We start from the raw sequence: 1,153,433 nt of genomic DNA on the forward strand, positions 1-1,153,433 counted from the left end.
CAATCCAAATACTGATAGAGTGTGAATGGTTTCATATGAAGATACTCCTTTCTCTCTCTCCGTCTCTCCGCAAGAAAATTTAATGCTCTAAAAAATGGTGTTAGTGGCATGAAATTGACCATGCTTGCTTGGGCTACTGCACTACAGAGCAGACGTCTATCTGCTGGGCTCTGCAAAGACCCTGCAAACACAGAGAATTGAGCCGCAAAAAACAGATCTTTTTAAGCCAGAAACACTCACCCCCTCAAGGAGACACCATGGGGTGGAAAAATAGACGCAATATCTCCCAGATATATGGCTCTCTTTTGGGAGGCCATTGCCGCAGCAACAGCCCAAGATGGTGCCTGAGGCCCTCAGTGAGCCCAAGGCCTCGGATGACTCGCAGGAGGAAGGGGAGCCTCTAGCTTGTCCAGGTCCGGAGGTGATGAACGCTCATCAGTCGGAAAAAGACACAGCACCATCAACAAAAGGAGATATTACGAAGCTCCTCGTAGACCTACGAAAGGTCTGGAAGGAAGACCTCCAAGTTGTCCAAACTGAAATTGGAGTGGTACACCAAAAGGTCAGAGCACTGGAAATGATAGAAACCTCCAGAGAAAAACAATTGCATACTGCAAGAAAGCCTTACTTCTCAAGTACAGGAATTGAACCAGGCGGTGACCACGATTGAAATGTGCCACAGGCTCCAAAATTTAAACCTCAGAGGAATTCCAGAGTCAGTTGGAAGTGGTGAGCTCCTTCAATATATATATATGGCCTCATAACCTCGCTGAGCATTACCAACAGTTTCAACATCCCACAAATCACGACAGCGTTCAGAGTACGCAAATTGGCAACCACGCCGACTGAGGCACCCAGGGACACCATCGCTATAACGTGACATTGTGGTAAGATCTGCGATTATGAACTGCTCCAGGGCTCGGGGAACAATCCAGTATGAGGGCCATGAAGTGGCTATTTATGCAGACCTACAATTTGCCGTCCTGACAGAAAGGAGGAGATTGGCACAATAGCCAGAAGACTACAGGACTGCTCTTTAAAATACCGCTGGGGAAGGAGGGATCCCTGCTAGTGGATAAAGGAGGACAGAGCCTGTCGCTGACATCATTAGGAGATGCAGAGGCCTTTCTGAAGACCCTGGGTCTGCCAACCCACACTCCAGGGGATGTCCCAATCCCATCACAGATTACAAGGGAACATAAGCCTCATAAAATACCAGGGAGCGCTGCCAAAGGCAATCCCTGATCCCAGGCCCATACCTCTGCCCTCACACCTTACATGTGGTCATCCTGATGCTACCCCTGAGAAGCCGAGTACAGCCTTTGATACTATACAGTTAATTAATGTTGTGTTATGTGCCTTGACAAATGCCCATGTTTGACGTTACCACGCTCATGTATACAAAATGTTCCTTTTTTCTTTACAATATAATGAAAAATTCTGTATAATGCAAATACATATTTAATAAAATATAAATTGAAAGAAAAAAAAAAATGTGACCATGCTTGAAATTGTAGGTCACAATGGTTTTAGTGGTCCCATAATAATTTAATAGTAGAGATTTCACTGGTGAAAAAGGTTGTTTTGGTTAGTTTTATTTTAATTAATTTATTTTCACATTTTAGGTCGTCTAAAATGTGAAAATTATAAATGCGAAACAGGACGAAATTTGGAAAACGTTTGAAACCAACCCTAAATTAGGACTTTAAGGTTATAAAAAGGTGTTGAGGTAAAGCGGTCCGAATTAAGAAGGACACTGAAGTGACGCAAAGCATCACAACATGTGCTGTGACAATGCTGGAAGGATTTGGGTAGCCCAGGTAACAAGACAATGATATACAAATGCACAACACCCACAGTTTTCCAAAGATTCCCAGAAGCACCATCGGTAATGTTTAGAAGACAGTTACACAAGACGATTTTAAATAGTTTGATTATTGGAGGAGCAGCTCGTGAGCTGGAAAAGATCACCCTAGTATGAAGCTTGAGTACTAAGTACTTCAACACTTTCCGAGTTAGCATCAATACACAAAAAATGATTATTTTCAGGGCATCTTAGGCTGCTCCAGCAAAGGGAAAACTTGATGACCTGGTAGAACCAGAGACAGAACTCAAGTTTTCTCAAAAAACATATACATTTCTCAAGGATTCCTAGCAGAAACTAAATACAATATTAAACTTTCTTCCGCTCTTACATTTAAGAGATTAAACAGAACAGTGCAAAGAAACAGGGGAAATTACATCAATTGTGTCTTTTACCCAATATCCAAAAAGTGAAAAATCAGCAGAAACATGCAACTAGTTTACATGGTGATTGTTCAAGAATTGTTCTTTACAAAGGTCCTCTCAAGGTCTTCTATCTCGATACCGCAAACTGACTGTTCCGACAAAACATCTTGATAGCACGTGAATGTACATATTATAATTTATTTGAATTTTTGCAAACAATTACCATTATTTAAAGCTGGTGCTTGGAATGCTCCATCCGTTGGCTCTTAAAACTGGTGTAGATTAGGCTGGCTGACTTCCAGTGCATTGCTATGTAGATCTACATGCCCATTTATCGATTAACAGAGTCTTCCATTGTACGGAGACCAAAGGCTATAGCCAACTTGAAAAAAAACGAGGTGAAAGAGTGAATGTACAAGGAGGTGAATAGAATGTATGATTTGGATAAGAGTAGGGTGGCTCAGCTAAGATATTTATGAGCATCTGTTTTGATTTTTAAACCCAACTTTCATTTTCTTTGTTGCAATTCTCTGCTTAGACCATTTGAACATTATGAGAGACTTTCATATTTATACCACACATAAATATATCCTTGAGCATTTTATGTGATACATAAATCAGTATTTATTTTTAAGTAAACGAATGCAGCAAAGGAATATTCTTTTACTATGAATGCGTGCATTCTGGCATTCATCATTAACACATTTTTTTTTTATCCTTGGAATATAGAGCAAGGTTTGTACAGTGAATGTAAAAAATATATAAAGAGAACGGGAGCGAAATGTTAACATTGAAATATTTTTCTATCAAATTCTTCCATAATAAAGATGAAATTTTCATGTGTGGCTAGATTCTAGCAAGTAAAGTAAAAATTCTATATTAATGGTTGTGATACCAATTGCTAATATTATTAGAATATTTTATCACTGAAGCATCCTTTTCAGTATATGATCTGATGTTAGCAGTTCACAGCTCATGGAAATATTAAGATTTAATACTAAGAGATAGACTCTGGTGTCATCTCTGTAGAGCTAGTGCAAAGATTGAGTGTCACTTCTTCCCTTATTGCACATATTTCTGCTCACACGCAAACATAGACTATCACACCTCCACTTCCCACTCCGCATCTATGGGCATCAAAATTGTATCAGTTTTATTCTATTTTTTTCAGGCTATTATAGAGGACAATAGCAGAATATTTTACATTAAAATGTGCAAATAAAGCACAGTGGCTAGGAACATCCTCCAAGTGACAGGGGACCATCGTCATGGTCCCTCTTCTATGATCAGCAGTTCCAAGTTGGCCGCTGTAACTCCACCCCCTTTATCACTTGCCGCATGCTAATTTAAACGTTTTGGGGGCTTTGCTATAAATATAAAATACCACACTATAAAAAGGGTTCCTAGGGCATAGGTCATTGCCCTGTTATGGCTCATGTTTTGATCCCAATAGCGCATTATACATCCTGTGTATTCTGTTCTGTTTCTGACTTTCGCTTTGTTTTTGTTTTGGGGGCTTAATGTCATGACAAGTGACCCAAACACGCAGGCTATAAGCCAAATAGAAAACGTATTACCAGACCTTAGAATGGCCGGGTTTAATGTAAATAGAATAGTCTAGGAATAGCCAAGGTCAAGGAAAACCAGAGATCAGGATAATGATAAGGAATAGCCGAGTCAGGAAACCAGAAAACAGGATAAACGAGAAAATGAGCCGAGTCAAGAAACGAGAACGTAGAATAGTCAATATAACACAAGTCAAGTAAAAATACACAGACAGATAACTATATAGCACTAGAGGGAACAACCAGTGAACCACAATAGGGAACTGAACAAAAGCAAAAGGCGCTCTTTTATAATGGAGCATCTTTTGCTTTAAATCCACGCCCCCAAAACATCAGGGAGCGTGGAATATTTAGAATTCTCTAGACATAACCGCTATGACGTCTGCACACATGTGCCGCGTCATATAAGGGGGTGTGCGTGGAGCGAACGGCATCAGACATGCCATGCCATCGCTGGGAGGAGTCGGCACTCAGAGTTTCACCTTGCTGGTCCGCGGGATTAAGGTAAGGTATCATAACAGTTGGTGGCTGCTGGTTTGTAGATCTCTAGACACGGGAGATGATTGCTAAACTCTTGGGACAGGAATCTAGACGTCTCCTCATCACATATAGGGTTGTGGCATTGGCGTTGTAATTTGCAACAAGGCTAGAGGGATTGGGCAGCCACTAATCCTGTGGGTATTTGGATCATGTGTTTGGACATAAACTGGTCCAATTTTTATTGGGCATGGGGACTTAGAGACTCATAATAATATTACCTCGGTCCCATAAGCCAGGAGTAGAAAGAGGTATAGCAAGGCCATCCAACGGACTCCTTCTCACTACTAAATATCCATTGTACCATCCTTAAAGAATGAAAATCTGCTGTGATTGACTGATTGAGCCAGTTATGGACAGAATGGAGCAACAACAAAGAATGTCTTTCTTTGACAGGTGAAGAGCAGCACTGGAGCAAAGCAGAAGGTAAGATGGACTCAATTTTATTTTGCTTTGTTTTGCAATGCAATTAGATAACCGTATCGTATTGTTGTTGGAAGGGGTTGACCATTTGCATTTAAGGCAAATCCTCTTGAACTCATTGAACATTTACTAGAGACATATATTGTACTTTATTTCTACACATAATAAGAAAAAAAAGCGTTTCTATTTTATTCGCATTGTTTTTTTTTATGTATCTTTTCACGAACAGGATGGTAAAACTGCCACCTAGCACATGGTGGGAATGATACGATTTCTTCTAATAGACAAAATCAATGGTCTTTCCTTTAGCGTTCCTAGACTGAGAAGCTAGAAAATTATCCAGAAAAGACTACGTCAGGTCAAGATCTACTGGGTTTTTCTTTTGATGGCAGTAGATAGCAAAATAATGTGCCATTGGGATAACTCAGCCAATAGTGTCTGCTATCATATGCTGGGTATCGCTTAGCTTTCTGACTTTTATAAATGTAAAAGTAATTCTGTATGTGAACATGCCTGTACCTTGACATGACCTAAAGTGGAACTGTCACATTGAAAAAAGCATTTGAAAGAACCTAAATAAATGTTTTATTAGTATAAAGCAATTTAAAGCAATGTGTGAAATATATATTATTAGTTATGTATTCGAACGATATCTGCAGATAAATGTGGGTTTTTAACATAAAATTTAATATCTTGATATAAAAAAGATTAATGGTATATAAGAACTTCATCAAAACCACCTATATTCTCACTTTATTTATTATCTGTAAGTAGTGTGTGATCACATATTGAAAAGAATGCAAAGGAAAAGGAGCACTTAAAATGGGCAGTCTAAGCACCATCATCACTACAGCATGTAGTAGTGGTTATGGTGCCAAGAGTCCCCTGGCACTATTCCACGATAAGTACTCAAACAGTTTCTGAAACTGTTTAATACTATCTTTGGTTTGCCTATGCACCAGGCATCCATACCCCTTAAGATATATTACTTTTCTCTCTATGGTTGGATGATAATTCAACCATTGATACTGACAATCTTAGCCAATGAATTTTGTCTAATGATTGGCAGAACTGAAGTCACTGAAGTGGAATTAGGCATTTCGAACATTTAACAATATCTGAAGAGAGAACTGGGTAAATGTAAAACCACTCAACGAGGATTTAACTGCCACTAACTAAAGGACTGTCTGTAAGTCCTTTTAGAACCATAATCACTATGGTGCACGTCAAAGAGTGTGTAGAAAGGTACATTGTGGTCTAAACTTCACTCAAATGACTTACTCTACATACACAATAGAAGCCTCAGTAACCTAAAACTAAAAGTCCTTGCTACTAGGATATCATCTTAAAGTAAACCAAAATCAGAGACTGTGCGAATACATTGAAAATAAATAAAAACAGGAAAAACAAGCCATGTGTTTAAAAACAGGTAGCATTATTCCAGCATTAAACATATAAAATAGATATTTCAAGAGAGGAATGGTAAAAACAAAAATAAATATAATACATTTTTGTTAAAAGGCAGCTTCATAAGGTGTTTCTTATGATTAAGTCCTAAGATTTGAACAATTAGAAAATGTGACTGCTGACCCCTTATAATTCACCGTACACTGGAAGAGAACTTATCTTCCCCCATATTCGAAGACCTTCCAGTTCAACCAAAGCCTCTATCTATCTCCAGGCCGCAATGTATTGCAAGGCTGGACTGGCTGTGAGACTATTTTTCCATATTATTAATACACATATACATTAAACTCATCGTGTAATGGTACAAATAGAAAGCACAAAAAAAAACAGAAACATAAAGAAATGTGGTGGAATGTGTTTTATTTAAGATATAAAAAAAATAAACGTGAGATGTTCACATGTAACACTAAAATGTCCTCAAGTGCTAGGAACTCTGAGTGTTTCTTTTCGATTGGTCTTAGCTTTCGGTTTCTCAGGCACAATTCTAACAAGTTTGAAGGCAGGTGGAAGTGTTTGACCCAAGAAAGGTGGCTTTGTTACGTCTTCAACCATGATAACATACTCCCCTTAAAAAAAAAAAAAATAATAATAATATTTAGCAGTATAATACAGGCATAATCATAACATACACAAATATATAGCATGTACTAGGTCTAAACACAAACAGCTCACATCTGCACCATATTTACTAAATGTGATGCAATCTCCGTGGTAACCAATAGAATAACCCATGGCAATTGCACTTCTTTTAGAATTTTTCCCAAGAATTCCGCATTATATGAAACCTCAATACATTTTTATTGATGCAACATTAAATGGACACTCCAAACCCCTGAAGCACTTTGCTTTCTTAAGGGCTTTTTGTTTAGGGCTTTGTTTTACAAAAAGTGCAGAATTCAATACAAATTGGTACTTTTATAAATTAACCTTGTAACGCCCTTTCTGGCTGTCAATCACACAACCGGTCCTGTTACTTCCTGCTTTGTTTAGCTCAGTGGAGCTCAACTCAAGAGGACAGACAATTGTCCAGAGCACCTGCCTTGCAAAGACTTCTCATTGAGCATTGGGAGGCCTCTGATTGGACAGCCACATCATGTCTGGGCTAGGGAAGAAGGGGAGGGCTTGCAAAGGCTGCAGACAAAAGATCTGAAACTCTTGCAAGCTATTTTTAGATATACCCCCCCCCCCCTCCCCCCCCCCAGTGAAAAAATGCAAAGTTGAATGCATACATGTTTTCATTTGGGGTTATATCTGCTAAATAGTAATTTATTTTACTTTACTTTTTTGTATTTAGGCAGTTGAGTGTCCCTTTAAGATTACACAGATTGTTCGTTAAGGTGTACCACACAACACATTTGGCATTGTCTCCACAGTAAACACTTTAAAAAACGTTCTATAGAAGTTCATTAATATTCTGCGCACTGCCCCTTCCACATTGCACTTTTAACGAGCATTAAATTACAATAAATAGGTAAGAAGGGGTTTGACGGTTCCAAACTCTATAATAGCCCTCTCTGCAAGAATAATAGCTAAAAAGAAAACAGATGTCCTTGATATATACGCACAATGCTAATCAAACACCTGTGATCAGAAGACGTGAAAGAACTCTCTCCATTAATGCTAATCAGGAGCAATCACACTATATCAAGAGCAGAACAAACAAGGGTTCCATTATAACCATACGAGAATCCCGTGTACACCCTGAATCTCTAGTGTTTATATTATGATTATTACTAGACAAAATGTTTTCAATTATCTAAATCAATTCACTCGCGCACAATGGGCGCCAAGTTTGCAATGTCTGATACGAGTATTCGTATGCCTACGAGGGAAGGAACTGCAGTTCACAAGGGGAGCTTGTACTTATTTATAGCCCAGGAAACTTATCTGCAAATCCTGTGAAGCTTTAATATTATTCTGCTAATGGCAGATGCAAAGGTGCTTTGTTTCTCGGAGAAATCTCAATGGGAAGTAAGCGCACGGCTTTAAAAAAATAAATAAAAAATAATTAATTACTGATCTAATGCAAATGAACTCTGGCGGAGCGGTAGTAAGACTGTCTGTCTCTGTAGGTCACTGTTAGCGACTCACTGAGCTCCAAGCAGGTAATGTAATCCCGGTTAATGAGCTAGGTGTGAGAATCATCTATTCACATTGATGAGCCGAGCATTCAAATGAATTCTGCAACCACCACTGACAGGCCTTATTATTATTATGTTTTTTTCAGGGAATTACAGAACATAATAGCTACAAAGATTCCAGTAATAAATAACATAATATGCACCATTTCTTGAAATGATACAAATAATGATAATTTCCTCTAATAAAGAAAAACAGATGTTTCCGCTAACTGGGGACATTTATGACAAAAAATGTTTACTGCATGGTTCCATTGAACTATTGCTGCCCCGGAGGATTGAATTTGTTTTAAAAACTGTTCCCAGTTAAATTTGATCCGTTATTTATTTATTTTTCGGCGTGTGATAATATTTATTTTCGAACTGTGTTTTTATTCTTTTTTTTTTTAATGTGTACTTTTTTTTTTGTTTTGTTTTTTTAAATGTTTTATGAATGCCAGACATGTTTATAGCTTTGTGGGCTTCAGTTTCTTGTTTCGATTTCAGAAGGTTAGTAGGCGTTTGTAACTTGATTGGTGGCTGAAGTTAGCCATCACTTAAGTTACACAAAGTAGATAGACAAAGCGCAAAAACACTGGAAGCTAATGCCGATTGTACTTTAGGCAGGCTTCAAGAAAAGACATCCTAAAAATGATATTTATACGATTTAAGAGCTGAACAAAAGTTGGGGGGGAAATCTATGCAGAATTAGAAGAATTTATGATAAAAAAAGATTTTATTTTTTAAGGTTGATATATTTTAGTTTTAATCGTATAGGTACAATACATGAATATAGATGCACCAAGTGTCCTGATTCTGAGGGTGCAGTCCCACTTTGGGATTCTATGTTGTATTTTCACTATCCAGTACCAGAACTGGGCATTTTCTTTAAATATTCCTGAACTAGGGCTGGATTCAGTTAGTTTACTTAAGCTAATGTCCTTTAATTGAATAGCAGTTTCCCATAGAGGTTTATGTAAAATGTTCTATTCAATTACTTAGCGTATCGCAATTATGAGAATCTAGCCCTTAGTGTCAAAGCTATCAGTATGGTAATGAGGTTTGTCAGGTACAATGGTGGAAGTTAAAACTGCAATCTAGGGATACACTTCATGATATTCATACATTCCTTTTTTTATGTGATTATCATTTTGTTGTACATCTATTCCTTCACAGTATGAAAAAAGGGCAGATTTTATTTTTTTTGTAATTGTGTCGGCTGACCAACTTTTCAAGAAGTACGCACTGATATCTATTGATTACACCAGGAAAAAGAATTACAAGTTACTCCAACATTAGTCAACCAAAAATAGAGTATGTCAGGGGTGCAACTAGCCCAAAAGTTGCAAATATCTGTGGATGTGCAACGGTTCAAGAAGAAATTCCACCATAACTACCAGATAACTATCACCATGACTGCTTCTTTTTTTTTTCCCCGCTGTGCACAGAAAATACAAAACATACTCAGAATGCTCCAACAACAGGTGCAAGGGAAACCGGGTACATGACTCGACGTTTTAAAGAATTTAGGGGATTCTGCACATTTTATAACTACTTCTAAAAGCAAAAGTGGTCATGGTGGTTGGAGTACCCCTTTAATCTCCTCAAACATGGTTTATTTGCAGAAAAATTAAATTTTATGGCAAGACAGGAGGCTTCATATTTGCGTTAACCTTCTTTACTGAACCTCCCAGCAGCAAAGAAATAGTTAAACATATAGAGAAAAAAATCAGCCAATCAGGACACATATTAGAACATAACAGTCTGTCAGGCTCCTCCCAAATCCCCTTTCTTTGCTGCTTGCCTCCCGGTTGAGTCTATTCCAATTATAGCTCTCTAATATATATTATTGACCTGCCTTATTTTGTTTTTCCATATTTTTTTTTTTGACTCCTTTAACACCTTAAGGACAGAGCTTCAGAAGCTTGTCTTTCACTTAATGACAACAGCATTTTTTGCATTTTTTGCTGTTTGCGTTCAACTGCAATTTACATTTTACTAATTTATTGCACCGACACATATTATATACAGTTTTTTAAAGGACAGAACGGGCTTTAATTTGATGTAACATATATCTACATAAATGATTATTTATTATAAAAAAATACAGAAAAATGCAAAAATAAAATAAAAATGTGAGGTTTTTTTTACAGTTTTTGCAATAATAATGTGTGCACAATTAGTGCAGGTTAAGGAAAGTAATTAAAAATAAATTCATTTAGTTGTTCTGATTTACAGAATATATAATGTGTCTGGGATTTTAAGTTTTGTTTGGTAGTTACAGGTCACAAAGCACAAGGAGTAAAATAAACTTTAAATGTGGAGCGATTTTAGAATTTGGTATGTTTGTCTTGTAAGCTTAATAGCCATAAAAGAAAACAACATTGCCATACAAAAGTATATATTGATATAAAGTAGACACCACAGGCTATTTACCTAAGGTTGTTTTGAGTAAATTTGTGTTTTTTGGTGGTTTTGGCACACAAACTTATAACAAAGAACTTCTGATGTGTATTTTGTAAAGTTGGTGTGTGCTATTCCTGTACAAAGTTTTATTTTGTGTTCAGTTACATCTGCTGAGTAAAATGACACCCCCATTGTATGTCTTTGGCACTATTTTGTGAAGCTACAGTGCCATATAGGAGACCTGTCCTTTTCAGTATTCACAGTCGAATTTTGAGAGACGGATTTAATGAGCCTATGCTTCCATTTGGGGTATTATAGTAGTTTGACTGTTCAAAAAAAACCCACAAAGGCCTACCATTTGTAAAAAAAAAACCACAATGGCCTACCATTTGTAAAAGTAGACACTCCAGGGTATCTCATAAGGTGCATATTGTGCCTTAACATGCCCCCATTTTTTCACCAATATATGCCAAAGTATGTGGTAAAAAATTATTGTGTGTATTTTTTACATATGGATTGCATTTTTGCTGGGCATTTTGTATATTTCATATGTGCCACTAAATTCAAACCCCCCAAATTATGCTCAGCTAAGTCTTCTGAGTAAAAGGACACCCCCATTGTATGTCTTTGGCACTATTTCGTGAAGCTACAGTGCCATAGAGGAGACCTGTCCTTTTTAGTATTCACAGTAGAATTTTGAGAGACGGATTTAATGAGCCTATGCATCCATTTGGGGTATTATAACAGTTTGACTGTTCAAACAAAAACCCACAAAGGCCTACCATTTGTAAAAGTAGACAGTCCAGGGTATCTCATATGGCGCATATTGTGCCTTAACATGCCCCCATTTTTTCACCAATATATGCCAAAGTATGTGGTAAAAAAAAAAATTGGGGGCATTTTTTTACATACAGATTGCTTTTTTGCTGGGCATTTTGTATATTTCGTATGTGCCACTAAGTTCAAAACCCCCAAATTATGCTCAGCTAAGTCTTCTGAGTAAAAAGACATCCCCAATAAATGTCTTTGGCACTATTTTGTGAAGCTACAGTGCCATATAGGAGACCAAGCCATATCAGTTTTTACCGAACTTTGAATTTTGACGCTGGGCCTATGTGCAATTTCCAAGCATCTTTGCAGGTTTTAAATTTAAACTACCCCACAAAGGCCTACCATTTCGTAAAGTAGACACCCCAGGGTATTTCAAAAGGCATATTTCGAACCTAGCTTGTACCAAGTGTAGTGGTAATAAGTGGGTTTTTTTTTCTGCCTTTTTGACACACAAAGTGAGTTTGCACAGTATATTTTGCAAACCTTATGTGTACTACTACTGTATAATACTTCATATGTTGCTCAGCTATGTCTGCTGAGTACAAAAATACCCCCGTATGTACCTTTGCCAGGTATATGTGGACATCGGAGGGGCACATTTGGGACACAGCCATTCCATTTGTTTTCAAACTTTACATTTTTACGCTGTGCCCATATCCCATTTTAGAGTATTTTACCAGGCTATATAATCCAAATACCCCATAAAGCCATACCATTTCTTAAAGAAGACATGCCAGGGTATTTCAAAAGGCATATTTTGAACCTTAGCGTGGGATCATTTTTCCGCTAGCTTTTACCAGGTGTAGTGGTAATAAGCGTTTTTTCTGCCTTTTTGACACACAAAGTGAGTTTGTACAGTATATTTTGCAAACCTTATGTGTGCTACCACTGTATAATACTTCATATGTTGCTCAGCTATGCGGTCTGAGTACAGCAAAACTTCTCCACAAACACATACTATTTATTGAAGAATACACCTTGGGGTAATTCAGAAGGCATATTTTGAACCTTGGGGTGGGATAATTTTTTATCTAGTTTGTTCCAGGTGTAGTGGTAATGAGAATTTTATTTTTTTAACTTTTTAAAACTTTTTTTACTTTTTAAAACTATGTTTTAAACTTTTGTTTTGCTTGTTAATTTTTTTAAAGTTTCCTAAAGTTTCTTAAAACTTTTTTTTTTACAGATTTAACATTTTTCTAAGCTTTTTTTTTTACCGCTAACCCCTAACTAGCAGTTAAAAAATAAATAAAAGTTAATCGTCAGGGGTTAAATAAAATTAGATTGCAGTATAATACTGTGATCTGTATTTTGATCACTGTAGGCAGTGGTATACTGAATCTGTGGTGAACCCACTACTATTTTACTGGTCATCATGTTGGACCAACCAGAACCTGCAATGTCAGCAGAATTAAAAGCCTGGCTTCAAGCTGCAATTGCAGACTCTATCCCCAAAGCCTTGGCAACGTTTCGTGACCAGACAGCCACTACTGCCACCATCACGCAATTGTCAGACTCTGATGATTACAGGGTCTCTGACCATGACGAAGCCCCACGTAAGCGCCCTTGGAAGGGTAACAGTGCTTCTGCTGGCAAAGGCAAAGCCCCAGCAAAGACAGCTAAATTGTCTCATGCCAAACCCACTTTGACTTCAGAATCAGCCCCCTTAAAGGGTTCAACTTCTGACTGTCACCTTCAAGTGATAGACGAATACAATGCATATCCAGATGAGGATCTCCCAGGCGACCCTTTCTCTTCTGAATTTGTTACGGAGACTTTTCTCCTACCCCAAAACCAGTCCTTTCAGGACACTGATCCTATGTCCACTACTAATTTAGACAATACTAAGGATGATATCCTACTGGATATGATATCCTACTGTCCTCTATTTGACCCACTCTGCATCAGACACCCTCGTTCAGCAGAATGGTCACCCCCTGATCACATTGCCAAATATTGCAGATTATGGCTTTGTAAACCTTTAGAAAAGGAGATTAGAGCCAAATTAAGAGCAGAATATCCACGGCCTATAATCCCTGATAAGGTGGCTCTCACCCCTGAACTTGACCCACTCCTGGTCACTTTTTTAACTAAGATGGGTAAAGATCCCCGCAAAGGAATCGAAGTTGGCTTAAAAGTCACCCAAGACAAGTTGATAGATATAGCAGGCCCGCTTATCCAGATATTTATAATCGCTGACGAGACGCTAGCAGGTGGCAATTTTGACGCACACATTGTGCGTGAATGGGCACAAAGAGCGTTGTGCCTGTTGGGCAACGCCAATGTAGCTATTTCCGTTGAACGGCGTAAAGCCGTATTATATAAAATTGACGCCAAATTGGCAGAATTAGGCACCAAAAAACTTGGTCCAGAGGCTAACGGACTGTTATTTGGGGACAGGTTCATACGGGACCTGAATAAACACGTATCCGTGTTTACCTCCCTCAACAAGGCGCAATGGAACCTTCGCAGGGTGTTCAGACCACAGCTTTTTTCCGGGAGAGCTGGTCGCTACAGGGGCTGAACGACTGGCAGAGCTGCCTTCACAGGCTACATGTCTCAACCAGCAGACTCATGGAATTCGGGCAATACCTGTTTCTACCACAAGCAGTTCTTTCCCTCTAGATGTTCCATCAGAGGACGTGGATATGCTTCCCTCCGGGGCCGCACTGCTTCAGGTAATCGACTTTCCTTATTGCAGGCCGGTTAACCCATTTTTTTCCAACAGAGGTCTCTATTAACTCAGGATCCATGGATCCTTCAAACTGTATCTGGTTTCCATATAGATTTTGCAAACGATCCTCTACAGGAGTCCCCCTCCACCTCTGCACATGTCTCAAGAGGACAATGCGACCTTGGAGGCCACGCTAAACGACCTTGTCGCCAAGGGCGCTATAGAACGTTCTCTGTCCCCTCACAGATTCATAAGCAACATATTTCTGGTCCGAAAACAGTCAGGGGACTTTCGACCAGTTATCAACCTGAAAGACCTTAACAATGTTATTGTTTACCAACATTTCAAAATGGAGGGTATCCACCTCCTTCGAGACCTACTCTGCGAGAGAGACTGGTTCTCCCGTTTGGACTTGACAGATGCTTACCTCACGGTTCCTATAACACCGTCTGATTGCTGTTTCCTACAGTTCAGATGGCATCAAGACTTATGGCAGTTCACATGCCTCCCCTTCGGACTCTGTTCCGCACCAAGCTGATGAAACTGGTCATGGCCTTGCTACGCTCTCAGGGGATTCGCTCCATCATATATCTGGACGATATCCTCCTTATGGCTCAGGACCCAGGCACTCTACGCCTCCATACAGACATGACCACAGCTCTGTTAAAAACTTGGGGTTCGTGATCAATGTCCAAAAATCCATCCTCACCCCGTCTCAGATGGTTCAATTCCTTGGATTCCAAATAGATTCCGTTTTGGCTATCCTACAACTCCCTTCAGTAAAGATCAAGAACATCAAAAAAGACATCAGGAAAATTCTAGCCTCTTCGACTATCCGTCTTCGTGACTTAGCTCGCATAATCGGACTACTCTCCGCCTCGATTCAGGCGATCTTTTCAGCTCCTTTACATTACCGAGCAATGCAAGGTCTGAAGACTCGCTCTTTACATCACTCTGCATCTTACGATCAACAGATCTCCTTGACAGACGAAGTCCGACTCGAACTGAACTGGTGGCTACACCATATGGATGCATGGAACAGGAGAGCGATCTTCGGATCACAACCAGATTACATCTTAGAATCAGATGCCAGTCTTCTGGGATGGGGTGCATCATGCGCAAATCTCTCTACCGGAGGTCCTTGGTCCCCATCAGAACGGGCATTGCACATCAATTGCCTCGAGTTGATTGCAGGTTCCTTTGCGATCCGCAGTTTCGCAAAGGACTCTTACAATTGTTCCCTAGTGCTGAGAATGGACATCTCAGCTGTTCAATACGTGAATCGCTTAGGGTGATCCCGTTCCAAAATGCTCTCAGACCTCACAAAATAATTATACCAATTTTGTCTGGAGCGGAGTATCTACCTGGTTCCGACAACTTAGTCGCAGATTGGTTCTCTCGACACTGGAGAGACTCCAACGACTGGCAATTGGACGCACATGTTTTTTCAGTTGGTTGCCGGATCCGACCTCTCTAGCAGTAGACGCCTTCCTTCAATCTTGGCCAATGACCGGAGCTTATGCCTTCCCTCCGTTCTCCATGATCCTTCACACTCTCCATCATCTCAGGACTCAGGGGACCACAATAACACTGCTGACCCCTTTGTGGCGTACCCAACCGTGGCTCCCCAATCTCTTGGAGATGTTGGTGAATTATCCACTACTGCTACCTGCCACGCACGATCTTCTCAAAGATCCCGCATACAACTTTCACCCTCTCGCGTTGCAGGGTCATCTCCAGCTAGTGGACTGTTTCAGGGGATCCTGGAATGCTGCAGGACTTTCGGAGACTGCTAGAGAACTCTTATGGGACTCATGGGCCCCCGGGACTAGACGCTCTTACCTCTCAGCCTGGCGATTTTGGCATCGCTGGTGCTTGGAAAGGGGTATTGATCACAATTCAGCTTCTTTGATTAACGTTATGAACTTTCTGTCCTCTCTTTTTGATCAAAGTAAATCCTACAGATCCATTAATGTGTTTCGTTCAGCAATTTTCGACAGCTCATAGCCCCATTGATAATACTGCAATAGGTAAACACCCCTCCATCTGTAGACTGTTGCGTGGCATTCGTCTTGCTCGACCTCCTGTCCCAAAATATTCTCATTTTTGGGATGTTGCTCTTGTTTTGTCCTTCCTGGAGACTTGGCCACCCAACGAAGAACTCTCTCTACGACAACGGTCGGCCAAATTAGCTCTTCTTCTCTGCTTAGTTTCTTTTAGAAGAGTGTCTGATATTCAGGCATTTGACTTTCACACTATTGATTTCACACCCCAAGGTGTACGTTTCAACATTTCTCGCCGCACTAAAACGAATTCCTTAACGATTACTTACCCTTATTTTTCTGACAGACCGTCGCTCTGCGTTGCTCATTGTGTCCTAAACTACGTCACCTCTACATCACCTCTACGTATCCCTAGGGGCCCCCTGTTTATCTCATATGTGCGACCACACAAGCCTGGGTCTTGTCCCACGATTGCCCGCTGGATTAAATGGCTTCTCGATTTAGCGGGCATAGATTCCTCTTTTGGAGTTCATTCTGTCAGAGGTACTGCTGCCTCTTCCGCCGTTGTGGCTGGGGCATCCCTTGCAGACATCCTAAAATGCGCTGATTGGTCTAGAGAATCTCCCTTCCGTACCTTTTATTTTCGACAATCGTCCCATGCTTCTCTCTCTTTGGTTTCCACACTTTAAAACAGCAAATATGAAGCCTCCTGTTTTGCCATAAAATTCGGGATTATTCTAGCTTTAGTGACTGAATAATCTAAATTTTATTAAAGACAGGAGGCGAATATTTTCCCACCCTATTGGTATCCCACCCCAGATTTTTTTTCAGGTCACATGTACTCTTAATTTTTTTCTAGGTTTCTTGTGCTCTGGTTAGGTGCTTATTAATCTGCCTGGTTCTGACTATTTTAGATTTTGCAATAATTTATACTCGTAATATCCAGGGGTAGATCTGTGTATGTAGATATCTTGCGGACACCCAGTCCAAGTGACCATGCTTTCACAATCTTTCTCTGTCTTTTAGTGTGAAGTTTCTCTATATGAGCCACGAAGACTACGTTCTATTGGTCTCTAGTATCGGCTGCGTTCTGGTTTACATGGTTGATGGATTACTCAAGTTTACACGGTTGACTACACTTATGATCGGCTGCATCAGAAAGAGGATTTGGGAGGAGCCTGACAGACTGTTATGTTCTTATATGTGTCCTGATTGGTTGATTTTTTTCTCTATATGTTTAACTATTTCTTTGCTGCTGGGAGGTTCAGTAAAGAAGGTTAAAGCAAATATTTGCCTTCTGTCTTTAATAAAATTTAGATTATTTAGTCACTAAAGCTAGAAAAATCCTGAATTAAACTCTGCAACATTTATCCCAAATTAGCCATGTTGGGAATACAGCCAAGTTGGAAAACACTTTGCAAATTTGCTTTCCAATTGACCATGATTCATCTTCTTAGTAAATAAGCCACTGGATGTTTGAACGAGTCGCGCACAATGATGTAATCGCATATTTGATATTTAGAGCACATTCCCCCTACTGTAGAGCAGTATCTTCATTTGAAACATAGAAAAGTATCCATTTAGTGCTGAAATATCTAACAGCTTCTCATCAGATGTTTTGCTTTAATGAACACACTGCGTTGCTTTTTTCTTTCCATGTTGCAAGCAACAGATTGAAAAAATGTTACTGTCCGTGAAAGGATTTATAAATTTGGAATCTAAATGACTTGTACATGCTGTGTAATGGAATGATAGAAATATGGACATCCCTGATTTATCCTACTATTACAAAACCAAAGAACGTGGCTGATCACATTCAGCAGAACAAACCCCTCTTTGTTGGTGGAGAAATACAAGTGAGCGCCAAATTTATCTCACAAATAGAAAACATGTTTTTAGTACGGCAGACATTGGTAAGACGTGAGTTGTCCATATGTTCTACGTAAAACAAAGATTTAAAGTATGTCAAAGCTTGAGCATTATTATATTGTGTGTTATTAATTTAAAAAAAAAAAAAACAGCAGTTATTTATCTAGTTGAAAGAATTTTTCCCTAAATCTAAAGAATGGCCCCATATCAGATTTGAACGCTGTCTGGTTTGTTTTTTTAACTCTTTCTAAGTATCACATGTACTTCATATTTATTGATCGACATTGGACGAATTGATTCTGACCAACCTTTAAACCTTCTGTTAATGCCATTATTAGGCAAGTTCTTTTTGTTTCAAAATAAACAAAACAAAATCCACCTAACATTTAAATGACAAATAAGATGCATAGGTTTCACATAAACATAAGAGAATATATGGCTGTTCAGGAATACCCCAAAATGTAAAAGTATGGAAATGTATGCAATTAACATTTTTTATTTACTTGTGAATAATTTATACAGCTATTGCCAAAGTAAAAAAAAGATCTAGTTGAGCTAGTATATGGCCTTCAATATTCTAGTATTTTAAGCAGAATTCCATAAGAACAGTAGCAGAAATATAATTTTGTCACATAATGGAAAAATAAAAAAAATACCTCGTTCGGGATATTTGTAAGAAAATTGTTTGAGTTTCCTGGAATGCAGCTTTTTAACCCCTTAAGGACCAAACTTATGGAATAAAAGGGAATCATGACGTGTCACACATGTCATGTGTCCTTAAGGGGTTAAAAATGCTTCCAAAGTGCCCAGTTACAATAAGCAGTTACTTCAAACATATAGACAGACAGACAGACAGATGTGTATATATATAGTGTCCTGTTGGAGTTTTTATTGATAGTAAGGAATGCAAAAAAACACATGTACTTGATTGTAAGAATAATAAAACATGCCTTTATTTTAAAAGCCGTTCCAGTTTGCTAATATACATTGAGTCCGCCTTAACCGCCTTCCTTGGCATTGTCACGGACTACACTGTAAGTAACCCTGCCAGGCTCCTAGTATGGTGAATACATGGGAATTGTGTATGATCAGAGCAGAGGGTGTGACCTGTTTCTAAGCAGGATTTGGAATGTTTTGAAATGAAAACTAAAATCAGCAAAGTATTTGAAACATTTATTAAATATATTTAATATTCTTTTCATGTAGAATTTTAAGTTGTTACTCATTAATTTGCTCAAAGGGACACACTTGGTACCAAAACAACGTTAGCGTAATGAAGCAGTTTTGCAGTAGATTTTAAATGACTACTCAAATATCTGTTATTTAGGAGTCAAAGTAAAATAACTTTGTCCATGCAGCCCTAGCCACACCTGCCCTGGCTTTGACTCACACAGCCTCCATGAAAATAAAGGTTTCAGAAGTGTGTTTACTTTAGAAGTTAGAGGGTTAATGCACTTGTGCACTCTAACTAATGCAGACCATTATAATCCTAAGAGACCCATATCACTTGTTTAAATGGCCATAACCTAATGTGCAGCCTTACGAGCCTGCTGTAACGTGGTTTATATTGACAAATAAACTAATATTCTTAACAATATGCATGGCAAAGATTGAAACGGGGTCCTGATAAAGCTTTCTCAGGTGGTCCCTCCAGACCTTTAGCTATCGTTTTATGGCGAAGTATAAAAGATAAAATACTGCATATGTTCTTAATGGTGCTAAACAAGTGACTATACATAATGATATAGCTGGAAGCGCTTTTCCTAAGATGCCTAGCTAATCTGTCTAGTCCCAGGAACTCATTTGTCATCAGAGACTAATGAATACGCTCTTTCTTCCAGTCACTCGATATTCACATTCCCTCATCTATAATCACTCTATCGCTCTATCCAAACATATTTTCATATGTGTCACTTTTCATAGTTTGCATCTTGAATCATAATAATAAATAAAAAGAATAAGACAGCGCTAGATAACTTTTGGCAGCAACCTTAAAAAAAGGGAATCCCTCAAACCCTTTGAAATAAGATAAATAAATACAATAAAAAAAGGCTGCGCACAAATATAAAATCCAATGGTTAAACAAAAAAGGAGAGAAATAGTCCAGCTATTGTGTCCTTACAAGTGTCCTTGGATGTTGAGGTCTTCTACTTGTATAGTGGTATCACTTGATATGAAAGATAAAATGGAACAAGGAACAACCAATGGTGTAGTACGTAAAATTCAGGTATAGGTGTGAAAAGAAATAGTATAAAACTCACATTTACCAGAGCTAATATCCAGCTCTGGAGTGAAGTGCGTACAGCGGTTTAATCCCCGCTTATGGGATATAAGGCAGGTTCCTCTCCGTGAGTGGTTTTCGATTCTCGGAATAAAAAGAAGAAACAGCCAATAGTGCTCACTGTGTGGCAATATGAATAAGAATAATAAAAAATTTGAAAAAGTCCTTGAGTGACGAAACGCGTTATGGATATTTAAATATTGTGTTTTATATATTAAAGTATTATTTGGTCATTTATTTGTGCCAATTATCTTTTTTATAGACACATAATTTCTATTTTACCCTGGCTTTTTATTGTTATTTTTATCTTTTTTTACTGGTTTTATAAAAAACCTTGAATACCCCTGGAAGTTTCCTGTACTCAAAGAAATCCTTAGGTGGGGATCAATCCACCCAAGCTGTCATCAAAGAGCAGTGTGCCTGCTCTTATTTTGTAAGTACAAAAAATTTTTTTATTATTCTTATTCATATTGCCACACAGTGAGCACTATTGGCTGTTTCTTCTTTTTATTCCGAGAATCGAAAACCACTCACGGAGAGGAACCTGCCTTATATCCCATAAGCGGGGATTAAACCGCTGTACGCACTTCACTCCAGAGCTGGATATTAGCTCTGGTAAATGTGAGTTTTATACTATTTCTTTTCACACCTATACCTGAATTTTACGTACTACACCATTGGTTGTTCCTTGTTCCATTTTATCTTTCATATCAAGTGATACCACTATACAAGTAGAAGACCTCAACATCCAAGGACACTTGTAAGGACACAATAGCTGGACTATTTCTCTCCTTTTTTGTTTAACCATTGGATTTTATATTTGTGCGCAGCCTTTTTTTATTGTATTTATTTATCTTGAATCATAATAATACATGCATTTTGAAAGTTGATGACAAATGTCCGCTGCTATACCGAGAACAGTTTTACAAACACAATATAATATTTTCCTTTGGTTTTATATACAACACGCTCTGATTCATATTGTCACAATCACACTACCAGTGCATCTCCTGATCGCTAGTATATGTGCATTATCCCAGCACTTGCAAAAGTCTCTGAGATGTTTGAGAAGGTTTCCAGTTGCACAGAATCTTTTAATTGACCCAATGGACGACTATATATACAAGGTAAGTATACACATGTATTGTATACTGGGATCTTTGCTTTAAGTTTGGCAAATATAATGTTCGATAAAACACTTCATTGACTCTGCTACATTTCTAAGTAGTGAACTCCTCTATACTAAGTGATCCTACCAGTTTCCAGACAGTAGTCTTATAGAAATTAGAAGGAAAAGGCAGTAGGTAATAAAGTTAAAGTTTTGAAGGTCAGATAAAGTCACAAGGCTTAATAGGTCAGGGTTAAAGGGAAACTCCAGTGCCAGGAAAACAATCAGTTTTCCTGGCACTGCAGGTCCCCTCTCCCTCCCACCCCCCAATCCCCGGTTGCTGAAGGGTTGAAAACACCTTCAGTTACTTACCAGAGGCACTAGTAGTAGACAGCCACTAGAGGTGGAGTTAACCCTGCAAGGTAATTATTGCAGTTTATAAAAAAACTTCCATAATTACAGTTGCAGGGTTAGGAGTAGTGGGAGTTGGCACCCAGACCACTCCAATGGGCAGAAGTGGTCTGGGTGCCTGGAGTGTCCCTTTTAGTATTAACCTTTATCTATTTTTTACTTCTGCATATTTCATGCCAAGAAAACACATTTGAGTTATTTTTTGACTATATTAGTCTTTTTTCTGTGGTGAGTACCTACTCTGCTTGTCCTAATTATATGCTAAACCTGTGTTTTGTTATAATATGAAACCCAATGGATCGAGTCTCTGTTGAAACTAATGGTTGTGGTTTTGTGACGACCCATACTAGGGGCCACCTACAGAAAAAAATGGTCCATCTACTTCCCTGAACTATAATATGGACTGCTATCACGCAGGCACCACAGTTTTGATGATTGCTGCTTCTTGTTCCTTACTTACAGAGATAGCATAAAACAATTGAAACCATCCAGGAGACGAAAAAATAATTACCTGGCCTTACGACATTGTTGTCCATCAAATGCTGATCTTTCTTAAACTTCCGTTCTTTGACCATTGGATCAGATCTAAAAAACATTAACATGGGTTACCAGAAGTAATTTAACTAAAACCAGCAAAGACAGAATCAAAGATAGCTGCTCACAAAGCTTCACTTTTAATGTCAACATCATAGGCTATATGTGTATTGGCTAGGTTTATTTCAACCTTTTATTAGAGACAGAATATTCATAATGCATGTTTAAAATTCGTAACAGTTAAGTATTAATAAAGTTTTTATTTTAGTTTAGTATATTTTCTCAGGAAATATATATGTTTTTGTGATCATATTTATATGAGTGTTGTTCTGAAAGTAATGACTGTTTGCTATTTGCTCCACTCCGAAACTATTAAAGCACATGTGATATCTTTACACGACCAGATAGAGTGACTCCTCGGCATGACTGACATAATTTCTGTAATTTTAGGTTTTTAGGTTTAGTACAACCAGGGCTGCCATAAGGGAGTGAAAACCGGGACGGTTTAACGGTATTTACTCGGTCCTTGTGCCGGCTGGGGTCCCCCGCTCGAGTCGCATGCCGTACAGTATTAAGAACATTGCTCGCGTCGTGAGAACGTTCTTAAAGGGGAAATGGGAGCCTAACCTTGTGTTTGGCTCCTATTGGCCTATATCATTCCAGCACCCCCATTCACGCACATTTTGGGGCGAAGGCGTGACGTGGACCAATCAAATAAAACACAGGATTGTTTTAACTTACCTGGCCCTGGATACTGTGCCCTATTGTAGTTTCTGTTCCCAGTATCCTTTAGTGCATTCCTTGTGATATTGTATTGTATTCTGGTATTGACCTTGGCTTTGTTTCCTGACTCTGAGTTTCTCTTTAACCCTTGCCTGTCTTGTTTTCCTATCTGATTTACCATGTACCCGACTTTAATTAGCTCTCATTTTCGCTGTCTCTCCGTTACCCAGACCTAGGCTTGTATTTCAACTACTCTGTACTCTAACTAACGTTTAGTCTGGCAATTCTAAGGCCCGGTAAGACATTTAAATTTGCTTTGTCCGTCCTTGCTATCCTAGACTATGTGTATTAGGGTTATACTCCGTGACAGAAGGTTGTCACAGGCCTGGCGATCCTGGGGTGCCCAGCCGCCACGCCCCACATCCCCAATGTGTACATATATATATAAATAGTGTTCCTGTGACCACCCGGCTGCCTTTATGGTGAAGAGGGGGCCCCAGAAAACATGATCAGCTTCCAGCAGCTCCTCTCTCCCTGACCACGGTTAAGAGGCAGGGATAGGGAAATAAAATTGAGAAATTATTAATAACAATTTTAAATAAATTGTTTCAAATAAAAAAACAACCTTTTCATACTGAATGCATCCCCTAACCTACCCATATACATAAGCACACACAACATCCACTACACAGACAAAATCTGCATCTAATACACACAAACTGCATCCACTACAGACACTGCATCCACTACACAAACACACACTGTATCAACTACATACACACTGCATTCACTACACAAACACACACTACATCCATTACACACACACACACACACACTGCATCCACTACATAAACACACTCTGCATCCACTATACACACAGCACCACTACACAAACACGCACACTGCACTCACTGAGATGAAACAAGATTTGTGAACCTCTTTTACACAGCATTGATGTGATGTCTAAGAAAAAAAACTCTGTTGAGGACAATATTGAGGACAATATTGAGGACATAGTGGAGAACTAATACGTAAAAATCCTTTTTGATATATGATTGTCAGCTTACTAAGGAAATTGTCTTACATGTAATCAAGAGCTTTGTAAATATTGTGTATCACTTGCCTGTGTTTTATGAGTTTGTCTGTTATTTGTTCAACTCCTTAAGAGGAGTGAATTAACAGAAAATGTCATTAATATTTACAAAAGCAAAAAAAAAGACTATAAAAGTACAGTATGCTTTACAACGTCTTGTGTTTGTTTTATTCTCTGCACTATTTATTTGCTTGTAGCTGTTTCAATTATCACAATCAATGCCCTCAGGTTGGTCGTTTGGTGTATTACACAGATTGTTTGCAGAAAAACGTTAAAACACATCTACCTGACAGTTACAAAAAGGGAAAAGAAAATGCAAGAGTAACAGAATTGTATTCCTCACATTTTAGTGTGAATTTGGTTAATTTTTCACATGCTGCTAGTAACTAGCGAGAACATATGGTTTAAACATAAACCCCTACATTTCTATACACATCGACATGGAAATATGTGAAACAATGTTCTTTCCCACAGTTCTCCGGTAAATGATATTCTGGAATTCGTGATAATGTGGAACTGCTTTCACTGGTGGTTGTCTGTTTCAATAACTTCGTGAATTTTGATAGTACTTTACAAAATCTGGATATTTTCCATCATAATAAGGAGTGATGTCTATGTTTGGGCTGTCCTTTATATAACTTACTGAACGTACCCATTCTCTCTTAATCTACAACATCAATGATTGACTTAGTATAATAGTTTGGTATTTATGCACCCTTTGCCCTGACCCCAGTGCTAAATGCCATTATCTCATTTTGCTATGTTTGCCATCATCTTTCATTTCACTTTCCACAATCTCCCTCACTAATCAATTTCATGTCCCCTGTCCCTAATCATCTTCATGTCCTCTTTCTCCAGTCACCAATTCCATGCCCTTCTTCTGAGCCATGAATTAAATATATCCACTCACCTGTAAACAATTGAATTTCCCTTCTACCCAGTCAAAAATATAATGTCTCCTTTCCCCAGCCATTGATTGTATGGATCGTCTCTTCCCCTCTCCATCCATCAACTTCATGTCACATTTCCCCACTTCAAAATTCCATCGACATAGTTTCGATTTTTTTTTTTCAAAAATACATATATTTATAGCTAATACAAAAAGAGAAGTCCTGCGCTTACTCCCTTTACTACTGGGCCGGCAGCAAGGACTACAATACACATCAGCCCCAATATATAGTAAAAACCAAAGAAAAGAAAAAGTTACCTGCGCTCTCTCCCTAATCCCTATGTATATTTAGACAAACGGAGGTCATTTAGTTGCTCCAATGGCCATTGGAGGGAATGCCCGCCTGCCAACGTCACGTCAGACCCCCCTAAGCGGGTCCTAACACTGACCCTTCAGCCTGCTTCCTTGAGCTATATATTTATAGCTGCCTACAATAATTATCATTTAAAGAGGGGAAATCGGTTTCTACTGTGCTCAATAAAACATTTTTGGAGTATTAAGGATGTCCTAAAAAATACTTGCCTAGGGTGCAGCAGAGAAAAAAAAAACCCTAGAAAAGGACAATCATACAGATCAGGCAACAGACAGGGAGTACAGAGAACTAGCCATAAAAACAAGTATTAGTACAGTCCAAAACACGTTAGGCATTACAATTTGATAAGGCTACTATATCATCATCTAATGGGACATTTCAGGTGCGGATGGGCCCACATTACTGGTGAGCTCAAAAGATGTGTTGTATGGAAGAGATAATCATATCTAGTTATCATCAACATAGTTAAGCCTGATTAATATGGCCTTTATTTAGCTTTTTCTTTTTAGTTTTCCATTTTAATAAAGTGTAATATTGTGAATTTAGAATATCTAATTTTATTAAAATAAAATATGCAGATATTAATTTATGAGATCATGATAAAACAAAAAATACAATTTATTATATGGTGTTTTATTGTATTAATCAACCATAAACTAATATGCTTTATGTGATGCTTTATTTTTATTTTTTTAATGAAATGTTATTTTTTTTTGAAACAACAAGTGGTATTATAAAGGTCCAAGACAGATGTCCTACTTAAGATAAAGTGCAGAGACAAATTTTAAAAAGCTTTTTTAACAAGGGGTTTGCACCAATTTACTCTAATGTGCAGTATTATCACTGCAACCACAGACATTTCCCTGGGAAGAGGCCAATAATGAGAAGATATCCAAATATGATGCATGGGTACACACGGGGGGGTATCTCCTGTAGTGCAGATGAAACATCTAAATCCTACATATGATATTTAACCCCTTAAGGACACATGACATGTGTGACATGTCATGATTCCCTTTTATTCCAGAAGTTTGATCCTTAAGGGGTTAAACAATAGTATATATTGTATGCACCTAGCTTCATGACTGGATCCACAAATATCTTCAATTCCAGATTGTTCAGACTCTGTGCACACACTGTCTTCTATCGGGCAGTGCAGGTTAAAGTGCATACACTGACTGACATGCTATGCTTAACGGATTTTGAGACTGAATCTGTTTTATTTACATTTTGGAGCCTTCATAATCTCCCTCTTGGCTGAGTAGGTCTTGGCTTGTGTATCTTATCTAAGGGGAAATAACTTGGCTTTCAAGACTCCACTACATTCTAGACTCTTGCTTCCAATATATCATAGAACAATGATGCACTTGTGGCAGCAAATTGGCAAGGATTATCAGACCATATAAACGATGGATTGGCGTGTCTAGATCCACCCTCAGTTTGAGAAGCATGTTTCAAGACGTCTGTAGACATGGATTGACCGCATACTGGAGATTCAAAGTTTGTTTGGCTCCTCATGCTATATACAACGTTCATTATTTGATACATTTATCAATTCAAGAGTAAAATACAAAATGTACAAATTATGTTTTACACAATCAACATTGAAGATTTGCTCTAAACTTTTTTTTTTGCTCTTAACCCCTTAAGGACACATGACATGTGTGACATGTCATGATTCCCTTTTATTCCAGAAGTTTGGTCCTTAAGGGGTTAATAATGAGTTCCTCATGGACTTCAATCAATGCACACTGGGATTTACTAGAATGGATTGTTCGATGAGAGTGAAATGAAAAGTGGGTTAAAAACAGCCCAACAACATATCAAATGCAATGTACTGCACTAAATGAAAACGGTTTAGCAAGCCCTTATGCCAAGATCTGATATGTTGATATTATTTTCTTACAAACTAAATGCATTATCAAAAAAATAAAAAATAAAAATTTGAGCATTATCAATCCGTGATAATTCTTTTCTACAGGTCGGACATAATTTAAAATTCCACAAAATTTTTTAACTATATTATTACACTTTCACAAAATAATAGCACACATTATTCATGAGCAGAATTTATTTGTGGGACCCCTTGTGCATGACTCATCAAACTCACTATGGGCAACTTTATCTGCTCCCTTATTGACTGTTTGCAATACAATTGTCTTTTTGGTGTACATACGTACATTTTCAGATATGTTACCTGGTTAGACTCCTGACATAATCCGCTGAGGATATTTATCTATATATACCTCTGTTTCAAAGAAATCTCTGTAGTTGTCCAATTTAAGATAGTTGTGTAGTTGTAACCACAATTATCGTTGCTTGCTAACAGTCTCTGGTTTGTTTTGTAACATTTTTACTGCGTAATAAACTCTTATTGAACACAAAACAATACAGTACAATTAAAGCACATATCTGTAGAAAAAATACCAATGTATTATGAACCTATATCATAAAATTTTAAACCAAATAAAAAATTGCAATCCATAATAAACTGAGCTTTCCAATGTATTTACATCATTATTTACATCAGTCCTTTTTGCAAATCTCGTGTTATTACATATATTTGTATTATGAACATTTTCCAAAAAAAAGTATTGTAAAAAAAATGAATTTCATCTTTTTTTTATCCATGTTGTGCTGGGCTAGTATTGTAATTTTAATTTCCACACTATACACTTGTGATGGTTTCCCTTTAACTGGATGATGTCATTTAAAAAATGTAGGTTCTATATTGTTAAAAAATAAACCGAATATTCAAGCGAGTCTTGAATTTGATTTTTAAAGTTTCCCATGGACCTACTTGAACCATCAGCATACCTTAATTGGGTAAACGGTACATCAGTTTGGTTCATAGAAACATAGAAACATAGAATGTGACGGCAGATAAGAACCATTCGGCCCATCTAGTATGCATGCTATACAGAAGTAGTAATTATGGTATCAACATCAGCACTGCAGTTAAAGTAAATGTATTTTTTTTACATAAAAATTATTTTTGATGCTGGAGAGATAGAAGTCATAATGATGCTGATGACATTTATTCAAGTTCGCAGGAGTGGGGGTCCCTTGCACTGGAAAAATACACAAGCAGTACACGTCGACTGATGGAAAAAATACAGGAGGACTAAACAAGAGCTGTGCAAAACACCTCCATGACAAAAAAAGAAACAGTGATGATAAGGTTTGTTGCGGTAGGTGATCTTTTTAAACATTTCTGTTTCCGTTACTTTTTATCTCTCCTAAATGTCTAAGATTTAAACGTGGCAGTGGCATCTATGCTGATCTAACACAGATGTGTAGTATTTTATTTTTACATTTCTAAACATGTGTATTTCATGTTCTATTTAGTGTATGCAAAATAAATTCTGCCAAAACAATTAGAGATGCAAGCATATTTTGCACAAGTTATCACATCAGAATATCACCTGGGGCTGCTTAGAGACCGTTAGAGGCCTTTCTGATCCACATGTGGAAATGTAGCTAAAACATACAAAGAGTGATCCTTCAACCCTTCTCTACCCCAAGTAAAGATTAACATGGGAGCTGTCACTCAAGAAAAGAATGTCCTGCTATAACAGATAATATAGCAGAATACAGTTCTTGTATTTTGTGCTACAGTCATGCCAGATATCGAATTTCAGAATCCCCCCACTTCCTTCTCACTCTTCAAACACATTCTTCTTCTTCTATGCTATCTTGTACCAATAACTCAGATTTGAGCCGCCTGGCAGCCTTAGTTGAAGCCTTAGTTGAAGTGTATCTCTATTCAAAGAGCAGCCCATAGAGAGGGTTGGATTGAATGTTTTAGGCAAGTGATTAGAATACATCCAAGAGATATAAGTCTGTTCCCCCGATAATGAAAACAATATGTGCAAGTTTGACATAATACTACATATGCATTTATACTACTCATACGATCGCTGTGTAATATAAACCAGAAAAAAGAACAGCACTTACATACAGTCATCGAGGTTTGCACCGTGACCATTTCTGACGGATCTCAGGCCAGAGACGGTCACAGTAAATAAAACATGTATGTTTTAGTAGCTCACTGAATCTTTCTGTAGATCTGCTCATTTGAGAGTAATGAAATGTGGCTACAAAAGGACTTACAGGGCACCACACATTTGTATCTTACTATAGATCTACTTATTTGGTAGTAATGAAATGTGGCTACAAAAGAACCTACAGGGCACCACAAATTTCTATATTTACAGATTATCTGGTGATACGACGCAACAAGCAAACCAGGAAATTGATTAATAAAGGAGCCTGTCATGCATCTTGCATGACAACGTATATGTGGATAAATTGAATATTACATACCAAGACATTGTGGCAGAAGAGCTGGCAATTATTTTTATATTTGCCTTTTTCAGACTGACAGTTGAGGCTACTAACTAATTTGCCTTAAATGTAATAAAAAAAAAACCCAAAAAAACCAACAACATTGTTTTGAATAAACAATTTAACTGTGCACACAGCCTCTTAAAAAAAATGTTTAATTTTGAATCAGCTCTTATAGGACAGTGTGTTACTTTTAGAATTTTCTTTATCACCTGCTCTGTTAATTGAACTTTAATCATACACAGACTCTAGCAGACTATAAACAGAGCAACAGAAGATCAGAAATTGTACAATATGGGAACCTAAAAATGTAGTGTCTTTTTTTTTAGAAAGTGTGTAGTGAGGCTACGTGCCAGAATCATGCATTTTAAAGGGAACTAATAGGTAGTTAAGCTTATTTTAAAATGATTCATAGTTCATTTTATTTCCATGCATATGCTATGCCACGCAAAGCTTAGCAAGGAATATAAATCAGTTAACTAATGTAATTGAAGGCACTGCTGGAGAAGATGTGGAACGGGCATATGTTCATATGGCATTTCTCCATTAAATGCCCAAAAGTAGAGGCTTGCACTCAAGGCATCCAGGGCCGTCTTTAACGCGGGGCAAACGGGGCAGCTGCCCCCGGGCCCTGTCCCTGCTGGGGGGCCCAAGACAGCTGCTCCGTTTGCCCCGGCCCGCAAACTATGGGGGCCCATCGGGTGGCCCATGCACTTAGGGCCACCCGGTGGGCCTGTGTCAGCAGGGGCCCGGTCGGGCGCTGTGGCGCTTTAACAGCGCGACCGGGCCCTTGCTTTTCGGCAGCCGTCTGGGAGGAAGTGACCGCCGCGCGTCACTTCCTCCCACAGAAACCGGAACCGCGGAGGAAGGAGGACCAGCTGATCAGAAGGGGGCCAGGCCGGAGGAGAGCGAGAGCTTAACTCCCAGCCACCCCAGCCAGCCCACTGGACCCCAGGGAATCCACCCTCCAGGAAAAGGTAAGAAACTGGAGGGTGGTTATCAAATTTTGCATGAATGTCTGAGTGTGTGTGTGTGTCAGTATATATGTATGTCTATCTGTGTGTATGTGTGTTTCAGTATGTCTGTCTGTGTGTATGTGTGACAGAATGTCTATGTGTGAGTCTGTCAATGTCCGTGTGGTTCTGTATGTCTGTGTTTGTCAATATGTCTGTCAGTGTATGTGTGTTTCAGTATGTCCATCTGTCTGTGTGTATATGTGCCAGTATGTCTGTCAGTGTATCTGTATGTCTGTGTGGTTCAGTATGTATTTGTGTATGTGTGTTTCAGTATGGCTGTCTGTGTCAGTACGTCTGTCAGAATGTGTCTCTGTATCTGTATGTTGTCCATTTGCGTTTGTGTGTGTATCTGTATGTGTCAGTGTTTGTATCTGTATATCTGCAAGTGTCTGAATGTGTGTCAGTGTGTGTGTACCTTTTATCTGCATGTATGTCAGTGTTTGTATCTGTGTGTGTGTCAGTGTCTGTGTCAGTGTCTGTGTGTATCTGTATGTTCTTGTGTGTATCTATATGCGGTCAGTGTGTATCTGCATGTGTGTCAGGTAGTGTATTTGTGTGTATCTATATGTAGTCAGGGGGGCCCAAGTAAATGCTTGCCCAGGGTCCAATCAAAATTAAAGACGGCCCTGAAGGCATCACAGAACAGCGAATAGATGCAACATGGATGTGCAGTGGTGGTAAACTTTCTTATTTTAACTTACCTGTGCTATATTTTAACTCTAGTAATTGCACCAAAAGAGATTACTGGAGTGAAGGAATGATAAACTATCACGTCTCTAGCATAGATGTGAGATTTGACGATTCTGAAAGCTATTTAATAATATCACAAAGATTTTAGAATCTAACAGGGTTATTTACAGAAGTGAGAATTAAAAGTTATTTCAAAGTGGATTTCAAATGCAAGGTCCAAATAGCCAAACTAAAAAAAAAAGGTGCGCTTTCAATTTAGCTACTCTGGTCTAAAATGTGAAATTCACTTTGAATTCTGACTTTAGCAAATAACCCTGAGAGATTTCTGTGACTAAACCTATAATAAACTGAAAAGAAATGACCAAGATATTTATCCAGAGAGATTTTTGGAACCCGCCAACAGGGCTGCCATCAGAAATTTTGGGGGCCCTGACAAAGCACAAGGTCTGGGCCCCCCCCCGACCCCTCCCTCCCGGGCCCGCCCACGCCCTACCTAGTCCGCTGACAATGATGCGGGACTGAATGTGGTGTGTATAGTGGAAGTGACTTAGAATGTGTGTAATGGATGTAGTGTTTGTGTGTATTAGATACTGTTTGTGCAGTGAATGCAGAGTGTGTTAGTGTAGCGGATGCAGTGTGTATAGTGAACGCAGAGTGTGTTTGAGTAGTGGATGTAGTGTGTGTACAGTGATGTAGTGTGTGTTTGTGTAGTGGATGTAGTGTTTGTATGTACTAGATGAAATGTGTTTAGTGGATGCAGTGTGTGTATTAGATGCAGTGTCTGTGTATAGTGAATGCAGAGTGTTTCAATTTGTGGTGGATGTAGTGTGTGTACTGTGAATACAGGATGTTTGTGTAGTCGATGCTGTGTGTACAGTTAATGCAGAGTGTGTGTCAGTATAGTGAATCCAGAGTGTGTGCATAGTTTAGTGAATGCAGAGTGTGTGTTAGTGTGTAATAAATGCAGAGTGTGTGTTAGGGTGTAGTGAATGCAGAGTGTGTCAGTGTAATGAATGTAGTGTGTGTGTAAATTTGTAGTGAATGCAGAGTGTGTGTTAATGTGTAGTGAATGCAGAGAGTGTGTTAGTGTAGTGAATGCAGAGAGTGTGTTAATGTGTAGTGAATGCAGAGAGTGTGTTAATGTGTAGTGAATGCAGAGAATGTGTTAATGTGTAGTGAATGCAGAGAATGTGTTAATGTGTAGTGAATGCAGAGAGTGTGTTAGTGTGTAGCGGATGCAGAGTCTGTGTTAGTGTAGTGAATGCAGAGTGTTAATGTGTAGTGAATGCAGAGAGTGTGTTAGTGTGTAGCGGATGCAGAGTGTGTGTTAGTGTAGTGAATGCAGAGTGTGTTAGTGTAGTGAATGCAGAGTGTGGTAATGTGTAGCGAATGCAGAGTGTGTGTCAGTATAGTGGATGCAGTGAGTGTGTTAGTGTGTAGTGTATGCAGAGTGCATGTTGTATTAGTGAATGCAGTGTGTGTATTGTATTAGTGTATGCACTGTGTGTGTTAGTGTATGCAGTGTGTGTTGTATTAGTGTATGCAGTGTGTGTTGTGTTAGTGTATGCAGTGAGTGCTGTGTTAGTGTATGCAGTGTGTGTGTTGTGTCAGTGTATGCAGTGTGTGTTGTGTCAGTGTATTCAGTGTGTGTGTGTTGTGTTAGTGTATGCGGTGTGTGTTGTGTCAGTGTATGCAGAGTGTGTGTTGTGTCAGTGTATGCAGTGTGTGTGTTGTGTCAGTGTATGCAGAGTGTGTGTTGTGTCAGTGTATGCAGTGTGTGTTGTGTTAGTGTATGCAGTGTGTGTGTTGTGTTAGTGTATGCAGTGTGTGTGTTGTGTCAGTGTATGCAGAGTGTGTGTTGTGTCAGTGTATGCAGAGTGTGTGTTGTGTTAGTGTATGCAGTGTGTGTGTTGTGTCAGTGTATGCAGAGTGTGTGTGTTGTGTCAGTGTATGCAGTGTGTGTTGTGTTAGTGTATGCAGTGTGTGTTTTGTTAGTGTATGCGGTGTGTGTTGTGTCAGTGTATGCAGAGTGTGTGTTGTGTTAGTGTATGCAGTGTGTGTTGTGTCAGTGTATGCAGAGTGTGTGTTGTGTTAGTGTATGCAGTGTGTGTTGTGTTGGTATATGCAGTGTGTGTGTTGTGTCAGTGTATGTAGTGGGTGTGTTGTGTCAGTGTATGTAGTGTCAGTGTATGTAGTGTGTGTGTGTGTTGTGTCAGTGTATGCAGTGGGTGTGTGTGTGTGTCAGTGTATGTAGTGTGTGTGTGTTGTGTCAGTGTATGTAATGTGTGTGTGTGTGTTGTGTCAGTGTATATAGTGTGTGTGTTGTGTCAGTGTATGTAGTGTGTGTGTGTGTGTGTGTTGTGTTAGTGTATATAGTGTGTGTGTTGTGTCAGTGTATGTAGTGTGTGTGTGTGTGTGTGTGTTGTGTCAGTGTATGTAGTGTGTGTGTGTAAATGTCCAATGAGGAGGGGGGCATTTTAACATTATTTAAAAAAATAATAATAATTTAATTAATTAAATTGTTTCTCCCCCCTCCCTGCTTACCTGTGTCTAGGGAGGGGAGAGATTCCATCCCGGGTGGTCCGGTGGCATGGTGGGGCCCCCCCGGCTCCCTGTTACTGCAGAGGGGGCCCAAGCGGCACACAGCCTCTCCTCTTCTCTCCTCCAATAACTCTCGCGAGACCCGCGGAGCGTTGCCATGGCAACCGGGTCTCGCGAGAGTTATTAGCAGGGAGGAGAAGAGAAGAGGCTGTGTGCTGCCTGGGCCCCCTCTGCGGTAACAGGGAGCTGGGGGCCCGCGGCTGCACACGTAGATAGCGATATTCGCTATCTATGTGTGCAGGGAGGGAAAGTGGGGCCCAGGACTGCCAGAGCAGTCCGGGCCCCCCAGGGCCGCCGGGCCCGTGACAACTGTCTCGGTTGTCACCCCCTGATGGCGGCCCTGCCCGCCAATTTGCAAAATGTATGCCACAGTAAAGTTGATTTAAAAAAATCTCAACTCCACTAAGTTTACCAAAGGCATCACAACTTACTGTGATTTTCTTGGTTTGGATAAGTCCCTTATCAGAAAGCTAAATATTACTGATGAAAAAATACAAACAGAATAAGTCAGAAATATAAATAAAAAATCATTGTTATGGTTTGTTCTTGTTTTGACCCTAGCAAGTCCCATCAAGACTTACTCTGCATTCACTCTATAAATGCCAGGATTCATACAGGACTGTATGCATCGGGAATGAGATAAGCTTGGCTGAGAATTATTTGCCATTGTCTCTGCACAAATCTGCCAGTCTGTCTAATCCTACCCACAGAAAAGCATTGAGTATCATTAATTCTCATTCCCAGCTTGTTAACAGCATGTTCCCCAACAAAATGTGATGGTGCTCAGAAGGTAGTTGACACATGAGCTTTTGTTGCTGCAGAGCCTGTTCAAACGTATCGAGATGCAGTGGGGGTTCTGTGCAAAGCACAGATCGTGGGCAAAGTTCTAAAAATTGAATAAATGGAAGAATCAGCATGAACATTCCATTGGTGTCCATGGTGATAGCTCAACCTTTGGCACTATGTCCCAGAATTGCTCTTTTTGCATAACACCTAATGCATCCTCTATCCACACAGACTAGTAGCACATATGCTCCTCCAGCTGCTGATGTGGCTGGCTTGAATGTCGGAAAATGTACATGGGCTATGAATAACTCTCACAGGCACATCACGTTGTTGGATACATACATGTGCTAGACACCGCTTGTCAGCACTCTCACTGTAGTGATTCCACAACAGACTACTCCTGAAACATGGCTCAAAGCATTTCTGTTTCTGGTACCACAGCATAGAAAATGGAAAAACAAACAATTATGGAGAACAGGAAAAGAGCTTGCACTGTGCACCCACTGTGGTACTCACCTGTACACCGGAGTGAGCCAAAGAAGAGAAACCCTTTTATGATGACTTTTGATAAAAAAAAATTTATTAATCCTACACAAACTGTTTGAGTACAGAACGACATGCAAGTATCAGAAAGCCCAGATGATAGGTCTCATCAAAGAGACATGGTTAATATTTCTCTAGTCACAGCAAGCATGGTGTTACATCTGGACTCCAAATAGGGGAAAATCCTAGGAGTTGGTAAATAGGCAAACAAATATGTAAGTGACACATTTTTAAACGGAAAATTTAGCAGCTTTTCCTGTGGATTTGCACATAACTTAACGCAATCACAATCGGATCTCAACAGAGACTGCACTCTTGTTTTACTGTTACTCTGTCTCTCATATTGGGGTATATTCTAAGTCAGTACCTATTATAAATCATCTTTTCTGACTTTCACCAGGAATCGGGAGACACTTTTGAAAGTAATCGCAATCCAAAAATGTCATGGGTCATTGGACTGCTAGCAATTCCACTAACGTAAAGTCCACAGTAGTCGTTATGGTACTTGGTGCGTTCCTTTTAATGTAGGTATAGGGCTCTTTCACCGATCTAATAATGGTCAAAGTGCTGAAAGAAAGTATTGGAATAGTGGGATTTTAAATCATTAAAGCTGGACTGTCGCTATCTGGGGACTTTGCAGAATTCACAATGACCCTTGGGGATAACATCGCTGTTGGGTAGACGGGGGATGCAGGTTAGTTCTACTTACCTGAAGCTGTCCCTTGTCCACATGGCCCTCTTCTTCTGGAGTGTCCTCATCACCATCCAGTGGCCGACGTCACTGCTGAACTCATATGTAGGCATGAAAGTATAGCGATTAAGTCTACAGAGGATCCCGCAAAGCCAATTCCCTGCAGCTGTCACTGAGTATTTCATAGATGAAAGATCTTTATGAAATACTCATTTTTAGGGTGTTGGGTGAGTGACAGTGCCGCTGTCAGCCATTAACATGTCGAGTACGTAATGTCACTACAAACTATGTAAAATTACAAAAAGTAGCTACCTACATAGCACTGAGTGACTATACTAAGATTACAAAAAAAACATGTACTGCAACAACATCACACCTCTCTTTATCAGTAATGACAAGCGTCCATAGCGAAGTCTTGAGTTATCCCATACTTCTTGCATAACGGATCTCTAAACACTGATGGCATCTGTTTCTACAGTGAATCGAGTATACTAAAATCTTAATCACATGCAAAACTCACCAACATGTATAGCTGAGAGTTATTAAAATAATTACCCTCTTTCTGAGGATGAATTAATTCCACTGGTGTAACAAGTGTTGTACACCAGAGTTCAGCAGCATTTAAGAATCACAAAATGTCTAAACAAGAGTTACCTGGTAGTTGGGTAATAATAACAGCTGACATACTAAATGTTATGCATTCTGGATATGTATCTGTCCAGGTTAAAAAAATGTAATATTACGTATAAGGAAATGGCAGGACTCTATATCTAAGTAAGTGAACCACATTGATGTAGTCTATAAGTAGACACGGAAATTGATGTATATTCACTTTATATTTTACCTGCATTGCAGATATATTCTATTCCAAAAAAAAAAAAATTATTACAAAAACAATAAAAACATGCAAAACTGAGAGAAAAAGGGAATATTCCAACAAAGTATAAATCACTTGAGATAGCTGAATAATCTTACAATATTTCAAACAAAACCCAGGCTCAAAGAAACATAAAAAAGAGATTTGTCAAGTGGAAAAGGTGAGAAATACATATGTTTTAAGCACTCAAACTTGTCTTTAATTGTACTTCATAACAAGTACTGCGCCATTCACGATCCAACACAATCACACTTTGCATGCATAATTCTCATGATGAAAAATGAAAGACAAAAGACAAATACAAACGGCTTTATTTTAAATAGAAAAAAGGGCCTCGGATATATCCCAGAAGTCATGTTAAAGATTTAGAAGTCAGAGCTGGGGAGGGGCAATGAAGATAAATAATTTAGCACTAAGAATAACTAAAAACCTGTCAGTCTGCCAGCTTTAAAGGAAATAAAAGGGTTTACAAGAATCCTAAGAGTTTTTTACAGAACCCCCAGGGCTTTGGAAAATAAATCCAGAGCAAGAAAAGAGTTCAAAAGTATTGTGCTCAAGTAGATTCTAAAAGGAGCTGATTAAAATGCGAGAACAATGGAACATACATTAGCAGAAAAGGATGCTGTTCCATCAGGAATTATTTTAAATATGTATCGCTAATTTGCTGGCAACTACTATACAAAGGTGCATCTAAGATTTTCTCTTTGAAAGACAAAGATGCTTTAAACAAAGTCTACTTTATGCTCTTCAGCCTGAAAGCACTTACAGCCAAATTATATATTTATGCACAGATGCTATATGTTCTTACAGCAAGAACATATTTTGCATTATGGATAGCAAGGGTGAGAAAGTATTAATAGTGAATCATTTGAACCTTCCCCCAAAGTAAAATTAGAGATTGAGGGATTTTGGTGGGAGAGGTACTTAGCTCGATGACGGCTGATCATTTGGAACAGTTATTCACTTTGGCATGTAATTAGACATTCAGTTCTGAAGTCAGCAGGCTATTAAAACCACTAATTGTTGCTCATAACGATAAATTAGGAGGGCTGATGAGAGGTGGGTGAGGTGGACAATGGCTAGTCATGCACTTAGAGGAACATCCCAGGCTGGAACCGACCCCATTTGTTTAATAAATTATGTACAGTAAATGTATGCAAAACTATTTAAAATGTGAAATAAAATCAAGGTGGTTCTTCAAGGTGGTGAAGCTTCTACAGACCAGGAAAATGCTCCACCAGTCAGAAGCACCTCCATTTGATCTAAAGGGTCACCATGGAATTCAGCGCACAGCAGCCATTTTAATAACCAGATTTGAGTTGTTTCACAAACAAGGCTGCACACATTGTTCTCCTGAGCCACTGGTCATACATAAAGGCAACCATGACTGCGGGGGCAAAGGGTGGTAGAAACATGTACATGTTGGATAGATTTGGACAGTAAACAAGAAAATCAAGAATCTTCATTAGAAACTGAAGGAGAAAAAGTAGTCTTCTAGTTGCCTTGGAGCAATTAAATGTAATAGATGCACTTTGATATCACTCAGCACTTTTTTTTTCTTCACCTTATAAACCCCATGAAATCAGTAAATGCCACAGCAATGCCAGCAATTTTCCTTTGTGGTGTTTGGTATAAATATCTCCACTAGACACATCAGTCTCCTACTACACAAATAAAGAACAAAGAAAGGATTTGTCTACTTTGTATGTCTTTGAAATTCACCCTGCAACAGATATTTTAATGATAAATCTATATATAGGGGAAACAGATGGAAAAGCCCATACCTTTTTCTTTTGATTTACTCAGAAGATATATTTATACACAATTACATGTTCTACGTACTGCTATTATAACATTTTATTGACCATAAATATTTTTTTAATGCTATAAGATGAGTGAAGTGTATACTAATTTGTCTTAATGATGCAGGTTCCTGCTAGTGGTCGCTCATAGTTCATGGATGGACATATAAAAAATGAATGTAATGTAGCCATGTAGCTTAGATAAGCAGCTAGGTGAAACCTGAGTACTGTTGGAATTTGAAGGAACATCAGAAAAGAGGTGTCCATAAGGTTATATGCAGGACAATATACAGGATATTGAAAGTGCATATTTGTTGGCAGTACCACAGGAAACTATAAATTAATTAAATCCTCTCTGGAAGCCAGATGAATTAAATAAGAAGAACTATGCACAAAGGTGAAATAAGACTCTGTTATTTCAGGTCCATTGATCTTTGGTAATAGTCGGACCAAACTGCAGAAAAAGAGTAGGAAAATGAAGATCCTAAAACACTAAAAACAGTATATTCTAAAAGTAGAATACACAGATTATTGGAAATTCTGCTATCAGTGTACTTTGTCTGGATATGTTAAAGGAGCACCAATGGCAGCCTCTTGGTTAAGTATTGACATAGGTGTATATTTCAGTCCAGCAAAATGTTCTGACTCTTGGTAATAATCTCAAGACAGTTTTGAAAGCAAGCACAATCCAATATTCACAAAACAAAGTTCAAAATAACATGTGTGATTACTTGTTAATCTTGTGTTGTCATTGACGATAGGTGGATATAAAAATTAATATCCTACCAAGGTTGCTTCTTCTGTTCCAGGCATTAGAGGTATTAGACTATTTCATATGGGGTAATAAGAGACACAGGTTGGCAAGAAATATGTTACATAGACATAAAATGGCATAGGATGGTCTTCCAAACGTACTGACATACTACTATTCAGCTCAGCTAGCACAAATGGGCATGTGGCATACTCCACCAGGAAAGAGAAGATGGTTGGATTTGGAACCCTATTTGATGGGGTTGGATCTATCTATGTTCTACATGTGCCATAACCAAAACCCCAGAGGGCCCTGCTCTGCACAACATGCCCGGCCATCATGACTTCTCTCTACATTTAGGACAGGATTAAATGTAAATTCCAATTAACTTCTGTCTCTTCACCAATTACTCCAATCTTTAGGAATAGAGAATTTCCCTCTGGAATGCAACCACATGAGTTTAGGAACTTAGAGGTAGAGGTGATACAGCATTACGGGCACTTATGGAACCAGTCAACAGTAGATAAACATCCCTGAAAGAGAAGGCTCCTTTAAACATCAGGGACTTTTTTTGAAATATTCAGATCAGAGATGTTCCCCTTCAGACAACAACAGTGTGCAGTGCAGCCGAGCAGTCCCCGACCCATTTGAACTTTTATGCCTCCAAGGAAACTATCAGAAGGGTTTAGTGTCTCAGATATATAAGTACATATGCTCTCACTACACAATCTAGGGTCCAATGAGATACTTTGCACAGTGGAAACAAGATCTGGGGGTGAGGTAGGGGTATGGGAGAACAAGTGGGAGGTGGCATCAGCAAGGGTCTAAATGTGCGTTACTGCCCAGGAACAAATGTTTGAGATTATGCTATGTCACGGCACCTGCACAGGTGAATAAGGCATTTCCCTTAGTGGTCCGTACACTGACCACACACACCGCCCATCTCCCTCTCCAATGCGTACGCTCCTCGAGTCTTTTAAAGGCTCCATCTTCTCAGATTTAGCCTTTACTTGATCTCCCGGCGACCGGACCCCTAGCGGTAATGTCACCATCAGGGGTCTTTGCAAATTCTGAAAAGTCCCTAAACAGTGAAAGTGCAGCTTGAAGTAAAGGGAAAAAAAACAAAACAGAGGAATGGTAAACAAGCAGAACAAAATGCGGGTTGAAAAACTCATGGGAGATTTAAAAAAAAAATGAAATAAGTTATCATGGGTTAAAATTCTGTGGCAACTGTGTAGACGCCAGAGGATCAATAACTAACACTTCATACCCCATAACAAATTCAATGAGCTAAAGATGTTATGGGAGTGGGCATGTACCTTTTTTTTTTGTTAAACAAATTTCCTTTTATACATCCATGTTTGTATTTCTGACACTATAGTGTTCCTTTAAATTCAATTTCATACAATTCAGAACCCTACAGAAATATAGCAAATTCTTTACATTAAAATGTTTCAGTCCACTGTGCTCAAAATCAAGAACTGCCATAAGACATGTTTAACAACAGAAATGCAAATCTACACATAGTAACCCATAGATGCATTTAAAGTGCAACACCACAAAAAGAAATCTGCATGACAATTAGAACTATGTTTGATCATTCTCTTTCAGCTTTTAGACTTTATAGTCCTTATGCGCAGATGTGAAAATGTGCTTCATGTTAAGAATGGCATTTGTTCTATGACATGCTAAGTTTATTACTCACTGTGATGGAGGTTCGATTTTATAGATGGGAAATTCAGGGCTGCCCTAGTAAAACTGGTGGAAATGACACCAGTATATTGCACTGTGAGAGCTGATAAAATATAGATCTTGTACTCAAGGTTTCGTCTGTGGGCATCTACGTGCTTTGTATAAATTCATATTTTAGACACGTATTACTTCATAGACATTGAAGTCATAAGTGTATAGGTCTGTAGGTATGGACCATAGTGTATATATACTAAATTAGTAATACATACCATATTTACTAATTAGATTCTAAATATTTCAATTCATATTTTCCTGAAGCATGGACTAACAAGTGTGCGACCCACTGCTGTATTTAACTATCTTGGTAGCATGATATCACGACTTTGATATATTTGTGAACCAGTTACCCCTTTCAGTCTGTATCCAGACTTAGTGAATACATATTCCCTGGTTTTAGTGGCTAAGGTCAAAGGTTTTAAGGGATATGATTTTCAGGAAAGATATCCTTTTTGTTTTTGTGAATGTGACTGTCAGGATCGGGACAGGGATCCAACACGCAGAGTACAAACAGTAGCCAGATACGTATACCGGACCTTAGAATGGCCGGACTAACGTAAGTAGTACAGTAGAGAATAGTCAAAGACAAGCCGAGGTCGAGGGTAACAGAAGACAGGTAAGCGATAGACAAGCCGAATCAAGGGTAACAGAGATAAGCAGAATAGAGCAAACAAGCCGGGTCAAAACCAAAAGGGATAACTAGAAAATACGAGCACTGAGTGACTAGAACAAGCTAGAACCACGACAGGGCAATGAGCTAATGAAAGAAGCACTGTTAAATGCCCTGTTCAGATAAGTAGACACACCTCCGTCGAGTCCTGATTGGTCCTGAACCAATTGAGTGACAGGTCGTTCCGGGTTGACGTCCTGACGTCGACCTCCGGGCGTCATGCTATAAAAGGGAGTCACTCCCGGCTTTGCATGACCGGATGGACCGCGAGGAAGAGGGAAATCAGGCCGTCCGGATGGATGAACGACTAAGTCTCTATCTCTCTCGGAGGTAGAGACCTCAGGTACCCTGACAGTACCCCCCCTCTCAGATACGCCCACCGGGCGGAAGTAACCAGGACGAGAAGGGAAGCGAGAGTGAAATGCCCTGCGGAGACGGGGAGCATGAACATCCTCCTGAGGTACCCAACTTCTCTCCTCAGGACCATATCCTCTCCAATCGACCAGATATTGTACTTTCCCCCGGGAGATTCGAGAATCGACGATGGAATTGACCTCATACTCCTCCTGACCCTCCACCTGAACAGAGCAAGGAGGGGCGATCGTGGAGGAGAATCTGTTACAAACTAGTGGTTTCAGCAACGAAACATGGAATGAGTTAGGAATGCGTAAGGTAGTAGGCAAAGCTAGACGATACGCAACTGGGTTAATTTGAGCCAACACCCTGTAAGGTCCAATATACCGGGGAGCGAACTTCATGGAAGGCACTTTTAACCGAATGTTTCTAATACTCAGCCATACTCTATCGCCTGGAACAAACACCGGTGCTACCCTTCTACGTTTGTCAGCGTGTTTTTTCACCAGCATAAAATTGTGCAGAAGAATTTGTCGAGTCTGGTCCCACAACTTCTTCAAATTGGCAACATGGACATCAACCGACGGTACCCCTTGGGAAGAAGAGTCCGAAGGAAGAATGGAAGGATGAAAGCCATAATTCATGAAGAAGGGGCTAGAATGCGTAGAATCACAAACGAGATTGTTGTGTGCAAACTCCGCCCAAGGAATCAAACCAACCCAATCGTCCTGGTGTTCAGAAACGAAACAACGTAGATATTGTTCAACTTTTTGGTTGGTGTGTTCAGCAGCTCCATTGGACTGAGGATGGTAGGCAGAAGAAAAATTCAATTTGATGCCCAGTTGAGAGCAGAAGGATTTCCAAAAACGGGAAACAAATTGGGAACCTCTGTCCGATACAATTTGGGAAGGTATCCCATGTAAACGGAAGACCTCCTTAGCGAATATCTCTGCTAATTCGGGTGAAGATGGGAGTTTAGGTAAGGGAATGAAGTGAGCCATCTTAGTAAATCTGTCCACCACAGTGAGGATAACAGTCTGCTTTTTAGAGATAGGCAAATCAACAATGAAGTCCATAGCCAAACAGGACCATGGCTTTTCAGGAACCTCTAGAGGGTGCAGAAATCCGCATGGGAGCGAATGAGGTAGCTTAGTCTTGGTACAAACTTCACACGCCCCGATGAATTCTTTAATATCTTTACGTAAATCAGGCCACCAGAAATCTTTAGAGATCAAAGCATACGTCTTGCGAATGCCAGGATGCCCAGCCACCTTGCTGTTATGGAAACAGCGTAACACTTCTAGTTGGAGAGTGGCGGGAACGAAGTGTCGATCCCCAGGAGTCTGTTTGGGCGCAAGATGCTGTAATTTCATGATCTCAGTAAGCAACGGAGAGTGAATACTGAAATTCGTGTTAGCGATGATGTTACCCTTAGGAACTATCGAGGAAAGGACTGGCTCAGTTATAGTGAACGGTTCATATTGACGAGACAAAGCATCGGCTTTAGAGTTCTTAGAACCAGGTCTGTAAGTAAGTACATAATTAAAGTGAGTAAGGAACAAGGACCAACGAGCTTGTCTGGCGGACAGGCGCTTAGCCTCCCCAATATAAGACAAGTTCTTATGATCCGTTAAAATAGTAACAGGGTGTAATGTCCCTTCTAGTAAATGTCTCCACTCCTTTAAAGCCTTAATGACCGCTAACAGTTCCCTATCACCGATGTCATATCTGCTTTCAGGCCCAGATAATTTCTTAGAGAAGAACCCACAAGGGTGTAACGGTTTGTCCACCCCTAACCTTTGAGACAGAACAGCACCAACTCCCGTCTCAGAGGCATCGACCTCGAGTAAGAACGGCAGAGTCGTATCAGGGTGGACTAGAATGGGAGCAGAGGCAAAAAGTTCTTTGAGAGTCTTGAACGCAACAAGAGCCTCCGTAGACCAAGTCTTAGTATTAGCCCCTTGTTTGGTCATATTGGTAATAGGCGAGATGATAGAAGAGTATCCCTTAATGAAGCGCCTATAATAGTTGGAAAAACCAATAAACCTCTGAATAGCCTTGAGTCCTTTAGGCAACGGCCAATCTAAAATAGACTGGAGTTTGTCAGGGTCCATTTTAAAGCCTTCCCCAGAAATCACGTAACCAAGAAAGTCTATCTGCGACTGGTCAAAGCTGCATTTCTCCAATTTACAGTATAGACCATGTTGCAGAAGTTTGTGTAGTACCTTTCTGACTTGTCTATGGTGAGTCTCAATCTCCCTAGAGTGTATCAGTATGTCGTCCAGGTAGACAATAACACAATCATGTTGAAACTCCCTAAGTACCTCATTAATCAAATCCTGAAATACTGCAGGAGCATTGCAAAGTCCAAATGGCATAACTGTGTATTCATAATGGCCATACCGAGTATTGAACGCCGTCATCCACTCGTGTCCATGCTGGATTCTCACCAAATTATATGCCCCTCTGAGATCTAATTTGGTGAAGATTTTGGAGCCCTTAAGACGATCAAACAACTCGGTAATCAATGGGATAGGATAGGCATTTCTGATAGTTATTTTATTCAAACCTCGGTAATCAATACAAGGCCTCAGCGTGCCATCCTTCTTTTTAACGAAGAAAAACCCAGCCCCGGCAGGAGAAGAAGACCTCCTAATGAATCCTTTCTCTAAATTCTCACGGATATATTCCTCTAGAACAGAGTTCTCCTGAACAGATAAAGGATATACATTACCCCTCGGAGGCATAGTACCAGGTAGAAGCTTAATTTTACAATCAAATGGCCTGTGTGGAGGTAATGAATCGGCATTCTTCTTGTCGAATACTGCCTTTAAGTCTTGGTACAGGGGCGGTATCTGTCTCTCAGTGGACTGAGTAGAACTACCTGGTGTATTAATATTGGCCAATGGAGAAACCCTGCGTAAACACTTCTCCTGGCAGCTCAGACCCCACGAGAGTATCTCCCCTAATTCCCAATCGATAATAGGGTTATGTCTCTTCAACCATGGATACCCCAGAACTATGGGAACAGAAGGGGACGAAATGAGCATGAGAGATAAATTCTCCACGTGTAGGATACCAACATTTTAGTTAATGGGTATGGTCTCACGAAAGATAACGGGGTCCAGTAATGGTCTACCATCTATGGCCTCAACGGCCAATGGTGTCTCCCTTAACTGGGATGGGATATTGTGTCTAGTAGCAAAGGCTTGGTCGATAAAATTCTCAGCAGCTCCGGAATCTATCAAGGCCCTTACCACTTCTTTCTCCCAGGTTAAGGAAACTGGTAGCAGAAGCCTGTGATCTTTATAATTAGGAGTAGAGGACAAAATAGAAACACCCAAGGCCTGTCCTCTAGAGAAACTTAGGTGCGAGCGTTTCCCGGCCGGTTAGGACAGTTCAAGAGTAAATGACCTCTGGCTCCACAGTACATACATAACCCTCCTTCCTCCTGTACTGTCTCTCCTCCTCAGAGAGGCGGGTATAGCCTACCTGCATAGGTTCAGGGAGCAATGAGACCGTGGAGTCAGGACTTGGAAATGCGGGAGCTAACCTAAAGGAAGGTCTCCGGTTCCTCTCTCGAGTGTTCTGTCTCTCTCTTAAACGTTCATCTATACGAGAAATGAACGAAATTAAATCCTCTAAATTCTCAGGAAGTTCTCTAGTAGCAACCTCGTCAAGGATTACATCTGATAGCCCATTCAAAAATACGTCCATATACGCCTGCTCATTCCACTTGACCTCTGATGCCAGAGACCTGAACTCTAGTGCATAATCCACAAGTGTTCGGTTCTCCTGTCTCAGGCGTAACAGTAATCTGGCTGCATTAACCTTTCTACCTGGAGGGTCAAAAGTTCTTCTAAAAGCAGCTACAAATGCGTTATAGTTATATACTAACGGGTTATCGTTCTCCCACAGTGGATTGGCCCATCTCAGAGCCTTCTCAGTGAGTAAGGTGATAATAAATCCCACCTTTGCCCTATCCGTAGGATAGGAGCGAGGTTGCAATTCAAAGTGGATACTAATTTGGTTTAAAAAAACACGACACTTCTCAGGAGCACCACCATAACGTACTGGTGGGGTAATGCGAGAAGAAGCACCTACAGTGGCTACCTCTAGGCCTGAACCTACAGGAGAGATAGGAGTAGTACGTAACTCTTCTGGTGGATTATTGGCACGAGATAATAACGCCTGTAGTGCTAGCGCCATCTGATCCATTCTGTGATCCATGGCTTCAAACCTAGGATCAGGAGAACCAAGCTGACTGTTTGTACTTGCAGGATCCATTGGCCCTGTCGTAATGTCAGGATCGGGACAGGGATCCAACACGCAGAGTACAAACAGTAGCCAGATACGTATACCGGACCTTAGAATGGCCGGACTAACGTAAGTAGTACAGTAGAGAATAGTCAAAGACAAGCCGAGGTCAAGGGTAACAGAAGACAGGTAAGCGATAGACAAGCCGAATCAAGGGTAACAGAGATAAGCAGAATAGAGCAAACAAGCCGGGTCAAAACCAAAAGGGATAACTAGAAAATACGAGCACTGAGTGACTAGAACAAGCTAGAACCACGACAGGGCAATGAGCTAATGAAAGAAGCACTGTTAAATGCCCTGTTCAGATAAGTAGACACACCTCCGTCGAGTTCTGATTGGTCCTGAACCAATTGAGTGACAGGTCGTTCCGGGTTGACGTCCTGACGTCGACCTCCGGGCGTCATGCTATAAAAGGGAGTCACTCCCTCGCGGCCGGCTTTGCATGACCGGATGGACCGCGAGGAAGAGGGAAATCAGGCCGTCCGGATGGATGAACGACTAAGTCTCTACCTCTCTCGGAGGTAGAGACCTCAGGTACCCTGACAGTGACCCATGATCTTGCTCCTTTTTATGTTTATATCCATATATAATTTTTCTCTCTTCTCTTGGGACACTTATCTATTTATATATATCTACACCCTTAAAAGTTCACTAGTATATGCTATAATATCATTGCCGGTTTGAATATAATGTTTATAACTTTTTCAACCATACATTTGTACCACTGGTGCAATTCACTGTTTACTATTAGATGCGGCAGCATCACTGCGTCAATACTCTTAGTTTGAATATATTGATTTAACCTCCTCAATCATTTGTTTGTGTTACTGGTGTAGTTTACGGTGTTCGACTTATATATAGATGTTATCCATAATAAGCACACATGTGAAGGGTTAATTTCTCTCCGTCAAGCTTTCTGGTAATTAACGTTTAATTTTCATCCGTTTTTTTAATCTGAACTGGGTATTTAAGTAATTGATTTTCCAGGTATATAAGTTTCAGGTCCCACCCTGAAGCTAGTGTTGAGAAATTTCCATGAGAGAAACGAAACGCGTAGACATACCAGCCATTTCCTGTTTTACTTTTTATTACCGGTGACTGTGCCGTAATCAGCCCCGGTTTTTTGTGAAGATTCCAACTGAGGCTTTTAAGCTCTGCTCACGAGTCTCTAGCGTTAGTCAATATTGCACAGGTGCTGGATACATGGTGAAGGTTGCTAGATCCTATTGGATTGCATTGCTGCCAAAATTGTCTGGATCTATACCTCTAGTGGGGCTCACACCGAGGTTAGGTACTTTTTCCTTAGTGTTTTAAAATCGCTAGGAATTGGTTACTTTCTGTTACAGTCTATAGGGTCTCTATAGACATTCTGAGTTTACAACATTTAGGTGGTTTACCCTTACAATTAAGTGATACATTTAATACTTTCTCGCTGGGTTGCACCATGCTGCGTCTGATCATTGATCCTGTTGCCTTTCCTCAGCTCGAGAGGTTCTATATCTATCACTATCATATTTATATTTTGACCCCTTTTTACGGTTTTCATTCAAAAGGTTTTTTTTGCTGATGCGATAATTATGGTGGGAAAGAGGTGGATTTTTTGTGATTAAAAATAATCATTTTATTTTCAGTTTGATTTTACATGTTATTAAAGGTATACTCTATTTTTATATAGGATTAGATCTTCTGTCTTTTTTATATACCCTTAGATTTGGAGCGCACATACACTATATATTTCTTTATAGTTCATATCCTTTTAAGTCGCTTTCATGTGCATGTAGTTGCCCAGATTATTTGATCTCTTTGGTTACCATTATTCTACTTGTTTACTTGATGGCCTTTAGATTATACAATCGATAAAAATAGATGCAATAGGAAGAGTTTTTAATTTCACACTGGACAGAAATATCTGCATTCAGCATTTAGAAACATGTTCATAAAATAAAATTTACAAATAGAAAATGTATTTTCACTCCAAACAACTAAATCACTTTAACTTACTGAAGTGCTTCATGAGTGAAGAGTGTCTTTGTTTTTCATTTTACAAAAGTGAAAATTGAAAAATGAATTGGCATTTTTATGAATTAACCCTGTTACACCCACCTGGCTGTCAGTCAGACAGAGAGTCCTGTTACTTCCTGGCTTGGTTAGCTCAGTGCAGCTAAACTCAAACGCAGCAATTGCCCAGAGCACCTGCCATACAAAGACTTCTCATTGAGCTGCATTGATAAGTCTGTGATTGGACAGCCACAGAAAGTCTGGGTTTTCTGGGCATTTATTTTGATTTTGGGTAGTGGAGTGCCTCTTTAACTGTGAAATAAAAAACTGCAATGCAAAACTGAGGCAAAAAGGCAAGCTGCAGCTACAATGAGTATTTGCCTAAAATGTGCTATTCAGACTTCATCTTGTTTAAAGATGGAGTAAACTCAGTAGTTACAGATTCTGTCCTACAAGTAGATTAGATTAGATTAACATAGAAACATAGAACATAGATTAGATTAACATAGAAACATAGCAGATAAGAACCATTGGGCCCATCTAGTCTGCCCAATATTTCTAAGTACTCTCATTAGTCCCTTATCTTATATCTAAGATAGCCTTATGCCTATCCCAAGCATGCTTAAACTCCTTCACTGTGTTAACCTCTACTACGTAAGCTGGAAGGCTATTCCATGCGTCCACTACCCTCTCTGTAAAGTAATACTTCCTGATATTATTTTTAAACCTTTGCCCCTCTAATTTAAGACGATGTCCTCTTGTTGTGGTAGTTTTTCTTCTTTTAATTATAGTCTCCTCCACATAATATGTTCTTGGACAGTCCAGTAACCTCTCATTCCCATATAGTTCCATAAAGCTACAGGTGCATTTACTGCTATCTTTTAAAATGTTGGTAAACAAAGAAGTAAAATTTAAGGCAGCTGTATCATTTGTTCTTTCATGTTATCCTTTTTGTTTTGGTATTTTGGGGGGAGTTTTCATAGCAATATTCTCCTTTAAATGGTGAGAATATCAATATAAATCGGTGCGTTCTTCATGTAACAATATCAAAAAGTAATTAACATCCTCTGCTGCTTATTGATCGATGGCTGAGGTCATCCAGAGCCGGCAATCAAGTTAGGCATAATGTAGACTGAAAAAATAAGCAGGTCTTACACAATAGAATTCTATTCTACATAGCATTTGGTAGGGAGCTCCGTATGTTAACATGCTCCCAATTGTCCCTTACTAATAATTCCAAAATGGGTCACATTTTGATAAAGAAAAAAACAGCCAAATGTTGATACATTCTTTTATTTTGCTTTAACATTATAGCTCCAAATTAAAACATGAAAGGAAAAGGTTGCTTGCTTTTACAACATGTAATAGTTTTACTCATTTTATGTTTAAGGGTTTATTCACAAAGTTTTAGTTAACTGGAATCTTAATTACAAAATACAGGCAAAAGTAGACAAGTTTAAAAAAATATATAATCTCCAACTCAGCAAAAGTAAAGTCACAGCTTGTCTATTTTAATCTTTTTTTTTTTTATTCTGTTTTCAATTCACTGCAATTCAGTGTTTGGTAAATAAAACCTTATAATGCACCCCGTGGCAAGCTTTTTACATTTTAGCAAAAACAGAGCCAAAATAAAACTTGCGGAAATACGATTTTGCTTTTATGGCAAATTATTTATAGCTTCTGCTCGTCGAAGTCCAATACCACCCTGAGCTACGCATTATTTTTATGAGTTCCTCATTACAATCGCCATCTGACAGTCATAACTGGTTAGAACACCCGGTGCAGGCCTTACATGGCAATTATAAACGGTTTGTTTTAAAAGCAAGATGGGGGAACCCAAAAGATGTATTTTGGTACATTTGCTAAAGAATCTAAAATCCAACTGAGTACAGAATAAAAAATGCAAAGAAAGAGTAAATATCCTTTTGTTTGATTTCCTTCAGACTCATAATTAAAGGAAGTAATCAATCATACTGAAATCAATTAATGAGTTAATCATTATAGTTTTGGGGAAATTCTAACCTCACAAGTAGATCCATACATTTCAAAATTAATGGATTTTTGAGATAAGTGTTTTTAACATCAAATTGCCGGTTATTATTAGAATATGTCCACTATATTGAGTTTAATGCGGTCTCAGAAGACCATTTTTGCTGGTGGCTTTTGCTATTGTTTAAGGTTAAATCTAATTTTATTTCTCTGTAAGAGGTATCTGTACAGATGCAAATCATACACTGATTTATTGATCCCATGTTGGGAACTGAAGACGATAAGAGGCAGAAAAGAAAAAAGGCCATTACGCAATATTTTACATTGATGCAGTGGTGCCAAAACATTAGTTTGCATTCTGCTATGTTGCACACATAATTAAAAATAAAGAAATAAATGCAGCAATTAAAAGTATGCAAGTGGAAAGTTGGAAATTTAAATTTAAATCTCAGTATTTGTTCTTTACGGCATTTTAATGCAGGATACATCAATACTATATCAGAAAGTGTGGCTTTAGTCTATTGTGGGGATGCTTTAACTGATACAGGATGGCACCAACTGGGATAACGTAAGTGTACAGACCTTTCTGTGTTACGTTTTATCCATAATAAGTATATGTATCACAAAGTGTCTTCACGTATACAATTCAATTAAAATCATCAGGCTGTTTTACCACTGGAAATCATACAAATGAGTTTCCAAACGGGAATGAAGATTAGAATCAGCTGCTCAATGAACTCAAGCTCAGTTAGAGTACCCTATGTGTACCCAATGGAAAACAGACAGGGATGTTTTTCCTTATTTTGGGGGCTTTTACCATTTTCTTTGTCAACTTTGATTTAGTAGCTTCGACCTTAAGTCCTGCTCTATCCATGTGCCTCTCATGATGGTTCTTGATGCCAACTTTGACCTCAAGAACGATAACTAGAGCTGCACATTCTCTTTGTGCTTTGAATGCTTGTTTCTGTATTGGCCACGGAATATCATTCAGTCTCCTTTCACTTTGCTTTGACTGGCTGCTTTATACTATGTAAATATATTTTATTTCATTATTCCCAACATCATGCTATTATTATTCCTGGCCCATCTCACCCAAGAGGCGGCTCTAATGAGACTTGCTACAGTAAAACATATTCTTCAGTTGAGCAAGTGAAAAAAAAAGGCAGACATAGTCTGTAGAGGAAAATAATTCATTTTTCAGTGAATCTTGTCCCCATTCAAAGCAGCACCTCTCATTAGAATTGGCTGGTGAGGGAGGGGTGGAAGAGAAGACACATTCCTTGCGTGTGTCACCACTAACAATCTGTCTTTGGAGGTAGCCCTGACCTACAAAACATAACCGGAAAATTATCCATGCAGTAAAACAGACGGCAGTGAGGAATGAATCAAGGATCACTACCTTGCATTCATTCTCTAGGGGTAATGTCATGTGACTTGGGAGCCTTTACAGCACTGTGACATGACATATTGACACTTGCCTTTTATATAATAGCCTAGGTGTTCCATATGCATGTGGCAGACCTGGAAACAGAACCAGCAGAAATCTATGTAAAAGACTGTTGCCAAATGCAGTAACACAGTCCTATAAATAAAAATAGCTTGGCTCTCTTTTTACATCAACATGAATAATGGTATATTTTTGTGGCACGCTATACGTTATATACTTGTATGCCAATTGATATTTAATTTAAATTAGACTCGGCAGTCAAGAGGTAACATACATATTCTAATCATAAAAAAAGCAAAATTAAAAAAGCATGTATGTCTGAAAGTCTAGAATTAAATTGTGTGGGCTTGGGCAACAGAATAGCATTGTTACAGTGGCAAAGTGGTACATTTTGGCACTGCTTCAATCCTGATTAAACAGAGTGGCAGAAACGTGTACAGCAAACACAAAAACATAAGTAAATTTCGTTGGTTGTTAACATGTTCAAAAGTGCCCTGAGTAGGACATTAGAACACACGCTTTTTATATATTACCTATATACAGAAATGCACACGGTATTGTGTCTTCAATGGATGAAAGGCATACCAGTAGAATAAAGAAAATTAAACGAGAAACAAATACTCTAGGGTGTATATCTATACTTATAATGTCCTATGTACAATAAAGGAGAATATGCACTTAGTGGATTTTTAATATAATTTACAGTTTATTAATCATATCAACTTTTAAACTCACGCTGTGTCTAAAATAATTTGCTCTTGCAAGCTTATGGAATCAGTATATATATATATATATATATATATATATATATATATATATATATATATATATGTATACTGAGCATCAAAGAATACTATAATTATAAAAATGATATGAAAATATAATTGACAATAAACAATACATTTTATGTATGAAAGGAAGGATGTTGCACCATACTGTGCTGTGCCTATCAAGGTTTTAATGTATAATAAGAACCAATTTCTATAATGTTTCCAACTAACTTCATAAGTTCATTTTCTTCCGTTATCAAAAGATAATTATAGTAATTCTTTATTTTTTGCACCTTGAATTTAAACTGTAATAAAATAGGATATTGTAAATAAAAATAAAAATAAATACTCAATGGTTTTTAAATCAGATTTTCTTTGTTTTCCCGACACGGCATTTTCAGATGCAGCACATGTAAGTTTCAGACATCTCATGAAGCTAGAATATTTCAGATTGTTTATAAGACTGAAAAAAAGCAATACAGGACATGACCACAGAAAAATGCAGTGCTTTCAGATTCCGCATTTCTTCTGAATATTTCTCTCGGAATTTATTCACTGAACAGTGAGATATGTGACTTCGAAATCAAGGCATGAACTAAAACCACAATATGGAACTATGAGAAATTACTCTATTTTACATAAATATTGTGGCTCGGCTATCAAGTCACATCAACTGGTCCATCACACGGCTTGCTTCCAGTGTGGTCAGCAAAAATATCCTATGAACTATTGTTATTAGAAAAAGCTAATAGCTATTAAAGGTCACAACTCCAAAAAGGTTCTCAGCATCTCAGACCACCAGCGATCACAGTCTACGCGTTTCGTATGTAGTTAATAATAATAATAAAGTATTTAACCAGGAAAGGTACGTTCCGATTACTCTGGCTTTCAAGTACGTCCTGTGGATACAAGGGTTGAACAGATTCTACTGATGATGCATTAGCCCACTGATCTATCTCACCGTCCTACGTTGCACTTTAACCAGACTTTGTATTGTATTCTCCATGGAGTGATCCTCCGTTCAGTAATCACGAGGCGGGGACTTTATTTTTATTAAGATTTAAATTAAGCTGTGGCAATGTCTGCTGTTATTATTTAACATTTTAAAGCTGCAGGATTGGGGTTTCTTTAACCGCATGCCTATTTATCTTATATAACTACAACAAGGCAAAAGTATAAATAACCAACTTACTAAATGCAATGGATGTGAGGTTCAATGTTTAGTGTAGTGGTTCTGAGATCAGTCCGTAATGTCTAGGAAAAGCTCAGGGTTTAAAAAATGCAGTAAAAAGACAGAATACAAACCCTATTTTTGTTTACTCAACTCCTGAACAAAGTATACATTTTATTGACATATTAACCTTCTTCATAATATACCTGGCATGTCATTTATCATTAAGTGTTAATAATACCTGTATAGGGTTTTGGTTTAGTATTTTTATATAATTCAATGCTTATTGGTAATTTTTGGTATTGGTAATTTTTAAACAAAGAAAGTACAACAATAAACCACTAAGTAAGAAAGAGGGACAATGGTCTAATCTTAGAGAAAGGAAAAACTATGCATAAGTTATGAGCTTACATAACTGAGACCAAATGAGAGTGATAAATACTATCAGAGAGAGGTCAAGGTAAGGGAGGTGTGATAGAGAGGGACAAGCTTCTTTGGATAACTGGTTTCTCTAGAGTAGGAAGAAATAAAAATAAGTCATAAAGATGAACGGCGTGTAAGAGGGCAGTCAGGTCCATCAGACTGTAACTTCACTGGGTGGTAGTAGGTCAAGAACTCACCACCATCAGGCAGTAAAGAGATGGTGGTGAGGGCATTGTCATACAGCACTACCAAGAATGTTGTGTTTCTACAATTTACTGTCGTTGTTACCGTCAAATGGCAACGTACAATTTTCAGCTTTAAAAAAAAAAAAGTAAAAAGTAAAAAAAAAAAAAAGAGAGAGAAAATAAAACCATCTACGTTAGTCTTTAACAACATCTTCATCGTTGTCATTTGTGTACAACCAAGACATATAAGCCTTATGAATAAGTAAAGAACACTTTCCTGGATTCACTTTTCTTGCATTTAGGCTTGTCTAGTTTCCTTTTAAACCTTGTTTCAGATACATCACGAAGAGCACTCACAGACTTTCCAGCCATTTATAACATTAGTTTCCTATACATAAGTGGGAAAATAGTTGATAGAAATACTGTGGAACTGATGTTTAACAACCACATAAAAGTATGTTACGTTTAGCGATCTGTCTGCGGTAATCTTTGGTAATGGGAAGACTGAATTTTTCTTTTCATAAGGGGTTAACCCTTCTTGCAACAAGAGGGATAACATACAAAACACTGCTGGTTCCTCTAGCAACTAATCAGTTAATCCTCTGCTTTGCCCAGATCCCCCTCAGTCTTAAAAACTCCATCCATATGCTGCACTCCATTTTATTATTTCTACATTGCGTCAGAAGGGAAATATTCACACTGAGCCACAGGGATTAAAGACTGAAGCTCCAGAGAAGTCAGATCACATCCGTCATACCCAGCTGTTTTCAATTCCAACTATTCACACCTGCTTTTATTTATTATTCCTTACTTAGACAAGACGGGACTCATTTTTCAAATGTAAATCTTTGATGTAAAGTGGCTCTGGTAATGTGTGATACCTTGACTGATCGCTTTACATATAAATAATATAAACTACAAAACAAGTAAAAGCATTAACAAAAAAAACAAACTATGCTGAATGCTTCTGGGATGAAGTGATCAGAGGAGAATGACAACAAGTTTGTTCTCTACACTATATTATAACACCATCAGTACCTATACACAGTGCAAAGTTTTGTCAGCTGTCTTTAAAAGTCCCTCCAGATCTTCCAAGATATCATCATGATTACTATACTGTTCAATAGATCAATATGTTGTGATTGTGTTAATGTTACAAAAATCATGAGTAGAGGGGATTGTTTAAGAATATGGGGTCCAGATGTTAATAAAGGCTTATAGGTTACAGTATTCAAATGTTCAAAATATTTATCATATATACAAAAAACTGACTTAACTTAAACTGAAACTTTTTAAATATGAATCATATCTTCAAGGAGATCTGTCATCGTTTTTTTTTTTTTTTTAACCATTCTTCCATCTTTTTTATGCGTTCTATGCAAATGTCTACATTGTTTAAAACGACGAGTTTATCCTCCTGCCTACATGTTATATGATTGCTTCTGCTGTATAACTTGGTTGATGGCTCAGTTCAGCCGGCAGTCTGGTTCTAATCGCTGGAATGTAAGCTAAACTGTGATTATGAAGGGAGTAGGGGTATATCAATGGAAATATGATGGAAAGTTTATACAAATAGGATTAAATTGAAAGATTCACTTAAAAAACTATTAATTAAATATTTTAAAGCAGATCTGTCACAATTATTTTTTTTTTACCAATGTATCAGAGACGTATTGTAATTTTTACCTAGCTGAGGAAGCCGATAGAATTTTGGCGAAACGCATCCTGGGGACTTCAGTACTATCACCTTTATGCCCTTTTTTATATATATAATTCTTTTTTTAATGTTTTGAAGTACATTTGTTTTTATATATTCTAATTGGCCATTGGAATTTTGGATGCAAAGTACCTTAATAAAATATTTGGATTTTTTTCTATTGGGCTATTGGTTCCTGCTATATAGGAGTGTAGTCCTTAACTACACAACGTGTTGGTAAAGAGCCTAAAGAGTGGCTCCATACTTGTGAGTATATATATTTTTATTTTCTTATGTAAATACGGATTCCAGACGATATTGCACCATATATATTTTTGTTTGACCTCTAGCCACATCGTGGGGAATTATTTGGATTGAAGAAGGGGAAAGGTCGCCTTTACGGACCTGAGAGCGTTTATCCCTGAGCTTGGCTGAAAGCTCAGTAATATGTGAGTGGTTCCTTATATAGAGTATAACATAATATTGAATTACAGTTTTGCACTATGAGCATTTAATCTCTCTTTCAGAATATTTCCCTTATACCATCAACTCTGTGACTTTTTAGGGAGTGACAACCATTAAGATTTTGGACATTTTTCTACCTGTATGTAGCGCTACACCTTCTGTTATATTCGTGTTTTTTGATTAGTGTATGAGGAAGGATTACACTTGGCGGTACAGCAGCTATTATAAAGTTATTTTTTATAATATTTTGTTTTACTAAGGTTTTGATAGAGCGCCAGTATATATTTCTATATTTACTTATCAATAAATGCACCTCCTCTTTCAAAGCTAAGCAAATTAAATTTGGTAATGCTTTGTTTATATTTATATAACAACCTTAAAACCCAATATATTAGCAAGAAATATAAAATACAAAAATAGATTAAACTGGGAGAAGAAGTATATTATGACAAAAAAACTAAATATTTCTGATACACGTGTATAATATATAATGAACCTGCAATCCAAAATGCAAAGCATCAGGTATTCCGTAGGTCCACTCAGAAGTGGACTGACCTGAGGCCAGGTAAGGGTTCAGTTTTGAGCCAAAATGTTGCCTCTTCTGTCATCATAATAAGTCTCCTACAGCTATACTGACTTCTATATTGACTGGTCCTTCTTAATATCTATAGAGTTGGTTGTTTCTAATGAGAGCCATTATTTGTTACATTTTAAATTTGTATTTTTTAAATCATTTTTGCCATCACTTTAGTTTTATTGTTTTACTGCTAATCACTGTTTAGGATTGGTTGAGTAATATTGAAAACTAATTTTATATCAGCACCTGCAAATCTCCAGTTCCATCTACTGTGAGTGATACCAAGATGATATGATAGTGATCGAACAGGTCTGAGGGTAAAGATGAGGTTTGCAAAAGACACAGAGAGCCACAGTTATGGGGAGCAGAGTTCACGAGAAAGCTGTAAAAACAAATTAACTTTCACATAAGTAGCAGCAGTCTCCTAAGAACTGCCAACAATAAGAACTGCAATTTGTGTGATGATTGTTGAGATCCGAGAGTATTTTAAAGTATGATCGCAAAGATGGTTTGTCTCATGGTCTTGAGGATTCTAGAATATAATTGGATGCAATTAAATTGTAAACTCAGGAACATACATGTTCTGACTTGTGAGGAGCAGGATCAAACCTTTGTAAAAGCAAGATGCCAACGCCCTCTGTGTTCTTTAAGTGTTTTTAAAACCATAATAAGATGGCAGATAAATAATGGCAGTGTCATACTTACCCGTTCCGGAGTTCCCCGATCCAGCAGCGGGCACGTCTATTTGTGCCGACGTCATAATGGCGTCTAAGTCGTGCCGACGTCATAATGGCGCAACTCGAAGTGCCGAAGAATGCCAAATTCAGGTCTTAAGACGCTCAACCATGATGCAGACCAATGGTATTGGTTCCCTGCCTTTATAAGTCAGGGCTTTACAGTAGCAAGTTGCTCTGTTGTGGTTCTTGTATAATCAAGAGTGCACTTTTTATATTTTTGCATTTCTTGTTACTGACTTGTTTATTGTTTCTCCGCTTTCCGTGTTCCTGTCCTTGGCTTGTCTCACTATTTATGCTGTACCCTCAACGTTTGACCTTGGCTTTCATCTTGACTACTCCTTATGTTAAATCCGGTCATTCCAAGGCCCGGTAATATGTTATACCTCTCCTACAGCAGATTAGGATCTGTGTGTTTTGGGTTCTACTACTCTAGTCGTGACAGGTAGGCAAGAAAATACATTTTGGGAAGCATTAACCACCATTATTTCTATACATAAATAAAAATGTTTTGCATATATTTCCTTTTAATACTACTATTGCCTTTCCTAGAATTTCCCAGAACAACTTATTCTTCTTTTAAAATGATACAATGGATGAAAAGTGGTTTCCAAACAGCGTCACCAAATGTGCATTACTAAAGGTATTATACATCAAACATATTGAACCCCTGAATGCTTGTTGAAAAAGTGAGACTGTAATAATCTCTTTAACATTTCATTCCAAGGGACCCATGCAGCGCAAATACACATTTTTAACGTTTCACAGATTTTAAGGACAGTAGTCTGTCCGTGAGAGAATTCCAGTACCAAATTCCTCTTTAAAATGCATTTGTAGACATGTTCTAAAGATTTACGAGAACATGTGCAATATGTTAACTGAGAGTTATTGTCATCATTGATGTACAGGAGCATATCGGCTAAGCACCCTGGGTTTGGACCTATGTCAGCTCATCTGAGGCAAAAAAAATAAAAAGTCTCAAAAATAAAATCTATAAATTTACACTCAGGGCTGGACACAACAAAAATCGTGCCGGTCATTTCAGGGTTTGAGAACTGTGTTTAGGAGGATTATGACTTTAGGGTTAGAGTGATTTGTCTGGTTTAGAATCAAAAGGAGACAGTACATAGTGCAGCCACCCCTTAGCTCCAAACACATCTTAATCTTAAAGCTCATTAACCATAAACAATACTTAACCCTAATCCCAAGTCCTTCTACTACCACCCTAACCTATCCCCTCAAAATAATAATATAATGTTGCGGTCACCGGGCCGCCGAGCCTCACGGCCGTGCCCGACCAACACGACCGCGCCGACAACACGAGCTTACCTGCTCGTCGGCGAGCCGGGAACTGCTCACTCAGTTCTTCCGGGCATCACGCCCGAATCCAACATGGCGCCGACCACGTGGTCGCGTCTATGGATAGCCCCGCCCCCGAGAGTTATACCAACGTGTGCGTGACGTCACGACGTCAACGCACACGCACGTTTTGGGGTCAGAGGTCGCCCTCTGACCAATCATAGCATAGAGAGGGGTATTTAAACCCCTAATTGGGTTAGGGTGAGGCTATGATTGACTCTGGGGCAGCGGAGAATTTCCTAGACAAAGAGTTCTCTGCAAAATATCTCCTGCCCTTAAGACAGAAAGAGAAACCTATAGCAGTCGAGGCCATTGATGGAAGGCCTCTTATCCAGCCTTTCATCACACACGAAACTCGGCCAATCACTGTCTCAGTGGGTATTCTCCACTCTGAAGAGATGACCTTTCAAATCATATCTTCACCTACATGTCCGATAATACTCGGTTTCCCTTGGCTCCTGAAACACAATCCACGTTTGGATTGGGTTGAAGGAGAGATTGTGAGTTGGGGTGAGAGATGCAAAGGTGTTTGCTTTAAGCAAATCCCACAACCAATTGGTACCATTAATGTTCCTATTGCACCTCCCTTGACCACACAGATACCGCCGCAGTATATGGATTTAAAAGAGGTATTTAATAAGGCCCAGTGAGAGGGGTTACCTCCACATAGACCTTATGACTGCACCATAAATTTATTACCTGGGACTATGCCTCCCAAGGGAGGAGTATATGCTTTGTCACCCCAGGAAAATCTTTGTTTGGAAGAATATATAAAGGATGCTCTCAGAAAGGGTCATATCCGAAGGTCCTCCTCACCGGCCGGGGCTGGGTTCTTCTTTGTCTCTAAAAAAGAGGGAGACCTACGCCCCTGTATCGATTATAGGGGTTTGAATAGGATTACCATAAAAAATGCCTACCCTATTCCCCTTATATCAGAGCAGTTTGACAGATTGAAGGGAGCTCGAGTCTTCACTAAGCTCGATCTCCGAAGTGCATACAATCTAGTCAGGATTAAGGATGGTCACGAATGGATGACCGCATTTAACACAAGAATGGGACATTACGAATACCTGGTTATGCCGTTTGGATTATGTAACGCTCCAGCGGTATTCCAGGATTTTATTAACGATGTCCTAAGAGAGTACCTTCACATGTTCGTTCTAGTGTACCTGGACGACATTCTCATCTATTCCCCAGACCTAGAGACACATCACGAACATGTGAGACTTGTACTTAAAACCTTGTTACAGAACGGTCTTTAGTGTAAACTGGAGAAATGCCAGTTTGACCAAACGGAGATACAATTCCTTGGATACGTTATATCTCCGTCTGGTTTCCAGATGGATCCCCGCAAGCTGGAGGCAGTCTTTCAGTGGCCATTGCCCAAGGGCCTTAAAGCTACTCAACGCTTTATAGGTTTTGCGAATTACTACCGCAAATTCATAAAGGGATTTTCTTCCGTGATTTCCCCTATAACCAATTTAACCAAAAAAGGAGCAAATTGTATATCTTGGCCCAAAGAAGCAAAAGAGGCATTTGAACAGTTAAAATCTTTATTTTCCTCAGCACCTGTCCTGACTCATCCTGATCCAACCAAACCATTTATCCTAGAAGTGGATGCGTCAGAGACAGGAGTTGGAGCCATTCTGTCTCAGAGAGAAAGTCCTGATACGCCTTTACATCCCTGTGGATTTTACTCTCGCAAACTCACACCTGCAGAGAAGAATTATGACATAGGGAATAGGGAACTTTTGGCCATTGTACTTGCCCTTAAGGAATGGAGGCATCTCTTGGAAGGTTCCAAAGAGCCACTTTTGTCCTCTCGTCAGGCTAGATGGTCATTGTTCCTCTCCCGATTCAATTTCGTAATTACGTATAGGCCTGGAACTAAAAACACCAAGGCACATGCACTTTCTAGGCAGTTTGAGACAGAAGAAGTTCCTGAACAGGAGATATATCCTATTATACCTCCTGAATGCCTCATTGCCACTACAGTTTCCGAAGTGTCTTCTCCACTCTTCTGTGCCATAATAGCAGACCAAACTCAGGCACCCGTGGGAAAACCTCCGGACAAACTGTATGTGTCACCTCCGTTCAGAAAAAAGGTACTAGATATGTTCCATGACAACCTCACAGCGGGCCATCCTGGAGTCCATAAAACACTCTCTGCTATCTCCAGGAGGTTTTGGTGGCCTGCTCTTAGAAACGATATCAAAGATTATGTTGGGGCATGTCAAATATGTGCCGTTTCTAAAGTTCCTCCTAGATCGCCCCCTGGACTGTTACAACCACTGCCCATACCTAATGCTCCATGGACCCATTTAGCCATGGATTTCATTGTGGATCTACCCAGTTCAAACGGGTTTAATACAGTCCTTATGGTTATCGATAGATTCTCGAAGATGGCACATTTTATCCCACTTAAAAAACTACCATCTGCTCAAGATCTAGTTCAAATATTCTTGAGAGAGATCTTTCGGTTGCACGGTGTACCCAAAAGCATAGTATCTGACAGAGGTACCCAGTTTATTTCTAGGTTTTGGCATTCCTTTTGTAAACAATTGGGCATCGAACTCTCCTTTTCGTCAGCGTATCACCCTCAAACAAATGGAGCAGCAGAGAGGGCGAATCAGTCTTTAGAAGCCTATTTACGTTGCTTTATCAATGCCAATCAGTCTAACTGGTATGAGCTCTTACCCATGGCTGAGTTCGCCAGGAACAACGCCACTCATGAATCTTCTACTCTTTGTAAATCTTTGTAAATCAGGGTTATCTCCCCACTGTTTTCCCTTCTGAATTCTCAGACACGGACATCCCTGCTTTGAACACCCGTTTAGAATCGATTCATGATACTTGGGATTCCGTCCATTCGGCTCTGCAAAAGGCTTCATTACGTGCAAAGGTCCAAGCTGACAAGAAACGGGGTGCTAATCCTGTCTATCTTCCAGGTGACAGGGTGTGGCTCTCCACAAGACATATCAAACTTAGGGTTCCATCCATAAAATGTGCCCCTCGATACATAGGTCCTTTTCGAGTCATCCGACGTATCAATCCAGTGACCTATTCCTTGGCACTTCCGGCTCATATGAGGATTGCGAATACTTTTCATGTGTCTCTACTCAAGCCCCTTACTTGCAATCGATACACCAGGTTTTCCACACCTCCTCCACCCTTGGTAGTGGGATTCCAAGAGGAATACGAAGTTCGTTCTATCATGGACTCCAAAATGTCCAGAGGTGTCTTGTTCTATCTTGTTGACTGGAAAGGTTATGGTCCCGAGGAACGTTGTTGGGTTCCTGCTGACCGGGTTCATGCGCCCTGTCTTGTCCGGTCGTTTCACAACCGCTTTCCTCTTAAGCCGGGTCCTTCCCGCCCGGTGCGCGGTCTTCGAGTGGGGGGTACTGTTGCGGTCACCGGCCCGCCGAGCCTCACGGCCGTGCCCGACCAACACGACCGTGCCGACAACACGAGCTTACCTGCTCGTCGGCGAGCCGGGAACCGCTCACTCAGTTCTTCCGGGCATCACGCCCGAATCCAACATGGCGCCGACCACGTGGTCGCGTCTATGGATAGCCCCGCCCCCGAGAGTTATACCAACGTGTGCGTGACGTCACGACGTCAACGCACACGCACGTTTTGGGGTCAGAGGTTGCCCTCTGACCAATCATAGCATAGAGAGGGGTATTTAAACCCCTAATTCACCCCAGTACTTTGCCCTGTCGTGGTTTCCGTTTCCTGGTTTCCTGAGAGTGCTATTTTCGTGTTTCTGATTTCCTGGTATCCTGATCTTGGCTTTTCCCTGGTTATTCTGATCTCTGGTTTCCCTGACTAGGCTTGTTTAAACGCTATTGAGTATTTTCTGGCTTCCTTGACCTCGGCTTTCCCTTTGACCATTCTCTGTCTCTAGCGTATTAGTCCGGCCATTCTAAGGTCCAGTTTACGCTCTATCCTGTTATTTTCCTTTCCTTATTTATGTATATATACATACATAGTTTCTGCGTGCTGGACCACACTAATAGCCGTGACATATAATCATATGATGTAAACAATGCTCCTATCCTTTAATGGTTCTTTCTAACAACAAAACACAACTTTTGAATTTTACCATGCTATTATTTTGCAAGAATTGTATAAACTCTTTTCTAAAATGTTAAATTATAATTAATGACTTATAATTAGATTAATAATACCAATTTAAACCTATTAGGGTCTATGGCACACTTGAAGCAAAAAGTCAAATAATACTTCTACATTGCTGTAATGCTTACCCATTCTGGAGCTCCCTGATCCAGCAGTGGGTCAGATGCTGCACACTATGAGTGCCTGTCTATTTGTATAAAGTCATGCCGACGTCATAACGGCGCAACTCTAAGTGCCGAATCGATCGGCACGAAAGAACAGACGTACCCAAATTCAAAGGTCCCCCGAATTCAGTTCTTCAGGTGCTAAAAAGAAGTGCTCTGGCTATAAAAAGCCAGGGCTTTCTGTAGCAAGTTGCCCAGCTGTGGTTCTTGATTGCCCAAGAGTGCACTTTATAGTATTTAGGATTTCTTGGTACCGACTTTTTCTTGTTTATTTGCCTCTCCACTCTCTGTGTGTCAGGGTACCTGAAGCCTCTACCTCTAAGAGAGGTAGAGACTTAGAAGTTTATCCGTCCGGACGGCATGTCTCCTCGGTTCCTCGCGGTTCACCCGGTCTTGCAAACGCCGGCCGCGAGGGAGCTACTTCCTTTTATAGCAGGAAGCCCACAGGCCGACGTCATGACGCCAACCCGGAACGCCCTGTCACTCAAATCTGTGGAGACGAATCAGGACTCGCCGGAGGCGTGTCTTCTCTCCCTAACCAGCATACTTAACAGTGGCTATCTCATTTACTCATTGCCCTGTCGTGGTTCTAGTCTGCCTAGTCATACAGTGCTCTGATGTTCTCTTGCCTTTTGGTTCTGACCCGGTTTTGGTATTTACTCTCCTGTCCTTCTGTTATCCTTGACCCGGCTTGTCTCTCGCTTACCTGTCTTCTCGTTCCCTCGACCTCGGCTTGTCTCTGACCATTCTATTGTAGTTTTACGTTAAGTCCGGCCATTCTAAGGACCGGTATACGTATCTGCTACTCTTTGTACTCTGCGTGTTGGATCCCTGACTCGATCCTGACATTACGACAGGGCCATGGATCCTGCAGGTACAAATTGTCAGCTTGGTTCTCCTGATCCTAGGTTTGACGCCATGGATCATAGGATGGATCAGATGGCTCTAGCACTACAGGCGCTACTATCACGTCCTATTAATCCACCTGAGGAGATGCGTAATACGTCTGCTTCTTCTGTGGGTTCAGGACTAGAGGTGGCTAATGTAGGTGCTTCTTCCCGAGTTACCCCACCTGTACGTTATGCTGGTTCTCCTGAGAGGTGTCGGGGGTTTTTGAACCAGATCAGTATCCATTTCGAGCTACAGCCCCGCTCCTACCCTACTGATAGGGCAAAAGTGGGATTTATTATTACCTTACTCATTGAGAAAGCTCTGAGATGGGCTAATCCGTTGTGGGAGAATGATAATCCATTAGTCTATAACTATAATGCCTTTGTAGCTGCTTTTAAAAGAACTTTTGATCCCCCTGGCAGGAGGGTCAATGCAGCCAGATTACTGTTGCGCCTTAGACAAGACAACCAAACACTTGTGGATTACGCACTAGAGTTCAGGTCTTTGGCGGCAGAGGTAAAATGGAATGAACAGGCTTATATAGACGTATTTTTAAATGGATTATCCGATTTAATACTTGATGAGGTAGCGACAAGAGAGCTTCCCGAGAACCTGGAAGACTTAATTTCCTTTATCTCTCGTATTGACGAACGTCTAAGGGAGAGGCAGAATACTCGAGATAGAACCGGTAAATCTTCCTTTAGACTAGCACCATCATGTCAAATTTCTGAAACCCAGACTTCACAGGTTTCAGAACCTATGCAGTTAGGCCTTACTCGTCTGTCAGAGGAGGAGAGACAGTACAGGAGAAGGGAGGGACTATGTATGTATTGTGGAGTCAGAGGTCATGTACGTTTGAGCTGTCCCAGTCGTCCGGGAAACGCTCGCACCTAAGTTTCTCTAGAGGACAGACCTTGGGTGTTTCGATTTTGTCCTCTACTCATAACTACAAAGAACATAGACTCCTATTACCGGTCTCTTTAACTTGGGAGAAGGGAACCTTAGAGACTATGGCATTGATAGATTCCGGCGCTGCTGAGAATTTTATCGACCAAAAGTTTCTCACCAAACACGCTATCCCATCCCAGTTAAGGAAGACACCCTTGGCTGTTGAGGCCATTGATGGTAGACCTTTAGTTGAGCCTGTGATCTTCCGGGAGACCACACCTCTTAACTTAACTACTGGTATTCTACACAAGGAGGAAATATCCCTACTACTCATTTCATCTCCTTCTGTTCCCATAGTCCTGGGATACTCCTGGCTTAAGAGACATAACCCCTTCATAGATTGGAGATCAGGGGAAATAGTTTCGTGGGGTCAGGATTGTCAAGAGAATTGTTTAAAGAAAGTGTCACCTCTCTGTAGTGTCAACGCACTTAATAATGCTACCGACTCTACCAAAGTACAGATACCGTCCTTGTATCAAGATTTAAAGGCAGTATTTGACAAAGGAAAGGCTGATACCTTACCGCCACATAGGCCTTTTGATTGCAAAATTAATTTACTTTCTGGTACTATGCCCCCCAGGGGTCATGTATACCCTTTGTCTACGAATGAGAACTTAGTTCTAGAGGAGTATATTCGTGAAAACCTAGACAAGGGCTTCATTAGAAGATCCTCCTCTCCTGCTGGGGCTGGATTTTTTTTTGTTAAAAAGAAGGATGGTTCTTTAAGACCTTGCATTGACTACCGAGGGCTTAACAAGATAACCATTAGAAACGTATATCCCATTCCCTTGATCACCGAGCTTTTTGATCGATTGAAAAATTCTAAGATTTTCACTAAGTTAGACCTTAGAGGTGCTTATAATTTGGTGAGAATTCACGACGGAGACGAGTGGAAAACTGCATTCAATACTCGATATGGGCACTATGAGTATACTGTAATGCCTTTTGGTCTCTGCAATGCCCCGGCGGTATTTCAGGACCTTATTAATGAGGTTCTTAGGGAGTTTCAAGATGACTGTGTGATTGTATACCTTGATGATATACTTATACATTCCAGGGATATTGAAACTCACCACGGACAAGTCAGAAGGGTTTTACACAAACTTCTTCAGCATGGCTTGTACTGCAAATTAGAGAAATGCAGCTTTGACCAATCCCAAACTACCTTTCTTGGTTACGTGATTTCTGGAGAGGGGTTTGAAATGGATCCGGAGAAGCTCCAATCCATATTAGATTGGCCTTTACCCAAGGGTCTCAAGGCTATCCAGAGATTTATTGGTTTCTCCAATTACTACAGACGTTTTATTAAGGGATACTCCTCTATCATTGCTCCCATCACCAATATGACCAAACAAGGGGCTGATACTAAGAATTGGTCTACTGAAGCACTTCTGGCTTTTAAGACGCTCAAGGAGCTGTTTGCTTCCGCACCAATTTTAGTTCACCCTGATACTACACTACCTTTCCTACTCGAAGTTGACGCTTCTGAGACAGGTATAGGTGCCGTCCTGTCCCAAAGGTTGGGTGTAGATAAACCATTACACCCTTGTGGATACTTTTCCAAAAAATTGTCGGGTACTGAAAGCAGATATGACATTGGTGACAGGGAACTACTAGCGGTTATAATGGCCTTAAAGGAGTGGAGACATTTATTGGAGGGTACTTTGCATCCTGTTACTATTTTGACAGATCATAAAAACTTATCCTATATTGGAGAGGCTAAACGACTATCATCTAGACAGGCGCGTTGGTCCATATTCCTCACTCACTTCAACTACGTACTCACTTATAGGCCAGGTTCTAAGAATTCTAAAGCCGATGCCTTGTCCCGCCAATATGAACCTGCTGCCGTGTCTGAGCCGGTTTTGTCCTCTATAGTACCTAAGTGTAACATTATTGCTAACACTACTCTCAAAGTCCATTCTCCGCTACTTGATCAGATAAGGAGCTTGCAGCATCTGGCACCTAGACTGACTCCGGCTTCCAGACTTTTCGTTCCTCCTGAACTCCAATTGGAGCTCTTACAGTGTCTTCACGAGAGTAAGGTGGCTGGTCATCCGGGGGTTCGCAAGACGTATTCTTTGATCTCCAAGGATTTCTGGTGGCCTTCGTTACGGAAGGATATTAAGGATTTTATCGGAGTTTGTGAGGTCTGTACTAGAACTAAACTACCGCATTCGCTTCCTTGCGGTCTTCTACAACCTCTGGAAATTCCTGACAAACCTTGGTCCTGTGTGGCAATGGACTTTATTGTGGATTTGCCTGTTTCTAAAAGGCACACTGTTATCCTCACCGTAGTCGATAGGTTTACCAAGATGGCACATTTCGTACCTTTGCCTAAACTCCCGACTTCTCCTGAATTGGCGGAGATCTTTGCTAAGGAGATTTTTCGTTTGCATGGGATTCCTTCGGAGATCACTTCTGATAGAGGCTCCCAATTTGTTTCACGTTTTTGGAGATCATTCTGTTCTCAATTAGGCATCAAATTGAATTTTTCGTCCGCCTATCATCCTCAGTCTAACGGAGCTGCCGAGCGTACCAACCAGAAGATTGAGCAATACCTACGTTGTTTTTGTTTCCGAACACCAGGACGATTGGGTCGGTTTGATTCCTTGGGCGGAGTTTGCGCACAACAATCTCGTTTGTGACTCTACGCATTCAAGCCCCTTCTTCATGAACTATGGCTTTCATCCATCTATTCTTCCCTCGGTTTCTCCTTCCCAAGGAGTGCCGTCGGTTGATGTCCATGTGGCCAATTTGAGGAAGTTGTGGGATCAGACTCGACAGATTCTTCTACACAATTCTATGCTGGTTAAGAAACATGCTGGGGGCGGGGCCTGACCGCAGAGCTGTGAAGACGCTTATCTCAGCAGCTCCCGCTAAACTTGGCACCTAAAGCTGAATTTTCACTGCCACACCGGCACACAAACGTGATTATAAGGCCACCACTCAAGAGCTGATATCGGAGCGAGGAGAACGATACCTCTCAAGCGAAAAACCGAGCTACACTCACGGTGAGGCCTACAAGCATGGCAGGCGCAGGGGAGACGGCCGCTCCCCAGCTGCAATACCACGCCGGGTATCTGGCGGCGGGCCCTCGCTTCCCCCCCCCTGGACCGGCGGGGGTCATCCCGGTCCACAAGCTAATGGTAAACACTCACCTCTGGGACACTTATAAGAACCACTCCGACCAAGCGACCCCACGAGGCCCAGCCAAGATGGCTGCCGGCAGTGCCGCGAATCCACCGGCACAGACAGCCGATGAATGGGCAGTGACCTTCCAGGCTAAATTTGAGGCGGTATGCCAGAAATTTTGGGCGAGATTGGGAGAGAGGAACCCATCACCTGCTCTGAAACCAGCTACATTGGCACAGCGACAACACACACCCTCTCACACACGGCTGAAGCACCCGATCATGGCAAACACACCACGGGAGCAATCAACCGGCAACATGACAAAGCGGAGGGAGAGACAGAGGGGCATTAACCGCCCGCAGCAGACAAGCAAAGCCAAAGCAACGGCGTCAACGCCACCTAAGAGGACAGCACCCCGAGACACTGCCTCCATGCACTTGCAGCGCAAACGGAGGATCATCCGCCGTAAACGGATACCTCCACGACCCTCCAACTACCCAAGGCGAGGGAAGAACCAAATAACACAGCAGAGCGCTACTACAGCTAAGCCAGTGAACGAGGCGAACAGCTACCGAGCCAGGGTGCACAGATCAGCCACAACCCTCTGCCTGTCTACTCCATGCGCCAAACAAACGCAGCAGCCCAAAGGATTAATCGGTGAGATGCTGATGCTGACACTTACCTCAAAGGACACTGCCCCAGTCCCTGCCTCGAAGGAATATTGCACACAACACCAACGGATTGGCATTGCAGGCATAGGCTGAACCCAGACAGTAAAGCAGACTTTCCCACACTGTCATACCACAGAGTCGGAGACGGTTCCTGTATCACTAATTGTTAAGTTTACACTGTTAAATGTTTGGAACAATTGCCTCTTAACCTACTTCTTAAACCTGATTTGAGACAGTTACTTTGATCTGCTTTAACTGTAAAAGTTTGCAATATGATGTGGTAGGTGTCCTAAGCTCTCTGCCTATTCTACCTGAACTATCTAGGCATACAAATGTGCCTGGCGTTAAGCTGCCCCCTGGTGGATAACCTTAACAGAGCTTACAGTAACTTCTAAGTTTGACCGTCAACATACAGCTAATTATTTTGTATTACACGTGTATACCTTACACCATTGACGCTTTAGCCCTGTTGAACGACAGTTATCTTGCTACACTTTACTTACCTTCACGCTAATGACATAACCGTTTTAACCAAGCTTGTTATAATTATAAAAATGTGCAGTCTCTCATGCCACTGTTATACCAATGCATATCTTACAAGACGCTGTTGTGGCGTTTGTTGATTCCTTGTACTCACCTGCACTGCAAAAATAAAGAATTTAAAAAAAAAAAAAAATAAAAAAAAAAAAAAAAAAAAAAAAAAAGAAACATGCTGACAAACGTAGAAGGGCGGCTCCGAATTTTGTTCCAGGCGATAGAGTTTGGTTGAGTACTAGGAATATTCGCCTTAAAGTTCCTTCCATGAAATTCGCTCCTCGTTATATTGGTCCCTACAGGATCTTGACTCGAATTAATCCAGTGGCGTATCGTCTAGCTCTCCCAGCCGCTTTACGCATCCCGAACTCCTTTCACGTGTCATTGCTGAAACCTCTAATCTGTAACAAATTCTCCTCCACAATCGCCCCTCCGCGCCCTGTTCAGGTGGAGGGTCAGGAGGAGTATGAGGTTAACTCCATTATTGATTCTCGTGTCTCCCGGGGGAGAGTACAATATTTGGTTAACTGGAAGGGTTATGGTCCTGAGGAGAGGAGTTGGGTACCACAAGAGGATGTTCATGCTCCTCGCCTTCGCAGGGCATTTCACTCCCGCTTTCCATCTCGCCCCGGCTCCTTCCGCCCGGTGGGCGTATCTGAGAGGGGGGGTACTGTCAGGGTACCTGAAGCCTCTACCTCTAAGAGAGGTAGAGACTTAGAAGTTTATCCGTCCGGACGGCATGTCTCCTCGGTTCCTCGCGGTTCACCCGGTCTTGCAAACGCCGGCCGCGAGGGAGCTACTTCCTTTTATAGCAGGAAGCCCACAGGCCGACGTCATGACGCCAACCCGGAACGCCCTGTCACTCAAATCTGTGGAGACGAATCAGGACTCGCCGGAGGCGTGTCTTCTCTCCCTAACCAGCATACTTAACAGTGGCTATCTCATTTACTCATTGCCCTGTCGTGGTTCTAGTCTGCCTAGTCATACAGTGCTCTGATGTTCTCTTGCCTTTTGGTTCTGACCCGGTTTTGGTATTTACTCTCCTGTCCTTCTGTTATCCTTGACCCGGCTTGTCTCTCGCTTACCTGTCTTCTCGTTCCCTCGACCTCGGCTTGTCTCTGACCATTCTATTGTAGTTTTACGTTAAGTCCGGCCATTCTAAGGACCGGTATACGTATCTGCTACTCTTTGTACTCTGCGTGTTGGATCCCTGACCCGATCCTGACACTGTGTTCCTGACTTTGGCTTATTGTTTCTGCATCGGCAATTCAGACCAATGGCATCCGGCTCGGTCCTAAACCCTAACCAGTTGTTTTGTCACTCTTCAGAAATACGAAGCACTTTGGAACTTCAGCAATTCGGTTTGGTTTGGCATTTCGGAAATTTGGCACTTCTGCAATTGAACGAAATTCGTCCGAATATACATTCTGGACTAAATGAATTGCACATGTCTAGTAATCGGTGGTAATTATCTCTTCATCAGATTAGGGTCTGTGATTGTTGGGTTCTTCTATCTAGCCGTGACAATACAGTGTCAAAATCCTAATGTCTCTCACTTGATCAAAGGCAGGAGAGAAGGGCAGAAAAGATTTTTAAAATGACAGAAATCAATGTATTTGTGAAACAGATGAAGCTCAGATAATGAAAGAAAAGGAACCTGTTTTGGACTTTACAAAAACATGAAAGGACACGGAATGTGCGTCATTCCAGCAACAATTTCCACGCTGTTCCTTGATGCCACGCGTCCCTTTACTTTTACACCGATACCCTATTGCATGATTTATAGGAGGCAGCTGCACCTTTCTCATTTGGTGTTACCCAACATGTGCCTGCTGTCACAGAAATGATGCTGATCAATAGTGTTTCATGTTCATTACATATTCATGCTGTTGTTATCTCAAAGTGTGTTGTATATCCTTGTATTGCTTCTATTGGCTCTGATTCGGCACAGTTTTGATTATCCTGATTTCTGGTAACCATAGACCTTAGCTTGTCTTATCGCTCTCTTTCACTGTAGTCTTTGACCTTGGCCTGACTCTGACTTTGATCTCAATTTTTTTTTATTTCTGGGATATTATACATGGTGTTCCGGAAGCTGCAATTAAAATGCGGGAGACTCTTGGAACGTCCGGGAGAGTTAGGATGTCTGCATGTTGGGATTACTGAATCCTGATAGACACTGAATGACTGGGAAGGTAAGTTTTTATATAGGATTGATTCCAATATATATTCATGGAATTCTGCATAATGAGAACCCTACAGAAAAAAGGAATGTTGCAAGGAGCAGCATCTAATGAAAGCAAAGGACTGATGCTGCACATACGTAATGTAATTGATAGGGTGTCATTGAATCTTTACATATTAATTGAAGGTAGTAGAGTATTGGGCAGACGCGCAATTTTCAGCAATGGCAACAAACACAGGGATATATCCGGTGTTGTAATTTACCATGAGTATCACAAACAAGATCAATAATAATTGACACTGGCCAAAACATGCTAGACTCAACAAACATGATTACATAATAAGTCCAGCACAGAGACAGTTACAAGTAGGTTATCAATGCTGCCTAAATCTAGCGGTCATCTTAGGTATATGTAGATAAAAATAGCTGTCAAACGGAGTCTCCGAGTAAAAAATGCATGTAAGGAATTGCATCTCTGTATAACCCCTGGGAGTAAAGAAAAAGAGCAGTAAAATCCTGGGAATAAAGAGGTGAAACCAAGTACAGTTGAAATGTGGAAGAGATGAACTTGGCTGGAAGTAATATAGAGTGACAACTGAGTGCAGGACATGGCAGGTATTGAGTTGTTTTAAGAAAAAAAACTATAAACACTGTAAAATATGCCATATATAAAAAATATAAATTTTGCATAGCATGTATGGTGCTTAGTTTGACGGTCATGGCTAAACTGAATTAAAGATAAGTCTAAAAATAACGAGAGTGAAGGTAGGTCATTTGAGAAATTGCTGAGAATTGCAAATTGTTACCAGGGGTAATTCTATCACCAGATTACTGCATTGCTGGTTTACAGTTGAGCCATAGGGCCAAATACTTAGATGCCAGAGAGCTAAGCACTAATACACAAGGATATATCTATTTCTTTCAGTTTAGAGGCATAGAGATTAGCAAATTTAATATCTGATATAAAACAGTAGTGGCATCAGTCTTAAACACACTCTGAGGTTAAAAAGCCCCAAGAAGAAGAGTAATGCTAATAATATTTTATTAGTTTGCATTAGGATAACCACTCAAAAAATATTGATATTTTAAAGCCTAAATCCTACACTGCAAGGATACATGCTGTTTAGTTAAGTTAACTCTTTTAGTGCCATAATAGAAATCATCATGATATGCTTTGATCTTTTAATATCACATTTTTCTCAGTGTAGTGCAAACTCTGCACTTACGCTGGGAAAACAGGTCTGCTATCTTAACAACACTTTGTAAATTGAGGAAATTGGATAATTAATATTTAAAAATTCTGTCTAATACAAATTCATCAGGGCATACAAATGGGTAGACAAATACGAATAACAGTAAACCAGACAGAAAAGCACCCTTCCAACTTCCATATCAAAAGAACAATTGAAAAACTAAAGCACAAATGTGAAGAACGAGATTCAACAAACAAAAAGAAGTTAACTGCCATCTCAAGCAGATATGGCACATATAAACACTCATAGCAAAACCCTCTTTAGGAAGCCATCTCCGGAAAATGAAGCCAATACTGCGCTTCTGATGGGAATTCATCAACTTCCTCTGGAGAGCAGTTTTTGGACTCACTTGACAGTGATGAAGATACCATGTTTGCAAAAAAAAAGGTAATTTCAGTTTATGATCTACAGTTGGAATTTTAGTTTAATCCATGAGGGTGTGGTGGTATCCAGATGAAGTTGTTAAGGGTATGACATTGTTTCTTTAACAGACAGACATACAGTATACACATGATCTGAAAGGAAAAACACTTTACAAGCCTAAGGAGTCAGATGTTATCATTCACCCAGATTCATTAAGAGGTACAACCATTTGACACCAGTGGCATATTTATTACTAACACTGAATATCCAGGACACTCATCTCTGATGTTTAGTTATGGATAATACAATCAGAATATTATAATATGGTAATGAGAGCACTCACAACTCTGGAAAGGCACGTCACTCCCAATATGTAAATAGTAGAAAGTAAAGACATCCTCGAAGTATGCAATAAAACTCATCACTTTTATTGTAACTCATAGGGTTTTATAAACAACACAACGCAACAAAAACACCACTGTGATGTAGGATAAGCAAATTATTGCATGTCTACGTGTTCCTAGAACTTTTTCAAGACCTATACTTTGCTCACAAGGAAAGTAAAATAGCCCACTGCATCTGACGAAAATTCTACAAACTGTCATTATACAACAAGAAGGGAAAAACATCTCTTCAACGGTTGTAAAGGGCTTTCCATCATGAACTTAAAGGGACACTTCACACACCTAAAGTACTTCAGAGTGTGTCTTCTTTTTTCATTTTACAAAAAGTGCAGATTTTAAAACAAATCTGATTACTTATAAGTTTATCAAACAACTGGTCGTGTTAATTCCTGGTACGGTTAGCTTAGTTGCACTAAACTTAAGAGGTAGCAATTGCCCAGTGCACCTGCCTTGCAAAGACTTCTCATTTAGCTGCATTGGAAAGTCTGTGATTGGACAGCCACAGAAACTTTGGGCCTTGGAACAAGGTGGGAGAGCGTGCATGTATGTTTCGCTTGGGGGTAGTATATCTACTCAACTGTCAAAAAATAAAATATTGGTCGAGCAAGCGAGACGCAGATCGAGAGAGCTCCTCGGTTTAACCGTGTGATAACCATTTAATCTTGAAGCTTGTAGTCATAGGCTTAAACTATATAAAACATACTTGGGCCACCCCTGGACCGAAATTATTGCTCTGAGAGGGTACTTGCCGAGGGTATAGACTTCTGCAACCTACATGTTGATCCTGAGCAGGAGACACGGCCGATCTCCTACCATACCTGTATAGACTGCACCTCGTGTTTCATTTCCCCTCTTCCTGGACAAGAGGGGTTATCCTAGTGCCCGCTGATCTGAGCTACCGTAGTTCTCTGTCCTGTGGAGGATCCCCAAGCATTTTCCGTCTGGTGAAGGGCAAGATGGTCAGTGCACCAGAGCCTGCAACACAAGGCCTGCAACTACACTAGTTATAATTGCAGTAATCTCATATTCCTGTTATCTGTCTAGTTCTTGTTATTTTCTGTCTCTCCTATCCACTCATATTTTGCGATTATTGACTCTATTACTGTCAGATTCTTCACTCTAACATTATTCATGATCATACTGTGTTTTTTTTTTTATTTTAAATTAAAAATATATTACCAATCATCTGTGACATGCTACAACACCTCTGCACATATTGATCATGAACGTTTTTTTTTTGGTAATGTATTTACCTTAATAATAAATTATTGACCAAAAAAGAAAAAAAACTTTTTTTTTTCTCTCATTAAAGTGTATTTTTTAACATATTCTCGGATGTCTCTTTAGAATTAGGATTTGTAAGATAATATATATTTTGGGAAAATTAAACCTCTTTGTTCCTGCTGCCGCCAAGTACATTTTGGATGTCCCTGCAACAAGATCATTGGGAACATATACTTTTTTGGGCTGTTCTGTGCGTTATTATAACTTTTTAACTTTTAGTTATATGTTAAGTTGACATGTAGTCTAGTTTACAGTGTGTGATTTGATTGATATACAGCTCCAACCCATTTGGGTTCTGCAGCTGCCAATTCAACATTGTATTCCCTTATAATATATCTGGTTAGTGAATAAATATTCCTGCTCTTTCAGTTCATTTGCTAACCATTTCACAAATACACTACTTCTTTAACACTGTCATTTCTAGTGAGGTGAGCAATGCATCAATCTACAGATTTACACTAAACATGCTGCATTGCATTAGCTGGTGTGAGTTCAAGGTTCCTGGCACAAATTAACAGCGGCTGGGCTGAATTTCCTGGCTTACAGGAAACATGCTCAATTTATCTGAAGAGCAGTCTGGACCTGACTGTGGTTCAGTGATCTCCCTGTCCTTGTCTCATCATTCTATACATTAGTGCTGCAGAGATTTGCAAATATTACTGCGGCCATATCCCCACCTCCAAAGTAATCATCACATGCCTTGGTTCCATCTGCTTCCTTGAATATCTCTACCCTTTTCTCCTACCTTCTAGTGCCTCATTATGTCTTTCTTGTCCTACTTTATGTCTTTATTGTCCTAGCACTCCCTTTTGTGTCTTCCTACTCATCCTAAATGTTTCCCTCATCTTAAGTATCTTTCCCCAACTTTTACCTCTTTACCCATCTCTTTTAGTTTTTTCTTGCCCTAACACCCCTTTTTTATCCATGATCCACTGCAACTTGAGTGTATCTGTCTCTTAATATGTCACCTCTCAGATACCTTTGTATCTAAACTGTAACTATAATCGCAAGTGTTATAAATGCTCATTGATGTTAGAACATGTAATTACCATATCACCTAACACTTCAACTGGCCAAAGAAGGGTATCTTTGTTTTAAGAAGTATGGGTGCTGGGCCAAGACTATTCTAGAATATTTTTAGGTGACTTCATAACCAAATGTGTTTATTGCTTACACAGTTCTGTGAAACACTCAAATACATCAACGCTGTTTAAACCCTAAAAAAGCAGGATCCTATGAAAGTGGAGAGAAAGAGAGTTGAGTCTCAGAGACCGTTCTCCTAAAGAGAGGAGACATGGGTTGTATACAATTCAACAGAGATGCAATTACAACAATCTTTAAGCAATTATGGGCATGACATATCTTTTTGTTTTCGTTTTCCAGGAGAGAATTCCAGGTATAGGAAGCATTGTACATCCAAAGCCAGAATTAAACATTTGTTATTTATTTCCTACTTGTCACACTTTGCCTGGATGACTAGAAGTTAGTATATGGCACATGAACAATACGTATTTCTTCTATGGCTTTACAGCAATGCTTGTTAACCTTTGGCATTACTTCTCTCCAAGTTTGACTGTGACTGTCTGGCTGTTCACTATGAAAGATGGTGAAGGAGGCAGTAAATCACCACGGCTTGTGAGCTGGTCTGGTATGTATGTGTCTGTCTCAGCCTGGGAGATTGTCTTAGTATCTGACTGTCCGTCTGTCTTTGAGTTGCACTGTCTGTGTGAACCAGTCCTAGCATCAGACTGTCTTTATCACTCAGTGATACTGTTATAGTATCTATTCTAATTTGTTAGACCATGTCTAATATCCGTAAAAAAAAAAAGAGAATTGAGGGCACACCCGGAATATGCATTGCTCAGCAGTGGTGCTGCCGTAGAGACCAAAAAGTATACACAATACAGATTAAGAAACAGCGCACACACAAAAATACCGTTTAACATTTTACAAGGCTACTTAAAATCCCCTATCTCAGCAAGCAAATATGGGGATTCAGTTCCACCATATGGCCATGTTGTGTTAAGTCACCATTACACCACAATATTAGTTAAGTAGTGGTGATTTTAAGTAGCCTTGTCAAATTTAAAAACTGTATTTTTGTGTGTGCGCTGTTCCTTAATCTATATTTTGTCTTTCAAATTCAGACATATATCCATCAATCCATCCAGCCTGAAAAGTTGATTGATTGCTGGGTTCCTGTCGAAGGTGCAATTTATAGCACCGAAACGCATGTCAGAACATTTTTTATTTCTCACATGGGGTAGCATTTAACACTTTCTTCACTTTAGTTGATATTTATGGGGGTTCTGTTTTCTTTGTAATAATGGTGGTATGTTAGATTAAATTTGAGCCAAAGTAACCTAGTCAGAGTACAGCTGATTAAATTCACAATTGTCCTCCTCTGAGACTCAATAGGGTGGTATGGTAGGCTCTTTCGGTGCCGAGGTAATTCAGCCAGACAGTCATAGATAGGGTGCATTAATGTGACTCTCTCTGTAGACTCACTAGACTCTGCCTCTCTCTACAATATAAGGGCGGTAAATAGTAATGGGGAGGCATTTTACCGCTACTGGCAGGATAATGTGTTACTTGTAGCTGTTTTGTTGTTTGTAGATATTTTGGGAGTCTGTGTAGCTTGAGTGCAGTGGCTTATGAGTTGTTTAGCCCTATTACATCCTTCTTTGTAAGACACTTAATACTTAGCTACATTAGTCATAGGAACATATAATGGACCGGTCATTCACTTAATGTTACGGAGATCTGTTTTTATTAACATATCAGTTACTTTAGCTGGTCACTGGCTCTACCTTGCCATCGGTTTATACACATTATTTGTTTGTTTGTTTTTTACATTTTTTGAGCCACTTCTGACCGGGTGTCTGTGAGGAAAAAAAAAACCTTTCCGTTATTCACTTTTGTTTTATGGTGTGTTTGTTTTGATAGTGGGGGTACACTTGACTTTATCATGTGCATACCTTTGTTTTATATGTTCTTTTATATGCATTCATCTTAATGCATTGTTTGGGTGGTAAATTAAAATGGTCATTTGGGGATCTTTTAATTATAGCGGTGTGGCCATCGGCAATTATATACTGGAACATTTTAGATGACACATTTATTGTACGTTAATGACGCATTCCTGTTTGTTTTATGCTGTGAAACTCGGTTATAAAAATAAATTATACAAAGCTCCTTAAAATTAGGGATTTCATATCAGAAAAAGAGAAATAGATTAATTTGATCCCAGAATAGGGATTGTCCTTGTGGCGGACTGCCTGGTACCCCGACTGGGTACCTCCGCCAATCACGCTTCCTAGTATCACCATGTACCATAAGCACCACACCGGACACCATAAGCACTGGAGCCCCCCCTTAGCCGCCGCAGCTTGGCTGGGGTCTCGCTGTCCCTTACCACCCTAGACCAACACCTGGATCCAGCTCCCAGTGGGAAGACCTCTCCTCCAAGAGAGTATCGCAGGTATAGCAGTGATTATAGCAGTAGAGCTGTACCCCCCACACATGAGTCGAGGCTTAATCCTGGGAGTAAGATTGTTTTATGCAGGGCCCCAGACAGCCTTTTATGACAAAGACCATGCAAGGGGTTTTCTACACAAAACAACAGGGTAAACCCTCCCCTGTACCTGACAGACAATTGAGTCAGGAACTGTACAAACTCAATTATCTCCAGGCACAGAAAACACACATTTTACCGACACCCCAAAAGTAGCCCCAAAAACCATGAAAACCCCACAAAAGTCACATCCCCAGATAGCCCCAACCTGGGTGACCAACATATCCAAAAATCACCCAGATTGTTTCAGGGGTTCGGGATTTTCATGGAAGTCTTTTTTTGATTGACCGCACACATGGCTTAAGCCCAAAATAGTTCCATGAAGTCAGTGCTAGCGGTCGGTCAACTTTGGTAACATAAAAAGAAAAGAATTACTCAACATAGTCTATATTTGAACCGTGGAGCTTGTTCCGCTCATCTAGGTGAACGATTCCACCGAAAAGTGTTCTTCTAGGATCTACAGAACCTAACTCAGGCGATGATGGAAGTCCAGCGGTGTTCGGGAGTTTCAGTGTCTGATTTTAGTTCCATGAACTCGACGACCAAACACCGCTGCCTGCGTTCATGCGAACAAGATGGCTGCCACCTTGTGGTCGTTCATACAAATTGCGCCCACCCAGACGAACAATTAGAACACTGAGGTGAGAACCGTTACAAGGTGTTAATAGGGTTTATCAAGCTTCCGGGTGGTCCATGGTTCATGCGTCTGTTCGGTTCCCGAACATTACAGGGACATGACATGACCAAAGTCTTTTAACAGGGTTTTTGCAGGGTACATAGTCTTTGGGTAGGAGGCTAGCCAGCAGCCCCCTCCAGGAACACATGGCAGAGGCATTTCTAGCATAGTTCTCCCTAAATAGAGACACTAAAGTGAGAATTGACAAGAAATGAAAGTGAATCAAAGAAAATTACAAGGTCAAAATACCTGAACTGGAAGCATAGTTGAGTTGGACAAATTTTCAAATTCCGCTATTTTGATCCTACATTTTAAATTCACTTTGATTTCCTGACAATACTTACTTTAGTAATTAACGTTTATTTTGGAATTATTTTGGAATAATATTATAAAAAAACATTAATATGACATAGACGATAATACTCTTTGAAAGAAAAACAACTATTTGTGCCACTTCCAATTCTAATTTCACTGCTGTTTTAACCCCTTAAGGACAGAACTTCAGAAGCTTGTCTTTCACTTAATGACAACGGCATTTTTAGCATTTTTTGCTGTTTGCGTTCAACTGCAATTTGCATTTTACTAATTTATTGCACCGACGCATATTATATACCATTTTTTAAAGGACAGAAAGGGCTTTAATTTGATGTAACATATATATACATAAATGCTTATTAATTATAAAAAAAATACAGAAAAATCCAAAAACAATGAAAACTTTTGAGTTTTTTTTACAATTTTTGCAATAATAATGTGTGCACAATTAGTGCAGGTTAAGGAAAGTAATTAAAAATAAATTCATTTAGTTGTTCTGATTTACAGAATATATGATGTGTCTGGGATTTTAAGTTTTTTTTGGTAGTTACAGGTCACAAAGCACAAGGAGTAAAATAAACTTTTAAAGTGGAGCGATTTTAGAATTTGGTATGTTTGTCTTGTAAGCTTAATAGCCATAAAAGAAAACAAAATTGTCACACAAAAGTATATATTTATATAAAGTAGACACCACAGGCTATTTACCTAAGGTTGTTTTGACACTTTCTAGGTAGCCATTTCACCGCCAACCTCTGCTAAATATTGGAGTAAAATTGTGTTTTTGGGGGTTTTGGCACACAAACTTATAACAAAGAACTTCTCATGTGTATTTTGTAAAGTTGGTGTGTGCTATTCCTGTACAACATTTTATTTTGTATTCAGTTACATCTGCTGAGTAAAATGACACCCCCATTGTATGTCTTTGGCACTATTTTGTGAAGCTACAGTGCCATATAGGAGACCTGTCCTTTTCAGTATTCACAGTCGAATTTTGAGAGACGGATTTAATGAGCCTATGCTTCCATTTGGGGTATTATAGTAGTTTGTCTGTTCAAAAAAAAACCCACAAAGGTCTACCATTTGTAAAAGTAGACACTCCAGGGTATCTCATAAGGTGCATATTGTGCCTTAACATGCCCCCATTATTTCACCAATATATGCCAAAGTATGTGGTAAAAAAAAATGTTGTGCATTTTTTACATACGGATTGCATTTTTGCTGGGCATTTTGTATATTTCATATGTGCCACTAAGTTTATGCTCAAATTATGATCAAATTATGCTCACCTAAGTCTTCTGAGTAAAAAGACCCCCACAATGAATGTGTTTGGCACTATTTTGTGAAGCTACTGTGCCATATAGGAGACCAAGCCATATCAGTTTTTACCGAACTTTGAATTTTGACGCTGGGCCTATGTGCAATTTCCAAGCATCAAACTACCCCACAAAGGCCTACCATTTCTTAAAGTAGACACCCCAGGGTATTTAAAAAGGCATATTTTGAACCTTAGCGTGGGATAATTTTTCCGCTAGCTTGTACCAGGTGTAGTGGTAATAAGCGTTTTTTCTGCCTTTTTTGACACACAAAGTGAGTTTGCACAGTATATTTTGCAAACCTTAGGTGTACTACCACTGTATAATACTTCATATGTTGCTCAGCTATGTCTGCTGTGTACAAAAATACCCCGGTATGTACCTTTGCCAGGTATATGTGGACATCGGAGGGGCACATTTGGGACACAGCCATTCCATTTTTTTCAAACTTTACATTTTTACGCTGTGCCCATGTCCCATTTTAGAGTATTAAACCAGGCTATATAATCCAAATACCCCATAAAGCCATACCATTTCTTAAAGTAGACATCCCAGGGTATCTCAAAAGGCATATTTTGAACCTTAGCGTGGGATCATTTTTCCGCTAGCTTGTACCAGGTGTAGTGGTAATAAGCGTTTTTTCTGCCATTTTGACACACAAAGTGAGTTTGCACAGTATATTTTGCAAACCTTATGTGTGCTACCACTGTATAATACTTCATATGTTGCTCAGCTATGTGGTCTGAGTACAGCAATACCCCCGTATGTACCTTTGTCAGGTATATGTGGATGTTAAAGGGGCACATTTGAGACGCAGCCATTCAGTTTTTTTCTAACTTTGAAGTTTTATACTCTGTCCATGTTCCAATTTGGAGTAGTTTTGATGGTTGGTTATTGAAACTTCCCCACAAACACATACTATTTATTAAAGAATACACCCTGGGGTAATTCAAAAGGCATATTTTGAACCTTGGCGTGGGATAATTTTTTCTCTAGTTTGTTCCAGGTGTAGTGGTAATGAGCGTTTTTAAATTGTATTTTTAAACTTTTTTAAACTTTTTAAAACTATTTTTTAAACTTTTGTTTTGCTTATTAATTTTTTTAGTTTCCTAAACTTTCTTAAAACGTATTTTTTACAGATTTAACATTTTTCTAAGCTTATTTTTTTTACAGTTAACCCCTAACTAGCAGTAAGCAGCACTAACAGTAAATTCCCCATTTTCCCATAACTCCCACCCACCCAAGCTAGCAAAATATTTAATTATACAATATTTAAATGAGTTAATTAAATAAATGTAACCCCTGAGGGTTAAAAAATAAATAAAAGTTAATCGTCAGGGGTTAAAAAAAATTACTGTGATCTGTATTTTGATCACTGTAGGCAGTGATCGACTGGCAGGGAAGGGGTTAATTTTTATCTGGACTGGGTAAAGGTTTTTTTTTTCTACTTAAACGTTATTAAAACTTTTTTTTTCTTATTTTTTTTACTTTTTAAAGTTTATTTTAAAACTTTTTTTTAACGTTAACCCCTAGTTAGCCTAACACTAAATCCCCCAATTCCCCACTAACTTCCACCCTCCCCAGCTAGCTAAATTTATATTTTAAAATATTTAAATTAATTAATAAAATAAATTTAACCCCTGTGGGTTAAAAAAAGAATTAACCCTCAGGGGTTAAAAAAAAAAAAATCAGATCATAGTAAAATGTAATCCCTGCCAATTGATCAATGTAGTCAGTGATCAATTGGCAGGGAAGGGGTTAATTTTTTATTAAAATGGGTAAAGGGGGGTGGGATTTTTATTTAAATTTATTTATTTATTATATTTAACCAACAGGGGGCAGGATCACTGATGATCCGTCTCCCTGCACTTTATTTATTTATTTATTTATTATTGCCATTTATATAGCGCCAACAGATTCCGTAGCGCTTTACAATATTATGAGAGGGGGATTTAACTATAAATAGGACAGTTACAAATAAACTTACAGGAACAATAGGTTCACAGTGAACCCGGAAGTGCAGGGAGGCGAAAGGTGAGTATACACAGCACATGTGCTGGGACAGCCCGATCCGGTGCTCCCGGTCTGCCTCTAATACGGAGGCAGACCGGAGCACCATTAACCCCGCGATCGCCGAGATTGCGGCGATCTGGGGTTAATTTTAACGGGTGACGGACAAGGTCCGTCACTCGTCGTTATGGCAATATATATATACATATATATAATAAAACAGTTCTTGCTCACAGATTCTTGTATTTCTAATACCATTAGCACAAAAGTGAAACACAATATACTGCTATTTCATATCGCACACTTATTTCCCTATCCATTTCTTCCGACGGTGTCATTTGCTTGTGTGTCACACTAATTAACATTTTGGAACTGCTTGAATGCCTATAGAAAAGCTATTAAACAGCAACTAATACACAGATGCCAGTGACTTGAAAACTTTTTTTCCCCCTTGGCATGCCCATTCATTAATGGTTTTTAATGCGACGGCCCTGAAAGGAAGCTTCTACAAGAATCTCTGAAAAGAATGTCTTCTTATTTCTCGAGAAGACCTCAGTCTTAGCCCTATCATTTCATTAGTCAATAGTATAGAAACTTTCTAACTCTGCGCCCTAATCATTACATATTAATTTACCTCCTTTCTTTAAAGTTCTGCATTGTCTTAGCGTTTATTGATTGCCATCCGGTTACTGAAATGTAATCTAAATCTTTCTTTTGTGGCTTTCTAATTTAGATCTCTTTCTGTTTTGTTTTTGTAGTTTTTTTTTTTTTTTTTGTTTTTTTTTTTTTCACTCTGAATGACCCAAGTAATGAATGATATTAAGGAATACATTTCTGAAGGTGGTGAAGTTAGCGTGAGTATCTACTCAAGCGATAAAGCACATCTTTCACAGCTACCAATGTGTTTTCTCCTCTGGAAGTAATTCTTATTTTTACGGGTATCCTTCTTGTAAGGCCATCTTTCAGATTCATTTATATGAATCTAATTGGCCCTATACATTCTAAGAATACTTTAAACTTAGTGACTGCTGCTAAATAATACACTTTAAAATTTGTTAATCCCTCAGCCGTCTAATCATTAAGGTAATTATTGAGCTATTTAGGCCCAGCTGCTCCTGATCAGGATATTTTGTCCTGGACAACATGCAACGCTCCCTAAAAGCACTTTCTGGAACCTGTTTCAATATAATATAATTGCAGTCATGGGATTCTATAAATTTTTAAATACTCTGAAGGGCCCTGTGGCATTAACATTATTAATGCAGGTCTTTGGCTCCTTAGCAAGTGAGTGAAAGACATTTTTGTTTCAGTTTTTTTTTTTTTTTCATGAAATAGCTAGAACCTTGGCTACTTGTAATCATTGATCTGCTAATAAATTAATAATAAAGTTCTCTACTATCCGCTTGGGCATCTCTCTACAATCAGAGCATGTGAAAGCCATGCCCATTTTTTTTTTTTAAATAAATTATATTTGGGAAGACCTCAATTTTATAAATATTTTTGGAATTAGTAAAATTACTAATTGTTTTAAAATATAACCCAAAAAATAAATTTGGGTACTTGACGGCCACAAAATGGTCCATCCTATTCCCATACATAAAGGAAAGTCACACATGATGTCATAAAGTGTTGAATGGCTTGGTAAACAAAATGGCAATTGAATTTTCCCTTGTTCCATGTTCTAAGCTAGAAGTCCGTCAAGGTCAACCGTTCTCATTTTTTGCTGATGATCAAACAAAACCATAATGTTTGTCAGATTGTCACAAACGTAACTAGGCTTCCTAAAATCAAACTCTACAGCCGATCATTCCTTCAGGTCAAACATGGTTTAGAGAAATGTACAAAGTGTGGAGAAGACAACATAACCAAAGCTGTGGGAGGTAGCCACTGTTAGCAAGTAACTGGATCAAAAACACCTTGCAACAAAGGGATGAAATGCAGTGTCATTCCAAACAACTTCAAACAAAACCAGCTGCATTTTAAGCAGCACTGCCCCCTTCCCACTGCTAAATTAGTATTTCATAGAGATACAATCTTTATGAAATACTCATTCTGAATGTGTTGGAATTTCAAATCAGTCAAATGATATCTTGAGACAAAGTAGGAACTATTTTATCTCAGTATATTTCCTACTCCTGACACTTCTAGACCCTGGGCAGAGCTACCGCCGAATAGAAGTAACCATCTCCCAGCCATCACCATTGAGAGCTGCAGAGATATTAGCTGTGTCTATGGAGGATCCTGCAATCTCATGGGATCCTCCATATATCTCAAAGCTGCACTCTCGGGCATGTGCGAGAGCATAGCAATGATGTTGGCAGAAGAGAAGCAGCCAGAAGAAGATGTCAGTGCCCACAAAGACAGGTTTTATTAAGTAATTACCCACCTTTCCATCACCCACAGGCACTGGACTACCAGCAGCGATGTTCCCATAGGGGGGCTTTGAAAATTATGCAAAGTTCCCAGAAGGCGGTAGTGCCGCTTTAAAAGGGGAACAGTCACTTCTCAGCATTCTTAATATGCTACTGTTTGACATAAATGCCTAATTTGCATTGTGTGCCTAGGCTATGCCCTGACTGAATTGGAATGAAAAGAGAGCATAACATAGAAAGGATAACATAAGGTATCAGAGGATTTTCAATGGTTTAATCCAGATGAGTGATAGCACCCCTTTAAGATTATATTAAACTATATAGAAAGTTTTGCCGAGTTTCTTCGTGACAGCGAGACAGAAGGGAGCTGTAGGCTGGTACGGGAATGAGCAATAAGGAACAGTTTTAGAATGTAAGTTGTGGGAAAGAGGAGACAGGGTCAAAATGAAGTATACTGCAAAACAATTTTTTTTTTACAAACCTAAACAAAATTGAGCACCCATAAACTACAGCTTATTATTTAGTCCAAAAGTTGTAAAATACAAAAAAAAAATGTGCTGGTGCCTGGAGGGTCCCTTTAAGCTTTTTTAATCTTAACATACTTCTTAATTAGCAAATTCCAAAATTCTTCAAACATTAGTAGGTTGTAAAATCACATTATAAGTCAAGGAGGAAAGACCAATGGGAAATGAGTTGACATTTGAAAGTGACTTAACTATAACTGTATACATTACATAATCCCAAATTTACGTTTTTATTTCCCCCTCCCCGAAATTTTATATAAGCAGCCACAAAAAAAAAAGTAAAATGTCATAATGTAAAATTCAATACATCCCTTAGCAATAATAAAATGGGTATGGAATTTTTAAAACAAGCCAAACCATCCTGGTAATGACAAGTCATTGCTTTATAACACCAAGAAAATTACCGTATATACTCGAGTATAAGCCGACCCGAATATAAGCCGAGGCCCCTAATTTTACCCCAAAAAACTGGGAAAACTTATTGACTCGAGTATAAGACTAGGGTGGGAAATGCAGCAGCTACTGGTAAATTTCTAAATAAAATTAGATCCTAAAAAAATTATATTAATTGAATATTTATTTACAGTGTGTGTATATAATGAATGCAGTGTGTATATAATGAATGCAGTGTGTGCGTATGAATGCAGTGTGTGCGTATGAATGCAGTGTGTGCGTATGAGTGCAGTGTGTGCGTATGAGTGCAGTGTGTGTGTATGAGTGCAGAGTGTGCGTATGAGTGCAGTGCGTGTGAGTGCAGTGCGTGTGAGTGCAGTGCGTGTGAGTGCAGTGCGTGTATGAGTGCAGTGCGTGTGTATGAGTACAGTGTGTGTGTGTATGAGTGCAGTGTGAGTGCAGTGTGTGTGTATGAGTGCAGTGTGTGTGTGTGTATGAGTGCAGTGTGTGTGTGTATGAGTGCAGTGTATGTGCGTATATATTAATTAATTGTATGTGTGTATATATTAATGAATATTTATTTCCAGTGTGTGTATATAATGAATGCAGTGTGTGTGTGTATGAGTGCAGTGTGTATGAGTGCAGTGTGTATGAGTGCAGTGTGTATGATATGAGTGCAGTGTGTATGATATGAGTGCAGTGTGCATGATGTGCAGTGCAGTGTGTGTATGAGTGCAGTGCAGTGTGTGTATGAGTGCAGTGTGTGTGAGTGCAGTGTGTGTGAGTGCAGTGTGTGTGAGTGCAGTGTGTGTATATGAATGAAGTGTGATGCAGTGTGTGTTTGTGTATGTGTTGGTGGGGTGGGCATTTTGATATATTATTAATTATTGTATTAATTATTATTTTTTATTTTTTTATATTATTATATTTTTTTTATTATTATTTTTAATATTGTATTATTAATTTTTTTTTTCGTCCCCCCTCCCTGCTTGATACATAGCAGGGAGGGGGGCTCCTTCCCTGGTGGTCCAGTGGGATTGGTAGTTCAGTGGGGGGAGAGGGGGGCTGGCAGAGCTGTACTTACCTGTTCTGCAGCTCCTGTCAGCTCTCTCCTCCTCCGCGCGGTCTGTGCAGCTCCCTCTGTCAGCTCCCAGTGTAAGTCTCGCGAGAGCCGCGGCTCTCGCGAGATTTACAGTGGGAGCTGACGAGGTGCTGAAGGGACGTCGCGGAGGAGGAGAGAGCTGACAGGAGCTGCAGGACAGGTAAGTACAGCTCTGCCAGCCCCCCTCTCCCCCCAGTCTGTATTATGGCAATGCAAATTGCCATAATACAGACTCTGACTCGAGTATAAGCCGAGTTGGGTTTTTTCAGCACAAAAAATGTGCTGAAAAACTCGGCTTATACTCGAGTATATACGGTAGTTTTAGAGGAATGTCAGCTGGTTTGTAGCTTCGGCTGGATAAAGGTCTGCATTTATGTCTTGCTAATGAGAATCCACAAAAGCAGTTTAATTGTATTTCTTTCAATATTTGTTATTGGAAAAGCTTGGGTGTGTCTATTGACATTGTGTGTACAAGTCCTGTTATGGCAACTAGGTAATACATAGCATTCCTATGAAAATGTGTAAGCAGTGGAACATTGAATACTCCTATCATACAGATCCCAGAAGATGAGACATCATGACAAGTGATGTACTTACATTGCAACAAGATAGAAAAATAACAGAAAAACACACATTGGAACATGAATGTAAACTGCCTCGTCTCACGCAGCACAGAGCTTTTTGGAATTCTTTTATGCAGTATGGTAAGGTTGGCTTGACTAGAACGTATTGTTAAGGATTGCAATTAACCCATTCAACATGTTATATTAGGATATTTTGGATATTTATTTCATGTACTAGTGGTTTTAATTATAGAGGAATTCATTAAAAAAAGAAAGAATTGATGGATGTTTTTTGTCCATTGTAACCTTGAAAGTCCAATTACGTAGCTTTCACATGGTTGTTATTTCTAGAGTTTATGGGAGCCTCTTTGCACCTGATGGGGGCAGACTTGCCACACAGATAGGGAAGGAGGACATGTAGTATAATGGGGACACTTGATTAACAACGATTACCAATGGCCCCCACACACCAGCATGTAATTCCAGTTTTCCAGTTGGTTGAGTGACACTGGCATGGCCCCGGGTTTGTTCAACTCCCACTATGCCAAGTCTTGAACTTTTAGCCAGAATTAGCCTAAAATGTACATACTACCCCCAAAATGCCATGACCTGCACTAGAGTGTCAGTGTGTGTAAATGCAGAATTATATTTGTTTGCTGTGTGCGTGCGTCTGCGAATACAAAGATATCTATATGTGGAGTGTAAGGGTGTGTAATATTTCAGGAGTGTACATGAATTCACGGGTTCATATGTGTGAAACGTTTTCAGTTGAATGTATGGGTGTATTTGTGTGGAGTGCAATGTGTGTGAATGCAGGAGTGTGTTTGTGTGGAATGTTAGTGAATTTCCATATCACATTTTACCTTCCCACTCCCTATTTCACTTTGCACTTCTTTCCATATGTTGCCATGCCTGTTCCTTTTACCATCTATGTCAACCCACATTTTAACAATGGCAGTAGCATCCAGTGAGTCATTCATTCAAGCCTAAAATAAACAATGACGCCATCTGCTTATGCCTAATGAGTGATTAATGAACAGCACAAATAATTAAAAATTATTTTACAAGTTGTAAGGGGAAATACTTACAATACTGCTAATTGAAAACATTTTTATATGTTGAAGGAACATTTAATGCACTAATTTGTAATTTTACATGAAATACTGGCAAAAGCAATTATATATCGTATCAACTCCAAATATATCCATTTTATTATTTTAAATATTTTGTTTTAACTAAAATAAAAAATGTAAGCCATGCAAAAACCTCATCAATTGCTGATAAAAGAATACACAAATAATGTAATAAAAAAAAAACATACAGTAGGTGGAACACACATCTGATGATTAAACATTGAGCCAAATCTCAGCATATGGCTTTCATGGGTAGTGCAGAGGAACTCTTAATAGGATGTCCCCATCCTTCTTCCAGCTGATACTTGTGTAGCCTTTATGGATTTTGGAGTAATGATGAGATGAGAAATCTTCTCAAATGTAAAAAACTTTATTAGGTAAAATAAAATGAAATAAGCACAATGCACCAGGTGCAATAGAAGAAAGTGCTATATAAATGAAAATAACAATAGAAGTAAAAAGTCCAAATAAGTCCAGATTAGTCCAATATTGGTACAGCCTGATGGCTTAGTAAGTCCGATACTTGTTTCGCCCTATGGTGGGAGCTTCTTCAGTTGGTGTATATTGGGGGAGCCTCCTTGGCGTCTTTTTAAATCATACATTGCGGGCTCTTCCGGGTCGGGCTATGCGTCCTTGCAACGCATCATGCGTTCCAATTCACAAATCATGCACTCCACCCCTGGGTCGTGTGACTTGCGTTGTTGAAGCGCAAAGTCAGCGTCACTAGAACACATGCGCATGACGTGTGCGTTCCACTGGGGTATTTTATTCGTCTGCAGAAATCATGGTGTTAGACTTAGACTTCTATTTATGCAATGGAAATGTATACATTTGATGAGCAGAAATATTAAAAAATATCACTATAACAGAATAGTACAATGTTAATAATAAATGAAAAGCCATCTATGGGGTATGGAACATTTAAAAAAAGTTAGAATTTGTCCATACACTCAGATTTTGAGGTCTGCCATTTCTTTTAATTAGAATTCAAGGACTATATACAGATATGTTCATTTTACTCTGTATCTTAATTCTAAATCAACTTTTATGTGATTTATTTTTTACCCATTTTTTGTTTCCCAATTTATAGTTATCATTTTATATGATGTATATTCTTTTTATACTATGGTTCATTTATGTAGTTTTAATATATTACTCAGGGGGTGCACCAAATATTTGTTTATCTCCCTTTCACAAAAGTGTATTATTATCCACTGAGGGGGGACATTATACAAACATTTTATCTTCTTTTTAAAAATATTCCATTATTCTTTCATTTAGTTTCCCACATCCCACAGTTGTTATTTTTGTCTCTTGTTCCATACCCCAAAGATGGCTTTTCATTTATTATTAACATTGTACTATTCGGTTATAGTAATATTTTTTAATATTTCTGCCCATCAAATGTATACATTTCTATTTCATTTATAGACATAAAGTCTAACACCGTGATTTCTGCGGATGAATAAAATACCCCAGTGGAACGCACACGTCATACGCATGCGTGCCAGTGACGCCGACTTTGCGTTTCAACTACACAAGTCACGCGACCCGGAAGTGGAGAGCATGACGTGTGAATTGGAACGCATGATGCATTCCAAGGGTGAACAGCCTGACCCAGAAGAGCCCGCAATGTATGATATAAAAAGTCGCCAAGGAGGCTCCCCCAATATACACCGACTGAGGAAGCCCCCACCATAGGGCGAGACGCATACCGGACTTACTAAGCCTTCAGGTTGTACCAATATTGGACTAAGCTGGACTTATTTGGACTTTTTACTTCTACTTTTATTTTCATCCATATAGCACTTTCTTCTCTTGCACCTGGTGCATTGTGCTTATTTCATTTTATTTTACCTAATAAAGTCTTTTACATTTGAGAAGATTTCTCATCTCATCATTACTCCAAAATCCAAAGGCTACACAAGTATCAGCTGGAAGAAGGATGGGGACATCCTATTAAGAGTTCCTCTGCACTACCCATGAAAGCCATATGCTGAGATTTGGCTCAATGTTTAATCATCAGATGTGTGTTCCACCTACTGTATGTATTTTTTAGAATTCTTTAGAGTGGTATAAGGGGTCCCCAATCAGGTGCTTTGTAGCCGTTACCGCTAACACACATACCCATTATTGTGTATTTCACTTTTCACAAATGATGTGATGTTCGGCCATGTGCATTATGTCATTCAGAGTTTGAGAGTAATGTAAAGTTTTCATTCACAATTAAAATATTCCAATATAACGTTGACATTGAGATCCTGACTTTCTAACTAGGTGACAGATACATTTATACCTAGAATACAGGGTTATTCTCCAAAGTGAGACCAGTCGGGAATTCCAAATAAATTTAAAGAAACTTTTACATTCAAGGACAAGGTGTCTGAGCTGGAAGTCTAACTGATTTTTTTTCAATATTTTTTATTTTTTTATTTTTTCTAGTTTGGCCTAAAATTTTATTTTCGCTTTGAATTCCCATACTTCTCACTTTATTCGATAACCCTGTGATAATTTTGTGTATAAAAAAAATGAATTTTACAATTGTTATCTTCATTAAGATGTGTTGGGAGCAGAGCCAGTGATAGAAATAGATATAGAGGGATAGATAGACAGACAGATAGATAATACACAGATAGATAGATGGATAGATAATAGATAGACAGACAGACAGACAGACAGACAGACAGATAGACAGATAGATAGATAGATGTAAAATAACAGATTAAATTAGTTATTACTATATAGCTAACTTTTCCTGGAAAAAGTTTTAATAATTTTTTGTAACAAGCAATTTTTGCCTAAATTTTGCAAGTTTTTACAAAGTTTTCAATTTGCTACAGTTACAGTTATGGTCACTGAATGAACCCCTACAACTGACTGCGTCAGCAGGAACCATTGAGTTACAGAGATATTAAGCAGTCTGACAGGTATTCTCTAAAGCGAGAATTCAAAGTGAATTCAAAGTAAATTTCAAATTTAAGGTCAGTATCTCCAAACTGGCTACTTGGCCTTAAATTTGTAATTCGTTTCGAATTCTCACTTTAGTAAACAACCCTGCGTATCTTACAAACGGAAACACAATTTCATAAAGACCCACCAGAGGCTTGAAGAGGCACTGCAAAAATAAATCAATCAGTTACAAGAAACTAGCCAGACTGAGATTAGCCGTTGCACTTTTTCCAGCAGGTTACACATACAGAGTGGAAATCGAAGTACTACTGATGGCAAGACATGTGGGTCATTAAGATTAATTTGCCCTCCATCCACTCAGCTGCCTGCATGCCCTCTGTGGCCCTAAAAGCTGTCAAAGCACGCAATGCCTTTAAAAGTGACATGCCCATCATTGATGTTTATTACAAACTTTCACCAGAGTAGCTATGGAGACTGATGTTTTCGTAAGTCTTACGTCTACATCAGCAGTCTCGTAGGATTACGTATCTCGTAGAATTTTTGCAGCCGGACACATTTTCTTCATCTAAACCAGGCAATTAAGATAGCTAAAGAACAGTAATAAAAGAAAAAAGACGTGAGACATGCCTAAAGATTGCTGTTTTACCTTCATGTCATTGAAAGCCGAGGGTGTGTTTCAGGAAATCAAGTTTACCTCACACAGCTGACTGCATTTAGGCTGACATTTGTCTCAGACACATAGTAAAATCTAGCAATATGCAAAGAATTTTCATCTCCTCAACCCACTGACCTGGAAACCCAGCAGTGTATGAGCTTGTCTTTATCCTATTATTTATTTACTTGGGTTTTAAGCTTGTTCTATGTTGTAGACATCTCTTTTATTGCTCTGTTTAATCCACAGAGCTCTCCGAGAAGGAATCAGTAAAAGTAGCTAGAAGCTTGAGGTTTCGTTCAAAGGTCTTTCATCTCAGGATTTTCTGTTTTGTTCGCTGGGGCTACGAGTTTACAAAATTAAAGTGTAGGAGGAAAGGGCAGAAAGGGTCCAGTTCGCAATAATACATGCGGTTACCTACACAGAAACACTTCAAAACCAGGAGCTAATAATCTCTGTGGTCAATCAGAAAGAATAAGCAGGCGTGAAAGGAGAAATAAGGAAACTGGAAAGATGGAGTAGTCAAATAAAATAAATAAATGGGTAAAGGGTGAATTGCAAACCAAAAATGTACATAGCTGTAAAACAAAATGTATATCTGCTCTGTAAACAGACATATAAAACGAACAAACATTTATAAAAATGCAATTTTACAATCTGCAAGCTAATAATTGTGGGGGACTTAATAATGTTTGGAATCGGTATTAAAAATTACCTAACTGTCTTAAAACCATTTTTTTGTAAAAAAAAAAAAAAAAAAAAGGCGACAGTAGGAAGTTTTTAAAATTTCTTTCCAAACAATCGCTTTACCTGAAAACCATCAATGTGTGATGGATGATGTCATAGGGCTTATCTAACATGATAAATGTAGCTATTTTCATGAAAATACAATGCACCTGTGCTCGTGGAGGCCACTGAAAATCAGTTATGTAATTTATCTCATAGACTCTTCCACTGGGGCCGATATTTAATTTTTGTGCGTATGTGAGAATACATGTTGGTGATGAAAATCTAGAAAACAGCCCTGCTCTGAAGGCAGAGGAATTCTCGGTACATATCTATTTCCACATCTTACACCACTCCAGGCTTAACTTTGCATTGGTGAGGTTTTTTTTTTACAAAATATTAGTTACATAGACTGAAAAGAGACATATGTCCATCAAGTTCAGCCTTTCTCTGTTTTTGCTTTTCATCCAAAAGAAGGCAAAATATACAATTTCAGGCACTGTCCAATTTTGCAACAAACTAGGGGGGAAAATCCAGAATATAAAAAAACAACAATTCTACGCACAAAAGCACACCTGCTTTTAAAAGCCAACACCACTTACAAACACACAGCCCTGCATTCAATCGCAAACACTACACACAAGTACACCACTGCTTTCCAATAGTAACAGTACATACATACAAGGACATAAATCCCTACATACATGCAGGCAGGGTCCATGGGGCCCAAGCATATGCTTGCCCAGGATCCAATCAATAAGAAAGATGGCCCTGCGTCAGGGGACTCTAAACACTTTAACTTTTCCAATTATATAAAGTTCTTATGATGCCTAAAGTGCCTTGATGTCTATAATATGATATATTTTATATACATGCACAGTCAGAGAGTCACATACATAAACAGTTGCATAGATGCATTGACACACAACCAAAAAGTGGAAACCTACATAGACACACAATAACCAACACAGTCACATACATCATATACATACAGTCACATACACACAAACATACATGCAAACAGTCATCTGACAGACACAGTTGCTAACATGCTCATACAATGACATAGACACATACAAACACACACACACACGTTTTTAGTGATTTCCCTCTATAATAATAATCCTTTCCCTGCGTTTATCTTTGTTATCACCAAGGTAGTGACCAGTCACAAATGCTTTCCATTTAGTTTCATCGTCTTGGGTTTGCATGCCAAAATTTGCCTCCGATTTAAAATACAGAATATTCACTGACTTAAGAAAATCAATATCTTTGTTTTAGTTAAGCAGATTAATGGGTACTAATGATAATGCAATGCCTCTTGGTTTCCTTTCCTGAAAATGTAATTATTTTCTGTCTCGCTGGATAATAAATGTGAGAAGACGCCTCATCCTTCATTTGTTGAAAGAGCTAAAAGTTGGCATATTGCTATTTATAAATCATGTCTATCCTCTCTTGAAACAAGGAGTGAAACTGAATTTTTTTCAAATTATATAATAGTTTCTAAAATTAAGGCAATTACTGTTTTCATGGTGGAACGAACTATAACTAACCATAAATCCCTCCATACGTTACTCTTACTTTAGCATCTAATTTTATTTCTCGTCACGGGGAAATTCGGGTGCAATCAAATTGAGCTATTTTCAAATGAATCTCACTGCAACATTGAGACCTAAGTAAAAAAAGCCATAGAGTTCATTCAGCTCTTTTTGGTTATCATTTGGTTGACAGTGAATGGATACATTGAATACACAGAGGAATTATATTAATAAATGCTATGGAATTGTGTTAAATGAAAGTAACTGAATTTGCTTTAACTAATTCAGCATTTAGCGGATAGACCCATTTGTGTTTTTTAAGAATGAAAATATTTTTCTCTGGCATGAAAAGTAAACTCAATGTTCCATTGTTTGATTTAAACACGTCGTAAACCCATAATTGCCAGAATTCAAGGGACTTCTGCTGCAGGGCTGTGGAATTTATGAGTATCCATAGTACTATATACCATTGAGCCAACTGAGAGCAAGGAACAAATTCAGACAACGTGGGTCAAGAATTGGAGCTGGGAGGTTTGCCTTGTGAACTATTCTAAAGTGAACATACTGTATCTGGCTGGCAGTTTTTTTTTTACATGTATTACCATATATAGCCACTGGAGGCATTGCTCTAAAACACATTCCAATAGCTATTTGATACACTTTTCAAGCCTTTTCTAGATACAGCCTGTTAGTGAGCAAGGTCATGTTTTATAAGTAACTGAGGCTATGTTAGAATGTTAGAAATAAATAAAGATGTTATTTTTAAAAAAATATTTAAAAGTTGGTAGCATTCTCCGTCAATTTTGGTTAGTAGTTTTCTATATAACATTATAAATATATTTACTTTGATGAATACAAATAATACATTATTTTTAGTTACATAATCAATGTTTATATATATATATATATATACAGTGGAAAGTCCTTGACTTTCCACTCAAGCTATAGATGTAAATACCAGCCGGGTGCTCAGCCTGAGGCTTTACTGTTGTTTATATATATATATATATATATATATATATTAACCAAATATTTTCACAATGAGAAAATTAAATGAGAAAAATATGCATTGCTCAACATTTCCTCACTCTATAATGTAAATTAATCAATAAACATATACCTTCTATAAGAGGTGATGTCTTTAAGGTGAATTGTCAAAAATTACTGTCAGGGTTATCCACCAATGTATCAATTATCGGGAATTCAAAGTGAATTCACACAGGGTTTTTCACTATTCTCTGAATTGAAGCAAAACAAAATCTGAATGGCAAAATTAAGGCTAAAAATTAAAAAAAAATTAGCTGTTCAGATATTAATTTGCCACTAGTTTGGATATTAATGAACACCCCTCGCCAAAATATCTAAAATGGAAAAGTAAACATATCAACATGCAGACACAGACAAACTCACTGACACAAGCTTATTGATGCACAGCCTCACAGACAGGTAATCTCATTGATATACATACGCTTATTGACACAAAAAAAAAACACAAGCTCACAGATGCACACAAATAGGCTCACTGACAGACAATCTCACTGACACACACAGACAAGCTTATTAGTACACAAACAAATTTAGTACAGACAAACTGTGACACACACAAGCTTACTACAGACAAGCTCACTGTCACACACACTCATGTTCACTGACACCCATATGCTCACTACAGACAAGCAAACACACACATGCTCTCTACAGACAAGCTCCTTGACACACACACTTGCTTCCAACAGACAAGCCCACTGACACACACACACAAGCTCACTCAGGAGCAGACACACATACAAGCTCACTCACAAGCAGACACACACACACACAAGCTCACTCACTAGCAGACACACACATACAAGCTCATTCACTAGCAGCGACACACACACAGGTTCCCTCACTAGCAGACACACACACAAGCTCACTCACTAGCAGCCACACACACATAAGCTCACTCACTAGCAGCCACACACACACAAGCTCCCTTACTAGCAGCCACACACACACACAACTCACTCACTAGCAGCCACACACACAAGTTCACTCACTATCAGGCACACACACACAAAACTCACTCACTAGCAGCCACACACACACACACACACCCAAGTTCACTCACTATCAGGCACACACAAGTTCACTCACTAACAGGCACACACACACACACACACACAATCATTGGCACGGCTGAAACTTACCTGGCACTGGCAGGTGAAGTTGCCATTTTGTGACCTCTTCCTCCCATCAAGGTCAGCAACGAGAACCAGCTGTGCAAAGTCGCCACTAGTGATGTGGCATGGCCTAGTTTTCCTGTCCTCTGTCTCTCCTGGCTTTAACTATCTTGCCATGTGCATCTGCAGAACGCTGTGCGCAGGAGAGCGGGGACATGATGGAACAAACAGAACAGCAGGCTGGTGCTTACTGTATCGCGCAGGAGAGCAGGCTGTATGGGGGGGGAAACAGGCTGTATGGAAGGAAGAAGCGGACATTATCGGAGGAGGAAGCAGACTGTAGATCAGGGCGAGCAGACTCTACGACGTGGGAGCGTGGGAAAATTCCAAAGAACTTTCCCACGCTGTATAAAATGACATAGAGCACTCTGATTGGTGGATTTCAAACCAACCAATCAGAGTGCTGTGACAGGTAAATGTAGAGACTTACTTGTCAGTCTCTTCATTTACCTGTCAGAGCACTCAGATTGGATGGCTTAAACCCACCAATCAGAGTGCTCTGAGCCTAATTGCAGGGCAGGACAAGGCTTTATAAGAGCTCAGTCTGTGCGGAGCCCTCGCCGGGTGAAGATGGATTATTTTTTTATTTTTTTATAATTGCGTCAGTTATTATGGTTTTTTATTTGGCCTTTTTTGGGGCTGAAAAAAATAAGATTTTAGAAGAAAGAAAACATCGAATGGTAAGTTTTTTTTGTTTTTTTACAGGTACTTAGTTAAAGGTCCCCCCCTCATTAGTTTTTAGGGTGAGGGAGGTAGGTAGTGGGATAGTTTTTATTGGGGGGAAGGGGGTGACTAGGGGTTTGGGGACCCCTAGTGACCTGGGGGGGACATTTTTTTTCGGGCCCCCACCCGCCGCTCAGGGGTGGGGGCCGAGGGAAGACCTTAGGTCCCCCCCTTATTAGTATTTAGGGCCCCCACCCACCGCTCAGGAGTGGGGGCTGGACAGAGGACACTAGGTCCCCCCCTTATTACAATTTAGGGCCCCCACCCACCGCTCAGGGGTGGGGGCCAGGGGGAAGGACATTAGGTCCCCCCCCTTATTAGTATTTAGGGCCCCCACCCGCCGCTCAGGGGTGGGGGCCAGGGAGGAGGACATTAGGTCCCTCCCCCTTATTTTACTGTAAGGCCCTCACCCACCGCTTTTTTTTTACAGTGAGCATCCACAGGCTTAACCCAAAGTAAATCTATACCAGGCTGCTCACTGTTTAATAGACATGCCCCTATAATTTACTAATACTAAGTAATCTTTTCTTAGTATTAGTAAATTTAGCTGAAAGACCAATTTAGGTCTTTCAGCCTTTTAGTAGATAGCTCCCTAATACCGTGGGAATTAGGGAGTTATCTACTTATTCATTCCTGTCATTACACTGACTGGCCAAGTAACTTACATTTTATATGAATGTGTGCTACTTGATTGTTGTAAGTGTTGCAAATGCTTACAGCTGAATCCTAGCTATGTTTGTATAATTTTTATTTAAAATTGTTTACAATGTAACATTCTTCTTCTTTCGCTGGGTAAGTATATTAGTACTTAGGCAATACTGTGCTTCGGAACTTCGACACTTCGGAACTTCGGCACTTCAGAACTTCCGCAATTCGGGACCTCGGCAATTCGGCACTTCGGCAATTCGGACATTCGGAAGTACCCGAATGTCCGAATTGTCTGAAATTCGTCAAAATTCATATTCGGACCGAAACGAATTGCACATGTCTAACAGATGATGCCCCTGCAGTTTCAGTGCTAAATTATCTGCCATTTAGGAGCTAAACCACTTTGTTTTTACAGCCCTAGTCACACCTTTGTGCATTGTTATTACTATTTTTATTGTTTATTTTTAATTACCCTTGTTCTTTGATGTATTGTGAGCGTGTCATTTGTTTACATACTGAGTGTGAACACTTTACCTATATCCTTATTGATATTTTAATTGTGAGTATTTATTATATTGCTTCACTACCATAAGGGATATAAGAGATATATCTTTATCGAAGTTTACCATTTATTTATATATAAGCAATAAATATTGAGCCATTATTGACTCAATACTCTGCCAAAAACTCCATCAGTGCTCGTCAGTCCATCTATCCCTCCCAGAGAGATTCTGCATTATGTAATCTCTACATTCCACCAAAAAAGGGAGGAATAAGGATTCCAAGTAAAGTACATAGGAGACAAACATCTGGGGGAATAGGACAGGGTGCATGCAACATATGCTGTCTGCCACAGAATCCTTCAAAACATCTGAAATACAGGTGATTTGTTATAGCAAATAAAACATGTTTATGTTATGTAGTATTATGTAAGCAACGGGTTGCTTACATATGGTATTTAAACAATTTTTTGTTAATTCTACTGTCACACCTATACTAATTCTCAAACATCTTGAAAGGACTGTTGGCACACATGTCTTCAATATTCATGTGATCCTCAACGGCAATGTATAAAGAAAATATTCGAAGAAAAAAATAAATTACTGTTGCTTGTAAATTTTAACCTGAACTACCACCCATTAGTAGGTGTCACTAAATTTGGAGAGTGACATTAATTCCACCACATCCAGTGATTACAGGTGAAACCTGGGTTTGAACTTTTAGCCCCCGTTTGAGATCCAACATGACTACTATAAGGAGCGTTATGTGGTTGACTTAGTGGGGGTTTAGTCCTCTTGTCATGATCTTGAGCAGGTCAGGTAAGAGACTTTGGCCAGTGTTAACATCAGAGGCTTTATTGGTGAGTTTGGACATAATAGAATACAGCAGGATATCTTATAAATGAAAAAATAGAGAGAAGGAAAATAAGAGAAACAAAGGTTTAGGCAAAATGCCCACTCTTGGAAGGATGACTAATAACATATGGAAATAACACCTTGCAATATTAGAGGCAAATTCCAGATTGGTGTTATGCAGTTTGGTGTAAATCTGATTGGCAGGATGAAGAAGAGTAAAAGTGTTGATTAGGCCGGTTTGGAACAGGTTGGTATAAAGCTGGTTGGCAGGATAAAGCAGAGTAGAAGTGTAGGTTAGGGGTTGGTATAAAGCTGGTTAGAGGATAAAGTGTAGGTTAGGCTGGTTTGGAACAGGTTGGTATAAAGCTGGTTAGACAATAGAAACGTAGGTTAGGCTGGTTTGGAACAGGTTGGTATAAAGCTGGTTAGCAGGATAGAAGTGTAGGTTGGGCTGGTTTGGAACAGGTTGGTATAAAGCTGGTTAGAGGATAGAAGTGTAGTTTAGGCTGGTTTGGAACAGGTTGGTATAAAGCCGGTAAGAGGATAGAAGTGTAGGTTAGGCTGGTTTGGAACAGGTTGGTATAAAGCTGGTTAGAGTATAGAAGTGTAGGTTAGGCTGGTTTGGAACAGGTTGCAATAAAGCTGGTTAGAGGATAGAAACGTAGGTCCACAGAAACGTTTACAATTGAAGTCTTTCAGGATGAGCATCAACTTCATTGTCAAGGTCATGTGGTGAGCAGGGTGAAGCCTCATCAAGATCACATTAGATTAGGCAGGTGAGGTTGATGATGATGGTGAGATAGTTCAGTGGGCTAATGCATCATCATTAGAATCTGTTCAACCCTTGGGTCGCAGGTTTAATTCCTGACAGGGTTGACTCAGCCTTTAATCCTTCCGATGTAGATAAAATGAGTAACATTAACCCCTTAAGGACTGAGCCAAATGTACACTTTGTGATCAAAACAAAACGTAAACAAAAACTTGAATTTGCGCTATATGTCTGTTCAGGCGTAATTCGCCTCTTTCATATTCAGAATGCTTGAGGGAGAGGTATTAGCAGTAGAAAGAGGGAAGTGTTCATGCCATTGTACAGAACACTGGTGAGACCTCACTTGGAGTATTGTACGCAGTACTGGAGACCGTATCTTCAGAAGGATATTGATACCTTAGAGAGAGTTCAGAGAAGGGCTACTAAACTGGTTAATGGATTGCAGGATAAAACTTACCAGGAAAGGTTAAAGGATCTTAGCATGTATAGCTTGGAGGAAAGACAAGACAGGGGGGATATGATAGAAACATTTAAATACATAAAGGGAATCAACACAGTAAAGGAGGAGACTATATTTAACCCCTTAAGGACCGAGAACGGTTCAGGACCGTCATCGGCATTTTTGCCTTGCCGACCGGTGACGGTCCTGAACCGTGCTAACGGTCTTAGTTACTTACCCGATCGCCGTCGTTCCCCCGGCAGCGATTGGTGGTGCTCCCGGTGTGGGGAGACTGCCACCAGTCATTTTTTTCATCATATTTATTTATTTATTTTAAATTAAATTACATGAGATTATATAAATAATGGTATGTAAAGAAAGACTTTTTTTGTCCTGAAAAAAACAACATATAATTTGTATAGGAATAGTACATGAGAGAGCGGAAAATTACAGCTAAACACAAACACCACAAAAGTGTAAAAAGAGGCTTGGTCGCAAATGTACTACATCGCAAAAACAGTCCAGTCCTTAAGGGGTTAAAAGAAGAAAAACTACCACAACAAGAGGACATAGTCTTAAATTAGAGGGACAAAGGTTTAAAAATAATATCAGGAAGTATTACTTTACTGAGAGGGTAGTGGATCCATGGAATAGCCTTCCAGCTGAAGTGGTAGAGGTTAACACAGTAAAGGAGTTTAAGCATGTGTGGGATAGGCATAAGGATATCCTAACTATAAGATAAAGCCAGGGACTAATGAAAGTATTTAGAAAATTGGGCAGACTAGATGGGCCGAATGGTTCTTATCTGCCGTCACATTCTATGTTTCTATATAAGGTGAAATCCAAGGTAAGTGGTTAGACAGGCCACTAGTGATGCAGAGCTGGAACTAGTTTTTAAAGAAACAGGGCTAAACGAACATTAACTTAGTTGTCAGGATAGGAACCTGACACCTCTTCTCAATCAATTTCTCCACAGGAAGCTTTTAACAAAAAACATTCTTATACAATGGAGAAACTATTTCTAATTAATATATGATTACTTGCATCATTCAAAAATAATTCTTATTCTTTTTCAGGTTAGTAGGAGATCACCAAGCACCAAAACAGAAATAGCAAATCAGGACACAATAAAGAACTTTTTCTGGGTTGTTTACTAAAGTGAAAAGAGAATTTCAAATTATTTTGATCAAAGTAGCTAAAAACGTAGCTGAGTTATTGTTTGTCTGCTTTGGTCTAACATTTGACATTAATTTTGAATTCCTTACAATTCACATTGAGTGAATATCTCTGTTGGTGTTCCCCATCCCTTAGAGTCTGGTAGAGTACCCCACGTACTAATGATCGTACCTGGGACTTAGGTCCTCTGCATAAGGATTACCATACGAGTGGTTTATACACTTAGATGGAAAACACTGTAATGAATAGAAGATGTGTGTTTACTCTCTCTGCATGACGTATTTCTTTTATATGCCTCATATAAAAAAAAAAGAAATCATGCAAAATGATTGACATGGCTTTCACGGCAGGGGATTGCTCTTATAAGAAACTAATGAATGAGTTAATGTAAAGCTTGCTGTAGGTTGTGAAGATGTCCTGCTCCAGACAGCAGAGAAGATCAATGCACCAGACAGCGACAAGTGCATTAGGTGACCTAATTGTCTGGAACTCCAGCAGATTCTGCTTGTTTGCACAGAACATTGATTATATACTGTACGCTACTTAGGCGTTGAGAAAGGATTTGAGCCAAGGTAAACAATGCTGCCTGCTATGTGCGGAGAATTTGCTTCGATATACAATATAATTAGATATCATGTAAAACTTACAAAATATATACCCGCAGAATTAAGGATTAATAATCTACCTTTAGTATTAAAATGTAATATGCACATCTAAATTTGGACGCTAAAAAATAAAGTTTCACTTGTGGCAATGCACGATTGGATGGCATAAAGGTGTTAAAGGTATTGCATCAAAAATGTATAAAATAGATGATAAATAAGCACTCAAATGTTTTAATCAACATTCAAAGTGTTTGGTTTTTATTGTATCATATTTCAAGAAAATAGGTTTAAAACTAATTATATAAACAGACTTGCAAAAAAAACATTAATCACATTGCATCTCTAATTTTTAAGCACAAACTAATAAAAATTCTTCCCCTTCTCCTTTTCTTTCCCCTTTATTTATTTATTTATGTATTTATTTATGTAGTAAAATGTTCTTTTTATCTTCTCCACTTTTCTTAAAAGGTTAAATGTTAATTATACATAAAATAAAATTATAATGAAACAATTGTATTGTTATTATTGTAAATTATTATTTTTTTTTGCTTTTCTTGTATCTTTGACTTATGTACATCTATATACGTCTTATTTTACTTGTATTCATTATAAAAGTATTGCATATACTGATGTAAACTATAAAACCTTTCCATAAAAAAAAATAGTTAAAAAAAATAAAAAAAATTAAAACTTTTTCAGACATCACAATTTTTGCAAATCGCAGACTTATCATATGCTCGTCATCACATGCTACCTAGGTGCACAGTGCCTTTCAAGATGCACATCTTTCAAAAGTAGAGATTTTTTAAAATACAATAAAAATAAAAACTAAACTACATATATGGCTAAGTGCATCACAACAATAAAATATTTGACACAAAGATGTAGTTGTGGTAAAAATGTTGTTAGTAACCATTGTTAGTTTTTTACTCAGGAGAATGTTGAATACTAATAGAGGCTTGTGTAGATTTCTCAACAGTTACAAGAGCCATTCAATAGACTGTTTGAATGAAAACAGATTGAAATACTTCATTTGGTTCACAGAGTGCACGGCAGTAATGAGATTACCTTGTTTACGGAGTACAGTACAGAATTTACAAGGAATGATCGAAAATATGTTTTTCCAATCCTTTGAATGCTTCTGAAGAGGTGAAAAAAAAAGATGCATTCAAGCAGGTTAACGGTCTAAATCAAACGTCATTGTGTACGTATAACTAGCCAGGGTTAGAATACTAGACATCGTCATAGGTATACCAGCCAAGTTTGGATTAGAGAAATATCCGTAACAGTAACAAAGAAAAAAGGCAAACTTATTAGGGTCAAAACTACAAACACAGATTATTACTAGGAATGTTCTCTTAGAGTAACATAGTCCATGAAAGGGCAATGAGTGCATAGAATAGACTTTATATACTTTCTGACAATTGTCAATCATTACACCAAAATGCCATAGCATGTACAATCATTACAAAAGGAGATTGGCAGGAAGCAGAAGCATTGGAAGATCCGTCCTTCAGTTCCCATTAAATTCCAAGAGGGAGAATTTGAAGGAAGGTAAGAGCATGAAATTACCATAAAAGATTTTTTTGCCATTCTTTCTGACCTAGCGACTATCGTGCCATTGTGGCAATCAACCACTATATAAAACACACTTTGTACTCCTCACAATCAGAGTTATTAATCACAGACAGGTGTGTCTATTGGTATATTGGGCTTAGTGAACTACGCTTATTCCATGGTAGAAAAAAACTTCTTGATGACATGTGGCTATAGATGCGGTTAAAATAAATGACACGTCCAAAAATATTTGTAAGACAATGATGTAGGTCAGCACTGTCCACTGTAAAATAAACAAACATGTATTCCTGACCCTATAGTGTTAAAACTACCATCCAGCCCCCCTGGGCTCCTCATGCCTCCATAAGATTGAAGCTGTAACTCTGCATGCTGTTAGACTCCGAAAAACAAGCAGTCTGTTGACATCATTAGAAGTGGTGGCCTGATCCAATCACAGTGCTTCCCCATAGGATTGGCTGATACTGACAAAGAGGCAGATCAGGGGCAGAGCCAGCATGATTCAAACACAGCCCTGGTCAATCGGCATCTCCTCATAGAGATTAAATAAATCGATGAATCATGAGGAAAGTTCAGTGTCTGCATGCAGAACGTGGAGACACTGAATGTTTGGATGCATCTTAGGCAGCCACGACCCATGAAGGATCTCTAACAGCCATCTGAGGAGTGGCCAGTGACTGAAGTGTCCCTTTAATATTAAATTTTCCCTTTACATTCATTTATCCTCCCAGTTCTCTTAAACGTTTCTCTCTTCATCCTGACACTCTTTTTTTTTTCTTTATCATGCCTCCTATCCGACGATCACTTAATTTTCATTCTCCCATTTACAACAGGGTAATGCAATAAGAGAAGTTTTTAAAAAGGAAAAAAAATAAAAAGAGAAATGGGGAGATGAGAAGCTGTAATGGTGAGATGGGGTATGCAAGTGGTAGGGATTTTGAATCAGTATAGGAGAGATAGAAAGGCTCCTCATCAAGTTGGTACGTCAAAATCTGTCTCTCAACAATATATTATATTAAAATAATTGTTATTGCATTTTTGTTGGTTTGCATGAAAACAAAAAAATGTGAGCTGATTAAAAGGACACTCCATTGTCCAGATAAAAGATAAATAAATTACAAATCATTTAGTGATATATATATATACCAGTCAGTCTGCAGTGACAGCCGACCTTAATATTTGTTCACAAGTGTAGTCGATTGGGGCTTGGCGTTTGGTTGCTTTAGCAACAAGCCGAATTGCATATCGTTAGTAGGAAGGCCACTTAGTTGGTGGGGCGAGCACGCCATTCACAGTGAATAGGTGCGTTTTCTTTTATTTTTTCTATCTATGTATGTGTTCAATCGGTTCTGTTAATGTCCTGATGAAAGATTTCTAAGGAAAACTGAAACGTTGATATTTTATTGTGACAACAAGGAATAAAAGTTAAGGTTTATTTGATTTTCAAAGACTTGGTATTCTCTGATTTTTTTTTTTTGAACACACACACGTGTATTTATACATACATACCGAGATATTTACCTGAAATTCACTACATTACCACGGCGTATTACAATGAAATTACTAAATCACTAGTCCTGCAGCCAACTGAATGCTATAGCAGTATGGTCTAATTTTACTCTCTCTATTTCAGAAAGTGTTGCTCTCTGTCTGTCAAAGGCCTCTCCGACAGTATGACATACATGCAAGAAAGTTGTCATGCTGAGCGCCTTCAGACAAGACACAATGGACGATGCTTTTCTACTAATGCAGAGACAGATTACAGGGGGAATGATTGAGGCAGAAGGTCATCGTGACATTTCCCAGAGCTTTTGAGTTGGAGACCTGAAAGGCTCAGTGATAATGTGTCCCCAGACAACATGATCTTGAGCATAACATTTCAAACTGACTGACACTCTCTAAAAAGCTCACAGGTGTGATATTGTAGCTTGAGAAATCGTAGCTATACATCCCTAGTTAAAGGCAGAAATATAATTATATACCAAATCCCCGGACTTACAAAGGGGCTCAGTCATTACACACAGCAACATCGAACCAACATTCTCTTCCTAACTGGTCTACTGTCACAAACCAGATCAATTAAAAATAATGAGTGCTAATACATGGTCAGTGCAAGTGATGATCAGACACACATTCACCTGCAAATTTATATTAAAAAAATTACAATATTTCAAATGAAAAAAAATAAAAAAAAATCACTTATCACTTCTTGTTTTTATAGTACATTTTTATATCCTGTCCCCTGATCAGCACATGCAGGATGAATTAAGAAAGTGAGAATTGTCAGCAATGTAGTTGAATTGGGAGCATAGCTGACTTGGATCATTTTCCCAGTATTTTGGCCTTAAAGTGACACTATAGTCACCAGAACAACTACAGCTTATTGTACTTTTTTTCCTGGTGAGTAGAATCATTCCCTTCAGGCTTTTTACTATACATATGGTCTTTTCAGAGAAAATGCAGTGTTTACATTGGCCACTCCTCAGATGGCTGCTAGAGGTGCTTGATGGGGCAGTGTTGCACACTGTGCAGTACTGGCATTCAGTGTCTCCACCCTAGGCATGGAGACAGTAAACTTTCCTCATAGGGATGCACTGTTTCAATAGATCTCTATGAGGAGATGCTGATTGGCCAGGGCTGTGTTTGACTTGTGATGGCTCTGCACCTGATCTGCCTCCTTGTCAATCATATGTGAAAGCATTGTGATTGGCTAACATAATCACTTCTGATGATGTCAGCCAAGCAGGCAGAGCAGGGACAGAGGCAGCAGCTGCAGACTTGAATACAAGTAAAATTTTACTATATTTATGGACGCAAGGGGGGGGGAGCAGGGGGCTAGATGGTATTTTTAACACTAAAGGGTCAGGAATACAGGTTTGTGTTCCTGACCCTATAGTGGTCCTTTAAGTTTGAAATTTAGTCTGATTTCACTTTGAAGTCCTGACAGTTCTCACTTATAACCCTAATGGGCTGTCTAAAAAAAGATTTCGGGAAGTGGCATAGTGACAGGAAGTCTAATAAATAGACAAATGACAATAAGTAAAATACAAACTTTGGTTATACAGGCACGGGATTCTTGTCGAAGATTCTGCAACATTTTTCCAATATATGTATAAAGAGAGGAAGAGAAACAGAGACAACGAGATAGAGGACACAAAGTTACACATTAAGAAGATTTAAATTGAATTATTGGCAGCAATAAAGGCTGCTGCCCGAAGTATAACTATCACTAGTCTCGGGTAAGGCTGGAATATTTCAGGGGTGCCGAAAGGTAGATCCCCAGATGTTGTAGAGCTGCAACACCCATGATGCTTTGCATGCATTTAGAATGTTTTTAGAATGACAAAGCACCATGGAAGTTGTAGTTTTAAAAATCTAGGGATCTACCTTTTGGACACTCCTGATGAATGTGAATTTGACCATGCTGGTCAGTGCTTTGCATGGTCTATCCATCAGTATGTATGAATACCCCAAAAAACATAGGGTATCTGGTCATTCTAGTATTATCCCAAAAAGACTAATTTACAATATGGTAATTGAATTGGCTGCCAATCTATTCAGACGCATGACAAAATCATCTAATATCCTTTGCAATGACCGGACGGTAAAATTAGCCAGTAGGCAAAGATGGCGTTTGAAGACATCTTAGCGTAAAATCAGACATTTATATAATTTATGTTGTTGTGGAAGTGGGTAATTTTGCTTTAAAAAAAATCCATTTTAGATTTACTGCATAGTGCTTCTCCTATTTATGTGCTAAATGGATTCTTGTTGCTTAGAGGATTTCAATTATACCAGAGATTCAAATCACTGAAAAAGAAAAGAATATTTATGCTGGTTTTCATAAGAAAGATAAATATGGAATTCAGCTTTTTTATTTCTTTTTCTCTACATTGAAGAACATATACAATCCCATAATAGTTTCCCAATAGAGCTGATAGAGGTAAACAATGAAATACACTTTGAAATTGTTGGAATTTATAAGGCAGTCTTGAAGGAAAGACCAAGAAATAAATGAACTCCTTTGTTTTAATAGCAATAGGAATAAAGCTGACTGGTTGTCAATAACTCAAATGGCAACAACAGATTAAAGGTATTTGTGTGAATATAAATATATGTTGCACAATGTATATAACCTTTTCAAGCAAACCACAGTATTGTAGACTCTTAAAGTTGGCAATGACATATAAAAGATTTTGCTGGTTGAAAATCTTTTCAATTTTGGAACCCCATGCCAACATAAGATGAATATTCAATCAAGACTTTGATGAGATAATACATACGAATTATTCTTTTTACTATTTTTTTGTACAGCAGGTTATGCCATCCCCCTTTCTAATATGTATTAGAGGGAGGGGAGCAGGCAGGGTATTTACTTATTGGGATGAAGGGTGGGGGATAGCCATTTTGGACAACATAACTGTGCGTCCACTGGTCATATTTAGGGGGAAATAAGTGGAATGATGGGCCAGAGAGACGGGGTACCCAATGGCCCTAAGGTTTTTAGTCCTTGAATAGGTGTCCCCTGGTATGGTTAGCCCTAGAGCATCTCTTAAATATGTTATACTTCACTCCACCCTTTAGGATTATTGGAAGGGATACCCAGCTTATATTATTCTAAACAAGACATCACTCAAGGTTTTTGTACCGTTTCATCAACAGTTACAACAGGAATATGGAAAATGCATTTCTGGTAAAGTGCTTACTTTGGAATATTCAGCACATATCATTTCAAAGGTAACACTTTCTTACAGGATTGCTCCAGTGTTATCTTGAAAAATATTGGTTACTATCTAATAATATTTGAAGTGGTGCTCTAAGCACCATAATCACTGCAGATAAATATGGTGTTATAACACTTTGGGCACCTCGTTTTTTTGTTGTTTTTTATAGCAATAATATACTAAGACCTCTGTGGTCAAGTTATCCCAATAATCTTAAACTTCTATTGTTTATGAATATTGTTCACTTTAATTATGGATGAATTGTCCTATATGGTGGCTTCACCAATATAGAGAGGGCCCTGATGCATGGAATTTTAGGGTCTTCCTACAGCGTACGGGTGGCCAAAAGGTATATCCTCAACTGTTGTGCAACTTCCACAGTGCTTTGCCAGCTGTGCATCTTCCATTTGGCAATCCCTGCAAAACTGCATTTTTGTATGGCAAAGGTGTGTGTGTATGAAGTTATGTGTTTTTGTGTAATGTTGGCATTTCAATGCAGTTGTATGTTTGTATGCAGTTTGGGTTTTTGAATGGAGGTGTTGTATTTGAGTGGGATGTAGCCTTATGCTGCCCTCAATGTGTCATAAATGTCACGCATTGCCGGCCTGGAGATGGTAGGTGTGTTTTTAGTGATGGTGTTTGGATGCAGTCCTATGGTTGTGTGTGGTGTTGCCGTTTGATTGCAGTAGCCTATTTGCATGCAGTGTTGGCATTTAGAATGCAGGAGTGTGTTGTTGTGTAGTGTTGGTGTTAAAATACAGGGGTGTGTTTGAGTGGTACTGCTGTTTTATTGCATGGGCGTATCCTACCATTAAATTATGTGACAGACCAGCACAATCCTAGTGATGTATTCTGGTGGAAATCAACGTATGAGTTGCAAAGGTAGCATGCTTTTGCAGGGGCAACATTGCCACCAAATAACTAAACACATACTGACATCACTCTGGCAACTCACTCTCCAACTGGATTTGGCAGGTCAGTCAATAGTTCAAGTCCCTGCCCTGATGTCCCAGTGTTCTTTTGTTTCCCACGTCTAAGGACATCAGAGACGGGTCGAAATACTCTCAGGGTGAGCTACCCACAATTACCTTGGGTAATTTCTGCCCACACAGAGAGCATGGACAACACTTGCAAAGGCTGCCCTCAATGTGTCATTAGTGTCATGCATTGCAAGGCTGGCATGCCCATGCTTGCATACCGTTGGCAGTTGAGAGTGATTTTTCGTTATTTTTATTATACCAACCATGTTCAATTTCCCCTGCTTTCTCTTCATCCAAGACGAGCAATAATGTCTTTTCAAGCCATGAAACAATTGTTCACTGATTCCAAAATGTTAAATGAAAGAATATTAAAAAGAGAACTATATTGAATTAATATTGTTTTTAAAGATGAGAAGGAGTTATTTAAAATGAGACATGACAGTTTCCTTTCTCAGTAAAATGGAAAGGTTTCTGTGGTTTAATAAAACAAAAATGATTTTAAATTAAGTCAACACGTAAGTCATAAAATCGCAGGTTTATTTTTAAATTGAAATGTAGTTATGGCATACAATACTATTACAATGCCACAGTATTGATGGCCAACACGTAATACTGCAGCTGTCATGGAATACATTTTCCACCATGATCAGCCAGCTATTAGCTTATAATACCAACAGTGAAGTAGTTCACACACAAGCAAAATTTAGCCAATAATTCCCCACTTACCATCCTTTTTGCTCCATCACTGAATTTTACCCTACACAAAAACAAAATTCTCATCCAAGTTTCTATTCTGTACTTCAGCATCACTGCAGAGGGACTGTAAATGGTGGCCTCAAGACACACCTCACAGCAATGTTTGTAGTTCAATCTTCATGACTGAATTTTAGCAACCAGGGAGTGTGGAAGAACAGCTCTGTGTACTCTTTATGAAATCTTTGCATCCTAAGATACAGATCCCTTATGTAACTGTACATACTGGGCATATATGCATTGTTTTAATAGTATGGCACTTTTTTTAAGACAATTTAGTCCCAGAAATGCCATTTGTTTAAATGAAAAGAACACGATAATAAAGCTTTAAATTAAATCTATCCATCAGTTCTATGTAGCCCTTGATATAAAAGACTGACAATATGGGTCTAATGTTAATACTATTACAATATAATTTGACATGCTAAGATTTTCAATTTGTTTATTTGATTTTTTTTTATTTATTATATGGTAGGCAAATTTCACATGTATATGGAACTAAAATTTTCATTTACTAAAAATAAATTTTAATGTTTACCCTGGACAGGGATTCCAGAGTGTTGTTCTTAATGTAAAGCATTGATTTGTTCTGGGAAGGACACACTGTTATTTCCCAAAATAGAAGCCGCGAGTAGAAGTCTTGCTTCAGGGTAAGTAAGCAAAACACAGGTAGCATGAGAACCCAGCTGGGCGAAAGAAACACTGATTCACACCTACCTGCTGTCTTCAATCTTTTCTTGTGAGACTGTCATTTTCTCCGTTTTTTCAGCAGATATTTTGCCGCTTAGCTTTTTCCCTCGATTCTGTAACAGAAAAAAGAGAAAATGTTCTATATATATATATATACATAATTTAGCCGTTTTCCATTGCAGGATGCTATCCACAAACAATTCTAAATGAAATAGGTTTTCCTTAGCCACTGGTTGTTCGTTTTTACAAGGCAATCAACATTGTTACTACAGCTCAATTACGTTTTGGCACCTTCGGATTCTGCAAAATGAAAAGGCTTAAGAAGAATTGGGACACTTAATTAACCTTCTGACTCTGAAAAAGAGGTTAAAATACATAAGGCAAGTGGGAATTTTTAATTCAATCGCCAAATATCCTAAGGCTAAAAAAGACAAACAAAAGAGGCAATCACCAGAACATGCATATATTTATAACGTGCTGCCACTTTATGACCATATCAGCAGCACCCTATTAAAACTAATTTGTGCAGTAATAGTTAGACTCCAGGACTAAATGTACCTTTCCTGGTTAAATACTTTGATATTATTCAGGTGAGCACTTCCCCGCCTTATCTTGAAAGAACACTATACTGTAAGGAATGCAAAACGTGTATTCCTGACACTATAGTTTGGAAACTGCCATTTATGTGACTGGCCCTCCTTCTCCCCAGGTTAAAATTTTAAAAAAACCTTAAACCTCCTTGACTGAGATAATGACTGCTCTCAGCCGATTTAATGCTTTCCCACAGGAAAGCATTGGGAGAGTATACTACATGCGCGCCAAAATGCCGCTCTGCGCCAATTAGCATCGCCTAATAGAGATACATTAAAATGCAGAACGTTCAGCGTCTCCATGCAAAGCGTGAAGACGCTGGCTGTCAGGAAGCACCTCTAGTGGCCATCTGAGTGACTGCCACTAGAGGTGTTAGTAGGTAGCAATGAAAACACTAACTTTTCTCTGAAAAGGCAGTGCTTACATTAAAAAGCCTACAGGGGCAGGATATAGACGCAAGAACAAATACATTAAGCTGTAGTAGTTGTGGTGACTATAGTGTCCCTTTAATTGTGTATGGTGAAAGAAGGGCCCAGGTTTAGGGTTTAGAACCATTTCCTGCAGAAGGTAGCTCATGAGTGGTGTCCAAACTTGCTCATTAATGTAGCGTATGTAAAGCAAAATTTCACATTTTAGGCCAGTATAGTAAAATATAGGGAAATGTAGCACTTTGAGAATTTTCCAATTTAGCTATTGTGGTCTAAATTTTGAAATTAACTTTGGAATTCCCAATAAATCAGACTTTAGTGAATAGGTATGTAGACCTGGAAACAATATAATTTTATGAAAATCTAAATGTGTACAGATTAGTCTCCCTTAAAATAAGTTAAATATTAGGTTGTGCTACAATCAGGTTAAATGAACATAGTGGGATTATTTTTTTTTTTTTTTATAACAGAATAATAAAGGTTTAGCATTTTTATTTACCCCTGGGGAGGTTTATTACAGGCTCTAAAAGGTTATTGAAACTTAAAAGCTTGGGGTAATTGCAGAAATAAGGATCAGATAGAATACTTCTCAAACAAATTAATTTTTGTCTTAACTAATCCATGTAGTCTACAAATCTTACAAGACGATATGTTTCTTCTGTGTAAGAGTGTAAGGAATTTAAACTTGTCTGTGTTTTATTAATAAAGTGGTAGTTATGAAGTTTTGAATAGACAAGAGAATGGGCAAACTACTTAGAACCTGTTTGTATCTGCTATCCTTGTGTTTATATCAACCAAAACAGTCACTATATAAAGTGCATTGTAGGCTTATAACCCCGGTGTGCGTAAACAGTAAGCAAATACAACTGCAGTGTTTAGTGTAAAATAGCATTTTTCTAAGAAAAAATGTTTCTCAAAAGAACAGACCTTCAGGATAACAACACCATGTAGGGCTAGAATCCTATTTGTAATATATTACAGCTGAATCGACTGAATAATGGTTTTGGGTAGACGGATCTCTGAACAGTATCCACATATAACCCTGAAGAGTTCTGTAGTCTGTCTGTCTGTGTTTTAATATAATGAAAAAAACATTAGAATCTGTCAATCCACTATTCTTGTCCTTTCCATGATGGATGATCACGGTATTAGTGGCACAGTAACAAGTACGACATAAAGTGCGATGAATGGGGACATTGTCTGCAGAATATTCTGACCTTGGAGCAGATTAGTCACTTTCAAATATTTTTACATAGAGCAATATAGCACAAAACACTCCCTGCATTAACTTAAAATGCCACTTTCAGCTGGAGTCAACCTATTGTTATTTAAAGGGACAGAGTCAAAGTACCAAACACTTTGATTTATTGAGGTAATTTGGGGGCATAGATGCTGCCCCTGCAACCTTGGAAATCAAAACAATGCTGTTTCTGAGAAACACCTCTGTTTAAGCTCCTGCAAGTAGTTATCAGAGAGACAGCCACTAGGGGGCTCTGGAATTAAATAGATTCAGTTACTGAGTCTATTTAATGTCCGGTTTAAACATGCAAAGTATGCTGATGCTAGATGCTACATGGGTCAAATGCTTCTTTATGAGAAGCACTTGCTTGGTTGATTGTAGCAAACCTGCTCAATCAATGAGAAGCATCTGAGTAGACAAAATTCAACCCGACTGATGAAAGCCCCCACCACAGGGCGAAACGCGTATCAGACCTACTAGCCATTAGGCGGTGCCAATATTGGACTAATTGGGACTTATTTGAACTTTTTTCTTTTAACCATCAAATATTTTATTTTATGCACACTGTGCACTTTGTTTATTTTATTTCCTTTAATAAAGCTTTTTTTTATATATAGGGGAGAAGCTTTTCATCTCACCTTTACTCCAGAATCTTTAAAGGCTACACAAAGACCAGCTGGAAGAAGGATGGGGACATCCTATTAAGAGTCCCTATGCACTACCCATGAGAGCCAGATGTTATAATTTGGCTCCATGCTTGTGAGTACTTAATATCCACAATATCGCTACGTTATTTTTAACTGGCAATATTGCATGTTATTTTGTTTATAGAATCATCAGACGTGGGTTCCACCTATTGTATGTATTTTTGAAAATTCATCAGGATTGATGACTTCACTGCAGGATGAAATAGCTGCATTAAGGAATCTGTCTCGGCTCTAGAATAAAGGTACGTTTTAATGTGATGGCCATGGTTTGTTTTGTTTTTCAACTGGAGACACAAATCTAAAATAAAACAGGAACATATCTAACAAAAAAAATGTTTTTTTTTCTAAATTAATGGAAAAAAGAACACTACATTTCAAATTCTTACACTTTGCTCCCAGAAACAAATCACGTACTGCAGAATATTTTTTAGTAAAAGTTGAAATACAGCAGTTTGGGAAGGAAGGACAGAAAGGGTGGATTTATGAAGCAAAGCTAATATTTATTGTTTTTGTATAAACATAAATGATAACTGTAATACAATTAAAGGGGCACTCTAGGACCATCAGCACTACAGCTTTATTATTTATTGCAAATTTGTTTCAGTGACAGATTCATGTTAAATATAATTAAATCCTATACATCAAACATAATGTCTGGGTGCCTGGAGAGATCTTTTAAAATTAAAAACGTATGAATGATACATTTCCCATTATGACCATTAAGATATCTCCCAGCACGCACCTTACCCCATTTCCTAAAAGTCTGCTCATTTAAAATCTTTTTAAATATTTGTAACTTGTAAAACTGGCTCAGGAAATAGGAAACAGCGGGTGGTTTAGAATTATACCAACACGCACAAAGATTTTAATTACAGGTAGTTTGAAATCTATTAATAAAAATAGCATATAAGTAGCTGAACACTTAAAAAAGTTAGGTATACAATCGGATAGTTATTGGGTTGCTACCTAATAACTATCCGATCTTATACCATTCTTTTCTTTGACGTTTTTCTGAGGGAACTTCATACTTCTAGGTTTTTGCTGCCTATCTCGATTATATCTTCTAGTTGGCCACCAAGCGCTGATCCATCCATTGATTATTTTTACTTAAAGGGACACTATAATCACCAGAACAACTACAGCTTATTGAATTTGTTCTGTGAGTAGAATCATTACCTTCAGGCTTTTTGCTGTAAACACGGTCTTTTCAGAGAAAATGCAGTGTTAACATTACAGCCTAGTGATAACTTCACTGGCCACTCCTTAGACGGCTGTTAGAGATCCTTCCTGGGTCATGGCTGCCTAAAATGCATCCAAACATTCAGTATCTCCTCCCTCTGCATGCAGACACTGAACTTTCCTCATAGAGATTCATTGATTCAATTCATCTCTATGAGGAGATGCTGATTGGCCAGGGTTGTGTTTGAATCATGCTGGCTCTGCCCCTGATCTGCCTCTTTTTCAGTCTCGGCCAATCCTATGGGGAAGCATTGTGATTGGATCAGGCTACCACTTCTGATGATGTCAGCAGACTGCTTGTTTTTCTAGAGGGCAAACAGCATGCAGATCTACAGCTTCAGGCTTGAATACAGTACAATTTTGCTATATTTATGGAGGCATGAGGGGCCCAGGGGTGCTAGATGGTGGTTTTAACACTATAGGGTCAGGAATACATGTTAAAAAAGTTAACATAATATTTCGACACGTCGTGCTCTACAATTTATTGCAAAGAGATTTTGTTTTTTTTAAGTGACAGGTCAACCTTTAATATAATCAAAATATAATTATTTTATATAGATAATATAATACCAATACTTGATACATACACATACAATTTATTATATTCCAAAGCCATTATTCTAAGGAAATGTAGAAATTTAGTTAACTAGAATTTTTTTTAAAGAATTTAAAACACAAAGGTGATTCACCACATCAGATCGCTTCTACAGAGCAAGAATACATTGTCATTTAATGGATGGTGAGTATAGAAGCTCAATTGGTTAATGGACTAAGTAACTCGAGTATAATAGGTAAATTTTTTGGCAGAAATATATTCACCTTTTCATCCAGCAGATGGTAATAGCAGGAGTAAGATTATGGCCTCTACTTAATTAGCTTTCTCAATGATTCAATACTTTTTCAGAATGACTTATCTACAAAATTTTCTATAGACTTTAGGGGTGATTTATGTAAATAAATCATTTGGGAGGTTTTTCTAACAGCATTGAATCCTTTAGAAAACATATTAAATTGAGGCCTAAGTTAGGTAGTAGTTACTTCTATTAATCAGATATTGAACCTGGCAAAAGCTCACGGTTGGAAATGTTATTATTTATGTCGTAAACAGTGAGATCTAATGCATTTGTCTTTGCCATTTAGGATTCAATTACAATACGCACTGGTGAGTGATGTACGGCAGCATGGAAAGCATTAGGTTTCAATTCATTTTAACCAGGTTCAACACTAGAATACTGTTAGTTGGACTTTGTTAGTAATTGGACATCTGGATACCATGGTTCTTTTGAAAGTTATTTGTACCTGGTGGAAGTATAGATAACAATTGAACACTGAAGTTGATGCCTCTAACCCTTTTTAAGCATTAGGCCAACAGGAGGTAGAATTTAGAATTTAGTTTAAACAAAAAAGAGCGACATTGAGGGAGTAGATGAAAACATAAAAAAATAAGTGCTAGGGAACATTATGGGTTAGAGAAAAAACAATGGGTCAACAGTAGAAGGAAGACATTCTAGGATATCATCAAGAGAACAACCAGAGCAGGTAAAGATCAAGGGATGTTGCTACCCACGAGGGGAGGATAGAAGCGAGGGAGGAGAAAGAGATCAAGGGACACAGTTGGCAGAAGAGGGAGTATGAAGGGAACACATGTAAGTAGGCATAAGCATAATATATATAATAGTAAAAACCAACATAATTCTGTCATGTAATTGGCAAAATGCATCGTGTCTGTGGACCTACTTAAGCACATTCTGGCAATGTAAGAATAAAGAAGATACCTTTACTATCTAAACTCATCTGCCTGTATGCCCAAGAGCCCATTCCTGATTGTGATTTGATTCCATGGTTGTTGTAGAGAAGAAGAGAATGTGGGTAAGTTCTATATTACATAGATCTGGTGGAGATACAGGAACAGGGACAAACGCAGAAGAGTTAAAACAGAGATAAGTTGATTGAGAGAAAGATCGAAAAGAAAAACTGACAAAGAAAGAGGTGTGAAAGTACTGCGTACAATAATTAGGATGGCTATGGTGGGACACAGAATCTTTTCCTACAGCAGCAAAATTCTTCCACCATTCCTGTAGCCAGGCTATTGCTTTCATAAAGTTAAATATGTCATCCCTTTCAAGTGATTGTGTTTTTGACAGTGTGGAGAATGAGATGAAACACTGGCATTTATAAACTTTTCTAAAGCCGTGGCAATGGTTTTGCAGAGAAGAAGTAGGAAGCCAACTCTTTGATATGCTACAGAATACACAAAAGGCTTGTCTGGAATGCTTAATAGTACTCTACAGTTGTCTAAGTACCACACGTTGGAAACTCAACATAAAGTTAAAGTTAATGTCTGGGTGTTAGCATATTGAAGATATCAATGTTACCCCTTGACATAATCTTGTGATACATTTTTGTTGCACAGTAGACAGTCAGTAGCTACAATGGTAGTAACTATGATCTCAGTTAAAGTTGTATAAGGCTTATGTTAAGAGATAAAAAGCTATTTTGCAAAAAAGGACACAGCTAAACAGACACAGAATTCAATTCATATTGACGTTTTTTCTGTAAGGCGTGGAATTGATTGGCCCTCTGAATATGAAGGGTAGTAAAAATAACTATGGTCAAAGAAAGGAAATGGATAGTGTTATGTATTACTGGACCCTAGAGGGGAATACATTTAACATTAAACCCCTAAGAGGGGAAAGTAACTTGCTACAATTATTTTCAGGGACCAGGAAGTCAAGGGCAGTCAAAAGGCAGATGGTACGGAGATCAGTGTAGCGTGTACTTACCTTGAGCCGCAGAGACCTCCTCCTCAAATGCACTCACCTCCTCCTGCCGCGCGGTGTGACTGATTCACGCAGCCGCGTGGCAGGAAATCTATATATAGAAAGTTAGCATGATGCCCCGCCTGTTCTTAAAGTGACCCCGTCATTATTGTGATCCGAATCTATTTTGGGTCGCAATGATTACGTGGACCTATCAGAACACAGGTAAGCCTCTTTAAGGCTTGTTTTAGCCCTCATTCATTGCCCTATCGTGGTTTCTGTATAGATCCTCGCTTTGTGCTCCTTGTGATTCTCTTTTGATTTTCTGTGTTTGACCTCTGTTCCGTATTGACCTTGGGATTTCTTGTATCCTGACCTGGTTCCGTATTGACCGTGTGATTTCTGGTATCCTGACCTCGGCTTTGTATTGACGTGTGATTTCTGGTATCCTGTCCTTGGCTTCATATTTGACTTTTGACTTTCTGGTATCCTGACACAGCTTTGTCTTGACTTTGTGTATTTCTTTACCTTTGACCTTGATTCTCTCTATATTAATACATTAAGTTTGCCATTCTAAGGCTCAGTAATACATCTTTCGGATCCACTTTTTATGGGTTTCCTCTTTCCTGCGTGTTGGGGTACGACTCCCACAACAATCAGAGAGTCAAATGCAAGTCAAAAGGCAAATGGCACAGAAATGAGGAATAATAAAGTCAAAAAGGAGATCAGAGCTTAAACGGATAAGCAATCCAGAGTCAGAGAAGGAAAATAGTAGTCATGGAGCAGATATTTACTTTTTCGATTTGAAAACAATAGGAGTTGGGGGCGCGAGGCCTGACCGCAATGCTGGAAAGACGCACAGTGCATCGGCTCCTCATCAATTTATTTTTTCAAGCAAATAACCTACCTTGTCACGCCACATTTTGTCCCCAGCTAATGCTAACCAAAGTGTAGAATCTCTTGTGCACTTTTACTTGCAAGGTTCTGCCCTCGACCTGCCTGCAGAGTGCTACAAACGATGGGTGAAACTCGAGGCCTGTGGCGGGGAGTTGGCGGGAGAGCCGGTCGGTCTCCTGTTGCTTAACCTACACGGACCTACTGTGTGAAAAACGTAGGGCCCCGTTTTTCCTCCCCCGTGGGCCGGTGGGGGTTATCCCAGTCCACGCTGGACTCGAGAGCTACAGCCCTGCATGGTGTGGTGATTCTGGTGGACCACACTCTCTAAGATGGCTGCCCTGCATGGTCCCGATAAGCGAAGCATGGTGACGAAACGAGTCGACAGTCCCGAACTGTGGCTTACCTGGAGGCTGTCCTGGCAAGCATGGAGGGAAAAGTGGCAGCTACATCAACTGACAACCTACCCACTGCAACAAGTCAGCAGATAAGTGGAGGGAAGATGGAGTGGTACACTCCGAGCGGTCCTAGAACTACAACCTTATACTCCCTCTGTCACCTTGTGTGTCTGTAACAAGGTCAAACATTCAAGGGTATGTAAACTTTTGATCAGGGCCATTTGGGTGATTTCTCTTATCCTTGTGATTTAAAAAGGAGCCAAACAACTATAATTGTTGTTATAGCCGATAATAAATAGCTTCATGTGATCACTACCCTTCAATAAAATAATCTTTTTTTTTTTTGCATGTTCGGTCAGATTTTCAAAATCAATGCCAGCATTTCAAACGTTTTGCCAGGATGTGCAAACCTTTGAACACAACTGTATTATCTGTCCTCAAGGGGTTAAAGTCAATATTTCTAAAGAGAATCAGCCCACGTTGTTCTCCTAGTGTCTCACCCCAGGAGGCATATTGGGCACTAACTTCACATAAACAAGACAATTATTCCTATTTATAAAATAGGCACATGATGTAGAAAGATTATTGATGGATAAAAATTAGCTTTTGAAAACCATGAACAGAGACGGAGTAACTTTTCACTTCATATCATATATTGTGCTTTTTCTTTTTTCTCTTTTCAATAACGCTGCTCCGACAACTCTGGAAGAGAATATCAGCGCTCTGGTGCAATGTGCTTCACGGCTGTTACATAAAGCAGGAGAAACACTGACTTTCTTTGTACTTCTTCAGTCAATTATCTCTTTTTTGACACCTGCCAACTGCCATGGTGATACGTGTGGTATTTCTTATCTGAATAATTCTTTGTAGGCAACTGGACTAAAAACAAGCGGATTGTAGCACACAAACCTCCATCAATGTAAGGCTTGTTATTTTGGGTGGGGGTGGGTAAGCACAAATACTATCTGATAGGTGGCTGGAAGGGGGAGGAAGGTTCTTATCAATTATTGAAAAACAGATATATTCAGATGTCTAGAAGCTTACATTTTATTTAAAGAGAGAGCTAGACTACAGTTCAAGATCAATGTATCTATAAGATTATCTTAACATACACAAGTATGTGCAAATTATAAACCTTGCTTATTAATATTTTTCAATATCTAGACATTGTATAGTAATTTAGTTATTGGCATTGGTACATTTCCTGGTCATTGACCGTGATTTGAATTGAAACCAATCAGGAAACAGATTTGACTTCATGATTCAAGCAATATTTTTCTTTCTTTCTATAATCATGCCAATATCTCCTATTACCTGCTTTTGCTATGGTACAGGCCTTCTCATACCAGTTAAACACTTAATATGCAAAGCTCATACCTTACATTGGTATTTTGCATTAGAACATCATTTCATTTAACAAGCATTTACATTAAAGCACAAGTATGCAGTTACAGCTATCCTTATCTGGAGTACATCCTTGTACATGCTGGTTTGATATTTGAAGGATGATAAAAACAAACAAACAGTTTCTGCACTTACCTTGTCAGCTTCGCTTTGAGTCAAAAAGGGGAGAATATTATCTGTTGGAGATCCAAACATGATTTCTTTAAAGGCAGCACTGCCCATATCAGTTCTTATATTAGGAGGTGGTAAAGGTTCATCGCTGTCTGTTAAAGAGATTGTGGGTTTTTCTGGGTTAAAAGAACAGAGACAAAGAGATTGTAGTCAATATTTTCTCAAACAACTGCAATGTAACCAAAATCAAATGAAGGCAATCAATGTGTACATGTGCGGGGGAGATACAAATCTTAAAGGAACACTATAGGGTCAGGAACAAACATGTATTCCTGACCCTATAGTGTCAAACCCACCATTTAGGTGGCTTGCCCCCCTCAGCCCTCTTAAAAGGAATTAAACTCACCTTATTTCCAGCGCCCCACTGGTCTGCCGGCACTGGCCCCACCCCCGATCCGCCTCCTTGATGAAATCATCATAATTGACTACTTTTAGTCAATAGCTTTGGATTGGCTAAAATCGGCACGAAGGCGGGATAGGGCAGGAACGGCAGTGCTGCCTACTGTGCAGCACTGCCCTAGAAAGCATGTCCAGTGGCCATCTGAGGAGTGGCCACTTGGAGGTGTCCCTAGGGGCAATGTAGACACTGCCTTTTCTCTGAAAAGGCAGTGTTTGCATGAAAATGCCTGAAGGGGATGATTATACTCACCAGAACAATTACATTAAGCTGTAGTTGTTGTGGTGACTATCGTGTCCCTTTAACTTACTTTAAAAAAAGTTTAGTAATCATTAAAGCAGGGGTGGCTACAATCTAGTCCACTCTAAGGATGCATTGTCAAACTCAGTGGGGAAAGGTGATCTTGCAGAGAGTGTGGTCCAGAGAGGAAGAAAAATCAGTGGAATCTTACATTTTTGAATTTACTAATTTCAGTTTTGCATTGCAATAAAATGAACGAAGAACTGAAGCCCATATGATCATGTGGTTGTTATTGAAGGGGTTTAAAAATGAGAGGCAATTTATTTCATTCATGTCTTGTAGGTATGAATATGTGTCTGTTTATTCTAACATCTTGCCCAAATTGAAGTCTGTTTCATTTGTTTTTGTCAGCTTTCATATTTTACATCCCATTTCTAATTTGCTATTGTTTGAAATGGCTAAACAAATGACTAAATTAATTATTTTCCCATTCCACCAAAAAAATAATTTAATTAAATTATTGAATAGCTATCATTTCTTATTATGGCCTCAATTTTATATTTTTTCTATAAGCGTTTAAGCTATTTTTTTAAGCTATTTTTTTTCATTTATGTCAGTTAACGTCTAGGGGAATTTTTATAGATCAATCATTTGAAAAGTTTATCTAAAACTATTGAATCATTTGAAACGCTTACCCAGAAATATAAAATTGAGTTCTATGTTGAGATGACATTTAATTATTGCTGCAACTTAGAATTTCGTTTTCTCAGGGGTTTCGATTAAGTGAAGGTCAAATATTAAACAGGTCCAGCTATACAGCTCACCATAAAGGGCTGCACATGTTTCTATATGATGCTCAGCACTAGAAGTTCACCAATTACTGAATGGATTTGTTTCAATTTTCTCAAGAACATCCTGAAAGATAATATATAGATTGTGAACAACATAGAAGTTGTTTTTGCATATATCCATCACTTGATCCAATATGGGTAATTAGTAGATCATCAAATGGTATCATAGCTGCTAATTGACTGAGTTGCTACGATTCAATCTTTATGCACTTGGCTATGGATAAAAGTCATCTAGGCAGAATCAGGATTATTAATTAATCTGCATGACGGAAGGATTTTAGCTTTGCTTGTTACAATTGACCCTTTAAGTTAAAATTACAATTATGCAATAGGTTCGTCATCGCAGACATTGTTAGATTACATGACGACTGATTTTTCCTGCAATTTGCAGTTTACGCTTGACAACGGTAAAAGACAGACAGTCTGCATGCAGTATATCATTCTGCTCCATAAAATGCATATAAATATTAATGTGGTGGTTGTGGTGGGGGGTTGTGTACAATGTAACGCAACACAGATTTATTGATGTAATGTTTTGTTGAAAAACTGTTATCTGGAGAAAATTCACCATCAAGAACCAGTTCTTACCATATCTACAAATTGCAAAGCTTGCTATAACTGTCTCAGAATCTCAGTCAGTACCTCTTACCACCAAAGAGCCTTTTGAGACATTTTGCAATTCAGTTGTAAATTTTCTAAATGTTTGTGCTTTTATTAAAACACGGTGTAATTATGTTGGGTTCCCTTATATTCATTACTAAAGTAATTCAAAACTACAAAGAAGAAATACGGGAAGCAAGACGACAATCTCCCACAGCAGAGACATGGGAGATTCAGCACTGACAGAAGTGACAAGTAAATTGGAGAGTGCCGGATTCAAAGAGGGTTATAGATGGAAGAAACGTTAACAATTAAACTGTTGGATGAAAGTAATGTGTGTAGGTAGCTTTAACTGCAAGGTCTTAAAGGGACACTATAGTCACCAGAACAACGACAGCTTAATGTAGTATAATAGCTCCCTTCAGGCATTTTCATGTAAACACTGCCTTTTCAGAGAAAGGGCAGTGTTTACATTGCCCCTAGGGACATCTCCAAGTGGCCACTACTCAGATGGCCACTGGAGGGGCTTCCTGGCTCAGGGCTGCACAGTAAGCAGCCCTGCCATTCAGCGTCCCCACACTCTGCATGGAGACGCTGAATTTTACTCACAGCATCAATGCATCTCTATGAGGAGGTGCTGATTGGCCAAAACAGTGATGGCCCCGCCCCCTTGTTAATTTTAGCCAATCCAATGCGTTCCCTATAGTGATCATTTAATGCTAAATGCAGATAGATTCTCTAGGGTGCTATTACCTGTTCAGGATAGCAAACACATAATAAACATCAACAGTCAACATTCTGACGGAACTTGGATATTTCTAGTTGAGTTATTTTGTTCTTATTTTTGTGTTTTTTTTTTTTTATTTTATACAAAGAGATCTTGGGATACTAGGTGTTGGAATGGAATTTAGTGGCACTCACTCATATAAAAACATGGGAAGTTGGAATGGATACCCTATGTGACAATAAATATCGCGGATCATGGCTGAAGATCATGCAACTCTTGGGATATTCATGTTGCCTTGGGAATTGTATAAATTCCCCTTTAAATGTGAAACGCTGCTGAATAAGCTGTCGCTATATAAATACCAAAAATAATAATAATATCCCCAGCCGTCATATGTGCGATGGCTTCATGCACTCTGGATGTGTGATGATGTCACGCACAAAGCCAGTAAGTGTGCACACAATTATGGCCAATATCCGAGGATCCCTTTTAATTGTAACATTACCTACACATGAGTACTGGGTATAAATAAGTCAGGCCATGTAGAACCAGACTGAGATCCCCTTGAGAAAGGCATCAAGCCGAAATGTTGGGGCTGTGGTGTCCATTCTCTTGGTCAGTGTACCTAGGGTAATGATGGTGGATTTAAGATGTATACTCAGTTTGCTTTGTTTGCACATACATCCATATTGTATATTTGAATATGTCATTGCTTAAAGGATCACTATAGTGTCAGGAAAACAAACTTGTTTTCCTGACACTATATAACCCTTAGGTCCACCCCCACCCCCCACCCTCAGGCTCCCCCTCCCGATGGGCTGAAGAGGTTAAAACCCCTTCAGCCACGTACCTTTATCCAGCACCGGGCTCCCTCGGCGCTGGTGACCTCTTCTCCCCTGCCGCCGTCAGCTCCCGAGTGAAGCTGAATGCGCATGTGCGGCAAGAGCCGCACGCGCATTCAAACAGTCCATAGGAAAGCATTTCTCAATGCTTTCCTATGGACGTTCTGCACGCTGAATGCGATTTTCGCATCCAGCGTCGCAGAAGCGCCTCAAGCGGCTGTCAGGAAGACAGCCACTATAGGCTGCGTTAAACCTGCAATGTAAACATAGCAGTTTCTCTGACACTGCTATGTTTACATCTCAAAGGTAAAAAAAAAAAACTGGCACCCAGACCACTTCATTGCGCTGAAGTGGTCTGGGTGACTATAGTGTCCCTTTAATAAGGCGTTATCACATTTATGTTATGCACTTTCATATTGCTAAACGTTTGCCATAGATGGATTTTTTTGCATAATGACATTGGTGTGCTGTGGTTTGATTTTAATTAAAATGTTGGAGCCGATACTGTTTGTATGTATTGTAAAATACTCACAGCTGAAAATTAAACTTACCATTATATAACTGCACATTATTAAGTTAAAAATCCACTGTTCTCCCTGAAAGGACTTTAATCTGTAATTATGATACATTACGATTAAGTTTTATCACTGCAGTGACATTCTTTTTCTGCATTAGTATTTGCTGCAGAAGCATTTTAATACTTGGGGCAATGAGTAGGAACCAAATTGCATAGACTATAATTGCAATTTCTAAATGCAATCAAAAGTCCAAGGAGATAGAACAATTCATTTTTAGCTAGTGATAAAATGTGTTTAATGGCAGTTTGTTGCATGACTTAAAGTCCGATAGCATTTGTTAGTAAAAAGTCGTGTTGGGATGACTTTGTTAGTTAAAGCAGAACTGTAACTTCTTAGTAAATTGTATTACTTAATAAATCACTGAAAATAATCTATAACGAATATTATAATGATGTGAAAAGTTCACCCCAAGCACAATAAAGAATACAGTCCTATTCATAATATATACAGTATATACATGTTCATAGAAAACTTTTGCCCCTTCAGATATTTGTTCATAAATTTTGTTCATAAATGTTTTCTTGTACCACCTTCGTGACCTTAGAAATATTGGGAATTCAATTTGATTTCAAATGCCTACAAATAGGGGATGTGAATGCTAGTAAAATGTGAGAGAAACGTTTTACTAGAATTTTAGGAACTGATGATGGAAATATTTTTTTTAAAAGTTACTTCTGAGCGAAAAAAAAACAGGTGACTATAACACTTTAAACTTCAAAGCAGAACTTTTAAATGCAAGGATAGCTCCACCCTGTTTGTAACCTTGCCGCACTACTCCTGTGTACCCTATAGCAGGTGTAGGCAACCTTCGGCCCTCCTGATATTGTGGACTACATCTCCCATGATGCTTTGACTTGTGTGGAGTGCCGCAGGATGCTACCCATGCCCTACAGTAAAGTGCTGTGTAATCAGAAACAGGGACAAAATCCTGTTGAAAATGTTTACACTTTGTTTTATGCAATGAGCACATATTTCACCCCGTTACTGAATGAAAATATTATTGCAAGAAGCAAACGTTCAGGCATGTATACACTGATCAGCCACAACATTAAAACCACCTGCCTAACATCGTTTATGCACTTCAGATGTTGTGGACTACATCCCCCATGATGCTTTGCCAGCATGTAGTCCAAAATATCTGGAGTGCCAAATGTTGCCTACTCCTGGTCTATTATATCATATGCCTGTTTATATCCTTATGTGCTGACTTGGTTTTGGTGGATCCCAGTTGAGAGCTAGTCATCATAACGAGAATGAATATTTAGCTAATGATACATTAAGTTCTACTTAACTCAAATAGAAATAAATGCATCATTACCTGTATGTTATCTCAATTAGTCACGAAACGACTATAAGTGGGCTATTATTTTTAATGATTAAGTAATTTGGCCTCTCTTGATATTTTTACAGAGATATTCAGACAATTAAATAATTACTCAACTCACTGGTTTATTGTGACTTTCTATATTTAATCTTTTTTGTGAACTGTTAAGTTTATTAGATTTATTATGTCAGAAAAGAAAAAAAAGAGAGATCTAAAGTTGTATTTTGTCTTTTACAACCGCAATGTGCATCAGTCATTACATAGACTGCCTAGAACACTCTAAAAACCCTACTATTCAGTGTATAAGGATTATTAAAAATATATTTTTTAACTGACTAAAAATTTGGCGCCCGTATTTTTAGTGAGTCGTCATTGCACTCACATTATTTACTGTTGGAGAACTACATTTTCCAGTGTAATGGAGACACCGTTTACACTAGGAAAAGTCTAATGAAGGTACTTTGTAAAATATATTTTAGAATATATAATTTTACACTTGAAAAATGTACCATAAAGTTTATTCCAATGGCATATGTTTCTCAAAGTAGCTTACAGCAGAGATTTCACTGTGTAACCTTTTTTTTTTTTATAAAGGACTCACTCCCAAGGTGACATATTCACTGACATAGGAAGGTAACTCGAGGAAGGTAACTTTTCATCTTGGCACTACCATGTTCTTTTTTGGCTCACGCTCACAACGTTATTCACTGAAATCCAAATTGTAGCAAATTAATTGAGAAACTGAGGTTAAAACAGGCAATCTGCGAATGTAGCTGAAATGCAAAATCTATCCAGATCAGCATTTTTCCCCTAAGTTTTGTCATTTGGATCTCAATTTGCTGCTAGAAAGAGCACGTCTGTTTATTAAGATGGTAGCATATTAGAAGAAAAATGCATGTCTTTATAGGGCTTTGAAGCTGCTAAGATACATGTACTTTTCCTTTAAAGCCTAGGGGTCATCATTCTGCAATCCAATGTGTCGCCTTTCCACTGTGTTTTATACGTACTGTATTTAGTTCTGAAAGAGTGTGTCTCTAGAGAGCTCCCAGAATGCAATGAAAAAATATGCAAATAAGCACATATTGTCAGTTTTCAGATTTCCACACTTCATTTCTAAAGACTCTCATCTTAACCACCTACTGTTTATTTAATATACAGATAGTTACGCCAAAGCGGAGTTTAGGATCTGAATGAACACGTAGCGCTATATATCTGTTTCACTCTCTCTGAGCTCATCAGCATGGCGCTGACTTTGGTTCAATGTGTGATTTTTTTATTTTTTTTTAACAGTACTAAGCTATGCAGTTAAATATCAATAAGTGACACACACTTTCCACTTAATAAATTCTTATTACATATAACACTGTGCAAAATTTACATGACAAAAGAAATTAAAAAAAATAAAATAAGACAGCAAGTCTAAAACATTGTGATGCAAATCTGAAGAAAATGAGTGAACTCACAGCAACTTTGTGTTTAATGAATAGAAGAAAATATCGCTAACAAACAAAAATGAAATACAAAATATTAAAAAGGTTGCAACTATTGCCTTTTCCTGTTTAATAGAAAATGTTGACAGTGAGGGAGCAGCGGGAAATATCGTCTCACTATTTGACTCTTGTAAACATATATAATCTGTGCCTGTTATACTGAAAACAACTTGACATCGTAAGCAAATTACATAAGGTAGCAGGGGTGCTGATATGCAAACAAGTTTCAAAGCTGAATCACACACAGTTATTGCCAGAAGCACACAGAATAAATGCCTTAAAATGTGTTTGGCATCCTATAAAAATATTTTGAAGCCTCCGTCTCAGTATAGCTATCTTAGCTTACTAACAAAATGGAAAAAAAAAAAATATGTAATGAGATAAACTTAAAAATAAATAAAAACAATCAAAAAATCCTCTTTAGTAACTCATAAAACTAGATCCATATGAGTCTGTATAAAATGCTGGTTGTGAAGTCAGTTGGTAGCAGGTTATATAAGCATATCAGTTAAACATACGTATCCGTACCATAGAACAGGGGGGCAAATGCCCCATGTAATATGATGAACTTTTAAAGAAATAAACCACCTCACCATGAGAGATTGGAAATATTTCCAAAGGGAAATTGTGTACAATTGTATATTTGTTTAAGCACAAGCGCAGAGTTAGTCTATTTTTAAATGGTAATGGTAATATAGATGGGAATGTTTTGTACAGATATATACCAGGAGAGATGTTTAAACAAGAGTGAATAATTTAAAACAAAATTATAATCTCTCTTTAAAGTTTTTTGCCCGTCCTCAGTATTCTCTTGTGTGCTGTTTTTTTTTTTTTTTGCTCTTCCTGAGGTAAAAGGGTAATCCAGACTTGGTTCCCTTGCTCAACGTGCCTAGAGGGGTATCAGTAAAAACCTAAATAATGAGGCATAACAAGGCTAAAACGATTGTCTGAAGCTGCTGTATCTCTCATGCAGAGAAAGCGACACGGCACTTTAGACTTGTACTGACCTTTTCGGTGGGATCAGTCTAATACTCAAATGCTTTAGGTTCTCTCTTATTATGATCTAAAACCAGCTTGAGAACTGAGCAGGAACCCACCAAAGGGTTGGCTATTTGAGCTGTTGCCAGTCTTCCCTTGCTTCCTGTTTTTTTGGGTCTTTTTTACCTTCCCAAGGGCAAAAAAGTAATCAAACATTTACCCCTTGTTCACTGTGCCTAGTTGGGTATCAGCTATACCTCATTGACAAGGCCTAACAAGGCTGAAATGATTGTCTGGGGTTGCTGTATCTCTCATGCAGCATGTATTTTGGATATGTAGTGACCTTTTGGGTGGGATAATTCTTATATGCAGATGTTCTCTCTGTAATGGCACAAGATGAACCATTAAAACCTGCTTGAGAACTGAACAGGAACCCACCAAAGGCCAAGCTATTTGAGCTGTTGCCCGTTCTCAGTATTCTCTTGCGTAATGCTTAAAAAGTGCAAAAATATAAATTATCAACATACATTTAAAAAAGCATTGTGCCCATTGACACTATCCCTATCTGTCGTGCAACTCCAACAATGCTTTGACAGCTGGGGCTCTCCCATTTCCCCATGCTAGCAGGGTTATATTTAGCATTGAGCTGTATTTGTGTGTTTGAATGTAAGCATGTTTTTGTATGGAGTATGTTTGTGTGAATGTAGGGGTGTGTTTGTATGTTGTGTTAGAATGCAAGCATGCATTTATGTGTAGTGTTGTTTTTTGAATGTAGGGGTGTGTTTATACATTATTGGTGTTTAACATCAAAATGTATGTGTTTCTATGTAGTGTTGAAGTTTGAATGCAGTAGTGTATTTGTATGTAGTATTGGTGTATCAATGCTGAGATGTATGAACATATAGTGCCACACACACACACTGTGATACACATACACACTGACACACTGAAACACATGCAGATACACATATATACATACTGACACACTTGCAAATATACAGGCACATATACACACACTGACACACATGCAGATACAGATACATAAACTAATAACATACAGATACACACACACACATAAAGATGCACCAACACATACAGATACACAGACACATTTACTGTCAGACATACAAACACACAGACACATACACTGAAAGACATACTGACACACACACATACACTGACAGGCATACTGACACACACAAACACATACACTGACAGACATACTGTCACACACAGATACATACACTGACAGACATACTGACACACACAGATACATACACTGACAGGCATACCGACAAACACAGATACACACGCATACAGATACACTGTCACATATACTGTCAGGCATACTGACACACAGACACATGCACCAGCAGACATACTGACACAGCTGCCCCTTTTGCACCACATTAAAGACAACCCTAACTAGTTATTGTTTAGTAGGACATTTTTACTTATTAATTAAGACATTATTATCATATTAAAGGGTCAGTGATAAAATGCTATCTATATAAAATAATAATAAAACTAGTTTAAAACATTTATGCATAAATTGTGACCTATGCAAACGGCATGTCATTTCTGTAAACACAAACACAACATTAAACTTTGCAGATATAAAAAGTTGGAAACATTAATTGATTTATGATTGTGCTTAGCCATCTCAATAGAGGTACCTTTCAAATTGTCATCAGTACTCAGAAAATCTACACATGGGGAAACAAAAATGGCACATATTGGTTTGCTGTCAAATGTACACCTGCTGTGACAACAAAAGTAAAAACAAATATATTATTTTCTCTCTTATATTTTTAACTTCTATAAATATTTTCTTTTAAGTAAATTGGACTCAAGGCACCATAAAAACCCATATACATGGCACAAGTTATGGTGTAAAGTAGTTTGCTTTTTTTGCTTGTCAGAGTCCGCTATTTCCCAATAGGAAAGCATTGATTCAATTCATGCGCATTAGTGCCCCTCGTCAAAGGGTCAACCCTTTATTTACCACCACGGGCGAGAGGGGCATGAGGGAGGGGGAAGGCAGAGACAGTTAAAGTGCCAGGAATACAGCTTTGTATTGCTGGCACTATAGTATTCTTTTTAAGAATTTATTCACAAATTATGTTAGAAAAGTAAATGGGATGATGGAATGTATCAATAACACAGATTATAAGAATGTAAGATTTTTTTCTTTAATTTTTTAAACTGATGATATACAAACAGATGACACCAAAGGCATCACACCAAGGTGTCTTAACACATCAATAATCACCCATAAAATTATACAATAAACTGTTACACCTGTGTACGCAGGTGAAAATGCAGTAGGTAGCTAATCTAGTGCAGCTATCAATATTTACTTAGGTATGTGTTTTTCCTAGGAATATACTTGCTTTGTATAAAGTGTGATGGTGAGCCCCAAGGAAGGAAGATAAAAGTTTGCATATTTTTTCCTTTTCCATCAGCTAGATTTAGAACGTTATAAACCTCTCATTTTTAGCTAAAGAAAAATACTTGTTTTGTTTGAAAAATTATATATATGTTTAGACAGATTTTCTGAACCTCACAATATAAATGAGATAGCCTACTGCAATTGGTTGTGAGTACATTTCTCTCGAGCAGAACAGGTGTAGTATACACAAAAACAATGCAGTCCATAAACACACTCTGCACAGTAGCAAAAACAAAATAGTGTAAATCCAAGATGCCCTATCCTCTTTCTCTAAATTACTGTAAAATTTGAGGACTCGGTGTTGTGATGATGTTCATGATGTTTTCTGCCAGGAACACTGGCACAACTGCTCCATGTACTACATTTCTACAGCCAGCAAAACCCACACATTTTTCATGCAAAATTAATAAACAGTGTGTGCAAAAACCTCTGAAGTGTTCAAAGTGCATACACTAGAAAAATCCATGGATTTCTCAAAGTTAAAGTGGCTCTATCACCTTCAGTGTCCTTTGCATATTTTTCAATGACCGTGGATGGTGACATCACCATTTGGTGTGTGGTAGCCTGGGGGTGCAGTGCAGACGAGATATACTTACCTGATGCCACCATTTTTCTTCAGCTCCTCTGCAAGGAGATCACGTCATTGCTGTACTCTCGGACAATGCTAAAGATCTGTAGAAGATCCAACGTGACTATAGCAGCCTCCATAGATATTGTCTTGAAAGCAGTGCATTTTTCCCACAACCGTCAAGTAGCCCATACTTTTTGTTATAAGTTATTTTGACTGCATTGGGATTTCAGTAAAATCCCAACATGGTCAATGTGAGAAGTTCATAAATATTTCGAACAATGCATTTCACCTAAAAATAAATATAAAACTTGTGAATGGTTTTTGAGTCCTTTGAACCTTAACACTAAGCTCTATTCCTAATACTCCCTTCTGGTATAAAAAAAAAAAAAAAAAACCCACACAGAATTCAGGCTACCTAGGTACACCTTACAGACCAAAATCAGATCATATATATGACCATACAGATTAACCAGGGAACTGGAGACATTTCCGAACAACACTTCTGACCTAGGAACATGTCTAAGATTAGGCAAACGTGTCTCCAACATATACATTGACTTGGTTGGTAGGAAAAACATCAAACTATTTTATGTTACACAATTAGGGCTTAAACAGGCATAGGCCATTTATAGGAAATATGATTAAACTTGTATATTTGGCTGCAAAAATTGCTATGAAAAGTATGAATTTTTAAAAAAAATCCCTTTATTTGAAGAAATAAGCTTTTGGTATAGACTATGGATAAATATGTTCATTTCGGAGTGTTGTCTTTGTACAACACTGCATTTACTTGTAATCCGTGACAATAAATTAACATGTTGTAGAAAGAATTAAGTTTATGTAGCCTTAGAGAATAGCAATACCAATGTTCAATAAAATTGAGAACAGAATGCTAAACATTCGCAGAAATGCATGATGTGTGCCTTTAGAATAAATTAGAATTTTCATTAAAGTAAGCTTTTTTGTAAGAAATATGAATGTTAAAAAAAAAAAAAAGATAGTTTAAGGTAATTGGCCAGCATTTTTTTTTTTGCGAGAGTAAATCAATGCAGCAGTGATATACCAATTTATCGATGTTACTATTTAGCAAAAACGCAACACCAAAGTAGACGGGGCTCTTGTACGGCAGAATAAATACATCGTCTGGCTTTAATATTTAAATATCTGATTAATTCAGCAGTTTTTAAACTAAGCTAAGCGGCTCATTAGTTAACACACACTTTTCTTGGTGCTGATTATTTGACTTCAAACAAGATGAAGGTCAATTTAAATCTTTTTATCTAAGCGGCTTCTCGTTTTGAAAGTAGTACCATGCAAAACCAAGTCTAGTTTTGGAGTTAGAATCCCTTTAAGAAAATATCAGTGACGCTACCAAAGATTCGTAGCAAATGAATTACCCCTTAAATCCTGTCATGTCTGTTTTAATGAGGAAGATTATGACATGATCAGGAAGAAAATAGGTCGTACTGTTACTATAGGAAGCGAAAGGCAGCGGGATGATAGAATTTATGACAAAGAAAGGCCAGTAAGAGTTCTCAGCAAGCAAAATGTCAATTAATTATCTTTTTACAACCAAGTCAATTATATTGCACTAATCAGCTGTGTAGGACACTGAGGTGCAAGTCGAAAAAAGGCAACCCCAAGGAAGAGGTAAATCTCAATTAGATAAGGAAGCAGTCATACCATAAAACTATAAATGTGATCCTTAATAATGGGGCATAAATAGTTAGTCTGTTTATAACCTAATCTATATTCCGTAATAATTTTTTCCCTCAGAGTTGCCATTTTGTCTCTCCTTAATAAGATATTACGGGTCCTAAGGGTAATTCAGAGCAAGTAATAGATTTTCTCCATTTAAAGGTGACCAGACACACCACATTACTCTTTAAAACCAGACTCAATTAGCCACAAAGTTCCTCTCGTGAAAAGAATTACAGTTTTATAGAAATGTTGAGGTACATTTAGAAGGGTGTAGACATCTCCTATAATTATATGATAATCTCAATTATTGTAGTACATTGGAATTTAGAGGTTATTTTATGGAATGTTAAACATAATGGCTATATATTCACAATTTACTAGAAAGGAGAGGAGTGTAAATGAATGGGAATTGAGCAAAGTCAAAGAAAAATGAAAGTTTAATTCGAGCAGCAAACTAGATGGAAAACAAGATAATTCAGCAAAGAAATTAGACTTTGAAATGCCTCTAGGCTGGAAGTTTAACAGTGTAAAGTCCATCTGCTACAAATTGTGACGTTTTTGAAGATAACGTACCTTTTTCCTCCAAGATCTTTCACTGTGGCATAGCATGGTATACGTAAAAGATTACGCTAAGCACCATGACGACTTCAGTGATTTGATGCCGTCATGTTGCCTACAGCATATCTCCCAACCTCCGAGAAGTGGGATGCTGGTGGGAGAGGGGTATATGGGGTAGGCCAGTACACAATCATGTCACTGTCTACGCCCCAAAGAAAAATAAAAAAAATAGTTACTGTTCACAAACTGTGCTGTTCTGTAGAAAATAGGAAAAAAATGCAATGATCAGTATCATTAATCCCACCAGTGTGGGAGGTTGCGGCAATGTATGCTTGCTCACTCAACTCAGGCACTACTAAGCATGGTCATAGTACGTTACGCACATGTAGAAACTGCATAGGCCAAGGGAAACACTGGTGAAGATTTATTAAAAGTGTCGCAGACGGTTTTAAACTCTTATTTTTTGTTATTGTATCAGCTTTTTTTTTTTTTTTTTTTTTACTGTTCCGCTTCTTAATGTCCTAATGGCGTCCTAACCATCATTTTAGAATGTAAGCCATTTTTTTCAGTGACCCAACTGATTTGTCCATTTTTGTTTTTCAGAAAAGTGTTCTTTTTTTATTTCTCTTTCTTCTGCCACTCTAAATTTGGCTTTTTTTTTTTTCCTCAAGAAAAATGTCAGAATGTAGGCAGAGAAAATTCAACACTTTTTAACTTTTTAGACCATTTTTAGATCTATTTAATAAACACAGATTAGAGACCAAAAAAGGAAACCTTTCAAATCACTCTGCTAAATCTCTCCCACGGCCTTGAGGGTCATATTTTTTAAACAACTTTGTTTGAGACCTTAAAGTGGCTCTGTCACCGTCTGGGATTTTTGCATGTTTTGCAATGAACCCCGACTTTAATTGCTCTGCTTGGTGTCTGATGGCAATGCGTTGCAGGGAAAGGTACATTTTATTAACCTGAACCTGTCCCTTCACCATCTTCAGCTCGTTGGTCCTCTTCAGGTCCTGGCTCTTCATCTGCCAGGGGCACACGTTAGTTAGAGAATACAACACTAGGTCTATGGAGGATAACACAAGACCTCAGGATCTTCCAAAGACAATATATTTTACCCCACCGCCTTCACTAGTGACGATTGTGAGAAATGGCAAAACTTGACAGCAGTAACTCTGCCTTTTGTCAAGTCACACAGTGATGACCTCAAAGACCACATGGGAGCGAAGAAACTCCTCCCATGTGTTGTGGTTAACACTAATTGGAGGTAAGCCAATCAGACTCACCCTGTGTGTATATAAGCTAACATCTCCCTTGCCTCAGTGCCCTGTTGTGGTCTTTGGTTTACCATTGAGCGTTGCACTTGTTATTTTGGATTTCCTGGTTACTGATATTTGGCTTTGTCTCTGGTTATTCCGTCTCTCTGTTTCTTTTGACCTGTGTTTTGACTATCCCTTTTTGCATAACCCGACCATTCTAGGGATCGTTATTGCAATTCTCTCTACTCTGTCCTGTCTGCATGTTAGGGTTCCCTAGTGAACGTTACAGAACCATGTCAGTTGTTTCTTCAGCTTCGTTTTAACTCCCTTCTTTCTTGAGTAACTCACAATTTTCCATTATAGAAAAAGAGAAAAAAGCATAGATCTCTTGGCTTACTCCTCTTGTTATATTTGTAACAAGCAAAGTTTAAAGACATTTTCTTATAGTCTTTATTTGTGCTCCGTCAGAATGGTGGTTTGAAGCTGCAGTCATTAACTGCTGTCAGTAAGTGTACATCGATCTTGAAGATCTTTACCTGCTGGATCTAATGGTCTTTGTGCTGCAATTAAGAAGCATGTGGCTCGAGAAACTAGACATGAAAAATAAAAGGTAAAACGATCAGTTTCATCTTCATGGGTGTTTCTGTGAACATTATGTGGATTTCATTGCATCACACACACAGTTAAAGGAACACTATGGCATTAGGTATACATATCTATATTCCTAACAATATAGAGTCTTATAGTCTCTGTCTCTAGCTTTAAGTAAGTTCTTACCTCCACCCCGAGCAAAAAAAAAAAAGTACTTACTTTATTCCATCCAGTACTAAGGTTCCCTGGGAGTTGCTGACATCTCCTCACCTGTCAATACCACAGAGGGGGGGTTTGCCTCCTCGAGCAGAGCCAATCTAATGTTCCTCTATGAGCATTGAGGAGCTAACGCGCATGCACAGTAAGCATTGCATGGGCATTCAAAACCCTTTGGAAAGAACTGAGTGAATGCTTTCCTTTGGGACTTCCGTGTCACGTGGCTGAGTTTTGCTTGGTACGTGCCATGGAAGCACCTCTAGTGGCTGTTAGACTCTCAGACTCACAGCCACTAGAGAAGGAGTTTATCTTGCAATGAAGACATTGTATTTTCTCAAAAACAAAAATGGGACTGGGATACTGCACTCAAATCACTTTATTTAGATGAAAAGTTTGAGGTTTATTCAGCTGGTAGTGGGTTGAGATTAGTGGGTAAACAGGTTGTGTATCTGAGAACAAATAACATAGTTAATCATGTAAATAAGCTGGTATATATATTGTATCAATGTTTTGTGACTTGCTTTTCAATACACCACATCTTTACGGGTTTACCAAATAAGTTGGAAAAGGAATTTCAACATTTAGACTAAAATAATTTCCAGATTGGCTATGTTAGCCGAAAATAACAATTCCCTTCAGCGTTTTTTTCCATTCTCAGTTTGGTGAATACATCTAACTGTGAATAAAATCTGCACAAATCTGTATGTTTCCCTATAACACACCTAGATTGGAACCAACAGGGCAATGATAAGTATCACCTGCCAAATTAACAAAGTGCATGCACACTTTTAAATAACCTGTTGAGAAAGCACCATATATTCTGAATAGACGACTACTGCTAATATTATTACTCTTTTTCTTGAAGTGTCCTAAACCATGGTATCCTACAGAGCCCCAAAATGAAAGGCAATATTTTACCTGCACACGTGTAATAGAAAATAAGTCTTTAAAATAATTAGCACATGCTCCAGCTGAGTGATTTTTAATTAAAAATCACTTATTGTCATTGCTAATAGTGTTCACCGTTTGTCTCAGAGGATTTATATTTTTTTCCTTCACTGGACAGACAATCTACACAGTATGCAACTACCTGTAAAATATTTAACAATGAAGTTATCTCTGATTTTCCCATGGCGTACGGGTGCAAATCTTACATCATAAAGTGGATGTGTTTCACAGCTATGATAAAGCTTCAAGGTTAACTTACAATGTTTGATAATATTACATTCTGTACCTCTGCATCACTGCAGAGGGACTGTAAATGGTGGTTCCAAATGCCTCCATAAGTCAAACTTCATGGCAGATCTAACAGGTGGTTAGAGAGGAATGATGGAATCTGACACTACAGGGATTATTTGAAGGCTGCTTTGCCTGTTTTGTACACATTCATGCTATTACAGTGCTAAGTCTATAAGAGCATTATGCCCACGTATAAACATCAATTTTAATTTCTGATGACAGTAGCTGTATCCCCCAAAATGACATTAGGTTCATTATAATATACCTAATGTAATACCCAGGAGAGAGCGAGTCTGACTAACACTAGGTCGCTCAAAACTGGAAAATAGGGATTCACTAAAACCTATAGATAAAGAAAGCCGCGAAAACACTCTGCTGTGGTGTGCAGGTACCAGGAGCTGATCTCTGAAGAAGTAGGGCATCCCCCTACGAAACGCGTAAGACACACTGAAAGACACATCGAATTATCAGGACTGAGATCGAGCATACAGAGTGTATACCAGCAGAGGTCCGTATCCACACAGGACCATTGGCGCATTTTCTGAATCGAGCTGTTTGCAGTGCACGTCCCCTGCAGTGAGATTCTTATCGGGACGCACACAAAGAATCACACCGTCCTTACCGGCAGCAGGATCTCAAACGCTAAATCGGCTGAAGCCAATCCACATCAATCCTAGCCGAATCCTGTACATTTATGAGCCTCATAAGACTGGTAATAACCGTATGAACTGTTCCTGATTTATATTTTTTACTTTTTATCAATAAACTGGTTTTTGGAATATACATCCAGTTTGTACCATTGCTTTCTATTTCTAGTGATACATTTCCTGTATTACTTTAGCAAACAGTCTTCTATACTGTATTGCTACATTATATGTATATATTTTTTACCTTGATTGTATCTTTGGAATATACAAAGTATAATATTTGGTGCGAACATCAACTACCCTGCTTTTGATCAGGGATAGAGATATTTGCACTGCACATATCATCTGTTGCACTTTACCATTTACCAATTCTACTTCTATTTATTTTTATTTTTTATTTTTTATTTTCTATTTTATTTTATTTTATGTTTTTATCTGCTGCAATTCGATTCAGCTTTAGTTTTTATCATCATTTTACATTCTTTTACTCCTTCCTTTCTATTATATTTGCAACGTACACCATTTTGGTTCTCTTAAAGGCACAGTACACTTTTTTTATATTTGCACTCTCTATCACATTCAGCCATAATCACAGGTCAGCTCCTGGTACCTGCACACCACAGCAGAGTGTTTTCTCGGCTTTCATTATAATATACATTTTGCCATAGCTATTGAATGCAATGAACGTGTCCTAACAACTCTGCAAGGGATTATCAAATACGAACAATTAAAACGTGTGCATATTTACATAATAGTATTGTTTTTATATTCCTCTGAATATCGGCCTATACATTAAATTGCTGTTTTGCGACTCATTCATGTGCTAGCAATACATCCCATGTCTCAAATTAATGTGACACTATCTGTTTAAACAACAAACGAGAATTATTGCACGGGTTGATATAAAACAAGAATTCCTCTGAGATACTATCGAATCTCACACTTACGCACAAGGAGTGCTGTAAGATAATATTCTACAAAAGTATCTAAAACATTTTCTTTTGCAGAATATTGACTTTTTAGTTTATTAGTATATTAAGTATACTAATACTTTGACATTTGTGTGATGTAACATATGTGATATTTAAAAGGAATTTATTTTGATGCCAAAAGAAAAAAAGGAAACAAAACAAAATAATAGAACAATTTTAAATCACTGAAAAAAAAGATTCCCTACATAGACAGATACCTTTACACCCCCTCTGGGGAAACAAGAATAAAAATCTTTGTTAGGCATGTGCAATCCTGATATCTCGAGAAATTGCTGCATGGGGCTGTGTCTTGTATCCAGAAGCAGCGGGTACAAATTTAAACAGATGTTATGTGGCTAGCTCCCCCGTGAAATGCCATGATTAAAAAACAAACATGTTATGTTCGTTTAATGTGCATCTGGCACCTGGTTTTTAATTGAGAAATCGGATGCAGTTTGGTTTTCAAAAATGTATAACAGATTTATGCCTGACTTCTATTAGCCGTTTCCCATGATGCTTTGAAGATGTTATCGGGCAAAAGTAAAAATTAGATTAGAGGTCTAATAAGACCAGTACCTTAACATCCAGTTTGTATCACCAGTATAAATAGAAACATATATGAATTGAATATATGACTGTCACAGATAGGAAGAAACGCTTATTTGTTAAATATAACAAAATGAATAGTCTACACAGAAAAATATTAAAAAAAATTCACTTGCAGAAGAAACAATAGCTTTAACTGATTTTCATTTTATTCTATTTTAGAATTACAAAATAGTACATATTAAGCTAGATTTATACATAAGAATGCATATCTCCCAATGATCTAGCTCTATTAGAGGGACAGTCTCACTTTGAGACCTAAATCTGTAGGTCTCTCTCATACCCTGCTTTATTTGTTTATAAAATAAAATCTGATATGATTATGAATTGTGTATAACAGGACTGTTTAGCAATAAAACCTAGAATTATGTACATGGGAAAAGTTGGAGCTACTCACTAAACTAGAAATAATGAATAGTTTGAGAGTTGATAAAAAAAAAATTAACATTTTGGGGTTTTAAAGAGATTTTCGTATTCAGGAATCACAAAAGATCATATCATCCAATTTCTCTCTTTACACAAGACTGCTCCTGGCTCTTCTTGAATCGCTAATAATTATACAGTCCATTTCATTCTTTGCCCCTTCCATTCTATACATCAGTGCTCCTCAAACATTTCACACCCAAGGCACACCAAAGCTCTTCCCAGTATTCCGTGGCACGCCACAAGCAGAAATATACAAAACATATAAAAAAGTAATAAAGTTCATACACAGAACAGTATCACTTTGAGCTACTAAACATGCCAAGTCAGCTTTCCCATTAAAAATATACCACAGTCAGTTTGCCTATTAAATGTATGCCAAGCCAGGTGATTAGTAAAAATTACCATTATTTGCCGATAATAAATATAATTGTCAGTTTGCCCAATAGCAAACATCACAGTCAGTTTGCCCATTATTAAATATCCCAGTAAGTAAGCCCACTATTAAATACCATAGTCAGTGTGCCCACTAATAAATATATATCATTAGCTGTGCTCCTTAAGGACACATGACATGTGTGACATGTCATGATTCCCTTTTATTCCAGAAGTTTGGTCCTTAACATATGCCACAGCTAAGGGCCCAACATGCTAACACAATATTCAGTTTCTCCTGTGGGAATAGCACCGTGTACTCCTTACCCATCTTGAACATGCACTCAGAATACTATGTGTTCCTGGTGCCAGGTCTAACAGTTTTATCTCCTTGTGCGGCGGTGACACAACCATCACAGAGCCACAGCACTGCTACCAGGAACCATTCTTCTTGTGCGGGCAGCGGTACATCTAGCACTTCCAGTGGAGGCAGACCTAGCATACTGCTGCGGCACACTGGTTGTGGAGCACTGCTATACGTTATTACCAAATATTATCCATTCAAACATAAAACTACATACACGTAATTTGTGGTGATCTCTCTACCTCTCTTAGACATTGATTTCACACTCCACTTCATGTGAACTTTAAGGTTGTCTGAGCAAGATCCTTTTCCGATGAAAAACCCGGCTCCTGGCATCATCGCATGGCACACGAGGGAACAATGCTGGAAGAGCACCAAGATTACAGCTCCCTCGCTGCTTGGCTACAGATTTCCCCTAGACACTGTATTTGGGCAGAGGAGGAACCTGCCGTCCGTGTAAACAGGCATGTACTCTGCCACAGCACACAGCCGGCAGCCTGCTGGGGGCCCTAAAGTGGCTAGCTGTCCATCTCTTGCATTACCTCCTGTTTTTGGTGTGTGCAACCCCTGGGGTACACATAACCACAAGTTGAGAAACCAGGGTCAAGAAGAATGAAATTACATGAGCCAGTTTCTAGGAATTACAAGTCTGGAGGCCATACAATACCAAGCAACTCATTCACTGACTACTCAGAAGATCTTAGGGGGCTGAACAACCTCATTAAGCAAGACTGTATACAGTTCCAGGACTATGTTCACTCTTAATACGTTGCTAAGCCAAGCAAACACATGGTACTGGTCGGTTCAAGCCGATAGAAGTCCCACCACATATAAATGTACATTCTCTTCTATCAAAATCTCAGAAAAGTGAGGAAGCTGTTGGGTATTTATCAAAATTTTCTGTTTGAAAACATGACCTAACGTACTAAGAATTGTGCTATCACCATGGAAACCAGTGGGATCAGCCATTACATTTCATTGCTAACTCCTCCGGTTTCACATTTCTGCACCACTTTTTGGGGGAGAACACTTTCCTAAATCTCCCCCATAGTACAGCTCAGAATTTTGTAATGCCAGTTACATATTGCACCATTGTTCGATAGGCACATAGTTCTGCCAGGTTTACGGCTTATAACAGCATTTACCAAGTTTAAATGAATGGAACAATCCAAGCACCTTAATTGCCATTGCTCATTGTAGTAGTTATGGTGCCAGGATGGCCCTGGTTCCCCTCATTGTAAGTGGTTAAACCGTTAAGGACTTAGGATGAAAAGGAACTTCTCTCTCTCCCTGTCATTAAGGAGATGTGCCAAGCAAGTCCAGGTATAAAGAAAACATGTTCAATAAAGGATTGACTGCTTACAGTTGGGAGGTACGCCACGGTACTCTTGGCACTATAACCACTATACATCACGGTAGTGGTTATGGTGCTTGCAGTGTTTCTTTAAATAAAATATCATCTAGGCGTTTGTTAGCAATCTTGCAGGCCCAAGTTAATGGAATGAATATTATTCTTTATAAAATGAGGCATTGCTATCTTGGCATCACAGGTACATTTTAAACATACCATACTACTTATACTGAGAACATAAATTAATGCTCACTGTATTAAAGAAAGTTTCTATTCCACACCTCTGTGATATAGAAGCTTTTAGCGTCCCCTCAAGTCTAAAATTTAAAGTGTGATCACACCAATAACACAAGCAGAACACTAGTGTGGAGAGGGTGTAAATACGGCTGAAAGTTTGAACCAGAGAGAGAACAGTAGCAATTATGCCCTTAGGAAATGAAAATGGAGCTAAAGGCACTAACAAGCCTGAGGGATTGTAAAAGGGAAAGATTTGAAATATAGAAATGCGTATCAGCAGTTTAAAATTGGCAATTAAATATGTCTGCAGCTTGGCATGATCCTGTCTGGCTTTGATAATTTATTTATTTTTAAATGTGGTTATATATTTCTGCACACATAAGTACTCACAAGTGTACAAATATAGGACAGTGTCTTTGTTTATTTATTTATGTTAGTAAATCCATAGGGTTTTATTCACTAAACACTGAATTGTAGAGAAAACGTTATTGCACAATACAGGATAAAATGCCCATGCTATTAAATTGCTAAATTGGAGAATTTTACTAAATCCGCTGTTATTACCTAAATTTTACAACTGGATTTGATGCAATTTCATGTTAAATAATTAAACCTCGTGAAAATTTTGGGAATTCATGATTTATGCAAGGCTTTTGATCCCAAAGTTGGTGGCTTGGCACTGGACCACATGATTCAAATTAAAGCAGAATTGCAATGCATTGGTCACATTTAAGATATATATATATAACTTTCCACGTGTCCCGCACTCACTGCTCCCGGTATTGTTAATTCCTCAGTGCAAACTCCGACCATAAGTATATATAGGTTCTTGTTGAAGTGCACTCACAGGACTCAATAATATCTACTTGACACCATTCAAATGTTTATATACTATTCTCTATTTTATGCATGTTATAGTCAAGGTTCTGTTACCACTTTCTGGTTCAATCTTGCTCCAAATTGTGTATTTTTTTGTGTTGTCTGTGGACAAATCTCATAATACTTATCTGTGTAAATAATATCTATATTATTGAGTCCTGTGAGTGCACTTCAACAAAAAAATATATATATAAATATAAAATAAAAATATAAAAATATATATATTTGTTTATTTTATTTTATCTAAATTGCACCATAAGCCTATTCTTTCTGCTACTCCATTCCAGATATATAGCACCTTTTTTAAATTAAATGGATGGCAGTCAGAATGTACTTTTAAGCTATACATGTTGGTGTTGTCATGGCAATGTGCACCTACATGTAGCAACATTCTATCGGGTCCAACTGCCAGAGAGTGGATGAAATGACATGCTGGCATATAAAGACATCATCAAAGTCTGAAACATCGGTTTGCAACTTTTGTTCCTGTGCTAGAATATGGTTTATAATTCTATAGGTCACTTTTTTTCCCCAGGTTAATCTTCATTGACAACTCACAGCCTTCAAGAAGTTTTGCTTTTGGGGTGAATCATTGCCCAGTAGTATTTCTATTCTGTCTATATTGCTACTGTTGGGGACGCAATATTCCCCATTCAAATGCAGATCTTATTTGGAGGATGCTCTGCTGTTGTCTTTTACAGATCAGGAAGGGTCCAGCATGATGACATTGCCCTATCTTAGTTCTCTGTGCTCCAAATAACAGGAGACTGGTTATAAGATTAATATGAATTGTACGAATTGGTTTTAATACCCCTCAAAAATTACACAGGATTGCTCTGCAGAATTCTGATCGGTGTTAGAGGTGCCGTAGGGCAGTTGGCAGGGCCGGACTGGCCCACCGGGATAGCGGGAAATTTCCCGGTGGGCCGCGGCACCTTGGGCTGGGCTGACAGCCCCATTCAGTGATCAGGCTCCTGTGATCCCGGCTGGCCATGTGTGAGCTGTGCGGCCGCACAGGGTCCCATGGAAGCAGGGGGAGCCGGGCAGCCGGCACAGCTCACACATGGCCGGCCGTGATCATTTAAAAAAAATAATAATAAATTTGCGGTGGGAGCGGAGCCTAGTGTGCGGTGGGGGCGGAGCTTAGCGTGCAGCGGGGGTGGGGCTTAGCGTGCGGCGGGGGCCTGGCTGACTGCAGCATGGGAAGCAGGAAGGAGTCCCTGCTTCCCCAACACCCAGCCTCCAGGAGCTCCAAGGGATGTGGAGGTAAGAAGCAGGTCAGTGTGTGTGTGAGACTGTCTGCCTGTGTGTGTGCCTGTGTGACTGTGTGTGTGTGACTGTGTGTGTGTGTGACCGTCTGCCTGTGTGTGTGTGACTGCCTGTGTGTGTGACTGTCTGCATGTGTGTGACTGTCTGCGTGTGACTGTGTGTGACTGTCTGTATGTGACTGTCTGCGTGTGTGTGACTGTCTGCGTGTGACTGTCTGCGTGTGTGTGACTGTCTGCGTGTGTGTGACTGTCTGCCTGTGTGTGTGTGACTGTCTGTGTGTGACTGTCTGTGTGTGACTGTCTGCCTGTCTCTGTATGTGTAGATGTTTGCCTCGGTGTCAGTGACTGTCTGCCTTTGTGTGTGTGCATCTGCTAGTGAGTGAGCGAGCAAGCATCTGTGTGTGTGTGTGCGCGCGCGCGCACATCTGCTAGTGAGGGAGCCTGTTTGTGTGTGCGCGCCTGCTAGTGAGTTTGTGTGTCAGTGAGCTTGTCTGTAGTGAATCTGTGTGTTAGTGAGCTCTTATGTAGGGAGCATGTGTGTGTCAATGGGCTTGTCTGTAGTGAGTGTGTGTGTGTGTGACAGTGAGCTTGCCTGTAGTAAGCTTGTTTGTGTATCAGAGTTTGTCTGTACTCAATTTGTGTGTGTGCCAGTAACCTTGTCTGTGTGTGTCATTGAGATTGTCTGTCAATGAGCCTATTTGTGTGCATCAGTAAGATTGTCTGTGTCTGCATCTGCGTATGCTTTACTGTATAATTTAATTACCCTGAAAGAACTAATATTTTGAATTAGAAGAAGAAATGTATATAAAAAAAAAATATATATATATATATATATATATTGTGACCGAAAGCAAGGAATTGTGCTGGAGGGAATCTATATACCTCCCCAGATTTTGCAAGGTTCCTACTTTGTGTAATTAGCCCCAGGGAAATGTGTAATGTTATAATGAATGTTGCACTTTAAATATGTGTATATTTGGGCCCTGGGGTGGAGTACTTGGAGAGTAGGGTGGGCCAGTGTTCCACTCCACATTTTGGAAGTTGCTTGGAACCTACAGGTGAGAAGTCCAGTTCCAGAGTTTGAATCCTAATATAACTCACCTGAAAAGGATTGCCAATTACCGGTGCTATTAAGTACTCCCCTGCCAAGGAAGGAGGGAGATTGTGTTTGGTTTCTGTGAGTGGAAACAGAGAGCTAAAACCCTGAAACAGTAAGGTTGTTTATGCTTATGTTTATGTTGGGAAATGGACAAGCCATCCAACCCAGTTAGCTGATTATTTTGTTTAGTTAGTGCTCAGAAGAGCAAGGCTTTTGTTTTATATATTTTTGTTACCTTTATACCTTACTGTGCATTTATTTTGGAACCTCAATAAAAGAGCAAGTTAATTTACCTCATCCAGCGTGTGAAGTGTCTCTAAAGCCTGAAAAGACTGTGTAACACCCCAATCCCAGGACAAGGTACCAAGGGAAAGGAGTACTTTTGTCACATATGGTGGAGGATGCGGGCAGCACACGGCAAAGTCTGTAAGTAGGGAGAAAGAGACTGCTAAGAAAATGGAGGATGTCATGAAAGCTTTGCTCCAGTCCACTGCTGTACAGCAAGAGACAAACAGGAGGACTGCAGAGACTAATGCAATACAGCAAGAGAGCATTTCAATACTGCAGCAGCTTGTACTGGCTCAAAAGGAAAATACAGATGCTTTATTCAAGCAAGTTGAAGCAACACAGGCAGCAGCTCATCAATTGCTCAGAGAGGAGCAGCAGCATGCCACATGTGTCATACAGCAGGAGATCCAGAGTCTATCACAAAGGCTAGCCAGGGATGCCACAGAATCACCACAATGTCCAAAGGTGATCAGAGTGAGTCACTACTTGCAAAAGATGGTATCCACAGATGATGTAGAGGCCTACCTGATGGCATTTGAGCGAACCGCTGAGCGAGAAGGTTGGCCGGAAGTGGAATGGGCAAGTCTGCTAGCACCATTTCTTACTGGTGAATCCCAGAAAGCATACTATGATCTGGAACCAGCGGAAGCCAGTGACTACAAGAAGCTGAAAGCAGAAATACTGGCATGCCTGGGGGTGACAACAGCCGTCCGTGCCCAGAGATTTCATTCGTGGACTTACAGCCTGGATAAAGCGATTCGTTCACAGATGTTTGACTTGATACACCTTGCCAGAAAATGGTTGCAGCCAGAGATCAACTCACCCAGCCGCATTGTGGAGCAACTGGTGATGGAAAGATTCCTAAGAGGCTTACCTATTGGACTTCGTCGGTGGGTCAGTCAGAGCAATCCCCAAACAGCAGACCAATTGGTTGAATTGGTTGAACGGTATATAGCAGCGGGAGAACTGCTTCAACCTCCTGGCCAAGAGAGACCCAAGAATCTGAAAACCTACAGCCCCAGCAAATCTGGTAAGACTGTTCCAGGGAAAAGGGGGTCTTTTGATGAGAGAACAGGGTTTTATTACCCAAGAGACATTGTTAAAAGAGAAAAAGACTTTGGGAGGTGGGAAGAGCCTACAAATGAATCAAAAAGTACTAATTATGGTATAAAATGCTTTAAATGCAGAATCTTTGGACATATTGCAAAAGACTGTCCTGAAAATGTTGAACCAATGGAGTGTAATTTTGGTAATAATTGGGAAGGAATTGCACTTTATTCACAGGTTGTATGTTCTGTGGAAAAAAATGGTTATTTGAATAGTCACCCTGGGTGTACCGTGAATGTGGAGGGAAAAAATATACAGGCATTGCTAGATTCAGGGAGTATGGTTACCCTTCTAGACCAATCCTTATTACAGGATACTCATATTGTTAACGCTGGAAAAGTTGATATTGCTTGTGTGCACGGGGATATACATAACTACCCTACTGCAGATATACTTGTTAAAACCCAGTGTGGTACTGTAAACTGCAGAGTGGGGCTGGTACCAAAACTGGCACATGAGATGATTATTGGAAGGGATTTTCCCCATTTTCTAGACCTATGGGCATGTTTTGAAAACCCATCAGGTGAACAGAATGATGAATTTCCTTTTGCAAATACTCTGGCAGATGAGAGAGATCATGATGATGAGCCTAACAATATGCAGCATTCCCCTATAAAAACATTAGTTGGTGAAAACCCAGAACAAACTAATGCGGGACCTTCTAGAAGCTCTGAACCAGATATAGAGTTAGCTGATTTAGAGGTTAGGCCTGGTAACTTCAAAAGTGCACAGTGGTCTGACCCAACATTACTGGTAGCCAGGAATAATATTTCTATAAGGAATGGATCCCCTGTCAATCCAGGGAATTCTCTTACTTACCCTTATTTTGAAGTGGATAATGATCTGTTGTACAGAGTTGAGAAAAAAAGAGTCCGTTATTACAAAGCAGCTGTTAGTACCACAAGCCTATTGGCGCACTGTGTTAAACCTTGCACATAGCCATGTTTTGGGGGGTCACCTAGGGGTTGACAAAACAAGAGAGCGTGTTTTGAGGAGATTTTATTGGCCTGGAGTAATCACAGCTATCAAGAACTACTGTTCGTCATGCCCTGAATGTCAGGTCACTGCGCCCTTTACGGCTTACCGTAGCCCTTTAGTACCCTTGCCTGTTATTGAAGTGCCTTTTGAACGTATTGCTATGGATTTTGTGGGTCCTCTGGTAAAATCCAGTAGGGGGCATCAGTATATATTAGTAGTACTAGACTATGCTACCCGTTACCCTGAGGCAATACCTATGCGCACAACCTCAGCAAAGTCCATTGCTAAAGAGTTAATGATGATGTTTAGCCGGGTTGGGATTCCCAAGGAGATCCTATCAGATCAGGGTACTCCATTCATGTCCAAGGTTACAAAGGAACTCTGCAAGCTCCTTCACATTAGACACCTCAAAACCTCTGTTTATCACCCACAAACCGATGGTTTGGTTGAGCGATTTAATAAAATGTTAAAAGCTATGCTGCGCAAAGTAACTGATAAAGATGGGAAAAACTGGGACTTTCTATTGCCCTATTTAATGTTTGCCATTAGAGAAGTACCCCAAGCTTCTACGGGTTTCTCCCCTTTTGAATTATTATATGGCAGACACCCCAGGGGATTACTTGACATAGCAAAGGAAACTTGGGAACAAGAAGCAAACCCACATCGCAGTGTAATAGAACACATAACTCAGATGCAGGAACGTATTGAAGCCATTATACCAATAGTCAGAGAACACATGCAAAAGGCTCAACAAAATCAGAGCAGAATAGCTATAATAAGAATGCTAGAATTCGAGTATTTCAACCAGGAGACAGAGTATTAGTCCTGGTTCCCACAGTAGAGAACAAATTCCTGGCAACTTGGCATGGGCCATATGAGATTATTGAAAGAGTAGGAGAGGTAAATTATAAAGTAAGGCAACCAGGTAGAAGAAAGGAAGTGCAAATATACCATGTCAATTTGCTAAAACCATGGAAAGAAAGGGAAGTTCTGGTTACTACAGAGGCTTCAACCTTCCCTGATAAGTGTAATATTGACCCGAAGTAAATATATCAGAGACCCTGTCAATACACCAGACAAGGGAAGTTAAGGAGTTTATTAGATTAAATAAAGAGGTATTCTCCCCAGTCCCAGGAAGGACTAGTGTGATTAAACATGACATTTTGACAGAACCAGGAAAAAGGGTCAATCTCAAACCATACAGAATACCCGAGGCTCGCAGAGAAGCTATCAGAGCAGAGGTTAAGAAAATGTTAGATCTTGGAGTCATTGAGGAGTCACAAAGTGACTGGAGCAGTCCAATTGTGCTGGTACCAAAGCCTGATAATACAGTACGGTTTTGTAATGATTATCGCAAACTGAATGCTATTTCTAAGTTTGATGCATACCCCATGCCTAGAGTTGATGAGCTAGTAGAACGACTTGGGAGAGCTCGGTACCTCACTACACTAGATTTAACCAAAGGTTATTGGCAAGTACCACTCACAGAGCGAGCAAAAGAAAAGACCGCATTTTCTACTCCTGATGGCCTATTTCAGTACAGAGTTTTGCGTTTTGGCTTGCATTGTGCCCCTGCCACATTCCAAAGAATGATGGACAGAATACTAAAGCCGCATGTGCGCTATGCAGCTGCATACTTGGATGATGTTGTAGTACACAGTGAGGATTGGGAATCTCACCTTCCAAAAGTACAGGCTGTCCTTAACTCAATACAAAATGCTGGCTTAACTGCTAACCCCAATAAGTGTACAATTGGCCTAGAGGAAGCAAAATATTTGGGCTACTCTATTGGTAGGGGACTAGTGAAACCCCAAGTTGCTAAAATTGAAGCCATACGAAATTGGCCGAGACCACTGACTAAGAAACAGGTGAGAACATTTCTTGGCCTCATTGGCTATTACAGGAGATTTATATCCAATTTTGCTACAATTGGAAGCCCATTAACTGACCTTACTAAAGCTAATGCTCCAGTAGTGGTAAAATGGTCCCCAGAGACTGAACAAGCATTCAGAAAGCTTAAAGAAGCCATTTGTGCCCAACCAGTGTTGGTAACACCTGATTTTTCTAAAGAATTTATTTTACAGACAGATGCCTCTGATGTAGGACTAGGTGCTGTTCTCTCTCAGTAAATTCAGGGTGAGGAGCACCCCATATTATATTTAAGCAGGAAGCTTAATCCCCAAGAAAGAAACTATTCCATTGTTGAGAAGGAGTGTCTGGCTATAAAGTGGGCAGTAGACACACTTAAATACTATCTCTTGGGACGAAAATTCAGACTAGTGACAGACCATGCACCCCTTACTTGGATGAGCCAAAACAGGGAGAAAAATAGTAGAGTAACCCGCTGGTTCCTTAGCTTGCAACCCTATAATTTCTCCATAGAGCATAGGGCTGGGAGTAAACAGGGAAATGCAGATGGTCTTTCGCGGATGCACTCGCTAATGTCCATGGTCGCTCGACCCAATAGGTCTGAGCTGGGGGGGAGGATGTGTGAACGAAAGCAAGGAATTGTGCTGGAGGGAATCTATATACCTCCCCAGATTTTGCAAGGTTCCTACTTTGTGTAATTAGCCCCAGGGAAATGTGTAATGTTATAATGAATGTTGCACTTTAAATATGTGTATATTTGGGCCCTGGGGTGGAGTACTTGGAGAGTAGGGTGGGCCAGTGCTCCACTCCACATTTTGGAAGTTGCTTGGAACCTACAGGTGAGAAGTCCAGTTCCAGAGTTTGAATCCTAATTTAACTCACCTGAAAAGGATTGCCAATTACCGGTGCTATTAAGTACTCCCCTGCCAAGGAAGGAGGGAGATTGTGTTTGGTTTCTGTGAGTGGAAACAGAGAGCTAAAACCCTGAAACAGTAAGGTTGTTTATGCTTATGTTTATGTTGGGAAATGGACAAGCCATCCAACCCAGTTAGCTGATTATTTTGTTTAGTTAGTGCTCAGAAGAGCAAGGCTTTTGTTTTATATATTTTTGTTACCTTTATACCTTACTGTGCATTTATTTTGGAACCTCAATAAAAGAGCAAGTTAATTTACCTCATCCAGCGTGTGAAGTGTCTCTAAAGCCTGAAAAGACTGTGTGTAACACCCCAATCCCAGGACAAGGTACCAAGGGAAAGGAGTACTTTTGTCACAATATATATATATATATATAAAAGCTGTTGTACCTTGCACTCAGGCTTCAAAGTTGTGTGACCGGGTGCATCACCAGGGCTCCAGTATCCAGGCAATTAAAACAGTTGGCTGCACTCTCGGATTTCCTTAAAACGTAACTTTTATTGAAATATTTAAGAGAAGATCAACGTTTCAGTCCCTCTTGTGGACTCTCATCATGATCCTGATGAAAGTCCACAAGAGGGGATGAAACGTTGATCTTCTCTTAAATATTTCAATAAAAGTTACATTTTAAGGAAATCCGAGAGTGTTGCCAACTATTTCAATTGCCTATATATATATATATATATATATATTACACCCTACATAGCACAATGACTTATGGGGCTGGCATCGATTTTTTTTCCCAGGGCTGCTTTGTATCCCCAGTCCGGCCCTGGCAGTTGGATCACTGCTGCATATATATATATATTGGAGTGTCCCACTATTGTTCCTTACTGGATGCCTTGATTTCAGTAGCAGATTGATACAACTACCCAACACACAGAGTGTAACCCAAAATGGAAAACATATTAATTTATTACAGGTCCTTAAAGTAGCTGGGCTATACATAATGGACAGAGAATAGTCAGACACAAGCCAGATTTATGGGAGCAATACATTGGGAGTACAAGAGTAAAAAGTTTATTTGGACAAGAATGGGAACCACAACAGGGCATAGCACAAAACCCAAATAATGTATTTATAGTATGACTTAATACATGTATAGTCACATATCCAAAATGTGAGGGGCTATTGAAAATGACACAAATAAGTGTCAGCTACGTGATAGTTTGCATCATTAATGTGACAGTCATGTCATCTGGATCTCCAGAGGAGGATCCAGAGACAAAAGGAACAGCATGACCTCCCTCCAGAACCCCTGAGGAGACCAAATCAAGACGTACCCAGACACATATGAAGGGGGTGGAATTTCACCCAGCAGACATGTATAATCACATAATAACTTTGGTTGAAATAAGATTAAAATCCATCAAGATCTACCTTAAAACCTATACTTTTCCAATGACGCCACAAAAAGAGGGAAAAAAAATCCTTTGACTCCATAATGGCAATCAGATTTCTCCTTGGATCAACAACCTGTTCACATACATATCAATTATGTCTGTGAATATTCTGTTTAAGCAAAAAAGCATGCAAGCCCTTTGAAAGATTATCTATATAATCTGATAAGACATCCACTTTAGGTAGATCCACATTTTTATTGTTCTTACCTTAAAAAATCCTTTCCTCTACTGTAAGCAAAATGCCTTTCTTCCAGTCTCAATGGGTGACCTCTAGTCTGTTTTATATTCCTGATAATTAACAGGTTAGCACATACCAGGTTGTACTAACCCTGTATGTATCTGTATAGTGCCTACTATTCCCTCTAAAGAAAATAAATGCAGTTTTTCTAGCCGTTCCTCATAACTAATGTTTTCCATCCTCCTTAATAATTTTGTACCTCGCCTCTGCACTTCTTCTAGCTCTGCAATATCCTTCTTTAAAACTGGTGCCCAAAGTTCAAGGTGTGGTCTCACCATTGATTTATAAAGAGACAAAATTGTATTTTAATTATGTGAATCAATATCCTTTTTTTATAAATGAAAGCACCCTACTAGCTTTTCCAAATGCAGATGGGTATTGCTTACTGTTGCCTTGTTTGTTATCTCTAATTATTCCCAAGTCCTTTTGATTTAATGTTACTGTACTAAATTCCCCATACCCAAATACAAAAAAATGGTCTCTAAGCATTTGCTCACTGCAGTTGAATCATTAGTCAACAATGTGCCCCCACAAATTTAAGTCAGCTGGGTTGAGTGGAGGAGATTCATCAAATGGCTGAACAGACTGCGGCCGTAAAAGGTAGACTGAGAAGTGCCTTGAGGATTTGTTTGTCGTTTCCTAGTAATTAGGCAGTCACCTTATGATTTTCTAGTCGTTCGATTTACTAAGCATTGTACTGCTCCACTTGCATTGCTTTGTCTGGGACTGGTGGGGAGGTGGGGTGGAGGCTCCAGGGGGTTGTTATATTACTTCTGTATATATATAAATATATATATATATATATTTATTGGTAGGAACATTCCTTCTTCCACTTTATTTCCTTTCCTAACTTTTTGACTTTACCATTCTACCTTTTTATCCATCACTGTGATTTCAAATGAGGTACATTTCCAAGGGGTTACTGGTGAGCCCTCTGTTTAGTTATTTTGTGCCTTTCTATTGAAAATACATCTACTTGACACCATTCAAATGTTTATATACTATTCTCTATTTTATGCATGTTATAGTCAAGGTTCTGTTACCACTTTCTGGTTCAATCTTGCTCCAAATTGTGTATTTTTTTGTGTTGTCTGTGGACAAATCTCATAATACTTATCTGTGTATCTTCCAAAATTTCAATAAATAAAGATTGTCAAAAAAATAAATAAAAGTAATGTGGTTTCATTTTCTCCTCGTTCTAAAGCAGTTGTGCTTAACCTTTTATTGTCAGGGACTTGTATCATGTACATTGCATTAGCTTGGAGATCCAGTCTTCGCTTGGAAAATTAGCCCGATGAACCATTCCTGAAGAGTAATTAACATTTAAATACATTCTAATAATAATAATTCTACAAAAATATCTTAATTAAACTCTGCACTATATCTAAATATGTCTCCATTGCAATGGGAGAAAGATATGCTGCTGTAGTACTTATTATGAGCAGTTGCCCAAGTCCTGATGAATATGAATATGAGGAGCCTATTTTTGCCAGCCATGACATAGAGTACCAAAAACTTACCCCAACCCAGTAAATAAGAATATGTGCTAAATAAATTAGTAATATCTTACATCGGGCACAAACCAGGTTTACCACATTAAAGTGACAATTTAAACTCGCCATGAAAAATATAGTATTTTGGACTTTTTTTTTGTCCATCTATAAGTTGACATTTAAAAGTTTCCTAAACCATTTTTGATGATATAACATTTTTTTTGCATTTATAAATGATTTAAAAAAAAAATAATAGAATGACAAATCAAAATATTTTTCTTAATTACAAATAAAAAGCTTTGCTGTTTTTAGTTTTTTTTTTTATTTTTTTTTATCATCAGTCTACCTCCTAGTAAATATAATTAAACCAGTGCACTAGACAACACTGTTTATATTTTGTTAATATTTGGTGAAATTAAATATTAACAATTTGATTTTCCAAGGAGTAAACATGTATTGTGTCCCCAATTTGAAGGGTTAAACTGTGGAACCATATCAGTTTATTACTTGAACATCAGAAGGATACATAATTAAATCAACAGCATACAATTTACATTCTATTGTTCTACCATATAAATGATATCCCTGTATTTTGTTTATCATTTTTATTTAAATGGAGCTTCTGCTGCAATACACTCATGAGAGTCGTCTAAAAATAAATTGTACAAAACACAAGTGTGAAATGCTGCAAATCTGTCAATAATATAGCAATTCTGCAATTATCAGCACCTGCATTATGATGCAATGGGTTTAAATTACTGAGGGGTTGTAGCAGAAACCCCACTGACAACAATTAGCATAAAAAATGTTCTACAATTTGAAGCTGTGGGAGGGAATTATCAAAAGGTTAACAGACTAAATATAACCATCGCTTTGACCATAAAATCAATGTGCTTTGTCGCTAAATCTGGGTTCTGTAATTTTCCCAATAATAGGATTATAAAATCTGGAACAATTCCACCATTTGAAGATAGGCTCGTTTTGCATTTTACATTAGACTGATTCAAACTTAACTAAAAATTAAGTACTGAACGTCAACAGAACAGTTTATCTCATCGAAAGACAAGTATATTAACAATTCATTTAAAAAGTTGCATTATTCATTTTGGTCTATGTTTGAAACGATAACTAAATATTTTCTGTTAATTAAATACAATATGTTATCAAACACAGAGGGGTCCTCAAAATTTAAATAATCAAATAAATAAGACAAATTTAAATTTCTACCATTTGTATCATGGTATTATAAAAAAAAAAATGGGAACAAAATAATAATAGTGGAATAATCTATTTGTGTGCCACCAAAGAAGTCAGATAGTTGAGACTGTAATAGTTATCCAATAGTTAAAGGGGCAATCTAAGCACCAAAACTACTAAATTGCATTGCAGTGGTTATGGTGCCAGGAGGCCTAGCACAATCTATTTGTTAAGAGTGAAACATGTTAAATGGTTTGACAGTTACCTTGATACCCAGGACACACTGTCATACTATTTTCACACATATCGCTAATGCAGATGTTCCTACATCTGTGTTAGCAATATGAATTTTGTCTGTCCTTGGACTGAATTCATTGGCTGATAGTGAAAAGGGAACATCCGCCATAGCGGAGCTTAGTGATTCTAGACAAACTATTCAAAGACAGTTTGACTCTTCACAGTGGGACAGTGCCTAAAATTGTATACATAAAAAAGGGGGGAGGGAGGGTACACAGCATGAAAGAAAATAGAGGGGGTGGGTGAGCAATGAAATTCCCAGGGTAGGCTATAGAGTGTGAGACAGGGAAGGAGACAATATACTTAGACAAGTACTCTTTACACAGTGATTACAGGTTCATGCAGAGCAATGGTTAGGAAGAAAATACAGAGCAAAGGACAGAGCAACACAAAGACCCAGAGACAGCACACTGGCCCCGAAGGCACATTTGGCTATTGTTATACTACAACTCTAAGCATGCATAACCATCCGTCATGGTGCGTGGAATCAGGCTAAAACTTCAGGGTTACAGTGACGGAACTAATGCAGTGAGTGCCTTGGTGCAAGAAATAGGTTTGGGCCCCCTCTAGCGCAAGCATGGCCAAACGTTAGATCCTTAAGTGTTGGTCAATTCCCACAATGCTTTGCCAATAGGGATCTGCAATTATCCTATTATCGCAAGGTTTTCATACCTTTTGGGTGCAGGAGAGTGACTTCCATGGAGTCTAGCAGAACTGCTGGGTGAGGCTGATGGGAGTCTGGGGCTGCTTGAAGTCTGCTCATTCCTCTCTGTGCCTCCTCTTTCCATCCCGCACCACACAGCTCCCTCTGATAGCTGGGAGGAAGTGATCTGAACTCCCAGCAACACTTGACAGGAATCAAGTTGCGCTGTTAATGGGTCAGAGTTGCCCATTGAGTGTCCCTAGGTGTTAGGGATACCCAATGGGCTCCAACAGCCTGTGGGCCCTGGTGTATCACGGCATTTAAAATAAATGTATCTGTAATACAATGCCAAGACAGACTCCTCAGAGCAGCCTGATCCGCCAAAGATGAGATCATCAGTCATGATGACCCCTGGTTCAATCTTGTAGGGAAGCATTGAGCACCTACAGTGCATGTAATACAACGATTCTCTATGAGAAGCATCACGCTTGGGTGATTATGTCAAATGCCATGATAAGGCAGAATATGGTATTCCCAGCTGCAGCCATCTTAAGAAAACAAAGATGACAGCACAAAGTTGGAAAAGTAAGTTGCATCAGTCCTGGAGCCAAAAATGATCTTCGGTGAGTCGCACCAAAATTCAACTTGAAAAGTCAAAGTTTTGTCCCTAATTGTCACTGTGTTTCAAGTAACTTACTCATGTTGAAGTAGAAATACACCCTAATACAAATATATAAGGTATAAGCAAACAATACTTATCAATAGTAAGTTGTCAGCCTCCCTCGGATCGCTCCCAGTCAGCAATCCTACTCAACCACAAGATATTTATACACACAAAAGAGAGGGAACTGGCTGGAATCTAAGAATAAAGTAAATACACAGAAAAAAATATACAGTGTAAATCCGTATATAATAGCAGTTTTGCGCTAGTATAGAATGCACTCACAAGATCTTTGTCGATTTAAGCGTATATAAGGTGCTTCCCCCGATTGCGTTGGAGAGAGAGAGATCACTTCTCTGGACACTCTCTACTAAAATGCAGGACTCCGGGTGGAAGGTTGAAAAAAGCGGCTTTTTATTATGTGATGAAAGTAAATAAAAAGCAATAAGCATAAATGGTTGGTCCTACGGTCCTCAGGGACCATAGGATAAAAGCAATAAACGCAGCAAAAAAAGCAGCTTTTTGCTTTTTTTGCTGCATTTATACTTGTATTATTGTGTATACATATGTGTATGTGCCTGTGTGTGTGTGTGTATGTATACCTGTATCAGTGTGTGTATCTGTATCAATGTGTGTATGTGCCAGTTTGTGTATCTGTGTATTAAGGTGTGTATGTGTCATTGTGTGTGTATATATGTGTGTCAGTGTATCTGTCAGTGTGTGTATGTGCCAGTGTGTGTGGGGGTGTGTATCTGCCAGTATGTGTGAGTGTATGTGCCAGTTTGTGTATATCTGTGTCAAGGTGTGTGTATTTTTCAGTATCTGTATTTGTGTGTCAATGTGTGTATCTGTGTGCCACAATGTGCCAGTGTGTGTGTGTGTGTGTGTGTGTATCTGTGTGTCATATACACACACACACACACACACAAATACACACTGAAACACAGATACACACCTGGCACATACAAACACAGATACACACCTTGACACACACAAACATAGATACACACGCCTTGACACACACCGGCACATACAAATACAGATACACACGCCTTGACACACACCGGCACATACAAATACAGATACACACTTTGACACACATATAAAAACACACTGACACATACACACACACACACACACAGATACAAACTGTGTGTCAAGACGTGTGTATCTGTGTGCCACTATGTGCCAGTGTGTATGTATCTGTGTGTCAGATACATACACACACACTGGTACATACAAACACACATACACACACCGGCACATACAAACACAGATACACACTTTGACACACAGATACACACCTTGACACACAGATGCATACACACACACACACAGATACACACTGTGCATCAAGGTGTGTGTATCTGTGTGCCACTATGTGCCTGAGTGTATCTGTGTGTCAGATACATACACACTGACACACAGATACCCACACCTTGACACACAGATACATACATACACACACAGATATACAGTGTGTGAAGGTGTATGTATCTGTGTGTCAAAGTGTGTGTATCTGTGTGTCAGCGTGTATATCTGCGTGCCACTATGTAGCGGTGTCTGTGTGTGTATCTGTGTGTCAGATACATACACACACACACAGATACACACACTGGCACATACAAACACACACCTCGACACACACCGGCACATATAAACACAGATACACACACTTTGACACACAGATACACACACCTTGACACACAGACACAGATACACACACTGGTACATACAAACACACATACACACACACCTTGACACACTGGCACATACAAACACAGATACACACACCTTGACACACAGATACATACATACACACACAGATATACAGTGTGTGAAGGTGTATGTATCTGTGTGTCAAAGTGTGTGTATCTGTGTGTCAGCGTGTATATCTGCGTGCCACTATGTAGCGGTGTCTGTGTGTGTATCTGTGTGTCAGATACATACACACACACACAGATACACACACTGGCACATACAAACACACACCTCGACACACACCGGCACATATAAACACAGATACACACACTTTGACACACAGATACACACACCTTGACACACAGACACAGATATACACACTGGTACATACAAACACACATACACACGCACCTTGACACACTGGCACATACAAACACAGATACACACACACACACATATACACTTTGTGTCAAGGTGTGGGTATTTGTGTGTCAAGGTGTGTGTATCTGTGTGCCACTATGTGCCAGTGTGTGTGTATCTGTGTGTCCGATACATACACACTGACACACAGCTACACACACCTTGACACACAGACACACACCGGCACATACAAAAAAAAGGTTTATGCAACGACGCAACATTTTATTCACACTTTGACACACAGATACATACACACACACAAATGCACAATGTGTGTCAAGGTGTGTGTAACTGTGTGTCAAGGTGTGTGTATCTGTGTGCCACTATGTGCCAGTGTATGTGTGTATCTGTGTGTCAGATACATACACACTGACACACAGACACATACACCTAGACACACAGATACATACATACATACATACACACAGATACATACATACACACACACAGATACACACTGTGTATAAGGTATCAAGAAGGGTTTATCTGTGTGTCAAGGTGTGTGTATCACTATGTGCCAGTGTGTGTGTGTATCTGTGTGTCAGATACATATACACACACACACACACAGATACACACTGACACATAGATACACACACTGGCACATACAAACACAGATACACACACCATGATACACAGACACACACCAGCACATACAAAAAAAAAAGTTTTATGCAACGGCACAACATTTAATTCATTTTTTGGGGTGGGGAGGGTTTCCACGATGTTGATACACTATGTCAAATGGTTCCACGGGAAATAATTGGAAACCCCTGCTTTTAGGAGACTCTCTTTACGTCTTTGTTGTTTTTGTTGTTTTTGGGGGGTTTGCACGTTGCTCTCCTTACTCCATGTCTGATCATGTGTTGTGTTTATTCATCTTTTATTTTGAAGTGTTTCACAAAGCATCTCTTACTCACTCCAGGGACGTAAAGAATGAAATGGTTAAGAAGCACTACAATTGCATTATGGTTTATTTTTTGATACAAGGTCACCTCATTCTAACCTTTTCAAAGTGTGAAATCCTTGCCATCTCCAATCAACTGCTGTAGGTAACAACACCATATATGCTAATCTCAGTTCCTTAGTAAATCAGCATCACAGATGGCATATCAAAATAATTCACTGATATCTATCTCTGTAAAGAAATTCTAGGTTCAGAACTGCCATATGTACAACTATGCATAATGGAATTATAATGAAAACTTGATACTGCAGACGTGTGTGTCAAACATGTGAATAGATTCCTTTACACAACGGATCCATCTCGTCTCCAAAGAAGGATAATGTGTGGTTTATTCACTAAAGAGCAAACTGAATACCAGACTGCAACATTGAGGCAAAAATAGCCTAGCTGGGCCAATCGGTCAGTGGAAGAGCTTTTCTATATCTTCACATTTTCCTACGTTTTTCTATTCAGTTTCCAATTAATTACAATTCACTGTTTAGTGAATGAACCCTTATGTAAGTCCATAATCCACTGAATTGTGAATTAATGCTAAATTGGAAAGTGAAGTTGCAAAATTAACCCTTTGCAGTTCTATGTCAGAATACATCTGACAAAATATTTTACCTCTGACGGTCCAATGTCGGATTTTCCCTGGATAGTACCACCAATCCTCCGTGCCGGATGCAGTGAATGTGCACATTCAAGGCACCCGGCATTGAGAATCATCGGTACTCTCCAGGGAACATCCGACATTGGACTGCAAGAGGTAAAATACTTTGTCGGATATATTCTGACATAGGACCGCAAAGGATTAAGATCAAATCAGTCAGTTAAAAAAAATAAAAAAATTCTACCATATTCCCAGGTTGATTATTTTGTCCAAAATTGATCAATTTCAGTTTACTACAATTCCATGTTCAGTGAATAATCTTCTTTTGTGTACATCATAATGATTGCTATCTATAGAGCACCAACATGTCCCGCAGCGCGATACAGTGGTCAGCATGCCACGATAGTAAAAAAAAAAATCCAATAATACCTTATTCAGATATTGTTTTCTTATGCATAGACTGTGTTTGGACAAAGCCAGAGCCTTATAGACATGCTTTTCTATAAGGTAATTAACAGCAGGGGTATCGAATAACAGTAGAAGCCACTGAAACAGCGTGAAGGTAGAGATCAGCAGCAACTCTGGAACACTACAATCCCTGTCAGTGCTCTTGAGTTGTTTTTTCTTCTTTTTTTTTTTTTTTTTTTATTTACCAGCAGCATTATTGTACTTTTTGACAATGATTTCAATGCTACTGTATGATTCAGTTCTTGATAAGTAGGCGGTACCCCACGTGAGTCAGACACAATGTCTGGCGTGGGGGAGGCATAGCAAATGAGATGCTGTGCGGAGAATACAATTAGAAAAGAAACAGACATGATTAATAATAGACTTGTACAAACGGTGCGCCCCCACTACGATGAGCTGGTAATATTTCATGTGTTGTAGCTACATGCGTTTTAGAATGAGGATGAAAAAACTTGTATGTTGGAAAAATGAATATATGGATTTAAAATGTGCAAGCATTATTTTAGAACATGAACAGATAATCTCTAATATTTAATTATAGTATGACAAAAGTCTGAAATATTCAGTGCTATCTAAAAAAATAATGAAGCACAATGAAAGATAAAAAATACAACATAGAAACACAGTTGATGGATGGATACTAAACAACAACGTTAATAGGCTTGAGGACCAACTTGGTAAATGTAGGCTAAAGTAGCCATATCCAGATCACTATATTTCTCTTGTTGGAGACTACAACCCGATGTTGGCTAAACTAGAATAATTTTCAGCAAAATTGTGATTTCAAAGCAATATTTTACTGATGTTTATAGAAGATAGATAGATAGAAGATTTCTAAGTTTAGCGGTTTGTGACTGCTTAGACTTCTACATTAGCCATTACAGATGCGACCTACGTTGCACCCAACAACTTTTCTTTTTTTTTTTTTTTTTCACTAAACTCAGAATTCTATTGAGTTGCTCCCTAAATGGAAAAAATTGAAGCCAAAATAAGTTATCTGGAAAACTTCTTCAACTGAGCTAGAATCACAGTTCGGCTATTTTTATCCTAAATGTAGCCATTCAGCTATCAATAGGCCAAAGTTTTTAATTTGGTGGATAAACCTCTTTATGTTTTGGGGTATATAATTTAAATTAAAGGCTATATTCTATAGAACTATAGAGTCGTTCAAAATCAGTTATTAATGTTCAAGGGTCGTAGTTCAGTTTGCAATTTACAATTAATTACTTTGTGAATAAACAACATACTATAAACATTATAGGAATTTTGTTTATACCAGATTAATATGGTTATTTATTTTGTAACTTGATACAGTTTTATTCTTGTATGCTGATGAATGCTACATATAACCCAGTTACTAGTTCTTGCATTTAACCACAAATGATTATATAAAAAACAATGATGCATCATGCAGGGTAGCAATGATTTCAGAGCAACCCTGGAACATGCATATTCTATAACACCTGATGATTAAATAGCAGAATGGGTCTCAGTACTATACCCAAAAAATAGACTATTCATCCTGATCCTGTAGCCATCAACTAGTAGTAACCAAGGCCCATGGAAATCAACCAGATACTATTCTTTATGTTGTATTCTACAAAGAGAGGAATCCAGTAAGACATTCAGCAGTGTTGCTAAGGAAATAAAACCCTATGCAGAAAATGTGTGCAGTAAAATCCAATTTTCGGAATTACTTTGCAATTATAGCATGCGATACAGTATGTAGTTAACCTTAAGTTACTGTAATCAAAACAATCTTCTGAGTTTTAATTAAAGTGAAAAGAACTTCAGAATTTGAAAATATGTCTCGTTCAGCCTTAAAACATCAGTTAACATTAAATAGATATTTCTTATATTATATATCTGACGTTTAATGTATGTAGATTGGCAAAAAGGCAGAGACTATTTGCACAACTTCGTTAACTATTCTGAATTCCTTCTGTCCATGATTTTTATTTTTTTACTGACCCGCAAAAACAAATTTGTTAGTATCAGTGCAGACGTTATCATCTAATGAAGAGAGGAACATGTTAACATCTCTGTAGGGAAATAACAGACTGAAAAAGCTCCCCATTTGTGAACGCTTTGTTATATCTTTCAACACTATTATGCACGTTAGCCAACAAAGCAAGTCCCCTGAACTTTTTCCTATCTAAAACCAATAAATACAAAATATCAAAAAAACTAACAAACAAAAAAAAAATGCTTTGATGTTCACAAATCATATTGTTTTACATTTATGTTAAACACCAAAGGCATTATTGTCTAGCAATAAACAGGAGGGCCTGGGTTCTAAAAAATATTATACATTTGTGATGACTCAAAGAACAATATAGCAAGTACTGATCTTTTCCTAATTGCAGTTTTCAGAATTTTTTTATGAAAACCATGCAGAACAAGCAATTCTGCCCAATTGCTGGGATGTAATTCCCAGCAAGGAGCTAGAACACAGGAGCTTAACAGCCTCCTTATGAAAGTGATTCTCAGGATGGTAGTCCAAAGCAATAAATGAATCCATTCACAAAGTACAATCCCTCTAGAGGTTGTGCATTTTATTCTCTGTGCTTGAACAGCTAGCACATGCTCTCCTGTGTTTTTATAAAGCACCAATTTGTCTTTTCATTATCAAGCACCTATTTGTGTTTTCATTATCAAGTATAAACTTGAATTTATATGGAGATGACAAAATAATGAAGATAACACATACACAAAAACTAATTTAATGCTGAAATAGCTAACGCACTATAACAAATGTAGCTGCAAAGATGAGTCATAACAGGTGGATTGCAAGTTTGCATTATGCCTTGGCTATAAGAGAGGACTGAAAATGAACACTGTGTAATTCTTCATAAAAACACGAGGCATGTAACAGAGCTCCAAAGAAGGCCAACAGTCAACGTCAGAAAGGAATGTGCATCACTTACATAACTGGAAAAATAATTTAATGCGTCATAGAGGCAACCTTGGAAATGATGACTGTAAATTCTACTCGTGAACAAATTGTATCGGTAAAAAGGAACATGAGCCATAAGTCAAACAACAAATAAATAAAACTCAAGCGCACTCTTGTGAAAGTCCTTTTCCAAACCAACACAACATTACAGCTGCCTGTACGGGAACTGGGTAGTATAAATAGGTGATTTTAAAATACTTGGCCATAACTACGCCTGCTGGTCATAAATCAGTAGTTTCCTTTAGTCTCTGGGAGAGTCAGAGGTCAAACTGGAAAACCAAGTCCAATACAGACAGGACTCTTCCTGCTAACACTACACATTAACAATCTTCTATTAAATAGTCACGTTCTACTCATGCAAACATTTGTAGTTGTTTTTAGGTCTTAAAAAAAATATATGAACAGAAAATCCAGTGCACTCCATTATCCCCTAAATAGCAACTTCAGTGCTGACAGATTTAGTTAGTTTTTTTTTTTTTAGTTTTTTTTAAAAGAAACACCTAACCCAGGAAAAAATAATGGGGGTTTGGTTACATTATATGATCATACTTGGGGGAAAAACTCCATCTTGAGTTCTCTGCAGTACAAGGTAAATAGAGCTCTGAGATGGGGCACCTGTGACAGGGAGGGGTGCAAAACCAAGGAGTTGGCTAGACTCCCAAATATATATATATCTCATGTACTGCAGAGAACTCCAGATGGAATTTTTATTCCCCAAGTAAGTAGCTTATGAAGCAGACATTAGGCTGTTAAGAGTAGGATCTGCCAAAGATGGGGTACATTGATGTTGTTGCAGGCTTATGCAATGTATGATCATTTAATGCAGGGGAGGGCTGGCAGCCTTAGGCCTGGGGGGCAAAACCAGTCAAGTGGCCCATTGCGCCACCAAATCAGTTCACCATAAATGCCCACCTTTTCCTGGTTTTATAACGGATATTGATGTTATGCTAATCAGTAGCTCTTTGCCATACCCACTCCTTCACGGCTCTGACTTTCAATGTTGTCAGAGCGCAGGCTGAGAATCTCTGAGCCTGTGCTCTGACTCACTAACTGAGCGCCGGAACCACGAGGGAGAGGATATGATCTGACTGCACCTACTGCTGGTGCGCACCAGTGGACCACCAGCGAATCGTTTAAATTAAATATGCTGGTGTACCCAACTTGTGAGCTGTGTTGGCCGCCGGGTGCCTCTGTTGTCATGGCACCCTGCGTGACCGCACAGCTTGCCCACCCCAACGGCTGGCCCTGCTGACACACACTGACGTTACTACTTAGACATCCCTCAATATTAATACAGACATCAGAGTAAACACCAATAAACTGTGGAAACAGAGCTGATCCCCCAAATTTATAAAGGTTTGCTTAGAGGATGTATTGTAAGATTAAATCATGCCTCCTCCTCTCTCTCCCCCATGCGCTGCTCTGTAGGCTGGGAGGAAGTGAAGAGTAATCACAGTCTCCCAGCACAACGCCACCTGTGGCTGCATGGGGAACAGCTGTTTAATGTAATGCTTGCAGGACGGCCAGCTGCCGCAGAACCTCTTTGTTTACGTATCTGCAAAGGGCTCCAGGCACTGCTTGTTGTGAGTGTGAGCCACTGTAAATTAAGGGCAGAGGGCACTTGCACTGCGGTCAAGACGGGTCTGGGCAGGAGGAGAGTGCAGTGCAATCAGTTAACTCCCCTCCTGTGGGTCACCAGTAGACTGGTGCACCTGCCCAGGATCAGAGCCGGTGCAAGGATTTTTGCCGCCCTAGACAAAATATAAATTTGCCGCCCCCCCATGTGACATCACAATGCCCCACCCATATGATCTGCCATATGAACTAACGCCAGTGCTGCACACAGTGTGTGTTTACATTAAAAAGCCTGCAGGGACCAGCTATAGACACCACAACCACTTCATTAAGCTATAGTGTCCCTTTAATGTGAGGTAAATTATAGATTAGTGTCACTAATAATATACTAGATTGCCTACTTACAATTAGATGAGGATGATGATGAGCTGCAGTTTGGCTCCACTGGTCTGGTGTAGAACAGGATCTCTGGAGGCTGTTTGCAACTGTGGTCACAAAATTCAATGTTCTGGGAGAATTAGAAGCAGCTCCATTTTTTGGGGGCCTCTTACACAGCTCAAGGTCTGGGCCCCAGAGCCTGACGGTGAGTATGCCCATAAGGCCCACTCATAAGTCCACTTATATGTTCCACCCACAGATGAGTTCGCTCACAGGGAGTGGAGTGTGTAGGGGATGTGTTATGAGTTATTGTAGAGGATCTAATATGTGTGCTTATGGTATGTAGTTTATAGGGATACCAGTTTGTGCAGGTGATGCAGTGTGTTTGTGTGTAGTGGAAGCAGTGTGTATTTGTGTATAAGGGATGTATTATGTGTTTCTGGTTGTGTGTTAGGGATGCATTGTGTGAATCTGTGTTTGTATGCATAAGGGATGCAAGGTGTGTGTCTGTATGTGTGTGCATTGAGTGTAAGAGATGCATTGTGTTTCTGTGTGTATGTAAGAAAAGCAGTGTGTGTGTGTTTGCATTGTCTGTTTCTGTGTATGTGTGCAAAGGATGCATTGTCTTTGTGTGGGGGTTGCATTGTGTGTGTGTGTAATGGATGCATTGTGTGTTTCTCTGTGTGTAAGGGAAGCATGTTGTGTTTCTGTGTATGTATAGGGATGCATTGTGTGTTTCTGTGTATGTATAGGGATGCATTGTGTGTGTGTGTGCACATAGTGTGCCCTGTCTTGTCCTCTGTCCTATAGAGCTGTCCCTTCTGTCCCTTAGAGCTTCTTAACCCTCCTACTTCTTCTTACTCCCCCTTCTTCTTCTTACCCCCTCTTCTTCTTCTTCTTCTTCTTACACCCCACCTTCTTCTTACCCCCTTCTTCTTCTTACTCCCCCTTCTTCTTCTTACTCCCCCTTCTTCTTCTTACTCCCCCTTCTTCTTACTCCCCCCTCTTATTCTTACTCCCCCTTCTTCTTCTTCTTATCTCCCCTCCTTCTTATTCCCCCTCTCCCTCTTCTTACTCCCCCTCCCCTTCCCCCCTCTTTTTCTTATCTCCCCTCCTTCTTATTCCCCCTCTCCCTCTTCTTACTCCCACTCCCCTTCCCCCCTCTTTTTCTTATCGCCCCTCCTTCTTACTCCCCCCTCTTCTTACTCCCCTTCCCCCTCTTCTTCTTACTCCCCCTCTTCTTCTTACTTCCCCTTCTTCTTCTTACCCCCCTCGTTTTCTTATCTCCCCTCCTTCTTACTCCTCCCTCTTCTTACTCACCCCCTTCTTTTTCTTATCTCCCCTCCTTCTTACTCCCCCCTCCCCCTCTTCTTATTCCCCCTCCCCCTCTTCTTCCCCCCCTTTTTCTTATCTCCCCTCCTTCTTACTGCCCCCTCTTCTTACTCCCCCCTCCCCCTCTCCCTACTCCCCCTCCCTCTCTTCTTACTCCCCCGCCCTCTCTTCTTCTTACTCCCCCCTCCCTCTCTTCTTACCCCCCCTCCCCTCTTACTCCCCCCTCCCTCTCTTCTTACCCCCCTCCCCTCTTACTCCCCCCTCCCTCTCTTTTTACCCCCCTCCCCTCTTACTCCCCCCTCCCCTCTTCTTACTCCCCCCTCCCCTCTTCTTACTTCCCCCTCCCTCTCCTTACTCCCCCCTCCCCTCTTCTTACTCTCCCCCCTCCCCTCCTCTTACTCCCCCCTCCCCTCTTACTCCCCCCTCACTCTCCCCCTCTTCTTACTCTCCCCCTCCCCTCCTCTTACTCTCCACCCTCCCCTCCTCTTACACCCCCTCCCCTCTTACTCCCCCTCACTCTCCCCCTCCCCTCTTATTACTCCCCCCTCCCCTCTTCTTACTCCCCCCTCTTCTTATTCCCCCACCTCCCCTTACTCCCCCATCCCCTCTTCTTACTCCCCCTCCCCTCTTCTTACTCCCCACCTCCCTCTCCACCTCCCCTCTAACTCCCCCTTCCCCTCTTACTCTCCCCCTCCGCTCTTCTTACTCCCCACCCCTTCTTCTTACTCCCCCTCCCCTCTTCTTACTTCCCCTCCCTCTCCTCTTCTTACTCCCCCTCCCTCTTCTTACTTCCCCTCCCTCTCCTTACTCCCCCTCCCTCTTCCCCTCTTCTTACTCTCCCTCTCCTCTTACTCTCCCCCCTCCCCTCCTCTTACTCTCCCCCTCCCCTCCTCTTACTCCCCCTCACTCTCCCCCTCTTCTTACTCTCCCCCCACCCCTCCCCTCTTCTTACTCCCCCACCTCCCCTCTTACTCCCCTACCTCCCCTCTTACACCCCCTCCCCTCTTCTTATTCCCCCCTCCCCTCTTACTCCCCCTCCCCTCTTCTTATTCCCCCCTCCCCTCTTACTCCCCCCACCCCTCTTCTTATTCCCCCCTCCCCTCTTCTTATTCCCCCCTCCCCTCTTCTTATTCCCCCCTCCCCTCTTCTTATTCCCCCCCTCCCCTTTTCTTATTCCCCCCTCTTCTTATTTCCCCCCTCCTCTCTTCTTATTCCCCCCCTCTCCCCTATTCTTATTCCCCCCTCTCCCCTCTTCTTATCCCCCCTCCCCTCTTCTTGTTCCCCCCCTCTCCCCTCTTCTTATTCCCCCCCTCCCCTCTTCTTATTCCCCCCTCTCCCCTCTTCTTATTCCCTCTCTCCCCTCTTCTTATCCCCCCCTCCCCTCTTCTTATCCCCCCCTCCCCTCTTCTTATCCCCCCTCCCCTCTTCTTATCCCCCCTCTCCCCTCTTCTTATCCCCCCTCTCCCCTCTTCTTATCCCCCCTCTCCCCTCTTCTTATCCCCCCTCTCCCCTCTTCTTATCCCCCACTCTCCCCTCTTCTTATCCCCCCTCTCCCCTCTTCTTATCCCCCCCTCTTCTTATTCCCCCCACCCTCTCCCCTCTTCTTATTCCCCCCACCCTCTCCCCTCTTCTTATTCCCCCCACCCTCTTCGTATTCCCCCCCTCCCCTCTTCTTATCCCCCTCCCCTCTTCTTATCCCCCCCTCTCCCCTCTTCTTATCCCCCCTCTCCCCTCTTCTTATGCCCCCCCTCTCCCCTCTTCTTATTCCCCCCTCTCCCCTCTTCTTATTCCCCCTCTCCCCTCTTCTTATCCCCCCTCTCCCCTCTTCTTATCCCCCCTCTCCCCTCTTCTTATCCCCCCTCTCCCCTCTTCTTATTCCCCCTTCTCCCCTCTCCTTATTCCCCCTTCTCCCCTCTTCTTATTCCCCCTTCTCCCCTCTTCTTATCCCCCCTCTCCCCTCTTCCCTCTTCTTATCCCCCCTCTCCCCTCTTCTTATCCCCCCCTCTCCCCTCTTATTCCCCCCACCCTCTCCCCTCTTCTTATTCCCCCCACCCTCTCCCCTCGTCTTATTCCCCCCCCCTCTTCTTATTCCCCCCCTCCCCTCTTCTTATTCCCCCCCTCCCCTCTTCTTATTCCCCCCTCCCCTCTTCTTATTCCCCCCCTCCCCTCTTCTTACCCCCCTCCCCTGTAGCTGGCCGAGCCGGTCTCCAGTCCGCGGTCCCGGCCGGAGTGATGGGAAGGTGCACGCTCAGTGTGCACTTCCTGTCAGTCCGGCCGGTTACAAGAAACAGAAACTCCGCGCGGAACACGAGTTTCTGTTTCCTGTAACCGGACGGACTGACAGGAAGTGCACACTCAGTGTGCACCTTCCCATCACTCCGGCCGGGACCGCGGACCGGAGACCGGCTCGGCCAGCTACAGGGGAGGGGAGAAGCTGCTGCAGCCGTCTGAGCGCTCTTTACAGAGCGCTCAGGCGGCTGCAGCATTTAAAGGGCCGGCCCACCGCGGCCAGTCCTAAAAGAATTTCGGGCGGCCTGGGGGGCAATTGCCTCCCTGCCCCCCGGCCCAGCCCGCCCCTGATTTAATGTAACTAAACTCCATTATTTTTTGCCTGGATTAGGTATTTTTGTAAAAAAAGAAAAAAACAAACTAAAAATCTGTCAGCACTGAAGGGGATAATGGAGTGAGCTGGATTTTCTGTTTTTATTGTATAAAAAGGCTCCCAGCAGCACCCTACTTATGCATATTCAGGTGAGTTCAGCCAGCCCCCTGTTTTCTCATTTAAAAAAAATAAGGACATTGATTTTACTAAGATATTGAGAGTTTGTTTCAAAAGATTGTCTGCAAATATGGTTACATATTTGGTATTATCATTATAATTTTGTTTTGTATAAGAGTATATTTCGGCAGTGCCACACATTTAATAAAAAAAAGCATTCAAGTAATTTATGACAAATTAAGGAATGTGAGAACAGTAGTTGACACGGCCATGCCCTAACATGACAGATTGCCAGGTGTACAATCCATATCAATTATATCATTTATGTGATATATATAGTATCTGTAGAGTTATATGGTGTAAGAAGGTTACTGCAGGTGGTGGGTGGACAAGTTGTATGAGGTGAGACACTGGTAGACTGTTGTATAGAAAGCAGTTAATCAGTTACGTGACATGATTTCCAAAACCAGGGAGTTTTTTTTTTAGGGGATTTTCTTAAAGGTTATGGTGCAATAGCAAATTCTTGTTCTCTTTTTATGTTTCCCCTGTGTCAATGACAATAACAGCTATATTTTCCATAATACAATAAATCTTCATTATAAGAATATCCAATATTCAACTGCTGGAGTCTTTACAGTAAACGTTTGAAACCGGGTTTTCATTTTTCAATGACATTTTGTAAAAAAATTTAGCCCTCAGACTAGGCTTCTGGTAGAGGACCTGAGAATGAGGAATATAAAAAAATACCACCACAGGTGAGAGTGTATATGTAAGATGTAATATGATAAATGCATGTTCCCGGTGTGCCCCTAGTTCCCTTTTTTTCTTTACTATGTAAGTTTGGAGTCCAAACCAGTTTCCTTTTGGGTTGAGCACCATGCCCAGCCCCCCAGCTTCAGATGCCCCTTTGAAGGTGACCACATGAAGGTATATATTTAAGGGGGTTTGGATAGTAATGTCACTTTAATTATAAGTTTTATTTGGTATATAGCAAACATATGATATGCATTGTGAGTATATATATCAGAGCACTATCACTTTAATTGTTTAGTTTTGATACTGCATTTGCTTGTGTTGTTTTTTTTTTTTCATCACATAAAGTTTGCATCAGATATTTACAATGCTCTTACAACAGATTACTTGTGTGTATATTTATTTATATACAGTGACAATGGCTGATGAGAATTTTTTTTGGGCTCATAGAATTCCACAGGGGGCTTGTGATGGCCCAGCATTGTAAGGGTTAAAGAGTAGCGTTTGAGCACTGAACGTTTGAACTGGAAGGGCTTGAGTCTATTCTTCATCCTACGATATCATGTAACCAGCAGTTTAAAGCATATTAAAACTCTGCAGAAAATGCAAAATACTGCCAGTCAACCACCTATTATCCCAGACAGGCTGGCAGATTTATAGGAGAGAGAGAGATCATCAGTAAGTTCCTCTACCCTGCTCATACATTTAGATACGCAGTCACAATGTAAAGAAAAGATTTAGCAACTTTTATAAAAATAAAATGGGTCCAATAAAGGGACATATTTTGTTTTAGGAAAAGTGCTTCAATAAAAGAAAATCTACAAATACAAAGATATCTTAAACTTTGGGGAATTGCTATTAAAAAAAATATGATATAACCTAAATATACGTAAATAAAGACTCTTATTCACATTTTCTTATGCTACAGCTTCCTAAATGGTGCTACTCACAAACCTATTCAACATAAAAAATACATCATTATAAAAGAAAGGAAAGAAAATCAATTCATTATACCAGGTGTTTCCAACCAGTTGCCATCTGGGCTGTCGGGTGGCAAGGGAGGCAAGAAGACGGCAGCTGGGATAGGATGTCATGTCGGCATCATTTCTAGGCGTGCGAGGGACCTGTGCAAAAAGAGCACAGTGATCCCATCACAGCAGTAACCACTGGCCACCAGGGAGAGGCTCCACTCCAGTCCCCACAGAGCAAGGGAGGCTGGGTAGACCTCTTACTTACTAAATGTGTGTGTGACAGTAATTATATGTGTCTTTGATTGCATGTGTGTGGGTCTGTGATTGTGTATGTCTGTGATTATTTGTGTGTGTGTGTATCTCTGTGATTGTATGTGTGTGTGTCTGTGAGTGTCTGTGATTATGTGTATGTCTGTGTGTGTATATCTGTGATTGTGTGTATGGGTCTGTGATTGTATGTGTGTGTGTGTGTGTCTGTGAGTGTGTGTGTGTGTGTGTGTATGTATGTAAATATGTGTATATATGTGATTGTGTGTATGTGTCTGTGATTGTATGTGATTATGTGTGGTTCAGTGGTTGTGATTTTGTATGTCTGTGTTTATGTGTATGTTGTATATTTCTGTGTGTGTGTTTATGACTGATTGTGTGTGTGTATAGGTCTGTGATTGTATGTGTGTATAGGTCTGTGATTATATGTGTATAGGTCTGTGATAACGTGTGTGTGTGTGTATGTGTATCTGTGATTATGTGTATATGTATATACATGTTTATGTGTTTAGTAGATAGCTCCCTAATTTGGTATCCTTAAATATGGCAATCCCACATAAGGATAAAAATTAAAGGAGTTATCTACTAAACAAATGAAATATAAACATTTTAAAAAGGGCTTTTGAAGTTTTATTATATAAATTAATTATAATATATATTTTATGTGCAGCCCAAGACTATTCCTCAATGTGGCCTGGGGAAGCCAAAAGGTTGGACACCCATGCTTTGTACCTACTTTTCTATGCAGTATAGTAAGATACTTTCAAAATTGTGTACAAATGATTTTAGCCGTGAAGAGGTTAATTAACCTTCTGTAGTTGTATCTCTTGTGATTCTCTATAGCAGATTCTGATAGTGGTTCAAAAATGTGACTCTAAGAATCAATATTAACATATGGTCATTGCATGCTCGCACCGAAGGTGTTAGTGAAAAATATATATACATTTTCAATATAATTGGACGGTGCGATTAAAATTTCTACATCACAAATACAAATATGATTGCTTTCAATTTCTTCTAATAATATTTTATTCATAATACACATCTATACTTTGTTACCAGAAGAACGCCCACGAGACATAGACTATTATTCATTCTTCTAGAAGTTCAAGAAATGATATACCTAAGGGGAGATGATTTAGGTATCATAACATTGAGATAGTAAATAAATAAAATGCAATAGAAATTCTCTGAAATCTGTTTTGAAAACAGCACCAGGGTTTTATTTTATTGTCAAGTACAAAAAAGATTTTTGAGAAATGTATTCAAGATTATTGTGCTTTCGACCTAAAGCAGGAATACATGACACAGCCATGCACTAAACATGGCCTGTTTAATAAGAAATGCAGGAACGAAAATCCCAAGGCAGCATCACAGCTAATAATAATGTTAGCCCATTTGGATTACTGATGTCTCCAGTGCAGAATAGATGAAATAGTAAGGGACTTTTTGGAGAGTGAGCAAATTAATACAGAGTGAATCATTTGAATGTGAGGCTACATAATGAGTTCAGAGACTGTACAGAGTCAAATATTTGAAAATATATTCATGTATATTCATTAAACTGGGAGATGCGTGGAATTGACCATAGATCAGCAAGTTGTAGGCCACACCAGCAGAACTGTAAACATTCTCCAAGTAAGGTTTTGATACATTTTTACCATTTTGGCCTTACCGTTATTAGCCCTTTTCAATTTTCCAGTTTTTGTGCATAACACATACATGTTGCATGGGATTATTTGGAAGAGGCTGGTTTTGTAAATGAATCTCTCTCTCTCTCTCTCATATATATATATGTGAAAAGATTCTTGCACTCCAATCCAAAAAATCTTGTTGGTACCTGGTGCTCTGGCAGCAATAGTCATATATCCAAAAAATACTGGCACTCCAGGACTTTTTCAATCTTTATAGTTTTCTTTATTCAATACAGGACATCAACGTTTCAGCTCCTCGTGGAGCTTTCATCAGGATATATATATATATATATACATACATACATATATACATACATATATATATATATATATATATATATTTATTTATTTTTTAATATTCTTCTTTTTTAAATAGATATCAAGGTAATTTGAATATGCTGATTGCTTTTTTAGCTTGTTTTATGCATGTATTTTAAAGGAGCACTATAGAGTCAGGAACCCAAACATGTACTCCTGACTAAAACCACCATCTAGCCCCCCCTCTGGTCCCCATTTGCCTACTAAATATAGTATAGTCATACTTGTATTCAAGTCTGCAGCTGCTGGTTCTGCGCCTGTCTACCTCTGACCTGCCTGCTGTCTGCTGACATCATCAGAAGTGGTGGTCTGAGCCAATCACAGTGCTTCCCCATAGGATTGTCTGAGACTGTCAAGGAGGCAGATATGGGGCAGAGCCAGCATGATTCAAACACAGCCCTGGCCAATTAGCATCTCCTCATAGAGTTTAATTGAATCAATGCATCTCTATGAGGAACATTCAGTGTCTGCATGCAGACGGTGGAGACACTGAATGGCAGCGGCACTGCCCAAGGAATCTCCTCTAGCAGTCATCTAAAGAGTGGCCAGTGGAGTTATCACTAGGCTGTAATGTAAACACTGCATTTTCTCTGAAAAAAAAGAGAGTTTACAGCAAAAAGCCTAAAGACAATGATTCTATTAACCAGAAAAATACAATAAGCTGTAGTTGTTCTGGTGACTATAGTGTCCCTTTAAAATGTGATGTATTTACTCATCCGTCTATCCTGATACTCTCCAAGAACGTGTAGCCACTTTCAATATGTTGATACATTTTGCATATTTTGTGTTGAAAGAAAGTGCAGACCAGTTAACTAAACCATTACTCACCTTCGTAATGATGATCATCTGGCCCATGTAGGCCATCAGTCCCTTGGTCACTGTTAACTGACTGGAGCAACATGCTGGAGGCTTCACTTGCAGAAATGATTTTAAAGGAAGGGTTGTCTTTCTGTTCTTTATTCACTGATGTGCTACTCGATAAAGGATAGTTAATGCACTCATATCCACTGTAAATAAGAAAAATAGGGTTGGTATCATTATTACTATTTTTTATTATTATTTATAAACAAACAAATTCGAGACTAGCAAACAAAATTTGTAACCTGATGAGTTGGACGCACAGGGACAGAGGGGTTGATGGCCCTGCTCACTGAGCTTACATGCTAGAGGGAGTTGGGAATAGTGACCCAAAAGGTAAGGGTTGGGTAGAAAAGTAGGTTGCTAGTATAGTACTCACAAAGGACATAGTGTTTTTTGTTTGTTTGTTTGTTTGTTTGTTTGATTCTTTGTTTGTTTAGGGATTCACTGCACATGGTTCTAAAATACTTTTTTCATCACACTAAATAAACTAAGTACAAATGAAGGACATGCAAACTCCACAATACATACAAGGAGACAAACAAAAATGAAGAATAGATCATTGATTTTTTTTTTCTTGTAATGACCTAAAACCTTGAGCTCACAATTGATAAGAATGCAAGCTGATTTTATACAACTACATCATACAGCTGAGGTCTTAATGTAACTTTCTGTTTGATGAATTGAAATTTTTAAATAAACAGCAAACATGCAATTTCAATCCTTTACGCAACGTTGAGGGTTTTTCATTATTTTACTAATGTCACACATTTTCAGCCTTGACTCAGTTCATGATATAAAACTTACAATGGGGTTTGGAATGTTTTTCCTTCAAATTCTTCTATTACGTCTGAAGAGCTCGTGGTCTGTTTTTTTGTGGGCTGAACGTATTTTATTCCAGCACTGATCTTTAAGACCCGTCCATTTTCATCTGTAAATAAAACAACAAAAGAAAAAAAGAATAGAATTCACAAAAAAATACAATGATTAGAGACGGATATATATCTTAATATGATAAGAGCTGAAGAACACTTTTATAACAAATATGTCAATTGGCATCTGCAGTATGGCTACTCCCACCCCACAAAAAATGTTCTGTGCATACCGTGATATAATACAATCTAGTAGCCATGACTCTTTGTGGAGCCCAAGGCTGTTGCAGCCATTTCTGAATTTACCACACTACAAAAAAGTTTGACACTTCGACACTGCAGATGTTTTGCACTACACCTTCCATGATGCTTTGCCAGCATTATGGGTGTAAGAGCATTATGGGGGATGTAGTCCACAACATCTGGAGTGTCAAAGGTTGCCTATCCCTAATCTAGGGCATTCGCAGTTTCCTCCATAGACCTCCATTTTGTACTTTTGCACATATACTAGTATATACCAGTGAAGCAGGCTCCTGACAGATGAATCTGGTGCCTCTCTGTCATATTTCTTTATGTAAATTGTTTAAAATGTTAAAAAGGGCTATTTTAGGACTATTCATGCCTTTGTTGTACCTGTAACAAAATTGCAATAACTAAATGAATGAAATTAAAAGAATAACACGTTTTGTAAACTGTACATAATATATATAAGGATTTCTCTGAAATGCTACTTTAAAAAATTGGCAATTATGTTCTCTCTCTACTTTAAACATATATATTCATTGATTTACAGCAGGGGTTCCCAAAACCAGACCTCGAGCAACCCCCACCAGTCCAGGATTTAGGGATTACCCTGTAGTGGCTAACGTGTTTTTTTTGTTTCTTTTCTAAAAACACCTTAGACACAACTGGGTAATCCCTAAATCCTGGAGGGTACTTGAGGACTGGGTTGAGAACCACTGATTTACAAGTATTTGTACTTCCCAAGATTTAGACAATTATATGTGACTATCCATAACCAGTGGCGTACATACCGCGGTCGCAGGGGTCACAGCTGCGACCAGGCCCGTCACTCCAGGGGGCCTGGCTGGATCAGTTTTGCACCAGGGCCCCATGGATTGTGTGTATGCCACTGTCCATAACCTTCTACTAATGAAAAAAAAACTGCAATATTGCATACAGTGGCACCATCAATAATACGTACTTCATATAAGTCAGTTTAGCTTAATATTGCAGATTAATTAATATTATTATAATATAATCAAGAAATAGTAAGTCTGCTACTTGAAAATCAAACAATTTCTCAATCTGTAAGTGATTGCTCTTGAAACGCTGTTCAAACCTTCAGTCCCAGTAACTGGTTAAAGCTAAGGCATGTTTCCCACTCACCAATGTAATCATATTTTATATCTGTGTGCTTTAGGCATACATAAGTAAGCTTGAGAATGCAGATAAAAGTAACATTTCATCTACTCTATACATTTGCTGGGTAAATAGCATGCACAATACATTGGTGTAATCTTAATCTTCCTACTGTGAGACTTTTTTCATGATATACATGCACATGAAATTAATATATACACTGAAAAAGATCATTGCCATCTGAGTGAATCATTCACTCCGATGGTTTCCAAGCCCATTAGGTAATATCTATAATAAACTAATTAACCTGTTTTGGTTTTTTTCCCTCTTTGTTACCAAGATAAGCACACCACTACATTAATTCCTTAATTTATTTTTACTATAAAACATTCAACAAACTGACATTTTAAAAGCAAACTCATAAAATAAAATATTTCATATTATCACCTCCTTATTATTTTATAATGCATGCCCATATTTAAATACCTTATTTCAGTGTTTGGATTATCTTTGCACCATGGGGGCAGCCATCTTTAAAGCCACTTTGGTCAGAAATACAAATTATCCAGCTAAAGCCCACATAGATAACTAGGAACCTTCACTCATTCACAAACCCACTAGCAAGTAATGGGTATCTGAAAAAAGCTTACTTAAACCATTTAAACTGAACAATTTAGCAAAATGCAACAAGATACGTTTTAATATGATAATCCAGACAGAATTTCCATCATAAATCTTACACTCTGGAACCAATATTATAATAACCAGGACCCCTCACACCACAGACTAACTTCTTTCAATATTACACCTTTATGTTCCGGTATCTAGAAAAGCAATATCGTAACATAGTGTGCCAGACCTACATATAACACAGCAAACGTAATACTAGTTCACATAATATATCACAATGTTGGAACAGATCAGCAGATTTAAAAATGCAACATTATAGCCAGACCCGAGTGTCCGTCTGTAAAATGTCCATACATACATATAAAAGCTATTATTTTGAGCGAGATTCCTGAAGTGTACTCTAGGAAAACGCCATATTACAGCTTATGCTACCTTTTATCCAATCATGAGAATGGATATCCTCTAGATGTCTATGATCACATACTGCTTACACACAAACAGAAGTGACATAAAAGCCTGTCTGCAGATGTAGTCAGGTTCTCAAGTGGAAAGCCCAAGAGTACTAATTAAGTGGCCCATGAAATTGCTTTATGCATAATGATGGAAGCCAATTTTAACTCTACTAGAATGCATTCCCATGAGTCTGAATTAGGAAGCCAACCTGACCACACACTCACCAATAAGAAGCCATTTATCATGCATTAAGAGTGCTCTACCTTCCATAAGACTCATTTCTTAGAGGTAACATGGTAAAGGAAAGAAGTAATGTCTCCTTCATTTTTTTTCAAATCTTCCAAATTGTATGAACACTTAATTAAAAAGTTTTTTATGTGCCTGCTGTTGTTCTGAAATATAGCTGCTAGAATGTAATCAGCTCCAGCAAAATGTGGCACAACAGACGGAAAGGGAGTCTGGACAGACGGAATGAATCAAATCCCAAGGAAATACAGAAGATGTTACATTTGTGTTCTACAATACAAATTCCGGTCTATGAAGCAGCATATAAAGACTGCAAGGATGGCATCAATAATGCTTAGATTTTGTTTTCAACAAATGCATTTATTTACAAGAACACAATATGAAGATGGGTAGGAGTAAATAGAGTTATCCAGATTTCTTTGCATGCCACTAAAATAGCAAAAGTTAAAAGAATAAGATAAAAAGGTTTCTCCTACTGTCACTCATCTTCTCATGTACTGTTATCTGTCCCTGTACTAAGCATGCTGCTCTATATTAAGGTGTCACACAAGGAACAACCGTGCATTGTCCTACAACAATCATACAAGGGTCGGATCAGTCGGATATGCAAATGGTGTAGGTTCTCTTTGTAATGGCAAAAGTGAGCAAAACATTTTTGAGACCTGACCAGGAACTTACCAATGCAAGCTACTGACTTTCTCTAAGCTTTTACTAGTTCTCCGACTTCTCATATTCTCTGTTTTTGTTGAATGCAATTACTTAGGCTCTTGCTAAGTTAAACAGTAATCTAGACTGGACCCTGTGCTTACTGTGCCTAAAGGGGTATCAGCTACACCTCGCTGACGAGACCCAAAGAGGCAGAAATTATCCTCCAGGGCTGCTGTATCTCTCCTGCAGAAGGACCTCCCCTGCATTATGGTTCCTGGTAGTACTTATGGGTGGGATTGGTCTAAAATGCAAATGTATAGGTTCTCTTTGTAATGGTTCAAGTGACACCTGAGAGGGGACTAACCAAAGGGAGAGCGACTGAGTTTCTCAAAGATTTTGCACATTCTCAGAGTTCTCTTGTGATTTGTTGCTACAATCATACTATGATTTATGTACAATGTTACTCCAAGAACCATGACCACTTCAGAGAATTGAAGTGGTCATGGTATCTTTAGTCTGTATAGGCAGCATTTCACTTTGAAAAACTGCAAATACAGAGGTTACCTCCTTAGCTGCTGGATGTGTAACCAGTATCATAGAAGTGTCATCAACCAGCCCAGAACTACAGTATTGTAAATTCTGTGCGACTTTCGTGGCCCAGAATGTCAGTCATTGGCTGAGAATTGTGAGCTAAAGCTCTCAGCCAATGAATGTTGAATGTCGTGGCTTCTAGCTTCTGCAACTCTGCAAAAGCAAGAAGTGTGTTAGTGGAAAACTAGGGTGCATCAGAGCCCGGTGGGGAACGAGGTAACAAGGCAACTATTGCTAAACGGTTTGACCCAATACCAAGGAACTGGGCCACTGTAGTGGTTATGATGCTTGAAATAACCCTTTAATTATTGTCATTAAGTTAGGCAGCAAACAAACAAATTCCATAATTCCATGTGCGGAGTCAAGAATACAACAAATCTTACTTGGACCTACAGAAATAATCCATATAACTAGCAACAATAATTGGGAAATGCAAAGAACAAGGCACAGATATGGTTATGCAATAGACAAATCCTCTAGATCAAAATATGATAATATGGCTCGAGGTAGTAATCATGGAGTTGGGTTGGATGTTTTGAGTTTTGAGTACATTTTAGAATATGGTAAGGAAGGGAGAACATTGATGATGATGTGACCCAGGAATATACAGGAGTTCGGAAAACAAAATAATATGTGAATCTTGCCTCTATCTTGTATCCCTGTTTCAATACATTATTTGTCAGGGTATTTAACAGACAAATAAAGAATAATAAGATTATTTAAAAAAAAAAAAAAAATACTTTTTAGAAGGGCTGGACCAACAAGACCAAACTGGTACATGAGAATCCACAAAAATTCTATTCTGTCTGAAAAGTTTGTACACACATTACAATACACAGCAGTGACCCTACAGAATGTGACAATAAAATCACTCTTGGGAGCACTTAATCATGCCTGTGAAAGAGGTCAGAGATATATGAAGAAGATGATTTATAGAGAGGTTTGTAAGTCAGAGTAAGGCACTTTAATTTTCGCTGCTAATAAGATGGGAAGCAGGGAGTCTTTAAAATTCTACAAGATTTTGTACTTTTTCGTTTTATCAGGACGATTCAAAGTGGAAAAAAAAGACTCTTCTTCCCTTTTTTCAAATATTTATAACTACAGGAAAAAGTTCAATTCTCTTTTATAATGTTTTACAAATGTGATTTGATCCTAATCGTAAATGCATAAAACTTTTCTTTATTGGATTTAGTATTGTATAAAGTACTTTGTTGTACATGTTATATAAATATCCATAATTTTTAAGGCATTCTGAATATATTTGTATACCAAATGTGTTAGCCACAAACATAACTTTATATGATGAAAGAGCAGAGTCTGCTAAAAAGGCCCAGTTTAGATTTTCCTTTACGCAATATTTCCAAAAGGTGGGACCGCAATTTCTTGTGTAAATGATGTGGATTGCTCACAAAAACCACAGATGCTCTCCATAAATGTTTCCAGGTACTACAAATAATGCAAAAGTTCACTAACAGGGTTACTGACTAGAGTCTGACTGCAAAATCCATACATTGTTTGTAGTATTTGACATGGAAAGTATAATTTAAGATGGTAATCATTTGTATAATTTATTTTTTTGACAGCTATTACTGTAAATGTCCCCCCCTCACTATTAATAAGTTGATGGGAGGTAGGTAAGTAGGGTTCAACTAACTTAAGGAGGGATGGCCAGTGGATTGGGGAACCCAAGCCACTCAGAGATGGGACAATGGCATTGTTTAATTAGTTAGAGCCCATAACCATCATCCATGGGTGTGGGGCTTGGATGGGGAAGTATATAGTATGTATAGAATTTGGATAACCCTGGAATTCCTAAAGTATTGTATGCTTTGCCAGAGTAACATTATGCTAAATATTATTAAACCATTCCAAAACACTTTAATCTAAAGAGTTTTAGTTCATAATTAATGAAAAGTTGTGTCTAAGTAGCACGTTCACTTGAAGTGAAGTGTTCATCTCAAGGAATATCAGAGAAAACACTGTATTCAAATCAAATATGGTGAAAATAAATAAAGTAAAAATACGTGACTTCCATATACGCACTGTAATTTCTCCAGTTTGGGAGTAATTTGGGCGGATTTTTGACTAAATGGAGAATAGTACAGAATTGATAATTGGATTGCAAATATTGGGCCAAAATACTTGGATACAAAATTCTTTTCATGTTAACATGTTAAAATCCTATCTAGAATAGCCAGAAGAAGTGGCAGCTGTATGCACCCCAACTTTCCGACTTACTAACTGAATCCCCAGGGAGCATAGAACAAGTCAACCTAGGAGGCGAACTTAGCCCCACCGAGATAGAGAAAGCTTCTGACTGCTGAGGAGATACCGAGATATGTTCTCACCTGTGCTGGGTACACTACCTTGGTGGTCCATCGGGTTGAGACCCAAGCACATGCACCCCTCCGCAATATCGGATCCCCGACGCAGTCCAAGAAAGTATGTTAAAATAAATTCAGGATATGTTAGAGCTAGGAGTAATAGAACTCTCCCAGAGTCCCTGGGCTTCGCCAATAGTTCTGGTATTGAAACATGATGATACAACTCACTTCTGTATTGACTGCCGCAAATTCAACAACCAAACGGTAACCTACGCCTACCCCATGCCCAGGGTAGACAAATTATTAGACTGAACGGCTGGAGGGAATTATCTGACTACCATAGACCTGAGCAAAAGTTATTGGCAAATCCCCCTCGAGCCCGAAGCCATCCCCAAGTCGGCATTCGTGCAAAGTTATTATTACTTATTCATTTATTACATTGCATATTATCATAGAATTTGGATTTTTGGAAAAGTACAAAGTCCTAACTTGTTTTAAAGGGACCCTCTAGGCACTAGACCCACTAAAGCTTTATGTAGTGTTTCTGGGGCAAAGAGATTGTCCCTGCAGGCTGATCAGTGTAAACGCTGCCTTTTCTAAAGGTGGTGCTTACATTGCTGCCTAAAGTCACTTCTAGTGGCTGTCACTTGGACAACCACTCGTGGAACTTCCTGCTTGTGGTCCTGTTGCAGGACCAACGTTCAGCATCTCCATGCATCATTGCATCTCAATTGGTGTAATAATTGCCGCTCTTGTGCACTATGCTTCTCTATGCGAAAGCATGGAATTGATACCGGAGATCTGCAGTACTAATGATCTCACCCAGCGGACGTGTAGCAAGACCAGTATACAAGGCAAATGTAACTCTTTATTAAACCTAATTAAGAGGGGTCAGTTACCTACATTGTTAGTATAGAACTAACACTAAGAGTACATGTTTGTATTCCTAAAACATGAGTGTTCCTTTACATAAGACAAAGTATTTACAGTATAGGAATTTGATGTAAATATCAATATAACAAAATGCTAAATGGCTAAAATACCAAAATGCTAAAAATTGTTCTGTCCTTCTGAGCGTACTAAACCGGCACCCTGCAGCCTGGAGCCTTAAAGCAGGCTGTGTCCACGGAAATTGATGGTTATTTTGTAATAATTTGTGACTCTTTCTTGAATTAACTGCCTAAGTGGTTAGCAAATCTTCAATCTAGGCAGATAGCTTTTAAATGGGGTTTGGGGACTTTTTTCTTTTTTTTTTATGATGGGAAAATTATATAAAAAGCAAAAAGGACATGAATGCAAGCGTTTAAAAAAAAAAATGAAACTATTTGGCATTTCCTGTTACAGCTAGACGCATGTACTGATAAATGTGAATAATTTTAGTCTCCGAAAGAGGCACAGTTTATCCAAAACCTTTTGACAATTTGAGCTCTGCTAGAGGAATCTGGAAGGATCCTATTTTCTCACAAATGTAAAAAATTCCGCTGGGAATAGCTTAGCTTGCTCTTATCTCCAAACACCAAGCGCGATTTAACATTTACACAAAAATAGCACGGGAACACAAATTTTAGCACTACATCAGATATGTATATTTCAAACACTGTGATCCTATTTATAGATGGCTTCCCGTCAATCAGAAGAAACAGTAGTAAAATGTTGTTTATCTAGTCTTAGAACTGCTCAGAAGTCCTAGTGTAATATTTACACCAGTTGCTAGGGTATAAACAGGTGCGCATATTGCATGAGCCAATATCATATGACTTTAAAACATATATTAGCTTGGCTTTGCATTTCTCTATTTAAAAACAGTATGAGCCTAGAACAAATGATTAATTAATATAAGTGGATAGTTTAAAAGATAAAAGTCATGTCACGTGGACATGTTTTCATACACCAGTTATAAGAAAGTGGTTGGTTTTTTTAGTTGGGATATTCACGAAAAAGGAAATTTGAGGTAAAAATCCCCAAATTGTAAATAGTCTCTCAAAAAGAATCTCTGTTTAGTAAATATACCCACAATAAAAACATGCAAGTAGTTAAGTTTGCATTTTTTTCATTGGGGGTATATCTCAAAAAACAGGAGATCTCTGGTCCTCCTCTACACCAGCTCAGACTTTCTGTGTTTTCTTTTCAAGGCAGGAGCTCTGGTCAATTGCTGTCTGTTGAGTTTAGCTCCACTGAGCTAACCAAATCAGGAAGTAACAGGTCAGTTGTAAATTTATTAAACAGACAACAAGGATGTAAAAAGACACTTACTTGAAGTCTGTGTGAGCTCAAATTATAGGGACTCACAAAAAAGTAATGACAATTAACGATAAACCTGTAAGGGAAGTATGGAGAATTACAAATAAATTATAAATATATCTGTATTTATATCTATCTATCTATAAAAAAAAGGCACATGAGCAGGATGCGAAAAAAGAATGCAACAATATTCTGATTATCTTCTGGAAGAATATATATGCACTGTCAACAGACCCAGACTGGCCATCGGGCACACTGGGCAAATGCCCAGTGGGCTGCAATAGCCATATGCCGAGGCCGGCAGGGGAGATCACAGGATCTCACCGGCCGGTCCATGCAGTGCCCGTTCTATGCGAGCGCCAGCCCTGCAGTAGTCCATGACGGGCCGGTGGGGAGATCAAAGATCTCCCTCACCGGCCCACTTGCCCAGACATGCGGCTGGGGAGGGAAAGAGGACTCAATGGAGCTCTATCTTGCAGCTCCGCTGGGTTCGTCTTGCGAGATCTGTATCATTGCCATGGCAACGCTCCTGATCTTGCAAGAGTGAACTCTAGCCCCACAGGCTAGAGTTAACTCACCACAAGGATCACCAAGGATCGCAGCAGCACGGTCCCCCCTCCCAGGCTAAAGGCAAGAAGGGAGGGGGGATACAATGCCTCACACACACACACATCACCCTCACACACACGGCACGATCACACACACAGCACCCTCACACACACAGCACCCTCACGCACACACACAACTCCCTCTCACACACACACTCACACTCACACATACTGCACCCCTCACACACACACACTGCACCCCTCACATACATACTACACCCCTCACACATACACACAGAATACCCCAACACACACACACACACTATTCCCAAACATATATATATATATATATATATACACACACACACACTACAGCAACCCTCACACAAACACTGCGCCTCTCACACACATACTGCATCCCCATACACTCTGCAGCCCCTAGCCACACATGCATTACATTACGCAACAAACACAACATGACTAAAAGTGACCTTATTACACAATACCACACCACAATCAGCTCACGAAGTTTTTTGCACCTCCCAAGCATGGGGCATCAACATGACCAACACACAGCTCATGGACGCACGTCAATCTGGAAATGGCGACTATAACAGAGAGCACACCAGGGGATGGCAGGTAGGTTGCCCTGCAATGCCATAAAACCCTGAGTCTTCTACAAGACATGTTTACACCATTTCCATCACTACACTCTATCACATTTCTCCTACCCAAGCCTGCTCAGATAGCACAATTCCTTTTATCTGTCATCGGATGTCTCATTCTGGATTCTGAGCAGTTAGACCATGCTCTTGACGCACAGAACCAAGAAATTGAAGCATCCAAGTAAAGATCTCTAATGTGGCAAATATTTGTAGCCCTCTTGAAGCGTATGGAAATGCAAAACTGCACACAAAGAAGGTAATAAACATTTTCACTGACTGCATAATATAAATGCATTCTTACCTTAGCATTTAATCTCTGTTTATAAAAAACCTTGCGATAGTCAAAGAAGAGAATTTTTTTGTTTTGCGTGTTTTTTCTTCTGGCAGCCTTCGTTTTAAATCTTTCTCAAAAGAAGCCTTGACTGAATAAAAATGCTTTTAAGGATGTTAGGTTAAAATTCTTGCTGTGTAGAGAAAATGCCTGTTTTCCAAATGTGACATTAACTTATTCACTACTGGATATCCATTCTGTTATTGCCAGCACATCCATTAGTAGACATGAACATTGTTCTTTTATACCACCAGGCTAAGGTTCAGTACCTAGATACCCACAGGAAGAGGCTTGTTTCTATAGTGTGTCTATTTGTATTTATTTTATTAACTATTAAAACTTCATATGGCAGGTTAATTCTTTAATGGAGTATATCAAAATAAAACAGTTGCAGAGATTTAAAATACATACAGAAAAGCCCACAATAAGTGCAAATAGGCACCTTAGTACATTGATGGCGAACCTTTTTGAGCCCGAGTGCCCAAACCGCAATACATGCCAACTTTTTTCCCTTCAAAGTGCCAACACGGCAATTAAACCTGAATACTGAGGTTTACATTTAGAAAAAACAACTCGTACAGTTGTCCGAACTAATTAACATCTTTTGTTTTAAAAGAAGAACACAACAACAGAGAGTTCAATTATATGAATTATAAATAATGATATGAGTTAAAGGTAAAATTAACCTTATATTTATTAGTATCTCCAGCAAATGCAATACATACATGCATACAATACATACACATAGACTGCTGAATACAGTCACAGACTGCTGAACACATTGACACACCGACTGCTAAATACATACACACACCTACACACACACAGACTGCTGAATACACACACAGACTGCTAAATACACACACAGACTGCTGAATACACACACAGACTGCTGAATACACACACAGACTGCTAAATACACACACAGACTGCTGAATACACACACAGACTGCTAAATACACACACAGACTGCTGAATACATGCACACAGTCCACTGAATACACACACACAGACTGCTGAGTACACACAAACTGCTGAATACATACAGAGTGCTGAATACACACACTGCTGAATACACATACAGACAGACTGCTGAATACACACACACACACAAACACACACAGAATGCAGAGTACACACAGACTACTGAATACATACACACAGTCTGCTGAATACATACATACAAACACACACACAAATTGCTTAATAAACACACACAGTCTACTGAATACACACACACACAGACTGCTGAATGCCTAAAGACTGCTGAATACACACACACACACATTGAGGCGTGCAGTGTCTGTGTGTGTCTGAGGGGTGCTGTGTATGAGGGGGTGCTGTGTCTGAAGGGGGATGGGTGCTGTGTGTGGGGGTGTGTGGTGTGTATGAGGGGGTGCTGTGTGGTGGGTGCTGTGTGGGGGAGGGGTGCTGTGTGTGGGGAGAAGGGGTGCCGTGTGGGAAGGACATGTGGGGGGTGGGTGCTGTGTGGAGGGGAGGAGTGCTGTGTGTGGGGGCTATGGGTGCTGTGTGTGAGGGGGGTGCTGCAGGTAGCAAATGTGTTTTTTTTTTTTTTTTTATAATCCTGTCCTATACATAAAATCTTTATCCCCCCTCCCTTCTTCTTACCTTTGGTGAAGTAGGGGGGGTCATAGCCAGCCCTGGTGGTCCGGTGGTGGAGTGTCTGGTCGCAGCTCTCCTGTCCTCCTGTGCAATGCTGTGTGGAGAGTTGCCATGGGAACGCGCGGCAACATTCCACACAGCCTGCTCGCGGAAGGAGCGATCTGCTTTCCAGATCCCTCCCTATGCCTCCAGGTAATCCCAATAGGAAAGCAGAAAGCCCCTCTCCCCCCCTCCCCGGGTGACCTATGGCCGCGTGCCATAGGTTCGCCATCACTGCCTTAGTAAATACAAAATAAGTTGTGTGTAAGCAAAAAAATAATAAGTGACATATCTCATAATGGATGGCAATATATGCAAATAGAGGGTATCTTTCCACAAGACAGATATGGCACAATGGATAAAATATATAAGAAAAAACGTACACAATAATATAGATCAAGAAAAAACATATAACTATAAAACCAATTGGCCACCCAAATATTATTTTCTAAATAACCATACTGCATAGTGAATTATGTTTCAAAGTGCATTAAAATTGCCCTTATGGGTGGGATCAGTCTGATATGTTTCAGAATAAGTTCTCTCTGTAATGGCACAAGTGAGTAAAAACGAATGTGAGAACTGAGTGGGATTTATCGAAGGGCAAGCTCCGGAGTTTCTCTAAGCTTTTGTCTGTTCTCAGAGTTCTCAGGCTCTTTGTTTTTGTTGCATTAAAAATTGCAACGCAAGATGGGACCGACACATGTTTTTTTTAATGTTAGGACTAGAGTTAAGGGTAGGTGTAGTCTATGGTTCCTTGAGTTCTAGGCAAGTACTGGGAAGACAGGTGTAATGTACTCTCCTGCTATCTGCTGCTAAATAGGGAAAGAGTACCTGGTAAGGGGATGACACTGTCTCTGTCTCCCCAGCAGTTAAAAAAATATATATTCAAACAAAAATTACACTGAAATAAGCATCCTGAAAAAAAGGCACTGGCTATCAATCGATATTTACTATACAAGAAAAACTATACAAAATAAATAATTCGAATAGAAACTACTAAATGGAGTCAGGATAACTCCTCACAAATATGTGGGGAGTCCCTCCTCCATAAACTAGAACCTCTAAACGAATGAAGAATCTGTAAATATGGTATAAGCCTTTGGTATAGACAAAAAATAAAGCGGGATGGGAAGACCGCCCACTTAAAGTGTGCGGACTCCCACTCCACCAAAAGAAGTACCTTTAAAAGTAAAAATTCGTATAGGTGGTATAAACCTTTATTAAAGCCGAATATTAGGATATTAAAATATAAAGAGTCTAACTAGAACAGTAGGTTCTATGTGAAAAACCAAAACCCAAACAAATGTGACATTGTGAATAAACAGAGTGATAATACACCTTTAAAAGTCTGTGTAAAGTAGTCTCAAAGGCCGCTTCCAGTAGTAAGAGGATTTTAATAGCTTTTATAAGTATTCTCAAATTTCAGTCATCTAATAGTTCAGTAGATCGATACCTCCAGAGTATCAAGGTACAAATATTTAGTGGCTGTAGTTTGTAGAGGTTGTAAAAATGTGAACCAAAACTAAGAAATAAACTGAATATGGTCAGACAGACAAATCAACAATAAACAGTGATATACACTGTATCACGTTTGAATTAATACTTAACTTCCAGTAAAACAGAGTCTGTTAGCCACCGCACACTAATTGATACATAGTTGTCCTAATTAGATAGTGTTGCTAAGTGGACTTTATACACAGTTTACAAAGTATAGGTATGAAAGGGTTCACTATGGCGTGGACACGATGTACCCGGCTCTAAACAAAGTAGAGGAGATGATGGTTGGAAAAAAAAAGGGGGGGGGGCTTGCAGGGCCGGACTGGCCCACCGGGATACCGGGAAATTTCCCGGTGGGCCGTCGGCACCTGGGGCCGGGGAGACATGTGGGTGTCCTGCGGCCGCATGGAGAGCTTGGATGGCGGCTGCAGGGGAAGCTCTTCTGGCGGCTGCTGGGGGAGCAGGCTGTTCTGTCTCTGCTCCCCCTCCCTCACGTGCAGCTTAATGAGACCGGGGCCGGAATATGACGTCATATTCTGGCCCCGGTCTATTTCTAGCGCGCGAGGGAGGGGGAGCAGAGACAGAACAGCCTGCTCCCCCAGCGGCCGCCAGAAGAGCTTCCCCTGCGGCCGCCATCCAAGCTCTCCATGCGGCCGCAGGACACCTATCAGTCTGCCCACCCACCCACACAGGTAGCAACAAGTGCCTTGTTCATGCTGTGTGTGTGTGTGTGTGTCATGCTGTGTGTGTGTGTGCGTGTCATGCTGTGTGTGTGTCTGTGTCATGCTGTGTGTGTGTCTGTCTGTCATGCTGTGTGTGTGTCTGTCTGTCTGTGTCATGGTGTGTGTGTCTGTGTCATGGTGTGTGTCTGTGTCATGGTGTGTGTGTGTCTGTCTGTCTGTGTCATGGTGTGTGTGTGTGTGTCTGTCTGTGTCAGGGTGTGTGTCTGTGTCATGGTGTGTGTGTCTGTGTCATGTGTGTGTGTGTGTCTGTGTCACGGTGTGTCTGTATCATGGTGTGTGTCTGTGTCTGTGTCATGGTCTGTGTCATGGTGTGTCTGTCATGGTGTGTGTGTGTCTGTCATGGTGTGTGTGTGTGTGTCAGTCATGGTGTCTGTGTGTGTTTTTAAAAATAGTGTTTTACTCACCTTTTTCTTTTTCCAACGTCGTGCTGGTCTCTGCCTCTATGACTGAGATCATCAAGCTTGATGATCTCAGCCAATCCGCACTGACAGAGGAAGCGCCTCTAGTGACCGTCTGAGTGTCTGTCACTAGAGGTGTCACTAGGAAGCAATGTAAACACTGCCTTTTCTCTGAAAAGTCAGTGTTTACATTCAAAAGCCTGCAGGAACAGGCTATAGACACCAGAACCACTACATTAAGCTGTGTGTGTGTGTGTGTGCGCCTGCTAGTGAGTGAGCTTCCTTGCATGTGTGTGTGTGCCTGCTAGTGAGTGAGCTTGTGTTTTATGTCATTGGCCTTATGTATATTAGTGAAATTGTTTATCTATGAGGCTGTGTATCAATGAGCTTGTGTGTGTCAGTGAGATTGTCTGTGTCTGCATAGGAGTATGCTTACTGTATAATTAAATGTTTTACTCTGAAAGGAACAATATTTTATATTAGAAAAAGCAATATATATATAGATATAGATATAAACTCAATCATCTAGGGTGGCAAGACATAGCCTTACATATTACATGTGACTATATGTGGCGCAATGACTTATGGGGCCGGCATAGATTTTTTTTTCCAGGGCTGCTTTGTATCCCCAGTCCGGCCCTAGGGGCTTGCCTAAAAATGGTGCATTTATGGGCAGTACCGCCAAAACGGGCTGAAGGGATAGAATCGCTACACACAAGTGACTATCCAGCTTGTTGTAAATTGTAGCTGTTATGTAAGCATCAAATGCTTCAAAGTACTAACTGCCAAATTGTTAAATTACAGAAGTTATAGGAGTTTGTTAAATACCAATATCCAGTCACACAGTCGCTGGCTGTCACTAACCCGTTGGTGATTCCAAAAAACCCTATCTCCTGATGCTACTGTAAGGCAGCCTGCCTAGTATACCCCACTTTCACATCAAATAAAACAACCTCTTGCAGACTAACTCTCCCAGAACCTAAAATCAAATGTAGAACATCGGCACCAAAGGCACTTGACGCGCGTTTCTTTGTCAAGAGCTAAGTGTCAAGTGTTCCCATGAGTGTTTAAATGAGGACATAGAGCCCTCCATCCTACCTCCATCGTCCAATCCGATCGTATCAGATGTTAAGTGGGAGTGTCTTTCAATCGACTCACTCTTACTTCTGTCAGAGTCTAACCATTTTACAACCGATAGCGCCCCTGGTCTCCAATACTTCTGTCAGAGTCAAACCATTTTACAACGGATAGCACCCCTGGTCTCCAATACTTCTGTCAGAGTCTAACCATTTTACAACGGATAACGCCCCTGGTCTCCAATGCTTATGTCAGAGTCTAACCATTTTACAACGGATAGCGCCCCCGGTCTCCAATACTTCTGTCAGAGTCAAACCGTTTTACAATGGATAGCACCCCCGGTCTCCAATGCTTCTGTCAGAGTCAAACCATTTTAAAACGGATAACGCCCCTGGTCTTCAATACTTCTGTCAGAGTCAAACCATTTTACAACGGATAGCACCCCTGGTCTCCCTCCAATACGTCTGTCAAAGTCAAACCATTTTACAACGTATACCGTCCCTTGTCTCCAATACTTCTGTCAGAGTCAAACCATTTTAGAACGGATAGCGCCCCTGGTCTCGAATACTTCTGTCAGAGTCAAACCGTTTTAGAACAGATGCCTTCCCTTGTCTCCAAAAACTGCAGTTTAATATCCAGAAGCTCTCTGCCTGAACTAGCCTGGCAGTGCAGGGCTTAGTTAATTGGCTGAGAGTGATCCGTTGACTGTCTCAGCCAATGAGCTAGCTCTGCATGGCAGGGCTTAGCTCAATAGAGCTAATGAAAGCTCATAAGCAGCAGCAAAAGCTGTACCTTCCAAAGGCTCTCCTTGTTTATAGGCTGTGAACAACAACTGATTGCTCTCAGACAATACATCTCTGCCAGGGTTAGCTCAGACTGAGAGCTTCTGGCTCATGGTCCACAGGGAGCAGCAATAAAACATAATGTATTTTTATGCTTAAAAGAAAAAGTGCAACTGAGATAGTAGCCATGTGTGTATGATGTATTATGTGAAGCAGACAATGTATGTATATGTGCGCGTGCGGGCGTGTGTGCGTGCGTATCACCTATTCTATCCTTTTCTATTGAGATTGTTGGCATGGTCTTTGTTTAAAACTGGCACCTCTGCAGAGATACTCCAATTAGTAAATACAAAACCAACACAACTCTTTTGTAATTACAGTTTTCTATCCAGTTCCAACAAGTAAATCAAGGGGAATGTTTCCAGTTTTGGGACACACACATTTAATAAACAGACGTAAAGCTAATCATTGTGTGGTTTGATAAATATACTGCTACATATCCCTGTGAATTTGTTAGCACGTGTATCCCACTTTCCGAGTTGCTTTGAACATTTGAACACCTTCAGGTACGTGTTCCGCCATCCATCAACAGTTAATGTAAAATACAGGATAGGAAATTACACTCGATGCACAAGATATTGTTTTTTTATGTACTGATACAATGCTAATTTGGAATATTCATTCTATCCCTTTGAGAGCTTTCTGTCAGATGTCATAATGTCATTTCAATACGCAGCTTATAGTGTTTGGATTGCAAAAATTCCAATGCGGTGAGGACAATTTGCAGGTGGATAATGCAAATTTATCACATTTATTTGGAGTTTCTCATGGGCCTAATACTGAAAAGCCTAGCGTGCCCTCTGTGGTAATCTACAATTACATGAAATGAATACTTGTGGATGATCCATTCAAAATGGGGAAGAAAATAAATGTTCGAGCGCAGATTGTGAAAATTAACAGCATAGCTTCTTTTAATTGTGTCTATTTTATTAGGAAGATGTGAACTTTTTAACGCGGTGTGAAGAATTTGAAATGCTGATGTCAATTTGAAGATTGTTAAAAGATAACTGAAAAGGCGAGCGTTCATTTTAGTAAAGTTACGGTGTAGGTTTTATATTTTACTGCACTACATTACCGACTAAAAATGTCATAAAGGAATGTAATGCTTGGCTTTTTAAAGCACGGTTTCTGTTCTGCTGCATTGGTAAAGAACAAAAGTACAAAGAGAGATTATGCCTATGCATTCATTTGGTTTTCAATGACACTGTTAAATAAAATAGATCCTTAAGGTCTAATATAGTCCCTGATATAATTAGAACCAATCAAGTTTGCCCTCATTTAATCTGTTCCTGATAAGCCATATAACAGATCGGATTGATTACATCACTGCCGTTAAAGGCGTATGAAAACAAGAAACCTATATTTTACATAAAAATTTATATATAAATGATTCAATTGATTCAATGCTTTCCTATAGCAAGGTCTTAGTACCCGCTCATCGCGGGGAGGGAGCGCGAGAGAGGGGGGAGGCAAAGAGGCAGAGGGAGAGAGAGTTCCAGAATTACAGCTTTGTATTCCTGGCTTATAGTATCCCTTTAAATAAAAAAGTTGGGGAGACATTCTAATGTCCCCCGTGCCTTCCTTTCACTGCTTGTATTTGATCTAACATTACAATCAGCCACGATTAGGAAAAAAACAAACATTTTTTTCCAACAGAATTAAATCAAAGTCATAATTAGAGGGAATGACTTGCTCTGGATCTACAATCATTTTTGTTTTATACAAATTAAAAACTTTATAATTTGCACCTGTTTTTACCAGGATTTGCCAACAGCTAGCTAAGAGCGGCAGAAACCTTATACACATCGTCAATATACTGGTCCTAACTAGCATATTCACTAAAGGTACATGTTGATCAACGCAGGTTGCAATGTGAATCAAAGAGGGACAGGCATAAAGATCTCTTCACTGACACTTGGGAAAACCTACTTTACTGCGCAAAGCCCTTTGTATCTAACACCATGTGTCCAGAAAATAAAAAATACCCACAACCCAACCCTTCAAAATGGAAAATGTATATATAAAATCTTACTTTTAGGAATTTCCCCTTCTTCACTCTGCAGCTGAACATGAAACTCAACAGGTGATCCTTGGACAAATTCCATTATATCCTCACCTAAGATAACCATCTTCTTGGCAACAGCTGAAACACAAATGGACAATGTAATTACATAATGGACATTATAATTACATTTGAAATAGCAATGAACTCAATGTCAACTCTTTCCAGGGTGCCCATATTCCAGCAAACCTCATTTAGTGAATATAACTTTCGCAGGACAAAAAATGGCTTGAAAAAAGCATTTATTACAAATACAACAGATGTGATAATGTCAAGTCAATTAGAGCAGAACTACACCATATGTAGTTTTTGCATTTTTTTTTGGTAAAGATAAAACTCGGATCACACAGATCAAGTGTAAAATAAAAAACAAATTAAATTAAAATATGCCACACAAATAAGAACAATGAAATGTTAATGGGCATCTTTAATATCATGACCTCCTATCTACAGTTCCAAACAGGTCCTGCTGTTCACATGTGGAAGCTTATCTTTTTGCAAATACACACTGGCAGAGATTTATCGAAGTGTCCTATTCTAAAAGTTGCATTGATGACTCATTGATGCCTTATTTTACATATTTGCACCACGTTTTAGAACAGAACACTTAGATAATTCTCCCCCATTGAATTTATAGTGCACGTATGGAGTTGACATCTGATTGGTTAGCTGTATACATATAAAGAAGCCTGAGTGCTATTTTCTCAAATAGTTGAGCTTTTTTGAGGTTGGATAGTAGCACTTTAACAGTGCTGTGAATATGGTTATGTCTTACTATGAAAGCAATAGGGCTCAATTTAAAATTCTGGGTCTTGCTTTCAAATTTTGACATCATGCTGCTCCCACCTATCTATCCTCCCTAATTCACGTCCGGTCTAGGCCCTTACGCTCTGCTGAAGACTTACGTCTATCTTCTGTCCGTACTCCCACCTCTGATGCTCGCCTTCATGACTTCTCGAGGGCTGCACCGTTCCTGTGGAACTCACTTCCCTCCACCGTTAGATGCTCAACCAGTCTCCACTCCTTCAAAAAATCCTTAAGAATCCACTTCTTCATAAAAGCGTATCAATTAAACTGTTAATAGTGCCCGACTGATTCCTTTCCTGCAACTGTCATTAGTCTAATACTATCCTTACCTTTTGTGTCACTTTACCCCACTCCTACTAGCATGTAAGCTCATTGAGCAGGGCCCTCAACCCCACTGTTCCTGAGTGTCCAACTTGTCTGGTTACAACTACATGTCTGTTCGTCAACCCACTGTACAGCGCTGTGGAATTTGTTGGCGCTATACAAATAATAACAACATTATAATAATAATCTCAAAACTTACCTTGTAGAAAAGTAAAATCATAGCTCCTTAAATATTATTGGGATATAAAGTAGGAAGATATTTTTAAAACATTTCTTCTTTAAAATATATAACCCATGAGAAGCAACTACACATGTTATTGCCATTTCGGGGGTATTATAACAAATACTACACCTTCATTTATTTCATTTGATATTACATGTACCAAATACATTATTGTTTTGTAATAATGAGTCCTAGACAATTCAAATATGACTATATTAATCTGGATGGATATTTTTTTTTCATTTCCATCCCTTCACCTCCCCTTTTCTTCCTCTCAGTTTTTTATTTTTCTTAAATACATTGTTATATTATGTTGTTATATTATGTTTTTTTTTTTTTTTTAAATGATTCAATAAAATTATTTGAAAAAAATTGCATAGCTCCCTCTAGCCTAATTTAGCTAATTTTGTTGCCCTCAAGAACACATGCCACCTAGCAGACTGCAGCTGGCTACATACATCAAAAAGGATAGTGTTGGACATTATTTTTAATCGTAATGTAAAATAAGTCCTGCTTATGTTAAGGGCATCATTTCCCATGGGTTACATTGGTCTACTCCTGGCATTGCTGTGAATAACCAAGAATCTGTATATATTTAGGAGTAGGAGTAAACCATCAAGTCTGTGAATTACAGTAAGCAGACATCTGTTTCTTTCCCAGAGAAGATGTCAAATATATTATCCTTCATAGCTATCATACTCAGAGGTACATTTGATGCCACATCTAGCGTTATTATCCAAATGGGTGTCCTTAATAATGGACAGATGAAATATACTGTGCCTCGGTCGATTAGAATTTGAACAAACTGTAGCTCTGAGCTATAAGCAAAGGCATCCATGCAGTCATCAACCTTGCTTTGCATTTTGGATGTCAATCCACCACAACTGTTTAGTGAATAATTTCTAAGGGGCTCTCTTTTGAAGTAGCAATCAGATTCCAAAAGGACCCAAATCTGGCTGTCATCTATTTGCAATTTCTCTGTTGTGTTTTTTTTTCTTTTGTGATTTAGCTATTTTAATGAATTTTTGTTTTTTTTTGTCTTTTGGCTATTGTATTAAAGGTACACTCCAGACACCTAAAGCACTTTAGCTTGCTGAAAAGCTTTATGTGTGAAAAAAGTGCAAATTTCATTAGAAATGTACACTTTAAAAAATTATACTGATTACAGCCCCCCTGGCTTTTTGAACAGGCAACCGGTCCTGTTACTTCCTGGTTTGGTTAGTGTGACGGATTCCCTATTACTGGATTACATACTATTAATTTTAGTTTATTTTGATATCCTGCATAGTTCGGTATACGAACTCACCGAAAACCTGAGACCTATCTATTTTGTATACTGAACAAACCACTGAACAGCCAGACCACCCAGGGCAGGCGTGTGCTGCTCATTGACCCTTTTCACCTTTTTTCGCATCTCAGTGACCGCAATTATACCAACATTCTGTGAGGTCTGCTGGGTGGCCACTGTTCGCATTGCCGAACACGTGGCGGAGGCCATCTTTAGCCGTGAAAACATACAGCGGTATTTGGTCGTCGAGTGCATGGAACACCGCTAGAACTTCCACCTCCATAGAAGTTCGGTAAAATACATGAGAACTGAATGGCCTTATACAAGGTATAAAGACTGATTGTACTCCTGAACCGTTACGTTTGGTACTTTTATTATATTTGTCACTCCCAAAAGAGACCGACCGCACAGACTGATTTCATGGAACTCTTTTGGGGCAATAGCCTTGTGTACGGTCGGTCAAAACTGAGACTTCCATGGAGATCCTGAAACCCTGAAATTGGGGTTTCCATGTGTTTTGGGGATATTTTTAATATGTTGTAAAAATTATGTTTTTCTCTGCCTGTAGTTAAAGGGACACTCTAGGCACCCAGACCACTTCATCTCATTTGAGTGGGCTGGGTGCCTTGACCCTCTACCCTTAACCAAGTTTGTCAAAACACTGTGGTTTTTGCTAAACCGCAGTGTTTTGATTAAATTGAAAATCCCACCTCCAGCTGCCTTCTCTTACCTAGCCGCTAGATGGTGCTTCCGCATCCATAGGAGAGGAAAGGTGAGTTACGACGTGCGACGCCCCCACGCACTGTATGAGGACGTCGCACATCACGTGGGTCTAATGCAGCTTCACAAGGGGATTCAATGAATCTCTGCGTGAAGCGTGCGAGGGGCGGGGTGCTGCATTAGATGCGCATGCGCTCTTGCTTCCCAATGATTCCCAATGAGTATGAGCTCATTGGCGGAGGGAAGGAGAGTGGGTCAGCTGATCGGATGACGCGGAAGGGGGTGTAGACGACGGAGGATGGATGTGTGACGCGGCGCTGGAAATAAGGTAAGAATTATAATATTTATTGAAGTTTATATGTCTTGTAAGGGGGGTTACAGAGGTGCAGGGGATGGGTAGAATTTAGTTTGGGTGGAAAATAAGCTGTATTTTCGGTGAGTACAGTTTCCCTTTAATACAGTTTAGTACAGTGCTCCACTTAATTATCTCCCAGGTACAGAGGAGGGATTAACCTATTTTGTATGGGAGTGTCCTAGACCTGAGAGCCAATGTGATTGTGTATATGTTTTTACTGTAGTCTACTCTCAGGTCCAGAGGGGAGTGCCCCTTGCATGGGGATTGACATAAAAGGCCAGTGAGTCTACCAATAAACCGGTTCCTGCTTACCCTAAACATAGAGTCTAATCTCATGTTTGTAGGCAACCACTTTACCAGCTATATTCACCAGCTCTTATAAGAGCTACAAAGCTATACCGACCTTGGGATTTGGAAAGCATCACTCTGAATAGAGGGAAAGAACATCTCTGGCAGCGAAACCCCTCATCCTCTCGGGATGGTCGCCACAGTTAGCTTAGTTGCACTGAACTCAAAAGGCAGCAATTCCCCAGAGCAACTGCCTTATAAAGACTTCTCATTCAGCTGCATTGCGAAGTCTGGGCAGGGTTAGAAGAGGAGGGCTTGCAAAGGCAGCAGACAAGAGATCTGCAGCCTATCAATATGTGTTTAGATATACCCCCAATGCAAAAAATGCCTAAATTAATGCATGCAAGTTTTCATTTGTAATCTACTAAACCATGATTTTTATTTGTGATATTATGTATTTGGGCAGTTGAGTGTCCATTTAAGCTAGTCAGAAATGTAAATAAACAATGTGAATCAATGTCGTTATGCCATTCAGCTACATTATATAAGTGTCAATTAAAGAACTATCTGCATCATCGCAAAGTTGATCCTGCCCCAACTTTCCATTCTGGAATAAAAAATTGCGTCTCTAAGCCATAACCTCCAAGCTGTCAATCAGAGCTTCATCTAAAATGTGTTTGACGTGCACATGGCAAACGCACAACTTGAACCGAGCACTCTTTCCTCTGCAGATTTAGTAAACAGTGAAGTGGGCTATATGTTATCTCATAGCAGTTGCGGAATACGATGAGTGGAACCGAGTAAAGGATAAACGAAGTATCCCTTAACCCCTTAAGGACACATGACATGTGTGACATGTCATGATTCCCTTTTATTCCAGAAGTTTGGTCCTTAAGGGGTTAAATCTCTGCTTTATTGGGGTTTATTGGGGTTTATGGCAAAACCCAGTTTAATAGATAAAATAAATTAGTTCCAGGCACTCAGGATTTCTGCAGAAATGCAGGTTTATTGTGTCACGACAGTGACCCCTTCACGCAGATGGTAACCCAGAAAGAGACGTATACCGGACCTTAGGGTGGCCGGACTTAACGTCAGAAAATAGTCAAATGAATAGCCAAAGGTCAAGGGAGTACGGAAAACGGAATACACGAGAAATAGCCAAGCTAAAAGTCGGGGAGCCAGAGAGGAGAGTAGTCAGTAAGGAAGCCAAAGGTCAATATACCAGAAAAACAGACAAATTTTATCAAGAGCGCTAGAGGGAATAAACAAGAACCACACTAGGGCGCTGAGGGAAGGACAGGGGCGCCCTTTTATAGTGAGGTGTGTTTAGCTTTAAAGCCACGCCCCCAAAAGGTCCGGGAGCGTGGCCACGTTTGAATTTTCGCAGCAAAATCCTGATGACGTCGGCGCGCATGCGCCGCGTCATAAGAGGGGTTTTGCCGCGAGCGGCTAGCACCCGACAGGCTGTGCCGCCTCCCGTAAGCAGCCAGAGAGACCGCCGCGCTGCACGGGTCCGGCGGAGAAAGGTAAGGTATCGTCACATATTGGAACAAAAAAGTGCAACGTTTTGACATACACAGGGGCCTTTATCAAGCTTAATGAAGGCCTCTGTGTAGGCCGAAACATTTTTTTTTGTAACTTTGATTGTAAGTCTTTCCACTTAAAAAAACTTTTTTTGTTATTTATACTTTTTACTATTTTTTTTTCCAGCTATGACATTTATCTGTCCTGTTCTTCACAACAGTTTGCGATGCATTATTTTATGCTGACAAGAACAAATAAAGGATTGCCAACTTGCTGAGATGTTAGGATACTTCAAGCTTGTCTCAGGACAATTAGAATGCTTGACATCTACTGGTTCCTGTAATTTCCCAGAGTGACTTTGCTGTGATCTAATGATAGAGGAGTCTAATCCAATAAACCACCTTTAGATGGTTGAAGATGCTTGGAATGCACAATATATTCAGAATGCTAGCTAAATCCATTAAATATAAACTGGGCAGTTACCCAGATGTGGCGACGGGCCATCTTGTAAAGTGTCATTTGGGAAATTAGAGTTGTGTTGACAAAGTTGAATCAATATATTTAATATTCTACCACCATGCAAATGATGAATTAAAGGAAGCCCCTAACTGAATACATTTGCCAGAACTAGTGAGGATGAACACTTTCCTGGACTGTTCACAGTTAGCCACTCCAAGCATTAAATGGAACTGGCTTGTATTATTAAATGCGTACAATGTTGTGCGTAAAATGTAAAAAAAAATAAAAAAATTATGCAGTTACTAACATCCCTTTTTTCCAAACATTTCCAATATTGTGTTAAGGGTCTTCATGAACTACAGTTTAGAAGGAAAAGAAAGAGTTGATTCAATATACTGTGTGGTTTTACAGCATTCATAACAAGATTACCAAAACTGGGCATTATTGTGCCTATTGTTCCCTACATTTTCCCATGTTCCATCTGTAGGGCGTATATGATTTCTGTATGTTTGGCACAACATTTTTTGCATCTCATAAATTTTGTGAGTGCTTTAGTTACATAAAGGGAAACATTTGTCATTTTGACTAAACTGGACTAAACTGCTATGAAAAGTGATGTGGAAAAGTGATGTGGAAAAAATGTCAGGGGCACTGTCGTGTACTTTGCACAAAAGAAGAGACCCAGGCCATTCAGGTTCAGGTAGCCTCCTAAAGTTTTTATACCTTGCAAGAAAATAATAGCATTTCCATTAATGTTGAGGTCCCAAAGATCTAGGACTTTACTTGAGAAGATCTTTTTCAGTGGACTCTCAAAGAATGGCTGTGCGTGAAGCAAACACTAACAGGCCCCTAGTATATCAACCAGAGTGTCGGTCCCATTGAGTGATAGCACGCAGTGTGAGGCAACAAAGGAACACGGTGTGAACTAGAGGGGCAAACATGGATCTTGGTCGCCACACCATTAATTTCCCAGGAATGCACAGGGACTACTAAACTCCTAATGGCCCACTGCCCACACATCAAGGAGGCTAATAAGATACCTGCTATGCCTTTGCATGTCATACAATCAGAGAGATATTAAATACAGGTAGAATGAGATATATCGGTTGAAATGAAAATAATGGATAAAGAATACTTATGTCTGATCATAAGAAAATTCATAGTTACACAGTTACATACCTGAAAAGAGACTTTCATCCGTCAAGTTCAGCCTTCCTCACATATGTTTTTGTTGTTGATCCAAAAGAAGGCAAAAAACCTAGTCTGAAGCGCTTCCAACTTTGCAACAAACTAGGAAAAAATTCCTTCTTGACCCCACAATTCATTTTTTATATGAATAGGTTTAAATGTGAATCTAAAGAACCTTGCCAAATAAATTGCCTTTTTGTTCTAACATGTATAAAACAGCCCTTTTTTTGCTTTTTATTTTTAAAACAAAGAAACCAAACATGCTGAAATGTTTCACAATGACATTCTAATCGACTCCTTGTCGCTCTTGGCAAACCAGAAATGAAGACCGAATTTAACCTTTTGATTGCCAAAGACCGGCACGTTGCAAAGCAATGTGCATGGTACATGTCTGGTAGGAAAATGTAGTTAATCACTGGTACGTGGTCAGAGTTTTTTGAGCAATTAATGTAATAAGAATAGGTTTTTAACTATATGTAAAGCTTTCAAGGATTGTTAATTAGTTGATGCAAGCATGATGGGATCCAATAAATTGTTAGAAATAGTTTATGCCGTAGAGCTGGTTGACCATAGATCCTATTTACTGTGTATTCTATCACACACAAGTTAGCATCGAGCAGACCACACATCTGGGACTAAACCCAGCATCACAAACTTTCTACTGTGTAATTGTGGGCCTTCCACCTACATGTATGGACTACAACAATCACATTAAATAAAATACATTATTAATAGATTATCAATGACTTCAGGAAAGATAGCGGGTATTTAAATGGAGCCCACTAAAGCAACCCCTTAGTCACATCATAAAGAACACAGTCTCACGGTAATATACCCCAACACGCAGGAATAGTCCAGATAGTCAAGAGACAAGAAAACAGGATTCGTCTTACCGGACCTTAGAATGGCCGGACTTAGACAAGAACAAGAAAAGACAGAGTCCAGAACAAGCCGAGGTCAAGGGGACAGAGAGACAGCGTAAAGTAGAACAAGCCAGGACTGGTACACAGGAGGACAAACCGGCGGATACACAAGCAAGGATAAAGAGAGAACGGAGTCAGGAACAAAGCACCAAAAAACCAACTGAACGAAACAAGCACTAAAGGGAACTGAACAGAAACCATGATAGGGCAAGGTGCAAAGGAAACAGGTGAGTATAAATACCCTAATGTTCACTTTGATTGGCCCCTGTTATTTCCACGCCCCCAAAACGTGAGTGTATGGGGAACGTGGCATGACAGGGGCCAATGGGAGACTGATTCTAATTTTGTCTCCCACTGTCCCTTTAAGAGCGCGCCCGAGACGCGCGGCGCGCTCTTAGTGTCAGGCGGGACACGTGACCGCTTCTCGCGGTCACTGCCCGCCTTCCTGATCTCGTCGTTGGATGAGCCGCGCGCGGCTCGTGCAGGAGCAGGACCGCGCGCGGCGAGAAGAGAGGACCCTGGCCGGCCCCTGGAGAGGGTAAGTACAGCTACACACAGTAAATATATAAGTTTATATAACATAGATGAAAAGTCCATATAACAATTTTTCCATCTTGACGAACTTGGCCGCAGTGCAAAGTGCAGCCAGGAAAAAAAGACTCTCGAAACCTAAAAGGCAGCTCATATTAAATGTACTTATTTATTTTACACACCTGGCTTTTAAACACAAATAGCAAGAGAAAAATAATATATTATTATTTGGTACAATCAATTTCCTTTACTTTTCTTTAATCCTATACACCCACATCAAATGGTTGGGATTTGCAAAGAGTTGCGACAAAAGCATTACGGTCTTTGAAATAACAGAAAAAAATAAAAAATCTTTCTTTCCCAACACTCCTTTTTTTAATACTGTGCAGTCCCGACTCTAATTCTAATGCTATTGAATGTGCTTTATTTTATTTTTTTTCTTTACTGCCTATTTGAACTGGTGCTGAGATTGCTGCAATTTCTCCAAAGGCCCATGCGAGAAACTAATTGAGAACTCAGAACACTATAGATGCGAGCTCCGACTGCAACCCGTATTAATCTACAGAAAGGATTCAAAAGCATTACACTCCAGTTCTTTAATCTATATAAATATATAATATTGGATATAATAATAATACATTGCATACCGTCAGGATGGCCATTGATCCAGGAGCCATCGTATATTACGCCCGAGCTATGAATCATACATCCTTGACCATTGAATACATCATTTCTCCACTGTCCCTGTAAATGAGAAAAAAAGCACACATTGAATCTACATTAGGATTGCTGTGCTTGTTACTCAATAAAGAGGGGATTACTTCTGTACCAACTCAATAGCAAACTGGGTGGGCCCAGGAAAGCAAAAACTAGTTAGGAATAGGGTGTAACATATTCACTAAGAAGGTGCATTGTGACCCACACAATATTCATAGATTATGCAGTGTGCTCTAAAAAAAGAATTAGAATTAGAATAAAGAAAGGTTTTCTGTAAGACAAATGTTTCCCGTTATAAGCAAATATCTTGGCTGAAAGAAATTGCTGTAATTGGTAACCCATTTTAGTCTGTGTTTTGTTATTAAGCAGCTGCACCCAAATCTTGCATTGAGGAATGCCTTTCAATTTGAATCTCAGACAATGTGCATTTGTACATCTGTCAAGTATTCTACGACAACACAAAACTTTTATTGACACCTGGACATTTTGGGGACATGGACAACGTGGACCCGTTGCCAGGACATTCATGGTACATGCTGCTAAAGATTAGGTCTGCATTAGCCCAAGCTTTCCTTAATTACATTATTAGAGGTAGCCAAAAAAAACAAAACAAAAAAAAAATCCACAAATGAAAGCACCGCAGGCAGAGCGAACACCGAAATGACAGCTGTAAGCAAGTGCTACGTTGAGTATCATTGCTTTGTACAAATAGTCGAGCGTATATTGGTGACATGGGGTAAGAGGAGTCATGTCTCATACACCTGGAATGTCTTATGTTTCCATGACAAAGTAAAAAGCTAATTAATCACAGTTTAGTTCTAATCATTAATCATTTCCCTTCTTTATTTAATTTTTTTAAGAAGCACATTTTCATTTGAGAAAAAACAAAACAAATGGAATTTAACACTGCAAGCAAGAACCGCTGTGCATGACATCATCTAAATTCTAACCATTTTTTTTGCATGGAAAAAGTTCATATGTCAGATCAATCTCGAAAAGTCGCTATCTATGTTTATCGATATTTCGTGACTGGCTAATGCAATATAAAAACTAAAGTGGGATTCATTAAATATGTTTGCAATACAGAGTCCCTTAAAGGAGTTGTTTAGTTTCTCCAAAAAGTTAATGGACAGAATCAGGCGAGGGGAAGAAACATTATGTACATGTGATACAGACTGATCAAGTTAGATTGGTATAATGGATTTTGTGCATATATACAAAAATAAATGGCAAGGTAAAGGTACTGATAGGTAAAGGAAATGAACACCCGATGGCCAATGCAGAACACTGGTCTTTATGTTGGTTATCAATTTTCCCTGCAGATTAAGCTCTTGGGAGTATAGTAGCCATAGGTCTTTCTAAGCTTCAGTCGGGTGACAGGTAGCAAAGGAAGGGATAGGTCAGGAAGACTGGTAACTCTGAATCAATAGACTATGCAAATCCAGAGCACCCAGCAGTCACGCTGTGCGAGAGGAACAATTGATTAACCCACAGAGTCTTATAATCAGAGCTCACACACAGCCGTCACCTTAGACCATCACTGTAGTGTCCAGACAAGGAGTCATGCATGGGTCACTGTTGCATAAAGGAGTCTGACATTGTCCAACATTGTGACAGCTGTCACAGAAGTGAATTAACTATTGGTTGCCTGATCCTGAGAATGTGGAAATACTAAGACACGCTTAAACCATCAGTTGTGTTAAAGAAAAGCCCCATGAATTTTATTTATTTTTTACATTCAGTGTGCATTGTAATATTGCCACCTCACCTCCTCCAATTTTTTTTTATTTTTTTTAAATGTACGTGACACTGTTTCAGAATAACAAGTTTCAGTTACTAAGCTAAAACTCTGGTCTTCGAAAACATAGCACTCAAATTACGTCAATGAAGGAGGTCTATATTTGTAGACATCTTGATGAGCTCACTTTTCACTTCGTGTAATGAACTTTACAGTTTAACAATGCCACTTGTGGAAGGGATTTTACATTCAAACTTGAAAGGGTTGTATGACTCAACCGTGCAACATACTCATTCTCAATTTCTACTCCCAATCCTTGGCAATATGGTCACATTTATGTTTCTTGTCAATAACACTTCGTCATGCTTTTTCATTGACTCTTCCTTTCGTAAATGTATGGCATAACAGGCCTTCAGTATACACACAAATTAAGAAAGTTGTGGTAAAATGAAATGTATAGAAATGGACTTAAAAGCCACAGCAGAGATCAATGTTTAAAATTTAAAACAATTTGTATAAATTGAAAAAACATTCTTGATTCTCTGTAATGCAAGGACCACAATGTTGAAGTTTTTTTTACAGTTCTGTAAGAAAACTAGTTAGTCCGAAGCCTGCAGGGCATCATCTATTGCTGCTCAAAATAAATAAATAAAAATAAAATTAGAATTTTCAAAAACATTTAACTTTTTTTGTTGTTGATTGGTTATATCGCCCCACAAAGCGATATTAAACAACTTCAATTTACAGGGAAATCCACCAATAGGGCTACTGCTAATACAAGTCATAAACCAAGTATCTCAGTGCGGCTTGCTGAAAATCCACATCTATAATTTTTGAAGCCCAATGGCACACATTTTACCAAAGCCACATTGACCACATATATTAAAGGACCTCTATAAGCACCCAGGCCACTTTATCTCAATTAAGTGGTTTGGGTGCAGTGGTCCTGGAGTTTTGCTCCTGCAATGTAAAACAATGCCGGTTTGGAAACACAAAAATATTTACATGGTGGAACTAAACACATCTTTAGTGGCTGTTAAGCTGAGAGCCACTAGATGGTGCTTTGGGGTGAGAGCCGAGACAGACTCGGTTCTTGGCATTCAACATCCTCTCACATTGCATGAGAATGTTGAATGTTTGATAAATGCTTCTCCATGAGAAGCATTTGATTGGAACCTCTCGGCAATTGACACACATGCAAATTAAGTTTGCAATGCTTCTCTATAAGAAACTTTTTTGAGTGGACATACTGGGCATCAAGCCTATGACCAGGCTGCTGTGAAGAAGCTGTTTCGGCACTGGATTACCAGTAAGTAAAAGGTTAATTTATTAGCTTAAAAAGGGAGGCCCTGGACCATAAGTGACCCTTATGTTTGTGGCAAAAAAAAATTGTTATGTGGCACAATGTAGTTTAAAACTCCCAGAATGCCCAATCTAAACACATCTTCCTCACTTTACAAAATGTATAAATTTTCACAAAAACTCAAACATGTGTATTCCAGAACAGAAAGCCTGGAAATGTAGGAGGGGCTAGTCCAGCTATGTATAGGACCTCCCTACTCTCTCCAGCTCATGTCTACACTCCATCTCTCCCCTTTTTAATAATTTATTATACTTCAATAAGCACTCTGATGTCAGGCTTACTGATACGTCAGTTTTGGCACACCACAACCACACTATTATGACTTTTGTCCACGACCACAAATATATATAAAATTAGAGGTGGATAGGTTTCTAGAGCTTGAAATTTAACTATAGTTGTTCTCTGGTATATAAACAGTGAAGGACCCGAGTATCTGTAAGGCACTTGAAAAAGCCTACTCATTAGGTGAAATGTGTTGTGTACTATTTTACTGTTTTTTTTTAATACTATTACCGTATATAAAATATATATATCTAGTTATAATAAAGTTCATACTATATTATAACCTTTGGACCTCCATGATTTCTCTGACGGTGGAGAACACACCACATAATCATTTAAATTGAGCAAAACATTTGTTTACTCTTAAAAAAGTGAGTACATTTCCTCTTGTTTTTATGTTTCTAACACACAGTGTATACTATATTTTACTTTTTTTTTTTATTATTATTCTCACGGTGATAAATTTATCTACCCGTACCAAAGAGAGGATTCTGCACATATATCCAAGAGTGGGGATCATCTGAATACAATAAATGTGAGTGTACACTTATACATACATTTTTACTTTGGCCTCCTAAATTACTACACTATTTTGGCATTTTTGTTTATGTTACATATCTATACTACACTTCTTTGTATCAAGATCTCAGACTCATATCCACAGACAGGGATTGGGGATTGTACCACCAAGCACTACATTTGAAGCAAAGTGATTGCTCCTTACACTGTAAGTGTATCTCAACTTTTTTCTTGATAATGTTCAAAAGTTGTGTAACTAGCTGCTTTGGTGTTAGGGTAGATGAAGGTCTCTATTCATCCATTGTTCCCACATATGTTACATGCAGTCCCTCTCATTTTGGGTTTGCTGTTGTAGTAGCAGTCAAGCAGTTTCAGCTTCTCACTTTGTGTCCAGGAATGGTGTGTTCCAGTAGCTCACTCATCGTCAGATTGCCCTTGTTCCCTAGCATCTGACGGGGACGTTGTTAATCCGGGCGACGGAAAGAGCTTAAAATTTCCCCTTGTCAAATTTGTGCAGACACTAATTGTGACAACACTGCTCCTTTTTTCTCAAGGGAAAATTTTAATACAAAACTCCCCATATGCTCTGCAAATCAGGTAGCAACACAGAAAATAATATTATAGCACAAGGTAGACAAACAAATACAAATATATAAACAGTAACATGTTTGTCACTGTCGGGTATGAGCATCTTTGTGTCACCCACTAATTTTTGGAACAGGCATCAGTGAGAAAGAAAATACTGTATTATTATGCACATAAGGAATGCTATTCAGCATCACACCTGTCTGGTACGATTAACAGTCGTGCCAAACAGCATCCAACAAAACACACAGGAAGGAAAAGACAGAGATGGAATTAGGCTGAGCTTGTGTCTTTATACTTGTACAAAAGCCAGAAGCACAGCACAACGGATACATTTCACATAGGATTTCACGGTAAAAAAAATAAATGTAAAAAAAAAAAATCACAGGTTTTACAAGAACAAATTTCACAGGAAATGTATGTATTCACTGCAAGATGCCAGAAAAATATGTGATTATCTTTACATTTTTACATTTGTCAACACCTGTAAATATGTGCATCTGACAGTTAGTGTGGCTGTGAGCAGCTAAAATGAACTGCTAATGTATGCAGCATGTCCCGTTGCTTATACAGGAGTGAATACAGCAGCATAAATCTATGTGGTTCATAGTTGTGTCCAGACCCTGAATTTCAAGTAGCCCGTGATTAGGTAAACTGACACGGATTTCACTATCGTTGCCCTTCAAATGGGGAACTGGCACTTCTCTGGAAATTACAGCATTGAATAAAACATTGACAAATACCTATAGCTTGTGTTAACATTTTTTCATAAAGTGCTATTTTCGTCAATAAACATTAAAGATGTTGCAATTAAAGGAACACTCCAAACAACTAAAGAACTCGCTGAAGTGCTTTATGTGTGAGGAGTGTCTTTTTTTTTCCATTTTATAAAATGTGCAGATTTCAATAAAAACTGGCACTTTCATAAATTAATCTTGTTACGCCCCCCTGGCTGTCGGACACTCCGTCCTGTTACTTCCTGGTTTGGTTAGATTAGTTGCACTGAACTTAAGTTGCAAAGACTTCTCGTTGAGCTGCATTGGGAAGTCTGTGAATGAACAGCCAAATAAAGTCTGGGCGGGGTTGATGGAAAGGGCTTGTAAAGATTTGTGTATATATACTAAATTGTGTTTGTTTGTTTTTTATATTTGAGCAGTGGGGTGTCCCTTTAACACCAGAATCAAGTTCAGTCATAGCACAGCCAGGGCACAAACTGTGTTGGGGAAGAGATACAAAAATATTGGGGGAGATTTATCATAGTGTTCCAAATGAAACATTCCAAATTACTAAAAGTGCAATCACCATGGAAACTAGTGAGGCCATTAAGGACATTGTATTGGTGACTTCTGCCCTTTTACATTTTTGGATCAGACAGAATACATTCAGAAATCTCCCCCAATGGGTTTCTCTTCCTCCTCTTACTAGGTTCTATGAAAGAAAAGGGTAGAGTTTACAACCACGATTGTCATGGAGCTAACATGGGCTTGGATTTCTACAATTAATTTTATTTTTCACACCTCAAAAAAACAAATTTGTTAAATATAGGGGAATAATTAAACATATTACTATAAATCCTGGAAAGTTACAGTTCCCCTGTAACTGACCTGATCACTAATAGAAGTAGAACAGTTAGGGAATCGCATCTTACGTATATATAAACCTCATTATCCTGCTCTGTGTGTCGGTCACTCAGCAATTTAACAAGGAATCAACTTTCAATATATCCTTCTTCTGCAAGAAAAATTGTTAAATGTAGGAGAGGCTAAAGCTGGTCATTGGATGTTCCACGCACTCCGCAGTCTGTCTGATGCCCAGAAATGAAAAGCATGTCACAGGCCTGTCACATGAGCATCAGGGTATGCAGATCAAAAGTTTGCAATAGCAGAGGCAGGGCTATTACTGCATGCAAAGCAGATGGGGAGATGGAGACTGCAATACCTATACAATTCAGAGAGACCGACACACGGCTACCATACAGCCCATACGCTTTATGCTTAGAGCAGTGCTTCACACATTAAACATTCAAAAAAGAGACAGGACACAGGTGCCATGTAGTAATGCAAGTTCAATAGTGCTAACCAATAATTTAATGGAGAAAAATACAAAATACACAAATATTTTAGGTCACAGCCCCTTATTAGGATACAATGCCCCCCTACCCCACACTCCCCTCTTAGCAGGGCTATTACTACCACCGAAAAACCAGCAGGATAAGGTAGGATGAGTGTCGATGAGATAGTGATATCGGGTGACAAGGTAGAGGAGCTATGAAATGGAAATAAAAAGAGAGAATAAAATAGATGAAGTTAGAAGGGAGAAATTCCTATCAGTGTTAACAGAATGAGACTTCAGACTTTAGGAAGGTATGAGAAGCACGTCAGTTTGGGTCCAATCATTTTAATAGAGTTTAGCCCTTGAACCAAGTCCCTGCTGCACTAGCTTTGGGCTAAAATCTAAGCTCTTTAGCAAATTCACAAAACCAATTTTTTGTACAATTTTCCTGCAGAGAGTCGAGAGTTCACAGCAACAATGAACTATCAGCCAAACCTTTCTATGTCGCTTGATGGATCCCTATATACATTAGTCTTTATTTTCTGTGCAGTTGCTGAGAGTATTTTGCTATTTTCAGAAACCATCTTTACTAGCTTTTACTGGTAATGCACCCTGACTGTGGAATCCTTTTACTGCACATTCTTCATAACATTAACACTCAATATAATGGGGTTCTTGTGAAAGTCTGTAACTACTGAGTGTATTAAATCCATATAGATCATCTCTTGTCTCAGTAAGGGCACAAAAGCATACAGGGGCTTCGATTTAGCAATTGCTTATCTCATGAATCCTTTATTTTCACTTATTTTTTTAGAGTGATCTTATATCAAAGATAGACTAGCAAATACATTTTAAAAACATATACAAAAAAAAGGACGGTATTGTGCATGGCAAGATTAACCCTGTTGTGCACAGTTACTGTACGGTCGGTGACGTGTACAGCTGGTAAAATAGATAGAGAACGAGTTAATCCGAACCTTAGTTTTAGACTGCGGGAGTCAATTAGTCTCATCCAAAGCAGCATTTTCCATAAGGTAATGCAAGCATGTAACTATGGCGCCTTAGAGCTAAGGGTGCTGACATACCCGCAGCCACATCTAAAAGCAAAAAAAAAAAAATTAAGTGATTTTACAGTAAATGGAGCCCGTTCTGAGGATTTGCATGAACTTGCAGAAATAAAACCTGCATCCGTGCATTCTACAGAGCCAAACTGTTATATAACATTGATTCTTATTATTTCATGACGGATACTTATTGCAGTATAGGGAAGAGGGTGACAAACACCTACTCTATAACTAATTACATCCAGCAGCTGTAAGATCACCTTTAAGGGTGTGTGTTGTTATGCTGTTGCCTTGCTTTGATTTGTGCCATTAGGAAACAGACTTTGCTATCTGCTAAGGAAGAAGCATTAATCCAGGGCAAAAGTAACGAAAAGATTAAAAGGTTTTACTCTGAGCACCATAACCACTTCAACGATTTGAAGTGGTCATGGTGTCTAAGGTCTGTAAGTGCTGTGTTTCGTTATGAAATGTTGGATACACAGAGTTTAACCCATTTGCTGCTGGAGGTGTAGATGCCACCTCCGGCAGCTTCATTAACAAGCCCAGAACAAAGCGCTCGGCTGGCGAATGTCAGTTCTGTGCAAAATTGGCAGCATATTTGTGCCAGATGGCCAATGGCGACACTTCTTCCCCCCATGTCGTCCCTATCTTCTCCACTTATGGTAGGAGCCGCACTCAATCCCAGCAGCCACCCTGCGCTCCGGAGCAGGACCAGCAATCCCACAACGACAAGGCAACAAAGAGATTCTCCAGGTACTCAAACTGTTAAAAGCCGCAGGCAGTTTTAATGAAACAAAAAAGAACAGCAAAGTTTCGACCTCCTAAGAGGTCTTTTTCAAGCTAGCTCCTAGGAGGTCAAAACGTTGCTGCTCTATTTGTTTCATTAAAACTGCCTGCGGCTTTTTAACACTTTGAGTGCCTGGAGAATCTCTTTGTTGCCTATCTTCTCCTCAGTCCATTCTCCCTCGCATCAGACAAGGAGATTGAAAAGAGCTAAGTATTCTTAAAAGAACAGCTTACTAGAACCAAAACCAAAGTTTTGTGAAACCAGTTTTTTTGATTGGAGTAACCCTTTAAATAAAGCCACTATGGACCAGGTAGAGTAATGAGGGAACAGATGGGGTGCATGTCATGCCAGATGTCGGATCATACATTGGAGCGTGGGGACAGGCCGGTGCATGGTTTGGTAAGGTACAGAAGACTTTATGGCAAAGAAGTGAAATAGGTGCTTTAATAATGTAGAGAGCATGCACCAATTACCATAGTAATGCATAAATTAGAAATCCTAGATTGCAATGATTGTTGCTTTTGACTTTAATTTGTTTATTAATTAGTTGCTGTTTTATATTCCCATTGTAAACCTTTAAAGTGCTGATGAATATGTTGTTGCTATATAAATGATAAGAAATATGATGAATATATATTTAGTTTGTTAGAAATGTATTTATATTGAAGCCTTCAGTCTAAAGTTTATTTTTCTTGTAACGATGCCCACCCAATGTAATTCACAGTTACACATGTTGCAGAGTTAATTTTTAAAAAGTGTAATTTGTTTTAAAGGGACACTATAGGCACCAAAACAGCTTTAGTGTAATGAAGCCGTTTTGGTGTATAGATCATGCCCCAACAGTCTCACTGCTCAATTCTCTGCCATTTAGGAGTTAAATCAGTTTGTTTATGCAACCCTAGCCACATCTCCCTGCCTGTGACTTACACAGCCTACCTAAACACTTCCTGAAAAATGAACCTGGATAGTCTAGATTCCTTTATTGCAAAGCTAATCTAGAATCCTTATCTCTTGCTCTGTTCAAAGTCTTCTAAAGCCTACAGGAGTCCCCTGCATGTGATAAAAGTTCTGTTCCCAAGCAATATATCAATTGTTTTTCATGCAGATTATGTCAGTCACAGCCAGGAAAGGTGTGCCCAGGGCTGCATGGACAGAAACAAAAGTGATTTAACTCCTAACTGGCAGAGAATGCACAGAATTTATAGGCATCAAAACAACATATAGGTTGTTTTGATGCCTATCGTATCCATTTAATCCAAAGATAATTCAAAATAAATTCCAAATTGTAGATTAAAATAGCCAAACTGAAAGCATAGCTGACCTGGAGGATATTTCATACTTCAGTGAATAATTCTGATTGTTTTCCTGTGATATAATAGATATTGTTTAATGCAACATTTGCCTTATTCTTTGGCTTGTTTTCTGTGTTTTATTATTAACACAATAAGCTTATTTTGTATGCTCCATTCTTGATTCTTTACTCTAACATGTACCTTCAGTTGGGCGAAACATTAAGGTTTCATGAAATTTTGCACAAAAGATTCAATCTGCCAAGATTATATGCGCTAAGCCCAAGCAAGCCAACCAAACACTGCGATATTTGCTCAGTTTATCCCTGGATTCAACACGTGCATCCAATGTTCCCCCTTGAGTTTAGCTGCTGAATCAAGACCCCATTTAACCAACTGGATAAGCATAGTGAATTTACAATGTGTTCACAGCTAAGTTTGCAGGATGGTAGCAGGTTAGTTGATTTAATATAAAGACCATGCAACATCTTACATAGGCCCTGCTACAAAAAAGTTGGCCTCATGTACTCTATGCTGAGCATGTACATCTAAAATATATGCCGCACGCTGCGTGTGCAAAATATTTATAATATTTACAACGCACCCCTAAACCCAACGCTGGACTCGGGACATAGCTGTATCCCCCAGAGATGCATCAGATCTATTCGACGCACGCTGAACGGGCTAGGGCTGGTTGACTGCTGGAGGACCCTCAACCCGTCTGGTAAAGATTACACACATTATTCCGCTCTCCATAACCGTTATGCACGGATCGACTACCTTTTCGTCAAACAAGAAGGCCTTTCTCGCCTATTAAAGGCTACCATTGAACCAGCTACATGGTCGGACCACGGCCCAGTCTGAATAGACTTGGAATCACCTCTGTTCCGACCCTCCACCTGGACCTGGAGGCTGAACGAAGCACTGCTCTTGGACCCGTTGACACGGGAACAGATTGAACAAGATCTGGATCTCTATTTCTGAGAAAATGACCTAGCAGAAACCTTGCCTATCACATTGTGGGAGGCCCACAAGAGCGTAATTCGCGGAACGCTCATACGTATTGCATCTCAGAAGAAGAAAGCGGCAACCCAGGAGATTGCAAAACTCCATAAATCCATCTCGACGCTGGAGCAACAACACAAAAGATCCCACCTCAACGCGATATACGGCAAACTCACGGAGGCCAGAAGAACATTGAGGGACCTCATACTGAAAAAACACCTTCGCTCGTTACAACACTCCAAAGGCTTTTACTATGCCATGCTAACAAAGGAGGTAAACATCTGGCACGCCTCCTGAAGGGCACGGTGCCCCCCACCCAGATACGTAAATTACGTCTTACATCGGGCGCCATCTCCCCGTTCCCACAGGAGATAGCGGAGGAGTTCAAGAACTTCTACCAAACCCTCTATAATCTCCCCACACCCGGAGGGAACAACTGCAACCTGGACAGAGCCACAGCAATGAACGACTATCTACACACTTATGTCACGGAGAAGGTTGACCCGGACTCCGCATCAGCCCTAGACGCACCTATCAGCTCAGAAGAACTGGCAGCGGCCCTCAAGAATACCAAAACTGGAAAAGCATCGGGACCAGATGGCTTCTCTACAGGATACTATAAGAAGTTTGCAGGAAAGCTCCTACCTTGGCTCACAAACGCTCTAAACGCTGTGGCCGACGGTGGAAGATTCGGACCGTAATCCCTGTCCGCGACCATAACCGTACTACTCAAGCCGGGAAAAGACCCAATGAATTGCGGCAGCTATCGCCCAATCTCCCTCATAAACGGCGACACAAAACTATTCACAAAAGTACTTGCAACCAGACTGAAGCCTCTCCTCCCGTCCCTGATCCACGCAGACCAGACGGGCTTCATACCTGGACTTGAGGCGAGGGATAGCACTCTGCGTCTCTTTTCCATCCAACATCAGGCGAGGAAAACAGGAGAGCGCCTTCTACTGCTATCATCTGACGCGGAGAAGGCGTTCGACCAAGTCGACTGGCAGTACATGACATCCACGCTGAGGAAGATGGGGATGGGGCATAAGCTCTTAACTTGGATATCCGCCATATACAGCAACCCGAGGGCAGCGGTGAAGGTCAATGGGGCACGGACAGACGACTTTGAGATTAGAAACGGAACGCGACAGGGGTGTCCACTCTCCTCACTGCTGTTCGCACTGTCTCTTGAACCACTCCTGCAGGCGATCCGCCTGAACCCAGATATTACCCAGGTTATGAGGGACAGGGAACGACCCATAAAGTTGCGGTTTACGCAGATGATTTGCTTTTTTTCATCAAACAACCACGTTTAACTCTGCCAAACCTCCTCGCGGAGTTCAAACGCTTCGGTAACCTGTCCGGGTTCAAGCTAAATCTGACAAAATGTGAAGTCCTGAACCTAACGATGCCCACTGACGAATATATGGCCCTGGACTCACAATTCGAGTTTCGATGGTGTCATGGTAAAATGAAATATTTGGGCATATGGGTGCCTACGGATCCCAGACAACTATATGAGCATAATTTTCAACCTCTACTACAATCAATCACTGCAGACCTGACTAGATGGGCTCTCCCTCACATAACCTGGCACGGGTGCATAGCGGTGCTCAAGATGAATGTGCTCCCTAGAGTCCTATATCTTATGCAAACCATACCCCTCACGCCACCAGCAACATTCTTTTCCTCCCTGAAAACAGCAGTCATACGCTACACGTGGTGAGGCGAACGATCCAGATTGCGGCATGACATACTCTGCCTCCCCAGACCCAACGGGGGACTGGCATTGCCGGATTTTAAAATGATGCAATGCATTCTTGACTGGCAACCCACACAGAAGCAATGGGTATCCTTAGACAAAACAATTAACAAAAAGACACTGGAAAATATGATCTGGGGGGGGAACAGGGCCCGGGAGAACGAGCAGTGGGTGACGGACCGGTGACACAAACATTACGCAGCTGGAAATCACTAAGGGAACGGCCACACATCTCACCAACACCCAGCCCCCTTCTACCGGTGACACACAATAGCAGAATAGGCGGAGGCTTGCCAGCTAGGGCATGGAGCTTCCTGGGCGAAGGAGAATATCTTCCCATACGAAGGGCCCTAGGAGATGGTGGGCTCCGAGATCTGGATGCGTTGCTGGAGGGTAGACTGCGGACCGCACTCACTACACTCCGATACATGCAACTAAAACAATACTATACTACCCTCACGCATAGAGAACGACTAAATAGGGAGCTAACGTGGTTCGAGGAGCTCTGTGAGCAAGGCTCTGGACTGGACCACGCAGTATCCATACTATACCAACATCTAGTCACGAATGACCGCCCGGACAATAACACATTCCGAAGGCAGTGGGAGGAATCGCTCGGTAGAACATTCACACCACAATGGGACAAGGCACTCCTGTGGCAACATAAGAGCTCCATGAGCTCTCACTACCAGGAGGTTAACTATAAATTGATTTCCTCCTGGTATAGAACGCCAACCGTAATACACCAAATCTTCCCAACAACTCCACCAACGTGCTGCCAAACAGAAAGAGGCACACTGCTACACATCTGGTGGGATTGTAGCGACATAGCCCCGTACTGGGAAATTATAAAAAATTAGATATCCCTGGTACCAGTCCCAGACTGGTCTGCGGAACTCGCACTCCTGCATATCTCTCAACAAGCGATATCGAGCTACAAAAAATCGATCATGCGCCATATGCTAAACGCAGCTAAGGCCTCCATACCGGCATACTGGAAACAGACAGAGATCCCGACGAAGGAGGAGTGGGTTAGGCGAGTGGAGGACATTCAGGGTGCGGAGGCGCTCCATGCCTCCCTGACAGGCAGGGAAACCAAACACGTGGAAGTGTGGCAACCCTGGTTTATGTATATCTCTCAATACCCGCGGAAAAGGGGGACCCCAGAGGCGGCGCACGGGCTCCGACTCCCCCTTAGCATGGACCATACACTGCTTCCTCTAGCCCTATCCCCTCTTCTCCTGCACCTACCCCTGCTCCCCTCACACTCATACTCTGAATAGGTAAGACTGAGGAAAATCTGACGTACAGAAGGGAGTACTACCTCCCACCGAAAACGCGCCACATCACATAACTGACGCAACACATGTACAATTCACCCAGCAGAATCCACCCACCACCAGTGGTCACATATCATACACACACAACGCACAGATCGCAAAAAAAAACAGTAGGCAGATGCCTGAAAGCCTTAGAACGCCACCTTTGCCCATTCTAGATATCACTTACATAACTTCCCAAATGAGAGCAACAACCGCTTCCCCATTAGATCGAATAACAGGGAACACATATCAAATTGGTACATAATACATTAACGGGGACGACAAAACGCTAAACACTGGCAGCGCAAGCTCCGAACCCAAAGCATAACTAACGGATAAGGCAGGACCGCAAATTGGGAACGCACACTAGTTTCAGAGATAGATGCCCTGTGCCTCGTGGAGAGGTACAGACTGAGGGACATGGACAAGGTTCGGCTAACAAGCCAAAAGAACCAGGGGATCATATTACAACTTTGAATCTCGACCTAGTCAGTAATCTTAACATGATGTGAATAGTACCCTCAAACTGACGGTATGTTGGAGACCTGCGTGTCCCAAATTGCAAATCTTTTTAACGAATGTATTGATTGTTTGGACAAATTCTCAATAAAAACAGATTTACAAAAAAATAAAAGTTAAAGGGATATTATAGACATTAAAAAAGCTTTAACTTACTGAAGCAATTTTGTTGTATAGATCATACCTCTGCAGTCTCACTGCTTAGTTCTCTGCTATTTAGGTGTTAAATCACTTTTGTTTCTGTTTATACAGCCCTAGCCACACCTCCACTTGCCATGACTTACACAGCCTCAATGAAAATAATGGTTTAATTTTCAAATACATGTTAACTTGCCTTAAACCCCTTCAGGACCAATCTTCTGGAATAAAAGGGAATCGTGACATGTCACACATGTCATGTGTCCTTAAGGGGTTAAAAACGTTTGTTTTTTACCTCCTGCTCTGTAAATTAAATCACACACAGGAAGCTCCTGCAGTGTCTAGAAGCCTATTAACGGAGCAGAAGATAAGAAATTCCAAATTAAACAGACTGTGCAATAAAGGTAGTTTAAACATCAGATGTCTCTTTACAGGAAGTGTTTAGGAAAGATGTGTAAGTCACATGCAGGGAGGTGTGACTAGGGCTGCATAAACAAAGTGATTGACTCTTTAACCCCTTAAGGACAGACGACGGATATATTCCGTCATGATTCCCTTTTATTCCAGAAGTTGTGTGATTAAGGGGTTAATGGCAGATAATTGACCAATGAGACTGTAGGGGCATGATCAATGCACCAAAACTGCTTCACAAAGCTAAAGTTATCCCTTTTACTTCAAATTTAAGGTCACAACAGCTGAACTGAACACAGCCGACTTGCTGATTTTTCTATTCCATTTCAGTAATTGTCAATATAAAACTAATCTCCACATACAAAAATAACATGATTTAATTTTTTTTTTAAATCTAGATTTTAAAAATAGACTTTTGAGTAGAAAATAATCAGTAAAAACAGGGAATAATTGGTTATACGGTCCATCGACAAAAGAACTAATAATGTGTGAGCAGAACAGAACCATTGTTAATTCTATTAATAAACAGTGTGAGCTTAGATCAAATGGCTTTACATCTGATGTTTTATTACTCATATGTCACATCATACAATCGTTCATTATAAAGTCTCAACCACTGCTGCAAACTGATCTCATGCCACTTTAGTTAAACTATTCTATTTTAAGATTTTTAGGCATGTCTGCTCAGTAAGGGATTATGGGAATTCTATAATCATTTATCCGGTCCCTTGTGTTTTAACGAACAGGTATTAGAATAATGTATTACGGACTTACAGGTCCTTCTTTCTTTGGCAGAGAAATTTCCATGTATCTGGAAGGAAATATCTACTGCACCTAATTATGGCCATACCTAAGAATCCTCCGGATCTTACCAGGAGATTACATGCTTTCAACTTCTAGCCGAGAAATAGAAAAGCACAATTTACTTGTTCTTGTAATTTGAAGGGTTACATTGCTGTTTCAGGGACTACAAAATTGCATGATAGGAATTAAAAAAAATAAAGACAACAAGCAGTACGGTGTGTGATTATCAGGTGACTATAAGCAAAACTCATCTTTAACTGCACTCCTGATAAAAATGTGATTTTATTTCACACCATCGCGAGCGCATCTGCTGCTTATCGTCAGGAAGTCACAGAATATCCTAGCAATACATTATAAGCAGAGCACTCCATAGAACGTAACAAAGAAACTATTCATTATATGCAATATTTAATGTGGGAAAGAAAGGAGCAGGAAATAGGGAGAAATAGATACAAAAAAACAATTCCTTTCCTTAAAGAAATAATTAGCAAATTTTTATTTTAACTGCTTTATCAAAAATCTATCAAGTTTAATTACTATAATGAGAAGTCAGGAATTCAAAAAACAACTTAAAGTAAAATTCTAATTTAAGGCCAAAATAGCCAAACTGGAAAAATTCTCCAAGTCAACAATGCGTTCAGTTCGGCTCCTTTGGCCTTAAACAATTATCACTTGATGTGTTTTTACATGACAGGTCTATTACATTCCCAAACTGGGATATAAAGAATTTACTGCACGCACATGTAAAAAAAAAAAAAACGGTTATATTTTTTATATAGGAAGCATTTTTTTTTGGGGGGGGGGGACAATATTCCCCACATTTTGTGGTTTGGATCTAGTTTCCACTGTCCCGGAGGTCTGTGACTCGTGGTTGTCAAAGCAAAGGATATATGTTTACCAATCCACGCAGATTTTGCTACGATTATATTATTAGGATCTATATAATTTATTTATGTAACGTTAACAAATTCCCCAGCCCTAGATTGTATTATTATATATATAATATTATGGATACATTATATAAATAGTAGCAATACTGAGTTTTACAGTAAACTGATATTGTAGGCTCTAAAAGCCCTGCTGTAACTTACAAGCTTGCTGGGTCTATAAATATCTTGCAGTCACATTTTACTGGCCATACGTGTCTCCATGTACACATCTATGGGAGAAAAAAAAAACAAACTACAGGCACCTATACACTAGTAAGAGACATCCAAAGCTTTTATACTGCCAGATATATGTGTGTTGGATTCATCCCTAGGCAGCTGCCTACTCTGTAAGTGATCCAATGAAACAATGAAAAATACATTGCTTCCTGTATATTCATAGGGAAAAATGTACCACTGCCTGCACATGGCATATGCCAACAAGTGAATCTCTTTATGCGGGTTTACTGTCCCACATGGTCTGCTTTGCCTTACCCAGGCTTGCTGCTAACATGGTTATTCTCCAAAGTGACAATTCAAGGTGATATAAATGCAAGGCATAAATAGCCGAACTGGAAACATTCTCTAAGCTGTCTAGGCTTCCAAATTGGCTATTGTGGCCTTAAATTTGAAATTCACTGTGAAATTTCACTTTAGGGTACAACCCTATATTAGTGATTGGTTCAACTGAAGAGTTCACCTCGAAGAAAAAAATGCAGGCGTTATATTTATATCTGTATGTATGTAGGTATAGATTGTAGGTAGCAGATTCAACCCAAATGGTAAAATAAAGGCAAAATTAGCCAATTTAGCTATAGTCACAGTTAGGCATTTTTCCCCTCAGTTTGGAAATATGGATTCAAATTTATTACAATTTATGGTTTAACCCCTTAAGGACCAAACTTCTGGAATAAAAGGGAATCATGACATGTCACACATGTCATGTGTCCTTAAGGGGTTAACGAATAAACCACATAATGTCTATAGTGTTGAGGACATAGACATGGTTAATTTATATAGAATACTATGCTAACTACTGAATACTTAAAGGGACATTATAGTAACCAGGACCACTGCAGCTTAATGTAGTGGTTCTAGTGTTTATAGCCTGTTCCTCTATAGCATTCCTTTTTCAGAGAAAAGGCAGTGCTTACATTGCTGGCTAGTTACACCTCTAGACAGTCACTCAGACAGTCAATAGAGATGCTTCCTGGATCAGTGCTGCACAACGTGCAGCACTGACATTTAGCTTTTGCACGCTTTGCATGGAGGCGCTGAATGTTCCCCAAAGAGATGCAATGATTTAATGCATCTCTAAGAGGAGATGCTGATTGACGCAGCATGGCTGTTTGCCATGCACGTTCAATAGCCTCCCAATGCTTTCGTATGGGAAAGCAATGGATTGGATGAGATCATCAAAACTGATGCTACCAAGGAGGTGGAGCCAGACGGGGGCCAGCCACGGCGAGACCAGCATGGTGTGGGAGAAAAAAAAGTGTGTAAAATCACCTTTACTCTCCGGAGAAAGGGGGACCAGGGACGTAATACTGATTTCCAGCACTATATTGTCAGGAATCCATGTTTGTATTCCTCACACTATAGTGTCCTTCAAGTCCGAGACCTGTGAAAATAAATGAACATATTGTGAAAATGAATTTTGCTAAAGTAAATGCTTGTCACACAAGTGTAGACTGTGGGAACAAGATGGAAAAGAAAACGCTAATCATAAAATGTGCACTGTTATTCCCATTAAACAGTGTTATTTCTATTCCTGTATACTTAAATATGAATATTAAAGACTTTTACGCATGCTCTAGCATTCAAAGTATCTGCTTGAGTACTTAGTATTGTTGGTTGGCAGTGTTGTTGGATATTGTTCCCAGCGAGAAACTGTTCCACCTTTGAGCACATTTCTATTGAAAATGTAACTGTAGTAGTGGTGAACATTTACGGCCCAGCAGGGAGCACAGCTAGCGTCTAACCCATTACAGTTTATTAAAACTATTTATTAGCAAATCATAGACTGCCACCTAGTGGCTTCAAAGTATAAGAATCTGATTTACAAATGCATTTGTTTGTTAGCACCAATCTCAAAAATAAAAAAAACTAAAGAACAGTTTTAAAGGGACAATGCAGGCTGACGTTGACCCATTGTTTTTGAATGCATTAAAATACATGTTACTACATACAGTGACTCAGCCAATCATGATGCTACTTATCCCTTATGGTCACAGCGAGGGTTTCGCAATAGACTCTCCCATAGACCTTATACGGGATAAAGATCTCGAGACTATAGTCAGAGTACTTACTTACACAACATTGAGGTGGATTTGTTGGTGACAACAGAGAGACTGCTTTCCAAGCAGCAACGCTCGTACAATAGCATGCCATTGAAGAAAGCTATCATATTACATTTATTGAGCGTTCCATAGACTTGGTAAAGAGCAGCCAGCTATGTCACAACAGATAAAAACATGATAATGATACTTTCATGCTTTGACTTGTACTATATAGAAACACTTGACTGTTACTATATACACGTATATAAGCAACATATTAATGAGCATATATACAATATAAAAAGGAAATTTGATAAACATTCTGTGTCTAGACACTTCATGGAACACCACGGGAGTGACCCAGGCGGTCTTACTTTCTGTGGAATACAAAAGGTTAATGTTCCATGGAGAAGGGGAGAACTGGCCAAGAGATTAATATATCAAGAAATGCTGTGGATTTTTAATTTAAAATCTCTGGCCCCTCTAGGCTTAAATGTGGACCTAGAACTTGTAAATATTCTGTAACCAATTTCTATATAAGGCACATAGACTTGGAATCTTTTAACTTAAGGCGAGTCATATTTGAATAATTGTCCATAAGGGGGATCCACTATATTCTGAGAAATTATTTCTGGTTCCCATTTTTCCATCTTCAAGACCCCTTCATTTTTTGGATAGAATTAGTAGCGATTTATCACTATACGGAATGTTGTGTTCCCTTCATTTGCATATAGGGAATATCATTATAATAGATATATTTTTTCCTGACCATTATTGTTTTTTAGGGTACAGATATACTGTTTCATTAGGTGTACACTTCCAGAATAGGAATATAGACATTAGATGTCACTATTTCATTTTATTAGATTCAATACACCTTTACCAACAGTATTTCCGGAATTGATACTTTATTATGTTGTTGTTTTCCTCCCTTCATTTTATTTGTGTATGCGCTCTTTTTTTCGATTAATGGATATGAAAGAGGGAAGCCCAATAATTACTATAAGTGTATAAATGTCTAAATGACTTATATCATCTACCTCATGTTTTACAATATACTTTATTCTTTTTGACACTAGTACAATCCTTTGCACTATAATGTTTCTTCCACAATGATTTTAAATGTGGTTTCAATATTTTTTATTAATATGAAGTACGTGTATGTTATATACATTTCTGAATTGTTAAGCAATGACAGGATCCTGTTTATCCTCTACCTTGAATATGTTTAAGACTATTAGTCGATCAGCAGTTGATTATTAGCTGATCAAAAGAAAATGTATTTAAAGATGCTGTTCTTATCCGATACACTATCTTGAAAAAGCCCGGCGTAGAGGGCGAAACGCGTTGAAGTGATATCGGGTGCAGAGGTCTGATGCTCATAGCCGGCTTACAATCGTCCACACACTGATGCTCCCATGCTGCAGGAGAGAACCCACCGTATCAGCGCTGAGATCGGGCGGGAATTTTGAAACTGCTGAGAGCAGCGGACGGTAAACGGCTACACAGCCTCTGATTTTACAAATGTGTATTTCGTGATATATTGGAAACAAATATCACAACTTGCTCAAGTAAGGGTTCCTATTTGGGGGGAAGGGTATCTTGTGATTTATTAAAACGGTTTTACACTATGAAAGTTCTCTTTTGTATCTTTTAAAGGTAAAAGCTACAGTGTATCTCCCATCTCAACACAGGATTAACCCCTTCAAGACTCTCTTATAAGACTATATGGACTCTTAAGCAAGTTTTTATATATATTTTTTTGTGCATAAATCTAAACTACTGTGAGATTTAAGTGTTTCTATCTATTTACTACTAAACTCACAGAGTTTTGTTTGATTTTTTTTGCACATTTTTATAGGTTGCCTCACTGTATAGGCTACCATATATAGCGCTGACATTTTTTATTTTCATATACTAGGGCATGATCATTAAGGAGTTTTGCTTTATGTCTAGCTGCTAATTTTTACACTACAATAATTTTTATTATTTACTATTTGTATCTTGTTTATATTTACTTTTTAAAAGGTGCGCTCTCCTGTATTTTATAAATAACATATTAATGATCATGACTATGATTTTCTACTGTTTTTTTTTTTTTTATTGTCAGCCAAATTATTCACATGGCCAAATGCACCCGATACACTTTGATCCTTTGACTACGATAACATGCGTGGTGTTCTTCCATTGAGTTGGGTTGCTCTTGGGTTATGTATTATTCTGGAAATATTGGAGACATGAAAAGAGAACTGGAACTGCTAAGCCAAGAAAAACAAGTTGGAGAAATTCCTGAGTTCCATAACTTTTCCAAATGCACTATTGTGATACATAGCCAAAAAATGACTAAAATGAAATGAAAAAGTTAGCAAAGCCATGCCTACGCTCTCAGAGCTCAGTGAGCCTAATCTGGTGAATTATGCATTCTAACCCCTTGATTATGAAGCATTGTGCAACCCTGTAGCAGGCTGGATGAATTCTTCGAGAATCGGTTCTTAAAATGTATGGGCATGATAGTCCTGATTTTCACTCCGTACATTGAAAATGTCAATTGATTCTTGAAACTGTAATGTATGATGGTGAAATATCATAAACAATAAATAAATAAAAACAGAGTCTAACAGGGTATGCCTTGAGTTCACATTAGATTTCTGACAATTCACAGTATTCTGAACAGCACTGCATGCCAACTTTACACCTATATCCATCCACACAGACCATCGTGCATACACTCTCACACATATTGAAATGCATTTATTATATTTCGAAAAACAAAATCATTTCAATTTCAGCTTCTGAGCAACTTTGCCTGGATTTTGCAATCTGGGTTTAATATCAACACGAATCACTGTTCAGTGAATAAAGAAATATGAGAGGTTGTGTACCCAGCTATTAATAATTTGTTGTAATTTACAAGTTGACATTCATTATTCAGATCATCACACATTATTGCGGTCATACAATTTAAAAAGTGTCTCTGACATCTTCTGGGGTCTTCAGCTGTTTTCCCAATAGCCCAATGGTGACATCGCCACTTGTTGTACAATGTCCCGTGAGGTACAGGGGAAAGTAAGATTTACTCACCTGAACCTGTCTGGCAGATTTTTAATCTGATGCACTCTCTTCAACAATGGGCACTTCATTTGCCACGAGCTGACGTCAGTGCTGTACGGTACATGAGCGAGAGCACAACACTACTGTCTATGGAGGATCCCGCAAGACCAAGGAAGCCTCCATAGACAACATTTTTTCTCCTCAATTGTCACTTGTGACATCTGCGGTCTTGACAGAGCTTGACAGTGGTAGCTCCACTATTTTACCCAAACTATGTCAAGCGAGAAAAAAAAATACATAAAACAAAGTACAAGTAATGTAAAATAAATTATTAACTCTCCATTATAAAGCTGCTTGTGCCACTGTATTTAACCCTATCAGGACCAGAGTTAGGCAATCCCTTGTAACTGTTTATTTTTTGTCGTGTTATTGGTACGTAATGGGGTTAATATTGTGACGCAGCTACTCCCACATACTTTGTATTGATTTAGTTGCCTTTTACCTGCTGTAAATTTCAATCTAATAATTAAACTCATTTGTCCACTGATAAATCTACTGCTGGTAACAGTTGTATGACTCACGAGCAATTGAAAATTCCTTTTTAATTAATTAAAAATCGCTTTTTAGAAATGATAGCATTGAATAAAGCACCACAATTGGGTTCTCTCTAGGCATGCCCATGGCACACATTGCACATTGTTTCTATTTCTCCAGTAATAGAAAGGGGCAGAGTTTATAGCAATGACTGGCAGGCAATATAGAACAGCTAGATTGTATATTCTGTTCCTGGAATAATATACCAGGAAGTGGGGATTGCCTATGGGCAGTGTACTGCATGAGTGAGGCATTGGGCAGTAATTTCGCAGGCCATTTACTAGCCCAGCATGGTGTGAGTTTGTGCTTTGGCCAATAATTTCAATATTCTCCATGGCTGGAATGGCCCACTGGAATATTTCCTGGGACACTATTGAATCTGGGGCTGACCAAGTCCCAAGACTATAATGACTATGTATGGTGTAATGTATTTGCAAGGGGTTGGGTGGTTAGATGAGACATTAATGTAAACATAGTCATGGCCAACATTGTCACTCGTGTAGACATGCTGCATCATGCTTTGCTGATCTTATTGATATAGGCTGCAGCCATAACTGTTTAAACACAGTCGGCTTCACAGCTTTGTGAATTGGACTACGTACAGTAATTTCCAAGGTACAACTGTGCATGCACAGGGCAAATGTCTAGGCTTTAGAGCAAGGAAAATAAAGATCACCCCTGGTTGTGTATGCTGCGTGCACAAGTCGAAATTGATACTGCAAAACCTTCACCTGGCTTATCACTGCTAAGACTTTGTCAATCATGCAGTCATGCAAAGTTGTTATGGTGCTTAAAGTGACCCTTAACAAAAACAGATTAAAGCCCTTTCAAGACAACGATCTTTGATTCATTTTTAAAGTTTTTCTTAACATAAGATCATGCTCTAATATATAGCTGAGAGGTAATCATGCCAAGCACTCATAACAAAGAAGCAAGTAAGTACGAAAAGAGTGTATAAATTTTACAACACTAATTTACTCTACTCAAACCGATGCTAAGCTACATTTAATAGCGCAGGCATTAATGCATTATTATTATTATGGGATCCCTTTAATTCAGATTTTATACAAACTGTGGAATTTCGAGTTCTCAAGTATTACTAATGGTAGCAAGCTTCCAAACATAAGTGATAAAACCAATTAATACCTTCCTCTGAAAACCAGTAAATCTCTCACTATGGCATAGAATGCTCCATGTGCGGTTTAGCCTGATGACTAATGAAGTATTTTGCAGTTCATTAGCATAACTATATTTTCTACAAACACTGCCGGCTAGTGAATTAAGAGACCTCTCCCGACAAGAGAGTCAGTCGACTGAGATAGAAGAATGATCTCCCTTTAGAGTCATTTGCAAAATCATGGATTCACACTACACTGTTGTGTCTAGCAATGGAATAGCAGCTCACTAATTGAGATATAATGGGGCATAATTGCAACCAATATTAGTACATTACACATTAACATAGTTTGGTGCTGGATTCAAAACTTGAAAATAATAAATGTATTATTCATAAGACCCAGGATACAATTAGCATAATGCTGGATTAGAGAACAAAGCAGGATTTGAACGGATGGAAAGATAATTTTAACACCTTCCATATCCGTGTTATTCAAACCCACTGCTATTGTGACAGTCCAGACATGTCACTGCTCCTGGGAGACCCTCTGCTGTTACTGACAGATACCTGGATTAAAGTTTGCTGTTTTTGAACTCATTGAGCCTCTGTTTGACCATTTTCTTTATGACTGCTAACCCTAAATTAGGCTTAGGTTTAGGGAATTAGTTTAAATATGGAGATTCTTAAAATTTAGGATTACATTTAGGCTTCAAATAAGGCCTAGGCTTACATTTAGTATTACATTTATAGTTAAGGATAAAATGAGATTTGGGTTGAGACGAAATTAATTCCTAGCTCTAAACTTCATCTTAACTCTAAATTTCATAATTCTCTGTGCACTGACCTACGCAGTAACCTTATGTTTACTTACATTGCAGGACCTCAGCAAAAAGGTATCTTCAGCTATTGTGCGTTTGGGGTTCCCCCATGATCAGGTAAAGAAAGATTTGAGTCTAAAGTAGGGATCTGTGAATCTTTACTCATACATGTGAGTCGTTATTAGAGTGATGACATCTACATTACTACTAGTTATCTAGCTTAAGGCAGACTAATAGGAGTTATACAGTAAATGGTTAACTTGCCCAGGTGTAATGATAACGGTGAATAATCTTAATCTAAGAAAGATTTTAAATGTTTTAGTGCAGTAAATGTTGCACCCCAATGCTGAGGCTGAATCACGCTTCTTAAACTGTAATTCTTTATTGGAAAATCCTAAAAATCACAACGGCACACAGAAATCACCATGGATTCACACGTTCCTTTTACAAAAATAAGATTCAATAATACAAGACTTAATAGATAATGAAAGTTCAGCAATGGGTTTTGGGCAGAAACATTAGCTATCAGAAGAACATCTTAAAAAAAAGACCGTGTTATACATCAAAAAAATACTCCAAGCGTAAAAAAACAGTTCACTTCAATGGTTATGTTGCCAAGAGTGCCTTGTTTCTTCCCTTTTGTAAGGAGTCAAACCATTTTAGAGTTTCCAGCTCTCCGTAGGAAGTAGAGGAGGCAGGGAGCGGCACCCAGCGCACCCCAGGTAAGAAGTCATATTGTTCTAACATGCTTTGACTCCTTACCCTGGGTGGGTACGCAAGGGCACTCTTGGCACCATAACCACTACATTGAGTTAGCGGTTACGGTGTTTGGGAATTTGGAGAAAGTTGCAAGGAAATTTGGAAAAAAAAAACTGCCAAAGTAAAAAATGTTGTCAATTCTTTTGTCAATTCTTATTTTTTTTAGTACTGATATATTAGTCTAAATGTAAAATACAAAAACAAATCACAGTTTAGCAAATAGTCTTGCTAGATAATTGTGAATATAGAATCTCAAACCATTCAGTCGTAGTTCTTACTGCTAGCATCTCAGACCTGGGTATCCATTAGTTTGGTTGCATCTATTTTGGTGATCATAAAGAAAAACGTTCTGATCACTGAATCAATACTTTCCTTATGGGGAATTTGAAAACGTTAGACGTCCTCATGCAAAGCCTGAGGATGTCGAATATAATTGTACGAGTTAAACTCTGTTAGGGACCAGGAAGCGCTTCTGGGGGCTGTCTAGAAGACATCCACCAGAGGTTGTCTTAACCCTGCAATGTAAACATTGCAGTTAAGGGGACAGGGACATTTCACCCAGATCACTTTAATGAGATGAAGTGGTCTGGATTCCTTATAGTGTCTCTAGTGTAGCTCCTAGTACCCCGGTTGGGTACCTCCGCCAAGGATCGCTTCCTAGCTGGAACCGGAGAAAACCTCAGCACTTTTCCCCCAATTGCCATGGCTTGACTGGGGTCCTCCTGGTGCCTCTCCATCCTGGAACTGGATAGGGACTTGCTCTATTCCCTCCTAGGGATTGGATGATACACAGTCCTGGGAGCTATAGTCCTTACAAGTACTTTCCCCGCTGAATCCCCGCTTAATTCCATAAGCTGGAATAAGGTGCTGAGTAGTGATTAGCCCTTTCCCCATCCAGTAAGTAGACGACACATAGTTCTGGGAGTACAACTGATTTTAATAAGCCAAACTCTGCCTTTTATGAAAAGAGGGGTCTCCAAACAATGACATACAAGCTCCTTCCAGATATCTCTGGGCCTGGGAGATAATTGAGTTAAAGACCAGTAAGCCAATTATCTCCCAGGAACAGAGAGCCCAACACAAAACATAAAAGTATCCTAAAACATAAAAAAAAACATAATAACCCCACATATCCTACATCCCTCATAGCCCTTATCTGAGGGCTCAAGTTGTCCAAATAGCGCTCAGATCCATGAAGTGTAGGGGAGATGCCACCGTGTCAAAGTTCTGACCAGCCGCACACGTGGTCCTATGCACAAAATAGTTCCAGGGTGTTTAGTGCTTTGGACAGACAACTTTCAGGAGCACCTGCGGCCACAATACAGGGTGCTTTTCCTGGCTCTCAAGGAGCGTTTGTTTTCCTTAGCCTCAGGCACCTTCCCTCCAAAAAGCGATCACCTGGCGGGTCGCAAAGTGATTCCAAACCCCGGACCAAGTTGTTCGCGGCTAAGTACTGCTGAGGTTTGTTCATGCAAATTGCCACCAGGGAGCTAGCATTCGGTTCCATTCGAATGAAGGGAAAGTGCCGAACCAGGGGCACCGAGGGAAAGCTGCTAATGGCGGCTGGGCAGGGTAACTCCCGAACAGAGTCTCCGACCTAGACCATAGTCGGTGGGCAGGAGGCCAGCTTCCACACTCCTCCAGGAGTTCGTGGCAAACGTTTGTGGGAAGGAGAGTTTGTCAAAGTGTCCCCTTAATATTATTGCACTCCTTGCTTACTTGAGATCAGGGCCTCCATTGTTAAAATAAAAAGTTAAAGAAATGAAAATCTTTAAAATGTAACTGTAATCCAGTGCTCCTATAGCAAACACTCAACTAATGATAACATAATCAGAATTGATGATCCCTCACCCAATTCAGTGTTTCTTATACTTACATATTGTAGTCCTATTGCACATGGTCTGCTAATCCCATGCTTCTCATGGAGACACAATAAATGCAATGCTTGTCTATAAGAAACATTATCATTGTCCTGTATTAGCCTTAAGGAGGAACTGCCTTCGGAGGAGTGAAAGATAAGCTTCAAGTTGTCTTAACCTCATGGGAAATACCTTCCACAAACATTTGCAGTACTGAAACTATCCATTGTTTGGGTTCTATACTTCCACAGATGTTTTTAGATTGTGTTTTTCACGATGTACAGCTAGCAATGATTTTGTAAGGAGGTTAGAATTTTCTGATAGAAACATAGCTTGCAATATAACCACTAGAATAAACTATATTGTTTGTAGTGCTTATGTATAGAATGCTGTATGTTACCTCATAAATGGTTCCGTCTGTACAATGCAGAACGCCATGTCCCTGCCGTTTATCCAGCAACCAATCGCCTTCAAAGGTATCTCCATTCCTGTAATGAGGATGGCAACAATTGTACTTTTTTTTCCTTTTTTTGAGAATACAAATAAAATGATTCTAAAAGGGGTTTCATCTGGAGTTTAGTACATAGCCAGCAACCAAAACCATTAATTAAGAAATATTTAAAAAAAACAAACATAATCTGCAGTTGACACTGAGTACTTTTTGTTTCAATGCTAACTGGAAACGATCCTTCGAGCATCATAACTTACCATTAGCATGAATATCTGGAGTGCCAACATTGGCTAACATTTTCGATTACTTCCTGAATCCAGGATATGTTTCAGATTTGCAGGAAAAAAAATTGAATTGAAGTGTATCTTTTTGTCTAATTTTTTTTTTTTTTTTTTTTTTGGAGGGTCTTCTCCAGCCTTGAGTGTCTGTTACAGGGTGTGTTTTATTTATATGGATTGCTTTCTTAACTGTTTTAATACTGGACATCTCACAAGACATTACTTAGTGGGAACATTACCGGACATGAACTATAATCTAGAATTTAGTTATAAAGAGACTAACTTGTAACACAAAAAGTATTGAATTTCTAGTGCTAAGAAAAATGATCATTATGCAAGTTACTACATCATTATTACAATAATGTGCAGCATTTGCCTATAGATAAGTATCATTTGGACCATCTAGTGACCATGATTTCTCAACAAAGATACGTAAGTGAAAGCAGATTTGATCTTTAGCCCAGTCTCAAAACTGTAATCTTTATTGGCATTGTTACTGTCAGATTTCCATTCTTTTGAGGTTAAGGATAGTGTAGAGTTCTGGGTACCACGAAGCAATAAAATGTAAAACTGTAAATTCTGTTGCCACACGGAATTCTAAACAGCAATGGGTATGGTAATATGCAAACAATTGTGATTGCTGAAATAGAACAAAAAACATATGGTAACCATTGAGAGGTGGTGGATTCAGCATAACACTGTTTTACAATCTTTAGGGCAAAAAACTGTGAACATGTTCTGATGATACAGTGTCTCACACAAGCATTCACCCCCTTGGATATTGACACATGTTTACGACTGAAACTTAGCATTAAAGGAACACTATAGGGTCAGGAACACAAACATGTATTCTTGACCCTATAGTGCTAAAAACACCATCTAGTCACCCCCCTCCATCCTTGCCCATGAATATAATAAAATCTTACATTTGTTCCAGTCTGCTGCTGCTGACTCTGCCCCTGATGTGCCTGCTTGGCTGATATCAGAAGTGGTGATCTGAGCCAATCACAATGCTTTCACATAGAAATTTCATCATCATCAACATAATTTGCAAAATATATCGAACATTTTGAATGCAAAAAAATATTTTATTGCAATGCGAATAATCAATTAAGATTAAATAAATAAATGAAATCAGATATTTGTTAATTACATAAATATTTACCCAGTTGCTAGGAAATCCATCTAAATACATTGTGGTGCAAAAAGTGTCTGCAGAAGTAAAATAATTAGGTTTATGTGATCTGAAAATGAATGCCTAAACATGTTTCTGGAAGTCGCCAGAGTTTGTCACAAAGAATAACTGTGACGGTAGTCACCATCACCTGGGGCTTCATGAGGACATTTCATGACTATTCCTATGTTTAACCCCTTAAGGACACATGACATGTGTGACATGTCATGAGTCCCTTTTAGTCCAGAAGTTTGGTCCTTAAGGGGTTAAGTCACCCTGTGTCCATTGTGGGTGCAGGGTGTGTGTGTGTAATGCGGTTGTTTGAGGTTAAATGTTAGTGTTTTCTCCTGTCTTGCTAAAGCTTGCAATCAACTAGGTGAATTTGACTGTGGAGCCTGTACAGCGCCACCTGTTGGTTGCAAGGATCTAGCAACTGCTGTATGCACTACCTGAATAGCAAGGCTTGCATATTTGGGTAGATTTGCATATTGCTAATTCTGCAGGCAGGAGAGATATGTTCTGTTAATCAATGTCTTCCCCATCCCTTTATAAATATGTTATTATGCTATTATAATTCCCTGTATGTTTTCTGACATGTTTTGGTTATTTGTATTTTATTAAGTGTGTCACATCAAGCTTTATGTAGTGAACATATAGGCTAGTCCCAAGTAAAACAAAGCATTGTATGTTAGTTCCATTTGGAATGATGTCCTGTGTGGATTTTTAGGGATCCCAGCCACAGAGTTGCTGTGCCTGTTGGCAGGCTCTATGATCCTTCTAGCCCAGGGATAAATCAAGAGAGCTAGGCCTGAGTGCCGCAAGTGCCTTTGTTAAGGCAATAGAAATCACATTGCAGGCAGAGAGTGATACCTGCCTGGAAGGAGAATTGCAGCGGAATAGGCAGAGGGGACTATACCTGCTTGGAAGGAGAGTTGCAGCGGAATAGGCAGAGGGGACTATACCTGCCTGGAAGGAGAGTTGCAGCCAGGTCGGATGGAAAAGCTTCAGAAGGACCCCACAGTCAAGGCACAGCGACTGGGGAGAGGAGGCAGGGCCGGACTGGGAATAAAAAGCAGCCCTGGAAAAATACATTTATACCAGCCCTATAATGCATCGCGCCAGCATAGTGTGCAGATATGAAAGCGGGGAAAAAAAACAAACCTTAAAACTGAAAACTATCACTCCAACGTGAAAGAAAGCACTTATAGGGCTTCAAAATAAACAAAAAAGCAGAATTGTTGTAAGCAGAAGTGCATTTGCATATAATCAATGTTTCAGTCCAACTACCTTGACATATTGCACAGCAGTAAAAAAAAATGACATTATCGTGTTTATTTTCAAGTAATAAGAGTGTACATTTCACTTTGGCTGACAACTAGATGATCTCAGTCAACACCAATTCGATTCCCATAGGAAAGCATTGGGAGGCTATTGTGCATGTGTAGCAAAACGCTGCGGTTCACCACACCAATCAGCCTTTACTCATCAATGCATCTCTATGGGGAGCATTCAGCATCTCCATGCAGAGCGTGGAGATGCTCATCATAGGTGCTGCAGCACTGGAGGAGCAGCTCTAGTGGCCGTCTGAGTGACTGTCACTAGAGATGTGCCTAGGCAGCAATGTAAACACTACCTTTTCTCTGAAAATTTAGCACTTTCAGTGCTTAGCCTACAGGGACAGGTTATAGATACCAGAACCACTACATTAAACTGTAGTAGTTCTGGTGACTATAGTGTCCCTTTAATACGACGTCTTTCTCTCACCGGCGAGTTACTGGGAAAGCAGGAGACACAAGTGAAGATGCATTTTGTTTGTGTCTTTCTCCCCTAAGCCCCTTTGTCTCTTTCTCCCCTTCCCAAGCTCTTCTGTGAGTCTCTTTCCCAAACCCCAGCACCTCTATGTGTCTCTTTCCCCACAGCTCCTCTGTGTGTCTCATTCTCCCCTTCCCCAGCCCCTCTGTTTGTCTCTTGTTCGTCTTTCTCAGCTCCTCCGTGTGTCTCCTGTTCCCCTTTCCCAGCCACTCTGTCTCTTTCTCCCCACATCCCTCCGTGTCTTTTTTTCCCCCCAGCCTCTCCTTTTTATTTACTCCCCAGCCCCTCCATGTGTCTAATTCCACCCCTTCAAGCCTTACATGTATATCATTACCCCCACCCCTCCATGATGCTCAATCCATACCCACAGCCCTCCATGTGTTTCGATGCCCTCCAGCCTTCCATGTGTCTCATTGCCTCCACCCAACCCTCCATCTGTCTCATTCTACCCTCTCCAGTATTTCATGTCTCATTCCACACCCTCAGCCTTACATGTGTCTCATTAGCCCCCATCTTTCCATGTTTCTCAATCCATCCCCCCAGCTCCCAATGTGTCTCATTACCCCCCAGACCTCCGTGTGTCTTATTAGCTCCCAAGCACCTCCATAGGTCCCTATAGCCCCCTCCTGCCCTCCATGTGTCCCTATAGCCCCCTCCCAGCCCTCCATGTTGTTCATTAGCCCCAACAGTCCTCCATGTGTCTCATTTCCCACCCCAGCCCTGAGTCTCATTAGCCCTCCCATGTGTCTCAGTAGCCCCTCCATATGTCCCTATAGCCCCCTCCCAACTCTTCATGTGTCCCTTTAAGCCCCCCTCCCAGCCTTCCATGTGTCCCTAAAGCACCTCTTTCAGTCATTCATGTGTTCCTATAGCCTCCTAGCCCTTCATGTATCCCTATAGCCCCGCAGCCCCCATGTGTCCCATTAGTCCCCCCCCCCCCAGCTCTCCCTGTACTTTGCTGTAGCGTGGCCAAGCAGGCAGACCATGTTGGAGGAGCTCCTGCTCACTGTACCTGGTCTGACAGGAAGCAGTTCTGTGCTCTCTGTGAGCACTTCCTGTCAGAAGCTCCTCTATTCGCGCTCTGCCTGCACGGCCATGCTACATTCTATGACGGGCATCCCCTCCTGCTGGTTACCATGTAATCGCGCCGTGCGGTCCGCAGGCCGGTGTGCACTAGTAGCCGCGCACCAGTCCCATAATGTGTAGGCCCAACAGGATATTTTCCGGCATCCCAGTGGGCCATTCCGGCCCTGAGAAGAGCGGCAGTTTTCCACATTTCCAGCTAGGAGGTGATCCTGGGTGGAGGTACCCAGCCGGGGTACAGGGAGCTCCAATACAATAACCAAACATCCAGCATAATCAACATCAAGGAGCCATCAAAACAAGTCCTGAATAGAGTTCTGTCGAAGCACCAAATCACAGATGGGTTACAAAAAAATATCAAAATTTTGATCAGCCTCCAGAGCACCAGTAAATCCATTATTTAAAAAATTGAAAGAATAGGGAACAACTTTGACTACAATAAAAAGAAAATACAGACCCATCAAAGTATTTTCATATGCCTTCATGGTATATGCAGAGTTGGTTCAGTTCATTAAAGACAAGACAAAAAATACACAAACAGTGTTGGTCAGCTTCAATTAAATGATAGCTCTGTACCACCGCAATATGTAGTCGTCCAATGACTTTAATATTATTGTAGAGACGTACTGTACACCGCACTCACCAAATAACCCAGGTGCTCTGAAGCCATGGCTGGCCAGGCCTCCCTTCCAAGATATGCTGAATAAATAATGGTTCAGGCACTCTGGGATAACAGAAATAGCAGCTTTGTTGGGGCAAAAACAGCAATGTTTTGACCCTACCGGGTCTTTGTCAAGCTTGATAAAGACCCGGCAGGGTCGAAATGTTGCTGGTTTTGCCCCAGTAAAGCTGCTATTTCTGTTATCCCGGAGTGCCTGAACCGTTATTTTGTTTTTATATTATTGTGGTCCATCAGTATTATTTTTAAGACAACATTAGATAGTTGGACTACATAACAACGCACACTTGCAAAGGCTGTAGTAATGTTGTATCAGTAAGGAGATCAATGAGGCCAATAAAATTTACTACAGCCACTACAATTCTGAATTTAGAGCAAGTGTACATGACCGGAGAAGGGTTAGTCAGTGCACATCCAGATGAACTTTTATATCTTGAATATATAAAATAAAAAGACCAGTATGTCATGTCCAAAAAAGACAGACAGACAGACACACAAGGGCTGTATCAGGAAAGTTATAACATTTTACTTACAGCTAAGAAAATAACAATCAGAGTTATTTATACATTTTAGTTTCTAAAGCCTGTAACATGCATAGTGCAAGTGCTTTAATCCCTTTAAAATTATTATCTTCCTTCTTACAACCTTTGAAATGTTCAATCCTCGTCTCCGTGTAAGCAATGGTTTTTCAGGAATTCTAAAATCATGCTGTTTTGAGGCATAATCAGAAAAATAAATATCTAAAAAGCATTGCTGTAATCACATTTAGAAAGGTCTTTTGCAGCTATAATTCTTTACTGCAAAAATATTACTTTATAAATTGTTAAGAGAAAGGCATTGGTAAGAATTATAGTGGATCTCCATGGCTTGGTCAACAAAACAACTATAAAAATATAAAATGAAATATGGCCAGTGAAGCATAAGTATAATACTGGATCTACAATTTTTCACAGATTTGCACCTCTCTTTAAACATTTTCAAGTGTATTGAAAGTGCCGGGCAAAGATTTATGGCATTTTTTTGATGACACCATTTTTTATTTTTTTCCTGAAATTTTTTTTTTTTTTTTTAGTTTCTTTGTAGTTAAGTTTTATAGTATACATAAATAGTAAGGTCTCAATTTAATTCTATGTGCATTAAGAGTTGATAAATATCAAAGTTCAGCTGATTTTAATGCCAAATAAAGGCAGCCAAATTCGATAAATAGGCCAGCTCCCCAAAATAAAATGCATATGAATGTGCAGTGAAAGCACATTTACATGTCTTTTCTAATGAATAACACATTAGGTAGTAAACAAATAAAATAAAAAAAATAAAAACGTATGGGGGTCAATATGGCTCCCATATTAGTGTAAGGGAGGGATAATGCCTCCTTATGCCCCCACCAGCCATGCCGTGACATTTGAAATTTCTTATTAATAATGTCTACCAAACAGTAAACAGTCAGCGGGTGCTAACTGTAAACAAAAACTAGCAATTCTGCTGCTATTGCTATATATTACTAATAAAATATTAGTGGGTACCTGGCACTGAATATATCCAAGTCTTTAAAGACATAAAACTTTCCTATCAGAGCACTCAGATTGGTTGGCTTACCAATCAGAGTGCATTGACTGAGTTTTTTTTTGTTTTTTTTTGCAGTGCATAAAATCGATACATGCAGGCCTGGGGTGCCCCAAAGGCAGTCCTCAAGCTTTCCTCGCTTAACATGCGGGACAGATGAATGGCATGCCCAATTTTATATTATAAGCAGGCGTAACGATATACATGTATAATGACATACTTGTAGTACAGTGACATGGAAGCTTTGCATAATAGTATTTCAAAAGCAGGCTTAAACTTCCATTGTGTCACAGAGAGAAGAGATTAGATTGCAGGAGTAGATAAACATGCGTGTGTGTAAGCTTGAGTAGGTATGTGTGTGACATGGATATCTGCAATAAGTGATAGATGTTAAATGCGCTTCTGTGGTATTGTGTGGGAGAGGGAGATAGCATAGACACAGCCACAAACATAAATGTGTTAGAAACCCTGGTATGCATAGTCAGTGTCCGTGAGCGTCTGGACAGCGTTCATTAGTGAGCGTGGGGGGAGCCGTCCGCTTGCTGGATAATCACCCCATTCCTTCAGGTGGGAACCGTGTCTGCGGCATTGGAGGTTCACGGTGGTAGGCAGTCAGCCAGAAGTTAACCGGTTGCGCCCTCCAGCTCCGGGCCTGTAGCATGGCCGGTATCTTGTGTCCACGGATTTGGGTACCTCTGGGGGCCAGATCCTTCCCTGTCGGGACAGGCCTGGAGGCCTGTATCTTGGTGTTGCGCCGCCTTCGGCGAGCCGGTCTCCGCCTGTGTGGGTGATGCGCCAGGATTGGTCCCCTGGTGGCCTGCGGCCCAGATGGGCTAGCGTGGTGAGGTGTAGGCTGCTTTATCAAGGCTTTGCCCAAGGGTAGCCCAGGCCCACTCCGGTCGACACCGCCACGTTGATCCCCTTCACTCCAGTTCTCCTGCTTCTGTTGCTGCTCTGCCGCGTGCCGGGCCTTAATTCGTGCCCAGAAGGTTTTGAACAGCTCGTTCAGGCGGGTGGTGAGTGAGTCGCTTGGTTTGGGGTTGTGTTTCGGCGGCCTTTCTCCTCCACATGATTGTGCGTCCGCCATTTTAGCGTGGCGGGCTGCCTGCATACCTGGTGCGTGGTTAGTGCTGTTGTTGGCCTTTAAGGGCCACAGAAGTGTGCTGATCGAGAGTGTGTGGACCGGGATAACCCCCACCGGTCCTGGGGGGGGAAGCAGCTGTGTGCTGCAGGCGTTGCATGTATTTGCGAGCTGGGAGAGCGGCCGCCTTTCCCTTGCCCTGCTTGGCATAGGCCCCAGGCCTCGGCTCGGTCATTCCGGCGGATATGCTGGGCGTCTAAGGGTATCCCCCGGGTCGCCAGTTGCTGCGGAGCAGATTAAGGTGAGTTGGGGTTCAAGATTGGGCAGGTTGCCCCCGATTTCAGCCGGTATTCAGACCAGGGCCCAAGAGCTCATAGCATGTGCGACTGTTCAGCTCCACAGTCAGGCCACGCCCTTTGACTGAGTTTTAAAGCATGGGAAAGCCTTCTTAAAGACTTTTCCCACACTGAAAACTCATTTTACGCTGAGCCCTCACGTGGTGAAGATGGATTACTTTTTTTATGTGTCCAATCTGCCAATCGCCTTTAATACCTACCAGGGTGGGTCAACTCTAGAATACCTCCCTCCTCCATTGCTTTAGGTCCCTCCCCTATAATTTATTAAAGACTGGGCATAAATAGTTGCCCAATTTTTATTTTTATTTTATTACAGTGAGGTGCTCACTGATTATTAGAAATATCCCCACCTAGAGCATGGAAGGGTGGGAGTCATGTTTATCAACAACTTTCAATTGTCATTTAGAAGTCATTTGTCGGTCACTATGTGAACGATAAATGGAATGAAATCCCCTTAGCCCATATTTTCAATGAAAAATATATGTATCAGTTTCAATATTCTAACAGATTATTATTGGCTTCCCATAAGCCTTTTAATGGCATCTATTTAATACAATCAATAAATGCTTTATCGATCATTGATAACCACCCATTACAGAGTAACAGCTCTGATTAGATCGAGGCCTGAGTTTGAATAGATATTGGAATAAAGACTAACACAATAATTCCACATTGTGTAGATGAAGAATATACATTGATATAAGAGAAGTTTATACAATGTCAAAGCAATTCATTGTAACATCACTCTTCAACTATTGTCAGACAATATTTCCATAAGTCCATTCTTTCCACAGTTATGGGACTTTGTAATTCAACAAGTGTTACATGGTATGGTTTAACATCTCTGCAATATAGAATGTCAATGAAAAAAATATTGTAAAAAACGAGGGCGAAAACTAAAAAACGAGTTCAAATTTATCCAAATCCAACAAAAATACACAGTGGGATTGAATGGCTATTTATCTTAAGCCATTTGTTTGCTTTGGAGCAAAGCCCAATAAATGTATAAATCAGGTGGTTGAAATAGGTAGAAGCAACAGGGATAAATGTGTTAAATGGAAGGTATTCCAAAACTTCACGTGAAATTACTTCTATGGGATATCCCTCATCTCAGATAGCCCTGTCACGGTGGTACCATTTTCCTCTAATAGAATGAATCCCACCTGCTGCTCTGTCGGTGCCAATTCCAAACAGTTGAGGAGCCAAGTAAATGAATCATGTGACATGTGGCCAGTTGTGACTGCCAGAAACCCAGCTTGCATTACACTTGGAGTTCTGGAAACCCATTTGGAATGCATGACGTCAGAACATGTGTTTTCATAAGATTACAAACTATACACACTCCGCGTGATGATAGGCCTGTGCTAGACACATGTAGCATTAAATAACATAGCACACAAGGCTGCACAGGTGCAATCCATCTGAACGGCGAGTTTTATATGATACAGTTTACATTTAAAAATGCAAGATACAAGAAAATGTGTCTTTTTCTTAATAACATCCATCCCTGCCTTTTGAGTAAAACAAGGACAAACACACACTGTGAAGACATGTGTTACTAATGGGATGTGTATCTCTGTATCCAGGTACGGGTTTTGCTTCTATTTAATGTGCACATGTTTTGTTTAGACTGTGTTCATAGGAAAAATGATTGTTAATATGGGCTTGGGTACAGTGGCGCGGCATGGTAACAATTTGATTTTAAAATAAAAGCATTGTTCAATATGGAGCTTTTGAAGAATCGGCAACATTTTTTTTAGATTCTGGACAGAATTGCAGAGCAGAGCTTAGAGGAGACAAAATTAACTTTTTTTGGATGCTCTGGAGCCTTTAAATTACCTGGGATAACTAAAAGAGAGTAAGAGACCCACACTGGGTTGTAATGTGAAAATAGCAAAGGTTTATTTTGTAATGGCGTAGGGACTTAAAAGTAATTTGAGAACTCGTGTAGGGGAATTATTGTACGGCAAGATACTAAGTTTTAGTTTGTTCTCAGTGTTTGTTCTCAGAGTTTGTTAGTTTGTTCTCTTACGCTCTGTTTATACCAGTGTGTTATGGTCACTAGGTCCTACAACTGTCATCGTTTTTGGTCTACTGTAGGTCTTCCCAGTGGTAACTGGGAGAACAGGAAAGTGTTGCTCATGAGACTGCACCAGCTTTTGGTGTGGTGATGCCAGGATACTAGAAAAACATAATGATGCTGAAGCTGCTTCTCTGTATTAGCAATGATGTAGCCATTTACTGCATCTCACACAAGCACTTTAAAAAGTGCTCAGCCTACAAATGCTACAGGTTTAAATGCTTCTCTACTCCTTAGATCCAATATTATGTCCTAGACCTGTCCCAACCTTCCTAAGACTTTACCTTAGACTCTTTCTCTTATTCTTTTGTCTGCGTCGTATCATATTTCCTACCCTATTTGTTTATTAGATGTTTGACCCCTGGTCTGTTTCCTCGTACATGATTCTGACCCATGGATTCAACTAGCTCACAAGGCCACAGGAATTCTCTCTAGACTTAATGCATCAGTTTTTTTCTGACACCAGTTTCTAGATCCTTTTTTGTGTTTTTGTTCTGTTTTAGCCTCTGTATATCGCATACTTCCTGGGAGTTTGTTTCCTTCTCCAGATTTTTTTTAATGGAGCGGTTCTATGCAACTTACTTGAAACTCATTTGTCCTTCTCCATTTTTTTTATTTTTGTGAAATCCTCCTCTGTACGTCTGACCATCTTTGTCCACTAGCAAGCCATGTCCTGCAAAAATCCACACAAAAAAAGCATTTTATAGTGCATTAGAACATAAATTGTAGATGCAAGAAGAATACGTTTTTAGTTCCTGCCATAAGGAGGAAAACAAGGAACTGTCACAGACACATATATGACAGGACCTCGTGAAACAGAAGCTACTCCAAGAATAGGTATATTTTGTATTAAACATGTTTAATCTGTTAAAGAAATAGTTAAATGTTCTACTTTTTACATTTTTTATTTATTCTATTTATGAATTTGAGTCTAAGGCAAAGTGAAGGGTTTTTTACAGTAAGAACAATAAGGATGAGGTATTCTCTGCCTGAAGAGGTAGTTTTATCAGAGTCTATACAGACGTTTAAACAGTAATTGGATAAATACTTGCAAAAACATACAGGGATATAAATTTTAATTTGTGGGGTAATAGCTTCATGATCCAAGGAGATAACTGACTGCCATTCTAGGGTCAAGAAATATTGTTTCCTAGTTTGTTGCACAATTGGAACCGCTTCAGATTGGGGTTTTTTGCCTTCTTTTGGATAAAGAGCAAAAATCAAATGTGAGAAATGCTGAACTTGATGGATGCATGTTTCTCTTCAGCTATGTAACTATGTAATGTATTCCCTCTTTAAGGGATACTTCAAGCTCTCTATGTGTTTGTCGGAAAGATAACAACCACTAAGAAAGTTGAGTGGCACAGCTGATAGGTTTAAACGAGATTAGCCTGATGCCAGAAACAGGAAGCACGGAGGGCCTGCAGCCAATCGGCACAGGGGTGCAGGCCAAATGGGTACCAGGCTCACCCCACTCCCCATAATTTGAGGAAGATGGGCAGACTGTGATGGATTCAGAGAGAACTTCTGATGACGCCATCCATTTAGGCTACAACTGTTACTTGAGGATTGCACAGTAAAAATAAATAAAATACATTATAGGAAATACATCTAAAACTGCTGAAAGTACCATCAACAATACAACATACACACTTGTTACAATTTATGGCACGAACTCGAATCAACGTAACTTCCTTCACCATGTGCTATCCAAGATACCGTCACCACAATTGCCCTACTTGATTATGTGTGGAGACCTAAACCATATATTACATCCACAACTAGACACGACAGTATCTCCACAAACACGTAGGCACACATCTCTCACATCCGCATGCAAAGCGCTCACAAAATTACTCATGGAATATGATATATATGACGCTTGGAGAACTGCGCACCCCAATGACCGCGAATATACCTACTTTTCCCCCATGCACAAGACATATTCGAGAATAGACCATGCACTTGTGGCCCGAACACTCCTACCCTCCATCAAGCAATGCTCCATAGGAGATATAATCTGGACGGACCACGCCCCAATAGACATAACATTGATGGACACCTTCTTACACAGAGGAAAAACCCCATGGCGCCTCCCTGACTACTTACTAAACAACCAAGACTTTAAAACGACGTTACAGTCAGAACTCCTTGCATACTTCAATACGAATGACACTTCAGACATTTCACCTGTGACAGTATGGCAAGCACACAAAGCAGTCCTCAGAGGCCTGGCTATAAGTAAAGCAGCGTACATCAAACGGTCAGCGCGTCACGAATATAATGCACTCCTGAAAACATTAAGAGACCAAACAAATTAACAATTGCTTAACCCAACGGAGACAAGACAAAATTCCATAACACATACTACCAAGAAACTCAACGACTATTTATTAACCAAAACAACATCCACACTACAGAGACTACGCACCCAAACATATTGTCAGGATAATAAAGCGAGCAAAGCCTTAGCTTCTCTCTTGAGGCACAAACAAAGCCAATCTAAAATCCCATACCTTAACCTACCAGAGGGCACAAAAGTCTTCGACCCGCAAGACATTAATAACACTATGGCGATGTATTATACGTCGCTGTACAACCTTAAAAATGACTCTACTACGCATCAGCCGACGGTTCAAGAAATTCAATCATTCCTGAAACAATCCACTCTTCCCACGCTGGACACGACTCAGCGAAACGCCTTGCAGGCCGAGATTACACTAGCAGAACTTACAGAAGCCATCAGGGCTCTCCCGTCGGGGAAATCACCAGGCCCTGACGGGTTTACAAATACTTATTATAAAACATACTGCGACATCTTAGGCCCGTACCTACTCAAGACGTTAAATCAAATCATAGACACAAGCACTATGCCACCAGATATGCTCCTGGCCCATATTGCAACCATACCAAAACCAGGCAAGCCCCCAACTATACCACAGAACATGAGACCCATATCCCTGTTAAACACGGACACAAAAATTCTGGCTAAGATATATGCAAACCGAGTATCACAAATGCTCCCTGCTCTAATACATGAGGATCAAGTGGGGTTTGTCAGGGGCAGGCAAGGAGCGGACGGCACGAGAAAATTACTTAATCTCTTGCACGTCGCGAAAAAGGGGAGGAAGCCCAGTGCATTTCTGTCACTGGATGCTGAAAAAGGGTTCGACAGATTGCACTGGGGTTTTCTAGCTGCTGTCCTTGAGAAATTTCACTTCCCTCCGAGGTTCATATCTCTAATAGCAGCACTATACTCTGCTCCGTGCGCCAAAGTAGCAAACAGCGGGTTTCAGTCTATGCAATTCCCAATAACGAATGGAACTAGACACGGCTGCCCTCTATCCCCTCTCCTTTATGTTTTGGCCCTCGAGCCTTTAGCGCAACTAATAAGGAACGACCCACATATACAAGGAATTAAAGTTGGGAAAACCGAACACAAGATCACAATGTTTGCGGACGACATTATGCTAACGTTCACAAATCCACACGAGTCGCTGCTACATGTCACATCCCACCTAACAGCATATAGCGCCTGCTCATATTATAAATTGAACATAACCAAAACAAAAGTAATGCATCTATATTTGCCACCTAAAACACTAGGCACCTTAAAAAACATATATGCCTACCAGTGGGACAATAATAGCCTCACGTTTCTGGGCATAGACTTTCCAACCGATCCCAAACTCCTATTCCAAGCCAATTATGTAGTGATAGCCAAAGAAATAGCACAAAGATTATCTACCTGGAAGGGGAAGTATGTGTCATGGTTAGGCCGCATAGCAGCAATAAAAATGATCCTTCTCCCCAAATTACAATATTTATTCCGTACCCTACCCATCGCACTTCCACCCCCTTATTTGAAAACTATACAAAAAACTTTCAGCGACTATATCTGGAACTATAAACGACCCAGGGTGGCTGACGAAATTCTACATAGGCCGTTTAGAGAGGGTGGGCTAGGAGTACCCAACATAACTAAGTACTACATGGCGTCGCAACTGAGCCCGTTAATCTCAGCACATCACCTGGACACCCAACCAACATGGCTCAGCATCGAAGCTCCGTTCACAGACGGTCATACACTCGCAGAACTTGCACGGCTCCCGCACCATCTCAGACCCACATATAACCACATACTACCTACTACGTCCCTCACTCTCTCTATGTGGGATACATTCCAAAAGCAAACCAAAGAAAAAATCTGCATAACACCAATGACCCCCTTGACTGCACTTGCCCCTCTACTTCCCACCTTCTCCGTGGCCCACTGGACCGCATGTGGGATATCCCAAATCCGACAATTATTAAATGGCCAAAATATATACCCATTCCAGTACCTCCAAACTACATTTGGTCTGTCCAACTCAGCCTTCCTATCTTATCTCCAAATAAGATCTTGGCTCAAGGAGCAAATACCCACAATGGCGGCTGAAATAGATAAAACAACGAGCTCCCATATAACGCCAATTATAGAACTTTGCACTCAACAGCAAAATCCAAAGAAAATAAAATTGCTCTCCTCATTATACTCCCTCCTAACACGACAACACCATACAGGGAAACCCTCCTTTGTCAGGGCATGGGAATCGGACTTCCAAGAGACATTAGACCACACACAATGGTCAGAAATTTTCCTTGCAAATAAAACACTCACCCTGTGCGCCGCACATATAGAACTAACCAGAAAAGTTCTATACCGGTGGTACATGGTGCCCACACGGCTACAGCATATAGATCCCGACAGATCAAGTTTATGCTGGAGATGTAAAGCTGCACCGGGAACTATGTACCACATATGGTGGACATGTCACAAGGTAACACAATTCTGGGATGAAGTGAAGCAATTAATACAAGACTCAACCGGGATAAGATTACCACTTAACCCAAAGATTTACTTACTGCAACTTTTCCCCGATGATATAACGAAAACCACAAAATATCTTTCTTATCACATCATAATTGCAGCTCTCTCCATAATTAGCAAAACCTGGCTATCTGAAAAATCCCCAAACATTAACCTATGTATACAGACACTACAGTCCACCAAGTCATACGAAACCATGGCCAGACTGACTAGGCCCCCTAGACCTTTCTGGAGGGAAGCTTGGAGAATGTGGGAATCAAGGCAACCAAACAGAGGGATGGAAAACGTCTCCCAAAGCACACACACCTCCCCGAGCAACTAAAATATCTCTACTAGAAAACATGCCTCAGACAACATGTATCTCCAATCTCTAACCAAACAAATCTATCCGGGCACACATTATTTCAAAATCACGGCGCATTAAGACGAGGAAACTACCTCCCACCCCCTATCCCAACCACCCTGAGTTACCTTTTTCCCCCCTCCCCCAGTTTATATATGTGTTTAAGCTCATATCTAGCAAAATAAGACGACCTGAGAGATGAAGTATGCTATCACTTGAAGCACCAAAGGGTGCGTCACAGCTGACATATTGGAGCTTATCAAGTGGTAGACAAAATTTAACAGACAAGACAATCCAGAGATGTATTTCACTTATAGCATCCATATGCAGAGAGTTCAACGCTTTATGTTATCTAATGTTATGGCATATCACCAATGTATTGTACAATGAAAGTGTGTAACCTCTTCAATAATGTATATACTGTATGCTTGTTCTAACCACCACTTCTTCTCTTCTGTAACCAACATGCTTATGCTTAATTCTTTGAGATATAAAATCAATAAAAGAAAATTAAATAAAAAAATAAACTGCTGAAAGTGAAGCTAAATTTTTATTTTCCAGTTTATTTAATCATCTATAAACCAATTCTAAAACTAACACTGGCGGTGTTCCCTCGCAGTTAAGTCGTTTGGTGAGAGTTTTCTCTATATGAAAAATAGCATATTTCATAATGCCTAAATTGATATTCCTGAAGAAAATATATATAAAAAAATATTATTAGAAACATGTTTTACTATACTACGCACCTTCTCTTATTCCAAATACAAACTCTCCTTCATATCGTCCCCCATTTTTGTACTGCATCACACCATAACCGTGGATCTCTCCGTTCTGAAACTCCCCAGAATACGTATTTCCTGGGAGACATTAGACACAGCATAATTATTTCAAGTCCATATGTCTATAGCCATCTATAAGCTAAACAGGGTGAAGAAGTGATTATATTATCCATTTCACATTAATGAGGAGGTCTTTAAAAATCCATTTAATCAATAGTGAACCAATTGCTTCTGGGGCAATTACTGAGATAAGGCCTGCGGTGTATATAGTCCGTTTTCGTTCATGCTGTGTGTATGTATAAAACTTTTTCAGCTTCAGATTATAACTACATCCATTTCACCGTCATGAAATAACCATAAAATTAACTAACAAGTGAAAACAAGCCTAACAGATTATCTAATCTCAATGCAGCCGTCATCAATATTCAAGTACCATTCATTGAGGAATGGGTGATTTATTGACTTGAAAATGTAATCTTACATAAACAATATAGTAATTCTTATTCTCAAATGACAGCTCTGCGTTAATTAATTGCCCGTTTTTAGTTAATTTTTTGAGTTAGTAATTTTCGAAGAAGCATGCATTAATTTTTTTAAATTAACTGAATGCATTTGACATGTGAATAAACTTAGTAGAAAGATGCACAAGACCAATCTTTATTATAACAGTTGATTCTTTATGGAAAAAAAATGTAATCAAACAATTATAACAATTAAACATTTTGTATATTAAAGGAACAGTTTAAGCATTAAAATCACATTGGAGAAACAGAACGGTTTATATTTTTCAATGCCCACACCTAGTAGTGACTGGCCTTCAGATAGCCATTAGGGGGTTTTAGACTCAATTGAATTTGTTTACTTCAATCTGTTTGATGTCCAGAATCAGCGCACAAGTTAATGTGATGCTGTACTCTTTGAACATCAAATGCTTCTCTACGAGAGGTTTTGGATTGGCAGATGGCAGCAGATGTTGCACATGTATCCTCAATGCATCTCTATGAGAAATATCTGATTGGACAAAAGTCATCAAGATTGATGACTTAATCAGAGGAGGATCGATCTGCAGTGAGGAGTCTGTCTCGATGTTGAATAAAAGGTATGTTTAATCCCTTTTTATTTTATTTCGTCTTTCCTGTTTGGGCTCTTTATCACTTACTTCTGCATGCATACATCTCCTCTCAACCCCTTTAGTCTTGACTTGGGTGTACTCAAAACAATTACCTTTTTTGACTATTCTGTTAATGTCTCCTCTCTCTTCTATATATTCCTACATTTCTTCTATTCATATTTGCCAGGACCTTCTGTTGATAGTCCCAAGTAAAACAGAAGGTTCTTTTGCAGTAGTTATAGAGTACATGGTTCTTATTTATTTATTTATTTATTTGTTGTGTTTTTCATTTACTCACGCCAAGTTGCAGGACTTCTTAGACTTATAGCCTGTCCTCTGGGTAATACGCTTAACATTTTAATTTATGAACTTAAAGGGACACTATAGTCACCTAAGCAACTTTAGCTTAATGAATCAGTTTTGGTGTATAGAACATGCCCCTGCAGCCTCACTGCTCAATCCTCTGCCATTTAGGAGTTAAATCCCTTTGTTTATGAACCCTAGTCACACCTCCCTGCATGTGACTTGCACAGCCTTCCATAAACACTTCCTGTAAAGAGAGCCCTATTTAGGCTTTCTTTATTGCAAGTTCTGTTTAATTAAGATTTTCTTATCCCCTGCTATGTTAATAGCTTGCTAGACCCTGCAAGAGCCTCCTGTATGTGATTAAAGTTCAATTTAGAGATTGAGATACAATTATTTAAGGTAAATTACATCTGTTTGAAAGTGAAACCAGTTTTTTTTCAATGTAGGCTCTGTCAATCATAGCCAGGGGAGGTGTGGCTAGGGCTGCATAAACAGAAACAAAGTGATTTAACTCCTAAATGACAGTGAATTGAGCAGTGAAATTGCAGGGGCATGATCTATACACTAAAACTGCTTTATTTAGCTAAAGTAATTTAGGTGACTATAGTGTTCCTTTAAGGTTTACTTCTGTTTTTTTTCTCTCTCTCTTTTATTTCTTTCTTCTGATGTTTTACTTGAACTTTGCCTGTGACTTGTTGTTTGTCTTGACTTTGTGATCATGAGCGCACATTACTTGAAATCTGATTTCTGTGACTTCTATGACCTGGGATAAGCTAGAACTCTGCCTGGCTTGACCTTTGCTTGCTATTTGGATCGTGTTCTCGCTCAGGATCCAGGTCCTGTGATTATGGTCAGTTTATTAAGTGCTTATTCCAGCACAGCAGGTCTGCCTCCATATAAGAGGATCAGTGTAACATAATTCGCTTTACAGAGTTAAAAACAGCAGTAGGATATTGATGGAATCAATGTACTCAACTGAAGGTAAATAATATTATCAGGAATTATGAATTATATTAAAGATTTTATTAAAATACATTAAGAACAATGATTTAAAAGAAAAAAAATAAAATCAATAAAAATAAAGACGAAATAGTAATTGATTTACCATGATGTCTACCGTTTAAAGGAATTGAAATGTCTACTCTCTCCCTAGCCATGGGCAAGTTAAAACTAAGCACTGGAGAGCTGACCTGCACTTATGGCTGCAAAGAATGGGCCATTGGATGGGAGAGTAACTAGCAGCAACTTTCTGGGTCCTGGAGGTTTCAGGAGCAGAGCCTCTACCAGTTGTATGGAACACAGAGCAGTTTCTAAAATACTCTAGGTACCATAGCCACTTTATCTCAATGACGTAGTTTTGGTGCTTGGAGTCCATTGGCGTTTCCCACTGTTCAGTGTTATACAGTTCTAATTCGGTATGATGCAGAATGAGATACCCCGGCACCTGTGGCTTCACCACTCACTGGATTTATGGCTAAGACGGGGTGTAACTATGCCTTAGCCATACCAATGCATACCAGTGATGGGTATCGTGCTAGGCTTGGAGGGCTCAGCTGATTCTCTCAGCCTATCATTGATGCCCACCGCTAGTCAGACTAATGAAGATGCATTAGCCCAACCAGTATAGAGGAGCAAGGATGTGGGCACACAGGGACCCTCAATCATTGTTAAAATATTCAAAATGATGCCTAGTATGTCTCTTTAAGCTTGTACTTGATCAGAAAAGCCCCCCTTTGACACATCATGTTGCTGCCTCGAGGAACTGGATGTTAAGGAGGCTCCCTGTCATGAGCAAGTGGACAAATCTTCCAATAAATCTTACAAAATGTTGTAAAAAAATTTTAGCGAATGAATAAAATTATATAGGGAAAGAATAAAGAATGGAAACTTGCATGCAGAGGTAAAGGATTAGAACATTTGTGGAAAGTGAATAATTTAGTGCAATGGTCAAGGGTGTAGGATAATAACAATGGGAGGGCTAGTGACATGAGGGATAAAGCAGGTATGTCATATGGCCAGAGGTAATGATATGTGAAGGAAAGGCAGAAGGAATGTAGAAAAAAGGAACACAGATACCACTACATTTACACAAACACAGAATGGCACTCCATACATATACCACACAAACACAGAATAGCACTCCATACATACACCACACAAACACAGAATGGCACTCCATACAAATACCACTACATTTACACAGACACAGAATGGCACTCCAAACATATACCACACAAACACAGAATGGCAGTCCATTCATATACCACTACATTTACACAGACACAGAATGGCAGTCCATACGTATACCATAAAAACACAGAATGGTGCTCTGTACATATACCATTACATGTACACAAACATGGAATGGTACTTCATGCCACTAAATTTACAAAAAAATACATAATGGCACTCCATACATATACCACTGTATTTACACAAACACTCCATACACATACCACCAGGGCCGGACTGGGAACAAAATTAGGCCCGGGCATTTTTCAATCAGAGCGGCCCCCTAAGAAGGGGGCGGGGCCAGAGAGGGTGTGTTTTGTCATCACTAATGACAAGCACGCCCCCTCTCAAAGTGAGCATGTTAGTTCAATGCGCATAGCCCCCCTGAAGAGCTCTAGCATTAGAAAAAGGCCCTGTATTTGTTCTGCGCAGCGCAAGCAAATTTAATAACATGCTTGCGCTGTGTTTGCTTTTAAATTGTCTCTGGTGTCTCCACAAGTGGGATACCAGAGGACAAAAGGGCCAGGAAAGTGTATGGTGCATATGTTTGGAGCCTGCTTGTGGGATTGCGTGTGTGTAGAGTGTGGTGTGGTATTGTGTAAATAGGTCAATTTAATTTGTGTTTGTGGTGTAATATGTGTGGCTAGGGGCTGTAGAGAGTGTGTGTATAGGGGGCATAGTGTTATAGGGGATGTAGCAAGTGTGTGCATACGGGCTGTAGTGTGTGTGTATAGGTGACGTAGTGTGTGCAGGGGTTGTAGAGAGGGTGTGTTTAGAGAATGTTGTATGTGTTTGCTGACAAGGAATGTAGTGTGTGTGTAGGTGGTGCAGTGTGTGTGTGTAGGAGATCGAGTGTGTAAAGGACCCAGAGTGTGTATAGGAGAGTGTGTGTGTGTGTGTATAGAGGATTAAGAGTGCATATAGGGTAAGGGATCTAGCGTGTATCTGGAGCGTAATGTGTGTAGTGGTGCAGTGTGAGGGGTGCTGTAGTGTGTGTGTGTGTGTATATATATATATATATATATATATATATATATTTGGACGTATTGTATGTGTGAGGGTCGCAGTGTGTGTGTATGTAAGAGGGGTGCTGTGTGTGAGGGTGTTTTTATCTGCCGTCACATTCTAGGTTTCTAATTTTCTTTGTCTGTTAACTCACTGAGGGTTATTATATAGATATATATGTGTGTGTATATATATATATATATGTGTGTGTGTGTGTGTGTGTGTCTGGGTGCTGTGTGTCTCTGAGGGTGCTGTGTGTGCCTGGGTGCTGTGTGCCTGGGGGTGCTGTGTGTGTCTGGGTGCTGTGTGTGTCTGGGTGCTGTGTGTCTCTGAGGGTGCTGTGTGTCTCTGAGGGTGCTGTGTGTCTCTGAGGGTGCTGTGTGTCTCTGGGGGTGCTGTGTGTCTCTGGGGGTGCTGTGTGTCTCTGGGAGTGCTGTGTGTGTCTGGGTGCTGTGTGTGTCTGGGTGCTGTGTGTCTCTGAGGGTGCTGTGTGTCTCTGAGGGTGCTGTGTGTCTCTGGGGGTGCTGTGTGTCTCTGGGGGTGCTGTGTGTCTCTGGGGGTGCTATGTGTCTCTGAGGGTGCTGTGTGTCTCTGGGGGTGCTGTGTGTCTCTGAGGGTGCTGTGTGTCTCTGGGGGTGCTGTGTGTGCCTGGGGGTGCTGTGTGTGTCTGGGTGCTGTGTGTCTGGGTGCTGTGTGTCTGGGTGCTGTGTGTCTCTGAGGGTGCTGTGTGTGCCTGGGGGTGCTGTGTGTGTGCGCCTGGGGGTGCTGTGTGTGTGCGTCTGGGGGTGCTGTGTGTGTGTGTCTGGGGGTGCTGTGTGTGTGTCTGGGGGTGCTGTGTGTGTGTGTGGGGGGGTGATGTGTGTGTGTGTTTGGGGGTGATGTGTGTGTGTGTGTGTGTGTGTGTGAGGGGGCTGTTAGTGTGATTTTTTTTTATTTACATTTAAATATTTTTTTTGTTAATAATTAAAAAAAAAAAAATTATATTCCCCCCTCCCTACCTTTAGCCTGGGAGGGGGGGGGGGGCCGTTGAAGCAGCCATGCTGGAGGTGGGGCAGTTGCTTAATATCCCCCCTCCCTTCTTACATCATGCCTGGGAGGGGGGATTCTTTCCGCAGCTTCCTTCCCTGGTGGTCCAGTGGTGAGAGTGAACTCTAACCTGCAGGCTAGAGTTCACTCTCGCGAGATCTGAGCGTTGCCGCGGTGCTCAGACCTCGCGAGAGGACCCGGCGGAGCTGCTGGATAGAGCTCCGCCGGTCCTCTCTCCTGCTTCCCTCACTCCTCAGCCCCGGGCGGCCGCCTTTAACAGTGCCTCTGGGCCGGTGAGGGATATCTTTGATCTCCCCACCGGCCCATGGAGACACACAGCGGGGCCGGCGCTCGGATAGCGCTGGCCCTGCAGCGGCCGGCCGAGGAGATCCTGTGATCTCCCCTGCCGGCCTCGGCCCCACGGCCATCGCGGCCCACCGGGCATTTGCCCGGTGTGCCCGATGGCCAGTCCGGGCCTGCATACCACTATATTCACACAAATACAGAATGGCACTCCATACATACACCACTACATTTACACAAACACAGAATGGCACTCCATACATATACCACTACATTTACACAAACACAAAATGGCACTCCATTCACATACCACACAAACACAAAATGGCACTCCATACATATACCACTATATTTACACAAACACAGAATGGCACTCCATATATATCCCTGCAGTCACATACACTTATACTTCATAAACACTGACACGCCACACATCCCTGCATTCACACACATTCTAAAACTCTGCATGCATACACATACTGCAATAACACTGGTACCATGTCATAGACACGCTCTAAAAACAAAAAGCTGTTCATGCAAAATTGAAAAAAGGGTTTTACACAATAAAACTATTGTGTCAAACATTTAAACTTACATAAATGTTGTAACAGATTCAAACCTGGAGGAGGTCTTTCTAACACCAAAACACTATAATCCTTACAGATTGCAAGCAGTTTTCCTATCTTGTGAATCACAACCCCAACACTGCCATCTAGTGGTTACGGAAGTTATTACTGAAGCAAATGAAACAAAACAGTCACTCCTGTATTTAATGCTACACGAGTGATTTAATGGTTATTATAAGCATTCTAGACTACAATTCTGAGTCTGAGAGAGAAAATTGTGGTTCTGCTCCGCAAAGTCCACACAAAAAAATACACATGGTTAACAAAATTCTGTTTATTTACAAATACAAAGAAAAAGTAATAAAGAAAAAAATACAAATAAGTAAAACAATCAATACGTGATTAATATCATCAATGCAAGTAGACAGTAGTTACAGTGACATGTAATCAGCCTTGGGGCAGGATGCTGTACACAAAGCAAAGAGACTTACTGATGTATCCGTGATTTTGAAATGCTGACCGTCTATAGATATCCCATGATAAAAATAAATATATAAAAAACACTGTATTTGTTGTGAGTGGCATCAAAGAAGATCGTAAGGTTATAAAATTTGGATTCTACAGATGGGTATATGTGTGGACGGTCCATTAATGGAGATGGAATTTGAAAGATGTTTTATGGAGACCATATCCAATATACCTGTCAACACATTATTTTCCATTTGGACTTATAAAGCGACACATTTTATAATTGACTTTCTGGCATAAAATAAAACAGAACAACTATCAGGAGAATGGATGACTATATAAATCTACAATGTTATTAAAAGGTAATGTTGGGGTTATTGTTAAAGTAGACTCACAGAATTTACATGTGAATCACAATTAAAGCCCAACGTAGTGAAACTTTAATATTTCACTTATTTTTCCAGGTAAATTATTTTGTACTAAAACATGCAATTTAATTATTATTTCTTCAGAAATCTTGGTTTTAGGGATTTAATCCTACAAGTGAATATATATATATATATATATATATATAAAAAAAAAAACAATGTAAATTGCAAAGTTGCAGGAGGAAAAGGCAGTAAATCCAAATTATATGACACCAAACATGATAAGTACATAATAAATAGTAATTTCATAAAAAATATATATTCAGATTTATTTAAATGTTTTAAAGAGGGTTTTTTAAGTCTGGTAAAAACAACAAAAAGCACAAAAATAAATAAAGAAATAGATGGCCACTCGAAATATATTAGACTTAGGGGATTGTAATATTATACAGGGAGCGCAGAATTATTAGGCAAGTTGTATTTTTGAGGATTAATTTTATTATTGAACAACAACCATGTTCTCAATGAACCCAAAAAATGAATTAATATCAAAGCTGAATATTTTTGTAAGTAGTTTTTAGTTTGTTTTTAGTTATAGCTATTTTAGGAGGATATCTGTGTGTGCAGGTGACTATTACTGTGCATAATTATTAGGCAACTTAACAAAAAACAAATATATACCCATTTCAATTATTTATTTTTACCAGTGAAACCAATATAACATCTCAACATTCACAAATACACATTTCTGACATTCAAAAACATAACAAAAACAAATCAGTGACCAATATAGCAACCTTTCTTTGCAAGGACACTCAAAAGCCTGCCATCCATGGATTCTGTCAGTGTTTTGATCTGTTCACCATCAACATTGCGTGCAGCAGCAACCACAGCCTCCCAGACACTGTTCAGAGAGGTGTACTGTTTTCCCTCCTTGTAAATCTCACATTTGATGATGGACCACAGGTTCTCAATGGGGTTCAGATCAGGTGAACAAGGAGGCCATGTCATTAGATTTTCTTCTTTTATACCCTTTCTTGCCAGCCACGCTGTGGAGTACTTGGACGCGTGTGATGGAGCATTGTCCTGCATGAAAATCATGTTTTTCTTGAAGGATGCAGACTTCTTCCTGTACCACTGCTTGAAGAAGGTGTCTTCCAGAAACTGGCAGTAGGACTGGGAGTTGAGCTTGACTCCATTCTCAACCCGAAAAGGCCCCACAAGCTCATCTTTGATGATACCAGCCCAAACCAGTACTCCACCTCCACCTTGCTGGCGTCTGAGTCGGACTGGAGCTCTCTGCCCTTTACCAATCCATCCATCTGGCCCATCAAGGCTCACTCTCATTTCATCAGTCCATAAAACCTTAGAAATATCAGTCTTGAGATATTTCTTGGCCCAGTCTTGACGTTTCAGCTTGTGTGTCTTGTTCAGTGGTGGTCGTCTTTCAGCCTTTCTTACCTTGGCCATGTCTCTGAGTATTGCACACCTTGTGCTTTTGGGCACTCCAGTGATGTTGCAGCTCTGAAATATGGCCAAACTGGTGGCAAGTGGCATCTTGGCAGCTGCACGCTTGACTTTTCTCAGTTCATGGGCAGTTATTTTGCGCCTTGGTTTCTCCACACGCTTCTTGCGACCCTGTTGACTATTTTGAATGAAACGCTTGATTGTTCGATGATCACGCTTCAGAAGCTTTGCAATTTTAAGAGTGCTGCATCACTCTGCAAGATATCTCACTATTTTTGACTTTTCTGAGCCTGTCAAGTCCTTCTTTTGACCCATTTTGCCAAAGGAAAGGAAGTTGCCTAATAATTATGCACACCTGATATAGGGTGTTGATGTCATTAGACCACACCCCTTCTCATTACAGAGATGCACATCACCTAATATGCTTAATTGGTAGTAGGCTTTCGAGCCTATACAGCTTGGAGTAAGACAACATGCATAAAGAGGATGATGTGGTCAAAATACTCATTTGCCTAATAATTCTGCACTCCCTGTATGTGACAGTAGTCATAAATAACCAGCTATACTCATATTCCTCTGTTGTTAATGATAAATACTATGCGGGTTGAAGTTTTCTCTACCACATTACTCTGTACAAAAAAAATGGCTCTACTGCCATTCCAATGGCTCTACTGCCATTTTTTCTCTATAACACTCCAAAAACAGTTAAGATTAAATAAATAACTCAGTGCCTAAGGCCAGGACAGCTCCACCTGCGATGCTACACATTTAGTTTGAACAGGCATTGTCACGTTAGCTATACTTTTACTAGAATGTTAGTTCCATGTGTTTTCCACCTGCAAAGTGGCTCGATATGCATTAACTATGCTTGCTTGAAATGTGAATAGCTATGAAAAAAGACGAAAATAAAGATTGTCTAAAAAAAAAAAAAAAATGCACGGAAGTGGTGGCTTTCAATTTGTGGGGAGACAAATAAAGTCCTCACAGTTTCAGTTCCTGTTTATTTTTTTTTAAATGTATTTGTATATAATTTTTAAAAAATGAGTATTATTATTCTGCACGGCTCAGTGAGAAATTTTAAATAGCACAGCGAGTGATTTTAAATATCACCAGCTGACTGAAAGGATGCATTGAAATTATTTTTTATCAATTACATGATTTAAATTATTGATCAGTGCAAAGTTATACACATGCACTAAAAATAATGCGAGATCATTTGGCAGGTCTTACAAAACACTCTCTGTATCGCTATGTACCCGTTGGCGTCATATAGCCTAAGGCAGACATATATTAATCAAATGAGTGAGATTCTAGACAAGCATTAACCACGAGTAACACAATGCCTGCTGGGCTTCTCCTCGTTCACTGACATACTGTCACTCATGGATAATTCTCTATTTCATATGCAAATTAGTCATTATCATTATATATCATTCATTGGTAGAAAATTGGCATTAAAAGCTCTTGTCTCTTTAACAGAACTTAGTAAATCTTGTACGAAGTTCGAACAAAAGTGATAAATTTGCATACCTCCCAACATCCCAAAACTCCAAATAGGGACACTTTTGTTCAGTTAAAGGGGGCGTCTTTTGGTGTGGTTGGGGGAGAGATCTTAGAATATATTTAGCTTCCTTATTAAGGTTAATTGCATATATATTACATATATATTTTGTCATAATAATTTATTTAAGTAATTTGGATAAGTTATTTAAGTAAGGATGCATTATTTACAAATGCATTTCTAGATACATTTACTGCGGTTCAAGCAACTAACAGATTTAAATGTGTGAACAGAGTGTGTCTTGCGTCTAGGTTTATCCTTCTATTTTTGTTATATTGCTGTGGAGCTATGTGACATATTCACTCATGACTGTAATGTTAACTCCTGCAAAGTTCTTAGATATTCTTACACCCCTCAAATCATTATTGTGGCGCTATGGGATACATGGGATACATTCACACACATTGTATCTTACTGTGACTTCAATCACTGAAGAATCCTGTGACACATTAACACACATATTACATATTATTTTGGTTGTATTGCTGTGGAGCTCTGTGACACATCCACACATCAATGATGTCTTTTAAACTTTATTCTTATGGAGAATTGTTCCCATACACTTCATATTTGTGTGTTTTGTTGCTGTGGTGCCTTGAAGGACAAGTATAAACCACACGTTAATATGAGCAGAGTTGTGAAAAGGTGAATTTGATAATTACTTTTGGCCACCTGATCATAGTTATACCTGGAAACCGGGAGCTTATATGGAGAATCTTTCTACTAGGGCTGAAGGTACCATCACTTACAGAGACATTCACCCAGAAGGCAGACCATTTTGAAAACTTCTCTAAGAGTAGGAATGCTCTTTGTGCAGCACTGGTTGTACATAAATAGAATGTGTAAAGAGTTTAATTTATGAGGACATTTTGTGAGTTAGCAAGTTAAAGGACAGTGGTGTGTTTCATTCACCCTGCTAGGGTACAAAGCTCTTTATAAGCCCATATGAGCTGTATGTGCATTCTAGTGGAGAGTATGTTCTAACACTGGGTGCATACCCATGGCAACAGATTTAGGATTGGATGTTTTCCACTGCTTTGTCTCAACAGGGTAGGGGAACTGATGACCACTAGAGCTTTTCCCACCGGAGCTGATGACTAATGTCATGCTACAGTGTCACCCTCCAAGAAGACATGAATACCCCACACGTGTTTCCATGAAGAAGCAATGCACGTTTTAATGGATCTTAATAAATGACAATGTCTTAAAAATGATCAACCAAAGGCAAAGTTTAGACATGCATGCAAATGGTCATTCTGAAAAAAAATAGCAAAGGCTTACTGTACCCCATGCCATGATCACTATCCAGTGCCTATAGACTGTGCCAGTATGGAATGTCCTGTTTGCCTAGCACTATAAAAAATATATATACCTCTAGTGTCACTAAATGAGTAAAACACTCTATTCTTATAAAAGGATATTTAAATACTTGATTGTTGATAAGGAATTATACCATTGTTGATATTAATACTCACCAGATGACGCCCAGTACTGCAATCCATTCCCAGTCATCTCTCCATCCACAAACTCCCCTTCGTAATAACTTCCATCTTTTAATAGAAACTTTCCACGACCTGGAATAAAAGGCATAGTAATAGATAGAGAGTTTCTGTTAATAATTAAAATTCAAGGCAGTTTCATTATTTCTCCATACAGTACAAGTATCCTAGGGGTGGAAATATATGTAGTTGGCAGATACATGGAGAAAGGAAGCTGCTGCATCTTTTATTAAAGGGACACTATTGTCACCAAAACAACAAGCTTAATAAAGCAGCTTTGGTGTACAGATCATGCCACTGCATTTTCACTGCCTATTGGGAACAGCTGAATTGGTTAAGTTCAATTGAAACAGACACATTTTGACAATTGAACAGTATTCGACTACCTTCGGCTCTTATGAACAAACCCGGCCTTAACTGCTGTATATTGAATTCACCACAGGAAACACTTCACTTTAGACAGGTAAAGGTACACATGCTTGCCAAGTGCCCAATACTATCAAGTTTACAACAGATTCAAAATGATATTTTCCTTACCGTGTTTTTTACCATTTTTCCATTCACCTTCATAGCGGAAAAATGAATTTGCATATACATAGACTCCATACCCTGAAAACGAAAAAAACAACTGTCAAATGTGATATTTTTACACCACACAAAGCTAACTGTAAATTACTTATGGGTTATGCAATATTCCCATTGCATTATATTCCTGCCTATTACGGAACAATCTGATGTATGATGTAAATCAACCATATCCCATGATGCCGCTCACATGTATAGCACCTATAACAGCCTTATATTTTAATAAATGCATGTTCTATTCAGTTGTACGTCTCAGTTTTCTGGGAAAACGAAGTGTTTACATTTCTGCTTTAGGCCACCCCTAGCGACAGTCACACAGATAAGGTCCTGCAGAACGTGAAGACGTGGAATGCGCATCATAGACATGCACTGAGTCAATGCATTTCTATGAGTGGATGCTCATTGCATGCGCAATCCAATCCTTCCCCAATGTTTCCCTATGGGGAAGGATTGGATTGTCGGAGATCTTCAGTATTAATGATCTGAGACAGCGGATGCGGGGTGACCACGGCGAGATCGGTGAGCCAGACATGTAAAGGTCACTAAATCTATTTATTTACTTGGTTCTTGGGAGGCCTGAAAATCCAAATTGTTATAATATCACTTTAGCATTAGGAATCCATGTGTGTATTCCTAACACTAGATTGTTCTTTTAGGTAAACGCAGGCTCTCCGTCCATTTTACAATACAATTTTCAGAGAATTTGAACATGTACATTTGCACAGTTAATGAACAGGCACTAACTATTATTATTATGTTATTATTTATATAGCGCCAACAAATTCCGCAGCGCTTTACAGTGGGTGGACAAACAAACATGTAGTTGTAACCAGACAAGTTGGACACACAGGAACAGAGGGGTTGAGGGCCCTGCTCAATGAGCTTACATGCTAGAGGGAGTGGGGTAAAGTGACACAAAAGGTAAGGATAGTATTAGACTAATGACAGTTGCAAGAGAGGAATCAGTCGGCTCTCTATAATGCAAACAACACATATTACTTTAAATCAGCAATTAAGCTTCTCTCATGTTTTGTATTTTAAGTGCATCTTTAAACTAAGAGTTTTAGTTTCAGTCGGCAAACTGGCATACAGGGTAACACAGGATATTTTGTTTATAAAGAAGTAATGAGATTAAGTGCAAACATTCAAGTCAACGCTGTTAGAATTACCTTCCAAACTTTATTGGCACCAAAATGATTTCTCTGTTTAGCTTTCCTTAGTAAGCTAAATGTTAGAAGGGAATGTCATGTTTGTTAACAACTTTTTACAGGAAAAAAAGAGGAATTGTCAATATTTAGTTTTGTTTCCATCATATAACAAATGTTTGTTTAACAATATTGTTGAATAAATTATTCTAATGCAATAATATACAATGTTTTATGTTATGTGATACTGGTACAACTTGATTTAAATCATGTGGAATATATCACTATGATATGCATGTCCATTGCATGCAATTTAAAGGGACACTATAGTCACCAGAACAACTACAGCTTATGGTATTTCTTCTGGTGAGTATAGTCACTCCCTGCAGGATTTTTCCTGTAAAAACTGTCTTTTTTTCAGAGAAAAGGCAGTGTTTACATTGCATCCTAGGAACACCTCTACTAGCCACTCCTCGGACAGTCACTAGAGTTGCTTCCTGGGTCAGTGCTGCACAGTGTGCATGGAGACACCGAGCTTGCCCCATAGAGATGCATTGATTCAATGCATCTCTACGAGTAGATGCTGATTGACCAGGCTGATGTTTGGCTCCATCTCCATCCCGCCTATTTGGCTGAAATCACTGGTTCTGATTATGTCAGCCAAGGAGGTGGATCGGAGGTGGAGCCAGCATCGGCAAGCACAGGAAATAAGGTGAGTTTTCTTCTTATTTACCTGAGGCAAGTGGGGACCAGGGAGGTTAGCATGTTTTTAAAAACTATAGGGTCAGGAATACACGTTTGTGTTTCTGACTCTATAGAGTTCATTTAACTTGCCCAGGTCATCACCTGGGAGAAGCAAGATACCCAAAGATAGCGAGCCTGGGATTTTCAAGAAGTAGGATACAAGAACTCAGAATGAGGAAACATTGGGTGCAAATATAGAAAACATGTAGATCTTTTACTTCTAATGTTTGGGCAATAACTAAACTTTCATCCACATACCTCAGTTATGTTGACAGTTAGTCATATTCCATGTCTAGGAGAGTGTATAAACAAAGTCAGCTTTGATATGGTTAGATGGAAAGCTGGGCTCAACAAATTTCCTATATACACGTATCATCTTGAAATGTCTGTAAAATCTGGAATTCATATTGTGATTTATTTACTAAATCAGAAACTGTAGAGAATTGAAATGGCAATTGTGCATAGCCAAATTACAGCATAACCATCAATATTTTATAAAATACTGATTCAGCACCACTTTCAAAGTAAACTATCCAGGTTCTGTTGCAGCCAAAGAGCACAGTGAGTTCACTAGTAAAAGCTTGGAGTGCTTTTCGGGGGTTTCAAAATGTGAGAAATCTGGAAGATCAACGTTTACCGTAAACCGAGCTCTTAAGTCCAGCCACAAAGAGAACTGTGGAAATTCTACTTGGACAATTCCGGGAATATAGGAGATAGTGCTTTGCGTCACAAGGGTTCTGAGTTGCCCCATGCTTGGAGTTGCCCATGTATGTTGATTTGTAAAAGTAAACTCTAAAAAGTATCTGAATAGGGAGACAGGGCGAGCCTGAATAGAGACACAAGTTTGCAGATTCTAGTGGGACAAGTAAAACTAAGAACATAGAACACTTGAGGTTTCTGGGCACAGTTTAATCACAGTTTAATACGAAGCTATGCATTAAAAAACTGTGGAATGTGATAGCGCATTATAAATAAAATGAATGATAATGATGGTGAGCTGAGAAACGGAATTGGAAAATCTGGACAAAAATAGTTATGCACAATGTGACTGACACTGTGCAGCGAGTACATCCATACAGATTTAACTTAGGGGCAGCTGAAGAGTAACAGGATGGATAGTTTAGGTTAAATTCTGAGTTTTTGCAGTCATATTTCTGCAATAATAATGACCCCTTTATAAGCCAGACAGGTGTGCAATATGTGTTGTTATCAAGGGGTTACTATGTCTCCGATGATCGGAAGTACACCTATGCAATATCTTGTCATTAAAGCACTCACATTTAATACATTTACAAAAATGAAAATATCACCATTTGGCTATGTATTGCTTAACGTTTGCCAAGAATATGTAAAATTACAGCTTCAACTTTTCACGTAAAATTATATTAGTTCAATATTAAACCGCGGGTAGTTTTTCAAACAAAATGTCAGTTTTACAAGCTGCCAAAATAAAGAATGGCTGTTTGCTTCATGCTGTCTTAAAAGGTTATTTTTTTTGTTTAATGTCAGTGTATCAGATGGCAATTTATTAGAAGTTTGAATGAAGTCAGCCTTGGTAAGCAGGTACATGAAAATCAAAATTTGCAAGGCTCCGTGGAGCTCACTAGACAATATGCTCAGTGAGTCATAAATATTGCTTTTGGATTGTGCTGAAACAATGCTGCAGCTGCTCTGTGAAGTTTAGCTTGGCACAATCTGTTAATGTTAGAATTATTTATTCAAACATTACATCGGTGAGGGTACATGGCTGGGGAATACAGTCACAGTCTTTCTTTGATATTACAAAGAGTATAAATACATTGTCCGCTAGGTAAATTATTTATATGGTGGAAGTGGGTAAAATAACCATCTCTAGTTTACTTTTGATTACTGGGATGTCGTATTGTATTCAGCTCTTTCATGTGTGAGAAGGTAGCTTGAATTCATAATATATATATACATATATATATATATATATAAACATTAAAACAAACTTGAAACATAGGAATTTACTCACAAAACATTGTGGTAGGCCATTATATAGTGCCGTGGAATGTGATGGCGCGTTATCAATAAAATTAAGAAAATAAAATTAATAATTCCGTAATGTTGATGGTGAGGTGAGTAACGGAATTGAAAAATCTAGCTGAACTGGAAAGAAAGTCTCAAAAACATTAGCTGAAGTTTTTTTCTCCAAATCGGCTATTTAGGAATAACAGTCCATTTTTGGGCACAAAACCCCCTGTCCCTCTTTTCTATCTAATGACCATCTTTTTATGGCCACGGTGAAGTCAAGGGTGTAACTGGTCTGAGAAATTTTAGATGCCTTAATAATAAGATCGGTGCGCTCACACGGTGCCCGATGGGAGCTGTGTGGAAGTGCCCAATCGGTGCGGCCATGATGCAGGAGGGAGAGGTTACTTACCTAATCTACAGCGCCTCTCCTTCTGAGCGGCATCTGGTGTAGTGCCGCCCCAAAAACATCAATAGTGATGTAAACATGCGTGCGGTATCACGTTTCGACGCACACACACGTTTTGGGGTGATAGGTCCCATTTTAACCAATGAGCAGGCTTTGGAGGTTATTTAAACCCAAACCTGCTAGTGTCCAGTGCACCGTCATGGTTTCCACTACTTTGGTTATCCGAGAGCGCGTTTGGTATATTGTTATCCTGGTCTTTTATCCTGGCTTGTTCTGACTATCCGTATTTCTGGTATCCCTGACCCTTTTGCTTTGTCTTCTTGTTTATGCTTCTGTCTGTGTCCCTGACTTCGGCTTGTTTCTGACTATTCTTTCTACGTTAAATCCTACCATTCATGGTCCGGCAATACGTTTATCACTTCGGCTTAATTTTGCGTGTTGGGCGACAACTCCATCCTGACACACAGGAAGGCATGAGTGCCAAACTAACTCTATCACACCAAAATTTTTTGATCTTTTTACTTTTGGAGTATTATAAAGACTAGTTTTATTGCTCTTCGGAGATTTTTTTTTAGACCATTTTTCTGTTACTTGGCGCTACCTGATTTTCTTTGCTAAAGTTCTTTTTAGGGATTTAGAGGGTTTCAGGTGTGCCACCTCCTTTATTTATTGTTCGGTTGCTCAGCACTGCTCCAACCTCTCTTGTGTGTGTCTTGCCTGGCCTTTGCCTGTTAATTTTTATAATGAAGGAATGTCTGTCTGTTGCCAGTTCTGTATGCTTCGTTATCTGCCATCTGTTACGCTGCCATGACATAGCGCAGGAAAAATCTGAGAGGTTTCTGTATAGAATGTGCAACTACAAGTGGTTGGCTGCTTACATGAAAATCTCAATTCTACAGTGGTAGTGTATTATTAGATCACCTCTGCAACATGGGCCCAAACCATTGACAATTCTATGATAACTAGTGACTATAATCTTCACTGTTTATTGAATAAACCTATATTTAATTAATGGACAGTTTGAGATACTACCGGTGTATATATGTATACAACCTACTTAGTACCCCTACTTTTACCCTTTGTGTCATTATACCCCATTCCCTCTAGAATGTAAGTTCATTGAGCAGGGCCCTCCACCTCCCTGTTCCTGCACGTCCACTTGTCTGGTTACAATTACATATCCATTAGCCCACCCATTGTACAGCGCTACGGAATCTGATGGCGCTATAAAAATAATAATAATAATAAAATAATTATATATATATATATATATATACACATACACAGTTGTGCTCAAAAGTTTGCATACCTTGTGACATTTTGGCATTGATTTTGGAAATATGACTGATCACGCAAAATAAAATATTTTATTGAAGGATAGTGATCATATGAAGCCATTTATTATAACATAGTTGTTTGGCTCCTTTTAAATCATAACGATAACAGAAATCACCCAAATGGCACTGATCAAAAGTTTACATACCCTTGAATGTTTGGCCTTGTTACAGACACACAAGGTGACACACACAGGTTAAAATAGCAATTAAAGGATAATTTTCCACACCTGTGATTTTTTAATTGCAAATAGTGTCTGTGCATAAATAGTCAATGAGTTTGTTAGCTTTCACATGGATGCACTGAGCAGGTTTGATACTGAACCATGGGGAGCAGAAAAGAATTGTCAAAAGACCTGTGTAACAAGGTAATGGGACTTTATAAAGTGGAAAATTTAGGGATCTCTTGATACCAAGCCAAGGTCAGGTAGACCAAGAAAGATTTCAGCCACAACTGCCAGAAGAATTGTTCGGGATACAAAGAAAAACCCACAGGTAATCTCAGGAGAGATGCAGGCTGCTCTGGAAAAAGACGGTGTGGTTGTTTCAAGGAGCCCAATATGACAATACTTGAACAAAAATGAGCGGCATGGTCGAGTTGCCAGAAAGAAGCCTTTACTGCACCAATGCCACAAAAAAAAAGCCTGGATACAATTTGCCTGACAACACCTTGACAGGTCTCACAGCATCTGGCACACTGTAAGTTGGAGTGATGAGACCAAAATAGAGCTTTATGGTCACAACCATAAGCTCTATGTTTGGAGAGGGGTCAACAAGGCCCATAGTGAAAAGAATACCATCCCCACTGTGAAGCAGGTGGTGGCTCACTTATGTTTTGGGGGGTGGGAGATCTAAAGGCATGGGTAATCTCTGATGGGAAATGCTATCAGATAATACAGGCAGACAATTTGCATTCTTCTGCACGAAGGCTGCGCATGGGACACTCTTGGACTTTCCAGCATGGCAATGACCCTACAAACAAGACCAAGTTGACCTTACAGTGTATACCGCAGAAAAAGGTGAAGCTTCTGGAGTAGCCATCACAGTCTCTTGACCTTCATATCATCGAGCCACTCTGGGGAGGTCTCAAACATGTGGTTTATGTAGGACAACCAAAGACTTAGCATGACCTAGAGGCATTTTGCCTCAAGTTTTGTTTTATGATTGTGCCATTCCCGGCATAGTTGAAAAAAAATTCCAGGGACACTTTGCAACACAGCTATTAATTACTACCTTGAAAATTTACCACACCCACTGCTGCAAAGCTCCACCCAGGATGTCCAACCCACAAAATTAATCTCCGCCTACTTATAGTTCAGATTACAGCATCTACTCAATAAAAAGACAGAATTACAGGGAATTGAGATGGTAATTTTAAACTTGAGGCCAAAGTAGTCCATTCAGCTGCACTATTTCGGCCTAAAGTTTGAAATTCCCATCACAATTCCCTGCAATTCTCTCTTTATTTAGTAGACCTTTTTAACACCAAGTTCCCTCCAAACGTAACATGCATCCTTGGTATGTGATAGATACATGCGAAGCACAGCATCTATATCAGGAAGGTGCATTTCATTACTTTTATGTGACTTGGGTATCAATGGTGACACTGTCAGTACAAGAAGAAACATAGAAAGACCTTGTGCAGATGTGCTTCAGTCAGAGAGTTGTGTCTACACCATAAAACATACATTAGTTCACAAAAATAATTATATTGGGGAGTGAATTTAGTAAAAGAAAAATTGCTAAAAATAGGAAATGAAAGATGTAGAAGGAGAATTTACAGAATGGAATTAAAGAGAGAAATGGGAGCAAAAGGAAACATATGCACATATTCCATTAGCCCCTTTTCATGCCCCCAATTCAACATGTTAAATGTCTCAGATTGAGGCTTCAGTCACCACTCTAGTTCCTGGAATCTGAGGGTATTATCCAAAGAGCAGCACTATACAGGGAGCACAGACTATCCCCAGCTTATTATACACACAGACCTGTATTATACAAAGAGCAGCACTATACAGGGAGCACTGACTGTCTTGGGATATTATACACACAGAGTTGTATTATACAGAGAGCAGCACTATCCCGGGATATTTAACACAAACAGACCTGTATTATACAAGGAGCAGCACTATACAGGGAGCACTGACTGTCCTGGGATATTATACACACAGGGTTGTATTATACAGAGAGCAGCACTATCCTGGGATATTTAACACAAACAGACCTGTATTATACAGATAGCAGCACTATACAGGGAGCACTGAGTGTCCCAGAATATTTAACACAAATAGACCTGTATTATACAGAGATCAGCACTTTACAGGGATCGCTGACTGTCTCAGGATATTATACACACAGACCTGTATTATACACAGAGAGCAACACTATATAGGGAGCACTGACTGTCCCATGATATTTTACACACAGACCTGTATTATACACAGAGCACTGACTTTTCTGGGAAATTATACACACAGACCTGTACTATACAAAGAGCAGTACTACAGGGAGCACTGAATGTTCTGGGTTATTATACACAGAGCCCTGTATTATACCTAGAGCAGCACTTTACAGGGAACACTGACTGTCCCAGGATATTATACACACAGACCTGTACTATACAGGGAGCACTGACTGTCACAGGATATTATACACACAGACATGTATTATACAGAGAGCAGCACTATAGTATTATACAGATAGCTGAGCATATACCCATGTTCCAATCTGTAGACTACAAGTACCTGTCAACAGCAGCTCCTAGACGAGTGTAACAGGGCTGGGAAATGCAGGCTTAAGTGTGCGGCAGCTCTGACAGGTGATTCGGTGGTAAAGCGCACCAGCCCTATAAGTCGAATAACTTTCTTTAAAAAGCCCAGCGTGTTTCTTTGTGGAGATATATAGAAGGCGTATGCCTGAAGTTGTGGGAGGGATTTTAAGCCTATTTAAACCCAGCATACCCCTTACTCACCTGTCTTCGACGATTTCGGAAATTCCCGCCTTCATTTCCGCTTCACAGACCTCTGATGTCAGTCTGCCGCGACGCTTATACACAGCCCGCCAGTTTTCGTGAGTATTTTTCACACGAACGGAAACCATCCGACAGTTTCGTCCAAACTGTAAGTCCTTTCAAATAATCTTCGTCATTAGTATTCGTTTTGCACGCATAAGTCATTCAACGGTATGGTGAGAGTAGACGTGTGGGTCGGTAGTTTGGCAAGAGGGTGTCACTCACATCGCTCAGTTCTAGCGCTGCTTCAAGAGAGGCAGGTGAGTGGAGTGAGGGGATAATGGGAGTGCACTCCCTATGTCAGCGAGTGCGTGAGGGGCATAGGGACACGTCCCTAGGAGTGGACTTTATGATATGACTGTGTCGGTACAGATCGCTATTTGGAAAGTACCTGTTCTCCGCGAGGTTTCTCCTACTCTACCTGTTCTTGGTACGAGCAACGGGGTTTTCCGTTCAAACAGCTCCTTACTAGCAGTCATCGCCGAGGATAGAGTCCAAATACCCACAAAACCGTAAGCCATGACCTACCCGTCGTGCCAGGCTCTGTCCCACGGCGTCATCACGGGTCAGGTCTATACTTTACGTTTCATTCGCATGGTTTCACATGTTTTATTACTTACTATGACTGCTTCGTACAAACCGTTACTTTCACTGCTCGTTTTGCTGAACGGAAATTCCATTTGTTACATTACTGGCTTTCGTTTATACAAACTCCCGGACGTACTCGGCTAATTTTTCGTACACATGGTTCACACGAACACAGCATTTCAGGCATTTTACCGGTTCTCACAAACTCTGCTGGCATTTGCATTCGAAGGGGCACTTATTCATGTATATAACTGCACATACGCTTGACAGGGCACTGTTAAACGGAAATAAGTATCCCCTAATGCACATTTGTACTGTTTTCACTGTTCAATAAGTCAAGCTGTAAGTGAATGGCCAGAGTTCTGTTCTCTGTGCTTCAATTTGGTATTTTAATGTGTGCACCTGTAGATCTTGGCATTAACTGGGCAATTTGATATTGGCTTACTTCGAATTGCTATAAGCATCAATTCATAGCGGTCACCAGAGGTATGATACTACATTACAAATACCAAGGGATAACACTCTGTCCAAATAGGGGAAGATCGTTCAATTTTAAGACAGTGCCGCTGTCAATATTTACTTGTAAGAACATAATATAATTTACTGTATGTTCAGGGAAGCTAATTCCCAGAGTAATAAACCATGATTTAAATAACTGATTACACAGCATCTTCACGTTTGGCTTCTATAAATAATAAAAAAAAAACAAGTTTAATACATACTTTTAACTTAAGCAGTTATACAGCGCTCTTCTAATTTACAGAGTTAATGGCTGTTCACTTACTTCCAAGATGCTCTTACAAATGTGTTTTATTTGTGGTTATATTGTTTTTTGTCCTTTTGGTTTGTTTCATCAGTATGTATGCATTTTAGATAGGGAATGAGTCGCCATGCTCTCAAGGTCCAAATACGTTTGGAAATAATATTGAGCAAGTATGAAAGTTAGATGTCTTAAAAAAAAGTCATTATTATTGGTCTTCCTCAGTATAAACACAGATGCTCTAACTGTTATATACATCTTACATTTATCAGCACACGCTTGTGGAAACACGGCTAGGCATACTTGACAATTATGCTGTGCATTACATTACTAAACCTATTTGAAGATCCTAACATATTCAGCGTTGCATTAAGTCCTATCATTGCCTGGTTACCTTGCCTTATACACCTGCGCAGACAAGCACATATGTTACTAGACAAGTGCATTTAAGTTCACACTGCAGTTCTGATGAACAAGCCTCGGCAAAGGCAAGTATGCGTTTTTAACACTACCATGAACGAGATCCGCATAAAATAAAAAATATATATATATATCTATATATATAAATAAACTCGTATTACATTACTAAACAAGGCCACGATGTGGCACCACGAGCCCCGAGGGCCATACATGCAATCATACGCGCATTCTAAGTTTTACGTCCCGACAAGCTCGCAGGGCACTCCAGTTTCGGTCAGGCTGTACGATCCTAACTCATTACCACCCTCGTTTCGTTTCATGGTATGTCCTCTCTCACTGACTAACCTTCCCTCTTAGTTAGCAACGGCTGGCTGTCAGGTTCCTAGGTGTCCACTAGTTATTATTCCCCCTGGCTTCTTCGCCATAGGTTAGTGGTCCCGCAAGGCCAACACCCATCCTCATACTTGGGGGTACTACGCCCCTCGGGCCACATCATAGTTAGTCGCCTCGCATTGTGGCATAGAGAGGGCCCCACCTGTCACTCCCATTCTATCTTATGTTTAACTGTCACCGAGAGGCCGACACCCCGCCACGTTTCAGTGGCCACGTTATCCCCTCGCACCAACGCATAGATAGAGCCTCTCACGCCGCTTGGCATCTAGCAGGGCCTCACCTGTCACCAACCTAGAGTAATCGTTTCGCTGCATTGCGGCACTAGCTAGTCAGCCAGCACACACTCACTCGCACTCACGCTCGCACTCCTAATAATCTGGGGGGGACAGCACACTTCAGACCCGTCACGCTTCGTCACTATGTTTAGATCCTATAACCATTTTTAGTATTCCTAGCACTTTCTTTCCCGCTTTAGTTTCGGTTGTGAGTTACATACTCTTACAGCTATGAAAACGGTATGTCAGGACTTTCATACTAGGCTAAATCCTGTGCTTTCCATGCGTTATCTCTTACGGGCTGAGGGTTTGCTAGATACTTAGACATAGCGGTTTGAGGATACCGATATATATATATATATATATTACCTCAACCTGTCACTCGCTGGTGATCCTTACATACCACATACTCTACGGGCCCAGGCCAAACTAGTAGAAACCAAGACCAGCGGTTCCCCCAATCAACTTGTTTCTGGCATTTCTTACATATTTTCAGTTTATTACGTATGTTGGGTCTCACGTTGCCTTTCACGTTACACGTTGTATAGGTTAGGCCTTGTATTGGACCATCGTCAGGTCCTCCAGACGCTGATGTACATACAGTGTCCGCTTCCAGACTCGTGTATTACAGATATACTATTTATTACTTCGCAACCTATTGGGGGCATTTACTACATTGACTTCTAATTACCATTTATCAACTCATACTATCACTTAATTATCACGTCGACGTCACTTATACAAGCAATGCAGGATAAACATTAGCAATCTAGTTAGACCGGGTAAACAGAATTCCCACTTGTTTCATATCACACATCAAGGCTCCACTCTGCCCCCATTTCAACCAAAGGAATACCATTCAAACCCTTAACCCACTAATTAGGGACTTGTCTGCACGCTTGACATTCACGAGGTCCTCCATGCGCTTTCAATTCATTCATCACGTGTTTGTCGTTGTACACTTTTCACTTTATTTAAGTTTAAGAAGTCCATCAGGAGTTATTTTTCCGTGATGCTAGATGTTTCGATTTCGGTTGTTACACCTTAAGCATCCTATGATACAAACATTTACGATCTCAAGCCTACCAAGTAACTGCTATGGGGTACTTGCTACACAAACACATATCATCTTTGATTTTAGGCTACAATCAAAGCTCCTTTTCAGGTTCCTCTCTTGTGCAAGCATTTCCCTACGGTGAGTCACGGCTTTGCTTTCTATTCTTCGGTTCGCATCACAACAGTTAGTTTCATCAGGTGCCTGTTACAGTCCTTTTTCGCCGTGGTTCAATGCAGGTAATCACACGTGTGCGGTCAGGTTAACGCTTGTCCGCAAGAGGTTAACGCCCTGCTGCGCGTAGTTGGTACAAGTCCACGTGGCCCCAAATAATAGGTAGGGCCTCTCTCTCAAACACAGGGCTAATGGCACGGCCTCAACTCTTACGGGATGGTCCTCATCTTCGCCTATTGGTACCCATTAGCTAGCAGCTCTACTACACGAGAATTTCAATGGGCATCTGAGTTTTGCATGATTTAAACATATTACGTTTCCTTCCTCCTTACAGCACGCTATAGGAACTAGCTCCAGGTACCGTATTATCTTTCATAAACGCTAACACTGTCGTCTCGAGTCCCCTGCAGTGTCCTCCGCATTAGCCACTCCCGGAGTCCTGAAGTCGGACCTTGCTTCAACGTAACGGTTGAGATAAAAGTACACGCAGTCCAGATTTCCTCTGCAGGTCGAAAAAGGTATCGATCATGCCTGGAGTTAGAGTCTACGCAGGTAAGATTTGTCTACTAATACTAAGCAAACGTACTCTACGGCTTACGTTATGTGTAAGTATTGTATGTGGTTCAAGATCATAATCGCGTTCCGATTATAATGGTTACTCGTACGATTTTTGCCACATCTCTCAAACAGTTCATGCTATACATTCGCTCCTCGTTTATTAGTCTTGGCCTCAATCCAAATTCCTTCTCGGGACATTCATTCCGTATTAGGGCCGCCACAGCAGCCCCAAGTTGTCAAGTTCCAACTCATCTTGTAGAGAAGATGGCACGCTGGAAGTCCTCGACATACAACCGGTACATTCCAAATCCAGAGAAGAAATCAGGCTCGCTTTCTATAATATGTCTACATGATGTTGTTATGATTAATAAGTGTTACATACTTTTTTGGCCCTCTTTTTGCAGGCCTAACCTCGCGTCGGTTTCGGCACACCTCAACCGACTCTTATATGTTATAAACTACACACACTTTAATGTGCGCCCCTTCCATAATCCCGTACACAAATAGAAGGCGTATGCCTGAAGTTGTGGGAGGGATTGTAAGCCTATTTAAATCCAGCATACCCCTTACTCACCTGTCTTCAACGATTTCGGAAATTCCCTCCCACCACACCCTCTTTATATACCATTATATCTGGGTGGGCCCTCTTTTTGCAGGCCTAACCTCGCGTCGGTTTCGGCACACCTCAACCGACTCTTATATGTTATAAACTACACACACTTTAATGTGCGCCCCTTCCATAATCCCGTACACAAATATACATATATGTAAATCTCCATGATGAAAGGCAGCGTGTGCCTCTCTTTGTGGCGATTTATATTTATATATATATCTATAGCTATATATATATATATATACATATATATATATATATATAGAGAGAGAGAGAGATAAACTTGGCACTCACCCTTTCAAAAAATCTTAGCAATATTCTTGCCTGGGTGCAAACCTCAGCGTAGGTATGAATATTCCAATTGGTAATAAGGTGCACTCACAGGACTTTGTCAATAACTTCAAAAAGCCCAGCATGTGCCTTTCTTCGTGGAGATTATATATATATATATATATATATATCTCAAATAAGTTGTGGTGGAGAAAAAAAAGTATGGATGAAACCCCCTTCCACCTGAAATAAGTGGATAGTTAATACAATGTTAAACACAAATACAAACACAAGGCAAGCCATACGACTTGCTTTTACCAGATAAATCTCACTTTAACAGTGCATTCACTACTGCAAGTGATTCTGGGTAGGCGTATGCAAATGAGCTAAACATAGAACCACACACACATACACACATATATATATATATATATATATATATATATATATATATTCCAATTGGTAATAAGGTGCACTCACAGGACTTTGTCAATAACTTGCTTTTATTCTAAGAAGTGAGTTACATGTGAAGAAATATCATAAATCGACGTTTCGACCCCTATAGGGTCTTTTTCAAGATCAATCTTACAGTGTACAGCAATACATATATATAGGTAAATGATAAAAGTCACTTACCTAAACGGTGTGTGAAAAAAATAAAAAAATAAAAAGCTGCCGCTCAATAATCCGAAAACCGGAAGTGGATAGGTGTGCCCACATGATAGAACGTGATGACGCGTGTGCGTGCGTCGTTGCCAAGCAACGATCCAAAACAAATCATAGCCTCCGATGGAATGTATATTCCGCGAACTGCAAACAGCTCAAGGGGGGATCAAAAAGTGATCGTGAGTGCCCAGTGACTGTGTGATAAGTGCCAATTGTAATTGGCAAACCTAATCAATATTACCCCACGGAGGAGAAAAAAATCGTAATATGGACTGCCAGAGAGGAGAAGGAGGACTATAAAAAACTAAACCCAGTGATATCACCCGTGAAAAAATTATTATAGTGAGAGTGCAAACAAAAACATGTTAAATAAAAAGTCCCACTATGTCCTCCTCGGACAGTTATATTATACCAAACTCTCAGAGTACTCAAGTGCCTATTCTGTAATATGTGTTACTGTTTACATGTATAATGCAAATTTAATGCACATATATATTTTTTTTAACAGCTAGTAAATAACTAGAGCATATACTGTGTGCCAATATATATAATACAAACCTAATGCACATATTTTTACAGATAGTAAATAACTAAAACATATGATATTAACTATGAAACTATTGAAATAAATATCAACATGTCATACTGCAGAATGCATGATCATAAACAATATTAAGCCATAGTTTCATTCTATGGTATATCATGATAAATACTTCACTCATTACATAATTTTATAACTTGAAGCATCAAGTCAATTATTAAACCAATTTTTAGATTATACTACTGGGGACCCAGATATTGGACCCTCTATGTCCTTATACTTGTAATCTCATAGATGTATAAATCCTAGTGCTTTATACCGCATAATTATCAAGCAAAGAGCTATAGTTACGGTACTATCAAATGTTATTATGGGATGTATCAGGACTAGGCATTCAACAAACATCTATATTGCCAAGTTATTTTAAATCATTAAACAAAGGTGGCATGTATGGGATGTATCAGGACTAAGCATTCAACAACCATCTATATTGCCAAGTTATTTTAAACCATTAAACAAAAGTGGCCGAATTTCTGGTAACAAACTGGAAGACAAAGCTGAACTGAATATAGGGTGCCAGAGATGCTTGCATGTAATTCACAGAAACATAGAATAAGTATGATATTCATTCAAACCCCGAGGTGTGACTGTGTCCAAAGTAAAAATCCAATCTGCTTCCCTTTGGAGCAATATTTTAGATCTGTCACCCCCACGGGGTAAAGGCGGGACATGATCTATGGCCATAAATCTGAGTGTGGGAAGTCTGTGTGACGCTGCAAGATAGTGTTTTGCTACCGGTTTGTCCGTCTTTAGATCCCTGAAGGCTGTCATGATGCCAGATCTATGCCCTCGAATGCGGTCTCGTAGGGTGAGGTCTGTTTTCCCTACGTAGGATAATCCACATGGACAGGTTATTAGGTAAATGAGTAAATGAGTTAGGTAAATGAGTGATCTGTGGTACACGTGATATAGTGTGGGATTTTGATTCTTTTCCCACTATGAGGGTGGGCGAAGGAGTTTCCAGAGTTCATGTGGCTACAAGTGACGCAGCCACTACATCTGTAGCATCCCGGTTTCTTATATATAACATTTTTCTTATAACTTTGTATAGGGTCATTCCGAATTAGAATGTCTCGTAAATTTTTATTTCTTTTGTAGCTGATAGTGGGTTTCTTGTTAAATATAGTAGGTAGTTGTTTATCCGAATCAAGTATGTCCCAATGCCTTTCTATGGATTTACGGATTTGTGTGGATCCTGTATGGTAGGTAAGTGGTAAATACATTTTGGGTGTATCAATATTTGCTTCCACTTGTGCTCCATTTGTCTCCTGTGTCCATTTCTCAACAGCCCGAATTTTGGCTTTCTCAAGTGCTTTTGGCTGATAGCCTCTTTCTTGAAATCTAAGGGTCACGTCGTTCAATTGTCTCTCTCGATTCTTCACGTCACTATTGTATCGAAGAACACGCATATATTGGGATATGGGTAGGGAATCTTTAAAATGCTGTGGATGGGGGGCGGAGCCAGCCAGGCAACAGAGCGGTCGCATCTCGTGGAGCTCCTGCTCTAACTCGCCCTAACAAGGCTTATATGGTAGAAACTGAGAGGCAAAGACACCCCAAATCTTGCCAACAACAGGCTGAAGCGACATGGGACGCAAAACAAAAAAAGCGAAAGCGGACAAAGGCTCCCAGGGGAGAGACATCGCCGACATGCTGCGGAACTCACAGCAGTCCGCGTGGCCCAAAATGGCGCCGGCCGACGACTTAACCTCCTATTCCTCGGAGGACTTCACACCAGACCTCCTGGATGAACCACCTTATGGCTGCATACCAGACCGCAAAATGGCACCTCAGAAGACCGGGGATCCGGTCACCGCAGATCAAATTAAAAAGATGCTAGCAGATCTCCGTAAGGACCTGGCAACGGATATGGCTGGATATAAGGAGGCCATGGCAGGGGCCACAGCCAAAATCTCCAAGCTGGAGACCCACTATACCACCCAAGACACCAGGCTCACAGAGGTGGAAAAGCAAGTAGCAGACCTGACACGGCACCACCTAACCACAATAGACAGGCTGGACGCCATTGAAGATCAGAGGCGGCGGTACAATTTGAAAGTCAGGGGGATACCCGACTCGGTCGACAGCGTTGACCTACCTCACTATGTGCGGCGCTTCATAGGAGGGTTGCTTCCGCCTAAGCAGGCTAAATCCCTGAAGCTCGATGGCATGTTCAGGCTGCCTAAACCAGCCAGAGCGCCGGCAACGGCGACAGCCGACCTCATCCTCAGATTTCAAGCTCTGTCCGACAAGGCCACACTCCTTACGGCCTTACGAAACAAAACGCCCGTCACATTCGAGGGCTCTTCAATTACAGTCTTCCCAGACCTCACCAGGGGCACGCTTACCTGGAGGAAATCCTTACAACCTCTCCTGCAACATCTTCGGGCCAAAGATATCCCCTACAAATGGGGTACACCGCGAGTCATCATGTTCTCACACAACGGGACCACTTTCAGGGCACAGGAATACAAGGAGCTGGAAACACACCTACAAACCGCAGGCATCTGCCAGACAGCACCGCCGAGTAACCCGGGATTATCCCAGCTGAACCCGGCCACCATTCGGGACTTTACCCCGAGAGGGCACCGAGTAGCCCCACCAAATGGCTCCATCACCTGAGCAAGCAGAAGCGGGATCACCCATGGGGACTTTCTGCGTTACACCATTCATACTTTCCATGATTGCCACAGTTAAAAATGGTTATGTTTCTCTCTCGTTAATATGCCTTGATATTCTTATGTATATACGTTTTTTCTCTTCGTTTTCATTTTTATTTTCCTTTTTATTACGTATCCTGTAACAATTAACAAACCCTCATTGTCCTACAAGCGGCCAATCACGCTGTAACATGAGAGGGCACACATCGAGCACACACACTGTGAGGATACACGGATCCGTTCACTAGCGCCTTGCACACTGCTCGGCCAAGTAAACTCTGCCGCTCATTTACTATTACTTCCCCCCCCCCTCCTTCTAGAGACTCAACCTTAAAATGCTGAACACATAGCCTAGTGGAAGGAGGTACTAATCAATCCATGATAACATCAGGCTGCCTTCTACTTTTATCACACCCACAAAGGGTTCCACAACCGTTGTCACTTACTCTTGACTTGTTTAATGTATTTAAAATTATAAAATGTGCTATGTCCTTATATGCCAACAAATGTTTACTAATGTTGATGGATACGCCAGCAACCGCTGTTGGGGCATTGCTTGCCTACTTGTACCCTACATGCACAACTAAATAAAGAATTTAAAAAAAAAAAAAAAAAAATGCTGTGGATGATAACTGGTACTTGAAAGTAGTGTATTTCTATCTGTTTTCTTGCGGTGAAGTGTGTACCCGAGTTTATCACCATCTTTATATATAGTGACATCAAGGAAGGGGATTTCTTCCTCACTGTGTGTCAATGTGAACTTAACATGTGATGTTAATTGGTTGATATTGGCTACCATGTCTTCCAATTCTTTAGACGAGCCCTTCCATATCATAAGTACGTCGTCGACAAAACGGTAATAGGCTATAATTTTGTCCGATAATTGATTTAGAATATGTTGATGTTCAAATTGGGACATATAGGCATTGGCATAGGAAGGTGCCATAGCCGCCCCCATTGCAGTTCCAGCCAATTGTAAGTAAAATAAATCTTCGAACTTAAAATAATTGCAAGTAAGTGCAATATTTAAGAATTCTAAGAGATACCCTATTGGCGGTCCATGATATTTTTCTGATGTTTCAAGTATTTCTCTGAGGGCTTTTATACCCCCATATGGGGTATAATAGTGTACAAGATTTGTACGTCTAATGTAGCCAATATTGTATTGTCTTGTTCATCCAAAGAGATCCCTTCCAACCTGTTCAGTAGATCTCTGGTGTCACGGATGCAAGTAGGTAGCTCTTTTACACTATCCTTAATATGAAAATCCACATATTTTGCTATGGGTTCTAACAAGCTCCCTCTGGCTGAAACGATGGGCCTGCCCGGGGGATTGATGCTATCTTTGTGAATTTTCGGGATGGTGTATAGTACTGGATGTATCGGGTGATCCACAAATAAGTATTTGGATGTGGAAATGTCCAAATATCCCATCTGTAGCCCCATCGTAATATGGTCCATAATCCTCTTTTGAAACTTGATGGTCGGATCGAACGTGAGTCTTTGGTAGGTAGTGGTATCAGACAGTTGGCGCATAATTTCTGTTTTGTATTGATGGTATGCCATTATAACGATGGCACCCCTTTATCTGCAGCTCGGATGATGATGTTCGGGTCTTGTTTTAAATCCTTAATTGCCTCCCATTCACCTTTCGTTAGATTTTGTCTGTGATCAAGGGGTTTCTTGATGATGCTTTCGGTATCTTTCTTTAATATTTGCATGAAGGTTTTAATTGAATTGTTTGTTGTCTTGGTGTATTTCGATTTAAATGGATTTTTTAATATGTATGGTTGGGCATCCTTCCGATGTTCGTTGTTAATGAGGGTACGTTGTAATTTGTACATCTCTACTTCCATTTTAAACGGCTCAGGTTTGGATACTGGAACAAATGTTAATCCTTTGATGAGTGCTGAATAATGGTCAGCATTCAGTATTTTGTGAGAGAGGTTAAAAACGTTAGTTACCTCTTCCGTATAGGTGGTTTGCCCTTGGAGCTTGTATTTCTGTCTACCCTTCTGTCCTCTGCGTGGAAATCTGTTCTTTTTATGCCTCTGGTGTCCATTCGAGACATTCCTGGGGATTCTTGTGGAGAAGGGTCCCTTTCTAAAAAAGGTTCTGATCTTCCCTGAGTTTTATCCTCTCTGGTTACAGCATCCGACGCGGACTCTCCTGAACTGATATCTACTGTTTGAAACAAAGGTTTTCTAATCCGGTATCTGTATCTAGGTGCTTGATCTCTATTTAAAGATTGTGTGCCACTGAGCCACCTATAGACCTGGTGGTATTGATAGTCATGATTAACTTTAGCCAATTTTTGCTTTTTGAACCTGATGAGTTCATTTTTGTATTTATTAATGTCTTCTTGTAACTTTAACATTTGTGTGGTTGCTGCTGAGGATTGTAAGGATAATACGTTGGAGATCTCAAACTCCTGAATGGAGTGCTTCACCACAATCAACTCTTTTCCGACTTCCTCGACTACTATGACCATCCAGTCTAAGGAGCATTTGTTCGCAATATTCATCCATTTCTTACAGAAATCTGGATTCTGCCTTCCTATAGTTGGTGCATTTCTTACCCTGAACCCTCTAGGGATCCTTTTGGCTCGATAGTAGTCAGAGATGAAGATGCCGTGTAAATCAAGATCCACCTCCCGCCTCTTTAATTTCATTAAATCGTTGTATAAATCCTTAGCGGTGTTCGTATCCCAATATATGCGTGTTCTTCGATACAATAGTGACGTGAAGAATCGAGAGAGACAATTGAACGACATGACCCTTAGATTTCAAGAAAGAGGCTATCAGCCAAAAGCACTTGAGAAAGCCAAAATTCGGGCTGTTGAGAAATGGACACAGGAGACAAATGGAGCACAAGTGGAAGCAAATATTGATACACCCAAAATGTATTTACCACTTACCTACCATACAGGATCCACACAAATCCGTAAATCCATAGAAAGGCATTGGGACATACATGATTCGGATAAACAACTACCTACTATATTTAACAAGAAACCCACTATCAGCTACAAAAGAAATAAAAATTTACGAGACATTCTAATTCGGAATGACCCTATACAAAGTTATAAGAAAAATGTTATATATAAGAAACCGGGATGCTACAGATGTAGTGGCTGCGTCACTTGTAGCCACATGAACTCTGGAAACTCCTTCGCCCACCCTCATAGTGGGAAAAGAATCAAAATCCTACACTATATCACGTGTACCACAGATCACGTCATTTACCTAATAACCTGTCCATGTGGATTATCCTACGTAGGGAAAACAGACCTCACCCTACGAGACCGCATTCGAGGGCATAGATCTGGCATCATGACAGCCTTCAGGGATCTAAAGACGGACAAACCGGTAGCAAAACACTATCTTGCAGCGTCACACAGACTTCCCACACTCAGATTTATGGCCATAGATCATGTCCCGCCTTTACCCCGTGGGGGTGACAGATCTAAAATATTGCTCCAAAGGGAAGCAGATTGGATTTTTACTTTGGACACAGTCACACCTCGGGGTTTGAATGAATATAATACTTATTCTATGTTTCTGTGAATTACATGCAAGCATCTCTGGCACCCTATATTCAGTTCAGCTTTGTCTTCCAGTTTGTTACCAGAAATTCGGCCACTTTTGTTTAATGGTTTAAAATAACTTGGCAATATAGATGGTTGTTGAATGCTTAGTCCTGATACATCCCATACATGCCACCTTTGTTTAATGATTTAAAATAACTTGGCAATATAGATGTTTGTTGAATGCCTAGTCCTGATACATCCCATAATAACATTTGATAGTACCGTAACTATAGCTCTTTGCTTGATAATTATGCGGTATAAAGCACTAGGATTTATACATCTATGAGATTATAAGTATAAGGACATAGAGGGTCCAATATCTGGGTCCCCAGTAGTATAATCTAAAAATTGGTTTAATAATTGACTTGATGCTTCAAGTTATAAAATTATGTAATGAGTGAAGTATTTATCATGATATACCATAGAATGAAACTATGGCTTAATATTGTTTATGATCATGCATTCTGCAGTATGACATGTTGATATTTATTTCAATAGTTTCATAGTTAATATCATATGTTTTAGTTATTTACTATCTGTAAAAATATGTGCATTAGGTTTGTATTATATATATTGGCACACAGTATATGCTCTAGTTATTTACTAGCTGTTAAAAAATATATATATGTGCATTAAATTTGCATTATACATGTAAACAGTAACACATATTACAGAATAGGCACTTGAGTACTCTGAGAGTTTGGTATAATATAACTGTCCGAGGAGGACATAGTGGGACTTTTTATTTAACATGTTTTTGTTTGCACTCTCACTATAATAATTTTTTCACGGGTGATATCACTGGGTTTAGTTTTTTATAGTCCTCCTTCTCCTCTCTGGCAGTCCATATTACGATTTTTTTCTCCTCCGTGGGGTAATATTGATTAGGTTTGCCAATTACAATTGGCACTTATCACACAGTCACTGGGCACTCACGATCACTTTTTGATCCCCCCTAGAGCTGTTTGAAGTTCGCGGAATATACATTCCATCGGAGGCTATGATTTGTTTTGGATCGTTGCTTGGCAACGACGCACGCACACGCGTCATCACGTTCTATCATGTGGGCACACCTATCCACTTCCGGTTTTCGGATTATTGAGCGGCAGCTTTTTTTTTTTTTTTTTTTTTTCCACACACCGTTTAGGTAAGTGACTATTATCATTTACCTATATATATGTATTGCTGTACACTGTAAGATTAATCTTGAAAAAGACCCTATAGGGGTCGAAACGTCGATTTATGATATTTCTTCACATGTAACTCACTTCTTAGAATAAAAGCAAGTTATTGACAAAGTCCTGTGAGTGCACCTTATTACCAATTGGAATATATATATATATATATATATATATATATATATATATGTGTGTATGTGTGTGTGGCTCTATGTTGAGCTCATTTGCATACGCCTACCCAGAATCACTTGCAGTAGTGAATGCACTGTTAAAGTGAGATTTATCTGGTAAAAGCAAGTCGTATGGCTTGCCTTGTGTTTGTATTTGTGTTTAACATTGTATTAACTATCCACTTATTTCAGGTGGAAGGGGGTTTCATCCATACTTTTTTTTCTCCACCACAACTTATTTGAGATATATATATATATATATATATAAAAAAATACAAGTAGTGTTGCACTCACTGTGGTCAAATATTCACTGCCGGGTGCTTGTCTGGCAAAAATATAAAGGAAAAGTAGATAGCACTCCACGGACTCGCTTTGTTAAATAAAAATTAACTTTTAATGCTCCAAGTTAAAAAATCGACGTTTCAGTCTGACCAATCAGACTTTCATCAGGACAAGGTTAGCAACAGACAAAATCCCACATATATACCCCACCAAAACCCTTAATCAAACAGTGTACTCACCACACCTGGCTAAGTGTAACTCCCACAAGCTACTCGGTCAATTGCCCCGCCGAGAATGCCGGTCGCGTGTGGATGACGTCACCACGCATCACGCACGCGTCCGTCCAGCGCACAGCACTGCCGGGAGCGTCTCCATAGCAACCAGACGCTGTCCTGTCTCTGCGGGCGCGGACCGGGGCTTGCAGGATCTGTCACACAATAAAGCACAGTGTGGTCGGATTCACCTCATACCACAATAAAACAGTGTCAATAAACACATATAAAAAAGGAAGAACATTCAATATTCATGCATAAATCCTATTATACTTAAAAACAAATATTACCGCTGGGGGACTGTCTGAAAGGCCCTATCTCATAACATAGAGGGTATGGCTGCTCTCTTAAAGGAACATCACGTTATGGGATAATACTGTATGAACAACTTTTCTCGTTTAAACACTGTCACTGAAGGAAGAATAGGTGCCACACCGACACTCTTCTATTTATTATAATCCTGCCAGTCACTTCAGCTGGCTGGATGATGAATAGTGTGTGCCTATGCAAGGCCATATGCCCGCATTAAACTATATAGGCACTAACTGCCCCACTTAATCTCGTGCAATATATCCCCTCTCTACTAAACATCGCACCAGGCGATCAGTTGTCCAACAAAGAAGTTTTATTCTATGTAGTGATACGGATCACCTACTGGAATCTGCGCTTAAACCTAATAATCCTTTACTAGCGTAAATCAAAATTAAGGAACACCAATTAGGTCCAAATCAAATCGCCACATATAAAGGAAAAGTAATAATCAGACATATAAGCCGACCTAAGTAAACACTGATCACTTCACCTACATCTGTTTAAGAAACACAAGGCACAGGTTGCAGCTAGGATCCCTGCGCAACTGTATCCCTCAGACACGTAGGGCTATATTTACTCCTCCATACTCTGAAGGCTCATAGCCTATCCCCCAGGGTGGGCTCATGAGTCGATTCAGGGGTATCCTGGATTCATTGTAAAATACCCTGAACCCTAAACACATCAAAACAATTATAAAAATACTGCTAAAGAGTATTTCTCATTGAGTCCCTTTGGTGCAATCGTGTCCAAGGTTCTGATCCAGTGGATTTCTCTCTGCAAGAGCATTTTCTTCCGATCTCCCCCTCGCCTTGGCAATGGAATATGGTCAACCGCCATTAGTTTTAGTGACGGAAGCGTATGTCCTAGTTCCAAGAAATGTCTGGAGACTGGAAACTCTGATACCCCATCACGGTATGCGACCCGTATATTTGAACGGTGGTTTCGAATCCGTTCCCTTAACGGTAAGTCAGTTTTGCCTATATAAACCAGGCCGCAGGGGCATGACAGCTTGTAGATGACGAAGTCACTGGTACAAGTTAAACGATGTTTAATGGTGTACTGTTTACCAGTATGGGGATGCGAGAACGTACGTCCTGGGACCATATGTCCACAGGTAACACAACCCAGGCACCGATAACACCCGTAATTACTCTTGGTTGTTTTGATGTCATAGCAATGGGAAGGATCCGTCTTCACGAGTAAGTCTCTCAAACTCTTGTTCCTCTTATAACTCATCATTGGCGGAGAAGCAAATTCCTCAGGAAGGCTGTTATCATTGCTCAGTATCCGCCAGTTCTTATTGACCGCTCTTCTCAATGCTGTGGAGGCCGTGTTGTAAATTGTCGGAAACACCAATCGTTGGGTTTTGTTGTTAAAACTTGTCTCCTGCTGCTGGCATTTCAGTAAAGCTTTATCCAAGATAGCTTCCTTATAGCCCCGTTCAAGGAACTTGTCCCTCATGGTGTTAATTTGTTCCTTTGCTTTAAAAGGATCCGAGTTGTTCCTGAAGACCCTTAGGAACTGGGAATATGGTAAGGAAGCTTTCAGATGGCTTGGGTGGAAGCTATCGGCATGTAAGAGTGTATTGCGGTCCGTGGGTTTGGTGAACAGGGTATGAGTAATTCTACTATTTTCAATCCCCACTCTCACGTCAAGGAAATCCACAGTGGTTCTACTGGCTGTCATGGTCAGTTCGATATTGGGGCTCGCCATGTTGATTGTGGCTACCATATCGGAGACGGTTTCTGGATCGCCTCTCACTATCAGGAACAGGTCATCAATGAAGCGTGCATACAATATTATATTGGTCTTGAACGGTTCCAAGATATGTTCCGTTTCGAATTTATACATATAACAGTTGGCATACATGGGTGCCATGGCTGCCCCCATTGAAGTGCCCGCTATCTGGCGATACCAACTGTTCTCGAAACGAAAATAATTGCATGTTAGCACTGCTTCCAACAGTTCCATTACAAATTCGATGGGCGGACCCCGATAATATGGAGATTGTGCCAGTACTTGTCTGGTAGCAGCTATGCCGTCAAGATGGGGAATGACAGTGTACAAGCTTTTGATGTCGCAAGTCAAGAGCATCACAGGTTCAGGGGGTAGATCCACTGCAGAGATTAGTCGTAAGAACGAAGGAGTATCCTTCAAACATGTTGAGAGGTTGACCACTGTCTCCTTCATGAGAAAGTCGAGCCATTGGGCTATCGGTTCCAGGATTCCCTCTTTGGCTGACACAATGGGACGACCGGGAGGTTTTTCGATGCTTTTGTGTACTTTCGGTAAGGTATACAGAATAGGTGTCCTTGGGTTTGATGGTGTCAGAAACTCATATAGTTCCTTAGTTAGATAGTCGGCCTCCAGACCTCTTCTGAGTACCATCTCCAAGTGGTTCTGCAATTGCACCGTGGGGTCCATAGGGAGCTGAAGGTATGTTTGCTGGTCACCCAATTGATTAAGAATCTCTTCACGATAATCCACATAGTTCATAACAACTATGCCTCCCCCCTTGTCAGCTGGTCTTATAACGATTTTGCTGTCATTAGACAACGATGTGATGATCTCTCTGTCCCTGGCCGTGCAGTTAGAGTGTGACTTGTGCTGTGTGCCAAAAATATCTCTTGCTTCCTTCTCCACTGAACGTAGAAAAGTTTTGATCGTGGCTTGGTTGGATATAGGATCAAATGTGCTCTTAGGTTTAAACTTTGATATTTGATCTGTTGCCTGTGCTGGATGGTTTTTGAAGAAATCTTTGAGTCGCATAGTACGTCCGAATTTGAATAATTCACTCTCCCACTGGAGTTGATTAGGTCCGTTGGTGGGGACAAAGGATAACCCTTTGCTAAGTAAATTAAGTTCATCAGGAAGGAGTTTTCTGGATGAGATATTGAAGACCGGTATTACATCTGGAATCGAGGGGGCCTCCCTCTTCCCCCAGAAGGTTCTCCCCTTCTGGCCCCGTCTCGTAATGAGCCTCTTTCTGGTGCCAGATTCCGATATTGGTTCCTCGTCCGTATCCCTGTAACTTCTTTTTGTGCCCCTTCTAAAAAAGGCTCAGAAGTAGTGCTTCTCTCAGGGTAGGTGTCAGACTCCGAATTTGACTCCCCCGATAGAGGATGTGAGAGAAGATCTGGTCCAAATACGGAGAAGGATCACAGAACTTGAGACACAACAAACAATCCTCTTGTCATCAGTAGAAGCAGCACCAACCCTCTTGAAATTAGAGGAAAATGTGAAACAGTATAAGACGGATTTGGTACGCTTTAAAAGAGAGAAACAGGAAAAAGTAGCGGCTGATTATAAAGAGCACACGGTGTACAGGTGGTTGAGTGGACACAGCGAACGTCCGAGGTTTGCAAGGAAACGCAAGTTCATACGTAAACCGCGACAATTCACAATCGACAAAACATCGGGGGAGTCAAATTCGGAGTCTGACACCTACCCTGAGAGAAGCACTACTTCTGAGCCTTTTTTAGAAGGGGCACAAAAAGAAGTTACAGGGATACGGACGAGGAACCAATATCGGAATCTGGCACCAGAAAGAGGCTCATTACGAGACGGGGCCAGAAGGGGAGAACCTTCTGGGGGAAGAGGGAGGCCCCCTCGATTCCAGATGTAATACCGGTCTTCAATATCTCATCCAGAAAACTCCTTCCTGATGAACTTAATTTACTTAGCAAAGGGTTATCCTTTGTCCCCACCAACGGACCTAATCAACTCCAGTGGGAGAGTGAATTATTCAAATTCGGACGTACTATGCGACTCAAAGATTTCTTCAAAAACCATCCAGCACAGGCAACAGATCAAATATCAAAGTTTAAACCTAAGAGCACATTTGATCCTATATCCAACCAAGCCACGATCAAAACTTTTCTACGTTCAGTGGAGAAGGAAGCAAGAGATATTTTTGGCACACAGCACAAGTCACACTCTAACTGCACGGCCAGGGACAGAGAGATCATCACATCGTTGTCTAATGACAGCAAAATCGTTATAAGACCAGCTGACAAGGGGGGAGGCATAGTTGTTATGAACTATGTGGATTATCGTGAAGAGATTCTTAATCAATTGGGTGACCAGCAAACATACCTTCAGCTCCCTATGGACCCCACGGTGCAATTGCAGAACCACTTGGAGATGGTACTCAGAAGAGGTCTGGAGGCCGACTATCTAACTAAGGAACTATATGAGTTTCTGACACCATCAAACCCAAGGACACCTATTCTGTATACCTTACCGAAAGTACACAAAAGCATCGAAAAACCTCCCGGTCGTCCCATTGTGTCAGCCAAAGAGGGAATCCTGGAACCGATAGCCCAATGGCTCGACTTTCTCATGAAGGAGACAGTGGTCAACCTCTCAACATGTTTGAAGGATACTCCTTCGTTCTTACGACTAATCTCTGCAGTGGATCTACCCCCTGAACCTGTGATGCTCTTGACTTGCGACATCAAAAGCTTGTACACTGTCATTCCCCATCTTGACGGCATAGCTGCTACCAGACAAGTACTGGCACAATCTCCATATTATCGGGGTCCGCCCATCGAATTTGTAATGGAACTGTTGGAAGCAGTGCTAACATGCAATTATTTTCGTTTCGAGAACAGTTGGTATCGCCAGATAGCGGGCACTTCAATGGGGGCAGCCATGGCACCCATGTATGCCAACTGTTATATGTATAAATTCGAAACGGAACATATCTTGGAACCGTTCAAGACCAATATAATATTGTATGCACGCTTCATTGATGACCTGTTCCTGATAGTGAGAGGCGATCCAGAAACCGTCTCCGATATGGTAGCCACAATCAACATGGCGAGCCCCAATATCGAACTGACCATGACAGCCAGTAGAACCACTGTGGATTTCCTTGACGTGAGAGTGGGGATTGAAAATAGTAGAATTACTCATACCCTGTTCACCAAACCCACGGACCGCAATACACTCTTACATGCCGATAGCTTCCACCCAAGCCATCTGAAAGCTTCCTTACCATATTCCCAGTTCCTAAGGGTCTTCAGGAACAACTCGGATCCTTTTAAAGCAAAGGAACAAATTAACACCATGAGGGACAAGTTCCTTGAACGGGGCTATAAGGAAGCTATCTTGGATAAAGCTTTACTGAAATGCCAGCAGCAGGAGACAAGTTTTAACAACAAAACCCAACGATTGGTGTTTCCGACAATTTACAACACGGCCTCCACAGCATTGAGAAGAGCGGTCAATAAGAACTGGCGGATACTGAGCAATGATAACAGCCTTCCTGAGGAATTTGCTTCTCCGCCAATGATGAGTTATAAGAGGAACAAGAGTTTGAGAGACTTACTCGTGAAGACGGATCCTTCCCATTGCTATGACATCAAAACAACCAAGAGTAATTACGGGTGTTATCGGTGCCTGGGTTGTGTTACCTGTGGACATATGGTCCCAGGACGTACGTTCTTGCATCCCCATACTGGTAAACAGTACACCATTAAACATCGTTTAACTTGTACCAGTGACTTCGTCATCTACAAGCTGTCATGCCCCTGCGGCCTGGTTTATATAGGCAAAACTGACTTACCGTTAAGGGAACGGATTCGAAACCACCGTTCAAATATACGGGTCGCATACCGTGATGGGGTATCAGAGTTTCCAGTCTCCAGACATTTCTTGGAACTAGGACATACGCTTCCGTCACTAAAACTAATGGCGGTTGACCATATTCCATTGCCAAGGCGAGGGGGAGATCGGAAGAAAATGCTCTTGCAGAGAGAAATCCACTGGATCAGAACCTTGGACACGATTGCACCAAAGGGACTCAATGAGAAATACTCTTTAGCAGTATTTTTATAATTGTTTTGATGTGTTTAGGGTTCAGGGTATTTTACAATGAATCCAGGATACCCCTGAATCGACTCATGAGCCCACCCTGGGGGATAGGCTATGAGCCTTCAGAGTATGGAGGAGTAAATATAGCCCTACGTGTCTGAGGGATACAGTTGCGCAGGGATCCTAGCTGCAACCTGTGCCTTGTGTTTCTTAAACAGATGTAGGTGAAGTGATCAGTGTTTACTTAGGTCGGCTTATATGTCTGATTATTACTTTTCCTTTATATGTGGCGATTTGATTTGGACCTAATTGGTGTTCCTTAATTTTGATTTACGCTAGTAAAGGATTATTAGGTTTAAGCGCAGATTCCAGTAGGTGATCCGTATCACTACATAGAATAAAACTTCTTTGTTGGACAACTGATCGCCTGGTGCGATGTTTAGTAGAGAGGGGATATATTGCACGAGATTAAGTGGGGCAGTTAGTGCCTATATAGTTTAATGCGGGCATATGGCCTTGCATAGGCACACACTATTCATCATCCAGCCAGCTGAAGTGACTGGCAGGATTATAATAAATAGAAGAGTGTCGGTGTGGCACCTATTCTTCCTTCAGTGACAGTGTTTAAACGAGAAAAGTTGTTCATACAGTATTATCCCATAACGTGATGTTCCTTTAAGAGAGCAGCCATACCCTCTATGTTATGAGATAGGGCCTTTCAGACAGTCCCCCAGCGGTAATATTTGTTTTTAAGTATAATAGGATTTATGCATGAATATTGAATGTTCTTCCTTTTTTATATGTGTTTATTGACACTGTTTTATTGTGGTATGAGGTGAATCCGACCACACTGTGCTTTATTGTGTGACAGATCCTGCAAGCCCCGGTCCGCGCCCGCAGAGACAGGACAGCGTCTGGTTGCTATGGAGACGCTCCCGGCAGTGCTGTGCGCTGGACGGACGCGTGCGTGATGCGTGGTGACGTCATCCACACGCGACCGGCATTCTCGGCGGGGCAATTGACCGAGTAGCTTGTGGGAGTTACACTTTGCCAGGTGTGGTGAGTACACTGTTTGATTAAGGGTTTTGGTGGGGTATATATGTGGGATTTTGTCTGTTGCTAACCTTGTCCTGATGAAAGTCTGATTGGTCAGACTGAAACGTCGATTTTTTAACTTGGAGCATTAAAAGTTAATTTTTATTTAACAAAGCGAGTCCGTGGAGTGCTATCTACTTTTCCTTTATATATATATATATATATATATAATCTCCACGAAGAAAGGCACATGCTGGGCTTTTTGAAGAAAATGATTTGTCTTTATTAATAATACATGGGTTACAGCAAATCTATATATATATATATATATATATATATATATATATATATATATACATACACACACACACAGGTATATATATGTTTGTGCACTGGGCAACAAAAAGCCACATAAGGCTCACTATCCACTTACTTCAGGTGGAAGGGGTTTTCATCCACACTTTTTTCCCACCACAACTCCTTTGGTATAGAGCTGGCAGCCTTAGGCCTGGGGGGCAAAACCAGTCAAGTGGCCCATTGCACCACCAAATCAGTTCACCATCCATGCCCACCTTTTCCTAGTTTTAGAATGGATATTGATGTTATGCTAATACCTGCTCCTTCACGGCTCTGACTTTCAATGTTGTCAGAGTGCAGGCTGAGAATCTCTGAGCCTGTGCTCTGACTCACTAACTGAGTGCCGGAACCACGAGGGAGAGGATATAATCTGACTGCACCTACTGCTGGTGCGCACCAGTGGACCACCAGCGAATCGTTTAAATTGAATATGCTGGTGTCCCCAACTTGTGAGCTGTGTTGTCCGCCGGGCGCCTCTGTTGTCATGGCACCCTGCGTGACCGCACAGCGTGCACACCCCAACGGCTGGCCCTGCTGACACACACTGATGTTACTACTTAGAAATCCCTCAATATTAATACAGACATCAGAGTAAACCCCAATAAACTGTGAAAACAGAGCTGATCTCCCCAAATTTATAAAGATTTGCTTACTGGATTTGTTGTAAGATTAAATCATGCCTCCTCCTCTCTCTCCCCCATGCACTGCTCTGTAGGCTGAGAGGAAGTGAAGAGTAATCACATTTTCCCAGCACAGCGCCACCGAACCTCTTTGTTCCCGTCTCTGCAAAGGGCTCCAGGCACTACTTACTGTGAGTGTGAGCCACTGTAAATTAGGGGCAGAGGGCACTTGCACTGCGGTAAAGACGGGTCTGGGCAGGAGGAGAGTGCAGTGCAATCAGTGCACTCCCCTCCTGTGGGCCCTAGGCAAAATAAAAATTTGCCGCCCCCATGTGACATCACAATGCCCCACCCATATGATCTGCCATATGAACTAACGCCAGTGCTGCACACAGTGTGTGTTTACATAAAAAAGCCTGCAGGGACCGGCTATAGACACCAGAACCACTTAATTAAGCTGAAGTGGTTCTGGGGACTATAGTGTCCCTTTAATGTGAGGTAAATTATAGATTAGTGTCACAAATATCATACTAGATTGCCTACTTACAACCAGATGAGGATGATGGTGGGCTGCAGTTTGGCTCCACTGGTCTGGTGTAGAACAGGATCTCTGTAGGCTGTTTGCAACTGTGGTCACAAAATTCAATGTTCTGTGAGAATTGGAAGCAGCTCCATTTTTGGGGCCCCTTACACAGCTCAAGTTCTGGGCCCCAGGGCCTGACAGTGAGTATGCCCATAAGGCCCACTCATAAGTCCACTTATTTGTTCCACCCACGAGTTCGCTCACAGGGAGTGGAGTGTGTGTTATGTGTTATTGTAGAGGATATAATATGTGTGCTTATGGTATGTAGTGTATAGGGATACCAGTTAGTATAGGTGATGCAGTGTGTTTGTGTGTAGTGGAAGCAGTTTGTATTTGTGTATAAGGGATGTATTGTGTGTTTCTGGTTGTGTGTAAGGGATGCATTGTGTGAATCTGTGTTTGTATGCATAAGGGATGAAAGGTGTGTGTCTGTATGTGTGTGCATTGAGTGTGTGTAAGAGATGCATTGTGTTTCTGTGTGTATGTAAGAAAAGCAGTGTGTGTGTTTGTATGTGTGTGTAAGGGTTTGCATTGTGTGTTTCTGTGTATGTGTGCAAAGGATGCATTGTCTTTGTGTGTAAGGTTTGCATTGTGTGTGTGTAATGGATGCATTGTCCGTTTCTCTGTGTGTAAGGGAAGCATGTTGTGTTTCTGTGTATGTATAGGGATGCATTGTGTGTGCGTGTGCGCGTAGTGTGAAAGAGCTCCCTGTCTTGCCCCCTGTCCTATAGAGCTGTCCGTTCTGTCCCTTAGAGCTCTCCCCACCCTCCCCTAGCGGTCTCTTCTCATCCCCCCCTCCACCCACCCTGTGTTCTTCTCACCCCCCCCCTCCATGTGTTCTCCTCACCCCCCTGTGTTCTTCTCACTCACCCCCCCTACATGTGTTCTTCTCACCTCCCCCCTCCCTGTGTTTTCACCTCCCCTTCTCCTCACCCCCCCTCCCTGTGTTCTTCTTACCCCCTCTCCTCCCTGTGTTCTCCTCACCACCCACCCTCCCTGTGTTCTTCTCAGTCCCCCCGTTCTCTTCATCTCCCCTTCTCCTCACCCTTACTCTCCCCCACTCCCCCCTATGTTCTTCTTACCCCCCCCCCCCCCCCGCCCTTGTTCTTCTTATCCCCCTTGTTCCACGTGGAGTTTCTGTTTCCTGTAACCGGCCGGACTGACAGGAAGTGCATACTGAATGTGCACCTTCCTATCACTCAGGCTGGGCACCACGGACCGGAGAGGAGCTCGGCCACGCTACATGGAAGGGGAGAAGCTGTGCTGCAGCCGCCTGAGGCTCTTAACAGAGCGCTCAGGCGGCTGCAGCATTAGGACCGGCCCTGCAGCAGCCAGATTTAAAATTATTTAGGTCAGCCTGGGGGGCAATTGCCTCCCTGCCCAACCCAACCCTGAGTGGTCCATAAAAAGCTTTTCTTTTAATTCACACTATGTTGTGGAGTAATGGGTATATATATACAACAAATTGCGAGATAGCACTCCCAGGACTCCAAAGGTGTAAAAAATCAACATTTCAGTTTGTCACCCAAACTTTCATCATATATACCCATTACTCCACAACATAGTGTGAATTAAAAGAAAAGCTGTTTATGGACCACTACTTATTTAACAAGGAATCCAGGGTACCCCCAAAATAATGGAGTGAAATATTACTGTGCATTTGCAGAGCATACTAATTCACTTACAAGTAGAATAGCAGGTGCACAAAGAAGAAAACTAAATCTAAAACTTGAATTCCCCCCCATTGGAGAATTTCCCACTTTACATAACCTCTCGTGATCTCAGGCTACCCTGTATGGTCAAGGAGTGTAAACTGGAGGAAAGACCTAAACCACTGGAGCTCTGAGTAATGATGGGCGTTCCATAAATACGGGCAGGGGGTCTGATCACAACACAGAGAGCTGAGACTGAATATAATAATACAAGACTAGACCACCCAAACAGAATACAAAATACAAATCACAGAATAATGGATACTAGGAGGCTGGATGAACACTTTGCATTTATTGTAAATAGCCCACAGCCAGCTGCCTGTGTGACCAGGTTGGGACCAGCTAATACAATGAATGGGTACTACCCAGTGTTATTACAGTGCAGCGCAGGTTAATTTCCCGCACGGTGTTCTGGGTTTATCTCCCTCTCCCGGTCGGCTGGCTGTGCTTTATTACCGTGTCGGAGCTGTGTCTTCACTTCACCAACGTAGTGACGAGATGCTTTTTTCTGTGCCATGGGCGCCGCCATCTTGCCTGCGAATGTTTACATTTGGTTGCCAGGCAAAGTCGTCAAACGGCCCTTCCGTAACGAGGGGCGTGGCTGAACCCACTCTCGCTGACCCAATTAGCAGTCGGCACCTGGCAAGGCCACGCCCTGCGGGGGGTGATGAGAGCGCATGCGCCAGTCAGTTAACCCCTTGCGTGCCGGGGGGCTGGTTCCACTGCTGTAACGTGGTTACTATTATTGTGTCCATTGGATGTAAAGTTACAGTTAATGACTCTATTGCAATGAGAAATGTAAAATAAACTGTTAATTTGTTTAAATATATCAGCTGGACACATTGTATCATATAGTTTTCCCATTTACCATTCAAAAGAAGGTGTGGGGTCCCCAGTAGGGGAACAAGGACAAATATACATTTTGTCAAGCCCCACCCCATCTGTAGATTTATTTCTTTATTAGGCAAGTTACATGTGCATCATACACACACGTGCATTACACACTCATACATGCATTTACACACACAGACACAAACACACACACATTGATATACACACACACAGACTTATACCCAGATACACAGACTCATTAACAAACACATAGCAACACACACGCATTCATACACAAACACACAGATACACAGAAACACTTAACAATACACAGACACATAGAGGCACACACAGAAACACAAAGACTCATAAAAAAAACACACAAACACATAGCAACACTCATACACAGATACATAGAAACACAGACACATACATTCATTCAGAAACACGCAGATACATAGCAACACACATAGAAACACAGAACAATACACAGACCCTCATACACAGCACCTCTCACACACACAGCACCCCTCACACACAATGCACCCCTCTCACACACACTGCACCCATCATTGTCTGTCTGTGTGTATCCAAAAAACGTGGGCACTCTATAAGAGACAAGGTAGTCAGGGCTGACACACAGACTAACGCCAGACAAACGTTCCTTTCAAAACCTGTACATGGGACATATCCCTGTTTAAATTGTAACCACTACAGTGGGATTATTAAGGGTGAATTTTGCAGCCATCCTAGAACAGGTGAACAGATTAAGTTGAAAGGATTTTTCACACGTCAGACTGAGTATGTGGTATATATTCCCAAGTGTCCGTGCGGCTTGGGGTATGTGGGTAAAACGACACTTTAGAGAAAAAAAAAGACACAATGCTGCACCGTTGAGGTACCAAGTGCTTGAGGGTCTTGAAATAATGTGAGCACTTTATGTATATATATGTTATTGTAGGACCATAGCCCGAAATGTTTGCAATCTGCATGTTGTGCTTTAAATAAATGTGGTAGCACCTGGGTGTGCACTTTAAACACCAGTTGTGCATTACTCCAATTTTTTTATTTTATTGATCGCTTTGCCCAGGTCCCATAATGTTGTTAAGATGGCACTGGTATTACCTAGACTTAGAGTGAATAGCAAGGCCAGACTGGGAAAAAAATTTGGGCATTTTTCAATCACAGCGGCCCCCTGAGAAGGGGGTGGGGCCAGAGAGGGTGTGTTTTGTCATCACTAATGACAAGCACGCCACCTGTCAAAGTGAACATGTTGGTTCAATGTGCAGAGCCCCGCTGTAGAGCTCTAGCATGAGAAAAACGCCCTGCATTTGTACTGCACAGCACAAGCAAATGTAATAATATGCTTGCGTTGTGTTTGCTTTTAGTTTGTCTCTGGTGTCTCCATAAGTGGTATACCAGAGGACAAAAGGGCCCGGAAAGCATATAGTGCATGTGTTTTGGAGCCTGCTTGTGGGATTGCATGGGTGTAGAGTGAGCTGATTGTGGTGTGGTATTGTGTAAATAGGTCGATATCGTTTGTGTTTGTGGTGTAATATGTGTGGCTAGGGGCTGTAGAGAATGTGCGTATAGGGAGCATAGTGTGTGTATAGAGGATGTAACGAGTGTGTGCATATGGGCTGTAGTGTGTGTGTGTGTGTGTGTGTATATAGGTGACGTAGTGTGTGTAGGGGTTGTAGAGAGTGTGTGTTTAGAGAATATTGTACGTGTTTGCTTACAAGGAATGTAGTGTGCGCATAGGGGATCGAGAGTTTGTATGTCAGGAATGTAGTGTGTGTATGTGGTGCAGTGTGTGTGTGTAGGGGATCTAGTGTGTAAAGGACCCAGAGTGTGTATAGGAGATTGTGTGTTTCTGTGTGTGTGTGTGTGTAGAGGATTCAGAGTGTATATAGGGTAAGGGGTCTAGCGTTTATCTGGAACGTAATGTGTGTAGTGGTGCAGTGTGAGGGGTGCTGTAGTATGTATATGTTTGGACATATTGTATGTGCGAGGGGCGCAGTGTGTTGGGTGTGCTGTGTGTATGTGTAAAGTGTGCAGTGTATGTGTAAGAGGGGTGCAGTGTGTGTGAGGGTGTTCTTATCTGCCGTCACATTCTATGTTTCTAATTTTCTTTGTCTCTTAACTCACTGAGGGTATATATATGTGAGAGTGTGCTGTGTGTGATGGTGCTGTAAATGAGGGTGCTGTGTGTGTCTGAGGGATCTAGTGTGTAAAGGACCCAGAGTGTGTAATAGGAGATTGTGTGTGTGTGTGTGTGTGAGATTGTGTGTGTGTGTGTGTAGAGGATTCAGAGTGTATATAGGGTAAGGGATCTAGCGTTTATCTGGAGCGTAATGTGTGTAGTGGTGAAGTGTGAGGGGTGCTGCACATAGCAGGGCCGGCGCTCGGATAGCGCCAGCTCTGCATGGGCCGACGTGGAGATCCTGTAATCTCCCCTGTCGGTCTCGGCCCATGGCCATCGCGGCCCACTGGACATTTGCCCGGTATGCCTGAAGGCCAGTCCGGTCCTAGTGATTGGGGTTAAAACTGTGTTGTAGTATAAAACACACATACAAACAGGTGGAGAATAGTCATGAATGAGATGAGGTTTAGGGTAACTGAAGGTAAAAAGAAGTTGGCAAGCCAAGGGCTAAGATAACAGAGATGAGAGCAATCAAATATAGGCTAATCTAAATACGAACAACTACATAACATTCTTGTTTAATGAAACAAAGGCAGAGTAATGTTCTATCCATGCACTGCAGTCGTATGGGTATGATTAAAAGTCTATCGGCTAGTGTCATAATCAATGCGTACACATGTAATATCACCTAAATAAAGGGGTCTGAAGTGCCCCCTTAACCTACTGGTTTAATAGTACTATCTCCATAGTGAAAGTCTTTTTGCAGTTAGCCACTGATGAATCCTGTTTTCATGGAGCCCATACACACGTATTTCTTCACATATCTACCTTTTTCTTGACAAACCTGTTGAGCCTAATCTCCAGACATTCTTCTATTTTATTGCTTTGTCACTGATTGCACATTTACTCTGACATAAGGTGTGTCATGGCATTGGAGTATCCCAGTCCTAAAATGTTGTTTGTTTCTATGCACCTTCCTGTTGTATTCACAAACAGACTGCTTGGCATACTAGATTGTCCCATTTTCTTCACTGCACATCTAAATCCAGTTTCTCCTCGTTCCACAAAAAGCTAGCACTCTAATAAAGTGGCGCAGGGGTAAACCAACCATTGCGATCTCTTGCTGATGTGTCATGTATTGTTAGTTTGCTGCGTATATTGTTTGCCACTGGGATGTTCGCCAAGACTAAGGTATCACACAGTCTTTTAACACCTTTTCATTGTACTTGTTTTCATGTATTTGTTTGAGGATAGTTTTAGCTCTTTTGTCTATTATTTGATTATTTTTTTCTGCTGAAGATAAAAATAATGGGAAATTCTACTTTTTCTCACATTCACTAATACAGAAGGTCTTTAACTTTGTGTTTCGCATTGTGTCAGTGTTTGCCTGAATAAAACGATGTTTCTAAAAGATAATTAAAGAAAACTGTTTGTATTCACTTCCAACCCTTACTACCTGGTGTCCTGTTACTGCTGCACAAAGACATCATCGATTTCTGGCCCACAACAGTTTTAACTCCTTAAAGTATAGAAATAAAGAATGTGACGGCAGATAAGAAACGTTTAGCCCATCTAGTCTGCCTAAGTATGTGTTTCCGCTCTATATTTTTCACAGTGCCAATTTAGATTTGTGGTTTTACGGTATATCTTTGGGGCCACTAAAGGAACACTGACGCCCCTACAACATTTTAATGGAACACTATAGTTTTCAGAATACAAAACTGTATTCATAACACTGTAATGTCTCTCTTTCCCTCACTAACCCCCCCCCCCCCCCCTCACCCCCCGACGGCAAATAATGCATTAAAAACCCTCTTCTCAATTACCTGATTCCAGCTTCGAAATCCCTTGGCACTGGGTTGTGATACTCCTACTCCTACGCCAGCAACCTAATGCGCATGCACCAGCAAGTGCAGCGCATGCATTAGGTGTTCCCCATAGGAAAGCATTCATTCAAAACTTGCCTATGGGGGATGCTAGACGTCCTCATGCAAAGTCAAAGGGGGAGGATTGGGAGGCTAGTGCACATGCACATCTTCCTGACAGCCACTAGAGATGTGTTAAATCGTCACTCCAACCACCATGACCACTTCAGTGATTTGATTAATTTTACTGGACTTTCACTTTGTGAAGTCAGGGATGAAGTCGGATGGAGGTCTGGAGAGCAGGGCCGGGAGCTTCACCCTGTGCAAGAATGAATGAAAATGTATTGTATTTTTTAAAAGTTTTAAAAGGGGAAGACATATCTAGTAATGCCTAAAAGGGTGTCATAAGGTAAAAAGAAGTGTGTTAAAAAGGGTTAGACTGGAGGGGGCGTGGCTAGCCACCGAGTGTAATGGCAGCTTAAAGCGGCACTGTCATGCCGAACTTACCTTTCCCCAATCGATTCCTCTTCTCTCCCTCTGTCAGGATAAGTTCTTCATTTCTTTCTGTCTGCTCTAGTTTTCTTTAAAAATTAAGACAACGTAGGGACTATTTCTCTTCTGGAGGTTTCCTATGCCATGACCAGCTGAGGAGCAAAGTGTGCTTTGTTTCCGGTGGTCAGAGCAATTTTCCCATGATCCTTAGCTTTCCTCCCTGTTCCCACAATGCTTCCTGTCAGTATTGCCGAACGTCCTGTCACTTAGACAGGACGCCGGCAAAACTGCCGAATTGCATCCTAACAGAATGAGAACAGTTTCTCCAGTCGTGTTAGAACACAATTCGGGACTTTGTTCGGATCGCAATTTCATTCGAATGAATGAAACTCCGATCCTATTCGTGCGGTGGCTGCATCTTGCAGCCGCTTAGTAGATAACTCCCTAATTCCCACGGTATTAGGTAGCTATCTACCAAACCGACAGACCTCAACCTACCGGAAAGGGGCCCTAGAGCACTGGGCCTACTCCCCCGAGAGTGGATGGAGCACAGGGCAAGACCGACGTAGCTTACAGGACTGTACACCACCACCTCGCAACATGTTCTAGAACAACGTAACCAGAAACACGCAAGTCAGAATCTTAAACAGTTAACTATTTTAATGTTTATACTAGTTGTATAGTTTTAATAGGATACATCTGGACAAGGGGCACCACACCTACAGGGAACAAGGGGAGGGAAGGTTAAAGGGACACTATAGTCACCTGAACAACTTTAGCTTAATGAAGCAGTTTTGGTGTATAGAACATGCCCCTGCAGCCTCACTGCTCAATCCTCTGCCATTTAGGAGTTAAATCCCTTTGTTTATGAACCCTTGTCACACCTCCCTGCATGTGACTTGCACAGCCTTCCATAAACACTTCCTGTACAGAGAGCCCTATTTAGGCTATCTTTATTGCAAGTTCTGTTTAATTAAGATTTTCTTATCCCCTGCTATGTTAATAGCTTGCTAGACCCTGCAAGAGCCTCCCGTATGTGATTAAAGTTCAATTTAGAGATTGAGATACAATTATTTAAGGTAAATTACATCTGTTTGAAAGTGAAACCAGTTTTTTTCATGCAGGCTCTGTCAATCATAGCCAGGGGGAGGTGTGGCTAGGGCTGCATAAACAGAAACAAAGTGATTTAACTCCTAAATGACAGTGAATTGAGCAGTGAAATTGCAGGGGGATGATCTATACACTAAAACTGCTTTATTTAGCTAAAGTAATTTAGGTGACTATAGTGTTCCTTTAAGTAAAGGCAAAGAACGTGGGAGTACATTAGAGGCAACAGACCGCTTTAGGAAAGCAAAGGTCACACCTTCCTGCTCACGGAAGTACAAGACCTCCGACACCACAATACGACAAAGGGGATACAGGGGGGGAGCGAAAGACAGGAAGATGACATAATGTATGTAAAAAATAAAATAAAATTCATTATCATGTTTTATTATCATTATTTTAATAATATAGATACATATCTAAAACAAAGTAAATAATCAACAAACACGTAATATCCACCTCTAACAAGACGTCTCCTACTTCACGGGGAGGGTACAGGCGGGAAAGGGGGAAAGAAGTTAACAAGTGTACTGCGGTTCCATTACCTATAATGGTCTATTGTACTTGTCTGAGTCTTTAAATCTGCTAAAGAGCCGACCACACACGAAGGCACATGAATCCCCAGTGCTAAACAGACGGCTGACACAACCAGACTTTACACAGAGAACTATACACTAATGATCAAAACAGTAACCAAAGACTTAGACAAATGGCACAACAAACTTATCTCCTGGATAGGAAGACTTCATGCAATCAAAATGAACTTACTGCCGAGACTGCGGTTCCTCTTTCAGGCACTGCCAATAAAGGTGACGAGAGGGGACTTGCAACCATTACAAACCACAATAGATCATTTCATATGGGCACACAAACGACACAGGGTATCCCGACGCACTCTCAATCGACCAAAAGGGCTGGGAGGCCTGGGACTACCCATCCTAAACATATTACCTCTCTGCACAATTAGCACAAATTATTTAATGGCACTCACCCACCGACACACGTCGGTGGGCGGAACTAGAATCCTTAATAATGGGATCAGACCTCCCGCAGTACTGGATATGGGTACCAAAACCAGACCGGCCCCCACTCGGCACAGACTGCCCAGCAATATTAAACTCTGTTAAGATATAGGACGCTACCACTAGAAAGTACTCGCTAACTAGCACGCCCTCACCCCTTACCTAAGAAACAAAGCATTCGAACCGGGAATGAGGGCACGGAACTTCAGAGGACTAGAATACATAGGGCTACAGCGGTACTGCTAAATGTACGACAAGGACAAATTTAGGACTTTCGACGAACTCAAACAACACGCACCACTAACCACAAAAGACCATTTCAGATATATTCAATTGAGAGACTTTGCTAGGAATGAACACATACGAGCAGCAGCCAGGGCCCCGCTCACATTCTACAAAAGACTCTGCATGACAGAGACAGCATGCAAAGGTTTGATAACTTCCCTATATGCCCAGCTCAGCTCCCCAGAGGGCGACGAAGAACCCCTTGCATACATTACACACTGGGAAACGGACCTACGCCAAACCTTAGAGGGAAGGGAAAGGCGGAATATCTGGCAGGCAGCAGCTAAGGACTCCATCTGCGTGGTGCTCCAAGAGCAGTCATACAAAACTCTCATGAGGTGGTATACCACCCCTATCAAACTATACCGAATGGGCAAAACTCCAATGGATAATTGCTGGAGGGGCTGCGGCGCAAAGGGGACCTACGTCCACATGTGGTGGACCTGTCCAAAGGTAGAGAGCTTTTGGCTAGCAATAGAAAAACTAATGACAGACGTCCGGGAGAGGCCGGTCTGTAGAGACTCGTGGACCTATCTCTTGACCAAGCCTTACGGCTCGAGAACAGAAATTAGTGAACAAAATAATACCAGCCCAAAAATGGCTCAATGCCAATACCCCTCATCTAGACAAGGTTATCACTAAAATAAATTATAACTTCCTTATGGATAAACTGACAACGCAGGTGCGTAATACCCCTACCTCCTTTAAAATGGTGTGGCAACCGGGGAAGGAATTACTGGAAAAGAACGGAAACCCGTAAACAACACGTGGGGGGATCTGACAAGGTCATCCGGGTCTCTGTCCTCCCCCCCACTCCTCTGTTCGCGCTCTCTATCCTCTCTTTTAACTCCCCCCCCCCCTCTCCCCCATCTACTACTCACATCAAAAAAGCAGTTCAAGATGGAGCCAACCAACAGATGGGCACACCATGCTATCCGCTCCTTATCAACTGGTGTACACCACAGCTGGAGCCCAGCTCAAATGAGTCTATGTGTAAACTGCTTCACAGATTGTAACGCAATAGACCCTCGCAAATGTCAAATTATATGATTATAACCAAATGTACAAGCTGTAAACCTTACTGTATACCTTAACTATGTTCACCATGTATGCAATGCTGCATTTTTGAACTAATAAAGAATTACCAAAAAAAAAAAAAAAAAGGGTTAGACTAGAATTTTAATGACAACATTGATTTTCCTGCAAAACAGCAATGTTTTCAGTCCCCGGGTTAAACAGACAGGGATTGGCATCCAGATCACTTCATTGAGATAACAACAATGCTCTGGGGCTTGGAGTATTCCTTTAACCCCTTAAGGACCGCTTGAGTTTCCGTTCATGTTGGTATACCATTTGCAAAAGTAGACAACCCGAGGTATTGCAAATGGGGTATGTTCAGACTATTTTAGTAGCCACTTAGTCACAAACACTGGCCAAAGTTAGTGTTCATAATTGTTTTTTGCATTTTTAACACACAAATATAAATGCTAATTTTGGCCAGTGTTTATGACTAAGTGGCTACTAAAGAAGACTGGACATACCCCATATTGAATACCCTGGGTTGTCTTCTTTAAAAAAATATGTACATGTGAGGTGTGATTCAGAGATTTATGACAGATAACAGTGTTACAATGTCACTAATGATACATTTTAAAAATATATATTTTGAAACAGCAATGTCCTACTTGTACTTATAGCCCTATAACTCGCAAAAAAAAAAAAAAAAGAAAGCTAAGAACATGTTAACATTGGGTATTTCTAAACTCAGGACAAAATGTTAAAACTTTTTAGCACGGGTGTTTTTGGTGGTTATAGATACCTAACAGATTTAGAACAAGTGTTTAAAAAAAATAAAAAAATTTCATCATATTTTATAATTTTTTTATAGTAAAAGTATATCTTTAGAAAGACCATGTAACGGCGAGAAAAACCTGTATATAATATGTGTGGGTTACAGTAAATGAGTAAAAGGAAAATTACAGCTAAACACAAACACCGCAGAAATTTAAAAACAGCCCTGGTCCTTAACGGTAAGTTTGGTCACTAAGGGGTTAAATAAATAACCTTGTACTGTGGTTTCAACTTGGCTATTATATAGATTAAAATCAGAAATGATCAGTATCAGAGTTTGGGAATATTTCCCATTTTAGCCATAAATGCACAGTTCTCATCCATTCCAGGTTTTAGTGGTTAAAACCCCAATGGATCTGATGATCGGCAATCCATTGCAAAGTCTGGCTGAGCCTGTTTTATAGGCAGCCTATCAGGGCAGCAGCCTGTGAACTGGAGGATGTGAGGACACAGAGTGAGAGAGAGCAGCCCCGCTGCTAGAATCCAATCCTGGGAGAGGGCATCGATCGACCGCTCGGCTCTCTGCTGCTTCCGCCTGCCTGCCGGTGGGCTGGGACTGTGACGTGTAGGCTTCTGGAGCTCTCAGCAGTTCCGACTCGGGCAAGAGCAGGCAAGGTAAGGGCCAGCTGGGACTCTGCGGGGGGGGGGGAGGGTAACCGGCTGCTAACAGGCCGTCGGGCACACACACACCGCCTCCGCCTCCCTGTCACGCGCCCGGGGCCCCTCAGCGCAGGACGCGGGAGCCGCCGTCTCCCTCTGCCACCGACCCTCGCCCTGCCTCGTCGGCACAGAACGAGAGGCGGAAGTGAGTTGTGCCTTTGCCAGGCATGCCGGGAAATGTAGTCCGAACACCGGCAGGCTGCCGTCTACATGGCTCTCTGAAAAACTACAAATCCCGTGAGGCCTTGTGGTGCCGTGAAAGAAAAGGGGGTCTATGGCTCATCTTGTCCATTTTTCATTCTGTAGTTTAACCTGCCCTCACCCTGGAGGGATCCAGTGATCTCTTTATTAATATATATATAAACATATATTACACAGTCAGCCTGGACAGACCACACAGTATCCAATAGCAACCCTCCTGGTGTGTCTGTAGGGGCTGTGTGGTAGGGCCACATGATTGACACACTATTAATGTATATTTATTAAAATGTGATATTAATGGGATATTGGCCCAGTTACACCATTGATCTCTGTCATGGCTAACCTTTGGCACTCCCCATTTCTTGTGAGAGACATTCCCCCATGGTGATCATCCATACAAATGGTTGGGAAAAAAAAAACATGTCAAATGTAGTTCACAGCAAATACAGTGCCAAAGGTTAGCTATTGTGGCCTGTACTCTATATATGGCTTTACAATCATTGGTGTCCAGCAATTATTTGTTGACAGTGACATAAATCCGTGGTGCAATCCTAGAAATCAAATACATTTTTAAAACGGGAGTTATCATAATTCATTACAAACATTTTATTATTATTAATACTGGTGTAGTATACGCCAGGATTTGATAATCAACGTGTCCTGTTCGTCATCTTGATTATTATTTATATAGCGCCATCAAATTCCGTAGCGCTTTACAATGGGTGGACGAACAGACATGTAGTTGTAACCAGACAAGTTGGACACACAGGAACAGAGGGGTTGAGGGCCCTGCTCAATGAGCTTACATGCTAGAGGGAGTGGGGTAAAGTGACACAAAAGGTAAGGATAGTATTAGACTAGTGACAGTATTGTATCCATTCAGTAACCAGCAAATTTTAGTGAATTGAAAAAAATCTAATTTCAAATTAGGCTGAAATAGCTGATCTGGAAAACAATCTTCTACTCTGCTACAGTCACAATTTGTCCTTTTTTGATTTTAATTCACTAAAATACTGAGTTGGTGAATATACCTCCTGTGTGTCATTACACGGTTAAAGGGATACACCAAGCACCATAATCAATATGGCATGCTGTAGTGTTTATGTTGCCAGGAGTCCCCTGATTGCATCTCACAGTAAGGTGCAAAATGTTTACAAACACTTACGCTTTTTTTATTGGGCACCAGTGGCCCTTCTGGTCTGCAGTGATAGTTTAAACTTCAATATCCGCTTTGGTTTTTATTAATTGACTGAGAATGTCGGCTGTCGTACAAAAATGCGGTGCTTTTGTAAAGAAGACAATTTGATCTGTTTGTCATGTAAAGAGAAATTCTAGCAAAAGTATAAAGGAAAATACACTAAGCTACCTAACCGCTACAGGCCACTATAGTGGTTGATATGCCTAGAGTGCCTTGGGCACCTTCTCACGGTTTAATGTTACCTTTGGTTTGATAGGTGTTGTGGCTCTAACCCAGGCTTCCCCAAACTCCGGCCCTCCAGATGTTGCTGAACTACAACTCCCATGACTCTCAGCCTATTTCATTCATAGAATCATGGGAGTTGTAGTTCAGCAACATCTGGAGGGCCAGAGTTTGGGGGAAGCCTGCTCTAACCGGTACAAAGGGATCTCTCCCATCTTGTCGACACTGATAACCCTTCAACATTATCAGTGTCAATTTCACCCAGCTTGGTGCAGTGAATGGCTGAGAGTGTTGCACTAAATCGCTTTTGAGCCAATCAGTGTTATCAAGGCTGGTCAAAATTGGCACGTGGAGGCTTTAAAGGACCACTCTAGGCACCCAGACCACTTCAGCTTAATGAAGTGGTCTGGGTGCCAGGTCCTTCTAGGGTTAACCCATTTTTTCATAAACATAGCAGTTTCAGAGAAACTGCTAGGTTTGTGAATGGGTTAAGCCTTCCCCTATTTCCTCTAGTGGCTGTCTCATTGACAGCCGCTAGAGGCGCTTGCGTGATTCTCACTGTGAAAATCAGTGAGCACGCAAGCGTCCATAGGAAAGCATTATGAATGCTTTCCTATGTGACCGTCTGAATGCGCGCGCAGCTCTTGCCGCGCGTGCGCATTCAGCCGACGGGGAGGAGGATCGGAGGAGGAGAGCTCTCCGCCCACCGCTGGAAAAAGGTAAGTTTTAATCACTTTCCCCTTTCCAGAGCCCGGCGGGAGGGGGGCCCTGAGGGTGGGGGCACGAGTGTTTTCCTGGCACTAGAGTGGTCCTTTAATTCTCTGTGTTAAATGCGACTGAGATTGGGGTGCACACGTGGTGAGACGAAGTTTATAACAAAGATTTGTTATTAAAATGTTGGACATTGTCAGGAGCCTCTAGGCAACTTAATTAGTAGAGAGTGTTCCTTTTGCATTAGCATTTCTGCTTAAATGAGAAGTTATGGGACTATCAGGCTCTTGACTATGGTGTGCGATCGTATTCCATAAATCATCAAGCACGAGTTTCGTTTATGTAGTTTTGCCGCTGGCAACCGTTCCAATCATCACATAGGAAGAGTGGAATTGCTGAATAAACAGCAGCCGTGGCGTGGTGGCTGCTATCAGTTTGCAAGTCTAATTTAAATGTTTTAGAATGAGCAGTCCTTGTTAGTATGTACAGTCTCTACTATCTCTGCTTCTACTAGACAGCCACTAGAGGGCAGTTCCTGGTCTATAGAACAGGTTTTCTGTGCAATAGCGTCGCTGGACGTCCTCACGCTGTGTGAGGACCTCCAGCGTCGCTAAAATCCCTATAGGAAAGCATTGAAAAGCATTTTCAATGCTTTCCTATGGAGAGATCTAATGCACGCCGCGCACGCGCATTAGGTCTCCTCTGCCGGCTGACATGGTGACGGGGTGGAGCGTGGGCGGAGGAAGAAGCAGCGACGATGTCCCTCGTCACTGAAAGGGTTTTCACCCCTTCAGCAACTGAGAATGGGAGATGAGGGGACCTGCAGTGCTGGCACTGAGAGTCCCTTTAATGAAGTTGTTTAGGTGTATGGATCGTGCCTCTGAAGTTTCCACTGCTTAGTTCTCTGCCATCTAGTAGCTAAATCACTGTTGTTCCTCTTTATGCAGCCCTGGCCAAACACCTACCCTGGCTGTGATTCACAAAGCCTGCAAGAAAAAAATGGTTTAATTTGTAATCATATGTTAAATTACTCCTACTTTGTTAATTGAACTTTAAGCACACACTGGAGGCTCCTGTGTACTATAGAAGGCTTTTAACAAAAATCCTAAATTAAACATGCTGTGCAATAATGAAAGTCTAAATATTGGATCTTACTTTACAGGAAGTGTTTAGGAAGGATGTGTAACATGCTGGGAGCTGTGGCTAGGGGGCTGCATAAACAAAGTAATTTAAAGGACCACTCTAGGCACCCAGACCACTTCAGCTTAATGAAGTGGTCTGGGTGCCAGGTCCAGCTAGCTTTTACCCTTTTTTTTTATAAACATAGCAGTTTCAGAGAAACTGCTATGTTTATTCTGAGGGTTAAGCCAGCCTCCAGAGCCTCTAGTGGCTGTCTCACTGACAGCCGCTAGAGGCGCTTGTGTGCTTCTCACTGTGAAAATCACAGTGAGAGCACGCAAGCGTCCATAGGAAAGCATTATGAATGCTTTCCTATGCGACCGGCTGAATGCGAGCGCGGCTCCTGCCGCGCATGCGCATTCAGCCGATGACGTCGCGAGGAAGAAGAGGAGGAGGAGGAGGAGGAGGAGTAGAGCTCCCCGCCCGGCGCTGGAGAAAGAGGTAAGTTTAACCCCTTCCTCCCCCCAGAGCCTGGCGGGAGTGGGTCCCTGAGGGTGGGGGCACCCTCAGGGCACTCTAGTGCCAGGAAAACGAGTCTGTTTTCCTGGCACTAGAGTGGTCCTTTAACTTTTAAATGGCAGCGAATGATCTATACAACAAAACTGCTTTATATAGGGTCAGTGATATAAACGTTTGTTCCTGACCCTATAGTGTTAAAAACACTAATTAGGTGGCTCCATCCCTCCCCCGTTCCTTGCCTCCCTTGAATGAGACTTACCTTTATTCCATCGCTTTGTGGGTCTGCCAGCACTGGCCTTGCTACACCTCCCTGGCTAAGATCATCAGACTTAATTATCTCAGCCAATCCAATGCTTTCCTATGGGAAAGCATTGGGAGGCTAATGCAGGTGCGCGGCAAAATCACCCCCTCTGCATCAATCAGCATCTCGTCATAGAAATGCATTGAACCAGTGCATATCTATGGGGAATGTTCAGCGCCTCTATGCAAAGCATGGAGTCGCTGAACCTCAGCACTGACCCAGGATGCACCTTGAATGGCTGTCTGAGTGACTTTTACTGGAGGTGTCCCTAGGCAGCAATGAAAACACTGCCTTTTCTCATCAAGCTGTAGTGTTCTGGTGACTATTGTGTCCCTTTAAAGGGACACTCCAGGCACCCAGATCACTTCTGCTCATTGGAGTGGTCTGGGTGCCAACTCCCACTACCCTTAACCCTGCTAGTGTAATTATTGCAGTTTTTTATAAACTGCAATAATTACCTTGCAGGGTTAAGTCTTCCCCTAGTGGCTGTCTATTAGACAGCCACTAGAGGGAACTTCCTGGTCCCTAGCACAGGAAACCTGTGCTAGAGCGTCGCTGGACGTCCTCATGCTGTGTGAGGACCTCCAGCGTCGCTCTATTCCCCATAGGGAAGCATTGAAATTCATTTTCAATGCTTTCCTATGGGGTGCGCCAATGCGCATGCGTGGCACTGCCGCGCATGCGCATTGGGACTCCTCGGCCGGTGGGCGGGATCAGTCTCGCCCACCGGCCGACAGAGGAAGAAGGAGGAGCGGCGGGGGAGGAGCAGGCAGCGACGTGGGACATGTCGCTGCCTGAGGTAAGTGACTGAAGGGGTTTTCGCCCCTTCAGTAACCGGGGATTGGGGGGTGGGAGGGAGAGGGACCCTCCAGTGCCAGGAAAACGGATTGTTTTCCTGGCACTGGAGTTTCCCTTTAAGTTGTTTTGGTGACTATAATGTCCCGTTTTAAACACATTCGTTTTTCTGGCACTATAGGGTTACTAGGTCCCCCCTTCAGCCACTTACCTTAAAGAAACACTATAGTCACCTGAACACCTTAAGCTTAATGAAGCAGTTTTGATGTATAGAACATGCCCCTGCAGCCTCACTGCTCAATCCTCTGCCATTTAGGAGTTAAATCCTTTTGTTTATGAACCCTAGTCACACCTCCCTGCATGTGACCTGCACAGCCTTCCATAAACACTTCCTGTAAAGAGAGCCCTATTTAGGCTTTCTTTATTGCAAGTTCTGTTTAATTAAGATTGTCTTCTCCTCTGCTATGTTAATAGCTTGCTAGACCCTGCAAGAGCCTCCTGTATGTGATTAAAGTTCAATTTAGAGATTGAGATACAATTTTTTAAGGTAAATTACATCTGTTTGAAAGTGAAACCAGTTTTTTTTTCATGCAGGCTCTGTCAATCATAGCCAGGGGAGGTGTGGCTAGGGCTGCATAAACAGAAACAAAGTGATTTAACTCCTAAATGACAGTGAATTGAGCAGTGAAATTGCAGGGGAATGATCTACTAAAACTGCTTTTATTTAGCTAAAGTAATTTAGGTGACTATAGTGTTCCTTTAATATAGCGCCGATGGCGTTGGGTCAGGCTCCTCCCCGTTGACGTCAGCCGGTGGGGGCGACCTAAGTGTGCATGCGCGGCAATGACCGCGCGTGTGCTAGACCTCCCCATAGGAAAGCATTATTCAACGCTTTCCTATGGGGAAAAGCTGACGCTGGAGGTCTGTGAGGATGTCCAGCGTCACATTACGAACAGAGTGCAGACTTAGAGCTGCAGCTAAACATTGCAGTTCTCTGAGTTTAACATTGCAGCACTAAGTGCACAAGGGTCACAGCACCCAGACTACTTCAATTAGCTGAAGTGGTCTGGGTGCCTACAGTGTCCTTAACCCCTTAAGGACCAAACTTCTGGAATAAAAGGGAATCATGACATGTCACACATGTCATGTGTCCTTAAGGGGTTAAGCTAATGCTATTGTTGCTTGTCATTTCATGCACTGTTTGTTTGAATGTAGTGGATAAAGAGAGATGTTATTTGTTCTGAGTAGTGTGGAGCTGAGGAATGGTTTCCCATTAGCCCTGATTATATACAGAAGCCTTTTACCTTGCACTGGGCTGCCCAGGGTGGTTCTGGTAGGTACCCAATCGCTAGCAGACAAGTGTTTTTTTTTTTTCTTGTTTTCTTTGCTTTTAACCTATGCACTGTGTCATTGAAACAATTACCCCACTATATTCGTTACATTGTAAAGAGTTGCCATCCATACTTATGCTATTTGTCTGTTTTGTTGAATTTGCCTAGCTTTTCCTAAAACTTATTTCAAAGTATTCCTGCAGATGAAAATGATCCTTTTTGAAGCAATCTCTATTGTTGTTACAATTTAAATATATTTACCAAGATGGAAATGGTGGACAGTTCACAAGGAAATGGCACATTTTAGGCAAGAAGAGTTTGTTCCTAAAGCATGCGTTTTCCTCATCATTTCTTTACGGTTGCCCAATCAAGTCTGCCTTCTAATACTTTGTTTTCCATTACATGACCTACTTTGATAATCACAGGTATGTCAAGATTATTAATTGGGAACCTTCCAGTGTCTGCAATTACTGCAACATTCATGAGAAACACACACGCTTACCCTGTATTGCAAATGTCAACTAAATATTATGTACAGATAATTCAAATGCTATGTTTAACTTAAAGGGACACTTTAGTCACCAAAGTTACTTTTGCTTAATAAAGCAGTTTTGGTGTATAGATCATTCCCCTTCAGTCTCATTGATCAAGTTTGTTTAGGAGTTAAATCACTCTGCTTTTGCTGCCCCAGTTACACCTCCCTGCATGTGATTTACACTTTCCCTACACATTGCTTGAAATAATTTTAGAATGGTTTGACTTTTTATTTGGGGTTTGCTAGGTGCGGCTTCCCACATGTCTCACAGTCAAACTCCTCATACAGGGATAGGACTTTCAGTGCTCTAGATGTTGTGGACTACATCTTCCATGATGATCGCACAGCCATAATGCTGGCAAAGTATCAGGTGAGATGTAGTCCAAAACATCTGGCATGCCAAAGGGTGCCAATCTACCGTCTTAGTAGGAGCTTCCGTTGGCTCTCCTGAGGACTAGCTCATTGGCTGAGAGTCAGCTGATTGCCCTGACCTGCACCACTAGGCTTAGCTCAGGCAAGGGGGCTTCCTGCTCTCAGACCAGAAAGGAAGGGGGTGGAACCCAAAAAAGAAGCCAACCTGTTAGAGAATGATTTGAAACGTCCTTAGTGATGCTGACTTGCTGATTTCATACTAGTATATGAATGGAGTGATGTTAGTCACTACATTCTTCTATTTCATAGCCAGCGCTAACAGCATTGGTTAGCGAGTTACCATAGCAACCACAGAACATGCGCTAGCATGTAGAACGTCCTCGGCTCTCCCTGTCGTTCAATTCTTCAGCACAGACTCTATGCCAAAGATTTGTTGACAGGTGTAGGAAAGACTTGTTTTTAAATAGGTTTTTCTCCCACTAACAAATTTTGCGTTGTAAAATGCATAGATGGAATTTTATGCTCCTTTAGAAAGCATGGCAGTAACCCTTTAAAGGATCACTATAGTGTCCTAAGGGTGCCCCCACCCTGAGGGTCCCCCTCCCGTGTCGCTGAAGGGGTTAAAACTCCTTCAGCAGCTTACCTGAATCCAGCGCCGGGCTCCATCAGCGCTGGTAACCTCTCCTCCCCGTCCAACGTCCGCTCCCCCGTCACCGGAGCCGAATGCGTGGCAAGTGCCATGCGCGCATTCAAAGTGTCCATAAGAAAGCATTTCTCAATGCTTTCCTATGGACGCTCTGCGCGATGGAGGCGAAATTCGCCTCTAGCGTCGCAGATGCACCTCTAGTGGCTGTCCAGAAGACAGCCACTAGAGGCTGGATTAACCCCAAATGTAAACATGGCAGTTTCTCTGAAACTGCTATGTTTGCATCTGAAGGGTTAAAACCTGAGGGTCCTGGCACCCAGACCACTTCATTGAGCTGAAGTGGTCTGGGTGACTATAGTGTCCCTTTAAGGTTAACACTAAGGAGAGGCCCTTTAGAGGTGTACATTTTGGTTTGAATGAGGAATAATGCTTTTCTGATTTACTGTAGGCTATTTTTACTCTGCCTCTCCTGTGAAGTCTTCACACCACGTGCTTTGTCCCATAGGATGTGATCCTCTCCCAGGATCACACAGAAACACAAATGATGATGACATTGTTCACACCAAAAAAACTGTGCCTGCACGTGTGCCAATACCTAGCATAGAAATCCTGTCTTTCTACATGTAAACATGACCTGCAGTAATGCTGGGACTTCACGGTTTTCTTATGCATTCATCTGATTGTTCTTTAAATAGGAATATCAAAGCATCTGACTGATCTGTACTGCACTGATCTGTTTCAGCATTCGGTGCATCCAATCTCCGCTCTGTCAATGGCTGTTTCTCTAAATTTCCCCATTCCATTCATTCGTTTCTGCTGAGCCAAGCTACATGCAGTCACCAGCCTAGCGTCACTGTGTTTCCTGCTGATGATGCAGTGCATGGGATGTCATGTGGCGACTGCAGCCCATTATTCTGTCCATCACATCTACAAATTATTGTGTGATTTCTGTTCATGTTCGTACAAATAAAGTTTTCTGTTCCCCCACCCTCCCCCAGGGTTCATTAGTCATTATTAAAGGACCACTCTAGGCACCCAGACGACTTCAGCTTAATGAAGTGGTCTGGGTGCCAGGTACCTCTAGGATTAACCCTTTTTTTTATAAACATAGCAGTTTCAGAGAAACTGCTATGTTTATAATGAGGGTTAATCCAGCCTCCAAATCCTCTAGTGGCTGTCTCATTGACAGCCGCTAGAGGAGCTTGCGTGCTTCTCACTGTGAAAATCACAGTGAGAGCACGCAAGCGTCCATAGGAAAGCATTGTAAATGCTTTCCTATGCGACCGGCTGAATGCGAGCGCGGCTCCTGCCGCGCATGCGCATTCAGCCGATGACGTCGCGATCAAGATGGAGAGGAGGAGGAAAGCTCCCCGCCCGGCGCTGGAAAAAGAGGTAAGTTTAACCCCTTCCTCTCTCCAGAGCCCGGCGGGAGGGGGTCCCTGAGGGTGGGGGCACCCTCAGGGTACTCTAGTGCCAGGAAAACGAGTATGTTTTCCTGGCACTAGAGTGGTCCTTTAAGTGTGACACAAGCAAGCCCTAGAAATTTGGGATTCTGTAGAATAAAACAGAAAGCATGTTTACTTCTGTTGCCTCCAAGGCATGCTTATATTTTATTAAAACATTTTATTTATTTATTTATTTATTTATTTATTTAAATCTAGTTGACACGTAGGGCTAGGCATGGGATTAAAATCACATTAACCCCTACAGTGCAGCCCCAGTGCTCATTTGTAGTCCGACAGTTTTACCAAGGTAGCATAAAATGATATATCGAGGGTTCTAAAATACTCCTGTCTTAAAGGGTTAAACTAGACCCTTGTGCGACTCAGTACACAAACATGGATGACTGGATTCATGAAAAGGCTTTCTTTTTCTATCACTGGTGCAAAATAGATGTTCCCATTTTTTTTATTTTCTAAACCACAGCACACCTATGTAGGATGGGCAAACTGGTTACATATAAATTAAGTCAAGGTACACACAAGACGTGTTCTGTTGCCTGCTGCTTAGTTACTACATTTTCTGCCCCCTCTGAGCTTGTTAATTTGTGATATTAATTTATTTTTTGTATCTGCACTTTTTTTTTTTCTCATTGCTTTTGATACTGTGCAAAATGTAAATCGTCTGGATTTGAAAGTGAATGTAAATTTTTGGGCCAGTATAGCTGCTGAAATTTTACAGCTTGACTATTTTGGCTTATTAAGATTAATATCCAGGGGGGCGTGGCCGACTGCCGAAGTGAGCGGACGCATGGAGTGAGAGCTCCCGATCCGAAACAGCCACAGCGTGAAGTTACAGCAGCTTTTACCCCCGGTACACGGCGAAAAACAACTCAGCAATACCTCCTTTACCTCTCATGTCTCCGGCAAAGCAGACAAAGCTGACGGATTCGATCCGCTCGGCGAAAAGAGACCGGTCGCGGCCGGCGCAAGATGGCAGCGGCGAGGAGCTGGAGGCATCACAGGCCTCAAACCCTCACATGGAGAACGAGGAGCAGCGTTACACCGACGCTCCAGTCACGGAAAAGAGGCTGTATGCGATGTTGCAGGACTTTAGACTTAGCCTCCAATCTGACTTAAGAAAAGCCACAAACGATATAAAAAAAGAGATAGGACTAACAACCTGGAAGCACGCACTGATGACATCTGCGCAGCACAAGACACGCTAGCAGACACTGTGCAATCACTGGTGGAAGAACAGCAGTTCCTGAAACGGAAAATGGAGGACCGATCGCGCAGAAATAATGTGCGCTTTCGCGGAATCTCAGAAGGTATCACAAGAGAACAACTACCTAACTACCTGTTGTCTCTGTGCAAGTCCCTAGTACCAGAAATGGCTGATCGAGACTGGCTGATGGATCGTGCCCACAGGCTACCGAAGCCGCAAAATCTGCGACAAGATACGCCACGTGATGTAGTAGCACGCTTTCACTACTACAAAACAAAAGACAATCTTTTACAAGCGGCTAGGAAAACGTCCGCGATGCCTGAACCGTATGCAGGCGTTCAATTGTACGCAGACCTATCGGCTATGACTATGAGCAGACGGAGGGAGTTCATCACCGTTACCAAGACACTACGGAACAACGACATTCAATACAGATGGGGATACCCGACGAAGCTACTTATTTGGAGGAATGCCAAGACACACACCGTCAACGAGCCGGAGGTGGGAATGCGCTTACTAAAAGAATGGGGCCTGTTCCCGCTAACACTACAAGACGCTCCAACCGCAGCATCCCCGACTAGGCCGCAAGCGGAATGGCAGATGGCGGGCTCACCGCGCAGGAAGGACTGAGGATGCGGGACGTGCTTCGGCACAGGCATGTCGTTGTCCCATGGCGACTATCAAACATTAAGAGACACTCTGACCCATGATTACCCCTCTGATCTCTGAGTTGCAAAAGTAACTGGTTTGTGAGTATGTATATGTCTGTACCATGTTAGTGACTGTATCTTATATGCTACACCCTAGTACCAGGGCTGCGAGAGTTAAGGGCGTAGGGTATGCCCGATCTTGCACTGTCCAAGTGGAATGAGATCTAAGGCAGACACAAGGGGACGGGAGCCACATAACTGCCACAATAGATGCAGCACGAGGGGGGTACACGACAGTCATACCCCAGGGCTACTAGGCTACGTTATATCACGTCAGCGCAATATCCAGAGGGTGGCGGGACAGACACTCGGGAACTAAGTACCGCTGTTCAGCGAGTTTATACCTGTTATTTAAAAAAATAAAAAATAAAAAAAAAATGTTAAAGGGGGAATACAAAACCACAAGAAGTAAGGCTGTTATACACTCGGCATAAAACCTTAGGTACGACCCCAGGATGAGACGTGCGAGGGGTAATGTAAGCCCACTCGCACCTCACCCACGTGGAGCGCTGTTATTTTCAAGGGCGCTATGTATATACTTTGGTTATTTTTTGCCCTCTCCCTCTACCCTGTTTACGTCTTTTTCCCTCCCTTCTCCAAGCCCTGGAACAATCTCATACCACGTGTCGCAAAACGCGTATGACATCTCAAGGCCCCGATACAGCTTCACACTCTATCAAGATCATGGCTGATTCCCTAAATATACTCACATTAAATGTTAAAGGCCTCAACAGCCCCCACAAAAGGAGGCTAGCGGCACAAGAAATGACCAAATCCAAAGCAGCGATAATAAGCCTACAGGAGACGCACTTTTGTATTAAGAAACCCCCCAAATTTAATATCAAGTCCTACCCCCAAGGTTACCACGCTATGTCCGCGACTAAAGCCAAAGGTGTTGCCATCTATTTTCACAGAGATTGGGCTTTCACACCGTCCACCCAGTTTGCTAGCAAAGATGGGAGAATATTAATACTAGTGGGTTCCTTAAACGGTCTGTCGGTAACTATAGCCTCCATCTACGCGCCCAATGATAAGCAAAAATCTTTCCTCAATACGGTGTTCCGGAAAGTTGCCAAGCTCAGAGTAGGTCACACAATCATATGCGGGGACTTTAACTGCGCCCCGGACCCCAGTGTAGACGTTAAAAGGGAAGGTGACAAGCAACCACAACAGCACGCGTTCTCCCTAGGTCTGCACCTTAGGAATCTGATGCATGTGCATGACTTCTATGACACCTGGAGAGGGCTTAACCCGAGCGGGAGGGACTATACATTTTACTCACCGGTTCACAGAACTTACACAAGAATTGATTTATGTTTGCTAGACACTAAAACGCTGCCCTTTGCCACTAAAGCGCACATAGGACCGATCACGTGGTCCGACCATGCCCCGCATGTAGTGACCTTGCGAATCCCGTATCCCGCTAGGGGTCGGGGCACTTGGCGTCTAAACAACAGTTTACTAGACACTCCAACACACCTCCAGAGAATACAGGCGCGAGTGGAGGAGTATTTCACAAACCATGCTCACTGCTCGTCGCCCGTACCTACACAATGGCTGGCTCACAAAGCGGTCATAAGGGGAGAATTGATCCAATTAGGGGCTAGGACAAAACGTTTACACAACACGGCGCTGCATACCGCTGAACAAAACTTGGCCAAAGTAGAAGCCATTCATAAAACAAAACCTACATTGGCAACACATACGCAACTGATGTCACTTCGCACAACACTAAATAACCTCAACCTCGCCACCACAGAAAGACACCTGAGGTCGCTGAAGCAATCATACTACGTCATGGGCAACAGGGCTGGAAAACTGTTGGCCAGCAAAGTGAGGCAAACTAAACTGCAATCTAAAATCCCGTACATAACCTCCGCTACAGGAGATAAGTTGTATAACCCTCAGGACATAGTAAACGAACTAGCGAAATACTACGCATCATTGTACCAATTAGAAAATGACCCCGACACGTACCAACCGTCAGAAGACGAAATAGTCCGTTTCCTGAACAAAGCTCCCCTAGTTAGTTTAACACAAGCACAATGCACCCAGCTGGAGAGACCCTTCACAGAGGACGAAGTGGAAACTGCAATAAAATCCCTACCCAAACACAAAGCCCCAGGACCGGACGGTATGTCCAACTATTACTATATCAAGCTAGCCAAACAACTAATCACACCTCTCACCAAACTATTTAATTACATAAAAGAGGCAGGAACCATGCCCTCAGAAATGCTAGAAGCCCATATAGTGACACTGCCCAAACCAAACAAACCCCCTACACACTGCGCAAATCTACGTCCAATCTCACTCCTGAACGCAGACACTAAACTATATGCCAAACTCATTGCTTCCAGACTCAAGCCTATCCTCCCAGACCTCGTATCGGAGGAGCAAGCAGGGTTTGTCCAGGGCCGGCAGGTAGGGGACAACACCAGGCATTTCTTGAACCTGATAGACTGGGCGAACACCTCACACCAGGCAGGCCTTTTATTAGCGCTCGATGCCGAGAAGGCTTTCGACCGGCTACACTGGGGGTATATGTTGCTCACACTAGCCAAAATGGGTTTCCCTCCAGCTTTCAGATCGAGTATTATGGCACTATACCAAAACCCTTCGGCAAAGGTGTTTAGCACAGGTTTCATTTCTGAAAGATTTACCATACGAAATGGCACTAGACAAGGCTGCCCCCTATCCCCTCTCATCTTTATTCTCTGTTTAGAACCGCTCATAAGGACGATAAAACAGGACCCCACCATAAAAGGGTTGAGCACACCGGGGGGCACCAAAAAGTTAGCTTTGTTTGCAGATGACATACTCCTATTCATTACAAATCCAGAGTCCTCCTTGCCTTCACTTATAAGAACGCTGGTAAGATATGGACAAATCTCATACTATAAAAATAATATCACCAAAACGCAAGCCTTGCCGATTAATTTGCCAAACATGGTGTTAGAAAAGATAAAACCGCAACACCCCTTTGACTGGCGCACAAGGTCTCTACAATACTTAGGCGTCAAGCTGGCTAAATCCCTCCAGACAATGACTAAAGAGAACCACTACCCTCTGATCAATAAGGTTAAAGACACACTTGAAAAATGGGACAGCTTAGATACCTCCTGGCTAGGCCGAATCAATCTAGTCAAAATGATGACACTGCCGCACATCCTGTACCTGTTCAGAACCTTGCCCATTTCCCTCCCAACTTCATTGCTTAAACTTTTCCAAAGCACAGTAAATGCACACATCTGGAAGAGAAAGCCTCCAAGGGTAGCTAAAGGATGCTTGGGAATTTCTCATGGGAAAGGTGGGCTAGGTATGCCTGACATCAATGCATATTACAAGGCATCCTTCTTGGCACAGGGAATAAGACTCCTCAGGAATCACGACTCCTCACATAACCCACTTTGGTTGTCATTAGAAAATGCATGTCTCGAAACGCAGGATACCACTCATTATCTGTGGACATGTTCCATGCCTCCAAAATCTCCGAGCCCGACCATACGGTGCTCGATCAACATGCTTAAAGCGTGGAAAACCTGGAGCCCGCTAGTGCTGGATCCAACACAACTTTTTAGGAAAGCGCCAATCGTAGCATTAGCAGCCTACTCTCCGGGTTTACAAATGGGTAACTGGTTGAATAAAGGTGCAAGACGAGTGGGGGATTTAATGTCGGGCAACGATGTAAAACAATTCGCTGACTTGCAGAGGGAGTTTGGATTAGTCTCTAGAGATATGTTTCTATACCTAAGGGTTAAAAACATACTGCTAACCCGTGGCAGGCTCACGGAGGTTGGGAACAAGTCACCAATACTCCAACCACACCAACTATCCTTGAATAAATTGGCGAAACCGCTCTCTATTTGTTATAACGCAATCATCACACATAATACACCAGGAAAACTGCATTACATGACAAAATGGGAAACGGACATAGGTCGCCAAATCTCTCCAGAGGACTGGCAATTAGCATTGAAATACACTAAACAGGCGTCGAGCAGTCTCTCGCTATGGGAGGCCTACAATAAAATAATTATGAGGTGGTATCTGGTGCCACAGAGGTTAGCGACTATGTACTCCGGAGTCGCGAACCGATGCTGGAGATGTGAATTAGTCACGGGCACCATGCTCCACATGTTTTGGGCATGCCCACTGCTTAATGACTTTTGGAAGCAAATTCAAACCCTGATCTCAAGCAGGACTGGTACAAACTTCCCTCTGCAACCTGACATCTACCTACTGCATGTTATACCCAATATAGACGTACACCCTCACAAAAAAGTGATTTTAAATATCTTGACGGTGGCCAAAGTAGCTCTAGCAGGCAACTGGAAGAGCAAGCAGACTCCTCAGATAGAAACTATACTTGCTAAAATGGAGAGTATTAGTGCACATGAGAGGATGTCCAGCAAGATGAGAGGTAGCCTGGAAAAATACGACCAGGAATGGGCATGTTGGGCAGCTACTTAGTAACTAAAAGAAATTGGAACTAAAAACTTAAGGGACCAAGACGTTGGGTTGATGAGATGTTATTGATGCTAGACTGTGGAGTGAATCCAGGGAACTCCCTTCCCCCATCCCTTTTCTTTTCTGTACCCTATTCCCCACTTAGTTAGAAAATTTTAACATAAAATGTTTCAAAGTTATATGCATCACATCCGATGTCGCCTGTTAACGCTCTACTATTCTGTTAAGCCGCAGAGGAAAAATCGATGTTACTTATTAATGATGCTTGTGCAGATGCAATGTAAACCGTTCACCATGATATGTGTTGCATATGTTACTCAACAATATTCAATAAAAATGATAAATGAGAAAAAGATTAATATCCACCTTAATGTCTCCACTAGCACAACGTTTTAATATTATCAAAATAGAGCTACTTACCATTTGTACCCTCAGGGTACTATAGTGTCAGGAAAACTGATTTGTTTTCCTGACACTATCGTGATCCTTTAAATTTAGCATTATTTCTGAAACCATCAAAGTGACTAAATGTTTAATTTGTGTCCTATTTTTAAAATTTGCCTTGAATTTACGATTTGTCTTGCAAAAATGGCTCATTGAATATAATCCATCATTAAATTTTTATTCCCAATGCCACCGTGGGCCTTATCTTTTTCTTCATGAATACTTCATTTTGTTGTTTCCACAGAAACAGGATGTCGGAAGGGGACAGCATCGGAGAGTCAGTTCATGGCAAGCCCTCTGTTGTGTTTCGGTTCTTTTCAAGACTCGGACAGGTATGTCTTTGCACATACAAATCTATTCACTAAAATGTGACTTGTCAGGAATTCAAAGTGAATGTCAGATTCTAGGGCAAAAAAAGTGGAAAATGTTTTCTTTGTTTTCCGTTTGGTTTACAGCCAAAACCAGTGTATTAAGCACCTTGAGTTTTCTCAAAGTTCCAAGTCCATAGTGAAAAGGCTTTGGTTTCTTTGCAGCTGTTTAGATTGCCCATTCAGCTAATAAGTGACAGCAGAACAGTTGAATGACCTACTCATAATGAAGCAGACAGTTCAAGTTATAATACAAGATTAATTCTATTAAAAAGTTCAGGGGGCGGGGCGGGGCCGGACCTCCGAGCTGGACGGTCGCAGAAAAGAGGAGCTCCTGCACCATATAACTAAAGCTGATCACAAACCATGTATTTTAATGGAAAAACAGACCAACAGCAACAGCGCCCAATGCAGAAGGACTGCTGGAAGCAGGGAGAGGCTGGCTCTCCGGGCTTCAGTCCCCTGGCGCAGAGGCTTTTGGTGTCCCAATAAAGGCCTTCTCCAGCGGTGAGTGGGGCGGACGGCCGCTGCCCCACTATCCTGCATTACAGCATCCAGCCTAGAGCACAGACCCGGCCCAGTTCCCCCCCTCCCTATGGACCGGGGGGGGGGGGTGATCCCAGTCCTCACCCTAAAGGCCTGATCGAGATACAGCGGACCAAACCGCTGCACCCAAAATGGCGGCCGCCATGTGCGCAAGAGAGAAGAGGAGGATCAGCACCCTCCCTGTGCCGACGGCTGACACCGTGGCTCAAGCCCCCAGACACTGCCACGCAAGGGATCGAGATCCCTACTATCTGCCCCAGCAGCCATCCAAACCAACAACGACAGCGGCTGCAAGGACCGAGCAGGGTGCCCCAGCACGAAGCTGGACATCCCACTCCCTTTTTGTCCAGCCTGCTACCAAGCGACCACACGCAGACAGCACTAAGCCTCCCACCACGGCTGACCCAGGCCCTCGGAGGACCAAGCACACCACAAAGCAGCTGCAGCCCCTGAGACGCCAGCGTGCAACCCACAGAGCAGCAGGGCTGGACAGCGGTCAGATGCCTGCTCCCCCACTACATAGAACGAGCAGAACTGGTGTCGGTCGGCAGTGGGACTCCCCCTCCGAGAACTTTCTCAGGACCACCAAGATGGCGGCTCCCCGCGTAGACAGAACGGATAGCCCGGACTAGCTGTGATAACAGCAACAACAGTATTACAGCGACTGATGATAATATTAAAAAGACTGATGATAGTACTAAAGCGACAAATGTTAGTATTAAAGCGACTGATGAGAGCAGTAAAGCGACTGACAATAGTATTAAAGCGACCGTTAATAGTCTGAAAGCGACTAACAGAAATCTAGCATGAACACCATTTACAATGCCTATGCCCTAACATGTCTATACAGCTACCAAAGTCATAACTTGCGACATCTGTAGAACTAGTATAGACATTGACCAAGCCTCATTACAGTACAAACCTACTGTGAAAAGCTGAACTTAAGCTGAATATAACATAAAAATTGTGCCTGTTAATCTCTGGTCCCGCATGTTTAGCGTGGAAAATGCCTGGGGATTGCCTTCGGGGCACCTCATGCCTACTTGTAATATCTATGCGCACTACCAAAATAAAGAATAAAAAAAAAATAGTTTTTCTGAGACTTGTGAAATCTGCAGTAGAACTATAACTCCCATAAACCATTGTTGTGCACCCTAATGGCATTAAAATCAGTTTTATTGGATATGGCAGGTTAGGAAGGACGGACAGAAAGGGAGCTGTACACAGGTGTAGGCACAGGAATGAAGGTGGTCAGACAGAGGAAACTGCCAAGACGCAGACTGCAGCAAAATGTTTGTTTATTGGGGAAAACTACATGTAATTATTTCTGATGAAAACTATAAAACGTGTGTTAGTGCCTAGACGGTCCCTTTAACAAACATCCTGATCAAGGCTTAAACCAAGGGTAGGTAGGCTACATTCGGCACACCAGATTTTGCAGATTTCATGTCTACTGATGCTTTAACAACATTATAGCTGTATGAGCATTAGGGAGATGTAGTCCATGACATCTGGAGAGGCAACGGGTTGTCTACCCCTGGCTTCAACAATGATGAGCTCCAGAGTGTTGGATCATAAAACAAAACCGAGCCTAGCATGTGTCCAATTATTTTATTTATTTAATTTTTGGATGTGAAACAAGTAACATCTTGTATGAAATGGAAAGGTTTCAGCTTGTGATATGTGCTCATGAACTTGCTCTCATGCAGTTAAGTAAGCCATATTACCTTGATTTAACCACGTCTTGCGTGTGCATGTTTTGTCTGTAAATTATGATTTTGTTTGCCAAAAAAAGGATTGTCTCTCTCTTGCCTAGAACATTTAATTATTACTGACTTGATGTGCTATAGGAATTTGAGAGAGAATTTTAGAGGAGTTCAAGTTAACTGGGGAAGGCTTACACATACGTTTGTTTAGTTTAAAATCATAATTTTGTACATTCTGTTTGATTGTTAGATGCTGCATGTTTTATTTGTTTTATCACTGTCCTGAAAGGTTGTTTTGATTTAAAGAACGTTTTAAATCGCTAGTCAGGAAGTCTCCATTTTTGATAGTAGTTAATCTTTAATATTTGCATCCAGATGAAGAATGTGTATTTAGTATAATAATCTGTCAGATTAGTAAAACCGCTATATCGCAACTGATTTTAGTTCGATATGTTAATTGCTCCTATTTGGAGAATTACGTAAATTGCATTATTTAACTAATTTATGCTTATTATGTATTTCAAATTGTAGTCACTCCGTACAGTCTAAAAAGGAATATTTGCTTATTTCAACCCATTTTATTTCTTTTAAGCAACTGTATAAAAATGCAATGTTGTGCAGTAACAATGACTAATATATATTATTGCTCAAGGCACCATAATCTAAAAAAAAAAAAAAAGGTGAAATACAAACTGTTTGCCAACGTGATATTTGATTCGGGCTACCAGGTCTTGCATTTCTATGTTGCATTTTGCACGCATACCTGCTTTACACATGGGTATATATTCCAAAACTGGAAATGCCTATATAAATAGGTAAAAATCTTTTATGTCCTGCTGCCATTTTGCTCTTCAAGGGAGGGAATAAAGAACTTCAAGCTATATGTACAAAGATCCCAAGGTTTGTAAGCTGCTCCTGTTTCATTTTCATTTTACTGCTTACTCTTCCCTCCTCACACTTAGTGTTTCACTTCACTTCAATGTTGAAGCCTAGCACTTAACCTGTTAACTCTATTACAGCATGCTTTGCCATCCTGCGACAGGCTTAAATGCCATTCGGGTGGCACAGCACGCCCCTTGCGTTTTAGCCCTACCCATGCTGAATATTGCACTCGGGGTTCTTGACTGGCAACCCAGGCAGTCCAGCTGCAGCCAATCGAGGTGATCTGCAGTCCTTGCAGTCAACATTGGCTGAGACATTCTCTGCCCTCTCTTCTCCTGGCTTTGATTTGATATAGGGGAGGCAGAAAGAACATTGCCTGTGATCAGTCTGATTATGGTACTATTCATATATATATTTTTTAAGGCACTGTATTGGTGATCAGTGTATTCAGATGACTCTCTAATCAAGCTGGGATTTTTTTGAGGATTATTTTCATTAAAAAACAAACAAAAAAAATGTTTTGTACTGATCGCAGCTGTTTGATTTGTGATCAGTAATTTTATTAAAATTTTTGGGTTGGGAGTTTTTTTTTTTTGTGTGGGTGGAAGTGGGAATTGGGGGATGGATGTGGGTAGAGTGTATTAGTCAGGTAGACAAATAAATTAAATTATCCTCTTGGTTAAATATAATTCGTCCCCCTAAAATGGCACGCTACTATACAACGGATGAGACGTTCGCCATTCTGGCAGTCTGTGATACTGACACTCTCTCTCACAGTGACATTATGACAACCTCTGACATTGAGCTCCTGAGTTAGTCCTCTAGTGATGGTGCCCCACCACCATCTACAAGAAGGCACTTAGGGCCGGTGGAAGCCTGAGTACCCCCAAACCTGACTGTCCAAGAAATAACACTATTCACGGCTACACTTGGCATCATAGAAACTGTAGATTCTTGTGAGCCAATGAATTACTTTGGCCTCTTTATGTCGGACAACATGGTCGAAGAGCCAAGTATCAAGTCCTATTGGCACAAGCACCTCATCCCGGCTACCTGTCTTTTCCCAGGGCTTTTGAAGAAGGATTGCTATGAGCACATGCTGCTATTCCTCCATTTTACCCATTACGTACTGTGATCTCCTAGAAAAGACCTATTGTTTGACAGGCTTTACAAAAATTGTCCCCTTAGCCAACTCCAGTCTGACTAATTTTCCCAAAATTATATCCCAGACCAAAACATTTGTATAGACGAATCCCTGATGAAATTTAAAGGTAGAGTGCTTTTCGCAAAATATATCTCGTCAAAGCGGTCACAATGCGACATCATATTTTAAATATCATGGAAATCCACTACTGGTTAATGCATGGGCATTTCTGATTTATCAAGGGAAGGATAGCCTTCTTAACCCACCAGGATGCCCTTATTCTGTGGGCACAAATGGCCAGATTGAGTGTGCACTGATCCTTCCCTTGTTAAATAAGGGTTATAAGCTATGACAACCTCTGACATTGAGCCCCCAAGTGAGTCCTCTAGTGACGGTGCCCCACCACCATCTACAAGTAGGCACTTAGGACACCCATTGCCAGAGGATACTAGAGTAATTTATTTAAAATGTTATTTTGTTTTGAAACCCTAGCTTGAGGTGCATACAGAGGTTTTCCCAAACTGACAAGTGGCAGAAGGAGTACTGGCTTCTTTTCAGCTATGCCAGGATGAGGTGCTGGCCTTTCAGCTCACAGATAAGAAAGATGTATACAGTGCCAGTAAAATGTCTGAGGAAGAACTGAGCAGCTGGAAAAAAACGAAATGCATTGTAGACTACAATATGGGGGGAGTAGACTTGGCTGATCACTGTATAGAGCCTTATCTAGTGAAAACATAGGACCTGGTACAAAAAAATTGCAATTGCAATCTAAGCCAGATTGCAATTCTCGATTCATATTTGCTGTAAAGAAAAGCAGCCATAGATAAGCCATACACCTTTCTTAAATTTATGTTGAAACCTTTGTCCGACTATTTTATTTACCCAGTCCCCCAAACCTTCCTCTTTGGAATCCAAAGATGTCCAAAGACTTAGTGGTGAGCACTTTCCTTCCTGAATGCCCCACCACCCTGTAAAAAGTCACCCAAGAGTTTTGTGTTTTCTACAAGAAAGGAGTCGAGAGGACTCCAGTTATTACTGCCCTTCCTGTCCATCTCTACCTGCCCTCAGTATAACAGACTGTTTCAAAGACTACCATACAGAGCAGGACTATGGAATCGCTCTGTATGGGACATGGTCAGTTTGTTTGACTTTTCGGGATTTCTGATCTCACCTTGTCCTGATTACTCTTTCTAGCTGCCTGTACCGACTTATTGGCTTGTTTCACCCTGCTGTCCAGGCTTGCTATTTACGCAAACAAGGACTGTAGTGTTTGGTTGCTTAGAGTTTCAGTCTGACCAAACATGAAACCTTGGACGAAAATGTGTTTGTAACACACAGACAATATTGTGACTCTGTGGTTGAAAGTGAAAGCTGCATTTGCATCTTTACCTTCCAAGGAAAAAGCAACATTTATCTCCAAACCCTACAACAGCACAGATAATTATTAATGATCTGTCTGAATGCAGGAATATCATTTAAAATATTCTTGCTTAAAGGGGGACACTGTAGTCACTATAACCTTTTCATCTCTTTGAATTGGCTATAGTACCTGGAGTCCCCAGGCACTGTTCTATTCAGTGTTATACCATGTTTGAGCGGTTTAACACTTAAATACAGGTCCTTTGGCCACCCACAGTCTGGCTCATTCTGGAGGTGTGACTAAGACAGAGATTACTCACTTCCTTGTAGTTATACCCGTCATACCGTTAGTTGGAGCTCTGATAGGCTAAAAGCAGTTAGCTGGCGCTCTTAGCCAATCACAGATGCCCATTGCTGCTTGGGCTAATACTTCCTCATTCAAGACACTGTAGTGTAGCTAGTTTAATGAGATGAAGCAGCTACAGTGTCCCTTTAGCCCCTTAAAGGATGTCTATATTGCCAGGAAAACAAACTAGTTTTCCTGGCACTAATAGGGTCTTTTGGTCCCCCCCACTCTCAGGGTCCCCCTCCCGCTGGGCTGAAAGGGTTAAAACCCCTTCAGCCACTTGGCTTTCTCCAGCGCTGGGCTCCCTCGGCGCTGGGAAACTCTCCTCCTCCTGCAGATGTCAGATCCGAATGTGCATGCGCGGCAAGAGCCGCGCGCGCATTCAAACCGCCCAAATTAAAGCATTACTCAATGCTTTCCTATGGACGTCCAGCGTCTTATCACTGTGATTTTCACAGTGAGAAGCGCGGAAGCGCCTCTAGCGGCTGTCAGTGAGACAGCCACTAGAGGCTGGATTAACCCTCAGTGATACATAGCAGTTTCTCTGAAACTGCTATGTTTTCAGCGGCAGGGTTAACACTAGAGGGACCTGGCACCCAGACCACTTCATTAAGCTGTAGTGGTCTGGGTGCCTATAGTGGTCCCTTATGGACGGCGGGCATTCTTTGCCGTCCTTAAGGTGGCGGTCCTAAGCGCAGGAGGGCAGCATAGAACATCCCCGCCAGCGGTCGAAATCCTGGGGAATGTCTGAGAGCCCAGGCAGTCCCCCTCTAGCAGATTCGACCCTCCCTGGTCACGTGATCGCATGCTCCTCGTGATCACATGGCCGGAAAAGCTTTCTGCAGCTCTGCCTGGAATATTAGGCAGACCCCACTATGCCTGCTAAAAAGTTCTAAAACCGTTTATTATTTCAATGAAAATTACTTAAATTCTTTTTTAATTGGCTTGCACCTCTAGGTATATATATTCAATAAATACATTTTAAGAAAAATAAGATTAAAAAAATTAAAACAAAATATACATGTGTAATTTCGTTTGAACTATATAGATGGATAAATATCAAAATACACAGAATGACATTACAAAAGAGTCAAATATAAGGTTTGCATTTCAGTTTTGTTACATTGAAATTTGCGAGATTGGTTATGTTGCCTTAATATACTGAAGTATACCTGGTGGTGCAAGATCTAACTCATTGGCTGAGTGCGATCAGCTGACACTCAGCCAATCAGAGAGCCATGCACTGCAGGGCTTTGGCTCAGGAGAGCTAACAAAAACTCTTAGCAGTAGCTTCCAGCTCTCACTTACACCTGCAGAGAGGCAGGTGAGCGGCACCCAGTGGACCCCAAGTTTTAAAACTGCTGTATAATAATAAAAAGTCCCAACATGGTACATGCCGTTTTCAGTGCACAGTAAATTTCTGGTAACATGCCACTTAAAAGATTTATTATAAATCTCTAAATTAAGTGAATTGTACACTTAGAGCAAGATGCAAAACCTTTTCATAAGAATTTGGAGACAAAGAGAATTTCTGCTAAATGTGATTTACCATACAAAATAAGCAGCTTATATGGAATATGATACCTACTTGCCTCAAGGTTGATCTCTTTGAAATGTAGTCCTAATCTGACTCCTGTGGTGTATGCTAAGTGGCAGAGAGTTTTGAGGTCAAACATTTGAGAAAGAGAGTTTATTTTATGCACTTAAAACCACTGCACATTATTAATGATCCTTTTGAATTTTTTTCTAGGTTTATCAGTCCTGGCTAGACAAATCTACCCCTTATACATCTGTGCGATGGGTGATGACTCTTGGGCTAAGTTTACTATATATGATAAGGGTGTATATACTACAGGTAATTTTTTTTTTTTTGTGTGCTGTTAACTAACTTATAAGTTGTAGGTGCAGTTTCCTTCATCATAGTGTAGTTTTTTTCCAACATGTTGGTGTTTAAAAAAGGTAAATTATACTATGTATGAACTATAAACATTTATATCCTGGCATTTAGAAAAAAATCCATCAAACGATGTAGAGAAATTACTGGTGGCCTTAAAATAATGTTCCTTTGCAATGAAATCAGATAAATATGGTATTAGCTTAAAGTGAAAGTAATTATGGGGGTAAGGGGTTATTAAGATGCTGTGATCAGGAAAGTGATGCAAATAGACCAATCACCAAAGATTATACCTGCGTCTGTCCCACGGGGACTGGCCATGTTGCAGCACTTTTCTGGTTACGGTACTTTGATAAATCTCACATGTTGTGTTTCAGGAACCAGGAACACAACAAGTACAAAATGTGCAGTCTGATATTAGCATTGTGCAAAACTCGTCCTGACTTTTTTGCATGGTGCTAGATACTTGATTGCTGCAGAAAAGATAGCCTGCACCTTAGATACAAAACTCTTTTTTTTTTTTTTTTTTTTTTTTCACAAGGAAGTGGTTAGCACCTAGAAGGCAATGTACTGGTTAACGAGCATATCCCGTAAATGCCAGACCAGCTTTTTCTCAGACATGCAAATGAGAAGAGCAGCAGGCATTTATGGGATCTGTATAGCAATATCAGAAAGCTCAAATCTAGGCTGCACATCTCATGCACCCAACTCCAAGATATCCCCAAGGACTTGTTCCTTTACATAAGCAGCTTTACATTAGCAGCATCAATATTAAATGAGAGCCACAGTGGTTAAGACTCTGCAGATATTGTTTTATTTCTTTAAAGTTTCTGTTAATCAATAGTACAGATATTTTCCATCCCTGTGTAGGACTGAATTTTATATTCTTTTACACACTTTTTTTTATTCATTTTTATTGTTTTTAATGCCATTTTCTTGCTCACCATTTGATTTGACAAGGTATTTGTGTAGCCTGTCTTAAATTGCATATGTTTAGATTACATTGATTGATTTTCACCCACCGTACTATTGCCAGTCAGATACAGTAGTTTTGTTGCATTACTCAAACTATTTTTCTAGACTGTATGCATGTTCTTTATTGTTGATTTAGCTATTCATGTATTTGAGGTACCGTATGTCACGACGGCTGAAGTTTTATTTTTGAAAACTGCGTTAATTCTTTTAATAAATATATCTTTCTTTCCTTATAAATATATTCAAGATTAGCGGTCACTTGTTCACAAGTTCCCAATTGATACTTTTTATTTCTGAACTGGCAAGGCATTTAAATGAAATCCTGCAGCGCTGTGCATGCATCACCTGAACACTAATGAAAGAATGCAATTCCTGGCATCTTTCGTTAGATGCCAAGGTGTGCTTGAGGCATCATGGGTCGGCAAAATCGGCTCTAAACATGGAACTGCTGCAAAGTGATATTTTTTATTATTGCCTTCACTGTATTGTTCATTTTCAGCAACAAAAGTACAATTCTTAGAGGGACACTGTAGTCACCAGAACAACTACAGCTTAACTTAGTTATTCCGGTGTCTGTAACCTGCAGGCTTTTCAATGTAAAGACTGCCTTTTCAGAGAAAAAGACAGTGTTAACATTGCTGCCTAGTAACACCTCTACTGGCAGTCACTCTGTGAATAAATAAATGTAGTACTGATAACTCACCCCTTGGGAGATCATAGTCGGACTAGATAGTAACTGAGAAGGATATGACACACCGGCTCGACCAAAATAAAATCAAACAGGCTGAGGGGCTGTGTCTCTGAGGGGCTGTGTCTCTGAGGGGCTGTGTCTCTGAGGGGCTGTGTCTCTGAGGGGCTGTGTCTCTGAGGGGCTGTGTCTCTGAGGGGCTGTGTCTCTGAGGGGCTGTAACCTGCACGAGCCATGGACAACAGGCTTAAACAAGCAACGAGTATCCCTACTTATTTGCTAGCCTTTTGGGATGTTAATCCATTATCTGATGCACATACGTGAGTAGAAAAAATAAGTGAAGTGAAAAAACACTAACTGAACATGCGTTTCACCCACTACGTCCGGATCATCGTGAGGTGAAATGCGCATAGTGTGTGTTCTTTCACTTATTTTTCTCTACTTCCTTATGTGTATCAGATATTGGTGTATTTACTTATTTTTAGTATATTTACATATTTTTTATTTTTTTTTTGTATTTTTTATATAGATCTCATATAGAAGGGCTCAAACTCATTGGTTGAGTGGACAAGGGAATTAGACTCTAGGAACTCTTTTTTTTTTTTTTCTTTCTTATGACAATGCTAGAAACTTACTATACAGAGATCCTGTGTCTAGAGCTGACCACTCTCCAACCAGGATATTCTGTTTTATGGAGTTTTCTCCAGGGATGTGAGATGTTCTCCTGTGGACTCATCTTATAATATAGGCTATAAGCACTCACAACCATGGGAAACCACAAAGAAGAGATGCAGAAAAGTGGGTTTTGTAGAATGAATCCAATTTATTAAAGTTCTAAAAATGTAAATTCCATTTGGGAAACAATAAGGCACCCCGGAGAGGTAAAAAAAAAGTGTAGTTTTCACATCCAACTATGTGGCTATTGAATATTATCTCCACCTTTCCTGGTACGTAACTCAGCCTGAGAAGCGTTTCACACAAACAGTGCTTCCTCCAGTCGAGCTGAGCTTTATTTGCACACAGCCTGAATATATATCAAGTTCTTCATGGTTGACTGCTGTTGAAAACCAGATTCGCATATGAAATGAGGCAGATTGTGATTGCACAATAATGGTATAATTGATTTCTAGGTGTGCACATAAAACAGAATCTCATTATAAGCATATCACATGGTCAAATAACAATCACTTTGCAATAAAAGGCAATATAACATTTAAAAATGCAATGTATGTTAGTAAAACAAACCCATATATCAGGGATAAGATGTCCATATCACTTAAAGATCATGTGGCGGATCTGGCATCAGTCTCTGGGGTTGCCCGAACCCATATTGAGTTCTCACAAACAAATCTGTATCCCCCTATTAACTTAGAACACGGACCACCCCTGGCTGTTAACCGCAGTTAAGGAATACTTGAGTGTTTTCCCTGGACCATTTTGTCTGCCGAACGCAGGCAGCGGTATTTGGTCATCGAGTACGTGGAACTAATTTCGGCTACACATTCTTGCGAACCCCGGTCAAAATGGTACTGCTGCATGTATACTTTCCCGAACAACTACACAAACCACAAGACTGGCTACAGCCCTGGATTCTCTGGAACTCTTTTGGAGCATCACCTCGTGGCCGGCCAGTGAAATCTTCTCCCGAATAGCGATCTTGTCCAACCGAACCAATCTGAGCCCTTTTCGGATATGTTGTGCATTCAGATTCAGGCTATTCAGGGATATAAGAATTGTGGGGTTCCTGTACGGTTTTATTATGTTTTTTGGGTGTTTTATAAAAAGTATATATTTTATGTAACTGAGAAATAATTAAAGGGACACTATAGTCACCCAGACCATTTCAGCTCAATTAAGTGGTCTGGGTGCAATGTGCAGGTTTTAACCCTTCAGATGCAAACATAGCAGTTTCAGAGAAACTGCTATGTTTACGTTGCAGGGTTAAGACAGCCTCTAGTGGCTGTCTTCCGGACAGCCACTAGAGGCGCATCTGCGACGCTGCAGGCATTTTATGCCTCCATCACGCAGAGCGTCCACAGGAAAGCATTGAAAATGCTTTCCTATTGACAGCTTGAATGCACTTGCCGCGCATGCGCATTCGGCTCCACTGGGGTCGGCAGAGGGAGCTGCTGTCAGCGGAGGAGAGGTCACCAGCGCCGAGCGCTGGAATAAGGTAAGCTGCTGAAGGGGTTTTAATCCCTTCAGCGCCACGAGAGGGGGACCCTGAGGGTGGGTGCACCCTCAGGGCACTATAGTGTCAGGAACACCGATTTGTTTTCCTGACACTATAGTGATCATTTAAGGTATCTAAAATTCCCAGCCCAATTCTCTCTCAGACCAAGTGCATCTTGAGAAAATTGCCTGTAAACTTGTTCTGGAGACCCCATACTATGGGGCTTTGCATAAAAAGCCGTGTGTAGGCTAATAAAAATCTGTAGACTCCCAGAACTGTGTGTTGTCCAGTTACTGAGGGAGTGGGCTATATCTACTAACAAGCGCTTCTCTTCCAGCTCCAGATGATCCAAGCGGAGATATTCAGTCTCAGCATTGCAGCTCAGCTACAGATCAAACTAAAATAATACATATACCTGCTCTATATGGAAAAAAAATACACCAATATAAAAGTTCATGACTCCACCTAGAACCGGCACAAAAGCAAACATATTTAATCTAAAGAAATCAAGTGAAATTGGCAACACTACTCATGTAAAAACCAAATATTGAATTAAAATAAATATAATGAACATTTTGAAAAACAGCCCTATTTATACAAAAACAAATGCGCTGTGGATACAGACACAACTCCTAAAGAGAGAAGTCTTAACACAAACAGCATTTATTTATATGAAGGGCAGCAGTATTCATGTACAAAGCAACAGGTAAAGTGTGTGTATGATCCCTATTCACATAAGGGGCAATAAAAAAATAAATGTCAGTGCAAGTGAAGTGATATAAGTACATAAACCTATTAATAGAAAAGGGACCGCAATCTCCATGTAGGAAAAAAAAAAGGGAAAATTTTACACAAAAATTACATAACACAAAATCGGCATTAAGGAATCTAATTTAAAAAAGTCCAACACCTATCCTATTGACCTAGCCTGTTTGGAAACGCTTCCCCCTCCAATTTATCCTAAGTTTGTCTATTCTTGTAAAACTTGTATGTTTAGGGTTGCTATTGTGGAAATGTTGGAAATGTAAAGGGACACTGAGTCTGGAGCCCATTTCTAACCATTATTGTGCAACCACAATCTGCCTCATTATGTATGCAAATCAGGTTTGCAACAGCAGCCACTGATAAAGGATTTAATGATGTATATTCAGGCTGGGTGCAAAGCAAGCACATCTCGATTGATGGAAAAATGATTGGTGCGAAACACGTCTCGGGCCAAGTTATTTAATTGGCCAGTTATTTATTAACTCATAAATATTTTTTGTTCCCAATTAAAATATATATATATTTTTTTTTCACAGGGTTGGTACATAGTGACGTATGCCTTGGGTATATACCATCTAAATCTCTTCATAGCATTCTTATCTCCGAAGGTAGATCCATCCTTAATGGAAGACTCAGGTATGACCACACTGTTTTGTGTCATAGATTGGAATACTTTCCTCCCCCCCCCCCCCCCCAGAGTTAAACATATATCCGTTTGGGGCCTCTTTTCATGTAACCTTATCTTTAGCGTCTAATGAAGTTTTGTGACGTAGTCTATTGTACCAGCATTCTCCACCACCATTCGCTTAGATATTGGTACAGCATCTAAATTGCATCCACTACAGCCTTCACCTTTATAAAATGTACATGTGACCTTTTATAAAATGTCGGGGTTTCTAAAGTTTTTGACTAAATGTGTTCATTAAAAAAAGATTATGGGAAAACCTACATGTATAGCTATAGGCAATTAATAACTCAGCTAAGTGTTCCATTTTCTACATTACGGCTTATGCTGGTTTACAGAACAGTTCTACACGTCATTTAATTAATTCACTTACTGCTGAGTGACGAGATAGTTACTCCGCAGCAGAAGGGGCTTATGGGAAACCTACATTTTACACTGAAGGCAATGTTAGAGCTAGTATTAGGTGCTAAAGCTCAGCGTTTTTCTGGTCCCTAAACCACCTACAGATTTACAACATTTCGAACTGTTTTGTGTATTTTAATGTATGTGTTTTAGTTGCACTTTTTCAGTATTCCACTGAGATTTTAAGAGTATATCATGACATATTTTGTTGTATTGGTACAGATGAGGGGCCATCATTACCCACTAAGCAAAATGAAGAATTTCGCCCTTTTATTAGAAGATTACCGGAGTTTAAATTTTGGTAAGTAAATCACATATGTAGTCATATTCGAAAATTATTTTGAAATGAGATTTCTCATATCTGTTTCTGTTGTGGAGTCAAGATTAGACCACAAACTCCACCTCCAGTGGCATCAATAGCCCTGTCTGGAATAAGAGTTCTGGGATGGCTAATGCCAATATTGTGCATATTTGAAGTCTGTCACCAGCACATACAGCATATTCCACAAAAGCTGGATTACTGCAGGTTATCAATCACCAGTTTTGAGTTTCTGTCTTAATGTATTTCGCTAGCAAAGGATGCATTTTAGTTTTACGTTGAAGGTGTTAATGACCTACCATAAATCTGCTTTTCCTTTTGCTTTTAAGGCACTCTGCTACTAAAGGTATCGTCGTTGCCATGGGATGCACTTTCTTTGAAGCTTTCAACGTGCCCGTATTTTGGCCCATTCTTGTCATGTATTTTATTATGCTTTTCTGTATCACCATGAAGAGACAAATCAAGGTGAGGAACGTACACTTGTACACTTGACAGGGCTGTTCTTAATGGTACGATGTTAAATGACAGACGGAGGCAGCTCCGATCTATTTGTCATCATAAAACCCAAGAAATAAGGAGAGTGCATTTCTGAGCCTCCAGCACTGAAAACATTAGGGTGATGTTCTATACTACAGAGATTTTAAAAGGCAGCAATGCTTATTTTCAAATTTCCTATATTGTAAATTAGTCCCTTGATCTATAGCTTGAACTATTTAACCCCTTAAGGACGCAAGACGGTTCAGGACCGTCATCGGCATTTTTCCCTTGCCGACCGACGACGGTCCTGAACCGTCCTAAATTTAAAATGTACTTACCCGATCGCCGTCGTTCCCCCGGCGGCGATCGGCGTTGCTCCCGTTGTGGGGTGACTGCCTGCAGCCCAGACAGTCTCCCCATGGCGGATTAGGACCCCTGGGGCCATGTGATCGCCCAACAGGGCGACCACATGGTCACAATAGGTGTCCTAGTCTCTGCCTGCAGGGGGACTGTCTGGGCTGACAGGCAGTCTCCCTGCAACTGTAAAATCATAAAAAAATTTAAAGTGAAAGTTAATAAAAAAAATATTATTATATATGTGTGTGTGTGTATATATATATATATATATATATATATATATATATATATATATATGATATATATAGACATATATTATACCTATATAATATGTCTATATATCATATATATATAATGTCATGCTAAGTGTATTTTTATATTAATATGTACATATATTAATATAAAAACACACTTATAATTAATTTACACACGTGTATATATATAATATATATAATAACTATATATATATATTGTAAATAGATGGTGTCACTTGTGCAGAGGTCAGGGGAAAGACCGGTGGACAAGTGTCACGGTGCCCTGTAATAACTCTCCCAGAAGGGGATAACCCTTAAATGTAAATAAATAGAAAAAGAAGAAGAGACTGAAGAGAGTCCCTGGGGTGGAGAGTTATAATGAAAATGGGGAGTCCCTACCTTTAATAATCCTAAGGGGAGGAAAACAAACAAGAGGAGAAGAATAGGACAGGTAGAACAAGGGTAAGGGGTAATACCAACAGACAAGGGACAAATAATGTCACAGGTCCTCCTTAAAATGGGAGGTTGCCTGGTTATGTCCTCAGCTAGATGGGATACCCTTAACCCTAGTAGAGGGAACTGGACTGGTAGGTAGAGCTTGTAACGAGTGGAGGAGCAATAAAGGGAAAGATCCCTTACCCGGGGACACGCACAAGGTCCCAATGTAAACCTTAACAGGACTACTGAATGGAGAGGACTGACCCAAAAACCTCGGCACTATATGAGAACCACTAGTGCCTACTGTGACCAGAGTCCCTAAAGCTCCCCCAGACCAAAGCCCTTGCAATGCAGAGCAGCGAGAGACCTCTAAAGGGGGACACACAAATCCCAATTTAAGCAGAAAATGCTAAGTGAAGAGGTCAGAACCTAAGTACCTCGGCACTATAGGAGCAGCCAGTGCCTACTAAAACCCGCAGCCCTGCCGACCAAAACCCTTGCAGTGCAGAGCAGCGAGAGACCTCTAAGGGGGGACACACAGATCCCAAATAAACTTAAGCAAAAACCGCTAAGTAAGGAGGTCAGAACCTAAGTACCTCGGCACTATAGGAGCAGCCAGTGCCTACTGAGACCAGAAACCCTGCCTGTCCAAATAGCTAAAAATAAATTTAAATAAATTAAATTAAATCCATAAGTGCTACCAAAAAGTGTAAAATTAAATTAAATTAAATTATAAAGTCTAGCTCAACGCGCGTTTCGGCGTGTCAGCACGCCGTCGTCAGGAGCAGTGGAGCAGTGCTGACACGCCGAAACGCGCGTTGAGCTAGACTTTATAATTTAATTTAATTTATTTACACTTTTTGGTAGCACTTATGGATTTAATTTAATTTATTTAAATGTATTTTTAGCTATTTGGACAGGCAGGGTTTCTGGTCTCAGTAGGCACTGGCTGCTCCTATAGTGCCGAGGTACTTAGGTTCTGACCTCCTTACTTAGCGGTTTTTGCTTAAGTTTATTTGGGATCTGTGTGCCCCCCTTAGAGGTCTCTCGCTGCTCTGCACTGCAAGGGTTTTGGTCGGCAGGGCTGCGGGTTTTAGTAGGCACTGGCTGCTCCTATAGTGCCGAGGTACTTAGGTTCTGACCTCTTCACTTAGCATTTTCTGCTTAAATTGGGATTTGTGTGTCCCCCTTTAGAGGTCTCTCGCTGCTCTGCATTGCAAGGGCTTTGGTCTGGGGGAGCTTTAGGGACTCTGGTCACAGTAGGCACTAGTGGTTCTCATATAGTGCCGAGGTTTTTGGGTCAGTCCTCTCCATTCAGTAGTCCTGTTAAGGTTTACATTGGGACCTTGTGCGTGTCCCCGGGTAAGGGATCTTTCCCTTTATTGCTCCTCCACTCGTTACAAGCTCTACCTACCAGTCCAGTTCCCTCTACTAGGGTTAAGGGTATCCCATCTAGCTGAGGACATAACCAGGCAACCTCCCATTTTAAGGAGGACCTGTGACATTATTTGTCCCTTGTCTGTTGGTATTACCCCTTACCCTTGTTCTACCTGTCCTATTCTTCTCCTCTTGTTTGTTTTCCTCCCATTAGGATTATTAAAGGTAGGGACTCCCCATTTTCATTATAACTCTCCACCCCAGGGACTCTCTTCAGTCTCTTCTTCTTTTTTTATATATATATATTGTGTGTGTGTGTGTGTATATATATATATATATATATATATATAATATATATATATATATATATATTATAAAATACGAATAATAAATAATTTAAATTAAATTAAAAAAATTAAAAATAATAATAAAAATTATATATCTATACGAAATGTTATTCTAACTGTATTTTGATATTAATATATATATATTTATATCAAAATACACTTAGAATGAAATTGTATATATATCTATGTATATATAAATAAATAAAAAGAATACGAACTATTCATATGTCCATATACAAAATGACATAAATAATTATATAAATATACACGTAGACTTCAAATATATAAATATGCACATATATTTAAATTCTACGTGCGTATTTATGTAATATTTTTACATAATTAAGTTATTTTATTGATTGCAATTTAAGGGACCTGCCTGCCAACCCAGGCCGAAAGTCTAGAGAATTTAATTTGCTAGCACTGTATTTTACCCTGTAACGTTCTACGACACCGTAAAACCTGTACATGGGGGGTACTGTTTTACTCGGGAGACTTTGCTGAACACAAATATTAGTGATTCAAAACAGTAAAACATATCACAGCGATGATATTGTCAGTGAAAGTGACTTTTTTTGCATTTTTCACACATAAACAGCACGTTTACTGATGATATAATTGTTGTGATACATTTTCCAGTTTTGAAACACTAATATTTGTGTTCAGCAAAGTCTCCTGAGTATAACAGTACCCCCCATGTACAGGTTTTATAGCGTTTTTGAAAGTTACAGGGTCAAATATATGGGTCAAATATTTTTACATTGAAAATGGCCAGGTTGGTTACGTTGCCTTTGAGAGCGTATGGTAGCCCAAGAATGAGAATTACCCCCATGATGGCATACCATTTGCGAAAGAAGACAACCCAAGGTATTGCAAATGGGGTATGTCCAGTCTTTTTTAGTAACCACTTGGTCACAAACACTGGCCAAAATTAGCGTTCAATTTAGTTTTTTACTTTTTTCACACACAAACAAATATGAACGCTAAATTTGGCCAGTGTTTGCGACTAAGTGGCTACTAAAAAAGTCTGGACATACCCCATATTGAATACCCTGGGTTGTCTACTTTAAAAAAAATATGTACATGTGGGGTGTTATTCAGCGATTTATGACAGATAATAGTGTTACAATGTCACTATTGATACATTTTAAAAATATGTTTTGAAACCGCAATATCCTACTTGTACTTATAGCCCTATAACATGCAAAAAGCATGTAAACACTGGGTATTTTTAAACTCAGGACAAAATTTTGAATCTATTTAGCAGTTTTTTTTCATTCGCTTTTGTAGATGAATAAAAGATTTTTCACATAAAAGTCAAAAAACATGTATTTTTTTCAATTTTTCATCATATTTTTTAATTTTTTACAAATTAAATTACATGAGATTATATAAATAATGGTATGTAAAGAAAGACCCTTTTGTCCTGAAAAAAACAATATATAATTTGTATAGGAACAGTAAATGAGAGAGCGGAAAATTACAGCTAAACACAAACACCACAAAAGTGTAAAAAGATGCCTGGTCGCAAATGTACAACATCGCAAAAAAAGTCCAGTCCTTAAGGGGTTAAACAGAAAATCTCCAGCTGTTGGCAAACTACAATCCGATGACCCTTTAAAAGCCAATTGCTGCATCGTTGACTTGGGAAGGTTCATGGGAGTGTATAAGTGACTAATAACTGGAAGTTTAGTATTTGAGTACATGGGGCAATCATGGCTAATCAAAACATATGTTTGATTTACAAACCTCTACAAGGCAATATTATCCATGATTGACCTGGGATCTGTAGCAGGGGTTGACCAGTCTTGACCCTCCAGCTGTTTGGCCACATTAGGACAGCTACGACTGGCAGAAGGATTCCAGGAATATAGTCTAAGAGAAACCAGTAGGTCACAATAAATGTTGTTACTGGAATCTGATCTATTGTTTATTTCTTTTATTTATTTTTTTATCATCTTTTCCAGCACATGATTAAATACAGATATATTCCATTCACACACGGCAAAAGGAAGTACAAAGGCAAAGAAGAAACCGGGAAGCCCTTCTCCAGTTAAAAGAAACTTATTGCCCTTTTTGACTTTCTTATGTAAAAAATTAAACCAACAAAAAAAAAGAAAAAAAGATTGTTTTTGAGCCATTGTAACAATGCCTTTTGTCAACACAGGTACAGGTGATTTTAAAAAAAACTGGTAGTGCTTTATTCCTTTGTGTTTTTTTTTTTCTTTATTTAAAAAAAAAAAAAAATATTTTCTTATCATACGTTTTCTCTGTAGGGAGATCTAAGCAGTCCTCTACGAACAACATAAATAGGACTGCTCATCGAATTGACGTTTGAGTTTATTTGCACATTAAAATTGGGCAGCTGAGTTCGTACAGGTTTCTGATGCTAATTCTGCTTCATTTACATGTCAGAATCTAGCAAACACAGAATACAGATTTAAAACACTCGCCTTTTCTCCTGTTTCATAATAAGTTTTTTGCGTTGCATACATTTTGATTGAAGCAGCCCCCAAATCATAAAAACTGTTCCTCGGTGACTTAATATTAACCCCCATTGTGCTTTCTAAAGTTTGCAAAGAGGAAGGGTGACCTTTTAAACTAATAAAACACTGTGTATGTTAAGTTTCATTTCCTAAATGACAATTTGTGATTAAGTGACAACCAACTTGCAAAATGTAGGCTTGATATTTTTCCATTATCCATTGCTTTGGCCTCAGTTTAGTAAACTGGTTGTCCATTAAGCCCAACCTATTGTTATAATGAATAAATCCTATAATGTAATGCTGGTGTACATTCTAGGAGACTATGAAATGTTCGATGCATGTTTTGGACACACATTTTAAAGAAACTATCTTCGGATTTAGGCCAAGTCAAGTAATAATGTGCATTCAGTCTGGTGCACACTATTCACATGCCAGTAATCAGATTGTTTAAAATAAATATTAAAACAACAAACACTACCAACCTGAACTTTCATTAAAATTCTTATTTAAATGCCATTGAAGCCATATTTTTTTTTTTTTAATTTTTTGAATGTCACTAAGGATGTTTCCCCATCACATGATTTAACTGCATTATCAAATATACAATACAATCACACATATATATTAATAAAGGGACACTATAGTCACCAAAACAACTTTAGCTTAATGCAGCCGTTTTGGTGTATAGAACATGCCCCTGCAGTTCAAACCTCTGCCATTTAGGAGTTAAATAACTTTGTTTATGAACCCTAGTCACACCTTCCTGCATGTGACTTGCACAGCCTTCCATAAACACTTCCTGTAAAGAGTCATGTAAAGTGTATCCTTCCTTTATTGCAAGTTCTGTTTAATTTAGATTTTCTTATCCCCTGCTGTGTTAATAGCTTGCTAGACCCTGCAAGAGCCTCCTGTATGTGATTAAAGTTCAATTTACAGAGCAAGAGATAAAATTGTTTAAGGTAAATTACATCTTATTGAAAGTGAAACCAGTTTTTTTTTTTCATGCAGGCTGTGTCTATCAGACTCAGGGGAGGTGTGGCTAGGGCTGCATAAACAGAAACAAAGTGATTTAACTCCTAAATGGCAGTGAATGGAACAGTGAAACCCGAGAGGCATGATCTGTACACTAAAACTGCTTCATTAAGCTACAGTTGTTTAGGTGACTATATTGTCTCTTTAATACAAAACATATACCAGTGTATTTTGGCTAGTGATTGTTTTTATCATCATGATTTAAACAAATAAGGTTTGCTGTGTCTTTAAATCAATTCTACATATATGTGACTTGATTAAAACAATAAATAATTATATAACACACGTGTCCAATAAAGTGCTTTGTGCGAACGTGATCGCCACAAATCCTTGTGATTAAACACTTAGATAAGCAGTCTGATTAACATCTGTTTCTGATAAAATTCCACTCCTGATGGTAAAACACAGATTTTTATATGTATGATGACATACCTATTATTGTCTCTGTATATTTTTATATAGGTGTAATAAGTACAAGTAGGTATTTGTTTATAATGTCTGACCAAGAGTGGTCCGAGTGGTATAAATAGGAAGATACTGTACTGTGTGTGTGTGTGATCTGATGAGGCCACAGAAGTGGCGAAATGCGTCATCACGCACATATCAGGATGCCTCACCTTCCACCCCCAAGGAAGCAGGACTTGCAATTTGGAAGTGTTCGGGAGCTGGATACAGACTAAATAGATTCTTTCTCACTGAAGCCAAGAACTTTTATCAGATAGGCAATAGAAGAGTAGTCTACTGCTTGCGCATTTTAACCAATTAAAAGTCTTCTTCAAGTCATCTATCGCTTCTGTTTATGTTGTATGGGGTACCACCAAACCTGGACTAATACATTTGGAGCCTTTACAGTTTGAGCATTGAAAGATTTCCTTATTCCCATAGGTGTATATTTTGGTTTTACACTTTTTTTATTTTTTATTTATTTTTCTTTTTTCGTGTATGTGCGATTATTATAGAGGCCACTGCTTTATATAAGTGTTTAATCACAAGGATTTGTGGCGATCACGTTCGCTCAAAGCACTCTATTCGACACTTTTGTGTTTAAAGAATTATTCACAGTTTTAAGTCACAAATAGTTATTGATTTTAAAGACACAGCGCACCTTAACGGGTTAATCAGTATAATATAGTTAGTGTTTTGGGTTATTACACTAATTAGGTTGATACTATTGAAAAAAAAAAATTAACGCAGTTTTATCACTTTCTATTTTTTTATTATGTTTTATCACCATGTTTCACCAGCACAATGGTATGCTTGTCCTTTAAGATTGTATGTGGGTTTAACGCGCTGTGTGGCAGAGGGTTGTGCAAATGAGTTAATCTTTTTAATCCTCCAGAGGATGTAGGATTATGGGTATTGTAGTTTATAAGTAGCTTGATGGCTGCAGGATTACCAGGTCTGCCTTGTTAACCTGACGTGTAGATCATCATGAGTATGTTATATGGAGCAGCAGGGCCCTATCTAGCAATTGCTAAATTAGAGCTTTCAGTTAGATAAAGACTGGCTTAAGCTTTAACTGGAAGATCTCAAGTTAGACCAGTGATGGTACATAAAATGAATGTGATCTCTACATTTTACCGGCCCCCTGCCTACAAAATGCGTAGATCAATGTATGTTTATAACCAATAGTTTCTTTTCCTAGACCTGTGATACATATACCTGTAACAGTTTGTCTCAAGTACCATTTAGTATATTTAGTAGCTCACATGCTGACATGTCTAATCTCTACATTAGCTAGTAATTTATTAAATGCTATGCTATCCAACCTTTATTTCTTATGTTTTAGCACTTTGGTTTTTGAAAGAGACACCGTATTTAAAGGGGCACTGTAAACACCATAACTACTGCAGTTCATGGTAGCAATTAAAGAAACACTCTACACACACACACAGCAGCTGGCCAGTCATGTTTATAAAAGTGCTGATTTCAATAGAAATCTAAATTTTTATAATTGGGCCAGAAACACCTCCATGGCTGCCAAACGGCATGCGCCTGCCTTTCGCTCTTCCGAGTGAGCTGTATTACAGCTCATTGAGACGTATTGGAAAGCCGCGATTGCTCAATGAGAAGCCTCTGATTGGATTATTCCCTACTGGGGGAAAAAAAGGAGTGTACTTGCAAAGTCTGCATCCGAGATATGCATGTGTGTTTTCATTGGGGGGTTTATCGACTAAAGAGGGATTTAAAAAAATATGGGGTAATGGAGTGGTTTTTTTTAAAATCCCCATGTGTAAGTTGGACTGATTAACAGCAAAAAAAGGTATATCCCAGTTTCCACAGCCTGGCCATACTGCTGCTGTTCAGTTAATCGTCCGTTGATCTTTTGCCATAGCACATTTAACTGCGAATGGCACCAGTGGAGCATGTTGGCTGTCATGTTAGTATGTTGAGGGGAGGATTGGCCCACAACTCATAGCCAGTTAACTGAGCCACAGCAGAAGTGCCAGGCTTTAGGGAATTTTGTTTTGTTTTTTTACACAGGTTAGAGGAATGGCGACCCCAGGCTTATTACTCATTAGCATGAGCTGTATAGTATATGGAGTTTAGAGCGCCCCTTTAACATGCTGTTTCAGATACTGCAAGACAATGTTTGATGGACAAACCTAAATAAAAAAACTCCACCTAGTATATATTGTAAGAATAAATAGCCCTTGAATTATCAATGTCTCTTCAAACATCAACATACGTGATCAATCACGTGATCATCAACAATGTGAACAATTCTTTATTCTATAGTATAACTAGGGTAACTTGGACCACACATTAAAGCGCCTCTGTTACTTTGCAGGTTTTGGTTTAAAAATCTTTTGCCCCTCTATTTTCTTTTTTTTTTTATTTAACAATCATACATAAGAAAGAATAGGGGCTACTTTATTTTAGGGGTAGCATAATCTCTGGCAATAGGCGAAGCTTAAAGGACCTAAAAACTTTTTGGGTCATGTTTTAAAAGGGGTATAGATTTTTTTTTGTTTGCTTTTAATGACATATATGTAAACACTGGAGTCAACAGTGTTTTAAAATACTGTCTGACCAAAGGTGTATGGTTAAAGGATCCTGTCAATACTTGGCTAAGATTTGATTTTACAAGAAAAAAGTTTCAATGTGACTGTTGTCCTATTTAATAAATTCCCATTTTAGTTGCCGGGTTAATTTACAATTTGCAATTAATCAGTAGAAATAATTCCCCCAGAAAAGTGCAAACTGCAGATACCCTGCACATTCGAGAACAAAATATCAGAGCCCAGATATCGAGATCTGGCGCAAGAAAGAAAGCATATTAAATATAAATAAAGCCAAATAGAAAGAGAGGGGGCATAATCTTTAGGATTCAATTGTCTTTCGGAAAGGAAAAGTAAAGAAAAGAAAATTAAAAATACTGCCCTTTTAAGATATATAGTTTGTAACCCCCATTCCACGCAAAATATTTAAATATGTTCTGGTTTCTGAAGCGTTGTTAGTGCCTTTTATTCTTTGAAATGGAAAAACTAAAATAGCCCCTAGCATTTTATGTTGTCATACTGTCCTATTTGATAACAAATGTTGTTTAGTTCTGTACCTCTAAAGCTGATGTAGGAAAGCACTGGCCAATATCTTGTTGGCTACCTTCCACTTCCATGAGCCTTTCCGGCCACCTAATTTGTTTTCAACTAGTGATTTGTAGTGCTCTTACAACTAAAGGCCTGCTTTGAAATTCCCTTCCTCTAATAACTTACAGTTTTTTATTCTTCGTAACTGACTGATGGCATACAAATAATTCAGCTTTTATCTTTTCATATAATGGTTCAAAACATTTTTTTTTTTTTTTTTTTTAAAGCTACTCTGAATATATATAAATATATATAAATACTTATTTTAATTATTGTTTGGAATTGTTTTTAAACTTATTTTTTTTGGTCTTTTCCCTCCAAATGAATTAAAATGTAAGATTTCAACAGGGTAAGGGCAAAATACGTGTTTGTTTTTCATGACATTATTTGGTTAATTTTTTTGTATACGTACTGATACATATGTCTGTCTGTTTCTTTGTTCAGATGTAACGCATATATTAAAAGACTAATCTAGGCATTTTGCTGAATGGGGAGGCTGTTGAGTTATAAAGGTGAAACCTAGATAAGGGAATGATATGGTGTAATAAATTTAGGTTTGGTTTAAAATGTTGTGGCTGGATATGAAATTTCAGACAAATTGGTTTGGATTTGCATCCTGGGCTAGGTGGTAGCCACAACAAACCTGCATCTGTTAGCTATAAGTCCCATTAACATTAAGCGGTTTGCTTTTTTGATTTGTAATGATTTATGGGCATTGTCTGCTAACACCTAAATGTCCTGTATTTAAATTCTGAAGTCGTAGGTGTAAATATTAATGTCCTCCAAAAGAAAAGATGGTTTGGTCACATGCATGATGGGCTTGTGCTACGGACAGACAGAAGAATGTGAATGCTACAAAGTTCTCAGTTATAAACAATGCCCTACTACTTATGACCCCAAATTTTTAATTTTGGGGCTAAAAGGGACACTCCAGACCCCTAAATCATTTCAGTTTGGTGAAGTGCTTTATGTGTGAAGAGTGTGTTGCCCCCTCCCCAATAGAAATTGGCACTTTATAAACTAGCTTTGTTAAATCCCCCTCCCCTTCCTGCCTCCACTCTCAAACAGACAACTGGTACGGTTACTTCCTAGTTGCTTAGCTAAGTAGAGCTAACCTGAATAGGCAGGCAGTTGCCCCAGGACACTTGCCTTGCAAAGGCTTTTCATTTGGAAGTCTGTGATTGGACAGCTACAGAACGTCTAGTCTTGGTTAAAAGGGGAGGGCTTACAAAGGCTGCAGACAAAATATTTGGTTTTTTTCTTATATACTTATATATAAATTTATAATCAAATGTGTTTGTATTTTAATTGGGGATGTATATATACTAAACAGTGATTTTCATTTTATTATTTGGGCAGTGGGTGTCCCTTTAAATAATTTAGGAATAAGGTGAATGCTGGGTGATGATCAAGGCCTGCAGCCTATGAGAATAATAGCATTGATCAAATAAGAGTGTTAAATTCTATACAGATTTTATAGATTTACTGCACATTACTGGTCAATTCTAAGGATGTTTTATTTAAACTATAATTCAGAAATGCATATAAAATTTCAATTTCATTTACGTTATCATAGATCTGGTTTGTTTATGCTACAGGCCAAGTCTGAAAAGCATTCTTTACTTATACAATGGTGTAAGGCAGGGGTAGGCAACCTTCGGCTCTACAGATGTTTTGGACTACATCTCCCATAATGCTTTTACAGCCATATTGCTGGCAAAGCATCAAGGGAGATGTAGTCCACAACATCTGTAGAGCCGAAGGTTGCCTACCCCTGGTGTAAGGGAACCAGGCAAAATGTGAAACAGAATAAAGATTAATAAACAAAGGATTCTAATTCCCACTCAGCGTTCCCGATAAGTACTTTTTATTTTTTTTGTAACTAGTCAAACACTGAAACGTTCAATAAACTCGTCATAAAAACTTAACCCTGCATTTTATGTAGAAACAAAGTACTTAATTCAAACTGCAAAATGTGGTGGTTAGAAATGTTGATTTGTTAACCGTTTCACCTCTGGGTCATTCAAAATTATTAGTGGGAACATTATTCCAGTGTATGATTTCTTTTTACAGTAGACCAATGTTATACTTTGTATCTGTTTGGGCATTGCATGGATTGCCTTGGCAAAATTTTGTAATGTGTGCATTAATATGTCTAGAAATGGCAGACCATACAATATCTTATTTTTTGTTTGTTTGTTTTCTTTAAAAAGATAGAGGTATTTTGATGCTGGATATAGTAAGTTTTTAACAGAATGTTTTGCTGATGCCTTCCCTGTAACATGTACATTTTTGACCATTCACCAAAAACAGGTTTCTAAAATAAAACATTGCCAAATTAAATTCTCAAAATTGTATTTTACAGTTCTGGGTGTAATCTAAAAACAAAGCTGATGCAATTACGGCTTTGGCTTTTATTCACTAAAATAGGAATTCAGAGTTCTCAGTTTCGTAAATAAACACTCTGTGTTGTATAGATCAGCGTTGGCTATGATGGCCAGCATACACGATGCCATGCAGGAAACAGAATTTATCATTACTTCAACCAATATTACCACTTCTGCTTTTAGAAGTGATCATCGTGGTTGGACTCTCTATGTACTTTCTGCTTAGAACACTGCACATACAGACATTTTTTGTGCTGCTGTGGGCTAGTTACACCACCAGCACATGTGGTTTAGTCAACACGTAAAAAAGGGAAGCCTTGATCTCCCCTCCCTCTCTCAATTGACCCCTGCTTATTTCTAATAATCCCTCCATTTTATTACATTTTTTTTCCCCAATTCCCTCCATTGGTTCAGAGCACGCACATGCACTGGGAGGGAGTGAAAACGGTCCAATCAAATGCTTCTTTTTGAGAAGCATTTGATTGAATCTCGCAAGGGCAGTGGTTATGTCAGAGCTGGTGTGGAATCCAGCACCGGGGGATCTTTGCCCGGAGCTGGATTCCAGTTACGTTTATTGATTATTTTACTAAGCAAAAAGTTACCAAATTAATTTGGATGTTTCCTAAAAGCAACTTTTGTGAAATTACGATAAACACATCTTTTTCCATTTTAAAAAGGCAACAAGGTATAGGATTAAAATCTGTCCAACACAGATTTTCTACCAGGTACACTCTGATCTTTTCTAGGAGAAGGCAAATTTGCTAAATAAACTCACCAGTTTTTTTCCTGAAAGTTTGTTCTGTGGCTGCACAAGCAGAATGATGGCAATTTGAAGAAGAAAAAACAAACAAACCAGAATTCTTCAGATCCCTATTAACCAAGAGGTACCAGCTCTCCTATTCTTTAACATAATAGCTGGTGGTGTGAGGCTTAGGTATTCAGTTACTTGATCATTAACCATTTAAATACTTGCATTATTGGGATAAATTGGACGCTGCCATGGAGCTCTTCAGGAGTTAGCGATCAAAAATCTGCAAGTGCAACTTATTCCCTTCCTCCACACATTGTGAGCTAACCTTCATGCACAAGGCAAAGGAAGAGAAGTTGCTAATCACATGCGGAGCACAACACTTTTTGTTGTAAAATTGCCACAAATAGCTTTAGGGAACAATATATATATTTTTTTAATATTCAAAACTAGTGCAAAAAAAAAAAAAGACTGATTTTGTTTAGTCAAATCCTGCCCCCCCACCCCTCCAAAATTTAAAATTTCACTAACAATTTGTGTTATAAGAAATATATTTAGTAAATAACATTAAATAACACTGTAAGCATCGGGGAGGAGTAGAAAACGAGCAAGCATACATACATTACGGAGCTTGAGGGACCATATCTGTATGAAACAGAATTTTGAGAATTTACAATATGTCTCCGGATAGGAAGACAAAGTGAGTAAGTGGAAGTGGCATGGCCTAAATGGAAAATGTCTAATGCAAAAACTTTAATATCATCCCAAACTGACACCCATTGTAAAATGATGATTTTGAAGTCTGGTGTACTCAAAGTCAAAGTTTATTCCAACCTATGTGCAACGTTAACATAGACAGAATACTTTTAAAATGTTACACAAACATGTCCTTCAAAAGCACAAATCAACATTAAAACATTATTTTTAACGTACATTAAGCATTTTCACACAGTAGTATTGTTAATTCAACAAATATTACATTTGCAAACACAATATAGCAAAACATTAGAAATGTTGATTTTTGTTTTTTTACATTCTACGGTCAAAGTGATTTAAAAAAATAATAATTAATACACCCACTTGATATAAAGGTATGTTTTAGTTTAAGAAAACAAAACTTAATGGTTCTTTATAAGCATTGAAAAATTGGACAGTTATCACTCATCACTTTTCTGTTTAAATTAATTTATAAATGCGTTGGTATATTATAGGTGTTTCCACCAATATTAAATCATTCACAACGTACTCTCACACACTGACTAATTTCCTACCTTCAAACTCCAGAGAATAGGTACACCAACGTTTCTATTTCATCATTACAGGTGTAGCTAAAGCGCTAGTTAAAGGTATAATAAAGAATATTGCAGCTGCCTACAGCGACCTCCTACAGCCAGATTAGGAGGTAGCTGATGCCTCTCAGCTAATTCTATTCCTTTTCAGAGAGCATGAAGCAGAGATTTATGGGGGCTGTAGTTTAGCACTTGGCAGCAGACCATGTCAAATGTAAATGCTGCACAAGCTGATATCTTTATTGTTAAATAAGTGGAACTATAGATGTGATCATGCAGCAGTGTTTGCAGTTTCCTGGAATGCAATATGCTTCGTTGAGAAACATTGCAAAGCTATGGGATTTCCTGACAGAAATTCAACTCTGCTTCATCTATTGTCTGTAGTGGTGGTGTTAGCTTCTATTGCCTGATGCTCAGGACATCCAGTCCCAGGCACCGACAGACAGATTTATTTATTTTCTTTAGATTTTAGCCCTGCCACAAGCAGGTGGAGCCTATGGAGGATTTGGCCATAGCAAAGAGCATATGGTCTGCACCTCCAGCCTGTGCAGACCGGCGATTAGTAATGAGTCAGAGAGCAGACTGGGAGTCTAGGCAGCTGCACTCTGAATCACGGGAGGAGCAATTATAGTGGTCTGCACCAGGCATAGGCACAGACCATATGCACTCACACTTGACCACCAGGACCATAGCACAAATTGTGGGTGTGGACGTGTGCTTTGTCTCTCCCCTCCTGCATACATTTCTGCTGGGCATGGGGGCAAAACAGAACACACTTTACACAAGCCACTAGAGGACAGCAGAGGGAGAGAGACTAAGAGAGTGAGACACTTTGGGTTATTCAATAAAAAGCTAGTTTTCACAAACTAAAGGAACACTATAGTCACTGTATTACCTTAAAATATAACTCATTAGATTTTAATATAATGACCATTTCATCAAGTTTTGAAAGGAAATTGATTCTTTGCTAAAAGAAGTATACGAAAAAAAAAAAAATAATGAATGTGATCATTATTGGGTCTGATGTTGTCTTTGCACAAGGAATGAAGTAGGGAAGACCATAGTGACTATAAAGAGCTTTTCAAACACTGTCTGACCGAAGACATATGTATATTGCTGAAGGATCACGTCATATTCTAATAGTAAGGATGAGTTTCTCATTTTTATTGTTTTACATATACTTAATTTAACATAGAATCGATTTACTTTCAAAACTTGATGAAAGGATCATAATATTTAAAGTTTTGAGGTGACTGTTGTCCTTTAGAGGGTTAAACCATGTATGCGTGGTTTATTCCACAGGTTGTGATGACAGCGGTAAGCTGCAACAGGGGTTGCCTTTAACCCCTTAAGGACCAGACTTCTGGAATAAAAGGGAATCATGACATGTCACACATGTCATGTGTCCTTAAGGGGTTAAGGTAATACTGTGCCCAGAATATCCGTGCACCATAAAACATTAATTGACATTAAAGTTGTTATGGTGCGCAAAGCGTTCCATTAAATCAAGTTTTATTGTTTTTAAACAGAGGTAAAATGTTTTTCCAGATCAATGTTTGTCCTTCTCAGTTTTTATATATAGATTTAATTTAGATTTTAGACAATAACCCGGTCTATGTCCAGGACTCTAGGCAAGGGCCCCCATATAATATGGTCTGTCATGACATGTAGACAGTCCTGTAGATTTGTATTTATTTATTTTTTAAGATTTCCACACCCCTGGGAGGCTACTATTTTAAAACAGATCTGTCATGTATTTTGTTATAGTCTTGATGTATTATTCTATACAATATGTGCCACTATAAAAGTTGTTATGTAAACAGGTACTATTAATCCATATGGGCCTCTCTTTCTGGAAAACTATTGGCTGGTACCTTTGCTGTATAACTCAATTGTCTGATGCTCAATTTACACACAATGAATGTTAGAATCACTGTATTGTGGAAAAAATATACATGACAAATCTGCTTTAGGAATGCAGGGATATCATCGAAGAGTGTATACAGCTACAAAACTGCAAAGGAAATCTCAAAAATATAAAATAAAAAAATATGCCCATTCATGTAGAACATCAGTAATTCCTTGTTATTGCATGTTTTTTTATTTAATCTAGTGCAGTAATTTTAATTCAGCTTCAAATATAAACGATATGGCTATTAGCTGAATAAACAAAAAACAAAAAGAGACAAACACAAGATATGTTTTTAAAAAAAACACCAAACGCGCCGTGACTGTGTTTACGTGTAGTATTAATTTATAGTTCAATATAATTCTGTCAACACGTTAAATTACTGCTAATTGGACCGTAACTCATTATGGTCATCACTTATTCAAATCCTATGTAGACAAAATCATTCATGTAAATAAAAGTGAACTTCCACAGTAGCTTTCTTACGACTGGACAGCAAATATACCAAATAGGAACCGCACTCAATTCACATAGGCTACGGGTGTTAAACCAGACCATGGGTCAGCACAATCCCCCCCAAACAGAAATTTCAATATTAAGGAAGAGGCCCAGGTACTCCAATAGCTTCAGGCACGTTTATGAGAACAAAACGAACACAGCAACGTTTCAACACAAAATTGTGTCTTTGTCAAGCTACTTCACACCCAACAATACAAACGTTTTATAGTCAGAAAATAGGATAGGAAGGAGAGTGCCAAAGAGGATTAGCAAATTATTTTTATTTTTCTCATTGAACTAATTTATTGATCATTTGATTGATTGTATCTTTCGCTATTTTCTGCCTATAAAAATGTCAGTATTGTTGGGTGTGAAGTAGCTTGACATAGACCCAAATTTGGGTCGAAACGTTGCTGTATTCAATTTGTTCTAATAATTGGGCCTGAAGCTATTGGAGTGCCTGGACCTTTTCTCTATTATTGAACAGCATATATAGTCTGAGAGTGCTGTGCTAAACAGCTCTAAGCCTACCATTACAATCCAAAGTTGGACTGCTAACGCAGAAGCTCATTTCCGCATTACTCAAGCTGCAGGGGGGCCAGGCTTCAGGCACCTGATCTATACTAAACCACTTGAAGACAGTTTAACATGAACTGGAGGGACAGCACACAAAGACTCTATGCACCTCTACAAAAACACAACTGGTCAAGGAGACAAGAGTGCCTACTTAAAGGTTCTGTATAACTGTGAATCTGTTGCTACACTGAAATGTATCAAACCACTGAAATGACAATGGAGCTTCACTTAAAGTTTGGAGACTGGAAAGGAGAAGACAAACAAAACAAAAAAACCATGGAGCAAAAACACAACACCAAGAACACTACCCACTGTGATTGACTTGCAAACTGTGCCCTCAGGTGCAAACCAGTATCACTACAATCCAGTGTCTCATTGATTTGGAGAGTCACGTGATACTGGTATAGCCATGAACGATGCAAAAACCTTCACAGCCAGAATAATTAGATACGTATCTATTACTAAAATACTCCAGTATTGCAAGACTTTATGGCAATAATATCTTGCAGCAAACGTTTTGTAAACAAACTCGTAATTTGGCCAAAAGGTAATTTTTCAGAACACACTGAATACAAGACACACATTCTCCTAAAGTCTCAGAAACAAAACTGCATTGGAAGACAGTTCTCGAAGCCCTTGAACTTGTGGCACATTCCAGAAGATCATCGATAATGGCGCAAGTAGACAAGTTTTTGCGGATGAAACTTCTCTCTGCATAATGGACATTCAGCCTGTAGACAAAAGAAGAGAGGGTCTTAAAATGCATGAGTGGTGCAAAGGCCAGTCCAGTATATAAAGACGATAAAATAATGTTTGGGTCGCTGAAAAGAGATTTGACAATGTGTGCTTTCCAGACATCCGCGGAGACTCAAAAAGTCTCAAAGAGGAATACATCAAAAACAGGCCAGGATGTGCAGAGATTTGGTATTTAATAACATTTGGCCTAACATACTGTATTTATTTGCATTGTCAATTTATTTAGGTTTTGCCTAGAGAAAGAAATAAAGTTTTAAAGATTTCTTCACCATTAACTGGCCTTTAAGCCAAACCCCCTCATAGAATTTGTTGCCGATTGGCTCCCACTTCACAGTACAAATGGTGGACTGAGCAGAACTACTGAAAGCCAACCAGTGTGCAGAACAGAGGAAGAGGACAGCCCAGGGTGACGCACAATATAATAGAACTGTCCGCTCCTGCTGGCAGCCTTTGATTTTCTGGCTGTCTTGGCTTTGTTCTGAGATCACTGCGCAGGCTTCCTTTTGGCTCCCTGGACAGGTCATAATTACAATGGATTTCTCATCCCTTTCAGTGTAACCAGCATGTCATATGATTGTGAAGTAGTTACGATAATAGTCCTGTACTGGGAGGCTAAACAGTATTCTTACACATACAATATGTGTTGGGGACTGGACTGTAAGGGATCGGGAGCTCTTTAGATGAAATCCATCCTTCTCCAAAGTATTAAAGAAAAATGGGATTGGTACTAACTAAAGTGCTAATCCTAATGTTGATCCAGATTATGAGTGTTTATAATCCAAGGTTCAGTAACCACAAAGCAAGATCTTTTTTTCCCCCTTGGGGCAATCTTTTGGGTCTTTATCATTGTTAGGAGTGGTAGCGCATCTGTGTATCTGATACATTGACCGGCTCTTGAAACTGATTTAAATGTGGGATTTCTTTAAAAAAATTCTCATGACTGGCAGCAATTTACAGTTTTTAGAGGGGTTTTTGTTGAAGCAGGGAGGACATGTTGAAAGTGCTGAGAATGTTGACAGTAACATCACGTGCTCCATGCTCATAGAACTGATAGCATGAAAAGTGATTCTCAGAGAGAATACTTTGTTCACTGCTAACTGGTCATCAAACCACTTCCTAAAAAGAATAAAAGCAAAGGAGCTGCTAAACAGAATTATAAAGTGCAAACAAAAATGGATAAATTGGATAAATGTGCACAGGCATAAGAAAAAAATTAAAATGTATATTTACCCAGAGTGCCCTTTTAAAATCTAACTCTGTTTCTACCCTCAGAGGGATGAAAAGCACCCATCTCCAGTTTTTCTGAAACCATAGTGTGTTTTTCTGAGTCAAATCTTTACTCAATAATACAGGATATATATCAACATGTTATATAGATACATGCTGTAAAATGTATCTCTGGAGGGAATGGACTTAAAGACTGTGCAATCATAATTCTGTGAAATCCACAAAAAAAACTAAACCTAAATAAGATTGTAGGCAAAGGTTTTAAAACATAACATGTATACGAATAGGCCGCCTCTTGTCCTCACCTTAGTGTTACACCACTCAGTGATGCACTCCCAGCAGAACAAGTGGCCACATGGTGTAGCTGTGCTGTGCTTGCGCGCCCCTAAACATAGTGTGCATTTTGAAGGCCGCTGATATGTCTTTTCATGTGCTGGTGCCCTGTGAAGGATAAGAACTACATTTTCAAAAGAAATAGTGTTTAGGGGACAAAAAGAGCAATTAAAATTACAAATCTCATTAACAGTCTAGGTTAACATCAGGCTAAGTAAATGCAAACAATTTACAAGTTTTTATAGAAATAGTTTTTACTCAATACACAGCATAGCCCAGCTGTTTGATGTGGTTATCAGTACGCACGATTAAAAAAAAAAGCTGAAATGCAATAAGGATACCCAAAAATTTGGAACAAACACTGCCTTTACTGACTTTTTTTTTTTTTGTTGTCAATCTTTCTTTTATTAAGGCATACAAGTTGGGTTACAGAATGGAGAAATTGAAATATACAAATGATACACAATGTAGGGCCGTTACAGCAATAACATTAAAGTTGTACATTTCCGCGACAGTTACTAGGCTAGCATGAGTAGCGAGAGCAGTATGCTTTTGTGCACGCTGAGCAGATAATCATATTGTGCTTGCATGAAGGGCTGTGAGGCTAGGTATCGAAATAAAGGGTAAAGATAACATTGTTAAATAAAATATGCTTTTGTAACTGTAGTGGTCACCTCCGTTATCCCGACATTACATTTGAATTAAGGGGCTGCACGCGTGTGTGTGCGGATGGTTTGCTAGCATCGTTAGTATAATTTTGAGACGGTACTTGGAGCAAAGTTAAAAGTGTTGTATCAGTAGGAGTGTGTCATCTATGAGCAAGCGTGGCCTGTGCACTTGAGAGGCGCTGAGGCGGGCTCGACAGCCGTTGCTCAGTGTCTGCTTGGGGACTTTAGGCGGTGTGCCTCTCTATATGGTAGAACACATTATGTTAGTACAGGTGTGGAGTATATTATGCGTGTAGCCAATATAGGTAAGCCTGGGTGCCTACTAGCTCTATGGAGCCGTTCGTTACATTGCCACTGGCCTACCCAGCAATGTGAGCTCATCTGTTAAGGCGATTCCTGTAGTACTCCATTAACGGAGGGACTTGTGGTATATAATCGATGTGTTAGTATAGGTGGGCTGGTACACGTTGGGTGGGGTTGATTTGCCTCTTACATGTAAGTGAGAGAGAGTGAAAGAATACCAAAATTTTAACTTTTAGGAACCCGTTATGTGAGGTCTGGCTGAGTAATGCTAACAGACAGAATATACATGTAGCTTTCAACCATCTGGCTTGGAGTCTTAGGACTGTGGGTGGTCACACTTTGCGAAGTGTGGCATGCTTAAGAAAAGAAAAGAAAAAAAAAAAAAGAAGGGGAGAAAACGAGTTCGTATGGGACAGCGTGAAGACGTGCAATGCTGAAGCCATGTGATTAGGTCCAGCAGGGTTGGTGACCAGGCCAGTATGACACGGGTTCGGTGATGCTCTGTCCAAGAGTCCCGGTACCATCGAACCAACCCTGGGTAGGGTCTTAATATGTGGGAGTTGGTTTCCAGGAAAAAGTCCAGGATAAAAAGGGAAAACTGGTATAAGTCCTCTGCCATATGTGTGCTTGTCCTCGGGACCGATAGTCCCTGTGGTCGCCCATCGCTGTTCAGGTGGTGATGGTGGCGTATGGGTCCGGTGTGAGGCCCTGCGGGATGAACGGGACGGTCTTGGATGGGTCCCAGCTGTGTTGCGGGAATGCTTGGCTCTTCTGGGCTTCTGGTTGGATGGAGTCCAGGGTGAGGCCTAAGGATAGTAAAAGTGGTGCTGCATCGCTTAAGTCCCTTATCTGGTGTGAGTCAGGACCCTGGTGGACCGTGAGCTGGTCGCCAGCGGTAGTTGAGGCCCTTTTGGCGGAGTAGGGTGGTAAGTGGTTGGAGGGACCGTCTCCAAGCTAAGGTGCCGCTGGAGAGGTCTGCGTAAAAGTTTAGGGTCCTGCCTTCATACTGTGGGGGCGTCTTGCCCCGCATGGCATCTAGTATCGCCATTTTGTCGGAATCTTTTCGGAGAACTATTATGGTGTCTCTGGTGGACCCAGTCGGGGCCTTTGGTGACTTGGGGATTCTGAAGCAGTGTTCTGGGTGGATGTGCTCTGCTAGCGCCGGTGGCAGGATCATGGCGAGCAGGCGTTTGATTGTCTGTGGAAGGCCTGCGTCCGTGATGTTCTCTGGGAGCCCCCTGATCTTAAGGTTATTTCGGCGCCTGGCATCCTCGATGTCGGCCATGCAGACGTCGTGAGAGCGTTGTTGCAAGCGCAGTTCATGCACCGCGTGCTTGAGCTCCCGTATGTCCTCGGAGTTCGTTTCGGTTCGATTTTCTAGCGTAGTTAGGCGGCTAGACGCCCCTTTTAGATCCCCCTCAGTGCAATGATTTCTTTGTGTATGTCATCGTGATGGTCTGCCAGCATTTGTTTAAGGATCGCTACTGTCACTGGAGTGGAGTCTGGAGAGGCATTGGTCGGTGGTGAGGGCCGTCTGGCTGTGTGGACCGGTAGGTATTCCTCACCTGAGAGATCGTCGGAGAAGTCTGAGCAGCCTCCGTGGAGCGCCGCCATGCTGGCTTCGTTTGCGCCTCGGGCCTGCCGCCACATGTCTCCTATAGTCAGTCCCGGGTTGATTTTCCCCGGGATTTTCTTGCCGGTTTTGCGACCCATATCGTTGGGGTGTAGGTCTATGACTTTTGCCGTGGTTCGGGTGCCGATTCGTTGGGATTGTGTCAGTTTTCTCTCGTTTGGGCCACGGAGCTCCGGAATAGTGCGACTGTCTGTCTCGGCTGCTAAGCCCCGCCCCCTGCCTTTACTGACTTATCTCTTTTATTGCCACTACAACAAGGTACAGTCTTATTCTATTGAATCAACTATTAAAAGTATCACAAGACAATACTTGTTGTACACCAGGACCACCAGTGCTGACTAATAACTTGATTTATGTGTTCCAGGGTGATTTAAATAAGTCTTATGTATATATCTTCTTCGGTTAATAGCAAAACATTAATATGCATCAGACTAACGGTTTCTTCTTAAAGTTACTGATCTATAGTAAAACAATGATGTTCAACGGCAGATGATAATTGCTGAACTCCTGACGGAAAGTTAGCATCTACAAAGTTAGAGAACAGACAACCTTGTGGTCCTTTGTCAATGACATATATCTATGACCATAATGACGTCAGACCTTTTAAATATAACTCTGGCCATGTAAGGACAAGACCCCTCAATTACCACATTCCAGAGTTCTCATGGTACAGCAGAGTAAATTACCATCTGTTCTTTTTAACCCATTAGACATCCATACCTACTATGATACAAATAGGAACATAGAATAAGTAATATTCTACACTGATGTCACAGCATATTAGATATCCTATGCAGGCTGCGAGCGCATTCCTATTGATGGCTAACTGCATGAATGTAGCTGGCTTGCCTTTGGTAGGACATTCGGCGGTGGAGTTTCAACTTTTGTTGGGCCTCCTGCTTCCGTTGAAAGTTATGTAGCTGAACTCCGAGCAGAAGAGCGAGATGAATCAGGGACACTGCACCAAGAAGGTTGTAACTCTTTTGCACAAGCTGCTCATCTCCAAGTGATCCCCGGATGCGAATCTGTACAAAACAACAAGTACAGATCAATAAAAACAGACATCTAATTTGTCATTAGTTACCCACGCCACCAGCTCTGTTCCATTATATTACACCTAAAATGCTCGACAAACCTTTCCATGGACAGATTAGCACAATAACCTCATAAATGCATGCCTTTAACTTGAAACAAGCACCTAACCATAGGCCACAGATCTGTATGTACTCTATAGAACAAATGTTTTCACTTTACTTCTTTCTGCATCTCCTTACCCAGATGTATAACTATAGAGTATGGATGGACTACTCCAATAACTGGAAAGGTTTGTCATCTATAGAACCAGGAGTCAGAGTCCAATGGAGAAATCACTACTTAAAGAAACACTAAACTCACTATAACAATTTCATCTAATTGAAGTTGCTATAGTACCTACAGTACATCCCCTTTTCTTAGTGACCCCAAATCACTTTTTCTTTTAATAGTTAGAAGGCTTAGAAGTGTGTCTTCAAGCCTCGTCTTCAATCCCCCTGTATCAGAAAGCTGGGACTACTACTTCCCGGCTCTCATACCTCATACCTAGACATATTGTGACATCACTCGAACATGCGCAGTGCATACTGAAACTAACTAGGGACATTGAGGCTATGGCATTAGGAATATCATATTTTTATTCCTAATGTTATAGTAAAGTCTCTCAACCTTCCCTTCCACTCCCACCCCCCCATGATGTTTATTAAAGGGACACTCCAGTGCCAGGTCTAGGGTCCGCCCACGCTCCTCCCCCGTCGATGTCAGCCGGTCGGGGGAGACCGATTGCGCATGCACGGCCAGATGAGACCTATGCGCATGCGCGGCAAGGCCGCGCACGCGCATTGCACCTCCCCATAGGAAAGCATTAAAAATGCTTTCAATGCTTTCCTATGGGGATTTTAGCGACGCTGGAGGTCCTCACATAGCGTGAGGACGTCCAGCAACGCTATAGACCAGGAAGTGCCCTCTAGTGGCATTTAAGTTGAATCACTTTTTTTTTTTTTTTTAATCGCCTCTTATCCACACCTCACGAGGCTGAGACAGCCCCCCTTCCTGAAAAAGAGCTCTATAATTATTTTTCGCTTTCCCTATTTCACAGTGTGTTTAATTTAGAAGTAATCCCCTGCTGTACAACTGTATAATATAGATTCACTTACGTAATGAATTCCAGCTATGCGTTTGGCAATGTGGTAGAAAGTGCCTTTCAAGTAGAATACGGCAAGGTGTAACCTTCTCAGGAAGACAATGCTCTGACGAAAAACATAGACTGCCTTTACCAAAGTCTTTTTCTGCTGCTCTGATAGAGCAGAAACTTTTCGATGAAGCTTCTTCCCAATCCAGGAGCTCCTATAGGATACATAACTAAGGCTACTGTGCGACACACGGACTCCATCCATTTCATTCTGGAGCTCATGTTCAAAGCGTACTAGCTCCTTCTCCAACAGGTAAGGATATAATGTATGGCAACATATGAGTAGTGCTCTCTGAAACACGGATGGAATCTTCCTCTTTGAAGAATCAACTTGGAGGATATTAACATATTCTTCACCAAGTGTTTGGTAACCTGAAAAATAGCAACAAACTCAGCCACCTGCCTAATACAAGGTATCAAACATATGTTTCAAATAACATACAAGGTGAAAAATGGTTTTGGAACTTCTAGCATTACATGTTCAAAGTTACAGCCAAACCTAAATTGTTTAAAAAGGTACTCCAAGCACCATGATTACTTCAGAGATTTGAAGTGGTCATGGTGCTTGGAGTTTATTTGTGTAGCATTTCTCTATGAAACACCGTATATAAAAAGCTAAAGCCATTTTGCTGCAGGATGTATTCCAGGCTGGCTAATGTCAATACTGTGCATATTTGGTATCTGCTCTCAGCACACATAGCATGCTGGCGAGAGGCAACCAATGGTAGCACAGCCCCCCTCCATGTCACCCAAGTCCTCCCCCTAGCATCACTCCCCCTGCAGTGAATGGCACCGACATCACCAGAGGAATAGTTGACTGCTAGGAGAACTTGGCCTCAGAGATGGTTCACCGGTAAGTTTTGATTTACATAGAGAGAGTGTGTCATGCCAGCAAGGCTTACTCTATCCAAAAACAGGGTTTTATGAAAACGCTGTGTTCACAGCAGTCTCCTTATTAGGGTTATTCATTTGAGTGAGAATTGCCAGGAATTCAAAATTCAGGCCAAAATATTATATAACATTATAATAGTTGGTTAGAGTAGCCCTATAAATTAACCACCAAGTCACCAAAGGCCATGAGCTATTTGCCTTTTCTTTTTTCAAATATTTGACACAAAAAAATAAAAATAATTCTGGAGCAAGCCATATCCGGTTTGATGAAAATGATAGTCATACTTCTTAGCTTAAAGGGACACTATATTCACCTGAACAACTTTAACTTAATGAAGCAGTTTTGGCGTATAGAACATGCCCCTGCAGCCTCACTGCTCAATCCTCTGCCATTTAGGAGTTAAATCCTTTTGTTTATGAACCCCAGTCACACCTCCCTGCATGTGACTTGCACAGCCTTCCATAAACACTTCCTGTAAAGAGAGCCTTATTTAGGCTTTCTGTATTGCAAGTTCTGTTTAATTAAGATTTTCTTATCCCCTGCTATGTTAATAGCTTTCTAGGCCCTGTAAGAGCCCCCTGTATGTGATTAAAGTTCAATTTAGAGATTGAGATACAATTATTTAAGGTAAATTACATCTGTTTGGAAGTGAAACCAGTTTTTTTTTTCATGCAGGCTCTGTCAATCATAGCCAGGGGAGGTGTGGCTAGGGCTGCATAAACAGAAACAAAGTGATTTAACTCCTAAATGACAGTGAATTGAGCAGTGAAATTGCAGGGGAATGATCTATACACTAAAACTGCTTTATTTAGCTAAAGTAATTTAGGTGACTATAGTGTTCCTTTAACCCAAAACAATAAGTCGCTTAGACAATGTAATTTCCCCCCCCCTGGTCTAAGACTTGTTTATATGGAAAGCAGGCCTGATCGAAAGAATTTGTAGGCATCTTTCTTCAATTTGGACTTCCTATAGAGATAGAAAATCTGACCGACCTTTCACGGAGGACATCTATTACCAACCTTGGCTTTCACTGCTACCTAACATGTTGAAGAACCGTTAAATGACCACTATAGTGCCAGAAAAACTTACTTGTTTTCCTGGCGCTATAGTGCCCTGAGGGTGCCCCCACCCTCAGGGTCCCACTGCCATGGCGCTGAAGGGGGAGGAAGGAGTTAATCCCTTACCTTTTTTCCAGCGCCGGGCTCCCTCGGCGCTGGGACTTTTGTCCCTCTTCTTCCGTCATCGGCTGAATGCGCGGCAAGAGCCGCGCGCATTCAGCCAGTCTCATAGGAAAGCATTCTCAATGCTTTCCTGTGGACGCTGGCGTCTTCTCACTGTGAAAATCACAGTGAGAAGCGCGGAAGCGCCTCTAGCGGCTGTCAATGAGACAGCCCCTAGAGGTTGGATTAACCCTAAAGTAAACATAGCAGCTTCTCTGAAACTGCTATGATTACTGCAAAAAGGGTTAAACCTAGCTGGACCTGGCACCCAGACGACTTCATTAAGCTGAAGTAGTCTGGGTGCCTATAGTGGTCCTTTAAGAGAAAGATAGTTGTCAGGAATTGTTTAGTTGTGAAGCAAACTGGATCCATATGACACACTGTTTCAGATAGGGTAATGGCAGATGTTCTTCAGAGTTTTGTGGCTGAGAACATCAAAGATGGTCAGAATTGATATCAAGGTGAAAGTAGGAAATTCCATTTTAATGATACCTGAAAAAGGGGCCTGGGGAACCCAGATATGTGTTCACAGCAGTCTTCTTATTAGGGTTATTCATTTGAGTGAGAATTGCCATAAATTCAAAACGAATTGTAAAATTTAGGCCAAAATAATGGAATTGTAAATATTTTCCAAGTTAGTTATTGACCCTATCAAACAGGAAATAAACGTGTTCACTTTCTTCCGTGGTATCCCAATCACAACCTCTCCATCTTCAAAACACACTGTAGGGAATAACACGGATTTGTTAACATACCTGAAAAGGTTGTTATGGTATAATAAGCAACGCCACACAGCAGTTCAATTTCCTTTCTCCACTGCAGCCATGTTTTAGCACCTGAAATAAAAAGGAAAAAATAATAATAAAAGCTAGGCAGACATATCTAATTATAAAATGTAAACATTTATGAAAGCACACGCCAAGTATGTCCATAATTTGTTTTCCCAGCTGTTGGACTGATAAAATTCTGGAAACAGTAATCAAACCATAAAATTGGACACAACATCCTTGTTCAAACAAAACGATGTAGAGAACAGGTAGCTATTCAGCTAGTACTGAAATATAACTTTCCCAATACTCCACTGCCTCGTGGTTAGACAAATCCTGCTTATTATAAGAGTTACATTACAACAGCAGAGCCTATCTATCAAATTATTTTAGAATCAGAACAGCAAGCAGAATCAAGTTAAGCAAAACCCAAAGTGATAACATAAATTTAAAGAGACAAATGCTATACTATCTTATATGTGAAACTGGACCGGCTCCTGATTCAAAGAGATCTTTGGGTGTCACTAAAACTTGGCAAACTGTTATTTTCGAATTTAAGGAACCCTGCCACTCATAACATATCTGATTATAATTTTCTATGATGATCACAATTTCTGAATGGTTGTTTCTTAATCTGTAACTTAAGAAAATCGCAAATCGCACAATCCAAGAATATCCATCTACAATTGAAAAAAAAATAAAAGCTAAAATATTAATATAACTTGATTCTTGGAAAGGAAGTTTTATTGATATTACCTTTTTACCTAGGAAGGATTATTGGACACTTAAAAGACAGAGCTGTGGGAGAGCACTTTGAGACTTGTGCTTTATACCAATGTTGCAAAAGTGTACATTGCACAAGAGCAAAGTCTATTCAAAAAGCATTATTGCATACAGGCAAAGTATTCTCATGATGCCTTTGTGTACTTAGTAAAGTTTCATTATTTGCATTTATTTAAGTTATTTTACATATATTCATACCCTTCAAACATTAAACATACAATTGCAGTAGGATTTATTTGGTACTTAAATCTTTCCAGTATCTATTGTAGAGTGTGCCATTCATTAGAAGCTCTGTCAGCTCAGAAATTAATTGAAAATCACAACAAAAAGACTTAAAATATATGTTTACGCCAGGTTAGGTGTAGAACCTGGTAATATATAAATGATGTAAAGAAACAAACAGTAATGCTAGCCTTGGCGTCACAGTCACAAGACCCAGCAATGACTAGATTTCAGCTGTTGTGGACTTTCCCCATGATATGGCTTGACCAAGTGGAACAGCTAGGGTTAATGGATGCCCATGTAACCGTGGCTGGTTCCCTTATTTACCACTATAACGTCTTAAAGCATAAAACTTAGCAGGGCTAACCATACACATATCTTAGCACCCATGTCTTTGTAGACATTTATCAATGTAAAATATTATAGGACAGTGCATTAAAAGGACACATGACATGTGTGACATGTCATGATCCCCTTTTATTCCAGAAGTTTGGTCCTTAAGGGGTTAAAGGCACTGGTTTATAGTATTTCTAATGTATATAATTCAATAATCAAAGAAGGATACCAGAGAAACTGCATTGATTTAAGAATCCTAAACCCTCCAGGACTTGAAAACACAGTGTCTGTTAAACCATGAAAGCTGGAATTGCAAGAGATGGTCATCACTGCCCATGGAGTACAAGGCTCACTACGCTCAGCCAGTCTGTTCATGTGGTTTAGCTATGCATAGCTGCTGGGGTGGCTGGCATTGGTTTAACATCTTACATTTAACAGGTAGGGGACCCCTAGCTGCTTTAGGACTGCAACTCAGGGGTCATCAAACTCTGGCCCTCCAGATGTTACTGAACTACAACTCCCATGATTCTTTGAATTCCATAGATAGGCAGAGAATCATAGGAGTTGTAGTTCAGCAACATCTGGGGGGGCCAAAGTTTGAGGACCCCTGACTTAGCTAGTCTTAACCCAGGCAGAGCATCATGGGAGTTGTAGTTTTGCAGCAGCTGGAGCTCTAGCTGTGGCCTCCATGTTACCTGCAAACGCCTGGCAGGCCTCATGGGCCGGGCCCCGCAGGCAGCCCTGGAACTGCTCATCCTTCTGGCAGCTGCGGATGAGCTGAGGCTGGCCGGCCCTGGAGAAAGCCATGTCTGGTGTCACTCCCGGGGGCCCGTCACCATGGCAGCATGCCCCCCGGAGCTCACAGCCATCCTGCCTTCATACACTGTGCCACTCTGACACCACTTCCGGGTGCACTCGGCGTCACGTGACGTGAGGGAGGCAGAGGGCTCGAGAGCAGCGCCAACGTTACCATGGTTACTGGTTATAGCTGGGACGGCCTTAAACTCCACCCCTGAGATTCTATCCCGCCCCTTTTTCTGCTAAGCCCACCCTGACCAGCTAGTTTCACGGCTAAGCCCCGCCCCGATACGGCCCTTTCACTGTTAAGCCCCACCCTAACACGCCTCTTTCCTGTCTAAGCCCCGCCCTAACCCGCCCCCTTCTCTGCTAAGCCCCACCCTGACCCGGCCCTTTCAGACATAATGCTCCTTAGCTGTAAAACCCATTCCATGTCAGGGTCACTGCTTTACGGCTTATTTACTACATCTGCCAACATATACAGTGTTTATATCACTTTTATCACCTTCATTATTTATAATCTGAGACCTAGCAACTTTATAATTAACATAATGTGTTTTGTACTTATAGTACTGAGTAACAGTGATACTACTGATTAATAGTGATAATAGGACTGAGTAACAGTGATACTACTGATTAATAGTGATAATAGGACTGAGTAACAGTGATACTACTGATTAATAGTGATAATAGGACTGATTAATAGTGATAATAGTACTGAGTAACAGTGATAATAATACGGAGTAACAGTGATACTACTGATTAATAGTGATAATAGGACTGATTAATAGTGATAATAGTACTGAGTAACAGTGATAATAGTACTGAGTAACAGTGATAATAGTACTGAGTAACAGTGATAATATTACTGATTAATAGTGATAATAGTACTGAGTAATAGTGATAATATTACTGATTAATAGTGATAATAGTACTGAGTAACAGTGATAATAATACGGAGTAACAGTGATAATAGTAATGAGTAACAGTGATAATATTACTGATTAATAGTGATAATAGTACTGAGTAACAGTGATAATATTACTGATTAATAGTGATAATAGTACTGAGTAACAGTGATAATATTACTGATTAATAGTGATAATAGTACTGAGTAATAGTGATAATATTACTGATTAATAGTGATAATAGTACTGAGTAACAGTGATAATAATACGGAGTAACAGTGATAATAGTACTGAGTAACAGTGATAATATTACTGATTAATAGTGATAATAGTACTGAGTAACAGTGATAATAATACGGAGTAACAGTGATAATAGTACTGAGTAACAGTGATAATATTACTGATTAATAGTGATAATAGTACTGAGTAATAGTGATAATATTACTGATTAATAGTGATAATAGTACTGAGTAACAGTGATAATAATACAGAGTAACAGTGATAATAGTACTGAGTAACAGTGATAATATTACTGATTAATAGTGATAATAGTACTGATTAATAGTGATAATAGTACTGAGTAACAGTGATAATAGTACTGAGTAACAGTGATACTACTGATTAATAGTGATAATAGTACTGAGTAACAGTGATAATAATACGGAGTAACAGTGATAATAGTACTGAGTAACAGTGATAATATTACTGATTAATAGTGATAATAGTACTGAGTAACAGTGATAATATTACTGATTAATAGTGATAATAGTACTGAGTAACAGTGATAATATTACTGATTAATAGTGATAATAGTACTGAGTAATAGTGATAATATTACTGATTAATAGTGATAATAGTACTGAGTAATAGTGATAATATTACTGATTAATAGTGATAATAGTACTGAGTAATAGTGATAATATTACTGATTAATAGTGATAATAGTACCAAGTAATAGACATATATTACATCTTAGTTATTAGTAAGTCATCTAAAATTTATCAGAGAAGCCACTCCTCCACCAGCGACATCCTCACTCACGCCTGAAATTAGTGTCCCTCTTTATCTATTTGAAATGTTGGGAGGTATACAATGAGGCAGCAGCCCACAATCATATCTGTACTAATGGCCTGGGGGTCAAATACCCCCTGCAGTGGAGCTCTAGACCAGGGGTCCTCAAACTTTTTAAACAGGGGGCCAGTTCACAGTCCCTCAGACACTGTTGCGGGCAGTGGTGTATCCTGGTTTTGTGCTGCCCTAGGCAGGACAAAACTCAGGCGCCCCCCTCCCCCCGCGCGCCACCCCCACCCAACCTTTACCCCGCCTCGCATTCTAAATACACACACACACATTCACTGACAGATACGCATACACTAGCTAACAGAAACACACACTCGCTAACAGAAACACACACACTAACAGACACACTCACACTCAGTAACAGACAAACACACTCACTAACAGACACACACTAACAGACACACACTCAGTCACTAGCAGACACAAACTAGCAGACACACTCACTAACAGAAACACACACACACACTAACAGACACACACACACACTCACTAACATACACACACACACTCACTAACAGACACACACTCACTCACTAACAGACACACACACACACACACTCACTAACACACACACACACACACACACACTAACAGACACACAGTCACTCACTAACAGACACACACACTCACACTAACAGACACACACACTAACAGACACACACACTAACAGACACACACACACACTCACACTAACAGACACACACACACACTCACACTCACTAACAGACACACACTCACACTCACTAACAGACACACACACACTCACTAACAGACACACACTCACTAACAGACACACACACGCACTCACACTCCCTAACAGACACACACTCACACTAACAGACACACACACACTCACACTCACTGACACACACACTCACACTCACTAACAGACACTCACTCACTCACATTAACACTTTTTTTTTTTTTTTACTTTAACCCCCCCCCCCCCCCCCCCCAGCCTCCTTACCTTTGGGAATGCTGGGGGGGGGTCATCTTTTTTCCCTGGTGGTCCAGTGGCTGCTGGGCGGTCGGGCGGCGCTAGTGGGCAGCCGGCGAGGGAGCACTTCCTCTGAGCTGTCTGCTCAGCTCCCTCGCGCCGCACAGTGAGGCTGGGAGGCGGAGCCGGAATATGATGTCATATTCCGGCTCCCAGCCTCACTGTGCGGCGCGCGAGGGAGCTGAGCAGACAGCTCAGAGGAAGTGCTCCCTCGCCGGCCGCCCACTAGCGCCGCCCGACCGCCCAGCATGTCGGTTAGCCGCAAGGCTAACAAGACATTTGCCTTGGGCATTTGGGGGGCGGCTTTTTTTGCCGCCCCCTGGAAAATGCCGCCCAAGGCAAATGCCTTGTTTGCCTCGCGGCTAATACGCCCCTGGTTGGGGGCCGGACTATAAAAAATATGAACAAATTCCTATGCACACTGCACACACACGCATTAGGACATAAATACACACACACATACTGCCATACATACATACATACATAAGCAGACAGACACATACATACATACTGACATACATACATACACACATACATACTGGGAGTCGGCCTGGCTCCCGCGGCCTGTCTTTCTTCCCTTCCGCGCGGAGGGAGCTGGGAGGAAGGGACCAGCTGTCACTTCCTCCCAGCACTACTTGTGGCTGCAATTTTATTAAAGGGGCCCGGTCGCACTATTGCCAGGCCGCAGCACTGACCGGGCCCCTGAAGATATAGGGCCTGTCGGGTGGCCCTGGTTCCTTTGACCGGGTTCAGGACCCTGGCGGGCCGGATCCGGCCCGTGGGCCATAGTTTGAGGACCCCTGCTCTAGACTGTGTGAAGCCTTAGTCAAAACTCGAAAATACTGGAAAAAATAGGGGTTGCATTGTTTGTGTGTATTAAGAGCTATAGAGTGTTTATATGTATAGGGGCTGTAGTATTTATAGGGGATACAATGTGCATGTGTGTATAGTGGTTGCAGTGTGTGAAATCGGGTAAAGTGTGGTTGTAGTGTGTGTTAGAATGCGTAGAGTTAGAATTAGAAACAAAGGAACTATACAGTCTCTAAAGACAAGACAACAGCAATAATAGGCAATTATAGCTGTACATTTCCCCCGTATTAAGCGACGTAGGCGGCTGCGAGTCCCAGTAAGCACGAGACCATAGTCGGCCGGTTAACTCACCTAATTAGAGAGCCACCGTTGGCCCCTTTGCCAGCCCTCCCTATATCTGGAGTACCAGAAAATGTGACTTGACACGCGTTTTCCTAAGAGTGATCAGCTGTATGTGTTTACAAGTATGTGCAAATACATATGTCTATTTGTGTACAACGATTTATTTAAATTCAAATGGCAAATGGCAAATTTAAAGGAACACTACACCCTGTTCCAAATTATTTTGCAAATTATATTTTTCTCAATTACCTAAATAATTGATGTAAATAACAGTCAGCATAATTCTCATGTTATCAACTATTAAGAGTACAATTCAAATTTTATTGAACAAACCTCCTAATGATAACAGTATTTTTTTTTAACATAAACTTACAATGCACTGTTCCGAATTATTACGCACAGTAAGTTTCAAAACACTTTATAGGTTGTAAAGAACTGAAAATTGTCATTTATTGTGTTCACAGCATATTTACTGAAATCAAAAGCTATTTCAATCAAACTTATAACAACATTTTAACTTTTTAAACATTTCAACAGGTTACGTTACATTTTAACATAGGACCCCCTCATTTGATAGCAGCTTCACAAGTCTTGCATCCATTGAACTTGTGAGTTTTTGGACAGTTTCTGCTTGAATTTTTTTGCAAGATGTCAGAAGAGCCTCCCAGAGCTGCTGTTTGGATGTAAACTGCCTCCCACTCTCATAGATCTTTTGCTTGAGAATGCTCCAAAAGGTTCTCAATAGGATTGAGGTCATGGGAGGATGGAGGCTACACCATGACTTTCTCTCCTTTTATCCCCATAGCAGCCATTGATGCAGAGGTATTCTTTGCAGCATGAGATGGTGCATTGTCATGCATGAAGATGATTTTATTACAGAAATAATAGTTCTTCCTTCTGTACCAGGGAAGAAAGTGGTCACTCAGAAACTCCACATATTTTGCAGAGGTCATCTTTACACCTTCAGAGACCCTAAAGGGGCCGACCAGCTCTCTTCCCATGATTCCGGCCCAAAACATGACCCCACCACCGCCTTACTGACATCGCAGCCTTGTTGGAACAGGGTGGCCGTCCACCAACCATCCACCACTCCATCCATCTGGACCATCCAGGGTTGCACGGCACTCATCAGTGAACAGGACTGTTTGAAAATTAGTCTTCATGTATTTTTCTGCCCAATGCAGGCGTTTCTGCTTGTGAGCATTAGTTAGTGGTGCCGAATAGAAGGTTTATGCAGAGTTGCAAGACTCTGGAGGACTCTACACCTTGATGTCCGTGGGACTCCAGAGGCACCAGCAGATTCAAATATCTGTTTGCTGCTATGTAATGGTATTTTAGCAGCTGCTCTCTTGATCGGATGCATGGATCTGTCAGAAATTTTCCTCAATGTGCCTTTATCTGCACAAACCCATCTGTGCTCTGAATCAGCCACAAATCTCTTAATAGTGCGATGATCACGCTTAAGTTTTCGTGAAATATCTAATGTTTTCATACCTCGTCCAAGGCATTTAACTATTTCACTCTTTTCGGCAGCAGAGAGATCCTTTTTCTTCCCCATATTGCATGAAAATGGTGCTCTGCTTAACCCCTTAAGGACCAAACTTCTGGAATAAAAGGGAATCATGACGTGTCACACACGTCATGTGTCCTTAAGGGGTTAATAATGTGGAGCACCCTCCTGTAGTAGTTTTTCCTTAAATTGGGCTCACCTGGCAATCTAATTATCACAAGTGTCCGAGATTGTTTTCAGTGATCAAAAGAGCCCTGAGACACAATGCCATCCATGAGTTAAAGGGACACTATAGTCACCTGAACAACTACAGCTTAATGTAGTTGTTCAGTTATGATCTATAGCTCCCTGCAGGCAATCTAATGTAAACACTGTATTTTCATAGAAAATACAGTGTTTAAATTGATTGATAGGAAAGTGGCCGTCACTCAGACAGCCACCAGAGGGACTTCCTATCATGTATGGCCCTAAAAAGGCCATGTACACGTCAGACGTATTAAAATACGTCTGATGTGTGCAGGAGAGAGGAGGCACTGTGTGCGAGCCTTCTCTCTCCTGCCTGTCAGCAGAGGAGAGGGGGCGGGCAAAGACCGCGAGCTGAGCGGTCAGTTCAGCTTGTGACCGCGCACACCGCGCGCATGCGCAGTAGTGCGCTCAGGACTTCATAGGGCGGCATGAATGGAAGCGCCGGATTGCTCCCTGCTCGCGCCCGCCTATTTCGGCATTTTGACGAAATAGGGGGCGCGGCTTCACAAGGCTCCCGGCGCTGGAACGAGGTGAGTAAAAAGGGCTGCCTGGAGTGTTCCTTTAAACTGAAAAACAAAATATTTAATCTTTGTGTAGGTAGGCTCCCCCCCTTACATGGGTTTTAAAGGAATGATTTACTTATCTTATGTCTACGTAATGTTGCTAGTGAAAGCTGCACCAATCAAGTGCTCTCATTTGATCTATAACTGAGTTTAACTTGATTATAGGGGAGTAAGTGCCTCTATTACCTGACAGCCACTAGAGGCATGTTAACAATGCAATTAAAAATATTACCGTTCCTGCAAAACGGAAATATTTTCAGTTGCAGGGTTAAACACACAGGGGCATGGCACCCCCGCCACTTCATAAAAAAATAGCTGATATGAAAAAATAACTCAGTTTTAGTCACAGCTTAGCTATTTTAGAGTGAATTTTGTCATCTGGATTTAAATTCCCTACAATTCAGAGTTTAGTGAACAACTCCCTGGAGTGTAACAAAGGAAGATGCAAAACTATATATAAAAAAGAAACTTTAAATGTATTATAAGAAACTGCAATTGTACCTTCTAACCACTAGATGGTGCTTGGACATAACATTTAAACTTTGCCATTATTGGAGATGTATTAGATCATGTACGCTCTTTAACCCCTTAAGGACCAAACTTCTGGAATAAAAGGGAATCATGTGTCCTTAAGTGGTTAAGGTAACGGAATGGCTGGGTTATTATTATTAATATTTTATTATTTTATTATTTATATAACGCCATCAGACTCCGTAGCGCTGTACAATGGGTGGACTAACAGACCAGTAATTGTAACCAGACAACTGGACGAGCAGGAACAGAGAGGTGAAGGGCCCTGCTCAATGAGGTTAGAACACAACTTCACAATACAGGAGCAAAAAAGAAATCTGCCGAGGTTTTAGGATGTGCATTATCGCCCACCCTGCTAAACCTGGACCCCTAATTTCAGGATTAAACCATTGAAAATAGTTTGAACCCTGAAAGTAAGACAGCGACTAGTGACATCTGTGAGGCTAAAGGCATTGTCTATGGAGGATCCCACAGCCTTGCAGGATTCCTCTACAGACATCAGTATTGTGCATGCCTTTACGCCAAGAAGCAACATATAGTTAAATTCACTGTCTAGCATGGAAACCAGGTGGTAAGTAGCAGCCATTTAGTGATTATCGACTTGTCTGTAAAAGTTCCCGACATCCATGGAAACAAGCCCTAAGTCTGCTGTATGTGATAAGGACTTTCACACAATAATGTATCGGTAAATCTATCTTCCACTGCCTCAGACTGGCTAATAACTATGTATCATCTGTGGACAGGGACATCTGCCTCTAGGAGTGTAAAAAGCTCTCAGTGAGAGCTCTGCCGGAGTTGCCATCACAACTGCTAGCTTACAATTACAAGTTGTGCTGTGAGATGTTAAAGAATCAGTTTTATATATCTTTATATGAAATCTGTATTTAGCGTACAATTACTTAGTTCCAAAGGCTAGACGCATTTCCCCCACACACATACACACACTGAAAAATAAGTAAACAAATAAATAAAAACGGTTTAGTGGGATGAGAAAGGGCAGCAAAATATGCATGTACCAAAATGGGGACTTTAGTCAAAAACTGGTTGTTCTGCACTTAAATGGACACTATAGTCACAAGAATCACTACAACTTAATGTTGTGTTTCTGGTGTCTATAACATGTCCCTGAAGTCTTAGAACTATAAACACTGCCCTTTCAGAGAAAAGGCAGTGTTTACATTGCTGCCTTGTAACGCCTCTAGCGGCAGTCATACAGACTCAGTCACTCACAGTGTGCAGCACCTTCATTCAGCATATCCAAGCTCTGCATGGAAACGCTGAACGCCCCCATAGAGATGAGGAGGTGCTGATTGGCGCTACATGGCGATTTGCTGCGCATGCACAATATGGGAAAGCATTGGATTGGCTGAGATCATGAAAATTTATGATCGCAGCCATGGAGAAATTGTAACACTGAAATCACTAGCTGTTTGTTAAAGTGAAAAAATATGATCTTTTAAACGGAGATTCTATAGTCTACGCAAATAAATACGTGGAATTTTCATGTTACAGGATGTGTCCTCTGGCCATTTATGGAGTAATATTGACACCGTTTGTGATATCTTCATTTCTCAAAGCAGCCATCTGCTACAAATCCTGTGTATGAGCTTTTGTTCTCTCAATGTATGCGTATCATATTTTACTACGGTGTTTGGAAGCTATGAGCATACAGTCTATTCACTCTGCTCGACATAACATTCTATATTTTAGTATTAAGTTGCCATGTGGCATTGTGCTTTGTACTGTGGAATGTTATCATGCTATGTCTGAGGTTGAGATGAACGAACAAGCAGACATGTTATACACGTGTATGTTGAAAAGATGGTGAGCACTCATGGAGGAAGGGGGAACACATAATAGGAAATTGAGGAAAATTTATGTAGGAAACTGTACACATAAAAGGAAAGGATATAAAGTGGAAGTACATTAAAAAGAGAATATATAGAAAGAGGTCAGGCATGCATTGAAAGAAAAGGAAGCATGCACAGAATAGAAGAAGAAAATGGAAGATATTTAAAAAGGAAACAGTGACAGTCATTGCAGACTGCAAGGAAAGACTGTAATTGCCAAACATGAGACAAAAGGTGATCAGTTTTTACACAGTGCTTTAATTGCATCTAGCTTTTGAAAGAGACCAATACAAGCTATGTTTTTTCATTTTTTTTATTTAGTGTTTTTGTTGTGCAGTTTATCAATACATACAAGCTTGAGGTGCCCCAACAGCAATCCTCAGCATATATTCACATGCTTAACAGTAGGAGCCCTAGATAAAACATGCACATTTTTAATTTTAAGATAGTAACAGATGCATGCTATGCTTCCATGTCTAGGCATTAGGTAGGGGTAGGGGTAAGTATTGCTAAAGATCAAGGAAAGGGGAGTGTACTGGGAGAGCTATAGCCCGAAAATGCAAAAACAGAGGTTTGTGTGCCACTGGCTGGTGCCTGAGGTTTGGTTATCAAACTTACAGAGGTGTTAGGAAATGCTGTCACATAGTGCGCTAATTTTCAGGAGTGTTGTCTGTGACAAGTGGCAGGTTGTGCAGTGCTTTTTTAATCCCCCTAGACAGGGTGCTTGGGATGTAGCGCAAGAGGAGGACAGAAGGACAAAGGTAATTTACCCATACAATACTCACAGCTAGTTATAGTATAAATCTACCCATACAATACTCACAGCTAGTTATAGTATAAATCTACCCATACAATACTCACAGCTAGTTATAGTATAAATCTACCCATACAATACTTACAGCTAGTTATAATATAAATCTACCCATACACTACTCACAGCTAGTTATAATATAAATCTACCCATACAATACTCACAGCTAGTTATAATATCTATTTACCCATACAATGCTTACAGATGGTTATATTATAAATCTACCCATACAATATTCAAAGCTAGGAACACTATAGAGTTACAAGTACAATAATCAGAACTGAGTACAATACAGAGATACCCATAGAATTTACAGAACTAGGCACAATACAAAGATACCCAGTAGACGCACAGACCGTTATATACAGATATAACACACAGCTGGGCACAATAAGGAGATGCCATAACTATCCCACACAGCCAGAATCACTGTGCTGGATTACACAGAGCTGCAATGCAGAGATAATACCCACACAGTACATGTCTCTGTATAATGCTTCAGCTTTTACTGTCTAACTCCAGCTCTTTAGCCCTCCCTTGTCAACTGATACTTAGTAGTGAATGTTACTGTTGTTATGAAACATTATGTAAAGTGTTAATGCGGAAGGATACTGATAGTCTCTTTATTACATTTGCAGCTGGCAATATAAGTAATCTGTAGAAGTAATATGGAGCCAATATGTAGCTGACATGGTTGACAGAAGCAACAATCATTACAAATTGAAATCAGAATCCGAGTCACAGCCCCAGTCCTGCAGTGCGGAGCTTCACAACTTTTCAACTAACCAGAGAGTGCCTGAGAACAAAGATGGTGGGCATTGGGAATCTGTGCGTACAATATGCAATCTGTTCTAGGTGTTATTAAACTATTAGTGACAGGCAGCACAATGTTGTCAGAAATGTCTGTCATTTTCACTCCCTTTCCCAGACAGACACTCAATGGATTTTTCAAACGTGTATTCAAAACAAAAAATCAATGTTTCAGCCAACCGGTCTTTATCAAGATCTTGATACAGCTCCCGCCCCAGAGATCAATCTCTCAATCCTATTGTGATCATGTTCCTTTTCTTTTTTTTGATAAAGATCGGTTGGTCGAAACGTTGATCGTTTGTTTGTTTTGAATACACGTTTGAAAAATCCATTGAGTGCTCTCCTTCATTTATCTCTGCATATTCAGCGCTGAGCAGCACTGTGGTATTTATTACATCCCCCTTTTTTTATTACTTGGGCAGAGTGCCAGGTTTTTTATTTTTATTATACATATATATATATACAATAAATAAAATAATAAATAATTACATATTTCAGTAACTTCCCTCGCTTCAAGGACCACTATAGGCACCCAGACCATTTCAGCTTAATGAAGTGGTCTGGGTGATTGGTCCAGCTAGGTTTAACCCTTTTTTCTATAAACATAGCAGTTTCAGAGAAACTGCTATGTTTATATTAGGGTTAATCCAGCCTCTAGTGGCTGTCTCATTGACAGCCGCTAGAGGCACTTCCGCCCTTCTCACTGTGATTTTCACAGTGAGAAGACGCCAACATCCATAGGAAAGCATTGTGAATGCTTTCCTATGAGACTGGCTGAATGCGCGCGCGGCTCTTGCCGCGCATGCGCATTCAGCCGGTGTTGACGAGAAGGAGGAGGAGAGGAGGAGGAGAACTCCCAGCCCGGCGCTGGAGAAAGAGGTAAGTTTAACCCCTTCCTCCCCCTAGAGCCCTGTGGGAGGGGGACCCTGAGGGTGGGGGCACCCTCAGGGCACTATAGTGCCAGGAAAACGAGTATGTTTTCCTGGCACTATAGTGGTCCTTTAATCAGCACTCAGGCAAACACTGAGGCTATTGGTGGAGAGAAGTAAATAACTTTGTGCACTTAGATTTGACAAGTACTAGGAGCTGCGGCTTCTGATGGGTTCTTTCTCTGCTACTTTCAAGATGGCTTCTTGCTTCTGCTGTGAGCACTGTAGCCCCACCCCTAGGTGCTATGAGCCAATAATGTCCCTAAATAGAGAGACCAATAGCATGCCTCCACTCATGGGCAGCGGGCTCTGCTGCCGAATAGCAACTCAATGGGAGGCCTCTTAAATAACTCCTTAAAAGAGACTAGGCATGTGCAAACTCTGCTGAATCAGGACAGATTTAAAATCTGTCCCATTTTTTTGACATGCCTAGTTGCTCTCAGGAACGTTTTTCTACACAGCAACCAATAAGAGAGGAGGTGCCCTGCAGAACTGAAACCTATTTCAGAATTATAGATTTCTGAAATAGATTTTTATTCTGATACACATTGGCAATGACTGGAGTGTGTTAATCTTCTTGTTTTTTTCCCCATAAAAAGAATCTTAAAGTATCTAAAAATATTGCAAATATTTTTTTCCCCACATAAAAACTGATGGGGCGCTGCACCAGATGCCCCTATGGACAAGTCCACACTGGAGTGAATTAACCTTTGTAAGCATTTTCCAATGGAACTCGACAGAAAACGTGGCTAAGTAACAAGTAGAAACAGATCATACCTCTAGGTGCAAAGTACAAGCAAACTCTCTGTAAATAACCCCACAATAAGGTAATGTAATTTACCAGATCCCACGCTGGCAAGGACCAGACCAGCAGCCCATACAGTACTTTTAACAATTGCTTTTAAAATGGTATTTAAATGCTAATTCTACCTTTCATCCTTCCAAGTCAATACAGTTAGAGGAAATGAGTTGGATCATACCATCTAAACTCAAGGCAATCCCAACATATTCTTTGGTAAAATATTTTGTATTATTACTATTAGCATTGCTTAGAATATATGTGTGTTCCAGAGGAAAGTTTGAATCCACTGTTTTTTGGCAACATTAGAAGCATCCTATTAACATAAATCGAGTATTGGGATTTGTAAATATTTTACAACAGTTTAGACCTCAAATTTGGAATTTCATTTTCATTCACCATTGTTTACTGTTTAGTGATAATTCCTTTAAATAATAAATTACGTTAGGACCTAACACAAGTATAACAGTAATAGTCATTCTCAGGAATTACCCCTGGTATGATGTTTCCTAGAATCCCTAATGACTTTGACATTTCCCATGTAGGAATCAGTGACACACAACCACTGCATACACCACCTGTCACTGCTCCTAAACCACCAATGGCAGAGTAGTAGTGTGGTCCCTCGACTTGGGTCAAGGCTGCATTTGTCTGTACCATATATTGTGCCACGGTAGTCCACCGATAGTTAAAGAAACACTTAAGTACAAAACTACAGCTGTGATGCAATCTAAGAATAAATTGGTCTGCCATTGGTCTGCCAGTATTTGAGAAAGTTACGGCTAACAAATCTTCATTTTGAAAGGTTTGCTCACTTGTGAGAACTAAGAAAAAGGGAAATTAAAAAGAAAACGACAGATCACAATCATTTTCTTTAGAGCAGTTTATTCTTTTGTGTTTCTTTTTTTTGCAAGGTTATGTCGTGCTGTTTTGTAATTCCAAAATTAATTTAGAATTTTTCAGGTAATGAGTGCAGAAAAGAGTGCGGATTAAAAGGGTGATTTCCATCGCAGAGTAGAAAGAAAAATATGCTATTAAAGGGAAAATCTGCGATTCAAATGTCAGTCGGTGTTCTGAGAAGAAACAAAACATACCTGGATGAAAGATCTATAACATCCTAAAATAGTGGAAGACAACCATGGATCCCAAATAAGAAGAAGGAGTCAAGCAAGCGCCAGATCAAGGCTGGGCATTTTTCCATCATCTGGACTTGTTTTGGAGAGAATTAGATCAAAAGAAGAAAGAATGCAAACATTTGCAAACAGATGATATGACCAGACATGTAGTGGCATATAAGTGGAATATTAGTTTCTTATCTGTCATTGTAAGTCAGATTTGGCCTCGAAAGAAGTTGAATTGAGCATCACGTGGGTCATGAGATAAGGAGATGCTCAAATCTTGGTTGACCAAATTTAAAAACCCGTCCAAAGAGACTGAGCATCTGAGCATTGCTACCAGGAATGGAAGAAATAACCTGGAGTCTTGTTAGCAATATTTTGAGACGTAAGCACTTAATCAATTAGCGATATGAGATCTGGCTTTCATACTGAGATTGCAAAAAATTAATTTAGAAAGTTTAATTTGGAGGCAACAGTATCTCTGTTGATCAGAAAGGGTCAATGGAAATGGAGATGGAAATACCACACATACTTGACTTGGGGAGCCTTAAGGGACAACTGTCACCTCACAACTATTTTTAACATTATAATCCTTTCATCGGGTTTTGAAAAGTAATAGATCTTTTTTTTTTTTTAATGAAGTATATGTAAAATACAAAAAATAAATGTAAAAAACCCATCCCTACCTTTAGTATATGACAGGATCGTTCAGCCATATACATGGACCTTGGGTCAGACAGTGTTTGAAAACCAACTGTTAGTCTCTATGGTTTTCCCTGCTTCACTCCCAGTGCAGAAACAGTGAAGACCATAGAGACTAACTGTCAGATTTCAAACACAGTCTGACCCAAGGTCCATGTATATGGCTGAACGATCCTGTCATATACTAAAGGTAGATAGGAGGTTTTTTCTCTCTCTCTTTTTTTAGATATACTTAATTTTAGAAAAATCTTTTTTCTTTTTAATAAAAGAATTATTATATAAAATTTTTTGGAGGTGGCAGTCGTCCTTTAAGACCATCACAGAAGTGCGTCCATCATTTTAATATGCCACTGAGAAGGAGATCTGCTATTGTATGAATTATTTTCTCCAAGAGAAACCCAGAAGAGCATGAGGCAGCGGATGTGCTAGGATGATAAAAAAAAAATAAGTTTTTAGGCACCTCGCTGATGAGGTATTCCGGAAGCTGTGGTAAAATGGAACCTTATATTTCTACTAAATCATGAGACAAAATGTCTAGCCTATAACCTCCAAATGCAATGTTTGATAAGGGAAATAGGTTCCACCCACCTATATATGTTAAATGTTGACAGAATGTACTGGCATTCACATGTCATAAAAACATGAAAGATCCCGGAGACGTTGTCAACCTGTTTGCAAACAGTTTGACTACATACACTGTGGGACCACAACACATTGTAAAGAGTTAAACCATTTGGTCCGCCTGGCGCCACTCCATCTAAGCTGATTTCACTTCTTACTATCGTCCAGTGGGTGCTGATTGCCCCCACCACTACAGCACAGTGAGAGCCTTGAGCTCTTTTCACTGAGCTAAACCTGGCAGTGCAGGGGTTAGTTGGCTGAGAGCAATCAGCTGACATGGAATTGCGCCAGGCGTCCGCCAGAGAAGAAGGCAAACCAGTCTAAAAAGGTTTGATTAAAAGAAAGAAGGAGGGCGTATACCGCGCCTATTAGTTTAAATTAAAATATACAGAAAATACATACATATGTTCTTGGATTTTCCAATAAATCGTGACCTCAAAAAAAAATTAAGACAAAAAATAATAGTGCAATACAGCAAATTTTATCTTAAAAATAAGTGATTAGTAACTATGTACAGTCCACTCACATGGAGATGAGCTATAACAGAGCTCTACTGTGAAGCGCTTGGACGGTACAATCCCCGTCTTTGGATTTGTAGTAGTTGCCACAGATGTTCTCAATATGCCATGTGCGTAGTTGGTATAAAAAACAGAACGATAGCAGCAATATGGTGAAGTAAGTACCAATGGTATATTAGATAATAAAAGGTATTGTACTTACACTTTTCAGAGCATGTGACCTGCTCTGGTGTAAACAGCTTGGGTGGTATGATCCCCACCAAGGATATACAGGATACCAGGAAATGAAGATAGTAAGTCTAAAAAGTAACTTAGAAGTATACTTTAATATATATAAACAAAACAATGGTTAATAAAATGTAAATATAAAATATAGTCCCACTTAACGCGTTTCGCCTAATAGGCTTCTTCAGAAGTGTCTTCAGAAGTGTTCACTCACAAGGTTGGGGAATCCTTGTTCTGTATACTGCTGCCTGATCACTATAGCGAGCACCTATTATCTCTCTTTTTTTAAAAAGGTTTGATGCCTTACAACTTGGAGCAACAATGCATTCCAGGCGCTATGACCAATAAACTCTAGTGGTTATGGTACTTAGAGTGTTCCTTCAAGTATCCATCTTGCGTCAGATCTGGCAATGCCCTCATATTGTTGTCGCTGTATTTAAATGTTTTCATTATTTATGAATTCCATGTGTGAACTTGCAAATACCCCTTATGGTGACATCTCAGCTGAGGGTCCGGTGGCCGGAGGGGGCATGCAAAGGTGAGTTTAACTTACCTGAATCTGTCCATCGCAAGAGCTGCCATCTTCTTCTGGTCAATCCTCATCTGCTCCTCGCGCAACGTCACTGCTGTACTTTTGCGCATGTGCGAGTGCAAGAGTGCATAATTGAGATCTATGGAGGGCCCTGCGAGACTGTGGGATTCTCCATATACAAAGTCAATTCCCTGCAGCCATGACTGGTGACAGGTCGGGGTGTGACAGTTCTAGATGACGGTAGCACCGACTAGTGTCTAGAAGTATCAGGCGGAGGAAAAATACTGAGACCGAGTAATCTCTAGTTTGTTTCAGTATATCTGTTGACTGGGTTGTAATTTCTTTGAAATCCCAACACAGTCAATAGGAGTATTCCATAAAGATTATATGTTTATAAAATACTCATGTTTTCCCTATGCATTACGTGTCCTCTGAATCAACAAATCTTATAATGTTATTTAATACCACACCTCCCTCCCCCCCTCCTCCCAGGACCTTGTGGGGCATGGGGCAGCCAATACTAAGAGGAGGGAAAACATTAGGTATGATCGCTAGGCATCAGGGGGGGTCCACTTTATCCCCAGATTTAAATAGTTAACCCCTCACTAACAGCTCTAGATAAAGGATAGATTGGATGGGACGTCAACGGTCCATCTGCTCAGTTATTAACCACATCAATGCCACCATGAGGAAATGAAAGGGCCAACAGACATTTGCTTCCAAATTCAATGCTTTGCCTACTATAGCAAATAATCTCTATTATTTCCATACTCTATCTGTAACTAAAAAAAATATTGTTTGTTTATTGTTAAACTCTTTAAAAATATTAGTACAGTCACGGATTAACAAGCAATTAGATGCTAGCCAAACACGATCTCTCTTCCAATGCAATGCGAGGAGTGATTAAATTCAATATTATATTTTTATTATGATTAGCTGTGTCTCTATGGCATAAATTTGCTAAGTCATAACAAATAAGAATGGGGTGAATTTTTTTTTTTTGTCAATTCTACTGGAAACTGCTGTGCCCATTGTAACCTCTAGAGGGCCATATAATCTCACTTCAAACCTCCCCTGTGTCAGACTTCTGGGGTTTATATCCAAGAAGTATTATTTGTTGTGATGTGTATATCACTATTGACGCAACAGAGTGTCTTTAAAGGCTTTTGGAATAAAACTCCTATCACTCCCATAGGTAGATGGGCAATTCTAGGAAAAAAACAGCTATGGGATTTAAACCCAATTGGCATTTTAATTGCCAGATGTGTATTGGTCATGGGATGCATGGGCAAATTCCCAGTGAGTGCAGGGCAAATGTGCTCTCATAGGCCAGTCAGTCTGGACCAGTCTGTGGGTGCCAATCCAACACTGCCAGATACAATAATTACACATAGCATAATGATAGCCTATACATACCACTTTCTGATGGTATATACCGGGGTACGCAACCTTTGGCACTACAGATATTGTGGGCTACATCTCACATAATGCTCTTAAAGCCATAATGCTGGAAATGCTTCAGTGCTGAAGGTTGCCTACCCCTGGTAGACCCCATACGCTCCAGCTGCTGTAAAGCCAGTGTTAGCTCAATCATGCCTTCTTCTTAAAAATGGATCCACAAATCTAGATTAAGTTTTATGTCGAATACACAATGACTTCGAATTCCTGTAGTGCAATGTGTGGTTAGAAGATCTGATAATACTGGGTAATTGTTTATCTCTGCCATTGGTTGGATAGTTATCACTTCACTAATTATTCTAGTATAGGCAATTTTAATAACATATTTGCTACATTTAATTTTTGGTTGTTGTTGTTATTGTGCTACATTTAATCAGGTTTTAAGAAAGGTTTAGCGAATAGGGGAGCAGTTAGGGTGCTGGAATAAGATGATCATTGACAGTTTCAGGGGATAAGGCAGTGGTGTATCCTGGTTTTGTGCTGCCCTAGGCAGAACAAACTCAGGCGCCCCCCCCCCCGCGCGCCCCCCCCACCCAACCTTTACCCCGCCCCGCATTCTAAATACACACACACACATTCACTGACAGATACGCATACACTAGCTAACAGAAACACACACTCGCTAACAGAAACACACACACTAATAGACAAACTCACACTCAGTAACAGACAAACTCACACTCAGTAACAGACAAACACACTCACTAACAGACACTCACTAACAGACACTCACTAACAGACACTCACTAACAGACACACACTCACTCACTAGCAGACACAAACTAGCAGACACACACACTAACATACACACACACTCACAGGCAAACACACACACACGGTCAGACACACACACACACACACACTCACAGGCAAACACACTAACAGACACACACACTAACAGACACACACACACACTCACTAACAGACACACACACACACTCACTAACAGACACACACACACTCACTCACTAACAGACACACACACTCACACTCACTAACAGACACACACACTCACACTCACTAACAGACACTCACACACTCACACTCACTAACAGACACTCACATTAACACTTTTTTTTTTTTTTACTTTAACCCCCCAGCCTCCTTACCTTTGGGAATGCTGGGGGGGGGGCTTCTTTTTTCCCTGGTGGTCCAGTGGCTTTTTTTTTTAACTTTAACCCCCCCAGCCTCCTTACCTTTAGGAATGCTGGGGGGGGGGGGCTTCTTTTTTCCCTGGTGGTCCAGTGGCTTTTTTTTTTTTACTTTAACCCCCCCAGCCTACTTACCTTTGGGAATGCTGGGGGGGGGGGCTTCTTTTTTCCCTGGTGGTCCAGTGGCTTTTTTTTTAAACATTAACCCCCCAGCCTCCTTACCTTTGGGAATGCTTGGGGGGGGGGGGGGCTTCTTTTTTCCCTGGTGGTCCAGTGGCTGCTGGGCGGTCGGGCGGCGCTGCTGGGTGGGCGGCGAGGGAGCACTTCCTTTGAGCTGTCTGCTCAGCTCCCTCGCGCGCCGCACAGTGAGGCTGGGAGGCGGAGCCGGAATATGATGTCATATTCCGGCTCCCAGCCTCACTGTGCGGCGCGCGAGGGAGCTGAGCAGACAGCTCAAAGGAAGTGCTCCCTCGCCGCCCGCCCAGCAGCGCCGCCCGACCGCCAAGCAGCAGCCCAGCATGTCTGTTAGCCGCAAGGCTAACAAGACATTTGCCTTGGGCATTTGGGGGGCGGCTTTTTTTGCCGCCCCCTGGAAAATGCCGCCCAAGGCAAATGCCTTGTTTGCCTCGCGGCTAATACGCCCCTGGGATAAGGGGATTACGGCAGTAAGCTATGGCTGCTTCCCAGCAGTGTAACTCCATCAACCCAAGGCACTGCAAGTCACGGTATTGTATCTAAGTGATGTCACACTGTGAAAAATACATTTAAAAGCATGACCTGCTCATCAAAAATATAACAAAAATACTAAAATGTGCTTTAATTTACTTATTGAAACTCCAGCGGTTAGTTGTGGCCTTCAGTGGGTGACTGTGTGCCAGGATGTGATGTGTACTCTCCTGCAGTATCATTATCTATATAACAATCTACAATAGATTGACATACACCTTTCACTGCCTTGAAGGTACCATAAATTAGGGGTGCAAAGAATGCTTCCTTCTTTGGGCTCATTGACCTAAGACAGGCCTAGTATTCTGGAAGAGGTTCACGCACCTGCAAATGCACAGGATTTCCACGAACAGTTCCTGTAAGGAGGGGGCTAGTTTAATCGAGGGGTCTTTAGAACTATTTGCTTAGATAAACTTGAATTTTCTGAAATTTCAAGGACATCTGTCTTGGAGAATGCTCTTTTTTAAAGCATCCCTGGAAAAAATAGTCATTATGGGGTAAAGAATTCTAAGGTACGGTACCTCCTTCCTCCCCCTTCCAAAAAGATGCCTATCATATATATATATATGTAGTGCCAGGGGGGCACTTAGCATTAAAGCACTTAGTGGCAAATCTGGCCCTGAATGTAAGGAGGTAAGTAGTAGTTAGATACATAATGACGTACATTTTAATCTGCTATAACCCTCCACAATTCTCATACCAAGTCGCCTTCATTTTTTTTGTGTCTCTGACCCATCACAAAAATGAATTATTAGGATTCTTTTATATATCAGAAAAAAAAAACTGTTTTCCTGTTAGTCTTTTTTTTATTTATTTTTTGTCTCAGAAAGTAAATGGACATTTTTCGTGTTATTTTCCACATTATATATATAAAAAAAATGAAATATTAGGATGCTCTTATATTTCAACAACCTGAATAACAGGTTCCCTATCCGGAAAGAAAGGGCAATGCTTTCAGCAGACTGAAACACCCTTTTTATTCCATCTCTCCTCCTACTTTGAACTTGTTACCCTGGAGCCGACTTGTTTGAATAGGCGCTGCAAGATTTAGCTGTAGAACTGAGCAGGCTGGGAAGGAGCCTCTGAAAAGCCAGAGAGAAACTTTATCGAAGACTGCTTTCTGTATGTCAAAGTGCCAGCAGCATTAAAGACAGAGCTGTTTTACAAGGATTCGTGGAAGTCTTCAGCTCTCCTGAAAGGTTTGTTTCACTATGGGTATTATTATTTTATTTTTTCTTGTGGAATCCAACTTTTTGTTAACTTACGGGGGTTAAAAAAAACAAACAACTGAATCTGTTCACTGCTGCACATCAAATGATGTTTCAGATACAATGAAGGAGACTGGGATCTACACAGGGACACCCCTCACTGCACAGATTTTGTAAGTGAAACTAAAATCAGACAGGGTTATTCAATAAACTGTGATATGCCGGGAGTGCAAAATTAATTCAAAGAGAATTTTACAAATTAGGCCAAAAATGAAGCTATAGCTGGCTCGAAATAATTTCTCAATCTGGTTCTTGCGAACTAACAGAGTTATTAATTAAACCCGGAATTGTAACAATTTAAAATCAGAATTGCAAAATTCAGGCTAAAGTAGCCAAACTGTTACTATAGCTGTGTATGAGAATTTCTCAATTCTGCTTGCATTAATTTCGCAATAAAGACTTTATTTTGGTAAAATTCAGATGTTAATAAATAAAACCATATATTCTGAAATTCACTTTAAATTCACTTTGAATTCATGAGAATTTACACTTTAACTATGTGCAAGTTTTAAAAACTATAGATAGTCCGGTGATTAGCTCAAATGAATTTAGTCAACGTTTCAACGTTGTGGGTTCTGAACGATCATGCAGGGTCTTTGCTGGTGGTACAGGGGGTGGTTTGTTAAATATATCCAGCACCCTACCCTGATGTCTAACCTGACGTCTTTAGAGGACTCAGGCGCTCTCCATAAACTGTTTGCAGAACTGAGTCATTCAGAACATGCCTGTAGCTGTATAAGTACTAATCATCTATGTTTAATAAGGAATGCATGTTTAGAATTTACAGTAAGATGGGTCTCAATGTGCCATTTTTTTTGTATATTTTACTTTTGTAGCATGTGTATGTTATTTCAAATATTAGCAATATTTGTTTTTGATGATCTGTGCGTTGTCAAGGCTACAGTCTATAAAGTATAAATAAAACACGTAGTTCAAGTATTGCTTTGAAAACTGCTAATAGGCGATACACATGTTTCGGAATTCAAAACGTGATTTATGTTGATGTGTTTCTTGTTAATCACTTTTTCAAGTTGTCTAGTATGGAAAATTTGGTCAAAAGATGAAGACATTTAGATATTTGACGGATTTGCAGGCGTTTATTTCTGGTTTATGTTGCCACTTAATATGGATTTTATTATGGTTACTTTACAATTTAATCAGATTTAAATTATGAGATTTTTTTTGTTTTTGTTTCTTTTTAACTGGTTGTGTTTATTTACATTATTGAATGCACTGTGTGTGATTTATCTCTTATTTCCTTTACTCCAAATTCGTTTGTCATCATTGTCTTGAATGTTTTGTTTACCGATTGTACTGTAGATAATATGTTGGCACTTTATAAATAAGTTAGTAGTAATAAGATATACTAAGACATCTATTTTACGCAATGCTTTTTAATATTATACTTAATGCATTTTTGTTGGAAGTACCTTGCTATGTGCATTTCTGCCAGTTTTCACTTCATCTTACATCATATTCACTGAACAGTGCTATCTTTTGAGTTAATTATAGTTGGGGGCAAATAGTTACGTTGGCAGAAGGATGTCTTCTGCTGCGTGGGTTATTTTTCTAGATCAGCTAATTGGGCCTTACAAGAGTACTGTCACCGTCTGGAGACTTTGCATAATTTGCAAAGACCCTCAACAGTGACATTGCCGTTGGGGATCAGGTGGCCGAGGTGGGCCACCAGTTCTCCTTATCTGAACATGTCCCTCTTGGGTGCTGCCATCCTCTTCCTGGTGTTTCAGCCTTAGCGCCAGGCGCAGACGCCACTAGAGCCAGTTCCCTGCAGCTGTCACTGGTGACAGCTGGGGGATTGACACTTCTTGACGGTGGTAGCTCTGCCCAGCGAATTAAATAGATAAAAAAAGAGGAAAAGAAAGACAGAGCAGTGGAGAGGAAGCGATTTGAAAAAGGTAAGCTAGGCGTGACAGTGCTGCTTTAAATATAACCAGTTATTATTCCACAGTCCACAACCTATTATACTGTGAATAGTCTCCCAGTAATCTTTGCCAAGGCCAGAGTTATATAATAACGATTAACTTTCATTCACTCAGTCACTTAGATTATTAATTCCTTCTACTTTAATATTATTTTACTGTATGCAGCAATGTAAGGGTTCCTTCTTTTAATTATATATGTCATACAGTTACATAAACAGTGACAAATCTGAAACTGCAGGATTTATTTACTAAACAGTGAATTATAGTCATTTTAAAAGTAATTTGCAAACCTCTGTCTAAAATAGCCACATTTTTGATTTGAAGATTTTTTTTTCAAATCTGCAACTTGTGTCCAAAGTGTCCAATTTGCTGTTCAATTCACTGCAATAGGCTGTTTTGTTGATCAGTGCCTGTCTGTACCATGTGTCTGTCAGAATGACTGTGATGTCTGTTCATCAAACAAGGAATAGAACTGACATAAGTACCAGCTTGCTAACTTTCTCAAACTTTTACATTTTGGTCTAAATTTCAAACTTTGATCAGTCAACTCAGCTAGCCGCTTAGTGAATAGATTCTACGATTTATCCTGTAGAACACACACACACACACACACACACACACACACACACACACACACACACACACACACTGTATTCATTAAACTGAGAATTGTAGAGGCTTGGAAAGAAGAGTGCACATTTTTGCAAACTGTAAATATATATATATATTATATATATATATATTTATCTTTTGTGTCACTTTACCCCACTCCCTCTAGCATGTAAGCTCATTGAGCAGAGCCCTTAACCCCTCTGTTCCTGTGTGTCCAACTTGTCAGCTACATGTTTGTTCATCCACCCACTGTATAGCGCTGCGGAATTTGTTGGCGCTATATAAATATTAACATAATAACATAATAATAATATATTATAAGTATATTGGCCTACAATTTGCACTTCTCTTTTTAATTCTCCACAATTTACAGTTTAGTGAACAACTTCACATGCGTTCTAACCATAGAAACATAGAATGTGACGGCAGATAAGAACCATTTGGCCCATCTAGTCTTCCCACTTTTCTAAATACTTTCATTAGTCCCTGGCCTTATCGTAAGTCTAGGATAGTCTTATGCCTATCCCACACATGCTTAAACTCCCTCGCTGTGTTAACCTCTACCACTTCAGCTAGAAGGCTATTCCATGCATCCACTACCCTCTCAGTAAAGTAATAATTCCTGAAAATGTTTTGAATTCTAGTTGCCTGGATGACACTTGCACCTTCTGAATGTACCACGCTTAATTTGTTTGAATAGGAACATGTTTCTGATTATGGAGAGTGTTTTGTGGCACTTGAGGAACATGAGCAGGCAATGTATGAGGAGGAATTCCAAGGGCTGACTTCTAGGAGTTGAACAAATCTTTGAAAAAATTACATTAGTTTCCATGGAGACCACTACACTGTTAGACCTTTGCCTCTGGATTCCTTTATCTGTACAACCCCTATAGTCTAGAACAGGCTTCCCCAAACTCCGGCCCTCCAGGTGTTGCTGAACTACAACTCTTCTATGATTCAATGAATGAAATAGATAGGCTGAGAATCATGGGAGTTGTAGTTCAGCAACATCTGGAGGGCCGGAGTTTGGGGAAGCCTGGACCTGTGCAACTTATTAAAAGTTTAATTTTAAACTTTGCCTACATGTTTATTATTGTACAAGATTTAGTGAGTTAGCTGTGTTATCGACATTATTGCAGACCAAATATTTTTCTCTTTTTTTTCCCTACCTGCCTTTCTTTAGAGGAGACCGTCGTTCAAACCTATAACTCACTGTCACCCCTTTTTTCTTAAAATATAAGAAGATGGGCTAGGGATTTACACTATGGGCCAGTGACACCATGTACAATGCTGCCTAAGAAGTATATTCGCGTCAGGCATATTGGCAGCCCCTTTTCAGTGTAGAACATGCGCAGAGCACTTCTTGAGCAATCCCATATAGACTAAAGGCACTATATACGCCTTAGACCCATATTCAGGACAGTCCTGTCAAATCCAGGACTGTTGGGAAGTATGCATTAAAACTCAGAGTATTGTGCCATGCACGTTGTATCATAGAACCCCAATGCAATAAAGCTAATATAGTCATATCGTATATACTTAGCAAGATAAATATGTTGAAAAATAAGGCGAGATACACACAGTTATTTGTTTAAACTATAAATTACCCACCTAGTTAAACAAGACTGTCATAAACTCTTGTAAAAAATTCTAATAAACACCTGGTGTCCCAAACACTCTTTGAGAACTGAGACATTTAAAATAATTAAATAAAGTATTCAAAATCATTACAATATTGCATGGTGCTTTCACATAGAGTTTTTTTGCTTTGAACATAGTGGCTGCAGGTTGAGGAATGGGTTATAAAATATCTTCAGCCAAAGGGCACATTCAGGATTTCTGCCAAGTAAATACAAACCTGATATGACAATGCTCCTTTAAATAATCCTCATCAGTCCTCCACGATTCACAATTTATATAATGACATTTTCAAATGAATGCAAAAAAAAAAGCGCCATACTGAAGGCATACCGACATTTTTGTTGTTGCCTATGATGTGAAATTCTCTTTTGGAGTTATTAACTAAAGTGAGAATTGCTGGGAATTCAAAGTGAATTTTAAATTTAAGGCCAAAGTAACCGAATTCGAAGCATAACTGACTCGGATAATTTTTTCTGTTCAACTACTTAAGCCTTAATTTTTAAATTCACCTGGGATTCACAACAGTTCTCAATTTTGTAAATAACCCTATATGTTTACATTTCCAAGAATTTAGACTTTAGTTAATGATTGTGTATAGTAAAAACCACAGAAAAACAAGTTACCTGCGCTCTCTCCTTAATCCCTATGTATTTTTAAACAAATGGAGGTTTTTTAGTTACCTCCAATGGCCATGAGAGGATGAGCCCACCTGCCAACGTCAAGGCAGACCCCCCAGGTGGGTCCTAACTCTAACCATTCACCTTGCTTCCTTGTGCCTCTGGCAAAAATCTCTACTGTTACCTGCAGGTAACTTGTTTTTCTGTGGTTTTTACTATATATTGGGGCTGATGTGTACTGTAGTCATTGCAGCCGCCCAGTGATGGGAGTGAGCGCAGGACTTATTTTCCTGCAATGATTGTGTATACATTAGGATATTGATGCCACTGTAAAGGAACAATCCAGCCCGCTGTAGTAGTTATGGTGCCATGAGTGCAATGGCTCACCCCCAACTAAATAGTTAGGTTACTACTAATAGTTAGGTAGTTTGCGATTGTGGCTCCGGGCTTAAAAGGCGGTGAATGGCTTGGCTTATTGTCCAAGAGCTCTCAGCGGAGGCTCTCAGCCAATAAACTTGCTCTGCACTGCAGGGTTTAGCTTTAGAGAACCTAACAGAAGCTTCTTGCAGGAGCTTCTTGGCTCCAGAGGAAGAGGTGACTGGTGCTTGGCAAACCCCAGGTAAGTTGTCAAACCATTTGCAAACAGTTTAAACTACTAATACTTGGAGGGCACCAAGGCACTCTTGACACAATAACCACTACAGTGAGCTATAGTGGTTATGGTGCTTTGAGTATTCCTTTAAACATATATGTATACTCAAATTTTAGTAAAAAATTCTATCCTATCCCCTCATTTTCCAAATCAGTAACTCATTAATCGGCTCTGATGCTTAGAAAAAGAAGATCCTTTTTTTTTTTTTTTTAAATGTCTGGTGATCTTTGACTTCTTAAACTCATGACGACATTGATAATAAAGTTAATGGGTTTCTATACCGTAGCAGTGGAGGGTTAAATTGTATTCGAGTTCCTTCTCTCTTTATATCTATTTCATAAAGCAGGTTGTAAAGTTTGAATGCTGGTTAATGATTGAAATCCACGGATAGAAAGCTGTTGCGTCGGTCTCTGCTTTGACGTTTTGACAGTTGCGAGAGGAAGATCCCTTGCAGCATAGTGCATTTTAAGGCGGAAAACAAAATGTTTGCCCCGAGCGTTCTAAGACTGGCAAAATAAATACTTTATTTTTATTTTATTTACAAAGGTGGGAATTGTCGATGATTGGCAAGGGAATTTCACCTTTTATTCCCAAATAACTGAGATGGAAAAATTGCATTGTTAGAGAATTTTTCCAGCGCTTCTATTTTGACATCAATTTTATAAATTCCCTAGTCACTTTTCAAGAATACGCTGGATTCTAGACTTGTGCATGACGAGAAAAATTAATCTCGGCCAAGACACTTTCCCTGAAAATAATATATATCTTTTTCTGGACACCTGAATTTCGGCTGAATGTTGGTTTGGCTCGGCAGAATTTCCGAACCAGGATTCTGATTCAGAAACAAATAAGAATAAAAAAAAAAAAAAAAGGATTTAAAAAATGGGTCAATCAATGTGCCGCAAAATATATACATAATAGTGTTAATATTATAATAATATTACAATAATAATGTTCTGCAGTGCATTGAAAAAAACATTTTCCTGCCATAGATCAGGTGATAAAAAGTAATCAATAGAGGTTATAACAGGGGGAGCAGTAACATGTATTTATATGCTATATACAGTCAGGTCCATAAATATTGGGACATCAACACAATTCTTATATTTTTTGGCTCTATACACCACCACAATGGATTTGAAATGAAATTAACAAGATGTGCTTTAACTGCAGACTTTCAGCTTTAATTTGAGGGTATTTACATCCAAATCAGGTGAACAGTGTAGGAATTACAACAGTTTGTATATGTGCCACACACACACACACACACAGTACCAGCTGCACAGCTCGCACACCCCTAAGGCTGGCCCTGTGCGCGGCAAGAACATTTAAAGAGCTATTCACTAAGATTGGAATTTTCAGAAATTCAAAGTCAATTTCAAATATTAGGCCGAAACAGCTGGATTAAAACGTAGCTGACTTGAATTCACTTTAAATTCCCCAAAATGTACACTTTAGTGATTAACCTTGTTACTCATGTGAAACTGAGAATGTATATATGCTCTTTTACATCTGACATTTTCCCTGCTTGGTTGTCTTTAAGACATTTCCTTTTTGGATAAACTGTCTAGTTAGCTAGCATGTAGCCCGAGGGGGTAGCAATTATACTGTGGACAGTTCTAGTAATCACTGTATTTACTGTAAGTCATTCCGTACCACTTCAAACTATCACAAAGAGCTCTGGCCAAGTTAAAATAATCTTTAATCAATGAATGCTTTGTAATGGACTGACTTGTAGCATACTTTCAACCTCCTCCTTTTAAATTAGATGCTTGCCCACGTACATGGATTCAGTTTTTGGTTTATCATTTGCTTCTTGAAACAGTAAACAAAAAAACAAACAAAAATCCCCACAACCTAGCTTAGTTCCCAATCAATTTTAATAATACTATGAAAGGCTAAACGCAACAGTTCAATAGATTTCAGATTGTAAATTTGAGGCCCTATTGATCCATGCACAAACATATAATGAAGACGCGTTAAAATGCAACTCGGCTTAAACATTTATTTTATTTGCTTGTTTTCATTTTTAATTAATGTATGACAAAAAACAAAAACAAAGCGTCACGTGCTTTTTTAAGTTACGTATGAGGATAATTTGCTAAAGTGTGAATTGTTAAGTATTGTTAATTGTTAAGTATTCACAGTGAAGTCACTTTGAATTCGCAACAATCTGCAGTGAAGTGAATAATTATTTGAGCTTTATTCACTGAATTGAGAATTGCAACAAAGTATATCTGAATGGTAAAATTAGGGCTGAACTAATCAAGCTGTGACTATAATTGCTTGAAAAAGACCTTTGTTGGTCGAAACGTTGCTTGGCATTGCATTTTTTCCTAATAAATCTGCATACGGTTTCAATTTGGAGTGCCTGTGGTCCTCTCTTTTTCGTGTATTATTCTGGGATTGCTGGTCCTGATCCGGAGCACCCTTGGCCATTGGGATTGAGTGCGGTTCCCACTATCTACTTTGTATAATTGCTTTTTTGGCCAAAATCTTGCCATTCGGATTTCAATTTGCTTAAATTTGGAGTTTAGTAAGCAACCCTTTCTATTTTTAAGATATTTTATGATGTACTTGCTCCATCAGTTAGTGCCAGGGCAGGTCCACACTGATGGAGGCTGTTGAAGTTTGAAGATGTTTTGGATGTGCTAGACACCCCTGAAATTTGACTCTGTTGAATTTATATTAAAAAAGTTAGACGTAGCTCTTTAAGGGATCGGATGGTCAAATGTAAAAACAATGGGTGACTTAAAAAATCCTGTTAGAACAGGCAAAGGCCTTGATGTAATACGTTTTCCAAATGATTCCATAGTGTTATCAAAACGTTCCAAATGATTTAGCTACAAAAAAATCCCATAAATTATTAACGGTGACCTCGATAGATACATTGTTTGCAACGTTTTCCTAACAATATTGAGTAATTTTGTTTTAAAAAATTCAGGCAAATCTTGCCATGCTAAGCTGCTTACCCTCTCAACAGTATCTGCCGCCACCATTCTGCTTTTACGTCAATCAATAAAACCTGCCTTGGGATAAAACAAGCTGCACGTGCCCAAAAGTCCATCTATTTTGCATTACCCAAGGAAACCACACTCTATCAACGAAAGGCACAAATTGTCACAAGATACCTGAGCTGCATGGGGTTTCTGAGAGAGATGTTGTACGGTGCAGTACCATGCCATGTTTTTCAGAGTTATCATTCACAAAAAGGCTTGAGAAACATACTTATTTTTCTCAAGCCATTTTAGGAATGGGGAAACACTGATTGGCTGAGGGCTCTAAGCCATCCAGCGGCTCCCCTCCCCACGGCAGGTTTTCGCTTTCAAGCTCTTCAGCAAATGGATGTTGTAGGTGGCAGAGCAATCCAGTGCTGGAGAAGAGACTGACACCATAACAACTTTATTTTGATGTGAAATGCTGCTCTGAACTCAAAATCATTCTCTGCAATTTCCTTTCCTGACACCAGTATCATCGGACATTATAGAGGTTCTTCAAAATACATAGACAATTTGCTGTTAGGCCTGGAATGCTATTAAAAAAATAAATAAATAAAAAAAATCTATATTTTTCAAATTTTTATTTTTTTATTTTTTTTCTCCCTTCTACATGATTTAAAAAAAAAAAATTATTCATCTTTTCTTATTGTGTTACACATCAAATTCAGCAGGTGTGCAGGTCACAAATAAATAGCACAAAAATAATTAGCAGTTAAAATAAATAAGATTTTGTTATTGTTATCAAATATATATGCTGCAAATAAATAGAGAAGGAAAATCATATTAATAAGAGATGCAGAATGTAATGATGGAATTATGGAATTATAAAGCATCAAACATTCAAAGAGATGGGAAATAACAAAAATATATATATACAAAGTGCCCAATGTAAATGTAGAATGCAGTCATCGGAACTAATAAATTGCAACACGCTGTCTGCAATTTTGAAACACATGTCAGATAGAACTGAGAAACATGCGTGACCATGCACCGTACAAAATGGTAACTGCCGTCATTGGCTTGACACATCATGAAACATCTTGAATGACAATGTGGTGAATCGAGGACCACATCTAAATAAATAAGCTAAAAAGAGTCATATGTGTGACTATAATTTATTTGGAGAATTTTTCCCCACTCTATGCTGAAAGTTCAATAGATATTATTATTTATTGTATACCTACCTACTGCTATCTATATACAGTACTTGATTTTTCTAATTGGTAAATTTAGGATATCCATAAAACATCTCAATGGGGAGATTTATGAAAATGTTCTGTTCTAAAAAGTGATCCAACAATGTAAAAGGGGAGAGGAGTCAACAATGGAAAGCCTGCTGGTTCCAATGGTTTCCATGGTGATTGGCCCAGTCTTAGTACGTTAGACCACTTTCTTGAACCGAACCTTTTGATAAATCTCCCCCAATCTTTTTTTTCAGTGGATTTAAAGTGTCGAACACTGATTGATGGGTTATTACAGCACCATTCATAGTGGCATTGGATTAATTTAAATTAAAGTATATATAGAGGCCAACGTTATGGTATGGAATAGTTAGAGTTAGTGCTTAGGAATATTTATAATATAAAAGGAATCAACACTTAATAGACTTTAAAGGAACACTCCAGGCTCCAAAACAACTTCACCTAAATTAAGTTGTTATGGTGCCCAGAGGCCCCCTGGCAACTCTTACCTTCAGGGGTTAAACCATTCTCGAAGAGTTTAACCCCTAAGTTGCCTCCAGCGGCAATAACAGCTCTCCCATTGCGGCTTCTGCCTTCGGAAATGTCACTTTCAGGAAGTGCCGAATGCCGCCGGACAGGGGCGCCGCAGATTGTCTGAGAGCGGTCAGCTCTAAGCCAATCAGTCACTCCCCATTCACAAAACTGGCTTGCAAAGAAACGTATAACATCTCTAGTGTACAGAGTAGATAGGGGTCACTGCTTTATGTCCTATGACAGGAAAAGGCAACCTTCGACACTCCAGATGTTGTGAACTACACCTCCCATAATCCTCTTAGAACCACAAAGCATCAGGAGAGATGTAGCCTACAACATCTCCAGTGCCGAAGGTTGCCTACCCCCCTCTGCCCTATGAGTACAGCACAGGGAACACTGCTGCATGTCCTACTGTAATTATAATATAACAACCTTGCTGGTATAAACACAGTTTTATTAGCCTCAACAAGTGAATCAAAGTTCACCAGTCAGTCTTGGACACAGATAAATGAAAATACACATCTATTTGTACTTCAATTAGTGTCAACCTACTAGGCTGACATTTTTCAACATTATGTCAAAGGAGTGGCGACAATGGAACACACAGCCGAGTGAACGTGTCACCGTGCCAGGAAAGATAAGATTAGCACATATCTCATTCAGCGTACACTTCAGGATTTGTTAAACAAGGAAGAATTTACCTTTCAAAGAGCATTAGGGAAGGAATCTTCTTATTGAGCTGGGAAGGATCTATGTAATGTGATACAGCCTGTCTTTGAAGGAGGATGTGGAAGTTATGTGGACATTTGCCACTCAAGACCTTCCCCAAACTCTGCACGGTTGCTGCTACGACATGCCCAGAATTGAATGGAACGCATGTGTTTGTGAAAGCAAACAATTGAGAAGTGTTTAGTCCTCACCCTGTAGGCTTCAAGATTTGTATTAATCTACTAAACTCGCATTCTTCTGGAGATCATGTGTATAAAAAAAGATTTGACGTGGCCTTTAATATAAAAGAAGCAAAAAAAAATAAAAATAATCATTTGTAGCTTGTTTAGTTAAAAACGTAAATATATTTTTTCCAATCAGCATTGGTCGCTTGCTCGGTCAGTTAGTAGGTGACTTCTCTCACTGCTATTGTAGTAATGTGCTCTTTTTTAATGAAACCTACAAGGTGATACACCTTGATAAAGTGGATTCAATGTGAATTTCAAATTTAAGGTCAAAATAGCCCAAACCAGCAACATTTTCTCAGTCAGCTAGGCTTTCGATTTGGCCAAAAGATAGGTATTGGATCAGCGCTGAGTGATCTAATAGGACTGTGAACAAATCGAAAGCTGCAACCTATGGGTATGAGGTTCCCTCTAATAACCTCAAAGGGAAAATGGCAAAAACACAATAATAGGTCGCGCTAAATACAAATAGATGTGTAATAACAATGAAAATAAATAAATAAAAAGATAAAATAGAACACGATCAAAAAGACAAAAAGAAGAGGAATAAAAGTATTAATATTAATATAAATCCACTTGCACACACTCTAACAGTAAGGAATGGAACAGTTATAATGAATAGTCCCAATACTTAATAGTCTGCTTGTATATTCCAATAAATTAGTGGAAGGCTTGATATGTAGGAATTTCTAATGAAGAGAATGGATCTTCTAATTCATGGGGTGTCTTGACTCCGTGGTATACATGGAACGACAAAGCAAAGAAACTCCAATAGTGCAAACTGAGGACCAATAAGAGCAGGATGAGTATAGGGGAGGTATATTACTCACCTATTATTGAGCATAAACTAGCTCAAGTATAGTAAGCATTCAGTGGCGTCTGCCCCCCACTGGCGGGATAAGGTGAAGATAATTCCTCGGTATAAAAAAAGGGGAAGGAAAACAACCAAATATAGTGCTCACTGTAGATATGATAAAAATAAGTATAAACAGTAGAAATGCAGGTACTCACATATGGATGAGCAGGATATACTGCTCAATCTATTTGTTTGGGTGGTATAGTCCCCACCTAGGTAATCCAGTAGAAATGCAGGTACTCACATATGGATGAGCAGGATATACTGCTCAATCTATTCGTTTGGGTGGTATAGTCCCCACCTAGGTGGGGACTATACCACCCAAACAAATAGATTGAGCAGTATATCCTGCTCATCCATATGTGAGTACCTGCATTTCTACTGTTTATACTTATTTTTATCATATCTACAGTGAGCACTATATTTGGTTGTTTTTCTTCCCCTTTTTTTATACCGAGGAATTATCTTCACCTTATCCCGCCAGTGGGGGGCAGACGCCACTGAATGCTTACTATACTTGAGCTAGTTTATGCTCAATAATAGGTGAGTAATATACCTCCCCTATACTCATCCTGCTCTTATTGGTCCTCAGTTTGCACTATTGGAGTTTCTTTGCTTTGTCGTTCCATGTATACCACGGAGTCAAGACACCTCATGAATTAGAAGATCCATTCTCTTCATTGGAAATTCCTACATATCAAGCCTTCCACTAATTTATTGGAATATACAAGCAGACTATTAAGTATTGGGACTATTCATTATAACTGTTCCATTCCTTACTGTTAGAGTGTGTGCAAGTGGATTTATATTAATATTAATACTTTTATTCCTCTTCTTTTTGTCTTTTTGATCGTGTTCTATTTTATCTTTTTATTTATTTACTTTCATTGTTATTACACATCTATTTGTATTTAGCGCGACCTATTATTGTGTTTTTCGATTTGGCCACTCTAACCTAAAATTTAGTTAATAACCATACTAGAACTTCCCGTATTACTCCCTTTAGGAAGGAGAAAAAGCTAATTGATGCTTCTACCAACTTACCAATAGCTTCATTCATACAGATGTAGAGCTACAGATGTGACTCTCAACTGCAGAAGTAATGGGACATTAAAAGGCCTATACTTGTATATATTGAACTGAATATTATTCTCTGGAAAGAATAAAAGGAAAAGAAAGGGGAGACGCTAAAATAAAAAAGGGAAACGTTAAAGAAAAAAATAGTGATAAAACTACTAAAAATTGGCAAAGATAAAAACAATGAAAGAAAAATAGGTGAGAATGGGTGAAAAGTAACAGTCACAATTTGTTGCAATATAACACAATGAAAGAAAAAAAATACAAACTGTAAGTGACAGAAAAAGTGCACAATATGACTGTCACAGCAAAGCCAGAAGACAAAACACATTAAACAGGAAGACTGGATGTAACACTCACTAGGGAACCCAAACATGCAGACAGGACACAACAGAGAGAATTGCAATACCAGTCTTTAGAATGGCCGGGCTATGCAAAAGGGATAGTCAAAGTAAGCCAAGGTCAAGGGAATACAGAGAGATGGAGTAACATATAGACAAGCCGAGGTCAGGGGTAGAGAGGACAGAATAATCGTGAGACAAGCCAGAAATCGGTAACCAGAAAATCCAAATACAGAGTAACGCTCAATGGTAAACCAAAGACCACAACAGGGCACTGAGGTAAGGGGGAGGTTTGCTTATATACACACAGGGTGTGTCTGATTGGCTAACCTCCAATTAGTGTTAATCACTAGGGTCATCACTGTGTGCCGGGTCACATGATCGGGTCCGGCACACATATAAGGATGCTGCTCTGGAGCGTGCAGCGTCAGACACACTGCCAGTCTGGAGCGCGGTAGCAGGGACAACCCCACACTGCAGACAGGGACCAGATGACGCCACTCGCGGTGACGGGGTAAACAAGGTCGCTGCAAGTGACGCAGGGGCAGGGGACCGGACACTGGAGAGTCAGTAAATATAGACACCAGTATTAAAAAGGTTGATTCAAGTATTAGAATAATTACCATTCTGATATTCATACTCTTTTATATTGATGATACCTTTCCTAAAGGCTTATTCAATGTTATTGATATCAATATGGCTTGTTGCAATCTAGAAGTTGAATCCCTATCAGATTTCTTGTAATTAATGACATCATTAGGTTGGGACTTAACTTCCTTAAGATAGGACCTTGTTCTTAATGATCAAAGACCCCCATCTTATCTGTGGGTTTAGTTTTAATGCTGATCCTGAAATGTTTAATCACCTCCCTTTCATGTCTAACGAAACTAGGTTTATTCTGCATAAATATTGTACAATTCTTATTTTTCTCTCGTAATCTATCCATAACTTACTGACTAAATGAATTACGATATCATCTGGATATTTTCCCCTTCATTTTTGCTTTGTATACACATGTTGATGCTTCGATAGTTTAGGGAACATGTTCAGAGAATTAGCCCCGAAAATGTATATTCTCAATTTGTTCATGTTTTTTCTCTTCAAATACTAGTTTTCATTCAGCCCTAGGATCATTTTTCTTCATCAGCAAACTGAGCTAAATATAAATCATGGTTGCCCTATGCTTCACTAAAACTCAAGGAAACAAAATTGACATGCATGAAAGCTTGCTTGCACATGAGCATCATGGAACATGTCTGGAGATGAATAATAGAGAATGTCCTCATAGTTCTTCACTCATGCCAGTATGTCCTCATAGTTCTTCACTCATGCACAAAACCATGTGGAAATATTTGTGTCTTTGGAGTTTGTGCCCTACAGGCAACACCATTAAATCCAGCATTGTCTTCCCAATTACGTGACATGCATTTAATGGCTGTGTGTATTGCAAATGTCTTTTTGATATTGAATTATTTTTGGTTTCATTGACCCCACCTCCTGATTCTCCTATTCTGTGAAGGTCATTTTTGCATAATTCTGACAAGCTATCACTTGTGTCGGAGGTATATAGAGTCTATATCAAGTCAAGAGAATTGTAGAAGAAGACATGGTTGTCTTTAATTCGTGCACTCATATTAGAACCAGAGATATCTGATAAATGTCCTTTTTTTTATCTCAGGAGCAATTTAGAAATTCACACTTTGTCCTCACAATGAACTGGAAATTCCTCCATCGGGGTAAGGTTTAATAGGGCAAGTTAAAAGCGGATCCCTGAAGGCAATTCTTCCAAACTTCTTTAAATTAGTTAAATTCCATCAGGAGATACAGTGATTTATCAGCATATTACATAGGATCAATGGTGTTTCAAACTCCTTCTTTTCCAGGCATTTATGTCTCTTGGCTCTTGTATAACACTGGCAAATTTAGTTTGACAAAAGTCAGCATTTTTCAAACTTCCTTGAAAAAGAAAAGAAAAAAAAACAACAGAAACCAAAATGTTTGCTGTAGGCATGAATATATTTATTTAACCTCTTCAGTTAGAGAACAGAAGCTGACACAATGTGAGCTGACCTTGTTTTTTTAGATTGGTATGTTTGTGTGACTGTGAATCGAAAATGGAAATATATCTGTCATTTCTTCTGTTTCATTAAATGGCACAGAGGCTCGTGTGCTTAACTTTCTTTCCAAAATACATAAACAATTGGTAACACACAAAATCTTGTAATTACACAAAAGCTGTACTATAGAAAATACAAGTTTGAACCCTCCAGGATTTGAAGGAGGACACATGTATCCTGTGATAGATTTGAAAAACTTAAACAGTCATGTGGTATACAGACACTTACAGCTGGAAAGCATTAATTGCATCATAGATATCTTATGGATTTCAGACTGATTGGAAAAATTAGATTCAAAAGGTATTTCCTTTATGACTCCCAGAGCTCAACAGAAATTACCACTTTTATAAATTAACTTTGTTACACCCCCCTGGCTGTCAATCAGACAACAGACCCTGTTACTTCCTGGTTTGTTTAGCTCAGTAAAGCTAAACTCGAGAGGGAGTACTTGCCCAGAACACCGGTCTTGCAAAGGATTCTCATTGAGCTGCATTGAGAAGTCTGTAATTGGACAGTCACAGAAAGTCTGGGCGGGGTTAGAAGGGGAGGGCTTTCAAATGATGCAGACAAGAGAACTGCAGCTTTTTGCAAGTTGTTGTTGTGATGATAACAGTTTCTCTCCTGTTGTTTTATGCAACATTTCAAACTTTTTGGAATTGGAAAATTTCCACATACAATATAAATTATGGAGAATTATTCACCTAATGATGTTGATTTGAAGTTTTATTCTGTTGGTTGTTTATCCTGTTAAGTTTCTTCCAAAAGGTTTTTGTTCTCTAAGATTATGTTGATCTGTTTCTTCATTTGCAGAAGAAAGATGATGACTGCTGATTGGACGAAGAAAATACAGTAATTTATTGTGCCAATGTAATTTACTCTATTTTTAATACCAGTTTTGATGTACCGTATTCACTCGAATCTAATGCACATCTTTTTTGAAAAATAAAGTTTCCAAAATTACATTCGATAACTCATTACATTTGGGACAAAATTCTAAATCTTCTGGCGAATTGAATTCACACAGGCGAATTAAAACTGGTGAATTAAAACAGATGAATTCAAGTAGACGAATTCACACAAGCGAATTAAAACTAGTAAATTAAAACTGGTGAATTCAAACAGGTGAATTTCATTCGGGCAAATTCACACAGGCGAATTTCGTTTGTGAAAGCGGGCTTTGGAAAAAATAGACTTAACATCTAACACTAAATGTCATAGTTAGTAACATCACTTGCGTGTGCTTGCGAAATGAATATACTATGTGCTGTAGAGCACACTATCTTCTGCTGTATTTCTTTTGTGTTTACATTTCAGGAATGTTAGTGCCCGCAGTGTGGCTAATGACAGCTTTGACCCTAGATTAGTACCTTATCTTAGAAAACATTATTTCCCAATGTGTTCTCGGGGATTGTTTTCCGATATAATCCCATTTAAATCAGGACCATTCTCCATTATCAGTAGGGCAAATACATAGCAGTACGCCAACGTCAGTTATTGGGATAGTACAAGGACACTGTGTCTATAAAGAAGGTTTATTTCAGAGTTAACAATTCGTTTGGCTCGTAATTTATTGTAATAAGGCATATTAAGGTTCAAATTACTGCCAGGAATAGTCGTGTCTATAAGAGTGGTTTAGCATGTGCACGTTTATCAGCGGATAGAAGTCACAGGTGATTAATGGAACTATTGTTACAAGTACAGCTGCCTCTCCTGAGCCTCAATAGTTTTCTGTAGTAAAGGTTTCAAATGAACAGAAAGTGAAATTCAAGCACAGGATGCAGGTTCCTCCCTTTGGAAGCCAGTAGTCATTTTTTTTTTTTTTTCGTGACCTGCTACAGTTTCCATTGCTGTGATGGGAAAGGTGGTCACCCTGGCAAAGTATATTTTATTGTTAAATTATCGCTAACATTGTGACGGGACGTTTTGTGCTGCCAGAGAAACAAAACGTTCTCAGGACAGTATCTACACCTTCCCTAATAGCTTAGACGAGTTGGCAAGGAATAAAATGAGAATGTTATCAAGTTGCGCGGCTGAATTTGAGCTTTTTCGATAGGTTTAACACAGGAGAAACTTATTTTTTTTTTGAGAAAATGCTACGGTGTTCTGCTCTCAGCACATTCTTGCCAACTTGTCTTGATGCAACTACTTGTTTGTTAGTCCGCTGTTCATACAGCTCTGCAGAATTTGTTGGTGCTTTTAAAAATAATATTAATTACATACGCATACCAAAGCTCATTCACTAAACAGTGACCTGTAGCAAGTTAACAGAATAATGTTCATATTTTGCCCAAAGTTGTCAAACCGGGTAAAGTCAAAGGAACATAGAATGTGACGGCAGATAAGAACCATTCGGCCCATCTAGTCTGCCCAATATTTCAAAATACTTTTAATTAGTCCCTGGCCTTATCTTAAGTCTAGGATAGCGTTATGCTTATCCCACGCATGCTTAAACTCCCTCACTGTGTTAACCTCTACTATTCCATGCATCCACTGCGTTCAACTCAGCTTTCTTACCAAGGACAGTCAGATGTTTCTACAGATGAATATGATGTTCTTTGACTCTGTATGAAAAGTGCTGACCTATAACATGAGTTATGTTCATATGGTGATAGAGTAAAATCAGTTAATTAAACATAATATAGATACCATCATAATTTATCAAAATAACACTCCAAACACCATACCCACCACAGCTTATTGTAGCAGTTAAACTAAAACTTCAGAATTATATTTATAAAGTTGGGGTCTTGGGGAGTCTAGTGGGAAAAATTGTACATCGGTGTACACAACAAAAAACTTGCTAAAATGTATCTAAATCCTAGCAGAGGCATTGCAGGTTCCTCAACTGTGAAAAGACACTGGACTTTTTTTTTGGACAAATAATGATTTTTTCTCATAATGCAGACAGGAATATATCGGGAAGGTTTTGAGAGCTGGGATTATACATTTTGTTAGCCATACCAATTCATACCAGCAATGTTTTTTGGGATAGGCTGAAAGCGGTCAGCTAACACTCTCAGCCAATCACAGTAGCCCATTACTGCTCAGGCTAATTCCTCCTTATTAGCACAGGCAGAACACATCGGCTGCTGATGACTCTCATTTAGCACCATATCTAACTCTGAATGGAAGGGCGACACCAGGGGATGCCAGATACTATAACCACTTAAATGAGATAAAGCAGTCGCAGTACCTACAATAATCCCTTAACTCAGTGGTTCACAAACTTTTAAGGTTCAAGACGCTGTAAATATTTAAATATTTTTCCAAGGTGCCCCAAGTCAAAACAGTCGGTGTGTAAGGGGTACAGTATATGTGTATGGGAGGCAGTGTGTGTGTATGGGGGCAGTTATTGTGGGTTTGTAGGGGTAGGAGCGGAGATTAATAATTCTAATTAATAAATCTAATTTATTATAGCCTGCAGCTCCTGAGTTCACTCTCGCGAGAACCAGAGCATTGCCATGGAAACCGCGGGAACGCTCTGGTCTCGCAAGAGGAGGACCCGGCGGAGCTGCAGGCTACAGCTCCCCCCGGGTCTTCTCTCCCTCCCCTGCCGGCTGCAGAATTTCAGTGCTAGCAGCCCGGTGAGGGAGGTCTCTGATCTCCCCTCCGGTCCTGCAGAGCCGGCAGAGGAGAACGAGGCACGGCATGATTATTTTCTCGGTGCTTTGACATTGTTATCATAGCACCAGGACAACATTTCGCAGTGCCCCTGTGTGCCTTAACTGATGTCACTCAGACAAAATAGCAACTTTATATTTTGCTGTAGAACACATTTTCATTTATGTCTATTAATTAGAAGCACGTACATTAATATGCATCTAGAAAAACATGGCAGAAAGGGTGATCCTCATTTCACCTTCCATTTAAATGCTGTTAATTCTAAACCTTCCACATCACAACGCTAGTAAATAAACCTACCAGTAAATAAACCTACCACGTGATGTTATTAAGTACACTATTACCACATTGTTTAAATCAGGTATGCTTATAAAATTAGCACAACAACGTGTCTGATAAAATGCCTGCTTTGTCACCATTTTACCCAACACAACCCTGAAGCGTGGATTCTTTAAGTATCTCCAATTAAACATCAATGTGGAACCATGACTTAAGCTCATAAAAGAAAATATGCCAAGCAGCTTTGACGGCATAATATCTGCGCCCTACCTTAACGTGCATTCTGAAAGTTCTATTGGCGGTAAAATTGAGTCGCTTTTATTTAAAATTGATATTGTGACATTCAAAAAACATGAAAAGAGCTACTAACAGCTTTAATCACCAAAATGTAAATTGTCAGGAATTCAAAGTACATGTCAAATTTGAACTAGTCGGACTGGAAACATGCATGGCTTGCTGAATTTTTGCCAAAAATTCTAAATTCACACACTGTTCTTGACAGTTCACACGCTAGTTCGTACCCCTGAGAATTGTGTGTTGGGCTGGTCCCTGCAAGCTGGTGAAAGCATTTTATTTTCTCTGCATTCATGACGTTCCGCTGTGCCTTACAGCATTTTTGGGCCGGCTAGCTATTCAGGAAGTAGTTCAGAAGTGCAGAGGAAAATTGGTTCCCCCACCTGCTGATAACAGAACAATGAACTCAAAACAAACCACTGTCTGCTAATTTCTGGAAACCTTTTAAAATATGCATGTGGATGTTCTAAATTCTATCACAGCAGCATACGTTGTCACTTGATAAATAAATGAACAATATAAAATAAATAATAAATATCCATGCTCATTTAGTAACAGCTTCCATTCTCACTTTAATTTTCCTTTAAAATGTTATAAAAACATAACCACAAACATGTATTTTTAGGAAACTTTGGAATACACTAGATTAGTGATTCCTACCTTGGGCCAGGATCTAAAAAGGCTTTTAATGTTGATTTAGTGAGATCACCTGCTATATAATATTTATCAGTTAGCAAGGCGCGTATGACACAGAGAATGATCTAAATAATATGTTAAAAATATGTCAATGTCATTTATATTACTATCAGAGGAGGCCTTAGGCCTTTAGGTTCCATATGTGAAACATAGAAGTGACACACACCCATCAATATTTGCAATTATTATTTAATATTGAAATCTTTTTCTGCCACCTGCAGTGAGTTTTTAGGACTGAAACATTACATCATTTTTTGGATTTGCTTCTGAGGTAGGCCAAGCCTCACTCGCACTGCCCATATGACCGTCTGTCTCACTGTGCTATATGGAGCAATACCTTCTCTCATGTTCTGTGGGGGATTTTATATTTGTTGTAATAAAATGTTATTTCTTTTTATCTGCATAACTTGTTAGCGCTTCTTCTTGTGTTTGTTTTTTTAAAACAAATTTAGTGAGTCACACCTTCTTTAATGTTTAGTAGCTTTTCTAAAAACGGTTTCAGTTTTTGTTTTTTTAAGTGGAATTTTTCACACATCTCTGTTTTTATATTATTTACATTCTTATTAGTACTACATGGGGCACACTGGGTGTCAAACTCCCAGTACATTGGCGGAACTGTGTATCAGCGCCCCACTTAGTGCTTGTCCTGAGCTTTTCCACAGATTACATTCCCCCCCAAAATCCTTTGGTCTTGTAAAATTTTTAACTTGTTTGTGCCTTACCAGCTCTTAGCATTATAAAGCATCCATGTACTCAACAAAAAAATCACAATTTTTTCAGTTGAAGAATAGGTCTCCAGGTTTATGCTAAGAACAAGCTGGAGGGAACTTCACTCAGAGAAGAGATCCTGCTTGGTGCACTGCAGGAAGGAATCAGCACTTCTTGGGTATATATATCCACAGCAAAGTCTATTTAACACAGAATTTTTTTTAAAACGTACATTAAAAAAAAAAATATTTGTGACTCTATTTATTTATTATATTATTAATAAAACAATTCCAATTCCAGCTAAACAGGTTAACAAGGAACATTTTGTGTAAGTTGTCTTAATTTTCCTTGAACTGCTCTCTTTAATTACATTGCTCCAAGATTTATAAATCTCTGTAGGCGCCAATGGATAGCGGGCTACTGACCTCAATCACAGAACAGTCAACTGAGTTCAGTGGACATGCAAGACTGGCAAGCATAATCAAATCAAATAAAAGTTTCTGGAAACTTTTAGATAAGTTGTTTAACTTTGATGTCATTTAAGTATAAAGAAATGAATCGTGGGAATATTAAATAATTAGCCTAATAAAAATTGCTCCACGCACAGTTCAGTTGGCAGATGTAGATTTTATTTACACTTCTCAATATTTCACAAAACTAACACTTTATACGGGGTGAGCTATAGTAAAATAACTGTATCAGAAATAAGAAAGTTCTTCTTTAAATAAATTCGGACAGCCGAGAACCATATCTAAGACTCGCTCTATAGGGCGGTCTTATTACCGTGTGACTCTGTGATTACGGCAAAGTCTTTCTTGGACGAAGTTTGTTCCTGTTTTGTTCATGCTTTGCTTGTGGGAGCAGATATGGGCACTTATGTTAACGTACTTGTTTCATGTTGATAAGATAACAAAAGCACAATTATACTTTGCTCACCGCAAAGCTATTTTTCTTAAGTAGCAGCTTCCTTTTCAGGGGTAAAAATACAAACCAATGGGCTGCAGGACAAAATGTTCAAAATGTACCACGCATGGATGTTAATGCAAGACTTAAATGGCCATGATTATCAAGGCAAAACAAGTCATAATCTGGAGGAAAGTAGTAAATGCTTGGAAACATTTTGTTAGTTTCTATAATGATCGTTACATGTTTGGCACATTACCACAGAATAGCACCTAATTTATCACGAAGTGCTAAATAAGGAGCAATCACCATGGAAACCAATAGAATGTCTAGCAACAGTTGGCATTTTGCACCCAGAATATATATATATACATAATCTATATACATATACATTAGATGGGTTCATTATTTTCAGAATATAAGAATTAATTTCCTAAAGAAGAATTAAGGACACATGGCGCATGCATGACAATCACTGCTATCCGCAGATCTAATGCTTCTCTGTGACATACCTCCCGGCATAAGGAGCCTAATGGGGGCTGGCCAGTGATGGATCTGGGTCACTGTTGCTGTCAAAGGAATGGGGGTGGGTTGCTTGAAGAAGGTGCATTTCAATCTGGCGTGAATGCATACTCACACTGGCCCATCACATTAATGGCTGAGTATATGCAGAGCACATTTTGTGACTTTATCAGAACAGATCCTGGTGTCCACAAAAGGTGGACACCAGGTAAGATACCTGCGATGGTGGTACAGAAGCTTTAAATTGGCTCCATCCCATCGGATTTAAGACAGTTGCAAGGCCTGCTCTGTTTGAAGCATTGAATCCAATTCTTCTAATAAAGACTGGCCCTTTAATATTAGTGCACACTGACCAATTTTGGCAAGTTACAGGTACAGTCACTTTCATGTTGCTGAAAGTCTGGCTACGGGACAGGTGCCTTTTGGGACATCTAGGTAACACATAACTTACTAAAATCATGAAAACGTATTTAAAACCCTCCCCATTGAAAAATATAATGTAAAACAAGACCATTTTATCTTTTTTTCAAAGACTATTTTCTAATCACATTTGTACCAGTGTAACAAACATTATTGAGAGTTTTATTGCTGTGAACCTTCTCTATACATTCATAAATAACATAATTTTGGAGCACCTCAAAAAGAGATTACAGTATAAAAGGTGGGGATGCATTAGAACTTTGGCCCAAAATAGGGCCTGTCCCTCAAACTGGAGCTAAAATTGTGAGACAATAAAAATGTTTATGGATGGAGATATCCAGTTTTTATGTGCTGCATTCATTAATCGATTTAGGACTAATATTCAAAAGTATGTTTTACAAAATATACAAATTGAAACTAGGGAGACACATTATGGAGAATAATTTGGTGTCTACTTCATGTCACTGGCTCATACGTTCCCAGTGAACATATTTGAGATACTAAATATTTCTAGATCTTTTTCATGGTAATTGAATCCAGCCCAATAGCTGGGGTCTCACTAGGCTAAAGTAAAAATAGACTCTCCTCCATTGTTGGCTACTGCAAAGCTAGGGATTTGGTTCAATAAGGGAATGTGGATGTTCAGAATGTTCATTGACCCTTAACAAGATGAGAATTCATCTTTTCCATTCTGCTCTGCGGCTGTCTCCTCGCCAAGTCCACAGGAAAGTACAAAAGAGATTTCGATGTGGAACTGTTTCTATTCAATCTGCATCATTCAAACGAGTCTCTGGTTGCTGTGTCTTCAAAGAGACACATTTCTTCACATCCATCTCCGACCTTAACAAGCTCTAACAAAGTGGATTGATTGTATTCCACTAGCCTTTCTTTCATGAGTTAAGTTTCCGATTCCATATTAAAGGTTTAGGCTACAGAGCCATATTCATACTTCTGAAATTACAGTTTGATACATTGATATATTATCCTGAAATTACATTATTTTGTGAATAACATAACATTTTAATGATTTATTTTAATCTAGCTAAATAGTTTTGGCTGATATAGTGGCAGTGTTATATGGGCCATTAACCCTTTTCCACTTTTACCAATATCACATTCCAGTTAGCAAGACATACCTACCGTATTTTTTGGAATAAAAGAAAAAGGATTTTACCTAAAAATTTGGAGCATAAAACTGCTTGCGTCTTACATTTCGAGTGTCCTACGGGGAAATGTCTTGGTGACTGGCGGGAGAGGGGCACAGGACACCAGCGGGAGGAAAGAGCACAGAGCTCACACCATTCAGCTTTAGGAGCAGCGAGCAGCATCATTTCAGACTGGGTAGCGGATAAAGAATATCCTATATACACTTCCCCAAGCAAGGCAAACAGCCGCCATCATGCCGACACACTGGCTGCATTGCCAGAGTTCCGGTGTCTGGATGGAGTGACATTATCTTACTCCGTTCCTATACTCCCTAGCCAAAACTCGCAGTGTATAGGGTTGCACACTGGATGGAGAGCAGAGGGACATTCTGTTCTCTTCCTGACCCTCAGCATTGAGTGTCTGGTGTATGGCAATGAACTGAGAGTCAGTCAGGAGAAATACCTAATTTTTTTAATAGGTTTTTCTCCAGATCTATACAATTGCTAGAAAAACATCCAGCACAATGTATAGATGGAATTGCAAGCTCTTTTAGGTATATGGTTGTTATAGCTCTTTAACTGGAAGATTTCCTCAGCACAGCTGATTTGGTCTAAAATTCTCAATTTTGTTTTTAATTCCCACTAATTTACTTTTTTATGAATTAATCCTTTCTGTTTTGCAAGTTGATTGGCCGTTTACCATAAAGCCCTGTTTAGTGAGCCAGCCCGCATTATGCTCAATCACCGATAATGTCAGGTAGGCAACTGTGCAGAGCTGGTTTGCACCGTGTAAAACAGCCATAAACAAATCCAGTAATCAGAACCTGTAGTGTTTGAAAACAAAAAATGTATCCAATAAACAAACAGTTAATCCACTATATGTATATGGGTCAAAGGAGACATTTTTAAATTCAGCTCTGTGGCTTTAAATTTTACATGTCATTTCGTTAATCACTATTTAGAGAATAAAACCCAACAAATGTGCATAATTTACAAATTTAAGGGGATATTCTACCTATCCTCACAAATCCGCTAGTAAGTCCCATCCAGGCACCTACCAGCTACTGAAGATCTGCGTCTATCCTCTGTTCGTACTCTTATCTCTGACGCCAATCTTCAAGACTTCTCCAGTGCTGCGCCGTTCCTATGGAACTCCCTTCCCTACTCCATTAGACTCTCGCACTGTCTCCATTCCTTAAAAAAAAATAATTGAAAACTCACTTCAGGAAGGCATATCAATTAAACTGTTAACAGCATTCCCTCACCACACTTTGATAACCCTTTCTAGGAGGAGATGCTGATTGGCCAGGGCAGTGTTTGGCTTGTGCTGGCTCTACCCCTGATCTGCCTCCTTGACAGTCTCAGCCAATCCAATGCTTTCCTATGTTAAAGCATTGTGATTGTCTCAGAACACCACTTCTGATGATGTCAACCAAGCAGGCAGATCAGGAGCAGAGCCAGCAGCAGCAGACTGCCATAAAAGTAAGATTTTGCTATATTTAAGGGGGCAAGGGGGACTAGATGGTGGTTTTAACACTATAGGGTCAGGAATACATGTTTGTGTTCTTGACCCGAGAGTAATCCTTTAAATACATCTTACCTTATCCTAGTATCACTTTACCCCTGTCCCCTAGAATGTAAGCTCATTTGAGCAGGCCACTCTGTTTCTGTGCGTCCACGTTTTTGCCTGTTAATCCACCTATTGTTCAGAAGTTGTTGGTACTTTATAAATAATAATAATATCCTAAGCAATAATAAAACCATGTATCTCATTGTAACAGCTATTCAGCCAAACAGTAAACTCCAGACCTCTATAATTAGGGGGTCATAAGAAACCAGAATTCTGCAAGTGGCAGTATTTTTACTGTAACTTTCCACAGAAAAAAAACATAGAAATTGTCTTTATACCATTTATCCCTACATGCCCTGTATGCTTCACAAAATAAACTTGTGAAACTAAAGTCATATATTACTTAGTAGGTTTAGAGACATGTTCCGTTTTCCTAGCCGTGTAAAAGGCATGCTGTAAATATTAATAAAAAAACAAATATCCAAAAGTGGAGTCTGATGGAACTGTTTGCTGCTTGTGAATACAGAAATCACATTGCATTGAATTATTTACCAAGATGTCTTTGTACTTTTTATACTCAACTAAGACAAACTACAGACCTATTCATACTGTTTGAAAATATAATACGAATATACTGGGAAGTGCTTGGTTTTTGAGTAATAGTTTTTTTACTACAAATATATTGTCCTGTTAAAGGGGTCCTCTAAATACTATAACAACTGCAGTGTACTGAAGTGGTTATGGTGCCAGGAGTCCACTGCTGATATTCCCTGGGTAAGAATCGAACCATTTTTAAGCAGTTTGGCACATACTGGGGTTCCACTGGAACCCAGGGTCCAACTCCCTCTTCAAATATTACTAAGTTCCTACTTGTGGGATTCAATTAGCCGAAAGCATCATCTGACACTGTCAGCCAATGAAATCCTTCAAAATATGGAGAGCTTTGAGATGTCCAATGCAGAAGGGAAATTTCTACTTTAGCTATGCCTGAAGAGGTAACTGGGATGAGAGTCTGGATAAGTTTCAAAATGGTTTAACCTTTAAACGGGGGATGGTGCTAAGGGAACCCTAGAACCATAACTACTTCAGCATAGCGTCCCTGTAATGTGTAACTAACAGAGCTATTCACTAAAATGTAATTTTTTGGTAATTCAAACTTGGTGTAGACCTGGGATCTGACTATCTGCTGTAATCTAATTGGTAAGCCTTGCCACTTCCTGTAAAATGAAGTAAACACTCCGAGCACTATAATCACAACAGGGTGCTTTAGTGGTTATGGTGCTAGAACTGTCCTGGAACCCCCGCCAATGTAAGTAGTCTAACCTGCTATGTTCAGGAAGTTCCTAAGCAGGAGACGTGACAGGGAGTGGTGCCCCATTAACCCCCAAGTACAAAGTCAACATTCTAAAAGTTTTAACTACTTACATTGGGGGAGCATTAAGGCACACCTAACCTAATAGCCAATAAGGTGTGCAGTAAATGACTTCTATTAAGCGATACCTGGTACTTTCCTTCTTGTCAATCACATGATGTGTCTGTCGGCCCTTTTATGATAAGAAATACAGCAAGTGCTCAGTTTATTTGCACAATATCTGCGAAGATGTAAATGTGTCTAGAAGGGAATCGGATATACCTTGATAGGTGTGTTAATCTTTACAAACATTCTATCATTTACAAAACACCTAGTAGGTTAATTCTGAATGGATAGCTTAGTATAAAGTAAACAATAAGAAATTTAAACAGAAACCCATCAACGAGACTTTTACACAAATTGACATATATTTGAAAGGATTCTATAGTGTAAGGAATACAAATTTGTATTCCTTACACTATAGTGCCCTCTGGCAACCCCCCTCCCCTCGCAAGTATGGAAAGAGTTTTTCTGTACTCACCCGGTTTCAGCGCCGATAACCCTTTCTTCATTTACCTGATTTCAGTGGTAAAGTCCCTCGATGCTGGGTCAGGCTCCTCCTCCTCTGACGTCAGTCGATGGAGGGATCTAATGCGCATATGCAGCAAACACTAGACCTTCCCCATAGGAAAACATTGACTCTTGCTTTTCTATGGGGCTTTATAGGACGCTGAATGTCCTCATGCACAGCGTAAGGCTATCCAGCGTCGTTTCATGGAGTCAAAAAGCAGGTAGCACCTCTAGTGACCACTAGAGGCAGTCTTAACCCTGCAATGTAAACATTGCAGTTTCAGAGAAACTACAATGTTTATATCTGCAGAGTTACAAGGTCAGGAACACTGCACCCAGACCACTTCAATGAGATGACGTGGGCTGGGTGACTATAAGATGAATGCATCTTTTACATCTTTCAGTGCACCTTTTGGCATATCCCTTTCTTGCACTTACTTTATATCACATAGCGTACGTGAGTACATAAATGCTTTTATTTTTGAATTTTGGATGTTTTATATTGTTGTGTTCATAACACTCTGTATGCATCCTGCTGTAATAATATGCTTATACCCACAGTACTCATGTGGTTCAATCCCTATACCCTTCAGCATGAATGAGCATAGGAAACAAGGAATGAGTTGCTTGTATAGAGAATGGCACATTTTCAACATCCATCCTTTCGTTCACCTGCCTTTATACCTTTAGGATTTCGTTGAAGTTATTCCACACACATAATGACTGTCATTTCAGCCGATTCTGTGCCTGTCACGCATCCAAACATCCGTGTGCATTTCTGCATTACAATAAGGGGCTTAAACAAAGTTCTGTTCTCATAAAACAAGTGTGATAGTCAAAGTGGAAGTGGAAACATTATGATAAAGATTCACAGCAAAATGAAGGGAAAATAGGCACTTGTAACACAATCCAGTACAGCAAACCACCCCAAATTGTATTGTCACTCTTACACTTAAAAGAATACTATAAGGTCAGGAACACAAACATGTATTCCTGATCCTATAGTGTTAAAATCATCATTTAGCACCCCTGGTCCCCCTTGCCTCCCTCAATATAGTAAAATCTTACTTGTATTCAAGTCTGCAGCTGCTTCTGCCTCTGATCTGCCTGCTTTCCTGACATCATCAGAAGTGATTCTGTGAGCCAATCACAATGTTTTCTGATAGAATTGGCTCAGACTGTCAAGGAGGCAGATCAGGGGCAGAGCCAGCACAATTCAAACACAGCCCTGGCCAATCAGCATCTACTCATAGAGATGAATTTAATCAATGCATCTCTATGAGGAAGGTACAGTGTCTCCATGCTGAAGGTGGAGACACTGCATTGCAAATTGTGCAGCACTGGCCCATGAAGCACTTCTCGTAGTCATCTGAGGAGTGGTCAGTGGAGTTATCCCTAGGCTGTAATGTTAACACTGCATTTTCTCTAAAAAATACAGTGTTTACTGAAAAAAGCCTCAATATAATTATGATACTCACAAGAACAAATACAATAAGCTGTAGTTGTTCTGGTGACTATAGTGTCCCTTTAATAAACATTTTGCAAACAACATGAAAAGGTTTAAAAGCACACACAATGATAATGGTCATCTCATGTAGTATAAAAACATATATGACGTAAAAAAGAAATATCATCAGTTTGTAAATGCAAAGATAAATCGGGCAAGCAGGGGGGTGTTCGAAAAACTCACAATCTTTAGTGCCTATAATTTGGCTCTAAACTTTGGAGACTTTAGACAGAAAACTTGGAATTACACCTTGCTTTAGGTAAATATAGGTCGAAAATGAAGACTTGGAATTACACCTTGCTTCAAGTAAGTATAGGTCCCAATGATAGCTGGTTAATAGCAGCATACAATATCAGGAACCAAAATAATAATGTAAAATAACATTTATTTGCATGTACTTTAAAATAAAATAAAATAAAGCATAATATAGCAGCACAATGCTTGTTATCCTTGCTATTACTCCAAATTGGGAGCTCACCAAAATTAAATGATAAGGGTAAGCCTTTTTTTCCTTATATGGAAACTGGAAGTAAGCCATTCACAATACGCGAAGTACTGTGTACTTTCAAGATATATGTGATTGCCAGTTCTAAGATGGTGTCATCATCCACTGTTGAAAGGTTCTTTCCTAAGGAGGAGTTGGCTCAATTTAGGATATATCTCCTCTAACTGCCTCTCCCAAGATGGAGGCGTATCCTCATTCGTTCTCAAGTCCGTCCCAACTCTGACCGCCTCCACCAACTTAGAGGCGCATACGTGTCCGTAGGTAAACTCTCCCTGAGAAATAGAGGTGATGTAGCTAGGTACTGCAAGTCCAAAACCCAGCATGTCACTTCCGTTGTTGTAGGACGTTGGGACGCGTCGTACGTGTCACAATCGATACGCCTCACTTCTCGTTCGGTTGCTTCAATGCTTTCCTTAGGGTTTTTTCTGACGTACAGAATCTTTTCGTGGAGTCAAACTGTGAAACTGCAGGACGTGCCCCTAGTGTCTGTCTGTTAGACTACCACCAGGGACAGTCTTAGAACTGCAATGTAAGCATTGCCGTTTCTCTAAAACTGGAATGTTTTACATTGCTTGACTAAGGTGGACAGGGACACTGCACCCCGATCACTTCAATGAGATGAAGTGGTTCGGGTGCCTATAGTGTTTCTTTAAGCATTTTGGCAATCTCAGGATGAAATATTGAAATGTCACTCTCAAGTTATGGTGCAATAGTGACAGTTGGGTTAGTAAGTGGAAATAAAACAGGGATTGGAGTATAGGAATAAAGCATTGATCTTCATTTTTTTCACTGATACTTTTTGTGGTTTGGTAATAAACAATCTTTCGCACAACAAAGGATTATGGGTTTAGTTTAATGGGAGCTGTACCGCACGTGAAAATGAGTAATAACGCTTTAAAGTTTAGATCTAAACAAATTTGACAATCTATTGAAGCAGCCACTTACCTAATGACTAATTGTATTGTTATTGTCTCACTAAATAAAAAATACTTTTCTGCAATTAAAGTTTTATTGTGACCTTCTTTAAGAACCTAATGATACAGTATCATTCTCCTGTCAGTCCAGGTTATACGAGTATGAAATTTAGTGATTAAACAATTACATTTACCCGCGACTGCTTCAATGGCTCCCCAAATAAATCGCTTTGATGCAGTAATTGCTGGAACTGGAGAGCTTATGGTAGGAGGACTAGTGGAATTGGGTGGAGTTTTATATGCGGTTTATAACTGTGGATTTTTCCTTCTTTTATGGCCTCGTAATTATATCATTTATAGATCAGAGAAATTTTTTTTTTCACAACTTTAGCGACCATCTGTTTTGAGCATTCCTTTGCTATTTCTACTTTAAATGCTCGTTTCCCTTTCTCAGGTGTAGCTTTTTGCTTTGTTCGTGCCGTGCCACCTCTAATACTTAACTTGGTGTTCTAAACACATTCAGAACAACTTGCCCGGGCCTGATTTACGCTTCCCCGGATATTTCCAGGCAGTTGAACACACATTCCTTGTGGAAAAATATTTTTCTTTATTCTCTTCACTGTCTCGGAGACAAACACATATGACATGGGAACACACACCATTAATTTTTTTCTTTATTTCATACTTCTTTATTTAACATTTTTCCGATACTTGACAAATTTGAGCATACATATCAAATGAAATGTGACAAAAACATGTTGCACAGCTGTAGAGACATTGTGTAAATTGTAATAAAATTGTGTGTAAGAAGACAATAACAGTATGCATGATGTTTTTTTTTAACAAGAACAAATATAATAAATCACAAATCATTTTGTAATAAATCGATGCCATTTCCAAATTCAGTTCCTACGTCCAGTTTCTCTACGAGTCTGTGTAGTGACTAATGTTAAGCATCTACAGAAAATCGGTGTAGTATCTACCGGGGTCTTGTGTTTTATTAATTGCTGAGTGCACAGATTACGGTATTGGAAAGTTGTCTTGTAATTGTAGATGTAAGGGATTCCGTTGAAATTAAGGCATGGGTTCCACGTGATTTGATGTAGTGATTTGCAGATTTTTGTGAAATTTTCTCTTAAAGGGTTATTTCAAGCACGGTGACCTCTTCATTTTTTTGAAGTGGTCATGGTGTAAGGACCCTGTACATCAGCATATACTGAGATATTTAATGTTGCTACCAGAGATATAACGCCACGGATGGCAGCTTCCATTAGCCAGCTCAGAAAGTGAGTTCCGGGCCTGGTTATGCTAATTCTGTAAATATTCTATGAACAGGCGCTCATTCATTGGTTGAGAGTGCTCATTCCAATGGTAGTATCGCTACCCAGCTTCTGCATCTCTCCGGGGAACAGTACCAGGAAACTCGTGGCATCATAACCACTTATTGGTTTAACCCCTTAAGAACACATGACATGTGTGACATGTCATGATTCCCTTTTATTCCAGAAGTTTGGTCCTTAAGGGGTTAATAACTGTCAATTCACAAACACCTGTAGTTCTGTAGTTTCCCACTGCTGGTCTAGAGAATCTACAACCAAGATTATTATTATTATAATTATTATTATTATTATTATCGCCATTTATATAGCGCCAACAGATTCCGTAGCGCTTTACAATATTATGAGGGGGGGGGGGGATGTAACTATAAATAGGACAATTACAAGAAAACTTACAGAAACAATAGGTTGATAAGATATTTATTTCTGGTGAATGAGTAGTGAGAGCAGACACACAAATCAGCCTTGCCTTACCACTTTCTCAGACTTCCGGAGGTTTATAATAGAGAAATGTTCATAAATCCAGAAAATATTAACGGTTTGTCTCCTTTACTTTGTTACATCCCTGTAGAACATCCACCTGATAATACCTGCTTGTTATCGCTCCTGTAGTTCCACTGGAAGTAAATACTTGTTTTTCTTCCTTCCCTTTTTTTTGAGAATTGAATACATTATAGATCCACTGATTATCAGCCGAGTGCAGAACGTTTAATCAGTGTTTGGTGATGACAAAACCAAAAATGTTCTAACGATCTAATTGACAAGATTAACTAATGACTAACGCTTTGAAAGCCACGTAAATCTGCGGATAGCACCTCCTCACAGAAATAGGAATCAAATATGAGATATTAATTCTATTTGGCTTTCACACTCAACTGAGTGATCAATGTAAAATAGAATCAATGAATACTTCATCTTCCGAAAATAGGAAGTGACTCTAATGAATTTTAGATTAGTAAAACAGTAATTAAAAGGACTGTTAATTACTAGCAATTTCTATTGTTATGGCAAGCAAGGCACACGCAGACAGAGTGTCTAGAGACAAAATTACTGAAAATGTGATTTCCTTGCATACTCAGTGTACGTGTTGTGTTTTTAAACTAGATATGTTTATTTACACTTTATTTACAGTCTTAAAACCTTGGTTATAACTTCAAAGTTATTTTAACCCCTTAAGGACCAAACTTCTGGAATAAAAGGGAATCATGACATGTCACACACGTCATGTGTCCTTAAGGGGTTAATGTATCAGAAAACCAGGTAGTTTCCTAACTCTGAGATGTCATCATGAAACAGATATACCCGTCAATGCCTTAATGTGCCTAAATTGAATACATTGTAAATAAAACATTATATTTTTGTTTGTTGAAATAAAAAAGAGTGATATGAGGCTCTGCAAAAGGGTTGTGTAAGATAGTCATTGAGGGACACAATCCTGAATTTAATTGTAATTAAAATGCATTCAATTGGGGTTGTGCATCACTATTTAATGTGTAAATTAAAGGAAGACTTGAGGCACCATAACCACTACAGTGTGCACACACACACGCACGCACACACACCTGTCATTTGGAGGGTTAAGATAACTCTCATTATCTATCTTTTTACTTACAAAGATTTTACTTGGAAAGCTACATTTAACCATGCTTCCCCCTGTGGGGGATGTTTTTTTTTTTTTTTTTGCAGCAGCTAAGTAGTTAGAATAGCTAGAACTAACGTTTAGCAGAACTATCCTGCTATTTCCAGATACCTGCATGGGGTGTGGTGTTAAAGCAGATCCCCTGGGGCTGTGACTGATGCCAAACTGAGATTTGGTCAAGATACACAATGCATTGTGAGTTAGAAGCGATGAGATGCACATCCCATCTTGGTCCTTTAAAACAACTTGGATAATTGTTACAAATAGGAGCCCCAGCCCATAAAATCCTGAGCTCATTGCCCTGAGCTGTTATAAACACATCATTAACAAGCTAAGTAAAATAATGGAAATTACCTGAACTGATTAAGGATAAAGGCATGCTTTGTATGCAAAGTTTAGATAATGATATCTAAGCACATTTTATAGAGTAACTTTGACAGTTAATATAAATATAAATCTGTATAGTCTATCTGAATCTATAGAGCCTCTATGTATGAAAATGTGTTTATCAAGGGACTTGCTCTTCAAATCTTAAAATTAATATATCACCAGTTCTCACAAAGGTTCAGCATTTATTGAATGGCATGTCCCTCTATTTTCCTATAGTAATTATGTATCTAAGTACTTTCCCAATTTGCTTTATACGCTTAGTCTTAACACCGGGTTGCTGAAGCAATGGGGAAATTTGACTTGTACCATCTCCATCACTTTATAGAGTCCCTACTCTGCCATTTTCTGATGCCTGCAAATGTCCATTGTTCTCCAATTTTACATCTTACCACCCTCGGGATTTGTGCCCATCCTGTGCCCATACGTAATTTAAATTCCAAGGTTACAGAAATGTTAGAGAGATGAGTTTGTGCCACTAATCCACAAATATTTAAACATAGATTTATGTGAAACATTGAAATATTGGTGCCATGCCACGTTGTGCCTTCACGGTTGGTTAATCCATGCCAATACCTGCACCATCACATGGCTGTTCCTTAATCTGTATTTTGTTTAAATTTCTGTCTCTACTGCTGAGAAATGCTTGTACCGCATGTGCCCCCAATCCCCTTTTTTTCTACATACGGTGTGTGGCTGGGTGTCTGGCATGCACCCAAATAGGTCTATGGCCCCTCAAATCCGACCATACTAAATGTTACATTATAAGCAAAACGAACAATCAGGTTATTAAGGCAGTGTGGTGTTAGCACTGTGTACCCCCTCTCCCTCCCCCCCACATATCTATCAGCAATAATAGATACATCCCCTAAGCCTATTCTGCATTAGAGGATTTGGAGATTTGAGAAGACCATTACACCTTTATTATTAATATGATAATTTGTTGAAGTATGTCTTGAAGCTAAACAAGTAACGAATATTAATACCGGGCTGGAAGCTGAATTATCCCTGAAACCAATGAACAGCTGCCTTACCATGCTGATATGGCCTTATCTATTCTAGGAAGATGGAATATTAAACCTTGCTGCTGTCATCTTATCATCAAAGCAGAAGCTTACACCTGTCACCATTGAATGCTGGAGGGTAACAAGTCTACCGAGCACATAACAGCCCCTTTGGAATGAAATCATCTAAATAACAACAGCTGTGTGCATGCACCATTACATGTATACTCCCATCATTCACATCCAGCCAAAGGCTGGCTGAGAACACAGGCATTATGGTCAAATTCTGTAAAAAAATAAATAATTAAAGAGATACTAAGGTGAAAAACTGCATTTTATATTTTTGGAGTATTTATGAACTCTTAATCCTGAGTCTGCAGTTTGTTTTGTCTATCAATTATATTATTTTCCTCTTAATACATAGTTTATCTTTTTGTTTGTATTTCTTTTATGTCCTTATTTTGTTTTTACTTCATTTATTTTTATTCTGGATATAGACAATACAAAGTAGCTGCTGAAACGGACAATCAGTAATAAATTCAAAACAGTAAATGGTGAACACTCATAGTATGTAACAAGAGGTAGGCTGAAAGTTTCCTGCCAAAACAACAACATATACACCTCCCAACATAAGGTTATGAGATTTCTACGGACTTTGAAAACTTGGTGGATGTTCGCTGCTCTCGTCCACATCTCTAATACCCATTTCTAAGAAAGTGCCATGTCTGCTCACGTAAATTGTCAGTGGTTTGGGTGCATAGTGTGTACAGCCCAATTTCACAAAACTGGTAAGTTTGTCTGTCAATAAAATGATTGCAGCCAAACTATATCTAATACCCGCTTATTCGGCAGTTCCACTCATCGGATCTGATGAAAAAGGCTAAATAACACGTGCTTTAATCACTTGCAGGACAGAGGTTTACAGGGTTTAGTTACCCTAAGTAGCCAGAAACCATAATGAGATGCTCCTGATTGGCAGATCATCTTCCTGGTCTAGCAGGAATTCACAACTGCTACATGCTGTGTATTTATATTATGTTACAAAAATTACCGAATGTATCATATCATGCACAATGGTAGGATGAAAAGTCTGTATCGTGTCTTTTAGAACAGACATTTTTTAGAAGGCTCTTGTAAGTGAGATCTCCAAAAAGGTATTATAGAGTTTCAGTCCATAACGCAGAAAGGTATTTGGATCAACTGTAGGGACCAAGGTAAGTACAGACCATTCATGCAGGACATGACAGAATCACACTCCCCCCCTACCGCTAACCGATTCTAACTCCACTCTCATGCAGAATCTCAGGCACTAGTGACATCAATATATGAGTGAAACCCACGTTGAAATGTCTCTCCTGAAGTCAGTCTCTGGTTGGGGTTTGGTTCTGTTGGGTTTTTGCATATGTTTAATAATTATCTTTATAATATATTAGAAAATGTGGCACTTATACATACATCATACACTGATGGCTGATTGTTATGTATCACGTGCTTTTTGGTCCAGAGTGATTCAATTATCCCCAAAAAGCATCCTACATCCATCCTTCATTATATATGTAAATGACAGATTTAAATTACTAACAAGCAAATGTTTCAAGGCTCACCATTTAACTCCGTAACAGTCCCACATGACTGAAAGTGCTGAATATGGATGCCCTGCAAATACTCTGGGTTTAACTCAGAGCAGTTAACAATTAACCTCTGGAATCTTTGGAGACTTGGATCACATTATAAAGAAATGACTGACATCTCAACAGCTTATCCGCCATATTTTGTTTTACTGTGCCTGAATGCAAAGTCAAATATCCTTCCAAAAAAATGTAACATCAAATAATTTTATATATACGATAATCCAGTATTGTTAAGAAATCCAATATTTACCTCCCCCCAAAAAATAAATAAATCCTAAAGCGGAACTGTCACATCTTTCATTTTGCCACAGCTGATGCTCTCAGCCAATGAGATCAGGAGAGTTAACGGAAGGTCATGCTGAGGAATTTCTGGCTGTCTGGCGTCAGTAGTTAAGGTGTGGAGCTGCACCTGGCAGATCTCAGGTAAGAAGTCACTGTTCAAAATAGTTTGACTATTTTAATAAGCATAACCAGAATAAACCCAGCACCATAACCACAACAGAGATATGTAGTTGTTATGGTGCATGGGCTGCTCCTTTTACCTACACTGTGGTGTGCAAGCAGGCGTTATAATGATAAACCGCTTCGGAAGAAAAGCCCAAGCATGCATGTGTTTGTTTGACATACCTGGGTGCACACGAGTATGCCCAGAGCAGTATGGGGCAGTTACAGTTACAATTATTAATGTAGCGCCAACAAATTTTATAGGTAAAATAGGTAAGACAAATATTAAATTCTAACAAAACATGATTGACATATGGGCAAAATAGGTGAAGAAGGGCCCTCGCCAAACAAGCTTACAATCCAAAAGAATGACATTGTCCTGACCTCGGACGTACTGAGGAGGTAAGTGGTTTTTTTTTCTTGTCTCCATAGCACTATTAAACCTAGTAAGTACTTCAACAGTGATGGGCTAGTAAAAGACCATTATGATGAGGCACCTCAGGGTAAACTCACAGAACATTTCTATAAACCAAATGAAAACACGGAGCATTAATTAATACTTTTAAAAACGTTTTACAAGACCTGTGTGCACTGCGAACAATAACTCGAAGTGTGAGAGATTGTGCAGTACACAAAATGGATGGTTAGACACATTGCAAACTGAGCTAAGAGCAAGACCAAGCAAGTTGGCAAAGTAAATGGATGTGGGTTGCGTTCTGTCTAAGAGGTTGTGTGTGTAGGTGAGCACTTCAATGCGCATGAGTGGGCATAACGCCAATGCTCAGGAACCTTTAGTCAGTCATATCATACCTAATTATAATAATAAAAACTAGTATTTATATAGCGTCTTTCTCCCAGTGGGACTCAAAGCACTTATTAGCGCACGCTCTTGGATTCACCAAATCGGCAGCTGAATAATAATAGATTTTATTACCAGGCGAGTTTTGTAATGTAAGGAGCTATGGTATCATATAATATCCAATGGACAACTGCAGAGCAAGAGGAAAAACTTGCACTCTTAGGAATTTTAACCATGGCCTAGATACAGCTCTATAACCAAAGCATCTAAGCTGATACATTGGCTGTGTACTTCAAGCATACATGTGGTTGTGTGGGGCTATATTCACTAGGAATTCGGTCCTGATGCATCATTCTCACTTACCTTTGATATGACTGGTCCTGCTGTCCTGGGATATTTTTTTAACGTCATACATCTCTTTGGTATGAGAAAAAAGGAATATAATGGGCAAGAGCAACACAGAATGTGTCCATCGTGCATGGCAACTTCCACAGAACTGTAAGTGTATCAGAGATCTTTGAATACTCTGAGCAAAGTTGGCAGACTGGTTGCAAGATAGATACCAGCCACAAAGCACGAGTGCCAGGACATGTCCCTTTAAATTCCTAATTTTTGAAAAACGTAATATAAACGTAATATAACATAAATGGAATGTTATGATGGACAGACTTCTTTGATTTATCTTTGTATCCACCCTGACATATTTATGCAGATGTTCTAATTTAAAGTAGCGGGCTTCATATCTGTCCTCAACTCACCGACAGGTTAAGAATTAAAGCGGCACTGTCATGCCAATCTTACCTTTCTCCTATTGTTTCCGCTTCTCTTCCTCTCTCAGAATCTGTCCTTCTTTTTTTCTATTTGATCAAGTTTCCTTTAAAACATAAAGTAGGAACTACTTTGTCTTATGTATTTTTCCTACGCTTGACCTTCTTCGACCAAAGGTGCGTAGGTCAGCTCTATTTTCTGTGGTAAAATAAATTTTCCCAAAATACTCACCCTCCTCCGTACTCTCACGTTGCTTCATTTGCCGTTCGAACGACCTGTCATTTTGACAGGGCACTAGCGAATGCACGAATTTCGTCCCAACAGAATGTGTGCAGCTTGTCCATTTGTGTTACGACAAAATTCGGTACAGTTTGTTCATTTGTAATTTCTTTTCATTCATCTTTCTTCTGAATGGATAGCCAAAATTCCTGTCCCAATTTCAGACAATAGTGAATGCCCAAGTGTTCAACTGGGCATGCGCGAGAATTTCATAGCGCTATCTATTGTGGGCAGATGACGTGTCCTGCAGAGCCTTTATATACACACACAAAGATGGCGGTGCCCAGGACCTAGGCAAAAAAAAAATATATATATTTATTTTTAAATGTAAAACAGGAGGCCATGGGGCATTTAGGGGTGAATAGGGGGACAATACAATGTAGTGGAGTAGGGAGGGGGGTTAAAAAAACAAAAAAACAGATGCAGCCATGACAGTGCCGTTTTAAGAATCCCCCTGCCTGTGCCAAGGCTTTTGAGGAAAAATGAATTATTCTGATTAAATTACCTATGGTACAGCAGAGTCTCTGATTAAATATATGCCAGTGTATGACATTAGAAAAACACTGATTGATCGCATGCCGATATAGATAGACAACACATAGACATTTATTTTCTTCATTTTGTTAAATTTTGGGTAGTGATTTGCAAATCTTTTATGTAATTATAATACGGACACTAAAAAGATAAAAGTATAATATTAAGTAACATATTTATGGGTTAAATAATTTGAGCTTTTCATTGTGTTAAATGTCAATGTGTTTGAATATCAGTTTGAAGATATTTGTGTATTTGTCTGCGTGTTAATACAATGCATTACAAACTGCATACTTTTTAACATAACATCATGGAAACTCCAGTGTCACTTTACTTGGCGGAATTTGTACGAACGTCATTCGTCGGTACTTGTGCACAATCGCACAAAAATTGTCTGCTTTGTTTGATTAGGTGAAGTGTTTCGAGACATGCAGAAACCTGTTTCAATTACCTTACTTTTGGCTGAAGACAAAAAGCAGTATTTTGGCAAGTAACAATGTTGTTAAAGAGACACTAAACTCTTAACTGTTGCTCTGTAGTTACATGCCCATTTTACGCTAACTGCCTCGTTATTGCTGATAAGGCTGGATGTGCATACCGACAGTATACTGACACACGCCCAAGCAGCTTGGCAGCTGCGAACAGAGAATAGAGAAGTAAGTTGTTGGTGGTTCTTCATTTTTAGGACTAGATTTTATTATATTAGGTGAGCGTGTCTTTTGGAATTAAATAGAAATCTTGCCATAGCTTTCAATGGAAGAAATGCTTCTCTGCTAACAGGATTGCAGGGTTAATCCACGCACAATGACACACAAAGACCACTTCAGCGATTTGAAGTGGTGATGGTGTTTGAAGTCAGTATTGAAACACCGCACCCACAGACATATAACAAGAGGTGCAAATCCATCTCTGAGTCACTAGCAGCCTAGAGCAAACATTGTTAAAGAGCAAAGCCACAGAAACCGCAAGCCGCAGAAGTCAATATTCATTGGATGAGAGCGTCAACTGACCGCTGTCAGCCAACGACTAATATTCAGTGCAATAAAAGTTGGTCTGAATTTACATTAAGTAGTGTGTGTGGAACTGCACTCACTCCCATAAATCTGAGCCAGGGTTCTTGCTGAACCGGAATCAAACACCAGATTTCCAAAAATGAATAAAGTAATAGAGGTGCAGGCACTCCTTGGTTCAAGACAGGTACTTTATTAGGAACCACAACAGCAACGTTTCGACCCCAAAAGGTCTTTGTCAAGCTTGACAAAGACCTTTTGGGGTCGAAACGTTGCTGTTGTGGTTCCTAATAAAGTACCTGTCTTGAACCAAGGAGTTCCTTGACCTCTATTACTTTATTGAATTCACATTAAGGCAGTCTAGAAACTTTAGTTCCAAGTTGGCTAATGACACCCGTGTGACGCTGCCGGTGGTGAAGTTAATGACGCTGCCGGAGGTGGGGTTAATCTCCGTATGTGCAGTGTTTCATAGCAAAAAACTATACGTACAGACTCCAAGCACCATGACCACTTCAATTCACCGAAGTGCTTGGAGTAACCCTTTAAGTTTCCCTCTTAAAGAGAATCCAGTTACCATCAGAACAAGTGACTCACTTAAGGTCTCCTCTGTCTGTTGCTTGTAAAACCAAAGCTTTCACTATAGTGACTGTCAGCGACCAGCACAGTCGGCATGCTTTATAAAATGCTATCTTAAAAGTACCGCCCCCTCCTCCCACTCTGGCCACCCACCCATTAGGTAAAAAAACCTATATTAGTTAATAGTGCAGTCTAGGGTTGGGTGCCTTTTCAGATTTCTGATGGCAATGATTTTTTGTTGATTTACTGTGCTAATAATATGTATGGATCAATTGCTATTTTTTGCCTGTATATGTACCCTGGTCTGTATACGTCAATAAAAATAAAAAATAAAATACTAAACGAATCCTTAATGTATTTGTTACAGGTTGCTTAAATTATGCAAACAAGTGGTAAAAAAAATGTAAAAAGCTTTGTGTGTTTTAAAAGGATCATAGAGCCTACCTAACTGTAATCTTATATAATCTTTCGGCATATACTATTGAAACTAAAGGATCTATTAGATCCTTCTATGTTAACCTTTTAACAGGCTACCACAAAGATTTTATGACTCACTGAGTGACTTCATCATTACGTCATGGTGGACATGGAAGGAGTATTTGAGATCTTCGTTATTGGGTGGGATTTACTTGTGGGACCAGGCTTGAGGGGGGCGGCGGGAGGGGTGAGGTTCCCGGCCCTTATGCTATGGAATGAAGGAGAGAGGGTTTTGGAGTTGTAAGCTATGTTAGTACTTATGAAGAGGACTGAAAGTAAATCTTGTACATAGATCCTGAGGATATTTTTGACTGTGTTGAAATTTCATTTAAATTCCCACACAATGTATATGTTTTTTTTTTGTTTTTTTTTAACAATGATAGTGCTGTTTAATACTATTACAATGTGTAATTACATTTATTATGGTCAGTAAATTCCATTCCAGGTCACTTAACATTCCATGTGACCTAAAAAAAAGAACTAAATGGTGTACTTCACTAGAAACATGACAATGAGAGTTACTTTAATATGGTTAGATCACCAATCATATGTTTCATGGGTGTACAGTGTAAAAATATGAAAGCTATAAAAAATATACATAAAAATAAATACTGGTAAAAAAATGACATTATTTAATAATGAATGCTAGGTAGTTTCCAAACTACATGAATAAAATAAAATATTCACATTGTGCTGGAATAGATCCCACAATGTTCTTCTCTGATAGCACAGACAAGTCTGCTGGCCTTTGTTTGCATATACAGTTGCAAGAAAAAGTATGTGAACCCTTTGGAATGATATGGATTTCTGCACAAATTGGTCATAAAATGTGAATCTGATCATCATCCAAGTCACAACAATAGACAATCACAGGCTGCTTAAACTAATACACAAATAATGAAATGTTGCCATGTTTTTATTGAACACACCATGTAAACATTCACAGTGCAGGATCTAGAAAGTATGTGAACCCCTAGACTAATGACATCTCCAAGAGCTAGTTGGGGTGAAATGTCAGCCAACTGGAGTCCAATCAATGAGATGAGATTGGAGGTGTTGGTTACAGCTGCCCTGCCCTATAAAAAGCACACACCAGTTCTGGGTTTGCTTTTCACAAGAAGCATTGCCTGATGTGAATGATGCCTCGCACAAAAGAGCTCTCAGAAGACCTACGATTAAGAATTGTTGACTTGCATAAAGCTGGAAAGGGTTATAAAAGTATCTCCAAAAGCCTTGCTGTTCATCAGTCCATGGTAAGACAAATTGTCTATAAATGGAGAAAGTTAAGCACTGCTGCTACTCTCCCTAGGAGTGGCCATCCTGTAAAGAGGTGAAGAAGAATCCTAGAGTGTCAGCTAAAGACTTACAAAAGTCCCTGTTAGCGAATCTACAATACGTAAAACACTAAACAAGAATGGATTTCATGGGAGGATACCACAGAGGAAGCCACTGCTGTCCAATCAAAACATTGCTGCACGTTTACAGTTTGCACAAGAGCACCTGGATGTTCCACATCAGTACTGGCAAAATATTCTGTGAACAGATGAAACCAAAGTTAAGTTGTTTGGAAGAAACACACAACACTATGTGTGGCGAAAAAGAGGCACAGCACATCAACATCAAAACCTCATCCCAACTGTGAAGTATGGTGGTGGGGGCATCATGAGTTGGGGCTGCTTTGCTGCGTCAGGGCCTGGACGGATTGTTATCATCGAAGGACAAATGAATTCCCAAGTTTATCAAGACATTTTGCAGGAGAACTTAAGGCCATCTGTCTACCAGCTGAAGCTCAACAGAAGATGGGTGTTGCAACCAGGGGCGTATTAGCCGCAAGGCAAACAAGGCATTTGCCTTGGGCGGCATTTTCCAGGGGGCGGCAAAAAAAGCCGCCCCCAAACGCCCAGGGCAAATGCCTTGTTAGCCTTGCGGCTAACTGACATGCCGTCTGGTCGGGCGGTCTGCTGAGCATTGCTGGCGGCCGGCGAGGGAGCACTTCCTCTGAGCTGTCTGCTCAGCTCCCTCGCGCGCCGCAGAGTGAGGCTGGGAGCCGGAATATGACGTCATATTCCGGCTCCGCCTCTCAGCCTCACTGTGCGGCGCGCGAGGGAGCTGAGCAGACAGCTCAGAGGAAGTGCTCCCTCGCCGGCCGCCAGCAATGCTCAGCAGACCGCCCGCCCGCCAGCATTGCCCAGCAGCCACTGGACCACCAGGGGGAAATAGGACCCCCCCCAGCATTCCCAAAGGTAAGGAGGCTGGGGGGGGGGGTACATTTAAAAAACAAAAAATGTGTTAAATATGTGAGTGAGTATGTGTGAATGTCTGTTAGTGTGTGTGTGAATGTCTGTGTGTATGTCTGTTAGTGTGTGTGTCTGTCTGTTAGTGTCTGTCTGTTAGTGTGTCTGTGTCTGTCTGTTAGTGTGTGTGTGAATGTCTGTTAGTGTGTGTGTGTGAATGTCTGTTAGTGTGTGTGTGTGAATGTCTGTTAGTGTGTGTGTGTGAATGTCTGTTAGTGTGTGTGTGAATGTCTGTTAGTGTGTGTGTGTATGTCTGTTAGTGTGTGTGTGTATGTCTGTTAGTGTGTGTGTGTGTATGTATGTCTGTTAGTGCGTGTGTGTGTCTGTTAGTGTGAGTGTGTGTGTGTCTTTAGTGTGAGTGTGTGTGTATCTGCTAGTGAGTGTGTGTGTTTCTGTTAGCGAGTGTGTGTTTCTGTTAGCTAGTGTATGCGTATCTGTAAGTGAATGTGTGTGTGTGTATTTAGAAGGCGGGGGAAGGGTGGGGGTGGTGCGGGCGGGGGGAAGGGTTGGATGGGGGTGGCGCGGGCGGGAGGGGGGCGCCTGAGTTTTGTCCTGCCTAGGGCAGCACAAAACCAGGATACACCACTGGTTGCAACAGGACAATGACCCAAAGCATAGAAGTAAAGCAACAACAGAATGGCTTAAACAGAAGAAAATATGCCTTCTGAAGTGGCCCAGTCAGAGTCCTGACCTCAACCCGATTGAGATGCTGTGGCATGACCTCAAGAAAGCGATTCACACCAGACATCCCAAGAATATTGCTGAACTGAAACAGTTCTGTAAAGAGGAATGGTCAAGAATTACTCCTGACCGTTGTGCACGTCTGATCTGCAACTACAGGAAACGTTTGGTTGAAGTTATTGCTGCCAAAGGAGGTTCAATCAGTTATTAAATCCAAGGGTTCACATACTTTTTCCACCTGCACTGTGAATGTTTACATGGTGTGTTCAATAAAAACATGGCAACATTTCATTCTTTGTGTGTTATCAGTTTAAGCAGCCTGTGATTGTCTATTGTTGTGACTTAGATGATGATCAGATCACATTTTATGACCAATTTGTGCAGAAATCCATATCATTCCAAAGGGTTCAAATACTTGACTATGACACCATATTACAGAAGGTGTTAGAAAATATTGCCCCCGGGTCTTTAATCCACCCATTATAGAGTTGCCATATCTCTTTTTTTAGGCGGACAGTTACAATTCTCTCTATCAGTATTTTCATATACGATTAAGCAGCCATATAAAATATAAACAATGGTAACAAATTAGAATCTTAGTTACACAAATTAGAGCACAATGTTAAAAAAAAACCTCTTAGTTCTCTGGGAATCACACCGTTTCTCGTTTTCTTTTAAATCAGGCTTCCTCAATAGATAAATCTTTCATTTTCGTTTAAAACAGGCTTCCCCAAACTCCGGCTTTCCAGATGTTGCCGAACTACATCTCCCATGATTCTATTAATGAAATAGATAGGTTGAGAATCATGGGAGTTGTAGTTCAGCAAAAACTGGAGGGCCGGAGTTTGGGGAAGCCTGTTTTAAATGAATATGAAAATATTTATCTATTGACATCACAATCCAGTTCAGTCCTGGCACTCTCAAGGCACACATTGCACTAGTGAAGACAAAACATACGTACTTTTTTCCCCTCTGATCTCTATGCTGTTTCAATGCTGACTGCCAGGTGTAAAATAGAGAGCTTCTAACAGCGATTTAAAAAGAGCCAAAATGGCAGCACTCAGTTCCAGAATAGAGGTTAATATAGCTATGTGAATTACTACGTTTAAATATATTTCTAGACCTGCAAACAAATGTTTCTTTAAAACAGGAGATAAGTCAACATAATATTAAAATTTTAGAAGATAACAATTTCTAAAAACAAGAGGCCCATAAGCGTTTTATCCTTGCTCACACAACAGGCTTTTAAAAAAAAAAATAAAAAATTTAGTCCATAATACGTTGATATTATAGAATGTAAGCATTTGTTACATTACTTTGTAGTTTATCAAACATCCATTGTGCTCAGCAGTTACCGTATATACTCGAGTATAAGCCGACCCGAATATAAGCCGAGGCCCCTAATTTTACCCCCAAAAACTGGGAAAACGTATTGACTCGAGTATAAGACTAGGGTGGGAAATGCAGCAGCTACTGGTAAATTTCTAAATAAAATTAGATCCTAAAAAAATTATATTAATTGAATATGTATTTACAGTGTGTGTATATAATGAATGCAGTGTGTGTGTATGAATGCAGTGTGTGTATGAGTGCAGTGTGTGTATGTATGAATGCAGTGTGTGTATGTATGCAGTGTGTGTATGTATGAGTGCAGTGTGTGTATGAATGCAGTGTGTGTATATGAGTGCAGTGTGTGTGTATGAGTGCAGTGTGTGTATATGAGTGCAGTGTGTGTGTATGAATGCAGTGTGAGTGTGTGTGATGCAGTGTGTGTTTGTGTATGTGTTGCAGAGCCTTGGTGGGGGGTGGGCATTTTTATTATTATTATTTTTTAATTATTATTTTAATATAATTTTTTTTCTTATATTATATTATTATATTTTATTATTATTTTATTTATTTTCGTCTCCCCTCCCTGCTTGATACATGGCAGGGAGGGGGGCTCTCACTCCCTGGTGGTCTAGTGGCATTGGCAGTTCAGTGGAGGGGGGCTGGCAGAGAGCGTTTATTTACCTCTCCTGCAGCTCCTGTCAACTCCCTTCTCCTCCGCGCCGGTCCGGCCAGCTCCCTCTGCAAGTCCCAGTGTAAGTCTTGCGAGAGCCGTGCTATAACCCGGCGGCTCTCGCGAGACTTACACTTGGAGCTGACAGGGGAGCTGACCGGACCGGCGCGGAGGAGAAGGGAGCTGACAGGTGCTGCAGGAGAGGTAAGTTACAGCTCTCTGCCAGCCCCCCTCCTACACAGCCCCTTGTCTGTATTATAGCAATGTAAATTGCCATAATACAGACATTGACTCGAGTACAAGTCGAGTTGGGGTTTTTCAGCACAAAAAATGTGCCGAAAAACTCGACTTATACTCGAGTATATACGGTAAACTATATTTTGATTTATTTATTTATTTCAAATATGTGACATCTGGAAAAGGACATTAGAAACATTCAAATAGCAGCCGTGTTTCAGAACAATTTGATCTTCTTGTAAGAATGATTGATCGTCGCTTCTGTCTGATAGATTTCCCATAAAATTAGGAACAATTGCTTTTCTGAAACTGTTTAAACATCATTTGCCTTATGTAATTTACCAAAGTAATATTTTTGCATGTCATTTTAAATGACACATCTGATAATGGTATCTTGTAAAAATGAAAAAAATAAATAATTATATTTAACATGGGTATTCATTATCAGGCTCAGACAGTGAAGCAAACCGTGCATGGACGATTGTAGCATACGCGTATATTGAATTTAATTCCCTTTGTAATCAGACAACGTATGAGAGCAAGGCTTGCCTGTCTATATGCCAATCACCTTAGAAAGGTTCTTAACTTTTTTGAAAAAGGACTCATCGGACATCGTATTAGATTGTGCACCCGTTCTTCAATTTTCAAATTCTTCACTGAGCCATTATTCAATTGTTATGTAATATTTAAAACCATAAATTCAAAAAAGCATTTCAATTGGAGTCTTGTTAGATATGCGTCAGTGTGTAATTGTCCAGAGACTGATGAATATGATGGGTTTGTTTCACTGAAATAACACTGGAACCGAGTTTTGGGTCCAGACCGAGGTACTGTAGAATTGCGTAGTAACAGATCAAAGAACACGGTGTAGTTAATATCAAAAAAATAAAAATGGGCAGCAACATACATATACAAGCGACTAAATATGAGTGTAAGCTCACGATATAGAATGCATGTGCGCTCCTAAATAAACTATAAGGATAATCAAAATTTATACAAATATAAATGTATTTATTATTCAATGATAAATAAAAAGATAGCTAAATAGATCTATAATTGATAAAGTTAATATAGTATTAGACATATGACATAATAAAGCTATCTAGATATATAAAAAACACACAATTATATAAAAATGTAGCGAAAATATAAATGAGAAAACTCAATAAAAGTACCTAACCTCGGTGGGGGCCCCCACCGAGGTATAAACCAGAGGAATGCTCGGGAGCAGGACGAAGTCCGACGTGTGAGGAGTGTAGTGCTGGACCGCGGTCGGTGTCTTCTAAAAAGACCGCGGTGAATAGAGAAGGCACTCCAACAGGGGACGCGTTGCACCACGGTCGGTGCCTTCAAAAAAGACCGCGGTGTGTGGAGACCGGCCGGCAGCAGAACACGCCTCAAGTAGATACTCACGGGGATTCCTGCACCCGACCTCTTCCTGCAACAGCTGATCGAGGTATCAAGCTAGCAGCTGTGGCTCATCGACGCGTTTCGTCCCGCCCACGGGACTTTCTCAAGATGCAGAAACAGCCACAGTTCGAACTTGCAGTTCCTGCACTTTCCACGTCCGAGCTGTTCTCCTGATCACTAACACGTGGGCGCTCCTTGTTTGGCTTGAGGCTTTGCTCGAGTTCTGCCGATTGAGGGGCGCTGGTGGTTGGGCCTGCTGTGCAGTTCAGAGCGCCACCATCACGGGAAGATGGACTGTAGAATTGCGTGTTAAAAGCAGAAACCTTCCTTTAAAACATGACTTGAAGAAGGCTCAGGTAGGTATGCACATAATTTATACCATAAGACAATATTCTGGAAAAATCACAAGGAAATTAATAGATTAAACCTCTCTCTGTGTTGAGGATGTCATGGACCAGTTGCATCTATTTAAAGTGTCCAGGCCTGTACATGGTTCAGTATATAATACCTGTAGAGTAACATCGTAATTAGAGCATTTTCTTGTATTGAATTGGAAATTGCATTACTGCTGGTAAAAAATGTTTTATATGTAAATGTTTAGAGTTTACATTGAAAAGCATTAAGATATTTGTATTAAGAGTTTTCCAACTAAGTGATTTTTACACAGTATTGTAAAAACCTGTCGCCTTTCAATTTGAACACTTATACCCACCTGAGAATTATAGGTGTTTTAATTACAATGTGTAGCCCAACCTTAGCTAAGGACTAGCTTACTATTAAGACATGCTAATAGCCATTTATCTAACATTATATATTTGTTTTCCAGTGGTAGGTGGATGAAAGCGTTTAACATCTGGAGAAAGTCATCAACAACAGCCAGTGACTTCCCATTATCTGCTGGAGACGACCAGTAAAGAATTTTGTCTACTGGACATTCCATTGAGTCATCTCTCTGCTTTCACATCTGATAATTTGTAGCGCAGGGTGTACAGGTGTGCTGGTCACTGGATCATGACAGCCTTTGAAATGGGAGTCTAAGCGTAAAAAGAAAAAAAAAGAATCCAGACGCTACATTTGTGAACAGCTTGTGAAAACAAGACACAGGAGGGTTGATCTTTACTTTTTTTTTTTCTACATCTGATATTCCCATTGCCAAAATTTCATGTGAAACAGAAACACTGTGATCTGTGGAATTGCACTTTTTGGAATTTGAATTTTTTGTCAGATCTGTTGGATTACTGGAAGAAATATACTTTGTTGGTGTAGCCACCATGTCGTTATCATCTCCTGAAGTAAACTCCAAGAAGAAGCATCCCAAGGAGTCACTGAATGGAGATGATCAGGACCATCAATTTCTTTTCGTAAACATTGTCCACGTGGGTGAGTAAGCTTGTTTTATTTATTGTGGATAAAATAAACGTTACATGTGTGAATAGCTTGAAGTAAAAAACTCGGAAAATATATTTCACGCAAAATCTCTAAATCTTATTGATATCATACAGATAGAGTCACACTGTGATTTATTAAATTGTGTTGAAAATAAATTGAAAAATGTAGGCAAAAATAACTGATTTGGGAAAATTCTCCAGCTCAGCTGTAGACCCAGCTTGGTTATTTTAGTTAAAATTTGGCTCGTTTTCACTCGCTACAACTTAGTGATAAAGAAAGACTGAAAAACTGTGTTGATTTGTTGTTTCTTCTTGTTTTGTATTTGTTTCTTCATTTGAAACCAGCTTTTGATGGTACATCTCTGTATGACAAGAAGGCACACCTCCAGTCACAGTGGTATATCTGCTAAACAGTGAGGTTTTAGTGCCATGAAAAGAGAATTTGCTCAATTAAATTTAAACATGCTCTCTTAGTTTATTAATATTCTCAAATATCCCCCATTTTTTTTTTTACCTACCTTTTGATTATACAGATTTCAATTCTCTTCAACTCATTGTTAAGCAAAAAAAAAAAAATCTTGAAAATGTTCAATCTCTGGTACAGGATGTGAATGTTGCTTGTTCACACTAGTGACCCAAATGGTAGGGAACTTTTGGCAATCCAGATGTTGTGGACTACATCTATTATATTGCTCTTACTGCCATAATGCTGGCAATGCTTCGGGTTAGGTGTAGTCCACAACATCTGGAGTCCCAAAGCCTGCCTAAGCCTGCGTCAGTGCATAGAATTGATTGTGATGTGATTCTGTATATTATTGTAGATACATTATTAAGGTATTTTGTATTGCTACAAGAGACCTAACATTTTGGTACTGCTTGCAGCTGGTTAAAGGGGGATGCTACCGCAAAAAAGGTACCCTTTAATAGATTCTTATATGGCACAGTATATATATATATATATATATATATATATATATATATATATATTATTTTTTTAGTAGGAGTGAGAGAAAAGTACAGAGAACATAAATGCAGGGTAAAAAAATGTAGGTAGGTTAATAAATATTATATCTCTATATTATCTTAACATCAAACATAACTTTGGTGCAAAATATAAACACAAAGCTTTTTTCAACTAAAACCATTGATCTTGAACTCATTATCCACATTTTTATTTTAATTAGTTTAAAGGCACAACAAGAAGTGCAGCAATTAGTGAGTTGAAAGGTGAAGAAACAAAATAATTAAAGTGATAAGAGGAGAGGGGATTTGATTAATTAAATGAAAAAGGAAGAAAATAAATAGTTGGTGTGAAAGAAAATGTAAGAAACTTCCGTAGATATCAGTGAACGTTTGAACAAGGTGGAAAAGTTTGAGATAGGAAAAGGAAGGGAAAACCATTTGCTGTCATGTTACAGCTTTCGTGTTCTCTTCACTATAAATACAAAAATTATATAAAATCAAATAAAAACCCACTCCTAATGCTGGTGATAAACTAGTTGCACTAGTACGACAATATTCATTTTTAGTGCCTCCTTGAGCTACAAAAGAATTTCGGGGATCATACCCTTTGCTCCATGAAAACACCCACATTCATAACCTCTTAATGGGACATCTCAGAACCCTAAAACATTTTAGCTCCCTGAAAAGTTTTATATCTGAAGAGTTTCCAATAGAAATTGCAACGTTTATAAATTAACCTTGTCACGCCCCCCTAGCTGTCAATCAGATAATCTGTCCTGTTACTTCCTGGTAGTTTAGCTCAGTGGTAACTGAGTAACTGAAATAGTTGTAAATTAGTGTTCGCAAATGCACATAAGTACATAGTATCCAGTATATCAAATACAGGAACGACAATTAAGACTATTATATATATATATATATTTATATATGAAAATACGCTTGCTAGTCCAAAGATAGATAAAAAAAAAAAATCAATAATAATCAATAAAAAACATTTGCTCGTCCATTTTGCATTACAATGTTTCAACATTTAAGGGGCAGGCAGTTTTTACTCCGTCATGTTATACTTTTATCTTAGAACAAGATTTTTATTGATTTTACATTGATGTATGTGTTCATTTATTTTACTTGGCAATAATTCATTTAGGTGACGGCACTTTGCCAGCTTCTCTCCACTTACAGCTTTCCGATGTATATCTTGTTACACTGATGTGACTTTTCTAGTTGTATTGAGGTTAACCTGTCAACAAATAAGACAAGTGTGTTTTGACACCCTATGATGTTCTTTTGCGGTGGAGTTGCACTGTGGGGGGAGAGCACTTTCATACACCCCTTCTGAAACACTATACACAGGACACTCCAGACATGGTAAATGTTGTCAACAGATTAAATATAAATAAGTTCTTTACAAAATCATGTTGAAAGTGGTGGGTTTTCGGAAATCTTTACTGGTAAATCTCCTCCAGCTGGAACTGCTTAGTTTACAATAGACAACACAAAGACGAATATTGTCAGGTATAGGGCACGGTTTATAGGTCTTGTATTTTTTGAAGGTAATCCCATATCATGTAAAAGAAATATTAAATTGCATGCCAACAAGCCTGACTTCCATAATATGTCAGGAATGTTAATCCTCATTCATCACAGCTCAAGAAAATATGTAAAATACATACAAGGGAGTGCTAATGTTTTGGAGCACATGTCAGATAAGATGAAATAATGAGGTCTTGGTGCCAATTCACAGTTTTTATGACTATGAAATGAGGAGAGGTTCACAGAAGTTCCATGGAATGGTTCTAGTGGAACACAACTGTCTCAGCCAGGGAATGTCTCGATGTCTGCCATGCTGTAGGTTCAGTTGGATGTTGTTTGTGCCAGTAACAAATTAATAGTTCAACTCCTGTGATGTTTCTGTAGGTAGGTTTGTCAATTACTAGGACCACAGTGTCCTGGCACCCACAAGATCTCTACTGAACCACGGCGCGTGGCCTCCAGTGATATTCTGCAATTTTAACTCTGGATGTTGATGGGGTTTATTCCCTTGTTAACTGATGTCTCAGTTAAAATAAGAGTAAAATATGTGTTGATGCACCTCATTTGAAAGTTGCCAATGTGATGCTGGCCGATGGCATCATTTTTTTTTACCTAAGACCCCAAGGTGCATTGCAAGGACACACTTTTATGGTTCTTGTTGTCTTAACGTGAGTTCCTCATTGTTTTGTGTGGCTTTTGTTTTTGGCTTGTTTCTCTTGTTGATTTATTTTGGCAAGGGTAGGGTTTTCAGTGTTTTTCTACTCCAGCATACCAGGTTTTCGGCGGGTCCTTGATTTTGCTAGTAGGATTTTTCTTTTGCGTTAAGTCCGGCCACTCTAAGGACTGGTAATACACCTCCCACTGTTTCTTTCTTTGTCTCTGTTTTAGGCTGCATTTGGAAAGTAGGATCAGTGGTATCCTGACAATGGGCTGTAGGCACAAGTTTTTATGATCATGCATTTCTGTTACATCCCAGGATATTTAATCTTATGTTTACTTTCACCCTATATACAGCAAATATGTTTTGTGGGGTCTGAAAAATGAAATTAAATGTAGAAATCAAGAGACTACTTTATTTACCTCTGTTCTATAACGGGGCACCTCCATCTTGGCAACCTGTCAATCATAATAATTATTGTTGTTCTTTTCCGCCATTGAACACTGCTAGTGGAACAGTTGAAACAAGCAGAATGCATTGTCTGCCTTGGCTTTGTCTTGACTGAATTTGCTAAATCTTTTAAAAGATTAACGCAAGTTAAAGGTTCATTTTTAACGTATTAAAGTATTATTCAGTGGTTTACACTTACAGTTTCCCATTAATAAATCATAACAGCAATTATTAATACCTGCAAACTAAAAAAATACCCTTTAGTACTGGTATAAGTTATTTCTGTGTAAATATGATACTTCTATTTGAATACGGTTCCTTTACAGGAAGTCTGTAGACGTTCTACATATTGCTGCATATTTTACATATTGATTCCCTTAACTTGACTGATTTTCATTCATTATTTTCAGTGAATGAAACTCCATGGTTGGCTCAATTTATTTTATAGAATTGTATGGAAAAACTGTACATTTCCATTCAATTGTCTCCTTAAAACTGTTCGAATGGGAGCGGAGGTGCAACCATTTTTCTGCATTTTTTTGAGAAAACATGCTTCTGGCTTCATAAAAAAAATCGAATATTATATTTCTTTATTGCATCATGCCCTATCAGAAACATGTTGCGCCTTCGGTGCCTGGAGGCTTCCGTTAACACATTGTTCTTTTTGCAAACTGCAAAGGAATGCAAAGGCATTTGTGAAATAATCAATTTAGATCCCAGAGTAATGTAAAACGAGGTTATTGGAGAGAAAAATAGAATAAAATGAGGAGATTTGCAGGAAGAATGAGAGAGAAAATTGGATCTTTTATTCTATAATTCTAAATGAATGTTAAAAAAAAAAAAATATGTTTTGTGTTCACTTATTACCTAATCAACGTTTTCTTAAACTCCTTAACCAAATTTCCGATTAACTGATAATTGTTCATTCAGAATACCTTAGCTATGATTTTTTCCCCTGCAAATAATGAAGGTTATATCTTAATTTTTAGAAATCGTTTTCAATTAATGCTAAGTGTAGATGAGAAATCTCACATTATAGCTTTTAATGTACATTTTACAGTTGTACAAGATACACTTTATTTGTATTTTCTTTTCTTTAAAGACCGTAGCCATGAGTTAATTTACCGCTCTGCTTATGTTAATTTAACTCAAGCAATCTGATGATACAGAATTTGATTTTCTTATAATTACCCTGATAAAGCATTTCATTTATAGTAGAGTGTTCCAGTTCTAATAATTGGATTTGAAACAGAAGATTAGGTAAACATTGTAAAGCAAGTTTGTGTAGAATTTTACATTGTATTTTATACCCAAATGGTAGTGTAGGGGTTTATTCCCTAAACAATGAGTTTCAGTTTTCCCGAGTACGGCTTAGGCGGTGAGGTCTAGAGAGACATAGGAAAGGGAGATATATTTACATGAATTTCTCCTTTCCATGTGCTGCTATCTATTGCCCTTCTGTTTCTGAAAGATGATGCTATCATGTTTGCTTGAAACGGGGGTCTATTAAAGGTCTGTGAATCAAATTGCACCTTGTGTGTCGATACACCTGTTCCCATCAGCCGTTATGATTGGGTGTTGAAGGTAAATGCCAAGAGTCAGCAAGTGGTATATGATTACAACTTTGTCGTTTGTCAAATTTTGCCATCATTTTTTCAGTGATGAAGAATAATTTAACTCTTTTAATTATAAGAAATATAAATACTTTGATGTATACATAATACAAAACAGTCCCACCCCAAAAAACAAACAAAAACCAGAAGCGAAAATGTGCTTTAAATAAGTAATTTATAATTCAATCATTAAAATGCCTATTTAAGATAAATTAAGGTGATTTAATCACAGATTTTGGACACTTAATCTGTCAACGTCATAAAAGGTGAAAAAAAAAAGTGATAGGCGCTCACTATAGTAATAAACACAGGGTAGCTGTGGGCTGCAGTAACCAATACAAGCATTACCAAACCTTGTAGATAGTAGAATATGAGAAAAGGTAGAAGGAGGCCGCACCCCAAACAATATATATGGAAATTTATACGTACACAGGTTTTCATAAAGTTGTACACACCGTTGACCTAAAAAATAAAAGCAAAAAATATAATAGTGCAGTACAGTATATCTGGTGAATAGGTAGTGAAGTAATCTTATGTGGTTTTCACTCACATTTGATAGAGCTAACTGAGAGCTTAGCTGTATTGCGCATGGACGGAACAATCCCCATCTAAGGATATATGTTGGTATAGACGTCCCGGATTTCTCAAGTAAGGTGCAATGTGCAGGACATATGTAAAAATAAGTACAAGAAAAAATACTCCAATGGTGAAGTAAGTACTAATAGATATAAAAAAGAAATAAAGTAATGTACTTACATTTACCAGAGCAGAATTTGCTCTGGTATATACAGCATGGGTGGTATATTCCCCACCTAGGAATATGATGGGACCAGGAAGCGGAGAAAAAAATATTGTATAAAACTAAATATGTAATATGTCTTAAAAGGCAATCCTGTATGCTGACAATCCTACAAAATAAACTAATGACTGTTCATTGGGTTTGTGTATGCAGAATTTGTGGTTTAAGATTCTGGAATCACTATTAGTAAAAAGGAGCATTTTTTTGTACATTTTTTTTATCAATTGTCTTAGGAAACTCTGTAAGGTGATTAATGTACTGTGAAAACGAACAAAAGCAGAGATGACAGGAAACATAGGCCATGCAGAGACTTGCCTGAGTAAGGAGATGCAATGTGGAAAGCATTTTATAACAGTAGCAAGTAAATTGCTTTATGATGAAACAAAAAATAATAATGATAAACTCCTTTGTGAATCTTTACACCCGGAGGACGTTAAGGCCAATGCAAAACCACCGCAATTATCTAGGTAATTCTTAGAGCAGGCCAGGTAATTGCTGTGTGGGATTCACCCAGATTAGTTTATATTATCAGGCCATTTCACATAGAAAAACATTGTTCAGGAATCACTGCACTTTGCGATCTAGAGGGTGTTATTGCTAACAATAACAACACAGAGTAGACATATCATCCTGACTTTAGGTTTCATTTAAGGTTATTTGGTGTTTCAAAGACCGCACGCGATGAAAGAGAGCTAATTTTTCATTTATTTGAATGGAATTTCATGGACAAGCCTACTCATCGTACAATCATGGGGCTTATTCGCTAGACGGCAATGCAAATTGAGGTCCAAATAAGGCTCCTTGTCAGTGGGGATGGAGGAAACTTAGAAACCAGTGTTTACTGGTATTCAATAAAATTGCCTAATTCTCGTGGATAATTCTGTTAGCTCCCATGACAGCCTGCTTCCTGAGGAGAAGGGTGCTTAAAGTTTTGACTTAAGATATTACACATACCTAATGAACCACACTCATACACATACCTAATTAGCCACACGCTCCAACACAACTCTGCATACTTATACTTATGCGACACCTAATTAGCCATACTCGCGCACTCACCTGCATAGATTTTCTCACACACACATACAGATCTAATAAGCCGCAATCTCTCTCACTTACAAATGTACGCACAAAAAGCCATTATACACACACAGATATCTCATCAGCTACAATCTCTATCACGCACACAGAAACACTCTTCTTCCGGGCTGGCTAATGACACTGTTCAAGGTGGAGTTACACCTCGGGCAACAAAGAGTATTTTCTCTGTATGTGCAGCATTTTTAAGGTAAAACACTGCACTTACGGACCTTAAGTACCACGACCACTTCAAATCAGTGTTTGGAGAAACCTTTTGTACGTCTCCTGTCTTATCTTGTGTAAGAACAGCCACCTATAAGTTCTCTTTAGTCAGAAGTAACAATTATTTGCAAAGACTGCTCACAATTTAAACAACTTGCAACTTGCAAACTGGCAACGAGCATGGAAATGTCCAGTGTTTGTAAATGGCGTTAGAGTTTATCAGCGTGCACAGCCTTGCAGTCTACTGCATGGTCTTTGGACGGATCACGGTTTGTGTCCAACCAAAGAGTGTTTAAAGATGGTTGCCTCCACTGGGTAAGAGTAAGACAGAGGATTCGCTTAAAATGATTATTTACTTAAATGTATGGATTGCAATGTAATAAACAGAGGCTACAATACATATGATCTTCTATTTTCAATAATAATAAAAATGATGACAGTTTTCCCTTAATAAAAAAATTAAAGCAGCTTAGCACCGTCACCCTTTTAAACCTCCTAACCCAATCATTTAGCCACAATCAAACACTCCAACATTTCAAATCTAATCTTAGTAATTAAGAAATTAAATCTTGTTTAGAATCTTGCTTCTCATTTTTTATACTTTCTGGCGTTTTGCTGTATATACCCTGTGCTCAGATACCAAAAAGGAGAACGATTAGTCCTTAGCACAAAACAAACTTGTTATTGAAGAATATAGTTGTTATCATACAAACCAAAACAACAAAGACATTTTTTTCCCCAGCGCTGCCTAGTTTGGGATACAAAATACAAGAGAAAATAACTGGTGGCTTGTTCTGAATTAATTTATGCAGGAAAAAAACAAAAGAGGAATTATACAGGAACCCGCATGTGACACGGGACACTGAACAGCTTTTATTTCAATCTAGCTTGCAGCTAGAATATATTTGTACTTTGAATAAAGCACTGTCTTAATATCAGTTGAGACAAATTGACTCTTGAGGTTTATATTTCAGTTTTTGTTTTTTTCTTTCTTACATTTATATTTTACATTTGACAAATTATCCTTTTGCTGCATTAAGGTACTTTATAGGTCACTCTTGTAGAAGATGCAAGAATTGTTCGACTTTAGCTCCTGAAATACTGCGTTGGGGGAATAATTACTCGTTTCACTGGGATACTGGAAGTCATGAGAAAAAAAAAAACTAGGAATGCCAAATGTGTGGTATCTCGGAAGATAGTGATAAATTCCAGTTTCAAGTCAAAAATTGACTGAATCAGTTCAGTAAAGGCTGCAGCAGGGAGCTAGGTAGAGCTACGGGGTGCAATCAACATGGACGAGTAAGAATAAATAGCCATTTATATTGTATAAATCAGCTTCAGGTTGATAAGTTAGAGTTGAACCATGCTTTAATTTATTGAAGTCAGGCCCTTATGACTGTTGCTCTAGGCTTCCACCTGTTTTTCAAACCTTTCATGACTGCAAATGATTTTGTCACTGCTGGAGGGTACATCCTTAAAATCTAGGCCACCGGGAGACAGCATGTGGATTTTCAGCTGTCAACAAACCATGAGTCTATACAACTAATTCCTTGTGCTACTGAAATATGTATTGATCTGTTCCAGAAACGCATTGACCTTCATCGGGTTTACAAACTTTACAGCAGGACCGTTGCTTTTATTTTGTACAAAAAATTAGTTAACTGAAAACTAGATATGGGTTATGATTTTGTATTTGATTCTCACTGCTTTTAATATGTATTGTAGCTGTTTGTATGGCTGTCCTGGCATGTCCAAGGCATACTATGTAAATTAAGTTAACCACTGCTGTGCCAAATGTGCAGACACAAGCTTACTGCTCCAATGAAAGAATACAGCATTTCTCAATTGATACCGAGCAACATCATGGTGCATTCATTTTCCCCTTCACACAGGAGTGTCGATACCTTGCTGCATTGATTACATCAAAATGTGCTTCAGTAATTGTAATTGGATGATTGGAGCAGGAACATACCTAGGTTAATAAGTACTCTGGTTGGAAATGTATAGTGGTACCCCCACCCACCCAAAACTGTAGATTTTTTTTTTGTCATTCTGCAATGGCCCAATGTTTTTTTTTTATTATGAAGATTGCAAACACACACAGTCACATACATATATACACATCTACTCACACAAATGGTCACACTCATATACACGCACAAACATTCATACGCACATATGCTTACATTCATATGCACACAGACATATTTAAAAACATACATTCGTATTCATAAATACACTAAAACATACTCATATACACACGTTCACATTCACATACACAGATATACTCACATTTATAAACTTACACACTGATTTGATTTTTATTTCAATCTTTTAGCCCTCCTGCTGCGAGCTCTGAAGTCTGAATAATTGAATAGGCAGATTCCATAGGTAGATGCATGCTCTGGTCGGGGTGTTGGATGGGGGGGCACTGTGCCCCCCAATACTGCTTATTAAAGGGGCGACCCACCCTCTTGGTTCTAAGCTGGACCTAAAATGTTCTGTTACCAATTTAAATCTAAAATCTAAATCAAAAAATGTACTAAAAAAAAAATAACAATAAATATTGTGTAAAAAACAAAACAAACAAAAAACAAACCTCCACAGATATGTGTCAACTAAAATGTATAAATAACAAATATCCCAGAAGAAATCACTTAACATCTCATACCATTGTCAGATCTATATCACAGTCCTTGCATATAAATAAAGCACCATATAGGATCACCAATCGTCACTGATCGGCCATTACCAACCAGGGGATTATATTTACAGAATAGGTTTGTAGGCCAACTTCGATCACTTGTCACGCAAATAGAACATTGTGCAATGTAGGTCTGCCCTTGGTTGCTAGACTTTTATATTGATCCAAATCATCCGAGTCTTCTTGTTCAATGCAGAAGTTAATCAGGGACGTATTGTTGATCCGTCCTGTGTCACTGTCTATATCAGGGGTGCCCAAAATGGGAGATCGCCAGATGTTTTAAAGCTACCGCTTCCACTATGCTTTGTCATTTTAAAGGCAATCTAAGTGCATGCAAAGCATCATGGTAGTTGTAGTGTTACCACATTTGGGGATCTACCATTTGGGCACCCCTGCTTTGTATATATAGCACCAGCGCAGTCAAATCTATTCATAGGTCCTATAGAGCACAGTCTGTAATTCCCAACATGATTTAAACATGCACGTTCCAACATGATTTAAAAATACAATATATGTTTGAACAGAATACTTTCCCCCCCCCCTACAGTTTAGAATCCTTTACATGTTTTGAAATCTTACTATCACTTCATCATCTATGCAATGCAGACCCGTATATATATATATAGAATGAAGTGGGAATACCCTCTCTCCAAAGTAAAATATCATTTCTTGCTAGCTATCAGATGGTTGCCATGGAAACGGCAATCACCTGAATACGTTGTTGTTTCTTGGTATATGCTATAAATCAGGAATCACCAAGTGTCTCCTTAACCTATGTTTGCCCCTCTTACCAAATGTTTTGCACCTTTCTATATCTTACCCCCTTTTGGGTCTTTTTTCCCCCCTTTTGAGGATTGTATTCCCCTTTTTGTCATTCTTATTCCAATTTGCAAGACTTAATCCCCCTATTGTGCTCTTATACCCCTCATTTGTCTTTCTTCCCCCCTTTTGTATGTCTAACCCAGCTTTAGTGTTTCTTATTCCCTTTTTTGCCTCTCTTGTGTCTCTTTCTTCTCGTTTTGAGGCTATCTCCCCCGTGGGCCTGATCTGACAGGAAACCGCTTGCTACTAATTCCCCGCCCCCTCCAGTCACAGCGAACATCTCTCTGTTAGCACAGGCCTTGGCTTTAATCTGAAAATTACTCCTTAAGCCAGAACTGCCATATTTGGGTTTTAATAAAGTGTAATTCTTTAATTAACATCTCAACCAAAAAGGGAGCTGGAGATACCTTATTTGATGTGTTTTGATAGCAATTAGTACAGCTCACAGGTCATTGAAAGCACTGTGGATTTTGTGAAACGCGTTTCGCACGATGCTCTGTCAGCCTAAACTGAAAGCTCACATACCTATGCAGTGATAAGGCATGTCATCACTGTCACAGACCATCATAATGCACAGCTGAATTCTTTGACCTACTGAAACATCCAATTACCCTTGGAAACGCTTGACTTATAGAGAGCTGCATAACATAGCGATTTATTCACTATTCGTGGAAAAGACAAGTGTTCTGCAAATATATCAGCTAAAAATATATGGACTGAAATTTGCAAATCCTTCTCCAGTATTCCCATTTTAATGAATAAACCCTGTGGTTTTTTTTTTTTTTTTTTTTTAAATAATACATTTAGGTTGACATTGACTGGAGATGCTTATTAAGAAAAAAATGTTTTATTCAGTGTTGTGATTTATGGACAGCAGCTTGCAAGACTCAATGCAACCCTGAAAGCTGAATTTATTTTTTATGAGCTTCACTGATTAAAACAGGCATGCGGTTACCTAAACTGCATCATTTATGTCCTTAAAGCTTAACTTTATTCCGAGAATTCCTAAGAATACGGTATATCATCAAGATAGAGATCACTACAGTAATCGCGCAAAATCATTGGCTCAGACACGTAATGCTGTGTTTCTCTTTGTTTAGAAAGATTAAATGAATACAATATGGATTGGAATGCCATAGTTTAGTCTGCTACGTTCTGTCTGCATGTACTTAAAAAAAATGCATACTTATTCTGTTACAGATTAACAGTGATATGAATGAAGTTTAATTCTGTGTGTTACATATGGACCAATAGGAACACTCCATTTGGTTTCCATGGTGACTATTCAACATTTAGTACATTACTTTGCCCCTGGAATTGCTATTAATACATATGGAACACTGTATTATCCCAAAGACCACCATAAAAGCTCTTGGGACCTATGATGGCCACATCGTTAGCTCAGTGATTGTTGCACTTTTAACATGCTTGTTATTATCCATCCAACTGAATTATTTGCTGTTAAAATATAGAACTCAATTTACTTGACTTCCGAACACTATAGTGTCCCTGTCAGAAATAGGTCCCCCTTCAGGTTTGCAGTAAAAATAAAAAATAAAGTACATTTTTACTTTCCTTTCTCCAGCGCCGAGGCTTCATCTGTGCAGCTTACCTCACAAATGTTCCTCATAGAGAAGAGCCTCTAGTGCAGGGGTAGGCAACCTTCGGCACTCCAGATGTTGTGGACTACATCCCCCATAATGCTCTTACACCCATAATGCTGACAAAGCATAATGGGGGGTGTAGTCCAAAACATCTGGAGTGCCGAAGGTTGCCTATGCCTGCTCTAGTGGCTGTCATACCGATTTTACTATTTCTAAAAAAAAAAAAAACTGCATTGTTTTACATGGCAGGGTGAAAAGGACAGCAACACTGCACCCACACCACTTCATTAAGATGAAGTCATTTGAGTGACTATAGTGTCCCATTAAGTGTTTTGTTTTTTTAATGGTTCCTGTTATTGTCATTTACATGTCAAGCTGTCCTGGCGCTGCATAGTATACAGGGCAACTATCGTTTACCTCCTTTGTACCATGTGATTAGGGACTGTGAGTATGTGTGTGTGTACAGCTTTAAGAATGGATTGCCTGAGTGCACACACTTGTACAGTGTATCCCGACCAGATGAATGAGTATAAATAAACAGCTTGGAGTGATGATATCACCACCACGTGTGTTCAAGAGGGGTAAGTGCATTTTATACCTTCTCTGCCCTCCTCACCTACGTATATTCATTTTGGAACTGTCACTTTCATAGATACCATTCCGGTATATTAAAGAAAGCATGTCCTCAATGTACAGGTACGGTACATTAAAAAAGACATGACCCAACTGTACATCCACTTGCTAGCATAGTTTAGGACACTAGAGGGCAGTGCCGTCCTGTATTGGAAATGGATGCCTGAAGCTACAAAGTTTTGTAACAATGTCTTATTTTACTGGAACAAGTCCAATGGAAACTTCTAAAGTAGAGCTATGCAAGTGGCTAATTTATTTCCATTAACACACGCAAATGTAGTTCCTTAATTTGAGAGAAAGTAAAATACTTGTTTCCTTTTAAATTAATAACTGTAATATGATCTAAGTATCAACGCTAATATGCAGAAGGCTGATACAATATTTGTCACGCACTACATGTTTTACAGCTTGGATTGATACTATATTTTATATGGTGGAGCTATGCGTGGTACTTCTTCTAAGTCTATTTATGCATTCAGTAAGTAAATGTATGTATTAGGAACATCTATAAATATCAGAATGACCTGATGTTTTGGACTACATCTCCCACAACGCTCTTACAGCCATCATGCTGGCAAAGCATAATGGGCGTTGTAGTCCACAAGATCTGGAGTGCTAAAGGTTGCTTACAATTCAAGAACTTCACTCAGCATCTGTCCGTAGGGAAGACGTACAAGTCAAAGGTTCATTTTCCTCCAATTACTTTCTTCTCCATAAATGAAATTAATCCATCCATTCTAAAGCAACTAGCAAATGCCTTCTGTGTCATAATTATTATTTACAATGTTAAATATGTTTACAAGTAAACAGAAATGTAGTGCTTCACAGAAACAATAATCAAATGTATGAAAAGCAGTGGTTAGTAACTAGGGATGTGCATGGGCAAACATTTTTATTCGGTTCTGAAATTTGGGTAAGTAAAAAAAAATTGTCTGCTTCGACAATTCGGACCAATGGCATTCCGTCCGGCACTTCGGAACTGCCGAACGTCATCACTTCGGAGCTTCAGCGATTCTGAGCTTTAGCACTTCCGAACTACCGAACTTTGTCACTTGGGAACTTCGGTGCTTCGGAACTTTGGCACTTCAGACATTTATAAACATCCGAATGTCTGAATGGTATGACATTTGTACGAATGTACATGTACACATGTCTATTAGTAACGGCAAGAAAAAGTTCATCTACTAAACTGTCAGTTGTAAAAAATTGGCAAGGGGTATTAAACATTGCTCGTCTAAATCAAATTGGAAAGATCGTCTAGCTGTGCTATTATAGCAGCTCAGTAATTGTAATTCAATTTGTAATTCCATGATCAATTCCCTGCTATTTACAATTTAATGAATAAACCGTTCAGACAGCAAAATCACTAACACAGCATAAATATAAACGTAAACATAAATGCTTTTGTGCGCACAGATACATTTAGTAATTATGATATTATGCAACTGTTAAATTAATTAATTAATTAATTAATCCTGTGGGAGAGAGAAATGTCTAGTGGAAAATTGATATTTTTGTAAATATATTCTATTTTTTAATGCCTTTTTGCTTCATGTGTTTGACACAAAGATGGGCAGGTGCAGACATCAAATGTGTAATCTGATGCCTAGTTATGGCTTATTCACTTATTGGCTGAGTAAAGTTGAAAAGGCATTAACTGTAACTAGATAGAGCTGGGCCCAACATCACACTTCTCTATTAGTGAACTACAATTACCATAACTCTTAGTCTTAGTCTTTTCCATTTTTACATATCCAGTTGAGGAAGCTGACAGAGCGAAACGCGTCCTGGGAACTTGGAGATTACTTGTCTTCATGGAATTGGACTTTTTAATGCCTAGTAAAGTGTTTTTATAATGTTATATATTTTTATGTAAATAAAGTATTTATATATTTTTTTAACACTACTGGCATTGTGCCTGCTACTTTTACAAAGAAGGATTGTGGTCCTTAACCACATACATTCCGGATCAGAGCCGATTTGGATGGCTCTGGGTTTGTAAGTACCCCTTTTGCTTTACCCTTTTATAGATTTTATATCAAAGGTACTGCACCATATACCTCTCCTGATTTTAGAGACCAAGGAAGAGGAAGAATTCCCACCAAAAGAAGGGACTAGGATCGCCTTTACGGATCCTACAAGCGATTTTATTGAGCTATATTTATTAGCTCTTAAAAGTGTGAGTGGGAAATTTATTTCATTCTATACCAATTTATTTATATCACAGGATACACTATTTTTGTTTTTATTTGTTTTTACTTTTAAGGTACGATATGCCACATATGGACTTTTGTGTATAAAATGAAGGTATTATCCTATTTTTTATATTTCACATTGTTTAAAATATACAGCGCTTCACCTTTGTATCCACTACTTCATACTGCCCACGGCCTACATTAAAGGATTAAAAGGTTGACTCGTTTTACCCCTTCAGTGCCAAAAACACCTGTCAGAGTAGAAAAGGAGTATCCCAACTCAATTCTCCATTAACACCTTTGCAACCAAATTTTATTTTCATAATATGTCCTCACTTGAATATAGAAGGTAACAGCAACGTGGCGTAGTTGCTGTGCTGCATGTTTAAGCTCACAATTGGCACTGCAAGTAGGAACTCCTGCTGGAGCGCCATACCAGAATACTCTATGTTGAATGTTCAGCTGGGGTCACATAGCACAGTGTGTGTTAGCAGATCACCAGTAACATAGAATCTGTATTCAGTGTGTGAGCAGTTTCTGGAGATACAGTTGCACAAATACACAGCATGTAAATAGGATCTCCAACAGCTACTCAAGCTCTCTGTTCCGAGGGACTATCTCTCTGTGTTCATTATATTGCAGGAGATCCTAGTGGCAGCTGTGTAATATTATGTGTGTGCAATATAGCTGCATTGGGAAGACTGTGATTGGACAGCCACAGACAGTATGGGCGGGGATAGAAGGGGAGGGCTTACAAAATCTTCCAACAAGAGATCTGCAGCTTTTGCAAGCTGTTTTTAGATATACACCTAATGAAAAAATGCATAATTAAATGCATGCAAGTTTTCATATGGGGTACATCTACTAAACAGTGATATTCTTTCTTGTTTTTTTTTGTATTTGGGCATTGGAGTGTCCTTTTAATTGATAAACTAAAATACATTTTGAAATTTGCTAGCATGTCAGATGCTCCTTAATACTCAGATCAAATTATTATATTATTATTGCTCTAAATGTTTTTGCAATCTGTAAAAATACAGGATGATTTTCTATACTTTGAATTGTTGTGCATATACCATGGAACTGCAAGTTTTAGCCCCAAAAACTGCTGAGTTATAAAAATAGTTGAGTTTGAGAATTTTTTCCAAATAAGCTATTTCTTTTCCCTACGATTTGAATTTCCCTTGGGAATCCTTGACAATTATTTAGTAAATAGCCCGGTATTTCTTGCAAGGTCACAATACGTGTCTCTATGGTGTAACCCTTTAAGTGCTAAGAGATTAAAATAGCTTCATTGTAGACATCTCATGCCTTTAATTACATATTCCAAAAATACACTTGTATTCGTTGATCTTATAATATCTTGTCATTCACACAGCTAATGTCAGACTTTGTAATCCCGATCCATCGAGGTTCTGTGCAGATTACGTGCTTTTTGGCTGGATTGATGTTAGCAGACACAGTATCAGTTGCACTATTGTGTCTGGAAGGAAGGATTAATTACTTACTGATTAGCTGCAAAATGCAGGGTAACGTTCTCAATTAGCAGCTGACCTCCTAAGACTAAAATGACTATATCTTCCCAACCCTTCTATTAAGTATTGGAATGTTAACAACTTTGCATGCTAGAAATGATACAATTGGCTGCATTAGTATAGAAATACAACCAACCTCAGACATTCTTTACTATTAACCCTATGTCTCACGTTTCCGATTCCCTTATTGACTGGAAGCTTGTACTGCAGGGGTTATAATAGCTACAGTACTATCAGTCCTTGAATTAATGTATACAGTTGCAGAATTTGCAGCTGCCATTGACATGTTAATAAAAAGCCATAATATTGGAGCGTTCTCAAGTTTTGAGACTATTGGTTTCCAAAGACAGGATATACACCTTCTCAGTGCCACCAACCTTCCTGTTTTTTTTTTTTTTTCAGCAGGCTGCACCCTCGGGTCTGTAACAGCTGTTCTCAGGCAAGAGAACAGAGCAGACAGGTTGGAGGTTATACAGATCAAATGTTTATATCAAAATCAGAATGTCGCTCAAAGTGGCTACTGGAAATCTATGGGGTAGATTGATCAAAGTGTTACCAATACTTTTTTGGCAAGTTTGTGGCACATTTTATTTAATCTGACAGTTTTTCTTCATCTGCTGCTTCTTTCTCGCCCTGAATGTCTGCAATTCATCAATCTTTTCACCACTTTTTCCGACAGAAAAGTGTTTTGTTGCGGTCTAAATTCGATAATTGAGATAATAATAATAATGGATAATAATGGAAGTTTTTACTATGAGCAAAACAATCAGTTTTTAGACTCACTTTTAGGACACTTTAATAAAAACTGTAATTGAAATAATGACGGAATGTTACCGTCATGTACCAGAACACATTTATAAATCTCCCCCTTTGAATGTATCAGAAATAACATGATAAACACTCAGAGATGCAATAATTGCTGGGCTTTTAGATTGTACAAGAACAGAGCTGTATTGCAGTAGTTTTACGGCAGTCAGCAGCATAAGGGTGGCCCTCACATTCATCTTTATCCATGGTTTGTGTTAGCACCAAATAACCGCACGTACATTGAGTGGCTTCTAGACCATCCACTCTAGGGAAGACCAGATTTTACTAGAGACAACCAGAACACAAACAGAGGGCCCTGTGAAGCTCATTAATTCATGAGCGCGACCTACATTATTTAATATTATTTATATAGCGCCAACATATTCCACAGCCCTTTACAATTATAGAAAATGAATACAAGGAAGACCTTGCTCAAACAATCAATAGCGACACTTATGAGTGAGGTGGTGTGACCAGGTTGAAACCTGGAGTTCCCAGTTCTAAGGCCGATATATGTAGCAATACATACATCCAATAACTCAATAATGTGATTTGTACACATATACAGAAAATGCACACCAAGAACATGAAGGATAAAATATAGGCTTGAATGATTACAGAATTTAATGAATGTAATCTATTTATAAAATAGTACTTGGAATGGAATTACAGTTTCATATTTTTTGTTTTACTTCTCTAATAAGTGGAATCATCCAAGTCAATGAATTTCAAACCGACTCTTACAAAAGCATTTACATTATAAAGACAGATAAATATCACAGCGCAATTTTCTCGGATTCACTACCCTGGGTTGAACTGGGGAGATCTTTGATTATTGGTGCATTTATGACTGTTCCTTGAGGGCTGGTTTGAGTATTATAGGCTGTCTTGTTTGAGCATCATCAGCTACTTCTTAATTAAGCCCTAAATCCTACATCATTAATTCTTTAGGACTTACTTTGAGATCCCCTGCCCTAAATTCCAGTTAACAGATGCAATGCTACATCGACGTTTATCTAAAGACATCTAATTAAAACTATACCGTGTGAATTATAAAGCGTTAGGTGTTGTTTTCATAAAATGTTATTAGACATGCATTATTTTACAAAACTAGAGTCGAAACAGTAACTGCCTAAGTAAATCTACCTGCCAATATGTCTGTTGTCCTACAATGATATAAAACATAGAGACAAATGTATCTGCACATCAGAGCGTAAGATATAGCGAATGGTGCACTCAGGATCAAATGAAAATGTCATGGCTTAGATCCAATATTGGATGATGTTGGTTGGTAATGTGTGGTGTTAACATGCACAACACTAATGCTAACAGTAACATTTGTATGCTAGAAACACAGTTGCAGTTATTTCGAGGTTGAAAATGTATCTAGGAGAACAGCGTGTATTTATAAATGTATTATTTAGTTTTCATTCAACAATCATGATACTTGCGCAACAATTTTTTAATTAAAACCATGAAAAATACTTATGTAATAATTACACATAGTCTGTTCTTGATCCCTGTTCCAAATGTAATATTTAAGATTCATTAGGGTTGAAAAGAAATAAAAAAAAAAGAACATATTTAACCCACAAGCAGAATAAATACATGGCTTGTGAAGAAACACAATAAAATATAAACAATAGATAGATACCTTAAAGGGATACTTTAAGCACCAACACAACATTAGCTTAATAAAACAGTTTTGGTGTATAGATCATGCTCCTACAGTCTTGCTGCTTAGTTCACTGCCATTTAGGAGTTAAATTACTTTTATTTATATTTATGCAACCCTAGCCACACCTCCCCTGGGTGTGACTGACACAGCCAACATGAAAAAAATGGTTTCATTTTCAATCAGCACAGTGTGTTGACCTTAGACGTTTTTTCCCCCTGTATTGTTAATTGAACTTTAATCACACAGAGGGCTCCTGGATGCTCTAGCAGGCTATTAGCAGAGCAGGAAATAAGAAATTCTATATTAAATAGAATGTGCAGTAAATGAAGTTTAAACATTAGATCTCTCTATCCAGGAAATCTGAAGGGAGACTGTGTAAGCCACATTCAGGGAGGTGTGGCTAGGGCTGCATAAACAAAGTGATTTAACTCCTAAATGGCAGAGAATTGAGCAATGAGACTTCATTAAACTAAAATTGCTTATAGTGACGCTTTAAACTTAGGATCATTGAAAATTTATTGAAAATTACAAACGTTACACCAAAAGATACAAATGTTTTTACATTTTACAAGTGGTTATTATGTCTCCACATCTCATTGCTTAGTTAATGCATTCCTGTATATATTAACAGCATATGTGGTTTGGTAATTTTGCATAATTCTTTTCTATTTATTTCTCTCGCCTCAGCTGCCGCTCAGCGCTAAATATTTTCATCCCAATAAAATTCATCGTGGAAGGAAAAGTAATGTACAAGTGTATTTATTGAAGCACATAATTGAAAAGGAGAAATATACCTCCAGGCTCAAATTCTATTAATAAAAAAAAAAAACTCATAAGGTGATACGTTGACAAAACAGATGGAGAGCACTATAAGAATATATATATATATATATATATATATATATATATATATATATCTTTTTTAATATTGCTGTCTGGCATGACAAAAAAATATTATTAATTGTTAGAGTGTAGAATATTTTAAGAACACAGATACATATCTCCCAAGTGTCACTGTTTATGAAAGAAAGTCCCTATGTTCAGCCTAAATACTCCTGTTCCTCTTTTCTATCATATGGTCCCACTTTCATAGAGGCTCAATACTGGTGGTATGTATTGTATAACAGAGCTTCACAGCAATAAAACTCACAGTTATGAGTCATCTAACTACAATAAATGTGTTAAGAAATGTGTCTATTCATTTTCCGAAGTGTGAATTGTAAGCAGTATTTTAATTTTGGCCTGAAATTTGATGCTCGCTTTGAACTCAAAGAAATTCACGTTAAATTTCCACGCTAAATTTGTAACTCTAGTTGTTGTGGACGGCCAAGCTCCAAGTACGTTGTAGTCTACAGCAGGTAGATCTCAAAAGGGTGTATACAATGTATAATTTTGGATACTTGCAAGTCATATGCATGACATGCGCACAGTCGATTATTCGGCAGGTGCGCTGTTTACCCCAAACCCCCCAATAACTTACAGACACCGTATTTCTGTTGGAATAAAAAAGTCCACAGCTTTATTTATTATTATAAACAAGGTAACAAATTGGGGTCATTGCCACAAAAGTAAATATACCTCCACCCCCCACCGTACATAAATTACCCCCGGCAATGACCCCGCCAATAACAATAAATAACATTATAAATAACCAATAACACATAACATATGGCCTACCAAAGAGGCCCCATATCCATAACTTTTTAAACTGTAGGGGTGTACCGAGACCCCCCTACACCACCTGGTTCGGAGCCACCGATGAGCTCGAACCCACAAACCATTTCACACTCCAGTTTAATCCAGCCTAACCAATTTATACTCCTCCTACCTTCCAATTACCCAAGCCCTATCCCGCCGCTGTGACCAAACGGGAACTCCAAAACAACAGGGAGGGTGGGAGGGACAATTACCAGGTAAGTGTCAGTTTAGTTAAAATGTCCCTTAGTCATAAAATGGCCGCTTAATATACTCCTATAGTCCAACCCCCATTTACCAATAACCACACCCCTTTAACTGGTTACTCCCCTGCCTACTCCTGGCTCTGTCAAGGCCCACTCCCCTGACTGCGCTGTTCCATGGGCTACATGACATGCGCACAGTCGATTATTCGGCAGGTGCGCTGTTTACCCCAAACCCCCCAATAACTTACAGACACCGTATTTCTGTTGGAATAAAAAAGTCCACAGCTTTATTTATTATTATAAACAAGGTAACAAATTGGGGTCATTGCCACAAAAGTAAATATACCTCCACCCCCCACCGTACATAAATTACCCCCGGCAATGACCCCGCCAATAACAATAAATAACATTATAAATAACCAATAACACATAACATATGGCCTACCAAAGAGGCCCCATATCCATAACTTTTTAAACTGTAGGGGTGTACCGAGACCCCCCTACACCACCTGGTTCGGAGCCACCGATGAGCTCGAACCCACAAACCATTTCACACTCCAGTTTAATCCAGCCTAACCAATTTATACTCCTCCTACCTTCCAATTACCCAAGCCCTATCCCGCCATAGCAAGAGACTTGACCCCTTAATGTCTCGAGCGACCCCCACCACACATAAATAGGGCTTTGGAAATACCCTCCTGGAATCCTAAGTTTAGTAGATCACACCCCACATCCGACAGGTGCACACCATCCCGCCTAAAATAACCGGGCAACCCGCCCTCCAATTCAAAGTGCCTCACTGGGACCCCCCCTAGTCTCCTAATAAAGACAGACATGGCCTTATTTACTTTACCACGGCAACGTGCCACAGCCGCCGGGTCCCTGGCATGCCTCCAGTTCAACCGCGGCACCATTTCCGACCAAACTATTGTAACTCCTGGGACCAGAGCCCTCACCCTGTCCAGGTCCCTCTTCATTCTCCTGACCAACACCTTCTGGGGGACCAAACCTAAGTCATTGCCCCCACCGTGAATCAACAGTATATCCGGGGCAAACCCCTTGGACAACATCCCAAAAATTTCACCACTTATACTCTGCCAGCTGAAACCCCTAAAACCAAACCACCGAAGGTCCACTGTGTCCAGAAGAAAACCCAGTTGTGTGCCTTGTCTCCGAACTGCGGCCCTCTTCTCCGCCCAGTAGACAAACGAGTGACCCACCAGCCAAGCGACCAAGCCTGAAAGGAAACAAATTCAGTTAACCGGCAGAGCACCCTTTTCCCACATCCACAACATTCCATTCACACCAACCTTTCCGGCCTTACATATGCACGGAACCTGATGGATTCCCATATCCCAATCTGCTTTATCCGCTCCTCCCCCAGCCCGAGCCGCGCCGCCTCAGTCGCAGCCCCGATACGGAAGGAGTGCGTACCAAATTGTCCGGGCTGCAAGCCCAATCTCGTCAACCCCATGCGGAAGACTCGCAAGAACTGAAAGCGCGACAGCGCCTTCCCATCCTCGTGAATCAGGAAGCAACCACCAACCTGCGGGCGAACCCGTAAAAACACGTCCCCACACGCAACCGGGCACACCGGGGACCCTGGTAGTGAGGACAGGACAACATTCTTACCTTTTCCGAAGACATCCGTCTTCGAGCGCCGGAGCCAAATCACGACCTTGTCCTGTTCTATAGCCACATCCTCATACTGGAGGCCCGATGCCCCCGACCTATTGGCGCTCACCAATTCGCCAATACGAAAAGCCCCAAAGAAAGCCCACACGAAAGCCACAGAGAACACAGTTACTTCAAATGCCGAACTACACACTTCGTTCAACAACCCCACCAACCCTTGAAGGGTGGCAAAGGACACAGGCCTCCTCGTATCCACAGACCTCCTGCCCTTCTTGAAACCCTTCAAAGTTTGCTTTACCAAGAAATGTTTGGTCAGGTCTTCCCACCCGTTAAACTTGAACAGGAAGGCTAACGCAGACATGTAGCGCTCCACCCTAGAAGGGGATGACCCACCTGCCACCAACCTGCAAAGAAGCCACAACAGCGTGTCCAACCTACCAGCTGCAGAATCGCCTGCTCCCGCCTGGGACAACATTTCCTCCCATTCACACCAAACCTTAGTATAAGCGGTCCAAGTCCCCGGCGCCAGTGAGCTCCTTATGTATCGCCCAAGCACAACGTCCCGAGCCGCCACATCTCCTCCGGGCATGCCTGCCCTGTCGCTTGTGCGTCCGGCGCTGCTTCCCGGAACCGCACCCACTGTGAACGAGACAGAGCGTCAGCGACCACATTCAGCAGGCCCGGCACGTGCCGTGCCCGAAAGACAATGTTCCAAGACATACACAAGAGCACTAGCTGCCGCAACAACCTAACCACTGGCAGGGACGAAGCCGATAGACTGTTAATTACCTGTACCACTGCCATATTATCAGAGTGGAAGATAACTTTCTTGTCCCTGAGCTCCTCGCCCCATAGTGACACCGCTACCACAACTGGAAAAAGCTCCAAAAAGGCGAGGTTCCGAATCAAGGGGCTCTCGGACCAAGCCTCAGGCCAAACCTCGGCACACCACCTGCCCCCAAGGTAAGCCCCAAAGCCAACGCTCCCCGAGGCGTCCGTAAACAGCCCGGCTTCGCCAGATGCCTTCATCACATCCCTGAAAAATACCCGACCGTTAAACTCAGTGAGGAAGCGGTCCCATATGTCCAAGTCCTCTCTCATACCCACCGACACCCTGATGTAATGACTCGGCAGACGGACCCCACAGGTAGCCCTAGCCAGCAATCTACAAAAAACTCTTCCCATAGGGATCACCTTACAAGCGAAATTAAGGCTGCCGAGCAAGGACTGCAGTCCCCGCAGCGTAACTTTCCTAGCGCCCTTTATCGCGTGCACCTGCTGGCGGAGCACCCTCAACTTCTCCTCCGGCAGCCTACATTCCCCCACGACCGAGTCGATTTCCAGCCCCAAAAAACTCAGACACTCGGTCGGGCCCACTGTCTTGTCCTCGGCCAGAGGAATCCCAAACTGTTGGGCTAACCTCTGGAACACCCGCAGTATTTGGGCACATCTGTCGGACCCAGCCGGGCCCACACACAGAAAGTCGTCCAAGTAATGGACCACCGTACCCCCGCCCGATTCCCTGCGCACTACCCACTCCAGGAACGTGCTAAACTTTTCAAAATACGCACATGAAATGGAGCAACCCATGGGTAGGCACAGGTCCACGAAAAACTTACCCTCAAAAAGGCACCCTAACAAATGGTGACAGTCTGGGTGGATAGGAAGGAGCCGGAATGCTGCCTCCACATCCACCTTCGCCATCAAAGCCCCTCGCCCTGCTCTCCGAACCAACTCGACAGCATGGTCGAATGATGCATACGATACGGAGCACAGGGCCTCATCGATATCATCATTTACTGACGCCCCTTTCGGGAATGATAAATGATGAATCAACCTAAACTTACCCGCCTCCTTCTTGGGGACTACCCCCAGCGGGGATACCCTCAAGTCAGGCAGCGGCGGAGCCTCGAACGGCCCAGCCATCCTACCCAGTTGCACCTCCTTCAGCAACTTGTCCCTCACAACTCCCGGGTGTTCACCCACCGACTTGAGGTTACTGCATAACCTCCCCACATCCCTACTCTGAAACGGTATTGAAAAACCCTCCGTAAAGCCGTGCCATAAGAATTCCGCGTCCTGACGGTTACCGTACTGTTTTAGCCACGGCAGCATCTCGCCTACTTTCACCGGGGTTGCCCCCCGCGGCAGCGGAGGGGGCCGACGCTCCAACGGCTCCCGCTCCTGGTGCAGACTTACCTCGCTTAAAACACCGGCTGGCTCCGTGTGCACCCCCACAACCTGAGCACTCGTGCTTAAACCGGCACGACGCACCCCACTTACATTGGCCCTCGTTAAAGAGCCAACAGAAGCCTTTCTTTTGCCCGGCCGATGCAGGTCCCCCAGGTGCCGCACCGGCCGTCCCTTGAAAGGGCGCAGCCTTTTGCGCCATCATGAGCCGCATCCAGAGGGGAAGGTCCATTTGATCCCACCGCATGCTGGGATTCGCCGCTAACCTCTGGCGAAACTGCTCATCGTACCGCCACCAGGCGACCCCGCCATAGGTCCGGTACGCTTCCCCAATCCCATCTAGGTAGCAAAACAATTGGGAGCATTTATCCGGCGACTTTTCCCCTATCACGCTGGCCAGGATACAGAAGGCCCGCAGCCAGTTCCCAAACGTTTTAGGAATCTTCCGATACCTACGCTTTTTCTCCTCCTCCTCCTTCTTTGCGTCCTTCTTGTCCTCCTCCTTCATGTCTAAAAACTCCTCCAGCGGGAGCAAGGAAAAAACCTCCACAAACTCACCCTTCCAAATTTTCTCCTTGATGTCCATTTTCAGATGACAACCTAATGGGCCCGAAAAAGACACGTGCACGTTTTGCCGCGCAGCGTCGGTAATTTCGCCTCCAATACCTACCTTGTCCCCCGACTCCTTACTAGTTTCAGACACAGATAACCCCACTTCGCTATCCAGCGTTGGGCCCACGGCCCTACCTTGTAACCCCTGGCCTTTCTCACACGTCCACACTCTCCCAAACTGAGGTGAAGCCATTTCCCCACCCGCCCATGAATCTAAGAAAGATTTTAAGCAAGTCAATAGTGTTCCTGCGTGTGGTGTAACAGTTGACTCACCGCCTGAGCCCGAAGCCGCAGAAGGCTGTGGGTTCGTTTCCCGTCCGTCCGCCATGCTTGGCTCCGGAGCATCCAATTGGCGCCGACTCCCGTCAGCCTGGCCCTGCCTCAGGACCGCGGGTGTAGTGCTGCGAGACCTGCAAGGAGAACGACACCTGGGTAGTGTGTCCACATGATCACATACCCGCCCAACCTCCTTATGTTCCTGCCTGTAGTTCCGCACCATATCCCGTCTCCCTGCCTGGCCCTCCCGGCCGTAAGCACTGCGCCGCTGACCTGGCGAGCTCCTGCCTGATGACCCAGACGCACTGCGCCGCTGCCTCCACCTCCGGTCCCTTGAGGCCGATCTCCTTCTGCTAAACCTGCTTGCAGACCTGCTCCTCTCTCTACCCCTCCACCCGTCAGCCTGCCTCCTGTCATGCCTGGCACTGACGCCGTGCTGCTCCCTGCTGCGATGCGGCCTAGGGCTCCGCGAGAGACCCCTCGGTCCCCGGGAGCCGCCCCTGCGGCCCTCCCGCTCTCTCCCAGCCCGTCCTGCTTCCATGCCCTGAGCTGAGTCCTGGGAGCTATCCCGACTTGCTGAACCTGGCCCCTTTTGGGCCGCCTTGCGAACTGGGGATTCCGCCTGTCTATCCTGGCGTTTCCTGTCTGCTAAAGCCGCGGGCCCTGCCGGCCCCAATGTACCTGGCTGAGCGGACCCGTCGTCTGCGTCCCTTGTGCTGAACCTGGCCCCACTAGAGGCCGCCCCCGATGTGTCCCCTTGCCCAGGGGCTCCCCCTGCCATCAGGGGGACCGCCTGATCACTAGAGGCCTCCGCTCTGCCCCCCGCCCGCTGCCCAGCCCCAGCGCCATTCCCTGACTCACCGGGCTGCAACCGCTCACTGCTTCCACCATCCGATCTGCTCTGGGTCCTGGCTCCAGCCGCAACCGACCTGCCTGCCGCCTCCCGGCGGGGCGCACACCGCGTGGTAGGCCTCGGCCTAGCTGCTGCCCGCGCCCGGCCAGCACCGCGTCGGACCGACGGTGCCGGCCGCGGTACATCCACTCCGCTGGGGCCCGCTACCTCATCCAGGGCCCCAACAGACTCCGCTGACGGGCTCCTCCGTCTGCCGACTTCAGGCTCCATGCCCGGGCTCAGCCGCTGGGGCGGTCTCGCCCTCCTCATGGAACGCCGTGCAGCCGCCGCAGGGGTTGTAGGGGGGGGACCCTGAGCCCCCAGTTGCTCGTGAAGCCAGGCCAGTCCTCTATCCCGCACAGCAGCTCTCACTCCCTCCAGGATTTCTTCCATTGATGCCATGATCTGCAAGACAAAAGAAAAAACCAACACAGACCTGCCAAAAACAATTACCAGGTAAGTGTCAGTTTAGTTAAAATGTCCCTTAGTCATAAAATGGCCGCTTAATATACTCCTATAGTCCAACCCCCATTTACCAATAACCACACCCCTTTAACTGGTTACTCCCCTGCCTACTCCTGGCTCTGTCAAGGCCCACTCCCCTGACTGCGCTGTTCCATGGGCTACAGATACTGTACCCAGTGATACAAATAATTAGTTTTCTTCTTGGGATTGTTAATGACTTAGATTCCACAATTTGAGAAAAAAAAAAAATCCAACACAATAGTGTGGTTTTGGATAGTTCACTATGTACTTAGCTGCTTAAGGATTAAGAAACTCCCTGATGTGACATATTTTCAATTATGTTGGAGTGCTAAATTTTTTTCCTCTTGAGTTCCCACTCAATGGCAAATCAGCATTTGGACAGCAGGCTTTAATTGTGAAGAGCCAAACATTCTACATCAAAGTCTTCTGAAGTTTAACGACGAATGCACAGGGATATTGCTCACTCGGGTTACCGTGACAGCATGTTACGTAAAGAATTCTGTGTCTACATAACGGCTAGACAGTTTCACCCAGACATACACAGGTCACATGCGTTCTATCTACAGATCATGCTGATAAATATTTTTGTTTTGTTTGTTGGGAAGGTCCTTGCAGCCTCAGTTGGTTAATGTACCAGTTGTAGATCTTATTCAGGCTGCAGAGCTGGTTTGATTTACAGCAGGTTCAACTTAGCCTTTCATCCTTTTGACATAATCAAAAAGAGTATTACTAAGTTGAGCATCAGTGAAATATATTACTCTGATGACATTTTTTTTTTAAATCTAAGCATATGTTAAATTCTTCATGTGGAGTGAAGGGCTATGCAAAAATACATATTTTTATTATGTACATGATAACCAAAACTACCAGATAATGGAAGTTCTTTATGTTACTTCTTATACAGTTAAAACTCTTTGTTGTAATTGTAGTTGGAAAGTAATTTAGCTAGGGGCCACTATGTTTGTAAATAAATGAATATTAAAGGTTATTCATTAAACATTGGATTTTAGAAATTGGAAACTGAATTACAAAATGTAATGTGAAAAGATTTTTCAGCCCAGCTTGTTTTTTTCTAACCTGAATTTTGAAATTCAGTTTTTAGTTTACTACAATATTGTGTTTTTATGAGTAAACCCTGTAGTGTCAGAAACAGCGAGGTGAAAACAGACAAACAAATCCGTGAGCATGGATTTTTATTACGGAATCGAGGCTCGGGTAAGGGATAAAATGCCAAATGTTATAAAAAGGCTGTGGCATATTTTTTTTTAAATGAAATCAAGTGAGTCTGTTTTTACTGGGGCTTTGACAAATGATTCAAAATTTACAAAATGACGATTTTAGTAACAATGGTAACTGATGGACAATGTCTCCCCATTGGATTTCTCTGTAAGATGCTCAAGACCGAAGCGGTTAAAGTGTCTGTATAAGAAGGATCCATGGCGCACCACTTTGCACCCTGCCCGGGTGAATAAAGGGTTAAAAAACTCTATTTACTCACCTTATCCCAGCATCTATGTCCCTTGGGCTGGGTCGACGTTTTGCCCCCAGCGACGTCCCGCGATGAGCGGGCGCTAATGCGCATGCGCGGCAAATGCCGGACGCATTAGACCTCCCCATAGCAAAGCATTGAATTAGTGCTTTCTTATGTTGAAAATATGATGCTGGGTGTCCGCATGCAGAGCGTGAGGACGTTCAGCATCAAATACCGAACCAAAGGTCTGCTTCGATCCAGGAAGCGCCTCCACTGGATCCACTGGAGGTAGATTCTCTGGAACTGCAATGTTTAACGTTGCAGCACTAAGTGCAAAAGGGACACTGCACCCAGACTACTTCAATGAGCTGAAGTGGTTTGGGTGCCTATAGTGCCCCTTTAAATAAACATTTGTTCCTATCAGCCTTAAGAGTGATGTCTGGTGGGAAATGGCAAGGTACGGCAAGTGTAGATGCATGTTTTGGCATTATATGACATATATGTAAGGCAATGCAGTCTCTGCTAAAAATGGGTTTTCCAAAAGATTCTCGGGGATATTTACTAAGGTGATAATTTTACGGAATTTAATGTGACATTCAGCTTTAAGTCCACAATAGCTGAATTGTAAAAAGAAATAAATCTCAGGTATGTTTCCAGGTCAGCAATTTAGGAGTAATATGGGAAATTCACTGTGAATTATCATTTTCAACAATTTTCATTTTGGTATATAACCCTATCTACGTGAAACACTTAGAAGTGACAATGTTGCTTTAAGAAAATAATCTTTATATCATACCCCACCCTGACCTTTTTATTGAGTACATTTTTTGACGTTCTACCTGCAGGGCACGTTGTCATAAAGATTCCTTAACTCTTTCAATGCTAGAGTTCTGATAAAACAGCGCTTAAAGAAAGAGCGACAGAGTTATTTACTAAAATGAGAATTCAAAGAGCAGCCAACACTCAACTGAAAGTCTAGCTGATGTAGAGAGTTTTTTTCTTCATTTTGGTTGTTTGACCATAAATTTTAAATTCACTTTAAATTCTCAATTTAATAAACAACCCCACTAAAAGGGTCTCTGTCCTTTCTAATTTATTATTGTTTAATTTAAAGCTGTAAATATGATAAAAAGAAGATAAACAATACCCTCGAATCAGCATTGGGGCCTTCCTGTGCCTCACTCGGCATCTATAATGCAGGCATTTGCCACACTGCTCTTGTGAAATGTCTATTGATAACAGAAAAATATCATCACCCTTTTATGCGACCATCAGACAAAAATAGTTCTCATAATGTTTTGTTCGAGGAAAATTGCCTTTCCTGCTAAAAGCAAAAAATAAAAATAAAAAAATGTTTTATTTATTTAAGTTCCTGCTGAGATTTTGTGAATTAGGAATCTGAAGAAACATGTTCCCCTTGTTTTTTTTTTATTTTTATATTTTTTATGTCAATGCTCTTTAGTGTGAAGCTGATGGATGCCACACATTGATACAAGTCTTTTTTTTCATGAAGCTTTTGCAGCATAAATGGGCAGACGTTATCTATCACACAGCAGCTGGTTCTAAAGTAAGCACCATCCAGTAAAGGATTCGGAAAAATGACGAATGTGACAGAAGCGTCATTTATCCGTCAGCTGTCAGACCGCTGATAGAAGATGAGATGATACTATTCAGAATCCGATGGAAGACTCCCAGCCAGTAATCACTAGCTAACACCATCCATCACACCTCGGGCAGCCTTTCCACCTAGAATCTCTGAACGCCTCACCTGGATCGACTGTTTATTCTCAAACTCCGTGATTGCTTTGAAAAGGAGAAAGAAAAAAAAAACCAGCATTTTGGCCAAACCTTCAGGCAATGACTGTACACTGATAGAAAATCCTAGATGTCTACTGGATTTACAATAAATCAATGTATTAATCGCTTATCGCTTCAAAGTGGATCTGTCATCAGAATTTCAATTTCAACCATTTTGTAGCATATTTAATGCTGCCTCTATAGTGTGTTGATACTTTAGAAATCTTTTTAATTAGATAACCTAATTAATCTGGTGTCCAATGATGGCAGTGGATACTCTATATTAGGGGTACCCAAAAGGTAGATCCCAACATGTTTTTAAACTACAGCTTCCATGATGCTTTGTCATTCTTAAGCAATCTGAAGGTATGCAAAGCATTATGGGCATTGTAGTTCTACAACATCTGGGGATCTACCATTTGGGCACCCCTGCTCTACATGATAAGATGTCCAAGCAATGCATTTTCTTTCTCGTTCATAGTGATATACTGAGAGCTAATCGTATCAACTCCTAAAACACCAGATGCTGGTTGGCTGGTGTCATCATCCTTTTTCAATAAACTATAATTTATCTTTTATAGGTAATTTCACTCTGAAAAAAGGTGAATAATGATTTTCAACCGGTAATTTTAGCTGAAGTTGTTAACTGTTTCGATTAAAGGAACCCTCCAAACACCTAAAATACTTTAGCTTGCTGAAATGCCTTATGTGGGAAGAGTAATGTATGTTCTTTTTTTTTTTTAATCTTTTACAAAAAGTGCAATTCTTTATAGAAACTGTTAGTTTTATAAATTACTTTTGTTACACCCCTGACAATCTGTCCTGATCCTGCTACTTTCTGGTTTGTTTAGCTCAGTGGAGATAAATTCAAGAGGCAACAATTGCCCAGAGCACCTGTCTTGCAAATTCTTCTCGTTGAGTGTATATCTACTAAATTGTAATATATAAGCAAAAATTATATTAAAGGGACACTCTTAGCAACAATACAACTTTAGCTTAATGAAGCAGTTTTGTTGTATAAATCATGCCCCTGCAGCCTCACTTGTCAATTGTCTGCCATTTAGGAGTTAAATCACTTTGTTTATACAGTCCTTGCCCCACCTACCCTGGCAGTCCACTCTGCATCCAGACTTCTTCTGCAGGGAAAGCCAGATGTTGCTATAGAATAAAGCACGACCAATCCAAGCCTTCGCTCAGCTGATGCTCTCAGCCAATGAGGGCAGTCCAGCATGGCCCTGGTTAACTGGATTTGCCTGCCGGAGAAGACAAGTTAATTGCCAAATTGTACTAATACAGTTTGGCTACATACTGTTGGATGGCATCAAAGGCCTTTATGACACCATAACCACTACACTACTAGTAGGCTGATGCCTCTTTTAATACATTATGATGCAACAATGATGTAAAATATAAATATTACAAATTAGCTAATATAAACTTTGTCATGTTTGCTGTAGATCAGAAACCAGGAATTGTCTAATCTCCATCCTTTATTTGATTTTAATAGGTGTGGCTTGATAATGAGTTTATAATACTTGGTATATATGACACCATCTCATTGTAGCAATGAAATGAGAATTTTGATCCCAGCATCAATGAATCCAGTCAATGTTATTTAAAGGGACACTATAGTCACCAGAACAACTACAGCTTAATGTAGTTGTTCTTGTGAGTATAATCATTCCCTTAAGGCATTTTCTGTAAACACTGCCTTTTAAGAGAAGAGGCAGTGTTAACTTTTGCCCCTAGGGATACCTCCAGTGGCCACTCCTCAGAGGGCCACTGGGGGTGCTTCCTGGGGCATTGTTGCACAGTAGGCAGCACTGCCCCTCAGGGTCTCCACGCTCTGCATGGAGACGCTGACATTTTCTCATAGAGATGCATTGATTCAATGCATCTCTATGAGGAGGTGGTGATTAGACAAAACAGCATTTGGCCCAGCCCCCATCCTGCCTCCTTGCCGATTTCAGCCAATCTAATGTGTTCCCTACGGGAAAGCACTGGATTGGCTAAAAATCATAAATTCTGATGATGTCACGAATGAGGCGTATCGGGGGTGGTGCCAGCACTGGCGGACCTGCGCGGTATTGGAAATAAAATGTGTTTTAACCCCTTCTAAAGGGGGTAGTTGGGGAAATCCATCTAAATGGTGGTTTTAACACTATAGGGTGAGGAATATATGTTTGTGTTCCTGATCCTATAGTGTTCCTTTAAAGATCAATATATTTGCTCTGCAAAACCCTACCAACAACGTTAATACATCGGGTTGGAGTCAGACAGCAGATATCTGCTGTCAAAGACAATGCTGGGCTGAAGGAGTAGTTAAAACATTACCCATCATGTTCTGTTACTGTGCGTTTTGTACAGATTTGTTCATGAGTCCCTGAGTTATTTTTAAATCATGTCCTTAGTCTACGTGAGGTGCAAACTAGATTGGACATTTGTCTCCAGTCCAGACCAGTTGATAGCGATAGGAATTAACAAGAGTATTCAACTATATCTTATTTTCCCATCACGTACAGCGAGGACCTTCGCTCCTAATATTTTAGTTTCCTATCAATCCCCAGGCTTTTCCTGCCCTTGATATTTTTTTAGCTCAAATATTTCTGTCTTGCATTACGCTTTCTGACGGACATAATTGTTTTCTCTCGTCTGTTTTTAAAATGAGCAATGGGCTTGAAACAGCTGGCAATTATTAAATTAAAACATAATGCAAGCGGGGTAAAAAAAAAAAAAAAAAATGCCGTTATTTTATTTTTTGAAATTGCAGGGAAGGAAAACTCTGTTAAATTAAAAAGCAATAAAACAGTATGCTTAAAAATGAATCCCTTACATTAGCTTTCCTTTTATGAATAATATATGTTACATTGCGAAATCCCAGGTTAAGTTGCAAAACAGCAAGGAAAAGTTTTGATATATTTAGCTAATTTAAATATTAGGAGCTGAGTCTGCCTCATCCTGCAGGATAAAATAATGACAAATGAGATTTGAAATTTTACTATCTGGACGTCTATCCAAACAAAGGCATATAGCCATCTATCTGTTACCATGGCAACCATGTCATTCCACCATTGAGTCACATATAAAAATATATTTTACACACGGAACCAAGTAGATGGATTAGAATAAACAGGCAACAATCAAGCTTGTTGCTGAACACTGCTGCTACATTAGTGAAAGATATTTAATATCTTCAATCTATATAGGAAAGTTTATTATACATTTATATGCTTAGCCTGTATACATCAAAGAGAAAATGCTCTTTAGTTTAAATACAGAAATTTATGTGCCACGAACCAGTAGTTAACCCATTTTAATTTTTATTCCACAGATAAGGGAACATATTATTTTTTTTCTTTCACTTTTCCTAAGTTTCTGTAGAATTTCTATAAGCATTTCAATGCACACTATATATTTTTTTTGTTCCATGCCAGTGATTCAGTGAAGAAAATCTTCAACTGCTCTCTGTCTTCTGGTGTTGTCCCTGTTGATCTTAAACATGCCACTGTAGTACCTATCCTGAAAAAAACACCTCTTCACCGGTCATCCTTGCAAGCGCGCTGTCCTGGCGTCATACTTGATTCTGGCCTCACATCCAGCATGTTACCAAATCCTGTAGATTCCATCTTAAAAACATAGCCCGCGTTCACCCCTTTCTTACGCAAGATTCTACCAAGGAGCTTGTCCATGCTCTAGTAATTTCCTGCATTATTGTAATACTCTCCTAATAAGTCTTCCCAAATGTCATATTGCCCCGCTACAGTCTGTAATGAATGCTGCCGCCAGACTGATTTTTCGGTCTGATAGTCGGTCTCTCACACCTCACCCCTCTGTCAGTCCATACATTGCCTCCTGTATCCTATAGAAGTCAATTCAAAGTGCTAACCCATACCTATAAAACACTGAGCAATTCTAACCCCTCTTATATCTCTCCACAGATCCATAGGTATGCCCCTTCTCGGTCTCTCCGCTCTGCCCGTGACCTTCTCCTGTCCGCTGCTCGCACACGTACGGCCAACTCACGCTTGCAGGACGTCTCGCGGGCGGCTCACGTCCTATGGATTAGCCTGCCCACTGCCATCAGACTCTCCCTTAGTCTTCAATCATTTAAGAAGTGCCTTAAAACCCATCCCTTTAGGAAAGCTTATGGCCTCCCAGAGTAACCTCTACCTCACATACATGTCTCTTGCTCTTTCCTAAAGGGCAGCACTCTACTCTCTCCTCCAGCTCTGCTTCACTCCCACCTTATTTGATTGCTATTTCCTGTCCTAATGTGTTTTATACCCCACCTTCTATAGACTGTAAGCTTGTTTGAGCAGGGCCCTCTTCAACCTATAGTTCCTGTAAGTTTTCTTGTAATTGTCCTAGTTATAGTTACATCCCCCCTCTCATAATATTGTAAAGCGCTACGGAATCTTTTGGCGCTATATAAATGGTGATAATAATAATAATAATATACACATAAAAAACACAATTGTGTGGTGTAAACAAGGTGCAGAATATGTTTACAAAACAATATTTTTGTTTTTTTAGGTATGTTCATTATCCGGTCAAAGCTTACCGGCGTGTTGGTATAGTTAGAGGTGTTCTATATTGTATTTTATTTATATTTGAGGAAATGGATCAGTCTGATGAAATGGTGAGAGCGTTGATGGTGACTGTATGTGAGTGCGCAAACACCTGGAGAACGCATGCACATAGTTCCAATGAATGTTTTTCGCTGCCAAATGAACTCAGTATGTGTTTTATCAACCATATGAAGGTCAGTATAACAGACTGCGCTACTGGTGGCTACATAGATTCATTTTTAACAGGAGAGAATGAAAAATAAAAAGGATATATCTGCACTTGCCGAATTAACAAAAAATATAAAAAAAAATAAGAATTTAATGTCCTTCTAATAGATCACAATACTGACATTAATAGGGATCGGTACAGATTTACTACTAGTATCGGTGCTCTTTAACATTTTCCTCGAAGTACTTATCAGAGTCTAGGTATTTTACTTCCCCATGCAACCTTGAAAATGTCATCAACTGGAAATGTCAGTAAGTGACTTTGCTATAAAGAAAAACAGCTAAAATAGTTAACAATTTGTCAATAACGTGCTCAGGCAGTGCATGTGTGGTGTTGATGCACAGAATTTATATGCAAGGAATTTGCTGGTATGGTATGTGTCAGCCCTATGTGTAAGTGTAGCTGACATAGTTCAAACTAGACATGTCCTCGGAGCCTCCGTTTGGGAGTATGAAAGAGTGAGTAGTAAGGTGGCTCTGAAGACATGCCTGTACAGCCTCCTGTTTGGGAGTATGAAAGAGTAAGTTATATGATAGCTCTGCTTAATCTATTCCACATCATTGACAAACCTGTACAGATATATCTGGGGTATTTTGCACTTGGGACAATCAATTTTCAAATTTAAAGGACACTTCAAGTACCACAGTCACAGTCAGTTATGTGTAGTTGTTATAGTGTTAGAAAGCTAAAGGTTCCGCCACTCTGGTGTTATTGAACCATTTTTCAAATAGTTTAAAAAATAGGTTTCCCTAGGATCCAATGCTCACATTTCTGATTGGACAATGCAGTGAGAAAATGTTACCTCTTTTTTCTTATTACCCTGCACTGAATTTGCAAATTAATCATCTATAACTTTTGTTGGTGCCACCAACGTATGCCAAAATCCTTTATTTGTATCAGTGTGTGAATGCAATTGAATTCTGTGTAGTGCATGAAAATGCAGTTTTGTTTGTGTATTGAAACTGTGTGATTCTGAATACTTTAATGCCCACCTTGTTCTACACATTCTCCTATCTGTCTCACATTTACCCCACATGTCTCCCACCTCTCCCCTTCCTCGTCTATCTCCCACTTGTGTCTCACACACTCTTACCTCTCTGTAAGAGATACGGAATGCCTGACCACCAATTTACCATATGTTTCAGTTAATTTCTACCGTTCTTCTAATAGAGCTGTTTTCCTCTTTTTAAGTTGATTGATTTGACATTTTACGAATGATGACAGGGCAATCTATCTAAAGGTACTTTGTCATCAAATTTTTTTTTAATTACTTTAGTGGCACGATGTTTTTTCTTTATTTAATACAGTCTAATTTGCGTAGTACGATGTGGGTTCTACAAGTTTTTTCTCGTCGTAGAGTTTTCAGTTATTATCTCACTAGGTCTCTTCTATAAATATTTTTTTTATAGTTATGAAACAGTTTTTTTCTTAAAATAGTTCTTTACCATTTGTGGGAACAATTAATGCATTCAATGCTTCGTTTGGCTTATGATGTCAAGGTGTGTAATTAAATGACATCATATCAACGTAAAATGAGAACCCAGGCAGTGTGCTATCTAAGCATCGTGTTGCTTTGGCAATGCTCTGATACCCACTGTGTAGATCCTGAAAAAAGAGATAGAAGAAAAGGGGTTAGGTGGTGGAAAAACCACCACCACTGCCCTAAAAAAGGTTACAGGAGGTATAAGGGGCTTAACCCCAGGAACTAACAGCAAAAAAACATAAGGAGTGGGGTAGAGAATCCACTTACGTAAAACAAGTGGAAAGTCCAACCCACTAAAAATACCTCCCAAAATAAAGTCTTACATAAATCAGGTAGAATAACCTTTATTCAAAATAATAATAATAATAATAATATACAAATACTAATTACACTAAAAAAGTGTGTGTAAATAGTGAGAAAGAAAATACCAACACCAATAAAAACCTGGGTAGGTTAGACCTGCAGAATCATTTTAGCTAAAGATAAGACAAAGGTGAATAAATAGTATATGCCTTAAGGCAATCAGAGTAGAATCACCTAAAATGTCTCAATATAAAGCTAACGAGAGGGTCTAATTTAAGGGAGGAAGCATAATTGGGATAATGGTCTGGCAGTGGTTGTAGTGCCAATAATGAAGAGAGCAGCAAGGCTCAAGTGATAGACAGGGGCGTCTAGGATTAAGTCCTGAAATGTCTAGAGAAAAAGGAAAAGGCTCCCTAGCAAGTAACACTCTAATTACCAATAAGGTAAAAGGTAGAGAGAATCCCTAATGGATAAAGCCACAATGGGAGTAGCAAGTCCGATAGTATAATCAGTAATAGAATAGTCAGGACACAAATACATTCATTAACAAAACCTTGTGGACACAAAAGTATCCAAATGTAAAGTTGAAACCTGAGATACCCTAAACTAACTGTCTAAACACCCAGCCGCTCACTGCTGCTTCATGGCAGCCTAACAGAATCCCTCAAAGCTATAATCATAGTGTGGGACGCTAAAATAGCACCATGAAAGTCCAGGTAAATAAGAGTAAACGAAAAAAGGCTTAGTAAGAGATCATAGCGTCGGCTACTATCAGCTCGACGCGCATTTCGGTGTGTTAGATTAGCCTTTGTCAAGAGCTTGGTAGCTCTTGACAAAGGCTTATCTAACACGCCGAAAAAAGGCTTAGAAAGAGATCATAGCATCGTCTACTATCAGCTCGACACGGGTTTCGGCGTGTTAGATACGCCTTTGTCAAGAGCTTGGTAGTTCTTGACAAAGGCGTATCTAACACGACGAAACGTGCGTCGAGCTGATAGTAGCCGATGCTATGATCTCTTACTAAGCCTTTTTTCGTTTACTCTTATTTACCTGGACTTTCATGGCGCTATTTTAGCATCCTACACTAAAACAAAAGAGATGATTAATGGAAAAAAAGATAATTGATGGGTAGGTGACAGTCACTACATATTGATTTTATTCATGGATCAAGTGACCAATAGAGAAAAGTAAATAAATCTATATTTATATACTGTTTTTAATATATACTATATGAATAAGTAATATAGATTTGTTTTACTGCTTCTCCTCTTTTTCCCTCTGTTGGTTACTTTTCTCACTTGCTGTGTGAACCAAATGGCAGGTGTACTATAATTTCATATTATGTATATATTTTTTGCAGTGCACGGATTGGCCTATTTCCCCACCTGTTTGTTTGTCTGATTCATTTTCCCGAATATTTCTTCTTTAATTAAATTTGACTGACCTGATCTGCCCGTGTGGCCGAAATTTGGCCAAAATTTTTTGCATCAAATTCATCTGAAACAAACTTTTCCGCTGTGCACAAATCTAATGATTATGGAAGTCCCTTGTAAGCTTCCGTGAGTTCCCTTTTCAATGGGATGTTGCTGTGTTTGCCCAGAGTCTACATAAATCTATAATGTTGTTGTTGTACAGTTTTGTTATAGTTTATGTATGTGGGTGGGAGGGTAGGTGGTTGTATGGATGGGTTGATGGATGAATAGAGGTGGATAATTATAAAAAAACAGCTCCTGTGCTCAAAATACCACTACTCTTGGGCGACAGCAACGACCACAGTATACATCAGCCCCAATACATACAGTATAAACCAAAGAAAAAAAAGTGACCTGCACTTCCCAAATCCCCAGGCATATTTAAACAAATGGAGATTATTTAGTTGCTCTACTGGCCATAAGAGTTTAGCCCACCTGCCACGTCAAGGCAAACCTCTCAGTGGGTCCTACACTGACTTTTCACCTTGCTTCCTTGAGCTTCTGGCAAAAATATCTCTACTGGGAAGGGTATTTTTATAAGCCCCTACATCCTTAATAAGGAAAACATGGATGGATTCAATGCTGCTTGGCTTAACTGGAATGCAGCTAATTTATGACACATTAATGCTAACCCTTCCAATGGTTCATTATGACAAACATTTATCTGAATGAGTGTGCACACCATATATTCTAATTATTGTCTGAACTGTCTGTGTGCAAGGCTGGGTTAGAAAAGATTTAGCACAAATAAATTATTTTAGGGTTTTCACCTCCCGAGAAAATCATAGAAAACAGTCAACCACAGCAAGTAGGCGACATCTCACCCTTATTAAGACATCCTGATTAGAGTACAAATCGTTCATAATAAAATATAATGACATGGTACACAGCATGACAGCTCGTCTAAAAATATAAAATGCAACACACTGCAGAAAATATAAATTCTTCACTATCACAGCAAAAAATATATTTTGCTTTCTGCAATTATGTGAAGCATATAGTAGACGTACGTATATATAATTATTACTTTTACATTATTTAGAATCTGCTAATTGGTGTCAAACACATTGTTGATGTGCATATATATATATTATCTTTATTTTACTTTTTTTTTTACTTTTTTTTTTATATTTTTTTATTTTCATGTTAGCACAACTCTGTGTATAGAGAATACACCCCTATGTGTATCTACATAGGAATGCATTACAACTCTAACAAAGAGATAAGATTTGAAACCATTTTCCTCGCCTAGTGATACTGATCAGAATTTGGAAGGTGCTGTTCCATATAGACAAAATGTTGAAATATATACAACATTTTAACTCTAACAAGTTCTCTAACAAGGTAATGGAGCAGGGAAGCCATGTTAAATGAGCAAATGATTTAAAATCTGAAAGAGAGGCCATTAAATGGTTGACCTTCCATGCTATGCTGTTATCAACACATGAACCTCCTTGGCAAGCTTCTATGGACTGTCATAGAGAGGGTGGTTCAGTTTTTATACTGCTTTCAGGCATTTAATCTTTTGTTTTTGAACGGATATGCTGTATGGCAGCCATTTTGTGAAAGCACGAAAGCAAAAACAATACCTAGTCCCCTCACCTAAGAGGCGATGAGTCACACACCACTTACACAAAATATGTTTATTTGTGGGCAGGGCACAAGCAAACTTTTAATGAAGCTAAATAGGTTTGGATGTAAACAAGAAAATGAACAACATTTCTGTCAGCATGTAGAGTCACATGTTGTGACATGTAGTGACATGTAGTGACATGTGTTCATTATAATCTCTGTTAGGCAAAAAAAAATTCCAGCTAAACGGCCACCCACTGTGTGATGATGTTGAATGCATCCACTTGGCTGAAATAGATCATATCGTAACATATATGGGCTGTGTTTTTATTAGGAAACCTGTATAGCAGCTCTATATACATTTATTTTTGCTTTATTTCAAAATTCAACCACTTCCTGCCCCCCTTCCTCTTACAGAATGTGCTGAGATGAAGTAGGACATTTATAGGTGAGTAGCCATTAAAAAAAAACAAAAAAAAATAGATTTGCTTTTTTTTTTTTTGCGTATTTCAAAATGGGTCATATCCTGTGATTTGTTGTTTAGACCAATGAATGAAGACGGCTTTCTATCAAGTTTTTTTTTGGTTAAAAAATTATGATCATTGGTATTGGAGCTTAGATTGTTTGAGTTTGTATCTAAATTGAGGCCAATCCTACTAAACCTGCGCTATTGACAACATTTTACAGTGTGATTACTGACCTTTTGTTGAGACCAGCTTGTAAAATCTACCCTGCAATAGCCACATTTGGAAATAACTCTCCAATTAACCAGAGTGGGATATAGTTTCTTAACTCTGCCATTTAGCCTATAATTTGCAAGTCACTTCTCAACATGACTAATCTTGCTCTGTAGCACATACCGGTAGAACCTTTAATAAATAACCATTGTGTTTATTCTCCTTTCCCCCAAATGACAGAATTCTATCAGTGTAAGTGGTGATGCATGGAAGAACGTGCTACGTTATGTATCTATATTAGAATTCAGCTGCATCCCATGAGTATGTCTCGGTAATTTATACCATCGAAATGTAAATGATATGATAAATAAAAAGGTGAGAATTCCCATTAAAATAATTACAACAAACTTTTTGTATATTGGTTTTCTTTGATTTTCATTTTACAGCCATTTAACTCTGTGAAAGAATACATCACATGTGGCAATAAAAGGTTTTCTGTATCAGAAAGAACATGAAATGCTTTTCGCACATAAAACACAAAGAACATTTGACATGCAATATGTCGTGGCATTCTAGTACGTTTTTAGTGGGACTGACATATAGCTTCTGATGCACAATATGGCAAAATAGTTTTTTTTTTAATCAAAGATATTGTATATCAAAAAAGCTCTCTGATACTTAACGAAAAATACTGATCACTTTACCTTATCCCCAGTGCGTGTTCACTCTTTCAAGTGCTTGTCAACAGAAGATTCAGATCATTCCATTATATGCTTCCCAAATCCCTGATTAGAGCTTTTAAATGTCATTATGAACTGTGGAGAGATGTATATCAGGGACCTTACAGCTGTACTCATTAACTAGACCACTGAATAGCGGCCCATGGGATGAGATAACTTTGTGAGAATAATAGGTTCAACTTATCGAAGTTTCCCATCTAGAAAATTCATCAGTGACACTATTCAAAGTATGTAAAAAAAAATTAAATAATACATTGTGTGCTCATTAGTAAGGTTCATTGTGTCAAAATGTGTGCGTGAATCTTTATAAAGAGAAAATTCTGAAATGTACAGCAGCCAGGGTATACCTATCATGAATATTTGCTGAGTAGTTCAGGATTCCCGCAGGAGTAGATCCAGAGTCCGGATTCAGTAGGGGCGCTGCTGGGTTTTGTTTGTCCAGATTTTATCTTTAGAAAAGAGACCCGCAGAAACACAGATACATTCACTTGTAAACATGGACACAGTGACATACCTACATGTACACTCACACATACACAGATTCACACGTATGCCTAAACGCAGGTACCACCAGTCACAGACAAACAAAAACACAGATATATACAACCACTCAGAGATTGGTAGACAGATTCATGTATTCAACGTGGCTACAGGCATTTGGCTGGAGTGGCCATTCATTAAGTCCCTAGTGTTGGCCAGCTATAAAAGTCCCCCTTACTTTTCAGTGGTATAAATTACCATGGTGCCCCCCCTGTGGATCTGCCCCGGACTCCCCCTTCAGTAAGTGTATGCCCCAGGAACAGCGGTTACATTCATAGAACATTACTGCAAAACCGATAGCTCCGAAGATTTTACACATTTGTCATTTTAAAAAGGAAACTATATATACGGTTTATGCAGTCTGAAATGCAGTGTAGCATTTATTTATACACCACTCTACGTTAGCACTTTGTCATATAGGATCAATTAAAATAGTTTAAAAAAAAAAAATCTTTTCATTAAATAAAATTTATCAGCTTATTTAAATTTACTGTTGCGGGTCTCACCTAACCTGAGCGAGCAAACTGAGTACCATCCACAAATGCCTATAGATCTGTTTCTTTAAAATGGATTACCTCAAGATCTTTGATAAGAAATTACTCCAAAGTCAGGTCAATGCGTGAGCTCAGTTGCTGCCTATACCATTATGATTTATCTCAGGTGTGTCGAAGCCCATTGTACAATAAATTCACACTGACTATCCCAATACAGAGGGTCACAATTATTTTCAGAGTATGTAATCAATCGGATGGTACTTACACAATGGGCAACCGACAACGCGCACCTTTAGTTGAAGATGTAGCATCAGAACCAGTCCAAAGAAGACGCAAATAAATAAGTAAGCTAGAAGTCTTTTTTGGTCTAGGCTTTATGAATGGATGTCTATAAGGAAGAACTGCTAGTCTGAAACATATTAGGCCTTTTCTACTTCCCCCTTTTTTAGGGTCTCCAATTCTTCTGATATTGCAGTATAATGTTCTTATTGCTGTGTCTGAATTGCACATTTAAAGTCCAAATATCAAGGCTGGAAAAACAAACATGTCAGCAGAATTCTTTAAAATGTGAATTTCCTTGTTAAATACCCATAATTGCTGTTCAGCCGTTATATATAAAAAATATATTTTAGATGTATTTTCTGTTTTTGTTGCATATCAACAAACAGCTAAAATAACAAATAGGGGATTTGTTTTCTCAAGTGAATATTGGAATATAGCAATCTTACGGAGAATTGGAGAAGTGCATTCAAACAGAAATAAAATAGATGAAGCGATCTGGGCAGCAGGGCAAAGTGGGAATGAGAGAAGTAGACACGAGTGAAAAGGAAAGTACGGCTGAGGGAGAAATCATGAAGAGTGAGCTGAAAGAAATATGTTTTTAGAGATAAGATCAGCTCTCGATGCAAGTACAAAAATATAGACACATCATGACAAAATGTTTTACTATGTGCTTGAATATTGGAAGAAACCTAGCACCTTGTTTGTTATAACGCAGTGATGTAAAGTTAAAACACAAAACATACAAATACATTTTGAGGAGTGTAATTTCCAGGACAGACTCGTGTGAAGAACAAAGTTAAATGAGGTTTCAAAGAGTCCACAAGGGCAAATAACTGGAGGACCCTCTGGACTTCTCTGTCTTGCTTGAAGTTCTAATGGGACCCACAGGGAAATCTGGCTCTAGAGACCTTGGTTAGAGAAACAACAGCAACTGCTCTGCTGCTAATAACTATTATTTAATTGTGCTAAACAAACAATACATTCACACACAGTGTCAGACACATATGTACAAACGCTAAACATGCAACAACAGACATGATGTGCCAAACATTATACATATAGTGACAAGTACATAATGCTTACAGCTGTATATAAAAACACTGCAAAAAGGATACTGGGGGACAAAACAAAAATAATTAGCCTTTAGAAAAATACGATGTATCCTTGTTAGTCAAATTGTAGTGTTTGTGACTTCTGCCTGGTATAGCAGTTACAGCTTGAAGTGAAACAAGAGAGAGAAAAAAAAGTGCAACATTTAAAAGGGACACTCCAAGCAACATAACCATACATGCGGTAGTGGTTATGGTGCTTACAGTGTATGGGTGCAGCCCCACTGTCTAATGACAAATCACTTTTGACATAAACCAGGGCTCATCCTGGAAAATGCCCCTCGTTGTCCACATTGACAATGTGGACTTAACACTTCCTGGTAGGTGGTGAGAATATCATCCCATTTCTGAACAGTTTCACGATAGGCAATATATCCACTACAGCAAGCTTAGAGTTCCCCTTTAAATACGCCTGAGTATATCGACAATTATGTTCACATCAACATCTAGTATGCCCTGTAAACGTCTTCATCCCGTTGATGGTTTCCGAGCTTTGGGTATTACATCCTGGTATTGAAATGGATACTAGTTGGAATTTTACCATTTGCTTAAAGGGACAGCTCAATGTAGTGGTTCTGGTGTAAAATAATGTCATAGCAGTCTCAGCAATGAGAAAAGGCAGTGTTTACATTGCTTCCTAATGTTATCTCAAGTGACTGCCACTCACACAACCACTAAAGGGACTTCCTGATGTGATCTTTGTTACGAGATGTATAATCAAACACATAGGACATGGGAAGCCCAACAGAAGACACTGAGATAGACCTTAAAAAGGGCTGGGCTTAAGGTATACAACAAAGAAAGTCAGATTACTAACCAAGGTGAGGGATACAGATAAGCGGATAAATTCCAAATACTTGTAATATGTAGAACAAGTCGGGTAAGGGTCACAGATGTACTCAAAATTCTTATAAACTAGCCACGGTCAAAACCAGACAACTAGAGATGTCCTGAACAGTTCGCCGGGGACCATTCGCCAGCGAACATAGCTTGTTCGCAGTCGCCGCGGCGGGCGAACATATGCGATGTTCGGTCCGCCCCCTATTTGTCATCATTGAGTAAACTTTGACCCTGTACCTCACAGTCAGCAGACACATTCCAGCCAATCAGCAGCAGACCCTCCCTCCCAGACCCTCCCACCTCCATGCCGAATAGGGGGAGGACCGAACAGTCTATATTCGCCGGCGGACCGAACAAGCTATGTTCGCCGGCGAACAGTTCCCTGCGAACTGTTCGGGACATCTCTACAGACAACACACAGAAGACTTAAGAAATGCACTAATCGTGAACTGAGATAGAAACCAGAATAGGGCACAGAGCTAGGGTCAAAACAGGATTTGATTGGTCCATGTCACCTCTGCGACTTCAAAAAGTATGGAAATGAGACTGCCCACTTGACGCAAACAATTCCAAACAAGAAGTGATGTTACACAAATTTTAGGCACTAAAGAACGTGCCCTTAGATCGGGCAGTGTACGAAAGCAGGTTGTGCATTCGAAACGTGCTTTTGACAAGCTCGACCTATGAGGTACACCGATCTAGCTGCTTTGATCGGGTAAGTATCATTATAGTCCTTAAATCTTTGCAGGCCTGCCGTTAGCCATCTTTACACTGAAGATAGTGAACGCTAGTGGCGATTTCTGCGCATACGCACTAGTCCCTAGAGGACTATAGATAAGTAAAACTGCTTTTTGTTTACTTCTGGGGGCCTTAATCTAAATAGATATTAAAACAATTTAATGTTAGGAACACTTTGTATTTTAGGGTATTAATTCCAATTTGAAAAAAAAAAAAAAAAAAATTATTCCAGCTTGAGACATTACAAAGTGTGGAAACACCTACAGGTTGAATACCTGGAAGGCACAGTATGTCTGCTTTAACTATCAGAAAACATTTCACTATATAATAAAACATGTACCTGTCACATATGGAATGATAGAACAGCCAAAAACTACTTTTCACGTAAAATGTATTCACGTTTTCTAGTTATTTTTTAAAAACAAAGTTCTGTTTCTAAAGAAATTAGATAACGTGTTTTCTTCCTTAGAGTATCATTCTCATTCTATGTTAATGTTACTCCCACCAAGTTTCATTCTCAATCTATATTAATGTTACTCCCACCAATTCATACTATATTAATGTTATACCTACTAGTTCATAAATAGTTATGTTCTACCCACCAGAATGTGCTGCATTAATTCAAACCAACGTTGTATAAACAGTGTAATTAAAGACTGTCTCATACTTTTAGTCAAAGGGTCTTAACCTTTTTTGACATGGACCCAAATAATGCACACCATTACTTTAATTACCTAGTTCTTACGTCTGTTCTAGGCTTAGTGTTCCATTGTTTAACTGAGATATAAAATAAATTATTATAAATCCTGCAAAAGTTCTTCTTTGGACTCCCACTACACGAGCATAAGAACCCATTTTTGGTCTCCATTTGGGGATTAAGAATCATACTTTAACTCAGGGGTCCCCAACAGGTAGATCCCCAGGTGTTTTAAAACTACAGCTTCCATGATGGGAGTTGTAGTTCTGTAACATCTAGGGATCTACCTTTTGGGCACCTCTGACCTCTGCTCTAAGTAGTTCTGAAAGTGACGAAGAAAAGAGTGCACTCAAAATATGTGGAAATTTACCATTAAAAAAAACAAAACAATAAGGGTGTAGATGTATGTAAGAAGCATAGGTACCCAGTGTAGTGACAGGCTAAAAATAAAAATGTTTAATATAAATTTTAGGAATGGTTGGAAGCGACATATTGTTACACTCCTTTTTATGTTTCCAACTACCATAAATAGCCTTGGCCTCCATTGAGACAGAACTTATTTGAAAGATACATTTTTTTTAAAAGCAAGAGATAAATTATATATCTTTCAACACATCACATTTCACTCTTCTGTCAATATGACAATACCCCAAACATGACAGATCTGCCTGATATGCATTATGCATTTGGTATACCCTACAGGAACTATGGCTCATTGATTTGGCTTTGACAATTTAAGACGTATTCTAAAACTGCGTGAATTATTTGAGACTAGCGTGGCAACCATAGCAAGTATCATTTCTACCGTCAACACGCAAATTAATAAACACACACTTGAGTACCAGTTGCATAATGACGCAAGCAATATGTCTGTCTTTCGTACATAGTTCACTTAGTGTCGCCTACCCAACAATCAAAATAGATTAGTACATTTTAATGAGCGTTATTACTGTCTTTCGAAGTGGAAATTGAATACAGTAATCAGTATTGGATCATCCTCTTCTAACTTGATGTAATAGACCTCTATTTTTATAGAAAAGTGCATTCTAATGAAGTACAGTGCAGTTTCATTCTATATGGTTTGGAACTAATAATGACAGTTTCCCTTCATGTAAGTCCCACGAGAAACGCTGTCCACAGGCCTTCTACAGGTAGATCGCCTGAAGCATTCATGGCATTAAGTATCCGGGGAATTTATCCAATGAATAATTGAATATTTCCATGTTTCATTGTTATATTGTCACATAAAGACTGTGCTGGAATGCAGAGTCTTAGCTGGTGTTATTTTATATCAAAATGACCAAATAACATATTTTCATCTTTCGTTACGCCTGGCATGCTCTCGTTTTTGTGATAAAATCGACTTTACACAAATACTGTAGTTTTTGTTTTGTCTACATTTATTAAAACTGCATGATCTTATCATTCAGGTAATCGTGTTTTATAGAACTATTTGTCACAGATTCAATGCCTAACCAGACAGAAAAAGAGCGTTGCTGAAAGCTATTTTTTTCTTTTGCTGTAAATTCTTTTTCTTGTTTTTCGCTGTTGTGGAAAATGTCTAAATCGAGTTGTTCATCAAATGATTAAACCACCTTCCTCCGTGGGTGGAGAAATTCTAAGACCTGGCCTTATTGTCAGTATTTACACAATATGCGTATTATCTCGTGCTCTTAAAAAAAAAAAAAAAAAAAAAATGTTGTAAGGTCCCCATTGGTTACAGTGTTTTTGGAAATTAAAAACCTCTAATATTGGGAGCAAAAATTTTCATTTTATTGGCTCTTTGTGCTGATGACGTCCAGTTTTTTATGACCGTTTTTAAGCTGTTCATCAAAACAAAAGGTTGTTTAGCATCTTAAACATCTTCATGCATTAAAATTCACTGTATGGATGGCTACAAGTCCTGGGGCACAGAATGATTCTGGAATTTTTGAGTGGCTGAATCACTGGTAAGCTTTTGTAGCACCATTCAATTGACATGAGAGCCTGTGCAACAGAGAACTTTGTTTACTTAGGGCTCCTGTGTTGTTCAGCAGCACTAAAAGGGTCACTGTCGATTGGCTGAGATGGGTACAGTGATTTGGCATGTTTGAATTCTGCAACACCCAAGTGCTCTGTGCTCAAGCTGTACAAAAGGTATTGTAAAAATAAGTATAATAAAAATAATTGTAACTTTCTCATTGTGACGTCTCAGGCAGAGGGGGTGATCTTTGGGTTTCAAGGAAGTTCTCATTTTTTGTCAAACTTCGTGAAAATGGATGGAAAAAATAGAGGGACTACTATCACCATAACCACTACAATAAGGTGTTGTGATTATGGTGCCTGGTGTTTCCCTTTAATACTGGTAAGACTAGCAATCCAGTATGTCAAATTGCGATATTGCAGCATTCAACAGGTATATGATTGCATTGAACAAGTCTTTGTAGTTTGCAGATTGATAGCCACAGATCTTGACAACACAGACGTAAGACTCACTAACACATAGACAATCAAATGTCACTATGAAACATCTTGAAGCAGCCGTGACTAATGTAGTTGGCACCATTTGGCGACTATTTTTTGCCTCTTTGGTACTGCTGATTGCTCGCAATCAAACTCCGCTATGACGTCTCTTTTAACAAGCTCTCCTGTTGTTTTCTTGTGTTTGTTATTTCGTCCTATGAGTTTTTTAGGAGCAAGAAAACCCAGCTCTAGCTATAGACGTACAAAGCAGTATGCATGTCTTTACCCCCATTTTTTCTTAAAGCGTTTTCCAATAACACCATATGGTGATGGTACGGTTGGAAGGGTTAAACTGAATGTATGCAATTTGCAATGAGGCTGTGTTAGATGTAAGCGTGTCTTTGCCATATCTCAAGTGCCAGGTTCATAAGTAGTAGGATCAAAACCTAACAGCGCATTTCTGTTCTCTTGTTTATGAAACGGGCTATAACAGCAGTAGGCAATTGTTGACACTCCAAATATTGTGGACTACATCTCCCCTGATGCTTTGCCTGCAATATGGCTATAAGAGCATTACACAACATGTAGTCCATAACATCTGGAGTGCCAAAGGCTGCCTATCCCAGGATTTCATTTATTTTACCCATTTAGTATTGTTTTTTTAATGACATGCTTTTATCAGTGGATTTCAAGTAAACTAGAAGCAAATGTCATAGCACAATTGTCAACGTTTGAGGAGATGCCTGCATGAACATACTGTAGATCCCTGTTCCTGATATTTAATGCTGTAATCACAATCTGGTCCATATGGACCCCATGCCGATGTAAAATGCCTGACTTATTTAATATTTGCAGCTTCATATAACGCTGCTGGCAACAAGTGAGTGAGACATTCCATTTTATTTTTAAAAGACGGATATAGAATTATTCCTTTACTGGATCTTAAAGGGTTCAGTGTCCAAGGTGGTTCTGAAGCATACCGTATAATGATGACATGACTATTCCTGGACACTAGTCCTCCGAGACCATCGTATTTGCTGTTTTGTGAATTGTTAAAACACTTCTGTATCGTTGGTTGCAATTGTGACCCTATGCATGTGTTAATTTTCCTTTTCCTTTATCCTTTTCTTAATGTCTTATGTTATCTTATTTCTAACATTAAACACTGAGCGTGTGTATGTATATATATATATATATTTTTTTTTTTTTCTGTAATGTAAAGTAATTTTATTGAGTGAACAGCAATTTTCAGCAGGTACACTTTCGTTCCTTGGCCAACAGCAATCAGCTAGGCTGAAATTTTCTTTCTAAAGTTCAGTGGGCATATGTCTGAAATTATTAAGAAAACACAGTATGCGAACAAAGATTTCTGCAAATCTGGACATGAGCATTTGCCAATTCTTGAATAAACCTTTCTATAGCTCATCAGAACTTTGAGTTATTCACAAAATAACAGCTCCAAAAAAAGTGTGCACATTTTTTATCATATATATACAAACCTATGTTTAACATACTACACTATTAGTTTCTTCTGTTTTTTCTGTGACATATCCCCAAATAGGCACTATTTAGGCGCTGCACCTACCTCCCGTGTTACCAAGTTTTTACCGGACTAGCGAGACTCCGTACTTGGTGTTTTAGCTGCCATTGGACTGTAATTATCTGACACAAGCGCTGAATTATCATTGTGTGGTATTTAATATTTTCAACCTGGTTTACCTTTGGCCGTGTTGTTTAATTTTTGTCTGTGAAAGAAAAGTGTTTCGAAGTTACGCAAAACGAAAATAGAATCAGTCTGCAACAGGGAGCAGCGGCAAGCAACTGCAGAACTGTGTAAAGCTGCAAACAAAGACAGTTTGTGGGGTTGTATTTCTATATTTATTGTATTATCGGTTTTTATTATAATTATGCACATATAAACTGTTCACCCTAAAGGTGGAATGATGCTAGAACTGGTTTCCAATTTTGCAGCTCAGGAACAGATGCGTGGGATACGAGCCAGCAAACTACATAAGTCTTTCAGTAATTACCCATGTGTTGGGTGTACAGTGATGTGAGTTTGTTGAGGAATGCACAAACAGCTATCATATCTTTAAAGCTAATATAAATATTTATATATATATATATATATATATAGATGTATATATATATTTATAATTTATTACTGTTTTTAAACGTGTGGAAGCAGTAAGCAGGAGCTGGGTTTCAGTGGATACATTCAGGGAACAGTGGATTTTATATGGATAGGGCGTAAATATTATATTGAAACGACCATTCTTGGATTTACCCATTGGAGTTAGATGCATTTTTCTTACAATCAATATAGCATGTGAAGAAATGCAGCTCCCAATTCATTTACAACTCACCCCTATCACATACAGACAGCCGACTACCATTACACACAAACAAGCCGCAATGCATCAATTATTTATAGGTCAGTCCTGTCTGCCAGCAGCTGCTGGAATTGTTCGGAGGGGTATATGCAGCCCTCTCAGATATCTAAGCTTGGCAAAAATCTTCACCTGTAATGATCAATGGAAAAAAATGTTACTTTTGATAAATCCATTCGGAATAAATACAATGCCACAAGACACAGTGGGAAAGGGGAGGAATGGAATGGCAATTTGTGCATTTTGTGTTTACAAGCATCACATTGACGAAATGCTTGCAAGCGTGGAATGCGTCGGACTGTCTTTCCCTTCTGCCCTGTTTCTCAGGTTTTGTATTTATCTTGGATGGATTAATATAGTTTACATTTTTTCTCATTGATTTTTACAGGGTGAAGGCTTTTTTCCTGGCGTCCTGCTCTGGATTTTTGATGATTTATTGAATAGATCAATACTTTGAGTAGGTGACCTCACACCAGCCTCCTCCGGCTCCCGAACACTTTCAAACACAACATTCGAAAATGAATATTAATTTGCTTCCTTTTATGTTTAAGACTTACCACCCTCTGTTTTTTTATTCAACATGCTGTATCCTTGCATGTCACGTTGTTCTAACTTTTAAGTCTGTAGCATTCCTGACACAAATTAAACACACATTTCAAACCTGAGCTGTGATACAAAAGTTAAAATAAAAACAGGGAACATAATGCAGAAATCTACAGCATAATAAGTACAAAGAAAAAGGATGGTGAATATGCGCTCTGTCGTCCCAGCTCTGCATATTTGGGACTTTAGGATATTAATTTTTATTTATGAGTCTGACATATTGTTAAGCTCCAAAACAGGGGAGGGATTGACACCATAAATGGCCTTGATACTCTATTTATTCCCTTTAGGGATTAAACGCTCACAATTTTCTAGATCTCTTCTTAGTGCCTGCTGTGCTTAACTAATGTAATTTAAACATGCATTGTCTTCTTCATTAAATATGTAACACGGCACGCAGTGAAATCATTGTCTGGCTTCTTGCGGAAGGTAATGCTGTCTCAACATGAGCAACGTCTTAAAGTAAAAGCCCGTACACCCATACCTGTCACAATGACATCCTCTTCAAAAAAGTCACACGCTACACGTTAAAAAAAAATTGTGATCCGCGGAGGTTATCATAATGAAAATGCCTGGAAAATGACATGTTTCTGCCAAGCTGGTCGATCACTGCATTTTTCAAACATACTCAACTCGTGTAATCCATATATTTACATAATACACACAGTATGTATAATGCATAGCTAGTTAAAAAAATCTCTAACTTTTATCTTTACCCCTTTAACTTTGACAGACGTCTAGTATAAAAGAGCTTTCTATTTCATTTTTAAAAGGCAACTGTAGCACTTTCAGTAACAGAGTGCAAAGACAATGCATAAACTTTAAAATATAAATTGTTCGGCTTCTCTACATGACTGCTTATCTTGTTGGACCCATGATGACCTTTCAAAATTTAGCCCAAAACCCACAAAAGACATGTAGAACTATATAGCTAGGGGCATACGTCAAGGCTTTATACAATTAAAATTACTTGATACAAATCATGAAATCAGCATAGAACATTAATTATAAATCACATATATCATATACCACTGGCCCATATGCACCTTGTAAACATCTTCAGTAAGATCCAGGTATGCAATACAGACATAAACAGTGGAGCTTTAACTCCTTAAGGACACATGACATGTGTGACATGTCACGATTCCCTTTTATTCCAGAAGTTTGGTCCTTAAGGGTTTAAACTCATATAGTACTCTAGCATAGACCAACAACTAGCATAATGAATTAACTATCTACTGATTCCTTGTCCAGAAGTAGCAAAGTCGAGAATTCTATGTGTATATCGGCCCCCTATCCTCAAAGGGCATCAAAACGTTAAGTGCAGTAATCTCTCAGACAGGTGCCTGTGTAGATGCTGGAGAGGTGGAGGGCAAGCAAAGGGGGAGAGAGGAAACAAGTACAGCAACTACAGTGTAATGTTACTCAGACAGCAACTACGACATGGAGGAGAGGAAAAAAGGCAGAATTAATAACGTCCCACCATAGAATCTCAGGAACATAAAGAAGTTTTTGCCAACATAAGGACAGACCTCAGCATGCTTGTAACTACATTTACTTGGGGTAGTTGGATATTCTAGGTGTCCATCTAAGCCAGTGAACTGCAGAACACTAGGCAATGTCTTCTGATCCACAGGTACCATGGTTCTTGGAAATGGCACGGTTCATTGCCAACCCTCAGATGGCGCCATACCCTACACACTTTTCCTTATGCGTATTCCATGTAAATTTCTTATTTATAAAATAAGAACAAGCTATTCTGAGAATAAACCTGAGATCATAGGAAGAGCATTTAAAGTTTTTACAAAAAATAATAGATTTGTGGAATGGCCTTCTAACCCAGGTGGCACAGACTAAAACAATGGAAGTTAGCCTGAGAAAGACAAAATTGTTGGTCTGAGCATGCAACAAAGAACAACGTATTTCCTTTTTTAGAGTGGGATTTATTTAAAACCATGGAGAATAATTTATGTGGACGCAAAGTCTTGTGGTGTTGTATGTAGTGATATCATGGTTGTGTTTGTTCTGATGTCATTACGCCTCTTCTGACAAAGATAATCTCAAATCTGCTTTTTGTGTCTAGTTTCCATAATAAAACATTGCATCTGAAAGTTGGCATTCATGTCTTCTCTTATAACGGATTGTGTGCCAGGTCTGGGTGATTAGACCTACTCCTTTCTGCATTCTAATTATGTTACTTTGTAGTGTATTTCCTTTTAAATTAGCCCCCCAAAAAGTGTAGTTTTTATTTAGCAAACCATAAGAACATTAATCTCAAACTCTGCCCCTTCAATCCCCAGAATTCTATGAATGCTATAGATAGGCACATACATGGACATTTTAGTTTAACAACATCTGGAGGGCCAGATTTTGAGATGCCTGGACCTTCCAACTACTTGAACGACTTTTGCATTAAAACACACAATCCATTTTTAGAGGGTGGGAGCACAGAGGAAGAAGTGCCAGGAGATTCTTATCTCTCTCTCTTTGAATTTTTGTAAATCGTTTGGTTCGATCTATGCTTTATAATTCACACCATGATTTATCTGGTCTTGTGAATGTGCATGGTGTGTACAACCATTATGAACGCAGATACAACGTTCTTCCTCTTGTGTATATGTTGTTTAGCAAAGCAAAAGCAGCTCCATTTATTCTGTAATATAAAACCCCCCCTGGACACGAATTATACATCTAAATGGAGAAACTTCTATAGATTTAATCAAGTCTCAAATCCAAACTGGAGATTTCCAATTGCTCTTTATGGCCCTTCCTGATTTTTACTCAAGCATTACCTTTTTTAAATGTAACAACAAAGATTAAGTCATACACAACATACGTAGATAGCTCACAGTCCTGTTCACTGGATAACAGCCTACGGAGAGCCTCTGCTGACTTCAGCACAATCTCTTCCATTTATTTTGTAAGTATATGATATCCGTGACGATCATATGATCAGAGCTTTCTGTAGAGACGGATTATACCCAGCTGTTAACCTAATTCTACCTGTCACACTAACTGCTAGAGATGACGTGTCACATGACATATTTTGGTTTAACTGTCAACTCATTCCAACCCAACTGATTAATATATCTCATATTCGTGCATTGGTATTTTATTCTCTGTTGAAGATGTCTGTATGTCCATCTGTAAGCTTGGTTGTAAATCTTTGTCTGAAGCAGGGTAACAAAAGTATACACTTAAATCCAAACATTCCATATGTAATTTCTTCTGGAACACAGGTGAATCTAAGAGAAATCACATGATAATAACAAATAAAACTCAGTGTTTAAATTTCTCCATATAGATCTAGTACTATTAATGAACATATGCTTTATTTTCCTCTAAACAGCTAACATCATCCTGTAATTCAGGATCAGATTTGCCAGTAAGTAGGATAAGCGACTGCCTATAGGCATCTGTCGGATACAAGGCACTCGCAACTGGCATTGCAAATATCTGTACCTGGAGCAGACGATAAGCCCCTCCATTGATTGAAAGTGCGGTGGGGGAGCAGTCTGTGTAGCGATGACAGAGCTGGGTTAGGTTTTGCGTTCCAAAAAAATAATAATAAAAAAAAAAAAGTGCAATGTGTTTTATTTATTTTTTTTATGACGGGATTTTGTGCTACTTGGCTCTTCGAGCTGTAATTCCAGCCTGCTTTCATCAGCAGTTCATCGACGCATGTCCCGCAAATGTCCAAAGGTGGCTATATACATCCCTTTTCAAGAACCACTGCGAATCTGCGCTTGATAGAAAATATCTTCTACTCTAGATTGTGAAGGTATAGAAAATATTGTTTGAGAAAGGGGAGAATAAAGTCATATAAGCTAAGAAAAAACATACCGGTCTGAAGAAATGGAAAGAAAGTTTTCTGGAAGAATCCGACCTAAAAGAGGATAAATTATACCCCTGCCGTAGGAGGCAAGTTTGTCTAGTATATTGCTAAAGCTATTACTGTAGTTTCCTGGCATGTCTTGTTTATTATACTGCTTGCCAACTGTGACACACATTCTTTAATTACTGAGGCACTCCATGTGGAGACTGGTATAATAATAACTTAATGGACTTATGAATCCCTAATGTAATGTGAATAAAAGTGCCATTGAAACATGCATTGGATATATTCCCTTGTTTGGTCCTTAGATAAAGAAGGGTTAGCTAATTCACCATTAATTTTCTAGCTGCAGAAATCATATCAGCTCCACACTCTATGCATTCCTCCCTATGGAAAGTCACCTAACAGGCTTTGAGAGACTATTATTTGCAAATCTGCTTTGTGACAGAGAATCTCACAGCATTTCAAATTTGCATTTCAAGCTTTAGAAATTGATTAATTATCCCAGAGCAAATTCACACCAGCCTCAAAGAACATGAGTGCTGCCTGCTCTCACTAGGGCAGTCAGAAAGGCTTACCTAGTCAGTTTCCTACAGCATAACATATAACATTCACCTACATAGCTTTGTTCCTTGGGGACGTATCTCCAAATCGTCCCTTCTCGTGGATGCATCAAGAGAGCAATTACTATTTATCTTTTTTCCACAGGAATTGATATTATGTTTTTATGGAACACCAACAGCATTTTATAAATGATGCCCTCAAAGAACAAAATGTCTACCCTAAATATATAATTTGAAGGCCAAGGTTGCATCAACAGATTTTTAAACCCAAATCCCTTGGCTGAGAATTCTCTACCATAGCAACAAAGCAAAATTCATCCAGCTCTTAAAACCTTGGAGCTAAAAGAACATTTCCTGCTCGACCTGTTATTGTTTGGGGATTTTAATTGGGACATAACATAAAAAAGACATGTAACCCTTAAAATAAAGGACGTGTAGGAAAGGGAATAGAAGGAACATTGGTGGAAGGTTACATTATTTGCATTGGGCTTACTCAAGTTGAATGTTTACCTAAAACACTATTCATTTTCTTTTTATCAGCAAATTTAGCTTATGAATAAAAATAATGGATCTTTGGGGAAAGGTCCACAAAATAATGCCTGCCATATGGGTATTAGGCTTGTTTAAAATTTGTGTCGGCCGAGCCCACTATTTTTGGGATGGTCGAATTGCAACTATATGGGGGTTTGGCCTGTCTAAATTACATTAATGAAAATAAATTTGGTAAACAAATCAGACAAACTAAAAGGGCACGCACATAGGCCAATCACTGTATTGCAAAAGTTCAGGAATTGGTACAATCACTTGATTGACGTAGATTTGGACGAATTGCAGTTCATAACAAAATTAATCTTCAAGTCTAATACATATTTGTTAAAAGATTATCACACATTTAAAAAAAACTGTAGTTTGGCTAAATCAATATTATAATGATGTGCTTAACAAGCTTAGAAAGTAACTACCTAATTAAATAATGTTTTGTATCAGGGGTGACCAAAAACTAGTTCCTCAGAACTAAAACTCCAATAGTGCTTTGTCAGGTACTTTTCTGACCATCGCTGCTTTAAATCAAAGAGGTGTCGCCTTTGAACTCTGTTGTTGTGTATTTTTTTTAGAATTATCTTAACAATATATATAATATATATAAGATTTACAACAATAAGTATGTGAGATATTATGGGTACAATGATCTGGAATACGAAACCTGATTAATTCACATAAACCTTAATGCATATCCTTCAGTTCCTACTTTGTGAAGTTCAACGAAGAGTTTTGCTAGTACGAGGTGCACATTCAATTATATGATTATTTTTGAGTCTGTATATTAGTAGTATTTACCAGCTATCCTGGGAAGTGTCCATTTAGTTTATCGGTGAGCTTTAAGTTGCAATGGCGTCGATCCATTGTATCCAAGTCACGTCTAGCTTTGGCTCTAATTATTTTTTGAGGCTGTCCTGGGAAGTGCCCATTTATTTTATTGGCGAGCTTCAAGTTGCAATCCTGTTGATCCCTTGTATCCACGTCGCGAATAGCCTTGGCTCTAATTATTTTTCGAGGCCACTTGACACCTCAAAGTTTGTCCTCCGTAAAATAAATTATGTCCAATGGAATCATAGAGAGAGAACATAATCCCATAATCCCTAGCATGGAAAAACAACACTAGGCATTCTCTGAAGCTATGTGTATCTTTTAAGGGTTTGGGTGGAAGCTTATTCTGAATCCGCAGAGACTATAAAACATAGAAACATAGAATGTGAAGGCAGATAAGAACCATTCGGTCCATCTAGTCTGCCCAATTTTCTAAATACTTTCATTAGTCCCTGGCCTTATCTTATATCTAGAATAGCCTTACGCCTTTCCCACGCATGCTTAAACTACTTTACTGTGTTAACCTCTACCACTTCAGCTGGAAGGCTATGCAATGCATCCACTACCCTCTCAGTAAAGTAATACTTCCTGATATTATTTTTAAACATTTGCCCCTCTAATTTAAAACGATGTCCTCTTGTTGTGGTAGTTTTTCTTCTTTTAAATATACTATGTATTTTAGTGTTTTTTCTTTATATTTATGCATACAGTATAGCATCAAGAACTAATCAGGAGAAACACGAGTACCAGTTTATTTGTCACCTATGCTTTTTGAATAGTAACATTTACAGATAGCATTATCTGTAATCTTTTTAAAAGGAAACAATCTCATTCTTTAAAGGAACACTATAGGGTCAGGAACACAAACATGTATTCCTGACCCTATAGTGTTAAAACCACCATCTAGCCCCCCTGGGCCCATCATGCCTCCATAAATATAGCAAAATCTTACTTGTATTCAAGCATGAAGCTGTAACTCTGCATGCTGTTTGTCTCATAAACACAAGCTGTATGTTGACATCAGCAGAAGTGGTAGTCTGATCCAATCACAATGCTTCCCCATAGTATTGGCTGCGACTGACAAAGAGGCAGGTCAGGGGCAGAGCCAGTATGATTCAAACACAGCCCTGGCCAATCAGCATCTCCTCATAGAGATGAATTGAATCAATGAATCTCTATGAGGAAAGTTCAGTGTCTGCAGAGGGAGGAGACACTGAATGTTTGGATGCATTTTAGGCAGCCATGACCCAGGAAGGATCTCTAACAGCTATCTAAGGAGTGGACAGTGAAGTTATCACTAGGCTGTAATGTAAACACTGCATTTTCTTCGAAAAGACAGTGTTTACAGCAAAAATCCTGAAGGTAATGATTCTACTCACCAGAACAAATTCAACAAGCTGTAGTTGTTCTGGTGACTATAGTGTCCCTTTAAGTACAGATAAGCACAAAATTATGTTTATTCTTGGAATTTCGTTCTCTGTCTTGTGGTGTTTACTAATCCTATCTTCCCAATGCCAATCAATACAGGTTGTTAACTAGAATCACTTTATGCTGCTTTATCACTCCAATCTGCTGAGTGTAAGACCTTTCTCTATTGATCTCAGCCTCGCTAAAGCAGGCCATGGATTGACCTGAGCACAAAATACCATAAGACAGGCCTAAAGTGAACCTATCATCTGTAAAAGTTAGTGTGAAAAGATCGCCTTCGGGCAAGTAATATAATTTAATCAATACATTGATCTAAATCACTAACAAATGTATAGATGTAATTCTATTCTTACCTGAAACTGTCTTCCTGTACCTGGAAATGGAGAGTGAGTGAACGATTGCTTTCCTACAATGCATTATTCAAAGTCTCTGAATATTATGCAAATTATATTCTGCAATAGCAAATGATAGATTGCTGCAGTCCACTGCACCCATGGCAGAAGTATGTTTTATAGCTATATGTGAACTAAATGAGGAAGTATTAAGCTGGACTTTAAATAGGACCATATATACAAACACTCTGCTTAGTAAAATGTACACACAATAATATAACACAGGACACTAAAGTTCTAGGGATGATAATTAAAAAGGTTATTAACTAAAGTGAAAATTTAAAGTGATCTCAAGGTAAATTTAAAATTGAAGATCAAAATAGCCAAGCTTGAAAAGTTCTCTAAATCAGCCATTATTTCAGTTTGAGTCAATTGGTCTTAAAGCTGAAATTCACTTTGGATTCTCATTTTTAGTGAATAACCCAATCATCATGGCACTATCTTATGTTTACTAATACAAAGTGACCAACATAACTTTATAAGGACACTATGCCTTAGAACAGAATGATAACATACCCCATCATCTGCAATTACATTTCTGAGTAGTTAATGCACAGGTGCATACATCTATATTCACATGAATATGTTACATGATTCTTCTATGAATGCTGCTTTGTTTAGGTAAGAAGAAGAGACGGAGTCTGGAGGAGACTGTATCAAAAAAAGTAGATTGAAATAAATGTACCAAATGCAAACTGATTGCTCGTTAACGCATTTGGTAGTTGATGGACGTGCAGCACATTACATAGCTTTTCCTCATTTCCCGAACATTCAGCACGTATAGTTCAACTAGACCTCAGCCTGATGGGATAGATTTATTATGTACATATGGAAAGTCTAATGCAGGGGAAAGCAACCTTCGGTACTTCAGATGTTGTGAACTACATCTCCCATAATGCTCTTGCAGCCAAAGTGCTGGAAAAGAATTAGAGGAGATGTAGTCCACAATATCTGGAGTACCGAAGGCTGTGTACCCTTCGACTAGTGCCTACTAGCAACGGCAGCCATATCTAAATGTTACATTAGAACATGGATTCTTTCACCAGTGTTGACAATAAAGATACTCTTTTTAACGTGGAACTGTCATTTCTTTGAAGCACTGAGAGCTCTTACATGCATACTTACAAGGTCAAATTTAGCCCACTGGCAGCTGGTAACAACAGATTTTCATCCCACAACATGTCAGCACCGAAACTTGGGTTCCTAAATGGTGTTTAATGTACGGTATAACAAGCCCGATGCTTAATAACTCAGGAGCACTGTTTGACATAAATATCATGGAAAAGCGATTTATACGTGGAGAAGAAAACCTTTAAAAAGCTGGTAGACAATTCAAATTGTAGTTCATTATCACATTAGGACAAATGTGGGTTTGTTTAATGCCAAATTAGTCAGCTAGTTTTCAAGATTCATACTTTTAATTTGCTCTCATTATGACCCAGAAAAAAAGTCTTTTGAAATTGTGCTATTGTGTCTGAGAATGCCTCGCGATAGCCAGGCAATTACAAAACTCGCTAAAGCAATGACTGAGAGCGACTGCTAATGACCCACAGTCATACGTGAAAACACAAGATAACGTTCTGCATTTAGGCAGTGCAGCGAAAATGGCTTCATTAATTAAATGTTTCAGTTTAAAACTGTTAAAAAACAAAAAAAGGTCTATGGGGACTAAACAATGTATTACGTGGCATAAACCGATTATATTACCCTAAGATGGTTGAGAAACACTCTTTAATGTACCCTATTCAATATTCAATATAATCAATTTTTTAGAAAATTATTTTTTAATGTGAATTCAAAGTACATTTAAAATCTAAAGGGACACTATAGTCACCCAAACAACTTTAGCTTAATGAAGCAGTTTTGGTGTAGAGATCATGCCTCTACAGGCTTACTAATTATTTTTCTGCCATTTAGGAGTTAAATCATTTATGTTTCTGTTTATGTAGCCCTAGCCACACCTTCCCTGACTGTGACTGACACAGCTTGCATGAAAAAAATGGCTTCATTTTCAATCACATTTTAATGTTAACTTTAAACTTTAACTTTAAAATGGTTTAGAATCTCCTGTTCTGTTAATTGAACTTTAATTACATACTGGGGGCCCTCGCAGGGTCTAACAAGCTACTAACAGAACAGGATATGATAAATTCTAAATTAAACAGAATTTGCAATAAAGGGAGTGTAAACATTAGATGGCTCTTTACAGGAAGTATTTAGAGAGGCAGTGTAAGTCACATGCAGAGAGGTGTGCCTATGGCTGTATAAACAAAGTAATCTAACTCCTAAATGGCAGATATCTGAGCAGTGAGACGGAGGGACATGATCTATACACCAAAACTGCTTCATTAAGCCAAAGTTGTTTTGGTGACTATAGAGACCCTCTAAGTACAAAATAGTGAAACTGGGATAATTCTCTAAGTCTGGTCTTAAATTTTAAATTTACTTTGAATTCACTTTAAATTCTCACTTTTAAATAACCCATTCTATATTTAGTTATACGTAAATAAACGACTGCGATATACGCTTTCCAACTTTTCTGTAGACATCAAGGGGATCAAGACATTTAATTGGGGAACTTTTGTTCTTTCAAATAGGCTCTATCACCAATATTCTTACAGTTATTTATTGTGCATTTGAAGTTTGCTTCCTTTACTTCTACTTATTTCAGTATAACTCTGTATAACTAACTCTATAAAGTTATCGAACTCCAATTGCAGACAGAATCGCAATCGTCTCTGTCAATACTATAATGTAGTGTGAAATGTTTTCTTCCCAGCAAGAGTCTGTATACACGATGGACCTGGCATATTCTCATGATACAGCTTTTTACCGGTTTCACCAAGCATTTCTTCTTCTCTGAACTATTGATCTGGCCCTTTTATTCGTTATTTATACTGTATTGTGAAATAAATATTTCTGAAATTAAATTTCTCTACAGTCTCTGGATTCCGCTTGTCTAAACTTAAATGTATCAATGTATGAATAAGCCCTCGAGCGGATTAATAAAGAGACCATTAATATCAAAAATAAATATTTCGAAGAGGTTTGTGTCCATGCAATAACTGGCTTTAGGATTTTAGAAGATAATTATCAATTGGTGTATTGGGTATAATAATAATACCAAATAATTATAATACCTGTACGTATATTGGGTTGGAGATAATTTGTAGCCTTGAACATTTTTCCATAAATTAGTTTTAAAAGAATATTGCTAATGGATTGACATTAAATTAGTTTCGCTTATAACCCGTTATAGATTACAAAGTAAGAATGTCAGCAGTCAATCAGAGCCTGCGATCTGTACATCATCTTCGAGATTTTCACTATCCTGGATACAACATTTTTTTTTGTGCTCTCAAACGTTCTAAACCCACAATGGCCAGGAATGGATGGAAACCAATAATTAGTTTTTCGTAAAAACTGCTGAACAGATTTAAAAATGTTCAACAAAAGGTTGAGGCCAGTTTACTATGCTGCATGATCTCTCCCTTTTTCTCATTAGAAGTTGCAATTATAGACCCATTTTAAGAGACAAACATGATTAGTGATGGATTTTCATTTATTATAGAGCCAGAAGCCCTACACAAGATTTATCAAATAGTTGTCTTTCTGTCAAACCGTACATCCATCCATGTCAAAGTATTGTATGAGTATTGTACAGCTTGCCTCCATTCCAATATATGATGGAACCTCGGTCTACTTTGTTTCATTTCAATTTTATATCGAGGCCAGTTACTCCTCACTGTTTAGGAGTAAGTGGGAGCTGTTCCTACATTTGTCTCAATAATGTGTTCCTACAGTTCCCGTCTATCATACGTGTTTTGTCTTGTTTACCTATTGTACAGCGCTGCGGACTATGTTGGCACTATATAAATAATTGTAATTGCACTCTTAAAGGAAGTGTGTGTTATTCAAAGAAAAAAAAGAATATAACCTGCTTTCAAAAGGTCTTATAAGGATATATACCAGTACATTTCCTGCTAGGTCTTTGCGTAATGCCAGAATCTGTTTTGGTATCATGTGAAGAATATATTTTCTGCATGACGTAGGCAGACTGGGTTTTTCTCCTCAATTCCTAAATTCTCCAGCACCATGTACTACTTCACGCAGTTACAAATTGCCTGTAAAAGCCTTGCATCAAGTCATAAATTGATGTTCATAAAAGTACAGACGCTAATCGCCCCTGTAGCCACATAACGCACTAATATGTTTCCGTGCGGCCATCGTCACATTGTAAAAAGCTATAACTAATTTTCAACATTGATCAAAATATTCAGGTCAGAGCAGTAAAGTGCAGGATGAAACAGAACAGATCCCAGTAAGAGTGAGCTGTGTGTATCACAGAGCTGGTACACGGAGGAAGCCATAACCTTACATGATCTTTGTGTACCATCAGCAATTTAGTCATTATGCACTTTGGTCTCGAGATTGTTATTTTGTTTGCTTTAAAAAAAAAAAAAAAATGTTTGGGAGGAGGGTGGTGAGTGAATTAGATATTGCTGCTTAGAAAGAATGCTGTTGAGTCATTAAAGGACCACTAAACATACCAGACCACTTAATCACAATGAAGTGGCCTGAGTACTGTGGCCCTTTAATTTTAACCCTGCAATGTAAAACATTGCTGTTTGTAGAGATTGCAATGTTTCCATGGCTGAGTTATACACAACTCTAGTGGTTGTCATACTGAGTTACTTTCCTGTAAGAACTAAGTTAGACTCAGTTCTTAATCAAATGTTGCTCTAGGAGCAGCATTTGATTAGTGCAGCTCTGCGATTTACTGTGCATGCGCACTAGCATCCAAATGCTTCCATATGAAGAAGCATTGGATTGTCTGAGATTATACATCTTGATGATCTCAGCCAGAGAGGTGGAGCATCAGAGGCAAGGCCAGTGCGGCAAGGGAAGAGAAGTAAGTAGTATTCACTTTTTTAACCCTCACGGGGTGGTGGACACCAACATAGGTAGAATAAATCTATAAAGTGAGGCATACATGTTTGTATTTAATTTCTAATGCCATAGTGTTCCTTTGATGCAAGACAAGTCTAAATATATTGTTTATATTAAAACTATAGATCAAGGTTCCAAATAATTAACAGCTGTTTGGGATTAACTCTTTGGTGAACTAGCCAATTCCCCACGTGATTTCTGTACAAGCTGTATAACAATACGTACATAATACATTTAAACCAGTCACAAAATATCAACAGCTTCTCCAGGGGGGTAAGAAGTACTTTTCATATCGCATAAGAAGAAAAATCAACATTTGAAAGATTATGGAAGTGTTGTAGCAGATTGGATTAATTAGAACTAACAAAGCCTGCATTCCTTAGAGGAAATAACACATAAATGTTCTGTCATTTCTCTGAATTTGTGAAAGCACAGTCCTCTCAAAATATATTTTGCTGTACTAGTAAGGAGTAATTATTTGTTCTTTCACCAGCTAGATGGATCAGTGGATAGTGCCCCAGTTGTGATATCCCATATTCACAAGCTTGATCCCTGCTAATATCATTCAACACCTTCCGAGATTAATAAAATGGGTGTCTTTCGTTTTGGTATTAATGATAATCAAACCTCAAGATATATTTAGAACCTAGTAATAATTGAAAAAAAATTAAATTGGTACCAAGTAATGTAACCTTACCTCTTCAAAATTATCCCATGTGTACAACTACAATATGTTGCAACATTGTGCTCTAGAAGGCAAGGGCACAATTTGAAGAATGACGTCATTCAATTAATGCAGCATGAATTAATGCAGCATTTTTAAAATATAAAGATTATCAACCTTATTAATATATATATATATATATATATATATATATATATAGTGTATATATGGAATGTTAGATAAAGATTATAAATATCCCCACTAATGACCTATTTATGGTCATTAAAGAGACCGTTCTGCATGAACTCACCTAGGACCTAAAGAAATGGCAAAAGCATTCAATCGGAACTAACAGCCAAAGGCGAATCCTAGAAAGCGCACTGTATTTAGAACTATACAGGGTAGAAAATAGAAATGTTATATGTTTTGAAGCGTTAAACCACAATTCTTACACGCAGTGGAAGAATCAACATCTAGATAGTATTCCTTTGCATTACTGTTTGTCATTCTTGTTTTGTTTTTGTGCTTTGTTTGTTTGTGTGTTTTTGACATTGCAAGTGACTTAATTTTCCAGAGAAGGAGTACGTTTATATATTAAAACTCCTACTCACATGTATAAACTGAAATAACAATAGTTAGGAATAGAAGACCAGGGGATGTGTGGGAGATGTACAGTTAACTTCTGGTGGCATATATCTAGGGGATTTGTTGCCAAAGAAAAATAAATAAATAAAATAAATTAATACTAATATCTATATATATATGTACATACATACATACATACTGTCTATGTATGTTAAATTGGGGCTCATCCACCCTTGAGTCCCGCTGTGTCAAATGTAGATGACTGATACATTTAAATGTATCCATCTGCCGGAGAGATCATTAAGCACTCCTGCACCAGGGGGATTATAGGTCCATAAACTGCAGGTCTCAGTATCCCAGCTTAGTGTCAGTTGTGGCAGGAATGACTCAATGAGCCCCTTGGGACGCGGGGTCTGATCTCAGCTGCACACCCAATGACACTATAGCTTCATCAATGCTTTCTATTAATAATATCAGCCTGGTTCTTGCTATAAGTACAGCTCAGATCTAAAATGTCAGCAAAGTCTCCAACACATAAGAGTCACAGAAGCTCCAAATGATCATTTTCCGAGTTCCTCAGAGGGTCTTCTAAATATTGGTTTGCTTGCACATTTTTAGCAATCAATGTACGGCTGGAGGGGAATCCAGGACCCTTTCTTTATTGTGCTGAGAGGGTCAATCATCAATCATAGATGAGACCTGTGATATGTTGCCATTGCTAGTGTAGATGGAGATTGCCTGCTGTTAAAGGGACACTGAAACAACCATAACCACCAAAGCTATTGTGCCAGGAGAGCCCAATGTAAGGAATCACAATGTTTTCGAATCACCGTAACCTGCCTCCACTATCAAACCTGGAGAGCCAGACGTTCCTAAGCAGGAATTTCCATTAGCTTTCCTGAGCTAAGCTCTGCAGTGCAGGGCCTAGTTCATTGGCTGAGAGTGCCATCTGATTTCTCGTAGCCAATTAGCTAAGCCCAGCAACTTCCGACTCTGACATTGGTAGGGGAAGCAGGGAGCGGCCCAAGATACGAAATAAGAGAGAACTGTTTGACTCCTTACTCTAGTGGGTGCCTGACCACTCCTGCCACTATCACGTCTACAGTGGCTGTAGTGGTTATGGTGCTTGCATTGTTCCTATAAGGTTCTTAAAAGTTCTACTTTGTGATGGCACCAACAGCCTGAAATTAGTTTGAGATTCTTCTGAATAGGCACTACTGCTGAGAAAGATAACTTTTTACTCTTAATGTTAAGCTTTTTTTAAGCGGCACACTTAATAATATAACCTTTATAACCATTAAATCCAGCTCAGTGTACTAGTTGCCTAGACCAGTGGTCCGGAACCCAGTCCTCATTGACCACCAACAGTCCAGGATTTATGCATTTCCCTTTTTTGTTCAAATGGAGATGTTGACAAAACCTAGACTGTTGGTGGTCCATGAGGACTGGATTGAGGACCACTGACCTAGACTCTCAGAGAAGCTCTGTCCCATTGCTATGTCAGGCAATGTGGAGGAGGAGGTAAAGGAAAACCTGGGCTTTTAGTAAAACCCAGAGAGTGCTCCCATGTCAGCTGTATTGGTAATATGTCATTAATACCCTGCAGTATCAAAGTCAGTCTTTCTTGTCCAATATATCTGACGTTAATAAGCTGTGAGCAATGGGTTAGCCCTCGTCCAGCACTTCCAGCCAATCATAGCTGTCCAGTTTGGATAGAATTGACATTGATAATGTGAATATATATAACAGTGTTTTATGACTCCATAGGGCAAGCTGATAAGACTTTGTGTATTCTCTTGATTTCCTTCTATATATTGATTGAGCATGTTATTCCTGTAGCATTAGAAGCTGTATAACGTGTTGTCAAGCATACATTATTTGCGTGTAGTCATTGAAATGTTATTTGCATTACATTAAATAATCTGCAGTAGTCTAACCTTTGAGCAGATGGTGCCGTTTAGTCAACGGACAAATTATTTTGTATAAATGTACTAGATTCCGAATTGTTTTATTAAGAAATCACACAAGTTTGAAAACAAACAATAAAGAGTAAAAATAATTTCTACGGTCAAGATGACATTTTAAAAGTGTACAATTCCCTTTTCAAATCTGAAATTCTATAACAAAACATTTAGGCAAAATTACTTTAAAATACGCCAATTATTTATAGCATAGTTCTGATACCGACACATTGTGGACCATTATGTCCTTTAAATATACAAATACTTTTAACTACAAACTGGGGTTATCGCTGTAGAGGATAAAGAGATTCTGACAGTAAGCTATGAAAATGTATTGATTTGTTTCAAAGAGATTGACACAACTAGCTTATCTTTGTAGGGCTTAAGAAAAACTGTTAAATACAAGTTTATACTTCAGTAGAACCAATATAATATAATATAATGAAAAGACGGGTACTATGTCACCAGAGCCTAATGTTAAAACTCCCGTAGCATCTTGTGCAGCTGAGATCAGAACCTGCATCCTGAGTCAGAACTCTGAGGAGTGAGGCAAGGCCCAGACAGAACAGGGACATGTGAGTGTGAGAGGGAGTGTATAGATAGAATGGTAGGAGGCCATTAGAATGGTGGGAGGAGTATTAAGGGGCAAAATGGGTGTGACAGTATAAATAGGTGGGCATTTTACAAGCTAAGCAGCCATCTTAATTATTAGTTCGTAACAGCAACCCGCCCCCCCTTCCCTTGCTTGTTTCTTTATGTGTGTATGTTGTCTGTGTGTTTTATTGTCACAGCGTGGTGGAATATGGCCCTTGTCAACCGAGGGTTGGACCAGCGGTCCGTGGAAAGTGCTTGGGTAAGGTTCACCCTCCCCTAACCTCAGGTACAGTTATGGATAACAGACTTGCCCACTGAGCTGATGATCGGCTAGTGGTTAGAATTACGAGAATGGAAGGTCCAGAAAGGCCTTGTGCTGGTTCGGACGAGGGAGGAGGGCAGCTGCCCAAGTGATTGTTTTTCGTTGGCATGGTGGTACTCAGTGATGTATATATTTAATGAGTAAGTTATGTATATAGGATGTTTTATGTTATGAAGTTGAAGTTTAAAGATTTTTACATATTTTAGAGCTAATAAAGCTGTGGCCTATTTTCACCAAGTAAGTCTGTGGTTTGATTATTTCTGGCAAGCAAAGTGGTTGGAATCAGCGGTTGGGTTCACTGATATATGCCCATGCACAATACCCTCTACCTGCACACATGCACTCCACTGATTCCCTTCAACAACATTCCTTCCACAACTGCCAATAAACAGGCATACTGAGATCTGCAGTTTATGGATCAGCTGTCTTTCCACGAAAATAAGACAGGGTATGATTTTTTGTCCCTGAAAAATGCACCAGGGCTTATTTTCGGGGGATGTCTTATTCCAGGGAAAAATGATGGTGTCCAATTTCATGTTAAAAAAGGATCAGGGTTGCACCTTCCCACCTGTCAATCATACAGCCGTTAGTGTGCTCTTCCTGATTGCGTTGTGCCGGGATGCAAAGCGGAAGGTTTTGATTCTCATCCTGATTACCACACATGCGCTGTGCGTCCTACTCTTTACTTCAAGAACCATCCTACTGGGTGGCAGATCATCACTAATGCCGATGATTTCCTAGCGGGTGAAGCAGAGCTGCCGTGAGGGACCATCTTGCCGCTGGGCAGGGGAAATTCTTTTAGGACCGGCCGCGGTGGGCCGGCCCTTTAAATGCTGCAGCCGCAGAGCGCTCTGTAAAGAGCGCGGCTGCAGCAGCTTCTCCCCTCCCCTGTAGCTGGCCGAGCTGCACTCCGGTCCGCGGTCCTGACCGGAGTGATAGGAAGGTGCACACTGAGTGTGCACTTCCTGTCAGTCCGGCCGGGTACAGGAAACAGAAACTCCTGTTCCGCGCGGAACAGGAGTTTCTGTTTCCTGTACCCGGCCGGACTGACAGGAAGGTGCACACTCAGTGTGCACCTTCCTATCACTCCGGCCGGGACCGCGGACCGGAGTGCAGCTCGGCCACCTACAGGGGAGGGGGTAAGAAGAAAGGGGGGGGAGAGAGAGTAAGAAGAGGGGAGGGGGTGGGGGAGAGAGAGTAAGGAGGGGGGAGAGTAAAAAGAGGGAAGAGGGGAGGGGGAGAGTAAAAAGAGGGGAGGGGGGAGTAAGAAGAGGGGAGGGGGGAGAGTAAGAAGAGGAGGGGAGAGTAAGAAGAGGGGAGGGGGAGAGTAAGAAGAGGAGGGGGGAAGTAAGAAGGGGGGAGAGTAAAAAGAGGGGAGGGGGAGAGTAAGAAGAGGGGAGGGGGAGAGTAAGAAGAGGGGAGGGGGGGAGAGTAAGAAGAGGGGAGGGGGGAGAGTAAGAAGAGGGGGGGAGAGTAAGAAGAGGGGAGGTGGGAGAGTAAGAAGAGGGGAGGGGGAGAGTAAGAAGAGGGGAGGGGGGAGAGTAAAAAGAGGGGAGGGGGAGAGTAAAAAGAGGGGAGGGGGGAGAGTAAGAAGAGGGGAGGGGGGAGAGTAAGAAGAGGGGGGGAGAGTAAGAAGAGGGGAGGGGGAGAGTAAGAAGAGGGGAGGGGGGAGAGTAAGAAGAGGGGAGGGGGGAGAGTAAAAAGAGGGGAGGGGGAGAGTAAGAAGAGGGGAGGGGGGAGAGTAAGAAGAGGGGGGGAGAGTAAGAAGAGGGGAGGGGGGGAGAGTAAGAAGAGGGGACGGGGGAGAGTAAGAAGAGGGGAGGGGGGAGAGTAAGAAGAGGGGAGGGGGGAGTAAGAAGAGGGGAGGGGGGAGTAAGAAGGAGGGGAGATAAGAAAAAGAGGGGGGTAAGAAGAAGAAGGGGGGAGTAAGAGCAAGAGTGGGGAGTAATTAGAAGAAGGGGGTAAGAAGAAGAAGGGGGAGTAAGAAGAAGAAGGGGGAGTAAGAAGAAGAGGGGGGAGTAAGAAGAAGAGGGGGGAGTAAGAAGAACACAGGGAGGAGGGGGGTAAGAAGAACACAGGGGGGTGAGAACACACAGAGGGAGGAGTGAGAAGAACACAGGGAGGGTGGAGGGGGGATGAGAAGAGCACAGGGAGGGTGGGTGAGTGTGAGAAGAGACCGCTAGGGGAGGGTGGGGGAGAGGAGAGACCACTAAGGGGCAGGGGGAGCTCTAAGGGACAGAAGGGACAGCTCTATAGGACAGGGGGCAAGACAGGGAGCTCTTTAACACTACGTGCACACACACACACACAATGCATCCCTATACATACACAGAAACACCCAATGCACCCCTATACATACACAGAAACACACAATGCATCCCTATACATACACAGAAACAGAACATGCTTCCCTTACACACAGAGAAACACACAATGCATCCATTACACACACACACAATGCAACCCTTACACACAAAGACAATGCATCATTTGCACACATACACAGAAACATACAATGCAAACCCTTACACGCACATGCAAACACACACACTGTTTTTCTTACATACACACAGAAACACAATGCATCTCTTACACTCAATGCACACACATACAGACACACACCTTGCATCCCTTATGCATTCAAACACAGATTCACACAATGCATCCCTCACACACAACCAGAAACACATAATACAGAGCTACTGATTAGCAAAACATCAATATCCGTTATAAAACCAGAAAAAGGTGGGCATGGATGGTGAACTGATTTGGTGGCGCAATGGGCCACTTGACTGGTTTTGCCCCCCAGGCCTAAGGCTGTCAGCCCTCCCCTGCCGCTGGGTTACTGATAACTTAACTCTTTGTTTACAGGAAGAGTCGGCACAGCGACCCAAAAGCCTTTATTTAAATATAAAGTGTATTTACCTACGTTGGAGTGTTTTACGTCTGTTTTAATTGTACAGTAATTGAGCATATTGCATTTGGAGGTGCAGAGAAATTAGGTAATCTGCTCATCAAGTGCCCATACCTACAATAACTCTTCTACAGTGATTTTGCTTTTTGCATTTTTTGTATATTATCCATTTTAATTGTAAGCTCATGTGCCTTCTTACATTGAACTTTGTATGTATGTAGTACCAATGTTAGATTAAAGGCCATGTGTTAAGTTTTCTTCCATTTCCTTTTTAAATATTTCAAATATGTCTAATTTTATACCCCTTTGTCAGTTATCCAATTCACAGATAATTGCGAAATTTTGTAAAGCTCTCTGGATAAGATCCACTCATAATAACTGTTAAATAAATTCATTACGTTCTGAGTCTTGCTGGTGTATCTGACCATTAGATTGGCAAGATAAACATGCATCTATTGTTCTATTGCTTTTTCATAATCAATGTTTTCACTACCAACCTCTTTTCTCTGTGTATGTTATATTCATATTCCGCAAAGATGCAATCAATATTCAATGCAGTGATACAATCTATCCTGCAGACACACATCAACTAATTAGTGGTAGGCATATGATAAATACTCATGTTGAATAATGACGGTTTTACTGATGTATTAAAAAAAAAAAACATTGGTATTAAGATAATCAGTAATTCGATTTAAACCTCTATCTTGAAAGTATAAAGTGCTTCTATTAACTATAGGTATCTTTTGCTGATATTTATGAAATCTGTTTAGAAGTTGTTTCCTTATTCAAAACTTAAATCGGCACTGTGACCGTCTGGGGACTTTGCCGAATTCGGTGGCCCTCCATAGACATAGCCAATTCCCTGCAATGGGATTGACACTGTAGCTCAGCCCAGATTCTAAGAAAGTCAGGAAATATACAGAGACAAAGTAGCCCCTACTTTAAGGGGTTAACTAAGGTAAAGTTGGACATAGACCCAATAAGGAGGTCAAAAAAATATCTCTCCTTTCTTGTAATGTGGGATGGTGAAGAATTAATCAGCAAGTGTTTTTAAATCTCTGTTTGGCTACTTACAATCTCCCATAGACTCCAGGTTTGAAGTGAAAGAAACACCCAAGCACCATAACCACTTTAGTGTTAAGGACCAGCAGAATTTAAGTGTTGCTGGATATGGAAAAATAAACTATAAGCTTCATGGCGTATTGCCACTTTCCTTACTACTAATGGATATATAAAATAATCTGCCTTTGTATGAATCCTATATATAATTAGTGGGAGGACAATCACCTGTCCATGCATTTCTTGAAAAGTAACACATTATCTTAACAAAGGAAACTTAAAGGAGCAATCTAAGCACTATAACCACTACAGTACGCTGTGTGCATCGTATAGTACACTATAGTGGTTATGGTGCTTAAAGTGCCCCGTTAGCTAACTAAGGTCGTGGCTTAATATTTTTGGATATGTTTTTAAAATTATATATTATTTTGGATAAAATGTTTGGTTTTTTTTCAAAATATTAAAATATCAAAAAAATATTCTATATAAAAAAAATATATCAATATATAACAAAAAAAGAAAAATGATAAAATATCAGTCAAAATATTGAACAAGTTTGAAAGTTTATCCAAAAATGTTAAATCAATTGAAAAACATATCCAAAAACATTAAATCAAGGTCCAAAGTCCTCGATTTAATATTTTTGGAAAAGCTTTTAAAATTATTTTTTCAAAATGCAAAATGTCAAAAAATTATCTAAATTCATATGACCTTCTTTCCAATAAGCTACCATCCAATCTGAGTTTACCGCATTTATCATAGCTCTATCGCACAACACATTAAACATTATGTATCACATTGTTCTGTGTTGTAGCACACTGTTTAATCTGTTATAGAAAACTGGCTCAAGAACTTTACTGTCAGAAACCAATGGTTGGTCAACTGTATGGATGGCTAAAACTGTCAGTCTGGAGATAAAATCTTAAAGGGACACTATAGTTGCCAGAAAAACTACAGCTTGTTGTATTTGTTCTGGTGAGTAGAATCATTCTCTTCAGGCTTTTTGCTGTAAACACTGTATTTTCAGAGAAAATGAAGTGTTTACATTACAGCCTAGTGATAACTCCACTGGCCCCTCCTCAGATGGCTACTAGAGGTGTTTCCTGGGGCAGTCATGCCTAGTGTGCAGCACTGCCATTGAGTGTCCCCTCCCTCTGCATGCAGGCACTGAACTTTCCTCATAGAGATGCATTGATTCAATATATCTCTTTGAGGAGATGCTGATTGGCCAAAACTGTGTATGGCTTGTGATGGCTCTGCCCCGATCTGCCTCCTTGACAGTCTCGTCCAATCATATAAGAAAACATTGTTATTGGCTCAAAACCCCACTTCTGATAATGTCAGCAGAAGCAGGCAGACCAGGGTCAGAAGCAGCAGCTGCATACTTGAATAAAAGTAAGATTTTACTATATTTAGGGGGTTAAGAGGGTCAAGGGATCAGGGGGGCTAGATGGTGGTTTTAACACCATAGGGTCAGGAATACATGTTTGTGTTCTTGACAATATAGTATTCCTTTAATGCAGTTGAGTTGATACTCCTGTGTTTGCTGCAAGTTCTCAAGGTTTGCAGCTTCTGCAGTGAACTCTCACCAAACCGGAACGTGACTTATTAAATCCGTATGCTTCCAGTGAGCTCAGTTTATTCAGAAAACGTCTTTGTAGTTGATATTTGTTGGACGTTTCAATAGGTAACTTTTCTTTATTTATAAAATATTTTACCAGGAAGGATACATTGAGATTTCTCTTGTTTTCAAGTATGTCCTGGGTCCACAAAACATTACATTGCTACAATAGGATACAATATTACAAAAAGAAATACAATATACAAACTATTTTTTTTTTTTTAATAAACTGTAATAATTACCTGCCAGGGTTAACTCCACCTCTAGGGGCTGTCTTCTATTAGAGGAACTTCCGGGTCATTAAGCGACTTTTAGGTTAGGTTGCCTAACTGATTATGTATGAGGACATCCAGCGTCACCCAAAATCCCATAAGAAAGCATTAAGCAATTAGGCCTATTTAGGTCCCCCTCCTGGCTGAAGTCGTGGGGGGGAGGGCGAGAGTAGCGGAGACGGAGCCCGAGCCAGATCAGAGGGAAATCGACACAGGAATCAGGTAAGTAACATAAGATATTTTTAACCCCTTCTGCACCACGGAGAGGGGTGCGGGTGCAAGAGAGAGGGGAGAACTATAGGGAACAACAACCTCGTTTTCCTGGCACTGTAGTTTCCCTTTAAGCTTTCTCCTATGATGTTTGTCAGGGAATAGTCAAAATAATTTTTGCAAAACTCTTTGAGCAAAACTAGTTGATTTGGATTACATTTCCTGTTACTGTAACAGCTTGATTATTTTTTCAGCCCATATTATGATGCTCAGTATTCTATTTACAGACGTTTGACAGATAGTAAATAACTCCAACATAGTACTGTGACAGTGGACCTACTCACACAATTATTTTATGCACATTTTTTACCTACCAAATGCTTTGCGAAGACCAGTGATTATAAACAGGTCAGCGATGAGTACAATATACATTAAACATTCAAATTAGCCTCGAGTGATGAATCGTATTTACTCCAAAGCTCTCTTTAAACAAAGAATCGGCTTGTTATTATAAATGACTGATGCTCCCTTCATTAAGTACCTTGCATATTAGTGTTGCTCTGTTACTTTATATAGTAAACGTGTGTAACGTTAATCATTGTGACAATTGCTTTGTAGAGGTGTATATTCCCGATTGGGCATAAAATGTATATATATATATATTTTTTTTAAAAGTAATATTTTATATCTATGGCCAAATTATACTGAGCTACAGCGATGGTGACATAATCCGTGCAATTATTTCCCATAATGAACAGCAAATAATGCATGAATCGCTTCAATGCAGTCCAGTTGCCCTAATCTCATGCAGAACCTGGTCTGCCCAGTGTTAGTGGGAATTTTGCTGCCACTCTGTAATAGTTGCTGCTGGATACTGTGAATCCCAGTAATCTTGGGCTGCACTGGAACATCTATGCTCTTAGAGTACAAATTGAAAAAAATAAATGAATCAATGCATTTTTTTTTTTAATTTGAAATTTGTCAGTTGAAGGCATAAAACAAAATGCAATGGGGTACAAAAGAGAAAGGGGTGAGGGTTAATTGTATTTGTCACATTGTAGTGCATTGCAAGTAAGGTGGGGGTACAGAAGAGAATGAGGGAGGAGGAAACATATAATAGTTCCATATCGTAACGTCGGCTTTGCGTATGCACACTGCGTTGTGGGTAGTCATAGTCTATCAGTGGGTAACATCATGCAGCAAAGGTGGTGTTAGTTTTGTATGTTAGATCGCTGATGTCACCTGATTCATCAGACTGAGTGCTTTTGGGGTACAGGTGCATTTGTAATGGTCGTTGCGTTTGACTATAATTGGTTTGGGGAAAAAGAAGGGGGTGGGTGGGGGGGGGTGGGTAGACTCAGTGGGGTGGCATATAACTTTGTATGCGTTCTAGGTGTGCATGTACCTGGCCGGCGGCAGTTTATATAGTGGTTGTTGCCTCCAGTCGAGAGGCCTTAGGTACCTGTTTGTGGGGGTCTCTGGTTTGTGGTTTGGTTGGGCCTACATCTATCCCAGATTTCCCATGCTTCTGACCAGTAAGAGAGTTTGTGATATGTGCCTCTTGCCATGATTTTGTGGCCTTTGTTTGTGTCCACTACATCAACACACTGGGAGATGGTGGGAGGGGAGGTTTGTTTCCACTTTCTGCTAATGACTGTTAGTGCGGCTACGATGATATGGTAGGCTAAGTATCGTTGGTATTTCTTCAGCGTTTGTGGCAGCAAGAAGAGTAGGAAGGTTTCAGGTCGGTGTGGTAGAGGTGTGCTGGTGCATTGAATTGTTAGATCTGCCACTTGTTGCCAAAATTGTTGGAGTTCCGAGCATTGCCACCGTTTGTGCATCATGGTGCCTCTGTCTTTTTGGCATCTCCAGCAAATGTCGGATGTGTTAGGGAAGTAATGTTTAAGACGTGTTGGGACTAGATACCATCTGTATAAAACTTTTCGTGCTAGTTCAAAGTGAAATGTGCAAAGAGTCAGTTTTTTGTGTGTCTCGAAGATGAGTCGCCATTGAGAGTCCGAAAGTTTTCTTCCGATATCTTTTTCCCACGCCGTTATGTGGGAGGGAGGTTGTTTTTTAAGTTGGGTAGTCTCTGAGGTGTAGATTGTGGATATGAGGTTGGTGGCCGGTTTGGGTGATAAGCATAGTCTTTCTATGGTCTGACAGTGGGTGTTCGTTTCCATTACAGACATTGGTTTCGGGTGCTTGTTGAACCAGGACTTCAGTTGCATGTAGGAAAATCTGGCTATATTTGGGAGAGAGAATTCCAATACTAGGTCTTGAAATGTCTTCAGACGAGTGCCATGCAGCATTTGCGACATAGTCGTGACTCCATGCCTATGCCAGAGTGCGTGATTGAAATCTGGTATAAGATGTTTTAAGGATTTCAAATGGAGGACAGGGGAAATTCGGTCATAGTTGCCCAGCCACTTTTTGTAGTTGTTCCATATGGAGAGAATAAGCTTAGTTGTGGGCAGCGGTGCTATATGTTTTGGTGCTTGAGTCTTCGGCATCCAAGCCAGTGCCGATATGTGCATATCATTTGCGTGATCTTTCTCTATCGTGGCCCAAGTTTTCAATTCTCGTCATTGAGATGTCGCTATTATAGGCACGATGTGTGCTGCTCTGTAGTAGCCCATTATGTTCGGCATTCCCATGCCGCCTTGTGCAGGTGTGCCATACATAGTAGAACTCGCCACCCGTGGTTTCTTGTCTTCCCATACATAGTTGTTGAGCAAATTTTGTAAGCCGCGTATATAGGTGTGTGGGAGCCGAATTGGGAGGGTACGAAAGAGGTACAGTATCTTTGGTAGAGCTATCAGTTTCACTGAGACCATGCGGCCCACCCACGAAATGAATTTGCCTTTCCATCCTTGGAGAAGCATTTGAATTTCATTGAGTAGCTTGAGGTAATTAGCTTTGTACAGTGCGGTTGGCATGGGTGTGAAGTTAACTCCTAGAAACTTTATGTGGTCCTGTTTCCAATCATAGGTGAAATTAGCTTTAAGTTGGTCTTTCTCTGGTTTGGGGATATTGATCCCTAGGGCGAGGGTCTTTGCTACGTTTAATTTGTAATAGGAGCAGCGGCTAAACTGGGTGAGGATGTCGTGGAAATTCGGGAGAGATATGTGTGGTTATTCTAATGTCAGGAGGATATCATCCGCAAATAAGGACAATTTATATTCACGCCCTTTGAGCCTGATTCCGTGTATGTTTGGGTCATCCCTGATCAGTTGTGTCATGGGTTCTAGTGCCAGTATGTAGAGTAGGGGGGAAAGAGGGCATCCCTGCCTGGAGCCTTTGGAGATGGAGAAAGGTTTGGAGATAAATCCCCTATTAACTACTCGGGCTGACGGGGCTGAGTATAGTGCTGTGATGAGCGAAATGAACGTAGAAGGGAAGTTAAATTTACAGAGTACTGCAAGGAGGAAAGGCCAGTGAAGCCTATCAAAAGCTTTCTCCACGTACAGGGAGAGTAGGACACTGTGGGCCTTCCCCCTCTGCAGTCCGTATAGATTGTCCAGGACTTTGCGGGTACCGTCTGCTCCCTGCCTGCCGCCTACGAATCCTACTTGGTCCTCCTTTATCAGTGTTGGAATAACTGGCGCTAGTCTGTTTGCGAAAATTTTTGCTATAATTTTTACGTCAGTGTTCAGGAGAGATATAGGGCGTAAATTTTGGCACCTGTCTGGGGGTTTTCCAGGCTTAGGGAGTGTGGCAACATGAGCCATTAGCGAATCAATGCATTTTTAAGGGGAAAGTTCAGCGTCTCCATCCAGAGCGCAGAGACGCTGAACGTCAGTCCTGCTCACTGTGCAGCACTGCCCCAAGAAGCGCCTCTAGTGGCCATTCCTCAGACAGCCCTAGGCAGTAATGTAAACACTGAAACAAGTTTCTCTGAAAAGACAGTGTTTACTGCAACAAGCTGTAATTATTCTGGTGACTTTATTGTCCCTTTAACATTAAACATTAACCCATACTCTACCCTATCTCTAACCATTAAACCTCTGCCAACCTAAATACTATTAACTAACTTAACACTGACACTAACTTCAAAATATCATGTAATATGAAGATTCAGAGTAATGAATTTTTGTCTTGGGAAAATAATGACGTCTCCTGTTTCTGGAGACATTTATAAACCATTTGACCTTCATCTTGTGGTTTATTTTCATTTCTTCCGAACCCTCAATGGCATTATTTTCACATAATACATGTATCCTTGATACACATATACAGTAATCCCTATGGATCTATTTGTATATTATTTTATTTGATAGTACGTTGTAATTTAACTCTGAGTGATTTGGGGATAAGGATCAATCATCATCATATTAAAAAAATAAAAAAAATTCCATTATAGTAAAAGGCATCAGAGAATTTCAAACATGTTTTTTTTTGTATGTTAATATTGTTTCGTCTTGTAATATAGCACTTGGAGCGGTGGTTTGAAAATGCACACTGTAGCACAGAGCTTCCACTCCAATAATAAAGCTCAGGTCACGTGGAGAATGTGGTTTGTCTGTCTCCATAGTGATTACATAATTATCCCCGTATTCCGTTAATTAGTCATTGATAACATACAAGCTGTCTTTCTCTCTTAACTCATCGCTATAGCTATATCTGTCAACCTGCCTGTGTCCGAGTTACTGCTTTATACAATGCATAACCTTGATTAAACCTGTAAGGGTTTCGTTCAAGACTAACTTCCATACAGCTTTTATAAACACATCCCTGCAGAGGTACAATTTCTTAATTGCAGATCTGCTAAAACCTTGCCCTATTTTACAAATTATGATGGATTTGTTATTTAACCCTGTTAGATCTAGTATATTCCATTTGTTATACACCCCCCTGGTGGCCAACGGGTTAAAACTAAAAGGGACAGACACAGGTAATTCAAGTAACTGTATCCATCTTTCTGAATGTAGAAGGAACATCTGTATGTTCATCCTTTTAAATGCTGTATTCAGTAGATAGCAAGTGATTGGTAAGTGTTGATATTAATCAAACAGTGAAGGTTTCAACCTTCTGGCAAAAAAAAAAAAGATGTAACCAGCCCTCCCTTTATCCCATCATGTGCTCTCAGAGGCACAAGACAAGGCTCTGACGAGAGAGAGAGACTGGGCAAAAGCCGCTATGAATCCTTAGTGGCTGAGAGAATCAATGGGATGAAATTCAAACTAGCTTCCCATAGAAGCAGACGCACTTGCACACGAGATTCTGCACTTGCTGAGAAAAGAAGAGAGAAGCACAACGTAGAGGAGTGCAACGATGAGAGCGTTTACATCCTAATGCAAAGCTGTTTAGAAAATCTTCCTGTCTCTGCAAGACAATGGATTTAGCAAGCCTTCCACAGAAGCACAGTAGGTAGCCTTTATTTCTATCCTATAGACAGTTTTTGTTTAGATTCTTTAAGAATTTTTTTTTTTTTTACTTTTTGTTTCATGTGTTTTTTTTTTTGTAGCTGTTTTTTTTTTGTTTTGTTTTTTGTTTTGGACAGCTTACCACCTGTCTTTGCTGCACTAACAGTTGAAACCGTATCCTCTTCTTCTTCTAGAAAGCTTATCCTCTTGTTACATACTTATGTCATGATCTAGTGAGACCTTCTTCCGAGTCTTACTTGATGTTTAGCTTTTATTGGTTTATGGCAATAGAACGAAAGAATGCTTGCAACATTAAAGTGAACAGAAAAACCTCACAAATTAAGAGGGGCAGGGGTTGAGTTTTCATTTCATTAACCCTTTACATTTTTTTTACTTATAACAAATAAAAATACAGCAATCATCCACTAACTATAAAGTCATTAACCCTTGATTAGGTCAGAATTCGTAATATGGGTAAAAGGTATGTGTACAGTATTGAGCTCTCAACAGGCACTCCAAACAAGGTTACCAAGTCACTAAGTATTAAATATCTAATTGTAGGATGCTCAAAATTTGATTCTATGTATAACTAATGTTAGTGCGTTTTTACTGGATGGTCAGTCTCACGTTTGAAGAAAACTTATCACAACAACTTGAAGAGTTAAATGTATTCAACTCTTTATTTTTATTATCTTCTTCTTAACCTTGGAGCAGTTAAGGCTTTCCTTTCGATGTCTCCTGTTTCACTTAGAGTCATACCTCAAAGAGTAATAGATTAAAGAAATTACTCCAACCTAAATGCTTTGCGGATTCTGGTATATATCATTTCGATGGTCAGAATATTTCGGGTCCTTCTGGTAAAACTTGTAGAGGTCAGAAAGAACCAAGACGTACTGTCATGTATATGATGGGTGCTAAACATTACTGGAATATGATATACAAATTATGAAATACATACAGAGATAACTCATAATAGAGCGTGATATGCGAAATAAAGAAACATGCTTACACTTTATTACATAATTACGGTAACGTGACACTAATAGTCTTGACGGAATACGGGCTATTGTCTTCCATGTGTTCTTCTCCTGTCTGCTTGTACTTTGTCAGTGTCAGTCGGAGGACAGAGTGCTAAATCTTCAGTCCCTACATGACACAGTAGGGACGCTGATTGCTTCTGACACAGTTAAGCTCTGTGGACTCATGGCAAAGGCTTGGAACTGGTGCCTCGAACTACGTCCCCTGTAAACCCCCGATGAGATAGCTTCGCACTTCAGCTTTCCACAGCTACCAATGAGTTAAATGTTTTCACTTTAGAATTCTGCAGCGAGAAAATAGATTGCTCTTTCATGTGTACTCTGGGTATTGTGTAATGCTAGTTTTCTGTGATCAAGACACTTAGAGATAGTAGAAAGGCTGAGCCTATGCTAATGATCATTAGCGAGTGCAATGCTATTATTTATGATGGCTTTTCCCTGACTGCTGCCATTTTTCCTTGATGTATTTTCCATTTTCAAATGAATGATAAACAATTTATTTTTCTTTGGACCATAATAGAGGGTTTGCCACATGTTCCGAAGAATGATGTGCTTTCGGGATTAAAAAATATATATATTTCGGAACGTACTGTGCATTTGCTTTAACTTGTATGTAGAACACTAGTTTGATGTGTACAAGAAAGCATTAAATACATACCCATTCATGTTTTTTAGCACTGGTACAAAAAAAAGTGTCAATCTAGGTCAGGCATAGGCAACCTTCGGCACTCCAAATGTTTTGGACTAGACCTTCCATGATGCTTTGCAGCCTTATGGGTGTAAGAGCATTATGGGGGATGTAGTCCACAACATCTGGAGTGCCAAAGGTTGCCTATTCCTGATCTAGGTTATTGATCCAAGGCAGATAAATCTCACTTCAGAGTCCTGAAGTCCTATCTCAGTGTTGCTTGCCAACGCAATGCTGTGAATTAGAAAGGAGCAACTGCATAGTGCCAAGCCATAATTGTGTTACTGCTTGAGAATGTTCTACTCTGTTTTAAGATGTTGTATGCACAGCACATTGGGGTTTATTAACTAAATAGACAATCCGTGATTTTAAAACTTAATTGCAAAATTCAGGAAAAACTATCTTGTTAGTTGTCTCTATAAATATGTTGAAAAATTTCTTCAAAATCAGCTATATTTTTGTTTAGATTTTGCAATTTAATTTTTTTACTACTGTTTGCTGTTTACCGAATAAACCCTAAATATTTCCAGTTTGTGAATACAGGGCATTGTACATCACAGTGGATCTCTGTTCGTTTTAGGTTGAATGTGTTCATTTTTAACCCTATGAAAGGCTTCACCTTGCACATTGTTTTGGATCCGAATAGCTAATTGACAAAGTAACTTTTACAACTTTCTCGAGATTTGGACCAGTCTGTGCTTCCGCTTGGTTACCTTGGTTGAGAAGATGCTCCAGACAGACATTGCTTTTTTTAATTTTACTCCTTAATCCTGCAATTTTACAAACTCGTGTTCTAAAGGGATTCCTCTCCCTTTCATAAATGTCAACATGGGAAAATGACTTAAATATTTTCAAGCCAGTCATACTCATATCTATAAATCAGTGTAGTTTGTCAATCTCGGGGAATTAGATTTCCTTAAAGGGACATTTAAAGCATAGTAAACATTTTATTTATATATCATCCATTTTGTCACTGGGATGCAGGAGGATTCTGCAGCATCGTATTGCCATTAACTCCTCCCGTGCTGGTATCTTGAGACAGTCTCCCACAAATAGTCCAAATATAAGCCACAGAGTCACAGGCTATTAGAAGGTCTGCAGAAATATTGAATAGCCAGACGCTGTTATAACCTAGTACCAAGAGCCTGAATGTGTGCTCATGTCGTACAGATAATGTGGACAGATCGGGAGGAAGTTACATAGAAACACAGAAACATAGAATGTGACGGCAGATAAGAACCATTCGGCCCATCTAGTCTGCCCAATTTTCTAAATACTTTCATTAGTCCCTGGCCTTATCTTATAGTTAGGATAGCCTTATGCCTATCCCACGCATGCTTAAACTCCCTCACTGTGTTAACCTCTACCACTTCAGCTGGAAGGCTATTCCATGCATCCACTACCCTCTCAGTAAAGTAATACTTCCTGATATTATTTTTACACCTTTGCCCCTCTAATTTAAGACTATGTCCTCTGGTTGTCATAGTTTTTCTTCTTTTAAATATAGTCTCCTCCTTTACTGCGTTGATTCCCTTTATGTATTTAAATGTTTCTATCATATCCCCCCTGTCTCGTCTTTCCTCCAAGCTATACAACCTCCTCATTATGACACCTCCTGCAGAGGAGGTGTGCTTAGGGTATGTCTCGCAGCCTAACAGCATTTGGTAACATCTGGAAAAACTGTTCCCATGACTTCTTAGCAACATAACTACTACAGTAAGCTATAGTGTTTGTGATGCTTGAAGTATCCCCTTTAATTTACATGGTAAATGTACAACAATAAACTCAAACTCAATAAACTCAAATAATAAGAAATATTGTGAGGGGTGCTTATAATTTCATTTGGAGTCTTAGGGATTCTTCTCTAAATTCAGGGTTTCAGTGTAATTGATAAAGTCAGTTCAGGATACTTAAAGGGACACTATAGGCACCCAGACCACTTGATCTCATCGAAGTGGTGTGAGTGCAGTGTCCCTGTCCCTTTAACCCTGGAAATGATAAACTGCAATAATTCCCTTGCAAGGTTAACTCCAACACTAGTGGCTGTCCACCAGACAGCGACTAAAGGTGCTTCCGGGTCCTTAGCAGACTTTTGGTCCGCTAACTGATGCTGGATGTTCTCACTCTTTGCAACGTCAGCTAAAATTCCATAGGAAAGCATTGATTCAATGCTTTCATACGGTAAAGTTCTAATGCAATTATAGTGATCGCTGTGCATGCACATTGCGTCCTGCATGTGCAGAGGTGAAGCTTGACCTAGCGCCAAGGGACATTGGAGCTAGAATCAGGTAAATGACAAAAGGGTTTCTCACTTTTTCAGTGCAGAGGGGGAGAAGTGGGGCATGACGGGGTGGAGCAGAAGGTGCTCTAGTGCCAGGAATACAACGTTTTATTCCAAACCCAATAGTTTCCCGTTAAAACCATACTTTAAACCATGCTTTAAACCATGCTGCTAATCCTGTTAAGGCTATAAATTTGCTATGGAAGACTGGAGAGTGAGATGTGAGGTTAGACTTAGAGAGGGAGAAAGTGGCAGTGGCACCATAGTAACTATTTCGAAGCTTGCCAGCTCTTCACTAGAATGTGACACTGCCTTGTTATTAACAGAGGTATTGCTGTACATTGTTCAAAAACACGTTTTTCTTTCTTTTTTTTAAATAAAGAACTTGAGTGTCTTCGTTAATTATTGTCATGGTTAGTTGTAATTTATATTATATGTAAAGGACCATTTTATTTCTGAGGGTTGTACATGTTTAGAAACAGCAAGCACATCTGCGACATATAGAATCAGACAGGATGAAGAGCTGTGCTAATTAAAGCTTGCAATTGGAGATTGGACGTGTTGAGAGATTAGAAAATCTGGTGTAAAAAATGGTTCTATATATTTTTTTTTTTTAGTGAGTCAGTGAACAGGAAAACACCTCACTTACATTGTGTGATATGGGGTGGGGGGGGGGGGGTCTTCTACATGAAATTTTTGGAACTCCTCATTCAGGGCACTTTGGGGGGCTTGTAGTCTGGCTGAGAACCACCAAGACCTGAGCCTTGACTGACATCACTCCATCTTTCCTGTTAACTCTTGGTGAGGGACAATGCAAGAAAATACATTCTGATCATGTATGTTGGCTTTGCTTTCTTATTATAGATATATAATTTTTTAAAGGCATTATAAGGAGAGCTGTCCAACCAGGACTTGATGGGGTAGTGAGGGGGGAACTTAGTCCTAAAAAGTGGCTTGAAGATAGAGGGCACTACCCATTACTGGATGGGGTATCATGGTTTGGGTGCAGTACAAGCCTTACTAAATGATACTCCTCAGATTGGCTACAAACAAATTGTTAAAACAGAACCTTAAGGGCAATCCTGAAAGTCTCCATGGCATGCATGTATACTCCTGTTGTTTTCATTTGCTATCAATATACAGGTATACTCTCTCTATACCCTTCATACTAATCCAACCCCAGTATACAGAAGGCCTCCATCAATATATGTGCTTTTCTGACATCTTACAGGGAGGTAAAGTGTTAAGTATGTGTATAACACAGTTTTGCACCCTCCTGTCATGCATCCTGTATGTAAAAACTAACACCTATATGGAATATCTTGCTGTAAATTGTTAGCCCTCTATAGGATGCAGAACTACGAGCCTAGAAGGCTTGTACGCAGGTTCAGCATCACAGGCAGGCAGCACAGACAGGTAATTAGCCAAGTGACGGCAGGTGTGAGAAGAACTGCAGAGTCAAACAAAGCAGCGGGTTTGCCCAGGGGGCAAGACAATTCTTTGCAAAAAAAAAAAAGCCAAGCCGAGAGGATACAGAATGAGTGGTGATGGCTGAACTTTACAATTAGTTCTTTGCTGCCAGGCAAACGTAAGCAGCATTCTGCAGGTTTAGCATCAGATGCACGGATGAAGTCCTCTGTCACCTGGGGGAGGGTGTAAAATGCGAGTCACTGGGTTTGTTTGTCTGCTCTAGTTTAGCAACCAACTGCCAGGTACGTTCTAGTGACTACAATTCACTCACAGTTATTTTCTAACGTGGATATCTATCTATCTATCTATCTATCTATTTATCTGTCTGTCTGTCTATCTATCTATCTATCTATCTATCTATCTATCATCTATCTATCATCTATCCATCCATCTATACATCCATCCATCCAAACATGACAGTGATAGACCATCATAAAAAGTGTAACAAATGGCTCAAGTAGTCCCCCCTCTACAGTCCCCAACCCTCCTCTACAGCCCCTACCCCCTCCTCTACAGCCACTGTCCCCCTCTACAGCCTCTACCCCCTCCTCTACAGTCCCTGTCCCCCTCTACAACCCCTGCTCCCCTTTCTATAGCTTCTGTGCCCCCTCTCAGCCCCTGTACTCCCACCATAGAACCTGCCCCCCTTTAGAGCCCCTGTGCCTGCCTAAACAGTCCCTGTGCCCCTTTCTACAGCCCCTGCCCCTTTTTCTATAGCCCCTGCCCCCCTTCTATAGTCCCTGTGCCCCCACCACAGCCCCTGCCTCCTTTATATACCCCCTGTGTCCCACTTCTATAGTCCCTGTGCCCCTCTCTATAGTCCATGATGACCAGGGATTAGTGGTCTTAGCCACCTATCAGCCCCTGTGCCCCCATAAAGCCCCTGTATCCCCCTTTACAGCCCTTGTATCCCCCTCTACAGCCCCTGCCCTCTTTCTACTGCCCCTGTCCCTTTTCCATAGCCCCTACCCCTCCTTTCTATAGCCACTGCCTCCTTTCTATACCCCCTGTGCCCCGCGTGTAAAGCCCACGTGCTCCCTCTCATCCCCTGTTCCCCCTCTCTACAGCCCCTGTGTCCGCCCCTATACAGCCCCTGTGCACCCCTCTACAGCCTCTGTGTCCCCCCTCTACATCCCTTGCCTCCCCTTCTACAGCCCCTGTTCCCCTCTCTACATCCCCTGTCCCCACACCTCAACCCCTGCCCACCTTCTAAAGCCCCTGTGCCCCTGACCACCCCGGATAAGGTGGTCCCAACCCCCTCTCAGCCCCTGTCCCCCCTTCTACATCCCTGCCCCCCTACAGTCCCTAACTCCCCTGCTACACATCCCTCCAACTACAGCCTCTATCCCTTCACCCTAACGGTGTCTGTGTGTCTCTGTGTGTGTCTGTATGGCTGGAAAAAAGAAAGAGACAAACAAAGAGGCTGGGGTAAGTAAGAGACACACTAAAGGGGGGGATAAAATACAGTAAAGGGGGTTATGAGATACACAGGTGAAGATGCATTTTTGGGGGGAGTGCAGCAAAATGCATCTTCACCTGTGTAGCCAAAAATTCTTGCATTGGCCCTGTACATATGGTTTTGGTTTTGGCATCAAGTATGCTGTGCTTTTTTGCATGCTCCAATCTTTATTGTTTTTGCACAGAAAGGAAAACGTTTTGTAAATCTTTTGCTGAATGCTATAAGCCCGCGTCATTAGCCGCTCTCCCTTACTCCAGAAAAATACTTCCTTATCACATGTATGTACACAGCTCAGCTACAAAGTAAACGACATTGGAAGCAGGGACGTATTAGCCGCGAGGCAAACAAGGCATTTGCCTTGGGCAGCATATTCCAGGGGGGCGGCAAAAAAAGCCGCCCCCAAATGCCCAGGGCAAATGTCTTGTTAGCCTTGCGGCTGACTGACATGTTGGGCTGGCTGCTGGGCGTGGGGCGCTGGCGAGGGAGCACTTCCTCTGAGCTCTCTGCTCAGCTCCCTCGCGCGCCGCCCGCAAAGTGATGCTGGGAGCTGGAAGATGATGTCATATTCCGGCTCCCTGCCTCACTCTGTGGGTGGCGCGCATGGGAGCTGAACAGAGAGCTCAGGGGGAAGTGCTCCCTCACCAGCGCCGCCCGCCCAGCAGCCCGACTGGCATCCCCAGAGGGAGAGGGAGAACCCCCCCCCAGCATTCCTAAAAGTACGGAGGCTGGGGGTTAAATAAAAAAAAAATGTGAGTGTTAATGTGAGTGAGTATGTTTGTCTGTTAGTGTGTGTGTGTGTGTTAGTGTGTGTTTGTGTGTGTGTGTGTCTGTTAGTGTGTGTGTGTTTGTTAGTGTGTGTGTGTGTGTCTGTGTGTCTGTTAGTGTGTGTTTGTGTGTGTGTGTGTGTGTTAGTGTGTGTCTGTTAATTAGTGTGTGTGTGTCTGTTAGTGTGTGTGTCTGTTAGTGTGTGTGTGTCTGTTAGTGTGTGTGTGTGTGTGTGTGTCTGTTAGTGTGTGTGTGTTTGTTAGTGTGTGTGTGTGTCTGTTAGTGAGTGTGTGTGTGCCTGTTAGTGAGTGTGTGTGTGTCTGTTAGTGAGTGTGTGTGTCTGTTAGTGAGTGTGTGTGTGTGTCTGTTAGTGTGTGTGTGTGTCTGTTAGTGAGTGTGTGGTTCTGTCAGTGAATGTGTGTTTCTGTCAGTGAATGTGCGTCTGTTAGTGAGTATGTGTTTCTGTCAGTGAATGTGCGTCTGTTAGTGAGTATGTGTTTCTGTCAGTGAATGTGCGTCTGTTAGTGAGTATGTGTTTCTGTCAGTGAATGTGTGTGTGCCTTTTAGAATGGGGGGCAGGTGGGAAGGGTTGGGTGGGGGTGGTGCGCGGGGCGGGGCGCCTGAGTTTTGTCCTGCCTAGGGCAGCACAAAGCCAGGATACACCACTGGTTGGAAGGACAGGACACCCTGGGTATCACAACCTGTTGGTAATTTCTCTGTCTGCAGCCAGGTTGTGAATTAAAGCAGTTCACTCAGTGCTTTTGGGGCTGAAAATGTGCATACATTTGATAAGGACGTCTTTCTGGCATGAGGGAGTGTGACTAAGGATTCCGCAAAATAGTTATTTTTCTGTGCAAAAACTATAAAGATTTGAGCATACAAGAAAAATATACCGTATATTAATCAAATGCATTAAAGCTGTATTGGTGCTCGGAGTGCTCCTTTAAGACCGGACTGTAGTGTGAATAACTGGCAAGTATTCTGCGTAATAGCCACATACAAATATAATTATATTAAAAAAAAATATTGTGGAATGCACAATTGTTTGAATGCCCACTATGAAGAGCTCAGTGTGCCGTGCCATCTCTCCTGTCTGGTTTTATGCATTGCAAATGTATTATGCTCATTTACTACCTTGTATTTAGCATTGCTAATGCTTTATAAAGATGTAATGGTGCATTATGCTAAGTTTCCTTCACAGCCAATATTAATCTTTCTGCAAATCTCTCTGGAAATAAAGTATTTCAGAGTGGCAGAAAGGGGATGTGGTTACCGTAATATATCCTTAAGTATGTAGCATTCCTCTCACTTTCGAACATTAACAAGCTCAACTCTTAAGCTATCAAAGGCTACAAATAAGTTTGTGGTTAAAGCCTTTACCACTTTCACAATGTGGTATGCAGTGTACTAACCGTAGCATTGATCAGGGCCGGAGTAACATTGGGGCTGATGGAGCTGCAGCTCCAGGCCCAGGCCCATGGAATAGGCCCATTTAAAAAAAAAAAAAATGTTTTTTACACACTACTCTTAGGTTTGTCACCTGACTGGTATTTTTCTGGCACAGCTGGTATTTGAGGCTGCCTGGCCAATGCCAGTATTGCAGTAATACCGGCAATACAAATGCAGGTATTTTTCTTAGTATAAACAGAAATTACTCTGCAATACCATCACCGGCCAGTAGGGGGTAACTGTGTGTGGAGACAGGCAGGGATAGGAAGTAACAGCATATCCCTCCCTGCCTCTTTCTACTACTCACTGATCCGTGGGGGAGCAGCTACACAGTACAGAGATTCCAGACAGCAGCTCTACAGCTCAGGTAAGTGAGGGATGGGGGGAAAGGCAGCAGGGAGACATGGGGACACTGAGACACTAGGGGACACTGAGAAACTAGGGGACACATGGAGATACAGACACTAGGGGATACTGGGAGACCTGGGGACACTGAGACACTTTGGGACACTGGAAAACACGGGGACACTGAGACACTAGGGGACACTGGGAGAAATGGGAACACTGATAGACATAGGGACATGGGGAGACACTGAGACATTAGGACACAGAGACACTAGGGACACAGTGTCCTCATGACTCCCAGTGTTCCCTAGTCTCCCAGTGTATGTGTCCCCATGTCTCAGTGTCCCTAGTGTCTCAGTGTCCCCATGGCTCCCAGTTTCCCCTAGTGTCTCAATGCCCCATGTCGCCGAGTGTCCCCAAGTGTCTCAGTGTCCCCCGGTCTCTCAGTGACATGGGGACACAGTGAGACATGGGGACACTGGGAGAAATGGGAACACTGAGAGACTAGCGGACTGGGCGACAAGGGGACACCGACACTGTGATACATAGGGACACTGTGAGACTGGGTGACTTGAAAGATTGAGACACTGGGAGACAGAGAGACACTGGGAGCAATCCATCTATACAGCAGAATCCAACTGTGAGTAGTTTGTTGGTGATTTTACAGAATTTTCTCTTATGTCACTCTTATGTCATGTGATTTACATCATGTGATGTCACGCATAACTAATTAATTATACAAATGTTTAAGGCTGGTATTTTTTTCCAAGAAAGGTGGCAACCCTAACTACTCTTCACATACTCTTGCAATCATGTATTTCTGACCTTATTATGTTAAAACCACCATTTAGCCCCCATGGTCCCCTCTTGCCTCCCTAAATATAGTCAACTCTTACTTGTATTCAAGTCTGCAGCTGCTGGCTCTGTCCCTGTCTGTCTCTGAACTGACTCTGTCTGCTGACATCATCAGAAGTGGTGGTCTGAGCAAATTACAATGCTTTCCCATAGGATTGGCTGAGACTGTCAACTAGGCAGATTAGGGGCAGAGCCAGCACAAGTCAAACATAGCCCTGGCCAATCAGCATCTCCTTATGAAGATAAATTGATTCAATGCATCTCTAGGAGGAAGGTTCAGTGTCTGCATGCAGAGGGTGGAGACACTGAATGGCACTGCTGCACACTAGGCAGTACTGCCCCAGGAGACACATCTAGCAGCCATCTAAGGAGTGGCCATCAGAGTTTATTTTCTCTGAAAAGTGTTTACTGAAAAAAGCTTGGAGGGAATGATTCTACTTACTAAAACAAATACAATAAGCTATAGTTGTTCTGGTGACTATAGTGTCCCTTTAAGTTTGAAAGCTCAAGAGGGATGCATGGGAACAAAACCTGTGTGGACTGGCTGACAATAAAATTAGTTTAGATAATGCAGACTTTGGTCTCTCTAACACTGTGGCATGTCACCTTTCTTCTACACTCACTACATACACCTTTTCTCTGTCCCAGACTATATACCAGGAACTTCTGCCTGCTAGTAATATGATAAGGAGACAAGTGGACATGTGAGTGCTAGGGGACAGTCCTTGGAAAGCGTGGAGTAGGCACATCATTTGATGCATTTATGTCAAGCTCAGGGTGCTGCCTGCATAATATGCCCTTAGTTGGACAGCCTGCGTGATTAGCAGGCAGCCTGACATGCATTCATGCCAGGCTGGCCTTCCAATTCTTTGGACAAACATGCCCCGTTTTTGGGCATGTTCACCCCTTTTGGCAGGTCTGGTCACGTGATTCGCGCCAGTGTCACACTCTTTTACCCTGCACATTGACTTCCTGCTTCACTGGACACTGCTGTTATGGATCTGGATTTACTTGAAAGACGAAAGCATAAATTAGAGAGATTAGCATAGAGTATGTGTTTTCGTATAGCTGCATCCTTTGAGTTTCCCTCCAACACCATCTCCATCAAATATATGATGCTTGGGAGGTATGATTGTTTTAGTGTATTTGGTCGATAAGATTCTGTAATTAGGCCCCATCATAATTGTCAGCACCAGGCCCACTGGGCTCTTAATCTGGCCCTGGCATTGATGCTCGTAAAAATCAAATTGTGCTCCTAGTCTATTGGGGTGGGGGGCAGGGGGGAGCAGGGGGGGGGGGGTGAAGGGTGGTCTGCTCAAAATCCAAAGTATCCTTTGTTTAGAAGGTTCTTAGATGCATGCTAGCCCAATGGCTACTACTCAACCCATGAAGTCACACAAACAAATTATAGACGAGAAAAAGGAGGGGGAGTTTAGGACGATACAGTAACTAAAAGAAAAAAAAAAGAAAAGAATAACTCTGTGCCGATATAAATTCCAAATCACTGTTGCACAGCCAGTGGTATACGCAAATCTAATGCAAAAGATGAAAATTAATAAGCCTAACTAGAATGCAGATACACAATAATGCTGCTATAATTCAGTGAATGATGCACTGATGAAGGGTGCTTAACAGAAACGTTTACAAGTCTGTTACATAATTTAATACAATAAATTGTAGTAGTACTATTGTTGACATGCACTCTAGTGCTTGCGCCTTTTCCATTATTTTTTTGCTTTAAAGGAACAATATAGGATCAGAAACACAAACATGTATTTCAGGCCCTATAGTGATAAAAACACCATATAGCTCCGCTAGCCCCCCTTGCCCTCATAAATATACTACAATCTTACCTTTACTCAAGTCTGCTGCTGCTAGCTTTGCCCCTGATCTACCTATTTAGCTGACATAATCAGACGTTAAGATCTGAGCCAATCACAATGCTTTCCCATAGGATCGGCTGAGACTGCCAAGGAGTCAAATCAGGGGCAAAGCCATCAAAAAGCCAAACACAGCCCTGGCTAATCAGCATTTCCTCATAGAGATGCATTGAATCAAGTTCATTGTCTCCATGCAGAGGATGGAGACACTGAATGGCAGGACTGCCCGGTGTGCATAAATGCCATAGAATGCACCTCTAGTAGCCATCTAAGGAGTGGCCAGTGGAGTTATCACTAGGCTGTAATGTTAACATTGCATTTTCACTGAAAAGACAGTGTTTACAGCAAAAAGCCTAAAGGGTTGTTCTGGTGACTATAGTGTCCTTTTAAGCTAATTATATAAAAGCAGATTTCAGAAACAGCTAGCACATTGTTAAAAATTTTAACTTAAGTTGAGGATGCAAAGAACACATCAACAGGTGCCATACACACATGCCATTCCTGGCTAGCATTCTCCACTCCTTACAAAGAGGGGAGCTCAGAGATTTTCTGTTAAATAGAACATAGCAAGACAGATAACATACTGTAGCTATACTTTTCCCTAGATGTACGTGGGCATAATTCACTTTCACATTTCAAGGTGACACTAAATATCACAAATGACCCACCATTTGTAGACCCCAGGATGCCATTGAAACACATCCAGAAGACCACATTGAGACAGGTCCTACTGAGGCCAACTGGAGTGGACATCAGTGAGGTTGTTAGACACATTTATCATCTCATGCAGTTACACCTTCTGCATGACATAAAGCTCCAATGCATCTCTCCTTGATTCTATTTGTACGGTATGTTTTGAACTTCAGAATGCTATTCTGTTACGTTATGAGAGAAGAGCAGTCTGAATTAGAAGGAATGAACCACTTATAATTTTTCTTGCGCAACCTACTTTGTTGTACATTTGGGGATGTAAGAGCTAGTAATGATTAATGAGTGGGTAATCAAACCCCTGCATTGCTACATCTTTAAATCATCTAGTCGTCTCCTCTGCTGATACTGATCAACTTCATTGTAACAAAGAGATAGAATTAAGGATTTCAGAAAAAAAAAAAAAAAACGCTGGCATTTGCAAAATGAAAATGTGATAAAAAATAGAGCTATATCATCTAATTAAAGGTCAGATGTTAATAGTATGGTTGTAGCAAATTTTGTCTGAGCTGTACACCCTCTTAAATCCAAATTATTGTACCCAACTCCCAGCCCCCAAACCCAAAGGATATACAGTGGAACCTTGGAACTCAAACGTTTTTGTTTTTTTCGGTACCTGAATAAATGACGCGTCATTAACCTTGTGTATACACCTTGTATATACCTTGTTTTAATCCACTTTATTCTTGATGAGTGACATCTATCACCCAAAGAATCTAGACATTTAGCTGTATAATTAGGCATATAAAATGCAGGTTGGTGTTCAAGATTTTTTTTATAACTGTGTGAGCGTAGTAAATAGCACCTTTATACTATCCAAAAGTCATCAGAAAATACTCCTATGATCTGCTGGTAATAGATAAATCTATGCTTAATTGGACTAGTGAGGGATGATCTAAAAGGAATAAAGGTTCAAATCCCAGTCAGCCCTTGTTCCCAGATCTTGGGCAAGATGCCTAATATATATATATATATATTTACCAACCTCAGGTTCTCATAGATTGTAAGTGGCTTTGAGCAGGGCCTTCTTCACCTTCGAATATCTCCTTTCTATAATTGTAACAGGAATATGTAATCACTATATAAATGTTAATAATAATGCCTTGGTTTTTCTGGAGCCTTGCTAATATTTTTCATACTTATATAATGTAGTTAAGCCTTTTTCTTCTCTGTCAATCCATACCACTCAGAATGAAAGAACTAAGAGGGAAACTGCAACTTCTAGGTCTCAGAGGCTTTCAGGAATGACAGTCATGAAGCACTATGATATCTTTTTGAAGTCTGATGACCTTTTTCAGGCAAGCTAAGTCTTCGATTAATAAGATTCACTTGACAGTGTGTATAGTAAAACTCCCTTAACTGTAGTTTGAAACTAGGAGTAATTGAGTAAAGATACATTCATTGCGTAGAATGAAGAAATCGTCTCTTATTCTTCGCTGCATCATTTACGTAGAGTGAATTTCAAAGTTCAAAAATACAAGCCTTGTGCTCAATCTCCAAAATGGTTTGTTGCCTTAATGCTAAAGTTTTTTTTTTTTTTAAACTCTTTAGGTTTGACTTAAGTTGGACCTGCCATGTTATCTACAACTTATGCTCTTTTAAATTAGCATAGCATTTCATCTATACATTGTGCTACCAGATTTCCTGGCAAATGTATATACCAGGAGAACAAAATGTTTCAAATATGTCCTTCTTCAGTCTGTCAGTCAGTTCCAAAGAACTAACTGACAAGGGAGAGCAGATGAGGTAATCCCCAACAGGACACAGGCGATCCTTTTGTTCTAACAAGGATGCACTCGGATTACTATGGCAACTGCCCCTGGTTGTACAGAAGGTTTCTGGATTATTTATCCATATTTATTTCAGAAGAGTACATATATATACATCTTTCCCTTGACCATGTAGGTGATGGTCCAGCAAAGGTTTACCATAACCTTCATTAAAATGAAACATGATATTGTCCCATTTTGCTATAAAGTAACAGCGGACTTTGTTATAATGAGAACTTCTGGAGATAAGGATTAGTGCTTGTTAGCACACTCTCTGCCATATGAAGAGGTAAAGAAAGTCACCCAAGCGATGTAACATTTGAGAATTTCTATAGATATAAATGTGGTAAAACAGGAAGTGACGTCACTAATTCCTGAGCGAAACATATTTTGCTGCATAACCAGTTTAACATGTTTGTTTTATGTATACATGTTCTCAGCTCATTATCTCTACCTTGAATGATACTCTATACCAGGGGTAGGCAACCTTCGGCTCTACAGATGTTGTGGACTACATCTCCCTTGATGCTTTGCCAGCAATATGGCTGTAAAAGCATTATGGGAGATGTAGTCCAAAACATCTGTAGAGCCGAAGGTTGCCTACCCCTGCTCTATACCAATCCTCAAGTACCAGCAATGGTCCTTGACCATTCAAGTTCCATGAGAACCCATTTGAGAAGAGAGTGCCTTAAATAGATCCAGTGCCATCCATGTTTTGGTTAAAATCTCTCTTTTTAACAGGAGCGTTCCACTTGAAGCAAAATAGAATAATACCACCCTTTAATTTTTAAACTATGACTTTTCTTTGAGGAACTCACAAACATTGTAGGCGACACTCTAATAGATGGCTCCCATATTCCATTCCTTGATGATGAAGACAAAAATAGGACTTATTCATTGACTCTGACCCATGAGATGAAATCTCTCATCGCACATGCATAATGAACACTTATTAAAGTCTGTGCCATTTATTTCAAAGGAATGGTTGTCCTTTGATGTTACATTGTGGAGCCTACATTGTTAAAAATCAGAAGAAAAAATATTATTTTGCATCATAATGCATTCCAAATTTTCTAAGCAAAATGAGAAGTGAATCATTCAGCAACAACAGAGCAAGGCCATATGGTGTTACATAGACTTTAGGTCTTACATCTCTTGTCTTCAGCATATGCGAAGGTTGCTAACATTGCTTTCTTTCCCGTGATAGGGCATACCCATATGTTATTGCACACAATTAATTTTTATGTGTAATTCAGAAGGATTGTTTCTCAAAAAGGATGTAACTGAAGATGAGTCGCGTATATCTCAAGAACATGTTGCGAACATCGGGATTGATTTTGTGGATAAAAAAGGAACACACATTCAGGAAATTATAAATATTTTTAAATTCAAAAGTGGATATAGGCCGATGGATTCTATAAGCAGAGTGAATTCCTTCTATCCTTGTGTGATGTACTGTATCGTCAATGCATGCTCGGTGTAAATTTGTACCCGGGTATTACATAAATGTTACAAGCACAACAAACAAAATTCTAGATTTCTCACTGTCTTTCTAAAGTAGATAGCACAATACTCTTGTATAGAAAACTTAATATAGATTTAAAACATAGCAAGATAAATAGCAACACAAGGTAGGTGAGACAGTAATAGGAGAAATTAAAAAAAACTGTCAAATGGCCTGCTTGTAATTATGCTCATGTTTTGGGGAATGTAGATTCCCAAAATGCCGTCAGCACGGAAACTTTATTACTGTATATGGGCATAATGCTCATGTGCAGAAAATAATGTTGCCTGGCCATTTCAGAGGGCATTCCGATCATTCTATTGCCGCCTATAAATGTGGCCAGATGTGTGTCTAGAGCCCTGCTATATTCCACCTGTCATCTATTCATGCTCCTTTACAATGTGAAAATCGATCCCAACAGTTACAGTCTCTCTGAAAACTGGTTTGACAAAAAAAAAAAGAATAGAAAAAAAAAACAGAAACATAAAAAACAACAACCACCCCCTGCCCTCTCCATCTCTACCCCCAAAAAATCAAAACAAAACAGAAGGATTGTACCCATAACCTTCTTGCCCATAACCACAACCCTACGCTAGAATACTTATGGTGAGAGTGAGAATTGAAATTGAATTTTAAATTTAATGTCAGAGTAATCCGGCACTGAAAGCATGGCTGGCATAGGGATTTTTCCTTTTTATTTTGGCTATTGTGATCTTACATTTAAAATTTACTTTGTATTCTCAATGAAGTCTCACTTTAGTAAATAAACCTGTCTGTACCCCGTTATAAGTGTCATAATCGACAGAGTAGGTAGAACGGTACATTTATTAATGCATTTTACATTTCATAACACAGGAACATTGACTACCCAGCAAAATGATCTAGAATTTGGTATATGAAAGAAAAATAACAGTGATACAGTGATTGATGATATAATGAGGCAGGTACTTTATTCTCAACATATTATTTCTACAGTTATAAAATGCTTTGCCATTTTACAGGTAAATGTGGAAGCATAAATCAGAAATAGGAATGCATATTTGTATTATTATTAACTGGATTACTGTTGAAAACTGCCTATGTTCTTCAGTCCAGGAATATATCAATGATAGTGTCTGCCATATGTCTATTGATAAAACTGAATTATCAAGTATTTCAGCTCAAATTAGATGAACCTTAATTTTCAGTTATAGTTTGCTAATACCTTTCGATGTGGCTCCCTATCATCACATAGACTGCAATAAATAAGATAGATGGATAGATAGACAGACAGAGAAACAGATAGATATATAGATAGACAGATGGATGGGCAGATAGTTACAATCGGATGGACGAATAGACAGGTTTGATATGGGTGGACAGACAGATAGATAGATAGATAGATAGATAAATAACCGGATGGACCAGGCAGACAGATGGACAGGGGAGGGACAGACATACAGATATATATATATATATATATATATATATATATATATGTATATATATGATATATAGAGAGAGATATATAAATGATAGGCAGATGGATGGACAGATAGATGCAGACGGACGGACGGATGAACGGACAGATGGACGGGTTAGATATGGGTGGGTGGACAGACAAATAGATAGATAGATAACCGCTGACGGATAGACAGGGGAAGGACTGACAGACAGATCATAGATAGATAGATAGACCAACAGACAGACAGACGGGGAGGAACGGACAGACATGCAGACAAACAGATAGATATATAGATAGACAGATGGATGGACAGATAGATACAGACGGGCGGATGGACGGGTTACATATGGGTGGACAGACAGACAGGTAGATAGATAAATAGATAGATAGATAACCGGATGGGCAGATGGATGGACAGGGGAGGGACAGACAGATACATGGATAGAAGATAGTTAGATAGATAGCTCTATCTGTCCTCTTTATCCCCATTGTGTGGTAGTTTTAATTGTGCATTTATGAATTAGAAGAATTCTAATGATATATTAATTTCATGTAGATTTTTAGAGCAAATTATTCCAGATTATTGCACAGATGATGCTGTTTAATAAGTTGCATAGTGACCGTAAGTCCTTGGGGAAAATGCATAATTGAGAATCTGGACAAATTCAGATCACAAACGATAGTTAATCAAAGCAAATAATCCTGAGAGAACAAGTAGCAGACGTGTAGCAGAAAAGCAGAGGTGTGGTCCAGATGTTCATCTTACAAATGTCAATGTGCCTAGACATATTCAAATATTTTACTGCTGTTTGAAAATGTATTCACTTGGGCATGTGAAAATCCAAAAGCTAGTTCACATTATACAGCATATCTTATTAGTCATACTGTCAGAAAACCACCATAAAAGTCTTTCTAGAACAAACCTTGCAACTTTTGTATCACAGCATCTAGGCCACCCAAGGAAGGGACCTACATTCTGCTTACACAATTGCCTGGAACCTACTTTGATAACCAGCTCTTTTCGTGCACCCACTAAATTAACATGCATCGTCCAAAGAAAACCGACATCTCCTATTACAATTTGTAAAGCCTATTTTGGTATATTTTCACTTGCCGCAGAGATGGGACACAACAAAGAGGTATCCATTTGAAGCAGCTTCTATTTTCTTCTTTCTTTTGTTCGTTATTTCTTAATTTCGTTCTTTCGTTCGTTCTTTCTATCTTTCTTTCTTTCTTGTTGTGCTAGTGAAATGACTAAAAATGTAAATGAAAAAACAAAAATTAATCCGTACTGCTTTACTTTCTCTGAAAAGGTGTAGCATACTTACTCGTTAGCTCTAAACGGAGGGCTCATCTCAAGGATTCAAATTTCTGACTCCAGATGCAATAAAAAGCTGCAAATCCCACAGGGGTTGTAGTGCAAACTTCAAAAGGAATTAATCTCAGCAGATGAATCCAGAGTCCACTATAAACAATAGAGAAGATAATCCCCCCACAAAATATCCCATTGCATTTTGTATTTATTGCTTGTCAGGCGCATGAACAATTTATTCCTTTTGAGAATTTGGAGACTGGGTCTGGCAATTGAGTATCGAACTTCTATTATCTGGATCACATGATATCATTCACGAAATCCCAGTGCAGGATTACTTAGAATTCTAAAAAAAAAGGGCACACACACGCAACCTTACTTTAAAGGCATTACATACTATTACAGTACCTTGTGTTTTAGAAGGGACGTTTAGGTACTTAGTACTGAGACTAACCTAAGCAAATACCCACTTCACTTAAAACAAATTAAAAATATATATATTTTATTTATCTTCCCAATTTTTTTTTAGCAAAGTGATTGGATGTACCCAGAGAATTCTAGATGAAATACTGATTTATAAATCTGTATATGTATCGAGTGCTTCCCACACAGAAGATTAGTGTTTAAACTCAAGCAAATCGGTCTAGATGAAAATGCTTGTTCTTGGGTAGAACATTGGCTTAAAAACAGAGTACAAAGAGTTGTCGTTAATGGTAAATTTTCAAGCTGGACAGAGGTGTCAAGTGGTGTCCCTCAGGGGTCTGTTCTGGGACCCCTTCTATTTAACATGTTTATAAATGATCTTGAAGACAGCATTGAAAGTCATGTTTCAGTGTTTGCAGATGACACAAAACTTTGTAAAATAATACAATGTGAGCAAGATATTAGTTTGCTGCAGAGGGATTTAGATAGACTGGAGGACTAGGCACTCAAATGGCAGATGAAATTTAATGTTGAAAAATGCAAAGTTATGCACTTCGGCGTAAAGAATACACAAGCAACGTATACCCTTAACCCCTTAAGGACACATGACGTGTCTGACATGTCATGATTCCCTTTTATTCCAGAAGTTTGGTCCTTAAGGGGTTAATGGAAGCGAATTAGGGATAACAACACACGAAAAGGACTTGGGAATTGTTATAGACAACAAACTATGCAACAATGTGCAATGTCAATCAGCAGTGGCCAAGGCCAGTAGGGTATTGTCATGCATGAAAAAGGGCATTCATTCTCGGGACAAGAATATAATTTTGCCTCTTTATAAATCACTGGTAAGACCACACATTGAATATGCTGTGCAATTTTGGGCACCTGTTCTAAAGAAGAATATTATGGCACTAGAAAAAGTGCAGAGGCGGCGTACAAAATTAATAAAAGGAATGGAACATATCAGCTATGAAGAAAGGTTAACAAATTTAAACCTATTTAGATTAGAAAAACGTCGCCTGAGAGGGGATATGATAACATTATACAAATATATTCGAGGCCAATACAAACCATTGTGTGGAAATCTATTCACAAACCGGACTTTACATAGGACACGAGGTCATGTGTTTAGACTAGAAGAAAGAAGATTTCGTCTAAGGCAAAGGAAAGGTTTTTTTTACTGTAAGAACAATCAGGATGTGGAATTCTCTGCCTGAAGAAGTGGTTTTATCAGAGTCCATACAGATGTTCAAACAGCTACTAGATGCACACTTGCAAAAACAGAATATGCAAGGATATAATCTTTCAATGTAGGGTAATAACTGCTTGATCCAAGGATAAATCTGACTGCCATTCTGGGGTCAAGAAGGAATTTTTTTCCTAGCTTGTTGCAAAATTGGAAGTGCTTCAAACTGGGTTTTTTTGCCTTCTTTTGGATCAACAGCAAAAAACAAATGTGAGGAAGGCTGAACTTGATGGACGCAAGTCTCTTTTCAGCTATGTAACTATGTAACTGTGTAACTATGAAAGGGAGGTGATGAAGAAGAAGATTGGTGACATTAAATAGGAGGAAAAAACTGCATATATATTATTTTCTTTTTACTATAGCAACATGACAAGATGATGGAATTATTTTTGAGCTGTTGTGCATTTTATCTGTGTCCCATAATAAATCTGACTGTGTTCTGCACAGCAATTCTCATAAATATAACACCATGCACCGGGGCAATTTGTAGCTACTGAGATATCTTCAACGATCTTGGAGTAATCCTACCATCTGCTAATGTCGAATGTGAGAATAATTTTCTGATGGAAAGAGAAGATTATTCTGAACAAAATTTATATTAATTTGCTAAAAACAATATAAATGTTTGCAACATCAAAATATGGACAACATTAAAGAAACGTCTATTTTAGTAATTAATGTCCAGCAATAACATGTGCATGCTACAATGGCTTCTCTGTTTCCAAAATATGAATGCATTATTTTTTTTTACATTAAACACAGTTTTAGATCGCCGTCAAAATAAATGAATAAAGGTATTTTATACGAATATAGTCATGTTGTATTTTGTAAATGTATTATGAATTCAGCCGAAGAGGAATCCTTTGTCAGAAATAATTTTTATTGATTTTCATTTGAACGAGCAGAAAATAAGTTGAGAGTGGAACATTCATAAAAAGAATTAATTCCCTCTGTATTAGCATAGTATTTGTATTACCAGGAGTCAAGTCTGGGACAAAAATTTGGCAAAAGCATTTAAAGGTCAAGCATCCCAATAGAACAGGGTGAGGCCATAAGCAGTGACAAGCACATGCCCGCCAAAGTGGGCATGTTCGGGCAATGCCCCTCCAGAGCAGTCCATGTGCAGAGCTCTACTAAAGTGCTCTTGTGTGGGGGGTTCATTTTGTGCAGCACAAGCAAATTTAAAATTTAATGACATGCTTGTGCTGTCTTCGCAGGTGACTTGCCTCTGGTGTGCCAATTATTGGGGTTGTAATGTGTTTGCGTGTATTGGAGCTGCAATGTTTGTACGTGAAGAAATTTCCTGTAGAGTGTATGCGAGCAAGTCCCCTTATAAAACCATTTTGTGTGGACTTCTGGCACAAACTCCCAGATATGAACAGACATACAAACGCAACAGACACATACACATTCTCAGGCATATGCATTCATGGACAAGCTTTCCAAGACACACATTTACAGCTACAAATAAGCATTCCCAAACAAACACAAATATTTAAATTCACAGGCACGCACACAAATTCACCTACAGATATACACTGCTAGACACACATATTCAGAAACATACTCACAGACACACAGCCACACACACTCAGATACACACAAACTCTCAGATACCACACATTCAAACACACAGACTCCAATGCACACAGACACAAACAAATCTATGTTTTTTTTGCAAACCCTTTGACCCATGGCATCCGCTGTCTATTACATGGACAGCCATGTGTGGCCAACATTCTCTCCGAAGCCTTTTTTTTTTTGCAACTTCTTGCTGTTGTGGGGACTCTTTCTATGCGTGTCGTCTCTTTGAATTAAAAACTTTTACATTTTGTTGCAGAGCAGTCTCTCTTTCTCAGCCAAAAGCTTTAGTGCTAAATCTCTCTTGATCTATATGCACTTTAACCCAATTGAATTGCTTAGCACAGAAAGGTGCCTCGAATTCTGCACATTGTACTGCATTTTATGGCTTTATTTGTTTGTTGAGATTGAAGGATTAATGAGATTGCTCGGGTTTAAAGCATTTGAGGTGTGCTGACTCTGTAAAGCTGCTGTGCCGAGTGGATCATCATCCTTTAACACATTTAGGAATGGCATGCATTGGTAAATCTCTAATATAGTTAAATATTTTGCCACTTTGAAACACATCACATTTAGGTAATGATTTTTTATGGGCTGCAGTACATTTCTTATCAAGATTATGAAAGCTTAAGCAAAATAAAAAGTTAAACCAACACAGCATATTCTATGGATAAGTGTTAAAGAGACAGCCCAAGAACTATAACCACTGCACCTCATTGTGGTCGTTACTGAGCAATTAGTCTTTAGGTGCCTCCCGTCTGCTCTCAAACTATTTTTGAGTATCTTGCCAAAAACTGGGACTGTTCCCATCATTGCACTTTCAGATTATCCAAAGTCTCCCAATCTTAGATGGCAATGATAGACCTCAAGCACTGGGGGTGGGGTTCACTATCATAATTTAAGGAAATGAACAAAATAAATTAAACTCTAGTTCATTGGTGTAAAATAAGGTGATATTTTTCTTAAGTATAGTCTAAACAAGTAGAAAATGGAGATGTTCTGCATTCAGTCTGAAATTTACAAAAATAAAAATAATCCTCATTATTGCACTTTATACCACTTTTTATATGCTACTGTTCAGTGCACACAGTTACTTTTTTTAGGTGTGTAATTACAGATTTACCAGTGCCAACTGTGCTGTGTTACTGTAATAGTAATAATTGAAATTTAATATTTAATGATGGGGTGACATTATGGTCTACTGGCCATAAGGCACTGTATTCTTTTGAGACGAACAAAGCAAAAACAGCGAGAACAACAATATCCCTAAATTATTAAAGCACAAGTATGTTTCACTTTATTGTGGGCGGGGTGATGAGAGAAAATAAATATTTTGAGCTTTTCCAAATCTCTCCCTATTTTTCCAAATTATTCTTTGAAAAAATACAAAAAAACAAACGTTTAAAACATTTCAAGACAATAAATTGTTAGTGTTTGGTCATCAGGAGAAGTCCCTCAACTCCAACAATTAGTTTGGCTTGTCTTCACAAGTAAGTTACACATCAGACCATAATAAATAACTAATTTGATCTAAGATGTCAAGCAGAGTCAGTCAATGTAGGATGGTGGAACTGACTTGGGGACTATGTTCTTAGGGACAAGTTGGCTATTTCATCATGCCAGGTCCAAGTCACTTGCAAAATGAGGGCAACACAGATATTTGTAGATAAACATCTAAATAAATCTTTAACGTATACTTTTTGTTTTCTTTAAAATCAAAAAATCCATTATGTAATATTTTAAATATAAAGGTTAACATTGCACACTATGACATTTTGGAACCGGTCCCTTAAAAAAAAAATCTCATATCGTTTGGAACATCCTCAGTAACCCATCATATTTCAGCCTTGATTTTATATGATGCCATCAAAGACAAGAATTCTGCTGAGCTCCAGAGGAAAAAAAAGGGAAATGAGACTATGTGTATAATCTGCAGGTCACAAATGTTCTTAGATGCTTTCATATCTGCTGTGGTCTTTGAAATGATTTGAAAAGTAAGGCTTTTATAAGGATTCTGTGAAACACCAAAGCAAGCCTATGCGTTATCCCATTAGATGTAGCAGAAAAAGGCTTTGCTTGTGAAATGTAAAATCTGATAGGAAGGGAGGGGGCTCATCACTACCTTTTTTATTTTAAGTTGTATTTGCTTCTTTAATATGAGGAAGAGGTTCTGAATGGCAAAACAAGGTGATTATCCACAGTCTTTGCGATTCTCCTCCATTAAATATATCCGTGGTTTGTTTTATTAAGTGAAATATGGCATTTTATCCTCTACCATGGAAAAAGACGGTATCTTGTGGTGCATTCGATTGCTGTACCCGTGGCTCCATAATTAGATTACACTGAATTTAATTTTTGTTTTTAGAACTCTCAAAGACTCTCTAGACACAATAAAAAAAATCTATCTATTGAAAAGCCAGTTATTTGTAGGACAAACCTTGAAATATTGTTATTGTGTTTCTGTTTTTCTGAAATAGACTACTGTCACATAACATACGTTTTTTACAAAATGCCTTATTGTTAATTATTATCATTTTACACCAGAAATTGATTTTTATGTCCATTGTCAAAAAATAAACGATAATAACTGGATTTTATTTCAAGAGCCTTATGGACATAATTAGATATGACAGCGTTTTTTGGCAATTTATTTTTCAATTGTAAATCACAGAGAGTTGTTTTTTACTTTGACCTTCGGGAAAAAGGCACTTTTGGCTGAACAGAACCAGACATTGTAAGAACAGATTATCTGGGTTGCGATTACAGTCCCTCACTATTGGCTGATTACATCAGATGGCTAGATCCGTCACACTTGGGGGGCTCATAAACTATAGTGATGCACAAACCCCCCCCCCCCCCAAAAAAAACAGATAAACAAGAATAACATTCGTAGTTTAGAATGTCCGGGAAATTGTTGTTAAAATAAAAATTAAAATGCAAATTATAAAGGACAATACTGATCTTGGACACATTCATTAATACATCCTAAATCTTGTCCTTTGAAGAAATTGTTATGGACATTTTGACCATTTTAATAAATTGGCAAAAGGGCAGTTGCTCACATCCTATTATGTATGGGTGGCTCCCGTAACGTCAACCTTGGTTTGTTCATTATGACTAGTGAACATTTTTGTATTTTTGATAAAAGTTGAGAGTTGATGAAATGTTGTATAATTATATTAGCTAGTGGCTTTAAAGCTTTTTATTTTTGCAGTGGAAGAAACATGTCATCCCTTGATAAACCCAAGTATACGTAGTTATTTCGTACATTATTTATTTTTAGAGGTGTTTTTATTTACTTGCTTGTGCTATGTAGCTTTTAACATCTGTAGCAGCCTAAACAATTGACAGCAGCGGTCCAGATCTCAGAGTTCTTACACCCTGACCTATAAGCTAGGAATTATTAACTGTAACCTAAACTTTGCTAGCTTCATATTATTTATTGAGATTATAGCAAGGAGTCCTAGGAGGAAATTGAAAAAGGTCAGGTGTGATAATTTGCCATTTCTTAAATGCGCCGCAAAAAAAGTTAATACATTTCTTTCCAATTATTCTTCAGACTGTGCTCGAAGTAACGTTCTAAGATTTTTTAAATTTTTTTTTTTTGCTCGGAACGCTTACTTGGCAGTGACATACTGGCAGGAGTTGACTTCATTTCAGAAATTCTGGATTGGATCCCAGAAGCTAACAAGGTGACAGGCGAATTGACTAACACTCTTGTCCTATATAGGTACGGTTCCTTATGACCCCATTAGCAACTGGAAGAACTTGCTTGCATCTCATAAGCTCATATAATACTGTAGAACATTGTCTGCATTCTCTATATAAATATATATATTTTAAATACGTGTCTGTGTGTGCATTTTTTAATGCTGAGGTTTTTTTCAGTATAATAAACCATTTCACATTTTGCTTCTATCTTCCTGCTAAATGTGTTTTATTACAATATTACATTTTGTTATGGATGTGAATTGTTATCAAACATATGTTACTTTATAGGCTATCTGCGCAGGCAAAGCCTGCATTCAAGTAAAAAAAAAAAGGGAAACAATCAGTACAGATCTAATTTCTTTTAAAATGGCAACTCGACTTTACTTCTGTAAATGTCAAAGGGTGCATTGTTCATGGATCAATTTTGAAAACATTTTTTTTTTTTGCTCACAGCTATAAAATATAAAAACAGAAAATCAGTTATAAAAGTAATTACTGGAAATATTGTCTGATACAAGTCAGCTATCATGATTGTTTAGTTATTGATTAACATCTAATGTGTCAAATGTTCATACTTAGAGTCCAGCCGAACAGGCCAGATGTTGTTCTCAAACTTGACCATCTCAAAGAGCTCTGTGTTATATCAGTAACTAAAGTCTGCTCCACCTTTTTAAGATTAAGATTGATATATGTCCCATCTCACTACAAACTGTCTGCTGTATACTATATTATTGTTAAGAGATTGCCATAGTAATTTGCTGTTCCATCAGGATAGTGGCTAATTGACCAGTCCTTCACCCTTCAACAATGCAATGACTTGAAACAAAACTTGAGATTAGAGGAACACTCCAGTCACCATAACCACTACAGCCTGATTTAGTGGTTATGGTGTCAGGAATGCCCTAATTTCCTTCCAGAGAATGTAACCAACTTGATTAGGAATGGTTCAACAACTTACCTTGTCCTACTGGTCAAGCACAACCACCTCACCTACTGCCAAAAACCTATGCAACTGAGCTACAACCAGTCAGGCAGGGCGTACTCAATGGCTGAGAACTTAGCTCACTAGAGCTCCTTGTTGGAGCTTCTGGCCGCAAGGGATGCAGTAAATTGGCACCCAATAGGATGCAGGTAAGTTGTCAAACTGTTTTTAAACATGCCATAGAGAACCCTGTTTTTTTTTAAAAATTTTTTTTTAAATAAACTAGCGGATTGCGATGATAGGCAATGGGTGGTAGTGGTTATGGTGGTTAGAGTGCCACTTTAATTTATTAAGAGAATCCACTTACTCTTTAAAAAGCAGTTAAATCTGCTGCATTGAAGATACAATGACTATATGTTTAATGCATATTTGCTATTCCATGAAAAGAACATTTTCGACTCCACTTTTATTTTGCAGATTGGGAATCTTTAGCAGGAAAGTCTATTTTTCACACTTTTTTAATTGATGTCTTCTTTACTGTTTATACTTTACACACCTATTGATCCTTTCCAAACGACAAGTTTAAAAAATAAATAAAAATAATTAATAAATTCAGAATAATTAATCCTGCAAGTGGTGGAAGGGGATGATCGTTAATATGTACTCTATATTATAGTATTCATTTTGCTCTCGAATGTCATTAGCCCATAGATATATTGAGTTATTGAACAGATGAATTTCTGCTTTACAGGTACGCTCCTGCAGATTTAATTATAAGAAATAAAACAGCAGGGGTGAGAACGCTTATAAAACTAAAAAGGAACAGTGAGGTGGATTTGTACTCAGGCATATATTATGTTTAATAGGAAATAATTGGTAAAAAAAAAAAAAGAAAAAAAGAAGAAAACTCGCATTTAAAGTGGTAGGGATTTAAAATATTCTTTGTGCGAGCTGTTTGGTAATGTCTGTGTTTGTGATGCATACCTTTTGCTTATATGAGCATCATGGGAAAGGTAATTTACAGCATCTTGTCGAACGGCAAATGATTATAAAAATACTATTTTTTACATTCTTTTCCAATACAGTAATAAAGTATGTAGCCTAATGACCAATCTGTGCCATCATGATAGATACTTCTTGCAAGGAATGCTCCAATTACTATAACCACTACAGTTTGCTGTAGTGGTTATGGTGCCACTAGCGCAATGACACATTTATTAGTAGTCAAACAGTTTTCTAACAGTTTGGCAACTTAACTATTGTCCGCTGGATGTCGGTCACCTCCTCCATAAAAGCTGGAGGCTCTCTGCATTGAGCTAAGGGGGTCATATGGATGTTTGGGATAAAACAACGTGAATCTGGGAAGCCCTTTAAATTATAATGTGCCTGTGTTCTCTTCCAGATACATTTATTTAACAAAAGTCCACAGGTTTATGCATTGCTTAATACACCCCATGTTCGTTTATTTGCTTAAATGAGCATTTACTCCGAGCATAAGTAAATGCAGAAAAAAAAGTATTTTGGGGAAATGTGTCTTCCCAAGACAATATTAGTATAAGCAATCAGAGCCTTAAGCATGCATTTTAATGATTCACAAAAGTTGCTTTTTATCAGCAGGGGGTTTGCTGAATCCTCACTGACTGTTTTATTCACCAAAAGAAATGGAAATTGACTTTTGATTTGTTAGCTGAAAAATGAGATCTGAATATCTAGCTGGATCCTAAATTAAGCATGCTTGCTGTACTGAAGTGAAGTGCCCTTTAAACAGAGAAATGGCTAAAGTATGTTTCACAATCTATTATCCGTGCTTCCACCTGCAACAGTTCAGGCCCCATGTCATGCACTTTGAATTAAAGGTATCTCTTGGAAATTCAAACCAAAAAATCACAGCATGATACTGTATATATTAAATCACTCTGGATAAGAGCACTATTTGACAACAACTGGTAAATAAATAAACAAACAAGCCACTGCATAATTAATGATACAGTAAGATCAGTGTATGTTTCCAAGATGAACACATTTTGATTGATTTTCTTTTCTGTTATGTCCTGTGATATTAGTGTCATAATTACTTAAAAAATGATACTCGCTTTCTGTGCTAACTGAGCCTTCTGTCTGTCTTTGTGTACAATATTCTTTCATTATCCAAAATCAATATTATAAAGTCAGGCGTAACATCACCATAATACAATGGATGTAATAGTTTTTTCCTCTTTAATAGATGAATCTTATCTTACAATATACCTTTAACATGAATCTTATCTTACAATATACCTGTAACATGAACCAGGTGGCAATACGATAAAAGTGATTTTTTTAAATATAATTTGCAAGAAGTATACTATTTCTAAAAGAAACTACCTGAGAGTTATAACAATGCCAGAACTGTATCAATTTTATCAACTATAACGCACTAGCTAGACACAAACACAACAGGTGTCTAGCAAAGGATTATGGGCCTTACAGTTTACTAATAACAAGATATTTAATGTCCCTGTTCTATAGAATGTAAAAGTGTTCTTGGTCGTCCATCTCTTCACCTGATATGGCCTCTACTACACAAAAATCTAGGGTGCTAAAACTAGCCATCCATGCAGTTTATTCGTACACAGCGTATCATCAAATACATTTTTATATCAACTTTCTTGAAGTTGATTAATTTTGTCTCGTGTGTTAGGGTTTGTTTGTATTGATCTATCTACATTTCTCTTGTTATTTCAAGCCTAGGTGAGTGACTTGCATAGATAACTCCTGCACATCGAATCAATTTTCTCTTCAATGGTAGATGATATATGAAATGAATCGGGCTGAGCAGCTATCACCTCAACGCATCAATGCATCAACGCATCAATGCATGATCCTAGTTCTCGCAATTTGGTTGAAACAGTATTAAATGTGGCACTGTTGTCTAACTACCTGAGTGTTCTGTGCAACTTTCTGATTTAACCTAGTTTCTGTTTCTAATTTGAATTGCACATATGCAAGAGGTTTGCGTGCATGAGTCTAGGTGTGACTTCAAGATGGATGTAATTGCCAAACTAGTGATATCGCTCAACCACTGATAAAATCAGGTAGCACAAGAATAAAATTTTTAAGCTCACCCCCGGGCAAAAGAGGCAATTTCGACCACCAAATTCTAAAGATTTCACTAGAAAAGAGAAGTAACATTGCTCTAGATTAATAACTGTTTAAACATAAGACCCAACATTCAATTACAAGCCTTACAAGACAGTGACTCACTGCACGTAACAAGTTTCTGTTTACAATATCAATTCTATATAATATGAGAGAGCGGTCCTTAACTTGAAAAATGTAATTAAAAGCACAATATGGATGCCATGAGTTGGAGAAAATATCTCGCTGGCTTGTCCTGAAATGGGACATGGGCATATTGGTGCCAGGAATCTCTAGGTGAAGGTAGGAAGATTTCAAAACACAGCTTCAGAGTCCTGATAATTAGCTGTTATACAAGCTAACTCTGAACCAAATCCAAAGTCTTAGAGGCCTAATTAATGCATATGAGAATACATTTCTCATATTACGTTTGTTTTATCTATAACGGTTGACAATTTTGTGCAATGCACAATAATTGAGATGATTCATATAAATGTTTTATAGAATAGATTTTTTTTAATGGAACTGTATTCCTAAGGTATAGTTAAAACGGTAAAATAAAATACAGCTTTTCAGTTTGTTTCCTATTAAATACACTCATTATCCGATCTACATCCTTATATTTATAAAGTATGCATTCATTTAGAATACTGGATTTTTTTTTTTTTTAAGGACACAAATAACATTTTCACTTTTCAACGAATGACAATGAGAGGCTGAGGATTATACTTTAGAATAAGTTAAAGGGACACTATTGTCACCAGAACAACTACAGCTTAATGTAGTTGTTCTAGTGAGTATAATAGCTCCCTTCAGGCATTTTCATGCAAACACCGAATTTTCAGAGAAAAGGCAGTGTTTACATTGCCCCTAGGGACACCTCCAAGTGGCCACTCCTTAGATGGCCACTGGAGGGGCTTCCTGGCTCAGCACTGCACAGTAGGCAGCCCTGCCATTCAGCGTCCCCACGCTCTGCATGGAGACGCTGAATTTTCCTCATAGAGATGCATTGACTCAATGCATCTCTATGAGGAGGTCCTGATTGGCCAAAACAGTGTTTGGCCCCGCCCCCTTGCCGATTTTAGCCAATGGGATTTTAGCAGTGGAAAGCATTGGATTGGCAAAAAATCTGCAATTTTGATGATGTTACCAAGGGGCGGGGTCGACGCCGGGGGACACATGGAAAGCTGAAATAAGGTGAGTTTTAACCTATTCTGAGGGGGCTAAGGGGGGGGAGGGGCAAGCCACCTAAATGGTGGGTTTAGCACTATAGGGTCAGGAATACATGTTTGTGTTGCTGACCCCATAGTGATCCTTTAATGCATTAGTAAATATACATTAACTTAATTTTTCACAGGTTGATAAGTCGTTATAATTGTTTGTTAATTGCCATAGCTATATGAAGTTTATGTATACATATAATTATATAAGATTGGAAAAACTGAAGCTTTTGAAAGACTGTAAAACCTTATAATTAAATGTATCGTATATGTGGGAGGAAGCAGTCAACTTTATCCTACCTCCAACAATCCCCCAATCCCCCAATGTCATGCTATCTATTGGATCAAATTAATCCTGGCACCAGGCTTTTATATTTTAAGCCCTGATGCATACCCTCCAATTGTCCCGATTTTGATGGGACATTCCTGTTTTTTGATTCCAGTACACATACTGATTGCCATTAAATCTAGTTGTGTGAAATAAGCTCATGGCTCATATGCTCTGCATATGTGTAACCCTGAAGATCACTCACCTGTCCCTTGTTTTGGAAGGCCTGCCCCACTTTATCACTGAATGGACCTACCCCCCCCCCCTTCCCTTTTTCCATCCTTCATACAAATCTCTCACTGTTGGGAGCTATGTTGATGGCTAACCTTGCATACACCCCATGAGATAAAAAGGTTTAAAAGAGAAGAGACCTTTTCGCTAGCAGTGGTTTTTATTTTGGGTGGAGGTATTTTCCCACATACCTTGTAAATGGTAGAGCTAAATAATTATGAAAGTAGTGTTGGTATGTACTTTCAAAATAATTCTATCAACTTTCAAGGTGTATATTGCATTTTACACATTAACTTATACATAATTTACACCTGATCCTCCATATGCAAATAACAAGCAGAACGCGTCTTGTATAGTCTGCAAAAATGGGACTCAAATTTACTTTCCTAGTAATTAAGAAAAATAATAAATACTTTATAGGATTTTGTTTCCGCTGAAGATACCCCTGCTGAGGGATGCATAACGAAAAGATGCAATGTGTTTCCTAGTGTTCACCACATCATGTCTAAAGTGTATTTCTTTTGAACTCATTTCCACGTTCTATCATTATTACTGGATAATAGCAGCATTATGCAGGCTTAGCTAATTCATTTTGAGATATAGAGAGGATACAAAATAACTTATATTCCTGTGTATTAAGCAATTTGTAACAACTCTCCAAACACACTGTGCTCAACTCAAGAACATTCGTGTCACATCCAAACCAACGGATAGCCAATGTTTTCCGAGTGTTCTAGCACCAAAAAGAATTAAAAATAAAAAAATAAATATAACTTTACAACAGCCACATCCTACAATATTAATAAAAGCAACATGGTGTTTTTTCTATTCTGGATCACTTACAAAAAGTTCTGACTACTACTTCTAAATCTTTATTAAACCCTATCGTGTTCTGCACCGACTTTCTCCTCTGTTATCCACAGCCCTTTAAAGACCACTCATTATTTTGTCTCATCGTGATCATCCTCTAAATATGGATTAAATGTAGAGATTTGAGATATCACACTGATGTTAATTTACGGTGACCTGATTATCTGAGCAGTGTTCCCGTGTTAAGGAGTAGGGAGCAAAATGTAACCATAAATATGTATCTCCAGGAAAAGTGAATTTAAATTAATTGACCACACTCCCTTTATCACATGATCGGTCCATGCGCTCATTTAAATGGATGTACGGCACTTTAAATGTCGTGGACGGCATCTCCACTGATGTTTTGCCAGTTCTATGGCTGCGAAAGCATTGTGGGAGATGTAGTCTACAACATCTGGAGTGTCGAACGTTGCCTATTACATTGAACTATTACAAAAACAAAATCACTAAACACAAGGCGGTTTCACAATTAAAACCAATGTTTTGCTTGATCTATACACCTGCCTTTCTTTTACAGTTAGCATAATGTATACATTATATCATTTATCACACGACACCCACATACTTGATTAGAGGCATTATCACATATAAGAAGCAGTTTTGTTAAGCTAATTTTAAGTTACTGGAACACTAGATGAATATCCTTTTACAAACAGGGTTTTTATACTCTATTATGTGTTTACCGCTTTCCTGCTTGTAAGATACCCATTATAGAGCAATGTGTTTGTAGTTCTTTCGGTATTGAATAACTCTTTGTATGAAGTTGTTTTGGTAATGCACTTGTACCAAATTAGATATCATGCAGCCAAGAGAGGACAAGGTCAGATCCATTCCGAGTGGCAATGCAAGATGTCCCCTGGAATCACAAGGTCAAAGCGTAGAAACATTTCGTAGCCTCATTTGATCTCCAGACAAATGTCCAAATAAACTATTTACTCTTCTCTGGATTAATATTGTCTCTGCCTGCACTTCTGACTTCAAACACATGTCCTTGGTCGATTGCTCCTCTAGCTTTTAAATATATGGTGTTAGCGATAGTTATATCACTGAATAGATAAACGGTACAGATTGTATTTAGATGCATATAATGACTAGAATTTACTCTATCTTCTAACTTCTTGCGTGATGCTTCTACATCAGAGAGACCTTCGATACAATTAGCGTATCAGAAGGATTCCATTCATGGGACAGTCCAGAACCTCAGTCCATCCTGCATGAAGTGTAGATGTTTAACAGTGCCCATTATCGCTTAATCAGCATTGCTTTTTCTTCTCAAATTATTTTATTTAAAGTCTTATTAATTGTAAACATAACATAATATAGATTTTTGAAAACCTATACAATAAAATTACAAGGGGTAAACCTAAAAGGGGAAGGGAAACAAAAATGAGAGCAGTTAATGTAAATATAAACTGTACACATCCATAACCATTATATTTTAATAGCTGTTAAAACAACTAACAATATATATAAATATATATAATGACCCATGAGCAAAAATCTAAACGTATTTACAATATACAAAAAGGGAAATACAGAAATATTAATATAAATATTATCTATTATGTCTCGTTATTGCCTGAACCCATGTGTCCTATGTTTGGCCGAATTGAGCATAAATAGGAGATGACTGTCTAATGGTTAATTTGTATCCTTTATTTTCATTAACAGTGGTAATAATTTAACCTCCTTTAGATGGAATCGTAGGGGTATTCCAGTACTACTGATATATATTTATAAGAGCAGGTAAAAAGTAGACAAAAAACTACTTAATAAAATTGTGCTATTTAACATTTTATTTATTTTAGTTACATTCCTCTTTTCTCATAATTTATATTATATTACTGTATATATTTTTTAGTATCGTAGATGCAATTTAGATTAATTTAATTGACCATTTGACTTTTATCGATTTATTTAAGGAAAACATATATTTATAATTTTCTATTTTTTATTTTTTATATATTTTTTCCCACCCTACTCACCTGCTCCTTGAAAAATATCCATTTTTTTTTTCTGATTAGCGTTTCTTTGATTTATATTTGTGGGGAATGTGTTTTTGTTGAGAAAAAAGTTTGCAAAGTTATAATGCAAAAAAACATAAATTTAAAATAACAAACACAATTTCACCAAGATTCATGTATGGTGCACACAGGCACAGCCGTCTGCTCTAAAAGTGTCGTAGAAAGTGATATTGTCTTAGACAATAACAATAAACAAGTAACGATATTGCAATCAGGAAATAGTACAGGAACAACCAATATGTATTTGGATGGCTCTATTCATGAGAAATATAGAAATGTACTGTGCCAGACAGCTATAAATGTGACAATGCAGAGTGCCTGGTATATATCAATGCCCTTATGAAGATAGTATAACTTTATTTACAGTGTAATTAATTCATGGACCATGATAACTGCTCTCTTGCTGGTTGTGAATGTGTGATATGCAAAGGACTGCATGCTTAATTCAACATCTGAGAATGCTGTCTTATGTTAATCTACCAATATTACGGTAATACTATTTAACACCTCGTATGCCGGAGAGGTGAGTCCTACTCTGCTAATATTCATGACACATCAAGAATTAAAATAAATTGAATGAATGACAGTCACGCAGGCGTGTGACGCCACCCCTGCCCCTACCCCTTCCCAGGCCTGCTGTCACTGTAAAGGGACAAAACTAACAATATGAAAAAATGGTGCTCAGCCCAAAAATACACTTTAACCAGTGACAAGCGCTTTGTTTTGACGTGCCAATTAACGTTATTTTATTTATTATATTTGAACAAAATTGCTATGTGGCCACCCAGCTGGAAATAGCAGATTTCTGATTTTAGTTTGTTTTCTAATCTCTTCAGTTGTCTTGCAAAGAAAAAAAAAAGGAAAAAGCTCAAAAATAATAAGCAACACTAGAAGTGCAAACCTCCTCTCTCCAAACCTCCCAAAAAAACAAAACAAAGCTTGCATGGGTACCCTTCAAGATTAGACCTGGAGGGATTAATTTGTTAAAGGTATAATCAACTGGATTCTAGGAGAATGTACTGCATTACATTAGCCTTCATGTCCTCCTGTTGCACATGCAGACGTAGATAAATGGGCTATAATTAGGCAGTAGGCTTCCTTTTCGGGATTGGACCATTTCCTCCATATGACGAAATTTCTCTATCATTTTAGTCTCCACAGCATTTACTGTGATCTTTCCTGCTTATTCATGTTTTATTCATTCAGTAAGCTAAGTAGCAGCAGGTGGACAAGTCTGTAGACTATAATCAATAATGTATCTTCTCATATGCATACATCGTAATAGCACACTTTAAAGCAGTAGATGGAAATGTATATTCAATTTTTTTCTCACTCTGGAGATGCTGCTGAGTGTAGAATGATTACCGCAAAATATAATTCAACAGATAACTGATTTTAGTTATTTACAGTTCATTATTCAGGTCGTAACACTATAGGTTCATGATCCAGGTCTTCTATAGCATGCTGATCTATAGAGACATCAAAGGTTTATCTAATAGATCATACGTGATGGTTTCGTATTTCTTTTGTGGCAGTAACTTGAAACCAAATCTTAATGGGACTTATCCAACCTACGGCATTTGTTAGCTTACCTCTTTATTTTTCTGGTGGAATGGCATTGGTGGAGGTTAAAGGGAAAATTGAGGCTGGGAATAGATTGACTACCAAAATGATGGCCCCAATTTATTTGGGGGCCCATTGTAGCCTGGGAAGGATTAGCATACTTCTCAAGGATTTTGGCCAAGGAATTGGGTCAGGCTGTCAGGCACCCAAGAAAGCATCGCCAATGATGTAGACCGTCACTACTGACATCCATAACAGGCGGCCCATCTGGAAAGGAGCCGGCCCACCCACTGGCAGGCTGCTGATCAGCCCCCCCAGCTTTTAGGACCATGCTTTGCTGAAGATCTCCCTGCATGGTCCTAGTGCCTGCACATGTACGAGGCCACTATGCTTGGGAGAGTGTGCTCCAACCCAGCTAAGAAAATGTATTTTAGTCAAAATGTTGTAGTTGAAATTATTTTTCTGCCAAATTCCCCCTAGTGTATACATCTGCTGAAGATTTTATTATGTAGAACCTGTGTACAGGTTCAGTTTTAAACACTTATCTAAAGCGGTTCTTGTCAACCACGCATTTTGCGGTTGGCAGTTTCACTGCAAGTAATAACTTAATATCTCAAAAGATGTACATTAGAAACGGCATGTGCCGACTTTCATTATTGTCTATGGTAAGTCACTCTCTAGGTAGCCTCATGTGTGGTATCTCATTGCTTTTTGATTGAAATTATCTCCATAAAGCTGTCTCTATGCGGCTTCACTTTAAACTTCATTTAAAGGCTTTTATCGTTCAGAAGAAAACAATTTTACTCTTATAGAATGGTGGTGATCCATATTATAGCTTTGTGGATTGAACAGCTGATTCTCCTCCCTTGCATATGATGGAATATGAATGGTTTTACGTTGCATATTATCCTGTCAACTATTCTATATTGTCTAAGTTACATGTCTGATTGATAATTCATATCTACTGAAATTACTCTTTTACCCCGGCATCTGAAACTCAGTTTTGGCTAATACAGCTATAATGGGTCACAAAAAGTATGCATCTATTTCTAATGCCAGTATTCACTGCTGAATGTATCTCTGTCTCAAGAGATTAAATCTCCAAATCTTACATCCTCTTGTATTCCTTTCCAAGAAAAAAATATAGATAAAGCGAATGCTGTGTTTAGGCATATTTTTTCCAGTTGCAGCAAAATAAAAGTATATTCGCTTCAGGAGCAAGGTTTAAGTTGTAGGCAATTTTATTTTTTTTAATTTATATTTTATTGGAGTTTTATGTACAATAAAACACTTTACCAATATATGAGTATTAATATCACGACACTGTTGTGCCTTCTCGTATGGGTTATGACATTCAATGAGTCTCATAGAACATAACATTTAACAAACATATATACATTATGACATTTTAGTAAACTTATGTAACTTGGTATGGTGTCGCTAGTTTCATCGGGGTTATCAGGAGGGACAGACCTCTGTGCATTAAGTATTCTGGTGTTGGTCGTGTGTGGGTTAAGTGCAGACTATGGTCCCTATGTGTAGGACTGATTGCACTGTAATGCTATATGTCGTTGTAAGGTAGGTAAGGTGAGCAAAGTCCCCTATATTGGAGCTAGGCGGTTTATCTCCCCTCTCCTGCGTTGGGCATGTTCTCCTGGTGTAAATTTGTGCAGTCTTTGGGTAGAGACTCTAGGAGTGCCCTGATCTCTTGTTCCCGTTAGCTGTGTGGTCTTCTGTGGTGGCCTTGACTGGTGCAGGCTCTGAAAGAAGGCTTCTGGGTCCCCTGTTGAATCCAGCGTTGTCACTACATTGTCTCTTGGGACCTCTAATGTTCCGTCCAACCCCCATCGGTATTTAATTTGTGCATCTCGTAGGCGCTTTCCAGTTGGGGCCAGCTTCCTTTTCTCTGCCAGTACCACGAACGGTAGGTCTGCATATATCGTAATCGAGCTGCCCTCAAAGTTGATGTTGTCAGTGTCTCTGGAATATGCCATAATTGCAGACTTTGCTGCCACATCCGATGTTACTGCTTTGAGGTCTCGGGTGGCTTCCGTGGGAGCCGATGCCGATTTGCGTATCCTGAACGCTGACACCAGCAACTGGCTGTTCTCCCCTCTCTTTAGGCCCATGGTTGTCAACATTCGTTGCAGGAAGGGTAGTAGTTCTGGTCCCCCAATATGCTCAGGAACCCCTCTGACTCGGACATTGCGGCGTCTGTGCCTGGACTCCTGCACGGTCACCATTCGGGTGAGTTTCTGGATCTGGGTGGTCATTGTCTCCAGCTGATCGTGGGTGGCCTGTCCTCGAGTATCTCGTGCCGCCTCCCTTGACTCTAGATCAGTTACTCTGGTTGTGAGTTTACCCAGATCTGCTTGGGCTTCTTTGAGGTCTGCTTTCCACACCTTCCTGAAGTCCTGCAGGAGGTTTCTGATATCACCCCGTGTCACCGGTAGTGAATCCCCCTCTGCCTCTGATTCCGAGTACCTGCTACTTCCCGATGTGGAAGCTTGTTCCTCTTGCTCGTCCTTAGATTCCATTGAGGCCTCTTCATCGCTCTGAGCCTCCGGCGCCATCTTAGCTGGCGCGCGCGGAGTCGGCCTCTCAAACGAGAGCCTAATGTCTGGCAGTTTCGAGGTCTCTGGCTGTTTGTCTTTTTGTTTTTTCGCCCCATGGTCGTCTCTGGGTGTGGGGCCGTGGGGTGACAAAGTTTGGGAGCGGGATTATTGATATTAGTTCACTTTTTTGAGCCGTTGTAGCGGAGCTCCTCTCTTAGATGTCTGTTCAGTCGCTTGGTTGGCCACGCCCCCCAGTTGTAGGCAATTTTAAAGGGACATTACAGGCACAATAAGTTCTTCGTCTCATTGAACTGGTTATAGTGTCTGGAGTTCCCTGGTGCTGTCCTTCCATTCCGCATTAATGTTTAATTAATTTAATGTTTTAATGCTAAACAAAACTTCCCAGCAACCCATTCTCATCCCCCTCTGCACTGCTTGGACTAATGAGGAATTATTAGCCTGAGCAGCAACATGTCTGTGATTGTCTGGGAGTTTCAGCTGACCACATTCAGCCTATCACAGTGCAGATTGCTGGTATCAATCGCTATGGCTATAAGGAAGTATGAAATCTCTAACTTAGTGATACCACCAGTGGGGGTGGAGCTATGGGATGTCATGGACCCTCATTTATTGTTAATCTCTTCCATAATCGTATAACACTTAATGGATGGACAGTGCCGGGGAGGTCCAGGCACTATAACCAATCCAATTCCATGAAATGGCTATTAGTGACTACAGTGTCCCTTTAAGCACAGAATATTATAAAGCTCTGTGAAATAAGTTGGAGCTATATAAATGCAAATAATAATAATAATACATGACATACAGCGATTTTGTTTGCTCTAAACTAAGCTTAATCCTTCTTAGTGTGTCAAAGCTAAGAAAAGAAGATCTAACCGTAATTACGCCCAAAGTAGTATATGCCCTCTGCACTGTTTTACTCTAATACTAAGTTTGATAAAAATGAATCGTTATCCATACTTATTTAGCGATACGTAAAGTCTTGCCACTAAAATATTTAACAGAACATTCTAAACAGCTCCAAACATTTATGAAAATATTAAGTAAAATACGTTTTACAAGCAGAGAGTGCAGGGGCAGGGCCTTTTCACTATAACTACTACAGTAAGCAGTATTGTTATGCTTAGAATGTTCCTTTAGTTCACAATTAGAGAATAGATGTTAAAGAGTCACGTTCGAACTACTGCAACAGCTTAATTAAATATACTGACATCAACTAATGAGGCTTAACCTGCTGGCTGAAGGCAAAACGATGTTACTCATCCACAGTCAAACCAGATCTGTAGCCCAGACCTGAAATCTCTCATTAGTTTTTAGGATTCTTAAAAATAACAAGATGTAACATTGCCAACATGCAATACAGAGAGACGTATCAAGGCAAAACCAGTTTAATATAAAAACACCTTATTTTAAAATGTTTAACCCCTTAAGGACACGACATGTGGAACATGTCATGATTCCCTTTTATTCCAGAAGTTTGGTCCTTAAGGGGTTAAAGGGACACTATAGTCACCAGAACAACTACAGCTTAATTTAGTTGTTCTGGTGAGTATAGTCAGTACCTGCAGGGCTTTTCTTTTTTTTTTTTTTTAACATTTGTATTTATTGGAGTTTTCAATCCAAAGTATACATCTGTGTCATATTCTGGCGGAAGATATGTTACAACATCACATGGTATCAGAGAACATTTTAAACGACTCTTGGTATGCAACAGTATAAGAGGAAGAAAGTAATAATAAGAAAACATAGGATTTATAGAGCGACTGTTAGACATGTTTAGCTGTCATCCTAGGGGAGTAGGACTTATTAAACCGGGTTTGAGCATGGTAATATGCCGGCTGGGATAAATAATACTATAACAAACCAGTCCACAACTAAACCTAAAGCAAGAACTTTGCCAAATGATTAAACCAAGCAGGCTTGGCGTATTCACTGGGGCCACTGTTGAGGTGGACATTTGCAATAAGGCCATTTACTGCCTTTGCTATCTTAGTTGGTAGCATGTATTATGGTTTAAATTGCAGTCGGTGGACAGTAGTAGCAGAATGAGCAGCCTGGGGCCGTGAGGTCCCCTCCATAGGGCTATCCATTGACCCCGTCTCTGCTGGCGTGGGCCCACTAGTCTTGGGTGGTATCATAGTTAACACAAGCCTTTCGAAGGCTTTCTGTCTTCAACAGAGTTCAAGGTGAGCAGCGCTTCCCCCTGGGGGAGTATGAGAGAACCCTCCATGCTCCAGCAATATCTGGTGGACTGGTCTCTTAGCCTCTTTGCAATGGTGGCCAGTAGTTGTCTCTCTGTTAGGACCATGAACGGTAAGTCTCCATAGAGTGCCACCGAGCAGCCCTCAAAAAGTTCCGTCCCCAGGGTTCTGGATCTGGCCATAATATCGGATCTGGCTGCAGTGTCTTTAGCTGCCTTGTGGACCCTAAATGCCGAAATCACTGGTGAGAGATCCGAGCTTCTCTTGAGGCCCATTGAGGTAACTAGCCGCTGGGTCCCTGCAGGCTTTTTAAAGTAAACACTGTCTTTTCAGAGAAAATGAAGTGTTTACATTACAGCTTAGGAACACCTCTAGTGGCCACTTCTCAGACGAGCCACTAGAAGTGCTTCTTGGGTCAGTACTGCATGGAGACGCTGAACATTCTTTGTAGAGATACATTGATTCAATGCATATCGATGAGGAGATGCTGATTGGCTCCTTGACTGAGATCATCAGAATTGACAATATCAGCCAATCCAATGCTTTCATACAGGGGCGTGGCCAGATGCAAGGAGCCTCACGCAGCACTGAAAAAAGATGAGTAAATCACCTTTCTAAGCTGAGGTAAGGGGGCCAACCACCTAAATGGTGGTTTGTGTTCCTGATACTATAGTGCCCCTTTAAAGGTTTACTCCAAGCACCATGACTACTTCAGTGATTTAAAGTTGTCTTGGTTCCTGACATCTGTATGTGGAACATTTCACTTGTAAACACTGAAAATACAGAGTTAAACCCCTTTGCTGCCGGGGAGTGAGTGTGGGGGGTGGAGTGGAGTAACTGGCTAATGACTAATGTCAATTCTGTGCATACAGCTGGTTATGGTTGTTATAATGGTTAGAGTAACCGTGTATGTCATTTTTGGCTGAAGGACCCCTTATCTGACCAAAGACTAGCACATTTGCTAGCAATTTGGGCAGCACAATACACAGATTAAATGTTTTTACATGAACAGTTAATCACTGCAAACTCTAAACCTTAGAAAAGTCAGTAGACCCCCAATTTTTGTCAAGCCGGTTAAAAATAATTTTCAGAAGAACCAAATGTACTGAGTTTGTAATGTTTCCAAGGCACCAAAGAGCAAAAGCAGCCAGATTTTGAAAATGTCCTTAATTAGCTCTAGTGACAGGACAATTAAAGGGACAGTAAAGTTTAGGTGGAAATATTGTTCAGTGAAATGTCCATTTAGAAAAATATGTGTATTGATACATTTGATGCTACAATCTTTCTTGGCAAAGATGCAAATAATTGACTGCAATACACCCTTAGCAGTAGTAGAGAATAAAACAAACATCCCCACTACTCCGTGTAGGTGGCAAATATATCTTCTATTTTCGGGGGTTTCTGATTTTTCTCGTAGACAACTGATGGTGATACAATATTGCTTCATGAAGGTGCTCCGTATGAACCTGCATGAAGCAATATTGTATGAATCTTCACTCCAACGTTATAAATTATGGAACTATACTATGTCCACGATCAAAATATGAAGTTGCTGAACAAACTGGGATTTGGTAAACAATGTCATCTCTAAGGGGAAAAATTCAGCATGGAAAAATTTAAAAGAGGACTTACAGTGAATCTTAATGCTGGAATGTTTGCCTTAGAGGAAATACTGGAACAAAGGCTAGAATAGCTAAAGAGGTCTCCAGAGTGATCAATAATGAAGTGGATCTATCTTAGAGACACAATATCGCATCAATCAATAGAGCAGAAAAATCATCTATATTTTGAGATAACATTTTCTAAGTAACATAACTACAATATTGAAAACATATTGCTTGTACTCTAACAAACCATTAGGATATAGTAAAAATATTGAAGTGAGCTTGCACTCTAACAAACCATTGGTCCCTAGAAGGGGTTTTACATCCCGAGTGCACACCGGATTTACCCGATACCTCCTTACCGCTTGATTGGATATCACAGGACATGAAGTCTACCAGAAGTCTTTCAGATCGACTAGAGCTGATTTTTTTTTTTTTTTTTTTTTCGTGCCTTATATTTTTTGTGTATTGATGTATTTTTGGAGTACATCTACATTTGCAACTACAAACTCAGCAGTTTCTGTTAGGAGCTTTCTGCATGACCATACTGTGAACACTCCGTTACAGTGAAGAACTCTTACCATGTCTACTAGCCTATAGAGCTTTAGTTTGACTATCCTACAAGAGTTGCATCAGGCTACATCTTTATCTTTTGTGTGTATTATATTACCAGTGTTAATTTTTATGTATGTTGTATTTTAAGGTGATGCACTTTATGTAACGTATACACACACAGTGGTATGTTTAGCACTGGGCATTTTAAACTTTTAGCATTTATGTTTCTTTGTGGTCAGTTTTTCCTGCTCATTTTATTTTTGTTTCTATACCTTCTGACCTGACCATTAGCGGCAATGTTACATGAATAAACATAAACTTGTTTTGCAAATTCAGTGTATGGAGTGTAGTATTGTATTGTGTCTTTTTTATAGCTACAATATCTATCGGTATTGGTTTATATTTATCAGCGCGCCCTAACACCAACAGTCCAGTTTCATATCAAACCATTTTTTCTATTTTTTTGACATTCTTTATTTTTTGTTGTGTATAAACAGGCGTAAAAATATCAAACCATTTAAGAATACATTGAAATAAACTGGCGCTCATCTTAGCTCCCATGGACTATACCAATTTCAAATGCATTAATAATGTGGAATTATCAGATACGCATTATCAATGTCAGTGATGTCCAACCTGTGTGTCTTTGATTGGCTAAAGGTACAGGACTTTTAGCTGATTAGCATCAACTAGATTGTGCATTGGCAATGTGGACAAATTAATTTCATATTATTAATACAGCCAAGGATGGGTTAAGGTCTATGGCCAATTTATATCGAACCAATCCTAAATAGTTTGATATTATACCAGGATGTGGTGCCAGGGCACCAAAGACAATCTGTAGTAATAATGTTGCTTAGAGTGTCCCTTTAACTAGCACAGCAGGTTTTATATGTGCCTACTGTGGAGCCTTTTATTCTATTGTGTTTAACACACTAGCCATCCTACTGCGTTACTGTGCATGTACCAGACCTCACATCTGATTGGCTGCTGTTTTTGTGTATCCTTAAATAGTTCTAACTTTATTTATAACAGTACAATATTACTCTTAAACAGAAAACCAAGGGGCCCTTTATTTTGACTTGTAATATAACATTAGAAGTATACTTTATTTGAAATCTTTGCCAATGTTTTGCTAACAGAGATTTGGATTTTCTATTGGGAAAAGCCAGATGCCCATGCCATCTGGAACTTGAAATGAATGTTAAGAAGACGAGCAGTCACATTTTGAGAATATCCTAACTTACGTTCACAACTTGTAAGCGGGACCTAGAGTGTTCTTGGCATAAGGCAATATTCAACTGCCGTACATGAATCAAACACTAAATCATTCATAAGTATCTAACAACTGCTTGTGGGACATATCTTCAATTTAGAGCAAATCTCACTTAAAAATAAATAAATCAGGAACAAATCCAGTATGTCAAATTATGCTACAAACTAATATGTCCGTATTGTATTATTAAAGATGAGACCATCCCCTTATACATGGAAATTCCACATCTAATCTGTACTGCGTGTATATTTCTCCCTTTTGTACACACTCCAGAATTACTTTGTAGTTCACGTTAGTTCCTTAAAACATGCCATCACATTTGCCCTAAGGCATCATTTTCAGATAGTCCCCAAGACTATTTGACTCGTGCAAACTGTAAAGAAATTTTAATCTTCCATTGTTCTCCTACTTTCAATAAAGTATTTCATCACTATGGTGGCAAATTACTTAACTCACCAGGAAGGGCAACATCCCTTTGAAATCTTTGTAGTTATGAATACATCATATGTAGCACTTTGGAATAATCTATCATGAGGTCATCTAGCTGTAAGGACAAACCTGTAGCTTGGAAATTAAATTTCATTGAAAAATTATTTTCTTGCACATTCAAAACCATATTGCTATAATTAGAATTTTAGATTTTAATGCCTTCAGTAACCCAAAAATGAAAAAAACAAAACAAAATATGTTTGGAACCCATTTGCTTAAAGGGCATTTGTCATATCAAAACTATTTGCTGCTTGACCTTGATGTGATATTTCTTATCGTTATATGTTGGGATGTCATGCTTTCTATTTTTGTTGGACATAAAGATCTAATGACAAACCTTAACTGTCATTTCATGCATTATAACATTAGTTATTTCATGTTAGTTAAAACATCTTTGCCATCTTTCATTTTTATACAATGCAAAAACAGTCCAACATATAATAATAGTAATATAAACCAGATTGAGCAGTCGAGGAACAACATTTGGACTCATCTGAGGTTGGGTGAAAGTCGAGATAACAGCTACTCCATGGAGGCCTTGTTATGTCATAGGTCTTAACTCCGAAAGAGAGACCTGTTCTTTAGATGTAAAGACCCTTATGAATATGGTGGTCTATTGATAGTTGTTAGAAGCTATGTAAGAATACTAACTAAGAATACTCTCTGGGACTAATGCATCTACATCTATATCCCTGAGGCTTAATAAAAAATAGTATAGTATTAATAGTAAAAAGACCCAGTTTATTAATGGTTTTTTTCAGTGGAATTTTGGAAGAATAGCAAGCTTGGCAGAAGATTCCTCCTTAAAAGCCATGGACAATTATTCTGAGATGATTGGCACCAATGGTGGGATTTGAAACTGATTTAACTGAGTTTTTTTATCCACCTTCCTCCTCACATTTCCAAATTACTAATATGACCAACATATTAAGTCATACTATTTGGGAATAGATGAGAGATTCAGGGATATTATTGCTTTAACCCACACCTGATGCGACATATGTCATCATCTGGTGCTAGCTTGTTCCATTGATACAATTCATGCCAACCTTTCAGGCTTACCATAATGTCATTGCGTATCCTAAATTCTTAATTGCATTAAGGAAATAAAGCATGACATCACATAGATGTGTGCCCTTGGAAGATGTCTACCTCATGTGCCAATTAGTTTGGCTCGAATCAAAACTTCAAAAATTTCATCATCAGATGTCAGGTTAACAATCTGATTGTTAAATGATGGCAAATTAACAAATTCATTGATTTTATATGTTTGATTTCCAGCATTTACATATTTTTTATTTTTACTGCCACTTCCAGATAGATTATAATGATATATCTCTCAGTATGTGCAACATCTAAGTTACACATCAAAGGGAAACAAAATGATACATTGAAGGATCATAATAATAGTCTACTAGTCAATGAAAGTCTATGAGTCAATGAACGTCTACGAGTCAATGAATGCAGAATTACGTAGAGTTGCATCTTTCTATCAGCAGTTATATCTATTTTTCTCCACGTGTGCTTTCATGGAGTTTTTCAATGGATTATTCCATGTTTTATACAGAAACTGCCTTGTCAAAAATGTATATATTTTTAAATATAAATAATTAATTGTTGAAAAAAATAAAATATGCATTAATTAAATATTCCCAAGCTAAAAACTCTTAAATTTCATTAACTGCAGAAATGACCTCTGCCCCTTTTTGGCCATTGTAACATATTGCAAAGTACAAACTTTAAGGATTGTGCTACTCAAACTGCTAACAATAACCACGACACAAAGCACACTATCCCACAGTACCAACAACACAAAGTACACTATCCCACAGTACCAACAACACAAAGCACACTATCCCACAGTACCAACAACACAAAGCACACTATCCCACAGTACCAACAACACAAAGCACACTATCCCACAGTACCAACAACACAAAGCACACTATCCCACAGTACCAACAACACAAAGCACACTATCCCACAGTACCAACAACACAAAGCACACTATCCCACAGTACCAACAACACAAAGTACACTATCCCACAGTACCAACAACACAAAGTACACTATCCCCTTGGCATTTAGCTGAAGGCAAGGCATTATGCAAGTGTACAGATGAAGCTTTGTCCACAGCAAGGTATTAGGTGCGCGCGGGATGTATAATCTATGTATCTGCTTGCAGTCTGGATTCCACAATACACAGATTGCATTTTATTACTTACCTGAAGCACATCTTCTAATCCCCAAACTTGCGCATGACATGTTCATTTTTAGTGCCACTGGTTGCATGTTTTACTGTTGTTCTTATGCTTAATCCCCCAAACATGTTCTGTGTTTTGCTAGGAGGCATTGATTGAAATAGTGCGTTTTAGTGACAGGTTTATTAACTTAAGGCCAAGCAGTTTTTAATTGACTTGCAGAGTGTTGAGCTTAGACTTCTAAAGTTAGCAGGCAAACCATTTATAGTCTCTTTCGTAAAAGGAGTGAAATATTTGATATCATGTCCCAGTTTTGCCGCTGTCCTAAATTGTGGATTATTGTCTTGACTTTGAGCGATTCTATTCATTATATGCTGAGTTATGCACAGACACACTTTTATTATGTGGGTACTAACTTTCAATTTATATTTGAGAAATTTTAATAAGTACTCTTAGACCCAAATAATGCGACTCGGTTATAGACAGATGAATGAAACAGAACCCAGATTAAAAGGAATTAGCTGGGGTACTGTGATCTTCTACTTGTCGGACTACAATCATTACTATGACTATTCATAGGACTGTACATTTAATTTATTTGACATATACAGCTGTGTGGGAATTGGTCATGTCTGGAATAAGACATCAAACACTGGCACAGGAGAAGTGTAAAACCCGTGGTTAAATTGACAAAGGCACGTAAGAGTGGCGAAACGTTGTCGGTTTTCTGTGCTCCTGTAATAAAGACTGCCTTATGAGAAAACCACAGGTGTGCCCAGACATTCTGTATTTTGATACTCTACTCTCTTTTATCACCCAACGATTCCGAGGCCCTTGGCATCTAGTTTAGGAATTACTAGTGCCATAAAAATTATCAGGATTTTTTCCTACTCTGATTAAACCTGTACACTACCTGTTATGATAGTGCTTTAACATCTTTATCACTAATTAGGTTTGAATTCCATGTGACATTTTGGTTCAAAATGCTTTATGCTTGAAAAAGCGAGGGTTTCATAAAATCCCGTTGTTACAAAATTCTGCTAGTTCAATAAAAAAAGATAAGACTATAAACTTCTATTATCAATTTTTTTACTTATATGCTGTGTGTATATAAATTCCTACTTCACACTTCTTTAGTACTTAAAGGGACATTGCAGGCATAATAACCATTGCATCACATTGAATTGGTTATAGTGCCTGGAGTCCCCTGGTGCTGTCCCTCCATTCTATGTTAAATAATATTTTTAACAGTTTAACACTAAATGAGAGGCCCTGGTCACAGGTAGACTAGCCCCCCATTACAGGTATTGCTAAGGTGGAGATTGCACACTTCCTTCTACTCATACCAATTCATACCTGCAATGGTACTGTGATAAGCTGAATGCGATCAGCTGACATTCAGCCAATCACAGACACCAATTGCTGCTTGGGCTAAAACAGTTTAATGCTGAAAAGAAGGACAGTGTCAGGGGACTCCAGAAACTATAACCACTTAATTGAGCTCAAGCAGTTTTAGTGTCTAAAATTTATGTTTAAACTTCTACAAAGTATCATGTAATAGAACATTTAAATTTTAACAGATTGGTTCTGCAAAGTAGGATCTCTGCGTGAGGTTTTCTGTGCTTCAGTGGTATCCGCTGAACATGTTTTTGTTCCTCTAAATAAACACTAAAGAAAAAAAGTCATTCTCGTTTGTCAGTTGTTGGAAATGTCAGGAGTATTGCAAATATCCTACAAATCCTCTTGAAATGTATTTGATTTATTTAAATTCTATTTAGAAACAGAAACATTGGCACAAAACTGTCAAAGACTTCCCTGTTTAGCGAATGCTGGAAATTACCTCTGTGCGCATTTAAGGCAAGAGGGACGCATCGCTCCACAAATAATGTCCATCATAGTCTCATTTCATGGCAGCTTGTTTATGACAGGGAGAGAAGCTCGTTACACGGGAGTCCGATATTTTACTACTCAACTGCCCAGGCAGACAAATAAACTGTTATAGCTATCCATCAGCAAAGAGGTTAAATAAGTATATTGCATTACAAGACGTGGCAAAGCATCGAGCATTGGCCAGGAGTTACTCTGCAGCTTATCATTTAAACACACACACAAGTCTACAAGTCATGTCCTTGCTTTTGGCATTTGGCATTCAGACTGTGGACCCAGATGTTTTATGACTGGGAAATGTTGTTTATCCTTAACATACTAAAGGAAAACCATTATTTAAAGTGACATGTGGCTGTAACTCGTAGACAACATGAGACAATGCTTTATGTTGATGCTCTAAGCACCAAAACATATTTATCTTAATGAAGTAGTTTTGGTGCATAGATCATACCCCTGCAGTCTCTCTGGTCAATTCTCTGCCATTTTTGGAGTTAAATCACTTTTGTTTCTGTTTATGTAGCCCTTGCTACACCTCTCCTGGCTGTGACTAACATAGACTGCATGATTGAAAAAAAAAATTCAATGAGATCTTACAGCACAGTGTGTTTACTTTAAAAGATTGTGTCTCATGTGGTGCTATTTAAATTTAAATCACACACAGGAGTCTCCTGTAGGCTCTAGCAGGTTATCAACAAGGCAGAAGATAAGAAACAAGCCTCCCAACAATCCTGATTTTGGCAGGACAGTCTTGCTTCTTGGTGGGCTAGCCTACTTGATTGGCAGGCAGCCTGGCGTGTATTCACACAAGGTTGACCTGGCTATTTTATGGGCAGAACGGTCACTCTTGGGTGAAGCCAGCAACACAAACCACATTACTGGCATCCTGTGAAACACCCTTCCCATCGGCATTGTGTTTCTCAGGATGCTATAGCTTGAGGTATGAATAAATTCTAAATCAAACATACAGTGCAATTAAGAAAGACTAGACATTAGATCCATTTTTACAAGAAGTTTTTTTAAGGAGGTGGTGTGAGTCGCTGGAGGTGTGGCTAAGGCTGCATAAACACAGTGATTTAGCACCTAAATGGCAGAGAATTGAGCAGTGAGGCTGCAGGGGCATGATCTATACACCAAAACTACTTCATTAAGCTAAAGTTATTTTGTGCTTATAGTGTTCCCTGGTGTCTTCTTTATTGTGCCGTTTGCATAACCCTAAATGGCATCAACTTAAATATGTCCATGTTATGACATCATGAAGATGATGCCTCAGCATGCTATCGACCATACAAACTGCCATTTCGAATTCAGAGACAGGATAGGAGATGCAACAGGAGATATCGGAACACTGCCAAGGACGATGGGATATTCTAGTAAAAAGGGAATCGTAACTTCTCCAAATTTTCAAGATTTTAATTTTTCTCCTCCACATGTGCCTGACCTGAACTGGATTGTGATGTCATCTTCTGACTCTATAAATTGGATCAGCTCATGAAAAAAGGTTAGCACAAGTTATAGGTGATATCATATGATGATGATGATAATAATAATAATAATAATATTCAATGTTTTATTCCGTGGTGTAATTTCCAAATAAGTGAGAGTCCTTACATTTTTTTAACGGGCCTCCTTCTATCTCAAATCTTTCAAACTGTGATTTTATACTAACAGTGTTCTGCCTATATTATTTTCTTCCTGATTATCCATTTCACTTAATGTCGATATATTAATAGACACCTTTTATGCTTTTGCTGAATTGGCCCCCTATATTTAGTATCCTGGTATACCCGATCTTGAGAAGTGAAGAAGAATGTGTAGTGTTGGGCAAAATTAAATAGTTGAACTAAGTGGTTCTACACTGAAAATTAAGTAGTACATAATATCCATATTAGAACATGAAATTTAAAGTGTATATAAAGATGTTAAAAATCACGTGATCTATTAACCCATCAATGATGCACTCTTTGTTTGGATTCTCTAAGGGCAACTGCAAGAAAATTTGACAATGCTCCATGCATTAACGAATAGGGGACTTAAGCAGCTGTTGAAAAGGTGGTTAGAGGAGAACTTATAATGTCAATATTTTACATACAAACTCATACGCATAATACATAGAATTGAATTCAGTACTTTTAGATGCTTTTTTAAAAAAAAAAAAAAACATTTTTTAAAGAAACGTTTGAAACTTAGAGCCACCTCACTATTTAATACCACCTAATTTTCCCAAGAGAATGACATGTTTCTCAGCCTTACACTCATACGTCCACCTTCCCTTTTTTTGTGTCAGGACAACCTAGCCATCTATGTGAAAAATTGGTGAGCAATGCTTTCTTATACAATTTGGAGCATAAAGGGTTGAGACACAATTGGATGTCAATTGGGCACAATGTAAATTTACTATTATAATAAGTTCTGGAAAGTGTAAAATGACCTTTAACAATGCTTGGCAGCCCTATTACATTCCAACAGTTTTGGGACTTTTCTCAAGCTTCCAGTGGTCAAATGCCAGTCTAAGCAACTACTGAATCTTAATACTAAGGAGACAGTAATTGGCAAATGTAGAATTTTTCCTTCTCAAGTTGTCACTCAAGGTAAATGTTCTGTGAATAAAAATCATTGTCGTAATGGTATTTTCCCCCTGTGCGGGAAGCGCTGTCTGCCATGATTTAAATGCTCACTGGATGAAAGAGATATTGACACATTCAATAATTGGTATCCTCAAGGAAGCCAGCTCTGTTCGTAAATTAATGAACAATCAGGACTTTTTTTTAGGGAATATAAGAAGAATTTACTAAAAAGAGAAAAAAGATAAAACCCTTTCTAATGCACGTTACATTTCTTAGTTCCAAACTAACAATACGATGTATGCTTGGCAGCCTATTTTTTTTATTTGTGTAAAACTTGTTATTCTTGGGACATAGAGTGTATACTTTGCAAATTGGGATAGGCTTCTTGTAGCATTAGTGGCGTACATGAAAGCAAGAGACTTTTACATTTTAATTGCATGATCATTCATAAACTGCGCATTTTTGCTTTTAATCTGGCACAGTAAAAGATAAACTAGTGATTCGCGTTCATTAGTTTTACATATCTAAGATATGTCTTATTATTTTGTTCTTGGCCTGCTAGACCTGCAACGTTATTTGAGAATGGAGCATAACCAGACAGCATCGATGTGCTTGCATAAAGCAAAAAAATGAACGTTGTTCTTCTAGAATGGAATATATTTAAACCCTTGCATGAACTAATTCTGCTCTTCACTGATATCAATGCTACTGCTGGCGGGGTGACCTAATGTGCATGCTCAGTAATGGTCGCGCTCGAATTAGTATTTTACCCTTAGGAAAGCAAGTGTAATGCTTTCCTATGGGATTTTACATGACGCTGGATGTCTTCATGCACAGCGTTAGGACATTCCAGCGTCATTTAGGTGACCAAAAGTCACCTAACGACCAGGAAGTCCCTCTAGTGGCTGTCTGGTAGGCAGCCAGTAGAGGTGGAGTTAACCCTCATAGGTAATTATTGCAGTTTATTAAAAACTGTCATAATTATCTTAAGGGTGCTGGAACTATGCACCCAGACCACTTCAGACTGAGCTGAAGTGGACTGGGTACCTAGTGTTCCTTTAATTCTCCTATCACGGCAGTCTGAGGGCCACATTAGACACCCAGCGTGCTGCTAGAAGACAGACTTTTTTTGGAGTGCCATGAGAGTGTCACAAAGTGATGGTGAGGTCATATATACTCATGTTCTGGAAGGCCTCCATTGCTGATGAATAGACTCCCTTTACATCCATAAATTTGAGGGTGTCCAGGGTCTCCAGTTGTCTTCTGACACGCAGGATATCTAAGCCTGGGACACCATAGCCTTTCCCCTGCTCCTTGTCCTCATGCACTACTGTTATGTTATAACTTCAGACCTTCTATAATAGATTATAATCTAGAATAGGATGCTATCCTACGCATAAAGCTGCTTCCTCCAGACAATTTCAAGTATTCAGGGGTATAGAGGTATGAAGGGAAACAGAGGCTTGTTGTAGGTAAAACAACAGTATCACCAGCGGCTTCCTTTGTTAAATTCAACGCATGCTTCACTCACTCATGGCAATACACTACACCATATACCACCCATTTACCTGTACCTTATTTGCTGTCCATTTCCCACACAGGAAACCCTTCTCTTGTTTAATACATGGTGAATATTTGGAGTCTTTGAGTCTAATAGTGACAAATAAGAATCCCGTGTCCCGTTCCCGTGTACTACATTAAATGATCACCATGCACTTGTAAAATTGTTTTAAATAAATAATACTAATTAAATAATACAACAACAATGTTTAGTGTGGTTCTCGTGGTTTTTCCAAATCTGGAACAAGGCCAGATTCCAGTGATTTATTTAATTACGGTAGGCTTAATCACTTCCAGTCATCTTAATTATCAGTTTGACAACTTATTTAGGTTTGTTTAGGTTTGTGTGAAGTCTAATGTCTGCCTTTCAGCTTGCATTCTATATATCGAGCCAAGCTATTTTTGGCAATCGCTGAATTAGGACAATAGAATGTTGACATTTGAGAATGCGGATCACTTGATGAATTAGAAATGACAGTTTGCCACTTTGCGAAGTTTCATTATTTTGTTATTAGTTCTGTGTGAAAGTTGATTCTTTAATATTTAAAATATTTATTGCAGATGATGAAGAAGGAACATTATCTCATTAAGCCTTTCCTTCTACACCAGAGGAATAATGTAACCAATTAGTTTTTTTTTTTGCTTACATCCCATGATGAGCAAAACTCTGCTAAAAAGGTGTTAGGCTGCATTTTGTAGCTCATTAAATAGAATAGATTATAGTCTAGGTGCTAAGTGCATTTTATGGTAATATAAAAAGATTTTAATAACTATATAGATTCGAGATAGCTAGGCTTGGCATCTTAGATATTTGTGAACTGAATTTTCCACGAAGCTCAGCTAGCCTTAACACTGGGAAATGTAGTCCACAGACAACTTGCGTTGCCAAGATTAACAATCACTGGTAGCAACTATTACTTGTTCCATCATGTGTTTTGGGATATACAGTCAGAGTCTTGGCATCAGAGCAACTTATGTTCCTATCTTACAATCCTTTGTCCCTTTCTCTCTGCCCTTTTCCATATACCGGTAATCTGTGGTTGGCACACCTTTTTTGTATTTTATGTGCCAGTATCATATATAATACTCAGTATTTAGAAGCGGATAACATGACTGATGTAAAATCTGTGTCAGGCAAAGCTCATGGTGAGAGCAATGTTCTTACTTTCACCATGAAAAATCCATGACTTTCTCATCTTTAACATTACTTATGATGTGGGTAATATTTTTTTGTATCCTGTCATAGAGTTACAGGATCCAGTGTGGAGACATGTTCAAAATATTTAATACTGTCTCTCTGAAGTGTAGAAGTTAAAGTGTAGAATTTATTGGTGTGGAACACACTACGGCATTTGAGCAAATATAAAGGACTGCATCAGTGTCAAAGTAGGGCAATAGTCTGTCCTGGACATTCACTACATTTGCACATTTTTTTAGTGGTAAAACATTGTGAAAGGACTGCATTTTTATTATTTTGAAACAATTTTTTTCTACAAAAAAAAAAAAGTACTTCACTTTTATATGAAATCAGAGATTAGCAACATTTCAATTCAATGCATTGGGCTGATTTGGGAAAAAAAACATTGCAGCTAAAATCAGACTACTTTACTTAACTGTATCTCGGGAGAAGAATAACATAGAATAGATCAATCTTGACTAGAGTGTTATTTTAAACCACTTTCTAGTTGTTTTTAACAACAAGTCCTAGCATGCAGGCTATTCCCATGTTCCCTTGGCATGTTCTGTAGAACACTAAATAACGAAGGCTATGACATCAAATTATCTGGCTACAATTTTTTTCTGTAGTGCAAATGTTGAGATGGCAGAACCAAGGAGGGCTCCCTGCCCCCCAATACTAGTATTTTCAACTATCAGTTGTCAATTCACACCAATTGACTAAAACTGTAGTGCAGTGACTCTTTATTAAATAACCAAACGTGTGCTTGGTATTAGCATGTTCACATTTTTTTCCTTTTTTTTTTAAAAGGAACATTAGTTCAGTCACTCTAAAAGTGTAATATAAATGGCATTAAAAATAATGTGTACACTTGGGCTCATTTCAATGGCAAGATGCCTCTCTATGACTCTATCATGAGCTATGCTGGAGAAAGCAGTTCTGCTCCTGTAACGTCTTACAAGGGACAATTGTCAAGGTTCTGATGTATTCGACAAGCCTATTCCTTCCAGTGAGAACGTATGACTTGGGGATCAATCTTCGGATCCCATCCAGGGGACCACTGCTCTAAATCATCATTTAAATTGCTTGAAAACTGTTAGAATGCTGGGCACCTGGGAACGTGGGGTCTATTTACTATTACAAGCCTTTGTAGCCATAACTTAGCACCATAAGCCTTGCTTTACTGGGCAGTTGGCCCAGTAAAGCAAGAAAAATATGCCAGGTTGGTAAAGGTATTGCTATACCTTACAATAGAAACATGTAGTAAGTACGTAATGTATCATTATCATTGTAACATGAAAAAAAAATGTGGCATTTGTCCAATGTCTGCTATCATTTATAATCCTTGCTGGCAGCAGTTAATAAGCCACAGCAAAGCGCTTTAGTAAACAGCCCTCAACTCCAGTGGGAGGTACTGTCAAAAAAAGAATTTGCATCATTTTCATTTTAATAATCCCAGACTGGTACTGAGGCTTTTCAAAAGACAAGAAATCCAAACAGTGTCTAACTGAGAACAGAAGTACACACACAGTACAGTTAGCATAGCTACTGGTATTCCGCTGCACAGATCATTTGCAAAGAACGAGCATATAAAATATCACTGTACATATTGTGTTTGCTAACACATAATTATTAATTTCTGTCTTTCCCTGATCACTAGAGATTTACTTATCCGCCCACAGACTCACTCTCTCCATCACTATCTATCTATCTATCTATCTATCTATCTACATGTCTGTCGGTCTCTCTGTCTATCTATCTATCTATCTATCTATCTATCTACCTGTCTGTCGGTCGGTCTCTCTGTCTATCTATCTATCTATCTATCTATCTATCTACCTGTCTGTCTGTCGGTCTATCTATCTATCTATCTATCGATCTATCTATCAATCTATCTATCTATCTATCTATCGATCTCTCTATCTATCTATCTATCTATCTATCTGTCTGTCTGTCTGTCTGTCGGTCTGTCTGTCTGTCTGTCTATCTATCTATCTATCTATCTATCTATCTGTCTGTCTGTCTGTCTGTTTATCTATATCTCTATCTATCTATCTATCTATCTACCTATCTGTCTGTCTGTTTATCTATCTATCTCTCTATCTATCTGTCTGCCTGTCTGTCTGATTATCTATCTATCTATCTATCTATCTATCTATCTGTCTGTCTGTCTGTATGTCTATCTATCTATCTACCTGTCTGTCTGTCGGTCTATCAATCTATCTATCTATCTATCTATCTGTCTGCCTGTCTGTCTGATTATCTATCTATCTGTCTGTCTGTCTGTTTATCTATATCTCTATCTATCTATTTATTTGTCTGTCTGTTTATCTGTCTATCTATCTATCTATCTATCTATCTATCTATCTATCTGTCTGTCTGTCTGTCGGTTTATCTATATCTCTATCTATCTATCTATCTATCTATCTATCTATCTGTCTGTCTGTCTGTATGTCTGTCTATCTATCTATCTATCTATCTCTCTGTATATCTATCTATCTATCTGTCTGTCTGTATGTCTGTCTATCTATCTATCTATCTATCTATCTCTCTGTATATCTATCTATCTGTCTGTTTATCTATCTGTCTGTCTGTTTATCTATCTCTCTATCTATCTGTCTGTCTGTCTGATTATCTATCTATCTATCTATCTATCTATCTATCTATCTATCTATCTATCTATCTGTCTGTCTGTCTGTCTATCTATCTATCTACCTGTCTCTCTGTCGGTCTATCTATCTATCTGTCTGTCTGCCTGTCTGTCTGTTTATCTATATCTCTATATCTCTATCTATCTATCTATCTATCTATCTATCTATCTATATATCTATCTATCTGCCTGTCTGTTTATCTATCTCTATATCTCTCTATCTATCTGTCTGTATGTCTGTTTATCTCTATCTCTATCTATCTATCTATCTGTCTGTCTGTTTATCTATCTATCTATCTATCTATCTATCTGTCTGTCTGTCTGTCTGTCTATCTATCTATCTATCTATCTCTCTGTATATCTATCTATCTATCTTTCTATCTATCGGTCTCTCTGTCTGTCTATCTATCTATCTATCTATCTGTCTGCTTATCTATCTCTCTATCTCTCTATCTATCTGTCTGTATGTCTGTTTATCTATACCTCTATCTATCTGTCTGTCTGTTTATCTATCTATCTATCTATCTATCTGTCTATCTACCTATATATCTCTCTGTATATCTATCTATCTATCTATCTATCTATCTATCGGTCTCTCTGTCTGTCTATCTATCTATCTATCTATCTATCTATCTATCTATCTATGTATCTATCTATCTGTCTGTTTATCTATCTATCTATCTATCTATCTATCTATCTATCGGTCTCTCTGTCTGTCTATCTATCTATCTATCTATCTGTCTGTTTATCTATCTATCTATCTATCTATCTATCTATCTATCTATCTATCTATCTATCTATCTGTCTGCCTTCCTGCCTGTCTATCTATTTACCATCTATCCATAATCCACCCATCTCTCTCTGTCTCTCTCCCTCTCTTTCTCTCTCCATCTGTCTATTTGTCCCTATGTCTATCAGTCTTTCTGACTGTCCCTCTATCCACCTTCATGTATATCTCTCTGTCAGGAGTTCAGGCGGTGTCACTTCTCTGCCCAGCAAAGAGGAATAGCTGAAGTAAATCTAGGTGTCCTAGCAGGAAACAAAACGTTATCTTCTTCAGAATCGCATTTAAAAAGACGAGGCCAAGTTTATGGGAACAAATCTACACTTTGTTTGGGATAACACTTATACTCAGGTTGGCTCATTAGACTGGATGTGATGCTAGTGTGGGAATTGGGAAATAGACTATCAATGTGTAGCAGGTTTACTTGTCTTGAGGTTGGGTTTTTCTAATGTCAGAGTTATTAACACCTAATGATGTCTTTACTGAACACCACATGAGGTTCTTCAAGGCTGGAAGGCATGTTTCGCACATCCAGTCAAAACGGAGTGATCTTCGGTTGACTAAGTGCAGTTCCTGACTAAGGATCATTTAAAATACAGTGCTCGGGGAGGAAATTCTGGAGGTACTGACAATTTCCCTTTAAATAAATGTTCCTTTATACCTGGAGACATAAATGGACCATTGATAAATCTGCTGAATTGGGTACGTAAGGACATTGTAAACTAAAATAATCCTCCAAGCATAAGGACATAGATGTATTATAGCAAACCATATCGCCTCTATTTTTAAAATGCAACCCTTTTGCAAAAAAGCATGGTACAAATAGACAATCTAAAATTGTAAGTATCTTCAAATATGGGGAGGGTTTGATTCATGCTTACAAATTGGCTTTCCAAACAGTTAGGGTGGCATTTCTTTTTTAAATAATATATATGTAAATATTTCAAGTATTTATTTAATGGTTTCTAGCTAAATAAGACACAATATGCTCTATTGATTACTGTAAAGTTTTTTGTATTGTATGAAGGATTCACTTTAAACTCTTGTATATAATGGGAGGAGAGGAGAAGAACTGCAAATGGTTTGTTAGACATGTCGAATGCATTCAAGTGGAATAGTGCTATCACATTCTCTTAGTGTCATGGACTGTTACACAAACCGTGAGCTTTTGCACCCTTTCACAGTAATGTATAGCAATCACATGGTTCCACCGTTACCATGGCAATAGAATGTTGGATGCCAGGTCTTACTCTTGGGCTCTTATGGTTCATTGGCCATGGATGCGATCATTAAAATGCACATTTCCATTTCTAAACCTACCATCTAGCATTAAGACACTAATGGAAAAATGAATGAAATCTAGATCTGTTCAGAAAAATATATATTTTATTGCAAATATCCAGCCCACTAGTATACAAACCAAGTGCACAACACAGGTGCGTGTGGATTTGACATTGATTTGCCTAGGATGGCTGTCAAAATGAATATCAACTTTGGCACAGAAGCATATTTTTCCGTCATGGCTCTTTTTAAAATGTCCCGTTTGCCTAGACTCCCAGTTTGAGTTTTTTAATGTGGGAAAATGACGTGGATCAGAATCGTCTATTAGAATTAAAATGTGAGGCGTGCACGTACTATATCTCTGGAAATATATACATCATTTGTTTGGAATTTTTTATTATATCATTATGCTCTTGTATACGGTTTAAGCTTTTCACAGATTAGATCTTCAATATGCCAAGCAATATATCTTAGAAAGTCTATACAAAACACATAATCCTATTCTTAAAGAAAATCAGAATCTGTTCTCTTGCAGTTATGTCTGTATTATATATTGTGTGTATATGAGAATGTAGGTTAGGGACAGGAATCAAATAACAAGCCAGATCGCAGATTTTTATAATATATAACACTTTCTTTTCATAATCTGTGCAAATCAAGGACATGCAGATTGCTGAGAGGCGGTCAGTTTCATCCCAACAAACATATGGATTCAGCAGACGGTCCACAATGTAGAAACACTCCTGAAATATGACATGAAATGAACTAAATGGCTAAAAATAAGCGTGATTTTGTAAAACGTATAGAAATTATGTATTTTTATAGCAATTTAAATGACGCTAACCACTTCGAAGTTAAAGTTACAATTGTGACAGAGTTAATACTTGTTTGATTTAATATTTTAAAGGGACACTATATTCACCAGAACAACTACAGTTTATTGTATTTGTTCTGGTAAGAAGAATCATTGCCTTCAGGCTTTTTTGAAGTAAACATGGTCTTTTCAGAGAAAATGCAGTGTTTACATTACAGCCTAGGGATACCGCCCCTGCCACTCTTCAGATGGCTACTGGAGTTGCTTCCTGGGGCAGTGCTGTACACCGTGCAGCCCTGCAATTCAGCGTCCCCACCCTCTGCATGGAGACACTGAACTTTCCTCGTAGAGTTGCATTGATTCAATGCATCTCTATGCGGAGATGCTGATTGGCCAGGGCTATGTTTGGCTTGTGCTGGCTCTGCCCCTGATTTCCTATGTGAGAGCATTTTCATTGGCTCAGATCACCACTTCTGATTATGTCAGCCAAGCAGGCAGATCAGGGCAGAGCCAGCAACAGCAGACTGGAATAAAGTTAAGATGTTACTATATTTAGGGTGGTGGGTGTGGGGTAAAGGAGGATAGGGGGGGCTAGATTGTGTTTTTAACACTAAATGTGTTCCGGGCCTTATAGTGTTCCTTTAATGCTTCAGCAAATACTTCACTTAAAAATTGTATATACACACTTGCAAGTATATGCAGAACAAATTTAACACATGAAGCCTGACTTTTTCTTCTATATTCAGTCAAGACTTTCAGTTCATAACTAAATAAATATTATCAAATGTATTTATCTAGCATCCTGGCCTATGCATCAAGATGACTGGACATGGGACCCATTCATCCTTCCTCCCACACACTTTACTCTGTGACACTTTTAATAATAATAAGGTTTAGGAGAAAGGACTCGACATTAATCACTGCAGACTATGGATTGTTTGTTAAATGTTATGGCATCTTGGAATCCCCTGTATAGTAAATTATTTAGTGAAACTATACTAGTATACATGCGCAACCATTTACAGACATTCATTTTACATTCTACTGCCATTTTCATTAGCTATAGTGCTACATATGCCATCTGGTCTATTACTAGTGCCCATAATCAGGATATTTAAGTTGTTTTGTTTTAATGTATTTTTGTCACACCAACTATATGTGCCAAAAGATAAATTTCTGCTTGTAGGCTGCCATTTAATGCTTAACAAAATTATTCCCACCTATATGCTGCACCTTAAGTCTGCCTCTTTAGTCACACTCGCTAATGCCGAAAGACATCCTTATAAAAGGTGTACACACAGTCTAAGCCCCAACAGTACAGAGTGAGTTGTTTTTAATTCACAACCTTACTCTAGACAGTCTGAGAAACTACACACAAATAGTCTTATCATAACTGTAAGTCTCCCTGGGTGTCCTCTCTTTCTAATGCAGGTTGTTGTGTTGTACAGACCACTTTAGCACTGTCAGTGGCTGACCTGTGTACATACCTTTTTGATAAGGAAGCCTTTTTCTGAAGTGAGGGGGAGAGGCTAAAGAGGCAGGATTATCGAATTCTGCAAAACATTTATTTATTTTATACAAAACTATAAAAATTAGGACATGCGAACAATACGCCAAAATCTATCAAATGCATTCAAGTAGTGTTGGTGCCTGGAGTGTCCCTTTAAGCATTGCATCTTTCATTTTTGCGCCACACACTTTTGTGTTGTTCCTGTATTCAGGATGAGATTTGTAATTTTTAGATTTAGTCTATCTTCCACAAATAAAAAATGATAGATCCATAGATTCTAATAATTTCCTTGTTTTGTTTTGTTGTTTTGATAAAAAAAAAAATACATTTCTGTTAAAGCTAGCTCTTTTCTAATTCATCTTTCATTTATAACTCATGGATTGCCCCTTTTGACTTTGTAATGTTTAATAATTCCATCTTTCTCACTATGCATTTTGTTTTGCCAACTTTTCTCAGTTTTACATTTTGTTTTTATTTCATGCACCATATAACGCAAGCCTCTGCTGAAAGGTAACTTCATACAGCATGTGAAATGAAAATACGAAGGGCATTTGTCAGAAGAATAAGGCCATTGGAAAGGGTTAAGCGATTAAAGTAAACAACAAGACTGAAATCAATAAAGAGTTCCTTGAACCAAATTGCCAAGTTGATAAATTCTGATCGGAGCTAAATGTGTCGTTGTAATGCCAGCTAAGGTTACTTTTATTTTCCAAACACCTCGCCATGTGTCAGATCCATGTCACCGCAGAGTTTCTGCAGATTATAATGCAATGAACCATGCAGGCCTTGTTGACAAAAACAAAAAAAACAAAAAAGACAGTTCAGAAAATGTGTTTGTAGGTGAACAACATTCATTTAAGGATAGAAGCTCTTTTTGTTGCAGTCAGAAACACGGGGCAACATCCATCATTTTCAAAGTAGTTTTAGGAACGATTTAAAAGGACACTTTTTTGACCTCAATTCAAATAGGACTTAGATTTTCAATTAGCAAGTGTAAATATTTACCTATCTCTTACTTTAACATATTATAATAAATATAATAATTATTTGAAATATTGTAAAATAAAATATTTGATATGTATCCAAAGCGCTAAATAATTATTTTCCTATGTAGCCAAAAATGCATGGCTTGATTGCTAAATTATGACCAGGCCTCTAAATTATAACTAGGCCTCAAACCATTAGTGAATGAGAATGTATCCCCGGTGATTGTGCCAGGACCTTCCAGGTTTGCAGTGGCAAGTAACTTTCAAGGCTTAGCTAGCAGTCCAGGCTTGAACATTGAAACCTCATTCTTATAATACAGTATATCAATGTAGCATTAAAAATATAGTTATCATAGCCTTTTCTAAACTTTATAACTGCCTCTGTTGTTTGGTTAGTCTCCAGAATGGTGGTGCGACCTATAAATATTTTTTGGCAGACTTCTGAATAGGTAGACTGTAACTATTACCATAAGGATTAGTTCACAAATATTTGATCCAAAGTTGTTTGTGGAGACTTGTGTCACTACTAAAATCAGTGCATTTCTGCTAACAGAAGACCCGCTATAATCATCCATTCTCCTGGTATTAGGGACACATTGAATTAATTAGTCTAAAAGGACAATGAAGTGTGTGCATGTGTCAGTGTGCATAGTTGAATAAGTATTGAATTTACAGTGATGGGTCAGTTCAGTACAGAACCCAAGTGATGCTTATACACTCCAAAGGTACGGTATTTTTCTAGACAGGATGGCTGACAAAGTGAACAAAAGGTGACTTCTGAAACAGAATAAAGTTCACTGGAGTTATATGAATCAGTTTATCAATTAATATAATATATATTGGAAAAAAATGTACATTCTAGATATAAATAGTTATAGGGAACACATATATCTTTGAAAAAAATGTTTTTTTAGTGTAAATGAAAATATTGATAATGCTTTTTTTTTTATAGTTTATAAATTAAAGAAATTATAACATAAATCAAAAAGACCGTAGAATGGAACAGTCACATTTCTCTTTGTTGTTGTATGTCTCAATGTACTCCACAGGAAATCTGTTAACTGCTAAATAAATAGTGAGATCAGGTGAACCGACAACTGACTTGTAAAATTCAGACCAAAATGGGTGCACAAAAAAACCCCCCAATCTTTTACTCACAAAAAAAACATTTAAAAAATGTCTCTATCTCAACATGAACCCATAAGAAGTTTTGTTAATTTTCTTCAAATTTGCATGTTATGTTTTTTTTTTTTATAACATTTGTTATGTTTCATGCAAGGTATCACTATGTTGGGCTGTTGCACCCTGTCATTTTTCTTTTTCATCTAGAGGTAATTCAGCCTAACGTTGTTTGAGTACAATATTTTTGCTGTTTAAGGTCAACATTACCCACAGTCCTTTGGGAATAAGTCAAAAAAAGCCTTCACGGTAATTGGATCCATGTTGCCGAATTTGTCAACTTTCTTCTGGTATTATTACCTTCTAAAAGCATAATGGCTCCTCCACCCGGCTGCTGGGGCTCGAATGACCTAGATTTACGACCTCTTGCGAATTGCTGTAGCATTATCTGTAGTGCTTACCTTATGTGTGCATTTAGAGGGAACATAAACGTATGTTTTATTTCATCCCTTTAGTCATTTGTTGTGAGAAACACACATTCATTAGAATTCTGTCTCTTTTTGTTGCATCCTGGAATCCTCCAGCCCTTAAAATTTAACTAAATCACACATATTTTCATTTTTTTTCTGTTGTATTGATGTGATATTTCCACAAATAATGTGTTTGCAATTTATCTGGATTTTTCTTTCAGTGAAGAAATATGGAGGGGGGGGGGGTGTGCTCCTGTTGTATATTGGACCATAAATCATAGTTTCTTTTTTCAGCCAGTTGATATGACACCAAGCACGCTTTGGTGCACAGCTGATCAACAGTTGCGTTAACCCTGATTTGGTGGAAGTGTGCAATTTTAATGCACTATTTATGAGTGTGAATTATGTGATTTACAAGATAAAACATTATTGCATTTTCCATCTTCAGGTCATTATGCTACGGTGATATATTAAGATGAATGTTATGGGTAAACGCAATTAAATGGGCAAGTCAGAAAATGCTTGACTTAATAAATGCTGACTTTACTGTTTTACAAACCATGGTTTAGCTGGAAAAGTATTGAATGGGGGGAAGGGGGCAGCCTTCTCCTATGGATTGTAATCTGTAGACACACAAATTATTTAAACACCTTGGCTTGGGAAAATCTGCAGGCAAGAGAAATAAGAGGTTATTTATGGAATTAAGAAACTTTAGCTGTCCCAGAACCTCTTGGGAAGCAGAGCCGCCAATCACTGACCCATAATTGGGTAACACATTACGCATAATTAGGATGATAGACATACTACGATTTCCCATGTGGCAGGACTGCGAATTTTGCTCTGGCTTCGCTAATGGACAAAAACATTAGATGGTGGAAAAAATAATTCCTGCTTCACAAAGATTGGAGGTCATATATTTACATTAATCTTGTTAAATAAAACATTTAGTGCAGTGGGACATGATCACAATATGTAATTTTTCTTACATATTTTATAAAATTTTCATGTGTCTTTGCTACTCTATGTTCTATTCAATCTCCTTCTGAACAGAACAAAACACATACCCACTTCTACTTTAAATTATAACGTAGTTTACCCTAATCCTTCCTGTGTTTTACAATGTGTGTCGCTTTAAAACATTGGTAGAAGTTAACAATCAAGATACTTGCCTGAATTTTTAACAAAATGGGTACTTTTTTGTAAGGGTTCTATACTAAAGTAAATTCTAAGGGAATTTTTAAATTTACGGTCAAAGTAGAACAGGAACAATTCTCTAAGTTAGCTATGTTGGCTACTCCGGCCTCGTATTTGAGATTTACTTTGAATTTCCTCTAAATTCTCACTTTATTGAATAACCCTGTAAGAAGATAAGTTAGTTTGGTGGCTGTTGGTGTAGCTGTATCAAGTCAACATTGCCAATCAGCCCAGCAATAAGTAAAAAGTGTGAAACCATAACTGTCAGGATCCCGCGGGCGGCTGCGAGGGGAGGCTGCAGTCCGCTCGCGGCACTCACCCTCCAGCCGTCCGCAGTCCCCTTCTCCTCGTGCGCTCGGCGAGCGGCATCCTCCCAGCCTCGGATGCCGCCCGCATCTTCCTCTTCATCCCCCAGCGGCAGCCCAGTTTTGTAAACGCCGGGGTCAGCCACCTGACCCGGCGTTAAAGGCACAGTGCCTCAATCACAGTGGGAGGTATAGATATCTCCCATGTGTGATTGTTAACTCTGATTGGAAATTATCCAATCAGAGTTAAGCAAAGGGTTTAAATACTTACCTTTCCTGTCTCTCTCTGCCCTGTTGTGGTCTTTGCTTTCTTGTATTGCTGTTCTACTTGTTGTTCTCTCTGGTTTACGTACTCTCTGGCTTGTTTATCCGACCTTGTGACTTTCTCCTACCCTTTGACCTCGGCTTGTCTCTCGTTATTCTGTCTTCTGGTTCCCCTTACTTGGCTTGTCTCCTGACTATTTTTTGTGTGCTTAGCCCGGCCACTCTAAGGTCCGGTACTGTACCTTTTCTGTGTGTGTGTTAGCGTTTTTTGGTTCCCAGAATCGTGACAATAACATAGTGGGTGACTATGATATTGATATTCTTATCCTATCAGGAGAAGAATAAATTAAAACTATATATTGTTATTGTCCTTACAATAATATGGATCATGTGCACACTGCTTATAGTTTTCCTAAATACATCAATCCCTCTTTCTTGTTCCGATTCTATGCAAAGTGGACATGTTGATAGGACACATAAAATCATTTTCTTAATTTTGGTTAGTACATCGTAAATAAAGCAGATCATGGGTGGTTAGTGCCTTTGGATATACAGATTTCATTCTCTTTGATACTGTATGTTAGTAGATCTGGGAATTACAGGGTTGTGAAGGACCTACACTTATTACAGCCTGGTCAGGTTACAAGTGTCCCCTTCCCATTACTCTAAATTAATTGTGACATGCTACTGATTAATTACTACCAGAACATCCCATGTTTGGGGCTGGATACATTTATGACTAACATTCTTCTACCAAAAGAAATTACTTTGTAGTATTATTATTATTTTTTTTATATCAGTTTTTTTATAATAGAAATGAAAGATAAAAAAAATAAATAAAAGATATTTTATTATCGGTAACGGTCCTTTCTGAAAAGTGAGATTAGGCCAAGGGACATTTCTTTCAGTATTAAAAATTGCATTGGTAAAATTGAGGAATATTAGTTTGAATATTGTGCAGGTTTTGCCGCATCTCATGGTATGAGCATCTTTTACAGAAAATCAATTTGAAACTGAAGCTTTTCGAAATGCATTCATTGAAGATCTGGCTTTTGGTTTTCTTTTTTTCTGTCCAAAGTGTAATAGGCTATAGATGATTAAAAGAAAAAAAAACCTGTTCTTCTGTGAACCGAGATTTAAATTCTATATCATACTCGTCAAAGAAAGGTTTTCATCCATGTTACAGAGAAACCAATCAATAATTTTGTACAGATTACCTCTGTAGATACTGTACGTCAGAGATCTGATATTATTGCCAGCCGTGACACTTACAAAGCTCTCAATAATTCATCTTAAAGTTTACTCCTATAAAAAAAAGATAATTCATATATACTTGTATTATTATTAGCAGTTATATATCACTGACAATCTTGACAGTTATAGAAATTGAAATATTTGAAGGAGAAGAAGACCCTACTCAAACAAATTTTCAAACTATAAGGATTTGAGGCAAATATGTACCTTTATGCATCTTTTCCGAGAACAGTTTTTGGTGAGGTGGTCACGATTTGAACATGGTTTTCCTAGTTTTAAGGCAGTGATATTGTGTTATTTTCTAAAATATAAACAAAATTAGTTTAAAGTGACTGACATGCAGAGTCTACCCAATCCGGCTATTTTGGCCAAATATTTGATATCTACTTTGAATTAATTTTGAATTTCTACCAAGTCATACTTTTATTGAATCAATCTGCATATTGAACTTCTTCAAACTTTCATTAGAACCTCCTTTTGCCCCCTGTAGTGTGCGCAGCAAAAATGCAGTAAGATACTGTAATTGTACTTTAGGAATATTGGTGTTTTTAGTTCAACTATTTACCTTTAGAACATGAATGATGTTTAATGCATAATTAGTGATGTCGCAAACATATAAAAAAAAAAAAAAGCAGACTGATGTTCTAGCCCTAAAAAGGGCTTTTTGGGGTGCTGTCCTTACAGCAGAGATCAGATGAGTCCTTCAGGACTGTAGTGGACACTGAATACACTAGCCTAGATATCGATTTCCCTATTAAATCAGCAGCAGCTACACTGTCCCTCCTCTCACTAAGAATGCAGCTTCAGGGGGGCGGGGCCTAGCTGTCATGGAGGAAAGACGCACTTCGTGTGAGCTACCTCAATATCTCACTTTAAGCAGCTATCAACAAGCAAATTTCACCCCAGAAGGGGATAACCCAGCAATGTTGCTCCTACCTGACCGACCTGACATGCTTAATAGCGGTCAGCAACTCGACAGAGTCTTACTTACCTCCGCGTGGCAAGTGTGGCCTGGTGCTCACCGGGCGGGAGAGGCGGCCGATCTCCCGATCCTGGGATGCCCAGGAGTAGCTATTTCCCGGCAGGAGCTCCGTTACCCCCCCTCGGACCGGTGGGGGTTATCCCGGTCCACTCCTGAGAGGCTGTCTGGAGCTAATGGACGCACAGAGCACAGCCGCCCAGGCTGACATACTCATCTGCGACTCTCCCAATATGGCGACAGCCGCGTGTCCTCTTGGTACCAGCAAAGCATGGCAGGATATTAAGCTGGACAGACTCTTTAATCAATTTTGGAAGCAAATAACAAGCAGGAAGCCCCAACAAGCTCCACCACAGCCCCAACAAGCTCCACCACAGCTAAGCGAAGCAGTCCACATTAAAATCCACCAACGCAAAAGGCGTCGAAGACGGGACCGGAGGCACAAACAGAAATACCCTCAGTGCAACTAGCCATGATATACGCACGTTCAGCCTAGCATGCTCAAATATAACACACTTCTGTCTAAAAAAAACAAAACAAATAAAAAAATAATACAAAAAAAAAGAAAAAAAAAATGCAGCTTCAGAATTAGTCTAAATTGTATGCTGTCTAGGAGGTGGGAGGGTCTGGGAGGGAGAGTCTGCTGCTGATTGGCTGGAATGTGTCTGCTGACTGTGAGGTACAGGGTCAAAGTTTACTCAATGATGATGAATAGGGGGCGGACCGAACATCGCATATGTTCACCATCCGTGGTGAACGCGAACAAGCTATGTTCGCCAGGAACTATTCGCCAGCGAACCGTTCGGGACATCACTATGCATAATGTCTTGAATGAAATGTTCTTAATAGTAAGGTTATATGAGCTCATTAAATTATATGTAGCCCTGTAGAAATCTGAAAACGAGGTGTGCATGGAGTTCACACTGATGTAACAAAATACCAATTTGGAAAAAAAAATAAGGCATCTTTCCCAAAAATTCAATGACTTTACTGCGGCGTCCCATCCCAGGGTATTTTTTAATGAGACGTTGGCAAGACCGTCTCACATTAAGAAGGCACTGTTGACTGGGTTGCCCTCTCTGTGACACTTTTATCCTGTTCGTTATACTTGACAAGCAAAGAAATGCAAAATAAATAGTTCCTGGAGGAATCGCAGTTACCAGAGTAGAGTAAACAGTCCGGTTTCCTTGGGCTCAGATTCACTAACCCAGAGAAATTTACAGTTTTTCTTTGAACGAAGAGAATAATAGAAATAAACACAACTTGAGCTCTTGGGGTGACTGTACAGTTTTGACACGTTACTTACCTGTGCTTACTGCGGAAGATGACACTGTTCCATAAAATTAAGGATCCGGCCAAATGCATTTAAAAAGCAGACTGCATCCATTGACTCATAAAATATACATTACTTAAAGTTAGCAGAAGTAGCATTTTCTAAAGAAATGGCATGTTTGCCAAAACAGTTTTTATTTCTTGTATGTTTTTGACAGGCAAATGATTTGGAATAAGTATCACAAAGTCTTTGGGGGGTGGGGGGGAGAGCGGAACTCTTTCATAATTTTATGACATTTTATTTAATTATATATTATCACAAGGCAGTCTATTACTTCAAGGGATTACCGACTCTGTGTTTTCCTTATCTTTCTTAAAAAGAGAAACATATGTTCTTAAAAACGTCATCAGATATTCAGGGAGGGAGATATTCGGTTACCCCCACCCTCATTCCTTTTCCCGATGGCTAATGGTAAATCACAATACTCCCCATCTAGCTCTTTACAGGTTATAACTGATACATCAAAACTTCTTCCTGTGACCAGGGATTCCAGAAGAAGGATCACACATTATTGTCATACAATACACCCTTACTTATAATCAAAGTATTGACTTGCCAAAACGCTGCTATGGAGTTTGCCAGAATTTTAGGATCTACTGAGCATGTGTCTAATAAAAGCTTAGCATATAACTAGTTAAATAAAAGGCATGTCAATCAGTCAGTCAGTCAGTCAGACTTAGTAGGACCTATGAGACATTCAGCATTCTATTCTAAATTTAGGTTTTTTTTTAATTCTTCTTTTCCTTTCTTTTACTCAGTGATTACTTAAACTGGCATCCACATGAGTATGCCATTACTATTTATATTGCTATACCCACCTAATGATAAATTAACTATTTTGAGTAGCATATGCATCTATTTACTATACACAGTTAACCACTCTGTTCAATAAAACTGTATTGCAGTATAAAATATTTGACCTATTCTGCATTATGCACAACGGTGCTTTGCAAACTACGTACACTCCAAGTGACATGTAATAGATAGATAACTCTTTATTGCTGCTCGAATCCCTCCACCGGTGTCTCGCTTTTCCAGAAGCTCTTAGCATTTTTAAAATGTCCTCATATATTATCTACTATTTGATTTTATTACCTGTTTACTATATCAATAACGTTATAGTACCCTTGATGACAGTACGCTATGAGAATATTTTAAATAGATTAAACCTCACCACCGGCGGTATTTACAAGTATATCTCAATACTAACAGAAATAAACACATTAAAAGTTGGTGTTTGGTTTCTGAGCTCTATAGCAGTACTACTTACAGTAATGGGGCATGTAAGTGTGCATCACAGAGCTCCACAGCAATAAACCTTGCAGTAACCTGGTAATATGTTTAAATACTCTCTCTCTCTCTCTCTCTCTCTCTCTCTCTCTCTCTCTCTCTCTGTATATATATCACTGAGTGATAAATACTTTTGTTGATTCTTGCTAATGAAACCCTAAAAATAAATAAATGATATACCGTGATGTATAAACTGATGTATTTATTTATCCCCTTAAGGACACATGACGGAAATATTCAGTCATAATTCCCTTTTATTTCAGAAGCTGTGTATTTCAGAAGCTGTGGGTTAAAATGTATATATAATGTTTATATAATGTTTTAGAGTTGGATTAGCTGTTTATTTTGTTCTCATTAATTACATTGTTTATAGCATTCCCTTTCTCTCTGTTGCGACCCCTTACAATAATGTTAATAATTAATTATCATCTTCCTCTAAAAAGGAAGATTCCTGTTAGCTTACATGCATCCAGGGTCACCTCGGCTAAGTGCAGAATCTCCAATATTTTCCACTTAACTATATGTAACTACAAGTCAAACATACAGAAAATAATTAAGGAAACACAAGCAGTTGAAGGGGGGCATTGACAAATACGATCAGTATCGTTTCCACATTTTATGATGTTCAATATTAAATGCCGAGGGATTATGCATTTGCCCCTGTGCCCAAAGTAGCTTTAAAATGTTTATATTGTATGAGTGCACTGTAAAACCACAAAAAATAATCTTGCCCCTCTACAGATTTAATATTTATTTTATTGAGAACCTTCAAAGTCATCAGGACAAGAGATAAGGCAAATCCTAGGAAAGCATGTCTTAGCCTGCAGTAGAAAGAGGAACCACACTTAATTCACATTAAGAAAATGGTGCTTAGCTAGACCATGGGCCAGTACTAGCCCAACAGTGATAGACACAGTAGCAGAGAGAGAGTCCTGGCACTCCAATAGCTTCAGGGATGTTTATTAGAACATGTGAGACACGGCAACGTTTCAATCCAGAGAGGAGTCATAACTGTGCAAAGTTTCACATGTTCTGATAAACGTTCCTGAAGCTATTGAAGTGCTTGGACCCTCTCTCTGGTACTGGTCTTAGCATGCAGTCTCAATGATATTGACGTAGTTACATTCTCCTGTCTGCTACGGAGGGGTACACGTTTATTTCTCAATGGGATGGAAGGAATATCGTTGTTGGTAGCTGTGTTCACATGCGCAGTCGTACAAGTAAAGACCGGAATCAAAACTTCAGCTGAGCAACTCATTTAGAAAGGTTCTGTGCTGGAGTTCATCTGATTTTTCTTGAGAACCATATAATTCATGGGCGTACAACAAAATACAATTTTGATTTATACACCTATAAAAATGGTGAGTGACCTGTTTCGGTCCACTACTCGTTTCATGAAGGGCTTACTTTTCCTTCAGGTTATATTCAGCCTATAAATCCAGATATAAAATATCTCCAAATACCTAGACACACTGGTTTTTCCTATAATACTACCTTAATAAATAAATGAAAAGTGTTACCCAGTATCACTCACTTATGACAGTTAATCATTTTCGCCCCAAAAATGAAAATCAACATCTATATAAAAAAAAAAAATCGATAAATAAAATATAAAGTTTGGTTTTATGTGTTGAGTGTTGGATAGAGATCGCATTATTTTCCATATCCTGTTTTAGTTCAGCACTAGCTCGTGGATATAAAAAGCATCGTGTATTTGTTTCAGCTGGATGCTTGCTGGACAGTACCTGTAACATATCACACAGTGAACGCTGGCTGAAAACTCAGTGAATTGCACTGGCTGTCAGATATATGTTTCTGAAAAGCCTAGGTGTAAAGAAAAGCAATTCAATGAATGCTCTTTAGCTAAGGTGACTTAAATTATATATTAAGCATATGTCTGGCTATTTACCTGAAAGGTTTACCGGAAAACAGCCAAGCTGTCCCATGCGATAGGGTTTGCAGAGGTCCCCAGACTGCTTACATTTTAATGAAATATGACAATTAAAACAAACAGATGTATATTTCTTGCACACTTTGTCAGTAAAATCTCGGATCCTTAAATCTCCTTTCTTTAAGTTACAGTAAACCTTATGGCAAGTGAACCCTTGATTAAATTACTCCTGTACCACCATGTGTCTCCACTATTGCCTTATAAAGCTTCATCACAGAAACAGTCAGGAGATAAAATCTCAAGTTTAAAGGAAGCCTGTGTGGCCCAAACATTTTCCATGCACTCTGTATGAAGACAAAATTATATTTAAAAACATGTTTCATCTGAATCTGTAGAACACTGGGAACCTTAAAGACGAACAGCCCATAAGAGGACAGTATCGATATTATATTTGTGCACTTTTAGACAAAAAAGTTATTATAGTAATTAGTATTATAGTAACGTATAATTATTATAAGTAATTCTATACTGTATAATGGAGATTTTACTACGGTGGTATTCACTATATAATGGTAACTCACTGACATTTTATTTAATTATATGGACACTATAGGCAAGCAGACCACTCCGTCTCATTGAATTTGTCAGTGTTCTAGTCCCCCTTAGCCCTGCAATAGAATACATTGCAGTTTTAGAGAAACTGCAATGTTTACATTGAAGTAATAAGACTGCCACTAGAGGTGCTACCTGCAGTTTGACAGGGTTTGACTCCATGAAACGACGCTGGACCTCCTCACACTTTGCGTGAGGACATCCAGTGTCAAGCAAAACCCTACAGGAAAGCATTGACTCAATGCTTTCCTATGGGGAAGGCCTAATGAGCATGCAGTACTCGCTATGCATGCGCACCAGGTTACCCCGATCGGGAGACATTGGAGGAGGAGCGTGAACTATTAGACTGAGCTTGGAACTAACCCTGTCATGGACAAGTGGAGCTGTTAGGACAAAAGGACACTTTAGTGTTATCAATACATTTTCGTATTCCTAACACTACAGGCTACAGTGTTTTTTTTTAATGAGAATCTGGCTCTCCTAGTTTAGAAGGGCTCTTAAGGCCAGGCAGGCTGGCAAGTAGCAACAAATGATGTCTCCACATTTTCTAACAGACTTCCATTATGTTCTGCTGGATGTGTCCAGTATTGACGTGCTGTCACACAGAAAGCAGTGGCGTATACTCCCATTGCAATTGTATAGTTGTGTATTGGCCCTTAACAACCCTGGGCAGTGAATCAAATCATGTTTTTTATTCCAAGGATAAAACAAATACTGCATCGCCCCTTTAAATATTAATTTTTTCTGTCACTGTTGCCAAATTATTCAGTGCAATGGGCAAGTGAATTAATATGTTTTCCGGACTTGCCTTCATAAACATTTGACATGTGCTGGATAGAGATTCATTGCTCTTACAATCATTTTACAGAGAGCTGCCAGAATGACTCTGGATTCAAATTTAATACACTATCTGGATAAACTATGTGAAATGTATAAAATTCCACTGATAAAAAATTTACGTTATTGTTATTTATAAAACACCAACACATTCTGTAATTGCGTTCGATGGGTAGACAAACACAGGTAAATTATACAAATTTAGATGAAGAGGAATAACAGGAGATGAAGGACTTGATCAAATAAGCATAAAGTTTAAATGATGGTGTACATCGTTACACAAAGTGTAATTTGCAATAAATCCAGCGGGCGAGATAGATTGCAAGGCGTATAAGATGTATCTAGCCATAAACAAGATTTATTTTCTTATAATCACGCACTGTGGTCAATATTAAGAGAAAATGTAAAAAAAGAGAAAAATGGCCAAAGTTGATTGGATGGACTATGTAACGGATCACCTGGTTCCCCGACTGGGTACCTCCATTGAAGGATGCTCCTATCGCTTCCTGAGGACTCCAAGCACTGCAGCAGACACCATAACCACCGTAGACTCCTCCAGAGAGCAAGGCAGGAACAAGCTCTTAGAAGAGCTTAGTAGTGATTTAGCAAGGGAGTATGACAAGCATAGCAATCCCTTGTAGCAGATTCCCCCAATAAGAGACGGCACTCCAAATTGAGGGTGAAGTAGAACTGACTGTACTGGCACATACAGCCTCTTTTATTCACATTCTACAAACATAGTACTGCACACAGGGTTTTGAAGAACAACCAATCAACACATACAATACACTCAGACACAAATCCTCCCCTCTGCCTGTGATACAATTACCTTACACAATGGGTTAATATAATTATCACAGGCAGGAAAATACACAGTTTTACACAATATTCATAACTTTAAAAGTATGCATCACATTCACATCATATTCACTTACATTACATCATATTCAGTTTGCATCACATTCACATCATATTCACTTACATTTTCAGAATCAGCATACTCGAAATACCAACATACGTCAAAATCATACAAATTGGTCCAGTGGGTCAAAAGTTAGATCAATGTCCTTTGTGACAAAATGAAGCATGGCTTTTCTGCCCAAAACCAGTTCCACAGAGTCTTCTATCCTGGAGATAATTGGGAAGTAATCCAATTATCTCCAAGGACAGAGGCAAAACTCCATTAGCCACATGGTAGCAAAATACAATAAAATACATAAAAATATACAACTGTGCAGCCATTGCATAAAACAGGTACATTCAGCATATCCCCAGATAGCTTAGATCTGAGCGCACATTATTACTGAATGGCACTCAGATCACATACATACAGTTCGATTGCCATGGAGCCAAAGTCTTTCACATAGTCTTTCGTTATACGAATGGGCTCCATGGCATAGCTATCTGGGGTAACACTGCTCACATAGGGAAAGCACCGAATGACCGGGCCTTCGGGCCCCTGCAGGGGAAAATCAAGCATCTCAACATGGGGCCATAGTCACAGGGCAGGAGGCTGGCAATCAGTCTTCTCCAATGCCCAGTGGCAAGGCTGGTTCTGCCACAGACTAGATACAAGTTACCAGAGATGATGCATTGGTCTCTGATGAAGTGGGTTTTGAGGGATATTTAAAAATACTGGTAACCTTGTAGAAAACTGATAGGATGAGTTACAACAGCCTATAGGAATTGTACAATTTTGAATGTTAAGATACAGAGCGACTTTGTTGCAAATTAATATAAGGCTATTGAAGGATGTGCAAGTGGCTGAGAAGGAAGTTAAAAACGGGTGCAGTTTTCCTAATCATAATGGGTTAATGCCACTACTTGCAAGACCTATGAACGGTAGGTTGTAGTAAGCAAGCAGAGGGATAGTGGATGCACGAACAAGATCTATGGTTTTCGCTTGTTTGTGATTGTTTGTGAACAATATTTTTTTATGAAAGTATAGATACATTGTAGAGTAATTATTAGGAAGGATTGAGATTCAAGAAGCGGACATACAATGGAGAGATTGGTGATTATATCTAAAAGAGAAGGAATGGGTGAAGAAAGATATGTAGGGGTGTCTTCAGGATACAGGTGTAATTCCACATAAGTTCCGATTGTTATAGACGTGGCATGAAGTAAAAGGCTAAAAAAGAAGGTTTTTGCCAAGCAAGCAAACACTGAAAGATTGATGTGAAAGATAAGACGATGAACTAGAAAGAACAGTATCACTGACATACAGTGCGTTAAGGATGGAAACCAAATTAAAGCAGACAACTTAAATGAAGAGAGTTAGTCATATGGACGTGTAACAAAATTCTTAGAGGTGAAATGAGATGGAAGTTTAAAAGTTGGGTTATAAAAGGACTTTTTTTTTAGTATTGGATTATCTTTGGCCAAGCTGAGATTCAGTCCTTTGTATGTGATAGGTGTGGATGGATAGTCAACACGTATAATGCACAAAAATATAATTTTATGTATTTGCTTAATCATCTATGTTATTTAATCATCTATTCTTTGTTACGCTACTTATCAGATCTAAGGATAGAAGTAACATGTTGGGAAGGTGCAATAATGACACGTGGTGAGAAATGCATATTTTTAACTTTCAAGTCTAAAATTACACCACCAACGAATGATCTTTCAAAACAGAAAAGGACTACAAGTACAGTAACAAATTGATTTACAACTCATCATATGATCTCTAATGTTTTAAGTCAGAATTTAGAAAACAGATTTTAATCAGACACTCTAGAAACTCTTCACCAAGCAGATAATTATCCCATCCCTATGTTTTGTAAGGACTCAATGGATAGAAGGAATAGTGGACCAACATGATCAAAAGGGGTCATAACAAGGTTTACTGTGGAAGTAGAACTAAATGGACAGAATATGTATCAGCAAAATTTAAATTAAGATTAGTCTTCCTGAAATATTATAATATGATTTTGTTTTCTATATCACATTTTACATTCTATAAAAAAAAAAAAGGAAAAAAAGAAACGTTGGCCATAAACCTCAACATTTTTAGATTTCATTCAAGTCACACATGCAAAAAGCTGCAATATACATCCTATACTGAGGAGAAATTAAACATCCAAAGACCTTTTATTCACCCAACATTACGTTTTAGTACCTGCTTTTATTTAGGGTCATAAAACCTATGGAGAGTTAGGAGAGATTGACTTAAATTCTGTTCTTTTCAGGTTTTATTGTCAATACCCAAAGGGGTAATTTTCTGATCCCAGATTCACAAAATGTCTAATTAAAGTTTATCAGAAAGAGAAATGCACCATATTGCTTGTTTCTTACCTAAAGAATAAATTAGGAAGGTTAAACAATCTGGGCATAGTAAATAAGTTACTGTGTCACCGAATAAGATACGAGCATAAATTTTTTATAATGCCAGACACAGAGGCTTTTCCTTGGAAAGCAATAACGATAAAAAGTGATTTCTAAACCTGAGATGTTTGTGAAAAATGGCACAGACCGCCCGTCTGATAATTTAAAGGTTTTAGGTACAACAATCAAGATTGGCTCAGTGTTAGCTAAGAGTTTTGTTTCCCCAGTGAACCATAACTATTAAATTGCCATGGCAAAAGTGCTACGTTTTGGGTTCTAAGCTAATGGAACAAGACCATCTGTTCATGATGAACAACTGATTAACATTTCTGAAACCTGGCCATGAGATAACAATACACTGGGAATTTCTGGTAACATCTTACAGGTGCAGTGATAATAAGAGTGACTATATCCTTAGTAAGTTCATTTCTTTCATAGACTATAGTCAATCTCTCTGCTTAGCATGTACATTTTCAATCATTGTACTTTTCCCAGAACAGACGTTGAAGTGTAAAGCAAATATTCAGCCAGTCACTGATAGGTTACATTTGACTGCAGGTATAATTACGTATGCCAGTTTACAACTTGGCATTAAAGGGACACGATAGTCACCAGAAGCACTACACCTTAATGTATGTATGTGATCTGATAAGGGATACCAGGCATATGCATATATTATCTAGCTTCTATCCTGGTATAGACCGTGCAGTTCTGCTCATCTACTTACACCTAACCATGGGTATCCCTAGAGAACATCTACCGAGCACCCCATACATTAGATCGGCTGTTGTGGATGTCCAAAAATCTCTGCCCAACACCTTCCCAGCCTCTCTCCACTACCAAAGTTTCCTTAACCCCTTAAAGACTGAGACAAATGTACACGTTTTGATCAAAATAAAACGTAAACAAAACTTGGAATTTGACTATATGTCTGTTCAACCGTAATTCACCTCTTTCATATTAAGTGCCCCCCACACTTATTATATATAATTTTATTCAGGAGAAATAAGGCTTTTATTTAACATAAAATATTTAGCTATGAAACATGATTTAATATGAATAAAATATAAAAAAATGTGAAAAATTAAGAATTTGTTTTTGGTTTTGGTTTTGGAACTTAATTATGCACAACAAACTCTCAAGACACTGGAAATCTGCAGACCCTCCTGTGATCCAGCCCATACAAAGTGACCCTCAGCCTACCAGAAATCATGAAGAGATGTCTCATAGGCTCCTTGGTTCCTAGTGCAAATTCCAAAGGATATGGTCCTCTTGGGACTTCTACCTGTCCCCTTGTTCCTGTTGGTCCCCCATAGTCCCCCCCCCCTAATTTGTATTAATTTCCAAGGTCATGGGAACATGTACCAATGTCACATGTCCTTACATGGGAGGACTTTGAGTGGTTGCTCCTTCGTTGTTGACTTGAGGGCACTTCCTACACATATTACCCCCTTTTTTCTCTCTCTGTACAAAAGTCTTAAAAAAAGTAACGTATTTAAAAAAAAAAATATTAACGCTAATGTAATGTAGAAAATATAAAATAAAAAAGGAAGAGGGAAAATATTACGAAATTATCCTAGTTTTAATTCACTCTGTTGAAAACCTAAACAAAATATGCTTTTGAAAATAATAAATACATATTTTAATGATCTTATTAAAAAAATAATGTTAAGGATGCATTGAATTCAAACTTTTTTAACTGCAGCCTAATTTACAGCTAGATTTAATGGGCTTCTAAAGAGGACAGCTGATATCACTAACTCATTCACAGTTTCATTGCTGTGAACTTTAAAAAGATATACAATAGATTGTTTGTGCTTTTGTTTTAACAAGGAGCGGGTTCTTAATTTAGCTGACATTCAAAATATTTTATTTGTCAAAAAAACACCATTGAGCATGGTAGAACTGTAAATATCACATATTAAAATGTTATAATATTTTTAAGGAAATTTGTATAAGAATGTTTGACGTTATATGATAAATATAGAGTACCCGGTGTACCCGGTTATTTAAACAAAAATAAATACTTATATAACAATGTATAAGGTGTCAGCTAAAAATTCAAGGAAGATGGCAAACACCTTTAATTTTATTAGTACAGAAAAGGATCAGCGCTCTTTATCTAGACAACACAAAACAAGGTAAAGCAGCACACCTAAAAATAGGGCTCCCTCACAGACCCTATAACATAAACAGAGGAAAACAGATGGTGGAAAGGTAGCGCCACTAAAAAAGAAAAATTAAATAATAAACTGGTATCAAATAAAACAAAATAAAATAGCAGAATAAGTACACAATCAGTAAAAAAGTCCAAGATAGACTGGAAAAAGTCTATGGGGTAGCGACGTCCAAAGTAAAACCTGTCTATAGAAAGGTGGACACAGCCTTGATAGTAGGATTATTCCTCAATGTGACATAGGTGAATCTTTGAAGTACATATGAAATAGATAAAAGATAACAACTAATGGTGCAGTATGTCCCAAGTAGGGGCTGGATACAATATAGAAGATATATATGGTCCTACTCACGTTTAATAGAGCTATCTACTAAGCTCTAGTGTGGATGGCGTAACGTGGTACTATCCCCACTTATAGGATACGTGAAGTGTTTGTAGTCATACTTGATGTAGGGACCATATGAAAATATAAAAGAAACAGCAATAGTGCTTACAGTATAAAAAACAGGGGTGTAATAATACAAATACCAAGTGGTTACTCACATTTAATTGAGCAGGCTGACTGCTCAATGAATACGGCTTGAGTGGTATAATCCCCACCTAGGATTCTTTGGAGTAATATCCTCACTGGAAAATTAAAAGGATCTCGTACCAAAATTAAAAGGATCTGGTATCAGATCCTTTTAAATTTCCAGTGAGGATATTACTCCAAAGAATCCTAGGTGGAATAAAGTTCCAGAGGAGATAAACATTATTCTGCTCTGGAGAAGTCTTCGTAACGGGTGGTCATGGTGGTTTTACCCAAGGGTTTGGGAGTGTTAATAAACTCCAATTGTCCCATACATTCCAGGCAGACATATAACGATATAATTGAATAGCCAAATGATTTCTATACTCCGCTATTCCCCAAACTCCATGTTTTATTCTTATACAGATAGGGTCTGATGATTAGTGACCACCAACTGTATAGATTTATATATCCTTAGAGTATCTTATACATTGGACAGGGATATTGAAGTGTAGCTTAGTTAGTACTTTCAGTATACCTTCTGGAAAACAAGAGACATTCCTAAATTAAGAACTTTTCTTGGATTCTTAAAGACTTGTTTCTGCACATTGGCATAAGTGTGTCAATCCTCTTGCTGTAGTTTGCTCAATCTTGCCCATAGTCAACAAATCTAAACTCGCTACATATTCTTGGTTTTGGACTCCAATTTAATAAGGAAGAGGAGTTATTCCAAATCATTGGCCCAATAATGCGCCAAAGACAGAATTTTAAAAGCAAATGTATATTTCCTTGCAATTCTCTATAGATAGTTTTATTTTGGAATTCTGCACAATACAGTTAATTTCCACCAGTGCATATAATCGTGGCATGACTTAAATAGGAGTCTCGATAACATGCATTTTGTAGATTTTAATCCTGTTTCCAAAGCAATTTAAAGTGAGGTATAGTTTACTTATTTTCATTCATGCAATGTGAAACTAATCTGTTGGTGATCTTTGGGGTCACTTGCTTTCCCTGAAGATTCCACTGAGTTCTGAACAGCATATTCTTACGGTGATTTTGAATATGTTCACGTTTTATTAGATTCTGAATTGAAAAACAATTGAATTTAGCTTTCCTGCTGTTATTATTATAACACTTAAGCATTTTGCGCATGTATTCAGACCTGCAATATGGACATTAATTTAGGCTCACTGTGGTTTATTTGTTCCTTAAACTGTATATATTATTTCACCGTGTTCTGGGCACACAATGTTAATGTGAAACAGATATTTACACATATTTTTTATACTACATGACTCAAACTGTTTCTGGTAGACTAGCACATTAATGCTTATGAGGTGGGCATTCATTTATGGCCGAATATGTTTTTATCCGAATTTTCGGTAATTTACCCAACCTTCAAAATATGAATGTCGAAGTGTAAATTACAAACAAAGAACGAATTACTTGTTGGACAAAATTTGGTCCATGCAATTTACATTTTGACCTCTATCCTGCCATGCTCCCCCTCACTCACTCGCTGTTGTTGAGGGGGATTAAATAAATTAAGCCTATTGGAGTCAATATGACAGGTGAGGGGCTCTAATTCAAAAACCCGTGGGGGACATATATAAACAACCCATCTTCATCCCGCAAGGGCTTGGTGCAGACTGAATTTGTATAGCGGGAAAAGCATTTATAAGGGCTTTACCATGATATGCAATATCAGTCAGAGTGTTCTGATTGGTTGGCTTGTAAGTGCTCTGACAGGCAAGTTTGTTAAAGAACTTAATAAGGATTAAGCTCGGTCTTCGCTGAGTCCTCACGGGACATAAATAATCGATAAGTATCTGATTGGACAAAAGGGTGATGCCCAATGTCAGGCTAGGTGAGGAATATGTCACAGTGCTGGAATAAAGGTAAGTTTAAGGACTTTTTTAATGACTACAATAAAAAAAAGGTAGGCCAGTTATCTAAAATAAAGAAATTGTCACAAGAATGTTCCTTTAAAAATGTACTCTAGACACCATAACCACTTTAGCTTAATATATCTAATGGTACGATACTATCCCTACTTTCTCACAATCCCCTTAATCGTCAATGTGATAAAACAGGGATTTAAGGTGAGCTCACTAACTCCTCCTAGAATCTCTGTCAATCATAAATCAAGGCCTTACGCTTCCTGGCTCTCATTCTAACTCAGACCGAAGAGATTGTGATGTGACACATGCACATGTGATACCAATCATCACAGAGACAAGTCATTTTTTTGGACTTTCAAGACCTTGCTTCAGGACAGCAGCACCTTCAAGCCATTGGCAGGTTAGTGCTGATGGGTCAAATCAATCGTGTAAGCTGGAATACACATTCAAAGTGTAAAAGTAAAAAAAGAACACAAAATATAGAAACAGAATATAACAAAATATACGAACCAATAAGTCTATATACATTGCGTATTTGTCTATAATGCTAATCAATTGATACAGATTGTGGTTATATATGGGTATATTCTGTTTAGTTTTTTTTACATATTTATGTAACTTTTTATTTGTAAATTAAGTGATTTACCAAGAAAAATACCTCTAATTGTTGTTTTTAAATATATCCTGGAGAGCGTGAACAATACACTATCACCAAGGTGCAGGAGACACATGCAGTAAAAGATGTTGATAGTTATTGCAGCTGTTTTATGATTGAAGATAGATGGTGACAGATGTTCATAGGGACTTACGGCGGAGTTGATGTTTTGCGGATCGTTATTCCACATCTGTAGAGTTTATTAAGCGAAAGCTGTTCATACTATACTAAGACGCAGAGCGCTGGATATTTAAATGCAACCTTGTCAGGGCAAAATTTCTCTTTTAAAGCATGTTGGAAATGTACTTTAAAGGGACAGTGTAGACAATAAAATATAGCCCTGCTATTTCTGAAATAAATTATAGTATACGGCACAGCCTGGGGATGTTTCACATAGAAATGTTCTTGAATGCTTGTCCTAATTCTTCTTTGAAGACACTGGATTACTGAATAAACCATCCGTCACAGGGAAAAATAGATCAATGAACATTTGCACGCATTCATTCAAAGTGTGGAAGAACTAACTTCTAATGCAATCTCCATGATACCAGGCTCGGAATTGAATGTATGTGGGCACGTGTCCATTCCAATTAGCAAGAATGTCTGTTATGCATGCTTGAGTGGAACAGCTTACAAAAACTTGGGCTTGAGCCTATACACGTTTTCTTTTTTCAATATTCCCCCGATTGAGTGGATTTATTGTCCCTTTAATGTTTTATACTTTGCCTTATCCAATATCAGAGATTCTGAGAATATCTAATTGCCACTGTTCTGTAGAATATTAAGGGAACACTACAGTGTTAGGAATACAAATTCCTAACGGTATAGTGCCCTAGTCTCCGTTCGTTTAGGTTATCGGCGCCCCCTTAAGCAAAATAGAAGTTTACTTACTTTTCATCACACACCACGGTGCTATCTCCGCAGCTGGACCCGTCTGATTGACTGAGATAATCAAGATCGTTGATCTCAAACAATCTAATTCCCATTAGAAATCATTGAGAGGCTAGTGCGCATGTACAGAAAATGATGGTCTCTATTAAACTTTCTGGTTAAAATAGCTGATATTTACTTTTCTATTTTTCTGGAAACACCTCTAGTGGCTGCAATTATGTCAGCCAATATAGCATTTTAATCCTGCAGTGTAAACGCTGCCGTTCATGCAAAACTGCAATATTTTACACTGCAGGGTTAAATTGAGGGGGATTTGGCACCCAGACCACTTCTTTGAGATTATGTGGTTAACTGGTTTAGGTGCCTTTACAGTCCGTTTAACAGAAGGCATTGGTGAGAAGCTAAATTTGATATCTATTTTTTTGTAACCATATTTCAGTAATTTATAAAAAAGTGACCATAACCATTGAACTGTCCTAATCCATCAAGAAATTCATGCATCCCCAAGCTGCACACTGGTCAGGAAAATATATAACCGTGCATGACGAGAAATATCATCCAGCAAAATGCATGACCTTTATTTAAAAAAAAAATAAAAAATGTTTTTGCTAAATTAAATATTTCAAAAACACATGAAATATTGAATTTAGAGGACAAGCAATCTGAAGGTATGTTGCGCATAGCAAATTATTATACAAAGATTAATTTGTATTGCTGGTTTAAATACGATGTCTCTGAAACGTCTGGCCTGCATGGTTAAATATTGCCGTAGACAGAAGACAAGGAATGAACAAAATATCAATTAGGTTTTGAAGAGCTTTTTCAAGTGTGCTTGAGGACATGAGTCTTTATCCTAACTAAATAACTCAATGGATGTGCACCATTAACGCTAAAATGTTCTGAGCTATTGTTCCCATGTAAATGATATTACAAAGAACATCTAACTATTCTTTATTTAAGTAACTGGTTTGTATCATAATTTATGGTACACTTAACCAATAGACATTCATGGGATTATAGCCAGTTTAGTCCTGTACACAACGTCCACCTTACGTTTTGGGAACCAAGGCAAAAAACTGGAGGTAGTACAAAAAGACTGAGCGTCATTTAATGTAACAGGAGCTGGTGGGCGATAGCTTTCTACCCATGTTTAGACAAACTTATTGCATCAATTTCAAAAGGAACACTAAAAGGAATGTTTTTCATAAATGACATGAGCCCTACCATCCTACGCCACGTGGCATAGAAATACATTCAACCTAGCCAAATCACCATTAAAACATTGGTTTACACACTGGCGAGCAGACGTTCTCAGTCCCCAGCAGCCTGCAGACCAGCCTCCAATGGCTGAGTTGAAAAGGCAAAGCAATGTTCCGCTTTACACCATGCCAACATTACGCTCACGGACTCCAAGTATCGTAATCAATTCAGTCAGTTGAAGTGGTTATAGCGCCTACCGTGTCTCTTTAAGCTACGCCTATGGAGCTACGACCAGTCCCAGAATCCCATGGCACAGAGACGATATAATACATCATGTTAATGTAACGAAAATATACCCCAACACGCAGGATTCAACTAAACAGAAGACAACACAGAGGGGAGATACGTCTACCGGACCTTAGAGTGGCCGGACTCGACGCATATAGGAGAAGTACAGAGTCAGGAGCGATTCGAGGTCAAGGGCACAAAGAGACAGCGTAAACTAGGACTAGCCGGGGTCTGGTACACAGTAAACAGCAAGCCGGCAAACAGAACAGATAAGGATAAAGAGATAACGTAGTCAGAAAACAAAGCCAAGGTCAAGTACGAAGGAACAAAACTGAATACAACAAGTGCTAAAGGGAACTGAAACAGAAACCACGATAGGGCAAGGAACTAAGGGAAAAAGGTGAGTATATATATCTTAACATCTATTTTGATTGGTCCCTGTCACATCCACGCCCCCAAAAGGTAAGTGTATGGGGAGTGTGGCATGACAGGGACCAGTGGGAGGCCTTTGCCAATTTAGACACCCACTGTCCCTTTAAGAGCATGCCCGAGACCCGCGGCGCGCTCTTAGAGTCAGGCGGGACACGTGACCACTTCTTGCGGTCACTGCCCGCCTTCCTGTTGCAGCCATCGGATGAGCCGCGCGCGGCTCGTGCAGCAGCAGGGCCGCGCGCGGCTTGAACAGAGGACCCCGGCCGGCCCCTGGAAAGGGTAAGTACCGCTACAGTTAAGTATTTTGTTTAATCTATGCGTGTGCCTGAAATTCATTGACACGAGGAATAAATTATCTTAAATTACTTACCTGAAGCGGACCCTGTCACTCTTACAGTTGCGGGTGACAGGTCCAGCTTAACTATGAAGATTCGCCATTAATCACATTCTTGTTTGTGTCTAGAAGCATTTCATCCTTCTACAGATTTAATCAGTATAGGAGAACTTATATCTAAATATAGCTGAACCATGCAACTACCATTGTTTCACATTGTCAGCTTATATTCTTTGAAAATGAAAATGTTTCAGAAACACATGTGACAGATGAGTCCCGATGAGTTATATAACAAAAAGATATAAAATCCCTATTCATAATGTTAATAAAATAATGTTTGTTACTGTGACACTGGGTTAGTAAACAATACTTTTTTTATAGCTCCAACGAGAAATATTATAAATTCATCTTTAAAATGTTTACTTATAATAAACCCAGAAAGTTAAGTATTGGGAATTTATACGATTCACTGATGACCTTGACATATATCCTTAGGCTCGGCAAACTAGTGATTAGCAACACAGAATATGCACAAAACAAAACAGTACAGCGAACGACAGTAAGCACAACATAGTCAGATCTACATTGAACCGATGGCTAAACCAAGGAGAAATCAGATTATGAAGTCAATAAGGATTTTTTCCTCTTTTTCTGATATAATTGGAAATGGCTACATATGATTTTTTTGTTGCCCTATTTTGGATCAACAGTATAAAGGAATGGGTTTCAAAGCGTATCTTGATGGACTTTAGTCTCTTTTTCAACCCATACTATTTTGTAACTATGTAACAGACATAAAAAGCTCCAAAAGTGAGAAATGTCTGTCTAATAAATAGAAAAAATAAATGTTCAATGCCCACTGTTCAAAAGATTTAAAAATATGATATAAAACATTCCAAAAAGGGCACTTTAGGAGACACAGCCACTAGAGGTTTACTGAATGTCTTCAGCACTTTTTGCCTTGCTCTGTGGCCACATACAAACACCACTATTGACAATAAATATATATATATATAAAATATTCTTTATAGGTTGACAGTCTGGTTGACCTAAAATTCTGCAATCTGCTGGGAAATATACCCATGGGCCAGTCCAGAACTGAGAAATGAGAACAAAGACAAATATACAAACTATCAACCCATACAGCACTTGGCTTGCTTAGTCCCTGAAGGATCTCCGTACTTGGAGGACTACACCAACAGATATCCCACCTCACCTTCCACTGTTTCCACTGTTGCAAAAGAATGGTACTATGACACCACAGCCCCTGTGGTCTCATAGATCGAGAAGTGAATTCCAAGAAACAATCATCACAGGACTACAAAGGACAATCTACTGCTTTGCCAACAGTCCAACAATTGCATACTTCTACAGTATTCACTTGTGCTACAGAAGAACTGGAATAAATATCTCTAGAGCAGAGTCCCGAGGGTGACAACCCAATTATTTTTTTTCAAAACAGTTCCCAGGCTATAGTACAATTTCATACAAATTCTCTAAAATGTGATATTTTCTCTTTCCGTTGTTCTAATTTTGGAATTCACAAGCACTTCACAAGCCGTATCTCTTTTTTTTTTTGGTAAAGCGCTACATAAATATATCACTATTCACTAGTTCAAATTTAGAATGGAAAGTACCACATCCAATAACAATTTTTTTTCATACCTGCAAAAGTGGAGCAAAAATGAATAAAAATGCACAAAAACAGGATTTCTTTTATACCTTTAGCTATAGCAGATTTACATTTTTGCCTAGAGATTACATTTTTCTTAAATGCCTTTACATATGATAGAGTAAATAGAGTAAAACTAAAACATGTATTCACTAAATGGTTCAATGTTGTAAATTGAAAGATAAATGGAAATGTTTCTTTAACCCCTTAAGGACCAAACTTCTGGAATAAAAGGTAATCATGACATGTCACACATGTCATGTGTCCTTAAGGGGTTAAACACACAAGCTGAGAGACTCCTTCCACTGCATTGAGTCTACGTTTTGTAGGATAATAAACATGTGATTGTCAATACACACTGCAAATTACAGCTTAGTAAATAAACTTTGACACTACGTGGCTATATTTATTCAAGGAGTCCTATCATAGTATGTAGAACCTAAAATGGGGGAAAAACATCCAGTTTTAACCCATTAACACCGCAGCCAAATGTACAAGTGGTGAACGAAACAAAACGTAAACAAAACCTGGAATTTGCGCTATATGTCTGTCCAACTGTAATTCACCTCTTTCATATTAAATGCACCCCCCCTTATTATATATCATTTTATTCAGGTGAAACAGGGCTTTAATTTAATATCAAATATTTAGCTATGAAACATAATTTAATATGGAAAAAATGGGAGAAAATAAGATTTTTTTGATTTTTTTAGTTCTACATGACATTTTAACTGTCAATGTCATAATACTGTTTGCTTTTACTGCAATAAAATACACATATTTGTATTCAGCAAAGTCTTACGTGTAAAACAGTACCCCCTATGTACAGGTTTTATGGTGTTTTGGGAAGTTACAGGGTCAAATATAGCGTGTTACATTTGAAATTGAAATTCGACAGATTGGTTACGTTGCCTTTGAGACTGTATAGTAGCCCAGGAAATAAATTTACACCCATAATGGCATACCATTTGCAATAGTAGACGACCCAAGGTATTGCAAATAAGGGATGTCCAGTCTTATTTAGTAGCCATTTGGTCACAAACACTGGCCAAAGTTAGCGTTTGTGACTAAGTGGCTACTAAAAAAGACTGGACATACCCCATTTGCAATACCTTTGGTTGTCTACTATTGCAAATAGTATGCCATCATAGGGGTAATTTTCATTCTTGGGCTACCATAGGGTCATAAAGGCAACGTAAGCAATCTGGCGAATTTTAAAGTGAAAAAATGAAAACACAAGCCTTATATTTGACGCTGTAATTTTTGAAAACACCATAAAACCTGTACATGAGGGGTACTGTTGTACTCGGGAGACTTCGCTGAACACAAATATTTGTGTTTCAAAAACAGTAAAAGTATTGCAGCAATAATATCGTCCGTGTAAGTGCTGTTTGTGCGTGAAAAATGCCAAAAACTTCACTTTTACTGGCGATATCATCGTTGTAATACATTTTACTGTTTTGAAACACTAATATTTGTGTTCAGCGAAGTCTCCTGAGTAAAACAGTACCCCCCATGTACAGGTTTTATGGTGTCTTGGAAAGTTATAGGGTTAAATATAGTGCTAGCAAATTAAATTCCCTATACTTTCGGCATGGGTGGTCAGGCAGGTCCCGCTAATTGTAATTAATTAGGATACCTAATTATGTAAAATTATTACATAAATATATGTGTAGAATTAATATATGTATATATATATATATATATATACATATGTGTATATATACGTATATATATATATATATATTTTTAAATATTTTTATTTATATATAGGTATATAAATAGTGATATATACGTATATATTTATGTATATAGATATATATATTATTTCGTTCTACGTGTATTTTGATATAAATATATATATATTAATATCACAATACAGTTAGAACAAAATAAAACACATCTATATATTTTTTAATATTTTATTTTTAATTATTTTTTTATTTTATTTTTTTACGTATTTACATATTTATTTTTTTATATTATTTATAAATATATATATAACAATAATTATATATATATATTTAATCAGTATCAGTCTACGTGTAATTTGATATTAATATATATATATATAATTATATACATATTAATATTAAAATACACCTAGACGGTGTATGTGTATGTGTGTATATGTGTATATATATACTTAGATCATACATATATAATATATATATAATATATAATATATATTATAGATCATACATATATAATATATATATAATATATATATATATATCATATTTTTTTTTACACTTTTAACATTATTTTAATTTTATTTTCAGCCAGCAGGGGGACCAACTGTCATTACAGTTAGTCCCCCTGCTGGCATTGCTGCAGCCAGCTATACCGGCCATGTGATTGTGAGGTCCTCGCAAGGACCTCACTCTCACATGACCGGGAGGGACCGGAGGAGGAAGATCTGCCGCGGGGGGGCGTTTAGAGACGCTTTTAAAAGGACGTAATAGTACGCCCTCCGGTCATAAGGGGTTAAACAACCACTATAGTGCCAGGAAAACATACTTGTTTTCCTGGCACTATAGTGTTTATAGGTCCCCCCACCCTCATGGTCCCACTCCTGCCGGGCTCAAAAGGGGGTTAAGGGGTTAAACACATACCTTTCTGCTATGTTTACAACTGCAGGGTTAATCCTAGATGGACCTGGCACCCAGACCACTTCATTGAGCTGAAGTGGTCTGGTTGCCTATAGTGGTCCTTTAAACAGACTATGATGGTGTTACCTGTAGGTTTTTTGAGGAGTGTTCAAATTAGCTGTTGGTTGGAATCACCACCAAAAACATATCAGCCTTCCGCTGCTTATAGCTATTCTTGCTTTTCTTAATATCCAGTATATGTGTTCAATTTTCAACTCTGGAATAAACTTTGCACTAATGATATTTTAATGCAGCGATTGTTCACTTTTTTGACCCAAATTATGTCTATGACATTTACTTGGTGACACATTCGTCAAATAATAACTCAGCACAATAACCCATTAGTCAAGTGTTATGTGATATAATACAAAATTGAATCTATAAAGTGCCTTCAATAGTTTCTTCCAGCACAAGATGAGTCCCCATTAAACACAGTAAAACAGAAGTGCTACACTAGCAAATTTATTGAGGGCTGTTATCTGAGGTCTAATAAACAAAATGTGCAGGTCCATCCAATTGTGACGCAAAATATTTGCAAGTTTGGGTCATGACCCATGAGTTACGAAACCAACGTTTTAATGAACAAACCCGTTAGAACACCAACCAGTAAATGGTAGAAAACCTTGTGAGAAGCCTGCTCGCTGAAGTATGCAATATCTCCTTTATTATTCCAAGAATGAAAGAAAACAAGGTCATGGAAGTCTTTTATAATATTTTTCTATTTATATGTATTTTTTGTTTAAAGGAGCAACGTGAGTTTTGAAAACGCACATCATTAACCCCTTCAAGACGGAGTCAATAGTGCACGTTCTGATCAAAACAAAACATAAACAAAAACTGGAATTTGCGCTATATGTCTGTTCAACCGTAGTTCCCCTCTTTCATATTAAATGCACCCACACTTATTATATATCATTTTATTCAGGAGAAACAGGGCTTTCATTTCATATATTTATATATGAAACATAAGTTATTATGAATAAAATTAAAAAAACTGTGAGAATTATAATTTATTTTTTTTAATTTGTAGTTCCGCCTCACATTTTAGCTGTAAATGTCATAATACTGTTAGGTTTTACTGCAAACAAATGCACATATTTGTAATCAGCGATGTCTCACGAGTACAACAGTACCCCCCATTAACAGGTTTTATGGTGTTTTGGAAAGTTACAGGGTCAAATATAGAACGTTCCATTTTCAAATTGAAATTTTCCAGATTAGTAATGTTACCTTGGTGTGGTAGCACAGGAATGAGAATTACCCCCATAATGGCATACCATTTGAAAAAGTAGACAACCCACGGTATTGAACGTGGGGTATGTTTAGTCTTTTTTAGTAGCCACTTAGTCACAAACACTGGCCAAAGTTGGCGTTCATATTTGTTTTTGTGTGAAAAAAGCAAAAAACTAATATTTGGCCAGTGTTTGTGACTAAGTGGCTACTAAAAATGACTGGACATACCCCATTTGCAATACCTTGGGTTGTCTACTTTTGCAAATGGTATGCCATCATGGGGGTAATTCTCATTCCTGCGCTCTCAAAGGCAACATAACCAATCTGGCAAATTTCAATGTCAAAAAATGAAAGGCAAGCCTTATTTGTGACTCTCTAACTTTCCAAAACACCATAAAACCTGTACATGGGGGGTACTGTTATTTTCGGGAGACTTCACTAAACACAAATATTAGTGTTTTAAAACAGTAAAACATATTACAACAATAATATAGTCCATAAAAGTGCCGTTTGTTTGTAAAAAATGCAAAAAACTTCACTTTTACTTAAAATATCATCGTTGTAACACAATTTACCAGTTTTAAACACTAATATTTGAGTTCAGCGAAGTCTCCCTAGTAAAACAGTACCCCCTTTGTACAGGTTTTATGGTGTCTTGGAGAGTTACAGGGTCAAATATAGTGCTTGCGAATTAAATTCTCTGCACTTTCTCACTGTGTTGTCAGGCATGTCAATCAAATTCTAATTAATCCAATGACATAATTATGTTAAAAAATTACTTAAATATACACATGGAATTTTAATATATATGCATTTATAGGTATTTAAATTCTACATGTATACTAATGTAATCTTTTATGTAATTACATGTATTTATCTTTATATATATATATATATTTGCGGTTATTTGTATTTTATATATAGATAGATATATATAGAATGTCATTATAAGTGTATTTTGTTACCAATATATATATTAATAACAAAATACAGTTAGAATGAAATTACATATGAATATATAATTTATTTTAAATTTTGTTTCAATATTTTATTTATTTATTTAATTATTTTATTTATTTATTTATTATTTTAATTATACGTGTATATATAGATAATATATGTGTATATATCTATTATATATATATATAATATATATATATATTATATATGTAACGTCATTCTAAGTGTATTTTAATACTAATATATATAATAATATTAATATTAAAATACATTACGTATGACGTTACATATATATAATATATATAAAAATGCATTTAATTTATTTTATAACATGTTTAATTTTTTTTTTTTTACACTACCTACCAGCAGGGGGACTGTCTGATATTTCAGACAGTCCCCCTGCTGGCAGATCCACAGCCAGCTATAGGGGGCCATGATTTGCTGTGGGGGGGGGGCTGCCTGGGCTGTCAGGCAGCCCTCCAGAAAAGGATCGCGGCGGAGGTGAGTACATCTCTCCTCCAGGGGCTGCAAGCCGTTACGGCGTTCTATGCCGCCGCAACAGCTTTAAAGCCCTTTAAAGCCGCGACGGCATAGAACGCCGTAACGGTGTTAAGGGGTTAAAAATAGCACTTTATTTTCTCACCTGTATTTGCTTTCTTGTTACTTGCTGCTATGTGAAAAAGACTTGAAGTTTCATTTTCCCATGTTACACTGCAAATCTTTTGATAGCCCGGACTGGCAAGATATCATATAAATAATTGCTTTTTCCCAAACAAATGTGTTGCATATTTCTCTCTCTAAAAAAAAATCGAATTTTCATATTCTCATTGCCTCCCAAGTGGTAGACATATGACAGCATACGGCATGAGCATTGAATCGATCAAAATGCTATTTCTTAATTTTATTTTTCCTGTAATATTAGACAGCAAGGTCCTCTGCAAATCTTTCATTAGTAGATCCACCCCGTCACCCCCCATCATATGTCCCTGTTTTAACTCACTCCAGTTCTCAGCTATCCTTTTTATCAAATGTTCTTTCCTCTTTTACTGATTTTTTATTTTTATTTTTTTATTTTGCCTACAGAAAGAAAACCTTTGAGAATGTGGTGGTTGGGGTGTCTTAAATGCTTACATCCAGTGAAAGTGATATATTAACTAGACTTGTGCACAGTGGAAACATTTGTTTTAGCAGGATCGATTTGTTCGGAAAATATTTTTTTTTTTAAATAAGGATTTAGGATTCATTTTGGTTTAAAGGAATTTTGGCCCTGCGAACGTCGCTTGAAAAATGATTCTGACAAACTGAAATTGCGGACAAATTGGCCAAACAGTGTACTGCTGAATATTAATGTAATGTTTACATTATGCAGTATACTGATTAGTACATTTTCACTCTATTTGATTAGCAGATTAAGTGAGAAGAAGTAACTATCAGAGGAAATGAGAGGATTAGCAATGAGAATATTCTATTTGTATATTTAAACATTATATTTTAATAAATATATAATATATAAATAGTGCTCTTGATTTTTCCTCTCTACTGGTCACCTCTCACTATGGTCTGTGAATAAAATCAATATTTACTGGCTGTCCCCTAACCATCAATTATCTTTTTTGACACCACGGATAGAACTCTGAATCATGAAACAAAAGAAACAGTTTTATTTCGATTTGAAATTCGGCCGAACTGCCAATCATCCAAAATTCGAACAAATTTCAATTTGTTTGAAACCTGATGCACAAGTCTAAAATTACTCAGATCTCTCTAACACTATGATCTACAAAAACATCCCTTCATTTTACCTGCAGCCTTCAGGACTCAGCTCATTAAGTCTCACATATTTAAAGGGGCACATTGAATTGGTTACAGTGCCTGAAGTCCACTGGCACTGTCCCCCGCATTCAATGTTAAACCCTTAATGATGGTCCATTGCCATCTACATCCCTTCTTCTGCCTAATCTCTGGCTAAGGCAGAGATTACCCACTTCCTTCTAGCCATAATAATTGTTACCAACGATGGACATGGCAATAGGCTAAAAAAGATCACCTGACACTCTCAGCCAATGACAGCCATCCATTGTTGATAAGACCTTGGACTATTTTTGTTTGAACTATTGTTTAGCATTAAAATACTAAAAAAAAAAAAAAAGTTTTACACTAAATTAAAGCATGGCACCATGGGGCTCCAGACATCACAACCACCTAAATGAGATGAAGCACTTACAGTGTCTGCTTTAAGTTGGTCTGTCACTCCCTCCCCAACCCCCCATTCTTGGCCTTTACAGGCAGTGGGGAACAAGGATAATTTTCAAAATGTACTTATGTGATAACATAGTTTTGTCTAAAACTCCACAATGCAAAATCTAGCATTTAGATGTCACGACAGAGGTCTCGTGTTTGGACAATGCAGCATGGTCTAAGATTAGAGAATAGAAAAAAGAAACTATGGTAATATTTAAATATGTCTCTTTAAAACGGTAAACAAGTATTTCATCTAACTAAGCAAGTTTTCTAGTAAAGGTTCAGCATTTTCCATTCATCCCAAGGATATAATTCCGTACAACATTTTGAGAGGCAGCAAAACTCACGTCTCACCACTTCTTACACAGGATGAGAGGAGATTGCTCCGTCATGGCAAAGACAGAAGGCGGGACATAAAGTCTTCCATCTCTTGAAATGTCAGAGGAATAAAGAGTGTGTTGAGTTCTGATAAGAGAACACATTTCAGAAAACTCTGCAGTTTTGACACAAACATTGATGTTCCTCTTCTTCCTCATTACGAGTGGCAGCAGTAGAAATACCCAATGTTCCTTGTGTCGCTGTTTACAACTCTTGTCTCCCTAGTAATTTATTTTGAGAGTTCTTCACCAAAGTATGACATGAGGTAAACTAAAATTCAAATTTTAAAATCCATGTTTATATAATCTCTTAAGTAGTAATCTCCAGTCTTAGTTTGTTGAAGACATTTTCCAAGTTTTAGCTATTTTGCCTACGTTTTGATAGGTAAGTTGCTCATTTTAACCCCTTAAGGACAGATGATGGATATATTCCATCATGATTCCCTTTTATTCCAGAAGTTGTGTCCTTAAGGGGTTAAAATGTATTTTTTTTTTTAAAAAGCCAACCTGGTTGAATTGGATATTTTTTCCAGCTTCACTATATTTAACTTTTTTTATTTTTTTTTGTTTTTTACTCCATTACAATTAAATGTTGAGTGAATAAACTGTACAGAGGTTACTCAAGCAGTTTGTGCGTAGGTAGGAATTATTATTATTTTATTTTCACTGTGAAAATAAAAGGATAGCATTTTTTTTTAAAAGGGCAAATAAAGTCAATTGATTTAGGCATCTAAGCCAACACTTCATGAGGGGGAGGTGCCTATTGAACCAACATGGCCTCGTATCTATAGAGTACTCCAAGTCAACAAATTGGTTGGAAATAAAAACTAAATAATACATTTTGCTACAATACGGCACTACTTGACATTACATTGCAATTATGTAAAACAAATAAAATAAAACTTTTTAATCTGGATATTTTTTTATAAACTCTGCTAGACAATTAATAAAAATAAATTAACACATACTTGAAATAATGCAAAACTCTACAATATAAATCTACATATAATATTATGAAAATAAACATGACAAAATGGTAATATTTTTATTTTTTTGGGGGGGGGGGGGTTAAAAATATATTTAGGCAACTTTGAATTTAACTTTACAATTACATACATTGCCTGTTTAGCAATGAACCCATTAGTAAGAAAATTAATTTTGGTTGTGTCTCTGCAACTAAGCAACGAGATCCCATTTTATTTGTACGCTTGTTCCCTAAATGAGCTTGGATGTGAGATTTGTAATTGAGAATGCATTAAACATAGGGGAGCAATATGCTGCCAGGCCTCAACAACTCAATAAAGGAAGCAGGTGAGAAAGCACATTTTAATAGCATGAAGCACATAATGTGGTTGGTTATTACAAGAAAGCAACAAAAAGCTTGATTGTTTAATCCCATTTGTTAAAGTACTTTAATTGCCGTAGTTTGCTTAATAAGTTTACTACGTCTTTGTTGGACAAGCAATAGGACAGTAGCTTGTAACATTGTATTTTTATATCCAGCACAGAATATGCCCCCTGTGTTTACATCTCTCATTAGGAGTCAGAGAGAATGAGAGGGAGAAATGAATTGGACAAATAAATCATTATCACAATTAAACCATAAATTATTTTCTCACGTCTCCATATGTTGTGATGGATCCAATTGCGAAATAATTGCGATGTCCTGTGTGTTAAAGATTAAGAGAAATTAGTTAATGTTGGGAAAGAAAGTTACAGTTAAAGGGGTAGTATTGTTAAATAAATGAACTCATTAAACTATTTGATTCTTTTGCGGGAATTGTTTATTGAACCCCTACTACTGAGTTCTGTTCAGCAGAATAGAACTAAATCCACTATGCACAGGATGGAGTAAAAAGCCTTGGAAACGGTTTAATGAACAAATACCATTATATATTTAAGTGAGTAAAAGGGACACCTCTAGTGACACCTCCCTGCATGTGTCTTGCACAGCCTTCCTAATCACTTCCTGTAAAGTGAGATCTAATGTTTACACTTCCTTTAAAGGTGAACACATTGGTATTGGATTCTTAAAATGTGGTACTTACTAACTGTAAATCAGTTAATCAAGTTAAAATTCTCTGAAATACAAAGTGTGTTCTAATTGAATTTTACATTTTACACCAAAATTGCTGAACTAGGAGCCTAGTGACTTAGAGATTTTTTCCAATTCAATTTTGGTCTTAAATTTGAAATTCACTGTGAATTCACAACACTTCTTACTTTCATAAATAAACCTGTATATAAGTCTTGTTAATTTTTCCAGAGAGATAAAACATTTCCGTGATGTCGACTTTTAAATGAATAGTGATGCTAAGCAGTTGGTGGAATAAGAAGTGAATCGGAGAAGGCTTCAGTTTTGGGTGTCACAAGAGTCCTGTTTCTTTTTGTCATAGCACTCGAAAATGGATTGACATAAATCAGACGAGCTACACCCGAATACTCTTTTCACAATGATCACTCCAATAAGCTGTACGTGGTGGGATTGTTCAGTTCGGCCGAATGATTTTTCCCAAAATTATAATTTTATTCAGTACATCCAACATTCGTTCATATGACGGTTTGGGAAACATTTAAAAAAAAAAAGAAAAGTACTAATCAGTATACTGCTAAATATATACATAATATTAGTATTTTCCATTACACTGATAGGTGTATTTTCCCACTATTTGGTTCACAGATTAAGTACAAAAAAATTACATAATAATAAGAGGAGGAGCAGTAAAAAAAAACAATATTTATATAATTTCTTATATTAATTTAATACATATGTAAAATATAAATACATTATTGGTCACTTGATCAATGAAAAAAATATTATTGGCCATTTGATCTATGAAAAAAAAAATCAACATTTAGTGGCTGTGCATCAAACATCTTTTTTTCCATCAATCATAATTTTGGCCCCAGGGTGGGAACTTTAAATACCAAATGTCCAGCCGATGTACAGTAATGTCTGCTGGACTGGAACCCCAAAATAGCATTGGAAGCAGACAAAAATTGAACTTTAACCTTTTCACCACCACAACTACGTCACGCAAACTCTTGAAGTAGGGAGCGTTCGTGACAGATGGTGCTTAGAGTATCCTTTTAAATCCCGCGAAGAAATATGTGTTCTTTGCACATAATATACAGTGATGTATAAAGTTGTGTGATGCTGGGAAACGTACGTTTTTTAAAATGTTGTTTACGTTAGCTGCTGATGCTGAATACCTGCCAAGTGTCCCACTTTGAGAAATCCAGTCTCTCTCTGGTACCCATATCATTCTGTCACAGTTTGCACTGGTGCTCGGAATGTTTGAGTCTGAATTGCAAGATATATTATGTTTAGAATACTCCTGATAATTATGTATCTCTAAACTCCAATAGATGTGATGTATGGATAATATTAGCTTGTGCAAAAAATAGACTTTAAACAATGTGGTGCTTTATTGTTTTCCCTGCAACAGACAGTGAAAAAGTAGAGCATCACCCAGCTGGATGTCTTTTCCAATACTATTGCTGTCATTGTTTTCTGTGTCTGCACTAGGGAAGTCTTAATATCACCGGAGGACATCAACACAAACAAAAAAATACTCTAATTAGAATTGTTTTCTAAAGCATAACATATATAACAATTTCATTGTTGTGATGGGACCCTCTGCTTGTTGGAAGAGGGATGTGTTCTAGGTTTCAAGGATCTGCGACTTGGTAATTAAATAGATTTGTTACTTCCTGGGAGTTTTCATTTTATGTTTGTTTATCTCCTAGATTTAACACATATGTGTTTGTGAAGTTTGAAAAAATAAAAAATAGAAATATCTATCCAAGAACTGAATACCTCTATCTTTGTTATTGTAAATTATTAAGCTTAACACAGAGAACTCATCATCATTTCATCAAATAGTTTCATAGAAGTAGAGATAGTAATCAATGGCCAGGAAGAAGCGTGATTAGTGGAGGAATAGATAATCTTTTTATGGTGCTAACCAAACAATTAGAAACTGAATATGTTCCCACAGGGTCCTACGCATGTTGCCAATTTGGTACTACAGCCTAGAACCATGGAACCAGCCACATAGACCACATCACCAAATTACTTTTCTGTTTAGTAGCTCCCATACTGTCTTTCCCTCTACCCCTTTATACTGCCCCACTTTCTACCTCATACGTCCCTTTCTATATACTGCCCCTCCTTCTCTCCCATACTGTCTATCCCTCTTCCCTATGCTATCTCTCCCTCTGTATCATACTGTCTCTCCCTCTTCATCATACTGTATCTCTCTCTCTGACCCATACAGTTTCTCTCTATGCCCCCAATACTGTCTCTCTCTGCTCCATACTATCTCTCTCTGCCCCATACTGTCTCTCTTTCTGCCCCATACTGTCTCTTCCTCTGCCCCATACGTTCTCTCTCTGCCCCATACGTTCTCTCTCTGCCCCCTACTGTCTCTCCTTCTGCCCCATACTGTCTCTCTCTCTGCCAAATACTGTCTCTCCCTCTGCCCCATACTTTTTCTCTCTGCCCCATACTGTCTCTCTCTCTGCCCCATACTGTCTCTCCCTCTGCCCCATACTGTCTCTTCCTCTGCCCCATACTGTCTCTCTCTGACCCATACAGTCTTTCTCTCTGCCCCCCATACTGTGAATACAATTAAAAACAATACCAAGTGCATCACTGGGGTAAAAATGCATGTGAAAAAGGACATATATTGTAATAAATAAATATACATTGCTAGAGTCAGAGTGAATGAGAGACGCACGCAGATGTAAGACGCTGATCACATACATCATAACAGATCTGTGCTGCTCCTGGTAAAGTCTGTGAGACCAATTTATATTACATGCCACAATGCATCAAGCTTGTACACACTGTCAATAATTTTTATTGCAACATTCTGCAGGGTAAATATATCCATTATTCTACTGATTGTGAAATGTGCAGGGTGACATAAAGCGGAACTAAAGTCAATCCAACCTATAACAAAGCAATAAAATAATTTAATTGTTGGCATTTACAAGAAAATACAAGTTGCGATAAATGCACGTTATCAGACAATTCCGAGCTGCTATGCTAAAGTGTTCCTTTAACTTACATTAATCAATTGTTCCTAAAGAAAAGTGCATATATGTTGATGATCTTTTAATACGCTCCAATGGTTTTATGATGCCGTTTGAATTACATATTTGAGGAAAATAAGGCAGAGATGGGGTTAGTTATGCAGCATTTCTACGCCTTTTCATAATGAGCTCAGTGGCCATTAGCTTTGAACTTTTTATTAAATTGGCAGTAGTGGTTTAATTAAAATTCAGATTATAAATAGAGGCATATTTGGAAAGTTGAAAATTATACGTAAATGTTGTGTACCAGACTTACTTTTACTTTTAATATTCGTTATAGTCTATACTTTTCAAAAAGGTTCTGAAATGTTTTTTCTGCACATAGACTGATAACTGACAATGTTTAGAATTTTTGTTGTATTCTGATTGGCTGAATGTACCAATCAACCAATGAAAAAAACAGCCTTAATGTGAGATGCCATTGAATGTGAGCCACATAACTGCTTTATACAAACGTAAAAGGTTTTTCCATCCACCATGGCCACTTCAGTGATTTGAAGTCTGGTTGTGCAGCATTTCTACTTGAAATACTGAGATATTTTACCTCCCAATGCTTTCCTATGGACATCCAGCATCTTCTCACTGTGATTTTCACAGTGAAAATCGTGGAAGCGCCTCTAGCGGCTGTCAGTGACATAGCCACTAGAGGCTGGATTAACCCTCAGTGAAACATAGCAGTTTCTGTGAAACTGCTATGTTTTCAGCTCAAGGGTTAAAACTAGAGGGACCTGGCACCCAGACCACTTTATTGAGCTGATGTGGTCTGGGTGCCTATAGTGGTCCTTTAAGGTAAGTTTTAAGACCTTTTTGCTCCATTTAAAGGGTAGGAGGGACATAGCTAAAAATTCCCAACAGAGCATGATGAGGTCAAAAGGATTAAAATAAACCCTTTAATAACCCTTCAATAAATAATATATCTAAAAATAATCCTAAATAAAACTGAGAAACACATTTAAAAAAATCTTACAGCAAAAAGGCCTTTTCCTGCTTATTAGCAAAATGCTCTCTGTTGTCGCTGGCCAACTTTAATTCAGGAGTTTTCTGTACGTCTTTCTCTATCTACCGTTGATGTACTCAGTGTCAAGAATGGCAGCAGTTTTGTCCACCTAGTGCGGTGCTCAAGAAACACGCAATTAAATCACTGACATCCGAAAGAAATTGGCCCTATCAAACCAAAAGAACATTCCAAACGTCTTTCAATCTGATTTCTTTAATTAGCATTTAGCTCAGCAATAAACAGCCTATTGTCAAAGGAAACTAAGTTTTATATTGTACTGGACAATGATAAATGAAGATCCTTTGTATCTGATGAATCCTGACGACACAATATATATCCAGCAATTTGTAGAAAGGTTGGATCAAGTTTATTACCATTGATTTCTATTTATTTTTTCCATCTCTCCCTTTCTTATCCTGATAGAATGAAAATTGATTTAATTCGTTTCCTGCAGCAATGAAGCTGTTAATGAGACGCTTCGAAGGCTGCATGTCTAGAGAATAGTTTTAATAGACTATATCTAGATTCATTTATATGGTTTTTTTTTGAGGAAACTGTACTTTTCAGGGAAATCGCATTCTAAAAATAAGTGTTTTTCGTGTTTATTTTTTCTCTGCCTCAATTATTCTTAATGTAAGAACACAAACTCCAGCCAGAAGTGTTAAGTTTTGTGTTCATCCGTGTGCAGCAACATTTTTATCAACAAACTCTAAAAATGTGCAATTTGGATGCCATTAGAGGTTGGGCAGTGCCAGGCCTGAATTTGTAGAAATTCAGTGTAATCAATGCCCGGCCTAGAATAACACGTTTATCACGTTTAACTTTGGCAGTACACAAATCGGGTCGCTGGTGGGAGGGGTGAAAAAAGGCCAGGCGAGTGATGGGTAAAGGGGGCGGACTCACCTGGGAAGTTACTGGCAGCACAGCCTGTTGTTAATACACCCCAGGATGTCTGCCAATCTTGCAAGGCCTGCCCACTGAGGGAAGACCGGGTCCTGAACATAGCGCTAGTGCTATGATAGTTGGGAACAGTCCTTTGGGGTCCGCAAAAGCCAGGACACCAGAGAACTAAGTAGGGCGGTGGGATAGAACCTAAAAATTGGGACTGTCATGCTGAAATTGGGACTGTTGGGAAGCATGAACAAGAGGCACATCCCACTTTCCAGGATGTTTTACAACATAATTCGGAAAACACTTTTTTTTCTGTATATTGCGAATTTTTAGTAAAGTGAGAATTCAAAGTGAATTCAAATAAATATCAAATTTAAGTTAAATGGAAACAAGTCTTCCAGTTTAGCTTTTTTTTTTTGCCTTATATATAATCCTGTAAGTGTTTTCAAACTACTCCATGTCACTGCCCGTGAGAATCTGAACAAAACAAAAAAAGAATACCATGGATCCTTCGTGGAAGATGTTTTTAGTGTGTTATACATGAGCCAAAAATACATTTGTGTGGTCTGTTGTTAAATACTTACTAAAATAGTGTTATCAGTTGGGCTACAATAACAAAGTGGGTTAGAAAAGCAACAACGTTATTTTTAATCATGACACACTTCCTTTGGAAGTGAACTAGTTAATTAACGGTGAAAGAAATATATTCAAAAGTGGATGTTCTAATTTATAAAGGCAATACAGACTGAGCACCCCATAGTTTCTGCTTGTCCCCCATGGGCGAATAAAAATTCTGTCTGTTGCGCAGATAAGAAACTTTTCCCCCTTCCTCGTAAAACATTTCATATTCCGCTTTGATGTGGCATTCTTTAGGCTTAAGGGAAAGTATCAATGAAAGGAAGATTTCAATAGCTTAAACTGTAAGCCTGTGCTCAGCGAATTGTTTGAAAACCCATCATTGAGGCACTGCTGTGGGTAGGTTACCATGCCCTAAGGAATCTCAGTAACTTTCCTGTGATAATAAAGTGTCATTTATAGTATACCTCATTCATAAATATTGATATAAATATCAACAAACCATCAGCTGGTGAGAATCTCCGTTTTGTGTGAAATTGGGATATTTAAATATAAAAAGAAAATGGCAAATTATTAGAGACATCATTATGTGCAAGGCTGAAGTTCTTAAAGACTATTGAATTAATATATCTATATAATTATTTATTTATTTGTTTATATTTTATTATTATTATTATTATTATTATTATTTTCTGGGATCGTTTAGCATCAGTTAGTGAGCCAGAGTTTATTTCCCCCCATCATTTAGGTGGTGTGGGTTGCTTCCTACTTGGATGCTGGGGGAGAGCAAGTAACCGTATCTCTCTCTCGTTTCACCTCTGAGACTGCTGCTGAGATTTAGTGGCCCACAATTCGCTCTGAAACATGGAATTCAAATTTATAATCTCTCATTGATGTGTAATGTCAGGTGACAAACGGGTTACTCTCTCAGCCAATAGACTAAGTCTTGTTTAGGAGCTTTCGGCTCTCAGGTGGTTTTAATAGAGGCCCTCGGAGGGGAGTGGCGTACATTTAGAAACAGTTTGACTGCTAACAATGGTGGTAGGGGGCGTGAGGGCAAGGTGTAGTGGCTATGGTACTTTTTTCCCACAATACTCATCTAACCTAATGACATGCTGTGCCTTGTGGGAAATGTTCTACCCAAACATGCGCAGTGCTAAGTATAGCTTTCATTACTATAGCAGACATGTACTCGAAATGCTGTTTTATAGATATTAGAGAATACCTCTCCAATCTGTGACTACCCACCAGTCACATCATACGCTTATCATCCTCAGCTGGCTGTGGGTGATTGCAGTTGTAGTCCTGCAGCATTTGGAGATCTAGAGATGGAAGCCCACAATGCAACATCGGCTTCCCGAAGTGAACATGATAAAAGTAAAGGTTGCAGTTCATTGGATATAGCTTGGGGCTGAAGCAGAGTATTACAAGGGATCTGTAGCAAAGCATCTATAATGCACAGAGATTAGTGTCACAAACTTGGAAAGCCGTAATCAATCCAGAACCATTAAAAGCACCAAAGTGCATCACGCGCTCTACTGCTCTTAAAACAAAAGTGGCGGATCCCGAGACGCGCATCATAATATGGAAGGCCTATCGGAATAACAATGGCTCTCATCTGTCAGGCAATGAACATCTAAAACTAGTTCTACTGCTGGAGTACTCTTTATTCTTTATTTCAATAATCACATCGCTTTTTAAAGAGCTCAGATGTAAAACATAAATTCTGCCATTTTGTACTGCCGCGAGGTGTCAGGGTATGATTTCGGATTGGTAAAACTTACTTTAAATTCAGCAAACTTAAAATTATTTGCAGGGCGTAAGAAAACATTTTAGTGTGTGTGCTGTAATATTCTTGATGTCGTAGTTCGGCAGCCGTGATTTATCACCTTTTTGTTTTTTTGTGTTTGCTATTGGCTGGCTGAGTTTCATGTGAAAGGTAATGCATGCCAGCTCAGGTGCCAAAAGTGCGCTTCCAACATTTCGGCCATCTTTCTTCTCTTTAACTTACAAATTTGATCATGGTACGTTCATGGTCCCTCAAACTTCTCTCCATAAAGAATTGACCAAGGGTCAACCAATCGCTAGCTCCATGCTTGTACATCACCACAACAATGTACTCCCAGCGTAATGCTAATGCCCTTCTCCCAGCATACAGGTCTAGGGGTGATGAACACCATCAAACTGTAGTGGTTATGGTCCCAGGTGTACCTTGATGCTGTCCCATGGTAAGTAGTAATTACAGGATGGTTTAAGAACTTAACTGCATCTCCCAGTGCCCACTCGTCATCCATTCTTCTCTTGCAGCACTTAGTGGTCTCCATACAGCTAAGCCTTTAGGATTGTCTGAGAGCATTGAGCTGACGCTCCTAGCCAATGAGAGCAGTTCCGCATGGCCAGAAGTACCTAGTAAAGTTGTTACACTATTCTAAAACAGTTTGACTACATAGCACGTACTCCTGACACCATAACCACTATAGCAGGCTTTATGCTTCAAAATAACAATATTCCTATACATATATAACAATACTTAATATAAAACAAAAAAATATATATTTTGGTTTCACACCATTTGTTGTTACAGTTATCAGGAATAGACGGAAATGTTAAAACCACGCAAAAATGTACATATTATTGCAACCCATTTGTATCTAAAGAATAATTCAATGTACGGCGAATAAACCGGTTGACATTGAATAATAAGCAATACAAAGACGAAAGGTTAGAAATGTAGGAGAGAATTGTTTGCTTGTAAATGGTATCTATATTTCCAGACTCAATATGATATATTGCCTTCAGGGCCAGTAGACGTTTAGCCACTTCTACTGCTGACGGGTAATTATTTCTTAAAAAAAGAAAAAAAAAAAAGAAACATTACTTCAAATTTTATATAGATATATGGAATGTCAACTGATCTGGAGCTGTTCATCGCACCAATAAATATTCCCTTTATTTTTATTATTGCATTGATATAACTGTCTGGATTTTTATGAAAGCAATCTAAACATGACTGGAAGATTCGGATCACCATAATTCCGTATACTCCATCTACAACTTAAAGTTTACCCCTGTCCCTGTGCAATCTTAGTGTGTCTGATCCATTTCAATTCTAAATTACTCGTATACGCTTCTGTCATAACATTCTATGACGGAACCTGTAAAGCAGATGTGTGCATGCAGCCACCTGCAGCTTCATTCATGGAATAAAAAAAAAACATTAATGAAGTTAATTGGCAAGTTCACAGCAGTTCATCATCATTTAATGAATTAAATATTTTTTTAGATTATAATCTGAGATGGTATTTCATTCTGGGATGATTCGTCTCTCCTTCTGGACCAGTTTGTTTGTAGTGTCTTTGATTAAGTCTTGTTAATGTTACCATTGTACATTGCTGTGCAAAATGTTGTAGTGTTATATATAAAACTAATAGTAATAATATAATAATACTAATAATATGCAGTGGGGCTAGTTAATAGGAAAGAGAAGGTAATCAATGAGGAAGAAAACACATTTATGTTAGAATTTCACATAAAAATAATAGGAAAAGCTTGTGAGCGATCACAACTTTTGCTACATTCTAAAGATTCGAATTGTCTGTATATAAACTATAAAGTACTCTGTTCATTGACTGAATCTGGTTTGCTGTTGTCAAAATGCCTTGACAGTTTAGATCTGCTGGGGAAATTTGGCATCCAGCCGGAAGACATGCATGTTTTTTGCACCGTAAAAATACATTTTGCCTCTGCTAAAGAAAGAAAAGTTATTTTTAAACTTTACTGTCGTAAAAAACTAAAATAAAAACATTTCTTCTATCAAATATTGTTGTGTTGTTTTTGTTAAAAAGATTCCATGAATCCTATGAAAGCTTTAGGCTTTTCACAGTACCGAGAGTTTCCAAAGCCTCAAATCTCCGAATTTGTGATTGGACTTTTTTGGAATGTTGACGTTGAGTTAAGATTCTACATAGAGCTGCATATATTGTTGACAAAGTGTAAGTAAAATAAACTGTTTGTGCCAAAGTTGAATAACTTACCCGTCAGGGCTTCCCGTTTTTTTTATTTTTTTATTTATCTGTCAATCCACTACATTTATTCAATATGAAAATCAAAACTAAGTCAAGCAAAGCAGACCATCTGCTGTGAAGGAAAAAGACGCCTGCCTAAATTTCTTTTAAATGTGCTCATATTTAAAGATATTTTGAAAAGTGGAAAGAGAAATGACTAATGACAGCTCTAATGCTTGCTGTCATCGATACAGATTAAAAGTATGCCTTCAATTCTTCCAAATCTAAAGCTTCAATAGGTTTATTAAAGAGATTATTCCATGGCATATCTGGAAAAGTTTTGCAAAGTTGTTAACTAAAACGTAAATTGTTTAGAATCCAAAGAGAACTCAAAGTGTATTTTCAATTTTTAACCCAAAACAGTCAAACTGAAAACATTAATGATTTTAATTTCCAGTTTAGAAAAAAAATCCCCAAAATATGAAATTCACTTTTTAGTGAATAGCCTTTCTATATGCATTGCTGCTCATTGTACTAGGTGTAAGTGACTGGCGAATGTACAGCTGTAAGTTACATCACCAATTGTATAATATTAGTGTTCTGCTATTCAATGCGATCAAAAAAGGAAATTGATTAAAAACGGAAAAGAAGATGGTGGTTTAGGTGGCCTCAAGCACAGACTCGTATTTCCAAATAATCTTTTTTTTTCCCAAATCTTGTGACTTGCCTCCATTTGGTAAGTAACCATTGAATTGTTTGTAGCATCAATGAAATATCCAGATATCACAAATTTTAAATAGATGTCTATCTATTTATCTAACTACACACACATATATCATCTATCTATTACTACTATATGTTTATGCCCATCTATTGATTATTTATGAATGTAACATTTATAAATAAATTATATATCCCCCTAGGGAATCTTTGGAAACCAGATCAAAGTAAATGTCACTTGTCCAGTTAATTATTATATTTACTGCTAATTTAATTGGTATTTACCTACGTAGAGTTTATTTAATATTAACATGACATTAACATAAATATGTACATTAATGCGATCTAACTGCATAATGCCTGCTTGTGATAAACACAGTTACCTGGCTAAAGCCAAGCAACTATATTAAAATAATGCGGCAGAATGCTGCTGTCCAGAGACTTTCCTAACGCCATCTCCTCTCCCACGTTAGGTTTTTCGGCAGCGCTGTACAGATTGAGCAGGTTTCAAAAAACATGAGTGCCATCACGTAGAAGATTTGTAGAAGATAAAGAGATTGATGGAGAAATTTGTGAGACGTGAGAAATTGTGTAGCAGTGGAGGGGAAGATAAATGCATCTTATTTTAAAAAAAAATTAAAATTAAAATTTATTCCAAGCGGAGATCCCCATATTCCTAAAAAATAGGCCATTTTGGGGTTCTGACAACGACATCTTACTGGTTGTGAAGTAAAGTCAAGGACAGTAACTTGGTTTTTCAATAAAGTTAGTATTGTTGAGAATTCAAAGTTAAGGCCAAAATAAACAAACTAGAAAAATTCTTCAAGACAGCTATGCTTCAGGTTCGGCTACTTGGACCTTAAATTTGAAGTTCCCTTTGAATTCACATTGCATTCCCGAGAATTCTCACTTTACTAAATACTGTAACTCTGTTAGCAGGCCTCATTTCTATTTCCACATACAAGTAAAGGCATTGCTGACACAGCAACAACATCTATCTTATGTCCTATTTCCCATGGCAAACATTTTATAGATTGCATATCACCCTAAATTCTCTTTAGAATAAAAATATAAATATATATATATATATATTTTTTTTTTAAATAGAAAGGGAAAGTCAAGTAGCATTTTAGTAGGTCAAACAGGCCATCTAACTATGTCTATATGTGTCTAGTATACCAAGAAAATTAGACGAGCAATGTTGAAGAGATTTGTGCTTTGTACTGTCATGTAAATTATTTGTGCTCTTACAACAACCTTGATAATGAATGTCATTTTAACATGGCAAGATAAATCTCATTTGTTATCATGCAGCTACATTAAAACCAGATAGACAATTTGAAACACTGCAAAACCTTAAATGGTGATATTTGTCATAGGATAACCATGTAGCATCGTAGGATGAATTTCTATGTGAGTAAAGATTGCTGTAAACTCACAAATGGGAATCAGTCAAAAAAAGATTTCTAAAAGTTTGATAATCCCATCGCACCCACCATTTGGCAGTAACTTGGATCTTACCGAAGATCTATCCTGTGCGGGGAATCATAACATTATGGTGCAGGAGATTTAGAAAGTGAAAGTAGGTCAAGGTTCTACAAGGAAAGCAGTCACTATGGAAACCAACCGAATGTTTCTGCTGTTTCCATTGGTTTCCAGGATTGCTCCACATTCAGAACTTTGTGCCCCGCAGAGCTAGCAGCACTTTTAGAACTCTTTCTCTCTATTTTAGAACTCTGTCCCACCTAGAAAATAAAGCTTCAATTTTCTAAGATTTTTAACAGATTACATTTTAACCCCTTAAGGACACATGACATGTGTGACATGTCATGATTCCCTTTTATTCCAGAAGTTTGGTCATTAAGGGGTTAAGAACATGCCTCATGCATAACCAAGTGTTTTCTAAAAAATGAAGAAGTAAAAACTAAAAAATATACACGCCCAAAGGGAATCATAATGTTTCAGTGAATAGTTAGCTTTTATTCACTCAAAAGAAAAGAAATTCAAAATAAAAAATATATACAAAAATATAAAATATATACTCTTTACTATTCCGTTTTAAGACATCTATTTTTTTGTTTGTTTTTTGTTTTGTTTTTTAAACATTTTATAATTTCCTGAGCAATGTTTCACCAATTAGTTCTTGTACACCCCAAAGGTTCAATATCTAGCCATTTCCCAAGTCTGGTCCCATGGGAATATCAATAAATGGGGACATTTGGAATCACTGTAACTGGCATGTTTTATGATTTTGAGTTTTTAAGTAACTTGGGGTTCATTTTTCACCACTTTTAGGTCAACTAGTGATTTCCCAATCGTAGGGTTCAATGAAACACAAATAAAATATGCTTTATGTTTTAATGTAGGGCTTTAGTTGTTTAAAAAAGCAGGGTAAAAATACCCTCATTGGTCACTAGTTGGACACTTGATTTGCAATATGTATTTGTTGGAAGTTATATTCACTAGAGTGTGAATTATGGTGAACTGATAGCTAATGTACAAACTGTAGATTAACTTAACTGAATTTGAAAAAGAAACTCCTATCTTTCTCATTTAGTATTTTTTTTGTCTATACGGATGATGTCTACTATATGTACAAATATCTTTTCAACTCAACTAACAGTTTTATCATGGTTTTTTTTGTGTGTGTTATTTTTTTTTAATAAAAAGATTAAAACAGAAAATGAAATGCCAATGGTAATTATATGAAACACAAAATACAATGCAATAGATGTTTAAAATAGGTAAGAAAGGGGGCGGAGCTTGCATGCAGACCTGATAAGACGCCATTTTCCCGACCTCCTCCCGAGTCACCCTCAATCCGTTAAATCCAGCCAAAAATACTAACAATCCACCTTGCAATCCTACTCACCCTGATCCAGCAAGTTGTGCTGAGCCGGCTGATGCCTTTTTTTCAGCCGCAGAGGCTACCTAAGCGGCGCCGCCGAGTTGAGGCCTACCGACCGCTGACGACCACAGACCTCGAGTCACTCCTGTGGAGAAACTTCCCAGACCAGCCAGGAGCAGAGCCGCTGTCACACGACCCGACCATGGGCCGCAGATCGCAGAAGTCGGCTACCGGGCCCGCCAACAGAGACATCGGGGCCATGCTCCAAAGACCGGCGCGACCCGAACCTCCTCCGCCACCGGAAGAATCCCAAAGTGAGGCCGAATCTGAACCGGAGAGGCCGGAGAGGTCGGAGACGCCGGAACGAAGGCAAACAGAGGTACTACCAAACATAGTGACAACAGCGCCCCTAAATATAGCTGCCGACGATGACTCTGCCCCGACCACAAAGGGGGACCTAAAATTACTCCTTGCCAGTATCCACAAACTACTGGACGCAGATTCCGCAAAGCTCAAATCTGAGATGCGAGAGATCAGGGAGACAGTGGGAGCAGTCACCGACAACGTACAAGACGCACACACTAAGATCACTGCAGTACAGGACACAATACTCCAACTCCAACGGAACCAAACACTCCTAATGGGGAAACTTGCAGTCATGGAGGACCGACACCGCCGAACCCACATAAAAATCAGGGGGATCCCGGCCGCGATATCGGCAGAGGAACTACCCCACTATATAAGGCGCCTCCTCGCGACTATACTGCCCCCAGCAGTGGCCCGCAAAATGAACGCTGAAAGTATATATCGTCTCCCCTCGACAAACAACACGAAATCCAACCTCGCCAGAGACGTTATTTTAAGATGCCACACCGTCCAAGACAAAATACATATTCTGCAAGCTGTTAAAGGCAAGACGCCAATTACCTTTGAGGACTCCACCTTACTATTCTTTCAAGACTTGTCAAGGGCTACCTTACTGTGGAGGAAGTCATGCGGACCCGTTACTACCCAGCTACGCTCGGCAGGCCTGCCGTATAGATGGGGAGCGGACAATTCCATAGTAGTCACACAAGCCGGTGCCGTACATGCCTTGCACACCATGGAAGAAGCAGCACCATTTCTACGAAAACTGGGCATATCAGCCGTACCGGTGACGCCAGAACAACCAGCAAGATCCTGGGACCTGAACACTGTTATACCCTTCACCCCGCGCTCCCAAGCTGTACCACCACCTGTAACATAGGACGCTATGATGAGTAACGGTACTGATCAGGAGCTGATGCGGACATTAGTGACGAAGAAGGGACTTTCGATTGAGATCACTTAACCTTATCACTTTTCGTTTTAAAATGTTGTTATTTACCTATATTTATGTTTATTTGTATATATGCTTATTCGGCACCCGCTACCCCACCACTCACCTGACGACCCCATGTAATACTTAACCGCACCACTAGTACGGGGACTGACAGGTAAAGCCCCATGACATACACCTCAATACAGGAGGTTCAACCAAGCAGACCCACTTGACCCATGGTAGGTTCCCACGAATCACATGACGTCTTACTACCCCCCCCCCCCCCCCCCATGTCCTCCTCCAGGTCAGGGGCCCAACACCCGCCCGCACCGACACCAACAAGCTAACACACAACCGGACTAACACGAACCCAGCGACCTACATGAAACACTGACAGAGACTCAACGAGAAACGGGCGACAACTGTAACCGAGCCTGACACGCCACATATAGATGGGTCACTGATAACCAGCCTGAATCCAACTATACGGATACACCCCCAACTGACCCAAGACCCCCAGCACACCACAGCGTAACCAATTTATAGCCATCACCAGGTGGCACCACCGACGGGCTAAACCCTTGACGCCAAAGGTGACTGTGGACCTAACCAAACTGTATGCCAACATGACATCTCAAACAAAAAATAGTGTTGACGACAACCACAGCAAAGCGGAATACAGCCATGAACCGCATGTGACACAGAATACCTATCTCACCTTGAACACGCATAATATGTAACGCTTCCCTTGCTTATGAGATAGTATGATCTGTATTGATGTTGATTTACACCTGCCGTTGTGACAGGGCAAACTTGTTTGTCAAACTACAACACTGACAAAATAAAGAATTTAAAAAAAAAAATAGGTAAGAAACATTTCAGTGAAAGTTCAGACAGGATTTAATACATATCATTATACAATGGTTATGTAATTAATTCAAATACTCTAAATAAGATGAATTGGTAGTTGAAATCTTCAAATCAGATATCTGATAGTATTATACCTAAGTTTTTGCTGTAGGCTGCAGGAAACAGGCTAATATTAATGGGGAAAACAGCTGAAGTCCGTTGGCGACACTTTGATGCATAGCCCTGTTTAGTCTACGTTACTGCCTAATACAAAAACGATTCATTAAAGTGCCTATGGTATGTTAAACTAGTATTCAGAAGGAAACAAACTCAACAACTTGTTTAAAATTACATTTTTTGTAACTTATCTTGTTACATATAGACTTTCTGCCTATCACTGAAGGGGGCTATGTTCAATGCTTATACGTTTTAAAGGGATTCCTTAATAAGATAAACAACTTTTATTTATTTATTTATTTATTTTACATGCCAACACTATCATATTTCATTATAATATCTTAAGTCTAGGATAGCCCTATGCCTATCCCACACATGCTTAAACTCCCTCACTGTGTTAACCTCTACCACTTCAGCTGGAAGGCTATTCCATGCATCCACTACCCTCTCAGTAAAGTAATACTTCCTGAAATTATTTTTAAACCTTTGCCCCTCTAATTTAAGACTATGTCCTCTCGTTGTGGTAGTTTTTCTTCTTTTAAATATAGTCTCCTCTTTTACTGTGTTGATTCCCTTTATGTATTTAAATGTTTCTATCAAATCCCCCTGTCTCATCTTTCCACCAAGCTATACATGTTAAGTTTCTTTAACCTTTCCTGGTAAGTTGTATCCTGCAATCCATGAACCAGTTTAGTAGCCCTTCTCTTAACTCTCTCTAAGGTATCAATATCTTCTGAAGATACGGTCTCCAGTACTGCGTACAATACTCCAAGTGAGGACTCACCAGTGTTCTGTACAGTGGCATGAGCACTTCTCTCTTTCTTCAGAAAACAGACCTTTTACCTTTACCAGTAATCTAATTGCAGTTATCCCCTTAACCAGTAAATGTATTACATTTATCCTTTTTACCAGTAAACTAATTGCAAGTATCCCCTTCATTGGTAGCCTAATTGCTGGTATTCTACTACCATTGGATAGAGTATAACATGTAATTATTTAGAATGTTGGAAAATTCACTTGGTTCTGCATTGGGACTTTATCTATTCTTTTATAACAAGAGCCTATACAGGAATTAAGAGAGGCTTAGAGAGACATAATGCCTCCTTCTTATACCATATCTATAATTAGACACATTCGTGCCCCTACAAATGCAGAAGCATTGTTTTTATGAAAGCATTGAGCGAGGACAGAAACACAGACAAAAAAAATTACAAAAATCCAAACAGATCAATATATGAAAACATAAAAATGATTTGTTTACCTGATAATTGGAAATCTGGGAAATTGTTGAAATATCAGGAAAACTTTTATTGACTATAGTAATAGGGTCATTATAAGTATTGACATGGGAAATTGGCCACTTATTTTATTGTGTATAACCCGACAAGACACGACAATTGTCCCTGGAATTCCATGTCTACATGTAGATCAGCTGCCAAATATCAGCATCCTGTAACCTGAATCAAGGAGCTCCAAAAAGCAGATTGTTAGAGTGAAACAGAGAGACTATAGATTGTCTTTAAATTTCAGGATCAGGGTAATAGACTATTAAGCAAACACTGGGGTATTATCTTGGAAGGTTCTTTGATAAAATACATTGAAATGGAAAAGAAATAAAATTAAAATATTACTTTAAGATGAGTTAGAACTTGACTGTCTGTTCATCACAGTCCTCGTCTAATTCAGCCGATAAAAGTTTGCCATATTTAAACCAAGTGTTTTATGACAAATCTATTTTAATTGTATAGCAATATAATGCAGTGGTATTTAAGCACATATCAGTTCTCTTCACAAGTTGTGTTGATCCAGAAGAGTCAAATAAATATGGTAAACTTTAATTGCAGGCACTTAAGACCCATTTAAAGACAGATAACTATTGATTTTGTATGTATTTACAAACTCAGTTAATAGAAGTCTGGCTACCCATACACTCCCGCACTGCAATTACATGCACTGATGCCGTCCGATTATGTATCTAGATCAACTGAGTGCAAACAGACTAACAGTCTACATTGTTGTGATTCCTGCTTATAGACCAAATATTCCCAGCAAAGAAACTAATAATATAATGTTTTATTCAGATGCAGCATTTTCTTTCTGAGTAGCATGCAGCTTACTAAGGTTAGCTTGAAATGCTTTTCCATTCTAATATGTTGAATTCGATTTTTACGTTTCACAAACCTGCTTATAGTGTAACATGCGTGGATACATTGGTGGTGTATCTATAAACAGTTCTCTTGTCTGCAGCCTTTGCGAGCCCTCCTCTTCTAACCCCGCCCAGACTTTCTGTGGCTGTCCAATCACAGACTTCCCAATGCAGCTCAATGATACGTCTTTGCAACTCAGGTGCTCTGTGCAATTGCTGCCACTCGAATTTACCTAATCTGAGCTAAATAACCAGGCTGATTGACAAAGTTAATTTACAAAAGTGGCAATTTCTATTGAATTCTGATATTTTTTTGTAATATGAAAAGAGAGAATACACTCTTCATACATAAAGCACTATTAAAAGTTTATGCAAAACATAAATAAAACAATTTTAAATGTAAAGTTTACAGAATTCCGCTCCTCCTGAACGTATTTAACCCCTTAAGGACACATGACGTGTGACATGTCATGATTCCCTTTTATTCCCGAAGTTTGGTCCTTAAGGGGTTAAATATTCCCACGTTTTACAATTTGAGGTCAGCTCATGTTCTCATGTTACCTTTGCACTTGCCGAAATACTTTCCATATGAAAGGATTGAGATCGAATGTGAATGTTGCACGATTCTGGGTGTCACGGATCTCACTCCTCTAAATAAGACATTAACAAAAACGAGGGGCTCAACTCCAGCCTGCATTATCTATTTACGTCTTGAAAAGCTAGAATTTCCATGAGGAGGCCAGATATAACAGGCAGAATCTATGCGATTCACTATTAATGCGTTATATTTGCAAGGTTTTAAGGTTGCACTGCTTCAAAAGTTTCACGTACAAGGGCATACAAACTAGAATGCAATCCATTTGTACCCAGATTAATTAACGGCCTCCTCTGGTGTCTGTCATCTTCTATCCTTGTCCTTCAACTGAGAAAAAAAAATCAATAGTTTCCTTGAAAAAAAAAAAGACATAACATTTCTGGATACAAACATTTGACCCCGGCAGCCTTTATAACAACATCAAATCCATAGAATTTCTAGATAGACCTCAGAGTTCTGCATGTTGCAGAGCAGCATGAACACCTTCTATGAATTAGAGTCTGTCAATCATCTCATGAATCATTTTTCTTGGACTGGAGGCAAGGTCCGACTTGTTTCTGTTGATATTTGACTGATTTAACCTCATCTGGTATACTAAAGTATTTTTTTTTGGGGGGGGGAGGGTCAATGAGTTGCCTAGTGTTTGCATTACCTTATTCACCGGTGTGGTTCTCAAATAGTTACCAACTTCAGATTGTTGCCTTTAAAAAGACATCAATAATTTCGTATGGAGGAGAATAAGTGAAAAACGCCGATCACCCAAGCACATTACTCAGCATTCTAAGCCAATGATAACATCCTTTATTGTATCAAGTTATTTGCCTTCAGCTGTCTATGGATTTCATCAACATCCATCAACTCGACAGCTTCTTTCTGGAAATATTGCTATATTGACTTAGAAAATGTATTATCATCATTTGTGATTTTTCGTGCTTTTCAAAGAACTGCTCTAAACCTTTTTTTTAATTCTATTTTTTTGTGGGTCAGATGGAACTTTTCAGGAGTTTGAAGAACTAATTCTGAGTTTATTTTATCTGAATGACTAATCATACTGATGTAGGATTGATTCACCTGAAGACCATGCATGAGAACTCAGAAATAATGATCTGAACTGATTAGCTTGGCACAAACAAACTTTTAAAAGCCATACAAAAATACTTAGACTCTCTGTGATGGGGACAGGAGTATTTGGGCATCTTCTTACCTTCAAGGGTTAAATCACTAGAAAATGGTCTAACGCCCAAGTTGGGGCTCCAGTACGGTTGAGGTGTATGGTTTAATTCACAATCGGAGGATACCGCACTCACACAAGGAATCCAGATGCTTATCAATAAACCTGCCTTCCTGCAGCAATCCTGAGTGCCTGGACTTAATTTATTTTCGGTGTATGGTTTAGGCGGACAGTTGGTTAGAGGTTGAGAACACCTAATATGATATCTTATCCTGCATTTTAATGCTATTGGTCTGACTGCTTCTTCGCATGTCCGTCGCTCCCAAAAGCAAAAAACATCTATTTATTGAGGGGTATTGAGATTCCCAGCTTAGGGGACCCAAAAAAATGTTCCTGTACAGGACCTGTGAACAAATACGTATCAGACATCTTAATCCTGCAACAATAACTGCAAATCTACTATATAGAAAGCAGTGACACATACCTCTCACTTCACCCACTGAAAGGTTTAAAATAATTTCACGTTTAATGAACACATTCTTGTCAGAAGTTTGAATGATAGTATAATTGGGTTGCCCACCCACCTGCATTTAACAGCATTGTTAATAAGATTGTATACTATAATTGGATCTGTTTTATCTTTTTTAACATATGTGTATTTACATTTCCCTTATGTTTCAGATTTGTAATGTAATCCTTGTATATTTAACAGCTTAGCTTTTGTCTGTCATTTAAAACGTTTGGGATTTGCATAAGCGTGCTCTGCTCACCCCTAAAATATGCAGCGCGCTATGAGTAGTGGGGGACTGACAGAAAGACGATGATCTCATTTCTTCTCTAAAAGTAATCTGTTGGGTTTTTGCCATATTCTAAGCGATTTCTTCATAAAATAGGTATATACACATTTGCAAGATAAAACACTGGTTTAAAAATGAAATAAACACAGTGTAACATACACTGTATGTATTACATAACATATAAAATCTATATTACGATATGAATCTTTTTTTTTGTTTATTTTTATTATAGTCATTGTAGGGATTATGTTTTACCATTTCTGTAAAGATTGCTCCCAAGAAGTTGAAGGGAAAGTATAACGTAATAACTGTGTGGTTAATGTATAATATTGTGGGTTCTACAATAATTAATTACACTTTGCACACTTTATATTTACTTTTTATTGTTGAATTTTGTGGTGTGAAGATGGAAACCAATTTTGATGGTTATTTAAGATGCACAGGTGTATATACCTCTATGAAGTTGAGTATATCTGTAGAGGTTGTTGAACTGCATCTCAGAATTTCGACCAATAAGCAGGGCTGCAGTCCACAAATGATTTGGCCCAAACGTGTGCAAAGTCATTACGAATAAGTGTATCCATCCTCCAGTGTTTGGTCTGAATAGGATAAAAAAAAAAGGGCCAAGTGAGCTGCAGGAGACAAATCGTGTCTGTCCTGCTTTAAGCTATAGCATTCAGATGATTATCAACATGAACTTGAAGTCACTGTTTGAAAAATGTAAAGAAAAACTGTCTTCATATTTACGTAGTTAAAGTTAAACATTAGATGTATCATAGCATCTGTGTGTGATCTTTTGAAATGAATGAATACATATCTCTCTACGGCACATTTCCTGGCTTAAAGGGTTACTCCAGCCCTTTTTCATAAAATAGTTTTTTTTTTCTTTTTAATACATAATGCCCTCCACCCCCTAAAACACTTTAAAATAAAGTATAAACTTACCTGGAGTCCAGCTCTTGGGGAAGATTCCTGTGCTGAATTCCATGCCCCCTCCTATGTCACAGACTCCCTCCCAGTGATCCAATCAAACCGTTCTCCCAGCTCAGATTGCAAGCGCATGCTCAGTGCCAGGGAGGGGAGGGAGGCAGTGGAAATGGACAGAGGGAGGGGGAAAATAGCGCATGCTACATTGAGGTGGGAACGGCAGGGAGGGCTTAATTGAAGGATTGAGGGGAGGGAGATCAAACTTCCCCTTACAGATGTGCTCCTAATTCATCATACATTTTAATATTGTTCCTTAAACTTATGATGTAATGGCTGCTTTCAGAGCATTGTGTCACGACAGTGACCCCTTCACGCAGAGTGTAACCTAACTATAGAACGTATACCGGACCTTAGAATGGCCGGGCTCACGTTAGAGTAGTCAAATGGGATAGCCAGAGGTCAAGGGATGACAGAAGACGGAATAACGATTAACAAGCCAAAGTACAGGGAACCAGAGAGTAGAATAGTCAAATAGAGTAGCCAGAAGTCAAATACCAGGAGAGAATACCAATAAACATAAAGAGCACTATGGGAACCAGCAAGAACCACACTAGGGCGTCTTACTGCTGTCAAGACAGCCCTTTTATAGTGTGGTGTGTTTTGCTTTAAAACCACGCCCCCAAAAGGTCCGGGTGCGTGGTTGCGTCATGATCCTGTCGGCTTCCAGCCGACGGCAGTGGCGCGCATGCGCTGAAGTTAGAAATTCCGCTCCGAGTGAGCGGCCGGCGTCAGAGGTGCCGTGCCGCTCAGTGAAGGAGGATGCTGTACTGCGTGGGTCCGAGGTTGACAGGTAAGGTATCGTGACAGTACCCCCCCCACAAGGACCGCCCCCAGGGCGGTTAGAACGCCTCCTTTCAAATAAACGAATCAGACGGGGGGCGTGCACATCAGAAGCGTCCACCCACGAACGATCCTCAGGTCCATAACCCTTCCAGTCTAAAAGGTATTGAAGTTTACCCCTAGAAAAACGAGAATCCAAAATAGACCTCACCTCATATTCGTTTTGTCCCTCCACAACTTCAGGAAGAGGAGGAGGGGTATTACGAGTAAACCGATTACAAATTAATGGTTTGAGAAGTGAGACATGGAACGAATTCGGTATTTTCATATTAGAGGGCAAACGAAGACTGTAACAAACAGGGTTGATACGTTTGAGAACTTGAAATGGACCTATGAATCTGGGAGCGAATTTCATAGATGGGACCTTAAGTCTAATGTTACGGGTACTTAACCACACTTTATCCCCGATCATGAACGTGGGAGCAGGTTTCCGATGCCTATCCGCATTGGCTTTGTACACACTAGCCCTTTGAGTCAATATTTGTTTAACCCCTAACCAAGTCTCCCTCATGTTCCTAACGGTGTCATCTACACTTGGCACTCCGGTAGAATGAATGGAACTCGGTAAAGTTGTAGGATTAAACCCATAATTAATAAAAAACGGGCTGTGTAAAGTGGATTCATGGATATGATGATTGTGAGCAAATTCTGCCCATGGCAACAGGTCCGCCCAGTCATCTTGATGAACCGAAGTGAAACAACGGATGTATTGTTCCAGGCATTGGTTCATCCTTTCTGTAACCCCATTAGATTGGGGATGATAAGAAGAGGAAAGATTAAGGTTGATACCTAACTGTCCACAAAATGATTTCCAGAAACGAGAAATAAATTGAGGCCCTCTATCAGAGACAATATCTTGGGGTACTCCATGTAAACGGACCACTTCTTTTATAAATATATACGCCAGTTCAGATGATGTAGGTAATTTATAAAGAGGAACCAAATGAGACATCTTGGAGAATCTGTCAATTATTGTTAATACGACAGTGTAGTTCTTAGAAGGGGGTAGGTCTACTACGAAATCCATAGCAATACTTGACCATGGAGTCTCTGGAATAGGTAAGGGCATGAGGAGTCCTATAGGACGACCCTTAGGCGATTTTGTAGTGGAACAAATATTACAAGCAAGGACAAACTCACGCACATCCTTTTTGTAGGAAGGCCACCAGAACCGTTCCGCCAGCAATGATGTGGTTTTATGTATCCCTTGATGCCCTGCCATTTTGGAGTCATGCATGAGGGATAATACTTTATTCCGATAGGTTAATGGCACATATAGTTTTCCTTGAGGAACAGTCAAGGTAGTACGATCTTGGAATGTAGAGATCTCCTCTATTAATCCCGATGAGACTTTAGCAAAGACAGTTGCTACAATACGATTATGAGGGATTAAAGAGGACATAACTTCATTGGAGGAAGTAACAGGTTCATATTGGCGGGATAGAGCATCCGCCTTAGTATTTTTTGACCCTGGCCTGTATGTAACAACATAATTGAAACGATTGAGGTATAAAGACCAACGTACTTGTCTGTCAGACATTTTCTTGGCTTCACTGAAGTAAGAGAGGTTTTTATGATCTGTAAAAATGGTAACAGGGATGGGTGACCCTTCAAGCAAGTATCGCCATTCTTTAAGGGCAGAAATAATTGCCAACAACTCTCTCTCCCCTATATCGTATCTCCTCTCAGTTTCCGTTAATTTTTTGGAAAAAAACCCACAAGGATGCAATGGTTGATCATCCGAAGGTCTTTGAGATAGTATTGCTCCTATCCCTGACTCGGATGCATCTACTTCCAGTATGAAAGGACAAGAAGGATCAGGGTGTCTTAATACTGGTGCTGAGGAAAAGGCTTCTTTCAATAAATCAAAAGCTCTTTTAGCTTCGGTACACCATTCCCTGTGATTTCTTCCCTTCTTAGTCATAGCAGTAATAGGGGCTGTTATAGAAGAGAATCCTTTTATGAATTTTCTATAGTAATTGGCAAACCCCAGGAAGCGTTGGATTGCTTTGAGTCCAACTGGTAAGGGCCATTGCTGAATGGCTTCTAACTTTTTCGGCTCCATTTGGAAACCCGTACTAGAAATGATATATCCCAGGAAATGCACTTCTTCCTTGTGGAACAAACATTTCTCCAATTTACAATAGAGACCATTCTCTAATAACCTTGAAAGAACCAATCTGACATGTTCATAGTGTTCGTTTATGTTTTTTGAATAAATCAGGATATCATCCAAATATACGATTACAAACATTTGTAAAAAGTCTCGCAACACATCATTGATGAAGTCCTGAAAGACTGCTGGGGCGTTGCATAAGCCGAAGGGCATAACTCGATACTCATAATGACCATAACGAGTATTAAAAGCAGTTTTCCATTCATGCCCTTCTTTTATTCTGATTAAATTATATGCTCCCCGCAAATCTAGTTTAGAAAAGACAGTAGCTCCTTTTAACCTGTCAAATAGTTCAGTCACTAAGGGAATAGGATAAGCATTACGGATAGTAATCTTATTCAACCCTCTGTAATCAATACAGGGTCTTAAATCCCCTTCTTTCTTAGATACAAAGAAAAACCCCGCACCCGCGGGCGATGAGGATTTAGTGATAAACCCTTTCTTTAAATTCTCGGCAATGTACTCCTCTAATACTTTATTCTCGGCCATCGACAGGGGATAAACCGTACCTCTAGGAGGCATAGTACCAGGCAACAATTCAATAGGACAATCATAGGGACGATGGGGAGGTAATTTTTCTGCCTCTTTAGGTTCAAAGACATCTTTAAGGTCAATATATTGGTTGGGTATTTGGGTAGTCAATGGTTCCATAGTAGGTATATTGATTAAGCCTACTGGTTTAATCGGAGTAATGCATTTGCTGTGACAAGAATCTCCCCACTTAATGATCTCCTTCTTTTCCCAGTCAATCGACGGATTATGCTGGACTAACCAAGGAAACCCAAGTATTACAGGAAAAATAGGAGATGTTATCTGTTGCAGAATGATAACCTCCCTATGAAGAAGACCTGTAGATAATACTAGAGGAATGGTCTCCTGGGTAATAAGAGGTATCGATAATGGTCTACCATCTATGGCCTCAACGGCCAAGGGTGCCGATCTTTTTTGGAATGGAAGGGTATTTTTCTGCCCGAATGAGAGATCTACAAAATTCTCAGCAGCCCCAGAATCAATTAAAGCAAGGGTGGATATTTTCTTTCCCTCCCATTCTAAAGTAATAGGTAGAAGAAGCCTGAGATCTTTTTTATCATTGAAGGAGGACATACACATAACACCCAAGGCCTGTCCCCCTTGTGAACTTAGGTGCGAGAGTTTTCCGGCCGGTTAGGACAATTCACTCGTGTATGTCCCTTCCTGCCACAATACAAACATAAACCTTCCCTCCTACGGTATTGTCTCTCTGTCTCAGACAATCTTGTAGCCCCTAATTGCATGGGTTCTGGAGGGGTTTCGGACGAGGGATAGGTTAGAGCAAGACGTTCCGGTACTCTCCTAGGTCTCTCTCTGGTGTTCTGCCTGTACCTAAGACGTTCGTCAATATGAGCTAAATATGTTATTAGCTCCTCTAGAGTATCTGGTAAATCTCTTGTGGCCACTTCATCTAGGATTCTATCAGATACTCCATTCAGGAACACATCTACGAATGCTTGTTCGTTCCATCTGACTTCTGCAGCTAAAGTACGGAATTCCAAGGCATAATCTACTAGAGAACGGGTATTTTGTCTTAAACGCAATAAGGATTTGGCAGCGTTAGTCTTTCTGCCTGGGGTATCAAAAGTTCTCCTGAAAGCTGCAACAAAGTTAGTGTAATTAAAGACTATGGGGTTGTCATTCTCCCACAAGGGATTAGCCCAGGTTAAAGCCTTATCTACTAACAGGGTTATAATATACCCAATTTTAGCTCTATCGGTAGGGTAAGCTCTAGGATGGAGTTCAAAATATATGCTTATCTGATTTAGGAACCCCCTGCATCCGTTAGGATCACCCCCATACCTGAGAGGTGCTGTAGCCTGATTGGAAGTGCCCGTAGGTAGCACTTCCATGGGATGTTCTTGGGGTCTCAGACTAGGAGTCTGCTCCTCCGGCTGGAGATAAGCAGTGCGGTTAATTAAGGTCTGTACGGCGAGGGCGATCTGGTCCATACGATGGTCCAGCTCCTCAAACCTATTGTCCGCACCAGGCCCAAGAGGGTTAACACCTGCAGGGTCCATGGCCCTAGTGTAATGTCACGACAGTGACCCCTTCACGCAGAGTGTAACCTAACTATAGAACGTATACCGGACCTTAGAATGGCCGGGCTCACGTTAGAGTAGTCAAATGGGATAGCCAGAGGTCAAGGGATGACAGAAGACGGAATAACGATTAACAAGCCAAAGTACAGGGAACCAGAGAGTAGAATAGTCAAATAGAGTAGCCAGAAGTCAAATACCAGGAGAGAATACCAATAAACATAAAGAGCACTATGGGAACCAGCAAGAACCACACTAGGGCGTCTTACTGCTGTCAAGACAGCCCTTTTATAGTGTGGTGTGTTTTGCTTTAAAACCACGCCCCCAAAAGGTCCGGGTGCGTGGTTGCGTCATGATCCTGTCGGCTTCCAGCCGACGGCAGTGGCGCGCATGCGCTGAAGTTAGAAATTCCGCTCCGAGTGAGCGGCCGGCGTCAGAGGTGCCGTGCCGCTCAGTGAAGGAGGATGCTGTACTGCGTGGGTCCGAGGTTGACAGGTAAGGTATCGTGACACATTGTATCTCTTGCCAAATGAAAAAAAATCCACAAAATGTCACTCTCATTAAAGTAACACATAGGTTTTTACAAAAAATTCTTTTAAACACAAATATTTTATTAGGCAGTTAAGGCTTGAACATTTTGTGTGAGAGGCGTATTTCAAAAACGTCCTTCAACTGATGGTGGATAAGTAAGGAGCAGATTTATGAGTGTGCCCCGTACAGCTTGTGATGTGACAGAACACAACACCAACCGTATTGAAGATAATGTGTGTTTAAGATTTTGTTACAGTCTCAATATCCATTATGTTGTAATTCACCTTTTTTTTTTTTCTACACTGAAAGGTCAACGTAGAGTTATCTAGTACTTAACAGCACTGCTACATTCTCACTCACTTTTAAATAATTAAAGATAATGATACCCTCAGCACACATTGCCAAGATGAGAAGATATAATTTTGAAATCTTAATCTAATGGATGAAATTTGACTTCTTTTATTTTTTTTGCCTGCCTCGAAGAGACACTAGATCTGATCAGACTTATCAGAATGATTTTTCTCATCCTATTTCTGATGATCATTTCACGTTTTGAAAATGGAAGCGGATTTTCTAATTCTCTGCTTTCCTTTTCTTAAAATTAATGTTCCTGCTTTGATCTGCCGTGACAGTTTAAAATCACAACTGGCGGTTTTCTTGCTTTCTTTTGTTTCTAAATCTGTGAGCCACGTAATTTTGCCATTTATTTATTTAAATTAATTTAATTTGTTTTGGAGAAGCTAGTTAAAGTAAAAGTTAAATCTTGCGTTGTTGGTGCTCTCATTGTGAATGAATTTTCATTGACGCTTTGGATCTGAGCCATCTGCTCAAGTTGGTCAACTTGGCACACTGAAAGAAGTGTTTTCTGTAATTGGCACAAGTGAGAACTTGTCAGATTGTCTTATACAGAGTTACTCACTAAAGGGAGAATTAAAAGTGAATTCAATAAAAAATTTAAATTCAAGGGCAAAATACTGGAAAAATGGTCAACTCAGTTTGTCTACCCTGGCTTTATATTTGGAATATTTGGTGCATAGACCATGCCTCCACAGTCTCATCTTACATTCAGTCAGCACATAGACAAATCAAGAGGAGAGGCTGCCCATTTGCTTTTTTTATTACCCCATTAACTACCACAATGGGTGAAGGAAAAAACAAATGGAAAGCCTCTTCTGTCACATGGGTCGGTCTTCCCACCACTACTTGTGAATCCTCTCCCACAGCATTGTGGGTGAGGGAAAAGGTAGGATCACTGAACAGTACAGGTACATACAGGTGTTCCTCTGAAATCCAAAACTATTTGTTTAGAACCCTTGCCCCACCATATGTGGGATGGGGGAAAGTACAGGTGCACATATGGTTTCTGGAGTACCTGGAACTGCACCCCTTGTACTCTAGTGCATAACAGGAAATCATGGAGACTCATGTTGGTTTAACTAATATTAAAAAATATATATATATATATATTTTGTCAATAAAAATCCAACTTCCAAACAGGTTTGGTACATTATGAAGCAAATAACACGCCATGAGAACTGCAGAAAAATGAATATAAGAAGCAATAAATCTTTTATCTTAGATTATTTCTATCCTGATAGCGTGAACCACCTAAAGTAAAAATCTGATTCCCATAATATGCCGAATGGGGATTCCGCTCTTCGTCTATGTTTCCAGATGTAACCTCAAAAGTTTTAATGTGAACGATTCCAGAAATACACATTTTATGTATACACGTAACCAGATTTCACTGAATATTTTAATCTACTTTTCTCAGTAAGGAAAAGCATGAGATTGTAATGATATGTAAAAACATGAATTTGTTATTGTCAAAAGGAAATGTAATCAGTTTCTTTGCAAAAGATAAAGGAATACAGCAGGAAATGCACTTGACATGAAATAATATCAGGCTGCAGAGAAAACTAAAAAAGCTCATATGTTAAAGAGGAAGGTGAAAATTGAATGATTCTCCTAGAGAGAAATATCAATTTGTTCGGGGTTGTTTTGAAGATACTTTTCTTGCAGAGTTTTGAACTTTGCCGAGAAGAATATATCTGACTTGTTATTCATGAAAACAATCATATTGTAATCTTGCTCGTTGTGCTAGGAGTCAAGGTTATAACAGAAAAAAACGACACAGAATAATTCAAGAGCAACTCACTTCTTAAAGTGAACTTATCACGACACGTTCACTATAACTAAAACCCCTGGAACCATGACTATATCTTCAATGGAACGATTTTTAGATTTTAACCCAACTTACCTTCAGCCAGTGCTGCTATGTCCCCAGGTCTGAGTATGTTACACTTATCAAACTCCCAACTACTATCCTTCCTTAATTCAACCTGTGCTGTAAAGGCATTGTCCCCGTTTGGGGGACCCTCTCACAAAATGGGCAATTCTCATCCATGACACAGTCATACTGGCTTCATTGCAAGCGCATTAATGCATGACAATATTTCAATCAGTCACTCCTGGGGAGCTCTGGCTAGTGAGTAACCACAGCAGTCATTTGGTTACTGTGCCAGACAGCAGGAGAACTATTAGTTGGAGGGTTCTCCTGCTTCCCCATGTCAGTTATTTGTTGGCATTGAATACTATACCAACTTTATATTTTTAAGTATGATTTTCTCCCGGTCTATACATTTGCTAGCAATTCTGCCAGCATGATGTATAGATGAAGCATAATTTACATTTAAATTTAAAAAAACAAAGCCGTGTGTGTACCATGACAACTACTTTAACCCCTTAAGGACACATGACATGTGTGACATGTCATGATTCCCTTTTATTCCAGAGGTTTGGTCCTTAAGGGGTTAAAGAGACCTTAAAGGGACACTATAGTCACCCAGACCACTTCAGCTCAATGAAGTGGTCTGGGTGCAATGTGTGACATGTCATGATTCCCTTTTATTCCAGAGGTTTGGTCCTTAAGGGGTTAAAGAGACCTTAAAGGGACACTATAGTCACCCAGACCACTTCAGCTCAATGAAGTGGTCTGGGTGCAATGTCCCTCAGGTTTTAACCCTTCACATATAAACATAGCAGTTTCAGAGAAAGCCCGGTGCTGGATTAAGGTAAGTGGCTGAATGGGTTTTAACCCCTTGAGCCCAGTGGGAGGGGGACCCTGAGGGTGAGGGTCCCCCAAGGATTATATAGTGTCAGGAAAACAAGTTTGTTTTCCTGACACTATAGTGATCCTTTAAACAAAACATGGGTAACAAATGATGTAACAATTTGGGAACTATCGCTGAACACCTAATTGTAGGGTATGTAAAACATTTTTACAGAATGTAAACAAACTATCTAGAATACGGCATAATATATTTTCTAACTTTCCATTCAACGTGTTAACAAGCAAACAAACAAATAAAAATTGATCAATAAACCAGTTTATACATATGTTTACAAGCAATATTATAAAGCAAGATTATCTCGTTTTATTTTATTTTTCTATCTTTTTTATGGTATTGGATCAAACTCCTTATTAGCCTCTTGGTCCTGTTAACACTTACAACAGTTTGGTTCAATTGCCGTTTTATCACCACATTAAAACCCGTAAAGCATTGCGGAACATGTTGGCACTATATAAAAGCTAATAAAATAATAATAACAACAATAATAATAACAAATTAGATCTGGGCTTGACAAATGCTCAAAATCTGTACGTTATGCTGCTGGTTTGTAAAATTGCTCACATTGCTCAGTCTCTTGAAGAAATAAGGCTGGAATTTATTTTATGATATTGCAGTGATATCAGGAATATTACGTATCTAATAAAGCAAATTACTGAACAATTATTCCAGGAAGGTATTATCCCAGGAGGGATATTGCAGTGATATAACGTATACTGAATGTCTAATAAAGCTAATCACAGAACAGTTATCCCAGTAAAGAAAGAAGGAGAGCTGTTTTATTTCCCAGTAACATGTGAATCTCTTACAGTTACCATTACTTTTCAGCAATCATTCAGTCCGATAGACCCAGTGAACTTTGCATCAAAACCAACCTTGCTGACTAAGTCAGTTCTTTTTTGGAATTCCAGATTGGGGCCATTATTCTGATGACCAAGGTTTGTTTCATTTTTCAGTTTGCCGTGTAAGTGAATTTCTTCTGTTTTGAATGGTATAAAAGCCTATTATTACTTTCAACAAGTAGATGATTCAGTTATCACTCTATTTGCTTTCTATTGTATTCTTGGAGCGACCCGCAATTTTCTTGTCAAATGACAATTCAGGGAAACAATTGGATGTGACTGTTATAGTCTTTTTTGATTTTTGTTGTACTACATTGCATTTGGGGATGCATGCCAAGGAAACCTATTCTGCTTAAAGGTGTTCGTTGAACTGCTTTGTTTAGGGTCATGTAATAGTCTTGGTGAAGGAGCTATTATAAGATTGGTTCCCTATATCACTACAAAATAACAAGCGTGTTGGGGAAGATAAGTCGTGGTAGGTGCTAAATTAAGCTGATATCGAGGTGTAATGCCCCACATAAATGAATAGTACAAGCTTGAGAAGAGTAGGTTTATCCCTGACCTTTGACCCCAGGAAATCAATGTGTGACCCTTTTGCAATGACAGGTCAGCACAATTTAATCACTCTATTGTAGCTAAAAAAATGAGATTTTACTTACTTCACTCGGTTTATGGTTTTCTTAATGCAGTGGAATTATTTTTCTGCTCTTTGGCTGAAAACAAGCAAATGTTTACACTCGCTTCAAAATCTTGTGTAAAAGAAAAAGTAATCTGCAAGAAAAAGATTGGTGTAAAATGGAAAAAAAAAATATTTGTTCTGTGATTATTGTAAAGCACTGTGGTATACTTTGGTCCTAAATAAATGGCAATAATTATTTGAAATTTTCTTATTATTATATTCTGTGTAATCACTTTCAGTCCGATATTTGCCTTATACACGTACCCATATTTCAGGCAAAGACTCACGTTTGTCTGGTAGTAAGACGCTCATACAGTAGTTTGTATTTATTTTTATACTCTGTTGAATTTTTCCAATATATTACGTTTGAAATACTTTCATATAATCAAACACGTACTTAGATTTATTGCATCCAGCACGTTCTGCCTTTCACACACATCTGCTTCCGCTGTTGATCCAAAATAAGGCAACAACACAATCAGCACAATTTGTACTGATTTTCATTTCTGTCACAAAATGGGGAGTGGGGGGGGAATCCACTTTGACACCAAAATGGAAATTAGATCTCTTCTTGGATCACATAGTATTTTTGACATTTGTGTTCACCTTCTATTTCGTTGTGACAGCCTCTTAAACGAGGATATCAAGAATTTATTATGATACATTGTGGCATATAGCAGTATACTGGATCTCAGTCTTGGAGGTCAAATGAAAAATTACTGCATAGGTTCAGTGATGAATAGACCAAAGGATGTCTTTTTAGAATTGGGTAGGAACTTAAATGTCAATTGATGAACAACAATGAGGGTAATAACAGTGAGTGATATGTTTATTTCTAAATTCACTGGAGATTTGCAAATTTCATTTAAAATTCAATATGAATATTTATTTGAAAAATGTTTATGCAAATGTGATTATTATTATAAAACTTGCATATGTAAGGAATATCAGGTATATAAAAAAATACAAATTAGCAGTAAATAAATTTTTATAAGAACTGCCCTCAAAATCATCAATTCGAATTAATCAGAGATTCAAAAACACTTCAACATCATCCTTAGCAATAGAGATGTCCCGAACGGTTCGCTGGCGAATAGTTCCTGGCGAACATAGCTTGTTCGCGTTCGCCAGAGACGGTGAACATATGCGATGTTCGGTCCGCCCCCTATTCATCATCATTGAGTAAACTTTGACCCTGTACCTCACAGTCAGCAGACACATTGCAGCCAATCAGCAGCAGACCCTCCCTCCCAGACCCTCCCACCTCCTGGACAGCATCCATTTTAGATTCATTCGGAAGCTGCATTTTTTTTATTATTATTTTTTTTTTAGACAGAAGTGTGTTATATTTGAGCATGCTAGGCTGAACGTGCGTATATCATGGCTAGTTGCACTGAGGGTATCAGTATCTAGCAGTACATTGTTGTGAAAGATGGCTGTCATGTTTAGGGTGTAGCTTGCATGCTATCAACTGTGTATTTATATCAGCAGCTCCACCACTAGTTATAAATCAAGTGTGAGTCGCCCCATGAGATGAGACTAGTGAATAACATAATACATGAACAGTTGAGGTAAAGGCATGTAAGCAACTACGACAATAAACTCTTTAGGAGGTGAAATAATGACATGTTTAAATGCTTGCTAATTTACGATTAGTTAATGTGCAGAGAGCAGTTCATGTGATCAAAGGCATGGTGTGGAGGATCAGCTATAGTGGGACATGCTTGGCAGGCTGCTGTTTACTGCTTGTGCTCATCCGATCCCTTCTGGGCGCCAGGTGCAGACCCTGGGAGTCCCTGATACCTGGAACAACAAAGGCAAGTCTCTGGCTGAGTGCCGGGTTCGTGGCTTGAGGTGGTGGAAGCTTGTTTTGTCGGGTGGTCGGATCTGTCCCGGTGGTGCTTCACGTCCGGTGCGGGATTGTGGTGGCTTAAGGTGGAGGCGAGTGCTTGACGTGGGGCAGGCTCTGCATTTCTGTTTGTGCCTCCGGTCCCGTCTTCGATGCCTTTTGTGTTGGTGGAGCTTGTTGGGGCTGTGGTGGAGCTTTTTGGGGCTTCCTGCTTGTAATTTCCTTCCAAAATTGATTAAAGAGTCTGTCCAGCTTAGACTCAATATCCTGCCATGCTTTGCTGGTACCAGGAGGACACGCAGCTGCCGCCATATTGGGAGAGTCGCAGATGAGTATGTCAGCCTGGGCGGATGAGTATGTTAGCTCCAGACAGCCTCTCAGGGGTGGACCGGGATAACCCCCACCGGTCCTAGGGGGGGGTAATGGAGCTCCTGCCAGGAAGTAGCTGCTCCTGGGCATCCCAGGATCGGAAGATTGGCCGCCTCTCCCGCCCGGTGACCACCAGGCCACACTTGCCACGCTGAGGTAAGTAAGACTCTGTCGAGTTGCCGACCGCTATTAAGCATGTCGGGTTGGTCAGGTAGGAGCAACATTGCTGGGTCATCCCCCTCTGGGGTGAAATTCGCTTGTTGATAGCTGCTTAAAGTGAGATATTGAGGGAGCTCACACGAAGTGCGTCTTTCCTCCATGACAGCTAGGCCCCGCCCCCCGGAAGCTGCATTCTTAGTGAGAGGAGGGACAGTGTAGTTGCTGCTGATTTAATAGGGAAATCGATAGCTAGGCTAGTGTATTCAGTGTCCACTACAGTCCTGAAGGACTCATCTGATCTCTGCTGTAAGGACAGCACCCCAAAAAGCCAGTTTTAGGGCTAGAACATCAGTCTGCTTTTTTTTCCCCTGTGTAATCTAATTGCAGTTGCCTGCCTGCCAGCGTGTGTGTCAGGCTCACAGCGTATACTGTGCCCACTTGCCCAGTGCCACCACTCATATCTGGTGTCACAATAGCTTGCATTTAAAAAAAACAAACTTTTTTGACTGTAATATAATAGCAGTCAGTTTCCTTCACACGTGTGCGTTTCAGGGCCTGCCAGGGCACAGTGTCACACCAGTGCAACTCATATCTGGTGTAACAGTAGTGTACATTAAAAAAAAAAACTAGAAATTTGACTGTGAAATAATAGCAGACAGTTTCCTTCACACGTGTGCGTTTCAGGGCCTGCCAGGGCACAGTGTCACACCAGTGCAACTCATATCTGGTGTAACAGTAGTGTACATTTAAAAAAAAAAAAAAAAAATACAGGGGGCTTGTTGTCACCTTTTGGGGGCCCTTGGTGTTGTACGTGGCTGGGTGGAGGAAGAGACCTTCAATGACATCAGTGAAGACAAGGAACGGGACATGGCTAGCTTGGTATCCAACCTTGTGCAAATGGGGAGTTTGCGGTTGTGCAAATGGACTGTTTGTGGTTGTTTGCGGTACGTTAAACAGGGGAGTTTGGTCTGTCACTGTGAAGCGGGCGTAACCCTTACACTACCTGATCGATACAACATCATACCTGATGTTTTAAAGCACGTTATTCCAAACAATTTAGGAATGTTAGGTGATTTATGCCCTTTCTGGATTAAAACCAGACTCTGCATCAACTATGTAATTTTCCATGGGAGTTTTGCCATGGATCCCCCTCCGGCATGCCACAGTCCAGGTGTTAGTCCCCTTGAAACAACTTTTCCATCACTATTGTGGCCAGAAAGAGTCCCTGTGGGTTTTAAAATTTGCCTGCCTATTGAAGTCTATGGTGGTTCGCCCGGTTCGCGAACATTTGCGGAAGTTCGTGTTCGCCATTCGCGAACGGAACATTTTATGTTCGCGACATCTCTACTTAGCAACAGTGTAAACTGTCAGTCAGTGACTGTAAATTACATATAAATTAAATGTACCGTATACAAAGTAGCAGTGATCATACAGGTCCCAGCAATGATCTTAAATGTATGTGCCACAAAACGTTTTGACAGCACTCCAAATTAATATTAGGACATTGAAAAATGGTCAGACCGACATATCAATATAGTCATCAACAGAGCTTATTCTCTAATTTTTCCAACATATTCTTATACAAGTCTACCTCTAACATGGCTACAACATTATTTGCTGCCTGATTATGTCTGGCCACTAAATATATGTAAATATATATGTTTCCACTGGTAATGATGATATTTGATAGATCCAAAAATTAAAGAGAATGAATGTGTGCTCAGAAAAGTGTAATTTACCCAATGACAATGTATTTAATATTAGTAGACAGTTAATCAGTTGTAAACATTGTTCGATTCACATTGTTCTTCTCTCGTAAAAAATTGGGTTGAATAGGGCCTTGCAAGGTTAGTCACTAAACTGGTAGTTTATTGATCAACTTAAATTTTAGTCGAGAATAGCTGAATTTGAAACACATCTGGATTGTAAAACATGTCAAGTTTGGTTATTTTTTTTACCAATATTAAAAATGATGGTAAATTCTCAACATTTTGTTAGTTTAGTGAATAACGGTGTTCGTTTTCTATTTTTGTATTGTTTTTTTCCAATCTTCTATTTGTACACCAGTATTTGGAGGTGTGTGAGATGTTTTCGATCTGTGGGTGGCGGTGTTGCCAAGGGGTGTGAGAAATGTTTCGGTGACTTACTAATAAAAACGTATACAACTAAATTGTAATTAAGAACAAGAACAATGTATCTTACATAGACTAAGTTTCTAAAGATATTTATTTTAGTTTAAAGACACATTACTGGCAGTTTTATCACTGTGGAGCTCTCTTACACACTCAGACACGCCAACAGTATTGAGTTCTTAGAAAAGAGGGACATTAGGATAGAAAAGAGGGACAGATGGATTTGGGCCCAAAATAGGGATTGTCGCTTCTAAGTAGGGACAGTTGGAAGATATGTGCGTAGTGACAAAGATTAGCCATGAATTATCTATCTTTATATGCATTCAACCATTGCTTTGTTCTGTGCCTTCCAATTACTTATATTTTATTGGTAAAAGACAAAACAAGAGTTGTGCAAAGTCCTGTAAGTGTTAAAAACTTTATTGTGGGCTATACTATACTGTGGGTACAGCAACCAGAATGTAATTGGAAGCAATTTTAAGAAGTGCAAGGGTGATTGACTGTCCTAAACTCACAAATAATTGACATCAAGTTTCATACCAGTTCCTTCCATCATAGGGCATTATTTTATTACAAAAGACAGATTTCAATAAAGACTGAAAAGGTTCTTTAATAAAAAAAAAGACGCTAGTGAGTTTTCGTCAATACCTGGCCACTGGGCCACTGCTTCTGACAGCAGAATTAAATAATATTTCACTCACTGCCCTGTGGAGACAGAATTGACATTTGTCCTGTAGAGGAGTACATTAATTCTTTACTTTCTAGAACTGTTATAGAAAAGTGTGTCATGGGATACAGAATATAAATATATAATTTTATATTTTATAAATATTTTTTATATAACATTTAGCCCTAGACAATATAAGCAATTTTTTATTTTCCATTATTACTTTTTTTTTCATAATAGTTAGATTTTCACAGACAAACAAAACATTTTCTCAAGGGTTGTTTGCTATAGAGTGAGTTGTCAGGAATTCAGTGTAAATTTCAAATTGTATGCCAATTTACACTGAATTCCTGACAATTCACAAACAAACTGATCACGTGAGGCACAGGCTGACTTTGAGATTTGTATATCAATCTGACTCATTTAGCCATAATTCAAATTTCACTTTTAATTTTTCACAATTTACAATTTAGCCAAAAACTCTACAAGTCTGTTGAGATTGCCAGAACACTGAGTTTTTATAGGATAAATATGAATGCGTTATGTTCTGGATCTGTACATAATCAGGGACTCACCAGTATATCACATGCATGCGCTGAAGGAATAACAAATATCCTACCTTAATGTATATGTGCCTTACAGAAGCCCTATATCATAGAATATTCTAAATAATTAAATCAAAATCTTTCAGTAAATCATCTCTATCATAGCTTATCATGTAATTTGAATGGGTTGACTAACCAGTCATGTTAACCAAATGGCCCTTTACAAGTCTACAAAATAAATCAAATACATCCTTAATTGTGTCAATTATATTGAAACAGAGGTTTAACATTATGCCATATTAGTAAGAAAATCATCAACTGTCAGATGTTAGTGCTCTTAAATTTGTGTATGAGATTCTAGGACAGGCTTCCCCAAATTCCAGCCCTCCAGATGTTGCTGAACTACAACTCCCATGATTCTCAGCCTATCTATTTCATTGATAGAATCATGGGAGGTGTAGTTCAGCAACATCTGGAGGACCGGAGTTTGGGGAAGCCCGTTCTAGGAGTTATCTTCAAAGTTCCAATGGACAACAGGTTTTTGTTTCGTACCACTCCAAAAAAGTTTGACAAAAAAAAACGGAGGACGGTGCCTATAGTCTAACAGAACCATAACCATTTCAATAATTTGCAGAACTTACGGTGCTTAGAGTGCCACTATAAAATCTCATAACTTTCACGATTATATGCTTTTAATACACAATTTCAGAGATCACAGCTGCCTTTTTGGCCTTCAGTCACTTCAGTATTCAGAAGATAAAACACATTGTCGAATCTCTGTAAACCTTCAATGAAAGTAGTTTCTTGGATATGTGAGTGTACTGACACTTTTTTATTCAATATCCCACTGACATGGCATGAATCACCAGTCACGAACATAGTTGAGGACATCAAAAGAGGACATCTGCGGAATTATCAACCATTTAAACTGTAAATTGTGCATGCAGCGGTCTTTGGAATTCCAGGAGACATGTGAGATTTTATTACGGAACACAACAGAGCAACCTTTGCAGTTGCTTATAGTAATGAGTGCGTGATGTAATTGAACCTCTCATTAGAATGGGATTTAAAATGTACCTGTCATTCAAAACTGGCTTGGTATCACTTTATAGGGAATAAGAATCCATCTGTGCATTGTTCTTATTAAATTGTTCGTATTGTAAATGGAATGATTGCATTTTATTGCTAATTCTATTTTCCCCTGTAGCTAATCTTTACCTCTCTGCCACTGACAAAGAGATAAAGACTACAAATACGCACAGTTGCTACAGCTGGAAGGCACAATGAAGCAAACACCTTAAAGAGGGTCCATTTAGAGCCCTTCTGATCAACCACCAGCGATTTCATGCGGACAAAATGCTCTGAGCTCAAAATCAGGACTATTTTAGAGAGGAGAGGTTGAACTGGGGTAGATAAAATATGGGAAATGTAGTCTGAGAACAGCTGGAAGGCTGATGTGGGAATCATCATGAGGATCGTCAAGGAATAAGAATAGGCTAGAGAGATTGTTAGAGACAGGATTAGTGAAATCCTTATTTGAAGCTTTAGTAGTAGAGGAGAGGTGGTAAGTAAACACGAAATTGCGGTAAGTATAGAGTACCGTTTTCCCCAAATAATAATGTACCCCCTCGAAAATAAGCCCTAGCTTATTTTTGGGAGATGCTTGTAATATAAGTCCTACTCTGAAAATTATTATTAATATTATTATATTTATAAAGCACCAACAAATTCCGTAGCGCTTTACAATTGGTGGACTAACAAACATGTAATTGTAACCAGACAAGTTAAATGCACAGAAACAGAGGGGTTGAGGGCCCGCTCGAAAAGCTTACATGCTAGAGGGAGTGGGGTAAAGCGACACAAAAGGTAAGGGAAGTGTTAGGGAAGTAAAATCATAGAATAGCATTAGTGTGGTTTTTTTTCTGAGCCATTAACAGTTTAATTGATATGTTTTTGTGAAAAAGTGAGTTTCTAATGATTTTTTTGAAGGAGTGGAGCCCTAGTTTAGATCATTTGCTAATTCGCTAATTGATTATTCGCTAATCTATCATCGGGGAAGATTCCCCGAACATAGATTCACGGGATTCCACGCTCTAGTAAGCTAATCCATGTTAGAGGAAGTTCCCCGAATGTAGATATGCAGGATTTCATGCCCTAGTGAACTGGTCTATGCTCGGGGGAATTCCCACCTAACGTAGCCCTGCTTTCTTACACATGCTTGCTACCGATTTCCCCCGAAAATCAAGACATCCCCAAAAATAAACCCTAGTGCCTTTTTTGGGGCAAAAATTAATATAAGACCCAGTCTTATTTTTGGGAAAAAATGCAATGTATGGGTGTATGTATGTGTGCCAATGTAAACCAGAGTCCATACAGCACGGATCCAGTGACATAGAAACATAGAATGTGACGGCAGATAAGAACCATTCGGCCCATCTAGTCTGCCCAGTTTTCTAAATACTTTCATTAGTCCCTGGCCTTATCTTATAGTTAGGATAGCCTTATGCCTATCCCACGCATGCTTAAACTCCTTTACTGTGTTAACCTCTACCACTTCAGCTGGAAGGCTATTCCATGCATCAACTACCCTCTCAGTAAAGTAATACTTCCTGATATTATTTTTAAACCTTTGTCCCTCTAATTTAAGACTATGTCCTCTTGTTGTGGTAGTTTTTCTTCTTTTAAATATAGTCTCCTCCTTTACTGTGTTGATTCCCTTTATGTATTTAAATGTTTCTATCATATCCCCCCTGTCTCGTCTTTCCTCCAAGCTATACATGTTAAGATCCTTTAACCTTTCCTGGTAAGTTTTATCCTGCAATCCATGAACCAGTTTAGTAGCCCTTCTTTGAACTCTCTCTAAGGTATCAATATCCTTCTGAAGATAGGGTCTCCAGTACTGTGTACAGTACTCCAAGTGAGGTCTCACCAGTGTTCTGTACAATGGCATGAGCACTTCCCTCTTTCTACTGCTAATACCTCTCCCTATACAACCAAGCATTCTGCTAGCATTTCCTGCTGCTCTATAGAAACATAGAATGTGACGGCAGATAAGAACCATTCGGCCATCACTGAACATCTGTAACTGATTATAAGTGACAACATAGTGACCTAAGTGTCCTTTTGTCTCTAGAAAGGAGTATACAAAAAAGTGTTTAAAATGTATACATGGCGGCTTTAGAAGATGCTGTACAATTTCTAATGCTCAATTCATCCTCCTCACTTTTTGTATGAATAGAAGTCAACTTTAGAAAAGAAAGGTGATTCAAAATCTGACAGACCACACAGCGTTGCTTTTAAAGCTTTTACTGAGAAATCTTTAAATAACCTTTATACCTTTATTATTCAATACATAAGTTCGCTTAATCATTGCCTATGTTTTGGCATTCATTCAATGGTGCGTGTTTTCTATACACAGTTAATTTTAGATTGAAAACATTTGTTAAAATGGTGATATTTTTAAGCTGGTGAACAGGGCTGACATCAGAAATTTTAGGGCCCCTGACAAAGTTCAAGGTCTGTGCCCCCAGAGCCCTCTCACGAGTCCGCCCACAGGGCCATCCTTGAATCTGCCCACAAGGATGCATTATGTGTGTAGAGTTAATGCAGAGTCTCTCTGTGTGTGTGCAGTCAATGCACAGTGTGTGTTTAGTGGATGCAGTGTGTGTAAAGTGGCCAAATGTAGTTCGGAATCTGTTGTAAGTCCCAGAATGCTTTGCTAGATAGGGATCTACATTTTGCAGGGTTGTATTTAGCACTCAGCAGTGTATGTGTGTTTGAATATAAACATGGTATTGGATGGAGCATATGTGTATTTGAATGTTGTTGTTTGAATGCAAGCGTGCATTTGTCTGTAGTGTATACACACACCCACATACAGATACACACCCTGACATACATGCAAATACACAGACACACAGTTACACATATTGGCACATAGTTACACACACATATACACTCAGGTTCACACTGACACAGATACATAGACATACACACATATACACAGACACACTCAGGTGCAAACTGACACACAGATACATACAGACACATACTGATATACATACATGCACACACATAAGAGATACAGGCACATGCATTGACATACATGGAAATATACAGACACGGTTACACACACACACACATACATTCACGTGCACACTGACACCCAGATACACGCACACAGAGATACACACTCAGGTACAATCTGACACCCATATATACACAGATACAAACATGCACACACTAACACTCTGATACATACAAACACACTGACATACATGTTTCTTACACATGCTTGCTACACGTAAAAACTAAATGTAAATAAAATATATATGTAAAAATGTAGAGAAACAATAATAAAGTAATCAATTCTATGGGCAGATTAACCCCTTAAGGACCGCTGACGGTTCAGGACCGTCAGCGGTAAAATGTGCGTTTGGACCGCTGACGGTCCTGAACCGTCATAACGGTCAAGGGCTACTTACCTGATCGCCGTCGGTCCCACGGCGGCGATCAGTGCTCCTCCCGGTCCAGGGGGACTGCCTGTCTGCCCGGGCAGTCCCCCCTCGGCAGATCAGGACCCCACGGCCATGTGATCACTCGATCACATGACCGCAATAGGGGTCCATGTGTCTGCCTGCAGGGGGACTGTCTGTGCTGACAGGCAGTCTCCCTGCAAGTGTAAAATCCAAAATAAAGTGTAAAAAAAAAACAATCAGTGTAAAAAAAATAATAATATGTGTATATATATATATATGATATATATACATGTATTATATCTATATATACCTATATATAATATATGTATATATATATCATATATATAATGTCACACTAAGTGTATTTTTATATTTATATATACGTATATTAATATAAAAATACACTTATATTTATATTACACACGAATATATACAATATATATAATAACTATATATATGGTATATATATATTATTATAAAATACAAATAATATGTTAATAAAAATAAATAACAAAAAATAAAAATAATTTTTAATAATTAAAAAAAAATTATATATATATATGCAATTTTATTCTAACAGTATTTTGATATTGATATATATATATATTTATATCAAAATACACTTAGAATGTAATGATATATATATCTATGTATAAATAAATAAATAAAAATAATACGAAATATACATATGTCCACATACATAATTACATAAATAATTTCATAAATATACACGTAGACGTCAAATATATAAATATGTATATATATTAAAATTCTACGTGCATATTTATGTAATATTTTTACCTAATTAAGTAATTTTGAGGGACCTGCCTGCCAACCCAGGCCAAAAGTCCAGATAATTTAATTTGCTAGCACTGTGTTTAACCCTGTAACTTTCTATGACACCCTAAATCCTGTACATGGGGGTACTGTTTTACTCGGGAGACTTCGCTGAACACAAATATTAGTGTTTCAAAACAGTAAAACATATCACAGCGATGATATTGTCAGTGAAAGTGAAGTTTTTTGCATTTTTCACACACAAACAGCTCTTTCACTGAGGATATTATTGCTGTGATATATTTTACTGTTCTGATACACTAATATTTGTGTTCAGCGAAGTTTACTGAGTATAACAGTACCCCACATGTAGAGGTTTTATAGTGTTTGTGAAAGTTACAGGGTCAAATATAAGGCTTGATTTTACTTTTTTTTTTTTAATTGAAATTTATCAGATTGGTTAGGTTGCCTTTGAGAGCGTATGGTAGCCAAGGAATGAGAATTAGCCCCATGATGGCATACCATTTGCAAAAGAAGACAACCCAAGGTATTGCAAATGAGGTATGTTCAGCCTTTTTTAGTAGCCACTTAGTTACAAACACCGGCCAAAGTTAGCGTTTTTTGCATTTTTAACACACAAACAAATATAAATGCTAACTTTGGCCAGTGTTTGTGACTAGGTGGCTACTAAAAAAGACTGGACATACCCCATTTTGAATACACTGGGTTGTCTACTTTAAAAAATATGTACATGTTAGGTGTGTTTCGGGGATTTATGACAGATAACGGTGTAACAATGTCACTATTGATACATTTAATATATATATATATTGAAACCGCAATTTCCTACTTGTATTTATAGGCCTATAACTTGCAAAAAAAAGCAATAAAGCATGTAAACACTGGGTGTTTTTAAACTCGGGACAACATTTTTAATCTATTTAGCAGTTTTTTTCATTAGCTTTTGTAGATAAGTAAAAGATTTTTCAAGTAAAAGTCCAAAAACATGTTTTTTTTTTATTTTTCACCATATTTTATTATTTTTTTGAAATACAATATATGACATAATATAAATACTGGTATGTAAAGAAAGCCCTTCTTGTCGTGAAAAAACCAATATATAACTTGTATGGGAACCGTAAATGAGAGAGCGGAAAATTACAGCTAAACACAAACACCACAAAAGTGTTAAAACTGCTCTGGTCCTTAACGTACAAACATCGCAAAAACAGGCCGGTCCTTAAGGGGTTAACACCAAAAACACAGCTTTAGTTGAGAATCTCAGAAAACTAAGAAAGCGTGAGCGCTCCAGCAATATATATATATATTTATAAACACACTTTAAAAAATAAATGCAAACGACAGAAAATGGGCCGTGCACCTAATAAAATATAAGACAGGCTATGCAAGATAAAACGTACACAACATGGACAGGCAGCGCCAAATAGAAAAGATATACATTACAACAAAGTTACCAAAACAAACTAAGAATCTGTTTAAACATTTAAATAGAGCCACAACTAAAACTAAAATAAATGGGGAATATCAACTAAGTAGTGAAAATGATTGTGGACAAAAAGTGTACATAAAAATCAAAAGCACAGACACTAGAAAACCATGAACATAAACGCTGCAGCACTGCTATAAAAAAAATCAAAGAATAAAACAACAAAAACATACACTCAGGTGCATACTACCAACCAGATACAAACAAACACATAGATACACACACTGATAGATACACAGATACAGACAGACACCCACACTCTCAGGTACACATAGATACACACCCTGATAGATACATAAATACAGACAGACACCCACACTCTCAGGTACACATAGATACACACACTGATAGATACACAGATACAGACAGACACCCACACTCTCAGGTACACATAGATACACACACTGATAGATACACAGATACAGACAGACACCCACACTCTCAGGTACACATAGATACACACCCTGATAGATACACAGATACAGACAGACACCCACACTCTCAGGTACACATAGATACACACACTGATAGATACATAAATACAGACAGACACCCACACTCTCAGGTACACATAGATACACACCCTGATAGATACACAGATACAGACAGACACCCACACTCTCAGGTACACATAGATACACACACTGATAGATACACAGATACAGACAGACACCCACACTCTCAGGTACACATAGATACACACCCTGATAGATACACAGATACAGACAGACACCCACACTCTCAGGTACACATAGATACACACACTGATAGATACATAGATACAGACAGACACCCACACTCTCAGGTACACATAGATACACACACTGATAGATACATAGATACAGACAGACACCCACACTATCAGGTACACATAGATACACACACACTGATAGATACACAGATACAGACAGACACCCACACTCTCAGGTACACATAGATACACACCCTGATAGATACACAGATACAGACAGACACCCACACTCTCAGGTACACATAGATACACACACTGATAGATACATAGATACAGACAGACACCCACACTCTCAGGTACACATAGATACACACACTGATAGATACATAGATACAGACAGACACCCACACTATCAGGTACACATAGATACACACACTGATAGATACATAGATACAGACAGACACCCACACTATCAGGTACACATAGATACACACACTGATAGATACAAAGATACAGACAGACACACACACACACTCAGGTACACATAGATACACACCCTGATAGATACACAGATACAGACAGACACACACACTTAGGTACACATAGATACACACCCTGATAGATACACAGATACAGACAGACACACACACTCAGGTACACATAGATACACACCCTGATAGATACACAGATACAGACAGACACACACACACACTTAGGTACACATAGATACACACCCTGATAGATACACAGATACAGACAGACACACACACACACTCAGGTACACATAGATACACACACTGATAGATACACAGATACAGACAGACACACACACTTAGGTACACATAGATACACACACTGATAGATACACAGATACAGACACACACACACACTTAGGTACACATAGATACACACAGACACACACACACTTAGGTACACATAGATACACACACTGATAGATACACAGATACAGACACACACACACACTTAGGTACACATAGATACACACAGACACACACACACTTAGGTACACATAGATACACACACTGATAGATACACAGATACAGACAGACACACACACACTTAGGTACACATAGATACAGACACACTGACACACTTTTTCTAACCACCCTCCTGTTTCTTACCTGCAGGAGGGTGGACTCTGCTGGCTGGGGCCGATGTGAGTGTGGGTATGACTCTGTCCTCCTCTCCTCTTCACACTCCCCAGTGCTTCCTCCCACCCTCATGTTTCTTATCTTTAGGCTGCAGGAGGGTGGACTCTGCTGGCTGGGGCTGATGTGAGTGTGGGTCTGACTCTGTTCTCCTCTCCTCTTCACACTCCCCGTGCTTCCTCCCGCGCGGGTGTTAGCTGGGAGAAAGTGAGATCACTTCCTCCCAGCACTGCCAGTGCCAGGATCCTTAAAGGGGCCCGGACTAGCTATTAAAAATCCATGGCACTGATCGGGCCCCTTTAGAGATATGCCCATTGTATGCACATTGGGAATGGGGGGGCCTGGGTGCCTGGGCCCCCAGGACCGCTGGGCCCATGACAACAGTCATGGTTGTCACCCCCTGATGGCGGCCCTGCTGGTGAAACAAGTCTGAGAAGTGCTTCTGACTCGTAAAACAGATTTAAACGTCTTGATGGGTTCATGTCTGGCTAACTGGACCAGATCCTTCTTTTGACTTCTTGCTGACAATTTTATACTTGTGTGACAGGCAGGCCATTAGAGAGATGATTCTTTAGTTCTACAGTTTCTAGACTCAACAACAAAATTAAAGGCGTAGCGAAAATGAAAACTGAAACACGTATTTTACATTTTCTGAGCAAACTACTGTTTTTCCCCACAGTCTGGAAATAAGATGTGCAAAATACAGGTACCCAATTTCAAGGGCTACATTTCATAATATAGATTTGCTCCTGATCAGTAGGTCAAGGTCAGCAAGCAAATTTATAAAAGATGATCTGGGTTTTGTTTTATTCGGAAAACTGTAAATTGCAAACGTAGGTCAAAATAGCTAACTTTGAAGATTCAAAAAATCTCACTGACTTTATTCCCTGCTCAGATACTTTGACTTAAAAATTACAATTCCTTTGTCAATTTTTCCCAATCATTTTTTTTTTTTTTAGAATATTTAAAGTAAAAGATTATATGTAATATAGGCTCTGAATGCATTATTTGGTAATTAATAAATAGTTAATAGCAGTGGCCATCCTGGCTTACTACTATGGAGGCAGACATCTTTCAACTCAGATGGAGGTGTTCACTTACAGAATAAAGATAAATACAGTGGTGTCAATTTCTACATTTAATTTTCTTTTACAGATTTCAGTATTTCAAGTATTTGTTAAATATAGGCTATAAGTAGACATAATATTACAAATCCTGTGGTGCGATAGTTTTCCTTTAAATGACACTTTATGTGTAAGAGCTTTATGTGTTTATGTGTAAAGAGTGTGCCCTCTTTTTTATTTGACAAAACAAGGAGCAGATTTCAAAAGAACTTGGCACTCTTGTAAATTAACCTTGTTACATCTGCTGGCTGGCAATCAGACAAACATTCCTTTTATTTCCTGGTTTTTTAACTCAGTGGAGCTAAACTCAAGAGGCAGCTATTGCTCAGAGCAACTGCTTTGCAAAGACTTCTCATTGAGCTGCATTGGGAAGTTTGTGATTGGACAGCCACAGGAAGTCTGGGCGGGGTTACAAGGGGAGGGCTTGTAAAGGCTGCAGACAAGAAATCTACAGCTTTTGCAGACTGCTTTTAGCTATACCCCCCAATTAAAAAAAATGCATAATTAAATGCATGAATGTTTTCATTGAAAAATATATTGTCGTTTTTTTTTGTTTGTTTTATTTTGTACTTGGATAATGGAGTGCGCCTTTAAGTAACCATTGTCCTATAAAGGAAAGCAGTACTTTTTATAATATTTCTCATAAATTGCATTATATGTGTTATCGACTGTTTAGCAGTTTGTTAAAATGCAATAAATGCATGCCTTAAAGTCATGCCTTATATTCTTGGCAATGCTCTTATACCCAATATATCGGAAGCTAAATTTAGCATTTTAAAAATTGATTCAACATTTGGCCAAAGAGAATTTCCTTCCAGTTACTCATCCATTAAAAAGAACAAGTTTATTCTACTCTAAAAGCTCATTCATCACTGTGCACTATTTATATTGGGATGTACTGATATATAATCAATACAAACTATTTTTGTTTTGTGTTTTTTAAAATGCTACGTTAAATGTAATGTACAGTATAAAATGAAAAAATAAAGTGACCTAAATAATTAAGTTTGAAGTAAAAGAAAAAGAACTCCAAAGATGTATTTCCTGCATCAGAACAAACACCACCACTTCTGCCGATAGAGCTACTGGGTTAGAACTGGCATTTTGGGGATATTAGCTGGATTTATGGATGCGGCAGGCAAACTTTGGTACTCCAGATGTTGCGGACTACATCGTCTCTGATGCTTTGCTAGCATTATAAGAGAATTATGGGATTAGCCTTCAACATCTGGAGTGCAGAAAGTCGTCTTCCCTGGGTTAGGACCTCACTACATATATGACATCCTATTGTGATGGGTAGACAGTGGGCTGGTTCCCCTCGAAACGAAAACTTCCACCTCGCTCTACCCAAACACTGACCCCTCTGGAAATCTTATATCACTGTGAAAGCTGATTACACATATAAATTAACCTAATTATACATAACTATCTACATAGTGATAAGACAAGAGTACTGTTTTATACTGGTATTTCATAAAATGTAACCTGTGTTTACATCCCATAGAGAATGGTGGTGTAGGCTATGTCTAGGGTGAAGAAATAATAATGTAGTCGGAGGTACAGTAGATTATGTCTCTGCATTCAAATAAACTATGCTTGCCATTGGGTATTAGTAACAGGGAAGGGCTGTTCCTGCAATCATCCTTTCTTTCGTGGAAATGTCCTAAATTACCTTGGAGGCATCAGTGAAGACATTCATGCATGATTTTGAGGTTGTCCTAGAGGTAGACATTGTCCTTCCTTACTCGCTAGCTATGTTCTCTAACCCAAAAGTATGAAAAGAATATAGGGGTGCAAAATGGCCAGTGTTACAAAGGGTCGATAGTTCTGCTTCTGCACCCCCACCAGGTTTTCCTAGCGTTCTTCATATTTTTTTTTTGAGTATCCAGCAGTCGAAGTGACATATGACATGCATCATCTTCCCATTTCCAGACATAGTTTAGCCACTCCAGGGATTGTCTGCTATATTTCTCCTGATGCCCGACAATTCAGTTGGTATTTAAAGACAGATGTAGTGACAAAGGTATATATTATCAATGATGTCTCTGGACTATATCAACACCATTTCTTTGGATGATGATGACCTTAGATAGCGCCACTCAACGTGTTTGTCATTTACAGGAAGCAAGTATTAATTTTCTGTTTTTGGTTGAAGCAAATTACACCAAGCAGCCTTTAACAAAACATGATTTAGACAAACAGTACATTGAAGAAATATTTTTTATGATTTATTTACTGGTCATGAATTATGACATTTCTAGTGTTAAGGCTGCTGACTAAGCCAGATGATGTTGTTTAATTAATAGTTGCACTCCATCCTTGATAATTAGCAAAGCCTGATTGATTAATTCACAATAGCTAATCATCAGAATTGTCATCTTCTGGCATTCTCTAACCTAGAAAAAAATAGTGTTTATTTCAGGACAAAAAAAAAAGCTTGGTTTAGAAACATTTTGACCCCTTGCGTAAAATGCACTGAAGACTTCCACTTGCGTTGTTATATAATTAGTAGATGTTCAGCAGTCACCCAAGACCTATGTTCCTTTGGTTGCACTGTGCGTCTGACCTCTTTGGTCAATGGGGCTTCAAGTGGAGCAAACACGGTGGAGCTCGGAGATGCTCTACAAATAGTGATTGAATCTGGAGCACATTCTTTCAGTGTGTGAATTAAATGAATAAAAAGGTACACTCAGTAAAGTGGCTTAGTAGGAGACAATAGCAGATTACACTCGCAGTGCCCTTTAACAGTTAATTTGTAACGAAGAGGCAGGACTTCTTTCTTTTTTTTACAATATACTCTAAAAGCTTATATTACAGGGATTTAAACATTTAGCGCTAAATGAAATCAGCTTTCCTTTCTGATGCTCGCACTATAATTAAATGGGAAGTACAATTTAAGATATAATTATGCTAAATTTGGTTTTAATTAATACAGACTGCTTGCTTCATAATGTGAGTCCCAAAAAACCCAATGCAGACATTGAGGATTCTGATTATTTATCAACACCTATGCACAATCAGAGCTATGTTTAATGTAGGAACAGGATGTTCAAAAGATCTAGCTAACTGTGAAGACTAACGTTAAAAAATGCAGATATTAACTACATTTATGATTTCCCACAATCCTGAACCATCCTATAGCGGAAGTCCATACCTCTAAGCACTTTAGCCTTTAAGTGTACACCTAGCTATCCTGGCACGGCCAGGGCATACCATGCAAATAAATGTAACCTCACAGTGCCATTTGTAAGGACTAATACATTCGGCAGTGATAGCTCCCTGAACACATAGGTTCTGCAGAGGTAAATATTTTATTTTATACTTACCTTTACTGCACTACCATAACTATTCCCCTTTAATGGCCACGTTTTCACAATGGCATGCTAAAACTGGTAAGGGAAAACAAATTGCAGCAAATCGTTATTGATAATTCGAAGAAAGGTTTTAATATTTTGTTTCTGTATTTATTCTACATAAATTCTGGAATTAACTAATTATCGTTGACTAAATTCAAAGCCTTGCTAGGTAGGTACATCTGCTGAGCACAAATAAAATATTAAAAGTACAGTAAGGTCAAACACAAGATTGATTCATGTTCAGTGCTTATTGGCTGTTACATAAATTACATACGAGAAACTTTGTATTGTCTCTGCTTTCTCCCAATTCTACGTCACGGTATCCTAATCTATTATGCTTTCATACCACTGGCATGCATTGGGTACAGATTGGATTGAGTAATAAATCTAGTTATCGCAGAGGGTGCATGGGAATTAATTGCATTTTGACAAGTTTAGCCACCCCTGACATAGACCAAGATTCAAAATGAATAAACGCAGGCAACACTCCAATAGTAAGAATGGTATATTTATTGATAGGTGAACCACCCCATAGAAAGTGCGACGTTCGGCTCAGCGGAGCCTTAATCATGCATATCAAGAGCAAAGTTCATATTTAATGGGTTAAATAACTCTGCATAGATTATTAAGCATAGAATACCATACAACTGTTATCTAAATGTTTTTTTATTGCCTATTAAATGTCAGTAAAAATGTTATTAGCCATTTAAATGATGTAAACCCCTACACTGTCTGAAACCCAAGCAAGTTGCACAAGGAAACATCATCGACCACTCTGCTGTCAGTCAGATGTTCATACCTCACAGTAGACGTCTTTTGTCTTTCAATTTTATTTTTTTTACTAATGAATTTGCATCGTTTATATGAGCAAGTTAACTGTGAGCAGGCAGACTGTCTGATGACTTGCCAGCAGCCCAGGGCGATACAAGTAAGTCAGTGGGACGTAACTGCAAACGTGATTGGCTGACTGGTAGCACCCTGGACTGAAATGCAGGCATCTTCTGCCTTGGTTCTTGTATATCTTGCGGAATACACAGCTGTCTGTATTTTCAGAATAACTATGGAACTCGTAGCCAATAGCATGTATCATTTTATAGATGGGAAAACTGTTTGCTCGAGAGAGAGATTTTTGAGCAGGACGTTGTAGTACGATGCTGCGGGGTATGAAAACCACAGAATAAATCTTCTTCACCAAGTACTGCAGAGCACAGTGAATGTAACTTCTAATTTATTAAATATAATCAAATTAAAGAAACATTTACGCATACCTACACAAGTGAATTTTGCACAATGGCCCTTTATCTATGGCTGCATGTGCACTACATTTCCCATGATGCTTAGTCAAACGCTAGGATGATAATTGGGAAATCTAGTGCACATAAGCTTAAATTCAAAAGGTTTTTTTTTTATCCCCACAGCTGTGGTAACTTGTAATTCTGCAAATTATATTCAGTTACTGTATTTATTCATACATTTCTCTACTTATAATTTTTTTTTTTATTATATGCAAATGTACTGTTATATTTGATCTCTGTTTTCTTTTTAACCTGCTAGCACTTCATTTGTTTAAATATTGCAAACATGATAGAATTATCTGAACATGCATTCCCGTCGGTCCTTCTGATTCCTGTCCTTGAGACATTCTCCTTGTTGAAGCACGAACCAGATATTGAATTTTTGTTGGGATTCACACCAGTAATTAATGGTTTTGAGACTCTCTATTTGATTCATCCTCTGAGTGCTTTTGTTCCTTTAAACACATTAAAACACATTATATCCCTTTTCTGTAAATGTAATTCTCTGGCCAGTCTTCAAATTTAGGTGACTACACCACTCTGAAAAAGCAGGGAAAGACATACGGAACAAACTCAAAGGACAGCTATTTGCCTGACTTAGAAGTAAGCGCGCTCGGGTCTAGATGCCCAGTTCCAACCTATGACCAACTCTGTCCTTCTCCTGATAGGAAATAGAATAGATGCTATTATGTTCAAGGATTTTTCCAAAGTTCCAAATGTACACTTGACTGTCTTTATGGCAATGAACTCTGGATCACGCTTAGCCAACAGGTAGCTATTCACCAGAAGTTGAATAATTGCTTCTATTATTCTCACACAGCAAAGTTAGCTTAGGTCCATAGATTTGTAGTACGACAATCATTAGACAGTAACCTCTTAAATGATCTTGCTGTGGAGCAGTGATATCCACAATGTTATGATGGGGTGCTTAAAACCTTTCTAAACAAAGAAAATGTACTATGGAATTGGTGTAGGACAACAGGAGATCTGATGACATAACAAGATTTCAACAACCTAGTCAAACTATTAACCTCTAGAATCTGCAATGAGTTCAAAGCAACAAGTAAAGATTGGTAGATACAGTGTTGATGGAGGTGAACGGCAGATGCAATTTTGCTTCATGTCCACTGCTTTATGACTCTTTTGTAGTTCTCGTAATAGAACATTTACATAGTCTCCACCTCGTTCCTTTTTCATGCGATGGCACTATAGCCTATCTAACAGGGTTCAATGTATTTTCATAGATGTGGTGCAGAATGGTTTGATACTTGCATCTAGACATAGGGTTTACATTAGGAGCATTCACATGCATTCGCTCAGTGCATGCGTTGACTTGTTGAAGCTCAGAGATATGAGTATATGTCCTCAGCAGTCGTCCTCAACTTAGAGCGTTCATTGTGAGAAATTAATAAGTCATGTCTGAGGAAGTGGCGAGGTAAGTGACCATCAACTTTTCTTGGTTTACTGTCCTCGAAATTAAAAACTTCTTCTTTAGCTTTTAACTGGAATTAGACTGCTGTATGCAGGCTGCATGGGACTTTTCAGCTGATGATTTACATACCTGACAAATTTTTAATTATGCAGACATTCTTCTAATTGCATCAACATATAAGTCAGTGAACTTGGAAATTAAATTTGACTTTATTGGACATTGATCTGCTTTGTAGTTGGCTTTTAGTGAGACTAAAAAAAGTTAGAACTTTAAAAAAATCTCATATATAAACTAATATTTAGAACCTAGCATTGAAAGAGCTTTGATAAATGAAAGCTAAATTAAAAAAAATGAAAATGTTTTTTATTTTCAAGTAACATGATATATACTATTCCTTTAATTAGGGTCTAGATGCTAGAGAAGATATATCTTCAGCATGCGATGGGTGATACATTTTAGACGATCATTATACCTTACTGAAATTTAGTTCATCCTGAATGCATAATGAGGTGAGACTTGTTCATCTTGTTAGAAAGGAAGATGGCTAAATATTTATTACTGCAATTTATACGTAATTAATCCATTAAACCCGGTTTGCATAGTCATTTATGGGAACATCAATCGATTTATAGTTCAGTATAAACATTAAAAGGACCAGATGGAAATTGAGCATTTGACCTTTGTGACTTATAACAACGTTACAGGCCATATTCGGCAAGAAAAACTCAACAACTTCCAGTTTAGTAAAAACTACTTTAGAAACTACAGTACTTTAGAAACTACAGGCTTGATTTAAAAATGTGAATACAACAAATTAGCAATTTGTATTATAATTGTTTGTTTTTTTCCTTTTTAAGCTAATTTTAGAGCAGGTTTGCCCAAAAAGGTAGATCCCCATGTGTTTAAAATGTACAACTTCAATGATGCTTTGCTATTCTAAAGGTTGGCAAAGCATCATGGGTAGTTGTAGAGTATTTGGGAATATTCCTTTTGGAAACTTGTTGTTTTCTAAAGAACTGATTATGTTTACCCTTATAAGTCAGGCATGATGCAGATTCCAAAATCATCTATGGTTTCTCGGAGAAAAAAAAAGCGTAAGAACTGTTTTATATTTACTCAGTTTAAAATTCTGAACTTGCTTACAAATCTCTGCATAACCTCTCCTTCATACCTATCCTCCATAATACACAAGTATGTCCCGTCTAGGCCCCTACTCTCTACTGAAGACCTGCATCTATCCTCTGCCCATACTCCTACCTCTGATGCTCACCTTCAAGACTTCTAGGAACTCCCTTTCCTGCTCCGCTAGACTCTCCAGTTTCCATTCCTTCAAAAACTCATTAAAAACTCACTTTTTCAGGAGAGCATATCAGTTAAACTGTTAATAGGTCTTCTCTCTCCACACCTTGGTTCCTTACTTATAAGTGTCATCCAAAAAAAAAAAAAAAACACTAAGCCCTCAGTGAAAACTGTTCTAGCAACCTATTTGTCTAATCCTACCCTTACCTTTTGTGTCACTATAACCCACTCTCTCTAGAATGTAAGCTCATGGAGCATGGCCCTCAACCTCTCTGTTCCTGTGCATCCAACAAATAATTGTCTGTTAGTCCACCCATCGTACAGCACTGTGGAATTTGTTGTCGCTTTATAATAATGATAACAATATTTCTAGTTTCTCTGTTCAGTGCTTTTCCAGCCTCCAGGCAAGTCCTGGGGATCTTGCTTTGGCCACCTTTGTTGTAGTGAATAACTTAATTTACACTTTCTATACAATAACCACTTCATAGTCAATGTATGCATCTCATGATTTATTAATGATGATGAGGACAACCTGCCAGAGACTTTGTAATGCTAAAATATTACCTTGCTAACAGCTATGAATCCTATTTTCTAGGCTAATGGAAAATGTTTTAAAATTATTTATAGCAACAAATATCTGAATGCATTCTAAGATGTACAGAAAATCCACATTTCCTTTTTGCACACTCTACTTCTGCAGTGACAATCCTATAGAGAGTCTATTTGCTCAAGCTAGTGGGGGATATATTCTTCAGAAATTATTACAGAGTATTTCTCTCTCACGTCTATTTTTTGGTTACTTTTTGGTTACCTTGCTGTGACCAAGTGCCAATAGTCGGTATCTCCACCAAGAACAGTTCAGCAAGAGTAATTATAGCCCAGTTAAATAGCATCATCCGAGTCACGATGAAGGGTAAAACAGACACTTTAATTAATAACTTGCACATATTTATACAGTCATTCTCATTTGGGGGTCAGCAACCCAAACAATCTAATTCCACTACTAGACACCAGGGTGTCTTACAATAATGTCCTCAAAATGGATAATGGCCCATAAGTTATCCTCAAGATAGTTCAGAGAGCTCTGGTTTAGAAGTGCTACCTGTCCACAAAGTGCTTGGAACGGAGGTGTCTGGCCTGAGTAATCACCAGTTGAATTTTGACCGGTCCTCAACCATCTTCCCATCTCATGCAGGGTTCAAGACTGATTGGTACCAAGTCCTGGTGTCACATAATGGCTTCTCCGAGCCCTAAGGAGCAACTAAGTTTAGCAACTAGCCCTAAGGAGCAACTTGAAGGTCTGTGGGGGCTAGTTAGGCCAAGGCTAGGCTTCGTTATGTCCTGTAAAGTCATGGCACATCATGTAGGGGCAAACATGGTGATAAAAGCTCTTTGTGGAGTTGTTCAAGTGGTCGGGTCAATCCATCACACTTACCTAACAAAACAAGCATGATTCCTTGTGAAATATACAAGTATTCCATTTGTGCCATATAGACAAACTTTTTTCTCCCAACTGATTTAGGCTGTGTCATGCCTTTAAAGTATAGGATTTGTGGGCAACAGTTATAGAAAAAATGAAGTTGGTTATTCTGACTAAACAAAGGATAATAGGTCACCACTAAAACTTGAGGAAAATAGATTTTTCTTAGAGAGTTCTTAGCAGAAAAGATAGGATATTATCTGCTTAGGGAGGTTAAATTATCAAATTCTGTGAACCTCTTTAAAATGATCTGCATGTCTTGTGGCAAAAAAAAAAAGAATATCCATAGCTATAAAAGATCAAATCCGCATTTTAAACATTCTAGGAGAAATCAGATTGTCACTTTGGAGTCTAGAAGGAATATTTTCAAAGTTAGTTTCTCATCTTCTTGTGGATCACCAGTAGATGCCAAAATGTGTGAAAGATGCAAGATAATGTAGTGGTATCAATGTCATAATTTTATAACCATGTAACTATTTAGTGATGTCAGTAGGGCAAACTATTCCTTTAAGATTCCAAGAGCGATATATCAGTTCTTCAAACCTCTCATGTACTAAATTACAGAGTCATATGTGGGTTTTAAGAAATGGTAATCAACAGAGTATTCGTTAAAGGACATTTTCCAAGAAGATGGCTGAACTCGAACACATCAATTTTTGTTCCCCCAAAAAACAAGGATTCTGCTGATGTGACTTTTCCAATGCGGTGCATAGGAGGCATGCCCTCAAATCCTGTTAACAAATAACAGGATTTGCGTGCTTACTTCCCACATACCGTTTGGAAACTTTACCTCGCTCCATACTGGGAATAAATTCGACCGAGAATGATCTACGCAGCATGCAAGTACAAGAACATTCATACTTATCAAGACTTGTTTGTGCTCAAGTGGTGAAGCTAATAGTTAACGGATGTTATGTTGCTATTGTGATAAAACATTGGTTTGAGAATGCTCTGGATGTTAACAAGAAAATATAAACAGAAGCTAAATGAAGCTTAATGTGTGTAAGAACATTTTATTTGGCACTTTCAAACTTTATGTGTATTATCATGACATTATCATCTTTAACCCCTTAAGGACAGAGCTTCAGAAGTAAAACAACAGCATGACGGAAGATTTCGGTCATGTGTCCTTAAGGGGTTAACATAATAAAACTGCATTACCCTTCTGCAAAACATTTCTAAATGTGTGTAGATGTAGAAGATAAGGAATGGTAAACAAAGTACTATAAGAAATATTATCATTGTGGGGTTCTAGAGACATCATAATCCAAGAGACTGAAGTTCGATGGTTTATAGACGACTTCGGAACCCCTCAATGGCATTATTGTCCCATGACATTTTCTGGTTCCTGTTATACATATACTTTATTTAAAAAAAAAGTTTTGTTCCTTATGTTTTTTCCATATTCATTGATTGATACAGACAGAGAGAGAGAGTATACGTCACTGTGGATCATGTATTATGGAAAATTAATGCCAGTGAAGGGTTCTGGAGACATCATACTAAACCGCTAGACTGATAGTCGAGTGTAGTGTGTAAGGGTATTGTAAGGGTTAGTGTTCAGTGATAGTGTAGTGTGTTAGGTAGGGTAATGAAAGTGTTAATGGGCAGACTAGTGTGTTAGAATTGTGTAATGGTCAATGTTCAATGATAGTGTAGTGTGTCATGGTAATTACAGTGTTAATGTGTAGTGTAGTGTGTTAGGGTAGGGAAGGGGTTAAGAGGAAGACTTCTATAAGGGCAGCAATGAAATACGGGATTCTAAAATGTGACCGGGCCATTGCAATAACAGGCACATCATGTAATGTTGAAAGTTATTTATATAAATGTGAATAACGTTATAACTGCACTTTATGTTTGAAAACAAATGTTCTTGACTGTATTCTTTTTGAGCGATTTCTAAGTCTAATTGGTTAATGCTTGATTTTCCGTGGCAATATTAATGAAGTGTGATTCATGGCTCCCAATTTGTGAACCTGATATTTAATTGTAATAGTTTATACCAGCAGAGTTGTCTCATAGCTATTAGCTGCATCTTCTGCTTTCTATTCTTCTCAAATAAAAAGGATTACTTTCATCTGTCATTTCAAGGAGCACATGCAAGCAGAGACTATCCTGATTACACTGTCTAAAAAAGACACAACATTTAATAAATCTACCACGAACGCCTTCTTTTCAATGAATTAATGACAACGAAAGAGAGCTACTTTGCACATTTAGCCTCAGCCTAGGTCAGGGGTAGGCAACCTTCAGGATTCCAAATGTTGTGGACTACATCACCCATAATGCTCTTGCAGACATCATACTGGTAAAGCATCAGGGAAGATGTAGTCCAAAACATCTGGAATGCCGAAGGTTGCCTATCCATGGCCTAGTAGCCATGGGGCTAGCTATCCACAGTAACATGGATTTCAAGGGGTTAACTGCAAAGTAGAGTCATTGCGATGTATGTGTGCAAATTGAAGATTTCTGTTACATATTTAGAACAGTTTTTCTACAATGCTGTAGTATTTTCAATGAATAGATGCCATTTTTTAAGGTTTAAAAGGGGTTATGCTTTAAAGTGGTGATTTATAATGAATTTAAAGTGAGTTTCAAAATTTTAGCAAAGCTATCTGAATTAGAAACAAACATTTAAGTCAATGATTTCAGTTTGGCTATTTAGACATCATATTTAAAATTCGCTTTTACTTCGATTTGAACTACTGACAATACTCACTTTAGTGAATAAATCTCTATGTGCTCCAATAAATCACTAAAAAAAGTTTTAGGACTTAAAGCTTTATTAGCTTTATAATTATCAATCCCTCTTTTCTATTCTAATGTCCTTCTTTTGAAGAAACTCCATATTGTTGGTGTTTCTGAGTGTATAACAGAGTGACAGCCATGATACTCACAGTAATTGGTCTTTAAGCTGCAATAAATGTGTTTAGATATCAGTCATTGTAAAAAAGATAATAATAAGGAGGGTTAGGTGCTCTCTATATAGCCAAAAGGGGTGAGGCAGCAGTGAACCAGCAGGATTTCCCAATGCCTGCTTGTAGTGAACAGAAATGCGAAATAAAAAAGGTGGTAAACCGCACCAAAATACTGCTCAAAAGTCATACATAGTCAAATATAGTCATACATATTGATCTTGATTAATACAGCATAGTAAAAAACCTCAAGGGAAACACAAAAGGTACAAACAATAGTGCAATATGCTATAATAAGTAGATACACATATGTGTGGAATTTTAGATAAAAGGCAAACTCACACTTTACAGAGCTGCTAAGAGCTCTGCTGTATATCGCCTGGACGGTACAATCCCCGTCTTAGGATATGTAGATGTTGATGGTATGGGATATCCAAACACAGCCACCATATGTGGGAAGAAAAACAGAATACAAACTCCAATTGTACAGTACGAAAGCCCAAATTTGGAATAATAAAAGGTAAATTTCCAGAGCAATAATTTGCTCTGGTGGTAGTGGCTTGTGGTGGTATAATCCCCACCAAAGGATATGTGGATGTAGCAGGAATCCAACAGCACCAGAAAGGATGATAAAATTAAAAGGAATGGATAAAAAACTAAACTTTATTGCTAAAAAAAACAATATCAAATATAAAATACAGCTTCCAATCCTTCACTTGACGCGTTTCGCCCTGGTTTGGGCTTTGTCAAAAGTGTGGATGTGCTTTATATTCCGCCCGACATTTATAAGGGGTCATTAAGCATTATTCTTGCTTGCAAATCTCTACACAATGCAACTCCAACCTTAGGTATCCTCTCTAATACACACGTATGTGCCGTTTAGGCATCTAAGCTCTTCCGAAGGCCTACGCGTACCCTCTTTTTGTACTCTCACCTCTGATGCTCGCCTTCAAGACTTCTTTATGGCTGCACCGTTCCTGTGGAACTACCTTCCCTTCTCTGTTAGACGCTAACCCAGTCTCCACTCCCTGAAATAATTGAAAACTCATTGAAAACTAATTTCTTCAAAAATGCGTATCAATTAAACCGTTAATAGCACCCACACATAGTGATGTCCCGAACGGTTCGCTGGCGAATAGTTCCTGGCGAGCATAGCTTGTTCGCGTTCGCCACGGATGGCGAACATATGCAATGTTCGGTCTGCCCCCTATTCGTCATCATTGAGTAAACTTTGACCCTGTACCTCACAGTCAGCGGACACATTCCAGCCAATCAGCAGCAGACCCTCCCTCCAAGACGCTCCCACCTCCTGGACAGCATCCATTTTAGATTCATTCGGAAGCTGCATTCTTTTTTTTTTTATTATTTTTTTTTTTTTTAGACAGAAGTGTGTTATATTTGAGCATGCTAGGCTGAACGTGCGTATATCATGGCTAGTTGCACTGAGGGTATGAGTATATAGCAGTACATTGTTGTGAAAGGTGGCTGTCATGTTTAGGGTATAGCTTGCACGTTATCAACTGTGTATTTATATCAGCAGCTCTACCACTAGTTATAAATCAAGTGTGAGTCGCCCCATGAGATGAGACTAGTGAATAACATAATACATGAACGATTAAGGTAAAGGCATGTAAGGAACTACGACAATAAACTCTTTAGGAGGTGAAATAATGACACGTTTAAACGCTTGCTACTTTACGATTAGTTAATATGCAGAGAGCAGTTCATGATCAAAGGCATGGTGTGGAGGATCGGCTATACTGGGACATGCTTGGCAGGCTGCTGTTTACTGTTTGTGCTCATCCGATCCCTTCTGGGCGCCAGGTGCAGACCCTGGGAGTCCCTGATACCTGGAACAACAAAGGCAAGTCTCTGGCTGAGTGCCGGGTTCACGGCTTGAGGTGGTGGAAGCTTGTTTTGTCGGGTGGTCGGATCTGTCCCGGTGGTGCTTCACGTCCGGTGCGGGATTGTGGTGGCTTAAGGTGGAGGTGAGTGTTTGACGCAGGGCAGGCTCTGCATTTCTGTTTGTGCCTCCGGTCCCGTCTTCGACGCCTTTTGCGTTGGTGGATTCTAATGGGGACTGCTTCGCTTAGCTGTGGTGGAGCTTGTTGGGGCTGTGGTGGAGCTTGTTGGGGCTTCCTGCTTGTTATTTGCTTCCAAAATTGATTAAAGAGTTTGTCCAGCTTAGACTCAATATCCTGTCATGCTTTGCTGGTACCAGGAGGACACGCAGCTGCCGCCATATTGGGAGAGTCGCAGATTAGTATTTCAGCCTGGACGGCTGTGCTCTGTGCGTCCATTAGCTCCAGACAGCCTCTCAGGGGTGGACCGGGATAACCCCCACTGGTCCGAGGGGGGTAACGGAGCTCCTGCCGGGAAGTAGCTGCTCCTGGGCATCCCAGGATCGGGAGATCGTCCGCCTCTCCCGCCCGGTGAGCACCAGGCCACACTTGCCACGCGGAGGTAAGTAAGACTCTGTCGAGTTGCTGACCACTATTAAGCATGGCGGGTCGGTCAGGTAGGAGCAACATTGCTGGGTCATCCTCTTCTGGGGTGAAATTCGCTTGTTGATAGCTGCTTAAAGTGAGATATTGAGGGAGCTCACACGAAGTGCGTCTTTCCTCCATGACAGCTAGGCCCCGCCCCCCGGAAGCTCCATTCTTAGTGAGAGGAGGGACAGTGTAGCTGCTGCTGATTTAATAGGGAAATCGATAGCTAGGCTAGTGTATTCAGTGTCCACTACAGTCCTGAAGGACTCATCTGATCTCTGCTGTAAGGACAGCACCCCAAAAAGCCCTTTTTAGGGTAAGAACATCAGTCTGCTTTTTTTTTTCCTGTGTAATCTAATTGCAGTTGCCTGCCTGCCAGCGTGTGTGTCAGGCTCACAGCGTATACTGTGCCCACTTGCCCAGTGCCACCACTCATATCTGGTGTCACAATAGCTTGCATTTAGAAAAACAAACACTTTTTTGACAGTAATATAATAGCAGTCAGTTTCCTTCACACGTGTGCATTTCAGGGCCTGCGAGGGCACAGTGCAACTCATATCTAGTGTAACAGTAGTGTACATTAAAAACACAACTAGAAATTTGACTGTGAAATAATAGCAGTCAGTTTCCTTCACAGGTGTGCGTTTCAGGGCCTGCCAAGGCACAGTGTCACACCAGTGCAACTCATATCTGGTGTAACAGTAGTGTACATTAAAAAAAAAATAGAAATTTGACTGTGAAATAATAGCAGTCAGTTTCCTTCACAGGTGTGCGTTTCAGGGCCTGCCAGGGCACAGTGTCACACCAGTGCAACTCATACCTGGTGTAACAGAGGTGTACATTAAAAAGAAAACTAGAAATTTGACTGTGAAATAATAGCAGTCAGTTTCCTTCACACGTGTGCATTTCAGGGCCTGCCAGGGCATAGTGTCACACCAGTGCAACTCATATCTGGTGTAACAGTAGTGTACATTTAAAAAAAAAAATACAGGGGGCTTGTTGTCACCTTTTGGGGACCCTTGGTGTTGTACGTGGCTGGGTGGAGGAAGAGACCTTCAATGACATCAGTGAGGACAAGGAAAGGGACATGGCTAGCTTGATATCCAACCATGTGCAAATGGGGAGTTTGCGGTTGTGCAAATGGACTGTTTGCGGTTGTTTGCGTTGCGTTAAACGGGGAGTTTGGTCTGTCACTGTGAAGCGGGCATAACCCTTACACTACCTGATCGATACAACATCATACCTGATGTTTTAAAGCATGTTATTCCAAACAATTTAGGAATGTTAGGTGATTTATGCCCTTTATGGATTAAAACCAGACTCTGCATCAACTATGTAATTTTCCATGGGAGTTTTGCCATGGATCCCCCTCCGGCATGCCACAGTCCAGGTGATAGTCCCCTTGAAACAACTTTTCCATCACTATTGTGGCCAGAAAGAGTCCCTGTGGGTTTTAAAATTCGCCTGCCTATTGAAGTCTATGACGGTTCGCCCGTTCGCAAACATTTGCGGAAGTTCGCGTTCGGCGTTTGCGAACGGAAAATTTTATGTTCGCGACATCACTACCCACACACCTTAATTCCTCCTCTGTCATTTAAAAAAAAATACACTATCTTCAGTGAATACTATTCTATCAACCTACTTTCTACCCCTACCCTTACCTTTTGTGTCACTATACCCCACTCCCTCTAGCATGTAAGCTCATCGAGCAGGGCCCCTGAATCCCTCTGTTCCCATGTGTCTGGTTACAAATACGTGTCTTTTAGTCCACCCATTGTACAGCACTACAGAACTTGTTGGTGCTATATAAATAATAATGATAATAATTACACAAAGGCTGACAATGAGTGAAGTATCCTCTTCTTTTTGAGTAGCATACACACAGTCATCAAACCATGACTATATCTCAAAGCAGACACTACCTGTAACCATCTCTGAAACATGTCATAAATAAGTGAAATAAATGACAGGGAATACAGCATTTTCACTCCTCCTGTGCAAGACTATAAAATGATCGTGCTGGCTTGCGCTAGCAACTGAATTACAATTTTACAGAAATGTAATTTCTAATTTTGATTTGAATCCAAGGCCTTTGCCTTTTATTTGCATGAAGTTTTTTTGTAGCATAAATGCAATTATTGCAAGTTTTTTTTCACAATTATCAAAACAGAGAGAGTGCTGTAGGAGGTACGAGGCTGGTTTTGTTTGACATGATCCGGCATCCCTCTGGTGTTAGCCTATATAGCCAGCAGCTGTCTCTTGAATAAAATGGGTCCCATCGGAATTCTCACCACAAGTAACCTGCTTTCTGTTTGCGTATATTTTCCTGAACTCTCCATCAGAGAGTAAAAGGGAAGAAAAAAAAAACAGCGATCACCCACAGGAGACAATACACAGAGCTGGCTGAAAATAAAGAGTTAACGACGGGATTATCCCAGGTGGTCTGGTGTTATAGCAGCAGTGAAAGACTGATACTGTACATTTCATTTACCTCCTGTTCTGTTTAGCTCCCACCTGTCAGTAATAGCATATCCCTATTACTCTAAATGTTTCATCTACAAGAACTTTCTTTGTTACATTTGGATCTAAGTTAGCAAAGCAATGAGAAGCCTAGAGATGAGTATTAATTTGATCTTCACCGTTTCCTAGTGGTGTTGCCTTTTATAGCTTCTGCTACAATATGGAAGACTGGGTTAACATCCGATGTCTGAGCCCTGATGAAGGTAAGAGAATAGATACGCATCAGGAGACGATTTCTGATTCAGCATTTGAACACTGTGTTCTCTTAAGACCTGCATGATCACAGCTCTGGGTGATATGCTCTATGGAAGAACTCAGATAGATCTGAATAAATTGGTGCACAGTATCTTCTACAGAATAAGATAACAATGAACACAAATGAGGGCATAGGAATGAAAATACATTCTATTTTCGGAAAAAGAGATGAGAAAGGTGAAATGGATGAACCAAAGTTCGGTCACAGGTTTAGATAACGATATCTTACTTGTTCGGTTCAGCTGAAAATGTCATTTTTGTTGCAGGTTTTTTTTCCCTTAGTTTAATTTATATAAGAAGTTAAGTTTGAACTCATATTGTGCATCCTGCAATTAAGAGGTAATATGTGCTTTTCGAAAGTTCTTTAAACTCATTTATTGTCACTTTAAACTGAAATGGATTACTGTATATAAATCTCGCCGAAGGGAAGATGTTTAATTGGGTTACTTATTGTGTAAGGCATTGTGCTAATGCAATCCATATTCTAACCAAGTTGTTATAAATAGTACTAGGATGACAGATATGTAAACATGACGTCTTTAGGGAAACACAGTGCAGGTACACTGGGAAGTCACAAAGAGATCTCCTTGCCATTGCATTGTAAATGTCTGCTTTCATTTAAATGGATACATTTATATATAGAAAACGCTTCTTCTAAGAGTAGACTTAGAATTTAAGGGGTTCCAAAGAAGAAATGTTAAAGGAACCATATCTTGCACAACGATGGAATTTTAATATTACAGAAGCAAAAAAAAAAAAAGGAATGTTACAGCTTATAAAGTTGTTTTAATATGGTGATGTAATAATAATTATTGTCATTGAATGTGTATTTATAGAGCTCCTTCCCTGGGGCTGTACAACGGGCAGTCAAAAAATATAATAAACTAGCGAGATAATAACTACAGACATATAGGAACCCTGCTCGAGGGAATGGTTCCAACAAGTTTATGGTACACGGTACACTCCATTGACTTTATTCACAAAAGCTCGGCAATTGTGATCACAATATTTTCATATTTATTGATTAATGTGATACAACTTTTGAAAATATAATAAGCGTGAGCCCAAAAAATGCTTTAAATAATATCATTTTGATCTCATATTTTTGTAGAAAGAGCTGCGTGGCACATATGGGCTGGTTCGCTAAATTAAGAATTAGGAAAAATTGCCAAAGGAGTTGCAAAATTAAAACCGGAGTAGCTGGCATGGAAAGCAGTCGAACTCTTGGATTCTTCGATTCTGGTGGTTGTGGTCAAACATTTGCAATTCAACAAAAGTAGAATAGACTCTATAGTGTCTACATACTGAATGCAATAGTTTGTTTTGTAATCATTACTATCATACTTTTTGGTAGATTTTTCAAGACAAAATAGAGAATTTTTGGGTACAAGTGCTAAACGTTGTTAGACAGTCTACCGGTTTCCATAGTGATTGCTCCTTGTTTGGTAATTTTCCCCCAAATAGAGCTTCCCTTTATGGCAAGCCATTGGTTTTTATGTTTGTTATGGTAGGAGCATACAGCATACAAATGGAATGGTCTAGTTTAGTATAATTAGCTCTGTTTGGCATTGGTATTGGCAGGCAAATTTTATTTTTATTTTCCGTTGAGTTTTCCATTAACTGCTTATATCACTGTATAATCTGAATTATTTTACAAATCACAAGATGCCTTCCGAGTGATACATGTATCTTGCATCCAGTGGAGGTTACATTTCCCAAAGCTCCAGGATGCCCAGAGAGTTAGTGCTATTTAGTAGATTTAAAGGTCAATTTGGCAGACAGGTCTGTTGGCTATAAAAAATATGTTCTATGTTGTTTACTAACATGTCTGCAAGTACACTTCCAAGCAACTTTAATAGACTTATATTCTTACATTGTTAAATTGGCATTGGTACTGCTTATTAATTTGATAATATTTGTAAAACACCTACAAGATCACGCTACCCACCCCCTGAATCCCCAAGTCTCTCACAGTTTAATAAAGATGTACTAAGCAATAATTACTATCTTATTAACCACTTGGTGGTAGAAATAACTTTGAAGGTACAGTTTCATTTAGACAACTATACGTAGACCAGACAAGCTCAGTTCAAAATATATTGTTTATGTTTGCAGAGATCATAGAAGTGATACAAAAATAATAGAAGACTATACATCAAACTGATAATATCAATGCTTTTGTTTTCCTTTGAATTGGTAGAATAGTTTTCTATACTTTTTTTTTATTCTTTATTTAAAAGTTTTTAAAGGGACCCTCTCTGCACCATTTACAAAATAGAGTTGTTTATTATGGTACATAGTGTCAGGGCATTGCACCATGAATTTCAAATGTAAAGTCAAAATAATCAAACTAGAAGCATAGCTGACGTGTAGAATGTTCCTAGATTAACCCCTTAAGGACAGACGACGGATATATTCCGTCATGATTCCCTTTTATTCCAGAAGTTGTGTCATTAAGGGGTTAACTACTTAGGCCTTTTTGAATTCCTGACAATTCTCACTGTTATGAATAACCCAGTAAGTCTTACATTGTTTTCAAATAATTTTACCTACAAGCATTTTCATGGACATTTATTGCCAATAATATACATTAAAAACAATGAAAATATTATCGAGAGATAATGGCCAGTGATATAAAACATCCGAACCGACACGACATCCATACCAAGGATAAGCCATGGTTGTAGAGCAGGACTTTCACTTTGTATGTAGTTAAAGTCAGCAGAATAAAGTAATATTCACAATTGTATCACCTGGTAACAGATATATTCCATACATCCTGGTAGATATCAATATGTGCGATGAACACGCCACCGGGCTTATAACAACAATGGCAAAGTATGTTTGATAGAAATGAAAAGCCGTTCAATATTTGTAATTGTATCAATGTGTTTAGAGAGTTTAAATACAAGAGAACCAGCTTTCGGAACTCTGAGTTTGTTAGAATTCTGGCTTTTCTGCAGTCTTTGAAATTTGCTCCATGCATTAGTGTACAACAATATGTATATGGGAAAAGGGGCCACTGTTGAATGTTTGCCTGGTCCCTCTTTTAATCCACACAGAGTTATTCACTAAAGTGATAATTGTCATGAATTCAAAGTGAATTTCAAGGCCAAACATTCTCTAAGTCCGCTATACGTCCAGTTCAGCTACTTTGAATTCATGTTGAATTCCCAACAACTCTCCGTTTAGTAAATTACCCAAGCAGTTTTATAATGAGTCCAGTCCACACTTATTTGGACATACTAATCTACTATTCACTGTCACATTTTCTGTCACAGCTGAGCTGATACCTAATTCTAACTAAATTTGCCATAACTTGCCAGAACTAATGGCATAATATTGCTCTTTTGAGGGTCTTAAAATAATTTTTTGGGGGATTTAACATTATTTCCAATGATTTCTAGTATCCTAATCTGGTGAGAATTTCAATGTTGTTTTTTCTCATATTATACTTTCCCCTCTCTAGAGATATCTGGTTAAGCCCAGCCTTTTCTAAGATTCATAGTTGCAAAAAGAGAAAAAACGAACCGCACTCCAATCATGTGAAGATCCGGGTGCTAAACTGGACCGAGGGCCAGCCCCAGCCCCAGTGAGTAGATATCAGTGGTAGAAAGGAGATCCAGGCACTCCATGTATTTCCAATTGTATTTATTAGGATAAGTGGGACATCACAATGTTTCGACCCCTGAAAGGGTCTTTCTCAAGCTTGCGGTTGCTGTGTTCCACTTATTCTAATAAATACAATAGAAGATACTTGGAGTGCCTGGATTCCTTTTCTACCACTCTTTTCTAAGACTCATGGCTGATTTATTTCTAAAGTTTTTCCTCAATTATCATTATTCAGTGAGTTTTGACCTATGTTTGTGTGTCAGGTTGCACTATCCTAACAGTTATACAAAAGAGATAAAATTAAACAATAAAACAATACTAAGCCTCTCGAGGAAAGAGCAGTACAGTACCAATCAATCTCCCTTTGCTTCCCCAAAAAGCCCATGTGTTTTATCACAGTTATATCTCTTTACTGTCACGTCATGTGACCCAACCCACGTTTCCAATTAATAGATGAAGATGTCACATTATTATGGTATCATGTGATGCCCCTTAATATGCTTCTATGCTGATGATATTAACAAAAATAGTATTTTAATTTTTTTAATACATAGCTAAATTTGGCTTTTCTCAAATGTATAAAGCAGATGTTAAAGATTATCCTGAGTAGAATTGCAATATTATTTCTTTTGTATTATAGAATTTTGTTATGGTTTGTAATATATAATTGTATTATAGTTTGCGTGTTAGACTTGTATTCTAGTTTGAGGCTGCTCTGATACTACCTAAGAAAAAAAAAAGCCACCACATATTGAAGTCTGTAATAATTAAGTTTGCTCTGATGCAGGTGCACCTGTGTAGCCTGGATGTACTATTGGAGATGTTTCTTGCAATGCGTGTGTATCTTTCAGCCAGCGGGTGTCATTGCAGGCCAGCAGAGGGGAATGTTTGGCAATCAGTACTTGATGACATGTGGCAATAAATGATTAGTGCAGAGCAGCTACAAAGCAAATTACGCGCAATTTGCATTATTGTAACCTGTAGCATTTATATTTCTAACCTATGTAATTAAGCCCAGGGCACTGTGTACATCGCAGATACAAATTATTGCAGTGTATATCGAATTTTGTTTTGCATTCACACAGTGCTATACAAAATGACCTTGACACTTGTATTGTCTATAATGTGACCCTTGAAAAGCAGATTTAATAAAACACATAGTCTTGGAGCTTCCTTCCAGGTGCCACTAAGCACTAATGTTATATTTATATCACGGTAACACCTCCGGGATTTAGTTCCAAATTAACCTGATTCTCAGGGTTGAATAAAATAGATATATTTTTCATGTTATGTTTCTGGATAAGTTAAACAGAGGTGAGAAACACTGTATCTCATACGTACTGTGAGGATACATGTGAAAAGCTGTCAACGGAGTAGGATATTATGCTGTATATACACATTTATAAAAATCTAAACGAGGGGGGGAGTAAGTGACCTGTCATCACTTCTGACATTTATATGATACATCTCCTAGAACTGAGAGGATTCTTCATTTATCTCAGGAGTTCTGAACCCCACACTAATTCTCCATGTGGTTTTATTGGATCTTATTTGCTGGAACAGACACATCATGTTCATCAGATAGCTGCCCACAACAAAATGGCTGCCGTAACGGCATTGCTAATGGAGAATTCCTTTTGGTACTGTGAGGAGTCTCTAATGAAGGCGCTTTGTTGGATTTATTTTGCTTTATATTATGTTAAAATCTTAACATGGATAACAGAATCAATAGTACAATTAAGGAATGGGTTACTCAGCTTTTGCCCTGTACTTAATTTGGATCATTGAAAAAAAGGTAAAAAACTATTCATGTATTCAGAATTAAGTTGGATCAGTAGTGCTTATAAGGGAAAAAAGTATATGATCCCCTGCTGATTTTGACATGCAAATCAATTGATAACTTTTTTGACATGCGTTCTTCTGGATTTGTTTTTGTTATTCTGTCTCTCACTGTTAAAATACACCTACCATAAAAATTATAGACTGATCATGTCTTTGTCAGTGGGCAAACGTTCAAAATCAGCAGGGGATCAAATACTTTTTTCATTTTGTTACATGGCATACTGTGCACTTTTCATAGTTTATAGCCTGTGTGGGCATCCTGCAGCTGTTTCCACCAGATTACATCTCCTATTATGCTTAATAATTTTAGCTGACAAAGAATCTTGGGAGTTCCAGGTCCTCATCATTCAGACTGTCACATTTCCCATATCTTACTCTTTGATGCACACTTCCCATGCCCCCCTCTCCTACCCAATGGCACATGGTTAAAAACCCTTTAATTACTTGCCAGATTCCAGCACCAACATTCTTCTGCGCTGGGTCAGCACTCCGCCTCCTCCAGCATCATCCGATGGAGGGGACCTATTGCACATGCGCTGCAAATGCCATGCGCACATTAGGCCCTCCCCAAAGGTAAGCATTGAATCAATATTCCCATGGAGGATTTCACTGACGCTGGATGTCCTCTTGCATAGCGTGTGTCATTTATGGGACCATGAGTCCGGTAAACTCCCGGAGGTGCCTCTCGTGGCTGTCTGGTATACATACTTAGTGCTGCATTGTGAACATTGCAGTTTCTCAAAAACTGCATTGACTTACATTGCAGGACTAGGGGGGCAGGGACACTGCACCCAGTCCATGCACCCAGACAATGAGATGAAGGGGTCTGGATGCCTATAGTGTCCCTTTAAGGTTTATACATTATGAGCACAGCTTATTTATGTCCCCAACTAATGCCCTCTTTGAGTACCTTTAAGGTTTATACATTATGAGCACAGCTTATTTATGCCCCCAACTAATGCCCTCTTTGAGTACTTATACATATTTTTAAGGGATGGCCACAGTCATATTCTATATGACTTCTTCTGTTCCCTAAACCTCAATTCGTGGTGAACTAGAATCGTACTGCAACATATAGGCTACCATAGCGAGGATACGACTATAGCTGACTTAGATAATTTTTCCAAATCGTCTATTTTTGCCTAATTCAGTTTTCAGTTTTAGTGTATGAAACCTCTGCATGTTACAGATTCCTTTTTGTGTCTGCCTGTACATGTCCACTGGGACGATACTTAACTAATCTATGTCCCACCCTCTATGTACAAAGCATATTAGTAAATTACTCAAAGCCTTTCATCTGCACTTAAGGGACATGTTAATATTAAATCAGCTATATTCTATCCTAGATACTAATAGTATCTAGCACACTAGATTTAACTCTTAACACTCCCAGCGAGGGGTTTCATTTGGCTGTACAGTAAAATGCAATTTTTCGGGGTGAAATTAAAAAATGACTTTAGATTGAGCTAAGAAATCATTGCCGTACAGTTACAGCCTCTGCTGCCTTTTTAAATTATGTGAAAAGTTACCTCTACCAGATTAAAGGCTGAATAAACTTGAAACAATATCAACCTGCTGTATCCAGGTCAGCGGTTTAACAGGCAGGAGCTTTAAAAAAACGGAAATGTCTTTCTGGCTCATTACTTTGTCAATGCGAAAGTATAAGAGTAAAGGAAAGATTGAAGCGGCACAGTAACAAAAGGTGTAACCTTTTTTTAAATAATAAGCCCTTAACTTGTGAATGTTTATAATGTGGAAGCAGAGATGGTGCTTCATTCATTAAATTCTAAGTACGTTCTGAGAAGCAGGAGGGAATTTTTCTGGGAGAATTGGCAACAGCGAACAATACCAGGCACATCCTGTAATCTGTTTCAAGCTGGGGAACAATATTCTCTGTTATCTCACCTTGCTGATACTTTGACAAAGTATATTTTCCGCAATGTGAATCTACAAACACACTGTAAAAATCATACAATAAAATATTATCGTACAGCGAAACCTGAGGTTCCAATTGGCTCTTTGTAAAATTGCAAATATTTGCAATATTTAGCCTGTATGGTATTTCATTTAATTATCAGCTATTTTTGTAAGGAGATAAACTTGAATCGGGAACGTTTCTGCAGCCAGTTAAATATAGATATAAAAGTTAATTGCAAATTGTCAAAAAGAGTGTGTGTACAGAGTAAAGGGGATGTATGTATTTCTAAGGTTTTTTGTTCATGAAGGATAAGGGTGATTGCCGTTATACTCAAACAGTGATAATTTAACGCTCCAAGCACCATAAACACTGCAGCCCGCTGTTGTTGTATGGTGCCTGCAGTGCCAAGGTGCTTTCCCAGTGTAATGCGTCAAACCATTTTAAAATAGTTTAACCATTTACCTGGCTCCTCCGGTTGCACGCACCACTTCTAGTGTTTTCCTGCAGGAGAGGACTTTGTTGAGCTAAGTCTGGCCAATCCATTGCTCATTGGCCGGGAACACTAAGCTGACACTCTCAGCCAGTAAGCGTTGTCCTACATGGCCCTGCCTAGCAAGGGCGTTAAGCTCTTAAAGCATTCTAACCATCACTAAAAGGCGACTAGTGGAGAATTCAAAGTTAATGCAAAAGGTGATTTTAAAATTTTAAGTCAAAATAGATGAAAACTTAGTTATGTTTCCAAATTGGCAGTTTTGGCCTCTAATTACAAATTTACATAATGACAATGGGTTATTAAGTAATCATAGTAGTAACCGTAGTAACAATAATAGTAACAAAGTAATAGTAGTAACAGTAGTAACAATAGAAGCCAATTACCATTTGATTTATTAGTCATAGCTTGGCTATATTACCCTGAAATCTGCTATTAAGATTTTATTTTTTTGTGCTACTATTTATTGCTATGAATAGACTCCTTAGTGCATACCTCCCAACATTGCAATTGGACAAAGAGGGACACTTTCATTTTAGGGGTCTGAGTGGGGGTGAGGCCACAGGCTGTGCTGAGAAATTGTACTAATAACAATTCGATTTAACTAAAATGTAATATAGCCAGCTAAGGACTCAATGCTTTCCGATGGGGATTTCACTGACGCTGGATATTCTCATGCAGAGCATGAGGACGTCCAGCGTCATTTAGGGGACCTAGAGTCTGGTAAACTCCTGGAAGCGCCTCTAGTGGCTGTCTTAGTACAGCAAGGTAAACACTAAGGTGAAGAGGGACAGTGCGCCCAGATAACTTAAAAGAGCTCAAGTGGTGTGGGTACCTATAGTGTCCCTTTAAGCTTACTAGACAAACATATCACATTTTAAGATAGCTAAAAAAAAATATTTTATATAACTCCTTGTATTTTGTGACCTGTAACTACCAAAAATTAACTGAAATTCTAGCTGTGACAAACTCCCCTTTTTACATTAGTTTGTCACGAGCTCCTGGAGGACCCTACTTGTCAGCCTCCTGCCCTGTGACTATGGCCTCTGTAATAAACTGTTTGTGAAGCAGCACTTCGAACTCCCGAAGTGGTTTGAAGCGTCACTTTGAACTCCTGAAAGCTCGAAGTGGTTCGAAGAAGCACTTCAAACACGTGGCGGCAGCCATCTTAAGCTGCAAGCACCATGAGTGGTGTTTGGTCATCGAGTACATGGAACTCAAATAGGACACTCGATGGCACAAACACCGCTAACTATTACCTTCCACGGATGTTCAGCTATTCGAACAGGAGTTGAACAATGTTCGGTAAGACTAAACTCCCAAGCAAAAGACATGAACTGAGACTACTCCCGAAGCTATACGTTCGGTATTTTATATTTCACTTAGAATCCCTGAAGTAGACCGACTGCACAGCTTGATTCTCTGGAACTGTTTTGGGCATGGGACCATGCATGCGGTCGGTCAAAATGTGACTTCCATAAAATTCCTGAACAAAAGTAGGGACACAAAGTAGGACACTTGGGGTATGTGTCAGGATTATTCAATAAACTCCTAATTGTCTCAAATTAAAATCTGAGGATAAAATAGTCATGCTGTGCCTGTATTCGAGTTTGTAATTTTTTCCAGATCAACTATTTTTGCCTACATTTTGCTATTTGGATGTTAATATGCTATAATTCAGACGTTAATGAATAGCCATGTGTAAGACCTGAATTTTTGGCCTTCGGGAGTCCCTAATTCCGAGGGTTATGAGAGTGCACCTTCAGATATGTGAAGGTACCCATAGATATGTTATTTATTATGTATCCCAGATTCATACCAATAGCTAAAACATAGACTTTAAAGGGGGACATCCACTCCTGAGGTGAATATATTTTTGTCGTGCCTTAATTTAATATACTTTATTGTTGCATTTACTTCAAGGGACACTGTAGACACCATAAGTATTTCATCTAATTGAATTGTTACAGTGCCTGATCTGCTGGTGCTGTCCCTTCATTCAGAATTAAACCAATTTCGATCATGTTAACTCTAAATCAGGCTACTCATCAACCGGCTCCTACTGGAGGGATGGATAATGTAGAGATTTCACACCTCCTACAAGTCCTACAAATTCATACCAGCAATAGACACTGTGGTAGGCTGCAAGTGGTCACATGACACTCGCAGCCAATCACAGTCTAGCACTGATGTTCGGGCTAATACTTCCTCATTAGCACAAGCAGCACAGAGGGGAAGGGCTGCTGCGGACTCCTGTTAAGTATTAAACCATTAAAAATGATTTAACACTGAGCAAGGATGGTTCCAGGGGATTCTAGGCAGCTGAACTATTTCAGTATGATAAAGCCTACAGTGTCCCCCTAAGGTGATGTGTGCAGGTGAAATAAATATGAAAAGCATTGGATAATGCCAAAAAAGCTCATGCACGTTTGGGCATCCCTTCCATTTTGCCGTATGCTCATATACCCCATCATGGGCCACTTACACTATCACAAAATTTCGATACTGTAAAAACCCTGCAGTTGTTGTTACTGTATTTTTATGCAGTAAAGTGCTAAATTCAAGCAGGACTGGTAAATAAGTAAAAAAAAAAAAAAAACACCACATAAGTCTCTGTATAATCAATATATATACAGTTTGCATCCCTAGTGCTTTTAGGAATATATATGTTACAGAGCAATTTTGTTAACCTTAGCTAAAAATCTCTATAAATATAAAAAATCACATCTGTGCAGCAAAATGCATGTTACTTGCAGGAATAAAAATGGTATTTAGAAATCCTCAGAGATGAAGGAAAGTCATGGATTTTGGGGAAGGCATATTAAAGCCTCTTGGGCACTTCTGTGTTCAGAAAATCCTGATAGCAAACACAAGGCTCGCAACTGTTGTTGACTGACTGCATTAATAATGAAGTACTTGCCTTGGGTGTTTGCGAATGGATTGTTTAAAGAATTTTGAGAGAATGTGTATACAAATAAATATATCACATGAATACATATCCTGGTTTTACTAAAAAAAAAAAAAAAAAAAAACAACGCATGAAACCAAATTTTTTTTTAGCATTTTTAAATTTGCTTAAAAGAAATTCTTGTATTATTTATTGTGACAATTCAATTGATGTTTTTTGGTACATTGTATGGCACCTGACATATGTTGAAACTTGTTTTGTTGTATGTGTCTTGTGCGTTAGAGGATTTTTTCCAGGATTGATGGATGTGCACCAGTTTAAAACTGGTTTAAAACTGGTTGTAGGTTCAGGTCATCCCTAAACAAATTGATTTGTATCCTTGTGTTTGCTTGCCATCCAAACAGTACAATCAACAACAAAAAATGATCCTCTGGATTTGTGTTTATAGAAAATAAACCAGTTGTTATCTAACCATGTTTGTCTCTGGTTTATGAATCAATTAAGGTGGTTTAGTTAACAACACTAATAATAATAATAATAATAATAATAATAATAATAGTAACAACAAACGCTGAATTTCAACAAATTAAATCTGAATGGGAAAACTAAGACCAAATCTTTCTCCAACCTAGCTATAGTCATGGCTTGGCTCTTTGAACCTCAGTATTGCCAATCACATTTAGTCTTCGATTGAAAATTTTTGGATACGCTTTTCAAATGATTTAATAGTTTGAGATTTTTTTTTAGATATGAAATTTTGTGATATCTATAAATTTCAAAAGTTCATCCAAAAATATTAATAATATTGTGAAAATCACCAATAACGTATATTAAAGGGACACTATAGTCACCAGAATAGCTTAATGTAGTTCTTCTGGTAAGTATAGTCAGTCCTGTCAGGCTTTTTGCTGTCTTTTCATTGGTAGTATAGAAAGAGTAGGGGAAACCGCACCCACAAATTATGTACAAAATGTTATACGTACACAGGTCTTTAGGGTGGTATACACAGCTGACCTCAAAGATAAAAAAAATACAGAAAATTATAATAGTGCAGTACAGTTTGTACACTTATGGCACACTACAAATCTAATTCTCTAGATATGTTCGAGAAAAAAGTTTGCAAAGAACTCAAAACCTTAGAAAACAAAATTGGAGACAAATCAAATCTAAATGATAGACAGATATTAAAAGATTTATATAATGATACATCAATAGTAATAAAACCCGCTGACAAATGTGGAGGCCTTGTAATCCTATCTAATGAACAATATGAAGAAGAGGTCTACAAACAACGAAATGACCCAAATATGTACGTCAAATTGGCCAATAACCCTACCTCAAACATGAAACAGAAATGTAAGAATTACTTGGACAAGGCATTAGATGCGGGGATCCTGGATCAAAAATAATTTCATTACATCAATGTTCTACACCCTAGGATCCCCGTTATCTACTTCCTGTCCAAGATTCACCAAAACCTTACAAACCCCCCAGGACGACCCATCTTCTCTGGTATTGGGTCTCTTCTCTCTAATTTATCAGAATATATTGACATCCTATTGCAACCAAAAACAAAATCAAAATCATACCTGAAAGATACAATGGACCTACTTAAAAAACTAGAAACTATTGTTTGGGAAGATAATCTTTCATTAATTACTTGTGATGTACAGTCACTGTACACTATTATCCAACATGACAAAGGATGCCAAGCAGTAAGATCTATATTAGTAAAAGAGGGCTCCATTATGCAGGATCAAATCAATATTTTAATTGAAGGCATAAACATGATCTTAAAACATATTTTTGGGGGTTTAAAGATGTTTTTTATCTAGAAAGAAGGGGTACAGCTATGGGCACCCAGCTATGCCAACCTCTACATGGCAGAATGGGAAGAACGATATGTTTGGGGAAGGGGGGCATGGCTGGGTGAAAAACCTGGTGTCCTACTCAAGATATATAGATGATCTATTTATTTGGAGAGGATCTACTACATCAGCACAAGCTCATATCTCTTTTTGAAGAAGGTAAACTCTAATGAAAAATATATGGTTTTGACCACAGATTGACCACACTGAAGTCACATATTTGGATCTCAATATTTACATAAAAGATAATAAAATAAATACAAAGACACACTTTAAAGATGTACATGTTAACAACTACATAGATACTAAGAGCTGTCACAAAAAAAAGTGTGGTTAGACAGCATACCCAAAATCCAACTAACAAGACTATGAATGAACTGCTCAGAGACCCCTATTTAAAAAAAAAGGGGGAAGGATATATAAAAAAAAAGATTCACACAAAAAGGATATGAGAACACAAACATAATCCACTATAAATCAAACATTACTATTAAACCAAAAAGATCTTATACATAGAGAAAACACCCAAAGGAAACAGAATTTCTCACTACCCACTGTGTTGGACTACAATAATAAAAATAGACAACTAAAAAAGATCCTGAATAAACACTGGCATTTACTGAAAGAAGACGAGATACTAAAAAAAAATAATTCCAGAAAGAATTAAAATAGACCCAAAATAGTATTTAGTCGTGCACCCAGTCTAAAAATGTTCCTCAAAAAAAAAAAAACTACACCAACAATAGTCCAAACAAGAACCAAAATATTATGATAGAGAAAAAAATGTTTTTTATAAGTGTAACTGCTGATTAGCTTGCAGAAAAAAAAGAGTACCACATTTAAATCGAATATTACTGGTAAAATATACAATATAAAAGACGTAATCACCTGTAGCAGCAGAAACATAATCTATTTATTGGAGTGCCCATGTGGCCTCCAATATATTGGACGTACAACCAGACCACTAAGAATATGAATTACAGAGCAGTGCAGAAATATAGCCAAAGGTTTTAAAAACCACTCCGTATCATCTCACTTCTGCTTGACCCTAAATATCTCACCTTCACGGGTATCACAAATGTTACCAATTATTAATTATAATGTTTATTCAGTTATTTCTTTTCATAGGTTGTCTTAATACATTTACTGTTTGCAAATGTTATTCCACCTTGTTATTTTGTAAACATATATGATGTTCTTGAAGAATTTATGCAACATTGCAAATGCAAGATACGTGATGAAGCACATTTGAAACAAATACAATAATTATTTTAAGTAGGCGAGAAAGCAATCAAAGATTTTGACCAGGTATGTCAACATAATTTCTTATAATTCTTTCAACACAGGTTTTCCGATGATTAAAGGGTACTTGTTTTACACAGCCAATTTTTACACGTATGTTACCTGGCCAACATTCTGTCTGAACTGTTGATTTATTTTGAAGTTGCTCTCCTATCCCACCTGCGTTTTTTAGGCAATTGATGAAATACAATTTTGAGGATACTCTAATGGCATAATCATAGATGGCAGAAGATTGAGGGGTTTATTTATCAAAGGCTCAAGAGATGCAGGTTGTTTGCCCTGTGTATCATGTCCGACAATAACAACTTAGTAATGGCTACTCTGTTACAGTTTAATTGATATTGATGTCCAGCCGGGCTTAAAGGAGCACTATAGTGCCAGGAAAACACTATACGGTCATTAGGTCCCACCCACCCTCAGGGCCCCCCTCCCGCTGGGCTGAATGGGTTAAAACCCCTTCAGCCACTTACCTTCCTCCAGCGCTGGGCTCTCTCTGTGCTGGGGAACTCTCCTCCCTCTGCAGACGTCAGATCCGAATGTGCATGCGCGGCAAGAGCCATGCACGCATTCAAACAGCCCATATGAAATCATTATGCAATGCTTTTCTATGGACGTCCAGAATCTACTCACTATTGAGAATCGTAGACGCGCCTCTAGCGGCTGTCAGTGAGAAAGCCACTAGAGGCTGGATTAACCCTCAGTGAAACATAGCAGTTTCTCTGAAACTGCTATGTTTTCAGCTGCAGGGTTAGCCCTGGATAGACCTGGCACCCAGACCACTTCATTGAGCTGAAGTGGTCTGGGTGCCTATAGTGGTCCTTTAATAAAAACTATTTAAATAATCTTCTTTATTGAAGCTCTCCCAAGGCCGTTTGTCATTTTCTTGTACATATAATTCATTATTTTTTAAATAAATGCGTTTTAAAAAATAATTATCAATGTGATGTATTAAAACGAATGCATATTAACTCTTATCCTGAAGGACTGAGTTAATCACTGTTACTAGACAGGAACAGAAATTGAACATTTGCAATAAGGCAGGAAATAATAGTAGGTGTGTTAGAACCTTAGAATGTAGGGTAATATTTTTAATTGAAGCAAAGCAAGGCTGACTAAATTATGGTTGGCTTCTATTACTGTAACCTAATGTAGCTTCTGAGCTATTGATTGACATTAATTCCTAGCCCAGAGCTGCACATTAACTGTCCTGTGACTGGATTCGGGCCAAGCAGGGCCTTGGGACATCCTCGAGGCTGTCTGAGAACTCTATTGCATTTAATGAATTTATGGATGGCATATTTTTGTTTTTACATTCTACAACACACGTAGCCAAAATCGACAAATCCTGGTTGAAAGCAATTGGTACTCAGCATGTTCTTAAATACAGTAGCAGGATAGATGTTAAAGTACCACTAAACTTTAAAAAAAATTCTATAAAATAATGTTTTTTTCTAATACTTTTATAGTTAGACTTCATTAGGTTCAATCAAATCATCTGTTCTGATTTTTTTTTTTAGCAATCCTTCAATTCCATTCTGTCAAATTTTGGCTTTGAGAATCTCATTGAGAAAAACACCAGATCACATATGTGGGTAACTAGTAAAATAGCACACAATGACGGTCGACAATGGGCAGCAATATATCAATATGAGTGACTGGAAAAGTATTTATAAAAAAACGTGGTGCGCTCCACAAATTGATAGCGAGGTATACTCATTGGTAAAAATAACCTTGCCCAAATTTCACCAATTAAATTAATTTTTAAAAGAAAAATGAGTGAAGGGAAAATTAAATAAAACTTGAAATCAATGATTGGATAAAAATGTTGCATGCTGATTTTTTTTGCCCTGCCCAATTAACACATAATGAAACAGGCACTGTCAAAGCTTCTGAAGGTTCAATCTCTTATGTTTAATTGTAGTTAATAGATGGGATAAGTACCATATACAATTTGGTTAATAGACGGGATAAGTACCATATACAATTACAGATTTATTCATTATTATTTCAGAAAACAAGTATATCTTACTGTAACAACAGTAGGACAAACATGCCAAATGCCTGCACTAACTGACTGAAACTATTCACCCCACCAACTACTTAGCTCCACCGCTAACAAGGTTACCCAACGCGTTTTAAAAGAGGAATGTCTTAATGCAGCTAACCATTGCCACTCTACATTCCATTGGCCATTGACATCATTTTATGTATTTATGGGTCAGCTGCCTCTTTGGCCCTTGAGAGTTTATGGCAAAAGCTTCCAAAAGCATCGTGAAATATGGGCGCATACTTGTACCATTAACACTCTATTCTCTACTCTGCAATCCGTGCGTCCTATGTGAAAGCATCAATGCCAACCAATATTCACTTTAGCATTTCTCCCTCCCTTAAACATTATCTCTTATGGTTGAGACAATAATGATGAAAAATATTAATAATGCCTTTTAGCGATCAATACAAGCAGCCCAAGGAGGTATGTGCATGGAGCCATGTGCTTTCTGTGTCCACAGGCAAATCCAGCCATGTTGTTGAGCAGAATAAATAGATACCATTAAGAGGCCAATAAAACAGGACCGTTTCCCTTTAAGCTGTTTTTAGTGTACTGCTATTTATTTCGTCATTTTTCAAAGATCGAGAATAACATGGTTGCACTCATTAAGATTAATCCTTCTTTTACTGTACAATATAAATTAAAGGGATTGTGGATTTCGTAACACTAGTTATCTGAACAACAACAGAAATGTTTTAATGTGATTCTCTATTTTCTTCAAAGATTTATTTCATGGCTTTGATTTTTATTTTATTTATTTACTTTTTATTTTTTTTAAATCTTGGGATTAGGCAGGCAGTCAGGAAAAGTGGATTTGCAGTCATCTCTGCAGACGTATTATGAAAATAAATCTAGCAACATTTATATCATTGGTTTGCTTAATGAATGTATACATTTTATTTTTCTAATCCTCAATTACAATATTACCATATGGCTGTCCGGACTCATTTATGTGTGACCAAAAATAATTATGCATGGAATTGATCCCACAGGGTCGACTGCTTTAGGCACTACTTAACTGTATAAAAATACTTGTTTAGATAATATAAATATATGGATGGACTGACAGATGGATGAATGGGCTGACGGACAAAATTAATAAACACAGCTTGGCATGAAAATACATTTCTGTTTAAACTGAATACTTAAAGCAAAACAGCACATAACTAAAATCAAAATGGCAAAATGTAGGTTAACATTTCTGATCTCGAGAAATTGTCCAGTTTAGCCGCAGATACATTGCCTGAATTGGATTTCTCTTTCCGACATTTTGCAGTTTAGTGAAAAAGCCCCTAAGTTTATTCTTCAAACATTGTGTACTTCCTAAAGGTCATTATCAATAGTGGCAGTAGATATTTGAGACTCATTTGAGAGTGAATGTATAGCTGTGCAGAAACTAAACCTGCATTATTGTTTAAACTTGCGATAGTACATGTTCAAACTACATTAATGTGCTTAAAATTACTCATTAGTTACATAATTTGCTGTCAGTAGAGCATAAAGCCACATAAAGGTTACTAGAGCAGCCGTGATCTAACTTGGTCTGAAATATTACACGGGTAGCCATCTCATGTGCGGGCTGTGGTTATTGTTGGCCAATACTTGTGATGGGTGAGAGGTCTCGACAACTTTATTACCAACCACATACAATACACACAGTGAATAGTTGCATGCTTGGAAACATTCACATCCAAATTTGGAGATCTCCTCCAGAGAAAAATTAGGAAAATACTAATTTGTATTACATTTTTCTTTAAAAAAAACAATACCAATGATGGGTCACTGAGACCAGGGGCGTATTAGCCGTGAGGCAAACAAGGCATTTGCCTTGGGCGGCATTTTCCAGGGGGCGGCAAAAAAGCCGCCCCCAAATGCCCAAGGCAAATGTCTTGTTAGCCTTGCGGCTAACAGACATGCTGGGCTGCTGGGCGATCGGGCGGCACTGCCTGGTGGGCGGCCGGCGAGGGAGCACTTCCCCTGAGCTGTCTGCTCAGCTCCCTCGCGCGCCTCAGAGTGAGGCTGGGAGCCGGAATATGATGTCATATTCCGGCTGCGCCTCCCAGCCTCATTCTGAGGCGCACGAAGGAGCTGAGCAGACAGCTCAGGGGAAGTGCTCCCTTGCCGGCCTCCCACCAGGCAGTGCCGCCCGATCGCCCAGCAGCCACTGGACCACCAGGGAGGAAGAGACACCCCCCTCTCCCCCCTCAGCATTCCCAAAGGTAAGGAGGCTGGGGGGAGGGGGGGGTTAAATAAATTTTAAAAAAATGTGTTAATGTGGGTGGGCGAGTGTGTGTCTGTTAGTGTGTGTGTGTGTCTGTTAGTGTGTGTGTGTGTGTGTTAGTGTCTGTGTCTGTTAGTGTGTGTGTCTGTGTCTGTTAGTGTGTGTGTGTGTCTGTTAGTGTGTGTGTCTGTTAGTGTGTGTGTCTGTGTCTGTTAGTGTGTGTCTGTTAGTGTGTGTCTGTGTCTGTTAGTGTGTGTGTCTGTGTCTGTTAGTGTGTGTCTGTTAGTGTGTGTGTCTGTTAGTGCGTGTGTCTGTTAGTGTGTGTGTCTGTTAGTGCGTGTGTCTGTTAGTGTGTTTGCCTGTGAGTGTGTGTGTCTGTTAGTGAGTGTGTGTGTCTGAGTGTGTGTGTCTGACTGTGTGTGTCTGTTAGTGTGTGTGTTTGCCTGTGAGTGTGTATGTTAGTGAGTGTGTGTGTGTGTGTATGTCTGCTAGTTTGTGTCTGCTAGTGAGTGAGTGTGTGTCTGTTAGTGTGTGTCTGTTAGTGAGTGTGTTTGTCTGTTAGTGTGTGTGTGTTTCTGTTAGCGAGTGTGTGTTTCTGTATGCGTACGCTAGTGTTTGCGTATCTGTCAGTGGATGTGTGTGTGTGTATTTAGAATGCTTGGCGGGTGGAAAGGTTGAGGGGGGGGGGGGGGGCGCCTGAGTTTTGTCCTGCCTACGGCAGCACAAAACCAGGATACACCACTGACTGAGACTGGATAAAAAAAAAAAAAGATACTGCATATGTTCCTAATCATAAATATAAATTGTGTTTTACTGTTGTGGAGCTTCACCTTACTGTGTTTTGATGTTGTGGAATATACAATATACTCATGCTAAATTTGTCTATAGCAGATGAACCTAACACCCTTAATTTATAAAACGCAACCATAATCCACTTGGACTGAAGTGTTCTCTATATTAAATAATTTGAGAGGTTATAAGTAGACATTATAAACATGTGGACAACACAAAAAAAAATAGAAAAATAAATAGATGACTAAACAAACAAAAAAACAAAACACTGCAGTTATTCCAGCTGAAGTGGTAGAGGTTAACACAGTAAAGGAGTTTAAGCATGCGTGGGATAGGCATAAGGCTATCCTAACTATAAGATAAGGCCAGGGACTAATGAAAGTATTTAGAAAACTGGGCAGACTAGATGGTCCGAATGGTTCTTATCTGCCGTCACATTCTATGTTTCTATGTAAGTATGCATTACTTTTTATCTTTTTTTTTACTTTAAAAATAATTAAAAAAGAAAAAAGTAAAGAAAGAAGGGAGGGGAGGTGACATAAGGGAGAAGGGAGGGAGTTAAGCTGATGCTGAATTTTTTTTTGTTTTTTTCATTATCCCAACTTACCTCAGCCACAGTCGTGATGTCAAAGATCGTGTCCTACAGCGAACTCCTTTGCTTTGTTGAATGTAAGGGTCAAATGCTCGTGGTTCAAAGACACTGTGTTCTACAGAAGTGACATATTTAAATTGCCTTACATCATGCGTGGCATGCCAGAGTCCTGTTACTGTAAAGCTGTGTCATTTGCAGAGATACTGGCTCACCTGATACCTGCAGAAGTAAATGAAACTGATGACTGTGACAGAAGAACCCACTTGAGGTTAATTAATGTAAGGAAGCTTAGAGTGAACATACCTGTGAAATGGATTATTAATACAGTGGAGATGGCCCCGATGTGAATGTCAGAGATGATTAATGGAAGCAGTTGGGGGTGCTTCCAACCTTAATTTGGAAACAAGGTTCTCCTGCACTTGAAATAGCATGAAGAGATGTAGCGAGCTTGCCACAGACGGTTACCTTTTGCATAAACATGCGTACATTTCGATAGCACTGAAATAGACTAAAATAGATTTATACTGTTTTGCATCTAGGTCAGAAATAAAGTGGCCCTCCAGTGGTTTGTTACAGATCCCATTATCATCAGACAGCCTCTGATTGTGGGTGATGGGAGTCAGAGTCCAGTTGCCATTGAAAGACAGCTGGTAATCTGGTATCTGCTCTACACCTTGTTTTGCCAAAATATAGCAGGTATTGAGTTCAATTAAGTTCAGTCCCCTATGCCACACTTTTCTGGGTTTGATATGTGAGATCCTGCTTGTGTGGCAACCATGATCAGCACTGTACAGGGGGCTAACCATTATTAACACTGTACAGGGGGCAAACCATGATTAACACTGTACAGGGGGTCAGTCATGATGAGCACTGTACAGAGTCCTACCACAATCAGCCCTGTACAGGGGGCCAACCATGATGAGCACTGTACAGGGGCCAACCACGACCAGCCTTGTACAGGGGGCCATCCATGATCAGCACTGTACAGGGGACCGACCATGACCAGCCATGTACAGAAGGCAACCATGATCAGCCATGTACAGAAGGCAACCATGATCAGCACTGTACAGGAGGCAACCATGATCAACATTGTACAGTGGGGCAACCATGATCAGCACTGTATAGGGGGGCCTACCATGATCAGCACTGTACAGGGAGAGCTACCATGATCAGCACTGTACAGGTGGCCAACCATGATCAGCACTGTACAGGGGACCAACCATGATCAGCACTGTACAGGAGGCAACCATAATCAGCACTGTACAGGGAGGGCTACCATGGTCAGCACTGTACAGGTGGCCAACCATGATCAGCACTGTACAGGGGACCAACCATGATCAGCACTGTACAGGAGGCAACCATAATCAGCACTGTACAGGGAGGGCTACCATGATCAGCACTGTACAGGCGGGCAACAATGATCAGCCCTGTACAGGAGGCAACCATAATCAGCACTGTAGAGGGAGGGCTACCATGATCAGCACTGTACAGGTGGCCAACCATGATCAGCACTGTACAGGGGGGCAACCATGATCAGCACTGTACAGGGGGGGCAACCACGATCAGCACTGTACAGGGGGGCAACCACGATCAGTCTTATACAGGGTGACAATAAAGATCAACCCTGTGTAGAGGGGCAACTATGTCTTAGAAAGGGGGCCTTTATAAGGGGGCCAACACGGTACAGGGACAACCATGTTCAGCCATGTACAGGGGTGCAATTATGACCAGTACTGTTCATGGGGCCAAACATTAGCCCATGTATAGGTTGCCAACCATAAGCAGATATTTACAATAGCTTGGTATAGAAATATGTGTCCTTTTGTATCCACTTATCAGCTCAAGCTCTCTTTAACAGCTTTCTCTAAATTGCAGTGATTCACAGTACAGAAACATGCAACATAGGCAAATCCTATAACTTGTACATGTGTATAGAATGCAGTGATTCACAGTACAGAAACATGCAACATAGGCAAATCCTATAACTTGTACACGTGTATATATATATATATATATATATGCTATATAACAGTACATAACATATTTTGATATTTTTGACCTGACGTTAAGGTGAGACTTGGTGAACTTATAATAAATAGCTTTTTCCATCAGTGCCACTCATTATTGTATTCTCCTGGTATAACGTTTCATCAACACAGCTCAGTTAACACAAAAGCAATGTAATACACCTAAATAGGTCTACCGGAGTCTAGCATTTTATATTTCTAAACCAATCTTTCTCCATCAACATACATGAAAGTAGCCATTTATCATGCAGAATGTAGGCCATACATCTATACTAATGTAGTCTGATACCTATCACACTGAATAAAGATACTGCATAGCATTAACACGCGCTGTATGATAGATGGAGTGTGCAACAGCTTTCCTTTGATTAATGTGTTCATATGGAACCATAGATGTCATGATACAATTAAATAGTTCATTATAAGTGGCATTACATTTTAAAGTATCTGCTCCCAACATGCTTCACTTATCAAGAAGTTTCATGTGCTAAGGCAGGGTAAATGGACTGTACTAGATGTATCAAGACAATATATCATTTTCCTTCATAGATACAATGTTGATTATGTAGTTCTGTTTATTGTAGATGATGAGCCTTCGTAGACTTGTAAATTTTATTACTTAATTTCCAGGAGTCCATATTTATGAAAAAACAGACATTTGTATTTAGATTATTCAGTAAAATGTACCATGCGATTAAAGCATTGTAATATGATAACTACTGGTTAACCTTTATATTTAAAATATAGTGGATAGGACAAAGATGGATATAAAGGGTCCATCCCACTTCTCAAAGGAAGGTTTTCCCTGAAGGCCCAACATTGAGCAGTCAGACCCAGAGCCTCTAAACCAAACCGGGCAAAATCCCAAGAATGTTAATTATCATGCCCATGTATTCTGAGGGTTTGACTGGGAGTTTCAGTGTTTGACTGCCCTCTTCAGGTTCCAAGTAGAATGATCAGACTCATAGAGTTACTGTTATTGATATTTTTGAAAAATCTTGTTTAACTAGGAGTTTTGCGCTTGTTGACTTCTTCTTAATTTGGATAACTCGGTTTATAAATGAACTCTGAATCATCAAGAGGGTCTTAAAGAGCTGAGCCATAGTACCAGAGAGGTATATATATCCATCTTTTATCTAATCATATGTATTTTACTTGTACTTGTTAGAGTTTGATATGTGTCTTATTTGACCTCTTGTTCACTATGAACATTCTTTGAATGCATCCTCTTAGGTTGTCATTGTTGAACATATAAAATTAATTATTGTGTCAACCACATGAGAGATTCATAGTTGTGCAAAGTGGACTTATCCCATGGTCAACACTTGTAAGTATGTGGGGAAAAACATATAAGTGATGTCAGTGCTCCAAAAGGATCTAGAACCCCTTTTTTGAATGTGGTAAAAGAGAAAGGGCATAGAACATGATCACAAGAAGATCAACAAAGATAGATCTGTGCCACAGGGGGCTCAGGTGTTCTGCTCCTGTGTTAGGACACCCTGGTTCATTCCAGAAATGGAAGTGATGGGAAAGGATAGGTGTTTTACCGGTAATAGGTCATACTCAGGGTCCCAAAAGCTACAGCCCTGTTTATTTCTATACAAGTCTTATATGATAATAGTAACTTTGTTTCCATGGAGGTACATGCTCATATGCAAGTGGTGTGCAAGATATGCCAATGTACATCCTAATGCATGGTCAAATGGTCTTACTTGACCCCTATTTAGGTCTAACTGGGATCTTTTACATTAATTTAGGTTTCCTTGTTATGTTTTTGAAAAATAATTAGTTCTCTAAATACTTGGTTCTTGGGCAAAATTGTCTATTTCACATTTCATTTTCAGTTTTGTAATTTTAAATAACATAAACTTGATCATTTTATCTAAGTGCGCACCTTAACCCCTTAAGGACACATGACATGTGTGACATGTCATGATTCCCTTTTATTCCAGAAGTTTGGTCCTTAAGGGGTTAAAGGGACACTATAGGCACCCTGACCACTTCATCTCATTGAAGAGGTCTGGGAGCAGTGTTCCTGTCCCACTTAGCCATGCAATGTGTAACACTGCAGTTTTAAAGAATACTTTGCATGAGGATGCTTAGTGTCTTCTAAAACCTCATAGGAAAGCATTGAGCCATAATTCCCAAAGCATGTCCCATTTAACTCATCTAATGAAGATCCCCATAACTCAAAAGGCAAGTGGCAAAAGTTGAGATTTAAAAATAAACATACACCTTCTCTGTTAAGAGTTTTACATTTAAACCCTTAGCATCATTTACCATCGGCACTTGTCTTATATTAATTGACACATTGTACAGATCTCGCAACTAAATATGCCGAAAGTATTAGGTATCATTAAAATCTGTACATCCATCAACATTAGTCCCCTATATAACCACTGCCAATTAGATTAGCTGACAGGAAGGCCAAACATTTACAAAAGTGATTTCACTGTATTAGACGAAATAAATGCACCACAAATTACTTCATGCCAAAGATGTTCAGCTTGTGACAATTCAAACTGAGTGAATCCTATTGAATCAAATGTAATTTTATATTGCCATCGTGAAATAGGAATTGCAGGCAGCTCAGGTATATCACCATTATAATGTGTTCTTCTTCATTGAGACCTGCTTCTGCTCAATTTAAATGCCACCAATCTCTTTGGCGTGACAGTCGGGTATCAGGCTTAAGTGAACTAATATATGTTTTGCTCTTGGTCCTGGATAATTAAAAAAAAAGGGACGGCAAAAATGCAGAGTGTGAACTTTTATTTATTTTTTTTTTTTTTCTGGGCAACCAAATTTTTTTTTTTTTCCATTGATTTATTTTCTCTGTATTAAATTTAGGGATCTTTGTGGATATTTTTGTCTTTGCTTTCACAATTATTTCTCCCCATTCATATTTTTTTTTCCAGAAGGTGCGGGATGAATGAGTTAATGATAATATAGGTCTTCAGATAAAGGTGTCGCAAGGCAAAAAAAAAGAACTCTAACAAGTAAAATAGTATTTGTTTCTGAAATATATCTCGTAAACAGGTTGTGAAAAAAAAGCTACAATTTTGGCCTTCATTTAACATTTTTGGAAAAGATTTTTCAAATTAATAAAAATAGTAAATCTTTTTGAAATAAAAACATACCTGGTGGTTTTGCATAAAAATATAGAAGTTTTAGAATGAGGTGTTAGATATGATTGGGAACATTTTGCATCTAATAGGGAATCTCACCCCTTCACAAATTTTATTGGGTTGGACCAGGGATTTTATGTCTAAATCGCGACAGAATATTCTATGGTTTCTTTTAAATAAGGCCAGTGATTTAATACCTAGATTTTGGTCTGAGACTCCAAATATACAGGATTGGGTACATAAAGTAGAAGATACAAGAGTTAGGGAAGAATTATATTGGGAAGCACAAGGTCATCTTAGTTAATATATAAAGGCCTGGAAATCATCGATTGAGCATTGAAAGGGACATTTTCCTGGAATCAAAATTATTAAAGGTTTTGTGGTGGCACGGATGGCAGATTAATTGTAATTGTTCATTCCAGCTAAGAATTGCATTTATTATTTTTTCCCCCTGTTTTTCAGTTGTGTAATGTTATGAACATGGTTGTGTGTGTTATGTATATGGTTGTTAATGTTGTTCTGGAATATATTACTTCCAACTATCCTAGTGGCACAGCTATCTTTTCACTCTACCTTTTAATGCACTCTGCTTTTAGAAAGACTGCTAGTTGATGATATATTTTGGTACCATCAGCTTGCAATGCAGCATTTACATGGAGTTCGGGAGAACACTAGGGACACTGACCTACATCTCCCTCAACAGACAATTGCATGGCTCCCAACAATCCAGATTTTGGTGGTAAATTCCCAATTTTTGGGTCCTTGTGACGGAGCTCCAGTATCTCGACCGAGTACCTCTGCCAGTGTCCCTGGGACAACGCCCTGCTGGGGAAACAATAGGACAGGGAAAAGGGGGGAGGGCGAGAGGCCAACATACACTGTGCCAATACTGGGCACAGGGTGCCAAAACACAAGAGGAATCTAGGGACCCACACATAGTGTCTGTCTTCCATCCCCAGTAATGGTGACTGCCCTGAAAGTCCTGTCCTGCCTTCCTTACTTTGTTTCCTGGTATCCCACCTATGGGGACACTCTCTCGCTACACTCGGGGCACTAGAGCCCTTCAGAGAGCAGTGAAACAGTGCTCCCAACATGGTCCGCCCTCAGTGAGCAGGCCTTAGTAAGGCGGTCAACTAAAAAAAAGACTGCACATGGTGGCTGGTTTCTGAAGACATTTCAATACTAACAGCAAGCATGACTGCTGACCTTCCCGCTGCCCAATAAATACATAGACACCTGTATAGTGGGTAAAGGCCACGGCCACAGCTTTATTAACTTTTGAACCAGCATTAACTTCCAACTGTCAGAAATGGGGGTGATTATACCACCAGACAGATATCGCTTCCAGTTCCCAGAGTCCAAAGCAGCCTGCCTTCCGCCTTCAGCCCAAGCAGGCTGCAACTCCCCAATCCGAATTGGCACTTGCCTTCACATGCGCTGGCCAGGTATCCTGCAACCGCGATGCCGGCCTCCCCCCGCATCGCGCCCCACCCCCCCACCGCCAGCGCACCACTTGCAGCCCAACATTAAATATATCCAGACCTATCAGATTTAAGTGTACCCCATCCTTCTGCATCAAGTTGCTGTTGTCACCCTCCAATTTGACATGCCTGACCACGATACCCTCAAGCCACCGGACAAACCTAGCAATGGTCATGTCAAGTTTCCACCTACTGAGCTTGAGCCCTTTTGCATGAGGCAGGTGCTGCCAACACGGCCTGGCAACCACCTCTAACCACACCACTGTAACGTCCCGAAACAACGCCATACACATCGTCCTTTATGGAGTGAATCAAGTCAATCATCCTCACCCGGCCCAGATCATAGCATTATACTCCTTCCTTTGAAGTGGTAAGTGCCCACCCCCAGACTCCCTTATATCTGTCCCTCCTTACTGCAACATTATTTCCCCCTTTTATCCGCCCCCTTTCTTGGGCAGAAGTCATGCTTCCCTTCCTTGGCAGTCCAGGGAATCTCTTGAAAAAAGTAACTCTTACAAAGAAATAGCTCACTGTAATAAGCCTACATAATGTAAAAAGTAGAATAACAGCAAACACTGAATACTTCTAGTTGACTGAAGCACCACCACCATTGGACAAAAAAAAAAAAAAAAATAGAACAGTAGAATGTGAATAATAGTAGTTGTGAAGATAAAATTGATGCAAGCTACAAACAGAAAAATAAAATAATCATTGCAGTAGTAAGGCTAATAAACCACTTAGGAGATACCTTCCAAAAGTGCATATATTGTACATACACCTTTGTTTCTTGTACTAAATCATAGCTTATTTCCTAGTTTTAAAAAAATATCCATAGTTAATATCATTTACATTTTTCTGAAATAAAAAAACTCAGCTTCTCCTCTATATCTGTATACAATAATAACTGCTTCTCGGGGACACGGAACACAGTAAATGGTAATAGTGTGAGATTATTAAGTTATATATTCTATCAACACATTCGAATCTTGGGAGTAGCAAAGCTTTGTGTGGAAGAACCGTATTCGTGAATGAACCCTGTGCCACTGGCAAATTGTATAAATTGTTCTTCTTGTGATATGAATCTTCACAGCGGAATTATACTTGGAGAATCAGAAATGTGCTCGATAAATAGTGTTAGGCATCCCACTGTGATATATCTGCAGGCAGCCCAAGCCATTGGTGTTTCAAGGAAAAAAAAAAAATCCGAAAACCATCGTAAATCTTATCAGTATGTGCGGTGATTAAATTGTGAATTTATGATACTGAATGAATGAATGCGTCAATCAAACTCCAGGTGTATTTACATATTGTTTAAAGATCAGTGCGTAAATTGCATTTATCTGCTTTACTTTTCAAAATGCGCGTTAGATATTAAATGAAAAAAAAGAAATTGATATATGAGTTGTGTAACACTTGGGGGTGACTCCATGTTGAATTTTTCGAGAATTGAAGAATAGTCTGTCATCCTCACATTTTTTTCTTTTATTCAATGTATATTTCATTAACTCCTTCTCTCTTTACATGCATTGCAAAAACACATGTAGACAAAAAACAAAACAAAACAAAAAAACATTTATCTTTTACAGCAAATTTATTTGCCAGGATGCCTCGTCCACCCATTGCGCAGCATTGGGCACTGCACTTTATAAATATTAATGAAATAGTATATAATACAAATAATAATAATCTGAAAAAAATTAAGTGGCCCCCAGTGATATGCAATAGAGCAGCTTTGCATTTTTATTAAATATTCTTGCTTATAAGATGATTTCTTACGTATACTATTAATGTTCCTGTAAATATGTTCCTAATATTTTAATTATTGCTCTGGAGGGAGTAGTACACACAGAGTAAAGATATAAACCAAGTAACTGTGGTTCTGAATATTATTGCATTCTGAAAACTCTGCACTTTTCCTCGTATTCATCTGGCTTATGAAATCCTCAAAGGAAAAGTTTACTTGTGCTGTAAAATTGGACGAACACCTCGATCGTTTATAATCCAGCATTTTATTAAATATGGATTATTGGATTAAACATAATGTTTGCCCTTTAGTGTTATATGCTTAAGTTGAGAAGCAGATGGTAGACTCACTGGTTGATATTAAATAAAGATCCACTCTAAGCACAAAAACGACTTTGTCTTAATGTAGTGCTTTGGGAGCATAGATGCTGCCCCATTTCTCAGAAAATGCAAAACGTTGGTTGTTCCCGAGAAATGGCAGTGTTTACGTTTGTCCAAAAACGCGCCAGAAGGCTGTAAGACAGAATACCACTACAGGCACTTCCTCCTTAAGGTCTTCATTGTTTTAAAATAACTTTTAGAATCATTACACACAGAATATTGGCAATGAATAATTGTATTAAGTGGATTCTCTAAAAGAAGCATTGGATTGTCACATTTGTCCTCCCTTGAGAAGCATCTGATTGAACAAAAGGTCATCAAGATTGATGACTTCTTCTGGATTTCGGGTACGTTTTATGGAAATGTATTGTTTTTTTTATTATTATTCTTATTATTATTATTATTTTAACTGGGGGTGGGGCTTCAATCTCTAGCAATAAAGATTGCTGGAGTAGAAAAAATATTTGACTGACCTGTAAAAACAATCAGGAGTATATTATATTGATAGCTGTCAGGGTACCTGTAGTCTCTACCCCTGAGACGGGTAGAGACTTAGACATTTTTCCATCCAGACGGCATGATTCTCCCGTTCCTCGCGGTCCCCTCGCGCATGTAAACGCCGGCCGCGAGAGAACTATGCCTTTTTGTAACGTGACGCTCAATAGTCGACGTCATGACGCTATTCTAGCCTGACCTGTCAGTCAAATCCCGGACACGAATCAGGTCTCGGCGGAGGCGGGATTAGTCTCTAGAACCAGGGTATTTAAGGGAGCTCTCAGCATTTGCTCATTGCCCTGTCGTGGTTCTAGCCAGCCTAGTCACACAGTGCTCTTGTATTCTCTTGTCTTTTGGTTCTGACCCGGCTTTGTTATTACTTACCTGTCTTCTCTGTTATCCTTGACCCGGCTTGTCTCTCGCTTACCTGTCTTCTCGTTCCCTCGACCTCGGCTTGTCCCTGACCATTCTATACGTAGTATTACGTTAAGTCCGGCCATTCTAAGGTCCGGTATACGTATCTGCTACTCTTTGTACTCTGCGTGTTGGATCCCTGTCCCGATCCTGACATTACGACAGGGCCAATGGATCCTGCAGGTACAAACTGTCAGCTTGGTTCTCCTGATCCTAGGTTTGACGCCATGGATCATAGAATGGATCAGATGGCACTAGCACTACAGGCGTTACTATCACGTCCTAATAATCCACCTGAGGAGATGCGTAATACTTCTATTCCTCCTGTGAGTTCAGGGCTAGAGGTAGCCACTGTAGGTGCTTCTTCCCGAGTTACCCCACCTGTACGTTATGCTGGTTCTCCTGAAAGGTGTCGTGGCTTTTTGAACCAGATCAGTATCCATTTCGAGCTACAACCCCGTTCCTACCCTACTGATAGGGCAAAGGTGGGATTTATTATCACCTTACTCATTGAGAAGTCTCTGAGATGGGCTAATCCGTTGTGGGAGAATGATAATCCATTAGTCTATAACTATAATGCCTTTGTAGCTGCTTTTAGAAGAACTTTTGACCCCCCTGGCAGAAAGGTCAATGCAGCTAGATTACTGTTGCGCCTTAGACAAGAGAACCGAACACTTGTGGATTACGCACTAGAGTTCAGGTCTTTGGCGGCAGAGGTTAAGTGGAATGAACAGGCTTATATAGACGTATTTTTAAACGGATTATCCGATGTAATACTTGATGAGGTAGCGACGAGAGAGCTTCCCGAGAATTTGGAGGACTTAATTTCCTTTATCTCTCGCATTGACGAACGTCTAAGAGAGAGGCAGAACACTCGAGATAGAACCGGTAGACCTTCCTTTAGACTAGCTCCTTCATTTCAAAGTCCTGAAACCAAAACTCCACAGTTTCCAGAACCTATGCAGATAGGCCTTACTCGCCTCTCAGAAGAGGAGAGACAGTACAGGAGAAGGGAGGGACTGTGTATGTATTGTGGAGTCAGAGGTCACTTACGTTTGAATTGTCCCAATCGCCCGGGAAACGCTCGCACCTAAGTTTCTCTAGAGGACAGGCCTTGGGTGTTTCTATTTTGTCCTCTACTCATAACTACAAAGAACACAGGCTTCTATTACCCGTCTCTTTAACTTGGGAGAAGGGAACTTTAGAGACTGTGGCATTAATAGACTCCGGAGCTGCTGAGAGCTTTATCGACCAAGTTTTTCTCACCAAACACGCTATCCCATCCCAGTTAAGGAAGACACCTTTGGCTGTTGAGGCCATAGATGGTAGACCTTTAGTTGAGCCTGTGATTTTCCGGGAGACCACACCTCTTAACTTAACTACTGGTATTCTACACAAGGAGGAGATATCTCTACTACTCATTTCATCTCCTTCTGTTCCCATAGTCCTGGGATACTCCTGGCTGAAGAGACATAACCCCATTATAGATTGGAAATCAGGGGAAATAGTCTCGTGGGGTCAGGATTGTCAAGAGAGATGTTTAAAGAGAGTGTCACCCCTTTGTATTGTTAACACACTTAATAACTCTACCGACTCTACTAAAGTACAGATACCGTCCTTGTATCTAGATTTAAAGGCGGTATTTGACAAAGGAAAGGCTGATACCTTACCACCACACAGACCTTTTGATTGCAAAATTAATTTACTTCCTGATACTATGCCTCCCAGGGGCCATGTATACCCTTTGTCTACGAATGAGAACTTAGTCTTAGAAGAGTATATTCGTGAAAACCTAGACAAAGGGTTCATTAGGAGATCCTCCTCCCCTGCTGGGGCTGGATTTTTTTTTGTTAAAAAGAAGGATGGTTCTTTAAGACCTTGCATTGACTACCGAGGTTTGAACAAGATAACCATTAGAAATGCCTATACGATCCCCTTGATCACCGAGCTTTTTGATCGATTAAAGGGTTCCAAGATTTTCACTAAGTTAGACCTCAGAGGTGCTTATAACTTGGTGAGAATTCAGCAGGGACACGAGTGGAAGACTGCGTTCAATACTCGTTATGGGCACTATGAGTATACTGTAATGCCTTTTGGTCTCTGTAATGCCCCGGCGGTATTTCAGGATCTTATTAATGAGGTTCTTAGGGAGTTTCAGCAGGACTGTGTTATTGTATACCTCGATGATATACTTATACATTCCAGGGATATTGAGACTCACCACGGACAGGTCAGAAGGGTTTTGCACAAACTTCTTCAACATGGCTTGTACTGCAAATTAGAGAAATGTAGCTTTGACCAATCCCAGACTACCTTTCTTGGTTACGTGATTTCTGGAGAGGGGTTTGAAATGGATCCGGAGAAACTCCAATCCATTTTAGATTGGCCTTTACCTAAGGGTCTCAAGGCCATTCAGAGATTTATTGGTTTCTCTAATTATTACAGACGTTTCATTAAGGGTTACTCCTCTATTATTGCTCCTATCACCAATATGACCAGACAAGGGGTTGACACTAAGAATTGGTCTACTGAAGCACTTCTGGCTTTTAAGACTCTCAAGGAGCTGTTTGCTTCCGCACCAATTTTAGTTCACCCTGATACTACTCTACCTTTCCTACTCGAAGTTGACGCTTCTGAGACGGGTATAGGTGCCATCCTGTCCCAAAGGTTGGGTGTGGATAAACCATTACATCCATGTGGGTATTTTTCCAAAAAATTATCGGGTACTGAGAGCAGATATGACATTGGTGACAGGGAACTCCTAGCGGTTATCATGGCTTTAAAGGAGTGGATACATCTATTGGAGGGGACTTTGCATCCTGTTACCATTTTGACGGATCATAAAAACTTATCCTATATTGGGGAGGCTAAACGATTATCATCGAGACAGGCCCGTTGGTCTATATTCCTCACTCACTTCAATTACATACTCACATATAGGCCTGGTTCTAAGAATTCTAAAGCTGATGCCTTGTCTCGCCAACATGAACCTTCTGCCATATCTGAGCCGGTTTTATCCTCTATAGTACCTAAGTGTAATATCATCGCTAACACAACTCTCAAAATCCATTCTCCGCTTCTGGATCAGATCAGGAGCTTGCAGCATCTGGCACCTAGACTGACTCCTGCGTCTAGACACTTCGTTCCTCCTGAACTCCAACTGGAGCTCTTACAGTGTCTTCACGAGAGTAAGGTGGCTGGTCATCCGGGCGTTCGCAAAACATATTCCTTGATCTCTAAGGATTTCTGGTGGCCTTCTTTAAGGAGGGATATTAAGGATTTTATCGGAGCCTGTGAGGTCTGTACTAAGACTAAACTACCTCATTCGCTTCCTTGTGGTCTCTTACATCCCCTGGAAGTTCCAGAAAAACCTTGGTCCTGTTTGGCGATGGATTTTATTGTGGATTTGCCTGTTTCGAAAAAGCACACTGTTATTCTCACAGTGGTGGATAGGTTTACCAAGATGGCTCATTTCGTGCCTTTACCTAAACTTCCGACTTCACCTGAATTAGCGGAGATTTTTGCTAAAGAGATCTTTCGCTTACATGGGATACCTTCCGAGATTACTTCTGATAGAGGTTCCCAGTTTGTTTCACGTTTCTGGAGATCATTCTGTTCTCAACTAGGCATTAAATTGAATTTTTCTTCTGCTTATCACCCTCAGTCTAACGGAGCCGCTGAACGTACCAATCAAAAGATTGAACAATATCTGCGTTGTTTTGTTTCTGAACACCAGGACGATTGGGTCGGTCTGATTCCTTGGGCAGAGTTCGCACACAATAATCTTCTTTGCGATTCAACTCGCTCTAGCCCCTTTTTCATGAATTATGGTTTTCATCCTTCCATTCTTCCATCGGTTCCTTCTTCCCAGGGGGTACCGTCGGTTGATACTCATGTTGCCAATCTGAAGAAGTTGTGGGATCAGACTCGACAAATTCTCCTACATAATTCTATACTGTATAAGAAACACGCTGACAAACGCAGAAGGCCGGCTTCTAGTTTTGTCCCTGGTGATAGGGTATGGTTGAGTACTAGAAACATTCGTTTGAAAGTACCGTCTATGAAATTCGCTCCTCGCTACATTGGACCCTATAGGATCCTGAATCGAATTAATCCTGTTGCGTATCGCCTAGCGCTCCCCTCTGCCTTACGTATTTCTAATTCCTTTCATGTTTCCTTGCTAAAACCCCTGATCTGTAACAGATTCTCCTCCAAGGTCTCCTCTCCTCACTCTGTTCAGGTTGAGGGTCAGGAGGAGTACGAAATCAACTCCATCATCGATTCTCGAATCTCCCGGGGGAAAATTCAATACCTGGTTGACTGGAAGGGATATAGTCCAGAAGAGAGGACCTGGGTACCACAGGAGGATGTCCATGCTCCTCGTCTTCGCAGGGCTTTTCATTCCCGCTTTCCATCTCGTCCCGGTTCCTTCCGCCCGGTGGGCGTTTCTGAGAGGGGGCGTACTGTCAGGGTACCTGTAGTCTCTACCCCTGAGACGGGTAGAGACTTAGACGTTTTTCCATCCAGACGGCATGATTCTCCCGTTCCTCGCGGTCCCCTCGCGCATGTAAACGCCGGCCGCGAGAGAACTATGCCTTTTTGTAACGTGACGCTCAATAGTCGACGTCATGACACTATTCTAGCCCAACCTGTCAGTCAAATCCCGGACACGAATCAGGTCTCGGCGGAGGCGTGATTAGTCTCTAGAACCAGGGTATTTAAGGGAGCTCTCAGCATTTGCTCATTGCCCTGTCGTGGTTCTAGCCAGCCTAGTCACACAGTGCTCTTGTATTCTCTTGTCTTTTGGTTCTGACCCGGCTTTGTTATTACTTACCTGTCTTCTCTGTTATCCTTGACCCGGCTTGTCTCTCGCTTACCTGTCTTCTCGTTCCCTCGACCTCGGCTTGTCCCTGACCATTCTATACGTAGTATTACGTTAAGTCCGGCCATTCTAAGGTCCGGTATACGTATCTGCTACTCTTTGTACTCTGCGTGTTGGATCCCTGTCCCGATCCTGACAATAGCACACACACATTAGAGAACCCACCTACTTGCACTACAGAAAGCTTCCTGCTGTATACATTGTAATCCCATATTTTCCATCAGCTATTGCTATTCTCATTTCAATATAATGTAACCATATAGCGGTTGTATATTTCCACAGTGTTGGATACTTTGACAGAAACAAATGTCATTACTTTTGTATTCTAGCGTTTTATTTTCCCCATTTTTTGGTATATTGATGCGTTCTATAACTGGACAGGATTAGGATAGAGATGAGGCTATTGAGGATCATGAATAGTGTGCTAATTTCTGGATTGATACTGAATTGGATTCCTTCTCCCTAGAGTACAAAATGACAACTCCTTAATTAAAATTTTGTAGAAGAAATGTTTAACTAAACATGAAATGAGAGATTCTTGTCTGTGAATAATGATTGATTCTACCATCTACGGAAGACCTCCATGAAATGCTACAGTTAATTAAAGATTACACTGCCCCAGATGGGAGACTTAATCTGATGAGTTTTATTTCGGTACGATTTTAAATTAAAAAAAAAGATAAACTTCAGGTTAGTATTTTGTAGACTGATGGAGTTCAACTTTTTGAGAGAATAAGCACAGCTGTGGTTATGTAGGAAAAAAAACATTCGTAATCAGAAATCTTCTTTTTAAAGCCATATTCAATTAAAAAAAATATTTAGATGTATGTATCAGGATTAAGTGAATTTACTGTTTTCAGATTGTACACCGCAGTAAGGAATGGCAGCTATCAATAGATCTTTAACTATGATTTTACATTATTTTATCTGATCCAATTAACTTTATTTTTTTTTACTTTAATAATATTTTCCCACACTTTGAAGTACCAACAAATATTGAAACCTGTGTCTATAAATTAGTGTGTTTCTAGTCTTTACTTAAACAATCTGAGAATACTGCTTGCTTGCTTGCCTGTCTGTCTATCAATGTCTGGGAAAATCTTTACCTTAATAGGTACATTTTAAAGACATTAAAATATCTTTAATGTCTTTAAATTTAATATGGTCACTCTCATCATGGCTGGCTGACTGTTCTCCCTGATTTCTGTCGTAAAGCAAAATTAATGCTAGTCTGGGGTATGGACTGCTACTATTTAAAGATAGACACATACACATTCTCATTAGCTATATGTTATTACACGTTGCAGAAAGACTCATGCCATTGGAAAAGGTGGATTCAGCAAATAAATGACTAATGTTGAAGTTAGGACAAAGCCCTATGTTGCCTGCCAATCAGTGTAAACAAGAAACCCTTACACCCCTCCTTTCAGCACCTATTTAGATTTGACACTAGGAATACACGACAGGAATACACGACTGGTTGAATATCTAATTTAACCTTTTTAGTAAAAGGGTCATATTTGTAATCAGGACAGATTTCGCTCTAAATGGTCATTCGTGTATTAATTAAATCATTCATTCAATTGCTCATTCGTTAATTTATCCATTCGACCACACACATCATCTCAGCTTGCATTCACAGTGATACCCTATATGTCAATCTTCACATCATCTTTACTTCTAAGATTATATAATTGTTATTTATTTTTTATTCATTCACATTCTTATAATTTATTTTTTGTCATTGTCTCATTTATTCCACAATTACTACGCAATGACCTCAAGGTACTCAGCCATTGGAATTGCTCTATTGGACCTTCAATTTAAGGTTATCATGTAAAACACTTAACTAAAACTTGTAACTTTTTACTTTTGACCCCCAAATTGAAAGTCCGGACTAGACGTCTGTCTGTAAATATCTATCATACTTGAGAAAGCCATAGTCGCATAGATTGAATGTCCAAAAACCAACTGCACGTGCCTGTGTTTTATTCATTTAAGTGGATAACTCATCAGTTGAGTTTAATGTTTTTTATCGATATCGGCAGCGCTCCTTCGGGTCCTGTGTGTAAACTTTTCCAGTTTTTTAAAAGTCATGCTTTTATTTTGCTCATGTCATATAGGTGCTATTTCCACATTGTAGTGTATTTTTGAATGTGCAACACCCCTCCAATAAAAACTTTCCCCCAAAAAACAAAACAAAATTGAATCTTTCTAACTGTTAGAAAGAGCAGGGTTGAAAACTGAAGTTTTGTGGTATCGACATCATAGAGCAGGACATATGAAAAAACACAAGTAGATCATTGAGTTGTTTCCAAGTTTAATCACTTTGAATCTCTTTACACTTTACTGTGCTTCAATGAGTACTACGGAGGTCATTGCACCAAGAGAACTGTCCCCAGGTAAGGTCTTGGGCTAATGACTGACTTAGTAATCACAATGTAAGATTTCATTCTGATAACGTTGACAATGGTACAAAATATGTTTAAGAATTGATCCTGCTTTTTGAGAATGACTCAATTCTCAGTTGTATTAGAAAATGAAATGTGTAGAACACTTATCATAGCACATAGGATGCTTAGAAATTGGCCTTGGCAAAGGGTAACACCATTTATAGTCTCCGTGTCATTTAACATATGCTGAGATGTCCCTCTTTAAACAACAAACAGCTTATGCCAGCTTGAAATGTGTGCTAGACAATGATAACAAAAATACACCGAAAATTATTCCGTGATTAAAACGGTCCATTTTTTTAGTCTCATAAAAACTTTTATCTCCCTTTTTTTGCGGTAACTTCAGACACTGCATACATTATTCTTATCAGTTATTGGGAAAACAGTGGCTGAGTTACACAGGGAATATCTGTCACAAACAGCGACTGTGATATGGAAAACTGTTTATATAATCATACATGAGAAGTTACAAAAGTTGGTAACATTGAGAATCTTCAAAATCTTAACCCTCTAATAGTACATGATATAGATTATATGTAAAGACGTGCAAGCTCTTACATGACATAATATTAATATCAGACCTCATGGAAGCCATATTAAAGAAACTTAAAGGGACATTCTAAGCACCAAAATAACCTAATGAATTGTTTTTTATGCATACACCCTGTCCCTGTCTGAAAATTTAATAACAGAGAACACCAAATGTCCTGGATCAGAGGACTAGGTTGCTGAGGGATAAGTGGGTGAGACAAGTTTCAGTTGCGTTCCTCCATGAGACCCATTTTAAGGAAGGGTCACACGCGATCCTGCAGAACACTAAGTAGCTGATTGAGTTTTTTTTCCACATAACAGTAAATCCAAGAGAACAGGAGTTGCTATACTAATTGCTAGAAGTGTTCTCTTTATCACAAAAGCTTCCAGTAAGGACCCGCAGGAGAGGTTCTTATTTGTAAAGCTGAACACGCTTTTACTGTTGCTTCAAACTATGACCCCCAAGACGGGATAACATTCCTTTCTGGGAAGGGTGTTGGCCCAGCTAGAGAATTTTAGGGAGGGAACACTGATCATGGTTGGGGACTTAAATGCATTGTTACACCCAGAGACGGACACATCTAAGGGTAGATGCTTGTTTCCCCTATGGCACACACGCAGAATTAGGAAGGTGCTCCGGGAGAGGGGGTTAGTGGACTGCTGGCAAGCAAAAAATCCAGTGAGAATACACTTTCTTCTCACAAACCCATGCCTCATGTAGCCATATTGATTATATTTTTGTTGCCCAAGAATACCTATCCAATTTGATTGATGCAGACTTAGGACTAAAGATGAAATTATACACTCGGCTGTTTCACTCTGTTTTATACTTTCACATTTTTCAGGGTATGTACATGTGCCATGTCTGAAATTACAATGCAGTTAATTAATGTAACCATTTGAGTACCAGATGTGTACATAGAAATGAATTTGCACTGTCTTCATCTGTAAATTCTACCATGTCTTTAGACAAAAAGATACTGTCACACATATTTTAAATTCTAATGCAGATTTTTTTCATTTATATTAACATCAGATTAATGCTGATAATGTTTAGGCATTTATTTAACTATTCTATTTTGTAATGGAACACCACAGACTCTTATGCGGATGTCCTTTTTAAATACAGAGTAGCATTGATTGTTGTAAATTAATAATAGCTCTGCCACAGGCTCAAGATAATATGATTATTTATATACATTGATTTGTGGCTTGTTGTGCTGATGTGTTTGTGTTAGTGTAGGAGTAATTGATCAACAGACACACTTGTCAATATGTCCAATGATGTTCACTCAAGTAACAATGCTTCTAAAGTATTCTTTTTTAATATACATTTAATTTTGTGTGTTGATAACTATGAATAATGTGTATTTGTCTATTTTACGAATGTGTCCGTCCATCCGTCCGTCTATCTATCTATCTATCTATCTATCAGTCTGCCTGTCTATGGGCATTTTATATCACATAAACTGATTAAGCTTCATTGCACATTCATAAAAAACAACCAGAAGTCCATAACATAAAAAAGCGTCCAGACATCCAATGTATTTGCTAACAGCACATACAAGGGCAATGTTTTGACCATTGCATGGGTCAAAATATTGCCCTTGTGTGTGCTTTAAGCAAATAAATTGGAGTGCTGATCACTGAAAATAAATATTGGAATGCTGGACCTTTAAATTTTTATTTCGAACATACTTCACACTAGCCCATGCAAATAGAATTGATTTTTTATTTTCATAGTAAGAAAAATTGGAGATCGCTACCACATCTAAGCCCATGGACCAGCCTCCACTGGGAGCCCGCTAGAATCTGTCTTTTTATTGATTGTCTAGTGGGAGAACATGGCTCCTATGACATAGACAATTATTCTCGGATCTCATCGGCTGTAGTAACTGATTACATTTGTAACTCCTACCACTTCCTTTCAGTGCTATATCTAATAAATCATATTGACAACTTTAGGTACATCACCAGTACATCACCAGTTTCAGTTCTTAAGCAGCTTCTTTCTCTGAATAAGGTCATTTTAAAGGGAATCTTACTAAAGCATCTAGAAACTATGATTTAATAAAAAAAAATGCTTTGCAATTAAGTAATTAACTCATTCTAAAAGCTTATTGACATAGAGCAAGAATTTAATTAAACACATTGATAATAACATGTACTGCAATTTATTTAGATTTTTATTGACCTTGTTAGCATTCTATAAGTACAGCAGACAGTTTAATTAATTAAAAAACAAAAATGAAACAATGCAGCCAACAGTTGTTTTTAGTAGAGAAAATATGAATAAATATAAAAAATATAAAATAGCTACAAAGGTTGAAGTTCTATGAAAACAGGGAGACAAGTCAGGTGTCATGATAAATAAACATCTATCTCATTCTATTTGTAGCAAGCATTGTTAAAAGTACAGTATATACCAGTTTTAGAGATTTATTTTTTTCTGGAGATCAAAAACAGGGACTCAGGCTCTAGGATTTCACAGGGAAATGCCAGCTGATACAGGGTGTCTTTATAAACAAGGACTTTGCTTACGATTAAGTGCTGCTAGAGCTTGTGTTGCTCTAACCCATCTGTTCCATGAAATTCTGTGTATTCTACAAAGTATGAGGGGGCAATGGATGCATTGAACTTTAGCATTGAACCAGTGTGCCCAGGCATGTATCTTCTGTGAGTACTAGCTCTTTATGCCCACTAACCCCTGTCTTCCAGTTATGTGGACACAAGTTGCAAAGCAATGCAAAATTAAATGTAACCCATAAAATCCCTCTAACCCACCTCCGTTATTCAGAATTATATTTTTCTACCGATACAGAGATAAATTGCTTTGGCAGGGTCCAATTCTAAGCTTCTGTATCTATGCAGAAGTACTAAAAGCAACAGCTCCTTATGTTCTCATCTCAAATTGTAAGCAAATTTGAAGAATAAACCCGGCACTGATGTTTAGGGTCCTTTGGCTCTGGGCTATGTGTTAAAGAGACACTACACACACTCATCTTCATCTTATTGAAGTGGTTTGAGTGCAGTATCCACGTCCCCTTAACCCTGAGTTTTGCATGAGGACATCCAGCGACTTCAAAATACCCATACGAAAGCAGTGATCCAATGCGCATTAGGTTCCTCCATCAGTATGACGTCACCGAACCAGGTAAGTTATCACTTGTTGGGGAGGACACAGAGGCAGAGGGACACTATAGCGTTGGGAATACAGTTTTGTATTCATAACATTATAGTGTTCCTTTAAGGGGGCACAGAATTACGAACTATCGGGAAATGAGAAAGTATGTGTAAAACATTGTTCCTTCTATGCTCAAAATACAAAAATGTACATCTTTAACCCCTTAAGGACACATACCATTTTTAGCAGACTGTGATTTTTTATTTTTTTTTTACTTTTAATCCCATTTAAGAAGCAAAATGAAAAAAGAAAAAGAAAAAGTACAGTGTTTGTTTAATATTTCATAATATGAGTGCTTTGTTAAAAAAAAAATAAAGTGTGCACAGCAGTGTGTTGAAAGCCTGCTCTCTGTATTACACTGCACGTTCATGTTTAATCAATGGTTGTGTTATACATGATTTCTTCCTAGAAGGAACTAAGCAATGCTACTGTAGCTCAGCCTATTTTCTGTTTATCCATTAATACACCAGCTGGCAGATTTGTAGTTAATCCTCAACTCATGTGTATTTAGAAAAGCCCTCTATTTCACAAAATATTATTTTCTATGGACAACCTGTGCAGGTGGGTAGGTAAAGAGGGCACGTTAACCTCCTTGGAACATACAGGTACACCGAAAACATTCCAAGACCTAAATTACAGTCCCCGATCCAAATGCCGGTTTAGATTATCTCCGTCTGCCAAACACATCTGCAGTGTTAAGGGAAGCCGCAGCTACCCTAGAACTTTAAGGAGATCTGCGAGCATACATACACACAGGTTTAATATTTTGGTTAGATTACAGTATATTATCTTTTTAATTTTTTTTAATAATAATAATAATCATTATCCATCCTTTCTGCCCCTAGGGTTTCAAAAATACTACTGTACACAATGTCATGACTAAGGTTTCTGGGTGTTGTAGTTAAACTGGTACATTTTTACAGCAGAAACCCTGCCGTTGAACTGCAAATCTAAAAACCCTTGCCATGCAGAGTTCCTCCACGCATACAACTTTCAGCACTCTCACACACAACCATCCACACCGATTCACAGAACAAAATGGCCCTCTAATCTGGCATTCTCCTAGAGCTCTAAGCAATCTTAATGTGGCTCTCACACACACAACACGCAACCACCCACACCCACACGATCTTAATATGGCTCTCACACACACAACACGCAACCACCCGCACCCACACAATCTTAATATGTCTCTCACACACACAACACGCAACCACCCACACCCACACAATCTTAATATGGCTCTCACACATACAACACACAACCACCCGCACCCACACAATCTTAATATGGCTCTCACACACACAACACGCAACCACCCACACAACACGCAACCACCCACACCCACACAATCTTAATATGGCTCTCACACATACAACACACAACCACCCACCCACACACAATCTTAATGTGGCTCTCACACACACAACACGCAACCACCCACACAACACGCAACCACCCACACCCACACAATCTTAATATGACTCTCACACACACAACACGCCACCACCAACACCCACACAATCTTAATATGGCTCTCACACACACAACACGCAACCACCCACACCCACACAATCTTAATATGGCTCTCACACACACAACACGCAACCACCCGCACCCACACAATCTTAATATGGCTCTCACACACACAACACGCAACCACCCACACAACACGCAACCACCCACACCCACACAATCTTAATATGACTCTCACACACACAACACACAACCACCAACACCCACACAATCTTAATATGGCTCTCACACACACAACACGCAACCACCCACACCCACACAATCTTAATATGGCTCTCACACATACAACACACAACCACCTGCACCCACACAACCTTAATATGGCTCTCACACACACAACACGCAACCACCCCCACAACACGCAACCACCCACACAATCTTAATATGGCTCTCACACATACAACACACAACCACCCACCCACACACAATCTTAATGTGGCTCTCACACACACAACACACAACCACCCACACCCACACAATCTTAATGTGGCTCTCACACACACAACACACAACCAACCACACTCACACAATCTTAATATGTCTCTCACACACACAACACGCAACCACCCGCACCCACACAATCTTAATATGGCTCTCACACACACAACACGCAACCACCCACACCCACACAATCTTAATATGGCTCTCACACATACAACACACAACCACCCGCACAATCTTAATATGGCTCTCACACACACAACACGCAACCACCCACACAACACGCAACCACCCACACCCACACAATCTTAATATGGCTCTCACACATACAACACACAACCACCCACCCACACAATCTTAATGTGGCTCTCACACACACAACACGCAACCACCCACACCCACACAATCTTAATATGACTCTCACACACACAACACGCAACCACCAACACCCACACAATCTTAATATGGCTCTCACACACACAACACGCAACCACCCACACCTACACAATCTTAATATGGCTCTCACACACACAACACGCAACCACCCACACCCACACAATCTTAATATGGCTCTCACACACACAACACGCAACCACCCACACAACACGCAACCACCCACACCCACACAATCTTAATATGACTCTCACACACACAACACACAACCACCAACACCCACACAATCTTAATATGGCTCTCACACACACAACACGCAACCACCCACACCCACACAATCTTAATATGGCTCTCACACATACAACACACAACCACCTGCACCCACACAACCTTAATATGGCTCTCACACACACAACACGCAACCACCCCCACAACACGCAACCACCCACACAATCTTAATATGGCTCTCACACATACAACACACAACCACCCACCCACACACAATCTTAATGTGGCTCTCACACACACAACACACAACCACCCACACCCACACAATCTTAATGTGGCTCTCACACACACAACACACAACCAACCACACTCACACAATCTTAATATGTCTCTCACACACACAACACGCAACCACCCGCACCCACACAATCTTAATATGGCTCTCACACACACAACACGCAACCACCCACACACCGATTCACAGACCAGGAAGGGCCCCCAATCTGACATTCTGCTAGGGCTCTGGGCAAGCTTAGTATGTTTCTGTTGCTGAGCCCCTAATTTATATTTATTGTATTAGTTCTGCATTGCTATAAAAATGAAGTGAGCTTGGCTAGCTCTGTCACTTCCTGGTCTGGGGAGAGTTTATTGCAGATTCTCCAAATATTTAAGTTGTGCAATAAATACAGGATTGATGTTTTCTCAAATTTTAGCAAATTTAATTTAGTATTATTATTATTATTTCATATATGTTTTAATGTATTATCTCTCTATATTATAAACTATATAGTGTCCCTTTAAGTAATTAAGGCTGTTTGAGCAAAGCAGGACTATAATAAACAAAAAGATGGTTAGCTATCTCTGACCTCAATTTTTGTATTGGCATGAGTTCAGGTTATACCTATCAACTTGCAGATTACTTGGAAAATAACTGGCATCATTCTACTGAATTCCCTTTGTTCAAATCATTCAAGTAAAAGTGCTATATATATGGTCTTGGATGAGATCATGGGGAATGATCTGCAATGGGGAAAACTGCATGTACACATGTGTTGTCTATTAAGCTGCTCACATATACCACGTACAACTGCATTTGACTAATGTTAAAAAAGTTTCCATATATATTTTGCTTTGGGTCCCTAAAAAAGGTGCTACTGCCTATTGCAGGCTTCCCCAAACTCCGGCCCTCCAGTTGTTGCTGAACTACAACTCCCACGATTCTATGAATTAAATAGATAGGCTGAGAATCATGGGAGTTGTAGCTCAGCAACATCTGGATGGCCGGAGTTTGGGGAAGCCTGGCCTATTGTGTGACCTTATATTCCACTAAAGTAATTGTAGCCATTTCACTATTATTAGAATAACCGGGCATGTTTCTTGTTTCATCCGTGCAGACATTATACACAAGATAATCACAGGGTTATTCGCTTAACCCCCATAATTGCAGCAAATTAAAATCTGAATCACAAACACTAACTATAACTGATTGGGAGATTGTTTTAGAACCGCCCTACCTGTCTAAATTTCAGTTTGATGTGCAGATTTTATTGCATAAAACACTTGGACTGTGAATTGTCAGAAATTCAAAACAAATTGTGAGTTTTAGGCCCAAAAAAACTAAATTTGAAATAATTCACCAAGTCGGCTATGTTTCCATCGAGGCTAAATTGTGGTAAACTTTGAAATTCACTTACAATTCACCTTGAATTCACTACTTCACGCGCTAGTGATTACCCTGATAGTAGCAAATATCCTTGGTGTCACCGGAACAATTCTCATAGCTTTCATGACCCATTTAAGATTGAATTGTCAGTTGCTTACTTAATATACATGCTATATCTATCATTAGTTTACTATTATGGATTATTAACTAAAGAATCTCTACACAATCTACGACAGATACAATCTAGAGATGTTTTTACCATGAAAACTATTGAATATCCTGGCACTTTTCCCAGAATCACGTAATAGTGGTATTATATAAATACACCAATACTGGACTAAGTTAAACAGACAGAATGTTACTATGGCAACTATAGTCTCCTTTTCAACTGCCCAGGGAGCAACGGAACATCAAAAACTTGTAAAAAAAATATAAATAAATAAAATAAAGCACTGCTGAGCTAATACATCAAACCGTATTTGATGTGTGTAATAAACAAACAGAGCGATATTGGTAAATGTACTTAGTTGGTATGTACAATCATTTGTACAATAGAAATAATACAAACGTTAGAATGTGCTAGTTATCTGTGAATATACCATTTTTAACCAAATGATCAGGCTCATATCCTTCTCCAGCGATTCCCTCGTAGATCTGGAAATATCTGACATCTTCCAGCCAATCCTGATCATTGTATGTGTTTTCATGTAAGAGCTGTACAATTCTATATTAACTGTTGCTCAGCAAGACTATACTGTATGCGAAAATACAGACACACATGACATCAGACTGCCAGCATTTAAGATGGACAAGGAGGGACACTTTAATTTTAAAGGTGTAAGTCGGGGTGTGGCCAGGGGTGGGGCTGTTTGAAAATGTTTAAATGACTTACTAATACTTATGAAACCAAAATAAAATTTTGAACACAAACAATTTATCTTGTTTACACGGATTCATTTATAAATACCGTATATACTCGAGTATAAGCCGAGTTTTTCAGCACATTTTTTGTGCTGAAAAACCCCAACTCGGCTTATACTCGAGTCAATTGTCTGTATTATGGCAATTTGCATTGCCATAATACAGACTGGGGGCTGTGGGGGCTGCAGAGAGATGTTACTTACCTTTCCTGCAGCTCCTGTCAGCTCTCTCCTCCTCTGCCGGTCCATTCAGCTCTTCTGTCAGCTCACAGTGTAAATCTCGCGAGAGCCGCGGCTCTCGCGAGATTTACACTGGGAGCTGACCGAGGTGCTGAACGGACCGGCAGAGGAGGAGAGAGCTGACAGGAGCTGCAGGAAAGGTAAGTAACATCTCTCTGCAGCCCCCACAGCCCCCTCCTACACAGTGCCCATCCACTGGACCACCAGGGAAGGAGAGCCCCCCTCCCTGGCCAGCTAGCAAGCAGGGAGGGGGGACGAAAAAATGTGTATATATATATATTAATAATAATAAAAAAAAATAAAAATAATAAAATAAAAATAATAATAAAATACAAAAATAATAATAAAATACAAAAATAATAATAATAAAAAAATGTAATGAAACAAAAAAAATATTAAAATAATAATTAAAAAATAAAAATGCCCACCCCCCCACCAAGGCTCTGCATCACACTCTGCATTACACACACACATACACACACTGCATTCATACACACACACTGCATTCATACACATACACACTGCATTCATACACACACACACTGCATTCATACACACTGCATTCATGCACACACACTGCATCATGCACACACACTGCATTCATGCACACACACTGCATTCATACACACACACAGCACTCATACACACACTGCACTCATACACACACACTGCACTCATACACACACGCACTGCATTCATACACACACACTGCACTCATACACACAGCATTCTCATACACACACACTGCACTCATACACACAGCATTCTCATACACACACACTGCACTCATACACACAGCATTCATACACACACACTGCACTCATACACACAGCATTCATACACACACACTGCACTCATACACACACACTGCATTCATACACACACACTGCACTCATACACACAGCATTCTCATACACACACACTGCACTCATACACACAGCATTCATACACACACACAGCATTCATACACACACTGCATTCATACACACACACTGCACTCATACACAGCATTCTCATACACACACACGGCATTCATATACACACACTGCATTCATATACACACACTGCACTCATACACACTGCATTCTCATACACACACACTGCATTCTCATACATACACACTGCATTCTCATACACACACTGTATTCTCATACACACACTGCATTCATTATATACACACACTGTAAATAAATATTCAATTAATATAATTTTTTAAGGATCTAATTTTATTTAGAAATTTACCAGCAGCTGCTGCATTTCCCACCCTAGTCTTATACTCGAGTCAATAAGTTTTCCCAGTTTTTGGGGGTAAAATTAGGGGCCTCGGCTTATATTCGGGTCGGCTTATACTCGAGTATATACGGTACCTTTATTTAAATAAAAAAAAATATGAAAGTGTGAGTATTATTGCTGTTGAACACTGGTATAAATTCAGAAACACCAGAAATACTGAACTCCTATAAAAGAGGGAAGAGCGATTTGTGCCCAAAATAGGGGCTGTCCCTCCTAAATATGGACACTTGGGAGGTATGTACCCATTGTACAGCAATGCAAAATTTGTTGTCACTATATAAGACATAACCTTGATTTTACCTTTAAATTCATTGAAAGAAATGTGTGAATATGCACACTCACTGATCCATGCAGACACACACTCACTGACCCATGCAGACACACACTCACTGATTGTGATGAACAGGAACGGGGGGGAGGGGGTCCCTTCCTTCCGATCTCCCCACGTCCGATCTCTGGGTTGGGCATGGAAGGTGAAGACGCTGGCTTTCCAGGGGTCCAGCATAGGGATATTCCCAACCACACTTAACTACTCCCCCCCCAACCTACCCCCCACTCCCCCTTTTGTGTTTGTTTGTTTTTTTCTTCTCTCACTTGCCCTCTACTCCTCTCTTTTACCCATTTGCTTCGGGGCCACGACCTACCATTAAAGGGTTATTCTGGGTGTCAAACATGAAGAGACATGGACAAAACACCAAACCTAGTATTGGGAGATAGATTACATTGATTTGGCATTCTATCCTAGCTAGCCTAGAGACACAGGTATCCTAATCTTAGTGTTATATGTGCTAAGTTACTTGGGATGTGTAAATATTCATAAATGACTGTTCATTAATAGTTTTGTTATAGTTTTATTTCATGTCTGATAGATTTAAGACCTGCGCGTCTTACACTGCGCTATCTACCTAGAGATCTGCAAATCTCACGTATAAATACTACTGCTTGATTATGTTAATATAAATCTTGAACAATATCGCTTTCGTAAACACTTGATATGTCTGTTCTTCCATAGAGAAGGAGACCGAGGGGGAGAGGAGGAAGGATACGGATAGGGTAGATGCTTACTAAGATGAAAAATACATATATTACTATGTAACTCTGGAGTTAGGATGACAGTCTATTTATCATTTATGCATGCAACGGTATTTATGTTTTACATCTAATTGCCTCAGATCCTTACAGCCTTGTATCGACCTTAACACGCTACATCATGTTGTTTTGAATAACGAGGAAACAATTACATGCATAAGATACGTATTGCACATATTATATTGTTATGCTAAATACTTATGCCATATTTGACTCGAGACCTGCGCGTCTCATATACGTTTATACGTTGGTAGATCATATGATCATCTTCATATCTCATTGTTCTGAAACACATGCTTACACTACATGAGACTTGCATGTTTCACTATGATCTCACTTACATTGTCCTATATTGGAAAAATTCTCCTTCAGTAAACATAAATTCACAAAAATTATTTTTTTTTGCCTGGAAATAAACAGAACAATCAACACTTTAAAATCTCATGTGAACTCTCAGCAAGCGCGATGCAAAATGTATGCTTTGTAAGGCTGGCATTTCATTCACGCCCCAGACCTTTACCAATATCGCACAAGAACTGTCTGGCAACAAATGTAGGATTTAAAGTGCAAGTCATGTTTTCCAGCAATTCATGTATTTGTATCTAGCTATGTGTTTTCATAAATAGAAAAATCAGAGTAAAAGATATTTACAGTATGTATACATCTGTATATCAGACACACAGAAAGATAGCTAGATAGACAGACAGACAGATAGATAGATATATAGATAGATAGATAGATTTATTTCAGATTTAAGGATAAAATAGCTGAATTAGATAATTCAGTCAGCTATACTTCCGTTGTGGCTATTTTGGCCTTATATTTGAAATTCCCAATAATTCTCATGTTCGTGAATAAACCTGTCAGGGTTAAATCAAGGGTTACATTTGTCTCGGGTTCCTCAGAAGACGGGATGCAGCTCCATCTCATGCAAATTGATAACTTCTGACTAGCTTCTGTGGGAGAAATCACAGCCAACTCATTTAGGAAGGCCTTTACTATTAAAACAAATGTTAACGCAACATACAGACACATGTTCCTGTTCTGTTGATTAATATAGTGGTTTTGTTGATAGGTAGTCAGGTACCCTTTTTTCTGTGATTATGCTATTGGCGTCAGCGCGCAGGGTCACTTTCTTTGTTATTGACATTTTCTATAACTCCTATTTGTCAAGGTGTTTATATCTCACTCCCAGCCTGATGATCTATGACATACTATTCTTCCCCCTGCCCTAATACATTACCATTTACTATCCTGTCACGTTGTATCTTTATTCATCTCTTTATAGGATACAATATCAAAGCTGACACTACATTTCAAGGTCTGACTCAGTCTGTTTTCCATTAGCAAGCATTAAATCACTCCATTAACATATCAGCAAAACATACTGGGAATAAAACCATGTACATAAACCTTTCAACACCAGGAGCATAACAGGGTGGTGGATGGTCCCATCAGAGTTTACCAGCAGTAATTAATTTTTCAACCTAGCCATGCCTTCGATGGTGGGGAAGCTGGAGGTTGTGGAATGCGAGGTATGTGCCTCAGCTCAGGTGATAAAGCTCCCCATCCTTTCTTATTGTCAATGCTCTCCAATAACTAACAGTTTGCGCTCATATATGATGACATTTGAGTCTTCTTTGAGCAATTCCGTATCTTTCCCTTACAATATAGCAGTGGAAGCAAGAGATATTTTGCCTGGTGTCATAGATCATATCGCTATGCTTTCCAGTGAGGTTTATACATTGCTTGTTTTGACCTGGAGACCCTGGGTCTGACAGCTGATTGCTGGACCTCAAGGTCTCAACCCTCTTCTCTGTACAGACGGATGGATTGGCGCTAAGCTCTGCATATTAAACACATAATTTTGTCCTAAAATGCCCTTACTGGACCATTTCATGGATGGCTTTCTAAGCCTTCTACATAGTAATACTAATTTAAATATTTGGATGCTAAGATTTTTTTATTTAATTTAGCTCATCCTTACTAACAGTGCAACAACCAATGAGCATTTAACCTCTGTACTGAACAGGTATAAATCTTATTAATTCCACATTAGCAAAAATCCAAGCTGGTGCAGTCCCATATCTGAAAAATGCATGGCATTCTTTATAGACCTCTCAGGAGAATTTACATTTTATTGCCCTGTTTTTAGAAAAAATGCATATATGGCAGACTGGCAAGCTGAATATATTTAATTCTGAGCGATGCAAAATGTGCTGATTTTATTATAACGGGTATAAATGGTGCCAGCTCAATATATCCATTACACCCTCTTTAGTATCAGAGATCCTAATACCCCTATACTTCCCATGAGCTATCATTAGGATCGGTGATCTGTCACTGTCCATCCCCCATATGGTCATCTTTGCTTCAGAGTTTCACCACAATAACTCTTTCATATAATCCATTTAACTGGAATTGCTAGACATGATTAGTTCACAAATGAAAACGGCAATATGAATGTAATAACATGTTTCAGACTGACTAATCCTGTCTCTGTATAGCTCCTTGTTTAATGACTTTCTAATACACTCAGTATAGCTTTATGTCTCCTAAACTCTTAGACATTTTTTATCTGTCTTTCATAAGTGGCTAAATGATATTGGCTGCTAGAGATATACAAGCCTGGTGAAATATTGAGGTTTTTAGAGACAATATTTAAAGAATGTTGCCAGCCTGTATCCCCAGTCTATACTTTGTTTGCAGATGCTCAGTTCTATTTGTTCCCTTCTGCTACACCGCAGTAATATGTGTGCAGTGCTCAGGGCCCCATAGACCTCTTACAGCAAGGCTCGAGATTTCAAATCCCATATTACTAGCCGGGCCTAAAAGTTATTTGCCACTGCGAACCTGGAGTGTCAATGGCACATTCACCAGTAATTGTTATCTACTCACCAGGGCTCAATTTATTGCTCGAAAACAGCTATTGGGTAAGTAGAAGTTCTGAAAGCTGCTTACAGAATGATCAATACCCAGCTCTTTCTAACTGTTACATCATTGCGCATGGAACATCGCCTCTTTAACCCCTTAAGGACCAAACTTCTGGAATAAAAGGGAATCATGACATGTCACACATGTCATGTGTCCTTAAGGGGTTAAAGGACCGCTATAGTGCCAGGAAAACATACTCATTTCCTGGCACTTATAGTGCCCTGAGGGTGCCCCCACCCTCAGGGTCCCCCTCCCGCCGGGCTCTGGGGGGAGGAAGGGGTTAAACTTACCTCTTTCTCCAGCGCCGGGCGGGGAGCTCTCCTCCTCCTCTCCGCCTTCTCTCCTCCTCTTCGGCTGAATGCGTATGCGCGGCAAGAGCCGCGCGCGCATTCAGCCAGTCTCATAGGAAAGCATTATCAATGCTTCCCTATGGACGCTGGGGTCTTCTCACTGTGATTTTCACAGTGAGAAGCACGCAAGCCCTCTAGCGGCTGTCAATGAGACAGCCACTAGAGGCTGAATTAACCAATTTATAAACATAGCAGATTCTCTGAAACTGCTATGTTTATAAAAAAAAGGGTTAACCCTAGATGGACCAGGCACCCAGACCACTTCATTAAGCTGAAGTGGTCTGGTTGCCTATAGTGGTCCTTTAATGTTCTAACAAACCCAATTTCCCACAAATTTCTAAGCCATGTGGGTGAATATTTCATGAACAAAACTGGGCATGGTTCAATCATTAACATTGTTGCATAACAGTCCATACCAGTGTGAGCGTTTACACTGTGTGCAGAATTATTAGGCAAATGAGTATTTTGACCACATCATCCTCTTTATGCATGTTGTCTTACTCCAAGCTGTATAGGCTCGAAAGCCTACTACCAATTAAGCATATTAGGTGATGTGCATCTCTGTAATGAGAAGGGGTGTGGTCTAATGACATCAACACCCTATATCAGGTGTGCATAATTATTAGGCAACTTCCTTTCCTTTGGCAAAATGGGTCAAAAGAAGGACTTGACAGGCTCAGAAAAGTCAAAAATAGTGAGATATCTTGCAGAGGGATGCAGCACTCTTAAAATTGCAAAGCTTCTGAAGCGTGATCATCGAACAATCAAGCGTTTCATTCAAAATAGTCAACAGGGTCGCAAGAAGCGTGTGGATAAACCAAGGCGCAAAATAACTGCCCATGAACTGAGAAAAGTCAAGCGTGCAGCTGCCAAGATGCCACTTGCCACCAGTTTGGCCATATTTCAGAGCTGCAACATCACTGGAGTGCCCGAAAGCACAAGGTGTGCAATACTCAGAGACATGGCCAAGGTAAGAAAGGCTGAAAGACGACCACCACTGAACAAGACACACAAGCTGAAACGTCAAGACTGGGCCAAGAAATATCTCAAGACTGATTTTTCTAAGGTTTTATGGACTGATGAAATGAAAGTGAGTCTTGATGGGCCAGATGGATGGATTGGTAAAGGGCAGAGAGCTCCAGTCCGACTCAGACGCCAGCAAGGTGGAGGTGGAGTACTGGTTTGGGCTGGTATCATTAAAGATGAGCTTGTGGGGCCTTTTCGGGTTGAGGATGGAGTCAAGCTCAACTCCCAGTTTCTGGAAGACACCTTCTTCAAGCAGTGGTACAGGAAGAAGTCTGCATCCTTCAAGAAAAACATGATTTTCATGCAGGACAATGCTCCATCACACGCGTCCAAGTACTCCACAGCGTGGCTGGCAAGAAAGGGTATAAAAGAAGAAAATCTAATGACATGGCCTCCTTGTTCACCTGATCTGAACCCCATTGAGAACCTGTGGTCCATCATCAAATGTGAGATTTACAAGGAGGGAAAACAGTACACCTCTCTGAACAGTGTCTGGGAGGCTGTGGTTGCTGCTGCACGCAATGTTGATGGTGAACAGATCAAAACACTGACAGAATCTATGGATGGCAGGCTTTTGAGTGTCCTTGCAAAGAAAGGTGGCTATATTGGTCACTGATTTGTTTTTGTTATGTTTTTGAATGTCAGAAATGTATATTTGTGAATGTTAAGATGTTATATTGGTTTCACTGGTAAAAATAAATAATTGAAATGGGTATATATTTGTTTTTTGTTAAGTTGCCTAATAATTATGCACAGTAATAGTCACCTGCACACACAGATATCCCCCTAAAATAGCTATAACTAAAAACAAACTAAAAACTACTTCCAAAAATATTCAGCTTTGATATTAATGAGTTTTTTGGGTTCATTGAGAACATGGTTGTTGTTCAATAATAAAATTAATCCTCAAAAATACAACTTGCCTAATAATTCTGCACTCCCTGTAGTATAGAGGGTTTATAGGCCAGAGTGGGCAAGTGATTATCTCTAGTTAAGTATTTTTTTCGCTGTGTTAAGGCACTGATTTATTACTGGGAATACATATTCCAGTACTGTCTACAGCTGGAAAAAAATAGTATCTGCTACTCTCCAGTACTCAGTGGGGCTGCAACTACAGAACAAAAAGTCTTGTATGTCTCCAAAAAATATGGTTGTTGGGATAAAGGTGGCGTCTGTTTTCATTTATAAAATTGGGATATTTTAATCAGGTGGATTAAACAGCTCCTATTAAAAAAAAAAAATGCAAAAATATTGTAAACATTCGCAGGTGATTTACTTTAGGCTACCTCTTACTGTCATGTGGCTATTTATAGGAAGTTCTTTCCACGCCATCGTGCAGTGCTTTTAATTAATGCCCTTGGCTGTACCAAACAGGAGAGATAAATTTCTCTCTATTCTGCTCCCTGCGACAGAATCCGCGCTATAAATGTATACAAGCTGTAAGCGTTACCATGACTCCATGGGGCAAGGCCACGGCAGATCTGGCCTCTTGTAATTATATACTCTCTTTGGGATGTATCCAAACTCTGGCACGCTTTCTAAATATAGGAATTCACACCTGTACAATACATTAACATTTACATCCTGCATGATATGTGTAGTAAATCGGAAACAGCACTCCGGGATTGGTGTGGCAGTTGACGTTCCATTAAAGGAACATTCTAGGTTAAAGCTGATTCCAAAACACACGTGTTAATAGATTATGGATACAATTTATAAAATTAATACAAATATATTTTCACCTCTTAATTTCCATCATTTGCGGCAGATCTACAGTTTCTGCAGTAACCAGAAGTCAGCTGAGGTTTCCAGAAGTAACCAGAAGTCAGAAAATGTTCCTAGTTTGTTGTAAAATTCTTTTGGATCAACAGCAAATAACAGATGTGAGAAAGAATAAGCTTGATAGACACATGCTTCTTTTCAGTCTATGTAACTATATAAAGTTATAAGACTGTGTAAGCTATTTAGGTATAAGGACGTAGGTTCCTTGGTGTTGTTTGTGGTGGTTGTAAAATAACTTATATCGTCAGTGGCGGTGCATGTAGCATCTGCAATATAAGCTTAATAAAAAGGTCAGGGTATTGAGCTTGTTGCAGGCATCCTCATGGATGGAGGAGATTCAATTAAGATGCTTTGAGGTTTCCTTTAAAACAATGTACTCATTTAGAACCTCGTATACATAAATATAAGATTTGAAAAAATATTTATATTTCCAAAATAAATAATTTTTGGTAGCCTGGGATAAGTGTTTCTATTTGTTGGAGTTTAACCACAAGTACAATAGCAGTAATTTTTTTATGGTACTTGTATGTGTACACTGTATATCGATTTTAGGCATAAATAGACATCAATAATTGTGAAAAAAATTGTCTCTACTGGCCCAGAAAAAATGTTTCACTAATACTTCACCTAAATTAGATAGCAAGTACCGAGGAGGGTGGGAGACGGGTGCTGTAATAAAAAATTAATCCCGATTTACTATCCATTGCCGTTCACCTACGTATAATCTAAAACTCATTTGCTATCAGAAAATAATGGTATAAAGGGCTAAGAAAGAAAATCACAATGACAATGAATAGTTAATCTCTTTTGTTACCCAGAGGAATAGCATTAATGTTTCCAATTTCTAAATCCACAAATCTTGGAAAATAATTATCGAGTAGAAAAAAAAAAGAGGCATTTATGTTCATCTGCGTTACAGCGATTCTTGGTGTCTTGCATGAGGAATAAAAGCTTCAAAATAATGTACATTACATCAAATCTAACCCTTGCAAATCTCTAAATCACCCTTTTGTTTAGTTTTTTTATTTGATACCTGTGTGCTATTCCAATTATTTTTAAAATGGAAAATATTTTTGCTCATTATATGATGTCTGCCAGGGGATTATGTAGGCTCTCTCCTTGTTATGACTTCCAGGGATTTATTCACTAAAAACTGAATTGAATAAAACCCTGTGTGTTTTACTTTTATAGGTCTTACATCAGGTTTGCCCAAAGGGTAGACCACCAGATGTTTTAAAATTACAACTTAATGCATTGTCATTCTAACAGCATTCTAGAGGCGTGCAAAGCATCATGGGAGTTGTCGTTCTACAACATTTGGGCCCCCCTTCTTACACTAATCTTGAGGAAGCCTGGCATTTGCAGTTGTTTGCCCCAGAGTTGCATAATTATCTCATTTATATATCTTTAAACATTTAAATTGTCAAAGGAGGAGAACTCTAGAACTTTTAGGGCAGGGGTGGCCATGATACCCCTTTAACGCTTTTTTGGCAGGCAGCTTTTAAAGCAATATGGAAATTATAGTTTGAAATAAATGGAGTCCTTCTTGTTGACCTTTCATGTTTTAATGGTTGTGTATGGATGTGTGGACAGGAAGTGGGTAGTTCTGCTCAACTGCAGTTTGCTTGATTTCATAACTAACTGATTTATGTCATGGAAATGTATTCTATTGCAGTGATAAAGTTATACACAACAAAATTCAGACTTTTTATAAAAGGAGGAAAGAGGGATCTGGGTCACAAAACGGGGACACTGTATTAGTGGTACCTCACAAACGTCTGAGGTGTAGAGCAACAGTCGAGTCCCAGTCCCAATTTTTTTCTCTGTGGTGGCTAATTTGAAGGCACTAGATAAACATCTCAATTAAACCCTCCACTATCAAACAGTTTGTGGAAAAAACACCACCAGAGTATTTTGCGTGTCCTGGAAAGTAATCTTTAAATATTTTATTATTATATTAAAAAATTATTTATCAGGGGGGCGGGGCCTGACTGCCATGGAGAACAGACGTGCCTCGGATGAGCTCCTCCATGGTCTCACGACTAAAAGCACAAATAAGCCTGATATTGCTCAAGATAGAGCAAACAAAACGGAGTCCCTTACCTTTAACTCACCGACTAAGCTAAGCTGCGAAGCGACCAGAGACCCGTTGGGGGAATTGTTGCTCCACCGTGGCAGATGCGGCCTGGTGTACGCCGGGCGGGGGTCGCGGCCGAACCCCTGGACCGGAGAAGCCAGAAGGCTGCATGTCAAATACAAGTGCCCTGTTGCTCCCCCCCCCCCCGGACCGGGGGGGTGATCCCGGTCCACCCCAAGAGGATAGCCCAGCTCAAACAGAGGCGCGATGGGCGATAGGAGACAGCAGCACCTTACCTAACATGGCGGACGCCGCGTGGTCTCCACGATCCAGTGCTGGCCTAGATGACATCCTCTCCAGGCTGGACCGGCACTTCACTAATTTTTGGTGGCGATTGAAACGGCTGATGCGCTGCCCAGCCTCTCCACCAACGAGTACCCACTGCATACCGCGACGTACCCCTCCACCAGCGGGGAAATCCCCAACATGGCGGCGGACCAAATACCGCTCTTCACCGAAACGCAAAGCGGCACCACGGAAGCCACTCAAAGGGCGCCAAACACGCTCGCAACCGCAGCCCGAGATACAGAAGGGGACCCCACAAGCGACCACGGAATCAACCTACCTGCCTGCAATTACGAGCATTGTCCTGCAGTGTGACTGCTTGAGTTGGGACTGTGCGGTACCTCCGGTTGGCATAGGCTAAATGGGGAGCCAGGACTGAGCTGTGAGTAAGGCCCTTTGCCGCTCGCCGTCACTACCTGCCTACATGGAGGTGCTGGTGCCTATCAATCCATATACATTGCTGTTATCTATGACAAAAACTAAGCACTATTGTATCCTTGGAATCGTATGCTTAAATCTATACTTAAGTCTAATGCACCATATAAAGGATGTACTGTATAGTCGCTAGGCAGCAATAATCATAAACCGTATTTTGATGTTTCTCATGACTTAACATGGTTTACCTCCTAACATTATCATAGTATGATTTAGTCCTCATTGTTAGATGTAAGATCAGCATTAAAAGCCAGAGCGAGAAACCTGCTAGCCATAACCATACTTACTAACCTCTGGAATAAAAGTGCACTGAATATCAGAATATCATAACACAGATATGCTCGCAAAATTGATCTAGTAGGGTTAACTGTTACCTATCTAATGTCAATCTATTGATGCAACTATTTAATTAAGCTTGAAAAACTCATGACTTTTATGCCTAACTAGCATGCTTTCCTCCTTAAAATTGTGCACGCTAAACTCTTAGTAACGACAAAAGCAAAATAGCCTACCCGTGTAAAAATCAACTTACAACAATACCTTCTCATTTAAAAATGTGTGCAAATCTCATCATTGCTGTATTGCATACATCAACTGTACATACATGCATATCTCTCATTTATTAACGATTTAGACATAAACCTGTTTGCTAATCTACCTTTAAAAAACAAATGTGCAATGTTTATCTCTATTGCTATATGTTATATTATGTATATCACCGGGTTGCACCTGCTGTTGTGGCAGTGCCAAACCACATGTTTCAACTTTGCACAAACAAAATAAATAATTTTAAAAAAAAATTATTTATCAAATAATAAAGTTATAAAGAGGCCATAATCATGTAAAATATATGTTATCCCACATACACTCATTCATGTATACACAGCTACTATCAGGTAATTTTCCTCCTGCTTCACTGTTTAGTGATCAGAGTCGTGGTCTGCAAATGTTACCTCACAATTACCTTTTAACCCCTTAAGGACCAAACTTCTGGAATAAAAGGGAATCATGACATGCCACACATGTCATGTGTCCTTAAGGGGTTATAGGCCAATGACATTTGTTACCAGCATCACAACTTGGTCACTGAAAATGTAATGCTAGCATGGTATGATCTATTATGGCAGCATGGATTGTATCTGCTTTCTACTATACCTTAAATAACAACATAACCTTGAAGAGATCTATTTAACTTTAAAAAAAACTTTATTTAATTTAAAATAGATTTCTACTTGGAAAAATGGAAATAGGACACGAGGGGACATAGTCACATGTAAATTTTTTATTTAATTTTTTTGCAGTGCATATGCAGATATCAGTCGCTTAGGAGGTACCCCAACGGCAATCCTCTAGTGCGGTGTAGGTATATGAGAAATCTTGCACAATTCTATAATTAGGAAAAGATTAAACAAGAGTAACATATTCTAGTTATTATATAAGACAAGTGTGGTGCCTTTACTTCAGAAGTATATCAACATGAAAAGCAAGAAATATAAGGCATGGTGAGTGCCCAGTCGTGATTAAGTTAGGTGACTGGTTAGACATATAATATGCCACATGTACAACGATTGATTTAGGAAGGTCAGCAGGCGTATGTCTCTGAGTGGCCCCTACAAGGTGGAAGGCTAGACAGTGATATAGGCTGAGCGTTAATTTGGCGTTAGTGGTGCTGAGCCTGTGTACGTGAATGTTGCCTGTGCCATTGTTGTGACGGCCAGAGTAGTTGGCGGTTAAGTCTGCTATCTGACCAGGCTAGGTGTGTCAGTGCAATCACATTGCAGGGTGCGTCCATTAGTAGTGGCTCTAGGTAGAGTAAATGCATGTAAATATATTCTGGCAAATTAGATATGGAAATAATAAGAGTATACAAGAGAAAACACAACATAATAGAGCAACGAAATTACAGTGCATGGGTTCGTCACATGATAGTCCGTCCGGACTTGCGCCATTTGCCTCCTATTATTGCTCCTGGGTCGACACCATCTTTGGGAGGGCTTGGCAATAAAGTCTTGCTCTGTCCAGTGCTGCGGAAAATCAGGCTCGCCCCTCCAGCCTGTACTCTTGACTGTCAGCCAATTTCCTGGAGACCTGTGCGGTCCAGGGTTTCCCGTGAGGGATGTTGCGGTGGGTGTTGCTTGTATGTAGTGTGGGTTTTTCGTAACCCTCCGCTTGTGTGGTCGGTACCTTCTGGTCGAGACCTTCTTGGCTCTCAGCCCAGCTGGGCGGCTTGTGTTGGTAGTGGAAGCTGGGGACATGTGTGCGCCCTTGAGGGGTTCCCCACTCTTCCCGGCACTGCCATCTTGTGCTCCCATGTGTGTCAGTCGCTGAGTTCCTGCATGTCGTGTGCGGTCCAGTAGTTTTGCCCAGAACCTGGTAAAGATTATTTCGAGGGAATCTGGTGCTGTAGCGCTGGGCTCGATCAGAGGTATATTAATGGGGGGATGGCTGAAATGCTGGAAAGATTTAAGGGTGGAAAATATTTTTAAAAATACAATATTCTCAGGCTGTAAACTCCTCTAAGTTTTAGCTTGTATCCATATTGTCGTCTTTAGGTCGTGGTTTATAATAATATTTTCCCTGCTCGACCACTTCCATGGGTTCTCCATTTTCTTTCTTGTTTTCTCTAAATTTCATATTTACTTGGACGGAAGCTGCACGGACGCGAGGACTATCGGTTTGTAGGGCACATGAGCGAAGCAGTACTTTGTCGGTCTGCACTGCTTTGCAAATTGCTTTTGTTTTCAAAGTCTGCACACTTTTTTTCTTTTTTTTCCCTCCTCCTCTATTGTTGTCCTTTTTCCCCTTCACACCTTCACTTCTTTCTCTTTTCTTTTGCGCCCTAATTAAAAATGTTAGCATTGTCAGACTCAGAATCATTGCTTGTCTCTTCATCTTTCGCCTGCCTTCCTTCAACTCGCCGAGAACACAGTCAGCTCTCAGAACTGATGTAAATGACATCACACAAGATTGTGACATCACATGTGATTATGACAAAAGGTTCTCATGATACTGTGCAGTGGAAGGAACGTGTCATGGAAATGATGTATATTAAAGGGATTGTGCTGCTTATGTACAGTATAAATTTTGAGAATTCAGAGACACACTAACAGTTCTGATTATTACATCTTGACGGTCAGCCAATTTCCTGGAGCCCTGTGCGGTCCAGGGTTTCCCGTGAGGGATGTTGCGGTGGGTGTTGCTTGTATGTAGTGTGGGTCCCCAATGGTTTTTCGTAACCCTCCGCTTGTGTGGTCGGTACCTTCTGGTCGAGACCTTCTTGGCTCTCAGCCCAGCTGGGCGGCTTGTGTTGGTAGTGGAAGCTGGGGACATGTGTGCGCCCTTGAACAAATTTAAAGGCCCGGTATGCATAATCCAACCTAAATGTGGCAGATGTCAGTTTAGCATTTCAAGACAGAGTCAAAATACAATTTAGTTGTTAAAAGAGCATCATAGATATGATGACATAGACCTCTTACAGCAAGGCTCGAGATTTCAAATCCCATATTACTAGCCGGGCCTAAAAGTTATTTGCCACTGCGAACCTGGAGTGTCAATGGCAAATTCACCAGTAATTGTTATCTACTCACCAGGGCTCAATTTATTGCTCGAAAACAGCTATTGGGTAAGTAGAAGTTCTGAAAGCTGCTTATAGAATGATCAATACCCAGCTCTTTCTAACTGTTACATCATTGCGCATGGAACATCGCCTCTTTAAAGGACCGCTATAGTGCCAGGAAAACATACTCGTTTCCTGGCACTTATAGTGCCCTGAGGGTGCCCCCACCCTCAGGGTCCCCCTCCCGCCGGGCTCTGGGGGGAGGAAGGGGTTAAACTTACCTCTTTCTCCAGCGCCGGGCGGGGAGCTCTCCTCCTCCTCTCCGCCTTCTCTCCTCCTCTTCGGCTGAATGCGTATGCGCGGCAAGAGCCGCGCGCGCATTCAGCCAGTCTCATAGGAAAGCATTATCAATGCTTCCCTATGGACGCTGGGGTCTTCTCACTGTGATTTTCACAGTGAGAAGCACGCAAGCCCTCTAGCGGCTGTCAATGAGACAGCCACTAGAGGCTGAATTAACCAATTTATAAACATAGCAGATTCTCTGAAACTGCTATGTTTATAAAAAAAAGGGTTAACCCTAGATGGACCAGGCACCCAGACCACTTCATTAAGCTGAAGTGGTCTGGTTGCCTATAGTGGTCCTTTAATGTTCTAACAAACCCAATTTCCCACAAATTTCTAAGCCATGTGGGTGAATATTTCATGAACAAAACTGGGCATGGTTCAATCATTAACATTGTTGCATAACAGTCCATACTAGTGTGAGCGTTTAGTATAGAGGGTTTATAGGCCAGAGTGGGCAAGTGATTATCTCTAGTTAAGTATTTTTTTCACTGTGTTAAGGCACTGATTTATTACTGGGAATAAATATTCCAGTACTGTCTACAGCTGGAAAAAAATAGTATCTGCTACTCTCCAGTACTCAGTGGGGCTGCAACTACAGAACAAAAAGTCTTGTATGTCTCCAAAAAATATGGTTGTTGGGATAAAGGTGGCGTCTGTTTTCATTTATAAAATTGGGATATTTTAATCAGGTGGATTAAACAGCTCCTATTAAAAAAAAAATGCAAAAATATTGTAAACATTCACAGGTGATTTACTTTAGGCTACCTCTTACTGTCATGTGGCTATTTATAGGAAGTTCTTTCCACGCCATCGTGCAGTGCTTTTAATTAATGCCCTTGGCTGTACCGAACAGGAGAGATACATTTCTCTCTATTCTGCTCCCTGCGACAGAATACGCGCTATAAATGTATACAAGCAGTAAGCGTTACCATCAGTGGCGTCCCCAGCATTCATATTTAGGGGGGGCACATGGGGGGCCAGGGACAGAAGTAGGGGGGCAATTACAAAACGTGTGTGTGTGTGTACACACACATACACGTGGAGAACATTTAAAAGTTAACAAAATTCAGATTTCCAGCACCTTGATAAATATGCTAAAGCCTGCTTTAGATATGCAATTGTAACACTATCTTATGATGCCAGAATTGTTACAAAACTAGTTTTTTGTTTTTTTTAAATATTTATTTTTTAAATAATATACAACATGCAATTTGAAGGGAATTTAAATTAACACTTCTATATAAATATTTCACATACGGTACATGGAAAATGGTCACTTAACAGTGTATTCTCTACGCTACAGTTTAAGCATTTTAAAGTGACACAAAGTTATATTTTGAGAGGCTAATTCAAATGAATTTTTCCTGTAAGAAGAGCAGATTTAGCTCTACTTCCATGAACAATTAAAAATGGTTGGCACTAAAGTTTGTGCCCTGACCTATAGTTGGTGAATACTATACCAACACAAACTAAAATTACTTGTTTCATTTTCATGCTCACAATATGGAATCCTGGTTACATACATATCATTTAGTCAAAAGCTGCAATTAAAGTTCACGTTACTTACAGTAGTAGTGCCACTGTCTGGAGTGTCTGCTCCGCTCGCTCAGTCCCTCTGCAAATTGCACTCTCAGGTAGGTAAGGTTTCACACCTTATGTGGGGCCGCACTGCAAACTGTTTGCAATCTTTGGTAAGTAAGGTGACACTGTCACAACACTGTCTGTAATCTCAGGAGTAAGTGCCACTGTCATACCACTCACTGTCTGCAATCAGGAGTAAGTAACCTTTGTCACACTCACACCACTCACTGTAATCAGTGCAATGAATTCACTTTTCTCAGAACCTAGATGTGGCAGAGGCCGCGGGCCACAATACCTGCGCCTCTCTGCTTGCTCTGTTCTGCCTCCTTTGCGCTGCTCCTCTTGGCTTGCTCTGCTCTGCCTCCTCTCTGTATGCTGTGCTTCTATTTGCATGCTCTGCTCCACTCCTCTCTGCTTGCTCTGCTCCGCTACTCTCGACTAGCTCTGCATCTCTCTGCTTGCTCAGCGGTGCTGCTCTCTACTCTGCCTCCTCTCTGATTGCTCTGCTCTGCCTCCTCTCTGCATGCTGTGCTTCTATTTGCATGGTCTGCTTTTACTCCTCTCTGCTTGCTCTGCTCCGCTACTCTCGACTTGCTCTGCTTTTCTCTACTTGCTCTGCTCCGCTCCTCTCTACTTGCTCTGCTCCTCTCTGCTTGCTCTGCCTCTCTCTGCTTGCTCTGCCTCTCTCTGCTTGCTCTGCTTTTCTCCTCTCTACTTGCTCTGCTTTTCTCCTCTCTACTTGCTCTGCTCCTCTCTGCTTGCTCTGCCTCTCTCTGCTTGCTCTGCTCTTGTCCTCTCTGCTCCTGTCTACTTGCTCTGCGCTGCCTCTTCTCTGCTTGTTCTGCTCCTCTCTGTTTGCTCTGCTCCTGCACACATATTGCCTAATACATACACACCCATACACACACACTGCCTAATACATCCATCCATACATTTATACACACATATTGCCTGATACATATACACACACACTGCCTAATACATCCATCCATACATTTATACACACATATTGCCTAATACATACACCCATAAACGCACACTGCCTAATACATGCTCACTGAATACTTACATCCATACACACATACTGCCTAATACATCCATCTGCACACACATATTGCACAATACATATATTGCCTAATACATACACCCATACACGCACACTGCCTAATACATACATCCATACACACATACTGCCAAATACCAGACATCCCAAGTCTCCCGGTAGTTCAGGGAGACTCTCGCATGTTGAATGCGGTTCCCTGACACCCGCAGATCATACACAATATCCCGGAAATCACACACACAATCAAATCTATAAAGTATGACTTCTGTGCATGTCAATATGTGTGTGTATCTGTGTGTGTTTCAGTGTGTGTATCTGAATGTATGTGCCAGTGTGCGTTTCAATGTGTGTATCTGTGTGTCAGTGTGTATGTGCCATAGTGTGTGTATGTGCCAGTACGCGTATCTGTGTGTCTGTGTGTGTTGGTGGAGAGGGAGAGAGTGAGCGCAAGCATGTCAGGGGGAGTTGGAGTGACCGCACATGTGCACGGGGGTGGCGTAGTAACTTGTGAAGCCACCTCCCTGAAATGCATTTTTGCATGTTGGGATGTCTGTAATACATACATTTTACATGAAATATATAATTTATAGCTGTGATAATAAAATTTTCATTCATTTGGTGGGATTTTATTTATAATATTGTGGGATTTAATTTATAGTAATGGGTTTACGTTAATGTTACAGTGAACCTGTCTGACAGGTTCACTGTAAGAAAAAATGTTTTCATTATAATCTATCAAATGTATTATGAATATAATTGGTCGCATAGTCACTCGCACACAATGTCACTTACACACTCTAACATACACTCTTACTGAAGTATACACACGTCACACACTCTCACTAACACACATTTATTAAGTATATACACAATGTCACTGACACACTCTCACTAACACACACTATTATTAAGTATACATACAATGTCACATACTAACACATTATTATTACGTATACACACAACGTCACTGACACACACTATTAAGTATACACACAATGTCACACACTCCCACTAACACTCACTATTATTAAGTATACACACAATGTGCCACAATCTCACTAACACACAGTATTCAGTATACACACACACAATGTCTCACACTCTCACTAACACACACTATTCAGTATACACACACACAATGTCTCACACTCACTAACACACACTATTCAGTATACACACACACAATGCCTCACACTCTCACTAACACACTATTCAGTATACACACACACACAATGTCTCACACTCTCACTAACACACACTATTCAGTATACACACACACACAATGTCTCACACTCTCACTAACACACACTATTCAGTATACACACACACACAATGTCTCACACTCTCACTAACACACACTCTTACTGAACTATACACACACAATGTCACTCACACCAGTTTAGTCACACTTTATACACACACAAACATACACAAAATCAGCCCCCTTGGGCTCCATGTGGGCCATACCTGTGCTTGTGCTGTGGAGGAGGGACCATTCTGAACTTACTGCTGGCTGGGCTCCCTCCATGTTACTGAGAGCCCAGCCTCTGAGCAGATCCTGCAGGCAGGGGAATCCCCCTGTACACAGGGGCAGACAGTGGAGGGAGGAGGGAGCAGGAAGCAGGCTGTCTCAGTGAAGGGGAGACTTCTAGTGCTGTGGAGGAGGAACCATTCTCCAGCCTGCAGGAAGTCTCCCCTTTGTTTCTGCTGGGGGAGCAGGAGAGCGGTGCACAGTGAGCACAGCCTGCTTCCTCCTCCCTCCAGTGTCTCTCTGTTTACAGGCAGGGGGATTCCCCTGCCTGCAGGATCCATCTGCTCAGGGGCTGGGCTCTCAGTAACATGGAGGGAGCCCAGCCAGCAGTAAGTTCACTTTCAATTGGGGGGGCACAAAAGGGGGCACAGCCTGATCTAGGGGGGGCCATGGCCCCCTCTGCCCCCCCCCCCCCCCTAGTGACGCCACTGTCAGAAAATAATGGTATAAAGGGCTAAGAAAGAAAATCACAATGACAATGAATAGTTAATCTCTTTTGTTACCCAGAGGAATAGCATTAATGTTTACAATTTCTAAATCCACAAATCTTGGAAAATAATTATCGAGTAGAAAAAAAAAGGAGGCATTTATGTTCATCTGCGTTACAGCGATTCTTGGTGTCTTGCATGAGGAATAAAAGCTTCAAAATAATGTACATTACATCAAATCCAACCCTTGCAAATCTCTAAATCACCCTTTTGTTTAGTTTTTTTGATACCTGTGTGCTATTCCAATTATTTTTAAAATGGAAAATATTTGTGCTCATTATATGATGTCTGCCAGGGGATTATGTAGGCACTCTCCTTGTTATGACTTCCAGGGATTTATTCACTAAAAACTGAATTGAAAAACCTTTTCAATTGAATTGAAAAGACTTTTATAGGTCTTACATCAGGTTTGCCCAAAGGGTAGACCACCAGATGTTTTAAAATTACAACTTAATGCATTGTCATTCTAACAGCATTCTAGAGGCGTGCAAAGCATCATGGGAGTTGTCGTTCTACAACATTTGGGCCCCCCTTCTTACACTAATCTTGAGGAAGCCTGGCATTTGCAGTTGTTTGCCCCAGAGTTGCATAATTATCTCATTTATATATCTTTAAACATTTAAATTGGCAAAGGAGGAGAACTCTAGAACTTTTAGGGCAGGGGTGGGCATGATACACCTTTAACGCTTTTTTGGCAGGCAGCTTTTAAAGCAATATGGAAATTATAGTTTGAAATAGATGGAGTCCTTCTTGTTGACCTTTCATGTTTTAATGGTTGTGTATGGATGTGTGGACAGGAAGTGGGTGGTTCTGCTCAACTGCAGTTTGCTTGATTTCATAACTAACTGATTTATGTCATGGAAATGTATTCTATTGCAGTGATAAAGTTATACACAACAAAATTCTGGCCTTTTATAAAAGCAGGAAAGAGGGATCTGGGTCACAAAACGGGGACACTGTATTAGTGATACCTCACAAACGTCTGAGGTGTAGAGCAATAGTCGAGTCCCAGTCCCAATTTTGTTCTCTGTGGTGGCTAATTTGAAGGCACTAGATAAACATCTCAATTAAACCCTCCACTATCAAACAGTTTGTGGGAAAAAACACCACCAGAGTATTTTGCGTGTCCTGGAAAGTAATCTTTAAATATTTTATTATTATATTAAAAAATTATTTATCAAATAAAAAAGTTATAAAGAGGCCATAATCATGTAAAATATATGTTATCCCACATACACTCATTTATGTATACACAGCTACTATCAGGTATTTTTCCTCCTGCTTCACTGTTTAGTGATCAGAGTCGTGGTCTGCAAATGTTACCCCACAATTACCTTTTAAAGGCCAATGACATTTGTTACCAGCATCACAACTTGGTCACTGAAAATGTAATGCTAGCATGGTATGATCTATTATGGCAGCATGGATTGTAGCTGCTTTCTACTATACCTTAAATAACAACATAACCTTGAAGAGATCTATTTAACTTTAAACAAAAACTTTATTTAATTTAAAATAGATTTCTACTTGGAAAAATAGAAATAGGACATGAGGGGACATAGTCACATGTACATTTTTTATTTAATTTTTTTGCAGTGCATATGCAGATATCAGTCGCTTATGAGGTACCCCAACGGCAATCCTCTAGCACGGTGTAGCCATTGAGGTATATGAGAAATCTTGCACAATTCTATAATTAGGAAAAGATTTAACAAGAGTAACATATTCTAGTTATTATATAAGACAAGTGTGGTGCCTTTACTTCAGAAGTATATCAACATGAGAAGCAAGAAAAATAAGGCATGGTTAAGGCTTGCATCTTGTGCCACTAAGTGCCCAGTCGTGTTTAAGTTAGGTGACTGGTTAGCCATATAATATGTCACATGTACAACGATTGATTTAGGAAGGTCAGCAGGCGTATGTCTCTGAGTGGCCCCTACAAGGTGGAAGGCTAGACAGTGATATAGGCTGAGCATTAATTTGGCGTTAGTGGTGCTGAGCCTGTGTACGTGAATTTTGCCTGTGCCATTGTTGTGACGGCCAGAGTAGTTGGCGGTTAAGTCTACTATCTGACCAGGCTAGGTGTGTCAGTGCAATCACATTGCAGGATGCGTCCATTAGTAGTGGCTCTAGGTAGAGTAAATGCATGTAAATATATTCTGGCAAATTAGATATGGAAATAATAAGAAAACACAACATAATAGAACAACGAAATTACAGTGTATGGGTTCGTCACATGATAGTCCGTCCGGACTTGCGCCATTTGCCTCCTATTATTGCTCCTGGGTGGACACCATCTTTGGGAGGACTTGGCAATAAAGTCTTGCTCTGTCCAGTGCTGCAGAAAATCAGGCTCGCCCCTCCAGCCTGTACTCTTGACGGTCAGCCAATTTCCTGGAGCCCTGTGCAGTCCAGGGTTTCCCGTGAGGGATGTTGCGGTGGGTGTTGCTTGTATGTAGTGTGGGTCCCCAATGGTTTTTCGTAACCCTCCGCTTGTGTGGTCGGTACCTTCTGGTCGAGACCTTCTTGGCTCTCAGCCCAGCTGGGCGGCTTGTGTTGGTAGTGGAAGCTGGGGACATGTGTGCGCCCTTGAGGGGTTCCCCACTCTTCCCGGCACTGCCATCTTGTGCTCCCTTGTGTGTCAGTCGCTGAGTTCCTGCATGTCGTGTGCGGTCCAGTAGTTTTGCCCAGAACCTGGTAAAGATTACTTCGATGGGAATCTGGTGCTGTAGCGCTGGGCTCGATCAGAGGTATATTAATGGGGGGATGGCTGAAATGCTGGAAAGATTTAAGGGTGGAAAATCTTTTTAAAAATACAATATTCTCAGGCTGTAAACTCCTCTAAGTTTTAGCTTGTATCCATATCGTCGTCTTTAGGTCGTGGTTTATAATACTATTTTCCCTGCTCGACCACGTCCATGGGTTCTCCATTTTCTTTCTTGTTTTCTCTAAATTTCATATTTACTTGAACGGAAGCTGCACGGACGTGAGGACTATCGGTTTGTAGGGCACATGAGCGAAGCAGTACTTTGTCGGTCTGCACTGCTTTGCAAATTGCTTTTGTTTTCAAAGTCTGCACACTTTTTGTACAGCTTTTTTTCTTTTTTTCCCCTCCTCCTCTATTGTTGTCCTTTTTCCCCTTCACACCTTCACTTCTTTCTCTTTTCTTTTGCGCCCTAATTAAAAATGTTAGCATTGTCAGACTCAGAATCATTGCTTGTCTCTTCATCTTTCGCCTGCCTTCCTTCAACTCGCCGAGAACACAGTCAGCTCTCAGAACTGATGTAAATGACATCACACAAGATTGTGACATCACACGTGATTATGTCAAAAGGTTCTCATGATACTGTGCAGTGGAAGGAACGTGTCAGGGAAATGATGTATATTAAAGGGATTGTGCTGTTTATGTACAGTATAAATTTTGAGAATTCAGAGACACACTAACAGTTCTGATTATTACATGAGACAACAGGGCACAACATTAACTCCACCATTAATGTCAGAAAGCAGGAACTTCTGTTAGCTCTTCGGAGTGTCACTTCATTGCTCTCAACCAATGACCCTAAGCTCCCTATTGCAGGGTTTAGCTCAGGAGAGCTCATGGAAGTTCCTGCTTACAAATATCCAGCTCTCTGGTGTTGGTAAAGGTAGTAGATGAAGTAGTTATGGTGCTTGGAGTGTCCCTTTAACAAATTATTTATAAAATGTAAAGAAATATAATTTCTCAACTGAAAACCAATTGTTTCCAATAGGCTAGTATTTACAAACAGAAGACATTGCTGCCCTGTAATTAACTTTTTTTTAAAAGGCAAAGATCCAATACATAGTTTTCAATTTAAAGGGACACCTAAGCAAGAGGTTATTACCGTCTTATATTAGGGAAAATTGGATGTAACAACTATGCAATAAAACCAAAAAAAATAGAAGCATCTATAAGTTTATTGGCACATTTTTAAGCTTTTGTCTGCCATTCAGTTAAATCAATCTGTGATTTTATCCAAATTTGTGACATTGGGGAGGTTTGTTTTTCTGTTAACCTCCCAACACAGTCCAATGCTTTTTGTAATAATTTTCTCCCGTTCACCTTTTGTTCTGCAAGGGGGCAACCTCCTAATTTCCTGGTAGTGGATTCTATGGTGGTTTGGTGGGGTGTCAAACAGGTCTGCATCTCTGGCTGGGAGTAGACCCCTCTGAATGCGCACTCACAGTCTCTAAACAGGAGGGAATATTGGCAGAGAACTGCTCCGAGCCAGAGGTGCAGACTTGTTGTGTGAGCAGAGCAGGACTGGGAAGGGAGAGCTCTCCACCGGCCCATGCAGCTGATGGGGGCTCAGCAGAACCAACACTATAATGGTATCGCCAGCAATAAACAATTTTCATTTCAATTGTTAAAATCATGTATACATGAGTCATGGATATAGTAACATACCCTGGGAATCACAAATACACAATTGGTGTAGTGAACAGGTTAAGAACAGCACTTGTGTATGGACAACACTATCTGGAAGGTATATAAGACTAAGTGTCAACTTGGGGAGCAGTCACCCTCACTAATTCCCTTTACTCTAAGCAGACCTCATCTAGGTGTCATACCCCTCAATGGCGAGACATAGACATTAATTTCATGATACGTGAGTGTCTCAGTTCTTGCTAATACTATGTTCCATGAACAAATCCCTTTTTAGTAGTTCTAGCAACACTTTTTAAGCATTGCTGCAGAGTAAAGATGTCATTTTTCAGCGTTTAGATATATTTGAACAGTAATCTAATTTAGTAAGCACTCACATAGTAAGTATCTAACTTGGGGCTTAACACAATATGGCCATATGGTGAACTGAATCCCGATATTTGTTTGTTGAGATGAATGATTTTATTTAGCCTTATAAATGTAAGGCTATGCACTGTTCCTTAATTTGTGTTATGTATACATTTTGGTCACTAGGCAGCACCATTCCTGAAAAACGCATGTTCTGATTGTCCCCCAATTCCCTTTTTGTCTAACCTGTCTCTGGCAGTTCATCATGAGACTGGCTGAACATACAAGTGTTTACATTCTGGGTCTGCTGCAGCGCCTGGCTGCCTATTATCTAAATCAAATACTTTTTTTTAATGGAAAATTATATTTAATAAAAAGAAAATCATGAATGGTTCAACCTCACGTGCAAATGTTGGCAAACAGATCTACTCCTAGACCAGCTGTTTCTATATACAATAAAATTGACGAAAGGCAAGATCTAGTAAATGCATTAAAAGATGAGCCAACATTGTCTTACTGATAAAAAAGCTTGATTTAATAACTCATTTGATTGTAAGAATTAAAATAATCTTGGCAATTACATCATATAAATGAACAAATTTAAAAGCCCGGTATGCATAATCCAACCTAAATGTGGCAGATGTCAGTTTAGCATTTCAAGACAGAGTCAAAATACATTTTAGTTATTAAAAGAGCATCATAGATATGAGAAAATCTATGTCATCATTTTAATATACCGGCACCTTTATCGGTTTCCATTTAAAAAATGTTAAAAATCTTCTTTTTGAATGTTTTTTTTTAATATATTCATTTATCACTTTGAGAGTTTAGCAGGTTGTATTTGCCTAAATAAAATGGGATGGAAATGGTTTAACAGAAAAAAAAGCAAAGGCTGAAATATTATATGTTTTAGATTTAAGTGGCCTTGCAAAAATGCTGAATACCAGATCAAACGTGCACATAGGTGACCTTGACATGCTCCTGATGAAGCCTAAAAAAAAGGCAGTAGCAGATATACCTAGGGGCTCTCTAAGGGTTCAGGGTCTGATAGTTAATTGCAAGGGTTCTGGATCTAATGATCCTTTTTTGTAAATTTTATTTTTCAGTTCGACATAAGACCCCACATAGGAAACATAGGAAATTCAACCACTTCCAGGCATTATTAATTGAGGAATGGCCTCCCTTGGCTGTCCTCATAAATTAAAGGGTTACTTTAACCCTTTGGAGTAGGGGGACCTTCTCTGTGTAAAGTGCCCCCCGCTCCGATTGCAATAAAGTCTGAAAAAAAAATATATTTTTTTACTTACCTGAATTCCATGTCCCATCCTCACGTCACTGGGGCTTATAGACAAGCCTGTGATTTGTGGCTCAGAGCTTATGCGAGTGCTCCGGACCTGCATAGGAGGGAGGTGGAGAAAGTGAGGTATGCTATATATGTATATTTTTAAAAAGCCTACAATTGAGGGTGGTGAGAGGACATGTCAGCATAACGTCTGTCAGCAGAGTGCAGCATGCGCTGATGACAGGCTTTTCTTATGCACAGAATTGCTGTCGAGTTCTGGGTTGCCAAAGTCACATGTGCTGGGGGGGGGGGGGGGGGGGGTGCAACTATCCCCGAGCACACAATTATATATATCTCTGTATGCACAGTGTTTCAAAAGGAAAGGAATACTGCACATACCGACTCCTACCACCATGACCACTTCAAAACACTGAAGTGGTCATGGTCATTGGAGTAACCCTTTAACAATTAAAATAGTGCATGCGCAACATGATTGGTTCCTCTGATCTCTTGCCCGTTACTGCACACGAGAGGTGGACCCCACAACCTTGGATATATAATAATGGCCTAACTAGCCAGCCTATTCTATCTCCAGGTATTCATGTACAGTTCCACAGGTCGGTGGTGTAAAATGTGACTATTTTCTTTAAATGCTTCACTCAGTCGGGTTGTCAGTTTCTGCTGGATGACTGCAAGTAATTAATTAGTTGCAGTTGTTTTACAAACCATGCCATGTTTAATTAATTGATTTCACTCCTACAATAAATAAACACATTGCAGTCTAATGCCAGGAGCACTTTTCATCCACAGACCCACCGCCTGAAAATGAATCACAGGGTCCTAGGGTCCTATAGAAACATGGTACTATGGTAACTGGATGTGGGGGCATATTTGCTAAAAGAATAAACACAGATATATCTGCTTCTTCTATAGTAGTTCAGGTGTCAATAATCTGTTATGACGGTAGAGAAATAGTAAAAAGTAAACCAGAAAAATTAGGATATTTCCTTTCTAAACTACAACATATTTGCTACTTTATTTTCTTGGATTACAAAAAAAAGAAACCGGATTCGTCTGATAGATGAACTCTTAAAGCAGGCTTCCCCAAACTCCGGCTCTCCAGATGTTCCTAAACTACAACTCCCATGATTCTCAGCCTATCTATTTCATTCATAGAACCATGGGAGTTGTAGTTCAGCAACATCTAGAGGGCCGGAGTTTGGGGAAGCCTGGTTTAGACCAATGCCTCAGACTTGCATGGTGCATTTAGGGTAAAAAAAAACCCAACTAATTTCCAGAGTATTTTAAATACTTGTGGGGTTTTAAAATGGGTGTATATTACCATAAGAACCGAAGGATTGTACGACTGAATGATGCAATATTTACCTCCACTGTCTGATAGTTAATTGAATAATACCGGAAATGTTAGAGAAACTCTGGTCCAAAATTTGTATTTTTATTGCATATGGTAAAGTCAAAGCAAGTGGTTCAGACAAAGCGTTTTTGGTGCTAAGAGTGTTCTTTGGTTTTGTAAGTCGCAGATAAAGTTGCTTAATTACATAAGGACACGTTCACTTCTACATTCTGTTAGACAGGGCTAGAAAGTATGTATAGCTGTAACTTCTGTATAAAATTAACTGCTGCATGCAATGATTCTCTATGACGGACCATGGCAGCGCTGCGCATCCCTGCTTAAAGTCACGGCCCTCCTGGGTATTAGAGCCATAAAATATCATAAAGTATCCAGAGAGCTTGGAGGCTTAAAGCATTCTAACTACTACATCTATACTACTGTAAAGCCATTAAGAAGGTGGGAACTACTATACGTACTATAACAACTTCAAGAATAGCAATGAGGTTGTTATAGTACCTACAGAGTTCCTTTAAGCGGATTGCCATAAATGTTACTGCAATTATGTACAAACAGTCCCCATTAAAACTGAGATAGCTTTCCCACACCGGAGCAGAACATTTTCAACATTGCTGCAGTTTCCAGTTCATAAAAATATCACTCTATGAAGTCAAACTGATGCAGAATATCTTTCAATCACTTTCTGAGTGACTTTCAGGCTTTTATCAAAAGGAAGAGTGCTATAACGATGATAAAAGCATTTAGCTTTCCGCAATAATAGTCTACTATCCCAAACACTTTTTATGCTGTTGTGCACTTGTTAACAAAATGAAATAAAATACAGTGCCTGTCCCACTTTTATGAAGTTCTTCAAACATAACTGACAGGTTAGACTGAAACAAAACAAGAAAATAAAATCACCTAGCACTGTCTCTTTAAACCATTTTAACTTTTTTGATGGCTAACACCAGCTGTCCCAGGAAGTGGTGATTGCAGGAAAATGGGTTTGTGTTTCAGAGGTCTGGTCTACATGACAGCATGGTCCAATTTTCTGTGTGTTTGGGCTTTTTGCGAGTCAAAAAACGTTCCAGCGGGCAAGGTAAAACCTTGAAAATTATTCTTTGCTGTACGGAATTAGATTTTTAGATGATTTGTTAGTTTAAAGCTGGGGCTATTCTGGCATGAAATTGCTAAATGTGTACCAATCAACAGAAAGCATTACATTGATTTCAATTGATTTTTTTTCCCCACTGCTTTAAGCGTCAGCGGTTTACGTTGTAAAATTTACATATAGGACTAAATTTGCAACTCTTAATTATGTTTTGGCAAAAGTTCACATTGGCATGGCTTATTTAAAAAATACTCTAAACGGTATGTGTGTACACCCATCTGAAATTAAACGGCATGAGCAATTGTGATTTATTTTGATTGTAAACCTAAAATGATTTTTCAGATATTTTACAAACTGGAGGAAAAAGCAATATATATATACCTGGGAACTTTATTTATTTTTGTTCGGTTTCTAAATCGGTGATAAATATTGCATCGATTACGTATTAAAGGGGGGAAAAAAACACTTGAGAATATTAGATTTGCAAAAGTGAACTTTGATTAAATATTTAAACTTACTGAGTGCTTTTTGTTACATGAAGTAACAGAATCAGTGTTATTTTATGTGTAGTACTTTGCCTACTTAGGGTAATTTCCATTTAATGTCTTTCTTATAAACATGCTTGTGATATAAACTGATTAAACTTGTTTTTGGTTGATATAGTGTAGTATATTTAAAGTAACAGTAAGGTTGCAATGATTCTGATGCAATTATCCTCCAGGCCACTAGAGGAGATGTAACACTGCTTCCTGTGTTATGTCATAATCCTATAATCCGTATGGCAGAACAGATAATGTATTCACTATCGTAATTTTTGCTTCTTTCCATTGGACATTCAGTAAAAGACAAATGCACTCAGTGTGTCCATCCTGTACTATGGGTTTATTTACTGATGTCAGAATTGTAGTGAATTCAATTCCAAAAGAGTTTAAGAATCGCACAATAACCGCATATTTTATCCTAAATGTTGCCATTCCACAATTCAAAGAATGGAAATCAGGAATAGATTTTTGCTATTTATGCATAGAGTGCTATGCTAGATAATCGGGAAGAATAGATTTTTTTTTTTTTTTTTTTTTAAAGGGACACTATAGTCACCAGAACAACTACTGATTAATTTAGTTGTTCTGGTGAGTATAATAGTTCCCTTCAGGCATTTTCATTTCAACACTGCCTTTTCATAGAAAGGGCAGTGTTTACTTTGCCCCTAGGGACATCTCCAAGTGGCCACTCCTTAGATGGCCACTAGAGGGGCTTTCTGGCCCAGGGCTGCTTACTGTGCCGTAGAGAGCTGAAAATAAGGTGAGTATTAACTCATTCTGAGGGGCCCAAAGGGGGGGAGGGGGGGGGTGGAGCGGTAAGCCACCTAAATGGTGGGTTGTGCACTATAGGATCAGGAATAAATGTTTGTGTTCCCGACCCTATAGTGATCCTTTAATTCTCTATTTATGTAACAAGTGTTTGCATACAAAAAAAAAAAAAAAAAAAATTACAGAACAGATCAATTACACAAACTGGATATTTTAGCCTTGATTTGGGAGTTTGAATTTCAGTTCACTATGATGCAGTGAATAGGGTTAGTGTCAGGGTTCATCACTAAAACATTAATTGGTGCATGTTCACCATAGAATTACAGATTGTATGTGAATAGATCCAACCTACAATCAGAACTCATTTTGAGATTGCTTTCCATTCGGCTGTTTTGACATGCGTTACATTCTCTGGAAGTTCATGGTTTACAAAATGATCCAGTCAGGATTTGGGCCTTAATAGCCCAACTAAATCCAGTGAATTATGGTGGATTGAAATATTAGGGATACAATATCCATGCTTTAACTAGAGTTCACTTGGATTTTACAATTTTTTTTATTTTGGCCTAAATTTTAAAATGCTGCTTTCAGTTTATTGTATAGTGAATACATCATTGTATGTAAGATGTTTCTACAAGTGCTACATCAGTGGTAGAACTACAAGGGTGGAAATGGTCTGGGCCAGTGATGGCTAACCTTGACACCAAATATTGTTTCTGGATTACATTTCCCATGATGCTCAGCTGGCTTTTAGACTCTAAATGGTAGCTGAGCATCATGGTAAATGTAGTCCAGAAACAATTTGTGTCAAGGTTAGCCATCACTGGTCTGGAGTTCTACCTGTAAATGGGGGGGGCCTCGAGCTGACATTGACATACAAAGAATCAAACATTCACTTAAAGGGTTATTCACTAAAGGGAGAATTCATAGAAAATCCGAACTGGAAGCACAACCTGACTTATGGAATGTTTCCAGATTGCCTAGTTTTACCTTGTATTTGAAATTCACTTATGATTTCACTTTCATGAATAACCGTGTCAGAGTCCGGTTTCAGAGGGGCACTATGTCTGAACTGGCTTACGAGATCAAAAGATATCTCTGACAGACCCTGCACTCCATCACTAGAGCGAGAGAGTTCTCGTTTATGGTTCTGGCAATTCTAAATTAATGCTAGTCCCGAGTCATTCACGGATTAACGGATCAGATGGAGCGCTGTGATCTGTACCGGCACCTAGAATCCTGTTATATCCCCATCACACTGTCAGGCATTATAATCCCTATGTGCCCTCACAACAGATAGCCAATCCACACACACGTTCCCCACATAAGCACAACATTTTCATCCTCTTCCCCGTGCAACCTACATTCACATACTCAACACATACAGCCTCCCTTCAACACACAGCCAATCCCCAAAAATAACACAAACTGTATTTGCCCTCACATGCAGTATTCAACACACTCATTGACCGGTGGAGAGGCAGAGGGGCGGTTGGTGGGTAAACAGAGAGGAGAGAGACTGACAGGAAAACAGTCAATGTTGGGGACAGAAATACATGCAGCATGAGACAGATGGAAAGACACTGAAAAAAATATATATATATTTGTAATCTATCTGAGCTGAGAAGAGACTGAAGAGAGATGTCGGGGAAATATATAAACTAGATTTTTGTCTAGGGCTGCGGTAGGAATCCTTCTGCACTCCAGACGTTGTGGACTACATCTCCCATAATGCTGACAAAGTTTCAGGGGAGATGTAGTCTACTACTTTTGGAGTGCTGGAGGTTGCCTACCCCTGGTCTAAGACCATAAAAACCAGACAAACAAACAATGGAACAATCCTTGGAGCACTAAATGTGTTGCGCCCGCCAAAGTTTGGGGAACCTTCAATTCTTGCACCAGGACCCTATGGTTTCCAATTCTGCCCCTGTAAATCATTGTTAAAACACCTACATACATATCACGGACTTGAATCTCTTTGACCGCGTGTTTTAGAAATTTCAATATGTTGCGATCTTCTGACCAGGGCACAGGCGTTCCATCAATAACTGTTTTTGTCTCACATTTACCTGAGTTCTAGAGAGAAAAAAAATGTTGTATTGTTGAAGAGCTGATCTTGGGAACCTTTTAGAAGTCTTCCTTTAGGACACCTCCTTAAATGGGAACTGATGTGCTTAAAGAAGACTGCACTTTCAAAAGCTTTCCCCGTGCCAGCTGTGTGATGCATAATTTATATCCGATCTATTCAACAATGTCCTCGAAAGCGGTAATCCTGACAGTTTTAGGATTTCTTGGATGAAGATGTCATTGAACATTTAACATTGTATTTCACAGAGTATTGTGCTTGGCATTATTAAAAGAAAACAAAAAAAGAACCATGTGTTAGAAACATTCAGACTAGATTTTAACTGACTGTAGTATTACTATTTTAATTTTTTGATATCTCCGACGCTTTATAGTGTTTGGGTCTATCTTCATATTTCCATGCCCAGGAAGGTGATTTTTAGCAAGATATCTTAGGGCAACTGACATCCCTTGTAAAACTAAGTTTGTCACTTGTCAGTTTTTAGATATGAAACGGTTTATTATTTATGCTTGTGTTGTTAGAAGATAACTTTAAAATAAAAGTAGGAACTCTACACTCTAAGCAACATTACTGCTACAGCTTACTATAATGGTTAGGTTACTTGGAGTGCCCTGGCGCCATCCTCGGATTGAATATAAAACTATTAAGGAATGTTTTCATATAAACCGGGACTTTACCTAGTGTGGAGAGACCCCCATATTATGGCCATATTGATAATCTGTAGTTAATACTTCTGCATTTTCACCCGGCTGGGGGATATTAATTATCTCAGGATATTGGGGGCAGGTTAGCCCATTTCATAAACTATTTGATACAAAATCAGGGGACACTATAGTGAGTTGTAGCTTTTAGGTTGATTAGTAGCCCCCTTTTAAGCACATCAAGTTCTCCTGAAACTCAAAGGCCTGCCAACAAGTCTGCCTATATGCCATCTCATTTACACCAGATGCCTATGGGTAATTTATATCACACATGCATCAGAAGATCTCCAAGACATCCCACGATGCGGTGTAGGTGCAGAGATAACGTTTTGGTGCTGAAGTTTAATTTGTTGTGCAGTGTTACAGTGAATAAAATTATAACTAAAATGATTTGGTTGCAAAGGTGTTACGTAGATGATGGCCTTCTTTAAAGAAAAATGTCCTCTACAAAATTTCTAAGGATTTCAACTCCATAAGGATATTCTTTATCTCCATCACAATCCGGTTCCTATTGTTAGGCCAGAAGGTCGTTGCTGGACGTATTTGAGATTTTTTTTATATTTAGTAATTTGGCCTATATTTTGAAGTTGCTTGGTCAGATACCACCAGCTGACTGTCGAGTGAGTGACTCTGTGTATTCCAGAATGTCCTGTCTTGCTCATTTAGAATATTTGGATATCCTTCTGTATGGTCTCGTTAAGTCACAATCATTCCATTGTGGAATAAATAAAGGAGGTATGGCAACTGTTTGTCCCTGAAGGGTGGGTTGCGGTGGCATGTACATATAAAAAAATGTTTTATCCTCACATAAAACTCACAGGTCCCTGAGTTTATAGTCCTGATGATCCGTGCATGTTATAAATATCCTGAGCATGGTCTCAACATGCATTCACTTCCAACATCTCTGTACGTACACATCATAGACCGACAGCCTTGTCAGCCCTTGTAATTATCCCAGTGGGCCAGTCCTGAACCAGAGAGCAACATGATTGTGTAAGACTAGTCCAAGCACAAAACCATAAAGTTCTGGACTAGTCAAGCCACTGTAGAATTCCCCCTTAAGGCCTCACTCTTGCAGTAGTCCACCAGGATGCAGGCCAACACTACCCCTACTACTTTTATGGCAGTTATATGGAGCTGCTGCCTACAAGCACCTCATGCCGGGGGCCTGCGGGTGCTGTTGGCCCGTCTTGCCAGCCTTTCCCCTAAAACAGAATAATTAAAGGCCAGATTGTTTTGACAGGATGGTTCACATGAGGTTAATGCAGAACTATAGTTTTCATTTTCCTTGACTGCCTCCTCCATCTCCCTTTTTTTTTTATTATTTATTCCTTAGTGTCTCATTCTAGTTGGTTATTAAGCTTTTTCTCTTGTTCTCTCCATTTTCTTCCTTAATATGTTATTTTTAGCACGTTGTCAATGTGACATTGCCAATCATGCATCCCCAGGGCCTTTACACCTGACAGACAGGCCAGACCTGCCAGTATCAGTCTGCTAGGTCTCAACACAATCTACCTGTACCAGAATTACAAGCCCCGCAGGTCTTAACCTCTCTCTCGCTAAGCCCAAATTCTGAATCCTCCCTTCTCAGGATTCATTCATCCACATCTCCCCTGCACTTCATACTAGCAGACAGAAGTTTGCTCGTGTTGTGCAGCCTGGGACATAGAAATATGTGAATGTAGTAAAGGTAGCAGAAAGAGAACATGCCACACCACATGCTGTAACAGTGGTAGAGAGTCAGTGTTAAAGGGACACTTCACTGCGCAAATAAAAATTCACTGTTTAGTAGATATGTCTCCAATGAAAGCATGCATCTAATTATGTATTTATTTTTTTCATTGGGGGTAAATATAAAAACAGCTGTCAAAACCTGCAGATCTCTTGCCTGCATGCTTTACAAGGCCTCCCCTTCTAACCTCGCCAGACTTTCTGTGGCTGTCCAATCATAGACTTCCCAATGCTACTCACTGAGAGGTTTTTGCAAGGCAGGTGCTCTGAGCAATTGCTGCCTCTTGAGTTTAGCTCCACTGAGCTAAACAAACCAGGAAGTAACAGGACCAATTGTGTGCCAATTTCTATTCAAATCTATACTTTTTGTAAAATGGAAAAAAAAAAGAAGAGGACACACTATTTACACTATTCAGCAAGCTGAAGTGTTTTAGGGGTCTGACGTATCCCTTAAAATTATCAATATTATGGTCCGCCAGTCCTCTGTAGATTTGCTCCCATGAATACTTCTGAGTACCCACATTTTTCCCCCACTCTGCTCAGTATTATAGAGAAAACGCATATTTATTCATGTATTTTTCAAGGTATTGGACAGCCACTAGAGGTCACTTCCTGACTCATAGAGTACCCACATTTTCCCCCACTCTGCTCAGTATTATAGAGAAAACACATATTTATTCATGTATTTTTCAAGGTATTGGACAGCCACTAGAGGTCACTTCCTGACTCATAGAGTACCCACATTTTCCCCCACTCTGCTCAGTATTATAGAGAAAACGCATATTTATTTATGTATTTTTCAAGGTATTGGACAGCCACTAGAGGTCACTTCCTGACTCATAGAGTACCCACATTTCCCCCCACTCTGCTCAGTGTTATAGAGAACACACATATTTATTTATGTATTTTTCAAGGTATTGGGCCTGGGGCTGCATTGAATTTTAGCTCGTGTTTTAATCCAGCCTTCAGGCTGATCGTGGGTAAATTGTCCTAAATTTCACCAGTCAAATTAATGTATGATTTTGTTATTCCATAGTGGTCACCGATACGTAAACCTCTTATTTCGTTAAAATCCCACCATGCAATATTTACCCCATCGGGTTTGTTTTCCTACTGGTATGAGGGATGCACATGTCACTCATAGTGAAAGCTGCATACAGCTATGGCAGTTACAATAGCTGAATTAACACATTCAGTCACAATTCATTAATGTGATCGTGGACACCTCCAGGCATGTGCCCCAAAATTAGAGCTGGTTACTAGACAGTGGCTAAATCATACCCTCATTTGCAGATGACAGATCAATTTCTCTTCTGTTATCATTGGTTTAAAGGCATGTTTTTCACCTGCGTTCAAGTACAATCCTTTTGTTTATCATGGCTCATATTGCAAAGGTTGTTTGAAATTTAACTATTCTAGCAAATAAATGCAGTTCTTGTTTCACATATTACTATTAACAATGAATTTAGTCAAGCAAAACATTCCCTGACAGATGAACTTATCCTGACCGGCAGTTCATCATTTTAATGTATCCTGCACTGTGTACAAAACTACTGCTGTATCCCCAAAAATACTGTGCTTGTACTTAATGTAGTATGTGCATGGTTTCTGGTGCTGAAAAATTACATTTTATGATTACCATAAATTTAATATAAATATTTGAAAGGGTAATTGGGATACATTTACATTTCCCTGATTGCAAAATAGTTCTAGCAGCACTTGGAATATTTTAGTATATTTTCACCGTACACACAAATGGTTATGGTGTACTTAATGCTGACTGTACCCAGCCTGTCTGGGGATTCCAGGTGTTGTTTTAAGCTGCATATTAAATGATTCCGAGTTCTGATTTTTGCCCACTGGCTCACTTTAACTCTTTCTTTGTCAGTTGTCGTATCTTCCCACATCTGGCACTTCACGTTTAGTAGTGGAAAACCAAAAGCTAATTATACCTAATTGTACATAATTGGATCACAATTACGCGTTATTTAATATTATTTTAATGTTCCTCATTTGATGCTGGATCATGCCCAATATTTTAAGAAATGGGTCGAAATTCTGAGATTGTTAAGTTACTTGGAATTCCAAAGTGGGTTTTATGAGACTGAGGGCTGATGGGATGTTCATTCCTACATCAATTGAACTGTAGCATTCTCAGCCATGGGTATGTAGATTTAGTTAATAATTGTTACCCAATTAGCATAAACCCCTGTTCCAAGATTGACATTGATGTTTAGTTTAGCAATAAGAGAGAGCACCAAAAACACTGCTTCATCATCTTGTATAAAACAGGGCCGTTTAGAGGGATATTTACTTAGGTTTTCTCCTCCACCATGCTGGTCTCGCCGTGGCTGGCCCATCCTGCCTCCACTTCCATGGCTGAAATCGTCAGTCTTGGTCCCATAGGAAAACAATTGTAGGCTATTGTGCATGCACAGCAAAAAATGCAGCGCTGCACCAATCTGCATTTCTATGGGTAATGTTCAGCGTCTCCAGGTATAGGAAGATGGGAAGTACCACTAGTGGTCAGCTGAGTGACTGGCACAAGAGGCATTACTAGCCAGCAATGTAAACATTGTCCTTTCTCTGAAAAGGCAGCGTTTACAGTACTAAGACTGCGGAGACATGCTGTAGACACCAGAACTACTACATCAAATAGTTCTGGTGACTATAGTGCCCCTTTAAAATGCTTCAATTCTCTACTTTGCCAATATCACATTACATTTTAAATACATATGTGCTCATTTTTGTTTCAGAAAGAAATTTATATTTTTCAGCAGTCTGGCACTCCAAGTATATATATTTTCATAATGTGGAATGGGAAGCCAAAAGCTAATTATATCTAATTAGATCACAATTCCACAATGTTTAATATTATTTTATTGTTCCTCATTGGATGCAGGATCATGCCCAATATTTTAATAAATATGTTGGAAATCTGAAATCGTCGATTTGAGTTACTTGGGATTCCAAAGCGGGTTTTATGACACTAAAGGCTGATGGGATACGCATTCCCACATCAATTGCACTGTCACAGACTGTTCAGCAATTGGTGGAAGGATTTAAAGTAAAATGCATAAATGATTATAACCTCATTAGCAGGAACCACTTTCCCAAAGTCAACTTAAATGCTTCGTTTAGCATTAATGAGAGATTGCAGTTTTTGTAGTAATCGCACCAATAAGACGACAACATCATGGTACACAAAACAGGGCAGTTTGGAGGCATGTTTGAAGCAGTCATTAGTCTCTTAAAATGTGTGAAGTCTCTGTTTTGCAATCTTTGGCCCTCCAGATGTTATGGACTACATCTCGCTTGATGCTTTGCTAGCATTATGGAAGATGTAGTCCAAAACATCTGGAAGGCTGAAGATTGCTCACCCCTGGCCTAGATCATAGCGTGTTTAAATACATGATACCTGCTTGCTTTCATTTTGTTTTGAAGAGAAATTCTATATTTCAGAAACTTGTGTATAGGATTTCAGCACTGGACAGCTCCCTTTCTCCTGGTCTGTTCTACATTACAGTGTACCACTAACTGGTTCATTAAGGAGGCTGACATTGCATAAACATTATAGCAGACGGAAACTGCTCAATTATTACAGCACTTAAAACCTTCAGCGTCACTAGCGAGAATACAAAGTGAATTCAAAGTAAATTTAACATTTGGGGGAAAAAGTAGCTGAACTGGAAACCTGTTTGACTTGGATACACTTTTCCATATTTGAAATTCACTTTGAATTCTCACTTTCGTGGAATTTCCTGTTAAAATTTAAAAAAAATTACTGTTATTTTCCAGTTAAAGCAGTACTGTTATTTCAATTTTTTTTGTTCTTTTCATTTCCCTTTCCTTATGCATCCAGTATTATAAAAAATACACTCCTCTCATTGCCACTTGCCTTAGTTTATATTTATAGTCTTTTCTTTCTTGTGCCGGATCTCAATACCTGGCCCCCTCCATTTTGTCCTGCCCACCTCCATTTTGTCCTGCCCACCTCCATTTTGTCCTGCCCACCTCCATTTTGTTCTGCCCACAACCATTTTGTCCTGCCCTGCTACGCGGTTCTTTTAACTAATGGATTGTGGGTAAAATAGCTTAGCAACTGAAATGGAACTTTGCTTGAGCTCTGTCCATTGAAAACATTTGCCAAAGATCACATTCCCCTGAGAAAAAGTAGTCCCTACCTTGTCTTATGTATACATGAAAACTAAGATGAATTTCAGAAAAATAAAACCAAAGTGACAAGAAGGAACAAAAAAGGATTATTTAAAGGCAAAACCTGCAAAGTGACATAGCTGCTTTAACTAGAAGTGTATAACTATGCTTTCCTCTGAATAAAAATGAGTCACTACTGGCATAGATAAAGCGACAACACTTGTGTGGCTGTCAGCTTTTATATGTCATTTATTGGGGGGAAAAAACGGTTTAACTGTATTTCTGTTTACTCCGCTCTTGTTTTACTACAAACACTGTGACCAATAAAAATCTTAATTAATAAAAAAATAAAGCGACCACATATTCCACAGCGCAGTACAATCTGGGGGGTGTAGTCCACAACATCTGGAGTGCCGAAGGTTGCCTATCACTGTCATAGACAAACCAATACAACACAAGGGAGTGGATGGGGCTCCAATATTACATAATTACTTCACAAATATCAGGTGATTGCTGTGGACTGCAGTGATATAATTTGGCTACGGGTAAATAAGATATCTGATACCATCTTTCCTATATCTTCTTTTCTCTTCATTTTTGTACCATATTCAACAACCTGGACAGTATTGATCACATGCAGTCTGTATTCCTTGTAAATCCCCCCCCTCCCCCCCCCCCCCCCCCCCTAGATTTGTGCTGAAAACCCTCAGATTTTTTTTATTTTTTATGTGAGAGCAAATTGTGCTGGGTTACAATCCTATTCTTTACATATTAACTTCTCTAGGCAGGTTTAATTCCTAAGGATGTAGTATCTGGTCTTCCAAATCATTTGGCCTCCAAACCTACGAGGTTCATTGTTCTGCAGTGTTAGACATTGAAAGAAGACACAGGCTTATTTACGTTAGAACACACAACATTTAGTAACACTGTATTTAATAAGTTAGTCATGCAGTATATATTTACTTCTTATTTTGCATTTTAGGCCTAGCCTCCTCCTCCACCAGTTGGACAGCTGATTTGGTAAAGACTCTAAATTTGATCTCCCCTCTTCCTATCGCAGTGGAAGGGCCACAAATACTGGCGATTTCACCAGTGAAACAAAACCCTTAATTGTTGAGTAGTTTACCTTTCAATCTTCCGTACCCAAGGTAAACACTGGGACTTTCTGAGCACTGAGCTTAGTTATAATAATTATGAGAAGACATAAATAGAGAGATGTAAGGTACATAGTGGGATATGCCCCCCTTACTGTTGGTGGGAATCGTCTTAAACCTCTTCGGCCTCAGGCTGCATATGCCTATGGTCTTATCATAAAGATGTCTTATTTTATACAGACCAACTTCAAAAATATATATTTTTTAAATGCAAAAGTTTTTTTTGTTAATGCTTTTAATGTGAATGTCTATGTTGTAAGCGAATAGAATAGAACTTTAGTGCAGATTTTGTTTTCTGCTCCATCAGAGGTTTGTCTTAATGTGGATGGGATGCAAGAATAGAAACATTCTAATAAGATTAGTTCCTAAGCACCTCTGCTCAGTATGTTTCGGTAGCAGGAGCTACAAGGATTTTCTCGCATTTAACCCCTAGTGGAGCGTGTTCAGTAAGGTTCAAGTTAGCAAGTCCCGGAGGAGTTGAAGGCAGGCAATGGATACTTATACAAACAGTGACTTGCTATATACAGGTCCGTATTTTGCTTTTAAATATGTGTTTTATGCATCTCGCATGCAAGTTTGTGCATATAATTCACTTAGTACCAATGATTCCGTTTTGTTCAGCTTTTCTGCTTTGATGGATATTCATGCTTATTTTTGCATAGCTTGTAAATTACTCTTGAAATTGTAATATAGTGCAATTATTTAGTAGTGTTATTTATAAAGGCATTAAAGGAACTCCTGACTAAGCAAATATACCTAATTGCCTTTATTAACATTGAATAGTGAACTATGTCTTCAGGGGTTAAACTAGCTTCCAATTGAATATAATTTGGCTATAACTTTATTTTTACCAACATGGCTGTAAATATTTGTAGCATTCATATAGAAATTGCTTGCCCAATCTGAAGCATCTGATATTGGGGTGTAAGAATGGACTTTTTGGTTTGTTACTGGGGGACATCATAACTTTCCAACGTGTAAGCCTGTTTTGAATGCATTTGATGCTAATTGACAGAAACACTGGCTGGCCTCACTCAGAGTAGCCTGTGTCTAGAGTGCTATTATGGCTCCTATGTGAGGGCAGAAAGTCCCATGTTCACCTACATTGTGCTCATTGGGGGTCTCTGTGGTCCCATTTGAAATGGTGTAACAGGGACACAAAAACAGGACTGTTACGCTGAATCTGGGACAGTTAGGAGGTAAGATCTTAAAGGGAAACTCCAGTGCCAGAAAAACGATCCGTTTTTCTGGCACTGGAGGGTCCCTCTCCCTCCCACCCACCAATCCCCGGTTACTGAAGGGGTGAAAACCCCTTCAGTCACTTACCTGGGACAGCGGCGATGTCCCTCGCCGCTGTCTCCGCCTCCGCGACGCTCCTCCTAGTGATTACGTCGGCTGGTGGGCGAGACTAATCTCGCTCACCGGCCGAGGAGACCTAATGCGCATGCGCGGAAATTCCGCGCATGCGCATTACGTCTCCCCATAGGAAAGCATTGAAAAATCATTTCAATGCTTTCCTATGGGGTTTTGAGCGACGCTGGAGGTCCTCACACAGCGTGAGGACGTCCAGCGACGCTCTAGCACAGGAAACCTGTGCTAGAACCCAGGAAGTGACCTCTAGTGGCTGTCTAATAGACAGCCACTAGAGGTGGAGTTATGAAAAACTGCAATAATTACACTTGCAGGGTTAAGGGTAGTGGGAGTTGGCACCCAGACCACTTCAATGAGCAGAAGTGGTCTGGGTGCCTGGAGTGTCCCTTTAAGCAATTAAGAATCTTACAATGGTAACATTCCACTACTATGCGGTCTTCTGTTTCAGATGTCGTGGATTGTCTACGTTAAATCCCTCCTATTAGCTATATGCAAGGATTAGCAGAATAAATCCAAAATAATAAAATAAATCATATTTAGCAATATTTTAACCGGCTGTAGTGGATGATTATCTGTTCAAAAAGCAAACAATAGCACACATTCATTCAGTGCTGTGTCAAAGCCAGTGCAGCACAGTAAATCTCGAGAGCATTATGATGCTTTAAGTTTCCATTTGGAATGTCGTGTGTATGTTATTGACCTCTTGGGACCATGACGTTTCTTTTCTTTCCCCTTAAGCATCAGACGGTTACCATGAATAGTTAATTTCATATAGCAACCTGCTCTCATTTAACAGGTTGCTATTCACTCGAGGGACTGTGACTAATTCCAACTGTTATAAAAAAAAATAAAAAATAAACCTAGGATTTATTTTATTTTTTTCTATTCCCTTTTGTAGGATGTTAATCCTCTGACTAGAGAGAGCTGGGACCTGTTGTCTGGATTATTACATGTGACAGATTTAGAAACCCAATAGAACGCATGGCAGAGATCAGATCCGTGTGTGTGTGTTTTTTTTGTATTGTCTTTATGGTTCCATGTAGCTGCAGATAAAAAAAAAAAACGTTGCTGGGCCCCGAGGAAAATGGGTTGCTAGTTACCTTCTTCAATGGAGCACAAAACGAGGAATTATTTTCCAAAGTGTTTTCTTATGCATTCTGGGGCCAGTGATAACTTAACGATACTAGCAAGCATGTTGACATTCTACAGGTGACTTTATCTAATTCTATTTTTATGAACATCTTCGTCTACATCGGAGCCTGTAACAAGCACTGAAACTCTTTGCCTTGTTCTCTATACTTTTACATGTATTTTTTTTTTTTTTAATATTCTCTGATATAAAAAAGAGTGACTTCTATCCTATGTGCGGTCGTCTGAAATACTACACGTTTTTGATTAAAATTTTAAGTTAACTTGTTGCAAAACGTGTTTTTGCAGCGTGCAAGACTAATGGTGCCAAACTGCGCAGTAGAACGCTGCAGATCAGTTTCAAAGACAGCTGTTTCTTTTTATCGGTCTAGAGCTTTGAAGGATTTCACTGAAGCGATCAAAATATTTGGACTTTCTCACTTCTCTGGAGTGCATGCTGACTTGTCCAATTTCGTATTTGTTTTTTTCTGGTGTTACTTGTATTGTGGGACAAATACTGCCACGGCCTACGCTATTAAAATGGAGACCTCCAAGCCACCCTTGCAACAAAAAAAATCAGGAATTTCATGGTTGGCTGAGGAATTTTTGTGGATTGGAGGGAGCATTGTGGCCCCTCCGCACATGAAACTTGGTCAAATTGGTAAGCTAGCTTTGAGTTTTCGCTTTCATTTTTATTTTTTTTAGAAATGTTTTGAGATATTGCAGTTTATTGTTAAATCACCTTGAGGATTTTATATCTGTCCATTTTGGTGTGTTCCTCTAGTAGACGTAAGTAGAATAAAAAAGTATATTATTACAACTTTGCCCATAGACTGATACAATAGTTTTTTTAGAAAGCTTCTAAAGGAGTTCAGGAGTTAAATCAACAGGGAGACATGATTAAATTGCATCTGACGTCCAATCTAATGAAGGAACTTGATCCATCTCTGGGTATTTCTTTTGTCTCTCAGACATTCTTAAATGCTCCTTGTAAGTCGCTCTTTAATTTGTAAGCTTTAAGTCCTGAATCCCTTAATAAAACTGTAGCAACTACTGCTTAGGGTCTTTAATCATAGGATCATTTCTGAACTATGGCAGAAAATAGAAGACCGCTTAAAGTAACCATAGGTAGGCAAACCAAAATCTTTTAAAATGAAGACAATATTGAAAGAACCGTTCAGATGTTTTGTGATTATAATCGCTTCACACATTTTATGATCATAATGATTTTGTCCTTTTTTTGTGCTTGCCTTTAATTTTTTTTTTCTTTTTGTATGTCACTCACATCCAGGAATGTAAAACGTATGGGTAATCAGCTGTTGAACTTCAATTCATATCTGCTTCTTGGCTGGTAATATGAATAGTAATTGATAAAATCTAGTAAACTGGAGGTCATCTTGGGGTTAGTTTGATTTTAATGATGGCTCGGTTGAGTCAATCGACCGTGCCGTGTTTTGTGGCATGTCTGTGATTACTGTCAGCTGCCTTTTTGAGACATCTCATTTTTACTTTATTACTCTAAATGTTAGCTGTCGTCATTTATTTAAATAGTTTTATGACAATTGTGTATACAACATCGCACATCTCTGTGAATTAACATCTGATACTGTCCTCACACGCCCCGCGTAGTAATTGTGTTTACTTTTTTGACATTGATGTATGGATTCTATTAAAACTTTTTCTTTGCTTAGTGACTTGCTCTTATGAAAGACCCCATAGTGGGTCAAAACGTTGACCGTTCCACATTGGATTAAACAAATATCCTGGTGATTTTATTGGGTGATTTTTTTATTTTTTAGCTGTCAACTCGAGTGTATTTATTTGTTGAAAGTATCTGAAGAGTGTCTGGTATGAATTGCTATTACTTCTATTTTGGTAGTGAAAATATACTTTTATTTTTTTTTATTTTTATTTTTTTTACTGCTTTGTATAACAAATATCCTCTTTGCACACGCGTGGTGTTGTATATGTTATACATGATTAGTATTTACAGCCATATATCATGGAATTGCTGCCTGCTCCTTGCCTTTCTATGCAGTACGTCCGTTAATTCCATATACCAGTTCTACTAATTAGAATTATTCTGCTTACCAGGACAGTCTTCATTTTAAACCTCTTCGTGTGCAGGTACAATCTGTGCGATCCAAATTAACCGTGGCTCTTATCAACATAAGTGAATTCAAAGTGAATTTCAATTTTACGGCCAAAATAGGCAAGCTAAAAATAGAAGTGACTTAAAGATTATTTAATTTATTTATTTTTTTCCAATTTGGTTATTTTGGCCTACATTCTGGAATTCCCTTTGTACTCTCTTTGAATTCCTGGGAAGACCCTATTAGTCTTAGCAGCGTGTTAGTGGTTTAGAACTGTTGGCTACAAAGGCAAATTCTGTATGTGGCTTATGGGGGTCAAAGCAAGTACTACAGCATTTTAAAATGGTTGATCTTTGTGTATTTCTTCTCAAGATTAGCCTAAACAGATTAAAATATCAATAGGGAGTTGGATAATTATTTGTGTAGGTCTTATAAGCCAGAATTGAAGTCCATTTTAAATAAAATGTATTCTCAGTTAGAAATTTTAGGTGCTCCGTAGTAGTTTTATACACTATATTCTAACAGCAAAAGAGTGTAGTCAAACATTGTGAATATTGCCTGAGAAATGCCTTGCGGACAGTGCCTGAAGGCTGCCAGGCATGTATGATAAAAGAATACAATGAGAGGAAGAAAAACAATCGAATTATTTAATCATGTATTATTGAAGAGTAAAATTCACTTACAGTAAACTTCCTTGTTTCAATGATAGTTCTACACGTTTTAGTCTGTTTTCTACTTTTATTGAATCTGTCTAGATCATGTACAATGACTTAATTCTACAGTTTAGATTTTAGAAACATCATTTTACTTAAATGTATCCATGACATTCATAGATTGCATAGACTGGCTGTTAAGTAACAGATTTTGTAGTTGAATGAAATTAAAAGCCAAAAATTGCAATTTTTTTTTTTTTTTTTTTTTGTGGATTTAGATTTTGCATTTATTATGTAGATGGTGCATTAAAAAAATAAAGTCATACTCGTCTTGAAAGTACCTGCATTTTTTTTTTTTTATTCTTTATTTTTCTGTACAGAGGTAGTTACAAGCAATTGTCAAGTGCCACAACAGCACGCATAGGTTGGTCATCATCTTTCGCTATGGCATTATAAAGAGCTGCACATTTTCTTTTATGGGTTGTAACATGCTAAAAGTAACATTTGCATTAATAATGCTGTTAAACGCTTGGCATATAACAATAAGTCGATATTAAGATAACAGTTTTCGGACAAGTAGCTGAAATACAGTGTGAGTGTAGTTGGTGTGGCTGTGGGGGGCGATAGTGGCTTAAACACAATGGACCAGGTTTAGTGCGGAAATATAGTGTTGTGCCGTGTGTAGGTTAGCCCTGAAGTATTCTACACTGGTGGGAGTTGTGCCGTGTTGTGTTGTAGTCGGTTTTTACTCCATGGAGCTTTTTTTGTAGTGTGGATTCTGCTGTATAGCAGGCTAGTGGCTCTCGTGGTCCGTCTATGTGGTGCCGGCTATAGTAGGTTATTTGGAGCCCCCGTGAGCTGCGGTTTAGATATCCCACTGTAACCCTGGGGGGGGGGGGGGGAGTGCAAGGGGGCTATACATAGATGGCTATAGAGTGCCTTTGGTGCTAAGTACTATCGTGGGTTCATCTTAATAAAAAAAAAAAAGAGAAACTTGCAAGAAAACTTCAACAGTAATAACGGGTCAACATTAATGCGTTCTATTTGGTTCATAGGTTCAGTGGATGCAGGAAATATTGCTGCGAAAGAATACTGGTCAGGATACCGGGTGGCTTCAGGGCCGCCTCAAGTTTTGGCTGCCGCGGTAGTTGCTGTATCAGCTCTTCTAGGGACAAAAGGGACCGCCGTTGCTGGGTTTCAAGTGGAGCCATGTGCCATCGTGGTTCTAGTCTTTGAGGGAGGATGAGTGATGGGGGGGAGTCCCAGTGTCGGCAGCAGTTCATTTGCCTACTGTAAGTCCCGGATGGTAGAGGCCAGATTCCCGTGTTGGATAAGCAGCATGCGCAAACCTCTCCAATGGTAGGTAATTTTATGTTGGCGTAGGAGGGCTGTAAAAGGTTGGAGAGTGCGTCTCCATGCCAGCGTGGACTCCATGCCATTTGGTCCATCTAGTCTGCCCAATATTTCAAAATACTTTTAATTAATCCCTGGCCTTATTTTAAGTCTAGGATAGCCTTATGCCTATCCCATACATGCTTAACCTCCATCACTGTGTTAACCTCTACCACTTCAGCTGTAAGGATATTCCATGAATCCACTACCCTCTCAGTAAAGTAATACTTCCTGATATTATTTTTAAACCTTTGCCCCTCTAATTTAAGACTACGTCCTCTTGTTGTGGTAGTTTTTCTTCTTTTAAATATAGTTTCCTCTTTTACTGTGTTGATTCCCTTTATGTTTTTAAATGTTTCTATCATATCCCCCCGTCTCGTCTTTCCTCCAAGCTATACATGTTAAGATCCTTTAACCTTTCTTGGTAAGTTTTATCCTGCAATCCATGAACCAGTTTAGTAGCCCTTCTCTGAACTCTCTATAAAGTATCAATATCCTTCTGGAGATACGGTCTCCAAGAGAGGTCTCACCAGTGTTCTGTACAATGGCATTGTCTGCCTACCTTTAAGTCATCTGAAATAACTACCCCTAAATCCCTTTCCTCAGATGTTGAGGTTAAGACTCTATCAAATATTCTGTACTCTGCCCTTGGGTTTTTACGTCCAAGATGCATTATCTTTCACTTATCCACATTAAATGTCAGTTGCCACAACTCTGACCATATTTCTAGTTTACCTAAATCATTTGCCATTTGACTTATTCCTCCTGGAACATCAACCCTGTTACATATCTTAGTATCATCAGCAAAAAGACATACCTTACCATTAAGACCTTCTGCAATATCACTAATAAAAACATTAAAGAGAATGGGTCCAAGTACAGATCCCTGAGGTATCCCACTGGTAACATGGCTTTGCTTCGAATATACTCCATTGACTACAACCCTCTGTTGTCTGTCACTCAGCCACTGCCTTACCCATTCAACAATATTGGAATCCAAACTTAAAGATTACAGTTTATTGATAAGCCTTCTATGTGCAACAGTCTCAAAAGCCTTAATGAAATCTAGTTAAGAAAGAAACTAGAAACCACAAGGAAATGGCTTAGACTTGTAGAATATTTACTGTCATTGGCACCTTTGAGAGATCTTCCAGAGTCAACTCTCCAGATTTCCAAACCTCCTTCACAAGTTCTTTCTAACCTAAATGTTACACTATTATTCTTGTTTTTGGGGAATATCTGTCAATATTTGTCAATCTGTCAGCATGCAATTTACATATGAAATTTTCACATTGTGAGAGAAATTAAATAAATGCACGTGGTGTGTTATATACCCCACAGTGATGTTAACTTTTGTTTGTATTATTCTTTTATTTATGATATTAGGCTGATGGAATGGAACAATTACCAAAAAATCCAATTATTATATTGATATATGTAAATGCCCGCACAGTTGTAATAGAATATTTATGTACCATACTTAAATTTTGCTATATTGTTCATCCTACATCTTTGATAAATAGAGCTTCAGAACACAGCTCCATTCTTGATAGTGTGTATCCAATAAATATGAAGTTTATAGTTTCTGCATTCAGCATAATTGCCTACTTGTTCTGATCCATCACATCATGAACTATTCAATATAGTGCTGGAAAACGGAACGGAGCAAAGTAATATCTGGGTGCCTTTTAGATTAAATCAGAAGTATGAAAGGAAATGAAAAAATGTCTCAAAATATTTTTGAAAGTGTAGAAGATATCCCGCAGAAATCTATTATTGCTGTGGGAAAAACAATGGTTGTTAGAAGAAATATGGAAAAAGATTATTTTGATTTATCGGACGTACTTTTATACTGTTATGACAATTGTGAACATAACAGGAAAACTTTGTAATCCGAGATTGATTTATTACATATGAATCTAACTGTTTTGTTTAATGGCAAATAATAAAGTCAATTTAGGAATGTCACCACGTTGAATGTGCAGTGTTACAGGAGACCTGCTTTGTGAGTGGTAACTTATTGTCTCAAAACAGAGGTGTAAATACATGCAAATATGTTTTACCTCTTTGCATGGATAATATAAGTTCATACTGCAAAGCACAATATATACTGAATCCCCATATATCTGTACTGACCGTAAAAATAATATATTGCAATATATCCATAGGAACCAATCTCAACCTGCAAAAAAGCCAAGGGTGCTAAACTGGACCATGGGCCAGCACAATCCCATCAAATGTAGATACAAGAAATACAAAAGAGGTCCAGGCACTCCAACAACTTCAGGCAAATTTATTATAACAGAAGGTACATTGCAATGTTTCGACTCACAAATGGGTCTTCGTCAAGCTTAACAAAGACCCATTTGTGAGTCAAAACGTTGCAGAGTACCTTCGGTTCTAATAAATTTGCCTGAAGTTGTTGGAGTGCCTGGACCTCTTTGCTATTTCTAGTAAATATTAGGTATGATTGCTTTTTGTGATGGAGCAAATATTCTCTGGAAGGTGCTTTTACAATTAAATGTAAACATTCTAATACATACAAATAGTTTCCTGTAATGGGCATTGTGAAATTTCACTGTGAGACTCTCTTGTTAAAGAGTACCCTATTGCTCCGTAGTAAAGAATAAATGATTTCATGAATCCGTAATATTCTCAGGTTTATGATCAGAGAAGGGCAAAACCGTCACTGAGTCTGGTGTTGATTACATTACTTACTGTGCCTGTAAGGATTTCAGATTCAATGATGAATAAAAAAAAAAAAACACAAACCACAAAAAAAACTTTCGTTTTCACTCACGATATTATGAATTATTTCTTTTTATTAACTGAATAGTTCCCACGTGCTGCTTATTAGCATATTTTAAACTACTGCTAAAAGTGAAAGTTTCAGGTGAGCAAAGCTTTTCACCACTGTAAGCAGAGTGGTCACCATCTGAGGGTTTTGCATAATATGCAGAGACTCCAGACCAGGGGTCCTCAAACTCCGGCCCCCCAGATGTTGCCAAACTACAACTCCCATGATTCTTTGAATGACATAGATAGATAGCCAGAGAATCATGGGAGTTGTATTTCAGCAACATCTGGGGGGCCGGAGTTTGAGGACCCCTGCTCCAGACAATGACAGAGCCTCTTTAAGCATTTCAGCAAATCCCATGCAATTCTGAATTGGATAAGCCTCCTACATAGACCTGAATTGAAACTCTCCTTCCTGGTCTGAGATGAATTTGTCTGCTGCAGAATTTGCTGCAATCTTAGGAGTTTTATAGGTATTTATTGCTTTTTATTACTTTAATTTTTTAGCACATTTTTATAAATATATTGGCATCAGCTAACATGTATTCAGGCTTTTTGTTAGTAAGGTGTTGGAAAATGTTGATTTTTTTTTTTTTTTTTTTTTTACTTTAGGCTTGTTTCATTTTAAAACCCATATTTAGAAGATTAAATTGAAACCTGCTCTTTCACTTTCCGGATTTGTTTCTTCTTCTCAAAGTCAGATTGATCTTTTAGAACTTTTTATTCCATGGGGTAAAAAAACTCTGCTCAAGATTTGCAGTGTGCATCTTCTCTAATGTGTGCGTGATGACCTGTTATTTTGGTTTCTAATATTGAACCATTTAAAACCTTTGTCGGAAACGCGTGCTCTTCTCAGAGAATATTTTATTCTTTAATAAGTTACCTTCTCACCCCTCTCTCTTGTTACTACAGCAACCCAGACCTCTGAAAATCGTATTGTTCTTCTGGCTGTTGCTATGATCTGGGTAAAAACTTCTGTTATATTAGCTTAAGGTCTCAAACAAGACCCATAAACTATAGTTGGCTGGTTCACCCCTGGTTTCAAAGGCAGAGACTGCGACACTGCGTCTCTTGGCTTACAGTTTTGTTTTTACATAATATTCCGCTGTGCGCTGGGGAAAGATCTAAAACAAAGATTGCTTAACTATTCAGAACCATTAGCATTCCTCGTGCTACTAAATTAAAGTGAAGCAATTATTTCTTTGCGCGTTTGATATTCACTTAATGTTCTGCAGTTCTTTTCGGCAAAGACCAAATTATTTTAAATTCACTTAGCGCTAAAAGCAAGTTTTCGGTAAAGCTGTACCCATTACGAGCCAGCTGAAGGTTCACGTGTTCTCGAGGGATGACCTCTTTCTCTAGAAATTCAACGCATTAGGTAGAATGCAGTGCAGATAATCTAACGCATATTCCGATGAGATGTTCTATTTATTCAGGTTTATCTCTGTACATGGGACATCTCTGAGGGTTCACTATAATTGTGTGGTCTTCAAGTAAACTGGACAGGTGTTCAGGATAAATCTTTTGAACTAATTGTCCAATTTGTCAGCCTACCAGTCAGTAATCTTCTTCTTAATTGGATGTAATAATGGAAATAGCTGCTTAAAATACAGGTGATTCAAGGCTATCTATGTTTTGGATGTGCAATGGTTCCCTTGGAGACTAGTACTTGAACCACAATCAGGGAGTTGCTACTTTGACACAGATACTCTTAAAACATATATTAACACTTTAATAGTATTTATATAATCGCGTTAAACTTAAAAAAATTTATAACGTAGCTTGCATTTGAAGTTTCTAGGCTTTGCGCCGTCTGCAGTGAGCTCTAACCAAACCAGGAATCGACTTAAGGAATCCTGCCGACTGATTTAGAGGCTGTGCTTTTTACTTCCAGCATTAAATCAAACGGACGATGAACACTTCTCTTGCTATAGCACCCTTGAGTTTTCTCAGAAGCATTGCTTTATGGTCATAGCAAGGTTTTTTTCTTTTTGGGAATTGTAGTTCATTTGGGAATGCCTTGGTTTAGAAAGCTGACAACTGCCAGACACCTGATATATATATATGGCATCATGTACCAGTATTTATGGTGGGAGACACTGGAGGGAGCAGACATAAAGAGTGGACTTATAGAGGAAAACTACTATATATATTTGTATTTTTTAAACTGAAGATGTATAAATAAAAGTCCACAGCCTATCTAAATGTAACGTACATCCGGCCAATTCACAATCATAGTGTCATTCTCTGCCTTTGCCCCTTTAGTGATGGATATCGGTTCCCCCCCCCCTCCTTTGGCTTCTAACTTTTTGGTATTCTTTGTGTTGGCTCTTGTTTTGCTCCACAGCAGGTCTGCAGATGAGTGACTGAACCGTGCAGTGTTGCCCACATTCAGGTCCCCAGCGCTGCCATAATTTTTGAGTATGAAAACACAACTTCTGAAAATAAATTCACCCTCCGTACATGCAGTTCCACAATGAATGGCAGGCAAAGTGACTTTTTTTTTTCCAGTGGTCTTGCTGCTACCTTGTAGATGTTTTTTTAAAGTCCAGAAGGCTATGTATAAATATATCATGTGTCTTCTGCCAGTGAGAACACAAGAGTTTGACAATGACAGAACACAGTCTAAAATGTGTATGTGAACAGTAGTTTGATAAGATTTACAGGAAAGATATCTAATTGTGATTGAAAAAAAAATTGCAGAGATGTTTAGTGTAAGCTTTTGTCCGTTCTCAAAGTCTCTCTTTTTGTTGCAATGTATTGATTTGGCTCTCCCCAATTTAAAATGGTAATACAGATATGGACCCGTGCTCACTGTGACTAAAGGGGTGTCAGCTACACCTGGCTGACAAAGCCAAAAGACGGTCTAAATGATCGTTTGGGGTTGCTGTATCTCTCATGCAGAGAGAACTTTTCGGCATTTCGGTTCTGGACTGCCCTTACGGGTGGGATCAGTTTGATATGCTTCAGAATAAGTTCTCTCTTTAATGATACAAGTGAGTAAAAACGAATGTGAGACCTGAGCGGGATTTACCGAAGGGCAAGCTACGGAGTTTCTCTAAGCTGTTGTACATTCTTAGAGTTTTCATGTTCTCTGTTTTTGTTGTAATTCTTCTCTTTATAGCGATGATCACATTTTACTTAAGTCAAATATAAATTTCTTCATGAATTTTGTTTATACATTTTATTTTTGTTATGGAGTTTATCCCATTGTGACATGTTTAAATAGATTGTAATGCATACTTTATATAAGTAGTAAAAATGGCTTGAAACCGTAAAACTATAAATCGTACATATAAGAAATGTGATCACTCTCTTTCTAAACGCTGTACCCTGGTAAGCATGACTACTGCCGGTCAATGATAACTTCGGCCAAATGTTTGGATGGGGAAAGTCGACTTACATTCTCGAGGTGCTTCAATGCTGCTTGCTAGAGGGCTGCACGTTTTGTAAGATGCCTTCTAGAATAAAGATGTGATATTTGATCTGGAAAATATTGTAAATATGAAAACCCTTCTTTCATCTAACCGCACTCTGCTTTTATACAAATAAAGCACCCCAGACAGTTGTTCAATTTGCTTTATGAGAAAACTCATCCTTTATAATTTAGGGAATCGGGTATCTAAAGGTATTTACTATTTCTTTACTAGAAGTTATAAAACCCTTATACTTGGGTATATATTCAATAAGGAAACAGAGGATGTCGTGGGTTAAAGGGGCAGGCCTCCCAGAAGCTTAAGATGTAACTCTGTTTTTTAAGTGGGTGTAGTTGAACATTTTGTGGGTCAGCACAGTTGCACATAATCTGGAGAAAGGATGTTTTATCTAGATCCCCACTCCCAAATGCAGGGACTTTGGGTAAAATAACTCCAGGTGTGTAGTTTAGGGTTCGGTTCCCATAGCCCTGATCTCAATTGTTGTGACTGGAGTCTTTCAGGTGATGGATGAAACTCACTGAACACAGGTAATTGTGTAGACAGCATAGTGTGTATCTTCAATGCTGTGCATGGTAATGGCCCCTTAAGGATGGATTTAATGTCCTAGACATAAAACTGATTATGGGATTATCTTGTTTTCAAGGGTTTCCCATCCATGGCAATATGTTAGCATAGTTCTATTGTGTACAACTAGATCTCATTATTACTTATTTATGTAATGCCTCATTAACGTTCGTGTGTAATGTGAATATTGCATGCTTTTTGAGCACATATACTCATACACCATTTTAGACATTTTAAAGTTTTTACATTGTTCATTTTGAAACCAATGAAATAATTTTGAATATTGGTTTGTGTGTGTGCGTGCATGCGCGTGATTCTTTTCTCCTGTTGCTCTTCTCACACCTCGACCCTGTATCAATCCTTACATTGCCTTCCTCTATCTTATAGGTGTCAATTCAAAATCCTAACCCTTCCCTATTAAGGGCTAGACAACTCTAGCCCCTGTTATATTTCATCACTGATTTGTAGGGCTGTCCCTTCGTGGACTCTCCCCTCTGCTAGTGAGCTTGTCCTGTCCTCTGCTCGCACCCTAACTAGTGCTTGCAGGACTTTTCACAGGTGGTTCCTTTCCATTGGAACTGCCTGCCTACCCCTATCAGACTCTCCCCTAGTCTTCAATCATTTAAGAAGTCCCTCAGAACCCATATCTTCAGAAAAGTTTATGGCCTCCCAGAGTAACATCTATTACACAAAACTGTCTCTTGCTTTCTCCTAAAGGACCACACTCCACTATCACCTACAGTTCTGCTATTTTCCCACTTCCCCACCAGTGCTTGGCAGGTAAAACACATCTGGTTTAAGTTAGGCTTTCTTCAACATCTATAATGTAGTCAAAAGACTGGTAACTTCTCATAATGGGGCTAGTAAAAAGGCTAGTAAAAGTGATGCACTATACACCTATGGTCCAATGGTTTATGTTATCTTCCCAATATTTAATTTAAAATAATATTTAAAACTAACATGTATAATAAGGTATCTTTGTTTAAAACTTACTTCAAGTGTGTTTTATATGCTAACAAGTACCATTGAGTGTGTGTGTGTGTGTGTGTGTGTGTGTGTGTGTGTGTGTGTGTGTGTGTGTGTGTTTCTGTCTCTGAGTCTTAGCTTTGTAAACCCTTTGACTTATTTTTTCTTTTTGAAATAGAGTTCTAAAATTATAGTGTATGTGTAATTTGGCAGAGTCTATTACTTCTTGCTTTACTGATTTTGTTGATGCAGTGACAGTTTGAGATCCTCATTACAGAACACTCATCAGAGCCATTTAAATGTCACCTAAACAATCATAAGCCACAATGTCTAATAGAACTAAACCATTGCCGTGTTTAATTTAAGGTAGAAAAACTTCTGTCTCCCTAATGATATCACGTTCTTCACAATTTTCTAGTGAATCGAAGACGGTTACCTTAAAGCAGATTTCTCTGGAAATTATACCAAGAGGGCATTGAAAACATCATTTATAACTTGTGTTAACCTTTTATTCATGCGATGCTCATTTTCTTCTAAAATCTATAGCAAGTGACATGACAATCCGGTACAGTCCAGGCAGAGCAAAGACACAGAATGCAAATGAGAATGAGAGAAAAAACTGATTTATCTTTCTTCTCTTTCATTAAAGGGACAATATAGTTACCCAGACCACTTCAGCTCAATGAAGTGGTCTGGGTGCCAGGTCCCTCAGGTTTTAACCCTTCACATGTAAACATACCAGTTTCAGAGAAACTGCTATGTTTACATTAGGGGTTAATCCAACCTCTAGTGGCTGTCTTCCTGACAGCTGCTAGAGGCGCATCTGCGACGCTGCATGCGAAATTTACATCCAACGTGCAGAACGTCCTTAGGAAAGCATTGAGAATTGCCGTGCATGTGCATTTCGCTCCACTCGGGAGCTGACGTCGGCGGGGGAAGAGAGGTCACCAGCGCCCAGGGAGCCTGGCACTGGATAAAGGTAAGCTGCTGAAGGGGTTTTAACCCTTTCAGCACCACAGGAGGGGGACCATGAGGGTGGGGGCACTTTGTTTTCCTGACACTATAGTGATCTTTTAACTATATTTAATGTCAGAAAAGGGCATTTCTAACTGTGATTAACAGGAATCCAAGACGGAGTTACCCAGTTCCAGGAAACGTCTGGGTTTCTAGAATTTATTTTTCAGATTTCACAAAAACATATTTGCAATATATAACTAATACATAAAGAGGTATGTGGTCACTTTAAATAAAGAGAAGGTCAATTTTTGTTTTTATCAGAAAAAAAAAGTTACATTTAAATGGAACTGTCACGACTCCAGTAATTGAATAAAATAATGGGAATTATTTATAATCTCTGCTAATCAATTTTTTCTCCTGCAATCCTCTGTTTTTTGTTTGTTTGTTTTTTAACACCATTACCTGAAAAGGAAGTTGGCAAATTAAATCAGATTTAGCACATTGCAAATCAGAAGGAGAAACAGATGGAGGCTACGTTTTATTTTACATTTAATTCTATTTTTCACATGAATAGGTACATATTTGTGAAATGATGGTGTCCCTTTAAAGGCACTCTACTAGTTTATGAAGTTGTTCATTTTTAAAGGAACACTGCAGACACCATTACCACTTACAATCATTGCATGTTGCAGGGATGTCTACTGGCCCTGTCACACAATTTCTTTTAACAGAGAATATTTACAGAGATCGTGGAATCTTTTCCATTTTGTTGCCAGAACTCATCAAAGAATCCTAGACTTATTCTTGCATTTGATTAAATATTTTTACAGTGTGCCCACGCCATTCAAATTGTTTCCTCCGTTAACATTCGCAAAATGGTGAACTTATATATTATTAAAATTTCACAAATATTAATCAGACCTTGGTGCTTATCACAAATATTAATTATTATAATGGATTATGACAGTCTATCTTCCTTTACCTGTCAGAACAGGTAGAACCGAGACCAACCATACACACAGATACACACATTTTTTATTTTGAGACAAAGTGGTTCGGCCAAAACAATCTCGCTTCCACCCTGCACAAGTCTTTTAGTTTTTTGTTTTTTCATAACCACTTATACACTTTCTTCTTGAGAGATGAACCAGTATTGTAACGGACATGGAATTTTTTTTAAATATATAACAACAAAATGAAAAAGGAACTGCACTCCTACAAACTAGCAAAAATGGGTGCTACCAGGCCAGGGGCTAGCACAAACCCCAAATATTAGACTGCAAAAAAAAAAAAAAAAATAGTCCAGGCACTCCGATGCATTGGAGTTGCCAGGATTATTTTGTTTCTATTTACAATGGCTAATTCTTCATTAAGCTCCATAAAATGTCTTTGCACTGGAGATCCGTGTTGCCTCAAGTTGATTCGGTGTGATTGTTACCACATACTCCTACTCCTTGATCTAGCGACTCTGTTTTATTTTGTTTGTTTAGACAGCTTGATGTGAAAATGCAGATGCAGTGGGCAAGGTAAAGTGTGAGATTCAAAGAATGTGGTTAAAAATGAAATCTAGAAGCTAGTGTGATAAAGAATTTTAGAGTTTAATTGTAAAAACCTTCAACTGCTTTAGGCTTGTAAATAATACCTGATGGTTTCTTAGGGTATATGTGCTTCATAGAATTGACCTTTTTGTCAGGAGCTTACACACATGAATAGCCTGCATGGAATTTAATAACCTAGCCCACTTGCCATACAGGTAGCCAGATATGATGCATGCTTCCTTACCTTAAAGTATTAACTTGTTTGACAGATTGGCTCGTCAAACACTGTAGGATCCATTCACTGTTCTAAAACATTTGGTCTGCTTCCTTAGGTCTTGTCCTGAGAAAGTGCTCTCTATAGAACCTGTAGCTGTTAAGGGAGTGCTATGTTTCCACTCTTGGTTTAACCAGGACTTTCCCTATTTAAAGGGATACTCCAGTGCCAGGAAAACAATCTGTTTTCTTGGTACTGCAGGAACCCTCTCCCTCCCACCCCCTAATCCCCGGTTGCTGAAGGGGTGAAAACCACTTCAGTGACTTACCAGGGCAGCGACGATGTCCCTCGCCGCTGCTTCTTCCTCTGCCGCCACTCCTCCCAGTGATTGTGTCGGCCGGTGGGCGAGACTGATCCCGCCCACCGGCCGCGGAGACCTAATGTGCATGCGCGACAATGCCGCGTATGCGCTTTAGAGCTCCCCATAGGAAAGCATTGAAAATGCTTTTCAATGCTTTCCTATAGCGGAAATGAGCGACGCTGGAGGTCCCCGACGCTTTAGCACAGGTTTCCTGTGCTAGGGACACGGAAGTGCCCTCTAGTGGCTGTCTAGTAGACAGCCACTAGAGGTGGAGTTAACCCTGCAAGGTAATTATTGCAGTTTATAAAAAAAAACTGCAATAATTACACTTGCCGGGTTAAGAGTAGTGTGAGTTGGCACCCCAATGGGCAGAAGTGGTCTGGGTGCCTGGAGTATCCCTTTAACCTACATTAAAGTGTGTATATAGATATTAAAGCCCTAAAAGTTGCTTTTTAAGTTTTCTCTAGAAGAGCTCCCCACCAATTTTCACACCTTTTTTCTGGTCTGTGCTTCCTTCCTGTTATCGTCCGTGAAAAGTTATTGATCGTCTCATTTGATGACTCCACCAGTCCCACAACCCCATGTGCCGCAATAACCATTGCGTAGAAAACGCACCACTTCTTCTTCTGTTGGTGTGCTCGACACCTCTTTATTTACCATGTAACATGCCTGTTTGGACTGAAAGCTTTCAGATAGGACCATTACTGTCTGTCAAACTAACTTCTGTTGTTATATGCCACAATAAGTGTATCTAGTAAGGTTAGAACTGTGCTGTCTGGAGGGAGTTTTTTTTTTTTTTTTTTTTTTAAGTAGAGATACTAAGGAATAGACATTAAGAATTTGACTTCAGGACATGGTGATATTTACACCTCACTGAAAAATCAGTTGGAAAAGACTGATGGGTGAAGCCTATTTCTTAACATTTATATGAGAGGTCGTGTATCATTTTAATTTTTACTTTGTATTCAATCTTTTGCATATATATCATCCTACTTTATCTGAGTTGCCCATGTCATGAGTCGCCAACTCTTGGTATAGTTTTAATGAAACCATTATGCTTTATCCCAGAAGGAATATTCCATATATACCTGAAACCTGTTGTCTGTGGACGGACTATATTTGGGTTGGATACAGAAATGTTGTCACATTGCCTTTTAAGGATAGGATGCCATTTACCCAAAGTTTGCGGCTTAGATGTGATATACTGTAGCAAGAGGATTATAAGCAATTTCAGTAAGCAATGGAGATCCGAGGGGGGTATTTTAAAATGTATTCAGAGAACAGAGCAAGCCTTTCTCACAGCACATCGATTAGAGCACGGTGTGACATTTTCATTTCTCAGTGTTACATCCCCCTTAATCCTGTCCCTGACTACAGAGAGGCTTTCAGCGTCTCCAAAGATTGTAAAAATAAATTTAAATTTGTGATAAGCTTGCAAGACACCTTCACTGATCTTCCCAAGGAGAGTCAGTTAGATGACTGATCATTTGGCATTTTAAACCAATTTGCTCATCGTAATGCTAAAGATCACTAACTATATATACTGCCCCTCAACTTACCCCAGTTCCCAGTACTGCTTTCATATACACCTTTACAAACCGGAGGACATCTTCCAAAGGTTATTGATTCAACTATGACCCAAACAGCGCAAGTATTCCTATAGTTAAAAAGACATATCATTTCACTGAAACACTGATGTTCTAGTGGTATATCTGAACAAGATAAATCCAAATTCAGACGGCTGTTTTGTTTGCGTAGATTTTTTGTAAAATTTTATTCAAATGACCATTTTCTATGTACAGCAACATTAATTGCACAGGAGAAAAAAACTGTTTATTGCGCAGATCTTTCTTGAATAAATCTCGGCAAAGTCTATTAATACCAAACAATACTACCGATACCGTAATTTTATATTCAGATATATTTTATTTCACCCACATCAAGTCCTGATGCCTAATTTAAGATTACTTTAAAACCGTATGGACTAAAATGTTTCAATAAATAAGTCTTACTCAAATGCTCAAAAATTTTGAAAATGGTATTGGTTGGGACACTCACGAGATATACAGCATACTATTAATTATTGTTTGCCATTAATTAATGTTGCCTTCAATCTGACCGAATTAAAATTTGCTTTTTACAGTGTATATGTCTCTATGTATGTAGATAATTAGAAATATACGCTGAGAAATTTACTTTTATGCTATAGGAAAAAAGGGTTAAGTATACACCATTGTCGACGTGAATTTTTGTTCTTGCACGTTCTAATATTGTCTAATAATATGGATTATTACAGATGTTCATGGTGTTTCGGTAATTTGTAAGACTGTTCTTTGGACCTTTGATAAAACATCCAGACATTCTTGCATTGCTTTGATCTCTGAATTTTGTCATTAGTAAGAAATGTCTAACTGAGATTCTATTTTCTTTTTTTTTTTCTTTTTTTCCTACTAGTGGAAAGATGTATGAGTTCTATGCAAGCTGGTACCCAAATGATCAAACTCCGGGGAAGTTCCAAAGGTTTAGTTCGATTTTATTACCTGGATGAGCATAAGTCATGTATACGGTGGAGGCCATCAAGAAAGAATGAAAAGGCAAAAAGTAAGTAGACCCTGTGGATACATCAAAAAAGTGGATACAAATCATTTTAAAAGGAATTTGAAGGAGAGGTTATGCGTTTTTTTTTTGTCTCTAGTTCATAAAGTGAGGTGTGTTCGGTATGTTAAAAGAAGTGTTTTATTTATTTTTTTATTTCATTTTTTTTTCACAATTTTGGAAAGAGCATGTTTGAAAAGGGTAATAGTCTGAGAAGAACTATCTTTTGGAGATATTGTTAAATTGGCCAAGTCATGAACACTGCAGAATGGAGATCATATGCATTTAATAAACTGAATTAAAGGATCTCTATAGTGTCAGGAAAACAAAGCGGTTTTCCTGACACTATAGTGTCCTGAGGGTTCCCCCACCCTGAGGGTCCCCTTCCTGTGGCGCTGAATGGGTTAAAACCCCTTCAGCAGCTTACCTTATTCCAGCGCCGGGCTCCCCCGCCAACGTCCGCTTCCTCTGCCGACGTCAGCGGAGCCGAATGCGCATGCGCGGCAAGTGCCCTGCACATGCATTCAAAGTGTCCATAGGAAAGCATTTCTCAATACTTTCCTATGGACGCTCTGCGCGATTGAGGCATAATATGCCTCCAGCGTCACAGATGCACCTCTAGTGGCTGTCTGGAAGACAGCCACTAGAGGTTGGATTAACCCCAAATGTAAACATAGCAGTTTCTCTGAAACTATGTTTGCATCTGAAGGGTTGAAACCTGAGGGACCTGGCACCCAGACCACTTCATTGAGCTGAAGTGGTCTGGGTGACTATAGTGTCCCTTTAAGCAAACACTGAGAAATAAGTTGGTGCTATATAAATGCAGATAATAATAAACAATAACTAATATAGTATTATGCAGTAATAGTAGTGATGCTACAGATCAGTAGTGAGGCCGCTGTGGTCATTTCACTATATCAAATGTGGACTACCACAAAACCTACATAGGGAAAAAAGGTTTCTCGTAGTTTGTAGTTCCCCGTGTAAAATACTTGAATGTGTGTAAAGGTTTCTATAATCTGACAGGCGATAATAAATTGTAAATTGCAGAAAACTGCTTCCCCTTCCTGTTGGAGGTTAGCTCATTATGACATTTTAAAAGGAACACTATAACGTTAGGAATAAAAATATGTATTCTATTATTCTGGTATAGTGCACTTGGTGACCAAGCTCACGCTGCAAGGGTTAAAAATTGTAATTTACTTACCTTTTCTCCCTCCCAGCACCAGTATTCTCGGGGAAGCCATAGGAAAGCATTGGGAGGCTAGTTCGCATGCGCAGCGAAACGCCACGCTGCGCCAATCAGTCCCTCAGATACCATCTGATTGAAATTGCAGGGTTTTACTCTATTTTGCATAAGCGCGTCAAGTATGGCTGCCATTAGAGGCAGATTAAAGGACCACTCTAGGCACCCAGACCACTTCAGCTTAATGAAGTGGTCTGGGTGCCAGGTCCAGCTAGGGTTAACCCATTTTTTTTATAAACATAGCAGTTTCAGAGAAACTGCTATGTTTATTAATGGGTTAAGCCTTCCCCCAAATCCTCTGGTGGCTGTCTCATTGACAGCCGCTAGAGGCGCTTGCGTGATTCTCACTGTGAAAATCACAGTGAGAGCACGCAAGCGTCCATAGGAAAGCATTGTAAATGCTTTCCTATATGACCAGCTGAATGCGCGCGCAGCTCTTGCCGCGCGTGCGCATTCAGCCGACGGGGGGGAACGGAGGAGGATCGGAGGCAGAGATCTCCCCACCCAGCGCTGGAAAAAAGTACGTTTTATCCCTTTTCCCCTTTTCCAGAGCCGGGCAGGAGGGGGACCCTGAGGGTGGGGGCACCCTCAGGGCACTCTAGTGCCAGGACAAAGAGTATGTTTTCCTGGCACTAGAGTGGTCATTTAACCGTGCAAAGGAAACATTGCTGTTCCTGGAGAATGGCAATGTTTTAAGTTGCTGGGTTACAATGAGGGGCAATTGGCACTCAGACCACTTCATTATGATAAGTAGTCTGGGTGCAAGTAGTGTTCCTGTAAGTTCTTCAAATATGTGTTCTGAAAAGTGATCTGTTTTATGTGTTCAAAATTCAATTCAATTTCATTAAAGCCTTCCAACCTTATTCTGAAAAAGTATTTTTTTTTCTTATTATTTTGCCTTGTGTGTCTCATTTGCACCTCTGCAGTTCTCTATCATTTGCAAGCTTAGAGCGTGGTTAGTCAGATATGTCAATTTTAATAAGGGCATGCCAATTTGTATGCTGAAAAACGTATTACTCCAAAAATGAACTGGCAGAGATGGAAAAAAATAACCTTTTTTGATATAAAAAAAATAAAAAAAAAATAAAATAGTGATTAATAATAAATGGGATGCGTCTAAAAAGATGGTTGATGCACAAATGAGGTTGACACAAGAACCAATAAATCTTACCAGAAAAAATACACAATTTATTTAAGAAGTTTTTTTTTCATACTCCAGCACACTGGAGTGGTTATGGTACCTAAAATGCACCTTTAATATTCATCACAGTTAGTCTGCACCAGGATAGCCAACAGGTAATTCTATAGCTGCTATTGATCTCCAGCTAGATCCCAGAGAGCACCAAGGCAAAGCATCATGGGAGTTGTGGCTGCTAACAATGTTGCTAGCATAGTGGAATCAATCGTGTTTGTGTGTCTATACTGCATTAAGGTGTGAATCATCATGAGTTACTCTTGTGTCACAGAGACCTTGAACTCTCTCCTCACACAATGTTGTAATAATGCCCTTATGGGAATGAGTGACCAAGCTTCTGGTTTCAAAGTTTACTGTAAGTGATTGCAAAGCGTACAAGAGAACCCTGCACCTATTATAATGAATGGCTTATACCTGCAATGATGTTTAAAAAAAATCACTGCAGGTAAAACATTTATTTTTTTTTGTGTTCTTTTGTAAAGTCTTGGCTTACATTTCTACCCCATAGTTTTGCTTTAAGGAAATGGTTATACAATGTTGTTTACAGGGCTACACTACATTGATGCCAATGTATCTAGTGTTGATTCTTTATTTTGGTGCCCCTTTTAAGGGGAAATTCATCTATTTTGTTAGGGACGAAGTACTATTGCTTGTTTGTATTTGTCAATTTATTTCAAACAAAGGCCGGGTTTCTCTACTGCATGTGAGAGCAGCCATCTTTACTATCACGTGTGAATAAATTGTATAGTGTTTTTTTATATCAACATAGAAAATTGTGCTATAGGTTTGATATGAATATTTGTCAATCTACACTGAATAATTAAGTATAAACAACCGTAAACAAACAAAATAAAAACATATACAGGCTGGAATAAAACAAGCCTGAAAGGGCTATTAAAACAAAAATGTGTTTAAGTGGCACTGTCATGACCTCATCCATTTTTTTAACCCCTTTCCCAACTCCACTACATTTTTTTTGTTGTCCTCCTAGTCGCGCCTAATTTTTCCTTTTTAAAAAACAATCTTTTTCGTATCCGGACCAAGGTCCTGGGCGCCGCCATCTTTGTGTGGGCAGATGAAGGCCCTGCGGGACATACCTCATCTGCCCACACTAGAAATCATTGTAAAATTGGGCATTCGCTATTGTTTGAAATTCGGACGGAAATTTTAGCTATTCATTCATCAAAAAGATGAATGAATGAATGAATGAATGAATGAATGAATAGAAATTTTAAACGAACGAACAAAGACTGAATTTAGGTATGACTTGACTTGTACCACTTCCTAACCCTCTCGTGAGCCCATCAATATGTTGTAAAAAAGACACCCACTCCCAAATCTAATAAAGGAGGGCCTAGCAAAGGTCCCCCTTGCCCACATGGTGGGTCATCTATTAAAATAATTAACTGGGGGGACAATTTTGGTTTTTCAGCTTTATAGTAGATAGCTCCCTAATAATGTGGCATTAATCAGATCGGAATTTCATTAATTCAAATGAAAATCTAGAAACCGAACAAAAAATACAGAATCCCGTCCAAACCCGAATGGACAAACTGTACTCATTCTGTTGGGGCGAAATTATCTGAATTCACTGGGGCCTTGGCTAAATGACAGGACGTTCGAACGGCAAATAAAGCAACGCGAGATCATAGAAAAAGCATAATATTGTGAAAAAATGTATTTGACTGCAGGAAATGGAGTCGACTTAAGCTCCTCCTTTGGTCAAAGAAGGTCAAACCTAGAAGAAAAAAAAATACATAAGACAAAGTAGTCCCTACTTTATCTTATGTTTTAAAGAAAACTAGATCAGATAGGGAAAAAAGAAACAGCTTGTGAGAGAGGAAGAAAAGAGGAAACACTAGGAGAAAGGTAAGTTTGGCATGACCGTGCCGCTTCTACGCTTGTGTACCAGTTTCCCACTAGGATGATGTAATTTGAATATATAAGTCCTTTTGCTTATATATCAGTGTGTGAACAGCCTGGGATTTATTTATTAAATCATGAATTCTGCATAAAGTAATGTGAATAAATAAATAAAATAAAAAAATCCTTACCTATGCAACATAGAAGGTCAACTTCTGGAAATTTCTCCTGTTAATGAACTCATGAAATGTTAATGAAATGTGATGAGATTTTTTTAAATTCAGCACAACTCACGAAAAACCCCACTCTAGAACATGTATTCGAGTATATCTACGCAGCTTCAAATACTGGTATTTCAACCTTAAGAGTGTTGCGGGTTAATCAGAAGAAATGGAATGTATATAGAGTGTATCAAGGTCTAATTTTCATAGCAGGCTATCTATGTAAGTAGCACTTAGAGGGGTGTTCACAACCTCCCCACTCATAGCAAAAGCTTTTGCCTGCATGAAACAGTGTTGTTTTATATATGCTCTTCTGGAAAGGAGGCTTTACGTAAATTGCTGTCCTTCAAAGATTTTTGGTGGGTTTCTACGTGAATGAATCTTCCAAATAGATAAATGGTTTCTTGCTATATCAATTTTAGATTGGACAGTGCATGGAGACCAAGAGGAAAAAAAGATTGTGGATTCATACCCTTTAAACAGGTTGAAGTGCAGCTATGTGTTTGCCCCGACCTTGTCCCTCGGATGCCACGTCTTTAATAAATGATTTTTGCTCTTCAGTATATCAGTGTCAATGTTGGCATTTGCTTGTAAAGGAGTTGAGGAGAAGCCTGTTACATTGATTTTCACTCTGACATGCTGTAGTCATTACATTATGTCTGGACATGTGTTCCTTCCTCCCTACGGTTTTTCCTCCCAGGGGTTTTATGTGTTATCTCTGAATAGAATACATCTCACAGTTCGCCTTTTTGTTCCAGCGTTGTCATAGTCCTACTGTGTTGTGTGGAAACAGTTTGTCTTTGTTCCTTTTGACAGCATTGTGCACCAGACAAGACATGGAAGGTTTAGGGGTGGCATCAAAGCGTTGGGTGGGGGGTGGGGGGTCTGGCTGTCAGGAATTTGATTGCCAATTTAAAACGAGGTTATTCCACTGGATGGATCATCAACAAATCAATCAAAAAGCCATAACCCTCCTGTAGTGTGAAACTGTCTCCATTTTCCCATTGCTATATTTTGCACAGTTTCTGTTAAAAACAGCCATTCATTATTATATAATCATAAACTTTGAAATGTTTTCCCTTTTTAAGAAAAAAAATATATATATACCAAGGACAAGTTCAAATTGATTATTTCTTGGTAATTATTTGGTAATCTTTCCTTGATTCATTCATATGTCTGAAAATAGACATGTGTCCATCAAGTTCAGCATTTCTCACATCTGTGCTTGCTATTAATGCAAAAGAAGGTAAAAACCCAGTTTGAAGATCTTTCTGATTTTGCAACAAACTAGGAAAAAAATTCTTCATGACCCAAGAACGGCAGTCAGATCTCTCCTCGGATCGGGAAGCCGTTATCCCGCAAATTAAAAAAAAATCTATCCATGACTATTATGTTTTTGCATTCATTCATCCTGTTGCGGTTTAAACATTTGTACAGGCTCTGAAAAAAACACTTCTTCAGACAGTGAATTTCACATCCTTATTGTTCTTCCTATAAAAAAATCCTTTCCTTTGCCTTAGACTAAATCTCCTTTCTTCAAGTCTAAATGCATGACCGTGTGTCCGATGTATAGTCATATTTATGAATAGATTCCCAGACAATGGTTTATTTGCCCCGAATATATTTGTATATTGTTATTATATCCACTCTGAGGCACGTTTTTTTTCTAAACTAAACAGATTTATGTGTTAACCTCTCTTCATAGCTAAAATGCTCAATTCCTTTTATTACATTTGTAGCCCACCTCTGCACTCTTCCTAGTATCATAATATCCTTCTTTAGAACAGGTGCCCAAAAATGCACAACACTATAAACGTGTGATCTTACAATTGATTTATAAAGAGGCAAAATTATATTTTCATCCTGAGAATGAATGCCCCTTTTACCTTACTGGCCTTAAAAAGGCATATATGTAGCTATGATAAATTTATGCTGCAGTTATATAAATAGGGTGTTAGAGTGACTTACATTTTTTTTTAAATGTCCTTTGGCAGATGTTTTACCTTGGGAACTTGGGGAGGGGGGTATGGGGGCACTAAACTATTCTAATGTTAATTGGGCCTTAGTCTTCCTTCTAAAGGGTGTGAGGTTTGCTGTTTGGGGTTCTGCTTTAACAGGAAATAGGCAAAGCTTAATTTTTATCCCCAGACCTGATAAAGACCAGAAGTGCTGTTGATAAACACTCCAAATAAAATATTACGTATAGTCCGTGGACACAGTGTATTTTATGTGAGTCAAACTATAGGTAATATAAAATGTGTGCCATTTTAATTCATATGGTATTAAATTGGTTAATGACCGCAGTACTTAGAAGAGCTGTACTAGAGCTACAAGTACCAATTATAAACAGACATGTATGCACAAAACTGATTATTGTGGGATTTATTTAATTGCTAAGTTTTATTAATGTGTTGCATTGACGGTTTCCACGCTATAATTTGTTGCAGTAGGGGTCATGGTTATTACAATATTGCCAGCACTGTGTCTTCCTTACTGCCAAAGAGCATACAGTATGTGCGTTTGGAAGCAGTTTTAATTGCTGTATCTCCAGAATGATGATTTGCAAATCATTATGAGAAGCAAAATAGAAAGTACCCACTAAAAGTGGGTTTGATAATTAAAAGAACACTCCACTATTCAAATAAAAAATAAACATCACTCTTTAGATAGATCTACCCCAATGAAAATATGCGTTTTTATTATCCATTTATTCATTGAAAGTTTATCTGAAAGCCGTTACCTTTGCAAGCCAAGCCATCCCCTTCTAACCCCGCCCAGAATTTATGTTGCTGTCCAATCACAGACTTCCCAATGCAGCTCAATGAGAAGTCTTTGTAACTCAGGTGGTCTGGGCAATTGTCCGCCTCTTGAGTTTAGTTCCACTGAGCTAAACAAAACAGGAAGTTACAGGACCTTTTATCTGATTGTCTGACTCATTTATAACAGTGTAAATTTTTATTGCAATCTGCAGTTTTTGTAAAAAAAAAAAAAAAAAAAAAAAAAAAAAGACTCCTCTTCACACAACAAGCTGTACTCTTTTATGGTATGGAGAGTCCATTTAAAAGAAGTGGTTCTTAACTACTTGGTCGTATATAATTTTAGAGGCTACCTACTGGTTGTAAGAGACAAGTCATATCCACAAGGTCCCAGGAATTTTCCCATAATAAATAGTTTAATTCAGTATCACTGCCTTTCTCAATACAAGAGTGACCCAATAAATGCTAAACCGAGTTTTAAGATGGTATTTTTCTTTTAATGGTACATGTTATATTACAGTTGAAGAATTTAGTCATTGAGATGTTTATAGAATTGCAGAATGGGACAGTAACCATATATCATATACCTAAAGGGACACTCCACTGCAAAAAAAAAAAAGATTAAAAATAGAAATCACTATTTTGTAAATATACCTCAAATGAGAACATGCATGCATTTAATTATGCATATTTCATCAAGGTATATCTAACATTAATTAGCAAAAGCCGTAGTTCTCATATCTGCTCTTTGCAAGCCCTCCCCCTCTGACCCTGCCCAGACTTTGTTACTGTCCAATCACAGGCTTCCCAGTGCAGCTCAATGAGCAGTTTCTACAAGCAAGGTTCTCTGGGCAATTCCGGTCTCTTGAGTTTAGCTGCACTGAGCTAACCAAACCAGGAAGTGACGGGACCGGTTGTCTGCTTGAAAGCCAGGGGGGTGTAACAAGGTTAATTTATAAAAGTACAGATTTTTTTTGAAATCTTAACTTTTTCTAAAGTGAAAGAGGAGGACATGCTCTAAACACATAATGCATGTCAGCAAGCTAAAGTGCTTTTGGAGTCCCCTTTGATTTTGGTCCCTTTAAAAAAAAAAAAAAAAAAAAGGTCTTAATGTATATGGCTATTCAATAAAAGTGAAATAATGGATATTGAATGTGTGTGATGTGCATGCTTTACATTTAGCTGTTGATATTATGTAGTTTTAAGATAATTTTGTTCACATTTGCTTCTTTGAGTTAGTGTTCTAATGTATGGGGAAATATTTGATGCTTTGTATGCGCAAGATGTACACTTCTATTGTTCTGAAAGCTTCCATAACAGACAGTCTCACACTGGTTCACATTGCATAACTCTTTGTATGTGCTGTGCACAAAAGTCCATAACAAGGTCCCCTGTATGTATTGTCTCAAAAATGTGTTGTTGGCTGGTAGAAATGAGTGTCATCTGTCGATGGCTGCCATGGTTACTAATGATTGGCCCCCCTTAGAATAATCCTTCAGACAGAATCTCTACAGGCAAAGACAGATTTCAGTTTTACACCATCCAGGAAGCATCTATATTTTATCACTTCTTTGGCAATTGCACGATTGAATCAAATATGAAGTCATCTATAACGTGTGTTAACCTGTCCATTGGAGGAGAAATGAAAACTTTTTTTCCTCCTCCTTTCATGATGCTTTCCCTATGCTGACTGACCGGTGTAAAGAGCAGAACGTATAACGGTAATTGACAAGGAGCTAAGATTGACACTCTCATTAAAGGGTTACTCCAAGCACCATGACCAGTTCAGTGATTTGAAGAAGTCATGGTGCCTGCAATCTGTATGTACAGTATTTTGCTATGAAATGCTGTACATACAGTCGTTAAACCTGCTGCTGCTAAAAGGGGGAACTCCACCTCTGGCAGTGTCTTTGGAGTGTCATTACTCAGCTCAGAACAAGAGTTTCCAGTTGCTGATGTGAATTCTATGCAAAATTGGCGTCTGAACCCAGCATCTACAGCATGCTGGCAAAAGACAGTCAATGGCCGCACAGCTTCATCGCAGTGCTGTCAATGTCCTCCCCTCATTTGCCCTCTCAGAACTCAGTCTGCCCTCTCGGACCCCTGTCTGTCTTCCCTCTCGGACCCCCACTCTGCCTGTCTGCCTTCCTTGACCCCCACTCTGCCTGTCTGCCTTCCCTGACCCCCACTCTGCCGGTCTGCCTGCCCTGACCCCCACTCTGCCGGTCTGCCAGCCCTGACCCCCACTCTGCCGGTCTGCCAGCCCTGACCCCCACTCTGCCGGTCTGCCTGCCCTGACCCCCACTCTGCCGGTCTGCCTGCCCTGACTCCCACTCTGCCGGTCTGCCTGCCCTGACTCCCACTCTGCCGGTCTGCCTGCCCTGACCCCCACTCTGCCGGTCTGCCTGCCCTGACCCCCACTCTGCCGGTCTGCCTGCCCTGACCCCCACTCTGCCGGTCTGCCTGCCCTGACCCCCACTCTGTCTGTCTGCCTGCCTGCCCTGACCCCCTCTCTGTCTGTCTGCCTGCCTGCCCTGACCCCCTCTCTGTCTGTCTGCCTGCCTGCCCTGACCCCCTCTCTGTCTGTCTGCCTGCCTGCCCTGACCCCCTCTCTGTCTGTCTGCCTGCCTGCCCTGACCCCCTCTCTGTCTGTCTGCCTGCCTGCCCTGACCCCCTCTCTGTCTGTCTGCCTGCCTGCCCTGACCCCCTCTCTGTCTGTCTGCCTGCCTGCCCTGACCCACTCTCTGTCTGTCTGCCTGCCCTGACCCCCTCTCTGCCGGTCTGCCTGCCCTGAACTCTGCTCTGTCTGTCTGCCTTCCCTGACCCCCTCCTTTCCCATAGAGTTAGAATTGTGATAGAATAATGTCAACTCTATAAGAATGGTCACTACTTTAGTAACTAGCCTCACTAATAGTAGGATTTAATAATCAATGTAGACATAGGTAATTCTGTTTTTCTACTACTCAGTCTAGCAAATATAGCTATCGCTGGTCACAAGGGAAATTACATTGTAACTTTTTCTTCTAGAGTAGGAACTTGCCTCACGCCTGGTTGTTCATTCTGTTTGATAAAATATCTGATGGCAAAGAGAGGATATGCCTTGTTGAACAACAGAATAAATGTTGGCTTGCTGCAAAATAATGGAGCAATGTGTTAACTAATTGAATACCTTTATTTGCTTTTGACACTTGTTATCAAGGACAGGCATTTAATGCTTCATTTCATAATATATAAGTGTACCTTTTTGCATGTCATCCGGTGTGCGTGCGCGATGTGAACCGTTGTGATATTTAGTTCGGCATCTACAGAGATTGTATCTGCCTTAGAGATTCATCTTGAATAATTTACTTATCACTATTAAATGGCCCTTTATATATGTTTGTCAGTTTGCTATTAGATTGGAGGGTACTTTAACGTCACATTATTTAAAAAGAAAAAAAAATACAGTTTACTCTATGTATAGTCTGTTTTTTAATGGACACAATTGTAAATGGTCGCCACAAGTGCTTGTTTCTATATTTTTATTCATATTTGCATGCTCCACCTTTTTTCCTATTTCTGACTTTATTACATAATTTTTGGTGTAGAACACAAGGATTTATACACACGTGTTTCGCAGTGATTTTGGTTAGTTTAAAAAAAAATTTAAAAAAAAATTCTCCAACTTTGCTGTTATTACAGTCTGGTTATATTAGCTTAATTTTACGAATTCAATTTCGCTCAGGGCAAGCCATGCTCAGATCACTGCTGAAATGATGTGTGCATGGTCTTACCATAACACCATTCTGCACAGCGTGTCTAATGAGATGCAAAACATACACTTGCTGGTCCTACATGCTGGACTCAAAGAACTCAACTCGTAGTGGCAGGATGTCTGTAATTAGGGTTTGGCTCTGTTGGGAGGTATATATATGTAGTGGTGGTGATATGCTGTGTTGTGTTTTGCTGTATTGTATCTAACCGTTTTATTTCTTTGATGTTCCCCTAGTTTCTATTGACTCCATTCAGGAAGTATGTGAAGGTAAACAATCCGAGATTTTCCAGCGGTATGCAGACGGAAGTTTTGATCCAAATTGCTGTTTCAGTATCTACTATGGAGATCGCATGGAATCCCTGGACTTGGTGTCCTCAAGTGGTGAAGAGGCACGCACATGGATTACAGGTCTTAAGTATCTGATGGCTGGGATAAGCGATGAGGACAGCCTTTCAAAACGTCAGAGAACACGGGACCAATATCCTTTTCTGCACAATAATACCTACTGTTTGCTAAGGTCTTGATCACCAAACTTTCAAACTTTGGTACTTTTTTTTTTATTGAAACATGAAGAGTTAAAAGTTTACATAAACAGACACAATCAAGTCAATGCCAAGGTCTTATTTGGGTAGATTAGAAATATACTCTATACATCTGCTCCAACCTCCCTCGACCCCCTCCCTCCCCCCCTCAGCAAATAATGGGTTAAAAATAAAATTACCCCATATTCTCCTCCTACAAACTCATTTGATGGGGGGACCTAATGTGGGTCTTCACATTGGAGAGCATTAGGTCTTCACATTGGAGAGCATTGCCTCAATGCTCTCCTACAGGGTTTTCTCTGAAGCTGGATGTCCTCTTGCAGAGTGTGAGGACGTCCTGTATCGTTTAATGACTCTGTGAAAGTTCAGGAAGTGCCTCAAGTGGTTGTTTGATAGGCAGCCACTAGAGGCAGCTCCTGCAATGTAGACATTGCAGTTTCTCTACAATGGCAGTGTTTTACATTGTAGGACTAAGTGAGACATGAACAGTGCACCCAGACCACCGCAGTGAGATGAAGTGGGCTGGGTACCTCTAGGGTACCTTTAATAAATAAATAAAAGTACTGTATTAGAACTGACTTTACCTCGTCCTGTTTTTTCCCCAGTTTATCTGCAATCTATAGTTCTCAGGCCTTTACCTTAGTCTGCATCAATGTTAGTGTGAGCATTTAATTAAATTTGTTTCTACGTGTATGGTGTTTTTTTTTTTTTTTTAAATAATTTGTCTTGCCTGTAAAACTGATGTTTTTGACTCATGCACATTTGTTGCTTTATATATAGTTCGTTCAGCTTTTACAAGTTTTCAAGCTGAAGTACATTCAGTATCATTGTTTCCAGATCAAACACAGATGACAAATGTTAGATGTGACTAGATCACATTTTTACAAATGGCATGATCATTAACAGGTCAATGACCTAGCGATCCCCTCATTCCTTTCTAATAGTAAAAATTGTATTTCTAGTCCTTAAGAGTTAGGGTGCCAACTCAAAGTGAGAAGAGCTCAAACGTAATCTGAGGTCATATGGTGGGGGCTAAAATGTAACAGTTACATTCCTCAGTGGCCGATTCTACAAGTTCCTTGTTATGTACAATGCAACTCTAGAGTATGTAGACAAAAAAAAAACCTGATATATATTCTTCTCCTGTTGAAAATAATTCTGTCCGTTAGTCAGGGCCGGTGCTTGGATTTTTAGGTACATAGGCGAAGATGCATTTTTCCGCCCCCCCGCCCCCCACCCCCCCAAAAAACATCTTCACCTATGTGCCTCTTAACCAGCCCCTCTCCCCTCCCCGACCTTTAAGGGTCCCTTCCCTGTCCCTTAGTGTTCTTCTCCCCTCCCCACTCTTTTCCCTGTCTCTTGGTGTTTCTCTCCCATTCCCTCCCTGTTGTGTCAGTGTGTACAGAGTGGAGCGGAGCGGAGCGGAACGCGGTACAGGAGCTTCAGTTTTCTGTACCCGGACGAACTGACAGGGAGTGCTCTCTCTGTGAGCACCTCCTGTCAGTCTGGCCAGGTACAGGAAACAGAAGCTCCTGTACCGCGCTCCGCTCTGCTACACTCTGTACACACTGAAAGTAACACACTCAATGACAAACATACAGACGTCACTGACAGACACAGACTCATTGACAGACACACTGATAGTCACACAAAGACTCAATGACAAACATACTCTCACTGATTTGACAGACACACACTCATACACTGACAAACACACTCATCATACACTGACAGACACACTCATACACTCACATGCACACACAGACGCACTCACTCACACACACACACACGCTGTCACTCACAGACATACGCTGTCACTCACAGACACATACTGTCACTCACAGACACATACTGTCACTCACAGACACATACTGTCACTCACAGACACATACTGTCACTCACAGACACATACTGTCACTCACAGACGCACACACTGTCACTCACAGACGCACACACTCTGTCACTCACAGACGCACACACTCTGTCACTCACAGACGCACACACTCTGTCACTCACAGACGCACACACTCTGTCACTCACAGACGCACACACTCTGTCACTCACAGACGCACACTCTGTCACTCACAGACGCACACTGTGTCACTCACAGACGCACACTGTGTCACTCACAGACGCACACTGTGTCACTCACAGACGCACACTGTGTCACTCACAGACGCACACTGTGTCACTCACATACACACACTGTGTCACTCACAGACACACACTCTGTCACTCACAGACACATACACTCACACACAGACACATACACTCACACACACACACACACACACACACACACACATACACTCACACACACACACACACACACTCACACACAGACACTCACACACACAGACACACAGACACAGACACACACACACACACAGACACATACACTCACACACATACACTCACTAATTATTTTATAAATAAATATTTTCCACCCAGCCTCCCTACCTGGAGAGCTGGTGTGGATGTTGAATCCTTCCCTGGGGTCCAGTGGGGCTGCTGGGCGGCGTGCGTCTGTGCTGAGATCAGACGAGGGAGGGAGCTCTAACCTCTGCTCTGCTCCCTCGCGCGCTGTCTGCTGATGCCGCGGGAGCCGGAATATGACGTCATATTCCGGCTCCCGCGGTATCAGCAGACAGCGCGCGAGGGAGCAGAGCAGAGGTTAGAGCTCCCTCACCGCGCCTGATTACAGCACAGCCGCACGCCACACCGGGGGCCGAGATTGTGGCCCAGCAGGAGGGAGAGCTTCCCTCCTGCCGGTCACTGAAATCTTGCGCCCCCAGAGCCCGTGCGCCCTAAGGCCGCCTGTGCCGCCTTATTGACGCGCCGGCCCTGCCGTTAGTGGTGGAAGACTTTTTAGATTTTACTTGTGAGAATTGTTATAGTTTTGCTTTGGGTGTTGATCACATTGTGCTGGCATATGGTATTTAATTTTTTGTCTATCAGCACAAACTTGCAGTTATAGGATTTAAAAATATGACCTATCCGCTTTAATAACATGCATATTACATATATAATGTGTTTGTTTAGACATTTTACCATTGTAACTATTTTACAAGTACTGTATTGTGATACTGAACTGAATGGCTCCTACTTTAATATTCCAACTTTATGGCAGTATGATTGTAAGTTTAATTGCACTGCACTTTTTTTTTTTTAATATTTTTTATTTAGTTTTTTAAATATACTTCAAACCTATTATTTTCCTTAACTCCAGTCAAATATGGTTGAAGCAGACATTTGATGAGGCGGACAAAAATGGAGATGGGAGCTTAAGTATAAATGAGGTTTTACAACTGATGCACAAGCTGAATGTCAACCTCCCACGTCAAAAAGTAAAGCAAATGTTTAAGGTAAGACTAAGAAAAAAAGAAAGCGGAAAAAAAAAAAAAAAAACCCACAAATGACGGTAAATATTAATGTGTTCCTTGCTTAGAGAATTGGAATAGGAATTTTCTGCAAGATAAATACATTTCTAGATGCCATGCAATCTCCAGTAGGATGTGTCAACTTTAGTTGTTTTTTTTTTTTTTTTTTTATTGTGAAAACATTCAGTAGCACATTGAACTTTTAAAAGATTTATAAAAAAAAAAAATGCTGCATTGTTCTAGTATGTACGTTTTTCTCATAATGGAGCTGGGGAGGTTCCTTCCACTTAATCCGTACTGAGAGGTGCAAAGGCTTTTTATGTTTTTTTTTTTTGGTTATTCTTTTTGTTTTTTTTTTATTATATGATAGAACACAACAGAGCTTATAACAATGATTGACAGCCAAGATCAAGGTTCTCTGCTCCAAAATGAGATATAGATTTCTACATTTAATGTAATTTTTTATGCCTTATAAACACATATTTGTAAAATAGAAGGGTGCGTAAACAGAATTCTGAGAACGGACTCTTCCCCTTCAGGGTTACTTGCTCAGCCCTGGGTCGTTATTTTTTTCACAAAGGCTTTGCTTCATTAAGTGCTTTATGGCTGCACAATTTAATAGCTCTTGTTTTGCATTTTACAAGATGTCTTAAATCTTACACTGCCAAAAAAAAGCATGGTATCTACACATGCATTAAAACAGTCTGTCTGTCTATCCTCTCCTTCCTACAGTCTCGTTCAGTGTGCACTCACGTTTTGCTGGATTTACTGCGAAATATCTTTGCATATCCTGATAATTTGGTTCATTGGCCATACTTGCCTCTGCTGTCAGTTCTGATTTTCTTTTCCATTACTTTGTCTGTGGTCATCCAGCTGCCAAATATTTTATTTATTTCTTTTTTGTACCTTTTGCCTTTTTTCATGCTTTTCATCTTTCATAGAATGTGTGTTAATCCCAGTCACTTAAAGACTCCGAAAACTATTTTTTATTAAATTCCTTTCTGTTGCTACTGTCATAACTGTTACATCTGCTACATATTGTAATCCTGAATTCAAACATCAATCTGACAGTGTACATATGTATATTTGTGACTATATGATTATTGACATAACACTTGCATGTCACACATATTGTTAAAGGGACACTCTAACAACATTAGCTTTATGAAGTTGTTTAGTGTATGGATCATGCCCCTGGAGTCTCATTGTTTTATTCACATAATCACACAAAAACTCAACCCAGTCCTCATGGCCCACCATCAGTCCTGGATTTACGTATTTCCCTTTTTCATTCGAATGGAGATACTGATAAAACCTGGACTGTTCGTGGTCCATGAGGACCACTGATCTAGACACAAAAATCGCTTCATTAAGTTAAAGTTGTTTTGGTTCTTAGTGTCCCTTTAAGGAACCAGAAGTGATATATACATTGTCTCCCCTTACTAGGTCAGGTTCGGTTGGAGCATTGTCTCCCCTTACTAGATCATGTTTGATTGGGGCATTGTCTCCCCTTACTAGCCCATGTTTGATTGGGGCATTGTCTCCCTTTACTAGCTCATGTTTGATTGGGGCATTGTCTCCCCTTACTAGATCATGTTTGATTGGGGCATTGTCTCCCCTTACTAGCCCATGTTTGATTGGGGCATTGTCTCCCCTTACTAGCCCATGTTTGATTGGGGCATTGTCTCCCTTTACTAGCCCATGTTTAATTGGGGCATTGTCTCCCCTTACTAGATCATGTTTGATTTGGGGCATTGTTTCCCCTTACTAGATAATGTTTGATTTGGGGCATTGTTTCCCCTTACTAGATAATGTTTGATTGGGGGCATTGTTTCCCCTTACTAGCTCATGTTTGATTGGGGCATTGTCTCCCCTTACTAGCTCATGTTTGATTGGGGCATTGTCTCCCCTTACTAGATCATGTTTGATTGGGGCATTGTCTCCCCTTACTAGATCATGTTTGATTGGGGCATTGTCTCCCCTTACTAGATCATGTTTGATTGGGGCATTGTCTCCCCTTACTAGATCATGTTTGATTGGGGCATTGTCTCCCCTTACTAGCTCATGTTTGATTGGGGCATTGTCTCCCCTTACTAGCCCATGTTTGATTGGGGCATTGTCTCCCCTTACTAGCCCATGTTTGATTGGGGCATTGTCTCCCTTTACTAGCCCATGTATGATTGGGGCATTGTCTCCCCTTACTAGATCATGTTTGATTGGGGCATTGTCTCCCCTTACTGGATCATGTTTGATTTGGGGCATTGTTTCCCCTTACTAGATAATGTTTGATTTGGGGCATTGTTTCCCCTTACTAGATAATGTTTGATTGGGGGCATTGTCTCCCCTTACTAGCCCATGTTTGATTGGGGCATTGTCTCCCCTTACTAGCCCATGTTTGATTGGGGCATTGTCTCCCTTTACTAGCCCATGTTTAATTGGGGCATTGTCTCCCCTTACTAGATCATGTTTGATTGGGGCATTGTCTCCCCTTACTAGATAATGTTTGATTGGGGCATTGTCTCCCCTTACTAGATCATGTTTGATTGGGGCATTGTCTCCCCTTACTAGATCATGTTTGATTGGGGCATTGTCTCCCCTTACTAGCTCATGTTTGATTGGGGCATTGTCTCCCCTTACTAGATCATGTTTGATTGGGGCATTGTCTCCCCTTACTAGATCATGTTTGATTGGGGCATTGTCTCCCCTTACTAGATCATGTTTGATTGGGGCATTGTCTCCCCTTACTAGCTCATGTTTGATTGGGGCATTGTCTCCCCTTACTAGCTTATGTTTGATTGGCATATTTTCCTATCCATCTGATCTTTCTATCTTGTCCGATAAGATAATCAGGGGATGCTCTGCTTGAGTTTTGGTTTTAGGAACAGTTTTCTGTGAATAAGACACAAAAAATAATAAAAATGACAGATGTACAGTGTGTGAAGTAGTGCTGCTGCAATACAAATGAATCATCCTCAGACTGGAAGGCTTTGTAATATCTAAAAATAATGATGGAGTCATGAACCCAGACATGATCATTTATGTTTTCCATTCTGTTCTAAACTTTACAGATGTCTTGTTCAGTATGTATTTGTTGTTGTTGTATTGTCACATGACAGAGACTCCATAGTAATTTGTTTCTAATAGTTTTTTATTTTTCTCCAAAATTGTTTGATTTTCCAGCTTTCATATCTGAACTGTTGGATCTTCATTGTTTTTTTTTTTTTGTTTGTTTTTTTGTAAACTGCTCTTATCTTTTTTTTTTTTTTCCCCTTGGATTCTAGCATAGACATGTTACTATAAATGTTATTACTGTGAAGATTTGTTATACACTCTAATACAAACCTGACATTTCGACGTTGCTAAAAGAAAATACCCTTCTGCTCTCTGGGTGTTTGTTAGGTGAAATGTAAAAACCTACTGCTTAACCCCTTATGGATGCACTGGAGACAATGGTCCACATTCTGAACCCAAAAAAAAATAAAACCTTGAATTTGAGCTATAGGTTTGTTACACCAAAATTTAAGGATTTCTCTTAAAGTGCCCACATACATATTATATTTTTTTTTTTCAAAGGGCATTCATTTAGCATCATATATCATATGTAAACCTTACACAACATTATGTAAATAAAATGTTAAAACTGGAAAAATAAATTAATGGGGAAACAGTTTTTTTCACATTTGTTCTCATAATTTTAACACATCCAGTGTAACTACCGTATATACTCGAGTATAAGCAGACCCAAATATAAGCCGAGGCCCCTAATTTTACCCAAAAAAACTGGGAAAACGTATTGACTCGAGTATAAGACTATGGTGGGAAATGCAGCAGCTACTGGTAAATTTCTAAATAAAATTAGATCCTAAAAAAACTATATTAATTGAATATTTATTTTCACTGTGTGTATATAATGAGTGCAGTGTGTGTGTGAGTGCAGTGTGTGTGTGTGAGTGCAGTGTGTGTGTGTGAGTGCAGTGTGTGTGTGAGTGCAGTGTGTGTGTGAGTGCAGTGTGTGTGTGAGTGCAGTGTGTGTGTGAGTGCAGCGTGTGTGTGTGAGTGCAGCGTGTGTGTGTGAGTGCAGCGTGTGTGTGTGAGTGCAGCGTGTGTGTGTGAGTGCAGCGTGTGTGTGTGAGTGCAGCGTGTGTGTGTGAGTGCAGCGTGTGTGTGTGAGTGCAGCGTGTGTGTGTGAGTGCAGCGTGTGTGTGTGAGTGCAGCGTGTGTGAGTGCAGCGTGTGTGAGTGCAGCGTGTGTGTGTGTGATGCAGTGTGTTTATTATTATTTAATTATTAAAAAATATATATTTTTTTAATACATATTATTTTATTATTATACTTTTTTTATTTTTTTTCGTCCCCCCTCCCTGCTTGATACATGGCAGGGAGGTGGGCTCTCCTTCCCTGGTGGTCCAGTGGCATTGGCAGTTCAGTGGGGGGGAGGGGGGCTGGCAGAGAGCACTTACCTCTCCTGCAGCTCCTGTCAGCTCCCTTCTCCTCCGCGCTGGTCCGTGCAGCTCCTCTGTGAGCTCCCAGTGAAAGTCGCGAGAGCCGCACTATGACCCCGCGGCTCTCGCGAGACTTACACTGGGAGCTGACCGAGGTGCTGAACGGACCGGCGAGGAGGAGAAGGGAGCTGACAGGAGCTGCAGGAGAGGTAAGCGCTCGCTGCCAGCCCCCAGTCTGTAGTATGGCAATGTAAATTGCCATAATACAGACATTAACTCGAGTATAAGCCGAGTTGGGGTTTTTCAGCACAAAAATGTATCAAGTATATACGGTAATTAAAAAGAACTCAAAATAGATTTGTGTCTTAGTCCTTATTGTAAAATGCCCAATATGTTTAGAATCTGTTTAGAATCTAAATTAATATTTTGGTAGTTAATGCTAACCCTATACCAACCCTCACACTAATGCTATAGTGACCATACCCCTTATCTAATGATTACAGTAACTCTATCCATATGCCTGCCCTAACCTTAATCTTCACTTCAACCTTATACTATATTTAACCCTAAAACAGCATTAACATGCACCCAGCGTTAACCATCTCCTAAGCCTAAACTTAACCCTACCCCAACATAGAAACATAGAATGTGACGGCAGAAAAAAAAAACATTCGGCCCATCTCTCCATATCACCCCTGTCTCGTCTTTCCTCCAAGCTATACATGTTAAGTTCCTTTAATCTTTTCTGGTAAGTTTAATCCTGCAATCCTTGAACCAGTTTAGTAGCCCTTCTCTGAACTCTCTCTAAAGTATCAATATCCTTCTGGAGATATAGTCTCCAGTACTGCATACAATACTCCAAGTGAGGTCTCATCAGTGTTCTGTACCATTGCATGAACACTTCCCTCTTTCTATTGCTAATACCTCTCCATATACAACCAAGTATTCTGCTAGCTTTTCCTGCTGCTCTGTTACATAGTCTGCCTACCTTTAAGTCATCAGAAATAATTGCCCCTAAATCCCTTTCCTCAGATGTTAAGGTTAGGACTCTATCAAATATTCTGTACTCTGCCCTTGGGTTTTTACATCCAAGATGCATTATCTTGCACTTATCCACATTAAATGTCAGTTGCCACAACTCTGATCATTTGCCATTCAGATTATCCCTCCTGGAACATCAACCCTGTTACATATATTTGTATTATCAGCAAAAAGACGTACCTTACTATCAAGACCTTATGAAATATCACTAATAAAAATATTAAAGAGAATGGGTATCTCACTGGTGACAAGCCCATGCTTCGAATATACTCCATTGACTACAACCCTCTTTTGCCTGTCACTCAGCCACTGCCTTACCCATTACAAAAGTGTAATGCTACCCTAGTCTTACCTCTATCCCTAACCCTACCCTAAACCCACCACTAACTTCAACCCTTACCCTAAGGTAAGTCACTTCTAATATCAATTCTGACATTAGAAATAGGCTTTATTGTATTCAATACAGGAGATAGTGGCACGGTCTGTTTACAGAATAACACTTATAATTCTGAATGCGCCTGATTCCCAGTCAAATATACAGAGATTAGTTCTGGAATCTGGCAAAGCCAAGCACCAGTCCATATCGGCTGGGGACAGGCTGGGTGACCTTTTTTTAGGGTTTATTCAGACCCTAGATGGAGGGTCTACACAAAACTGCCTGCACCCCATTAAAACCACGGATGAGCGCCTTCATGCTCAGCCACAGATTTTATAAATTACAATTGATACGTCCTAACGGGTTAACAGACAGACTTATATTGCCAGCTTCCTCCTTTTGCCCTTACCAAATTCAGAGTTTAGTTTTGTTCTTGCTGTCACCATAGAAATGTTATGTCACCTGTTTTAAATGACAGGTGTAGTTACAGTGTTGGTACAGGGTAAAGCAGCCAGTACAGTGCAATTAGGGAGTTTTAGCGTTTATGGGTACTTGGCTTAAGTGATTAGTTGGGGTTTCCAAATCATCACATCTAGAAGATAAGTATATCTTAACCTTAAAGGGATCCTCTAAGCTCCAACATAACGTGGCTTAATGGCATGGTTTGTATGGAATGCTTGTATAGATCTTGCCCCTGGAGTCACATTGCTCAATTCACTGCCATTTAGGAGTTCTATAACTAAATGTATACAGCCCTAGCCACACCTCAACTGGCATCTCCTCTGGCTGTGACTGACACAGTCTCCCTGTATACTTCCTGAAAATAAGTCTACATTTTAGCTTCCCTTATTGCACAGTATGTTTAATTTAAAATTTGTATCTCCTGTTCTGTTAATAGCCTGATAGTCTACCACAGCATCCTGTGTACGATTAAATATACATTAACAAGGCAAGAAATCATATCCTCTAAAGTAAACACAGTGTGCTGTCAGATCTGACTCAAAATTAAACAATTTTTCCATACAGGCTGTGTGACTAGGCCTGCATAAACAGAAATAAAGGTAATTTAGCTTCTAAATGGCAAAACAATGATTAAGTAAAGTTATTTCGGTATGTACAGTGTCCCTTTAATTGGCCCATTGCTTTAAATGTGCACTAGCCTTAGCCCCCAGTCCTAAAGCAGAGCTTTTATTAGCTATGTTGTTATAATAATGCACAACTCCATTTTGACACTGCTTAAATGACACCTTACATTTCATCATTTTCAGAGATGCATTCGTGCAGGGACATGGGATGTAATTCCTGGTTTGTGGATGCTTCTTTTGTTTATGTGAAATGCAATTTACTGTAGAAGGAATGAGCTGCATGTAGCCTATTAAACAAGTACAAAGGATGTTACCTTGATTTTGTGTGTTTTAAAAATGTGATCACCAGGCTCGGCTTAAAATATATTGTGCAGGGATATAGACACGCAACTGACTTAAACAGTGCAATAATGTAACTAAAGCATGTTCTACACACACCCCTTATCCTGTTGTAGGTTATCCTCATTATCTAATAAGTTACAGTCAATTCATACAGTCTAATATCAAACTGCCTTTAGAGACCGCAAAGACACATTTTGGATAAACATGTAAATGTGTTATGAAACTAGGTCAAGGTAATTGCACCCCTGATGTGCTTTGGCTTACACTTTTGCGAGATAATATTTTGTTAACAGAGACTACGCACTAAAGCTGGCAGGTGCCGTAGATCCTTGTGAACATTTACTCGTCTTCTTCAAGCTTCTCTATATGTTTGTTACTGATTTCCCAAGAGGTTCTGCTGCATGAGCAAACCCCTAAGACTTTCTCTTTGGACTTTTGCTAATTCTTCACTTTTTTTGTTTTTGTTTGGGCCAACCACAAAGCCCACCTCTCATACTTTAAACTCATGCGAAAAACCAGGGTTTCTTTGTATTTCCCTATATGAAGTCCTATTCTAAAAACATTTGCCTTATTTCCCCGGGTTAGCTGGAATACCCACCCTCAAAAGAAGTTAAGGGAATAGTGCTTACCCACCTGGAATAGCTCGGTATTGGCTTCCACCTTCACGGTCATCAAACTTTTGTTTCGTTCAACAACAAAAAGAAAACTTCCTTGGACAAGGTTCAGGGCTCAATAAATGAGGACTCAAACTTGCCTACATAGCAATGGCAACAAGCATTTACATTCATCCATAAGACATCAAGTTCTAGTTCACAATAAAATCCACAAAGCCCCCTCTTTCCTCCTTTTCCTCCTGTCTCGCACCTTCTGTGCCATTTTTCTTCTACAGTGACCTATTTCTACCAAAATGGCTTCAGTATCCAGCTCTCCAGTATTTTTTTATTTTTTTTTTGGCAAGAGGTGTTGCGAGTCAAAGACCTAATGTTTGGTGGGACCCTTCTTCTGTCCTGCTGTATCACAGACCTAGGCAACTATCTGTATACAAAAGTCCATAGACACGTCAAAAATGCAGCTATAAAGTGGATAGCATTCCATTGGTAGGGGCTGTGCTCGTCACCTGTTCTTGAAGTGAATTGCTAACATACAGAAGTTTATATCCAGGAAACCTATAGTATATTCTAAAGGCAGATCTCAACTGCACCACGTCTCTCCTGATTCTACTGAGAGAAATTCTTGTATTCAGAACGGTTTTCCCCACTCTTAATGCAAGACTACTTTATATCTGCTATCTCCAAACATATGACTTCTGTAGACTTACCACCCATATCATTATAGCTGCCCCTCCTATTTGTTCTCTTCTTGCCCTTTTGGGTAGTGCATATGTGTCATAATACATGTGCTTCATATAGCAACTTATTTATCTCTGGTTCTTTGGTACATTATTTGTATACGATCATCATTTTCTAATTATCTTACCATAAATTATAGACCTCTCACATTTTCTTTATTTTTTTATTTTATTTTTTTAAGGATAAAAGACAAATTTATAAATTGATTTGCACAATTAACTATGAAACCAGTGACACGTTTAGCATGAATTCCATGCTGATGTCATCATAATCAGTCATAGTGCCATGTGTGGAATGACATCAACAAATCACTGGCAGTCAGAAATGGACAGCTATAGCTCCATTACGGTTTTCCTTTTACTACTATATATATTGACAGCAGATGCATTCCTGGTCATCTCCGCGTTACCTAAAACTGGAAATGGCACGGGCACAGAAGAGCTGGAACTGAGACAAAAGGAAACAGGTTCTCTGTATTGGGGAACACAATACCTGAATGACAGAAAATATTCTCTCAGCAAAATTAAAGCCTACAGCAAGGCTCTCTCTAGAAAAGATAAGGAATCAACAGAAATGAGTAGAAAGACTCCCAATGAAAACAGTGGAACAGTTGTATCGTCACAAGCTAAGAAAAAGGCATTGGATTTGAAATTGGAAAAATACAGGATGTGGTATGCAGTTACGGCCTCAGTCCTAATGGGTTGGTCCCTTGTAATGTCGTGCTGCTTGAGCCTAGTACGAAGGGATAGTATGATTGCCTGTATGTGTGACAAAGCGAGACATCAACCGAAAAATGGAAACCGTGACGTTATCAGCATGGAAGAGTTTTGAATCCAAATGACCTGAACATTCTCCTGTCCCACACTGAGAAGGCCAAAAGGATTACGTTTAAAAAGTTGACTTTTTTTTTTTTTTAAAGTGAATATTCTTATAGAGACCATATGATGCTTCATTAAAAAAGAGTACAGAAACATTTTAGTCCTGTTTTTAATGATATATGCAATTCCAGTGCAGGGTACACTATTGTCCCCAGTAATGGTGCACAGCAAAGCTGGGTATCTTATGCAAGAATTCCTTGTTCAGGACCAGACTGGCCTACAGGGGAATTTTCCTGGTGTGCTGAGCCAGGCTAACTAATATTTTTTTTGTTATTTATTACACCATTTATCCCATGTTATGCCATGTATGCTAAGATTGTCGCTAACTAAAGCTAGAACATTGTTTTTTTTTTTTATTACAGTCTTTGTAGAGGTCTTACCTTTTTGGGGCTAAAATACATTCTTAATTTAGGATGTGATGAGATTTTCAACCCCATTTCAGAGGGCATATGAAACTTTTAAATCTATTTAAATTCCATTGCAGGAAATTAACACCGTAAAGCAGGATAGTATATTTAAAAGAAGGAAAACTACCACAACAAGAGTATCTTAAATTAGAGGGGCAAAGGTTTATATATAATATCAGGAAGTATTGCTTTACTGAGAGGGTAGTGGATGCATAGTATAACCTCCCAGCGGAAGTAGTAGAGGTTAACAGTGAGGGAGTTTAAGCATGCGTGGGCCAGACCTAAGACTATCCTAGATATAAGAGACTAATGAAAGTATTACGAAAATTGGGCAGAATAGATGGGTCGAATGACTTATTTATTCATATTCATTTTTATTTCATATTTATTCATTTTTTTAAGATATAAAAATACATATATATATATATATATATATATATATATATATATATGTAATGGGAAAATATACCATTTTACTCACCATCTCATCTAGTAAGCAGTGACCTGTTGTATGTTTGTGTACTTAACAGTGACCTGCTTTATGTTTGCGTATTAAAGGGACACTATAGTCACCTGAACAACTACAGCTTAATGTATTTGTTCAGGTGAGATCTATAGCTCCCTGCAGGCAATCTAATGTAAACACTGTATTTTCAGAGAAAATACAGTGTTTACATTGATTGATAGGAATACCTCCAGTGGCCGTCACTCATACGGCCGCCAAAGGGACTTCCTATCATGTAGGGCCCTAAAAAGGCCCTGTACATGTCAGACGTATTAAGATACGTCTGACGTGTGCAGGAGAGAGAAGGCACTGTGTGCGCGCCTTCTCTCTCCAGCCTGTCAGTGAGGAGAGGGGGCGGGCAAATACCACGAGCTGAGCTGTCAGTCAGCTCAGGCCGCGCACACCGCGCGCATGCGCGTTAGTGCGCTCAGGACTTCAGAGGGTGGCATGAATGCCGCCCTCTGAAGTATGTGCGCATGTGTGGCGAAGCGCATGTTATACTAAGAAAATAAATTTCATCTTTGAAAAAGCCCTACGAGTGTACCACTCATACGCTGGTAGCACCAAGGCTGGAGAATCATTAAGGAAGTGTGCCGAGGATTTTATATATATATATATATATATATATATATATATATATATATATATATATATATATATATATATATATATATTCAAATATTCATCAGTAAGATGTTCCAATATATATTTAAGAAATCATACAGCAAAGAATATTCATAACTAACAACATATAACATACATTCAGACGGATTCTAGATTAGTCTGAAGGGACAAGAAAAGAAAGATGATTTCATCATTATATAGTCAAAAATGTATTGTCCACTTGTAGTTAATTAGGTGGAAGGGTATTATAGGTGACCTTCAAGGGGCGGGGGGGGGGAGGGGAAGGGGATGTTCATGAGGTTAAGTCAATTCACAGGGTAATACGTTCTGTAATACTGAATCCAGGGATTCCAAATTGTATTGTATGTTTTGTACTCTTTATCGAAAAAAAAAAAAATGCTCTGCCTCTCTCTGAAAACTTATTTAAGTTTTTCTTTCAGTCCATGATGGAATAGAGATACTTCTCCAATGTCTAGCTAAGCACATTTTTGTTGCTGCAAGGATATTCATGCATACATATTTATTATGTCTGCCTGTGACCGGTAAATCAATATGAAATAAAAATGCTTGTGGTGTTAAAATATGTGTTAATGAAAAGAGACCTGTCAACTGTATCTCTCAATGTCTTTTAATAGAAACCAGACTTGGACATTCCCACATTATATGAATTTTTGTACGCAGGTGGTTTTGGCAGCGCCAGCAATAATTTTGTGAATTAGGACAAAATCTTACAAGTCGTGTGGGAGACATATACCATCTTTGTATTAACTTGAAATATTGCTCATGTAGACTGACACAGTGCATGGAGGCTCGCGTGAGTCGCCATGAACTGTTCCAAATCTCTAATGGGACAGTAAAGGCACAATCTCTCTCCCAGTTCAACCTAGCTTTAGGTTTATTTAAAATTATCTTCTCATCCATAATTTTACCAATTGTAGTGATTGTTTTTTAATTAAGTTGTATATTATGAAGGGTATCTCTATTATACCTGGATATCTAGGCAGGTCTGGAGTAAGAAAATACTTTATCCTCATATATTTAAATATTTATCTAGGAGAAAGACAATGTCTCTCTTGCAAGTTGGAAAAATAATTTATCAAGTCAACATTGTAGAAGTCTGATATCTTTGTTTAAATGGTAAGATTGCCAGTGCGAAACGTCCACATTTTTGATCTACAAAGATAGAACTGAATGAGGACTAGCTGTAGTGATAACATTTTATGTTTGTCTGTTTTCGAACCTCTTTCTAAATTGAAAGAGCCAGCTCATCAATCTGGTCAGAGTTTTGTTCTGAATTTTTAGTTGTCTGAAAAGTTTGTAATCTAACCAAAGAAATGGGTAAGGATCAGTTCTTCCACATTTACTTTTTTCTAAATGGTATCATCCCAAATCTTCATCTCTTTTAATATTTATTATGAATAAATGGGAAAGCATACACATTTAATGATTTTTTTTGTAAATCAAGTCCTCCTGAGTCTATTTTCCTTTTAAGTATAGGCTCAGGGACTCTTAGCTTCTTAGCTCCCCAAACATATGTAGATAATAGAATTTCCATTTCTTTTATTATATTGGGTGATATAGGGATCGAGCCAAGAAATCTCTAGGCCCTTCCATCTACTTATTGTCTCTTTGAGATCTATAATCGGCTTTGAATAGTTTTTATAAAGTGTAGCCTTAGTATGAACAAAGTTTAATTCCTACATATTGTACCTCTCTTTTTTGAACCAGTCCAACGTTTCATAGCTTTCATTTAGAATTTGAAAATTAGAATTAGAAACATAAAAAGACGACATTTGAGTTTTAAAAAAATTGAGTTTATAGTTAGAAAACAGACTAAAAGTCTGTAGTATCTTTAGAACTTCGATAAAAGAAGATACAGGAGATGATAATGTTAAATGTACATTGTCAGCATAAAGGGAAACCAAATGGTCTTGTTGACCTATCATCATTCCTTTAATTGACGATGTCTTTCTCAGAAGGGCTGCCAATGTCTCTACTGTAATAACACACAGAAGGGTGGCAACGGGCATCCCTGACAGGTACCATTTAGAATATTAAAGTTCATAGAGGTGAAAAATGGACCAGTATTCCTTGCACTAGGAAGTGTGTATAGCGCCATAGTCCGTTTAGCAAACAGGCCCCTGAGTCCAAACACACAGAGTCTGAGCCAAGAATCTACAGTTTACTCTATCAAACGCCTTTTCGGCATCTAAGGCCATAATTATAGATGGAGTTTTCTTAAGTTGGAACTCCTCTGTAATATTAATGTCTCTGCGGGTCATACCTACCTTTTAAACCATCCTGGTCCGGATGTATTACATCTAGAATAACCAGGTTCAATCTTTGTGCCAATATCTTAGAATATATTTTTTATATCTAAATCGATTAACAAGATTGGTCTGTATTTGGTTACCCTAGTCGGATATTTTCCTGTTTTTAAAATAGGTGATCTAGTAGCTTCAAGCATTTCTAGGGGAAATCCATTCGATCTACCTATGGTGCCATACAGACGCTCCAACAAGGGAGTAATCCCAGGCTGCAAAGTCTGGTAGAACATAGTGGTGAAGCTGTCCGGACCCGGCGCTTTACCCCTCTTGTATTTGCAATTACATTGGCGTTCTCTGCTTGAGTAAAAGGTTTATTAAGTATATTCCTTTTTTTCATTTGATAACACTGGAAGGTCTAGGGGTTTTAAAACATTTTCCATATTCAAGTCGCTTTTATTCGGTTCAGGTAAATTATATAGGGATTCATAGTATGCTCTAAAAGAATATCTACGATATGCAGAGGAGAGAAACAAGCTGCACCCTCATATGTAATCTGTTTAATTATATTTATTTGATCTTGAGCTTTTAGTTTGTTTGTGAAAGCTCTGCCAGCTCTATTATTTGAATAGTACCATCTTTGTTTAAGAAGTGTTAAGGTGTAATTAGTTTTTATCTTTTTTTTTTTTCCCTAATCTCTTGTTGAATTGTTGTTATTTCTCTAAAAGTATCAGGAGAAGGGTACAGCTTGTTTGTGCTCTCAAGACCGGCAAGAAAAAAATATAAAGATGAGCTAGTGGTTTACCCTGCTTTCGTTTCAAATATATTACCTGTTTAATCAAGTAGCCCCTAAGAAAACATTTAATCGAAAACCATAGAGTACAATCCGAGACCGCATTGTTATCGTTTTCCTGGAGAAAGGATTCCACAACCTTCAATAATACATGTTCTTTACTAGACTCAGAAGCTAATATAAAATCCTTCAACCTCCATTTAAAGCGGCTCTTATAGAATGGATTATTTTTTAAAGCGATAAATACAGGGGCGTGATCTGACCAACTTATATTCCCTATTTTCGAGTCGACACATCTAAAGATCTGAAGATGTAGCTTTCATAAAGAAAAAGTTGATTCACGAATATGAGTCATGGGGATTTGAATAAAAAGTAAAATCTCTTTCTTCAGGATGCTGAGTCCGCCATATATCATATAAATTACATCCAAGTAAAGAGTTTGCGAGAGCCTTAGTGTGTGTCAGATCTCTTATTGATTTTGTTATTAAAAGAGCTCTTTCTATCTAACTCCGAACAAGCTATACAATTCATATCTCCAGCTAAAACCAAAGTCCCTTTGGAATATTGTTTCACTATTTACATTGTAGATTCCAAAAAAGTAATTGGGCGATCCGAAGGAGCATATAAACTTACTAAGGTGAATACAATATCATTGATTTTACAAATTAAAATCCGATATCTCCCCAGATCGTCATCCACATGATGGATATATTCAAACTTAACCAATGGAGAAATTATTATAGCAACCCCTCCTTTTTTTTTTTTTTTTTTTTACCAGTTATATTCTATGTTTCTATGACACGTGTCAATTATTGTTGCTCATCTGAGGTTGTATTTACATAATTTTAAGACTTGCTAAGGAACATATGCGTGTTATTATGCCTTGACATGTCAAACCGTAGAATTCAAAGAGGGGGTACTTTCTTTTTCCCATGACGGTATGTAGTGTTTTTATCATCATCATACTTTGTTTGTTTTAGCTTTTTGTTATGGACAACACTAAGATGGAGAGTTTTTAATTGCTATACTGTGAAACTTAAATACATCTCTCCAAGGCGTTAAGGTAAAAAAAACTATGTTGTTACTACTTTGTAGGAAGCGGATACTGATGATAACCAGGGAACCCTAGGCTTTGACGAGTTCTGTGCCTTTTACAAGATGATGTCTACGCGAAGAGACCTGTATCTGCTTATGCTTACATACAGCAACCACAAGGACCATCTGGATCCCGACGACTTAAAGCGATTTCTCGAGGTTGAACAAAAGGTACCTTTTTGTGATTTACTTACATATATATATATTAATATTGGAGGGAAATGGTGGCCCTAGCTATTGTGTTATATTAAAAGTGATCTTAATAATGTGAAAATAAATGACTGTGCCTTTTAAAAGGAATGCAGACATGATGTATGTTGAGAATGACCAGATTCACTTAGAGGTACAGTGACAATACATTTTACTGATTTTTTTTTTCTTAAGGCTGGTACGATGGCTTGTTCAGATAGTTGTAGTATCTGTCTTATTGGAAGTTGTAACCTCATCACATGGTTGGGTGGAGGGTATTGGAAAGGGTTGAGAAGTGATATTATTGTCAGAGGGACCAGTTTCATTGTTTTGGATATAAAAAAAAATGCAGGTACTTTATGTTTCTTCTTGTTGAGCTTAATATTTGTTTCCCCTTGCTACGGAATACAACAACAAGTTTATTTTTATTTTTTTTTATCAAAGGCGACAATTTAAAGGGACACTATAGTCACCAGAACAACTACAGCTTATTGAATTTGTTCTGGTGAGTAGAATCATTACCTTCAGGCTTTTTGCTGTAAACACTGTCTTTTCAGAGAACATGCAGTGTTGACATTACAGCCTAGTGATAACTTCACTGGCCACTGCTCAGATGGCTGTTAAAGATCCTTTCTGGGTCATGGCTGCCTAAAATACATCCAAACATTCAGTGTCTCCTCCCTCTGTATGCAGACACTGAACTTTCCTCGTAGAGATTCATTGATTCAATGTATCTCTATGAGGAGATGCTGATTGGCCAGAGCTGTGTTTGAATCATGCTGGCTCTGCCCCTGATCTGCCTCTTTGTCAGTCTCAGCCAATCCTATGGGGACGCATTGTGATTGGATCAGGCTACAACTTCTGCTGATGTCAGCAGGCAGTGGGCAGGTCTAAAGGAAACAGAGACAGATCCAGCAGCTCCAGACTTGAATACAAGTAAGATTTCTATATTTAGGGAGACATGAGGGGCTCAGGGTGGATAGATGGTGGTTTTAACCATATAGGGTCAGGAATACATGTTTGTGTTCCTGACCCTATAGTGCTCCTTTAACCCTTTAAGGACCAAACTTCTGGAATAAAAGGGAATCATGACATGTCACACATGTCATGTGTCCTTAAGGGGTTAAGGACTACAATATTCTTGTTTAAAAATTAAATTAAAAAAACACTCTACTTCTAAAAATACGAAATATGAAAAAATCTGTCAAGTCAGTAATGTCTTGAGCAGTACTTTTTTTTTTTTTTTTACAATGGCTAAAATGAAAAAGTATGATAACTTATATCAGAAGGGTGGAATGTAGTTTTGGGAAGCAAGGACTTGGCACAGGTTTACAGGTTTTGTTGTGTATTGAGCTATGTTCTGTAGAAAAATATTGAGTGGGCAGGGAAGGGAGAGATTGGGGACTCTGGTAGCCCATATTTTGCTGATTTCCACCAATAAATCTAATGGATTGAATTTCCTTACTAAGCCTGCCTATCCCAATAGATATAAATATTTATGAATGGGTGTACATATGAGCATATACCTGCAAGATCCACCTAAATAATTTTTTTAGAACTGTCCAAACGTTGCCAAAATGTTCCCAGCAGACATCTACCCATTGTAGTTGGCAGAAGAGCGTTTTTAATCACAGCTGGTCTGCAAAAGGCTCTGCTTAGAATTTGATTGAATCTTCTCTGTGGGGAACCTGGATTTGTGAGTTTACTATTCAAACATTAAATTTAATCTTTGCACGGTTTGTTTATGAAGTGGATGTTAAATGTAAATTCTCTCCCTCATGACGTGAGCACAATTTTGTGTTCTGAAGAAATAATAATTTTTTTTGCTGAAAGGACACTTTTTTTATTTAAAAAAATAAATAAATAGTTAACTTTTTCTTGTCTCCTTGCCCACAACCATATAATGCATGGATGCACCTGTGTGATCAGACTGAGGATCTGAAAGTGTATTCCCAAGTTTTCAAATTTCCACTTTTTCATTATGGAAATGTATGATTTTTTTTTTTTTAAATAGAACTAATTATGCCATAAATACTGAGAAATGACAATTATGGTGTTTAATGCATAAATATCAAGAAGAAAAATTATGATTATGGCGTGGAAGTAATGATATATATTACAGAAACAAATCATAAAAACATTCCAAATTAGAATACAGTTCAAAAATGTTGCAAAAGTAGCAGTAATGAGGGGCAGGGAATAGCAAGTTCTCCTTCATTGGGGACATTGCCTAAATACGAAGGAGAAGACCGAAAGATGAATCAGAGATGATTGGGTTTGAGATTTGGGACAACACTAAATGGAAAGCCACATTAATCAAAGTGATATACGCATGACTATCCTTGCACAATGGCGGGGGGGAATAAAAGTCATTAGAATCTTCTTTTAATATGGGAAGGAACGTTGTTTGCTTCATAATTGCTCTTTTCCGAAAATTAAACTCACACTTCGATAGGCATAAATCTATGAAAATAACTGGTGTGGTTATGCATACAAACGAAAGTGGACTGTACAGAGAACAAACATAATTTCATTTTATATTACTTTTTTATTATTTAAATTTAGTTTCCAGAAATACAATTTGGAGTCAGACTGCTGTACAGTTTTTAAGCAGTGATATGGCAATAAATACAATGTTAAATTACACATCTCCCAAGTGCCCCTCTATAGGGTCCACATTTTTTACTCCATAAATTATCTCCAATGGTCTTTACTTCTAAAGGAACCATCACCACTTCACATATCACACATATTACATTAAATGAAACATTAAACCAGGGTGGGAGGTTAAACAAACAGCTGAACTTAATAGATGCAGAACCAGAGGTCCGTACTATAAAAACCTTCTATTCACACAAGATATGTGTTGGAGATAAAAAAAAAATACATAAAATAAATTGTCAGACTTGGATAACACAATATTCATAATTTACTGCTCCAGCATACTGCTAGACCAATTTTGCAGACCTCTACTCATGCAAGTAATGTCTTCATCTTGGCTGTGATGATTATGGCTCTGGCTTACCAGACCTGTTATCGGGTCAAGGTGGTTGACATCAAAACTCCCCAATTGAAGAATGGACTTTTTCATTCGCAAATCGCAACATTAAAGGTTTACTCCAGAATATTCAATCAGATAGTCCACAACAACCAAATGGAGATCTTCAACGAGATATGCAAGTTGGATGATAAAGTGAATCATGTGGAACAGTATTCCGAAACAAACCATGAAAGCCTGCATTCAGTTCTTGGAAGGCCTGATCTCACAGCCTCATACTGCTCAAGCAGAGCTGTAATCTAAAATAGTAATTGGGCATAGCCAACAATGGACTAATGTCTACATTGAAAGTACTGGAAGTGGTGACTTCAGATGCTTTACCATATTTCACTAGATACCTGCTTACTCCTTTCATCTCGCTACGTTAAGGCATCCACTCTAGAGGCTGCTTTCCACCTGCTTGGGTCATTCAAGCCCATTTAGACATTCCAAGTAACGTGACTGTGTTGCCAGTAGAACATTACACACAACATTGATAAAAGTTATGAGACTATCACCAACTCGCTCAATTGCCCCTCTACTATGATGAATGTTCTTGAAAGACATTAATGAGGTGTCCATCATTGCCCCATATCCAATCTGCCAAATGAAACTCTCTGATATAGCTTGCTGAGATACTTGGTGCTTTAGAGATGCTAGCAAATAGCCAATACACCAACATTAAACTCCCCACGAAAGAGGAAGGTGGCTCCCCTTGTATATTCGCAAAATCCAGCAGTTTGTAAAAAGGCAGAGCACCAACGGTTGAGGTCCCAACCCCCATAAAAAGTTCCAGTAAGGGCCATGAACCTTCTCTGCCTTTCGGTCAGTGACACTGGTGAACACGTATTCTGCCCTCCTTATCCTTTGCTTTATTACTTTCATTGCATTTTGTATATTGTTTGATCACTATGAATATCCAAGCTTTTGTGTTTATTTCTCTTAACCTTAATTTGGTGCAAGGGTTGCTCCATTTTGGCATGTCAGAAATGTTAGCTGACCCCTACAAGATTAGCCAAGGCAGAGCGCAAATTTTAACACCCCTATACGAATGAATTGAGAAAACACTGAGTTTTGTAATGCTGGTTTGTTGGAGCTTTTCTTAATGATCACTATGTTCCCCTTATGCCGTGGACTTCTGGTTTTGTCCGACCGGAGTCCCTGCTCAAGAGCTTGGGGAACAAAAAACTCCGGTAGTAAGCTGGATAAGTATTTATTAAAACTCTGTTAAGTTTATTAGATCCAATTTATGATAGCTCTGTTAATTTTACTAACAGAAAGTTAGAGACTAGAAGAGCTGTGCATTATTAGGCAATACGGGGTGTGTATGATTAAGTAATAAGGGGTGTACATAATTAACCAATGAGAGAGAAAAGAAAGTTCAGCTCATCACAGTTCAGAGACAGAAGTGTGTTGTGTGCGTAGCAATGATCTCACAACCTTTTCATGCTTCTTTGAAATTAATAATTGCATCATAATGTGTTTTGCAGCACAAACGCTAAAACATGTATCGACCAATCAATGGGTAAACAAGGACTCGTTTTGAAAACGAATTATATACTCAGAACTATATTTATCCCTACAAATTTGGCCTCTATTATTCATGTTTGTGTAGACGGAAGTTAATAAGTAAAAAGAGCCGTTCATGTGCTATAATTTCTCAAGAGCCTCTCTAATAAACGTAAACCATTCTGGAAGCCAAAGGATTCTGGGTAAATTTAAATATTTATGTGCAAGACTTACAACTGCCCTTATTGCTGATGGAAAAAGCATTACATTATTTTATCATTAAGAGCACGGTCATAAACTGAAGTCAACAAAATTTAATGAGCATTTGTAAAGAGTGCAATCACTTGTAAATGGACGCCTGTGGGATATTGACAAGCTTTTCATACGTCTCCATTAACTATTTTAATGACTTTTATATTCTAATCAACATTCCAAATTCTAATAAAAAGGAGACACATGCATTTAAGGCAATGTGTATAGTGGGCTGTTTGTATTACATTCCTTTATTTTGGTTTACTCATCGTATGGATCACATTGATTTTATAAGCATCTGTTTTGTAAATGGCTTATGTGAGCATTTATTAATGTAGCTAGTTACAAGAGTTTGTTGCACACCTTAGATATACATTTCTAAGTAAATCTTATGAGAAAGCACATTTCCATTTTAAAGCAGATATTTTTTTTTGTTCTTTAAAATGTGCATAATTGTATTTTTTTTTTCCTTTTTAAGCAAGTTTAGTTTTTTACTTGGTGCTATGGGTTATTGCACTAAAACATTATCCTATGATATTAAAATGTCACCTTTGGCTACCATAACACTAATATTGAACATGTTTTAGTTTCCTTTTACACCATAGGCTGGTGTATGCTATTACAATTATCAGTTCTTCTGTTATAACTGCTAAATATAAATAGACAGGGCCAATGCTGGCCTAAATTCTTTAGGAGTCACGTTACAATGTCTGAATAGTGTTATCTTGTCTAAATGGACACTCTAGGCACCATCACCACTTTATCCCATTAAAGTAAAGTAAATGATTATGGTGAATGGTGACCCTGGCATCAGCTCACCCTTTACCGTTAAACTCTTTTCCAACAGGATATCATTGAATAAGCTTATGCTGATTCTTTCACAATAGCCCATACAGTGATGGATGGCAATGCTTGTCGGAGCGAGTCAGTTGACGAGTCTCGGTATATTATAGCCTGCAACCACTGTCATGGGTTGTATCTCTAGTGGGAGCCAGGCCGCAGCCTGCGACAATCCTCGATCAGCCTTAAACTATTCAAAAATAGTTTAACACGTCATGAGCCAACGCCAGTGGATTTCTTGCACTATAACCATTTTAAAAAGTGGTTGTGGTGCTTATAATGTCCCTTTAAAAGGCTGAAGCAGAAATGTTCAGTTTTGGAATAAGAATCTCTGAATCCATGAGTTAACTTGGCTATTTCTTTAATTGTGTGTTTAATTATATATGTATATGTGTGTGTATAATCTAAATCTCTGAACATACAGAAATATATGTATTCAGATTAATGCCAAATTGTAAATGTATTCTAAAAAGTGACTGACAACTAGGGTATATGAAGCAAGGCAGTTTACATGTACAACGATTGCTATCCATGTTGAAACCAACCTGATCTCATCTCAATTTTTTACTTTGGTGGGATCACAGCACAAGAAAATTTGTTTTAAGTAGTAGTAGTAAGTAGATTATTCCATTGTACTGTGTTGTCAGCAGCTATAATTATATTGCTCTAACAAACTATATCAACAACTTGTACTAGGAATTCACACTATGAAACATCAAACTCGCACTCTTTTGTTTTTGTTTGCATGTGCCCTTCTTTAAGAACTTGAAATGTTGACAATTCTCTGACCTTAAAATTCTGCTCTTGATCTCCCTGTAGTTTAAATGGACAGAAAATGTACCTCTGTTCCATTTCAACCTCAAGGTTGCGTGTTTGTGAATTCCTTAATCCTCTTTTAAAATACACCCCAGGACTTCAGCACTTGAGTGCTCTTATCCGACAGACACCCAATGGACTTAATACCTAACAAACGCTATGACCTCCAAAATCCAAATTAGCCTGAGCCATTTATCGACTGTGATCATCAGCTATCAATGAGTGCTAAAGCCTGCTGTTTGCTATTGTACTTGACACTGAGTGACAGACCCAGGAATCCTATCGGGTGATTACAAGCCCTCCAGCATTAGTTTAGGAAATTGGATTGCTGGGTCTGATAAAGGACAATGGTACAGGCTTTTGAAATCGGATTATCTCATTTTTTATTTCTTTTGTCTTTACTGTAGATGACGAATGTGACAAAAGAATACTGCCTGGATATTGTTGCTAAATTTGAGCCTTGTCCAGAAAACAAGAAGGAAGGAGTCCTTGGGATTGATGGTACGTAAAGAGGACATATTATGTTTCTTTGTGTTTTTTTAGGTACATGTATACGAGCTAGTGTGTTTGGCTATATTAACCCTTTGAATTCCAGAGTTGTGACAAAACACTTGAATTTCTCTTCCTTGTGGGGATAAGGGTCATTCTGACTATAGGATGCATTTGACCTACTACTTAATGTAATTTCATATTGGATTGTGTTGGTGTTACTGAATCACCACCCTTAACTCATGTTGAGCCCATGGATGGGCACTAGTAATCCGATGATTAATAGGATTGTGTCAGGCCACCCCGAGCTTGGAACAAAAGAGAGTACAGAGGGGTCTAAGCAGAGGCAAATCAAGCAGGGCTGGCAACCATAAGGCAAATAAGGAATTGTCACAAAGCATCAGTTAACAAGTTGCAATTTATAGCTCTACCAGTCTGTGAGAAGATCAAAACGTATCCCTGAATTGTTTCTGCACTGCGTTTGTTTTTTTGTTTTGTTTTTTGTGAGGTTGCGTGTAGTCTGCTCCTCTACTAGGTGCAGATCACTGTCTACACTCCCTCAGATCCAGAGGTGTTTTTTTTCCATGAATCAGAGGGCTTACCTAAGGTATTCCACCCATCACTCCGCAGCCTGTTGGTAATATGGTCCTGATGGAGATTTAGACTACATGCTCCCCTGTCAGACCGACAGATGACCAAGCGCATATAATCTTGGTAGACAGGTGTTATTTCTAACACACACTTATCCGTAATCCTAAAATGCCAACAGATTTGATTTATTTCTAATTTATTTTATTAACAACAAAAACTTCGGGGGAGTCACTGCCCAACCTGCCCCTATGGATGGACATGCCTTCACTGATGGTAGGTAAAGGAGAATGATGAAGAGACAGTAGAACATCCTAGTGAAAACTGGGAATAGCAGAGAGAAGGGAACAGTTTGGATAACAAAAATCCTATGATTTAGAGGGGAGACATTGGGAACCTGCAAAATAGGGAAAAGGGGAGAATTTGAAAAGGGGACAACTTAAGGGAAATAATTACACGAAGTGGTCTGCAACCTGTATTTTTGCTTAGGGCAGAAATAATGGAAAATAAATTACTTAACTTTATTGGGTATTTGGGGGGGGGGGGGGGGAGGGAGGGCGGGCAGTTATCTAAGTAGGTACTAGGGCACTATAGCTTTAGGAATACCTGTTTGTTCCTTTATATCTGGATTCATTCCAGTTCACTAGGCTGGTACATGTTCACACATAGTTGAATTCCACCACATTCAAGATAATAAAAACACTAGTCTGGTTGTTCACTAAACTGTGAATCTTTTGAGAATTCTAAATAAATGTTGCATTTTATTCTACCGTAGCCAAATCAGAAAAAAAAATTCAAGTCATTGATGTTTTCACATTTGCTAGTTTGGCTAAAATTTTAATTTACACCTTAAATTCACACTTTAGTGAATAACTATTTACTATCTATACACATGTAAACCTAAATAAAATAAAACTGCACCTTAATGTCTAATCACAAGCTAATCTGCAAGTTACAACCCCGTGCCTTTTTATTGATTAAGCATTGATTAAGCAACCAAAGCAAGTACTAGACTTTCCATAAAACAGAATTGTTAATTGCACACATTCACACTGCATAATGTATTTAGAGCATTACTGATTCATGTTAAACTGTTTGCTTTTGTGTGAGAAGTCCATTTTAATGGTTTGCATAATTGTTTTGAAAATGCAGTAACAAAATGAAAATAAAGCCTATTCAATCATTGGGACAAACTCCAAATTCCGATGTTAGAACCAATTTATTCCATTGTCACACAATTATTACAGATTGTACGGGACTCGATCACGGACTTGTTACAAGGCTAACATGGTTTAGATGGATGATAAACCCTATAAAAGCTTCTCTTCAATTATTTTAAAACCAATGGGTCGTTTTATTAGTGAATTACATTTTTTACTGCCATACTGCATGGTAGTACATTTGTTTTGAATAATCTTAATTAACATTGGCTCAGGGACCAGAGGCGTTAATATAGATTACCTGGCACGGAGCGGAGGGGGTGTGTATTGGCACCCTTCGTATCTCCCAATCTGAACCCTTGACTGTTTTTCTTGTCAATCCTGGAGATATTGCTTTGGAATAGCCAGAGATATTGGCCTCTAGTGTCTGTTCTTCCAGATATTTAAAGATACCTTGGTATTGGAACAACTGTATTCCAAGGGTAGTTGTTTGCTGATAACTGCAATGTGTGCAGTTAAATAGGCTGTGGATTAATAGTGCTAGAAAATTTAGAAAATTTTAGATTTTTTTTTAAAATAAAAATAAAATCTATTTATTTATTTTGGTCAGTATGTCTTTCATTGAGGCAAATGAGTTGTACAATACAGAAACATTAGAAACTGGGGTTATGACACATGCAAGATTGTCCGAGGTACAATACAGAAACATTAGAAACTGGGGTTATGACACATGCAAGATTGTCCGAGGTACAGTAGGAACAACTCCCTGATAAAACGGGCTTATTTTTCAAATAAGATAAAATGTCATGCTGAGTAGACATGTCTACATAGATCATTTAGCCACAGTAGAAAGGAAGATGTATAGTTTAAACATGCAAAGACGAAGTATACTGAGCAAACCAGGTTGTGAGCGTAGTGTAGACTAGATATATCGTCGTATCTAAAATGCAAGACATGGTGAGTATCACTTGTTAATTATAATATATATTTTTATTTTAAACCTGCTTTGGCATATCAACCACTGTGTAATCTTTTCGTTATTTATATTCTTTCCTTGAGTTGTGTGATCTATATACCTTATGTATACAGAAAACTTTGTGGATTTGGTATTGTGGTTTTATCCATCGATTAGAACATTTTAAGAGGGTTCATTAAAGCCTATATTTTAAAATTACAGTTTAGAATTCATACCCACGAGTGTGAAAGGGAATTGTGTCGAAAACTGTCTGTCTCGATGCCAATGAGAGTAACATTCACATTTACAGATTGTGCCAAGATTGGGGTTATTTGTTTTCTGACATTTATCTACTTTTTTAACCTTACTGGAAGCAGGGCTTTATGTTATAAGGAGTTTATCACCCAGTAGCTGCTCCAGTTTTCACATAGGATGAGTGGGACCGCTTTATAGACTGATCGATGCCATGCTACACTATGGCTACTGTCCATTTACACACACCTTAGTTTACTATTTTGTGAACTGCGTTGTGTTATATGCCACTGTCCATGGAGGACAGTGAGATTAGTCCATGTTGTGAGTGCGACAAGCGCATGCTGCAGGCGCAGCCTGTACAAAATTAACACATGCATCTGGAACTGAGCGTTACTGCTACCAGATGAACCGCTCTGGGGCTGTCTTATAGCTGCAGCATTTTCTTTTTAAAATCAAAACCCATAGATACAAGTCATATTTAGAGCTGATAATAGATAAAACATTGTTCTGCACCGAAAACCTTTTGACCCTTTTAAACAAGTTACAATATCTAAAAACTAGATAAGTGCACAAATTCTGTCCAGCTGCACCGAATGACTCAAATGCCTGTTAGTAAATGTACGAATGAATAGATTTGGTTTGGCAAATCACAAGCTAATCAACTGGTTCATCCAGAAATTGATTCCTGTTAATTGCCTTGTTAACTATAATGTCTAGATGTCCAGATCAGCACAGCTGAATGGGATTTGTGTGCAAGTCTACTAAAAACTAAAGTTTAAGAGACAGTAAATCTGATCAATACATGTAACTGTTGGACTGTGTCGATGACAAGCCCACTTTAAATGGGTTTGTGAAATGCATAACGCTTACATTGAGGTCTGGAGTTGACGTGAAACGAGGCTTCGTGTTGACTTGTATAACTCAAGGATAAGGTTTTCCCACAGCGAGTACATTTCTTGAGGGAATGAATCATTTTGTCATCTGTGAAAAGTTTATGCATGAATCACAGAAGGATCCTTTTGGAATAATAAAGCACAGAGATGACGGATATTGAACCATGTTTAAAGTTGTGATTCATTACCCGCAGGTTTCACCAACTACATGCGGAGTCCGGCAGGAGATATTTTTAATCCGGAGCATCATCAAGTCAACCAAGAGATGACCTTGCCACTGAGCAACTATTACATTGCCTCGTCTCATAACACATACCTAATGGGCGATCAGCTGATGTCTCAGTCCCGAGTGGATATGTATGCATGGGTCTTGCAGGCCGGCTGCCGTTGCGTGGAGGGTAAGAGTGTACAGTTGTAAAAGTTATATGTTTTTTTTTCTTGTCATTTCCAATGTTTTTGGTTGTAAAATGCTTGCCTTTTGTATCTAAATCCTTTCTCTTTATGTTTAATTAAGTTAACAAAATTGTTCTCAATAAGGAATAAAAAAATACAATAAAAAAAAAAAACTAAACATTTAGCAACTGTTGTTCTAAACCCAACAGGACTATAGGTGTTTATTGATTACATATCTCATGCTGCTCACTCAGTCGAATGTCTAGCTTAGTATCACCGAGAATGTAGAATGTAGTTCACATATATCCGGGGTTCTAAATGTATCCAACATTGTACTTTATATTTAATGACAAATCAATAAAGCTTCTACAATAAAACATAGGCAAAACTTTCATTACATCATCTACGAAAACATAAGAATTAACTGCCTTATAGTGATGAATGTTGATACCTCATAATACTTTTCTAACTTTTTTTTCTTTAGTTGACTGTTGGGATGGTCCAGATGGAGAGCCAATTGTCCACCATGGCTATACTTTAACTTCTAAGATCCTCTTCAAGGATGTTATAGAAACAATTAACAAATATGCATTCATCAAAAATGAGTAAGTGTGTTTCTTCTACCTACCTAACATTCCTACCTGTAGAGTATGTTTGCGTATATTTGTATTAAATATATATATATATATATATATGGCTCTGAAAGCAATATTATGAATGCAAGTAACTTAAATTATCGTTTACACAGGGAGGTATATGTAAATATTTTTTGTGAAACACATTATTTTGATTGTTTTATTTTTTGTTCTTTGGCTACATGACAACAAATTAGTTATGCTGTTATTTACCATTAATTTTGACATGTGTATATCGGTATATTAAAATATTATAATTTGACCATCTGCTATTTGATCAATTTTCAGTACTCAAACATAAATATACATTCATATATAACATTTTCCTTTAAACATAACTGACTCATTTACTGGTGTAAGAAGTATTCTCTAAGGCAGGGGCAGGCAACCTTCGGCACCCCAGATATTGTGGACTACATCCCCCATAATGCTCTCACACCCATAGTGTTGGCAAAGCATCATGGGAAGTGTAGTCCAAAACATCTGGAGTGCCGAAGGTTGCCTATGCCTGCTCTAGGGTAATCTATGCCGTCTTATTTCCAAGATGCTATGTGCACAAATGCTGGTTTTCTTTTCAACTGGTGATGCACAATAATAATCCTAAATAATCAAAAATAGTCTACATCTTTCAATACTTTTTTTCTTTTCTCCTTCCTTAGCTTTTCCCATTGTAACCACTTTTGGACATTTGGTAAATCTGTTGTAACTATAACAGTGCTGTCAGAGGGAACTTGTCAGCATTTTGAATCTGGACTTCCCTGATAGGTGGGATCAGTCTGATGTGTAATGGTATAGGTTCTCTCAGGGATTGCAAAAGTGAGCAAAAACCTTGACCTGAGTGGTTATTTAACAAAAGGGGCAAGCTAGTGCAGGGCCGGACTGGCCCACCGGGACACCGGGAAATTTCCCGGTGGGCCGGCACACTAGGTGGCCGGTGCGCGGCCGCCTAGTGTGCACCAGCCCGGGCCGCAATTACAGGGTGACCGGCAGGAGGGGATGCGCTCCCCTCCTGCCGGTCACAGAATGTAGCGTGGCCGGGCTGGCAGACCGGGTAGGGGCAGTGGCACTGGGCCAGCCTCTTCTCCTGGGGGGCCCCCCGAGGCTGGCCCTGCTTACACCCGGCGGGCAGGCAGGATGGCCGGTGCGCGAGGGAGCACTCTCCCCTGAGTGCTTCCTCTTCAGCTCCCTCGCGCACCGCAATGATACCGGATATGACGTCATCTTCCAGCGTCGATATCAGTACGCGGCGCGCAAGGGAGCTGAAGAGGAAGCACTCAGGGGATAGTGCTCCCTCGTGCAACGGCCAGCCGGCCTGCCCGCCGGGTGACCGGCCCCCCTGGAGCCCAGCAGCACCACTGGACCCCAGGGAATCCCCTCAGCACTCCAAAAGGTAAGGAGGCTGGGGGGATTAAATTAAAAAAAAATGTTAGTGTGTGTGTGTGTGTGTGTGTGTTAGTGTTACTGTGAGTGTTAGTGTGTGTGTGTGTGTTAGTGTTACTGTGAGTGTTAGTGTGTGTGTGTGTTAGTGTTACTGTGAGTGTTAGTGTGTGTGTGTGTTGGTGTTACTGTGAGTGTTAGTGTGTGTGTGTGTTAGTGTTACTGTGAGTGTTAGTGTGTGTGTGTGTTGGTGTTACTGTGAGTGTTAGTGTTAGTGTCAGTGAGTGTGTGTCTGCTAGTGAGTGTCAGTGAGTCTGTTACTGAGTGTGTTTGTGTTAGTGAGTCTGTTTGATGTCTGTTAGTGAGTGTGTGTTTGTCAGTGAGAGTGTATGTTTTGTAAGTGAGTGTGTCTCTGTCAGTAAATGTGTGTGTGTCTGTTAGCTAGTGTGTATGCGTCTGTTCGTGAGAGTGTGTGTGTGTCTTCAGCACTTACCTTTCTCCAGCGCCGGACTCCCTTGGCGCTGGGGATCCCTCCGCCGCTCAGCTCCGAATGTGCATGCACGGCATTACTCAATGCTTTCCTATAGACGTTCAGTGTCTTAGAATCGCGGAAGCTGGATTAACCCTCAGTGAAACATAGCAGTTTGGGATTGAAAAGTTCCCCCTCTCCCCTGGGCCCTGACCAAAGGTAAAGGGGATTAAAAAAAGTTTTTTTTTTATATAAATATATCAATGCTATAACCCCCCCATACACACACTACACTCCTCCCCCCCACCAACAGCACCCCTCCACACACACAGAACCCCCCCCACACACACACAGAACACCTTCACACCTTCACGCACACAGAACTCCTTCATGCACGCAGAACCCCTCCACACATAAAAATCACCCCTTCATGCACACAGCACCCCTTCACGCACACAGCACCCCTTCACGCACACAGCACCCCTTCAGGCACACAGCACCCCTTCAGGCACACAGCACCCCTTCAGGCACACAGCACCTCTTTATGCACACAGCACCTCTTTATGCACACAGCACCTCTTTATGCACACAGCACCTCTTTATGCACACAGCACCTCTTTATGCACACAGCACCTCTTTACGCACACAGCACCTCTTTACGCACACAGCACCTCTTTACGCACACAGCACCTCTTTACGCACACAGCACCTCTTTACGCACACAGCACCTCTTTACGCACACATCACCTCTTTACGCACACAGCACCTCTTTACGCACACAGCACCTCTTTACGCACACAGCACCTCTTTACGCACACAGCACCTCTTTACGCACACAGCACCTCTTTACGCACACAGCACCTCTTTACGCACACAGCACCTCTTTACGCACACAGCACCTCTTTACGCACACAGCACCTCTTTACGCACACAGCACCTCTTTACGCACACAGCACCTCTTTACGCACACAGCACCTTTACGCACACAGCACCTCTTTACGCACACAGCACCTCTTTACGCACACAGCACCTCTTTACGCACACAGCACCTCTTTACGCACACAGCACCTCTTTACGCACACAGCACCTCTTTACGCACACAGCACCTCTTTACGCACACAGCACCTCTTTACGCACACAGCACCTCTTTACGCACACAGCACCTCTTTACGCACACAGCACCTCTTTACGCACACAGCACCTCTTTACGCACACAGCACCTCTTTACGCACACAGCACCTCTTTACGCACACAGCACCCCTTCACGCACACAGCACCCCTCCATGCACAAACGATTTCTTTCATGTTTGAGTGCTAGTTTTCAGTTTTTTTCCCGCTTCCATATCTGCGCACTATGCTGGCGCGATGCATTACGGGGCTGGTATGGAATTTTTTTCCAGGGCTGCTTTTCATTCCCAGTCCGGCCCTGAGCTAGTGTGGTTTCTCTGAGCTTTTGCCCATTCTAAGAGTTCTCATATTTTCAGTTTTTTCTTTAATGCATTTACTTTAGTTCTCCCTAAGTTAAAACGACTACTAGACTTGGACCTTGTACTGACTGTGTCTAGAGGGGTATTAGCTATATCTCAGGTGAGGCCCAAAAAAGGCAAGAATGACCGTCCCGGGTCAGATGTTCACTTACATATTCATAATTGTATCTCCTGCTCTGTAAATTGAACTTAAATCACACGCAGGAGACTCTTGCATGGTCTAGCAAGCTATCAACCGTGCAGAAGATATGAAATTCTAAATTAAGCAGAATGTGCAATAAAGGAAGTTTAAACATTTTAGACATTAGACTTTACAGGAAGTGTTTTTAGGAAGGCTGTGCAAGTCACATGCAGGTAGGTGTGTGACTAGGGCTGCATCAACAGTGATTTAACTCCTGAATGGCAGAGAATTGAGCAATGAGACCACAGGGCATGATCTATAAACTAAAACTGCTTCATAACGCTAAAGTTGTTTTGGTGATTGTAGTGTCCCTTTAAATTGGATAAAATCTGAAAACACCATACTATTTGGATTAGAATCGGTGAACGAAGAAAGCAAGCTGCAAATTTTTGAGGTGTGCCCATCCATCTCTAGATTATTATCCACTTCTACAGCTGTGCCCTTTACGGCACTCAACAAGGTCAACATTCCCGTTACACGTTGTGATAAATTGGAGAAGGGTTTAAATGCTGGAAGTTAATTTAGAATGAAAGGTCATGCTGTTACATAATGCCTTTTTGCCCTGGCAATACCTTTTAAAATGGTAGTCTTAAAAAAGAAAAATAATTTTAAAAAGTGGGCAGATGTTAATATTTTTGTCTTTAGATTTATCTTCTAAAATGCAAACAAAAAAAAACAATAACCTAAATCTTATATTTAAAGTAATTATGCTAGTAATTGCAAGAAGTGAAAGAAAATTATAAAACCAGTAGTTTTGTTGTTACACAATAGCCATTCAGTTTTGTGAATTCTCATGTTTTTTTCCCCTAAAATCTAATTTCTTCCACCTTTAGACATAAGAATAAATGATGTTCCCATAATCCCCTAGTTCTATGTTAAGTTGATGTGAGCATAGCGGCCAGTAAATATAAAATGCCTGGTTTACTGACGTGCATGGTGGACATGCACAATATAAGTAAACATAATGTATTGATTAATAATTGTAGTGATTTTAATTTTTATATATTCCCTTCACATTTATTCTTTTCTGCACAGATACTTTCATTAACATGCAAACATATTGCTATAAGTATGCCTGAATGTTTCATTTTAGCCGTTTGTTCTGTAATATCTTAATATCTCACATTAGGGATGATTTAGCTGCTAATTTGAATGATTTTTTTTTTTTAAAGTAATATTATTTCTAGTTTGCACTCGGAACATGGTAACAGCAATGTATCTCTGCAGGTAAAAAACACTTTGAAACACATTGCATCAGTCAGCATGGCGTCCGCCCATTTTGTCTCCCTGCAGGAGCCGTGAGAGCACTTTATTTTTGCTTGTTATTGGTAGACTGTGCCTAGTTACCTAGTTAGGGTCCCTTCTAACCACCACATTCAAACATCAGCGCCTCACCACAGGGGACGAGTTTTTATAGGAGACTATTTAAAGTGGCCTTGTTACCTATAATGTCTAGATGTCCAGATCACCTTCAGATAGTTATACATTTAATCTTTACATTGTTCTGACAAAATGACCAGTAAATGTTAAGGTTAAAAATACTATTTATTTCAAAGACTGCTAGGTCATAAAATGAGTTTTATATATTTAAAGTAACCATGTAGCGTAGCGGCGGAACTCTCGCCGGTGCAGGCGGTGCCACTTCACCGGGGCTGCATGCATGCTGAGGGTGTGGCACACTCACTTAACACCACGTGATGGGTATTGGCCTGGGCCGGGTAATATTGGATGTTACGAGGAAGTGAGAGCCAGTCACTTCCTCCCAGCTTATAAAGAGATGGGAGCTCAAAAAGATTTTCTAGTGTTAGGAATATAAACACAGCATTCCTGATACTGTAGTGTTAAACAAATTAGCTCAGAGGGACATAAAAGCCTTTTCTTCACTACCATGTTGGCTTAAATTTTGTCCGTTTTCTTCCATTAGTCACGATTCACTGTTTAGTGAACAAACCCCTCTGTTATACTTGTTTGTAAGCCTAATCGTAGGCATTGTATCCCCATACTGAAAAGAATCTATGAGCCAATTACTCAACTCAGTAAACCTCTCTCTGCCAATTTGTTCACCAAGCTTTTTTGCTCTTATCAAGAAAAGCAGCTTACAATCAATAGAATAAGATATGAACATCCTTTAAAATGCCACTCTGTCCTTGTATTGAGCTATGGCAAGAGGAACATGATTTTCTATCTATCTTTTTTTTTTTTTTTTTCTTCTTCTTTTTTTCTGAATCAAAGAACATTCATTGTATCTAAAAGCAAGTATTACATCAATGTTTTAAATGCTTCAATAATCTTTCTCTCTCCCCATTCATTAAACACAATCCCGACTGTGTATTCCTAATATATTAGTGGTCCCGTCCCTAGGTCTGGTGGTCCCCCCTTTCCTGCCATTCGGCATGAAAATAATAAAATACATGATTTACTTACCTTTTTGCAGTGCCGGGGTTACCCCAAGACTGCTTACCTCTTTTCCTCCTGCGATGTCACAGAGGAAGCATGGCAATGTTTGACTATCACGCATCAATTTGATTCAATGCTTTTCGATGGGGCTACTTAGCTCTTCCAGTGATAGTCCGTATGAAGGTGTGTTTAACCCTGCAATGTAAACAAGTGCAGTTTCTAAAAAAATATACAATGTTTTACATTGCAGGGTTAAACCTACAAGATAACTGCACCCAGACCACTTAATGGAGATGAAATGACCTGGGTGACGTTAGTGGTCCTTGAATGAACACTTGCTCTATATACTGATTTAATTATTTATTATGTTAATGGTTTGATATGTGTTATGAGTATAAGAAGTATAGAGTACCAATTTAGTTTTCTTTAATACATCCATCTGCTCTTTTATTTGCTTTGATTAGCCAGCTGACTCCGAAGGACTTTGCACTTCCACAGATGTGATTCCGAGCATGCTAATGCACGTTTTCTACTGCACTTTCTTGTAAATCTAAATAATTTTTAAGCATCTCCCAATGGTTAATGTACAAATATAATCAAGTAAAATTGTTGTGATACAGACTTTATAAATGTCCAGATCTGATCAAACATTATATAACAGTTTGCTAAACTCACTTGTGAGATGACAGAGACAGGGTAGAGGGAGCATATTTCTTGTATCTAAAGGTTTCCACAAAGCTTTGCAAATATTCAAGTCTGGTTGACTTGCTGTCAGGGTAAGGCTGCCAAGGGAGGTTGGGAGGCATTTGCCCCCCCCCCCCCCCCCCCTGCACCACTAGTTCAGAGAGGTTTGTGGGCTGCAGCCTCACAGCATAATTAATACTAGATATATTTTGCATCTACACTCATCAGCCACAACATTAAAACCACTGACAGGTTGAGTGAATAACATTGATTATATTGTTACGATGGCACCTGTCAAGGGGTGGGATATATTGGGCAGCAAATGAACAGTTAGTTCTTGAATTTCAGCTGTTGGAAGCAGGACAAATGGGCAAGTGGAAAGATCTGAGTGACTTTGACAAGGGCCAAATGGTGATGGCTAGATGGCTGTCAGAAAATCTCTAAAACGGCAAGTTTTATGGAGTGGTACCCGGTGAAGTGGTCATTACCTACCAAAAGTGGTACAAGGAATGACAACCGGTGAACCAGAGTCATGGTCATAGACGGTCAAGGCTCATTGATGCACATGGGGAGTGAAGGCTAGTCACTCTGGTCCAATCAGAACTCTGGTCCAAGTGCTGAAACGCTTAATACTGGCCATGACAGAAAGGTGTCAAAACACACAATGCATTGCGGTTTGCTGCATATAGGGCTGCATAGCCTCAGATTGCCCATTATGACCCCTGTCCACCTTCAAATTGCCTTCAATGGGTACGCAAGCATCAGAACTGGACCATAGAGCAAGGTGGTTGCCTGGTCTGATCATGTTTGCTTTTAGATCAGGTGGAAGGCCTGGTCGGCATCATTTACATATAGAAGAGATGGCAGCAGGATGCACAATGGGAAGAAGGCAGGTTAAAAAAAAAAAGGCCATGCTATGGTCTGAGCAATTTTCTGCTGAGAAACATTGGGCCCTGGCATTTATGTGGATATTACTTTGCAACAATCTCCAAGTAGCTGGTACATTTCAGACCATGGACACCACTTTGTGGCAATAGTATTCCCTGATTGCAGTAGCATCTTTCAGCAGGATAATGTGCCACGCTGTAAAAATTGTTCAGGAATAGTTCAAGGAACACGCCAAAAGTTCAAAGTGTTGTCTTTGCCCCCAGTTTTTCCAGATCTCAGTCCAATTGGGCATCTGTAGGATGTGCTGGAACAACAAATCAGACCTATGGAGGTCCCACCTCGCAACTCATAGGGCTTAAAGGATCTTCTGCTAATGTATTGGTGCCATATTCCACAGGACATGTTCAGAGGTCTTGTGGAGCCCATGCCTTCGCAAATCAGAGCTGTTTTGAGAGTAAGAGTGGGACCTACACAATATTGGGCAGGTGGTTTTAAAGTTGTGGCTTATCAGTGTATGTTGATTTATAGTTTTTTTGTCCCCACGTTATTTTAGTCTAAAACATGTAATATAAAATTAAGAAAGGGAGTGTGGACTGTAATGTGCAGGTTTGAATTAAAATTGGGCAACAATTATCCCAGGCCAAATAAAGCAAGCCCTCCCCTAGTTGACTGTAAATAATGTATCCCCATAAGAGCACATGGTCATTGTCATCCTGCTGATATGTCCCATACACTGGGTGATATTTCTGGGTATCATAAAAATTGTGAAGATTGAAAAACTGAATATTGTTTAACAAGATGGATGTAAATACCCCCAAAAAAACAAGTCCTGCACTCAAACTCCCACTACTCTTGGGCGGCAGCAATGACCATAGTACATGGTACACATAAAGTACAATATGGATGTATGAATAAATAATTCTCTCTGATTGGTTGCTTGACAACAGAAGATTTACTTCCACCTGAACTGTAAATGAGTATTTTGGTAAATAAGTAGCTGCACAATTACGAACGTTTTCTTGACCTGAATCTGTTGACAAGAGTACTCCAAGTAGAAGTGTGCGATTTTCATCTATCTAACCGTTGGTTCATGTTGGGTGGCCATCCTGGGATTGCATCGCATTTTCTTAATCCCTTGTGATCATTAAATAAATGCAGAGACTGTGTGTTTAATTTGGAAGTTACGGAGTAGCTCCCAGCTTCTTCTGGGTTGAAAAGCATGAAAGAAAGAAAGTGTGTATTGAAGTTTCTTTTGATGCATCGTACCTACAGTGCCCAAGGAAAAGCAAAAATTAGCTAGGAATCCTTTTTTCAGAAAAAAAAAGATATAAAGTAAAACTCAAAGCAACATAACCACTTCAGCTCACTGTAATTCTGGTTATAGATAATGAGTTATTGGAATGTTAGAAGTTGCCACACTTTGTCTAACTTTATCAAAGGATTGTGTGATGTTCTTCTCCGATCTCTAAAGCATACGTTATTAAGAAAACTATTGCTCTTTGGCGTTTTAGTTTTATGCGGGTGCCAGAGAAGAACTGTAAGTATAAATGTCTGTGATTTCAAATGCTTCCGTCTGTGTTGGCAGGTATCCTGTCATCTTGTCAATCGAAAACCACTGCAGTGTGATACAGCAAAAGAAAATGGCTCAGTATCTGACTGAAATCTTAGGGGACAAGTTAGACCTCTCGGATGTCTTCAATGAAGATTCAACAAAGCTGCCTTCACCAGAAAGCCTGAAAGGCAAGATATTAGTCAAGGTAAAGTAAAAGTGAAATAATGTTTAATTAACTGAATAAGTAAGTGGATTGCATGCACTGTTGCAGATTATCAAAGCTGAGTTAAGTTAAATACAAATTTTATGTGCACAGCATTTGTTATTTTGTATTTGCTTGTGCACTTTCATGTTAAATGCATGATCTGAGAAATAGTATGGATGTGATAAGACATGACGTGTGGCACTAGAACCCTGCAGAAAGCACTGAAACAGATCTCTCTGCATGGTCTAAATTTGGTGGTTGACTGGCAGTCTGCCATGCATTCCCTGCAGACTGACCCACCAATGCTTCGGGTGGTGCCAGGGACGTGATTCGTATCACTAGCCCACTCCGTTTTACCCCTCCCACAGGCGTCCCCCGTCACTGGATGCTGATTTTGAGGGGTTTTGGGTGTGTAGTCACAAGGTAACCCTCAAAAAGAATGCACATGTTTGCTGATCATGATGAAAGGACTGATAAAACGAGAACCCTTCCTGCTTTAAACAAGGGGTTACAATAAAATCCTAAAACGAATTAAGAAGAAAATAAGTATTAGTAAGGTGGCTTACTAATAACAATTGGGTAACCTAACTAAAATGTACTTTAGAACAAACAATGTGTCTTTTTTTCACAGACTGTTTTCTAAATACATTTATTGAAGTTTAAAGGCACATTAATGAGTATTATTGCTGAAGGGCTCTGTTTATACACTGAAACACAGCAACAATATGGAGCTCCTAGAAAATTGTACGGGTCTTTGCAATAAGAAAATGGGACAGAGGGATTCTGGCTCAAAAGAAGGACTGACTCATCTAAATTCTTATCTCCTGTTCTGTTAATTGAGCTTTATTTACACATATCGTGCTCCGACAGGCTTTAGCAGGCTTTAACAGAACAGAAGATAAAAAGTTCATAATTGGACAGTTTGTGCAAAAAAGGAAGTTTAAATATTAGATCTATCTTTACAGGAAATGTGGAGGGAGACTATGTAAGTCACATGCAGGGAAGGTGTGACTACGGCTGCATAAACAAAGCGATTCGACTCCTGAATTGCAGAGAATTTATCAGTTAGACTGCAGGACATGATATATACACTAAAACCGCTTAATTATGCTAAAGTTGTTTTGATGGCTATAGTGTCCCTTTACATTCCAAACAAATTGCTGTTTAGTGAATAAACCCTTTGGTGGCTGGTTTTCCCTCTTCAAGTCATCTGCAATTTTATTTAATCATTACCTCTGCTGAGACGTAGCATTTTAAACCCTTTGACACCTAAATCTTACATTACATGTTTTCATCTGAAGTCTTGCCAAGTCTGTGCATTTTACCTTGTTTAACGAACTCTAGAATTTGCAAAACCTATAATTTAATTGAAATTACAAGTTATCGGAGCCTATCTGTCAGTTTGAACTGCCATTTTAAAAAACCTATCCCTGTGTATGCCTGATTGTTTTCCCTCTTACATTCATTTTGTTCTTTATTAGGCTGTTCAGAGCTTAGACATGTGTAATTAAATTAATTTAATTCTAAGTACCGGGTGTCATAGGTCGGATAACTTCACTTTGTAAAATGTCCCAAACTGCTACCCTAGCTACACACTTGTTCTAATCTAGAGAATATTAAAATGTATGTCAACCGGTTTTATTTCACTTCCTTTTTGCTACGGCAATCAACTGATTTTTATTTTAGTTTTATTTTCTTTCTTTACCACTTCTATATTAATTCCAATTCCCTCCATGACATTGCCTTTATGAGTTTATTATATGTTGCCTATTTTGTTTCATTTACTTTTGGTTTCATTTTTGTAACTTTGTGTCAACTAATTGCTTTCTTGTGCTTTGACGATTTGATTTTTGGTCTTTTCGACTAGCCTCGGGAGGTCTAGCCATATTGTAAGATTTACCAATAATAAAACGATGAATGCATACCTCCCAACGTTTAAAAAGGACAAAGTGGGACATGTTAATTTTAGGGGTGTGGGATGTGAGGGATGGTCAAGGGTGAGGCTGTTCTGAGTAGTTGTATACTTACTAATAACAATTTATGCAACTAAAATGTAATTTTAATCATGAACAATAGATCATATTAAAGATCCATCACTGTGAGTATTATTGCTGTGGAGCTTTGTTAGATACTCAAACACCAACAATATGGAGCTCCTAGAAAAGTGGGACATTAGGATAGAAAAGGCGGCTTTGAGACCATAATTCCCAGCTAGCCTTCTGGATTTCTGTCCATCATTGAAAATTTAGTTTAACCCCTTAAGGACACATGACGTGTGTGACACGTCATGATTCCATTTTATTCCAGAAGTTTGGTCCTTAAGCGGTTAAGAAAAGGGAAAATATCTATTGCTATCAACTGGCAGCAAAAAAAGATAAAAATTAAAAAATCATTATTTATTCTCACCTCAAGGAACTTTCTGCCCCAGGTGCACATGTTGTCAGTTATGAATCCTGAAAGAACATGCATCGGAATCTTAATCTATATTGACACCAAATGTCACCTGGTGCATAGCAAACGAGCATGGTGCATAACTCAGCCCTAATTAACAAGTAATTAATATTTCACTTTTCATCACGGGATAATTAAGAAAAATATTTAGGGCTGGTGCCCTTGAGGATACAGGTTGTTCTGAGTGAAAGATATTATGGTTTATTTTCAAGAGCCAAAGTTGTTATAGTGCTAGAGCGCCATTTACTAAATTAAATAAGACGGCGAGATGCCTGCTAGGCAAGTAGGTCTGCTAAAGTATAGGTGTCATAAAATGCTAATTATATAATTGTCCCGGGCAGTATGCAGCAAACATGTTCTCTCATTGTTATCATCAATTAACAAGTCAAGGCTCGGATCCCGAAGGTTTTGTGATTAATTTACCCCTAGGTACACATTAATTCCACATACTGCCAGACAACTCTTCCGCCCCCCCGCCTGTCAGATTGCAAACTTAATCCGTGTCTTGCAAACACTGTGGTTATCTGGAATCCCTGCTGTTCAGGTCGGCTCTTCGGAACACGGTAACAATGAAATAAAACTGGAATTCAACTTTGGCCACTTATGATAAAATATTATTACATTTTGATCATCTACTTCAGTTATGTATGATTTATAGCACTAGTCTATGCATACACTCACACTGAACATACATAGATACAAACACACTCTACAAACAAACAAACAAACAAACAAACAAACAAACACAAACAAACACAAACAAACACACACACACACACATTATGTATGTTTAAGTGCCAAATGGAGATGTGTGAGATAGGACCATTTAAACCTGATTTGTGTAGACCAGCTAAAAAAACACTTACTACTTTAATTACAGAATCAGTCAGTTTCTGTGTTTTAAAATTCATTTTGTAAATGGTGTTTGTTTCAAATACACTGAACAAAATGATAAATGCAACACTTTTGTTTTTGCCCCCACTTTTCATGAGCTGAACTCAAAGATCTAAGACTTTTTCTATGTACACAAAAGGCCTATTTCTCTCAAATATTGTTCACAAATCTGTCTAAATTTCTGTTAGTGAGCACTTCTCCTTTGCCGAGATAATCCATCCACCTCACAGGTGTGGCATATCAAGATGCTGATCAGACAGCATGATTATTGCACAGGTGTGCCTTAGACTGGCCACAATTAAAGGCTACTCTAAAATTTGCAGTTTTATTGTATTGGAGAGGCTCAGGGGGGTCCGAAAACCAGTCAGTATCTGGTGTGACCACCATGTGCCTCACGCAGTGCAACACATCTCCTTCCCATAGAGTTGATCAGGTTGATGATTGTGGCCTGTGGAGTATTGGTCCACTCCTGTTCAATGGCTGTGCAAAGTTGCTGGATATTGGCAGGACCTGGAATACGCTGTCGTATACGCTGATCCAGAGCATCCCAAACATGCTTAATGGGTGACATGTCCAGTGAGTATGTTGGCCATGCACAAACTGGGATGTTTTCAGCTTCCAGGAATTGTACAGATCCTTGCAACATGGGGCCGTGCATTATCATGCTGCAACATGAGGTGATGAACGTGGATGAATGGCACAACAATGGGCCTCAGGATCTCGTCATGGTATCTCTGTGCATTCAAAATGCCATCAATAAAATGCACCTGTGTTCGTTGTCCATAACATACGTCTGCCCATACCATAACCCCACCGCCACCATGGTCCACTCGATCCACAACGTTGAAATCCGCAAACCTCTCACCCACACAACGCCATACATGCTGTCTGCCATCTGCCCTGTACAGTGAAAACCAAGATTCATCCGTGAAGAGAACACCTCTCCAAAGTGCCAGACGCATTTGCCCACTCAAGTCAGTAACGATGAACTACAGTCAGGTCGAGACCCCGATGAGGATGACGAGCATGCAGATGGTTTCTGACAGTTTGTGCAGAAATTCTTTAGTTATGCAAACCGATTGTTGCAGCAGCTGTCTGGGTGGCTGGTCTCAGGCGATCTCGGAGGTGAAGATGCTGGATGTGGAGGTCCTGGCCTGGTGTGGTTACACGTGGTCTGCGGTTGTGAGGCCGGTTGGATGTACTGCCAAATTCACTGAAAGGCCTTTGGAGACGGCCTATGGTAGAGAAATTAACATTGAATTCACGGGCAACAGCTCTGGTGGACATTCCTGCAGTCAGCATGCCAATCGCATGCTCCCTCAATACTTGCGACATCTGCGGCATTGTGCTGTGTGATAAAACTGCACATGTTAGAGTGGCCTTTTATTGTGACCAGCCTAAGGCACACCTGTGCAATAATCATGCTGTTTAATCAGCATCCTGATATGCCACACCTGTGAGGAGGACGGATTATCTCGGCAACGGAGAAGTGCTCACTAACACAGATTTAGACAGATTTGTGAACCATATTTGAGAGAAATAGGCCTTTTGTGTACATAGTAAAAATGGGGGGAAAACAAGTGTTGCGTTTATAATTTTGTTCAGTATAGTTTAGTCTATTATACTCTTGCAAATCTGCCTGCATATTAAGCAGACAAGCTTGCATTTATGCACACTTAAACAAACAGGGCCGTCACTCACAGGGTAACCCAACACAACAGCCAAATTATTTGTGAAATGAGAAATGTGTTCTTTAGCTCTATAGCAAAGGTTTAATTATTTCTGATCTATCCTTTTTAAAGAAATGAGGAATACAATTGCCCAATGGCCAGCAGATTCTTCATTGAATGATTAGCCACTCCCATTGTATGAAGTTAAAGAGTCAATGTCACCCACCTGAAAAATTAGTATTTTTGACTGTGTTGGAATTTCACTGAATTTCCAACCCAGTCAAGAGAGATACAGAGACAGTAGGGACTACTTTCTCTGTATTTCTCCTCTGTCTGACTTTCGTAGACTCAAGACGGAGTCTCATAGGATTCTTCATAGACCTCAATTCTGTATTGTCGTGAATGTTGGTGCATATTTGTGAGTAGTGTTGGCTTTTGAAAGCACATATCTGTTTTTATATATATATAATGTTAGTGTTCTAATACAAAGGTGTTTATGTATGAAGTGTTGATGTTTGAATGTAGGGGTGTATTCGTAGTGTTGACGTTTGTAGGCTGAGGTGTATGCACATCTACACATACACTGCAAAACACACACACTGATGCACATACACATATATATATACATATACTGACACACGCACAGATACACACGCTGACACACAAACGCAATAGCACACATACAGATACACACAGAAACACACAATTACACGCACAGCAAAACACACTGACACACATACTAGGACACACAGATACACACAGTGGCATGCATACAGATACACATGCTGACCAACTCTCCAGTTTCCTACTTTTTAGGTGCAGTTGGGTGGCTTCTAGTGGCTGAGGCTGAGTGTCAGAGGCTAGCTCTCCTAGGTCTCTCCCCTCCTTTCTGCCTTTCCTTCATTCCCTCCTGCGCAACTCTGTCTGTGTTAGCTGGAAGGAAGCGACCAGCTCTCACATCTTTCCAGGCTGCCAGTAGGAAAGGGGCCCCGTCGCACTGTTAAAGAGTTGCAGAGCACAACCAGGCCCCTGAAGACACATGCCCATTGCTTGAGTGACCTTAAGTGCATGGGACACCCGATGGGTCCCCTCAGTGTGTGGGCCCTGGTGCAGCCGTACTGGCGGGAGTTACGCCGCTGAACCAAGACAAATAATTCTAACAAAACATGTTTGACATATGAGAAAAGTAGATGAAGGAGGCCCTGTTTAAACAAATATAAAATCTAAAAAAAAAATGCCATTGGATTTTTTTTTTCTTATTGCTGCCCTTTATATACTGCAAAATATCTGTATTGCAATATTTGCTGATCATACTTAAATGTTTGTTTTAGTAAGAAAAATAAGAGAGATTGCAATTTAGTAAAGCACACTTTCTGGCTTTGTACATTAAACGGTTTCATCTTCTCATCTCTCTAGTCCACAGTCTAGACAAAAAAACTACTTCAAAATGTGGCTGGGATAATCTGTCACACTTATTTATCCAATAAAATTCAAATTAGCTAGATTTCTGGCAAGGGAAGGATTTCTGTGTTCTTGGGTAAATGAGTATTTAAAAAAAAAAAAAAACGTTACTTTGCAACATTGGAATTTTTACAGAACCTTTATCATTAACCAGACAATATCTAGGAGTGATGTGATTTGCAGTCCCATTGCTTTAACGACTGTGTAAATCTGTCTACCTCTGTTCTTCTTTTTATTTCATTACCGAATATTCATTTTTAATGGCCATTGGTGTGATGCTAAAAACCTTTTCTTTTTTTCTTTTTATATAATGTGCATAGGGATTTGGGATAGTGCTTTGGGGTTATTAATCTGCCTTTGCAAGCCTTTCTTTCTTAAACTAGCACAGATTTTGCCACGGTATACTTCAATCATTCAATCAGATGCTTCTTGCTGAGCCGTGTTGGAGCTATGAGTGCACGCACACGGTCAGCTTTCCTATGCTCCTCCGTGAGCTTTAATACAATATGTAGCAATTCTATGACAGTTAAATATAGCTCAATTTTCACAATAGCTAGTAGATTGTTCCTGCTGTTAACGCTTTACCATTGAACTCCAACAATTTGCCTTAATAAATAAGGCCATACATAAATGTGAACTTCATTTGTCATGTTAATAAAATCTAGAGTAAATCTCAACAAGCCCCCTGTATTTTTTTTTAAATGTACACTACTGTTACACCAGATATGAGTTGCACTGGTGTGACACTGTGCCCTGGCAGGCCCTGAAACGCACACGTGTGAAGGAAACTGACTGCTATTATTTCACAGTCGAATTTCTAGTTTTTTTTTTTTAATGTGCACTACTGTTACACCAGTGATTGGCCCACGTCATGCCTACGCCCCCAAAACGTTCGTGTGTGGGGGTGCTGGAATGACGTGGGCCAATGGGAGCCTGAATCAACTTTTGGCTCTCACTGCCCCTTTAAGAGCGAGCTCGTGACTCGAGCCGTGCTCCTAGTGCCAGGCGGGCCACATGACCGATCACTGCGGTCAGTGCACGCGGCTAAGTCAGAAGAGGAGATCAAGCCGCATGCGGCTAGTGTGGAGGCAGGAGTGATCCAGCCACGCGCGGCTCAAGCTTAGGAGCCTGGTTGGTCCCAGGATAAGGTAAATACAGCCACAACCACTTATCCCAATCACACACCTTTCCTAACGTCCTATCCCATTAAAAGCATATTACCGCGTATTTAATAAAACGGATAGACCCCCTACTTCATCCAGGTTACCGATCGATGGTTCGATATTCTGAGCCCTCTCTGATTTACTGTACACGACTATTCGATATTCCCACAAATTTTATATAGCATTTTATGTTTGTTTAACACCTTAAAAATATTGGATATTGCTAAAAATCATGATCACTATATACTTTCTCTACAAACCTCTAAAACGAACCAAACTACTCATCCATCCGCTATACCACTTTATCACACCTAGAACTAGTGCCCAGTTAAAATATTTGACTCTTACTTACCCACACTCAGTCATGCCACACACATTTCACCACTACTCTCACTGAATCCCTCTGACTACGGCTAAATTCATCTTCTACATCAGAACACTACTCCTAAGATTGGCTTGTATCCATGTCTCTGGTCTTTCATTAAGAATAGGGGCAGCTTCGGTCTCCTTCAACACTGACACTCCAGTGCATATTATTAAAAGATTGGGCAGATGGAAATCCTCAGTCTACAACCGATATATTCCTCATCCCGAGAAAGAAATGAGGAAAGCTTTTAAAGGTTTGGCTTTGTAAATTTGATGCAATAAGTGTGTTTTTCTTTAATACCTTTTCACCCTCTTTGCATGAACCCGATTTACATATATTACTAATATGTTTCTGAACATATATATTATATTATTCACTCACTCACTCTCTGGGCCGGCCTAAGACATCATGCGCCTAGGTCCAACGATAAATGACTATGGGGGAATAATGTATAATAAACACAGGTTACTGGCTATGGGGGATAATGTATAATAAACACAGGTTACTGGCTATGGGGGGATAATGTATAATAAACACAGGTTACTGGCTATGGGGGATAATGTATAATAAACACAGGTTACTGGCTATGGGGGGATAATGTATAATAAACACAGGTTACTGGCTATGGGGGGGATAATGTATAATAAACACAGGTTACTGGCTATGGGGGAGATAATGTATAATAAACACAGGTTACTGGCTATGGGAGGGATAATGTATAATAAGCACAGGTTACTGGCTATGGGGGGATAATGTATAATAAACACAGGTTACTGACTATGGGAGGGATGATGTATAATAAACACAGGTTACTGCCTATGGGGGGATAATGTATAATAAACACAGGTTACTGGCTATGGGGGGGATAAGGTATAATAAACACAGGTTACTGGCTATGGGGGATAATGTATAATAAACACAGGTTACTGGCTATGGGGGGATAATGTATAATAAACACAGGTTACTGGCTATGGGGGGGGGATAATGTATAATAAGCACAGGTTACTGGCTATGGGAGGATAATGTATAAAACACAGGTTACTGGCTATGGGGGGGATAATGTATAAAACACAGGTTACTGGCTATGGGAGGGATAATGTATAATAAGCACAGGTTACTGGCTATGGGGGGATAATGTATAATAAACACAGGTTACTAACTATGGGAGGGATAATGTATAATAAACACAGGTTACTGGCTATGGGGGATAATGTATAATAAACACAGGTTACTGGCTATGGGGGGATAATGTATAATAAACACAGGTTACTGGCTATGGGGAGGATAATGTATAATAAACACAGGTTACTGGCTATGGGGGGTAATGTATAATAAACACAGGTTACTGGCTATGGGGGATAATGTATAATAAACACAGGTTACTGGCTATGGGAGGATAATGTATAATAAACACAGGTTACTGGCTATGGGGGGATAATGTATAATAAGCACAGGTTACTGGCTATGGGAGGATAATGTATAATAAACACAGGTTACTGGCTATGGGAGGGATAATGTATAATAAGCACAGGTTACTGGCTATGGGGGATTAATGTATAATAAACACAGGTTACTGGCTATGGGGGGGATAATGTATAATAAGCACAGGTTACTGGCTATGGGAGGATAATGTATAATAAACACAGGTTACTGGCTATGGGAGGGATAATGTATAATAAACACAGGTTACTGGCTATGGGAGGATAATGTATAATAAACACAGGTTACTGGCTATGGGGAGGATAATGTATAATAAACACAGGTTACTGGCTATGGGGGGTAATGTATAATAAACACAGGTTACTGGCTATGGGGGATAATGTATAATAAACACAGGTTACTGGCTATGGGAGGATAATGTATAATAAGCACGGGTTACTGGCTGTGGGGGGATAATGTATAATAAACACAGGTTACTGGCTATGGGGGGGATAATGTATAATAAACACAGGTTACTGGCTATGGGGGATAATGTATAATAAACACAGGTTACTGGCTATGGGGGATAATGTATAATAAGCACAGGTTACTGGCTATGGGAGGATAATGTATAATAAACACAGGTTACTTGCTATGGGAGGATAATGTATAATAAACACAGGTTACTGGCTATGGGAGGATAATGTATAATAAACACAGGTTATTGGCTATGGGGGGATAATGTATAATAAACACAGGTTACTGGCTATGGGAGGATAATGTATAATAAACACAGGTTACTGGCTATGGGGGGATAATGTATAATAAACACAGGTTACTGGCTATGGGGGTAATGTATAATAAACACAGGTTACTGGCTATGGGGGATAATGTATAATAAACACAGGTTACTGGCTATGGGGGGGATAATGTATAATAAACACAGGTTACTGGTTGTGGGGGGATAATGTATAATAAACACAGGTTACTGGTTGTGGGGGGATAATGTATAATAAACACAGGTTACTGGCTATGGGGGGGATAATGTATAATAAGCACAGGTTACTGGCTATGGGAGGATAATGTATAATAAACACAGGTTACTGGCTATGGGAGGGATAATGTATAATAAGCACAGGTTACTGGCTATGGGAGGATAATGTATAATAAACACAGGTTACTGACTATGGGAGGGATAATGTATAATAAACACAGGTTACTGGCTATGGGAGGATAATGTATAATAAACACAGGTTACTGGCTATGGGGGATAATGTATAATAAACACAGGTTACTGGCTATGGGGGAGATAATGTATAATAAACACAGGTTACTGGCTATGGGAGGGATAATGTATAATAAACACAGGTTACTGGCTATGGGGGAGATAATGTATAATAAACACAGGTAACTGGCTATGGGAGGGATAATGTATAATAAGCACAGGTTACTGGCTATGGGGGGATAATGTATAATAAACACAGGTTACTGACTATGGGGGATAATGTATAATAAACACAGGTTACTGGCTATGGGAGGATAATGTATAATACGCACGGGTTACTGGCTGTGGGGGGATAATGTATAATAAACACAGGTTACTGACTATGGGAGGGATAATGTATAATAAACACAGGTTACTGGCTATGGGGGATAATGTATAATAAACACAGGTTACTGGCTATGGGGGGATAATGTATAATAAACACAGGTTACTGGCTATGGGGGGGGATAATGTATAATAAGCACAGGTTACTGGCTATGGGAGGATAATGTATAAAACACAGGTTACTGGCTATGGGAGGGATAATGTATAATAAGCACAGGTTACTGGCTATGGGGGGATAATGTATAATAAACACAGGTTACTAACTATGGGAGGGATAATGTATAATAAACACAGGTTACTGGCTATGGGGGATAATGTATAATAAACACAGGTTACTGGCTATGGGGGGGATAATGTATAATAAGCACAGGTTACTGGCTATGGGAGGATAATGTATAATAAACACAGGTTACTGGCTATGGGAGGGATAATGTATAATAAGCACAGGTTACTGGCTATGGGGGGATAATGTATAATAAACACAGGTTACTGGCTATGGGGGGGATAATGTATAATAAGCACAGGTTACTGGCTATGGGAGGATAATGTATAATAAACACAGGTCACTGGCTATGGGAGGGATAATGTATAATAAACACAGGTTACTGGCTATGGGAGGATAATGTATAGTAAACACAGGTTACTGGCTATGGGGGGGATAATGTATAATAAACACAGGTTACTGGCTATGGGAGGATAATGTATAATAAGCACGGGTTACTGGCTGTGGGGGGATAATGTATAATAAACACAGGTTACTGGCTATGGGAGGATAATGTATAATAAACACAGGTTACTGGCTATGGGAGGATAATGTATAATAAACACAGGTTAATGGCTATGGGGGATAATGTATAATAAACACAGGTTACTGGCTATGGGGGGATAATGTATAATAAACACAGGTTACTGGCTGTGGGGGGATAATGTATAATAAACACAGGTTACTGGCTATGGGAGGATAATGTATAATAAACACAGGTTACTGGCTATGGGAGGATAATGTATAATAAACACAGGTTAATGGCTATGGGGGATAATGTATAATAAACACAGGTTACTGGCTATGGGGGGATAATGTATAATAAACACAGGTTACTGGCTATGGGGGTAATGTATAATAAACACAGGTTACTGGCTATGGGGGATAATGTATAATAAACACAGGTTACTGGCTATGGGGGGGATAATGTATAATAAACACAGGTTACTGGTTGTGGGGGGATAATGTATAATAAACACAGGTTACTGGTTGTGGGGGATAATGTATAATAAACACAGGTTACTGGCTATGGGGGGGATAATGTATAATAAGCACAGGTTACTGGCTATGGGAGGATAATGTATAATAAACACAGGTTACTGGCTATGGGAGGGATAATGTATAATAAGCACAGGTTACTGGCTATGGGGGGATAATGTATAATAAACACAGGTTACTGACTATGGGAGGGATAATGTATAATAAACACAGGTTACTGGCAATGGGTGGATAATGTATAATAAACACAGGTTACTGGCTATGGGGGGGATAATGTATAATAAACACAGGTTACTGGCTATGGGGGATAATGTATAATAAATACAGGTTACTGGCTATGGGGGGATAATGTATAATAAACACAGGTTACTGGCTATGGGAGGATAATGTGTAATAAACACAGGTTACTGGCAATGGGTGGATAATGTATAATAAACACAGGTTACTGGCTATGGGGGGGATAATGTATAATAAGCACAGGTTACTGGCTATGGGGGGGATAATGTATAATAAGCACAGGTTACTGGCTATGGGGGGATAATGTATAATAAACACAGGTTACTGACTATGGGAGGGATAATGTATAATAAACACAGGTTACTGGCTATGGGGGATAATGTATAATAAACACAGGTTACTGGCTATGGGAGGATAATGTATAATAAACACAGGTTACTGGCTATGGGGAGGATAATGTATAATAAACACAGGTTACTGGCTATGGGGGGTAATGTATAATAAACACAGGTTACTGGCTATGGGAGGATAATGTATAATACGCACGGGTTACTGGCTGTGGGGGGATAATGTATAATAAAAACAGGTTACTGGCTATGGAGGGGATAATGTATAATAAACACAGGTTACTGGCTATGGGGGGATAATGTATAATAAACACAGGTTACTGGCTATGGGGGATAATGTATAATAAGCACAGGTTACTGGCTATGGGAGGATAATGTATAATAAACACAGGTTACTGGCTATGGGAGGATAATGTATAATAAACACAGGTTACTGGCTATAGGAGGATAATGTATAATAAACACAGGTTACTGGCTATGGGGGATAATGTATAATAAACACAGGTTACTGGCTATGGGAGGATAATGTATAATAAACACAGGTTACTGGCTATGGGAGGGATAATGTATAATAAGCACAGGTTACTGGCTATGGGAGGGATAATGTATAATAAACACAGGTTACTGGCTATGGGAGGGATAATGTATAATAAGCACAGGTTACTGGCTATGGGGGGATAATGTATAATAAACACAGGTTACTGACTATGGGAGGGATAATGTATAATAAACACAGGTTACTGACTATGGGAGGGATAATGTATAATAAACACAGGTTACTGACTATGGGAGGGATAATGTATAATAAACACAGGTTACTGGCTATGGGGGATAATGTATAATAAACACAGGTTACTGGCTATGGGAGGATAATGTATAATAAACACAGGTTACTGGCTATGGGGAGGATAATGTATAATAAACACAGGTTACTGGCTATGGGGGGTAATGTATAATAAACACAGGTTACTGGCTATGGGGGATAATGTATAATAAACACAGGTTACTGGCTATGGGAGGATAATGTATAATAAGCACGGGTTACTGGCTGTGGGGGGATAATGTATAATAAACACAGGTTACTGGCTATGGGGGGGATAATGTATAATAAACACAGGTTACTGGCTATGGGGGGATAATGTATAATAAACACAGGTTACTGGCTATGGGGGATAATGTATAATAAACACAGGTTACTGGCTATGGGGGATAATGTATAATAAGCACAGGTTACTGGCTATGGGAGGATAATGTATAATAAACACAGGTTACTGGCTATGGGAGGATAATGTATAATAAACACAGGTTACTGGCTATGGGAGGATAATGTATAATAAACACAGGTTACTGGCTATGGGGGGGATAATGTATAATAAACACAGGTTACTGGCTATGGGGGTAATGTATAATAAACACAGGTTACTGGCTATGGGGGATAATGTATAATAAACACAGGTTACTGGCTATGGGGGGGATAATGTATAATAAACACAGGTTACTGGTTGTGGGGGGATAATATATAATAAACACAGGTTACTGGTTTTGGGGGGATAATGTATAATAAACACAGGTTACTGGCTATGGGGGGGATAATGTATAATAAGCACAGGTTACTGGCTATGGGAGGATAATGTATAATAAACACAGGTTACTGGCTATGGGAGGGATAATGTATAATAAGCACAGGTTACTTGCTATGGGGGGATAATGTATAATAAACACAGGTTACTGACTATGGGAGGGATAATGTATAATAAACACAGGTTACTGGCTATGGGAGGATAATGTATAATAAACACAGGTTACTGGCTATGGGGGATAATGTATAATAAACACAGGTTACTGGCTACGGGGGGATAATGTATAATAAACACAGGTTACTGGCAATGGGTGGATAATGTGTAATAAACACAGGTTACTGGCAATGGGTGGATAATGTATAATAAACACAGGTTACTGGCTATGGGGGGGATAATGTATAATAAGCACAGGTTACTGGCTATGGGAGGATAATGTATAATAAACACAGGTTACTGGCTATGGGAGGGATAATGTATAATAAGCACAGGTTACTGGCTATGGGGTGATAATGTATAATAAACACAGGTTACTAACTATGGGACGGAAAATGTATAATAAACACAGGTTACTGGCTATGGGGGATAATGTATAATAAACACAGGTTACTGGCTATGGGAGGATAATGTATAATAAACACAGGTTACTGGCTATGGGGAGGATAATGTATAATAAACACAGGTTACTGGCTATGGGGGGTAATGTATAATAAACACAGGTTACTGGCTATGGGGGATAATGTATAATAAACACAGGTTACTGGCTATGGGAGGATAATGTATAATACGCACGGGTTACTGGCTGTGGGGGGATAATGTATAATAAACACAGGTTACTGGCTATGGGGGGGATAATGTATAATAAACACAGGTTACTGGCTATGGGGGGATAATGTATAATAAACACAGGTTACTGGCTATGGGGGATAATGTATAATAAACACAGGTTACTGGCTATGGGGGATAATGTATAATAAGCACAGGTTACTGGCTATGGGAGGATAATGTATAATAAACACAGGTTACTGGCTATGGGAGGATAATGTATAATAAACACAGGTTACTGGCTATGGGAGGATAATGTATAATAAACACAGGTTACTGGCTATGGGAGGATAATGTATAATAAACACAGGTTACTGGCTATGGGGGAATAATGTATAATAAACACAGGTTACTGGCTATGGGGGGATAATGTATAATAAACACAGGTTACTGGCTATGGGAGGATAATGTATAATACAGGTTACTGGCTATGGGGGATAATGTATAATAAACACAAAAAAAAAGAATGCAGCTTCAGAATTAATCTAAATTGTATGCTGTCTAGGAGGTGGGAGGATCTGGGAGGGAGGGTCTCCTGCTGATTGGCTGGAATGTGTCTGCTGACTGTGAGGTACAGGGTCAAAGTTTACTCAATGATGACGAATAGGGGGCGGACCGAACATCGCATATGTTCGCCATCCGTGGCGAACGCGAACAAGCTATGTTTGCCGGGAACTATTCGCCAGCGAACCGATCGGGACATCACTATTGGTAATCTATAAATGAATGACAATTTATTTTTGCATTCCAACATTCTAAAGTAGAATATTGGGATCACAACAAAAGGGATTTCCTTCTCAATCCTATCTTTGCTCCATAATGCAGATCCGCTCTTAACCCCTTAAGGACCAAATTTCTGGAAAAAAAGGGAATCATGACATGTCACACATGTCATGTGTCCTTAAGGGGTTAAACAAACTGCGAGTGCAGGGATTTTGGGACGCATGCCACATCCTCAATAATAGATTATAAAATATATAAGCGAGCAAGGGAACCCGAGTAGGGAAATCTGTGTTGCGTATGTTTATAAAGTGGCAGGTTCCTGAATATAACCACATTAAGGCCCTTATGTAAATTCTAACAAATGTAATCAAACATTTTGCAGCCTGGGGCCTTACTCTATGTTATTTTCACTTCAGGGAAAAAAGCTTCCAGCCAGTATCAGCGATGACGCAGAAGAAGGGGAGGTGTCTGATGAAGACAGCGCAGATGAGATCGATGAGGACTGCAAGCTAATAAACGGCGATGTATGTAGTACATGAAAATGCATGCTGTTTTGTGTACTTTCAGAATAAAATATGAAGTAATTCATTTCAAAAGGGCAAATTACAGAGAAAAGTGTTGCATTTTTTTAATATTTTTTTTTCTCCATTTTCTTTTTTTAATCTTTGAGTGGTGAGCAATATATATATTCCCTACTGACAATGGTCCTTTAACTGTCCTCTCTATTGCCAGGCAGTGTGCTCAAAGACCAGAGAGGCTCCTCTGACAAACAGTGACTTTACACTTGCCCTTGCTTGTCTTCCTTCTCCCTATATGATGCCGACTCTGAGTATAGTTACGGCATGCCGAACGAAACAAATAAATGCAATAACTTAATGTAGCCTGAAAACAAAACCATGACCTTTTGTATTTATTGGGATTTCTGTAATACTGCAGAAATAGCAATATTATGGAAAAATAAACATGTTTAGTAGTAAAATCATAAAAATGTGTCTTAAAGCCCAACAATTGATTCTCTTCTACAGGATAGTGCCTCCAATCTCCAGTAACTGTGTTGTTGGTAGAACTGAATGTAGCTATGGGGATTTAATAGTCATATACAAAAATATGACAAATTAGTATCAATTTATACAGCCTTAGACGTATTCATCATACATGATGGCTTATTGGTAGCTGAGGTTTCCTGTTAATGGGCCAGCCCTCCCTTTACAGTTTGCCGATCTGTCTGAATGATGCCGGTCTCACGTGGAGAAAAAAAAAAGATTATCCCTAAAGCAGTAAAGATTGAAAAGTAATTATTTTGCTTACTTGCATTTTTGTATTTTTTTATTTATTAAAAGCCCTGTGCATTCTATAAATGCTCCTGAACAGTCAGCAAAAAGTGTGGGAACTCTGTTCCCACTGCAAATATAGTAAGGGAACAGAACAGGGTTCCCACTGCATAGCGATAAACTGTATTCAGCATTCCAGTAGCAGTGAGCGATGATTGCCATGATGCTGTGCCAACCAAACATTAGTTCAGGTTTGCAGATGAAATGTTATATTTGTTGTATAAACCAATGGTCTGATTTTCAAAAGCCAGCAGCTTAAATTATAGAACCTGCCATTCTTTCTATCCACTTCTGAATTCTGTTTTATCTATCTCCAAAATGACGTGGATATGGAAGAACAAGAGTAAAAGTGTCTTTGAAGTCCAAGATTTCTAGCAACTTTCCTGGAATCGCTCGTGATTTATTGTTTTTTTGGTTGTCCACACACACACGTGAGATTTTGCGGCAGTCCTTTTCACTCATCTGCTGCAGTGGGTTAAATTAATAAACTAAGCTTGGTCTGTCAAGAAAATGTTTGCTTTTGCAGTCAATACATCTTCACTACTGGTGGTGGTCAGAAATTGACCCCAATGGGACTGCCCACGTGCAGATGGCATGTAGTAAGCCTGTTTAACAGGCTTATGTGCTGATGCCTGGGAGAGAGATGAAACCAGAGTTCTGTATGTTAACTCTCGTACAAATGCTGGATGACTTGTTACGCAAAAGGGAAAGTTAAGAAACATTTTGATTCCTTATTGAAATGTCTTCTTGTAGAATGCAGATTGTGTCCCGAAGGAAGTTCGGTGAAAACCTAAACGTATAAATTGTATGTAGTTATACAGTTACGTGTGTGTGTGTGTGTGTGTATATATATATATATATATATATATATATATATATATATGTGGGATCAGGTGTATGCAGGTACACACTAATACAGGAGGACTAATCTGTCCCCACTCCCCCCGCCCCCGTTATTCCCCTATTAGAATTTCTGTACCATTTTTAAATATGTCCTTAACTGCATTGACAATAATAATTAGAATTCATCTTTTTAAATTATATTAAACTAAACTTTGTTTGTCAGGAGATCAGATTTTTATTTTTTTGTAACAGTTTTAGATTATTTTAATAAATAGAATTACCCTTAAGATGGTTGAATTTACTAATGAATATTTTCTTTTTATGAAATAATAAACAAATTTTAAAAACAGGTGCGTGATATGTGCAGTGCATGTCAATGTGTAGGTATAGCATCGATGTGTAATGCATCCATGATATATTTCCGTGGTGTATCCCACCCCCTGTGGGTTCTCATTCTGTGCCTCTATCTATCATTTTCTTATAGTGCATGTGTCGACTAAACAAATCCCCTCTGTAACAGAACTTATCTCTGATTGATCTTGAGCTGACAGGAGGGATGTGTGGCTTAGTGAATTAGCAATAGGACATACATCCTTTAATCTCTTCTTTGAGGCGGAGATCTTCCCATCTGAAACATGTTTTAATGCAAGCATTAAATGGGGGGTGGGGTAGTGGCTACTAAAATAACATTTTGGCAATGTGAGGCTACAGATCTGATGAATAAAGGCAGGATCACTGTTAAATAAAAGTATGAATAATTGACCATATGTTTGTAGACAATCAATGCAACATGTAATCACACTTTTATCATCCAGAAAACCGAGCTGCCTCTTTAACCCCTCAGTGACTTTTCTGAGGTTCCACTCAATTAGGCAGAGACTTTTTTGACTATATATAGAGAAACTATGCAATTTCTGGCACTCTTCCCAAATAATAATACATACCAGGTGCTTCTCTGTGCAAAATACTATAAACAAAGCAAGAAATGAGAGCACTCCATGGATTTGGTAAATCAAATTACTGTATTCAAATAGCACGCAAAAAAATCGACGTTTCGACTGTCTAGCGGTCTTTATCAAGATCATGATAAAGACCGCTAGACGGTCGAAACTTCTTTTTTTTTTTTTTGCGTGCTATTTGAATACAGTAATTTGATTTACCAAATCCATGGAGTGCTCTCATTTCTTGATTTGTGTATATATATATATATATATATATATATATATATATATATATATAATTTTTTTAACTAAATCCACTCTGATCTTTCATTTATTTATAATCTTAAAAAACTGTTTAACGTCTGCCTTTATTCACTCAGCGGTTTGTATGGCGTGAGCATACGTCAAATTCTTTTTTTAAATGTAATTAGTCTGTGAGCGGTGTTTAGGAGGGTTCTTCATTGAGTTAAGACATCTGCCCCTTACATCTGAGAATAAAGTAGTGACATTTCCTAATTATATCATCTCTGGCTCAGAAGGTATGCATTGGGTGATGGATTGCCAAACTTCATATAATGCTTCTGACAAAACATGGAGGGAACTGCTCCCCTACTCTCATAGCAGCTCAACAACAACAAGCTGTAGCTGTTATTGTGCTGGGAATTCCGCTTAAATGCCCCCTAAGCAGCAGGTCCTAAATTAGGCTAGATCCTGGCCTCTATGTCGTGAATCAAAGGCTCGCTACCAGACAGTAGGTGCTGACATTAATTCAGTATCTCTACCTCTTGGAAGGCTGGTGTATGTTCTAGTTCAGGGATAGGCAACCTGCAACACTCCAGATGTTGTGAACTGCATCTCCTTTAATGGTCTTACAGTCCGAATGCTGGCAAAGCATCAGGAGTAATGTAGAACGCAGCATCTGGAGTTCCGAACGTTTCCAACCCCTCTTCTAGTGCTTCCTTAAAGGTACACTATAGCGCTAGGAAAGGAGACTTGTTTTCCTGGCACTATAGCTCCCCATCCGTCGAGGACCTCTTTTTGTCACTTACCTGGGTCCAGCACCGATGTCCCTCTGCCCTGGCTCGCATCCGCCTTCACACCTCCAATACCAGCGTCAGCCGGTGGGGGAGACCTAATGCGCATGCATAGTGTGAGGACGTCCAGCATCTTTTAAGTACAAAAATCACCTAACCATCCAGAAGTCCCTTTGCTAGCTGCCTGGTAGACAGACACTAAAGGAGGAGTTAACCCTAGCAGGTAATTATTGCAGTTTATTAAAAAAAAAGCCCAGGATTAAGGGTGATGGGACACTGCACCCAGACCACTTTGATGAGTTGAAGTGGTCTGGGTACATATAGTATTGCTTTGCATAGTCTATGCAAACCTGATTTTTTTCAAAATAAATTTAAATTTTTTTTTTTTTAAAAATCATTCAATATCAAAATATGCATGATGCTGACACATGTATAGTGGGAAAAATGTAATCTGAAGGTTTTGTTGACTTTCATCAAACCCCTTTGTCTCTGTTCTGTGGTTTAATATGATGTTTCTAAAAAACCCTCTAGATCTGAGTTTACCATTGTGTGTATATATCATTAATAGTGTAAGTGTGTGCCTTTATATCTTTTATATACACACGGTAATGAATACATTTAAAAAATCAGAATTTTTTATTTTTTTATTTTCATGCTTAAGAACCGCGCATTCAAGTAACGTTGTATATAGATGTTTACAATGATGAAAGTACATGTTAGATTCACATTTATAAAGCATGAAAAATAAGCCACAAAGATCACGCTATGTTGTGCCTTATGCATCTGCAAAGGTTGAATACAATAACTCCCCCGGTGTCTAGACGGCAGCATTGTGTGTTAGCATGACATTGGCCTTGACACTGGCTGATGGGAAAAATAGGCAAGCCTTGAGATTCTTAAATTGTACATCAGACTGCGCGGCAAGCTTCCACACAGTCTCCATTAACCATCAGTCCAACAGATTGGTTTGTTTGCTTAACAAAGTCCCTCGCATCTGTTGTTTATTTCCTTCTACCTTAACTTGCGTTCTAATATTTATGGAAAGCAAGTCTCCCGTGTAACTTGCTTTAGAAAATATGTTTACGCCTATTTATTACAAGGAGTGACCACGACGGTTAGTTGCATTCTGAAAATATGGAACTAAATTAAATGGATAAAAATGGATTTCATCCTGAAAACCAAGCTGCCTTGGCTGAGGCTTTTCTGAGATTCCTTCAATTATTCAGAGACTTTTTTGACACATTTTTGTTGTTGTTGTTCTGTTAGAATTCCATACGATCTTTAAAGGGATACTCCCATCATCTTATATACTACAGACTGATGTAGTGATTGTGATGGCAGGAGTATCCTGCCACCCTTCCTCGGTAATGGGGAAAACCGTTTTACAATGGTTAACTCAATGATGCTGCTTAATGATGCATTTAAAAGCAAAATTCTGCACATTCAGACTCCAGACACCATGAACACTTGAAATCACTGAAGTGGTCATGGTGCCCAAAATAAACGCAATATTAAGTATGAGCAAAATATATATAAAAAGGGGGATGGGAATACACATGATAACTCAAAATAGTTTCACTTTTTAATCATGATTCTTAAAATGTCCAGTTTATTTGGGATTTCAGTTGAGTTTTAGGACAAATATTCTAAGGAGTGAATTATGGCTTTTAAGCTAAACTCCTTAAGGTGCTTGGAACTTCCTAGCACCATAACAACTAGACTTAAGTTGCATGACGTTATTATGGTCCCTGGAGCGGTCATTTAATGTTGCAGCCTTTGCTGAACAAATCTCACAAAGGTTTAACTTTCTCTCCCACTAATATTTAACAAGCTCAAAAGTTTCTAAGAGGGGTGGGGAGGATTTATTTGTATCTCCATTCAGCATCGGCTAATCTATATATTTGTTGCATTTGTTAACTTTACATTGCATAAAATATTTTTTCAAAATAAGTAATGCCTCGTTTCCACTGAGCGGTTCGGTTCGGTACGGTTTGCTATTTTGGGGGTTTCCATTATGAAAGTAGTCCATACAAGCGAACCGTACCGATCCATTCAGGGTCCTGCTTCAGATGTAGAGCCATAGGAAATGGAACGGTTCGGTTAGGGTGGAGCTACTATACAATCCATTGATTGGTGGACAGGAAGAGCATTTTTTTTTTCTAAACCCCGCATGGCCCTGAAGGTCTGACCTGCAGTGGAAAGGCTCACCAGAAGGGGCTGGTCTATTCTAAACCTTCCAAACTGTACCGACCCGAACCGATCCGCTCAGTGGAAACGATGCATTAGTGTATAATTGCTCACCACCCAAACCCTAAAATTTTGGAATTAGCTACATACATTGTATAAATGCTTACCCTAGTTGATGATTTTGTAATGAGAAAACATAGCTATTGCAATCTTTATCAACCGATATCGAATTAATATTTAAAATTGTATTTGTTCAATTTATTATTTATTAATTTCTGATTCTGAGAAGGTTTATATTTTGTTCTAATGATTTTTTTTTATTATTCGAAACCAAGTCTATTCAACAGTTTACCCTCATCTGTTGTTGCACTGCAAATCCTATGATCCTGGGTGTTGCCGTTCAATGTACAGGCGCAGGATTGCTGTTGGAAAGTCCTGTTCTATATATTTGGTCATTATGTAATGTTTGACCCTTGCTTTCTGGTCTGTCTTTTATTTTTGTTGTTTTTGTTTCTGTTTTTGTTTTTCCTGCTCATCGTTGCATGCGTTTATGAAGTGGAAGGTACTGTACACTAAACATGCCATTTTATATATTACTAAATAAAAATAATACCATACTTTGCTCCTCCTCGCTGCTGTAGGTGTTATCCCTTGTGTAGCATTGCTTAGAGACCCTAATACCGCTGATGGGGAGTTAGGTGCTGAAATCAATCATGTTACCAAATACATCTCTTGCTGGGAAAATGTGCAGAAGGTTAGAGAGGGAATTAAATTGAAATTGCAAATCTAATGTCACAGCACTTTACCGTTGGCATTTACTTATTCATTTTTAATGTCAAATGGTCCAGGCTAACTTTTCTTTTTAAACAGGTAAAAATATATTCTCAAATTGAAAGATTTTTTTTTTGTTTGATTACATTTAATTTTTCTTGTTTCAACCAAATATTTTGCCAGACATAGTCACAAAACGGGTTTCAATGACTGACAGCTGTGAGCACTGACCTACAAAGCTTACAAATAAATAATGCACAGGTTTTCTTAAACACAAGAACAAATATAGTGAGGAATAGAAGAGATACTACCTGCCTGTTCTACTCGTCTGCGCTCCCGAAAACATATCACTATAAGAGGCAAGAAACAAAGTGTTTTGATTTATATTGTGTTTCTTGTAATCTACATTGCCAACTGCACACCTACCGTGCATGTTTGTAATGTGTATCTGTGTGGGTAAAGATGGAGGTTGTTTGGAAGCTACGACTGGCCGAAAAAAAAATTGCTTTGTTCAGGTTTTATTTCTTACAAATCTGAAGCATTTAAAAAAAAATTGTTTTCTTGGAAGATAATGAAGCACCTGTACGGAGTACTTTTGGCCTGTCCCGAAAATGATGTCCATCACTCATTAGCCCAAACACACAGAGCAGGAGTAACCATTATGGCAAGCTAGGCAGCCTCCGTGAGCTGTCTCAACTTTACACTGACCTCCAGAAAGCATCTTAAACCTTTATTGACTCATTGCTTCTTCTCATTTGAAGCAAGAGTAACTGTGCTCGTAAAGGTCCTGAATTTTGAACTCTACTTAGGCCTCTACAGTGTCTTTATGGACTCTATGTGCACAGATGAATTCACAAGTTAATGTACTAAGTTCTAAAATGCCTGGACATCTGTAGACCAAAAAGAGCTCTTCTTCATAGAACTTGGTATAGTTAGGTAATATATAGCTTTTCTGTCTGACCTGACATTGCAACATTAAATAAACAAAAAAAGCAGCCATTTACACTGATCAACCAGGTGAAGTGAATGACATTGATTATATCGTTACAATGTCATCTGTCAAGGGGTGGGAAATATTGGGCAGCAAGTGAACAGTCCGTTCTTGATTTCATATGTTGGAAGCAAGAAAAATGGGCAAGTGGAAAGATCTGAGTGACTTTGACAAGGGCCAAACAGTGTTGGCTAGACGACTGGGTCAGAGCATCTCCAAAATGGCAAGTCTTGTGGGGTGTTCCAGTATGCAGTTATTTCCTACCAAAAGTGGTGCAAGGAAGGACAACCAGTGAGCCAGAATAGGGGTCATGGGCATCAAAGGCTCATTGATGCACGTAGAGGGTGAAAGCTAGTCTGACTGATCTGGTCACACTTTAGAGCTATTGTAGCTCAAAGTGCTGAAAAACGTTATGCTATGCTACAATGCATGATAGAAAGGTGTCAGAACATCTGTTTCTTGCATATGGGGCTGTGTAGCAGAGTTCAAAGTGTTACCTTAATGTCCAAATTCCCCAGATCTCAATCCAGATGAGCAAATGTGGGATGTGCTGGAACAACAAATACAATCCATGGAGGCCCCACCTCGCAACTTTTGGAACCTGCAAGTTAAATGATCTGCTGCTAATGTCTAGGTGCCAGATACCACAGGACATGTTTAGAGATCTTGTGTATTCCATGCCTCGGCCATCAGAGCTGTTTTAGCAGCACAAGGGGCACCCACATGGGGTTTTAATGTTGTGGCTGATCTGTGTATGAAAAATTCATATCACAAATTATCGCTCTTTTATTTGCTGAATTCAGAAATATGCACGATTTATGACAAATACCACTAATTTTATTTTAACAAAACGTGCGCTTTTTTTTGTGCATCTATATCTTACCTATCTAGTCAAACCTATTCAGACATGTTACTATGTTCTATCTACGGCAGAGTTAGAGAGAGTTAAACAATTGTTTCTTGACACGTTGCCTGTCTTATGCATAATTTGCTATTTCAAAATTTAATTTTACCATCACTTGCTAGGAGATAAAGTTTAGTTGCTCAAAATAGTGGCATTAACCATCTGCTTTAGGAACCAATTATGTTTAATGATTTGGCTGACATTTTTGATTAGCATGAGCACAAAACAAATTGCATCAATAACATGCACAGTTTTCCCAGCATAAGCAACTGTGATTTGGTAACAAACCATATGATTTCAAACGCAGTTGTTAGTTGTGTGTGCCTTTCCACTGGATGTACGTAGTTGTGTCTAGTATTATTTATGGAACAGACAAAGTCCTTTCTTCCTTGAATACGAAAAACGGTTATTTGTGGGTATGGTGAATTAAAATTGTGTTATGGAACCAAAATGAGGTCAATCATGGAACACCGTTGGTAAAACCTGGCTGTATACATTAGAAGAGCCTATTTTTAAGTCAACTCATGCCAAACAGGCAAATGCTGTCTGGGGGGATATTAGAGGTTTTTTTTGTCTGCCAGAGAATTCCGTTTTTTTATGGGGCTTTTGTTTTTGTTTGTATTTATTCTTCTTTCAAGAGGCAGCAGATAACCTTTTATACAAAATAAAGATACAAAATCCAAAAATGATATATCCAATCAGATACAAATAATAAAGATAGCTTTGAACAAATTAAATGAGGCATTTCAATATTGTTTAAAATGTTTTCATTTGCTTGTAATACTCATGAGTTCATTAAATATCATACAGAGGGTAATGCCCGTTAAAGGGATACTCCAGGCACCCAGACCACTTCTGCCCATTGGAGTGGTCTGGGTGCCAACTCCCGCTACCCTTAACCCTTTTTCATAAACTGCAATATTTAAGTCCTCCTCTAGTGGCTGTCTACATTTCCTAGGTAAATAGGTCAATCTCCTAAGAGCAGGCAATAGGTTGCTAGAGTAGGAACTGCCAAGAATGCGGTACTTTGACTTTGAGGCAGTTTTATGCAATGTTTGATCATATACACCTAAACCCCTATTGTTTTGCCTAGATTAGGTGAGCATTGAAGTTGCTGTTTAATGAAATGAGTAAGATCTTATGATAGAGATATAGGTGTGTGTATTATTATATTATATTATATTATATACAATTTTATAAAAAAAATTGTAAAACAAATCCAAGGATGACAGACACCACATTGCATCAAAACCAGAATATTGCACACACACACAAAAAAATGCAAAATGCAGTCATGCTACCATGGTGCAATTCTTGGAAAAAGCCTAATTTGGCTCAAAAATAATCAGTGGAGTGACCTTACTCCACATTAATCAAGGTCTTTGTTTTATTTTATTGGTCCTTTACCAAGTTTTTTGTCATTTTAAATACATTTTTAATACAATCAAATTTTACATCTTCAAACCTCAAAACTTTGCAGGCAATATTAGTTATTTATTTTTCTAATTCCTAAAGGCATTGACACAGTCAGATATAGGTCAGGAAAGGGTACAGGGGAGCAGCGCCTTCTGGGTGTCCTCAAACGCGTATGTCCGTATGGAAAATATGAGGACAGAAAACAGAATATAGTGTAGTATATTCCATTGGTGGTGAGGTAAAATAAGAAAAATGCCACTTACAATTTACACTTAAACTTAAAATGCCACTTATACTGTCAGAAATATCTAATAAATTAAAAAGCCGCACTTTCCTGTTACAAAATAATGCAATGTCAGAGATTGAAATTTAAAATGATAAAAACTATTAAGAATTAAACGGACTTATATGTGTGTGCGAGGTCCGTGCCAAAATGCTAAAGAAGAATGCTAAATTTTTAGAATGCAAAAATTTGGAGAAACTTTTAAATATGGCTCATAGTCCTTTAGACGTAGCCAAGTCTCACATGTAGATTGGGAAGCTGAATAAAGTGCAAAAGTTATATTCTACAGTGCAAGAAAATCATTCATCTTGATCATATAGCCTTAGGAAATCCTGTAAAAAGCCAATAATCTTAGAACATAGCTTATTTGGCAGCTTGAACATATCCACAGGGACCTCTGTTGATTTGATTTAAAAGGAAAACTACAATGAAAAAAATCAACACTCTACTGCCAAATGTTTTAACCCCTCATTTCCTAACACTGTATTAACATCTTCTATCTTTGGTTATACATTGTAGAGCACCCTTCATTTTTACATAGGGGGGGCCACAAAAATTCATGGTTTTAGGGACTCCGACTAATGCCTGGGTCCTAGTCAGACACTTAAAGTTACCTTATGGTTAATCCTGCTCTGAGTTAGACCATAAAATTGTGTTCTGTGCTCCTGCACTGGTCTTCACCCTATGGTGAAACTAATTTCCATGCCAAGGTCCCATTCTGCCCTCTTTGCAGAGTGATTGTAAATCGTGCCCTTCCTCCCTCAGTCTACAGTAACATTTGTAAAATAAAATGTACTTTCCCTCATGATAGGTACACCTTAATTTCTCACTTACATGAGTTTTAATTACAATGTTTACATTTTTGGGAAAATATCTTTATTTGCCAGGGCTCGTATTTTCTCCAGTGAAAGGGATTATCTGAGCACCTCACCAAAATATCTATTGGCATAAAAAAAAAATAGTGTGGCTAGTTTTTGGCTCCTGTTTTTATCATAATTGTTGTCTCTTACTAAACCATTAGAGAAACATTATCTTACTTTTAGAACATAGACTTGCCTCCATATCCATACATTTCAACTTGTATTCCATTAGAGTATTAAGGATTAGCAGTCATTTTGATTGCGTTTGTGATTATGAAGCCGGTCAGTGGGATCAGATTCTTGGATATTTCCAGTGTATCATATAGGAGATATGTATACTTATGTATCTTTATTTCAACATTCCAAAGCATTCATGGAAGCAAAGCCAGTTTGCAATCCTGGAGGCTTTGCTGAATGTTATGGTGAAATATGTACCTTCAGTGGCACAGATATTTTGTACTCCGGTTCCTTGTGTGTTCTGCATTCTCTGGTTGAAATTTAGGGAGGCAATATCCTTCCTCAAGACCCCACTTCTAGCAAAGGTGCAGAGAATGAGATCTGTGCAACAGTATAGGCAATCAAGAGACAGGAGACGTATCTTCTGCAAACTTGTCTCACTTCCAGTAGTTCAACATGTGCAATATGTATGAATGTATCTCAGGACCACACAGAAGTAAACTTCACAATACTGTAGAACTGCAGTAGGCCGACAGGATGAGGGGGGAATTGTCTTATAGCGGGCAAAGACCCAGTTTAGGGACAATGTCGGAGCTCAGTGCTTCTCTTCTCCGTATGAGATCTTTGTACTAACTGGAAAAACTTGGTAATTCCTCAAATATGGGCAGAATTTGAAATTTGGAACATCATCATCAAAGCCAATGTTCCTGTATTTTAATTTTTGTTTCCAATTGTTTTAAAAGATCTGCCTCAAAATATTGCTCATCATTTCACAAGTGCCGCACTCCACGCAACGTTTCTATTCATTGCAAATACTCTTACGGTTTCTTTTTCTAATATAACTTACAAAGTTGGTTGTAAATTCTTGTAGCTTTAGAAGCAGTAAATTGAATTGAACTGTATTGAGATGTTGCATTATTTTTCAAATAGCAATTAAATACACCGCAATGTATAGATACCGGGCTTTGTTCCATTCAGGAATGGAAAATGTCATGAAATCATCATAAAATAGACTTTGACCAGCCAATATTATTAGCAGATGAGGAATTCTTTCCAGACGGAGGTTATGCTAAGGCTAATAACTTGATAACTGGAGATGAGCTTTGCAATTACAAAATAAAATGGAACTGATTTTAGTTCCTCTCTATTATAAGTCAATTTCCTTTTTAGCTGGAAGACATATTTTTTTTTCCTGGGTGCTGAAATCACTATGCTAACCAATTCGTGTCAAATTAGCACATTTTGGCATTTCATTCATTTAGTTGCTGGCTCCTGTCCGGCTGGATTGGTTAAACCGCTTCGTAAAGGGACTTTTGTCTCCTAAGTGGGACTTTTCGTAAGATTGTTACCGAACGGGAAGTAATTGCAGGCTAATGTGAAGCTCGAAAGAGAATAGATTAATTTATATCTCCTCCGCATGGCATCAATATATTCAAATTATTGTTTCATCTGCGGAGATTGGTATTTTGCATTATTTTAAATGCTAAACAGAACAAATTTAAAAACCTTAAAAAAACAAACTACTGATCTTTATGCAAACTCACCATATTGACGATGTTGTGTAGATTTAAGGACTATATCATTTTAAAGGTATTCTTAAAAAGTTACAAACATTTTTAGCAAACCTGTTTTCCCTCTTAAATTAAATGACATAGCTCTTTATTGCACAATTGACTTTTTCTGAGTGCTCATGCAGATAACCATTAAGAAGATAAAAACAATTTTGTGACTCTTTCTCAATTACGAAGTTGTAAAGGGCTCAGTGCCCCATTTCTCATATCACAGAGTTCTGCAAAACCGTTCCTCCCTTTTGAATTTTCTGTCAGGAATTGAAAGCCATCTAGCAAGATCTATACAGGTGGTCATCATTTTGCGACCTACCTGTTTTACGACAGCTTGTACTTACGACCAGCTCTCTCGTGGGGTGGTAAGTGCGAGCCATCGTGGGAATAAGAGGGATTTACTGCTCTGCTGCGTTCGTCTATGTTTGGGGAAATATCCCCGAGCATAGAAGAACGCAACAGAGCAGGGAATCCCGCTAACCCATGTTTAGGGAAATTTCCCTGAGCATAGATAAGAGGGATTAGCTGCTCTTGTGCATTCGTCTATGTTCGGAGAAATGTCCCTGAACACAGACATGCACACCAGAGCAGGGAATCCCTTAAATCTACGTTCGGGGAAATTTGCCTAAGCATAGATTAGAGGGATTCCCTTTACTGGTGCGTTCGTCAGTGTTCGGGGAAATTTCCCCAAATATAGAAGAATAGTGATGTCGCGAACATAAAATTTTCCGTTCGCAAACGGCGAACGCGAACTTCCGCAAATGTTCGCGAACGGGCGAACCCAGCGAACCGCCATAGACTAAAATAGGCAGGCGAATTTTAAAACCCACAGGGACTCTTTCTGGCCACAATAGTGATGGAAAAGTTGTTTCAAGGGGACTAACACCTGGACTGTGGCATGCCGGAGGGGGATCCATGGCAAAACTCCCATGGAAAATTACATAGTTGATGCAGAGTCTGGTTTTAATCCATAAAGGGCATAAATCACCTAACATTCCTAAATTGTTTGGAATAACGTGCTTTAAAACATCAGGTATGATGTTGTATCGATCAGGTAGTGTAAGGGTTACACCCGCTTCACAGTGACAGACCAAACTCCCCGTTTAACGCACCGCAAACAACCGCAAACAGTCCATTTGCACAATCGCAAACTCCCCATTTGCACAAGGTTGGATACCAAGCTAGCCATGTCCCGTTCCTTGTCCTCACTGATGTAATTGAAGGTCTCTTCCTCCACCCAGCCACGTACAACACCAAGGGTCCCCGAAAGGTGACAACAAGCCCCCTGGGACGCCTGCTGTGTTTGGTCTTCCACCTCCTCAAAACCACCTTCCTCCTCTGACTCCTCTTCTTCAGACTCCTCTCTCTGCGTTGCCTCTCTCTGCGTTATTATAAGGTGTGTTAAGTAGTACTATTCCTATCAGTTTAATCCCTGTTACGTCAACTATCGGGGGACGTGTATATGGCATCGATTTTAGGAACCAGGAGATGGAAAAAGATGCTTGGTCGGTCCTCCTACTTCAAATTTGGGGCACTGCGCGTGCAATCTAATGTGCCACCAGATAGGAGTGGTGTGTTAAGTAGTACTATTCTTATCAGTTTAATCCCTGTTATGTACCCCTCATCAGGCCTTTTTTAGTCGAATGTATCGCCCACTGTCAGTCCCTTCGGGATCCATCCCTCATTCATCTTAATAAAGGTGAGGTAATCTAGACTTTTTTGACCTAGGCGACTTCTCTTCTCAGTGACAATACCTCTTGCTGCACTGAAGGTCCTTTCTGACCGGACACTTGAAGCGGGGCAGGCCAGAAGTTCTATCACAAATTGGGATAGCTCAGGCCACAGGTCAAGCCTGCACACCCAGTAGTCAAGGGGTTCATCGCTCTTCAGAGTGTTGATATCTGCAGTTAAGGCGAGGTAGTCTGCTACCTGTTGGCCGATCGTTCTCTGAGGGTGGACCCCGAAGGGCTGTGGCGATGCGTAGGACTTAAAAAGCTCTGCATGTCCTCCATCAACAACACGTCTGTAAAGCGTCCTGTCCTTGCTCGCGTGGTCGTGGGAGGAGGAGGATTACTTTCACCTCTTCCCCTGTTAGATTCCCGTTGTGCTGTGACATCACCCTTATACGCTGTGTAAAGCATACTTTTTAATTGATTTTGGAACTGCTGCATCCTTTCCGACTTGCTGTAATTCGGTAACATTTCAGGCACTTTCTGCTTTTACCGGGGGTCTAGTAGCGCGGACACCCAGTACAGGTCGTTCTCCTTCAGCCTTTTAATACGAGGGTCCCTCAACAGGCACGACCGCATGAAAGACCCCATTTGCACAAGGTTGGATGCCGAGCTACTCATGTCCTGTTCCTCGTCCTCCGTGATCTCTCTGAAGGTATGTTCTTCCCCCCAGCCACGTACAACACCACGGGTACCAGATAGGTGACAACGAGCACCCTGGGATGCCTGTTGGGGTTGGTCTTCCTCCTCCTCCTCAAAGCCACATTCCTCCTCTGACTCCTCTTCCTCACAATCCTCTTCCAGCGTTGCCGCAGGTCCAGCAAGCGATGCTGATAAGGCTGTTTCTGGTGGTGATGGTGACCACAACTCTTCCTCTTCACGCTCATCTACGGCCTGATCCAGCACTCTTCGCAGGGCACGCTCCAGGAAGAAAACAAATGGTATGATGTCGCTGATGGTGCCTTCGGTGCGACTGACTAGGTTTGTCACCTCCTCAAAAGGACGCATGAGCCTACAGGCATTGCGCATGAGCATCCAGTAACGTGGCAAAAAAATTCCCAGCTCTACAGAGGCTGTCCTAGCACCCCGGTCATACAAATACTCGTTAGCGGCTTTTTCTTGTTGGAGCAGGCGGTCAAACATTAGGAGTGTTGAATTCCAACGTGTCGGGCTGTCGCAAATCAAGTGCCTCACTGGCATGTTGTTTCGCCCCTGGATATCGGAAAAGTGCGCCATGGCCGTGTAGGAACACCTGAAATGGCCACACACCTTCCTGGCCTGCTGCAGGACGTCCTGTAAGCCTGTGTACTTATGCACAAAACATTGTACGATCAGATTACACACATGTGCCATGCACAGCACATGTGTCAACTTGCCCAAATGCAATGCCATCAACAAATTTCTTCCGTTGTCACAAACCACTTTTCCGATCTCCAGTTGGTGCAGAGTCAGCCACTGATCCACCTGTGCATTCAGGGCTGACAGGAGTGCTGGTCCGGTGTGACTCTCTGCTTTCAGGCAAGTCAACCCCAAGACGGCGTTACACTACCATATCCGGGATGTGGAACAGTACCTGGGGAGATGGGGGGGTGCCGTTGATGTGGAGCAAGACGCAGCAGCAGAAGAGGACTCAGCCGAAGAGGTTATGGAAGAGGATGGAGTAGGAGGAGTAGAGGAGGTGGCAGTCGTGGCGGTGTCACCAACTCCTCTGCAGAGCCACGCATTCCATGCTTGGCAGCCGTCAGCAGGTTTACCCAATGTGCAGTGTAGGTGATATACCTGCCCTGACCATGCTTTGCAGACCATGTATCAGTGGTCAGATGGACACTTGCCCCAACACTGTGTGCCAGACATGCCATTACTTCCTTTTGCACAATCGAGTACAGGTTGGGGATTGCCTTTTGTGCAAAGAAATTTTGGCCGGGTACCTTCCACTGCGGTGTCCCAATAGCTACAAATTTTTTGAACGCCTCAGACTCCACCAGCTTGTATGGTAAAAGCTGGTGGGCTAAGAGTTCAGTCAAGCCAGCTGTCAGACGCCGGGCAAGGGGGTGACTTTGTGACATTGGCTTCTTATGCTCAAACATGTCCTTGACAGACACCTGACTGTGGGCAGATGAGCAGGAACTGCTCAAGGCGAGAGACGGAGAGGCGGATGGTTGAGAGGGGGCAAGGAGGACAGCAGTGGTTAACATGGCTGAAGATGCTGGACCAGGAGGAGGATGGCAGCTTTGAGTTTGTGTGCTGTTTGTACTTGTGTGTTGATCCCATAGGCGTTTGTGATGTGCGATCATGTGCCTTCGCAAAGCAGTTGTACCTAGGTGGGTGTTGGACTTCCCACGACTCAGTTTCTTTTGGCACAGGTTGCAAATGGCATCGCTGTTGTCAGAGGCAGACACACAAAAAAAATGCCACACTGCTGAGCTCTGCAATGACGGCATTCTGGTGGTGGCAACAGCATGCGTTGATTGGCGTGCTGTCTGGCTGACCCCGGGTGCCTGACTGTGCCACTAGCTCCTTGCGACGACCTCCCCCTGCTTCCAACTCGTCTCCTCCTCCACCTCTCTGTCTCCCCATCTGAACTTTCTCCCTGTTCTTCTTCTCTTCTAGCGGGCACCCACGTGACATCCACGGACGCATCGTCATCATCAACCGCTTCACTTGTATCTGACAACTCAGCAAAGGAAACAGCAGCGGGTACAACATCATCATCATCACACCGTACGTGTGTAATGCTGCCTGACTGAGACATATCCCTGTTATCTACATCCTCTGGCAATAATGGTTGCGCATCACTCATTTCTTCCAACTGATGTGTAAATAACTCCTCTGACATACCAAGTGAAGCGGCTGTGGTGCTAGTGTTGGTGGTGGTGGTAGGCGGGCGAGTGGTAACTTGAGAGGTGCCCAGAGCTAAGCTGGAGGAGGATGGTGCGTCAAGGTTCCAAGCGGAAGCTGTAGAAGATTGGGTGTCCTGTGTTAGCCAGTCAACTATGTCCTCAGAACTTTTCAAGTTCAGGGTACGTGGCCTCTGAACACTGGGCATTATTCTAGGGCCAAAGGGAATCACAGCACCACGACCACGACGGCCCCTGCGGGGTGGCCTGCCTCTGCCTGTCATTTTTTTTTCGATTAGTGGTACTATGCGTGCAAGCTACTGTAACAACAGATATGAGTGGCACTGTGCAGTGGCAGAAGTTGGCAGAGTAGATGCTGTAGGCCTGACACACACGCTTGCAGACAACTAACTGCTATTCAATCTATTACAGTCAAAATTTTATTTATTTTTTTAAATGTACACTACTATTACACCAGATATGAGTTGCACTGGTGTGACACTGTGCCCTGGCAGGCCCTGAAACGCACACGTGTGAAGGAAACTGACTGCTATTATTAAATGCAAGCTATTGTGACACCAGATATGAGTGGTGGCACTGGGCAAGTGGGCACAGTATACGCTGTGAGCCTGACATACACGCTGGCAGGCAGGCAACTGCAATTAGATTACACAGGAAAAAAAAAAGGAGACTAGCCCTAAAAAGGGCTTTTTTGGGGTGCTTTCCTTACAGCAGAGATCAGATGAGTCCTTCAGGACTGTAGTGGACACTGAATACACTAGCCTAGCTATCGATTTCCCTATCAAATCAGCAGCAGCTACACTGTCCCTCCTCTCACAAAGAATGCAGCTTTACAATTAATGTAAAATGGATGCTGTCCAGGAGGTGGGAGAGTCTGGGAGGGAGGGTCTGCTGCTGATTGACTGGAATGTGTCTGCTGACTGTGAGGTACAGGGTCAAAGTTTACTCAATTATGACGAATAGGGGGCGGACTGAACAGCGCATATGTTCACCATCCGTGGCGAACGCGAACAAGCGATGTTCGCCAGGAACTATTCGCCAGCGAACCGTTCGGGACATCACTATAGAAGAGCGCTGCAGAGCAGGGAATCCCTTAACTTCTCACTTACCAACCAATTTGTTCTACGACAGGGTCGTAGGAATGGAACCCGGTCGGTAAGTGAGGAGTACCTGTATATCATTCTCAATATCAGAGGCAATAACAATGGGGGAATGGTACACCTAAATGTAATTAGTTTTTACCTCCCCTGTTTATTTACAGATCCAAAAATCCCTCAACCTCCCTCTGATTTGTGTTGCTGATACAAGATGCTAGGGCTACATTTAATAGAGATTTAGGAGTCCTATTACAGGTGATATAGTGAGGCCACATCTACGAGGCAGGTGGTCTACCTCCTTAGTGGTACAGATGTCTCATATCTTTACACTGTCGGTAGCAAGCTCTGATATACAAGAAATATATTAGATTGGATGTGGCACATCTGTCATGGATTCCTCGAATCTTAGAAACCCAAACTCCTCTGTTTCACTTGCGTTCTTAATACACATCAACCACTACAGTCCACTCTGGTGGTTAAGATAAGGATTGCCTTGTCGCCGTCCCAACCTAATCTGTCAAACTGTATTGGCACTGGTCCTCTAGGAACTGGATATCCATTTTGTTCAGATTATTTCTTGGCGGAGAGTATCCAGTTGACTCTCGACAATCAGTGAACACCTACATCGCCATCCAGCTTCTCTTGTTTGAGAATACAGGAAGCAGCATGCATGCCCTGTGAGACCTGGAGTGTTTGTTAACTGTTACTATGCCTATGCTTAAAAATATTTTGATAGTCACACAAAGTACATTTATTAACAATAGTATTCCTGGAATTACTGTTGTCCACCTTCTACCAGCACTGTTTTAGACCCACCACAATTTAAAATGTCAAAATAAGGACTCACTTAGTGGACATCAGTCGAGCTGAGGAATTGTGAAGCATCAGTTGAAGACTAAACTACTCTAAATATGGTTTTACATTTAGTGTGTGTGTTCGTTCTGGTTTAACATGCAGTGAAAATGCACCTCTTAGCTAGTTTTGTATCTGGTTTTATCGCCCAGATGCTCTGTGAAAGTCATATGCATTCCTGTGCGTTGGTGATGCATTCTCAATTAAGGATAGCAGGGAAGTAAAGTTGATGGCTGTTTAGTATGATTAACATATAATTTAAAAATAAATGTACTTGAAAATGTTAGCATGCTGTGAATTAAACAACATGTTAAATATTCACTGGTCATAGCAACCACTGCCAACGAACAATCAATCACACAGGGGAGCCACCATTTATATATTTAATCTAGTAAATAGAGTATTATTCTTCTGTAAAGGCAGACCATCCATCTTTACAGATTGATAATGGTCCATTTTCTCTGTATTATCAATCTCAAAAGACTTAGTATCTCCTTTTTGAGATTCATATCACAGTAAAAAGTTGAATTATCCATTAGCCCCTTGCATTGTCAACCAGCAGCTAGTTCTAAAAGTCTGAAAGTAGATAATTGGGTACTTGGCAATGTACTTTAGCACATAACTCTCTTGTACTTTTGCTCGTTCCATGCTTTAATGAGGGAGTAATCGTTGGAGAGGAAACAATTTGCTTATATGCCAGAACTAATGATAAATTTAAAAAAAAAAATACAAACCTGGCACTTAAATTGTTGCTGTAGACAACACATTCCTGTAATAGTGATTCAATATACAGTGATTGTATTAGTTTACTATCCAGTATTTTGGGAGATCCTCAAAGGCTTTTTTCTTTTGTTTTTTGTTTTTTAATCTTCACAAGCATTGCAGTAATTCCTTTTTTCTTTTGTTATTTTTTCCTATATACTACATTTTAATCAAGAGTTATAACAATCTACTCTTTGGCTATGAAAAAAGGAAACACATTTTGCAAATGTATTCATATTCAGAGTTTTTTGATATCAAGGAAATAATTAAAGACTCAATGGACGTTTAGCCATTTCCATAACATTTATGTCGAAGGGATTAATAGATGCTTGAAGGCTGTTAATCTTGGTCATCTACAGATCTTCCAAATGTGGTAGATCTTCAATTCCCATTATTCTCTCCTAGCTAGTGGTATGACTAATCACGACAGTCCATAAAAATGTGGTCTCAAATTGTCTACCATAACTCTAGAGCTTTAACAGCCTCTAAAGCAAACAAATCATGCTTAATAACAACTTGTCGTGTCGCCATTCTGAAAGCCTCATCCATGCCTGTGTCTTGAGCGTTGCATGTATCATTGCCAGTAAAAAAAAATAAGTATGGAACATTTTATGGCCACCAAGTTCATTGGATGTGTAGTCTTTTTGACCCTAAAGTATTATATAAATATTTTCCAGGAGAAGACCTCAATATAGCTCTGTTTCATTGATGTGTTTTCATATCTGTAGGCTTCCACCAACAGGAAGCAAGTGGAAAATATAGCCAAGAAGAGACTTGACTCATTATTGAAAGAATCCAAAATCCGAGACTGTGAGGATCCCAACAATTTTACTGTCACTACAATGCCATCCTCTGGGAAACACAGCCAGAAACCAGAATCAAAGAAGGTGCAACTACTATTCTGTTATATCCCCAGGGTTGGATTTCCATATCAGGTACCCCTAGATAGCCCACTTCCACCAAAAGCATAATAATGTTAAAAGTATTCAAATGTTTTGCTTTTGAAGAGTTTTAAAGAAGCAGACTGGAAATTCCCCAGGTCGGTTGGGTAGAGGTTTACTAAAAGCCAGCTTCAGAGTTTACCAGGAAAAACAGTTGAAGATTGAATGACCTATATATGGATATATTAATATTTGTTCCCATTCTCCCCTACATTACATATTAATAGCACAGTAAGTGTTGAGCTTGCCTAATAGGAAATCCAACCCTGTCTGTTCCATGAAATCCTCAGTTATTTAGGCCTCGATTAAATATTTTTAGATTAGCTTTTCAAATGATTTTTTCAAAATAATAAACTCTTAATTCTATCATATATATATATATATATATATATCAAAAATATTTTTCAAATTGTTACTTTTTACATTTATTAAAATATTAAATGATTTGAAAGCTTATAAAAAAATATTAAATTGTGTCCCACGTTGAAATAATCCAGTAGTATTGCTGTTAGTGTTGCATACTGTTAGTAATTTTAGCAATTGTTTAGACTGCTTTTCTTTTATAGATGCTATCGCCATGTTATTTATTTCTTATTTCCTTGCTGTACTTTATTTTTTCTGAATTTTTTTTTTTTTTTTTTACGTTATTAAAGTAAATCCAAATGATCTAAACACAATCAACCACCACCATCAAACTGTCATTTGGGGTCATCCCTTACTGTCACAAATTGTCACAATGTTTAGGTTAACAAAGATAAAAGAACACAGTCGTGGTTAAATTGATTTTCCATTTTATTTTCCAAGTTGCAAGTTCTGGATTTTCTAACTGATAATTTTACTATGTGTGCTGAAGTAAAACAGAATTATGTGCCTCAAAGTGGTTCTGTCAGTCCTCCTCTCCCTCCCCCTTAGGCATGTCCAAAATCATCTCCTCTGCTGCTTTGTTTTGTTGTTTGTTTGGTTTTTTTTTGTTTGGTTTTTTATATATATATATAACTTCAGGTTTACAAAAGTTAAAATATGGCGGAGCTTTAGTCAAGCTTCATGGCACTTGTCCATGTCTGTACTCACCCCCTTCCAGTGTTGCATCACCTCCAGGAGAGGTATGTCAATCGCACTCTGTGTTGACTCTCACAGCATAGTGAGAGTCAACAGAGGTTTATTGGAGATCTTGTGTGTGTGTCATTTGGTGCACGCGGCCAAGGAAGGGCAGAATGTGGACCTCCCGGTTGCCTCCATCCTAGGAACACAAAGTTACCAGCAAAGTTGAAGACCCAGCGGGAATGACTCAATGTTGGAAAAGGTAAGTTAAACCAGTCCTGGTACCTAACATGGTTAGGGGCAAAATTATTGACAAAGCCACTTTAAGGCACGGATTTCCAATTTCACTGAATTATGTTTTTTTTCTCTCTGGTCTATGATTCTACACTACAATCTAATTCAGAAATGTAAGGCAAACTTCGTACTGACTGATGAGCTCACAGGATTTCAGCTGATTTGTAATGCAAACAGTTTGTGTCTTCTGTGAGAGGATACTAGTAGTTTGGATACAAGACAAGCCAGAGAATCACTCTGTTTATCCCTCGTATAAGACACTTGGTAATAAGCTGTGTATATTTTGTTTTACAGAAATCTAGTCCCGGACCAGGAGGCGAACGAACTTTGGTAAGGCACAATTCACCACTTTTTCTTTACCACTTATGTTCTGAATTGTATACCTCTGTGCTAAGAAAGAGTTTTAAGCCCCTTGTTTTTAAATAAATAAGAAATGGAAAGAAATTATTTGGTTAATATTTTTGCAAACATTTTTCAAATGTATTTATTTTAAAATATAAAAAAAATCCTTTATAAAAATATATATATATATATATATATATATCAATATATCAAACTACTACAGTATTTCTATTTTAAAATATGAAATCATTTTAAAAGTTAAGCCAAAAATATAAAAATCCTTTGAAAAGCTTAACCAAAAATATTGCTTCTCGGCCATGATGGAATGATGATATCAGAATGTTCTGATACCAGAGAGAGAAGATATTTGGAATTTCGGTTGAGTTACATTATATTCTGCTCCTAATGCATGCAATGATTGGTAAAACGGTTGGGATTTTACGTGCGTCACTAATTCAACATGTCTGACTCTTCTTGTTTTTTGTGTTTTGTTTCCATATCATAGTTGGTATTGGACAATTTTTCCAATTTGACTATATTGATCTGATATGTCTTTGTCAATTTGCCACAATTCTAAATCTAGTGAAAAAAGCATTGCTGTTTCGGGCAGAACTAGTGATTCCCCACACTGCAAATACGTGATAATTATTATTGTCTCTATGGCAAGACCCTCAATATTATTGGGGCACCCACCCACCACTTGACGCCTCACGTCTTGGTTCAGAAACATTCTTTAGAACATTATGGTTCTACAAACCCAGTTCTGGCATTCGATGCGTTAAATGTATTCGCTACACTGCACAAGCTACAGAAACAGCCAGGGAGAGCTCAGTAATCATAGTTCATCTTAAAATATAATGAGACTTGTAGCAGTGAAGTTTATAGCTAATTTAACTAATTTAGCTTATGGCGTTGGCAGTCTGTGCATATCCCCTTAATCATGATAAATCTCTATTGTCTGACCATATTTGCCATTGCATTTCAGCACGTCATGTGATCCCTGTATAAGAACAAAATACTTTGATATGCACTGCCTTTAAATTTGCGCAGTTTTACACAGCCCATATCAGCTTTCCGCAGACAGAGTTTCAGTTTGTTGCTTGCAAATTAAGTAATGGCTACGGTAATGAAGAAGAGGAACTTATTACTGACAATTAATGGAGGGTTTGAAGAAATATGATCATTAGTCTCATGAATTGTTAAAAGCGCAATAACACATTAAGGGTTCTGTATCAATAATAAAACGAGTCGTGTAAGGCAATGCATCTTAAAAATAGATTTATGTCCCCTCTGACTACTGTTTACAAAATAAATCTCTTTTGGAGATTGGAGAAATTCAGAAATATTTTAAAATGGTTTAACTCGACGAACACGCAATCCTAAAATGATCAACGGTTGCTCCCTGCCAATAAGCTTATTATATCAAAACATGACATTTTCTAAGTTAAGTTGTGTGGTGGTAGAGTAAAGATAATTTTCTGAACTTAAGGGTTATTCACTAAAATGAGTATTGCCAGAAATTCAAAGTGAATTTCAAAGTCTTGTCCACATTTAGACCTAAGTAGATGACTTAGAAATGTTTTCCAGGTCAGTTCTGCTTTGTTTGGCTATTTTGGTCTTAAATTTGACATTTAAAATCTTTCAATTGTGGTAGCTCTCACTCTAATAAATAGCCCTGTCTGTGTTTTCTACCCTCTAGGGTTAAATTAAATGAATTTTATTTTGGGATGGCTGATCTATACAGATTACTGATTTAAAGGACCACTATAGGCACCAAGGCCACTTCAGCTTAATTAAGTGGTCTGGCTGCCTGGTAAGATAAGGCCAGGGACTAATGAAAGTATTTAGAAAATTGGGCAGACTAGATGGGCCGAATGGTTCTTATCTGCCGTCACATTCTATGTTTCTATGTTTCTATGGTCCAGCTAGGTTTAACCCTTTTTTTATAAGCTTTGTTTTCACTGAGGGTTAATCCAGCCTCTAGAGCCTCTAGTGGCTGTCTCATTGAAACGCATATGTTTTCCTGGCACTATAGTGGTCCTTTAATGGTTTAGACTGGAGGTTTCAATCTGGACTTCCTCCACATGTTGAGCCACAATATCTATACTTCTGTGACAGATATATTGCAAAGACTTATGGGAGTTTTGGTTCAAACCTATCTGGAGGGTCGCAGTTGAACCACCCCTATCTATACAAATGTTTGGGGAAATTCTACTTTCTTTAATCAAATTAATTTGGAGTCAACATGATTTGTTTTACAGATAATTCTGTACAACTGTTCAACTAGTAACAGTCTATGCAATGAGCCTTCTCATGTAATATGAACTTACATATTGTATAAGTGGATGAATGGGGGTTATGTGACTTGTTAGAAGTGGTGATATTATAGATATGTTATTGAATGTCACATGGGCCATTTTTTTTTTTCTCTTACACGCAGAGTTCATTGAAAAGAATTAAGGTAATTGAGCTGATGTATGGGACTCAGAATTGTTCCTTGAAATAAATGATAAAATAACTAATGTTTGATGTGGACATACTGCATTTAACATCATGGCGTTTAAAGGAACATTATAGTGTTTGGAAACAAACATGTATTCCTAATGCTATAGAGATCTACCTAGATGTGTATGTGTGTGTCCCATGTGAGGATTTGAAAGGAGAGTATCACTGCTCTCCTGGCTGCTCTGTCTCTTTGGCCGAGATAATCAGTGTTGATGATCTCAGCTAATCCAATGCATGACCGTTGGGAATTATCGAGAATACTACTTCATGACAAATCGATGCGCTACACAAGGAGCACAAGTGTTCTAGGAGCAGCACTTGTTCTATACCATAGCATAGAAAGCACCTCTAGAGGCCATCTTCTTAACAGCCTCTTGTAAAGTTTACATCTTCTGCTATGTGTACTTTGCTATTCCTACTGAACAGCGATATTTTACATTGTAGGCTTGAAAAAAACGGGACAGTGCACCCATATCACTTCATTTAGATAAAGTGGTCTGGGTGCGTCTAGTGTAATTTTAAATAATCCTCTACCTCACGATGTCTCTACTGTGCAAAAGGAGGTAAAGACTTTCCACTGTAACGTTGAAACCACAACGTTTTGGGTCGGTACCAGTAACTACCCCCTTCTCCCCCGTTTTGCTTGGATCTGCTTCCTTTTAACCTTTACAGGAGATGGAAGTAAAAGGAGGTATCCATCATTAAAAGTTCCCTACTGCAGATGTTGGTGGAACTTTAGAAAAGCTTTAAATTTTGTGAGGTTGGCCCCAAAATGTTTAGTAAAATAATGTGATTACAGTTTTATTTGTTTGCTTTTTGTGATATATCCTTGAGTAACTCTGCAGGCACTTTATATGAGTTTATTAGTGATTGGCGTTGCCTGTTTTAGCATTATATATATCTATTTATTTTTTACAGCAAATCAAATTAGCACAGCATCAGACGTTTGGAGCACCTGTAAGCTGTATGTTTTACTCTAGTGAACAGTTGATGAGAATTATAGGTTTAATAGAAAACTTGGCACGGTAATACCGCAGCTACGTTGTTCCTGCTTCCAAAAAAGTATTATCGATGCTGAGTTGAAAAGATGTGCAGATGGGGCCTGCTAGCAGGATTGGATGGCAAGTTCAGCATTGGGTATTTGTGCTTCAGAGTAAATAATCGTGATGCTCATAGTTTGATACAAAATCTCAAGGTCTTCACTCGTGCTGTCTCGCGTTCTTCAATTCAAGCTGCACATTCATTTCAGTCTGCCTGCAGGTGTTTTTCTATCTGTAACCAGGCAGATGACCTATTCAACACTTACATAAAATTGTCCCTGTCACACACAAATGAGGGTGAATGACCCAGTCTGTTTCTGTTTCAAGTAAATTATATTTGATCTGCTGCGTTGTACTAGCAATATGGCCTGTGAATGTACAGATTTAATGTTACTTTCCTGACATTTAGATCATTTAGAACTCCTTTATGAGCTGTGCGTGCACCCGTGCTCTGATGTATAAACATGTCATTTATACCTTTTTATGCCTTTATTTCTTTTTATCCACTACCAAAACAATACAGCTAAAGCAGCCTAAGCTAAAATCAAGGCCGTAAAGCTCTCAAGACCTTGGGTGGCTCTTGGGTAGTCCTCCATGACTAAAAATAAAAGGTATTCCCATCACCTTGACCTGGGGGGAAAGTAGTTAGAAATACATACTGCGACACAGTAATCATTCTATTCCTTCATGGTTAAGAATTACACTCTTGGCCGTCGATGCCATAGATGGTAGACTGCTTCATACCAGCGGCGCACCTAGAGCATTTGGCCCCCGGGGTCGGTCCTATTTTTGGCACTCCCTCCTTCCTCCTCCGCCCTCCCCACAACTTTAAAATGTAAAAAACAACCACATTTTTTTTTTTTTTTATAATGTATTTAGCACTAAGCAGTGTTTATGTTTTTGAATGTGAGCATGTTTTTGTATGGAGTATGTGTAGGTGTGTTTGTATGTGGTGTTGGCATTTGAAAGCATGCATGCGTTTTTATGAAGTGTGGTTATATATAATGGTGAGGTCTGTAGGTAGTGTTGCCGTTGAAATGCAGGGGTGTATTTGTGTGTAGTGTTGGCGAGATTCTGAGATATATGCACACATACACACACATATATATACCCACTGACACAGTCACACACAGATACACAGAAACAGAGGCGACTCTAGGAACAATATATTGGGGGGGGGGGGCACCCTTTTCTAAATTTCAGTTGTTTAGTAGATAACTCACTTATTTGTTATCCTTATGTGGGATTGCAATATTTAAGGACACCAAGTAAGGTAACTATCTACCAAACATATACATATTTATATACACACACAATAACACAATAGGTGTATATCTATCTATACAGTTTTACACATATATTGTCAAATACAGCCACACGCACACAGTCCCAGACACAGTCACTCGCACACAGTCAAGCACACAGTTGCAGGCAGGCAGTCACACACAAACAGTTGCAGGCAGGCAGTCACACACAAACAGTTGCAGGCAGGCAGTCACACACAAACAGTTGCAGGCAGGCAGTCACACACAAACAGTTGCAGGCAGGCAGTCACACACAAACAGTTGCAGGCAGGCAGTCACACACAAACAGTTGCAGGCAGGCAGTCACACACAAACAGTTGCAGGCAGGCAGTCACACACAAACAGTTGCAGGCAGGCAGTCACACACAAACAGTTGCAGGCAGGCAGTCACACACAAACAGTTGCAGGCAGGCAGTCACACACAAACAGTTGCAGGCAGGCAGTCACACACAAACAGTTGCAGGCAGGCAGTCACACACAAACAGTTGCAGGCAGGCAGTCACACACAAACAGTTGCAGGCAGGCAGTCACACACAAACAGTTGCAGGCAGGCAGTCACACACAAACAGTTGCAGGCAGGCAGTCACACACAAACAGTTGCAGGCAGTCAGTCACACACAAACAGTTGCAGGCAGGCAGTCACACACAAACAGTTGCAGGCAGGCAGTCACACACACACACACACACACACAAACAGTTGCAGGCAGGCAGTCACACACACACACACACACACACACAAACAGTTGCAGGCAGGCAGTCACACACACACACACACACACACACACAAACAGTTGCAGACAGTCACACACACACACACACACACACACAAACAGTTGCAGGCAGGCAGTCACACACACACACACACACACACAAACAGTTGCAGGCAGGCAGTCACACACACACACACACACAAACAGTTGCAGGCAGGCTGCCACACACACACACACACAAACAGTTGCAGGCAGGCTGACACACACACACACACACAAACAGTTGCAGGCAGGCTGCCACACACACACAAACAGTTGCAGGCAGGCTGCCACACACACACAAACAGTTGCAGGCAGGCTGCCACACACACACAAACAGTTGCAGGCAGGCTGCCACACACACACAAACAGTTGCAGGCAGGCTGCCACACACACACAAACAGTTGCAGGCAGGCTGCCACACACACACAAACAGTTGCAGGCAGGCTGCCACACACACACAAACAGTTGCAGGCAGGCTGTCACACACACACACACAAACAGTTGCAGGCAGGCTGTCACACACACACACACAAACAGTTGCAGGCAGGCTGTCACACACACACACACAAACAGTTGCAGGCAGGCTGTCACACACACACACACAAACAGTTGCAGGCAGGCTGTCACACACACACACACAAACAGTTGCAGGCAGGCTGTCACACACACACACAAACAGTTGCAGGCAGGCTGTCACACACACTCAGTGACATGCAGGCAGGCTGTCACACACACTCAGTGACATGCAGGCAGGCTGTCACACACACTCAGTGACATGCAGGCAGGCTGTCACACACACTCAGTGACATGCAGGCTGTCACACACACTCAGTGACATGCAGGCAGTCACACACTCAGTGACATGCAGACAGTCACACACTCAGTGACATGCAGACAGTCACACACTCAGTGACATGCAGACAGTCACACACTCAGTGACATGCAGACAGTCACACACTCAGTGACATGCAGACAGTCACACACTCAGTGACATGCAGACAGTCACAGGCAGTCAGTCACAAACAGTCACAGGCAGACACAATCACAGTTTTACACACACACACACACCACACACACCACACACTCTCTCACACTTACCGGTGGAGCCACTGAAGTCCCTGGTGTGTTGTAGTTGGGGAACAGAGACTCCTGCTTCCCCTTAGTGTGCTGCAGGAAGAGTAGCGAGTGGAGGCTGCCTGTAGCCCCACTCCCGCATAATTTGGCTCCCAACTCTCTGTGCAGTCCTCCTGCTACCGGCCCACGCAGCTTACAGAACCCCAAGCCTGGCCAGCTCTGGTGGCCCCCCGGGGCGAACATCTCTCCCCCACCCCCCCAATTAGTATGCCACTGCTTAGATACCTGTGATTTCACACTAAACCACACCTTTTGCAAATGATCGGGATTTTGCATAAATAAATAATTTTTACCACAATGAATTTGTTCTCCAGTCTTTCCAGTGGCTTTAGGGTTCCCCTTCTATTAACTGAGAAAAAGGATACATTAGATCCATGAGTAAGGATTGTATTCAAGGATATGTTGTCAAAATAAAACCCATTCTCCTAATAAATGTACCTTTTATGTCACGCTTGTCGACAGAAGTAACTGCTTTTCAAATACCTCTAACAGCTTGGTATGGTTCAGAGTCACTACCTCCTCATAGACCACATGATTGTGCCATTGATCTATTAACGGGTACCTAGAGGTACTGTATATCCTCTTTCAGCTAAGGAGATTTTGGTGTTAGAGGAATACATAAAGAGGAACTTGGGAAAAAAAAGGTTTATTAGAAAGTCTTCATCGCCAGCGGAGGAAGATCACCCTCTATTTTTTGTTTCCATAGGCATGACATCGATGACGTCATGGCCTGCAAAAAATTTATATTTTAAACGTTTTGGGGGTATGACTTCAAAACTAAGGAGCCATACCATAAAAAAGTGCTTAAGGCTTAGGTCATTGCCCTGTTGTGGTTCTAGCTTTGGTATTCAGTAGTGCGTTATATTCTGTCTGTGTTTTTCTTGTTTATGATTTCGGCAATACGAACTATTCCCCTTTCTATAATCCTTGACTAGGCTATTGTACCTCGCTTCCCCGATTTCTGGTTTCCATGACTCTAGCTTGTCTCTGACCATTCTCTGTCTAACGTAAAGATGTTTGTTCCTGGTTGTCTATTACCCCCTAAGTAGTGGGTCTCTGTATTCCCGACACACTTTCATTCTAGGAGATGTGGCTGGAGGTATGGCAAGAGAGTAATGCTATTTTGATTCATAACTACAATTTAGAACAAGACAATGGTGTCTAATTTTGTGAATACATTCCATTCATTGTGAAGACAAATTTTTGCAAGCTTTACTGTGGTAAAGTATTGTAAAACACTCATAGTCACCAAACATCTGAAGCTTATAGTATGGCAAGGCAGCTAATACACAGACTGTCCCTTCTTCAGAGTCTGGTGGATCTAAGGCCAGAGGTTGTGAGCTCGAGAAATGGGTGGAAGATAGCCGCAGTGGGTTGAAGACATAAGGGATATGATCAGTGTGCTAATCACTTCAAAGCAATTGTTTGAGTCATTTGGTGATGATGTGCCACTTTTCAGTGAATATATTATCGAAGAGGATGCCTGGGTAGTGCTAATTAAGAGGTTAAAAGCACTGTTACCGAAAATCATTATTTTTTACCCCAAGCTCTCAAAACATTTTGACTTTGCACTGTCCCTCTCTTGCCCATCCCACAATTCTGTATTTTTCAATTATATGCAGATATTTTATTAATTTGACCAATGAAAATGCCCAATAGGTGTTTCATAATATGCTGATAATGGAAAGAATATATATTTTTTCCTCTTAAATTAATGTGTGATTTGCAGAGCTCTAACTGATGGTGACATGCAGAAAAATGTAGACCCTAAGGTTAGATGTTCTCTACTCATTTGTCATGTAAGAAATGTAGTGTTATCCAAAGCAATTCTCACATTACATGGGGTATTAAAGGCGCAGAACTGCAAAAGGGTTTTACCCTGCAGCAAGGTATTATCACTGCACAAGAGATGAAATTCTATCTTTCAAATCGTCGGAAGTGTGAGTTTTCATTTTCCATTTAAATAAGCAAGATATAATATATTCCTGTAATGTTGCACTAGCAGAGATATACGAGGTTCTCTTCGGGGGGAGGGTGGGAGCGGTGGGGGATTCTTACTGTACTTCCTCATTGCAGACCATTATTTCAAGCTCTCCATGTTTAGTGTCATCACGCACAGCATAATGATGCGACTAACTAACTCCTAGGGAGAAAGGGTTAACTTCATTGACTTGATGAAGTTTACATTATACCCCAATAATAAGAACTTGAAAGTTTGCGTTACAAAATGATATATGAATGTTTTTGAAATATTATTATTGAACTAATGTCATTTTATTTTTAACAAGCCTGTTCCCGCTGGCTGCTAGTTGGCAAAACCTAGATGACTTCTGGCTGTAGGTTCACAGTCAAAATGTAGATTAATGTATTTTCTGAATTTGCATTCTACCAGATTTCTTACTTGTGATGTCAACTGAAATTTAGTGTTTGATAAATAAGTGAATACGATATTTTATATAGAATTCACGTGTAAAAAAACACAGATTATTAAGCAGACACCAGATAGTACACAACTAAATGTGCTCATACAATTCAAATAACCAAATTTCGGATGGATGTGACTATGGCAAATATGGGAATTGCCAATCTGATTGAAATGTGGCTATTTTAACCAAATCTTGTCCACCCAGTCTGAATTCTGACCTTGGCGAATAGCCCCGATTTTATGTGTATGTGTACAAATATTCTCAACGTTTCACATAATGAGAGATTTTGATTGACAGATATTCGTAGGAACACATTTAATAGCAGGTAGATAAGAATGGCATTTGAGCGGCTGAATTGGTCGTGTCTAAAATAGTCACTGCAAAGACAGTCATAATATGTAGCCTGTTACATAACCTAGAAGTCACAGGATTACCTGGAGGCACAATCTAATGCTGTGTTTCTGTTGATGCTTACAAATAGAGATGTATGCATAGAAATTAGAAGCCACCTGTATATCTAATCTTGCATTCGCTGAATTATGCATTATCAGCTATACGTTAGAAGAATTTTATTTTCTCCCAAACCTCTTATGTCCAACAAATTTGAATCAAAGAGGCTCAGCTCTGTAAATGAGTTGCAAATGAGATCCATAGCCCGCAGCGTATTACTCTGGACAGCTTATGGCTCCAATCCAACGTATTCAGAATTAGAACTGGCTGAATTTCTCCTGGGCTTATGGAGTGACACTGAAGAAGTAATTTAAAGTCAACCTGTCATTCTATTTTTTTTTTTGAGGGATCATTTGTGAGGTCTATATATATCTATATACACCCCACCTTGTCTTGCCACTTCCTGTAAGTACACAGGATTAATGTTAATTCACAAATAGGTACATTCTGTATCCTGTACATATGCATGCATAAACTATAAGAAAATGAGATATATTTAGCATAGTGCAAATATTTTGTGTTTACTGTTACAAATATGGAATGGAAACTCACACGACCGATAAGGTCTCTTATTTATATTAGTTATCATAACTGCAGTGTGATCATGTGATGATCATGTGATGATAACTAATATAACTTATCGGTCGTGTGAGTTTCCATTCCATATTTTCTACGCTCACACTTGCCTACCCTTGAAGTAGTGGTAGTAATTCTGCTATATACTTTGATTTATATATTTTTTCAGTTCCAGACCCGATACAATACCTAGACAATCATTTGTGATGGACAATGAGCTCTTACCCAGAAATTAGAGAGTTAATATATTGGTGTAGTGTTGTATTTTGACTATTTGAAATGCATGGTAATAAAAACTATTTTTTATTTATTTATTTTTAAATTGTTAAGGGTGTTCATTTGTTTTTCTATTTTAAATTTGGTCCTAGTATTGCTTTGTATATCTGTCTCAAACGCAACATTGCTTAGGCAATAGATTCCCTATATAAATGAATGCCTGATCGACCATTTAAGGTTGAAGGAAAACTCTGAATTCCATACACCCAATGCTCCTAGCATACGTTTATACTGCGTAAATACACACACGCTGCATGCCCCCTCCCTCGTTACCGCTCTCTTCTCTCTGTGGCTTATACTAGCAGTGACTTGTCTATATCTCAGCAGTTGTAAACCCACACCACTCTCTCAAACAAGCCAAATCCCTTGTCTTACACATGTGTGGCATTTGCTTGCAGGCTCGAGGCAACCTATGCATTTACCTGGCTGTAGATACCTTGTGGGTTTCTTCAAAAACCTAAACTGAACTATGTGCCAAAAAATAAATGTAGAATGTTTTAGCTTGTGCATGAGTTTCCTTCATGCCTTTTATTCATGAATAAAACTGCCCCATGGGTTCTTACTCACAGTGCGTGATATCACTAGTGTCCCGTGTGCGGGGTTTTCAAAAGTATTGTGAGATATCACTAGTGCCCCATGCAGACTCTCATAGTGATATTCATAAAGTCCTCTAATCGGGATCCCCTTAAAAAATGTTCTATTCATGCTACTAACCACGTAATACTCAATTTATCATATACTACCCAGTTACATTCATAGCAGCTCTGACAACATCGGATAGACATTCCCAGAGTCATTGCACATGACTTAATGACTTATCTTAATGGGCACATAGCTTTGGACTCCAGCCTATAAATTGAACTAGTTTTCATAACTATATGATTTTGAAGGAACATATGCTTCCACAAAACAGACCACAGTTATGTAAATGTATTTGATACTATATAGTATAAAATGTATGAAAGTTACAAAAACAAGTACTATAGTATAAGAAGTTACTTGCTTGGTCTTGTCTAAAAAAAAATAACTAAAATTAAGAATAATGTTCTTTCTACGTTTTGTGTCTGTGCTCTCAAAACCTAGTCATCTATTTCTCCATATATCGTTGAATACAGCATAAGAAAAGCTGCTTGAAGATGGAATATTTCAGCTAACATGCTTAGAACTGAATGTACATCCATAACAAGCCCATGGAGGGTTGTAACAAACAGCTGGCCAGGGGATTTAGAAGTTGTTACCTCCTATTAGGGTTGAATTCAAAGGATAAAGCTGAAACAGATGCATGTGATTTGATGAAAAACCCAACCAAATAGTTTACTGCAGAGGTTCCGACTCAAAAGTACCAGCCGTTTAACTGAAGCATCATCATCATCTCCTCTACACATTTTAATCTAAATGTCAAAAAATGAAGATCTGCTTTGTGGATTTTCATTAACTCCCAAATTGGTTTTGTGAAGTTAAACAGACACCAAACGAAGTTTGTAATGATTAGATATCAAGTTAAATTATACAGGCGAGATTTTCAGCATCATGTCATCCACAAAAATGATGAGACGATTTAACATTAGTATTGATTTTTAACCCATGTGTTGGAATAATCTAAACATTGAACAGATGTTATATTCCAAAATACGAATTGAGGAAAACCTTTATTCAACTACATCAACTATTCTTGAACAGCTTATTGAAGAAAAGATTTGGCCATTTATAATGTGGTCAAAAGGATGTAATTCTGCCACAGAGTGCTTCAATTTTGCGTAAAATCTGTACAAACCAGTTTAATATTCTCTCTACTAATTGATTAGATTTAGAACTTAACCGCAGTGTTTCTCAATGTTTGCATTACAATAAAACTGCACAGCATATTTTAGAGCCACCAGATGCTGGCATTCCTTACTTTACCACTCCATAAGAGCAAGCCTGGTACTTTGAGTTTTCATTTCATTATAAGCAAAACTGCTGTGCAAAAATATACTTTATAAGCAAAACTGCTGTGCAAAAATATATTACTTTCATTAGTGTGACGAACTGAACCTCGTCACGGGTACTTGGAGGGGCCTGCTGGCCAGCCTTTTACCTCAGGACTATGGCCCATGTGTTAGACTGTGGTTCAGAAATATGGAAAAGCTTTGTTTATGCCTTTTCCCTTGTTTGGTTCGGTATATAGGATTCACCGAACGGATTATACTTGTGCGGTTCGTATGCCGAACCAACTACTGAACAGGTGGACCACTGGAAGTGGAGTGTGTTAATCATATTGACCTTGTTAACAAGCTCTAACTGCAACATTCTAAATGGTCTGCTGGGTATCCTCCGTTCATACGGAGGAACATGTGGCGGTGGCCATCTTTAGCCGCGAACACATACAGCGGTGTTTGGTCGTCGAGTGCATGGAACTATAATCGGACACTCGACAGCGCGAACACCGCTGGGACTTCCATCTCTTCGTACGTTCGGCTGGAATCACTTGAGAAGAGTGGTGCTTGGTGGAAACACACTCCCGAACAAGAGACACAGACTAAGTGTACAAACAAACTGGTTGCATTCGTATTTCTGTTGTCTTGTAAACTCCCGAAAGAGACCGACAGCACAGCCTGATTTCATGGAACTCTTTTGGGCAGGAGTGTTATAACTGGCTCTGTTTATTTAGTTGAAAAGGTCTTTTATATATAGATATTTCTTTGTGGGTCAAAGGCTCAGTGTCAGGGTGGCGGTCCGGTGACCGGGACCCAGACACTGTCCGGGCGGCGGTGCGAGGACTGGGACCCAGTATGCCTGATAAGTGGGAGTCTTCAGCATGAGAGTGGATAGGTCAGGGTCTGGTGCAGGGTAACCGCACGCCCCCTGGTGTTGAGCACCAGCGTTTGTGCAGCCACATATCAGAACCCTGATTCAGCTTATGCGGATCCCAGGAACTAGGAGCAGGAATTAAGCAGACCTCCCAGAGCTGAATAGGGAGGCTTTGCAGCAAGAATGTATATAGTACAGAAACAAGGCAAGACTAGAGATAGGCACCACACATGAAAACAAGACAGAACTAATAGAACCCAGAACCAGAGAAGGATAGGAAGCTAAACCCAGAACATGTACACATTACATGAGGGAACATTAACTAAACAGGGTCGGGACAGGACTGTACATGGACTGGGAATACAAACCAAAACAAGAAAAGATATGATAGACAAAACAAGAAGAGAAATAACTAAGTACTACATATGAAAATCATGGGGATTTAGTTACATTATATGATCATTGCATAAGCCTGCCAACAACTCCAATGTACCCCATATCTGGCAGGTCCTACTCTGCCTAATGTGTGCTAAAACAACCAAAGAAGACATATATAGCACTTACCTGCAAGAAAGAGCAGAAGCCTTGAGCAGCTGCATGCAGGAACACTGAAACAAAAGGAATGATGGAAAACAAACGAGTGTGGCAACATAAAACAAACATTTAAATGAATCCAAGAGACTGGGAAATCCAGGGACGGAATATAATGATGAACCCAGAAACCCATCATAAAGAAAACCAGACATAGAATAGAAAACCAAAAAAACAAGAAAAACTAAACAAGAATTGTAAAAAGAGTACTGGATCCCAGAAGCCATAGCCAGCATGATCCGCAGCTAGGAACAGGATGTGACACTCGCCACATTAATATATGTCTATATTAATGAAAAGTACTAATACGTAATCTGACATTCTTATGTTAAATATGCATATATTCTACTTCAACAGCAAACAATAGTATACGTAACCGATGGTATTTCTTAACGATGTTACAGAGAGTAACTTAAGTAGTTGTCTTTTGTATCAGAAACTCAGGAACACATCAGAGAGGAGAGAAAAAAACGGATCATAGAAGGAAGAGACCGTGGTCCTTTGTCCTCTGCCCTTTATAGACAAAATTACGTCATACCGTTTAATTTAGACTCTGGCCATATAAGGAAATTCCCCATATACGGACCTCTCTACAGCAAATTCCAATCCTCATGGTACAGAATAGCAAACACCATCTGTTCTTTTTAACCCATTAGACAGCCACACCTTAATATGTATTTGAATAGAAACATATAGAATATGCAATATTCTACAAGGAGCCTCCTGTGCGGTCGGTCAAATTATGACCTCCATAGAAATCCTGAAACCCTGAACTGATCTGGGTAATTTTTGGATATGTTGGTCCCCCAGATAGGCGGCTATCAGCGAATATGACTTTTGTGGGGTTTCCATGTGTTTTAGGGGTACATTCGGGAGGTTGTTAAAATGTATGTTTTTTGTGCCTGGAGATTATTGAGTTTAGTACAGTTCCTGACTCAGGCACAGGGGAGGGATTACCTTGTTTTGTATGGGAGTGTCCTGGACCTGAGAGCCAATGTAAGTAAAGTGTGTGCTTTGTCATGTTGCCAGAATATGTTAGAGTAAACCCCTTGCATGGGGACCTGCATATAAGGCCAGTTGTGGCTGCCATTAAAGGAGTTCCTCTTCACCCTCAACATAGATCCTCATCTTATGTGTGGAGGGAACAGCTCTATTCACTCTGGGGATTGCTATATTCATTATACTCCCTGGTATTATAATCACTAGCTCTTGTAAGAGTTATCCTGTTAAACTCTCTGGGGTAGGAGAGGTCTACCCACTGGAAGCTGACAGGGAGACCCCAACCAAGCTGTAACGCTGGCTGTGGGGACTATTGTGGTTATGGTGTCTGGTGGAGTGCTTGGAAGTACTCAGTGAGCACTAGAAAGCATCAGTTGGGGTGCCAGGCAGTCCGCCACAATTAGTTTATCCAAAACATCCTTTAATAAATTTACATTATGCAATGATAACAAATAAAGCCATCACGAGTGTTCCTGAAATAGTAGGACTCTATTGATCTGGCCCCTTACTAATTTTATCTTAAGTCGATTAAAATAAATTGGCAAGAGTCTTTGAAGTCATGTTTGTTTTGGGAAAAGTTGCCAACAATTCACAGCTCGAAAAAATGTAAACCAAAAAAAGTTACGTGTAGATAACTATGAAATCAAGCTGCCTTGAACCTGTTTTTGTCTATAGACATCCCAAGGAAAGAACTGTCAAATGAAAATTATTTAAACAAAGTTTGATTTCATAATTCATTATTCATCTTCCGTATCACAGCACGATCTTTCATTCACAGATGAGAGCATAGATCTTTCATACATTATTTATACATAAAAGCCGCGTTGGAGATGTTTGGCAAAGCTGTATTAAACTGACACAAAAATGTGATAATGTCTCATAAACGGCATCTCACCTCCAGGATCCGAGTATCTAAAGAGCATCAGTATGAGCAGCAGCAATAAAATTATATCCTTTGCAGCTTGAGGTCAAAACAAAATGGGATTTTGTAGTACAGATAAATGAGACGTGAGATTCAGCATAGAGAATGGGTGCTGGGAGGTAGTTTTAAAAATGACCACAGGTGCTATTCAAGTATCTTTTGGCCTTTCATTTCTTAGTCATAAGTCTCTTTATCTGATGGGCCTTGTAAGGGGATAATGCTACAAAGATGTATCATAACCTTAAATGTGAACCTAACCTGATTTTTAGAAGGTTTGTCTGGCTCGCCAATTTATTTTTTATATACCTACAGATTTAAAATTGCACGTTGACACTTTACAATACTCTTTACAATATGTGTATTTGTAGCAAAAATTTATTTAACTGTTCTAATCAATGAGATGATGTTCCGCTTCCCCAGGCTACAGTGTATGCAATTCCAGGGTGGTCCGTGACACCCAATGTGAGGTCAAAGGTTGCCCAAGACTAAGTTCAACTGTGAGAGCTCTTATTAGAGTAATATGTTCCTGTAGCATAGTATTGAGCAGAGCATTGCTCAAATTTGAGGGTGGTGGATTGTCACACTGCTATTTAATATATTTCTATATTAGAATGGTTGATAACTGATCAAATATTCGAATACCAATACTTGTTCAGTTAGACCCTGCTAGAAGACAAAATTGAAAAGCAATTTTCTCCTGCATCTTGACATTGGCCTGCTGTAGTCCTTTTGTATGTTGTTATTTTTCCATCTCAGAAAAGTTTAATGATGTAGCCAAAAATACCCCCCCTCCTTTAGGAAATTAGCTCTCCATTGTTTGACCTAGGACCAATTTAAATATTCAGAACAAGCCAGCATCATTTCAGTAAGATCGGGACACATTAAATTGGCAATTACTACTCCCAGCAGACAGCAATGTGCCGAGTACAGAAAATCATCTTCCTACAGGGGTAGCAAGTTCTGCACAAAGCAAATTGCAATAGCTTCCTTCAAATTACTTGAGTTTAACAAATAAGCACCATGTAGTAATAAAATACTCACATGGGTTTTATCAATCAAAAGCTGGAGAGTTTATCTGCTTTACTCTGTTCAGCTCTCACCGCAGTTTTCCTTATTTGTATTTAACTGCTCTAAGATGGGGGATTATGCTGCAGACTTGACTTTGTTTTAGAAGTGCTTTGTGGGGGACCTGGGGGGCTACATTGGTACTATCCTATAAAATTCTTTAATGTTTACTGGTGTTTTTTTTATTTATATATAGCTTAGAGCAGGGCGGCTCAAAAGGTAGATCCCCATATGTTTTAAAACTATAGCACCCATGATGCTTTGTCATTCTAAATGCATTCTAACGACATGCAAAGGATCATGGGAGTTGTAGTTCTACAACATCTAGGGATGTTGCTTTTGGGCACCCTGACTTAGAAGGTTCTTTTCCGTACTTGATGGTGTTACTCTGTACTGATAAAATCCCCAGATATTAACCCGTGGCATTCTAAACAGTAGAGCAATTCACAACTTTACTACATATGTATTGTATTCATTCATCCACTCAGCATGGATGTAGATTTAATTCATTTTTACGGTGTGGAAAAATATATTTATATAGTGCTTTGTAAGTGTAAAGAATTGAACCGCATACAAAAAAAAAAATCTTGAAACATATGCCATTATTTCCTTTACCCCTGCATTTACTAATAGCAGCGTGAATTACATTCTTCACCAGCATTTAATGTGTTAAAACTGCAGAAATCCAGAGAATGTTAGACAAAAACAAAACTAAATGAATGTTAACCCAATAATGTGTGTGGTACAATAAATATAGAGAACAGGTATAGACATTTGTTGGTCTTTAGAACCACAGCGCCACACAGTGGTCACTATAAGTACTTGTTGCTTTATATTTATGAAAATGAATATTTGTTGGGTTGTTTTTCTGTTGCAGTGTACAGAAGTGTGTGTCATTATACCAGCCATTTAGTCTGCCTCCTGGAGTGTTTGAGATTTTTTTTTTCCTGCAGCAAATCCTTTGATTTCCTTGTTTGTATACTGCATTGTTTTCTGCACAAAGTTAATGGACACATTCTAGAGCCGAGACAGGCAATCATTGGCACTTCAGTTGCTAAGGACTACAATTCACAACATGCTCCCCAGCATGCAGTCTGTTCTTTAAGGGACACATTGGAGAAAATATTTCTTACTGAAGTCGAAGTTAACCAATGGCACTTGAGCTCTTCAGTAATGCTCAACCATGGTCGGCGACACGTCGTGCCAATGCATACAAATTTAACCCACTGTTATATCAATTGACAGCTTGTTAAATCTAGTATCTGCATTGTTATGCATGAATTTAGGATTCTTCTGCGGACATTTTTCATCCACTCACCAGCTCCTTTCTAACTTAAATCTCTTTTTTTTTTTTTTTTAAATACACACACAAAACCGTATCTAGCAAAGATGGATACACTCGGGTTGGTGCTGCCTTACCTCTACGTACTCTCAGAACAGGCGAACACAGAATACGGGTGCAAAACCACCCAATCTAACAACCTACTTCATACTCCTACTTTCACCCTTTGTGTCACTATACCCCGCTCCCTCTAACATGTAAGCGCATTGAGCAGGGCCCTCAACCCCTCTGTTCCTGTGTGTCCAACTTGTCTGGTTACAACTACATGTCTGTTAGTACAGCGCTACAGAATGTGATGGCGCTATATAAATAATAAAATAATAAAAAAAGTGGTTAATCAACAAATTGCAGGGCAAAACCCATAAATCAAAACGTTTATGTGAAATGCTCTGTTAATGTACCATAGCGCATGCAAGTCTTGATTTAAGATTTCTGTTTACCACCCGCTGATTTCAAACCTCACAAAGTTCTTTGCCCTTGTTCTGTCTTTCCTACTTAATGCTAAGCTGTTTAGCATTTTAAACTTCACAAGTATTTTAGATTTCAAAAGAATAATGATGTTAAGGGGTGGATCATTTCAATTCTTATTTTAGAAAGCACTGTGTGTTGTTATAGCATTGCACAATACATGAAAAAATATATATATGTGTTGACAAAGCAATAGCTTACAGTGAAGAAGTAGGGATATATTTACACAAGTACTATTGGTATAAGTTCAGTCATAGTGATTAGAACCTTTTGAAAAATCTCACCTGCATTATGAAGTACCTAACCTGTGGCTACGACTCTACCTGTATAAACATCTTTGAGATGACGTGTCCGTGTGATTCTCAAATAGATGCCCTGAATTCTAATATTCCCGACATGTCAGTGGTCCTTCATTTGTTAAAGCAGATCAGTCATTTAGTCTAGTATTTCTGAGTATACCTTTATATTCAATAGTTAATTACCTGTTTTGAGTCTAGCCTTGGCATACTTCTGTAACCCTGGCATACTCTCCTAGCAACTGATTTGTTCCTTATTTTGTAACCATGTTTAATTGTGTTCTTTATAATTTGGAAAACCTTGAATATTTTAGCATTTTCATTTTATCAGTGGCATTGAATGTTCTGCACGCTTTTGTTTGGATTTCCATAAATAGTTTATTAATTACCACTTTGTTCTCTGGATGATTATGCAATGCTCACAGAATGAGTGTATACTGTCATACCGCCTAACATTGCAAATGGAAAAAGAGGGGCCCTTTAATTTTAGGGGTGAGAGTGATGGTGTGGCCTGGGGTGGGCCTGTTCTGAGACATTTTAGGTGACTAATAACAATTTATGCAATTAAAATGTAATTTAGAACAAAATGCATCACTTACACAGACTGATTTCTAAACACGTTTATTGTAGTTTAAAGACACATTACTGCATTAATCGCAACGGTTCCGAATTCGGAGGGACAGTGCTCCCTGTCCTTCTCTCAGTGGATGGTCATTAACTCAGGCAGACCAACTCCCTTTCTGAGTGGGTCCTCCCCTTTGGAGGCAGAGCTAGTGACGCGATCGCCTTACTAGCCCGCCCCCTTTGTCTCCCTCCAACCGGCATCCAATTCACAGGACACCGGGTTTGGGAGGTATATAACTGTGGGTATTGTTGTTGTGGAGTTCTGTTATACACTCAGACACATCGACAATATAGAGCTCCAAAAACAATGGGACATTAGGATAGAAAATGTGGGGGACAGAGGGATTTTGGCCCAAAATAGGGACTGTCCCTCCTAAATAGGGACACGTAGGAGGTATGTGCTGCCTACCTAACCTGAAGACACAGTCTAAAGTGTGTTAATATAAAGCTTTACATCTTCCGTTCATGCTTTCTTAACCCATTTTTCAGTATGTAAAATAAGAAATACAATCTTTACAAATTTACCATCTAATTATTTCACACAATCCTGAAAATAAAATATCCACAAGAGATAAGGCTGGAACCTCTCTTTACCCTTCAAACTTCAAAATATGTATGTTTTTCAGCATTTCCTTTGGCTTCTTTTAACCCCTTAAGGACCAAACTTCTGGAATAAAAGGGAATCATGACGTGTCAGACACGTCATGTGTCCTTAAGGGGTTAAAGGCAATAGAGACTTTTGAACCATTGTACAAAAGTGATATGTTGACATCAGGACAGAACTGTCCTCTTTAACCATTGCAGATTTTTCAATGCAAAATATCAACTCCATACAGTTCAATCTGGGCTTGATGATGTTTCTGTAAACGAGTAACCTCACATCCCAAATAGCATGCACTTCAATCGTTTTTATTGAGGATTTATCCGTGAACCATACATAGAAATAGACTTGTTAGGATGCTAGTCTCTTGCTAATGTGTGTATGTGAAATTCTCCCCCAGCCATCCCTTTCTAGCCTCTCAAACATTGAGTAGTGCCTAGCATTAGAAAATCTAAATTGGTATTCGACACAAAGGGTAAAAGAACAGTTTATATTACAGTTTCTCCAAAAAGAAGGAAATGCATAATTCCCAAACGGTGGTTCTCCTTCGCCCAGTGAACCCTAGGAAATAAAATTGCCCAACTGAATGCCCACCTCAAATTCATTTACAACAGTTGCAGCGGGTGACGTTTTCTTCATTTTAGGTCGGTGTGCATGCATCTCCCCAGCCATTCTTCTATTCTCAAGCTGAACGATTGGAGACATTTTTTAAATTGGAGGTTAATCAGGGGATATGCACAATATATGTAGGGTTAAGTGACTAGGGAACCTGGCCTATTCATTAGAGGGAGGAGCAGGCAAGAAGCTATTCAGCACCGGAACAATAATCTACTTCCTACTGCATAATTTCTATTGGAATAGGAGTGAATATGGCACAGGTCCAGCTGTTCAATGTAACATTCTGGGAATCTTCCTAGACTGTAATCCTCCCATCCCACCGCATGGAGAGGAGGAGTCAGGAACCCACATGTCCACCTATTTATTAATGCACCTTCACTCCAACACATGTAAGATGAACTCATAGAGGTGGGTGCCAACATTCTTCTGCCTTCCTCCTATTTTTTGAAGATTTTCGAGAATACTTTACTTTTTATAAAGGAGAAAAAAAAATGTAAATCAAGAGAGCGCAATACGTTGAGAGATGGTTAAGCGTAATGGGCAGATATTGGTAAAAAGAGGGAAACCTCACAAGTATATACAAACAATTATAAAGCTGCTAAAATACAGAAAAAAAAACAGAATTTTCAAACACTTTATATGTTTACTTTACTTTTTATGACGTCTGATGATTCCTTTTATTTTAAGATATTGTTTAGAAAGGAGTCCTTAAGGTCAACTGCCTTAATTTGGGGCTATTTCTATTTGATTTGGAAAAGGTAAATAGTATGGTTTCTTCATTTTGATTGAAAATCATCAGAGTAGGAACCAAAGAAAATATGAGCTGTAGCCTTTCATAACAAGTATGCTCCACTTAGAGAGTGTATGTTAAATAATACAGTTTTATATTGGCAAAATGATACATTATCACTTAATAGAATGAAACGGTAAAACATATAATTGTACAAGCTACCCTATAATTCCTGTGGGATCTGCCTTTCTCTCCATCCCTCCCTGCTTCCTAAACCTATGTATGATAGCATGTTCAATTAAGTTAAGTGAAATAGAAGACATTCTATTCAAATTTTTAATTTCCCTGACGAGATTGGCCAGTTCTGCTGCCTAATATTTCTGCCTGTAATACAAACCAATTTGAGACATAAAAGCATAGTTGTTTCCCTTCATTATTTTGTATTACCATTTAGGAGGAGAAAAAATGGACTACGGAAATGGACTATTCGTCAATGGTGAATTAACTTTACTTGACATCTTTCAAGTCTGTAGATTTTCTCATTCATTTTGTTTTTCTTTATTGTACTTCGTGTTTGTGTATAGCAAGTTTACCGAGTCTGATTAAAGTTGCGTTTCTCTCTCTTCCAGAGTAAAACCGAAGAAGAACTAGGGTCCAGCGAAGAGCCCAGCCCCAATAAACGACACAGCCGTTCACTAATGGGAAGCCTTTCAAAAAGAAAGGTAATCCCGTATGCTTCATTCCACAGTCAGTGATGTTCTATGTTTGCACAAACTGCCATATTCTGTTACTACATATTCCGAACACAAAAATGGCTGCCTAGCTTATTGGATGAAGGGGCAATGTGTCCAGGGATGTCCTGCGACTTCAAAGCTCACAGAATTTAACAGTTTAAAAAAAAAAAAAAAGAGAACTGACTTAAGCAAAATAATTAGAATGTGTTTACATTGTATGAACTATTCTAGCAACCTAATACCTGATCTTATGAGATTAACCCACTTACTTGGGAAATCCTTTTTTTTCTGGGGCTTTCTGCAGTGCAAGGTTTAATAGGGCTTGCATGAGGCCCCTGTGACAAGAGGAGGGATGCAAAGTACACACACATTTGATTTAGGGAACTCAGAAAATTATATCTGTTGTGAACACCATTCAGAATTATTTAATGGAAACCTGTAGCTACTTACCTTGGTCTCCACTCCCATGCCACAAACACATTAATAAGTTCCCCACCGACTTCTCCTTAGCTGCTCTCCAGACCTTCCCATTCCCTCTCCCTGCTTGAGGACAGTGTCTGAACGGAGTGACGTCCTTCCCTTACCCCCTAGTCGGCATTAGGAGCATCAACTAGTGGGTTACTATGGGTGGAGAAGAATCTTCTGCTCTCTCTGTCAATCAATTCCTCAGCAGTGAGTGTCTGCCGAGGAAAATGAGACCAATGTTTTTAAAACTGCTTGCACAATAAATAGATGGAATTGTATGCTCTTTTTAAAGAGCCAAAGTTGTTTTGGGCACTACAGGTGTCCTTTAAGCCTCTTCAACATCTCAAGATCACATCAAGTACATCTGTACACTATTTGAAGAGCTAGAATTTTGTTTTTCTAAAGCTTTTATACCATACAATGTTTGTTCTTTCAATGTACGACTCGAGATTTCTAAAATAAAATGTGATCCCTTAATAAATTAACTGACCTGGGCATTAAACCATGCTTTGAGAGATTTGTTTTCAGTCAATCTGCTATAATGTTATCACAATGTAAAGGGTCAATGTAGTGTTGGTAATAGAAACCTGTATTCCTGACACTATAGTGCTGGAATCGATGTTTTGGTCCCCTGCTAGGGCTGTATAAGGGATCATTGCCTAATTTAAGGATTGCTAATGCAGGATTGGCCCTATTGGGGCTATGGCTCCAGGCGGCACTGTGACAGGGGCGGCATTTTGCCCGCCCCCCCCCATACCTTTAAGAAATGTGTAGTGCAGGGCCCTGGCCTCCTATTTGCACATATATATTGCAAGTACCGCTATATATATCTGCAGTTCAAAGCTCCTGCTGGAGGGCAGTGAAGAGGGGGCCCTGAGAGTAACCTCCAGCAGCAGCAAGTACTCTTCTCGCAATGCATGGCGGAGCGTTGCCATGGCAATGCTCGCAGCACGCAAGAGAAGAGTACTGGCTGCTGCTGGAAGTGTACGTTTACTATCTGGGCTCCCTCTTCACTGCCCTCCAGCTCCACTGGACCACCAGGGGATTATGTATCCCACCTCCCTGCCCACAGGTAAGAGGCAGGGAGAGGGAGGATGGGGAGGGGTGGATAAGTTAAACATAAAAAAAACCTACTCACCCCACATTTAATTTATCACCATAAACACCCTACAACACCACAAACACACACTCCATTCACTACACTAACACAGACACTGCATCCACTATATTGACATACACACACACACATTCCCCGCAACTTACAACCTAAACAGTAGTGAATTGGGGTTAACCACACACGAGAAGGATTTGGGAATTGCTATAGACCACAAATTAGGCAGCAATATGCAATGTCAATCTGCAGTTGCTAAGGCCAGTAAGGTTTTGTCATGTATAAATAGTGGCATAAATTCTAGGGATGAAAATATAATTTTGCCTCTTTATAAATCACTCGTAAGACCACACCTTGAATATGCTGTGCAATTTTGGGCGCCTGTTCTTAAGAAGGATATCATGGCACTAGAAAAATGTGCAGAGATGAGCTACAAAATTGATAAAAGGAATGGAGCATTTTAGTTACGAAGAAAGGTTTAAAAATGTAAATCTCTTTTAGTTCGGAAAAACGGCACCTCAGAGGGAATTTTGGGGCCAGTACAAACCTTTATCTGGAAATCTATTCATAAATAGGGCTATACATAAGACACAAGGTCATGCATTTAGGCTGGAAGAAAGGAGATTTAATCTAAGGCTAAGGAAAGGTTTGGTTTTTTTTTTTTTACAGTAAGAGCAATGGATATGGAATTCTCTGCCTGAAGAGGTGGTTTTATCAGAGTCCATACAGATGTCTAAACAGCAATTGGATAAATACTTCCAAAAGCAAAACATACAGGGATATAATTTATAATTAGTGGGGTAATAGCTGCTTGATCCAAGGAGAGATCTGACTGCCATTTTGGAGTCAAGAAGGATTTTTTCCCTAGTTTGTTGCAAAATTGGAAGCGCTTCAGTCTTGTTTTTTGCCTTCTTTTGGATCAACAGCAAAAACATATGTGAGGAAGGCTGAACTTGATGGACACAAGTCTCTTTTCAGCTATGTAACTATGTAATACACACACACTGCATCCACTATACACACATATACACACTGCATCCACTATACACACATACATATACACACTGCATCCACTATACACACATACATATACACACTGCATCCACTATACACACATATACACACTGCATCCACTATACACACATACATATACACACTGCATCCACTATACACACATACATATACACACTGCATCCACTATACACACATATACACACTGCATCCACTATACACACACACACACACTGCATCCACTATACACACACACACACTGCATCCACTATACACACACACACACACACTGCATCCACTATACACACACACACACACTGCATCCACTATACACACACACACACTGCATCCACTATACACACACACACACACTGCATCCACTACACACACACACACACACACACTGCATCCACTATCCGGACACTGCAAAATACACAGACACTGCATTCACTACACACACTGCATAACATAATGATTTTGTTGGGGGTGGGGAGGGGGGGGTAGCCTTTCATCCCTTGGGACGGCCCTGCGCTAATGCATAGTAAAAGGACGATCTGGTGCAAAGAATTAAGAGCTGTGCAAAAGCAGGGCAAGGGAGGGTACATTGAGAAAGGGAACATGGACCAGTAATGTTTGTGTTTGTATGTGCTCTTTGATAAATGCAGGGTGGACTAGTGAACACTGCATCACCACTTTATTACCACCGTTTGATTTTAATATTAGGTTTATTATGGGAAGCAGCTGTAACTGCCAAGAAAAAGGGCAGCAAGCAAGCATGGTAGTTCCTGCATTTGTCAAAAATAAATTCTGTGTTCATTTAAAGGAAATTTTGAGAGCAAATGCAAGCTCCTCCCGTGTGATAGGTTGTTTAAAGGAATCACAGTTCTTTTGAAAGGAATCACAATCCATCCTTTACTTTAAAAAGCTATTTTTCGAACAGTGCTTCATTGCCAAGAGTGAAGGGTCTTCCTACGCTTCAGCCACTTCAAATGTTGGGATGTATGCATCTCGACACAGGGATGCTTTCAAGGGAATTGTTTGGGAGGAAAAGTGGATGCTTTCCAGTGTTTAAGATAGATCATGCCCTGGAAAAAGAAGTAATCTTGGTTTTGGCATTTATTTGTAATTTTTATTTTATTGTAGAAAAAAGGTACACGGATAAAAAAGTCTTCCAGCTTGGAAGAGTCAGAAGATAACCTGGATCGTCAAGGAAGCTTGGCACGGTCATCTGTACATTACAGCAGGTACACCCATTTTTTGAAAATCAAGGATACATTTGCAAAATTTGTATTTATATTTTTGGATCTGCCCTTTTGGATCTCTTTCAAGTTACTGGTAATCTAGATATTATTTAACCTTTTCTTTCATCCTATTAGCACTATGAGACTGCTCTAATGCTTTGCTTGCTCTAGAACGTCATTGTTGGCTGACTTCAGCCAGCGGTTGAGTGACATGTAGTGAGTTGTTTGAAAAATATGTCAGGATTAAACAATAGAACCCAATTGAAGTCTTGACCATCTAATGTAGAACTGCTTTATGTGTCATAGAGTTCCTATTATAGAAAAAATTACAGATCTAAGTCAACCCTTATATGGTTCTGTTTATTCAAGGGAAACTATAGGCACCCAGACCACTTCATCTCATTGATGTGGCCTGGTTGCAATGTCCCTGTTCCCTTAACCTTGCAATGTAAAACATTGCGGTTTTTGAGAAACTGTATAAAATAAAAGGTATAAAATGTCCATGTTGAAAGTTCCGTGGCTGAACCTTTAAATGTACCATTGAACTTGGTAAGGGTACACTGGCATCATGTCCACATGGATTACCATGGTTCACTTCAGTAAATTCTTAAAGGATTACGTAAAGTACCATAACCTCTTCAGTGATTTGAAGTGGTCATGGTGCCTGGAGTCTTTATGTGCAGCATTTTGCAATGAAACACCACACATTCAGAGATTACCCCTAAGTTTTCAGAGGTGGAGTTACACATTTCCGGGCTGGCCAAAAACAACTTATGTGCAAAATTGGAGTCTGACACCTGCACTCACAGCATGCTGGCACCAGACAGCCTCCCTCTATGCCACCTCTGTCCTCCCCTCAGTCCGGCCTCCATGACCTCTTTCCCTCGGGCAAGGGGAAGTGACGTCAGTGGAGGAAAATTGTCCTGAGGGAGAAATTGGCCTCAGCACTGGAAAATGGTAAGTGCAATCATTTTATTTTTATTTTTTTAAAGAAGGGAGTGGACCAACACTGAAAGGACTATCCCAACCAAAAGTAGCATTTTATGAAAACATTTGTGTTTGGTTGGAGAAAGCCTTTGTTATTTTTGTGCTATCATCTCACCTTGGTATTGGAGTTGAACTATAGACAACTCAAGGTTTAGAGGAGTCCATAACAGTCACCTTTTTAACCTGATGTGTTTTGTATTTATTCAACAGAATAAACCGGCAGAAAAAGACCATGAAGCTTTCTAGAGCTTTGTCTGACCTCGTGAAGTACACAAAATCAGTTGGTATCCATGATGTGGAAACAGAAAGTAAGTTGTAGAAGTTTAATAATTTAACTCATTTAAAGTTTAAAAACAGAAAAAAAAAACATATATAATAATGTAATTATTTGCCACTCTGCACTACAATGCAAGGAATAAGCCCAGCCCTCTTAACCTATCATTGCTGTCCAACGTTGAAGGGACTAAAGCCAAACTTCTCTTTCCCATTAACTGAGCCAGGCTGTAGGTACTAGGAATGCTGAGTTGTGTCTGATTAAACTGATTACACAATATTGGAGTACACCACCAAGAGACTATTTTGCCTCATAACCATTAACATGAGCTGTCGGGGTTATGGATTGCTTATTTAATCATAAAAAAGCAGAAAAGAGGGGGCGGGGCTGGACCGCCGACGGGATCAGACGCGTCTGTCTGAGCTCCCGCTTTGGGGTCCGAAAACGGCGCAAACTGAAGGCGAAATCTCCCTAACCTACCCGCAACAAGACCTTACCCGATCGCCAGATCCTGAGGTACGTGGGGATACCCTTAAAGCGGCCCTCTGTAACCCGACTAAGGCCCGAGGCGTGAGGAGCTTGAGCCGGGACGAGACGGCCGCTCTCCCGGGTCTCCGGCCGGCGTCTGGCGTCGCCCCCCCCCCTCTGGACCGGGGGGGGTCATCCCGGTCTGCACACACACACGCAGCGGCTCATGTCAAGCCACGACACGCGGGGCCGAAATCTACTACCCTGCTACAGGATACTCTCCGACAGAATCCTCCAAAATGGCCACCACGCGCCAGCCACATGTGCTCCCCACCGCAGGAGCCACTACCCAGCGCAGCAGATCAATGCAGCAACCTACCTTGGGCCTTGCATGACACAGACCAAAGGGGAGCCAACCACACACACAGCGAGTGGGAAAAGAAAACCCAACAAAGACCTCCGCGCCAGTGGAGAACGCCACTACTCTCATGGGGCCCATAATATCTGCCTGAAGGGCGACTTCAAGGGCTGTGCCTGCAGCCATGTTCTTCCTGTGAAGAGTTACGCAACAAGTCTTTTCCAGACTGCATCGCACCCTTAAGAGCAAACAGCCCGCCAGCACGGAATATGGACTGAAAACGAACCCAAGCAAGTCCGTCAAAGCACAGTCTAATCTGACCACCAGGACTCTGCAAGGTCCCATCCTAAGGACTGATCCAGCAGCTGCCCGGTACAGCCCTACTACACATGGCTAAATGGCACCATACAGCTTGACAGCGACACGCGCTGTACCCCAGCATTGGGCGCCCGGCGGACATATACAGGCAATAATGATCAATAACTGGTCGTGTGCATTTGGACTAGAACACCATCATTGCTCCGTGTGTTTGTAGCACTAAGGTTAACTCACTAGCCGTTAAGATTAAGCAGCACTCAGTATAACCAGTAACATACACTTTTTTACATGACAGATTTAGCACCCTCTACGCCGCATCATGCTCATCTCACTCACCTGACAACATATTATAGACACTAGCTTTTAGATTGCCTAGCACATATTACAATTACAGACTGTACTCTAGTACCACCATCACACTCAGCAAGAACTGCTATAATACTATCGCTCATTAAGCATGATTGATAATGATCCCTGCCTCTAGATGAAGCTACCGGCAATATGTATGTTTTTATGATCCTTGTGTTACTGTAATGCCTTACTTTGACCAAGCATGTTCTCATTTAAAAAATTGTGCAGCTCATCTTGACCTAATGTGTTTCACGTTGTCACTCAACTTTTGTCTCGAGTCATGAAGTCAATAAGAAAGCTTGTACCTTAACACTGCACTCAAAAATAAAGAATTTAAAAAATAAAAATAAATAAAAAAAGCAGAAAAGAGGAAAAATAAAGTTGTATTTATAATGGGCAGAGACAAAGGGTTAGCAATATTTTAACTGTGCCCCTTAAGAACTATGCATTGTATAATCTACTTATTTTTCAATTAAATGTTGTACTGTATGGCTTCACACAAAGTCAGTATGTCTTGTCCTACTGCACCCTACTGCACCCTACATTATGTTTTAGCATTTTATATTGGGCAGTAATACCATAGACCAAGCAATCTATTTAGAACACAAAACAAGCAGTGAATGCATGACAACCACTTGGTTATTGATCAGTCAGACACGTCTATTTGTTGTTTTTATTTCTAATGACCGATATACTTGACAGCACTTGCTTGTCTTTTCCAGTCTCTTCCAGCTGGCAGGTTTCTTCATTTAGTGAGACGAAAGCTCATCAGATCCTTCAACAGAAACCGATGCAGTTTGTTCGATTCAACCAGCACCAGCTATCTCGCATTTACCCATCATCCTACAGAGTTGATTCCAGTAACTACAACCCACAACCATTTTGGAATGCCGGATGTCAATTAGGTAGGTATCAATTTGACAGTCTCCCTAGGATTATATGTTGATTTGTTGCTGTAGAGCAGGGATAGGCAACCTTTGGACTACATCTCCCTTAATGCTCCTATAGCCATAATACTGCCAAAGTATCGGAGGAGATGTCCACAACATCTGGAGTGCAGAAGATTGGCAACCACTGCTTGTAGGTTTTATTCGTATGACTCTTGTTTCATGTCTTGAGTGGTGTAGTCGTTATCCTACAGCTCTATCTGTTAGTCACCATGGAAGTAGTTCCATGGGGGGAGAAGGGGACACAGTGATTACAAACAAAACCAAAAAAGGCAAAATAGCCACAGATTGTATGTTTCTTTGATAGATTAGGTTATTAGGGTTACAGAAAGGGATGTTAATGGGGCCAATGGTTTAAATAGAAAACTAAAAAGAAAATTAAAATTAAGAAAAGGCAAAATACTTTCAAACAAGCATTCAATGTGAAACACAACCTTTTAGTCAATAAATTCTAATGTTCTTTATCTACTAAACGCCGTTGATATCCTTTCCTGTTCTTCTAGTGTTTCCTCATGGTCCTGTAAACATCCCCTTTGTGAGGATATTTATGGGAAATCATTATTATTGATTTTGTATTAATTAAAAATATTTTTTTTATAAAAAATTATTAAAATTAATATAACAGGGGTTGATATGTTATTGGCGCTAATTCCCAACTATTAATTTAAAAGCAAAGAGTTCCCACTATTTAACTGTTAGATCTAGAGCACTTTGTTCTAATTTAATACTTCATACATTACATTAAGATCACAACTTTTTAATAAAAATTATAATATTTATTTTGGCAATAAGTGTAATTGTACATGGTAATTGGTGAATAGTTTTCAATAATATTGAACAAAATATGGCATAGTACAGTATCACAATCTCCGTAATTATTTCAAGCTCTTTAGAGTGATAGGATTGTTGGTTCATGACAAATTCAATCAACCGTGTTAGTATATGGAATATTTTCTTCATACACTATTGATTGGGACATGCAGCAAATAGAATGTTACTATCTGTTAAGTTATAAGGAACCCTATGAGTTTATCAGCATATGGATTATTATAATTTAAAAACAGAATTTTTCAGGATATTAAAATACAATCTTAGCTTTTTACTTCTTAGTACGATTTACAAACACATATGGATTGTTTGCTTACTGTAAACACCATTCAGACAAAGCTGGACAGAGTTTGTTATTTACTCAGGTGATCTATACACAAAGTTCTACGACAATGTTTTACCAGCTAGCCCAGAAGGTTAACCAGCTCAGTTCTGTTTTCAGAGTAATAAATTATGATTAATTCATTCATCCAGTAACTAAATTCTTGCAGGTTTAGTTATAACAGTTCTTATCTGGTAAATATTCCCTAGATTGTTATAGGATTAATATTCCTGGGTAACTGTTGATATTCTATTTTTTTTTTTATGTCATGATTTTTATTAATATTCCCGTCTGCAGTTTCAGATATCAATCTTTATCATGAGCTATCTTAAAACCCAATCTGGCGGATTTCGTATCCACTTTTACACAGAAAGTATTAGCTTTTAGTTATGTAATTTTATATTTAGTATAATTTGCTTGTATTTACCGATAGATGTTCTGGATGTTATTTTTAAGATTGTTTCAAGATGTCTTCTTGTCTGTCTCTTGTCTTGTGTCCTATCTCCTTTCTCCTTCTGTGTCTCTTTCTTTGTATCTTTTAGCTGTCTTTCTCTCTGTGTGTATATCATGGGGTTATTTGTCATTCCTTATCTGTTAATCTTCAGACCTGGTCCAATTACATTTTGGGGCAAGTCATTATGTTAATGGCTGTTGACGTAATTTTGATATATATATATCTATATGTCTCAAACAGTAGGTGGAGCTGTTGGCTTACGTCAGGAGTATTACCAGCTATTATCATATAGGGTTAAACCTTGTTCAGGACAATTTAGGAATGTTTAATTTCTAGATGCTTTTAGTCAGCAATTCTTCTTTCTATGTGGACTTTGGTTGTTCAACCAATGTGTCCTTGTTCGCCTAAGTATTATGGCAATTGCAGGATATTTAAGCTAACTTAATTTATCTCATTGCTAATTACATTTTTTATATGTATATAGTTTATATATGTGTAAATTGCTAACTTAGGATATATCACACTATATTTCTATTTTTATACATAATTAAACTTAATTTATATACCTCATAGCGATATGTGTGTTTGCTGAACATGTACTTTTAATTAACACATACTTGTCTTATCTTTAATTAGAAATGGATAAAATGCCTAGTAATCCCAGACCCCTACATAGATGAAAAAAGGAGGTGTTCTGAGAATAATGGACATAGATTGTGGTCAGGAGGTGGTGCCAGTCCACCAAAGGGCTTGTACCCGGGTAAATGTACGGAGGAAATATTTTATACTGGCAAAAATAATAATGGATATGAGCAACTTGGAGGTCTGTACCTACAAAGTCTTACAGTGATGCAATGTGTATATACTGGGAAGAGAGAAGGGTAGCAAAAGGGGAAAATTGCCCCCTAATTACTTATATAGTGGTACTCCTGCAAAGTAATCACTTGATAACTGTCTTTATTAGATTCTTATTAGTAGCAAGATATAACCAACTAAATGTCTCCCATAATGGGCAAACCGAAAGATTCCCAAAAATACACTTGAAATACACTTTAGCAGTAAAAAATCAGAGAAGGGGAAGTATTATGGCTACAGTATTATGGCTACAATGTTGCAGTCCGTAGCGCAATTTAAATAACCCCTTTGGTATGAGTTATATTCAAATGGAGGTATGCATAAGAGGACTGCAAAAAGCTCCTCTATAACTTTGTAAAAAAGAAAAGCTATACACTAGTCCCTAGTATCCTCCAAACACCTTTTTTCACCTGTTTGCTCACTTTAGGGACACCTCTTCACTATGGGTATTTAGACCCTTAGGTTAATCATAATTATTTTTTCCACTTAGCACAGTGCCGTTCTCACAGTGAATGCGAAGGCACACTAGGCAGTATCGGTCTGTAGATTGAGTTATAGATTAGAACACCCTCGAAGGTGTTTGGAGGATACTAGGGACTAGTGTATAGCTTTTCTTTTTTACAAAGTTATAGAGGAGCTTTTTGCAGTCCTCTAATGCATACCTCCATTTGAATATAACTCATACCAAAGGGGTTATTTCAATTGCGCTACTGACTGCAACTCTTCCCAGTATATCCACATTGCATCACTGTAAGACTTTGTAGGTACAGACCTCCAAGTTGCTCATATCCATTATTATTTTTGCCAGTATAAAATATTTTCTCTTGTCTTATCTTTAATTGACACCGATGTATTTACTCACTGTCTGGCTCTTTTAGCTGACAGGATCATACTTTGAGAAAAACATCTTGTTTCTTCATTTTAGCACCTCATGGCATATTGGCTAAATTGCGTTTTTGCTATTATGCATGTATTTTTTTTTTCACACACTATATACGTATTTCCTTCCTGCACAATATCTCTGACACCTTCTGTAACTCTAATGACCTAATGGGTACTAAAAGTGTTAATATCAGGTGTCATATTTACTATACTTCTAATCATGGCATCTGGAAAATGTATCATTTGTTTTGTTTTTCCTCATAGTTGCTTTAAATTATCAGTCTGAAGGAAGAATGTTGCAATTAAACAGAGCCAAGTTCAATACTAATGGAAGCTGTGGTTATGTTCTGAAGCCGAAATGCATGTGTCATGGTAAGTCAGTGGAGAAGTATCTTCCCATTTATCAAGAGAACCAACAAAACTGTAATGTTTTGCTGTGAACATAAAACTACTCTAGGCATTTTGAACATTTTGCTGCGTAGTTCTACTTAATTCCCATATGTCTTTTTTTTCCTCACTTTCATTACACTCTCTTTAATTGTCTCCAAATGTTATTTCATCTCAATATTATCCCCCTCCATTTCTTTCCATCACTTCATTAAATAATTTTGTTTTCATTTATGCATCCTCCTAATTTAATTTCTTCCATTTCACCTTTCCTTTCATGTGTCTGCCTGTTGGTTATTTATTTTATTTTCTCCTAACATTCTGATTGCCAGTTTCACCCATCTGTGTTTTCTTGTTTCCCATTATACATTTCTGCGGAATACAATGCGAGAATCATATACAAAGTTCTATGCCATGTTTCTGTTTGCATACAATCCATAAAGAAAGGACAATATAATACAAAGAAAAAAAAGTCTAATGCGAAAAAAGAAAATGTTTGTAGTAGGGTTGTGAAGAGAGCAAGGGGGTGGGGAAAGAGTTGGTAGAAAGGATTTGAAAAGGGAAGGCTGTGTTATTCCTACTGATGTTAGGAGCAGTCGTACAGCCACCACCACTGCTAATCCAACCCAATACTGAAGGCACATCAGTGGGTCACGTTGTGTCAGTAACCCAATAGGCACAGAACTGGGATATGCCTACACTTGGACTGTTGGTACGCATTGAGAATTGAGTTTGGAATTACTGTGCTAATCTAAACATGAGTTAGCATTTTGTCCAGCTCAATGTATAGATAAATATGTAGTTAAACTTCTCAGTAGGTTAAAACAGGCCTCTCTTGTGTCACACATCAGAGCCAAACCCACAAACAGGCTAGTCCAAAGCAAAACAAAATCCCCATAATAAACAGTACTTAGTTTCTCATGTGCCAATTTGGCTAGACATTGTATAGCTCAGCTCACTATGTAGATTTCATGCTCTTGATGGTTTAAATTCCAGGTGCCTTTAATCCCAATTCCGAAGATCCGTTACCGGGTCAGCTTAAGAAACAGCTTGTTTTGCGAATAATCAGTGGACAGCAGCTTCCAAAACCAAAGGACTCCATGCTGGGTGACCGTGGAGAGGTAAGAGAATTGCAGGTGTATCTTTTATTGGTACATTAGAATTAGTCAGCATTTATAAAGGACACTGGTGGTCCTATAATAAGAATTATAGCACCTCATAGAAGTGTGTTTTCCCATTCAAAAACCTAAAAACTATTTAACCACCTATAGTTTGCTTCCAGTATATTGCAGCCTTTAGAATTTGAAAACCACTGATGAAAGAAAAATATTTGTGATTTTTTTTTTTTTTTGCTGACTTTCTGTTCTACCTACCATGATAAGACGTCATTGCCTAATTACTGCCTATAGCACTTCATACACTCAATACTGAACCAAAAACCATAAGGGAACCACAAAAGTCATACAAACAAAATGACTGAGCTGCAAGTGTATCAGAAACAAACAAACTCCCTTTAAATCAATTATTTGCCCGTCCTTTTCTTGCTACCTGTTTATTCAATGCATTTATTAAAACGTATGTTTGCATTGAACTGTCAATGTTTGTTATAAAGCGCAACTGATACGTTTTTGTCAGCATTTTATAATATCTTCAACCCAACAAACATATTTTTTTTACATTTATTTTTTCAAATAGTAAGCAGAAACATGTTTCAAATGAAGTTAGGACTTCCCACTAACATAACTAGTTTGCAATGTTAGTCATTTTGCTTATATAGTTGTAGTTTTTGTTGTTTTTTTTTTTACTTTTTTTTTTTGTTGATGATTCCTCTTTCTATCCAAATGTGATGATAAAATCAATAGTTAACACATTGTCTAAAACCTACCTTGTTCCTATTTTTTCTTCCCAACAATACAGCCCTTCCTATATATTATTATTTTTTTATTTATTTTTTTATCATTGATCTCTGATATATATTCCTGATCTCAATAGACAAATCGTTTTAATCCTCCTATTTTGGAAATAACATTCATTTTTACCGTGTACCATATAAATGAATCCCACGTTATTTTGTAATACGCTTTTTTACAAATAATGTGCTATAGGCCATTAGGCAATGGACATCGTGCTACATCTTGTGATTAAGTGTGCTGTTACTAGGCACCGAATTTAGCGATTGTGATGAAGGTAGGCTGACGTTTTTAATAAAGTATGAGATTGTCTAACATTTATCCAGCGTTTACGTGAAGATTTCTATTCCACTTGGATGTTGTAGGAGCTTATTGGCTTTCCCATACTTCACTGTCTTTGTTAGTGAGTTTTCAGATATATATATTTCATCTCTGACCAGGAAAAGCAGGGAGGAAACTGCCCCTTTTATTCTCCCTACAAACATGCCTAGGAATAAGAAAAGGAATGGGTTTTGAAGGAAATATTAATCTCAAACTAAAAACATGTTCTATTAACAGTATTTATATACAGATTAATTCAAATAATTCCAGTGTTCTATGTGGTCATGAACAAATGTTTCCATGTGTAAACTCCCAAGTGTGCAAAATTGTAATTTGTATTTCTTTGAAAAAATAAATGAAAACAAAATACATTTTTTACAAATGTAAAATAAAAATATCTATATATTTTTATGACTTTGATTATGTCTGATCTTTACATATGGTTTTAGAAAAATGTATGTTTTGTTACAAAAATATGTATTATCCCCACATCTTAGATATATGATATTGAATTTCTCCCATAATGCATCTTTTTAATTTCTTCTTAATATAGCCTGTTTCCCAGTTATGGGATTTTAATGCCTTTGAGTGCCTTTTGTGATAAATATTTTATTTTTTATTTTTCAATTGGGATATTCAAGTAATGTTTTTTATCCCCCTTCTTGCCTTTAGACCTTTATTTGTTTTGGAAAGATATTTGTCGGATATAGGTCAGTAGACAGAATAACACAAACCATCCCAGCATTTTACTCTCATATAATACATACAACAGATAACAAAAATTTAAGATACTTTGGTGAAGTGAAGAGCATTGTATAGACCTATTTTAGTGACCGTTTGGACACCACCTCACATCCTACACAGTTATCAAGATAAATTGTTTTAATATATTTTAGTCCTATTTCTAAGTCTCTAAACATAGGTGTAGGGAGGTCCCGGAAGGACGAAGAAAACCACCCTGGCTTTCTGATTGACAGTTGGGGAGGCATTTCTAATTCTAATGATGAGTGTACATTTCTCAAAGAAATTTGCACTTTTATAAATTAGCTTTTAAATGGGACACTCAATAGACATAAAGCACTTTAGCTTGCCAAAGTGCATTATTGGTGTAGAATGGTCCTATAAATACCACACACTGTAAGACATCGAGCATAATTTATAAACTATGGCAGCTAGAATGATTAAATGTTTAGCACTATACATTTAAGATAATAAAGACAATTATTAAAAAGGTTTTCTTTTTGTTTTTAAGCCAATGACCAAGTTGCCTTCTTCAATCACATTTTGTCAAACAGTAGAACCATAGAGTAGAAAAAAAAAATCAGGACTAGATTCCTATTACGTGACTTCAATGTGCCTAAAGATCCAATAGTTTTTTTTTATAGGGACTGGAGCAATTATCTGTTTCTGTGGTAGAATCTGTATTATTATGGGATATTTGACTTTGATTTCAATTCACATTTAAAACGTGTCTTTCTCTACCCTAGATAATTGATCCCTTTGTAGAAGTTGAACTCATTGGTTTGCCAGTGGACTGCTCCAAAGAACAAACTCGGGTCGTTGACGATAATGGTAAGATGCTATCATAAAACCAATGTAGCCATGACTGTCTAACTGCGTGAGGTTAGCCATGTATTAGGGCTTTATATACATGAAGTGTTAGAAATATATTGTTTAATAGGTTTGTTGATCTGTTTCCGCAATCTGTTGTGAGTAATGCTGACTTGGGACGAAAAACGTTGTTTCAGCAATCAGAGAATATATGTACACTGGCCTCCCATTCATTGCTTTTAATCTTCTAAGTCCCATGAACATACATGTATTCTTCCTATGTTGACTAACAACTGCACAATATAACATGTAACACTTGGTCTGGAGATGTCTATTTAAATTATGTAAAAGATAGACTAATTACAGAAGCCAGTATTGGCATTACTTGAATTATGACTGTGTCTATACTTTGCCCGTAGCTTATGTGAGCGTTTATCATTTTCTGAGCTGAGCTGACTTGTTTGTGTCACACACAAAGAATTGGTGCATTGAAACACAATGACACCATAATTAGTCAAGTCATTAATGTATACTGTTGCACTAGCCAATAGAGGACAATGAAACAAAGTGGAATGGATAGATGTTTAAGCAGGCTGTCTGATGTATGTGCAGCCAATATCATGAATATTTCCAATTGGCTATAACCACAATTTTGTTTTAAAAAAAGTAAAGTAAATGCAGATACATATTACTCAATGTAAATGTTGATATGCCTGTATTAGGCTGCAATAGGCTTGCTTTAACAAAGTCTTTCTTGGAAGGGCTGCCGTTAATGCCTACAGGGCTTGATCATGATATGATGTTCATATCTTTTTTTATTTTTTTGAGCCAAAATTCCATCCTTTTCTCTACCTGGCCGCCATTTTGGGCAGCAAATCATGAAACGAAGAATGCTTAGATCTGACAGTTTTAAAATGTGCGTTATTCAATTTCTATAGCGGCACAATTCTATTGCTAGACAAAAATGTATATATTATGAATTAATCATTATTTATCAGAAGCCAATATAATATTTTTTTTCTGCAATTTCTACTTTCCAACAGTTGGTGCCAAGAGGAAATGTTGAGCCCAGTAATAGCAGATAGAATGTATATTGGAGACTATTTCAGTGCATAAAGATTTGTGTCTAACCTTCCGGTTCCCAAGGTGTCATCTTTTTATATTTTTGGAATGTTCAGAGATATATGTTGATGAGGGAATGTTCAACTTCATTATAAATTGCTCCAGGTGAAACTCATTATATATATCAGTTTGACACGGTTTCACCACACATACATTTTCTGAAGGTGTAAAATTATGGTAAATCTAATAGGATTATTTATTAAATTAAGAATTCAAACGGAATTTCACATTTCGGGACAGAGTAGCTGACCTGCGAAGCATAGCAAATTGTTATACTTTTTCCAGTTTGGCTATTTTGACCTTAAATATGACATTCACTTTGGATTCCCACTTTGTCAATATTCCTGACTGTTTTCTTTGCGTAATATATATATTTAATTATCTTCCATTTCAAGGCTTCAACCCTATGTGGGAAGAAACTCTTGTGTTTACCGTCCACATGCCAGAAATCTCGCTTATACGTTTCCTCGTGTGGGATCACGATCCAATCGGCCGTGACTTCATTGGGCAGAGAACGCTTTCTTTCAGTAGCATGATGCCAGGTAATGGTTCTTTCCATAAACAATGTTTAAATCACATCTTTGTTTTCTTGCCCCACTCATGACCTGTCATAGATCCCAATTCTAAGTGAGCTCTTTTCTTACCCTGGTGATTAATTCACCTATTTATTTAGCAACCAAAGAAAATGTGTTGGGGGCTGCCTCTTGTAAAAACCCCAGCCTCCCTCAGGGAGCATACATTACAGCATGCATTTTCTATGGACATGATTGTAAGATATCATTAGGAGGTCTATTCGTAGAATAGGAAAATTATCTTTTCTGTTATGTTTTTTGTTTTTTTCGGCCCCGATACACCCGTTAATTCGCCCGTAAGCGGTATTGATTATTGATACAGTTCCACCTACTGGGATTTCCGTGCTCTTTTTAATTAAATGGATCTAGTAGTCTTTTAGAGATATCTTTTTCTTTTTTCTTAGTTTTTAAAGAATATTTCATACATCGAACCGTTTCCCATTTACTTTAGCTCAACTTTATTCACATGTCTGATAAATTATGTGTGCAAGCTTCTCGACTTCAACAGAAATGACCACATTTGTTTTCCCGTAGGCTATCGGCACGTTTACCTGGAAGGTATGGAAGAAGCGTCCATCTTTGTTCATGTAGCAATCAATGACATCAGTGGTAAGGTGGGTACCTCCTGATTTTTCTATATGGATCATGATTAAAGGTTCAGAACTGCGTATTGCATTGGATCATCATAAAGATACGGATATAATGTAACCCTATGTAATGCAAGCATTTTTGTTAATGTGTCTCTTCTATATTAACCTTGGTATTGCTGTTCAATTTCTCACGTTGCCACATCCTTTAGAACCTTCTCTATAACTTTCTTCCTTGCTCTACAATAATATAATCTGAACATTGGAAGCAATGTACTATAAGGTCCCGTGCCCTGCAATGTATCGGCTCCACTAGTTGAGAGAGATTTTCGTCTCTAATTTAGTAACAGTTAAACATAAAATATATTTACACAGCATAGAATATATTTCACTATCATACCATTTAATGATAATGACACCATGATATGGGAAAACACATGGGACTGTGTGAATGGATTATTCTCTGTGATCTCTTTGCTTGGAACATGCTATGGGGATTGGAAGGATATTGATGAGTTTGGACACGATATTCCACTCCATTCCTATCCACAGAACACGGCATTGGAAAATCATTCTGGGAATAGAGTCTCAATGGCAAATCCTAGTAGTTCCCCAGAGATTGGGAATGGATTTATGCACTTAAAAGGGGGTAGAACATTTTTTATTTTTTTTTAAACTACAACTCCTATGTTACCAAGGGAAAACTATGTCTAGGTTGGTCAGTATATACAAATAGTCTATAACAGGGGTGCCCAAAAGGTAGATCCCCAGATGTTGTAGAACTACATGACCCGTGATGCTTTGCATGTCTTTATAATGCTTTAGAATGACAAAGCATCATGGATGCTGTAGTGTTAAAACATCTGGGGATCTGCCTTTTTGGCACCCCTGGTCTATAATATACATCCTATAATAAAACCAATCCAGCTCTTTGAAAACTGTAAAAACAAATATTTAACACATTGCGCTGCTAATGTAGTAATGTGGTTCGATTTGACAAATGTACACTTTGCAATATGTTTTTGAATACCAGACTGTGAATTGCCATCAAATCCTGACGCAGGACTTTTGTTTTCATCCAAAGTCACACTGACCATTATTTTATGGCCATTAATACTGGTTATAGGCTTTGTGAATGTTTCACTTATATGGATATAATGAAGCAGGCAGGTCATTTTAATATTGTTGCAAAAGACAATCCTGGAATGTCCTCAAAAAGGGCGAAGGCATACCTCAGTGGAATAAACATATCTGCCTCTTCGTACATTATGCGTGTCACTAGTGGCTTGACTTGCGTCAATGTTGGGAGGTATGGCTTTGTATCTCACTATAGTATTTGTTTTCATTTAGTATCAATTTGTAATACTGTCTTTTAATAAAGTTTGCATATACTACTGGTCTTACTAATCTACGCAGTAACGCAGCACAGAAGCTTATCACTCTGATATGAAAACAAATGCTTAGGTGTGGATTTTGTTCCCAGTCACTAGAGGGCAGTATAGGAAAGGCAGTAACTGCAAGCATTATTAAGGCACTGTTTTCACCCTGACACACAAAACACAGCATATAATTTACCCACATCACTTTAAGTCATTTTCTCTATAATATATTGTTCTGGGTTGCAGTGATATATTATTTAAAGCCATCTGGCGTGGCTTAAAAAACTTTCCCTTCAGGCCTCAGCTGTGAACGCACAGACTTCAATGGCTGACATCATTTTATCCTAACAAAGTGCGGTTCATCATGTACTAAAACAACTAACTAATAAGTTGTGTAGCACAGAACTTGGATTGATACAACCGAAGCCTAGAATAATTCTGTGGCATATATATGGAATGAGGCAATAGGCAAAAATGTGATTCTTTGCTAAACTAATTTGCATATGCCCATCCAGAATCCTTTGCGGTAGTAACAGCACATTTGTGATTTCTGTGGGAAAAGCAAGTCTTATGGCTTGACTGGTGTGCAGATTTATGTTTATGACATTATGGATTAAATAAGATCAAAGATAAGTTTGATTGACTACCAATTTCCAGCTTACAATGCAGTAACATTTTGAGACCAAAGCCCTTATACGTTACATATGTTACCTGTCATCACTGGGGATGGACGACAGAAACTATGTGTGGGTCCCCAGATTCCTTTTGTGTTTTGGTCACCCTGTACCCATTATTGCTGCAGGGTATGTTGAATGTATTGCTTGTCTGTGCCTCTCCCACTCCCCCTCCCCCTTTTCCAGTCCTATTGTTTCCCCAGCAGGACGTTGTCCCAAGGACACTGCCAGACAAGTTTGAACTAGTTGCCCTGTCCCTCCTCAATCTCCCATCAGCCCTTGCTATTGTCGGACCCCAGCCTACCTTGTACTATAGTGCTCTTATCAACCTACTGAATATAAATGAGGCTGTTGAGGGCTTAAAATATGTGTACTATGTCCATTAAAGTTAGTTGTTGTTTTAACCTTCACCAAGTGTCATCTGGTGTTTGGTCCAGGGTGGAAAAGGCCCTTAGTGATGCCAGTCAAGCCTCGGTGACTGGGTGTGAAGTGCTCCAGGGTCCCTGATAGCTGCGAGGAAACGGACTTGGCGGAGGTACTCGGTTGGAGTACTGGAGCTCCGTCACATTTGGTGGCAGCTGCGGGATTGACTTCCTCCTCTGGAACCTTCGGAGACCTCATGGAGAACCATCAGTACAGCAGTTTCTCATTAGAAAAGGTCGAGGAATGGAAGTTCCTGAAAGATGCACTATGGAAACTATCCCTGTTTGGGACAAACATACCAGCTAAATAGTGCTTCAGGTTATGGCAATGGCTACAAGAGCAACCATAGCATCTAAATTTCGTAGTCAACTGTGGGAGACACTTAACCTGCTCAACAGATCGGTTTCAGAGGAGGAGACCTTGGAGCTGAGGAATCAGGTACGTTTGGAGCTCTGGGAGACTGTGCTCCAGTTTAAGAGGATATATTGAAACCAATTTCTCCCAACTACAAGACAACAAGCGGAGGTTCAATGGAAGCTGAGAATACTGTTACTGAGAAAGCAGCGCCAGGAGGAATGGGTATCCAAATTGAAAATGCTGATCCAGGAGGAAGTGGAGATGGAAAACCTGTACCGTGCTCTGAAGTGGCAGGCAGAGCAGGAATATTTAGGGTTGGAGAGGGACTGATCCCCGGAGGGCTATGGTTTTGGTGGCTCGGGCCTATTATGGGATAATCTCCAGGAAGCTCACCTGTTTATAGAAAGGGGGTACCCTTCGCTTTGGAAGATACACAAAGATAGGGCGCCAATGCTTGATCAGGTGCCAACCCTGATGTTTGACCTAGATTATCTGGTCAAACTAGAGTGGAGTCTGAAAAATAGTTATAGGAAGCTACTGGAGACTGTGCAGCAGTATTCCCTGCAAGCGAAACAAAAAAAGCTCATTACTTCCCAGCTGAAGCACTGGCATCGGGACAGAGCACTGCTGGTCTCTGTCCCCAACATGCAGCAATGCCAGAATTTGAGAGTGGGGAGGACAACCTTTCGGTGAGGGAATTTGAGGAGTATACCGCCACCCCAGATGAAGTGCTGGCATCAACGAAGAGTGCCCCTGGCCTCTTTCCAAACCCACTCGTAACCCACAAGCCTGAGGCATCACATACAGCTGGCCCCACAGAAGAGAGGATCCCAGGGCAAAGCACCGCTAACCTCATCCCTTCTCCACAAGCAATGGGGGATCTCTATCCAGTACAGGTGGATGGAACTATGGTCTCTACCTGTGGTCCCCAGGGAGGCAGGACAGTGAGATCAGTTTCCCAACCCTATGTCAAAGGGGGCCCAGACACCCTGCCTTCCCTCCAGCGGCTGAGAGAAATCCAGCGAGCCAGGACAAAGAGCACACATCTCCAGCGACAGGTATAGGCGTTGGTAGATGCAGAGATAGGTTGGGTGAGTGCTGCTCTTGCATGAGCAATTTGTTTGGGGTACTGATTTGGAGAGGGCCTTGGTGGGTTAGATGTACTGATTAACTCCGAAGTCAACTCATCTGCGGTCCCCTGTATTGGTCTCCTTCTGAAGGGGGAAAAATATACTGGAAACTATCCTGGGCTGGAGACACAGGGTTCCAGGTTTGCTATTGGGGTGTGTGGGTGTCACAGTGGCCACCTGAGAGTGGCGTCATATGGAGATAGATTTGAGTTTGGGAGGGGGGCCATGGCAGATTTACTGGGAACTACCTTTCTCCACTTCCAAGCCCCCTCTTATGTCTGTCACCCTGTGCTTATTAAGGGCACAGGGTGACCAGGAAGCCCAGTCTGGCCTGCCAAAACCAGACTTCCACGGACAGATCGGTTATGAGGGCTCCATGCACCCGACCGTGACAAACTTACAAACTTTGTAGAACTTTGTCGAGGAGGCTAACAGGATAGATGGACTTTTTGGGACTTGTTACCTGACTAACTCAACCAACCGGTCTGGTACCTGGTTATTCTACCTTTGGGGGGGAAGATATGTGAATGTAGTCACCATCACTGGGGATGGACGACAGATACTATGTGTGGGTCCCCAGATTCCTTTTGTGTTTTGGTCACCCTATACCCATTATTGGTGCAGGGTATGTTGATTGCATTGCTTGTCTGTGCCTCTTCCCCTCCCTCTCCCCCTTTTTCCAGTCCTATTGTTTCCCCAGCAGGGCATTGTCCCAGGGACACTGCCAGACCAGTTTAAACTTGCTGCCCCGTCCCTCCTCAATCTCCCATCAGCCCTTGCTATTGGCTGACCCCACCCTACCTTGTACTGTAGTGCTCCTATCAACCTAGTGTATGCAGATGAGGCTGTTGGGGGCTTAAAATATGTGTACTATGTCCATTAAAGTTAGTTGTTGTTTTAACCTTCACCAAGTGTCATCTGGTGTTTGGTCCAGGGTGGAAAAGGCCCTCAGTGATCCCAGTCAAGCCTCGACGACTGGGTGTGAAGTGCTCCAGGGTCCCTGATAGCTACGAGGAAGCGGACTTGGCGGAAGTATTCAGTTGGAGTACTGGAGCTCCGTCACATTACCGTTACCTAGTTACCACAATTCTGGGTGTTTTCCTAAACTTTGCGATGCACCTTCACCATTTTTTACTATTTTACAGTTTATGGTTTTATTATTATTTTATTTTTTATTAAAGAGCAGAAAAACGTAGCTGTTGCTTTGTGATTGTGAATATACTATGCCATCCCAGAAAAGTTATATGAAATCTTAAATCGGTTACACAGATTTCCTACAGTACAAAAGTGTTGGTATTGCCAAATGCCAAATATATAGCTTGCTTTATTTATTTTAACCCTTAAAGGAACACTATAGGCACCCAGATCATTCGTTCTCATTGGTCTGGGTACCATGTACCTTTTTTTTTTTTTTTTTTTTTTTAATATGCTGCAACTGAAAACATTGCCATTTCACTTGGAAAATGGAATTAATGAAACGTCCACTTGGAAAAATTACAAATCCTAAAATTCCAAATTTGACCTAACCTTCAGGACCATGCTTGCTGCTACAATACTTTTAATGATTTTAATTAGGCTGTCATATAATACACTGTCTGTGTATATATTGTATTATTTTTGTTTTTAGAAAACCGTTGCGCAGACAAAATTAAATGATAAAAGAACTTGGATGTACAATGTACATACAACTTGCTAAAAACAAAAAAAATAATGGCTTTTATTTGATGTATTTAAATAATGTCATATATTATGTAACATTAGGCAAAATAGCTTTACTTTTGAAGTCAATGGCCTTTTTAGACCATTATTTTTATTTCTTTTTTTCCAGAGGAGAGTGTTCGTTACATAACTTTCTGATCATTCTCGCAGCACACGATACGAATATTAAACTCCTTTACATCATCTTTCCCAAGCTCTCCCTTTTCATTCACAGCCTCTTGACCCCTAGGGTGTTTACTTATTTATTTTCTGATTAAACTACAATACACACCAAGGATTTCTGGTCATATGGCAAGTTTGAATGCATAGTGGAGTCAAGGATATTCTGTGGCTTTGGGAACCAGTACATCTTTTGAAGTTATTCTATGTACCACTGGCCAGAACATCACAACAACAAGAATGAAAACCAAACAAGTTGTTTTGTTGAGTTTTGTTGAGCCCTGTGCTCTTGCCAATGCTAAAAGTGATGCCTCTTGCTTGAACTGCTTCTCAGTCATCGGCATCCTTTGCATGTTTCCATGGAGAATTTAATGGGCCATCTAGAGGAACTGTATTTCCCACACGCTTCTCTCTTTTTTTTTTTTTTTTTTTTTTTTTCTTATTCTTTTTTTTTTTCCTTTTTATATTTTCCTTCTTTTTTTTTTTTTTTAACTAAAGATTTATCTCAACCTCCAAAGAGGTTTCGAACTTGTGGGAAGATTCCTGCCTTTAGAAACCTTCCATTGCTTTGTTAATAATCCCATAGATTATTTTGTTTTAGCGCAGTTGGTTTGTGCAACGTTTTGCCTTGTTGAAATGGGAATTCACAAAATATCCAGGTTTGCACTTCCTGAAATCTTCTTATCCACGCACAGACGAGTGCAATCCTTTCGCTACCACTAATCGATCTGTATTATAGTATTTTGATTAAATAATAAAATGAAAAGCAATAAGTGAACTCAAGAATTTTAATGGACAATGGGTCTAATGGTGACTCTGTTAATCCAGAGCATCCTGTTTGTAGGAAGAAGTGGTAGATTTATTCTATTAAGTATTTTTTCCCTGCATGGAATAACACTTTGCCGATTTGAGACTTAGTTATATAAACATTGCAATCCACTGGTGGAAATTAAGTTACATTCATTCTATTTGCATTAGGTAGGACCCTATAGAGTTCCAAAATTGGCATGGAGGGGGGTTTGGAAAAAAGATGGAGAAGTAAGATGGAAGGAGTGGGAATACAGGGAGGCTGTAGAAGGGAATTTGAGTTCCTTTTCATTTTCAAAAAAGCTGTAGGATGAATTAACGATTATAAAGAAAATTACTCCTTCCAGCTTTGATTCCAATGTTTTTGCCACCCCGCGCTGCTCCTCCTGTGTTATATAAATTTGTATGGAAGAGAGAAAGAATGGAGAAGTTAGGTCGAAGAATGGGAACAGAAATGGGATCTGATAATGTAGTGAGCATATTTAGAGGAAATATAGAATTGGGGAGGATTCATCAAGCAAATCGTGTGACTGGCACATGTATACAGTAGATTTTTCATACATATTTGCTATTTTAATCACTACATGATTTTAATGTGAAGTATAACGTTAAAATGGATTTGGCAAAGTGATTGTCCCTGTCCCTGTGTGCCGCCTTACTTTCAGGAGTTAAACCATTTTTGAATGGTTTAAAAACCTTAAAGTTGTCCCGTCAGCTCTGTCTCTATCGTCCTCACTGACCACCCTTTGCAAATATTAGTATACACCAAACCCATCACTGGCGTCCAAGGCAAACATTTCTCTATGCAGCCAGAGGAAACAGAAAGCAAAGAGGACTGGCACCTTGGGGGAAAACATGGGGGCTAAATCTTTTAAAAACTGTTTAACGTATGAAGGTAAAACCACTGAAATTAAGTTATAGGGATGGAGTAATACAAGAGTAATCCCTTAATGATCGTTTCACAACACAAATGTTGTTTTAACCTCTCAAAAAATAAATTTTAAGTTATTTATTTATGATAACTCTTAATGTGCTTGTGGTTCCAATTTGTTTGGTACTGATGCTCTTCCATTACCAAATTCTTCATCTCCAATTTGTCTGTCTCCAAATCAATCTTAGACTTCTTTCTTAGACTTCTTAGACTTCTAGGGATGGATTACTGAGCAAGCAATGTTTTCAGCTCACTCTATCAGAGACTTTCTTTGCGTCCATACAGGCGCACAGCAGGCTCCTTTCAAACCCGACCTAGTAAGGATACATCAGATAAGCAAATTTTTTACACCCATATTTAATAATTAAATAGGTTGATACTTACTACACAGAGTGGGGGCCATTCCAGGTTTAGGAATTGTTACTGGTAACATTGAGCAGCTGTTGAAGACTAACATGTCCTCGTAAAGTACATTAGAGGCTGACAAAAATGTGGTGCTAACATAGTAGAGAACAGTTTCTAGTTGCCAACAATAAACCTGTTAAGGTCCTACATTAATTCAAGTGTTTACAAAACCTCAGGGGAAAACGAAGCTACACATTTTCATGTCAGGAATTCTTGTAGATTTAGTCATGGTGGTGAAAATTTTAAGTCTTTATAGTCAGTTTAACCCCTTAAGGACCAAACTTCTGGAATAAAAGGGAATCATGACATGTCACACATGTCACGTGTCCTTAAGGGGTTAATTAGATCTAATTAAGCATCCAACATGCAATGTGATCTGTCAACAGTGTAAGGTTTCAATGTAAGGTCTGTAATTCCACCTATAAATATACCAGTCTTTAATTTTTGTAACATTCTTGCCAAGAGCTCCCTACATTTATTACCAAACTAGTAAAATTGGCACTTACATAAATGCATGCAGTATTGTGCCTGAACATTTAATAACTAAATTCTATATCATTAGCATCAGTGGGTTCATTAAAATATACTGTGTAGGCAGAAAGAATACATTGAAATGTAACGTGTAACGGGATGTGTTAATTAATCTACTGTTTATCTTAATTACATAAATGTCAGTATATTGTAAACGGTGTCTGAACAACATTTATGAAATATATCTCACCTTAGATGGAAAATTATCATTCTTAATAATAGGAAGTATTGTATTCTGATTGTCTTAAAGATTGCCTGATACATTATCAGTGTTTTCTACACTATTGTAGAGTTACTACAAGAAATATTCTATTATATTTATAGAGCAATTCTGGCCCAATGTTCTAAAGCTGGAGACTTAACCATGGAAACAAAACAAATATGATTTTTGTTTGGTCTAATTCTATTAATATGCACAAATATTACTCTTTATGCATAGCTGGAACTTAATTTTTTTGCTACTCGGAGGCATGTCCATATAGGGTGGAGAAAGCAGTGACCACTCTGGACACTGTATCTCAATAAGGACAGCCTTGATTTCCTCAATCAACTCCCGTATGTTCCTCTCTTGCATGACACCGTCAAAAGACAAAAGAATCACTTTACGCTTTGATACAAAGGCGGGATACAATCCTGCTAAGTAGGATTACAAGCGTATATAGGGTTTTTTTTTTCTTTTTGTGAATAGAATTGTGATTGCAGCTGCTAATTTGCAACTTCAGCAAACAGACAGAAGAAATCCATGATTGATGCATATTTTCATCCAAATGTAGCTAATCAAGTGTATTTGTTGGGAACTCTTCAGATTCAGTTACATTGAGCTGAATTATAGAAGTGTGTCGAATGAAAACAGAGAATAGGCACCTACAGTACGGGCCACACAATAACATTGCAACATTTATGTATAAAACGAAGACTGGAAAAATTGTTATAAATTATTTTCTGCTACCATTCCTGCTAAATACCATACTGAGCTTCTTTATAAATAACCTTTAGATATTTTTTAGGTATATTTTGCTTGTTTTTACTAAGAATAGTGACTGCTGTCCCAATTTTAAACAGCAAGTGTAACAAGAAAGGTGTGTGCAGTTGTGAAAGAGCATCTAAATCCCGGGATCTCCACATTCCAGTAACCCAATTTGCATTGCTACCATACAGATTAACCCTGTGTCCCCAACACTACATCTTTCTTCGACTTGCTTTGCAGGTTCAGTAAATTACCAGAATGTACCACCTAGCAATTACCAGAAAAGTACCAGTAAACTACCAGATAGCAATGCAGGACTAAGGAGGACAGGGACACTGCACCCAGACCACTTCAATGAGATGGAGTGGTCTGGGTACCTATAGTGCCCATTTTTTTTAACAAATTTGTGCAAAATTAAAACATATTTTCCTTTGCCATCATTGTGACTACCAAACCCAATAGAATTACTATTCTACTAAAGTGGGATCATTTTAAAATGTGTATATATACACAGAGTCACACACAATAGTAATGTTTGTGTTATTAAATAAAAATTAAAGTAGCCAATAATTTTCACCAGGAAAATTTACATTGTCATTGTCATACATTGTTCCATGTCAGATTGTCTGTTCCCTACCATTCCAGAAGCCATGGAATCACACACCTATACAAACACACCCACTTGTTGAGGCTGTCTTCTAAGTTGCAACTTTTTGGCTACTGCAGAACCCAAATGCAGAAAGAAGGGGAGACCATCTTTCTTCCTTTCAACCCCCCTACCCTTGGAATATGAGTAAGGAGAAAGAGAATTAAAACAGCTCTGGCACATTCTGGGGTCTTTGCATTGAGGTGGCACTGTCGCTTGGGGTGCAGTGGCCTGTGGGTGTAAACACGAGGACGCCACCTTCTTAAATCTTCAACTCTTTGCTCCTCATCCGTCAGGAGCCCGTGTCTGTGCTGTACTCTCACACAACAGTACAGCACTTATCTCTGTGAAAGATGCAAGACCACAGGAACCTCCATAGATATTATCTTGTGAGAAGCGGGACAATGTCTTATTCCCACAATTGCTGCTTGCAAAGTCTGTGGGAAATGAAAAAAAATTAAGGTGGTATTGTCGCTTCTTGTCAAAGTGGACATATACTATAAGACACAGTAGAGAATAAATGGAAAAGAGAAAGGTCTCTAGGGAATAACCAACTAGTAAGGACCTAACCCTAGTTTAAATGCAAAACATATTTCGAAGAAACGGAACCAGAAATTGTTGGATAACCCTTTATTAAAATAGAGCATATAATGATACAGTGAAAAAGTGAAAATCCCAAAGTTCAAACTACAGGCAATCTTGATAAATGGATAATGTAGATATTAGTAAATGACGATACCTTCCTAAAACCTATGCCATTGTTAGGGAAAATCCTTTATTAAATGATCGGATAAATACTGAGGGTATGTCTACTAAATATCTTCTTTAGGGTGAAGCTTATTCGCCAAATAAAAGGTTAACAGCAACAAATATATACATTTATAAATAAAAGAAAGTAAGTAAAAGAAAGTAATCTTGGCACTCACCCTATTGCTGAACGTGTGTATTCTTGTCTGGGTGCAAACCTCAGCATGTATATAAATCCAAAGTTATGAAGAAGGTGCACTCACAGGTCTTTTTAAGCAATTCTATTTATTCAATTCTATGTGAAAAAAATTACATGTGAAAAAAAAATCTATATGATCAACGTTTCGACCCCTATAGGGTATTTTTCAAGATCCTATAAGGGGTCAAAACGTCGATCATATAGATTTGTTTTGCAAATGTAATTTGCAACTTTGAATAAATAGAATTGCTTAAAAAGACCTGTGAGTGCACCTTCTTCATAACTTTGGATATATAATATAATATACACACACACACACACAGGTTAAATAATGTAACCAAATAGCCGCACCTGTCAACTGAATCACAATATGTAAACCGTAGGATACACTCCAATGTTACAAAAATGTATCGAAATGATTTCCCTTCTAGTTAAGAGACACAGAGTAAGCCGTGCTGGTAAGCTATGAATGGAAAAAGAGGGTATAGAGAGCCTTCAAATTACTCTGTAATAAAACTGTCAGAAAGGGAATAATCAAACAAAAAACAAAAAAAAACCCTTAGTGTGGGATATGATCCAGAATAACCGGAGACTTAAAGGTAGACTCAGAATTCCTCTATTTTAACTGGTCTATCTGTGTAACCGGATACACTAGTGTCTCAAATTAGCTGTTCGATAGGAATCTGTGTGACCTAATACCGATCCAGGTAGACAAACCCACACTCCAAACGCTCCAAACACAACACCCATTCACATACCAGCACACAGCTATCAAATACCTGGGCATCACACTCCCAACAGACCTCACACAAACCTACAACTTAAACTATACACCCCTGATCGATACCGCCTCACAAGACCTCGAAAAATGGAACGACATGGCAATCTCATGGATTGGCAGGATGACATCCATCAAAATGAACCTCCTCCCACGGTTCTTATACCTATTTCAAACCCTCCCAATCCCGATCAGCGCCTCAGATTTAAAAAAACTGCAAACCAAAATAGACAAATTCATATGGGCTGGAAAAAGAGCAAGGATAGCACGCCGAACATTGTATATCCCAAACAAACAGGGAGGACTGGGACTTCCCAATCTCACTCAGTACTTCCACTCAACCCAACTGACACAAACAATCCAAATCCACGCCGTCCCAGGCGCTAAAGGTGGGTCGACTTGGAACACAACATATTTTGATCAGATTTCCCCTCCTTACAAATCTGGCTCCCAAAGGACGCTAGACCACGACCCCCCCACTTCCCCAGCAATTCTAACCATGATCAAAATTTGGGATAAAGTCACCGAAAAGCACGAACTCATCTCGCGCCCCTCCCCGTTAATGCCCATTCTCCGGAACACGAACTTCACACCAGGTATGTCCCCGAGGGACTTCGCCCATTTCGAGGACAATGACCTGATCCGTATCCACCAATTCTACAAAAACCAAAGCATCATACCCTTTGCAGACCTCCCCCAACAGACCCCCCTCATAACTAGAGACCTGTTCCGCTATTTACAAATCCGTAGCTTTGTAGAGACGCCAACCATACGACAAGCAAGCACCACCCCCCTTACACCACTAGAAAAAGCATGCAAAAACCACCCACTCCAAAGGGGACAAATATCGATGATGTACTCCCTGCTAAGTAGACACACACGGGAAGGCTCTATGCCTTATATGGCAGCCTGGGAAAGAGACTTAGGCCCCACCAGGGAACAAGGCGACTGGGCAGACATCTGGGAAGCCACCGCAACAATATCGATTTGTGTCAACCACAAAGAACAAGCGTATAAAAGCCTCTTCAGATGGTACCTCACCTCGCTATGTTTGAAACAAATGAAACAAACAAACTCTGACCTTTGCTGGAAGGGATGTGGGAATAAGGGAACATACCTACACACATGGTGGGAGTGCCCTAGGGTAACCATACTATGGCACCAAATAGCGCAACTGGCGACGCAGGCACTGCACACAACTATCCCAATGGACCCATGGCTCTAGCTGTTATCTAGACCCCTCAGAGACATCCCTAGAGCACAGAACAAACTCATAGCCAAATTAGCACTAGCCACCAGGCGTGCAATCGCCGAAAAATGGGGGAGCCCAGACACCCCAACAATGACGCAAATAACACAGAAAATCAATGAAGCCATGAACATGGATAAACTCACTGCCCTTGTACACGACACCACTAAGTACTTCAACAAAATTTGGGACCCATGGCTATACGAATTCCCACCTAGCTGAAACAACTTACCACAGAGGGACAGACCAGGCGGTTGAGACCACCCAAGGTACACGGCCCTGAGTACCACAAGGGCCCCCCCCCCACCCATCCTCCACAATGCATCACCCTTCTTTTCACTTCATGCCACACCCCCCCCCTATCACTTACACACACCATACTGGAATCTGACACCTACACCACATCACACACAACCTGCCTCACACAAGCTCCCCAGCAGCACAAAACTTGAAAGCCCACGATGACTGCCCCAACTTACTAGATAAAGGACACCGCTGGCGCAAAGCGGTACCCCCCCAAAAATAACATTGCCTACGCACGAGCCCTGACCAGGCCGGACAGGTGATAAGCCACCACCCTACTTTGGGACACGGAAATAACCCATCACGAAACGAACTCCACCTGAACACAAACAGGAAGAGACACTCACACAAATCCACAGAGGGGGGACTGAACCCCAAAACAGAGAAAACCCGCGACTACACATCTGGGGACTGCCAGCGACAAACCTATGCCCACAACACACGACATCCACCCAATCGGGCATAGACCACTACGACTCATGCACAGCCATTGTACCCGACATTGAGGAAATCCTCACCAAGAGCCCACAAACCCGACCATCCTAGGCCACAGAACATCGGGCTCATTCACTCAGAACAAGGACTATCTTACCATACTGACTACCCTACCCCACACCCCACCCACACGGCCCACCCCCACCCCCATCCCCTCCCCACAAAACTCCCAGTCGGGAACAGCACGAGCCAAGACTGAAAAAACTTCAACAACAGTGACGCACGGGGTACCCAAGAGCTCAAACCACAACTCACCAATCATACAAACAACCAAGACACTACCCGACTACACGCACCACTGATCTACCCCCCACCAGATTATTGGAGCGGACACGCTCCCCCACAAAACACAGAGCCCAAAAGCGACAACAAATGACTACGCAGACTCCGAATTAACATGTTGTACAATTAAATGCTACTTAAAACTACTACAAATAATGTTAATGTTACCAATGCAACTAACTAATCAAATAACCTTGTTTCCAAATTTTTCTTTCTGTACCCCCACCCTAATACCACAACTAAAATTCAAAAATAAAGAATTTATAAAAAAAAAAAAAAAACACGCCGGACGCGCGTTTCGGCTTACTGTTGATACTAGAGGAATGCTGAGTCTACCTTTATTTAACCTGTCTCCAGTTTTGATCCTTATTAGTGGTCTCTGTTATATATATTTTGTTGCTGTTAACCTTTTATTTGGCGAATAAGCTTCACCCTATAGTAGATATTTAGTAGACATACCCTCACTATTTATCATATCATTGAATAAAGGATTTTCCATAACACTGGCATAGGTTTTAGGAAGGTATCGTCTCTTGCTAATATCTACATTATCCATTTATCAAGATTGCCTTTAGTTTTAACTTTGGGATTTTCACTTTTTCACTGTATCATTATATGCTCTATTTTAATAAAAGGGTCATCCAACAATTTCTGGTTCCGTTTCTTCGGAATATGTTTTATAAGACACAGTACTCCCAACTCTGCCTTGTAATATCTTTAGCCTGCGTTGAAATCTCAATGGTTTTATCTTTATTATATGCTCTAAAATGTAGGGGGATGATAGAGTTGCTTTAATGATAGCTGTGAATGTCAGGGGCGGCCAGGTAGCATGGCTCACACAATAATGCAGTGTATAGGCACACACACAACTAGCCACACATATATAGAACTAGTCACTCTGATATATATATATATCGTATGACATAACTCCTACACAAATATCATAAATCTTAACTGTATTTTACTACTTACTGTATAGTACATTTTACTACTTTAATGCATTTTCTTTAAATATTTACAAGATCCCATTGTTTAGTAACTTGATATTCCAGTCTGAACACAGACCACTGGTTAATTGGGTAACTATAGCAACATGTTGTAACAGAACAAAAGGAAAGAAATCATTTTCAACTAGGCTTCCCAATGAAATCTACAATATGAAACCCCATCCATCAAATGCAGCTTGTGACAGCGTTATGAATCCCACGGGGACTGAACATGGCTGTCAGTTCATCTTCGCTGTGGCATAAGCGAATTATTTCAAAGCATTCATTTTAATATACATCCTGTCTAAAGGTAGACATATGCTTCAAAATACACAATTTTAGTCGTTTTAGGTCCTCGGTCATTTAAACACAATGCTTAATGACTTAAACATATATTTTATTCTTTAATGATAGATTCGGTAAATTTGCAACAAACGTGGAAATTGAGGTTGGACCGGAGCACTTTTTAGGTGCATTTGACAACCTGGATGACAAATGTGTTTTCTCTGTCGTCCGGAATATATTGTTTTCCAATTTAGTTTAGATTTGCACCTGGAATGTAGCGAGAGTGATAGATGATCTGGAGTAAAAATCCTAAATAAAGACAGAATGGTGACATTTCTACAATAAGTTGATATTTTAATGCAATTTTCATATTTTTTTATTTTTATTGTTACAATATATCAATTTGTTTTACAAATAACTGATAAGAAAATGTATGCTTATTGCTATGCATAGTTAAGGTTTTCAGTACATTTGGAATATCTAATGTCTAACCTTTTAGTTACCTGCTTTATTATCTTTTTATTTCCCTTTTTAACCATCATTCACAAATTATTATTGGTCTCCCTATCTCCCCATGCTACTTTAAGGGACACTGTAGGCACTGTAACTGCTTCATCTCATTGTAGTAGTTATAGTGTTTGGAGTACCCTGGCATCTTAACATACAGAAACCGTTTTTAATGGTTTAATGCTAAACCAGATTACCCAGCATCTCTGCAGTTACTCTGCACTGCTTGGGCTAATGAGGTAGATTTAGCCGGATCAGCAATGGGTGACTTTGATTGGCTGAGAGTGACAGCTGACCACTTTTAGCCTATCAAAGTGCCCGTTGCTGGTATGAATTGGTATGGCTAGAAGGAAGTGTGATCTCTACCTTAGCAATACCTCCAGTAAGGGGGCTGGGCTGTGGTTTAACCCTTCATGGAAGGACAGTACTGGAGGATTCTGGGAACTATAAATATTCAAATTAGATTAAATGCTTCTGGTGACTAAAATGTGCCTGTAAACAAAAGACACTTTTACCCTAGCTGTTGTTAACTGGTGTCTAATGAACACCTTCAATTATGATAATATACCAGAATTCTGTGGTTGTAAAGCTTACCTGGTTGTGATTGCATTCACATCAACATATTCAAGTCCTTCAGCTTACTAACTATGTTCTTTCTCCTGAGTCTTGACCATGCAAACTACATGTTTTATCACATGCTCACTGTTACAGTGCTATAAAATGTTTCCTGTCAATGTACAATGTGCAGATTTGTAATACAATGGTTGTTCACGTCTTAGTGTTAAAACTTGAACACCGTGTTGTAGGCATTTGATCAGAACCCACATAACTAAAGCCTAAACCATTTAACTCGACAAGCTCTCCCTGTTCTGTCCCTTCTTTGTGTGGTCCGTGTAAAAAGCATTATGTTCTCATTTTTCTATGTTTTTCTTTAGCTGTGAATCTGTTCTCTTTACGTTGTTTCTTTCTGATTTGCCTTTACTCTGTCTGTTTGTGATTTCAGTGGACTTCTCTGTGTCAAAATTCTACTTTTAGAAGCAGAGACTATTTAGGAGCCATGAAGGTACCCCCCCTCATGTCACAGGAAGGTGTAGTGAGAACAACATATTTTGCATGTTTCTAACAAATTAACTCATAAGCATCAGTGTTTCCAACTGACATACTAAAGCAATCAGTTCATTACATCAATTGTTCTATTACCGAGCCATTCAGAGCCTATATGAAGACCATTTATGAAGCTGATCCAGGGTGAAAATGAATCGATGTATTTCAGAACCTTCCCATTCCCAGAAACGATCAATAACATATAAATATGTTAATATATCCCATTGTTGTGTTTTATGTTGTTCTTTGTCTCTTTTAGCTTTCTGTTACTCTACACTACAAAACAAATAGCCAACAAACCATAGGATCTCAACCATCTTGTACTATTACAGAATTTATCACCCTTTGTTTTTTTTGTTTTTTTACCAAGTGAACCACCTGAAGCCTTTAAGATCACCATTTGTCTTTTGTCTTTGCCTGATCCTGTTTTCTTTTTGTCTTCTCAATATTATTTTGCTGAAACCCTCAATCTCCTGTCAGGTATCTTTATCCATCTCTCTATTTATGGCCACCTTCGACTAAGAAGGAACAACATAACTGCTTGAAAAGGGCAACTGAAAAAAAATAATCCTGTATAGAATACTGTAGATGTAATCGACACTTTGGCTGCTGTGAAAGCAAAGGTGGTATCTGCTTTACAATAAAAGTAGACAATCCAAAATATAAAACCCGACATTGTATGTGCAAATCTAATTCTACTAAGCATTACGCATTCTGGATCGTCTTCTAAATGTGTCTTTTTTATTTATTTATTTTTTTTTATTATTTTTTTTTTATTGTTATTTTAATAATACTGCATTCAACCTGGAATGCTGAATACTGTTTTCATAAAAATATATTATAATATTTTTTTTATATTTATTTATAATAAAAAATACATTATTTTGTAGGTAATGCACTTATAACCACAGCACTTCATTTTCATAACTTATAACCCACGCGATTCATTACATAAGTGGGTATATTTTTTGTCTCATGGTGCTCCCTGTGTATGAATTTTATTTATTTATTTTTAAATTTGTTAAAGAATGTTTGCATTCAAACAAAGCTGTGTACTTGCCAACTTGTACAGGGTTTTTACAAGATACAAAATACCAATGTACAACTTTTTTCTAACTAATGATGTTTTCCTACAAGGTTGTACCCCCTTGAGAACCTCATAAATGTTTCATTGTAGAAATTCAAATAGACTTGTTCAGAGATGTGATGGACCAGGGTCCCAGAGGGATAATTAATTGTGATGAAAATTGCAGATATTGATGCATTCCAAAGGTCACATTGTAAACTGACCCATTATGACCTTCTTGAAAAAAGACAACTTCAGTGTATTAGCCTTTTCTACAAGTCTGCAAGTTTCTGAATTTTTATTGAAAGGATCTACAAAAAAAAATAATTAAGCTTTATAAGCTTATTCTTTTCTCAAAAGTATTTAAGACTTCAGAGTTTTGCATAGAAATACTATGCTTAACGAAATTATCAAGTACCAAAACAATTATTTATTCCTTTTTATTACGAAATGGGTACTGGTTATGTGTTACTGTGGGGTGCAAAATGATTAGTTACATGAAATAACACACATCATGGAGAATTGCGTATTGGGTTCCACGAAAATATTTTTATAGATAGTCCCTGAAAGGTTGGCAAATATGCATTGAAATTCACATGAATGCTAAAAATACATTCTTATTTTTTTATTTTTTTTTATCCGCATTAAGGGAATGTAACAATATCACTTGATTTTTGCACTCATAAACCGGTCTACAGTACAACTTGTGGTTTGATGTTTTCTGTTTCAATCCAAGAGTTGACATATTTAATTTTACCTTTGCGTATTCAGAATTTGGGCATTTAGCGGGCCATAAGTTGCACTGTAATAATAATAATAAACACCTCTGTTATGTTCTTAACATGTTCTAACATATTTCCTTCTTTGAAAATCCTGGGATTCATTAAATGGTTGCAAAATAAGGCAATTTGCCTGGTCACTAATGATCATGTATATGTGTTTTTAAAGTAGTTTGTTTATTTATTTTAATTTTCTGATTTTCTTTTTTTTTTTTTTTTTTTTTTATCTTTCTTTCTGCAAGACATGAATCCTGTATTGGTTTACAGATTCTATCATGCATAATTGTGACAAGTTTTCTATACATGTGTTAAAAAATTTAGAAATATTTTTCATTTAGTTATTTCTGCTTTGAGGGACAATAACAAGCGGCAATTCAGCACTTGATCCCTTTTGTTGCTCAAAATATATTATTATAAATATTTATTATAAAGTACCATTGTCTTGACATCTGGAGTTTACACTTTCTGTGCATAAAATAGTTACAAGTTTAAAAGCTCACTAAAATCTAAGCTCTACTACATCTCCTATAATACTCTTACAGCCATAATGCTAGCAAAGCATCAAGGGAGATATAGTCCACAACATCTGGAGTGCCGGTGGTTGCCTACCACTGTTCTATATTGTATCTCAATTCTAAATGTAACAGGTTTGTTTACTTTTATATAGTATTTGTTTTAGAAGAAGGATTGGCTTTCTTGGTGACCATGTGGAAGACCTTGTGCTATACAATTTGACTAGAGCAGCGATGGTTAGCCTCGGCTTCCCATATCTTTGAGAGGGCTTGCTGAGCATCATGGGACATGTAGTATGCATTTATCATGTATATGATATGCCTGCGTTAGCCAAAATTGCTCTAGAGGTTCACTAGACACACTTTTGTGTCAGTAAGCTTTATGACCTTACTAGACTTGTGCAAAAAATTTGTTTTGACTTGTCCAGACAAATCAAATCATCTAGATTAAAAGGCATTCGATTTCTCCGGACCAGCCGGAACAAATATTTGCATAAATCTAGCCCTTGCTCAGAAAATAATAATCTATACCCTTATTTGTCATCAGAAATATATATTCAGAGCTTTCCATGCATTAGTAAACAAAGTAAAGCTCTTAATTAACCTGAAGTCTTTTTATTAACGAGGTAATATTTTTTTAAGATCGTAACACTAATCCCACTATTAACAGTGTCTCATCTGTCAATTTACTTAACATTTAGTGGACACCCTACACACGTGATATATATTGAATTGACATAGTGAGAGTATTTAAAAAATGTCTGGAAATGTTTATTAGAACATATTCAGACTTTGAACAAGAAAAAAAAGTTTATTTAGTCCATAAGATTACTTTTCTTATTAAGAGGCGATTAAACCATATACTTTTTCTTTATTGTAAATATATTCAGATTTTATTTTCCAGATTTTGTGTAGGCGTGTAAGTCCCAAAGTTAATTTCCAGAATTTGATTAACTGCTAGATATTTAAAGGTAATAAGTACTTCATAAGACAACACATTGCGATGACCACACAGCCCCACTGGTGGAGAGAATGTGATACAATGTGACTTTATACAGATGCGCATTCTAAGACCAACATATTTGAAATCCTTTCTCCAGAGCTTACATTTTTAAATGACACCAATGGAATATTTACCATAGTTAACACAATGTATTGACAAATGCCAAAAGTCGTTCTTTAATTTTTCTTTTCTGGTTACTGTTCATTCAGGTCAAGCAGGCCGTGGGCTTAAAAGGACTGTTTCTGAGAAATCCAAAACAAGCCTCTCTGGACAGTCATGCTGTTGGACAGCTTCATCGGAAACACTCTATTAGTAGCCACATTTTAAGGAGAACCGCCAGCGCACCTACGAAAGGGCAGCAAAAAAGCAAAAAGGGCTTTCCGGAAATTGCCATTGACTCCAAAGACAACAGCTCAGAAGGAGCTAGCGAAGATAGGGAGATGGACGATTCCTCCCTACCCCGCTTTGATACAGAGGCTGAAAATGCTTCTCCAGTCATTCCTTCTAGGGACGGTACCCCAACAGACTTGCACAGTAAGAGTATAAAAGGTAAGCGCCTTTGTTCAGGTAAAAGCAAAAGTCATGTTCGTATTTCTAGGGGTACAACATTCAGTGAATCTCTAAGAAGAGCTGATAGAACCCCACTCCAAGACAACTCCCCTAATAAAACAGGTGTATTTGCTCGCTGTGCAATGAATGGTTCTGGTAGAATTGGAATGGCTACTAATTGTATGAAATGCATGATTGGCTCCAAAGAGAGCCCAGATTTAGAATGTAAGTGGAGTGATAACACCAGCCGACCTATTATAACCGAGATTCCAACTCGTGACCAGTGTGGTAGTGGTGGCGGACCAAGAGAAGAAAGGTTGGAATTAAAATATTATGGTATCACAGATCAGCCGAGAAGGCAACAGGCAGACATGTTAGCACTTAATGACAATGGCAATGTTGATGATGTACCCAGAAACTCTCAGTCCCTTGTAAACCCGGGAAAGAAAAATGAAGACTCCAAATGCCCTGGGATGAAAAGTCATCCTAGACAGAGATGGCAATGCCTAACAGGTGGCAAGTATGGAAGTACTGTCAATTTGGTCTCTGCTGGCAGTGGTTCGATATCGTCCAACTCCAGCAGCCTAGAAAGCTTTGGAAGTCCAGATTTGTCTATGGGCTGGCATGAAAATTCTCGAAGGCAAATGGGCACCCTACAAAGGGAAATGAATGCCTTATACGTTCAAAAGCTGGAGGAAATTCGAAGTAAATCCCCTATATTCTCTACTGGTAAGACATAATTTACTTCCACCCATTACCAATATGTAGACCATCCATTACAACGTGGAACTCGAGTAGTAACCCATTTTAGTAACGTGATTGTAGTGTGTATGCGTAAGTACCATTTAGACTAGTCATATTGTGTGTGCATTCCACATTGTCGTGCTTTCATGTACTGTACAACAACCACGATGTTCTGTGATACTCGCGTATCGACCAGAGACGTTTTGTTTGTAGATTTTATCATGGACAATATCCATGTGATTTTCTGTGAAAAGATGGCAAGGTTAAGAAATTGATAAAACAATTCAGATTGCAAATTCGATTTAATCACTTATTAGTAAGACTTTCCTTTTTTTTTGAAAACCTGTGGTAAATGTGAGATACTAACTGTAAATTTCTGCATTATCAAACCATCTTAATTACAATAGCGGACACATCATGAACAATAAGGCGAATCACACCGGTTTGCGCAAGGATTCTATGTTTTTTGTCAAACCGTTTTCAGATGGTGAAAAAATAAAAAATAAAAAACTGATACACCAAATACCAAATAAGGATGCTTCACCAATATTAGTATGTCTTGGCACGTTTGGCTGCTCTGAGTCGTCACAAACTAGTCACACATTGACTATATGTGCTGTGGTTCTGTTTATTTGCAATGTGGATAATAGCAATGCTACTCCCTAGAAATGGTTATTCTCCACATTGCAAAAAAACTGAATCACTGCATATACATCCATGTGATAATTTCTTGTTTCCCATTAACATTAGTGATAGTTTCTCTTATTTTCCACTATATACCTGCATCCTGCAAAGCACTGCGCAATATGTTGGTCCTAAAAAAAATGCAAAAATAATAATTCTAGAGTAGCTCTCCAGTTGAAGTGATACGGTCAAAAATCTTAAGAGCATAAAAAGTAATTTGATCAAATTTGATGTTTAGGTAGACTGTTAAATGAACATGCAAGGAGAGATTATTGTTGCCATGGGTGAAGTTATTCTGAGTCCGTAGTATTTCATTAAATCCTAGAAATAATTTTAGTAACTGTGAATATGTTGCTCGGTATTTTACACTCCTTTGAATACATAATACTGAGACTGTCTATATTTAACAAAGCTGTAATGGAATTAATGAAAAAACTATCACACTTTCTCAAATTGAAGAATACATTTAAATAAACATCTCAACTTTCTTCGTTAGCACTGTTTTCTAGTAACATTTCAGGAATTAAAAGTTGAAAATGTAGACAAAAGCTCACCTGAAGGGATAGTTCAAACATTCGAACAGTCTATGTTCATTACAGAGCACATGGGACAAAGATGACCCTGTCTCCTTTTCTGGAGTTGCTTACAAAACCTGATTTTGAAAAAAGAAAAACTACCTGTATATATAATATAATAACCCTATTTAATCATACAACTTTCCCCTGGTCTTGCTTGTTTTTGCATTGGTAAAGACCAAACCTGTTCTACTTTAAGAGCAGCCATGCTCACCACAAGTCTCCACTGTCTCTGAGATGTTTGTTCATTGTGTTCCATGATGGAACCTGTTCCATAGCCTTGCACATGCCTTTTCACTTCGCTAGCTTTGATTTAAAAAAAAAAAAAAAATGTTTAAATGAATGGATTTATCAGGAAGCCAATCATGGCTACTATCAGCTTGAGCATCAGCTTCTTTCATATCTTGACACTTGTCTCTTGCATGAATGAAATTGCTCATAGTTCTTGGCTACATATGACTTAAACCCCTGCTCTCCATGATAAGGAGAGTTCCAGGATCTGCTGAAAGATCTTCAGCTACTTTGGGAAAAGTGCTCTGGAACAGCTTAGACAAGATCATCACAAGTCATCAAAATTATCTTACTGTTGTTTGCTTTGTGTCCAGGGTTTTCATTGATTGATGATTCCTATGTTCATGCTATTTCTTTGAACCTTTTTGAAAGTAGTTTACAGAATACATTTCAGTGTATACCCTTTTACCTGCACTATTTGTATTGGTCTATAGACCTCGATTTAACAGAATGGCATAGGATCGCATTCAGGTTAGTTTAGATCGATTCCCATTGTAGATATTTTTCCTGCATGACTGAGATTTATGAAAACCTGTATTATCTGGGCCACCTAAAATTTAATTATTCTGAACCACCTTGCATTGTAGAGGAGTTCTCAATCACCAGGTCCCGCACCATCTGAAGATGCATGCCTAATTTTGTTTGTGGTGCACTACCTCTAAAATACCTTTTGCCATCATATGTTCTGCTCTAAATCCTAGATTGGTTGAGTCTAAATTGTGTTGAAAACCTTGCTCTGGTTCTGCAGTATCACATAGCAAAGTGCATAAACGTTTATGTTGTTCCCTTACCCTTTATGTATCTCTTAATTTTCTAAACTTCTTCCCTGACTAACTTCTTTCCTCTGTTCTGCCTCTACTTGCACTGTCTCTCTCTTTAGTTAAAGACTGAAAGGACAAGCGAGTTAAGGTAACTGGCTCTTTCTGTGCTCTCAGATCATTAATCAGAGTACATGTACTATTGTGTATTTGTTTTGTTTTTTCCATTTTTGTTGTTTGTACATATACCTCTTAGTCTCCCAATTACCATGCCCCCTGTTTATGGCAAGTTTGAGAAATCAAAATTTTCTACAGTTGTACAGTAATTCCAAACCGCTTTTAGCTGCAGACTACTCAAGAATGCTGGAGTTTTTTCACAGCTCAATTCTAATTTTCTACTTGTGAAACCTCAAAGATACTAAAAATGCATTTTGTGTTAGTTACATTAGGTATGTAACTGACGTCCCTACAATAGATCCTTTAAACTGACTCTTCATAAAAGTTATAGAATGCTGGTAGCACCGAAGCAGTTCCGTTATAGAACATTTTCAAGTTGCATAGTGTAATATATGTTAAATAAACTTCCTAGACAATTTTATGATTATCAAAGAACACAGAGGAATTATTGTAGCGTTTCAGTGTATAGCAACCAGACATATATTAAATGCTATTTTAATTTTAGTTTTCTCCTTTGAAATCTTCCTCTTAAAGGAAATCCTAATCAAAATGAGACCCTACAATACAAAAACAATAGTTGGGAATCAACTAAGCATCTAAAGAGGAAAAAAGTTATACAAGTACACTGAACACATATGTGATAATGTTCTAACTAGGTATCTGGTTGTAATATTTTATCCACTGACCATCCCTTACATTATTGGACGCTCATGTTATTGTGATGTAAGTGGTGCCTGAGAGGTATTGTCCTAGAGATTCCTGTTCTTTTCCTATCGTAACGAAATATTCAGCATGTGCATGGGAATGGCATGGGTGTACTGCATTTTTCGCATGAAGTGTGAAGTCATTAAAGGAAAACTAAGGTGACTAGGGCCCATTCTGCGGCGAATAAATGGTTTATTAACCATTTATTTGCTTACCTTAATTCAGCACTGGGCTCCCTCGGCACTGGTGACCCCTCCTCCCCCGCCGACGTCAGCTCCCGAGTGGAGCCAATTGCGCATGTGCGACCAGAGGCTAGCAAACCCACCCACAGGAAAGCATTACTCCATGCTTTCCTATGGGGATCTTATTTGACGCTGGACTCCGTGAGGATGTCAAATAAGTGTGATTTACTCCATGTAAATTGCGGAAGCGCCTCTAGTTCAGGAAGACAGCCACTTGAGGCTGAATTAACCCTGCAGTGTAAACATAGGAGTTTCTCTGAAACTGCTATGTTTTCAGCTGCAGGGTTAAAACTAGGGGGACCTGGCACCCAGACCACTTCATTGAGCTGAAGTGGTCTGGGTGCCTATAGTGGTCCTTTAAGTAAAAAATAAGATTGCCAGAGTTATTTACTAAAGTGGAAATCCAAGGTAATTTTAAATTGAAGGGCAAACTAGCCATACTAGAACAATTCTCTAAATCAACTATGCTTTCAGCTTGGCTACTCTGGCTTTAAATTTGAAATTCACATAGTAAGCAGGCCACCAATAGTAATAGAGATCCGATGCTGAATGCAGACACGTATGACAAGTAGTAGACAGCCTGCTATGGGAGTTGGGAAAGAAACGAGATCATCGTGCAGTAGTATTAATTGGACAAATGACAATGACTGATGACACCAGCCACAAGCGCAAAACCAAAAGTGGAGCAATAGGAGTGAGGAAAGGCATCGTTTTTGGAATATATCTAATTTTAAAACAAATAATCTGTTACATTTATTTTACAATTTATTCATTTTGTGTCTTGATTTATTTAGTTATATATGTAATATAAAGATATTTTATTGCATTAACCATTACTAATAAAGAGACTCTCCGGGTTCAATGCATTAAAAAACAATAAATATATATATAATTTTTAAATAGCTTGCATTTGCTGCAAACGTCCTATGATTTGCAGCTTTTGCAGTAAGCTTTCCTCCGATAAAGAAGTTGAAGGCCGCTTGGCACATTTTGGTGAACCCATTATTTCTCTATGGGAGCACTGAGCATAAAAGGGTAGTTAATCAGAAAAGGAGCCAACTATGATGACTCTGCTCTCTGAGAACATGTGGGAGGACTTGTGGACTTCCATGGTATATATCCATGCTGTGCATATGCTAGTATAATAACGTTATCTGTAATTAGTTAACCAAGCATAGATTTAGGAAAGCATTGAATCAATGCTTATCTATGGGGAACATAGAAGATATCAGATGTCCTCATGCAAACTGTGAAGTACAACTCCTGTAGAGACCTGGAAGCGCCTCTAGTGGCTGTCTAGAGGTGGAGTTAACCCTGCAACGTAATATTTTACATTGCAGGGTTAAACAGACAGAGACACTGCGCCCAGAACACATCAATGGAATTAAGTGGTTTGGGTGCCTTCTGGGTCCCTTTAAGAGTGATGTGAGCAGTGTGCCTTTTATGAATTCTCAATTCTAACATAAGCTTTTATCCCCGTCTTCTAAAAAGCTATGTCCAGTTAGAATTCATTCAGAACGGAGTTAGAATTCAATGGCATAATAGTACTTAACCAGAAATGTCACATGTGTTAATTTCCTAATAGCACAGAAGAAAAGACTCATTCAATTCAAGAATCGAACTTCTCAACATTAATTGTCAGATCATATTATTTTACATGATAAGATTCATGCATTAGGTAGCACGCTGATGGAATGTCTCGGACTATAGTGATTTAGAAAACCAAATAAGTATGCTTGTGAAAATGTGTAGACAATGTTGCCTGAAATTAGTTTATATATTCATTTTAGATTAACATTACAGAACATATGTTTGTATATATATATATACACATGCTATATTAAATGCAAGTTTCTAAAATATTGGGATGACGTTTAATCATATTTTTCATTTTCCTTTTCTTTCAGATCACAAGCAATTATCAGTTTATAGGTCAGTCTCTTCTTTATGCAGTCTTGAGACTATTACAGAAGAGCCTTTGTTTGCCAAGGAAGTCCCTTCCATTGGTCCAACATTTCCTCACCAGCCTGTTGCCTCTTTCCGAAATGAAGAAAACACAGTGCATAAAAAACCCAATGAATCTCCGTCTGAATGTATTCATGTGAGTAGAAACTCTGAAAATGTATACAGACCAAACAAGATAGACATTGACTTTAAAATGGCTAATGGCCCTCTTCCAGACAGTGAGAAAAATAATTTGGAAAGATCTCATAAGGACAAAAATGGAGACCTACTGACACACGTCAATGGGAAAAGAGAAAACACTGTAACCTTATCTTCAATTAAGTTAAAACCAGGAATGTCTTTACTAGCTGATATTTCAAAAAATGGCACTGAACCTCGTCAAGTAAAAGAGAATACAAGTGACCGGTCCTCATGTAGTAATAATACATCTGAGGCAATTAAAATCATGCATTCTAATCCACCAGAAATTAGGCCTAAGCCAAACATGAAACTTAATTTAAGTTCTGCTGTTCAAAGAACACAGTTTGACAGACGTGTCCAACAATCTGTCATCGCTTGTGCTGGCCCACCTACGCTTGTGAGGAGAACAAAGAGTGAAGGCCATGTGATTGCAGACTGCTCAGCCTTAACCCTAAATTCCACATGCCAGTCCCCTGTGGCGGAAGTATATTCTGATGCTACAGTCAATGATAAGATATGGAGCAAACTAGAGTTGAACAGTCATAGGGACAGCATGTCTTCGTCTTCCAGCAAATCATCCAATGACACGGTGATTGACCTTTCTTTGCCCAATCTAGCTCAGAAAGGTTTGCTCGATCTTGATATCACCAATGATCACTTTAATAATCTACACCTAAAAACCACTCTGCGTCCAAGGTCCGCAACAACAACATCCGCAAGAGAAATGTCATTGGGCGTAACAAAAAGCAAGTCCAACCCTAATTTAATGTTGAATAAACAAGCAATAGATGACCTCTCTCCAAGGCCACTGGCCAGAAACCCTGAGGAAGTATTGCCACCCTTACCACGAAGGAATACCTGGAATAGACTATATGTGGAGAGCCTAAAACAGAAAACAAAGTCCAGTACCAATAACAGATCAACTCCCAACCAGTCAATGTCCAAAAGTCTTGGCGATTTAACCTCTGATGATATTTCTTGCAATTTTGAAAGCAAGTACAGGAGTATTAGCAGAAGTTTTATCACCAGACCAAGGGCACAGAGGAGACCAGCTGGTGGTAAAGCCCCCATTATGGCTACAGATTCACTAACTGAGCAACTCCGAAAACTGACTAGTTTTCAGAAAGAAAATGATATAACATCGCCTACAGAATTCCAGTCAAGTCAAGCTGAGGATGATGCCATGAGTCTTCTAAGAAGAACATCCTCTAGAAGTCAAAGCAGAGTAAGATACATTGCAAACCGTGCAAAACAGGCTCAGGAACGGCAAAGGCTTCAGAATCTGTGTCAGTTAAACAGTAACTCCATCGAGGAAAGAGGGATTCCCGAAGGAGCTTGTGCAATAAGCAAAGGGGTCTGTATGGATTCTCTTTCACCCAAACAGCTTACATCCGAGTCTTTGGACAAATTTAGTCCCTGATAATAAAGTGCTATGGCAAAAGGAGCACATATAGAATTTATATTCAAAAAACCAATGTATTGGTAGATATTTTCCACGAAAAAAATACCTCAAAGGGAAAATATTCCTTTTGTGTCTGCAACTGTATTGGACAACTACAACTCTAAAGCACTTAAGTACTGTGTATATATTTTTTAATTGGTCAGTTTACATTGGGTCTGCAATTCTCCATGACTTGCATTGCTTTAATTTTGTGATCCAGAAGTTTTTATCATACATTTTCCCTTCTGGTGGCCTGGATACATCTCCAGACCAATTTATCCCGTCCTAGAGACAAAAGTATATTTATGGGTCCTATATACCGAATACTAGACCTTATCCCCGTTGCTTGACCGATGTGAAATATGTGATATTTTTTAATTGCTGCTGTACATAGCACCTTTAAAGTACAATTTTATTTTATTTTTTTGCACTGCCATAAGAGATTTTCAATATATGATATGTTTTAAAAGAGGGGGGGAAGCATTTTAAACTATTCCTAATGTATTATTGCTGTAAAACAATACATTTTGTGTTTGTGATTAACAATTTTAATTTGCTTTTCCAAGATGTTTGTTCATCCTGTAGATGGATTTTCATTTTAGACTAGTATATTACTGAAAAGAAGAAAACATTTTTTTTAAATGATCCATTTACAGTTTTTTTTGGTTTTTTTTAATTGTTTAATTTTGGCATTTTTCGTTTTTATCTTTGGTCATATTAATCGACTGTATATTAAGAAAGTTTAATAATATGTTTGAAAGCAAACTGACTCTATCAAATAAAAGTATTTAACCTAATGCTCTTTTGACTTTTTAGCATGTGATTCAGCACTTCTCATCTTTGTTATAAAACAGTATGGACAATATTTTTTGCCTTTTGATGCTTAATGTTGCTCTCAATTGGTAAATGTTAGTTACTTTTTTTTTTTTACTATTCATCTAAACATTTTAAATAACCAATAAAAATATTAGTTTTCACTAATACAATACCTTGCATTGCTTAGAATGTGATTTTAAACATAGTGAATCTTTTATAGTTTAAACACTGTGTGTGTGTGTGTGTGTGTGTGTGTCTGATTATATATATATCTAAAAAACTAAAACACAATAGAAATGATCAATGTTAATAATATAATGTCCAATATAGAGTCCCAATAACAACTTGCCAGAAGATATAGCCTCAGTTTTGTCATTGGAATTCTTCTATAAAGTGCCAGATCAAGATATTCTTAGGAGCCGCATATAAAAACAGAGCGAGAAAGAAAAGACTAATAGTGCAATATATCCCAGAAGTAGACCGTATTAATAAAATAAGTCTTATATAGTCCTACTCACGTTTAATAAACGCTTAAAATAGTGTACATTGGTATAATCCCCACTTATAGGATACGTGAGGGGATGTTGATAGGCAGGTGTTTCCTCAATATGAAGACCATAAACGGTTAAAAGAAACAACAATAGTGCTCACAGTAGAAAAAAATCCAGGAGTATAAAATAATGATAGGTCACTCACATTTGATTGTGCAGGCAGACTGCTCAATGTACAAGGCGTGAGTGGTATAATCCCCACCTAGGATTCTTTTATGGAGTAGTCCTCTCCGAGAACCGTAAAAATGGATGCCAGGTAGAAAATAATTTTAAAAAATGGTAACAAATAAGAGTAAAATGGCACACTCACAAATGAAAGTAGCCAAAATACACTTGTAAATAAACAATGTTAAAATAATCAATATTATATATATATATATTATAATAGTTCCGCATTAGGAATCTCGACGTAAACTATATTTGACTCCCCTGATTCAATGTATCAATAGCATGCCCTGGGTATTTGCATTTTGCGATCAACTGCTAGTGTTATAGGTATATTTATTCTTAAAATCGCTGTAACAAGGCAAGGTGCACTTTCAACCAGATTGTTGAACGTGAGAAGATTGTTATTTAGGGGTATGTCAATATTCACTGATGTAAATATAGGAATTTTCAAAATTCATTGATGGTAGATTTAGAATGTCCTTTCTAGTGCAGAAGAATATTTCTTTTCAGAGCAATCCTCCTCCAACCCACAAGGATACCGAAATTGTTGCCTGCAGTATCATTCTTCTGAAAAACGCAGCTAGAGATACTTTGGGCTGTTTATTGGGACTGTACTGCAGGAAAAAGGCGGCAGGCATTAATTGTATGGCATTATGTTAAACACTGTTTTTTTTTTCCCTTCATTTGGACTGCTGGCTCACACTCTTAAGAATTGAGAAATAGTGTAGAATGGGTGGGAGGCGAAAAGATGACAACTCCCCATCTCACATTAAATATGGAGTGCAGTAGCCTTTATTAAATATTATTGCATCTGCCCTCCGCAAACAAATGGTGAGTGAGCGAGTACTGACTACTCATTAAACATTGGATTTCCAAGTTGAGCTCTCAGTTACCTTAAGTACCAGTTTTCCAGAGGGTACCATCTTGGAGAGATGGAGTTTAGTTCAGTGGATAACCCATTGTGTTGGAGTAAACTCTGTTTTCTATGGGCTGTAATCTGATTATTTTCATTAGATTCCCATTCACTTTGAATTGCCTATTAGTCATTATTACCTATAACTCATTTTTTTTTTTTTTTTACACCATTCCCCAGGAACTAGAGTAGTAAACTAATGCAAGAGTAATGATATGGGAGAAACTATAAAATGTATTAGTAGAGGTTTAATTTACTGTATTAGTTATTTTAGTGTCATATAAATTTAGTTTAAACCCATAGCAGAAGAAAATGTCCTTTTTGCAAGTGATGAAGTTTAGGCAGCTGAATGCTGCAAAATGGTCAAAAGAAGACCAAATGTCTTAGATCTTTGACGGTGATCCATCTGTATAATTTTATAATAATAACAAGCTATTCTGTGGAACTATAGAAAAAGAGGTGCTTCCTAAAAGAGAGCAAAGGAAGCCCCAGAAGGAAAGGGTTATTGGGGTAGACAAACGGGCATAACCCTGCATATAGCACAAATAGAAGAAAAAACTGAAGGGTATGACCACCCTGTTAGAGACAGGCTGATCACCTTCAAGCCACCCCAAAGTAGCGTCTCACACAAAATAATAAACAACTTTATTGGAAAAATAAAAGTAAAAAACCCAAGCGGCAAAAAAAATTCTGTGGAACTACTTCTGGGGGGTTCATGGAAACATTGTTAGAAGAAACGTTATTGCTGTGCACTGGCAAAATAAAACCTACTACCTGCTTCTAAACAAAAAAACACATCTACAGAACAAAGAGAGATTAGGGCTACAATTGCAGCTTTCACGGTGTGCTCGGAGTCCTTCATTGTTTTGGAATTCATACTATATATGTTTTAGTTTTATTGCTCTTCCGATCATTGGAATTTTCAGTCATTCTGCACCAAGTATATCCCTGGAAGAAAATGATTCATTGGATTTTCTGCCAAGAGACAGCACTGGAGCTGAAGGCAAGTTAAGCTCAACAGACTATTTTCAAATGAATGCAATGTAGGCATTAGTTGTACAACGTTAAGGGATACTATAGTCACCAGAACCACTACTGCTTAATATAGTTGTTCTGGTGCCTATTTCCTGTTCCTGCAGGCTTTTTAATGTAAACACTGCCTTTTCCGAGAAAAGGCAATGTTTACAATGCAGACTAGTTAAACCTCTAGTGGCAGTCACTCATACAGCCACTAGATGTGCTTCCTGTGTTCAGTCTCCATGCTCTACATGGAGATGCTGAACTTTCCAATTAAGATGCATTGATTCAATGTTTCTCTGAGGAGTTGTTGTTGACTGGCGCTGCATGGTGTTTTGCTGCCCATGCACAATAGCCTTTCAATGCTTTCCTATGGGAAGCATTGGATTGGCTGAGATCATAAAAAATGATCTCAGCCATGGAGGCGGGGCAAGCCATGGCGAATACGCCGCGGCAAGAAAAAAAAGGTGAGAAAAATTACCTTTAAGCTCCGGAGAGAGAGTGGTCACAGACCTAATGCTGCATTCCAGCACTATAGGGTTCTGTTAAACGGAGATTAGTCAAATATTGCTATCACGCGATCTAAAGTGCTCATGCATTAAGTGTCACACTGTATCTTTGCATGACACACTTTGTGTTCCTAAGCAACAGAACATTGAGGGATGGGGACATTGAAGTCCTAGGACAACAGATGGAAAGAAGAACTAAGCAGTGACAGAGATGAGCGCTAGGTAACCAAACTCTGGGGGAGATGAAACTGAGGCAGGACATCTGGAATGGCATACATTATGTTAGGGAACAGTAATAGATGTATTGTCAAAGTGACCACATTTTAAGTCTGGAACACATTATCTCATGCTCCTTTACCTGACATGTCTTTCATGAAGACTGCTGCTTGGCATTATGAATTTCAATAACGCTAATAGACGTTTTTGTGTTGATATTAAATTTTATTATACATCAAAGTAAACACTTTACTCCTATATAACCTATCACAAAAGTGTTTTCTGTTTCCAGTAAAGATTAGCTACATTGTAGATAGTTCTATAGAAGAATCTCAATCTCTTCTATAAACAGAATAAAGTTGATTTATGAAGGGTTACTACACTGAGAAAGCTTTCCAATTTCCCAAGTCTGTAAATGTTGTGAAATGTCACTAATCTGATTAAAATACAAAAAACAAAATAATGATTTATTTGAAGAATAATCCCCGTGGTAATGTGATTCACTATATGTTTGCATTCTAATCTAATAAAACCGGCATTGTGTGCATAATCTCCTTCATAAAAGGGCAAAGTAACAGATTATACCCTTCTATTATGTAACCTTTTAAAGAATTGCACACTCCATATTTTGCAATCCGAAGAAAAGCTCATTAAAGAGGTATATTTTTGGTATTCTTTAATACGTTGATTTTTAATTTCAGTTGTGTTTTCCCGCCCAGAATTGAAAAAAAACACAAAAAGGGTTTAGTGTAACTGCGGGCAGCTCAATTTTGATCTAATTAATTCTATGTGACTAAATTGTATTTCGTTGTATTTGTGATAAGCTACAACACACACACACACACACACACAAATGTCTTCACCTTACTGAAATAGATCTCAATATGACTTTTGATAAATTTAATTAAAGAAAATCTAGTGCAGTTATCTGTAGAGAGAGGAGAAAATATCTATAGGAATATGAAGGGGAAAAAAAACATGCAAAAGACAAATTAAAAATGTCTTAATAACTAGTTGTGTGACAGAATATCCTCCAATCTGGAGCGTGTTTCCCTGGCAACCGTAACCACAGTGATGAGGGCTCCTTGTCACTGCAGAAGCCTCTGTAAACTGAGTGACTGGAAGTGGCCCTTCTTGTCAGTGGCATAAGTGATTTTCATTTTTATTCATAAAGCAATTATGCTAGCTTTCACACACACTTCCATTATTTATCAAAAGTTTTTAATTCAAGTCTCAAACCTGTTGAGAAATATTTGTGACTGTATCTAGTACCCACTGTGGTTGGCACGCGTTCCTTACATGTCACATCCATTTCCTTTGTATGGTAACTGGATATAAAAGTTATCTCACCAGAAGATTAGCATCATCACAAACAGATCAGTAGTCGTGAATATTTCACCAGAATTTAGATTCCCCTTTTTCATTCTAGTGCTTTTTTTAAGCATAAAGACTAATGGGTATTCACATGAATTTGAGTGCATTTCACGGTTGTGTTTATGATCATAATTTACGAAGAAGCTGTTATCATATCAATGAGGGACAATAATCACAACAAAATGCAATATGGGGTGGTATTTTGTATGTATTGAGCCATACCATTTGGGTTGAATTGAGGCTAGCACATTTTTGTTTTAGAAATTTTTAAAAATAAAAATACCAGGTAATAATAGTAGTAGCCAATATACTTGGGGCCTATCTATTTGGATTAACTCGTATAGCATGTTATGTGGTCAGTGTCTCCACAAAATGTAATAGGAATAAGTGTTACTGGTACGTGTTTAAATAAACACCTCACCATTATTCCAGATTACTACTTCAACACAACTGCCAAAGTTCTAAATGTTGTATTGACCCCAAGAAATAAGCTATAGAATGCTTTTTTTGGTACATAAACATTGGACTTTAATGTTCTGCTAAATGTATATTGTTTTGTCTCTTTGCTTGTTTTGTGTGTCCTGCTGGGTAGGATAAAAGTTTTGAGCTTTATCCCCAAAGAACTGTTTTGAAGAGCACTATTTCAGGATCCAGACTTTAACCTATATTCCTCATTTTTCTCGCTTTTTCCACCATTAACAGAGGTGAAGAGCAATGGTATGAGAGAGTACTCACTTTTATTTTTCTTAAGAGTGCAATGACTCTGACTCCACCTTCCCCGATCAAAGAATAAACAAAAATCATCATCTTTTCACAATAAGGAGTGCTGGACATATTTTTGGTTTATATATTAACCGAGGTGAAGGTATAATGAAAAAAAAAATATGAAAATTGTGTATAGGGATTGAAGAAGCAGTGGTGTCTTGTGCCAGCAGAGCTTCCAATCTTCGATATAATAGGCTGTCCAAGTCGCATTGAGAGAAACTGACCACCAATAAGCTGCTTGACTTGCCACCACTGCTGATTGGCTGGGGCACACTGATGTCATCGCACTTTTGTTAGCTGGGGTGCATTTATCATGGAAAAATAATGTGTCTGCAACTTTCCATCATCCCAGCTGTATTCTCATTTTAACTCTGATTTCTGCCAGGAAACCTGGAAGTTAATCATTTTGTGTTTCTTTTCAGAAAAACGTAGTTTTTGGTTTTTAACTAGGCAACAATGTGCAATGTGAACTGGAAATTGCTAAAGCCAGTAAGGTATTAGCATGTATAAAAACGGGCATTCTCTGAACAAAAATATAATTTTGCCTCTTTACAAATCACTGGTAAGACCACATATTGAATATGCTGGTCAATTTTCGGCACCTGTTCTAAAGAGGGATTTTATGGCACTAGAAATATAAGGGGTGGGCTACAAAATGAATAAAAATAATGGAACATTTAATTATGAAGAAAGATAACAAATTTAAATATGTTTAGTTTACAAAAATGGTGCCTCAGAGGGGATATGATAGCATTATACAAATTAATTTGGGGCCAATACAAACCATTGTCTGGAAATCTATTCATAGACGAGACTATACATATGACACAACGTCATGCATTTAGACTGGAAGAAAGGAGATTTAGTCTAAGGCAAAGGAAAGGTTTTTTTTGGGGGGGGGGGGTTACAGTAAGAATAAGGATGTAGAATTCTCCTGAAAATGTGATTTATCTTTGTCTGTTCAGATGTTTAGACAATAATTGGATACATACTTGCAAAAACATCATATTCAGGGATAAAAAATGTAGTGTGGGGTAACAGCATCCTCATCCAAGGAGAGATCTGACTCCCATTCCAGGGTCAAGAAGGATTTTTTTTTCTAGTTTGTTGCAATATTGGAATCTCTTCAAACTGTTTGGGGTTTTTTTTTTGTGTGTGTTTTTTTTTTTTATGCGTTCTTTTGGATCAACAGCAAAAACAGATGTGATAAAGGCTGAACTTAATGGATGCAGGTCTCTTTTCAGCCTATGTAACTACTCATATCGCCAGTGAATCAATCCACCTCCATGACAGGAATATACAAAAAAAAAAAACATTCCTAAACAGTCAGTTGCCATGAACAGAAAACCAACGTGGGCAGAAACAGAAATTTGCAATTTTTAGTATTTTCCATTAGCTATATACAATTCAATTTTTAGTTTTACACTTTCTTGAATAAAAATAAACTGCATGGAATTAGAAACATCTGAAGATCACAATAGAATGAACTATCCTTGTATCATGCACATTCCCCGAGAGAGGTGGAAAATGTATGTCGAAATTACAATTCTTGTGAGGCATGTAACATTTTTACTCCCCTTTATAACCCAACCAGATGTTTCCCTTGAGAGAGCCGTGTATCTGAATGCAATGAGAAATCTCTGTTCTGAAAGTTTTTTTGTGATTAAAATCCATTCTTATTGCTCAGAAAAGTATAATTTGTCGCCCATATTTCTTCTAAACGACCCCTGTCTTCCCTCATTGATGATGCTTTAAGGCTTAAAACACTGCATTTCCTATTAAGTATGCAGTCAATAGATTGAACAGTTCCCTGTAAAGACCAGATGTCAAAAAGAAAAATGTTATCTATTCTATCAATTCGTAATCACTGCATCCTATTGATCTAACAGGGAAATAAACACACTCTTATTAGAGACAATTAACCTTGCAGTTCCCAGTCAGGCGTGTGTGTGAGACACTGCTATGATATCCGGCCTCCTTGAGATCAGTGCAGGATTATAGATATGTGAGGGACATAATAAGGTACTTATATACATGCCAGGTCCAAAGTCCTTGCATAGGTTGCTTTGTGAGTAATCTGGTTCTGTAGCAATCTACAGGCATTCAGGATCTATGGTGCCAGATCGGTGCCATTTGATAAGGATCGTGGGTATCAAGAGATCTCTTGTAGAAAATTAACTGCTTGATTTAGGGCATTTCGGATCTGGACTGCCCGTATGGGTGGGACCAGTCTGATATGTTTCAGAGATGTTCCCTCTGTAATAGCACAAGATGAGCTAAAGCCAGCTTGAGAACTGAGCGGGGACCCACCGAAGGGCAGGCTATTTCAGCTGCTGCCCGTTCTCAGTATTCCCTTGCGACCTGTTTTTTGCTCTCCAGGGAGAAACAGGCACACACAGGGGCTGGGGGAAAATAGACACACAATGGGGTGAGTAAGCGATAAACAAGAAGATATAGAATGTAAGCTCGATTGAGCAGGGTCCTCTTCAACCTATTGTTCCCGTAAGTTCTTTGTAATTGTCCTATTTATAGTTAAATCCCCCTCTCATAATGTTTTAAAGCGCTACGGAATCTGTTGGCGCTATATAAATGGCAATAATAATAATAAAAAGAGACACGTATGGGGGATAAGATATACTAAAGAGGGTTGTTAGACGCAAAAACGGGAAGACATTCGAAATAGGCAATAAGAAACACAAAAGTTGATATGAAATTCAAAAGGGGGAGTTGAGAAACAAAGGTGGAGGGGAGGCAAAATCTGTGTAGACAAAAAACATTTCACTGGCCCTACATGCCCACGTTTTAACTACAGTGATTTGCAATTACCTCTGTAATTCAGTAAGTATCACACTGCGGCTTCACAGGAGAAAGCTTGTTTCCCTTGCCAACACAAGTATGGAATGAGATCACTGTAGAATGTGCACGTCAAACAAGTCACCACACACCTTAAAAGGTTGTCACAGCTTGCCATGGTGGCACGTAAGCAGAATCTGTGTCTATGGCTTCATATAAAAAAAAAAACCTGTCACAGAAGGGATATTTTCTATCCAGTGCTTGACTGTTCAGTTCTTTTTGTTTAAAAAAAAAAAAAAAGAAAGTAGAACATTTAATAGGCATATTTGCTTAATTAAATATTGGAGAAGGTAAAAAGTTTGGGATTCCATAATATTACTATTTTTGCAGTATGGTGATTTCAGATTGAATCTCTGCCTTGAAGGGTTAAAGGACCACTCTAGTGCCAGGAAAACATATTCGTTTTCCTGGCACTAGAGTACCCTGAGGGTGCCCCCACCGTCAGGGACCCCCTCCCGCCGGGCTCTGGAGAGAGGAAGGGGTTAAACTTACCTCTTTTTCCAGCGCCGGGCGGGGAGCTTTCCTCCTCCTCTCCATCTTGATCGCGACGTCATCGGCTGAATGCGCATGCGCGGCAGGAGCCGCGCTCGCATTCAGCCGGTCGCATAGGAAAGCATTTACAATGCTTTCCTATGGACGCTTGCGTGCTCTCACTGTGATTTTCACAGTGAGAAGCACGCAAGCGCCTCTAGCGGCTGTCAATGAGACAGCCACTAGAGGATTTGGAGGCTGGATTAACCCTCATTATAAACATAGCAGTTTCTCTGAAACTGCTATGTTTATAAAAAAAAGGGTTAATCCTAGAGGTACCTGGCACCCAGACCACTTCATTAAGCTGAAGTCGTCTGGGTGCCTAGAGTGGTCCTTTAATATTGAATTCTTTATACAGCAGGCTAGCAAGAAATGTGGGAGGCTGTGTAATTCATACAGAGTGATAGTCACTGTGTATAGTAGAAGAAATAGTCTAATAGGCACTTACCAGTACTTACAGTGTCTTCTTGGAGGATTAACCTTAAAGAGGTAGTCATGAGGAAGTCCGGATCTAGAACACCAGAAATAGTCAATATTGGGTAATATATTACAGATATTGTGCAACTGTAACCAACAGCAGAATTTCTTTTTTCGATCAGTTTTTCATTGTAATAATTATTCACTCTCTCAAACGTGTTCAATGACGTTTGAAGTGGCAAAGTGACCGTACTGGAGCTATTTTCTTTGATTTTGCCATTTGATATGGTTGACATCATGATCTTAGTAAATTGACTTAAAAAAAATCAGGAATTGTTAATGAGCCACTAAACTGGTTTTAGTCAATGTGAAAGGTCCCATTTTGTGTACATTGCTATCAATATCTCCCACAGTGTTACATCCAGTGTCCCCTAATTACAAATTCTTGGTCACCTCATATTCTTCATATTTATTAATGACCTTCATGTTTTACAGGATGACTGCTGACATTTTTGGCAGTTGTTATCTCAGTTGTTATCTCATTTGCACTACAAAAAAAAAGAATTAAAAAAAAAAGCAACAACTGTGCAAAACAGTCAACAAGTAGTAGCCACTACTAACTACCAGCTACTGTTAATAGCAAACAGTTAGTTAAGACAGCTATTTACAGACAAGGTTGGACACAAGTTCCATATAGGCTAGCTCTCAAATCTAGATATTCTTTACACTTTCCTTGCCTTACACCCTCAATGTCCTCCGTATCCCTTTCTGCCCTTATTTCCCATTCTCCACCTCAAAAAGAAGAATGGCTGAGCAACTTTCTCCTATTGAGCTCTGAACATATGTTATTACCTGCCGTAGAATATCTAACCCGACACCAGTCTGCAGTCCTTGAAAACCACTGCATCCATTTACCTTCAATCAAAAATCAATAGAATGCATTGTTACTATATAATTGTATTGTATATGTCTATTGTATGTGTCCAATTATCCCATATGTCTCCTATCATGATACCAATATATTGGTATGCTCTTTACATAACCTACATACAAATCTGAGAATTCTCAATTTCTGGTAAAATATTTTCCACAAAAACAAATTGAATAAATATAAATGAAATCATGTCTGGGAAACATAAATTGAATCTAATAGACTAGGCTTTATATGAAATAAAGGAAAACCAACAAAGAACCGGAACTGACATCTGATTAATTACTTGATGGCTACTTTTCTTCTTCCACTGAAAATCCTAACGGAGGAATAGTTATGGCAAATATATCCGACATACTTCACAATGACTTCCGTATTTCTTTATCTAGTAAGCTTATAATACATTTAAGAATAATAGGAATGCCAAAACAGTTACAATAACAGTAACATTCTATTTATCGATTTAGAATGGAAATTAAGATAATCAGACAGCATCACATTATCGCAGCAGTATTCTATGCAAACATTTAGCCCGAGAGAAATTAAAAAATCTAAAATGTGTTGGTTTCACATCCCTTTCACATAACTAAGCATTCCTTCCTGGAAAATAATTTGAGAGAATGATCCATAACTATTGTGTGTAGAAAACACTATTACACTATTGTGTGTAAAAAAAATTGTATTTATGATTAAGGTCTAATGGAAAAGTAAGGAAGTAATTGCAAAAGAAGGAAATGCATTACCCTTAAATGGGCAATGTTAGTAGAAACACATTTAGTGCTGAACAATCTGGATCAGGAAGCCAACGTGAAGAATAATGGAGTGTGAAAATTCATCCTGGAAGCAAAGCAATCCAGAGGAAAGGGTCCCCACTAACCTGTCTTGTCCAGCATCCAATATCTCTAGAGATAATTCAACATGAGGTTCTTGATCCCTGATAAGTATTCTGCTTTGAGAGTGATATTCCTGCAAAAGCAATATTGAAAGATCTCACTCATGATATTTGATATTAAGGGTAATTGATCATTACCTAGAGATTTGGTGGACATATTGTCCATCTGTAAAAGAATACAACAATCTGAGAAATCATTTGCCAGCCTGTGAATGGTGAAATAATTGGCAATGAGCTCCAACAATTGATGTGATGAGAAGATTTTTCTGCCAGCCATGGTCCTCCCGTAGAGCAATCTGCACAAGCAGCTCCTTGATCCCACAGACTCCCCTTAACCATGTATATCTTTGAAATAGGATTTGGCAGTAAAAGATCCACCAGGCAAGATAGGCAATAAATCTTGTGATCTGTGAGAGCACTGAATAATGGTGGACAGGACTCTCGTTGACCATAAGCGAATAAGAGAAATATCACTGATCACAGCCGTACCCGCATAGACAACAAGACACATCACATGTGACAAAAAGTGGAGAAACCAGCACCAATTGAGTACCACAAATACAAAGTCTTGAAGGATGCATGAAAGAAAGACCTGCATGAAGGAATGTCACTGGGGAGAGGGAATCAAGTCATAAAAGGGAACTTAGAAAATTAAAGTAAGTAGTAGAATAGGAATAAGAAATATAGGTAATATAAGCAAAAGTAAATAAAGAGAGCAAGATAATAAAACAATGAAACACAATTTGGATGAGGAGCAGACACTCAGACCTCTATAAGTAGGTTGGAGCAGCAAAGAAAGAGGAGGTGCTTATTAATTCAGTGGCTTATATTACATGTTTTGATTAGTTTTTTTGTTATGTTTAAACTGTTGATACCTCCTCTCATTTTGCAAAATTTCATTGATCCCAGATTTTTTTCTAGTGATTATTTTGACAACTTCTATTGTGTCTCTTAAAGTTTTGGTTACAATGTTACCTTTGCTATTTGTAAGACTTTCTCATTCTTATATCAATATCAAATGGTTGATTTCAGTAACGTACAACTATATTAGAGTTATCCTACACTCTAGATGTAAATATTGAGTTGAGAGATGAAGTTCTTAAGCACTGGAAGTTATATATTGTTATTGTGTCTCATAGGCTTGCAGAATGAAGACCTATAAGGTACAATAGTCCAACCATAACAATATCCTGGCAACGCTCTAGACATACTTGATATAAAACTTTAAGGCAGTTTAACAAAATCCCAAATGTTTTCTTGGCACCCAAACTCTACTTCTCCATACTCCTTACCCAACTCTTGTATTGAGGTCAAGAGGGATCATGGCATAAGCTCTTCAAAGAGACTCACACTATGAGAGCAGATATAGGTGGTATATAACATTACATCACATTTCTGTACCCTTTATACTCAAAGCATTGCAGGAATGTGCTGGGACTGCACTGTAAAGATCAAATGTTGGACATGCTGCAACTAGTCATGATGTTGGGGGAGAATAAAATACTCCACTTTACAGCTCCCTTCCATCCGTTTCCTGGGCCAGACTCCCTCTTTAGTGCCACTGAGGGTTACTCTGTAAAGCCTACACTTAGAACAAAGACATAACAGTGTTTAAAAAAATGCATACGAGCAGATTAATAATATAGGATGGTGACATAACTGGGAGATGGTGACACTGGTGTGAGGATTAGTAGGTGGTAGGAGTATGGGAAGGTGGTGACATTGGTGTGAACATGAGTAGTTGATAAGGGTAAGGGGAGGTTGTAACACTGGTGTGAGGATTAGTATGTGGTAGAAGTAAGGGGAGATGGCAACATTTATGTGACTATTAGTAGGTGTTTGGAGTATGGTGAGATGGTGACATTGGTGTGAGGATTAGTAGGTTGAATGGTGAGATGGTGACACTTGTGTGAGGATTAGTAGGGTATGGGGAGGTGGTAACATTGGTGTGAGGATTAGTAGGTGGTAGAAGTATGGGGAGATGGCGACATTGGTGTGAGAATTAGTAGGTGTTTGGAGTATGGGGAGATGGTGACATTGGTGTGAGGATTAGTAGGTGGTAGGTGGTATGGGGAGATGTTGAAATTGGTGTGAGGACTAGTAGGGCATGGGGAGGTGGTGCAATTGGTGTGAGGATTAGTAGGTGGTAGAAGTATGGGGAGGTGGTGACATTGGTGTGAGGATTAGTAAGTGTTTGGGGTATGGAAGATGGTGACATTACTGTGAGGATTAGTAGGTTGTATGGGGAGATGATGACATTGGTGTGAGGATTAGTAAGTGGTATGGCTATGGGGAGATGGTGACATTGGTGTGAGGATTAGTAGGTGTTCAGGGTATGCGGAGATGGTGACATTGGTGTGATGATTAGTAGGTTATATGGGGAGGTGGTGACATTGGTGTGAGGATTAGCAGGTGTTTGGGTATGGGGAGATGGTGACATTGGTGTGAGGATTAGTAGGGCATGGGGAGGTGGTGAAATTGGTGTGAGGATTAGTAGGTGGTAGAAGTATGGGGAGGTGGTGACATTGGTGTGAGCATTAGTAAGTGTTTGGGGTATGGAAGATGGTGACATTACTGTGAGGATTAGTAGGTTGTATGGGGAGATGATGACATTGGTGTGAGGATAAGTAAGTGGTATGGCTATGGGGAGATGGTGACATTGGTGTGAGGATTAGTAGGTGTTTGGGTATGGGGAGATGGTGACATTGGTGTGAGGATTAGTAGGTTGTATGGGGACATGGTGACATTGGTGTGAGGATTAGTAGGTGGTAGCTGTATCGGAAGATGGTGACATTGGTGTGAGGATTAGTAGGTGGTAGCTGTATTGGGAGATGATGACATTGGTGTGAGGATTAGTAGGTAGTAGCTGTATCGTGAGATTGTGACATTGGTGTGCGGTTTAGTAGGTGGTAGCTGTATCGGGAGATGATGACATTGGTGTGAGGATTAGTAGGTAGTAGCTGTATCGGGAGATGATGACATTGGTGTGAGGATTAGTAGGTAGTAGCTGTATCGGGAGATGATGACATTGGTGTGAGGATTAGTAGGTGGTAGCTGTATCGGGAGATGATGACATTGGTGTGAGGATTAGTAGGTGGTAGCTGTATCGGGAGATGATGACATTGGTGTGAGGATTAGTAGGTAGTAGCTGTATCGGGAGATTGTGACATTGGTGTGAGGATTAGTAGGTGGTAGGGCTATGGGGAGATGGTGGCACTGTGATGGCAATATTGTGTCACTAGGAAAAGGAGAAGAAGCAGTCTAAGAGTTTTGTACTTAGAGGAGTTGGCGTGGAAAAGTTGTCATGTTTCAAGTAAGTTTAATTTAATGTGTGGAATTATGTATTAACCTTTATTATGTTAGAAAAAATGTTATTCAAATATCTCATGTCACAGATTATCTCACATTTTCAGTCTATCTCTATCCAACTACTGTCTCAGACTGCTGGATTAACCCCTTAAGGACCAAACTTCTGTAATAAAAGGGAATCATGACATGTCACGCATGTCATGTGTCCTTAAGGGGTTAAACATCACTGAAGCTTTTCCTATTCCAAATAATTACTGTAACATTCCGGAGTCAAATCTTTCCAGCAACTGATTGCCACAAGTCCTCATCATGACCTGTAGATTGTAAGCCCATCACTAAATCAAATCCTTGAGATTGGAAATGCAATATTTACCTCAATAATATCCAGTCCAGAATTGAATCCACTAAATGAGATGCACACTTGACAAAGTGCAACAGTGTAAAAGTAAAGAAGTGCTTTTCAAAAAGCAGAACTTTTTCTCACAATTCCAAACCACCAAATATTTACGAAAATAGAATGTCCAAAATGTCCAGACATTCCTTTTTTGTACAGAATAGAATCAGTCTTAGATGAACATCTTTAGTAGTACTTGGAAAACAGTACCATAATACCCTGCTCTCTTAAAGCAGCAACGTGGCTCATTAAATTAGACAATAACAATATCTATGTTACATTCCAAACAAAAAGATTAGTAGATCACTGCTGATTTATGAATGGCGAAAGGTTTTAAATATAAATATTTTTACGTTTTTTTATTTTGTTATGGTTAAACATCATATCCTTTTTAAAGGTAAGTATCATACACTAAAACCTGAGTACAGTATGCGATAACTATACGAGATGCTTTTCTTTTTTCAGTAAATTGATATCTTATCAAGCTACATTTAATTTCATATATCAGTTGCTGCTTGTCATTTTGTTAGTAATTCCAATAGAACCCCGCATACTGTGTTTACACTTAAAAAAAAAAGGATTAATTATAACAAACCTCAGATTATTGTATCAAACAGTAGTAACGAGGCAAACATTAAAATCTCCAAATTTCTTTAACCAGCTGAGCCCCTTTTCCATACAGTCTAGTTTCATGATCTACACATTTTTATTTCCCCAAAGGGGTGACATATTCTCCCCCACCCAATCACTGCGAAAAACAGGCAGCAAAACACACATTCCTTCGTGGGGTCATTATCATAAGGAATAGTTGCTCCTCCTTTGTGAATTCTGAGGCTTTCCTATTGAACTGCAAGATCTGCTGTTTTTCTCAACAGATCTCTCTCCTCACATTGATATTTCTGTGCAAGGAAGGGGTAACACATTTGGGACTCTCACAAGGACTGAAGAACAAAAACTGTGAGTATTCAGACATCCCTTGCCTTGCATGACATTTTATATTTTTAACAGTTTTTAAAAATGAATTTTAGCTTACATTTTTTTCTCCCATTCATAGTTACTGAGGTTTATATCATAACAGAAATTTGAGAGTAAACATTTTTTTTAAGCACATAATGTTTTACTGTCACTAAGTGTGAGTTAAAGGTTTTCATGATAAAATAGAAATGAATTAGATATTTATTGAAGAAAAAACCAAATACACCATAAAAATACATGTATGCTTGTTCTAAAAGCAGATCATGTACCTTAGAATAGTCACGCATACATGTTTTACATTTTAACAATTGTTTTAATGACATTACACCAGGGGGAGTGTGTATAATGCATGTCTCATTTTCATTGTGTTCTTATTTGTATGACTGTATAACATGATTTTTTTTACATGTTTATATATATTTAGGTACTATTTATGTGCATGATATTATTAAAGTTCTAAAAACTTTTTTTATGAGTTATAGACAACGCAGCTTAATTTGATAAATAACTAATTTCTCCTGATGGCAATTAATTTGTGTAAAATCATATTTTGTGTTAGAGATTCCTTGTACAGTGTTTTGATTGCCCATTGACATGCAACAGTCAATACTGCAGGTTAAGGGGGGGGGGGGGGAGACACAACGTGCTATTTTTAGCAAATGTAATACTGATTCAATTACCTAGCAACACAAAAGAAATGATGGTAAAAACTTGCGTATGGAGAGCATAAATTGATGGTTAAACTCAGGAAATATCGCTTGCTGTAATTAACGAAATGTAATTATTGTAAGCTGTTTTTTGCTTGTGGGTCTGTAGACCAGAGGAATGTGTAAGTTTCGGGGCTCAGTTAAAATTGGGATTGTTATATTCCTTGTAACAGCAATACATTGCATAGCACCTGTTGTTTTAAGTTAGAATACATATATACGTAAACTAAAATATTTCTTGTATTTTTTTAGTATTAAAAAAGTTTAAATAAAGGATGATTAACCCAATAAATGAATGTCAGCGTGGAGCAATTTGTTAATTTATCTATAACCGTTTAAGAGAGAGGTCATGATAGCTTACACAAGCTTTAAAAAGAGTATGTGGATATCTGCCTTAGACTGGAGATTTATATGATGTTGGTCATGTTACTGTGGGATGAATGCGTAAGCAGACAATTTATAGAAAAGCTTAAACGAACACTCCAAGCACCATATCCACTAGCATGCTCTGAAGTTGTTGTGATGCCAGGAGTGCCTTGGCACCTCCCCCATTGTAAGTAGTCAAAACATTTTAGAATGGTGTGACATCTTACCCGGGGTACACCAGGTGCCGCTCTTGTCTCCTGCACTGCAGTTCTTCGCTCAGAAAGAGCTCTTTGTCAGTAGTAGTGGAGTCAGGGAGAAGCACCCGGCAGATTCCAGGTAAAAAAAGGCGAACCATTATAAAATTGTTTACTCTTAAAACTGTACAAAGTAGTGGTTATGGTGCTTTAATCCTACTGATCAGTAAATGTGGTAATATTTAGTCACCTTGTGCATTGTTGGATCTGGATTAAATATTTAATTGCTTGTTTTCTGGGCAGCAAATTAATTACTGAGAGGGGTGGTGCCCCACCACTTCGGGTTTGCTCATATGACTTACAGGGCCTGGGTCACTGTCTCTTGTCCAGAATTACCCTCATCCTGCCCTAATAAAGTGAGTTGGGGAATGATCCGTCAATGTTCTTAGGGTGGAATCCACCCATTGTGATAATTGGCAGTACGTCACACAAACTGTACAGCATAAACCACTGCCCCCCCAGTGCCAGGAGGTGGATTCCGTGAGATGGGGGAGGAAATGGGGAGCTGCATTCCCTGTGGTCAATGTTCATGTGAAACATTGGCTGCAGGTTCTAGGCACACCCATGCAAACGCCACCTTCTCAGAAGTAAATACGGGCACCCAAGAGGCTGCGATTGGGGACATAGTACAAAATAAAAGTATAAAATATAGGACATAGTATTGAAGTGGGAAAAGGGTGAAGAAGAATATGATGTGTGGAATTGGGAATAAAGGTCTAATTGTTCATTTTTGTTAATAGCTTTTAGACAAAGATTGGGAATTTACAGGTCTGGTAGCTTACAACATGAGTCATAAAGCAGAGTACAGCAACAGGAATCCAAGGGGTGACAAAAAGACATAGGAGTACATGATAGCACAGGGGTTCGGGTATAATTGTAAAGTCAAGGGTTAACTCTGTAACTGGACCATGAATAGTTGCCCTTTAATCTTTCTTTGTAATCCTGAACTTGGACCCAATTTCACACCATCTGCAATGTTGGTCCTTACCTGTGCTCTTAAATCTGGACTTCCTTGATAATATTCTCCTAGCACTGGGTGTCTCTGTGACGGGCATTGAATAACCTGTACAATGAAGACTGTCCAGATATCAGGGAGTCTGTACGTGGGTTTGAGTGCATTTGTGATTGGGTTTCATGGTCTGTCACACACAAACAGAGTATCTGTCAGAGATTGCCTCAAAGAGTGCCTGTGCAATGTTCTTACAGTCCAACAGAGTAAAAGTAGGGTTATGAGTGAGTGTGAGTATTCATTGTTCACAAAAGTAGATAGGTTGGGGGCCGGGCCTGACCTCAGAGCTGAGTGGATGCGGGTTAGAGCTGCTCCTCGTGGCAAATTATCCTGTTTAAAAGCCTCAAACAGAACTATACCGAATCATATGGGCCACCAACCGGGAGCTGATTGCAGGGGCTACACGCCGGCACCAAACATGCAATATAACCTGCAGGAACCCCAGAAGGAAATACCACGACCTACAAGCGTGGTCGGCGCAGAGGAAACGGCTGCTCCCCCGTCGCCTTCACCGGCTGACCTCTTGAATATGGGCACCCGTTCCCCCCCCTCTCTGGACCGGTGGGGGTTATCCTGGTCCCAGGAGGGCCCCCTTGGGCGCTGTGGCTGCACACCCTGCTAGCCCCAAAATGGCGGCGACCGTCCCGGAGCAATCCGTCGCAACACAAGAGCCTGACATTCTGGCGCGGCTGTATGCTGTATTAGAGGCCTTTTGGGACAAACTAGAAGAGATGGAAGATAAAGCTGATCGACGCTAGACATTTCAAACCTTGTTCCTCTTTATACAGCGATACTAGGAAATGTCCCATATAAGCTTGTCCTCCCATATCCAAACTGTCAACACGTTTAATCCGACTTATTCACATACAAGCCTTGTTTCGTAGCTGACATGTTAGTCTACCTCTTGCTCATTCTACATTCTACTATTATATAAAATGTGCAATGTTACTGGACGCCAACAAATGTCTCTAAATGTTGATAAATATGCTAGCAATAGCTGTTGTAGCATCGCTGGCCTTATTGTATTTTCCATGCACGACAAAATAAATAAAATAAAAAAAAATAATAATAAAATTCACAACATTGTTGAAAAAAAAGTAGACAGGTTTTGCCTTCAAGTTAATTTTGTGCATAAATGAATTCATGTTTTTTTTAGGGGCTGTGACGTACACTGCTACACTGTTCAGAACAGGTATGTACATTGCGTTCGCATAACATTATAAATATAGTAATTATAATTCTCTGTATTCTCTGAAAAAAATCTTAACAGTTCACACTATGGTTAGTTCCCACTACAGAAGAAATCAGTACATTTGCATTCTGAGTGGCTCTACTCACATGAGCAGTCCAGAACCTGTAGAAGGAAGAAAGAAGTCCTTTAATACACTTTAATTTGGTTTATTTAGATAGTCAGGTATACACACTGAGAACATGCAAAAATTAATTAGTACCCTAAAATGGGATAAAACACACAGACGACTCTATTACAGAAAATCTAATCCAGCCAATTTAAGGTTTTTATAATAAAAGAACAGTTTCATTGTGTTACAATCTTTCCCTAAGCACAGTGAACCCCTATTCACACCTTCAATTGTCAAATGTTGACATATACTATGCATGGCTGATTAATCCCCATTAGCGGTTTACATTCTTTTTGCTTTCAAAATTGAATATGTTTGATTTGAACATAGATTACGATTGTCAGGAAAATAATTAAGGTGATATTGTATCAGTCTTGTAATTGTCAAGATTAAGTATCGAAATCTTAATAACGCCTCTCAATTTGCTATGAATTAAGTTTGTTGGCCCAATTCATCAATCTAAGACTACGATAATATGTTTAATTGTTTTTGTTGGGTTTTTTCCCGTATAAGTATTTCGACATGAAATTAATGGTTCAATCACGTACTCGTAGGATGTTCATTTATACCCACAAGGCAATTTATTTAATAGGTTATGATTTTTTTGGGGGGGCGGGGGGGCTTCCACTTACAATTTAATGATTCTGTAATGTTTTTTTCTAGACCAATATTATTCTAGATATCTCTTTGGATATATCAAGCAGAAGTCTGCATCCAAGGAATCGTTCCATCTTAAAACTGTGCAAATACATTGTGTGGTATGGTTATTAGAATGAAATCTGCTCATAAATTGCTGCCAAATTGCTTCATAGCATATGTCTGTCATATATTTGTAAATAAGATGTCTCTTAGTTGGATGAGTGCCCAATGGCTCTGTATCTACAATCCAGATTCTACCAGCAGTGTCTAGAAAATGGAATGGAATCGGTATAAAAACATGAAAAGGGAAAAATGTATATCTTTCACAGTCCACTTGTCTGCCAAGACATTATTTTTATATGATTTATATAAATGAACCACAATTAGGGAATATAAATCACCTGTGTTCCGTTCTTTAAGAGCTGCTTTTCCTTGTTGTATTATCACTTTTCCATCAGCTATTTCTCTTTTTTGGTTCCACCACATGGACTTTCTTTTCCATCCTTTTTTCTCCTCCAGGGCAGTGTTCTGTCTTATTATCACGTTCTTAATAAATGAGTTTAACAACTTTTTATGGTATGAAATGTACACACACACACACATAAAAATTATGGCCCAAATCATCTTTCTTTACCCGGTCATTATACTTCCAATCTTGGTTCAATCGCAGGTGTGTGACAGCAAGAAGCTCTCTCTCTCTCTTAATGTTATGGTAGAACATTTGTCCTAGTTCTCCCCCAACTAGGCCCAATGAATGGCAAATGGATCGGCTTCCAACTTTAGCAGCACTGCAGAAGCAGGAAGTGCGTTACCCAGGAGGAAAGATACCCAGAGTTCATTGGGAACCCAGATAAGAGGGCAAAACATTACTTAAAGGGAAACTGTAGTGCCAGGAATACAAAACTGTATTCTTGGCTCTACCACTCTCCCTGCCTCCCCCCTCCCTCACGCACACATTCCCCGGTAAATAAAGGGTTAAAACCCATTATTTACTTACCTTTTTCCCAGCACCAATGTCGCTCAGTGCTGGGTCGACGCTCCGCCCTCTCCCCTGTCCTGCGACTAGCGGGGTCCAAGGCGCATGCACAGAAAATGCCGCCCGTGCATTAGACCTCTCCATAGGAAAGCATTGAATCACTGTTTTCCTATGGGGGAAAATCTGACACTGGAGGTCCTCATGCAAAGAGTGAGGACGTCCGGCATCAGATACCAGACAAAAGGTCCGTTTCAGTTCAGAAAGCCCTCTAGTGGCTGTCTGGTAGACTGTAAGCTGCAATTCAAACATTGCAGTTTAAATGGAACTGTAGTGCTTATAATTGCAGTACGAAGTGCAAAAGGGACAGTGCATCCAGACCACTTCAGTTAGCTGAAGTGGTCTGGGTGTCTACAGTGTCCCATTAAATGGTTTGCCACATAGAGTTGAACTAGGCCAGGGTATACCTGGCATAACACTACAGCAGGCTAGTTATGATGCTTTGTGTAACCCTTTACACTCCCAAGCCCCATCAGGAGATGGCACTTAGAAGCAATAAAGTTCTACTTCCCACCACATCCATTGGAATCACAGTTTGTAAGTTCAACGTTGAAGGAACTGTGGTTGCACTATCTGGACAGGGAAGAAAAAGGAAACTTTCAATGGTTGCAACCAATTTTCTGAGAAGGCAGGTTTTGACTGCAAAAGACCTGCAGCAAGACTTGGTGGCAACAGGCCCAATGGATTAGCGGTATGTATGAAGGAAGAAGAATGAAGGATACACTGAAAAGAACTCTCTGCCTACAGTAAGGCATGGTGGTGGCTCGGTGATGGTTTTGGTGTTAGTGTTGGTAATAACTTTGTTTTAGGTATGGGGTATATCTGTTGTATCTTTACGTGGAGGCACTGGGAAGAAGTACTTGATATACATTTTACCAAACTATCCAAATAAGTTACTGTCTAACGCCAACAGGTTTCAATAATGCTAAAGCCGACAAATACTACAGTAGAGAATCCGAAGTCCACGTGGCTCTACAATAATGTACATAATATGTACAGTCTAGGCTTTAGTGCACAATTAATTCTGGATTTTCTTCTAGACACATAATTGTTTGAGGATTGGTATTTTCTGGTCATCTAGATAAATCTAGACAGTCTGTGCTACCAGAGTGTGGATTGAGTGCTCTTATTAAACAGTTGTGTAATTGCGCAGTACTCCAGTTCCAAAGTTCCATCAACAGAACATGTTTCAAGGATTGTGACTACAAAGAAGATGTTATACAATATATTTTGTAGGATGGAATTCTAAACTGAATTTCTGGAGGTTTTTTTATCCTGTTGCGAAAAAAAATACCATAATTACCGTAACAAAAATTTATATTAATCTTAGATATCTGACTATCTGACTACTGTTTCTAGCTTGCATTCTTACTTCTATTCTATGTGCTCAAAGCTTCAATATGACTTCCATATTTTCAGCTCTTCTTGCCCTTTCCTATTGTATGCTAATCTAATGTGTATGTTATGCACACAACTAGACCTTTAGTGTAACATTCTAAAATGCAAGTAACATTCCTAGACTTCATTAGAAAGCCCTATGATGGAGGTTGTGAAGGAAGACTAATGTCTTTTCCAATAACATTTCGGGAGTTAGTCAGAGTGTCTGGCACACTAATTAATGCATTAAGAATCTTACATCTTGAATGATCTTTGTTTCCATACAATACATTTCACTTCATAATGATGAAAATATTCCTTCTTTTATATGAGGTTCCCCTGTTCACTTTATAACTGCTGAGAATAAATTGAGTTACTTTATAAAGACTTGCATGCAGATAGTTTATTAAAATCAATAGTAAATGGGCACTCGGAGCACCATAACCACCACAGATTATTACAGTGCTTATGGTGTCTTTGGATGACATCTCCACAGTTATAGTCAAACCAGTTTGTATAAAAACAATGACCATAACATCATCTATTCTAAAGCTCTTCATACTTTCTTGTGGCTCAGTGGATTTATGCATTAGTGCCACCAACTCTGAATAGCTTTGAAAGTCTAACAGCAAACAGGAAAAAAATGGAGGAACTGTATCCAAAGACTACCTAAACCATAACCACTGTATTGGAGGCCCTCTGTGCCCCGCACTTAGACAAGTCAAAGGAAGTATTTTGTTTGCTCAGAAATACCTGCACCAATCGGCAAAGCACATTAGCATAAAAGTTTCATACTCGCACTCGAAAACTAAATTAGCAAATAAAAATTGACGTTGTGCGATAACATATATCAGGGCTCAAAACGCGCCCATGGCTGGTAAATGAGTGGAAATATATGAATAACATACGTGTAAGAAATAAAAGCATTTATTTTGGGGAGGGGGACTATTCACAATAAAGTTAACTGATGGGAGAACAGCTGAAGTAAAAAAATAAATTAAAAAAATATAGCATTGTAAAAAGAAATAAAAAGTAAATTAATGAGAGAATAGAGGATATAGAGTTGGCTATTTTAACCTTAATTTCACAGAATCTATTTTACATTCCCCAAAATTAACTTTTTTTGTTAGGGAAAAAAAAATGCATAGGGACCTATCAAAACTCTCACGATAATCATAAGGAAGAGAAGCATTTTATTAATTTTAAAAGAAAGGGGGCCACATTATAGACCAGCTGTTATGGATTTTACTAACTGACCACAAGAATGTTGAAAAGAAGGGAACATTGAGTTTAACATCTGGAATAAAGTAGGTCTGTCTGCGAACTGTTTCCATAAGAGATCAGAGTTTTTAAATGCAAAATCCATATTACAGAGGTGTACATTGTATCCATACGTTCATGTAGACCACTGAGATGGAGATAGAGCTCAGTGTTTAGAACTCCAACTGCAATGTTTCCGGTACCTGTTGGAACCACAGGTTCTGCTCCCAGCAGGGCCAAATCACCCTTTTATCCACCCGAGGTTGATAAAATAATTACCTTTCATTGGGGGAATAATAATCTCAAAATACTTACAGGGTTATTCTCTATAGTGAGAATTGCTAAGAATTCAAAGTGAATTTCAAACTTTAGGTCAAAATTGTTGACTTAGAAGAAATCTCCAAATAAATTCTGTTTTTCATTTTAGCACTTAGGTCTAACTTTGAAATAACCCTGAAAGACTCATTCGAAAACCATGAAAAGCTTAGTTTGCCCTTTGGATTACATGACTTGATATTATAATAAGCTAAATAAATAAAAACCTTTCTCCCAACCCTTCTCAATCTAGAAGGACTTTCCTATTTGGGACTCCTATCCCTCCATCTTGGTTTTTTTTTTTGTTTTGTTTTTTTGTTTTCTTTCTTTCTGTAGACGTCAGAGAACCTCCCAAAAATAATTCTGGTTGTCAAAGTGCTGCTTGTGACAGGGTGTACTACTTGTCACTAGTGATAAACATCACATCACTGGCATTCTCACAATATGTACCTCTCTTGTCCCAACTTCTTACCTTCCAATGTTGTAAGGCACGTAGAACGCACCTCGTACTGTTTTATTTATTTATAACACAGAATCCATCACACTACACTCATTTAATAAAGACCAGGTTCAAAGCTCACAAAATTTTAGTATTTAAAAAAAAAAACAAATAAAACATCTGATTTGGCAAAACTAATGGGGATTTAGTTACAATAAATAATGATCCATTGGAGCCTTCGACAACGCTAGACATACAATATGTATGAATTCAAGAGGGCTACACAAACATAAACATGCATACATTATAAGGTTGAATGTAAGGTCCTGCCTTCTTGGTTTCATATATATATATTGTAAATGTATTTTTTTTTTTGTGGACATTCATTATCTGGTCTTCTTAATTTGCTATAATGCTTACAAATCACTGTACTAAAATGCAGTAATTGATTAAATAAGAATGTATCATTCATTGAACATATTTCTATAGTAGCTTTCTAGCTGTGGCCTTGAGTGCGTCCTTTTTTTCTTTCAACTCCACACAACCAAATTTAATTGCATATGGTAGACGGCAATTTGAACATCTGTCAAGATTAGGAAGAACGAACAGTGAACTTGACAGCATTATTACGTCTTTTTTTTTTTTATCGTTTTTTCCCCTTTTTGTATTTAGACATGTTTTTGCATCCACTTCACGAAGAAGTAATTAAAACGTTGAGTCCATGCTTGGATGGAGAAGGAGGACATATCCGTTCTGTCTGCAATTAAAATAGTTAACTAGTGGGTTTTTTCACTACAAGCGTTTTGGCGTCCTGTGTTCATCAGAGATCTTGTACAGTTCTTAGGAAAACAGTCTGTAATTATGGCTACTCAGACTTTTTCGAAGTCTCCAAGCATTATTAATTTCTTTGGGAGGAAATAAAAAGTACGGCACCATTACAATGGAACTTATACAAACCTAGGCCCTTAATTTAAAGTTGCTAGATAATGATTAAATATTTTTGGATAAACGTTTTAAATGATTTACTATTGTAATGAAAAATATTTTACGTTTGTAATACTTTGACAACTTTTATATATGATATATTTTTCTTGATACCAAATAATTTGAAAAGCTTATCCAAGAATATTAAATTAAGGCCTTAGTTATAAAATATTTCATATTTTTTCATAGACCTAGTTTTTGGCACATACGGCGATTATGACAAACGCTCCTTCCCATGTACTTTTGCCACAGACTCCTGGAGGAGCCGGCTGGCTAGCCTCCTGCCCAAGGACTATGGGTCATGTACAAGACATGTTAAATGGCTTGGTTCATGTAATTTTCCGTTTGGAGACCGAACAACTGCATGTACCAGAGACCACCTGCATGCTTGTTAAGCCCAATTGACACCTTGTAGCGATTTCCACCTCAGTGTTCTAATTGTTTGTCTGGGAACAAGGTGGCTGCCACCTCGTGGTCATTCATATGAACGGCGGCCACCTTGTTCCCGCGAAAGCAGACAGCGGTGTTTGAGCGTCGAGCTCCTGGAACTAAAATCGGACACTGAAACTCCTGAACACCCTGGACTTCCATAATCGAGTGCGTTCGTTTCTGTACAACCTGGAAAGGCACTGTTCGGTGCAATCATTCGCATAGATGAGGTGAACAAGCTACACATTGTAATTATTATTTTATTATTATTTATAGAGCGCCAGCAAATTCCATAGCGCTGTACAATGGGATGGATTATATTCGGTATTTTATTCACTTGGGTACTCCTTAAGGAGACCAACCACTAGCACTGATTTCATGGAACTATTTCGGTTCGGGCCTTGTGTGCGGTCGGTCCAAACTTTGCCTCAGTTGCGTTTCGGCTTTGTTCATGGGATCCGAGTGCTATTTGGACAACTTGGGCGCTCAGATCCAGGCTATCCGAGGATGTATAGACTGTGGGGGTGCCTACGCGGGAAATATGGTTTAATGTGTTTTTTATATTTTATGCTGAGTCACAGTGATACTGTATTTCTTGGGCATGTTGTGGGTGTGTTTATGGGTGTGTCTTGGGCGTGTTCACTGTACTCAGATTTTGTATGTATGCAGGCCATTTGGCCAGATTAAAACATGCCAGTTGTACTCCCAGAACTATGTGTTGTCTGGTTACTGGGAGGGAAAAGGGCTAATCATTGTTCCAGCTTGTTCCAGCTCTTGGAGGAGGATTCAGTGGGGAAAGTCCTTGTAAGGACTAGAGCTCCCAGGACTGTGTGTCGTCCAGTCCCTGGGAGGGAATAGGGCTAGTCCCCTGTTCCAGCTAGGAAGCGGTCCTTGGTGGAGGTACAGGGAGCTCCATTACAGCGATATTTGGTGATTTAGACACTATGGTTACCCTATTCAGACTTTATATTTTGTTTCAAGAATTGTGGTAACTCAGAATTCTAAATGCAACATTTTGGCCAAAATAGTCAAGCGATAAAACCAGACGAACTGGATCATTTTTTCTACAATTTGTCAATTTGAGATTCAGTTAGAACTTGAATGTTATAGTCTGAATTTATGGTTTTCAATTTACTACAATTTACCATTTAGTGAATAGCCCCTAACATGTTATAGATCCATTTGTTAATTATAATAAAAACACGTTCCCTTTAGATTACAATTCTAGGTCAGGTCTACTTTGCCTTTGAGATGTATGCCCTAAACAGTGAAATTGGGACAGTAGTCCATAGATTGCAACATTTAGTGGAAATTAGTCAAGTTGCAAAAAAATACCCTTTATTCGATAATTTGGCCAGGTTGCTGAATGCCCTGTGCTTATGAAACAGAACAAATTTCATAAGCAATTCATCATTCTCAATATTTTATGTGTTTTGTTTGTTTTTTTTGCACTGAAAATATGCTTTTAATGTTAAAGCCACAAGCATGTTACAAAGATTGCATTTATGCTAGGTAGTAGCTATTGCTAATTGTTGAATGGTAAGTTTGAGAACTATCCCCACGTACATGTGCTACACAACACCCTTGGTAACAAACTGCAATGATTTTGAAATGTGTGTTTTTTTTTTGGTTTTTTTTTATTTTTAATTTACTTACCTGTCTGTCTATGCTCCCTTCACAGAGACAGCCATGAAAAAGCTAATTGTTCTTTTCGTTGGTGTATCGGTCCTTTTCCTGGGATATGGAGGTTGGTATGACGATGGGTTAGGGGAAGAGAGAGTTCAAATTTAACTACGCACATCTATAAAAAATGCTGATTGTATAACACGGTTACATCATATGACAAATTTAAAGTCCGCCCATGTTCCTTTAAAAAATTTACAGCACAGTACATTTTGTTTGTGCGCTTTCACGTGGTTATGTAAAAGACAAGAAACCATAATTTATATATATTTTTTTAATGGTTTGAATGTATGTTGGATGACATCCAAAAACATCCAAATTCCAAATCAGGAATGTGTTTATGACTGGGAAGTCGGCAGGAACAAATCTGATAATGGCTCTTAGCCAGCTTTTTTTTTTTTTCTTTATATTTTAATAAAAAGAAAAATGCTTAAAAATTTAAAATTATACAATTGGAGTTTATTTCCGTTAATCTTAATTTCACGATAAAATGAAATGCATATGTAAAGATGTTCGCATGTAGTGCTGTATCAGGTTTACATTGTTGCTAGGTAAAATGCTAATATCCTTAGTTACTAAGAAAGGTCACATGATATTGGCACATTCACTGCGGTGGAATATCTAAGCTAATCTACCTGAAAACATTGTGGGGGTGCACAATAAGACATCATTCCTAATGTTAACAGTTAACACCCAATTTAAAATTAGATTTTTCAATATGTATCCTGTATAGAGATTTTACTAATAATTGTAATAATTCTGTACACATGACTTGCTTTGACTACACAATCCTCTATTCACACTGACTGCAGAATTGTATTTTTCACAGGAAATAAGTAAAACAATAAACAGAGAGCCGTGTTAATGCCATGTTAGTGCTTTCACAGTATGTCCCATTACGCCATAGTTTGAGAGGTACATAGTGGGTTTTCTCTCTCTGAGTCCGTCCAAAAACACAGCATTGATTGGCATCCACTCCCAACACTCCGACCCACCAGATTATGCAGAATATGTTGTGTAGAGGTTCAGCCAGCAGATATATAGTTGACCCTGTCTAACAGTATCACATAAACATGTAGAAACGTAAACTGATATTCTTTATTGGTCTTTATTTTGCACGTTCCAAGCTATATTTATATTTTATCATTACTTTGTAGAGATTAACAATAACATTTTGCACAATTATGTTTACATTAAAAGAACACTATAGGGTCAGGAACACAAACCTGTATTCCTGACCCTATAGTGTTTAACCCACCATTTAGGTGGCTTGTCCCCCTCTAGAAAATGTTAAAACTCACCTTATTTCCAGCACCGTGTGGGTCCTCCGACGCTGGCCCCGCCCCGATCCACATCCTAGTTAACACCATTAGAATGTCCGATATTTAGCCAATCCAATGATTTCCCATAGGGAAGGCATTGGATTGGCTGAAATTGGCAAGGAGGCGGTATGGGGCGGGTCAAACACTGTTTTGGCCAATCAGCACCTCCTCATAAAGATGCATTGAATCAATGCATCTCTATGAGGAAAATTCAGGGTATCCATGCTGAGCATGGAGTCGCTGAACTTTAGTGTTGCCTACTGTGCAGCATTGCCCCAGGAAGCACCTCCAGTGGCCATCTGAGGAGTGGCCACTTGGAGGTATGCCTAGGCTTTAATGTAAACACTGCCTTTTCTGAAAAGGCAGTATTTGCATGAAAATGCCTGAAGGCAATGATTAAACTGACCAGAACAACTACATTAAGCTGTAGCTGTTCTGGTGACTATAGTGTCCCCGAGAGTAAATTTCTTCTAATTGACAAAACAAAACTCGCTTCTTGTTTCTGATGTTGTTAAAGGAACTCTCTGGGCATTGTAACAATACACAAAAATCAGTACCCTATCACTATCAGCAGTGATTGATTTAAGGCGTCCTGATTGAAGTTTTGCTCATGGAGCAGAAGTACAGAGCAGGTTGATCAGGTGCCTGCTTGAAGACCTTGGGGTTATTTCATTCATTCATTAATGGTTTAACCCCTTCAGGTAAGCCAGTGCTCAGGACCTCTGCACCCCATAACAACTTTATTGTGGTAAAGTTATGGTGCCTGGATTGTCCCTTTATACATTTTTGACAAGCAGCTAGCCACTGGGTCACCAAGAGACAGGGGACTATCAGCACTGCTGTACAGATAACAAATTGCTGTGTTGGGTGATAGACTGTATGTTCTGTCTCAGCCTATCACTGGTCTTACATTGCGAGTCGCTGTATGTGCTGTACTCACAATGGGCACCCAGTGATAGGTTGACCGCATCAACTGACAGACTATCACCAGAACCGAGAGTTAAAATTCTTTATTCGTATGGCAGCCAAGCAGTGGGAAGGGGAGGCTGTGACCCAGCTTTGGTGTTAAACTATTCAAAAATAGTTTCATACCATAAGATAAGGCAGCACACAGGGACTGCAGCTTCCTTAAAAAACCTCAATAATATAAAGTTATTTTGAGGGTGCTGAGTCCCAATGAAGCAATAACTATGATCCACATGACCATCCCACCTGCTATGTACCTGATATAATACAAAGTCACCGATCAATAGACTTAGTATACATGTTATTTGGCTGAATATAGGTGGTGCACACATGCACAGAATGTACCTTCCAGTTGTGGTTGCTATAGCGATGACTTAGAATGTTACCTTTTTGCTGCTGTATATTTGAGCTGCTAACCAGTAAATACCAGGATACAGACAGTATCTGTAGGTGCGGACAATAGCAGAATTATGCCAAAACTCATGGGCCTGAAAGTTTAAAGCCTGGCTGTTATTAATAAAACCAACTTGGAAACAAGCCCATAATGTTTTTTTTGTTTCCAATGTTGTGTAGAAACTTGTGTAACCTAGAACGTTGTGTAGCCTCATGAATTCAGTGTTGTTATGTGATTTCCAGTAGACTAGGTAAATTACTAATCCATCCCTAGCTCTCGTAACCCATCATTGCCAGTAAGGTTGGTCAGTTTTTAGATTGATAATGGAGAAATTAAATTAAATAGTTTGTTATAGTGCATAGAGCGTCCTGGGATGGTCCAGAGATTAGCGCCCATGTAAAAACCCAGTCTGTAGATTTGTCACTATTGACATCAATGTGAAGAGCCTACTGCAGTGTATGATTCTAGAAATGCAGGCAATATACTTCTAATACCAAAGAAATACACGCTTGCTAAGCTAAAACCTTCCTGAGTATGAGTGTCAGTCTATACCTGGTCATTTACTTGGTCTGGACAACCCCCAGTATAGAAAATTACTGATTAAAATTGGGTGAAATGATTGGGACAATTAATCCAAACCTTAAGTAGAGCCCAGCATGCCCCAGTCAAGGGGTCATCGCCCCAATAATTTGACCTTCAGCCCTGCCTAGATCAATGGTAACAAGTTTTTACATTATACTATCAGCACTAAGTAAATTACCAGCGTAGAAAGAGTAATCAAGTCATCAGGTTAGCCTAACGTGAATTAGATCCGTTAAGCTACGATTCTGACACGGCACTTCATATTCAAGTTTATTAATGCAAACGCGTTATTTTATAACAGATTCTATTCAACACGTCTTAAAATAGCTTTAAACGTTTCTAAATGAAAGGAGTGTTAAATCAGAGTATAAAGTGTAATTATTTTTCATAATGTGTTCAGCATCCTGCCAAAAGTATTTTTAACCCCTTAAGGACCAAACTTCTGGAATAAAAGGGAATCATGTCATGTCACGTGTCCTTAAGGGGTTAATGTGTGTTGTTGAAATAGATAAATAAAAAATATATAAAAAAAATTGCTACATTAAGCTGTGTTTTTACTACACAGTAAAGTAGATATCACACAAATGGTGTGTGGTTTTTGTGTGTGTCACATTTTTTGGGAGAAACAAAATAATTTTATATGCAAGTAAACCATTTTTTTGCTACAAATTATTAATTTTAAGACAAGCTCCTAAAAGACTTCCTTATTAAATCTGTTGGTAAAATTAGGGGACTAATTATGTATTTTATAACTATATAAATACATGTTGCACTGTAAAATGCACACATTATAATGAATAGAGAGATGACTGAATGTATAGATAAAACATCAAATACAATTTGCAAATAAAATACGGTTTGCATTAATAGTCTATTCCGAACAGTACTTTATACAGCTGCCCAATTATTTATGGTTCTATAAAGGATGTCAACTGAAATAAAGGCCAAATAGATCTCTTGCCAGACGCCTCCTGTGAGGCAACGGGGCACCTGACAGCTTCAATACAGACACTTGTTTGCTTGGAATAGTTCCTAGCAATGCTTCGCAATTTTGCTCAAAAGAACTTTTATAGATGGGAACTGTTTGAAAAGTTAACAAGATGAGGCAGTTTTTGAACAGTAAACTCCAGCTGAGAGACGGTAAAAAGGAAGAAATAATTGTTTTACAGTGCTTCCAAGTTTAGCTGTAGATTAGAAAAGTAAAAAAAAAACCAAAAAAAAACACATACAACACACACACACACACGCACACACACACAAAAAAAATGAAAAAAATAAAATTAGAAGTTCAAGATTTTAAACTGGGAAGGGTAAGAATCTGTACTAAACATTTCCTTGTTTTGATGTCACTTTCAGGGCAAGCACAGTCTCACGACAATAGTGTCTTTCTTCACTACCCAGAATGCTCTTTTAGAATGTTAACCTTTTTGTCTTTGCGTGCTTGTCCCAGGGAATTCTCAAGCACAGCACAATGGGTCTTATACATATACCACTTCTAAGGGTACCCTTAAAAGTCGCCTGTTTTTCCGTGCCTATAAAACGCATACTAATATCTGTGATGAAAACACAAGGGGTACTGTGTTGTTGAAGCTTGAATGTTGTCACGTTGCTTTTTTTCAAAAAATTGTTTCAAAGTTTCACAGTTTTAAAGCTTCCATAGACTTCTTGGAAAAGTTTTGTGAAATGTTCTCAAACTTATTTTTGTTGTTGTTTAAGGTGCTGAAGAAAATCAAGAATTTATACATAAGGTGAGATTCAAATGAATTAATCCTTAAATTAATATAAAATATCTCAATCCATTGAATATGATTGATGTGCTTTGTGATACACTGAACTACATTGAGACATAACCCCCCAAGCATTTCTTCTATGATAAAAACACAGACATTAGCACTGGACTCAAACTCCCATTACTATGGCATTCATCAGCTCAAATGTATAACAAAACCAAACCAAAGTAAAGTTGCCAGCACGCTGCAGTGGCAATTGAAGTGGTACTAGAATTTTCTGTTATTTACAGGAGCACTCTAATTTGAAAAAAAAAATCCCCCCCCCCTTCCCCTCCGCATGCACCACTAGAAAATGTTAAAACTCACCTTATTTCCCTTGGGTATTATTGTACTTATTTAATTTTTAATCCGGATCCTGTGAACCTCTGGCAGTGGCAGAAACAACGGGGGCAGAACCTCTGCTTTTATAGCCAACATATTATTATGAATATCTGCTAGTTATGTCTTCGACTGGAGACTGGACCAAGAGATCAGAACAAAATATAACTATTTTGCCTGCTATTTATATTTTGGCACCTTACATCAATGTAGATACGCCAAGACAGCTAGCAATACCCAATGGTTTCATAATCTGTGCGCTAATGGTAACTAAATGTGAAACTTTGTGTCACCAAAACCCAACTTAGTGGATCCTACTGCTTAGTTACTAGACATGTTACAAAACCACAATGTATTTGTATAAGGTATGGGCACCATTTACAAATATAATTATTTGCTTAATATATATATATATATATATATATATATATATATATATATACACACTCTTATATTTGCTTGAGGCATTAGAAAATGCTTAGAACACCTGGGTACAAATATAGGTCCACAAGCGAAGATTAAATGAAGACTTAAAATGTGCTATTATAAATAAATGTAATGTAATGTATAAATAAATGTATTTTTGTTTGTAGTCCTTGCTATTCAAGCAAAGCATTGACGTTCCAAAGATGAATAGATCAAAAGAAAAATGGAAACAATAGGAAGTGAATTATTGACTGACATGCAAAATCAAGTTTATACAGTGGCATACCAACGCTAAATGGAATGAAGTTAATGAAAAGACATTGTGTTGTGCTTGACCGAGGATTAGCTAAAAAAAAAAAAGTTCGATTCAACTTTGTGTCTTCAACAAAAACCAAAAATTCAAAATCCAAAGACACTCTGATTGCTAAAGTCCTCCCTAACCATCCAAAGTATTACACCGGGGTAGGAAACATTTTGCACTCCAGGTGTTATGAACTACATCTCCCGTGATGCTCTGCCAGAATTATGGCTGTAAGAGTATAATGGAAGATATAGTCCACAACATCTGAAGTGCTAGGGTTGCCTACCGCTGTACTATTGTGTAAAAAAAAATGCGCGATGCCTTTAAATATTTAAAGAAGTTTACACATATGTATATTTTGCGTAGCTATATATATAGAAGGCGTATGCCTGAAGTTGTGGGAGGGATTTTAAGCCTATTTAAACCCATCAAACCCCTTACTCACCTGTCTTCGACGATTTCGGAAATTTCGGAAATTCCCGCCTTCATTTCCGCTTCACAGACCTCTGACGTCAATCTGCCGCGACGCTCGTACACAGCCCGCCAGTTTTTCGTGAGTATTTTCCATACGCATGGAAGCCTTTCGTCGGTTCATCCAAACCGTAAGTCCATTCAAGTAATCTTCCTTCTAAATTACGTTCCGTACGCATATTTCTTTCGACGGTATGCAATTGTCTGTACAGCCAGTTCGTCTCAATTCACTGTTCGGCAATGTTATTAATCAGTTCGCAAAGGGGAAATTCTTCTCGCACGCGTGTAACCTTGTAACTGGCAAATAATATATGGATATAAGTGCAATATGTTAGTGTATAATGGTGCCATCACATAATTGTCCTTTTGTTGAAAGAAAATATGAAATTGGCCAGTCATTTAAGGAGCTCGACTCCTTGTTCTTTTAACCCTGACTACACTTGGGCTTCTTCAATTTCGGTGTTACCTTTATCTGTCTTGTTTTCTGAGTACCTGCATATCGTTATTTAAATATACCCCACTCATTAGGGTTGCAATTTGAGGCAGCGTATTCAATTCATGACCAATCAATAAAGTACATTTTACACCTCCTCTACATTTACGTCAGCCGAATACATTCAATATTTACAAAATCCTTCGGAACATTCCGCAACCCTATACTTATCGCATTGTACATTGCTTGATATTATGTAGGTACTGTAAAAGTTCATCCCAATCCGATACAATACCATGTCATGGCACGCAGGCACATTACTAGGTGTGTTACTTTGTTATATCTATACATCCATTCACATATATGCACTTCATACAAATATACAACAATGCACACGTGTGTATATCAAACATGGGGTTGGGAAGGTTCAGAAGCCAGTAGGGGAAGCAAAGCAACGTTTCATTCACTGTATTTTCCCTACATGCACTTTGCGTTCAGAGATTGGCAGTGGAGTTTGTGATGTGACATATAATTGCAGCGGTTACTTACAACCTTGTCAATACTTTTACAGGTTATCCTGTGTAACCGAGTGGATAGCGGGTTCTGCAAATTAATGTGACTTTCACTTGAACCAATCTCATGTTCTATAATACAGAGCAGAGAGTGGCATTCATGCCCAAGGCATGAAGGGGTTAATGTGCCCCCCTTTGCTTGCTGTATTCCAATATTAACAGTCATGTCTGCGTAGATGACTTGGATCTGCACACCTGTTAGATTGCATACTCTCCAGCCTTAGAATACTATTAGACTCATTCTGTGCTACCTGCAAAGTGCAGACTGAGCCGCTAACACGCTGCATACAGATAATCTTTGTATACTGTGTCTTCTCTACATTACACTGTCTGTATACTGGGTAGGAAGGTGTTCCCCCTCTTCTCCCCACAGCCCCCCTCTCCCATTGTCTGTGCACAGTTGCAGATTCATGGTAATCAAATTTTAATAGAGGATTTCAGTACACGGAGTAACTGCTTCCCTCGGCTGAGTTAGATCCTTCATACAATAAACGTAAACCCCACAGGGGGCTTGATTAACAAGCTGGTGGCATTACGGGAAGCCATACCGGCATCTGATTTGGAGTGCAGATCATATGTAGACTTGAGGGAACGCCGCACTGACTTTCTTTAACCTGCTCATCATTGTGGGGGTCATTGAAACAATGTATTTACACTGCAAACAAAGCATTGTCTGAACCAGTCCTAATTCATCTTCAGTCAGTGCAGCAATATGCGTTAGATAAAAGTACTCCTACGCAGTCAAGCACGTATGTTACTGGACAAGTGCATTTAAGTTCACGCTCAGCAGAGGCAAGTTCGTGTTTTTACGAGTACTATGAACGAGATCAGCATATATTTAAAAAAAAAAATATATATATATATATAATAAAAAAAATAACTAAATAAATGAAAATAACATAAAAATAAAATATGTTTATTCGTGTTGCATTTCGAATCAAGGCCATGATCTGGCACCACGAACCCCGAGGGCCATGCATACAATCGCACACGCATTCTAGTTTATACGTCCCGACCATCCGGACCCCTACATGCTCACGGGGCACTCCAGTTTCGGTCAAACCGTACGATCCTATCTCATTGCCACCCACGTTTCGTTCAGTAGTATATCGTCTTTCACTGACTAACCTTCCATCTTAGCTAGCAACTGCTGGCTGTTAGGTTCCTAGGTGTCCACTAGTCGTTATTCCCCCTGGCTTCTTCGCCATAGGTTAGTGGTCCTGCGAGGCCGACACCCATCCTCATACTTGGAGGTACTACGCCCCTCGGGCCAAATCATAGCTAGTCGCCTCGCATTGTGGCATAGAGAGGGCCTCACCAGTCACTCCCATTCTGTCTTATGTTTAACTTTCACCGAGAGGCCGACACCCCGCCACAACGTTCAGTGGCCACGCTACCCCCTCGCGCCAACGCATAGATAGAGCCTCTCACGCCGCTTGGCAAATAGCAGGGCCTCACCTGTCACCAACCTAGAGTAATCGTTTCGCCGCATTGCGGCACTAGCTAGTCAGCCAGCACGCAAACGCACACGCACACGCACACACTCTTGCACTCCTAGTAAGCTGGGGGGGTCGGCACGCTGCAGACCCGTCACGCATAATCACTATGTTTTCGATCCTATATCCGAATCAGGTATCCTAGCGCTTTTTCCCGTGTTAGCTTCGATGGCTAGTTAAATACTCTTACAGTAATACAAACAGTACGTCAGAACTATCATACTAGGCTAACCCTGTGCTTTCAATACATTATCATTTATGGGCTAAGGGTCTGCTAGATACTTGGATATAGCAGTACAAGGATACCTGTGTACATATTACCCTAACCTGTCACTCACTGGTGATCCTATCATACCACATACGCAAAGTCCCCAGGCCAAGCTAGTAGAGACCAAGACCAGCGGTTCCTCCAACAACTTGTTTCAAGCATTTCTTACATATATTCAGTTGAATGCGTATGTAGGGTCTCACGTTGCCTTTCACGTTGCATGTTGTACAGGTTAGGCCTCGTATTGGACAATCGTCAGGTCCTCATGCCGCGGACGTACATACAGTGACTGCTTCCAGACTCATGTAGTACAGATATACTTTTATTACTTTGCAACCCATTGAGGGCATTCGGTACATTGAGTTCTAAGTTAACATATATTGACTCATACTATCACTTAATTTATCACGTCCACGTCAGTTATACAAGCAATGCAGGATAAGCATTGGCAATCCAATTAATCTGGGTGAACAGGATTCCCACTTGTTTCATATCAAACATCGGGGCATCACTCTGCCTCCATGACGACCATACGAATACCGTTCAAATCCTTAAACTACTAATTGGGGACTTGTCTGCACGCTTGACATTCACAGGGTCCTCCATCCGCATTCAATTCGTTCGTCATGCATTTAACGTTGTACACGTTTCACTTTATTTAAGTTCAAGAAGTCCATCAGGAGTTACTTTCGGTCATGCTAGACGTTTCGGTTTAAGACGCAACACCTTAGGCATCCTACAATACAAACATTTACGATCCCAAGCCTGCCAGGTAACTGTTATAGGGTTCTTATTATACAAACACATGTCGTCTTTTGAGTTTAAACTACTTTCAAAGCTCCTCTTCGGGCTCCTCTTGTGCTAACATTTCCCTACGATGAGTCACGGCTTTGCATTCTAGTCTTCGGTTCGCACCTCAATAGTTAGTTTCATCAGGTGTCTGTTACAGTCCTTTTCGCTGTGGTTCAATGCAGTTAATCACACGTGTAAGGTCAGGTTAACGCTTGTCCACACGAGGTTAACACCCTGCTGCGCGTAGTTAGTACTAGCCCATGTGGCCCAAATCATAGGTAGGGCCTCTCTCAAACACAGGGCTAATGGCACGACCTCAATTCTTATGGGATAGTCCTTATCTTCGCCTATTAGTACCCATTAGCTAGCAGCTCTACTACACGAGAGGTTCAATGGGCATTTGAGTTTTGCATAATTTAAACATATTATGTTTCCTACCTCCTCACAGCATGCTACGAGAAATAGCTCCAGGTAACGTATTATCTTTTATATCGCTAACCCTCTCGTCTCAAGTCCCCTGCAGTATCCTCCGCCTTAGCCACTTCTGAATTCCTGAAGTCGGACCTTGCTCAAACGTAACGGTTATGATAATAGAACGCACAGCCCAGAATTCCTCTGCAGGCCATAAAAGGTCTACATCATGCCTGAAGTTAGAGTCTGCGCAGGTAAGATTTGTCTACTAATGCTAAGCATACGTACTCTACAGCCTACGTCATGTGTAAGTATTGTATGTGGTTCGAGGTAATAAGTGCGTTTCGATTTTAATGGTTTGCTTATACAATTTTTGCCACATCTCTCAAACAGTTCATGCGATACATTCGCTCCTGGTTAATTAGTTTTGGCCTCAATCCAAATTCCTTCTCGGGACTTACATTCCGTATTAGGGCCGCCACCGCAGCCTCAAATTTCAAGTTCCCAACTCATATTGTAGAAGAAGATGGGACGCCGGAAGTCCTCGGCTTACAACCGGTACATTCCAAATCCAGAGTAGTAATCAGGCTCGCTTTCTATAATATGTCTAAATGATGTTGTTATGATAAATAAATGTTACATACTTTTTGGCCCTCTTTTTACAGGCCTAACCTCGCGTCGGTTTCGGCACACCTCAACCGACTTTTATATATAAAAACTACACACACTTTAATGTGCGCCCCTTCCATAATCCCGTACACAAATAGAAGGCGTATGCCTGAAGTTGTGGGAGGGATTTTAAGCCTATTTAAACCCAGCAAACCCCTTACTCACCTGTCTTCGACGATTTCGGAAATTCTCTCCCACCACACCCTCTTTATATATCATTATATCTGGGTGGGCCCTCTTTTTACAGGCCTAACCTCGCGTCGGTTTCGGCACACCTCAACCGACTTTTATATATAAAAACTACACACACTTTAATGTGCGCCCCTTCCATAATCCCGTACACAAATATATATATACGGTTAAAAACAATATTGAAGGTGCAGTATAGTGCACTACCTAAAGTGCTATAGTAGTGCAGGTTTGTACAAAACATTTTCACACACTTTGTGCACTCTGTGATAAAATGAATAAAAAATCGAGCACTTACTCCTTTATAAGTAGAGAAAGGGATTTAGGCATTATAACTTTCCAAATTTGGATAATGTAGTTCAGAACAATAATAGAAAAAAAACGAGAAACAAAGGGGAACTAATAGTGGAACTCTGTGCAGAAATCTTAAAATACAAAAAGAAAATCGGGCAACTCACAAGAGTAGAGCAAAGGTTGGAAAGTTCACAAAGTGCACTACTATAGCACTTTAGGTAGTGCACTATACTGCACCTTCACTATTTTTTCACTGTATATATATATATATATATATATATATATAGCTATGCAAAATATACATATGTGTAAACTTCTTTAAGTATTTAAAGGCTTAGCACGCTTTTTTTCCACAATATTTTTATAAAGTGTTTTTTTTAGCTATTTTCACTTGTATTTGTGCTTGCTTACCTTTTTGAATACTTTGTAAGGGTTGTGAGTAGTTTTTCTATTAGTTGTATTGAATTTACAGCAAATTTTTTGCTTGATTTTTTTGTACCCCTGTACTACACTATGCATTATAACGCCAAATGTGCATTGATAGCATGTATGAACTGCATGTACAGCAAAACTGCCCGCTATCAGTGACATTTACTGTGCTACGCCCTGGAATAGCATTCAGTTCACTCCCTGGAAGGACAATTTCATAGCTCCCAATGCTGGAAGGCCTGCTACATGAATGCAATCTGATACTAAATCTAGGGAGTCGGGAGAAGTTTAACTCTTTCAATACAGTGATGCTAAATGAGACAGCTATTTATCATATAATTAATGTAATATACATTACTATGCCAATGGGACACCGTATCAAACATGTATACACTCTGCAGCAATCCATTCCTCGGTAGCGCACATCCACCGCTAAACAAAAATGCCACTGCGAAGGTAAAACTCCTATCAAATTAATTATTCATGTCGCTGATTAAATTGACATTTTCTAGTATTACCCATACTGTCTGTCTGTCTTACTGCTACCATGAATTATTGAGGCCTGTGCACGCTGCTAGCATAGGCAAGAAGAAAATAATTAAGATTGTCAACATAAAAAGAGTGTGCCAGTGTTACAGGGTGCCTGGATACCTAAACCGTAATCTCTTTTGAAATTTACAATTCCATCTATATATTGTCCTAACTTGTATAGATTTGGAGTCAGTTATTTTTTTTTTTTTTGTCGGCATAGACTCTATGCCAAAGAACTGACTGACAAAGGGTAACAAAGATACCTCCCAAAGACAGCCCTTTTGCTCTCCACAATTCGCTATTGTTATGGTACATCCCTAGCGCTGATGCTACTGTTGGCTAGGGAATATGACTGGCGCCATTCAGTTCAGATATCTACATGCTGTCAACAAAGCCAATGTGACCGCGTCATAGAAGGTTTGCCCTTCAGGGGAAAGTATCTCAGACAGGGCAAATCGAAGAAGAGACCAACGAGACCAACAGAGTGCAGGCGGAGTGGTGATGGTGGGTACAGGAGCGTAACACCAATGAAATTAAGGATATGGCGTCACTTGATCAGAGGTATGGTGAGTGAATATCTCTAAACTTTACATTGAGTACCTCATGTATCTCTGTGGTATATGATGTATTCAATGCATTCAGAGACGATTTATATTCACTTTAACGAAACCACAAAATCCATTATAGAGAAATGTATTAACGGTCACATGTAATGAATATAAAAGCGACTTGTACAATTCTGCCAATAAAATGCCTATAATACCAAAATTCTCTGACTCCACTATAGAACAACTGTGTCACTTTGTTTTCGTCATTGATTTTATTTAATTCACTACAATCTAATGTTTTGTGAATAGACCTCACAGGGATTTTTTTTTTACTGAGCAAAATTGTGGTTGAGTTGGAAAACCAAATTACATAATTTAGGCCATAATAGTTGTGTAAAAAAAAAAAGCCTCGTGATGGGCATACTATAAATAGTTATTAACTTTCCTCTTCCTTTTTCCACAATAATTTTATTTTTGCAAATGTACACTGTAAACACTTGAATAGACATAAAATGCATTTATTTTGCTTTGCTTATTTTCATTTTGTTATTTTACCATTTTAAATCTAGGATAAAGAACGCACAAAGAGACAGATCCCAGAAAAGTTGACTGTAACTACAATCTTGGTAAGCGGAAAATTACATTTTCATTTTATTCCAACTAAGAATGCTTAGGGGGATCTTATTGTACATTATAGTTTTCTTGACAGAAGAAAAAAAAAATCTAAATAACTCATTTCATGTACCAAACCGTGAATTGAAGACCGAGCTGCAATTTTATTCATGACACAAATTAAAAAATTCATTATTTTAACATCATGTTTTTCCTTTTCTAATTGTTTACTTTTTAACTTTTGTCATAATTGTTTTGTTGTAATTTTGTTTTTTAGATATCTTTTTAACTTTTTTTAACTTTTTTCTGTTATTTTTTTAAAAAAGATATCTTTAAAAAAAAAAAAAAACTTAAAACAACACTTTAGTGTTAGGAATTCAAAGCTATATTGTGAACACTAAATATTTCCTCGACAAGGTCCGTTGGCGCTGGCTCCCCCTCTGCCTCCTCGGACGTGAGCACTAAGGGGGAAGCTTATGCGCATTAGGCCTTCCCCATAGGAAAGTTTGAGGACATCCAGCATCGTTTTAAAGAGGCAAACTCTATCTGATAGACGGCCACTAGAGGCAATCTTAACCCTGTAATATAAGCATTGACGTTTCTCTAAAACTGAAATGTTTAACATTGCTGTGTTAAGGGGACAGGGACAGTGCACCCAGACCACTTCATCGAGATGGAGTGGTCAGCGGGCCTGTAGCAGGCCCGGACTGGCCATCGGGCAAATGCCCGGTGGGCCGCAATGGCCATGGGCCGAGGCCAGCAGGAGAGATCAAGGGATCTTCCCTGCCGGCCCATGCAGGGTAACACCAGCCCAAAGAGGGAGTTCTGTCTCCTCACGGGCCGGTGGAAGGAAGAGTGCACAGGGGGCAAAACATCACACATCACAGCCCCTGCACTAACACACAAGCACACTATACACACTCTAAACCCATATACACACATCACAGCCCCTGCACTAACACACAAACACTCTAAACCCATATACACACAAACACACTGTACACACTCTACACCCATATACACACATCACAGCCCCTGCACTAACAGGGGCTGTTTATATACACAAACACACTACACACACTCTAAGCCCATATACACACATCACAGCCCCTACACTAAAACACACACACTCAGGGCCGGTGCTTGGATTTTTAGGTACATAGGCGAAGATGCATTTTTCCGCCAAAAAAAACATCTTCACCTATGTGCCTCTTAACCAGCCCCTCTCCCCTCCCTGACCATTAATGGTCCCTTCCCTGTCCCTTAGTGTTCTTCTGCCCTACCCCCTCTTTTCCCTGTCTCTTGGTGTTTCTCTCCCATTCCCTCCCTGTCCCTTGGTGCACCCCACACCCCTTTAGTGGTCACACTCCCCTTCCTGGTGTGTCAGTGTGTACAGAGTGTAGCGGAGTGGAGCGCGGTACAGGAGCTTCAGTTTTCTGTACCCGGCCGAACTGACAGGGAGTGCTCTCTCTGTGAGCACCTCCTGTCAGTCTGGCCAGGTACAGGAAACAGAAGCTCCTGTACCGCGCTCCGCTCCGCTACACTCTGTACACACTGAAAGTCACACACTCAATGACAAACACACAGACGTCACTGACAGACACAGACTCATTGATCTGACACACACTCATTCACTGACACTGACAGACCCACACTGATTGACACTCATTGACAGACACACTGATAGTCACACACAGACTCAATGACAAACATACTCTCACTGATTTGACAGACACACACTCATACACTGACAAACACACTCATCATACACTGACAGACACACTCATACACTCACAGACGCACACACTGTCACTCACAGACGCACACTCTGTCACTCACAGACGCACACTCTTGTCACTCACAGAAGCACACACTCTGTCACTCACAGACGCACACTGTCACTCACAGACGCACACTCTGTCACTCACAGACGCACACTCTGTCACTCACAGACGCACACTCTGTCACTCACAGACACACACTGTCACTCACAGACACACACTCTGTCACTCACAGACACACACTCTGTCACTCACAGACACACACTGTCACTCACAGACACATACTCTCACACACACACACAGACACATACACTCACACACACACAGACACATACACTCTCTCACACACACACACACACTCACACACACACATACACTCACACACACACACACACATACACTCACACACACACTCACACACATACACTCACTAATTATTTTATAAATAAATATTTTCCACCCAGCCTCCCTACCTGGAGAGCTGGTGTGGATGATGAATCCTTCCCTGGGGTCCAGTGGGGCTGCTGGGCGGCGTGCGGCTGTGCTGAGATCAGACGCGGCGAGGGAGCTCTAACCTCTCTGCTCTGCTCCCTCGCGCGCTGCCTGTCTGCTGATACAGCGGGAGCCGGAATATGACGTCATATTCCGGCTCCCGCGGTATCAGCAGACAGGCAGCGCGCGAGGGAGCAGAGCAGAGAGGTTAGAGCTCCCTCGCCGCTTCTGATCTCAGCACAGCCGCACGCCGCACCGGGGGCCGAGATGGTGGCCCAGCAGGAGGGAGAGCTTCCCTCCTGCCGGTCACTGAAATCTTGCGCCCCCAGAGCCCGTGCGCCCTAAGGCGGCCGCCTGTGCCGCCTTATGGACGAGCCGGCCCTGCACACACTTGATATCCTAATATTCACACTACACCCCCTGCACTAACACAAAAACACACTACACACACTCTGTACCCCTATATACACACACACTACAGCCCCTGCACTAACACACACACACACACACACACACACTTTCTACCCATATATATGCACACTACAGCATCTGCACTAACACACAAGCACACAACATACTTTCTATACCCTTATATACACACTACAGCCCCTGCACTAACACAAAAATACTTCACACACTCTATATCCCTATATGTACACTACACCACTCACACAAACACACTGCATTTCCGACACTCACATATACACATACACACACACTAAACACTAGCCACACATGGTATGCCATACAGACGCCTTTACACACACACAAAACAACACAAACAGTCTGCTCTATACACATGCAATCTCAAAAGCAACCTTCAAACACATTCAACACCACAGGGAACATATCCACACATGCACAGCACACTTTGACAGCCATATTCCTCTTTTTTCTCTGGTATCCCGCTATTGAGAACAGCAGAGACAAGTCACCAGCAAAGGCAGCGCATGATTACATTGCACAACGCCCCCTAAAAAACAGGACATTTACTTCACCCAAGACCACTGGATGCTCTAGATGGACATCACACTAACATACTCATTTTGAGTGGCGAAAGGGGGGCATGCTTGTCAATGGTGATGACAAAACATGCCCCCTTTCTGGCCCCGCCCCTCCTAGTGGGCTGCTCTGTCTTTAAGTGCCTGGGCCAAATTTTTGGCCCAGTCCAGCCCTGGCCTGTAGTGTCCTTTTAACTAAAACAAAAAAATCTAATAATAAGGCGGAACATTAAAATCATAACCGCTTTTGCCTCTCTTTTCCAAATATATCAGTGGGGAGCAGGCCTCCCAGCAGTTCCAATTGCAGCTTGAGAATCCCAATTTCGGTGTCCTGTCTTGACATCCCAATTTTGTTCCAGGGAATTGTCTCTGGCAGCACAGCACAAGTTCATCATTTAATATACTTGTGCTATGAATGGGTACTAGGTCAGAGACCAGCCAGCCAGTCCCCTCCAGTGGGTGGGGTGGGGTTAAATTCTGTGCAAATGCTTCCATAGCAGAGGGTCCACACTGAGGTCAAAAATACCAGACCTTATCTTGTTAGTTAAGATACGTCCTTTATTGAACAGGATGTACTAAAAATACATGGAAGGAATGTACGTGTCTCTCTTTTGCCTGTTTTGCATGTATTTACTTAGGAATGAGCTACACTGTTTGGAGTTAATACTTTAAATATATCTTTAATTTATAGGAACAGCCCTTCGCGATGACGAGTAGCTCAGAGATGGAAGGATTCTGTGTAGACTTGCTTTCTGAACTCTCACAGTCTTTGGGATTTAATTACACAATTAATGTAGTAAAAGATGGACGATACGGAGCTAGAGACCAAGATGGAAACTGGAATGGAATGGTTGGAGAGATTATTAGAAAGGTAAAGAGTCACTGTTATCTCCTTCTCACCATTATGAAAGTGCATTGAATATGAATTTGAAACAATATATATTCTTTAAATTTGCATTTGCTGCCAATCTATAAGTTCTACAACTTCTGTGCAATGAGCACTCACTGAGTCAGGAAGCGGCTGAGCCAATCAGGAAGATCTCATTCTCAACATATCACATAAACACCTTCGCACTAGGGTTCTTTGAGATATGTAGATCACTGCCTGACATCAAATCCATTTATCACAAGTAATGAAAGGAAATGGTGTATAAACTGCAATTTGCTAAATTAGGCATGATTAAGGCTACAGCCGAAACGTTGCAGTAGTGATTGATGTTGTTCTATGTTCTCTGGCTCTGAATAGAGACAGCCTTTTAATTGCATTATCCACTGTGTTGCCCTCCAAATTTGTTTGCAAATTCGCTTGTTGGGAATTTGCGGCTTCTCCCTATTCGGAGGAGCACTGGGGAGCAAAAGGTGAATGTTGAGGCTGTTGGACTGTTTGACCTAATTTGTTGAGTGCATGCTGATTGTGACATTTTGTATGTGAGATTGTCAGTCAATGATGATGTCTCTGTATGTGCGTGTGTCAATGAGCTTGCCTGTGTGTATCGATGAGTGGGATTGTCATTCAATGATCTTGTCTGTGTGTCATTGGGATTGTCCCTCAGTGAGTTTGTGTGTTTCTGTCAATGTGGTTGCCTGTCATTGGGCTTGTCTGTGCATGCATATTCATATGTAAAATAAATGTATATGCTACAGTGCAATTAAAGAGTTAATCCAAGCAGTATGCACACTAAATCCTGCTGTAGTGGTTATGACCCCAGGAGTATCCTAGTTCAATTCACTTGTAAAGGGGCAAACTGTTTTACAAAGGTTTGCCACTTACATGGGTCCCTCCGGGCATCAAACCTCAAATGATAGTGGCTAAGCGTTCTCTGCCAATGAATCTCCATGGAAACCTTGTGAACAGAATTCACATTGGCAAGCCCAGAGCCCTGGTTCCAGACTGTGTAATGAAAGCTGTCAGAGATGGAGTTACACCTTCGGCAGCAGCAATATAAAATATCGCAGTATGTGCAGCGTTTATTGCTAAAATGCTGTACACATGGGGTTCATGTACCATGACCACTTATAAATAATGAAATGGCCATGGTACTTAGGATAACACTTTGAGTAATTTTCCAGTACCCCCTCTCTTCCCGAGATAGGGTTCTGGATTCACTGGTATCAGGATATGTACCTCATACAAATATTTCCATGGGCAGAGAAGAGCAAATCCTCTCTCATTTACAGTTATTTAAAGAGCAGAATTATAGCTGCAGCAATATGGCACTGTGTACAGGGAGACTGAAACAGGAGTCCTCCGTGTTCCATCATTTAAAGGGTGCTCGGAGTGTCGCTTTAAGGTATTCCATTTCCTGTGGGAATAAAGAGAGTGGTAATGGTCAGACAGTAATGGCAGTATTTTGTTTCTGACCACAACAGGCTCCTTGTTGCTCATTTTCATTAATGTCAAGAGAATTACCAATTAATTCATAACATTTAATATTAACTTGGACTAAACCTTCTGCTAAAACCATTCTTCAATCCACCCGTCTACTGACCAGGATCAGATTGCCAGTTGCAAAATTATTATTTTTATTATTATTATTATTATTATGATATTTCTATAGCGCCATCAAATTCCGCAGCGGAAGTAGTAGTAGTAGTTGTAACCAGACAAGTTGGACACACAGGAACAGAGGGGTTGAGGGCCCTGCTCAATGAGCTTACATGCTAGAGGGAGTGGGGTAAAATGACACAAAAAGGTAAGGATAGTATTAGACTAGTGACAGTTGCAAGAGAGGAATCAGTTGGGAGCTATTAACAGTTTAATTGATATGCTTTTATGAAGAAGTGAGTTTTTAACGATTTTTTGAAGGAGTGGAGACTGGGTGAGCATCTAACAGAGGAGGGAAGCGAGTTCCACAGGAACGGTGCAGCCCTCGAGAAATCTTGAAGGCAAGCATCAGAGGTGGGAGTACGGACAGAAGATAGACGTAAGTCTTCAGCAGATCGTAAGGGCCTAGACGGGACATACTTGTGTATAAGGGAGGATAGATAGGTGGGAGCAGCATTATGTAGTGATTTGAAAGCAAGAACCATAATTTTAAATTGAGCTCTATATTTTATAGGAAGCTAATGTAGGGACTGACAGAAGGGTGAGGCATGGGAGGTGCGGGCGGACAGGAAGATGAGCCTCGCCGCCGCATTCATTATGGACTGTAACGACGCAAGTTGGGAGCACGTAAGACCACTGAGAAGCGGATTACAGTAGTCAAGGAGAGAAAGGGCAGTGGAAAATCTTCAATTCATATGTAAAAAAAAAATGGAGTATCATATTACATAAAGACTAACACAGTTATAGGTGATTTTCAATGTTTTATTCAATGGTGTGATGTTGTCACTTAAACGTGAGAGCTATAGGGGGTGCATCATTATCACATAGAACTTAACGCTGGTCTTTCGCGAAGTATCAATGACTAACCTCGTACTTTGTCAGTATATTGTGACATGTTACATATCTTTGTTTGTATATCCTTAGGAAGCCGATTTGGTTGTAGCTCCTTTAACAATCACCTCTGCTAGAGAAAAAGAGATATCTTTCACCAAACCCTTCTTACAAACTGGAATCAGTATACTGCTGAGGAAGGAAGCAACTTCAGAGAGCTCAAACTTCTTTGGATTCTTAAACCCCTTCAGCAGAGAGACATGGATTGGGATAGTGACTGCTTACTTGGTCACCAGTCTCTGTCTATTCCTTGTTGGCAGGTAAGATAAATATCTCATACTTCAACATCCACAGTCAGATAAAACCCTTTTACCAACTGTAAACTCTTTGTTAGACCTATTTATCTAGTATTGTGTGCTAACAAATATTATGTATATATGTAATTTTCTTAAACATTCTTTAATTGGACTGTGTAGCTATGTCTTTTCACGAATGTGCATGTTCTCGCACAGGGCCATGTTAACCTTATGCTCTTATGCTGTTTACACTCATTTTACATGTTTTATGATCTCTCTGTATGAATCCAGAATATCAAAGAACTGTTTATTATCCCCCAAAATGAAATGTGTTATAAGGTTAAAAGAACACAATAGGCACCATAACCGCTTTAAAACATATAGTGCCTGCAGTCCATGGGCCCTGGGTCCGACCTCAAAGTTTACGCAACATTTAGTAGAGATTCTCTGTCCCCAGCAGCCTAAAACCCAGCCCACAATGACAAAATGGGGGAGGCAGAGCAATGCTCCACTTCACGCCATTTCAGGTGTAGCCAGCAATGTTTGGCTAAGAAAATCAGGTGAGAGCTCTTAGCCTATCACTGCACCAATTGCTAGAATGATTTGGTATGTTGTGAGGCTACAGGATGCCGAGCAGAAAAAAATCTAACTAAAGATTAAAGGGACACTATAGTCACTAGAACAACGACCGCTTAATGTAGTTATTCTGGTGTGTATAGTCACTCCCTGCAGGCTTTTTGCAGTAAACACTGTGTTTTAATAGAAAAGGCAGTGGTTACTTAAAACCTAGGGACACCTCCAGTGGCCACTCCTCAGATGGCCACTGGAGGTGCTTCCTAAACTAAAGTTTAGCATCTCCACACTCTACATTGAGTCAGTGCATCTCTATGAGGAGATGCTGATTGGCCAGGGTGGTGTTTGGCCCCGCCCTGCCTCTTTCCCTGGGGCAAAACTATTAGATTATGTCAGCCAAAGAGGTGGATCGGCACAGGGCCAGTGCCTGCAGACCCGTGGAGAGCTGAAAATAAGGTATGGTTTAACCCTTTCTAAGGGAGCCCGGGGGGGGGGCAAGCCACCTAAATGGCAGTATTAAAACTATAGGGTCAGGAATACATGTTTCCTGACCCTATAGTGTTCCTTTAAGTAAACCATTTAGAAGTGAAGCAGGACCCACACCCCCTCCCCCACCCTGTACTCAATGCACCATAACAACTAGCATTCCTTGGCGTGGTTATGGTGCCTAAACCGTTACTATAACTAGATGAAGATGTATTGAAAGTATTCATTAATTAGTACTTTTTTTTCCTAGGTTAAGTCCTTGTGAATGGGCCGACACTTCCAGTGAACAAAACCAGTTTACCTTTTTAAATAGTCTTTGGTTTGGAATCGGAGCTTTCACTTTGCAAGGTAAGAGAGTGCAAGACCTCTTGCTGTTTGAAATGGTTCTGCATGTCAGAAGTCAGTAGAAGATGCTGATCTATTTATACACAAATCCAGTGATAGCACTGTTCTAAAAGGAAACATGATAACATGATATGAAAGAATCCTTTCAGACAGCATATTTGCTCATGTATGTAACATTTGTCCACTGGTTTCATAATGTTGTACTTATTGAATTATGGCAATAAACCAACTCACACTGTCAGAGAGATATCTAAATTCAACTTATAACAAAACCTATTATCATTTATAAACATGGACTAGTGTCCTCTCCGTTCAATATAAATAGGAGCCCCAGCTCCTATGTCCCGCTAGCCAATGATGGGGGCACAGGAGCACTGCTCAAAAAGGCAAATTTTTAGTGAGGTAAACAGACGCCCCCTAGTGGACAGGTGCCTGCAGTTGGGTGCCTACTCTGCCTAATGGGAAATTGGCCCTGAGCATATGGAGTTATGCACCAAATAAACATTAGCCTGCATATTAAGAAAATAAACATTTGATGCTTGGAAATTAGGCTGTTGCTGTGTACATCAAGTGATGGCAATTTTTAAGTCAGAGACAATTGATAAAAATTTATCAAGCTTGCCTATTTCTGACCCGCATTTCAAATACCCTGGTAAATTCCCCAAAATGTAATTGTGATCTACTGCGACTCGCTTTGATAATTAAGTCATGTAGAACCAACACCAAATTATCTTATCAATGCAGACTAATTTTAAGCAGATTCACTCAAAGTTAAAATCATAATAAATTAATTTTAATCACTGTCAGCTCCATAATAAACTCTTAACGCTCCTATAATTCTGAGATCTGAGAAAAGACAGACAAAAGAACTCAGAGGTATGACAATAGATCCTAGTCCTCTTATATAAGGGATCTTTCTGTACGTAAACATTTTTGTTGCTGCTACTCAATGTCAACACATTAATATGTTCCTCCACTACAGGTGCCCAACCTCATCCAAAAGCTGTTTCGGCCAGAATAATAGCCGTTATCTGGTGGGTGTTCTCCATAACCCTGTTGGCTGCTTATATCGCCAGCTTTGCGGCATTTTTAAACGTCGGAACAGAACAAACCACACAAATTCAAACCTTCGAAGATCTGGTCAAACAAAGAAAACTTGAGTTTGGAACAATCAACAGCTCCTCCACGTTCCAGTTCTTTAAGGTCTATGTATAAAAAAAGCTTTTTAATTGAATTTTATTGAGCAATGAATGCTTCTTACAAAAAGTTACAATAATACTTTTTGTAAATCAACACGATCAAACATCCAATTAGCAAATGAGGAATACCTATGTGCATCCTTGAAAACAATTGTCTGGCGAATGAAATTATGCTTAGTTAATCTGTGATTTACCCTGTATGTTGATGTCCAAGCCGTGGGTTTAGTGAGACACATTGTAACTGGATACATATATATTGTAGAATTGCTTTGGTGGGGAAGGTCAAGTAGTATGTCATATAACGCAAAAAAACTTTTTACATCAGAACAATAATTACATATGTATACTTTCATATTTCGAAACCTAGACAGGTTTGAAGATTTTGTTCAAAAGTTATTTATTTTTTAATATTAACAAACAAAGAGGAAACCATCGTTTTGCTCCGGAAGCTGAATCTGAACTGGAAAAATTCTCGTAGACAGCTATGGTTTCACTTCAGCTACTCCGGTTTAAATTTTAAATTCACTTTGAATTCTCACTTTAGTGAACAAACCTTACTGCATTTTGAAGGAACACTCCCAGCCCATCACAACGTCCAGTAATTAAAGGCCCGGGCGCCATCTAACCTTCATAAGTTAACCCAGTATTGGAATAATTTAACTATGAATTTGGGGCTCTGGCACCATCATTACTCTCCCTGGCTTTGTCCCTCTTTACACTTCAATATGAGGAAGGTTTGGCCGAGTGGCCAGTGATAGGCTGAGAGGATCAGTTGACACACGTACAAGTAGTCTCCAGTCACTATGGCTTACAGAAGTTTGTTTTAAGTGATGTCAATACTAAAGGCAGAAAATAATAATTACACCTCTTGTATCTAAAGTAAATGTATTTACCGTATATACTCGAGTATAAGCCGAGTTTTTCAGCACATTTTTTGTGCTGAAAAACCCCAACTCGGCTTATACTCGAGTCACTGTCTGTATTATGGCAACTTACATTGCCATAATACAGACTGGTGGCTGTGGGGGCTGCAGAGCGTTTACTTACCGCTCCTGCAGCTCCTGTCAGCTCCCTTCTCCTCCGCGCCGGTCCGTTCAGCACCTCTGTCAGCTCCCAGTGTAAGTCTCGCGAGAGCCGCGGGGTCATAGTGCGGCTCTCGCGAGACTTACAGTGTGAGCTGACAGGGGAGCTGCACGGACCGGCGCGGAGGAGGAGGGAGCTGACAGGAGCTGCAGGAGAGGTAAGTAACAGCTCTGCCAGCCCCCTCCCCCCCACTGAACTGCCAATGCCACTGGACCACCAGGGAAGGAGGGGGGATGAAAAAAATAAATATAACAAAAAAATTAAAATAATAATTAATAAAATAAATAATAATAGAACAAAAAAAATGATTAAAATAATAATTAATAAAATAACAACAATCAAAATGCCCACCCCCCACCAACACATACACAAACACACACTGCACTCATACACACACTGCACTCATACACACACTGCACTCATACACACGCTGCATTCATACACACGCTGCATTCATACACACGCTGCATTCATACACACACTACACTCATACGCACACACTGCATTCATACACACACACTGCATTCATACACACACACTGCATTCATTATATCCACACATTGTAAATAAATATTCAATTAATATAATTTTTTAGGATCTAATTTTATTTAGAAATTTACCAGTAGCTGCTGCATTTCCCACCCTAGTCTTATACTCGAGTCAATAAGTTTTCCCAGTTTTTTTGGGTAAAATTAGGGGCCTCGGCTTATATTCGGGTCTGCTTATACTCGAATATATACGGTACTTTAAAATGTGCTACTTTGCAAAGTCCTAACATTTCAATGATTACTTTTAATGCTAGATCTCCATTAACAATACACTAGAAGAACATTTAAAGGATCACAATAGTGTCAGGAAATCAAAGCGGTTTTCCTGACACTATAGTGCCCTCAGTCCCCGTGGTGCTGAAGGGGTTAAAACGACATCAGCGGAGCCGGCCGCGCGCGCATTCAAAGTGTCCATAGGAAAGCATTTCTCAATGCTTTCCTATGGACGCTCTGCGTGATGGAGGCGAAATGTGCCTCCAGCATCGCAGATGCGCCTCTAGTGGCTGTCCGGAAGACAGCCACTAGAGACTGAATTAACCCCAAATGTAAACATAGCAGTTTCTCTGAAACTGCTATGTTTGCATCTGAAGGGTTAAAACCTGAGGGACCTGGCACCCAGACCACTTAATTGAGCTGAAGTCATCTTGGTGACTATAGTGTCCCTTTAAATAAAACAATCTAACATGAACCACTTTTCATTTTATTTCTCCGTTACAGATATCTAAGAATCCAACCTACCAAATGATTTATGAGCAGATGGAAAAAAAGAAGGATTTGGTTCTAGTAAAATCTTTCTCTGAAGGAGTTCGACGAGTAATGGAAAGTAATTACGCCTTCCTGGGAGAATCCATTATGCAGGACCTTGTTGTGGCCAGACACTGCAATCTTGCCCGTGCACCAGAAGTGATCGCTGGTAGAGGATATGGCATTGCTGCCACACTGGGTATGTCTACTGCTCTTTTAAAAAGTTACATCTGGCTAGTTTGTAAATATTATATAATATTATTTTAAAAGTACTACTCTGCTAAAAAGAGAAATGCTCAAGGAGCAGTGAAGCATCAATTAAGCATCATTCTTGTTACTACAAAAAACAGCAGAAGCTGCTGGGCATTCTATAGGGATTTGGAGAGATATAAAGGGAGGCCGTGAAATAAGTCTGGTAGAAAGGGAGAGCAGGGGTGAGGCTTATGCACGTGGAAACGCGTTTGTCTTATTTACTAAATCAGAAAATGTGGAGAATTGACAAGGAAATTGCACATTAAGCAAAGTAAATGGCTTAAGGGGAAAAAGTTGGAGGGAAAAAAAGATGGAGTTGGATAACTGTTAGCCTGAAATTTGCAATACTAAATTCTACACAATTCCTGGGTTACTGAATAAACATCTTGATGGTAGAAGAAAAAAATGCAAGATGAAGTTGAAAGGGTAACTAGAGACAAACGGTCGTGAAAGAAAAAATGTAAATATTGCTCAATTGTATATTTAAATTTACAATGAAAAAAATGCTCACGAATGATGCGTTGTTGAAAGAAATAGACTGATCAGCCACAACATTGAAACCACTGAGAGGTGAAGTGAAAAACGTTGATTATATTGTTACAATGGCACATGTCAAGGGATGGAATATATTAGACAGCAAATAAACAATCAGTTCCTGAATTTCATGTGTTGGAAGCAGGAAAATGGGCAAGTGAAAAGATCTGAGTGACTTTGACAAGGGCCAAATAGTGATGAAAAGTCTTCTGGGGTGTTCCCAGTATGCAGTGAATAGTAACTACCAAAAGATGTGCAAGGAAGTACAACCGGTGAACCAGCATCAAGGTCATGGACACCCAATGCTCATTGATGCCCTTGGAGAGCATGGGCTAGCCCGCTAGGTCCAATCACACAGAATAGCTACTGTAGCTCAAATTGCTGAAAACCTTAATGCTGGGCATGAAAGAAAGGTGTCAGAACACATAGTGCATCACAGTTTCTTGTGTATGGGGCTGCGTAGCCGCAGACCGGTCAGAGTGACCATAATGACGCCTGTCCACTGCCAAAAGAGCTCTGTGTGGACGTGCGTGTCAGAACTGGAGCATAGAGGAATGGAATAAGGTTGCTTGGTCTGATAACTCACGTTTGCTTTTAGATCAAGTGGGTTGCCGGGTGCATGTGCTTGGTCTACCTGAGGAAGAGACGGCAGCAGAATACTCTACTGGAAGAAAGCAGGCCAGCAGAAGCAGTGTTATGCTCTGGGCAATGTTCTGCTTAAAACCCTTGGGTCCTGGCATTCATAAGGATGATATTTAGACATGTATCACCTACCTAGATATTGTTGCAGACCACATACACTACTTAATTTCACTGGTATTACCTGATGACAGTGACCTCTTGCAGTAGGATAATGCACTCTGCAAAAAATGTTCATGACAAAGTGTTCAAGATAATGCTTTAGCCTCCAAATTCCCCAGCTCTTAAACTGATTGAGCATCTGTAGGAACAACAAAGCCGATCCATGGAGGCCCCACCAAGCAATTTGTTGGTAATTAGTGATGTCCCGAACGGTTCACTGGCGAATAGTTCCTGGCGAACATAGCGTGTTCGCGTTTGCCATGGACGGTGAACATATGCGATGTTCGGTCCGCCCCCTATTCGTCATCATTGAGTAAACTTTGACCCTGTACCTCACAGTCAGCAGACACATTCCAGCCAATCAGCAGCATACCCTCCCTCCCACCTCCTAGACCGCATACAATTTAGATTAATTCTGAAGCTGCATTCATTTTTTTTTTTGTGTTTGTGTTTATTATACATTATCCCCCCATAGCCAGTAACCTGTGTTTATTATACATTATCCCTCCCATAGCCAGTAACCTGTGTTTATTATACATTATCCCTCCCATAGCCAGTAACCTGTGTTTATTATACATTATCCCCCCATAGCTAGTAACCTGTTTATTATACATTATCCTCCCCATAGCCAGTAACCTGTGTTTATTATACATTATCCTCCCATAGCCAGTAACCTGTTTATTATACATTATCCCTCCATAGCCAGTAACCTGTGTTTATTATACATTATCCCCCCATAGCCAGTAACCTGTGTTTATTATACAGTATCCCTCCCATAGCCAGTAATCTGTGTTTATTATACATTATCCTCCCATAGCCAGTAACCTGTGTTTATTATACATTATTCCCCATAGTCATTTATCGTTGGACCTAGGCAGCATGATGTCTTAGGCCGGCCCAGAGAGTGAGTGAGTGAGTGAGTGAATAATATAATATATATGTTCAGAAACATATTAGTAATATATGTAAATCGGGTTCATGCAAAGAGGGTGAAAAGGTATTAAAGAAAAACACACTTATTGCATCAAATTTACAAAGCCAAACTTTTAAAAGCTTTCCTCATTTCTTTCTTGGGATGAGGAATATATCGGTTGTAGACTGAGGATTTCCATCTGCCCAATCTTTTAATAATATGCACTGGAGTGTCAGTGTTGAAGGAGACCGAAGCTGCCCCTATTCTAAATGAAAGACCCGAGACATGGATACAACCCAATCTTTGGAGTAGTGTTCTGATGTAGAAGATGAATTTAGCCGTAGTCAGAGGGATTCAGTGAGAGTAGTGGTGAAATGTGTGTGGCATGACTGAGTGTGGGTAAGTAAGAGTCAAGTATTTTAACTGGGCACTAGTTCTAGGTGGGATAAAGTGGTATAGCGGATGGATGAGTAGTTTGGTTCGTTTTAGAGGTTTGTAGAGAAAGTATATAGTGATCATGATTTTTTGCGATATCCAATATTTTTAAGGTGGTCCCAGTGCCACCACTCATATCTGGTGTCCCAATAGCTTGCATTTAAAAAAAAAGGTTTTGACTGTAATATCATAGCAGTCAGTTTCCTTCACACGTGTGCGTTTCAGGGCCTGCCAGGGCACAGTGTCACACCAGTGCAACTCATATCTGGTGTAACAGTAGTGTACATTTAAAAAAAAAAAATTAAAAATACAGGGGGCTTGTTGTCACCTTTCGGGGACCCTTGGTGTTGTACGTGGCTGGGTGGAGGAAGAGACCTTCAATGACATCAGTGAGGACAAGGAACGGGACATGGCTAGCTTGGTATCCAACCTTGTGCAAATGGGGAGTTTGCGGTTGTGCAAATGGACTGTTTGCGGTGCGTTAAACGAGGGGGTTTGGTCTGTCACTATGAAGCGGGCGTAACTCTTACACTACCTGATCGATACAACATCATACCTGATGTTTTAAAGCACGTTATTCCAAACAATTTAGGAATGTTAGGTGATTTATGCCCTTTATGGTTTAAAACCAGACTCTGCATCAACTATGTAATTTTCCATGGGAGTTTTGCCATGGATCCCCCTCCGGCATGCCACAGTCCAGGTGTTAGTCCCCTTGAAACAACTTTTCCATCACTATTGTGGCCAGAAAGAGTCCTTGTGGGTTTTAAAATTTGCCTGCCTATTGAAGTCTATGACGGTTCACCACGTTCGCCAACATTTGCGGAAGTTCGCGTTCGCCATTCACGAACAGAATTATAACGGAACAATATTTAATGTTCGCGACATCACTATTGGTAATGTCTTGGTTCCAGATACCGCAGGATATGCTCTGAGATCTTTTGGAGTCCATGCCTTGACACATCAGAACGGTTTGGGCAGCATGAGGGGGGCCTACACAATATTAGACATGTGGTTTTAATGTTGTGGCTGATCGGTGTATATTGCTGACCGAATAATCCTATAGATATAAATGTTTTCAATTTAAAAAAAAAAAAAATCTAGATCTAAGGTTATAGATATAATATGTATTAACAGCTATGGAAAATTATATGCTTGTCTGTGTAATTTGTTAAATTATTTTTGTGTTATAGATTCTCCACTCATCAAACCTCTGTCTATTGCCATATTGGAAAAAATTGAATCTGGCAACCTAGATTACCTGCGTCAAAAGTGGTGGGAAAACAGCTGTCCAACGAAAGGCAGTTCCGGATGGACCCCAGTTCAACCACACACCTTAGGTGGAATCTTTCTTATACTGGGCATTGGCTTGGCTTTAGGTCTAATTGTGTCTTTGATTGAACTGATGTGCAAAGCAAAGAACAATGCAGATCTGCAGCAGGTAAGCAGCACTGTTTCTGGGCTATGTTCTGCTGGGAAAGCTTGTGTCTTGGCCTTGATGTAGATGTTACTTTGACACATACCATCTATCTAGAGATTGTTAGAAATCACGTACACCCCTTCATGGCATTGGTGTACCCGGATAGCAGTGGCCTCTTTCAGTAGGATAATGCACGTGGCCACACTGTAAATATTTTTCAGGAATATGACAAAGAGTTCAAGGTGTTGCCTTGGTCTCCAATCGAGCGTCTGTGGGATGTACTGCAACAATAAATCCAATTCATAAATCTCACAACTTGCAGGATTTAAAAGGATATCCTGCTAATGTGCCAGATACCACAGGACATGTTCAGAAGTATTGTGGAGTCCATGCCTGGATCCATCTGAGCTGTTTTGGCAGCACAAGGGGGACCTACATAAAACTAGGCAGGTGTTTCTAATGTTGTAGTTAATATGTGTATAGATTTTGTTGCAAGGTTAAAGGCATGGACTCTCCCCAGTCATGTCAATCACTTTTCAGCACAGAGGTCTACACCAACAAGTGAGAGACAGGGGAAAGCAGAAGGACCCTCCTCCAGTTGCTTGGGCTTTCTGGAGGAGTATAAGAATAGCGTGGTCTATTTCCATGTCCACAAAGCCATGACAGATGTACTTTGAATAATTAAATTTACCACATGGTAGAAGTCGGATAAGAAATTTTTTTAAATGCTTGTCTTTTTCTCTCTCTGTCTTTTTTCATGTTAACATAGATTGTCATATTGATAACGGATTGTTAAAGAAACACTCCAAGTAGCATAAACACTACAGCATACTTTAGTGGTTGTTGTGCCAGAAAAGCGTTTGGTATAGGTTTGACTTCTTACCAGGAGTCTGTTGGGTACATCTCTATACCTAGTCTTTGCCAAAAACTCTTCATTGAGCCAAGTCCATCTGTGCAGATTTCTGCTTATGGCTAAGAGGCTCTCAGCTGGTGTGCCAGCCCTGCAGAGCTTAGCTCAGGAGAGCTAATAGAAGCTTCTAACCATGAGCTTCCAGCTCTTGATGAGCAGCACCTGGAGGATCCCAGAGAACATGTCAAAGTTACTAAAAATGGTTCGACTACTTACAGGGGGGAGGCATCAGGGCACTCATGACACCATTTTCACTATAGCATGCTGTAGTGGTTATGGTGCTTATAGTGTTCCTTTATTCAGCATTTAAATGTATTTTAGCTCTGTTCTGAAACGCTTACCATTTTTTATTTCTATCTTTTCAGAAGTCCTGTTGCTCTGCTTTCTCAGAGGAAATAAGTCAAAGGATTGGAGCAAGAAAAGAAACCCAAGAGAATTCAGAAAAAGTTAAACCCTAAGCAGCTTTTATGTCGATAACCTCCTCCCCCCCTTAAACATTTTCAGCTGCAGCTTACATTTTGCTTGCATGTACAAGAGTATTGTTCTTTCTTCATTTAAACGAACGGTACATAAACATTACTGCGCTATTTTTTGCAAGTAGTTTGTATAATTCGAGGATGTAGGAAAAAAAAATAAGATTTTAACATTTTGCCCTATGCAGGGACTCCTTTAGTAACATATAACGAAACAATTATCTGCGCCAGCTCACAATCACTGCCATTATATACATAATCACATTACCTAGTACTCTTGTAAAGTAGTAACCAACTATGTGATGTTTTCGATCTAAAAAGTCCGGAGGAAATATTGAAAGCACCAATTTATTTTCAGAACATCAGATGTATCACATAAGATCTTAATAGTCCTTTAAGGATTTAATTAGACCAACTTGCTAAAAAGAAATTAATATGCTATTCAATAAACTCTTTATAGGGCATTGAAATCTGAGTTGCAAAATGAAGTATAGCAAATCCAAGCAATGACAATGGCTTACTTGTAGAATGTTTTTATATGAGCTATTTTTTGCCTACATTTTGGAATTCTGATTTGAAGTCACTGATTTGGTGTAAATACACCTTTTAAAAACTTTTTATTCTCTGGTATATCGTACACCATTATTATCATACCTACATAATGGCAAAGCCAGCTTGAGTTAGAACTTTCAATACCATATGGGTGTCCAATGAGTAATGGATACATTAATACTATAAGCTCAGGCTCAAAAAAAATGAGTAGATGGTTGTAATAGTGTTTATAGAAACACAGTTTGTATTGTAGAGCGATAGTGATTTGCTACATTGAAGTGAATTAACTAAAATGTGGTGTAAGTACATGGCTTGTCCGTAAAACAAATATCAACTTTACTGAAATGATTCCAGAGTAATCATAGTTTAAACCCTTTGTTAGATGCATGTTTTTCTATCAAATAATATGTGACGATTTACTATGTGTGTAATAGAGAATCTGCTCGCTTGTTAAATTAGTATTTCCAGATTCCGTTTAAACAATAAACAGTGTTAATGATCCTCGTTTACAGAAATGCTTTGTATAAAATTTGCATAGGTTGTCATTCGAGCCTGTTGATGCATTTTACAATCTCATAGAACATTTGCATTTGTGGTGTGGAAATGTGCCAAGTTATAGGATGAACTCGGAATTAATCTACACAGAAATACATTATTTGAACCACAAAGTTAAAACCAAGATAGCATTCAGTATTAACCGAAGTAACTAGGAAGAAAGACGAGTATGTGAAGATGCACCTTTAAATAAAGTTGTAAAGACATGATAGAATCTGAAGATTTTGAAGTATAGTGAATACACATCTTACAGGGTTTTTCACTAAACTCGGATTTGGCTAAATTGAAGATAGCCAATTTGTATATGTCTGAGCAATTCAGAGGCCAATTACTAAACTCTGCAATTTACCACACTGCCTCCAAATTGATCTGAGAAACCATTTGAACCAGACAGGTTTGCCATAATAATGCCAAAAATCCAGCATGGTCAACCAATCAATTTCCAAATTGTATCTCCTTATAAAAGAGCATAGTCTTAAACAGGGATGCCCAAAAGGCAGAACCCCAGATGTTGTAGTACAGCTCCCATGATGCTTTGCATGCCTTTAGAATTCTTTTTGAATGACAAAGCATCATGGTAGCTGTAGTTCTACAACATCTGGAGATCTCTCTTTTGGGTACCACTGCTCTAAAAGAAAGATACAATACCCAGAGTAGCTTTAAAAGAAATGTTAAACAAATGCAAGCACTGTAAGATCATTTTAAAGCAGTTGAATTTGATTGCTAATAAATTAGGTATGGTTCAAATACCATACTTTGTATCAATCCAGCCAGCAACAGAATTGTTCTGAGCCAGATGAACACATTCACTCCATCTCCCCAAATTAACGCATGAGTTGAGCTTACTAAATATCAGAGTTTCAATTTTTGCAAAATCTGGCAAGTCCCATAGAATTAAGCAAATCTGGGATGTATTCTGTTAGTTAACAGAAAATCAAACTGTTAAAACGGGACTATAATTGCGGAGTTCTAACAAATTGGGACTTCTTTTTCAGCTTTGACATAAGCCTTTCAATTCTGTTTTCACTTCACCACATTTAACTATTTAGTGACCACCCCAGTGTTAAGACCTTACTTTTTAAACACGGGTGCATTTAATGAATCACTGTTTTCATTCATTGGGTGTACATTACTAAAATAAATGTAACATCGAAGTAAGCTACATGTATTAAAATGTGTAATGATTCTGAATGTGTTACTAAGTGTTTAAGCTTTATATTGGCATATTGCCCTCTTAGAGAAGGGTGTTGTTTTATTGTAATACTAACAATAGTATTTGTAACATCATTGTGAGTACCGGTAACTAAAACTCATGAATTCACTGCCAAAATAAGAGATACTTCTTTAAAGTAATACTAATGTCCTACCTGAATAATTATTTGCTGATGTGCAACTACTAAGCTACAAAATAAACGTTTTTAGTCACATGTATTTTCTCATTTGTGCCATAAAAAACTTTTTTTTAAAATTGTAATTCTAAATAAAAACGGTGACTTCCCTGGAAATTAAATACTTGAATAAAACATTTAAAGTCATCTGTAACTTGTGCTAAACTCTTTTTCTAGTGATGCTCGGTTTTCTTTTGAATGTATATTACTTAGTGTGCATCACTTTATTTTCTGGGTTCTTTTTTTTCGGTTCACAAAAGGTGTTACTCCCAAAGAAAAAAAATGTAAAAAAATAAATTACAAACTCTTGCACCTGTTTTTTTTTTGTCTTCATATTGACAAATTTGTCTGTCATGTGGATGTTCTGAAACAATTTATTTTTTTTACTTTAAACAAACCTTTTAAATTGCAAATGTATTTTTCTAGGAAATATTTGATTGGTACTCATTGGTCTTATTTTGTAATTACAATCAATGGTAGAATAACCAGGAAAAAAGGGACAAAACAAAAATTCATAAAATGTCAGAAAGAGGGGACGGAGCTTAGCAGCGCACCAGAACATCCGCCATTTCTCCGCTCTCCGAGCAACAGTGATATAATCTGCTCACAATCAACAGCATCGAGCCTCACAATGGGACTAGCGGGCACAGCCTTTGGACCAGGCTATTAACCCCTTAAGGACCAAACTTCTGGAATAAAAGGGAATCATGACGTGTCCTTAAGGGGTTAAGCAGATGCCAGACAACGAAATACCGCAACCGGGGACTTAAGTTCTACTGTGTAGGTGGACGGCTCTGAAAGCTGGACGGGGACCACCCAGTGTGGAGTGCCGCCAAGTGGACCGTTCAACAACCCGACGGCCACACTAACACTGCCATGGGGCGGCGATCCCAAAAACCGCTTCCTTTCACCCCAAAGACACAGAGACATTGGGCAGATGCTACTACCGCCCTTGCAGGCCCAGGCTCAAACCTTTCAGGAGGCCTCACTGCCAGTGCCAAAAGGGAACAGACTCCATGCACAGCCCAGCTGTGGAGGGTCCTAGCAGAGACACACCACAAGAAGCAGATGACTCCGCCCTTGCATCCAGGAGGGACATTCAACTCATGCTGGCTGGTCTGCAACGCAATCTACAACAAATGTGGAGGCAGACCTAACAGTGCCCTCTACAGAGGTACAAGCAGTGACTGAGCTTACTCAAGCCATGGAGGAAGACATCATAGACCTAAAACAAGGCCTGACCTCGCTTGGCAAACCAGTACAAGCCCTGCAGTCCTTCTCGAGGCAAATCACAACACTGGATGACAAAGGCAGAAGGAAGAACATAAAGGTCTTAGAAGAATCAGTACCCTTAGAAGAGCTCCTGAATTTTATAAGACGCCTGGTGTCCACAATAATCCCAACAAGGCAGGCCAAACACTTTGCCTTTGATGGAGTGTACCGAATAGACAAGTCAACTCAGGCACCTACAGCAGTGCCCCGTGACCTCATACTACACTGTCAAACGTTATCTGACAAAATCAGCCTGATGACAGCTCTGAAAGGAAAGACCACATGAATTTGAGTCATGCCATATCAACCTCTTCCAGGACTTGAGCAGGTCCACATTGTTCTGGCGCAAATCCATGGAGCCCATTACCACGGTTCTCCAAATTGCTGGACTGACCTACAGGTGGGCAACCCCGGGAATGGAATGTTGATAACATACCTGCATTTATACCTAGGAATGGCAAAAGTTCAAAGACCTGACCCATCCTCTTTAATATTTCAGTACCCCTGTTCTAGGTGGCCGAAAACCCACTACGCTCTGTGTCCCTAAGACATGTGCTCGGTTGGCATACTAAGTTCCAGTGATACAACCTCTCCCCCTTACTGCCCCATGGTAAAGGGGTAATACCTGCTCTGGAGCACCTCTCTAACATATAGTAGTCACCACCGCCTATGTCTAAACCCCAGATGTTCACGACCGACCTTCCCGGCTCAGGCAACTCTAATGCTCCACTCTCTAGATAGCCTTCTCCTAATGCCCCTTTATATGTCTATATAAGCTACCCAAGTTCACCTGACATGAATACATCAACACTGACTACTATATAAGGCTGCCAGGATGCCCTCAATGCTGAACCCAGCAAGATACCACAGACCCCAATTTCCACGTAGCCCCAAACAACTAGCATCCTACTCACACTATCGCATGTAAGCACGCTGCAGGCGATGCACTTAATTTGCGTTCTCAATTACCCTGTCGCCCACAGTTTACTATATTTAACTACCTGATGCAATTGTTGAGCCGAATATTTACAAAAAAAGGTGCAATGTCCAAGCAAGTCATGTATTTCTATAAGTAAGCCTTATACTGTACAATGTCGTGACACTGCTAATATATTTGTACCTAATGATTTGCACACAAAAAAAGAATTACGAAAGAAAAAATAAATTGTTTCAGAAAGTTAGATTATTTTGGTGCATTACAGCATAGGTAAAGTAAAAAAAAAAAAGTCACCAATGTTTAAAAGTGGAGTAACAGTTTTATACATAACAAATGGCGCATGTGCACAAACGTAAAAGAAAATGCGACATAACCACCATTATTCATGTTTCTCCTCTTCTCTAAGTGCTGACCAGCTGTGGATCTCTCCTTCTCATTTTATTTTTCAGACCGAAAAACATAATTTTGTTGAATATGAGGATAAGTAAACATTAAAAATTCCCCTTTAAGATTTGCAATTTATAAAGAACATAGACTCCAATGGGATTGTTACTCAACAAAAGATCTACAGCTGTCGTCAACCTACATTCATTAAACATATAATTTGTACTACTTGCTTATAAACAGAATGTCATACTTATAGAAAGTGAAAGAATTACTAATTATGTGCAAAGAATAATGTATATATAATTTAAATTTATTTATATATTTATACTGCCGCACAGTGCCCTTTTTAAATTTGCACAAAAGCACAATATAAATACAGCAAGTTTAACGTCCCACCCCTTGTAATAAAAATTTATAATATATATTTATATATATATATATGTGTGGTTTGGTTTTGGTTTTTTTACAATCAATGAATAAAATGTGCGAGAAATGGATCTTTAAGAGCTGGTAGTGTCCTCACTTAGGAGGAGTTTCATATTTGAATACCACACTAAAAAGTTTTCCACCCAGTCTCTCGGCAAGCCAGGAATTCTTGATAACAGCCAGTTTCAAGCTCTCGCACTGGAAGGCTGCGTAGTAATTCGTGTGGATGGCTCGACCCATGCCTTCTATGATGACCAGATCAGTGTTTCTTTCTTTAACAAGCATGGCAAGGCCTTTGTCCAAGCGGCTGCAGAGAACAAATGCAAAAAATAGTTGGAAGGCTTTTAAATTAACAAAAACACACAATGTTAAAAGATACAAATGTTAAATGTAAAGAAATTAGAAAAGGGGGGGAATTGGTGAATGTACAAGTGGAGTGACACTGTAAGTGGTGTGGGCAGAGCTCACCAATCACACAAGTAGGACATGGTGCAACATAACTGATGATAAGAACTCTTTTTTTTGAGTGAGCTAATCAGATTTAAAATAAAAATAAATAAAATTTCACAACTTTCTGACTATAGCAAAATGTGAGAAGTTAGCATAAATATTGCCCATTGCACCGATCTAAACATTTTAACCTTGATTTTGCTTTTTTTCGGAAAAATACACCAATGTTCCCATCAACACCCTATTTTTGTAGGTCTAGAACAGTGGTTTCCAAACCAGTCCTCAAGGCACGCCTACTAGTCCAGGATTTATGGATTACCCAGTTGTGTCTATGGTGTTTTTAGAAGAAAAAAAACTAAAGAAAAAAAAAAAAAAACACACGGACACAACTCGGTAATCTCTAAATCGGCGTGCCTTGAGGACTGGTTTGGAAACCCCTGGTGTAGAGGGTAATCTTCCGTGGACCCCTTGATCACTGTACAAAAAGTGTTGTGAACTATACAACTGTGCTCAGCGAACACGTTTTTTGCTTCATTTGGGCCTTTGCACTAAGACTACAAGCACAAAACCATCACACACCATGGGCATCAACAAAACCATCATGTGAAGTCGATGCAACTCTTGTGCAGAGTTGACCTAGCTGACATTTTGAAGTGGTTATTGTGCCTGCAGTGTGTATGTGCAGCATTTCGCTATAAAATGCTGCCCATACAGGGTTTAGCTATCCCAGAAAATGGAGTTACACAGGTGGCATGAGAGGTTAATGTCAAATCTGTGCATATTTGGTATCTGTCAGCACACACAACATGTTGGAACTAGACAGCCAATGACAGCAAGTGACCTACCCTCAGCCCGCCATCTCTTACATCCATCCCCCAGGGGACGACTGGGCTACAGGAAAAACTAGCGGCAGCCGAGGCACTGAAGCGGAGATAAGTTGTAAGTGACCAAAAACAATGTTTTCTTTAAACACTATTTTTAGTTGGGGTAACCCTTTAAATCACAATGTAATTATGTTGTAACACTTTTTGGATCACCTTCAAATAAAATGAAGATTAGAACATTTATAAATAAATTTTAAAAAAAAATAACAAAACTCAGAATTAACAAAATATATAAATCCATTGAAATAATGTATTTAAGTTTTGAGGAGTTCTGTATAGAAATTCCAGAATCCACAGTTTGAGCATCTTAATTCATATTGGTATGAGTACTAGTTACAATTATAAACCCAGCTATTACAGAATATGCATGGAGAATGCTGTTCATTCTGAACAGGTTAATTAAACGTATGATAAAAGAAAGTAAGTATAGAATTGTGCACAACACAGTGTTCCTGTAAAGCAAGTAAGGATTTGATCAAGTGATACCAGAATAAAAAGCATTTACCGGTCTTTCATATATAAAAACAGAAAAATAAAAGCTAGACAATTTCTGCTACGCCTGCAGACAAATGTTTGCAGAGTTAGGAAGTTAAAGTAATGTATGCTTTTTTATGTTCCGGAGAGGCCTCCTGTCTCTGTTCTACATTTTTGTCCACTAATAATGGGATTAAATCTTTTCTGAAGCAGCAGGAAAGAGATGGTAATAGGCTCCATCTGTTATTGATTAATGGATGAGGCATGACTACCTGTTAACATAACTGCACATCAGAGACTTGCTTTATCATCGCGTAGCATTGGAACTTTCAGATTATTATCGTAGTATATTCAAAACTGCTGTATAGTTTGAAAAATCTATTAACACCACGTGCTGACAGGTGTTTTATGCAGTACAGATTACAGTTGAGGGGAAAACTTCTAACCCATTATGAATTGCTGAATATATTATAGTAAGCCTTGATAAATTTGATTTGGCTCTAGAAGTCAGACTCTGCATCACCGGCAAGAAAATCCCTCCTGGTCAGCAAACTTCTGTCATTAGGGCTCCTCGCCCACCACGTACACTTCTAACACCTAGCTGGCACATAAATACATATACGTTAACCCCTTCACCACCAAGCGATTTGAGAAAAAAAAAAACTACCTCCAGATTCAGAGTATTTTTGGGTGTCCTGGAACGCAATCTTTAAATGCATTTTTGTTTCAGTAGGTCTATATAGCAGATAATTTAAATATAATGAAGTTACAGCACTCTTTGTACAGTGATCAAGGGGGAAAAAAAGCATTGTAAATAAAGAACTTTTCTGAATATGTAATATGCATCTTTACTACACATTGTGTCCCATATACACTCAGTTGTGAAACACACTTTAGATCTTTTATGTTGTATTAATTGGCCCCAGCAACACCCTAATAATGTATGCACATATGCACAGCGATTGCAAATGAAAAATTTGTTTGTAAGAAACAAATTTCGTTTGCAAGTGTTAAAACTGTATACACACGATTCCTTGGAAGGGGTTAAAAGCCAATAATATGGAAGGCCAGCATGGAATATAATGCTTATTTTTCCATTTACAAACTTATCTGCTCAAGACTTCTTCTGCTATATCAATAGGGTATTTAAAGGCTAGTTTGTTATGTAGGAATTGTACTGTCACTGATACTTAAGAGATTTGTATAATACTATACTATATCTATATATCTAGATTTACACCGATAATTAGGAAACTGCACTCTGGCATAAAGTGTCCAACCTTGGATGGCGATGACTGGCTGAGAGTATTGAATTAACCTGTAGAAACACAAACACATCTACATTTTGGTAACTTACCTGAGGTCTAAGCAAGGAGAGCTGGTGCCTGTTTGAACCAATATTAATTTGTCTTCCTGTAAAGCGGACCTTGAAATAAACAAAAAAAAACAATTGAATGAAACATAACATATCTACATTGCCTTCACAAGGTCCATTCTCAATACCAATACTGGTACAATCCACAAAGAATAGAACATTTCTTAAAATGACAACATAATAGGATAGGTAAACACACAACTAAGGTTGATCTATCCTGGATGGATCAGCTGTGGACTGATCTCATTTGTCCCGGCCAGTAAGGAAAGTATAAATAAATAGAAATGCTCAGTTATCCAATAAGAAAATAACATGCAGGAGTTAGCATCTAACTAAAGGAGCCTGAGAGCCCAAGTGATAAATCTGGTGATTATAATTGTCTATTGATGGCTTTGCAACCAATTTACCTAATAATTCTCTATGTGATGATAATAAAAAAAACACAGTCATATAGGATGGGAAAAGGTCAGTTTGCGCAGTTAATATGATCTTTAACTAAATAAAAGGTGCACGAGTGTTCTGTATACTTACTGTATTTTTGAATCGATTGCAGCAATGCGTTCAGCGACTATTAGAGATTCATTGAACGTTACATCATTTAGAGCAGGCCCGGAGTTACAGGCCAAAATCACCTAAAAAAAAAATCCAAAGAAATACGATTATCCCAACAGCATTCGTTCTCTCTCTAATTCAGCAGCGCAGGCTTGTGTAGCAAAGGCACTTTACTGTATTCGCAGCTTAGTGATACTCTTCATTGATTTCACATGAGTGAAATGACGAGTTGACCCTGCTGGGAATGTATCTTGAGGTCATGAGGTTGAAACCATTACTGCAATTACATTATTTACCACCTATTCAATTGGGAGGTTAACTGGGAGGTCTTGCAGAAGAATGGAAAAAAGTATGTCAACCCTCAAAAAACAAATTTTTACTGTAGGTGGTGGAAGTTCATAATGGTTATAAAAAAGTAAGAAGGACTGGGTACATTGTAGATTAGCTTATGTAGAGAGAAGTAGTCGGAGGAGACTACCTTCCATTACGGGTAACGTATAAAAAGTGTTAATCTAAGTATATAGCTAGTGAAGACACACATTATTTCCAGAGATGAGCGGGTCTGCCGGCGCTGGCTCTGCCCCTGTCCACCTCCTTGGCTGACATCAGAATTGATGATATCAGCCAATCACAATGCTTTCAAAGAGAAAAGCATTCGATTGGCTGAGATAGTCAATTCTGATTATCTTTGCCAAGGAGGCGGGACATGGGCGGAGCCAAACAGCATCTCCTCACAGAGATGCATTGAATCAATGCATCTCTATGGGGAAAGTTCAAGTTTATCAAAAGCATGTCTAGTGGCCCTCTGAGGATTGGCCACTGTAGGTGTCCCTAGGCAGTAATGTAAACACTGCATTAACATTGTTTACAGCAAAATAGTGTTCTTTAAAGTACTAAAAATGGGGTGGTCACCATGAAAACCAGTGGAACCAGCCAACATTTGCATTGATGACTCCTCCCCTTTTCCATTTTAAGTTAAATTAAGAAATAAATTATTGCTATACGGAGAAGAATATAGTTGAAAATATTTAAAAGCAGAAATTAGATTGTTGGAAAAGAGTCTTATTAAACCAAATTGTGAAATGATAGAGAAACCATTGCTCAGGTCTAATCAAATCACATTAATTCTTGCATACTTTTTATATATAACCAAATATTCATTCAGTACCTATTTACAAGCCACATATCCGAGTGTGAAAGGGCATAATAAACAGTGTTTACAGTACCTCAGTACCCCTGGAAAGAAGCTCTCTGACAAATGGAAATATCCCCAAAATAATATCTATGCCGCTGTTGTCCACAAATATTAAGGCACAATTATGAGGAGGACCCTGGGAAAAAAAATAAAATAAAAAGTTATGAAAACGTTCAAGCCTGTATGTTTTTCTCACACAAAATAAAACAAAAAACATTCTAACATTCTATCATACGTGAAACATGAAAGATCAACCTGATTTATTTTAAATTCTAAGAAATCGAATAACAGAATATAGTTGAATCCTATATTCACCAACATTCTAAAAGATCAGAAAATGTTTGAGGTTTTAGGATTCGTGAAGCATTGCAACATGCAATACAGAGAAGGATAGAATGAGTTACATGTACATCCACAATACTATGTTAACAGTTACAGGTTGCCAAAACACTGCTGTCCATCTTTATAAAAGCAGCTGCTCTTTTTCTCACTTGTTTCTCGTTTTATTTCTAGCTCAATCTGACATTCAGAGATCAAAATAACAGAGCTCGAACTAAACATGTAGACAGGGTTGTAAGGTCCAGTATCAGAAGAATGTTACGTTCTATTAAGGAATATACAACAGATAAATGCAAATACACCTGTGTGCAGATCAAAACACACACAGTGGGTAATAAGTGAGGGAGAACACACAAAAATTACCCTTAATTAGAAAGTATTGTAGATGAAAGGACTCCTCTCATGTCCTCATAGCAAATACAAAAAATACCAAAACGGCAATCTACAATACAACAATGAGAATAGACATAGGGCAATATTGTTTGCAAAAGTTATGGGTTAATGGATAAGAATGATTTGCACTCACAAACCCAATTTGATTGTAGGCATATCACTAGAATCAATGTAGCGACTTCAGGACCTTGGAACCTCAGTAGCATGCATAGGAAGAATAGAAAATAATAATAGTGCAGAGTATCTCAGTAAAAAATATACATTTTATTAATATCACACTTACAGAAACGAAGTGTCAAATAGGCACATCAGGTGGAAACACTTTGATCCGAAATCCACAAGAACAGAACAGCCAAATAAAACAACATAAAAAAAATATATAAATAGCTAAATACTCTGTACACTAAAAAAGCCCTACGCGTTTCGTTCAGGGTTGAACTTCCTCAGGGGGAAATATCCAGATGCTGTCCTTTGCAAGCATAATATGGAGTGCCAAATTTCTCCTTTTTAAGTTCGTTTTCGGCGCGAAGTAAACAGCCGTGCGCCATACTTCCGGGTTCGGTGCACTTCCGGTTACGCTTGCGTTGCGTTCCGGAATTGGTAACCAAGCCTCGTTTTGGTTTTCATCAGTAAGGACGGCCAGCCTTGCGTTCCATATGCGTTCCAATGCTCGAAAACGAGCAGAAAGTCCCCAAAGTAAAAAACCACAATAAACAAATTAAATAATCAAACAAAGGTAAAATACCAGTATAAAAGAATAAATAGGAATAGGCAAACAAACCAAAATGCAATAAAATTAAGTAAATATAATAAATAAAATCACAAAAAACAAACCAAATCAAAATCTACATTTAACCCATTCGGTTTCAAGGATTTTAACGTATGTATCCAATACCCCTCTCTCTTCCTTAAAGCCATCATGAGGTCACCACCTCTTTCATTTAAAGTAACTTGTTCTATACCTATACAACTTAAGGTGTTAAATTTAAAAGAGGGGCAATTGTTGCAGTGCACTGGCACTGAGTGTGTTAACAAACCATTTTTTATGTTGTTTCTATGTTCTTGAAGTCTTATTTTTAATTTTCTCCCAGTTCTGCCTACGTACTGCATCCCACACCCACAGGTAAGTAAATATACCACGTGGGTGGAGGAGCAAAACACCTTATTTTTAATTTTGAATTTGACTTTCGTCTGTGTACTAACAAAATCTTTAAATGTATTAAATTGATGGCTGCAGCTTTTGCACTTCCCACAGGTGAAAAAGCCTCCCATATGGTTAGTTGAAGTTTTCCCAGATCGAAAAGTACTAGGGGCCAGAATTTGTTTTAGATTATTGCCCTTTCTAAAAATAACTTTGGGAGCTTGTGGGATTTGTTGACCTAGAAATTCGTCCTCGATGAGTAAACCCCAATGTTTTTTAATAATCCTTTGTATATCGAAAGCCCTTCCGTTATATTTGGTGTTAAAAGAAAAGTCGAAAATTGGATTTCTGGTGGTTACATCTTTATTTTTATCTTGGAGTAGATTGCTGCGGCTAATCTTCCCGACTCGATCGATTTCTGTGTCTAAAAATTCAGGGGAATAGCCCTTCTCCAAAAAACGTTTTTTGAGAATCTCAGATTGTTCGAAAAAGGAATCAAGATCACTACAATTCCTCCGTAACCTCACGAATTGACTTTTAGGGACACCTTTTAACCAATTTGGATGGTGTCCGCTTGTGGTGTCAATAAAACTATTGGAATCGATGGTCTTAAAGAATGTTTTAGTCTTGATCTCCCGCTCCTCAATATATATTGAAAGGTCAAGAAAATCAATACTATTGACACCTATTTTGGGGGTAAAAACCAAAGAAAGAGAGTTGCAGTTGACATATTCAAAAAAGTCATAAAGGAGATCCAAGGGGCCCCGCCAGATCATCAGGACATCATCGATGTACCTTCTCCAGAGCACCAAGTTTGCACCGAACGGGTTGTTAGACCAGATAAACGACCTTTCCCAACAATCCATAAAAATGTTGGCATAGCTCGGTGCAAACTTGGTGCCCATGGCTGTACCCTTAATCTGGAGAAAATATTCCCCATCAAAGCTAAAAAAGTTATGTGTAAGGATGAAACGAATAGCCTCCTCCAGGAAAGAACAAAAAGAAGGCTCTAATTCGATGTCTTGTATCAGATTACTCTTGACCGCCTCTACACCAAGATTGTGATCAATCACGGTGTAGAGTGAAGTCACATCCAAAGTGGCCCAGACATAGTCATCACCCCATTCAATACTTTCCAGTTCTTGAATGAGATGTTTTGTGTCCTTTAGATATGACAAAGCACCCTGAGCATATTTCTGAAGATGGAAATCGATATACTCAGAGAGCTTTGAAGTCAAGGAATCAATGCCACTTATAATCGGTCTCCCTGGGGGCTTATCCTTACACTTGTGAAGCTTTGGGAGAAAATAAAAAGTAGGTACCCTAGGGAATTCCGTAAAAATGAAGGAATAGGTGGATTCATCTATAGTGCCTGCTGTTCTAGCACTACATAGCATGTTTTTAAGATCTTGATTGAATTCATGATTTGGATTGGAGTTGAGTTTGGTGTATGTAAGATGATCATTTAGAAGTCTTAAAGATTCTTCAACATAATATTTTGTCGACATAACAACCACTCCTCCTCCCTTGTCTGCACTCTTTATAGTCAATTCACTTCTTTTACTTAAATTAATAAGGATATTACTTTCTCTCGAAGTGAGATTCTTATGTTTAACTCTCCTAGCCTGATCTCTCCCCAGTTTCTCGAAATCCCTAATAATCATCTTATTGAAGGCTTCAATCTGGCTTCCTCGGTCATTAGGACAAAATTTAGATCTAGGTTTAAATCTCTGAATCTCCCTATCTTTAGTAGGATTGGAGGAGGTATTTGAGAAACCTTCACTAGCTTTCTTAATGAAAAATCTCTTAATCGACATTTTCCTAATAAATTTCTGGGCGTCAATAAAAAGTTGGAAGCAATTTGGGGGTTCTTCCGGGACGAATTTCAAACCCTTACTCAGAAGGAGGATTTCTTGTAGTGTCAGGTTACATCCAGATAAATTAAAAACTCCTAGGCTTTCTTCTTGCTTTTTAGTTAAATTCCCACCCTTTCTCCGCTCAATCTCCTCTTCTTCCCCGGGATATGTTGTTCTCTGAGGGGCACAAACCGATTGGTTAGGGGCAATTCTTGAGACCTTGGTGGAAAAAATTCTGTAATTTCCCCCTTTTTTCGGTCTTGCCCCTTCCCTAAAAAATTCCTGTCAGAATTGGAGTTCTGAGCGGTAGATCGGGTGGTATTCACCACACTAGCAAATGTATCCCTTTGTGGTCTAGGCAAAAGATGCACATTAGATGAACTTTCATTCCGTTTTCTCGGATTGGTTTGATTTCTTAAAGGTGTAGTCCATTTGGGTTTAGCCCCCATATGGTCACCCTTTCTTTGATTAGATCTTTCTCTATTTAAATTAAATTTACCATGATCCTTAAATTTAGATTTTCTATCGATTTTGTTTAATGTTGAATGGGTATTATTGATTTTATCTCGTTTATCTCTAAGATATTTCTTATTCTTAGTTTGTGCGATATTATCATCAAGTTTCTCTATCCTTTCGAACAGAACTTTTTCTTTCCTCTTGAAATCAGAGGTATTTTTATCAAAGGTATTAATATCAGCTAATTTCCCCATTTCATCAGAAACCACATTCAGGTTGTCTCTTTCAAAATCGATAATAATTTCCATAAGCGTCATAGAGCATCTCTCCAGTGCTATGTCCCAGCGTTCAATATGTTTAGATTTTTCTAATCCATTGGCAGGTCTTTTATCCAACCTTAAACCTTTAAGTTTAAGTAACCTTAACCTTTAAGTTAAGGTTCCAACTTTTTATTGACGCCCAGAAATTTATTAGGAAAATGTCGATTAAGAGATTTTTCATTAAGAAAGCTAGTGAAGGTTTCTCAAATACCTCCTCCAATCCTACTAAAGATAGGGAGATTCAGAGATTTAAACCTAGATCTAAATTTTGTCCTAATGACCGAGGAAGCCAGATTGAAGCCTTCAATAAGATGATTATTAGGGATTTCGAGAAACTGGGGAGAGATCAGGCTAGGAGAGTTAAACATAAGAATCTCACTTCGAGAGAAAGTAATATCCTTATTAATTTAAGTAAAAGAAGTGAATTGACTATAAAGAGTGCAGACAAGGGAGGAGGAGTGGTTGTTATGTCGACAAAATATTATGTTGAAGAATCTTTAAGACTTCTAAATGATCATCTTACATACACCAAACTCAACTCCAATCCAAATCATGAATTCAATCAAGATCTTAAAAACATGCTATGTAGTGCTAGAACAGCAGGCACTATAGATGAATCCACCTATTCCTTCATTTTTACGGAATTCCCTAGGGTACCTACTTTTTATTTTCTCCCAAAGCTTCACAAGTGTAAGGATAAGCCCCCAGGGAGACCGATTATAAGTGGCATTGATTCCTTGACTTCAAAGCTCTCTGAGTATATCGATTTCCATCTTCAGAAATATGCTCAGGGTGCTTTGTCATATCTAAAGGACACAAAACATCTCATTCAAGAACTGGAAAGTATTGAATGGGGTGATGACTATGTCTGGGCCACTTTGGATGTGACTTCACTCTACACCGTGATTGATCACAATCTTGGTGTAGAGGCGGTCAAGAGTAATCTGATACAAGACATCGAATTAGAGCCTTCTTTTTGTTCTTTCCTGGAGGAGGCTATTCGTTTCATCCTTACACATAACTTTTTTAGCTTTGATGGGGAATATTTTCTCCAGATTAAGGGTACAGCCATGGGCACCAAGTTTGCACCGAGCTATGCCAACATTTTTATGGATTGTTGGGAAAGGTCGTTTATCTGGTCTAACAACCCGTTCGGTGCAAACTTGGTGCTCTGGAGAAGGTACATCGATGATGTCCTGATGATCTGGCGGGGCCCCTTGGATCTCCTTTATGACTTTTTTGAATATGTCAACTGCAACTCTCTTTCTTTGGTTTTTACCCCCAAAATAGGTGTCAATAGTATTGATTTTCTTGACCTTTCAATATATATTGAGGAGCGGGAGATCAAGACTAAAACATTCTTTAAGACCATCGATTCCAATAGTTTTATTGACACCACAAGCGGACACCATCCAAATTGGTTAAAAGGTGTCCCTAAAAGTCAATTCGTGAGGTTACGGAGGAATTGTAGTGATCTTGATTCCTTTTTCGAACAATCTGAGATTCTCAAAAAACGTTTTTTGGAGAAGGGCTATTCCCCTGAATTTTTAGACACAGAAATCGATCGAGTCGGGAAGATTAGCCGCAGCAATCTACTCCAAGATAAAAATAAAGATGTAACCACCAGAAATCCAATTTTCGACTTTTCTTTTAACACCAAATATAACGGAAGGGCTTTCGATATACAAAGGATTATTAAAAAACATTGGGGTTTACTCATCGAGGACGAATTTCTAGGTCAACAAATCCCACAAGCTCCCAAAGTTATTTTTAGAAAGGGCAATAATCTAAAACAAATTCTGGCCCCTAGTACTTTTCGATCTGGGAAAACTTCAACTAACCATATGGGAGGCTTTTTCACCTGTGGGAAGTGCAAAAGCTGCAGCCATCAATTTAATACATTTAAAGATTTTGTTAGTACACAGACGAAAGTCAAATTCAAAATTAAAAATAAGGTGTCTTGCTCCTCCACCCACGTGGTATATTTACTTACCTGTGGGTGTGGGATGCAGTACGTAGGCAGAACTGGGAGAAAATTAAAAATAAGACTTCAAGAACATAGAAACAACATAAAAAATGGTTTGTTAACACACTCAGTGCCAGTGCACTGCAACAATTGCCCCTCTTTTAAATTTAACACCTTAAGTTGTATAGGTATAGAACAAGTTACTTTAAATGAAAGAGGTGGTGACCTCATGATGGCTTTAAGGAAGAGAGAGGGGTATTGGATACATACGTTAAAAACCTTGAAACCGAATGGGTTAAATGTAGATTTTGATTTGGTTTGTTTTTTGTGATTTTATTTATTATATTTACTTAATTTTATTGCATTTTGGTTTGTTTGCCTATTCCTATTTATTCTTTTATACTGGTATTTTACCTTTGTTTGATTATTTAATTTGTTTATTTATTGTGGTTTTTTACTTTGGGGACTTTCTGCTCGTTTTCGAGCATTGGAACGCATATGGAACGCAAGGCTGGCCGTCCTTACTGATGAAAACCAAAACGAGGCTTGGTTACCAATTCCGGAACGCAACGCAAGCGTAACCGGAAGTGCACCGAACCCGGAAGTATGGCGCACGGCTGTTTACTTCGCGCCGAAAACGAACTTAAAAAGGAGAAATTTGGCACTCCATATTATGCTTGCAAAGGACAGCATCTGGATATTTCCCCCTGAGGAAGTTCAACCCTGAACGAAACGCGTAGGGCTTTTTTAGTGTACAGAGTATTTAGCTATTTATATATTTTTTATGTTGTTTTATTTGGCTGTTCTGTTCTTGTGGATTTCGGATCAAAGTGTTTCCACCTGATGTGCCTATTTGACACTTCGTTTCTGTAAGTGTGATATTAATAAAATGTATATTTTTTACTGAGATACTCTGCACTATTATTATTTTCTATTCTTCCTATGCATGCTACTGAGGTTCCAAGGTCCTGAAGTCGCTACATTGATTCTAGTGATATGCCTACAATCAAATTGGGTTTGTGAGTGCAAATCATTCTTATCCATTAACCCATAACTTTTGCAAACAATATTGCCCTATGTCTATTCTCATTGTTGTATTGTAGATTGCCGTTTTGGTATTTTTTGTACGTTCTATTAAGATCTTCTATTTTGCACTTACCTATATCATCTGCAACCGCTTTCAAAGCACTTTCCTTAACATTTGTAAGCACTAAATGCCTCTCCCGTATTACCATCCCAAATATTCCCACCCCTTAACTTTATTTGAACAATTCTATGTACTCTCTTTTGCAGTTCCTGCTCTCCTTTTGCCTCTCTTGCTTTCAGTGTTACCGATTTCTTCACATGTTTCTGCACCAGGGAAGGGTTCCCTGGAAGTTAAATCACACTCTGGCTATTTCACTTTCTACAAGTGTTCTGAAGGCATGCAGGAGGCATCATGTGTTTCTTATAGGACTCTCTACAACAAATAAAACCATCATGCATGGCGCACAGAAGTCCACTAGAGATGTCCCGAACAGTTCGCCGGGAACTATTTGCCAGCGAACATAGCTTGTTCGCGGTCGACGCGGCGGGCGAACATATGCGATGTTTGGTCAGCCCCCTATTCGTTATCATTGAGTAAACTTTGACCCTGTACCTCACAGTCAGCAGACACATTCCAGCCAATCAGCAGCAGACCCTCCCTCCCAGACCCTCCCACCTCCATGACGAATAGGGGGCGAACCGAACATCGCATATGTTCGCCCACCGCAGCGACTGCAAACAAGCTATGTTCGCCGGCGAACAGTTCCCGGCAAACTGTTCGGGACATCTCTAAAGTCCACATATCATGCCCAACCCAATGAGTAGGATGATATAAAGATATAAAACATTGCAGATAATACTACTGTACCTTTAGTCGCTCTATCCATTTACAATAGGTGTCTACCAGCCAAGGTCGTGCTGTGGGGCAAAAGTCAACAAAATACTAGTCACATCTAGGGTTCTAAAGACATTGCAGGCAAATAGAAACACACACACACACCAAAAAAAACAAAAAACAAAAAAAAACTAACTAGAAGTGTTATTAACAAATAATAATAAGAACACAGAGCACTGTAAGAGATCTTGGAGGAACACTGCAAGCAGAACATTGGGAGCAACACCTCAAGTATAAGTCAGGTGGAAATGATGCAAGCAGAACTCCGGGACAGAGTAGAGTTACACATAACACATAACACATAATAAAAGTAGTATATAAATCTGGCTGACCTATGACCAGCACTACAGGATTCCTTTGTCATACCTTGTAACTTCTTTTTTGCTGCTTCAAATCCAAACTGCTGATCAGATTCCAGGACTCTGAATAGAATGTAAGAAATAGGAACACTTTAAATATGTTTTCAGAAGCATCAATGTATTCATTGGCCAGAAATCCCAGCAATTGGTACTCCTTGTTCTACTTAAAATATATGAACCAACGAACCAACAAACAAGTGACACACACCTACCTCCCTCAAGGTAATAATAGAGTTGGAGGGAAATTCCATAAGATATCAGTGGTGTAGCACGTCACCAAGAGTGCAATATACACAGATACATTATAAACCTTTTATTTTAATTATACAGTATTAATAAAATATAAATACTTTTACTATTATTGTAATAAAATATAACATTTAATAAATTATAAATAACAATGGCATCAATAATAAAACCAAAATTGTACTTTTCTTTTTTTCTTGATTAAGTGGCAGTATTAGGGAGATGAGCTTTCTACTGCTAGACAAGTAACCCCGTGGAAAAACTTAATACGATCGTTAACCCCTCCTACTCGCCCTATAAATGCAGCCATTACCAAAGTTACCTCCGTCATAACAAAAAAATCACGGAGACAAAATTGGCTGCAAAATATATAAACTTTAATAACAAAACAAAAAAAAAAAAAAAACTGCCACTATCTGTACTGCCACTATATTAAGAAAAAAAAGAAATGATGGTAAGTCAAATTTCCATTTTTCCTAGCACATAGTAGCAGTACAAGTAGGATATAACAAGATCCATGGAAAAAAGGGTGGGTGAATCACAAGACAACAACCTAAAGCACCTAAAGTCCGAAAACAGCTGGTTTAACCCCAGAAGTGTCCTCCAGCACTGATCTCCCCGTCCACCAGCTTCTGAATCTCCGTTACAGGAAGGATAGAATGCCGCCGGGCAAGGGAACCGCTGATTGGCTTAGAGGATCAGCTGACCACAGTAGCCAATCAGTAGCTCCCCATTGATAAAAATGGTAGAGACCTAAACTAATCTCACCTTAGGGGCTGGTGACATGGTGGACATATCTTGACACGCACACTTGCTGTCAGATAGGTTAGCACAGCTCAAAAAGGTTTTTTCAAATTTTGTGCTAGAATTGAAATTCTGAACACAGTAGCGTGGCCGGAACTTTAGTGAAATGCAAGGTCTTGCAGACATATGTTCCACTGAGGTGCACAGGCTCAGCACCTGCCGAATGATTGGCAGCCACCCAAGACCACCTACATGCAACTTGCTGGAACTTCTTAGCATAAAACACAGCCCAAAACAGCGCTGTTTCTAACCCTTCGAGGTTTGGAGATGGTGTCAAGGGTTGGAGATAGTGTCCTGGACCTCTCCACCCAGAGAGCTATCAGATGGACTCTCAAAGCAACAACACTTGTGTCTCACCAGCCTAAAAAAAAAAATATTCCGTCCCATCAGTGGGACAAGAAAGAAATTAGTTAGCTATGGGAATTGCGGCATTTATAGGACGAGTAAGAGAGGTTAACGATTGTTTTAAGGTTTTTTTGCACAGGGTTGCTTGTCCAGCACTAAAAAAAAAAAAGTTCATCCCACTTGTACAGCCACTTCATGCTGGGAAAATAATATTAATATTTCATGATAGCTCCTTTCACTGCACAATATCATGACAACCTTTTGTCATATTTTTGTGTGATGTAATTCTGAGAGCTGGCTGTGTTCCCATGAGTTACAGCAAGGTAGACAAACCGTTTGGAAGAGACAAGCAATATGTATGACCCAACAATGTTAAAATTCATATACCAGGTGCAGAAGAAAAGAAAAAAAAGTTGCAGTAAGTTGTGCAAGTGGGAAACACCAGGGAAGAACGAATATAAGGATAAACTTAAGGATATATAAGGATAGAATCTTAATATAAGGATAGAATCTCTGTTGGTACCAGACATCTTTACAAATGCTGCTTTACAAGTCTGTTCTTAAATACTCAGAGCCAGGTTTAGTAAATAAACCCATATATGTTGTCCAGTAATGATAAAAAGTATGTAAACAAAATACATGTGATTTTAAAAAACTTATGGTTACCTTGGATACAACTTTTAATAATAAAAGAAAAAGAAAAAGGAAGTGTTACAAATGTTACATTAAAACTCAGGCATTACCAGTATGTCCACTTCAATTTCCCTCTGTCAGTAACCCTGCCTATGATTAATTGCTACATTTTATCTATGGATGAGAGTGCCATCCCTCCAAACAATGGCAGATATGGATGTGAGACAAGCAGGTACAGGCTAGAAGAGGAAGTGATAATGGGAAGGGATAATGTCTGCAAAAGGTGTTCTGAAGCTCCCTGCCCATGGCCTGAGTAACCCAATGTAACTGAGCTGTGAATATAATGATATTGGGGACCTTTCCATGGCGTCTCCAGATGTGAGATGCCCGGGGGAATTAATCATGAATGCAGGATGTTCCCACTGAATCCAGGACAGTTGGGAGGTATGCAATATACTGAACTGAATTATATAAACAGCTTCTTAGTTCAATGCAAAGAATGGCTAACCTGGACACAAGTGACATCTAGTGGTCTAAATTAAGAACTGCAAGCACATCTTTACATAGTCATTGTTACTCTCAACACCTACAAACTTTAATTGAATATCTCCCAAAAGTCCTTGGTTCAGCAGGACAAGCCCAAATATGGACTCCTATCCCACTGTCCTGTGTTTGATCCCTCTGGTTTCTCCTATGCGAACACCATAAACCTCATAAGGCACAGCTTGAGAATGTCTTTATGTACGGCTAGGAGGAAGAGGGTAGGAGGAAGAGGGCAAAGGCAGAGGGTTCTGCCTTTGCAATACCTCCAGTGGGGGGCAAGCTGTAGGCAGCCTGGGACTCTTATTTCCTTTTAAACAAGTTGAAAATGGTCTAACACTGAATGAAGGGATAAGGATCTTCGATCCTATAACATAGTCAATGAGTTGAAGCGAGTTTATTGCTAAAAGAGTCCCTTTTAGAAGGTAAAATAAATCAGTATTACACATACATCAATACCCTCTGAAAATGAAACATTCTATTAAATGCCTACATTTTAATCTTTGATGATGAATTCTTTATCCATTGAGACCAGTAAGCAGCAGCTGGTGAGCATAATCTGATCATTGCTTTGAGTGAAACAGATGAACAGATCAGTGGGGCTTTATTTACATATTTTTAGACAGATAAAGAACACTGATAGCTTTATTCACCAGGAATTGACCAGGCAATATCTAACAAAGGCCATAACAGGCCAAGCTTGGAAAATAAAATGTAAATAAAAGAGCCAAAATTGGCCAAACATTTCAAATTCTATTGTCAATTCGCTAAAATACAAGCTTGGCATATAATCTTGTAAGAGGTGGAATCAGGCATGGATCCAGGGGGTGAGCAACAGGGCAAGTGCCCCCCGTGACACCTGACAGGGACCCACGCCGGGTTACCAAACAGGAGTTCCAGAATTGTAACCCATTCTCTGCCAGGTGCAAGCAATATTTATATGTGTATGCATGGAACATGGAAAAAGTTGAAGCTGTGGGGGCAGAATATGAGAAGAGGGACAGAAGGTGGGGATAAAATATCGACAGGAGGGCAGGAAGTGGGGAAGAAGGACATTAGGGAATTATGGCAAGAAAGGCCCAGCTGGGGAAAGGGCGACCCATGTGAATAAGTAAACAATTAGGGAGTAATGCTGTATAGTCAAATAATGAAATTATATGAGAGTTTTATTGCTGTGGAACTCTATTATGTATTCACATACAATATTACATGAATGAGCCCGGCAGCAATGACAACACACAGGGTCTTTACCCAGCTCTGAAATATAGCAAACTGAAGCCAAATTGCTAAAATAAAGGCAAAAGTATCGAATTTGTGTAATTCATGTTGCAGTTTGCTACAATTTGGAGTTTAGTGAATAACTGGCTGTAATGTGCATGGGAGATGACAAATAAAAGTATATCTATAGCATTTAGAAACCTTGATCACATACACAGAAACTGCTTTGGCTCCCCAGTCAAAGACATTGCCTGCCAGAAGTCCCTTCACCAACGCAAACTGCTTCTCTTCCCAGCCCAGTGCATCCAAAGATTTGATAACGCTCTGATAACATTTTAAGGCAAAATCATTTTCTTTTTGCTTTACCTGTGAAAGAGAAGAAAAAAATATATATAATAAGAAATTACTCCCACGATCACAAGTTCTCCTCATTAAGGTTGTTATGGTGGCAGGAATGCCCAGGTGCTGTTTTTACTCCAGAATTAAACGATATCTCAATAATTTAACCATGTGACAATGCCAAACATACATATCATGGTCACTTAGGCCATTTAGGTACTTGGCTCTGCTTGGGAACACTTCCCCAAACAGGACTATTCTCCAAATCGTGTCAATGGGGAGCAAACGGTCACCAAGATTTGTGTAGTTAGTCTCTTGTTCAGCTGAGCTTCTACTCTACTATAAACCATGGTAGCTAACACAAGAAAATCCAGTTCATAATAAATTGGAGCTTTGTACATAATGGCCATTTAAAAAGTAGGCTACTACACTGCTGAAATGCACAGCATATGCAGCCCCAGCACCATATATTATTCATGCAATGGTTGAAATAATAGGAAAACAAAAGGCACACCACTACGCAGGTCTTGGTCTATGCCAGGGATAGGCAACCAGATATTTTGGACTACATCCCCCATAATGCTCTTACAATCTTAATGCTGGCAAAGCATCATGGGAGGTGTAGTCCAAAACATCTGGAGTGCCGAAGGTTGCCTATGCCTGGCCTATGCTGTCCCTATGCATGTTAAAGTTTGCATTTTTAAACTGCAAATCAGTCAACCCTAATTTTACAGTCCAGAAACCCACGACGGAAGGATGTGGTTTAAGATTTTGCTCTCTCAGAAATATAAAAGTAAAGAACAGGCCAGCATGCACAAACTCTGACATGGGGGCAATTTATTTTTAATCTGTTCCTATAGTTTATTTACAATAAAATCAATATATGGACAGATCAGAAATAACCAAAAATAATAATAAAAACAAATTTACTCACCTTTGAATAGGGATCTGGAAAATCAAATTCATTTAAGCAGTGTTCCCGTGTATCCAACAAACTGCGGACTGTTAGTGAACCATAGGCACTAGGAGACAAGAAGAAAAAACAATAAGGAAAGTGGAATCATGCAGAAGGCCAAGTAATTGTATAATGGGTTATACTATTAAAAAGTATTATACTGGGTTACACCAATACATAGCATTGAGAATACATTTCTCTAGTCCACAAACATATGGGGTTCCAGTGCTGGGCATTATAACTAAAGAGCTAAAGAACATCTCTACCAAATGGTCTTGTGAAAATCACACATGAGCAAGCACATTCTTTTCTAGGTTTGTGCACAAGCATTTGGGTATTATCCAGTGACTTCCTACTGCTCTGAAATGCTGGCTGAAAAAACAGTGACACAACCCCTGATTCACAATGGTTTAGGAACATGCCAATTTTTACTTTTATTGACCAGAAAATTAACATTAAAGGGACACTATAGTCACCAGAACAACTACAGTTAATTGTATATGTTCTGGTGAGTAGAATCATTACCTTCAGGCTTTTTGCTGTAAACACTATCATTTCAAAGAAAATGCAGTGTTTACATTACAGCCTAATGATACCTCTACTGGCCACTGTTCAGATGACTGCTTCCTTGGGCAGTGCTGCACACTGTGCAGTACTGGCATTCAGTGTCTCCACCCTCTGCATGGAGACATTGAACTTTCCTCATAGAGATGCATGATTGGCCAGGGCTGTGTTTTGGCGTGTGCTGGCTCTGCCCCAATCTGCCTCTTTGACAGTCTCAGGCAATCCTGTGGGAAAGCATTGAGATTGGCTCAGATAACTTCTGATGAGGTCAGCCAAGCCGGCAGATCAGGGGCAGAAGCAGCAGCTGCAGACTTGAATAAAATATTTTGCTATATTTAGGGGGGCAGGCCAAGGGGGCTTGATGGTGGTTTTAACACTGTAGGATCAGGAACACAGATTTGTGTTCCTGACCCTATAGTGCTCCTTTGAACAACATGAATGCAGGGCCAGACATAGGGCTGGTGGAGCTGCATCTCTATGTCTATGCTCCTGTAACAGATCCATGTACTAGGCCCATAATAATGTACTGCAGGAGGGAGTGGGCAGTACAAGGAAAGCAAAGGACAGCTCTACATTATACTGATTGGCTGCCAAAGAGTTCACTTAAGCCAATGTATTACACTGTACAAATTCAGGCAGGCAGCTGGGAGAGAGTACATGTTCTTATATTGATGCTACCTTTATTAAATTGACCTATTGTCCTGCTCCAGGCTGCACATAGTAGCTATTCTCTATCTGCTGGTTAGATCCAGAGAGAGGATTTCAAAGACTGTGCTCTGCGAGAGAACATGTTCTAGAGGCTTGTTAGATTGGTTCAGACACGCTAGGCTGAGATAGATTAAGAACAGAGTACTGGTAGTTGCATACGTGAGTGAGAATGGCAGGGGTGGTCGAGTGTGACGGAGCAAGTCCCGGCGTTTTCGTATACTCAGGTGGACGTGAGTGGCTTAGGAAAGAGGATGGGCACTGAGAAGAGTGTGAAGAAAGATGGGTGCAGGGATCACATAGGATATGTGGATAAAATAAATAAATAAATAACTGCAACCTCCATGCGTCCCTTGCACCAGCCCCATGGTTAACAACCCTATAAAATCTTGGTTCTCCTAACCATCATTTCAATAGGGATGGCAGTTATTACTCACTTTTAATTTAGATTTTGTTGGGATCACAGTGAACAATGATGCAAAACAACTGGGCCGTGTGTATTTAGAGAAAAAGTGCACTAACATTTATTTTGCAATAATACATAGGATCAATTGGCAGCCAACTGGTTGACATGCTTGCCAAGCTAAAATACATTTTCCTGGCAGCAACTATCCTCCATCCATCTCCAACATGTTCCCTGTGATGTAAGGTGCAGCACTGAAACCTCTGTAGCTATACAAACCAGTCCCTGATGGATTTTAACAGGACAAAATGTAAATGTTCCTTTGGATTCAGAAACAGGGTCAAAAGACATAACCCAGCTTGGCAGGACACAAGCCCTATATCAATACTGTACTACTGTTGCAGGAAACTTAGATAACATGGTTGTTGTGTGGAATGGGCTTGATTACAGAATTGTGAAGACCATAAACACGTCAGTACCATGCTCATAAAGCTCTTACTATTATTATTATTATTTAAATATTGGCAACATAATCCACAGCGCTTTACAATTACATAACAGGGATGTCTTAAAAGTAATTGACATACAAAATATTAATAGAGACAAGAGAAGAAGGCGGCGCTGCTCAAAAGAGCTTACAATCTATGAAGGCGCTGCTGAAACTTGCTCAATCCAGCAACGCATTAGTTGGGTTGTCGTTCTCTCTGCGTCCAGGACTATGATTTAAATTGGGACTAAAATATTCTCAAATCAGGAGCAACCAAATAAATGTCAAACTCACAATTCAGGAGATTTACATTAAAGGACAACGGCTTTGTGTTACCTGGCTCTGTTCAAATTTGTCTTTTTTGTTAGTTTACATTCTAACGACATGTTTAATTTTAAAACACTCTCCAGATTAAAGATCCACTTTTTTCCCCACAGCTGGCCGAGGTGGGCACCACAAAGCACCCACTTCTTTCCTCCTTCCTTTATGCATGTTCTGCTTGCACAAGCAAGAGCCTCCATAATAGGACATCAAGTACCTAGCACCTACTTTCTGTAACACAGCATGCATCAAAAGGGAACGGGAAAAGCTTGATCCTCTGCTAGAAACTAGGATAGCTGGTCTCTGGACCCTGGGATTCAGAGGCACAGACCCAAGTACATTGCTATAGTTATACTGCCTGATGAGAATCAGATAATTTTATAAGGAAAAAGACCCTTGGGTCGAATGGTTGCTGATGTGGTTCCAATAAATGTGCTGGTCTTGAACCAAGGAGTGCCTGGACCTCTTTCATTCCATAATTGTATAAGGAGCCATATTTATAGAAGAGCCAGTTACCCTGGAGTCAAATCAGCAATCTCTTCCTCTGCAGAGTAATGTTTTCTTACAATATAGCATTTAAATTCTTTGTGGCTTTGTGGTCACCCAACATTTGCAAAATGGGTATAATTTTTTAAACTTCTTCATTCCTCAACATTTGACACCAATTCACTTTAACACAGCTTAAAATATCTAATGTACTTTCGTTTGTGGCCAGTGTTTGCAGACTTGAGACACTTACAAGGGCTGGTGTCGCAGTGTCTGTAGCTTGTTCCAGTACTTCTGCTGGAACTTCTCTGCTCGATCTGGTGCGTCCTTTGCATCAGGCTGACTGGCAACAGCTCTTTTCGCCACCTTAAAAATAAGGAAAAATAGTTTTTTAATGCTGTGACATGAGTGTGTGTGTGTGTGTGTGTTCGTTTTTAAAAGGAATTGTTTCATCTTTAAACATGAATTCTAAAAAACAAACAAAAGCTTTCATCCATTAAAAACTAATCAAAAGGAGTTTTCTGGCAAATCGATCAGTTTTCAAAAGAAACTATTTGTTCAAATCAAATTGCAACTAATACATATGTCTATTGCCCACCAATTATCTAGGAGGTTTCCAAACGGCAGGATAGAACTAGACCCAGATTGCACAAAGTAAATTTATATTTGTAAGTAAGCATCCAGATTGAAGTATCTTTATTTTAAGTTTTAACCATTTAGTTTGCCTGTGGATTTTAGGGAGAAATGCTACAAATTAGCAGGTACCGTGGAAAGATGTCAAATGGACGTTTTCACCTCCCAATAGGTTTTCTGGAAGAGCTGCATGTTAAAAAGTAAGGATGTTTCCACCTATCTCCTTGAATCACCACAAGGGGCACAGCTTCCCAGACTAACACACCCACTTGTCTACCCCGTTTAACACGACCCAAAACTTATTTCAACATGCATACACCTGAATAGCCAACTATGGCAACTTGGTCACACAACCCTGATGAAACCCTATGCCTGTCTTGTTATTTATACACATGTTAATTGAAGGTTTAAACACGTTAAAGGAAAAAAAAAAAAAAATTGTGCGTGAACATCAAAATGTCACAATGCTATACTACTTGTACTGACGGAAAGTTTTAATGCCTGCTGTTGTGAAAGAACACACATGTATGTAACTATAAGCACAAAGAAAAATAAAGAATTTAAAAAAAAAAAAGTAAGGATGTTTCTTCTATAAGCATAAGTGACTTGCTTGTCAATGGCTACACTTGGACCCGCTGTCCTTATTTAAACACAGAAGGAATTACTTACATTTTTTACAGGATGGACATTTTGTGTGAAGGTGGCATACTTTTTTTATTTTAAGTCTTGTACGTTGTGTTCCATATTGTTTTAGCTTTATATCAGGCTTAGTGCATAAAGCCATTGCATGCTCTCACGCAGTATAGGGTGTGGTAGGACATATAAACTGAAACCACAAGGTGGCAGCATGATACATAAAATATGTGCTCGTGAATGATGCAATACCTTGCCATGATAACCCCAGGGCAATGACATGCAATATTTTCATTAATGTTTTCCGTGCTAGCATAGAATAATCCAGAGATTTGCTGTATATGCCATGTCACAGCTATAATTGCGATAATTAAAGAAATTGGAAATTGTTATGATGCCGCAGACCAGAGACAATAATCCTTGGCACTCCAGATGTTTATGAACTACAATTCACATGAAATTAAAGGAACACTGTAAACCACTAAAGCACTTTGCTTAATTGCTTTATGGCTTATCAGAGCATCTACTTTGTCGTCTTTTATAAAAGTGCTAATTTCAAGAGACACTTTTCTAAACATTCTACGTTGCACCATCCTGGAGGGTTGTCTTCCTCATTCTATGAGAAGTGGGAGCCTCTCATAGAGAACCACTGGATTCAATGCTTCTTAATAAAAAGCATTCACTTGGTGCAACACTACAATTGCCATGCATGTGCCACAGGACCCTAGTGCTTCTCTAATAAGGATTTCCCAGGGGCGGAGTGGAACTGCAGCAAGGAGACCATCTGGCCTCTGGATTAGAGGCAAGTAACATTTTTGTCCTAAGGCCATTTATTTCTAATGCTGAAGTGTTCGTTTAAAGGGAAACTATAGTCACCAAAACAACTTAATGAAGCAGTTTTGGTGCATAGATCATGCCCCTGCACTCTCACTGCTCAATTCTCTGCCAGCGTTAAATCACTTTTGTTTCTGTTTATGCAGCCCTAGTGACACTTCCCCTGGCTGTGACAGACACAGCCTGCATTTAAAAATTATTCCATTTTCAATCACATGTTAACTTATTTAAGGAAATTTTATCTCCTGCTCTATAAATTGAACTTTATCATGGACATGATAATCCTGCAAGTTTTAGCAAGCTAAAACAGAGCATGAAATAATACCGTATATACTCGAGTATAAGCCGACCCGAATATAAGCCGAGGCCCCTAATTTTACCCCAAAAAACTGGGAAAACTTATTGACTCGAGTATAAGACTAGGGTGGGAAATGCAGCAGCTACTGGTAAATTTCTAAATAAAATTAGATCCTAAAAAAATTATATTAACTGAATATTTATTTACAGTGTGTGTATATAATTAATGCAGTGTGTGTGTATGAGTGCAGTGTGTGTGTGTGTATGAGTGCAGTGTGTGTGTGTGTATGTGTGCAGTGTGTGTGTGTGTATGAGTGCAGTGTGTGTGTGTGTATGAGTGCAGTGTGTGTGTATGAGTGCAGTGTGTGTGTATGAGTGCAGTGTGTGTGTATGAGTGCAGTGTGTGTGTATGAGTGCAGTGTGTGTGTATGAGTGCAGTGTGTGTGTATGAGTGCAGTGTGTGTGTATGAGTGCAGTGTGTGTGTATGAGTGCAGTGTGTGTGTATGAGTGCAGTGTGTATGAATGCAGTGTGTATGAATGCAGTGTGTATGAATGCAGTGTGTATGAGTGCAGTGTGTGTGTATGAGTGCAGTGTGTATGTATGAGTGCAGTGTGTATGCAGTGTGTGTATAATGAATGCAGTGCAGTGTGTGTATATGAGTGCAGTGTGTATATGAGTGCAGTGTGTGTGTATGAATGCAGTGTGTATATAATGAATGCAGTGCAGTGTGTGTGTATGAGTGCAGTGTGTATGCAGTGTGTGTATAATGAATGCAGTGCAGTGTGTGTATATGAGTGCAGTGTGTGTGAGTGCAGTGTGTATGAATGCAGTGTGTTTATAATGAATGCAGTGCAGTGTGTGTATGTGCAGTGTGTGTGTATGAGTGCAGAGCATTGGTGGGGGGTGGGCATTTTATTAATTATTATTTAATTATTATTTTAATATTTTTTTTTAATGTTATTTTTTTTTAGGTAACTATTTTTTTTATTTTATTATTATTTGTATTATTATTTTTATGTTATTATTTTAATTATTTTTTGTTTTATTATTAATATTTTAATTTTTTCGTCCCCCCTCCCTGCCTGTTAGCTGGCCAGGGAGGGGGGCTCTCACTCCCTGGTGGTCCAGTGGATGGGCTGTAGGAGGGGGCTGTCAGGAAGCTGTTACTTACCTTCACAGCAGCTCCTGTCAGCTCCCTTCTCTCTTCTCCGGTGCGTGCAGCTCCCAGGTCAGCTCCCTCTGCAACTCTCGCGGCCGCGCGGAGCGTTGCCACGGTAACCCGTGGCAACGCTCTGACCCCGCGGCTCTCGCGAGAGTTGCAGAGGGAGCTGACCTGGGAGCTGCACGCACCGGAGAAGAGAGAAGGGAGCTGACAGGAGCTGCTGTGAAGGTAAGTAACAGCTTCCTGACAGCCCCCGGTCCATGTCTGTATTATGGCAATGCAAATTGCCATAATACAGACAACTGACTCGAGTATAAGACGAGTGGGGGTTTTTCAGCACAAAAAATGTGCTGAAAAACTCGTCTTATACTCTAGTATATACGGTACATTATAAAGGAAACAGAGCATGTAATAAAAGAAGTGTAAATATAAGATCTCACTTTACAGGAAGTGTTTAGGAAGGCTGTGCAAGTCATGTGCCAGGAGGTGTGGCTGGAGCTGTATAAACAAAGTGATTTCACTAATAAATGGCAGAGAATTGAGCTGTGAGACTGAATACACCAACACTGCTTCATTAAGCTTAAGTTATTTTGGAGATTATAGTATCCCTTTAAAATTGGTTGAGCATCATATGAAATGTAGATCTGAAGCAGAGAGCGGCAGGGTAACTTTACTAACTATCACAGACCATCTTGTTGCAATGTGTACATTCCTTTTGTTACTTACCCCTTCCAAAGCTTCCTCAAAGCATGATAGCCAGTACTCTCTTGCCATAGAATCCTCTGTTAGATCCACTGTATCGGGGATATAAGAGGTTGGGTCGTAGAGTAACGGAAGATTCACTACCAGTCTCTCCAAGCGATCCATCTCCAGCATGTCGAACTAGAGAGCACAAAAAAAATGGTCTTATGTGGATGTAAGCAACTGATATTACATCTTTGGTTCTCAGACCAGACCTCAAGGTGCAGTAATGGTTCAGAACTTTGAGATAAACCAATTAAGTGCCATTGGAGCCATCACAATCTAAGTGAGGATAGGTTTGTGAAGCAATGCTTTAGAGAAGTTAAGAAAAGTTAAAACAAACAAGATATGTAGAGACTGGGAAATAAAAAGGAAATCATTTTTGCACTTCATAGGATTTAAAGATTGTCGAAAAACATTCTAAAGCATATGCACATGGATGCATGCCTGGGAATGCACACATTCACTACAATGCCCTCTTCTGGATTAACCAGGGGGTGCACAAAGGTAAGCGTACAACATTTTTATTGCTTTTACATGTGAACTCTGTATTACAAAAATTGCCCACAAAAATAACTTCTCTTTAGTGAATTGCTTTTACAAAAGGACGTGAGGAAGTAAAATCTCCAATTCTGAATTCATCGAAACTAAATATAATCTTACACAAAGAGAGGGCACGTCAAAGCATAGGAAGTAGTTTGTTTTTTGCTTCCCCAGAGAGTGCAGCTGTTCATACAGGTGTGCTCACTTATAACATGGAAATTAAAGAGAGATACTACCAGTTTATTTAGGGGTGGGTGGGGGGAGGGAGGTGGCCGGAGAATTTGTTTTTGAATGGTTTGAAATACGTGCCACTTTTTTCTGTGATGGGAGTCACCATGCTTCAGTGTAGTGGTTTTTTGTTACACTCACACAAGCAAATATTTATTTTAGAATCTTGTAGAGTTAAGTGTTTATTTACCAAAAAATTTACCACATGCTTAAATGCAACAAAATAATTTGAGATTAAAAACCATCAGAAAGCTGGCAAAGCATCTTGGGAGTCGAGCAACACAACACGTAAGTGACAACCAACTGCTACTGATGTGAAGTATATAAAAAAAAAAAAAGCTTGGCACTACTAAACAAACAGACAAATCCAACAAAAGCAACGACTTTCAGGAAGTCACTTACTGGAAACTGACGGTAAAGATGATAAAAGGTGGAAATGGTGGGGAAAAGGAAAACAAAAAAAATGAGATGTATACAAAGCAAATACACATCTTATTATATGAAAAACATTTAATGATCAGGTATAAATACAATGCATGCAGTGACTAAATGTAGGAATGATTACTGAAGTCCCTAGAATTCAAATGACATTGCTTGACCGGAACTTACTACATAAAACAACTTTAAAAGCAGTATTTAACCGCCCAACTGAGAGGAACATTACCAGTTTTGACAAACTCTGGGACCCCTGGCACAATAGTGACCTTTTTGATGAAAGCCTACCAATCCAGAGCCCTATGTGAGAAGGGGAAAAAAAACGTAGGACCCTCGACAGGGACTCGTTATACCCCCACAGACCCATGCATCATACAATGCTACACCGACCTGACGCATGATTCCACCCCTCACCCACTTTTTTTTTTTTCCTCCCGCCTCTCCCTTCTCTGAATTCTTCCTACCTCAATCCTTTCTACTATCTTCTATTTGTATACTCTACCTTCTTCTCTTCTTGCTTCATACACTCTTGGTGACACCACAAGCTATAACATGCTATGAAGAGTAGGATACCACCTACTAAGGTACTGTACACTGTATATTGCCCACTTCAGAGGTTAAAAAATGTGATGCCATTATTGCGTTAAGATATTAACATAAAACACAAGGTTTAAATTTAATTAAAAAAAAAAAAAAACTTGACACATATATAGGATAACCTATGGCTTCACAGTTTATTAGAAAGATGTTGTATCAATCTTTGAAAGCCAATGGTTGAATGTATTGTGAGTTCATGGGCTTCTGCGTAAGCCGCATTGCAAATGCTTTTCCATGCTCCATTTGTCAAGTGGAAAAAATAAATAAATTAAAAAAAATAAAAAGCAGTATTTAAGCCATCCAAGACAGATGAGATGTTAGATTAATTACATCACAAGATTTTCCTTACCCCCTTGCCCTGACCGGATTAAAATGCATAAACCTCTTTTTCACAATACAGTAAATTTCATAACTAACATGTTATCACAGCATTATCCCCATAGAGTTGTGCTGATTCAATGCGTCTCTATGAGGAGATGCGGATTGGTGCAGTGCAGCGTTTTGCTGCGCATGCGTAATAGCCTTCCAATGCTTTCCTATTGGAAAGCATTGGATTGGCTGAGATCATGTTTGAGCGAGTCACGGCGAGACCAGAGCGGTGTGGGAGAAAAGGTGAGTTTAAACACCTTATTTCTCCAAAGAGGGGGGACGGTCACCTAAATAGCTATTTTAACACTATAGTGTCTGGAATACAGGTTTTTGTTCCTGACACTATAGTGTTCCTTTACAGAACAACACAGGTGTGATAGGATATCATTATCAACGCTTAATATGCCTTGTGATGTAACCAGTGATGATTTGCACAGTCTAAGATTTGATGAGTAGTGAAAAGACAATTCAATCTTAAAATGCAGTCCAGAATAGCAGATTTAAAAACAATTCTCCAACTGACCTTTAGTCTCAGCTTGCCCATTTGATCTTGAACATTGTGACTTTTTTCAATTGACTTGTTTAGGAAACTAAGCCCATTTATAGATTATTTTCTGAATAAACTGGCAACACAACAAACTGCTTTGTTGTATAAAGGTGTAAAGTCTACTATAATTTGTTTCAAAACAATTACAACTATCCACTGAACTGTAAGTGTGACCTAGGAGCCAACGGACAAATTGTTGGCTACAATAGCAGATTTGGGGGGGGGGGGGGGGGGGGGAGTAAATTAACAGGACACTCCAGGCACTAGGGATCAACCAATTATCAGTTCGGTCGACAATACTGGCAAATATTAGGCATTTGGCAAATATTGGTATCTGTTTAAATTATTGCCCATACTTGGGGAGGAATGGGTTTTCTGCCCCGAGTGCCACTCACTTCGTTGAGGTGGAGGCTTGGACAAAGTAGTCACTATCTTCTGTTTCCGGCAGGTCCGCTCTCCAACTACGTGCGACATACCAGGCTGAGAACCTAGCGAGTGCTGGGTCCCAGGCACCCCACTGTACAATCTTAAACCCCCTGTAAGCCTGCACATAGCCACTGGACCACCAGGCAGAGTAACCCCCCCCCCCCCCCCCCCTGGCCACTGGTAAAAGGCAGGGAGAAGGGGAACAAAATGTTGGGTTTAGTTTTTTTCTTACATTTAAGCAAGCCACTTAGGGATTTACAATTGTTGCTATATTTTCTTAATTCCTGTTAAAGTGCTATTTTTCAGCAAAGTGTTACACCTATACTGTTTTAATATGCGCACAAGAGAAGGCTGCATAGGTTATCCCCCTGGCAGCCTGTACAAAGCCACTGGACCACCAGGGGAAGTATATTAGTTACTGGTTATCTGCTCAAAATGCCACTGATATCAGTATCAGACCTTAAAAAACTAATATTGGTCAATCAATACTGGGCACCAACTACGCCAATGCATTTTATAAGGGTTGGCCTCATTAATATGCCGATTTTTTTACATTCTCAAATCTTTATAATTTTTGCATAAAATAAATGTTTTGCAGAATGCCTGCCTTTTTCAGTCACACACCCTCACTCCAAAAAATACTTCCTTCGCAAAGATATTCACACAACTGACCTCTCTGAAAGATCTGAACTACAAAACAGATTAGCAATAAATACCAGAAAGTTGGAGTGCGCTAGCAACTGCACTGGAGTCAGGATCTTCTCTGAGTCTTTATCACAGCATTATCCCCATAGAGTTGTGTTGATTCAATGCGTCTCTGTGAGGAGATGCGGATTGGTGCAGTGTTTTGCTGCGCATGCGCAATAGCCTTCCAATAACGTGTTTCGCCCGCCTCCTGGGCTTCTTCTGACGTCAGAAGAAGCCCAGGAGGCGGGCAAAACGCGTCCCGTGTGACATCAGAGAGAGGCAGTCCCAGCGGTCACGTGACCGGAACCAGAAAGTGTCTAAGCTGTATCATTTTTTTTGTGTGTAAATTCCTGCTTATCTAGTTGTGGGTTTATTGCTGGCAAACCCACTACTTCAAATATTACATCTGATTCAGAAGAGTATCCTGTTTTGCTATACTGTGGGTTTATTCCTCTCCATTGGAGCAATTCAAACCCAGAGCCAGGGGTGTAAGGGCTCTGGTCCATGTGAGTTGATCCCCAGATATACTTTTAATCTTGCATACCCTGTATATACAGATAGTCTGCACTATATACAGGGATGTATTTACCACAAGGCAAACAAGGCATTTGCCTAGGGCAGCACTTTCAGGGGGGGCGCCAAAAAATGCCACCCCAAGCTCCCAGACAAATGCCTTGCTTGCCTTGTGTTCTGGGGCTTTACACCTTACTATGAGTGAGTGTAGCTGTCAGTGTGTGTCTGTGAGTGAGTTAAAGTGTGTGTGTGTCTTTCAGTGAGAATGGGTGTACCTGTGAGTGTGTGTCAGTGTTTGTATGTCATTTTATGTGCATCTGAGAGTGTGTGCCTGTCAGTGAGTGGGTGTGTCAGTGTGTGTGTGTCTGTCAGTGAGTGAAAGTGTGTGTCTTTCAGTGAGAATGGGCGTGCCTGTGAGTGTGTGTCAGTGTGTGTGTGTATGTCGTTTTATGTGTATCTGAGTGTGTGTCTGTCAGTGAAAGTGTGTGTTGGTTAAACAGTGTGTGCTTGTGAGTGTATGTGTGTGCCAATGACTGTGTTTCTGTCAGTGAGTGTATATCAGTGCATATATCAATGAGGGCATGTGTCTGTCAGTCAAAAAAGTGGCCTTGACACAAATTGGGGGGTCAAATTTTGATTTTGGGGGTGTCCGAATTTAGTCGTGCCTAGGGCAGCACAAATCCAAAATACACCACTGACTATATACTGTATATTTTTTCAGAGTACTCAGAGAAGATCCTGACTCCAGTGCAGTTGCTAGCACACTCCAACTTTCTGGTATTTATTGCTAATTTGTGTCAGTGTGTGTCCCTTTGGGGTAGTGCAGCAGCACTGCAGATATTCTTAAGCGCTTTGACTCCATCTGGTTTTACAAAACATTAGCATTAGAAGCGGATACCCAGGAAGACGTATGGTAAGGATACCCGTTTATGGTTACTCTGCAGCAAGGCTGTGAATTAAAAGCAACTCAGTCAGTACTGCTGTGGCTGAGACTGTGTGCATACATTTGATAAGGAAGTTTTTTTTCTGGCATGAGCATTTGACTAGAGAGGCAGGTTATGATGCAACATTCTGAAAAACATTTATTTTTATTTTGTGCAAAATATATAAAGATTTGAGCATGCAAAAAATTCAGCATATAAATGAGGCCAAATTCTATCAAATGTATTAAAGTTGTATTAGGGCCCAGATTGTCTCTATAAGCGAAGTTGGACATTGTTTCTATCTTCATGTCATGGCTATGGGCTCTATTGTTATTTAATATGGAAACCACGTGAAAGGAGATGATAGGGCTATCAGAGAATGACTGGACTGAGATCGACGCCCTTGGAATAAACAGACGCACAGGGAGTAAACAAAATAACTGAGGGGGAAAAACAGAACAAAAAAGGGATAACTGTCTGATTAAAGGAGAAGGGGTAACTGTAGCATCAGGGCAATGTGTGCAGTTACAGATATAGTGTGATCAGGATTATATAGGGCAGGGCTGTTGGTTAATTTGTACAGGCCAAACAACAAGCTGTGTTCAAGCAACCAGTAAAGAATGACGAGTGGTAGTTAACAGCAACTAGAATGCAGGAGAAGATACAAGATTTCCAGGTGGCTAGTTCTCACATACAGAGGCACCAGCAATATATCAGCAGTGTTTTAAGCGAACGTTCCCTTTATTAGGACTGTACTGACCTGGCATTGTTTTTTTTTTTTACAACTGTACATTACATATTTTCTTATATTAAATCGTGAACATTTCAATTATTATTATTATTATTATTATTATTATTATAAGATATTGCCTTGTAATGACCTCATGAAATAGAAAATGAAGAGACCTCTCATACAAATATACTGAATATATAACAGACTATTGTATAATGAAACATTGACTGCAGTTACTGTATTGAGGAAAGGAGGTTTTCATCACAGTTAATATCCTTGCTCACCGTTCCGCTTCGAGAGCGCTGCATAGGGTAGATGTCTGGGGATGTGCTCATGAGACCAGAACTCCCAGCGTAATTTTCTCCCCAGCTATAAAGGTTAGGATCTAAAGGTGAAAAACAAAACACTAGTTATGCAATTAATAACAAGGTCTGAAGGTCTGAAGGCAAGCTAAAGTGTATGTGGTTTCAGAAAATAAACAAAATATATACACACATATACGTACATTCATACACATATATATATATATATATATATACACACACACACACATATATAGCTTCATAGGCCACTGCCTATTAAACAGCATATTACATCTTTTTAGCTTTGTAGAATTGCATCATGTTACGTTTTTTTCAACAGGAATCAGTACTTTTATACTACACATAAGCACGAGAGTACAGCAGTGATGTAATATTTAAAGGAACCCTATTGGAACAAGATAGCCGAGCTTGTGAGGGACACTTTCACCTGCCCTCTGAAACTGCTATGTTTTCAGCTGCAGGGTTAAAACTAGAGGGACCTGGAACCCAGACCACTTCATTGAGCTGAAGTGATCTGAGTGCCTATAGTGGTCCTTTAAGTGTATGGGTATCTGCATGCACTGGCGTACATACGGCGGTCGCGGGGGGGGGGACACAGGTCAATTTTCACACCGGGGCCCCATGGATCGTGTGTACGCCACTGGTTGGGCAATTTCCTTTTCTTAAAAGGGTATCAGGGTCTGATAACAGGAAAGGTTATTGTAGCTGCGGATTTGAATATGCTATTGGATCCATTGCTGGATTCTTCCCCCCACTTATGGCTCTCCCACATTTAAGAGACTGAAACTGTAATTCAAAATAAGTTATAAGTGAGGAAATAGATACAATTAAAATTACCGTTTTGGTATAAAACAATGAATACATTTATCTGTAACCCAGTGCCAGGCAAAGCTTCTTATGCTGATTTCCATGCCTCTGCCCAACGTCACAACTCCTTTGTGCAGTCCAACAGAGTGTGAAGACACTCAATTAGGGGACACAGAGTCCGTTAAACTCCCAGATGTGCCTCTAGTGAAATGCAATGTTTCACATTTCAGGACTAAGGGGGACAGGGACACTGCACCAAGACCACTTCAATGAGATGAAAAAAAAAAAGTATATATATATTCCTTCAGGCCACCAGTTAGCAACTCTTGGAAATATATATAACTTTCATTAAAAACAATACAACTGTCTCCTGAGGGAATTCATGATTTTTTTTTGTTGTCAGATTTTGCCTACAGGATTGGTGAATTCTTTAGAATTTCAGCTTATGAGGCGTTCAAAGTAATTCCATCTGCTCCTTAGGGCATCTTCTAGAACTTTTCTAAAATGTTGTTTCCATAAATGACAGAGTTTTTAATGCATATATAAAGAGTAAGAGATTCTTTCCAACTGGTTTCTTGGCAGCAAATATTGTAACCTTTACCAAACCAGGTAAACCCCTTACCTAATGTGTGCCCCATCTCTCTCTCTCTCTCTCTCTCGAGAAAATGATTTATCCAAGCTAGGCTAAGATTTAACAGGATGTATTCAAGAGTTTAAACTGAAACAATTATATTTTGATTAAGTTTTATTTCGAAGTCCCAGGAGTGCTGACCTTTCCTTGTACATTGGCTATATTATATTATACTATACAGGTATTATAAACTACAGAATCCTGGAAAAAAAAATAGATTTTTAGGTTCCAGCTTTTTACTTTGTTGTAAATTTAAATTTAACTTACGAAAAGCCCCAAAAACATTCTGTTTAGAATTATCAGAAACATACTTACTGTCTTGCTCTGCTCCTTTCAAAAATGCCCCAATTGCACCCAGATAGCCTTCATGCCTAAGAAAAAGTGCCTGAACCTCTCCCTGAAAAAAGGGCATAAACAGGTCAATATCAAGTAAATAATATACACTATATACAATTCACACTTTTGTGAATAACCCTGCATATATGGCAGAAGTCGGAATTACAGAAGGGACTTTGTTGCTTGGCATGAAACAATACACCTTTTCACGACAGTTTTTTTTTAGTCACCGCTTGGTACCCAGTATAAATGGCAGGTATGGACCTTCTCACCTTGGAGAAGAAGTTGATACTGTAGGTGATGGTATGCATTGTAACAGGGTGGCCTCGGATAAAGAAACCTCCGAAGTAGACTTGGGACAAGTTATGTTGTTTGGCATACAGACAGGCCAGCTGACCAATGTCATTGCTGATCATGTGCAATAAGCTCTTTGCCATGTCCTCTTTGGAAAATTCTGCAAGTAAAAAAAAAAAAAATGCTGGGTCGTGAAAGGAAACTAAACATACTTTAATGGATATAATAAAACTACTACAGTCCTATAAAATACTACCATAAAAGGAACTTCTTGAGGCCCCTCAATTTCTCTACAGAGCCCCAACAAAATGGAGAGGAGATGCAAATAATAATACACACACATTTATTTTACTAAATATAAATGTAAAATAACAGATTAATTTCGTATCTTGCAATTCCTTTTTTTATTGGATTAACATCTGCAACACTGGACTATTAGGACTACAATCTTTACATATTCTATAAAATTGAATGCAGCCCTCTAGTGAACCCATTTGACGGTCTTCCGGAGATGTAGGTGATGCCTCGGAGGGGATCTCTGTGCAATCTTCTGCCTGGGTGGGCTTGCGATCCATGTTATGTGAGCTGGGCGAAATGCTTTGCCCAAGACAGGCCCGTTCCGCTTGGCATCCCCACTCCTCTCCGCCTCCTTTCCTTGGGTAGGAGGTGGTTGGGTAGTGTGCTGCTCCACCTTCTCCAAAAATCGGGTGAGTATTAGGTCCAGCTGCGTGAGCAACGGCTGCATGGTTACAGGCACTGATGGCCGATTTGTGTCTGCCATTTTGCTGGGCCCCCTCTAGTCAGAGTCTGTGTTACAATAGGCATTAGGAGCCAGTGGCAGGGTGTGTGAAGGATTGGTGGGGACCGGGATAACCCCCACGGTCTATAGAGGGAGAATATGAGCCCAATCTGGCATCTGCGAGTTGTGGTGGCGGGAGACCAGCCGTCTCCCCCCCGGGCCGACCATGCTTCTAGGACGCAAGGTTTGGCCACTCAGAGCCGGTAAGGAAGTCCACGTGTGGTATTGGTTTGGAGGTTGTGAAGTCCCCTTGCGTTAGTAAGCCAGATTATGTCGGGTTACAGGCTCTGCTCAGGGAAAATCAGCAAGATAAGCATTCGGATGCAGGAGCTGCTGTAACCTGCGTCTGTTCCAGTGCACGGTCAGGCCCCGTCCCAAACTGACTATATTTTTTTCTAATCCAGCTAAATTGGCCTAAATTTAGAATTTTATTTCACTTTGAAATTCCAGCAAGATATTGACTCCTAATAATCCATAAGATCCAAAATAAATAAAATAGATAAAAACACATACACTAGCTGAATATAAACCCATGATTGTTCGTACCTTTGTCTGCAGTGGCAGACTTGCCAAAGCTGCTTGCTATGAGGTTTCCAGTTAATCCCAGGATTTGGTAAGCCCCTCCATATATATCTTTCACCAACATATCCACATTTGTGTGTTGTCCCTTAGCAGCGAGCTGTAACAATTCATCAAATCTCTGTCAACATAAAAATAAATGGGGTAAGTTTGTAAAGCTAAACAACCACTTTTAAAAAATGAATGTTTTAATTCGACAAAAAATAAATTTAAAAAGAAAACCCCACAAGAAAACAAACACACAGAGGGAAAAAATAAACTGAAATGCCTTACTTGTGAATTAAGGGGTTATTCACTAAACATCAGCTTGTAGAGAAGAACTGAAAAACAGAACTGAAAAGGTTTTACAATTAGTATTCTTGTATGGAGCAGTTTTGTTTTCAGTTCACTACAATTCTGTGATTAGTGAATAAACCCTGCAGTAACAATAAAACAGAAGAAATGTGAAAATTGTCACTTCTTTAAACCCATTAAATAAAACACAGAAAATCATCTATAACTTGTGTTAAATGTTTCATGAGATGCTCCAATTTCTTTTAAATTTATGTTAAAGTTGACTAACAGAGCGCTAATATGGAGGTGTCCAGATGCCGGAGAAATAGGTGTGTATTTCTATAGTTTAATTTTCATTTCCACACTTCACAAATACATATTTGTTAATTATAGGGGTGAAGGGAATATTACAAATCCTGGCAGGCCATAGTCCCCCTTAAAAATGAACATTATCCAAGTGTACTTCTGGGTAGTCTGAATCACAACACCAAAGACATCAGAGGAAAGTACATCTCGAGAGCTGGTAGTGGGGTGTCCGATTAGCAGGAAACATTGTACCCACCCTTGGACCTCCAGACAGGACAAAGTAATAGTAGGGCTGTTTGCATCCTCAGCAACACAGGACATTCCATCTCAGTACAACACTATATTTCAATATTTTTGGTAGTGCCTTTCCATTAGCACCTGGGTACTAGGTGTAATTATTGCCGCTGTCCCTGCAAAGCTTCATTTTGCTTTCAAAAGGAATCTGTTAATTTTAGGGTTAAAGCATCTGTAAAATGTACAGAATTCTAGCACACTACTACAATGACATGGCTGTGTATACAAGAACCTGTTTTTCTCTTGATCATTAAACATGCATTAAAACTGCAAATGGTTCAGTAACAACCATACAGCTGCATGACTTTAAAAAAAAAAAATGTAACTGATGTCAGAAAACAAACATCCAATATAATGGTGGAACTACTACTGAACAAATGAGGAAGATCCAGAAGTATCGTTAACCATAAAAAAAAGCAGAGGTATTCTATGCTGGTATACTACAACATCTATGATTGCAAAAGACCATATATTAAAGATGCCCATAAACCTTGCTGATTCAGGTTTGTAGCCTTCTAAAAGCAGTGGATTTAAAAAAAAATAAATTTTAAGTGACCACTCAATTGAACAAAAAACAAAAAAACTGCTCATTTCCATTGCTGCCTGACCTTGGTCTTTGTGAGCAGAGCTCCAAGCCCCCAGAAGGTTCCACCACCTATAGAACTTCCACCGATGCGTTCAAATTTGTCCTCGGTTTCTACCTGCAAAGAAAAAACATATTTAGAGATGCAATCTACATTAAACACAAAAAAAATAAAAACCTTCATAAAACAGGTTGATTCTTTTTAACCACCGGATGCTGTTCATTAAAGGGTACACAAACAAGGGTGTCCTATTTCCTACAATTTATCAGGATTTCACAAATCTGATTAAATCACTATGCATTATAACCGATTCCCCACATCTGTGTCAAATGTCATCTTACCTTGATAATTGAAACCCCTGAGCCAATATTAACAAGTAAGTATGGAAAAATGTTAGGGTGGGTGTTCTGGAATCGAAATTCGGGATCCCCGTGTTTCACGTAGACAAACGCTTCATGTGGTATGTTCTTTAGAACAAAATTGCACCCCTTTATGAGACATGTTATTTCGTCTTCTTTGTCCACACTAAAGCAGAAATCAGAATAAAATATGATATAGTTTTATTTCATACATGTATACTCGGTCACTAGAATGCTACAGGAAAACTGTGACAAGGTTCCCCTTTATTCTTATTTTAAATAGAAAGATACATATGTTATAGCCCCTCTGTGCATCATTTTGTAATGCATGCATACAAGTATATACATCTTTTTAAGGTATCTTTTCATCCACATTTGATCTATATGGGTCTATACATACAAACTATATTGAAACTATATTGAAGAATAACAAAAATTACGATTAAGATTCCCTTCAACATAAATTAGAACAAACAAGTTTACGCAGAAGGTTGAGTAGAAGAGCAACAAGGTCCCTGTCTAGGGTGCAGACACATCTTTAATGCCCACAACCACTAATTCAATAGGATGACTCATTCCAATGAAAGAGAATCACAGATTAGTGCTTGTACAGTAGGTTATCTGAGGCTTACATGTGTAAGAAACAAGCACAAAGTGGAGTGTAAGAATCGCCGGCCTAGTACGCTAGCCATTAGAGCTTCTCCTCCCTTGATCTGCCTCTGAGGGTTATTACCGTCTTGTCTTATAAACGATGCTAGATGATGTGTGATGTGATGTTTGACATGCACGGCTTGGGTGGGATCGTGTGCTATGGGTTGCTTGCTGGTTCTCTGGGAGTAACATATGAACAGAGGTTGGGGAGAGAGTGAGAGGTGACGTTAAAGTGTGGATGCTTTAGGAGCACCCAGAAATTATAAATGAGGTATTAAGTGAAACAGCAAAAATATTTTTGTTCCTCAAAATTATACTTTGTCTATGGGCCTACAGTGCCTGTACCCAACTTTGATAAAATTGAAAAAAAGCTTTTCATTCTATTCTGTAGACTGCACAACTATCGGAATGCAAGGTTTAATAAATTAGGTCTTGGAACAATCATTTATAAAGCACAGACACATCCCCTTATTTCCAGGAAAAATCATGAAGTTGATACACCTAGGAAATCCACCTTTGAAGAAAATACATTCTTACCTTACAATCTGAATAATGAAAAGGGTTTAAATGGCACAAATGAGAGTGGTAGTTCAAGACAACTATAAATGGTATAAGCACTATTCTAAGCTGGGAAATAACCTATGATTTTCTGATTTTTTTTATTATTATTATTTATTTATTTATTTATTTTTTTTTTAAGAGCTAGACAATTTAAAGACCAGTTTGAAACTATAACAAATTCATTGAAATCAACTTGGTATGGTGCCAAGTCATTTAAAGTGTCAAGTGTTAAACCATTCACTTTGGTTCATATACTGTTTAACCTCAAAGTCTGTGTTCAAGTGCCATATCTCTCAGCCACCTGTCCTTCCGTTAGCTGAAATGCTTTGAAACGGGAAATTGTGGTTGCTGCAGGCAAAGGCGTCTCTGATGCTCTCAGACGATCAGTGCCTCCCTATTCACATAAAAAAAGCTTGAGAAAAATATTTAAATTTCTCAAGTTCCTAAAGGTGAGGCAGCACCACGGACTTCCCAGCACCTTAAGAAATTTGTTTTGAAGAGGTTATGGTGCCTGGAGTGTTCCTTTAACCCCTTAAGGACCAAACTTCTGGAATAAAAGGGAATCATGAAATGTCACACATGGCATGTGTCCTTAAGGGGTTAAAGGTGCTGTTTTATGTAACGACTGCTATATTACCGCATAAGGGGCACTAAATTGATTTCGTTTTTATCCATTTTATTGTTTTGTTGATTCTGGCCTGTAGTCATGTAACACAAGGAGAAGACAAAAAAATCATTTAAAATTAATCCATAAAAACCATTAAAAGTAATAAAGTCCATCTTTTACATGTTTTATAAAGTTAGGAATTGCGTTATACTTAATTTACATTTGATTAAACAATATAGGTTATATACTATTTAGAACTCTAGTCTACTTTTTTCATTTTAGGGTGATCTCATTGCACCAACATTTTGTGACTGCCCAAACCATTCACAATAGCACTCCCTGCAACCTGATAGGTCAGTGTGACAGCGCACCCTCTCTGTTTGTACCCTCTGCAATGGCACAGGTTGCAAACCCCCCAGGCCAGCCCTGTCAGTAGATCAAATGTTTCTATGGGCCTGGGTTAGGACATGAACACGACAAGGCACAGATACATTCACCTGGTTTTAGAATTATAGCGGCTTGTGCGAATCTAGTAGTAAAGAAAATACACTTTTAAAGAACAAAATTTCACTATTAACGAACACATGCAAACTACCGTAGATATATTGTTAAACATAAAACAAGTTAAAAGAAATGGACTTCAGCATTGCGTATAGTGTACAAAAATTTAAAAAAATAAAAAGGTACATGCCATTCACCATAGGCAATCTTGAAGCTGCCCTGTCTCATCTCCACTCATTCTTTTTATAGATTTAGTGATGTATAAAAAATGCTGCAATAATAGGCACGAGCTCTCCGAGCACCAATACAACTTTAAAGCCTCATTTATATGCTGCATTTTTTACATGCTCAAATCCTCATAGGTTTTGCAAAAAAAAAAATATATATATGTTTTGCAGAATTCTGGACCATAAGCCCACCTCTTTAATCAATGCCCCTCATGCCACAAAGACTCTTATCAAATGTATGCACACTTTGCACCAACTGTAGTGACTGATCTGCTTCGAATATACAACCAGGCTGCAGACAGTCTGAGTAACCATAAACAGGTAGTGATACCATTACTTTAAAGGGACACTGTAGGCACTGTATCTGCTTCATCTCATTAAACTGGTTATAGTGTCTGGAGTACCCTGGTACCATCAATTCTTTCAGCATTAAACATTTTTTAATGTTTTAATGCTAAGCAAGAGTCCCTGGCAGTCCATCCCCTCTGTGCTGCTTTGGCTAATAAGGAAGTATTAGCCTTAGCAGCAGTGGGCAGCTGTGATTGGCTGAGAGTGTCAGCTGACTGCGTTTAGCCTGTCAGAGCTCCAACTGATGGTATGAATGGGTATGACAACAAGGAAGTGTGTAATCTCTGCCTTAGCTACACATACAGAAGGGGCTGGACTGTGGGTGGCCAGGGACTCTTATTTTTGGCATACTGCAACACTGAATGGAGAGACAGTGCCAGGGCACTCCAGGCACTATAACCAATTCAAAGAGATGAAATGGTTATAGTGACTACAGTGTCCCTTTAAGTGTGCCTGGTGTCCTCTCCTTCTAATGCGGATTGTTTTATAGTTCAGTTTATTCATTAGTGTCAGTGGCGGAGCTTTGTACATATATTTGATAAGGAAGTTTTTGTCAGGAGTGAGTGGGAGTGGCTAAAGAGGCAGGGTTATTGTGCAACATTCTGAAAAAAAAATGTAAACATGCAAAAACACAGCATGTTAATGAGGTCATTAACTTACCGCTGGTATAGTTTGTAGGGCATTTGGAAGTATAAAACTGCTTTACACTCTGCGTGCCCTCCCCCCACCCCCAATTAAAGAAGAGCATCAAGAGGAAAATCAATGGTAGTGGATATAGACAACCAGTCAGTTGAAGATTCTTATTTTTGTCGGTGTAGATTTGTTTTTATTGTCATATTCATGCCTTATGACAATACAGATTTCTTTAAAAATAAAACAAATCTTTACGCCTGCAAAATGGATAAAACCAAATGTTTTTTTTTACGTACAAAGCAAAGAAGAAAAAAAAACAAATATGGGTAATGTTAAAGTAAGTTTAAGACAGGGCCACCTAGGGTATACAAATAAAAAAAATATATAAATTTTGTTACAATAAAAATAAATAAATAACACAAAATAGTACCTACCTAACATGGATGCGTGCATGTGAGCATCCACCAAGAATAAAAAGCATGGAGCATAAATTATACAATTTATTCAAATTCTTGAACTCTTGTTTGTCAGACACTGAGCCAACTCACTTTAATCCTAATTTCTTTTCAATGAGGTCTTTGAATTTGTAGGCTCCTCCGCCTGTTGCCTTGATAACCTTTGTCTCTGTATTCACTAGATGGTCTTTGATAAAGTCCAGACAGGTCTCTATGTAAGTGTTTTCAAATTTAATGAAGTGGAGTCGAGCTGTGATCTCCTCTTGTTCGGATATTTCATACAACGAATCATGGTCTGCATCCTAAAGAAGATGACAGCGCATTTTACATGGAATATAGAAGCAACAAACGGAAAGGCTAAAACTCATACAAGCACACGCACAAACACGGCAGGGTTTAAATGCAGAGTTTCCTTCCGGTGAAACAGTCTCACTCCTCTTATCCACTCAGGTTCCTTATTTGTTTACACAAACTCATCTAAGTTAGAACACTGTACATTGTAATAGGCAGGACACACAGGTCTCAAACAGGAGGCTGAGCAAAACTAAATGGGAGTTGTAGTAAAAATCAACATAAACGTTAAAGGGATCCTATAGTGCCAGGAAAACAAACCTGTTTGCCTGGCACTATAGGCTCTTGGAGGCGCGCACGCGCATTAAAAACACACCCATAGGAAAGCATTACTCAATGCTACTCAATGCTTTCCTATGGGGAGCTTATTTGACGCTGGACTCCGTGAGGACGTCCAGCATCAGATAAGCGTGATTTACTCAGTGTAAATCACTGAAGCCGCCTCTAGTGGCTGTCAGGGAGACAGCCACTAGAGACTGGATTAACCCACAGTGTAAACATAGGAGTTTCTCTGAAACTGCAATGTTTTCAGCTGCAGGGTTAAAACTAGGGGGACCTAGCACCCAGACCACTTCATTGGGCTGAAGTGGTCTGGGTGCCTATAGTGGTCCTTTAAGATAAATTGCACTATCTAGAGTTGAGATTACTTCCTGAAATGGTTTTTACTCTAGAGAAAAAAAAAAACACATTACAATAGGAATAGTAAATTTGAGTTTAAAACAAATTATATTGATGTTGGGCAACGTAGTGTGTTGAAAAAAATCTGAGAATCGCCAGTTTATGTGATGCTTACTAATTAATTTGTGGGGTGTGAAAAATACAATTAAATGTAGAATGCCACACCTGAAAATAGGCACCTCCAACTTAGCCCTCTGTCGATCATTGTTGTAAGCTCTTCCCCGGCATTCAGCAAAGAAAAACCATACAGGGAAGACAAGAAATTAAACATTGTTTCTTCTCTTTATCTGCAATGCTTTCCTTGGGGATTTGCTTTGTCTGAACTGGAAGATGATGTAATTTGCTAAAATGTTTAATATGGATTTAAAATAAAAAAAAATAAAAAAGTGGAGGAGAACATGAGTTATGGGCAAAATTCAATGTTTTATTCAATGGTAGAAGTTATAGAGAATGGCAGCTCCCCTTTAAACAGATAAAGAAATTAACAGCATGCCTAGGCCTACGGGAGGTATCTCCCTTTGGGACATCTCAAATATGTTTTAGCTAACCTGCGTCGTTCTGAAAGATAGACATATCAGTAAGTTCCTGTCTGTAAAGGTGGTCCAAGACCAAGTATGGTCCTTCTGAAATCCATCAAACCCAGATCTGTTTACCTGTCTATTATAATGTCTTTATTTTGGGGGGTTTCCAGTTAGTTGCAACAGATGGAACTTAAAGTTAGTTCATCAGAGCTCATGGCACAACAGGCGTGCCTATAACTTCTGACTTCCCTTTGGCCATTAAGGAGAAACCCCTAAGAAATTTCTTAGTGACAAAATACATACAACGGATAAAGTATTTCGCAATCCTGTTTTGAGTATTCTGAAGACACCCGAAAACATTTGCTTTGCTATTATACACAACTATGTGCTAAACCTACTTACCGTAATAGGCAAGTCAATAATTCAGAATCTAAAAAATAAATACAAATTGTCCCCGAATGAATAAACCTTCCAGCACATTACACTTGGCAAGTATTGGAATACTTTTACTGAATATGTGCTGCCACTTGCTGAACACCAAGAGTTTATGCTTAAAGGAAATCTACCACAATTTTTTTCCCTCTGAATATTACAATTTCAGAATATTTTTATGTAGCTTCCTTTGTCCTTAAGGTTATAAAGTGTAATTATGCAAATTTAAATTGTGCAGGTATTCCCTCTGCAACCTGCTTCTCTTTGCCAGTGTGTGAAGCCATTATGAGTGATCGGTCAGAATTGGTTGTTTTCCAACCCAAGATCTCTCTACCTGTGCATTCGCTGAACGATGACTTCTTCAGTCCTGGTAAAACCGGCTTTGTTAACAAACACACAAAAAGTTCATTCCATCTGTGGGGAACCTACACTGTACCACTGATGAAATCTGTGCTGTCATCTATCAGATCAGAGAACAAATATTTCCAATCCAGTATGTATCGGTTTCACAACTCTACACAACCAGTCAAACCGACACCATATCCATCAACAACCATGTTAACAGTTGCCACACTGTCGCCTTCACTTTATCACTTTGATTTGCAACCTTTCAATATCAAGCATGGCACATGACCCAACAAACACTCCTAGGCACAACACACCCCACTCCCAATAAAAAACTAAAAAGGAAATAGATCATGTAGGCTTAAGGAACACCCCTGGTACCATAACAACCTTTTGTTTTAGTCATTAAAAACAAATGCAGATAAATGTGCTTCCGAAGCACATGTATCAGACTATAATTCTCAAGCAGTCTGTTTATTGGATTAAGCTGCTAGAATTTCCATATAAATATCCACTGACACGAGTCGATAATTTTCAAAGAAAATGGAAGTAAATAAGTCCGCTAGAGGAAGATGCTGCTTTTAGTATATTAATTTAAATGGTTCAGTGTTCACATCGGGGATAAATATTTTATTTATGTATATTATTCATACACCCACAATTTATGAAGTTCCAATATATTCCCTTGTTCAACAGTACTGCACAGTAAATGATACATGCAAGTTACTGTGACAAAACAAATTGCGCACACAAGATCATGCACTGAGGAGGACTGCTAAACAATAAATAAATTAAATAAAAAGGAGGATAAAAAGATACAAAAGCCAAGTGCCCAGTGTAACCAGCAGGAACAATAGATTGCTGAATAGAGTGTACGAGCAGGTATTGGACAGACAAGTTGTCTTGGGTGAGATACAAGACAACCATATGGGCTTTCAGGTTAAAATTGACATAGCTTCGGGGGGCAGAGCTTAACTGCCGACCTGATCGGTCGCATATCCTGAGAGCTCCGTGTAAAAGGGCTCTAAATCGACTTAATAAGCGAGAGATTTGGGCAAAAATCCTCTGGCAGAAGCATCCTGAATGCCACAGGACCCTGCAGCATCAACCAACCTGAAGCACCGGACAGAGATTGGCAGTAACAGCCGGGGCAGACTTGCGGCCCACATGAGGCCCACACGAGGCCCACACACAGCACGGGCGGGGGATGCGGCCGATCCATCAGCAAAAGCTGAACACACAGCCTGAAGTCTCCCCACAACCGCCGGTGAGGGATATCCCGGCACCATCTAAGCGCGAAGCAGTGGTAGTCCGGGAGGAGACGGGGAACCTGATAAACCACGCAGCTTGTCCAAGATGGCCGGGCGCAGACACCTCGACAAACCCACACAAGACAGACGGCCCAGACATGGCGAGAGGCCTTCGAAGCCCGATTTGAGGCGGTCTGCCAGGCCTTCTGGGACCGGCTGGCCAGAAGACAGAAGCTGCAGAACCCTCCTGGGTCTTGGAAGATAGGAGAAGTGGTGCCTGTCCCATGAGGTCGGCTGCGCACACCGAAAGGACCCAGACACCACGGGCAAGGAGGGGGTCCGCTCTGGAGTCCGGGCGGAGAAACGCAGGAGCGCATCAGCGTCCAGGTTTGGCGGGGCCCTCACACAAGGCTCAAGGGACTCTGGCTATTAAGCATTTACAGCCTCCCATCTCTCGGCATCGGCTAAGCAGCCCGCAGAGACACTCATGAAACACAGGCAAGGCCCTGGACGCTCATCTAAGGACAGACACTCCAGCGGACATTGTTTTTTCATATTGTCTTTCCTTTTTCTATTTGTTGACCTTACTTAGCTAGCTGTAGAAATACACCTGTTTTATTCTTGACCTGAACCACACTATACTCCTTTAAAAAACAGCCCTTAAGTCGGGGAGCCTCCAAATATCTCTGCTCCAATTGCTTGCGTTTGCCAACTGTTACGCTGTGTTTCACCATCTGGCACCCAGGGGCAATTACTACACACAGTATTTTTTAAGCGTGATACCAAACGGATCTTAGAATCCATCGCTTGTATTTTCGCTATATACAGCCTGTCAGGGTATTTATATCGGCAGACATTTTGTGCTATGATAGAAATACAAAGTGTATATTCTGAAGTCATTGCTAAACCGACCAGACTCCATTTTGTATCTTCAAGTTAACAAAGAGACACAAAATTCTATCCTTTCTCTTTGACTGACTGCTCTGCCCAAGCTGAATGGAATGTGTATATAAACAAGCCAAATAGATAAGACATTGAGAACGGGGGATGGACAGACTGTATAAATTCTATTCCCAGACTTAGGTGACAGAGGAGATTAAACAATTAAATTTTACTTTCGATATTGTACAACGTCCCATTATAGTTTAAGGTGAAACTTAGTTCACAAACTATCAATTTTAGGAATTACTACAGAAAATGGAGACGCATAGTCTGGATAAATCCGAAGAAAACCCTTTGATCTGACAGAAGATTTGAGTTATTGGATACATAAAGATAACGTAAATGACGTCAAAAATAGCCACCAGGAAAAGTTAACTCTTTCCTGGATAGGTATGTGTAGTGGAACAAGGCTGCCCTCTTGAGTTCGAATATTAAAATGATTACCTAGAAGGCAACCACACCCCACATTTGTGATTGGCTATCACCTAAGGAATTTTTCCCTTTAAAAAGTTAAGACAAGGGAAGAGAGGAGGATTGAGAGATTCGAAAATTCAAAGATTGAAGAGAAACACATTACGACACTCTGGGGATTCAGAGAGATCCAGGCAGAATCGGGTGACCAGAGTAACCAAGAAACTCTCACACTTCATGCAGAGAACCACTTAGCTACCTGGGAATATCTGATGAGAAAATATCTACATAACTGGTAAATATACAGGCATTTAATTAATTAATTTAAATTAATTAAAATTAATAGCATGATATATGACTGGATAAATCATGTTTGATTTCATATTTAGAAATCTTAATTATTAAAGAATATATATATGGTTATAGCATCCTATCTGCAGCTGGGATCAATATAATCATTAATGTATTTGTGTGATTAATATCACGTTAGCATATCATGACCATTTATCCAGCTGTATTGATTGGCTCTAAAATAAGATAAAATATCTATTTAGGCAAATTAATTAAAATATCAGCTTATGTAACATAGTACGATTTCTCATTGGATGCAAGGAAATGATTAAAGGTTACTGACTATTTAAATATTATTTTATTTAAAATTACACAAGAGTAGATCTTAAATCCCTAGAAGAGGTCTAGCCAGCATTGAAAGGGTTATTTCTAACTGCTAGCTAAGTTCTATTGCCCTACACTGCAGCTCAGTGTGAAACTCACATTCTTTCTCCCTGTAAAGCCTATCATAAATTGTCCTGACAGCTAAGTGCTGTAGAGGCGTTTATATTAACCAGGAAGTAAATGGCCTATTGTATTGCATATATTGTTTTATACTGAATATTCATTGATTATTGCCATATTGTATTACATATGTTATGCTCGAATTCCATTGATTATTATCATGCATGTTGCTCATCATTATTATTTAAATTGTTAAGAAATAAATATCTATTTTTATAACAATTTGTGATTTTTAATTATCGGTATATGGTTATACATTTCATTTAACACGATAACGATTAGGGATCTGAGAATTGAAAATCGTGGGCAATTCTCATCTGTTTACATTATTATCCCATAAATATCCCCACAAGCCTGACCTAATATCTATTTAGCCAAGCTCGTTCGCATTGTAGCCTCACTGTTAAGGTTAACACTATACTGACCACCCAGCTTGCATATCAACCCTATTATCGACAATGATACCCTGAATGACACAACTGACATGCAGGTACACATAGAAGTCTGCGCGACACTGATGAGGTTCTAGAGATACACTGTTAAATGCAAATTTAGCCTAGCATGTTATATATTATCCCTAAAAATGCGCACGTTATATATGTGCCACGTTTATGTTATATGCAATGAAAAACGCGCTTGTGAAAGCTATTGTGGCTATGCAAGCACTGCTGTAATCTCATGCGCAACAAAAATAAAAAATAAATTGACATAGCTTCTCCAAAACACGTGGATGACAAATTTACATATACATAGGTGACTTATCTATTGTCAGGGTACCTGAGGTCTCTACCTCTAAGGGAGGTAGAGACTTGATGGTTTATCCGTCCAGGCGAGCTGTTTCCTCCGTTCCTCGCGGTTCATCCAGCCACTTAAACACCGGCCGCGAGGAATCCACGTCCTTTTCTAGCAGGACGCTCAATACGTGACGTCATGACGCTATCACGAGCGACCTGTCACTCAAGTGTCCGATAGCCAATCGGCACTTGTCAGAGGCGTGCTTACCATCCGGAACCAGGGTATTTAAGCTTACTTCTCTCTTCAGCTCATTGCCCTGTCGTGGTTCTAGCTTGTCTAGTCACTCAGTGCTCTGGTATTCTAGTTTGCTCTATTTGGTTTTGACTCGGCTTGTTGTACTTCCCTGCTTCTCTGTTCTCCCTTGACCCGGCTTGTCTCTCGCTTATCTGTCTTCCCGTTCCCTCGACCTCGGCTTGTCTCTGACTATTCTCTATTACTCTCGGTACGTTAGTCCGGCCATTCTAAGGCCCGGTATACGTACCTTTCCACTCTTTGTACTCTGCGTGTTGGATCCCTGTCCCGATCCTGACATCTATACACTGTGCTGACACAAAATTAGCAAATATCTGAATTAAAAGACACAGCAAGGTCGTATCCAATATGGCCCTGCAACAACTAATGGACACTGCTGCACCTGGCAGTCAGCAAATAGAAAATACGCATGAAAGAGGAGAAATTAAACAAGGTTTCCATCTTGCCTCCTGATTTACAATGTATATTGTAGTTGTGGTGGTTTTAGAGAGATTTTCACTTTTATTAGTGCTTGCTAGCTTTTTTATGATACTTTTAAACTGTTCACTAATTTTATAGCGCTATCTTTTACTTGATTTTTATTTTTTGTATATTGTATTTGTGCCTGGACAGAACTGGTTTATGATGCAATTTGCTATATCTTTAAAAAAACATTTAAAAGAAAACAGAGCATCACAATTTATGTGATTTTCTAAAGTTTTATTAAATTGAGTATTTTGCAGAGAAGTGACAGCCCCCCTTTAAGAAGTGCAAAGTAATGGAAATCACCAGGGCCAGATTTTGTATTAAAGCAGAGTAGGTACTGGTCTGGTAGGGGGCGTCTGTGCACCTATAATGTGCTGTTTTGGGAGATCAAGTGGGCTGATGGGAAGAGATAAGTACCAGGAGCCTTGGCAAGTGTCCTTAGTAGTACACTCAGCCTCGTAATCTAACTTTGTAATCTCTAACTTTAAAAAAACGCTTTATCCTAGCCACTTCTAACATTGGCCTTGATTTAATAAGCTTCCCAAATTATAAAAAAAAAAAAAAAACATTTTCAAATAACAACTACAAAAACTACTACAGCCTTTATTTGTGACTTCTGTGGATAAATTTGAAAGTTATTCTAATAGTAATGAATCGTCTGGAAAGCTTATTAAATCAAGGTCATTGTTTAAACCCTGCATTTACACAGCTGCATACGCTCACTATACTCACACAGATTCAAACCCAATACATTACAACCAGCAATATGCGCATACATACAGTTATCAAATACCAACTTATGTTTTTAAATGCTTTAATGCTGGCAATTATAACACAATGTCCACCACATCTACGGCGGTCAAGGAACCAGTTTTGAGTGACGATTTTGTTAGGGTCCTTCCATTCCTGTCCCTGTTCCACTATCTAACTTTTTGTTAAACCAGAATTTTATTTACACCCATTATCTTTTTGTCTAGGCGTATCCCTGATGTGAATTTTAACTTAATTTGTGAGGATATCCTGAAACCTTGAAAGGCAGACTAGAATTTAAGCTACTGTGCAGAAAACAGGATGTGGTTCGGCAGGTGTCCTTTAAAAAAAAAAAAAGAAAGAAAAAAAAAAAAAACACACATGTTGCTTGTCTGCTTTCCCGTTGGTTTTTTTTTGTTTTGGTTTTGGTTTTTTAACATGGATGCTGTAGCATTCTTTGTTTGTATTATTGTACTTTTTTGTGCTAGAGCAGACAGAAATTATGGACATCTAGAAAACTGCCTATTCCCATCAGGTATTTTTTTATTTATTTTTTACATGTAAAATGTTTAACGGACTAATCTAGATTACCAAAAAATAATTGTAGATATTAACAGGCTTAGGAAAAAAATACAAATCTTAAAGGAGCATCCAAGAACCATAACCACTACAGAATTCACAGATCGCATGCACACAATCTGAGCTGTGAAGGGAAGGAAGGAAGAAATGTTTTATTTTTTTTTAATTTTATTTTTTAAACTAGCGATTTTGGGGGGCGGAGCCTGATGACCGAGCCGTGCAGACGTGTGTAGCACGAGCTCCTGCACAGCGGGCAGAAACTGGGGCAAAAAGCAGCGGCTACATAGCCCAACGACCCTCGGGGGTGCACCGTCCATGTCGGGGGTGCACCACTGAACCGACTGATACCACCCCAGAGCCCGTCTGAGCTAGGGAAGCAGGAATCCATGTGCGGCCTACTGGGGTAAGAGCTCGGGAGAGGCGGCCGCTCTCCCTGAAGCCAGAGCCCTCAAGCTACCTCGTACTATCCTGCACCCCCCCCCCCTTTGGACCGGTGGGGGATATCCCGGTCCTCACTGGACTCATTGATAAGGCTAAGGCAGGAGGGCAGACTCACCGGCTACACAGCACACAGGGGCACCAAATCAACGCGGCGCAGACAAGATGGCCGCCCAGCACAGGCCCAAAACACTGTGCACTAACACTCAGCCACCCACACACCCACTGGGATCTTTTGACCGGCTCTGTACAAGCTTCTGGGACATGCTGTACAGCCGCGGAATGGCTTATCACATGGCGATAAAAACCGTGGCTGCATGGATACGCCCGGCAACACGACGTCGTCACTACAGGCGCCCACTTCAAGCCTCCAGAGCGGCCATCAGGAAAAGCAGGCATCAGCGATCCTCAAGGCGGGAAGTGGCGCCATATTATTCGGGCGCACGCTCCCACTCACAACAGCACAGGTGCTGGACCACCAAACAAGCACCATACGCAAACACCCCACTCTACCCTAAAATCGGCAGGCAGCGAAGCATGACCCTACCCTCTACGATCAACGCTGCTCACCTGGTAGCAGTGCGGCTGCACATGCTACAGGTCAACGCTGGAGCTGACCCCCAACACAGGGGCACCATCGAAAAGACACACCGCAACTATGAGAGAGACTTTCCTGTCCTGGGCATCGGCTAAAGCACCCGCTACCTTAACTCCCAGTGGACATACCACCCTAGCATCCTGGAGGCCCGCTATCATCAGCAGTTGCTGTCTGGACTATGCTTATCACGTAATTACTTATCGCCCAGTTATGTCAGTTGTTACACTCCATTAACAGGTAGAGCCAATGGTTCTATGCATGCTCACTTTAGCAGGTCATATTATTCTACGATACTCGGCTATATGCATACTTGTACTGCTAATGTGCTCTCACTGCTAATGTTTTAAGCCTCAATCTATAACAAGCGTAAAAAGGTTAGACTAATCTGCTATTTTCCTTTTTATTCATATTTTTTTTCCTCCTGTATAACAAGAGACCTGCATATTTCAATATAAGCAACAGTGTGCTCATTTATAATTTTCGAAGTTATATGCATAATTACTTTAGCATGTCATATTGCAAAAACGTGTAAGTTATCTACAAGCCATGTTTATGTTCAACCCGATGTCAAACCATATGTATACATACAAAAAAAAAAAAAGTGCATTGTCTATCTAACCCCCACTGTAACTAATGTCTTGAAACCTGCATATGGAATGCCGTTGGGGTACCATATGTATGCCTGTGACTAATATATGCACTGCAAAAATAAAGAATTAAAAAAAAAAACTAGCGATTTTGTTTAGGGAAAAGAGAAGAAAGACACTCCCAGTGCCTGCAAGGGGAAGAGAATACAACTTCTAAATTAAGTTGTTATGGTGCCAGGAGGCCCCCAGATGCACTCTTACCTTAATGGGTTAAATCATTGTGGAACAATTTAACCCCAAAGTTTGCCTTCAGCACCAATTTGTAGCTCCCCATTGATTAAATAAAAAAAGAATTTAATTTTTTTTTTTTTTTTTTTTTTTTTAAATACAAAACATGTATTTCGACTTAAATATCAGTATACCACGGAAAGGATTATTTATCGTCAGTCTGGAGATGGCATGACTTTTGACAAAAGACGGGCTCTATGGTTAGTGTCTTATTTAGTCAGGCCCCTGTTCTTAACTCTTAACTTTAAATTTAAGATAATTGCCCATTACCTTTGATCTTTATTGATTAGAATCGAACCCTCGCTGGTAATTGGAGTTACTCTGGACCATATACATACTTTATGTATGAAGTTTTAGTAAATGCACTCTCACTCTTACCTTATTAATGTACTTATTTAATATCTCATTGAACAATCGAATGGCCCTGATAAACCAGCACACAATGCATTAAAGGAACACTATTGTCACCTAAATTACTTTAGCTAAATAAAGCAGTTTTAGTGTATAGATCATTCCCCTGCAATTTCACTGCTCAATTCACTGTCATTTAGGAGTTAAATCACTTTGTTTCTGTTTATGCAGCCCTAGCCACACCTCCCCTGGCTATGATTGACACAGCCTGCATGAAAAAAACTGGTTTCACTTTCAAACAGATGTAATTTACCTTAAATAATTGTATCTCAATCTCTAAATTGAACTTTAATCACATACAGGAGGCTCTTGCAGGGTCTAGCAAGCTATTAACATAGCAGGGGATAAGACAATCTTAATTAAACAGAACTTGCAATAAAGAAAGCCTAAATAGGGCTCTCTTTACAGGAAGTGTTAATGGAAGGCTGTGCAGGTCACAAGCAGGGAGGTGTGACTAGGGTTCATAAACAAAGGGATTTAACTCCTAAATGGCAGAGGATTGAGCAGTGAGGCTGCAGGGGCATGTTCTATACACCAAAACTGCTTCATTAAGCTAAAGTTGTTCAGGTGACTATAGTGTCCCTTTAACTTATGAATATTATATTGTGCTTTTATTATTTATACTATTGTCTTGTACGGTTTCCCCTTTATAGATTTAAACATTAAATAAATGTATTAAAAATGTATTTATTTTTAAATTTAAATTACAAAGCCAGAGTATAAAGTTGCCAAATATTACCATGTCGCTTTTCTAAACCGTGTGAGATTCAAAAGAGGAATTCAGAAAAAAAATAAGGATAATCTACAACCTAGCTAAATGTGTATGTAAATCACATATTTCCGTTCTCCCTGGAAAATAAATCTGAAAATATTTTCTCTGCATTCTTGCAGAAATCTATTCCAGCCTAAATTATATATTGCTTCAAATGTAGTCAAGTTGTGCATGCCCTCCCCAAAAAAGGTATCTGCACATATCCAAAGTATTACCATAACATTATAGGAATGATAACGTGCATCAAAAGGAGGGGAGTGTAGTTCTCTCAGATTCTGGAACATACATATTCACACAAACATACACACACCCACCCACCCTTCAGGGACACATCCAGACCAATAAGAATCCAATATTATGGCAGTGATGGATAATCTTGGCCTTAAAAACAGACTGAGAAACGCAGGAAACTGCAGTGCTAAGGTTACCCACTACTTTTCTATAGAAAGCATAACTCTTGTTAAACTTCTTTAATTGAGTTATTAAAAAAAATATTTGAGAAAAAAAAAAAAAGGAACCTACCTTTCCTGTGTGATCAAACGACCTGACTTTGGCTACTTTATGCTGGACAGTGGAATAATAAGCCAACTTTGTGAGGGATCCACCTGGAGAAGGTAAATTAATGTTAATAAAAAGGTCATTACAAAAACAGCATTTTAGAATACACTGACCTATTTGAGTAGAGCCCATACATGTTCCCATGACAACATGGAATACGTGAGAAATTCATGAATCAAATAATCTTGTGGTCAGTCTGATGAACATAATAAGGTGCAGTATTGATATTTAAAGGGACACTCTAAGCACCAAAACAATGTTCGCTTAAAGGAGTGGTTTTGGTGTACAAACCATGCCCTGGCAGTCTTTACTGCTCAATTCTCTGCCATTTAAGGGTTAAATCACTTTATTTTTGCAACCATAGCCACACCTCCCTGATTAAGACTCAAACAGTTCTCCCTATACACTTCCTGAAAATATATATATTTTTTTAAAGTCTACATTTTTAGCTTATTGCACAGTCTGTTTAATTTAGAATTTCTTACCTCTTGCCCTATGTATTTCCATCAAGAGCCTGCAGAAACCTTGTTTGTGATTAAAGGACCACTATAGGCACCCAGACCACTTCAGCTCAATGAAGTGGTCTGGATGCCAGGTCAGAGAAACTGCTATGTTTCACTGAGGGTTAATCCAGCCTCTAATGGCTGTCTCTCCGATTTACTGTACCCAGACCTGCTCCCAGTAGGATTTAGGGGATACCCAAAGGTGCAGGCAGTATCCCTCTATTTCAGAGTCACAAGTGAAAACAGTGCATTTAAAGATGTAATGGCTATGGTGCTAGGAGTGTTTCCTTATGCAAGTACAGCAGTCTAATGTTATTATATTTAGGTTTTGTTTTTATATTGGCAACACTTTTTTTTGGGGGGGGGGGGGGGCGGGAGCGGCATTTTAAATATAGGTTATGGAGGCAGAGTGGAAAACCTGAAGTCAAACTAATGTGTAGACAATAAATCACTTTTTCTTATGCGTACAATGGAATGCTTAAAGAAACACTATAGGATCAGGAACACAAACATGTATGTAAAACCACCATTTAGTGATAACCCTCCCCTAGAAAGGGTCAGAACTTACCTTATTTTCGATCCACCTCTTTGGCTGATATCATCAGTACTGATGATCGCAGCCAATCCAATGCTTTCCCATAGGATTGGCTGAGATCGCCAAGGAGTAAGGGTGGGGGTGGGGCTAAACGCCGGCCTGCCCAATCAGTGTCTTCTCCTAGAAACAAATTGAATCAAAGCATCTCTATGAGGAAAGTTTAGTGTCTCCATGCAAAGGGTGGAGATACTGAATGTCAGTGCTGCACAGTGTGCAGCACTGCCCTAGGAAGCACCTCCAGTGGCCATCTGAGGAGTGACGACAAGATGTGTCTCTAGGCTTTGATGTAAACACCGCCTTTTCTCTAAAAAAAAAATTTAAAAAAAAAAGGGTGTTACTGCAAAACACCTGCCGGGACTGTCTATACTCACCAGAACAACTACAATGAGCTGTAGTTGTTCTGGTGACTAGTGTCCCTTTAACGGCTAAAGTGACAGACATATCTTGCAGCTGATAGTTGGCTTTTTCAGGGTACCATCGCATTAGTTTTGGTAAGTGCTGTTTAATATACACAGACAGGGATAGGGTTAGCAGCAATGAGTTTGCCAATTTTGATATTGCCATCTAACAGAGGTCTGACAAGTATACAAGCACTTCAGCCTCTCAACTTTACCTCCAACTCCACTTATGGTTATCATAGTATTTTTAATATTGAATAATTGCATATTATCAGAGTGGGTCATTTCTCTTCAATGTCTGCACCTGTCTGCAAACTCACCATTGCTGGCATTCTCACTACAGACAGATATAGCACAGATACTGGACAGACAACCAGGAAGCAATAGCCAGAGGCAAATGTTGTGTCAATAAATGTGAAGGAGTGCTTGGAGTGGTCCTCAGGGGCTGAACCAACCAGAAGATCAGGGTCTATATTATTTAAGGGACACTAAGCACCATAACCACTACATCTTTTTATAGTCACTAGACTGCAAGGAGTATGTTGGTGCAGCGTCTCCATTGTATCAAACTATTTGAGACAATAAGCTGATGCCAAGTTCTTGATAAGGTTTCATTTGCACAATCCATAAGATTTCCACAGTAATTATGGTACGCAAGGGGGACGGGGAAGAAAAATTGAGATTTTTTTTTAATATTACTAGTCTACAGTCACAAGGCTTTGATCACCCAACAGGGAATTAAAAACTGAATTGTACGTTTTTGGCTAGAACAGGTCCACAGAAAAAAAAAAAAATATCTAATTCGTATAACTATTTAGCTATTTTGGCCTAAATTCAGCAATTCAGTTTTCAATTCATGTCCTAGTGAAAAAAAACATGCAATAATGAATAGCTCTCTAAACAGTGAAGGCACAACATGATGATCATCTATCTTCTGGGTTTTCGTGCAATGGCAGGATTGTGTTACACTGATATCCATGTTCTTTGCTTTGAATGTCAACGACAAGCAGGGACATTTATATGACATTATATTTTGTAATTTACTTGCATAATGTTATGCAGACTGAGACTGGAATGTGAATCTAAAATAGCTGCATGGAACAATATGCACGTGATTACAAGTAAAATATCTCAAGTTTTGGGTGCAGTCAATACAGGTTTCTCAAAGAAGAATAAAACTAAACAAAAATTATATATATATATAAAAAAAATACAAGTAGTGTTGCACTCACTGTAGACAATGTTTAGTGCCGGGTGCTTGTATGTATGTATGTATATATATATGTGTATGTATGTAGATAGCACTCCATGGACTCAATCTTCAAATAAAAATTAACTTTTAATGCTCCAAGTTAAAAATCAACGTTTCAGTCTGACCAATCAGACTTTCATCAGGACCAACTTGGAGCATTAAAAGTTAATTTTTATTTGAAGATTGAGTCCGTGGAGTGCTATCTACATACACACACATATATATATATATACACACACACACACACACTAAATCCGGAGATATACAGTAACTCATAAATGTTACTTTTCCAAAAGACCAAATTGCTTTTAAAAGGTACACCTAGTGCCCAAATAACAAAAATCACTGTTTAGTAGATATAACTCAAATGAAAATCTGCATGCATTTAATTATGCATTTTATTATTGGATGTGTATATAAAAACAACTTGCAAAAGCTACAGTTATCTTGTCTTCTTCCTTTGCAAATTCTAACCCCGCCCAGACTTTCTGTGGCTGTCCAATCACAGACTTATCAATGCAGCTCAATGAGAAGTCTTTGTATGGCAGGTGCTCTGAGCAATTGCTGCCTCTTGAGTCTAGCTCCACTGAGTTAACCAAACCAGGAAGTAACAGGACTGACTGTCGCTTTAAAGTCAGGGGGGTGTAACCGGTTTAATTTATAAAAAAAGTGACAATTTCTATTGAAATCTGCATTATTTCCACACGTCAATTTTTTCACCAAGCTGAAGTGCTTTAGTGGTCTGAAGTGTCCCTTTAACTCAAACTGCACATTTAGGGCAACTCTTCAAGTCCAACAAAGATTTGCATTAATGAATACCTAAACAGCTTTAGCAGAACAAAACTAATAACATAACAATGTTATATTATATTATATAATAATAGCAATGTTAGTCATTACATCCTGTATATTGCCAGGAATTGAAAGTGATGTTTCAAAAGCTAGACCAAAATGTCTGAATTGGGAAAATCTGTGGTTTGGGCTTTTCACACTTTCATAAATAATCCCGCAAGTGATAAGAAGTTTCAGAAACTCACGATGGTGAAAACGCCTACATTAATATTATGTGCAAAGATCAAAAATTCGCTAGCATTTGCCAAGTGACATATTTTGGCCTCACTTTTCAAGCTTAAAAAATTATTGGCAGTCAAGCTATTGCAGACTACGGTTACTACTTCAAGGCCTATGAAGGGCTGTGCATCATAGGAATAGCCTACAACACCTGATGCACCAAAATCACTGCCATACAGTGAAGGTATTCATCGGAGGTACAAACCCTGATGGGAGTAAGCAAACAGCAGCATTGGGAAACAATATAATGGTTTTTGACAGCATCTAATGAAATTAGTTACGTATTAACCGTCGGGACATCATACTTTTAGAGACACTACAGAAAATTCTGTAAAGTGCAGAATGAGCATGTATTTAAATATGCTCTCAATTGCACAAGACATTTTGGGCACCAATGTCTGCGTATGGACAGCTTTGGATTGCTGTCTGTCATCCTGGCACGCCATAATCCTGTCTCGACTTCAAACCACCTGTGTAGCCGTGACTACAGATGAATTAGAGATTTTTTTTTTTACCAAATCACTTATTTTTTAAATTCAGTTTGTAAATCATTATCTCATTGTAATCTGCCAAATAATTTTAGAACTGTTTGACAACATACCTTGTCTTCCGGGTGCCTGCATGGCATCTGGATGACTTCACTGAGCTAAGCCTAACCGATAAAAGAATTCAGGTCAACTTTCAGCCAAAGAGCACAACGGAGCATGGGCTTAATTAGCTCATCACAATCTCCAGCAAAGGACAATATGGATGCAGGGGTTGCAGGCACAGGTGTCAATTGGGTCCCAGGTACGGTGTCAACAATATTAAAACAGTTTGACAAATTACCAGGGAATTCTTGGCAACATATAAATTAATACAGGGGACTGTAGTGGTTATAGTGCTTGTATTGTTCATTTAAGGGGGGGGGGGGGGGGGGGGATCTCTAAACCTCTTCTGCCGTGAGAGATTGTCACTACCTGCCAGGATCAGACAACTCTGGTGGCAGGAGCACGATGCAGAGTGAATGAACGCAATCTGCAACGAGAAACGCCAGTTTCACAAACAAGAGGCTGATATGTGTTAAAGGGACACTATAGGCACCCAGAACACTTCATCCCATTGAAGTGGTCTGGGTGCACTGGCCCTTTCACACTTAGCCCTGCAATGTAAAACACTTTTTTTTTTTGGTTTACATTGCAACACTAAGACAGCCTCTCGTGGCCCTCTACCAGACAGCCAGTAGAGGCGCTCCCTGCTTGCAAGCTCTGCATGAGGACATCCAGCGTTAGTTAAAACCCCATAGGAAATCATTTGAGTCAGAGACTGGTAAACACATCTTTGGTCTGTTGAAATACAGCAGAATGTCTCAGATAAACTTGTTAGTAGAGAATAAAACTTATGGCAATAGGAGGTGTGTGTGCATGTAGTTTAAAACACTGCTTGAAAACTGTAAATTACACAATATATGTTACCACAGAATCTAAATAAAACTCATAAAAGATTTAAAAGGTCCATTAGACGTACCATAGCAACAACCTATGTCTTCTGGGATTATGGTATCCCGTACCTATTCTCTCTGCTCATCCTAAAGATAAATTAAAAAAAAAGGTCTCACCCCTCTGACTCAATGATATTACAGGAAGACTGATACCACCAGGCTGCACAAGTCTGCTAAAATTGTACAAGCACCTAACAAACCTGTAAAATCAACATTAGCTCCTATAACGTTTAATGGAGCATGTACAAATATTGATTTTTGTGTTGACTTGTTGACACAATGAAGCCAATATTGGGATAACATTAGTTATACATCAGTAAGGAAATTGATTCTAGCTTCACACTTCATCATACAGATAAATACGTGTAGAAGGGCAATATTAAAATGACCAATTCTCTGCAGGATGACATTTTCATAAGCAACCCAAATTAAAGCGAGACAATAGGCACCCAGGCCACTTCATCTTATCGAAGTGGTCTGGGTGCAGTGTCCCTGTCCCCTTAACCCTGCATTTGTAATTATTGCAGTCATTGAGAAACTGCAATGATTACCTTGCAGGGTGAACTCCACCTACCAGATAGCCACTAGAGGTGCTTTCAAGTCCTTAGACTTTTGGTCAGCTAAATGACGCTGGACGTCCTTACACTTTACATGAGGACCTACAGTGTCAACTGAAACTCCACATGAAAGCATTGATTCAATACATTCCTATAGGGAAGTCCTAATGTGATCGCTGCGCATGCACATTAAGTCCCAAATGTGGGCTGATGTAGGCGGAGGAGCGAAGGCGGAAATCAGCAGTGGAATCAGGTAAGTGACAAAAGGGTTTTTACTTACTACTACGGTGGGGGCGGGGGCAGAGGATACTACAGTGCTAGGAATACAACTTTGTATTCCTAGCAATATAGTTTCTCTTTAAATGCACAGTACTATCAACCTGCTCACAGAGTTGCTGCAGAGTGGGGAGTGGGGGGGTGGGAGGAGGATTTCATTCAATAAAGCTGTAGAAAAAAAAAAACAACATTTAAAAATACTATTGACAGAGGAGGTAAAACTCTCCCAATTCATTGAAAGCCGCTAGTGGTTAATGCAGCTTAAAAGTGGATGTCACACACAATTTGCTTCTAACATAAAACCCAATAGGAGATTAAAATGAATAACCCATTTTATCCATGAGGGGAAATCCCTAAAATTGGCACGCTGCCATCTCCTTAGAAAACAGAGGTCCACATGAGACCATGTACCTATGAGGAAAATCAACTAACAGCCCTTTCCTCCAGAAGGCTTAATTATTGGGTCCCTCCTGTAAATTAGGGCTTTTTAAAAGAGAGGGCCCTCTCGATTTAGGAATTTCCTGGATGCCTGACTGTTTTGATTTGATTTTACCCACGTCCAAAGAGTGAGTTCTGCTTTAAAGCCTCTATATTATTGCCCACAGTGAACTTGAAACTGGTAAAAAAAAAAAAAAATGCTTAAATGGAAACTGAATAATAACAACAACATTTTCCAGCAACATATGGTCTAAAAGAAAGTTGACAGCTCTGGAACATATGCCCTAAAATGTTTCTTGTTTTCAAACAGGCAACCATTTTACATAAATAGCATTAGATTGAAGACCCATTGTTCGATGTAAAATTACTTTAGTGACCTATTCTACAGTTATGCAATATCTGTAACCAATTCCGTGGGGGGATAAAATCAGTAGATTGTACCCTCTGTCAGATGGGTCTCTCTTGCAATTAGGAATTTATGGCTACAACACTAAATCCTTTATTGTATGTTATAATTATTTGGAGCAATTTATATAGCGCAGACTTATGCCACAGCGCTTTGCAATATTATAAAATAGGGGAAATTTAATAATATATGAGAATTACAACACGTTACAGGAATAACATGCGGACAAGAACCCTGCTCACAGGAGCTTACAATCTAGAGGAGGTGGGGTATAAGAACACTATAGGAAGGGCATCGAAGGGGATATTTGTATTTGGTCTAACACCCTTTGTGCAGCGCTACAGAATCTGATGGCGCTATATAAATAATATTATTAATGATAATAATAATAATAATAATAATAATAATAATAATAATAATAATAATAATAATAATAATAATAATAATAAGGGTCTAAATTGTGGGTCCCAATCCAGGGGTAATAAACCAAAGGTCTAAAATATAACCAAGCCTGGGTTTAACATGATGCCATAACAGGTAAGCATCCCCTCACCCTGAGCCAAGCCTACATTGCATGCTAAACCAATTGACAGCCATGGCTGCTCATTCCATGTTTTAATGTGAATTAAACACAGCTTTAACCTTTCAAGCTACTACCACTGCAGCAGCATGGTTGTTTACTTTTCATAGTACACCAAAAAGGCACCCATAGATGCCTTATGGGAATTGCAGTCTTTTCCAGACCGCTCACCCAGCCGTGTGCTAGGTAAACAGCATTGCGGTCAACTACAACTCCCGTCAAACACCACGACGCTCAGGCTGCCGGGAAGTGTAGTACCGCGCAGCCCAGCAGGTCGCCTGTCAGCGAAGCGGAGGGACCGCTCTGGAAATACATTTCCCGGCGTGCCACGAAGGGAGGGAGGTCGAGGCGCTAACTCGCTAACTAACTGCACTGGTAGATTTGCATCTGCTGGCTCCCAGGTCACGCACACTCCGCGCACTCACCGATATCGATAGCAAACCGCTTGGCGTTCTCTAGGTTGCGGAAGATCTCGTCGGGCGGGAGGGTGATGCTCTTGTCCATGTTCGCCCCAGTCCTAGCGCTGCCTCCGCTGGCCGCCATGTTGGATATCCTTCCGCGCTCTGCGCATACATTTCAATGCTCTCTGCATCTCTTATGATAATGAGCTGTGCTTGGGGCTCAGCCACAGGGGCGCTGACTCACTCTGCAAAGTCCTAACACGTTAAAAGACATTGCCCATCAATCATTCATTAATTCTTCATTAAAATTCACATAATACTATGAGTTATAAATTATATTTTACCATTAAAGGTTATTGAGGTACAGTGCACACTTACCAAGTGTCCCTATTTAGGAGGGACAGTCCCTATTTTTTGGACCCAAGTCTCTCTTTTCTGTCCTAATGCCTCTCTTTTCTATGAGGTCCATAGGTGTCTGTGTGTGTAATAAAGCTCCACAGCAATAATACTCATAGCAATGTGTCTTAAAACCACAATAAACTTCTTTAGAAATCAGCCGTGTAAATAAGAAGCATTGCTCTTATTATAAAATTAGACTTCAGTTAAAAAAAAATATATATGTATCAGTAAGTTGCCTAAAATTTCTCGGAACACCCCTAAAATTATAGGGTTTTTACAAATACTTTTTAATTTATTTTAAAATGACCTATTTGCAATGCTAATTAGGGCACCCAGATCACTTCAACTTATTGAAGTGGTCTGGGTGCAATGTCCCATGGCACTTAACCTTACAGTGGTAATTAGTGCAGTTTCTGAGAAACTGCACTAATTACTTTGCAGGGTTAAAGGGATTCTCTAGTGCCAGGAAAACAAATCTGTCTTCCTGGCACTGTAGAATCCTGTGGTGCCTCCCTCCTGCCCCCCCCATCCCACATCGCTGAAGGGATTAAAACAACTTCAGTCACTCACCTGAATCGAGCGCCGGGTCAGGCTCCACCCACGCTCGACAGGGGAGACCTCATGCACATACGTGCAATGGCTGCGCTCGCATTAGGATTTCCCCATATGAAAGCATTATTCAATGCTTTACTATGGGGATTCCGGTGACGCTGGAGGTCTTAATGCATAGCGCAAAAGTGCAAATATCTCTGTACAGAAACTCCTACCACAATGAACACTTCTAAAAGCAGAGATGGTCATGGTGGTTGGAGTAACCCTTTAAAGTTTACTTCTTTGTCCATTTGATATGTCTGGCGGTATAACAGTGCGGCACTTATTTATTTATATTTTGTTTAAAACAAGGTGATGTCAAGAGCCACACAGATACCTGTAAGAGGCTACAGGTGTATTCATTAAGCCAGCAATTTCCGAGGGAATTATATATTTTAGACCAAAATTAACATTTCTCTGGTCAATTCATGACCATTTCAGCTTTATACCGCTCAACCAACAGACTTCAAGGATAGTGTGAATTTGGGTTTCTGTGCACTGTGCAAACTGAACTCCTGAACATCAGCCTATACCAGAGCGTTTCAGGTGCGCAGTGCGCATGAGCTACCCTGCTTGGAGCTGGTCATGTTACTGGCAGTCAAATTTGCATCATGTGAGGCTGACCAGCCCCTATCTGGGTTGGATCAAGTCTTATTTAGGGTAAATTGCGACATTTGTGCTGTGTGATATTTGGAGGCTGGGCATGTGGTAGTGGGGCAGTGAATATTCACACATAATTTAGTTAACATTTGGAGAATGTGTGCTGTGTGATATTTGGAGGCTGGGCATGTGGTAGTGGGGCAGTGAGTATTCACACACAATTTATTTAACATTTGAAGAATGTGTGGTATTTGGAGGCAGGACATGTTGGTAGTCAATACTCACATCATGCAGCATGTAATTAATATGCAATGTCACAGACATTGCCGAACAGAGCAGAAAGGAGGGACTTGATTTGGAGCCCTGGTGAATGATGGAAGACATGGATCAATCCACTGTGCATATTCGGCAATTCGACATTTCGTCTCTGTTCGGCAATTCCGAAATTTGGGACTTCGGTAATTTGGGAGTTTGGCAATTCGGCACTTCGGTTCGGTTCTGCACTTCCGAAATTCAGGACTTCGGGAATTCAGCACTTCGGTAATTTCCTAACCTTATCCCTAACCATACCAGGGTTAGGGTTAGAGGAAGATTAGGCACCCTCATTATGGACCTAAACTAGTTGTTTCTCAGTGGGCAGACCCCTGGGGGGCGGGGGGAGAATCAGAGGGGGTTGGTCTGGCAGTTTATTGCCCACTCTATGCAATTCCTTGTGTCCAGCTCTGGTGATGGCTATCTAGATGTTTTATGGTCTAGGCCTGGTGCAAGATCAAAGACCACAATAAATGTCATCGCAAGGTTTCAAGGTTTACAAAAAAAACAACTCTTAACCCCTTCAGGACAGAGTCAATAGTGCACGTTCTGATCAAAACAAAACGTAAACAAAAACTGGAATTTGCGCTATATGTCTGTTCAACCGTAATTCACCGCTGTCACATTAAGTGCACCCACACTTATTATATATCATTTTGTTCAGGAGAAACAGGGCTTTAATTTATCATTAACTATTCATATATGGAACATAATTTATTGTGAATAAAATTGAAAAAAAATGTGAGAAAATATATATTTTTTTTAAATGTGTATTTCCGTCTGACATTTTAGCTGTGAATGTCATAATACTGTTAGGTTTTACTGCAAAAATATTGCACATATTTGTAATCAGCGATGTCTCACGAGTACAACAGTAACCCCCATTAACAGGTTTTATGGTGTTTTAGAAAGTTACAGGGTCAAATATAGAACGTTCCATTTTCAAATTGAAATTTGCCAGATTAGTAATGTTACCTTTGAGACTGTGTGGTAGCCCAGGAATGAGAATTACCCTTTTTGTTTAGTCTTTTTTAGTAGCCACTTAGTCACAAACACTGGCCAAAGATACCGTTCATATTTGTTTTTGTGTGAAAAAAGTAAAAAACGAATATTTGGCCAGTGTTGGTGACTAAGTGGCTACTAAGAAAGACTGGACATACCCCACTTGCAATACCTTGGGTTGTCTACTTTTGCAAATGGTATGCCATCATGGGGGTAATTCTCATTCCTGGGCTACCATACGCTCTCAAAGGCAACATAACCAATCTGGCAAATTTCAATGTCAAAAAATGAAATGCAAGCCTTATTTGTGACTCTCTAACTTTCCAAAACACCATAAAACCTGTACATGGTGGGTACTGTTATTCTTGGGAGACTTCACTAAACACAAATATTAGTGTTTTAAAACAGTAAAACATATTACAACAATAATATAGTCCATAAAAGTGCCGTTTGTTTGTAAAAAAATGCAAAAAATGTAACTTTTACTTAAAATATCATTGTTGTTATACAATTTACCATTTTTAAACACTAATATTTGAGTTTAGCGAAGTCTCCCGAGTAAAACAGTACCCCCTATGTACAGGTTTTATGGTGTCTTGGAGAGTTACAGGGTGAAATATAGTGCTTGCGAATTAAATTCTCTGCACTTTCTCCCTGTGTTGTCAGGCATGTCAATTAAATTTTAATTAATCAAATCACATCATTATGTTAAAAGATTATTTAAATATACACGTAGAATTTTAATATATATGCATTTATAGGTATTTAAATTCTACGTGTATACTAATGTAATCTTTTATGTAATTATATGTATTTATCTATATATATATATATATGCGGTTATTTGTATTTTATATATAGATAGATATATAGAATGTCATTCTAAGTGTGTTTTTTCACCGATATATATATATATATATATATATTAATAACAAAATACAGTTAGAATGAAATTACATATGCATATATAATTTATATAAAATTTTGTTTCAATGTTTTATTTATTTATGTTATTTTATTTATTTATTATTTTAATTATACGTATATATATAATATATATGTACATCTATTATATATAATATATATATACATATTATATATATGTAACGTCATTCTAAGTGTATTTTAATATAAATATATAAACTTATATTAATATTAAAATACACTTTGTATGACGTTACATATATATAATATGTATATATATATTATATATATAATAGATGTACATATTATATATATATATATATAGCAATATATTTATTTTATTTTTACACATGTTTTATTAATTTTTTTTATTCTTCCCACCAGCAGGGGGACTGTCTGATATTTCAAACAGTCCCCCTGCTGGCAGATCCACAGCCAGCTATAGGGGGCCATGTGATCGCTCTTTGAGAGCGATCACATGGCCCCCGGGGGCCTCATTTGCCCGGGGAGGGCTGCCTGGGCTGTCAGGCAGCCCTCCAGAAAAGGATCGCGGCGGAGGTGAGTATATCTCTCCTCCAGGGGTTCAGAGCCGTTACGGCGTTCCATGCCGCCGCAACGGCTTTAAAGCCCTTTTAAAGCGCGACGGCATGGAACGCCGTAACGGCGTTAAGTGGTTAACATATCTCAACACACATCCAACACCAACTCATGCTTTTGGCATGACAGAAGGCAAAAAAAAAAACTGTTGAATCCCCTCCAATTTTGCAACAAACTTCCAGTCTAAACGCATGACCTCGTGTCCTTTGTAAAGTCCGTTTTGTTAACAGATTTCCACACACTGGTTTGTATCTACCCTGGATATATTTGTATAATATTATCATATCCTCTCTGAGGCAATGTTTTTCTAAACTAAAGAGGTTTAAATTTGTTAACCTTTCTTCTTAGCGGAAATGTTCCATTCCTTTATTAATTTTGTAGCCCGCCTCTGCACTTTTTCTAGTGCCATGATATCCTTTTTTTAGAACAGGTGCCCAAAATTGCACAGCATATTCAATATGTGGTCTTACCAGTGATTTATAAAGAGTCAAAATTATATTCTCATCCCGAGAATGAATGCCCTTTTTCATGCATGACAATACCTTGCTGGGCTTAGCCACTGCTGATTGACATTGCACATTGTTGCATAGTTTGTTGTCTACAACATTCCCAAATCCTTCTCGTGTCGTGTGTTGTTATTCCTAATTCGCTTCCATCAAGGGTATAAGTTGCTTGTGCATTCTTTACGCCGAAGTGCATAACTTTGCCTTTTTCAACATTAAATTTCATCTGCCATTTGAGTGCCCAGTCCCCCAGTCTATCTAAATCCCTCTGCAGCAAAGTTATACCCTGCTCACATTGTATTACTTTACAGAGTTTCGTGTCATCTGCAAACACTGAAAAAGATCATTTATAAACATGTTAAATAGAAGGGGTCCCAGAACAGACCCCTGAGGGACACCACTTGCTACCTCTGTTCAGCTTGAAAATTTACCATTACTGACAACTCTTTGTAAATTTTTAAGCCAGTTGTTAAGCTTGCTTTTATTTTCTTTCACTTTCCTATAAAAGAGGCCTCTTTCATCTCATTGTGACCTAGTATCAATGTTACATCGCTGTTATATTATGCTAGATCTGAATTCTTGTTGATACCTGTCTTTGTTTATGCAATTTTTGACCTGTCACAATTGTATCATTGTAATTTATAGAAATTCAATGCCTCAATAAAACATAGATTAACAAAAAAAAAAAGAGGACTTTTCCTGTTCAGTTATTTCGACTTTTACAGGGACATTCCACTGCCAAAATACAAAAGAAATAAAAACCACTGTTTAGTTAGCATACCCCAAATAAAACTTGCATGCATTTAATTATGGAGTTATAGCTAAAAACAGCTTGCAAAAACTGCAGTTCTCTTGTCTGCTGCCTTTGCAAGCCCTCCTCTTCTAACCTCACCCAGACTTCCCAATGCAGCTCAATGAGAAGTTTTTGCAAGGCAGGTGCTCTGGGTCACTGCCGCCTCTTGAGTTCTGTGCAGGGTCGGCACCATCATTAGGCAAACTAGGCATTCGTCTAGGTTGCCGGCCTGCTGGGGCACCCAGCAGGATATTTCCTGGTGGGTTCCCCCTGTTTTGAACCGCAGTGCTGGGCGAGCGGCGCATCCACACCCCCCTCTCGCTCCTCCAGGCGTCCGATGGTGGGGGCGCCCATAGGAGCCCTGTCACAGTATGGCACAGAAGGCACTTGCTTACCTTGATGACAGGTGCCTGCTCTGCCATCAAATGCCGGTGACCGAAGGAGAAGGCAGGCGGCAAGGGAGGCTCTTCTTGCAGGCTCTCACTCCTCACTCGCGCCCTCTGTGATGCCGGAATATGTCATCATTCCGGCCCCAGCATACTAAACGGCGAGCAGGAGGAGTGAAGAGCTGCCCCACACTGGACCCCAGAGAGTTGATTGTTTGTCAGTGAGTGAGTCTTTGTCAGTGAGTGAGTGTCTGCCTGTGTGTGTGTGTGTGTGTCTGTGTGTGTGTGTCTGTCAGTGAGTGTATGTATGTCAGTGAGTGTATGTATGTCAGTGAGTGTCTGTGTGTGTGTCTGTCAGTGAGTGTGTGTGTCTGTTAGTGAGTGAGTGTATGTCTGTCAGTGAGTGTGTGTGTGTGTCTGTCAGTGAGCTTGTGTGTTGTGTGTATGTCTGTCAGTGAGTGTGTGAGTGAGTGTATGTCTGTCAGTGAGTGAGTGTATGTCTGTCAGTGAGTTTATGTGTGTGTGTGTGTGTGTGTGTGTGTCAGTGAGTGAATCTCTATGAGTGAGTTTCTGTGTGTGTGTCAGTGAGTGAATCTCTATCAGTGTGTGTGTGGGTGTCAGTGAGTGAGTGTATGTCTGTCATTGAGTGTGTGTGTATGTCTGTCAGTGAGTGTCTGTGTGTGTGTGTGTGTGTGTCTGTCAGTGAGTGTGTGTATGTCTGTCAGTGGGTTTCTGTGTGTGTGTGTGTGTGTGTGTGTGTGTGTTTGTGTGTGTCAGTGAGTGTGTGTATGTATGTCTGTCAGTGTGTCCCAGTGTGTGTGTCAGTGAGTGAGTGTATGTGTGTCAGCGTGTGTGTGTCTGTCAGTGAGTGTGTGACATGAAGGGGCGGCAAAATGGATCCTTGCACCGGCCCTGTTTTTGTACAAATAAGCTAATCAAACCAGGAAGTAACAGGACGGTTGTCTGCTTGAAAAGTCAGAGGGTGTAACCAGATTAATTGGTAAAAGTGTCAATTTCGATTGAAATCTGCACTATTTCCAAAATGAAAAATTAGGCTCTTCATTTATAAGCTTTTCAGCATGCTAAGGTGCTTTATGAATCTGGAGTGTCCTTGTAAGGGTTAACCCAAGCATTTGCCTGGAGTCAGGGTAGCCAACCAGAAAGCATAGCTAGCTTGCTTTCAGCTTGAAGTGGTTATGGTGCTTGGAGTAACCCTTTAATGTCTGTGCAATTATTGTATATGTGAAATACATTTTTTTTTATGTGTTTGCAAGAGAAAAAAATATTTGTCTTTGCAAATTGTATAAGATTGCTATAGTATGTAGTTGTGCATACAGTATGTAAACATAGTTATACATTTAGTTATGCAAGTAAGTAGGTACATGTTTTGTGCAGTGTGTTTTGTGCAGTGTGTTTTGTAAAATGAATCCATGATTTTAAAAAAAAAGTATCTAATTTGGGACACTGGCCATCCCATAGATGTCTTTCTCACATGCCCAGATAATTAAACACACAAGTCTTAAAATGTTCTTAAGAAATATTTTATTGTAACGTTGTGCTATATTTCTTTAGTCTGATTTTGTTTTTGTTTTTTAATCAGTAGACATTACAGTACTAGTGCATTTAACACATACATAATAATAATCCTATGAGGATATAGTACACAGTAGCTCTGCATTTGCATTTACCACTTTGAAAAACAACAATGTTTTTTACAATGCCTTTTTTAAAACAAAAAGGAGTGGGCTGACAGCAAGGCACCCTGACACTCTGGCATGGAAAGGGTTACCTGTTGCTGTTTAATTACATACATCTTTATAAAAGACACATTTCAAGCTTTGAATCCAAGCAGTAGCTTTGTCTCCTATTTGAGACTAGAGTTAAAGAGGATTTTCTAAAAAAAAAAAAATAGTAAATAAAATGCTGTTTTATAAACAGTTTTGTACTACACAAACACAACAATATCAATTAAGATATTTAAAAAAAAAACATAAGATAGTGTGACAACACTATAGAACTTTTTTTTTTTCAAAATACAGAAACTGAGAGCTCAGTAACATTATATAAGATTTAGATTGAATAGAAGCAATAAAATATATCAAGTCACTGCATTTATCTTTGTAAACTGCAATAACAAAATCCATGAAATGTTCACGTATACACCTTGTCACTCTTCACAAATATATGTGACTACTTGCATCACAATACTTTACAGTATTTAACCAATCAAGGTAAGATTCTTTGAGAATACTCCAAAACCTGTATTCTGTGGCTGATTTAGCAATAAGCCCCCTGCTACTAATCTCATTGCCAAATCTATATTTTTGTCCAACAGAATACAATCACAATTTCTATAAATATTATAGACCACACTTTTCTGATTTACCAGAATCTTCACAAGAAGATTTAATTTAACCCCTTAAGGACCAAACTTCTGGAATAAAAGGGAATCATGACGTGTCACACACGTCATGTGTCCTTAAGGGGTTAAACAGGGAAACAAGACCTGTAATTGAGTCTTCATATACCCTTTTGTTTAAACGTATTTAAAAATACAACATTATAATGTATAACAATATTACACTCCCTGTTTGAGAACATAGTTAACAAATATCATAGAACGTGTCCACATACGAGCAGACTACCCAAGTTACCAATAATGGTAAACAAATGAGGACACCTGAAAATGGTTACATATAAATAAAATATCTTAATATCTTCATAGAAGAATGTCTGTCTGAAGACTATCCCGTAGGACAATGTGATGCTCTTCGAAATCAGTCAGTGCTGTTTAAAGAGCTGATAAATCCAAATCTTTTTTCTGGATTGCAGCTGGAGAACATAGTTCCTTACAGGTAGAGGTCATAAACGACTTACAACAAGTCACCTTTTCCTCTATGGTTCGAAAGTCCACATGGGTTACAGAGAACATTACCAAGGCCTCCAAATCTTGCTGGGTGTGCTTATCATAGCAGCTTGTTTCGAATTACTGGGTTTGCCAGTATAAGGAAATGAAGTGGTGGAGACGTCTTGTGGTCCTTGCAAGTGGTTCAACAACTTCATCTGGGCATCAGAGCTTTCTGGACAATAACACAGGAACTGCATAGCTTCTCGTAAACACCATGAGTAGCCTTTCTTGTAATCTTGCTGTAAAGTGTCCACACTTGAAGGCTTACCTACGGAAATAAAATAAAATTCATTAGCTGAGCACACAGGATATCACGCCATGATATGTCAAAAATTATATATTTAAAATTATTTGGTTCTTGGACTGATTCTCCAATGCTAATGTTAAGTAACATGTATAATTTAGACATCTATTTAACCAATGGAGAATTTAGAAGAATTGACAGGAGTGCTGTAGGTTTTAGGCCAACGGTTTTTTAAAAAAAATTTCACTTGTCAATTCTAAAAGTCTTTGGATAAATCCCACATCACTGAGGGTTCCAAAAAAAACAACTATTGAGACATACTAGTAATGGTTACGTTAAAAAAGAATGTCATGGAAACTCACTTTTTTGTTGTTGCAAGTAGTTCACAGCCATCTCCAGAATATCTGCTTTTTCCAGCTTGACATTAGGTTCTTGCTTGTGGAATTCTTTCTCTAGAAGTAGTTTTAGTTGCTCGATACTGCTGTTTATCCGGTCTCTGCGCATTTTCTCCACAATAGGTTTTCTTAGCTACAAGGAGGGAAACAAAAAGGATGGGTTATTAGTAAATATTTCCCAGTGCTTGAATGTCGAAAGGCAAATAAATTAAATAAAGTACAATTCTAGAAAATGGCAGAAATTAAACTTACTTTGGTTTTGGTCTTTGATGAACGTGTATCCAGTGCAATGCTGGTAGGTGCCATTATCCACAGAAAGTTCTAAGTGCCTGCAAAGGCCCTGTGATTGAGCAAGAGCTGATCTGAGCTACTGAGCCTCTCTCCTTGTATTTATACCCCTGAGCTCGCATACAAATGCATGAGTCCCAAACTTGTTAGACTTTCCCACACTCGTATAGCCAATACATGCATTCAATGGGACAATAGAAATGGCATCTATTACAGCATGGTAAATTGACTGTGAATTGCCTGAGGATAATACCCTGAGTCCCAGAGGAGCAGGTGGAGAGTGTGTAACACAACACAGACAAGCTTTAAAATGAGGTGGAAAAACGTGGGAAAGAACATCCCATCATTATAATCAAACTGATTCCCGATGAGAACATCCACAGTGCAATATGCTGCTCTTTTTGAAGTGTGCCGGTGCGGTCACCCACGTACTTACTGTACCGTGCCAAAGCAGATGTTGCAGAATATGACACTAATATTACTTACATGGGCCCTAGGAAATCATTGAAAGCAAGTGCCTTGTGTGACGTTCTCTTTTCTTAATAATACTACAAAAAGAAAGCAGATGTTTTTAATTATATTTTGGCCTATTTTGTTTCATTACTAGTATGCGTCCCTTATTTATTTATTTATTTCCTTAATTGACATGTGTGATTTCTGTAGTATTATAATTTCTATTTAAATAATTATACTTTTCTACAAGGCTAGAAAAAAAACATGTTATTGAGAATGTCTTACTTTTGCATTTTAGCTATGGCATATTTTATATATTAGTCAGTGATGACTAACCTTGGCAGCTGTAACTCTTTACTTCTCTTGTCTATTTTTTGTGAATTATTTTATATTGATCTATATTGATGTGGCCCTTCTGGTTGTCTAAAAGCATTTACCAGGGTTTTCGATGTGCTAAGTACGCTTTTCATATCATAAGACTGGTAGAAAGAAGGCATTTAGGTCAATATGTTTATGGACCAGACACAGGCAATTAATGTATTACAGTTATATTCTTCAATAAAAAAAAATAAATAAAATAAAAAATCTTTATTTGAACTCATTTAATTTGTACCCCTCCTATAATCTCTCTTTACAATCTGGCTTACTATTGACAACGTAGTCCTAAGACCTTCAGGTACAATGTGCAAAAATAATGAGTGATGCACCACGGTAGTCTTCCGCACATCAGTACTGGTTTTATCATTTAATTTAAGAGAATTTTTTTTTTTAATTTGTCCTGAAAGCCACTTATAACAAACAACCTCCCTTTTCTCATAGATACACTGATTTTAAAGAAGCACCCCAGGCACCATACTCATTACAGCTCACTGTAGTGGTTAAAGTGCTAGGAGTGCCCCGGCGCCACCCTGTTTATAAGGAATGAAACCATTTTCGAATGGTTTTACTTCTTACCTAGGGTCCACCAGCCTCCATTACCTACACTCGACCATCAACCGATAGACAGGCGTTACTCAGCAGGAACTGTCTTTAGATCTATTGAGAGCAATCAGCTAATGCTTTCTGCCCATGAGCTAAGATCTGCACTGCTAAAAGAAGTTCCTCATGAGGACCTTACAGTTTTTTGGGAGATGGTAGTGGAGGCGGGGATCGTTGCTCTGTGGACCACAGGTAAGAAGTCAAACTGTTAAAAAATTGTTTGACTTCTAATGATAGGGGCTCTTGGGCACTCCTGACAGTATAACCACTAAGAGTGTCTGAATGTGTTAGGGTGTGTGTGACTGATTATGGTACAAATGCTATAAAATATTTGTAAATTTTCCCGTAAAGATGACAATCAGTAATGACAAAAATAATTATAATAATTAAATAAAAAATTGTTAAAAAATTTTAATTTTAAAAAATATATTTTTAGATTAAAAGCGAAAAGTACCCATCGTATTACTATTGAATCTTTTTTTTTTTTTTGCACCACAAAATGCACCATTTAAATCCTTTCGTGCTTCTTCATTAAGCGTTTTCTAAAGGATCAGTATGTTGCATTGTGTTATGCAAATGGAGATTTAATAGTGTTGTGCTGGAGTCTTTTTTTGGATTTTGTACATCGAACCCGACTGGGGGGTCCTAACTCATTGCTCTTTGCCTGAGATACTTTTTATTCCCAGAGAGAGATGGTTAACGTTTGGCTTACTTAAAATAATAAAAAAGGAATGCTTTGTGCACAGTCATGCTCTCCGAGTTTGGTAAAGCAGAGATGTTTACTTATTTACTTATTATTTATGATAAATGCAAGAATATTTTTTATGACAATTTCTATTTTTGAGTTACGTATCAAGAATACAAAACACATACATCAACTACAAATGGCAAAGAATACCAAAGCAGATTGCACAGGTCATGCGTGACAAATTCTTAAGTAAACGCGACATACTCATAAAAACTAATAAAGAAGTAAAATAAAGTTGGCAATACATTATTGTATAATCCTCAGATAAGAAAATAAAGCAAGAAAGATGAAGAGCGAGCAAGAACATTTATAATTTTAATGAACAATAGATTGCTCAATCGAACCATTAGAGTTGTTGCCAAACTGGAGTTAGGCAAGAACAATTATTTTTTAAACATTCTAATTATTAGACATTTAGTTGTGTCAGCATTTTGTCTTTCTGAGATCGAGAAAAAATGTATTATTATGTTGGCTAATACCCTCCTCTGTCAGTGAACGCATATTTTAAAACATTGTCGCACCATACATTTTGAGGAATTTCTCTTTAATCAGCTGTGGTCTGACCACGCAGGCACAGAACGAAGTTTGCAGAGAAATTTCAGTGAAAGGTTGCAGGGGGCCCATGATGACACAGAAGGCCCCTGCAACCTATCACACTTCAAATTAATGCCCCCGTTCAGAGACTTGGTAGTATACCTGCGCTTAGTGACTTAAAGGACCACTATAGGCACCCAGACCACTTCAGCTCAATGAAGTGGTCTGGGTGCCAGGTCCCTCTAGTTTTAACCCTGCAGCTGAAAACATAGCAGTTTCAGAGAAACTGCTATGTTTACACTGTGGGTTAATCCAGCCTCTAGTGGCTGTCTCCCTGATAGCCACTAGAGGCCGCTTCCGTGATTCTCACTGTGAAAATCACAAAATCATTTAGTAATGCTTTCCTATGGGCTTTTTGAATGCGTGCGCGGCTCTTGCCGCGCATGCGCATTCGGCGTTGACGTCGGCAGGAGGAGGAGGAGAGGTCACCAGCGCTGAGGGAGCCCGGCACTGGATTAAGGTAAGTGGCTGAAGGGTTTTTAACCCCTTCAGCTCAGCAGGAGGGGGGGCATGAGGATGGGGGGGGGGACCTAATAACCCTATAGTGCCAGGAGTTTGTTTTCTTGAAATATTTTTTCTGATACAACTATTTAGGTCTATATTAAAAAAAATTCCCTTTTCCAGCAAATCTCACTTCAGAGAATAATCCTGACAGTGTTGTATTTGAATGTTATATTTAACATTTACTTAATACACCTATATTTGGTCTTCAAAAGGCCCCAGAGGGCTTTTAGATCATCCCTGTCTCTTTAGTCACAAAATTGGGACTGCCAGTCAGATTCAGGACTGTTCGGAGGTGTTAAATACTGCATGATCATATTCCGAAATGTTTGCTTTTGAATGTACATAACGTTGTGTTTTATTAAATTTATTACACCATGAGCAAGTGCTGGCTGATACTTATAGGACTTGTAGTCCGCAGCCAGTGGATTGTGAACTCTGCATGTCATTCAAGGTTCAAACTCACTTATTTAAGGCAATGGTTCCCATTTCCCAGGCACAAAATACAAAAGTTCAATTCTATTTGAAAGTTGTTTTGTTTAGGAGTATGTATAGGGGAGAAACAAAAAATGCTTTTTATAGACAGGTTCACATAATGCAGCTATTGGGGTGTAATGCTAAGCTTAACTATTCTTAAAATTGCTTATAACCAACCCTTTTCTCTTCTTTGACAGCTCATCGGGTGTCAAGGGGCATTACTTTCCCAGGTTTAAGAGGTCCATGACAATACTTCTAGATCAATGTGTTTCTTGGGAAAGGATTGATCCAGATGGCCTGCAGGGACAAGAATTGCTGATAGACACAATACTAAGTTAAACATCATTGGTAAATTGCCTCTTGTAGACACACTTGTTTTGTGTCTTCTTCTGAAAGTTACAAATAGAAAGAAAACTGTGGGGGATTGTGAGAAATTTACATCGCATTCAGTCCATAAATTTCTCAGCAAATGAGAGGCCAATATCCAACACTTCTTAGCCTTTTTAGAGCCACACGGGTTTGATTCTGTAGCTGGAGATATGTTTAGCTCTGCTAATTGATAATCAATCTCCCATAGATTTCAATGATGGACATTCTTTTCAATAACCCAATTAATCTCTGGATCTAAACTTGAACAGTGAATCGCCATTACGTAAATGGGGTTCCAACATTAAACTCTACACCGATCTAAAAATGAAGAATTACCTAGTCACTGAGCAAAGCAACAACTAACATTTAAATGGAAACCATCACATGAAATAATCTTTAATATTATATTTTGGTATCCTTCTATATTTAAAGAAACACTTCAAGCAACATCAGTAATACAGTACTCTGTAGTAGTTATGGTGTCAATGGTGCTTGGGCACTCGTGCCCCCCACACCTCCCATTGTAAGAATTCAAACCTTTTTAGAATGGTTTGACTTCGTTCCTGGGCTCTGCTGGGTGTCACTCCCTGCTCCCACTACCCACAAGCAAGAGAGCTGGAACCTCCTGCTTAGGAGTTTCCGTTAGATCTACTGAGCTAAGCCCTGAACTGCAGAGCTCAGCTCAAAAAGAGAGCTTCCGGTTCTCTGGCTGTGGTAGTGGACGTGGGGAGCAGCATCTGGTGGGCCTAAGGTAAGAGGTCAGACCTAAAATAGTTTGATTAGTTACAATGGGGGTGGTGCCTGAGTACTCCTGTCACCATAACCACTACAGACCATTGCAGTGGTTATGAGTAGTTTTGGTGCTAGTGGTTTTCCTTTAACAAATATGTATTTCTACAACATGAAAAAAAAGAGTCATTAAGCCACAGTGCTGTATTTACCTCTGTCCTAGATCTAAATGCCTTTTTTTTGTTTTTCTATCAATCATTGTCACTCATCAGAAAAAAAAAAAAGGCTAACACTAGGTAAAAGTGTTTTTCAATATTTTATTTGATGATGTAATTTCCAGACAACTGATGGCCCCCCTTGACACACCTTATTGCCCACCCCACTCTCATGCCTCACAATTTTGGAAGAAATTCAAAATTTTAGAAAATGTAGCTATACACACAACAGAAAATAAAGGCGGTAAAGCAGGAGATGACTACTAACGTACGTACGTTTCTCAAGCTGTTTTGCGAATGGAGAGGGACTGATTGGCTGAGAGCGTTAGCTGACCTCTCTAACCCACTTATTGTCGCCCCTGCTCGCGAAAGTTTTAGGCTTCCATTTTGAAACTTTTCAGCAAGTTGACGTTGGAGGTGGCAGAGCAATCCGGCACTGGATAAGAGACTTTTGGGTTGGTGAGCACTTTAACCCGTAAAGGTAAACCAGCACCAGGGACTTCCTTACAAAACAAATAACCTAATTTCCATAAAGATTGAAGGACGATTGATCCAGGGCCTTTCTGCCAACTTTAAACTTCTCTGATATTTTCTAAGAAACCATGTTTCTGTTTTGATTGGTCGGCAATAAAGCGTTCTATTTCTATGTTGTTGTCTTATAGATTGTAACAATATTTGCTGTTGTTACTGGGAAGCTTGAACAGGTAAGTCAAGCACAATTAAAGCCATATCTGCAGGGCATTTACCATCTCGTTCCCAGGACCTGTGAAAGACAAACCTAACAGACTGCCAGATGGTCTGTGGAGAGAAACATTTCTCTTTCATTGAATAAAATCAAGCAACATCACTAATGGGAGTACTAGTCAGAGGACACACTTCTATTGTTCTCCAGAAACATGTCAGCGATTGAAGCAAAGGGAGGAGGTTGAGGCTGTGAGAACCTCGCTGGAATACAAACCCACACAGCCTGACGCTAATAACTTGTTGTCAATCTGCTATTATTACGGAGTACCATGAACTCCTGGATCTATTTGATGATCCCCTCCTTGTAAACCTTATGGACACAACACTTTCTCAGGGACCTTTATTTACCAACAGAGGAGAAGAAGGCTGTTTAGCGGTTTTCTTTTCAAATCCTCGCTAACAGCACAATCTTATTAAATGACAGATGGACACCCATAGAGATTACTTTAACCCTATCCATCTTTTTTTTTTTTAATGTACTATTGGCAAATATGACTTTTACAATTATTATTAATAGTCATAATAATTATTAATAAAAAATTATAATTATTAATAATTATTAATGGAAATAATTATCAATAATTATTAATAGAACTAATAACTTATTTAGAACAAAAGCACACAATTTATAAATAAATATAAATTCATAAAAGTTTGTGTAGTAACTTTGAGTACCTTCACACCCTCTCTTAAATTTTTATATATATTAACAAAAATACGCTCTAAAAAAATTCATTCCCCTGAATACCCTACTGTGATCAGTTTGCCTGGGCTGATATACAATTTTATAATTATTTATATAGTACCAACGTAACCCATGGCGCTGTATGTAGGTAAACAAGAGAAAAACTTTTAACACAAAATGTTTGACATATAGGAAGTGCAGATGAAGAGGGCCCTGCTCTAATAGACTTACTGTCTAAATCAGGCATGGCCAAAAGGTAGATGGCCACATGTTTAAAAAAAACTACAACTTCCATGATGCTTTGTCATACTAAAAGCCTGCAAAGCATCAAGGGAGTTGTAGTTCTACACCTGCGAATCTACTTTTTGGGCACCGCTGATCTAAACTATGAATAGAATGTGCCCGTTCTAACAAATGAGAACTCATTACAATAGCATATGAACCAATTTGGGCTCTGAATTAGGGACTCACAGAAAAAGTATAATTTAGAAAAGGTAAGTGGTAAAGAAATAGCAATGTTTAACTACTAGATAGGAGTATATTTTCCCTCTATTGTAACATGAGAAATACCAAACATTCTTTGATCTTTTTAAAAAAATGATTACTTTGTTTAAATCTTTATTTGTAAATAATTATCATATATCCTCTTTGTACTACTCAAACGGTGGAATTGTTTGCCTCCAAACATATAAAATGTATGCACAGCACAGATAAACTATCTTAGTCTTCCCATTGTTCTCAATGAGAGTGCTATGGATATCTGATTAACCCTTGCCCCAGGGAGCAGGGGGCAGGGGGGAAGGGGGGTTATGGTATATTTAACTGATCAGTCATCAGCAGTTTCATGCATGAAAAGACATGTTTGAAACCTATTGGCAATCCAGATTCTATTAACTGACCGATTAGCAATAAGTCAATTTTGACATTTCCTGCATTCACCTACTGTACAAGAACTTGTACAGCTGGGGGAATAATGGTTTTGCCCTGTGATGTCACACAGTGCAGGCTTACAGCTCCTTCCACCATAATTTTGTTTCTGTTATCATCGGTAGTTATAATTTTATCAGTATTGTTTAACTGCTTGCTATAAAATACAGGGGTTCTTTCAACAGTAAAATGTATGCAAATTTTGGTGTATTTTGCACAATATTTTAACAGTTATAGGGCTTCTCCAAGCTGGAGGGAAGGATAATTAATGATGCATTATAAAAAAAAAAAACTGTATATAATAAAAATAGCAAATAAAGAGAGGGTTGGAAAAAAGAAAGCACTCCAAATGAATATTTTTAAGAAAGGAATATGTGTTCGAAGAAGATAAGAAAGATGACATAACTACAGAGTGTGAAAAATTGAGTAAAGGGGTGCTATGGATTAATGGGAAGATGTGACCTAGAGAAGGCTGAAGAAATAGACCTGGTTTGAAGAAAGATGCATGAATTGTGCCATATGTTGTTCTACACATTGACATTTTCTTTTTAATAGGGCTCATTAAAAATAGATTGAACATAAATTGTGTGTTGTTGATCACTTTGTTTAATTTCCAGACATTCGTGGAATGAATCCATAAACATTCATCATGGGTAATCTCATAAAATGGGTAAATATAGTAATTATTTATGCTCGTCTACATATCAATAGAGTGAAGAGCGTTGTCTAAAACACAGATGAGAGAGAATAATTGTATGCTTTTGGGAAAGATTTGACACTTCCCCCCCCCTTCCCCCCCAGCTGGAGCAGGATGCGGCCGGATGCTACAAATTAATCGGAGCTTTCAATAGATCTCACAAGTTCATGAACCCTGTCCATGTCATACTGCCGGCTACAATAATTCTATTATTATTATTAGATTATTAGGACATCTCCGACGTGTTCCACAGTGCTGCAAATTGGAAAACATAGAGTGCAAAGAGTTTCTGAAAATATTGACAAGGAACTCATGCATTTTATATGCATAACATAAATTACATGAAATGAGGATATAAAAATCTGATAATAAAATATTTATTGGGCAGGAATCAGCGACCAATATTATGTGCTGTGCTACCCACATATACAAAAAAAAAGTTTGTGCACACATTTATATACTCTACCAATATAAGACATAGTATAAATTGTACTTAAGTTATACATATACTATTTTAAAAAAAAACTGGTAAAAACTTTTCAAAGATTTTGTAATGTAAATTAAAGTGATACTATAGATAAAGAGTGGGAAATGTGATAAAAAAAAAAGATTGGTTATTTCCATTGCATAGCAAAAGAAGCAGAAGATGAAAAATTTAACAGATTTGGTCAATTGCGCCAGAAAATAACGCAAAACTGCCTCCAATACTTTGATACATCCCATCTACAGTGTCACGACAGTGATATACTGTACTTAATTGCTGCTTAAGTTTGATCTCTGACCTTTTTCAAAGAACTCTAAGCGGTAGTCCAGGAGTACATATCTGGCAAAAATCTATAATCATTAGAATTTCCAAGGAACAAGGAAGGAAAGATAATAATTATAAATAATATAATAATATGACATAGGAGTCATAAAGAAAGGGGAGAAAAAACATGACAGGGCCACTTTATGGGGTAAAACCTTTTACAAACAGATTAGTCTCAATTTTTCAAAGTTGCCACCTGTTCACTGTGCCCAGTAACTTCCTCTGACATCCGACCGTACGTTTTCCCCTGGGTTTTAGCTCGGTGGTTGGCTGAGAGTGTCAGGTGACACTCTCAGCCGATCTGTGGTGCCCAGCCTGAGGCTTCCTGATTGACGCTTAGGACCATAAAGTAATGTTGCTTAGCAGGCGACGGGCACCATATTTGAACGTTTGGACTTAAAAGATTTGTAAATGTTTAACCCCTTGAGGTAAGGTGGTGCAGGGTGGGACCCTTGGTACCATAGCAACTTCATGGAGATTAGGTTGTTAAAGTTGTTATGGTCCCTGGAGTAGTCCTTTAACACAATGCAATTTTTACCAACCCTGCTTAACCCCTTAAGGACCAAACTTCTGGAATAAAAGGGAATCATGACATGTCACACATGTCATGTGTCCTTAAGGGGTTAAATATATTCTAATCTATGTAGATATATACATTAAATTGTTATTATATTATGTACGGCTTACATTACGTTATTTTACCTCACTGTTTTTCATGATATATTGGTTACGACATATTTTTTTACTCTTATTGCTTTTTCAAATACATCTATCTGTTGTTGACAGTATTGATGATAAAAGAAGCCACTCATTCAGTGTGTTCTGTTATCTAGCCAATGTAACAGTCTGATATATAATTCAATGTTTGTATGGAAAGAAAAATACACAGGAAATTATCACTTTTGCCAAGTATCAGCAACAGGAGCTGACAGGCCTTGATCAATGTTCTAGTCAGTATTGAATTGCCTACAGATGGCTTGCCTGGACCAAGACATCCAGAGAGGACAAAGGAAAGTCAAATACCATTGCTAATTCAGCATGTAGCCCGGCACACTTCTTTTGTTCTCCCGATTGAATAAAGTGAATAGGCCGAAAGTGTGGGAAACGCTGAGCGACTTGGAACTCACAGAATCAGGGGATTGTAGCAAAGTCCTGTCACGAGTTCAGCATCTGCCTCAGAAAGCGGGAAATGGACAAGTTATATAAAAAAAAAAAAGGTGAAACCCAAGAAATTTATGAGGATTAGCCAACTAGGTAGAAATGGAAAGTGGTAGACGTAGAAAGATATATATATATATTTTTTTTTAAATGAACATTGAAAATACAGTAAACGGTACAGGGAATTCTCTACTAATCGCTCGTTAAGATATAATCTGAGAGTAATAGCTACTTTTTAAAATGTAAAAAAAAAGTACATTTGCTCTTTAACCCCTTAAGGACCAAACTTCTGGAATAAAAGGGAATCTTGACATGTCACACATGTCATGTGTCCTTAAGGGGTTAAATCATCATGGGTATTAGACGAATTTGTAGCAAATCTTGGATCAGGGGCTTTTACGGATCTCAAATTCTGGAGGGGCACTGTTGAATTCTGTGTAAGATTTTATCATTTGGAAATGGACACATATATTTGTACAAACACAAACAAACACACTTATAAACAGATACAGTGACAAATAAGTACATCTATACCCACACAAAAAAAGTGTTGAAAGGATTATTAGATAAAAAAATAGTTTTGAGGTAACAGTTGTCCTTTAAGTGTTTTTATTTTTTGAATACTGCGATTATTATTATTATTTTATTATTTATATAGCGCCATCAGATTCCGTAGCGCTGTACAATGGGTGGACTAACAGACATGTAATTGTAACCAGACAACTGGACGTACAGGAACAGAGGGGGTGAAGGGCCCTGCTCAATGAGCTTACATTCCTCCTTGGTAAATTGGTGTACATACACTTGTTTCCTTTGTGGGGTTTTTAAATAAATATCTATATATGATCAGCCTGGGTGTAGCTTTAGTGAGGTTTTCTGGCATCCTCTGTGGCATGCTGTGCTCTGCTGTTTTGTCTCGAATAGCACATTTGTCAAAGTATATGGATGTTGCATGCTTTGTTATGTGCTATGCTACTGTTACATACGTACAGAGTTTGCAGACAGTTATTTTGCATGGCTCAGTGCCATTCGGTGTGCTGTTTTTTTGTGTAGACTGCAGACACATTTTGCCTTAGGTTGGGTGGTTGTTTGAATGCCAATATGAGGGACTGTGGAAAGGGTGGGTCCCTCTGAAAGCAGTAGTTGCAGATCTTTTATGATATTGCATATTACTTTTTTGTAGTAAAGCTGCATGCGTGGTACTTTCAGCGCAGGTGTTACTTTTTCAAACAATATTGTGCTCGTTTTGTAGCCGTCTTGTTTGAATAAGACATACAGTGTATTGAGGTGTTTAGCACGGTCTTCACTATCGGAAGAGGTCCTTTGGTATATTCCTCAGTGGCGAAACTACCAGGGTTGCAACAGTCGCAGACTTGCCATCAGGCAAAATGGGCAAATTCTTTTTAAATATAATTTTTATTGTCGTTATAATTAGTTTCTTTCTTTACATACAAAAACAAAAACATTCATTGTGCTTGGTTACATACTACTTAGTCTTCGAGGTTTAGTCACAAAAAAGTACAATAAATACATATACATACATACATATACATACATTACATCACATATACATTACATCACCTTGCATGCCGAAAAGAGAGCAGGGGAGATCTGCTGGTTCATCACATAGTCTCAGAGTCACACCAGGGTCCTTTGCCGGTTATCAGCCCCTATGTTTAGCAAGTGTGACCTGGATATCACTCAGGGACAAACCTAATTACCGCTATCATTTTGTAGTTTTTCTCTCCAAAAAGTGCTATAATCTTTGGCTTTCAAGTCTTTGCCATGAAACTTATCTAGTTGGGATTCCATCCCCAGTTGGAACTTTACTTGAGATAGAAGTTTATCTACAGAGAAGGGAAGTGAGTTTTTCCAATTCCTAGCTATTATAATTTTTACAGCTATCATAAAATGAATGTAGACAGTAGAATCTTTCTGAGATAGAGAATCAATATTTAAGTGTAGAATAGCATTTTCTGGACATTTGGGTATAGGCTTAAGAATCAATTTTTCAATAATAACAAAAGTTTCCTGCCAAAAGTTTCTTACATTCTCACAGTCCCACCAAATATGTAAGTAAGAGCCCACTTGTCGGTTACATCTCCAACATAGGGGTGAGGTCGAGCTATACATATTAGCTAATCTGGTGGGGACAAAATACCATCTATTTATTACTTTATATAGTGTTTCCAGTAAATTTAAGCAATGAATATTTTTGGCTGTTTTAGATATAATCGTACACCAATCTTCCCTTTTAATTCTTATTTTTAGTTCTTTCTCCCATTTTTGAACTGAGGTAATAACAGGAGGTGCATCAAGTTTTAGAATAGCTTTCATTGCTAAAGCAGAGACTCTATTAACTCTTTTGTTGTTTAAAAATAGACATATCATCTTAGCCCCAGCTTGTAAATTATGTTCAATTCTTTGATTTAAAAAATGTTTTAATCTCAAGTATGTAAATAGTTCTTTATTAGGGAGCTTGAATTCCTGCTTCAATTGTGGGAAAGGTTTAATTTTATCATTTACAAACAACTGATCTGTCTGGACAATACCACTCATAACCCAGCACTTTAAATTCAGATCTGTTACATAATATGGAATTAATTCAATTTTAAGAGTTATGGGAATTTTGATTTCCAAATTGCATTTCCTTTTTATAATATGCCAAATTTCTAATATTGAGTCTATACATGTATTTAATTTTCTTATAGATCGAACTTTGGGATCAACAGAGCTATACCATAACAAAGAACTTAGATCTTGGACCTGGCAGATCTCTCTTTCTAAATTATACCAACCCTCATTCTTAACACATTCCAGCTGGGTTCGGTATACATGAAAAAACCCGTTTGCCAGATATATATCATTAATGGTTGGGAAGCCCAGGCCTCCTTCTTTGATTTTTTGTGCCAAAAGTAACTTGTTTAGTCTGGGTCTCTTATTTTTCCATATAAAATTGGTGACCGAATTCTGCACCAGTTCAAGCCATGGTCTAGGTATCTTTATGGGAAGCATTCGAAACATATATGCCCATTTAGGGAAAAGATATGCCTTTATTAAGTTCATTCTACCCCACCAAGAAATTTCTATTTTTTTCCATCTATTTAGGGCTTTTGTCATGTCTCTAAAATTACTCAAGAAATTAATCTGCATTAAATCTATAAGATCTCTTGTCAAAAGTATCCCTAAATATGGGATATTATTTTTAGCCCATTTGAAGTTGTATAAATCTTGTAGGTGGTTCCTGGTGGCTATATTTAAATTAATATCTAATATAATAGTTTTGTCTTCGTTTAGTTTATAGTTTGAAATTTCGCTATACTCCTTTGCTATCTCCATAAAGGTCCTGATAGAATTAATAGGATCGGTCAAGGTCAAAATTAGGTCATCCGCATAGAGTTTCAGTTTCCATTCTCTTTGTTTTATGGTTATCCCACTTATATGTTTATTGGATCTTATTTTATTGGCCAAAATTTCCATAGTGATTATATAAAGAATGGGGGATAGTGGGCAGCCTTGTCTCGTTCCATTATACAAATTGAACCAGTCCGCGCAGATATTAGAGCCCACTGTCCTCGCAGAAGGACCACTATATAGGGACATTATGGCTCGGTGTATCCAACCTTGGATTCCAAATTTTTCCAAGGTTTTACTCATAAAAACCCATTCCACTCTATCAAACGCTTTCTCAGCGTCCACCCTTATTATAGCAAGATTTTTGCCTGTTCTATTAGCCAGGTCTATAATGTCAATAATACATCTTGTGTTATCAGAAGAGACTCTATTTGGTACAAAGCCTATTTGGTCTGGATCTATTATATCAGGTAGTATGGTTTTCATCCTATTTGCTAATATTGTGGCAAAGATCTTAACGTCAGTATTTATGAGGGAAATAGGTCTGTAGTTGTCCACCAGAGTTGGATCTTTATTCTGCTTCAATATTGGTGTTATATTAGCTCTTAGCATTTCTTTGGGGAATTGCCCTGTTTCTACTATATTGTTAAATAAAAATGCTAAAGGTTGTTTGAGAAGATCACAAAAAGACTTATAGAATATATTAGAAAATCCATCAGGACCTGGGGTTTTGTTGTTCATCAATTTTCTAATGGCCTCCTCAACCTCTTGGGACGTAATCTGAACGTTAAGAGATGTTCTTTGAGAATCTGATATTATTGGAAGATCCATGTCCTCTAGGTATTTGTCTATGTCTTTTTCTTTTGTTGAGAGAGAATATAAGTTACTATAATATGTATTAAAGCATTGCCCTATGGACGTAGGGGTAATATGAATCTTATCGTTCATATTTATCTTAGTTATTTTACTTGATACCCTTTTGTCTCTAAGTTTCTTAGTTAATAGTTTATCAGCTCTATTCCCTGTGCTATATTCTTTATGCTTTAGCTTTGCCAGGATTTTTGCATTCTTTTCTATATTAATTTGATTGATTTGGTCTTTAATCACCTTGATCCCCTCTGATTTAAGTCTAGAGGGATTTGTCTTGTTTTTTTTCACTTGTTCAGCCAAATTATTGTAGAGAGGAATTAAATCCATACTTTTGTTTCTATTTAAATGTGCTTCTAAACTTATTAAATTACCCCTCATTGTAGCTTTAAAAGAGCACCAGTTGTTAGCATGTGAGGTATCATTAGGCCTATTAGTTTCAAAAAAGCATTCCATCTGTGTTCTAAGCAAGTCTAGATTTAATTTGTTATAAAGTAAATGATCTTTTAATCTCCATGTAGCTTTATTGGTTTTATTCCACTGGTCTCTCATTGTCCAGATATTAATGCTGTGATCGGACCAGGTATTGTCCCTAATTTCAATCTTCTCTAGATTTTCTAAGGCTATTGCATTACCCCATACCATATCGATCCGCGAATATGAATAGTGTACTCTAGAAAAAAAAGTATAATCTTGTCTCTCTGGAAAAGTAGATCTCCATAGATCAAAATAATCAAATTCATTCATTACTCTATTTAACGATTTGGCCATTTTTGTTACGGAACCATTCACTTTTAAATCCTTAGCTAGCTTCTTATCCAAGCTTGGGTCCAAAACGCAATTAAAGTCTCCTGCGATAATACACACCCCAGTTTTTATAGATTCAACTTGTTCTAATATATCTCTTAGTGTAGTAACTGGAAGGGCATTAGGCAGGTATATATTGACTAACGTATATTTAATTTCGTTTAGCTTACAGACAAGAATCAAAAATCTAGCTTCGATGTCAACATATTGATAAATTAATTCGAATTTCACGGAGCTTGCCACTATTATGGCCACCCCCCTTTTCTTCCTGTCGTTAAGGGAAGCTTGGAATACATATGGAAATTTAGTCCCTCCCCATTTTACCTTGTCTATCAGCCTCCAGTGTGTCTCTTGTAAGAACCCTACCTCTACGTTTTGATTCTTAAAAAAGTCATATACCAGAGTTTTTTTCACTCGTAAGTTTAAGCCCTGAGTGTTTACTGAAATCATTTTAACCATATTCTTTACCAGAATCTCCCAGTGCTCTCATCGGCATGCTTACATACTTCTCAACATTTACCCTAACAATAATTATACAGTCATACTCTTCTGTTCTGGTAATGAACCAGAAAAAACAGATTGGCCTCGCAACCCGCCCAAGAACCTTGGTGGGTGGAGCCATTCTCTCGAAAGTGGGTTAGAAACGAAAAAACCCTCCTAACGGTATTAGTGTCTCAACATGGACACATGGCCGGGGTGAGGAACCCTGGCCTGAGGGGAAAAACTACTTCCTCTTTTCTCCCTCTCCCTTATATTCTCTGAAAAACCATGTATTTTGACGTTAGAGAGAAGAGAGAGGGAGGGGAGAGGGAGACGAGAGAAGAGAGAAAAAAAAAAAAAAAAAAAAAAAACATATATGTATATTAATCCCTTTTCTTTCTTTTTAAATTATGAGTTGTGCTTGTATCTACTGTTACACATAATAGTTTAAGAATCCTTCACTATCCTATACCATCAAAAAGTATTAATCCCTGTTCTTTCTTTTTCAAATCGTGAGTTGTGCTTGTATCTATTGTTACACATAATATTTTAGAAAATCCTTCCTTATCCTATATTTCTTAATACCCCAAAAAAAAAACAAAAAAAAAAACAAAAAAAACATATGTATTAATCCCTTATCTTTCTTGTCCGAATTGTGAGCTATACTTGTGTCTACTAATACACATAATGTTACAAAGATCCTTCCTTATCCTGAGTTTATTAACCCCGTCATAAGTTTGTTACGATGGATCCCCTTCTCCCCCCCTCCTACCCTCCTCTTGGCTTACTATTACCAGTCAAGTGATGCTATAGGCATTGAGTGATACAAACAAGTGTCTATGTAGAAGAAAAATCAGGAAAAAAAAAACAAAAAAAAAAAAACGTATATATATTAATCTCTGTTCTTTCTCTTTTAAGTTTTAAGTTATGGATTTATCTACTGTTACACATAATATTTTAAGAGTCCTTCCTTGTCCTATACCAAAAAAATATTAATCCCTATTCTTTCAAATTGTGAATTATACTTGTGCCTATTGTTACCCATAATATTTTAGGGATCCATCCTTATCTTATATTTAATACCAAAAAAAAAAAAGGAAAAATATATATATTTATATATATTAATCCCGGTGCTTTCATTTTCCGATTGTGAGTTATTCCCGTGTCTACTACTACACCTAATATTTCAGAAATCCTTCCTTATTCTATGTGTCTTAATATCATCAAAAATATTTACATACATAATTCCCCAATCCCGCCCCTCCCCCCAACCCTCCTCTTGGCCTTTCTATTACCAATCAAGTAATACTATAGGCTTTAGATGGTACAGGAGTCTATGAAGGAGAAGAAAGAGAAAAAAAAAAAAAAGAAAAAAAGGGAAAAAGTCCTTGTTTTATTATGGGCTTCTTTCCAAACCTCTTCATGGGTTAGTTATGGGTATTTCAAGTATATTTAGTTGTTCCATCCAGACCTTCAGTGCTTCTTTTGAGGCAAAATTAACCATTTTTCCATTCCAAGACACTCTTAATAGAGAGGGAAATCCCCATCTATAGCCTATGTTCTTCTGTCTTAAAATAGGCAGCAATTCTTGGAAGCTTTTCCTCCACATTCTTGTTGAGTATGATAAGTCTTGGAATATCGATAAATTCTTGAATTTGTCTTCTAATATAGGATTATTCCTCATCGCCATCATAACTTTTTCTTTTGTTTGGTATGAATGAAATTTAACCAATACATCTCTTATAACTGTCTCCGGAGCATTATGGGGTCTAGGTAGTCGATGTCGGCGATCCATTAAATAATCGTGTGAAATTACGCCTGGAATTAAATTTTGAAAAAATTCCATCAGGAAGTTGTCCAAATTCTCATTGGAGATTTCTTCTGGGATGTGTCGGATTCTAATATTTGATCTTCTGGATCTGTCTTCCATGTCGCTAACTTTAGCTTCCAATGTTCCTATTTTATTTTTCATCATAATAATCTCTTCTTGACAGAGTTTATATTTGTTGTCTAACTTAGTAAAGTTATCCTCCATAGTTACTAATTTAGCTTGTATCGTTTTAAATTCTTGTTTTAGTTCTTTCGTATTTGCGGCCATATCATCAGCTAATGTTCTGGAGAATTTTTCCAAGTTTTTGGTGAGAATATCTTCCGTCATAGTGGTAGACGTTTGTGTCTCTTTAATTAGACTAAAATTCATTTCTGCATTTTCATCTGTATTTTCTTGTGTAATTTTTGTCTTATGTTGAGATGGGGAAAAGTACCCTGATAGTCTTTTGTCAGGTGGTAAGTCTCTTTTATCTTTTTTCCTCCGCTCTTCCTGAGCTTTTTTAGAAGCCATGCTGGAGAGAAAAAAAAAAAAAAAAACCTTTGCTTTCTTCTTAATTTTCTCCTTCTGATTCCTTGATTTCTGTTTCCTTGATTTCTGTTTCTGTAACTGTAAATCTTCCTTTGGAACAGAATCAATCCTTATTGTATAGAGTAAACCATACATATATTGCATATATTGTTCTCTGGGATTCCTCAAGGCTTTCTCTAAATCATGATCTTAGGGCCTCAGTTTATATATTGCTTTCTTTGGACTGTATCCTTGTCAACCCCATTAAAGTTCTTTGGATTATGTTGTCTTCTGCCCCTTTAACAAATCCGTCCACCCATCCACTGTGTCTGGGCTTTCTCCAGGCGTTATCTGAATTGTACCCTATCTGCCCCTTTAACGTTTTCAATTATTTGGCGTTTTCCGCCGTTTATTGTTTTCTGGGGAGTCTAGGGAGTCTCTGAATGCCCACACATCCCTCCATTAATCTCCTCTTCCGCCGTTTATTGTTTTCTGGGGAGTCTAGGGAGTCTCTGAATGCCCACACATCCCTCCATTAATCTCCTCTGCACTCGCAGGGTCTTCACAATCCTAGTATCTCCCTTTCTTGCCCTTTTCCCCTTCTGTCTCCTTCCTCCACCTTCCTCCCGTCTCTCTCCTCTCCCCCTCTGGTCTCCCTCCTCTTCCTTCTGTTCTCCAGCCCCACGTTCAATTTTTCTTTAGTACATAAATTATATAAATTTTTCTTTGCTGTTGTTCCTACCTTCGCCCCCGGAGTCAAGCTCTGAACCCAGACCTCGTCCAGCCCCTCTTCACTGCTTTGGCTTCGCGCCAAAAATCTCCCGCTTTTCAATATCTGGCCGGCCTTCCGAGCGGTCCGAGACACCCGGAGGGGAAAAAAGGTAAGGAGTCTGCTTGTATTGCGGAATAGGGTGGACGTGGAGTAGATGGTGGGTATGCTGGAGGGCAGGGAGCAGGGAGTATGGAGTAGGGAGAAGGCTGCTTCCGTCGTGGCTGCTACTGCTTCAGACGCTTCCGAAGCTCCCCTCGGTCAGGCATTCCGACCCCGCCTCCTGACGTCAACGTGTTACGTCATACGTCCGCCAAAATGGGCAAATTCTTGATGGGCTGCAATGGCCACAGGCTGTGCCTGACAGACCAGCCAGCCAACCCTGCATATTGTCAGTGGGAGGAGAAAGTTCTGTGTGTGCCTGTGTTCTGCACCTTCTGATCGTGGAGACCAAGTGCAAGGCTCCAGATAGAGTATGTTACTACAGCAATGCTCTGATACTTTCCTAGAGCTCCCCGCACGTAGCAGTCTGGAGTCTGCACTACAGAAGTGCAGACAAGGGGAATCATCCACTGGATTACCAAATACCACCAAGGTACAACGATTCCCGACCAAGGGAAGATAGAGGGAGGGGTAATAATTTTCTAAAGTTGTTTTTTTTTTGTACCATCCCCAACAGCCACTAAGGATTCTATCTCGCACCATACTACAGCCTCTACAGAGCCTACACACACATCCTCCCCCACCTCCCCACACACACACAAACACTCTACAGGCCCCATCTATCCTCCAAAACATACACAACAGCCATTAACCCCCACACACATACACTACAGCTATTGTGAGTGTATATCTGTGTATGTATTTATGTGCCTATCTGCAAGTATGTCTATGCCTGTGTCTGTGTGTAAGCCTGTGCATGAATATGTGTACCTTGTTTCTGTATGTGTGCCTTTGTATGCTTGTATGTGCTTATTTGTGTATGCCTGTAATTGTATAAAGACGTGCCGGTGTAGCGCTTATGTGAACAAAGGAAGGTGTAAAATAAAGTAAAATATTAGAGCCTATACCTTAGACTTTAAAATCTTCTTTTAGTATTATTAACCTTCCTGTATGTACCTTAAATAAAGCATAAAAAAACTTTTCCAGCTGAAGAAGCCTTTTGGTGAAACGCGTTCTGGCGGAAAAGAAGTGAGCAAAGAGACTTTTAAACTTGGACTTTTAGCCGAATAAGTGTTATATTTTAAAGATTTTTATGTTATATAATACATTTTTATAGAATTAATAAAATACTTTTTATATGCACTTACGGCACTTTTTCCTGCTTATACTGAAAGAAGGAGTGTGGTCCTTAACCACATACACGAAGCAAAGTGAGCCTAATTTCTGGCTCTGGGTTTGTGAGTACCTATTCACTATATTTATTTAATTACTGAATTTAAAACTGTATTATACTATATGCCACCCTCTATGCCTATCTAGGACAGGACCACTGGATAACAAAGAAGGGAAAGGGTCGCCTTAACGGACCCCAAAGCGCAAGAATCTGAGCTAAATTTATTAGCTCAGAAAAGTGTAAGTTGCCATTTGGCATTTCGTTCTATACCTATTCAATTTTATTATATAGGTTGCACTATGTTTTGTATTTTTTTATGCTTTATTTAAGGTACATACAGGAAGGTTAATAATACTAAAAGAAGACTTTAAAGTCTAAGGTAAAGGCTCTAATATTTTACTTTATTTTACACCTTCCTTTGTTCACATAAGCGCTACACCGGCACGTCTATTTGTTTTGTTGTCTGTTTAAAAGATACTACGGTGATTTAGCAGCTACGTAAAATTGGTGTATATACCTTTTAAGAAAAATTCACATATCACTCAAATAGCGCTAATACTTTGACCTTTTATCTGTAATTGTATATGCCTATCTGTTTATGCCTATGTCTACATGTGTGCCTGTGTATCTGCTTCTATCTGTGCCCGTCTTTGTAAGCCTGCATTTGCAAATGTATGTATGTATGTAAATGTGCACCTGTCTGTGTATATGTGTGCAGGTATATGTCTGTATGCAACTGTCTGCGTGCCCATGTTTGACTATGCCTGTATGTGTCTATGTCTGTGTGTCTGTTACTGTGTGTGCTTACCTTTTTGTAGGTGCTCTTGTCTCGGTTTTATAATGATAATTCTATTTCAATGTTATTAATATTACACACACCACCCCACACAATCACCGTCCGCCAACCCCCTAAACCTGCAAAATCACACACAACCACCACACACATCCCACTCAGGCCTATCGCTTGTGGGTGAGCAAAGAGGGGCAACGATTCGGCCCTACTTTGAATCTTGCCAGGAGGCCCAGAAGTAGGCCCCCTGGATAGCTTTGCTTTAAATGATGGCTCTTGGCTTGTTGTGTGAGATTTGAGATTTAGCCTCACTTTAGTCTGTAAGCTTTCTGTGAACTGTGTTTGATTTGCCATTGTTGATCATTATTGTGTTGTGCAGGGAAAAAAAACTATGTGACTGTGAAAAATATAAAATACTGTGGTGTAGTTAATTTTCAGTTTAACAAATAGTTGGGGAAGGCAGAGCCTGACTGCAGAAGGGACCGGACACATGGGGAGAGAGCTCCCGCATCTGGTACTGAAAATCCCGGGGATATTACCGGCACACTAGCCAACCTACATGCGGCAGAACGACATTTACACTGCAGAGACTTTAGTGTTTGGGGGTTACTTTACGCATGTTCCCACAATGTCTGAGTGATCGAATCGCCGCAATATCTTTTTAAAACTATTTACTATTGTATAATATATATAAGCCCCACTCCAACTGTGGAAAACCTAGTCAATTCAGACTACATGGCTATGACTTTAAAGGTTGTCCAGAACACTGCTGCACTATTATGTTTAAATGTATTTTGCTTAAAGTATGAAAATGTCAGTTTGCATGTAATACCTATAGCATTCGTATGCTAGCAGCCGAAAGCTGCTAGCATTTACATGGTTGTTTCACGAACAGCAACTTTACCGGATGTTCGTGAAACGAACCAAGTACTGAACCAGAGCCCACACACTGAGGGTCATGTGGCACCAATTAACAGATTGCAACATTGTTGCAATCGGTAGTTAAGTGCTTTCCTGGGTGGCCGTCGTTCGACTACCGACCACGCAGCGGTCGGCCATCTTGGATCCTTTGTCTCACCAGCGGTGTTTGGTTGTCAAGCGCGTGGAACTGAAAACAGCTACTCGACGGCGCGAACACCGCTGGACTTCCAGGCCGTTCGGGAGCTCCGGTCTTCCCCTATTGTGGTTCCCCATCGGTGTTCGGTACTTTTAGACAAACTCAATGGGAAAGTATATTTTGTGTGGCGTTCAGTTGTTTTAGCTGGGATCTGAGCGGTATTCCCACGAAATGTGCACTCAGACCCCAGCTATCTACCGAACGTCCGTTCGTCTAAATAACGTGAATATTGTTAAAGTTGTGGATTTAAATGTAAAATGCCGGTTCTGCTGCACGGAGGGATAATCCACTTAACGGTATATTCCAGTGGGAGTATCCCTCTCGTCCAGCAGTGCCTGATGGGAGAAATGCTCAGAATGTTAAGTCCCCTATGTAGTCCCCTACTGCATTACCCCTGCTATGTCAGTAAGGAAACCCCTTGCATGGGGACTTGCATAAATACTGGAATCTGTGAATAAAGACCTCAGTTGACTCCTAGAACTGTGTTTCGTCCGGTTACTGGGGGATTTGGGACATTGCCCTACTTTTCAGCGCTTGACTGTGGATTACCTTCTGTACCAGACGAGATCGTGGATTTTAATATTGCAGCTCCGCTACACCAAATTTCACAGATTTTTTCTTATGATGAGGATGCTGGTGGTTTCGTGGAGGGAGAAGATCTGAGCATTAGCCTACTCAGTTCTCTTTTTAGCTGTTCCTTCACATAAAAAAAAAAGTGCAGAACTGCACCTGGCAGTCACACATTATCCCCGACCATTCCCCATTATAAAAAAACACCACATTTTGAGCTTTTATTTTTTTTATATTCTTAATTTTTGGTAGTGCGAAGTTAGACATATAAACTTTATTTGACACAAATAGAAGACAAACGATATTGCAATTATGATACATGACGTGTCGGAAGTGTAGCACTTTTTATTAAAAAAAAAAGAAAAATCAATGAAAATAGGATGAATAACACTATATCTGCAGTTGCTATTAGGTAAAACGTTAAAGACAAGGTTTAGCTGCGCACTGTTGTCGATGCAAGATGAAAGTAAACATTGAAAAACTCTTGTTGCTTCTAAATATAAGTACTCAAGGTAATGATAACCAGAGTAAACAATGCAGCCTGACACTAGAACAGGGATAGGCAACCTTCGGCACTCCAGATGTTTTGGACTGCATCCCCCATAATGCTCTTACACCCATAGTGCCGGCGAAGCATCATGGGAGGTGTAGTCCAAAACATCTGGAGTGCCGAAGGTTGCCTATGCCTGCACTAGAATATAGATTGAGAATCATATAACAATACAAACTGTAGGAGTAAGGTAAAAATAAAATAAAAAAATAAATTTAAAAATAAAAAATAAAACCACGGGGTGCTCACGAATAGAGGCATCATAGATTAGTGTGATAGGCCTAGATATGGAGAATAAGCAGCCAGTCCTGACATTGTAATTTAGCCCACCCCAGCCCAACAGGGTTTGCCACAAAGGAGACCTATGAGTCCCAAAGACCCCAGCAAGTCTTCCAACCAGCCCCAAACCCCTCTTCGATCCATGCCACAGCCATATCCAGCAACCAAAGATGGATCCCTAGGACCTTCTTCACATGACAGCTGCTTGTGTAAGCAATGAGTTTACCCAGGTTATGAGCTGTGTGAATTGTGGATTGTGGATTGTGGTTCAAGTGAATTGGAAAGCCGGGAGCTGTTCCTAACAAAGTGAGGCACCCACCTCGGTCTCTCCTTTAATTGTCTCAGCTGTTTTAATGTTATGCCAAGAGGAGAAGGCTTAGCTCGATAGTCATCTTGCATTCATGGGTGAGGGTGGTATGAGGTCCTCCATTGTTTGGCTCAGTGCGGCCTGGCAGAGTTCCCATTTGCAGTCAGAGGCCTGAGCAGGCAAAGTAAAAATACCTAGTCGGCTGGTAACACGATGCCAGAACCCTTGACACAGTGTTTCAAACTTGGCTTCAAGACAATTCTGCCAAGTCAGACTCTCTGGATCTGTTTTACTCAGCGTGGGTTGTGGTACAGCGACCATAGTACACACACTATGTCGACTCAGAGTCAGCAACCCCAGTGGAGACCAGGATACCTCCCACAGATCTAGGGTGGGGGGAATGGGACAACGAACACGCAAGAAGATCCAGGCCAGGAGATCAGACGTTTCTTCCATCAGAGGACCAGGTCAGGCTCGTAGGCCACAAAATTAATTTAAGAGGCAAGATACAAGGTGAGGCTCCAAGCTTGCAGGAAAAAAGCTCCACTGCATGGAGAAACCAGCATTTAGTCACTTTGGTAATGATTTAAAGGTAAACAAAAGTGGATTTCTGTACTGCCTACATTAACTGACCATGCTGAGGACATAGAAATGCATAGATTATTGCAAAAATATAGTAATACAGTAGGGTAACTACCGGTATTGCTGCTACCCCAGGCACCAAAATCAGAGGTCTGGGGGCGGAGGGGTGGGGGCGTAGAGGCACCGAGAGCAGGCCAATGTGACTAGAATGTGTAAATGTTTGTGTGTCTGTCAGTGAGTGTATCTGTCAGTGTATGTGTCTGTCAGTGAGTGTATCTGTCAGTGTATGTGTCTGTCAGTGAGTGTATCTGTCAGTGTATGTGTCTGTCAGTGAGTGTTTCTGTCAGTGAGTGTATCTGTCAGTGTATGTGTCTGTCAGTGAGTGTGTCTGTCAGTGAGTGTTTCTGTCAGTTAGTGTATCTGTCAGTGTATGTGTCTGTCAGTGAGTGTATCTGTCAGTGTATGTGTCTGTCAGTGAGTGTTTCTGTCAGTGAGTGTATCTGTCAGTGTATGTGTCTGTCAGTGTATGTGTCTGTCAGTGAGTGTGTCTGTCAGTGAGTGTATCTGTCAGTGTATGTGTCTGTCAGTGAGTGTTTCTGATCAGTGAGCTTGTGTTTATGTCATTAAGAGTATGCTCATTGTGTTTGTGTGTGTGTGTGTGTGTGTGTCAGTCTGTCAGTGAATGTGTCTGTCAATTAGTGTTTCAAATCAGTGAAAGTGTGTGTCTGTCATTGAGAGTGTCTCTTTCAGTACGTGTGTGTCTGTCAGTGTGTATCTGTGTGTATTTATGAGTCAGTGTATATATGAGTTTGTGTATGAGCCAGTGTGTATCTGTGTGTGTTTCAGTGTGTATGTGCATTCAGCAATCAAACATCAACTTTACATACAAACACATTCAAACACAAACACTAATCACAAATATACCACTGCTTTTTAAAACAACAACAGTATAAACAAACATACAACTGCATTCAAATGCCAATACTATACACAAATTCATCCATGCAGTAAAACACACAAAACATGCTTAAATTCTTCACCAGTTATTTTTTTTCTATTGCATTAAGAATGGTTTATTCATAAAAAGGCCTGGCATGCGCATTAGGTTGCCCCATCAGTGTGACATTACCGGAGGAGGAGACCCAACCAGCAACGAAAGAGGCTTGGTGCTGAAAAGTGTATAAAGGGTTTTTTAACCCCGTATTCACTGGAGGAGGGACATAAACAAATAAGGACAGGGACATTATAGCAGTAATAATAAATTTTTCTTTTAAAGGGTTACTCCATCCCTTTTTGTTGAGCATTATTCTTTAGGTCCACTCCCCTAAAAAAAGCTAAACAAAGTTTAAAACTAAGTTTTACAAACCTTAATCCAGCACTGGATGTAGCTACCAGTACTGTTCTACACGTCCCCCTTGTGACATCACGCCAGCAACCCTGGAGGTCCAATCAAAGGCTTCATATAGCACATTAAGGCACTCTGAGCCCGCGAAGGGAGGGAAAGGAGGAAAAGGGAGGTCAGATGACAAAAATATTAGCACATGAGATAGCGAGGAGGAAGGGCTGCACACAAGGAGGGAGAGGAGACAAGACAGATGTAAAATATGCACAGAATTTACATTAGGTAGCCTGGAACAGAGTTTGGGCTTTCTAAGTCATGTGTGCTGGGGGTGCAACTAGCTGAAACACTGCATATCCAGACTACCACTATGATCACTTTTAAAAGCAGACGAGTTCATGGTGGTTGGATTAATCCTTCAAAAGCATTAACAGGAAGCATTAACAGGAAATGATAATAATGGAGTAACTGTTATTTAATGATAAACTGCATCACAGAAATCCATTAGCTGAAATCATCAAAATCCTGTTAGAATAGAGAATTTTTGCGTTAAAAGGCATTCTAGAGTGTATTGCCATGCATTCTTTTAATATACTATATTAAAAAGAATGAAATATATTCATCTATTTCTAAGTTACAAGAAAAGAAAGCCATTTCTGGATTTTGTTTGTTTCAGTTATCGGACTTCCTCTGCATCCAGGAAGTCGTTGGCATTTTTTTTTTTGCTGAGAAGCAGAAGTTTGCATGGATGCAGAACAGGTCCGTTAACAGCTTCTTCTTCATTTTAAAAAAATTAGGAAATAAATAAATGAGACCTATTCGGGGAAACAAACCATTTCTATGAATGAATAGCTATCAGTGTCAGGTGGTGAAGTTTAATGGTGGGGGGGGGCACTCCTTTGACTTTTTGGGCTCTACCACTTAACCCCATAAGATGCCATGCAAAGCAAAGGGCACAGTACCACTGCCCCTATGGACAAGCCTTTACGAGTGGCTCTGTTACATCACAGTGGCATCTATAAACAGGCTGGTACAAGCTAACGTTTGCTTATAGTGGTATACCCTGAGACCACCTTCCCTCTGTTCTCTGGCAATGGGCATCTGATGGCTGTGGCATGGTGCCATAGTAATCATAGCTTCTAGAAGATATTGATGTTATACCTCACTTGGGAGAGATGAAATTACTGAGACCCACGGTTATAGGAGACTCGCACAATTTCCATGAAAATAAAAAAAGTTTACGGTAATTTTCAAACCGATATTACAGCACATTGTGTTTACTTTTAAACCTTTAAGGAGACATGACGGAAATATTCTGTCATGATTCCCTTTTATTCCAGAAGTTGTGTCCTTAAGGGGTTAAAGGTAGGATTTCTTACTCTGTTATTTGAACTTTACTCACACACAGGAGACTGCTGCAGACTAGAGCAAGCAATTAACAGAGCATGAGAGAAGTACATCTAAATGAAACACACTATGCAATACGAGAAGTTAAAATATTTGAGTTTGTTTTGCTCTCTATATGACGCAATTTTACACATTTTCTGCCCAGACTGTTCTTTTCACTACACTGAATACAAATATATGACTTAGAGGAACACTCCAAACACCATAACCACTACAGTTCATTTTAAGGAAGCCACAGTGTGGATTATTACCTGTGGTCTGCTAAGCCCTGCTGCCCACTTTCACTACATCAGCCAGAGAGCCACCCAATCGCTCTCAGCCAATGAGCTAAACCCAAGACCTCCAGGCTTAGCTCTGAGAGCTTCCAGCTCTCTGGCAGATATAGTGGAGACAGGGAACGGTGCCTACAGGAACCTCCGCTAAGAAGTCCAATCATTTTAAAATGGTTTGACTTCTTACAATGGGGGTTGGGGGCCAGGGCAATCATTGCGCCATAACAACAACAACAAACTGCAGTGGTTATGGTGCTTGGACTGTTCCTTTAAACATAGTTTAGCAATAAAATTGAAAAGGTTAAAATGGTGTGAAATCATAAAAAAAAAAAAAATGCAACACAGTTTCTCCAAACTGTTAGCTAGTCTTTGCTTTATTTTGTATCTATTACCCCCAATTCAACCGGGAACATCAACAGATTAAAAACGTATTGTTTCACACAGCTATTATTCTTGGCCTGCGCGGCGCCTGCCCCATGCTATTGGGTGCCTCTCAGTAAACTGAGTTCATGACCTGTCTAATGTTTCTCGTATCAGTATCAAACTTATCTTTTGGTCTGTCACTTTAGATGTCTGTTTATCCTTATGGCCATTGAGGCTTTTTCCTTAACTATATGTCCTGTTAGCCTAAAAAGGTGAAATATTTTCCGCTTTCCGCACTTTCCCACACTGTTCCCCAATGAGCTGCTTTCACACCCTTACAAAAGAAGTGTGCCATACAACAAACCTAATTAGTAATGGTGCTTGACTTTGCCTTTGTATTTGGTGGGAAAGCTTGCCGTCAGAAAGCCATCTGGGAAGCAGTGATCAGAGCGAGTGTTGGCGGTTTTCTGACCGTTATTTAGCCTTTGAAGATCTTGGATTTCCACAATTCTTTCATCGCCTTAAATTCACCTTCACATTTAACATCTGGCCAAAAATGCATCCAATTGAGACATGTGGCGTTTCTTAAAAAAAAAAAAAAAAAACATTAAGAATTGCTTAAAGAAAACATTTGTTGTTCTCTTTCTGAATTTACAGTATTGAACTTTTATCTGGGTTTATGAATGAGATATAAAGAGTTACAAAGCATCTGTTTGGAAAGAGACTACAAACCTTTTTTTGGTGTCTCATTTTCATATAGCGCGAAAGTAAACCACTTTTTGGGAAAATAGAGGTAATCCCTAAAATACAGTAACTAGGTTTTGGTACTCTCTTACAGTGTCCTTTATGATTTAAAATATATTGTTACATAGGAAATAGCATAGATATGCTCATGTAGTTTAAAGGGACTCTCCAGTGCCAGGAAAACAATCCGTTTTCATGGCACTGCAGGTCCCCTCTCCCTCCCACCCCCCATCCCGGGTAGCTGAAGGGGTGAAAACCACTTCAGGTCACTTACCTGAGACCCTGCCGATGACCCTCGGCGGTGGTTTCTGCTCGCCGCCGCTCCTCCCAGTGATTAAGTCAGCCGGTGGGCAAGACTGATCCCGCCCGCCGGCTGAGGAAACCTAATGCGCATGCGCGGCAATGCCGCGCATGCGCATTAGAGCTCTATATAGGAAAGCATTGAAAATGCTTTTCAATGCTTTATATGGGGAATTGAGCGACGCTGGATGTACTCACATAGCGTGAGGACGTCCAGCGACGCTCTAGCACAGAAAACCTGTGCTATGAAGCAGGAAGTGCCCTCTAGTATAAAAAAACTGCAATAATTACACTTGCAGGGTTAAGGGTAGTGGGAGTTGGCACCCACACTCCAATGGGCAGAAGTGGTCTGGGTGCCTGGAGTGTCCCTTTAAGTGGGGCATGTATAATTTGGAAATCCACTGTAAACACTTAAAGGGACACTATAGTCACCAGAAAAACTGCAGCTTATTGTATTTGTTCTGGTGAGTATAATCATTATCTGCAGGATTTTCATGTAAACACTGCCTTTTCAGAGAAAAGTCAGTGTTTACATTTCCCGCTAAGGACACCTCAAGTGGCCACTCCTCAGATGACCACTGGAGGTGCTTCCTGCGGCAGTGCTGCACAGTGTGCTGCTCTGCCATGCAGCATGGAGACGCTGAACTTTCCTCATAGAGATGCATTGATTCAATGCATCTCTATGAGGAGGTGCTGAATGGCTCAGCCGATGTTTGGCCCCCGCCGATTTCAGCCAATCCAATACTTTCCCTGTGGGAAAACATTGGATTGGCTGAAATAATTTAATTCTGATGATGTCAGCAAGGAGGTGGATTGGGGGGGCCAGCACCAGCGGACCTACGTGGCACTTGAAATAAGGTAAGTTTTCCTACCTTTTAAGGAAGCTAGTGGGGGGCAAGCCACCTAAATGGTGGTGTTAACACTATAGGGTAAGAAATACATGTTTGAGTTCCTAACCCTATAGTGTTCCTTTAAATTAAGGCAAAACAAAAATACTAATAAAAATGAATAGTTCTTGTTTTTCACTTTTGTCTTAGACATACTCCACAAGCCCCTGATATTTTGATGAATTTGTGATTACATCAGAGCCGCGTGTACACTAATTACTATTTGAGCAGTTTTAGAGGTTAACATAGACAAAAGGTGGGAATGAAGATATAACAGAAAGGTATGGAGATAAGCACTTACAATTAAACTGTGAGGATCATGATTAAAGAATAAGGTAATCAGATTGGAGGCAGGAATGGGTGGTATGTAGTGATGTAAAAAAACAGGGAAAGAATATACAGTAAGTCAATGTCTTAGTGAGTGTCCAAAAAATAACACAGGTAAGATTTATTGGTTAAGGGGTAAGAAAAGAGGCCAAGGGTAGGTATTTAGGGGGTAATTCTTAAATAAATAATTTAGTAAATCCTGTGATATCATGACAGTTCTGGCATATCACCTGTCATGAAGGGGTTAGACAGAACCCGTCCCTATCAATAACTAAAGCTAACTGGTGCAATTAATATCACTATTGATAAAGGATAAAGTGAGTCAAGAAGGTTAGGTTTTAGAATCTGCTTCTAAGTTGTTTTTCTGTGTATTGGATTCATTGATTTTTGTCATGCACATTAGACTTGTATTTCAGGCAGAAGTTACATTGGTGTTTAAATAACCATAATAAAGCTGTGACTCTTAGATATGACAAGTCATTTTTCACCTGCAGGTGTGAACTGAGCTTCTGAAACGTGTCACTTGTCTTTCTTTTTCTGTCTATTGCATGTAATTAAACACACCATGCAAAATGGCATATGTACATTGTGTGTGCACACTGTCAGGATTACGAGTTGATCCAGCACGCAGAAATAGTATCACACCTAGGACTAAGGGTAACGTCTCACTGGACCTTAGAAGGGCCGGACTTAACATACTCAGGAATAGTCAAAATACTTGCCGAGGTCAAGGAAACAGAATGAGACACAACGATGAGGGAAAGCTAAAAGTCAAGGATACCAGAAATCAGGGAAGTCAAAAACTAAGCCAAAGTCAAATGCCTGAAAAACGCAATCAGGAACATACTCTCAGATAACCAGTCAGTGGAAACCACGACAGGACACTGACAAAAAAAGGTAATTTGGGTTCAAATACCTGTCCTTAGTCTGTAATTCGCTGTCTCTGCCCTCTGACCCCAAAAGTGCATGCGCGTCTTCGACGTGACGCCGCACGCACGTCGGCGCTATCTTTGATATGTGCGAAGGTAAGTTCTTTATAAAAGTCCGGTCCGCAGCGGCCTCCGCTCATAAGAACGTCGCACCCACTGGGGACCGGAACGGAGGGAGACCGGGTAGCTGCCTGCCGATGCCCCAGGTAAGTTGAAAACATCTCTTATATTCCTAAGCTGATGCTCTCAGCCAACGAGCTAAGCCCTGCTAGCACAGTAGTTATAAAAGAAGTTCTGCTTAGGATTTTCCATTTCTGTGGCATCAGTAGTGGAGGCGGGGAGCAGAGACAAATGGATCCCAGATATAAAGTCAAACCATTCAAAAATGATTTCCTTCCTTAAAATGAGGGTGCGGAGAATGGGTGCCAGGGCAATCCTGCTCCATAATCACTGCACCAGGATGTAGTGGATGTGGCTATTGGAGTGTCCCTTTATTTGTAGAGCAACTTATGACGCACTAAGCATCTCTGAACACCAAATTATTTCTAAAGTGTGAATTATCAGGAAAAGCTGGACTGTAAAACGTTCTCCAATACAGCTATATTTTGAGGTTGACTATTTTGGTCTAAAATGTGAAATTTTATTTCCTGACAATTCAGATTTCTTTTTACAATTCTTTGAATATATACAAAAACTACCTTCGAGTGACACTGTGATTTATTCATTAAACTGCTAACTGTGTGGAGGGCATAACAAGCTTGAAAATATTAAGCCAAAACAGGTTAATAGTTAAAGAATGCAAAATTTTCTTAACACTCCAATTTGGAACAAATTCTGCTAATCAGTTACTATAATTTACTGTTCAGTAAACAAACCTTTAAGTATCAGTGAATTTCAGAACTCAAGCGCTAGCAAAGTTCATACTATGCAAAGTTCAACTGTGACATGGAATCCATAATTAGCACAAATAAATCCTGATTAATGCATATTATTTACAATCATTTACAAACAAGAGGAGACTATATTTAAAAGAAGAAAAACAACCACATCAAGAGGACAGACATAGTCTTAAATTAGAGGGGCAAAGGTGTAAAAATAATATCAGGAAGTATTACTTTACTGAGAGGGTAGTGGATGCATGGAATAGCCTTCCAGCTGAAGTGGTAGAGGTTAACACAGTAAAGGAGTTTAAGCATGTGTGGAATAGGCATAAGGCTATCCTAACTATAAGATAAGGCCAGAGACTAATGAAGGTATTTAGAAAATTGGGCAGACTAGATGGCCCGAATGGTTCTTATCTGCCGTCACATATTAAATGTTTTTAACTGTACTATTTTTCTCCATAGCAAAGAAATACCTGCATTTGAGGTGGACATATTAAAAATATTTGTAGTTTCTTTTTTGTTTCTTTTTGACGGATTCTTTTCACTACTTCTAGCGATTTATTCACTAAACACCAAATAGTAAAATTTTGGCAAAAAAATGCAGGTTTAGAAGAATTCTGAAACTCATCTATGCTCACATTTTGACTTTTTTTTGCCTAAAAGTTTCAGTTTAGTACTATACCATGTAAAGTAAATATGTTAATATATGTTTTTGGAGTTTTCACAGAAACAAAAAAACGTCAGCAACAAAATGAAATTTTACTGCCGAATATATTAACTTTTTTTTAAAAAATGTAGTCACTAGTGATTGCCAATTAATATTTCGGATAACGGTATGTTGGACTATGTCTTTTTGGTGGCCTGGGCCATTGTGTGAAGTAATATAAAATATGTTGGCCAGGATAGAAAAAGACTGGCCTTTTTGTTGAACATATTGCTCTTACAAAAAGCATGAGGTAATCGCTACATTCTAAGAGCAAGTCTGAGAAGGAGTTAGAGACACTTTCCCACAAGTTCACAAAAAGGAATAAAGGCCCCACAGCTGCTTCACAACACAAAGGGCTCAATCGTATTAAACAAATGCAAAGAGAGAGTGGGATCGTGTTCTTTAAAACTTACCTGGGTTCGGTTACATGTAGGTCAGCAAATATAAACTTGTGTCGTGTTTACTGGCCTGGAAGCCAAAGGCCATCTGTTCATATATATCATTTACTGTACTGTGCACCAAAAACCCATCCGGACGCACTGTACATTGTACATTGCAAAAAATATTACCTTTATTGTGTACATCTGTCTGTCTACCCCAAAAGACAGACAGATGGACTGATAGATAAATTGAGAGATGAACTGATGGATTATTGGATAGATGGACTGATGGATAAATGGATAGATGGATAGATGGACTAATGAATATATAACAGACGGACTAACAGACATATAAGAATGTATCTTAACAATAATGACTGTAACACTCTCTCTTATAAACACTATAGAAATCACTATTGATTGGGAAACAAATACATTGGAAAAAAGAAATAACGTTAACCTAGTACCAGTAGGACCCTGTATTGCTATCCTGTGCTATATATAGCAATAGGCAGGGTACAGTAAAACATTTCTTTTTTTTTTGTTTGTTTGTTTTCTGAAGGTTACTCAATATTCAACATATTTTCACTTATGTTCCAATAAAGCGCCATGCATTTGGCAATCTTTTCTCATAGGTTGATGATTTTGTTTTGATGGAGGTGCAGGTGTGCCTCTTATAAACCCATACCGTAAATTCCGTGTAGGCGGATGATTTACTAGAAATGCTATTGTTATAGTAATAATGTTTTGAAACATATTACGTATTTGCTGTAAACTATTTATAGGTGTCCAGTGAACTTATAACTAAGCCCTCCTCTCCACGTTCTTTTATATATATAAAAAAAATGAAGTGTGATGATTTATGTGACACGTAGTGTAGCTCGCACCTACAAAAGGTTATTCACAAAATTGTCAATACAATCACAGTTAGTAAAATGTGTTGACTATCACTGGATTTCCCCAAGACTTCAAATTTCAATTTATTAAAGCAAAATTCACATGAAACATGGCTATTTTCTACTGAATATTTATTTAGTACAATCTGGTGTTTGGTTTTTAAATAATCAATGCACAGATGTGAATCCCATACGAAGTATAGGATTTGCATATTTAGCAAATGCCAAAAACACTGAATTAATTTCAATCTTTCCTAATAAAAGGTACATTCACGGGGGGCGGGGCCTGGGCGCCGAGCTGGCCGGTCGCACGGCACAACAGCTCCAGCGAACCTCGCACAAAATAGGGACCTATTGGATCCACTTGTCGACCTACCGCGTTGGACCGGCACCTATGGAGTCACTGGACCCGGGGAGAGGCTCGCAGCTGCTGTTTCAGTCCCCCGGGGAGGTATGCAACGCTCCCTCTGGGTGAGGCCTACTCAGGCGGTGAGTGAGGCGGACGGCCGCCGCCCACTATCCTGCCTGATACTACCCAGCCAGACTCCCAAGGCTGGGCGGACCGGGCCCTGTCTCCCCCCTCTAGGCCGGTGGGGGTGATCCCGGCCCGCACCCTATGGCCCCGGCTAGGACCGAAACTCCCAAGGCCCCATCAGGTCCCCAACACGCAGCCCATACCGCATCTAAGATGGCGGCACCGCGACCCTGCTGGCTCACACGAGCACTTCAGCCTTCCGAGGAGATGTAACCCTCCTGAATTATACGCAGGCACTGAACGCCTGCATGAAACAGCCCAGTAACAACTAACCCTCAGCAACCGCCGGACAAGCGCTGCCAAAGCCCACCCTCGACAAAAGGCGGGAGCGGTTGCTTGCTGACCAGCGAGGCACTGACCGATCAACTTAGACCCAGCAATCGACCAGCACAGAGTGCACACCCTAACTCCGTTCCGAGGATCTGGCAGGCGCTGCCTCCACAACGGCACATCGACACTTACCAGCCAGACTGCTGAGTAGAGGCACCAAACAACCAGGAGAAAGCGGCGGAAGAGTGCTCCACATCACAGGGGGACTCACAGGCCTTCAGCACCCAAGCTACGACCCAAGGCAGCAACGACTAAATGAAACAGCTCTGGACTCACTGGGGACACAGAACCTGCATAACATCCCTCCTTGGAGTACAGGTGCCTGGCGGCCTGCTACTGGGGTGCTTCTATAGCATAAGCGAGTGAACCCAGAACTCTTATTGTATCTCATGATTACATGTCTGCATCTACTGCCTGTTTAACTTGCACTTCACAGATATGAAACGTGTTGTAGCTACCATCTACCTACTGCTAATCAATGTATGCTTATGGCCTGCTCCTAACGTTATAAACCAGAATTGTTAATGCCTAACCATAATGCTTTCGTTTATCTTCACGAGATATATTGTATGTTGCATAGATCTAGCCTAAATTTACCAAATAGCTACCTACACAAGCGACTGTGCTTATTCATCTTATGCCCCGCATGTTGAGCGTGGGAAAAGCTGGAGGACTGCTCTTGGAGCACCTCTGACCTGTCTGTGATATATTTTATGCACAACAAAAATAAAGAATAAAAAAAAAAAAAAAAAAAAGGTACATTCACAAAATTAAAGCACCTGTGATTTGCAGATGAAACTTCAGGAATCTGAAATTTTTGCCCAACAGCGTAAGCAGCCAATATTCAAATAATTAAGAGACAAATTAATTAACAACATGAAACAAATGGTCCCCAGACCCTTGTTAACCAGGAGAGAGACTCCGACACAATACCTTTTAAGTACTCATACCACAGGCACTGATGTAAGGGTTAATAACAGTTATTTTAAAAAAATTTCCATACATTGCCATTTGTTTCAATGTATTTATCTTTCTTTTTTTTAATATTTCTCCTCTCTTCTGTACACTGATTGGCATAGACGTGCATAATTGTTCATTGTTGCCAGACGTCAATCATTCTTTGTTTCAAACATTTGGAACTATTTACAGAGGACAAAATTGGGTTATATATTAAAGAGAGAATTGTGGGGAATTCACAGAGAATTGAAAGTGTATTTATGAATTTTAAACTAAAATAGCCGAACTGTAAGCACAGCTGACTTTGAGAATTATTCTCTTTCGGCCCTTTGAACCTTAAATTTCACATTCATTTTGAATTCACAACAATTTTCACTCTAGTAAATAACCCTGTACATTCAGGTCCATTTGGGAGCGGTTTTGCTAAATTCATTGGTACATATTGTGAATGATTTTCGACTGCATATGTTCCTAGATTGTCCAGGCCAGGATGACTTATGCAACTTGGGTTGCATTAAAGGGGCCCTATAGTCACCTGAACAACTTTAGCTTAATGAAGCAGTTTTGGTGTATAGAACATGCCCCTGCAGCCTCACTGCTCAATCATCTGCCATTTAGGAGTTAAATCCCTTTGTTTATGAACCCTAGTCACACCTCCCTGCATGTGACTTGCACAGCCTTCCATAAATACTTCCTGTAAAGAGAGCCCTATTTAGGCTTTCTTTATTGCAAGTTCTGTTTGATTTTCTTATCTCCTGCTATGCTAATAGCTTGCTAGACCCTGCAAGAGCCTCCTGTATGTGATTAAAGTTCAACTTAGAGATTGAGATACAATTATTTAAGGTAAATTACATCTGTTTGAAAGTGAAACCAGTTTTTTTTTTCATGCAGGCTTTGTCAATCATAGCCAGGGGAGGTGTGGCTAGGGCTGCATAAACAGAAACAAAGTGATTTAACTCCTAAATGACAGTGAATTGAGCAGTGAAATTGCAGGGGAATGATCTATACTCTAAAACTGCTTTATTTAGCTAAAGTAATTTAGGTGACTATAGTGTTCCTTTAAGATTTAAATGACTAAACCCCAACTTCATATTTTGCTATTATTCAGTGTGACCTGCATTAACTAAATAGTTTCCTCCCAGGTATGACACCTACACAAAAAATGCACATAGAATCTATCCACAACATAAAACAGATAATAAATAAAATATGTGTACGTATATAACTCTTTGACCTCAAAAAGGATTTCCTACAATATCTTCTTCCTGACTGTATCTTGAGAACCGATATATCAAACCTATATTGTCTATATATGTCTTAGATAACCAATGGTCTTGGTGCCAAATGTCTTTCATACAAAACGCATCCATAATGGATATTATCAGTTTTAATTTCAGTGATATCTTCGCTTCAATTTATAAGTTCTCCTGGATTTCTAAATCTTATAGTCATAGGAGAGTATATTTACTAAACGAGGAATTGGATAGATTTGCAAATTATAGTCAAGTGCGATGATTGACCTACGTAAACATATTTGTGTACATTAAAATCTAATATTATAAACAACAACAAAAAAATCAGACATTAGTTTTCTTAACATGGTATCATTATTTAATTTCATGGAGTTTACGACTTTTTTTATGCGTTGACAATTTTTATTTTTTAACATTTTAATATAATTAAGAGAGGCACAGAATGGAAAAAGGGGACAAAAATATATATATTTTTTCTTTTTAATAGTGTACTTTATAAATAAACGTAACATAATCTTGCACTGTAAGAACATGCTCTCTCACATCTTTCAGAATCTCCAGTTTTAAAAAACTAAACCGGATTCTATCTATACCCATCACATCCGGTGAATGGGCTTTCTTAGTGAATTCATCACATTTAAATTCATATGAGAAAAAAAAAAAAATATCCCATTATAAAACGACAGGTTTAGATTTAAACCTCAGGGGCTCGTTCTGCACACTTGCACGTGTGTCGTCAGAGATTAAAAGGGTTCACATTTAGTTCTTCCTTTAGTAATTAGCTATTTCCCGCCAAAAGCAAAATACAGCTAGGATACATGAATTACTGGAAACCGTGAAGTGTGTGTTGCCAGAATGCTGTAGATGTGTGGCACTAGTCAGTAGCCTTCCTTGAGAAGAGCCAGATTTTTTTCCCAGGGAAGATCACGTAATTTTCAGCACAGTGTATCCCCTCACACACTTCCCACCTGCTCCTCTCAGAGTAGGTTATTATACCCAAGCCATTCATTGTCAATGCAGCATGACATAATGAATGCTTTCCCCTATTGTGCTCCAGGGCTCCCTCATTGGATACAGAGTGTGGGAAACTCTAACAAGCAAAAGACCCACCATCTCTAGCTACTCTGGGGGGTATAAATACAAGCCATTAGCACTGTCAGACAGATCATTTAAGTCAAGGATTGCCTCAAGTAAAAAAAAATCTCCCTCAACTATTTAGTAACATGGCACCCAGCACTGCTGTTTTATCAAATCACCATAAGATAACTACAAAGGAAAAAAACAAGGTAAGTCAAAGATCGCTATAGATTTTAGATAATATATACAAGATAGATCAATCAATAGATTAATAGATAGAGCAATCGATTAATAGATCAATCGATTGATTAATATAGATAGATAGATTGAGTATTGATATACAGGTATAGATAGATAGATATGTAGATTGAAAGATAGTGTTGGGACGATGGATGGATGGATGGATAGTGTTGAGAGGATGGATGGATGGATGGATAGATAGTGCAAATAAATATTTAAACATTGTAACGATCTGGACAGTTGGCCTCAAATATTTTTATATGTTAAATAATTATGGCTATTTTGACTTTATTGAATCATTGTATTAATGTGTCGATCATTGTTCTCCAGTTGAGAAAGCCAGCTGTGGAAAAGATGCGCAGAGACCGGATAAACAGCAGCATCGAGCAACTAAAACTACTTCTGGAGAAAGAATTCCACAAAGAACAGCCTAACGTCAAGCTGGAGAAAGCAGACATTCTGGAGATGACCGTCACCTATCTGAGGAAGCAACGGCTGCCAAATTTTAATAGTGAGTTCTTCAATCTAATTTCTCAGGCTTAGATCTGCAAATTATCTCTAAACGGTACATGTCACCCTAACTTGGCCAGCATTGAGAAATAGATCAATCGGAATATCCAAGACACGTCTTCATAAATTCAATAATAAACTAGATTTGCTTTGCTATGTAGGAAGAAATCATGCTTTTTGTGAGCTCCTAAAGGGGTGAATAAATAAAACACACAGTCTGATTTAATTAAAATGTAGACTTGTAGAATATAATTAGATTATTTATAGAATATTAACTTTTAATCAACCCTCTGGCAATCAAAATACTTCCTACATTTCCCCAGAAATAAATCTGACTGTGTCTTCTTCCCTATGTCCATCCTGTTGCCTACTCATTTCCTATTTTTCAAGTTTGTAGTTTGAGAAGTAGGGGTGTTCTTTGCACGTGTATCCCTGTTCTATTTATTCCCTGTTTTAATTGCCTAAATTAATTTCCTTTATTTTAATTTATTCCAGATCCAGTCCATGTGAAGAGAGAACTGCCAATGGATTTCAAAGATGGGTATTCACGATGTTACAGTGAAGTCCTCGATTTCCTGTCTCTCCATCAAAAGCATCAGGCAGCTGAACTCAAACTGATCAACTGTTGCAAGTCAACGGAGGCTGTGTGTATCTCATCACCATCTCCAATGAAATGCAGCGAAGAAAAACAAGAAGACCTCAGCATAAACGACAATATTTGGAGGCCGTGGTAGAAAATAGTCTGCAATTTAATGACATTTACTTGTGAACTCCAGAGGACATTGAGATGTATCAGTTATTGTCCTCTCATTTTGTAGGAAATATTTTCCTGTACCTCTTATCTTAGAGGTTTATTATTTGTTGAGAAGATGGAGTGCAGCTACGTGGACTAAGAGTCTTAGTGTGGCTGATACCCAGCATTCCATTTTAAAAGTATTGTATGTTGCAACATTTGTAGCACATTGGATGTTAAAGGATTTATCTTTCTTTAAGAAATATATATGATATATTTCTTGATAAGATAAAAAATGTGAATATTATGTGTCTCAATTTCTCGCTATTTTTGTTGCAGTTTCTTAGCCACCTTTCAGATTATTATTAGTGGCTGTTTTTGTCAATGAGGGAGATTTAGCAAAGTGTTCTGTTCTAAAAAGTGTCGGAAAATGTTAAAGGAGAGGAGTAACCAATGGAATATTTCCGCTGGAACAACTGGTTTCCATGGTGATTGCCCCACTTTTAGAACAAAACATTTTTGATAAATCTCCTCTGTCCAGTCAAATAACAATATTAACTTCACTAACTAAAAAAATAACCGTGAAACAAAATGTTCTGGATTCTTTAAAAAAAAATCTGTAATCTACAAAACTGTATTTGTAGTAACATTTTAAGGGATGTAATGCATATTTGATATAGTGGTACTTCAATGCAAAGTGTTCTGTAAAAAAAATTACGTGTTTAAATTGTAGATTTAAAACAAGATTTAACCTCTGAGGTGCCAGAAGTCCAGAAACACATCCCAAGTAATTGAGGAAGCAAAGAGGACAAATGAAAAACGGAAGAAACATTTTTATTCCTTTTTCCGTGTTTATATATAGTACATACCTTGTTTATCAAAGAGGACAAATGTTCTTTCTTTTAAAGTAGTCATATTGTAATGAGAATATTCAAGACTAAGGATGTAAAAAGTTTAAAGGGACACTATAGGCACACAGACCAGGTCTGGGTACCAAGTCTCCCAAATTGTAACCCTGCATCTTAAAACATTGTCAGTGTTTACATTGCAGGGTTTAAATGCCTCTAGTAGCTGTCACTCAAACAGCCACTAGAGGCACTTACAAGGAAATAGCAGAGTAAAAGTCTGCTATTTAAATCAGATGGTCTCTGAGAGATCATCTGTTTGGTGCAGCACAGCATTTTGCTGAACATGCGCACTAGCCTCCCAATGCTTTCCTCTGGGAAAGTTTTAGATTGCCTAAGATCATCGATCTTAATGATCTCAACCAAGGAGGCAGGCCAGAAGGACCGAGACTGGCGCTACGAGGGAGAAAAAAAGTAATGTAAAACATTTTTATCCTTACAGGTAGGAGCCGGTCACCTAAACGGCCACCAAGGAACCATAGCTTTAGGAGTGTCCTTTAAGCTTAAATTGCTAACTCAATAACCCTGTTAGGCTGCAAGATTCATTTTTATGTTAGACTTGATATCAGGCAGATGGTGTAAGAACAGGAAAAAGGACATTTGTAGTTTTTTAATGTCAGCTGTAGAGAGTCTCCTAACTCAGGTTTTGTGACAGTACGTGGAATATTTCTACCGTTGTTCTAATTTAATAAAATAGTTAATTATTGATGCTATACAGTAAAGGATGTATATGAAGTTACAGAGTGTTTTCTGTTACGGAAGGCATGCTTACCTGTTTTTATAAGTGCAAAAATGTTTTGCCCGTGAAGTGTTCTTCTCGTTTATGCATATTGTATATGCACATTTTTATCTTTCATATTTTCAAAAATGAAATCTATTTTACATATTTTCTAAAAACTTGTGTGTTAATTTATTATCACAAGGTCATCATTTTGAAGGTAACTTTAAAGTAAAAACAAAAAACAAAAAACCTATGCAGACTTTCACATTAACCTCTTAAGGACCAAACTTCTGGAATAAAAGGGAATCATGACATGCCACACATGTCATGTGTCCTTAAGGGGTTAAAGGACCACTATAGGCCCCCAGACCACTTCAGCTCAATGAAGTGGTCTGGGTGCCAGGTCCCTCTAGTTTTCAAAGAAACTGCTATGTTTCACTGAGGGTTAATCCAGCCTGTAGTGGCTGTCTCATTGATAAGACGCTGGACGTCCATAGGAAAGCATTGAGTAATGCTTTCCTATGGGCAGTTTGAATGCCGTGCATGCGCATTCGGAGCCAACGTCGGCAGGGGTTGGAGAGTTCCCCAACGCCGAGGGAGCGGTAAGTGGCTGAAGGCGTTTTAACCCCTTCAGCCCAACTGGAGGGGGCCCTGAGGGTGGGTGGGACCTAATGACCCTATAGTGCCAGGAAAACAAGTTTGTTTTCCTGGCACTATAGTGATCCTTTCAAACATTCCATAGAATGTTAAAATATTTTAATGGACACTCTAAGCACCATAACTGCTGTAAGAACATAGTAGTAGTTATAGTACCACTTTACATAATATTTTTACTATTCAGATTTTGGTGAATAACTGCCTTTGTAACAGGGATATTCACTTTGACAAGAATTAAAAGAGAATTTCGAATTGGACGAATTATCTAAACCATGGGTCGTCAACCTGGTCCCTACCGCCCACTAGTGGGCGTTTTAGGATTTCAGGTGGGCGGTAGGGATTTCCAGGTTTTGACGACCTGACGACCGGGCGGGCGGGTGCGAGCTGGCAGTACCCCTGCGACTGGGTACCGCCGTGACAATTTGCGGCCCAGGCCCGCGCGGCAAACCGCCGGGGCCGCATATGGAGAGGTCCATCGGGTGGCCCATGCTGTGGATTGTGAGGGGGCATGGATGTGGATTGTGAGGGGGCTCGGTCAGCGCTGGGCGCTTTAACAGCGCGACCGGGCCCCCTGTGATGACATCGCAGAGCTGGGAGGAAGTGACTGCACGTCACTCTTCCCAGCTAACACTGAGAGCCGCGCGGGAGGAAGACCAGGGAGTCAGAGTGGGAACTCTGACTCCCATCCACCTGAGCCACCACTGGACCCCAGGGAAAGTCACCCTCCTGAATCTAAAAGGTAGGAAACAGGAGGGTGACTTAAATATAATGTGTGTGTGTGTGTCTTTGTATGTATGTCGTGTGTGTGTGTGTGTCTTTGTATGTATGTCTTGTGTGTGTGTGTGTGTGTGTGTGTGTGTGTCTTTGTATGTATGTTGTGTGTGTGTGTGTGTCTGTATATATGTCTTGTGTGTGTATGTATGTGTGACTGTCTGTTGGTGTGTGTGTCTGTATGTATGTGTCTTGTGAGTATGTGTGTCTGTCTGTGTTCCTGTATGTGTTGTGTGTGTCTTGTGTATGTGTGTCGTGTGTGTCTGTATGTGTGTCTGTATGTGTGTGTGTATGTGTGTATGTGTCGTGTGTGTGTGTATGTATGTGTCGTGTGTGTGTGTATGTATGTCTGTATGTATGTCTGTATGTATGTGTGTCTGTATGTGTGTCTGTATGTGTTGTGTCGTGTATGTGTGTCTGTATGTGTGTGTGTCTGTATGTGTTGTGTCGTGTATGTGTGTCTGTATGTATGTGTCTGTATGTATCTATGTGTGTCTGTATGTATCTATGTGTGTCTGTATGTATCTATGTGTGTCTGTATGTGTGTCGTCTATGTGTCTGTATTTGTGCATGTGTGTCTGTATGTGTGTCGTCTGTGTCTGTATTTGTGCATGTGTGTCTGTATGTGTGTCTGTATGTGTGTCTGTATGTGTGTCTGTATGTGTGTCGTCTATGTGTCTGTATGTGTGTCGTCTATGTGTCTGTATTTGTGCATGTGTGTCTGTATGTGTGTGTCCGTATGTGTGTGTCCGTATGTGTGTCTGTACGTGTGTCTGTCTGTTATAGTGGACTATATAGTAAGTGGGCTACCTAGCTCAGCCTTCCTACTGGGCATTGATACAAGGAAGGTTAAAAAATAGAAAAAAGGGGGAAAAAGGTGGGGAGGGGAATTGAGGAGGGAGAGGAGATGAGCTGACGCACAAATGAGAAATCATATTATGCGCAAACAGAGAAGTCGTCTGAATATCACTGAAAGAGACCTTAGTTTGTTCCTTACGAAAATCGAACCAGATATCAAATATTTAGTCTCGCAGCATCAACCTCAAGGATCTCATTAATCACTAGTAAAGGTAATTTCAATTTACTTTATTGTTTTCTCATTAAACTTTATAAAGCTAAACACCTTATAAACCTGCATTAAGTAGAAATAAAAAGATAAATGTACGTACATTTATTTTTTGTTAAACACCCTCCTTTCTAAAAAATATTCCGCATTTGCGCGAAAACTGGTGGGCGGTAAGGAAATTTTTTCAACCAAAAAGATGCATTAGTGGGCGGTAGGTAAAAAAAGGTTGACTACCACTGATCTAAACTAAGCTTCAAGTTGTGCTACTCTGCCCTAAAATAAGATTTTCACTTGGAATTCCCTTTTGTAAATACTCCTGTATACGCCATAGCCAAAATTGTTGCTAGTATAACAGAGATCTGCAAAGTATTTCTCAACCTCACATACACCTGCCTTGACAGTATAACATTTGTTTTAAAAGTAATCAGCAGCTGCTAATGTTGGATTGTGACACTAGAAACTGAAAACGTGAATATTGGCAAAACAAATCTGGCAAACAGAGCAGAAGAAGGTGATACCTGGCAGCTGCCACAAGCCTTCTAAAGTCGGGTAATTGGGTAATAGTAACAACCCCTGGATGTTGGGCTAAGGTAACCAGAGTAATCTGAATGTACCTTTCCTGGTTAAACACTTTGTTATTATTAGGTGGCAAGGTAAGTAACCATAAGGGAGCCTTGTTGCTGTAAAAAGGTAAGTTAAAAAAATATATATTTATTTATTTTTGCATACACGAGGGGTGGGGGGATCTGTCTAACTAGGGAGTGACAGGGACACTAAGGCATCATGACTACAGGTTTGTATTCCTAACTCTTTGAGCGTTAACTACAAATTTCTGGAAAAGCCACAAGAGGGCGCAGGTTGCTAACTCAAACATTGTTTAAACAATAACAATGAGGGCGTTTTTGGAATAACTATTTTTATTTGAAAACATGTTTACGACATTTACTCCACAACTCCAGAACAAATACCCATCGGGGATTACATGCAGAGGGTAGCTGCAAGCTTGTATCGAGGTGAAGCAATGCAAAATTCATATGGTGCTTTTTAATAAAACCTTTTTCCCCTATACCATGTGGGGGCGTCTAGCATTAGAGGTTTTGTATAGAGGGAACAGGAGTTACTTTCTGATGTTCCCTTTGAATTTGGAGATTCTGTCACGGCTGAACTTTTATGGACTCAAATTAAATTTAAAGTGAGTATTGAATTTATTTTGCCAAAATCATAAAATAAATCTCCAGCTGGCTATGATGTCAGATCAGCTCTGAAATTTGAATATTCTTTGCATACACTTTGAATTCTTGACAATTCACACTTTAAATAAATAACTTGTGTGTAGTCATAATACACGATATACTGCCCTATGTATCCTTCAAAATGTTCCTTCAAAATGTTTGTAATACTTTCAGTCATTGATATTATATAGTAAGTTTAGAGTCACATACTTCTTGTAAAATAATATACATTGTATATAAATAGATTCTTTTCATATATTTTGTATTGAAAGTATTTTTCGCATAATAATTATACAATCAAAAAGTATACGTACACTATTGAGAAATACAATAATCAGCAGAATAATACATACAAAAAAAAAAGGTATTTGAATTAGTACATAGTAATTATGTAACAATATAATTGCGTCATTATATCATTATTGTAGATAAAGGTAACAATAAGCCCTTTATGGGGGGATACAGAGAACAAATCAAAATGAATCAAGTTCTACGAAAAACCTAACAAACAATTCCCAGTGTTGGTGCAGCCTTCATTGCACTGGGGACTTGTAGGAAGAATTTATTATATTCAGCTGCTTGCTACAAACACTGAACTACAAAGGGAATCCATTTTGGGTATCACCCCAGAGGTTAAAGGGACACTCCACTGCCCCCACAAAAATATTTTTTCATGCATGTATTCACTGGGGGTATATTTTAAAAGAGCTTGGAAAGGCTGGAGATCTTAAAAACCGCAGCCTTAGCAAGTCCTCCCCTTTTTATTCAGGAAGAGACTCTTCACAGGGAAATAACCGTTTGGGCTTCTCATGCACGTCTGGTCTGAGTTCTGGAGGAGCTGGTCTGAGGTCTGGCACGCTCCTATAGGGGACCTAATGTAAGGAGTCTGCAAACTTCCCTGGCTGTTTGATTGACAGCCGGGGGGGGGGGAGGGGGGGCATAGTTAGTTTCTCATAGAAATCATCACTTTTAGAATCTAGGATACTTTTCATCCATAAAGCACCTCAGCAAGCCACAGTGGTATGGAGTGGACCTTTAAGAGTCTGTAATCTAAACCATTTGTCAGTCTGCCTTTCTGTCCAAAATGTTCTGTATTGCATAAACTGCCTCAGCTCAAGCAGTGTCTCTTATGGAATCCAAAGTAATACGGTTAAAAAGCCAAATACGTTTGTATTAGGTCTAAAATTATTATTTCAAATTACAATTCTAAGAAATACGCATCTTTCTTATGTTAAAGGAACCATTGTTAAATTGTTTGACTACTTACTCCTGGAGGACACCAGTGCACTCCTAGCACCGCAACCAGTACAGCAGACTGTAGTGGTTATAGTGCTTGAAATGTGCTTGAAATATGCTTGAAATAGTGCTTGAAATGTGGCGATATAAGTAATAGTGAAAGTTACACTCATTTATTTTATTGCAATAACAGTGAAAGATTGACTGTGGGAAAGAACCAGTTTCTTGTAAATCAATATAGAAAGTGAAAATAATGCATAATAATATATTAGACACATAGATAGCTACATCGCTCTACTCCACTCACAACACTCAGCCTCCACACACTCACTCGGTCCCCTTCACACTTACACACAGCACTCCACACCATGCACAAAACTCAGCCACAGTAGACACACGGGACTCTACACTCAGAACCCAGAGCCCTGTGAAGGGCCCTGGGCAAACTTAATCCAGCTCTGTCTGCAGCACTTTACAATTCCTGTGCGGCATTATAGCAACTGAGGCAAACAACTACAACTGTTCGCAGAAAAGAGGATATTAATTACGGGGCATACAAAGCAACCCTGGACCACCCTACATTACAGTCGACCAGGTCTCTTTTGCACAAGCACAGAAACATAGATTGTGGTGGCAGGTGAGAGCCATTCGACCCATCTAGTCTTCCCAATTTTCTAAATAAAACAATTAGAATAATTCACACCCACTCAGAAATATATACAAAGTATAAATAAATATACCACCTATTGTAGATGCAAGTATGGTAGTTGCATCTGTAAAACAAATGGAACATACATAGTGCTTTCCATATAGGTAAAAACAAACAATTTATAGTATATGAGGATTGAACTCACAAAGATGGAGCCTCATAGGCTCTATGTACATCACCCTTGGGTGCCTATCCAGGCTCTCGGTAAATTTCGGTTGAAGAACTCGAGGTCCACGAATTCAAATGTAGATACAAATGTATTAAATAATAATAATGAAATATTAATATTTAGGGACAAAGTAAGGCAGATATAAAAATAGAATATAGCACAGTATTGCACCGCAATTATGGGCAAAAAATAAAAGCAGTAGAATACCACAGCATATAAACAATACAATAATACCGCCAAACAGGAAAAGTCCCAATAAAAAGTCCAGTAAAGTGCAAACGCGTTTCAGCCCTTGATAGGGCCTTCCTCAGTGCTGAATTACTGGAGAAACTTCAGGGCTTAAATAGCTCCCTTCATGTGTTCAACTAGATCCAGCTGTAATTCCGAAATGCCGCCGATCATATCACTTCCGGTTTCGGCAAGACGCACGTGACTTGCGGTTAAGTGCGGTCACGTGATGCTTTTGCGTTCCACCATGCGTTCCATACTCGAGCATGGTGGAAATAGTCCCAGAAGTGTCCATATTGGGAGAGGGCATTTGCCCATACAAGCTTAACAAAACACAGTATAAAAATAAGAGAAATAGCAAGCTGTGAATTAATAAATAGGAAACTGTAAACCAAGCGGAAATATATATTAATTATTCATATAGTGCACACAAAACACAGAACATAATAGATAAAACCAAAAGGATAAAACCAATTTTCTAAATACTCTGTAACCTCCTCCTTTGGCCTCACGCAGTTGTCTACATCAGCAACTCATACAGCAGGAAACACTCTTTACCTCATCTTCACCAATCTCTGTACCACCTTTAATCTCTCCACTGTTCCATTTCCTTTGTCTGACCACCATCTACTAACATTTGACATCAGCATACCCGGTACCCAAATTTCACCACCCTCAACTCACCAATCTCGCAGAAACCTCAACTGCCTTGATCTCCAGCATTTCTCCACCAAACTCAAAACTCTCCTTTTACCCATCTCAAATGTAACTTGCCCTAACTCTGCTACCTCACTCTACAACTCAACTCTCTCCTCTCAACTCGACATCATGGCACTTCCTACAATCAAACGCAGCAAGCGACCCCAATTACAACCCTGGCACACCAAGCTGACCCGTTACCACCAAAAATGTTCTAGAACTGCTGAACGCTGCTGGAGAAAGTCTCACTTTGCATCTGAACTCCTCCAGTATAAATTGATGCTGCGCTCCTACAGCCTGGCTCTTTCCACTGCAAAAGTAAATAACTTTAACACCCTTATAAGTACACTGTCCCATCAACCCAAACACCTTCGCCCTTTTAATCCCCCTCCTTCTACCACCTTGTCCGCCACAAACTTTGCATCTCACTTCACTGAGAAGATCTCTACAAACAGAAAAGAGATTGCTAATTTCTCTCCTCTCCCTACCAATACATCACCCAACCCCACTCCCTCCACCATTCTACACTCATTCGCACCTGCTACAGCTCTGCTCATGTCCTCCTACTCCCCCACCACCTGTTCCCTCGATCCTATTTCTTTATATCTCATCCACACTTTGTCTCCCTCTCTTGCTCTTCCTCTCACTAAAATTTTCAATCTCTCCCTTTCCTCTGGCTAATTTCCCTCACCCTTCAAACATGCAACTGTAAACCCAATTCTGAAAAAGCCCAGCCTTGACCCTAACTCCCCATCCAACTACGGCCCTATCTCGCTACTGTCATTTGCCTCCAAGATCCTCGAGAGAGTTGTGTACACCAGACTGACTGACTTTCTCAAAACCAACTCTCTGCTTGAACCCCTTCAGTCTCGATTCCGCGCTGGTCAATCTGTCGAAACGGCTGTGACCAAAGTATCCAACGATTTAATTGCTGATAAATCTCGCGGCCATTACTGTATCCTAATTCTCCTTGATCTTTCTGCTACCTTTGACACAGTTGATTATCAACAGCTTCTTCGCATTCTCCATAATATTGGTCTACGGGATACTGCTCTCTCCTGGTGCTCCTCCTACCTCTCCTAGCGGTCTTTTAGTGTTTCTTTCTCTGACTCTGCCTCTTCCCCCCAACCACTCTCTGTCGGCGTCCCCCAAGGTTCTGTCCTTGGTCCCCTACTGTTCTCTATCTACACTGCCTCCATTGGTAAACTCACCACTCCTTTGGCTTCCGTTATCATTTCTATGCGAATGACACGCAAATCTACCTGTCCTCTCCTGATCTCTCTCCGCCCATCTTGACTCGTGTCTCTGACTGACGCTATTCGATTTCCAAATGGATGGCTGCTCACTTCCTTAAACTCAACCTGTCCAAAACAGAACTTCTGGTCTTTCCTCCCTCAAGTGTTACTACTCTCGTGTCTGTCTCCCTTCAAGTCAACGGCACTACCATCACCTCTACCTCGCAGGCTCGCTGCCTGGGTGTTCTTTTTGACTCCTTCACCCCTCATGTACAGTCAATCTGCAAATCCTGTCGCTTCCATCTCAAAAACATAGTGCGCATCCGCCCCTATTTAACCCCGGATGCGGCTAAGGTGCTGGTCCATGCTCTTGTTCTCTCTCACCTGGACTACTGAAATGCTCTTCTCAGTGGTCCTACCTGTTCCCAGATTGCACCACTGCAATCTATAATGAATGCAGCGGCGAGGCTCATTTTCTTGTCAGCTCGCACCTCCCACGCCTCCCTGCTCTGCCAGTCCCTGCATTGGCTTCCAGTTAGATATAGGGCTCAATTTAAAATCCCTAAAGTCCCTACATAATGCTGCTCCAACCTACCTATCCTCCCTAATAAACAAGTATGCCCCGTCGAGGCCCCTACGCTCTGCCAAAGACCTACGTACATCCTCTGTCCGTACTCCCACCTCTAACGCTCGCCTCCAAGATTTCTCCAGGGCTGGACCTCTTCTGTGGAACTCCCTTCCCTCCTCCGTAAGAATTTCACCCAGTCTCCATTCATTCAAAAAAATCATTAAAAACTCACTTCTTCAAGAAAGCATATCAATTAAACTGTTAGCAGGTTTTTATCCCCCACCCCTATTACTCCTCCTGCAACTGTCAAAAATTACCTACTAGGCACTCAGTGAATACTTTTCTAACAACCTACTTCGTACCTCTACTTTTACCCTTTGTGTCACTATACCCCACTCCCTCCAGAATGTAAGCTCATTGAGCAGGGCCCTCCACCTCTCTGTTCCTGTACGTCCAGTTGTCTGGTTACAATTACATGTCTGTTAGTCCACCCGTTGTACAGCTCTACAAGTTCTGATGGCGCTATATAAATAATAAAATAATAATAATTAGTCCCTGGCCTTATCTTATATCTAGGATAGCCTTATGCCTATCCCGAGCTTAAACGTCCTCACTGTGTTAACCTCTACCACTTCAGCTGGAAGGCTATTCCGTGCGTCCACTACCCTCTCAGTAAAGTAATACTTCCTGATATTATTTTTAAACCTTTGCCCCTCTAATTTATGTCCTGAAATAATTACTCCTAAATCCCTTTCCTCAGATGTTGAGGTTAGGACTCTATCAAATATTCTATACTCTGCCTTTGGGTTTTTACGCCCAAGATGTATTATATTGCACTTATCCACATTAAATGTCAGTTGCCACAGCTCTGATCATTTTTCTAGTTTCCCTAAATCATTTGCCATTTGGTTTATCCCATCTGGAACATCAACCCTGTTCTAATCTTTGTATCATCAGCAAAAAGTCATACCTTCCCATCAAGACCTTCTGCAATATCACTAATAAAATTATTGAAGAGAATGGGTTCAAGTGCAAATTCCTGAATTACCCCACTGGTAACAAGACCTTGTTTCAAGTATACTCCATTGACTACAACCCTGACACTGCCTTACCCATTCAACAATATTGGATTCCAAACTCAAAGATTGCAGTTTGTTGATAAGCTTCAATGTGTTACAATGTGAAATGCCTTATTGCAATCTAGGTAAGCACCACCCTGATCTATTATCTTTGCTACCCAATCAATAAGATTAGTTTGGCATGATCTCCCTGAAGTAAACCCATGTTGTCTCTGATCTTGAAATCCATGTGATTTTAGATGTTCAACAATCCTATCCTTTAACAGGGTTTCCATTACCTTCCACACCACTGAAGTAAGGCTTACTGGCCTATAGTTGCCCATCTCCTCCCTACTACCTTTCTTGTGAATGGGCACAACATTTGCTAACTTCCAATCTTCTGGGACTACTCCTGTTAATGATTGGTTAAATAAATCCATTAACGGTTTTGCTAGTACACCACTTTTAATAATATTTAATAACTTTGGGTGTATCCCATCAGGCCCCATCGACTTATTTGTTTTTGCTTTTGACAGTTGAAATAGAACCTCTTACTCTGTAAACTCACATGTAACAAATGATTGGTGGGTTGGGAAGTTAGGGCCTGAGCTATAAAAATAGGCAGCCATCTTAGTAAAAATCACTTTTAACTTTCCTATTAATCTCGTCCTAAATGGATGCAATTTGTGGCTTACAAACTACTTTATAAACCTCTGGCACAAATGCTTCCCTCATACACCAGCTTGAGGGGAAAAATATGCAAATCTCTCTCTCTGCACTAATGGCAAAAAAAGTTCAAATTACCTATTCGCTAGTTATGTGTTCCAAATATCACGAGATGGTACCACACTCTATACCAGGGTTTCCCAAAAGTTAGATCCCCAGCTGCTGTAGAACTACAACTCCCATGATACTTTGCATGCCTTTAGAATGACAAAGCATCATGGAAGCAGTAGTTTTTTGGGCACCCCTGCTCCACAAAAATGATGTAGATGTAACCTTTCTGTCCCAGATGTATGTTGGCGTTGCAGCGCAGATAAAGGTACGATAATACACATCTGGCAAAAAATCTAAAAATTCAGGGACAGGGTTATCCCCTCATCTGTACTGCCAGCAGTTGCCAAATATCTGTTTACCCTGCAGAGATACTTCTCCTACATACAAATACTACCCTTACCGAACTACGTAAATCTCTCCCTCCATTCTGATTGTTGGCAGCTAAATTCCTTACACCCCTTCGTTGGAGATCTCCACAGGTACCCTCCTTAACAGATTGGAGAAACAAGATAGAAGATTTTAAAAGGATGGAGGAATTAACTGCTTTTCCCCTAAACACTTACTCCAAATTCTCCAAAATATGGGATCCTTGGACTACTTCTACTACTAAGTGCTGTGACATACCTTCCGCACAAACCGCTAACACAATACAACAACCTACTCAGAGCTTCCCAACTCCACTGTAGCTTACTCTTACGATAACGCGTACCTGAAATTCAGAGTAGTGCCTTGTGACCCTACTCACTTAAATCTGATTTAGACTGAGAAATATTTCCTTACGGTTTTATTTCCTTTCCTTGTTTATTTTGTATTATGAACAAAGTTATATTGGCTGCACAATACTCAAACAACGTTTTCTTCATATTGCGCTAAAACGGATTGATAATATGTACTGTACCTCTGAATTATTTAATTAAAAAAAAGCAGTCCTGGAAAAATGTTCATACCAGTTCTACAATGCGTTGCGTCACATCTTGCGTGCAGATATTTAGGTGAAATGATACATTTGAAATTTAAACTTATTTCTCCAATATTAAGGACTGTACTCAAAGGAATTTATTTTAAGTGATACAAAATATACTCATTGTATCCACATTACCTTGAAATCTTGTGAAAAGTCTGGTAATGGGACTCAAATGCTGACTGTTGTGGCACTTCTGCTTAAAATAAAGTAGTTATTTTGTTCATCCTTAAAGGAATACTCCAGACTCTTTACACACTGGAGCATGCTTTAGAGGTTAACTGCATATTCCTCTAGTTACATACTTATAAGCAACTCACATGTGTGACCCCAACAGGTTTACCTCTTGCTCCAGCTTGATCTCCCTCTCCTACCCCCAGCTCTATCTCCGTCTCACCCCTATAGCTCCATCCCCCTCACCTCCAAGCTCCATCTCCCCTCACCTCCAAGCTCCATCTCCCCTCCAGCTCTTCTGCCACTCCAACTCCATCTTTCTCTTTTCTCAAAGATTCATATTTCTCTCTCCTTCAAGCTCCAGCTTCATTTCTTCTCAAAGCTTAATCTCACACTCTCCCCCAGCTACATCTTTCTATCTCCCTAAAGCTTCATCCCCTCTCTCCTCTCAGCTCAATCTTCCCTCCCAGCTCCATCTTCCTCTCTTCTCCAGCTCTCTCTTCTGCTCTCCTTCAGCTCCTTCTTCTTCCCTCCTCTAGCTCCATCTTCTTCTCTCCTCCGGCTCCATCTTCCTCCAGCTCTATCTTCTTCTCTCCTCCAGCTCCATCTTCCTATCTCCTCAAGCTCAATCTTCCACTTGCTAGCCTACTTACCCTGGTGGTCCAATTCCCCTTACCACCTGGGAATCATGTTCTACCCCTTGCCAAGCAGCTCACACGTTGTGCGATGCTGAAGAAAACCTTATTGAGGAATACGTAATTCCTTGCTCCCTCAGTAAGCGTCCTGCTCTTGTACTGTGAAGGAGCTGGCAAGTGGTGACAGGCAAGTACAGACCAGCTCCTTCACAGATGCACACCTCTGCTGAGCTCTCTGATCCTCTGGGGTCACCTGCAATATTTGAAGCACTTGGCACCTATGCTGCTCCTTCTCTCCCATATCTCTGGCTGTGAGGTGCAACACAGATTACAGCGGCCCCCGGGAAATTCCCCAGTATCCCGATGGACTAGACCAGCCCTGACTGAGGATCCTGCTGGAACTAGCTTCCAATCTAGATGAGGTCAAGACAAGTAAAAAAACACAAGGGAAAGAGCAACACGGGGAATAATAAGATTAACAGGTAATCCACCTTGTGAGGTCTACTGCAGTTATTGATACAAAAGTAATTAGTTTATGGTAAAACTAAATAAAAAAAAAAAATGACTGAGGCACCATATTAGAACCGTCACCCATAAAGTACAAAAAGAAAATTCTCTATCAGGGATAGACACTCTAGGGGTTTTTCTAGAGAAGAAAAGTGTCACTCGTAGATCCAAATCTGATTGGTTAAATGGACGCTTAAAGTACCAAACCCATTTTATCTTACTGACCACATACACTGTCCCTGCAGTGCTGTTTTAGGGAAATAGCAATATTTACATTTGGCCACAAATATGCCACTAGAGGAACTTCCTTCACATACGTCGTCATCACAGAATTCGGCATCATCAGTGGATTCCATTCAGAGGCAGAGACTGATGATCCACTAAGAGGCAGAGAGGCAGCAGAAATTGTCCCAGTGCTAGGTTGCAGGTGACTTTAGCAGCTTTGTAGCTTCCCTTTCCCCTCCCCCCCCCCCCCCTTAATAAAAGGGATCGCAAATCTAAACAACAAAAAGAAGACACTAAGGTGAAAACAAATATATTTCTTTTTAGCCCACGAGAGTTCCTTTAACTGTTGAGCTGGTGAGGGCCCACGTCCCAAATGCTCCTATGAAATAGGAAAATTAACTAAAGTTGTGACAGGAAGGCATAGACCTTGGATGGAGACATTAACAGTCCATCGATATCTACGGATTAATTAGAGGTTTAACTGTATGATAACTACAGATACATTTACAAGCAAGATATTGGTTAAACACATTTTTCAGTTTTAGTTTACTTTAGTTTCTGTCTAAGCCACATGAAAGGTACGCAGGTGCATGTCATCACATAGGAAGGAGGCAGGAAGAATATATATATCTACATTTTCCATTTTTTGTTTCTTTTGCTTCATGTATCTAGTCACAAGTTTCAAAAGAATACTGAACAAGTAAATAACAACGAAAAGGCGCGAGTGCTATTAATAAATGCAATAAATGAAAAAACGAGCATAAAGGAAATTCTTTGCAAAATAAATAACTTTAATCTAATGTTTAATATATTTTTAATGCCGCAGCAAAGACACCTGCTTCAAGAAGCTTGTGTCCCCTCCCTCCCTCCCTCCCTCATTAAAGGACCACTATAGGCACCCAGACCAATTCAGCTTAATGAAGTGGTCTGGGTGCCAGGTCCAGCTAGGTTTAACCCTTTTTTCTATAAACAGCAGATATCCAGCAACTTCACACAGCCATTGAAGAGGAGTGGACCAACATTCCACAGGCCACAATCAACAACCTGATTGCTCTATGCAAAGGAGATGTGTTGCACTGAGTGAGGCAAATGGTGGTCACAGCAGTCACTGACTGTTTTTCAGAATCCACCGGACCCCCACCCCCCTTGCCCCCCTCCCCCCCAATACATTAAAACTGCACATTTTAGAGTGGCCTTTTATTGTGGCCTGCCTAAGGCACACCTGTGCAATATTAATGCGGTCTAATCAGCATCTTGATATGCCACACCTGTGAGGTGGATGGACTATCTCGGCAAAGGAGAAGTGCTTACTAACACCGATTTAGACATTTGTGAACAATATTTGAGCGATATGCATTTTGTGTACATAGAAAAAGTCTTAGATCTTAGATCATGAAAAATGAGGGCAAAAACAAAAGTGTTGCGTTTATAATTTTGTCCAGTGTAGTAAAGACAAAAGGGAAATTAGGGGCACCCCCGGAACATGCATTTCTCAACAATGGTGCTGCCGTAGAAACCAAAATGTATACGACATACAGATTAACCCCTTCAGGACGGAGTCAATAGTGCACGTTCTGATCAAAACAAAACGTAAACAAAAACTGGAATTTGCGCTATATGTCTGTTCACCCGTAGTTCCCCTCTTTCATATTATATGCACCCACACTTATTAGATATCATTTTGTTCAGGAGAAACAGGGCTTTAATTTATCATTAACTATTCATATATGGAACATAATTCATTATGAATACAATTAAAAAAAATGTGAGAAAATAAGATTTTTTTTAAAATTTGTATTTCCGTCTGACATTTTAGCTGTGAATGTCATAATACTGTTAGTTTTTACTGCACAAAAATGCACATATTTGTAATCAGCGATGTCTCACGAGTACAACAGTATCCCCCATTAACAGGTTTTATGGTGTTTTGGAAAGTTACAGGGTCAAATATAGAACGTTCCATTTTCAAATAGAAATTTGCCATTTTGGTAATGTTACCTTTGAGACGGTGTGGTAGCCCAGGATTGAGAATTACCCCGATAATAGCATACCATTTGAAAAAGTAGACAACCAAAGGTATTGCAAGTGGGGTATGTCCAGTCTTTTTTAGTAGCCACTTAGTCACAAACACTGGCCAAAGTTGGCGTTCATATTTGTTTTTGTGTTAAAAAAGCAAAAAATAAATATTTGGCCAGTGTTTGTGACCAAGTGGCTACTAAGAAAGACTGCACATACCCCACTTGCAATACCTTGGTTTGTCTACTTTTGCAAATGGTATGCCATCATGGGGGTAATTCTCATTCCTGGGCTACCATACGCTCTCAAAGGCAACATAACCAATCTGGCAAATTTCAATGTCAAAAAAATGAAATGCAAGCCTTATATGTGACTCTCTAACTTTCCAAAACACCATGAAACCTGTACATGGGGGGTACTGTTATTCTCGGGAGACTTCACTAAACACAAATATTAGTGTTTTAAAACAGTAAAACATATATAACAACAATAATATAGTCCATAAAAGTGCCGTTCGTTTGTAAAAAATGCAAAAAACTTCACTTTTACTAAAAATATCATCGTTGTAATACAATTTACCAATTTGAAACACTAATATGTGAGTTCAGCAAAGTCTCCCGAGTAAAACAGTACCCCCCATGTACAGGTTTTATGTTGTCTTGGAGAGCTACAGGATCAAATATAGTGCATGCAAATTAAATTCTCTGCACTTTCTCCCTGTGTTGTCAGGTATGTCAATCAAATTTTAATTAATCAAATCACCTAATTATGTTAAAAGATTACTTAAATATACACGTAGAATTTGAATATATATGCATTTATAGGTATTTAAATTCTACGTGTATACTAATGTAATCTTTTATGCAATTATATGTATTTATCTATATATATATATTTGCGGTTATTTGCATTTTATATACAGATAGATATATATAGAATGTCATTCTAAGTGTATTTTGTTACCAATATATATATTAATAACAAAATACAGTTAGAATGAAATTACATATGGATATATAATTTATATTAAATTTTGTTTCAATATTTTATTTAATTTTATTATTTTATTTATTTATTATTGTAATTATACGTATTTATATATATAATATATGTGTATATATCTATTATATATATATAATATATGTATATTATATATATGTAACGTCATTCTAAGTGTATTTTAATACTAATATATGTACTAATATTAGTATTAAAATACACTATGTATGACGTTAAATATATATAATATACATATATATTATATATATATTATATATACATATATTATATATATATATATAAAAATATTTATTTTATTTTATAACATGTTTCATTTTTTTTTTTACACTACCTACCAGCAGGGGGACTGTCTGATATTTTAGACAGTCCCCCTGCTGGCAGATCCACAGCCAGCTATAGGGGGCCATGTGATCGCTCTTTGAGAGCGATCACATGGCCCCCGGGGGCCTCATTTGCCGTGGGGGGGCTGCCTGGGCTGTGAGGCAGTCCTCCCGAAGCGGAGCGCCGGGAAGGTAAGTATCCCGGGCACTCCAGGGCTTAAAGCCGTTACGGCGTGCTATGCCGTCGCAACGGCTTTAAAGCCCACTAAATGCGTGACGGCATAGCACGTCGTAACGGCGGGAAGGGGTTAAGGAACAGCGCACACCTAAAAAAATACAGTTTTAATCTTATAAGGCAACTTAAAATCACCTATCTCAGCAAACAAATATAGGGATTTAGTTCCACCATATGGCCATATTGTGTTAAACCCACCACTACTTCACAGTAACCCAGTATCGGTGGGTCCTACACTAATTCCAAGGTGGGAGACAAATCAAATAGTGCTAATACTAAATGAGCTAACGTGTATTTTAATAATCTGTAAGAGCATCGTGAATATATATAAAGCAAAATTAATGTAATAAAAAAAGGGGGGCATAGAGAAGAGAGGGATCACCAAAAATAAGACACAGCTCCAACAAAATGGCGCCAGGCGTCAGGTTCTCTTGTCTGCTTTATTTGCAAGCCCTCCCCTTCTTCCCCAGCCCAGACAATCTGTAACCAGGGCCGGCGTATCCACGGTTATTAAGGGCTTAACAAAGGGGATAAGAAACAAAAGGCGGGTTAAGAGGCACACAGGTGAAGATGCTTTTGAAGGGGGGCGGCTTGTAACTGTCCAATTACAGACTTTAAATTGAAGCTCAATTTGAAGTCTCTGCAAGGCAGGTGCTGTGAACATTTTCCTACCTCTGGACTTCAGCTAAAGCAACCAAGAAGTAACAGGACCTTTTTTGTGAAAATATTGCAATGAGTTACTTGTTTTGTTTTATTACAGAATAGGAAAATTACCTACACAAAACAGCACTCGTTTGTTAGGAAGACTTATTTTCCAAGATATTTTTAAGAGAGGGGAAGGTTAACCCACTAAAATGACTGACATTCAGACGCCTACACAAAGCCTCTCCCATAATATTTCAAAACTCTTGATCATACAATCTTAATTCATGGGAAAGGTATAAATATTGAAACATGATCTGGCAAGTCTGTAATTGAGCAGAATCAAAAGATTTGCACAAAAACCAGTTAAGACTGAAGAGATTAAACATTTTATAGTCAAACCTCCCAACAGTCTCGATCTCAGAGGGACAGTCTCAAATATAGGGGCAGAGGACACTCTCTGGAGTTAAGAATACAGTTTTGTATTCCTAAAACTATTGTCTTTCTTTAATGGTGAAATTACTTCCCAGTACTGTATATATCATATGAATGCATACAAACTTTGAAAATTTCTAAAAATAAAGAAATTCCCCTGGACAAAATGGGGAAGGGGCATCATGACTTCAGCTTACAATTGCTATTGTAGGTGGATACTGTGTTATTATTTTCTGTTTGTGTGTTTTTTTGTTTTTTTTTATATTGTCACAGCGGGGATTTCCTGGCCATAGCAATAAAAGATGAAGACTGGATTGTCCAATCGGGATTTGGGGAGCCGCAGTCTACAAGTGAAGCTGATAGGAAGTGCAGGCTGCCGTGGGTTCTTGGAATTTCAAGAGTGAACTGTCTGTTGGGTAACCCCCTCCCCACCCCTCCAACAGCTTGCATTTTTATAGAATGTATCTTTATAGAATGTTATGTAGTATTTTAATAAAGCTCTGGCTGTTGCCCTTTCCATTATATTTTAGTGTCTATGTGGTTAATGGGCAATGGTATCGGGCTGTATATTTTGGGTCTGCTGTCAGGACATTTTATTTTAAATCTGTGCCTGATTTGGAAAGCCATGTTAAACCAGGATTATGTCATAGAGGACCTGTCACTTTCTAGGATTTTTAATATTATGTTTACGTATTCCCCGTCTATAGCAAAGATCTGCTTCATTGTGAAGTGTGAAAAACAAAATTAAATGTAGAGATCTACATCTCTGTATTTACTGTAAAAAACAAGAGGAATAGGCGCTCACTAAATAAACTAAAGGTGGGCAGCAGTGAACCGAGCAGGAATTCCCAACGCCTACTCAGAATAGTGAAACAAACAAGAAAAAAAGTGGTAAACCGCGCCCAAACAGTACAAGTAATAATAAAAATGTATACATACAAAATGTCCTATAACAAGGAATGTATGGAACCTTCAATAAAAAATACAAAATAATAATAGTGCAGTATATCAGGCAAGTAAAAGTAGTTAAAACTTATAAAAGACTAACTCACACTTTGCAGAGCTACTCAGAGCTCTGCCGTATAGCGCCTAGACGGTACAATCCCCGTCTCGGGATGTCAAGTGATGGTGCAGTGCGAGGTCCAATCCTCCACAGTAGTATATGGAAAAAAATAGAGATAGGATCCAATAGTATAGCATGTATTGCAAACAGTGTTGATAAAAAAGGAAAAGTATCCTACTTACAGATTTTAGAGCAAATATCTTGCTCTAGTATGTACAGCATACGGTGGTATAATCCCCACCAACGGATATATATCAGGATTCAGGAAAATCAGGAACAGCAAATAAAATAGTAAAAACTATAGCTTTATTTGAATATAAAATATGTCTAAAATAGAACAAATATATATAAAATTTTGTCATGCAGAGATATAACATATAGATTTTGAATAAACATGTTACACAAGACTGATTAAGACAAGAATGGTGATGAGCATTTAACATGACATGTAGATAATGCTGCATTATAATGTAGATAATGTTATACAATTATAGGTGTTAAGTAGCATGCCATTTTAATTCATAGCAAATAAGGCCACTTGGGATAGGAACGTAGCTAACTCGCTATGCCACATTAATTAAGAATAGAAGTAAAAAGAGCAAAAGAATAAACAATTTAAAAAACAATAACAGTGAGACTCTAAACATAAGGTCGTTGGTATGACACATTGGCCGCTCCATTCTGTTCGCAAACTGCTCTATTCTGTCAGCAAACAGCTCCATTCCGTCTTTAACCCCTTAAGGACCAAACTTCTGGAATAAAAAGGAATCATGACATGTCACACATGTCGTGTCCTTAAGGGGTTAAAAAGAGCTAAATATTTCAGCAAATGGCTCCAATCAGTCTTTAAAAAGAGCTAAATTCTGGGGCGTGTCCTGACCACGCATGTGAGCGGACGTGCAAAACCGGAGCTCTCCCGGCCCGCGGCACTAACTCGGCTATAACAGCAACACAAACCGCGCAAACTGAGCAGAAAGCGCATACCACAACGGGTAAACATCCCTGCACAACATGGCTATGAAAAAATTAAAGGAAAAAACGCTAAACTCTCACTTAGAGAGATCTCAAAACTCGGAGCCGAAAATCCAAGATGGCGCCGACGGACGGCAATCTCCCGCCCATAACTCTGAGGCAGGAGACAGCCACCTTGAGCAAAACAGCCCTGCCACAAATTCATCCATCAGGCTAATTATGCAAGAACTGCAAGCCTCATTTAAAGCTGACCTCTTGCAAATGACTGCAGACATCAAGGCAGACATCCACAACATTGGAGAGCGTACTACCCGTCTGGAGGACAGGACAGAAGAATTAGTGGAGGCACACAATTCTATGGCAGAAGCGTACACAGCCCTGGAAAACAAAATAAAATCCTTGGAGGAAAAAGTGGCAGATCAGGAAGACAGGAGCAGGAGAAACAACATCCGCATCAGGGGTATCCCAGAGACTGTCACACAACAAGACCTACCCAGGTATGTCAAAGACCTGTTCAAGGCCCTGATCCCCTCCCTGTCGGAATTTGACCTGATACTGGACAGAACCCACCGGCTTCCCAAGCCTAAACATCTCCCGCCAGACATTGCACGAGACACCATCACTAGAGTGCATCACTTCACTATCAAAGATAGACTCATGCAAGTGGCCAGAACTATCACCAAATTGCCTGAGATGTACAACAAGATCAAGCTATTCACTGATCTCTCCTCGGCAACCATGCTTAAACGCCGTACATTTGCAACAATCACAGAAGCACTCAGAAATGCAAACATCCCCTACAAGTGGGGCTTTCCTGCAAAACTGCTCATCAAACGAAACGGCATAGACAATCCATTATGAACCCAGAAGACAGAAAAAGAATGCTGCAAGAATGGAATATACTGTTTCCTATCAACGACCGCCAAAAGAGACAAGCCCTTGCCCAAGCACCGCAGAAGCTCACTAAAGAATGGTCAAAAATGCCCGGAACATTGCAGACAACGGATCAAGGAAAAGCACCGACCTGAAAGATCCATGAACTCACACCAGGCCATCGTTACACCAATGGACTTGAAATACAGGTTTACTCCGTTTCTAGTTTATGTTTTCGTTTTGACTGTTATTTACCTTAAGACACATTGAAAGGTTTGTTAGCAGGCCACAAACCTAGCCGCGGCGGGCGAGTAACACCGGGACGCACTACGTTTAGACTTAGACTATTGTAGATCTCACACTAAGCAGGATCTTGTTACTCCAATCCTGAGCAAATCACCCCAAGGCTCTAGTAGCCTACTTCTCCGTTGCCTACGGCAATCTAATGTCACCGAGAGGTGACTTACGGAACACTGTATATAGTTTCTCCCCTGTTTCCTCCCCTCCCCATCCCATCCCCCCAAAACGTGTGTTAAACATGCCTACCATAATGGGTCACCAAGCACCTAATGCACCCAAGGCCACGGTACCTTTAAGTGCCGCCCAACTCAAACACAATACTGGGGTTGTTGAGATAATTGAAACGCAAGACTCCTTATCACAGCATACCATACAATGGCCAAATGGTGTTTAAAATTATGTCGCTGAACGCCAATGGGCTTAATTCACCCAACAAACGGCGACTGGCAATACAGGAAGCAAATAAATGTGGGGCCCAAGTGGCTTTTTTTCAAGAGACACATTTCAAATGGAACTCCAAACCTAAATTTACCTCTAAATGGTATCCACATGATTTCCATACATGCTATTCAGCTAAAAAGAGAGGGGTCTCCACCTTGATTAGTAAAGACATAGCGTTCTCGCTGGTTAGAAAAATTGATGATAAGAAAGGCCGCTATTTAATTTTACAATGTATGTTAAATAATGTACCGTATACCTCAATCAATATGTACAGCCCAAACGAAAACCAATATGAATTTGTGCAAATAATTCTGGCGTTGATGGACATGTACAAATATGGGGAGGTAATCATTGGAGGCGACACCAATTTTTTATTAGACAGCAGGATTGACTCTTCCTCCACCGCACAAATTACAAGTTGCACACTCCAACATAGAACCACGCTGTCGACTAAAATAAGCTCCACCCTAACAGCAGCACACATGATAGACCCGTGGCGCATGTTACATCCCACAGAAATAGATCATACGTGCTACACAGCGGCCCATAACAGCTACTCACGTATAGACAGATTGCTCATCCTCGCCACTTCGCTACCCCGAATAGAAGAAGCCACGATTGGGACAATGACGTGGTCAGACCACGCTCCTATGACACTTAGTATCACAGAATCATTCGCCAACAAAGGGTCCGGTTCATGGAAACTTAATGAATTCCTCCTGACAGACCCATCTATAGTCTCTCAAATAACAACAGACTTACAAAACTACATTACAGAAAACAAAACCGCTGACTCCCCAATTGAACAAATATGGCTAGCACACAAAGCGGTCATTAGAGGCAGCTTTATAAAGCATGCCAGTTATGCTAATAAACAAAGACCAGCAGAATATACCAAACTCTTAGGAGAAATTCAAACCCTAACACACTAACAAACATGACCCACAAGTCACTACGAAAACAAGACTCTTAACTGTCCAAAACAAACTTAAAGACATCGAGCTAGCCAAAACAACATACCTGCTCAGGAAGAACGAACACAATTTCTTCATGAGTGGCAACAAAGCTGGTGCTATTTTAGCGTCTCAACTCAAACGTAGGAATGTCGCCTCCAGGATTGCCTTCCTAAACAATCCCACTGGCAAGAAAATAACAAACCCCCAAGACATCGTCGACCAATTTGCCCAATATTACAGTGAATTATACAATCTCAAGCATGACCCTAAGGTCATCACACCAACCCCAGACAAAATAGACAAATTCCTGTCCAACCTAAACCTTCCCAAGCTAACTGAGGACGACATAACACCCCTGAAACTACCATTCTCTCTTGAAGAACTCACAACGGCAATCTCACAACTCCCAGCACACAAATCCCCAGAGCCTGACGGTCTAACGAACAAATACTATAAAACCTTCTCGCCAACCGTAGCACCACTATTTTTACAATTAGTTAACAAGTGCGCCACGGAAGGCGTACTGCCAAAAGAAATGCTCCTGGCACACATTTCCACGCTTCCCAAGCCAGGCAAACCTCCCACCCAGTGTAAAAACTTCCGGCCCATCTCCCTCCTCAACGGAGACGCCAAACTATATGCGAAAATGATCAGTAACCGCCTCGCCCCCCTCCAGCACAAATTAATCCATAACGACCAATCCGAGTTCATAAGAGGATGCCAGGGCTCAGATAACACTAGGAAAATCCTAAACATGCTATCCACAATAGAGTCCAAAAAGTCGACAGGTCTTCACCTTGCTTTAGATGCAGAGAAGGCTTTTGACCGCCTAAATTGGACCTACATGGCCAAAGTCTTGGCACAGTTCAACTTTCCCAAGTCCGCTATAACAAGCATCATGGCGTTATACCAACACCCGGCAGCAAAAGTCTCTCATGGAGGGTTTCTCTCCACGCCATTCTCCATCACGAATGGAACCCACCAAGGATGCCCCCTGTCGTCCCTCCTGTATATCCTCGCCCTAGAACCCCTAGCCCAAAAGATCCGATTACACCCCGAGATTCCAGGCATCAATATCCACGATAAGCCTAGCCTTGTTCGCGGATGACATCTTCATAGCCCTGTCAGACCCAAAACGTTCCCTTGACCCCCTACTGGATCTACTACAACAATTTGGTACCATCTCGTATTATCGCCTAAACCAGGACAAGACCCAAGCCCTACCCCTAAACTTACCAAAGCCCCTCATGGAAACACTTCGTGCTTCCTACCAGTTTGACTGGAAATCAAACTCTGTAACGTACCTAGGGGTGAAAATAGCACCTACAATACACGCTACCTCACAACTAAACTACAAACCTCTCCTAACATTATGCAAATCAGAAATGAACAGATGGCAACACACAAAACTCTCCTGGTTAGGTAAAATAAACACATACAAAATGATGATCCTTCCACGTATCCTCTATATCTTCAGAATGATACCCCTAGGAATCACACCCTAATACTGTAAAACATTACAAAAACTGTGGCACCTTTATTTGGAGTAGTAAAAGACCCAGAATATCCTTGGCACTCCCACAAACGGCGCCACGACAAGGGGGTGTGGGACTCCCGAACATCCAACAATACCACAAGGCAGCGATACTCTCAACTGGCATACTCCTCCATGCCCAACCCGACACGCTACAGTGGGTTGACATGGAAAGAGCACAATTCAAAGAAATAAGCCTAACTGACTACCTGTGGACACCTAAGAAATTCAAAACTAGACGCACAGACTTATTCCCGACAACACAACTCACAATCACATTATGGGACACTTACATGGAGTCTATAGGACATAAAGATACACTACATGCCAAATCACCACTCTGAGTCCTAAAAACACTGGTACCCAATATCCCCCTCAAAGACTGGACCGAGGCAGGGCTGACAGAGATATCGAAACTACTAGACGCCGAAGGCATAATCCCTTTCCCAGATTTACAAACGCGATGGAAGATCCCGAACAGAGCAAACTTTTCCTACCTGCAACTGAAAAGTGTACTGCAGGCACATGCACCGCCACCATACAAAACACAAAACCCTGACAGAATCGTTTCATGTCTCGTTCTAGACAGATGCTGGACATCACCCACAAAGCCCAAAACACTCACTATGCTATAAGGCATGGCAAGAGCCAAACCACACCCCTATAAGGCACACTGGGAAACAGACTGTGGGGTGGTACTGACGGACAACGATTGGTTGCGGGCGCTTAACGGCCTCTCCAAATTGACCAAATGCTACACGCACATCGAAGCCCACAAAAAGCTCCTTTACCGCTGGTATATGACCCCACAGAGACTTAACCACATATATCCCATTACATCTCAGACTTGCTGGAGATGCAACAAAGCTGTAGGAACGTTAGAACACCTGTGGTGGTCATGTGGTGACGTCCTACCCCTCTGGACCGCTGTAACCACGACACTAGAACAGCTCTACATCCCCAAGTTCCAGCTATCTAAAACCTCATGCCTCTTGCTGATACTGCCAGATAACTTAACCCTAGGACAAAGGCAAATCACAGCCCTTACCATACTGGCAGCAAGGAACCTACTAGCACTACACTGGAAATCACCAATCTGCCCATCTTTAGCTCAACTCCAAACCAAACTCACCCAGTACAAAACTTACAAAAGAATGGCGATAATGTCCCCACTAAAGAAACTCGAGTTTGACAGGGGCTGGGAGGGCTGGGATGGGGTATTGAACGGGGTCGATGGGAAGGATGGACACGAATAGTGAGGGATGATGATGGAAAGCAAGCAAAACCTATGGCTCCCCTATGTGCATACCCTAGGCCCAGTCTTAACTGAACCAAGATAAGGAAGAAACACACATACAAAAATCGACACACTGCATCCCCTCTCCACCCCCCCACCTCACCGCCTGACCCAAGCTTCCCCTCTCCAATAACCTACGCCAAGTTCCCACCCACCATGGGGAATACGCACCGACATACCCGTTCAACCGACAAACAGAGTCAACCCACTGCACACTCCAAACTTGACGCTAGGGAGGTATTGACTATAAAGGGCAACCACATACCCTATGGGAATCACTACGAGTAACTAACAACGCAGAGTCGGCCCTCCGGAAATGTAACCTGAGCCTAAGAGGGAACACCTCACCTAGCTGGTACCTAAACATTTAAGGTACAGGTGCAGAAACAAACGCCTGGAAAAGTAACACAAAACTGCCTCACGCAGTCAGTCAACCGACTGTACCTACGAGAATATATGTACCAATTGACATTTGTCCTATTGACTGCAAACCGTCTTGTACAAAGCAATAATATGTATACCCCCATTAACCCATCCCTTTTTTCTGTCTGTATCCCACCTTGCATTTTGAAAAAAATAAAATACAAATTTTAAAAAAAAGAGCTAAATTCTGTCAGCAAATAGCTCAATTTAGCCTCAAATAATGCTCCATTCAGCCTTCAAATAGAGCTCCACTCAGTCTTCAAATAGAGCTCCATTCAGTCTTCAAATAGAGCTCCATCCAGTCTGCAAAAGCTCACCATGGTCTACAAGAATATTAGCCAACCCAAAATGAAAATTGTGAGAACGACAATAGAGCTGAAGAAAGATTTTTTAAAACATGAAAGCAGTGTCCGCGTGTCTAATGTGGCAATGCAGTTTAGTATGGTCAAATATACAATTTTTACCATTAAAAAAAGAAAAAGGTGAAAATTCTTACAAAACAAAGAAGCCAGACACTAGAAGAATTAGAAAAATTGTTATTGATATGGACAAATGAAAACCAGTTAGCGGGTGATAGCGTTTCAGAGGCATTTGCACGCTGAGCTCAAGCTTGAACAAGTGCTGAGAGTGAGGTTTTCAAGGCAAGTAGAGGGTGGTTTGGAAGGTTTAAAAAGAGAAGTGGCATACACAGTGTGGTGAGGCATGGTGAGGTGAAGCTTCCATTGCTAACAAAGACGAGGCTGAGATATTTGTTGTCGATTTAAAGCCTATGTATTTTACTGTGATGAGAAAGGACTGTTTTGGAAGAAAATGCCAAAGAGGAGCTACATAACAAAGGAAGAGAAATCATTGCCAGGACACAAGCTAACGAAGGACAGTGTACCACTCGGAGAACCCAAGGGTATTTAAGAAAGAACATGTCATGAAAAGCAAATTGCATGTGATGTGGAGGGTTAACAGCAAATCTTTTTAAAAATTATTTAGATGGTTCCTGAGGTGTTGGGCTAAGTTTCAAAAATATCTCGAAGAACAACACTTACCAGTCAAGGCTCTGCTTCTTATGGATAATGCTCCTGCTCACCCTCCAGGATTGGAGGACGAATTGATGGAGGAGTTCAGTTTTATTACTGTTAAGGTTTTTTCCCCCCTAATACAACTCCTCTTATCCAGTCCATATTTTCAAAATTCAAGAAGCTTTACACCAAAGCACTTTTCCAAAGATGCTTTGAAGTGACCTCAGTCCCGAAGCTAAGCCTTAGGTTGTTCTGGAAAAAATAATTTGAATATCCTTCATTGTTTACATCTCATAGATAAAGCATGGAGAGATGTGTCTTACAGGACTGTGAACTCAACCTGGAGTAAATTGTGGCCAGAGGTTGTTCCTGAAATAATCTTTGAGGGTTTTGAACAGGATGCTCCTATTCTTGAGGATATTGTCTATGGGAAAGTCAATGGGCTTGAATGTGAATAATGAAGATGTGGAGGAGCTAATGTACGATCACCCAACCAAACTCACCACAGAAGAACTCCAAAACCTTCTGAGGGAGTAGCAATAGATGGCATCTGAGGAATTGTCTTCGGAAGAGGAGGAGGGAAAGGAAAATGTTCTAGTGCACTGATCAAAGAAATGTGTGAGAAGTGGGTTGAAGTGCAAACTGTTGAGAATTATCAACCTACTAAAACTGCTTAAGTCCTGCCACAAACAAGTTTAGACAAATGTTAAAACATAGGCAACAGCAAGTATCAATGGATAATTTTTTAGTGAAGAAAAGATCCTGTGAGTCTCAACCAGATGTCAGTGGTGTGAAATGATCAAGAGAAAGAATACCAGAAGAACAGTTACCTACAGTTGCGAGAAAAAGTATGTGAAACCTTTGGAATGATATGGATTTCTGCACAAATTGGTGATAAAATGTGATCTGATCATCATCTAAGTCACAACAATAGACAATCACAGTCTGCTTAAACTAATAACACACAAATAATGAAATGTTGCCATGTTTTTATTGAACACACCATGTAAACATTCACAGTGCAGGTGGAAAAAGTATGTGAACCCTTGGATTTAAAGGACCACTCTAGGCACCCAGACCACTTCAGCTTAATGAAGTGGTCTGGGTGCCAGGTCCTTCTAGGGTTAACCCATTTTTTCATAAACATAGCAGTTTCAGAGAAACTGCTATGTTTATGAATGGGTTAAGCCTTCCCCCTATGTCCTCTAGTGGCTGTCTCATTGACAGCCGCTAGAGGCGCTTGCGTGCTTCTCACTGTGATTTTCACAGTGAGAGCACGCCAGCGTCCATAGGAAAGCATTATGAATGCTTTCCTATGTGACCGGCTGAATGCGCGCGCAGCTCTTGCCGCGCGTGCGCATTCAGCCGACGGGGAGGAGAAGAGGAGGAGAGCAGGAGGAGATCTCTCCGCCCAGCGCTGGAAAAAGGTAAGATTTAACCCCTTTCCCCTTTCCAGAGCCGGGCGGGAGGGGGTCCCTGAGGGTGGGGGCACCCTCAGGGCACTCTAGTGCCAGGAAAACGAGTATGCTTTCCTGGCACTAGAGTGGTCCTTTAATAACTGGTTGAACCTCCTTTGGCAGCAATAACTTCAACCAAACATTTCCTGTAGTTGCAGATCAGACGTGCACTTCTCAGTTGCAGATCAGATGATGATCAGATCACATTTTATGACCAATTTGTGCAGAAATCCATATCATTCCAAAGGGTTCACATACTTTTTCTTGCACATTTGAGCGATTTTATCCTACATTTTGCCATTCAGATTTTAGTTAATTATCTACAATTTGCAGTTAAGTGACTTAATACAGATTATTGTGGATTCACTAAACCAGGGATTGGAAACTGGAGACTTTTTTCTTATTTTGCAAATAATTGACTTATAAATTCCAGACAATATATCATTCAGTGAATAATACTGGCTGCTTGCGCAATTGCCCACCTATGGTATTTGTTGGTAATATGACAAGGAGACGGAGACAGATTAACGTGCCCCTAAGAGGAGTATAGACTGAAAAGAGTAACAAATGAGAAAATAATTCTAGTGAATAGTTTTCACCCTTATAATAACATAGTAAAATATCCCCAACTAAGCTTATTGCAGCACAAGTGGACATTTTTTTTTAAACAGGGTGTGACAGATGTCTACAATTTGCACTTAATTCTGAGAATTCTAAATGTTGCTCTTTATTCAGTTAATGCAGCAATTTTCTAATTCATTCATTCACCCACCCGTAAATTACAGAACTGCGACTTCTGTTCAGGAAATTTAGTAACAGTACGATCACATGTTCACATCACTTTTTGCCTTCACACATTTTAAGTAGATAAAAGTAGAGAGCCGAGTCTTACTAACCCCATGATAATAATGATCCATACTAACGCGTGATAGAAATTTTATTAAGACACATTTCGTGTTATGTAACAATCATGTGTATTTTGACTATACTGTACTTTTCTCGAAGCCGCTATTTTTATCGTAGAGTGCATGGGTACTGTCACATGTTTATAATCATCAGTGGTTTTGTCTTTCTCAACTCCCAAAGCTGGACATGTGATTCGACTCAGACTAATATGACAATGAAAGTTCAGTATAGAAATTGTACTATGTGGGCGTTGTGATTGAGATTTTTAGTCTGTATAGTCAGTGTGACTCAAAACATATTTCTGATTTAAGTTTACCAGAGTCCATAACTGCAAGACTTGCACCTGCACATGAGTTCTGAGCAGTGGCGGAGCTAACATAGAAAAGGCCCTGGTGCAAGTATTTTTTTACCCCCCCCCCTATTGCAAGGGTGGACACAAGGTAGATCCCCCTCGTCATACAAGTTCTACAATGCTTTGCCAGTTTGGAATCTACAATTTACCCATCCTTGTAGAGTTGTACTTATAATTGAGCAGTGCTTGTGTGTTTGAATGTAAACTTGTTTTTGTATGGAGTATGTGTATGTCAATGTAGGGATGTGTTTGTGTGTACTGATGGCAGTTGAATGCAGTTGTGTGTTTGTATGTAGTGTTGCTATTTCAAAACAGTGCACTTGTGAGTAGTTTTTGCTTCTGAACATAGGGGTATGTTTGTATGTAGTGTTGATATTTGAATACAGGAGTTAATTTGTGTGTAGTGTTGGTGTTTGAATGCAGGGGTGTGTTTATATGTAATGATGTTTTAGGACAGAGGTGCGTTTGAATGCAGAGGTGTATGTGTGTATTGTTGGTGTTTGAATGCTGAGATGAATGCGCATATACACACACTCTCTGATACACATATACAGACACTGAAACACATACAGATACACAAATACAAACACTGACACACATGAAGATACACAGACACACACACAGACATACAGAAACACACACTGACACATACAGTTACACATGCAGATACACATACATACAGATACACAGACACATATATGCAAACACTGACACACCAGGTGGGCCTGCTCAGTAGTTGCGCCGCTGGTTCTGAATGCCAAGAGACTAAACAACCTGTGCTGTTCACAGATGATTTGCTGTAGATCAGCAAATGGGAAACAGTTACTATCAGGGAACATGTCTATCTTTGAACTAGAATCCACCACAGAGGGAGCAAGGCAAGATACAGATCTCATTGGAGCCTAGCAAAGAAATCTTCTTGTCTTTGTTTTTTTCTTCATAAAATATTGAGTAACAGATTATGATATACACCTAAAACTCTGTTAACACTATAATTTACAATGATCAGCCACAGCAATAAATACACTGACAGATTAAGTGAATAACATTGATTAGATTGTCACAATGACACCTGTCAAGGGGTGGGATATATTAGGCAGCAAGAAGTCAGTTCTTGAAATTCATATGTTGGAAGCAGGAAAAATGGGCAGAAAAAGAGACAAGGGCCAAAGAGCGATGGCCAGATGATTGGGTCAGTGCATCTCCAAAACAGCAAGTCTTATGGGGTGTTCTTGTTATGCAGCGGTTAGTACCTACCAAACGTGGTGCTAGGAAGGAGTACCGGTGAACTGGAGTCAGGGTGCACCCAATGCTCATTGATGAACATGTGGGAAGCGAAGGCTAGCCCGTCTGGTACGACGACACAGAAAAACTACTGTAGCTCAAATTGCTGAAAAACTTAATGCTGGCCATGATAGAACGGTGCAAATATAACCTAACTAAACATATAGTAGAATAATCTGGAGCAATAAGATAGAGTGAGATGAAATAGTTTACAGTAATTGAGAATACAGATATATAAAAAATAAGTGCAAATATATGTCTCTGAATAGGGTACAGCAACCACTAGCAAGGTAAAAATATATATGTATAAATTTTAAAAAAATATATAAGATATAAAATGTCCAGTAGGGTATTAATAAAAAAATAAATTAGTCCAAAATGTCCACAAAGTGTTAGGACAGGAGGAGTCTACTCCACGAAACGTGTGGGGATACTTAAAGGTGAACTTGAGTTGAGGCTGTCTCAGTGGAAAGCATGCTGGCTTCCCGTTTCGGAGCCAAACTGAGTGTAGCCCCCCATCACTTCTTACCGGCAAAAGAGCGACACTACAAGCTACAGCTTCACAGACTGGAATTCGCCCACTGTCAGGCTTCTCCTTACTTCACTTCTATGAGTGTTAATCTTTGTATTAAGAATGATATGATCATTTTGGGCAAAGTTTTTTCCTTATTGCACTGTGTGGATTTACACGATGTTCTCTTGTACAATATTCTACATATGGAAATTATGTAATTTCTCCGTACTTATACATGGACTACCTGCCCATGTTAAATTGTTGATGAACCATGCTGGAGTCTAAATAAAAAAACTACAAATTTCAAAAAAAATAATGATATGATCATACATTGCATAAGCCTGCCACAACGTCAATGTACCCCATATTCGGCAGGTCCTACTCTAACAGCCTAATGCTTGCTCTTATGAGACTAAGCCACTTGGGAAATACTTCCTCCTGGGACTCTCTGCTAGTCAAGGCTAAATAGGGTCCTGAAATGAGGCACCTGTGACTGGGAGGGTGTGCAAAACCAAGGATTATATATACCGGTATATTTTAAATCTCCTTCAAGAATTTCATAAAAAAGACAAAAAAAAGTCAAACTTATAACAAGAGTTAGCATAACTTGTCTGACTAGATTAAATGGGTGATTTATTTATTTTTTTATTAGATATTGTTACTCGGAAACAGACTCAAATCATAATTAATTAGATATTGTTTTTATCAGCCAACGTGCTTGGTTTCTGTCCGTATCAGATTAGACTCTGTCACACAATGCTGAGTTTTCGAGTCCATCACACATTAACCCTGTCACCACTGTGTGGAGGCTGCTCTGTCTCTTGATAGGAGTTAGATAAGATTTTCAACCCTCTGTGTTAAGCAGCACTCCTTAAAGGGTTACTCTAACTACCATGACCACTTAATCGCTTATTTAAGTGCCTATTTAGCACAGTTTATGAGGTTGAATATATAAACTTAAGACTCTATCACCTTTAGGTCTTAACGAAGGCTTCTCCTATACATCATTTATCTCGGAATAAGTGATATAGATCATTTCTCACGGCCAATTCAGTTGTATATAATGTAAATAGTAGTTATAGTTGTCTATTTATTGTATTTATTTACCATATTTATGGAGTATCTGTAGGTATTGGTGTTAAGTATATCATCATGATCTATTATGTATTCACATGGTCAAATGGATACTTGACCCTTGCCATACCACTAGATTATGAATACATAGTAGTGACTGAACTTTATTTCAATAATATCCATTGTCCCTTTTATATATCACTCTATTTGGCATCACTCAATACAGGCATACCCCGCTTTACATACACTCACTTTACATACACTCGCAAGCACAGACATTCCCGCGCCTCTTCTGTCCGCGAGTGACCAGGAAATGGAAGGTTCTATTCTCGCCCGGAGCAGCTCAGTTCAGTGTCATTGGGGCAAGAACTTTTCACACCTTCTGACATGGCACAGGTTAATCATCTCAAATGTATAATGCCTACTCCTAGCTGAACATATATATTTTTTTTTCTGCCCATGCATTGTCCATATTCTGCAATCGGCTGCCATCCAGTAAAAGGGTTTACCCTGCCATTTTCTATAACTATGACTTAGCTGCATTAGCCAGAATTCTGAGGATTCAAAGTTAAACCATAAATGCCTAAAGTGATGAAGAGGTGTTTCTAAACAAAGTGTGCAACTAAGCTCCTAATAAATACAAATTGGCACTGTATTGACAGAAAATGGCCCAGCGGGCAGGTTTATTTTACTTTTCCTCCCAGTTTAAGGTTGTCGAGGAGTAAAATATTTAAGATAAATGGTACAATCTGGAATAAGTTTTTTTTTTTTACTGTTTGTTTTAACCGAATAAAAGCCAACTGGAAATCACTAAATAAATCACTGGAAATAAAATCACTGGAAATCTGCAGTTGCAGTATCACTTATGCCTGTAAGTTACTATTGTAATGCAGTACATGCGTTGGGAAGTGAAAAAAGGTATTGCTTCACTGTACATTTTCGTTTTACATACATGCTCTGGTCCCATTGTGTACTTAAAAGTGGGGTATACCTGTATTTACTTTCTGGGTTAACCTAATGGTCTCAAAGTTATTTAACGCCTAAATGGCAGAGCATGTTCTATACACCAAAACTGCTTTATTAAGCTAAAGTTGTTTTGGTGACTATAGTGTTCCTTTAAGGTTAAACCCTGAGAGACCCCTGGAGTCTCGGATTGGTGCTAATGATAATCGGTCCTACCTGAATGCTCTCTCTTATTTATAGTGTCACAGGCACTATGGACTTATTATCCTCTGTTTGTTTGTTCTGTTTATGAGGTGCCCCACCCCCCTTAATTTAATTTTAAAAAAAACATTTACTTCTTACTTACCTGGAATCCAGCACCAGCCAAAGCTCCCAGTGTTTTCTTCCATACCTCTTCCGGTGTCACCAAGGGTTTAGCATTGTCCAATCAAAGTCTTCACATAGAGAAAGTGATACCGGAGAAACTGACGGAAGCGAAGCACAGAGAGATGGACACAGGTTTCTTCAGGAAGGAAGAGATTCTTTATTGGATCACCGATCGGGACTCAGAGGGACTAATGTCACCAAAATACAGCAAGTTCTGAGCCCCGGACAATAGTGCAGGCTCCTTATATAGGCACATAACTCCTCCCATATTAAGCTCCACCCGCACATTCTCTTGACCAATCAACACAAATAAAAATTAACTTCCTGCTTGACCGCATGGCCTGTCCAGCACAATGGAGGAGGGGAATACTACATCCTGTATTCTTGCACATGCTCCGTACACTACTGATCGTATCTTGCCTCGTGCAACCAACTGATCGATACGTCAGCATATGCACGTACACATGTCACGTGGTAATCTCGGCCTACTAAATTTATTTTTACCGAGATTCCACCACATTCCCCCCTTTGATGCCTCTTGATATTTTACAATTACTTGAGGCATCACTTAACCTTAGTTTGCATACACCGCAAGTTACCTTGAACCAGACTTAACTTATGATGTGAATCTTCAACATTCATCTTCCTGCATTGGTTCTCCCTGATCTAGAGCCTTATATTTATAAATTGCCATTATCTGTGCAGCAGCCTTCCTCTCTGCTATATTTTCTACCAGACTTTGCACAGACCTAACTACTAAGGGTATAAGACACGGTAGGAGTAGACACAACATTAAAATCAGTAGGACTCCACCTACCACTGCCTTAAGCCCTCCAAACCACTCATACCAGCTACCAAACCAAATACTTGGATTGTACCCTTTCCATACCTGAGTAGGCACATGCGCTAGTTTAACCATATGGCTAGTAAGCTCAGCTATTGCTTGCCCTTCGTCATCTATTAGAAGACAGCAATTGCTCAGGTTAAACTTCCCACATACACCTCCCTCTACTGCCAAAAGGTAATCCAAGGCTAATCTATTTTGGTAGACTGCTGTCCTCATCCTGGTATTATGCTTCGCTAGAAGATTGAGCGCTTGTGATGTCTCGTTAGTAATAATCTCAACCACCGCCTGTAATCTTATAATACGGTTGAGCATATAAATAGGGGTTCTATAACCAAAGGTACCATCTTCTGCCCACGTGGCTGGCCCATAATAATCTATAATACGCTGGGGAGGCCATTCATCATCTTCCCAGGCGCCTATCTCTATGGGTCCCCTTTTCTTCCTATGATTCACATCATATACTTTAACACCTAAAGTCTCACCTGTTTCAATAGGTAACAAGAAGAAGGATGGTTTGAGCATACCCAACACACATGCCCCTTCCCAGTCCTGTGGCAACTCCGAATATGCTTTCTTACCACAGATCCAGTACAAATTTGCTGGGGCTCTCCAGGTAGATGTGATGGATAGATCAAACCACACATCCTTTAAATTGGCGTATCTAGCAAACGGTTAGATGGTTCTGAGACATTTGAAGCCGACCACCAAGTTGTATTCTTTGTATCATCATCATAAGCTTTTTGCCCTAGACAAGTTAATTCTCCTACAGAAGTATTATACATTATTCCTTTCCTTGCTATGCAAACATAACCTATGATGGAGGTCTTTAATCTCCACTCAGATTTACCTCTAACACTCATATGATAATCGGCTTGTGTAGATATTAATTGGTCAACTGCCTCAGAACCGGACATTACCTCCTTTGCTTCCCAAGGCCATTGGTCTCCCATGTTAGTACCTCCACACACATAGCAGTTGGTAACATTAAGACTACCGGCAATACTTTCAGCTAAATCGATGAACAGGTTTTTAGCATTATGGGGGATCTTATTATCTATGCTCATCTCTTCATAAAAGGAATGGTATACTTGATGAGTCTGGGAGGATACCGTATCAGTCTCTATTCCTATAAACAATACTGTCCCAGGATCTAAACCCGTCCCGTATATTTGAAACCCAAATAAATTACCATACTTGTCTAAGAACTTGTCGGGATTATTTATAAGTATATGGACTGGATTGCATTCCATAGACTTACAATATGGGCTGGTAGGCAACTTAGTCACTATCATGTCCTTGTCTACTGTCTGTCCCCAAGTTGCCCACCCCACACAAGACCAATATGGGCAAAAGTTATATTCTCTATTTGGGCATCTAGGACTCACATATTTATTTTTACTACTGGGACAAATATATTTATCGTTAGACCCATACGTCCTCTCCCATCTAAGATCCCCACATACATTCCACGGCTTTCTACCACTTGATATAGCCTTACATGCATCAAATAGCAGAACACTCGAAGAATGTACGGATTCTAACACCGTCTTATTAATTAGGGTCCCCTGAGGATCTCCATTCCTGAGAGTCAACCAAATTGTACGAGGTTGATACTCTGGACTGAAGCACTTAGGTTCTCCTACTCCTAAATGGCACACACTATATTCTATATTAAGGTATCTACATCTTGATACATCTCCTTTACACTCGTATTGTGAATGCCAAATTAGGGTTTGGGAAATATGGTTACCTGTTCTTGTAGTCTTAATGCATACCTCACAGCTAGGAGTGTCGGTACCTCTACCTTCCTGAATATAAAAACACACATAAAT

General features: G+C 39.3%; 8 protein-coding genes across 14 annotated transcripts; 4 read left to right on the forward strand and 4 right to left on the reverse strand.

Moving 5' to 3' along the window:
- Positions 1 to 6,566: 6,566 nt before the first annotated feature.
- Positions 6,567 to 294,457, reverse strand: MORN1 (MORN repeat containing 1). The gene is made up of 14 exons (XM_063436724.1): positions 294,374 to 294,457; positions 260,277 to 260,348; positions 259,716 to 259,814; positions 247,795 to 247,905; positions 242,418 to 242,508; positions 231,679 to 231,766; positions 204,166 to 204,262; positions 194,859 to 194,969; positions 176,501 to 176,624; positions 175,664 to 175,842; positions 121,766 to 121,917; positions 111,998 to 112,083; positions 22,430 to 22,503; positions 6,567 to 6,787 (listed from the first exon to the last, which is right to left on the reverse strand). The coding sequence occupies exons 1-14, from the start codon at positions 294,444 to 294,446 to the stop codon at positions 6,639 to 6,641; spliced, it is 1,506 nt and encodes a 501-aa protein (XP_063292794.1). The 5' UTR covers positions 294,447 to 294,457; the 3' UTR covers positions 6,567 to 6,638.
- A 9,545-nt stretch (positions 294,458 to 304,002) lies between these two features.
- RER1 (retention in endoplasmic reticulum sorting receptor 1) lies at positions 304,003 to 341,483 on the forward strand. The gene is made up of 7 exons (XM_063435905.1): positions 304,003 to 304,125; positions 320,656 to 320,743; positions 328,513 to 328,617; positions 333,794 to 333,893; positions 334,567 to 334,645; positions 334,993 to 335,128; positions 339,881 to 341,483. The coding sequence occupies exons 2-7, from the start codon at positions 320,663 to 320,665 to the stop codon at positions 339,968 to 339,970; spliced, it is 591 nt and encodes a 196-aa protein (XP_063291975.1). The 5' UTR covers positions 304,003 to 304,125; positions 320,656 to 320,662; the 3' UTR covers positions 339,971 to 341,483.
- Positions 341,484 to 351,657: 10,174 nt separating this feature from the next.
- PEX10 (peroxisomal biogenesis factor 10) lies at positions 351,658 to 364,695 on the reverse strand. The gene is made up of 6 exons (XM_063436725.1): positions 364,488 to 364,695; positions 362,440 to 362,520; positions 359,538 to 359,944; positions 358,198 to 358,373; positions 354,717 to 354,852; positions 351,658 to 353,159 (listed from the first exon to the last, which is right to left on the reverse strand). The coding sequence occupies exons 1-6, from the start codon at positions 364,597 to 364,599 to the stop codon at positions 353,091 to 353,093; spliced, it is 981 nt and encodes a 326-aa protein (XP_063292795.1). The 5' UTR covers positions 364,600 to 364,695; the 3' UTR covers positions 351,658 to 353,090.
- Positions 364,696 to 384,888: 20,193 nt separating this feature from the next.
- Positions 384,889 to 939,956, forward strand: PLCH2 (phospholipase C eta 2). 6 transcript variants are annotated; one of them, XM_063436484.1, is made up of 24 exons: positions 384,889 to 385,026; positions 433,959 to 434,512; positions 780,205 to 780,351; positions 791,615 to 791,858; positions 795,158 to 795,287; positions 810,503 to 810,673; positions 817,553 to 817,646; positions 821,680 to 821,883; positions 822,363 to 822,483; positions 831,582 to 831,753; positions 848,174 to 848,281; positions 869,085 to 869,243; positions 870,927 to 870,962; positions 893,112 to 893,204; positions 896,947 to 897,047; positions 898,242 to 898,339; positions 900,523 to 900,705; positions 904,353 to 904,460; positions 905,472 to 905,596; positions 908,194 to 908,278; positions 909,775 to 909,921; positions 910,486 to 910,565; positions 931,171 to 931,510; positions 937,594 to 939,956. In XM_063436484.1, exons 2-24 carry the CDS (start codon positions 434,404 to 434,406, stop codon positions 939,249 to 939,251), a joined length of 4,713 nt encoding a protein of 1,570 aa, XP_063292554.1. In that variant the 5' UTR covers positions 384,889 to 385,026; positions 433,959 to 434,403; the 3' UTR covers positions 939,252 to 939,956. The 6 variants fall into 6 exon arrangements, with proteins under 6 accessions (XP_063292554.1, XP_063292557.1, XP_063292556.1 ...); XM_063436488.1 differs by lacking the exons at positions 384,889 to 385,026; positions 433,959 to 434,512 and adding exons at positions 763,063 to 763,440; positions 934,685 to 934,713 and having other exon boundaries at positions 931,171 to 932,239; positions 937,594 to 937,683; XM_063436487.1 differs by lacking the exons at positions 384,889 to 385,026; positions 433,959 to 434,512 and adding an exon at positions 514,130 to 514,362.
- A 15,697-nt stretch (positions 939,957 to 955,653) lies between these two features.
- Positions 955,654 to 1,001,533, forward strand: LOC134577677 (glutamate receptor U1-like). The gene is made up of 12 exons (XM_063436538.1): positions 955,654 to 955,885; positions 959,396 to 959,431; positions 967,758 to 967,823; positions 972,740 to 972,771; positions 981,531 to 981,587; positions 985,539 to 985,718; positions 988,317 to 988,543; positions 989,829 to 989,926; positions 990,906 to 991,126; positions 993,471 to 993,696; positions 997,626 to 997,873; positions 999,128 to 1,001,533. Exons 3-12 carry the CDS (start codon positions 967,766 to 967,768, stop codon positions 999,218 to 999,220), a joined length of 1,440 nt encoding a protein of 479 aa, XP_063292608.1. The 5' UTR covers positions 955,654 to 955,885; positions 959,396 to 959,431; positions 967,758 to 967,765; the 3' UTR covers positions 999,221 to 1,001,533.
- A 3,082-nt stretch (positions 1,001,534 to 1,004,615) lies between these two features.
- Positions 1,004,616 to 1,066,679, reverse strand: PANK4 (pantothenate kinase 4 (inactive)). Of its 2 annotated transcripts, XM_063435861.1 has the most exons (19): positions 1,066,550 to 1,066,679; positions 1,058,533 to 1,058,615; positions 1,046,444 to 1,046,652; positions 1,042,350 to 1,042,533; positions 1,042,033 to 1,042,125; positions 1,040,519 to 1,040,672; positions 1,039,152 to 1,039,333; positions 1,038,859 to 1,038,940; positions 1,037,067 to 1,037,167; positions 1,030,767 to 1,030,922; positions 1,026,733 to 1,026,845; positions 1,023,493 to 1,023,580; positions 1,022,434 to 1,022,585; positions 1,018,441 to 1,018,496; positions 1,018,048 to 1,018,097; positions 1,009,714 to 1,009,818; positions 1,008,467 to 1,008,567; positions 1,007,918 to 1,007,986; positions 1,004,616 to 1,005,059 (listed from the first exon to the last, which is right to left on the reverse strand). In XM_063435861.1, exons 1-19 carry the CDS (start codon positions 1,066,665 to 1,066,667, stop codon positions 1,004,846 to 1,004,848), a joined length of 2,310 nt encoding a protein of 769 aa, XP_063291931.1. In that variant the 5' UTR covers positions 1,066,668 to 1,066,679; the 3' UTR covers positions 1,004,616 to 1,004,845. The 2 variants fall into 2 exon arrangements, with proteins under 2 accessions (XP_063291931.1, XP_063291932.1); XM_063435862.1 differs by lacking the exons at positions 1,046,444 to 1,046,652; positions 1,058,533 to 1,058,615; positions 1,066,550 to 1,066,679 and adding an exon at positions 1,046,330 to 1,046,431.
- An 8,455-nt stretch (positions 1,066,680 to 1,075,134) lies between these two features.
- Positions 1,075,135 to 1,076,607, reverse strand: HES5 (hes family bHLH transcription factor 5). The gene is made up of 3 exons (XM_063435852.1): positions 1,076,432 to 1,076,607; positions 1,076,147 to 1,076,312; positions 1,075,135 to 1,075,808 (listed from the first exon to the last, which is right to left on the reverse strand). The coding sequence occupies exons 1-3, from the start codon at positions 1,076,483 to 1,076,485 to the stop codon at positions 1,075,564 to 1,075,566; spliced, it is 465 nt and encodes a 154-aa protein (XP_063291922.1). The 5' UTR covers positions 1,076,486 to 1,076,607; the 3' UTR covers positions 1,075,135 to 1,075,563.
- A 37,779-nt stretch (positions 1,076,608 to 1,114,386) lies between these two features.
- On the forward strand, positions 1,114,387 to 1,116,373 carry LOC134577233 (transcription factor HES-5-like). Its single transcript, XM_063435912.1, has 3 exons — positions 1,114,387 to 1,114,491; positions 1,114,853 to 1,115,033; positions 1,115,528 to 1,116,373. The coding sequence occupies exons 1-3, from the start codon at positions 1,114,429 to 1,114,431 to the stop codon at positions 1,115,764 to 1,115,766; spliced, it is 483 nt and encodes a 160-aa protein (XP_063291982.1). The 5' UTR covers positions 1,114,387 to 1,114,428; the 3' UTR covers positions 1,115,767 to 1,116,373.
- The last annotated feature ends 37,060 nt before the right edge of the window (positions 1,116,374 to 1,153,433 follow it).

Source organism: Pelobates fuscus, chromosome 11 (assembly GCF_036172605.1).
Source record: "Pelobates fuscus isolate aPelFus1 chromosome 11, aPelFus1.pri, whole genome shotgun sequence".
Lineage (NCBI taxonomy): Eukaryota > Metazoa > Chordata > Amphibia > Anura > Pelobatidae > Pelobates > Pelobates fuscus.

Excerpts from the sequence above, each read along its gene's own strand:
- HES5 (XM_063435852.1), bottom strand. The coding sequence starts at position 1,076,485 with ATGGCACCTACCAGCATTGCACTGGATACACGTTCATCAAAGACCAAA. Across the intron at positions 1,076,313-1,076,431 it reads CATCAAAGACCAAAACCAAA|CTAAGAAAACCTATTGTGGA; the intron begins GTAAGTTTAATT and ends CCCTCCTTGTAG. Across the intron at positions 1,075,809-1,076,146 it reads CTACTTGCAACAACAAAAAA|GTAAGCCTTCAAGTGTGGAC; the intron begins GTGAGTTTCCAT and ends TTATTTCCGTAG.
- LOC134577233 (XM_063435912.1), top strand. The coding sequence starts at position 1,114,429 with ATGGCACCCAGCACTGCTGTTTTATCAAATCACCATAAGATAACTACA. Across the intron at positions 1,114,492-1,114,852 it reads CTACAAAGGAAAAAAACAAG|TTGAGAAAGCCAGCTGTGGA; the intron begins GTAAGTCAAAGA and ends ATTGTTCTCCAG. Across the intron at positions 1,115,034-1,115,527 it reads ACGGCTGCCAAATTTTAATA|ATCCAGTCCATGTGAAGAGA; the intron begins GTGAGTTCTTCA and ends AATTTATTCCAG.
- LOC134577677 (XM_063436538.1), top strand. The coding sequence starts at position 967,766 with ATGAAAAAGCTAATTGTTCTTTTCGTTGGTGTATCGGTCCTTTTCCTG. Across the intron at positions 989,927-990,905 it reads CGGAGCTTTCACTTTGCAAG|GTGCCCAACCTCATCCAAAA; the intron begins GTAAGAGAGTGC and ends CCTCCACTACAG. Across the intron at positions 993,697-997,625 it reads TGGCATTGCTGCCACACTGG|ATTCTCCACTCATCAAACCT; the intron begins GTATGTCTACTG and ends TTTGTGTTATAG.
- PLCH2 (XM_063436483.1), top strand. The coding sequence starts at position 763,101 with ATGGTGCCAAACTGCGCAGTAGAACGCTGCAGATCAGTTTCAAAGACA. Across the intron at positions 795,288-810,502 it reads AAGTAAAGCAAATGTTTAAG|GAAGCGGATACTGATGATAA; the intron begins GTAAGACTAAGA and ends ACTACTTTGTAG. Across the intron at positions 905,597-908,193 it reads TGCTGGGTGACCGTGGAGAG|ATAATTGATCCCTTTGTAGA; the intron begins GTAAGAGAATTG and ends TCTCTACCCTAG.
- PANK4 (XM_063435861.1), bottom strand. The coding sequence starts at position 1,066,667 with ATGGCGGCCAGCGGAGGCAGCGCTAGGACTGGGGCGAACATGGACAAG. Across the intron at positions 1,046,653-1,058,532 it reads CGTTTGATCACACAGGAAAG|GATGCAGACCATGATTCGTT; the intron begins GTAGGTTCCTTT and ends CATCTTCTTTAG. Across the intron at positions 1,042,126-1,042,349 it reads CAGGGGTTTCAATTATCAAG|GTAGAAACCGAGGACAAATT; the intron begins GTAAGATGACAT and ends TTTTCTTTGCAG.
- PEX10 (XM_063436725.1), bottom strand. The coding sequence starts at position 364,599 with ATGGCTTTCTCCAGGGCCGGCCAGCCTCAGCTCATCCGCAGCTGCCAG. Across the intron at positions 362,521-364,487 it reads GGCCTGCCAGGCGTTTGCAG|GTGCTAAAACATGGCTGCAG; the intron begins GTAACATGGAGG and ends TTTTTATTTCAG. Across the intron at positions 354,853-358,197 it reads CGCCGAATGTCCTACCAAAG|GGCACCAGCACATGAAAAGA; the intron begins GCAAGCCAGCTA and ends TATCCTTCACAG.
- MORN1 (XM_063436724.1), bottom strand. The coding sequence starts at position 294,446 with ATGGCGGCGCCCATGGCACAGAAAAAAGCATCTCGTCACTACGTTGGT. Across the intron at positions 260,349-294,373 it reads GAAGACACAGCTCCGACACG|GGTATGGAGTCTATGTATAT; the intron begins GTAATAAAGCAC and ends TTTCGTTTTCAG. Across the intron at positions 176,625-194,858 it reads AGAAGGGGAAATTCCTAAAA|ATGAAAATGGACGGGTCTTA; the intron begins GTAAGATTTTAT and ends TTTTATTTACAG.
- RER1 (XM_063435905.1), top strand. The coding sequence starts at position 320,663 with ATGTCGGAAGGGGACAGCATCGGAGAGTCAGTTCATGGCAAGCCCTCT. Across the intron at positions 328,618-333,793 it reads TAAGGGTGTATATACTACAG|GGTTGGTACATAGTGACGTA; the intron begins GTAATTTTTTTT and ends TTTTTTTCACAG. Across the intron at positions 333,894-334,566 it reads ATCCTTAATGGAAGACTCAG|ATGAGGGGCCATCATTACCC; the intron begins GTATGACCACAC and ends GTATTGGTACAG.